This window comes from Chaetomium strumarium, assembly GCF_033439665.1.
Source record: "Chaetomium strumarium strain CBS 333.67 chromosome Unknown B0T15scaffold_5, whole genome shotgun sequence".
Taxonomy (NCBI): domain Eukaryota; kingdom Fungi; phylum Ascomycota; class Sordariomycetes; order Sordariales; family Chaetomiaceae; genus Chaetomium; species Chaetomium strumarium.
Genome location: NW_026944433.1, coordinates 1,156,463 through 2,168,112, shown reverse-complemented (window position 1 = coordinate 2,168,112; position 1,011,650 = coordinate 1,156,463). Strand labels below are relative to the sequence as shown.

Here is a 1,011,650-nt window from a genome sequence, read left to right as displayed (position 1 = left end):
CGGAATGTCATTGATCTTTCCCAAGCGAATTGAGTCCCTTTACCTGGCGACACAGAATTTATTCAGGGCACGGCAAAGCGCAAGGGGTCTCATTGCGGAGGAGGTTTGAATCTTCGGCCCCAGAAACCTGACCAAGCGCTTGCGCTTGTATGTTGGTTGCAGAGCGATGATGACGCGGAACCAGTGGGCCAACGTCCGGACGGCTTGATCAACGGCACACAAAGGCACAGTCCGGTGACACATACTAGGAAGAGGGCGCTGACGTACTTGGCTTTTACTGCAAGACCCGCCTGGGGTTGTTGTGGTGGGCCATCAGCGGCTACAGCGGTTGCCAACCTTTTCACAATGCCGTGGGGAGAGGAACTCGGCAGCAAAGGATAGAAGCTGGTGGTCCCCATTTGCCGCGTACGCCCCACGGCAGAACTTCATGGTCGGCGCCATCTCCTGCTACAGCGAGCATCTTTCCTCTGTTGGTCAGCTACTAGTATGCAATCACGGTTCACAGATCACAGTGCAACCGCCCTCGACAAGTTTGTTTGCGATATCTCTGCACCAGTGGTACTAGTAGTTCGCTGCTGGTCCCTCCCTACGTGGCCTTCAGGGCGAAGACGTTCGGCGGGCTGATGTTCGAGAAACCCTTTGACTGCAACAGGGAATATCGAGACACCAGCCAGGAGCCATGAATCTGGAGTTGTTTGACCACACAGCGAGGTAGCTGCAGGTGTTGGATATCGTGGCGGAGGAGAATGTTTGGTGTAGTCGGATTGGCAAGTGAGCCTCGGGGAGGAGAGTACTAAGTAACTAGCGGGGCAGAGTAGAAATAATGTACTACTAGTAAATAAGCAGGTTCTACAGAGTTGCTGGCCGACGGGTGGGTTTTCGCACTTCATCTATCCCGCGCCTGGCGAGCAGAGCTTTCAAAGCAGACTCATGGGACCTGTCAATCGTGAGGCCCAAGTAAGCACTTTAATAACGGAGGTCGGAAAGGGGCTGCTCCCTCAGTGCCTCTATAATTAGAGACGGGCGTACAGATGACATAAGCAGTAAGGTGGGTTCACACCCATTCGCAACAAGGAGCAGTGATGATGTACATATGTACGTAGCCTATAGTAGGTACGTAGTCCATACCTAGGTACTGGATGCGGGAAGAAGGCTGCCAATGCAGCAGCAGGCCCGTTGTGCTCAGCCCAATCGCGCTGAGGGGGTTGCTTAAATTGGAATCACACGGCCCTCAGGAGCTTTTGGGAGATACCGCTTTCTGGGCAATGGGCAACGAGCTTCAGATGGTAGTTGCTCAGAGCAAGAGCACTGGAAGGGGGTCGTTCGGTGATGTGTTCTTGTGTGTGTTGTTGGAACTCTGTGGTTTCAAACTGCCTGTAGATGTGGGAGCGCCAGAGACCCTGAAATCCAGAAATGCCAAACCCCTCATCCTGCGGCCCTCTCCCGGCGGCTGGAGATGCCAGTTTCACGCAGCCCGTTCCACCCAACAGAATCACACCGCCCTCAGGAGCAGCCACATTTGTCCACCTCTGTATCTCATAAGAAAGTGCGGGAGGAAGCCATAAATCCCATCTGAGCGACTTCACTTCGTCCGTCGTCAACACCCACCCATCAAGATCCATCAGCAAATGTTCATTGATCCACGCTACGAGACTATCGTCTGGGAGTGGCGGCCCGGACCGGCGAGTGTCGACCCGTTCTCCAGGACGCCGAAGGCGCCAGCGGGTCAGGCCAGCACCAAGCCGGAATTCAGCTGGTACGTGGTGTCAACACGAGGCCATACAGAACGACGGACAACGGCACCGTCGTTCTCCCCCCGATCCCCATCGAGTGGATCATCGCTCCTCGCAACGTCACGGCTGGCCTGTGCCCTATCCGGATCGACAACCTCCAGCTCTTTGGCATCACCAACGCGATTTCCCTGGTTCTTGCTCTGCTTCTCGGCTGCCGCCCGCTCGTCCACTTCGCGACGAGGGGGCTGCTTGGTCATCCATCGCGCTACTCGCCGTATTGGACCTGGCTCACCTCCTTTGCGTTGTAAGTCGGGTCCAACGCCATTGTCTCGCACCTCATCGTCTCGACGCCCGGAGGGTGTTATCCGAAAACGTTATCCGGAGGTGCTGACTCCAAAAGATGGCTAGGTACCTTGGAGGTGCTAACTACGGTACAATCTCGTGAAGTTCGGAAAAAGCTAAGCCGATTAGGCCTAGTGCCAACCGGGGGCCGTCTTGTACCTCCCGAGCCGCTCAATCAAGCTTGCCTTGTTCCCAGAGAGTTTGAGACCATAGTGCCTGCACAGCCTGACGAGCTGGTCCTTTGGCATAAGGCCATACAGACTAGGTGCTGAAGTGCTCGTGTCGGGTAGCACCTCCTGGACAGAGTCTAGACCTTGACGGACATAAATTCGGAAGGTGAAGAGAAGACAGGGCCCAAGGCATCCGGCAACCGAGCTCAACTCCACCCGCAGGAAACGCGGCATCAGGCCACGCAGTCGTCGCGGAGGCCCTCGATCTTGCTGACGTAGATATAGGTCGATGGAGCCCGTCAGTAATCAGCAAAACAACGGTGTTTCTTGTCCAAGACGAGCATGACCTTTGCCGCCGATGTTTCCTCCAGCCCACCTTTAGTGCAGCCGCACGGTGCCCGGTACATGCAACCGGATCCATAGAATATAGAAGGTTGATATGATGCTCTTAGAGTGACGTCAATATGACGAAAATGATCGATCTGATTCCAACATGACGCAAGATCCGCGATGGGGGCACAGGTGCAAGAGTCAACATTCGGAAAGCTGTCTGGTAGAGATGCCGAGGGTACTGTCCGAGGATACTTCTGGGCGCTATTCGGGGAGCCGCAGATGCTGACCGAGGGTGCTATCCGAAGGTGCTATCCTAAGGTGCCATCCGCAGGTGCTATCCTGACCATTACATCAGAACCAGTTGAAATATTATATAAAACCGGGCATTATGGCTAGCGAGCCCCTCTTATCCCTTCAAACGTCTCTCACCCATTGCTACTATAGGAGCAACATACGAACAATCCAACCGCTGCCAGACATTATGCACATTCATATAATTACCTTCCTCGTTGCCAGCCTCACTGCTTGGAGAGGCGCATGCGACTGTGTGGTCAGGGCAACTTATAGCTTTCATATGTCTCCCTTTCACGGCGTCTGCTTACACACTCAAACATAGTTGTTTCCACCACGTACTCCCTGCGATACAACTCATCCCTTTAACTGCGGTTGTATGCCGATACTCCGACAACACTTCTGTTGTGTAAGTGTCAACCTATAACTCGATATACTAGTAGTACCTGACGAGCAATTTCAGACCACTCAGGATGAGTGCTCTACTGTCATGAATTAACCTGCAGGGGCCGGTGGGGCCGACCTGCATGGCCCGCGGGCGGTGACCGCGTCCAATCATTATGGTTCCAGATGGACCAATCGGAAAAGGGTCGAGGAGATCGAGGTTCGATCCCGTCGAGCCAGAGCGGGGATATGGGATCGATGTTCGATATCATCGATCCAGCAGAACCAGGTACACGGATACCTAGGGGAGGAAGCTGTATATAGTCTACCATTCTGTCACTCATGCAGATAGCTAGCATCCTCAGTTAGCAATAACAATCAGTAGCCTTACCTACTGTGCAGACATTGCAGCTTATATTGTTACGAACCTTTTAGCTTTACCGAGATCTACAGTCCGACCAGTAGTACCTTCGGCGAACCCTTTCAGAGGCAAGACTGTCTATGGTTTCGTCATACGTTGCTCACTCCCTTTGACTCTACCACGGTTCGGATCGAAGATACTACCCACCATTATGGCGCCCCAGACACCCAGCACTCTAGGTTTGTGACGAAACCACAGGCAGTCCTGCCTCTGAAAGGGTTCGCCGGTCGAAGGTATCTGCTGGTCGGACTGTAGGTCTCGGTAAAGCCAAAAGGTTCACAACAATGCAAGTCGCAATGTCTGCACAGTAGGTGAAGGCTACTGCTTGAATTGCTCACTGAGGAAGCTAGCTATCTGCATGAGTGACAGAATGGTAGGACTATATACAGCTTCATCCCCTAGGTATCCCCGTACCTAGATCGCTGGAACATTTGGAACAACTGTTGTTCTCATTGTTCTATCTGGAATAACGTTTCTTGGCGTTGTTCCTAGGGAACAATCGTCCTTGGCATTGTTCCCAATCTTCCCAATCCTCATTGGTCCTTCCTGGTTTGTAATGATTGGTCGCGGGCTCACCCGCTGGCCATGCAGGTCGGCCCCCACCGGCCTCTGCAGGTTAGTTCATGACACTACTGTGCAGACATTGCGACTTGCATTATTGTGAACCTTTTGACTTTACCGAGATCTATAGCCCGACCACACTACCTTCGACCAGCAAACCCTTTCGGAGGCAAGACTGCCTAGTTTTGTCACACCTACCGTTACTAGGTAGTTATTAGCCAGGGGTCTTAGGGCTACACCCTAGCTGGCCGCCCTATATAGTTAGTTCATAACACTAGGTCTTCTAATTCGAATTATATCTACCTTTTATATATACGTATAGTATTAGTAGTAGTAGAATTGAGCATAGTAGATAGGTCTTTCTTAGTGACAGAAGCCGCGAAAAAGTTCCCTCTAGCTTAGACCAGCTGGCGCTGGTGTTGTACGGGGATTCTGATTGGATGGAATTACCTAAGCATGGTAGTAGGTCCCTGCAGTACATCACCGTGCCATAGCTGGTCTGAGCACCTGAGACTAGACCACTCGGCATACGTGATAACCCCATTCAGAAGCTCTCGATTCCAGTTCAATCGTGGTGTCGTGGCTATTGGTAATTCCAACAACAACCATCGAGCCATAGGCCTTGCCTGTGTCCTTCCTGCTAAGCCAGGCAATCTTGGCCGCATGGAAGCTTTGGCCATACATGCAGTTACATGTTGGATTTGGCAGGTGGCCAGGAAGGGCCCTTCCGGGGTAACTAGTGATTCTCAGGATCAGGGAAGTGCCTGGAACTGTTTTTGAACAAGTCAGACACAGACATCATCATAAATTGAGTTTTCGCCCATCTTTTGGTGCCCAATTACTGCGGTATGATAAATTCGTGGCTGTTGGCTTTCCAACCACCGTTCCATTGGAATCAATCATCTTTTTCTACACTCATATTTCTGCATATTGCATTTGGCTCCCATCGTCCGCAACGCGTAACATCGGCCCGTTTTGGTGTGCTCGCTCAGAGCCTTCAAATCCTAGAGCTCGCGGATGGGCGTGCCAAACTAGTTCGAGGAATCATGGGGTATGATAGCACGCAACACACGCCTATCATACTTCCACTGGCCAACTTCAGGACACATTTTTGAGCATGGCACGTGCGTGCATCCCTAGGCTAGCATGTTCTCTGTCGTCGGGTGATGGCGAGGACGATACTGACCTCATTATGACATGTTTGACAAATGAGAGTTTGAAGAACCGGCGACGTCACCTTACGTCACGCTGCACCAGCACACCTGTATATTTGTTCACCCAGTGCCAACTCTTGAATCCATATTATGATCCTGTACTCGTCACCATCTCCCTAGCATCACGGAGATTCAGCCGAGGGTTAATGCATAAAAATGGCTCCCCAAGACACCAAGTCAACCTTGCGGATCGCGATTGTCGGCGCCGGCCAGGTGGGCGGCGCCGTTGCGTATGCACTTATCCTCAAGTCCGCCGCGTGCGAGCTCCTCCTGGTTGATGTCAAGGTGGACTTGCGGGACGCTCAGATCCGCGATCTTTCTGATGTTGCCTATGCCGCTGGCGGCGGCGTGCGTGTGCGTGCGGCCACGCACCATGAGGCAGGCCAATGCGACATCGTGGTGATCACTGCAGGGTCCAAGTACAGCTTGGGTAAGCAAGGATACAGAAGGGGAGAGAGAGGCCGAGGCCTTGGCCTTTTGCTATTGCTTACCTCTCCTTGGCGTTAACTAATACTATTTATAGGCGAGACCAGCATCCAGCATATGCATCGCAACGTCTCGGTGATCCGGAACGTGGTGAAGGCTATGACGCCGTTCCGATCTGACGCAATCGTCCTTGTCGTGTCCAACCCGGTCGACCTCCTCACTTCGATTGCCCAAGGACTTAGCGGGCTACCCAAGTCCCAGATCTTTGGCTCGGGAACGTTCCTCGAGTCGGTGCGGCTTCGTGGTCTGCTGGCAGACAAAACCGGAGTACGTGCTACTACCAGTACCCATTGCCCCAACCAACGTCAATTTACAGTATCTGTGCTAATAATCGTCGTATTTACCTAGATAGCTGTCAATTCAATCCAACTTTCTGTGTTGGGCGTGCATGGCAATTCCCAGGTTGTCGCATGGTCGTCGGCAACCATCAACGGCATCCCGCTCCACAAGGTGGTCCCGCCCGACGGCTTCGGACAAGACCAACTGGCAGCAGAGTGCAAGGAGAGAGCAGAGAGCATCTTCTACGCTAAAGGGGCTACACCGTTTGGGGTCGGCTCTGTCGTGGCAAGCATCTGTGCTTCGGTCAGTTTCGACCGGCGGGATATCCAGCCCATCAGCCACTTCCAGCCCGAGTTCGGCTGCTGTTTCAGCTTGCCTGTGGTCATTGGGAGGCAGGGCATCATGAGGACGATCAAAATACCGCTTGAAACGGACGAAAATGCTGCTATCGCTAGGTCGGCCAAGAGGCTGAAGGACATGATGGAGAAGCTTGGAAGCTAGCGTCGTCTTACAAAGAGAAGAACAATATCTAGGATAACGATGTGATATCTCAGGTCTGAACGTATGGCGCGTCTTTGGGAAACCTCGCAGAAAACCGCCAAGCCCTTAGATATCACTTTCAGAGGGGTAATTTTGACAACTCTCCCGTAATGTCCGGCAATCACGCGGTGAAAATCTTTCGAAAAAGCGTTGATAGATGCCCTCCAGAAGTAATGCTTTCGCTTTGGTTTGTCGAGATGTGCGAGTTTCAATTCCGGGGGTCATTTCGACCCCCTGGAACCGGCCGGTCGGGCACCCTAAAGTTTGGCGCCTAATCCACTAATCTGTTAGGCTTAACTCACCGATTTTAGGGCTTCGTATTTCACGATAGTTCTCCATCTCAGGGGTACTGTGGTTACTATATCTTGTACATAACTAAAACACTGGCTAAAAGAAAAGAACAGCCGCAACCACCCCCTTTCATCCCTCCGGCGGCCATCTGCGCTCAAGATCCCCGTTCTTGATAGTGTACGACGCTCTAGAGAGCTCGTGCATCCTCTTTTCCAGCCTCTGAGCCTGCTGTGTAAGCTCAACAAACGCCCTTTCGATCCATAGGTTCGCGGCAGTTTGTTGGCTCGATAGGGCACGCGGTTTCTCGGCAACGGCGGGGTAGCTCGATCAACAGTGGCCATATAACTGCCTTCCTCGGCCGCATGGCATGCGTTCTCGACTTGCAGCGCAAACGCTTCGAACTGGGGACTCTCGAAGACTGGGTCCTGAAACACAGGATGCCGGGGGTACAGTTTCTAAAGGAAGACGGCGTCCTGCAACAACACATCCCGAAACCAGACCAGGAGCTCGAGAAATGCACCTGCGGCTTTGTTCGTTTCTACAGACGATGATCCTGTATCGCGGATATATTTCCACTCATCGAGAGAAAGCCATATACGCGTACGAAGTGCGAATGGCGGTTTAACGGTGTCCCCGGGTAGAAAGTACGACCCAGACCAGTCAGAGTCGAAGTCGGCTGTAGACCTCATGAACTCGAAAGGCAGAGATGTAAGGTAACACCCCGTCATCTGGTCGCCGTTATTCCATCTACCCGCGCGCCGTATCTAGTCCGTATAAGCATCTCCATAGAGGAGTTGGCCAGTCGGCACGGACCCAGATATAATCTATATCAAGATGGAGACAGTATGCAAAATCGAAAGCTCTTGGCTTACTTGCCCTTCCGGCACCCCATCAATATCGGCGTTTCGTGCCGCCGCAACACGAGGAGCATGCGAGATCCTAGAAGTTCTAATTCCAGAGGCGGCATACAACCTCGACGTCCACGAATTTGCAGTCTGCGTCGAGAGCTCCCTCGTCGCTTCCTTTGCCGACCGGCGCAATACCTTGATATCGTACCAGTCCTCACTGTGCTGGAAGGTGGGAAACGGCTCCGCCCGCTTGACTTGCCAACGCCAAAAGAAATAGAACGCCTTGAGGGCTATCCCTTGGGGCCGAGGCGCCGGGTTGATGTGCCGACTCTGCTGCTCGTCGTACAGCCTCTGAATGGCCGCGATGTAGCTACGTACAGAGTTGTAGGCGAGCTCAAGAGCCGGGGCGGCGATCAGGGGCTCGTCCTCCTCCTCCTCGAACTTGGTCGCTACCGCTGCGGGCGGCGCCGCGTAGTGGCGACATCGATGGTCTCATCTGCTCAAAGGGTTCAGCGGGGGAGCACAGGGCGGGTTAACTAGCCGGGCTGAAGCGCGTTACTCTCATCACGCCGCCGCCGCCAAACGGCGGCAGCTTGTCCTACGGCCGCAGCCGCGTCTAGACGGCGTTTCCTCTGCTTCTCAAGGCGAGACCCTTTCCGGAAGAGTCGGCTTACGACTTCCGCCTTTATAAGAAGGAGCAGCTTGCCTTCGTCAACGAGATCGCCGGGGAGCGGTCGCCCTAGCGGCCAGGTTGGCTGCCTGACGGCCCAATCCTCAGGGATTGGGTCCCAATTCTTGGAGCAGCATTCTTATGATGGCGTCAGCACGTGGTTTGGAAGTCGTACGAGGAGGGGGCTGCCAAACCTTCCACTCTCGCTGTTTGGGCTTGTAGGTTTTGACCGTATTCTGCGGCACCGTGCCCGCCATGTTTAGGAGATAATATTCCATGGCCTCGGCTATGCGAGCATCCTCAACTGCAGTGGCCGCCATTGATTATCGGGGTGAGGGAAGAAAAAGAATACAGTTGTCCAGACGAGGCGACCGTGGGCAGCTAGTGACCGGCAAGTATGATGGGTGCTAAGTTGTATGTGGTTCTGCGTAGTCTCTGAGGCACTGTTACCGTTGACACTATGGAGTTTAGGGATTAGGAACAACCCTATAGAGCGTAGCAGTATAGTGGCGAGAGATACTCGATGTTATATAAATACTAGGGCGAAACGCCCTATATGGGAGGAGAACTTCCTCCTCAAGCTTTAGTGGTTAAACAATGCAAATACCTACTGTTGCGAACCACCTACCGTTCTTAATTGCTAGGACCTCTCTCGACTATGACTCGTAAGTGTGTCGTTACAAATTGCCTGAGCATGGTAGTGGGTCCCTGCGGTACATCACCGCGCCACAGCTGGTCTGAGCACCTTGAGACTACGCCGGCGCTATTTATAGTCGTTACAGAGCCGGCCCCACTCCGGGAACGCGAACGGGTTCTCGGCCGGCAAAAACTTTGGGCAAGGAGCTGGCCCGTGCTTGCTGAGTCATCAGTTGCAGTTGTGCGAAAGGCAAGATTTTCACTTTCCCCCCCTCAGGCGCGTGGCTCTCCCTTCGCCGGAACATACTGCCAGGCACTTTCAAGACCGTTATAGTACACCCATCTCTTCATATTCTTCGCGATCATCTCGCCGCCGCGGCCCACGCTCTCCGTCATGGCCCGCGCCGCCTCTTCCGGCATGGTGCTCCCGCCCGGCTCGAGCGCCGCCTCGATCGAGTCCATGGCCATGTGCGCAATCTTGATGAAATCCCGCTTCGCAATGGGAAACCCGTCAGGCACGGGCTCGGCCAGCTGCTCCAGACACAGGAGCGCCCTGATCAACTTCGCCGCGTGGCCCTCGTCGCGGTAGACGACCGCGCGCCGCACGAGCTCCGGCCATCCGTCGGCCGGCCGCCGCGGCACGTACTCGGTGATGCGCTCCGGGTACAGCGCCGGGCAGCCGCACCCGGCGTACACGACGGCGTCGACGCGCACCTTCGCCTCGAGCAGGCGCGCCTTCTGCGCGTCCGTCAGCCAGGCCAGCTCATGGAGCATGGCCGGGTAGAAGACGGCCAGCGTGACGCAGTGCAGCGCCACAAAGTCCAGCTTCTCGCGCTTGCCGGGCCGCTGCGCCGCGCCCAGCACGTAGGCGCTCGTGTACACCATCTCGGCCGTCTTCCGGCGCAGCTCTGCGGGCGCGGGCGCCACGCGGAACCGGCCCAGGTGGTGCCGCGCGAGGTAGTCCGCCGGAACACGCTTCAGCAGGCCGTCGGGGATCTTGTTGAGCCCGTCCGCGTCGCGCACCGCGTCGGCGATGGCCCGGTCGCGGCGCATGCTGTCAAGGATCTCGAGGATGGGCGTGGAGGGTGCTGGCATGTCCCCGTCCCTGTCTGGGTCCGGGTCGCGGTTGGACCGGATGTGCTCCTCGGTGGCCCGCAGGAAGGTCTTGGGCCAGTTGGGGTGGATGCAGCCCTGCGCCAGCGCTTCGGCCACGATGCTCGGCTGCGAAAACTCCAGACCGCAGCCGAGGTGGATGATGGGATGCATGAGGTCTGCGTGCATGCGGCCAAAGAGATCGTCGGCCCGCTCGTCGCCCTTGAGGAGGTACTCGTTGATGACGGCGGGCACGCCCTTCTCGGCGACCTCGTCTTCGAAGAATCTCAGGAAGTCGACGTAGCAGTCGTGTTCTCCGAGACACCTCCCAAAGACCGCTGGGTCTTGCAGGTCTCGGTACGTGGACACAGCCGTATGGGGCCGCTCACTGGGGTCCTGGTAGGGCGTGTTGTAGTCGAACATGGCTTGGATCACTTCGGGCGACGCCCCTAGGGCCCAGATGGTGAGGAGGTGGTGAGCGATGTGGTCTGGACGTGGGCGGGAGTTATTATTACTACTAGTTAGCCATAAGTGCCCATGTTTGGACCCAGTCACACCCAGCCGGCCTGGTTTCCCACCTACTGTGGAAAGTGTGGCTCCATCGTACGTGATACCGGGCATGGTTGAGTGTGAGCAGCTCAGATGCCTTTTGTGCACTCTCTTCTGTCTGGGTCCCGGCATGCGTATAACCCTGGGTGGCACCAGGAGACAGCTGGACCGTCCTGGCCAGGTTGTGAGGGTCGTTAGCCATGCTGAAGGCGAGTTAGTAAATATGAGAGCAAAGATGGCGTATTGTACACTGTACAGCAATGTAGAGCAAGTAGTCCGTAATATGAGCACGAGCAGCTAGCGCCGCTTAAATCGAAAGGCGGGTTGGAACTTGGATCTAACTAACCACGGGCTTATATACCACTCGTCCACTCCTACATGCTACAGTACTGCACGTCTCCCGCGTCACGCGGTGGATTTTCTTGAGCGGCACTACGGGAGGAGCGGCACTCGGGGCCGTCTCGACTCCTCGAGGCTCGATCGCCGATCGTGGAGACGTGGACTGCACGCTAACTTTCTGTACGCCGCGCTTCTGAACCCCCGAGTCCGACGCTCCGGTTGAGAGCACTCTCACTATGACCGCATTATTACGGAGACTGGCAGGGATAAGCTTCCTGTATTTCACACTTCTCCAGCCGACAGGAATGGGGCGACATCTACAAGACTGACGTACACTGGCATTGTCTACGGGTACCGTAGATTCAGTTATAATTAAGGTATATTATATATACAATAGCACAGACGGAAGGAATTAAACCAATAAATGGCGCTATAATCTGGTGCGATACGGGAAGCTGCTGTATGTGGGTGGGGGCTGTGGCAGTGGAGGTTAACTTGGTGATGTCACTGATGTGTGGTGGTGTGATAGTCCACCGTTGTTGGCTGTATAGCTTGTACTAGTGTTCTATGCGTTTATAGGCATAAGCGCTTCCCTTTCCTCACCTACGTTAAATCACACCCCACTTCAGTTATCCAAGACCGTCGGCAGTTACAAAAGCCCGAGGCCGAAGGTACTGACGTCTTTCTCAGTCCACCTCGAGAACTCTTCGTGGGATCTGCCCGGCGTACCGCCACCCCCTCGTCCCGAGCAACAAAGCTCCTCGAGCTAATCAACAAAATAGGTAGACAGGGCTCGCGTCCCGCTCCTTCACTAAGATCCCCTAGTTTTCACATCTAAAGACCGACGACGCGTATAGACTATCCATAGTACTATTCATGAAGCCTAAAATATCGCACAGTATTTCATTCCATCTCCCCGGCTTTCAACAGCTGCACCAAGTCTGAGGAGCGGTCAAGTCTAATAAACCTTGAATCCTGATTTCTCGTGCTCTCCGCTCCATTCCTTGGCTCGTGTTCAGTTCGGACAACACATTAGCTTGTTCTCGTCCACGTCCGACGCAGGAATATCGCTCCTCCAACCAGCACCCGCCTTGGACCATGGAATGGATCAAGGGAAGGGCTAGGACGTTTGCCTTCCACGTCGGCGTCCCGTCATAGGCCGTTATTCCTTGTCGTTGATACAACAGAGATTGAGAAGATCGAGGGTGGCCTCAAAGGCCGGTGCTTGCTGTGCCTCTGACGGCGGGGGCACCAGTTCCTTCGTCGATGATGGGCTTTCGGGGTCCTTTCCTCGATGGCGTTCTCCACTAGCGAACCAGCTTCCACAGACGTATTGCATATGCGAGTGCAGAACCGAAGCTTGCAGTACACTGACCCGCATACGGCCTCTGCAATCTCATGTGTCGTTGGACGACGGGTCCCGCACAGCCCTGCGAAGGCTCCAGGTTTAATAAAGGGTTGACTTTTGCTACCGAGAGGATCGGGACGGCCCGTTGCAATTCCCAGATCGAGGCTAAAACCGGGATGAACAACAGGCATAGGTCACCTTGACCTACTGACTCAACTGCATTCTGCTTCATGCAGACTTATCCAGCTGCAAGTGCCATCACTCTGTCACGAACCATATACAAGGGATGATCCTAACGCGATGTTAAGGATTACAAGATCAAAGACTGCGATAACGAAATAGGATCGGAAACTGCGTTATCCCAGGTGCAGTGGCCGTCACGGGGCGTGAAAGAAGACCGAGATGCTAAGGGATGAAAACGCACATCTCACTCATGGTGTAATGCGTCAGCGAGTACGGATCTTCTATTAGCACTACGCACAAGTTTAGAGGCTGGTCAGTCAAACAGCGTTGAGTAGGCAATGTGACAATCGGTTCCATGGGAAAGGTAGAAAGGACATAATATAGCATATGTATATATCCAAGCCATCGGTGTGCGGAGGCCCATCCGTGCAACCGAGTACAATGAGGTGTAGCAACAGATCGCCCATCAGTCTTAGATAATGCCCTTCCTTTAGAACCAGGTTAGGCCACATCTAGCATAGCGACTATCAGGTGCGGAAAGAGAGCTTGAAGCCCGCCGCGAGCACGACGGTTACCTAGGTACCTAAAGTACCTCAGGCAATATCCGTTTGAGAACCACCTACGAAATCTACCGATTCCCTTAGCAGCCATTGGCAAAACGGATGTGGGAGACTGCTGTGTCATGACCGATAGGCACAACAATGTCCATTGACCTGGTCTCTTGTATATCGAGGAAGCTGTAGACGAGGAAGGCCTGTAGGAAGGGAAAATATTAGGATCTGTAGGTGGTAGGTGCGTATCTAAAGGAGTAAATCAGTCGTCCTTTCGGCTTTTGAGCGAACTACTACTAGTAGCACCAGGTAGTCATTGAACTAGTAGCTGAGTATGACTGGTTACATTCAATTTGGAGGAGGCAACGCTAGCAACCAAATGCCTCACCATCAGTAGAGGTAGGGTAGTAGCATGGTAGCATGTAGCCATCCATGCCTGGTGCACGAATGTCCCCCGTCTGCGGCGGCCACCGGTCCGAGTCCGACAGTCTCACATTCCGCATCCTCTCGTAGTGGCAACTTTTTGGTGACGAATTACTTGAACCTAGTGTAAGCAATCAGGAAATTCTTTACGTATTGGCAAATCGATCTCAAGTTTTCTCGACTTCGGTGATCGGCGGCGCTAGCTGACCTAGAGCAAGGGGAGGGGAAACCCGAGCAATTTTTCGGTCCGGATCTCAGACAAGGGCCCACGTGTTCGGCCGTGCCTTGGCGCCATTTGCAATTTCTGTTTCGCCCGCCCACCCCAGGAGCCGTCGATAATCGGTTGGGTCCACGTTGTGATTGAAGCCAAGACCTTCGAGAATCGAGATCGTCGGCAGTGTGGGATGGGACGAACAGTGGGGGTTTTGAACCACAATGCGGGGTCTGGATGTTGCGTGCTGCTTCTTGTTACGGCAGCATTCCGACTGCGACGATTCAGTTCCTGGGATCGGAAGAGAGCTGTTGCAGGAACTTTGCACCACTTCAGCTCAGAGACGGAGATGGCTCAGGAAAGCGTGTTTCATGGCGACCCACATGGTAGGTAACAGCGACGTTGATTGGGGAGGTGACAGGAGCCTGCAGCACCCCGTCGGAGAAAGCTCACGCACTCAGGGCTGTCGTGGATGATTCATGACGCGCCAACTCGACGGAGACGTCCATTCTTTTTTCTTGGATTGAGCAGGAAAAATTGCGCGTACCTGCAGAAAGGAACCCTTCGCCCCTCGGAGGAGTTCGTACCTGCATACCGGAGCCGCTCGCGATTGGCGAAGCCGGCTGGGAGCGGGACCGGCTGTCGCAATCCTACCACATCGGTCGGTCCGTCACTCAAATCAACGTGGTTGGTAGGCTCCACTGCTGCAAGCCAAGCGGCAAGTGGTGCAGCGCTACACTATCGTCGGACTCTCATCAGAAACCCATTGAATCACGATAGTCCACGTCTTCATCGCATGTGGGCAGTTCGTCAGGACGGTATCTCTGTAGGTAGTGCCTGGAGCCATCTTATAAGACCCAAGGCCGCTATTTGATTCCCAGCGAACTGGTGTGATCCGGAGAGATCTGTGGGATGATCTGGTTGGCAGATGACCCCTGTGTCGTCCGAGCTCTCCCGCCATGCCACGATGTCGACTTCGGATGGTGGGCCTGCCTGGCCCCAAATAGTGTTGTACTTGTAGACTATGGTCGGGCTTAAGCTCAACTCGGTTCCAAAAGCCAACGGTCCTCGGCTTCCCATCGAGGGCCTGGTAACGGTAACATTAGGAAAACACGCAAGGCGTATGTCGGCAACACCAGGGAACACAGCCGAGCTCGAGCTGTCACTTGAACTGAGATGCGTGCACGGCTGTGTCCGAACTTGCTGTATGTAGTGTACAATACGGATACACATGAGGGTTTTGTGAGACCAGACTGTGGGGACGGTATTTGCGAGAAAAACCTGAAATGCCCCGAGCTTGCGGCTCAGACAACATGCTGATTCGTCATTTGCTTGTTGTTTTCTGCACCCTGGAGGCACTTTGTCCCACGTTGGTCCAGACCGTGATAGTCAGGCCCCCCCTGGCGATCATCGTGGCAAGGGTCGTTCCTTCCTTGGAGAATCCCGGGTCTTTCCAACTCTCTTATAGCCTGCACGCTCCCCCATCTTCGTTGCTACCCGGTCCCCCGATTTTGCTTCCACCTCAACCACATTGTCGGGCCTTTCCATTCCTTTTCCACAGCAATTTGATTTCATCACCCTGGTTGCCAGCTTCAACCGTTGCACAGCCGACTTTCGCGCCTTCAGGTCACGGCTGCGGTCACTGTCCCACTCCCGCATCACTCTCTCTGCGTCTTTGACAGACAGCGACACAAACACGGTCACGCCAACCCGGTCCCGAAATCCCACCTTCATTTCCAAAGGTTCCCCGGACAAACCGCCACACATTCACCAATAAGCTGTACCATTCATTTCACAAGTTGCCGTGCTGGTTATCATTCACACGGTTGCGCTCTTTGAACCTGGCCCGGCAAGCCACCCCGACAAGAAATTGTCAAACGAAACAACCCGAGTCCATCACTCGTTGAAAAAGACTGAGCTCCCTCACTGGTTTGGCTGCAGCTCTGCAAACCGCCGAGTTCACAATTCTACCCCCACGACCGGCTCCGGCACATCGACGAAATGTATTCCAAGACTCTGATTGCGCTGGCTGCTGCCAGCCTCCTTGGCCAAAATGTCGCCGCTGGACCCCACCGTCATGGCCTCCAGCATGCCCATCAAAAGAGGGCCCTTGTCACCGAGGTAGTTACTGTCACTGACTGGGTAACTGTCACTGTCACCGACGGTGACACCAACACCGGCAATGCGGTCTTCTACACCAATTCTCGCAAGTTCAGGCCTTCCGAGGCCAAGGCTCAGAGCACCACGACCTCGGTCCCTGCTCCTGCGGCGCCGTCCTCGACTGTCGCAACCACCACCATCATCAGCCAGGTCACCTCGACTACCTCTGTCGTCGAGCACAGCACCTCATCCGTGGTCGTGGTGGCTTCGTCCAGCAGCGAGCCCCAGGTTGAGAATGTGCCTGTTAGCACACCGATCCCCTCACCGGCTACGCCTTCTTCAAGTGCCCAAGTGTCCCAAAGCCCAACCGCTGCTGTGGCCGTGGCCGTGCCTTCATCTTCGGCGGCTGCGTCCACTCCGGCGAGCGGGAACAGTGGCGGCAGCGGAAGCACTGGGGACGTCGGCAAGCGCGGCCTCGCGTACAACAACGCCGAATTGCTGACCCGCTTCCTCGATTCTGGTTCTAGGATCTCGTGGACTTACAACTGGGGCCAATACGATGACTCTGGCACCAGCCTCGAGTTCTGCCCGATGATGTGGGGCCTCAAGCTCGACTTCGCTCAGACCTGGCCTGGCAATGCTCAGAAAGCCATCGATGCTGGTTCCCGGTGCCTGTTCAGCTTCAACGAGCCCGACCTAGACAGCCAGGCCAATATGCCGGCTACAGTTGCTGCTACCAAGCACATGGAGCTCATGAACCCCTTCACAGGCAAGGCGCGCATCGGGTCCCCTGCCATTACCAATAGCGGCGCTGCCAACCAGGGCATCGGTTGGCTGTCGCAGTTCTTTGATGCTTGCAAGGGCAACTGCACCGTGGATTTCATTCCCATTCACATCTACGGCGTTGACACCAACACCTTCCTGGCGCACACCCTAAACGTCTACAACACGTTCAAGAAGCCCGTCTGGATCACCGAGTTCGCATTCACCGGATCAGACGATGAGATCAACTCGCAGCTCGAGACCGTCATTGACCAGATCGAGACCAACTCGACCTTCTCCTTTGTCGAGCGGTTCTCGTACTTCATGGTCACGGACGGCAGCTTGGTGAAGGGCAACTCGATCAGCACCTACGGAAACACGTTTGCGTATGGGGCTTAGATCATGGACCATCTGCCACCAGTTTCTTTCCCTTTTTCTTTCTTATTTCTCTCTTCGGTGCATAGACATCCTAGAGATTTTGCACCACACTTCTGATGGTTCTGTTCTAGAAGGATATTCCCAACAGTTTGGTTGTATATCCCTTCCTGGCAAACTGGGAAAGGAGGGCCTGACGATCGTGCCATTAGCTTCGTTTCACCTGTATGTAGTTGACAACAGCTTTCTTTCACCTTCTCGACATTCTCTTTTCCTGCCCGATGAGGCAGTGATGACTTATTTTGATGTTCTATGTACGATTTTGGCGGCACGGGTTGGCACATCGGACTTGGCAACGGCATGGCAAAAGGGTATCCGTGCATGAATCGGACATGGCACACGATTCATCTAGAGGGAGTACGGGTTAGGTAACGAGTCCACGAAACGGAAATAAAAGGAACGGTTTCCCATATTCGCCGTTGCACCGTCTCTGTGCTATGTCTCTGTCTGTTAAGTGCTTTTGTCACAAATTGCGAATGAGACTTGGAGGCCAAGTGGTTGAGACGAAGAGTGAGGTCGTCTGGCGAAGCAAGATGCCGAGTAAGTCGTATACTTTGTCTCCTATAGACATCGCCGAAGGGAGAGATAGGCTGGGAGAAGTTCAGCGTTTTGGTGGACGTCGCGAGTCTGTGCCCCCTTGCAGAGCCGGTCTTCATCAAGCCTTCGAATGTAATAGTAGCACCAATTAAGGTCCATGGAAAGTGGGATTTAAATTCTGCGTTCTTCTCGTGTGATATTTGGGACCGACAATTTAGTCGAGGTGAGTCAACGTAAGCTGGGGACTCCATTCCAATGTCAGACATATCAGTCCGGAAACTACTAGTACGGGACTGGCCGCTTGCCGTCCCTTGTCTCAGTTGGGTGTCAGCCAGATGCGGATACGAAGAATTCGTCCAGTCAGTGAGCTCGATGGTAATATACACTACGAGGCACCTGAGATATAATGTTCCCCTTACACATTTAGCATGTAGAACTGACCGTTCCATCCACCAACACCCAGCTTGCCGTGAACTTACCTACCCTACCCTCGCCCCGCTTACTCGTTTCAACCCTCAGTGCACACATAGTCTACGCAATATGAGAGCTTGCTTTAGGAATCTTATCCGTACTCCCATCAGCCGCCAATCAGCCTCTTGAACTCCACCCAACACCGCCTCCATACTTCCTCTCCTGCGTCCGTCCTCCTAAACGCCTCCACCTTCCGCCGTGCATCCAAATCCTCCCTCATATGCGCCGCGTCCGAAGTCCCGTTCAGCACTACGACGTCAGCCTCCATGAGCAGCACATACCACGCCGCAGCCGGCGAGATGCCTGCCGCCTCCGCCAGCTCCCTCACAAAACCCGCCAGCTGCCACGTGCCGGGATTCCCTGTCAGGGTCCAAAAGCCTTGGTAGTAGTTCACCTTCTCCTGCTCCTGAGATCCAGATCCCGAGCACAAGGGTTGGGTTGTGGAAGCACACCAAGTTCGGATGTCGCGGTCCCAGCTCCTCTCTGCCGCACGGAACCGGTTCTGCACGATCATCGGCTGACGTGTCGTCGAGTCGGAGAGGGCGAGTAAGACGGGGAGCGTGACGTTGGAGATGCCCAGCCTTAGAATCTTGCCTCGGCGGGACGAGTCCAGGGAGGTGGGCAGGTAGCATTCGAGGGCTGTCCAGGCTTCGAGCGTGTCGGCTATGGTTGTGAAGGGGGAGTGCATCACGAGAGCGTCGAGGTAAGGTGGGGAGCGGTCTGGTGTGGACAGGTTGGCGAGGGAGGAAGTGATGGAGGCGTGGATTTGGGCGGGAATTGGATCATTGAGGGAGTAGGGGGAGGAGGGGTCTTCCGGGGTAAATTTTGTTTGGATCTTGCGCGTGAAAATGAATCTGGTCAGTGATGACCGGGAAGCTGACGGCATTATTTAGAAGGGAAATGGGGTCTGCTTCGTACGAAGAGGTCTTTGCGGGAGACGATGCCCTCGCGGATTGCGCGGCGTATGCCCTCGCCTGTGCCGGCCTCGTCGTAGTGCTTCTTCATGGCGGCCGTGTCGATGCCGCGGAAGCCAGCCTTGATGGCCTCGAAGACGAGGTCGGCAGTGCGCTCCTTCTTCCAGGCGGTGCCGTACATCATGGGCGGCATCGCCGCTGTGGCTTCGGGCTGTGACGACATGTTTCGCGTGGTTGACGATGGGGCTGGTTCTGGTCTGCTGAGGATTACGATGCGGCGTTGGGCGAAGGGTACAACAAGTACGACGGCGTTTGGCAGCCCTGAGAGAATCAAACTCCGGCGTCCCCCCTGGAGCACGCAATGCATTGGCAGGACCGAATTGGAGAGGTGCCCGTGAGGGGAAGCTGTGTCGGGAAACAGAAAAGCTTCGAGCTACCTTGTTTCTTTCTGTTACGCCATGCTGCGACAGTGCCACACGGCAGGAATGGAAGCGAATTCTAAGCCAGTCCGGAGCCGCCTGTATTGTACTATCTGACCTTCGGTATCGCAAAGCTACTGTGATGGTTAGGATACTAGTACTAGCATGACCTTACCTATACTATGATATCAGCGTTCCAGCGGTCTGAACTCGCTGACGGGCTGCGAGAGACGATGATCGTCTAACGCGTGACGTCGTCGTCAAACCCCCGCACCTGCCATCGGCCGCGGGGTAGCTCTGGACCTTGCTGGGCGATCCCGGGCAACCGACTCTCTGGGCGGGGTTCTGATTGGGTCAGTAGCCGAAAGCCCAGGGGTTAGTTCCGCGAACTGGCGCCGTTCCGGCGATTTACCCGCAACGCCGTCGCTGGCCCCGCCATGAGACCCATTGATAGAGGGGAAGATGGGGGGCTCTTAACTCTTAAGAGCCTGCCGCCGGGTCCTCCATAAACCTCGCAAACCTTGCTGTTCTTCGCTCTCGACTAACTGATCGGTATTCACCGGAACTCTGCTTAACAAACCAACAGGGCCGCAACCATGGCGTCGTCGACTCCTTACACGGTGAGGTGGGGCATCATGGCCACCGGATGGATTGCCGAGGGTGAGTACCAAACTTACTTTGTCTCCTTTGCGGCGCCACGCCATAAGCTCACCCGGCGACAGTCTTCACCAAGGATCTCCTCGCCAACCCAGCCACCCGCGGCGTGCACGATGTTCGCCACGAGGTCGTGGCCGCCGCCTCGTCCAGCTCCAAGGACAGAGCCGTCGACTTCCTCAATCTCGTCAAGGCCCCAAGCTCCGCCAGAGCCTATGGCTCGTACCACGAGCTGGTAGCCGACCCGGACATCGACATCATCTACGTTGCCACGCCCCACAGCCACCATTTCCAGAACGCCATGCTCGCCCTCGAGGCCGGCAAGAACGTGCTATGCGAGAAGGCCCTGACCGTGAACGCATCCCAGGCCCGCAGGCTCGTTGAGAAGGCTCGCGAAAAGGGCGTCTTCTTCATGGAGGCCGTGTGGACGCGCTACTTCCCCCTCAGCGTCCAGGTGAGGGAGCTGATTGCGAAGGGGGCTATCGGTACCGTCTACCGCACCATTGGTGAGTCCGGTCGTCTCCCTCTGGGCATACTTACCACGCTGGATGCTAACACACTGCCACCCCTCCCCTCAACAGCCGACCTGTCACTTCCCAGGGACGCGGGCGACGGCAAGGTTGACTTTGCCGACTCGCACCGCATGGTCAATCCCGACTTGGCCGGCGGCGCGCTCCTGGATTTGGGCATCTACTCCCTAACCTGGGTTTTCCAGACGCTCTATCACCTGCAGCCCGAAGCGGACAAGGAGGCGCCCAACGTCGTGGCTGCCATAAACAAGTACCACACAGGCGCCGACGAGACGACCAGCATCATCGTGCAGTTTCCCAAGCACAAGAGCCAAGGCATCGCGCTTACCTCGCTCCGCGTGGCTCACGACGCGGTCGGGGACGGGTTGAACAGCGGCGGTGCCGCCATCCGCATCCAGGGGTCCGGAGGCGAGATCCAGGTCATGGGCCCGGCGTATTGTCCCCTGCAGTACCGCGTCATCAAGAAGGCGGCTACCGGCACGGCCAAGATTGAGGTGTTCGACTGTCCGATCCCCAAGGACCCCGAGACTGGCTGGGGCCAGGGCATGTTCTGGGAGGCTGACGAGTGCGCGCGCTGCCTGCGGGACGGGAAGAAGGAGAGCCAGACGCTGCCGTGGAGCGAGAGTATCGTGATCATGGAGGTGATGGAGGAGGCGCTGCGGCAGGGCGGCGTCGTATACCCAGAGCTGATTACGACTGACGTGTACGATGCCCTGAGCCCCCTGAACACGGGCAAGCGGTAATCGGGAGACTCGAACTTAACCGGGCTTCGAGGTGGCTGGCGTTGCTCGCTTCCGGTCGTTCTATCATTGTCGGATCGGCTTGTTGGCTAGGGCCATGTAATTGACTGGAGCAGTTTGAGGCGCGTATCTCATGAGCACATGAAACCGAGACGCCCGAATGTCTCACTCAAGATCAAGAACACGGGCAATGCTATTCAATGATGCCTTGGGCTCTGATGACTGGTAGGGGGGGGGGGGGGGGGGGGCAAGAGATAGCCAACCGGATGTTTTGTGCAGCGGCTGCAGCCACCCACCCGTTTGCTGTGTCGCCCTTGCCGTTAAAAGAAGAATCGCATCAAAGAAAAAGTCTGATAATTGCACTAATAAATAACGGGAACAAAATGCCAGATCAGGAGACATGCCAGACTCCTCAGCACCCAGGCCATGCTTGGACAAGATGAAGTTCAGGCCCTTGAGGCGAGTGAATACATGTCACAGTGAGATTTTATGTATTGCATTATATTTGTGATGTCTCAGATATCGGCTGTGGCGGGCTGCAGATCCGACGCCCGTGTGAGTCGACTGCGGCCCAGCCGCGCAGGAATGGAGCTTGAATACAAAATCAGATTGCAAAGGTGAAATATCTGTATTTACTGCCTGGTACGGTACGTTACCACCCAAGATACGTGCGACTTAAGAGCCGTCCCGTTTTTATTCGTTCATATTAGTCCGCTCGGTGTTGTGTGATATTTTCAGTAAATGAAGCAAATGTTATTTACATCTTACCAACTCCACTGTTCGAAGTAAAGCGGATTATGATGATCTGACGGTAACTTTCGCATTTATTACAATCTCGAGAGACTGAATAGTACAATACATACCTTGCGTTGATACCTTACACAGGTGCATACCCCAGCTTGAGCGTAACTTACCTAGTGTGAAGTAACTTACACAGAGCTCCCGTGTCGACCCAGTTTAGCAGCTTTGACCCAACCATGCACCAGTGAGGCTCGAACCGCGATTGACGACTCGGCTCGGATAGCACACTTGAGACAATTATTAGGGATACACCAACCACACGCGCAGTTGTACCTTGCAGGTTTGTGCAACCCATTCCTTTGTTTTACTCGCGTCCCTCGGAGTAACCCATGTCGTTTTGTCCCGATATCTGCCCCACCGGTCCAGGCTTTCAGCCCTATCTGACCGGGTACCCGGCCGGCGATGAATGTTCGAGTTCGGTGCCGTGCTTTTGTGACCCCTCCAGTTGGCAGGAACTTTGGAGAGAGTTCCCATCCTTCGCTCTGGTACGTGCAGGTCTTGTAGGCACAGCGGTTTGCCGGTCAGAAGCTGCATCTCTAACCCCCTCCCCCCTTGTCTCTGCATCTTCTGGACTGCCCCATGCATCCTCGCCGCCGGTGCATGCTTACTCCGTACAGTAGCAATGCCCTTGCCTGCAGGGCGCGCGGCAGACCCGTAGTTCATGGCTACAACCTTAGATTCCTCCACCGCCATATCTCGAATCCCGCTCCCCGCTCTTTCGCGCGCTAACTTGAGAATAGGCGGTCAAGAGAATTGCAACTACACGGGGAGTGGGTGACCGCGACACCTGGAACACCGATACAATCGACTTGCTTCTCCTCCCACCCCGCGGAGTTGTGGTGTGAGTCGCGACGCAGCGGTGTGTGCGAGTCTCCCTGGGCCCCTTGCCTGACAAGCTGCGGGAGCTGCGGAAGCAGCGAACACGTCGAGCTCGGTCGTGCACCTTCCGGTCTCTTGCGAGAGCTGTTCCGTCGATTCCCTTCACCGCGTTGAGCGCCCCAAGCTTGGGCTTCAACGTCAAAACCGCCATACCCTTGTCCTTACCTGAACCGACAGCCACACCCTGGCCTCATGGCTGCGTCATCTACCACCACGCCCGCGGCCCTGCCGTCCGCATCGGCGTCCGATGCCGTGGCCAAACTAGCCGCCGCTGCCGACACCACAACAGGGGTAGTAGGCCCAGCGGCGGCGGCTGCTGAGGCCGAGGCGGAAGCCTACGAGCGCACGCACGTCCATGGCGTCTACGATGCCATTGCCCCGCACTTCTCGGCGACACGGTACAAGCCCTGGCCGGCCGTGGCATCATTCCTGCATGCCCAACCCCCTGGCGCCGTAGGGCTCGATGTAGGGTGCGGCAACGGCAAGTACCTGGGCGTGAACCCAGGCGTGTTCATGCTGGGCTCCGACAGGAGCCGCTCGCTCATCGCGCTTGCCAGGGACCGCTGCAGGCAGCTCCAGGGACAGCAGGGGCAGGCAGGAACTGGAGGGGAAGCCGGTGGCGCAGCAGTGGGTACCGACGTCCTCGTGGCAGACGGGCTCTCGCTGCCCTTCCGCGAGCGCGCTGCAGACTTTGCGATCTGCGTGGCAGTCATCCACCACATGTCGACGCGGACGAGGCGGCAAGAGGCGATCCGGCAGCTCCTGCAATGTGTCAAGCCCGGAGAGGCCGGACGGACGGGGGGCCAGGTCTTGGTGTACGTATGGGCTCTGGAGCAAGGCACCAGCCGGCGCGGATGGGACGAGGGCGGGGAGCAGGACCTGCTGGTGCCGTGGGTCCTGAAGTCCCAGCAGAAACAGCAGAAGCAGCAGAAAGCGCGCAAGAGAACCCAGAGCCAAGGCACTGGCGGTGCTAGTGCACGCGACGTGGGCGGTGAGGGACCGCCTACACCGACTGCGTCTGAAGGGCGAGCGCCCAGCCAGGCCGATCCCGTCTTCCAGCGCTACTACCATCTCTACCGCAAAGGGGAGCTGGAAGGGGATGTGCTGGCGGCAGGGGGCGTTGTCGTTTCCAGCGGCTACGAGAAAGACAACTGGTGGGTGGTGGCTGCCAACAGGCCCGTCGAACAGGACCAACAATGAAGCCGAACTTTTGGGGGGTGGGAGGCAATATGCGGTCACAGAGCCAACCGTGGGCAGTTGTTGCCCAGCCGGCACGCTGATGTTATCTCGCCTCGCTGGGCCGCTGCACAACCTTCCCGCCGGTTAGTATGGACACTCCTTGGCTAGGTCACTTGCCACTCGCTGCATCCAAATCGGTAGCTACTTCTCTTTATCTGAAACTCCTTGTGTGGCCACCGATTGGCGTTCGTCCATTCTGTTGTTGCCTGCAAATAAACCAATCTACCCAGTCATCACCTATCACACCTCCAGTTCCCACGGGTTTCATCTCCCTCAGGCCCCCATCCAACCAAAACTGAAGAAAAGCAAACCTGTCTATGCCTGGCCCGTTCCGTCCCATCCGCCGTCCCAATCTGTACGGGTCCGTCCCTTTCAGGTTTCGTCAAAGCCAAGTAAACTCCGGCCTAGCGCCTCCGGGCCCCCCTTTCTCCTCTCCTACCGTAACCCAATCGATGGACAAAATGTTTTCTCTAACTCCCCGGCCTGTTTCCTTTCTACCTGAATTTCCGCAGACGCCTTTGTGTAACGTCACCGAGGCCCAATGACGTGGTTGAGAGATAGGTCACCAGTAAATGGTGGAGAAGAGAGGGAAAAGGAAAGGATTGGAATACTAATAGCTTGAGCGCAGTAATGTGAGAAAGAAAAGCAGAGCGTAAAGATGAAAATTGGGATGTCATCTTCCCCAGCATACTCCGTAGTTTCTTTGGCCGCTGCCGGTGCTGCCAAGTAAAAGAGAGAATGGAACACCAAAAGAATCGTAGTAGAAAAGAACAAGAATATAAAGGGAAGACAAGACAAATACTGCCACCCCTCTCTCCGACGGTCTGTGCAAGAATGCCATGTCCTTTCTTGCGTGTCTCCGGTTTTCGCGAGAAGATCACCGGCCCCCGCCGCCGTCTTCTCTATACCCGTCCCCTTCTCTGGGATAGGGATGATGCCGGCGCCGACTCGCCTCTCGCGTCCCCGCGTCAGGCGGGCTCGCCCTTCTCTTCGCTGCTGCGCTGCCAGCCGGCTCGAGCTGGGGCTGGTACGGCAAGAAAGCGGGAAGCAACGGCCCCTGCGTCGCACTCCCCGGGCTGGCCGTTCCGCTATGGACGCCTCCGCCGCCGCCTCCGCTGATGCTGTACGCAGGCGTGCTGTAGGACCTGGTGCCCGACGTCAACTCGTGTAGACTCGGCAGGGTGCCGACACGTCCTCCCTGGACGACCCCCTGGCTGCTTCCAAACGGGTTTACCGTCTGGATCGGGGCGAGGCCGATGCCTGGCGTAGAAGCCGAGCCGGGTCCGTAGCCGGGTCCGTAGCCGGGTCCGGAGCCGCACTCGGCTTGATCGTACATGGGCGGCCCAAGCGAAGGGCGCGGAGGGAAGCTCTCGCGGCGAGCGGACAGGGTACGGCCGGAGGTGGGAGTCAACGGACGGCCCGACGATGGCATGGGCAGTGCTGGCGGGCCCCGGGTGTAGCGCGGCGATGGAAGGCCGGAGTGCTCGCGAGGGAGGCTGCCTTGCGATTGGGAATGGGCGTGCCGGGTCGGCGGGAATCGTTGCGGGCCTTGGGGCACGTTTGTGGTTGAGTTCAGCGAGAACGGAACTGCGCCAGCGCGCCTTGCCATTTCGTCCTCACCTAGCTGCCAATGCATTGCCTCGGCGGCGCGCCAGGGCACGGCCAGTTCTTCTGCCACCTGCCGCCACATCTCGGGTTTGAATCTAGGTAGCTCGGGCGTTAGAGAAAGGGCAACCATGTATCTTGTGTGGAAAGAAGTTCGTTCTTTACCTCTCGTACAACCTCGCCAGCTTGTTCTTCCGTTCTTCGTCCCACTCGCTGCGGCGTTCCAGGTAGTTCTGGTAATGCAGCCGGCAGCTAATCGCAGACCGGCCCGGGAGGTGCTTCGAGATGTCGTCCCATTTCATGCCGCTTCCGCGGAGCTCGATGATCAAGGCATTCTCCTCGGCCGACCACTTGCTCTGCTTCCGCGCCGGTGTCTGGAGCGCGTGCGGCATGCTGCGCTTCCCGCCACCGCTCCCGGGACGGGAGCCCGGTTCCAGACCTGGTCGTTGTCCAGACCCAGCCGCTGCGGAAACACTCTGCCGCCTAGCCGCGGCTCCTCCAGCAGCCCCGGGACCGGGAGACGGCGGGCCAGCTGCTGCTCTGCTGGACGGGTCCGGTGGCGGACCGCTCGGAGGCGTTGCTATCGCTCGAGATGCCGGGGCCCTGGCTGATGGTGGCTGACGGCTGTCAGATGTGCGGGACTCATCGGAGTCAGAGTCCCTGAGAAGCGAAGAGATATCCACGATGGCTGTATCTCGTCGTACACAGCCTGGGAGGGCAGAGAGTAATGGGCACGCGAAGCTGCGTGCCCTAAGCAGTAATCTGCCCCCAAGAACGAGCTGCGACCAGAGGCTCTAGGCTCGCGAGCTCGACGTCGGGCTCAAGTCGCGCAAGGAGCTGACAACCTGACACTCTGTGACCGAGTCTAGGCGGTGACTAAAAGAGGCTTGAATGTGGTCGAGATTGTTGTCGATATGGACTGTACAACTGTACTATTGTATAAGCAACGGAACACGTGAGGGAAGCTGGAATGCGCTGCGCGGCCTCCAGGTGCTGGAAGGCGCTAGGTAGCGTATAAGGAAAGGGGTGCCCAACAGAAGGGCTGAGGCTGCCTACCCAGTGGATAAGGGAAGCTCCTGCTCAGATGGGGCCGCTGAAGAAGCCGTACCTTTTCAACGAGATGCGGTTCGTATACGCAGAACGGCCATTACCATGTTGATTGGCTGCTGCTAGAGAAGTCGTCCGGCCAATTATCAACGGGGCAAGGCAGGCCGGGGAGGAGGCCAGCGTATAAAAGCAGTGTTGGCGGATGCGTACGTCGATCAGGCCAGCGGGTGGACGGAATGTTGCTTGAGGGGAGCAGAGTATCTGCTCTCCATATCCACCGCCTCCTCAGCACGAACAAGGGAGAGGCCTGTTGGAAAGAGGGGGGTCAAAGTACCTCGATGATGGCGTGCGGCGTGCGGCGTGCCTGCCCCAGACGTGGACACTGGAGGGTGATGCTAACAGCTAATAAAGGTGAAATAAAGGGAGGCCGCGGAAGGAAGCAGGCGAGAGTGAACCTTGGTAGATGACTTCGAAGATGGAAGGTAGGAAGGCAACTTGAAGTAGTCCGGGGACGGAAGTGTACAGCAGTGGCTGCAGGCGGTATTGGTACTCCTAGTAGTAATGATGACCAGGGCAGAGGCATCGGGGCCCGGGTGAGAGAGCGAAGGGACCTGGTGAACGTCCGGGGGCGAACTGGGAGTGGGAGGGAAGGTGCGAGTGTAGTAATGTGGAGCACCAAGCCGAGTACGGATCGGTACTGTCGACTACCACAAGTAGGTACCTTGCCTTACCTGGGGGACGGGTGCTGGGTTGCTGATCCAACCCGGCACCTTCAGCCAAGCCCTGAACCCTCCCGCACATCTTTCCAGGGTTAAATTATTCTGCTTTCTGCGACATTGCAATGGCCGCAGACGCTGTACCTTCTTACGATGCCACCTCAGTGCTAGTTTTCCGCACACTTGACTCGCCTTGGCGAGACACCCTGCGAGAGCCCGTTGCCCTGAAAAGAGCAACCGCCTAGGGTATGTGTTGTATTGTATTGTATTGTACATGCTAAGTACCTTCCAAGGGTAAGTAGCTCGGGAAGTGACAGGGCAGCCTCACCTACTTGCCATTCTGGCCAACAAACTGGCACAAGAGCCAACCCGGCCGAGTCAGCCGTCACTCGAGACAATGTGAAGCATCGCAGCAACTAAGGGTAGGTTGGTCCACCCATCCTCCCAACCGTTCATGGCCGCAGGACCGAACTGCACTCCATAGCTCGCCATTCCAACCCAAGCACGGCACTGCTTCTGCAGCGGGAGGGGGCCTGGCGGGTCTAGATTCGCCTTGAGAGTCCCGGTCTGTCACATCGACTTCCCTACTGTACTAGTATTACGAATACACTGGCCAGATCAAGGGAGCCAGGGACTCCACAAACAATCAAGATCGAGATCGAAACCGTGGAGTCAAAGCTGCTGTCGAGAGGGATTACCACGGAGAGCCACGAAGTCGTGCATGTGCGGCCCGTCGTGGCAAGCATGATCTGCAGGGTTGATGATCTAAATGTTGTCCCCGTTGGGGGTTGGGGGCGGAATGACGAGAGCTCCCGTCTGCAGTCCGTGGGCTTGCTAGGGCTTGCTTGAGCCTACTGTAGAGGACGGCCCACGAGAAAGCCAAAGCAGCCCGAGCCGTGCCAATGATCGGGTTGAAATCTGGATTGGGCTTGACCGGCCCGCTTCTCAGCTCTTCCTAGCTCTTCTTTCGAGCACTACACGACAGGAGTTTCTCGCTCACAGCCTGTCAAGTGCCCTCGAAGTCTGTCAGTTGCCCTCAAGCCTGTCAGTGAGCAGTAGCTACGTTGTCCGGGAGGGGGGGGGGGGTTGGTGGCGGGGAGGATGCCCGAAGGTGCTGAGCACATCACTCAAGGCAGGCATATCCCTGCACGGCTCCAACGGCTTCCCAGATCTACGTACTTTGTAAGCCAGAAGCGGTTGTCATAGCCAACAATCACTGACTCGGTGGTGGCTGTTGGGGCAGGACTGCCACGAATGAGAGGCCACAGACAGGAGAAACGAATCGGGGTCTAGACTCCACGAGTTCGAAACAGTAGGGGGTCGAGGGAGTTTGTCGAGTCCAGACATGTGATGCGGGAGGTAACTCCAGAGAGGTGAGAAATAATGAGATGCACCCGCGAGTGGTCTATCCCCCCTATTCGAGGCACACCCGTTACCCTCCATTGTCTGCTGGCTTGATGCCCCGACAAGTTGATTGCGCTGTGATGGCATCGTGATGCCCAAGCAGAGACGCTGTGGACAGAAGTTTGGCCGTCTCAGCAAGCCTTTGCAACAAACAGTTGTCGAGACGCGAAAGCAGTGGCGCTTGAGATCTCGCTTCGATCCTCCTTATTCAGCCTGCAACCCTTTTGTGGGATTCTCAGATCTACGATAGAATAAGAACTTGTCCGCTTGATTCGATCAAAGCTGCCTGTGAGTGTGCCCGATATGGCGAGGCAATCACCGTGCAAGGACGGAATTTCTATGTTATCATCGCGATACCAAGCGTCGCCTGGACTGCGCTGGTTCTCCGTCAAGCCATGATCCTTGCACGTTGCAGCAGAGACACGCGCAGCTTTGACCGCCGGATGCATTGCTTGCATCGACCGACGTCAACAAGGCCTGAGTCACATCAGTGCCGACTACATTTACTTGGCTGCGCTGTTGCAGGATGCCGGATCTCGTATACATAATGGTGTTACTTAGCGGAGCGTAGTGTAGCGAACGAGATCTGACCCCGGCACGGCGGACGCCGATTCTGTTGCCGACTTGTATGCATGTACTCGGCACAGACCCGGGCTGATGCCTGTGCACCTCCGGACTCTTATCGTGTACAAGCCCGCATCTCAGGTCTATTGCGTTCTTTGTTCAAACAATCTGTTGCCAAACAATAACCGAATTGCTTTGTTGGCGTGAGTTGTCAATTTCCTCGGAGGATGGTTACCGTCTGTTGCCTTCCGACCTCCAGGGCATTCATTCAGCTTCGGTCCATCAGATGTTGTTGTATGTACCGCTAAACTGGCGGTCAACTTGCAGATTGTGGTAGTTCTTGCCCCGCGTCTACGATCAAGGGTTCCGGGACGCTGCCGGCAGGTCCATCGTGAATTGTAATAAACCAAAGGGCAAGTGAGCACTGTGCTACCAGGATCAGGCTACCTAGGTATGAGCAATTGAGCATGCACTTGTGTCGCCTCAAGGCAATGGTTTGCTCTGTACTGTAGTATTGGCTTCATACAACCTCGATCGGCATGGGCGAGGGAAGTATGGAGCGGGCCGTGTGCTGTCGAGTTTGCGGTTTGGGAGGGTGCTACGGAGTATCGTTCAGAGTACTAAGCCCCAGCTCATGCTGCGCTACTACAACACGCGTGGATGGGGCAACAACCGACCAAGGTCGGTCATACGGCAGCCATGCAAGCACCCACAACTCTAGGTTCTGCGAAACACACTACAGTTAGCTCCATGACGGATGTCTGGCCTTGTGGTGACGTGTAGGCGGGGCGAGTTAATAAGGCTTCCAAAAGTCTCTGAGGGTGCCGCCACGCGGGTGTTGGAGCTGATATCGAAATGACCCTGGTAAAGCAGCGCCCTTGCTCACGGGTTCTTCGATGCTGGCGCTCTGTCTGCGGGGCAATAATCCATGACCGTGTGCGTTGACGTCGCTGAAGGTCTGGGGCTTGCATGTGTTTCTCGGTTCCGGGCCGTTGTGTCAAGCCGTGGACATCAAACGAGTTGTTAGAGTCAAGTGAGACGAAGTGTATGTAAGTCAGCGTATTCGACATGTTTGGCGGTCTCGAGCCTGTGGGAATGGCGCCCTTGTCAGCTCGGTCGGCGAGGTCATTGGACGGACCGGGAAGCCCCGATCGCGATGGATGTCTTGGCCTTGCAGGGTTGGCCGCCGCATCTTCGATCTACGGAGTAATAACCTGCGTAACGCGTTAACGATCCGTATAATTCATTGGGGCAATATCAATGAATGTCGGTGGGTGTCCAACAAAGGGCCCCGAACCTCTCACATTGTATTAGTGATTCATATAATGCACACTTCTTACTCAGCACCTCTGTACTTGGAATGATAGCGATTGGTTTTCTCTAAGGACTTGGTTAGCAGACCTCCGCCGGCTCGCCGGGCTTCTTACACAGAGAGGAATCTCGAAACGGATAGATGGCACAACGCATCGTTCAGCACCCAACGTGGCGGTGAGCGGCCAAGGAACAGATCTTGGGTAGCAAGCATGCATGATTTTATCGCTAGACACCCGCTATAAGCCCCTTGTCCCTGTCGCCTTGATAGTCTAGACAACGCGAGCAGATGAGAAGGTTCCTGCTTGCTGCGACGCTGTTGCTGGGGATGAGGTGTCTCGCCAAGGCTGGAACGCCATGTCTGCACTCTGCAGACGACTCTACTTCGTACACAGGCGGTCAATTGCATCCAGAGGCAGAAGCGGTGACTCAAATCGAACCGGAGTGCTGCAGAGGGAAACGAAGAAGGCGTATGTGAGTGGACAGAGTTGATAATGGTATCGTGGCCAGAAAGCATCCATCGGTTATGGGCCTCGCAGCAGCCTCACTCATCGGCACGCTGCGATGCGGGTGGATGAGACAACTCGGCCATGGAAGAGAGAGCGAAGCATGACTTGTCAGGCCTTGTAAACCGTGACTGCGCACGCATCATCCATTGTTCCCCGTTTGAACGGGGCAAGGCGAACGAGGGCGGGTCGAACCGAATGACCCCCGTCGGCTTCGGGCATCGACAAGTCAATTGCTGTCGGAAAGGTGGGCGAGTCCATCCTTATTGTGCTGATTTGGCCAATGATCGTCGGCAATGTCGTTTGACATTCAGCTTGCCGCGGAATCTCATGTTGGACGACATCGATGCTGCGATGCTTGGAGCCGGTGCTACCTCAACTTAGTACCTACTAGTATGTAGCCGGGTAGTATTCGTCCCCCAATGAGATGCTGCCTGCCGAGCGCTGCAAACGGTGTGACCCAATCGAAGATTCGGCAGAACATTCGAAGTTGTAGGTTTCCGTGTGGCCCTAGGTCACGACGCAGCTGCACATGGTTTGTCGCAATTCCGTGTTTCGTAGAAGCAATAAGGTGTGTTCTAGGCTGATTACTGTACGGATGTATTCGTAGGCTAGAAGTGGAGATGAGCATAACGTTAAACCTCGGGCGAAGGCAGATCACGCCGCGGAGCTTGCTCTACAGCAACGAGGCGAACCACCCGAAAGGTGATTGGCTTATGCTGCTGGGCCAGCCTCATGCCCCACCAGCTGACTCAAGGCTCCAATGCGAGTTGGGCGGTTGCGTTGCAATTAGTGTAGTGATCACCGTCAGCATCAGGGCATCTACGGTACAAGCTCACCGGCAAAACATGCAAAGTTACGTGCCTTAGGCGTCTAGACGATATATCGCTCTAGAGTTCAACTAAAAAAAAAAAGCCTGACTCGCTTTATCCGCGTTTTCTGCCCTCCCGAACTTGGCAACGGTGACAGCAACTCAACGCTACGTGTTGATTTCGACAGCCCGCCTTCATCCGCTCACTCGATCCTCATAATACAGTCTTGATCGAACCTCTGCACAGCGCCAAAGCACTTCAAGGATTGTCAGTCGATCGATCCCGAAACATGGCAGACGTACCTCTCTATGTGGTCTCAGACTACGCCTCCTCCGAGAGACGGATCACTCCCTCGTGGTCAATTTCTCAACTCAAAGCCAAGCTTGAACGTGTCACCGGCATCCCTCCCTCTTGCCAACAGATCTTTCTTAAGACGCCGTCTAGTGACAAGATCCCCGTAGAGGCTCGGGATGAGGAGTCGGTCCAGCTGGCGCAATTTCCCCTCATTCCCTATGCCGAGTTATTGGTAAGTGAGGCCGCTGCCCAAACGAATTGCGCATGTCTTTAATGAAGCTGCGACGGCGTTGCTCCAGAGACGCAGGTAACTGAGCTGACTGGCTACACCAGGTGGTGGACACTCGGCCGGTCTCGGCCAGGCCCAATTTCTCGAGTACTGCTGGCGTGGAGAAGTATGTATTACCCGAAGAAGAATATGAAAAGAAGACGGATTCAGTGCTCGCCTGGAAGAAAGCCCAAAAACTTGGGCGCTTCGACCCAAACGCCCCAAGCCACGAGCAGGCCAAGATTGCGGCTATTGCTCAGGAAATCGAAGCTCGCGGGATCGCCATCGGGAAGCGATGTAGGGTTGGGCAAGATGACACGAGACGGGGAGAGATCATGTATGTCGGCGATGTCAAGGAGATCCCAGGCTTGGGTGCTTGGGTAGGCATCCAGCTGGACGAACCGGTGGGCAAGAACGACGGAAGCATTGGAGGAACCCGGTACTGGGGCGAAGAGTCGGAGGTTAAGCGTGGTGTATTCGTCAGGCCGGAGCGGGTAGAGGTCGGCGATTTTCCGGTCCTCAATGATCTTGAGGATTTGGAGGAGATCTAACGACGTTGCCGCCAAACTGTCTGCGATGGGCACAGAAACTCGGGGTCTTTGCCATCGAATGTTTGGTACCTAACTCAACGTTAGAAACGCTTCGCCTCGGGAAAGTCCCGCGTAGGTATATCACGATCCCATCTCAATCGTTTTACCGTCCCTTGCCTTCACCAGTTCTGTGTTAGCCACAGGAAGGGATGAAAGCCCAACGAGGCCCCGCATTGCAGCAGCAGGGACCAGTGGACCACGCGCGCAGATGATGATGGCCCCAAATGAGCGAGTGCTGAAGGCTAACTTACACAAGCAGGCATGTGGAAAGTTCTTGAGCATCACACGAACACACAGAACCCGGCCCAATTCCGCCATGCACGCGACTCTGTTCCGGGCCTGCGTGTGTCCTGCAACACACCTTGTGTGATGTCCGTCCAGAAAAGAATACTACCTTGAGGCGCTGCCCTGAGGACGTACATTCTTCTGGAGCGCACGGGTGCATTCACATTCCAGAAACACAGTGCCAAAGGCTAACAGCCCATGTGGAGATGGGCTCTTACTTTCCCGAAGGTTTGCAATATGATCTATGGCGCCGGCGAGCCCGTGTTTGTTGTATGTCCTATACCGTGGACCTATTCGAGTACCAAACCAGAGCGATCACAAACGCTTGCGCGTTCCGGGACCTGACAGCTGAAGTTGCATACAAGTAGTATTTGATAGATATGAGCGGGCGTTGACGATACTTAGTGGGGTTTATTACAGCGTAAGATACCTTACGTAGCCCATTGTGGCAAACTCGCAACTTTGGCCGCTAAAACAGTTCTAAAACGCCACTTCCCACTGATCCACTGATCCACTTCATCGTCATCATTCCTCCCACTATGCTCGGCTGTCCCTCTCTCCGCAGTTCGCACAGCATCCCATCTGATAACGGATGCAATGATTCCACATGCTGCGCTCTGCCTTACCTGTAGTGACGAAAGCTACCGTTTGATTACCGTATGCTGGCGATTCAGGCCATTCTTTTGTCCGGCGCGGTCGAGGCTAGCCCGACTTTCGGGGATTTCGGTCTCTGGACGTCACCAAATCCCCGCCGCTTACAGAACTTACATGCCACACCTCCCACTTCCAGCTGTTCCGACTGGACGAACCTTCTCTGGAGCCGACCGCAGATCCCCCATTTAACGTGTTCCCTCTCAGGCATCTTAGCATACGCCTTGCCTGACGATCAGAAACTGAAGGAACAAGGGACGGCCGCGACTGCGCGAGATGTGAGGCCTAGCTTGGCAAACGTTGTACCTCAACCACCTTCTCCCCGATCGCCGATCACGACAGCGGGCAGTGATTCCCGACCGGGCTCCCGATCGTTGCAAGAGGTTCGTCTGGCTATCTGGCTTTCAGACCACCTTGCGGTGACGTCGACCGTCGCCGGTGCCGGAGTGATGACGGCCTTACTGGGTCGACCGTTCCTGGCCAGTCTCCTTCTACTCTTCCTCCCAACATTTCCTAGTGTCCGCGCGGGGGATGTGAGAGTATCATCTCTCCACGATCTGCCCATGTCGCAGTTACCCTCTTTCATGCAGCTTCACCTCGCCCCTCCCGAGACAGAGGCCTTCCCATTGACGTACAGCGTCTATCCGCTTACTGAACGCGCAGGCCTGTCGAATGACACCGATAAAAGCGTGAGAACTGAGAGTTTCTGCCAGCGGGACTGCCGCGTAGTAGAGCTGTGGTGGCTAACAGCGTTACAGCATTTCCGAATTCGTGGGGACTTGGTGGCTGTCGAACTCCCGGCCAATTCCGACCGCTTGAACAGCCTGGACACGATAGCGTTTCTCGGTTGCGACAGCGAGAACGCAACGAAACTGGTCAATCAGCTTGTAGCGAACAGGACCAGGGCCATTTTGCTCTACAGCATAGACGCAAACTGCTGCGCCGTGGACGGGGACGAAGACCTGAGCTACGCCTCTCTCTACACCATGGCGAACGCGCAGGAGGCGGCCGATACGCTGAACAACACGATCCGAGCCGGAGGGGTCCTGCGGGCCAGCATATCCGGGAATCCAGATATCGCCGGCATCCCAACGGATAGCCCGGATGGTAAAAGGCACACCTCTGCCGTTGCCATGAGCATCCTTTATAGCATAACTGGCCTCGTTACTCTGCTATTTTTGGTCATCATTGTGATGGGCGCGATGAAGGCGCGCCGGCACCCTGAGCTTTATGGCCCTCGGGTGGGCGATGCTGGCCGGCCACCACAGAGTCGGGCAAGAGGCCTGGCGCGGGCAGTCCTGGAGACGCTGCCGATCGTCAAGTTCGGGGATCCCAGACCGGCGAAGGCAGACCCGTCTCTCGAACTTGAATCACAACCATCAGTAACGGTACCAGATCCGGCCATGGGGACGAGGCTATCAGCGATTTCGGAAGAACCGCGGACGCCGCAAGTGCGCCGGAACGATCCGGAAACAATAACGGGCGCAGTATCCCCGCCTGACTCGGCGTTGGTAACAAGTCAAGAAGGGGCCACCGCAGGTCCGGATAAGGGCGAAACCAATAGACAAGGCCGCCCTTCGGAGGAACGCGCTGTCTGTTCCATCTGCGCTGAGGACTTTACTGTTGGAGAAGACGTCCGTGTCCTGCCATGCGACCACAGATTCCATCCGCCCTGTATTGACCCGTGGTTGGTTGAAATTTCCGGGTCCTGCCCTCTATGGTAAGCTATTTACGTATCATTTTCACCCAATACTGAACCCTTACTGACGCCCTCTCGCTTCAAAGCCGCCTCGACCTAAACCTCCGACCACACAACAGAGAAGTAGATGACCATAGCAACGACCCCTTCCTCCGCTCCCCGCCCCTCGCAGCAGCCGAAAACTGGAGCACACACGGCGATAGCAGCAGCAATACCGATCATCACAACGGCGACACTGCTGGCAGCAACTCACAACAGCGTAGACGATCCTCGCGCTTCCTCGATCTTCACCGCCTGCGGCATGCCTCAGTCGAAGAGGTCATAGAGATCCTCAGACGGCATCGTTCCCAGCAGCAACAGCAGCAGCGCGAGTCGGCGCCACACGCGGTGGATGGCAATGGTGAAGCCGAGGACCAGCGCGGACGCAGGGCAAGGCTTGCCGATCGACTGAAGGAGCGGTTCCATATCCGCACGAGGGTGCAGGGTCCTGCGGGTGCTGAAATAACGCTGCCACCGCCACCGCCGACGACGACAACATTAGATCAGGGGCCCCGACCGGGCGACTCTTGATCCCTCAGACAGAACGTGAGGTTTCCGACTTCCTCTCGTTCATTTATTTCTATTCACATGCACTTACAATCAGTTTGCGATACCCGTACCTTTGCCTTTCGTAATGCTTTAATGCCGCGTGGTGGTTACTTTCTGGTTCATATGCCATCTCGTTATATTTGGGCTACTTATCTATGGCTCGGGAAGCACAGGGTTCCGTATGTTCTTGGATTATCGCATCGACCGTCATTGCGAACCGGATGGGGAAACCAAGGCCAGTTGCACCTAGAGGAACTGCACCAATGGAGATCGGGCGAACAGGTTCCGGATGAGGTAAATGCTGGTGTACTGGGGGCTACAAGGGCTTTCTTTACCCGGCTCAATTCTGGCCGTTGGGTTTCAGGTACTGCATTGCATGGAATTTAGTCTTGGTTTCGGCTTCCTCGGGCTGCAATACAACATGGAGGATTATATATCTGTCTCATACACAATGAGGATCGCATGGTGCCTAACTACTTGAGCACTGGGACGACAATGGCGGCTGGAAGCGGGGCGATATGAGTAAGGTATGTGCAATTTTTTACATTACATACTAAGGTAAGGTAGTACTGTTAGGACCATAGACAGAGGACATGTACTTGTACCGCACCTTTCGGAGTGCCAATAAAAGAAGGCCCTTGAGGCGCTCAGTGACTGACCTTCTCCAATGCCCTGACTGCGAGACCACCGAGGTGTCTACTACCAGTGGTACAAGATACACGCATGCTTGCAGAGCTAGGTAGACGCGGTGGCAGCTGTGCCCTGGGTACATACTGTAGGTACGGGAAACGTGACCAGCTTCCAGGCTGCATCTTCTCTCCATGCCACGACGAGAGCGCTGTATCACCTTTAAGCGGCTTCAGCTGACATTGACTGATTGATATCAGAACCGCGATGCCAAGTTTGATATTCCCGATATAGATACCTAATAAGAAGCAGCAGAATGGCGCGGTCTCCATCCGGCAGAAGAGCCTCAATCCGGCTCAATGTCATACCCTCGCTCCCGAAACGCTTGGCCTCTCAACGCTTTTTAAACAATGACACCCAAAGGAGGTGACTTCTGCGCAGCAAACCAAAAAGGAAGGCTAGGGACAGATTTCGCTTCAATATGCCATTCCTCTGGTTCATGATGCAACCGTCTTCCATCTGGGCCAACCAAGAAGCACCCGCCGAACCCATCCATCACCTTGAACCTCCCTCTTGCGCCGCAAAAAATGAATATGTTGGCGATTAATGCAGACCCACCACCTCCGCCTTCCTGTCCCCCTTATTACAGCCTCGTCAACCCATGAACTGGGGGGATAAAAGCAAAATGGTCTATCAGTACCCCTCTGTCTTGATCTTCCCCTTCAAGCCACCAACCTCATCCTGTCCCCTGATTAGCTTCCTAGTGTTCCTTTCGCTTATACTCAAGTGGGAGGGGAAAGAAGAGGGGAGAAAAAAAAAGGGAAAAAAAAGAACAGAATTACTTACCTCAGCTTTCCTCTTGCCCAACACGCCAGTACTATCTGGTGTCGCCCCCCTCTTTGCGCCTTGCTGCCCACCCTGATATTGATGGGTAGCAGACATGGCACCCGCGGCCTCGGCGTGGCAACTGGCATGGTAAACGCGTTCACCAACCTTCACCGCATCGGTCCACACCCACTCCTGCGCCTCATCCAGCCACTTCATCACGAACCGCTCCCGGCAGATGGGACAGGCGTTGTTCATGCGCGACGAGTCCTCCGGGACGGGGATGTGCGGGAGTTTTGCGGTTGCTGCGGCGGGCTTTGTGTTGATGGTTGCCGTGCTGGGGGCCGTGCTGAACTGATGGCTGGGGGTGGTAGAGTGATGATCGTCAGAGGACGAGAGGGCGGCGCCGGATGGATCCTGCGGCGCAACGTAGTCTGTGTCGATGGCTTCGCGGGAGCGTATCCAGTCCGACTCGTCGACATACCAGCTCCGGTGCTGGCCGCGCTTCTCGGCGTCCGTCATCCGCTGGTGGACGCGGAAATGCCAGTCCATGTGCGCCGTCTTCTTGCGGCGGCCATCCTCGTCTGTCTTGAAGCGCCTGCCGCATTGGGTGCAAGGCGGGCCGAGGTCCTCGTGGAGTTGAGCAATCAAGTGCGGGCGGAAACTGTGAAGGGGGTTTATTTAGTTGGAATGGTCCCATCGACACGAGAGCGGAGTCGTCATGAATGGTATGGTATTTACTCACATCTTCAGAGAAGCTGGGTTGAGCTGGATGATCCCCTCGGCCAGTACACCGGCCAGCGACTGGAACCCCCCAGCCACGCCCGGAAGTGGCAGCGTGGGCATAGCAGGCGCCGCAGCCGGTGGAGGCGTCGGTGTTGGCCCAGACTTGATCACACCAGACTGTCTCAGCAGAGCCAGCAGCGCCGAAGGGTCCGAGGGCAGTGGACGAGCAGCCCCGGCCGGTTTGGTCAGATCGGCGGGTGTCTGCGGAGGCGGTGACCGCGGAACAGCAGCCGGAACAGCAGCCGGAGGTTGTGGAGTCGGGGTTTGCTGAGGCGTGACAGACTTGCGCGTAGCTGTTGATAGCAGCGTGGCCAACGCGCCCGGTCCCAAGATCGTGTCAAGCGACACGGCGCCCTTGCCTGCTGCCGGAGGAGGTGTTGCTGTGGCGGTGCTGGATGGCGGACGGCCCAGAGCGGCCGCGACCACCGCCGCGGCTGATACTGGCACGGGTGTCGGCGGTTGAGACACAACCGGAGGTGTTGGGGTAGAGTAAGGTACACCAGGGTAAGTGGTGCTGGGCGCCGCGACAGCAGTGATGACCTGCCCGGCCTGCGGCTGCGGCTGCGGCTGCGGCTGCAGTGGGGGGCGGGCTTTTACAGCAAGTTCAGCTACTCGATCTCTAATGATCATCAACTGCTCCTGAGGCATGTCTTGGCTCTGGATTATTGTTTGCAAGTCCAGCAATGCCTTCAGTCTGGTCTGTTTACTAGTATTGTATGGGTCCTGCGCAAAATCCGCCTTCTCCACAACGATCAGTTGCTGGATATCATCCTTCAGCTTGTCTATGCTTATTCCCTGGTGTGGAGCGCCATAGGCCTGCCCCAAAGCCGGCTGCTGCTGGTACGGAGGGTATGGCCCAGCCGGCGGAGCAGGCTGTGGTGTTGCACGATGGGGAATGGCATGTGATGCGCCCTGCGAGACGTCAGCAGCTGGGATACGTGAGCGTGGAGCGGAACAGAAAGCGGGGCTTACGTTGACAGGATGGGCCGGATACGGCGGCTGAGGCGGCGCCGCACCCGGCTGATGCCCGTTCGGGCCGGAATAAGGAGGCTGATGCGGGGGAGGTTGGTATGGCCTTCCTGTCGGCGGTGTCGGGGTCTCCCGGCTGGGAATAGGTTGTCGGCCACGGAGGAGCTGCTGCTGCCCCTGATAGCTGCTTTGCGTGGCGGCAAAAGCGGCGCTCCGGGCAGCCATCAAAGCATTCTCGATGGGACGAACCTGTTCGATCGGAAAGACGGGCTTTGTCGAAATAGAACCCGGCACTGGCTCCTTCCACGTCTTCAGCATCTCGTCCATCTTCCGCCGTGTGGCATTATCCACTTTGGTGTAGGCGCCCATAAAGATCGAGTAAAGCTTCGGGCCAAAGTACAGCGCATAGGGCGTTGGGACATTCTTGACGATAGAATCGAGCACGTAGAGCGCCGGTAACGTCCGCGACGGCGGAACCTACTTTGGTGGTCAGCTTTTTGGACTCCCGGGGCGGGCAAATCTTAAGCAGGATGGAGAAGCCCCGCAAGGCTTGCAACAACAGACAGCGCGTACCTTCTTGATGTGGTTTTGCAGCACCTCCGCAATCGCGAAGCCGTGATTAGCGTTCTCTCGGGCGATATTGGTCAGCGTAGCAATTTCAATCCGCGAATTGACGGTGAGGTCCTCCAGGGCCTGCCGGTAGTCCTCGGCCACATCGGCCGCGTTGTCTGCCATAGTTGCGCCGCGCAAATTTGGAGGCGGACCTGTCGGGCGGGCAGTCAATGAGCAGGCGAGTTTGTGTCGTAATTACGGCCAAGCGCGTTGTCTGCGAGTGAAAGAAGATGCAGAAAGAAATCCCCTGCGGAAGGTTCCAATCACAGATAGGGGCAGGAAAATTGATAGACGTGGGCCGCTATTCAGAGACAAGAACAATAGGCAGGTATCAGCTATTATTCCTCTCCACGAATGCAGCCGAGCACCCAAATCGCTCTCTTCCCTGTGCGGGATCGTCCACTCGCAACCTGGCCAGCCTGGCCTCTGAAATCAGGGTCCCAAATCAAGATTGGCAGACCATTCACAACCGGTTCCTTCCACACTGACAGGGCTGACGCTTATATGGGCGGTCGGCGAAGTTCCTTGGGCCGTGACGCTGCAACGCTTTGCAGAACCAGAAAACGAGGGAATTGAGTGCAAGTTCGATCAGGGTAAATGGTCACGTGCAGGTAATGAGGGGACTGGTGCGCTGTTGAATATTGCCAGCTTCACACGGCGTTGACTCCCGAGATGTTCCACAGTCGTTGGTCAGAGAATTGGGTTTGTTGACTGCAATGTGGTTTGTGTGGAGGGAACGGAACGGCAGTTTATAAAGACCGCCAGCACACGACATGAGCCACGCGGCGCACTGACTATCGGATCCACTCCAATTTAATTCCGCACTGTACAACCACGGTGACCCCGAACAAAGGTCTGACGTCCGCAGCTGGTACTGTACATTTCCCAAGAGAGCCGTGATGTGACGGCAGATTTGCAAGAGATCAAGCCATTCCCTAGTTGAGTAAGGGGGTCCAAAGCTTAAGCTCCCTTGTGTGTGTGAGCTAAGAGATATATCAATCTTGACGGGACGTTGAAAATATGTAAGTAGTGCGCACGGACCACATTCCTAACCTCCTCCTGAGAAGTGTGTCGCCGCACACATCACGCTGCTGGGGAGTGCGAGTTTCGTGTGCCCCTGGGGAAGCGGCTGATCCAATATATTACGTCCATGGCCGTGGGTCGGGAGTATCCCCATCCAAGCCCAAACTCAAAAGCAAAAGGATTCCGTAAGCTGCGGGTATATAATCAACGCACAGTGAGCAGCCGAGCCCTTAAACCACAATTCCCAGAACCCCGAGACGCCCAGCCCCACCAACATCCATCCATTGATCCCATTTGCCATGCCAATCCCATAATGCAGTACTAGTAGTTATAGATCGACTTTCCAGTCGTTTTGTGTCTATAAAGGGAAAAACAAGGCAAGGAAAGACAGCGCATAGATTCCCCCTTCATAACCTCCCGGTTTCATCAAAACCGGTCCATATGGGCCTCACTGTACCGACTGCCTCCAGTAAACGCAGGATGCAGCGCGGTTGGAGGGCGCTGGATATCCGGAATGATCGGACTTGCCCGATTGTCGTGGCCGCGCTGCTCGACATCCAGCGTGTCCTGCGGGATCGGCTTGCTAATCTGGATGCGCGACCTGCGGAAGTTCATTGGGTTGAGGACGCGCGTGAGGCGCTTCACTGCTGACGACGGCTCCACGTCTGCCGCCTCCTTGGACCAGCCGTGTGCCGACCAGTTGTCGCGGTGCGGAGGCGAGTAGTGTTCGCTGAAGCCGGTGTCGATGCTCTGGTTGCTGGCGTGCTGCAGGGCAAGCTTGCCGTGGGTGCGGATCTGGCGGCAGGTGATTTTCATGCCGATCTGGGTCTGGCTCGCGGAGACGCGGAACACGATCGAGCCGACAATGTTGAAGAAGCCGAAGGTGAGGGAGAGAATGCCCGCGGCGAGGATGGCACGCCACCACGCCAATCCGATCGTGTCGATGGTGTACGCCGGCTTGACCAGATCTCCTAGAACCTGGAAGCCGATGAAAATCATGCCCAGCCCGAGCCACGCGAGCGAGTGGTCCGGGCCCAGGACGGGCCAGTTCCTGCGGTACCACTCCTTGAACCGTGACGGCAGAGGCAATTCCGAGTAGAAGAGGAAGGCCGAGAAGATGAAGACCAAGACGTGAGTGACCGCGTCGAAAAAGAAGGCGTGGCCTTTGAGGCCCGAGAGCACTGGCATCGCCATGCTGGCCAGCATCACGGCAGTCAGGCCGATTAGGTTGAGGGCGCGGAGAACATTGAGAGCCACATGGCCAATGCCCAGGAGTTTCGAGTCCTGCCCGAGACTGAACATTTTGGGTTGAGGTCTGTCTGACTCGCTGTTAGCCTCTGCCACGTCGCCGGCCACCGTAGGGTGTGGGATTTGTGTGAGTGGGATAGCTGGCCCTCTGACACCTATTAGGACCCTAGACGGCCCAGCCTCAGAGCGTAAAGGCCCGTTCTGAGGCATGGCCCTCCGTGATCTGGTTCTGCCCGGCTGCATATATGCTTCAGGGGCGACAGCTTCCTCGACAAGGTAGTCTTCAAGAGTCGTCACCATCGAGGCGCGCACCGTATGACATCCCGAGTCCGACAGAGCAGAGACTTCAGAGCGCGCTGTAGACGGCCGGCGAGCCATCGCCGCGGAAGTGGATGCCATGACGGATAACGATTTCCACGGGGGCGGTTTGCTTGTTCTCCTTCGTAGAAAGAGGTTCGGGAAATTCGCGCCTTCGGGGTATGGTGCTGGGGAGAAGATAGGTGGCAGCTTTTATGTACTTACAAAGAGTGTTGGTCCGAAGCCAGCGACTGACTGCAGTTTCTCTAGAGAGGCCGATGATGCTGAGTGATGCTCTGCTGGCAGATTACACCAACAAGTTGATGACACGATGGTCTGTAGCGAGAAGGATAGAAAAGGAAAGTTGCTCTGAAGAAGAATGAGATGTGACGGACCAGGCCGCGCTGCGTAGATAAGGGATGGAGCAAAGGGAATGAATAGCCCGTCAATAGGAAAGCACCCTCATTGTGGAGAGGCAGAACAATAGCGACCCAACAAAGATGGTGGCCAGAAAGCCGGGTGTGGCTGCGGTGCTGGTGAGCGGCCTTTTAACAATGGGAACTGCTGCCACGGTCAGGCAATTAACGCGCTCAATAAAGAAAAAGGCCAGACAATGGGGGAACAGCGGGAACAAGGATCAGGTCGAACTGGACCGCGGGTCTCTCCGCGACTGTTTCGCATTAAGCAAGAATGTTTCCTTAGCTCCTGACCAATGAAGCTATTGGCGCTGTAACTGTCTCCGGGTAGAGAAGCACCCAGACCTGCGCGCCTGTTTCATGAAAGGAGAGATCTGTTGGACAGGAATATCCGCGTCCAGGGGTTCGCGCGGGTAACTGCTTGAGCAAGAGCCGAGCTACACGGCAGCTCTCCTGGACTGGCCCATCGCATCCTCGGAGTGCTTTCTCCAGGCCGACGACCCGGGACGACATGTGGCGATCTGTGGCCCCAGGATCCCGAGCGAGTCGAGTGGAGCTAGTGCGGTGGAAGTTGCATCGGTCGGCGCATAACGCGACTGGTACAGACCGTGTAGAGCACTGGCATCCAATGGTTTGGAAATGCTCCGTTTGAGGCGAGAACGGCATCCGCCTGCCAGACGACCGAGCAGTAGGAGGAAGCAGAACCGGGCTCGAGCCGGGGTTGAGACGCACGGCGCATGGCACGTTGAAGCAGGGCATGATCAACGCATCGATTGGCTGAGAGCGAGCCACGGCCGTTTCAGGCCTTATTTGTCTTGGGCACCGTCGACTTGATAGCTCGTCTGCTGTGTACGAGCAATCCTTCAAGGCTCACCGTGCTCCCTGTATTGAAAAGCAAGAAGAGAAGGGCCTGTAGTTGTGTATTTATTAGGACTTTGATATTCAAGTTCTTGATGCCCGGATTGGAGGGTGTGTCTGAAAATTGGAACTTGCGCAGGCGTATGGTGTTTCCAAGGGTTAGGGTAAGACAAGTCAGATGGACATACTACTAGTAGTAGCGTATACCTTGGTTGCGAATGATGACGGGCACCAATATGACTTGCAGTGTGTCATTAACATTTCCAGATTCCAGCTCTACACACTGAGGTAGACGGGTTGTGGATAGGTACATATGTCGTCGGACAATAGTCCCAGAGCCTTGCCAAGGTGACCATGTACAAGTACGTGCTATGTTCAGCAACAAAGCAGAGACTTGGTTATTCGTGTGTGGAGCTTTAGATTTGATGTTCTCACGTAGCCAATCTTGGAAGACATCCCGCTGCGAAAATACTTGAAAACCAGCGGCAGTTTGCTGCCAGAAAGACGAGGTCAGGAGGTTTACGCGGCGGTTGGGGCGATACGTTATGGAGAGTGGGCTGACGGTGATTGGTCAAGAAGCCGCTGCCAAATCGCAATGGATGTTTTGACGGGTGGATCCCAAGCCGAAGCGCTCAGACTCGCACTGCAGCAGTATGCCTTGTTAATGACCAGCTGGCAGGCAACTGACGCTGCGGGAGCCTGATTTAGGGGTCCTAGGTGGCTGATTTGAATCAAAATCCCGGGCCGGATTCCAGAACCATCCTCCGTAACACTCCGCTCTCGCAGCTGCGGAACGACGCACGACACCCAACCGCCAAGCGCGCGTTGAACGTACGCCAGCATATCGAGCCGTCGCTGCCAACACTCGAACGAGACCCGTCTCATCATCAAAATGTCCCGCGGAAACCAGCGCGACAAGGCCCGCGAGGCCAACATGAAGAAGCAGGCCGCTCAGGTACGCTCTAGCGTATCGCAGTATATTCCGCATACCTATGCTATCTCGCGGTCCGTTCCTGACATGCGTCTTCCCACCTGCAGAAAAAGGCCCACGGCATGAGCGGCAGCGAGCTAGCCAAGGCAAAGGAGCTTGCCGCACAAAAGATGCGTGAGAAGCAGGCTGCTGGTATGCGCCCATCCCTTTCACCAGAGTCGTCCGGGCCCGTAATAAGGAGACCTTCTTCGCGGGCTCCCGGTTCCTGGTCTCCGATTCCCGACACGACCACAACCAGCCATACTAACTCCGCTTTCAGCTGATGCTCGGAAGGCCGCCGAGGCCATGGCCGCCAAAAAGAACGAGGCGAAGAAGCGTGTTGCGGTTCCGGCCTGATACCAGGAAAGCAGCAACAACAAACGACAGAAACGGCATCTTTTACACACAGCATGGCGAATGCATCTTGTTAAGGCGAATCATGGGATCTGAACGGGGCGTCAAGTCAGGTTGGGGACAGATATTCATACGCCCTCACATCATTGGAGACGCAAGGGATCGCTTGCTGGCTTTTATAGGCGCAGATGAGAGGGGTGTTGCGGAGCGTGTGATAGGCTGATTTTGCCCTTTTGTCAACAGGCGCGAACTCGGAATTGGGGTAATCTGCTTTCTCTATATCCATATATTATATCCTCCTTCTCTTCCTTCTCCTCTGTACGGATCATGGTGGTTAGCGCTGCTCTGGCTGTGCAGAAGGACGATGCTGTCTCCATCGTGTTTGGATACCCTTTATCAGCACTCCTACCTCTTTCGATGCTAAAACGACTATAGTGGATACCAAGCTGATTGGTTTGCGAGTAAGCAACAACTCAGTATGCATGCTGCGCCATGTTATGGCGGAACGGCTTCATGCCGCGGAGCGGACGGCTCATGGGGAGTAGAACGTGCAAGATGTGAGGCAAGGGAAGAAGAACCTTCTTGTTCCACCTCGTACTTCGTTATAAATTAAGATTTGTTGCATCCTAGAAGATACGAACCAGTCATATACCTCCCTGCTCCAACAACACAGAGGTTGGATTAGCAGTCGAAGGAGAGAAAAAAACAAGAAACGACAGAAAAGAAGATCTACAGATAATGGTATTTCCGCCGCACCATCACATCCGCTTCGAACACCCGTTCCAGAAACTAACCAGACAACAAGCATACTCATGAGCTTGACAAATGCTCTATGCCCTGAACCGAGCAGCCTCGACCGCGGGCACGGGGACGGCGCCTACACGCAAAAACGCGTCAGCATACATGAATGGTATAGGGGAGACGACGGAATAGACTTACCACCCCACCCACCAAAGCTGTCCCTCCCCTGCATCTGCGCATTAGGGAACCCGCCGACACTGCATTGCACCGCGCAGACGCACGCCCCATTGGCTCCAATCGTGCCGGTGCCCGTGACGATGCCGCCGCTCGTGGCGGTAGCCCCCTCGGTGACAGCAGGCGTGGAAGCCTCCACAGAAGTGGACGCCGCGGCATCGCCACCGACGTTACCGGCATCAGCACTGGCACTTGGGCTGGCACTGGCGCTAGCGCTAGCGCTGGCATCGGTACCGGCACCGGCAGTCGCATTGGCGTTGCCGCCGCCCGTGATGGCTGACCCGGTGCCGCTGCCGGCCTGCTGGATAGCTAACGCCTGGAACTGCGCGGCCGTCTTCTCGGCGGTCGGGTTGATGCTGAAGACCATGCCCTTGCCGCAGTGGCCCTTCTGACGGCAGTAGAACCCTGTTTTCAACGGGAAACGCGGCGATTAGCAACGGCCTGAAGTCGGAAAGGTGAAGGCGAGGCTAAGCTTACAGAGCGGAGTGGAAACCATCACCTGCATGGCGACCTGCGGCGGGGGGTTGATAGTGTTGTTCGGGTTGGCCTGGAAACCGGAATCCATGCCTCCAGTTAGCGGCTCGCAGGGCTTGTCGAAGGTGGACTGCGTGGCCGTGTGGTTCTGGCTAAGGAAGGTGAAGATGACAGTGTCGCCGGGGTTGGCTGAGAGCTGCGGCGGGTCGAATGCTAGGCCCTGGGGTCCGCCGACGGTGACGCTGTGCGTGGCACCGCCGGCAACAACCGTAGTCCCGGTCGCTGGTGCTGCGGCAGTCGTTGTGGCGGCCTCGCCCGTGGTGACGGCTGGCGGAGCAGTAGCCTCACCGCCGACGACGGTCTGCGTGACGGTAACGGTCGAGGCGGAACCAACGACGGTTGTAGCCGCGCCGCCACCGAGGTTGACCCAGAGGAAGTTGATCGTTGTCCCTTGGCCCGTCTGCAGACCGATCAAGCGCTGAAGCTCGGCGAGTTGTTCCTGGGACGCCTTGACGCTGTTTGTGCTGACTTTGTTGACTGACACTTCCTGCGCGTGCATGCTTCGCCGGCCGGGGTAGAGGTTATGGACAGCCTTTCCCATCGCCAGGGGCGCCATGCCCAATACCATTGCTGTTGCCACCGAGAACTTCATTGTGCCTGCTTTTCCTGTTTTCTTCGTCTTCTTGCAGAGGTCGCTGCTAGAGTCCCTGATTTAACAAGGGAAATATATGACAGAGATAGGTCGCAATATTCTGGATGCCTAAATGGATCGAGTCCCTGCTCGTTGTAGAAGCGAAAGAGAAAGAATGGATCAACCAAATGAGTGAATGCACGCACAGAGGGAGAAGGGAAGATGGGGAGGAAGAAACAAGTCTCTTGAAAGAAAGGGTGGCCGCATCGAAGGGGGCCTGTAGGGTTTAAATCGCAGCATGATGATCTTCGAACACGGCATCCAGGAGTTCGTTTTCATCGAAGATCCCGGGCAGCAAGGGGGGTGGGGGAAAGGGGTGGGAGGGGGAAAGTTCTGAGCAGACTCGAAACCGCGAGGGAAGCGTCACTGTGGTAGCGACGTCCCTGTCACGTACTCGCCATTCCCCGCGATTCCCTGCTGGCGTCTGGCTCCGGGTGGGCGATTGCCTTCGCGAAGTCGGGCCTGGACCAGGGGGGTGGCAGCAAAGGAGGTTGGCTGTGACAGGACCGTCTCAGAACGCCCGGGTTGTTTAGCATTTCAAGTTCCGCCAAGCCGCTTGTGCACGGGCCGCAGAGAGGACCTGGGGATACCGGGCAGGGGTCAGAAAGTGTGCAAGTACCTACGAGCCTACTTGTGATCCTGACCCCAACTCCGAATGCGATGAATGATAGGTAGCTCAGTTCTAGAGAATTCAGGGTTTCTGGGCCTCCAGAACGGAATTACTTTCTAGTGTGTTCACAATCTTAGAAGGGTGCGCGGCAAGCACCATCTTGGTGTGTCTTTATCGCTGTTGCAGCAGAAACATGCGGCCCTGACTCGGGCCCGCCCAGCGCGCCTCGACAGGGCCTAGCAATAGCAGCCATAGGTCCGTACCTAGTGTATAAGAGTGTAACTATCCCGGCACTTTGAGTATCCGCTGTGGCGGAGGGCGGGTAGAGACAGGCCAAGATCTGCCCAGCTGTCTCGGACTGCCAAAGGTTTCTTCGTCCGTATAACATTAAGCTGTTTTTGCTGACAGCTTGACAAAACGGAAGCAGAGTCAGTCATCCATCCACAGCAGCCCTGGAGAATTTACATCCCAGCATTGCATGGCCAACGGGTGTCTCCCGGTTTCTTCGAGTCCTCGTCAATAGGCTGAGAACCTCGCAGAATTGCATTATGATCTTTCCATGATCATAATGGTTGATGCCAAACGAACGACGCCTCCGAGCGGCCGGCCGGGAGTACGGTGCTGTGCTGGTCCGGGAGAAGCGACGCACTCCGTACTATAGCATAGGTAAGGTATCTTACATATCGCCCTGTTACCCGACCTTCAGCTTCTGTGGACCTCGAAACCGGAACATGGTCAGAGGCCATCTTGTCTGCTACCGATGCAGCAGGACGGGCAATGGGAGGCAGCCGGCAGACCCGGGAGAGGAATCAAAGATGGCTTGACCCCGCTCGAAACAAAGCAGCAATTTGGATAGCAACTTACACAGTCTTCCACTAATAAGGTGACTGGTAAGCAACTCCCCCGGTGAACTTGCGAAACCTCCAACGCACGTGGATTGCTCGGCGCATGCGGCAAAGGCACGGGCATGCGGCTCTTCCGGCCTTTCAGACGGAGGCTGTGGGCAAAAAAAAGTCACCTTATTTTCCTCTCTTCGCAAGGAAGGCGCACCAAGGCTGTATGGCTGATACATGCCATGGCAACGCTCAGACTGGAACCTCACGGAGCCGTGGCGAAAAGTGAGGGTTCTGGAACGCGAATCGTCGCAGACGGCCGTTTTTGACGGCGATCAGGGTTGCATCAGAAGATGCAGACCAGGGTTCCTGAACTGGCGCCCGGGGAAATTTTACACTCGCTTCATTATTTAAGGTTAAATACAACCCCCGGTTTTCACCCGCCCAGTTGAACCGGGGGGTTAGTAGTGTATTGCAACTTGTACGGGATACCTCATCGTCGGTAATAACCGTGATAACCAAAGGAGAGCATCCATGGATGTGCACAATGGTCCGGTTTCCTGCGCTCTAGTTAACCAAACCCCTAGCATGGCTTGTGCTTTACTAAGTTCTGAAAGAGTTTACAGCCGCTGGTTGGACTCGTGGGACATTACTTCATCGTCTTACCGTGTAGTGCTGCCCTGTCAAGAACCTGAACCTTTCCGAGCTTGCTCTGTCTCCTGTAGCGCTTGCTGCCTTCCCTCATAGAGGCCAGTGTAATAACCTGCAACAGTTGGTATTGGCATCTGAACCGACGGTCGAAAGTCAGACAGCCTTACCTGCATAGTACCACGACATCAGGAGCTTTTTGAGTCCCTCGTCCTGGACTGGCCGCAGACTGTTTAGCTTCAATCACTAATGTAAGTAGGATATCCAAGCTTACCAGAGCTCAAGAGCGTCTGCGGCCCGATCGCAGCAGCAGCAGCAGCAGCACCGGCTTGAATGCCATCGGCCTGCTTAAAGAAGTTTCAGACGTCAGTGAAAATGAGGCCAAAAGCGCGGTGCATTCCTAGTAAGGCAGAGAGCTGTTTCACGCCAAGCCTTGGAGATCTCCCCGGGGTCCTCGTTTCTGGAGGTCGGTCGTCTGATCACCCTACCTTCTTCGCGTCCACGGAACCCTGGGCATCCGAGATTGGCGGGTGCGATGTTTCATCGCTCTCATCCATGGGCACTGTCTCATCTACTTCGCCTTCCTCATCGTCGGCTGCGATAGGCTCACTCGCCACAAGTGTTTCAGGCTTGGCAGTCGGCCGAGTCCTGCAGCAATGTTGATCAGAAAGCGATCGTGAGCGGCCCATTGCTGTTGTGCTGTCTCGCAGTGCTTTTTTGGAGTTGGCGGTTCCTTACACATCATGTGTGCCCTTTGAGACATCGTCAACTATGCCGCCTTTGGCGTGGATGCTGTGATATTTCTGTATTTCGGTTGTCAGAGCTCCAACCTAAGGGACCAAGGAACGGTTGGCAATTATAGAGATGCTCGACGGCCATCAGGGTTTTCGAAGCAACAGACCTTGTACTCCTCTAATGCTTGGTTCCATGAATCAACCAGCGCCGAGTCGTCCCATATTTCTTCGTGGGTTGCTGCCGTTTCGGACTCCATTTGGATGGCTACGTCGTGGGCTGTGTCGTGAGTGAGCAATTGGTGTTTTGTTTTTGTGAGATTGCAGTTTTTTTTGGGTGCTTTGGGTGCTCGTTTCGAGGTCTGACTTTTTGCACATAGTATCACTTTACGGCCAGACAAGATCTTCCCCTTCAATTCCATGTTTTGATTGCTAGTCTGACGCGCTTGCCCAAATACTGCGTAGTAATATCCTGAACTTAGAACACCGGATATTCTTCTGGATTTCACTGGACATGGTCACTCAGCCAGAGCTCTCTGGGTTGGGTTCCGGCAGCATTTTCTCCTCAACTAGCCCCACTGTCCCTATTTGAGTTCAGACAACCCTCACACCCGGCAGCAAGTGTGAGCATTGAGCTGATTCGCATAGAAGCGATACATATACGTGTGGAGTGAGAAACTGAAGACCGATCACCTCGTAACATGGCATATCACGCACCCAGCACACCGCCGCTCGACGGCAATCACATTGAATAAGGTTGGCGGTAACGCCGGGAACCTTGGGCCCCGGCCGGCCTGGCTCGAGCTCCGCCGCCCCGTTCCCGGAGACCCCGCCAACTTAACCCCGCCAAGAACCTTCAACCCGCGCATCCGCAACTTCCACGGGTAGTGTGGGCGGACTAAATCCACCCGACATGCAGGCAGCGAAGGCCGATCCGGATGCTGGCCGCATGTTCTAGCCCATTCCTAGCAGCTTTTGCCGGGTCACGCGGGCTGAGCTCCTCCGTCCCGGACCCGCCAGACCATGCGTCTTCGCAGCCGACCTCGACGCTGTCACCAGCACGGGCACCCTCCTTTCCGGACTTGACAGACAGGGCTGGCGGTGATCATCACAAATCCTACTGCTGCTGTTGTGACGCGTGATAGCCTGAGATTTTTCCGTTATACTGCCTCCGGGTTGGACCCAAGCATTCCATCAGGCCAGACCTCTGCCATGCATGCATACTAGTAGTAGCGGCTTTCTAAACATGGAAGTACCGACATTTGAGCTCCATCTTCACCCCCCCGAGCTGAGAAAAGGTACGGATTTCCGGATGACGGGCTGGCGGGACTTTGGAAGTTCACACCCCGCTCCTCACCCATCCGCTCCAATGTTATCCCGTAGCTCAACACTCTAGAACTGTCGACCCGTCAATAGTTGTGATCACACCCGAGGATTAACCTGAAGCTCGTCTTTAACTCCCAATTTCTCAACAGAAACTGATCAGTGATTCCAAATTCTTCTGCTCCTCCTTACACCAGCCCTCTTTCGCATCCTTGGATCCTCACCCAAGTGTAATTCCTGCAGGAAGACAAATGTGAGCGGCTATGTTCTAAATCCACCAGGGTCTTGACCGCTAATGAATGTTCTCTCAATCAGGGCTTCTCAAGTACAGTGCAGCGCCTTGCTCCGTTTCATGGCATGGCTTACTCACCACGTCCGCAGGACCACTACATCGGCATAGATGTCGGCACTGGATCCGCGCGGGCCTGCATCATCGACTCAACAGGCGAGATTAAGGCCCTTGCAAGCGAGAACATCAAGCTCTGGCAGCCTACACATGGATACGGCGGCTCACATTATGTGGGCATCCCCCTTTCCCATCCCTCTCTCCTTCACCCGGGACAGCAACCACTGACTCCTACAACCAGGAACAATCCACCACAGACATCTGGCGAGCCATCACGGTCTGCGTGCGGCAGACCCTCGCCTCCTCGGGCGTGAGCCCCTCATCCATCAAGGGCATCGGCTTCGATGCGACGTGCTCGCTGGCCGTGTTCACGCACGACACGGACGAGCCGGTGCCCGTGACGGGGCCCGACTTCGCCAACGACGGCAACGACCGCAACGTGATCCTGTGGCTGGACCACCGGCCCCTGGACGAGACCGAGCTGATTAACAGCACCGGGCACAACCTCCTGCGCTACCTCGGCGGCAAGATGAACGTCGAGATGGAGATGCCCAAGGTGCTGTGGCTGAAGAACAACATGCCGCCCGAGCTGTTCCGGCGCTGCAAGTTCTATGACCTGGCCGATGCGCTGACACACCTCGCGACGGGCGCCGAGAAGCGGAGCTTTTGCAGCACCGTCTGCAAGCAGGGCTATATTCCCGTGGGCGTCGACGGGAGCGTCAAGGGGTGGCAGGAGGATTTCTACCGGGCCATTGGGCTTGAGGAGCTGGTCGAGGATAACTTCAAGAGAGTTGGGGGTGTCAACGGGGTGGTGAGCCCTTTCCTTTGTCGTCGCTTTTCATTTTTGCTTTTTTTCTTCAATTCTCCTGTCAACTTTGCCTGTTGATGAAGTACCGGGAGCAGGTTGGCTGACTACCTTACCCATGGACATAGAACGGGGAGTTTCTGAGTGCCGGCGAGCTCGTCGGGGGCTTGTCCGAGAAGGCGGCAAAGGAGTGGGGACTGCCACCCGGTATTGCCGTCGGGAGCGGCGTTATTGATGCGTATGCGGGCTGGATCGGGACGGTCGGCGCTAAGATCAAGCTGGACCCCCCCGAGCATCTTGACGAGTCGGCCGCGGCGAACGATGTCTCTCAGGCCTTCACCCGACTAGCGTCCGTTGCGGGGACGTCGACATGCCATCTGGCAATGTCGAGAGAGCCCGTCTTCGTCCCTGGAGTGTGGGGTCCTTACCGAGATGTCTTGATTCCCGGTTTCTGGATGGCCGAAGGCGGCCAGTCAGCTACAGGCGAGCTGATAAAGCACATGCTCGAGACACACGCGGCGTACGACGAGACACTGAAAGAGGCCCAGGCGGCGGGGAAGAACATCTACGACTTCCTCAACGACCACCTTCGACACCTCGCCGACGAGACCAAGGCCCCTTCTATCCCGTACCTAGTCCGGCACTACTTTTTCTACGGCGACCTCTGGGGAAACCGGTCCCCGATAGCCGACCCCAATATGCGCGGCGCCATCATCGGTATGAGCAGCGACAAGAGCAAGGACGGCATGGCGCTGCTGTACTACTCGACCATGGAGTTCATCGCGTTGCAGACGCGCCAGATTGTCGAGACGATGAACGCGGCCGGGCACGGCATCAAGAGCATCTTCATGTCCGGCAGCCAGTGCCAGAACGAGATCCTCATGGACCTCATCGCCACGGCGTGCAACATGCCGGTGCTGATCCCGCGCTACGTCAACGCGGCGGTGGTGCACGGTGCCGCGATGCTGGGCGCCAAGGCTGCGAGCGCGGGCGAGGACGGCAAGACGGAGCCGCTGTGGGATATCATGGACCGCATGAGCAAGCCGGGCAAGGTGGTCTGGTCGAGGGGCGATCCGGCCGAGAAGAAGTTGCTGGATGCAAAGTACGAGATCTTCCTAGACCAGGCCCGGACGCAGCAGGTGTACCGGAAGAAGATTGATGAGGCCATCAAGGGATCGTCGTTGGACGCGGATAGGTCGGTGCATTGATCTCAGAGTGTTTGACTGGGGTTCTAGCGCTGCCTTTCGGAAAGCAGATGTATACCTAAGGATATAATAATATAATTCGACGATTAGAATTGGCCAGATACATAGACTTGGTAATGATATCCACTGCTAAGTGTGCGCATCTAAATAAGAATGTTATACACCTAGGGGTCGGTCACTGCGTTGTGAAGAAAGCGCTGCCCAGGTGATGTTGATCATCAAATACTCCACTGCACGTTTGTTCGGGAGACCAACCGTGCCATATTCTCCACTGCCACTTTCTGCTTGCAGCTCGTGTGGCCCAAGCTCCCGCTAACTAAGCTCGATAAGGTAATGGTAATGTTCGGGACTCTGGCCCCACCCTTCTTCGCTGCAGGCGCGTTCAAAGCCTTTTGGAGCAATTGGGAAACAAACCCAAGCTGTTGTCCAAATCTCAAAAAAAAGAAAAGAAAATCCCCTTCCTGCAGACGCGTATGTCCCATACGCGTTGTGCTTTTGCCGCTGAGCCAAATTCCTGGTATTCAACACACACTGGAACACAGTAACAGCCATGTCATTTTTCATGGGCAGGGGAACTCCCGCGACGGCAACGTCGACTGGGTCGTTGGGCGGCCCAACGCTACTTGGAGGGCAGTCGGCCACAGGAACCACGGGGGCAGCAGGTGCCGGCAACAGCATATTCGGCCAGACAACAACAGGAAGCTCGCTTTTTGGGAATCAACCGACCGGGGGCGCGACCACAACCCCGACTCAGCCCCAATTCGGCGGCTCGTCTCTCTTTGGCGCCTCAACGACCACCCCTAAGCCTTCGCTCTTCGGAGGCAATGCGACGGCAGCAACGAACCAGCCCTCCAGTCTCGCCGGCAACAGCATCTTTGGTGCCTCAACCGCGGCAACCGCCCAGCCTGGCATCGGGACGAGCCTCTTCGGCAACGGCAACGCGACCACTACGAACGCCGCCGCCTCGACAAGCCAACAGCAAGCGCCGCCGTCCGCCCTCCCTACGGGGGCTCTTTTCGACAGCCTCCTCGCGAAGAACAAGAAGCAAGCCGAGGGCGAGACCGCGCTGGGTGAGCTCCCCTCGCTCCAGCTGGGGCTAGGTGATCTCCGCCAGCGCCTCAAGAAGCTGGGGCCGTCCCAGGACCGACCCTTGGAGCACGGCAAGGCTCATTACTTCCTTGCTGCATCGGGTGTGGATCCGGGCGTAGCGGTGCGCGATCTGGGTGCATTCGGCCTGCAGGCGAGGGAGCGGGGAGGCGCTGCGCAAGGGGCCGGCTTTGGTCGTGGCCCGGGCGAGGTGGATGTCGAGACATATCTTTCGAACTTGCAGACCAAGACGACGTTGAGCATGATCGCCGATGGACTGGAGCGTTCGGTGCGGGACTTCGACTCGTTTCTGGAGGAGAACGTCACGATGGAGTGGGAGGCGCAGCGCAAGAGGATCTATCAGCACTTCGGCATCAAGCCCCGGGAGGATGCCGCGGGCACCACCGCCCCAGCTGCTCGCGCACCCACCCCGTCCAAGGAGAGTCAGGGTACGTTTGGGCGGTCGAGGCGCAAGGCCAGCCAGCCAGCCCCCGGGGAGCGGCCCTCCCAGCGGCCCAGCGTGCTGGGCAGGTCGGCCATGGCACGCTCTGTCATTGGGACGCCCAGCCGGATCGGTGCGCACGCGCCTGGGTTTACCGATGTGGAGGCGCGCAAGGACGGGACCGGGTCGCTGAACGGGGTGACCTCGATGGACGATCGGCTGCTGCGCGAGAAGCAGGGGAGGCTGGCAGAGAAGATCCACGAATTCAACGACGCCCGGCAACGGGGGCTGCCTGTTTACATCTGCCGCGACCTGGCGGACCTGGAGTCCAGGTCCGGAGACCGGCATGCGCCCCATGTCGTGGAGGCGTACCGGGCCATGATGGAGATTGTCGGCGAGCACCCGGACGCTGACGAGACGCCGCGGGAACGGCAGTTTGCCAAGCTGTACCTGGATCCCAATCCGCAGTCCCCTAATGCTGTGGCCATGCGGAAACAGATTCTGAAGGGGGCCAATGCATTCCTGGAAAAGCAGTTCTGGAACGAGGTGAACTCCCTCATCGCGAAATATCCCCAGGACGCGAACCTGGGAGGCTTGCCCGACGTCGTCAGCAAGATCAAGGCGTACATCCGGCTCCGCATCGCCCGGAAGACGCTAGTGCCGGACAACGTCGACCTCCAGCAGGCCAACGGCGAATACGTATGGGCCATCGTTTTCTATCTGCTGCGGGCGGGCTTCGTGAACGAGGCGGCGCAGTATGTCAACAGCAACCAGAACCATTTCCGCAGCATCGACCGGACCTTCTCGGGCTATATCAATAGCTATGCGTCGAGCGAAGAGCGCCGGCTGAAGCGACAGATGCAGGACCGGTGTTCGAGCGAGTATAACCAGCGGATCCGCAACGCCCCGGAGGGCTCCATCGACCCCTTCCGCATGGCCTGCTATAAGATCATTGGCCGGTGTGATCTTAGCAACCGGAGCCTGGACGGGCTGCAGACAGATGTCAACGACTGGATCTGGCTCCAGTTCAACCTGGCTCGGGAGACGGACCGGTCCCTGGAGCTGGCGGGCGAGTCGTACGGCCTCACCGAGCTGCAGGCGAGCATCCGCGAGATTGGCCTCAAGCACTTCCCCAAGACGCCGGCCGAGGACACTAATGGCAGCTTCGGCATGTTCTTTTATCTGCAGGTGCTCTCGGGCATGTTTGAGCAGGCCATCGCCTACCTGTACCCTTTCTCCTACGTCGATGCCGTCCACTTTGCGATTGCGCTCACGTACTACGGCCTGCTGCGCCCGGCAGACGCGCAGCTGGTGGACGAATTGCTTTCGCACAACACGCGAAGCCAGCCCCGGATCAACTTTGGCCGCATGCTCGGCTACTACACACGCGACTTCCGGGCGGCCAACGTCACGGCTGCAGTCGATTATCTCACCCTCATCTGCCTGAACGCGGACGAGGCGGGCGGGCCGCAGCAGGCTGCGCTGTGCCACGAGGCCCTCCGCGAGCTGGTGCTCGAGTCGCGCGAGTTCAGCCGGCTCATCGGCGACATCAAGCCCGACGGACAGCGCATCAAGGGCGTCGTGGAGGAGCGCGGCTCGCTGATCGCGCTGGGCCAGGAGGACGACTTTATCCGTGCCATCACCCTGCAGGCGGCCAGCTTCGCCGACGACAACGGGCGCACGACGGACGCGGTGCTGCTGTACCACCTGGCCGAGGACTACGACACGGTCGTGTCTATCGTCAGCCGCGCGCTCAGCGAGGCCATCTCCCTCGAGATCGGCGAAGATCCCATGCGGCTGGTGCCTGTGAAGCCGCGGGTCGACGGCGGGGCCGAGCCCGACGCACAGCCCGGCAGCAGTCTGAGCCTGGCGGCGATTGATGACCCCGTGGAGCTGGCCAAGACGATGATGACCATGTACGAGCGCGACTCCATGTTCTGGCAGAAGATCCGCGACCCGAACCGCGTGGCGTGCAAGGTGCTGCTGCAGATGAGCGACATCAAGAATCTGGTTGAGGCAGGCAGGTGGCCGCAGTGTCTGGACGTAAGTTTCCTTTATTTTTTTTTTCTTTCTTTTTCTCATTGTTCTTTTTTTACCACATGTTGGTCTGGCGTCTCGTAGCGCATTAGCTAACAGCGTGCCAGAAAATCCGGGCCCTCGAGATCCTCCCACTCAACGCCCGCGGCGACCCGAGCATTATCCGCAGCTACGCGGCGCGCTTCTCGTCGCTCGCACAGCCCGTCGCCATCAACGTGCCCAACCTGCTCATGTGGACCGTCATCTGTTGCACCCGGCAGCGCGAGAAGCTGATGAACGGCCAGTTCAGCGGCAACGAGTCGACGGCGCGCCAGCTCATCGACGAGCTCAAGCAGATGAGTGTCGATCTGACCGCATATACCAGCCAGCTGCGCTATCGCCTGCCGCCGCATCTGCATGAGGCACTGGCAAGGGCTTCGGCAGATTGATGAATTGGGCGGCGGTATGCAAATCGCGTGTGGTCTACAGAGGCGGGCGAGGTGAGGGGGGGGGGAAGATGGGGATACCGGGGAATGCCTTGGGAGAATGTGAAAACGTGGGGTGGTAAAGTGCCCTTGATGTGTGATGGATTGGCAACTGTAATGCTCAAGGTAGCTACGCTGTAGAAGACGGTATTGTACAAGTACCCATGAAAACTATCGGTGGCGTGTCAAAATTAGTCTCAGTCGGGATGGTTGTTACGTCCTGGTGGCTGGCTTATTCGGTTGCTCGGCTGTCGAGGGAAGAAGACTTGTTGGTTCTCATAGCTGCTGTCGAGAAATCCCTTCCACAAACTCAGACTCCGAGCTAACACATGTAACTCAGGTACTGTGTCTGGAGGCTAGTGTATCGTCCGAGGTGTTTCACGAGCCATGACTCGGGCTGAGCCTGCCAAGAAGTGCTAACGATGTCAGGGCTCACAGTCGGTAAATTACCTAGTTATTAAGGTTTTAGCTAGCGTTGTGGAGTGAAACTACTAGGTAATTAAGGCGGTCACTGCCGAGGTCTAAACAAGAGGTTATGAAATTGAAATCTTCGTTTTTGATGAAAATGAAAAAGACACAGCTCTTTCCGTCCGACGTATTCGTAGCATCACACATCCATGGGACAACTCTGAAGGCCCGTAAACTGACATTGGGTGATTCTGTCACTTAGTACGACCACTGTCGAATTTGCTGTGTGCATGCCATGCCAAGCAAGTGGAACACCGCGCGAAGCGACCCCTTTTCGGGGACAGTATGTTCGCATCTCCGCCTTCCCGGGCCACGCTAAACAACAGCTCTGGCTCACCTACGGAATACAGTAGCCCACCCGCACGCACACGAACCGGGGGAGTGAGCGGGTCAGCAGTGCATGCGGGCCCAGCCAGTTGGGTTCGTGCCTTGCAGGACTCGATAATAATAATCTCGCTCTGTTTTTGCTGTTTGGCTTTTCGTTTCCGAGCGGGGGTTTTTTGGCGGACCCATCCCAGCCCATGGCGTCCTCCTCCCAGTCGGGGCTAACTAGTACATTCACCCACGAGATCGTTCTCAGCCCGCCCGAGCTCGGACACAGGCACAGCAGCTACGGAGGATCCGCTGACGGCCGTAAAAGTGGCGCCGGCCGTGGCTCGGCCGCAGCCGCAGCCGAAGCCGCAGAATCACCGGGCCTACTAGCAACCTGGCAGCTGCAGGTGCGACCCGAGCCCGGTTGCGGCACGGAACACGGTTCGCCGGCGGTGTCGGTGTCAGTGTCAGCAGCCACACCCTCGCCACCAATAGCAACAACGCAAGAACTGAAGGGCGAGAATGATCATGCCGACGGTGTCCCGGACGCCGACACGCCGGCAAGCAGCAACGACGCCGCTACGGGCTGCGCTTCCAAAAGGCGCAAGACCAGCCGCGGATCGCGCGGCGTGGCCAACCTGACGCCAGAGCAACTGGAGAGAAAGCGAGCCAATGGTGAGTTTCCCGCATCATGGCGGATCTGCTGACGGTTGTCGGATACTGATTACTGACTGCACTGCGCCCAGACCGCGAGGCACAGCGTGCCATCCGTGAGCGCCAGCGCGCCCAGAGGATGCGCTATGAACAGGAGATTGCCGAGCTCAAGTCGCAGCAGCCGTATCAGGAGCTGCAGGGCGTGCTGCGGCAGAAGGAGGCCGTGGAGGCCGAGCTGGCTGACATGAAGAGCCGCCTGGCTACTATCGTGGGTATGATGCAGCCCCTCCTTGCGAGGCCTGCTCCTGGTGCGGGTATGTGGTTTGATGTTTCTTTTATATCTTTCTTTATTTCTTTATTTTGTTTTTTCCTTTGTCCTTGTCTTTTCCAATTTTCTCCGTGACCGATTCATGCGCTGAGACACGCTGGCAGATGGCTCCCCGTCTACACACACCACCTCCACCACCACCACGGCACGAACGGCCCACAATCCCGGATCGACGCCGACGAGTGCCACCTCTCCCGGGTCGGTTGGAACCCACCACGGCCGGTGGCGGAGCAGTCCGTCGCCCGTCGCAGGCCCGCGGAGCCTGGACGGGCCGTCGGAACTAGAGGTGCTCCAGCAGCAGCGCCATGATCTCGTCCACGGGTTAGAACTGGGTTCCGAAAGACTGGCGTTCGATTTCCTGATCGATTCGAAGGTCAAGGTCACCACCGTCCAGAGGGGCGTACACGGCGCCCAAGACTCGCCCCAGTTCCGCCACGTGCCCATGAAGCACGAACGGTCGTCCACCATCTCCATGATCGCCAACCCGCAGACGCAGCAACAACAGCAACAACAGGCGCAGTCCCCCATGTCCCCCCTGCCGAGCTTCTCCGCAGCTGCAGCAAACCTCTCGCTCTCTACGCCCGCCACCCCCGCCACCCCCGCCGCCTCCGCGGTCGCCGAAGCCCCGGTCTACGCCATGCTGCCCCGCAGCTGCCCGGCAACCTGCCCGCTCGACTCGATCCTCCTCGACTTCCTCGCCGAACGCCGGCAGCGTTTCGCCGAGGGCCTGCCGCCCACCGAGATCGTCGGTCCGCGGTACCCGTCGGTCTCGTCCCTGCTCAACCCGACCGTCTCGGCCTTCGCGCACCCGCTCTCGAAGGTCTTCACCGACATCCTCGCCCGCTTCCCGGACCTCTCGACCCTGCCGGAGCGCGTGGCCGTGCTGTATCTCATGTTCCTCGTCATGCGCTGGCAGGTGCACCCGACGCGCGAGAACTACCTGCGCATGCCCGAGTGGATCCGACCCTTCCGCGTCCAGCTGGAGCGGGACCACCCGGCCTGGTTCGACTACGTGCCCTTCCCCAAGATGCGGGAGAAGCTGGTGCGCGAGTACGAGGTGTGCGACTTCCCGTTTGACAACTTCTTCATCCCGTTTACGCGGACGCTGAGTCTGAACTGGCCGTACGAGGAGGCCTACGTGCTGCTAGCGGATCCGCACAGCGACGAGCTGGTCATGAATCCCGTGTTTGAGCAGCATGTCAAGGTGCTGGCGAATTGGACGGTGGGAGAGGCGTTTGAGAGGACGTTTCCTGCCCTGACGGGGTTGATTAATGTCAAGAGGGCGACTTGACGTCTCGTCCCCACAGGGGGGGAAAGGGATGGGTTCTGGTTCTGGATAATGCACGATATACGAAGATAAAGACGGCGTATAGTTGTGGGTACATCAGGTATATATACCAGACTAACATGTAATATGGTTATAAATTGCGTACAGTACAGCAGTCTAGACAAAGGTTGTATACACACGCACACACACACATGTATATAGGTAGGTATACTATACCTTACAAGTCCAATACCAATTAAACACGGGTTCCATGTGACAAAATACGCACATATCATTCAACCCCATTCCAGCCACCCGTAGCATTATTCCGGAACCCTCCCTGTTCAACGTTGCACATCACGCCCAAAATGAATACTTCCTCACCCAGGGCCCCTCCCCGACGAACAAGCTCGGATGCTGATCCCCCGGCAGCGTCTGCCACATCAAGCTCCTCACCACTGCATGCGCCTTGATCCCGTCCACTGCCGCCGCAGGTATCCTGCTGCCGTCCCCGAGCGAGTACAGCCCCACCGTCTCGTCGCCATGCGCCGCCGCCACGATTCCGACGCTGCCGTACCCGGGCTCTGTCAGCACGTCCAGGCCGATGTGGATGTGTTCTTGGTTGCGGTAGGACGGGAACTCGACGACGGGGCGTGTGCAATTCCCAGGTCTTCGCCGCCGCCCTCCTCCCCCTTCCCCTCCCCCTCCCCAGTTGGTTGGGTCTTGCTGTTGTTCTTCTTGTTGCAGCTGCTGCCGCTGCCGCTGCCGCTGCAAGAAGCGGACGTCGTACAGCGCCATGGCGTTTTGCGGGCCGGCGGCGAGCACGGTATAAGGTCCCACGCATCGGACGTGCGCGGCGCTGCTGGCGTGCTTGAGGGTGTTGCTCTCGGCGGACCACTCGCCGGGCGGGGTGCGGAGGTCCAGTACGCAGACATGGCTCGATCGGGTGCCGGCGAGGATGACTTCGGGGTTGTTCGGGCTGAGGAAGTCGACCGACAGGATGTCGCCTTGCCATGGCGCGCGGTCCTGCCCGGCCTGCGTGCGTCCGCGGAACTTGAACTGTCTGGGGGACCAGTCCGCCGGCGGCGTGAGCCAGCTCAACTCTTGGTCTTGCAACTGGACGACACCTCGGTCGGTGCCGGCTATGCACGTCAGCCGCGAGCCGTAAGGGGCGGGCTGCAGTGCGTGGATGGTGCTGGCGGGGCTGCCATCAAGCTGTCTCCCGGTGAAGCGGAGAACGGACTCGTCTGTTTATGGTCCGTAACCAGTCAGGCCATGTACTTGTACAATCACGCTTCGACTCTGTGACACACGAACGTACTGTCCTCTAGCACCAGGCTCCGACTCGGGTCTGCTGAACGGCGTGATTGGGCTTTGCATTGCCGGATACAGATGGGCCCGCCTCTGTAGTCGTTGGAAGCCAGGAGTATCGTGCGCGACGAGTCATGGAACTTGATCGACGTGACGATGGGATCCGACAGGGAATAGAGTCGCGGCCGGAAGTCGATACCAGGATACCGCTCTGCAGCATGCCGGCAGCTGATTCTGCGGCCCTCAGCAAACAGGCCCGGTCAGAAAAGGCCAGGCCGGCAGTGCGCCACAACTCACCTGTCCTCGGCATCCCGTGGGATGTATGCGCCCGCCCATAATCCTTCATTCAGTGCCCCGTACACAATGCCCAGCCCCGGTTCGCTACTGCCTCCAACCCACATAGACGATAGCATCCCACAATTGTCGGGGTAATTAGGCCAGAGCTTGACTCCGCCCTTGGCCCGGAGCCCGCCTGCCCATGCCCTGCCCACGGTTTCTGCCCCGGGCAAAACACGATGGCCACCGACTTCTCCAATCTCCCTGGCCAACAGTCCGCCCATGAGTGGCACCTCCCTCACGCGAGCCCTCTTCACCTTCTTGGCCTGGCGTTGCAGCTTCTCCCACCTTCGAGCATTCTCTTGCTCTTCAAGCGCGCGCCGCTTCACATTGCGTGCTGACCAGGCCGCCTGCGCTGGCGCCGTCTTGCTGTCTTCAATGCGGAAGTACTTGCGCTTGACGCTGTCTGGGTCCAATGTGAGCCACGGAACGAAAAATAAGAAAGACGAAAGGAAAATAGAAATCAGAGCAGAGAAGGGGACAGGCTGACCATAGTAGAACCCAGGTATCTCCCGAGTCATCTTCGTTTCTCAATCCCACGGCGCTGCTTTTTCTCTCATAGAATAGAGCAGAACAACACCAAAACCTCCATATGTCTTTAAACTATCGAAAAAACGTCCATTCGCAACACCGTCGGAACGTACGATGGAGAATGTGAGGCTGTAATGAACCGGGAAAAGTTGGAGCACTGTACCATGACCAGCACACAAGTGATGCTGCAGTACTGATGGTGTGTGCCTCTGGAGGGTTAGGGGCACGAATGGCAAAGTGACGAAACAGCTGGTTGGTCGGAGGGAGAAATTCATTGAAAGGGAACAGCAGCAGAATTGATATCAATTACACATGTAAGTTACTGGAAAATGTTTTCAAATTGGAGATCCCGAGCTTAGAGGCAGTTGGGGGAAGGAGGTGGTGATACTTGAACTTGCTACCTATTCAATTCAGTTATCATCAGCTGGTCCCAAACTGGGCAGGGGTTGTGATGGAGAGCAGCACGTGAGTGGCAACGCATGCAGGTGGTTCCTGACCGCTCGAGTGCTAACAAGATGTGAAGAGTCCGAATCTGGCTGGGCAGCCGGGCCACACAATGCAGGCAGATCACATGCATCTGGATCGCACGATTATTTTACATCTTTATTAGATTGTCCTTAAGGGACTCAGGGTATCCCCCCATACTAAAGTCCGTACAAAAATCAGAAAATGAAAAAGATTGGCCCGCTGGTTGCATCCTTGATCCCCCTTCCTAGCAACCGCGGCCAAATCCTGCCTCCTTCCATTCCCAAATGAATGCGAGTCGCCTATTGCGACTTCTCGTGCTGGGTCGAGACGCGCTGGAGCGAGACGACAAAGTCCTCCAGAGACCGCTGCTTTTGGCTGCCCTTGGGCGACTTGCCGTGCATGAGGTTGTCGAAGCCGACGCTGTCTTGCAGGATGTAGTAGAGACCACCCATAATGCAAAATATCCCGAAAGAGAAGACCCAAACACGGACCACAGCCACGATCGAAGTCTGGCCGTCCTCGAACCAACCGAAGATGGTGAAAAGAGTGGCGATAATGTCGACGATGAGGACGGCACCAGTGAGCTGCCACGACGGGAGCGAAGACCAGAAAGGACCGTTGGCACGGGTGATGAAGATGAGCCAGTTCTCCGTGAGCGAGATTTGGAGGAACACGACCTCGTCCATGTTACCGAAGTTCTGAACGATACCACCGTTGCGGCCGTGCGCGTACATGGTCGTGACAGTAATCCAGGTGCCGATGGCCAGAACGATGCCGAGCAGAACCGACATGCCCCAGAGCTTAGGCAGGTTCCACTTGACGGGCGTCTTGCTGTAGGGAGCGTTGTCGTAGGCGATGGCCAGGGTGGCGACATCAGCGAAAATGGCGATGAAGACAACGAGCTCGATGTTCAAGCTACGGTTCAGGATGGCGATCCAGAGGCCGAGGTAGATCTCCAGATGGATCGAAAGGGCGATACGGTAGACGACGTAGGCGTACATGCGGTGGAAAATCTGGCGCGAAGTCTTGAGGGCATCGATGATGGCACCGAGACCGGGGGCGAGGAAGACGATATCGGCGGCGGAGCGGGCGGCATCGGAAGCGCCCTCGACAGCGATACCAGTGTCGGCCTTCTTGAGCGAGGGAGCGTCGTTGACACCGTCACCAGTCATGGCAACAAGGTAGCCACGCTGCTGCAGAATCTCGACGACGTTGTACTTGTGCTGGGGGAACACCTCAGCGAAACCATCGGCGGCCTCGACGAAGTCGTAAACCTCAGAGCCGGGCATATCACCACCGCCACCGAGACCGAGACGCTCAGCGTTGTAGACGTTGGTGCCGAGACCAAGTTGACGGGAAGTCTCACGAGCGATACCGACGGCATCACCAGTAAGCATCTTGATGGAAAGACCGAGAGACTTGGCCTCATTGATAGTGCGGGCAGTATCGTGACGCGGAGGGTCGGAGCAGGGCATGATGCCGAGAATCTCCCAGGAGCCCTCACCACGCTTGCGGGCGACACCGAGCGAGCGGAAACCACGGGTGGCGAACTCAGCGACCTTGTTCTTGTAGGCCTGGTCAACCTCATCGGGGATGGGGTGGTCCTCCTCCACGGTCTTGAGCACGAACAGGGGGGCACCCTTGACGCAGGTGATGCGCTCGCCCTGCGGAGACTCGACGACGGCAGTGACCTTCTTGGAGACGGGGTCGAAGGGGTGGAACTCGAGAACCTTGTACTTGCTCAGGACACCCTTGGCGCGCGGGTAGTACTTGAGACTCTTGAGGAAGGCCTTGTCGATGGCATCCATACCCTTCTTCTTGCGCGAAGCAGCCAAGCAGGCAGTGAGCATCAGATCCTCAGGGTCAACACCGGCAACGGTGTAGGGCTCTGACAGAGAGAGCTTGTTCTTGGTCAGGGTACCGGTCTTGTCAGAGCACAGGATCTCGACTCCGGCAAGAGACTCAATGGCCGAGAGCTTCTGGACGATGGCCTTCTTCTTGGCGAGGTAGGCGGCGCCGACAGCCATGGTGGTGGTGACGACGGCGGGGAGACCGACGGGGACACCGACAATGGTGATGGCCAGAGTGAACTCGAGAATCATGACAATCGGGTTGGAGCGGTAGAAGCTGGAAACCCAGACGACCAAGTTGGTGAAGATGACCAGCACGAGGAGGATGGTACCAATGCCGTTGAGCACCTCGGTGAAGTGGCCAGTGCCAGCGCTCGCAGCGTTGACGAGAGCAGCGGCACGGCCGACGAAGGTGTTGTCACCAGTGGCAGTGACGACCACAAAGGCCTCACCACGCTTGACGGCCGAGGAAGCATAGCACTGGTCGCCCTTGTGCTTGTCGACAGCGAGCGACTCGCCAGTGATGGCAGACTGGTCGACCTGAAGGAAGGCATCGTCGGTGACAATACGGCCATCCGCAGGGATGATGGTACCCTCTTCGACTTGCAAGATATCGCCGGGAACGACCTCGGGGGCCTCAACCTCCTTCAGGGTTCCGTCGCGGAGAACAACAGCCTTGAGAGCAAGAGTCCTGAGAATGGTCAGTCATGGTTATAATGGATTTGGGAGGGGAGGGTGAGGACGCAATTCATACTTCTTGAGTTCATCAACAATTGAGCCAGCCTGGTATTCTTGAACGAAACCGACGACCGCGTTCAGGAGCAGTAATCCGCAGATCACGCCGAAATCAACCCAATCCTCAAGACCGGCAGCCACTGTAGAGGAGTTAGCATGACCAATTGTCACCCAGGACTGCATTGAATGTCGTCGCGATCGGCCCGCTGCGTGCAGCCGCATGTGAGGCTTCCCGCAATGCGACCGCACGGCGTATTGCGGGGTGGGGGAACATCAGACGACGCGTCGGAAAGGTGGATACTTACAGACAGCAGCGGCCTCCATGACGAACTGGATAGGGCCGACGAAGAAACCGAGGAACTTGAGAACAAGGTTCTCCTTCTCCTCCTTCATCTGGTTGAGGCCATACTTCCGGCGACGCTGGATGACCTCCTCGGATGCGAGACCGACCCGGGTGTCTGTCTGAAGCATGTCCTCGGGGACGACACGGCCACCGCCGGGCTGGACTTCCTCTTCCTCTTCAAACTGTAGGCAACGTATCAGCATGCATTGTCACTAATAAAGATGGCTTCGAAGCGTTCGGCGATTGAAAGCCAATTGAGGGCGAACCATTGCGTCGCACAATGCTAATCAACAGCAGCGAAGTGAGTGAGGGAATGAACTTACGGCATGGCCATCGTTGCTCTCCAAGTCGTCGATGAGCGCATCAATGTCCTCATCCTCCTCCTCTTCTTCTACGGGCCGCTTCTCTGTGACGTGCTGGGCCGGTTTCTCGTCGAAGTTTGACAGCGCGGGAGCGCCGGCAGCGGAGTGGTCGGCCATTGGCGCGACGGATTGTGTTAAAGGGCGCGTAGCAAGAAGATGGAGAGAAAGCCTTTGTGGGTGGAAAGCGTGGGTGGCGTGGCGTAAGGGTAGGAAAGGAAGAGAAAAGTTTGAGGGGAGCGTGGGTGGTCGGCGTATTATATTATTTGAGCGCGAGCAAAGGGCCGTTTGGTCACGCCCACAGAATCCACGCACGCACCATACACATTCAAGGCCTAGTCCCTGCCTACGACGTCCACAAGCCGCGACCTTACCCTTTGCTGCTCGCGGGATCGTAACCAGGCGACACTTCCATCCCCTGTTGAGCAAGGTTGGCCACTCACAGAAGGGTGGATCGTCGTCATTGCACGCAGCGGGCAGAACGCGGCGCTGATGCTCGAATCACATCTCCACATCACAGTGCGCGTGACCATTCCAACTGTGGGATGCAGGGTGCGCATTGGTGCTTTCACCACCCTCCATTAACCCAGGGGAAAGGATTGCAAATCTCAATTCGCACAGTGTGCATGAGAGTCAGGGTGGCGAGGCCGCTGTGGTATGGATAAGGTACCTGAACCGTGCAGTCCGCGCATGTACCATGCCCGCTTTTTCCCCGGCTATCGTTGGAGATCCAGTTGGAGCTTGGTACTTTACGAAGGCGGTCCGGCAAGGTAACTTCAGGTACCCGCACTCAAAGCTGCGGGATTTTTTGGCGTTACCTGTCGTCCATTTCTCGCGCTTCCGGGTTGCCTTTTCATCAGCCCGTGCAATTCATCCAGGCCAGCTACCGACCTGGGGTACATTACATTACACCTCACAAGCCCAGATGATGCGGTGTACTTCGTAAGTTGACATGGTTGATTATTTCCGTTGCCTCAAGCTCTATGGACATGCTCTGAAGACAATTTTCAAGCTGCTACAAACCTGCTAAGCACAAGACTCTCGGGCTTTCGTACTTCCTGAGGCAAATACCTCCGCGATAGGTTTTTCACGTTTCACGTTTCGATCACAGACCCTTAGTTGGAAGTTTGAAACCGCACTGACAAGATTGACAAGCTTTCTGTTTGTTGTTCGTCATGAAACCCCCAGACTACGGCGGCGCAGACTGAAAGTTGCATCGACGTTCCAAGCAACGCCCAGATAGGTAATACCTAGGTACTGTTGTTCTCTTACTGGTTGCTATGTAGAGCCGACATCCCTGCCCAAAACACCGGCATGTCTGATAAACAAAACAAAGCTTGAAAACACCCAGGACATGTTAATAAGCATTGGGAGAAAGGGACAAGAACAGGAGACTCGGTAGCAGTCGGGTTGCTTAGTGTTTTCTTTATCGCGTTCTTTCGCGGTGGCAAGCTAATTCGCCGTGTGCCAAAATGAGGTCCTCTCACTCGCGATTCGGGGGCGAGAGTGGGCCACTCCAGAGCGACCACAGATTCTCCGTACATTGGATGGGGCAACGAGCCATTTGTTTCTTGCCTATTTGGGACTGGCAGCTTCGGATTGCATGCGCCAGGCGGGCATTCCCGAGCGCCCCAGATCGCTCAGCTCAACACCCTTGGTCTACACTCTACAATTGTTCGATGCATTCCCTCACTGCGGCAGCGAACAAAGAAGAGGCGTCATAACAATTTCGCGCAGAACCGCTTTTTGGAAACTCGGAATCACCGTCTGCCATCAGCTTTGGGTCGTTTTGAGAGGGGGTGTGACAGTTGAGGCAATCGAGGCAATCCAATCGCGCCAACAGGCAGGGTCAGCCGAAGCGGAAGTGCCGATAGGGAGCCCGGTCTCCCTACGTCATTCGCCTTCCCCTCCAACCAGCGACTCGAACACCACCACAAAGCTCCATTGAGGAGGACCTTCGGCCTGCCAGGCCGACCGTTCCGGATCCGCATCAGAGAATTTTAGCCCTACTTTCATCACAGGAGCTCTTCTCATCCTTCTTAATAAAGTCGATAGGTGCCCCGCATAAGAGAGCGTGAAATTCACTAAGCGTTTCTCGCGGTTTCTCAGGCGGATGTGCAACTCGGAGTCGCCTTCGAGGCTACACTACCCCAGCCTTGCTCCCCATCCCCGGACGATCAACAAGCCGAGCAGGTGCCGCACGGAGCTCGATGCCGAAAGGCAGTGGGCAATATTCTTGACTCGTGGTATTCGAGGCAACGACAAGTCAAGGACAAAGGATAGAGCTCGTTCGCCGCCCGGTTATTGCGACGAGCCGGCCAGAATCCAGTCTTCCGGAGAGGTAGATGCTAAGCTAGAGGTCAGTATCTCTTGCGAAACCCGATTTGGGCAATTGAAGATACCAAGACTTCTGGGTGGGTTTGGATGCCACGCCGCCCAGACTCATAGATATAGCCGAAACGTACATATATACAGCCCGGTCTTTCTTGGCACCTTGGATGAGATTGTGATGCGTTGATATCGCGAATGTGTATTTGGTAGTTATCAGAGCATCCCCCTGGTGTTCCGCTGGATTGTGCCGTCGTCTTGGACATTCATAAGGTAATTAAGAAGCACACTCACTACGGAGTAGTGTATTCCGCCACCTAGTCATGAGACTGCTTTCCGGTGCCAATGTCTACGGCCATCAGAATACCTCAGATCTGAACTGTACATAGGTAAGCAAGTGTCAGGAGTAGGTTACATGCGGTCCGCCTTTTAAGACCGCACATTATCCCGCAAAAGGCGGTCTGGGATAGCATTCTAGAATCCCGCTTGATGGTTTTAGCTAATGGATCCCGCCGGGGAGATTTTGGATTCCACGGGAGCTGCAACTTGTACGGGTCCCGCTGCCACTGCTCCAGTCAGGGTAGGGGCTTTGGATGGGAGACTGTGTAAGTGGATTTCTATTCATCCTCCTGGCAGCCAACTGTGAACTTCATCGCCTGAGTTGCCGGATGCTCTGGGGTGGGCTGGGCTGCAGCTCGGACCGAGCAAGATCTTGATGAAGCCATGAAAATCACGTTCTTCATCATCCGCAAGACCTCTGGTGACGGTCGCGGGATCGAGACTCTTGTCGGTCACGGCAGCACAACCGGAGCCGCTAGCGCTTGGTTCTCACCCTACGGAGATTTGATACCAAGCACCCCTTGCCGATCCCGAGCACCGGGGAGGAAGTCTCCCGTCCTCACCTCTGCTCGACCTCGTCTCATATGGCGACCACCGGCAACTCCGTGCGGCGGACGACAGATCCGGGGGGTTATCAATCCATTCGGCCACCGACGGGCAAGCGACAAGAGTCGCGGACAAGGGCAAGCCTCGGATTTCGGAACACGGGGCGGTCTGATAAAATGGCGAACTTGTCGCACAGGTCACGCCAAGAAAAATTCTTGAGCCTTGCCGAGTCCGTCACGCCCTGGATTTGTATGCCCCACACCAGGAGCTGCAAGGATCGGAGTGCCGCAATCCCTCATGCACCAAAATCGCTCCCCACAGAACGGTGGATCCTAGAGTAGTGTATGTATGGTGCCTGGTGGATCATGCTGGCTGCAACTCTTCGTGATGTTGTCGTCGGCCATTTGCTGCTCGTTTCGGGACGACTGCCGCGCAAGAGGAGTCTCAATTTTACCAACTCCCACTGCACTCTTTCCAGGAGGGCGCTGGGGTCCGCCTGGCGGTTGCGCTCGGACATTACAGTCTTCTTTCAACCAATACGCGTACTCCGAGCTGGGACGGATATAACGTTACATGCTTATTACCTCCGCTGTGTATGTACAATACGTATCGCACTCGCCGTGAGACATCCTTTAAGACGGGTGTTGATGTTTCCTCACATGGAGTTGACCGAAGCACTCATTCTCACATGGCCAAGAGCGGCCCCGAACCCCATGTTTTCTGTTTCCCCGCATCTCCTCACATTTGATCGCTTCAAGAGACAGGGCGAGGCGAAAACGAGCAGAAGACGAAGGCGAAGATCGCCCTCGCCCGCATGCCTGGGCGTGGGGGCCAATCACCGACAACCCAACTTGTATTAGCTTCGACGCGGGTGAGCAGCGAACGGAAATGGACCAGGCTCTCACAGCACTGTACAGACACAGTATGTACACTTTACGCTCAGCCAGTTCAATGTTGGCGAAAGAAATCTCTCACACGGGATCGAACGGGTATTGATGGATACCGGAATATCACGCAGTGGGTCAGGACTCGGCTTGTCTTGTCGTAGGACTCTTGCCAAAAGGAGCAAGCTGTCGAGTGACAGGCCCTCTCTCATTCGTCGAGAGTTTCCTCTGGGTAACCGTCATATGCAGGGACGTTCTTCCATCCGTCTTCTCCGTCTTCGCCGTCTTCTTCCACCCACCCGCATACTGCGTGCCCTGCATAGTGTAGAGGTTCCGTCGTGATTTATTGCGCATCCTGTGGCTTTACTACCCAGAAGCCTGGTGCACCTGGCAACGCTTGCCTACCCAACCGCCGTTCGCCTCACGGGGTTTGTACGGTGGAGATGGGTATTGCCAGGTAATAATCACCCATGTAGAACGCGGATCTCGGGCGGTCTGACGTCGCGCTCGCCTGAGCTCGCGGCACCCTCTGGCACACCAATGTCGGTCATGAGGTTGGGTAGGTAGGTAGGTGAGTTGAGACAGTGCAGCTTCAAGCTGCTCCAAGTTCCTAGCCAAACACCGGCCCCTCCTCGGGCAGCGGCATCGACAACTAGGCCTTGGCTTCTTGGCTTGTGTCTCTTGTGTTCTTTGCGGACAGTTTGACATTCACGACTTTGATGTACATAGCTTGGCCGTCTTGGCTGTCATACCGAACCGACACGATTCTCGCATTCCTCCAAATAAGGGCACAGTTAAGCTGGGTGACAGTTAATGACTAGAGACAGTAGACTCGACGGCAGCCCTGTCGTCGCAATCCTCTCAGTCTGGGGGTCGAAGAGACGCAAAAAGTGGCCGTCGACATCATGTTATACCAGCCTGTGCCAGAACATGATCAGGGAGGTAACACAGGCGTATCGGCCAAACATTACCGGTAACCAAAAATAATAACAACACATACAGCAACGCAGAGGAACTAAGTACCCTCACATCGAACGACGTGCTCGAATGGTTGCTAGTCATATGAACAGACGCCGATATCTCCATGTAATAAGCGCATGTAAGCTGCGCTGTCCTTCCCCGCGGTCATCAACAGCACCTCCTCCCCAGTCGAAGCGATCGCTTAGCAACCCCAGGTCAAGCACAACTTCGCTTATCGGATAGCGACAACAAGCTCCTTGACGATATTCCGCCCTAAACGGATCTGAGCAACGTCACTGCCCTGGTCCGAGTGCCATAACGGACCGAACCGGATTGGGTCGAGCCAATTGGCTTGCATTTGCGCGCATTATGCATAGGAAACATCATGGACAGAGGCGAGTGGCCTAAGAATTAAAGGAACAAGGGCAACGTACATAAAGCGAATCGTGTTGTTCTCATTGTTCATGGCGTCGTCATGAGGACTGAGATTTGTCCCATGTTACGTTCAGGTCGCTCGGCTCGGGCTCGCTCGCTTTCGTTGTTGTTAGGCAACCATGCCAGTGTCCACAGAGAGGTTAATCTCGATTAGAGTTATAGGTCCAATCGGCCGGATTTCGGGGGCAGTTGGTAAGTAGCTACGACGTCGCCGTTGCCGGTCCCTAATAATAAAACGCTCTGCTAGTGGGTAACCAAGGTAGGTAATTATCAATATGATCACTCATCAAAAGACAGTCGCGCGGTCTCGCTTCAATGCTCGCGCTTCCCATCAACTTGCGCCGGACGGCCGAATTCCGGCTTTTCAAATTTAGACCTGTACCCCGTAAATACGCTGCGAACCTTCTGGATTCTTATTATCGCAAATCCTGTCAATAATGCGCGTTCATTTCGATAGATGTTGAAAATCTGCTTCAGGAGCGTGGAGCCCGGTGCAGCAATAGTATCGTTGATATCTTGGAACACGCCGCGTTGGCCGCCTTTTTAGCGACAGTGTGTCATTCTTTGCTTATCATGTTTTTGGAAATCTCCAGTTCGTGGAGTCGGACCCCTATTGTGGATTCCCCTCGGTCTGCAGCTCTGTCGGTGGACCACCGTCAAATGAGATTGTGGAAGCGGCCCCGTTCTTCGCTCACGAAGTTCTGATCATCTCCTCGGGTCTTGGCATGGGTCTGCTCGTGTCCAGGACTCCAGGTTGGTGTTTTCTCTACTGTGGACGCAGTACAGCGTCACCACTCTTTACTGTGTATTATCTGATGAGATTTGGAGTGGTAAGAGGGAACTGCAGCGTAGATCTTCAGAGGATTCCAGGTTAAACGAACAAAAACTCACCGCCGCGGCAACCACCATGACAGGTTCTACGTGAGTGCCGCATGCAAGTGGTGTGCCAACGCCGATTCACCTTGAACTATCGCGATGCTATACTAAGGCGTCTCCCATCACAGTCTCCCCCTGAGTCATTAGGGGCTACCTGTATCCCATCCCGTTCACGCCATTCCGTCTATGAGCTCATGCAACTTTATGGGGCTGGTCCCGTTCCAGCCAAGGGCTCCCGCGCCCGTGGATGCTCCATGGAGGAGTATCGTGGATGAACAACAAAACGCAGGTCGAGTTCTGCTCTCTCACTCCTCACACATCGCCTCTCGCCAAGCTTCCGATTCTAGTAAAATCGGGCCTAGAACCGGCCGTCAAGCAGGTCGGAATCACTGGGTTTCACCGTGATATGTCTTGGGGAAAGAAACACTTACGAGGACGATGGAAGACATGGGAGACCTTGCGAATAGGAAAACCGAAGTGAGGCAAGCTAAGCGCTCGATGAAACTGCCGTAGAACAGCAGCCCGCCGGATACAAACAGAGGCAGGACAGGTCGATAGTCAAACAGAGTCGCCCCGCCTAGCTAGAAAACACAGAACTCGTCTCATCACCGTACGGCCCCCTTCGGCCGCCCCGGGACATGTGGGGTCCTGCTCCGGTCATGACTCGGAGCGTCTCCGGGTGGCGAGGTGAGATGCTCCCCGGTACAGGTGCTTCTCCAAAACGGCCCGAGAAGACACAGCTGCAGTTGTCTCGCACGCGCATGCGAAACACGGAGCTCAGATCGCCGCCGTTTCAGCGCACTGCTTCTTGCGTCGGGAACTTGTTGAACAGTGGAAGCATGGAAAGGCAACAGACACATTCTCGGATACGCACGTAGCTCTGACTCTTGTTTGACGTATTATTGTCTGTATCAGTTCATAAGCCCCTCGGACTTGCACCGAGTCACGAACACAGATAGATACGGCCACCTCTATCTATGGTACTACCAAGGGAAGGAGGGTGAAAGATTCATGATGTTGTAGCACACTCAACGGCACCTGAAGCCGTTGATAAGGTGTAAACGAGTTGCTAACAATTCTACACCGACGCACGACAGAGCCTTCCTGTTGAGGGTTTATCCTCGCGGGTGATCTTCGACAGACACCAGCCCTGAATCAGAGCTGAGGGCTGTCTCCGAAACAGCTGTTCTGTCGTTTGCGCGTATGTCCATCCATTTCCCTCATATGAGGTACAATTACAAGTACAGTATTACTACAGCTTCAACGCGCTCTGCGTTGTGAAATACCTGAGTCTTGCGCTTCACCGGAGCCTATATTATGTATGGATCACGCGAGCACTACTACACAGTAGGAAAGCTGATATCTCCAGTCACGAAACCATCTTCCGCAACCCATTCCCAGCTGGCATCGCTTTCCTACAGATGCCAACCTCAGCCCAGCCATATGACACCTGGCCGAAGCCGAGAGTGTAAGACTCATCTCTCATCTCACATTAAACCGTCACCGGGCCATCTAGCCACTTAGTGTGAGCAGTTAGGAACGACGGAGGATACACGGAACATAGAACGTCATACAAACCAAGTTTAACTGCCGCCATGCAGCGCGGTGTAGACGGAGAAGTCTGCCAGCGCAGTTCGCCGCGTAAATTCAGGAAGATCACACTCAGCAAGTGGCGTGTGAGACCGTTGTGGTATGCGCCGCCGTGCCGCAGCTCGAGACTCCAGGTCGCTTGGGGTTGTTGCCCTGTCGGGACTACAGATAGCACCAGACCCCAGACGATATGAGAGAGTTGCGGACTTGTGTCTTGTAGAAGTGATTGTGCTGTGGTGGTCAAAGGGCAAAGGCTGTCACGGCCGCTTGCTGTTCACAACTTGAGATGCTCAGCCATCCCTCTCACAATAGGAGGGGAGCTTGCAAACCCGGCTCTCGCTGCCGAGGAAGGAAACCCACTCTATATTGTAGCCCAGTCCAAGCCGCACCTCTATCAGCAGTTGTATTATAAGCCTCGTGTTAAATGATGTCCCTGGAAAACCGCCCACATCGGCAGTATAAGGAGAAACCGGCCATATCGTGATGCGTCCTGTCACATAATAACCACAGCGTATCCCATCCCAATCAGACCATCAACTGCATGTCATTCCAGACCCATCGCGCCAACAACGCCGTCGCTTAATGCTTAGCCGTGACCGCCTCGCCCGTAAGCTTCTCAACATACGTCTTCGCCCTATTGTGTTTCAAAGTCAGCACCTACGGCCCGGGAGGAGCGGGGCACCGTTTGAGGGGAGGGAAACGCACATGTCACCCATGGCAACCATGCACACGGTTTGCCAGACGCCGAGACCAATGCGCGGCGTGACGCCGCGGTACAGGCCCTTGACGCCGTTGGTCTGGTAGATGTACTTGAACGTGTTGCCAACCGTCATCTTCTTGGGACGGTTGGGGTCCTCCTTCTTGCTCTGCATCTCGACACGGATGACCTCGATCGGCTGGTTCCAAGCCGAGAGGCCACCGCCGAGAGCCGAGGCGATGATCTTCTCAAAGGCGCTCAGCTTCTCGCCGTGCTCCTTGCCTGTGACCTTGCGGATACCCTGCTCAGCGAGCCGGCTCAAGCCGAAGCGAGAGCCCCAGTTAGTCATCTGGCGGATGGCGACGGCGTTGACACCTTTGTTGATGCCACGAATGCCCTCGCGGCGGTAGATATCCATGAAGGTAGCCCAGGTCCCGGGTGGCTTCTGGCCCGAGGCTGCCACCTTGTGCTTGGTGATCTCGACCGTCTTCATGCATGTGCAGAAGCCCATGGTCGCGTATGCCTGAGCAACACCGCCCGTCACGCCGCCGATGATGCCGCTGCCAAAGTCGTTGGCGCCGGCCCTGCGGGCGTAGTATTCGGCCTCGGAGGCGACAAAGAGCAGCACAGCGCCCTTAGTCGACGCTTCGATCCAGGCCCAGGGGATCAGACCCTGGTAGACTGTAGGCGAAAGACGAATAGGTCAGCCAATGTGATGGAGGAATGCGCGCTTCAGTCATGCGACTTACAGCCGAGAATACCACCGCGGTTCCAGATGCGCCCCAGAGCTGTCGTGAAGCCGTCGCCACGGTGAGCCGCCATGGTGGTCTTGATGACTTCCAGGGGCTGACCGAGAGTGGTGACCTCAAACATGTTGAGCCCGGCGCCCAGCAGCAAGTTTGAAAACTTGATGGGCTTCTTCTCCAGCTTGGGCGGCTGGGCGGCCGGCGCGGGGGCGACAGCGGCGGACATGACTTGGCGGATGTTGCGACAAAGGGGCCCTGACCAAGGGAAGAGGGTGCTTCTTCGCGAAACGGAATGGGGTGAACACGGGGAAGCGCGGTGGCTAGGCGGCCGGAGGCGGTTGGGTTCGCTGAGGTGATCTACTAGGCCGAGATGCGGCGATCAGGCGGTTCAGCGCGTGGGAGAACTGCCCGAGTACGGTTTGTGAGGTCTGCGGGGTTCGGGCTGTTAAAGCGGAAAATAGGCCGCTGCTTGAGAGGTAGGTGGTGATTAAACCGGCTCGACCAAACGACCCTAACTTGCACGTGTTACCGAATGGGTGCTCGTTTATTGTGGGTTTGAATCTTGGAGCTGTGTACCCGCGGCAATGCGACAGCACCGGGTCCACACTTACAATCGAATGGTCTCCGAATGCGGATTGCGGGCAACTGACGCTGGCTGTCGATGAACGGAGGCAAGATGGTGATGATGCCAGTTGCAGGATGGATCGGGGAATGTCGGGGACCGAGTGAACTGTCAGATGCAGCTTATGAGGGCCTTGTCCGACTCTCGAAAAAATTGCTGAAGGCTTGGGGGAAGCAAGGGCTGCAGTAACGTACTTGCCTTATTCGAGCTCTTCGTGCAGGGGCAGGAGCTCTCAACAGATGCGCCAATTGGCCGATGATCCCTTGTGCCTCTCAACGCCAACGCAATCCGCTGGGGGTCGGCCGGTCCCTTGTGGACCGGGACCGGGGGTTGGAGAAAGTTAAGCTACCTAATCCCCAAACCACGATGTTCGGTATGCTCCTACTTCAAATGCGAACTAATAAGGCATCTATCAGCATTACAGACGTGCTCCGTATAATAAGTAAGGTAGCTATAGCTAGAAGGCCAGAGTAAATCAACCTATCGGTAATCCCCGCCGAACTGGCTCACAATGTCCGGAGAACCTGCGGTGTAGGTATTGTGTAACCATAATCCGTCTAGTTTTCAGCTACGCTCATTGTCCGAAGTCGCGCAGCATGCAGTGTAGTGCCTGCACACTCAGCCTTGCATTTTGCTGACCACGCGTCGGAACGATAGGGCATGGAATCAGATGGATATTCATTCCCCGAAGGTCCCGGATTACGGACTTGTATCGTACAAACATACAATGGGTAGCCATCCACCCAGTCTACCATACCCTCCGTGTCGGGCTGTAGTCGCCGCTAGAGATCCCATCCATTCTATACTGAAACAACAGTAAACGAACCCTACACGCCATGTCCCAGCAACCCCGTCCCGATATGCGCCATGCGCTTATATTACAGCCCTTTACAGCTTCTTGCAGATTTCGATCCACTTCTCGGTCGAGAAGCTCTTGGGCCTGTGTAGATGTTGTGTCAGCGGAAACGTCCAAGTCATTGACCCAGGTGGGTCGGTGGCTTACCGCTCGATCGGCGCGCCAACGGCACGGTCAATGATCAGTTGAGGCAAGACACCAATGGCACGCGAGACGCCGAAGAGGACAGTGTAGTAGTTGGCCTCGGTCAGGCCATAGTACTGGAGGAGAACACCAGAATGGGCATCGACGTTGGGCCACGGGTTCTTGGTCTTGCCGTGCTCGGTGAGGACCTTGGGCGCGATCTTGTAGACCTGGCTGACCAGCTGGAACATAGGGTCGTTGGGCATCTTCTCTGCATAGGGTGTCAGCGGCAATTGAGCCCAATGCGAGGACTGCAGACGGGGGGTTGCTTACCCTGAGCGAACTCGCGCTGCGCAGTGTAGCGCGGGTCGGTCTTGCGGAGAACGGCGTGGCCGTAGCCGGGAACGACACGGCCAGCGTTCAGCGTATCCCACAGGTACTTGGTGATGGCCTCGTCGCTGAGGTCGTCGCCGATAACCTTCTTCATCTCGGTGAGCCAGTTGAGGACTTCCTGGTTAGCAAGGCCGTGCAAAGGACCGGCAAGACCGTTCAGGCCAGCAGCTAGGGACAGGAACGGAGAGCTCAGAGCGCTGCCGACCAGGTGGGTGGTGTGAGCGCTGACGTTGCCGCCCTCGTGGTCGGTGTGAATAGTCAGGTACAGACGCAGGAGCTCGACGAAGTCGGCGTTGCTGCCGAAGCCGAGCTGGTTGGCGAAGTTGTAGGCATAGTCCTTGTCCTTCTCGGCAGGCACGACCTTGCCGCCCTTGAACACGTTCTGATAGATGCGGGCAGCAATGGTGGGGAGCTTGGCAATGAGGTCCATCGAGTCCTCGAAAGTGTAGCCCCAGTAATCTTTCTTGTGAACACCCTTGGCATAGGCACGGGCGAAGGACGAGGTCTGCTCGAGCGCGGTGACAGCCATAGAGAACTGGGCCATGGGGTGGAGGTCGGTCGGGCAGCGGTCGATCAGCTCCTCGACGAACTTGGGGATCTCGGATCGAGCGGCCCAGTCAGCAGAGAGGTCGCGGACTTGCTGTTCCGTCGGGACCTCGCCGGTCAGCAGAAGCCAGAAGAGGCCTTCGGGAAGAGGCTCCTTGCCACCGGGAGCCTTCGGCAGAAGCTGCTGGCATTCCGGGATGGTCTTGCCGCGGAAGCGAATACCCTCCTCGGCGTCGAGGACGGAGCCTTCCCACACCAAGCACTTGATGCCGCGGGCGCCGCCATATACTTGGTCAAGGGTGACCTTGTCGACGACCTTGGAACCATGCTCCCTTGTTTGCGCAAGACAGCGTCAGTGACGTCCATAGCCACATCTGACTAGAGAGTTTTCTTACTTCCGCAGCGCCTTGATCTGCTCGATCTTCTCGGGCAGGAGCTCTGCGAAGCGCTCCTTCAATGTCTATTGCGTGAAGTCGCATGGTTAATGGATGATGTCAGGCTGCAGACGGCAGGGTGCAAAGAGCTGTACCTGAGTTTTCGAGGAGTAGCATCTGGCGGCCGCGAAGGCGCTGTTTCTGTAAACAAGCGATGGCGCCTTCAATGAGCCCCTCAGGGCGGAGGTCGCTAGACGCATAGCAGGAGCCATGACTGGTATGTGGGTTATGAATTGGAGAGCGTGAAGTGGTTGAGAGGAAAGACGAAGGGGAAAGAAAAAAGTTTTGGACAATCAAGCATGGCCAAGCTGGAAAAAAAGCGCAGTTGGGGGAATTTGGGGCCCCGGAGAGTCGGAGACATGGGGGGCGCATTGCAGCCGACCAACCGGGCTTTGTTCGGCTACCGGGCGGGCGAAGGCTTCACAGAAACAACTGAACAGACACTCAATGCCTCGGGCTACTCTCTTTCTAACCCATTCGTATACTTTCTAGTGTGGTCATGATCCATAGTCTAGTATAGTACACCGTTGGCTAGAGGAATGTATGAATTTCTGCTAATTGCAGATGTTGTTCGTGGTTGAAAGGAGAGCTTTGTTGCCCAGCCACGCCGCAGCTTCCCCGGCTGTCGTTACGCTACGGAGACCGAGTTTCCTGCCGTCAACCCCGTGAGAGATTGCCGCGCTTTCCCAGTCGTAGCATTGACGTCACGGCACTTGGACCAACTGAAAACGCATGTGCATCCGGAAGGTGCTGAGAAGCCATGCATGGGCTGCCCATAGTTGCCTTTCAAGTAGAGCTAGTGGTGATAAACGCACTGAGGTTGCCAGGGCAGGCCTCGCACACTTTGTCTGGTGTTGTGTTGGTTTCAGTTTCAGGTGTTTGCTGATGTCTAGTGTGGAATGGTGGACGCGGCTCATCAGCCGCTGGAGTCGGTGGCCGCAGGCCGAATTGGGAACATGGCTGCATGGCAGACGAATACGCTTAGTCAGCCACACGGGTCCAATTTGCGCGGCAAAGGTTTGCACTGCACTAGCCAAGTCCCGTCGCGCCATAAAAGGTCACGACTCACGAACCCTTTCCCACTTACTCCCCGCTTGGCTCCTCCTCCTTGCTACTCATCGCGACTACTATCGATCCCGTCAAGCGCTTCATCCCGAACGAGCCCTCAACAATTCCAGAGTCCAGTAACCCTTAGTGCCCATTCTATCGGCCCTTGAAAATCGTGTGGCAGGTGGGAAATATACTGGCAAGGACAGAAGGGTTCCGTCGCATTGTGGCGAGACCGAAGTCGTTCTGGCAAATCTTTTCCCACACCAACCTCACGCTCTGGCAACTGCGAAAGGGCTCTTCTACAGTTGCCGTTCTGCGCGTGTTTTTTTCCCCTCTTGCGCTTCGTGGCGTCTCGTAATCCATGATACCACGACTCTGAAGAAAGACCCGAGAAATCCACGAGCACTGGATCTACCTTCGCCTCGCACATTCTTTTGAAACTGGAGTATAGCATAGACCTCCATCAATCCCCTGGATATTTGGCGCTTTTCTTGTCGTGGAAGGCGGGCATCGTCAATTTCTTGATCGGTCTTCACCTCCAAGTCGTCCACCATGGCGTCCCCTGTCGTAGCAGAACTCGAGGCTGGCTTGCAGGCAATGCTGCAACTTAAGCCGCCTGGAGTATCGGGCTCTCGAATCACGAACATAACAGCGTTGTGTGTCGCCAACGTTCAGGTGAGCATAGCATGTACACGACAAGAACTTACACGGCCGGTGGTTATACTAACCTTGTCTGTCCGGACAGCATGAATCAGTTCTGATCCAGAAGCTCTTCACCCACTTCAAGAAAACGCCCGGCACACACAAACTGGGAGTACTCTACGTCGTAGACTCTGTAACGAGGAAGTGGTTGGACCAGGCTAAAGCCCAAGGACAAACCCCAAGCCTCTCATCGCCAGATGGGACTTTCGCCGCAGGCGTGCATAGAGTAACAGAGTTGATACCACTTCTGATGAACGACATCATCGCAACGGCTCCAGAAGATCAAAAGGTACGCAAAGATATCGTGTTGAATGCCACCTGATTCCCAAAATAGACGAGCAAAACATGTGAAGCGAGCTCGAAGATGGACGGCGGCCCTGGCGACGATGACCGCGACGGCCTCGCCTTCGGCAGGAGACTTCAAGACTCTGCTGACTTCTGCCTCACTTGTGTCTTGCGGACTCGTACTCCTACATCCTCTTTTTTAATGGTGGATGAACACTCACAAGGATGGCTGCTCGTAGGAGAAAATAAGAAAGCTAGTCGATATCTGGGAGAAGGGCCAGACATTCCCAGCTTCCATGGTCAACTCGTTCAGGGAGAAACTGAATGCTCCACGACCCAGTAGGTTCATCCCCACGTTTGCCTTCACCGCCCGTGTGGGCGCCCAATTGCCCGAAGCTCTGGTTAACCATACCCCTGTCGGCAGACGAGTCGACAACACCTCCCGGCAGCCCTCCTGCCGACCTTAGAGCCTCACTTGGTTCTGGTGGAAAAGTGGCGGCACTGCCCGCAAACCCTGCTATCCCGAACATCTTGGACACGCTTGCAAGCATTGCTCGTCAGAATGCCTCGTCAGCGCAGAGTAATCCTAGCCTGGCGGCCCCGGCCCCGGCGTCTACTCCGGCTCCTGCGCCCGTGTTCAGTACAGCCGGTGGTCCGCAGAATAGTGGTGCAATGCAGCCCGCTCCGGCGCCCGTCCAGCCACAGCCCAGCATGCCGTTCCTGCCACCTTCTCAGTCGGCTGCCCAGCCTGTAAATGTGCCAGGACTGCCGTTTGCTTTCCACCCGCCGATACCGCCGGCTCAGGCAATGGCTTCGGCAGCTTCGGCTTCGGTTCCCCCGGCCGGTGCTGTCCCTGCTCCGCCAAACGTCGCAAGTAATCCTGCTGCTACCACGGTACAGCTCGTTGCCGCGCTGGCGGCGCAGGGCATCCCCGTTGACAAGATTGCCAGCGTAATCCAAATGATGGGGCAAACAGGCGCCCTCCCCCCGGCAGCCCCGCCGCAAATACCGCAGCCCGCGCAGACCGGATACGCAGTTCCACCTCCGGTCGGCGGTGCCGCACCGGCTCCCACCCCGTGGGATGCTCCACGCACAGATGATGCACGTGATCGCACTGGCTATCATGATGGCATGAGATCGCCGAATCGGGCCCGCGGCCGGTCCAGGTCCCGATCTCCCGCGCGCTGGGATGGCAGAGGCTCTCCGAGATCGCGTGCGAATGACCGTGCTTTCGACTACGGACATCCTGGCTCTCCAGGCCGCGGCCGGGCAGACGACCGCTACCGCCAGAGATCCCCTCGCGGGCGCCGTGGTGAGAGTCCGAGCCAGGAGCCGGTCCAGCAAGAAAAGTGGGTCGAGTATGATAACAGCCTGCCCAGCGGTTGCATCAGAGTGTATAGCCGGACCCTGTTCGTGGGCGGTGTAACGTGAGTGCCAACACCCTCTTGTTTAGCAGCCGCTCGGCAAGATTGGGGATGTGACTGACCAATTGTCCAATTGTCTAGTTGCTCTGAAGCTGAGCTGCGCGAGATCTTCAACCGCTTTGGGCAAGTCCAGACATGTATCGTCAACAAGGACAAGCGACATGCTTTCGTCAAGATGTACTACCGCAAGGACGCCGAGCGGGCCAAGGCGGCCATGGAGGAAGCCCGGAACATAGAATTCCAGCTTAGGGTACAGTTACTCCCGCCTGTGACGGCCCATCCCGCCGCCTGCACTTGACTAACAATGCGTCCAGACTAGGTGGGGAGTGGGATTTGGCCCTCGCGACTGCAGCGACTACCAGAACGGGATCAGTGTCATCCCAATCCACAAGCTCACTGAGGCCGACCGCAAATGGATGCTCACCGCCCCCTACGGCGGGTCCGGCGGCCGTCCCATCGTTCACGGACTCTGTGTCGAGGAGCCGGACATCGAGATAGGCGCCGGCGTCTCCTCCAAGGCGATCAGCCGCCGCATGCAGACTGACAAGGGCGGGAATCACGGCCCCAAATCCAGCAGACATCCCGAGGACGAGCCCGGATTTGGTGGTGGTGGTGGTGGTGGTGGCGGCGGCGGCGGCGGCGGACGATGGGGCCGCTTCGGAAGGGAGAAGCACCACGGTGGTGGTGGCGGAGGCCGCGATCAAAGAAGAGTTGGTAGCGGCGATCGGAACGATAAGGCCGCTAACAGCGACGAGCCGGTCGTTCTAGGCTTGCCCGCGGGCATTACGATGGGTCCTAACGGGATCAACTACCCGCCCAACTTTGCGTTTGGCGCGAGCGCATCGAACCCTTAAGCTTAATTAAATAAGCGGGTAATAAGCGTCAAGACCGTAGGGCATGAGCAAGGGATGGAATAGAAGTGGGAACACCGGCCCTTTGGACAGTGGTCCCCTCACTTATTTATTAACAACCTACCTACCCTGTTATAGGAGCGTGGGGTGTGACCATTACGGGATGCGTGGACTGCCTGGGTTGGGGGGGGGGGCATGACCTTCTCTCTCTCTCTGTACTTTTCATTCACTTCTTCTGTCATTGATCTCTTCTTTCCTTAGCCCATTTCTGCCCCCCAGAACAACAGACTTGGGATGACCGGCCGGTCTGGAGCCCTTGGGGCGCTGGTCTCACTTGATAGAGAAGGAGGGCGTTATTATGTGAGGTCTCGTCTCGTTCCAAATTTAGCCCTAGGTGATAGAATCCACGAATTGAATGGTTTTTTGCCACCGTATTGTGCCGTATCAGTTTCGCATTAATTGTCTGATGCATTCATCTGCAACGCTAAGTGAACACCAGAGATCCGGCAGGCAAGCGAGGAGTCGACCGGTATGTCGGCATCGGTCAGTCACTCCCTAGGTAGCGCTAGTGTATATACCAAATTGACTGAAGTTAATAGAGGGTTGAAGCAGAGCTCTAGGGAAGATAGGCCACGAAGGACCCACACAGATTGTGTGACGAAACCCAAGGCAGTCCTGCCTCTGAAAGGGTTCTCCGGTCGAAGGTAATGCTGGTCGGGCTGTAGGTCTCGGTGAAGCCAAAAGATTCACAACAATGCGCTCTGCAATGTCTGCACAGTAGCTAGAAGACTACTGATTGAATTGCTCACTGAGGAAGCTATCTAATGAGTGACAGAATGGTAGATCTATATACAGCTTCCTCCTCCAGGTATCCCCGTACTGAATGTATGCGATCGCCCATGATCGCTGGCTACCTTCAGCGATCATGATCGCCCGGGGTCGCGAGCTACCCTCGGCGACCACGTCTGTCTGCATGCCGTCTCCCGGCTGATTGGTTCCGTGGCCATGCAGGGCGCCCCACTGGGTCCCTTAAATGGTTGGTTCATGACAGACTACTAGCCATCACTGTGCAACGACGCAAGATGCCTTCTTTATTGCCAATACGGGTAAGTTTAGCGCAACAAAAGACTTGCCCAAAAGTAACAAGCGATAGGTAGTTGCTATGTAGCTTATATGTAGACTTGTAAGCTAGCTATAATACGGCTATGAAGGATATAAGAGTCTTGTAGTGATTAGAAATACTAAAGAAAAGAAGATAGTAAATAAGTATAAGAGCATATAGCTATAAATTAGAGTAACCAGCGAAGAACTTTGACGGTTAAGAAAGCTAAATAGTAATCTTTAATCACTTCATATATATAGCAAGGCAATATTTATTATATAATATATACTATTAATAGTATCTTAATTAATATGTTAATATCTAGTAGATAGTATTAAATATATAGTATGGATAATATTATTATTCTTATAGTGGGATATACTTGTCCTCTTGATATGATTACTCAATGATTATAGATGCTTCAATTATATTTCGTCTTGAATTCTCTCTGCTTCTTTCTACTTTACATTCATGGCTTGCATAGCTCAATTATATAATACTTCTTGGCCACGGCTTAGCCGGGCTAGTACCCTACTAGCCGTTGGCCCAAGGCCTTCCCAAGGCCTTTTTCTTTACTTGCAGCAGCGTGTATCACTGGAACCATGTCTTTCCTATTATTTTTGATGAAGGTTTTCACCCGGCCTAAACGGTACGGTTTTTCCTTTGTACATAGCAGTAGAGGGTCCGGCGCGCCTTGTAAATAGCTAGGCATAGCGGAGTAGGAGAATATATATATAATACTTCTATTACTCCTCTTCGTATCTCAGAGGATAATCATCTCTCAAGAACTCGTTAACTCTCTCGAAGATGAATGGGGTAACGTTGGATAGAGCTTGTATATCGCAATCTACACCCGTATTCTTGTTGTGCACTCTTCTTAAGCTCTCTATCTCCTGCAGTGGCCGAAGAGCCATGGCCTGGTCTCGCCGCTTGCTCAGATATGGCCTAAGCGGCTTTGCTGCTTCTTGTTGTATCGCTTCCCACCTTGCCAGCAGTGGTTGGTTCGGGTCTTCGTTGAAATGCAGGTCCCGGCGAAAAAGGCCCGTCTCTGCATATCGAGGGCCTTGTACAACCCCAATAGTCGGGTTGGGATGCCGCTCGAGCTTCTGGCTTGCAAGGTAATTGTGGCCCAACGCCGGCCCGGTCTCGGCTACTATCGGGCGACCTTCAGCATCGTGCGTAGGCGCGGGAGGGTCGGGGTGCGGGATAATCGAGGGCGGTCGGTGGAGCAGCTTGTAGCCTGATCCAGGGAGCGGGATTTTCAAGGTTGCCAGCTGCTGTTTCTTCTCCTCCTCGACGGAAAGCATATAAACGCGACCGCTAGCATCTCCGATAACAAGCCTGGACTTGTCTGGGCAAAACATGCCGGCCGTAATAGGCGCAGGAGCTTCTAGCATGTTGCGGACAAGCGGCCTATTGAGTGAGCGAACGTTCCAGACCTTTACAACGCCATCTGATGAGCCCGTATAAAAGCGGTCTGGGGTGGTTCCCCAAGCCGTGAATTTGACACCGACGTCTTCTCGCTCTCGATCTCCGCGAAACTCGTCGATGGGTGGGTCGTGTCGGAGGACGTGGATAGGTTTTTCTCCGCGCGCCGTGTCCCACACGTAAGTGTTGCCATCGGTGCAGCCTGCGGTGACATAGCAATAGGAAAAGGAGTTTGGCCTGAAAACACGGTTAGCGGAGGGTAGGATAGCGGCATCAAAACGACATACATGATTGTCAGCTCGTTTATGTCGAGCGCTGTGCAATCCAATGCCATTACAGGGCTGTACGCTTTGAACCCGTGCTCATACTGGTCGGCAGGCTTGAAAATCCTGATCTGGGTTCGCACACTAGGCGCCAGATCCAGGCCCAGCGGCGATGTGGCCGCAATGAAGCACGGCTGGTTCGGGTGCCAGAGCACTTCAAAGACGTTCTGTGTCGTCGCCGAGGTAACGCGCCATCTCTCGCCTGTCAGACCATCCCATAGGCAAAGCTCGCCGGTGTCCCGCCTCTGCTCCGGAATGTCGTAGTCGTCCTCCGTCCGGCTTCTCGGTGAGTAGCCAACCAGCAGCATGTGCTTCACGCTGTCCGCAAGACCCCATTGCATGGTGGCAGGGAAGTAAGCCCACTTCTCAGTGGAGACAGTGTTGCCCTCTTCATCGGTTACGCGAGAGCAAGAATACGCTTGGAAGGTGCTTTCCGAGATATCGGTCTCGTTGACGTTGTAGATGCGGACGGCATCGGACGCCACGTCAGCAGCCGTAGCAACCATACCGGACTTGTGCTTAGAAGCAGCCACGAAGTTCACATTTCCATCATGGCTCCACTCGCCTAGGAGCGTCATAGAGCTCCCGGCTTTCTCGACCCTCCAAACCTTCACCGTCCGGTCGAACGAAGACGTGAAGGCCCGGTCGTGCACGGCGTCATAGTCGGACGACACGACGGAAGAGTAAAGCCAGGGGTCCTGACTCCGTCTCATGGCCTCGCTTGAGTTTTCTCCTTCTGGAACAACGGGCCGGACGATTCGATGCTCGGGATACGCACGAAGCGTGCCTTGGCTGCAAGAACCCATGACGAGGTTACCGGGCTTGTTGTACTGCTGGTTGTGGGAGTCTGAATGCTCCGTTGTCCCGCAAATGAAGGCATCGTTGGACACCCAAATGATGGTTGCAATGTCGCCTGCACAACCGGTCCATTCTGCTACCTTCTCAAGGCCATCTTCACGGTACTTCTTGAACTCGTTGTTGAAATGTCCGAAGGATCTCATCGATCCGAAGCCACGATGTCCGGCAATCGATCTGGCGAACAGCAGAGACTGAAGTCGGCTTGACTGGACAAGGTCGTCTCGCTCATCGTAGTCGGCTGTTTGCACGGTGAGAAGAAGAGTATCAGAAACAGACCTTTGGTCGAGGAGATCCTGGAAGAGATTCTCGACATCGGCCCTGGTTCTCAAAGCGAGGCGCTTTTCCCTCGTAAACGCGTCCAGAATCTTTGGGAGGAACTGTGGATTCTTCCTGAGGATCCTCACGAGGTCTCTTTTGGGATCTTTCCCTCCCCTCTCTGTGGGAAACTTCAGACATCGACGGGCAAGATCCCGCAGGTAGCTAATCTCCCCGGGCTTGAAATCCACGTGGAAAGTGGCGGGCGCTGCTAGATCCTGAGGGCGTAACTGGATTGAGCTTTGGATACCAGCAAGGATCGCCCGCCTATCCGACGTTTTTATGTACGGCCACCGTCTATCTTGGGAGGAGAGCCACTTGGAGGTTGGCTCTGTTCCTTCATGTACGGCGGGCCTCCGTGGCTTGGGCTGTGTTTGTGCTCTTGGGACCGCCGGCTTTCCAACCACGGCCACCTGGCGTTGGGGAATTTCTTCGTCATCGCTTATAACAATGACCTCTGTCTGTTTGCTTGACGCCTTCGCCGTTGCGGTCACCTTAGAGCTATCCGGGCTAGAGTCGATCCCGTTGGGTAGTGTTCGTGGTCTATTTGGGAACGAGACGGTCAACCTAGAGCTGCCTCGCTCGGGGTCGGTCCGGTTGGGTAGTGTTGGTGTTCCATTTGGGAGCGAGACATTGATTGGAGGCCTTGCCGATGGTAGCGATTTTCGAGGGGCTTCGAGGGAAGCAGGTAGCGGCGTTACAGGAACTGGGGCTTCAGGGTTCGAGGGTAGGTTGAGATCCTAAGCCGGAAGATACGAGTTAGCCCATCACATGCCATTACGCTAGTGTGACGCTTTTGATAGTACAGTGTATTGAGTTTCGACGAGTGGCAGGCCGCTTTTGGAAGACTAGGAGGGAAAATATAGGGTAGAAGAACTGGAGGTAACGCAGACGCAAGCAACACTCACCAGAAGTCGGATTCGTTTTGCTGGAGGTTCTTCAACCTCCCCCGGCGCGGGCCCGGGCGCGGGCGCCTTTGGTGGTCTCGCCTCTAGCCTAGGTGGACTCGTCAATAACAATCGATTGCTCGTTGGCGAGACGCCCGCAACTGGGTGGATTTGAAGTCGGTGGTGGGAGGTGGTTGTTGCAACAAGAGAGCTCATGGGAGCGGTAGTAGGTACTAATTGCTTCAAAGGGCTGGAAAACACACAAAATCGAAGGTTTATGGCCGGAAACGTAGAATAAACTGTAGAAAACGCGATATACACGAAAAGATATAGTAGATCTGAAACGTACCTAAATTCCATTAGAAGCGCGTTGTTGCTAAGTTGTAAGCTAGGTAAGATTTACTTAACCTAGCTAATTAAAATAATGTGTGGAATCAATAACTATCTACTTAGAGCAACTTAAATTTAGCCTGATTATATAAGCAGAAATTTAGATAATATATAATAACTTTACTTAGAATCTTTTTCATTATATATTTAAGTTAATCTATATATTTAAACTATATATAATATGTTATTTCTATTTAGCAAGCTAAAATGAGTAGATTATATTATTATAATATTAAACTTTTTTATATTTTACATATTTAGGATGAGTTAAAAGTAGGTATAGTAATATAGCGAGAGATGTATTTATTATCTAGGTGCTAATAGCATTAAAGATTATTACTAAATATATAAAGATATGACAAAACCTCGGCAGTCCTACTTCTGAAAGAGTTCGCCAGTTGAAGGTAGTCTAGTTAGGCTGTAGGTCTCAGTGAAGCCAAAAGGTTCACAATACTGCAATTTGCAATGTCTGCATAGTAGGGTAGAACTACTGATTGAATTGCTCACTGAGGAAGCTAGCTATCTAAATGAGTGACAGAATAATAGATTTATATATAGCTTTCTCCCAAGTACCTCCATACCTAGATCATCCAGCTCATTGATAATCTAGATGAGCTGCTCACTGCGCTCATCATTAATCGCACTGAGCCTGCCACTCATAGTGCTAAGCAATGAGCTGCTTAGGGTCCATACTGCGTCCTATGCCTAATTAGTGCCTTTAATCTGGCTGCGGCCCCGCTGGCCTGCATATATGGTTAGTTTATAATAAATAGTTAAGCTTCTATTAAAATCTGCTTATTTATAAGTAGCATGTCATAGTGACTGTCATCGCAAGCTAAGCTCAAGGCTCTGGTGAGCAAACTGACTGCATTGCAAGAATATTGAACTTGCAAGAGGAAAGGAATCCTCGAAGACTATAAAGTGCAAAGAAGTCTAAATATAGGATGTGAGGCATGTGCCCAGATGTGGAAAGTAGGGCACCAATCAGGTTGACTAATCATGCATGCGTGCACTGGAAGCTGAGCACATGACTAAGCAATGGCCTGTGCCATAGTACGGTGGGTTCCACTGCCATATAGCATAATAGCTTGAATAACTCGAATTGCAAGATGGTTGTATAGATAAATTCACATAGCTTCCTTTATCTGCATTATATATACCTATCATTTTCTTTGCAGGCTATAGCAGAAAGCTACAAGACCTCTATCTCATATCAATATAAAATTGCTGACAGGCACTGAATTTGAAGACAAGAGATATTCTGTTTAATATCTATATACTTAAATATAATATAAACGTATATAAGATGCAAAACAGTGTATAGCTTCTTGAACTCCCTAAATAGGTACTTGCAATCAGCGTACAATGACCTCTTATTCCGTACATAGAGTGTGTCTTACCATACCTATACGTCTCAAGCGCGTCGCTGCAAATGAGCGCGGAGCCAAGCCTGCAGCTGCCATATTTCCCATGCGGAACCAGAGTGTGTGGTAGTGGTAGTGTATGGATGGATAACGTTAGATCAGATAGAGGCCTGGCAGTTGCAGCTTTGTCTTCTCCTCTTAGATGGGTTTTATTATGTAAAAGGGGCTTGGGCCGTTGCGTCCATCCCCGCGCCGCTCGCTGGACTTGAAGGTCTCACTCAGAAATCCACAAGCATGTGATGTAGCAATTGCGAATAGGGATCACCACCCCAAAAAGCTGAAAAGAAGCATAAAAGCTTCCACTCTTATATATACGCTCTCCTATAATGCTACTAGACGAGTAGTGTATACAAGCCTACCAGGTATTAAAGAAAAATAGCTTCTCACGCTCACCAATCCCTCAAACAAAATCGGCCATGCCACCTCCCAAGACGCATGGACCATAGGATGCAAATGCAGATGCAACATGGAACAGGGTTCAGAGCTTGGGCTTTTCAGCAGCGTTGGCCGCAAGCTCCTCATACATGCGGTCTATCTCCTTCCTGAAGGCCCTCGCAGTTTGGGGCCGCTTCAACTTTAGCCTGTTCCACGGTATCACGTCAGTATCGTAAGACTCGGAATTGGGATTGAACGCTCAGGTCTGCGGCGCAAAGTGGGAAGAAAAGAAAAGAAAAGAGAACTTGCTTACGTCGGCGTGAGAAGCTCGTTCTCAATCGTGAACGGCTCAATATCAAAATAGCAGTTCTTGACTTTCTCGAAACTATTGAACCTGTGTTCCTTCCCGATCCGGTCCAGCAGCTTGAGGAAGGCGCCTTTGACACGGGGGTCGTTGGCTGCCTGTCGGAGCGCCTCCTTGTCATCGGCGGGGACGCTCTTCTTAAGGATCTTGCTCGCATACGGGGCGAACTGGACGGGCTCGATGCCAAAGACAGCGACCAGGCTCGACTCCTTGGCATCGCCGTGCACGAAGGCCATGGCGATCAAGTTGGTGCTGCCCATGTAGACGTTCTCGATGCGCTCGGGCGAGATGTACTCGCCCTGGGCGAGCTTGAGCACATTCTTCTTGCGGTCGATGATCTTGAAGCGGCCCATGCTGTCTACCTCGACAATGTCGCCTGTGTGGAACCACCCGTCCGGCTCAATCGCCTTGGCCGTCTCCTCTGGGTTGCGGAAGTACTCCTTGAAGATGATGGGGCCCCGCATCAACAGCTCGCCGCGCGGGTTCGGCTTGTCCTCCACCGTATACTCATACTCCGGCACCGACTCGATACACAGTTCCACCGACGGGCACGGGGGTCCGATATTGCCAGTGGTAAAGTCGTCGCGCACCTGAACGGTGCCGACGGCGTAGGTCTCGGTCATTCCGAAGCCCTGAATGAAGTTGTTGCCGAAGGCGGCGCGCAGGAACTCCTGGACGTCAGGGTCAAGCTGTGCACTGCCGCTGACCATGGTGCGAGCACGCTGCAGGCCGACCGCCGCCAGAACCTTGGGCGTCCAGATACGGTCGTAGAGGAAGTGTTTGTTCGAGGCCTGCCCCTGGGGCAGCTTCATGTTTGCCTTCTTGGTCTCGATGACGCGCCGGGACAGGGTCCCCTTGAACCCGTCGGCCTGAACCGTCGCAGCCTGGATGGCCGAATTAATCCGATTGTACAAACGGGGCACGGACAAAAAGCCAGAGGGCCGCAGGATCTTCATATCTTCGACCAGGGCGGCGATATCGCCATGGAAGTAACCGATGCTAGCGCCCGTAGCCAGAGCAGTCTGGTCCGCCATACGGCCGTAGATGTGCGCCAGTGGAAGATATGAAAGGTGGACGTCGCCGGCTGAGATGGTCTCGTTGGTTCGGGCTGCTGAGATGCCGGCCACGCCGTTCGCGTGGGTGATAACGACACCCTTCGGATCGCCCGTGGTTCCCGAAGTGTAGTTGATGGTCAAGACATCGTCGGGCTTGGGAGGGCGCATAGCTCGGCCGGACCGCGCACCGAGGGCCTCCACGTCAGCCATGGAGAAGATCTGGACGCCGACATTGGCCGCGGTGGCGTTGAGCAGCGACAGCTTGGAGTGCCCGGCCGGCTCGCCCGCCTCGAGCGGATCAAGGGAGATGATAAGCTTCAGCGAAGGGGCCCGAGGCGCCAGCTTCAGCAGGGTCGGGATATGGGGCAGCGAGCAGACGACGGCAGTCAATCCACTGTGGTTGATGATGTACTCGGTCGTCTCCGGGCCGAGCGTCTCGTACAGAGAGACGGGCCACAGCGACTGCGAAAGCAGGGCCAGCTCGGTAATCTGCCACTCAGGCCGGTTCTGCGCCCACAGACCGACGGCATATTTGTCTTCCTTCACGCCGACTCGGTGGTGCAGCTCGACGATGCCCGCACCAAAATTCTTTCTTCGCTCAGCAACCTCGTTATATGTCAACCAAACGTACTTGGGCTCCCACGTCTTGGTAGCGGGATTCCAAGGCCTCCATCCCAAGCACCTATTGGTGGGACCCTGAGAAACGGAGTGTTCAAACAGGTCGTGGACAGTCCTGTGCGCCGGATCGAACGTTTCCAACAGCGGGCCGTTCTGGAAGCGCCAATGCCGGTAGATGGGTGTGCGATTCGGGCGCTCGGTGCCGGGAACCGGGAGAGCATATGGCGACCCAGGGGGAGGCGGCGTCGCGAGCGTCTTGATGTACGCCTTCGTATCTTGCTTGTTTGGGGCCATGATGGCTGCGATGCGGGGAAGATGACAAAGGTCAATGGGATTCGCACAGTCGGAAGGAAAGCAAGGATCACTGGCAAGGTTGGCAAAGAACAGCGGACGAGGGGGGAAGAGCGCTGCGCGAAAGCGTCGCGTTACCGGCTATGGATGCTTCGAATGTATATTCAAGAACACTTTTGGGAAGACGGAGCGAAAGCCATCAGTCTTGGAGAATCCTCCCCTTTTCGAAGCAGGGTCGGCATTCGGCAGCATGTGGTCTCGCCTTGGAACGTCTTGAGCCGAACAACCAAGACAAGGACAAGGAAGCCAAGCCGAGAGTGGTGGTTGCGCCGCGGCAGGTACCTTCCTCCAAAACTTTGGTCAGCGAAGTTGCTGCGTTGCCAACCTGTCAAAACCGGAAGTTGACAAAAGAGACACAGGGGTCCGTTGATCCCCAGCCTCTATTTATCAAGGCCCATTGTTGCTTTTCTTGGATCCTTATTCTCAGCCCAATTGTCACTGAAATGATTGAGCTCGTTGTTAACGGCTGCGTACCTTGATGTACCTCAACACCGTTTCCACGACGATCAGCCTCGGCTGCGATGCTTCGGTGGTGGGGCAGGACATCGCTCGGGACTTCCAATCCAGTATATCCACAGCCCGTTACTGGAGTAGACAAGGGTGGGTCCAATTTCAACGCCCGCCGAGCGAGTCGCTCCGCGAAACGCTAGTTACCTATTCGATGCAATGGGTACCGTCAATAGTGCTGGTTGAGGGCGCTCATCACATGTGCGCGCCATGCAAAAACTGCTCGAAAAGGATCTTACTGGGTGTTGCAGACAGGCTAAGAGAAGAGGTAAGTACATAAGGTATGTGGGAAAATGCGGGGTGCGGAGAAGTCTAGTAGGTGCTATCCAGGCAGTTAGCCAAACGCCGTCGCGGCGCAGTGCAGCTTGGAACGGGGTTCCCGTAACTACAGTATAAGACGGAGGAAAAGCTCAATCTTCTGGACTCACAATATGGCTTGTGAGACTGCTACCAAGTTATACTATCTGCTCATCTGGTCCATTATCTTTGGTTCACATAAGGGTTGTCCAGTCATCGCGCTTCACTTTGGCGCGCTTGACGATTGCAGCAGCCAAATGAGAGAGATTCACAAGGCTCGCCCCATGGAAGTTCATCAATTTGGGAGTCGGCGGTCGACGTTGGCCTCGGCAACTTCCCAACAAGGGCCCGGTGCCAAATGCATTTTGCAGGCTGCCCCGCAATCCTCAACCCTTGGCATTTGCACGGACCACCCCTTTTTGATCCGTCCGAAACGCGCGCCAAGAGCTCCGCGAAACTCTGAACAATGTCATGGCGAGTCATGTCAGCTGGATTGTGTACGGTACGCTATCCAACACCTCCAATACGGATGCCAGTGGCTCGCATCATTGATCAAGTAACTTCAACATCGTGTTATCATCGGCGCCGACTTTGCATTCGCAACTCTACCTCGTCGTTGGCCACCGCCCAAAGAGAGAGATCATTGAATAAATGTTCCGCGAGACTGCAGATAGTAACCACCTCACCTGACTAGTAGTTCTCTACTATCTCCATTCATTCTTCGATTGCGCTCTTCGCACCTGCCGCCAGGTAAAGCTCAGGTCGAGGCTCAACATCGAGCCTCTGACATGGGACGCCATTCAGTACGGTACGACTCATGGTCAAATCTGTCACAGTGTCCAGTCGCAGCGAGCCCCAGATATGGAAAACCGCCACCGGGAACAGTGATGGAGGCATCGCCAAGCTACCGGATTGACAGTTGCCGGCATCAAGCCCAACGTTACGATGCTTTACCGCGTCACTGTTATGGCAGGAGCATGGTCATTGGCCCGGCTGATTGTTTCGTCTCCGTCCACATCTCTGCATGACAGCGTTCCTGGCAGTCTCTGTTTCAGAAGGGCCTCACAGTCTGCACAGACAAACTGACTACAATATCCAATATGTGTTAATGGCTGCTCGGATCGACCTGCCGACTCTATTGTCCCCCTTATTCTTCATTTCTAGCGACCCTGTCTTGGCTCGGTCTTCCCTCTCTTAGTTCTTCCATCACTTCGTTTCCGTTCTCATACTAGTCCTTGCTCTCTCCTGCCGTCGCTGTTGTCATACGAAGTCCGCCATGAAGCTCGCGAATATGTCTGCTCCCCTGCCGCTCCTCATCAGGGTCACACAGGGTGTCTTCGCCTTGATAGTGCTGTCCCTCTCGGGTTTCGGTGAGAATCTCGTCAACGCTCAGCACCGGCTAGAGGGATCATGGCTGACGTTGAAACCGCGAAATAGTTGCCCACTGGTACACTACCATGACCGCTTTCCCCTCTCCGGCGCAGATTAACTTTCTCATCTTCGGCGCGGTATGGTCGTGGCTCTCGCTCGTCTGCATAGAAATCCTGCCGCGCTTTCTTCCACGAAGTACATCCTCCTCGCAACCGTTTTCACAGCACGAGCCGAGCTGACTGACTATCGCCCCTGAAAGCCCCCAAAGCCTACATCGCAGCACCCTTCGACCTCACCAATGCGCTTTTCTGGTTCTCGGGCTGCATCGCCCTAGGCGTCTTCCTCGGAAAGCTCTTCTTCTGCCGTGGCAGTGTCTGCCATGCCGCCCAGGCCGACGTCGCCTTTAGCGTCTTCTCGTTCATTGTCTGGGCGGCGTCGAGCTTGCTCACTGCGCTGGAGATCGTCAGGGCTAGGCGCGGGCATGGGCCGGCGGGGACGGGCGCAGTGCCTATGCCCACGATGAAGGAGTCGGCCGCTTAGACTGACGCAGACGACAATATAGGATTGCGGAGGGTTGTCATGAGAAGGCAGGGTGTTGGACGACTCGGGCTCTTCTCCGGATACAGGCAGGCCTGAGGACGCAAAGCGCCTCGTCGAGCAGGACCCATTCGCTCTGCCGAGATTCGCGTCAGCACCTTATTTCATCAGCCTTACGTACGGGTCGGGCTTGTGGGCCGCTAGTATCTACTACTAGTTTGGCCCAACGCGGCGGGCTTCCGGTTACGTGAGACGAAAATGTGTGTACGAAGTATGGGATGGACCGGGATGATAACTCACAGCACGGCCTTGATGGCTTGCTGACATGCGGCTTGTGTCCTTTGTTAGGCGTTATGTGGCTTTTTACAAGGGGGGTAATAGATGCGATTGCTCCTGGACTTGACTATGAAGGCTGAGCTACTCCAGCATCGGAGCTGCCCCAAAACAAGGACGCTTCCCACAGAAGGTGTCGTGTTGCAGCACCGTGTCTCCCACAGTCACAGAGGAGGTCGACTCGAAATGTCCCAACCGCCGGGGCGGTACTACTCCGTACATATAAAGCATGGGAGGTTAGGTACGGTAAGGTACAGTACATTAGGTTACAGTGAGCCCCTCCTGGAGGTCTTTTAGCGTAGAATGACCCCGCGCACTGGAGCACGAGGATGCGGGGTGATGAGGAAGGTCTTAGCCTCTCTTAGGTGAGTGTAAGTCTTTGGCGCATCACCTCATTCGACGCCACCATTGCAAACCACCTTACCTATTCGGCTGACGGAATGAAGCGTCTAAATATCACAGTAATAAATGGGGGAACTGTACTGGTGGTACAATACCATACCACAGTAGAGGAGACTGGCCATTGGATCATAGCAACTGTCAAAAAAGGTAGTATAAGAGCTTCAACAGGCGTCCGGCTGAAGTGCCTATAAAGTCTAGACATGAGATGTGTTGCCGCTCAGCAATACAAGAAGCAAGCACTGCCCTCCCGAGCTCCTAGCCCAGGTTCAGCATGCGTACACCTACTAGTAGTAGTGTACAGTAAGTGGGCCGACCGGCGCCGTCATCGATGGCGCAATTGCGTGCTCTGAACCTCACCCCACACTTCTTTCCAAACATCACACACGAGTGGGTGTAGGTCACCCTGGCCGAGCAGGATAGTTCGGTAGTAGCAAATCATTGCGGATGGCAGCCTGGCTAAGGCATTGCGACCAAGAAGCCACGGTAATAAAATAACGGCAGGCTAATGGAGGCGTCGGCGGTAGAGGGAAGTGATGAGCAGGGAAGGGTAGAAAAGGAGACGCCCCTCGGCCGTCTTCGTCCAGCTTCCCACCCACTCTTTGTTGCCAAGTTCCCAGCCATTGAACATACCTACCTGGTAGGCTCGTTGCTGCCTTTCTTTCCTTGTGATACCCCATTTGATACCCGTCACGTCCCCATCGACACAACCTCTCGCCATGTCTGATCTCCCGCGCAGGTTTGAGACGCTCCAGCTCCATGCAGGGTATGTGGTGATCCTCCTTCTTTTCTGCTCTCCGAACGACACCAGAAGAACATCGCAAAGAATGACACTGAAACAGGCAGGAGCCGGACCCAACCACCAATGCACGAGCCGTGCCCATCTACGCTACTACGGTGAGCCGCGCTGCCGTCTAGGGGCTTACAGAAACGTCGAGCTAACGTAGCGGGTCACCGACAGAGCTATGTCTTCAATGACTCTGCTCATGGCGCCCGCTTGTTCGGCCTGAAGGAATTCGGCAACATCTATTCTAGAATAATGAAGTGAGTGGTGGGCGAGGATATCCCACTCCGTGCTCATACTCACCCAGGCTCCACCGCAGCCCTACCGTAGATGTTTTCGAGAAGAGAATCGCTGCCCTCGAGGGAGGTGTGGCTGCCGTGGCCGCCTCCTCCGGCCAGGCTGCTCAGTTTATGGCCATCGCGGCACTGGCACATGCCGGCGACAACATCGTGTCTACGTCCAACTTGTACGGCGGGACATACAACCAGTTCAAGGTTCTCTTCTCGCGTTTCGGCATCACCACCAAGTTCGTCAATGGCGACAGGGCCGAGGACATTGCCGCCGCCATTGACGACAAAACCAAGGCCGTCTACATCGAAAGCATCGGCAACCCGCGCTACAACGTGCCCGACTTTGATGCCATCGTCCAGGTGGCGCACGAAAAGGGCGTCCCGGTCGTGGTATGTGGAGTATTCCATGTTTCAGGGGGCGTTGTTGTGGCTGACTGTTTAGGTTGACAACACATTTGGCGCTGGCGGCTACTTTGTCCGCCCGATCGAACACGGTGCCGATATCGTCGTGCACTCGGCGACCAAGTGGATCGGCGGCCATGGTACTACGATTGGCGGCATCATCGTCGACAGCGGCAGGTTCGACTGGGGCAAGCACGCGAAGCGGTTCCCGCAGATGGTCGAGCCGTCCGAGGGCTACCACGGCCTCAAGTTCTGGGAGACCTTCGGCTCCATCACGTTCGCCATCCGCGTCCGGGTCGAACTCCTCCGCGACCTCGGTGCCTGCTTGAACCCATTCGCCGCGCAGCAGCTGCTTCTCGGTATCGAGACGCTGTCGCTGCGCGCTGAGAGGCACGCCCAGAACGCGCTGGCGCTGGCACGGTACCTCGAAAAGAGCCCCCACGTCTCGTGGGTGTCGTACCCCGGTCTTGAGAGCCATCAGTCGCACGAGACGGCTAAGAAGTACCTGAAGCGCGGCTTCGGCGGTGTCCTGAGCTTCGGCGTCAAGGGTGGCGGCGCTGCCGGTAGTCAGATAGTCGACGGCTTCAAGCTGATCTCCAACCTGGCCAACGTCGGCGACTCCAAGACACTTGCTATTCATCCGTGGAGCACGACCCACGAGCAGCTCACCGACGAGGAGAAGATCAACTCGGGGGTTACCGAGGTAAGTACACTGTACTTGTACAATATACAAGTAGTGCAGGTGCGTTGGCATCGCGGAGACTGGTGCTGACTAGAATTCAGGATCTCATCCGGATCTCGGTTGGCACAGAACATATCGACGACATCATTGCCGACTTTGAGCAGTCGTTCAAGGCCGCGGGAACGGCGAAAACGGAGGGCGGTGACAAGTCAGCGGCCGAGGGCGCCAAGGCTGAGGAGGCCCCTGTTGTGGTTTAAGTGGTCTGTCTTAGCGAGCGGGCGGTTGATGTCGTTAATAACGGATGTTTTGCACGGGCTGCTTGGGTATCATAAGTCCTGTAGTAGCGCTGCAACAAGTCCATGTGATGCCGTGATCTGTTTCTAGGGTAGAAGGAAAACTGCCAGTGAACCGGAATGAGCTCTACTTCCTTTTTAGGATAGTAAAGAAGAAGAGCGAGATCTGTACCCACTCTAGCTACGGCTCAGCCAATCACAGCTCAAGAAAGCTAGGTGCTACCCTCTCGACGTCGCATTCCGTCACCACCTCACCTACGAATGGCTCCTGCAACTTCAACTCTCGTACCCGTGTCACAACACAACCAACAGCGCCCTACCCGAGGCGCATAGCCCACGTCACAATGCAACTCAAACCCGCCGTCCTGCTAAGCTCGCTCCTGACATCGCTCCCCTCCGCCATCCTCGCCGCCGCCAAACCGACCATCGCAGAAACAACAGTCACGCTGCACATCCCGCCCTCTCCGCCCGTGCTCGCCAACCCGCACCTCCTACCCCCTTCAACCCATGCCACGCTCACAACGCTAGGCAAGGCCCTGTCCGCGCCGCTCTCCACCGCTAACACCTTTGTCTTCCACAACGTCACGCCGGGTTCCTATCTCGTGGACGTGCACTGCCCCACGCACGGGTTCGCGCCACTGCGGCTGGACGTTACCCGCCCCACTGAGGACGAGGCAAGGGATGATGTAGGCGGCAGCGCGTTGAGGTTGAGGGTGAGAGCGTGGGAGACATACCGGGGCAACGACTGGGGCAACAAGGGGGAGGCGGTGCCGGTGCGGGAGGGAGGCGTGCTGGATGTGCGCGTGCAGGGACAGAAGGGGTATTTTGTGGAGAGGAGTTCATGTTCGTTATTGGCCCCAAGTTGACCCTGGGGAGAGAAGGACGTTTTTGTGTGTCTGTGTGCTGACGCAGGGTGAACAGTCTCGGTGCTGAGCATATTCAAGAACCCGATTATTTTGTTGAGTCTGGTTAGTATGGGGTTGTTCTTTGGGATGCCTAAGCTGGTCGAGAATAGTAAGTTCCCCGTCCCTCCCCCCCACCACCAGCTTCACTCGGTTGTGGGTTTGAAGAGAACGGTAAGAAGACTGACATATCTCACAGTGGACCCGGAGATGCGCGCCGAGTGGGAGGAGCGGCAGAAGGAGAACCCCATGAATGCGATCATGGGCGCCGCGTCGGGTCAAAATGCAAACCCCATGGGCAACTTTGATATGGCTGCCTTCTTGGCTGGGTCGTCGTCGAATAAGGCGGAAGAGGCAAACGAGGCTAAAGAGGGTAGTGGGAAGGGAAAGGGGGAGAGTAGGAAGAAGAGGTATGCTTAGTTGCATGGCGGGTGACGGTGTTGGAAACGAGGTGGTCTGGTGTATAAGTACTTACTGGGTAACATGACGCATAGAGATTGAAGCATAGAGCTTGCCTTTCCATGGGTCATCTCACTGCCATCGATGTAGCTAGCATTCGAGTGCGGATATCTGACGTTCCTCAACAGAGCCAGAAGCGTATGAAGGGGCTTACAGTAGCGGAAAACCGGTCTCCTATACAGTCCCAACGCCCACTTCTGGGCAGCCGCAGCACCATTGACAGAGTCCAAGTATCTAGGTATTTGATTCCAAGTATAGATAGCCACGCGTGAGGGATCGGTGGGTTCACGCGAGGGGCATTTGACCGTTGATTTCCGAGGTCAAAGGACCATGTTTGACCACGTAAGCACCGAAAGCGTACCTAGCCATTTCTGATTTGCGGCTCAGCAGGCAGAGAACCCAGATGGTCACTGCAGTGTTGTGATGTATTTAGCTAGACACGTATGTGCGACTTCCATTCATCATCAAAGCTCAAGAGGAGATATGCATCGCCGGCCAGATTAGCGAGCTCGTGATACGAAAAGAGCAGAGTACAAAAAGCCAGGCCTCAAACGGAATAAGCCTGCCCAGTGGGCGCTCTTCCTTGCCGCCAACCCCGTCCCTCACTCAGAAGTCGCCTCCGTCAAAGTCGCCACCGTCCGCACCGTCATCTGTTCACTCCGCGTCAGCAACCATGTCCACCTAACCTCTTGAGCGTTAGATCAGTTACTCACTATATCCCTCCGCGTAAGCAGCGTCCTGGCTGTCATCAATCGCGTCCGCAATCAATGCGCCGCCCAACACGCCGGCGCCCAAGCCCAGCGCCGCGCCTCCCATCGCACCCATGCCACCGCCACCACTCCTCCCACTATGTCCATACGCTTGCTGTGGGGGATAGTACCCTCCATGGGGCGGATACCCACCATACGGCTGCGGCGGCGGATACCCTCCTCCGTAGGGCGGGGCGCCGTACGCACCGCCCCCGCCGTAGCCTCCGCCGGGGTAGCCGCCATAGCCTCCCTGGTGGTGCCCTGCGCCATGATGACTGCTGCCGCCCGCCATTAGCCCGCCCAGCGCGCCGGGCATACCGCCGCCATGGGACGAGGATTGCTTGTTCTTCCCGCCGCCGAAGAGTTTGCCGAGGAGACCGCGTCCTTTGTCGCCGCCCGCGCCGCCAGCGGGATACGCAGACCCACCGTCTGGGCGAGGAGGCAGTTGCTCTGGGAAGGGGGAGGGGGAGTGAGCAGAATACGGTGGGTTCGGAGAGTGCGCGCCACGGGCGCGAGCATCTTCTTCGGCTTGGAGCTGGCGCGCTAGCCGGGCGTCTTCTTCCTCGGTGTTGTGAGACACCGCGGATGACGAAGGGGCGCCGGCCTGACCAGCACCAGCCTGATTACCGGGGGCAGGATCGAAGGGATTGTGCTTGACGTCGGTTGGTCCGGGAGTGTGGCCGCCCGGGGTGTAAGACGGTGGCGCGCCGGGAGGGGCGAGGTCGTCTTCGGGAGGTCGCGCGGGCTCGGTAGGCTTCTCCCATTGGGACTTCTTCGTGTAGCTGTTGACGTAGAACCTAAGAGGGGTTTATGTTAGAGCCGGATATTGAACATGGGCGATGCGAATGCGCTCACCATTCCTTGTACTGCTCGTTCCATCGAACGATCCATCCCTCCGGCACCTTGGGAGGCGGTGGGCCAGGGGGCGCCTCGAAGTCAGCCATGCTGATGACTGAAGGTAACTCCGCAAGGAACTTTGAATAGTTTCCTCGAGTATGATTAAGGGAGAAAGAGTGACGGTTGATGAACTGTTCTCTCGACAGGTTGTTGCAGTGGTGGGGTCGAGTATAAACGAGCCGGGAATGGCGGGGTAGGAACTTGAAGTTACAGCCAGCAGCACTGTTCGATGCTACAAAGCAGCGGACTGCTCGGATGTAAGAGAAGGGCTCAACGTATTTCGGTAACTACATATGATTTGAAGCTCAAAGAGGCCTCCTACCTAGTCCAGGCAACTGGGTTCTGTCTGCACCACTGGGGAACCGTCCGTCAAACTTCGATGTCAGCAAGTGGTAATGTTTCTCCTAGTCTCTATACCTTATGCACAGCCACTTTGGTCGGAAACCAGCAGAGACCGAATTCCCGACGCAGGAAGTTAGATAAGGCACTTTGTAATAATCGATAACCTATGTCGTCGTGATCAGCCATAATTCAGTATTCGAAGACAAAGCCATTGAGCGACGCCGAGAAGCGAAACTAAGGTACTGTACCTACTCGTAGCGGCCCTGGCAGTGCACCAGCGCCGTTCTAGATTGAATAACTATACACTACGGAGTACACCATCCCAGCTTTCCAGCGCCATGAAAGCGTATTGTCAGGTACGTTCCGTTCCGTTGTGTTGAGCACTGGAAATACAAAGACGCACCGACTTGCATAGATGTGATCCACCGGACTAAACTAGAGCAAAGCCGCAAATCACTGCTTATAAGTCTCTACAGCCAAGCTCACTAGTAAGTTTCCCTAATGTTCAGTCCATATTGTTACGGCTTTGCTCCTGGATGTGAACTGTCTAAAGGCCAGAGTCAATTCGCAATGATTGTAGCATTCAAGTGTCCTGTGATGACAGCTCTCAGATGGAACGCTGCAAGAAACACTTTCCCAACTCCACCAAGCCCTTGTATTGTAATGCAAGATGCGGTTCTTGACCCGGTCCAGTGGCACTGGAGCCCCGCGAACCAACGCCCAGATCAATTCCTAACCAAGAATCCCTTGATAACGCCGCGCTGCAATGTTCAATAAACCTCCTCACTGGCGCCGTCCTGTCGCCGACCCCCAAAGAGATATGCCGCCTCCATGCAGTATCCACCAACGCCCGTGGCCATGCGCTTCTCGCTTCCATAGCAGACAACAACGCCATCCACGATTCCGCTCAAGATACCCTCCATCGCGCCCAAGATTCCCCAGCCGATGAAGCTGGCGATCAGGCCCACCACATATGCGTATGCGCTACCTCGCACTCCCAGGCCGTCGGGGCGATCGATCCTCAGCTGCCGCGCCGTCATGACCCAGCCTGCGAATCCCAAGGCCGTGGCCATCATGAATCGTGTTGCGTGGAGAATCAGCTTTGCAAGCCGGTACGGCAACAGAGGCGAATATCGGTTGTGTTTGGGGAGCGACGCGGGCGTGAGTGTGGTTGTCGGTCGCTGGGGCGAGAGGAAGTCCATCTGGCTGATTCCTTTGGATGACATGGCCAATGTCTGCGAATGGATCGCTGCGTAGGTCAATGTCAAGGGATTCGTCAAGGCAGCGATGGGGGTCGGAATGAACGAGTAGACGACTAGGCTGAGGATATTGGCTAGCCGTTGCGGCAAGATCAGCAACGGCAGCCGGATGCCGAGGGCCAGCAGCGTCGACAGGCTGATGGTACCGAAGATGGTCGTCAGTGCATGTCCTAGAGCTGCTGACACAATCTCTCTGGAGGACGGAGCCGGCACCGCATTGCGATGGAAATACCATTGAGATACCGCAGCCGCTGTGGTGCTTCGCTGGACCCCTGAGACAATGGACAACGTCCAGATGTACATTAGAATGAAGTACACTCCGAGCCACCAACTAGACGTGCTGATGATGAACTTTGCGAGCCCGCTTGAGAAGCTCCCTCCCAGAAAGACCCGGGTGAACATGAGAAGCCAGATCCAAGTCCAGGTCACCACAAAAGCGAGACAACCCATGCCGACGAGAACAAGGGCCGGGTTTGCGGCCAGAATCCGGCTCGAGAACTCGAGGATGCCGACTGCCGACTTCAGCGCGTGCCGTCCCCTGTAGACAAGATACAGCCAGACTAATGCTGAGGCGGCAGGAACGCCAGCCGCCCAACGCATAATAGTGTCTTGGAGACGGGTACTGCCGCTAGCAACCTGGTAGCTGGAAACGAAAGCGTATAGCGAGAAGGATATCAAGATCACCGGTACGCCAACTAAGACCAGAGCAACCAGAGGCTTGACGAATGAACGCAGCGCCGCAAGCCAAATAAGGGAGACAACGATCGAGACTAAGGTGTCGACAGCCAGGAGGTGGAAGGAAGCGCGCAAAGTAGTGTAGATGGTGTCCCCCAGCGGCCTGTCTCCCCGGCTAGTGTGCAGGAAGACCAGCACAAAGGTTGCGAAGAGTGATGCCTGGGCAATCAAATAGAGCCAGGCGAAGAAAGCATCGTGCTTGAATATCTCGCCCTCGACGGCGGACGAACCCGGGCTGCCGTTCAGGTTGGTGTCCAGGGAGCTTGGAGCGCGTGGGGGACCAAGTTCGGGATCGTCTGCTGAGTCTCGTCCGGGCGACTGCCGTGCTGGGAGGGTGGGCGATTTGAACCTCAGAAAGGCTGGTGGCTCGTCGTCCGCGGGTGTCTCCCTTGCTAAGTCCTCTGGTGCTCCGCTCTCGGCAATCGTAGACTCCAGTGCAACGTCTTCCATCCCCCTGCTAAGATTGCCACCTGTCAAGTTTCTCTGTTGTTTCCACTTGCCCTTGCCTGTGTCCTGCGGCTGTAGGGTCCGACGAGAATAACCTTTTGTACCATTCCAACTGCTGTTAATCCCACGGAGCCGTTCTTCTACCGATCCCACCCCTTCCTCTTGGCTGTGCTCCAGAGATGCATGACTACCGTCATTTTCCGTTTCTGTACTCTCGTCGAGGTGGCTTGTAGCGAACACGCGCCGCGACCGCTGGAGAGCAAACAAGTCTGCGGCCTCCCGATCTCTCTCCTCCTCATCTTCGTCATCTTGCTCAAGAGTGGCCTGAAACAAAGGGGCATCGTTGGTCGCATACCGAGAGCCGAAGCCAGCTAAGCTGCCAAACCTGGAGCCACTGGGCTGGTATGGGTTTCCGCCGCCCCTACCCAAGAAAGCGCGCCCTGCTAGTCGTGAGTTTCTGCCTTGCCAATCCGTTGGCCGAGAAAATCTATCGCCGTTGTCCCCCTGGCCAAAGTTGGAAATCCGGGATTGTGACTGTGCGAGGAATCTCGAAGCATCTGCAACAGGATGAGTGAAGTTCGGGGCCAACAGGCAACAGCGGACGACACTCACATTCGGAGAACATGTCGGTAGATTCGCGTCACGCCCTTGAGGGCGCTATACTTCCTCACACACAAGCTTAAGATTGCCAAGCGCTCAATCGGAAGGTTCTCAGGTTGATTGCCCGCTTGAGCCAGAACTTGTAGGACGACAACCCCGGGCCTAGTGTTGGCCGAGATGTTGCAGTTACGCCGATGCGCGCCTTAGGTTGCTATTGATACACTCAGTCCAGGTTTCTCTGCTTCATGGAATCAATTGCCCCAAAGAGTGCAGCGATGAAAGGGTAATATGGGCTCCAAATATCCGACAAAGTCGATAAATTCGGGGTCTTGACAAACACGGCCTTTTCGTTGTGCAAGACGAAAACACACTTGCAAGGCGGCGCAAGGTCACGAAACGGCGGAACATGGGCCGCTGCAAGCATGACTGGGGCCGGGTGACCAAGCTCGCCAAGGCGATGGCGACCCACTTGACATGTTCCGATAAGGCATAGGCCCTTGTCGTTACCTATGCACCTACCCGGGCCTGGTTTGGGTCTTCAGCCCCGTTATAGCATATCGGTTGAAGTATGTTTCATGGGCTGCCGCAACTCAGCGACCAGGCGGAAGCCAATGGGACGAAGGAGAAGACAGAAAAGGCTGAACCTGGATCTACAGTATCAAAGCTGGTTCGAGATTCGCTTAGAGTACCATTGCTACTAGCGCGAGATACAAAGGCAGGACTAACACAGTAGAGGTCTCGTGCGCCGCCAAGCGGTGCCTGTCCGAGGGTGCAGGGGTCCTCACTTATTGTCGACCAGTTGCGTCACTGATAACCAACGGCTCCGTCAGCTGCTGATCCAAGGCCTGCTGATCCGGTGGAACATCGGAGCACCAAGCTGTCCACCTACCCCGGATTTGCGGAAGCTCCCTCGAACCTAAGACCAAGCCAGGCTTTGCCAACACTTGCCATCTTCTAATGATCATTGAGGTGCAGCGTTCAAAAACTCTATGATCTGCCAGTAATCTACCCGCTGCATCTCGAGTCTCCTAGTTGATGACTGTTCTTGGCGTGTCCCAACAGAACAACCGCCCCAAGACCTGTCTCAGATTGCTGAGCTGAGCCCAGGAGAACGAAGCAACGCACAGAACGACCAACGCAACTGATTCAAGTACCCGTCACCTACTTAGCTCTCGAGTTAGCCAACAAGCTCGCGTCTGACGAAGCAATATTCACGCCGACAACCGAAGTCCCCCGACCCCGCTTCAAAGACCGCCACCCACACACTGTGCTTCCTCTCCGCCCTTCCCATGTCTTCTGCACCGTGGGACTATATTGCAAAGCTGGTATGCATAGGCGACTCCGGCTGCGGTAAATCCTCGCTCACGATACGCCTCTGCGAGGGGCGCTTCGTAACTCACCACGATGTGACAATCGGCGTGGAATTCGGCTCGCGCATTGTGCCCGTCGGACCACCATACTCGACGACCTCCTGCACAACAAGCCCCTCGTCCTCGCAATCGCCACCAGACGGCAAAGAGCCACCAGCCGCAAGCGGCCTCCCAGAACCGCCCACAATCCAAGCATCATCTCAAAAGCACATGAAACTCTCCCTCTGGGACACGGCAGGGCAAGAGACCTACAAGTCCGTCACACGGTCCTACTTCCGCGGCGCGTCGGGCGCCCTGCTCGTGTTCGATCTTACGCGCAAGTCAACCTTCCAGCACGCCATCGACTGGCTGAACGACCTGCGGCAGATTGCGGAGCCCGACATCGTGGTGGTGCTGGTGGGCAACAAGGCCGACTTGGCTTCGCCAGACGCAGTTGTAGAAGAAGACGCGGATGACAGCAGGAGACCAGAAGCCCAAGCCCAAGCCCAAGCGCAAGAGGCAAAGGCAGGAGGAGGGCTCCGGGGGGGAAATAAGAGGGAGGTAACGAGGCAAGAGGCGGAGGAATGGGCGCGGCGGAACGGGGTCCTCGAATATGTCGAAACGAGCGCCAAGAGCGGGGAGAACGTCGAGATGGCCTTCATGCGGGTTGCGGAGAGGATATTCCAGAATATCCAGGCGGGGAAATACGATCTAAATGACAGACGGTCTGGGGTTAAGGGTGCGAGTGCTGGAGGAGGAGTGCCAAGAGGAGGCGGTACGGTGAGGTTAAAGAGCCAAGCTGCTGCGGGGGGCTGTTGCTAAGATTGTTGTACAATACCTGTATACCCTGAACGCTTCCTACTCATTTCAAGAGGGGAAGGAAGGAACTACGCGCGCGAGGACACGAATCGGGCGGCATACTGCGATGTATCAAATCCTTAGTTGTAATGTGGCGAGCAAGCCGGTGAATAAATCAGTGCCGGTTCGAAGCAACATACACAACGGAGATTGGTGTGAAATGCTTCGAGGAGAAATGCGCTCTCAGACAGAAGGCAAAGTTGTGAGCACAGAGGCAGACAGTATGGCTTCCCCAGTCGGCAGCCAACATATCAATAGCAAGAGCATTTCGCCAGAGTGGTTGTAAAGGACATCCATGGATCGCGACACATGATCGCAATCGAGGAAGCCCAAATCTAATAAAAGAGCAAGCCCACAGGGGGTAGACTGGACGTATCAGAGTAGGCGCAGCCTAAACCCCTTCCAAGGTTATTGCTCCTCCTTCGCAAACATAGCGCTGCAGCCATAAAAAACTCCGCTTTGCCTCCCGGTCCCAGTTCCCACCTCATTCTATAGTTTTGCTCTGTGTCTCAGGTAGTTCCCGTGCGACCTATATCACCCAGCCCGTCGCTAGATGAAGGACAGATGGTGTGAGTAGAATAGTCGGTCCACACCCAGAGCGGGTCGTCAAGCTTCACACGCTGTGCCAGGAAGCCCGGTAAACACAACATTGCCCTCTATAGTCGTACACTCCCACACACCCAATGGCATTAGATCCGTCTTAGTTCGTTCCTCTCTCCGCCACCTCAGCCAAACTTGAGCAACTCAGTCCGACATCCTCCAGGTGTCGAACCACTTCATGTAGCGGTACTGCTTGTTGGGGCCTGTCATGCCGAAGCAGATGGGGATAAAGTAGATGTACAGCCCGATCACGGTGGCGTACAGCAACGCATAGACGCCGTACTGCACAGCCGCCTTCCGATTCCGGAGGAACCAGTCGGCAAGGAAGCCAAACGTGAGGATCGCGAAGTACAGCGCTGGATAGTAGTGATGGACGTATGTCACACGGGCCATGATGACAAAGGGCAGGTAGTGCAGGAACCAGCCGATGACTGGATACAGGCCGGCGTAGTGGATCTGGTCGAGCTCAGACTGCGAAAGCTCACGGTAGCCGCGTTGCCAGCGCAGCGTGTACCAAGCGACCAACAGGGCGAAGACGCCAAGGCCAGCAGTCGAGCCCCAGTAGACGATGGGATTGCCGAGGAGGAAGTACTTTACGATCTTGTCGTCCCAGCCGCACATGCGAAGGCCGACATGCAGGATGGGCCACTGCCACCATTGGGACGCAAGGTCGTCCTGTTTGTCCGGGTCAGGGACGAGGGCGTTGTTCGAGGTCATCATGGCAACGTTCTAGGACCGTTAGCAACCTGCATGACCAGTGGACTTCAATCGGGGAGTTGGTTGAGCATACCAGGTGAATAAAGTCCTTCAGGAACGGGGACCTGTACTGGCCCGGGTCTCCGGGAGGCACTGGCTCACAATTAGCTCGCGAATTCAGACAGCCATGGAAAGCTAACACTTACGCTTCTCGTTAGTGTGGGCCTCGACGTTCCAGTGTGTGTATGTATCCCGGGGGTTGTTCTCTTTGGTGCAGGTAACCTCGATTTGCTTGAACCCCCACTGGGGCAAGTTCACGTTGCCAGCGCGGAGATAGCAGCCCAGAACCTCGTGCTTGAGCCGGAAGGCAGTGGTGAGAGTGCGGATCTTGCTCCTGTCACGGGACGCAGCGTCGCTGACAACTTCGATCTTCCAGTGGTCCTTATCGTCACCGATGGTCGCGTTGCCGTAGCAGGAAACCTCCCACTGCGACTTGGTAATCGGGGCAGCGATCTGATGCGAGTGAAGGTTGCGCCCGGTCTGAGTGTGGAGCAGGCGGATGACCTCGCCGTCGGCAATGAATTTGGGGTCGGCAGCCGGGTCATAAAGGGGAGAGCGACGGTTTGGGTAGATCATCCAGTTGTTGTTCGCATCCTTGTGGTGGTAGCATGTCACCTGCTGCTGGGTAGAGCCCTCGGGGTAGGTCTGAACGTGACTGTGGAGCAGGCCGCCGCCATAGCCCATGTTCTTGATAGTGACCATCGAGCCATAGGCAACCTCCAAGGGGCTGTCCCTGCCAACCTCGGTACCTCGAAGGTTGGCTTGGAAGAGAGATGACATCTGTGCATCGCCGGGACCGCTGTTGGTGAGGACGGTAAAATGGATAGCAAAGCTGAGCAGGTAGACCAAGAACGGCAAGATAATTAAGCCAACAACACGAGCGACGAAGTGGGCCGCTAGTTCAGTCTGCACCATATCAGCCTCTGTTATAGAGAAACAGAAAGAGGGTTTCGTATGCCCAACTTACCACAGTCATCTTGGTGTCGCCGAACTTGTTCCACAGATCCTCGATGGTATACAGGCCGACCAGAGCTGTGACGAAGAGTCCCACCAGCTTGACGCTAGTCACGAAACCAATGCTCAGGCCAGTCATGAACAGCCAGAAAAACCATTCGGGCTCGAAACTGTTCTTGCGCTGGTTGTGAAACTTGGCCCAGCACAGCGTAGTCGCAACGGTACCAAACAGGAGCATGGAGTCGAGGAGGATGAAGCGGCTGATGGTGGTGTAGGAATTCTCGCAGAGGACCATCAGGGTGACGAGCCACACGGCAGCGCGCCTCAGCTTGAGCTCCTTAGCAGTCCAATAGGCCATAGGCACGCAGACGGCACCCCAAAAAGCATTGAACTGGCGCATGAAGGTGTAGTTCAGTTCGGGAGGGTATGTCTCGCCCGACTTGAACTCGAAGGATCCATTGTAACCGGCCAGGTATCCGCTGAGACCGACAAGAAGCTTTCCGGCGGGGGGCTGCGGGCGGTTTAGTCAGTGGCTCGCTTTCTCTGTGCCGGCGGGGGTCAACTTGCATGGACGTCGAAGTAAAATTCCCGTTTTAGGTAGTGGCTGCCGAACTTTCCAAAGCTGCACGACGGTCGTGTTAGCGGGATCAGCATCCCGCGAGGCGGGGGAGAGAACCGAGGTGTACTGACTGAGCTTCATCCCAGGTCACAATGGGGGAGAGGCCGATCTTGTAGAGGCGGGTGAAGAAGGCGAGGGCGGTGAAGACGATGGGGGCAATCAACCACTCCCACTCAGATAGCACGTCAAGGACGGAGGGTTCCTGGGGAATCGACCTAATCAGCATCACATCCTTGGACTTCGGACAATCCTCGTAGGCATGGAGGCGACGACCCATTGGCATTGCCAATGGCCTCTACGTCGAGCGTGCACAGGCAACAGGAAGCCGGCCAACCTTTTTGGCTTTTTTCTTGTCGTCGGGCTGCGGTTGCTGGACGAGGACTTGCTGCGGCGTGCCCGGAATATTGCGCCGGCGTGCAGTGTCGCCCACGTCGGCGCCGGAGACGGCAGTGGCCCTGTCGTTTCCAGAGGCCATGATGTTGTCGTGATCGTCTTCCCTTCAGCTCAGATCTAGGACGAACTAAACGGCTGCTTCTCTGGGCGTCGCGGGTGGAAATTGGCCGTGATAAGGTGTTGCAGACAGTTAATAAAGAAGGCTAAAACGAGCGTGTCGAAACAAAACGGTGAAAAAAGGCCGTTGCGAGCGAAGCTACCGGTGGCAGATTCGGCACCGGAACGGATTGTCCTCCTCCGAAGAAAAACGAAGCGTCAAGATGACCAACTCTCTCGACGTCGAGGAGAGCTTTGAGGAGCTGAGAAAGGGGGATACAATGGAAGCACTCCGTGGCCTTTTCGACTGTAACGGGAGCCTCGGATTGGCTTGGCGGGCCATCGTGCCAAGGCCGCTAGGTACCTAGTACTTGTACCTTCGTACACGGTACCACTGTTCCGCTTCCTTATCTTATCACCACATGACTGACTTGTTTCTGAATTCTGAACCATCGAACTTCGTTCCGGTTGTCTCGTTTGTTGACATGGGGACTTACATAGGTAGGGCAATCAGTTGCTGAGGGGCCCGCATTGCTGTAACCAAGAAAGGAGTATTGAGTTGTCGCTCTAGTTACTGCCTCTCTGCCCTCTGCATGCTCATGCGTACCTATATTGAATCGTGGATATCTCCCCTGTTGGTGGTTGTGCTCACCATCTTTGACCTCCATCTCTCTTGTTATATCACCACTATCTCAGGTGAAGTTAACAACTGGGACGCCTTCTCAACCCGACCACCCCTTGCCCGATCATCGCCTACCAACACACCCATGACAGCTTGCTTCGCTTACGCGGTAGACAAGGGCGTCGTTGCAAAGAGAGGAAGGGACAGCATCTCAATACGGAATACTGACTGAGACTTCTCAACGCTTATTGTTCTGCCTATGCGACCAAGCGAGGGACTCCTTTGTGCTGAATCCATTCCGAGGCCCCTTGTTGGTCACCCACCGTCAGTTACTGCACAATTACCCGGGACGCTCCGGCCTTCAGCTTATGTGACTCAGAAACGGCAAGAGTCGTCCACCGTTTAGGGTTTGGACCGCAAGCAGATATCAAGGCCTCTGTGACCGTCCGGCAGTGTGTTGTGAACCGCTAAACGAACTCCAAGGCGATGAGGTATGTGAATAGGGGCAGTTGGCGAGAGCACCTGCTGAATGAGAAGGTCGACATACTGTGGGATTTATTACCAATCAGGATTTACAGCGGCCATTCACGAACAAACTTGTACTTGTATGTATGTACAATCCAATACAATACAATACATACCTGGTATGTAAGCGTGGGGGCCTGGATCCACCTTTGGATGTCATTCGTGGCGTCGCAACCCGAGTTTACCTATCTCTTGGCAGCAACAATTTCGGACCTAGGGCCTCCAGGGCTTTATTTGACCCAACGTGCACAGATTGGTTTTCCCGACAAACAGGTTCCTCGCATCGATCTCTTGTCCAATGGGGAGATTCGAGCCGCCCACGTCAATCAAGGGCCACGCGCACGGCAGCGGCTAGGAGTTGGCTCAGTGACAGAACCGACATGGCTGTTTATGCTGATAGTTGTATCCGCCCGGGATGGGTAGTAGCCCTCCACGGGACAGCACGGCATGCACAGCCCACCCGCAGCCAAACCACTCACACCAAGCAGGTTTATCGTATGGTGGCGGGACTGGGCAGGCTTATTATACGAACCAACTACGGCCAAGGTGGTCAGCCCGCCAAGTCTGGAGAGTGCTCTCTCCCTGGGACCGGCAGCTTTGCCTGGGATGTAGTAAAATGCCCCTTGGCGTCTTCCTTCTCTTCTTCCATTCATCCTTCCCGTCATTCTTCCCCTGTCTTGCTGGCTCTGCCATATGTACGATAGAAGACTGTAGTCCCTCTGGGACGATTCCTCTCGTTAGCTCTTCCCCAGATGGCGCTCCCGGCGCTCCCTCCGAATACGCTGCGCATGCTCAAAATCTGCATTCCCATTGCGCTTGTCTTTCTTTCCCTCGTTTATACGTTGCATGTCGGCTCTCTCGCCGGCCCGATCCAGGCCATCAAGAATGCCGCCTCGCCCGCGGGCCGACGCGGCTTCAGCGACATGATTTATACTCTCTACGAGCCCATCAAGCTTCCAGTCACCGCTCAACACTACACCGACCAGCGGGGCCACACCTTCGACAATGGTGGCAGGGACTACTGGAAGAAGCCCATGGGGAAAGATCTCCTGATTGTGGAAATCGATACACGGAACCCCAGTGGTGAGAATGAGATATTCAACGCCAAGAAGCTGGACTGGGAGGCCGTGAGGGCCTCGGGTTCGGGCCTGTTGACGGTGTCTCACATCAACCACTTCATCTACTGTGAGTTTACGTTTACTGCGGTCTGTCTCTTGAAGGAGCAGCTCGGGCTCTGACGCAACATGCACCATAGCCCAGATCCACGGTTATGATTACAAATTCTTCCACGCGCGGAAGATGGCAGATCACTGGGATACCTGGATCAAGCCGCACGTTCTCCTGGAAGTGCTCCGCGACTACAAATTTGTTGTCTTCATCGACGCCGATGCTATCATCCAGCACCTCGAGGTGCCCATGGAGTTCCTGTTCAACCGGTGGAGCATCACGCCAGACACGTCGATCGCGATGCCCATCGACACGCAGCAGGTCATGAACGACACGGGAGTCAATATCAGCACCGACAGCAAAGGAAACGTGGTGCTCAACAGCGGTGTGGTCGTGCTCCAGAACCTCCCATACACCCACGAGATGCTGCAGGCGTGGGCGGAATGCACGACCGAAAAGAGATACCCGGGGTGCGGGAAGTGGAAGAATCGCTGGAGCCACGAGCAACGCGCATTCTCCGAGTACATCCGCTACGACTTCAACCCGTCCGGGAACAACATTGTGGTGAGTGTCAACCCAGCGTCTATCTATTCTTTCCCCAGGCACGAATTAACGCGGAACCCCACAAAGGAGATCCCCTGCAACGATGCAAACGGATACCCAGGACTCTTCCCCAAGGCAGGCATCATTGACGACTGCAAGGGCGAGTTCATACGCCACTACACACTCAACAAACCAAGCGCCAAGGCAAGCACAGGCGACGTCCTAATGCAAAGCATAAGCGAGCTGCTGCAGAAGAACTTTGCGAGAAACGAGAAGGATCTCCTCATCGAGGAGGCAAAGGCGGAGCCAGAGCCTGAGCCGGGGGCGGAATGAATCGGAGGCGAATCAGCCCATCCTCTTTTGTCTTCTTCTTTCAAGCGGCCTGGGTCATGAATATTCCTTGACGACGTTGGATACCCCACCTACAAGACTGGGTAACTGAATTTTGGACGAATGCATGGAGGTACAAGTACTAATAAGTGTACAATACGTGTTATCAATGTCACATAGGACTGGGCGGAGTACGCATGACTCGGACTTCACCGGTCGGGATCGTATAACGAGCGTAGCCATGTAAAAGAGTTGATGCGAGGAGCCGAGGAGGATTGCAAATAACAAACAGAGCTCGTCTTGGTATGCTTCGCGAAAGCGTGGATCCAAGTGGTTGCCAAGATATCGTTCCCTGGTTCGTGGCTTACGTATGTTGGCTCCAGGAGACGGCCCGAAGTTACCGGGCTCAGCCCCGGGGCCGTCACACTAGGTAGAACCTAGCCGAAGGGTCCGAAGGGTTTACTGCACCCGGACGGAGGTACTGTATAAATAAGCAGAGACCGACTACCTTAACTGATGAGAAACGTGCGAACCCGAGAATCGGAGAACGGACCCGCTCAACAAAGGGAGTGGACGTTTGTGTACTGTAATGTCGGAACGTTCGGATTACATACAATACATACGGTACCAGGAAGGAGCCCCACGGTGAGGCTCTGCCCAAGGGGCGGATCATACCGGGCAATCCCTGCTAGGAATCCTGCGGATCGACGAGCTTGACACTTGAAAGAAGGTTGCATACAATCTGGACATGCGTGATGCGGCCAGCCTTGTGTTCCCAAGGGTACTTACATACGGAAGGCGTCACACTGCGTTATTGGCAATGGATTGCTAAGGTTGGTAGAACTCAACAAGCTTCGGACTCAAATGGTGTTGGGGCACTCAAAAGCAAGGCGGGGTTTTGAGGATAGATTGTCTTCCAGGGACACATCAAGTCTCGAGACAACCCACCAGCTGATCACCGGCTGCTTGGTAGTTTGCGAAATGGAGAGGCGGTTATATTGCGGACTGACCACGCCGGCCGACCCCGTTTGGAGCGTTTCCAAGCTCGCCATACAATGTCCATCTCTTGGCCCAGGCGTATGTAATGTACAATGATATACACGCGGCTGTCTCTATCCCCCTAGCAGCCAACATCTCCGCACCTCGCCGGCCGGATATCTTTACAATGACGAGCGGATAGCAGCTGCCTCCGATTGCGCCTGTGCGATCATTGCTTTCTCCCTCTTCGCTTCCTCGTTCATCCTCCTGATCCGCTCACGGTCAACGGCACCCTTCGCTTCCCGCTCCTCCGCCTCACGCAGCTCAACCTCATCTTGCGGTGTGGGCGTGACTGCCACGGCGCCGCTCTTGTCCATGAACTCCTTAAGGATGGCCTCGGACCGCCGGTGTTTCATATCGATGGTGACGACGCGCTCGCCCTCGGCCGGCGCGGGCGCCTTCGCAAAGCCCTCGTTTGATGAACTGGGCATTGGCATATCTGACGCGAGTGTTGCGCCCGGTTCGCGGAAGTAGAGCGTCAGTGTGGCCGGCCCACTGTTGTCTGTTGTTCGGTTGACGACCATGGGTACCGCGGGGTTCCAGTATTTTAATCGCGGAAGCGCCTCTCGCCAGAATTTCCTACGACAAGGTATGTAAGTCCCGATGTCCATAGCTCGCAGTCGCAGAGGGGGGAATTGGTCGCACCTCGGCCCCATATGGCCGTCGTTCAACTTGTGGGCAAACTCCATGTGTATCCGCGTCACATCCTGTGGAAGAACTGCCGCCCCCGGGCCAGTCCTTATCCTGACAAGCTGAGAAGAAGGTCAACATCCTCGTCAGGTAGTTGTGGAGAGCTGTCGACCAGTGAAAAGGTGCGTCTTCACCTTACCTTCTACAATGCGTTCACTCTCGTTAGCGATTGATTTACTTCCTGCTGGCTGAACTTAGGAGCACTTACTGCTTTAAGCTGGTTGAAACGGCGGAGAACGCCCACCATCTTGATATTCTTTCGAACCGATGCGCTCAGAGAACACACGGTCGGGAGAGCGGGACGTTGGGATCGGACGGCGACGTGATGTGAACACGGCTCGGACTCGGTGATCGAACCCCGGAAATTTTTGGCTTGACGCGGCCGAGCCAAGACAAGGGGGCCCACCACTTTTGCCTGCCGCGACCGAGCGGGGCCCAGGTCGCCGGGTCGCATGGGCGGATGGGCTAAACTTTGCTTGCCGCTGGACCCCTGGTCAAAAAAAAGGATTCGCCAGATTGGGAAAATCTGGACGCAGCTTGCACCTGTGATCTCGAAGTTTGAACCACCCAACTTGGTTCTTTGAAGCCGTGATAGCGCAATGTCATCGGGACGTGCGCTGTGCTCAAGATGGCTAGGGAGGGCACTCAACCTCGAGCGCAGCATCGCCACATCGGAAATACCACTATACCTCTGCCCAGCGTTCCGGGCGCTCTCCGTTGACAATGCCGCTGTTCGCCCACGAGGTCGACCGAGCACCCGACCCGTCCAAGCTCGACGGTTGCATACCGAGACCGTGGCCAGTGTCCATAGAGAACCGCCCGTATCGACCAAACTGCCACCCAAGACACTACCAGTGCAATGCCATGGCTGCGGCGCGCTGTCGCAAACTACGGTACCCAACGAGGCCGGCTATTATAATGTGTCGCGCAAGGCAGTCAGGCAGTACCTGGGCTTGGAGGAGGAAAGGCTGGCCAAGCCACGCGACGCGGATAGGATTGTCGAGCAAACGCTGAAGTCGGTTGATGTTGAGGCCTTGGAACGGCAGGGAATCAACCTTAAGACGCTGTTGCCAGAGCGCGCCCCCGAGACCACGGCTACGCCGCTGACGGAAAAGCCTCCCCTTTGCGACCGCTGCCACTACCTAGTTCACCACTCAGCTGGCAATCCTATATATCATCCAAGCATCGAGTCGCTGCGCGATACAATCGAAGAATCACCGTACAAACGCAATCACGTATACCACGTCCTCGATGCCGCAGACTTCCCCATGTCTCTGCTCCCGCGACTCCATAGTCTGTTAGACATCACGCTCCGCACGCAAAACCGCCGAGCGACGCCAGTCAAGTTCAAGCACGGCAGGCGGATGGAGATGAGTTTCATCATCAGCAGGTCCGACCTCCTGGCGCCGAAGAAGGAGCAGGTAGACTCGCTGATGCCCTACATCAAGGAGACATTGCGCGCCGCTCTAGGCAGGGTCGGTGGGCGTATTAGGCTTGGCAACGTGCACTGTGTCAGTGCGAAGAGGAGTTGGTGGACCAAAGAGCTTAAGGAGGAGATCTGGAAGCGTGGCGGCGCAGGCTGGATGGTGGGGAAGGTGAACGTCGGCAAGAGTCAGCTCTTCGAAGCTGTCTTCCCCAAGGGCAGAATGGAGTGGGACGCTCCCAAGCACCCAATATCCGTTGACGTCTTCCCGAAGGCCCAGCAAAAGCTCGTGCCCCCACCGGACCCAGAAGATGCCGACCCCGATCCAGACAATCCCTTCCTTCCTGGCCGCAGCATCAACCTAGACGAAGAATACTCCCTCCTCCCCCCCGCTCAACCCGAAACCAACTACCCGTCCATGCCGGTCGTCTCCTCCGTCCCGGGCACCACCGCCTCGCCGATCCGCGTGCCCTTTGGCAACGGGCGCGGCGAGCTCATCGACCTCCCCGGCCTCGCGCGAAGCGACCTGGAGCTCCACGTTCGCGAGGACAGACGCCCCGACCTCATCATGAAATCGCGCGTCGTCCCGGAGCAACAAGTTCTCAAGCCCGGCCAATCCCTCCTCCTGGGCGGCTTCATCCGCATCACACCGCGCAACGTGGCGCCGGACGAGGAGCTCATCTTCCTGGCGTACGCCTTCACGCCCATCGAGCCGCACCTCACGGCGACCGACAAGGCCGTGGCGGTACAGACCCAGGCCGAGGATGCACCCCACGTGGAGAACATCGCGGTGCCGGGAACGGGCGACAAGATCCAGCACGCGGGAGCGTTCCAGGTCCGGTACGACGTGACCAAGCAGCGGACGGGCCCGCTGACGAGCAAGGTGGCGGTCGGGCTGAAGGTGGATCGCCTGCCGTACCGGGTGCTCGGGATCGACATCCTTATTGAGGGCTGCGGCTGGGTCGAGCTGGCGGTGCAGGTGCGCACGAGGCAGCTGTTCGCCCACCCCGAGGATAATGGGGATGCAAGGGTCGGGGCTGGTACTGGCGAATGGGGAGAGAATTTGCAGACGCTGGATCTGAGGCCTGAACCGGTGAATGTTGAGAACAAAAAAGGCGATAGGGGAGCAGAGCGGCCGGAGCCCAGGTGGCCGGTTATTGATGTGTATAGCCCCGAGGGCAAGTTCATTGGATATCGGCCGCCGATGAACGCATGGGTGCTGAACAAGCCGAAAAGGGATACCAGGTCGCGCCCGCGGAAGGCTATGAAGGGGGTGAAGAAGATGCAGAAGAGGAGAGCGAGGGAACCAGGCGCGCCAAGTGGCGCGTGAGCTCTGTCAAACTTGGATAGTCCTCTTAAATGGTTGTAATGATATTGTAGCATAGAACTTGTATCATGTATGATATCCTGTACCTTGTTTCTGTTGGAAGTTCATAGTCGTTGGGTCTGGAACGGCTATATAGGTACCTATGCATGAGATACACACGCCATTGACGACAGAGGGGGGGTATAATCTCTATTGTCCTGAACCCAGGACCCGTTTTCCAACCGACCCACGCACCACCGTCTACATATCGCTACAAACAGATTCTGTACGTAAGGTAGGTATCTACTCCCATCCGCCATTTTCATCGTCACACTAGAGCACCTCGACCGCTCAAACCCCAGGCGCCTGGAATCTACCGTTCTCATCATACCTCGCCTCTACAGACGATGACAACCACCGGTCAGTCGCACATGTCACACCAAAGAAGACGAAGAGAGGAAAAGCAGACTCACTAAAAAAAGTATAATTCAGCGTCACCGTCTCGACCCCCTTCATGTTGACATCCTTCAACAGCTCCGGGTCCAGATAGAAAAACACGGGCATGTCCACCGTCTCGCCGGCCGCCAACCGCTGCTCCTCGAAGCAGAAGCACTGGATCTTGCTGAAGTAGGGCGCCACCTGTGCCGGGGTCACGCTGTACGTGGCCACGCCCACAATGTCCCTCGAGGAGTTGTTGGTCGCCGTGTAGAAGGCCAGGGCCGTCTCGCCCGGCAGGACGCGGACCTCGCGCTGCTGCGGCGTGAACTTCCAGGGGAGCACGTCCGACACGGACGAGGAGAAGGTCACGCGGATGCGCGGGACGTTGGTGACTGGCTCGAGGCGGGCGGCGAGGTCGTCTCCGGAGGCATCGGACGAGCTGTAGGTGCCGTGTGCGCGGACGGGCTGGCCGCCCCAGCCTGTTGTTTGGCAGATCTATGATCCGGAAGTTAGGGAAGAGTAGCAGGGAAGGAGGGAAGGATAACGTGGGTTTTGGTAGGGCGCAGCGCATACCATCTTGTACATGGGCACGGAGCCATACGAGAAGGCGACGGTGCCGAGGATGATGCTCATTGTGTAGTACCTGACAATCCAACAACTTAGCAACCGTCCACCCCCATGCAAAGCCCCTTCTTCCTCCAGTTAGGTTGGTACTCTTGAGACGGCTGGAATGCGCTCCTACATTGTCGACCGGTTCCTCCTCTTGTATACCTCGCTCATGCGGTCCATCCCCGGCGCCGCTCCGCCTAGCCTCCCATTCTGCTGCTGTCTCCTAGGGAAGCTCCCCGAGAAGAGCCGCGGAGAGCCGACGGACCGAGACTTGGGAGTTGCTCTTGTCGCATTCTGCTGCCATTGGCCGCCCGCGCGCCGGCAGAAGAAGCAGGACCAGCTCGAAGAAGCCTCGGCGGCCGCGCGCCGGGCAATGTGCGGTATTGAATTCATCCTGTCGGGTGGTGCTGTGGCGACTGGCGGGGTTCAAGAGTCAAGCTGTGAACATCCGACCTACTGTGTAGCTCGGCGCTGCGCAAGGCAGCCAAAGTCAGGGTCCTTGGTAACTACTAGTAATTAGTAACTTCTGCCAGCTGACCACGGCCGGCAGATATTTGGCCCCTACACCCCCTCCTCCTTGGATATTGCCAAAAGAGGAACAAACAAAACATTAAGCTCAATGAATGCATCTTCATAAAATCTACCGCTGTGTATTTCGCTCGGTAGCCCTGGTCATGGATGTATACAGTAGTTTTCTTCCCAAGATTTGTCCAACACATAATCTAACGTTAATGCTTCTTCTCATGCTTCATGGCAGCAGGGCCCTTAACCCTCATCGCGAGCCGCCGGGTGGTGGACTTGGCGGCCAGTCCCTCAACCCTGTCCACCAGCCTGTCCAAAACAGCAAGAAAAAAAAGCTGGACAAGAAGAACAATGAACCTGACGATTCTGCCAGTCACGGTCAACGCAGGTCGCTCGCCGCGGATGGAGGCCAAGTCCCTGTACTCGAACGGGATCTTGCCGCCGAGGTGCTCCACCGCCACACGAACCCCGCTGTTGAATCCGTCCTCGTGGAAGCCGTAGCCGGTCCATGCACCCGCGTAGCTGATGCCCCTCTTGTTCTGGATGCTGTCCAGCTGCTGCTGGGCGCGGATGGTCGCCGGGGTGTACAGGGGGTGTCGGTACGTGTACCGTCCCTGCACCGTCTTGGGATCCGGCTCGTGCAGCGGGTTGAGCGTCAGGAAGACGTCGCCGAATGCCCTGTAAGGGATCTGCTGCACGGTGTTCATGTCGTACGTGACACAAACCTGGTCGACGTGGCCCCGGCCTGTCAGCGGCGACGACCTCGTCAGGTAGTTCCAGCTCGACCAGGCCTTCCGGTTCTCCGGCATCAGCGAGGCGTCCGAGTGGAGCACCGCCACGTTGGGCGCGGTCCGGAAGTTCTGCAGGATGGCTCGCTCCTGCTCGGTGGCCGAGTCGCGAACGATCGAGTATGCCTGGTCGCCGTGGGTGGCCAAGATGACGTGGTCGAACACCTCGGAGGAGCCGTCAGCGGTGTGCAGGCGCACCCGTCCATCGGGCTCGTTGGTGAGCTTCGACACGGCAGTGTTGAGCCGCACGTGATTGGGCGGGAAGCCACTCATGACCTTGTTGATGTACGTCCGCGACCCCGTTGCGAAGGTGAGCCAGGCTGGTTTCGAAGCGAAGGACGTGGTTGAGAGCAGATGGTGGTTCCACCTGCAAAGACGTCAGTAGCCGTTCGGGAATCATGGAATCATGGTCAGGGCAAGGCTACTGACAGGAGGCGCACCATAGTCACGACTGGGAAGTCGAGCGCGCACTTGTCCGGGCTTATGGTCCAGATGGACGCCGCCATCGGGAGCAGGTAGTCATCGCGGAAGGCGTTCGAATAGCCCTCCCGCTCCAGGTACTCCCCTACCGTCTCATCAGGCGGCGAAGCCGCTCTCAAGACGTCGATAGCAAAGTGGTTGAAGCGGACCATGTCGAAGATCATACGCCACATCTTGGGCGAGAGCAAGTTCGTCCGCTGGCAGAAAAGAGCATCCAGGCTCGAGCCGGCCCACTCAAAACGACCCTGGTCCCGCGAAACGGAGAAGGTCATGTTGACGGGAGCCGTATCCACGCCGATATGCTTGAGGAAGTTGATGAAGTTCGCTACTGACATGTTAGTTGCTGACATCGGGGCCCGGGGCATTGACTGCGGATGCAACGTACGGTAGGTCTCCGAGTTCACGATGATGAAGCCCGCGTCGACCAAGGTCTTGTACTTCCCCTTGACAAATTCAACCGTGTTGGCATGGCCACCCAGCCGGTCAGCGGCCTCGTAGATGTAGACATCGTGGGGGCTGCGGTTGAGCGCCCATAACGCCGCAATCCCAGTGCAGCCGCCACCCACAATGGCCACCTTCTTCCTGGGGTACGGGTTAGCCCGGTTGAGCATTGGAGATGATGATGATGGAGAACATGTATCCGGGGCGTCCCGGGAGAAGGAGGAAATGAGAGACTGGAGCAGTGAATAGCCCCATGGAAGCAGTCGGAGCGGTGGGATGGTGGGATATGTCAAGTCGGGCCGTTCGGGCTCTTCAGCGCGTGCGCTTGTGCTGTGGCAGAAGCACAACGCATCCGCAGCAGCAGCAGCAGCAGCCGCAGCAACCGACGTTGGGCGCCGAATAGGAACTGGGCCAGGTGTTCTGGCGCAGGTGTTGCTGGCAACATGGGCTCCAGTCATGGGTGTTCAGCTGGCTCGCAATCCGCGCCAGGCCCATCAGAGAATGCAGATCTCGATGCCGCCTCCCACCCGACCCGGGCCGCAATGCAGTTGAGCCTTCTTAATAACGAAGTGTTGTGGTGGCCCCTGTGGCCCTGTCCCCGCATGCTGCCCCTGGCATTCGAGAATGGAGACGGGAGCTTTTATCGGTGTGTTTCGACATCTGACTTACATGGGTTCGTCTTGCTCAGACATTTTCATGTGATATGGGGTTGCAGGTAGTCGCTCTGGAACTCCGCGCTGGACTAACTGACCCTGGAATGGCGCAAAGTTGGGAGCTTTGCTTGGTCGGTCATTTTCGCGCTCTATCAAGTTTTCTGGATTGGAAATCAGTGGTGGCGAGATAAAGTCAGCGGTTGTGGTCTTCAACGCGTGGCTCCTGACTTGTCAAAGCATTGCAGCCTGGTGTTTCATACACCACCACGATGAAGCCACAATGAAGTACAAGGGAGTCTTCAGGACTCAACTTCCATTGAAGTCCCACACTTGCTGCCCGGCTGCTCGGGAGGGCAATCCTCCAGCATGTCAATGCAAGCAAGAAGAGAATGGAACACTTGCAGCCAACCCAAGCTGCGCTGATAAAGCCCTGCAACCGTCACATGTTCGTTGTTCGTTCTTGGCTGGGAAGTGGGAACAGGCCGACAAAATCAACAATCGCCCAATCGCTGTAGTCCACATTGTCACCGGCTCCACTCATCTGGCCCTGACTCAGACTCTCGACTTCAGCAGCGCGCATTGCAGGGCTTACACTAAATCCTGCGATGAGGATCGGATGAAATGAACGTAGCGGAATCATGCTAATAAGCAGTTATTCGCAAGATGATTGTCTTGGACGCAGTTGTTGGAACTGGTCTGCGATTTTCTGATTGAGTGGGATAGCTATCTGGGTTGATATATTAGAAAAGCGCACTACTAACCAATAAGTCACTTTGGCGGAGTGGTTAACGCGCTGCCCTGCTAATTGACAGTTAGCTTGATAGGCAGTTCCCTCGGGAGCGTAGGTTCGAATCCTACAGGTGACGATTCTTCATGTTTTTTCTGACTTTATCATCAATGACGGACGGCGGATATCCGATTTGTTTTTTTGTTAGCTTTGTATCTATGTCGCTTATGAAGCACACCGACGCAAATGATGAGAAGAGTCTATGCTCGGAGTATGTAGAGAAAACTAGCCTTCTGTGGGTCTTGGGTATGACACCCGCGAAATAGAGGAGTCCGGGCACAACAACCACTAGTAGTTATGAATATCGCTCTACTCAGTACGGAGTATATCGCCCAACAGTACGCCGAGATCTCAAGCGAGCCATGTCAGGCATAATGAAAAGGTTGCCGCTGGGCTTCCTCCGGCCGCACTTCAGCCGGGGCACATCAACCTGTCTAAGGTGCCTCAAGGGTGCGTACGTTGCCTCCCCGGCAAGGACGGGAGTGGAGGTCGTCGAGGCCTACCTCCTAGGATATGCGCGGGATCATTCCAATGGATAGCTAAGACCTAGCACTCCGCATTCAACAGTTCTCTTTTGAACTTCTTGCTGCAGTGCAGTCCACCATGTATCGAAATGTCGAGGCCAAACGGGATCGCCCACTCATCGCGGGCCGTGAGAACACAGCCTGCTAGTAGCAATTCTTGAGACGCCAGTTTCTCTCTGCCGGGTGATACAACCCGATGCACACACAGCGACCGAAGTCCCTGAAACATCGGGCCTGAAATCTGCGTCCCCGGGTATTCAACTTTCATGGGGAGAAAAAGAGGAAAAGGGAGCAAAAGCTGGCGGGCTCGGCTTGTGGTTTAAATTTTGGTTTGGACGGTGGGGCTCTTGCGTACTGTGTGAAGCACAGTGTGACAGCAGGATCTAGAATTCTAGATCTTACTGTGTACTCAAAAGGAACCACACATCGAAGACCAGAGTGGGTCGCCTTACTATGTCGCCCACCTGACCTTCACCACCGCCATAGAACAGGAATCAGCTATTTACTATACTTTCATTTACATCAATCACGACTCACCACCTATTCACGAGCTCTGAACTCACGAAGTCCAACTGAAGGAGGTCATGACCACCGATTCCCGAGCCACTACGGTACCTACTAGTACTCCCTCGCCATGGAATATTCCTAGTACATCTCGGGCGGGTGCAAAGTCCTTCTTTCTGAATATGACTAATCATAACTCTTTTCTTGCTCGAACTGTCTGTGCGGGGCTGCTGCATAGGCATTCTGCTTTTACCTATTTTCATTGGCGTTGTTGAGAAGCGATAATTGGTGACGTTTGGTAGAAGGGGTTCTCTTGCATTGTTTTGTAAACAGCTTTGATACCCCTACGAACAATACTGTTTTGCCTACCGAACCCCAACTCCAGAGAACAGTCATAGACATAGCATCAAATCAACCTTGCAAATCATAAAGCAGCCCTACAGAACCCCCGATGCTCATGACCTCCCTTTCCCGCCTTTGCTGACCCGGCTTCCATGAATAGCCGGACCCCTTCTCTTTTCCTGCCCCAGCCCCCTCCTACCCACAGCAGCGGAAATCCCGCCCTTTCCGCCCCTACCTGAGCCTCCTCTCCCCTTGCCAAATCCACCGCCACCGCCTCTCCCCCTAGCATCGCCTCCACCCCTCCTCCTGTTACCGCCCGCTTTATTATCCCTGAACGCCTTGGCAGCAGCACCCTCATCAATCTCCATCCCGCCATCACTCTCGTCATCATCGTCGTCGTCCGCATTCTTCCTTCCCCGGTTCCACTTGAGCTTGCCGCGCAGGCCGCGCCGTGGGATGTCCTTGCCCTTGAGCGCAGCGACATAGGCGCCCACTCCGCTCTCCTCCTCCCCACCACCACCGGCGGCCGGGGTATCAATATCCATCGCCGCCTCGTCATCGTCTCCGCCCAGGATGAGCTTCCCGTCCGCGTCCGTCTTGGCCTTCGTCTTCTTGCCAGTCTTCTTTAGCTTGCTCGGCTTGGTGGTGGAGATGTTGGCGAGCGCATTCCGGTCAAGCAGGTCAAGCGGCTCGTCCTCGTCCTCGAGGATATAGGCGCTGCCGCCCTTCTGCGCCGCGCCCTTCCGCTTCTGTCTGCGGCCGGTCATCTCGACGTCTGAGTCGTCCGAGTGGGACTGGCCTGACTCCTCGTCGTCGCTGCTGTAGAGTGCTTGGTCGTACTCGCTCTCGAAGCGGCCCTTGCGCTTGCCAGCTTGCTCGGGGTCAGACTCATCCCCGGCGTCCTTCGCTGCCTCCTTCTTCCGCTTGCTGCGTTCTTTGGTCTTCCGGATGTTGGTGATCAGCTTGCGGTCGGCTTCGGGGCAGTGCTTGTTAACAATGTCGACGCCGAAGCGGCGCACCATGCGCTCGAGGATGTGTTTGACCTTGGACCGGAAGTGGCCCTTGTGCTCGTGGCTCCAGACCATGACGTTGGGGATCAAGGTGGCGAGGCGCGGTTGCATCAAATCGGCGGGCAGACTGATGACGCATACCTTGATGAAGCCAAGCACACTCTTCACGATTTCGCGGTTGTTGGAGGTCAGAAACAGGTCCATGGTTTGCACCAGGTCGGCCAGGGTTTCTTTGCTAAGCGCCTCGCGGAACTCATAGAGCACGCGGGTGATGGCGGTGACGGACGCCGAGATCATGTGGGGAGTGCTGCCCGCGAGCCCGGCGCTGACCATGGTCAAGTACTCCTCTATGGAAGCTTTCGCCATTGGCGCATCTTTGGGCATGTGCGGCACCTTGCTGTTGTCAATCAAGGCTCCGTACGCAGCCACCATCTTGTGACCCATCAGGACCAGCAGGTCGAATGCTGTCGTCCGGGCCTTTTCATTGTTCTCTTTGCAGCCGATGACGACCTCCGAGAGTATGGAGGGAATGAAGTGGAGGGATGTATCGGGAATGAAGGGTATCAGAGCCGCAATTGCAGCGAGGCGCTCACGCCTAGCGGGCGCGGACACCTTCTCGGCACTAGACAGAATAAGCGTTTGAAGCTCTGCGCTTCTTTGCTCAAGCGCGACCTTGCCGGTTTCCGAGTCGGCTAGCCGCGGGATCAACTTATAGGCCTTCTTCTGCAGCTGCGGGTCGTCGTCCTTGAACACCACGAGTGATGCGATCTTGAAAAGGGCCTCGAAACTCTCCCTTGCCAGGTAAACCGACATGGTGACCACGAGGTCCATCAGCGTGTGTGCGGTGGAAGGCACCTGTTCACCGTTCTGCTGGTTCTTCGGCTTCTCGATGGGTTCTTGGAGAGCTACAGCGAGCTTCTCACACACGAGGTCGAACGTTTCCATGAGCCGCGCTGGGGGAATGATGCTGAGGTACGAGTTGATTGTCTGCAAAACAGGGCCCCGTTTCTGGGGCAACGTCGTGCTGTAGACGTTGAAGAGCACGGCAAGGAAATCGGCAGCAAACGTCGTCCCCAGATACGCGAGGTTCCTTTGCGCGGTCTCCTTCGTGACTCTGCTCTGCAGAACCGGGTCCTCTTCGTCAGACGCCGAGGCTACGGCCTGGTTCGACTCCACAAGCGCCTTGAGTGCACGGCAGACATCGAGCCGTAACTCGACTTGCTCGTAGAGCAAGACCGTCAACATCTCGGCAAAACCTTTGTCGAAAGCCTCCACAAGATCCAACGGCAAATCGCAGTATCCCGGGAGGATGGACCATATTTGCTGCACGACCGTCTCAAAGATCTTGACCTCCATCGTCTTGGCAGCGGTGCCGTGGTCCAGCACCCGCTGGAACATGGTTGCGCTCAAGGGCACAAACTCGGTTTTGAAATGTGCCAGGTTGGTGTTCGAGGTGTAGTCACGTAGAAGGGGGAGCATCCACGCCCTGCCTGGCTGGCCTTTGGCTGGCTTGGCCAGATTCAGGGGTAAGACGTTCAGCACAGCCTCGGGACCCATTGCTCTGATCGCCTTCCCGAGTACTTCGTCAGCTTCCTGCTTCCCTGTGAAGGACTCGTTGCCTCGCATCTCGCCGATGCTCTTCGTGATGCCAAGGAGGTGAGGTGCAGATTGCCAGCGTAGCGCATCAAACATGGCGCCGATAACGTTGAAGGTTTCAAGCCATGCTGCTTGGTATTTCACAGTGAGCAGACCCTCGGCCGTGTTCACAAGCTGCTGAATAACCTTTTCGTCGTATATTGATGGCTCCACGAGTACCTGCCTGGGGACACAGTTCGCCATAAACGAGACCAAGCATTCCGAGGCGGAGATCCGGATGTTTTTTGCTTCGGACTCGAGATACGTAGCCACCATGTTGAAAGGCTCCAGCAGTTCCTGGAACGTCTCCTCCGGCGAAATCTGCGCCGAGACGTCGTACGCTCTTGATAGAATGGCGATCCATGGTGGGAGTAGTTGGGTGTCGTTCGGGGCCGGGCGCAGCTCCTTGATGATTTCGAGTAACCTCGGCAGCTTGGCCGAGGCAACCTCATCCGCCATCCCCTCAAAGATCATTTCGAAGATGTCGAACACGGACATGCTCATATGCTCGTTTCCAGAACGGGCGATGCCGAGAAGCAGCTCGCACAGAGACTCTATCTTCTTGCTGGGCCATCCACCGCTTGCAGACGCTACGGTCTTGACCAGTTGAAGCGCATGAATCAGCTCTGGATCATGAATGCCTTCTGACCCCTTCTTTTCCTTCCTCAACTGGGCAGCCTTTTCCGCCAGCGCTTTCAGGCTCATCATAGCCGTCTCAGCGCACATGGCGGCGGCGGGATGGTCAAGGGACGGACTCGGTGGCGGGTTCTTAAGGACCTTCCTCAACGCTTCTTGTGCCCTCTTCCGCACCTTCGGGCGGGGATCAAGGGCAAAGCTCAACAGGCCGCCCACTGCCCGCCGTGGACCGACCACGGCGGCGCTCATTTCCCAAGCCGCCGCATCCTGAGCGAGCAATAACCCCTCCAAGCAACCAATCGATGATCTGATCAAGGGTGCGTCGGCGTCTGGTTGAGATAGTACTGGTGCTAGTAGGGTGAGGATCTGCGTGAACTTGGCGCGGAGGAGAGGCTCGGGCGCGAAAGGGGTGACGACATCGAGGAGATAAACGACTGGATGCGTAAGGGTCTTGTTGTCTAGCAGGCTGAGGAGCGCTGCAAAGTAAGCTGTCGGGGTAGGTACGGTGTTGCGCTCCTTGAACACTGACTCGACACCCTCGAGAACGGTGGCGGTCTGCAGCCATGATCAGTGTATAGGTCTCGAGACATAGGGAACGAAAACTAGAAAGAAGAAGAGCATATGGAACTCACCTGCTTCTGATTCTGCAGATTCGGAGACCTGATCTTTTCGAGCTTCTCTTTTAGCGAAGGAGAAGCCATTTTGGCGGTTCCGCGTCGGGTTCGCTGTAAGTCGAGGCAGCTCACGGTGTCTTACAAGTCGAGAAATTTCGGGGCGGCATCCAAAAAAGTTGGGCGTTATCATTTATCAGTTTGCAACCCCACCTCAATGGGCAAAGGCGATAAGGGTCAAAGGGTGGCAGACAGAGATCAGGGTTGTCTATTGGCGGACTTTCCCCTGCAAAAACGCCCTTGGGCCCCCTTCCTAGCCCCTGGACTATGTGAATAAGTCAGGCAGTAGTATACTAGTACTGAGCCTGGCGATGAAAAGGTGATCAGGAAAAGGAATCGCCTCACACCACACTCTATTTCACCACAGTATCATAGCCAGACCGTCGGGTGCTCAAAAACCGGAAACCCCAAACGAGATGATATACATCCCCTTCCGAATCCCAAACGCCAGAACAGCAACCAATCAAAATCTCACGAGAATTCGCTATCAGCCTCCTCGATCTGGTTTTTGACCCTGACCAGAATCTCCGTCTTCCACTTGTCAAGCCGGCTCATCTGATCATACGCATAGAGCTTGTCGGTGAACACTTCCTGATTTCCCGCTTCGATAGCCTCGATCAGATCCGACAGGAGCTGGCACTCGCGCTGGCCCGCAAACGACGGGTCTTTCTCCATGTACCTCTCCAGATTGCGACGGGCACTAACGAGGTCTTTGGTTGCTAGGATGCAGAGCCCTGCCTTGAACCAGTAGTCCTTGACCGAGTACTTCATCAAGTGGTTCTCGAGCGACGAATCGGCCACCTTCTCGAAGTTTTGCACCGCTTTGTAGTAGTCGCCTTCGAGTGCTGCGATGTCTGCTTCTTTCAGCCAGAGCTTGTTCGCTAGCCTGTGGCCAAGGTCAGCTGGTGCGAGCACAGATAGCAGCAGCTGAAGGGCCCACTCACGCTTTTGCCCCGTCCTCCTCGTACCAGTGCGCCGCTTGACGGTAGAACTCCATCGCCTGCTTGCGGTCGCCTACCTCCACCTCCAGTAATTCCGCAACGTTCTCTAGGTGAGTTGCGGCCCGCCGGAAGTTGCCCTTTGCCTGGTATCGTTCGATGGCCGCCTTGATGCAACGCACCGCGTCGTTGGGGTATTCTTTCTTGTAGACCTTGAAGGCGTCCACCATTATGTTCGCCGCATCATCCGGCTCGTTTAGCTTCTCCCTGTGAATTTTTGCTGCTTGCTCGAAAGCTTGGCCGGCCTCCCTGTCTGTGGCCTGACGTTAGGTGTATGGTTGTGACCGAGGGCCGAGAGCGCGCAGCTACGTACTCATCTTCTCCAACCTGTAGGCATTACCCGCCTGGATGTAGAGCTCAGCCGCATTCTGGTACTTGTCTTCCTTGTTGCTGAAGAAGCTAAATCCTCCAGATGCACTCTGGAGCGTTTTCTTTGCCTGTATACCTAGCGGTTCAGCAGCTGACATGACGAGGTGCTTCGTGGCGGGGTTGAGGAGGGAGAGCGCACCTTCTCCTCAAGAGCGCGCGGGTCGAGAGCCATGATGCCGTTTGCGTACGTAGCCTCAGCACGTGAAAACAGCTTCGTTGTAGGGTTGAGAAACGGGAATGTGAGGCTCGGGTCCGGATGTTACGTACTATGTACTGTGCTGTCCGACGGTACCGGGCTTCGGGGCTATGACAAGGCGGGGCGTCAGCTGTGGGCCAACGGTTGCAGGTCCGCGGGAGCCGGAGCTTTATGATGCCTGAGCTATACCATTTCCGGACCAGACTATCCCTAAACAAGCTAGCACTGCGAATTGATCGCGAACGTCGATTTGATCCAACTTTCCCGTCTCCAAAAAGCGCCGGCTCGTCTCAGAATCAACCACACGCCAGCAAGAGACCTGGCCTCGCCAGCATGACCAGCCCACGCCTCCCCCTATCCCGCCTCGCGCGTCGGCGCCTCCCGCTCTCCCGGCCCCCCACCCGCTATTACTCCTCCTCAACACCACCACCGCCATCCCCTAGACCGCAACACGATCCCGTCGCGCTGCTCTCCCAACCAACGTGGTCCATCCGCACCCTCATCCCGCCAAGCTCCCCCAGCAACACCCCTTTAACAGCGCCCAACTCCACCCCAGAAGAAGAAATCACACCCGCTCAGCTATCACACCTCCTCCGCCTCTCCGCGCTCCCACAGCCCTCCACGCCGCAGGAAACTCGCCGCATGCTGGCCACGCTCCACGCGCAGCTGCACTTCGTGCGCGACATACAGCGCGTGAACACGGACGGTGTCGAGCCGCTGTCGTCGATCCGCGACGAGACGGCCGAGGGGATGCGGGCGGCGACCATCACGGTGGACACGCTCAAGTCAGCATTGGCGGAGGAGGAGGTGTATGGACGGTGCAGACGACCCCGTAGAAGGAGGAGGAGAGGGGACCAAAAGAAGGAAGTCGTGGATGGGGCGGGAGTCGAGGACTGGGATGTGTTGGGGTGTGCCAGCGAGAAGGTGGGGAGGTATTTCGTTGTTCGAAGTGGGAGTGGGAAGAAGGAGGAGGAAGAGGATTGATGGGGAGTCGAAAAGAAGAGTAAGGGGACGGAGTTTCGTGGGAAGAAAAGAGCGCAAAATCGGAGGACGGGCTTACTCTAGACTGAAGGAGGTTGAAATGCGGTCTGGGCTTTCGGGATCTCCAAATGCTACTACCGAAAAGAGACTCCTTTCAGGAGCTGGGGTTGAAGACTGAACACGGAGATGGCTGGCTCAGGCCAAATCATCATGATTAACGTGATGCGATGTTAGTTTTGTCTCCCCTAAGATGACGCCCGTCAGGGCTGAGCGCCGAATACTAATACATGTGGACAGATAGATACCATAGTCGCAGCTAAGTAGGTATCTCCCGCCTTGCCCGCTCTCTTCGGCTCTCCAACAAGACTTCGCCTCATACACAAACTCTACAATCCTGGGCGACAACCTGCTCCTTTCAACCGACTTTCTTCTTGTTCTTTTTACGCATGCGGGTGCTGATAACACCCGCATCGTTCTCCTTCTGAAGATCCGCCCTACCCGACTCAACGGCATTCCGTCGCTCCTCGTGCTTCCGGAGTTTCTCTTCATGGAACGACAGCTCCGCTTCGGCCCGGGCGATCTGTTCCCTATCAACATCATCCCAGCCGATATGACGCAGGATGCTGCCGACGAGGAATTGGTATCTGGGGTGGATACTGATCTCAGCAGTGACATCGACGTTTTCGATACCTTCAACCCCGGTGACGCGCTGCAGTCCTGCCAGGCCGAACTCGATGCTGCTGGTCCGATACAGGAACCCCAGGAGGTAGTCACTCTCCGAATAGACGTTGACCAAACGCCCCGAAACCACGCTTTTCATGGCACACCACGCCATGGGGTCTGATGGTGCAGGCGTCCCCATCAGGACGGCATTCTCGACGAGCCCGAACGCACGCCTCTCAGCCAGGCACATCAAGCAGGAATAAACGGCGCGGGCACCCAGACTGTAACCGATCAGCGAAACTCCGCGCTCGCCCTGTGCTTTGCCCATGATGACGTCGGCAAGAGCAGCGCCAAGCTTGTCGGCTCGGACCATGCCGTTGTTCCAGTTATTGTCGATGATCTTGCTAATCTTGAGGAGGCCGGCGGGCCAGCGACCATCGGCCAGGTTGGCGAAAACTGGCCCAGCCTGGTTAGCCTTCACTGAAGGGTGGTTTGAGGAACTGGAGCGGGGCTCACTGGTCCGAGCCATGATCTCCTTCTTCGCCATGGACCACGCCGCGCTCCTCACGAGTGTATCGAACGACGAGCCCAGCTTGGTCAGCGTCTCCAATTCCCAGCGAACGGCATAAACCTCGCTGCGTCCGCCCAAACACCTCCAGTGGTTGGCAGGGTCCTCGGCCTTACTCGCCAGCCAACCGCCGACGCCGAGGACGACCCGGAGACGACGACTCTCCGGGGCAATCTTACCGATCTCGAGACGGTCTTCGATCGAACCACGGAGCGGTATGAAGGCGAAGTCACCTACGTCCTTCAAATAATGCTCCATCATCTTGCCGTTGGCTCGTGAGCCGGTGATGGCGAACAAAGTTCCCACAACCAGAGCGTTGTCACTCATCGTTCCAAGTAGTCCGGCGGCAGCTGTGCTTGGGATGCTAGCTGCTCCTAGAACCGATCCGATACCTGCCTCTGCGAGTGGCCCGGCAAGGCCGCCAGCTACTCCGCCGGTAGGGATCACCAGGGAAGCCTTCCACTTCTTAACGGTCTTGCCATCCTCAGTCTTCTTTGGCGCCAGAAGTTCCGGCGGGATGGATTTGGCGACTTGAGACAACGCTTGGCCCACGCGAACCTCGTCCTCTGCTAGAATACGAAGCGGCAGATGCAGAGAGGAGGCGACGTGCAGGAGCAGCACACGAGTGTAGGCGTTGTAGCCCTCTAGTGAGAGCAGGAGGAGGACCAATGCATGCAGCAGGAGGCACCGCTTCTCCGCCTCCATCGAGGACAGCGACGTCGGGGTCGGCGGGTAGAGCTGCATCAGTCCGGGATCGGCTTCCAGAGTGACTGCCGGGGTAGCTGGGACCTTTGGACCTGCCGTATGGTCAGTCAGAAAGCAGACTTCCGGGTGGCTCATGCGTGGCGCCTACCGGTCGATTTGCCTTTCCTGTTCAGCGGCGGCCGCTTTTTTGATCCAGAGGATGGATGGCCGTTTTGACCAGGCTGGACGTCCGGGCTCTTTTTGATCGAGATCTCGCCGACTCTGCGATGGACAACTGTCTGCCACTTCTTGAAGTGCTGCAAGGCCTCCTTTTTCAGCTCCTGGAGCCGCGGGGTAGCGGTGTTCTCGGTTGGCTTATCGGCAGTGGGGGTGTCGGCGTCCCGCTTGTCTCTAGCCCGGCCCGCCTTCTTGGAGCGGCTGGGCTTAACGTTCTCCTTCTGACTTCCTCGGACGTCGCTCAATGGATCGCTGAGGTTCAGGTCCTTGAGGTAATATGGCAGTTGGTCCCAGAAGGCGACACGCGAGGGTTGGGCATCGTCAGTGTTGGGAACGGGATCAAAGAGTCGAGTGACATGGTTCTCCATAGTCTCCGTCACCTTGGTTATGAGTGCGCTCAGCTCAGTTTTCTCGGCAGGATTCAGCACGGAGCTGAAATCAGCCTCACGCCTCAGCGTGTTGGATCTGGCTTTACCGCCAGGAGGCATGTCGGTGGTGTCGGTGGTGTCGCCGTAGGTTGTCTGGTCGGTTGTTACCTTCGCCTTCTCCTTCTCGGGAGATGCTGGGTCATTTGTCTCGAGAGACTGCGGGCAGCCTTTAAGGTCATCCATTTTCAGAACAGGAAGGGACCTGCGGGACCTGGTGATTGCCTGCTCTGGCTTAGGTCGAGAAGTGGCGGCACATGCGGCGAATCGCGCGGTCCGCTGGCCGTGGACAACAAGGAAAGAAGGCAGTCGCAGCTGCCCTGGTTGTAACCGACTTTCGCAGACTTGCGGAACCTCACGGTGGAAACGAATGAATGTGGAGCGTCACTGCCCTTTAAACGACGACGACCAGCTTCACCCTTCCAGAAATGGAGGTACGCAAGCCATTCACTCAACTTCTCATGTGGAGTTGACTGTTTGCAGCGCCGGGAAGCTGCTTGCCTTCTGCGGTGAGGACTGATCCCCGGATGGCATCTCCCCTAAGGGCCGTCAGGGCGACTTGTTCACAGTGCGAGCACCTTCCGCGAGCAGATTAATGAAGGGCAGCCGGCGGTAACAGCAATGCTGAGTGAGGTTCTCGACCCAGAGTGGCGGAAAGGAAAGTGGTCACAGCGCTGGCCTGGGAAGCGCAAGGCCTTCTCGAGTAACCAAGCGATCAGCCGACGTTGTTCAGGAAATAGCATTGGTGTCACAATCACAATCACTTCGCTTGGCTACAACAAGAAACACTCAATTGGATATTCTTCTACCTGCGCGTGTTCAGATGAACACGGGTTTGGGACGAAAACAGATGCTAACTGACGGGGCAGTCTTGCGTGTGAGCCCAAACGGAGACTAACCTCACTTTAGCCCACGCAACAGATATCAGCAGAATCGCAACACTGGGTACTCGCAAGGCAGATCCTAGATGAGGAAATGGTTGTAGCCATAATGCAGCTGGTGAGAAGCAATAGAACTCCGCATCAAAGTTGACAATCTCAAACGCGCCTTTTTTATACACGAGTATAGCCGTTGATAGTACTACTAGTACCTCTACCTAACATGGGGTGACAGCCTGAGCCATGGGGCTCAAGTTCATGCCAATCAAGATGCAAGGCAGCCTTTGTGCACAGCCTAAGGGCGTGCAACATTGAGATTAAGGTGCGGGTAGCTACAACGTCCTCCTGGGTTCATTGAGAACCTTCTTAGAAGCTATCATGTGGTATTATTTTTAAAGATATCCGGGTGCCTTTGTCATGCAGGTGTTCATGCGTCGTTTGATGTCCGGCTGCCCTGGCTCCGCCTGGCCAAGCCCTGGGCTGGCCTGAGACAACCTAGGCGAGCCGGGGTCGGGTGTTTCCAGAAATCTGGGGTCGGTTCCCGATCGACGCCCCACCGCCATTGTCCGTGCGCTGCTTAATATCCGTATGTTGACGTTGTTCCCATCCACGCCATCAAACCCGAATTCTTGGCTACAGCAACCACGCTCTTTCGGACCGTCGATAGAACCTGGCACCACCCCGCTTTTGGCAGTCCACAAATCTACCACTTTGCTGTCTAGTTCTAGCAAAAGCTGAATACAAGATCGACATTCTGACCGAGAGCAACCACGGGACTTTTCTTGTGATCGGCCGCAGCGACGGGCAACTTTGACAGATTAGTCGGGTAAGCGACGAGAGCAACCACGACTTAAGCGGCTTAACGTTAACTCACGACCGCAGCATCGAGTAGAGACGGCCTCACACGCAGGAGCTACCAGCGCACTCTACGTTCTAGCAGCACAAGATGGCGTCTCTAACCCCGCAGCAACTCCCACAGCCAGCCCCCACCCGGACCGAAACCGCGACTCCATCTACCGCGCAACAGACCCAGACACAACCACAAGCTATTCTCCGTTTGCGGGGAGCTCGCGCACCATCATCTCGGAAAGTGAAATGGCGGGAGGACGTGATAGATAATGAAGGGCTGAACAAGAAGAAATCAAAAGGTGGATAGCAGCCCCGTTGTCCTCCAGTCTGGCATACGAACAAGGTGACTGACAAACAGGCAGTATGCTGTATCTACCACCGCCCGCGGGACGTGGATGAATCTAGCGACGAATCTTCCTCTTCCGACTCTTCCGATTCCGACTCCGACTCCGACGGTGCGCGAAAAGGCCATGATGCCGATGGGACCAGGCGAGGTCATGACTGTGACGGGCACCACCACCACTACTCGCATGGAAGGGCGAGGGACTCAGGAGGGCACCAAAGAAGGAAGCGGCAGCCGAGTCCGAACGCATACGAAAAGATGCCGCGGTACAAACCTAAAAAGGACGAGACTGGCGGCAATGGTGGCAACGGGCAGGGTGGGCCGACACAGAAGATCTGAAGCGGGTATGGTAGAGGGAATCGGGATAGAGGGAGTTGGGTTAGGCATGGGAAGCATTTACTCGGCGTGGATCATCCATGGGTTTTGTATTTGGAGGCGTAAGGCCCAGGTTTGTTGGGTTACCGGAGATGGCTTAGGTGTACCGCTCAGAACGGCTGCGAAGATTTCACCGCCCTGGACAGCAAGCCGTGATAGATAGCACGTCTCGTCTTTGCTGATCTGTATAAACGAGTTTCAAGCCGTCCTGAGTTGGCCTTCCATATTACCTACCATCTTGCCTCCGGGTTATCATCCAGCCACTGAAGCAGTCGTTCCACGGGCCGGGGCGCTGCAGTGAGGACCACCTACTATTGCTCTTTGTTCCGCTGGTACAATACAAGACCACCCTCCTCGTCTAACGGAAACCTAGGTAGTAACCCCTAGCTCAATGCTGCTCAACTGTTGCGAGTATCCGTTCTTGTGCTATGTCCGTTCCATTCCACCCATGCCAGCCCATTCCAAAGAATAAAGATTACAATGCTTATCGTACAAACAAGATTACATTGTCCGTCCGTTTCTTCGCATTCTTCCCTTTGATGAAGCCCCCCTGGAGTTATCGAAACGAACGGAATGAGCCACCACTTTGCCAGAATCGGAGGGCCAACCCCCTCGATGCATTGCTGGCTGCTTGGTTTCCCCCTTTTCCCAACACACACGGGTCCCGGACAATATTGTGACAGTCTCTGCTTTGGTCGACAATCAAGCCACCTACCGGTCACCAACTTTACCCCTTTTTTACCCACTTCCTCGGCAATACAATCTCCGCCACCATGATGATCTGACGTGACCTGCCCTGATAAAGATGAGCAAGCGCAACCTCCTCGTCGACTCCCTTCAAACTCTCCTTCAATGATGACACCCGTCACCCTATTGCGGCACGCTAAAATCCGGCGTCGGCGGTCCCAACATACTAGCGACTTGCTTCCGGACCAGGCCCCTAACCCTGCCCTGTTCAGGCCGCGGCACACCTTGGATCGCCCTCGGCTCCCTCATCAGGCTGGGATCGAGGCGCAAGGGGACGCGCGTGATGACGGTCCGGTAGTCACCGTTGAACTTGGCCGAGGGCACGGGGACCGAGGCTGTGCGCCAGATGTGATCGGTCGTGTCGGATAGGTAACCGGGAGCCTTTACCTGGCGATTCGCGGAGGGTGCGGCGCTGAAGCCGCCGCCGCCTAGGTAGCCGCCGTGGGAGGCGCGGAGGGTGGAAAGGCGGGAGAGGCCCGCGGAAAATGCGGGGCGGCCGCGGGCCTTCTTCGCGATGAGGATCTCGTCGAAGAGGCGGATTGCCGGGTCTGAGGCGGGCTGGCGCTCGCGCTCGTGGATGAATTCGTTGAATGCTACGGTGAACCTTTGTTAGCTTGGCGACGGCGCAAGGCTTTTTGGATAGGATGAGTGCGTACCTTGCGTGTCCCTCATCATGGTAGCGTACTCTTGCTGGTCGTAGGGCAGGCTGCGGATGAATCCATCCATGTCAAACGCGTACAGTTGGCCGTTGGACTTTTGCTCCCGGGATGGCCGGCCGAGGTGCTTGCGGTAGGTGTACAACAGACTGGCCAGGCAGCGGACAAATGCCGCTCGGACCCGGTCGGGATGGAACGCCTCGGGGCAGACCAAGGATACGAATCCCAAGCAGCGGTTGTGAGCCAGGCAGTTGCATCCGCTGCACTTGTAGAGACCATCCCCTTCAGACCGGTCCTCGCAGACTGTGCAAGTTGAGTTGCCCTCGGACGCGTTCCACTGGAAGCAGTGGCCCTCCACCCAGACCGTGTTCTCTGTGTTCTTTACCGGTTGGACTGTCATGCTTGGCATGATGGTTGAGGCGGCGATGGTCGACTGCGCGTAGGTCGAAGGAGCATAGCCTCCAAACGAGGATTGCGAGTCGATGGAGATCGCGGAAATGGACAGGTTCTGGCTGTGCCCGTTCAGGAACGGGAGGCTTGGCCGGTGCACCGGTCCATGGTGCCGGTCCACGTTGAACGACGAGCTGCGCCTAGACTTCTCGTCGAAATGCCCGGACCGCTTCTCCTTGAGGGTCTGAGCGAACCCAGAGTCGCTCCGTGACACGGGCGTCGTGGGCATTGGCGGGAAATTCATCGAGACCGGCGACACGGACGAAGGCGGGCTGCCTTTGCTTGATTTCGCGGTGGGCGGCCGGTCCAGTTTGCTGGGATCAGCCTTGGCCTTTGCGAAGGCGTTGAGGAGGGGCGTGCGGATAGAGCTCGGCGGATCTGGTTCACCGAATGTGGACGAGTTCTGTATCACCCACTTGCCCAGTGAGCTCTTGACGGGGCTAGGGTTGAAAATCGCCTCGTTCTCGGCCGAATACGCGTCGTAGGGAAATGCTTCGACGGCATAGGGTGGTGGCCCTGGGGTGACCCCGTACCGAAGACGGTGAGGAGCAGCTACCTGAAGCAAGGACAGGAGCTTTCGACGGTGCTGCCGCGGCAGGCTGACAGGATGTGCCGTGGCGTCGATGAGGTCCCGGTCGAGATCGACAAGAACGTAGTCGTCGTCAGGAAGCTCAATCTTGTCGTATCGTCTCTCCACTCCCACGATGTAAGGGCATGGCGCTTCGAGGGCGGAGATGAGCCGGGCGGGCAGGACGGGGATGAAGATGCTCGCCCATTTCAAGGGGTAGAGGAGGTTGGCTAGCGCATGGCACGCAAGGTGCAACATTCCGGTGTGTGACGAGAGGAAGATGATGCGAGCTTCGGACATGGCGTACTCGAACAGGAGTACGATATTCTCCAGCGAGAGACACCTGAAGAGGGCATACAGATCGATGCTCCGCGATCCCGGTATTTCGTTGACTGCCTCCGAGCGCGCGTAAAGCCGCAGCTCACGCACGCTCAACTCCACCTGGGTCAGCGAGCTCAACGGGCTGAAAGCCTCGGTGCAGAGGTTGACGACGTAGCGCTCTAGGGGCTGCCACCGCCCGACCTTGGGAGAGCTTGGCGGGATCCGCAACACAGCGCCGTCGGTCATGGGAACCACAACCGCTCGGAGCCACTCCTTCCAGAAGCCCATCTTGGAGGGGTCCCTGCCGAGGATCCCAAACGCTCGTGGCGTCCAGAGACCCGTCTCGCCCGCGGTGAGACCGTCGATCTTGGACGCGGCGCCGTGCCTCAGAGGCCGCAACATCTCGGTCATGAGCGCGATCTTCTCCTCCACGGCACTGATCTGTTCGTCGAGCGATTCTCTGGCCGCCGACCCCGAGGGCACAGTACCCAGTTTCGCAAGGAGTTGAGAGAGATGTGCTCGCTCTGCAGCGAGGCGGCCGCCCAGACTGGCAGCGAGCTCCCTTTCCTCGTTGCTCATGTGTCTTTGCCGCCACCGCTCGCACCGCTTCTCAACCTCTTCAGCCACCTCCGCCGTCAGCGCCGTCCAGACAATGATGGTGATGCCATAGATCTTGGAGTTGTCATCCGACGTCATGGTAAACCCGTGCCAGGTCGAGCGCGGCCGCTCGTCGGAGGACACGATCTGGATGTCGTTCGGGAAAGCGAACATGGGCACGTAGTCGGGGAATTTACCCCTCCTGGCCAGCTCGTCCGCCGAGGCATCTCGTTGGGGATATCTATCAAGCAGGACAGGCTCGAACCGTCGTTTGAGCGGATGCATGTCAGGGTCCAAGTTCAACGGCTCGGGAGGGGGGATGACAGAGTTGTAGTTGCTCAGGCGCTTGGCCGTTCGGATCGAAGCTACAAAACGCGGCAGTCAGTATGGGTGACGGGCTGGAGATGCCAGGGTCACAGAGAAGCAGAGCGCTTGTTTCTCGACCCGTACATACCTGTCCTTGGAGGCATGGGCTGCTTCCTCACACTGCTCATGTCCCTAAAACTCATCTTGCGCCGGATGCTGCCACGGATGCTTCGCAGAGGGCTCTTCCTCCCATTCTGATCGGCGTCCTCGGCCCTGAGCTTCTCTGTTCTCGGGTTCACCATCGGCGGCCTCGACTGGATTCTTGCGCCCGCACTGAAGGTTAGATCGTCAAGAAAGTCCTCCCGCTCGGCAGCGAATTTGAGGAGCGCCTTGTCAAAGTCGAAGTCGGGGGGTACCCCGTCGAACCCAATGCCCTCCCCTCCGCCGAAGCCATTCAGTCCGAGGGCAGTATTGCCATTAGTGTTGCTGTCGGTGTTATTAGTGCCAAGATCCGGCGGTGGTATTGGTCGAATGGTTGCACTGCTCCGGTTGCTCCTGGTGTTTCCGTCGTCCTCCTCCGAGATCCGGCCCTCGCCGCCAGAAAGCGAGGGAGACAGTGAGAGCTTGGAGACGGTAGAGAGGCGGTTAGCCGAGTTCTGACGGGAATGCCGAGCCGTGGCTCTCGAAGGGGTGGCTACCGAGCTGTCGGTATCCTCTCCCTCGCCATCCTCTACAATCGTATCGTCTAATTGTTGAGGCTGTATGGGGTCCAGGTCATCATCGTATTTGATGTGCTCTATCCCGGCGATCCAGAAGTAATCGGCAAGAGGGGTGGAGGAGTTATTGGCCATAATGCATCCCTCTCCCAGCGGGCGTACTGTTTACTTTGCTACTCAGTATCCGATTCCTTCAATCTTGTTCCCTGGCCTCAACGCCCTGCCAGCTGAATTGCTGTCACCGGTGGTTGGGTCGGTTCTCGGTATCGTGGGCGCCGAGGGTACTATCGCTATCCGAAGTTCGAGAAAGTCGTGCACGTGGTGTCGTCCGAGACCACGAACTTGTGCAACCGCGTAAAGACCGAACAACACCGCGCTCCGCCGACGGGGGCCGTGTAGTGCACAGTACCAGGCCAAGTCCCAAGTCCCAGGGCAGACAGTGGCCGAAAGTGACGGTGAGCCACGATGTGTGAGGTGCGAGACTGCTTGGAGCCGGTGGGACGAGCCACCTAAATTCGGAGAATTGCGACGAGAATTCCCACTTAAACTGGGGTTCGTATCGACCGCGCCGTTCTGCCAAGGTGCACCCGGTAGAATGGAAGATGTGGTGTTTGGAAGCACCAAGTTGCAATCGCCGTGGGAATCTCGACCTTTTTTTTCCCCCTAGGTTCCAGGTTGTTTTCTCATGGGCTTGGGTTGGATTGCCTCTTGTCTGCATTTAGGCCTGATGTTGACCCCTGTAATTGAGCTGCAGGAGGTGCGGCACACACTCGCGAGCCCCTGCATTCTTAGTGTGGGTAGTTAACCCCGGCCGACTTGCTGCTGCATCGGGTGTTTATTATGCAGGCCCAACAAACCTCCTGTGGATTGATGGGAATTGCTATTGCTGGACACGAACTTAGTTATCGTTAGTCAGTCCAAATCACTCTCATCTCCCTCAAATCAGGCATCCACCTGTAGTAGGTAGTTACAGGATAAGGAACTTTAAAATCCAGACTCTCGCGACTCATTCCAGGTCTCTGGGAAGTACCGCCCCCGCCGTTTAGCGTGAAGTCCCTGGCGGGGCGATGCTGCGCATTGCTCAGGGCCACGGTCGACTAAATAAGTGGAGGAAGCTACGCATTGCCTGAACTAAGGGGTTCCAGGCAGTGCTTGGATGGATGTGATGTTTTCCGAGCAGCAATGGAGTCGCCCGTACCTATCACCAGTCCCCCACGAAATAAATAATGGCAACACTTCAAGGTTCGCCGGTTACCGAACGTTTGGGATCGTCGACATTTCATTTAAAGCTTTCCGAGCCATTGAATAAAGAAAGCCGTGCCCCAGGATACACATGTGGGTGCGTTATTTATCTGATCTGTTTCGACCTCAGTTTATTCGCAACCCGAGGCACTCTCGGCCCCTCGGGTTGGATCAAACAATTGATATGGAGGGGTGTCTGGGGAAGAGTATCAACTTATCAAGGTAACCTAGCTAAAGGTTCCCAAACGGGACCACACCTCGCCGATCGAAAGCAACGACAAGACACCAAGAAAAATTGGGGTTGCCGAGCCCTTCCACTCATTGTTCACATTTTCCCGTCGTGGACGGTCACGGACTTCCTCCGTCTCCGATCTGTTGACAATGACGCGAGTGCTTGACTGCATTGTTCCTGAAGAAGGCAAGCGGTTGGACCTGTCTTTGGGTCATTGGCCACTGCATGTCGACCATGTTGGAAGTCTGGAATGGCTGCAGACAGGGCCTCATCCTGCAGCCAATAGGCCGGATGAGGTTCGGAGCAGAGCAGAAAGGAGTGAGCGAATCCGAGCCGTCGCTGGCAGAACTGCAAGAGGCTGTTTTGAGCGTTGGGTGCCACATGGCAGCGCCATGTCGTTCCTGTCTTTCGGTCTCGGACGACGGCCCGCATCCTTGCGTTGAAGACCCAGCTTTCCAACAAATGAACCAGCTCCCACCAGCGAGGACTGGGCCTCACGATGCAATGCGCTATCTTACCGTCACACTGCATGGAGCCTTCCTCGACCGCCATTTCTCCTGTGCCGTCGAAGCAACTGATGCCGTCTACTCCTTCGGTGATAGCAAGCGGCAGCACATAACTACACCGGAAATACAGTGGTAGTGATAGGCCTCGGTTTGCTCACGACATCCCTGCAAGCGCCGCCAACCGGCTCATACGAAGGGTTGCTGCATTGCTTCAGCTCCGAGCAGGTCGGCAGAACGGCCGTTGACCCTGGCAGCGTGTAGTCACCTCCCAAAGAGTGTCGTCGACGATCAGTCCCGATACGGATTCGTGGGATGCAACCTTCCTCGGTAGGAGCAGGGGTCTCTAGAGGCTGTGTGGACATGTGGGGGAGAAGCTTCAGATCAGTCCCTGGATTGTTGATCGCCCATCGTCATGATCGTTGCTCCACGGTCACTGCAGCTGCCCCACTGACCGGCTAAACTTGGGAAATCACCATTCTGCTGATCAAGGCCTGCGTGATAATGTTGATCATTGGCATCGGCTTTCTCTCGTTCTCCTCGTTACGAGCAGAATCGGCAGAACACACGCAACGCATCCGGCGGTAGTAGTCACTGCTGTGTATCCCCAAGATCCAACCGCGTCCCAGCCAATGAAGACAATTATTTCCGTCCTCCTCCCCTGGTACGCACCAGGTGACAACAGGTGCGGCATAACACAGCGTTTGCCCAGACGGCAGAAAGGGCTCGAAGCCGCCGCTCTGTCTGATCACGGACACGGTCACGGGAAGGAACTTCCGAAAACCTGGTTCACCTTCCATCTCGTGCCGCACTAGCCTCCGTCGCAAGGATCCTTGCTATAACTAGTTAGCTAACCTAAGCTTACGCCGCTATTGACCTGGGCTCGCATCATGAGTCGCGTGCTATGTATAGTAGGGGCGCGTGCAACTGTAGGATCCCGACGGGATCTAACTCCACTTTGAACGACACAGATCTGTATCCTGTGGCAAGCCATGACTGCAAGAATTCTGGAGGGAAGCGTCGACAAGCACTTCGAAGTCCACAGAAGGCTGGTGATGGTTCCAATATGACAGAGGCGGCTCCCTGGTGCTGAAAGCATCAGACACTGCATGACTGTGAAACCTGTGTAACCACAATAATATCGAACGGACGTTGAGCCGGCCGGCTAAGATCATGGTTACGTCCCGAGTGTTCGGGCAGCTGGGACAAAGAACACTATGTAAACACCGGGAACTACGTAATCTACCTAGGTAGGTATCGTTCAGAGTGGCCTGGCCGGATGCTCTTGCACAGTGGATATAGTCTAAAGGCGACGAACAGCCCATCGGCCGGCCGGAAGGACGTTAAAAGAGAAGGTGATCGAGGGGCTAATGTTTCTATACCCGCAGACGGAATGCGTGATAGAGACACCACAAAGAGCTGAACTCGGCGTCTGCTCTCCATTTATGGGAGCCCTCTCCGTTTCGTAATCCCAATCGACCATTGGCTCCTAAGCGGGATTGGAGAGCACCCTCACAGCGATTCTCATTTCCCATTCCCTCGGCCTGTCAACCTTCCCTCTTCTCCCTCGCCTTCACAGACCGCGTCCCAAGCTTCCCCGTCGACAAGAATCCACGATTTCCCATCTCACTCCGCCACCCGATCTGCAATATCCCAAACAGCACGCGGCCCTCTACCTCCTTCGCCGCCCCCTTCTCCTCCTCCTCAATAACAAAACAGACCTGCTCCGTCTCTCCAGGCTGCAGCACCGGCTTTCTCGGCCTCCTCTCTCTCCTCCCATCGTCCCCTGCCTCCATTCGCCCTGTCTCGTCACCATCATCACCCGCCGCCCAATCCCAATTCCAGTTACAGTCCTCATACCCCAGCCCGTCCTCCAGCTCCAAGCCAACCTTCTCCAGCAGGATCCCCTCCTCGCTACAGTTCTCCAGCTGCGCCTCCAGCACCCACCGTCTCTGACCTCCGTCTCCGGCGGGCAGAACGCCGGGCTTCGTCCGCACGATGAGCGACGCCTTGCAGATGAACTGGTACAGCTTGCGGAAGGTGCGCGTGCGGCCCGACAACTCGCTCGCCTCGTAGTAGGAGACGGTCACGCCCAGCACGTGGTTGCCCTCTTCCTTGAGATCGAAGGACAGGACGCGCTGCAGGGAGGTGTTCGGGGAGAGGTCCACTCCGGTATTATTGTTCGCACTCTCGGTGACGTTGGGGTCGGCAGGGTACAGTGCGAGTTTCGTTGCTGCGGTCGAGGAGGGCGTCTTCATCTCTGCTTCGATGCGCACGTCGCGGATGCTCTTCGGCGGCGCTGCCGCGCCGTTGTTGTCGGGGATGTCATGGTTCGCGCAGAGGGTGCAGCTGAAGGTTTCGCCGACGTAGGCGGAGCCGAACGACGGCGGAAGGTTGAGGATGGGGCTCAGCGCGAAGGGGGTTGGGTTCGTCGGTGGAATCGCGGTGCTGTTAATATTGTTGCTGCCGACGCCATTGGGGCTGTAGGCTAGGGAGGCCGGGACGGGCGCTGGGTGGGATAGTGGGGGGAAGAAGGGCGGTTGGACGGGGTACTGCGCGACGAGGGATGGCCGTGACAAACTGCAGTGTTTTAGTAGGTACCACGACTTTACCAGCAACGAAGCCCAAACTCACCGCAGTACCTTCAGGGACACCGAATGTGGCTCCTTGACCGCGTCGTGGGAAGGGTATCGTTGATGGCTCATTGTGGGCGTGTAATGCGATGGTGTTGCGGGGCACTACTTCAAGCCGGCCCGGGTGTTTCCCACTACAAAGCCCCACTCACGCTGCTGGGGGTATGGTACAATACAATACAATATCGAGAATGCATAGTGTGGTACAGCACTGCTAGTAGTAGTACACTATACTAAGGCAAAGTACCTAGGTGCCGAGTTTATTAGTAGGAGCCCCCGCCATTTAAATCGGTATGCCAGGTTGCGCCTAGACGGTGAACGACCGAGGCGGCTCGACAACTAACAGCCAACGGCTAACCTACTGTAACCGGTCATATGCTTCCGTCGGATAGATCACACATGCCCGGCTACGCCAAGGTGACTAGATAGGTAGGTATCTTGTCGCAAACTAGGTAATCTACAGTGCATGGCTACAACTACAATAAGTTGCGACAACGGGAGAACAGAAGACCGTTCGGTATATGCGGCCGATCTTCAAATGCCTAAGATCGCTCGTCCGAAAAAGTCTAGACATTTCTTAAGGCGATCATGTCGTCGGGTGTAGCGCGCAAATCGTCAACGCTGAGCCGTAACGCACACAGCTCAGAGCCCGGGGGGCGGGGGCACCTAGGATATGTTAGCCATAGCGGGTGAGCATCAAGAAGCTGACTTACAGCACTATAGCCACTTGCACCCGGCGGTCCGGAAGGGGGTGGCGGTGGGGGCGCTGCGGATGGAGGAGGAGGGGGAGGTGCTGCCTCGCTCGGCGGCGGAGGCGGCGGGGAGGCGGAGGCGCCCGGAGCAGCAACAGCAGCGCCTCCCTGCTGTGCGGCTTGAGCAGCCGCCCATTGCTGATACATCTGAACGTAGGCTTGGTAGCCACCGTAGGCGGCGTACGGGTCGGCGCCGTAATACTGAGCGTACTGCGCGGCGTAGTCAGCCGCTGATGCCGGAGTGTTAGTCGACGAAGGCGGCGACGCTGAAGGGCCAGTGCCGGGGGCAGGGGAGTTGCTGTAGCTGTGGCCGCTGTTCTGGTGATGGTTGTCTCTATTGTAGCCATGATACGAGTCACCGCCGCCGCGACCGCCATATCCTCCGCCACCGTAGCTGCGAGGTGGACGGCTCTTGAACTCCTCGTACTGCTCTCTGACATTTGCCAGCAGGTCCTCGCAGAGCTCCTTGGCCTTCTCGACCATTTTCGGATCCGGACCCCTGGAGGAAGTCAGCAAGGATCTACCAACCGAATTAGGGGGGACGTACGCAACATGCAAAAACATGTCTTCGTCGCTCTCGCGGCCGGTCGACGCTTCCATGTAGCCTGAGCCGCGGCCCTTGATCTGAACGCGGCAGCCCGTCTCTTGCTGGATGTGCTTGACGTAGGCTCCGCCATGTCCCACAACCTGGGCACGGAGGTTGAAGCCCGGCACCGGCTCAAGACCAATCGGGATCTTCTCCTCGGGCCATTTGCGCTGTACACGGTTAGGCATTGTGCTGCGGGATGTATAACACACACCGGCGACTTACTCGGCCAAACTCATCGCGCTCAACCGGCTGCTGTTCTTGGTCCCGGCGGCGGAAACGCCGTTCATCGACAAGCTGGGGCAGCTCCTGCTTCATCAGCTCCTCAATCTTCGCAACGGCCTTCTCAAGGCCTTCCTTTGTCGTACTCGTAACATGAAGATACAAAGGTGGGTTCTGTGAAACTGTTAGCCGGACCGTACAGCAGCCGAGCCGGGTGTCATGTCGTACCGAGGGAGTAGCCATGTTCTTGTCGGGATAGTAGCTTCCACGTGTGGTAACATCTTTTTGAATATCAACTAGTCAATCGGCGTCCTCTAACAGTAGTTGAAGGTGGAAGGTTGGGCGTACCAGCACCAGTCTCTTCTTTGATCTAAATCAAGCAGCCGAGGTCAGCAGATGCAAAAGAGGGTGTGCCTGTGCGAGCTATCATGCTTCAAGTAAGCAAGACTGTCCCGCACAAGAGCGTCATGAAGAGCAGCCATCGATATCATGGCAGGAGCGCTGATGACGGATCAGTGCGATAACCAAAGAGTAATTACCATTTTCTGAGTCGAGCCCTTTGTAAGCAGGTATCGATTGCGCAAGTCGTTAACCTCGATATCCTTGATGTAGTCACCATCCGCGATATACATCTCCCCGTTGATGGTGCTGGGACCCGGGGCAGACGCAGCATTGCTGCTAGTCACGCTGCTCGCACGAACAGGCGGAACGTCGACATGCTGGATCCCCTTTCGGGCTTGGAGCTCGGCATTGATCCGGGCGGCGGCGGCAGCTGCAGGCCAAGGTCAGACACAGGGAATCATACAACGACATAACCTGCCGGGAGCAACGGGGAGGGGATCTTACCCGCAGCGGCCGCGGGGTCAACCGGAGGAGACTTGGACATGCTGGGCGTGTCGCGCGACCGTGGGAGAGGGCTGCGCTCGCGCTGAGACTCAGGCTTGCGAGCCGGAGGAGAGCGGGAACGGCGGTCGAATCGGGAGCGCCGAGGTTCGGGCTCGGTTTGATCGAAGCGAGAGCGCTTCGCGCTGCGTCTCTCAGCGTCATCCATTGCGCGCAATCCCAGCGGAAACGGTGTGTTAGCAGGTCACTCGATGAAATAATGATCGATGGTAACCGCTATGAAAGCTGGTAGGGCTGGGCGATAGCTTTAGTAGTTTTGTTGATGATTCACAAAAGATCGGAATAACCTAGGGCAGCACGTGTTGCTGACAGTGCGGATTGGATCTTTGCATAGACGCGCTGGGAAAAGTTTAAATCCACGAGGCTGTCAGGAGCCTCGCCTAAAAGTGGACGAAACCGTGCAAAGTGAGATCAAAGACCGAGATGCACTGTGATGCCTCCAAGGCTAGTCCCGCACCGCAAACCGGCGCACGGACAATGATTCCTCCACTCAAAATCCAGGGCCCACTCATGCACCGGATTCGGAGCTGATGAGGGCTGTCTTCCAGTTTGATTTGGGGAATTGGCCTCCCTCGGTGTGACCCGAGCTGGATGCCAAAAGCAATCCAAAACTTTCTGTTCTTCCCTTCTCCCTTCGCGAGGTTGAAGGTGAAAGGTGACTCACCTTGGGCGACCATCTCCTCTTCATACCCATCTTGACGTCAACTCAATCACGAGTCGAGCTTGAAGTCCCATCTCTTTTCCCAGCAGACGGGCCTCCGGCCTCGCAATTGAACGTCGAGGATGGCCTCTCGCAGCCTCTTCGCCTCTTCGCCCGCATGGCGCAGGATAGCGACCCAGACTCGGGAAGCTCCTCGCCTGGCGCCATCTATTAGCGCTCGTTATAGCAGCTCAACCTCAGCAATCGCCTACAAGGCGATCCGCCGGCGGCAAGCCCCTCTTCCCGTCGAACAACCGCCTTCGTGGTCTGCGCAGGCAGCCGTCTCCAACATCCTTTACGAAACCCCTACTCCGTCCGCAGTCCCCCCCAAGCGGCACGTCCTCAATTGCCTCGTGCAGAACGAGCCCGGTGTTCTGTCGCGCGTATCCGGCATCCTGGCCGCCCGCGGCTTCAATATTGATTCACTGGTGGTGTGCAGCACCGAAGTGGAGGATCTCTCGCGCATGACCATTGTGCTCACAGGCCAGGATGGCGTCGTCGAGCAGGCGCGCCGGCAGCTGGAGGACCTCGTCCCTGTGTGGGCTGTCCTGGACTACACCAATGCCCCGCTCGTCCAGCGTGAGCTGCTCTTGGCCAAGATCAACATCCTGGGCCCCGAGTACTTCGAGGAGCTGCTTGCTCACCACCGCGAGATGACGGCCGAGGACGCCAGTGCCGAGAAAGTCCAGGAGCCCAGCGAGTCCAGCCTCGCAGAGACGGCCAAGGATTTCCACCCCAGCCGGCTGGTCGCAAGCGAGGCCCTCCGCCACAAGCACGAACACTTGAAGAGCATCACCTACTTCACTCACCAGTTCGGCGGAAAGGTTCTAGATATCAGCACTAACAGCTGCATTGTCGAGGTGTAAGTTTGAAGTCGCAATAGCATGCCAAGCGATTATGACTCATTCTGACGTCTACTTTAGGTCCGCGAAACCATCGAGGATAGACTCGTTCCTGAAACTTATCGCTCCCTTTGGCATTCTCGAATCTGCACGCACCGGGCTTATGGCACTGCCTCGCTCCCCTCTCTACGGACCCGACGATGATACCCCTGTAAAGGAGGCGGACGAGGTTGTCGATGCCAGCCAACTGCCCCCTGGCTAAATGTACTGTCTCTCATGGGAAGATGGGAAGTTGCATGCATCGATCTTTTAAGGGCCCCTCTGCATGTGAAATAAGAATGGATCCATTGATCGTGACCCAGTTCCGCAAAACGGTATATTTCATCTGTCAACATTTCCCGTACGCTACGCCATGCCTGCTCTACCTTTAAAAATTAATGTCTTGTACAAATGTGAATGCAAGCGACGCCTTGAGCGATATTCCGCTTAGAGGATCTTTCCGTTGTTGACCACAAACGCTTCCAAGGCAGCTGTATTCGCGTCAGCGCAATTCTTTCTCGGCCAAACATGTCAGATACTGGTAGAAAGAGACCACTTACCAACAGCAGCCCAAAGCCTGTTCTCCGCTTCAGGGAACACAAGCGACCTTGGACCGTAGAATACGTCGTCGTCAACCTCTTCAGGGTGCCTCGGCAGGCAATGCATGAACTTCCAGTCCGGCTTCGCGCCCCCTCGCTTGGCAAGCTCGTTGGTGATCTGATACCCGGCAAACGCCTTCAACCTCTTCTGTGCTTCGACCTCCTGACCCATGGACACCCAGGTGTCAGTCACGAGGATGTCGGCGTCCTTGATCGCCTCCTCCGGCACGGTCGTCTCGGTCAGCTTGCCCGGCGTCCTGGCGCCCTCTGCGCCGGACAGGATCACCTTCCTCATCGCCTCGGGAATGCCGTACCCTTCCGGCGACGCCACGGCGATGTCCACGCCCATCTTGACGCACGCGGTCGCCAGGTCGAACAGCACGTTGTTCGAGTCGCCTACCCACGCGACCTTGAGCCCTTCTAGTCCGAGGCTTGTCTCAGACGGGGAGCTGGTGCGCGGCGAAAAACTCTCGTGGATGGTCTGGAAGTCGGCGATGGTTTGGAGCGGGTGGAAGTCGTTTGACAATGCGTTGATCACGGGGACTGAGGAGTGAGCTGCCAGGTCGGCGACCTCCTTGTGTGCTCCCACGCGGGCCACCATACACGAGGTCATGGAGGAGATGACGACCGAAGTGTCGTAGAGGGATTCATTCACCTGCGGGAGCTGTTAGAGCGGAGACAAAGAAGGTCCCCCAGTGGCGGGAGCCGACGTTGGGGAAACGTACGCCAAGCTGGATGTCATCTTTGCCCAGGAACATCGGGTGGCCGCCCATTAATTGCACTGCTGCCTCTGTCGACACGCGGGTCCTGGTGCTACGCTTGCTGAACATCATAGCCACCGTCCTGCCCGTCAAAGACCCGTGCAGCGGTTTCGGAGGCTGCTCGCCCGCGGCGAGAGCGGCCTTGACGGCAGCCTTATGAGACGAGGCATTGAGGACAAGCCTGGTAAACTCGGCGGGGCTAAGGTCGCTAATTGACAGGAGATGCCTGGGCCCGGACGCGCTGGAGAGTGATCGGGTCTGGAGGTGGGCCATGGCAGCTTTGATGGTGCGAAACGCAGGACGAGGAGACATGGCGGAGACGCTCCCAATAGCTAGAAGCTGTAATGTGTTCGTGAAGTCCTCGGCAGCCAGGAGAATGAAGGCCGCTTTTAAAGGTAGACTCGGCGCTCGGTAAACACCAGGATAAGGTTGGCGTGACTCAGTCGAAACAGTGCTCTCGAAGACTAACTTGTCACTGAACCTTAATGACTCGCCGAGTTGGCTAGGGTACCTAGCTTCAGAATAGTTCCAACACTGGGATGCCTTATCAATTACGCAGTAGCTTTGCGTGAATAAAAAGCTCAAGAGATATTCACCCTAGCCAGATCCTCGGAGTCATGCCAGAACAGACTCTCATATCCAGCACATGGCCCACACCGGAAATCGTCAATCGCAAGCCTGCGGCTCAAATTGATTGGAACCGAGATCGGAATCTGTATCAATTACCGGGTCCCTGGAGCTGCGCTGTCGTGTAAGCTGACGAATTGGCGCTGGTCCATTGGATGCTTCTCTCTTCCCCACTCGCTCTGGGGCTTGGCGGCCCGGAGCTGGGGCCGGGAGCCATCAAGCCGGTGCTGGTCTGCCGCTGGTGCCAGGCTGTCCGCCAGCTGGCAGCACCGCAGCCAATGAGCGCCGGGCGCTCGAGAAGCAGCGATGTCAAGTGGTGTTGCCGTTTCACAGGACGCCGCGTTGCAAGATCCAACACCCCATGCATCGCAACCATCCACATCATCTCGATACCTACCTGGTACCTTAGGTAGTATCTTCGATGCCCCGAGTTCGCATCTGCATCTGAATTCACTCTCGATTTAACCAGCATTCTTTGGAAAAGAAACCTTACGCTTCGAACCTGTATCACGAGCAAGCCAGCGGCGATGTCATAGATCAACTACGGTGATCGATTGCATCATCTCCGCCCTTGGCACCACCGCCCTGTAAAAGCAGCTCGAACCTCAGCAATCTCCTTTTCGTCTATCCCACGTCGATTACAGAACCCACGAAGTATTTAGTCAAGATGCCTGAGCCAGAAAGATCCCCTTTACTTTCTGCTGCCAGCAGCAGCAAAGGGCCCAAAACTCGTGATTCTGAGGAATCATCCGAGGCAACCCCGCTATTAGCGAGCACCGTCTCAACGCCACGGTACGACGGCGAGCGGGATAATGTCAACAACCACGATAGAGCCTCCGTCACTTCGCGTGCTACAGAGGCGACCTCGGTCAAATCTACAAAGAGCCGGTCAATACCATGGCCATCCGTCATCGCCGTGATGGTATTGTCGCTCTCAGCGCTTGTTGTTATGATCCTCGCTTTCATCGTTCCCCAAGCTGTCCAAGAATACGCAAAACAAGCGACTGTTCTCGAACCAACCAACCTTGCTCTTGTATCCATTACCTCGGACGGTGTGAGTGCGAGGATACAGGCCGATTTTCGGTTGGATGCGCAGCGAGTCGCAAATGCGCATGTGAGACGGGTGGGCAGAGCAGCTACGTGGTTGGTAGGGGAGTTGGGGACGGAGGAGACCAAGATCAGTGTTTACTTGCCCGAGTACAACAATGTCTTGCTCGGAACCGCTGGGGTCCCTCCGTTGAGAGTCAGTGTCAGGGATGGCCACAACAACGCCGTGGACTTCGTGGCGGACCTGATACCCGGCGATGCTGAGGGCATCCGAATGATTGCGAATCAGTGGCTGGAAGGCAAACTGGATAGCGTTCGAATTCGGGGCCAAGCCGATATCCAACTCAAAGCGGGCGTCGTCCCACTCGGCACACACTCCATCGCGGAGACGCTGACATTTGAAGGTCAATCCCTCTACCGCTCATTTGCCTCCTTGTATTTCGGAGAGAAGTCTCTGTTCTGAGCTGTCGACAGCGTATCATCAGATCATTATGCTCCCCTCAAACCATCTGCTGATAACGTAGCAGGCAGCAAGTTGCCTCACATGCCCGAGTACAATATCACGAAGCTGAACTTCAAGGAGACGCCCGTTCCCGGCCAGAATAAGGCAATGGCGACCGAAGTCACCATCAAGACCTTCAATGAGTATCCGTTGTCTCTCGATGTGCCCGAGCTTGGGTTCGAAATACTCGTTCCTGGATGCGATCCTGTCGGTTCATCCATCCTGGTCGCGGACGCCACCACCAGCCGCGTCGCCATACGACCTCGCTCAGAGGTGACTGTGGATGTCCATGGCCTCATAAAGGAGTTGCCTGATTCGCTCACTAATCTCTGCCCGAACTCGGACTCCTCCCCCCTGGATATGCTGTTCAAAAAGTACCTCGGCGGCGAAACAGCAAGCGTCCTCGTGCGAGGCCAAAAGCAGCCGGCTGGAGATGCCCCCGGTTGGCTGGCGGAAATTCTATCCAGCGTTACCGTACCTGTGCCATTCCCGGGTCGCTCGTTCGACAACTTGATTCGAAACTTCTCACTGACGGATGCTCAATTCAAGTTGCCGGACCCGGCAGCCGAGCCTGACGACCCCGAATCGAACCCAAGGGTGTCAGGGACGATCCTGGTCCTTGCAGGGCTTCCTTCCGAGATGAACTTCTCGTTGAATGTCACCAGCGTCCGTGCAAACGCCGATGTGCTATACAAGGGTAGCAAACTCGGCGAGCTCAATCTGGAACAATGGCAAAAAGCGAACTCGACACAGATTCCAGCCACCGAGGACCACGAAGCCGCGCTGAAGATCCAGTCGCGAATCAACGATGCGCCTCTGAATGTCACCGATCCCGACATCCTGACCGACGTTATCCAGGCTCTCTTATTTGGCGGTCGACGGGTCGTGCTGAGTGTGAAGGCTCTTGTGGACGTCAAAGTACAAACGATACTGGGCGATCTCGTGGTGAAGGCAGTCCCTGCGGAGGGCAAACTTCCAGTAAAACGTCCGTCTCTTCTTTGAACGCATCGTCAGTAGTCCCGGTCGATGGCTTCTCTGTGCTGTAGCGAACACCGTGCCGACTATGGCTCAGCAAACTAACCTGGCGCTTCTCGCAGCCCTTGGGAATGATCTTATGGGTTCCGCTGTGCCTAGGGTTGGAGGCGTCGAAATCACCGACACGACTCCCACTTCGGTGTCACTACGGGCATCAGTGAACATCACGAATCCGACGCCGTACTCTGCGCACATCCCTTTTGTCAGCATATACATCGAAAGCAACGGGTCGATGGTTGGCGAGGCGCGAGCCGAGAACATCGACATCATTCCAGGCAACAACACGGCCCTGCCAGTATCAGCAACATGGAGTCCGTCAATCGGTGGGAAGAAAGGCGTCCAGCGTGGACGGGATCTGCTGTCGGAGTATTTATCCGGCTACAACACAAGTGTCAGCATCCGCACCCACCGTGGCACTATCCCCTCACTACCACTCCTAGGGGAGGCTCTTTCCCGTCTGAATATCAGCCTCCCGACACCACGGCTGAGAGTCCCCCCCGGAAATGGAGATGGCGACCCAGAAGACGACGGCGAACAAGCCAGGTTTATCCGCGATGCCACCTTCCACGTCCTCTCGTCCTCAGCTACATTCACTCTCTTCTCCCCGCTTCTTCACAACACGATCTTCATCGATTCGGTCGACGCCACGGCGCTATATAATCACACGGAGCCCGTTGGCAGGATACAGTATGACCTGCCATTGGCTGTACCACCGGGCGTCTCGCAGACGCCCAAGCTGCCGGTCGAGTGGTCGATGGACTCGGTTGGATATGGCAAGCTCAAGGAAGCGCTCGGCGGGAGGATGAAGCTGGATGCGAGGGCTGTGGTAGGGGTAAGGTTGGGCAGGTGGACTGAACGGGTTTGGTATGTGGGAAGGGGCATTGGGGCTGGTGTCAGGCTATGATCATCTTGCAGTGGCACTGTAGGGCTAGGTTATGGGGGTTGTTGGTCAGCTCACTTATAGCATTTCTCTAGGTATTCTGCGGTTTGGAGTTCGGTACAACAGGGGAAAGGGTATACGGAGGTATTAACTCAGGTTATGCGCGTCATTGCGCGCGGAAGTCTACGGTGGAGAACAAAACGGATACAGGACTTCTTGGGGGATAGGAGTTTTTAGGCAAGGGGCGTGTGAAATAGGGTTAGGTTTGGGAGCCTTTGCGTTGGTTCAACTACCAACGTTCAGCTCACCGGTTCCTGATATTGAGTTCGTCCTAGAGCTAGGCATAATCAAGTAAAGACGGGTTCCTCCATGCTCTTGTCTTCTCGCTTGTGGCACTGTTGTGTGCCAGGTACAGTAGAATTCTACATGCCAGTGTACGTTGGCGGCCAGTGTATTTCTGAGCTCCTGCATCACAATCTGAACCGAGTCAATCGACAACCAAGCTCCCCTGACAGTAACCCAAAAAAGGCCAAGACTTTAGTGGGGTCGATCGGCGCGTCATACGGACCTCTCCATGAGCAAGTTCGTGCACAAGCAACCCATAGGGTTCGTTAATCCACTAGCAGAGAAGCTGGAGGCGACCTCGCAATCCGGAGTGTGGTCTGAGAGCAAGAGCAACCTGTCCCGTTATCTATCCAATCCCTGTTGCAAGCAAACCTACCTTAGGTAAGGTACCTTAGGTGAACGCGGCACGGCAGGTCACCTCATCCGTCCCTCAAACGAACCGAACGCTCGAATGCGCGACGATCAACTAGCTCTCCCCCACACTACACCATAGCCGACCACCGCACGTCTTCCTCTGGGGTGTCCGACCTCGAACACGCCATGTCATTGCAGGGCACGCCCTACCGATAGAACAACAACAACGGCGGCGGCGGCAGCAGCAGCAGCAGCATGAGAGCCATCCTGCCGGGCAGGCCCGAGCCGCGGCTCCAGGCGCTGGCCACGGGCTACTGGAATAAGCGCATAACTGTAACCACCGGACCCACCGCCACCATTGCTTTGTGTTTCTCTATTTAAATGATGACCTGCTGACACTGGCGTTACGGGGCTTTTCCAGGCCTACATAACCGGCAACGCCCTCGCCATCCTGGGCGACTCCCCCGACGAGCTGCTCCAGACCATCTACGACGACGACCCGGAGCCGCTGCAGGCCGTTGCGCTGGACGAGGCGTCGGGCAAGATTGCCGTGAGCACGCGCCGTGTTGTGAGGGTGTATCGGTCGTCTGAGGTGTCCCGGGAGGATGTTGACGGGCAGGTGGGGGATCCGCGGTGGGCGCTGCAGGCGAGCCTCGACATCGACCCTGCGCCTGGACCGGGGGAAGGAGGAGGCGATGGTGGTGATGGTGCCGAGGGCGCCATGGCGGTGTCGCTTTCCTGGGGCGCGTCTGAGGAGCTGTTGGTTGCGCATGGCTGCTTGTTGGAGCTGTACCAGACCTCGGCGTCGACATCCGGGGCGGCACAACAGCCCGAGTGTTCGTGGCGGAAAAGGCTCGCCAACCCCGTCAGGCTCGCGAGTCTGTCCTACGACTCGGCGTATATTGCGTCGGTGGGGCGGTATGACCGGCTGGTCAAGGTCTGGCGGAGGCTGAGCTACGGCGCGGGTGAGGTCCGGTTCGACTTTATTTATCTGAGACATCCGCAGCCGGTGACGCGAATCCAGTGGCGACGGCCGCGTTACATGTTCCAGACCATTGAGAACGCGCTGTATACATTCTGTGCGGACAATGTGCTGCGGGTATGGGCGGGGTCGGCGAGCCATGGGCACCAGCACCTGCAGCTCTGGGGCGCCCTCGATCTCGGGGAAGCTATTCAGGGCGGGGATGGTCTGCGTTGGGCGTTCATCATGCATGCAGGCGATCTTACGGCTGCGACCGAGAAGGCCGTTGAAGAGGGGGGGAAAAACGGGGCAGAGGTTGCCGCTCTACATGGTGCGTTAGAAGACCCCAAAGAGCGACTCACAGATGCGCTTGGGAAAGGTATCCAGGGAGGGTTACAATCCGAAGAAGAGGCTGCTGGGCTGGAGCGTCTCATCACGCTTGCGAATAGAACTCCCGAGATATGTGTCGTCATGGATGGCCGGGGCCGCTTGTCTGGGTGGGCACTCGAGGGCATCGGGTGCAAGGGCTCCTGGAAGGATGCAAGAGTTTTCAACGTGACGCACATGGCGGCCCAGGAGCTTGATTTCTTGAGAGGGCTGTCTCCAGCAGAAACACCACACGTCGAAGCGCACAGTTACTGCAGCAGTGCTAAGGGACAGCAGGTGCAGATACTCTTGCATTTCTTTGACGGCAGGATCGAGGTCTATAGCAGCCATGTCGTCGCCCTATTGACCCCGATTCCGAATTCCAAGAATCCCAAGGGAAGGCGAGTCAGCCGGCGATGTCTTTGGACGGGACACTCGTCACCAATACGGAAGATTGTGCGCAACTTCAGCGGGAAGGCCATCGTCTCGCGGACGGAAGACGGGCAGAGCGTGATCTGGAAGCACGAGCTGGATGGCCCACGGACAGGGCTCTCGCGGCAGGTGGTCATCTCACAGCAGGGGCATATCCACAGGATGTGTCTTCTCAGGAAGGGCCGGTTCGTGGTATTTCTGCGACACGAGAATATATCACTGTGGGACTGCCGGCAGTCGAAGCCAAGCATGCTTGCGGAGAGCAGATACGATATCCGTGGGAAGCCTCTATGTCTGCTAATTCTTCCAAGACAGAAAGTCGAGGACTACACCACGGCCCACATCGCGACCATCACCTCCGAAAAACAGGGCGTCGTCTGGGAGGTCAAGTTCCCGTTCTATTCTCGGACCGACAGGCCCACGCCGGCCAGCAACGGAGCCCAGACCCAGCAACCGTCCATCCAGGAATTCACCAAATTCACGCTCGGAGATGCAGGTGACCTCGCCTATGTCCTGCCTGTCGACCCAGCAGGCACCACGCCGCACGTCTCAGGCTTCCTCGACGTCTTTGCCCGCGACGTCGCCATCTCTTACACTCACTCCGGTCGAGTCGAGTTCTGGACCGCCCGCGTTGGCCACCACAGCAAAGGCGTCGAGTGGCTGTCCACCAGCTCGATGGAGACCGGCGTGTCCGATCCAGCTCTCGTCAGCGGAAGCACGAGGAAGAAAGCAGCGCTCGTCAACGCCTCGCGGTCCGCCCTCACGATTTGGGATATCCGCGGCGCGAGGCTGGAATACGCGCAGGAGTATGAGAACAGCGGCACAATTCGCGACCTGGACTGGACGTCTACGCCAGACATGCAGTCTATCTTGGCGGTCGGCTTCCCCCATCGCGTTCTGCTGCTCTCCCAGATGCGGTTCGACTATCTCAACCAGGGACCCGCCTGGGCGGCCATCCGGGAGATCTCTATACGCGACTTCACCCCGCATCCTATCGGAGATTCGGTCTGGCTCGGGGATGGCCACTTGGTTATCGGAGCGGGCAATCAGCTGTTTGTGCAGGACCGGCAGTTTGATGCGTCCAGTTCGCTCGTGACGAGTCTGAGACTGCCGCAAAGGAAAGGCGGGGAGCGTCACTGGGACTTGTTCCATGTGGTGCAGAGGCTGAACGGACCGTTGCCCGTGTTCCACCCGCAGTTTCTGAGCCAGTGCATACTGGCCGGGAAGATCGTGCTGGTGCATGCCATCTTGATGGCGCTGCATAAGACGCTCAAGTTCTGGGTGGAGGGGGATGTGGTAGATGACTATCTCGGGCTGGCGCTCGAGGATTTCTACGAAGCCGATCATGTGCGTTATCTGACCTTCTTCATCGAATTCGCGCTTTTGTTGTGTGTTGGGGAGAGTCACCGAGTCACTGACGATTTTGACTGCAGACGACAGCAACCTCGTCGGACAAGGACCCCGGCCAGTACCTGACACGGCGCATGTCGTATGACGGTGGCGACGAGCCCTTCTCGGAGGAGGTGGCCGTGGATATCAGCGAGCGGCTCACGCGCATCGGCATCCCGCAGCTGTCGGGCCACGAGCAGATCCAGCTGATGGACATCGTCGAGTGTGTCGGGCTGGTCGAGAAGCAGCGGCGGTCGCTCGACGAGAACGGTGCGCGCTTCATCATGTTCTTCCGGCAGCACGCGCTGCGCAAGGGCAGGACGAACGAGATCCACATGGGCTGGCGCGAGATCAACTGGGCCTATCACTCGACGAGCCAGGACATACTGGTGGATTTTGTGACGAGGCAGAGCCACGGGCGGATGCTCTGGGAACACGCGAGGGAGAGCGGGCTCTTTATGTGGCTGGCGGATAACGCAGCCGTGGTGAGTACTAACGTCGGGTGGTGTGTGGGACGAGGAATGGTATAATACAAGATACGCTAACAAAAGGGGGACAGAAAGCGCAGTTTGAAGTGATTGCGCGCAACGAGTACACCAAGAACGAGCTTAAGAACCCGATCGACTGTAGTCTGTATTATCTGGCGCTCAAGAAGAAGGCGGTCTTGCAGGGGCTCTGGCGCGTGGCGGCGTGGAACCGGGAGCAGGGCAACACGCAGCGCTTCCTGGCAAACAATTTTGACGATCCCAAGTGGCGGACGGCAGCGCTCAAGAACGCATATGCGTTGATGGCGAAGAGGCGGTTCGGTAGGTGGCTAGTCCTTCTCCCGTCTCCTTTTGAGTTAAGAGGATATCGATTGACTGATCAACCTCCAGAATACGCCGCCGCCTTCTTCCTCCTCGCCGACCACCTCCACGACGCAGTGCACGTCTGCCTCAACCAGCTCAAGGACCTGCAGCTCGCCATCGCCGTGGCCCGTGTCTATGAAGGCGACCACGGCCCCGTTCTCCGGCGCCTGCTCGAGGAGGAAGTCCTCACCATGGCGGCGCAGAACGGAGACAGGTGGCTCGCATCTTGGGCCTTTTGGATGCTCCAGCGCAGCGACATGGCGGTGCGCGCTTTGATTGTGAGTACTAGCACCTGAGTACGTATCTTACTCATCACACTGATTGGCTGACCGTGACGTACAACAGACGCCCGTGTATACGCTTCTCGAAACGCCTGGCTCACCCGACCTCAAGTCCCGGCTGTTCCTGACGGACGACCCGGCCTTGGTGATCCTGTATCGCCAGCTCCGGCAGCAGACCCTGCAGACGCTCCGGGGCGCGAGCAAGGTCACGCCCAAGGTCGAGTGGGAGTTTGTGCTCCATAACGCTAGGCTGTACGGTCGCATGGGGTGCGACTTGCTGGGTCTAGACTTAGGTATGTTTATCTGCTGCGCCCTTCATTTCATCTAGATAGAAGTCTACCTTACTCTATCCATGCATGCATGGTTGGCTGATGCTGACTTCGAGAGTTAGTCCGGAACTGGGAGTTCTTACAGCCTCCCGGCGTGACGCCCGGGCTGGGCGGCGAGATTGACCCGCTCAGGCTGATGAAGAGGAGGGGATCGCTAGTGTCGTCGCCCACTGCGGCGTCGCACCAGCCTCTGCCGGCCGAGATGAAGTCGGGCGGGCACCTACCCAAGCAGACGCAGCAGGCGACGCCGACCGTGTTTGAGGAGCCGGATGCGAATGCGTTGCTGGATAATTTTGGGTTTTAAGGAAGGTATTCAAGTTAGCAAGTTAGGGTGGAATGGTGTCACTAGGTCTACCTGGGTTAGGGTGTGTCGGGCTAGGCGCTGTCTTCGGGTTTGGTTCAATCATTGGAGTTGCATAGTTAGCAGGCGTGCTGTTGTATGTACGGATACTGCTGGGAATTTGCCGTCGTGCATTCACCGTAAGAGTGAACTTGGGAGAGCTAATAAGAGTAGTAAGAGAAGCAACAGTAGGCGATAAGGGGTTTGGCAATACCTTAGTACCTTACATACCTTACTCAGAGACTCAAAGCCTAGGAAATATGTTGATTCAGGAACACCACGCTCTCTCCCATTTACGCCACGCCACATATCTTAGACTTGCAGCTATCAATGCATTTGCAGATTCCTCCTATCACGCAGCATCGATCATGTTGTGCTGTGGCAGTATGGAATGTCGTTGGAAGGGCGGGACGTTTGTAAGGATAGCGATACAAAAGGCCCAGTCTGGTTAGCGGCTGCCAAGTCGGCTCCACAAGTGCCTTTGTTCTTGCCTGATTGAGTAATTTCCGGCGCATATAGCCGATGATGTGCGTGGACTGCAACTCATCTCAAAACCAGCCTCTTACTAATTCACCATCACGTTCTTTGGATAGCACGGCGCCCGAGTCGCTTTAACTCCATCGTCCATGTAGCCGACGGACGGAATCGTCATCCGCTTTCTTTCCATCTTTTTTTCCCGGCATTCAACATTATCATCATGCCGCGCCGCAAGCTCTCGGCCTCGGCCGACTCATCATCACCGGTAGCGATGACCACTACCATGGCTGACGACGGCGACAACAGCAGCACTCCGCTCCTTGCCCCATCGTCTCCTTCCGACCCACCACAACAACCCCAACCTTCCTTTTCTTCTTCTTCTCCCTCCTCCTCCTCTTCCTCCTCCTCCTCCTCCTCCTCTCCTTCCAAGCCCACCCGCCCGGAGATCGAAAGCCAGTCCTTCACCGCCCGCGGCGTCGTCGTCGGCCTCGCGGTCGGCACGGTCATCTGCTTCTCCAACATGTACTTCGGCCTGCAGACGGGGTGGGTCAGCACCATGACCATGCCGGCCAGCCTGCTGGGCTTCGGCATCTTCCGGCTGCTGCGCGCCCACTTGGGCGAGCTGCCCTTCTCGCCTGTCGAGAACGTGCTCGTGCAGACGGTGGCGGGGAGCATGGCCATCATGCCGCTGGGCTGCGGCTTCGTCGGCGTGTTGCCCGCGATGAACTACCTGCTCAAGCCGGAGGAGCAAGGGCCGATCCAGCTCGGGCTGGGGAAATTGGTGCTGTGGAGTCTGGGCTTGTGTTATTTTGGTGTCGTGTTTGCTGTACCCCTCAGGAGGCAGGTGATTATCCGCGAGGGGCTGAAGTTTCCGAGCGGCTTTAGTACAGCCGTGTTGATTAGTGTGTTGCATGGCCAAACTAGGGATGGAGATGGGGATGGGAATGGGGATGATGGTGATGATGATGGGAGGAGAGGAACGCCGGCGGGGTTTGCGAGCCTGGCCGCTCCTGCTGCGGGGCAGCTCCAGCAGGTTCAGGCGATGAGCGGGGACGGGGAGGCGACGCGGAAGGCGGAGTCCTGGCGGCGCAATGTGCGGTTGCTGTTGGCGTGCTTCTTTGTTTCGGGCGTTTTTACGTTTGCGACGTATTTCCTCCCCGTGCTGAGAAACATACCCATTTTCGGGTCGGTCGCTGCCAGCGCTTGGCTCTGGACGCTGAACCCCAGCCTGGCATACGTTGGGCAGGGCATCATCATGGGGCCCGCTACGACGATCCACATGCTGCTGGGTGCCGTTGTCGGCTGGGGCATCCTCTCGCCGCTGGCCAGGAGCAGAGGATGGGCGCCCGGTCCGGTGGGCGATTGGGAAACGGGCAGCAAGGGCTGGATCGTTTGGGTGTCTCTGGCCATCATGCTTGCCGATGCCGTGGTCAGCCTGGGATATCTCGCGTACCGTTCGGCGAGGCAGTACCTCCCCCAGTTGCGAGAGGCCGTCGGCTTTCGACTGCTGGGACGAAGACCGCATGCCGGGTACACGTCCATCAACGCCGAGGCCCAAGACGGCGATGCCGCGGACCACGACGGCAACCCGCTTCTCGGCGAACTCGAAGAGGAGAAAGACCGTGACGATGCGCCCGTTGACCAGCAGATCAGCGACCGGGTTGTCGCCGTCGGCTTGGTCCTGTCTATCGTCTTCTGCATCCTGTGCATCCGCATCGTGTTCGGCAACCTTGTGCCGCTGTACGCCAGCGTCACGGCCGTCTTCATCGCGCTCGTGCTGAGCATCATGGGCGTGCGGGCCATGGGCGAGACCGACCTGAACCCGGTCTCGGGCATCAGCAAGCTTGCCCAGCTGTTCTTCGCCCTGATCATTCCGCAGTCGAACAAGTCGAGTGTCTTGATCAACCTGGTCGCCGGTGCTGTGTCCGAGGCGGGAGCCCTCCAGGCGGGCGACATGATGCAGGACCTCAAGACGGGACATCTGCTCGGTGCCGCGCCCAAGGCACAGTTCTGGGGTCAGGTCATTGGCGCCACTGTGGGGGCTGTTGCCAGCGCCTTCATTTACCGGCTGTATACAGCGTGAGTTGTCTCTCTATTCGACCTCTCAAGCATCTTACTCGTTTTAGCGACGAAGGGCTGACCACGACTCCCCTACCCAGCGTCTACCAAGTCCCTGGCGACCTGTTCCAGGTGCCCACCGGTTACGTCTGGATCTTCACCGCCCGCCTGGTCACCGGCAAGGGGCTCCCGCCCATGGCTAAGGAGTGGGCTGTCGGGGCTGCCATGCTGTTCGCCGTCGCAACAGCATTGCGGACCCAGCATGTTGGCAAACGCTGGCACGCGCTGATCCCGGGCGGGATTGCCGTTGCTGTAGGCATGTATAACGTCCCGTCGTTTACGTTGGCACGGACGGCCGGAGGTCTGCTCAGCTGGTGGTGGAGGTCGGCTATGGGGTGGCAGGAGACGCCGCTGATTGTGCTGGCATCGGTGAGTGTTTCTCTCTCTCTCTCTCTCTCTCTCTCTCTCTCTCTCTCTCTCTCTCTCTCTCCCCCTCCCCCCTCTCTCTTTCTCTTTCTCCTCTCTTCTCTCTCTTATGCTTAGGTATGGTAAGGCGAGCAGACTGCTAACGACTACAATGACTAGGGGTTCATCCTTGGCGAAGGCTTCTTGAGTATTGTCAATTTGATCATGCAAAGCGCTGGCGTTCCGCATCTTGAATAGGTAGCGCACGTTTGGCGGATTTTGAGCAGGTATGGGCTGGGCTGCATCAACACGGCGTTCCGGATGTACTAGACTAGCTACGGATCTACCTTGGATATATTACTGGCTTCTCGGGGGATGAAGATAATCAAGATGATAGACCAGGCTGCCCCTTCTGTTTAGTTGTGGTGACCATCGGCGGCCATACACTTCCCGTTTCATCTATTAGAGTGTCTACATCCCCCTGAGTCTCAGTGCAGCAACCATGTCTGGCTCTGTTTGTCCCCGCCCTCGACGCCCCAGGTCACTTTGATGTTGAGGCCGCGGGCATGGTCCTCGGGGATGGCATAGCGGATCTCGCCCATCAGTTTCTTTCCCAGCGCAACCTCAACCTCCTTCGCCTTCTCCTTGTCGATAAGAAACAACCCCTGTCGCCAGTGCGTCTCGGTGCCAAACGGCCCTGTGGTGAAGGCCACCCGCTCGCGCCCAGTAGCAGCAGCAGCGGCGGCCCACTGCTTGGCTGTCAACGTCGCCTCGACCGCCTCGTTCCGGCTCTCGGCGAAGAAGCAGTCGAACCACACCAGAAACCCGTCCAGGACGTCCTCGGCCGTGTCCGACAGCGTCGTCTGCCACTTGTCCTCGAATGCCAGATCCTCCGCTTTCGCCGTGTGCAGGTCCAGCATCCGGAACGCGGTCGGCTCGCCGCAGACGGCGTGCGCGGGCATCACCGTCATGCGCACGTCCGTGTGCAGGCCTTCCTGCATGGCGCGCATGTCGAAGCCGTACACGTCGCGCCAGAACCCGATGTTCTCGGCGACGTAGTCGGCGTCCGACACGGGCGCGATCCACATGCTCGCGTGGCTGGGCACCAACAGGCCGTCGGGCTTGAGGTAGCGGTCGCGCGCGAAGAAGACCGACGGCAGCATCGCCTCGTACAGCAGGCAGTAGCCCATCCACTCGGACACGATGATGTCGACCGAGTCCACGGGGAGCGCCACGTCCTCGATGCGGCCGCGGATGCACGTGATGATGCTGTCGAGCCCGTTGTGGAACACGTTGGCGCGCGCCTTGTCCAGGATGGCCGAGTTGTCGACCGCCAGCACTTTGGCGGCGCCGGCTTTGGCGCAGAACATGGACAGGATCCCCGTGCCGCAGCCGATGTCGAGCACCGTCTTGCCCGCGAACAGGTGCTTGTTGCTGTAGATGAAGTCGCGGTAGGCTTCGGTGCGCACCGTGTCCTTGAGCATTGTCTCGTGGATGTCTATCATTTGGGGCAGGGGTTAGACGACGTAAGCTGGCTTGTAGGTATGCTTGATTCAGGGCGGCAGAATTCGAGAAGGAAAATTAGACCTGGTCTCACCGTTGCTGGCATACGACTCGAAGTAATACGCCGAGTCATCCTTCTTCTTCTCCTCCTTCTTCTCCTCCTGATTCTTCTGCGAGGAGGAGGCGCCCTTCTCGCTTCCCTCATCCACGCCCCAGCGCTTGTCGAGCGTCTGCTCGACAGCGAGCCGGTAGTTGGTGAACTGCTTCGCCAGCTGCTCGAGCTCGGCCTGCAGCTGCGCGTTCTTCTGGAGGAGCTCGTCCACGAGCGGTCCCTCGCCGTTGCCAGCCTGCGTCTGCGCCTGCGTCTGCGCCTGCGCTGGTGTCAGAGCGTCTCTTCCCTTCTCCAGCCCGGACTCAGGCTCAGGCTCAGGCAACTCATCCAGACAGAAGATCAGCGCATCGTCCTCGAGCACGGGGATCAGCAGCTTGTCGTCATCCAGATGGCTTGCCGTAATCTCCGCCGGCAGCGCCACGTCCTCTTTCACACTGCGCCGGACTGCTCGCCACCGTCAGCATTCCATCTATGACAATATTGGCAATAAAAGCACTAGGTACCTGTAGAAGAAACTCACCGAAATTGATAAGCCGCACACAGCCATGGAAATCCAAACCCAGCCGATCCCGCACTCCCAGAAAGTCGAACCCGAATGACTCCTTGCAGTACGCCAGCATGGGCAGCGCGTCCGCGAAGGTCTTGTCATCTAACAACGACACGACCGATACCACCTCCTGCTCGTCGTCCTCGTCCTCGTCGGCGGGCTTGGTGAGCCAGTCCTCGTCGTTGTCGGACGTTGAGACGGACCCGGAGTCCGAGCGGGGGTAAGCTTCCGCCATCCTGGTAAGGGTCTTTCACTCTTGTGTAATAAAAATGAAGAGGCAAGGGGAAAATGAGTCCAGTGGCCAGGGGAGTTCAAGCCAATAATGAAACTGTAGAGAATTTGTCACAAAAGTTTTGAGCTTAGCTGTACGGTTCCTAGCAATGCTCGTTTGGGAAGTTTTCTTGAGTTTTTACATGTACTTATCCAAGTGTGGAGCTAAAATTCAGTTTGCGTTCTGAGGATGTGCGGGGAGACTTCGGCGGCTTTTGTTGCGTCACTTTATGTGGTATATATACTGTAGTACAATACATACCGGGTGCCTGAATAGGTATGCAGCACCGGACACGCAAGTCCTGATGTGTGATGCATCTGTCTAGGAGGCCGTAGACCTCGTTGACACGCCCGCCTGGTTTGCATGCCGTAACCTGTGTCTGATGCCTGATTCTGAAACCCAGATCGATGTGCGAGGAGAGGTCCTTGCCATAGAGCTGGACATCTTTTACACACAAGGTCAAAACCCCCCCTTGTAGGCTTCTGCCTAGTCCTCCTGCCCTTCTTCATCCTGGCCCTCGTCGCCCTCCTCTTCTCCATCAGACACCTCCTCGCCTAACGCCTTGAGCCGTTCCTAAAACCACACCGTCAGTCTGGAAAATGCCGGCACCACGGCACCACCAGGGCACTCACCTTATACTTGGTCACTTTCTCCTCCAGATCCCCAAAGACCATCAACATATCATCCAGCTCGCTCTGCGCATTCTTGCGTTCTTCCTCCTTCTGATCCATCCTTGCCCTCGCCTCCTTCGCCTCCCGCTCCATCCTCTCCCTGCACCCTCTCAAATCCTCCTCCGCCTTCCGAGCCCTCTCCTCCGCCTTCTTCACCTCCTCCTCCTTCGCCCTTACTCGCCTCTCCACCTCCTCCACCCTCTCGTCCTTCGCTTTGACCTCCGCCTCTAGCTGCCCTATCTTCGCCTCTGCCGCGCCGCGGGCCTTGTCCGCCTTCATCAGGTCCACCTCCAGCCTGCTGATGGTCGCCTTGAGATCGGCCTTCTCGGCCTCCGACCGCCTGCGCACGCGCTCCGCGTCCTGCTCGGCGCTCTTCTGCACGGCCTCGATCTGCCGCTGCAGCTCCTCCTCGCGCGCCCGGAGCTTGCCCTGCTGCGCGCCGACTTCCTGGGCGTGACTGCGCTGCACCGAGGCGAGCTCCTGCGCGTGGGCACGCTGCAGCGCGTCGTTGACCGTCTTCAGGCGGGCCAGCTCGGCCTTGGAGCGGTGGTGCTCCTGCTGTTCGTGCGTGAGCTGGCGGGTGAGGTTCAGCGTGTTCGCCTCGGCGGCCTGGATGGCGCTGTCCTTGCTGGCGAGCTGCGCGCGGAGGGCGTTGGTTGCCTCGTTCGCCCGCGCGACGTCGGCGGAGAGGACGTCCTTGGTCCGCCGGTGCGCAGCTTGTTCTGCGGTTAGCTGTTCTGCGAGCGAGGCGGTTTGGGCTTGAGCTTCTTGCAGCGCTTGGCATGTCTCGGCTACTTCGGCGCGCAGCGAATCGACCAGCTGCCGGGAGACGCCCTTTTGGACGCCGTTGGTGATGACGGACGTTTCGGAGTCTGGGTCGCGGTCGATGGCGCGCAGGATGCGGCTGTAGTTGTCTTTGAAGAACTCGACGAACGTGTCGTCGAAGTAGACGTCCGGGAGTCTTTGGTCCAGGCTCGGCTCCAATTTCTGGGGGATGACCTCGTGGTCCCTCATCAACGGGTGTGACCGCAGTCTCGACAGCTTTTCGACATAGCGATCACGGCCCATGCGTGACATGATCATCTCCCGGACCTTCGCCCGTGGGACCGGCGAGTCCTTGGTGGAGAACTCGTACACAACACCCGCCAGCATCGCGCTTAGTCCCTGCACCATGATATCCCCGTTGGGATTCTCGATTGCCGCCTGGATCAGCCCCTGAAGGTTGGTAAACTCGCCCAGGAAGTCGTTCACCCCCTCGAGATCCTCGAATAACCAGCACAGCAGCAGCATCAGGTAGGCGATGCTGATGCGCGGGTCGTCCGACTTGGCAACGCTGCTCAAGAGGTGCGCTGTCATGGTCTGGATACTGGTGACCACTTCTTCACCGCTGGCCTCGTCGCCTTCCGTGACACTCATGGCCAACGCTTTTGTTTCGGGGTTGTCGTGCACGAGATGGAGCATGAGCACCGCAGCGAACCAGTACCGGTAGGGATCTGCCGTGACCATCTCCGGCGCCGGTCGGAGGAGGATGGTGAGGACATTGGTAAGGTCATCAGCATGCGCCCTGTGCGTCCGGACCGCGTGGTCCAGGAAGTGCATTCGAATCTCGGCGTGCCTGTAGAAGTATGCTTTGAGACAGGCACAGGCAGCCATCCGCAGGTCAAAAGCCGGCAACGAGCTCACCGCCAGGATGAGATCCAACAGTCCGTCAATGACATAAACCCTCGGAACGCCGTTCTTCTGAACACCATGTCCGTTGGCGACCGGGTCCGCGAGCGGCGACGGTACTTGCAGACCAGCAAACAGCGCCTGTACCTTGTCGTTTCCTCTGATCATGTCTGCGCAGGCTAGAAGCGCTTCGGATTTGATCGGCAGTTCGGCGACATGGGAGAAGGCAATCTGCAACGTGTTCTCTAGGACCGGCGGCCCACGTCCACGGCCACGCCCGGCGGATAGCAAGTCGCCCAGGAAGGCCTCCTGGTTCAGGGCGGTTCCTGCCGCCCCCGGCACAAGGAACAGCCGTAGGACGGCGAGCATGGCGTACACATTCCTGTTGCGTTGTACCTCTACCCATTCCGCAACCTCCTGTCCGTCCTTGCTCTCCTTGTACGCGTCCCTCAGAAGCCGGCTGGTCTCCGCAACGAACCCCATGTCTCTGAACATGGTCTGGTTCAGGGGGTTGAGCCGGAGCAGGTTGGCCAGCAATATCAGACAGTCCTCTACAACCCTCGCACCGCCTGCCAGACCGCCTTCCTTGGAGAGGATCTCGAAGATTGGCGCAAAGCCCTTCTCGAGCGTGACCAGGTTCTGGATGACGTTGGACGTCGGGGTGAGGTCAGTGAGCAGACCGACGGCCTCATCACGGATGGCCTCCCTCGGGTCCTCGAGGACGGCCACAAGCCGGGGAATGCCGTCGTTCGTGTTGACGATGCATTCCTCGGTCCTCTCCGTCCGCGCAGACAAGATGGCCGACAGCAGCTGTAGCGAGTAGAGGCGGGAGTAGAAGTCGGGCCGGTCGGGCCCCAAAAATCCCAGCAACAGAGCAATGTTCTCATGGCGCTGCGTGAACTCGTCAGCCACCCACAGGGCAATCTCCTCCGAAGCCTCGGGGCTGTCCGGGTCCGGGCTGAACAGCATCAGCAGCGTCTCCAGCGCTACCTTGACCGTGTCGACATCCTCGCCGTCGCGGCTGAGGCTGCCGATCAAGCTACGCAGGGCGCCCGACGCGACCGAGGCTGGATACTGCTTGGCGAAGCTGCGCAAGCCCAGGATCGCGGCGCGGCGGTCCTCGAGGAGCGTTGCCGTGGCCAGGCGGTTGCTGAGCACCGGGATGGTCTCGCTCACTGACTGCTTGGCCGGCGCCGTCGTGATAGTCGAGAACATGGACATGGCGTCGGTTGCGGTCGGGGTCGGCGAGGGCGAGGGCGAAGCCGCGGGCGGTTACCTGCCATGGAGGAGCATCGGCTTCTGCTGTGCGAACGGAAGTACCCGACGGAGCGTCTTCGTCGGACGTCGTTTCTTGGACCTGTCTGGGCCTGGCGCAGACTTGGTTCCGCTGCTGGCGCGAGTGGACAACCTGGAAAGTGTATGGAATGGAAACCACTGTATCCGTAATGATCCGTGTCACAGGCCCATGTCTGCAGTGAAGCTCTCCAAAATAGAGTGGGGCTAAAGGCCTGCCCAGTGTAATCACTGTAATGACGGAAACGGCTGATCCGTATATTACCGTACTGTACAAGTACTGCACAAGTGCACACCGTCCTCAGCGTTGGCCCCACTTACCTAGAAACGGGATTTTAGTCGAGCGCCTTGCGAAACCTCTCTCTTCTGTTCCCGCCACTGGAAACTCATCACCGCACGTCGCTTTCCTGGCATTCCGGTCTTTCTAGCAGTGACCGCATTCCAGTCATTTTGGAATCCGGAACAAAAGTTCGGAATATCGTCCCCTGCGACTCACAAGAGGCAGAAGAAACGATCCGGTTCGCCTTTGTTTGGCTGTTTTCACACTTCCGCGTCGATGCGACTTGGACATCTTCTCTGCGACACAATTCTCCTTACCTCGACCACGTTTCTCTGAATAAAACTCATGTGCACAAGCGTAGTGTCGCCTCCCATCACGAATCCGTATCGAAGTCTTCGTTCTGCAATACCAGTCCCTGGCTAGTCGCGCGCGCCCACCGCTCTGCCGATTTTTTGGCCTGCTGATACTTCCGAGGATCGCTCACCATGGGTATTCCGGCTGCCTTCCGGTGGCTCTCCACCAAATATCCCAAAATCATATCTCCCGTCATGGAGGACAAGCCGACCGTTCTGGAAGATGGCACTGTCGTCCCGGTCGACACGACACAGCCCAACCCCAATGGCGAGGAGTTCGACAACCTATACTTGGACATGAACGGCATCGTTCATCCGTGCTCCCACCCCGAGGACAAGCCAGCACCCCAGGACGAGGAGGAGATGATGCTTGAAATCTTCAAATACACAGATCGCGTCGTTAATATGGTCCGCCCCAGGAAGCTGCTCATGATTGCTGTTGGTACGTATCACCCTCCGTTAGTACGTGCTTGATGACCACCCAGAAGCTAACCTTATGACAGATGGTGTTGCGCCTCGGGCCAAGATGAACCAGCAGCGCTCCCGTCGATTTCGCGCTGCCCAGGACGCCAAGGAAAAGGAGGAGGACAAGCAGCAGCTACTTAAGATGCTCAGGAAAGAAAAAGGGAGTACTCAGAAGGAGGAGCCGGTCGAGACTGTCGTCAAGAAGGCGTTTGATTCCAACTCGATCACGCCAGGCACCCCGTTCATGGACATCCTTGCAGCAAGCCTGCGATACTGGTGCTCTTACAAGCTCAATACAGATCCCGCGTGGGCGGAGCTGAAGGTCATCATCTCGGACGCCACAGTCCCCGGTGAAGGCGAGCACAAGATCATGGAATTCGTCCGCTCGCAGCGCAACTCTCCTGAGCACGACCCTAACACCCGCCACGTGATCTACGGTCTGGACGCAGACCTTATCATGCTTGGTCTTGCCACCCACGAACCCCATTTCCGTGTCCTCCGCGAGGATGTCTTCTTTCAGGATGGCAAAGCCAGGATGTGCAAACTCTGCGGCCAAAATGGCCACAACGAGAGGGAGTGCAAAGGTGAGGCAAAGGAGAAGAACGGCGAGTTTGACGAGAAGGACAAGGTTGTTACCCTGAAGCCCTTCATCTGGCTTCATGTCTCGATCCTGCGTGAGTATCTTGCCGTTGAGCTGAATGTCCCCAATCTTCCCTTCCGCTTCGACCTTGAACGCGCCATCGACGATTGGGTCTTCATGTGCTTCTTTGTCGGAAATGATTTTCTGCCTCACTTGCCTGCCCTCGAGATTCGGGAGAACGGTATCGATACCCTCACGGCCATTTGGAAAGACAATCTCCCTGTCATGGGTGGATATGTGACAAAGGACGGGCATGTGGATCTCGACCGCGCGCAGTATATTCTGAGTGGCCTCGCGAAACAAGAGGATGCCATCTTCCGGAGGAGGAAGGAGACGGAAGACCGGCGAGAGGCTAGCTTCAAAAGGCGCAAGCTCAACAATCAGCAAGGTAATGGCAGAGGGGGCGCCCAAGACTCGCCGCTCAACGGCAGGAAACGCAGAGGGCCACCGGAAGCCAATGGGCCGCCGCCGGGGATGAACCTGTTTCCGGTTACCAGCATCCCTAAGCCGGTGTCTCTGATCACTCACGATATGGTCGTGAACCGCCGCGCGGTTGATCAGGCCAATGCGGCCAACAAGAGCGCCGCCAGTGTGCTCAAGAGCCAGATACAGGGCCTGATGTCGCAAGTCCAAGAAAAAGCTGATGGCGACGAGTCCAAGAAGGAGGAAGACGGGTCAACCAAGTCTCCGCCTTCGGCCTTGGGCAAACGCAAGGCGGAACTCATAGCGGACGACGCTGACAGTACCGCAGAGGCTCCCTCCGATCCCGAGACGCCCGTTGCCTCGGCCGATGAGGGCCCCGTCGACACGGTTAGGCTCTGGGAAGAGGGTTACGCCGACCGGTACTATGAGCAAAAGTTCAAGGTGGATCCCAAGGACATTGCCTTCCGGCACAAAGTTGCGCGGGCGTATGTCGAGGGTCTGGCCTGGGTGCTGATGTACTACTTTCAGGGCTGCCCCTCGTGGGAATGGTTCTATCCTTACCACTACGCTCCCTTTGCGGCCGACTTTGTTGATCTGGGCAAGATGAAGATCAACTTCGAGAAGGGCAGGATATCCCGTCCGTTCGAGCAGCTCATGAGCGTGCTTCCGGCGGCCTCCCGCCATGCCATTCCGGAAGTATTCCATGAGTTGATGACCAAAGAGGACAGTCCCATTGTCGACTTTTACCCGGAGGAGTTCGAGATCGATCTGAACGGTAAGAAAATGTCATGGCAGGGTGTGGCCCTTCTGCCCTTCATCGAAATGCCCCGACTGCTGGCCGCCATGGAAACAAAGTCGCACCTTTTGAGCCCCGAAGACCAAGCCCGCAACACCCCGGGCAAAGACGTGCTTATTATTTCCGATGCTCATCCGGGTCTCTATGAGGATATCACGGCGCAGTTCTACTCCAAAAAACAAGGCAACCCCATGTTCAAGCTGAATCCCAAGCGGAGCGGTGGTCTCAGCGGTAAGGTCGAGAAGATTGAGGGCTACGTCCCGCACGGCTCGCTCGTCTACCCGCTGGAGAGGAACACCATGCCGGACGTCGACTACGACCGTTCTCTTAGCGTGCACTACTACATGCCGAGCAGTTCCCACACCCATAAGTCGATGCTCCTTCGTGGCGCGAAGCTGCCCACACCTGCTCTAACCAGAAGCGACATCGAAGACCTCAGGAGTAAGGGGCAAAGGTCTGGGAGAAGCTACGGAGGTGTGCCCCTGAACAATGGTGGTGGGCGGCAGGGAGGCAGAATCAACTACGCAGGCGGCCCTCCTCAAGGGCGAGGGGGACGCGGTGCCCCGGGATACCAGCAGCAGGATCGAGGTTATGGTGGGGGCTACGGCAACGGATATGGTAACGGGTATGGTAACGGGTATGGCGGTCAACAGCACTACGCCCCTCCGCCGTCATGGCAACCACCGCCGCCCGGCTATCCCGGGTTTGGCATGGGGGTTCCGCCGCCGCCGCCGCCGGCTCATTTCTCCGGCGGCGGCTACGGCCAGGGGTACGGCGATCATGGATATGGTCAAGGCTATGGCGGTGATCGACGGTATGTGCCTGCATCCGGACCGCCTCAGTCGAATTCGTATCGTCCGCCTCCGCCGCCGGGTCAAGATCGGCGCTACGATAATAGATACGATAACCGGGACAGGGGTTATCGCGACTCACGGGGGTATCGGTAGTCGGGGTTGGAAAAGTGGTTAGGATTGCTTCTGCTTTGCTTTTAAGTTGTGTATAACCTTGTCGAATCAGTTTGTGTTGGTCCTTTGATCTGATACTATGTCAAGAGAATGGTTTTGCGTTTTGTATGTACCCATGGACTACATTGTAGTGGGGATTACTCGACGCCTCGAGCGAGCGAACTGGACTGGCATACCTACCAGGTACCTACTATGTATTGTTGTAGATGCCGTACCTTACCTACCAAAGTCAGGCCGTCGCCGTCAAGCACTGGCAGGTCCAGCAGGCGGCATCCCGTTGCATAGGAACACGGTAGCACTATTGGAGAGGGTCACATTGTGGCGTTTCTCTTACTGTGCAGTACTCCTCGATGCAGCCCACAAACCCAAGTTGGGGTAGACGATATGGGACGGGGAACCCAAGGTCGGTTTTTTATTTTATTTTTTAATTTTTTATGACAACTGTACAAATACATCTATTTATACCTAAGGTACCTTAGGTATCCTCAGTGCCGGTGAGACCTTAAAGTACATAAGGTACCTATATTGCACGGAGTGGCCGAGTATAGGTGCCCTAAGACTCGGTAACTTACCTGATGTACATACCAGGTAGGTAGGTACGTCCGAGTCCTGTTCCTAGATGTAGAAATCGTGACCCCTGAGATGAGCGGTGGAGCTGTCCAGAGCTCCAGCTTGGCTGAGCTTGGGAGTTGCAGGCATCCCCGCGCTCCCCCGCCTTGGCTTGCCGCAATCCGCAATCCGGCAGAGTGTGTCCGGTTGTGTAGCAAAAACCTCCACGCCCAATCCCCGAACCCTTTTCGTCTCATCGCCAACATCTCTCACCTTGCGCGGCTGCCGCAGGACCGGCTTTCCGTGCGTGCAACTGCACCCACGCTGCCGTCCCAACATCTACACATATCCCCCGCCGACGAGGGTCCGCCGTGCGGTCCAGACGCCGTCGACCTATCCCATAGGAAACTAAATCCGAAAAAAAATACTCGCGGGATCTAATCATGAGAAGGCGCCGGCCGAGCCCTGTCCTCGTCAACGCACAATGAACGGCGATGCGGACTTGGTGCAATGCCTGGTGGACAGGCTCACTACGAGAGTGCGTGCTTTATTACTGAAGCTCTCCAGGGCCAATTGGCCCCGCCCCTGTCGGCATGCTGACGATCTGCTTACCTGCTTTCGCCCCCCCAACAGCTCCCCCACCGCACCGGCACGCCGACCCAGGACCTCTCCCAAGACGACATTGTCTCCATTACGCGCGCCACTCTCGTGAAGATCAGCGCCTGCTCGTTCAGTATCGTCCTCGACGCGCTTCTATCGCTGCTCGAGGATCTTGCCCGGCCGCACAAAACCGTCTTGTCCCACCCGCCACATGTCCTCCTCTCAGAGCTCTACGTCCTCGAGCTCATTGCCGACTGCTGCGCCAGCAGTTGGTACCGCCTGAAAGGCTCCGACGACAGGTTGAGTTCTCTTCCCGTGCCCGAAGCGCCTCTGTCCCCCGCGCAGCGAGCCGCCTTCTACCCGCCCGAGGGCCTCAGCGATGTGCAGCTCACTCGCATCTTCGAGGTGGTCAAGGTGCTGTTCGAGCCCATCCCGGATGGCTACACGCTCCCAGCCAGAGCAATACTCGACGACTCGTCCACCGAGCGCATACTAACCCCTCCCCCCGAGGAGCCCTCGCGCACACCTCTCTCCAGCTCGTCCAGCGAGCCGCCGGAGACGAGGAGTCTCCTCCAAACACATGCCAGCGCAATCGAGGCGCATGTTAAGCTGATAACCGAATATGTGACGGCGTCGAGCTGGTCCAGCGCTTTCGAGTACTTCCGCAATGTCACGTACGCGGCCCGTAGCGACTTGCCGGCGAAGGGCAACCCCATCAGCACCGCGGCTGCAGCCGAGGAAGAACGCGCGGCGCTCGTCATGATGCGCACCGTCTCCTATTTGTGGGCCGACAGTCAGAAGCTGAGTCTCGTCATCCAGGAGTTCTGCTCCAGCTTCCTGCACTTCCGCAAGTCCATCCAGAACACCATCGCCGTCGTTGTGCCGCAGTTGATCACCCGCTGGCTTGACCGCCATCCGGCCGAGTTCGTCCGCCTGCACTCGGACCACAGCCCCAGGCGCCGCGAGAATGCGCCCGATACTCTGTTTGATATGGCGCTCACGATTGGAAATAACGGCCAGCGCAAGGCCCTGCTGTTTCCGATGCAGATGGCGCTCCTGTTCCTGCAACCGGACGTGTTCGAGGTGGCCAGCAACCTGCGCGAGTCGAAAGGCTCGGGCATGGTCAAGAAGGTGCAGTTTCTGGACGGTCTGCGGAAGGCGCTTAGAAACCGCAACGAGCAGGCTGCGTATTGCCTCGTGCTGCTGCTCCGGGTGGCCAGGCATTTTGAAGGAGAGAGCGACTCGGCGCTGATGAGCTATGCCATGGATGTCCAGGATGAGGTGCGGGATGCCGTCTTCAGGCGGTTCCCGCCGGGCGCAGACGGCGTGCTGTACGAGCAAGACATCATGACGGCCGCCTTTGTCTCGGCGTCGCACCTCAACTTTGAACACGCTGTCGAGTCGCTTGCCGTGTCTTGCCTCTCGTCCTCTGCTCCGCACAGCTTCAAGATTGCCGTCATCCAGGCATGTGCCCACTTTGCGCGGCTGGCAAACAGCCAGAAGTATCAGCCCCTCTTCACTGCCACAAGCGCCTTCATCCAGGCGCAGTTACAAGTATGTAGAACCAACCCCCAAACCCCCTTTCCGTCTGTCCGCGCGGCCTTGCAGTCACTGACCGCCCTGGAAAAGACGTTCTCCGAGCTCCTGGCCGAGGGATACGTCGACGAGCACGCCGTGCAGAAGAAAGTGGTGGAGAGCGGCCCCTCCATCAGCATGGTGTGCAACATCCTCAACTTCCTTGACGCCTCGCCCATGACCCTCTTCGAGGGCCCGCCCATGGACAGGACTGAGCGAGACAACTTCTACGAGGAGAATCTGCAGGCACTCATCTCGTGCATCATTGCCGCCGACGAGTCCGTCAGGCGGCTGGCGACCGGCGTGGTCAAGCGCCTCTTCGCGAAGGAACAGGTCCTCTCGACGCTGAGGGCATCCAAGGGCCTGGGGTCCAAGGCATTCAAGACTAAGTTCTGGCGGCTGACGTATGTTCTTTCGAAAGGGCCATTGATCGCGGGAAGTCAGGAGGGCTAACAAAAACAGGTCGCTCATTTTGATATCGATATGCGACAGGGCGAGACTGCCCTGTACCGCTGAGGGTCTCAGGTCTATCAACGGATATCTCGAGTCCAGGTTGCTCCTCCTGACGTCGATACCAGTGCGTAACTTGGCCCCTGAGCTTTCCCGAAGGGGCTCGCGTTGACAATGAACAGGAACTCGGCCAGATCACGGAGGACATTCCCGAGCGGACTGCAGCATCCAGCAAGCTGGAGACGCTCCTTCTGGTGTCGCTCTGCTCGGCCGACATGGAGGCCTGCCAGATGGTGACGTCCTGCATTGGGACCTTCCTCGACGAATGCCGCCTCATCGACACTGCTCCCGTGACGGCGAAGTCGTCCCTCACTCTGCTCCGCAACGGCGACATCTACGGCGAAATCTCGTCGCGGGACTTCAGGTTCACCGGGATCGTTGCGTTCCAGAAGAGAAACCGAGGTCTCTTGAGGCGGATGGCGTATCCCAGCACCGGCATTCTCGATGCGTGGGAGCTTGTCTTTGACCGGTGGCTGCACCTTTCCAAGGATATCTCGCAGGCGAACGGCGACGCCATCACGGAGAGGATGGTGGCCGAGTGGCGGAACTATTCCGGATTCCTGGCCTCGCTGGGCGGCATCTGCACGGCGGAACAGGCTGTCAACCTCGAGGAGCCCGCTCTCAGCGGGCTGAGATGGATCGATCGCCTGTCGTCGGGTAGCCACGAGGAAGCACTCCTGACCCGCTATCTCCGGCTGAGCATCCAGCTGCTTGCCTGCGCGAACGTCCGGATCCGGGAGACGATGAGAGAGGTCCTCTCCAGCGAGGTGCCCCCGTCGCTCTTTCAGCCCTTGTTCAAGGCACTGGAGGCAGAGCTCGACGTGCTCTTCACCGGCGCCCTCGAGCCGAGCATCAAAGGCCAAGACAGCGAGATCGTCTTCGCCGAGCAGTCGGCCTCCCTCCTCAAGGCTCTCGTCGAGCGGCTAGACACGCCTTCCGACCACGGCGCAGCATCCAGTCTCCATCTGGGCGCGCTGTGTCTCAATTTCGCCAGGTTCCTCAGCGGCATCTCCGACACGCCGAGCAGTCTCCGGGTCAAGATCAAGATCTGCCAGCTGACCGAGGCAGTCAGCAAGCGCAAGGAGCAGCTCAACCTGCGGGACGACGTGCGCATCCGCAACCAGGTGCTCGAGCACGTCTTCGGCTGGATTGCCCGGCCGCGTTCCCCGCGCGGCGACAATGGGTCCCATACGAGCGGCGGACGGGACGAGATGTCGCGCGTCCAGCGCGACCTGGACAAGGCCTGCCTGCGCGCCCTCGCCACCATCACGTTCCGACTGCCGCTGCAGCCCAGCGACGGGCAGACAGATGCCGGGACGAGCGAGCTCAAGTCGCAGATGTTCCACCAGTACTTCAACCGCTTCCTGTCGCTGCTGAACATGGAGTCCGGCGGGCCAGACCTGGGCCGGATAGGCGACCAGCAGCACGGCTACTACGGCCAGCAGCATTTCGGCGCGAGCGCCAGCGCGGTCGTCTCGGAGGCCTCGACGTCGGACCTGGCCATCACGATCCTGTCCAATCTCCTCAGCGCCAACATCGACGTGGGGCTCAAGCACTCGCTGAGCATCGGGTACCACGAGAACCCGGACATCAGGACCGCCTTCGTCAGGGTGTTGTATAACATCCTGGTGCAGGGGACAGAGTTCAATAACCTCAGCGATGCGGCAGTCAGCGAGAAGTACGATGAGTTGCTGGAGCTGCTGATCAGCGATCCGGGCTTGGCGACGGCCATGAGCGCTGTGTGTCCCAGCCACGAGGTCGACGAGTTGTCCATCTCGCTGCTGAACATCTTCGAGGCCCGGGGGCTGAGCTTCGCGCTGTTTGAGGCTTTGATCAAGCAGGAGGTTGAGGAGACGGAAAACGAGGCGGAACTGCTCCGACGGTCGTGCGTCCCCACCAAGATGTTGTCCATCTACGCCAAATGGAAAGGAGGCGGCTACCTCAGGGACACGCTCCAGAACGTGGTGGAGCGGCTCATGGCGACCTCCAAGGACCTGAGTCTGGAACTGGATCCCGCGAGGGTCAGCTCGGTTGAAGAGTTGCAGACCAACGCCGAGCATCTGCAGATCGTTGCGAAAGTCTTTATCGACCAGATCTGCTACTCGGCACCGCAGGTCCCAGTCTCGTTCCGCAGGATTTGCAGTATCGTACGTCTTGACCCAACCACTCCCACATTTCCCATCTCGCGCCAAAGTTCGGAACTGAGCTGACAGCTGCAGATCTCGGACGCGGTCGTGGAGAAGTTCCCGGAGTCCAAGTACACGGCCGTCGGGGCGTTCATCTTCCTTCGCTTCTTCTGTCCTGCGATTGTCGCTCCGGAAGTCGAGGGCTTGGTATCCAAGCCGCCGTCCAAGGAGATGCGTCGTGGACTGCTGCTCATCGCCAAGGTCGTTCAGAATCTGGCGAATAACGTGCTATTCGGCGTCAAGGAGCCGTACATGCTACCCCTTATGAAGTTCTTGACAGATAATATCTACAAGATCACGACATACCTGCGTGAGATTTCGGTGAGTTCGCTGAGTGCTTTGGTTGGTTCTTTGACGGGACATGCTTTTCCGTCTGGCTAACAAGACACGCAGATCCCGCCGCCACCAGCGCTGGACGATGCGGCTGTCGTCAACCCCGAGTCATTTGACTTCGGGTCTTGCGTGGCGCTCCACAGATTCCTGTACGAGCATTGGGATCACGTCCGCCAGCGGCTGGCGTCCAGGGAGAGGAGAGACTTCGTGCGGTCGCCAGCCGATTCTGCCCGGAGCCGGTCGCCCGTGCTGGAGCCCCTGAGACACCTCATCATGAATCTCGGCCCGCCGCCGCTGGCAGTGACGTGGAATCGGCCGCAGATCTCGGCAAATAGCCCACCGGCCTACTCGCGCTTCCAGGAGTTCATGCTCCGCAACGCCTTCCGCAGCACCGAGTCGTTCCTCACGTCCCGCGCCGTGTACGACGGCGGCGAGAGCAAGGACGGGCTGTCCATCATCTGCATCATCCTGCGCAACATTGACGGCGAATCGATTGACTACGACACCCTGCTGTACTGCTACTTCAGGATCGCCAGCCGGCTGTGGCACCGCCCCTTCGGCCTCCTCATCGACGCCACCTGCTACAATGGACAGAACGAGCCCAAGGACGAGCTGTTCCAGAAGCTGGAGCTGCTGACGCCCAAGGAGCTGTCCCAGCAGCTCTCGCGGATCTACGTCTACAACATGAACAGCACGTGCAAGAAGTGCTTCCGGCGCGTGCTTCGACTGGCGTCCAAGAGCGAAGCCAGCGTCTTCAGCCCGGCGAATGTCGAGTACCATCTCATCGGGAGCCTGCAGGACCTGCAGACGCACTTCCATCTCAGCCAGCTGCATCTCCCCAAGGAGACCATCAGCGTGGTGACGGACACGCGCTATGTCTTCCAGCCGATCACGCGGCTGTCCAAGTCCAAGGGCAAGATCGACGTCGTGATCAAGGTCGGCAGCCAGTTCGTACAGATCACCACCACCAAGAAGCAGGAGGTGCCCGGCTTCCGGCTCAGCACCACCGTCAACGACATCTTCCGCCTCGGCGACGTGGATGAGGCGCCCACGTCAATCCAGACCGAAGACGACTCCGCGTTCGGCATCCGGGCCGACAACGGCAAGATCGTCATGTACTTCACCAGTCCGAAGAAGACGGACGTCCTCCAGGCCATCCGCGCGGCGAAGGCGAAGTATGCCAAGGACACCAGGGCGGCCAAGTCGTTTGAGCGGCTGATCCGGCCGCAGGACGTGCCGGGGACGCTGCTGAACCTGGCCCTGACCAACCTGGCCACGCCGGATCCGGTCCTGAGGCTGTCGTCGTACAACCTGCTGGGCGCGTTGTGCAAGGCCTTCAAGTTCACGGCGGCGTCCCAGCTCATGAGTGCGAGGGACCTCTCGGTGCCGCTGGACCCGTCGCAGTTCATCATCAAGATCAGCCGGAGCCTTGCCGAGACGGAGCCGCAGCTGACGGCGGATTTCCTGAACGAGTTCTTCGTCGGGTGGGACAGCTTCCTGGACGAGCAGAAGCCGCTGAGCCTGGCGTACATGGCGCCCTGGATCCCCGGGCTGCGCACGTCGCTGCTGGCAAGCGAGCCCGAGAGCGACAAGGCGAGGGAGAAGACCGCCGCCCTGTTCCGGAAGCTGATCGATGTCGCGCTCTCGGACCCGACGCTGACGTTTGCGCTCGAGCAGTCGGTCTGGCCCGTCATCTACCAGGACGAGGTGCTGCTGGACATACTCCTGGACGAGATCATCAAGGCGGCGCTGAGCCTGGGCTTCGACGACGACCAGACCGAGACGCTGACGTCGATCGCCAGCGCCATCGGCACCGTCACGCTGAGGGGGAAAGTCATGTCGCGCCTGCGGAAGGCGCTCAACCGGTCCTCGCTGCGGCCGACCAAGTATCTGCCGGACAACGCGGTGTGGAACGAGATCTGCGTGCTGCTGCAATTCTGCCTCGCGCTGTCCTTCGACAGCGGCGTGCAGGCGCAGCTGTACCTGCCCGAGATCTTCCACATCGTCACGATGCTCGCCAACACGGGCATGCCGGACGTCCGGGTCGTGGTCCACCGGCTGCTGATCAACACGATCCACTCGGCCTGCACCTCGTTTTCCCTGGACGAGAACCGGCTCAACAAGCTCCGGGCCACGCTGGAGACGCTGTCGGATCCAAAGAGCGACATCTTCGTGAACTCGGTGACCTTCATGCGCGATGGCGCGTCGATATCGACGAACCAGGAGGCCGGGCCGACACTGGCTGCGACGGAGAACCTCGCCGCGATGCTCTTCGACACGTGCGCCGTCGCCGCGCCTTCCGTCGACGTCGCCAACGCCTGGCGGGCGCGGTGGATGAGCCTCGTCGCGAGCACGGCCTTCCAGAACAACCCGGCCATCCAGCCGCGCGCCTTCACCGTCATGGGCTGCCTCGCGCGCGAGGAAGTCGACGACGACCTGCTGTACCAGGTCCTCGTGGCGCTCCGCAACAGCGTGGGCCGCTTCGGCGAGGACAGCAACAGCGACATGCTGGTCGCCATCGTGACCTCGCTGTCCAAGATGATGGCCAAGCTGCCCTCGGCGTCCCGCTACGGCGTGCAGCTCTTCTGGCTGGCCACGTCGCTGCTGCGGCTGGTCCCGCCGAACCTGTTCAACTGCACCGCGCTGTTCCTCGAGGCCGTCCTCACCAACATCAGCACCACGGGCGACATGCGCGGCGCCGACAACATGGTGCCCTACCTGCTGCAGGGGCGCCAGCAGCTCGACGAGGCGGCCCTGCCGCTCGACGAGGCGTACGGCATCCACTTCAACGCCGAGAACTTCCACTACGCCGCCTGCGCGTGTCTGGTCCGGGGGCTGACGGATAGCGTCACGAGATCCACGGCGCTGAGGGTCCTGTCTACATTCTTGGAGATGACGACCCTCGGTAGACATGGCGGCGACCTGGATGCTGGCGACGGAGCCGCCGCCGCCGCCGAGAGAGACATTCACTACGTCATGTCCTCCCCCTACATGGCGCTCATTCTGGCGCGCACGTCCTCGGCCGCCGAGCTGCGCGAGCACCTCTGGGCGGCGGGCATCAACATCAGCTCGGCGGCGCTGTCGGACCCCGGAGTCCTCAGGGCAGAGCAGGACCTGGCCCAGTTCAAGGACAAAGACCTGCTGCTGAACACCGCGATTGAGCTCGTCGACTTTCAGTATCTGGACGACGCGGTCCAGAACAGGAGTCTGCAGTGGCTCAACCGGGTCGCCTTGGCGCGGCCGGGGGTTGTTCTGCATCTGTACGTCTTCAGCATTTTATTTCGCGATTATCTTGGATTATTTTTTTTTCTTTTTATTTCCTTTTTTTCAGTTTTCTTTTTTTTCTTTCTCCGGGTCACTATTAACGTCGTTGGCTAGATGCCCCCCAATCGTCTCCATCCTCGACGACGTCCTGCTGCACTGCCAGTCCTCGGCCACGCTCGAGGCCGCGCACACGCTGCTGCAGACGCTGACGTCCAACTCCAAGTTCTCGGGCGCGCACGAGAACTCGGCCGCGGCGCTGAACGACCTCCTCGAGGACATGGGCTTTGCCGGGCTCTGGCGCAGCTGCTCGTTCAACCTGGCCAGCACCGAGCAGCAGGACCGGACGTGCTTTGCGCTGACCGAGAAGCTGATTGAGGTGAGTTCTCCTACCTGGTACCATGGCTACTTTTGGCTTTGAAGAAAAGTGGTAGGCTAACTTGCGTGCTCTGTAGCTTACAATATTGAGCGGTTAATAGCCCCTTGGGCCTGGGAACTGCATCACTGAACCAGATATTTGTTTTTTTCTTTGCGGTTTCAACTCTAGCCATTCACGGTCCTCGTTCTCTTTTCGAGCATCCGACTTTTCTTCTTTTCCATGAGCTGTTTTCCTTTCTCCTTCCGGAGTAGAGAGATACCGATGGAGTTTAGTCGCAAGCGGTTGCATCATTTCGGGGAGCCAGCGCCTTGGGCGGTGATAGGTACCGTACCGTGGCTAAGGTAGTTACCTCACTGTTTCTCTTGCCGGCCATCCTTACTGCGTAGACCTGACTCATCCGGGGTCACAGTGCGAACTAGGTGAGAACGCTTCGTACTGTACAGAAGCTAAACCCCCTGTCGCCCCACATTAAGACCCTGATGTGACCTACGTCAGAGCACTCAACTTCCGGCTTGCACCTATCATGTCTTTCGGCCAAGTCCATCCCAAGCCATGGAAGGCCTAAGCAAGCCATGAAGCCCCATCGAATGGGACATCATCCTGTAATTCGTACACTACACTAGGAAGGTGTGGTAGGTTCAGCTAAACGTCTTCCACCGCTCCAAAGTGGGGAAGCCCGTGCAAGATCTCTTGCTCGGGTTTGGCTGTTGTGTGAGGTGGCTCCATCTCCAGTTCTCAACTGCATGCGGGTCTGCATGCAGACGATAAGGGTCTGACGTCGGCTATGCCACGTTCCTGCGTCATTCAAAAGTAATGACTTGCAGAATATGATGCCATGAGAAGACCCTGAATACACGCTCAGACGTAGCATACCGTACACTAAAACCAGATCTGGGAATGATGAATCATGGAAACGTCACTCAGTCGGCAAATCTGTACGAATGATGGAGAGAACACGCAGCCATCATGTTCATGGAATGATCTAACCTTTTTGATGCCCCCTCTCTCCATGTCATGTCGTGTGCTAAAGTATGTACAGTATGAGTCCCCCGTTCTCGCCCATGGCTGCCTCCAAAGATTTCCAAACCCCGATCTAACCGGCCCACCCCAGTGACAATGCATGCTAGTAGAAACACCAATCCCATTCTAGTAGAAACAATAATTTCAAAGTCAAACAGCCCGATTTTCGAAAGCTGAGCCAAAATGCTGATCTAAAGAGCCATGCCGAGAATGCCAGGTCCGAAATGCGATGCCCGATAAGACAAAGGAAAAAAAGGAAGCGAAGAGAAAACAAGTTATACAAATCTTTTTTCCTGAACCCGTACTTCCAACGCTCCAATCACCCGTTGGCATCGCGTTTGCGCCTTCTGGCGTTCTTCTCGGCAAGCCCCGGGTACTTGTCGGTGTGTTGGTGCTTACGGTGACGGCTCAAGGCGTCACCGCGGCTGAACCACCTGCCGCAGATTTCGCACGTCGCCTTCTCTTTTCTCGCGTGTACCGTGTGCTGGTGCCGGGTAAGATCGTAGGGTCGGGAGAAGCTCGTTAGGCAATTCTCGCCCGTGACCGGGTTCGTTTCGTAGCACACGTGCGGGCCGCTTTGCGACATGCCTGCCTCGCGGGCGTTGGAGCCACGGGCACCGGAGCGGTGGTGCTGCTGATGCTCGGTTTTTTTGTGCACCTGCAGATCCTGCTTGGTCATGAAGCGGCGAGGGCATCCGCCGTACGTGCAGGTGTACAGGTTGGCCGTGCTGGGCCCGGGATTGGTGGCCTCTACCGAGCCCGTCGGCGACCTGTGGCTCATGGGCGTCAGAGGCGTAAGCCCCGAGCCAGACGCCACAGGAACGTTGCTGCCGAACTGGAACGCAGCTTGTTGGGAGAGTGCGTTCGGTGTTGCGTGTGTGAAAGGGCCATGCTGCCACGTTGGGCCTTGATACGCAGCCTGCCCTTGCGGCGGGAAGGCGGGAATCGTGGTGGGGGCCGGAGTGACGTCCAGGTACTCGCCCGGCGGCGAGAAAGCCGGATTGGCGTCCAGGTACTGGTCCGGCGGCGAGAGAGTCAAGGTCGACGGTGTTGATAATGCCGAAGGCTCATGGTACCAAACATGAGCATCGAACAACGAAGGCTCGGACCACTCCGGCTCACAGCCTGAAAGGGACGGTAGGGACCACTCCTCCAGCTGTGAAAGTTGTCCGTCATGGTGCTGAGTGGGTGCGATGTAAGCCATTGCGATCGATTTTTGATAGTTGGATTAAAAGATTACTCAAAAGGATAGGTATTTTCTATAAGTTGTTTGATGTAAGAGGGTTCGAGACTCGCGAGTAAGGATAGGATCCGGTGGCCGCTATATAGCAGAGGGCGAGGCCACCGGACCAACCCCAGCAGGGACCTCTCGCAAGTGCATCCTCCATTCCCCACTCATTCTGTGTTAAACAGATGCCCACGCTTACAGCTGGTAATGACCGTGGACGTCGTACAGTAGTGGTGTGTTCTTCACACTTTATTCACCTCACTACGTCATGCTGGACGCTTGAGACCCTGCGCTAAGCCTTGATTGGCAGCACTTGCAGGGTCCCGGTCCATGTCCGCTGAGCGTTGCATGTACTGTACGGGCGCACTGTATAGTGTGGCAGCCACTACCGTACGCGGGAGGGTGTGTTACTAGTACCAGGTACCTAGCACTGGAGGGAGAGTGACCTCCGAGCCAATCAAGATCACCGCGAGTCAAACAGAGTCGGACTCGGAAACTTCGACTCCGTTTCTCGCCGGTCTGCTCTTTGTTCCTATCCCAGCAATCCCACGAGAAGTATTCGGCTTCCTTTGCCGATGTGCCTAGGCTCGAGCTATTACTATGTACCTGGTAGTCTAGCATGGAGCTATTATCGGACAGCGCCCTGCACCTGTCACGAGACGTGGTGCGCTATATCGTCTTTTGTCCCGTGATAATCACATGGACGTTAAACAGCAAGTGCTGTTCCAATTGGTTGTAGGCAGACGCGTACTGCGGAATGCTTACATATCGAGGGAACCTATAATGGTCCGTGCGAGTCAGCGTTCCCCATCCCTCATGTTGGACATGTGACGGGCAAGCGACAACGGGGTGTTCCAACTGCTTCTACGAATTGACAAAGAACATTCCCACCATTGCCGACACCTAAGCAGTTAGGCTCTTAGGTACTTTTCACGAGACTTTGAGCGACATAGCATTTGCATTAGGTTGGTCAGACCTCTTCGCTTGGTCGCGCTGTAGTGTAGGTATGGTACTACGGGAGTGCACGGACTCGGCGATATGACTTTTCTTATTCCCGCCTCGGATTCGAATCCCCGGGTTTTGGCACGCCCTTAGTAAGGTATAGTAAGTATTAGTCCAATGTAGACTCTTTGGCCTGCTTTGTAATTCTCAGCGTGGCTTGGTCAAACTACTTTTGTTCACACACCTAAGGAGAGATCATTGGCCTGTCGCACGGACTTGGTTAGGATGCGATCGCCTCGCGAGCGGTTTATTATTCACCCAATATGGAGGAGAGCTTGAGGTATGCTCCGGAAATAAGGCCCAAATACAAGCTACATGTGGACCGGTACAGTACGGATACAATAGCCGCACCAGATCCACACGTCGCATTGACATATCTATAGTTGGCATCGCTTAATTACAATCTAGAACGTTGTTGTCGAATCTCTACTCGAGCTTTCAATGGACGCGGCAAGAAGGGTTTGGAGCTTGCGGGAATGATTGATTGACCAGAACCCACGACGAACAGTGACAAAACCGTTTGATCACGGAGCTTGCCTAAGACAGACCCCATGCCCATGGATGCCCATGGGCTGTGCAACCGGCAGATCGGACGGGGTCCACTCTGTCGATCAATCTGCCAATCGCACGCAAGAGGCAGCCCTTCGCAACGCGGGGGATGGATCTGTTGCAGATCTTTCTCCAGCTGTCCCAGCTCGCTGGAGTCGACCGTTGGGCGAGGCTTACGGCAGAACAGCTGCGTGCGTAACAACGAGGTACCTTAGACACGGAGGTCCATACACGCAGTACACAGTAGTAGTAGCTTGCAGGTCAGGTGGTTATCGACAGGCTCAGCTCAGCAAGGGCTCTTCTTCCCAAACGTAGCTGCGGCCGACCACTGCGGTCTAACTATACCCTACGGCAGTATGGACGGGCAGTATTTGGGAACATTGCAAGCGGCTGCCATATCTATCCGCCAATGACCTGCTGGACCGGGTCACCGGAGTACTGCATTTCTGAACACCGGCCAGAAAGCGCGGGCTTCCAACAGAAGCAGCTATGGGAACAAAATTTCTTTCGTTCTTTGCAGGAAAGTTCCAGTATTGCGAAGCCAAAGTCCTGCATCGGAGATGCACTTCTCTCTGGTGTTGCACGGCAGCACGCTAATGCAGGTCTCGATTGCCCGTCCGCAGCCGGGGCTGCCGAGGCCGGGTCAACAGAAGAGCGAGCTACTCCAAAAGTAGTGTAGGACAAATTTTAAGGGACTCGGGTAAGGCGCAGCGATCTGGGTGGGCTCTCGGAAGACGCCGATCGAAAATTTCTACACAACCGTACCTACAGTGCGTACAACTGTATCAGCTACAGGGTCTAGTTTGACGGACACAGCCCCGGCCCCGATCCCAGTTTCTCATTGTTCCACCGGGTTGCGACCAAACGATCGATTTTTGACAACCATATGATAGCGTTAACATCGCTCCTGGAAGCCAATGCGCTTCGATTCAGTTTTTGTCTTGCTCACAGTGCCTTGACATTCTGAAGGCTGCGCCACGGATTGGCTTTTTCCCGCAAACGCCGAACCTACTGTACATCCGTACTTGTACATAGTAAACCATACACCAAGTTCGCTGCCAGTAGCACTAATACACCTGCTAAAACACGAGATATCACCGAACAACACACTCTTGTCTCCACGGCGTGGCCGGCAGGCCAGAGCGGCAGTGCATCCGTCATTTGTTTGTGTCCAGTGGTGTGGTCACCCGAACCTGGCAGCAAGCCCTTCGCAGTGCGCGCGAGAAACTACATATAATCTGATTACTCACTCGGTTTGTAACTCTAGAGAACCAAATAGGGCAGGATTGTCCGAATGAACCATTTCTTTGATCATTGAACAAACGACAAAACATACCCGGTATCTACTCTGCTACTGTATGTAGGTAAATGACATTCTTCCAGCGGTTTCTCGTGTCTGACAAATACCTAGCTAATACGCACCACCATATTCACATTGGGGGAAGATTTTACAGCGTGCATATGGAATCAGCCAGGCTGGACTGGAATCCAGTGTTTTCAAGCCCCACCCCCAGGGCGTGCTCCCGAGCCCACCGACTCCATCCGGCCCTACCCGCACGGCCTCCCACTTTTCTCTTTTTTTGTTTCAGAGCTCGCGCACAGGTGTAGAACCGGGGACATGGGACACAGCAGCATGCACACATGTATGCATGCATGCGGCGCAGCGATAAACTCCGAAAACTCAACATCCGAGCCTACGCGTAAAGTAACCCAAACACAGCTTCTGCACCCAATCCGTAGGGTGTCTACCGGAGGTAAGACCCGGCCCTCTGGTTGGGGTCCTGATATGGGGCGACCGAGAGCCAGACCTGGTAATCACGCATTGGTCAAACCTCAGCTCCCTCCGTCGACGCGGATATGTCGAGCTGCGACGACAGAGACGCGGGTCGCCTTAACCTCATGGACTGAAATTCAATGGCAGCTGGGTGATAGCGTACTTGGGAAAATCACCGGAGGTGTAATAAAATGAGCTGTGTCTACATCCATATCCCTCAAAGCAAACAACCCTACACACACACCTCGACGGAGTTGATATGGCCAAGTCAAGCCTAATGAGCTCAATGACTACTAACAATGACAACATCCCCGATACACCAACCCCCTGGCCCCCTTAGGCTCTTATTACGCCGACTCACTGCCCATAACAGCAGCCCGCGCATCAGCATAGAGCGGAGCAATACCCGTCCACAGTTGGAACTGCGACAATGTCACCGCATTAGCGACATTCACTAGAGTAGAACGGTAAGGTAAAAGAGGGGGGAAATGGTCGTACCTGATACCACCCCTGAGCCGTAAGCACCTCCAGCCCGGGGATTGTCGTCCAGCCCGCATCCTCTGCTAGTTGCATCAGCGGTGTGTGCCTCGGCATGTACGCCATCTCGAGCAGCACGCGCGGCTCGCCCTTGCTCTTGCCCGCCGCGCCGCCGCCCTGCAGCGCGGCAACCAGCACCTCGCGCATGCTAGCATCGACGGGCTTGTCCGCGGGGATGGTGCTGATGGCAACGGTCGGCAGCGCGTCGCGGGGCCCAAGCGCCGCCACTTCGTCCGGCGCCGCGAGGTGCTGGATCTTGTAGTCGGCCGAGAACCCGTCGGCCAGCTCCTTGACCCGCTCCGGGGTCCGCGCAACGACGTAGATGGGCGCATAACCCAGCGAGTGTAGCGCGTAGATGGCGGCGCGAGTGGTTCCACCCGAGCCGACGACCATGGCCGCACCGGGGTGTGCTTCGGTGCGTTGGATCAGGCCGGCCGAGCGGAGCGAGAAGACCATGCCCTTCCAGTCGGTATTATCGCCGAGGAGGGTGGCCTTCCCACTATCTGCCGAGGGCACCGTGATAATCGTATTAACGGCGCCGATGGCCCGCGCAGCGTCGGTGACTTCGTCCAGGAGGGACATGATGTCCAACTTGAGGGGAATCGTCACCGAGCCGCCACCAAACTCGGGGGAGCGGATCACGTCTCGGATGTCGTTGACGTTGTCCGTCTCAAAGCGTCCGTACTGGTGCGGCAGCCCAGTCGCGCGGAAGAGCGTGTTGTGGAGGGCGGGTGACCGGGAGGAGCTGATCGGCTTGCCGAAGAGATAAAATGACTTTGGCTCCAGCTCGCCGATGAGCGCTAGGGCCTGTCGGATTTCTGCCGCGGACAGCTGTCCAGGTGCCGCCTTCGACGGTAGGTCCGGGTGACTGACTGGCGTCATGAAGCCGTTCAACACTCTGCTGAGCTTGCCTGCCGTGCCCATGTTCAACCCAATCATTGGCTTATCGTGGGCGGCGAGCATCTTCATCTTGAAGTTCGTAAGGGCAAAGTTGTCACCCATCTCACGCGCCACGCCCACGAGCTTGATCACGTCGCCGTATTGCAACGCCTTGTTGTAGAAAGGGATCCAGGATCCGTTCCTCCACGAGAGCTGGCAATGGGGGTCGTGGTGGGACGCCACGATACGCGTGAAGCCCTTGCTCTCGGTCACGGCTTCGAGTATGTCCACCGGCATGGTCATCTCCAGGTCGAGATACTCGACACCTGTCCTCAGGCCAACTTGGTACAGCTGGTGAGCCAGCGTGTGTTCGTCATCCGGGAACTTGCCTCCCTGGCTGGCTGTGCGGATCGTGTAGACGATGGGGACCTTCGCCGCGGACCTGAGGAGAGAAACCTGGTGAGCGACAAATTCCGGCTCATAGCTCTCCAGCAAGTCCACGCGCAGTTCAACGGCGTCAGAACCCACAACCACCCTAGGAATTACGTCCATCGCAGTGGCCACATTGGGCACGGTCAATGAAACGAAAAAGGAGTGCTTTTTCTTGCGGACCTCCTCAAAATGCGCTGCCTGGCCGCAGATGACGGACAAAAACCGACTGAAGTCGGCTGGCGGCTCAAGCAGAACCTCGGACCCGTCCAGATGCGGGCTGTAGTATTCGAAATTACTACACTCCCCAAACCACGGCTTGCGGCGGTAGTAAACTTCACGGATGTTCTCCGAGTATGCGGGACGGGTTTTATCTCGCATTAGGTACTCGACGACTTGGTCGGTATCGCGATGTACCAGTAGCACACAACCGCCGTTCTTCTGGTAGGATATGAGCAGCTTACGAGCTTCGTCGGTCTCAACGATGCCTCCACCGCAGGAGAAGATGTACCCCTTGGCTTGGTTCTTCATGACATCTTCGAGAAGGTCGAGTTCGGCTTTCCGGAAGCCCTCCCAGCCGCGCTCCCCACGGATGATCTCCGGGATTGCCATCCCCTCCCGTCTCTCCAGCTCCACGTCCAGGTCGATGAGTGGTCTTCTCAGAATCTCGGACATCCAGCGGCCAGCTGTCGACTTGCCCGCGCCGCGCATTCCAATGACGAAGATAGACTTGTCCGTGCCTGAGCGCGAAGGTTGCGCCGTGTCCTTCACAGTCGGATCCTCCTCGCCGTCGAGCTGCACTCGGAAGGCCTGAGACATGGTATCCCACCATCCCGGCCACGTCTTGGCGGTGCACTCACGTTCGAGGATGAGGACCGGATGCGGTGAGATGGTCGACAACACGCCGAAGCTCATGGCGACACGGTGGTCGTCGTAGCAGTAGATGCCCTCGCTTGGATCCCCAAGCTCACCGTACGGCTTCCCGGTGACCTCGATGCCGTCTTCGAGCTCGTTACACTGGACACCAAACTTGGCCAGCTGATCCTTCATCGCCGCAATCCGGTTGCACTCCTTGACTCTCTGGTTAGCAATGCCGGTTATCTGCGTGGTCCCCGAGGCGACGGCGGCAAGCACAGAGGCAGTCAAGAAAGCATCCGTCATGGGCTCCATGTCGACATGCTCGATGGCCTTGAGCGTTCCAATCGGCGGGCCGGTCACAGTTGTCGAGGTGTCGGTTTGCTCAACGGTGCAGCCCATAGGTCGAAGTACCTCAACGGCGAAACGGGCATCCCCTTGCAGCGACTTGGAACCGATGTTCGGAATGGTACAGGTAGTGCCGGTGATGGCTGCGACGGCCAAGGGATAGGTCGCCGAGCTGGCGTCGCTTTCAACGGCATAGTCGGCCGGGTTCTTATACACCCCCTGGGGGATGTGATATGTATTGGGGTCATCCGGTGACCTGCGCACCTCGATGCCAAACGAAGCCATCATGGCGATGGTCATATCAATGTACGGCTGGGAGATCGGCTTGCCGCCGACGAGTCGGAGTGTGACTGGCTTGTGCGCGTATGGGGCAGCCATCAAAATGGACGAGACATACTGCGACGAGACAGTGGCAGCCAGTTCGATCACGCCGCCAGCAAAGCCCGCATTGGCATCCACCTGCACCGGCAAGCTCTTCTCCTTTTCGAGATATTGGACACCGACTCCATTCGCGCGCAGTGCGTCCACAAGCGGCCCGATGGGTCTCACCTTCATCCGTGCGTTGCCCGTCAGCACAGTCGAAGAAACGGCGGATGGCGAGCAAAGGGCCACGACAGACGTGAGGAAGCGCGACGCGGTGCCGGCATTACCCAGATACAGAGGCTCCTCGCTAGCCTGCAGTTTGCCTCCCTTGCCCTTGACGACCAAGACCTCTCCGGCATCCTCCCAAGAATAAGTGGCTCCCTGCAGCTGAGCGATGGCTGTGAGCATATACTGTGTGTCGTCCGAGTGAAGGAGGCCGCGGATGCGCGTTGTTCCCTCTCCGAGGGCAGCCAGGATCAGGGCCCTGTTGGAGATGCTCTTAGAACCCGGCGGAGTCACACTAACTGTGAGACCCTCGGGGACACCCGGGGTGACCCGAATGGACGGAGAGAGCACGATCCGGATGGCACGATCATCGACCACAGTGGCTTTCGGCTCGTGCGTCTTGCCAATCGCGGAGAGCAGCACGATCTTCTTCTTGCGGCCCTCGTTCTTCTTGTCGACGGCCATTTTCTGCAGGAGCACATCGACCGGGCACTGCTTGCCGGCTGACAGCTTTGCAATCCGTTTGTCGTGCACCGAGGTTGGTAGATCATAGGCTGCGATGCACTTGGTCAGACGGGCAACAGCACCAGGCCTAAGGACGCCAAGGAAGCGTGCCAATTCTGCCTCCTTGACCATTCCTATTGCCACACACTCGCCGTGAAGGACTTGGGGGGCCAAGATGGCCTCGTAAGCGTGGCCGATGGAATGGCCAAAGTTGAGGAGGTTCCGGAGCCCGCCCTCCCGCTCATCGGCAGAGACTACCTCAGCCTTGACGCGTGCGGAGCCCAAAACGATGCGCTTCAGTATGTGCCGGATGGGCGCGAGGCGGGCAGAGGGGCTCGAACCCTTGGACCGGATCGCTTCGAGGATGGCAGGCGCGTTCTCCTCGAGGGCGGCGAACTCGGACTCGTTCCAGATGGCGGCCGTCTTGATGACCTCGGCCATGCCATTGATGAATTCGCGCACGGGCAGCGTCTCGAGGAAGGCCAGATCGATATATATCCGCTGGGGCTGCCAGAAGGCACCGATCAGGTTCTTGCCCATGGGCGTGTCGATGGCTGTCTTGCCTCCGATTGATGAGTCAACCATGGCGAGCAGCGTCGTTGGAACCTGCACAAATCGTATGCCGCGCATGAATGTGGCGGCGACGTAGCCAATCATGTCGCCAATGACGCCGCCGCCGAGGGCGATAACCACGGTGTCGCGAGTGCACGCCTGTGACAGCATCCAGTCCTCGATGTCCGCCTTTGTCTCGCGACCCTTGGAGTACTCGCCGGGCGGGATGGCGTAGGTGAGGAGGCGAGCATCTTTTGGAGCGGCACTGTCAAAAACAGCCTGGAATGGCGGCACGTATGTCTGGAACAGGTTTGTGTCGGTTATGAGGACATAAGTGGACGAGGGAATGTTTTGGAGCAGGTCGTGAGTCACGAAGCTCAGCCAGATGCCGTGATCGACGACAATGTCCTCCTTGCCCAGAATCGCTATCCGCGTGGGATCAGAGCCGCTGGGGCCCGCCATGGTTCTCAGAATGTGCGTGATGGTGAATTGGGCCCGACATGCGAGTGCGAAGTTGACAATGGGAAGCAGAACGGCTTGCTTGTGTTTGTTTCTCCCGGAGGCTGGGATCGTGGGTGGGCAATTTATTAAACTAGTAGTAGGTAGTGTTGGATTCGGAATTGCCCCGCGGGGAAAAAAACTTAAGCGGACCTTTTTGTATGGTAATGTAGGTACAAGTACGCTACGCCACGACACGGTAGCTGCAATGCATCAGGTCAACGCCGACCACATTTGCCACGCAGTCAGCAACGTCGCCTGAAACATGTCTTCTGATTTCATCTGGCCTTACCCCATGTGGGTTTATGACGTCCTTGATCGACTGCAACTGATGAGCCTTCGCAACAAGCCTACGCGCGAACTACTGGGCCCCACGTAATCACTCTCTCATGTCTCGCGAGTTTCTAGCAACAGCGGAGCCTAGAAGCTAAGGTAAGGCATCGTGCATACTACCAGGTCATAGGACATGCTATGAACTTGAAAGTCATATGATCTCAGTCCCCGGGCCAGTAACAATGTGTGTATCTCGGCAGTGCACCTTCTCGTTGCTCAAGGACTAGTGAGATTCAGAAGGAACACTTTGCCGTTGTCGGAGACTCACAGAGGGTTCATGGCTGGCGGGGCATGCTGGCGGGGCATCGGTTGACAGCAACCCTTGCAGCCCTGTTGAAGATCCGCACCAGCTTAATAACAAAAGCAACTTGATGGAAACGGCAGTAAAGACTCAAGGGTATCTTATGTATTGTACTGCCTAGTACAATACAATGCAATGACATCTATGATATGGTACGTGCCCCAGGCTTGATAAGGACGACCGACCTCCTAGGCTGTCTGCGATCTTGGTTCAAAGTCCGATTCACACAGGACAATACGGATACAGGCCAAGCCTGGCTCGCCTGGCTGACATCCATTGAACCTACAGTTGCGTCATACATCGGGCAAGTCTGCAAATCTCCAGAATCATCCCATACCATATACGTGGTCTTCTGTCGTCGAGATTTCGGCTCACTTGCACCGCTCTTTCTATCCGGCGAGCCATTGTGCCATCGAGATGCCAAAACCCCGAGTGGGAAATCCACATCGAGAAGTTGTGAGGCGATGCCGAGGGCTTTTTATCTGACCACAGTTTGCTGTTATCTCCCCTTCATGAGTCCAACCATGTGGTTCTGGGTGTTTGCCCCCCTGGAGCTAAAGTTAGGCACCGTGGTCAAAATTTGGAGATGGGTTGGTTAAGATGACGAACCGTGCCATTGGTGTGCGCCTACCTAACAACAGCAATGCTTGCCGCAATCTCTGGGTTGCTTGACTGACCTTACTTTGCTAATGAAACCCCCTATACGAAATTCCCGCGTTGGCTCCTCCAAGACGCTGCAAAGCTCCACGCTTAGTTAGCATGACCCGTGGGCTGAGGCTTTCGGTGGCCTATGTCTTGGCACAACTGGTTCCTGCCCCCCATGTTGTTGGCACTGTTGTGACCATGACAACTACGAGGGTCAGTTGGAACATGGTTCTGTGAGCGGGAGAAACGATGTCGGGGGAGTGAAGAAAAATATCATATATCATTAAGCGAACAAGCTCCTATCGCCAACTTTCGTGCCATCGACCACGCCATCTTTGCAGGTTGGCCGGCGTTATAATGAAGCCTCCCGGACTCGACCACCCCAGGAACCCCCTTCGAGCCAAGCGGCTTCCCGTTCTCGCGAGAACCCGACAGTCCTGATTTCTCATACTCCGCCATCAGCGGCCAATCGCTCTTCGTTCAGGTCATAGCGTCCCCGGACAAGATCGGCAGTGGCCGGGTCAACCATCGGTTTCCGGTACCAGAGTTTGTGCCCGGCCCAGAGCACGACAAAGAGAATGAGGCTGATGTACGCGGCAAAGAAATCGCTCGTGTCCCAGTCCATAAACACGGTGAAGCCCTGCGTCAGAGTGATGAGGACGTTGAAGAAGACTCCGTATATGGCGGTGTAGGGCTGGAAGCGCGACACATACGGCAGCTCGGATCGCGGGATCCCCTGCGCCTTGAGGGCGCGCATGAAGGCCAGGTAGGACACGCAGGTGCTCGTCCAGGTCGTCATCCCAGCAACACCGGTGATGTTGAGCAACCAGTTGAATACCTTGGCGCCGTCCGCCGACAGGTTCAGGAACCCGAGCAGCCCAAAGGCGGCCGTTACGATGACGGCATAGATCGGAATGCCGTGCCGGTTCGTCTTCTTGAACAGCGCGGGCGCCTGGCCTTCGTCGGCTAGCGCCACCAGCACGCGACTGCCCGAGTAGACGTTCGAGTTGGCCGCGGACAGGACGGCCGTCAGCAGCACGGCGTTGATGATGTCTGGGAGAATCTTGACGCCGGCCCGGTGCGCGGCAATGACGAGCGGCGAGGCGGATGCGTTGGACGAGTCACCGAGCAGGCCGGGGTCGTTGGACGGCACCGTCATGGTGATGAGGAACATGGTCACCACGAACAGGCTCATAATCCCCCAGTAAGACACCCGGATCGCGCTCGGGACCGTCTTGCGGGGGTCGCGTGCCTCGCCTGCGCCGACACCAACCAGCTCCGCGCCCTGGTACGCGACCGCGGCCTGGATGATCACGGCCCAGAAGCCGACAAACTTCCCTACCCCGCCGGGCGCGAGGTACTCGTTGAAGGCGCCCGGGTCGTGCCAGTACTTGAAGCCCAGCACGCCCTCCTGGCCAACACCGGCCGCGATGCAGATGCCGAAGACGATGAAGCCGGCGATGGTGATGACCTTGAGGCTGGACAGCCACATCTCGAGCTCACCGTATATACCGACGGGCAGGTAGTTGACGATAGTGAAGACGACCCAGAAGATAGCGATAATGATGCCGATGTTGAAGCTCTGGTTCCAGTACTGGATGATGAGCCCCGCGGCGGTGAGCGAGAGAGCGTATGTTGTAGCCCCTGTTTTCCAATCCGAATGCGCCGTCAGCTTCTACTCACAACAGTCCCGACCACAGCAGATCAGACGGGTTCCGGAAAAAAGGGGAGGAAAGGCTCACAGGCAAACCAATATAGCCACCCCACCGCGAACCCGAAACTGTCGTCCACAAAGCGCGACGCATAGATGGAGAAGGCGCCCGCCGTCGGGATATACGTAGCCATCTCGCCCAAGCACACCATCACGGACCACAAGACGGTCCCAACAAAGACGTACGATATGAGACACCCCGCCGGACCAGCCTTGACCAACGCCGTGCCGGTGCCCAGGAAGAAGCCCGTGCCGATGGTGCCGCCGATGGCGATGAAGTTGAGATGCCTCCCGGACAGCTGCCGTTGCAGCTCGCCCTGTTGTGCCGAGCTGGCGTCGCTGTTGGGGTTGTTGTCGCCCTTCCCCGGGATGGCATCCGGCTTCACCATCTTCTCGCCGCTGGTACCCACGACGCCGACGTCCTCCCGGAGGAGTAGCCGACCGGGGAGGGCGGCCGGGTCTCGGTGGCCTTCATCGGGCCTATCTCGCTTCTCTTCTCACACTGTCCGCCCCTCAGGCCGCCTTGGAGCGCTCTGTCTGCGGAGAGAAAGCCACAGGGCCAGAGAAAGGTCCAGGCGTGGGCTGATGTGTCGGGGTACAGGCCCGGGGTAGTACGGCGAGTCCCAACCGTGCGATGCTTTGCGTACGGCCAAGAGACCAGACGAGGCGCAACAGCCCAGGCGATGGGAAGGACGGGGAAGAAGTGGAAACGGTGTGTGGAATACCACACACAGGTAGTGTATGCCTTCGTATGCCCGGAAGAGGTAGACGAGGGGGAAAAAAAAAACTTGACCACGGGTGGATCCGCAATGACCTGATCACTTCACAAGGCGTAATATGTAGGTATATCTCAAGTCTTGCAACTTCCAATACATATATTCCATATCCATTGGAGCCAACATGCCTGATAAAGGAAACAATGAGTCAGTGAGAAATGTGATGAATCCCATGACTGATAACGAGAGCGTCGTGGTGAAGTCTCATCTCGAGCCACCCGCTGCGGCTAGCGAAGGCCCGGTAGTAACACAGGGGCAGCCGATCAAGAAAAAAAAATTGAGCAGTGAGCTCGAGAAAGGCCACAGCCCTGTTTATGTCCGACCAACAAGTCTTTCTCCGGCGCTAGGAAACGGGATTACCTATGTAGTGTAACGAGACAAGGACAGGTACACGTAGGGAAGTGCCGAGCCGGTGGACACGCTGGGTGCCTCCCCCCATGTCAGAAAAAGCCGCAGTTTTGGCTTCGATAGTTTGAAAGATGTCAAGCAAGCAAAATCCATCCTGAAGGATCAGAAAGGGGAAAGTGAAAAAGAAACGACAAGATCAGAAAGTGAAGCTATGAAGAAAGATAGGCAAGAAACAAAAGAGTCAAAATGAAAGAAGACACCATCTTAGCAACATATAGTAATTGCATCTAACTACTAGTATCCCTTGCTGCCAGGCTGCCACAGATGTAGGGTACGGCTTATTTCGTCTAGAGAGAGGGTGCATCGCAAAGATTTCGACGGGGTGCGACAAGCTGGGGGGGTACACAAACCGAAAAGCCCCCCATTGGAGATGAACGTACAATTATTCAATACATGTGCTTGAGTTCACAAGGCAGCCCAGTACATAGTATATATATCTTTTTTGAAATGTCCTAATCCTAATAGCTTCGGCTTGATATTGCTGCTAACCCAGACGAAAACCAATATACACTTGACGAACAGCTACGGAGGGAAGTACCTCCGTACGGTTTGTGAAAAACCCGCCCAGCCCCCACCGGCCGGAGCCGAATATAACCTCAAGGACCCACCATATCAAATGCTCGGTCTCCAACGAGCCCACCTTCATAGTAGAGGTAAGTTGTTGCATTTAACAATCCGTAACAGCAACACACACCCCGCCTCACACATACACAAATCTGGATGACGCTGCGAATAAAGTAAATAAGCACATGAAGGAAGGAAAAGGAAAAGATGCTCAAAGACGAGAGAAGCACAGGACGCCGCAGATAGAGGATGGAAGAATCAAGAAAGAAGGGGGGAAATTGGTGTACACTATCATCACCGGGCCCACCGTCGATCATCCGAGGGACTGAAGCAGCCGCGGCCGCAGCAGCCGAGCCGCAAGTGAGCCCGGAGTCTTGCCGAGCAGCCTGGCCGAGAATCCAGAAGCATGCAGCGAAACATGCTAAGGGTCTTATGGAATGGATTTAGTTATTATGGATTCCCCATCAAGAGAAGTGGCAACTCAAAAGGGGAGAAGATGGAAAAAGTTTTCTTTCTTTTCCCCTGCTCTTTTTCGCTCATCAATCGCCTTCGCCTCCACCCAGCATGTTTTCTTGGTCCCTATTCAAAGCGCGAAGACCCGAAGTATGATTACCTACCACCCTAGGTATTGCTTGGTCAGGTGACAAATCACTGCAACAACATTTGGAAGTCAACCTGGATATGATAGGTGCTGGAGGCTGGAACCTACCAATGCAATGACTTGACCGCCAGCATGCATAAGCTCGAACATAATGATACGGTAACAAAACTTAGTGGTGATTCTTCTGCCTCCAGAGTCGACGCCTAAAGCTGGCCAATGTACAGTGCCCCAGCTAAGGTTAAGTATGTCAGGCAAGCTCTTGCGCGTACCCTGGGGGTTTTATCCTCGTATTAAGAGAAAAGGCACTGCAATCCCCTTTTCCGCCGTCTCCAGCAACGCCCTTCAAAGAAAGCTTCAAACGTAGGTATGTACAAGCTCAGGTCCACAGCAAAGGCTCTGCCCGTGTAGGATACGTGATCATCAAAAGGGATTCCGTGACACCAGGCAATATCGATTGTTTTTCTTTTCGGTCGTTTTTCGTTTTCATACTCATCATTATCCACATCCCGCCCCTATTCACCTGCTCAAGCCACCGCTTGCATCTCCAGAGGATCCTCGCGGTCGGTGTGCCGCGACTGCCGGCCGCTGGTGCTGGTGCTGTGGGCCATGGCTTCCTTCTCGTCCCACTTGCTGCTGGTGATGGGGTTGACCTTGAGGAGATACATCGTGTCGATTTCCTCCAGACTCCTGTCTTTGCTCTCAATCAGGAAGAAGAACACAATCACAACAAGCGCCAGGCAACAGCCGGCAAACACCAGGCCGTAGAGGTAGTCGATGGCGTCGGTGATGAAGCGAGTGAAGAAGCTGATGAGGAAGTTCCAGAGCCAGTTGCTCGCAGTCGCAATGGCCATCGCCGGAGCGCGGTACTTGGCTGGGTAGAGCTCGGCGACGACCGCCCAGACGAGTGGGCCCCACGTCGAGGCAAAGGCCGCGATGAACAGGCACGAGAAGACGATCAGGACGTTGCCGGCAGCCGGCGTGTTCGCAGGGTTGGTATGGTCGAGCTTGAAGTGGCCGACAAACGAGTAGATGAGGAAGCACACCATCATCCAAAGCGCGCCCACGATGAGGGCGTTCCTCCGACCGCATTTCTTGGCCACGTACAGACCACCGAATGTGCAGAACACGTTGACGGACCCAAGAATTATCTGGGTCACGTAGCTGTCACTAAGTCCAGTGGCCCGGAAGATGGTGGTTCCGTAGTAAAAGAAGAAGTTCGCTCCCGTAAGCTGCTGCCCGGACTGTTTGACAGTTAGCAAACAAAGGCTGACGGAGAGGGGTGTTTGATGAGGGACACTTGCCTGCAAGATGATGCCCAGCAACGTCCGGTACAGCATGCGCGGGCCGGTGAAGATCTCGTACCAGCGGGTCTCAGCACCGGCTCTTTCCTCGTCGAGTTTGGCCTTGATCTCGTCAATCTGCATGTTGACGGCAGCATGGTGCGTATCGAGACCCGCCAGGCGAGCGATGGTCCGACGGGCTTCATCTTCGCGGCCCTTGCGATACGCATAGCGGGGCGACTCCGGGAGTGCGAGGATGCCGAGGCCGAGAATCAGGGACCACAGGAAGGACAGACCATTGGGGATGCGCCACGACGCCGAGTTTGTCCTGTTGTGAGTGCCGTAGTTGATCATCTCCGCAGTCCAAATGCCGAGCGTGATGAAAAGCTGATAGGTAGAAATGAGGATTCCTCTAATGATAGCAGGGCTCGATTCGGATTGATACATAGGGACGGCCACCGAAAGAGCGCCGATACCGAAGCCGGTGATGAGGCGACCGACGGCAAATTGGGCCCAGACAGTGTTTGACGAGATCTCGATGATGTTACCGACGCAGCAGAAGAGCGCCGAGACCGAAATGGCCATGCGACGGCCCAAGGAGTCGGCGATGTTGCCGGCAATCAGGGAGCCAATGAGGCAGCCGGCAGGGAGGAGGCCAACAATGGTACCCTGACGAGCGGCGCTGAACTCATAGGCTCCCGTGGATGGGTTGTGTGCTCCGAAGCGCGCGGCATAGTCCGACATGTCGAAGAAGCCGGAGATCTGACCACTGTAGTCCTTGTTAGCGGAAGCCCAAGAGAGGCCATGCTGCCGTGGGCATCTTATCGTACCTGACATAGCCAAACATAAAGCCGCCAACACTGGCGACGACACCGAGGAACACGGCAGCGGCCGTGACTTTCTCCTCTGAAACTGCGGCTGCTGGTGACGGCGCAATCTCTCCCGCTAGTTTGGGATCAGGGCTGGCGTCCTGCTGGGAACGCTGCCTGGAGAAGGCCATGTTGTTTTTCGTGCGCCGTATAGTGTGAGTGAGGAAAGATTACCTAGTTGACCGGCCGAAGGGCTTCTTCATAAAAAGGAAGCATAGACAGACAGACAAAGTATGATCTCGAGTGGTTGTGTTTGTATTATTCAAGTGTTCGAGTCTTTGAAGGGGACGGGCGAGGATTCCAAGTAGGCCCGAACGTGACAGGAAGTCCTGCCTTTATGAACATTTTCAGGTTTGTGGTCAGCCGGGCAGGACTGCGGGTTTCCATCTCGATGACGAGACTGGAGACGGAAGGCGCGAGAGACGAGGAGCCCCATGGGACCAAGAGCGAGAGGAACGCGCCTGCACAGACCGGTCCTGCCGAAAGTGGATGCTCCGAGCCCGACACGATATCCATACCGTGATGCCTTCCGCCATCTGCTACACAGTAACCCCGTGGAAAGGCCGTCGCAGGGCAGAGCAATGGAAAGTCGGACCCTGGATCTACACTTCCAGGAAAAGAACGGGTGGTTCCATGCTAAGGTACCTACCTGGTACCTGGTAACCCTGACGTCGTGCGGTTCAAGAACACAGACCCACCGTGCAATATGCAGGAGATTTGTGTTCTAGCCTTAGGCCACGATGCACCCCCACGCTCAGACGCTGCAACCCCGCGGGCCGCGCCAAACCCAGCCTGCCCCTCAATGTTGGCAGGAAACGGAAATGGCATTCTGTACAAATAATGCCCTATTGTACATTCACTAGAATTCTGCACAGTAGCTAGTATCATACTTTAGAGCCGGAGGAAGGCGGTCAAAGCAAGTTGCGGATAAATTCATCAAGTTGTGGGTTGAGGGTCTCAGCACAACAGGAATGCCCTTCAGCGGGCCTTCCTGTGAAGATCCGGGATCCGGGATCCTCCTTTGGATGGGTGTGAGCCTGAGGCTAACGTGCCCTTCAGAGATCAATCACGGCAGTTCTGGACGCTAAGTCACGGCAATTGCATGGTTGACATGAGAAGGGCCCGTAATCGATGGATCCAACAAGGCGCGCTATGCTGTCATCGTCACGCCCTGTGGAGTGACGTGATTCCCGAGGTCGGGCCGTTGCCAACGGATCTGGCGGAGCTTACAGCAACAAAACGAAGATAACCCTTGCAACCTCGAGACGAAGAAGCACCGAGAGCGTACAACGTGCACATACTCCAAATCCCCAGCAATCACCAGATGTTCTGGGTCGATTTCCCCTCGGGGAAACAGATGCTGTATCCGGGGCCCCGTTCGTCTCCTTGTCAGCCCTCCGCGTTCAGTCCGGAGTCCGGCCGCCGTCGTGATGCTCACCGCAACACCGACAAACACCGAGCGGTCCGGAAAATGGATATGCCATGCAGTGTGTCCTGATACTCCCTATGATGTCAGGTTAGAAACACAGGCCCACGGTCGCTCGGGAGCCATCGCGGCGAAATGCGTCCCCACTGTCCTCTCTCGTGGTCTGCAAATTCGCCGCAAGCTTTGAAATCAGAGTTCTCTAGGGCACGAGATCTAGCCCCGCGGCCACGTCCAAAGGATGATAGACCTCTTGCTTGCTCGGTCCTTCTGCGTGTAGCGTTCGGTCCTTCTGGGTGTGACGGGATTGAGGATCGATCGATGGGTAGGCCGAGTCGTGCGGTCGGCGGTCGCCGTCCTGTAGCTTTGTGGTTCATCAGTCGCCATAATCCGTTATGCTTCCTAGGGCATGCATGGAGGCTGGTGGAACTGAAACACGACTGCTTCTGAGGCGTCGCTGGTCTCCATCGACAGCTGGAGCAACTAGGAACCGCCCTGACAAGCATCGCAGTCGGGTGGAATCCGCTCATAAACTGCGGGTTCACAATGTCTGGAGGTCGGATGAACCGGGAAAGCTTGGACACATTCCAACAAGTTGTTCGGCGCAGGAATGCAATGTGGCCAGGCCGTAGCTGGCTGATGAAAAGGAGGTGAGGCGTTCGAATGGGTTGCCTGAACAGGAAAGGTGTGGCTACAGCGTGTGACCAATCAAAATTCTCCGTGACAGGTTTCACGATGCGCCTTGCTCTCACCCCAAAGCCCCAACGCGACCAAGCACGCGTGCGGCACGTGTCGTTCATCTTGATCAGAATCTTACGCGAAAGTGAATTTAAGGCATCGCAGGTTCCCTCAGGCTCTTTCTTTCTTTCTTTCTCTTTACTCTTGTTTTTGGTTCTCTTCCCCCCGTTTTTTCTCTTGGTGTTTCTATTCTCCTTTCTCTTTCTTTTCTTTCTTTCTTACTCTCTTTCCTTTATGGCCAAGGCAGCTTCCCTCCTGTCAGACCGTACTTGCCCAGTGGTAAGCGCCGAGTTGTATCTTATCCTCATACAGTTGGCTTCCCGTGCCCTTGCGTTTGAAAGTTGTACGTATGTCCTGCCGTGCAGCTCCAGTTGCAGGCCGCTCTTGCTGTTGGCTAGGGAAGCCCTGGTCGATGCTTCGTGGCCTCGGAGACTACCATTTCTAAACAAATGGGCTTCCAGTTTGGCGTCTACAACGAGGAAAGAGCATTCGAGAGCTGAGGCGCGGTTATCAGATCCAGCTCCGTCCAAGGACAGAACCACCTTAACTAAGGTACCTCGCAGGTCTGGACTGGTCCATTATGGCGGCCAAGCGGCATGCGGTTGTTATGGCCATCGCTGCCTCAAGAGTCTTACCGGATTCCCGCCGTGGAAATGTCTCGCTAGTCGGTACTGGGTCGGTGATCTAAGGTTACCTATGCTCCGGACCCGAAGTCGGGTGGAGATGAAGCACCTAGGAGGCCTGGAAGGAAAGGACACTTCGGGCCAATTCCACTTCTTCGTTCCCTCAGCCGACGCTTGAACACCGAGGCACACAGCGCTGAAATGATGGTTGAGTTTCACTGCTTACACAACGAACTAGATTCATGGCGACCTACTCCTTGGTCTCTCGCTCTCCTCGGGATGCGCGGACAACCCCTTCTTAATCCAACCGCCGACGAAGCCCCACTCCAGACAACAAAGTGCTTCCTTTGCCCGGCAATTGCCATCCGCCACGGCTCGTAAAAACCCACAATTCCCGTCGTCATCCGTCCCACCCGCTAAGCCGTACTCGTGGTGGCAGTTGCGGTCGGCGGGCAGTTGGATTCGGTAATAGTCGCGATGCCCCAGCCAGTCATGCACTGGTTGCAGGGCGCCTTCGTCGGGCAGATGGTGATGGTCGTTGGGCTTACAGCGGCGCGGGTGCATCCACAGGGCACCACGACGAAGTCTAATGGCAATTGTACGAGACATCAGTCAGCATTGCTTCTTGGTTAGAGTAACTACCATTATTCAACAAGACGATCTGGTGTGCACTGACTGTCTGCGATACAGAGGGGCGAGGTAGGGCACGGTATGTCACACCCGCTGGTGGCGTACCATGTTGCTGTTGGCCGGTAGGTGCATGATGCTGGCAGCGTGTCTGGGCCCGGCGTGGTTGATGTCGATGTGGTTGACTGTACTGTGGTGCTTGATGATTTGGCAGGGCAGGCAGGCGAGCTCATGCCTGGGTGGCTGCTGGCATGCCATTAGTTACCGCCAGTCCTTAGGTGTGGAAGGTACTTCGCTGACGCGAGCGCGACGATGATCGCTAGGATGGACGAGGTGTATTTCACGGCCATTGTATGCCCTTGCTGTTCCCTCTTGTTTCTGAGCGGCCTGGTCGATGTGGGAGAGACGCGGGGAACTGGGCCCATCAACACGTCGCCGTGGGAGGGTACGATGTCTATTTCTAGGCCGCCTGTGCGGTGTGCGGGGATCTGCCTCTCAGCTTGGGTGAGCCATTGCAATTTGCATTCATCGAGCAGCATGATGTTTGCCTGGTTCTCCAATCATGTTACCCATGGAGTTGCAACTCCCGCGAGGCTAGGCGAAAATAAGAGTTGGCCAAGCCTGCAGCTGCGATGCTGGACCTCGTATTCTATATGTGGCTTGAGAATGGGCGTCATGCGATGTCACAGCTGAGCACTATTAGTAGCTCCGACAGCAAAGCGGTGTATTCGCCCATTCACACCTGCTTTCTACCAGGTTTGATTGTAGTACGATCTAAGGTTGTAGTATCTAGAGCACATTATGATCTACTTATTACACAAGTGTCGAGGAATACGAACATGTTTTATGCAGGCCTTTGATGCGGTATTCAGGCAATCCAGAGGAGAACAAATAGGCTGAATGTTCAGTTAGCCGTCCTTCTCTACCTAGGTTTTACAGTTTTGGTTACAGTGCAATCCAAACTCCCACATGCCAGATCGACTCTTGCTCTGATTGCCCGTGTTCGATGCTGGGTGTAGACCCAATGCTCTCGTTCTGTGCCCCTTAAGTATCGGGGCCTTACAGGCGCACCTGGCCCTCCGTTACGTCAGGTGTGCGAATAAGTAGGCAGTCAACCCCTCGGCAGCCACAGGCATTATATCACCCTTAATGGCAGCCCGAAACACCATGTTCAGCTAGGACATGTTCAGTTTACGTAGGTTGTTGCGGAGCTTGAACCTGGCGCCGAAGCCATGTCGGCAGAGAACTGGTGTGTCAATGCCACACGCAGAGACTCAGACATGTGGCAAGGTGTGTAAGGCAATTGGGCTTGGTGGGGGGGGTGGGGGGAGGGCGGGGGGAAAGGGAAAGTCTGATAAAGGGATGTCAGCACAGCAGGTTACCCATCTACCGAGAAGAGGTCAGGGTGGCAATGCAGTAGGTTTGAAAACTAATAAACGGAATGAAGTGCTGACTAACCGAGCGAGCGCGAGGTAGTGGACAAGACAGTTTTCGTAAGGCAGGTAGTAGTTCATCCTCATTCAGTCGTTAGCTGCAAAGTTCAAGTTGGCAGCGTCAGGGCATAGTCTAGCAACAACCACATAATCTATGGGTGGTGTCGATGATATCTACATAGTGTCTATGCCGTCTAAAGAAAGACACGATGAACCATGCGCGGCTCTCTGGGTCATTGCAACGAGGAAAAATCAGCCCCTAGTGATGGATAGTACAGTCAACATCCACAGCCCACGGGCACCGCGAGTGCATGGGCGCCCAGAATACATGAGTTTTATCTCATAGGTTCTGTCCATATGCGTACCCATGGTCAACTCCCTATACAGGTCTGGATATACCGCCGTCACTGCTCCGCTCTCGTACTCTAAACGACCTCTCTAGACCGCGATTTTCTTTTCTTTTTCTTATTTTCCTTTTCTTCACGGCTCCCGCCACCTTGATGGAGAGCTACCGTGAGCGTTGGCATGAATCACTTCCGGCGGACACGAACTGGTTGGATAGGCACTTGTGACGACTAGACCGACGAGCAGGTCACTTCAGGAAAGTCTCCTTACCCTTTAACACTGCTATATAAAGGGCGGCGAATTAGCCACCACTGGTGTCGATGACACCGTGTTTACGAAAGAGAGACAGACGTAAGCCGGAATACCCAATGAGTGGCGGTTGAGCTGATGGGTTGGGTCTATCCTGAGACAAACGGACCTACGACAGAAACAGACTCACCGTCAGAGCACAATAACAACAGAGAGGGCAAAGCTAGAATTCAAACCACTCAGATAGTATCCAGGTCGGTGCTACTTGTGGCTTTGGATCTTTTTCAACTCAGTGGAGCAAATAGCACACCTCGAAATAAAATCGCCTGGCTGGATCGACTTTACGTGAGCGTGCTCTGCTCTGCTCTTCATCGCTTACTGGAAAGGGGTCTGTTGCAGCATTGGCGGTGCACCCACCCTGACGTAGCGGAAGACGGCGCAATGAAGGCCAGCCATGCAGACAGATAGCAGAAGCTTAAGGTACCAACGAGGTCGAAGGGGAGGTAAGGTATCACCTGGTACAAAATTCCCCCGAAATGTTTATGGGCAATACATACCTAAGCAGATAACCTAAGGTAGGTACAATTACATAAGGTACCTACTAATCTACTCCCCGCCCCCGACACTACGGGTCGTGCTGCCTGTGTCCTGACCTCCCAGCTTGCAATGCGGGCGTGATTCCAAAAGTAAGCACTGAGCTGACCACCACAAGGGTGCTAAGTCTCAAGTACGTCTCTGACACAACCATTTATCGGACCATTTGATGTCAGCAAGCCGAATCTATATGTATCATATTCGAAACTGACTCTACTGTGGTAAGGCTCTCCATCTTCTGGGCCACACCAATCTGATAGCTCACTAGGCAGACGTTCGACCTGTATATGGTTGCACTGTATTGAGCGACGCTCTGGTCGCAGGAAATGCGTGACTCACACACTTGCAAACTGCAAGGAACTTGTGTGCCCGAACGCAGGAGAACCGACCCCGGCGCTCCTGGATCACATACGACTCGCACGTGACTCAATGCTTTTGAGTCACAATGGACGAGACATATCATGCACATTCAGAAAAGCGCACAATGATTGATCAGAAATGCCGTCCGCAGAGGGCATCCATTACACTTTGGTATTTCCACCCACGCAAACACCTTATGTTGACCGCCCCTATGGTACAGAACCCAGAAAAAACAAGAGACCCATTGCCCGTGAAACTCATCGTAGCCCAGCCATAACCGATAGCGAGAAAAATGCGCGCAGAAACTTCATGATGTCGTGATGAGGGCATTTAGCCACCGAAACCGTAGAGGGTGCGGCCTTGCCGCTTGAGGGCGTAGACAACGTCCAGAGACGTGACGGTCTTGCGCTTGGCGTGCTCAGTATAGGTGACGGCGTCGCGAATGATGCCCTCGAGGTAGGTCTTGAGAACCCCACGGGTCTCCTCGTAGATCACTACAGGAGCGCGTTAGAATCGCGTACAACCTTGGACGCGCACGAGATGCGGGAATGCAACGTACTGGCAGAGATACGCTTGACACCACCACGACGAGCCAGACGGCGAATGGCAGGCTTGGTGATGCCCTGAATGTTGTCACGCAGAATCTTGCGGTGGCGCTTGGCACCACCCTTGCCGAGGCCCTTGCCGCCCTTGCCGCCTGCGGAGAGAAGTGATTTAGCACGGTGTTCAAACGAGCGACGGACTCGTGATGCGACTTACGTCCAGTCATGTTGATAAATGTGGAAAGTTGGTTGTGGAATGGCGCTGAAAGATGTAACGCTTTGTGTGGATGCGGGTTGCAAGAAGGAGGTTCGAGGGAAACGTGGGGAAGGGAGCCGCCTTTAATAGTAAATGCACCGATTCGATTTGGCAGGCAAATCAAATCGCGCTGATTTCCGGGCTGATTTCCAACGCGTTTCCCGCGACCCCTGCCTTCCGCGTCTACGGTCAAGCGATATGCCCCACATCGATCACAAACAGATGGAACACATGCCTGTTTTCTAGTGGGCAAGAGTGTGACAAGCTCTGACTGGTCTGTGAATGCAGATGGAAGGCTAGCAACCTTGCCGCTAGAACCGTTTTGATCTTTCGCCGCCGGCCGGAGAGGGTCTCATGCGCAACGCGGCTCGGCCAGGCGCCGACTACAGGCGCAACTTCCATGCCACCCGCACCAGCACCTCATCTCGATACCAGAACTTGCCAGTCTTGTATCTCGAAATGTCGTCACAGGTGGCCGGGACTTCCCCGAGTCCCCTGCCTGTCATAAGGTACCATGCCGGCTCTGAGGGCCAAATCTCATACCCCTTGAGGCCACCTAATAAGCTTGGTGCTCTTACTCTTGCGTGTTGGACACTCTTCGGCGAGTATCCCACGCCGCTCGAATCTCTGCTTTCCATTACCCGTTTTCTGTTGTAGCGAAAGGAGGACAGGCACAGAACGGTACCTACAATACATACGAGGGTCGACGATTCCAACCGACCCCGAGATAACCCGTAGTTTCCCTGGAATGGCATGAGGGATCGCTACATGGAAACATATCTCTATAGATTCGTATATCTGGAGACAACGAAATATCCCACTCTCCATTGATTCATTGCCTGATAACCATTGACCTCAGGTAGTAAGGTAAAGCACCGTGCTACGTTTACTGTTCGTAGTATTAGTATGGAGTGACAGGTGCCTTTGGGACCCCCGCTTATTGTCAAGGCGCTTTTCGCTTCGCTTCCAGTTAATGGTTAGCACTTGCCACCGGTTTTGACTGTTATCGCCGTCGAGCTACAACTGCATATCGTGTTCCCACCCCAGTTTCATCCGGGTCTTGGTGGGCTGAAGTCTTTGCAGTGCACTTGCCGTCCAGCCTTACGGATGCGGATCTGGAACTGTACGTAGTACGTAAGGTACCGGGCCTGTAGCTCGTAGCTCGCTGCGGGCCAGAATGTGGCAGCAGTGACCCCACATTTCAATCCTCGCGGCTGGCCCTTGCGTCGGTGAGCATTTTGAACCAATAGAAAGTCAGATCAACAAAATAATAGCAATGCGTTGCCAATCTTCCTCCAAAAACAAGTCCGTTTTCGTGTGCAGAAACTAGCCCAATTACCCACACAACAGACCCCTGTTCTGGGCCGCACGCAACAAGGCAAAACGGCAGGCGCGCAAAGAACTGATTCAAAAAATTCGCCACGTAATCAGCCAGCGCTTTGACCGCTTCGAATTCCTATTTAGACCACTTCCCCCCTCACTGTTTTCGTCACTCTTACATCGCTCCACTCTGCAACCCATTCATCTATCCATCCATCGATCCATCGCGATACATTCAATTTTCATCAACCACACATCAAACTATCAATCGCAATGGCCCGCACTAAGCAGACCGCCCGGAAGTCCACTGGTGGCAAGGCCCCGCGTAAGCAGCTTGCCTCCAAGGCTGCGCGCAAGTCGGCCCCGTCCACCGGCGGTGTCAAGAAGCCCCACCGCTACAAGCCTGGTACTGTCGCTCTTCGTGAGATCCGTCGCTACCAGAAGTCCACTGAGCTTCTCATCCGGAAGCTGCCCTTCCAGCGCCTGGTACGTTTGCCCCTCAAGAGTTGCTCGGTCGCTTGCGCCATCGCTGCGACCGAGGCGCGATTTCAATCAATCGCGTTTCGTCATCGATCGCGACTAACGCGACGCGCACAATGCAGGTTCGTGAAATCGCTCAGGACTTCAAGTCGGACCTTCGGTTCCAGTCTTCCGCCATCGGTGCTCTCCAGGAGTCTGTCGAGTCTTACCTCGTCTCCCTCTTCGAGGACACCAACCTGTGCGCCATCCACGCCAAGCGCGTCACCATCCAGTCGGTACGTTGCCACGCCCCACCCATCAGCGACTACATGAGCCATTAGCTAACATACACTACAGAAGGATATCCAGCTTGCTCGTCGCCTCCGTGGTGAGCGCAACTAAGCGAATCCATGGTTGGCCTTTTCCTTTTGCTTTTTGAGCGCTGGCTCAGTTGGGGTTGGGTGGTCATGACTTTTCATTTGGGATGCTCTGATGGATGAAGGGGTCATTCACGGCACAAAGGGACAACGGCGTTTTTGACTGCGATGGGTTTTCTCTCCGGTGTACATTACCTAGCGGCGGGGTGGTGCTGCTAATACTACGCTGATTTTATGATCACGATTATACTCGTAGACGCGCATCATCGCTACGTGACGCGTTCCCTGGTGGAGTCTGAAAAAAACATTCGTTGCGGTGATGAGCGGATGGGAGCAGAGACGCGACACCCTGGTCCGGTCAAGAGTCAAACACCATGCCAGGGCTTGGAGCAACTAAACGTAACTTAAGGGGTAGGTACCGTTCATCCCCTGTTAGCTCGGAGCTGGCGACAGGGAGCCATGTCTCCAATTCCGCAACAACACTGCAGAACTGCCGGAAAAGGATTGATTCAGCGCAAGAGAATGGAGCATACCGCAGAAATCCAAAATATTCTGCCCATCGATACCTTCCTTCCACAGAGGAACTCGCCGGTTTGATGTTGAGATTGAAAACTGGGGCAACCGTGGTCTTCAAGTCAGGCGCTAATAACGAACAAACAGGCGGTCGACTGTACTGTGTACAAACAAATGGTGAATCAATCAAGAAATACATGATAGGGAAGTGCAGATTACAGTAGAGCGCGCCAAGGGTTCCCGTCCTTGCGCAGCCCGAGGAACTGAACCACCTGACCGAGGTGGTCGACGCCCCAGAAGCCCTCGGTCTCGCCCCTGGTGTTGGTGCAGACCATCCACGGCAAGCCGAACGCACCCTCGGCGAATGCCTTGTCCGTATTTTCGAGCAGGGCCTTCTTACCCGTCGTACTTGCTTCAGCGAGGACTATTGCGGTTGCCCTGCGGTTAGCCACCATCCAATAGTTACTAGTACCATCATAACTGGCCCTGCCTTGTACTGTATCGTACTAGTACATGTACAATACAATACAACAAGAAGGGCGGGACAGAAATAGGGAAACCGAAGGAGGCATGGGGGGAGAATTACTCTTCTCGGTCTCGGCCTCGCCAAACAGGCCCACCAGCGTCTGCTTCAGCACCTCGGGTTTGTGTGTCGCCACTGCGTCCACCCAGTGCCTCGCGAAGAGCGCGTCGAGCGCGCGCGTCAGGCGTGGCTGCTGCTGTTGCTGAGCCTGCTGGGTGTCCGAGGCCGCGATCGCGCAGAGGGCGCGCATGACCGGGAGCGTGTTGGCGGGGAAGTCTGGCGGCAGGCCCGTCGTCATCGGGATAGAGAAATAGCCTGCCCAGCGCAGGCGTTCGGCGTTGATCCACTTGTCTTTGTCTGTTGTGGGTAAGGGTAATTGTTAATGGCGTCTCATCTCCCTGGGTGGAGAAAGGAGCAGGAGGAGGGGAGAAGGGTTTGGGAGATGGGAAGACGTAGTAGGTAGTACTCTTGATCTTGAGGGGCGGTGTATTTCCACACTGTTATGGCATCAGTACTGAAGATAACTACCTACTACCTAGAGTACTAAACTCTATTGTAGACCGGGCATTTCCAGCCCACGAGGAAAGGAGTCTCTCACCTTGTGCATCAGCCCACCAAGGAAGATGGGCACGTATGTGACATCGCAGTTCTTAAAGACCGGATCATGCTGTCTCATGTCAGCATAGTGCCACTGTACAAGCATCTCCCCGGGTTGCCTCCCACCCGCAGCACGTAATACGCCTCGTAGGCAAAGGGGCTGACGGTGTCGACGTAGAGGGTGATCTTAGGGCGGGCCATTATGGCAGTTGCTGACAATGTAAGAGAGCTCCTGAGGATCGTTGCTGGGGATAGGGGCATGCGCGAGTCGTGTTTATGTTACAATTTAAGCAAGCTGTTGAAGGACTGCTGCACCTGAGGTTTGTTTCAGCTGCAGTTGAAGTTTAGGTCACAGTACGAGTAATCAACCGAGGTTCAGGTTGGAGTTCAATCTAAAGTGCGCCCTTGTCGGTACAAGCCTGTAGGATGTTGTGTAAGGTAGGTATGCATACAAATCAAAGACTCAATAAAAGACCCTACCAAATAGGAGGTGCTCAAACATCATGGATACCTACCGTAGGTAACCTTATGGTTTGCAGTTGAGTTGAGCCGAGGACCGGGCCGTCGGCAACGGCAACCCCGCATTAAACTGTGTGGAGCACATGCAGCAGGTTACATTGGACCGAACGGACCCACTACGGGATTGTCAACAGAACCACTGCCAATGCCACGTTCGATGACTCGGGAGGGTTAGGATTGCTTAATAAACTCCGGTGACCCATTCAATATCAAACTTAAGGTAACTGTATCAAAAGTACATGTATATGTACCTAAGGTAGCTGTTTATGCCCATCCACGACCGTGTGGTATTTGCACACATGTTGCCCACTTGACTCGTACAATACAATACCTCCATATCCTGCCAACCCATGTCCTGCTTCACGCACAAGTCGTCTCATCAAGAAACGAATGCGCATCTAAAAGGCAGCGATCTTGTGCTCCGTTGGCACCCGCGTCAGCACGTCGAACGAGCCGGTGCCGACCGTCCCGAGCTTGCCAACCACTAGCCTACTCGACGGTGTGGCGAGGCTGTCCCAGTCGCCGTCGAGGACAGCATCCTTGAGGAAGCCAACTGTGGTTTCTAAGGTGAAGGTATCAGCATCTGCTCGGCAGGGACGGCAAAACATGGGACACGTGGTGTGTGTGTGTGAGAGAGAGAGCAGGAACTCACCGTAGCTCATCTTGGTGAAAGGGCTCACGTTACTCGTCAGACCTATCCGGTTGAATGGCGTGAAGCCGCCGTTTCTGCAATATGGTCAGCCAGTCTGATCCTGAAAGGCTGGAGCCATCCCGAGAGCCACCCACCTCGTCATGTAATCCGCAATGAGGTTTAGGTGGCGCGCATCCACGGCGATGCCGTGGCCGCTGAAGACCCCGCTCAACTCGCGAACGATGTTGTTACGGCAGGCTTCGACACCATACACCTCAAGCACTTGGGCAATGTCGTTGGTCGATATCCGGTTGGGATTGATGTAGTCTCCATACTGCTGCATGGCCCGCAGGTTGGAGCCCTCAGTGTGCACGAGCATCTCGATGATGCGCTCCTCCCCGGTCTGCTCGTCCTTCTGCACCTTTGGTTCGAACGTCGCCTTCCCGAGCCCGCGGATCTGCTGGATGAGGGACTTCTTAACCGCCTCCTGGACCAAGCTGAGCATGAGGATCTTGGGAATCGACGCGTCGAATTCGAGCGTGAACTCGACCCATTCGCCGCCAACCTCGTCGCAACGGAAGCGAGCGACATGCTCATTCGTGTTCTTGATGCGCGCTTCCCGGGACCGTGACCGCTCCTCGTCGGTCTTGCTGCCCAGATCGTCCTCCGGCTCGGGGCTGCCGCCGTACGCCTCGTCGACGAAGTCCAGCCTCTCCTCGCCCTCTTCGACGTCGTCTGACTCGCGCTGCAGCTGCTGCTGGATCGCATCGTCATCGTCGTCATTCGGGCCGTACGAGACTGCTTCGCTCCTGTTCGCTCGCGCCTTGGCGCTCGTGGCATCGCCATCTCCGTCGTCATCTTCGTCGTCACCTTCGTCCATGGCTGTCCCACTCTCCCCAGCGCTAGGTGCTATTTCCACGACACCCGCTTTGACGCCGATCTGGGGTGTGGCAGCGCTGTTCTCCCTAAGCTTCTTCTTGATCTCCTTCCGCGTGAGCAAGGAGAGCAGTGGGATGAACTTCCTCTCCACCGTGTTGAGCACGTCGGAGATTTCGATAGCATACATCTTCTCGTACTCCTCTGCCTCAAAGAAGCGTAGCCTGATCTCGAACGATTTCGCCAAGGCGTAGCCAACGCCACGCCCGACCCGCTCCCGGACGACGGCCTCCTTGGTGACATGCGCAAGCGGGAGGACGCTGATGGATTTGGCAAACCTCTCGGCGTCTTGTGCCGAGAGCTCTTCGTTGACGACGAGCGTCATTGCCGGGGTGGATATATGGGCGCTGGCCGTCATCAAGATTTCACGGAGACGCGGAATACCGAGTGTCACGTTCTTGGCCGAATGCCCTGCCAAATGGAACGTGTTGAGGGTCATTTGTGTTGACGGCTCCCCGACTGACTGGCCGGCAACGATCCCAACGGCCTCGCCAGGCTCAACCAAGGACCGTATGTATTTCGCCGCCAGGATCTTTTCAGCGGTCTTGCGAGAGATCTGGCCCTTTTGGCTCTCCGACCCCTTCTTCTCCTTGATCAGGCCGTCCTTGTTGGCCTTGACGTAGTCCATCATCTTGCTAAAGAACTTCTCTGACGTCGCAAAGCCAAAAGCGCTTGGACCGAGCTCTGACGCTACCGGGTCGAGGGGATTGCGACTGATGCTCGACCGGATGGCGCTCTTCATCCGTTTGATGACCTCATCTTTGTGCTCAAATAGTGCTTGCATCCCAGGCTCGTGGTACCTAAGCTGCGGCAGCTGCGAGTCGAGGTTGCGCAGAACAAATTCGAAGTCGTTCAGGTACTTCTGTTTCGAGATATCGATGCCGTCCTCTCCGAACAAGAACTGTACGACCGTGCCATCGGAGTCTCTGACCGATGAGTCGTACGAGACCCTTAAACCCTCCATGCCCTTGATCAGACACCTTTGAAGGTAGCCGGAGCGAGATGTCTTGACGGCCGTATCGATCAGACCTTCACGACCGGCCATGTGATGGAAGTAGTACTCCTGTGGGCGAATACCCGTCAAGAAGCGCTGAACAATGTACCCACCTGCCCTCACGTCGGTGTCGTAGGGCTTGAAGCTGGGCAGGGTTTTGCCGCTCACCATGACCGGGACACGACGGCCTTCCAAAACCTGCTGGCCCAGGTTGCACGAGATAAGGTTGGCGTTGACGGGGGTGCCCTTGGCACCGGAAATCGTCATCGACTGCATGTGGTTCTTGGGGAACTGCTTCTCGAGACCGGCAGGCAGGCAGAGCTTGGTGATCTCGGTCGACAGCTTGGCTAACTCGTGACTCGTGAGCAACTCCAGACCCTCCTGCTTCTTGTCGTCGCGGAGCACCTCTTCCAGACGCTCCAGAAGCAGCGGATCATCCTTCGTGGGCTTCTGTTCCTCGAGCGAGACATACTTGGCTGCCACCTCGAGACCAATATGCGAAGCAGTCTTGATCGTCTCCTTGCGGTTCTTCTCTCCTTCCGGTGTCATCCGAAGATCATCCATGCCGCAGGTGAAAGCAATCATGGCCAGATATCGCGTCAACAGTCGGCCCATACAGCTGAGCAGTTTCCCTGCGATTGATGGACCGTAGACTTCGTGCACGGCGTGAATGAAGCCACCGTCGCTCGGCCCCAGTTGCGACTTGTCGAGAATACCGCTGATGAATTCGCCATCGCGGAACCTCACTTCGCCTTCTTCTGAGTCCTTACCCCAGCTGCTGCTCTTGATCTTGGCAGATCCATTCATCCACAGGTCGCCGCAGTCGGCTGGCCTTATGTTCTTGAGGATCGTCGTGATGACCTGTTTGCCTGTCCAGCGGGGCACTGGCTTGATGATTGCCGGAGGCACCGTCTCAATCCTCTCCCCCGTGATGTGCCCGCTCTCCGGCCGAAGGGCGCTGTACACAAGCTGCATATAGTCGCCCTGGTTCAGAAAGACATCCTTGCTGCAAAGCGCCACCGAAACGGACAAGTGATCTTGGATCAAACCACGCAGAGGGTTTCCGGCCGTTCCAGAGATGTATTGGTGATCCGTGTCCGCCACCTGGAGCGCTTCGACCCGCGCAATCTCGTTCTGAGGAAAGTGCATGTTCATCTCGTCGCCGTCAAAGTCGGCATTGTACGTGTTACAGTTGGCGTAATGCATGCGAATGGTCTTCTCCCCTGGCAGGACCCGGACGCGATGGCCCATTATGGACGGCTTGTGAAGAGTCGGTTGCCGGTTCATCAGGACCACATCACCGTTGGTGAGATGCCGATGTACTTTCTTATTCCGCGTGCCGCTGAAGTTATTCCCAGTGGGAGCCAGCAGTTGGTTTGCGAGGGCGATACGGTCCTCGAGAGATTTTGCGCGGAGATTGATAATCTGGCCATTCTCGTTCTCGATGGCCGCGGCGCCAGGCCACTTGTCTGAGTGGACGTGTCAGCATTTCCTGGAACCCGGACACAAGGAGGGGCGATCAGCTTCGAACGTACCAACACCGTTGATAACAGCTTGTCTGGTTGATCCCAGTTAGCCATGGCCGAAGTACAGTTGAAGTTTACCACTGAATCACTCACTGGAGATCTTTGAAGTTGTGGCTTGTCACCGGCTCAGGATACGTAAGTTTCCTGGCAAAGACAGGAGGCACACCAATCTCGTTGGTCTCGATATTGGGATCTGGGGAGATGACACTTCTAGCGGCGAAGTTGACACGCTTGCCCATCATGTTCTTCCGGAACAGACCCTCCTTCTTTTCAAGCTTCTGCTTGATACCCTCTTCATTCCGCTTGGCAGCCGCACCTCGAATAGGGTTCTTGTCGCGGTCGATCAGGGAGTTGACGGCATCCTGGAGCTCCGTCCACGCCTGGTACAGCGAGCTCATATCTCTTGTTCTCCTACCTTCGTCTGCGGCCGCCTCGTGCTTCTGGGCGCTGATCTCTCGAGTAACCTGCGCTACATTGGAGGCACTCCTGAGAATCATCTTGTAGAGATTGTTTTGTTGCGCCTCGGAAATTTGAGCGTCGCCCATACGGGCCTGTTTCATAGCTGTTAGTTGGGCGTGCACTGTCACCATTCCTGTCATTCTTGGTACATACCTCTGGCCGGTACCGGTTAGGAGGCACTAAAAGGGTTGTCACGAAGAACATGTCGGCGGTGAGAGGTTTGGAGCCTCTGGGCCTGGGTTTCGAGTTGTAAAGGAGGGAAAGCAACTCCTGCTCCTGCTCGAAGAGCAACTCGAGGCGCTTGTGTACCTCCATAGTGCTGAGATACCTTTGTGCAGGTGCTGCGGACTTGGACTTGATACGTCGGGGTTTGGCCGCGGCATCCGTCATGACCACGTCTCCATTTTCGTCGAGTTCCTCGCCCTCACCCTCGCTGTCGCGATCTCCCGCCGAACCTTCGGATGAGGAGTCGATATCGCCGATTCCCTCGTCGCCAGGAGAGATATCGTCATGCTTTTTGGCCTTCCTGCTTAGGGCGAGCGCGTCCGTGCGCTTCCTTCCAGCCTGCGCCATGGCCGCCTTCTCTTTCTCTGTCAAATCCCGCTCGAAAATCTTGACCCAACGGTCTTTACGGTAGACGGGTGAGATGCCATCGCAACTTCGGCACCGCTTCTCCTTGACGATCTGCGCAAGAAAATCCTTGATGAGAGCTCGCCTCATCTCGGCAGCGCCCTCATGTTTGCCCTTCCGTATGTCGCCCATGTTGACCTTTAATCTGTGAGCCCGCAAGACCTCGCGCACATATGCTTCCCTGGCCCGCATGGTACTGTCGTGTACATTGTCCCCCTCCTCTTCCGCCTGATCGTCCTCCGTCGTGGGCACGTCGCTCAATTTCAATTTCCTCAGCTGCTCTCCAAATTCCACGGCAGAGAAGGAATCGACCATCTGAGCCTCGCGGATCAGACCGACCTGCAACAAACGGAGCACGCAGATATACCGATGAATTTCGTGACGCGCCAGGCGAAACCGGTGGCAGTAGACACACTGGGCCCGGAGCAGGCGGTAGGCCTGGTCCATGAAGACAGGGTGGTAGACGGGTACGGGAAGTTCGATGTGGCCCGGATGCCCCGGGCACTGCGCCTGGTTCAAATTGCATGTTCGGCATCTACACAACGGGTCAGTTTGCTTGCCGCGCAAGAGGGAGTGCATAGCACCACCAAGGTGGCGCAGCAATGGTTCCCCTTACAAAGAGTCGCCCCAGGTCCCGAGAGCCGGGTCATATAGGCCGCCAGGCACTGGGTTCAGGAGGCTGTCAAATGTGCTGTCATTCTCGATCCGCTTGACAGAAATTGCACGGATCTCGTCGGCCGAGAGAAACGTGAACTCGACGCTTTCCAGCGCCGACGCCACCGGCTGCGCGATATTCATACCGGGCAAGCGGACGTGAATTGCGTGCAACAAGCCAGCATGGGAGTCTCTCCGTCGTAGAGGAGGAATTGCCTGTTTTGCAGCAGGTTTGCAATATCGAGACTCGGCCGCGCGCAAACGTTGCTCTCTCGCAACCGCAGAGTGGTCGGTGGGGAACCCAGCATCGAATCGAAGTTGCAGCAAGAATAATTTTTGGCGGTGTAAATAGGCAGAACCCCACGGCTACCGAGCATGTGGGGCACCCAGCTGTGTGCAAGGAGCTTGGCAACCTGTACACAGTACGGGCAGACATCATCCGTTAGCGTTACCCAAACGAGGTAGTGGTAACTGAACATCATCTTCACATCACCTCAGTCGGTTGTTGGCGCGTCAGTCATCCCTACCTTACCCAGCTTCAGCCTTAAACGACGTTAGTGCGCCGCCATCGCCACAGAGGGAAAAACCGACGTGCTTTCCAACTGCAACCTCCGACTGTCAAGTTTATTCCTCTTTGGACACCGTGACCTCATCACAAAAGCGGTCGGCACCAGCACGCGGTCTGATCATGGATCGCAACCATCAACTCGGCGGGCTTGGGCCCCGCCACGACCCGGCATCGAGGGTCCAGAAGCCCGAGTCGGCTGCCGATCGAATGGCCGCCCTCAAAGCCCGTGTCGCCGCCGCTGTTGGCAGCGCAAAGGCCAAAGGCGGGCTCAACACGCCTCTCCATCCCGTTCTCGCCGACCTCAACGCTCCGCTCAAGCCGGGCGACTCTGTCAGGGCATCCGTAGGCCAGCGCTCCATACAAGATGCTGCAAAGGCCGCAAAAGGAAGGCCGTTGGCGCTCTCGACGACGACGACGCAGGATGGCCCTCGGACAAACCCCTATCTGGACACGAGCAGCGCGCCTGCGGGCAGGGCAAGAGAGCCAAAGCAGCTGATCTTCAACCAGAAGGGCAAGTATATCCAGCAGGCCAACGCGCTACGGAGACAGGCCGCGCTCGAGGAGATGAAGAGGAAGATTGCCGAGCAAGCTCGCAAGGCAGGGTTGGAGGAAGACCGGGATATCCAGAAGGCGTTTGTGTTCGAGGCGCCTCCGGACTTGGAATGGTGGGATGAAGGGCTCATTGATGGGAAGGATTACAGCAACATTCCACATTCCATAAAGTTGACGACGCCAGATAGCATCGTTACGCTCTACATCCAACACCCCGTCGCCATCGAACCGCCGCAGGATAAGCTGGCCCCAGAGCCCAAGCCCATGTACCTGACGCCCAAGGAGCAGCAAAAGCTCCGGAGGCAGCGGCGCATGATGGAGCTCAAGGAGAAACAAGCCAAGATCAGGCTAGGTCTCGAGCCAGCACCGCCGCCCAAGGTCAAGAAATCCAACCTGATGCGCGTCCTCGGCGAGGAGGCGGTCAAAGATCCGACGGCCGTCGAAGCGCGCGTCAACCGCGAGATTGCAGCACGCTTCGAGAAGCACATGCAGGAGAACGAGGAGCGCAAGCTGACCAAGGAGCAACGGCACGAAAAGCTTGTTGCGAACCAGGCCAAGGATGCGTCCAAGGGCATCCATGTGCTGGTGTTCAAGATCGGCAGCCTCGCCAACGGCCAGCACCGCTACAAGATCAACATCAACGCGACACAGTGGGGCCTCACCGGCGTCTGCATCATGCACCCCAGGTTCAACGTCGTGGTCGTAGAGGGCGGCGAGCACAGTATCAAGAATTACAAGAAGCTCATGCTCCACCGCATCGACTGGACCGAGTCTCTTCCCTCGCGGGAGAGGGATGGTCTTTCTGCAGGAGGAGGCCATGGCGCCGCGATGAGGGAGTGGCTAAAGGCCGAGGATGAGAAGGGCCAGTTGAAGGACTTATCGGCGAACAAGTGCGCGCTGGTCTTTGAGGGCGAGGCCAAGGTGCCGATGTTTAAGAAATGGGGGAGCAAGGTCTGCGAGACCGACCAAGAAGCGAGGGAGTTCCTTGCACAGAGGAAGATGGAGAATTTCTGGACTCAAGCCAAGAATACTCCCCTATGAGGGCGGGGCGGAATTGAGAGGTCCGACGGAGGTTTGCTATGATTCCTGTGGCACGACGGTGTATTATCTATGGACTGGCGGACATGCTACACGGTGGCTTGGAATGCAACTACTTTCCCTGTTACCCTTGTTTCTGACGTCTCTATGACCGGGTGTTCTGTCGCCATCGCACCGACGTTACTAACATGAATGTGTGCTAGCACTCGCAACCCAATGGGAATGCAATAAGGAAGAGAAAGAGCAATAAGAAGAGAGGGAGGTGGGGGGGCGGAGGAGGGAGGAAAGGAAAAAGAGAAATGAGAAGCAAATGCTAACTGAGGCAGATGTTGCCTGTTGCAGGCTGCCTGCGCGGTTTCGGTCATGACCCTTCTTCTATACCTCCAAGAGAAGCTTCGACCGAAACCCAAGCAAGAAAGCATCAGTAAAGCGAGAGACTAAGACCAGGCTCTAGGACCAAGCTCTTGACAGATCTAGCTCCTGCAGAGACAAAGGGAGATGAACCAGTCTGGGGAGATTCAACGACTGGTGTCAATCCACCCACCGTCGCGAGGCCCGAACCCCCCCAAATAATCTCGAACGAACGGCTCGGCGCATTCCATCGCAATGGCCACCCCACCTCGTCCACCACAGGTTCCCCTCCCCACACAGCACAAGCGTGTACCTGTACGTAGCGAGGCGAAGGATCCAAGAGAGGCGGCACAGATGACGGGTCGTACCGCCGAAGGATTCCATCCTCTCCCACTCCCATACGTGCCCCGTGTCCACACACCTACTATACTGGTTCCCTGGATGCTGTCCAGTCGGCTCATGCCAAATCTCTCTCGAACCTTCTGCATCGGACTTATCGTCTCGGCCTCCGACAACTCGGCACACAGCAGGTATGTGATGGGGATAGCGCAAAAAGACGGACGTGTTTGGCTCTCATTCTCGCCCTCCCAGACGCTGTCTCTACTGTCTGGTACGTCCGTACCACCTCACACGCCTCTGTTCGCCACAGCCATGCCGCACTATTTGCAGGAGACGATATTGAGGGACTTCGGGATCCCACCCTTTGGCGAACGCATCTCGTCTGGGGCGAGTTTCGAGTGCACTCCATCCCTTCTCTCGCGGGGACGGGGACTGTGGCACGAATCACCGGAGCAGAGTCCTAACTGGGATCGTGCGCGATCTTGATGCCGTTCCGAAACAGCTTACCGGCCGAACACCTCCATGCCAGACGGGTTGAAGGTCGGGTGGGTGGGTGGCATCGACACATAGACTGCTTCAGGGGGTTTTTTTAATACCGTTGCATTCCATATCAGACGTATGGCAACATGTCTGCCGTACACCTCGTCTCCCCGATTAGGGTGTTTCCCCGAATCTCCCATCCCGAGCAGCTCGGAGATGGATTGGCCCCTAAGGTCGATGGACGTGGAGCTTCTGTACGGAAAGCACGTAAGTCGAGTGGACGAGGTCAGGGATGGAGCGGAGAGGATGGGACGGGACTTGGAGGAAACCCGCACTAGAAGATACCTGCGCAAGACGCACACCTGGCTGGTGTCTGGGGGTGACGAAGAAACACAGGAGAACATCGCTAAGTTAGTGACCGATCCACGATAGGGATGAGTACCTAAGGCTCATGATATCGGACATCCGGCATTGGAACCTACTAGAGCCAGAGACGCCAAGTTCGGATTCAGGGGAGTAATCCGGCCCCTACGCAGTTACCTGCGTAGTAGCCCTCCTTCAGAATCAGCAAGCCGATCTGCGGCGAACAATACTAACAGCGCGGCAACTCCATCCTGCTCGAGCAAAGAAGCGCCGCGGCTCCGACGTGTCACGCCAGCTCAACTCGCTCCTACGCTACACATATCTACAAGCAAGTCGTCGACCTGAATGACCAAGATGCCCAACGAGAAAAGGTCGCCGGATGCGCAAGCGTCTGCACGATCCTTCGGCAAGGACTGCTTCCGTTGACGCTTCCTTTCTATCTCCCCCCGACGGCTCCTGTTCTCAGCATGGAGCAGGCATGGAAAAGAATTGGACATGTGGCGCGGAGGCAGGATTACCCAGGACCCGCACCAAGCACGCGGATGGCGCAAGCAAACCATCGATCGATATCACGCCTATCCGAACGACTTGGACGTGATCCGCTCGACTTCACATACCACACAGTAGACGTCGGGCTGGCTAGGAGTCCGAGTAGGTGCGGATTTGAGCCCGGAGATGGTTCCCTAAGTAGGCCGCCCCGTGCTGCGAATAAAGTCGGACAATGAAACGCACTGGGAATGAACTTTCGAGATCGAAATACAAGACGAGACAACCGCATCTGGAGAGGGAAAAGAAAGGTCAAAGCCAAGCTCCAGGGGACATGTAGGCCCATGGGGGTTCCCAATGGTGTAAAGGAGGCGAAACGAGGAACAACTGGGATAGCAAAGCACGCAGAGCACCGCAATCAACGGCCATGGCTGCTGCGGCGCTTGGGGCTCTCACTGACCGGAAATTTCAATCCATTACGAATACCATCGTGACAGTCAGAAACGGCGGCGTTCACTCCAACGGACGAGCACAGCCGCCCCGGCTATCCCTGCGGGGCGAGGTCCGTCATTCCGACAAGCCACTGATCCTGCTGCAAGTATGCTTTGCTTGCTGACAGCATTTGTCTGAGCCACGGACGTCCCCGGCGCCGAGGCGTCGGACCCGGGGCCGGGCCGCCGAACGTGTCTTGTTCTGCGGCCAAGCCGGCGGGCGGCACAGCAAAACAAGGCGCGGCGAGGTGTGTCCGCCTAGCCCAATCCTGTGCCCACGCCGTACGCCATTTGCGGGGTGAACCGTCTTTGCAGGATTGTCAATTGCCGAATCGCTTCGGCAAAGATCACGTCCATACACGTAGCTACTTGTATGTGCAGCGCGGTTGGCAACAAGATCGCCCGGCCTCAAAGTCCTGAGGAAGGTCCGGGAAATGTTCCCGGCGGCCAGCGCTGTGTGTGGTCTAGGACGGCGGAGAGTTGGCGGAGCGCTGCGCATGTGTCTAATGTTACCACGCTCATGGGCTGTTGTTGGTTCGAATCTTGGGCGGGAACCGTGACTGCCGGGACGCGGCGAGTTGTCCTTGGCCCAAGATCCCCTCCGGCTGATCCTTCAGGACACCTGGGCATTGCAACCTTGAGAGGTGCGAGGCGGCTGTTCGGCCAATCGCTGGCGTCTGCCCTTCTCTTCTTGCGGACCACACACCCTCAGCGTACTGTATAGACAATAGTCACCGATGCTCAGTCACCTCCGTCTGAACCTACCACCCCCCCGGGCCCACGCACCTTTTCAAAAGTACTGTGCTTTCGGGCGAAGGGCCATGTTGTAGGCCGGCAGCGTTCGGTTGCTGAGTGAGAAACTCCCGTTGGGGGCGGTAGGAATCGTAGGGGAACTCTCTGTGTCACACGGACAGGCAGACCATGCAATGAACGTTGACGAATGCGAGCGCAGAATACGGATACCAGGTAGCCAGCGTTACCTGACGCAAGCTCCAACGCAGCATGTGCCTGCGGGGGGAGAGGCCGGTTGGCATTGCTGTTGATGAACAAGCAGGGGTTGGAGCCGGGGTTACCTTTGACTTGGTAACCGGTAGACAAGGTGCTCTATGTATCGCGACATTGGCACCTTTCGCATTGCGCCTCGGCGGAGTAGATCTTTCCCTTCCAGGTCTTGCTTAAACTGACTTATAAGCCGAATCGCGCGGGCTCGGTCGGCTGACCAGTCTCGGGGAGACAAGGAAGAAGCCCACGGATTTAGGGATAGGTCCTACATACCCGACAGTCCCTTCGCGGTCAGAATCCAAGAATCCCCGACGTTGACGGGCATGGCGGGCTAATCTCGCAACCTGGAAACCTAAAGAGTCCTAATTGGATGAACTGACGACGGCGGCCTCCGCTTGCTACCGTGTTGCTACTTGCTAGCGCTTGCCAGTGGGCTATTGGTTCCGTCGAGATCGGCCGCTCGTTTGTTCGCGCGCGCAGGCGCGAGCGTGAGGGATGAGAATCATGCGACTTCGATGCGGGCGACCTGGCAGTTAGGGGAAACTTTCCGTACTAGTACGTTACTACATACGGTAATGTACGGGTATGTAATCCGTATGTAAGTACGAATACGGTTATGATGAGGGCCGACACCCACTAGCCCTGCGGAGATTGCAGCTTGCAGCAGCTTCCATGGTGGAGGTTGACTGCTGATGCAGTCCTACCACGCGCATCTGTCCACCGAGTTAATATAACTTGCGTAACCCCTAATGCGAGCAGAGATCTTTTGGCTCATTTCACCGTGGCATTGGCTGAGAGAAGATGACCGATTCCAGTGGATGACAGTTCGCTTGTGGACCTGTTGTGCGACGTCGGGCGGGCCGTAGGGCTCAGGACGAACTGTTGCTGAGTGGCTGGATAACGCGATGCCAACCCACTAGAGCGCAGCCCTATGCGAGGGTCTAGTTCGCCTGATAACGACGGCAGTTGGACAGCATCCCCTCCTTATTACCCCCTCCACTCCAGCTGATCTGTAGTGTAAGATCCAATGACGTGGGCGTGAGGGGCAATAAGATGGAGTGTGTCGGGTAAGCCATATTAACAATCCGGCCCCCAGGTGTCAGTTTCCTGCAGACTCATCGGTCAGCGAAATTTGTACCGTTCCATCGTCTTCTCACGATTTCAGTCGTTGGTGGACGAAAGGCGCAACGTAGGGAACACGGTGGAACAATGGCATAGATGTACAGTAGAAGGAAGGAGCCATCCATGCACGTCAGATACTACTATTGGTGGGGTGTTTTGAGAAAACGGAACGAGACAGACTGCTGCATTACCTCTTCCGCAAGTCATGCAGCTTTCAAGTTCCCTGCTTCAGTTCCCGCTCTTAAGGCTGACAATGATGTGACGATCGCAACACCATCCAATGTCTGTCTTAACCAGAAATCGACCGCGACATCCGGACAAAATTCCGTCAGCGCCCGATGGACCGATGGACTCGCCAAGCTGATGGGAGTGGAACTGCCGTTCTCGAACGGTCCCGGGTCTTACACAGTATTACCAGCATACCAGGTACCTTACGCATTGCAGCGATACTTAGTTACCGATACCGTGTTGGATGCCGTTGTATGTGAACAAAACCTATGTACCCAAGCGTGTAGGGTTTTCTACGCGCGCAACTGCCGACGACTGCCCGCTCGTGTCAACCTAAGATGCGAAGATGCGGGACAAATGTACTAGGGACTTTTGTTGTGTGTCTCTCTTTGCGAAGTCTAAGGTAGGTGTAATCCGAATATGTGTACATTGAAGTCTCCTCCCAAAATACGTTGGGAATGAAGGCAAAAAAAGAGAATTGTTGCAGGAACAGGCCCGGCATTGCCCACGAAAGGAAGGGAAAGGTCCCGACCCCAAGCCCCATCGAATATACCATCGTCCAAACACCGCCTCGCCCGCCCAGATACGCCACCCGTAAACCATACATGTATTCGTACACGGCGTTAAGAGCAGAAATCCCATCCTTCCGTTACCCAAGGTACCCATGTGCCGTACGCTTGAAGCCTTCCCTGGTATCTTCCCGAGTCCCATCCCAAACGTATGAAATATGTCCACAGAAAGAAATGCCGCAATAGAAAGGATGTGTGCGGTGCCATCACCTCCCCCAGTTGTGGCCTTGGGAGTCAGCGGCCGCCAAGGGCTCCCTGGGCCGCATGGAGGGCGGCAGGGAGCCGAGCATCCCGGAGCTGCAGAGAGGCGGGATGCCAATGGGCGGCAGGCCACCCGGTGGCGGGATCATGTGGTGTCCCATGGGGGCCATGGAGCGGGCACTGGGATGCATGCTATCGTAGGCCTCGGCGCGGAGATCGAGTGTGCCAATGTCAAACCGCTTGGAGCAGCCATCTTCCATGTGCCTAGGAAATTCCGAGTTAGCGAATCAGCTCATTTTCTTTTCCTTTTTTTTTTTTTTTTTTTTTTTTTTTTTTTTTTTTTTTTTTTTTTTGCGTCCGTTTGAATGTCAAACTGGGAAGCTCGAACTCACCTCCGCAGGGTGTCCTTGCGCGCGAACATGCGGCCGCAGTAGTCGCACTTGTGGGTGCGCTCCCTCAAGTGCACGCTCTGGTGGTGGCGCTGGAGATCCGTCTTGCGCACAAACTTCTTGTTGCAGTCGGGCACCTGGCACGGGAATGGATACTCGCGCTTCTCGTCGTGCGTCTCCATGTGCGCCTTGAAGTTGTAGCTGCGGCTGAACAGCTTACCGCACCCCTTGACTTCGCATTGGAAGTTGGCCTCCTCCTTGGTCGTCAGCCGGCGCGGCGCCCTCCGCGGCCGCGTCACACGGTACTGCCTCCTGGCGTCGTGCAGGAAGGCGGGCGGCTGCGGCGGCGGCGGCGGCGGCGGCCCAGGGTAGAAGTGCTCGGCCTCGACGGCCTGGTACTCGGGCTTGTGCCATGTCGCCGACCCACTGTCCGACAGGTAGCCGGTCGAGGTGCTGCTGGTGTACGGCCCGCTGTCCGACGGGAAGGACGTGTGGACCGACCGCGGCGAAGGGTAGTGCGACGCCTCCGTGTTCTGGCCGTAGTCCGACGGCCCTTCCATCTTGACGCGCGGCGTCATCGGACCGGGAACCGAGGTTGCCGGTGTGTACGGCGTCCTCAGCGGCGCCGCTGGAGACCGCGGGCCGCCGGCAGTGGGCGGAGGCGTCGAGGCGTGGATGGAGGGCGGGTGGCTTGCGGGGTGCGCGTGATAGACATCGTGGCTGTACGGGTAGCTGCCAAAGGTGTCGTAGTCTCCCGACAGTATGCTGGGCATGCCGGACGCCGAGGACACCGGATGGACGTTCCAGTCCTGGTGGGCCATCTGATCGAGCGGCGGCAGGGAGAGCTCTTGGTCCATTGGCGGCGTCACGCAAGCCTGGTCACCATATATCGAGGTGATCTTGTATTGCTGCTCTACCAGGCTCGGCGAGGGGTAGTCAAGCGAGGACCTCTCCGAGGGGCAGTATGTGTTGGCCGGGGACGACGGAGACCTTGTGAGGGAAGGCGGCGGTGTGTGCTCCATGGTGAATGTGGTGGACGTGGAGGGCTGGGGGAGTGGCCAGATTATCTATGTATTCACGCGGGCAGTTGGGTACGCTGTGTGAAGTAGGGGGGAAGAGAGGCTGACAGCGCACGGGGGCCTGTTGGTGTTTGTCGGACTGTGCTGACGGGGGGGATCTTTGTCCAAGCACAGGAGTATCTGGAGTCCGATTGGTGGTCAAGCGCGTCGAGGTCCGGTAAGAGTAGGACGGGAGCGGCGGGCCAGATATTTGGGGACGGCCGACAAAGTGGTCGTCGAGGCCTCTAGGCGTGTGCAAAGCACTGCAGCATCAAGACGAAAAGCAAGTCCGAGGGGGAACCTCTCGTCGCTGGGGATGAAACTGGGGCTGTGGGAGCGAGGAGATGTGTGTGCCTGACAAAGGCAGACAACCAAGCTTTCTTATATGATTTGGGAATGAACGAGTTCTGCCTGGCTAATATTGGAGTAGTACCTGTATCTACCGTTACATCCCCTCTCTCTGAGGGACTGGGGGCTAGACAGACGCATCTTGGGACTCAGAAACTGACCGGGAACAAGGGGCCGCGCAGCTAACGAACCAAGACCGCGACAGGGGCAGGTTGCCATGGGTGGGGGGAGGGTGAGAGAGTGAGTGAGAGAGAGAGTGTGAGAGGCATGGGTCAGCACCAAACCCTGTTCGCGGAGTCCTGAGGGCAGACAAGGCTGGCGGACACCAGCCTGATGGGGAAGCGTCTGGGCTGAGAATCCATCGGTAACCCTCACGATGTGGTTAGTGCGATGCGCGACTGGGTCCTTGGGAGATGGGGCTGGGCGTGTTTCTCACCACAGCTCCCACCGGAGGAAAATAGAAACGCTAGACCAAAACGAGAGAGGGTGCGTCTCAAGGGTGCAGGGGGCAGCTAAAAGTAGCCAGGGTGTGGACCAGGTGGGGTGACACCCCTGCCGGTGCACCCTGGCTTAAACTGTTGGCTTCCGTTTCCAGCTTTAGGTTGGTGGGGCGACCTGCTTCAACCGTCCATCGAGTCCTGGCTGGGCAGAGCCGGAGCCTGCAGTGCCCTTTTCGCTGGGCTGCTGACCATTCACACCAATCCGGCTGGAGCTGTTGGTGCTAATGGGAAAGCTGACGCTGTTGTGGGTTGGCAGCTCACTGTGGGCTTGCTTTGCGCTCGTTTGCACCATCTCGGCAGCCGGAATATGGGGACTGAGGGGTTCTGAAGGCCACCACGAACAAATGAGTCTATCCTCGTCGGCATCACGGGTTGCCGATGTGTGCATCGGGAGCACCCGAGCGCGGATGGATCGCGTGCCCATGTTGAAAGGCCCCGACGGCCACATTCAGTGATGCCAGATCCGAGCTAAGGTGGCCATGTACGGAGAATTCAGCACCGCCCGGCCTCGGCTCGGGGCCAACCGTCGAGGTAGGCGGTTGACGATCTGAGAGAATACGTAAGGGGGATATGCTGTTGGCATGGCATTACCGGTAGTACGTCTGAGGTACGGTGCCAAAAGCGAAGGTGGCGCCAACGTCAGAAGTACCAACTCTGTAGTATCGTGGTGAGGGATTTGTGTGGGGGAGGCGAGCGCTTGCGCTTCCCGGGCGCGCCTGACTGGCCCGGCCGCTAAAGTTGGTGATATCTTCCCCGCTAACAGAACGGTCAACAGGCTTACATGCTGAAGCTCCCACTGTAGCTTGGACAGGCCAGGCACGCCTGATTGAGACTAATGTGTAGGGTGAGGGGCTGCCCGAAGATGGATAAGTGAAGATGATGGAGGGAGGCCGATAAGAGTAACTAGGTACCTATGTGGTGCAAGTATTGGACCCGCCGGGACCCGGGTATCTCTGGCCAACCTACCGGAGTCTAGGTTACTCCATGATACCGAACGTACTCCGTACCAGGTATGTACAAGGCATATAGATGGCCATACATGAGTGTTTCGCTTGAGTCCAGCTGGACTGTTCGGTCCCGGTGGTCTTCAGCAAAGTGCCGCCGCGCGGTATGGATATCGTTGAGTTCTGTTCGGCTGTTTGCGAAATCTACTACAGAGGATTGCGACTAGAGTCATCAAGTTAGATAGTTGAATTTGTTATTGCCGCAACTGATCGCAGTAGAGGAGATGAAATGTGGACACCTGGCAGGCAATCCTATCTCTGATACGTCAATTGCGCGGTGCACACAAATTGTGGAGAAGCACAACTAGGACTCCCGTTTGCGAGGCATGGCCCGATGGAAATTTCCACGCCTGGACTCTAGTACCTTAGACGCTTAGCTCCAAATATTTGTCTTAACCACGCTATCAAGGTTCCAAGGTTGCAATCACGACGGCATCCACATCAAGGCGATGGGCCGGTTGGATTTTAGCATCCACGCGATTTCAGCATTTAGTTACTTGTCCCAGTTGGTGCTGGAGAGCACCGTCCAGTGCATCCAGGCGTTGTTAAAGTTGTTAAATAACAGATGCTAGGTCAGGGCCACGCTTTCCCCCTCTGCGGAGACAGGACACCAGGGTCTGGCTCGGTGCCGCTTTGCCCGTTCTTCCCGTCGTCCCGCTGGTCGCCGGTCGCTGTCCCTGAAGACCGCCACCCCTGGGCACCACGAGTTATCCCGCTACCGGTATGCCCCCGAGCAGCCAAGGCTACGGGTATCTCGACAATCGACTCTACCTATTCCGGCTGTCTAGCCCGTTCGCGCTGAAGCAAGCGATGAGTGACCCAATGGAGGTGATGAGTGATCCATTCGATCTGCAAGGTGCGAAGCTGTGGGTCCCCCCAATTCACAGCCCCCGAAAAACGCGCTCCAGGCAACGATTTGGATTTCCTACAGGAATTGGCATCATCTTGCGAGCGTCCCGATGCGAGCTTTGCACCTCAGGCGATCGGGTTCGGAAAAGCTGCGAACTGGAGGGACCCCGCAAGGTCATGGGCACTCACCCGTAGTGCAGTGCAGTGCAGTGTAGTGGTGTAAACCGTCGTGCAGCATCCCTCCATCTCCGTCATCCAGCATCTGTCCGGCTTGCGTGGGTTCTTGGGAGTCACCGTTGCAACCGCGGGGAGAAATCCGCCGGTAACCGAAATTACGTCCACAGAAGTTTGTTAGTAACTTTATGTTGGAATTCTCAACACCTGACAACAGATGTCGCAGCGAAACGCTGGTATATACGAAAATGCCGCCCCGAAGGTTGGACCCTGACCATCTAGAGATATCTACAGTTGAGAAATCCACCCAGCAAGAAGTAGGATCTGCATCTGTGAATCTGAAACTCGGCAGACTCTGGCATCCGCTCTCTGCGGCACTGCACACTAAGATTCCAACTGTGGGTCAGGGCCTGCCGTCCTGATATGACAAGGACGAGGTACCACATCCGGTGATCTTCGCAAGGAAGAAGTGGGAAGCCTTTGGCCGTGTGAGTGCCCAAATGGTTAACCATATTCCAAAAACGGCTGGTCTTCATGCAGTAGATGGCTGAGTGCTGAAACATCCGGAATTCTAACGTGCATTGTTGTTGTTGTTGGAAGAATCACTCAATCAGCAACAAGCCGCCCCGTTGGGAGCGGGAGACGGACGCTTCCGAGCGATGCGAGCAAGGAAGACTAACGTTAGCTGTTCTTGGCAGGGCCGGGTTCTGGGCAACGAGTTGCCCTAGTTAGCCATGGGACTGTGGTCGCCCGCGTCCCGGCTCGTCCGTCTTGGTGCCGCAACCGATGGGATGAATCAACGGGCGAACAGTAAGGCTGCTGGCAAGTCTTCGCTTTTGTATCTGAGCTTTAGACTAAGTAGAATGGGATTTATATAAAAAAACCGTGCTGGAATCGTACCCTTTTCGCAATTGTTTTGTCATGGTTTCGAGAGGAATTTCACTGCTGATGAATGATATGGAAGATAGGAGACCCCACAAGATCGCCGGTGCTTCTCGCCCCGCTTCCCCGGTCTGTGAACGGACCCGAGGCTAATAACGTTAACAAACCTCCACTTGATGAAGCTGCCTTGCCTGAAACCCCACTGGGCATGACAAATTCTGGAAATATTACTCCACTGAGATATCAGAATACAAAGCGACTTCCATCAGCTATCTCATTCCTATTGAACCATCACTGATGGTGAACCTGGAAGCTGCCGCTGGCACTCAGTACATCCACATCAGCTCAGGTAAGCTTGAAAGTTATCTGCCCTATAACTACGTGCCAGTGGCCTGCTTTGTCTCAGCACTTTAAATCCTCCGCCATGTGCAGCGGCCCATGTCGTCGGGCAGGCAAGGTTGCCCTGGAGCGATGGCTGCCCTCGTTGGCCAATGCAACTTGGGGTCCGAGGTAGCGTCGCATCAAAGGATTCTCCCAAGATTGACCAAAAACCTGCGCAGACCTGATGGGCGCAGAGCGTACGGCCAGCACTCCGAGGCTCCGGTTGAACCCACGACTTGTGGTGGCTCTGTAACCTGTAAGTCGACGGAACATTTACGCGAAATTACGCAGACAAGAAACGGAATCCAACTTGAAGTTCCACTGTTCCATCAGCTCACACGTGCGAACGCTGCATGTACGTATCTCGTCGGAAAGCGACTTTTGCGATAAGTACCTTATCTACCAGGTAGGTGCCGACCTCAGGTAGGTATCCTTCGGATGGCGTTTGCTTACCTGCCGTTTCGCATCGCTGGCAGCGGTCGAGAGAAGGAAACTGACTAAGGTGATTTGATCATTCAGACATTCTGACCACCATTCCGACAAGCCCACAATCTCAATTGGGCAAATGCTGCTCGTGGGGACTCGGATACACTAGTGTAAGGTAGTAGGTTGGCTCGGCGAGAACTCCGTCAGTTTACTCGGGACGAGCCGTTGCCACATCGAATCGGACTTGTCACCAACATCTCAAGTTCCCACGACGTGACCGCGCCTGCGCGCCTATCGCTTACCCACTACTCCACTGCCGAGTTCCACTCCACTACGGTCGCCAATCAGCGAATACTACAAGACACGCGCAGAAAATGATTTGACCTTAGCGATGTTCGCCCCTGATGAGGTTCTTTGTCAAAGCCCGACGGGACTAAAATCACGTAGCTGTGTAAGGAAACAAAGTCAAGTCTACTTCGAACTACCCATTGTTGCGAGGTGCAATACAATTCTGTACTGGTAGCTACTAAGGTAGTACTATCACGCTGCCACAGTACCCCACGCAGTAAGATAGGACCGAACAATGCGGATACTGGGACATGGTATTTTGCCCCCCTTCAAGCAAGGCATCGGATTAAATTCCGGCGGAGCGGCACAGCCACACCGCAACCGCGGTGCCGATCGAAGCGACTACAGGCGAGCCAAGCGCAATCCAAGATAGTGTAGTGTAACATTACTAGTACTGTGTATTGTATAAACCCGCCGACAAAATACCTAGCTTAATATGGGAAGACGCATAATGTATGTATCTGGTAATTCTACAATACTAGGTAGCCGGGAGGTCAAGGATGAAGATGAAACTGCCGAACATTCCGATCGCCCATCAACAGTTGTAAATCCTTTCCTGTTTTCCGGTTTGGGATGGCATCCCATCGCGTTTATCTGACGCCTAGAGCTAGCCGCATCGAACCATTGCTGGTGAGAGCGGTGGATTGAAGCGGGGCAGAGCAAGCGACGATGTGACATCGGCCACTTGCAACTCGCAACACGGCGAATTTTGCCCAAATATATCTCAAGATGTGATTGGAGGGCGGCTAATCGACCCATCTCGTCACGTTCGAGGCCGAAGTTATTTCCGCTTTCTGCAGAAGTCAGCCAAAACAGCAGCTGGTGGTACAAGGTGAGAATGTGGCTTATGATTCCTGAAACATCACGGCCCCAACGAAGCATTTGCAGATGTCCATCTAGCGCAGTCGCTGAGATACCAACTCGCTTGGAGGCATTACGCAATGTCGGGTGTTTGGTTCCAACACGGGAACGGTTGCCCTGACCCCAGACTCGTAGCATGTCATCTATCTTCTTCCAGGTTCCTATCGAGATCGACACCGTTCTGATCAGCGTATGCACATGAGCGTGTCTTCAGTAGGCCAGCTTCCCTCACTAACGCCGGCCGCCAACACGGCCTATTTCTTGCTTGTTTCTGCTAGTGTCATGCCTGCCCTATATGAACCCGAACAGATGATCACTCGCGGCACGCCGCTATGGTGCGCTGCGGCCCTAGAAGCTCAATGATAGGCGTAGGTGCCTACCTAGGTAGACTGTCAGCAGTACTATCACATGAGTACACACATGTAAGCTGTATCTGATGCTACTGAGGTTAGTTCCACATGTACGGAGATCCCAGAGCTGAAGATGTGAGACAGGCGTTGGCCAACAATCACTTCAAGGTTGTAGTGCAGTACTAGTGCCCTCACCGTCATGAACTGCTTCAGCAAGCACATCAAGCATCAAGTAGAGTGACGCTCGGTTGTCTATTTTTGTCCGTACGCAGCATAGTATCATGAACTCAACACATTCCCTCTTTTTGGCCCCAGCTGAGCAGGATAGTCAACGTTCACTAACACCGTAGGCTAAGACATTGGGGCTGATGAACGAGGGTGGGACGAACGGGCAGCAACTCAGGTGGAGTCTCTCCGCATCGCGCGTGTTTCAGATATCAACGCAGTTAGCAACAACCCAACTGTGGGAAATCTGGCTGCCTGCGGCTGCAGTCGACCCCGACTCTCCTACCAGGGCAGATCTTGATTTCGGCAGTGGCCCAGCATTGAGAGAAAAGAGCCTTGTCCTGGCTCAGATCCCCGCTTGGCAGAGCAATGCCCCTGTCACTGGCTGGGGGCTTTTGCCGAGCAGATCTTCTAGTTGTGGCCAATGACTGTTGTGTTCTGCCCACTCAAGCCACTTTTCGATTTCTCCGCAAACTTGAATGTTGGTTGCCTGCGGCTAATCAATCCGCTTAAACAGCCGCCAACAAGCGCAGTCAGTTGACGGTGCCTTTGATTGGCGAACCGGACGGCCTTGAATTGGAATTGGAGACTGAGAGGTAATGTGTAGTGTATGCGCGATGGTAGTGTAGGTTGCGAGCTGAAGCGTAGGACAAGATCAAGACGCGGCAAGGACAGCGGACCAACTGCCACGATTGCCTAGCTGCCCATCACTTCGAACTCTACTTACAGTTAGCCACAAGGAGAGTTGCCTTGTGTGCTTTGAGCACAGCGGATTTGTTTCCGTGATAGTCAGTTCCGACAGTGTAGGGTATGCTGCCACGCCTTGGAATCGACACAGGACTTATTATTAAAAGGCCCGCTCGCCGGAGGGTGGTAGAAGGAATCCCAACCCTGTCGGTTCATTCCCACGTGGACCTCCAAAACGCATGATAGAGGATGACGAAATATTGACCACGACGGAGTATCAACAACTGTGGTGCATTGGCACCAAAGACATGTCCCATCGGGACCGCAGGGTTCCGTGCCGAACCCCCTGCCGCCATGGCGACGGGCAAAGAGGAATGACGGAAGAGGCGGAATCACCGGACCAGTCAAGGCTTCAGAAGCGCAACCACGTCCCGCCCGCTCTTCTCAGCCGCACCCCTGCCTCGCTCGTTGCGTCTGAGATGTTGTTCTGGAAGGCTTCCACGCGGCCTCTGTGCCGTCGACGTGCTTGTCACACACGCTGGAACCCCCTGTCGGCAAGTGATAACACCGAACGGCAGGTCAGACCTCCATTCTGACGCGCTCATACGAGGCGCTGAGATGAAATGGGCACCACCATCTCGAGAGCGCTCTGCCCAGTTAAGGTTACACGCCAATGCGGGTGTGCGGCACCTCGCCTGTAACATCGGCGAGCTGGGAGGGGGTAGGAGCGGGGGCGTGGGATTTTGAGCCCTTGCCAGGAACGAACGCGCTACTCGGCAGATTTTGAAACGTCCGATCCTCTGGAATCCGCCGTTAGCTATACAAATACCTACAATGTACGTACACGGGGACACACGGCTGGTAGAGCGCTCTTGTTGCTTAGTGTGATCGGTATGTTAAAAGCAATGAAACGATAATGGGCAGCACCCCGCTCAAGCGGACCACGGTCCTGGAGAAAAACGTACACTGTAGGTGTCCCGCTGTCAGTGCACCGCAGGACAACCTCTAGGGCTCATCCGCAGGCTTGGAACGGGGGCAGATGAGGTGCCCGCCACCCACGTGGGCATCCGCCTGGGACCGGAGCAGGTGTCGGCGCATGTGGCATCGGAGTCGGAGTCGTCGGATCAAATTTCGTGGTCACCGAGCCTACGACATGAACAAGCGCAACGGTCCCCGCCTTTGAACCAGAGGATCGAAGTATGGTTGACATCGGTGTCATACCGTTCGACTTCCTATTTCGTCCATTCCCGCGCGGTCCTGCGCACAAAAGCGCGTAGTGGTTCGGTTGCAATGCGAGCCGGGACAACCAATGCCCGCACTGAGGGCGGAGCGCGCTCCGTATGGAACAATCTGGAAGGGTTCTTTCATGGGAAAAGCGAGACACCTGCACGTGGCTTGTCAGAGTTGCAATAGAGTTTCAGCTGTGCGAAGCATAGAATGGATGGCGAGGCGTGGTTGGTGGACAGCTTCGGGAGGGGCGGATCGGAATTGCCGTTGAATGCGACGCGTCGGCCATGTGCTATGGTGATATGGTGATAGCGTGATGTGATAGGAAATAAGAGGCGAATCTCAGTCCAACGGTAGCAGTTTAGAGTCGCATGAGGAAGGGTTTAGGTGGCATTGTACCTACCGTAGGAGTATGTAGGAGAGCGACGGCTGAACCACAGAACCAGTCACTGATGAGGGAGGTTTCGTTCGCTCACTGCCAGCCTGTGCAAGAAAGTTGGAGCCGGTGGACGTAGCGCTGTTGGCTTGGGCTCACCTGGGTGAGGATCGGTCTGATCCGTCGGCGTAGTGTCCGAGTCCTGTAAATGTTAGGTAATCAAGCACGTGTCTAGGCAGCCATGCCACGTGCCTCCTTGAACCTCAACAATCAGACGATGACGCTGTCTTCAAGCTGCTATCCACCAAAAGAACAAAACATTTTATCCTGTCACTACGGGAAGACGACGGCGTTATTGGATAGAATTAGGAGGAAACTGAGAGGTCGGCCTTCCGACCGGCCCGCGAGGTGGCTGAATTCCCGTCGGACTGCAGAATTCGTAGATTCGCATCGCGCCCAAAACACCAGTTACACCACGGCTGCAGTGGGGCCGAGTCCATCTCTCTGGTTCCGCGACTTGCATCCATGAACACTGAAGGCCGGCAATAGCAGAATCTCCGCTGAAGAACGTGAACATTCGCTGGTCACCCACAGTGGTCCTGTGGTAGACCGCCAAAATGGAGTTCAACATTGAGTAAAGCCAACCGCACTTTCCCATATCCTCGTCGTCGTCCTTTGGCTGACGAGATGGCAACAGTGATTTGCCCGTCCTCTTTCCGTACCCCCGCATCTACCCAGGCAGGTATTCCCATGGGCATCAATCTGTGCCTTCATCTCACTAACGGTAGACTTAGAACAATATGCGTACGCTGAACCCAAAGAAGTCACGGTGGCTCTCGCTGACTTTTAGAATGCTTCCCGGCAGCTACATGGTAGATTTGAAGAGTGAGATTTTGCCTTGAAACCCGTGGAAGGAGCTGGTCATTGGTTAACGCGTATCAGGAACCCTCGATGCCGGGGGGAACTGTGTGTTGGAGATGCCTTCGGGCACAGGGAAGACAGTCACCTTGCTGTCCCTGATTGTGGCCTATCAACAGTATTACCCGTCGCACCGCAAGCTCATATATTGCTCCCGTATGCCATCCCGTCGCGGATTGAACGAGCTGAAACGCTAAAGCTCATGCGTTCTCCAGGGACAATGTCCGAGATCGAGAAGGCGCTCGTCGAGCTGAAGGCTCTCATGAAGTTCCGCGCAGAACGACTCGGCCACGAGGAGGAGTTCAGAGGGCTGGGTCTTACGAGCCGCAAAAATCTTTGCCTGCACCCTTCTGTAAAGCGGGAGAAGAGCGGCAACGTGGTTGATGCACGCTGCCGCAGTTTGACAGCGGGGTTCGTCAAGGAGAAGAAGGAAAAGGGGGAGGACGTGGAGGTCTGCGTATACCACGACGTGCGGGTTCCCCCAAACACCAGACCCCTGACACCCGGCACCTGCGACATGCGCTGATGTGTCCCGTTCCAGAACCTTGACCTCCTCGAAGCCTCCAACTTGATCCCGAACGGCGTCTGGACGCTGGACGGCCTTCTGCGATACGGCGAGCAGCACAAGCAGTGTCCTTACTTCACCGCCCGACGGATGGTGCGTATTCCTTGCTCCATTCTCCTGCCTCTGTTGGCTGACTTCCCAGATGCAATATTGCAACGTCATCATCTATTCATATCACTACCTGCTGGATCCCAAGATTGCCGAGCGTGTCTCCAAGGATCTCTCAAAGGACTGCATTGTCGTCTTCGACGAAGCTCACAACATCGACAACGTGTGCATCGAGTCGCTCAGTACGGATATCACGGAGGACTCGTTGAGGAGAGCCACGAGGGGCGCCCAGAGCCTGGAAAACAGGATCAGCGAGATGAGAGAGTCGGACCAGCAGAAGCTGCAGGACGAGTATGAGAAGCTGGTCGAAGGCCTCCGGGGCGCTGACGACGGCCGCCAGGAGGACTCCTTCATGTCCAACCCCAGTAAGCCCGCCCGCTCGAGGAAGCGCCAGGTCAGTCTGCGCTATGCTAACTGCTGCCTTAGTCCTCCCGGACGACCTGCTCAAGGAGGCCGTTCCCGGAAATATTCGCAGAGCGGAGCACTTTGTTGCCTTCCTCCGGAGATTCATTGAATACCTCAAGGTGAGTAGCTGCACCAGACAGCCGATATCCTGTAGGATGGGCCTGCCAGGCTGACTAACTGACTGTCTTAGACGAGGATGAAAGTCCGGCAGGTGATATCCGAGACTCCGCCATCCTTCCTCGCGCATCTCAAGGAATACACTTTTATCGAAAAAAAGCCCCTGAGATTCTGCGCTGAGCGGTTGACCTCGTTGGTCAGGACGCTCGAGCTCACCAACATCGAGGATTACCAGCCTCTCCAAGAGGTTGCCACTTTCGCGACTCTCGTGGCGACCTACGAGAAGGGCTTCCTTTTGATCCTGGAGCCGTACGAGTCGGACACGGCCGAGGTACCAAACCCGGTGCTACACTTCACATGCCTGGATGCTGCCATCGCCATTAAGCCGGTCTTCGAGCGCTTCAGCTCCGTTATCATCACGTCGGGGACAATATCACCGCTGGAGATGTACCCGAAAATGCTCGACTTCCCAACCGTGGTCCAGGAATCTTACAGCATGACGCTGGCGCGAAGGTCCTTCCTGCCTATGATTGTGACGCGAGGGAGTGATCAGGCGCCAATATCCACAAGCTTCCAGGTTCGCAACGAGCCCAGCGTGGTCAGAAACTACGGTAACCTCCTGACCGAATTCGCCAAGATCACGCCGGATGGCATGGTGGTCTTCTTCCCCTCGTACCTCTACATGGAATCCATCATCAGCATGTGGCAGGGCATGGGCATTCTCGACGAGGTGTGGAAATACAAGCTCATCCTCGTCGAGACGCCCGACGCGCAGGAGACATCCCTGGCGCTCGAGACGTACAGAACTGCATGCTGCAACGGCCGCGGCGCTGTCCTCCTCTGCGTCGCCCGCGGCAAGGTGTCAGAAGGCATCGACTTCGACCACCAGTACGGACGCACGGTGCTGTGCATCGGCGTGCCCTTCCAGTACACGGAATCGCGCATCCTCAAAGCCCGGCTCGAGTTTCTCCGCGAGACGTACCGCATCCGCGAGAACGACTTCCTCTCGTTCGACGCCATGCGCCACGCAGCTCAGTGTCTGGGCCGCGTCCTTCGCGGCAAGGACGACTACGGCCTCATGGTGCTCGCCGACCGGCGCTTCCAGAAGAAGCGCAACCAGCTGCCCAAATGGATCAACCAGGCCCTGCTGGACGCCGACACCAACTTGAGCACCGATATGGCGGTCAGCAGCGCCCGCCGGTTCCTCAAGACCATGGCCCAGCCGTTCCGCGCCAAGGACCAGGAGGGCATCAGCACGTGGAGCATGGCCGACCTGAGGAAGCATCAGGAGAAGATGGACGAGGAGCGGATCAAGGAGCTGCAAGCGCAGCGGGAAAGAGAGTTGAACCCGCCCGCGGCCGGCCAGGCGACAAGCCATCTGGCGACTGGGCAGGAGGAGAGTGACTATGAGATGGACGACTTTGACGAGGCTGAGTTGATGGCACTGGATAATAATGCGTAGCTGAGGGACACATAAATGGCATGTACTATATATAGTATTATATATACATGGAGCCTTTCTTGCGTTCACGGGTTGCAGAAGCGAACGGATGCGCTTGGTCGTCTGGATAGTGGCCGTGGTAGGTGCATCGTATCACCCGGGCGCAATGAGGGGGGACCTACCCAGTAGGATTGTCAACGCGACTTCTGTTTGCTGACCACATACTGATGGACTGCTCATCTATGGTAATATCCCTTCAATGAAGAAGGTATTGGTATCTGTCCTGAGCATGAACAGTCATGCCTGTCTTACTACGATGTCCGGACGCAAGAACTGCTTGAAGAATTACTTGAACTCTCCACTCCGTCCTGCATCTGAACAGACACCAAGCCAATCCATCTACACCCAGCCTCACCACTAAGGTACCTACCTACCTATCTCATTGCAACGCCACGCTATGCTAATAATGCTGCACCCTGTCTCAAGCGAACACGGGGTGAATCATGAAGAAAGAAATCCGGCCCCCCCCCCCCCCCCCCCCCCCAAAAAAAAAGGAAAGAAAAAGAAAAAAAAGAAAAGAACACCACCAAAAAGAAAAGAACACCACCAAAAAGAAAAGAAAAAAAAAGAAATGCCCTACTGCCCGCGCGTAAACCGCCCCTTGACCTTGACAGCCCTCATCGAGTGAAGTGCATGCTCCCGGCCCGGCGGCCTCCCAATTTCCAAACACAGCAGCCGAATGAGGTCCCGGTTCGTCCAGTAGCTCGTATGGGCACTCAGCATGTTCAGGTACTGGATCTCGAGCGGCCCACCGCCGGACCGCAGGTAGTAATCGATCTGTCCGTTGTCGTTGAGCAGGAAGGCCTTCTTCTCGGCAATCTCCTCGCGCGAGAAGTCATGCACCTCCAGCTCGAGCTGCGACGGCAGGCGGGCGACGGGTGGTTTATGCGGCGAGGCGTCGGCCGGGGCAGCGCCGCCGGTGCCGGTGCCAGTGCCGGTGAGGCCGCGTACGGCGTCGCCGACGGATTTGAGGAAAGAGGTGTTGATGCCGGGCACATAGGCCGTCCTGAGGCCGGCGGCGTAGACCGGGTCGATGGTGCCGTTGAGGAGGTAGGCGATGGGGTCTTCCTTGGCGAGGATGTTGTAGATGTTGTCGACGGCGATGCAGCCGAACATGCCGACGTCGCCGACCACATCCTTGGCTACCGTGTCGGCCGCGTCGGCGCCCGGTTTGAGGCGGCCCCGGCGCGGGACCAGGCCGCCGCGCTCGAGGAGGAGGAAGAAGCCTGCAGGACTGCCGAGGAGGAAGAGGTTGGTGGTGTCGAACTCGAAGAACCGCGTGTCCGGGGACGCGGTGGACGGGTCGGGCGGGCGCGGGACACGTGTGGGTTGTCTGGAAAGGACTTCGATGGCCATGGCGCTGCCGAGCGAGTGCGCGATCAGATGGACGCGGCCTTTTTCCGAGAAGCCGGGGTTGTTTCGGCACCAGAGCCGGTAGACGCGGTTTGCCTCGCTGACTAGCGCGGCAATCATCTTTGGCTTGTGGCGGGACATGTAGTAGGGCACGTCAAACATGACATCCGAGACGATGCCTCGCACTGCCGGGATGGTAGGAGGCTCAATGTCCTTCAGAGTGAACCCGTCGGGCGCGTAGGCGGCTTTGTCCTCCTCGGTGCTTAACCCGCCGTCCTCGAAACTTACGAGATGGCGCCAGTTAACCGGTAAAACCATGATACCGTTCTGCTCTGGCCGCAGGACAGATTTGACGGCAGGGCTCTCAAGCTCGACGTTGACAGCCCTCCGGAAGGCATTGACGGCATGGGTGAAGTGGAAACTCTCCACACGCTCGGACAGCTTCTGGCCAATGCCGTGTGCCACCAGGACCAGGTCAGTGACCTGGCCGCGGTCCTTCTCTAGCCGACAGCCCGGGCAGCCGCCTTCCTCGGCGGTTTGAAGCAACTCCGCTGCTGGGGTTCCAACTGGCATGCTCTTGCTGCGCGATGCGGCCCGTTTATCGTGCACCCTTTCCCATGCAGCACGATCAAACCCTCGTACGACGGGTAGCCCAACGGTTATCCCCCTCATGATCTTGGAGACGGGCTTCCGGCCGTAGTAGGCGGACGGCTTTTGGCTGGGCTTCAAGAGGAAGGCGTTTGTGCCGTCTTTGTAAATGACATGGTAGCTGGCATACAACCTGGACTCGGGAGGCGGCAATGCCGTGTCTTGCTCTGAATGAACGGGCTCGAGAGATCCTTCAGCAGCGGCTTCTCCACGGAAACACCTGGCAGCACAGAACGGGTCGGTCGATATTGGCGGCTCAGGAGGCAAGCCGGGTTTGCCTTTTTGTCGTTTGTCGACAACCTCTGGCCACAGACGGTGGGATACTTTCTCCTCACCAAGCGGACCGACATCGAGAGCAGATCTGAGTTCATCCGCCCACGTTTCTGTCCAAGGTCTGAGCTCGCGGTAGCCTGCCTCTAGCTGGTTGGCGACGACGGGTTCGACAGGAACCATTGTGTCTCTGTGTTGACGGTCAGCAGCGGATTCTTCGGATCTCAATCGAGTCAATCTTTACCTGTAGAACCACGTCGCCCTCAACACAGTGGCAATGTCGTTCACCGGAGACCAGTAAATCGGTTTCATCTGGAGAACTGGCAGCGAGACCATGTGTAGCCTCGAAATGCCCACAGGCACCTCAACCGAGTCCTCCAGCCGTCCCGTGCTAGGCCGCACAGGTACCGACGCTCGACTGTCACCCCTCGCCCTACCCTTAGGAACCGTCCTTGCGGCTCTGTCGTCCGGGGTGGCTACTCCAGACGACCTATTGGACCTCGGCGTCGGCTCAACCCGCACGAACGGCTTGCCAGAAATCCCATCATCCAACACTGGTGGTCTGGCCGGAATGCAGCCGCCAACAGGCAGGCTAGACGCCAACTCTCCCTCAGCAGACGCCATCGACAACCTCGACCCGGCACTCCCAACAACCTGCACAGCCGGACCCGTCCCCGACAACAACCCCGCGGCCGAGGCGGGCCGCGTCCCCTCCACGTCCATCCTCAGCCTAGCCAACTGCGCCATGACGCCCTCCAGCACGCGGTCATGGTCCAGACTCTGCTGCCTCCGCCTTGTGACGGCACAAAACTCTCTTCTCAGCTCAGCCGACGCGTCAATGGCCAACTCGGCACAACATACCGGCACGCGCCCGTGCTCCGGCGGCGTGAGGGGGCCCGAAGGTAGCGACACGCCGGCCGCCGCTGAGGACCCCGGCGCCTGGCCCTCGCGATCATGCTTCTCCTTGTGCTTAACGGCCAGCGCGTTCACGATGGCCGCCAGCTTCTCGGCATTCTCCGTCGACAGACCCGGGCTGGGGCTCCGGTTGCGCGCCGCGTGCGTGTGGTTGCGTCTGTCGCGGTCTGTCGCGAAGCCGAGCCAGGCGCGTTCGAGCGCGGCGTTGTCGCCCGCGGAGAAGGGCCGCAAAGGCAGATTCGACGGCTTCGAGTCGGAGGAGGAGCCGGCGATGGTGGCGGCCGAGAGGGGGTCGTCGATGGGGATGTGCGAGGCGTAGAAGAACTGGGCGCGGATCGGCGGGATGCCTTCGAGGCCCTTGATGGGTTGCGGCTCGGGCACGGGAGCGAGGCGGCAGGCCGGAGGGAGGAGGATGTGTCGTGCTGTTGGGCTGGCCGTGGTCATGGTTGGTTCCCAGGTTGGTGGTACCTGCGGCAGGAAGGAGAAGCTCGGTAGAATGCGGGATTGGAACGGGAAATAAGGAATGTATAATATGTCTGAGCATACATGATCGGGAGCGGAATGTTGACGAGAGCTGTTGGGGAGGCACACTTCAAGTTGTCTCCTACAGTGGCACGCCGGGATCAGGCGCAAGGCAGTTACGAGTAGGTCCAGACTACCTAGTAGCTAACACACCGCCTGGAGTACAGCGCTAAGACCGCGACATAGGGGACGTTTATGATATATTGAACTTCAGTTGGTGTGATCGCAAGAAAAGAGAGAATCCGCCGAAGTGGGACAGCGCGTCGAGATTCGTCTGAAACATGGCGAAAAGCATGTGCGATCAGCGAAGACCTTCCGTCGAGTTCGGTTGGCCCGATGACGTGTAGCCGGCGCCGGCGAGTGGATGCCTGCCGGGCGGCATGCGGTTGCTGTATGTACAGTACTAATATTCCGTATGTACAATACATACATACCGTGACACGTGTAAGTTGATTCGCTGCAGTGCCGGCCAAACAATCCAATGGCATCATTGGCATGGGGTTCACGCCATCCACAAATGGTAGAATACAGAGGGCAGTACTCGTATGGTATGGCGTAAGATTCGGGATTTCGTGGAACACCATGTACGAAGCGCCTAATAAAGCACATAGGCGAAGGGATATCAAGCAAGAACAGGTATGGAGGAGGGATCGGTGTAACCAGACAGTCTTTAGAGGGCCGTTTTTAGAAATGGCCATTTAGCTGCATATAGCAGTACAAACCACGATACGGTGTAAAGAGTATGGCATCCGAGATGTCACGGGTATGGAGCAGGTATTGTATTGTACTGTACCTATAGGATGTATGAATACGGTAACTCATACATAATGCAAGCGGTATATTACAAGGGGCTCGCACTCTCTGTCCGGCACTCTCTGGTGTGGTTGGGCCCAAGTCTAATCCGTACACGCAAACCAGATGCTCAGCTGTAATATGAAACAAAGCCCACTATGATCACGGATGAATCGGACAGGTTCATTCGAACGAAGTGGCGAGGATAGGATGCTCCGAGTATGGAAACCAGGGAGAGTTGAGGGTTGGAGGTTTGGTGTAAATTGTTCAGATTTCTGGTCACTGGATGGGTAAATAACGTGAGGATAGCGTCACGGGATTGATAACTAACGAAACAATACGTCATAAGCTCGCGCCAAGCCATTGTCGACGCTGTCCCTTTCTGAGTTTCTGACCTCGAATGTCAGCTGAATCGCATTTTCAATTGGCGATGGCGATGGTGGATGTTACGAGATGAGGCCGAGCTGAGAGAGGATGGAACCGGGAGAGGCGGTGGCCTCGAGCAGCGTGCATCTCAGCAACTCATCGTTTTAAGACGGGTACAATACATTGCCAACCATGCCGAGCGCCGACGTCCTCTTATTTAATATCTCAAGCTTCATCGCCGGCCTCTTCCTTCTTGAATACGGCGCCGACAAGTTCATAGACCAAACGGCAGTTGTCGCCCAACGGCTCAATGTGTCGCCGACTCTCATCGGTTTGCTCACTTGCGGCGCTGAATGGGAGGAGGTGAGTACCGCTTTAATCTTGGTGTTCTTTCATGGACATTGCGTGTTTCATGCTGACATAAGAGTAATTAGCTGGTTGTTGTCATCGTCGCCCTAAGCTAGAAGAACTCGGATCTGGCGCTGGGGAACGTCATCGGCTCTTTAGTCGCCAATATCCTCTCCTCGTTCTCCCTTGGCCTCCTGTTCATAAAAAAGGTCGAGTTTGATCGCAGCTCCAAGATCTACACCGCCATCCTTCTGGCGGCCACCTCGCTATTTCTGGTGGTCCTTGCTACTCTGAGAGTGTTTCCTAAGTGGATCACAGGCTCGCTGTTGATAATACTGTTCGTGGTCTACGTTGGATCGGTCGCATCGCTCATCTACCGGGGCACGCTCACGGCTCCTGAGAGCAACTCAGACAGCGACAGCGATAGCGACAATGAAAGTGACCATATAGACAATGATAGTTGCAGCGACGACGAAAGCGACGAAGGCAGCATTGCTAGCCTCTCAGGCAGCATCAGTCACCTCAGAGACGACGAGGAACAAGGGCGCCAGCTCCACCAGCTCAACCCCTCCAAGAACCACTCCCGAAAACGCTTGCGATCTCCCCAACGATTGTCTCGCAAACCGAAACCCTTCAGACCCCTTTACCGCCATATTCTGTACCTCATGCTCGGCCTCGCCGCCCTGCTCTTATCGAGTTACATTCTCGCCCACAGCGCCTCCACCATCGGGCGCGAACTCTCCCTCTCCTCCACCGTGGTAGGCACCACCATACTCTCCCTGGCCACTACCCTCCCGGAGAAGTTTGTTGCCGTCCTGGGCGGCATCAGACACCAGCCGGGGATATTGGTGGCCAACACTGTCGGGTCCAACATCTTCCTCGTTACCCTGTGCGGGGGTGTTCTGCTTTTGGGCGGAGATGTTGATGCCATTGCGAAAAGCTTCACAATGTTCGAGGTGATGGCCGTGTGGCTGTCTGCCTTGGCTATCTTGGGGGTGGTACTAGTAGGAGGGAGGAGGTGGATGGGAGGTGTATTGCTAGGGCTTTATGTCGCGTTTTTAGTCGCCGAGTTCGTGACTGGGCGGACGCTGGATCGGGATTGAGTACCCGACTACCTATCTCCGAATCATTATCTTCGCAACCACTCTCTTACCCATTTCACTGCGACTGGCATCTCGGAAGATCGATCATCAACCGTCGGGTCTTCCCCTCAGGGACCATCTCGCTGCTTCAAGTAATTCGAACACTGCTATACCCAGGCGCTCCCCGCACCTGTTAGCATTGACGATGCTCAGGTTTGTGATGGATGCTTGTTCCGTTCCGTCCCAGCCTCGTCCCGGACACTGGCACCTTACAGATCTCTACCACGCCAGGCGATGCGCTCATTCCGATTACGTTTCCGCTGATCTGATATATCGGCCGGGGGAAGTGTATAGCGTGCGTGCCGGTCGATGGCGACGTGGACGCGGCGGTGACGGGGATGGCGGACCTGAAGAACAACTGGCTGGCCGTGGGGTTCGCGTGGTTGCTGTGGTTGCTGGTGGTGGTGGTGATGGATGTGGCGACGGTCGTGTTGGTTGGGCTGGGCATCGCCGAAGCGGATGGGTGAAGGAGTGGGAGTAGGATTGTCAAGGTCAACGTGGTAGGAAATAGGCAAAAGGATACCCGTAGTTCTGGAGCAGCAAAGCGTATATTTATGTGAGCGATGGTCATCCCGACAGTGATCTCACTCCAGTGTCTCACGACAGTTTCAATTCGGGGCGGCATCATGTCCCAGACTCTGCCCAACTTCTGGTGGTTGTCCCGGGGTTTCATCTTTGAACCTGGCAAAAACCTTCCGTAACTCGAATTACATCTTTCGGCATTAACAGCAAAAGAACCCATCCTCATTAGAGCGAGCAAAGAGAGGGGTATCTGAAAGCAAGGTTCAAAACGCCAAGTCCCCCAAGGCTGTCAAGCCATCTGACACCAACCCATCCGTCAATCCATTCCCATGCCCATTCCGCAAGTTCAGATAGAAACCGACCAACACCTGCCATGCAACCTCCCACGAACATAAGATCAAAGCACTTGGGTTGCTTCATACCGGCTTCTTCAATGACTTCAGTAGCGGCGCAATTCGCGACCTCTTGCTCAGTCCGACGCGATACTGCACTTTCTGAGGCGCGTTCAAGACGCCCAGTTTGGCCTGTTTTTGTTCTGGCTCCTTCGTCTTCGCGTCCGTGGTGGCCGGCTCGTGCATCGCGCGAGATACGTCGTTTTCTTTGCTCTCGCCACCACTGTCGCTATTACCCTTGGCATCCGCGTCAGGAAGAGATTCGGATTGTTGTTTTGGCTGAGAGTTGCGCGAGACCTCGGATAGGGGAAGGGTTGGTGGTGGTGGTGATGGTGGTGGTGGTTGTAGGGCCGTATCGGTTTCCGTCTCGCCTCGGGCGCCCTCGGCATGCTGCTGTCCGGGCTCCTCTGGACTTTCGGCTTGGGCTTGGGTGACATTGGATTTGCGCGGGCGCCCGCGCTTCCGCTTGGCTGGCGGGCCTGCTGTTTCTGTGGGCGCGGGAGCTGGCTCAGCTTCAGCCTCCCCAAGTGGTGTCGGAGTATCCGTTTCAGGAGGCGGCGCGTCTGCCCGGGACGCCTTCCTCTTGCGCCCTCTCTTCTTCGGCACGGCCTTGGGAGGTGAGATCGGTGTCTCCAGGCCTTCAGCATTAGTTGCCTCAATGTCCGGAGGCCCGGATGCCTCGTCACTCGTCCCCAAATTTGGCCGCACGACGGTATCTCCACTCTCGCCTCCGAAACCTGCACTCTGTTGTCCATCGCGGCATTCCTGAACAGGTGCCAATGGATCCAGCTGCCAAGGATCATCGTCTTGGACAACCCTCCTTCTTTTTGACCTCCGTGTTGATGGGGGCTGTTCCAGCGCGGATGAAGTAGGTTCAGCAGATGGTACGGGTTTCGTCGTGCTTCTCCTCGATCTCGAAGACGTGTTGGTAGCCATATCGGCCAGGACATCAGGCGAAGATTGCTACAGGGACATTAGCCGCGCCCGCCCTCTCCAATGTAGCTACATAGTAACGTACCTGATAGTCGATGTCCTGAGCCGGAGACACGCGGTCAGCGTGGTCGCCGATTGATTCGTCAGCCTCGTCCGCCTCGTCCGCCACCCGTCTCGACGACCAGATCCGACTCGGAGTTGGGTAAGCAATCGTCGTCGCCATGCTCGACTTGTACGTGTGCATCTCTCCTGCCTCGAGATGCTGCCGAGGGGGCGACGTCCCGGCGGCTTCGGGCACCGCTTGAGAAGACTGGCTGACCATCCTGTATTCCTGCTTCTGGCTCGCTGTGAGGGCGCTCTGGGTGACGAACAGCGATGCAGTGGTGTCCGGCATGCTGGACCCCGCGTCCGATTCAGCCTTCCCTCTCCCTCTTGATCGCGTTCGCCTATCTGAGCTAACTGGCTCCTCTGTTGGCACAAGCATCACAGGACTGGAGTCTTGCGCTTGTTGGGCTGAGCTGGACGGGGTGCCGCGTCTCGTTCTCTTCCCGGTTGGGGGCGATGACTCCGGAAAGGCGTACGGATCCTGGGAAGGACGCACGTTCTGCGTTCCCTCTTGTAAACCGAGCTGCTGTCCCGCAGTCTTGCGCTTTCCGTACGTTCTCGTCGCTCTCTGTGACCTCACTGAAGTTGGAACATCCCACGCCTCACTTTCTCCGCTGGCAGCCTCCTCCCTCCTGGGCGTCGTGATATCCGTCAAATCAATGGCCTCAGGGTGGGGAGCTGCTTGAGCCCTCCTTGACCTGCGCGTGGCCGGAGTAGGGTCGCGGACGGAGGTGAGAGACGAGTGGTCCTTCACTTGGGGTTTCTGCCCCGGAGGAGGCGCCGATGACACCTCGGTCCACGTCGAAGCGGCGGGGCCGGCTGGGACCGTATCGGGGACGACATTCTGTGAATCGAGCGCCTCTTGTTGCTCATCGTACACCCGCTGGAAGAAGGACGGGTCGGTCGAGCGCGTGCCTGGGCCTGCGGTATGTGCTGTGTCAACGCCCTCGGCCTCGGGATTGCGGGGTTCGTCAAGGGGTGCTTCCAATTCCACGCGCATGTCGGCGCCGTCTCCAAGATCGGAACCGCCGCTTAGGTCACCGAGTTCGTCCTCCGAATCGACGACTTCCCTCCGAAGCCTCATGGTTGTGATTGCAGGCACTTTCCCGATCAATTGACCTCAGATGCTGAGTGATGCACGCGGCGGGAATAGTAAAGCGTGGCGCGTCCGGGACAAGGCGTGGCAGCGTTGGCACTTAGCAGTAACGCGTTGTCACGGGGCGCCACGGACCCTGGGACACACTGTGTATTCCGTACTGTACAATGGTATTGTACAATATAATACGGATACAATACAATACAACGACAAGGCCATCTTTCTAGAACCCTAACCCCTATGCTACCTAGACATGCTGAAGCATCGCAGCACCCAGAACATTGATATCCCAAGCTGGTTCCCACGTAGTATTCAAAAGTGAAGTAGCAATGCCTGAACCTTCCCTTTCTGTCTACTCGACCTCTTCGATCCTCGGCCTCGACGGCCTGTTTTCGTGGAGCGCAGCCGACCTCTCCGGGTCGACCTCTAGCCCAGTCAACTTCGTCAATGCTTCGCCAAGCGGCGGTTGCTGACTGCTCGACGCGGGCAGCAGCTTCACGACCTGCCAGGTCTCCAAGCTCTCCACCACATCCTTCGCATGTTGCACCACCAGCCCGTCGTTATCTGTCTCGGCCACATACCTCAGCGTCCGCATCACGTCTTCCTGCGCCTCTTTGCCGAACCCAAGCCCAAGCGCCCGGCCCTTCTCCCTCGCCTCCTCCAAGGCCTTCACAAAGCTCATCACAAACAACACCGCCGCTCTCCTCAGAATGCCCTTCTCCAGCCCACGTTCCAGCTGCAACACGGCCACACACAGATCCACCGCGCCCGTGACCAGTCCCTGGCCCAAGCCCGCGGCATTCACCTCGACCGCAGCGCCCAGAACCGACAGCGCCGACGCGCGCACCCGCACGTCTTCCATCCCGCGCTTGCTCTCATCCCACCCGTCCACAATCCGCTCGAGCAGCTCCTTCCTAGCCCTCTCCTCCTCCGTCATGGGGTCGCTCATATCCGGAACCTCGCCGCCCCACGCCTCGGCCGCCTCGCGATTCCTCTGCGCCTGCAGCCTCTGCTCGCGCAGCTGCTTCGCCTCCGTCTTGGGCCGCCGGCCCCGGCGCCCCGCGACCGAGAGCAGAGCATTGCCGACCCCCGCCGCCAAAGCGCCCGTGAATGTCTGCCCCAGGCGCTGGATCACCTGCACCAGGGCCTCGCCGAAGCGCAGGCGGGCGTCGAGCGGGTGCGCCTCCTTGGCGTCGACGAAGTGGTCTGTCAGCTCGCGTGTGACGGAGCGCGGGTGGTTGTTGGCCAGGAGGGCGTAGAGTTTGATGATGCGGAGGTAGATGTACTCGTCGGCGTCGGAGATGAGGGAGGAGAGGAGGACCAGGATGCCGGGGATGTCGAGGACCGGGGACTGGGATGTGATAAGCGTTGCGATGAGGTTAAGACCCTCGGACCGGACGGGGGCCGGGGAGTCTGGCTGGGTAATGTAGGAGATGGCAAGCGCGTAAGTCTTGCGGTCCTCGACTTGCTGATCGGTAGGTAAGCTTGTGGAGGTGACGGACGAGGCGCTGTCGATCTCGTCGCGGTACAGGAGGAGGAGCCGGAGGTTATTCGCCGTCCGCGAGAGATCCGTAGACCCGTTAGAGAGCCTATCCAGAGACGACTCTATGAGGGAGAGCACAGCCGGCTCGACTCGCGATTTCTGGAAGCCCGGAACCGTCACGACCATATTTAGGAGGCTGAGCGCCACGCCAGCCACCTCGTCATCGCCGTCTGGGCTGTTCCCAGCACGGGCTATGATCTGACTGACAAGGTCAAGGATGTGCTTGGGCTGAGTGGCAAGTTTCTCGGGGAACCGCTCCATCATAGCCTGGAGTGTCTTGACTTCGGCTAGTTTGGCGACTGAATCCTCTTCCTCGTCGTTATCCTGCTGGACTATGATGCCACTCCTGTCAGGGTTGTGGTTGGAAGCGAGCCATCTCTTGAGAAGTTCGAGGAAAGACGCAGATATGTCGGCGTCAGAAAGTGTGGAGGTGACCAAGTCCAGAAGCTTGGCCGTTTTCCGGTCAATGTGTTCTAACGTGAACCGGAATGCCTGATCACTCTTGTTCGTCAAGAGCGGTCTTGCATCCACGATCTGCACGTGCCCGTCTTCCGCCGCCTGGTATACCCATTCGGGACTGCTCGTATTGTGGCCGCCAATGTAGCCCAGATTCCGAGCAAGAAGCAAAACAAGGCCGGGGGAGGGCATCAGCATCGAATAAGTCTTCAGCAGCTCCAGTGCAGATGAGCAAACCGGCTCTGCGACGGCCGGCGGAGCCTCGGGCCGCGATGCAAGAGCCCAAAGCGGGAGAACCAGCGGCGCAAGCAGCCGCTTGCACAACCCCGGGTTGGGGTGTGACACGAGCAGCGCGTGCAAGCGGCGAAGTGCCGTCAGTAGCTCATTGTGTTGGACAAGTATCTCCTGTTTGGTTAGGTCAACAATCCCATCTCGTTCGGTTCCTGCCTCATTTGAGAACCCGGGAGGCGGTTTGATGTGGTTTAGCATGGGCTCCGCGAAGTATTTCCAACCGGCGGTGCCTTGAGAACCAGTTAGTCGGAGCCACACGATAGAGGGAGCAGCGGCGTACCGGGAGCGCCGGCCGCCTTCCGGCCCAGGATGCCGAATCCAACGACATACGAGGCAACCTTGACCAGCTCTGGCCCTTCGCCCCCGTCAAGCAGCACTAGCAATTGCGGCGAGATGGCCGAGTACCACGTCTCCGGCGCAACCGAGGCTGGAGGAGCAGACAGCAGGTTACTGGCAAGAGTGAGGGCTTCATGTGTAATGTTCGCTCCTTTCTTCTGCGGAACTGCCGCCTCAGAGACTCTTACGGTGCTCGAGGGGTGGACCGAGAAGACGAATTCCAGCGTTGCTCGGACGCCATCCGGGCGGAGCGGTACCCGCGTCAGCTCCTCCATCAACTTGCTGCGAAGCCACGGCGGAACGTGGCCCGGCCTGACCAGGATGTTGAGTGCTCCAAGAACATTGAGAGTCTTCGTCCTGGGATACGCGTCAGACCGGAACGGCACGCGGCGGACGGGCTGGCTGGGCTTGCCTCTGAATCAGTTCATCAAATTCCCGAGTCGCTTGCGCCCTCAAACTCTCGGGCACGTCAGGGCTGAAGGCCTTAGTGCCAGCGTCGATGATGGATTGCATCAGCTTCTGGCGGCCACTGGTTTCACTCGCGTTTTGATCCATGGCCGCTTGTGTTGAGAAAGGGCCGAAGATGTGGCAACGATTTCCAGCTTCCCTGGAGTATTACGGTAACTTCAAGTTGAAGTCCAAATGGTTCGATCCGGAAGGCAGAGCATGTCACTGCTGATTTATATGCTAGGGGGAAGCGAGTCTTCAGGCAAATTTGTTGCCACCCATGATGAAGACCTCCACAGGTTATATTTCAGGGCATTGAGTGATGGGACCTCCATGCGTCCATCGTGTTGCGTGCAGCACTGTGCAAAGCGGCAAAAGTGTCAGCTTCGCAAGAGCGGACTCATTAGCAGAGCAGAGCTGTGAAATGTGGGGCATCCGCGCACCACGGCGCACAGACCACGAAGGCTCGAGGAGTAGACGCGTTCCTCAATTTATAACGACCTTACTGACGCGTCGCTTTTGCCGAACTCGCCGCACCCAATTCCTCAACTGAAACCCGCACAAACTGGCCTCACAATGTCCAACGCGAATTGTCTTGATCCGAAGCACGCTTAACCTAGGAACCCCGCTTGAGATGCAGCTTTCGTCATTAGCACATCACGATGCAGCTGGCAGCCCAGCAACCCCCACTGTCGACGCGCCGTCCTCTCTCCCATCTTTCGCTTTAAGCTCTCAGCTCCAAGCTCCCATCGCGCACGGCGCCTCCCCCACAGTTCTCCGATTCCGGTTTTCCGCAAGGAATGTCACTCTGGCCGTCTCACTCGGCTCTGGACACCCACAGTACGTCGCAGCTTCGATCCCGTATCGGGTGCCGTTCAAGCTTGCCGCGCCTGGGATTACTGTGGTCAAATCTTTGTCCGTCGGGGCAAGCCAGGCCAACGTGGGGCGAACCGGTCTCGGAACTTAACCCTAAGTTTGACCTTTGGTTCCAAGTCTTGCGCTCAATAGTCATTCGGACAGCCTTTTATGCCCGCGTTGTCCGACGAGTGCGTCGCTGCTGGCCGCTGAAAAGCGGTGCGGCACTGCTCTGGCGACAACAAGGGCGGACCGGCGGAATGGGCTCCAGTCGCCGGCAACGGTGGGCAACCGTCTCTTCCCATGAGTCCACACGGTAAGCGTCTCTGGCCCGGGACCGCTCGTCGGGTCGAGACACTGGAACTGGTCCTCTGGTCACGATGGATTGTCTGTGGCGGTGTTGGCTGGACGACTGGGTTCGGCGGATACATTGGGCGGCTTGTCCGCTGCATGCTCTATCGGCTGTCGCCTCCCTGTAGGCACGACTCCCGGAAGGAGAGGGAGAGCGCAGCTTCGGCTCCATACGGTTATCCGGTACATTTCGCGCTTCTGCCCGCGGCTCACCTTGCAGGAATCACTTCGGTGAGCGAGGGCTGTCAGGCTGCATACGGAAATGTTAGGAAGGATGATATCTTAACGCCGTGCTGTTACACTCTCGGTACCCTCACTTTCCACACCCCCCTTCCTGCATGCTGTCCGACCAACTCACGGCTCCGCCGACCCCCACGGACCGCGCTGCGGAAGCATGCTCGCGCGTCATGGTACTCATGAGGTCCGACCAGGCGCATTAACTCGTCCTCGTAGGCTGTGTCCTACGTCCGACGAGACGCCAAAAATCTTCTGTGTCTTGCACCTTCGGGTGCGGATACACCATCCCTCTGGCCGGGCCTGAAAATAAGCCACCGGTCGGAGATGACAGCGCGGTTTTTTGAGGATGTTTTTGTCCGTTGCGGTACGGCCCTCGTTTGGTTCGCCGTCTAAAGCCGGTGTGACAATGGAGAGGAAACAAAAACGTGTCCCAGTTGGCAGTGCGAAACCTACGGAAAGATGCGGCCGGGCCGGCGGTTCGACAGCGGCGATTGCAGCTCTAGTTCCCGATATTGATGGGGGTTGCATCAACGACAGCCGGCTTCTACTACGGGTTTAGCGTTGCGGAGGCTCTTGACGAGTTTGTGAGAGCTTTGGGTTCAGGTTCTGTCGGCTGATTGAGAACCAATGCATCGAACTGGTCTCTCTCGACGAAGGCGGTTGGTTGAGATGGACCAGGCCCGGGACCCATCTTGAGTTGGAGTCAAAGCTTCGTGCTTGTCCGGTGCTTGGAGCCCATCTCCTCTGATCGCCGGATCCCGAGGTTCTCCAGGGAAGGCTTTGCTGTTCGAGGCCGACTAGTCGGAAAAGGGCGGGCCCTTGGGGGGTGGTCCTGGTTGTCTTCTCTCCAGGAATGGCGGGAAGACAACCCCTCTTTTTCGAGGATAAGTTCCCCTGCGTTCCTTGGCCGATAGGTATGGTGCTAACTCGCGAACAGGCAACTGAAGGAATCCATCATGACTGCTGGGGCTTGTCCGGCGAATCCATGTCCCAACCTTCGCCGTGATTCCAATCCATGCTGTTGTATGTACCTAGTAGTATCTAACTCCTCGGAGCTGCAACTACCGGCGGTGACTTGCGTTCAGCGAGTTGTGTCGCCCTGCTCGAAGTCTAGCCCATAGTACTCGCCAAGTACTTCCCGGAGACGCTGGAGCTTAGACGCTCGGCTTGCGGACGCCGTTTCTTAGGGTTGTCCTTCCTTCGGCCTGCCTGGCAACCAACCCTGTCGCAGATGGTTCTCATTGCAACTATAGAGCTAACACACCCCATAATACCTACTGAAGGATTCGGTATCCCCGTCCGCTCCGTCCTGGGTAAGCTAGTCACATGTCGCATCAGTGCCGGCCAAGCAAGGGTGGACTCGCTCGAGACTCAGCCGTGATCAGTGGAGAAAAGGAGAAAGAGAGATGAATATACAACACAGCGGACTCCGCAGTCGTCACCGACCTGATCCTGCGATTGGTAGCTTGTCTAGAGCAAAGCGGACGGGATGCTGAACTTCCTTATACGCTGTACCGATCTTATGAGCGTAGCCGATACTTGGGCCTCCCTACATACACACTGCTCATCTCTGCAGTCGTTTAGGTTGATCCCTTATACCTTGGCTCTGCCGTCAACAAGAAATGTTCCACGCTGCCATACCGTGTATGACACTGTATGATACACGTAAGGTATGAGCAATACTAGTAGCTAAACCAAAGCCCCGCATCACGGTAGTGTAAGGCTACTCCCACTAATAAACTGCCGTTCGTGAGGCGTGAGAGACCACGTGGGATACTTGATTTTCTTCGGATGCACGCAGCCGGCGGGTTCATTAAGCGAGGTAGTAGCATTCCTTCTCCTGTCAATGGTCTTCGGAGGCCAAAGCGGAATGAATTCCTCGCTTGTTGTCGGTTGATGTGCCATGCACTTCGCTTCTTATTGTTATTCTACTTGATGCGGGATTGCCGTTTCTGGCTCCCTGGTTTCTACCTAGTACAGTATCGTAGAAACGCGCCCCTTCTAGTGTAGTACTGTATGTATCTTGGCTAGGGTTACAAGTACATTGCCGTTCCAGAAGGCCTTTTTGTTTGTTGCATTCCAGGTTACGTACCTTAGATGCTGTGATGAGCGATGTTACAGGTTAGTACTAATGAGATGCAAGCTGCAAGCTAAGATCTCAGCTGCCTATAGTCTATAGGTCACGGTAGGTACGGGTACCTACATAGATGGGCACCTCCCTGAGATTTCAGATAAACGATACAGTGTCCCACGACTGGGCCAGCGCCATTAGGAATCGAGCCTAAGTCCTGTTCAAGTACATACCTAGGTAGCTAGTTATTACCTACTACCAAGCACATTCTGGTCAATGTGAAGCTCCAGGTGTCGGTTCCGGTTGGGTGCTTGGCAGTGTCAAAGCGAAATTGATCGTGTGTGGATCCCCGGCCTCCACCTCAAGGTTCTGGCCGTTGTGCTAAAAATCTCTCAATCATCGTTAGCGCAGATCAACCGTTTCGGCAGCGCGGTCGGTTCCTCCCGAACGCTGCCGCCGCCCCACCAATTGGTGGGGAATGCTAAGAACGGGCACTGGTGAGTGGAGTTGCTCGTGTCCTCCTTCTGTGATTTCCGGAAATAAACTGGAGTTTGAGCACTACAACCTGTTGTCCGCTAGCGCATATTGAAGGATTGATGATGAGCACTAGGGGTTCAACTTTTGTGGTTCCCTCTGCGGCAGTAAGATAGGTATGTAGGTCACAGTGGATACACTGAGATTTCGAGTGTACGGTAGGGCCACGCTCCGTCGCGCCAACTGACCTGTCACCCTTCAAAGTCAGACACTGTCAGAGAGGACTATGGTATTAGCCGGATGGACTTCCTTGAGAAGATCCCCCGCCTCCTGACAGTATCGATGGTCAACTATCTGTAGGTGATGGCACTCGTCCGGTCGAGGTGACACTCCATCAGCGGCATCTTGCAGCTCGATCTGCATGATAAGGTGCGGCTCTTTTGATGGAAGCGGCTCTCGAGAACCATATGATGTCAACCCGCTGTTGTTGACCTTGGGTGACAGTGCATCATGTGTGTTCACAGACTCTGGCGTCGAGGTCGGCGGGCAGTGAATTGTTTGCGAGATGGGGTTTCGAGGGTCGAGGGGGAAGAAACATCCAATGCCATCCAGTATTACCATAATAACTATGGTGCCTTACCTTAGCTACCTACTTCTATAGGGCACCACCCCCAGAACCTCCTCTTACACGGCCCCACGGCGAAGTCTGGAAAGGTTGCCTATATAGAATAGTAGGTGTGGGAGTAATGTCCAGACCAGCCTGAAAGAGGGGCTATCCACTAGGTAAGGGATGATGTTATGGGCTTTGATTCGCGGGCGACGATCACACTAGTGCGCTCAGGGTGTGACAGGCCCGCAGGAATTACGGATAAACCTCGCGAGACATCGGGCCCATACGTATCGATCGTCGACTCTCATCAGCCTGCATCAACCCCACGAAGAGACCTCCGGCTTAACGTTGGCTAGGTACTTCTTTTTTTTCTTGGTTTGTTTAACAGTTTACCTAGTTGTTGACATAAGCAGCGTTGCTCAGCAAATGACCGCCGGGAAATTGTCCGGTGTTGCTCCACAGTTCACACTGCGAGCTTCGGTGACGGGAGTTCCCAGGAGCCCGGCTACGAGATGAACAGGTAGGTGCACTACTCTGGAGAAGTCATCATCATGATGTTGGCGCATTTGTACCTGAATATGAAGTAACTCGCGCAATCTAACATACTAGTACTGTTATGGTTCGATGGTCCCATTGAGAGACCTGTGCCGCGAACTCGCTGGTGGGAACGCCAACCCGAGGAAGTTGTGTAACCAATCCCACCCATGTTCATTCATCCTGCAGATTGACACCCCCACCCCAAAGAAGGTATTGTACCTATACCAGTACCGAGCCCTGCCGGCCTTTACATCAAGAGCTGCCCGCGCCTGACTTTTCCATCTATCCCGGCCCTCCCATGAATAAGCGGACTGGTACCGAGGAGGGCAAAGCAGAGAGAAGGGGACCCAGCCGTTCCGTCATCAAAAATCATCAAGCAATGGATAATCAGCGCTGCGTTTTTAGGTCGTCTGTACCACCCATCATCGAGGAAATCATGTCGCGGGGATCATCACTCATCAGCCCTATGCAGTCGAGGTGATAGTCTCATCAGTAGCCCATCTGCATCGGCACCCCAACAGCCGTCATGACCGGCCTCGGCGTGTCGCTAGTCGTCATGTTGCTGTACGGAAGCACCCGCGATTCCAGATGAGCCTTCTGCCGCAGAACCCAGTACGCACCGGGCCCAGTCTCGTCGGCAGGGACGATCTCCATGACAGTGTACTGCAGGGTGCCGTGGATGGCCTGCGGAACACAGATTTCTGTTGACGGCAATGCCTGCTGTTGGTGCTGCTGCTGACTCGGCCAGCTCGTTGATCCTTGGGAGTGCGGCGGCATTGCTGGCTCGTTGTCTACCGCCTCACGGCCTTCAGCCTACGGAAGGTTAGTCAGTACTACTGCTCGTGGAACGGGGCGTGGTGCGAACAAAGACTTGCCAGACACATGGCGCAGGCGTGGCCATTGCAGTAGACCCAATTCGGACAGTTGTAGGTGTAGAAGTACTTGCACCGGTACTTGTAGAAACCGCCGCTGCCGGACATTATGGGAGATTCTGGAGACGGGATGTTTGCTCCAGGGGCGTTTCGCGTATTGCTTGGGGAACTTAGATATGCGGGAGAGAATTTGAAGAATGATGTCGACTGTCCGCTGACAGTCAAGCGGCCGAAAAGGAAGGATGGCGGTGCTACTTACACCTCGTTGAGGTCAAGAGTCGTGGATGGATGAAGTATGCGGGCGACGAGAGAATGTACGAAGGGATGGGAAGAAGTTGCTTTATACTACTTACATGGATAGGGTCTCCATAGCCGTATGTGTGCATTTAGACTGCATAGATCCCCGGGCAAGCTCTCGGGGACATGCTCCCACCTGTCAGACCATCCGGGGGCATGACAGGGGGGGCCTGGCTGGGGTAGTATATACACTATACCGATCCATACTGGGCACACAGTACAGGGTGCTACGGCAGGAATATGCCGTATTTTTGGTCTGCTATGGACGGCGGCTGGTCCACAAGATTAACAAGCGCATTGTCGGCGTTGTTGAGGCGTCGGTGGTTCATATAACCAAGGTTCCTAACCTTAAGGTAGTTGATTGGTACATGTATTATACATGTACTTGTACATATACGGTACATGAGTTCAGAGTGTCACAATTGAACCCAGAGCGTCTAAGCGGGATCTGCAGCGTCAATAAGGATACCACGGTGTGGAGTTCTGGTGTCAAGGCCGCATCTGCTTATCCACGTCACTGCCAGCGACGGCATTGGAAAATATAGCATGATCTGGAGTTGAGTGGTGTGGGGGGTGTCCGGTGAAGCACTGAAAACTGGAAGATCCCGCGGAGCGGCTTGAGCACGATCCTAGGCCATGCGACTTTGAAAGGCCGCAACACGGCAAGATAGAGTCTGGTGGATGGCGACGAATAGGGATCCGCGGTATGATTCCCGCGCCTGTCTCTCGTTGCGACACAGCGGCAGAAGCCAGTTTTGGCTGACCGTCCGGGAACGGTTCCCGTGCGTTGTGCAATCCTGGTCGTCGTTTTCTCGAAGTCCACGAGTGGGCCGTGGGATGCAGGCTGCGCCGTGCGACGGCCCGTGTCAGCTAGGGGGGACGGGGAGCATACTGTATTGTACAATAGGGAATCTCTCTATGATCTACTACAGCTTGGTAGTTTTTGGCGGCTACTACGAATCATGTGGTGGGAAACTTGAAGCATCCAAAGAAAGACACGCATTCCGTCCCGTAACGGACGTGTACTGATCATGTGGGCTTTCGGCTTGCGGTGAGGTTCATCAGGCCGAGACAAAGAATCCGTAGCAACCAGCCGTTCACCGTGCGCAGCATGCTTGAGATCACTGTGTTTGCCGAGCCGGCCCCACTGCCAGCATGGACCTATCCGAATAAGAAGCCCCGTCGCCGGCCTTCCACTTGCCCACTTCCGTCCGTCGCCAACACAATTGCATCAAGTGGAACAAGAAGGTTGGACCCAATGATAATCCGCAATCCCGTATGCAGAAGTGAAGGCCGTGGAACGCTGCAATCGACCGTTCCTCGGAACCGTCAACGACCTAAAGGATCAGGGATGCGTCTGTCACTTTTTCATCTGCCATTTTGACAGGTCAACACCTGAGGTGAACTGGCCCTGCATCTTCGCAATGACCACTTATTGGCTGTGCCTCTTATTGCGCTATCTCCGGCCGAGCTGCAAGATTCGTCAGGTCCTCCACAACAGGACATGGTCTCGACTCTGCAGGTGCACCTCCGGCCTTCCGTGTCGTGGTAGTGTGGGATCTGCCGACTGACAACCCCGCTAGACGCTGTCGCGTTCCTGCAGCCCCGTTGCCCAAAGGCGAAGACGCGATATCGACGCCGCACATCCGCACGCACACACGGCACAAGAACTTCATCTACCAAACAGATACGACCATGGCGCTGTGGACTCCTTGGTGTCACCCAGAGGTGAATCCCATCAGGGTCGTTGTGCCAATCACCTAGTGCGACTGATAATAGTCTGATGCTACCCTCCCTCGAGAGTGCAGTCCAAAGCAGATAATTAGTCCGTTAGGCGGCTCATAGTTCGATGGGACCCTGCCTGGTGAGGTCACAGTAAGCACCTTCTCTTGACCTCAAGGTCACAGAAGGTTGGACCCCCATCTGACTATTCCTGTCAACGACCCCATGCCACGACCTCCCTTTTCAGGATGAGGCCGTCCTATCCCCATACGAATGCGGCACTGGCGACAACTGTCTGAAGGAGCGTCGTATCGACGGCATTGCCTCATTTCACCAATCCTACGGTACAGCCCCAGGATCGGCCTGTCCTCATTGTTTGGAGTTTCCTGCGTACATTAGGTACATACGGTGCTCGCATATTGTCTCGGGCCTTGAACCCATCCTCAGCCGGGCTCAAAGCCCCGCCGCTTAAACAGCGAAGGACCTCTGCCAGATATAGGCGCTGAATGACACTTGATCTCGACCGGATAACAGGAGAGCTTGCGATGGAGGGATCGGCAGCCTGGCAACGTCTATGTCCATGCCATTCCATTGTTGCCAAAGGGAAGTTGCTGCTATATTGAAAATCTGCCGGCAACAACAGTTGCCGGTTGAGCGTTAACAACAGCATCCCTCCGGAGGGCCCCATGGGGCGGCCGACCGTTCGCTGGTTGTAGCATAAATGTGAACTCCTCATTATGCTCTTGACTTCACCGGCGAAGGAGCATGGATGCCGCATCGGCGGGAGCGGTTCAATGCAGCTCCCCGTGCTCCCCTCCCGTACCATGCTGTATCACATCGACGTGCGTGTCAGTTGCCGTTAATCGGCTTGACACAGTCGGGCCGGTGTCTTGTACGCAGGCAGAGCTTCCCGACTGGCAAGGGCAACGATGAGACAGGTGAAAAACAGAAAACGGGCGCTATGTGGCCCGCCAGCCGTGCCTTGCGGCGCTGTTGGGTTGTCCGACACAGACATTGATCTTACAGTACATTCACCTTGTTCGATTGTGCACCACCGACCACCTTCCAATATACCACTTGTGCATGCGATAGGTCCTACCATACCGAAGAGGATCAAGGTACAGAACGTCATGGCTAAAGCGCGGCTGTGGAAGAAACATCCCAGGGAAGCATCCAGACGGAAGCCCAACTCAGGTCCACAACTCCGACTCTTTCCGCGCACACGGTGACATTGGGCTAGCCACATGCACGGGCGTGGTGTCAGGAAAGCACGTCGACTAACAAACCGTGCTTGCAGAGTCGCACAGCAGCAGTCCTGTGCAGTATCAGACAGCAAATCGGAAGTGGTTCCCTGCTGTCGAGCCATCCCGGTCGAAACCTGCTCAGCAAGCCACAGCATGACACACTTTCTTCTCTCTGGACCCATGCCGTATGCGCTACCAGACTTCCACACCTCGGAGGGCGGGAAGTGGGATGACATTCCGTGTTTATTTACCGGTTTGACCAAGCCTGGGCCTCACACCTAGTGTACCCCCCGACTTCACTGCCTGCCCATCACCAGATATAGCGTACCGGTTTTATGCAGTAGCGATAGCGAACACGCCACGCCTTCACAGTGACGATGGTAGCTTGATATTGAGATCACACCAGTCTTAAGGCAGCAGCTTCTGTGGCATCAGCGCCTCCAACCCTAATGATGTGAGCCGATTGACTCGTACGCCCGGACGGCGGGACGGAGCAACACAATGTGGGAATGTCTCAACGACAACTAACCATGTTCTTCAGATAACAGAGTTCGCCTGACGCAGAGTCACGTCGCATCACTTCCGTCAAGATGTGAATCCACACCCCCCTTGCTCCCCAATTTAGACACGCAGAGGTCTAGAAAAGTCTAGGTTGTGATAAACAGGACTTGCACTTGGATAAATATGATATTGCACCATCTTTTCCCCCAATAGGACCTTAGCGGCCGCCCTTCATCGCCTGGCGACGACGGATCTTCTCGGCGACGCGCGTGAGAGCCGACTTGATCTCGCCCTTCTCGAACGTCTCTAGGTCGTAATAGTTCGGGGCAATCTCCTGGGTTTTTCGCTTTCGGTTAGCACTATATTGTGTTTTGGCGTCATCCCACGAAGCAAATAGGAAGGGGACGAAAGAAACTCACCAGAAGCCACTCTGGCCTAATATTCGTGACCGTCCTGACGTACTGCTTGGTCGTGAGCACAAACTCATTGTACACGACCCAGTCGTAGGGGCTCGTGACAACGGTGCTGGGATGGATCAGCACAAGTTGGTCGTCCTTGACCGTCTTGTACACCTTCGAGTTGCTGCTCTCGCGCATGGCAACCTGCATGAAGAAGCCCGCGAGCAGCGCGCGCCGGATGTTGGTGTAGTACTCCTTGTTCTGGAACGGCGTGCTGACCAGCTGGATGTCGTGCGTCTCCATGATGCGCTTGAGCTGCGCCCGCACGTTGTCGGCGCTCGACAGGTGCCGGTATGACAAAAAGTGCTCGTGGCACCACCTCTTGACGTCGTCGCCGGCCTGCTCGGCGCCCTTGTATGCATGATAGGCGTTGAGCAGTGTCAGGTGGTCGCCGTCTGGGTGGGCGAACTGCGCCTTCATCTCATCTGCACGCTTGCGTGCATTGTTGGGGCGCACCCAGATCTGCGGCACCGAGAGGAGCGAGGTGATGGAGAGGATCTCGTTGGAACAGTAGAACTCCGGGGAAGTGATGAGCATGACGGCCAAGGCTGGGTCGAGGGGGAACTCGGATGCCAGATTGCCGAGCTGGGTCAGCTCGCCATCGTCGTCTAGACACGCCAGGTAGTTGAGTTCCTCTAGGGCCCGCATCATGGTCTCGGGCGCTGGAGGGTCCATGAGGTCAAAGTGGACCAGATCTTGGACGCCGAGCTTCTTCAGTTCCAAGACCGTGTTGGCCAAGTTGGACCTCAGAATCTCGGGGTATGTCTGCTCAATAAGCTCCTTCTTGAAAGCCTTCTCGGTGTATAACCGGAAGCATTTCCCGGGCCGTGTACGACCAGCACGACCAGCACGCTGTTGAGCGGACGCCTTGGAGATGGGAGACACGAGGAGCGATTCTACCCGGGTACGGGGATTGTAGATCTTTTGCTTGCTGAAACCAGGGTCCACGACGTAGACGATGCCATCGATTGTCAAACTGGTCTCGGCGATGTTTGTAGCGACGATGCATTTCCGACCGGGCCGGCCACCCTTGCGGAGCGGTTCCGGCGCCTTGTCGAAGATGCGCTGCTGTTGGTGTGGCGGTAAGGTGCCATAGAGCGGGTAGACCGACATAGGACCCGCATCTGATTCCCGAATCATATCGTCAACCTCCAGACTGATGCGCCGGCAAGCATCCTCGATTTCCTCCTCGCCCGTCAGGAAGAGCAAAATGTCGCCCTCGGGTTCGCTCGCGTGGATCTGCAGCACCGTTCTGACGGCAGCCTCGAGGTAGTCCCGCTCTGGTTCAGGGGTGTAGAAGATTTCGACGGGGTGCGTCCGGCCGGGTACGGCAAGCAACGGGGCGTTGAAGAAGTAGGTCTGGAACTTCTGGGCGTCGAGCGTGGCCGACATGACAATGATCTTCAGGTCTTTCCTCCGCTCGGCGATTTGCTTGAGTAACGCCATTAGGATATCGGTGGCAAGGGTGCGTTCGTGGGCCTCATCAAGAATGATGCAGCCGTAACGGGACATGTCGTGGTCGTGCATCGCCTCGCGCAGCAGCTGACCGTCCGTCATATACTTCAGCAACGTCCTGGAGCTCGTCTTGTTCTCGAAACGAATGCTGTAGCCGACTTCTTCGCCCAACGTCACGTCAAGCTCATTGGCGACACGTTGAGCAACGGACATAGCCGCCACTCTGCGAGGCTGTGTGCAGGCGATGAGCTTCCCGGTTAAGTGCGGCAGTTCGTCGTAAAGGACATACTGCGGGATCTGGGTCGTTTTGCCGGAACCGGTCTCACCAACGAAAACGAGAATCTGGCTGCTATGGTACATATCGAGAAACTCCTGCCGCTGCTTGTGTACGGGCAGGTCTCGGCGCGTCTTGAGGATATTGAAGTACTGCTGCGAGTGTGGGTTGCCCGTCCACGGGTTCTGGTCCGAGTCCTCAGCCTTCGCAGCCTGCAGCGCCGTGGTCTTGTGGCGCTCGAACTGGTCGAGAGGCGACTTGAAGCCGAAGCCATCTTGGGCGTCCTCGTTGAGGTGCGCCAGGTACGGATTCTGCTTCGCATCCATCTTCGCACTGCCGTCACCGTTTGTTTTGAGCCGTTTGGAATCTTGACTGCCGTCGCTCTCGGCGCTTGATCGCTTGAGACCTTTTGTCGAGTCGGCCATTGTATTGCGGTGCGGAGCGTGCGGACACGGTGCTTGCGATGGCAGGAATGCCGGCCGGGGGTTACGGTCGCCGCTGCCCTTCCTTGGTTTTGCAATGCGCAAGGCTGCAGCTTTTTTTTTTGGTTTGGCAGTCCGCCGGATTGGATCAAACCTCCAAGTACGATTAGGCGGGGTGGGGCTTATCTCCCGATAAGCTCTTAGTAAGCTGCGCATATCTGCGAGGTGTAACCGCTTAGTTGCATAATATCATCATATGCGACACATTTCATTCTTCTATCGATGATACAATACCTACAGTTACATACCTCACCTAATTAGGTAGTTACCTACTTAACGTGAGGCGAGAGCAACCTCTGAGACCCTGAACCCCACATCCCCACGAACTGAAGCTTTGGAACGCTTCTGCTGGGTTGATGAGGTGCTGGCCTTGTGCGCCGTAGCACTGCTAGACCCCGGGATCCAGTTCGGTTTTCACGGTTCCAGACCTTCCCTTTTCGTATCCACCATGCTAACCTACCGAAGTTGAATATTCTATTTCTTTTTTTTTTTCTGTGAAGTTTGGAACCCCGCGAGTAAGAGACTGCCCTTCGGCCTCTGCCCCTCTTCCTAGCACGATAGCGTATATACTGCTCAACGTGGTTTCATTACTACCTATCTCCGATCACACAACCTGGTGATCTTTGCTTCTTCGTCCTCGCAGCTGGTCACCACAATGTCTTCAAGCGGGACACTCAACCCGGAGTCAGAGAGCTTCGAAAGCCGACCAAGGTTCTATATCGGGCAGCATGACTCCAGCCGATTTGAGGCGCTACCTGACGAGCAGTACACTCAAGTCCTCAGCAGTGGAGTAAGTCCAAGCATAACACCAGAGAACGGGCTCCAGTGCTGACAGGGAACAGTTCAGTTTTGTCACAGCGCCCATCACAAACCAGCATTTTTTCAAGCGTGTGGTTTCGTTGCATACGGAGTATCTCGAGGAGCGAGAGCAATGGAGCCAAGCGCGGGGGCTTACAGCCAGCCAGCAGGCGAACGTGTCCCTGCCAGGTCCCATTGTGCCGACCCTGACAGACGAAGACACATCACTGTTCCCGAGCAACCACATCGGTTCTCTTGCTCCTTATTCTAGTCCCTGGATTGACCTCTGCTCTCTCGATCCTCACATCTCGAACATCTCGCGACAGGTGCTAAATCTCGAGGCCGCATATGCCAACTTCTGCGGTGCCAGAACCATCATTGTCCCCGGGCCCCGGCGGGACGACAGCAGTCGTGGTATTGCCCAGTATGCCCGCGCGGTGCGAGAAGCATTGCACGTGGCGAACCGGCTCAACATCATTATTCACATACCCATGTATCGAGAACCCGGCCTGGAGGAAAAAGCCGAAACGCTCACCTCCATCTTTCATCCTGAAAGTACGCCAGAAGCAGAGGCTGTGAAAGAGATCGACCTCTTCAGTGCCTGGGATTCTTGGAACACCATCAGATCCGTGTGCAGTTACTCGGCGAGGCTGTTTGTTGGTACGTGACAATCAATGGCCGCGGGTTCTCTTTACATACTGACTCCATGTAGCCCTTCGGATTCCGCGCCGGGTGCCTGAAAAGGCTCTACAGGAGCGGTGGTTTGCGGAACCCCTGCACTACTTGACGATTGACCGAGAGACTTTCACGCCAAACCGTGCCGGGCATCCCTCGCTCACCAGACATCAACAGGACCTGATCAACCGCTACATGCGCCTGAGAAGCCGGCCGTGGCTGATTCTTTCCGATGTGGGGCCCAGTCCGGAGGAACTAGCAGCGCACCGTGACTCGATGGCTGCCGACTTCCCATCCCTGGCTGAGGCGAGCCAGATTGTCATGGCAGGCGGGTCGCGGCAGGCGCTACCCCTGAACGCGCATGTTGGATACATGGAGCACCTTGAGCGCCAGCAACCGCCGTACTCAGCGATGGAGACACCAGCCCTTACAAGCTTCCAAGACTGGCTGCAACCGCCTCTGCAGCCGTTAGCCGACAACCTTGAGTCTGCGACATACGAGGTGTTTGAGGGCGATCCGGTGAAATATGACCAGTACGAAAAGGCCATCACTGAGGCCATGATTGAGTGGAAGGAGCTCAAGAAACCGACGTCAACGGCCACTCCTGAGAACCCGTCCAGCCGTGAGCTGGTTGTCACAGTCGCCGGGGCCGGCCGCGGCCCCCTGGTCACCCGTGTGCTGCGTGCTGCCGAGAACACATACACGCCCATTCAGATATGGGCACTCGAGAAGAACCAGGATGCCTACGTTTACCTGCTCCGGAAGAACAAGCTGGAGTGGGAAAACCGGGTGACTCTGGTGAAGACAGACATGCGTGGCTGGGAAGGCCCCCGGCTCAAGGGAAGAGAGGACGTCATCGGTAAGGTGGACATCCTAGTGACGGAGCTTCTGGGCTCATTCGGCGACAATGAACTGTCGCCCGAATGTCTCGACGGCATCCAACAGCACATCGCCCGGCCCCACGGCATCTCCATCCCCCAGTCCTACACCGCCCACCTAAGCCCCATCTCGACGCCCCGCCTGTTCGCCGACATCAGCTCCAGAGTCACCGGCGATCCGAATGCCTTCGAAACCCCCTGGGTAGTCCGCCTCTTCGCCATAGACTACGTCGCGCAGAAGGTCCCGGGCCATCCTCGCTTCCAGCAGGCCTGGGAATTCGTCCACCCGGTCGAGATATCGCGCTGTGACGACTTTGCCACGCAGCACGGCAAGGCGGCCAAGTACGTCACGGGCGGCGTGGGCAGCATGGCCGGATCGAGCGGCACCAACGACCACAACGCACGGCACTGCCACCTGACATTTGTGTGTCCCATCCGCGGCGTGATTCACGGGCTGGCGGGCTTTTTCGAGTCGGTCCTGTATGCGTCGCAGACTGGGTCCGGGAAAGAACCGGTTGAGATCAGTATCCTGCCGGACCAGATCGACCGGAAGAGCAAGGATATGATCTCGTGGTTCCCTATATTCTTTCCGCTCAAGGTATGGCGTCCATCGTATCGATTTTCTTCTGTCAAGAAGAACGGACCTAACCTCCCTTTTAGAAACCGCTTTACTTCCCCCAGGACACGGAGCTCGAGGTCAGCATGTGGCGGCAGACAGATGACAGCAAGGTGTGGTACGAGTGGTTGGTGGAAGTGTATGCCTGGGCTGGGCCGAAGACACGGATCAAGGTGGGCACGTCAGATTTGCACAGCAGCCGCAAGGTTGCATGTTTGATGTAGCATCTTATTGTCGCGACCCTACCGCGGAGTCTTAGTGCTCCTGCCTGCTGACCGACTGCTCGAGGGGGACAAGCCCCTCGTCGACTTGGCCGCGGGAGTGTAGCATGCTGCGGGCAAAGGCAGGAACCCATGGCGCAAGGCGACTGTTCCGCCGAGCTATCCTGCGCTCTTCCAGAGCTGTTCCATCCAGTTTTGCTGTTGCCATGCCCGTTCGGGTACCTCGTAACTTCCCTTCATCTTCCCACATGAAAAGGCCGACGAGGAACTTTCTTCCTTCATCTTGGCTTTGCGTGATGAACAATCTTCCAACCGCCTTCCCCCTACTTCCCATTCCCGGTCTAACCCTCCATCTTCGTGTCCCGATCCCCCTCCCCGCCCTTGTCCGCAGCCGTCACGTAAAGTACGTTATTGCACCTGCTAACCCGTTAGTCCCCTTTTCTCACCTGCAGTCCATTCCACTCCTGTCCGGAGACATGTGAATAACCTACCGTATCAAAACCTGCCCCAACTGTCCCGTAAGCTTGCGGTCAATGTACTCCTCCGTGTTGCTCAGCTGGATGTTCATATAGCTGTCGATGCTGACCAGCCTGCCCTTGTACTCTGTCTCGCCCCACTTGAGACGCACGATCACGTCCTTGTTGACCAAGTCCTGGAGGAACGGCCGTGGATTGACGGGGACAAAACTCATTTTGTCTGTGCCCTCGCTCTCTCCCCTAGCTAGGTATTTGTTCAATGACGAACGGGAGAGATGTGGCGTTCAGTGAGGGTACCCTTGTTGGATGCAAAGCTTAGGTGGGTGGGTGATCGTTTCGGACTCGAGAGGCGTTTGATTCTCGATAGATCTGTCAGAGACCGTGGTTCGGTTATAACTTGGTAGGGTTGCCGAGGCTTTCGCAGGTTTGCGACACCTCGTTGGTTGGTCTGTCGTCAACGGAGGTCGAGGCGGAAACGCGATGCGCGCTGTGTGGTGAGATGGGCCGTTCCGTTGCTTTGCTTGAGCTAGGGAAATTTTGGCTTGGCAGCTATGGCGGCTACTAATGGCGGGGCGACTGATGATGGAAATGCAGCTGGCAACAGCCGGCACTGACTGGGGAATGAACGCCATTCTCTCAGGCGGTCTTGAAGCTGACTCGAGGCTGACTCCGAGTCTTGTGCTTTCGTTGATACATGGAACAGTATAGCATTCTCATAAGTACCTTATTGTATAGAAACTCTAAGAGAGTACCATTACATACGCATATTTCGGCAGCAAACAGATATGAGGCCAAACCAGAGTTCCCGCCTAGTCCTTCCAAATCCGTCTACAAAACCATCCAAATCCAAAGACTGCGATACTAATGTACGTAATAACTTAAGGTACGGTCTCATTCCGTCCGAATAGCTATCCAACCCCATCGACCGATTGTGCGCTGTGTCCATCTTATTAAAGATGCAGGTAAGATAAATATGCAAAACGAAGTATGCGTGCATGATGAGGTATCAATGAAACGAGGTAGAGTCTCTGGGCTGCGTAACCAGCGAAGGCAGGTAGACTCGGATGAAGGCCTCGTGTCGATGTGTGGGCGACCCGAAACGGCGACCGCTCCCTGCAGCAGTCCCATCGGCCCGGCCCGAAGATCACACAAGAATCGAAGTCCGCCACCACGTGCGCGACATGAAACCAAGCGGCGGTCCACCACTCGGAACCTAGTCCCGACATCCGCCCGGAAGGCCTCCTATATCCAAGGCGTTGGCGAAATCCCACCGCGCCCCTGCCTGTCCGTCCACCGACTGCTCGACGACTCCGGCGACGCGCGATCTCTCAATGAAGCCTCGCTGGGCAAATCTGCCTCCAGTTCAACCGCCCTATAGGCGCCTAACACGTCGCTATCGCCTCTCCACCCAGGCACAGGTGACCTTGCCGTAACAGGCGACATTGACAGGTGCGTCTTCGAAATAGACACCGGCCGTCGCGGCGAGGCCTGGTCGGAGAGCTCATACGGCGGCGGCACCGTGCGGTAAGGGAACGGCGATGCTGGCAACTCCTTGGGCGGGACCGGAGGCGGTGAAGCTGATGGTGGTCTTGATCTGGCCGATCTCTTTTTCCTCCGCCAACGCAAGAAGAAAAAGAGACCTATTGAACCAGCGATGATGAAGGCTGCTACCGCGGAGCCGACCCCGATGCCGACTGCGACGGGGGTGCTGACGCCGCTGGAAGAGGACGGGGCCGGTGTTGGGATGAGGAGCTGAGTTGGGATGGATACTGTTGGGGTTGATGTCCTACTTATGACGGAGATGCCCTTTATGAGACGGATTATTAACGAAGCGGTCCCCTGGTTGGTAGCATTGACCGGCACATTAACTTACGGAGTTGTCGGTCGCTGACGCCGGCGTCGGATCGCCTGATCTGAAGCGGACCTGGATGCCGTAGGCGGTAATTGCGTTCGACGTCTCGGAGACCACCGTTGTGGTGCCGACCTCGCCGTCCGAAACGACCGTGACGCCGAGAACGGCCAATGCGGACGCCCATGCTGTTGTGCAGCCGACAGAGCGCTGACCAGAAGAAACGGGGAGGGCGCAAGTGTACCTAAAATGGCTGTAGGCAGGGCAACAAGTCTCTAATTTAGTTGCTATTTCTCACAGCGTTTACGACAGCAGGGATCCCCGTGAAAGATTCCACCTACGTCGGGCAACATATGACGGCCGTCTCCGTCTCGGTGCTCAATGAGGCGAGACTTGAACAGGCTGTTGTGTATCCATATGGACACCAACCAGGCGAATAGTAATTCGTCGGCGCAGGGTCAAAGCCGCTGGGAAAGCAGTTGGAACCTGAGGTGAAGAGTGGTCCCTCGACGTATCTCGAGTCGCTTCCGGATCGGACTTGGTAAAGTTGCGGAGTGGTGGTTGTGCAACTTGACGGGGCTCGAAACGTGGTCGTCAAGGGGCCGACGACTGTCATGGTTGAGCCTCCCTGCGCATCGAGTATCGTCGTCTAGCCAAACCATCAAGAACCGACGGTTGTTGACCCGATGGGGATAATTGACAAATGCGTCGGATGTGCGTGGAATGATGGAGGAAAGTTCGAGAGGATGAACCTGGAGCTTCGGAATCACAATCCAGCTTGCGGCACAGTTTCCGCAAGGAACCGAGTTCGCTGGGCAGCGCCAGGGAACAACAATACACATGCCTCGCTCTTACTGTGCTCGATGCAGGCGCCCACTCACTGGTTCAGCTGGGGGCCCCGGAGGCGGCGCGGCGCTATCTCAAAACTCCTTGTCTTCCGCCTAGAACTGCAGGAACACATGCACTGACCTTTGCGGCTTGAGACATGTCGTCTTGTCATTAGTCCGCCCTCTGCGCAGCTCGATGACATTGTCAGTATGTCCCGCAACCAGCGCTTGAATGCGGAAGGCGGCAATTGCACCAATGGCGGCTATCAAGATCGGGCTGTGTCGCCTGCAAGCGCGCTGCGCACCACGTCACGTCTGCTTACTGCTGCGCAATAGCATCGTTGGGACGTTTCAGGTGGATAATATCGAGATGCGCCCGATCTGGGCATGTCATTCTTAAAGATGGATATTGTGGCTGGGCAGTCCGCAAGATGGCCCCCAACCTATCCAGAACCGTTTGCAGCTGCAGCACACGCAGCCCGCTGAGGGGAGGCCTTGAATGAGTGGAGTCGGCTTCGTCGCCGAAGAAACTCGACTGCGGCAACATAGGGTGCATCACCTTCACAGGAAGAGGCAATTCGAGTCGCATGGGATAGGTCACCTCTCATCGTTGTCATGCAGGATACTTGTGCTGACCAAGCAACCAAATGCCCAAAAAGCAGCTCTGGCCTTGCAGCCCTGTCAGGGCCAACAGATCGAGCCATCTGTCGATCACTTTGGAAATGATCCACCATCTAGGGAGCCAATAGGGGACCGCTGCCCGTCGACTGAGACTGATCAGACAACGGGACTCAATGCCCGCTCAGAGGGGCTCTCCAGTTGCACAGGAGCTGCACCGTACACGCAGAAGCCTCTCTTTGGGGAGAACAAGTCCATAATAGCATAACTCGACTTGGGAAATTGAAGTCTCAGAAGATGAGTTGGTGACGGAACCTGGAAGCTCCGCATGGAAATTGGCTAGATTCCTTGGCTAAGCTTGTCGCAGATTTCGCTGCCCACACCCCTGCACGTGCCCTGCCAAGCGGCCCCGCTTAAGGTAAGGTACCTAAGGTACTGTTGAGCTCTCTTATCTCCTTATCTGATTGCGACGAACCTCTGGTCCTGATTCCTCATCACGCTTGGAAGGCGGACAAGCACATGTCGTGGACGTAGATGCCCACATGATACCCTATTACTCAACAGTTTCAGGACGCACAGCGTCCTTTCCAGGTTGTGGCCGAGGCGAGCCTACCATCAGTTCTTCCCTAGATATGTGATCAGGTCCAGACAAGCCCAAGCACGATTTCTTCTATACGACTCTACTGGGTTTTGGGTCAATCACCGGCTGTTGTTCTTGAGAGTCTCAATTCGAATTCTACTCGACTCAACCCATGGCTTCCCTGTTAGCGGCGTTGCTGCTCGTGTCGACCGGCTTGGCCGGGTCCGGCGATGAGCGCGTGTGGTCCTCGGTCTCCTAGGTCATGTACGGCGACCATACGCCGCTCGTCTTGCCGGGCCCAGCGACTCTCACTCCTCTCGGAGCGAGTCAGATGCACGATCAGGGAGCTGCCTTTCGCCATCGGTACTTGGATATCTCGCGCGATGACGGCTTTGTCGGCATAGTTGGCATCAACTCGGAGACCATCGATAACTCGCAACTCCATATCGAATCCTCCACCGACGGCTGCTCCGCGGCGGGAGCGATGGCCTTCATGCAGGGCCTTTATCCGCCACGGCCAGACACATCGTGCCAGCTTCCAAACGGCTCGGTTATGGACTACCCCGTGTGTGGTTATCAGTACCCGAACATCCGGACCATCTCCCCTAGAGTCGACCCGGACTCCATTTGGTACGTGTGTGATGTGATGTTGTTCCGGCTTGATGTCACTGACGCGATCCAAATGAAGGGGCCGTGGGCATGACGGCTGCACCAAACATGAGAAGTTGCTGCTCCTGTATAACAACAACGGCAATGTCGACTCGATTCACCAGAGCAGCAAGGTATTCTACGGTCGTCTTTGGGACAAAGTATTTTCCGAGGCATTCCCCCGCTCGGAGGCTAGCTTCTACAACGCCTACGACCTGTACGACTATGCTGCTCACCACTGGACTCACGGCAACCGGACTCGGTCAGCCATGACCTCAGAAGACCTGGAAAGACTGCACCAGCTCGCTTGGGAAGAGCAAACACTCCGGTACGCCACCATCTCTGGACCGGGCGGCATCCAGGACGGCTTGACCGATGCTATCGCCGGCCGCACCCTAGCAAGCAGGGTTACGGCCCTTTTTATCGAGAACATGCAGTCCCGCGGCGCGCGGAACAAGCTAAACCTAGCCTTCACCTCACATGAGCCGTTCCTAGGTTTCTTTGCCCTCACTAACCTCTCCGGCGGGGCCTCCGAGAGGGGCCCATTTGCGCAGCTCCCCCGGCCGGCTGCAACGTTGACTTTTGAGCTTTTCTCGGTTGACCAGGATAGGGAGTTGGCCAACGACAGCAACAAATCCACCGATCTCTCGACCTCGTCGCGCAGCAGCAACGGGATACCCTACCCTTCGATCGACAAGCTACACGTGCGGTTCCTCTACCACAACACTACCGCCGCGGACAACGAGCGTGGCATCCTCATGCCCTACCCGCTCTTCGGCAGCGGCCGCTCGTCCATGAGCTTTAAGCACTTCAACGCGACCATGTGGCAGATCGGCGTCGCCAACACAACGACGTGGTGCCGCGTGTGTGAGAGCGAGGCATTCTTCTGCGCCGCTGTCAATCCGCCCCCGCCAGGGGTTCCTGCCCTGGCGGCTGCCCTTCTTGGCGCACTATTGACACTGGTTGCTGTCGCGGTTGTTTTGGCTGTGCTCGCGTTCCTCGCGTGAGGGGAAGTGCGGTTCTTCCCTTTTCCGGGGGTTGGGGTCCTGGGTATTTCAAGGACACGTTTGGGCATCACGTGTTGCTGCTGCTGGAGTCAGAGGCTTGGGTGTCCTGGTGATACCACCGCGCTGCGCTTTGGGTCTGCTGAGCCAATCCTCGTTCGGGTTTGTTCCCGCGGTATCATTCCTACGTATACTACCTAGCCCAGCATCAGTTAGGAAATATATCGTTTCCATACTTCAACACCCAGGTGATATAAGATGCTACCCGCCCCCCTTCGGGCTTTAAAGGCCCTATAGTGAATAAAAGTTAATATCAGCCAGGCTTGCACCTTGGAGCTTGAACAAGAGTCACCCTTCTTCTCTATGTATCTCCTTATCTTTCCCACCTATATCTTCTTGTGCCACCTTCTTCCTTTACTTTCTTTCTCGCCCTCTCCTTCTTTGTTTTTCTTTTTTCTTTTTCTCCTTTTCTTCTTTCTTCTTTACCCCCCTTTTCTCTTTTCCTTTATGCTTTTTGTTTCACTTCTTTCGCTCTCATTGGTCATCCTTGCTTGGCTTGTGATTTAAACTATCGGGGTAGACGGTGTCAATGCTGTACAGCCTTTTGTTTCCTACCTTAGTCTTGTGTAGTTGCCACCGTCAGGCTTTTCCCCTAAACATACTATAGTTCTATGTCCGTGTTTAGGCGCCCCCTTAGGTTTTAATCCTAAGTCACCACGTGGCCGCCGCCTCTCCCGCCCCTTGTCTCCGCTCTCTCCCCTTCCAAGTTGCACAGGACCCTTGCCACCTAACCTCGGATGGCGCGTGGCTCCCACGTCTCATGAGTGCTGCGCCGTCGAGGATCGTTTTCTACAGCTTACCTAGTCTTCCACGTTGCGGCACGGTGGAGGCTACCCACAAGGGTGTTCGTCTAGGATCCAGGATGATAAGGGGCCTCATCCCAATGCAAAGGTGATGTCGTTATAATCATGCCAGTGTCTTACGTAGCGGGCGAATCCGTAGAGGACAGCGCCGGCGACCTGCTCGACTGGAAACGGTCGAAAGCCCCGTTTCTCGATACCTTCGATAGAAATCAGGCTGGGGTGGAGGTAGGCCATTGTTGAAGCCAAGATGCTTTGGCACAGCCGAAAAGGGGCGGTTCACTTCCCTAGAGTACCGCCAATCGAGATCCAGATTCTATGACAGCAATAGCCGGCATCATCGCCACTAGCAACGTCATCTCGGTGCTGCTTGCTCAGCACGCGGCATGACGGTAGCTCCTGTAGTTATTAACGACTTAGGGGGCGGAGGGTCTCCCAGCAATACGGAGAGCCAATTTTCAATGTTCCAACATTTTCGGGCTTCCTGGAGCTTTCGTTGGTCGAGTATCCCTTTCTTTTCTAGCTGCGCTGCGAAACTAAGGGATGCTGCCGACAAAACTCGATTCTTGTAGAGATGAAGTGCGCAGGTAATTTATCGTACATCCGGCATTTTCTGCCCGATGCCGGCTGCCGCCACCGACATCACTGTCGGCATGCCGTTTCTTCAATGCCGCGGCAGGGATGGCTTCTGTGGCTGTCGCGACCTAGGACACCCAACTCCCTTCCACCATTACTTACTTGCTTTCTCTGGTGACCGACTTGTAGACAGGTACCTACCGTCAGTGTGATGGACAGCGTTAGTGGCTCGTCGAGTCGCACCCAAGGTCGGTCGGTCATGCCCGCGTGTAAAGTCAAATGTGCGAGTTGGATGGGGCTAAAATAAAGAATTATCGTCATTTGAATCAATTTCAAAAGCGGATAACTGTTTGTGATTTGCCGTGTGAACAACACGGGGGGCAACTACGTATATAACGAACGCATGGCAGGCTACTCCAAGCCACCTCGGAAGAAAAGCGCCCAAGGGAAGCGTGGGATGAAGAGGGTGGGTGGGCTTAGTCTCACCGCGTATATCTACTGTTAGTCTTGAAGCACTGTTGGCATGGCAACCGAATTTTGGGATAAAGTTCCCTTCTTGGGCCGGACGACTGTTGAAGCCAAGCGTCATTGAGAATGACAGATTGGCGGCGTCCAGTGGTCAGAATTGGGCGAGGGGGTCGTCAAGGGGATGTGCGGGAAGAGATCGGAGCGGAACCCGGCTAGGAATGGCACAAGTTATCGGATCGGTGTCGGAAGGCTCTGCAGGCGCGGAGTTGAGCGGAGTTTCCAATACGAGGCAGGACGCACCCGGGTAAAGACTCACACCGCAATACGGAGTAATAAGGACGTGAGTTCTAGGTACCTTACGGAATAATCTGTACTTATTCGTCTCCCTTGATCTCAAGTTGGTAATTGTCGAAAATCGATGTAGACTGGAAAGAACTCCTTGACCGCTCACTTGAGCTGGGGTGACTGCCTCGAATAAGGCTGGCTTCGGAAACAACATTTCAGGTTGTCAAAAGCCGGCAAGTGCGACCATCCATCCTCTCCGAAAGGAAGCTCCGACCAAGGAAAACGTATATACACAGTACTAGTACACTGAATGAACATCGAGGCCAAGGATGGGAAACTCACACCTCGGAGACGGAACAAAATCCATTTAGCTGTGATGGTTGTTCCTTATTATTTCAGTTCAATTGGTCTTGTTTTTTATGAACCGTTGAGCGGCGCGGGGAGGAAGTCAGGAACACGCTGTGTTCCAACACTTGCCGCTTGCCAAGACCTCGGACAGCTTTCACCCGTGCTAAATCCGACGCTTCAAATACCGGCATGCAACACGCTGAACAGTGCACATGAAAAGTTGAAGCAGGTCATGTGGTTTTCCTGACTGCCCAGATCGCGGAGAACGCGCGGACTTGCCGTTCACGGAGGCGGCGGGTCCGGCCCGGCGGGTGAACTTCGGGGCTGAGATGGATCCGCCAAGAGTCCGGTGCCGCTCATGTTTGGTTGGATGTGGAATCTTGTTGACGGTGCAGTCACTGCAGTGTTCGGCAACCCAACCTTGACGTCGCCTCCGGGTAAACGACCCACACCAAAGCTTGGAGAACAGCCCTGCAGCAGGATGCATCAATAGCACAGTAGTCTGAGTCTCGAACATGAATGTTTCTTGGCCCTTTCCTCCCCGCAGCTGCCGCCTTTTGTTCGGCTTCCGTCCCTCTCGCGACATGCTGGGCTTGACCGCTTCAAGAGCATCGTGCTACGCTGCTCCGAAGAGCAATCGCCGCAGACGGACTCTGACCGGCGGCGGAGGGGCCTGATCTGGAAGGTCTAGGGCGAGAGGCGGCCGCACAGGACCTAGTTACTGCTTATAAAGGGAGTCTGTGTTTGGGGCCTTGGACTGGCAGGTTGTCTTACCACATCTGCTTCCAACTTGTCTTCAGCATGGCGGCCGATACCGCTGAGCCTCGCGTGGGCTACACCAGCTCAGATGGTGATATCCAGCCTGGCGGTGTCGAGGATCCGGAGAAGGCAGTGCCTACACAGGATGCCACCGACGAAGAGTCCGGCACAGCTTCACCTCGACCACACCAGGAGCTGCAGCGGTGGAACGAGTCGAAAGTGAACATATTCCGCTTTTTCGCGACTATGTACTCCTTCTCTTTGTTAGGCATGACGGACGCGGCTGTCGGTGTACGTCGTCCCTCTCCCCTTCGGAAGCAACTCATAGAACCCGATGATTAACTCTCACATCAACAGGCTTTGCTCCCCTATGTACGGGATACGCCCCCCGACCTCTCGCTCTAACGCCACCCGGCTTTGTACTGAACTGACCCCTTCCAGATCGAAACTTACTACAACATAAGCTACACTGTGGTCTCCCTGCTCTTCCTCTCGCCCTTCGTGGGCTACCTCCTGGCCGCGCTCCTCAACAACCTGATCCACCACCACTTCGGCCAGCGCGGCGTCGCCTTCCTGGCCCCGATCGCGCGGCTGATCGGCATCGTCCCGCTGGTCTTCCACCCGCCCTACCCGGTCCTGCCCGTCGTCCTGCTCTTCACCGGCTTCGGCAACGGCATCGAGGACTCGGCCTTCAACGCCTGGATCGGCAACATGCAGCGCGCCAACGAGCTGCTGGGCTTCCTGCACGGCGCGTACGGGCTAGGCGCCACCATCGGCCCGCTGATCGCCACAGCCATGGTCACGCGCGGCGGGCTGGCGTGGTACTCGTTCTACTACGTCATGATCGGCCTGGACGGGCTGGCCTGGTTCCTGCTCGTGCCGGCCTTCTGGGGCGCTACGGCCCAGGTGCATCGCGAGACGCACAGGCATGCGAACGGCGGCAAGCGGACGACAACGAGGACGGCACTGCGCTCGCCGGTGACGTGGATCGTCGCCATCATCTTGCTGGGCTATGTGGGTGCCGAGGTGGCGCTGGGCGGGTGGATCGTCACGTTCATGCTCCGGGTGCGGCATGCCGAGCCCTTCATCGCCGGCTTGACCGTCACCTTCTTCTGGCTGGGGCTGACGATCGGGAGGGTGGTGTTGGGGTTTGTCACGGAGCGGATCGGGGAGAAGCTCGCCATCACGGCATACCTGTTGCTGTCGGTTGCGCTGGAGCTGCTGTACTGGCTGGTGCCCAACTTTGCGGCGTCGGCGACCTTCGTGAGCTTCCTGGGTTTCTTCCTCGGGCCGCTGTTCCCGGCCGCGATCGTGGTTGCCACGAAGCTGCTGCCGAGCGACTACCATGTGCCGACAATCGGGTTTGCCGCAGCGTTCGGCGGCGGTGGTGCGGCGGTGATTCCGTTCGCGGTCGGCGCGATTGCGCAAAGCAAGGGCGTCGAGGTGCTGCAGCCGATTGTGCTGGCCATCCTGGTGGCCATCCTGTTGATGTGGTGGATGTTGCCTGGCGGGCTGAGGCCGGGAGGCTTGGAAAAGGCAAGGGAGAACGGCGACCGGGTTGGAGATATGTTCAGGACGAGTGCTGGCTGGTTCAAAGGGCGGTTACAAGCTACGACTGCGTGAGCAGAAGACCCATTTGCTTTTATTAGGTGGCACGCACGTAGCGCAGTCTTAGATTTTTTCTTACGATCCCGTTTCGATGAATGGTTTCTAAAGCTATTGACTTTCCAGGTTACCCAAGTAAACGCCAGTACCCAATCCCTTTGACCCTTGGTTGGAACATGCTACTTCGCAATCTAATGCAAGTTCTAAATGCAACCGCCATGGTAGATGATTCAGACCACGACCCCGCGCTGTGCCCAACCATTCTTCCCCTTCCAAGCCCACAAGACCAGCCCGCAGGCAATCCATACACTGGCCGCCATTGCCCAGAAGGCCGCCGCGTAGCACTCTTCTCCATAACACAGATTATCATCCTGTCCTCCCGCACCACCGCCACCACTCTTCGTGCCCGCTTGGTACACGGCGGAGTAGACCAGCCCCCACAGCGTGGCGCCGAGCGCGGGGAACGTGGCAACGATGCCCCAGTTGGTCGCAAAATTCTCGACGCCCCAGATGACGGTGATAATGATGGGCGTCAGGCTGAAGACGGCGCCGTACCCGGCCCCGACCAGCCCGGACACGATCCAGAAGCGCTCGCCGTGGTTCTGCACCAGGCCGGATGCCAGCACGGCCAGGCCCACGGAGAGGAGCACGGCGAAGAAGAGGAGGAAGGAGACGCGCGAGAGGGCGAAGCGCTGCAGGGTGCTGCGGCTGAGGAGTGGTGTGGTGATCTGGACGTGACGGGCTTTGGGGCTTGGGGCGAGAAGATCGGTTAGCGTGCCGGTGAGGAGGCGGACGGCGGTGCTGGTTATTCCGACGATGGAGACGTGCGTCGCTGCTGAGGTCGGCTTACCCGTGTAGTGGAGGGTTGGGGTTGGGGAGTAGAGGGTCTTGATGACGGTGCCCATGTTGTTGATGAAGGCTTCGCCCGGGCCGATCATGAAGAAGAAACCGACAGCGAAGCACCACATGGTGTGGTCGGTGAGAAATCGGCGGGTCTCGGCGTTGAGCACCCATTGTTTCTTCAGCCGAGCTTCTTCCTCCTTGGGGTCTTTGGTGCCCCGGTCCCCCGTGTCGTCGAATGGATCGCTCCGCTCAACCGCTCCATGCCCGTTCTCGGCCCTCCCTGGCGTGAAGATAGCACTGCCGTCAAGGATCCCGCTCCTCTCCAGCTCCTCCACCGCCTCCTCGATCAGATCCTTCTCGTCCATGATCTTGAGCCCAAACGCCCCTATTACGCCCACTATCACTAACAGCCCGGAAAGGAACACGAAGAACTTGACCACATCGATCTCTCCCTCCTCCGCCGGCCCGTTCTCGCCCCCGCCCGTCTCGACAAACAGCCGGCCCCCCACCTGGCTCAACCACATCCCGCTCAGACCAAACGCCGCAATCGGCCCGGCAACTGCCAGACCCCGGTGCTTGCCCATCCCAAAGTTCTTCGCACACGTCGCCACAGCACTCATGTACATACTGCACGTGCCCACGCCAATCGCCACAAACGCCAGCACCATAGCCGCATACCACATCTCGCGCTCCGCTCCCGCCGCCTCCCCGCCGCCGGCCTTCAGGCTCTCGGCCCGGGAGAACGCGCCCGCCGCGCCCGCATAGCCCGTCCCAAACGCCGCCGCAGCCAGCAACGAGAGCGGTGCCGGCCCGGACCGGTCGCACAGAAACCCCAGCAGCGGCACGGGCACGTACATGGCGATGGACGCTGCCGAGGCCAGGCCGTTTACCTGGTATTGCGAGTAGTGTAGGCGGGTCTGCAGAATGTGGCCATAGAGCGAGAAGATGGTGATGGAGCCCGCGCACAGCGACGAGAGGAGGGCCGAGAAGAGGGAGATGACGCGCAGGCGTTGGGCGCGAGCGCGAGCGCGTGGTGTTGGCGATGGGGAGCGGACGGAGGAGGAGCGGCTTGTTGTTGGTGTTGGCGATGGCGATGGGTGGACGATTGATGTTGCGGCTGGAGCGTGGAGAAGAGGGGTCGACTCGTCGCCTGGCATGGCGGAATGTATCGGGAGGGGTTTCGGTAGGCCGGACATATTACAGCGGCACCGGTGGCATAGGTGGTAGCGGTGAGGGTAAGTGTTGATGTGTGAAGGACCGCTGTCCGAGAGTGCCGAGATCCGCCTGCGACGGCCGTTGCATGCGCTCACTCAGGGCAGGTCAGATCGAATCTCCATGAATGGAAAATGGAATGGAGGATGTTAGCAATATGGTTGGCGGCATGCAACGATTCGAATCCATCATTCCCGGAGTACACATCCGTATACGCGAAGACTCGGATAGAGAGCGATGAATTCAGGGACCAAGAACTCCGTGTTACGTAGTAACTACCTGGTAGTACGTGTTAGTACGGAAGCCTGAATTCACGATAACGGCACTACAGCCACCCCACCCCACTAACCACACCAAAAATCCAATATGCCCAATGACTCAATTGGCAATGCAGACAACGGGCACTTACATATTAAGAACTTTGCTAGTCACACTCGAACTTTTAGCGTTCATACCTATACCTATATCGCCAAGCTAAGTATAGGAGCTATGCTATAATTTGAGCACAAGTTCCATTGGCGTAGCTCTTGTAGTTGAACCACAGTGGCTTCCGTAGTTCAAACGCAACCCGAAGTTGATCGTAGTGGCTCTCGTAAGGTAGTTCAGTCGCATGTCCAATCGTACTCGACTGGCTTCTAGCTACGATTGAACTGCGAGGACTATTTGGAAGGGAGCACAGTCGCTGGAGGCTAAGCGTATCAATGACGTGCTAGGTTGAACAGGGGGATGCTGACTCCTGAGGCGACTCCGGCGTCATCTCTTGTCCTCAAGGACACTTCCGCTTCGGCAGACAGTTATAGAGCGGACGATTCCCCATCCATGCGGCTACATGGTATCGCAAGGGAAACAGATGACCCGAACCGCGGCTGTAACCGCATCTCCGTCGTCATATCCGGCTGTCCTCAAATCGCACCAGCGCTGACGTACATCAATCTGCAAAACACAACACTATTCCTTTATGACTCACTAAAGTTCCCAATATAGCCCACACTTTAGTGATGGTGGTGAACTAGCGACCAGGGCGGTTCGTGCTTGCCGGACGGAGCTAATATACTACCAGTACTAGTAGCTACTCCTTTTCAGGGATGGGAAGTGATATATGAACTGTAGGGAAGTGCGTGGTGCTGTACAATTATTCTATTCCGGGTCCATCTAATCACCATATATCCCCGACAACGCCAAAAAGAACCGACACTATTTCCCAATTTCCACGCCACCTAATTGTCAAATTAGTATCAACGTGTTTATAGTTACTTACTCCCGGGAGGGGGAACAAACCTGTTGCGCCAAGATAGCGCTTTACATCGCCATAAATTGCGAACTGCGGTGTCAGGGTCAGCCGAAGTCCATTGTTTTGTGAATTCCTGCGTAAGGACTGACCTGGAACGCGGTGAGCGTTCCGACCATGAAGAGACGGGCGCCGATGCCGGTGTAGGAGCCCTTGAGGCCGAGCTCCTTGGCGATCTTGATCAGACGGGTGGTGGTGCCCTCGCCAGGGAGACCCTTGGTCTTGTTGATCTTGCTGAGCATAGTGTCGGCGGGCTGCGAGACAATAGCAGCGGCGAAGCCGGCAACCAGACCGCTACCAAGGTTGACGGTGGTCTGCATGCCGTCGGACATGTCCTTCTTGGGGAAGACGCGGTAAACCGACTCGGCAACCTTCTCGTAGACGACGAACTTGGCCATGGTGTACGGGATCCTGGGAGCTTTCAGCATGGGACGAGTCAAGGGGAAGGGGAGGGACCGTGGTGGAGCTTACTGCTTGAAGAGGATGGGACCGAAGCCGGCGTAGAAGGCGCCAACGCCCTCGGTCTTCAGCATCTTGCCGAAGCCGCTGACGAGCCCGCTGGCGAAGGTGGGCTCGGAGACGAGACGGATACGGGTGGCCTCGAGCGGGCAGAGGGCGATGTCGGCGAAGAACTCGGCGGCAGCGGACGAAGCGAGGTAGACGCCGGTCCGGTACTTGGAAGCGGTATCGTAACCGAGGTAGTTGATGAATTGCTGCTTGAAGAACTCGTAGCCACCGAACTTGAAGGCGCCCTGAAGGAAGTAGCCGGCGAAGGTAGGGCCGACACCGGTGAGCAGGGCACCGGCGCCCTCGTTCTGGATGACCTTCTTGAAGCCGCCGATCATGCCATTGTTGTAGGTGACGGGGTCGAGCTGGATACGGGTCTTGACGCTATAACAAGCCGACCTGTTAGCGAACAATGGCTTCCCGACTTGTCGTCCTCCCTGGAAGGCGTGTCTGCAATGGGGCGCGACAGGGCGCGATGGGCGCATCGCAGAACTAGGGAACGTACACATCGACGGGCGTCAAGGCGCCGTGGGTGACTGAGCAGCAGATGGCGCCGGCGAGGGCGAATCTGGAGTAGAGGTCGACCCCGCTGATCTGGGGAGCGGCCGGAGTTTTTGTTGCGCTAGCCATTTTGTCTGCTTTTGCTCTAGTAAGAGAAAAGAAACTGAGTGGAGTTGATCTTGACGCTCGTCGGTCGCGAGAGTCGTCACGAGGGCAAGTCAATTGGACCTGGTGAGAGAGAGATTGCCGGTGTGGTTGGTTGGCAATGAGCCTTTTTGGAAAAAGCGAGGCACGGCAAGGTGGCTCCGAATCGATGGAAAAACCACCTAACCTCGAAAAAAAAAAAAAAGGTCCGGTAAATCCCGGTTACTCGTATGCCCGGTTACAGCTTACACGGGAAGGCGGCAAAGCACGGGCCAACAGTTACAGGAGTGAAGCAGGGTCTTGGCTTGGCTCACATCGTGGCAAAAGCCGGCCAACCGCGTGTATCTTCTGCCACACGTGTAACTCCCTCCGGGAGTGTACTATGTAGGCGGTTCTCCTATATCAGAAAGCAGAGCATTCCAGCACATAGTTAAAAGACCAGCTAGGTTATGTATCTCCTGGAAGTCCCAGTCATGACCGTGGTACTGAGTTGAAACTCCGGAGGTTGAACGGGAGGTTTCAAATTGACTGCAAGACTGTATGAGCGTTGGCTTTGCCGGCTTATTTTGGGGGACTTGGTGTATCTCTAAAATAACCCCATGCCCAGAACTGCAACTCCATGGTGGCGTATACGCGGAGAAAGAGATTGATTCAAAGAACGTGTCATCTGATTGATATACCCCGAGAGCTTTCCATGTTCTTGCACCGGCCTCTCAAGTTTGAATTTCAAGTTACTCAACCACCTACTTCTGGGGGATAACGTCGTCATCGGTATAGCCCCGGCCAGCTTTTTGAAGGATTGTGTAAGCAACCGAAGACGTCTCCTTGGGGACAGTGAGCACTCACTATAGTGTGGGAATTTGGCCAGCTCGTCCAAGTTGCCGGCCTCATACAGATCGACGACAGTTGCGTATGAGCCCCTGGGGATGTACTTGTTATGCTGGACGCCATCTGCATCGGTGAACAGGTTCGTGTTTGGCTCGACGTATCCCCCGCACTCCTCGGTGCCGTTGGCTGCTGCATTGCTGCCCGTGCGGGCGAGCAGCACGCCGCCAGGACCGCCACCGCGGTACCACTGGGCCGAGCAGGTGTTTTTGCCTCCCGCACCAATGCAACAGTGGGCGTCCGCGCCGTCCCGGCAGGAGTTGAGCGCGCCGCCGGTACAGCCCTTGTGGTCAAAGGAGTAGATGTTGTTGCCCAGCTCACAGGCAAAGCACTCTACCATGACGCAGAACCGGTAGGCCGGGGGCGATACTGTGTCACTTGCCTCGTAGGGGCACTCGCAGACAGTTAGTGGCTGAATCGATACTATGATGATCGTCGTTCGTCGCCCTCCGCTGGCTCGAACTTCCCGTATTAGATGTCCTGCTGACATTAAGAGGTAAGCCAGGGCGACAGTGAACCAGAACTGCCATAGAGATGGAATACCGTACATTTACAAACTCGCCAGAATGACAAATACTCTACCTCCACTCGGGCTCAACAGGTCTGACAGAGAAGCCGGGTGGCAGATACAGCGCACATTCGGCCTCCTTCTCATACCCCCAGACAATCGGATCATTCCACCCGCAGTAACCGACTCCCGGGATCGGTCGTTTACCTTCCCATTAGGGAGACAATAGTAGAACTACTAGTGACACTGCATAGTGGCTACAACCGCCCATCTCAAGAACTTAGCAAGGGGAGTGAATTCAGCTCTGGGTGAGTACGATTCCGGTTCTACCTTGTGGAGGTCAACATGACATGCAACTTCTAACAGTCCAGTGTCCACAACATACGCCGTACGGCCCCTGACAACAACGTGGATTATCAGGATTGAAGTCTACGCGGAGGGGCCTACTTCCTCTCAGTCCCGTCTTGCCCATAGAGAACGACCTTTCCATCTGCCGTCTTGACGAGAGGTTCTCCCTGCGCTTTGATCACAACCCCTCTTGCCTCCTCATCAGTGGCCGGGTTCTTCTTGACCTCGGTGATGACGTAGTCTTCGTCTGTATACTGCTGGTTGTCTGATTTCAGTGTCAGCATCCCCTTTTTTCTTTTCTTTATTTCCTTTTTCTTCTTCTTTTCCGTGAGTACGAGTAGACAGGGAGACAGATGACAGATGACTTACCCCATTTCGGGAACTTGGCCAACTCATCCCATCTCCTGTTCGCGAAGTGCTCGCCAGCCTCATTTGCTCTGCCCGTAGGGATGTGTATCTCGTGCCTATTTCCGGCATCATCGGCGTAGCTCATTTTGTTGCCCTCCACGGACACGATGTACTCGTAGCCTTCTTTGGCATCTGCATAGTCCCAAGGACCGCTGGGGCGTAGGATGTTGGCCAGATCTAGCGGCTCAGAAGCGTCAGCCATACTGCCCGGGTTGGTATGGCGAGGAAGAGGATAGCGAGTTTGCTTTTGAAGTTGCGACAGTGGACGAAAGCCAGCATAGCATGCATGCCTTTAATGTGTCAACTTGAATGCCGATACACCTGATAGGCTGACGTCACGCCACCCCATACTCCGTACTGCCGCCTAGAACGGCGTGTAAACAATGCAACAATACGCTCTTTATTAGGTAAGGTAGCTGCCTAGATCGGCATGGTGCATCCACCTCTCTCATTGGGCACCGTTCCACTTATCCACGGCATTTCCGCGTCGCTGCCTTACGGGTTGCCCATGCTGCCGTCAGCATGGGAAAAGGGCTGTTGGAGTCCGGGTATGATCGGGACCCTAGCCAGCGGTCTCCAGTAGATTGATCTCTCCTCTATTAATGTGTCAGTGTGACTAGTCCCTCGACGGCGGCGGGTGTCCAGTCACACACCCTGCTAATCTCTCCATCCGCGTGCCGTGCTGCGTAGTTCGTCGGCCAGCCTCAAGAGATAAAATTCTCTTGCCTCGGCCGGCAGCTTCTTGAACGTGTTTGCGATGCGGGCAATATCCTGCCTCCCTTTCTCATAAGCGCCGAGATCGCGGTTGCCATACACATCCCGGCCGGACGCATAGTGCCCGCTGTCGAGGTCCTTGAAGAAGACATTCACCGCGATGCTCCTATCAGAGGTCGGCGTCGCCGTGTGCAGCCACAGCGCGGGAAGGAAGAGCACGTCGCCTGGCGAGAGTACGGCCTCGTGTGGGTGAGTTTGCGCAAGCTCTGCCGAATTCAGTGACGAGAACACGTCTACGCTGGAACTAGATGCCCCAGGTGCAAAGGACAAGTGCTCGACATCGGATGGTGGGAAGAGAATCAGCCGTTTCGAGCCGCCAATCTGGCAGTAGACGTTTGCCATGACCTATGCCTCGTCAGTGTGTCTACCCTATATGAAGGATAATAGGGCGCAATACGAGAAGGACGGTCAGGCAAGGGTTCGGGATCAGGAGCGGGCCGGCAAGTGAAGGTTAGGACAGGAAAGCAGAACGGGGAGAGCAAAAGAGAAATAGAAGAGGGAGGAAACTAGAAAAGAAAAGAAAAAACAAGAGTAAAGGAAGGAGTAAGGAAGCGGATCACAGACGGAAAGGAACCGTCGAGTACATGGAACGACTCACATCGTAATGTAGCCACATATTCACCGGTCCCGATAGACGCAGCACAGAGCTGAAGAGATTCTCCTTCACCTGTGACAGTTGCTCAGGGAGCACAAAATCCAGGGCCAGGGCTGGAAAGTCGTCACTCAACATCGCCGGCTTCTCCAAAGGCTTCTCATCTGACAAAGCCCTCAGGTAGAGTTTACCACCCCGTTCTACCCTCCGGGCAAAATCGCCGAACTCGGTCGTCACATAGCGGAAATTCTTTGTCGTGAAGTCCATAGCCTGCGTCATCGCTTCATGGATGACGACCTGCTCATATCAGTAAAAAAAGAAAAAGCAACAAAGAAAAAGAAAAAGAAGAAGAGAAAAGAAAAGAAGGGAGGTTGTCCGCAGAGTGTGGACTCTCACCTTGCGATCTTTTCCAACCTTGTCCGCGAGGTAGTCTAGCGTCCAGGCTGATACACAGCTGCCGAGGTCGAGTCCCTCAATTACAACTGGCCGGCCTTTACGAACAACCTTCAAAAAGTCATCCGCCGTCTCCAGCTCTAACCGCGGAATTGTCGTGATTCTGGCAGTCCCGTTACTCGTTTCAGCTTTTGCAGCTGCTGGAGAACTGCGCTGACCTGGAATGACGTCGATAGTCTTCTCATGCACCCACCGAGGACTAGACGAGGACACCGCCGCCGCAGTGTCCCCAGCTGAAGGAATGTGGAAGCAGAAGACGCCGCTGTTCCAGAAAGTACCCATGGAGAAGCATGTGGCTCCTCCCCCGACTACCACGACGCTGCCATCCGGTAACGAGACAGCCGAGTGTCCAACAAACAGCGGGCGTGGTATTGATTGCTCCCGTAGGGAACTGCTGTGACCGAGGAGCCGGCAAGTGATTCTGACCCCCTTTGCCGACACGGAGCACAATATCGCCTCATCATGACGGCTCAAGAGATGGTCCTTGGCCACGCCCCCCAGTATCACGAACTCATCACCGTGCTGCAGACAGCTTGAGCCGAACCTTGTCAGCAATCGGCGAGATGTGGAGTCTTCCACATCCCCCAAAAGCGTTGGCTTGGTGAATTTGACAGTGGGTTTCTATAGGACTTGTCAGTCGACTGCCTGTCCGCTGCATTGTGATGAACGACATAGCTAAGGTAGGTAGGTACCTTGATGTCCGAGACGTCCGCTTCCCAGAGAAAAATCTGGTCCGAAACAAGCCCGTCCTCTAGACCGCCAGCATAAATACCGCGAAACCGATTCCTGCCCGTACTGCTTCCACACGCCAGTGCTGCCCCATACACCGCAGCCGGTCTGTCGCCGAGTATCTTGCACTCTACCCACCCTATTTCAGGCTGGTACACAAGGCATCCGCCAAAGGGGTCGATCGGTCCTCTGCCGCCAACAAGCAAGGCGAGACCCGACTTCCCCAACGCCGTAACGGAATGCCTGGACAAAGGGATGGGTAGATCGTGTGTCTGTCTCCATGTCCTCGAGTCCTTGTCGAACAACCAACAATCCTGGAACGGACTCGACGGGGAGCCGCGCCCCCCTGCCAGAAGCACGCCGTTGCTTCCGAGGTCGGTAAGGGAGTGACACATCCTGGTCGTTGGCCCGCCCTCACGGAAGTTGAGGGATCCGTCGACTCCCGGATCGCCCAAACTGAAGACGTCACACGACTGCAACCGGCTTTTGGTCCCCAGTCCCAGGATATTCAGCACCAACGGTTGTGCCGCGTCCTTCGAGAGTGCCATGGCCGCCGCAAAACGCCGCTTGCCTCTTTGGCCGTGGCACTCGTCGTACTGCAGTGCCACCGGCTGGACGGGGATCCCTGTGGTGGGCGGCAAAGATGGCGCCGTTGCCGCGGACGAGTTGCTCCCGGTCCCTGTCTTGGCATGCACCACGCAGTAGTGACTGGCAAACAGCGCAAACTCTTCCCATTCGTCAAACGGCTCTAGCTCGTCCAACCGCCGGCGGTCGGAAGCAGAGAGGAACAGCTCGTCCGCCCATGCCTGCCACATCGTCCAGACCTGAGCGGAATCCCACCCCCGCGACGAGAAGCGCGTGTGCTGATCTTGCACGCCCGGGTACCTGCGCACCGACTTTGGCGGGGTGTTAAGCTTCCGGAAGTGGTCCAGCATGGTCGATGCGAAGGGGTGGTCCTCGCCGTCAGGGAGGGTCTGCTCGAGGAGAACGAACTCGGCTGCGCACAGTCAGCACCGCCTATTCTCTTTGACAGCAGAAAAGAAGTAAGAAAGATAAAGGGGAAAAAAAGAAGAGAAAGAAAAAAAGCAAAGGAAAACTCACCATCCCCAACAGTGGAAGCCCATCGTATCACCTCATCGGCCCCTTCTGTCTCCATATACGTGATTGATACCTCAGCAACGAATATGAATTTGCACGCTGCAAAGTCGCCAACAGCCGCAGTTAACCCATGCTGAAGAGTCTTGAGGTCCCTCAGATCACAGCCAACCTGCACATACTGATCACTCTCCAACACCACGGGCTTGGCCAATTCCCCTGCCTCCTTCACCCCGGTAAACGCACCCAACAGCTCCGGCGTGCCTAGTACCGTCTGCCTCTTCCTCTCAATCAAGTCCGGGAAATCGACATCCACAAACTTCACGTTTTCACAGTCCCCGGGGTAGCGGGTGAGACACTGCCAGGGAAGGACATCGCTGTATCCCGCTCACTCTCCAAAACGCTCATCAGCAACAGTACGATGCACAGCCAGTGAAAATAGGATAGACAGCCGAACAAAACCAAAAAAAAAAAAAAGGTGAGTCGCCGAGAGGAAGAAGGAAAGGAATCTGACCTGCCACAACCCAAATTGACAACCACGCGCCTCTTCTTCTCCTTCCCCCTGGTCTCTCCTTCCCCGCCCTTACGCAGGAAATCTCTCACCAGCACGTCGATCACCCGCAGGCGCAGCCAGTAGCCCCTGTTGATGAGGGGCGCCCGTCGCTGGAACTTGCGGACAAAGTAGCGGAAGAAGTGCGGCTCGTCCGGATAGTAGAGCTTCTCGACGCTGCGCTTGGAGACGATGCTACTGTTGTTTGTCTGTGCAAGGGGGCTATGTGTTAGTGAGTGAGTCAAGGGCAGAAATTATGTTAATAAGGTACGGTAGGTAGGCTAGGGAAAGGTATGCAGACGCACCGCCATGACTTGTTCGTCTTGAGCTACTTTCGCGGATTTGGTTGGCCCAACCGAGCCAGGCGAGGGCTTATTGCCTTCTTTGCCCATTTTGTCTCTTTTGCTGTTCTATCTCTAAGGTAAACCCGGAACCTTGAGACTGCTAGTCGCTTGAATTTCTGCTCTCAACGTGAGAGAATTCCCATCCAGATCGGGAAATCGAGATACTCCGCACTGTACAGTTATCGACTTGGATTTCTCTCTCTCTCTCTCTCCCGCAGGAGCAAAACACAAAACCCGGATGGCGACCACAACTGTGATATACATATACGTGTTTGAGACATTTTGTTACGATATCCTTCCTTTACCCTGTTGTTGTATGAAAGACGTCTCCGCTACCCTACACATGTGGTCATTGGCATCCCATCGGTGCATGTTGGTGCACACCGTGGTTAGGGTTGTATGCCATTGCATTACCTACCGTGGAGCAGTACTAGATGGGAGTCTCGAACTGATCACTAGCATGCGAGTATTTGAAACGAGGCACTTAAGGTACGTGCTCTCATTCCTTGTTGATCTTCAAGCTGATCGTAGGAGAGCTGAGAGCGGACGGCATAATAGACTTAGGCAAGTACTACTAGTAAGGAACCATTATTCTGGAAGGGTATATGCCTGATTGTGGAATCACCCAGTCCTACTAACTTGGCTGTGTCAATATTAAAGACAAGAGACGGTACTATATTCTTACAGCAGTTCCAACCAGCCTTTGATCAATTGCAACCGGGAACATAGTGTGTAAAGTACTAACGATAAGTACCCGGTAACTTGACATTCGCATTCGCAGGCTGAAATGGTGGCGAATCGGATTGATGCCAGTTAAGAGCAGGGATCCTCCGTATCGTTAGCATGAAACAGATGGATGGCATGCAGAATTGGAATGTCAGAGCTCCAAGCTTCCCCAGATCCGCAGAGCCGCAACACCATTTCGACTTCCGTTGCGACGATCGCGGAGCGCGAGCATCGTTGTTCACTTCTTTTTCTCCCATCGCATCTCGGATGCGCTTGACGGTCGTGAAACGGATGAAAACATAGACCATCCGAACCCTAGTCCGCTGCCCAGGGTAACGCGAACGAAAACGATGCGATCGCGATTTCGTGGCTCCACCACTCCACAGTCAACCGTGACCTCGTTCCTTTCCGCGACCGCCTCGAGAAAAATCCACCTTCTGGTCTCTGCGGATGCGATCCCAACCTGCGCATCCACGGTCGCTGTCTTTGGGAGGAGCATCTGAAGCATTGCTGTCTGTTTAGTCCAACGGGTAAAGACCCTTTTGACACTTGAATTCCTCCATGCCTTCTGGATCTGTCGCTGCAAGCGACATATACCACTTGAGCTGCCTTTTGTGTTGTATCTTAATTGTGCTTTGTCCCATCTTTGGGGTAGTCACCCCTTTGCGGGCAAGGCAGGAGGCCATCTCGGGCTTCCTCGTCGCACCTGCCCTCTTTCTGGCGACGGCATGGTCGCACCTTCCTCGCTTTCCCTTTTCGCTGCGAGCTCTGGGATTCAGTTTTCTTCCCAACCGACTTCGCGAGCGGTCGCGACTACCTTTTCCATTCTCAACTCGCGAACAGTCCTCGCTTTCTTCCTCCTCTGCAACTAGCGAAGTGAGGAAATTACGACTGACGATGCCTGCCCAAGAACTCACGCCGCGCACCACGCGCAACAGCCGTGGTCTGCGCAGAACGCCCGTCTTCTCGGTCAATTCCGGCCGAGTTTCGCGCCGCCGCAGAACCTGCGGCAATTTTGTAGGTCCACCGTTCCTCCAGGCGCCTTCAACCACGTCGCGCTGACAGGTTTCGCACCTGGACAGTCCTCCCCTCGCGCCGCCCAGGCAGCTGCCCTCGACGCAGTTGTTGAAGAACAACTCGCGACTCCCACGCGAGTTGCGGTCACTCGACCGCCCGTATTCCCGCCGCCGGTCAGCCTCCCCCCGGCGACCCCGCATGTTTTCACCGCGCCGCCGCGAACATCATCGCCCCCCGAGCACCCCAGGGTCTCGGCCATCAAGACTGCATCGGCGGGAAGTGCCAGGAGCTTCGCCTCCCCGCGGACACCCGTCCGCTATCACCGATACGTCACAAGGTTTGTTGACGTAACCCCGACAAGCCCACCGACTCCGGCCCCTGACAGTCCGGCGTACGAGACCCGGCTGTTCAGGCAGCGCAGCGACGAAGAAGGCGAAGAAAGATTCGCCCGAGAGTTGTGGATCGCGATCCGCAACGATCAATACATGAAAGGTTGTTGGTGCGGCCCGCCCAACATTTACAACTCGAGAGAAGAAGCAGAAGTTGCAGTCGGTCACCTGCGCTTCTACGTGGTCGGTTCCGACAACAAAAATCTCCGGGTTCTCCAGAAAAAGGACGACTTCCGCTGGCACTGCAGCTGCGGAAACGACGAGTACCGCGCTGTCTACAAGAACCTCATCAACAGCAACGGAAAGCGCCCAGCCGAAGACACTGAATTCGACTTGATCACTCAGGACCAGGGCTCAGAGGGCGATCGGACCGTCGACCGAGTCGTGCCTGCGCCCAACGAGCCAGCCACAGCCGAGGAGGAGCACTCGCCGGCATCAGACAATACCCAACAAAAAATTCCGCCGCCAGCATCATCAATGTGGACACGGGCTTTCAGCATACTCAATCGTGCTGTCGTAACAATGGGCAGTCCTCTAGTTACCCTCCTCGGCAAGCTCCGTGATTTCAGCAGCAACAGCTACGAGACCGTCGACACTCGCCGGAAAGATGCCCGCAGTGGCGACATTATTGTCAAGAGACTCAAGCGCCAGGCGCCGGGATCATCCACAGAACAAGGTTCACCTTCGGCAAATTGCGACGATGGGTTTGATGAGCTTGTCTGGGCCGAAGATCCGATGAAGCGCATCGGCTTTCAGCAACTTCAAAGTCTCGCCAGCGTCTTCGCAACCCAAATCGAGAACATCAAAGCTGGCAAAGTCGTCGGCGGCGCGTCCCTTTCAGACATTCAGAAGCAGATTCGGGATGGCCAGGACCTCGGAGCCAGCATCGCTATTCACATGTATCAAGAACAGAGACATGGGCCGACGCCGCCTGACGAGTCAGACGACGAAAGAGCGGACAAGTTGCTCGATACTTTGGTGGCGTATCAGGACCGCCTCGCAGCGACCGTCGGTTTCATGCGGAACGTGTACGACTACGACTTGTTCGAAGAACTGAAGAAAAGACACCCAGAACCGCCGCGTCGCCTGAGATTGGGCAACACCATGTTCAGACAGAACGCGATGATGGCAGGCGAGTTTCTGTGCTTTCTCCGCTCACTCGACAATGTGTGCACAATGGATAGTACAGCACTCGAGACCATCTGCCAACTAATCGTGGATGCTAATGCCATCCACAAGCAAGAGATGGTACCCAGCTTTGTCGAATTGAAGCAGGATCCAATTGAGGACATGCCAGGGTATTTCCCAAAGGACAAGCCGTCAATTCTGGAGGAGATCCCCGCAGATGAACTCGTCATTGAACCTCTCTACGACTTCAAGTTCCCAGAAGCAGAGCCGTCCAACTGGGAGGACCAGATTAAGCCTGGTGACTACAGACTGGTGCCAAAGCCAAAAGGCATCCTAAAACAGTCCAAGGAGTGGGATGCTCCGGCTTCGCCGAGATATGTCGCGACCCCACAAAAGGAGAGGAAGCTTGCCTTCAAGAGCCCGATATCCAAATTCATCCCACCCACGCATATTCCGGCAAAGGTCATGACTCCAAGCGAGGCAGATCAGATTGTCAGGGCGAAGCTCAAAGCAGAGGTCCTCCGTGACGAACATTCAATCCGCATGTTTGAGGCCAGCAGAACCGTCTCTAGGCAGCGTGATGTCACTCTCAATTTCCGCGACAAGTGGACCCTGGAGGATCTGGAAAAAGACGACAAGGAGATGGGCCTCACTTATCACGCCCAGAAGTACGACGGATTCCTCAATAACCTACATGATGAGCTGGAGAAGCGCGCTGAGGAAGCCAAAGAAAGCCGGCTCAAACCAACAATCAAGTTCGCCCCGCGGAGACGCATGGTGCAGATCCCGCTCCCTCCGTTACCTTCGACTCCCGAGTTGCGCCGGCGGGCAGCCCACCTCTTAGAGAACGATACCAGCAGTCCCGCGCCCTCCAGTCCCGCTGTCAACCCGCTGATGCGCTCCAAGGCGGAAGAGCAGCCTTCCAAACTGGCCGAGAAGAAACATACCCCTCGTACCCTTGAGGACTTCTTTGCAGAGGATGATGACGATCTAGAGATATCCACCGCGAAGTTCCAGCAGTTGCAAATTGACCGTCAGATACGTGAAGAGTTTGCGACAAGGGTTCAGCGACGCATCGAAGAGGAGCGGAAACGCCAAGAGGAAGAAGCTCTCCGCGAAAAACAACGCCGCGAAGAGGAGGAACGTCGTCGCCAGGAAGCAGAACGGCGCCGTGAGCAAGAAGCCCGGCGCCAGAGGGAGGCCGAGGAATTCGCCAGGCTGACCGGGCTAAGACGACCTGCCCGCCCACTTATCACATCCTTGTCCAGCGATTGGGACCTCAGAGTCACCAACGCCGCCAGAGCGAATCCCACGACCGAGCTTGTCAAAACCTTGGAGGGTCAGCCGCTTACGCGGCGCGATTTCGAAGAGAAGCTTCTTCCGCCCACTGCATGGCTAAATGACAACGTCATTATTGGGTCAATCCTGCACATCGCACACTACATCAACACCGCAAAGGGCGCGACAGACCAAGAGCCCAAGTGCGCCGCTTTCACCTCCTACTTTTGGCCTCGTCTCCTTTCCCATGGCCCGGGTGGCTGTGGCCGCCTCCTACGGAGAGCTGGTGTCCGCAAAGCAAACCTTCTTAGTATTGACACGATCTTGATCCCTATCTGCGCACAGTCTCACTGGACCTTGGCAGTGATCCGGCCCAGTCAACGGACTGTCTCGCACATTGACTCAATGCGGGCTGGCGGCGGCGATCAGAGTGTCAAGAACAAGCTCCTTGAGCTGGTACGCTTTATTCTGGAAGATCAATATGTCGAAGCCGATTGGCGCGCCGTCGACTACGAAGCTCCCCGGCAAACCAACGGCTGGGACTGCGGCGTTTTCACCATTACGAATGCCATGTGCATGGCGCTGAGCCTCAACCCAAAATACTCGTACACAGAGCGCGAGCTGACCCTGCAACGGAGGCGACTGGCTGCGGTACTGCTCAATGAGGGATTCAAGGGCGAGTTTAACCTAGACGGCTTTTGAGCGAGCGATGACAAACGGCCCCCCTGCCTCTCTTGGGGAGAAGGCAGAGTTGAATCAACATGACTGCGCACACGGAAAAGAGAGACATGCTTGAGCTGCCAACCAATCCCTCTTGGCTTGACATAACCTACACCGGGGCGACATTGGTGCCGTCAGTTCCACGACCTTTTCATTCACGCTCACAGCCACTTTCAATGTCAAACTTCGCAACCGGCAGGATCTCCACCCTCAGTCAACAAAACAAAACGAAGGCAGGGAAGGTCATGTCGATGCCCACGGCTGTACACCCCTAACACGAACGTCTGGTTCACGATTGGCGCCTTTCGATTAGAATTTCCATTGCCGCAGGACACAGCGGAAAGAATGACCGACGATGAAGGTTTCAACATATCCCGGCAACTGTGCGGATTGGTGTTCTGCCGCCCTACCACAAACATCGCATCTCCGATCTCCTCCAGTTCACTGCAGGCCGTCTTTACTTCGAGAACCTACATTGCGCGGGACACAGCGAAAGAAAAAAAAACAAAATGGAGAACGTTTTACCGCCACGTACCGGGCATTGCAGATGGTCTCGTATCACATCTCATCCCCAGCCCATGACGACGGGGACGTCGACCTGGTGACCGGCATTTCCGTGGGGCTTACCAGAGAAAAAGACGACGACGGTCATGTTTTCCCGCGGCCTATACCATATCCTCTCCCCATAGACTTCATGGCAATGGACGTTTTGGCATTGGACTTTACTATTTTCTTTTTGCGCGGCATACATCAGATGGTCTGACGTCCAGAGACAACGGGAAAAGGCGAAGGGCAAGAAATCGGCGTTCGAGATTTGAATTGTTTGCTATACTGTATAGGAGATCTTTTTTGGGTTGGTTCTTAGGGGTCTCGGCCATTCAACTTCGCTTCCGTGGACTTGTCGGTGGGCTCATCCGATCGTCAGATGGATGGATCATGATATCCATGAATGGGTGTCAGGTTCGATGGAGGATCTGGGAAAGACATTCTCGCCTTTGGGTGGTTTATGGTGACGAATGTTTCAAAACATGGGAGGCATGGCATGGCATTGATTCCGATCATGGTGTTCGGACTTCGGTTTCGCAACGGTTAATGGGTTGCATGGGTTGTTTATCTTAGTATTGGGGGCGTTGTTTCTCTACGGGCTATGATACCCCCTGGTTGGCGAACCAGTCTTTGAGTCTTACTGTCAGGCTAACGGAATGTTGGAATTCAAAACGGAATGGGATGTGATGAACGGGTCATCGCTGTCCTTTTGGGGATTTTGGGACGTCGGTTAGCCACAAGCCGCTCTCTCCCTGTGGAAGGGATAATACAGCTGCTTGCCAAATGCTAGTGAACGGACAGAGTGCAAGTGAAACGTGACTGTCTTTCGAGGGTTTCCCTCACTGTTTAGGGTCCCATGCTAGGTCATTGTTTCTATTTCTATCAGCATAACTACTACCTACCTAGGGGACAGCATGCCATATGCGACTTTGACTGCTTTGATGCGCTCCATTCGCTCAGCAGCCTTAACGTCGAGCCACGTCGGCCATCAACACGGTACGGAACTGGATGGTTGGCTTCTACATACTTGCATACCGTGCAGGCCAAGTAATCAACTCCGGCGCTCTGGCTTTGCCAATAATGGCTGACTGGGGATTCTCATACTACCGAGACCACCCCAAGTCAGCATGCGCACAAGAGGGTCTCGCATGGGATATGCGTGCCGTCATCGTACGTGAGCACGTGGTCTGATATGCATATTTGCCTCCTTAATAACATAAAAGTTCATGCCGGTTGTGAGGGTGTCGCACAGCCACCGTTGGCCTGCCGTCGCTGATCACTGGGGCCGGTGACGGGGCGATTTGAACCAGGTTACGGAATATGCACAAATAAAAGTTACGGAGGCATAGGGAGATCAGCGGGAGATGCGCACACCCCGAACAACGTGAATTTACGTCATCAATTATGCTCTCGTTGCGAAGGCTTTGGCCTCAAGGGTAAACGGCCGGCGGAGAAAGAGTGAAGAGTGAGGCCTTGTATGAAGTATTTCGTATCCTGGCGAGCCTGGTTACGTAGGTACCTACCTAGGTATCTTCGCTGTCTCGCTCCGGAGGTTTTGATCCCGAAACGGTGCCCAGAACCACAGGCCAGCGTGATGTCGTGATGTACTGTGACTAGGACGTCTCATTCGCAGCGTCCGGTATGTACATGTACAATACATGAGTACTGCCCACTTCTGCGCCGGTCTCGAAGACGACATCAATACCGGCCGTCACATCAATGATCATGGGCTATTGTATGTGGATTGGGCCCTCCCACCGTGCCGGCTGACTCTTTCACTTGCGTTTTGTTATGCCACAGAAGAACCGCAGGGCATCCTCAGGAAGCTGACGGTGAAGTCATCTCCAGTACATACCACAGTAACTATCGCGGCAACACAGTCCCTCGACACCGCCGTACGCCAAGGTTCCCATTATGCCCAGTCCGTTGAGGCGGTGTAGCCGGAAAAGGGATGCTTTGTCGGCGCCGCCCAGTCGGTATCGTACTATCATTCATGTCAACGGTCCTTAGCACACACGATAGTGTATCTCACCACCAATACCAGAGGCGGATGGACCAGGGAAAACAAGCATTATACCACAATGTACTTGGGGTGTGGCTGTGTGGGCAACGCCACAACTGTAGCTGAGAAGCTATCATGGCAGCGCATCCCTTTTCCCGAGGGGTTTCGGTTCTAATGCGTCTGCAACGTGAAACCTGGCACGCATCGGCTGTGAGCGAGGCATGGCGTACCACACAGCGCCGTTTCCCTCATGCAGCGGTTTTAACACTGCGTGGTTCTGTGTCGCGATGCTACCGCCACGGTTGAGGCAGTTGAGTTGTGGCGAATTCTCGGAGAAGAAGAACCGTACGAGTGCCAAGCAGTCAAGGCCGGGGTCAGTTGTATGCTGGAAGGAACATACCGAGGAGGCGAAATGAGTGCAGATCGCGAACCCATTCAACGTAGAGATCAACGAACCATTGATGAATGAACCCGACTGTGGTGGTATCCGTGACGTGCATTTGTCAATCCTAGACGCACGTGGGGGTTATCTTGAAAGCCAGAAAGCCCATCCCACATATGATTACGTATCTAAACGGTCTGACGTTAGTGAAAAGCACCAAGGCTGAGTGCTATTGGGGAGGAAAGACGCTACACGTAATGGGTAACAAGGACAAACAGACATGCCCAGGCAGCCCTAGGAGAAAGATCCACGATGGTTCTGTTGGCTTAGCCCGAGAATAGGCAGGTACTTATCCGGGATTCCAGATGTCCACCACCAGCGGGGTCAAAACACATAGATGCTGTAGCTCTCCGAGACAGGAGATTCAACCCTTCAACCGACGTTACTGACACTGATAGTGGATGAGGATTCACTGATGAGAAATTTGGCGCAATGCCGGAAACGGTACTGGCGGTTTGCCGTAGCAACAACCCTGGATAACCGCATCTCAAGCTGGGGAAAGAAGAGGCTCGGTATGTTTTGCTCGCAAAATTCTACGAAATAAGTACTGTGTACTGTGTAATTGCTGTGTATGTCAGCTCGGTCAGACCGGAAAGCCCAGACCGACAACGGTGAATCCTTCCGTCCACTGCCACTACCTAGTGCAGCCGGCCAGCTTGCTACCCTCGGCTTGAGCTGAGCAAACCTGCATACAAGCCGGGGTCGCCGGCTTTGACTTTTTCAGCTGTCCCCAGACCGAGAGCCTCGTTTTTGCAGTGGCGCGAAGTGGATAAAGTTCCATCAAGAAAGATGGTGCCGATTCCTTCAGCGTGCCGCGTGCGACCACAACACGGAAAGGGTCCCAAGCTTGGCAGTGGAATTGAGAAGTCACCTCGGCATGAAAAAGAAAAGGCTTTCTGCATGGAAAGGCGTGCTGTGGACATGTTCGATTCATCAGAACAAAGCAACCTCATTGGTAATGGAACCTTGCGTACCTATTCTAGAATAATGGACGTGGTGGAAAGTGCCAACGTTGCACACCACACGGAGCCTTCCGCATCCTGCACAAATTATGTGTGATGAAGTGGGAGCACATGGGTTTGCTGCATCCCTAGCCCTGCAGGACGGGACATGTGCAGGCTGCGTACAGTAGTATGCACCACAGGTTTTTCCGTCCCACTCTTGTTAGCCAACACAGCGCAAAGCAACCGACAGGGCACGCTTCTAGAACTCTTCTGTGGCAGCTTCTGCTAATTCCACCATACTGGATTGGGACGGTGACCTTACCAGGTCACGCAACTTCCGATCCCGAAAACATGAGAACTGAGAACAAGAACGATCGAGATCGTCGGCTGAACAGAGAACTTGCCTTCTGATGAATCCACCGCAGCTATGCATAGGAGTGTATGTGGAAGATCATCGCATTCCAATTGGAATCTAGACGTTCTTTGCATATGCCCAATCGCATTATCCATAAACTGACAGTACACCATTATCAACCAGTGGGCTCCCCGGCGGATTATGACATGAGCGCATAAGGTCAACTGAGTCGCCATGTGGGACGGGATCCGGAGCAGCCGGGTGCTTTGCAAGAGGCCGAGCGAGCGGCGCAAGGACAAAGGGCAAGCTCGGATGAATCCTGCTGTCCCATAGCTATGGACCTGGATCGCGGCTGTGATGCATACACATCTTGCTGGCGCCGTACCGGTCGATGTAAGGCAGAGAATTTCTCTTAGGTTTCAGTTTTGGACAAAGCATGCCAAGACATTCCCAATTGGCAGGGCCTAGACTATCTTTGTCACTATCTGGAGAGTTATCCCGGCTCTCCGTCATGCTCAAAGACACGGCGAGTAGGCTGATGACGTACTACCGGAGGAACTTCCGCCTATAAAGATGGGAGGATAAGACAAGAGCTACTCATATTCATCTGTCTTTGTTGATTGCGCAAGATGGCGCGACGCCGTCAAAGTTCCCGGGTACCGCCGTAACAAATAAGGCCTACTGTTGTTGAGCCTCTCTCAGCATCGGTGACTCTACGTACGCATCGATAGCTCCGGTCCTATGAGGACCAGCTCATGGGGAGCGGAGTTGAACCGACAGAGATTCCACAAACTGATCGGCTTGTGAAATGACGTCCGTTGACGAATGTGGCGTCTGTGGAACCAGCCGGTCGGAGTCATGGAGTCTCTGCATTGTTCTCATCCTTTTGGAGATGTCGGGTGACACGATTCTGTCATTGTTCAGAGAGTGTGCTTGAAAAATCGAATTCGGCCTGCATTATTCCGGCTTCCGTGCCATCATGCTGCTCGGACAAAACAGCTTCCGAGACGTTTCGTCCAATCGTAGGGACGGAGGGCTAGCAACTGCAGGAAGCGCTGTTCAAGCTGTTCACTCGCTTCTGCTCGGTGTCTGGCGTTACATATTCGATCTTGGGCTGCTATGCAATGTATTGTACGAATGATGTTTGGTGCCCGTGTTGGATGGTCCAGAAAGGGAAGGGTTAAACTTTGAACGACCCGTCCCGTGACCACAGCGGTATGATTGATCAACAAGGGTGTCAGCCGTTGCAGGCTACAGTAGAGACATCGGTGGCAGTTGAATAACGCTAATTACCCAGTGTGTCAGAGTATGCCCACGCCATCGCAAAGGGCCCGGTGACCGGGTCTCTGAGACATCCAGCCAGATATATAGTGTAGTGCCCTGCAAGGATGGTTCGACAACAACGCTGGCGGACTGTCCGTGAGCCGAAGACTACGGGATTGCTACATGCAACTTATCAAAAGCACTACGGAGATATCAGTTCGGTTCAGAACCACAGTCGGCTCAATGACAAACCGAACGGGCCTACGCAGTTCACCCAGTGAATGGAATGATGAAAAGCCGTGTGCTGTTAGACAGCCTACAGCGACGGGCGGTCCGATGATCGTCAGATCGGACCTTGGAGCCACACGACGGGAATTTCGAATGCTTCTAGAAACTTGTTCCCGCGGCAATGATCAGGGCGCCCCACCTCTACCGGCCGTCTGTGTTTGCACTCCCTCCCCTCAACGCTTTGATTGAACGCTGAACATCGGGACAAGGAATGTGCCACGGCGCCAGGGATAGTGTACTACACTATGTAGTAGTAGTCCGTAATGTATGTACATAGTCAGCACCAAGAATGTTGCCAGTGGATTTCTCGTCACCAAATTTTCGTGTCCCATGGTCGCTCTCCGCCCCGAATGGCACCACGGGCAAATCAGACACCATCGGCTGTTTCCCCTGGCTCAGTTGTGGATACCTTCGAAGAACAACAACTTCCCAAGGCCCCACTGCTTGCCCCAGATCAGCACCATCTCAATGGCCCGATGCCCGGCTACAGCGCGCTATTGTTTGACTTTGGTATGGATCAGAATGGTGAGCAGGATGGGTTGGCTTTATAGTGTATAGCAACCTAATTTGTTTGTTTGTTTGTTTGTCGATGGTGGTTTGTCGATAAAGGTACCTACTAGTTGGGCGGACTAGGACCGCAGTAGTTGGTGTGCCGACGTAGGGAACTCCGAGAGACGGGAGAGGCGTGACGAGAAACTCTTGCCTGTTGTTGAGCCATAACAGGGCAAGTATACCCCCCCGGCCCCTTCCATCTTCAAACCCCTGCCTGGCCTGCAGCAGCCCAGCCCCTCCCCCTAGCTAGGCCGGGCTGTCCAGTCTGATGACACCCCCAATCTTACTAAAAAGCGAGAGCTCTGCACGCCTTCTTTTGTCGGATTTCCCTTTGATTCCCCTTTCTCCCGCTCGCGCGCGCGCCGCAAATTCCCGAATCACAGCGCTGGATCTTCCCGCTCCTCCCTTTGGCCTCTTTACCAAACAGTCGGGTCAAGCAGCCCTTTGAATATCAACGCCGCTCTTCGCCATCCCGACCGCAGCCCGCGCCATTGGTACTACCGGTCGTTTGTCTGCCGTCTTTCAGTTTGCAGCGCGCGGCTCCACTGTCGTCATCCGGCCATCGACAAACGGTCCTGCCAGGATAACGGTTCCAGCTCCCAGCTTGCCTCGTGCCCGGGTCCTTTGTGTGTTCTTGTGTCTCAGTCAGCCCCAGAAAGCATACGACGCGCCGACGGCAACCGTTTCGTGCGCATTTCAACCGCAACCTCTCGGGCGTTCCCCCTGGACGTACATCCGGTAACAGACAGGGTCTGTTGTGCTACCATAGTTCTCTCGTGTTGTTGCCGCGCATCCGCCGACTGTTTCAGCGAGGTAGCACGGAGAACATCTTGTCCCGGCTTCTAGATTCGTCCGTGGAGTCCCGTTCGCGACCTTCCGTTTCACCTTCCGCGAACCCGCAGACCCATTGCGTGACATCTACGTCCCGACACGCGATTTTCGACGCTGCTGTGACTGGGCCCTCACCGAAACACCTTGGTTCATCCCCGCGCCTGTCTGCGCTCGCCCGGTGACGTTCTGTGGTCGATTGGCTGTGGACCTTGGCCAGGACTGCTCCAAGGCAAGGGCGAAGGCTCCTTGCATTGCACGGAGTACGCGACGACACAGGCGACACAGTCGGATCTGCCATTGCTGCAGCACGGCCAAACGATCTTCGTGGTGGCATCCCCGTCATGCCGGATTGGAAGGAATGAAGAGAAGGAAAACAAGACTCCTCCGTCTACACGAAGATTCGTTTGCGGCCCCGGCAGTTGGGCCTATCGGTTTTTGACCAGACGGAGATATCCCCCCAGAGATCACACAACGCGCAGTCGCCGCAATCACCAAACCGAATGGACTTGAGACCTCGATCGAGGGAATCAGCGCCCCGACCGTCGTCGGTCATTGAAGACGTCGGTGGCGACTCTATCATGGCCACATCACGACCCACGAGCTTGGCTCTTATGCCTCTAGCCTCAGCCTCTCTGAATCCAGCCTCGCCGCCGTCACTGAGAGACATCCTCAGCGACGTTGCGCCGCCCCCATTCACGCTGGGCGCCTTCACGGCTTTTCTATCTCAAAACTTCTGTCTGGAGACACTCGAGTTCACATTGGACGCTGAGCGCTACACGGCAGCATACTTGAACTATCTGAAGGAGCGGGCAGCCGGATCTGGAGATGGCAAAGAAAACGTGTGCGCTATCTGGCGCAAGATTATCAGTGCCTACATATTACCACAGGGCCACCGAGAGGTCAACATCCCGGCACACGTCCGAGACCGCCTGTTGTCATTAGCCACCGCCCCAGTGCCGCCGGACCCGTCCGAGCTGGATGAAGCCGTGAGGATTGTCTACGAACTTCTGAACGACTCGGTATTAGGCCCGTTTCTGGCATCGGCAAGTGCTCAACAGGCTCAACAGTGCGAGCAGACTCGCTGTGAAGCGAACGATTCAAGGCACGCCCGATCACGGCTTCGAATTCCCAGGGAGTCTTCATCCGCCTCCGAGGACTCTACCCGATCACCAAGGAGTGGACTCTTGCCGTTGCTCACTATCCCCTGGACGAGCGAACCCAAGAGCGCTGCTTCGTCATCCAGTGACGCAGCTGACCGGGGAGGACTCACAGACGACAGCACAAACACGCCGTCACCGACAGGAAATGAGCCGATGACCCCACCCACAACACCGCCGACCTCGGACTATGGGTTCAGCAGCTCCCCCGGAGGCCTCCAGAAAGTGGTCGGCTCGCACAGCAGCGGCTGGAAGAAGATGGGGGCGAGGCTCGGGTTTAATAGAATGAGCCGCAGCAAACGGGGCCACAGTGCCTCTGCCTCTAGTGTCACGTCCGTCCCCGCCAGTGTTGATGTTCCCGGTTGTGAACCAGACCACCCCCGACGCAAAACCAACCCCTTATAGGAATTACAGGTCATGCCGATCGCTAAAGACACCGTTACAGCCCCCCCTAAGACCGCCACGCCCGCAGCGCCTAAGCAGGCCGCCGAAAGCGAGAAGTCCCAGGCCGACATTCAGATGCACTGTATTTCGGCCGAATGGGAGGAGCCGCATCCGGGTCAGCGTTGCTCAGTTGCCGTCTTGGGGAACGCACACCTGAGTGCTGCCAATTGCATCTACAGCTGTAACGGGATCAGCAAGGTCGGCATGGCCGCGAAAGCTTATCACACACCATATTCCGCCCAAAGATGGTCGGCAGGAGCCCGGCGTTTTGCCCCTCCTAGACTCCGGACGCCGCAAGTACGACGCCTGAAGACTGCCCAGGACGCAACCGCAGAGAGGACCTCGTTCCAAACATCGCGCAGCAATACCTCTTCCACGGTACCCATGCTCGCCTGCTCCGGTATGCAGACACCGGCGACGAGCCCCCTCTCGGGTTGCGTACCTGGCAACAACAGCACCAGTTTCAACATTACTGGGGATTCCCGCGACCCAGCCTCGTGCTCGTCCGGAGACTGTCCTTCGATGACCTTGACAGACTTTTCCGGCTTTCTCAAGTCTGGCCTGAGCACCGTCACCACAACTAGCGCCAACGACGATTCGCTCATGTCGGTCGACGTCGAATGTTCTCCTCAGCTGACGCCCGATCCAGACCCGTATGGCTGGGAGTCGGAGCTTGACAAACGGCTCTGTTCAGTCATGCAGTACCGCCGCGCCGGTGGGACCAAGAGGACGCTGTTGCGGCGAGTGTTGAGCTTGGGACCCAAGGAGTGATGGTCCATCTCTTCCCGCCGCCAACGATATTTTCCTTCTTAGCTCTACCACACATGGGATACCCCTATGTCTCCTCTGTGTTCTTCTGGCTTGGCTTAGACTGGTCGGTCGGATAGACGGTGGCTTATCTGGTCGAGCCACTCGGCTCTTCTGTGTTTCTGCCTCCGCTCCTCTAGGGATAATGAGTCCACTTTTCTTTCTTTTTTAACTTGGTTTTTAACCTATGTTCCATGGCATAACATGATAACGGCAGGCTGAATGGGTAATGTATTCTCATATGTATGTACATAAAAAGCGGCGAGAAAGCAAGCGGGCGTTTTGGTAACCGGCTCATGGGGCTCAGGGCTTGGGGGTTATGCATTACGGAGAAGCATCATCAAAGGCATAAAATGGTTCCTTCTCCAATTCACAACATGCCAGTTCCGCTATTAGATGCGTGGCGAGCAGGCCTTTGTACATACCTTTTTGGACATGCCTTGCCTGGGATCGGCCAGTGATGCTCTGTTTCCAGGCGTACATAGGTACCTACATGCTTTAGGTAGTTGGCAGTACTAGTACACCAATTACCTAGTCGAACGCTTCTCGCAACGGCGCGGCACGAGTCGACTCCGTTGCCTGCCTCCGGACTCCTTCCACCTTGTTTCGTACGAAGATGCCGCTGACGAGTGCACCAAGGTAGTATGTATGTATATGCGCAGGACATGTACTGTGCAATACAACTGGCACAGGATTTCCCCTCTAGTGGCAGGTGGCTCTCTAGTGACTAGTTAGCTCTCCCTCCCGTGCTCAAAGCTTTCCAGTCCCGAGTTTATGTCCGGCGTCAACAGCATCACACCAAGGCAACCCTCTTTAGGCTGTCACGGAAAACTGGAAGCCTTTCGGCCGTTGCAGCCTTGGCAGCCATCAACCGTGACCCGTCATCTACTCTACCTACGTGGCAGTGCAATTAAGGGAGGTAGCCTGTTGGTATTAGTGAGATTGCCAATGCTGCCTTGCAGTGATGATGGCATGCTGTGGTAGGCAGATCTGGGGCTGACAGGCACACTTGCAAGCGCAATGCTATCCTGGATGGGGTAAAGTACAGTCACCACCCGAAATCACAACAAATACCGGATACCGATTTGAGACGACCATCCAGGGTTGGCGCCGTAAGTATGTTTTATTAGGAGTAGACATTGACTGGATACAGCGTCAACCAATGCAGGAGAAGGATACTGCCAACCGTGCCCGTTCTAGCACAAAACGCCATCACCTATGCCAACTGATTTCCGAGGAACGACCCTGCCGGCTCCTTAAAGCTCATCGTCCACTGGCTTATCATGCCTTGAGTACATGCGATACTCAAGCGAGGACTTGAAGTCGAGCTTGCCCTGTTCGACCTGCTTCCGGGTCGCCGAGAGCATAGGCTGGGGCAATCCCATAGATTCGAGGAAGGAGACAGCTAAAGCACTGCCGTTAGTCGTCTTATTCCCGCACAGACACAGACAGGATTGCAAGGTTGGGGACGACTCACTATCCTTCCACTCCACGTCCTGCCTCTTCCTGTCCCATCCCAGCTCCTCCGCCATGATGTCGATAATCCTGGGTAGCGCCTCCAGCGCGGCCTGCGCGTTCAAGAACGCGAGCCTTGTCCTCCTGGCCAACACATCCGTCGCGGTTTGGGCGTACTCGTGCCGCACCGCATACCTCACCTCGCCGTCCACGAACGGATAGAGTTGCGAGATGCGCTCGCCGCGCGCAGGGAAGCGCTTCTCGGTCGGGCGGCACAGGGCCGCCACCGTCCAGGCGCGGTCGCCGTAGCTCTCGGTAAGGTGCTTGGCGACCTCGGTCTCGACGCCAAAGTGCTGGATGATGTGGATGAAGAGGGTGCGGCTGAAGCCGTGGGCGCCGATGAGGCGCACGCGGTGCGTCTGACAGGAGCCGTCGAGGTTGGCGCCGTCGTCAATCGCCTCGGTGCCGCTTACACGGGGCGCGTTAGTAACGGGCTTGGGCTGCAAGTTGAAGGCCTTGATGGCGGCATCGACGCAGTCCTCGGCCATTTGCCGGTAGGTGGTCCACTTGCCGCCTGCGCAGGTGACAAGGCCGGACTCAGAGATATCGACGAGGTGGCTGCGGACGAGCGACTGTGTGTTTTTGGCCTTGGGGTCTTTGACCAGGGGACGCAGCCCCGACCAGGCTGCCAGGACGTCGCCGCGGCGGACGTTGATGTCCGGGGAGAGGTAGTGGCTGACCTCGTTGAGGATCCATTGGATGGACTGCTCATCCGGAAGAGGGTTTCGGGAGATTCCGGCCGGCTGGTCTGTGGTGCCGGCAATAGTATTGCCTTGCCACGGCAGGAAGAAAATAACTCTCCCGTCCGACGTTGAAGGGTCAAGCAGGCCCATCTTGCCGGGGCTGTAGTAGCCAGGCAGGATGATGTGCACACCCGACGCGGGCGCGACAATCTCCTTGCAGCTGGGGTCGTCCAACTTCCTGATGCCGTCGGTGAACGGACCGGTGCAGTTGATGATGCACTTCGCCTTGACGTTGAATTTTTCGGTCCGCTTCCCATCCCGCTCGGATATGTTGTCCTGGAGCGTGGCACCGTATAGTTTGCCGTTCTCGTCTTTCAACAATCCCGTGACCTCCATGTGGTTGACAACGGTGGCGCCATACAGCGCTGCGGTCATGGCCAGTGAGACATTCATCCTCGAGTCGTTGTGTGCCCCGTCGTAGTACACCAGAGCGCCAACGAGGCCAGTCTGCTTCAGCATGGGGAACGCGTCGATGGCTTTGCTCTTAGTCAAGAAGTACGAGCTCTCTATGCCCTCGCTCCCCGCGAGGAAGTCGTAGACCTTTGTGCCAGCCCAGTAGTATGGAATCTTCCACCAGCGATCCAGGGGCAGCATTATGGGAAGCCAATGGCTCAGATGCGGCGCGGTCTGCAAGAAGTAGGTGCGTTCTTTTAGCGCTTCCTTGACGAGCTCGTACTGGGCGTAATCCAGGTTCCAAACGGCCTTTTCGAGATAGCGCACTCCGCCATGGACGAGTTTGGTGCTCTTGCTGCTGGTGCCGCATGCGAAGTCGCCGCGGTCGACCATGGCGACCTTGAGTCCGCGCGTTGCCGCATCGAGGGCGACTCCGGACCCTGTTGCGCCAGCGCCAATGACCAGGATATCATACTCCTCCTCCTTGTCCCCATTGCCGCTCTTCTTGAGATCCGCTATTTGCTCGCCGCGCGATTTCACGCGGGGGAAGCGTGGCAGCTTGAAGGTGCCGTCGGCGCCAAAAGTAGGGGGCGGAACCGCGGGGCTTTCGTATCCGGGGATATTCCGCGGGCGATACACCCAGTAGAGCGCACCGCCGGCCGCGCCAGCGGCCGCGAGCGGAGGTAGTAACCGCCTTGCTCTGAAGAACCTCGACATTGCCGACTTGATGTGGGATAAGAACAACTAAGCTGCTGGCAGGTTGAAGCGCTGTTTCTATGCCTCGGAGAATACTGCGTTGGCTTGCGGCAGCCCCACAATATGACGCAACCGTCGAGGTGCAGCGGAGATGCCTCTGGAGTCTGGTGTTTCCAACGCCGCGATTCTGAAACTTCGAATCAGATGCGATCAATCCGGTGAAAACTTGAGATACCCACCACGATCAACAGCTGACTCGTGTGTCACTGAGCCAAGGCAGCCAGTCTTTGAACCGGCAACGACACAGACCTCAGTTGCTCACCGCGAGGAAAAGGCCGAATTGCAGATCAGCGGACACTGCTGTTAGGTACTTGTCGTCAATTACCACGGACGGAGCTCAGACATAACAGTCATATGTCATTCCGAGCCCAAATGCAGCCAGGCGTGATCAGAACCACGCCTTGCCCTCGTGGTTTGCCGAGGGATAAGAATTTGAGGTCAGTCATGATCAGGGTTTCGTCCGAGCTCGGCATTGTTCGCAACATCGACCCTTTTGAAGACACGGGCACCTTTCAGGATACCCCACGCTTATTACGCTTGCCCCAGAGCAACCCCCGCGTGCCCAGCAGAGCCAATACTCCGAGGGGAAAGTATGGGCACGTTGCCCCGCTCAACAGGCCAGAAGCCCGCGGATGATTTTCCGCCAATGGAAACGGGAGCCCGGGAGAGTACACCATCACCTGTAAACTGCAGCCCAGAGGCTAAGTGTTTTCACTTGTGGCGGAGCTGTCGGGTCAAAGCCAGCCGGTAATTGAGGCGCAAGCCGAGAGTTTACTAAAAATACGGTATCGAGCCTGTGAATAACTTCAATGTCATCTATTTTTGCTGGTTATTTCACGAGACTGTGGTATTATCGTAACCTTTAGAGTCTAGATTCCTATTGGACTTTAACGGGACTGTCTGTGATCTGATGATTTTAACGATTGCCTTCAAGGCCGAGTTCCACAGAAGCTGACGAAGAGAACCGTGATCCATCGACGGACGGAGGGCTGGTGGGCGACTGCTAAAAGCGGCTGAAGCAAGCTCGAGCTGCAAGCCATGCATGTGATGGGGTTACACCAAGCTACATGGCAGCTTTCGTCCAACCGCTAGATTAGGTAGTAGGTATATGTACGGCATCTTGATACCACCGCAAGGGGTAGTTTTGAGAATCTGGTAGTTATTTAGCCAATGCGCTCGCCGATGGTCTGAGCACCTGATTGAGTACTTTTTGGCCCATCACTCCCCGATGTATGACTACCAGTAGTCCTTGTCCATCCACACTCTCAAAGCTCATCAGCAATGAGCTCCCGCCTAGTGCTGCAAAATAAACGATAGACCTCAGAGGTACTATTCTCGCCAGCTGCTTGGATAGCTCCCGCCCCTACCGAATCCCTGGGGATAAGCCAGCTGTTGTGATGATTATGCACTTCAACAGTAAGGAGAGGAAGCATCTGAGACTTGGAGTCCCTTGAAGGGAAGGACCCGACAACCGCAAAGGCTATCGAACCAGTGATTGGCCTCTTGGAACCTCAACCATTCGTGACTGAAGGTTGCGACTGGAGGCTGAGCGAGTTCGAGCTTGATTGGGACAGTCGCCTGTTCTACCGCATGAGCTTCGAATCCCGCCCTTACGGTGCCGACAATATGTCTCAATTCCGATCATCTCGTGTTGTTGACATACAGCATTTCAGTTGATCAATCAAGGTCGGAGCTCGGCAATCGTCGATAATAAGTGTGGTAATATCGATAGGCTCTGTTGTAGCTTGTCGAATCGTCTTGAGATGGGCTCCAGCTCATCTCATCGCTGGCGGCCCGGAAGGATGCTGGAAGAGCGAAAGTTTTCCGAAGCAATGGTATCGTGTTTTTTAACGGCAAGGAAACGAGTCGCATTGTCAGCGTTGTACAGTATTTACACCATCCAACATCAGCCCCTGAAAGCCCTATTCCACTGTCGCCTCCGAGACTCCTCTCCTGACTCGCACTATACGAGCGGTCCCTGGTGTCTGAAGTTGCATCTAATGACAAAGGAATCGTATCGGATTTATGGGTTGCCAGAGCGGGACTGCACGAAGCCCTTGCCAGAATAGCCTTCTGAAGCGATACCGGTCAACGGATCCGCTTTTTGTTCCTACGGGGAGATTAGGGTTAGCGATCGTCGTCGGCGATTGGAGGCACGGGGGCAGCAAGAGTATGCCTACCTTCATGTACTCGTTTGTCGCCTCCTGCCATTCCTTAGTCATGGATCTCGGTGCCGGCTGGGCGAACGACCGCATGGTAGCGAAGACGACGAAGCTGACTCCAAGGCCGATAAAGGTGTAGAGAGCGACCTTCTTGTTCTCGCCCGGAGGAGGAAGGGCACGGGGACCGTGGGGACCAAAGGCAATCCAGTAGGCTGCATTGAGAGACGTCGCGTTAGTACATGCGGTTGCTGATTCGATTCACAGAGCCGACGGTGAGTGACGCAGCTTCCCGGAAGCTCGTTGAGCTCCCTATCCATCGACGGGCGGATTTGAAACCGTCGCAACCCCATCCAATCCACACTTCCAGAGCTCTGTTCAAGCTCGATGGTCGCAGACGGCTAAAAAAACTTCCATGTGGTGATCTTGGCATCGGTAACTTACCGGCCTTCTTTTCCTGGAGTGTGAGCTCAGTCCAGCTCCCCTTCATCCGGTCGCGCAGGGCCATCCAGAGCTCGGCCTGCTCCTGCATCGGCATCACCTCCCATCTCTTCTCGATGTTGGCCAGCGTCGGGTTCGAGATGGCGTGCGTAGAGGCGGCGCGGTAACCGAGAGCGGCGGTCGCCGACTGGCGGGATGCGCGCACAAGGGCGTTGCGGGCAACGGGCAGCATTTTCACGGGCTCAAAGGTTGTCGACTGGTATCGGAGTCGAGGCGACTTTGGGGAGTGGAGAGGGGTCCAATTGAGTTACCGGCGCGGCCTGGTGCTCGTTCGGTCGACGTTGTTTCGTAGGAGTGGTGAGGTCATGCACTGGCGAGCTTTTTTTCGGGCAGATGGCCTCAGCTCGGAATTCGAAATGGTCTGATTCGAGAGTCTTGGTCCTGCTCTTCCCGCTTAGTTGCAATGTGGAATTTCCCCGCACGGCTGTTACAATACGCAACAGAAGGGTACGGTAAGTGGGGTACTTCTTGCACTTGCACTGTGTTTGGGTGTACAAAAACATACTAGTAGTTATGGGAAGATTACCGGACACTTTTACCGGCCAGCGTCTTAGAGCTTGAACGACGCACGACATTGTCTGTGGTCCTCGGACGGTTGTTGTCCTGATGCTAAACACTTCCAGTGGCTAGAGATCCAAGACAGTTATTACCATACCTACCTGTACCAACTTACTGTACGAAGTAGTAGTACTTGGCATACGTATCACACTGGTAAGGTATCCAATACCCAATCTCGCTCACACGTCTTCAAGGCGTGTCCCACGTATTGTGCATGTCTAGGGCAGTGTTACGCTCTGAGTTTAGTTTAACATTATTCTGAATTGGGCCTGGTCGTAGAATGAAGCCGAAAACCCCGAAGATGGTGTCTTGCTTCCTTCGCCCAGTCGCCGGTTCAGCTAGACTTCTGTTGCCGGTCAGGTTCTAGTTGCGGTGCCGAGAGCCGCTGGGTTCCGGGTGCTTTACTGCCTTTGATGTGAGCTTCGGTTCAGTTCGGCCATGCGGTAGTGGAACGTAGACGCCAAGCTCACCTAGTAGTCGGACCATCTCGCTGTTCCTTCAACTCCCTTAAACTCGGGTTGAACGAGTAGTAAGCTGCAACAAATGTCAACCTCCGAACTGTGATTCCGAACATCCAGGCCTCACCGTACCATTGCCAATTCCGAAAGCCAGTACCAGGCCAATCGTTATGGCTTTAGACTGGGTGCTCATGATGGTCCGGGATTCGTGATGTGATATTTATTAGAGTAGACTCCTCGACTACCTCTATGGACTAAGGGGCAGGATGGCTTAACTAAAAGGTGGTCGTCCATGTCGGCTTTGCTCGCCCAGAACTTCTCGTGGGGGGCTTACCGTAACGTATTGTAAGACGTCGGCCGACCAAGCGGCATTGATACGCATTACACTGGATACGACATTCGTTCCGGTCAGATCCGACAGTGCCAATTCGCTGCAGCACAACGCGAGTTCCAATTGAACTGCCCCACCAAAAGCTCTTGGGAGTCGCGTCCCACATGATACTCAACGCGTCTGAGTTGGCCATTCGCAATTCACATCAGGCCCGTAAACCACCTGAACTCTCTCTCTCTCAAAGTGCACACTCCAAATCCGCTATGCCGCCCCTTGGTGATAGTTCCTTCCACAGAACGGGCTGATTTTTCAATGACCTTTGCGACATGGTCGAACAACGCCATGAGGAACTGGAGGGAATTGGGAGAGGTTCCCGATTCGGACGACGAAAGCTTTGATGCCACGGAGTCCCACGGCGATGACCCACCTGACCAGCTGCCCCGAGAAGACGTTGACGTGCCACGAGCGGAAGAGCCGCAGCCAAAGTCGGCCAAAGATGGGGATGTCTGGAGCGTGCCGAGTTCCTCCCCGGAGCCCGTCTCGGCATTTTGCTCCGTCACACTGGAACAGTCATCCCAGGTGCTGAGCCAGCCCCCTTTGCCTGGCCGATCGTTGTCGAAGCAAAATGAGCCAGCAGGACCTTCTATTCCCGCCCAGAAACTCGACAAACCAGCACTGCCGATGGGGAAACGACCTGATATCGGCGCGGATCCTTTCTTGGAGGACGAGATTTCGACTGGCTATGTCCGGGTTGCCGCCCAATCTTTCCCAGCATCTTCCCCTCCGAGTCTCCTATCCAAAACCCCGACACCTCCCGGCTCTCCATCGCCACCTCCATCCCGTACCACATCGCCCCATGCCCGTCCTAGCCCGCCCCGGGCCAACGGCGCATTGCCCGACGACCCTGATGAGCTCTCAAGACAGACGGCTGTCCGGTTAGAGCGCTCACTGCGGCCACGGAAACCCATCCAGCAACATCCGTACCTACTCGAAAATGCACAATATACAGTTTTCATGAAATCACACGGAGTGAAGCCCATTCGGGTCATCCCTCAGGGACAGCCAGGACGTCGGAGAGCTGAGGACGACTCCCAGGATCAGGAGTTCCAGGCGGAAGAAAGTCAGAATACAAGCAGGGACGGTCTGGGCGTGGTGGAGGAGGACTCTCCTATCCTCTTTGATGACGAGGACGAGCTGGTACTCACCCCTTCACTTCCGAGAACATCCCCCTTGGGCCAGCCTTTGCGGACTAGCAGTCAGCAAACCGACGCAGACCGAACAGATGCCACCAGTCTTTCCGACGAGGATCTCCCTCCTCTCGAAAGGCTTCGGCCGTTACCTGCGAAGGAGCGGCGGCAGATGCTGAAGCGTCAGCGATCTCAGCCCCTATCTTCTGCAAAACAGAAGAAGGCCCGGTCCATACTCGACTCATCACAAGGATCCTCCCCACAACGTCTGGAGTTGATTCGAGCTCCGTCTCCGGACGTATGGGATCTGTCATCTTCCCCCACTGGGCCTAAGTCACCACAAGAGCCCTCTCGACCATCCGAAACGGCGCCGAGATTGCCTACGTGGAGGCGCCCGAGCACACCGACAGCGTCCGTGCAGAGACCTACCTCAGCAACTGGTATACCGACCAAGGGGGCTGCAGGTTTCCCGATCGTGATTAATGAGGATCCCGAGGGCGATCCTAGCGATGGAGAGCCGAGCGCCACTGCTCACAGTTCTGATAGTGACTCGGATGCGATCCGTCAACACAGCCGCAGGATTCGCGGGGTACTGCCTGCTTCATGGCTCCGACTAGACCGGCATCAAGAGAAACAGGCACCCCGGAACGCGAGGAGACGAAGCCCCGAGCCTTCTCCCGATCGAGGAATCAAACGGGGTGTGGCCTTGCCACGCCAAGGCTCGCCCAAGCCGTCGAGTGCGGCGCCTTTGGTGTTGTTTGACGAGACTGAGGAGTCTGACAGCGAGCCGCCAGACCATCGACCTCCGGCAGATGATCTGGTCCCAACTGCTCCAGTAGCTGTCATCCTAGACGAGGACGACGGGGCGTCGGTGGTAGAGGAGGATACCATTGATTGGATGCTTCCTGGGAGGAAGAGGGCTGGGCCGCAGACTGCATCTACTAGGGCGAAGAAGCAGAAGCGAAGCATGATGAAGTCCATCTTTACTGGCGTTTCCAACCAGCCTTCTCGGCAACCCAAGATCACCCAAGTGCTTAATCGAGCGAAGGGACGCTCGACCGGTTCGGGGTGCCGGAAACGGGATGGCTCTTCGGCGCACCGCGGATCCAGAAAACGCGCAGCTACTCCACCACTTTTGAGCATCTTGGATGTAGTTGAACCTGACGCCCCGAGGTTCGTCAAGCTCGCCGCACGCGCCGTCAAGAGGAAGGCGAACTTGGGAAAGACCAGCCCGTCAAAGAAGATCATCAACCTTGCAACGCGGAGCGACAATCTCGACGCTCTCTCAGTCCTCCGGGATTGGAAACTGGGAAAGACGAAACCGAGAATACCGGTTCCGAAATCCACGGAAACAGGAAAGCAGAGCAGGAGGCCGGCTTTGCGCGAGATACCAAAAAATACTGCCTTACGTCCTCCGCGGACATACCCTCAGCAGTTAACTCAGCAGAGCAGCCTTGATTCATATGTCACTGTGGACGGCGGCAAGGGCCCTCAGGTGCCGCTACGACCTTCCACTTCAGTTCTTCAAATGCGGAAGTCGTTTGAGGTCCGCCGGCCTAGTTTTCACCCTGCGCAGCTCGAAGCAGATGAGGGCGAGGACAAACGGCGACAACTCAGCTCTCGGAAGCGATCCTTGGACGCCTTCTATAGGAGAACTCGGAGGACGCCGGGTTCAACCACAGATGATGGACTGGATGGTGTTCTGGATGTCAACTTTACGCTCCGAGGACCCGTAGTTCTAGAACAGAACGGCGGTGATCATATCGATGTGGAAGGAAGTCCAACCAGCACGAGGTTGAAAAAAGGGGACGCACGGTCGAGATTCCGGAAGCGGCGACGTCCTCAGTATGTCAATCTTGAGGCTCCGCAATACACTCGCGCAAACGATCCCTTGCCGGCGGACTTGTCTCTCATCGAGACTCAAGAGATCCAAGAGCACCATTCTCAGGACAAGCTCAGGGGACTCGGACCCTACGGGACGCATTACACTCACCATTTCGAAACTTTCCCGCTTGACAGTGGCGTCTTCTTTCATGAGAGCACCGTCATTGGCCGCGGACTGTTGCGAGATGCAATAGATGCTGGGTTGCCTGGCCGCATCCGACACCACAGGCCGGCCACGTCGTTCACATTGGATGGGCAAGTCCTGCGATGGGGGGCGTGGGATGACAACACGTCGTCTGAGTTGGGCATACTCGTTGACTGGGTCGCCGAGCAAATGACATACAGACCAGCGACGGGCGAAGCGTTCGGCAGAAGGGCAATCGAAGCAGCAGACTTCGTCCTTGGATATATACTCCGTTGCGTGAGTGTCCGCAGCGATCTGGAAGAGAAAGCCTTTGTGTCCAGGTGTTTCGAAGTCTTCTCCAGCTTCATCAGCCGATTCGAATCAAAGGAATGGAGTGCTACTCCGGGTGATTCTAAAAGGACACACGTTGAGGTTCTCGTCCGCTTCTCCGTGGCAATCCTCGCGGTGCGCTCACTGAGCAAGGCATCCGCCAATGGCCCTATCGGATCGCCGGGACTCGATGGCTTGCTGGATAAATCCGCCTCAATCACCATTCGGCGTCTCCTGGAGTGCGGTACAGAAGAGCTCCGGACTCTCTATGGTGACCTGCAGCGCGCCACCTTCAGAGAGCGAGGGATACGTCCCGATCGGTTTGTCGCGAACTGTTGGGTGGTGATGATGAAACTCCTGGAGAACGCGGCTCTCCCGAGGAGATCCTTCTGGGATGTCGCTCACTCAGTCATGCTCGGCCAAGGTGTCGCATCGGGTTCGGACGCGCTAGCATTTGAGTCACTCTGGCAAAGCATGTTCACTTTGCTGCCGCTCTGCGAGATCGACGATTCCGGTATTCTTGTCCCGGGACTGAGGCACACTGCCCCTGTGGAAGGGTGGGCACTGCCTCAGCAGCTATTGAAGCGTGTCTTCCAGCTGTACCAAGGGAATTCTCGTCAGCCGCCCGGTTTCAATGACTACTGCCGGGCCCTGGTGGCGCGTTGCCATTTCCTCGTCCAACAGTGGGGATGGCGCAAGTGTACTGGCGTCATTGGGACTGTTTTCGACTTCTTCGGCTCCCAAGGCCTTGCGCACTTGAGGAACGAAGAAGTATACAAGTCCCCCCGGTTTCTCGAAGAACTGGGCGGCAAACCGTCCCTGTCCATCGAGCCGGAGGACCGATGCTTTCACATATTCCTCAAGCTCCTGGCTCTCACAATCCAGCGCTTGAAGGACCGCGGCCGTGTAAACGACATCAGGAACCTTGTGGCCAGGACGCTTCCTAACCATAATCGACAATATCTCAAGGAAGACGTGATCCATCAGCATGACTTGGCGGCGCTGAGGAACCACCATGACCTCCTATGTACCCTGTTCTGGGTTTCACCGCCCGATCTGCGGCCGGCCGTCCACCTGATCGAGAAGCTTGTCGTCCCCGGGAGTGCACACAAGGAAGCATGTCTGATCAACGTTAGAGCCTGGAATCAGCTAGCTCGGTTCGTCATCTCCAACGGCGAGGGCGTTGCGGCCTTTAGACCGCTCGCTGCTTGGCGCAACAACATTTTCAACCAGGTTCTGGACCAATACCTCTCTGCCGCTTCGGATATTGAGCAGCAGTTCCAGGCGTTATCTACCGAGATTCCCGGTATCAGCAAAGCAGTCCGGGACGACATGATAGCCAGGAACAAGGCGACAGCCCTTGATGTGCTCCATTTCTGTATGAAGGCCTCTTTTGATGTTGTGGCGCGAGCTCCGACGCTGGAGGCAGCCTTATATGCTCTCGGCATAGGTAAGTCAACGTCCCGTTTAATGGGCATGGAGCACTACTAAACCTTCATTTAGCCCAACTCCAAAAGATCTTCACAAGCCTTAATTATCAATCTCCCGGATTTGACTGGAGCATCGTCCGTGTGGGCCTCGAGACGCTGGAGCATTTCGTCGAACGGATTGACCGAGCCTCTGAGCAGCAGTACTCGAGTGAATTCTCTCACAATGTCGATAGCGCCCATATAGAGGACGCCGTACTGGTATGCCCTGCAACCTCAGGTATTAAAGAAAAAGAGAATCTATGCTCACAGATTTACCTGGTAGCTGGTGAACGAACGACTGACCAAGGACTTCTTCTGTTTCGGCCGCACTATCCTCGCTCTTCCTCTGGAACAGTCCTCAAGGCAGCACAATCAACAAAAGGCGTGCGCCGAGAAAACCGTTACCTTGGCCGCAAGAATCGCCGCTAGGTTTGTCAAGAACAGGATTACGGTTCGTAGGGGTCCTGGGTATCCTTTTGGACGGCGTGCTGACCGAAACTGCCAGCAACTGTTGCCCTACTTTTCTCACGGCAAGTGCGGGCTGTTTTCTGACCTGCCGAAGAATCTGACCACGCCGGAAAGAAGATATCTCCCCCTCTTCATCGCGGTTCTTGTCAAGAACCATGTCTTTGACTTCAAGGACCTTGGCATCGACATCCTGGGCCATTGGATGCTATCTATTGTTAAGCCGCAGAGGCTGCTGGGCTACGAAAATTACCTGGCAGACGTTCTCCAGCGCAACGGTCTTCCTTTCTTGGAGAAAGCCACGGTTGCAGTCGGGATCCCTCCGGAATACAGCTCAAACCTCGACTTTTTCGCTTGCGCTATTCGGTACATGCGTCAATCTCTGCGCGAGTCGGCGCCGTCTGTACAATCCCGACAGTACCGAGACGAGTATTCGAAGACCCTCCAGCTGGTCATGCGACGGATGAAGGAGGACTTGGCTCTCCTGCGGCCCTTTGCCAGCGAACACGGGGTGTACGTGGATTTCGTGAGGCAAGTCATCTCTCTGATCAAGTCTCACGGAGTCGGCATCCGCGCCCTCGACCCCTTCTTCACACAGCCAAGCGTCGATTACTCCCCTCCCGTGCAGGACCCGCAGCTTCATTCAGCCGGCATTGTTGCATACGGCGTCCGGCTGAGCGAGGCGGACGTCCACGCGGTGCCGCAGCTCTTTTACTACTTGTATAACAACTTCAAGATTGCCCTCGGCAACGACAAGCTGGACCAAGAGTGCCGCATACTGGGCAGGGCAATGAAGAATGCCCATGTTACTTCGTTCATGCTCCAGTTCATGGTGCCGGCGATCATCCAAGCGTCTGCGCAGGCCCACGACTGCTGGGCGCTGTTGGAGGTGTACGGCGTTGCCCTTGGGAACTTGCTTGACGCCTCTTGCGTTCCGAAGGAACTTACCGCTGGTGACATGGGGCACGTCGCGGGTATCTTCGGCTGTATCCTCGCGTGGTTTGACGGGATCAAGAGCGCAGCAGCACTCTCATTGCAGCAGCTGCACATCATGGCGCTCCTAGCCATGATCGCCAATACGCTGCAACCGAGCACCACAACCCACCTCGTCAACGGCCCTGACTGGGCCGCCCCGGGTCTTCAGGATACGGTTGACAGACTGTCGGGGATGTTTACCGAGGCACGACGTCACCTTGACGAGGTCCTCTCCTTCGCAGACGAGGATCTTGCAACGACAAGCGTACGCGTCCCGGCGTTGCTGGGCGGGTTGCTGCCAACTTCGGCTCACAATCTGGGGCCTTCAGGGAACCCGCGCGTGCAGGAGTTTACCAAGACCATTGTCTCGGACGTCCGTCACAACTGGGTTGTTTCGGGTGATCGAGTCATGGTCAGGATGGCTTCCGGGCGAGGAGGAGGAGGAGGGGGAGGAGGCACCCCCGCGATGAGCCAGGCGGCTTCTGCTTCGCTTCAGGGGACGAGGTATGTGCCGTTGGAGGCCAAAGGGGTTTTGGAGAGGTTGCATGGGCTTATTGCAAGGTGGGAGTTGGCAGCTGCGAGGGAGGGAAGCAGGGCGGGGATAAGGAGACGGCAGCGTGTGACGGATGCGGAGGCGTTGTTGTTTTAGCATCGCAAGGGGGATCTGATCCAAAAATTAGTATGAATACGAGCAACGACAGGAATTCAAAGGCTGGTGGTGGTTATGGAGGCGATGAGAGATGGAAAACTAACTTTACTATCGCCTCTGTTCAGCAAACCAGAACTCTTCGTCATATGAGGAAGGATGAAGCAATGATGATACAGTACTAGTAGTAGTACAACTGTACTGTACGGATTAGAAGAAGATGCACGATTAACGTTATCTAACCCTAACCCGGTAGGTATCAGACCGATGTCGTCGATGCCAAGGCTCGGCTGATGGCGGCGCAATTTGACCTGCAACCACAGTTGTTAACTTGAGATCCGTTCATTGTCTTGAAAGCTGTGTTGGCATCTCTCTTGCCTTGACAGCGACCGTCACGTGGCCGCCTCATCGCATCCCGGCGCGGCTCCGACGGCCAGTTTGAGTCGCATGTGAGCCCAAGACTCCGAATTGAGTCATCCTCATGCCTACGCCCGCCGGGGCTCGGGCCCTGCTGTCGGCGCCGACTCCGTGTCGAGCCTGTCGATTGCCCCACGTCGCCGCCCATGCGAAGACGAGTGCCGCCGCCGCCGCCGCCGCCGCCGCCTCTACTGCCGTGCGCAGCTCCCTGCCGCATCGTCGCGCTGTCCCTCGTCTCTCGCACGAGCCCGGGGTAGCTGGTCGCAGCTTTCACACGTCTCGGCCTGTCCTCGGCCGCCCCGACGATCCCAACGGGGAAGACCCGCCACCTCCGGCCCGCCCCGACAAGGACAACAGCGATGCCGCAAAAAATGGCCAGCCAACGGAGACGCCAGCAGAAGCCGCCGCCGCCGCCGCCGCCGAAGCAAAGCGAGAGAAGCTGAAGAGTGCAGGCTACGGGTCGGCCCGCGCCCGCGCCAACCGCAACAATCGCGTTGAGGAAGCGCCATCTCTAGAGCTGCCGGACTGGTTCATGGGCCACCACGTCTCGCTGTACGAGGAGCGACCCCTGGACAAGGCCAGTGAAGTATTGCCCGCGCTGCAAGGCGAGCATCGGGAGGCAATCGTCGCCGCGATGAGCCAAACATTCGACGAACACAGCCTAACCGAGGACGATGTGCGGATGTGGAAGGAGATGCTACTCCGTGCAGACCCGGTGGCCGCCGAAGAGTTGCCGAAAAAGTCCCGGGCAATACATCAGGCTGCGTTCTGGCTGGCCCTAACGCTTGTGTACCGTCCTGACGCGATCCCGAACCATATTGAGATGCTGCGCCAACACCACATCAGCGTTGGCTTCAAAAGACACACCTGGCTATCCGGCAGCAATGCCAGCGAGCTGACGCGCTGGTTTGCGAATGTCCGCTTTGACGCGGCTCCGGGCTCGGGGGCGCTGCACATCAGCCCGCTGGCGAAGAGGGATGATTCCGAGTATCCGGTCTGCATGGAGCTTCTCACTGCCGTGCAGTCCCAGCTCGCCGTGTCCGCCCCAGCCGCCAACCGCCAAGAGTCCCGGCGCCCGCCGATTGTTTTGTCGGTGCTCAACAACAAGGGACGGACGGTCGCCAAGGAGGTCGTCCACGACGTTGCCACGGATCTGATGGCCGATGTCGTGCACCTGGACGCCCACACGCTCGCTCGCCTCGTTGGCGGCTATCTCGGTCAGAACCAGTACTCGGCCCGTGGCTCCGTCTCCATGCTCGGCTACGCCGCTGCCGAGATGAACGGCAGACTCGCCCCCCGGCCTGATCCCGAACCGGAGCAGGAGATCGGCATGGTGGCTGTTTCGCTGCCCTCGCGGCTGCGGTCCTTCCTGTCCACGCGAGACAGCTCCGCGTCGGGCTTGTTCGATGGCCGCTGGGAGGACATGAAGATGGGCGCGGCCCTGGACGCGCTCGTGGCCGCCGCCGACCTCAAACGCCGCACTAGCCGGACCGAGGCGGACGCACTGTTGCGCCGGCCGCTCATCATCCACGTCCACGACTACGTAGAGCTAAGCTCTCTGCAACCCACCATGATCCGTAAGCTTCAGGCCATCGCCGACCGCATGTGGGCGGCGGGGAGAAGAGCCATTCTGGTGGGCTCCTCGTCCGGCGATGTGGGCAAGGTGTCGCCGTGGCGCGACCAGCTGAACGACCTGGGCCGGGATGGCGCTCACATCATCCCGTTCCATGCTGAAGATCCGGTGGACGGGTTTTTCGAACATCTTGACAACGCGTTGGAAAATCTACGTAACGTCGACGATATGCTCCAAGCAATGGTTGGAGACCACGCACAGGTCAAGCTCGAAGACGAATACCTGTCGGGCGAGTCACGCATCATCGCCGACGAGGCGGATCGGAAACTCCTTTTCGAGACACTCTCCAGCCACTTGTATGACGCCCAATGGGTACATCGCCTTGCATCCTTGATGGTGGGCAGCCAGACACCGCGGCGGATAAAATATGGGCTCCGCGCGCTGCTAGATGCGCTGAAGTTCATGAACGACACGAACAACCACTGGGCGAGTATATACCCGGCCGTGCGCCCGCCCTACTTCTCGCCCCTCCTCGTCCCGCCAAGGATGCCGTCCCCTTCTTCGTCCACCGAGCCTCCCTCCAGCAGCAATCTCTCTGGCGGCGCGGCTTCGAAAGAATACAACAGCGACGAGAAGAGGCTCCTATCGGGCTTGATCAACGCAAAAGACATCCACACCACATTCAACGACATCATCGTCCCGCAAGAAACCAAAGAATCGCTCATCGGCCTCACCTCTCTCTCCCTCATCCGGCCCGAGGCCTTCGCCTACGGCGTGCTCAAGACCGAGCGCATCCCCGGCTGCCTCCTGTACGGGCCGCCCGGCACAGGCAAGACGCTGCTCGCCAAAGCCGTCGCCAAGGAATCCGGCGCCAGCATGCTCGAGGTGTCGGCCGCTTCCATCAACGACAAGTGGCTCGGCCAGAGCGAGAAGAACGTGCAGGCGCTCTTCTCGCTGGCCCGCAAGCTATCGCCGTGCGTCATCTTCCTGGACGAGGCCGACGCGCTGCTTGCCGCGCGTCGGTCCTCCCACGCCCGCGCCGCCCACCGCGAGACCATCACGCAGTTCCTGCGCGAGTGGGACGGCCTCAGCGACATGCGCGCCTTCATCATGGTGGCCACCAACCGGCCCTTCGACCTCGACGAGGCTGTCTTGCGCCGCCTGCCCCGCAAGATCCTCGTCGACCTCCCCCTGGCTCCCGAACGCGAGGCCATCCTGCGCGTCATGCTCAAGGACGAGACCCTTGCCGAGGACGTTGACCTGGCTGCTCTCGCCCAGGAGACCGATCTCTATTCCGGATCCGACCTCAAGAACCTGTGCGTGTCGGCCGCGATGGAGGCGGTCAGGGAGGAAGTGCGGGCAAAAGAAGCCTGGACCGGCGAGGGCGAGTACCAGTGGCCTGAGAGGCGGGTGCTGAACAGGCGGCACTTCGATAAGGGCCTGCGGGAAATCAGTGCGAGCATCAGCGGGGACATGGAGAGCCTGAAGGCCATCAGGAAGTTTGACGAGCAGTTTGGCGATGCGGGAAGGAAGAGGAAGGCGAGGAGGGGCATTGGCTTCGAAGTCGTCCCGGGTCCTAAGGAGGGCACCGAGGAGGCGAGGGTGAGGCAGGTTGGTATATAGCGAGCGTACCGTGCGCTGTGTAGCCAGGAGACGGAGAGAATGTAGGATGCCTGGGGATGTATTTTGGGAAGAAAGTCATTTTGGCGAATGGAGTACTGCAATGTAAAAAAGAAAAAGACTGCGGTGATTTTGGGATGTGTAGATATAACACCTGTTCTGGAAGTGTGTAAAGCTGCACCGTACTTCGCCTGCCTTTTTTGCTGAATACCAGTACCTAGATGCTGGATGCTGGAAATAAAGTGAAGGAGAAAACAGACTCCTTTTCAGTCATTTTCCCCTCTAAATGCTCGCTCGATGGTATCATCACCGTGGTCATGCAGACTGTCGCATCTTATTTTCGATGCCCTTTACGCCTTGCCTCCCTTGGTTATCCGATACCAGGACATAGATTCCAGATATAGCGCACCATGCTTGAGATGTCAACCTTGGCCGATCGCTGGCAGTGTTTCATTGCCTGCCCCTGGCCTCGTCCAACGCCGACCCGTACAGCGCCTGCGCGGAATTCAAGCCGGTCAACGTGGCCTCGAACAGCGCTAGGACCGAGTCCTTCCCGCCCCTGGGCGGCTGCCAGCGGATCTTCCTGCGCGTGCGCTCGTAGATCTCCTTGATCTCGCGCTTCCGCTTCTCGATCAGCTGCTGGCGCACCTTCTCGGCCTCGGCCGCCAGCGCGTCGATCCGCTCGGCCGACCGCCGCAGCGACTCGGCGTAGTAAGCAAGCTCCTGTGTCCGCGCCGGGTCGCCCGAGAGGAAGGCGCTCCAGAACTGTTTGAGAAACTCGACGGTCGTCGCGTTGGTGAGGACGCACCGCTGGGCGATGTCCGGCGGGATGCTCATGGGCGACGAATCCGAGTCTTCGCTGCCGTTTCCGGAGAGAAGCTCGGAGCGCTTCTTGCGCATGCCGTCCAGGATCTGGTTCTGCGCTTCCTTGCGCGCGGCGCGGGAGCCGACGTGGGGGGCCTTCTTGGTCTCGCCGTCGCCGTCGCTGTCGCTGTCGTCGTCGACGCCAATGCCCTTGCGCAGATCTAACCCCCCCGAGCCGTCGTCGTCGAGCGTCTCGAGGTCGGCTTGCACCTCGAAAAGAACCTCCGACGGGACCTGGTGTTCGTACACCTTGGCTTCTTCCGACGTGGCGTCCTGGTTGGAAAAGAACTTGTTCTGCTCTTTGACGTTGAGCATGATGCGGGCTGCCTCGGGATCGCCGCGGAGATCGCGCAGAGCCAGCTCGTCAAGGGTACGTGTGTCGTCGGCCCGTCCGTCCGCGGCGGCCGGATCGAGATCCGCAGGGTTGACGTTGGCTAGGATCTTTTGGCTGAGGCTGTTGAGCGTCTTGATGATGGGGACGTTGGCCCTCGGCCGCATCTCGACATCCTTCCGGTTGCCGCTCTTAAACCCGCCTTGGTTCTCCTCGTTTGCTTCTAGATCTATGATGTGCGGGACCTTCCCGGCCGCCGTGATCTTGCTTGCCAGGCCGAGCGAGTTGTCGGCGTTCAGATACCTGTCAAATATGACGTCGGCATTGTCATTGTCCGTGAGGCGCTCCCCGCGCAGGGTCTTGGACAGCTTGCTCAAGAAAAAACGAGACCAGAACTCGCTTTCGCTGAGTTTGGGGACATTCTCGTTATAGATGCGCCTCACGAGCGGATGCTGCTGCAGAATCATGGAAATCTGTTCGGACGTAATGCTGAGCTTGAACTGGCCGTCTTCTGCCCGCGGCTTGATGGTCGAGAGGACATTGTAGGCCCCCTTCTTCTGATTCAGCTCAATGGCGTGCGCACGGAGCAACCCGACGCGGCTGGACCAGAACTGGGCGTTGAAAGCAGCGTCCGAGATGGACTCCGGTTTCAAGGCGAGCGCGTCGGAGTAGGTCTGGGCCAGGTCCTTGTCTTTCCTCATGAGAGACTGCTGGAGCTCCATGTCTGCCCTGAGGGTGTTGTCGTCGAACCACTTTGCCGGCGCCGCCTTGGCATTCACCGTGCTGGCAAACGACATGGCCGCCGACGTGTTGGTCGCGCCAACGGGCTTCGGCACGCTCGGGTCATTCTCGCGGGCAGCGGCGAGCAGCTGGGAGAGGAGGTCCCTGATGGCATTTGCTTCCGCCCGGGCCTCCGTGGGCGAGGTGAAGTGGAACAGGAACTGCTGGGCCGCCGCGCCGTCCACATTCGCCTTGGGCTTTTCGACGACCCTCAAGATGACCTTTGGTGCGCCGTCTGGCGTCTGCTGAAGGTTCATGATATTCTCCAGCGCCAGAGACACCGTCGGCGGCCCAGTCGCGGGCATTGGTGCCCATACTAACGCACTGCGGTCATCGGTCAGAGTGAGGATGCCGTCCTTCTTCTTGTACGTGGTTCTGCCGCGCGGGAGAGCCATGGGTGCCGGCGGCGCCTGCGGTGCAGGCTCAAGGGAACGCAGTCACTCCCGATGCCGTTGCTGATAATGAAGAGACGTCCACTCCCGTACTCGGTTCGACGGTGGAGATGTGGCATCCGGCGTCGTCTAGCGGCACGGCGCCTCAGCTGCCGCCGGCCAGTGCAAATCTCACTCTCAGCTGCCTCCTAATAATAATAACGTTCCCTGCGGCGTGCTCTTACTGCTCCCCGTGTTGATCTCGCTAGCCCCGGGCCCGGGACCGATCAGTGCGGCCGGGATCCAATGGCAGGTCCGGAAATGGGGTCACGCGCAGTTTCCAACCTTCGGGAATGATCTCGTTATGTAACGCCCGGGACCGTGGCACTTTCAGCGGAGATCACTGTAATGTTGCAACTCGCGACCCCAAGATTGCCAGCAAATGGCCCGGCCCAGATACAGATCGGTATTTGGCGGAAATCGATCATAAAACGATCACAAAACGGATGGGAACTCCCTCCAGAATCAGAAAGGAAGCGCGGCTTAGTACTGTAGGTACCTTAGGCAGCCCCGAAGTTGCTGGTAGCCGGAAAACGTTGGCAACCTGGTGGCGGCTGGGCCTCAAAGATTACGGAGGGCAACGTCCTGTAACAAGTCAGCTTCCGTCTAGCCGTGGCCCGCAAGCCGGCCCCTATTGGCCCAACAAGGCTGCCAACCGGGATCCGTCACAGCTCCAGAGCCGTCGCCCAGCGAAAATTGCCGTCATCGATGTCCCGAATGCCAGCGTCTTTTTTCCTGCTCCCTTCTCTGCCCGCAAGGCAAGCAAACCACCACCACAACCTCGGACGGACACGCCAATGTCCCCAGCTCAGACTATTCGTCCTTTGACGATCTAGTTTTCACGTTTTTGTACTATCTCGCACAAGACTTACTCCGCCGCTCCTTTGTGTCTGCGTCTTCTTGTACGATACTTTCGGAGCATAACACGGAGTTCGATATCGATTTTCTGTGGCCGAGCCTTCCTCTCTGAGTCAACCCAGCTCATAGGCATATATCGCTCACCTTGTCGTTGCCCGCCCTGTGATATCCTGCCGAGATGCTGCGCACCTCTATCCGGGCGCTGCAAGGCGCCGCGTCGTCGTCGTCACGATGCTTCTCGACCGCCACCGTCTCGGCGCGCGCCAGCCGCCGCCCGCTCGCCGTCGCCGCGCAAAAACGGTTCGAGAGCGCCCTCCACAACCCGCCCGATCCGAACGACAGCTTCCTTTCGGGCAACACGGCGAACTACATCGATGAGATGTACCTGCAGTGGAAGCAGGACCCCAAGAGCGTCCATGTGTCATGGCAGGTCTACTTCAAGAACATGGAGAGCGGCGAGATGCCCATCTCGCAGGCCTTCACGCCGCCACCGTCTCTCGTGCCAAGCACCCAGGCTGTCGTTGGCCTCGCTGCCGGCGCTGGTGTCGGCATTGGCGAGGGCTCCGACGTCACCAACCATCTCAAGGTCCAGCTGCTGGTGCGCGCGTACCAGGCCCGCGGCCATCACAAGTCGAGGATCGACCCTCTGGGCATCCGCAATACCTCCAAAGGGTTCGGCAACATCAGGCCGAAAGAGCTCGAGCTCGACTACTACCAATTCACCGAGAAGGATCTGGATACCGAGTATACCCTGGGCCCTGGCATCCTGCCGCGCTTCAAGCGCGATGGCCGCGAGAAGATGACGCTTCGCGAGATCGTCGCTGCCTGCGAGAAGATCTACTGCGGCTCCTACGGCGTCGAATTCATCCACATTCCCGACAGGGAGAAGTGCGACTGGCTGCGCGAGCGCATTGAAGTGCCGCAGCCGTTCAAGTACTCGATCGACGAGAAGCGCCGCATCCTCGACCGCCTGATCTGGAGCTCGAGCTTCGAGGCCTTCCTGGCCACCAAGTACCCCAACGACAAGAGGTTCGGCCTGGAAGGCTGCGAGAGCTTGGTGCCCGGTATGAAGGCGCTGATCGACCGCAGTGTCGACTACGGTGTCAAGGACATTGTTATTGGCATGCCCCACCGTGGCCGTCTCAATGTCCTGAGCAACGTCGTCAGGAAACCGAACGAGTCCATCTTCAGCGAGTTTGCTGGCACTGCCGGGGCCGAGGACGAGGGCTCCGGCGACGTCAAGTACCATCTGGGAATGAACTTCGAGCGACCTACGCCGTCCGGAAAGCGCGTGCAGTTGTCCCTGGTGGCCAACCCATCGCATCTCGAGGCCGAGGACCCCGTCGTCCTCGGCAAGGTCCGCGCTATTCAGCACTACAACAACGACGAGGCCACACACCGCAGCGCCATGGCTGTGCTTCTCCACGGCGACGCCGCGTTCGCTGCCCAGGGTGTTGTCTACGAGTGCCTCGGCTTCCACTCGCTGCCGGCCTTCTCGACCGGCGGTACGATCCACCTGGTGGTCAACAACCAGATCGGCTTCACTACGGATCCTCGTTTCGCCCGCTCGACCGCCTACTGCACGGACATTGCTAAGGCCATTGACGCCCCTGTCTTCCACGTTAACGCCGACGACGTCGAGGCTGTCAACTTCGTCTGCCAGCTGGCCGCGGACTGGCGCGCCGAGTTCAAGCAGGACGTCATCATCGACATGGTGTGCTACCGCAAGCACGGCCACAACGAGACGGATCAGCCATCCTTCACCCAGCCCCTGATGTACAAGCGCATCCAGGAGAAGAACCCGCAGATCGACATCTACGTCGAGCAGCTCCTGAAGGAAGGCACCTTCACCAAGGAGGACATTGAGGAGCACAAGCAGTGGGTGTGGGGCATGCTAGAGGAGAGCTTCTCCAAGTCCAAGGACTACCAGCCGACCTCGAAGGAGTGGACCACTAGCGCCTGGAACGGCTTCAAGTCGCCCAAAGAGCTGGCGACCGAGGTCCTGCCGCACAATCCGACCGGCGTTGACAGGAAGACGCTGGAGCACATCGGTGAAGTCATCGGCAGCGCCCCCGAGGGCTTCAACCTCCACCGCAACCTGAAGCGCATTCTCTCTAACCGGACCAAGTCGGTCCTTGAGGGCAAGAACATCGACTGGTCGACGGCCGAGGCGCTCGCGTTCGGCAGCCTGGTGACTGAGGGCCGCCACGTGCGCATCTCGGGCCAGGACGTCGAGCGTGGCACCTTCTCGCAGCGCCACGCCGTCTTCCACGACCAGGAAACCGAGGACACATATACGCCGCTCCAGCACGTCAGCAAGGACCAGGGCAAGTTTGTCATCTCCAACTCGTCGCTCAGCGAGTTTGGTGCTCTCGGCTTCGAGTACGGCTACTCCCTGACGGACCCCAACGGTTTCGTCATGTGGGAGGCGCAGTTTGGCGACTTTGCCAACAACGCGCAATGCATCATCGACCAGTTCATTGCGTCCGGCGAGCAGAAGTGGATGCAGCGCACCGGTCTGGTCATGTCGCTGCCCCACGGCTACGACGGACAAGGCCCCGAGCACTCGTCAGGCCGTCTGGAGCGTTTCCTCCAGCTCTGCAACGAGGACCCCCGTGTCTTCCCCTCGGAGGAGAAGCTGCACCGCCAGCACCAGGATTGCAACATGCAGGTTGCCTACATGAGCACGCCCGCCAACCTCTTCCACATCCTCCGCCGCCAGATGAACCGCCAGTTCCGGAAGCGTAAGTAACCGCCCGGCTCCGTGTAGGACTTTGGAAGCATTCCGCTGACTTGCCGGCCTAGCTCTCATCCTCTTCTTCTCCAAGGCCCTGCTGCGCCACCCGCTGGCGCGCTCCGACATCGACGAGTTCATCGGAGACACCCAGTTCCGCTGGATCATCCCGGACCCGGCGCACGAGTCGGGCGCTATCAAGTCGCCTGAGGAGATCGAGCGTGTCATCCTGTGCACCGGCCAGGTGTATGCCGCGCTGCACAAGTACCGCGCCGACAACAAGATCGACAACGTCGCCTTCACCCGCATCGAGCAGCTCCACCCCTTCCCGTGGGAGCAGCTGCGCGAGAACCTCGACATGTACCCCAACGCCAAGACCATCGTCTGGGCCCAGGAGGAGCCGCTCAACGCGGGCGCGTGGAGCTACACGCAGCCGCGCATCGAGACGCTGCTCAACCAGACCAAGCACCACGACCGCAAGCACGTCATGTATGCTGGCCGCAACCCGAGCGCGTCGGTTGCTACTGGCTTGAAGACGTCGCACGTCAAGGAGGAGCAGGACCTGCTGGAGATGGCCTTCACTGTGAAGCAGGACAAGTTGAAGGGCGAGTAGAGGGCCCAGGCGATGCCCGCTCTCCTTGTATAATCATCATTGAATGCTTGAGTAATAGACCATGGGTAGGGAGAAGAATTAGTACTGAAAGTCTTTCCTTTGTTGCTGTCATGATGTCTCTCTCATGGGTATGGTGTGCTATTGATCAGCTGGGTACTACTAGTAGTAGTATTCGGCCTCGAGCCGACGCAGCGTGTATTGTACAATACATACAGGACAAAACTTGAGGTGCCGTTGCTTTGACCTGGAATTCAGTACCTAGGTAGAGAGTTTCTTACGTGGTTTGAGTCTAGGTAACTTCAAGTTTCTACTATGACGGTGATATCCTAACCTGCCACGGCCGAACAACGCCATCATCGCCCGTCGTGACGAGCATCTCCTCCTTGCCCCTGCACTCGGCCCCGGGATCAAACCGCTTGCACCATGTGATGTGATTGACCTCGTAGGGTCCATGGGCATTGGAGACAGTGGCCAGCACCCGCCAGTTGGTCTTTGGCCCAGATGCGCCGTTCTCTGCTCCAGAGTCGATCCCCGGGGTGGTGTCTTCCTCAGCATAGACCGCAATGACCCCATCGCTGCCGGTGCTCGCCACCAGACCAGTGTCAGCGCTCCAGGACACAGAGTACACATCCCTGGTGTGCACCTTGGGTAGCACCGCCGTGCAATCCCACTCTTCCCTGAGGGAACGCCGCATGGTGCTTGGGATGCCCCCGAACCCAGACCTGAATGGATTCGCCGCGCCCTCGTCTTCAACCCCCTTTTCTTCTTCTTCCTCCTCCTCCTCCCTCAACGTCCAAAGCTTGATCGTCCCGTCGGCCGAGAATGTCATCAACCTCGGGAACCGCCCATCCGCCCTCGCATTGCACTCCCACTGCAACCCCCACACAGTGCCCTCATGACCCTCCAGCACCGACACACACACCCACTCCCCGTCCGCATCCTCCCGCCATATCCTGACCGTGTTATCGTAGCTGGCGCTCGCGAGCACGTCCGTGCTGTAATGCCTCCTCTTGGCCCGCGCATTCGGCAGGTCGGACGGACACCACGCCACGGCCTTGATATCGCCGTCATGCTCGCTCAGCACCGCGACCGTCTCCCACTCGTCATCGCCCTCCTCCGCCCCGACGTCCTCCCAGATCCACACCGACTTGTCCCGGCTGCAGGTCGCGAGGTACTGCCCGCCGGGTGAGAACGCCAGGCCCTTGACCTCGTTCTCGTGGCCCTCCAGCACGAGGTTGAACTCCCACTCTTTAGTGTCCTCCTCCTCCTCACCCCGGTCACCATCGTGATCGAACCGCACCTCTTTCTCCAATCCTGCGGGTTCGTCACCGCCACCTGCTTCCTCATAGCTCCACATCCCCGCGGTAGCGTCAAAACTCCCCGTCACCAGCGCCAACCTCCTTTTACTCTGCCCATTGCTTGCCCCGCCCCGCGGCGGCTGCCACGCCGTGGTCCGTACGGAGCGGGCGTGCCCCCCTGTGAGCGCGCTGTGCTTGGAGAAGGTGACGAGGGAGAAGACGGTGACTGATTTGGCGTGGGCGGTCGCGATCAAGGGAAGGGTTGGGTGTGGGATGGAGGACCACGCGCGTTGGTACAGGTCGGGCTGGAAGGGCGGGAGCGAGGTTATTGTTGCTTTGGCACTGGCTGCTGCCGGTTCTGGTGGAGGTGTCGACATGTTTTGGTCTATTTTTTTCGAGTCGGGGAATGAGGGGGTTCGGTTCGTGTCTGGTAATGGGGAAGGAATTGGAGGATAATAAGCGGAGGGGTTCAGTTGCTGCGGCGGGGTATCATTCTAGGAAGTTCAGAGCGCCGGTGGCGGGAGTTGAGCTTGAATATGAGAGCGTGGCAAACTCAAGTCAGCGAGGAGGTGATAGATTTTCAAAACTCTGTCGTGTCGTCCTGCTAGCTGGTAGTATCTTACAGGTCTGGGTCAATTGGATGTTGCAGAAACACAACCCCTCATACTACTTTTCAATGGCTGCTTCTCCGATGCCGCTGCCCCACCATGCCGTATTATGATGCAATGATCAATCAGGCTGGGCCAGCAGCTGCCGCCAGCGAGCTACCCCGACTTCGCGATCAATTGAGCTTCGATCGGCGCCAGCAATAGGGTGATGACCGTCCAGAAGTCAATAGTCTGTAGTATTTCCGATCAACTGCGTTTCTACTTCTGCGACCATCCCTTGCCATACTGTATCTTGTAACTACTAACCCCGAGGCAGCTTATTCTGTAAATAACACTGCACTTCAAGCGATGCGCCGGAACCATCCGCAATGTCCCAATGAGAAATTCCAAACCCGTAAAAAATTCCTGCCTGCCCAAACGCCTCATCAAAATCGCTTAGACCCAGTGTACCGTCCTAACTCCACTCGTAGCGCGAAAAAAATCAAGCGCCGCTCCAGCCGGCCTCGCGGAACTGCTCAAACGTCGCTTCCGCCTCTCCACCGATAAACTTCTTATCCTCCTCTCGCATCCGCCTCTCAAGCTCTAGCCTGCCGTCCTTGCCCCAATAGCTGGCCTTCTCAGTGCCATTGACACACCCCTCGGTGATAAGCACGTACGGCGTTGGGGCATCGAACATGGGCTCGGCCAGCACCCGCTCCATCTCCATCTTGAGCCCGCGCGCCCCCGTCTCGTTCTTGGCCGCCCGCTCGGCGAGGGCGTACAGCGCCCGGCGGGTGAAGAAGAGCTTGCTAGGGTATGTCTCGAATAGGGCGGTATATTGCGCCACCAGGCTGTTGCGAGGCTCTGTTAAGATGCGGTAGAGCTCATCGAGCGACAAAGGCGTCAGTGCGCAGGTGTTGTGTAAACGGCCAATCAATTCGGGAATGAAGCCGTAGGCTTGTAGGTCGGCCGGTGTGGCTAGGTCCAGCGGGGTGAATCCGGTTACGGACCGTCCACTGCTGAACACCGGCTGATGTGGAAGGTGGCTGTACATCTCGGGTGGCAGAATGTCCTTGGCGTCGGACATGGAAGAGACGCGGCCACGGACCTCGGAACCGAAACCGATCGACGGCTTGGCGACTCTCCGAAGGACGATCTTGTCCAGCCCAACGAAAGCCCCGCAAAATACAAAGAGAATGTTAGTCGTATCGATGGTATATTGGTCGACCTTGCCAGACGGTGGCGTCGACGTCGGGGTTGACGGCCCGTAGCTGCCTGGCGAGTTGTTTGAAGTCCGCGATGAGGATCTCTGGTCCTTGATATTAATCGTGACCTTGGTCCCTTCCACGAGCTTCAGCAGCGCTTGCTGTACGCCCTCGCCTCCAACATCTCGGCCATTGACTGTCTCGCGTTTCGCGATCTTGTCGAATTCGTCTAATACGACGATTCCATGCTCAGCAGCCTTGATGTCGTAATTAGCCTCGATGAGCAGTCGTTCGATGCACGATTCGACGTCCTGTCCGATGTATCCGGCCTGCGTGAATGAGTTGCAGTCACTAATGGTGAATGGTACGTTGAGCTTCTTGCTTAACGTTCTGCAGCAAAGGGTCAGCACGGCAGGAAGGGGAACATGAGTCCGGTTAACTCACTCGAGTATGTAGGTCTTCCCCACGCCAGTTGGCCCAATCAGGAGCAGATTGCTCTTGTCTATCTTTACGCGTTCAGGCGCCGAGAAGTCTTCTGGGATGTAGAAGTCGTCTGCCGGGGCGTCCAGCAGGTTGTCCGGGATGGGGTCACGGGCAGACTCGTAGTGTCCGGGAAACTCGTCTTTGTGGAAAAGATAATCATCAGCTTGTTGTCGCCGAGATCCCGCACCAGATACAGAACGACGCGAGGGCCACCGCCCACCTTCCACCGGATGCACCCGGCTACTGTTGTAACCGGCGCGCTCGAAGGCCTCCTGCTCTTGGGCATACTTTTGCCGCTGGACCTTTTCCCGCAGTCGCTGGTCTTGAAATTCGTAGTGTTGCCGCCGCCGCAAGCCCTGATAATGGTTGAAGATGACGGAGCATATCGTCTTTTTCGCGCGGTCCTGGCCCACGACGTAGTCATCTACTCGTCTCTTCAGGTCGCGAGGATAAAACTGGGGGACGCCAAAGGTATGCTTGTTGAAGATGGGACCGCGGCCTGTCTCTTGGGCCGGATCATAGCTGCTAGTGTACCCAGAACCAAAGTGATTGGGGCGGCGAGGGGTTGAGAGGCGAACGCTTGATGTCGAGTAAGCCGGATTTCGGAGCCGCACCAGTCTCAGGGTAGCTGCGCACAACGGCGCTCGGGGTCGCATTTGGACCGCCATGTCGTAGTTTATCGTCGGTCATGCTCGGGGAATTGCTCAGGCAAATCCCTTCACGAAGGCGAACGTTTCAGGATGTAATGTATCACCAGCCTGAGCGGCGTGAGGCAACGTAAGGAAGGTAGATGTCCAGCACGCCACTCCGTAACCGTTCAAGCTGGTGACTACTAAGGACAGGGAAGCCTGACGGCATTGCGGGGAGTCCAATAGCTAACCCGCAGCTACCCTTCCTGTCAGCAGTCACAGCCAATCAGGAATCAGGACCTTCTCCAAGAAGACCCCCGCCGGGCCATAGTTCTCGCCGCCTCCGCAAACAAGGATCCATTTCTGGCAAGCTACCCAGTGCTTATTATTAACGTTACCTAGGTACTGTGCATCCTTCAGTCCATCACTGCGATACAGCGCTGCATCGGGGCTGGCACATGAAAGTTGGTCTGCCAACATACGGCGGCGCAAGGGGCACCTAAAGCAGCAGGTTGTCGCTGGAGGCGAGCGTGGAGTGGCTGAGTAAATGCTGCTGCCTCTGACGAGATCCAGTCCGCTCCGAATAATCGATCGGGCCGCACCGCAGGAGAGCCATGATGTAATCTCGCGTTGACGTGCCATCTAAAGCTCACCAAGCTCGCACCCAACTTGATGCAAGCTCCAGGTACGCGAGTTGACGGTCAAATTCCATATTTCCGCCCCCGCTCTTCGGGTAGCAATCGCATTCTTTCCCTCTAGCAAAAGTAATCGACTAGTGAATTCCCTCTTCTCATTGTTTGCGTCTGTTGAGATTCTCTACTTGAGGATCGGAGTCACCTACCTAGCGGCCGAAATCAATCGCACGGATTACAACCCGAGCTCGGCGGACTGGATCTAGACGGAATCTGCAGCATCCAGCACTTCCCGACGGACAGAAACCAGCCATACCATCCTCCGGTAAACTAAGATCGCATCATGGACCCAACTGCGATGAACTCGTCAAATACGTTGGTGGGTGGAGGCAGTGTAGCTGAAGACGATATTCCTAAGGACGGTACTGGTACGTCACGGCAGATATCTTGACGACTAGTGCGGGTAACTGACTTGAAAAACAGGAGTTGTGAAGCTCGATCCATGGTTGTCCCCCTTCCAGGACTCGTTGAAGAGTCGCTATGCCAAGGCGCAGGAATGGATCAAGCGAATCAACGAGACGGAAGGGGGCCTTGATAAGTTCAGCAAGGTCGGCCGTCACCATCCGAGTTCCCCAGCTTGCCTCGCTGACTTTCTCAGGGAACGGATCTCTTCGGTTTGCGCGTGAAAGAAGATGGCACCATTGTCTACAGAGAATGGGCGCCCAATGCGGTTCAGGCTTCGCTCATCGGCGACTTCAGTGAGTCTCACAGATCTCGAGTTGTTCCCTAAACCCATGTCTTACAGAGAGTGTCAAGACCAGTGGGACAGAAAGACCCATCCTATGAAGAAGAACGAGTACGGGGTTTTCGAGCTCACGGTGCCCCCCGCCGCGGACGGGAAGCCGGCGATCCCCCACAATTCCAAGATCAAGGTAAGGGCAACAACAGCAACAGCAGCAACAACACCATAACACCCAGTCTGACACCCGCAGATATCACTCGAGCTACCGACAGGGGAATGGGTCGATCGGCTCCCAGCATGGATCAAATACGTGACGCAGGATCTCTCGGTCTCACCGGCGTACGATGCCCGGTTCTGGAACCCCCCGGCTGAAGCCCAGTACAAGTTCAAGCACCAGCGGCCCAAGAGGCCGGCGAGCCTGCGCATCTATGAGGCTCACGTCGGTATTTCGTCGCCCGAACTGCGCGTCACTACTTACAAGGAATTCACCAAGAACATGCTCTCGCGCATCAAGAGCTTGGGCTACAACGCAATCCAGCTCATGGCCATCATGGAGCACGCCTACTACGCCAGCTTCGGCTACCAGGTGAACAACTTCTTTGCTGCCAGCAGCCGGTACGGCGAGCCCGAGGATCTGAAGGAACTGGTCGACGTGGCGCACAGCTTGGGCTTGGTCGTCCTGCTCGATGTTGTGCACAGCCATGCATCCAAGAACGTGCTAGACGGGTTGAACCAGTTTGACGGGACCGAGCACCAGTATTTCCACGAGGGCGCGCGGGGTAGGCATGAGCTCTGGGACAGCAGGCTCTTCAACTATGGCCATCACGAGGTCATGCGGTTCCTGCTCAGCAATCTGCGCTTTTGGATGGACGAGTACCATTTTGACGGGTTTCGCTTTGACGGAGTGACGAGCATGCTCTACCTGCATCACGGCATTGGGACGTAAGTGTCGCCATCTGGCTCTCCCCAGACGAACGTGTATGCTGAGCTAATAATGACCGATAGTGGCTTTTCCGGCGGCTACCATGAGTATTTTGGTGCCAGTGTCGATGAGGAGGCGGTGGTCTACCTCATGTTGGCCAACGAGATGCTCCATGGGCTATATCCGGACGTTATCACGGTTGCCGAGGACGTCTCGGGCATGCCAGCGCTATGTCTTCCACTGTCGCTAGGAGGTGTCGGGTTCGACTACAGGCTTGCCATGGCCATCCCCGACATGTGGATCAAGATCCTGAAGGAGAAGAAGGACGAGGAGTGGGACATTGGCAACATCTGCTTCACCCTGACTAACCGCCGTCACGGAGAAAAGACGATTGCATACGCGGAGAGTCACGATCAAGCGTACGTTCCTACGTCTCGGCTGTGCAGCAAGTTGACTAACTGTCTGGAACAGACTCGTTGGCGACAAGACTCTCATGATGCACCTCTGCGACGCTGAATTGTACACCAACATGTCTGTCCTCTCGCCTCTGACCCCGGTGATCGACCGCGGCATGGCGCTGCACAAGATGATCCGCCTCCTGACGCATGGACTGGGCGGCGAGGGATGGCTTAACTTCGAGGGCAACGAGTTCGGCCACCCAGAGTGGCTGGACTTCCCCCGCGAAGGCAACCAAAACTCGTTTTGGTACGCTCGCCGCCAGCTAAACCTCACGGAGGACCACCTCCTGCGGTACCAGTTCCTCAACAACTTTGACCGCTCCATGAACCTGTGCGAGGAGAAGTACGGCTGGCTGCATGCGCCGCAGGCCTACATCTCGCTCAAGCACGAGGGCGACAAGGTCATTGTATTTGAGCGCGCCGGGCTGGTTTTTGTCTTCAACTTCCACCCGACGAACAGCTTCACGGACTACCGCATTGGCATCGAGGTCCCTGGCACCTACCGCATTGTTCTGGACACCGACACGAAGGACCACGGTGGCTTCTGCCGGCTTGATGAGAGCACCCGCTTCTTCACGGAGCCGCTTGAGTGGAACGGCAGGAAGAACTGCACACATGTCTACGTGCCCTGCAGAACCGCTTTTGTAAGTCTGCTCTTTATACAAATGCATCGTTTGGCTTGTTCTGACCCTGTTCTTTCTAGGTTCTCGCGCTTGAGTCGACCATTTCGCAGAAGTAAGTCTATGGATAGAGCCAGGAAATGGGGATAGAGCACGCTCGGTGATCTTGTGTTGTGCATATGAGCTCAATGGCAAGGAAGGAGTGGGGGAGAAAAGGGGTGGTATAAGTGAGACTGCGCTGTATATTGTGCTATGGTTGAGATCGTGTCCTGCACGTCCAAGGCAGATTCGAGGGTTGGAAAATGACAGTTGTCACTTTTCCATCCAATAAGCGGCGTCGACGATAGCCTCGAACTTTTCGAAGTCCGTCCCGGGACGTCCCGGTTAGGGCCCTCTCAACAGCAACAGCCCAACGGTGCACCCGGAAAATAAAACTGAGGGGTGAGCGTGCCATTAAATCGAGTTTGCCCGAATGCATGGGGTCCAGCTAGGTCATGATACAAGAGCTTCGACGATTACCGAAGCACTAGTACTCCGTAGGCCATGCAAATACGTGAATGGGGATCTTGCAGCGGACAGAATCATCCCCGGTAGTTCATGGAAACGGGAATGGAACGTTTCCGGTTTTCGTGCTTCAAAAAGCCCAGGCCCACCAATTCCTGGAACAGCGAGTCACGTGCAGCGTGGAGCTCCGCAGCTCCTAGCCGAAAGCTCATCGAGAGATTTTCCAACCCGTTTTCTTCCCCAAGCCATCCTCCCTCACTGCCATCAGATCGTTCAAAGTCCGCCCTTAATCATCGTCACGATGTTCAAGAGGTGAGTTGCCGGCGAATTTTCGATTTTCTGAATATCCGATGCGCCAATTGAGACCAATTGATACTGATGCAAAGTTTCTGCCCTCGCGCGCAGCGGCATTTCCGCCTTCGCCCGGACAGCCCGTCCTTCCTTCGCGGCGGCGACTCGTCGCGCCGTCCGCCCAGCGAGCCTCAGCCTCAGAGCCCCGATCTTCAGCAGGTTCGCCAGCACTGCGGGTGTTGGTGACGGCAAGATCTACCAGGTCATCGGTAAGCTTGGAGCCGCGTGGTTGCCCCGGCTTCGGGAAAACTATGTTGCTTGGCTAACCGCGGAACACAAACAGGTGCCGTCGTCGATGTCAAGTTCGACACCGAGAAGCTCCCCCCCATTCTCAATGCTCTTGAGACTACCAACAATGGCCAGAAGCTCGTGCTCGAGGTCGCCGTATGTGCTGATTTCTTCGGCCAGTCAGCGTCACTACATACTAACTGAGACATAGCAACATCTTGGCGAGAACGTCGTGAGGTGTATTGCCATGGACGGTACCGAGGGTCTGGTCCGTGGTGCCAAGGCTTCCGATAGTGAGTTCCGTTCTAACGCAAACCCATATCGCCCTGGGCAGAGAGATGCTAACAACCATGCGCAGCCGGTGCTCCCATCACCATCCCGTGAGTCTACTCGCTTGGGGGCAGCCTGTAATACGCTCGGGCAGCGACTGACACAGAAATTCCATACAGCGTCGGCCCTGCCACTCTCGGCCGTATCATGAACGTCACTGGTGACCCGATCGACGAGCGGGGGCCCATCAAGACTGACAAGAGGTTGCCCATTCACGCCGAGGCTCCCGAGTTCATTGACCAGTCGACGACCGCTGAGATTCTGGTTACGGGTATCAAGGTCGTCGATCTGCTCGCCCCCTACGCCCGTGGTGGAAAGATCGGCCTCTTCGGTGGTGCTGGTGTCGGCAAGACTGTGTTCATCCAGGAGCTCATCAACAACATCGCCAAGGCTCACGGTGGTTACTCCGTCTTCACTGGTGTCGGCGAGCGTACCCGTGAGGGTAACGATCTGTACCACGAAATGCAGGAGACCTCCGTCATTCAGCTCGACGGCGAGTCAAAGGTCGCGCTTGTCTTCGGCCAGATGAACGAGCCCCCCGGAGCCCGTGCCCGTGTCGCCCTTACTGGGTAAGTTGCATTTTCTTCATTTGCTGGATAGTCCCTTCCCCTTGCTGGATGGTCCCTTCCCCTTGCTGGATGGTCCCTTCCCCTTGCTGGATGGTCCCTTCCCCTTTCGTCTCCTCCCCGTTAGACCTAGCTCGTTATTGCATTGAAACCAGTTGCACCTGCTGCGCCCAAGATGGGATTGCCCAAGATGGGAGTGCATGCAGATCGTCCTCCCCCCTCCTCTTCCTATCCCCGTCGTCGTATCCCCCGTGTCTCGTCCAGCTCGAGTTCGAGCTGTGCATGCTCTGCGACGCCTCGCTCCTGTCTTGAGCATTATCTGCGAGACCTCACTTCATCATGGATCCATCGTCCCTTCTCGTCGGATCCCAGGACCAGGCCAGCGCCACGGGTCTTATGGGCGTCGAAGATGGCGAGCTCGAGGGCAGGATCGATACGGCGGCATATACCTTTATCCATGTAGACTGGAAGGGGATAAACCCAGTCTTCAGCACTTTCTTTGCGGAGCGCGGCGCGGCGTATACGACGGAGTATCCGCCTGTTCTCCCCTTTCGTTTCCGCCAACGCTTGCCATCGTCCTGTCCTCGTCTCAGCCGCCTTCCGTTAAGTTCTTTCGGTCACTCCCATCACCAACATCCTCAGATGCCAAGTTGGGGGCCATCTATACGATATTGATGGAACACGACGACTTGCTATGCAAGCTCTACATTGGCTCGGGAACCGGTGCCAATAATGGCGTCCTCAGGAGGATACAGATGTATACACCAGGGAACTCCCAAGTACCTCGGTTTGTCAGGATTGCCTTCGAGAGGGGCTACCGCGTGTCCTCGAAAGGCATGCTATGCTGGAACCCACTCCCCTCTGCCGGCATGGTACCGCCAATCCGGGCTCGTTTCATCGCCCTCGAGTCATACTTCGTCACGCAGTTTCACGCCATAACCAAGATGAGCTCAGACAAGCTGTTTGAGCATCTGGTGTCGTGGCCGCGCGAGTCTGTCAGCTGGGGCCGCCTCTGCAGTCATCTTGCCTGATGGAGGCCATCAGGGGTGATCTGTCGATGAGCCCAGAGCAGCTTGAGATTGCTGCTGCTGCGCGCGAGAAGAGATCAGCTGAGAGGACCCTCGTCAATTGCCAACGACACAGGGCTGCCAAGCGTGCAGCGGACCCAGAGGGGTACATGAAAAAAGTCCGCGAGGATAAGCTCGAGTGGACGGATAAGAACAGGGAGCAAGTCAACCAGACGGCTGCCAGCACCAAGGAGAGGGCTATCTCAGCCCAGCGATTTCACTGCCCTGTTTGCCAGATGTCTCTGCAATCCCAGGCCGCGCTCGACAAGCATCTCCTCACCCAAGCCCACAAAGATCGCGCTGCTGGCATCATCAAAACCCCCGCCGTCGAAGTACGCTGCCGCCCGCGCTGAGGCGCGCGCGCAGGCCGTTGCCGCCAAGAAGCACTACTTTGCTGCCTGTGACAAGCCATTTCTGAACGACTGGTCTTTGACCAGGCACAACCAGACCCCCGGCATCAGAAGAAGCTCGCGCAGTTGAAGTCGGCGCTGTAGCTTTCCTCGCGGATGATCTGCGTCGAGTGACGCCCACCTCACCTCACGATCATCAATACCTCTCTTGCTCGAAGTTGGCCTGCGACAAGTGACGCGGCCGAGATATCACGATCATCAATACCTAAATCTATTCGGATCTAGTCTCCGACAGTGATGCTGACTTTATATCACCCATCAACAGACTTACGGTCGCTGAGTACTTCCGCGATGTCGAGGGACAGGATGGTGAGTGCATTCTCTCAACAAATCCGGAAAGGGGGATAAGCTTTGCTGACCGGGGTGCAGTGCTTCTCTTCATCGACAACATCTTCCGTTTCACCCAGGCCGGTTCCGAGGTGTCTGCCCTTCTGGGTCGTATCCCGTCTGCCGTCGGTTACCAGCCCACTCTCGCCGTCGACATGGGTGGTATGCAGGAGCGTATCACCACCACCAAGAAGGGTTCCATTACCTCGGTCCAGGCCGTGTACGTGCCTGCTGATGATCTGACGGATCCTGCGCCCGCCACCACCTTCGCTCACTTGGACGCCACCACTGTGCTGTCCCGTGGTATCTCCGAGTTGGGTATCTACCCCGCCGTCGACCCGCTTGACTCCAAGTCGCGTATGCTCGACCCCCGCATTGTCGGCCAGGAGCACTACGAGGTTGCCACGCGCGTCCAGCAGATCCTCCAGGAGTACAAGTCGCTGCAGGATATCATTGCCATTCTGGGTATGGACGAGCTGTCGGAAGCCGACAAGCTTACCGTCGAGCGCGCCCGTAAGATCCAGCGTTTCCTGAGCCAGCCCTTCACTGTGGCCCAGGTCTTCACTGGTATCGAGGGTAAGCTGGTCGACCTCAAGGACACGATCGCCTCGTTCAAGGCTATCCTCAACGGCGAGGGTGACGACCTGCCCGAGGGTGCTTTCTACATGGTTGGTGACTTCGCGTCGGCGCGGGAGAAGGGTGAGAAGATTCTGGCGGAGCTCGAGAAGAGCTCTTAATTGGGTGATCGGTAAAACCGGGAAGGAATCGGTGACCTGTGTATAGAAGCGAAACGGTTTCCGGCGACTTTCCCCCTTGCTAGCTCAGTCAAGTCTCTTTTGTGAGCTGTGTATCAATCAAATTTCCTGTGTCCTATGTCCGGCTGTTGATGGGCGTGATTGGAAGTCTTGATTGAGTTGAGAGATTCTTGGTCCACCGCTTGTAGTCCGGGATCATGCGAGGCTTTTGTCGGCGCCAGTTCTGGCTGCGGTTGACCAAATGGTGCGCGGTTATGAAAACGATTGTCAGATGGCTTGGCGGTATCCAATGGGGTGTTTTAAGCAGAGTGGCATCACAGGTGGTTTACCCTCCGACATATTCAATCTTTTAGCCGCCTCATCAGCCCTCCCCTTTACTTCCATAGATGACGGAGAGACGACGGCAGTTCAGGCCTTTTCAAGAATCTCCACCAGTCAGGCCCTGCGGCTTCAAGCGGTTTGCGGGGAAGCTTGAGCTGTCACATTTGAAATCCCGGAGGAGATATTGATTGGGAAGATCTCGGCTGGGGGATGGGGGATGTATGGGCATACATATAAACCCCAGGTCTTTGCCTCATGGTCTGATATGCTTAGCTGCCGTTAAACAAAAGGCCTCGTTCTATGTGAGGTCTTACCTTAGTCTGTACTTGTGAGTATCGGAGCTGACAGCAACATGATCACTCTCACCAACCTCGTCGCCGCCGGAGCGGCTCTCTTATCCGGTCACCACGCCTTTGCAGCCCAGCTCACCAGGGTCGACTACCCAAACAATGCAACGTCTAAGCCTCAGATGTAGATTCCTTTCCACGTCCTTTTCGCTTGGTGGTTATCTGTTGACAAGGCTTGGAAAGGTACATCTACGTCCCCGACCGCGTCGTCTCCAATCCACCCCTGGTGGTCGTCATCCGTATGTTCACCCCTTGTTCTCCCTTACAATCTGTATCATTGCGGAAGAACCAGTGAAAGGCTTTCGAAAACACCACATTTTTGCTCCATCCCCATCGGGCCTCCCCTCTCCGTTCCCCTATTTTCCTCCCTTTTTTTTCTCCAGACCTCAGAACACTTCAGGACTGACAAACGCCCCTGACAACCATCCCATCATAGACTCATGCCAATCATCCGCCCAGTCCTACTTCCAGAACTCGAAGATCCCCTGGCGCACCGGGTCCGACCGCAAGGGATACATCACGCTCTGGCCGTCGTCGCCGCACTCAGGAACCTGCTGGGACGTCTCGTCTCGGCAGTCGCTCAGCCACAATGGGGGTGGTGACAGCCAGGCGATCGCCAACATGATCTCGTATGCCATCCAGAAGTACAGCGTCGATGCCGAGCGGGTGTACCTCACGGGTGGCAGCTCGGGCGCGATGATGGGCAACGTCATGGCCGCCACGTACCCTGAGCTGCTCAAGGCTGTGAGCATATACAGCGGGGTGCCGGCGGGCTGCTTTGTGAGCGCGAGCGGTGGAGTCGATCAGTGGAATAATACCTGCAGTGGCGGGCAGAGCCGGGCTACGCCTGAACAGTGGTGAGTCGTTTTTCTCTTTCCTTGATCTGGGATATAGGGTTTGATGGGAGCCGGGGGTTCTAGCAGATAGGTAATGGAGACGGGAAAACTGAGCAGAGATATGCGATGACAGGGGCAACGTAGTGCGGAACATGTACCCCGGGTACAGTGGCCCACGACCCAAGATGCAGATCTGGCATGGCAGTGCCGACGGCACGCTCGCGCCGGCCAACTACCAGGAGATCATCAAGCAGTGGACGAATGTGTTTGGCGTCAGCCAGACACCGACCAGCACGCTCCGGAACTACCCGCAGGCCAACTACCAGACGGACAACTATGGGGAGAATGTGCAGGGCATCTATGCCACGGGAGTGGGCCACAGCGTGCCGGCGAATTTGACGGCCAGTGAGCAATGGTTTGGTCTGTGAAGAGAGCGGAGGTAGAGGATGGCCGGTGCGAGGAGATGTGCAGTGTGCGTTCGGTGGTGTGCATACATGCCGCGCTGTTGGGGCAATGGCCGTGTCTAATACTCCGAACCTCCTCGCTCATGGGTCTGAGCTCTGGAGCTTGCTCTTACATAACTCAATCGGCGAGAAGGGAACCCCCTGGGAAACGCGGCACCGTCACGGAATTTCAAACAGAATCTTGCTCTGCTTGCGGACCTCCATGTGATCTGCCGCCTCGTTCTCCATGACCGCTCGAATCACCAACTCACTCTCGTGCTGCGTGGTCGGCGACTCAGTTTCCAGCGTCGTGGGCATGTCCCAATGCGGATCGTCCAGCAGGAGCCTGGCAACATCCTGGTAGTTGTCAAGCAGCAACGCGGCCCTGGGAACGCGGAGCCAGTGGTCCCAATCGGGCCCGAGGAACTGGCATATGCCCGGGATCTCGCGCTGACTGATCCCGTCCATCCACCAACAGGCCGCGAACCTAAACATGGCGAATACGAGGTAGTGGGCGAGGATGATGAGGGCGCGAGGCCGCTTTTGCCGGGCCGCATCGATGAATGGGCTCGGGAGGAAGGTGAAGAAGGTGGCGATGCGCAGCAGCAGCATCTGGCTAATGCCGTTGCTGAGCTCGAGGTAGAGCGAGCCGAGAACTTGTAGCGCTTTGTAGTAGGCCTGCACAAAGGCGAAATCCGGGTCGTCGTCCCTGATCGAAGTCACCATGAAGAGGAGATTGCTTGGGACGCACTGGGCGGACGCAACGGAATCTACGTCGGGCCGGTTGAGGAGCTGCGCGATCCCGTTCCTAGGCCTGGCTACTTCTGGGAACCTGGACTCTGTGAGCTCGGCGATGGTGCCGATGCCTCTCCAGATTAGCATCCAATCCAGAATCGACAGAGGTTTGGCCTCTTCGCCCCGGAACACATGAGTTGACAGCCCGCACAGCAACAGAGATGCTGCCAACAGGGCCGGATAGGCGGCCGGGTCTGCAGCCTCGACTGCCTTGCGGTAGGTCTCGAAGGCTTTGGCTCGGTAGTAGATCTCGTGGGTGCGCGACACGCCCATGCTGCGGAGTCCGAGATGGTTGATGTGCATCGCCGAGAGACCCAGCAGGCAGTCCATCAGAAAAGGGTTGGCAAAGGCGTGCTGGACGACGTGAACCTTGAGGACCACCTCGACGTCGCGCTGCGTCAGACTGGTCGAGAAGGAGGCGTAGGTTGCGGTGGTGTAAAACCACAAGAGCCGCATGTCGAGCTCGTCGCGACCACTCGGTATGAATAGGGGCTGCAGAGGGACAGTGGCAGGGGTGCATTCCCTATGCGCCACGGCGAACGGGGGAGCTACTAGTAGTTCCTGGCCGGACGTTGACGTTGACGAAGACGAAGACGAAGACGGTGGGGGGCTGGTGCGCCTGCGTACAGCAACCATGTACACGCATGTCTCGTTCCTCACGGTACAGGAATGGCAGGTTGGGCGGCCCTCGTCACACTTGACCTTGCGCGTCTTGCAATTGCGGCATCCCGTCCGAGATTTGCGGTGCGGCCGCTTTGCATGGTAAGGTTTATTATGGTTGGACGTAGCAGCGACAGAGGTACCGATATCCTCGGGCATCTTGCATTGGATGTCTTGATCTGCGTAAATGGCGACTTGTCGTGACGGTGGGCTGTCATCCGGATGCTGGCCCCTGCTGGCCAGGCCGGATAGAGCTCCGGGCTGCGAACGGCCGATTGTTGGGGGACAGGGGGCCAGGCCGAACGGAGGAAACGCCTTGGCACTCCTTGCCGGGTCACTTGAACTCCGTCGGGTATGGGAAGTCGGGACTCACCCATTGAGCAAAGAGACAAGAGCACCTAAATAAGCCAACAAGGGTTTAGATAATTCCGCATAGCTCCAAATTCCGAGTCACTCACCCCATCACCACCTGGGAAACAGACGGTCTTTACGAGGTACTTAGTAGTAGTTAGGAAGACAAAGGAAGTTTCAAATTCAAAGAGCGGCGACGACGTCGACACCGCGTAAGTTGCGAGTGCTATGACCGTACATACGGACATACTCCGTACCGTACCGTCAATGAAGAATTACCCGCTATGACTGACAGTCTTTCGGTCACTTCTCGTTACAACGTGAAGCTTCACAGTGCCGTCGGTGTCGATTCCGCAACGTACTTGTATTGTACATGCGTACTATGATTCGTCGCAGATGACGCGCTTGGAATTCGCATCACTTTTCAGCTGTTACTGGAATTACCATCGCAGCCCTGGCTCGTACAGTACGTTACAGCGCCGAAGTGGAACCGCCGAGCGACCCGCACCAGCTTTCGTGAGCTACTAGTAGGTGTAACAGAACCGCGTAACGCGATTCGCGTTACTGCATCTTCAGTTCTTACTGTGTAAACCTTCGATTGTTCAATACACATCGGCGTTGAAAAGTGAATGGCATCAAGGATTTCCGGGAAGAGCCGGTCCCCCTCCATATTGAACTTCAAGTTGTCAACTATGGGCAGCTCTCTGTTTCAGCTCCCTGACGAGCTGCTCCTGACCACACTCACTCAGACCTTTCCCTGCCGAGACGCACAGATCCGGACCCTAGCAACACTGCTTTGGGTGAGATTGGCGGACCTCTAGGTAATGGGCGTTGTTCACGGCTAACCCATCTGGCAGCCAGGCGCTGCGCCATGCCGGAACCTGGTCATCTACGGCACCGAGGCGACGGGGAAGAGCGCAATCACGGCAGCATTGCTCGAGGGACTCTCAGACCAGCCTGAACATGACGGGCTCAGTTTGCGATATGCGATCGCCAACTCGGTAGAGTGCGTCACAAGCCGCCATCTCTACGAAACCGTCGTGGGCAAAGTCGCCATTGCCTTGAGATGGGACGGCGCGCCGTCAAGATGTGAGACGGTGTCGCAGCTGGCCGTCGAGCTGTCCAAGATGCTCAGATACACGCCCCGGCCCGACAGCTTCCGCTTCGTGCTCGTTTTTGACGGCATCGACCGCCAGCGAGACACGCCTCACACTCTCCTCCCGGCCCTTGCCAGACTCTCCGAGATCGTCAGTGACGTGTGCCCTCAAAACGCAAGTCCTTGCAGTGGCTGACCGGATGACAGATCCCCTCCCTCACGACAGTCTTCATCGTGACCTCTCCGGCCCCGTCCTTTCTCCGCATTTCCTCCGTCCCCCACCTGCACTTCCCAACCTATTCCAAGCCCGAGTTCATCTCGATTCTCTCTACCACGCCTCCCGCTCCCCTTCCCAACACCACTCCCTCCGAAACCGCGGACCTCTGGGCGCGCTTTACCGCGGCCGTACACGACGCCCTGGCCCGTGCCGCCTCCCGCACGCTGCCGTCCTTCCGCCACGCCTGCACTGCCCTCTGGCCGCGCTTCACCGCGCCCATCCAGGCCGGCACCCACACGGCACGCGAGTTCTCCAGGCTGCTCGTCGCCGCGCGCATGCACTTCCAGGACGAGCGCCTGCTCGATCCGGGCGTGCTCGGCCCCAATCATCGACTCGGCAGTGACAAATATACCACCACCACCAGCACTACCACTGGACCACCAACCGTGGCGCTGCCAAAGCAGGGAAGAACCGGGATGGGGGCGGGAGCAAGAACAGCAGGACGCGACCTCGCCACTCTCCTCCCCACCACACCCCGCCTATTACTCCTCGCCTCGTATCTCGCTTCGCACAACGCCACGCGTCACGACCTGACCCTTTTCTCCACCCACCACCACGGCCGACGCCGGCGCGGCGGCCTTAGCAGCCGTGGCGGCGGGCAGCGGAGCAAGCACCGGAAGATCGCGCGCAAACTACTCGGAGCACACGCCTTTGTTCTGGAGCGGATGCTGGCTATTTTCGCGGCGGTGCGCGGGGACTGGGAGGCTCGGGCTGCTGCTACCGTCACGGGAGGAGGGCGAAGAGGCGGAAGGTGGGAGGAGAAGGAGGAGCAAGGGAATGCGGACATCGGCATGGCGATTGCCACGCTCGCGAGCCTGCGACTGCTGGTCAGGGTTGGTGGCGCGGGGGATCTGATGGACTGTGGAGGGAAGTGGAGGGTCAATGTCGGGTGGGAGGTCATTAGGGGGTTGGGAAGGGCGGTGGGGGTCGAGGTTGAGGAGTGGTTGATTGATTGAGAAGAATGACTGGAGAGCGCATAGGTGATGAGTACGCACGGTACGGTAGCGGTTGTTGGGGGGAGTAACAGGGAGTCACCACATAACGTGGAGATGATGTCCTCCACTGGTAGAGATGCAAGTTCTATCACCTGTGAAATTCCGTCATACAGTTACAAGGATCAATGCCCTATTTTTTCCAAATAGCCATACAAAACGCCCTCTAGATCCTTAGTCCATGCCAATGATTTCATCTAACATACCAACGCACACGCGTGCCCACGAGGTGCCAGACCAGGGCACTATCATGCCAACTAGAAGCTCGACCCAATATCCCAGCCACCAACAACGTAAATTCCCGGTATCTTTTACTCTTCAGGACACACTGATCACGATGTGTTGCTTTATCTTGCAGCCACGGCGGTCTGACCGTCGCCTGCCCGCCAGGTATCCTCCTGCCTCGTCCCCGGCGGCAGCCATGCGGCATTGCTCGACCCGCGATTTCGTGTTCCGACCCGCGCGCCCACATCGTCCGACTTCTTCGGGTCGGCTACCACTGCAGCCGACGCGAAAGCCGCTGCGGCTGCACTGCCCTGCGTGTAGACGTGTCCCGTCGACGTAGACTCGGACGTGGCCACGGGACTCTCGAAGATGGGAGCTCCATTCGGTTGGCCCAAGGGGGCAACGTGCTTCGTGCTCAGCGGCAGGAGGGTGGCCTCCTTCTTCGTCTCCGTCATAGCCCGCGCGCGCTGGTCCGCCTTGTTCTTGTGGTTGCTACGATCGTAGAGGTACAAGCCTAAGAATGTGAGCGCAATGCCCACGGCCTGGATCTTGGTCGTCGGGCTGCGGAACCAGATGATGGCGATGATGATGACAAAGACCCGCTTGATCAGAGATGCGACCGAGTATGTCACTGGCGAGACCATCGAGAGGAGGACGAAGGCGAGTATGTTCTGCCCGAAGTGGAACGTGCCGTTGAAGATGTATTCCAGCACGAGCGGGCCATGGTCGAGCGAGTTGGGGCTGTGGATCAGGTCCACGCTGCCGTCCCAGAGGAAATCACCGATGATGTCGACGCCTTCGGACCACAGCCAGATCGGCCCCGTGAGAATGAAGGCCAGGCCGGAGGAGTAGCAGAGGAGGTTGAGCTTGTCGAGCTTCCGGGAGTGCGCAGCTGGGCCTTCTTGTTCGGCGAGCGCCGCCTCGTTGAACAATCGCTTGGAGAAGATGTTTTGAGTCACAAAGATGATGGCGGCGAGGAGCGCGTAGAGAATGCCCAGGTATTGCCCGCTGAAGGTGCGGTTCCCGGAGCAGGCGAGCATGACGCCGATGGTCAAGGGGATGAGGGAGAAGTATGTCGCCTTGGGGTAGCGGATGTCAAAGATGAAGCGGTAAGCGAGAACCGTGAAAAGCGGGGACAGCCCCTTGATTGTGTGTACGAGAGACACCGGTATCTTGGACGTGGCATTCGAGCTGAGGAGGTGGCCCCCTATTTGGAAGGCCGCCAGCGGGAGGGTTGTCTTGATCACATCTCGCGACGGGTATCGGATTGGATATCTGAGCGCTGGGATCGCCGCTCTCAGCCGGGGAAAAGCAGACGCCAGCCACGAGAACAGAACGCAGTACGACGACACAAAGGCAAACTGGATGAGGGTCAAGGTCGCCGGCTTATCAAAGGCCGTGAGGATCGTCTTGGACGAGGTATTGGTCAGAGCAGACGACCAGTACCACATGATGCAAAGCACCTGCAAGAGAAGGAGCCATCAGCACTGACCAGCCTCTGCGAGTGAAAGGACGAGGGGCATACAACTAGCTTCCACGAGACCGGAGCATGCAATGCATTCGCAATCTCCTGGGCGTTCTGGCTCATGCTTGCGGAACGCATTCGATGGACGGCACCGCTAATACTGTTCTTGCTCCCGTGGCCCAGGGAGCTCGATATCGGCTCTCGGGGCGCCCATCTCACTCTGCTATCCCGCCGGACATGCCAGCGGTCCGACGAGCGTGCGGCGCTGCCATTGCCGTAGCCGTAGCCGTTCTGCTGCCAGCGCTGGCCTGACGTCTGCCCGGGCGGAAACGCGTGTCCAGCGTCGAAATCCGGAAACTTCTCCGTTTCTCCCTGTCCCGGTCCACCGTTCGAATCGGCAATGGGCTTCGCACTGGATGAGCGGGTCTGGGAAGCAGCCCGCATGTGGGAACCGGCAGAGTATGTCGTAGAATGCGGCATCGCGCGCTGCGAAGCGCTTGAAGACGCTCAGCGGGATTATATTCCGTCGCAATCGCAATCGCAAACGAATGAATGAAGTCAGCGACGAGAGACCGTAACAAATGGAAGTGCTGCCTCGTTACATCCGAGCTACGTGATCATGGCCGCTTCACTGAATCTGTAAAATACTGTCGAACACGAGTGAGAGACAATTCGCGGCAGTCGACGGTAGCACCCGGTGATACGACTCGGTACCAACAGTATACGTATAAGGTACCTAGGTAGATAATAAGAGGGCGCGAATTTGGTCCCACGTCCTGAGAGCGACTAGCCGTTACAGGTACACGACAGCGGGCAAATAAGCTCTCTTGGCAGCTCCAATCCACTGTTGCAGCTGCAGCACGCAGAGGGGTGGTGGAACGGCGTGCACCGCCACATGGATGCCTGTGGTAGCCAACCGTCCAGCCACAGATATCCGAAACTTTTAAGGCGCGGAAGCGCGATAAGTAAGCCGGCCACAGCGGGTGGTCGATCTGATCGCGTGCAGTAGCTCCATCAAAAAGAGACAACCCGACTACCGTACCTTTCTCCGGCCGGCACAAGTTCTAACGGCATCCAAATACTGGAAACCATACGCATCTAAACCTGCAGCTGCATCCGGAGCCGTAGGCTCAACGCAGGTAAGATGGCGGCGCCAAAAATGACCAAGAACCAGATGCGCCGGGCCAAGAAGAAGGAGCAAAAGAAGGCGCAGGCTGAGGTATGGTTCCCCCCTCGGTTGATAATTACTGCCGTCGACTAACGGAACATAGAAAAACGGCTCCAAGGAACCCGGGGCCAACGCCGAGGCGGTAAAAGAAGAACCGACGCAGGTCGACGGCGACGACAAGCCCACTGATGTAGAGGTCAAGAAGGAGGACTTGGAGGTCAAGAAGGATGCCGACGCGTCTGATAATATCGATGCCGACGGCCCCGCCGACGATCCCGTTATCCCAAAGGACGACCCTGCATTTGCAGAGTACAGGAGCATATTCGAAAAGTTCGGCATGAGCCTGCAGGATGATGAGGCCGGTCGGGAAGCGAATGCAGGCAACAAGGGCGAAGTGTTCTTCGATCAGGACGACGAGATTCCCAGCGAAGACGAAGATGCACAGCCGAAGCTGTCCAAGAAGAAGCGCAAAAAGTTGAACAAACTGTCCATCGCCGAGCTGAAGGCTCTGGTGCGGAATCCCGAAGTTGTCGAATGGCACGATGTCTCGTCATCAGATCCTCGTCTACTGGTTCAGATCAAGGCGCAGCGCAACATTGTCCCCGTCCCGGGACACTGGTCGTTGAAGCGAGAGTACCTTTCCAGCAAGAGGGGTATCGAGAAGCCCCCTTTCAAGCTGCCCAAATTCATTGCCGATACTGGCATCACCGAGATGCGCGACGCCGTCCTCGAGAAGCAGGCCGAGCAGACACTCAAACAGAAGCAGCGCGAGCGGGTGCAACCGAAGATGGGCAAGTTGGACATTGACTACCAGAAGCTCTACGACGCCTTCTTCCGGCACCAGACGAAACCGGATCTCACACGCTTCGGTGATGTATACTACGAGGGCAAGGAGTGGGAGGCGGATTACAAGGTGTTCAGGCCCGGCGAGATCAGCGACCCACTACGAGAAGCCCTAGGCATGCAGCCCGGATTCCCGCCTCCCTGGCTACTCCAACAGCAGCGTGTTGGGCCTCCGCCATCCTATCCGACCCTCAAGATTCCAGGCCTCAATGCCCCGCTACCTCCAGGAGCAGCATGGGGCTTTCAGCCCGGCCAGTGGGGCAAACCACCGTTGGACGAATACAACAGACCCCTCTACGGCGGCGACATTTTTGGTATCATGGCTCCTGGCCAACCCGGGGCAGCCGCACCCTACCAGCAGCCGCAACAGCCCCAAGCTGCCGGCGCTCCGCTCGGCGAACCCGTCGAGCGCATCCTTTGGGGCGAGCTCCAACCGCCCGCCGAGGAGGAGGAGGAGGAAGAAGAGGAAGAGGAAGAAGAAGAGGAAGGGTCAGACGCGGGCGACATTCCACCGGGCGGCACCGACACAGTCAGCGGCCTCGAAACCCCGGGCGGGTACGCCAGCACAGTGCCCCCAGACATGCACGCCCCAGCAGGCATCGAGACCAGCATGGCAGGCGAATTCGATCTGCGCAAGACGCGCCGTGGCTTCGAGACAGAAGAATCCTCGTACGGCGGCGGCGCGCCGAGGCAAGCATACACCGTCGTCCCCGAGCGGCAAGGCCGCGCCGAAGGTTTCTTCGGCAGCGACAAGACGTACGACCTGTCCAAGGCGCAACAGGCACCGGCACCGCACGCCGCCCATGGCGTGCCGGTACTGGGCCAGGAAGACGACTCGTCGCGGAAGCGCAAGAAGCCGGGCGACGTGGACGTGGCGCTCGATCCGGACGCGCTGATGGCCTCGGGCGGCATCAGCAAGGAGGATGTGCGGCGCAAGTACGAGGCCACGCGACGCGAGGAGGGCGTCGGCGCGCAGTGGAACCGGGCCGCGTACGAGGAGGACCTGAGCGATATGGTTGCACAGGAGAACAGGAAGAGACAGAAGAGAGAGGAGGAGAGGAGAGGGGAGCGGGAAAGGGGGAGGAGGTAACGCTAACTCTGAAGCAGTTGGGAAGGGCACCTAGGCTGGAAATTGTTAAGCCTTGGAACTGGTTATGGGCTGCGGGTAGAGCAGGAAATTCTGCTCCGGGCGTTCAGGTGCAAGTTTTGACAGATGGACAGACAGTTGGCGCGATGGTGTACCTGTACAATAGTGGACCTGAAATCGTTTATTAATTACTAGTACAGTCAGGGTTCAAAAGTCTGTCACACCCCACATCAAAATCCCCCGCCACCCGTTTTCTAGGTCACCACAACCATCAACATATCTCTACATAACGCAACACCAACAACATTCCTAGCAAAATAGATATATACAGATAGAAGCCTTGGTTCTAGCCATCAATATTTTATATACCAACCTCTAGCTTTCTGGACTGCATCCAATCGCCGGGGCATTGAGTCAATGAGACCATCAATTTAAGCCTAGTCAATTGCCCACCAACATCCCCGAAGACATCGAGTAAACTCAGCTATATCTAGCTAGTTTTTCTTGAGTAACTAGATATCTAGATATAGCTGCTTCATCCTCTATTTTAATAGAGCCCATATATACTCGATTGGATTAAGATCTAGGCTATAGGCTAGCCAGTCAGGTAGGACCTCGATTATATGTTTCATTAGCTACTCGGTCGAGGATACAGATGTATATACTCGGGCATTATCCTACTGGAAGTACTAAGTACCATTATAAATTAGAAGAAGACCCTTTTCCAATATCTGCTGATAACTCCAAGAGCTATATCCTCCTTTTTACAGTGGTTGGTAGTCACGTTCCATGATAATAAGGTCGGTCCTCCCCTCTTTCCAAATGCCACCCCAAATCATAATCGAAATCGTACTTTTGCTATGGCTTTAGAGGTTGACGAAGCTCTTATCCCATTTTTAAAAAGGGAACCAGAAGACCTAAGTTATTAGGTTACTCGAATTATTTTGGCAAGACGATTCGTTAATAAAGATAGACTAGAGGTTAGTTAGTAAAATCCAAGGTTGACTTCTAAGTCACTTACTCGGATTAAGATCTCGATATCCTTCAACTAAAGGCAAGCAAATCGATATCTATCCTTTGCTATTGCCTTCGTTAATAGGATTCTCTTTTATATATGCCACTTATATATCCGATAATGGCGAAGAACCTGGTATATCGTTGATCGGGAGATACAGCCGTCTATAGTATTGATCAGCATCTGGGTTATAAGCTAGGGATGCCGTTTAGCCAATTGTAGGATATACCGCTTTTCCCGACATATAAGAATCTCTAGCCGGCCTATTCGAGGCTTGGACTCAACAGTGGTAGATGATTCGAACCGTTGAAGGATGCGGTAGACAGCCGTCCTGTCGATGCGAAACGCGCGGGCAATAGCTGACTGGCTAGCCCCGGCTGCAACGGCACCTATAATAGCTGCACGTGCAGTCGGTAATAGTTCCTGGCCAGGTTGACGGCCGGCCGTCAATTTGGCCCCGATTTCGGCCAAATTGACCATGGTGGGCTAAAGTTGGGTTGGTTAGAAGATGGAAGATGGTGCGTGTCATGTCGCGACGCGCGTTTAATTGATGTGGGGTGTGACAGACTTTTGAACCCTGACTGTAGTAAGGCAAGCGAGAAAGAACACAGTGGGGAAACCCTTCCAAGTCCCAACCATCGTGGCTTGCCATTCTCTGACGCACATGACTGATTGGTCTGACCTATTGCCGGCGCTTTGAGTTGAACCCTCCTTCCAACCACCTATTATGGATAATTGGAAGCCAAGGTGCGAATCTGATTTAAAAAGCACTATAGTTGAACATAATAACTCCGGATTTCGGACATTAGGACCAAGTACCTTCTTCAGTTGGTTCTGTAGTTAGTTGATTTTTCATCACATATACTTCCCCTTCACTTAAAAGTAGTAGCCCGTACTACTAGTAGGTAGGGGATGGTGACGGTGCTCTACTGGCAGTCTGTAATATTCTTTGGCTAATGGTCCGCTTCTTTTTGTTGTGAGGTGATGGATGGATCGATTGGTTCAAACTGACCTAAGCTTGAGTCAGTCCGAGGAGAACAGTTTGCCGAGGGTTTATCTAAAGCGCAGAGAAATAAACCACAGTGATATCAATTAACTAAAGAGCGACGTGCTAATCCGTTGCAGCTATCATAGGTGAAGATGAGCCTGATGGGGCTTCGATGGTGATCTGGACCACGCAGTGATGTGGAACGATTCTTCAAGGTACTCACTCTGGGGTGTCGGATGGGTCAGGCACCTATCTAAATAAGTTGTCTATTCTCTTTCATTGTCTGTCAGCGACGCAGCAGTTTGCTCCTACCGGTCAGGATTGCAGGACATTGGATGTTCGCCGAGACTCGGAGCAGATCGTCGGGAGTCACTCTAGGATCACCCGGATCATCCACCGTGAACCTACCGGGTACATAAGTATGATTACGAAACTGAGGGAAAGTGAACCGTGGGCGTGTGTTGGCTAGCTGGCTATAGTTCGTTATCAATATGTATCAGTCTTCTGGGCTCTTTCGTTGTAGTCATCTAAATCAAGCTTCCCATCCCGCTTCCCTCTACCGTGTTCAGTCCAGCAAGAGAGAAAATATGCCACGGTTGAGCCGAGCATCGGGTTTGACGAGACAACTCACCGGCAGCTTACAAGTAAGGTAGGTACCTACCTTATCCGGTACCCAGGAATCATAGATAAGGTAGAGATTTGATCATCATTGCACCAAGTGCAGCCTACGTCGTTCGCCACATAGTCTTCTGCGTGGTGCTTTCAGATGATGGGGAAGCGCACAGTTGCCTGAAAGTACGGTTTGAATTCGCTCCATGTCCAGTCCAGCGGGGAAGATTATCAGTATGTACCGCCGGGTTTCGGCTCGGATCTACACCTGCCTCCAATTAATTCCCGACAAACGGCCAGGCTCTCTTAGCCTCTCTATTCAATGTTATGTCTCTGGCCGTGCCGTCATGAGCATGTCTTACACATCCAATTCTCCCCTTTCGCGACCGCTTCCTCTGGCTTCTCTACACAAGACTCGTGGTATAGACGGGCCTTGCATTGCTGAGTTGATGGCCGTCAGCACGGTGCACTGATGAACAAAGTCGAGAAAGAGAGGAAATACCTTGTTCCCGCAGATCAACATCTCTGACGCGGGCACTGGCTCCCCGCAGGCCGTGCAGCAGCCGCCGGTAGCTTTGTTCCTAGGAGGCTGGACCGGTCCCTCATCGGCTCCGTACTCGGCCTGACGGCTCCTCGCATCGTTGAGAAGCCGCGTGGCCTCGAATATGGCCGTATCGGGCAGCACCCCCCGAGCGAGCAGTATTGAAACATGCTTGCTGAACTCGTCTGCCCTGGATTGTTTAGCCACGATCCAAGACGCCTTTTCCCTCACAAAACGGAGGAAATTGCGGGGCAGATGTTGCTCCGAGGAGATGTGCTTCCGGAGGATGAAGGCGTCCCACTCCTGCAGATACTCCTTTTCTTCGGCGTTTAGGTCAATGAAGTCTTGCAAGTTGTCTCGATGCTTTAGCAAGAGCCAGGAATCATCAATTGGATGCTGCGGGACAGGAACGCCCGGCGGGAGCTGGACCTTGCTCAGGGGGTCAAATAAAGGTTGCTTCGTCTTTGGTACCAGCACCTTCTTCCGGGCCCCTCTCGTGACGAGTTTCTAGGTGATTATCAGCCAACGGACAACAAAGATCTCATGAGCATGGAGAAGATTTCTTACACTGCGAACTGTCTTGGCAGTTCCTTCTTGGAAGAGCTCGCGGCCGTTCTCTGGACCGAGACGCGAAGTAACCCAGGAGTCATCCCCATTCGCATATTTTTCCAGGTCGAGGGGCTTCACTGGCAGGCCGAGCTGATACACTCTCGGCCTAAGTGGAGAACCGCGGCTGTTGGCGTTTGGCTTTACAGTGACACAGTATCCTGCTCTGGGCCTGAACTCAAAATGGAAATCATACTCCGGGTGGCTCAAGTAGTGAGCACGCAACTGACTCAATCTCTCGTTTTCCGCACCGCATAGCAGACACCCGAACTTGTCTGTCTGGACCTGCTCTGGTGGCAGCAGGTATGTGATTGTCTGTTCGTCTGATGGTGGGCTCTGCTCATCGCCAAACTTCCTCCGCTTCTTAGTCTCCCTCCCAACTGCGTTTTTCCACATTTGCTTGACGTTGTAGTTGATGTCCTGCCTTGCTCGCCGCGAGCGGCCAGGGGTGAGCTCGCCTTCAGCCAACTCTTCGACCGCATCAGGGGTAAAACCGTTGGTATGCCCATTCAGCGTGGTCTCCGTCTGCCCAACCATCCCATTCATATGGGACTCGTGTCCGTTGGTGCCATGTACACCATCGACGGAGTTAGTATACTTGTGGTTGCCGTGCACAAGACGTGCGGTAGACTCGTTTGGGTCAAACACTGAAATGGAGGGCAAGATGTCCTTAACATGCTCCCTTTGCTTCCTGTGTCTGGAAATGGCGGTTAACCATCGGACATCCATGTCCATGAGGAAGTCGGTGGCGACATCGGCTGCGTGCGGCTGCTTCATCACCCTTAAGCAAACCGATTTCCGGTTGCGCGTACTGAAGACGTCGGTGATACAGGCAGTGAGGACCCACTGCCGCGGGGGCAGGCCCCGGTAGTAGAACATTTCCTCGTCGCTCAGGGGAACAAGGTCGGTGGGCGGCCAGTGGGCATCACCGGCGGATTCGAGCTCAACAAGCAGCGAATAGCAATCAACCAGGCCGAAGACAGCATCGTCGTCGCGTTCCAGGAATATCTTCTCCTCGGGGATGTGGAACGGCTGAAGGGAGGAAAAGCGCGCCATATGCGGCGAGCCGGGAGGATTCTTGAAGATGCGTATGTCGCAGACCTGACTGTCGACATGCAGCACAACCGGCTCGCCGGCCTTGTGGCCGCAGATGGTGAGCTTGCACCGTGCCCTGACCTGGACAATGTCGCGGATGTCAGGCGCGACGACTCCGTTCAGGATACCGTTCTTCACACGGGGTGCATCCTTGTGGCTGATCTTGAGAACCTCGATACGGAGAGCGCGCTGGGTGTTTCCGTAGCTCTCGAACAGCGGAAAGCCATCGTAATCGCTGTCAATGCGGCGGCGCTTTGCAGCACGCTCGGAGTGATATCCGTCATCGGCGTGGCCATCACCGCCATTGCGGCACAATGACGAAACGTTGCCGCCCATCCTCGAGTTCCAATGGTTGGTCGCCTTGAGCCAGTTCCGATGTAGGAAAGGCAGGCGGCGCTTGCGCTGGTTGCGAGACGTCATTGCCGTCATTGCCGGCAGAAGGTGATGAAGCATGCACGTGAGGACCAAGCGAGGGTCAATAGGTCATGGAAGAAAGTGAAGAAAGCGGCATTGTCCGAGCGGCGGAGGGTCGCGCTCAAAATGGGTGTGAAGGCTGTGCCAATAGTTCGGCAACGAAGACAGCCACAAGTGAAGCAAGCGGATGGGCTACAAGCGAAACCGGCGGAGAGATGCAAGGCGAGCAGTGGCTCAGAAGAGAGGTGATGAAGTTGAATCTGTGGAAGATTAGCCAGGAGAAGACAAAATGTGTGGGTGGTTCGTGGGTGTCTTCATGTGATGAGGAAGGTGTTGGTGGAACAGACAGCAGGAGCGCCCAATCGACAGAACTGTCCAAAACGTCAAGTGTGCGACGCCATGAGCTGTGAGAGATGGTGGCAACTCGGATTCGATGCGGTGGATGAGAGAGCAGGGTGCAGGGTGTGGACTGATATGGAAGTTCACCTCAGGATGACATGGAAAAGCGGACTTTCCACTACCGCGCGCGCAACAATGCTCTCCGTTGCTGTATTCAGTGATGTGCAGGCGTGAGCTACACCCAACACAGCCAAGGCATAAGGCGTAGTAATGGAAGTTGGTGTATAAGCGCAGATGGGGTTTCAATGCACGAAGATAGGAGGCTATGACGGTGGAGCAGCAGAGAAGACGGGATGGAAAGAAACGCGTACCGAATGTAGCCAAATGGACGACAGCCAGGGTGAGAATCTCTATCGCGATTGCTTGTTGCTTTCTGTGGGGCGTTGGCTCTGATCGCAGGGCCCTGAACGGTTAGCGCAGTATCGCGGTAGCACGGTACCAAAGCGTCTGCCCTAGCAACGTGCTTTGTCCGGGTATCTCGCTAACACCCTGGCCGAATAATACGGGCAGCTTGCCCGGGTGATGTACAGTACATGACACGCTGATGGACTGCTGCATCAACTCAACGGTAGCGAGAGATCGATTGAAAGATTCGATATGAAGAGCAAGGATGAGTAAACTTGGGCGCAGTCATGGAGCGAATGCTGGGTTTGCCTGAGGGCGCTTAGAAGTCCAGATCCTTTCACTTGGGGCGCTGTCAGCTTCTCGCCAAACTTGTCGTGGATGAACTAGGTACCTTAGCAAAGAAGATTGAGTTCATGAGGGAATCAACCCGAGCCTTGACAATGGCATGGTAAACTTTTGTGTGCTTGCGGCATAGGCGAGCTAGAATAACCCAAGTTGAATGCGCGGTAATCTATTCACTATTGTGTTGTGCTCTGAATAAGAAATGAGCGGCGTTGTCCAATCCAATCGTCATTATACTTAAGACCAGTCCGACACTGATCCCGAAAGGATTCTCTTAGGTATCAGATGATGACTACCATCATGACACTAGAATTTCCAGGGCGAAGCAATCTTTTACTGCCTAGCCTTGACGCTTTCGTCTCATCTGCTATGTAAAGATCATGCACTGACTGAAAAAGCTGTTGTAAGTTGAAGGAGGAGAGAAGAAGGTTGGGGGGAGAAGGGAGGGGGGGGGTGCCGTATTCTCCCTACTAGAGTTATCTCTCCACGGTCAGCATTCGTCGAAGTCTCTTGGCACTGCCTGCTTCGGCGTAGAAGGATACCAGCATAGAGTTAGGAAAGGCACCTGACAGCATGGACGACGAGAAGATGGCCGAACGAATGAACTGCAGATTCGATGAATGGAGGCGTCAATCACGGGATGTATTGAGTTCAAAGTATCCGTGTCATTCAATGGAGACGCAGGGCTGCTCATGGGCCAAGGCTGTGAGGCAGCATTCATTGCGTTAGAGGGCCTTAGCGTATACCCGCTCGCCTCTGTTGGGTAATGCAGTAGTTGGCCTAGCTTGATGATTCAAAGTCTGATGTCTATCGATCTCTGATACTCTGTCTTCTCCCTTCTAAAGCCCTTATTACGAGTAGATATTCACTGACCACATGCAACGAACTTTGACGAGCCTTTCCAGGACAGTGATCAACACTGAGCGGTCCGCATACATGGCGTTCCTGGTAAAAGCCTTGAGATGAATCCTGCTGGTGTAAGCCACTGCAACCATGTTCGTTGCCTGGTATTCAAGTATACCATGTCTGAACTTGAATTTCAAACCTGTCCCAATCCTTCGCATCGAGTAATCGATCTGTCATATTTTATAGTCAGAGACCGAACGCATGGCTCGCCTCCCAAATCGGCATCAATACAGAGTCCGATCCGGGTGGATCACCGAATATGGAAGACGAGCTTCTGAAGGTCGTCAAATTCCAAGACTGTTGGAATCCCATGAAGTACCTAGATACACTCTCCAAGGCGGCCTCGACGCTGCGATGCTGCAGTTTTCGTAGTTCTGACTTTGTCTGACAGCCTGGCTGCAGGTGGCTGGGGATGTGACCTTCATTTGCTTGCTGGAGAGAACACGGCCAGCCCACCCTGAGAATTGCTTGGTAAGAATATCTCCCTCGTGGAAAAGCAGGGGAAGAAAGCAAGGCTGTTGAAGGCTGCGCTGATTCGGAAGAGGGGGCGCCGAGGACAATGCAAAGATCGAGAATCACTTATATTAAGTTATTACCCTATGCCACTTCCCTCTTGCTTCCCCGCATCCCCGGAACTTGACTCGAGCTTTGGGACTTGTTTGGTGGAAACCCAACACCAAGGTGTCACCGGCGTTGCAGCATGAGACATTCAGTCTCCTGACGACCCATAGTTAGGCCAACTCAAAAGCACCCAAATACGAACAGTTCAGCAATGGAATAGAAACCGTAAAACTTCCAAATGCCCCATACGACGAGCCACGGACCTTATATATTAGATGCGATGTCCCATGCTCCCTCCATTGATTTTCCATTACTCCCCGTCCAGTAAAGCAAAGCCGGGCCCTCAGAGCGCCATCCGTGGTATGCCAGTGTCCTTATCCTCATATGACCCGATAGCAGCCAAAGCGCCCCATGTCAATGCTGCCTTGAAAGATGGAAAGGAGATTGGGTCAGACGTGAGAGACCGCTCCGTTACCACGCATACCCGGTATCGGAATCCTCATCCTGTCCAGCCCAGTCGTCATCCGACAGATCATCATGCTCACTATCCAGAAAGTCGTCCATAGTGAGTGTCGTCTCCGTCGTCTTCTGGTTATCCAGTAGAATCTCAACCTTCTCGCACATGCCGTGGCGAAAGGGCAGTGCTTCACCAGCCATCGTGTTCATCGGTGACATGTGACGGCTCTCTCCGCTCGTCCCAGCCTCCTCTTCCATTTCCTCGTCTTCTTCATCCCCATCCGTGTCTGGCTCGGCATACGAAAGCCGGCGAAGTCCGCTCCTAAGGCTTCGACCCAGGCTACTAGCGCGGGAGGACGGGTTTGACAATTGCGATGCGAGCCGGCTGCTTCGCCGTGTTGGGGTGGTATCGACTGTTGCGCCGCTACCGAACTTACGGGACTTTTTGGGGGTGCTCATAATCCCATCAGCGGCAGCCCGCTGCGGTTGCGCTCGCAGGGAGTAGAGCGGAAGAGGATCTTGCCTCTCACGGAGGAAAATCCGTTTCAACCTCGCGTCCCACTTGTTGCGCAACCTCGACCTCTCGTGAATAGGGATGCTTAGCATCGCCTTTAGGTCCAGAGACCGGAGTCTGCTCAGCTTCGGCGCACTATCGACTAGTGACTGAAAGAGATTTTCGGCTGCTTCCGCCGTCCATTTCTTCATGTTCAAGAGCTGAAGGGTCTCCAGACCCTCCGGCCAGTCCGGAATCTGGTCTGCCGCGAGCAATTCATCGTAGGCCGGGTCGCCGTCATGGTAGAATTCGTGGTGATTGTACGTTTTCAAATCCACCGATAGAAGTTGCAGGTTTGGGCAGGCCGACCCGAGAATCGTAACGAAGGAGAGACTGAGCGACTGATTGTGGCGAAGAACCAGCTGCTTCAGCTGGTGCCCACTCGAAAGAAGGAAGCTGGCGAGGTCGTCGCTATTAACATCCCAACAATTAACCAGCTCCAAACCCTGCAGGTTTTTCGGCAAGAGCGGAAGCAGCTGATCGTTGACAGCAGTAGAGGACTCCATTGAGAGGTGCTGTAATGTTGGCAGCTCAGCGATCGCGTCTGCGAGGCTCTGAACAAAGGCCAAATCCTTCGCAGCTAGCTCCTCATTGTTCGCATTCGCCTTCGCATGAAGCGAAGGAACTTGAAAGTTGACCAGTGAGAGTTTTCTGAGACCTATAAACGACGGGGTGCTATGAAGCGCCTTGATGCCGCCAAGATCGAGATCCGGGCCCATCAGTCGCCGATTCCACTGCCATTCGGATAGTCTTGGGGGCGCAACTCGGCCAGCGTTCTGGGCTGGGCCTTGCGGCCCATCTAAAGCCTGGAAGAGCGCAGCCGGATAGTGCCAACGCAGGTTCTCATCTAGTGATCGATACGGAGGGTCATCTTTCCGATGAAAGAACTGGATGGACTTGAGACGCGGCACGTTGCTGATAAGGGCCCTGAGGTCGAATGGTTGGCCCTTGTATGTTTTGGAGGCAATTTGTTCGACATCAATCCAGAGCTCCACCACTTTCGGCCTGTAATTGAACAGAGTGGTAGAGGGATCCTTGGACAGTAGCGACACCAAACCATGCGCCATCGACCGACTTAGCAACGGAGGGGACTCATATAACGCGGTCAGCGCTGGCTCCACGAAGGCCCGACAAACACCACTCGCTGCGATCAGCCACTTGGCGTGCTGGAGTTCTGTGAGTGGTGCTGCGGCATATCGAAAGATCTGAAGCAGGATGAGGTAGGGTAGACTGCTCCAGTCCGGAATAACGACATTGTGGGCGTCGGTGGCCCCATTTAAGTTTTCAGCAGCAAGACGGTCGGGTCGGTTATTTGTGCCTCTTGTTGGACTCGACTTCTTCGGCAACAAAGCCAAGCGGGTTGTGTGCCGGCGATTGCTGCTCGCGTTCTGATCCACTTCGGAACCAGGGGTAATGTACGCATTCCCGAACTCATCCCCGCTGTCGCTATCTTCATTGAACTCCGGGGATGAACGCTGACGGGTTCGCTTCGCCCTTCTGCTGCTCGGAGTCGCGCACCTCGACCGGGAGCGCTTGTGCGACCGTTTTGGCGTACTCGGAGACGGAGGTTGTGGCACCCTCTCATTGTTGTAGCCCGATTTGGCAGCCGAGCTTCTCGTCACTCGGCCGGTCGCTCGCGGGATGGTGACACCTGCCGGAAGACTTCCAGCCCCGGCCCCGGAGGCTTGGCGCGGCCGTAGCTGGCGAGTTGTTGCCGCTGACGCAGTGGGTATTACGCCCGCTGCATTCTCACCGCGAGCCGCCATGACGAATGCAAAGAACTGTAGCCGGCACGCAGGATTTTACCTTGCAGGCTCTGACATGAGGCGACGAGAAAAGCGATGTAAGATGGGGTGTCCGCGCACTTCGGTCAATGAGAAACGTCGGAATTGGTCGGTGGACGGCGAATCGGGAAGTGGAATTGCTTTGGCGGGTCGGTTTGAGCAATTGTTGCCATCATGATTCATCACAGGAAACACAGGGTCCCACATTTCAAAATCGAGATTCAGAGTGGGTCCATAAGTGAGCAGGTCCTCTCAGCTGCCGACCAGCTGGATAACATTAGTTTTAGTCCGATTTCTGAACGGTCTCGACTCTCGATATGTGTAACATATGTACTACTAGGTCCCTTGCACGGATCCTCATGACGTATTAGTGTATAACAGTCTCGCTCGACACGACTGTGATGAGTGAATCACCTACTGGCTCCAAATAGTCTCGCGGTGGATGACTGCAGGTTTTAGTCCGAGCTAACAGAGGGCCAGACGTCGTGCTATTCAAACTCCCTTCCCAATCGGAGAGAGTCAATGATCGATCAACTAACATAGCGAATATTGCAAAGCGCCGGAAACCTCTGTCCGCCCCCGATTCCGAGTTTAGGCCCCCAAAGCAGTTCCCTTTGCCCGCCCAGAACCATCCATCCTAATAACGCCATGATAGTCATTCACCAACTGAAGCAATACGAATACTCGCGCTAGAATTCGGTGAATCAGACAACCTCCATCAAGTCAGGCTTCGCCCAAATACCTCCTGGGTCAAGCCTTCATTTGCCGCTCTTGTCGTCAGCCTCGCCCTTTTTCTTCCCTGCTTCCCTCAATGTGTGGCCCTGGCCGGCGAAGTGTGGCTGCTTGGCATTCGCCTCCTCTCGCTCCTTGTCCTCTGCCGTCTTGACCCATATGATCCGGTATCCGAGGAACAGCTTGTTTGGCGGCAGACGGAGCGGTGCAGGGCCGTTGTTGCGCGATTTGGGTATGACAGCTTCCTTAGCGGATGTGGTCGACGTGTCGGCCACGGGCGTTGCGGGATTGGGTGTCGAGCCTTTGCCGCCCTTTTTAGAGCCCAGCCTTTGCCCCTCCCCGGCAAATTTCCCTGCCGAGGCCGCCGCCGAGCCCGGCGCGATAGCGTTGTAGTTGATCGCCTGGGCCATGGTGCCTTGGTTATGGAGCAAGCCCCCGGGCGGCATCCCACCGCGGGTACTCCGAGGTGTGCTGGTGCCGCTGCCCCGCGGCGCTTTCTCGGGCTCGACATAGCCGACTGGTGGAGCAAACTCGACGCTGACGTCGGTCTCGATCATGCTGACACCCATCTTCTCTGTCTCGGGCTTCACGTCGAGAACGGCGACATCGTAGATCTCGTCGTTGTACTCGAAATTAAAGACGTCACCCTTCGTCAGGGCGGCAAAGTTGCGGAATGCCTTCTCGAGGACGGCACGGGGGTCGGTAATCTCCAGGAAGTTGACCGACTGGGGTTGCAGCTTGACTAATTTAGCTAGCTCGAGAGACGTGGTCTTGACCTGGATCATATCGCCGACATCAAGCTGGAGTGTTTGCATCATCTGCGGGCAGTTAAGACCTCCGGGCATAACATCAACGAGGGTAAACCTGACATACCCATTGTGGGATGTATGCCCTGCCCTCCTCTGCCACGAACTCTAAGACGCCTGCATGTGTGTGTTTGCCCGATTCCCCGTTGACCAGTTCCAGCATAATAGGCCACTGAACGTGGAGCCTCGATACTTTGTCGAGAGCGGAGGGAGGCAAGAATATTTTAGAGCCGTAGTTCAGTTCTGGTCGCTCTGAGCCAGGCGCCATGGCTAGGGGGTAGCAGCGGTAGTATTCGTCGAAGCGTTGGGCGCGAGGCGCTCGGAGGCTCCCACGATAATCGCCACCGCCAGCGTTCCACGGATTAAACTGTACTCTCAATATCAGCAAAAGCTAAGGATATCAAGGGCGGTTCTAGCACAACGAGTGCGGGGCTGGGCCTCACCATTCCGGATGGTTGAGGTTGAGATGCACGGGGGTGTGCAAGTCTGTAACTGCTGGTGAAATAGCGATGGGGTTTTATGTGCTGATGTGGTTGTTGATGTTAGATCCGCATATCACAACGGAAGTGGCTTTTGAGAAGTTGGGAGAGAAAGAAAGATTCAAGTGGGATGATGGGTTTAGATGTAGCTTTCAAATCGTAAGGTAGGCGTGGTAGTAGGTACTTGTACTTAGGCAGAACTTGAGGCTCGCTGGGTGTTATGCTTGCTGCTCAGCCTATGGCCTTTGCTGTGGTGGGCCGCGGGGCATTTAGCAGTACTCAGTTACTGAGTGGCGCGAGCTAACCGTGCGCGTTAAGGCTGACGTCAAAGATCCGTCAACAACCTTTCTATGACGCTGGACTCTTGAGCTGCTACCGTAAAATAACTCCGCCGCATGAGTGGGCGCACGTCTAAAGCAGCTTTTACGAAAGCATGGCATCCAGATTTTCAGCTGCGCGACCCAAACGCGCCGGGGAAGCCTTTGCGCGTGCGCACCACGCTCAGGACCGCGACCAGGACGGTCCCACCTCCAAGAAAGTGAAGTTTGATCTCCGTAACCCATCGGCTCTGGCGGCAGGCGCCGAGGATGAAGATGACGAAAACGAGGATGTTCTCAGCGCAGATGTTATTGGCGGGTCACGGGCGACGAAACGCGGCGCGGTCAACATTGAGGGTTATGATTCAGACTCCGAAAATGAGACGTTCAACGCAAGGGCCGAGGCCAGGGGTAAGAAGGGAAAGGAGGCCGAAGATGTCGACTTTGCCGAGGTCATGGACAACTATAATATGAAGGCAACCGTCGGCGACGGCGGCGTTGAGGACGAGGAGGTGGATATGTTTGGCGACTTCGACGCCGGTGAAAACACACTTGCCGACAGCAGCAAGACAGGGAGGAAAGAGAAAGAAGTCCGCTTCCTCGCCGACAAGGAGATTGAGGGGCAAGAGACGAACAGCAAAAGTGGCGGCACAGTGCGGTTAGACGACAAGGAAGAGAGTGAAGACGATGACGATGACGACGAAGATGTCGCTGCGGCCATCGCAGAGCAGGACGTCGACGAAGAAGTTGGCTTGGGTGGCCTCAAAAAGCATGCGCCCAAGATAGACGCCTTTAACATGAAGCAGGAGCAAGAAGAGGGCGCCTTCGACGAGTCGGGCAACTACATCCGCAAGGCTGTCGATCCCGATGCGGTGCACGATCGGTGGCTCGAGGGCATCAGTAAGAAGGAGATGAAGAAAGCGGCCGCTGCGCACGAGAAACGCGAGGCTGAGTTGCGGAGGCAACGGCGTGAAGACGACAACATATTGACGGGCGAGCTGTTCAAATCACTGATTCTCCGGCTGGAATCGGGCGAGACGGCTCTGGATGCGTTGGCCAGGCTTAGGAAGAGCCAGGTCAAGCCCAAAACTAAAACCAAAAAGCTGCCTAAATGGAAACGGAAGAGTGCGCAAAAGCATGGGACCGAAGCCGAGGAAGCCATGGATGTCGATGCGACAAAGGAGCCTGAAGACTCCAAACAGGTCAGGATCAAGGAGGCAATCAATGCCATTGCCGATGCTGCGGACAAGTTAATCCAAAGGGACTACCCAAATATCTACGACATGGAGAGAGAAAGGCTCTGTAGAGAGTACCGGAACGAGACTGGAGAAGCCTGGGTGGAACCCCCCGAGCCTGACCAGGATGAAGAGAACAACAGCAACGGGGAAGCCAAAATGTGGGAATTCCGTTGGACAGACGGCCGCGACGGCGGCAATAAGCAAGGGCCGTTTGACGGACCAACTATGAAAGCATGGCAGGACGCCGGCTACTTCGGCGAGGGAGTAGAGTTCCGACCGGCTGGAGAGGAAGCCGGATGGAGTAGGGTTGCCACGTTTGTATGATTATCTGTGTGACCCTGAGATCAACGGGGCCAGGGTTGGGAATACGCGGGAAATGGGGTGTCGCAGACTCGCCAACAACAGAGCCTGTTGCGTCTATCAAAGTCCATTACCAAGAGCTGTACATGATATCAATCGTCAAATCCCACTGGTTCAGTCAGCCGAACAGTTTTACCAGCCCCGAACGCCTGCAACCGAATATCGTCACCCTGCCCTTTGTTCAACTCGTGTCCATCGTCTCCCCAGGAGCGTTGGCGGTGCCGTTGACCGCAAAATCAACGGAGCCATCATTGCCAATCAGCCGCTTCTCCGACTCGCCAACAAACTTGACACTCCTCGCAGGGTCGTAGAAAAGCTTGAAACTCCGCTGGACATCCTCCACGCTGACCTGTTTGGCCCGCCGCTTGGCGCAGATCAACTGCGATGTTGTGATGAGGTTGCTCGCGTAGCGGAGCCCGGCTTCGTGGCCGATCTTTGTGAGCAGCGCGAGAGCGTCCGGGGTGAGGTCCACTTCCTCTTCCTGAGCCCGAATCGACAAGATCTGTTGGAGCTCCTCTGCGGTGTAGGCGTGGGTGTTAATGATGCAGATGCGGTCGAGGAAATCGAGTGGCAAGCCGTGCGGGCTCTTGTAATCTGTGCCCCGGATACGGGAGACGCCTCGGTTGCTTGCCATGATGACGATGGGAGCCAAGTCGGACTCCAGCGCGCGGTTGATGTATGAGAAGCATTCAATGTCGAGCATATGAACCTCGTCGATGAACAGAACTCCGGGAACGATCTCTGCCTTGCCTTCCTCCTTCCACTCTCCGACCTTGGTGTTGATCTGGTCCCGGATCTCGCTTCTGATCTCGCCCGTGTCGCCCGAGAACAGGGCGAGGAAGCCCTGGGTCCGCGAGTTAATGACGTCGATCTCGTGCAGGGACACCGTATGGACGACCTCCTTCCGCTTTTGCAGCTCGCCGTCGGGGCACTGCAGGAACTTGGTGTCAACGCCCATGGCGTCGTAATCGCGCGACCGAGCGTACGACCTGCCCAGCTTGGTGATCTTCCCCGATGACTTGTCAATCGAGATGATGTCGCCCGCCATCACACGCTCCTTCGTCATCGCATCGATCATCTTACTTCCCATATCGTAGATGGCTTCCATGTCGGTGGTCTTGATGGTGAGCTTCCCCTGCTTGGCGCCGCCCGTCACGCTCCGGTCGATCTGGATCTCCACAACCTCGCCTTCCATTACTTCACTCTCTTCCTTGATCCTCACGCCGATCGATTTCCGAAAGGCTTGTGTCAGCGCTTCGGTCTTGGACATCTCGAGGGAGAAGATTTCCGAAGCCGCAAGGGTAGTGAAGGGTACATCGGGACCCAGTGACTGGGCCATACCCATGGCGATTGCTGTCTTGCCGGTACTACATGTTGAGGAAATGTTAGCACGCGTGCCAACACACCACGAATGGCGGTCGGCAGATGGGGGAGATGGGGGAGATGATGGAGACCTGCCTGGGTGGCCCTGCAATCAGCACGGCGCGGCCAGCAATCTTGCCTTGCTTTATCATTTCCAGCACCACCGCAGCTGCCTTTCGTGCCTTCTCCTGCCCGACCAACCCTTGCGACGAAGCTCTGGGCTCTAGCGTGTCAGCATCGACGCCCAGTCCCCGAATGTGAGAGTGTGCTGCGATGAGGTTGAGCCCTCGGAGATCTTTGCTCTCCGAGACAGTGACGACGGGCTGCATCGTGGCGCGTCAGCTATGCTCCTGCTGCCATGATGATTGCGGGCAAGATGCGACTTACAGCAGCCATTTTGAAACGCTGTATCGAGGTCAGCTACGTCTCTGGTTGCGGTTGAGAGCCGTTCAGTTCTGCATGGCTGGAGAGATTCCAGGTAAGAGCTTACCTGGGTGGTCTGTGGGTGGACTGGGCAAGCACGTATGTAATCCGTACGGATCCGTACATACAACGCTATCTTCGCAGATACCCTCCTGTGGCTAGTGCCTTGTGCTTCTCGAGTTTCGCGGCAGGCAGTGGAACTGCAGTGCAAATTACCAGCTTCCAGTAGAGCCTGGAATTTGGAGCGAGGGAGGTGCACGGACGATGGGGCCACCGCTCAACCATGGACGTCAATGATCTCTTACACTACACTTCAATGTCAATAGTAATTCATTGTACTGCCCCCTGTCAACCCGATGCTCGCACCAATTTCCAAGTCGCAAGGTCATTATCGCCAGAGTCATCATTTCCAAAGAAGGCGGAATCCCAGGGGTGCGAAGGTGGCCATCAATTGAGCCGAACTGAAGGGCTTGTAGTGCCTCGAGACGGTGCCATTGATTAAGATTAAGGTTAAAAGCCTTAATCCGCAAACTGCGTTAGGACACATCAGAGGGGGCTCCTAACGTTCTCTTGAAAGCATAGGTACTGTACGGAATAGCACGTATCTTACTACTAGGTATATCTGACCTTCACCATTCGCGATCACAAGAGTCCCCTGGACCCGCGAATGGAATTGATCTCCTTCGACTTGACCGGCTTCGCCAAGAATAGGTCGATGCCGCTGCGAGAAGCCTCCTGCTGTGCGTCCGTCGAAGCCAACCCCCGTCAGCGCAAAGATGGCGGGGGGCTCGAGGTCCCGCTCGCTCTCGTGCGCGCGAATGCGCCTCGTGATCTCGAAGCCGTCCATGACGGGCATCGATATGGCCATGAAAAACGCGCCGGCGAGCTCTGACGACGACATGCGTCGACCGCTTCCTGGCGCGTTGGTCGCCGTGACGTACGCCCGCCTTAGCCTCTTCATGTGCGAGGTGAGCGTCTTCAAGTTGATGTAGTTGTCGTCCACAAGGTCCTTCAAGTCATTCCGGGAGAGGATCGGTTGGTTCTCCTCGTTCGGAGCCACCAATCAACACCTCAATGACGCTTAGGGGCGGTCCAGATCATGCGTATCTCTCGTGTCAGGACCATCGCGCTACTGTACTGAATCCTCAGGCCCGTGGCCTCTATAATTCTGATCATTGTTAGCAGAGTGGTGACAAGACAATCGAGCGCGCTAATGAGTCTTGTCTACACCATTCTCGGAGCAGTGAGGAGGGTATCCACTACGTAAGGTTGCCCCTGTCTGCCTCGTCAGCACTTGCGCGCCTTGTATCGTATTCTACATACCCTTGTTGCGGATTGCTCCGTCTACTGAGGTACCATCACAAACTTCTCAAAGAAAGAACGGTAGAAGAAAGGGAACATATCATGCTATACTCTCATTGAGGACACGGACAAATCATATCAAGGTCTCACCAATGAGCGAATTATTCCTCTTACATGGTCTTCACTTATGAAGCCCCTCAGCTTTCCACAGCTAAGGCTTTCACGCCCACCAGCTTCGCTCCCTTCCCCTTCCCTTCAGTTGTCACAACGTAATACTCCGCCTTGACACCCTCTCTCTTCACTCTATAGACCCTCACGTCATTCCCTTGTCCCGCCTCCGTCACGGCATCGATCACCTCCTTGTAGTTCCCGTTCCGGTCCCAGTCGATCGGGTCCATTATCTCGATCTCGGCTTTCTCCGGATCCCAGTGCTCAATCAACCGGGCGAATTCCTCTGGTGGTGATCGCGGTATTAGCCATGGCATTCTTGTATGTAGTCTTGGAGTGGGGAAAAGTAAAGAACAAGAAGCTTTCAAGGGAAACTCACCCTCATCAGGCAAACCCCTCCCGCTCTTGTCCCACCCAAGCGCAACAGGCTCGAACGGCATGTCGGCATCGCTGATGTAATCTCTGTTCTCACACACTTTGACTAGCGGTGCGGGTACTTCGACACCTTCCTGCGTAGCCCTGAACGCCTTTGCGCTTGCCTGCGGAGCAGTACTACCTCTCGCGAGACCTTTAGAAGGGTCCTCGTTGGCCTTGTTCAAGAAGGCCATGTAATCCTCGTCCGACGCCATGTCTGCTGGTTGCGCAGGAGCAGCGGTGGCTGCAAAGGCTCGCTTATGAGATGACACAGATATTAGCGGTGTCTTGTAGCAGATGCCGACGAGGCTTGATGTCGCTTGTTCAGTGATGGTGACCTGGGCTGTCGTCTGCCTTGGGGAGAACGAGAAGGGGCCGTAGGTCGAGACAGGCTGCGAACGCTGACGGGAAGGGATGCTGCGGGTTTTGCAGATAGCCCTTTTATCTGAAACAGGAGTTCGGGCTCGGAAAGCTCTTGCAAATGATTGTCTTCGTTGCTGTAGCTTAATAAAGGGCTGTGGGATACCGCGACTGAGGGTTGAAGCCATGTTGAATGCAACCAACTCGGTGCGGCGCGCAGGGAAACCCGACGATGATGTAACCTCCTGCCACATGCTTGGGATGGCGGCCAGTTCCGGCGGGGCATTGGGCTCAATGATTGGCCGAGCCCGCCTGGTCGTAAAACAAGGAAGGCGGGCAGCATCGACTGAGTGGAACCATCTCATGGATACAGTACATACCAGGTACTAGTAGTAGTCTGTACCTAGAGGACGGTGCTACGCAAACACATTTGGGACATATCACAGGGCAAGGGAGTCAAATGGCAATTGGTTCATTATCCCATTCGACTCATCCAGCCTTCACAGAGCTGAAAAATGCTAGGTAGAAATCCATATCCCGACCCAAAGAGCAGCGAGAACCGTGACACCAATGCCATTTTTAAGAACCCCGAAAGAAAAGCAAAAGAACTGGTCCGCCTTATGAGCTGGCAACCAGATCCTTCTTGAGGGTACCCTGGTACTGCTTCTTCTCCGCCGGCGTCTGGAAAGCACCGTGACCGAACTCGGATGAGGTGTCGATCCATTTGAGCTCCACCTTCTCGAGCGCCTTCCTTGAGGTGTGCGTGAACATAGACTTGCGAAGAGTCATGACCCGCTTCTTGACGCCAGGTACAGAGCCCTTGACCATGACGAAGTCGTTGTTGACCTCGCCGTAGCGAACGAAACCACCCATGCTGCGCAAGATGGTTAGTCAACATTGTTCACCCGACAGTTGCATCCAGGGTCAGACTTACGGAGTAATCTTCTTCTTCGTGACATCGACATCGGTAGCGGCGTTGTCGTCGGCATCGCCCTTGCCGATGCGGTAGATCTTGTGGTTAACCGAGGTACGGTGGTGGTAACCCATCTGACCGGCACGGGCAACAGTCCACTGGACGTGGGACGGATGCCAGGCACCGATACAGGCGACCTTTCGGAGACCCTTGTGAGTCTTGCGAGGCAGCTTCTTGGTGCCCCAGCGAGCGGTAACACCGACGAAACCGTGACCCTTGGTGACGGCGATGACATCGATCATCTCGTCCTTCTCGAAGATAGTGTCGATCGAGACGGGCTTCTCGAAGAGGCCGTGGCCGAACTCAACCTTGTCGGCAACGGAGCCACCATTGATCTGGATCTCCATAAGGTGGGCCTTCTTCTGCTTGAGCGGCGTCTTCCGGATCTGGGTGTGTGCCAGGACGCGAACGACGGTGCAGTATTTCTTGATGCGCTCGAGCTCGCGGGTGATGGAGGCACCGTTGTTCTCCGAGTGCTTCTTGGCGTACTTGGTGAAGGCCTTCTTCTTGCTCTTGTACCAGTTCTTGTAGAAGCGGCGCTTGACCTCGTCGCTCAGGTGCTCAGCCCAGACAGTGGTCAGGGAGCGGAGACCACGGGGAGTCTCGATGTACTATGCGGTGTTAAAGATCCGGCCTCCTCTTCATCCACGGCTGGACAGCAATGACTTACACCAACCAGACCCACAACTATCATCTATCAAAGATGTTAGCCATTGACACAAAAAGAGCCAAGCGGGCTGAGTTGCGCGTACAGGTGGGGTATCAATGATTGTCACAGCCTCCACAATCTCCTTCTTGTGAGCCTTCGCACCAGGGCGCTCGAGGTCGCGAACGATCGTGGTCATGCCGGCCTTGTAGCCCATGGCGGCGGTCAGGTGGACGGGCTTCTTGGGGTCGTCCTTGGGGAAGCTGTAATCACATCGACGGTCAGCTTCCGTCGTCTTGCGAATAGCAACTCGACCGAGAGAGGCGAAAATTGAGGTATCAAACTTACGACTTGACCTTGCCCCTGTGGCGGGCCGCACGCTTCCGCGGCAGGAACGCCAGAGAGCCATGGCGAGGGGCCTCGTACTCTGCGAACAGTCAGCATCAGCTGCCAAAAGGCCATCCTCGGACGCTCAGGAGGCTTAAAATGCTCAACCTCGGCGAAGTGCTCATGGGAACCCAGCAATTCGCGAGCTTTTGCCCAATTCGTTTAAGGGATTACTCACTCCGGTGAGACATGGTTGCTTGATGTCTGCGGTTGGGCGTGGTGTTGTAGAAAAATCCCCCAGGTCCGGCCACTCGGGAAGGAAATAAAAGTTGGGAATTTGGAGTTGAATTTTGTGTGAGACGGAGCTAAGGCGCTCGGGCCAATCGCAGCGGAGCCCTAAACTTGGAGTTTTTTGAAGAAAGGTGGGGCAAGCTGCAGCTGGCTCGTGTCCGTCACGTGAAACGGCAGCACCCTTGACTGCACTTCTTGCAGGCAGTGTCCGGAGTACTGCTCGTCGTCTCATCTGAACAAAACTTCAACACAACATATGTACAATGCTCGCTGGGCCCGTCGGGTGTCTAGGTGCCGACCAGTTGTCCTTGGATACCTAGCGTATCTGAACATTGGGTTACGTGCCAATCTAATTACGTATAATTGCGTATCCGCAATGACTCGAGTTCAGCATGAAGCTTGAAGAGCAGCACGGCGAACCCTATGATAATCGATAGAAGAAAAACATGTAAATGCGCATACAGTAACCTCTATAGAACTATCAAGCTAAGCAGTAACAGTTTCAACCGCCGGAAAGTTCCGCCCCCTCCCCTCCAGCGCAGACACTAGGTGCATTGCTGATTCCTTCTCAATCAACATAGATTTATCCCCCGGTTGCAGAATCCATCGTGCTGCTCCCTATCAACGCCCACTGCATGGAGCCTGAGAGGCTTTCTCGTCGTGCCTTACCCCACCCAGCTGTCGACATTGATGCGTTGCGCGCGCACCCAGTCCTACCCACTACCGGACAATTGCTAGAATCCATCATGTTGTGTTAATAGTAAAGTGGAAGCGATAAGGGGAAAACAAGAAACGAAAATAGGAAGAGTTTTGAACCAATAGCATCATCTCGATGATGCGCTGCTGAGTGAGAACGGGGTGGGACGGGGTGGGCGTCCTGGGTAATAGAGTGCAATGTCTTACGCACGACGCGGAGGGTTGTTTCCATACAGTCCACTGATTCGGCTCTTGTCTCTCCATAGCAACACAATAGCTTGACGATCTTGACGGGAGTTCAACGCCTTCTTGGCCACGGATGCTGACGAGTGACGATGACCCACGCCACCAACCGGAACCCAGAATGGGGCTGACGGAATAGAATGTAAACCTCGTCGAGGATTGCTGGAAATTGGGTGGGAAATCGGACGAGATGTGCGACACAGCAAAACGATGCAGCATCAGTTGCCATCCGGTTTTTGGTGCATCAAGCCGCTGATGCTCGCGCTTGTAGGCGTCCCGTTCTTCATGTCAGACGCCGTAGCGGATCCTGAACCAGCCGCGGTGCCCGGGACGATCCCGGCCTTTTTATCTTCCTCACCACTGTCATCATAGTCTTCATCCACCTCCATCTTCCTGGCAGCCCTCTCAGGCTCGCCGGCCATGGGAGGGTGAGCAGCGGGCGCGGGCGCGTGCTCCATCCGCCTTTCCTCAGGCCCGCTTTGGTACTCTTTCTTAGCAGGTCCCGCGTGAGGCCCGGGTCCGTCATGCATAAGGCCTTGCATCGCAGACGGTCCCTGCTGCATGGGCGGCAGATGTCCGCCAACCGAGTGCGATTGAGGATGGTGCGCGGCCTCGGAGGGATGGTAACCTTCGTTATTATGGCGCTGCTCCTCCGCGCGGCGCTGCTCTTCGGCCCGCCGGGCATCATCCATGCGCCGCTCATCAAAGCGCCTAGCTTCCGACGAGTTCCGGCGGTATGGCTCCAGCCGGGGAGACGTTGACGGACGCCGGTGACGGACGTCTTCCATGCGCGCGCGAGCCTCGTCGGTCGAAGGCTTCTTCGCTTCTCGGTCATCCTCCCACTCGCGCATCCTCTTGGGGCCAACCGAGGGCGGACGATGGTCGTCCATGCGATGGAGCGCATTATCGGCAAAGCCAGGCTGCTGTGCCGGGGGCATAGCAGGTTCCGAGCCACTAGGGCCCGCTTGCTCAGCATGTGTCGAGTAGGGCGGAGGTTGATGCTGCGGATACGCCGACTTGGGGGACGGCATCCGATTTTCATGAATGGGCGGTCTTCCTTCATTCCTGGGGCTGTCAGTGCGGTAAGGCATCAATGGATTGGACGCCGCTCCACTGGGGCCAGGAGCCGAGCTGGGCTGGAGCATCGCGGCCGGTGTGTGGCCTCCATAGTTCGGATTTCTCACCCGAGGAGGTTGCGACCCCTGCGGTGCCTGCTGGGGTTGTTGGGCAGGGGGCTGCGGCGGGGGGGGCGCTGCGTAGTGCGCTGGGGGTGGAGGGGACGGACCCCGTCTGGGTTGCTCCGGTACTCTATTGGCTTCTTGATACGGTCTCATTTGCTGCTCCTGTTGGGGACTGGGCGGTCGTTGACCGGGGCCGACTTGGCCACGAAAGGGCTCACGCTCTGCGGCATACGGATTCCGCGGTTGCGGGGGGATGTTGATATCCGAGATCCTACCTCCCCAAGAAGCTGGGCCACCTGGGCCTTGTGGTGCGCCGTTAAGCATCGGCTGTGGCGCTTGCTGAGGAACGGCTGGCCCGGACCCTGCCCACTGCGGTCCCGGGGGCCCAACTGCGCCGGCAGCCTGATAAGCCTGGGGATGGACATCGGTGGGCATAGGTGCCTGCCCGGGAGGCGCGCCATTGGCCTGTCCATTCCGGAGCAACTGAAGCCGAGTCTTTATGTGAACATTGGTGGGGTCCAACTCAGCAGCACGCTGATACGCGTCGAGCGCATCAGCGATCTGGCCATTACAGGACTCATACTACAATTCGGGCGTCAGTGGCACGCGAGGCGAGATGGAGTTGCGAGGGTGATAACCTACCAGAGTGCCCAAATCATACCAGACTTCAGATATCCAGGGGTTAAGACGGATTGCACGCGAGTACGCATCAAGTGCGTCGCGGTACTGGTTGATCTGGTAGTAAAGCACACCGATCGAGCACCAGAACGTGGGGTTCCGTCCGTCCCGATACACAGCTTGCTGGTACGCTTCATATGCCTTGGGGTACTTCTGCATCTGCATGTAGCAGCGCCCTAGAAGATACCAGCTTTGGGCATCCGAATTGTCTGCTACGCCTTAGAATCTGCCGCTATTCTTCAGGGAACCGACTCGACGGTTGGGATGAGGTGACCCACCAGCTGCTACAGATTTCTCCAGGTACTCGATCGCTCGTTCCTGGCTGTCGAAATGCTGGCTTTGTGTGTGATACAGCCAACCTAGCTGCTGGAGAACCTTGGCATGGCTGGGGTCGCGGTCAAGGACGCGGTGATATGCGGCCTTCGCATTTTCGAACTGCGCAGGAATCATTATTAGACCATCAACGGCTTACCAAATCAAAGCTTGTAGTATACATACATCCTTTTGCTGCTCATGGACGTGGCCAATCTGGAACCAAATGTCCTCTTCCGTGAGCGGCGTCGGGGGAGAGTTGACGATGTACTTGAAGCACTAGACACCAGCTTAGCAATGTGCATGTGAAAGTAAGAAGCCTTGCCACGCACCTCCAATGATTCATTATACTTCTGCTGCTGTTTGTAGATGATGCCGAGTCGGAAGTATATTTCGTGAGCCTTGTCAAAATCAGGTTGCATTTTCATCACCTGGGCAAATGCATCCTCGGCGTGATCCAAAGAGCCATATCGATCATATAAAATGCCTATTCCGTACCAGAGGCGGGGTTCCTTTGGGTTGGGCAGGTGCACCAAGGCATTTTGGTACGCATTGTACGCCTGCTGGAGGTCATCCATCATCAGATAGCAATGTCCTGAACAATCGTCAGCAGATGGGCTAGGATACGCAACGCGGCAAGAATACACACCGAGGCAGCCCCATGCTTCTCCATTTCTCTCGTCCAGTTTCAGTATGGTGTTCAGATACTCGGCGGCCTTAGGGAAATCCTCGCGCGTCCTCAGCACTGAGCTCATGGCGTTCATTGCCGGGATCGAGTTGGGGTTCGTCCGCAGGGCGCGCTCGTACGAAGCCATTGCATCGTCCAAGTTTCCCATCTGTTCGGCAAGGCTGCCTTTCCTGGACGTTAGCATGGGCTCCTGCGCTAGATGGCACACGCAGAGCGACTGCGGTCGTGGGCGCGCATTACCTAGTTGGATCCAGACAGCCTCATTCAGTTGCAGCAGTGTCTGGCGCGATGAGGAGAAGGACTGCGGCGGTGGAGCACGAGCCGGTCCTGGGGGGCCATGATGAATCTGCATTTGCATCGGAGGAGAGGGATGGTGGTTTGCCATGATCCCAGCCATTGCGATCGCAGAACACCGATTCAGGTGTCAACTAATCGCTGTGCAGCGCGATTTTGACGTCGCGCGTGGGATTCAAGTCCGAAATGTAGTAAATTCTCGCCCGGAGTTGGGCGTTTAACTGCTCGTGGTGCACCCACAACCAACTGCGGCACGTTGTCACCAATGCACTCATTCAACACCAAGCGCAACAAACGGCGGAAGAAAAGCGGTACTTGTCAAATCGGATCAAGTACAGAGAGAGAGAAAAAAAAAAAAAACAGAGCCCGATAGGTTTTGTTGATCTCAGTGTTGTGTGTCGGCCGCGACGTAGCGGGAGGCCGATGTAGAAAAGGAGGCAGCGAGCGCCAGGGAAGAAATCTCGGGATTGGGAGGAGTCGGGCTGGGTGGTTGATTTGAACCCAGCCGGATGAGGCACGTAGAACACCTTACCCACAAGTTTGACAAGGATCTGGTAATTGCCTTCCCGTACATGTCTCGCAGACCAGCCAAGAAGATGCATGGAGTTGCAGAGATGTCCTTGGTACTCAGCCCTTGCATGCCGCCACCGCTTGGCGTGTAATCTAACAATGCGTTAAGCTTCAAGGGGCGTGAATACGCACAAAAGCTGCGCCATCATCTGATGTGCGACCCACTGTGCTGCAGGCTGGCGCTAACACGTCAGGGGAGGCTTCGTACCAGGTACTGGACAGTACCCGGCGGACCCCGCAGCCAGCCTCTCTGCAGGGAGGGCGTTTCCGGAGCAAGCGGCTACACCTTTTTGGTCTAGCGTGTTTTGGGCGATTGTGACTTGTGGCGGCCACTGGTTCCACATCTGTTCCCCATCGCATCCATGGATGCGACCTGCCAAGACCGACAGGGTTCCACAGCAACTTTCCCCGTTTTCCCCACAGCCAGCCGTTCACCAACAACTTCCAGTGGAACGCTATCGCCCCGAAGCACAGCGAAAATGGACCCACTTCCAAATGTCACGCCGCGGGGGTCGGAAAATAATTACGCTAGTACACGTAAGTGAGACAGCCCTTTCCCCGACGAACACTCATCCAACGCTGACAGCAAGCTCAATCAATACAGAGTACTTTTGGATCATACAATTTACCACACTGCATAATAGTGGAATGGTCCATCGTGGCCAGAAAGAACGCATTTTGTCGCCTCTTTCGCAGCGTCTTTCGCAGACTTCAATCAGAACTAGCATCTTCAAGAAAGTTTCATCTATGCACCTACCTACCCGGTAGAAGGACCTTGACAGCGCTTCAGATTGCACTTCACAGGTATCAAATGGATGTATTCCAGCGGCCATGTTCTTTGGTTGGATGATGCATGTTGGAAGGCTGCAGGGCTCATCAACACAAATTTCCATAGTGGAAGCTGAGTCGTCTATACGGCACCTAGGCCGCTCAATTCAGGTTGTTCGCCACCGCAGCACTACTAGTAGGTACCCTTAGATGTCATAGTATACGGTAGTAGAGGTAGGTAATTCCAGAATACCAACCCACCAGCCGGTGCAGCTAGTTCCATCCGATCTCTCGACCTCCGAATCGATCAGAATGCTTGTTTGTCGGTGGGGGCTAGGCGTTTGAACTGACTCTTTGTGCACAAGGTACCGAATATCTCGAGAGAGGTTGCGCCTGGGCTATGTCGTTCGAGCCTGGTCCCGGTGTCACTGGACAAGACTGGATCTCAGAGATAAGAGTCAAAACAAATAGGTACCTAGGTATGAGGTGCCGTTGCCAAGACATCTCAATCTAAATCGGCAGGTTGATCCATTGGCCTTTGCTGCTTGGTAGCATAGGTTCGATCTAGGTAACTACTGTCGAAGCTTCGTTTGGTGGCCTACACACCACTCACTCTAGGTCCGAGTCCTTTTACCAACTGAGGATAACCTGCGTCCTGCCACTGATGGCTAGAGCTCCGCTAGCACGAGCAACTGCCAGCAGAGGATAGGACGGGGAAAGGTTTGAGACGGGAAAGGTCGAGAGTATTGCGAAGCCAAAAAGAAGATATGAGAACTCGGGGTGTGGATTATGGCACCTCCATATCTCGTAAGTTTGACAGTTTTTGTCATTCTGTCTGCCTTTGAAGTCACATGAACTCGATAGGCAATCTTGATTCAAGCTCACAGTAGATTGGCTTTGAAAGACAGGATGCAACTTCGATATCGCTTAGCCAGCCGAAGAGGAGGCACAAAAGACAACAAACAGTGCAACCGAATAGGAGTGTGGCGGTTGATAAATAGGTAGGTACCTGGCACGTGCCTGGTAGCTGTGAGAGCCCAGACGGGGGTTGCCCGAACATCTCAATTGGTCCCTGTAGTTAAAAGCTCAGTCTGGTCAACTACCTTACGTACGGTACGTACCTGGTATTCACAACCCAGTGAATATGGAGTTTGGGTCGCTTATTACATGCAGATAGCCCTGGGAGAGAATCGACCATTTAAAGGGTTGGGTAGGCCTCCTCCAAATGCGCTGTCATGCTTTGGCGTTCTGCCTCATCGGGTTGTTCGGTGTTGGTGTGGAGATTCCTACGCAATCATGGAGCAGTGGGCTCATCCGCTGCGCTTGCGGGTCGATTTCACCTCGTCACTCAGTGTGCAGGTGAGCTGACCGTTGTTCTGCTCAGGTGGGAACTGCTATAATGGACACGGCCTGATGTTGGAATCGACCACAAGCGAACGCGAACATCGGCGTAAGGTAACGTTAACTAAGGTATTAGTGGCTATAGCCCCTTGGGCGCGTGCGCCATTTCTCCGTTCTTCTTTCGGATCATCACAAAACCAAGTGCCCGCGCACGAAGATCATGACTCGTTTCTTCAGCCGGTGCTTGGCAGCAAGCCCCTTTCGACAGGGGCGATCCGAGCGACCAACTCATGTCAAACAAGACGAGGTTCGACGAGACAGGATCATTACTTGAGGATCCGCATTTTCGTCAGAGATCATAACAATTTCTACCATAGCAGTCCAGTAGTGTAGGGTAATCGCATTTTGAGGGAAAACTCTCGGTGAACGCTTACTGTCACCTCATGGATTTCCAAACAGAGCTCGATACCTAGCATGCGGAGTGCCAAGCAGCGTCGAGGACTCGAAAAAGGCTTGAAATGACAAGGGGGGAACAAATCACCTGGAAAAGTGCCCACATGCCTCGGAGGAGTCTCGGTCCGGCAACCCTGGGTGCGATTGGAGTGATTAGGTAACCACCTACCGAGGTGGTCGATCCTAGCTAGGGCTTTCCCCGAAAATGCACCCTACTCTAGGTTATTTACCACGTTCTCGGTGATGGAGCACCACAGCCGTGTGATGCAAACCGGCGCTGTGCTGTGCCGATCGAATCGCTTATATGTACGCAGACCGAGGCTCACCTGAAATTAACGTTACGCCTACTGTAGCTGTAGACACTTCCCGTCCTGTTTAACGTTGCTTAACCCCACTGTAAATGGCGCCCGATTCCCGATAGTAGGACAGGTACTAAGCAATGAGGCTTGTTGTTTAGCTCACCTTCTGACCTTTCCCAACGACCGAATGCTGACAGAAATGGACCGGCATTGCTGTGATCAAGCGCGATGCTCTCTCTTTCCGTCCCTGAATAGGAAAGGTTGAGGCATATCTCTCGCAGGCGACTACTAGTATCCCGAAAGCAACGAAGGAACAACCACACACAGGCTGTGAGGCAATAAACCATGAGGCTGACAGAGCATTCTATGCACACATACCTCATGTGGTCGCCTCATCTCTGCCTCTGTCCACAGTCGTCGCCTAGTCTATAGAGAGGACACGCAATAGGGTCTCTGAGCTAGGCGTAGCTTAGCAGCTGCGTCTTCAGTTTGAGTGACGATGTATGGCATCTTCTTCTCTTGGTTTGGTCTGGTCAAGGGAGGAAAATGAAGCGTCCTAAGGCGTGCGGTCGTGGATCGAAGTAAAATCACGGTTTGTCGACTTCATCGGAGACAAACTGATAGTACCATCAGCTCATATACGCATATACCTTAAGTCATATCAGATCCGCGGTCTGGCAAACACGGTACAAAAATGGCTGAACGTATTCCATGCAATTACAAGCCGCCCGACCATTACAGAATAGCACGTTTAGTACCCGGACGATCAAGCCAACCAAGGTACGCTTCCCAGACCTCTAATGGGTCCTGAACCCAGCACCGAACTCGACAGCAGTTCATGGCAATAGTAATGCCCCCTTCGGTGGGCTAGTATCGGTTCTGCGACTGCTTCCAAAGAGCAAACTCCGAGCTTTCAAGAACCCCCGGCCTTGTACAACTCCGACTCCGTAATAGCGTTTCCATAAGTATTGGCCTGCTGATTACGGCCGCGTTCGTAGAATGGCGCAAACCTCATTGGTTCCAAATCCACCCTTCCCCAGGATAGCCGAATATGGGGAAGCAGGGAGGGTTGTGTCGTGCCCATTGAGAGATGCAAGACCTCCGGCACTGAACCCCTTCAGGGGCCGTTCTTATCCGAATCGGCATCAGGGTCATAATTCGTCTCGCCCAGCAACCCGTTCCCACCCGCAGCTTGCGCCCTCATGGCGTTGGGCGGTGTCGCTTGCGGCTGGCTCTGCACGGTCGGTCCCGTAGCCGAAGGGATGGGCGGCACGACTGCCGGCGGCACTGGAGCGCTCTGTGCGCGAGCCGCCGCATTTGCGGTGGCAGCATGGAGACGCTGATCGAGCGCTCTCAGCGCAAGTGCCCTCCTCCTCTCGGCCTCGGCGCGGGCACTTCCCGGCACACCGCGGTGTGAGAAGGTATGGTGATGGTCGCCGCGGGCAGCGGAGATGTCAGCGGCGCTGAAGGGAACACACAGGCGCATAGCTACAAGCATGTTGAAAACTTGGTCTGAGATGGTGGAAACGAGGGGCCGCACGGGGCTCGGGAAGAACTCGGCGATGGCGAAAGTCTCACTGGCGTCGCCGCGGAGGGAACTCGACTGGGAGGTGTCGAGGTCGGGAAATGCGACCTTGTAGAAGCGTAGGTAGGTCCAGCTCACCAGGAAGCCGTAAACGGCGAGGAGGAATGAGGCGATTGTGAGCATGGGGGTAAGGCAGAGAAGCGTGACGAGCCCGATGTAGAGAAGCGGGAAGCGGGGAACGCGCAGCGAGAGGAGGCCCCTGAAGAGCGTCACGGTGTGTGCTGGGACCAGCTGGCTGAATGCGACGAGGAAGGAAATCTGGAAGGGGATGGTGCCGGCGATAGTCGTGAGCCTGGTCAGGAATGAAAGTTAGTCCGCAATACGCCCCCAAACCATCCTTGAGCCCGGTCTTGAGAGCTTGAATACGTACGTCCATCGCTCATGCCGTGTCACGGCAAAGAAGAGAATCAAAGTACCAAAGCAGAGAACATTAGGGATGAGGGCTGTGATGAGCAGGAATTTGGCGAACTCGCGAGAGGACCAGGCGCGCTCCAGATAGCGACCACCATGGTAGAGTGTGATGCAGGCGATGGATAAAGTGAAGACGTTGCTCTCGACGAGTGTTGTTGTCAGGAACGTCCACGGGTAGACGAGTGAAAGTTGCGGGACAAGGGTCAGGTATGGCAGCACGATTTCCGAGTCGGCGGTCCACTGTCGATAGCGGATTGCTGCGCTCAGTACCGACTGCAGCCCTAACACAATGAGGCCAATCCGCGTTACTGGCGGGATGTTTATTCGGGGTGGCATGGCGGGCTGGTCTCAGTCGTCAGGTCGAGCTGGTCTGAAGATCTGGGACGGATCTCTCCTGTCGCGACGGGAGCTGTGTCTAGCCCGAACTTTGGATGGGTTCCGGCCATGGGCGGGCGCAGCCGAGGATTTTCCGGGGCGGATCGTATGGGGACCTGGCATTTCAGGCTTCCCGAACGGTAGGGGCCATTTCCATCCCTGCGTCCGATGACTAAGGTACTACTGTACAATACATGCACCGATAACTTACCTACCTACCTACCTTAGGTACCTGACTGTAGGTAATAACGTTCGAACAAACAAAGCACTTCCGGTCCTTCGTCCGAACTCAACTCAAGTAAGGTACTGGAGGTAGCCGAAGTTTCTGATATACGACACCTTAGAGTTCATGTAAGTATTCGAACTCCCTTTGAGACGCGCAGCTGCGTCCTCATTTTGGACTGGATGTTTGCAGCCGGAAACCCTCGAGAGGAAGACCGGCTGCCACACCAACTGATGTTACATACTAGTAGTTTAGTACACCTTACACTAGGTGGTACAGGTGAGGTCTCGACGCCTGGCCTGCCCGATCCACGCTAGGTGACCGGATTCAACTTGGGCAACGGCATCCCGAGCTGGTCGTATGTTTGGATTATCGCAACACTATAGGACGGGTCTGTACGGACGGGAGTAGTGTACCATTATTAGTACTGTGAATCCGTCGGCCGCTGCTTCGCTACACCTACGGAGTACGGTATGTGCATACTATCAGCGTTCCTGTGCAACTTGCCGCATTCCGGCTGTCTCCCGTCGTTCCCGTAGCCGCTGGCTGGCTCTCGGCTGGGTCTGCCACCCTTGAAACATGACCACCAGCCGACCCTGGCGCTGGATGGGTGTGACCCCCGGACACCACCAACCTTCCCGCTGTTTGTGATTTGTGATTGGGCAGAGTTTCGGACCACGTAATGCCACAGTCGATCTCTTCCAGGTTGCCTCTTGAGGGCCAGTGTTTTTCGGGAGGGCGTCGATGGATTGCATTTCGAACCGTAGTTAGGTACTTATATACTAGAGCTTTCTTTTCCAATTGATCTGGAAACAGATACCCTATGCTCGTTCCTTCGTACTGAACTATTCCATCATTTTCTGTCCAGAAATCGTGACCGTGGATCTTGAGCTTGACTTCGTAGAGCCGGCGTTTGATGCCGAGTTTGTTTCAAGCATGTAAATTACAGGCACGGCTGAAGGCCTTGGCCGAATGATGGGCGAAGGCATTGCCGACACCCCCGTCAACATTTCAAGCGCCTTTAAGATCTCATCCATGGCTTTTCCCCCATTCTCTATTGTGTGGGCTACGTATTGAGGCGATAGATATCTGTGCCGGTCTAGGCTGATTTCAAGTTCCTGGAGAGACCAGCCTTTAGGTGTATCATTCAGGCCGTTTCTTACCATACGTTACGTTTTGTACCATAATCTCTCCGGCTGCTTCAAAATGGCATGCAGAGCCGGTCTAGTGTTTCCATGACCTGCATCTCCTGCAGAGACCTCCCGATCTGGAACCCCTCGGCAGCCCAGGGTGTCTCTAGGACGAGGTGAGACAACACTTTAAGAACACAAGGAACAGCGTACACAGGGCCAGCATGCCTTCGATATGATCGCTAGCTGTTATATTATCCATGTCGGCGACGTATTTCACACATGACCACAACGAGACGCAGTTTGAGACTTTGAGCTCTGTCATGACACTCCTCGGAAGGGTTTAGCGCTCCGTTCGGACTGGGCTGGCTGTCACCTAAAGCTGCTCGCCTAAACAAGCGGCCCCAGGGACGGGACCACTTGGCTGGTGGGTGTGGACCCCACGGCTCAGCAAGCCGTTCCCAATTCTCGACCTGGCGCTTTCGAGGTTCCTTTTCATCCAACACTGAACTCCCGCCCAAAACACCTCGAGCACGGCGTGCTCGTTGATCAAGCGCCGGACTACGCGCCAGCTCATCGTCCTCTTCAGCATCATAGACATTATTCCATTTTCATGACGCCCGTTGCCGGTGTCGGCCCACGGAAAATGAAGGAGCTGCTTGACACGGACCGGGTCAACTTTCTCGTCTGGAGGTTCGTTGTTTTCGCCGACTCTGCTAAGGCGCCGACTAAGGCGGCCTGATCGCTAACTCCGCTTCTCTCACTCGACTTCTAGGTATCTCCTCGAATCAAGTGCGTGCATTGCTGCGATGGGCGCGTGTTTCCTTCCGAACGCCGCCCCCTGCGTCCGATCTGCTCTGGAGCTCAGCCGGGTGAGATGAGACTGACCAGTGCACGCAGATTATCGAGAGACGGCCGCCAAGCTGCAAAAGGAGTGGAGGGTCCACCAACCTCACAGGCAGTTTGACTTCGCCCCCCATGTCAACACTTATGCGTTGGTCTCGCTTTTGAATAAAGGCCTCATCTACGAAGACTATCAGAGGCAGTTCGCCGCCGCGGCGCAAAAGGTACGAAGCCTTCGGCTATTTTTCTCCTGCCCGAGAGCGGCCCCCTTCCCCTTCACAATTGGACTTGCCCTCCATTCCTGTTGGGGTTGGTTGCACTCGGCATGGAATTGGCGGGCGGGCGTGCTGCTGTTGTGGCTTCGGGCCCAGGGTGGACCCTAGTGCCGGGGTACTAACATTTTCTTGCAGACGCCCCGTGATGTGCCGGCAACGGTCGAGGCGACACCGCGGGGGGTGTTTGGGCCGCTTAAATTCGAGCCCGAGATGCCAGGGGCGGATGACGATGAGGAAGACGAGGAGTCTGGTCCAGAGCCGGATCCCGAGGAGGTAGAGAACCCGCGGAAGCGGGCGGTCGAGCGGCAGCATCATCGCGAATTATCGCATGGATCCCCCACAAAAAGACAGCGGCTCAGCAATGGCTTCGAAAATGGGGTCGATACAGCCGCTACACCAATGGAAATCGACCACCCACCGGAGAGCAACCACGCTTATCCGTCACCGCTCGAAGGCGAGCAAATCGACACCCCGCTCATACGCACCGAGGGCCCGTCGCGGGGCACGCAGGTCGAAAAGGTGCGCGATCTCACGCAGGGCACAGTGTTTCTGCGCCTGGGCGCTGAGGATTCGCCAGAGCCCAGCGAAAACCCTGTCGTGTTGCTCTGCGAGTGGAACCCCCGGGATCCATCCATCTTGGCGACCGCCGGGACAGATGCGCTAGCCCGTATTTGGACGCTACCTTGTGAAACCGCCCCAGACGCAGAGGCCAGTCACGTGGATGCGAATAGCCGCTCGTTCATGAGCGTCGTTGACGAGGATCTGCCCAAGACCGCGGTGATTTCAGCCATGGCATGGAGCTCAAGTGGCGATCTCATTGCTCTTGGCACCGAGCTTGGCCCCAAGTCGCGCGTGAGCATTTGGTCTGTCGACGGAACGAGCGTACACCGCTTTGATGGCCTCGACTCACCCATCACCAACCTCTGTTGGAGCCCTAGCAACAGTTTTTTGCTGGCCGTTAGCCCAGATGTGAGCAATGGCGTGGCGAATACCGGTACTTTGATTCATATCTCGTCGCCGAAGATGGTGAACTCGATGTCGCATGTCCTCGACCATGACCTCCACTCCGACAGCCTCGACGCAACGTGGATCAGCGAGACCGAATTTATTCTGTGCGGTGGTGACCTGCTGGCTTCTTTCCGATGCACGGATCAGGGAATCGTGCAAGGCAAGGAATTCCAGACAGGCAAGGACGAGCGCTTCACTCTGGTAGAGTTCGATTGGCGGTCGAATCTACTTGCGACTGCCAACGATAAGGGCTACATTGATGTGAGTTGCACTACCGACCTTACATCGGAGGGTTTATCAGCGCTGACATATCCTGCTCGTGACTCAAGATCTGGGATGCGTCTGGCAACCGCCGATCCATCCCCGCCCATGACGGCGGCATCACCAGCCTCCGGTGGCAACCGTTGCAGGCTGATCCTGCCGAGGATGAGCGGTTGCTGGTATCAGGTGGCGAAGATGGCGCCATTCTGGTCTGGAATGTGCGCAGTGCTGAGAACAAGCCAAAATACTCGATTCCCATGCCACCCTCGCTCGCGGTTAACAATCTCTCCATGACTCCGGATGGGTCACACGTAGCTGTGGCAACACAGGATAGGATTCTAGTTTGGAAGGTCGGCGAAAATACGATGCCCGAAGCGAGCTGGGCGCTGCAGCCAGGTTGGCAGAGCCCTAACTCTGGTACCGACACGGAAGATGCAATGCCATGCTTAGGATGGGATGCCGAGGGCCGACGGCTGGTTTACGGTTCTGAAAATAAGGTACGTAGTCACGGTCTCCGCTAACCAGCTCACTGCTAACATGTGCAGCTGGCCGTCATCACTCTCCGGTAGCGATGCCCTACTAGAAAAACTGCACTCCGCGCCCGTTGTTCCTCGCCCGTTGCAGCCTTCTGCGCTCCCAGCACATCATTCGCGCCGTTACTAGTCATGTTCGGAATTTGGACGCTCACCGGATGACTATCCGCCTGCGACCTGGCGCAGCAGACCTTCTCTCCGAGGACTGACTAACAATTTGACGAGCCTCTCTGACCGCCGACGCAGTCCATATTGAGTGAGACGTCGCGGCGGGATTTCGCCTTACCAGCACGGCATTCCACCCACATAGAGGGCGCCATATCTGACAAACTGCCACGACTCACCGCGGGTCCACGTTGGCGTACAAGAGTCAATTTAGTTGACGGCATGTCCTTCCCTGCGACCAATCTGGAGAGTAGCTGCGACGCCTTCTCCCTGGCTGATAATGCGTATCACTGCAGTCCTGAAGCCAAGGCCAAGTGCCGCATCCGAGGCAGTCGCTAGTCACAGGCTAGTATTGTACGATCTTGTTCTCGGCATGACCACCAGACTCGAGACCCAGCTGTTCCACTGCGGGGATATTGATATCCTCGACCTTGGGGGGGGGGGGGGCGGGGGGGGGGGGGGGGGGGGCGGGGGGTGTTCGTTTAGGGAGGCGTTTGAGTGGCCCTTGCAGAAGGCGTTATGGGATGGCTGTGCGGTGCTTTGCCCGTTCTCGGGGAGAACAGAGTCGGCTATCAAACGATCAAACCTTGGGTCGTCCCATCACGGAGCCGGAGCTTCAGCACTTTGAGACGGGGACCTCCATGAGCGTGGTCAGGGAACCCGGGCCGGGAGACACATTTTGCAACGTTCAGAATATGGCTGCATTTCGCCGTTCCCACCAAGGACGGGGTTAGTTAGACGCATCTGGGGTGATATGATAGCTCATGGAGGTAGCTTCAGGCTCTGGACGAGACGTTCGAGGGCGTGGAGGAACGATCGCTCACCGTTTTCCGGTTATTGGATTTCAGGTAGCTAGGCGTTGGGGAGCACTCTGCGGTCGTCATCAATTCAATTACTTGCGGCCGTCGTTGGTATATTAGGTATGGATAGAAGTTGGAGATTTGCTGGGGTCTACCGGCGTCCCTAAGAGCAGGTTTCTGCCGAGTCGCGAATGAAAGACTTTCTATATGCTAACCTTGTATCTAATATGGACTCTTTAGGATAAGCGCTTGTGTGCAAATCAACGACCCCAGACTGTGTGTTCTTATGAAGAGAGACCTTTCCATCGTTTACCTGTGTCGTCTTGGTTTTGAGGCCTCAGTTCGTTTACAGCTCCATCGAGTACTAGTCCCGCCCTGTATGTCATGCAATTGTGTATGGCGACGGGCGAACTTTCGCGCAGAACTTGAAATCCAACCGTTTCACCTCTAACGACAGGATACCAGCACAGTCTAAGAACATGTAAATTATGGATAGGTAAGCTATGCTATATAGACATCATGCCGAGTAACACATGACACCATTCACTTGTACGCTGGGTATTGAAATAAGCCCGCCCTTCTATGCAGTATGCAGTACTTGTTAACTTTTTCCGAACCCGAAACGCCGGTGCTCACACAAACCCCATGTACCTTACCTAGCTGGTAAGTAGTATGTGCTTGTGGATGCAAAATTTTTTGCCTTTTCTTCTTTCTTCTTTTCGAGAGCCAAAACCCACCACGTCACCGGCCGCTTCCTCACTCAGCACGGCAGAAGTGCATTACTCGATCAAACGGCGCTCCTCGCATCCCGATCTAACCGGGGCACGCTCGCGCTCGCGGCATTCTCCATGACCTCCTTCTCATTCGATGCGTCCCCATCCTCCTCGGCGGTCTCGCTCCCGGGCGCCGGCATGCCCCGGGGCGGGAACGTCGGCGCATAGGAGCTGCGGGCGCGGATCTTGTGGCCGTACACGTAGAAGACGATGGGGATGGGCACCAGGGCGGCGGCCACGCAGCCCAGCAGGGTCGAGGCCCACTGGATGCCCATGCCCTTGAACATGTAGCTGGAGAAGAGCGGGAAGCCGGCGCCGGCGAGCGAGCGCAGGAAGGTGTTGCCGGCGATGGCGGAGGCGGCAAACATGAGGTAGGCGTCAACCAGGTAGTTGAGCGCCTGCAGGAAGATGGAGGCCAGGCCGAAGCCGCTGAGCAGGCCCGACAAGGTCGGCACGATCCAGTGGATGTCGGCGCGGTAGCCGGACCAGCCGAACCAGAAGAGCCCCGCGGCGAAGGCCACGCCGCCGGCAATGACGCTAGGCAGGCGCCACTCCGGGACGGGCACGCCGTTGTTAGCCGCCAGCTTGCGCTGGTACCACGGCTGCTGCAGGAGCACGGTGATGCCGGCGATGATCTGGCCCAGCACCATGCCGAAGAAGGTCAGCCCCGCCACGCCAGGCGACATGCCGTGCACGCCCTGGAAGACGAACGGGTAGGCGGTCAGGAAGAGGTACAGCAGGCCGTAGATGAAGGCCATGTAGACGGACAGCAGCGTGACGATGGGCTCGAAGAAGAGCAGGCGCATGGGCCGCGAAAAGTTCTTGCTGATGAGCTCGCGCACGTCGACCTCGATCTCCTCCTGCTTGGCATGGATGCCCCAGTTGAGCGTGCGCCGCCGCAGCTCCGACGCCTTGGCGACCAGGATCGTGGGCGGGTACGTCTCCTCCAGGAAGAGGAAGTCCAGCGCGAAGGCCAGGAAGCCCATAAAGGAGACGATGTACGAGGTCCAGCGCCAGCCGAGGTGCGACGTCGTGATGAAGCCGCCGATGAAGGGCGCCAGCAGCGGGCCGGTGAAGACGGTCATGGAGAAGACGGTGATGGCGATGCCGCGCGTGCGGTTGTCGAACATGTCCGAGAAGACGGCGGCGACGACGGCCAGCGGGCACGCGCCGAAGAAGCCGGCGAAGAAGCGCGTGATGAGCACCGTCTGCAGATCCTTGGCCACGGCGTTGCTGATGTTGAAGATGGAGAAGCCAAACATGGCCACGACCAGCGGCAGGCGCCGGCCCTTGAGCTCGGACAGCGGCGCCCACAGCGTCGGCCCGGTGGCGAAGCCGAGCACATAGAGGGAGACGCCAAGCAGGGAGACTTCGGACGAGACGCCGAACTCGACGCCGACCGCTGCCGTGGCGGACGAGAAGATGCTGGAGCCGAAAGCAGCCGTCATGGTGGTGAAGCCGAGCATGACGGCGGTGGGGATTCTGCGTGACGTTGCGTTCCGTGTCAGCCCTTTGCTTGCTCGCCCTCATCAACAGCGCATATCAAGACATATAACAACAAACAAATAACAAAACAGATTTACTTCTTCCTCAGCGGCCAGTTTTGGGCATGCAGCGGATCGTCCGGCCCGTCGAACTCGACGACATAGTCCTCCTGGTTGGGGAGCAGTGGCGGGTACGGCTTGCCGGCGCCGAATGCCGGCAGCGGCTTCTTCCACTCCTTGCTCTTGGACCTCTCCCTCCCAACGGTGCCACTGTGCTGGCTGCGCTGCGTGTGAATGCGGCTCAGCTCGGTCTGGTGGCGCTCCAGGTCCCGCTGTGTCTCGACACGGTTCATGCTGATTCCGCGGTGCGATCTCTCAGAAGACGATGACGACGTCGACGAGTGTGTGGGCACCCGCTCGATCTCCTCGCTCCGGCGCTGGCGCGACGCATCGCGCTCGGCCGCCTCGATGGCCCGGTCGACGCTATCTTCGACCATTGGGCTGGTCGTGTTTGTTGTTGTCTGGTTGACTCGTGGATGGGCCTTGCTGCTGCTGTTGTTCTTGAGATATAAGTGGCGGTGTGGTCAGGGGAGACACACAGAGTCCGGTAGGGAGTGGTCAGTGAGATGGAACGCTATAGTCGTCCCAGGCACGCCAGGGTACGGAATATGTACTGTGCTAAGTAGAAGTAGAAGCGAACGACTACTGGTCAGTCAGTCCTGCGGTTCGTCCCAGAAGCGGCAGGAATCGTCAATGGCGATGATGAAATTTGCCCCCGTGGCCCCCTGGGGTACCGCCCCTCCTAAATATGTAAGGAGATCCATCTACCAGTGTACGGATACGCAGTCCACCTTGCTCTTTGCTGGACCCTCCCGAGCCTCCTCCCCTTTGCAAAGTGGTTTCATGGTGTGGCCTCGGCACTCGCGCTTTCAAGGCCCACCTCGGAATGCTGACCAATTTGCTGCCGGACCCAGCAGCATAATCCTCTCGAGCTCTCTCTGCCTGATGACAAGTTGCCAACCAACTTGTCAGACGGGGTCCGGACGCGCTTATCTCCTTTGTCGGTGACAACGGGTCGCGGCATGTTTCTGGTTTTCCTCTGTCTGGACATAACGTAGGATCCAGGCTTTAGGCGATATCCGCAAATTTCTGCCGGCGACTCCATCGCATGCAACCTCAGTGGGGAACACAGCTTTGAGCGTATCAGGAGGCGGTCGCTGCTAGGCGTTTACTAAGGTAGTGATTAGTCTGCATAGCTATTACTGTTGCCCGTGCAGTTCAGTGAGTATTTCTCATCACCGTGACGTAGTGTGGTGTCCTTAGTGCAGTACCGACACTAGACCGAGGCGTGGGAGGATCATGCACAAGCCGGGTTGTTCTGTCCAGTCGGTAGACACTACGTCAAAGACCGTGTCGGCGGGACGGACTTAAGACGGATGTCGTCCCATTCTTTTCAATGCGAATCAAGGTGCCGCATTGGGTACCCCGGTACACAGCCACGATGGCATGGGACTGAGAAATTGACCAATCAACTTCCGTCACCCAACCACGGCCGGAATGCATGTCCTGTGGCGCCGACCGGATCTTAGCGTTTATCGGGAGATTCCCCGGTGGGTCGATGGGAGCAATGGGAAATTTTTCTTCCAAATTTTTTTCCGAGTCTTCGAAGGTTCCTCGGCTTCGTACAACAACTAACCCGTATCGCTGCCCAATAAGGCTGAATGCGGAAACAACGAAAAGATCAGAGAAACTTGGGCAGCCGTGAATTTCCGCTGCTGACCGAGGATAACCTTCCAGATTCTTCCTCGACCATCTCAGCCTTGGGCTGGCCTGTTGCTTGCCGCGGCCCATACGGGACTCCCGTGACCTACTAGCGCGGACGGAAGTTTACATATATAAAACCTTAACCGTGGCACAGTATGACGGCGATCCCGCTAGTGCAGATGCAATGTCAGGCTGGTAGTATCTTCACAGTATTACAACAGGCTATGTCCAATACAATACGTAGGTACCTTGCACTACTAGTAGTGAACGCCCCAGTTATCGTCTTCCAGGAGGCCTGCGGCCTCTTCTAGACTCAGCCCAGCCGTCTCAGGATATAACCTCCAGATCAGCCCGTACCCAGTTGCGCATATCAGCGCGTAAAGTACAAAAGTCCACGACGGCGTGAGCGCATCCATCAGGAGCAGAAAAGTCAACCCAACCGCGAAGTTTGCAGCCCAGTTGGTTGCCGTGGCAATGCCGCTACCCAGGGATCGCACACTGAGCCCGAACAGCTCACTCTGCATCCACGGCACGTTTCCGAGTCCCATAGCGTAGCCTGCGACGTACACCATGATGCTGACCAGGATGATGAGAGCTGCGCTTTGGCCGGGAGAGCTGCCGTCTTGGGTCGAATCGGTCGAGGCGAACTGGATGAAAGAGAACCCGTATGCTGCTGCAAGAAGGCCCCCGACCATGAATGGGATTGTCCATAGCAGGATGCGCCGCCTTCCGATACGGTCGATCAAGAACAGAGCGATGAGGGTGAAGGCAAAGTTGGTGACGGCGACGACTAGCGAGGTAAGGGTTGGGATGGGAAAGCCGAGCATCGTGAATATCGTAGCCGAGAAATACATGAGCGAGTTCTGTATGCAACCGGGCTGGTCAGTATGCTGGTTTAGGAGAGGATTGAAACTTGGGACACCCACGAATCCGCACAACTGTTGCAACCCCTGAAGCAAACAGGCAATGATCAAGGCCCGCCGATTCCTCCTCGTCCGGAAGAGCTCGTCAACCGAGGCCATCCACCTACCCTCATCATCCTCCCTTCTCGGCCTGCGCAACCTTCTCGCCTCGCCTTCCTCCCTCACTTCGATTTCAATGCCTTTCACAGTAGCATCCACCTCCTTGCTGGCCCCACGTCCGCCCAACACCCTCTCAACAACTCTCCTAGCCTGCCCTACTCTGCCTACCTTAACCAACCACCTCGGCGTCTCAGGCATAGCCACCATCACCACGGCTTGCACTACCGCCGGCACGGCTCCCAGGCCGACCATCCACCTCCACGCCGTCCTCTCATCGCCATACTCCCCTAATACCCAACCCACCACATACGCCACCACCTGCCCCAGCGTGATGAAAATCACATTCATGGTAACCAGCCTTCCTCGCAAGCCCGAGGGCGCCAGTTCGGCAATATAGAGCGGCACCACGAAGCTGGCCGCGCCAACCGCCATGCCGACGACGGCCCGACCCAGGACCATCTCCCAGACTGCATCGCTGCACGCCTGGACGACGGCACCCAGAGCGAAGATGATGTCGGTGGCGAGGATGATGCGCTTCCGGCCCAGGCGGTCGGCGAGAAGGGAGGAGAAGGGGGAGATGAGGAGGGCGAGCAGCGAGGTGGAGGATGTGATGACGGATTTGTCCAGCGAGGTCAGAGGGCGCGCGGAGAGCGAGGTCCCGATGCAGACGAGCGTCGAGGATATCACGCCCGTATCATCTGTGCGGGCAGGATTAGGCCGGGGGGTCTTGTGATATGGCGAGGAGAATGGGGAAATGAGGGTGCGCCCGCCTTACAGCCGAAGAGGAGGCCTGAGATGCCTGCTGAAAAGGTGAGGAGATAAAGGAATAGCGTGGGGGAGGAGGGAGTGTGCGGGGTGGTGCTACTGTCTTCGTAGGCGGCTGCATCGTTGCTGTCGTGGTCGTGTTCACGGTCGTCTCCCAAAGGAGATGGATGACGCGAGATTAGTGGCTCTTCTGCGCTGCTCATCGTCGCGGGGTCGGCGTGTCAGTGATTGTTGTGGACTTCGTGCTATAATCGACTGTCCATCGTTTCCGTAGCCAGAGTGCCGGGTAGGTGCCGTTGCCTTCGGGAGTGTTGCCGGATGTTGTATGCACGTCCATCTCCAGACTGGGTGGATCATCCGGCCAAGTCGGACGGGAAGCCCAACAATGTCGGGAATCGGAAGTCCGTGCAGTGCCCCACTTGCATCCACCCCCTTGGGCTGGGCTGGAAATCTGCAAGGGGCGGCTGAGGGGCGGGTCAGCGCCTGGGCTGGGGGCGTTTCGAAACCGCTGTCTGGCAACTTGAGCTGCATGTGAACGTTACACAAGCGAAGCAACAAGGAGTTGTCTCACATCGCCGTCTGTAAACGTTTGCATAAACAGTTTTCCTTCCTTAACTTGCCCTCTGTTCTTCCAGCAGTGTATTCTTCATAGCGCCGCTGGAGCAATTGTCTTCTATCAACTCTAATTCTTCACCTAGTGCAGGTATTGTGCTTGTACATATATGCCTACCTGAATTTCGCGTCCCTAGCGTATCTGACGAGCTTCGTGACATCGGACCAACGACAGACACAATGCCGCCGCCATATCCCACGCCACCACAACGCGATTCCTGGTTCGCCCCTCTCTCGATTGACCTCATCGTCAAGGTCTTCAAGACCACCTTCTTTCACCCCTTTGTAGCATGGATCATTCCGCTCTGCTTCCGCGCCCAGAACATGTTCTGGGATGCGCCGCCAATGCTCGTCTCTATCGGCTGGGCATCGTTCATCACACTATGTTGGATATTTGGGGTGATCAACGACAGGCTGGCATTCGGTCTTCCGCGCGAGGTCGACCTCAGCGAGGAGGTGATCGTCATCACGGGCGGCGCCAGCGGGCTGGGCCTGCTGATCGCCGAGGTATACGGGATGCGCGGCGCCACCGTTGCCGTGCTGGACGTGGAGGAGATGGAGAATGGCGAGGCACGGGGTGTCACATACTACAAGTGCGACGTGACAGATAAGGATCAGGTCGCGCGGGTGGCGGCTGAGATTGAGAGAGATGTACTTTGTTCCCTCCTCTTGCCGTCCAGCGTCGCTATGCTAACTGAGGACCTTTTCCAGCTTGGCACCCCGACGGTACTGATCAACAACGCGGCGATCGTCATCGGCAAGCCTCTCCTCTCGCTCACATTCCCGGAGATCGAAAAGTCCATATCCACCAACCTCCTCAGCCACTTCTACACCCTCAAGACCTTCCTGCCCGCTATGGCGCGCAGCGAGGTCGGCGGTACCATCGTGACTGTGTCCTCGGTGATCGGTACGGTCGGCGCCGCCCAGCTGACTGACTACGCCGCGGCGAAGGCAGGCATCTCGGCGCTGCACCGGTCGCTCGCCGCCGAGCTGCGGCAGTCGCACCCTCAGATCCGCACCGTGCTGGTCACGCCCGGCCAGTTGAGCACCCCGCTCTTCTATGGCGTACAGACACCCAACTCCTTCCTCGCGCCCGTAGTTGAGCCGGTCGACGTGGCGAAGGAGGTGATCGCTGCGATCGACGCTGGGAGGAACGCGGCGATTGGAATGCCGCTTTATGCGAGGTGGATTGACTGGTTGAATGTGCTTCCGCTTGGGCTTCAGGCGGTGGCTAGGAGGCTGTCAGGCGTGGATACCGCCATGAAGACATTCGTGGGGAGGAAGGGTGCGAAGAAAGAGGGGAAGGGCCGCGTGCTGATACAGGGATTCTGAGGGGATTGTATGAGGTGTTGGCGCCGGCGCCGGCGCGGGACTGAACTGGACTTGACTTGACACTGTATAAGAGATGTAGCTGTATTGAGACGGAGCATGTACGAAGACTGAGGAATAGCGGACGTTTAACGTGGAAACGTCCTCGTGAACTAGCATGTGTACCAACAGGGCAAACTTAAGGTAGGTAGCTTCTAAGGATGTATGTATCTTATTCGCAGTCCATAGTGAGAGCCATGTGACGAGGTCGCAACTGACCCCTGCGCCAGGCTAAGAGCACTTAGGCGGGATGTGGCCGCATACTTAGACCATGTCTATAGCTACCGGCGGCCTGAGGGACTATGGCGAGGGAAACGCCTTCTTCGGCGAAAAATCAGGCATCTCCATGCGCGACCTCACCGTGGACGACATTCGAGATTGCCTTCGACCGCTTCCAGACGAAGAGATCCACCCTCTTCTGCCAGAAAATGGGAATATCACCGTGGCAATAGATGATGTGGCAAGCTTCTACGTCAAGCGAACGGCGTGGTCTACGCACCTCGACTTCTGAGGGACAGAGTCCCTGGCCAAGTTGATGCTCAAGAAGCCCGGACCATGGAGCTCCCTCATACGGCATCCGCATCCCAACATTGTCCGCTAGTGCGGCGCCCGAGTCAAGCGCGGCCGCATCACCGGCCTGGTCCTTGAGACTTTGCCATCCCCACACGATCTAGGCTTCCTGAAGACCCGTCGGTCCCGACGTCTTTAGAGAATTGCTCGACAAGGAGCCGAGCGAGCGCATTCTCTCCGGACCCCGCTCGGCCATGAACCATCTCCACTCCTTTGGACTGGCACACAACGACGTCAACCCCGCGAACATCATGTTCGGGAGGGCGGAGCACCCGAATTTGTGATTGATTTGCATCATACGAGCCGTTCGGAAGCATCTGATGTTGACTGGGATACCCGCGGTGGTCTGGAGAAGGACTTCGAGAGACCACGTTTGACAAGGCGAACAACGAGAGTACAACATGTACAGTTTCGAGCTGCTAGGTTCATGGCTGGAGACGCTTGTTGAGTAAGGAGGTAGAAGATAGCGTATCTACGTCTGCAGACTACGGTGGCGACTGGATGTAAAGGACATAGCACCGTGGAGAGTGCAAAATGAGACTAGAGGACCAGAGTGGAACGGGGATGCATGTATTAGAACTGCCACTGACTCGCGCAAGGGGCAACTGACTGCCCGGGTTCGGTCGACTTAGATCTTTTACTGTGATGCACTGTGCATTATGCCAAGACCTCGGCCAAGACGGCCAATCAAATCCAGGCGATCGCCACGAACTGGATTGCATGCATGAATCGACACTGTGCTGTGTCCGCTCGAAAGTGCCAAGACAACCGTGACAACTTCCCAAACTGTTAGCCCAGGATACTTCTGAGACTGTCTCTCCTCGCCTTCCTCATTGCAACGGGAACAACCATGGGGACAAGCAACGGAGGCAACACTTTACATCACAAGCGCGCCTTTCTATGGAGCAGCAAGCTTGCGTCAAGCATAATTCCGCCACGTGGTTCGGCCTTCTCGACCCCTTTGGGGCCAGCTTCAGCTCGAGATGGAGAGAGTCAACGGAACGGTCCTTGGTCGTGGGTCTGCCTTACTCGGACTCGGTGGAAGCCTTCCCCAGACTCCTTGAGCTTTGTCTGCTCCATGACGGCAATAAGACGGTTACTGGGAGGCTCCTACACAGACACGGTCTTCCTTATTGCATGGCTGGTCTGACTCTCTAGCTAGACTAGTATTCTGAGAAAGACCCAGATGGCAGTCAGCGCGGACTCGGGACCGAGCCCCTCCTGCCTCGTGGAGGGAGTGGCTCCGGCAGCACCACGGACATGTGATATATCATCACAATGAGAGTCGCCATGCTGTCTGCACCGAACATTCTGCGAGCTTATGGACCCCGCGAACATTTACCGCCGTGGTAGCCATTGCTGTTAGACAGTGTTTTGCTCAACTCCGAAGCTTCCAGGCGTGCACCGGTAGCAACGCCGAGTCATGGCGGGAGGAGTAGCTGTCTAGAACAAACATTTTCGAACCAACAGCTGCTTGTTCGTGCTTCGCAGGCTGTCCCGGTGCAGTAGGAAATCCTGCCACTTTTCCACTTCAATTCACTGTGCTCCTCCACAAACCAACCACGGGACCGACATTGCGACTACTATATTCGAGTCCTTGCCACAATGCCGCCCACCACGTGGTTAGACAGTGACACGATCGACCGGGTTGTAACGAGGGAGTTTGTCTGCAACCGACTCGTTTCCCGGGAGATCAAGCAGCTCGACAGACCGCTCAGCTTTGGCGATAACCTGACCGACGGCACGTACTGGAATTGGATTGAGGAGAAAGCTAAGAAAATCTTCCTCATCCTCACCGACCTCGGACTGCCTGATCAGATCTTCGGGCTCATCGACCAATCTTGGGAAGATGACGATCTCCCCATCCCTCTAGAGCAGGTTCGGCGCCTTGCCTTGACGTCTGTCAGGAATGAGAAAGTCGAGCGGAAGTTCTATCACCGCCAGTTTTACTACCTGTCGCGACCACTGCAAAGATGGAGCCATATCGACTACGAGAACGACGAACTGATCCCGTTGGATGTTGCCGGCAAAAAGCAACCGACAACTGAGGGCTATCACATGGACAAGGTCACTCTCCCGAACGAACGGGGAACCGTATTTGGCCGCGCCCGAATACCTCTAGGCCGCGGCCACCTCAGCAGAGACGAGTTTCTCCACAAGGTCGACAGCGTCAAGCATGTCGGCCACGAGCATTTACTTTCGTTTTGGGCGTCGTACACTCATCAGCAACACGGATACGTGCTCTTCACACCAGCCACCGAGTTCAGTCTCAAGTCGCTCCTTGCCAGCATCCCTCGTTGTCTGAAGCGTTTAGACAAACACGCACGCCGGGAGACGGTCATGGAATGGATTCACTGCTTGACCAGCACGGTATGCTTCCTCCACGATCGTGGGCTCGCGCACGGAAACATCACGCCGTCGGCCGTGTTGTTCTCGAACGACAACCGAATCTTCCTCTCCGACTTCACGCATTTCCATACCGAAAGCGTCGAAGGCGCGGCGGACAACAGCTCCCTCGGCAAGGAGGCGTACGATTATGCGGCACCTGAGCAGTGGTACAAACCAGTCTTGCCCTCACCAACCTCGACCGACGAAGCGGCGCGTAAGGAAAAGGAGTCGGCAGGTTTAACGCTAACACATAGCGAGTCGCTGTACCTCAGCCCGCAGGCCGCCGACATTTTCTCGTTGGGGTGCGTCATGCTAGACCTCCTAAGTTACCTCGTTAACAAGAAGCACGGCCGCTCTTCTGCCGCGAAACGCCTGACGAAACACAAACTCACCGGCCGTGCCGGCGCCGACGCGCCGGACACGTCCTTCCAAAAGAACCTCAGCCAAGTCAAGAGCTGGACAACGGAGCTTGCCAAAGATGCTTCCAAGAAGAAGGACGACCCCGTATTCAGGGGTGTCGTGCCAATACTACACTTGGTCGAGAGCATGCTGGCATTCCGCCCGTCGGATCGTCCGACTGCCGACGGGGTGCAGGAGCGGATGAGCCAGATCCTCGTGGAATCGTGCGATCAGGGAGTGGTTCTCAACAATACGGAATCCCCTACAAAACTGCATCCACCTTCCCCGGCATCAGACACCAAGTCGTTGATCCGGTCGAGTGGGAGGAGCCAACCATCAGGAGCTGAAGAGCGGAAGCCGAGTACTGGTGGCGGTATTAGCGTCACCATCCGGAGGGTCAAGAGTCTCAAGAGCTTTGGTCGGAAGTCGGCAGAGAAGGAGGAGTGTGCACCTGTCCCGAGGAGTAGGAATGGTTTCCCCACCGGTAATCAAGTTGTTCAGCAGACTTTCGGAAGAGACGAGCCGAAGTGATGGAGGTGCCCCCCAGTTTGAGGGCCTAGGTTGCGCTCTTCGATGGAAGAGGCAGAGACAGGTTTCAGGTCGCGACCATTCATGAGGTATCCGCAAAAAAAAAGTAAAAGAAGAGAAAAGGAGCAAAACAAAGGGAAAAAATGGGAAGAAAAAGAAGGCCAAAATACCCACAGTCTCGGTCGCCTAGGCAGCATTCGAGATTGATTCCAATGGCTTTACTTTCTCTGTTAGTTTCCTAATGACAATTGCCCCGGATTTAGCTCTGTCCTTAATCTGGTCCGTGGTAGTGCTGTTCAACTGTTTCTCATGGAAGTTTGTCACACTGGTTGCCCTGCTGCTGTGTTCTGTTACTGTACCTATGTTTATGCACAACTGTCACTGCCTGCGTCCAACCTTATATGGTCTGTGCTTGTTGAGGTGGCACGGACCAACTGGGGCCACTCCAGCTTAGACTGAGACGTCTAACTTGTAGTGTTCATATTGTTAACGTTAGTACCTTTATCAGAGCCTTTCAGACGACTCGGGCGGGAGGACTGGATGTTCTCTTTGATTGGCAGGTTTGCATACACGTGTAATAAAAAGGTTCTTATCATAGTGGAGGGACCTGAAGAGCGGCCAATGTCTGAAGTGAGTAACTACAAGTAGGGGTTCCGTAACACTGAATTTGGGGAGAGACAGCCAGACAGGTTGGTTGGAACATTGATGTGAAATACCTATCCATATCAGCGATGGATGGCGCAGTTTCTGCGGATACTCCGTCGTGTAGGATTCCAGCACTCCAGCCAACATTCGACGCCACCCCCACCCCTTCCCTTTCGGGTGCCAAGGTTCCTCGGCGATCTGCACGATTGCGCGTTCCCGGAGCCCCACAGAGGATGGAAAGATCGCAGAAACCAAGGTTCTCTTGCATCATGCATGGAAGTAACTACCACGATAGCGTAGCATTGAGCCCATTCTTCAGCCAAGATAAGAGATATCGCAGAACCAAGGAAATCAGAAGAAACCGGGAGCTGAAAACCGCGATCATATCTGCTTCTCAGAGCCAGGTTGGTGGTGCGTTGACTTGGGGGATCTCCTAGCATTTTCCATGTTGGAACTGCCTACACAACACGAAAGCTCCAATGCTTTGTTTCGAACACAATTGAAACGCTCCGACCCGGTCTGTTTTGAGCAAGTGACGGTGCTGGTTTCCAAACCGACTGGAATGTCGATCCGGTGGATTCCCATCGACACCGCTCGCTGCATGCGGAATTGCCCATCAGGAGACTGGCTGCACCTTTCCGGCACCCGCTGATCCCATCAATTCGTTCAGCAGCCACTTTGGAGTCCCATTCGACTCAGGAGTGAACCAGAAACATTGCAAGAGAAGGGAGCGACAACAGGCTGTGTTACACACACTCCGCCCTGCAGCGACCTATTTTTGAGTTACGGATAACGTTCCAGGTTACGCCTCACTAGCAAGTAAGTGCGTGTACTAGGTGCGGCACGTACGACACTTATTATCGGCAACTGCAAGCAGTTCATGTTGGAAAGCTCGGACTGCACATCTATCTTGTTGCTCCCTGCAGCGGTTGCATCTCGATACCCGGCAAAGCATTGTCAGCAACTTTCCTCGACGTTTTGAAGTCGTTTTGTTCATCAGATTGGGCTTGGGGCGCGGAGGATCAGATTAAGTAATGAGGTTTCCTTGGCTGCTGTCAGCTCTCCTTGGCGGCGAAGCAGCCGACTCAACCCTCAACACAGTCAGCGGCGACGGGTTGTCGGTGTGCGAAAGCGGTGTCCTTATTGGAAAGGGTAGGGAAACAAATCTGCTAGCCAGGCAAACCTTCACAGAGTATTTGCGGCTAATAACCAAACCTTGCAGCTCTTACATACCAGCAAGTCAACCAACAACAACTTATGGACAGGGAGCAAGGCGGGCTTCATGACTCGCCAATAGCGTCGCCCGACGCGGTCGCGGGCGCCATTCACAATGACCCCGATTGTCTAACTGTCTCCCTACGAGTTCGTCAGATCACCAATGTCATCGAAAGCACCAAGCAATTGACATCCCCGCAGAATCAAAACCAGACCGGACTCAAGCTCTCCCACGTCCCATCACCACCAGACCACGACGGCAACCTTGAGGGCCCTCCGTATTCAGAGAACGAGTCATCTCAGCAGCGGCCAGCATCAGAGCCGCCATCACACGACTACGGCCCTGGGCCAGATGCGGAAGCCGAGATCGGGGTCGAGGTGGAGGCCAGCGCAGAGACGAACAACCCTGCGTCAGTGAACCGGGCGATTGCAGGCATGGGCGCGGGCTTGCTGAGCGTCATGTTGATCATGGCCTTCTTATGAAAACTGTAATATTCCTTTTCGCGCACTAGAATCCTCGCTCCTCATCGACTTCGACGGATACCCGCGGCGGTTGAATCGTTAAAAGGGGTTTCTGGGCTTGCATGCGGGATGTGCCTGGATTCCCCTCTGGGAGGGTCAATATCGGCGGGACGATGGAGAGCGGACGACGGACGGCGGGCCGTGGAGTCGATTCGAACGGTTACGATACCTACGTTGTCCGATAGACGACACGTGCTCGGGTATGATTGCAGGAGCGTTACCGAGCTGTTCAGTCATGGCGGTTTGAAGGGGCCCGACCGGAACGGAATGAAAGGGAACGATACCACAGGACTAATGTGCATGGGCGAGTTATGTAGTTATACTTTAATCCCTAATAACCCAGATATCTGGGACAGGAGAGGACGATTCTACACCTCGGGGAGGCGACCGGCCAGGAGGTGTATCCTGGCATGTAGAGTTTCGAAGACATGCTTAGGACGGACTATGACAGACAAATCCGATGTTCATGACTGTAACAAGCAAAATACCCATCGAGATGAAGATCAGCTTACTATGATACTGTCCGTTAGGAATTCGCAACACGCCATCCATGGCTCCTCAATGACTTAACCGAGGCGCAACTACCTTACCTACAGAGACAGAGTACCTAGGCTTCCTCTGGAGATCGGCCCTCCGAGCCTTGCTGCTAGACATGCCGGTGTTGTTGTTTGGATCTATTTCCTGATATGGTCTGGGCTGGGCGCTTCCATGGCATATGTATTGTACAGAAAATGCGCCGCAGGCGATTCGATACCGTCGAAAACCCAAGACATGCTAAACCACATGTACAACATATGCGAGAAACGCCAGCCACGAGTGGTATCAGTCCAGCTTCTACAGCTGCAAGACACATTCCTTGGACCATAGCGAAAAACCCCTTAACGCCTCCCAATGCAAAACAAGCCCCCTACAGAAAGGCCGCACACACCCACCCCCCCCACCCCCCCCCCCCCCGCCCTTCCGGAGATTACTACTGCTGCTTGACCAAGATAGCCTTTTCCCTCTCGCTCTTCCTTTTCTCGAACTTCTTGTCCGAGTGTTTCCGCTCGTTCTCTTCGCGCCGCTTGATGGCCGCGAGCTCCTCGCGCTTAATCTCGGACGCCTTCTTGACCACCTTGGGCAGGTGCCGGTGCCGGCGGATGCGCCGGATCTCGGGAAGATGCGAGTAGCGCTCCATCAGCGCGTTGTTGTACTCGAGCGCCTGCCTCTGCTTGGTTTGTTTCACGCCACTGCGCTCCGACGCGTTGGCGCGCCACAGGCGGACGTTGCCCTGGAATTGCGGGTTAGTGAAACGGAAGATACGGGCGGAGTGGTGGAGGCGGATTAGCAGAGGCGTACATCGTCACTCCCGCTGAGCAGGTATTTCGAGTCCATAGTCCAGAGCGTCCGGAATACTCTCTGCATTCTCTTGGTGTGGTAAATGTCGCGAGAGTGACCCTGATCACGACGCCAGATTCTGATGGTACGGTCCTATAACAGCATTAACATAAACTCGTCTACGGGCAGCAGGGGTAGCCATACGTAAGAACCGCTCACGAGCTCTTCACCGGTAGGTGAGAACTCGACATCCATCACGGCGGCGACATGGCCCTTCTGGATATTCAGCGCTTTATCAAAGTTCCTAGCGTCGAAGATATAGCTATGTGAGGTTAGTAAGTGCCCAAATGAGTCAATATGGATTGCGGTTTACATGTTGTGATCTAGACTCAGTTAGCATCACCCCCTAGCAACCTAACCGGATATGACACAGTACCTTCTGAAGCGACCGCCAGATTCATAGCTTCCATGGGGTTGAATACAATGCGGTTGGCCGCAAACTGGAGCACGGTCTTGACAACGGGCACTGCGCTTAGGAGTTAGAGACACAGACTCCCGTTTTCCGACAAGGACCTGCACTCACTGTTTGTCCGCAGGTCGAGTAGGATAACTGAACGGTCGGTAGCCACAGAACCAACGACAGATGTCTCGACTTGATTGAAACAGACATCGGTGATGGTGTCCGTGAAGTTAGGCCACTGTATTGTCTGTGCGGCTGTACTCTGCTCTAGATCCCAAACTCTAATGCAACCAGCGCCAGACGAAGCGGCAAAAGCGCTGCCGGTCCGGTGAACGGATAGCGAAGTATACGGCCCGCCTTCTTGCCATGTCGCCAGCGGTGTGGTGTCGTTGGGCGTGTTATAGGGGTCCCACAACTTGATGCCGTCCGTGGCACACGACAACAGCTTCTTGTCGTTGGTGAAGGCCAAGCCTTTAACGATATTTGAGCTGCGAGGCACGGTCAGCATGTGTGTATTTCCCAAAGCCGGATATTTGCTTACTGTGCCGCCGTTCGCCAGGCTTCACCGTCTCGTTTTGTCAAGTCCCATACCTTGACTATCCCGTCGCCGGACCCAGATGCGACCGAATTCAGCGAATTCTTGTCCTGCAAGATGTCAGCGTCACGTCATCCCAGTCCCCCTTCCACCAGGCGATGGGCGGAAACAAACCTTGCACATGCTGTACACGCCCTGGACATGGCCACTCCCAAGCTGCCCGAGAAACGGCTTAGCGAACATGCGCTCCCTTGTACGCGTCAGCATTCCAATTCTCGAAATGCAACGGCAAGTCCTTACAGTTTGACTGCATTGAGCGCTCTCTGGCTGCGTCCCTGCGTCAGAGTGTTTACCCAACTGTTCTCTCGATAACCACTCACTATTCTCGAGCTCGTTCGAAGGGATGGATTTCCGGGGCGAGGTTGCGCGGGGCGCGCTGAACATCCGAGCCGGGCGCTTGCTGAGCCGAGATGCCCCGGCTGAGGGCTTTGATCTGTGGGCACAGAGGTTAGAATCTGCAGGTGTAATAAGTTGAGGCACTAAGCCGGCTAGCGGTGTCTTGGAAGGAAGGCAGATTGACTGTTCTGGATGCTGTGCTAAGGCGATATCCTTCCCTACCTTCATGGTGCCTCCTGATCGGAAGTTGAATCTTGCTCTCTAACAATTTCGGTTATGGATTCGAACCTGATGTGCGTCGTCGAGTAGGGTCGGTCGATCGTAACGTTTCGCTCCAGACTGTCCAAGTAGGCTTGGGATTCACGACCTCGGAAGCTCTGAAGCCTCGCCGGTTTACACGGGCGTATCCTGTAAATTTTGGCGGGGTCTGGCGGCAAAACCACTCACCGCCTTGCGATACTCAGCCACATAAGCCACAGCAAGCCGAGATGCCAAGGCCAGGTGCTGCGGGTGCTGATTGCACCTGATTGCGTCGCAATCGCGGCAACCTAGCTGGACTGCAGGCGTGCAATAGGTACCACAGTCTTTGGAGCTTGAAACTGCAGCTGAACGCATTCCAAACATCAGCACAACACCACATCAGAACCGTCTATCTCCGAACGATACCCGCAACGAACACTTCCGCCGTCCCGCTCCAGCGCGCCGCCATCACCAGCCTGATTCGGAACACTACACGAACGCAAGCCAACAGTCTCGTCACAATGGCGCAGGGCGAATCGGAGAGGGTGCGCGAGGCACAGAAGTTGGCCAAGTCAGACCCGCGGAAAGCAGAGCAGATCTACCAGGGAATCATTTCGAAGCCGCCGTCGGTGACGTCCGATGCGGCTATAAGAGAATATGAATCGGCCCTTGTCAGCTTGGGGGAGCTTTATCGGGACCAAAAGTGAGCCGGTCTGCATGGAGCAACCAAGGAAGCCACGGTCTGACACAATGCAGGAACACAAACGAGCTTGTGGGCTTGGTAACCAAGAGCAGGACAGTGTTGTCCTCGTTCGCGAAGGCCAAGACAGCGAAGCTGGGTACATGTTCCCCCACCGTTCAACAGTGCTCCAGCCGCTTACATTGCCCGTCACAGTCCGCCAACTGCTCGATCTCTTCGATGCCATTCCAAACTCGCTCGATGTCCAGATATCGGTCACAAAATCCTGCATAGAATGGGCTACTTCAGAGCGTCGGAGCTTCCTCCGGCAGAATCTCGAGACCCGTCTCGTGACGCTCTACATGGCCAAGCAGTCCTACTATGACGCGCTGACGCTCATCAACAGCTTGTTGCGCGAGCTCAAGCGCATGGACGACAAGCTGGTTTTGGTTGAAGTCCAGCTCCTCGAGTCCCGTGTCTACCACGCCTTGGGCAACATCGCCAAAGCTCGCGCCGCCCTCACCAGCGCCCGCACCTCGGCCGCGTCGGTCTACACGCCGCCGCTCCTGCAGGCCAACCTCGACATGCAGTCAGGCATGCTGCATGCCGAAGACAAGGACTTCCAAACGGCGTACAGCTACTTCATTGAGGCGCTGGACGGCTACCACACGCAGGACGAGGCGGGGCGGGCGCAGGCGGCGCTGCAGTACATGCTGTTGTGCAAGATCATGCTGAACCTGGTGGACGACGTCAACCAGCTGATGACGTCCAAGCAGGCGCTCAAGTACGGCGGCCCGTCGCTGGAGGCGATGAAGGCGGTGGCGCGGGCGCACGCGAACCGGTCGCTCGACGAGTACGAGCGCGCGCTGGCGGTGTACAAATCCGAGCTCGGCAGCGACACCTTCATCCGGAACCACCTCCGGCGGCTGTACGACACCATGCTGGAGCAGAACCTGATCAAGGTGATCGAGCCCTTCAGTAGGGTCGAGATCGACCACATCGCCAAGATGGTCTCGCTCGACACGCAGGCGGTCGAGCGCAAGCTGTCGCAGATGATCCTCGACAAGGTCATCATCGGCGTGCTCGACCAGGGCGCCGGCTGCCTCATCATATATGACGAGACGCATCGGGACGAGGCGTACGACGCGGCGCTGGCGACGATCGAGAAGCTCAGCAATGTGGTGGACGTCCTCTACACGAACCAAGCATCGATGTTGGAATGAGGCGTGCGGGATGGGACACTCAGGGTGGGGATTGACTCGCGGCCGTTGGGCTAGGGCATGTAAAATTACACGCTTCCGCGACGCTGACAATAAAACATTTCGGCGTGAATGGAAACGTACAACAACAAACTGTCGCTGGTATCAAACCCATCTGTGCTCAAACATGCGCCCCGCCTTACCCAAATACCCCCAACGCCATGTACCCTATGTCTGTATGTATATCAAACTCGTGATACTTCCTGATCATCATATTTCCAGCTGTTCCAGCAAACCAAACCAGACAACCAACCACCCATCCAGTACACACTTACGCCCTTACGAACCTTAGATCCCCGTCGTCATAATGAACCATCATATACGTACGGTACAGTATTCATACCGCCTCCCAATCTATGTCGTCCCCATCCGACTCAGCCCCAGCCTCAGCCTCATCCTCAGCGTCAACACCACCCATTCCATTCAACAGCCCACCCTCCGCTCTCGGCTCTCCCGCATTCGATGAAGAATTCCCCCTCCTAGAGGGAACCAGCCCCAGTCTCCGCCTCTCCTCCCCAACAAGCAAGGCAAACACCCTCTTCGCCAGCGCCTCCTCGTCCCACCCGCTATCGTCGGGCAACTCATCCCGGAACGCGTCCACCACGTCCAGGTGCCACTGCTCCAGCACCATGCTCTCGCCTTGGGACGTGACGATTTTGCCTAGGAGGTGCCTACTACTACCACCAGTTCTTGAATTTGCACTGCTGCGGCTGCTGCTGCTGCTGTTGTTGTTGCGGCGGGAGGAGGTGGTGGAGGAAGGTCGACGGTGGCGGGAGGCTTCGAGCTGGAGTTGAAGGATGCCGCGCTTGCGGGCTTGTAAGAGCTCGTCGAGGCGGAGCCAGTGGGTGCGCGTCCACTGCGTTGGGGAGGGTGAGAATGGCGCGGCGGATTGAGATTGGGGTTGGGGTTGGGATTGGGATCTGGATTGGCTGTTGGTGGTGGTGGTGCTGGTCGACGGACGAGTGAAGGACGTAGACGGCAAAGAAGTGAGGCCGTGCGGCGGCGCGGGGAGGTGTGCGTGTTGTGCTTGTTCGGGTGGTGGTCCGGGTTCGTGAACCTGACGCCGATGCTGGTGCAGCTGCGGAAGCGGTCGCGGTTCAGGTGACGGCGAGGGTGACGGCGAGGGTGACGGCGAGACGGAGGGTGGTTCGGAGAGTTGGCGCCTCCCGGTTTGTCCAACGCTTCCCCTTCCTGTTACGCGGTCATCCTGTGCCCTCTCTGGAGACCTGTTTGCGCGCTGCTCCGCTCGAGCCTGTGCCTGCGCATGAGGAGAAAGGGTGCTGCTGGTGAACTCGACAACACGGCCAGGCGTCTTGGGCTTGAGTGGAGAGCGAAAGCTGGATTTGGCTGGTGATACGGCGCGGGGATTGAGGGCCTTGGGCGGGGGCGGCGCGAAGTTGCTCTGTTCTGCTTCCTCTTCCTCCTCCTCCTCCTCCTGATCTTGCTCCTGTCGACGGGACGATCGTTGAGTCTGCGGACGGGCTCGGGAGAAGAAGGCGGAGATCTGATTGTTACCGAATAGCGGGTTTGTCGGTGCCACGGGCCTAGGTTGAAAGAGCGTGCCGTTGGAATCCCGTTTCCGAGGGGTAAAGTTCATCTTCTGCGGGATGCGAGCCGGCGATGCCTCCTCTTCCGCACTTTCTGGAGACGCAGTCCGTAGGACCGGGGCGGGCGGCATTTCAGGGCTCGCGGACTGCTGGCGAGGCACTCGACCCATCTGTTGAGGAACATGTACCGGCCTGGCTTCCCTCCCTGGTCTCTCTAACGAGGGAGACTGCGGTGGTGGAGGGGCTGGATGCTCAGTGATGTTCCGCTCAGAGGCCCTCCGTGGAGGAGAGTACAAGTCGACACTCCTCTCGCGAGTCCCGATCTCAAGCCGTTTCTGTGGAACGGACGGCATGTGCGTCTGTGCTTCGGACTGAAGGTACTGGGAGAACAAGCCATGTCCAGATGCTTGTGGCTTTTGAACCGGCATGGCCCCTGGTTTCCCTCCGACCCGGTTCGACTGATCCGGCCTCCGTGAGTCAAGTGGCTTCGAGACGCCAGCGCCACGCGCTTCTGGCACCTCTGGGAGCACCGCAGGAGATGAGAAGAAGGCAGAGAGATCCGGCTTTCTGCCCGGAGGATTAGGCAGCGCCGGTGCTTTCTTCTGGCGATTTTGGGCCAGCAGGCTGAACTCTTCTTCCTCGTTCGACGCTGAGTTTCTTTCAAACCGGACTGGTACTTGCTGCCCTCGATTTTGAGCGGCAATGCTGGGCCCTTCCTTATCATTCAAAGAAGCGACTTTTTCAGATGGAGCATCGTTTACATCCGCGAGCTGCTCCACCTCATCATTGTAGCTTAAATACCAACTGTTCTGTCTCGACGTGCTTGATGTGTTCCCTCTTCGTGGGGGTTCGATTATAGGTTCGCGCCTTGACGCCCCATTCCTGGGCGCATACGGGGTGGGACGCTGCGCTTCGATGGTCCAAATATCCTCTTCTTCCTCTTCCTGCTCTTCTTCATGCGCTTCAGCCTGCTGGCCCAGATCCGCGTGCGGTTCCGGGGCTTCAGGCGCCATCGCTGATTCTGCTTGGTTCGGTGACGGTTCTGAGCTCCTCGGCCAGCCCCTGCCAGCCCCCGAGAATCCACGGTTGGCCAAATCTGTAGGGCGCGAAGGTGTCGGTCTCTGAGAGAAAACGGCACGGCTGCCTGCGTCTTGCCGGGTCAGAGTGTCTTCCCCATTGACCCCACCGGCTCGTGGCGAGCTAGCGATGCTGATGGTTGCATCTCGGTCTTGGTGCCGCGCGTTAAGCCCATTGAACAAGGTACCCCGTACAGAGCCCGATCCCGTCGACTCGCCTGGGTCCGGCCCGAACGGGTCATCCATGCCTTCTGTGCCAGAAACCGATACCCGCCGAGCAGGGGAGAGCGACTGGGCGCTGCGGACAAAGAAGTCCTTCACCTGACTCAGGGGCGCGAGCCACGACCTCTGTGGGGACTGAGCGACAGTATCAACTTGTGGCTGCACAGGCGATCGGCTGACTCGGGCCGCGGGCGCTGGAGGAAGGACCGGTGCTGGTGACTGGCTGGACTTGGGCACGGATGAACCTCGGAAGGGACTCCCAAGCACGCTCTCTCTCCCGGGAGGAGACGGCGGGTCCGAGGTAATAAGTTGTAGCGCACGGCCAGCGCGAACGATCGGGGACAGGGTCGGTCGGCGTTGAGGCTCCGGGGCGGGTATGGGGATGGGCGGCACGGCTCGGAATCCCGTGTTGGACGATGCAAGAGAAGTTAGCTGGTCAGCGGGGGTTTCGGTCGAATTGCGCCTGATATGTTGGGGCTCGGGACCGGTAGCATGCTGCAGGGGACTCCCGATCGGCGGTGAGGAGGGTACGTCAACGCCCGGCGCGGGTATCGGGGGGTTGTTTTGGGGCTCAGGGTCTGCTGTATCGGAGGGGGCCGGGGATGGTGTCTCATCAGGAGTCAACAGCCTATTCGTCTCAGATTGGGGGTTGGAGTGATTCACTCTTGATGGCCGCTCAATGGACGGCTGGATGTCCTCGACTGCGCGCTCTTCCGCTTGCGATGACGGGAGCTGGCGGGGTCGCCGTGGTGTTGCGGCCGCGAGCACAGCCTCCGGGATCGAGGAGAAGGAATCTTCGTACGCGCTGGCATCCTGGGGCTCGGCCCGCTCGCCTTGTTGTGGACGGGGCGCTGGCGACCGACGTTCTGCTTGCTGAAGGGTCTTGCGCGCCAATTGTTTCGCAAGCGGCTGCGCCTTTGCCCTGCGAGGACTTCTGTTCCACCATGCTTGCGGCGATCTTGGTGGGGGCGGGGAAGGCTGTGGTTCTTCCGGCTGCTGGATGGGAATCTCCTCTGCGGCTTCCGTGGCAGTCGGGGCTACTTCCGCTTCGCCGCCAGCAGCGGCCGCCTCCTCGTGCATCTCCTCCCCACTCGACTTATTCCGGCTCCGTCTCAAGTATTCTAATGCCTCGCTGATGATCATGCTCGTCGCCTCGCCGAGTTCTTGGTGTTGCGGCGCCATGACGCTCGAGTTCGGTTGCATCGACGGCAAGGAGCCGAGAGAAATCATAGTGAATTCCTCCCCCGCCATGATGGTGTCCTCGCCAATATCATGGTGGTCGTGGTCTTCGCCTGTCAGTGACCCGGCGTCGCTGTGGGAATCTGGGCCGTCCCCCATTTCCGGCCAATCGTACTGATTCTGGTAGTCGAGCTCCGTCCGTGGCAACTGCGGTTCTAGCTCTGAGTAGTGGTCAGCTGCAGGGTGCCCTGACTCGTGGAGTTGCTGCTGTCTCCGCGCGGCTGGTGTCGGCTGGTCCGACATGGTTGCAAGCCAGATATCCTCATCCATGTCATCCCCAGGACGGTCGCTCGTACTGTCGTGCGCCGCGGCAATGGAGCTATTGTCCCTTGCCGCCGGTTGTGGCGTTCCCCCTTGCCCTGACTGCGCGATATCATCCGGATCCAACGTCTGTTTCCTCGGCCGCCCACGTTTCCGTGGTTGACTTGCAGGCGCGCCACCATCCTTCGGCGGTGACGACGCCTTGCGTTTCGCGGCCCTCCCCGGCCGGCCGCTTGGGCGCGGCGTGGACTGGTCAATGGCGTCCGACGTCAGGATATCCCTCTCCGGAGAGACCGACATGTGTATCCCGCTCTTTCTGCTCCTGGCTGGCGTGCCAGCCCTCTTGCGCTGGGTCGGCACTGGCGTACCCGACTTTCGGGGCCGACCCCTCCGCTTTGGCGTCGCATTGCTCCTGCCGCCGCCCTCGTCGTCGCTCAGGCCGCGCAGGGGCACGGTCGTGGTGCTGACTGTTGTTGCCCTCCGCGGTGTGGCGCGTCGTTTCGGCGTGGGCGACTGGAAGAGGCGGCGGCTGGTACTGGTGCTGCGCGAGCGATCGTCTTCGGCCTCTACCGTGACAAGCAGTTTCTGTGGCGCCAGCTCATTTCCTACATCCAACTCGAAAGTCTGCTTCCTGGGCGAGGGCGCAAGCACCGTGTAGAGGCGTTGTGCAGCCGGGCTCTTCTTTTTGATGTGTGAAGGAGGCATCATCGGCGGACTGAGGGCTGGGTCGATTAACGGATCGGGCGACGACCCGAGATCCAAGGTAATTGTGCGCTCTTCCTCCATCGCTGCGGGCTCGCTGTCGCCAAAGTGTCGACGCTGCCGCGATGTAAGATGCCGCAGAGCCCACAGCCCGCGTGGTCGCGTGCCAGTATCGATAACAGTCGCGACGGCGGTGATGACGGCCCATACAAAGTCGCTGTGCGAAGTGGTGGAAATCTGCAGGCCGCGTCTGTTTACATGCTTCCTCATCAAGTTAGGCCATTCTTCGTTCTCTGCCAATCACAGCACCCATATGGGACCTTGGCACCGGGCGAACGTTTTGTCCCATGCATGGGGACTTGTTGCCGATGGGTCCATTCTAAAACGGTGACTGCCAATCACCAACTTAATTTCCACCGACGTCATCTCGACTCGGACTTTATGTTGCCCGATGTCGCATGGGCGCCGTTTGAAGATGCATTCAACGCTCACTTCGCTCCAAACACTGCTGACAATTAATAATCATAAAGCATGCATGCGCCGGCATGCGTTGGGGGGCAATCCGGTCGATGATTACCTGAGCGCTTCCCCAGAAGCATTCTTCTTCCCGGACAGCATGTCATGTCATAGTTGGGTCGAATTGCGCAACGGGCAACCAGCGGCTTCGCCTGTAATATGGTTGCGACAGTTGGGCCAGCTTTGAAATCCAAGGTTGTCGAACACATGATCGAATTAACTCGTACTTCACAAGTAGATATAAAAATACTATATGTGAGGACTCATGGCCATGACAACTGCCGTCTTTCCACCAGAACAAGCTCGCTGCATCTGCTGCAAGTAACCTTGGCTGTACTATACACTCGACAACTCGTTATCGTGTCTCCGTACATCTCCAAATCCTTGGCATCATCATGGCTGTCACCCACCAGCCACCCCGAGGGGACGTCGTCGCCCAACTGAACTTCTACTCTCCTCCAGAAGACGGCTCAGCTCCGTACAACCTTGCAGGCGACGTTCCCGCAGGTCTCAAGCCCAACAACTTCGGCACCGACCCCCACGAGGTTCTGATCCACGACGCCCGCGGCCGGGAAGCCGACTTCACGCTCGACAAGGACGCCTTCCAGATCCTCCTCAACCAGCCGCCGTCCTCGGAGACATCCTTCACCGACGACGCCTCCATCGAAAAGAACTACTACCCCGAAGTCGAGCGCCTCCTGCTGGACACCGTCCCGGGGGCCAACAAAGTCATCATATTTGACCGTACGTCATCTAACCATGTTGATGATCGCTTCCCTACACACACACATGCAAAGAAAACTAACCCTCACCGAAAAGACACAATCCGGCGAACCTCTCCCAACGCACCGCGCGGCCCCGTTGCGCGGGTACACATCGACCAAACAGCCTCGTCCGCCGCACAGCGCGTGCACCGCCACGCCTCGTCCCCATCGGAAGCAGAAGCGCTGCTCGCGGGGCGGTACCGCATCATCAACGTGTGGCGGCCCCTGAACGCGCGCCCCGTCGAATCCTTCCCGCTAGCATTCGCGTCGTCTCACACACTGCGCAACGACGACGTCGTCCCCATCGAGCACCGGTACGTCAAGACGGGCTACACGGGCCAGACGGCGGCGATCCGGTACCACCCAGGCCAGGAATGGTATTATCTGAGCGGGATGACCGGGGACGAGCGCATCTTGCTGGAGTGTTTCGATAGCGAGGCGCGGAAGGAGGGGAGCGGCGTGCTGGGCGGGAGGGTGCCGCATAGCGCGTTTGAGGATCCCAGGACGCGGGAGGGCGCGGAGGGACGGGAGAGCATTGAGGTGAGAGCTTTGGTTTTTGGGCCGGTAGGTGCCTGATAGTTTCGGCCTGGGCTGGATGATTTATGAGTAGCAGATAGCTTCCTTGGCAAAGACAGGTTTGGCCAATCGAGTTCTGGATGATGGTTATTTGATCAATAGATGTTGATATGATTTGAGGTCCGAAAAGCCGGGTATAAAGCAAAGAAAGCAAGAGCAAAGGCACCTAACCGTGTGCCGTTTCCGCCCAACACCGCTCCACCCGTTCCGTATGTTGACATGGCCGTCGCAGATAGGGTGCCTGGATAGCAAATCCAAACTCCAGGAAGTAAGAAATGAACGAGATATGTCTCAGATGTTCCAACAATGAACACCTCTGTTGCTTGTTCGTCCTTTCGACCCCTCCATAATAGACATCAACCACCCCGCCCGCCTCGCGGGCCCTTCCGACTACTACTCCGACTCATTGGCACGCCGTTGGCGCTCGACTGCCTGCTCATGGGTACGCCACCTAATGCCGCCCCCTTCGAAGGCGACGGTCCGGGAGTGCCCGCATGGCCGGGCTTAGGGGTGCCTGCTCTGTCGGACATGACCGGCTCCACGACATCGGATAGGACGGGAAGTCCTAGTTGCTTCCTCACCTGGTTTTCCGATGGTCGTTCGCCCTGGAGATACGCAACCCACCGGCGGTCCTGCGCCGGCATCGACGCCGCCTCGAGCAGCTTGCGACTGCCATTCTCCACCGAGAAGTTCGATCCCACGCCGTGCGTCTCATCGTACTGCCGCAGCGCCTGCATCACCATCAGGTCCCCGTGCACGTCATCGGAATTGAGCGTGCTGGGAACGTTGTACTCCAACTTATTGCCCTTGATATATGTCGTCGGGAACGTCGCAGGGAGTTTTGGATCCGCTGCGAGCATGCGGTCGAAATTGCCTGCGAAGTCGAAGTTGGCCAGCATTTCCATGCCCATAAGCTTGTCATCCATGAAATTGGGGTTGTTTGCGCCCCCGCGGGCGCTGCGCGTCGCATGTGATACGTTCCTCTCCATCATGGGCGCGGATGGAATCGAGTCCGATCCGTCGTTCTCCTCGTTGTCGCCTGCCCCAGAGTCGCTGCTGTCGGGCGACTTGATAGGCCGGCCGTTTTCATCCAGCGGGGGCTTGTGAGTGAGGATGTACTTACGGGCCGCCAACGTGGCCGCGCTGGAGGCCATGGTGAGCTCCTTGTCCGTAAAGAGCTTGTCAATGCTGTAAACGGTGCCGGTGGCCTTGCGCGAGGCAAGGCGGTCCGTTTGCCAGAGGGCCGTAGTGCCGGAAGCATCGAACGGCCTGCGCTGGGGTGCGGGTGAGCCATCATCCTCATTATTGTTATTGTTCCGTTTCCTCTTTCTGTTCTCGAAGCCCGTGTCTTCCGCTTCCCGGCGCTGGCGTGTCGCCCGCTTGGTGTGTGCACCTCCTGGACTCGCAGGGTTGGTGATACTGAATTGGTTGGGATGCAATAAGAGAGCAGAAGCATCCGAGATCTCGAGGGCCTCCTTCTCCTTGTTCAGCCGGGTCTTTTTGCTCATGATGGTATTGATCAAACGGTCCCGCAGCGTTTGGGAGAGGGAACGGTATTCGCGGTTCGCACACTCGATCTTGAAGGCGTGGGTGGTCAAGAACTCGGATGTCTTCTTCTCGTAGTCGAACTGTAGTGTCCGGGGCGGTCAGTCGTTGGTCTTGCATGGCCTCTCAATCAGGGTCGACGGGACTGAACGCATACCTTGTACTTGGTAAGCGCATAATCACGCTGCTCGACCAGATCTTGGACCTTCTCCATCCACTCGGAGAACTTTGGCCCGGCTCTGTCGAGCAGCGTCTGAGGTCCAGAGTGGGAATCAGCGTCTCCATTGAGCTGAGGAAGTCTTTGCTGGTCTAGCTCGAAGCCGTCAAAGGGTCTATCCACATAAGGGTCGACTCTCATGACCAGCGTGGTGTCGATCTGGAGCTTGTGTAGTTGTTCCCGGTAGGCCTGGTCTCTATCTTTGCTTAGCTTCTCGGAGAGCGAGGCAAGGCGATCGGCTAGCATCTGACGGCGTTTGTCTCGCTTTGACTGCGTCGGCGGGGGTGAGCCGTTGACACGCCGGTCAACGCGATGGGCGGGGGAGTCGGCCATGCTGACGTCCGCTGTGGCCATTGTGTATGTGTGCTATTTTCTAGTGTCGGTTTGTGTTCGAGAGGGTCAGTGCCAGAGCGAGTGACAGATGAAGCCCGAACCGCGACTGGAAAGACGAGATGTCGCTCGATCCAGATGGTTTTTCGTGAAGATCAAGATGGGCAAAGCGAATGGGTTGCGTGGGCGGGGGAATTGTACATCTTCCGGCCTGGAGACTTGTACTTCGGAGAGTATTGTGGGTGGTGTATGGAGCATGGGATTGGGAACAATAACGGGTGGGTAGAGAATCTGCTGAATGGCGGGTAAGCCATCCATGCGGATAAGATTGGATCATTGGACCGTTTGCCGACACCTGCTCTACCCAGCAACAGTGCTAGCTAATAACTGCGCACCGTGCAAGGATCTCCGTCTTGAAGTGGCTTGGACTCCAAGCGGTAGCCCTAAACGGCAGGCGGTGGCCGTCAAGCCACACCTGAGGCAACAAGCACACAGCGGGGTGACATCAGCCTTGCGCTGATGCTCTCATCCGATTCCTGGAGGGAGAGCCTTGAGCGGCATCGCACAGTGCTCACTGACCAAAGTTCCATACCACACACCTTCCGAACACAATGCACTCTTGAAAAGCCTTGGAACTCATTTTCTCACCGATAAATCGCCCATGGACGCAGTTTGGCGATAAGCGCATCAAACGTTTCAGGTCTTTCAGCTCTATGACGCGGGACTCATGATGGAGAATCTCACAACTTCCGACCCTCCTCCTCCCCCTCTGCAACATGGCGGCCCGGGAGGAATGCCGCCCGTTCTAGGGCGTCCGCCCCCGCCGCCCCAGCAACTGCCGGCGCAGATGTTCACCACCGCGGCGCAGCTCTTGGATCTAACGGACAGTAAGCCGCCATGACACACCAACCCGCCGTATATGGCTCGTGCCTGAAGGCTTCGCGAAAACTGACACCTGGGACAGAGAAGCTCATGGTGGCACTACGCGATGGGCGCAAGCTTCTGGGAATCCTGCGCAGCTGGGATCAGTTCGGTATGAGTCGTCATGTCATGGGAGATTGAAAGGGTGCCAAGGCGTCTGAGTTAACACGGTTTTTCTTGGCCCAGCAAATCTGGTACTGCAGTCCACCAAGGAGAGGATTTTTGTGCCGCCTGGAACAGCGCCCAATCAGCCGCGGGGACTGTACGCAGACATCGACCGCGGCCTCTTTCTCGTCCGCGGAGAGAACGTGTTGTTGCTGGGCGAGATCGACCTCGACAAGGACGACGACCCGCCGCCTGGGTACGACCCGGCCGATGTTGAGCTTGTCCAAAACTTGGCCAAGCAGAAGAAGCAGCAGGATAAGTCTCGAGAGAAGAAGAAGGTCAAAATGCTGGCCACGGAGGGATTTGAAGGGGAGAATCTCGGCGAGATCCTCCTCTGACGCAGGGGCGAGATTCGAGGTCCGGGGAGAGATGGGATCTAACAGTAAGACAGGTGGCATGGAGGCAGAATATTGTGAAATGCCGGCCACTACTTCGGTGAATTACGAATCACGGCACTTCGGAAGGGAAAAGTGCTCAAACATAGGAATGGGCTAGGATGCATAATTCCGCGATATTCGAGTATTTTGGGCAGCTCCGCGAGCTTGTCGGCCTGATCAGGCCAATTTCAGGCCAACGTTGTTTGTGCCTTGGTGCTGTTGTCTTCTTTACGGCGCGGCGGACATGGTTTTTTTTTTTTGTTTTTTTTTTTTTTTTTTTTTTTTTTTTTTTTTTTTTTTTTTTTTGGAACTTGGCTCACAGATAGGTAGCGGTGTTCAATACGGTGTGCATTCACTTACGATCAAGAGCCATGGAAGAGTCCATTTCCTACATCCCTCGACCAGCAACAGTGGCGGAACCACTTTCCCTCACAAGGCGGGCACGAACCCCTCAACACGAACATCCGTTTCCCACCCCTTAGGCCAATGGGCCGTCTTCCCCGGACTCCCGTCCCAGCCTCCCGCCATCATGGCCGTCACGATCAGCAACGAAGCCGAGTTGGGGAAATACGGCGTCGGGACCCTTGACCCGCCCACCGGATACCCCGCGTCATCGAACTGGAAAATGGGATGCAACAGATACTCGACCGCCTGCTCGGGGTCTCCGAGCCGCAGCGAGTTCATGGCCAGCATGGCAAAGTCCCAACCATACGAGTCCTCCAGCGCCCACAGCTCCTTGATCTTCGCGGCCGTCTTCTCCAACACAGCCAGGTCCAGGGGCGGCCCGCTCGCCGGCGGCGGCAGCAAGCCGAAGATGCCGGCCATGGCCGGGTGGTCGCTGGTCGTGGCGTTCGACGTCCACATGTCCGGAATGCCCTCGTACACGGCATAGGCCCCGTCCACGACAGGCAGCGGGGCGAGCCGGTCCCGCACGGCCAGCCACTCCGCCGGCACGGGCTTGCCCTGGCGCGTCTTCCACCGCGCGGCCACGTCCAGGCCGAAGCGCCAGTAGGCCAGCTCGAAGGCCGGGTTGACCGACGCGTTCGCGTCGGTGTTCTCCGACACCGGGTACATGGGCGGACCGAGGTCGTACACCCGGCTCGAGGCGTTCCAGAAGGCGTACGACGCCATGAAGTCGGCCGTCGCCGTCAGCACCTCGTCCCACCGCGCGAGCGTCGACGCGTTGGGGAAGGCGCGGTACTCGGTCTCGGCGAAGTACATCGCGTGCGGCTGCTGCCAGACCAGAAGGGCGTTGATGTCGCCGGGGGCGCTGCGGCCGGACGGGTCGGTCATCTTGCCCCAGCGGGCGCCCCGGTATCCCTGCATCCGGGCGCGGGCCATGGCCGAGGGGAGGAATTGGCGGTACATGGCCGGTTGGCTGCGCCAGAGGAGCGGGAAGTGGTTCCAGCGGGCGAAGGGCAGCGTGTGCCAGAGGGTCATCTCGAGGTGGAACTTGCCGTGCCAGCCGTTGTTGACCAGGCCGGACTCCTGCGGCGGGTAGGACGAGGCCGAGTTGACGGCCACCAGGTACTGCGAGAGGATGATGCGCCGTTGGAGATCCCGTGCCCGGGCGTCTTGGATTGCTGACAGGTCGATGAATGCTCCGGACGACCAGAAGGCTTCCCACCAGCTGCGGGACGCCGAGACTACTCTTGCGTATGTGGTGCTGGTGGTGCTGGCGGTGGCGGTGGTTGGCGGGCTCCTAGTGGGAGAGAAGGTGACGACTAGCTGGATGCTGCTTTGTGATGCGGTGAAGGTGTAGCGATGGGTTCCCTCTATAGGCCCATCTACCCGTCCAGGGCCGTTCCATGCTACGTGCGTGTAGTAGGTCGTCTCGTCCAAGACATGCCGTATGCTAGCTCTGTTCGGAGACAGCCGTTCAAGCACGGTCGAGTGTTTGGATGTGAGGTTAAAGTGCCCGACAAACGGGGCATTGAACTTCTCATTGTCAGGGTAAGGGAAGCCAAAAAAGATGCCGAGTCCTCGTCTCAGCAGCTTCGAGTGGACATTGACAGCGATGGTATCCGAGTCTGGATCGGCCCACGTCTCGACCTTGACCGGAGAACCAGCGAAGACAAAGGATGATGATAGCCTCCCAGACCAGAGATCGAGCTCCTGGCGCTGGTGATCCAGATCGCCCTCGGTGATGTTACGGCGCCCAAAGGCAAACCCAATATTGGCCAGGTTGAGCCGGTGGGGGTTCTCTCGGAGCCAGTTTGTGATGTCGTTCTCGGCCGGGTTCTGCATCTCGTAGGTCACCAGCCTGCCATGTGTCCACAGTTGCATGCCAGTGTAGTCTTGTCATTCTATGTCAGTGCGAGTCTCAGTTGGGAGTTGGGACTGTAGGCCCCGGGGAATGTCATCTAAGGTAGGTAAGTAAGGTACTAGTAATTACCATCCACCGAGGTTTGACCAGGCGTCGTTGGGAGGCTAAAGTTGTGCCAACCCCAGCTCGACATGACGGCATACGGCTTGAATGTCTGCAGGCCCGTCACATCGGCGCCAAAGGCGAAGTTGCCATTGCCTACTTGCAACGGCGTGGTCTCGGAGCTCCTGTGTCGGAGAACATTGAACGATCGGACGATTCTCCGTCGCTGGCCTATACTTATCGACACTGCTTCCGCGAGGGCGGACAGCACGAGAAGGAATAAAATAAACATGGCTCAGGCTGCTATCCCGTCCCGACCATGTATGTCGCTCGACAGCCAGCTCTCCCGCATCACTGCTTATAACATTCTTGTTTTCCTGTTTTGAATGTCCATTTTAACCACTGCGTCCGCCTCACGTTCTGAGGCGGCTATAATACATACAATTACCGGTCGGCCCTCTCTACCCCGAGCCTTCTTTCTCCGCACATCGGTTCCTCAACCATTCAGGTTACTGGTAACGAAGTCATCACCGCGCCCATCATTCCTCTTCCCATACTAGACTCAGGATATCCTTCGTTGAGCTATGAAGAATCCTAACTCAACGGGCAATAATAGCACCCAGACGATCACTTCTGCTCTTGAAGATAAGACAGTCGAGGCTGAAGAATCAGGAGGTGAGGATACTGGAGCAGGAGATAACAAATGAAACGAAAAATAAAGAAAGCCGAGTTGAGTTCCCGTGGCTCGGATGATTAGCATCATAGCTCCGTGTAAGCTGTCCGCCTAAACGCCACAAGATCTGGTTGGACGGTATACGATCTTATTGCACTACGGAGTACTACTCCACAATACTCAGGTAGGTAAGGTAGGTAGGAGGTAGTTACTATGTCAGTATGTACCGTTCAGGTACTCGCTGGGCCTTCCAAAGGACAAAACCAGCTCCCCGCAAATGCGGCGAGCTGGTTCAGCAATCCCGGATTTTCTCCCAAAAACCAGCAACTCCGGATTTTGACCTGTACTTGATTTTATTAGCCGCGCCCATACAAATCAAGGTACACTTCATTTGTTATATTGCCAAGGGGTTGCATAACGCTAACCTTCCTAGATGCATGCCCAGACCGGCACATCCACTTAACCATTATAATGCATACTTAGGTATATATCCCATATGACGGTACCTAGCTAGCCGCAATCAATCAATCAGTCCCGCTGGGCACAGTCATGGTTGCCAGAGCGGGCGGCAAGTGTAAACAATCTCCCGCCCTAGATTCGATCCTCTGCATTTTGGCGCTGACTTGCGACCTTCCCCTCTCTTTGGAATTCCGAACACCACTTTTTGCAGCCATTGGACCCAAGATTAACAACATCTTTGCAGAAACGGGCATCTAACAGCTTGTATCGGTACGCATCCCCTGTTGGTCCAGGAACCGGTGGAGCAGCTCCAGCCAGCTGCGTCATAAGGGGACCCCGCTAACAACCAACCTTGGTTCGGTGGCCTCAGTTCAGCAACATACCTTTCGAGAGCCCAGGCTCCTGGTTCTCGCCATGAGCTCCTTTCTGACGACTGTGTGAGTGGAATCTGTTGTCGCAAGCATTCACAGAATGGAAACCTCCAGATTGTATTGTCCCCCAACCCCTAGCGGTGCGAGCGCATTTGTTTTGCTTTAGTTGCTGGCAGCCTAACCCACCATTGGCATTGGCGCCCAAGCCCAAGGGGATGCGTCGCGAACCACCTTGCTGACTTGCGCTCAAACACAGCAACAACCGGACGAAGAGCCAATTCCGACCCCGAGCGCCCGGCAAAGGGGGCGCTACGAGCTACCAGCTTCGTCAGTATGCGGAGGCTACACTCGGCGGAGGGAGCCTGCGGAAGGTGGTGAAACTGCCGGAGGGAGAAGATGAGAACGAGTGGCTGGCTGTAAACAGTACGCAGGGCCCTGCGAACTGTCGCTCGCACATCTGAGGCGTGTGCTAACTTATGCGACAGTGGTGGATTTCTACAACCAGATCAACCTCCTCTACGGCGCTATCACCGAATTCTGCTCCCCTCAAACATGTCCAGAGATGAAGGCGACGGACGAGTAGGTTTAAGACACCGCAACTTCCGAATTGCAAGCTGATGGGCCAGGTTTGAATATCTGTGGCAAGATTCGGAGAACTACAAGCGGCCGACAAAGATGCCCGCGCCGGCGTACATCGAGCAGTTGATGACCTGGGTTCAGGGCAACATCGACAACGAGGCGGTCCTCCCGAGCCGCATCGGTAAGTGATACGAGGGTCAGCTTCACAGCGGACATGACTAACCTGCATCAGGCGTGCCCTTCCCCAAATCATTTCCAGCCCTGGTGCGCCAGATCTTCAAACGCATGTACCGCGTCTATGCCCACATCTACTGCCACCACTACCCTGTCATCCGTGAACTGGGCCTTGAACCGCACCTCAACACTAGCTTCAAGCAGTACGTCCTTTTCATCGACGAGCACAACCTCGCCAGCGGGAAGGACTACTGGGGCCCATTGGGCGATTTGGTGGACAGCATGCTGCGTAGCGACTAGCTTATTCTATTCCTCTCGGGATACCGCATCTTTCGACTTTTCTTTGCATGGCGGCGTTTAGGTGGTTAGACTTGGCCGATACGGAGCACCTTGGTTGATGCGAGCACTTGGGGTTCGGATGGCAAAACATGCGGGGTCTTGGTACGGGTATTCTGGGGTATAGGGACTTCATGTAATGCGGGCCGTAGAGTCGTTAAGAGTCCCGGGGAAAGCGGGCTTTCTGTAGGGATTAGTGTGAAGAGATACGATAGATGACTTGCGCAGCATTGGGTTCCCGCATAGGTAACTTGGCATGTTATCTGCCTTCGTGCTTGAGTTTTGGAAACCTAACTTGAAGTACTACCTGCAACTTGCGAGTGGGTCGTGGATGCCAAGCCCGTCACGTCCAAGGTGTGTTCGCTGCCTCAGGCAACAACCAAATTGCCGAGCATCCAGGCCCCGTTTTCGAAAACTGAATGGAAGCTCGCTTTCACGACACTCGAGGTCCCATCATCACATCTGACCAGCCCCAGCACCATGTTCTCGCGACAGGCATTGCTGCGTTCCGCGCGGACGGCAGCTCCGCAGCGTGCCCTTCTCGGGCACACCCGCACCTTTGCCGCGCCGGCCTCGAGCGAGAAGGTGAAGCCTCCGGTTGCCCTCTTCGGCCTCGACGGCACCTATGCCACTGCTCTGGTACGCCAGCCCCCGACCGCCCAATTGGCCCCCCTCTTCGAAGCATGTTGCGGAGGATATGAAAATGAGAGAACTGTTTCATGGGGCGCTCGGTTCCCCGTCGGCTGCAGACAAACTACGCGAGCAAGACCAAGGCTAACCTGCGTCATTTCTGCTTTGCCTTCACGATAGTACACGGCCGCCGTCAAGAGCGCTTCCCTCGAGCCTACCGCCAAGGGCATCGACGCCCTTCACAAGCTGTTGCAGAAGGACCCTAAGTTGGCTACCATCCTCGAGGCCCCGACTCTCTCGGCCGCCGATAAGAGCGCCATCGTGGCCGAGCTTCAGAAAAACATTGGTGCCGCCGGGGAGACCGTCAAGAACTTCCTCGCCACCCTCGCCGAGAACAACCGTCTAGGTCTCATTCCCGGTGTCTGCACCAAGTTTGGAGAGCTCATGAGCGCCTCCCGCGGGGAGGTCGAGATGGTGGTTACCAGCGCTCAGGTAGGGGAATATCTCTCGGCTGGACGGATGAATGGAGGAAGCACATTGAGCAGAACACAATTGCTGACTTGCAACAGCCTCTGGACAACAAGACTCTCTCCCGCCTTGAGTCTGCCGTCTCCAAGTCGAGCTATGTCGGCGCCGGCAAGAAGCTCAAGGTCAAGAACACCGTACGTTCACTGCGCTGCCTTCACCCATCATCTACCTATCTGCTAACCGGGCTCAGATCAACCCGGACATCATCGGCGGGCTCATCGTCGAGGTCGGTGACAGGACAATCGACCTCAGCGTCTCCTCCAAGATGGCCAAGATGAACAAGCTCCTCACCGACACTCTGTAGATTATCCCTCCTTTTTGTAGCAAAAATCCATTGAGTTTTGAGCTGGGGACTGGGAACCAGGAACCAGAAACGAGGGGTCCCGAACCACAATCAGGCTCGCGGTCTAATTCTAGGAGCATTTGCTGTGTATATGAGCGAATAGATGATCCCCTTTCTCCGTGCTTTTCCTTCGACGGTCCACCGCGGCGCCCTTCGGTCTGTGCAAGATACCAGTGAAGTAGGGAAAGCGCTTAGGAGTCGTCGAAATACCTACTGGAACTTGCCAGTAACCAGAACTCGCAACGGACCTAAAACAAGCTTCTTGGCTTCGCCGTGTTGGTTAAACAGAGGTCACTCGCTCCTCCTTAAAAGAGATCATCCTAAGGTATGTAGTTCTCCAACACATTCTCATGGAGTACTAAGGAAGGAACCTGGAAGGTATTCGTTATGCAGCTGTCCAACTCGGAGAAAACAGTCAGTTCAATCTAAGGTCCAAAGCTGATTTTGATATGCTCCCCAGCTCAACAAACAACAAGGGATGTATGTACTTGACCTATTATGCCGCTCCTCTTCACAATAAGTGGCCACCAGCTCCGGGACAACATTAGCTGCTGTAATAAGCAAAATAAAGACGGATGAACAGGTAGCAAAAGGGTATCGCGTGCGTCAGCCGCGAATCGAACGCGGGGCCCATCGATGGCAACGATGGATTTTACCACTAAACCACTGACGCTGATAACTATCAACTATCGACGTGTATGCTCCAATATAGACCCCAGCCCTCCTTTCGCAGTCAGTATTGCTTTGGATAGCCGTCACATCCGTGGAACTTGCTTGGAAGTGAGCTCTCATCGAGGGAAGTGATACTGTCTGGACCCCAATGCATGCATGTATTATCAATCTCAGCTCTATACCTATCTATTATGTCTCTCACCAAGCGCATCTTCTTTCGTTTCCAACCACATCCCCTCTACCCATTGCCTCTCCCTGACCGCTCGCCGTTTCAGTTCTTTTTCAGACCAAATACTATGAATAACAACATTTCACCACCCCAATCTCATTGCACGATAGTATCCCCTTGAAAAGAGGGGATATCTAAGGCTGTGCCTCAATCTCATCAGCCCCCTCCCACCCCTCGACGCCTCTTTCCTGCTTTACCCGCTCCAGCTGCTGGGAGATATACGAATGCAGATGTGCGTCCGCCTCGGCCCGTTCTTTTACTCGCTCGGGATCATTCAGTATCGCCGGGTTGACGGATCCGCGCCTAGCATGACCCGCATGACCCGCATGACCCGCAGCACCGGGAGTCACTGCGCCGTCATCAAAGTCCTCATCGTCATGGCCGTTGACGCTGTAGTCGCTGCGGGCGGCTATCGAGCGGTTCGTCGAGCTGCGGCGGAGGCGGGGCATGTTGGGCGACAGCACCGCGGGCGACTTGGGCGTTTGGGTGCCGCCTACTTGCCGGTGGAGGACGTCGTCGAAGTAGTGGGACATGCCGGCGCGGGGAGTGCGAGGGGTTTGCGGGAGGCGGCAGTTTACGCTAGAGATATAGGTCAGGCTATGACGGAGAGAAAAGTTGGCGGGGGAAGGAGGGTGATTGAAGCTTACCCAGTGTCGTGGATCATGCGAGCAATGAGACCTGTCCATCCACACTGGTGCGTGGCACCGAGTCCGCGGCCAGTGTCTCCGTCGAAGAACTCATAGAACCAGAGGTACTCGCTCCAGTTGGGATCAAAGTCGAGGATATCGTTGCCGCCGTTGATGCTCCGACGCCCCTCGTTGTCACGAGCGAAGAGGTGTTGTAAGCGGTGCTGAATCTCCTCCGAAACATGGCCGAGATGCATGTAGTCGCCCGACCCCACGGGACACTCGACTTTCAAGTTCTGGCCGAAGAAGAGATAGAAGCGCTGCAGCGACTCGACCAAGAGGAAGTTGACACACAGCCAAATAGGTCCTCGCCAGTTGCTGTTGCCGCCAAAGAGTCCGCTGTCCGAATCGCCGGGAACGTATCCCACCTTGAATGTCTGTCCGTTGACCTCCATCGAGTACGGGTGCTCTTTGTGATACTTGGACAGCGAGCGGATGCCGTGGGGGCTGAAGAACTCATCTTCGTCCAGCATGCGTCGGAGGATCTTTTCCAGCCGCTCCTTGTTCACGAGAGACAGCAGGATCCTGTTGCCCTTGCCACGGGTGCGGATGCTGTGCATTGTCCGCTCCGCCACATCACAGCGGTTGGCCATGAACCAGTCAACCCGCTTCTTGAAAGCCGGGAGCCTGTTGATGAGCTCAGGCTCCAACGTCAGGGTCGCGTAGAGCGGAATCAGCCCGACCAGCGACCGCACTGGCATCTGTTGGATCCACGGGCCGCCCCACGAAATGGCATCGTAGTAGAACCCGTCCTCCTCGTTCCAGAGCGACTGCTCCTCCTTTTGGCCGTTCCGGAAAGTCATGGCGTCGCTGATCAGAATGAAATGCTCGAAGAACTTGGTTGCGATATCCTCGTAGATGCGCCGATGCTTGGCAAGTTCCAGCGCAATGTTGAGCATGTTGAGGCAGTAGAAGGCCATCCAGCCCGTGCTGTCTGCCTGCTCCAGCGTACCGCCAGTGGGCAGCGGCTCCGAGCGGTTGAACAAGCCGATGTTGTCCAGCCCGAGGAAACCACCCTCGAACACGTTCTTGCCATCGACGTCTTTGCGGTTCACCCACCACGTGAAGTTGAGCAACAGCTTCTGGAACACCCTTTCGAGAAAGTCAAGGTCCTGTCTCCCGTAGAGCTTACGCTCGATCTTGAAGACGCGGAAGGTCGCCCACGCATGAACGGGAGGATTGACATCGCTGAAGTTCCACTCGTATCTGCCAGAGGTCAGTTGACGCCGTTCGCGCGCACATCGGGAAAAGCCACTTACGCCGGGAGCTGGCCATTGGGGTGGCAATACCACTCCCTGGTAAAGAGATCGAGCTGCTTCTTGGCGAAATCGGGGTCGATCATGGCCAGGGTGATGCAGTGGAAGCTGGTATCCCAGGCAGCAAAGAACGGATACTCCCACGAGTCCGGCATGGACAGGATGTCGTCGCAGTGCATGTGCTTCCAGGCGGAATTGCGAATGCCCTTCCGGCCGGGAGGCGGAGGCGGCTGGTTCGGGTCGCCGTTCGCCCACTCGTCCCAGATGAAGAGATAGTGCTGCTTGCACCACATCATGCCGGCAAATGCCTGCCGCTGGATGTTGCGGAGATCGTCCGCCATCGGCAAGGGGCTTATGTGGTAGTAGAAGTCGTCAGCCTCCTCCCGCTTCCTCTCGATTATGTCGTCAAACTCCTCCTCGTCAAGGTATGTCTCCGCCTTCCTGGAGAACCGGAAGCGGACGACTGCTTCTGTCAGTTGCTGCCCAGGGCTTCCCATAAAAAAAAGCAGTAAATCCATACCTGCGCACTCGCCCGGGTTGACACCACCAGCCTCATTGAACGAGAACCAGGCGGCAGCCTTCGTTCCGACGCGAGCCGGGTTTACGGCGCCCTTCTCGCCGTCGACAATGTGGCGGTGGAAGGCGTCCTTGACGTAGGGCGTTTCGTTCTTGCCACCGTAGAGCAGCTCATAGTTGGTGTCGTTCTCCGTGAACATCAGCTCGGGCTGCACATCCTCCCCGCTGGGGCCAACACCCGGAGAAGGAGAAAGCAGGACATAGCGGTCCCCCAAGGAATGGTGCTTCGACTTGATCATGTTCTCGTCGTGAACCCCAATCGACGGTTTCTTGTCGGCCGGTTCCCGACCCCAGGACCAAGTATTGCGGAACCAGACATGCGGAATGATATGGAGCGGAGCACGCTCAGGGCCTCGGTTCCAGGCGGTGACGCGGAAGAGGAGCTCGTCGGGGTCGTCGTCTTCCTTGGCCGTCTCGATGAAGATGTCCCAGTATCGGTCCTCGTCGAAGACTCCGGTGTCGAGGATCTGGTATTCCGGGTCTTCCTTCCCTCGCTTGGCGTTCTCTTTCACCAAATCATCGTAAGGAAATGCTTTCTGCGGATATTTATACAGGAACTTCATGTACGAGTGCTGCGATATGTGAGTATGGAAACCACGCTTGATACGTATGTGACATGTCTCACCGTCTGCAGGCGTCGAGTTAGTGGGTGTTACAAGACGGCCTCCTGGACTGTACATCGAGCTTACCGGCGTATTATCAAGATGGAAATGAGCCTCCTTGATACTCTCTCCGTGGTTTCCCTGCGGGTTAGATAACCCAAATAGCCTCTCTTTGAGAAAAGGGCTGTCGACAGTCAGCAATCGTGGCAAGGGCGGGCCCGGAAAGTGCGTAATGGGCCGTACTCCTTCTCGTTCCAGAACGCAAAGGCGATGTTCTGGTAGCCATGGGTGTCGCAGACACCGGCAATGCCATCCTCGCCCCACCGGTATGCGCGGGACCGAGCGTGATCGTGTGGGAAGTCTGCGAGCAAAATCAAATGTAAGTGTGGGTGTGAGCAGGCGGCATTCCGCTGCCGGGGGCGGAATCGGCCCGGCGAACTTACTACTCCACGCATCACCATCGGCGCTGTAGTCCTCTCGCACTGCATTGGTCTAGTCAGACGCGGTACTCTGGAGTCTGGAGTAGTGCCGGAGGCTAGGACTGACCAGTCGCCCATTGCCTCTCAGCAACATACGGTCCCCATTTCTTCCAATACTTTATCCGCTTGCGGTCTTCCTTGAGCCTCCTTTCCTCCTCGGTGAGGTACTCGTGGTTATCGAAGACGACCATGGTGCGCTTTTGAGAAGGGCAGAGATGCTCGGAATACTGCTGTTGCTGTGCTGGTTGAAGGACAGAGCTGTCTCAGTCTCTCAGGAAACTTCGTGATCCACGACCTGGAATCCGGGCGAACCTCCCGTCAGTAGGCAAGGTACCTAAGCAACAGGTCCGCAGGATCGAAGTCGCCTGCTAGGTTAGGCAGTAGGCGAAGGGGAAGAGGGGAAGCGAGATACACAGCTCAAGAGCTTCAAAAACCCCAAGCCTCGGTTGTATTGTACAAGCAGAGCTACCTAATGCCGGCGTAGAGGAGGGGCGGGAAAGGGGCTGCCCGAACTGGGATTTCAATGTGTTGGTACCAGTAGGAACCCGATGCAGGCCCTGCGCCGCTTACAGAGGGGCTCTGACGTCAGGGCAGCCGCACCAACGATGCCCCCACTATCGCCTAGAACCCAGGGCGGCGCTTCGCTTGGCACCATGATCCGCCCTGTCGATCCACCAACGTACTACTAGTATGTACTTGTACAATACGATATCCTTACATATATGGAGGCATTTCACGTCCCATGGAGCTGCTAGGTTGCACGGATGCGGAACGCCTTCATATGCAGGTGGGCCGTAGGGTGACTTGGAGGTGTTGGGTCTGAATGTATTCGTGTCTTACCACCCACCACCAGACAACGCTGGATACTACACGTATGAATTGGGCTAGGAGTTTCCACCTTGGGCTCGGCTTTCTAAGATTTCGATGGTGTGATTGCCGGGCCAACTGTGTATGGAAGCGAAGCTCCGCGCCGTACGCCATGCTACCTCACCGTTCCACGCCTGGAGGACGAGCGAGGCCTCTTTTCTCGGAGATGAGGGAAACATCGGCTAGATACCTGCTGTATAGCCAGCCACACACACTGTGTTTGGGCTTCGCTGACCGGTACGTTGCATGGTATAGAACCAGATAGCAATATCAAAACCACTCCCCCCCCCACAAAAAAAAAGGAAAAGAAAGTCCACCATGCCCCTTTCCCTCGTGGTATAATGAACCATTGCGCCTCGCCCAACTGCAACCGATATCAAGCCCGGGACAACAGTGCCCAACCTTAGGGCTGTACACCTGATGAAGACAAAGAGCAAACACCCTACAGCTTTGCTTTGGGAGGCTTCGCCGGTGCCGTCGCATCGAGATTGACCACCACCTCGCCCGTCTTCTCTCCATTGCCGAAGAAGATGACCTGCACCGTCAAATCATCCCGATACCTCCTCGAGAAGGGCGCAGGCAACGTCAACAGCGCCGACACCTGTTCCTGGTTCTTACCTCCCAGGGCGTTGCGGACCAGGTGTGTTGCCACGTTCTTGTCCTGCACCACAAACCCGTCCGACGAGTCGCCCCACTGGCGCATGCCACGGAACGGTGTCTTCTGCCCACCGGCGCCGCCACCGCCGGCTCCATTTGCTGCCTCGACCGGCAGCCCGCCCTTGTTGCGTGCTCCAAAGATGCGGTTCCAGACCGAGTCGAACTGCGAGTTGGAGCTGCTACCGCCGGCCTGGCTATCGATCCACTTGCCGACCAAGCCAATGACCTCCTCGTTGGTCAGCATCTCCCAGAGCCCGTCGGTCGCTAAGACAACGAAGTCGCCCTTCTCAGGCTCGATCTTTGTGGTGGTGACGACCGGTTCCGCGGTAACATACGGAGGCGTCTTGAGCAGGGAGGAGACGGAGCGCGCAAAGAAGTGCTGCTTCAGCTTGTCCGAAACCTCGCGAGTCCATTTGTAGCTTGCGTCTCCAAACGCCCGTGTGGGCTCTAACCCTCCGAGGACGCGTCCTCTGTGCACGACGTAGGGCTCGTTTGGGTGCAGCTTGCGCAACCGCGCCTCCTCGTCGGGGTTACTACCGGTCTGGTCGACCGAGAGCGGCGTGGCCGTCCACTTGCCAGACTCTGAGCGGCGCCCCAGGACGGCGCGCGAATCTCCCGTGCACGCCACCCGTAGCAACTTAGACCGACTGTCGTAAAAGGAAAGAAGCGCGCACGACCCGGACAGGGCTGGAGCCAGGAGCTCCGCTGCGGCGATCTTATTGTTGGCTTGCAGCACCTTTTGTACGCTCTGGTTGACGATCTCGTCATCTAGTTTCAGAAAGCCCCTTTTGATAGCGGTATCAACCGCATCTTGCGGCGGCATCGGGCCACCGGCGGCCTTGTATGTCTCGTTCAGTTCACGAGCCACGAAGCTAACCAAGGTCTGGCGGAGCTTTGCCGAGGTCGTCCATCCACTGTGAACATGCGTCAGCTGCTGCTGTTATGTTCCATCATCTCCCGGTACGGCTAAGGAGGTAGACCTACGAGTGCCCATCGAATACACCCCAGAACATCCAGTCGCTGCTTCCGCTGCCCCCGTTCCTATCCGGGATCTCCACGATCCCTTCGGCATGATCGTCCTCAATGGGATCATTGCTCGGCAGCTGCGCCAAGTCGTAGCGCACAACTCCCTGGCCCCGGTTGACCAAATATGACTCCTCGCTTCTCCGGAGCTTCTGCGTCGCCTGCTCAGGCGTGAGCATCTCGATAACGCGCCGCCCGTCGTCGCCCGTCGATTTAGAGATGGGCCCCTCCCCGACAAAGGTGCCCGTATGCAGCTCGTCGGCGCCGATGACCAACACTGAGCGAGTCGGAGCGGCTCCGTCCCCCGTCGACGTAGGCATCCCTGTCGATGAGTGCGCCCGCTGAATCAAGCTGTCAGTTCCGTTGCCACTGTACGAGTAATAGGCTCCGTAGCCCACCAGCGCTGAAACCAGCGCTGCCGATGCCCGCCGAAAGTACATCGAGGATTGGAGCGGCTCGCCGGGCTGCGGTGCATTCTGCGCCGCCCGTGGACGGATGCTGCGAGCGGGTGAGGTTGTTGCCAGGAATCGACGAGCTGACGCGCTGCTCCTTGTGCTCGACGGCAGCACGGGAGAGGATATGGCCGAGAGGCCCCGACGGTTGTTAGAGCGAAGTCCCCGGACGGTACATTGAAGCGTGGTTCGGAAGGCTTGGACGGCCGCGCGACGCATTGCTAATGTGTGGTAATTATGAGTCGCTTATTACCGAATGGAGATGGGCGGCTGAAGACCAGACAAGTTAGGGGCGCTTGAACTGAAGGGTCTCGAAGCAGTGCGTACTGCGGAAACAACACGGTGCACTAGCCGTTTTCAGCACCTTGCTTGGCAAACGAAAGGACCGTGTGAATTGGTACCTGACATTACACTGTGTCCGCAACCGCACTCACATGCACTTCATGCCCCGCGATTCAACCTACACCTCGACTTGACTTGACGAGGAGCTGGAGATAAATGTTGAGGAAACACCGAGATACTTGATTCTTCTCTGAGCGCTGTCCGCGCCGTCGAAACCTGACCTACATCACACATATCATATCATATCCATATTTATTTTCAACTTTTATCAGTATCTCATCAAACGCCCCGCCATCTCTGGCATCTCACCTTGATTGAAGGGTCACTCAACATCGTTACCAACCGACAAACTACACATGCATTTCTATTAGGGAACAGCGCGAGATGGAGACACACGCGTCCCAGAGCTCAGGCAGCGCGTCGTCGCAGCAAGTGGGCGATCCCTATGCCGCCTTCAAAAAGTTCGACTCGTACCCTTGGTCGAAAGATAGGTCGTTCCTTGTAAGTCATCGTAGTGCCTCGGTCGGTAATTTCGGCGAGTGCCCTACTAACAACTGAGCAGCAAGGCCTCATGGCAACGCTGGGCTCTTTGCTCCTGAACAAACACAATGACGGCTTTATGCGCCAGAAGGCTCTCGGCACGACGCTTCAGGCTCGGATCTGGTGGTACAAGTCCCGCTTCAACCTGGACATCGACCGCATTGCGTATGAGGCCTACAGCACATCTCACCCGTCAACCAGCCCAGATGGCGCCATTCTAGCCAAGCTCGAGGATATTCAGCGACGCATGGGTCTCGGCTCCTCCGCCTCCTCGTCAACTACCGGCCAGACCCAACCTCAGAACATCCCTGCCTGGCAGCTCAACGCGCCAAAAGTCGATCTCAGCAAGAAGGCCGATGACAGAGCGAGCCACACCGGGGATGGCGCGCCGTACCCCAGCGACTTTGAGGCTCTGGTAGAGGCCATCACGATGGGGAAGCCGGTGCCCAATACAAAGAAAATCCCGGACACCATCATCCGGCCACCCGTGAGTTACATGATCACATCGCTTCATAGACTGATGTTGGAAGCTGACAGGATACCTCCACAGGGCGTCACCCCTTTCGGAAAGATGAAAGCGCCCCGGAAGCCGTGGGAGAAGGACACCCCTTCCGACAATGCTGCACACGCTAGCATTCTTGGAAACGTGCTTGATGAGGAGTTTCCGCCCTTACCGGACGACAGCAACAGCGGCAGTAGCGCACAGACTAATTCATCAGCAGCCTAACCAAGTTCCAGATGCCAGTGAAGTCCGTCGCCGATGTTGACTTCACACTCAACCGCATTAGGGACCACCCGACGTGCCTCAGCGTTAATGGCCGCCTGGCGATGATTGACTGAGTGTGCCAACTGGGCACACTGCCGAGTTTTGTTTGAGTCGAGCTAAGCGGAGAAGAAGTTATGCTCACAGACAAAGGAAGGAAGGGAGGGAGGGGGGACAAGCCCAGTAATTATCGCTTTGAAGGAGAAGGAGAGCTACTGCGGTCATGCTTGACGGAGCGCCTGTTGCATCATGGCACAAGAGGCGCCTTCCACTGCGGATTAGCAAGCATCATCATCGTTAGTAGCACGACGTATGCAGAACGGCCGTAATCAACCAAAGACGTTGTCATGACACACTAGATAACAGATTATTACTTTAATGATAGAACATGGAGTATCATGTATCATCTGCGGGATGGTGTTCTGGGGCAAGAGCATCTCGCAGAAATGGAGACACCCTCGACACAATATATACCAGTACTTCCATGCTTGACTGACTGACTGCAAATGACTGCCGGATATGTACAGGAAAAGAGAATCTGCCGACGAAGAAAAGAGATGACACCAAACATATTGCAAGGGGGGGAAGGTTTATGAACAGGTTGGTGGTTTCTATTGCCCTCTTACAACAGCATAGACACCTTTATATTTTCTCTACGCTCCATACGCGATCTGACCCATTGGCCTTTCCTCCTCCATGCCAGGCGCCATGAAGTTCGTCCGCGGGTCACCCGTCTCCTTGGCTGCCGAGCAGCGAGCCATCGTAGGGGAGCTGCGTTTCGAAATGTTAGTCTTTTCGGCCAACCCAAAACACACAGGGCACATCTAGGGGTTCCCCGGGATGTCACATACCTTCTCGAAATAACATCGGTAAAGTAGAAGTTCTCAATAACATTCCGCAGGGGTGAACCAGTCGCCTTGGCGCCCTTGTTGTGATCCACCAGCTGCACCTTGCTGAGCTGCTGCAGCGCGACCGGCTCGACCACATCATACGCCGCGAGCGCCGGGCTGATCTCCACCATCCTGTCCCTGAGCTGGGCAACGTCATCGTATGGCAGCGGCGCACCGAGGAACTCGCTCACTGCACGGATGATCTTCCAGTCCGTGCGGGAAGCGCCCGGCAGACCGGTTGCGGCGCGGGTCATCTGGACGCGGCCCTCGGTGTTGACGTAGGTGCCGGCCTTCTCGGTGTAGGCAGCACCAGGGAGGACAATGTCGGCAATCTGGGCGCCCCGGTCGCCGTGGTGACCCTGGTAGACGATGAAGGCGTCCTTGGGAACGTCGGCCTCGTCGAACTCGTCGGCGCCCAGGAGCCAGACGAACTTAGGCTTGGTCTCCGCGACGGCGGCAGAGGGCGTCACGAAGCCGACCTCGAAGGCACCGGCCCGGGAAGCAGCGCGCTGCAGAACGTTGTAGCCGTTCCACTCCTCGGTAAGGAAGTTGGCAGCGTGCTTGTCAACGAACTGGCCGACAGTCTCGTAAAAGGCCTTAGCATCGGGGTGCTCAGTGACACCGGAGCCGACAATGATCATAGGCCTCTTGGCCGCCTGGAGCTTCTTGCCGAATGGACCGGCCAATGCGTCCTTGAGGGCGGCAAGGTCGGTGCCGAGATGCTCGAACTCGAAGGTGGATTCCCATGTTTGGCCGACGACGCCAATCTCAAGGTCGGATCGCAACCATTGCTTGCGAATACGCGCGTTCAGAACTGCGGCCTCATGCCTCGGGTTGGTGCCAACAAGAAGAATGCAGTCGGCGGACTCAATACCCCAGATCCTGGAGTTGAAGAGGTAGTTCGACCGCACATCGATGCCGTGAGCGACCGGCTGGCTGCCGTTGGGCATGTCGAGGGCAAGGTTGTCCGAGCCGAGCTTGTTCGCGAGATCCTTCATGGCCACAAGAGACTCAACCTCGGTGAGCTGACCGGCAATCACCTTGAACTCGTTCTCCTTAGGCGCCAGAGTCTGGTACGCGTGCGAGATCTCAGTGAGAGCCTGCTCCCATGTCACCGGTTCAAACTTTCCTTCCCTACGCACGAGTGGGATGGTGAGTCTCTGGGTCTTGAGGCCATCGCAGGCGAACCGGGTCTTGTCGTTGATCCACTCCTCGTTCACGTCATCGTTGAGCCGTGGGAGAACACGCATCACTTCAAGACCGCGAGAGTCGATGCGGATGTTCGAGCCGAGACCGTCCAAGACGTCGATTGATTCGGTGCGCTTCAACTCCCAGGGGCGGAAGCGGAAGGCGTAAGGCTTCGCCGTCAGAGCCCCGACAGGGCAAAGGTCGATGATGTTGCCGGAAAGTTCGGAATCGAGGTTCTTCTCCAGGTAGGTACCGATCTGGAGGTCATTCCCACGGCCCGTTGAGCCGAGCTCGGGAGCCCCAGCAATGTCGTTCGCGAAGCGGACACACCTCGTGCATTGGATACACCGGTTCATGGATGTCTTGACAAGGGGCCCGATATTCTTGTCCTCCACCGCGCGCTTCCCGCCAATCTCATGGAACCGGCCACGGTCGGCGCCGTACCGCATCGACTGGTCCTGAAGATCGCATTCGCCACCCTGGTCACAGATAGGACAATCGAGGGGGTGGTTCGCCAGGAGGAACTCCATCACACCTTCACGTGCCTTATGTGTCAAGGGGGAGTTGGTCTTGACAACCATGCCGGCTTGTACGGGCCATGCGCACGACGCCACAGGCTTGGGTGACCGCTCGACTTCCACCAGGCACATACGGCAGTTGCCGGCAATCATGAGTTTTCTGACGAGGATTTTCGTTAGCTTGGATGGCGCGCGCAAGCCGCATCGGCGTGGCTGGGAGGGACGCACTCATGGTAGCAGTATCTGTGACTGGTCAGCAACGGATCGGCGGCAGGGGGGAAGCATGGCGGTAGAGGCGTACCTTGGGATGGTCACTCCGGCCTTTTCGCAAGCTTGGATTAACGCGGACCCGGCTGCATCCCAGTCAGCGGATCTGGACATCGACTCGGTCTCTGCGGCATGTCCTCACCCTCGATCGAGACCTTCTTCCCGTCTAGCAGTCGTCAGCAAAACAATACGGCAGGCAATTGGCGGGCGCGAGCAGGCAGGGGAGCGCACCAATTGTGAGCTCGACCTCCGCAGGTCTTGGAGCTGTCGCCGAAAAGGCCCGGCTTGCCGCGCGGGCCGGGTGCCTGCTCGTCCGCCAAGCCGAGCGAGCCAATGTCTGCCTCAACATGGTGCCGTCTCGACGGAGTATTAGGAGCGTATATGGGGTTCGGGTGGGAGCTGGGTGTCTCCAGCGGTGGTCGGCCGCAGTCGTGGGTTTCGGGACGTTTCCTGGGCCAAGTCGTGAGGCGTGGGACGGCTCAGACGAAGTACTACCCGGAAGAAACGTGAGCTAGCGGCCCCGCTTATTCAGCCAATCACGGTCCGCAAATTGTAAGCTTGTCGCCTTTTTAAAGCCTCCACTGTTTGCAACGCTTTCGCATTTTGAACTTTTTCTCTCTCCATTGTACTTTTTGGGCACTTATTGTAGGAGCATTTTGTCGGCGATGTGGCACGTTCGTGCTGCATCGCTCTTCCACCGAGTCCTCCTCTATCATGTGCTCTAGATTGAATATATCGGCTCCGATTTGGATGCATGTGAGAGAGCTCTTTTGGCCTCGATGAGCAATGGTTCTTACCGCCGGTTGCCACATTCTTCCTACGAAATCTTTCATCGCGACACGCTCCAAGGCACCACCACTGCGCTGGGAATAGTGTAGCTGGCCAATGTTTTCCCGTCACCGCTTCTACCAGCCTTCATCCCGATCGTCCCTCCGTCAGCCTCCCGGGATCGTCCATCTTTGCCAATTCCCGCTCGAGACAGGCGAGGTAGTGCTGTTTGATGTCCGCCATGTATTTCTCGAATCCTTGCAGTTGAGACAGTCCCTTCTCGACCATCAGGAGAAGTTCCAACACGGTCCTGTCCCTATGGGACGTGTTGGGTGGCAGGGACGTCGGAGGGTGCAAGACTGGCATACTCGAAATGTTGTAGTTCATACCGGGCACGGCTGGAGCTTCCATATTCGCGATAACTTCGTCCACCTCGCTCAGAGGCAAGCCTGGTCTGGTTTTTGGCGGGCCCTGTGCCTGCTCCATTTCAATGGCCTGCTGGATGGCGCGCTGCTTCTCTCGCTCAAACATACATAGCAGATTCTCCCGGATCCCTTCACGCTGATAGTTGATGGTGTTGAGAATCCACTTGATGCGTCTGACCGGGTCTTGTGACAGTTCGGTATTGAGGATGTCGTCTCGGAGAGGGACTAAGACGCAGGGGGCGAGATTGGTGAGCGGCGGGATTTTTTTCGAGGCCTTTCGTGCCGGACCTGTTAATGGTTGTGCTGGCGGCGCCATGGTCCTAGATATTTTTCTAGTCATAAACTGACCTCGTCCGAGAGCGAGAGGTGAGAGCGGGGTTGAATGCTCACAGCACAGCTCGTGTGAGCCTTCTGCAGCCTTCTTCGGTTGCTTGTCGTTAATGGTCTCCCGCAATTTCCATTCTCCCGCTAAGTTACTACTAATAGTACCGTACGCATCCGCCCCACTAGTAGCACCTTCCATTGTTAATTTCCATCTTTCCATCATCTTTGCCAGCCTCACTTTATTATTACAGTAGATACCTTACCTACGGTAGGTATGTATTGTGTACTTGTACAGTACGGAATACCGAATTCACTACGCTCAATGTTGGAGTTTGACCTGTCCAACACAGGAAAGAGCACCACCACGTAGCAGCAGCTAAGGATCTCATTTCCGAGACATCTTATCATGCTCCATTTCCAATCTCTTCTGTGCACGCGTCCCAAGGCCCGGGTTTGTTGTGAAGCACCTTACGTATGCTGGCAGCCCTGAAGGTAGGAATTCACCTAGTTCCTAAGTATAAGCGGACTCCAGTGTATCCGTACTAGTACCACAAGCTATCTGGAAGTTGATTCCGAACGAATGATACTGTACGTGCGTATGAGTGAGTTGATTACGGCCGGTCATTTTCACGTGTCGGAACACAGGGGCATTATAATCCGTACTCTAACCAAAGTGGGTCACCGCACCCTGTTTCCCCGGGCTCGGGTCCGCGTTCCAGGGTTGAAATGGAGAGATTGGCCCGGACCATGCCGAGGCATAGCCATTACCCAGGCTCGCCAGGCTGTGGGGTGCACGACATGCGACCTGCGAGACATGACGCGACGAATGCCTCCTGGCTGCCATGAACACATACCTATTAACCGAGTGAAGCTCCTGGCGCCGACGAGCCTCCGTTTCGTCAACGTCGGGCCTAGCACATAAGTGTTCTGTTTGTCTTTGAGCACTTGAATCGTAGGCGCGTTGTCTCGGCTGCCTCTCTGAGCCTGAATGCGCCAATCCCTTCGAGTCCGGCACAGGGCAGGACCAAGGTTACCGAAAATAAGAAGAGTGCCCATCTTGAGCGGCGCATTATCTAGTCTACCGGTCCTGTTGAGAAGACAAGACGGAGAACTATAGCACAATGTCGGATTCCATTGGTAAGGACTAAAGGCCTTCCATTGTCGCGCAATCCATCCTCGGACACAACAGACTAACACGACTGTCTTTGCACAACAGACCGAGTCTTCGTCCATGCCCTCAACACAGTCAAAAAGGTCCCTAAGACCGGGGCTGCGCGCCCGCCGCCATCCGACCGCATGCGCCTATATGGCCTGTACAAGCAGGCCATGGAAGGCGACGTCGACGGCGTGATGGAGCGGCCCTCGGCTACCTCGGCGACCGGTGCAGGCAGCAGCAGCGAAGACCTGGTACGCGAGCAGGACAAATGGGATGCATGGAATTCGCAGAAAGGACTGAGCCGCACGGAAGCCAAGCGCCGCTACGTCGAGGCGTTGATCGAGACCATGCACAAGTACGCCAACACGCCCAACGCGCTAGAGCTGGTGGCCGAGCTGGAGTTTGTCTGGAATCAAGTCAAGAGCAACAGCCCTAGCTCAGCGGGGTCTTCATCAGGACAGAGCGGTGGCGGCGTCGGCGGCGTTATTGCGAGCCCCGTGGTTCGTCGCTTTCAGCCACCATTGAGTGGCAGCGAAGGACCGATGAAAGTGCTCAGTCCGATGAGCGAGGAAGACGAGTCGGAGCGGCGCATGGCCGAGGTGGCGGACCAGGCAGAGGACGACCCAAGCGAGGAGTACGCAAGGCGGAACGACAAGCGGTCTAAGAGGATGGAGCGTGCCATTGTCAGGTTGTCCGCTGAGATTGCGGCGCTGCGGGAGCAGATCGCAACAGGCCGGGAATGGAGGTCCCGTAAGGAGCGAGGCGTTCTCGCCTGGATCGCGTGGTCTTTCTGGGCTGTCGCGAAACACACTACCATTGACGTCATCACCCTGCTTCTGCTTCTCCTGTGGATGCGGAAGAGGAGGGACCCGCGACTAGAGGACCACGTGCGAGGCATTCTACGGCTTGCTCGAGAGTATGTTAGGAAGATCCTGCCGGCTCGATGAGGGTTTCATGTGCGCGGTATTGGCCAAGTGTCCGTTGGCCAATACTCAGGACCACTCCCTATCCCGACATCCATGCTCAAAACTCACGCTCAAGATCTCTGTCCCCGAAAGACATGGTAGAGACTTGCAGATTCCCCGGCCATTGCCGCAGGTCATTTGAAGGCCATCGACGATGGGAGCCAAGGACCGCTTCGTTCACGAGGCTCCAAACCAAGGAGCCATGGGGGGATCCTCTAACTTTGAAGATCACACTTCGGAAATTCAGCCAACCACCCTAACTCGGGCCTTCGCAAACAATGGCATCGTCTCACAATACCTTGATGTATAGCCACTGATGCCCGATACTGGTCCCAACGCATGAGCGGTTTTCAGGAACGCCAGCTCATACGCAGGAAGATAGTTGGCTTGCTGGGTGAAGCTGCTTAGCCTGCGACCAGCCAGCTACTGGAACAATAGCCAATACACACATTCCTCCGCTGCTATCAACGGCTATAGCTCGGCATCAACGAACGAGAGAGAGGAGCCGTCGCTCAAGAAGGGAAAAGACGTCGCTCCGTCTGTCGGCTTGACCGACATCGATCATCTATCTTGCCGCAAGCCCAAGAAGGGACGACGAAATTGCGGGGTAGTCCCAGAGATATGGAGATATACGGTTGTGTATACATGTACAGCCCACGTACCCGCGTGAACTACTTCGCAGTGGAAGGCGAAAACATCAATTGAAAGACTCTGCAATACCGGATTAGACCTTTGCAGCGGGGAGCATCCCTAACGTGGGCAATCGTGCTCCCAACTCCTCGGGGCGTGTGCAGGCAGCGCATAGACTATGACACGGAGACCACTTTTTCCATCACTCATTGCGCTGGGCCAATCGCGTTGGCCTCTCAAGTACTTTCAGTTCATTGCTATGTGAATAGCACAACTAGAGACAGACTGTGTATGGTATCTTCATGGGATAATATAAAGGACTCTTAACCATCGACCCAACTTGTACTGGGGATACAGTATCGACCGTATAGAAATACGACTTGATGACCAAGAGTTACCCATATGCGAACAACATCTCGGGTGGGTATATGTGTTTCGACTAGATGTCGATGTCAATGCAGGATTACTCCTCAACAATCACAGCCACCTAAGGTTGCTTTCCTTCTCCACCTTCTGTGCTTGCTTGGGCTGCCCTCGCATCCTGGAACGCCTTCTTCTTCTCGGCGAACTTCTTGATCAGCTTTTTGTTCTCCATAGCCTTCAATGCCGCGTTCTGACCGGCCTCCTTCTTCCCCAGCGCGCTGCCATACCCCAACTGCAGCCCAGTCTCCCCCCAGCCATGCAAGAAGCAGCCTACAGAGAAAAGCTGCTGCTTCGTGTCCTTGTCCCTCTTGCCGTTGGATGGCAGGTCGCGGTACTCGATCTTGACTCCAGGCACGCCAATCAGCCTCTCCAACTGCGTCTTCGGGTTGACGTCGCTGATGACGTGCGCCCCGCTCTCTTCGTCGCGGATATGCCGCTCCAGCACGGGGCCCCACAGAGCCTTCAACCACTCCGTTGCCCTCCGGATCCCGTGCTCCGGGTCCGACCTGACCAGCGCGCCGACATACGCCTCGAAGATATCCCCCAGCGCCTTGGTCCGCTGCTTCTGGCTGGCCGTGGTGCCTTTCGGCCGCCCGCCGAGGCCGAACTCGGCGGGGAAGTTGGCCCGCTTGTCGAGGCCGTAGTGCACTGAAAACTGGCCCAGGGTGGAGTTGCGCACCAGCATCTCGCGGTAGTGCGAGCACTTGCCCGGCTCCAGCGTCCCGAAGGTGGCATAGATGAGCTCCGACGCGATGAGCTCCAGGTAGACGTCGCCGATCCACTCGAGTCGCTCGTAGCTCAGGTCGGCGAGGCTCTTACGCATGCCCGAGTGGGTGAGTGCCGCAGTCTCCAGGGCTGGATCTAAGACTTGGGGCAGGGGCGGATATGTCTGGGAAACTGATGAGGATGTCCATTTAAAGAAGGCCGTGTGAAGGGGGATGGGTGGCGCTGTGCTGCTGGTATCGCTTGTCTCGTCGGGTTTCGGCCGCTTGAGTGCTGGCTGGACGGCTCCCGCCTCCGTCGCAGTGTCCGACTCGCCGTGAGCGCGTTTCGGCATGTTTGATGTTAATGGGTGGATATGATGGTGTGTGGGAAACCAGCAGACTCGAAGTACACTACGAAAGGCATTTGCCAGCAACGGCCCCACTTTGTACGGTGCCATTGTCTGACGAAGCCCATCCTCAACTACATGGACCGGGGCAAGAAGTCTCTAAAGGAAAACAATAACAAGTCTTTCCACAGAAGTCCTGTTGTCATTGTGATTCCCACTATTGCTGGTGCAGGTCTGCGTTCAGATCCATGAAGTTACTGCTCCGGAGTATTCCGTACCGTGGGGAATTCTACACGCCGTGGTGTGAGTCTAGCTGAACCAAGAGCCGCACGGCCCGAGCTCCGCCCCGCAATGGATCGGCGAGATTTTGATTGGAGGCGCGGTAATACTACCCAAGAGGAAATTCAAACGTCAAGCATCGCGAAGCTGCAATTCCCATCAAATCGTGTCCCGCCGTCCCATGTAGCAGCAAGATGTCGGTCCCTCGTGCGCGGCTGCTCGACCTGATGAGGGTACATTCTGGCCCTCAAACATCTGTTAGTGGACAATGCTGACCTTCGCAGGCTCGATGTGAGCTCTTCGCGACCACATTTAACCCCGACGGCATCCGGACCGGCAACAAGATCTTGCGCCAGAGACTCAAGGGGCCCGCGCTTGCCTCCTATTATCCCCTGAAACTCACGACCTTCCGAGACTTTCAAAATGAGTTCAAGCCGCTAGAGTTGGAGGTGGAGAATGAGGAGGAGCTCGACCGACTCGAGCATATTGCAGCGTGCGTTGCCTTCCTCCACCGCTTGCTGTTGCATGACTCTGACAGGACACAGTCTGAAGGCTCGTGGGAAGGGAGCGCCGAAAAAGAAGAGGACAAAAGGTCCGTCTCAAAACACTGCATTTTTATGTGCGCCATCTGTGCTGACAAAAGGCAGTTGTCAACAAGAAGAAATAAATGTTCGGCGAACAGTGAATGTATACGATGCAAGTTGTACTATTACTGTGTGCAGGAGAGCGGAATATACCATACCGCTTTGGAGACCGGGCACAAGCAGCCCACATCCCGTGATGCTCTCAACCCACGCCCGGGCTTCTGATGACGGGCTTCTGTTGACGGCCGATCGACACCACACGTCATTGCCAGCCGGGTTGCACCCTTCTGCACCCAACGTCCTGGGGTTGATCACTGTCTATTCTCTTTCTTCGAGATGGTCGTTGATAGCTAGACTAATGCTAGGGGATCTAGGATCGAGATGAAAGGAGCACAATGAGTGGAAGTCACCATTCCATGCGATACCTTGGTTGTCATTGAACTCTCTGGCCAGCTTCACCTCGAATATTCTCAGTACCTAGCAGTTCGCCGCTGAGAAGGTTGTGTTGGAGGCCTTCCCATTATATTCACAGCTCAGCTCAGTCTGCCCGCAGTCCGCCCGACTCACTGTCCGGTTCCAGGTTCGTACCTGCCGGATATGCATGCAGTGTGTGCTGTTGCCTGGAACATCGTACCATCTCGGGGCCTCGGTCTCACAGGACCCAGGAGGATAACCCAAAAGGGAAGGTGCACCGGGCTGTTCCGGAACCGATGTTGCCAATGTGGTCCCACCCCGCCGGTTTCTGCCTCAGGCAGCGCCGGTTTTCCGGCCAATCCGGGCCGGTTTCTGCCTTAGGCATCGCCGGTATGGGAACGTCACCCGGCCGGCACCCTCCGTCATCCCTTCCGAAAGGGATACCGTTTCCCAGCTCCCCTGAGCAAAGACATCAAAGTCAATCATTCAACAATCTGAGAATCCCGAATGACAGTGCAACAGCTCTGCTGTGCTTGCCAGTGCACTCTTACAACTACTAACGGAAGCAACCAGGAGCCCTGTGTGACTGGGTGCCAGTTGCCTTGTGAGTTCATTTCTTATTGCAGAGGGGCGGTGAGGACGAGCACACGGCAGACCGGGCGCTCTCGGTCCCGTGTTTGGCAGAGACATCACAAAGGTTCCTTCCCCCTCCTCCTCTCTCATTTCCCATTCCTTCCCCTCCAATTTCTCTGCAGGAGCTCGTCTTCCTTCCCTTCATTTCTCTGCCATTTCTGCAGCTTCAGTTCTTTACCTCCTTCAAACTCTAGACTCGGATCTACTTCTTTTGAACATTTCGATCATTTTCTCACCTCGTCAGACAACCACAGCCAGCAGAGCACGTATGCAGTCCTAGACACCCGTGGACTCACAGATACGCCAAGACCAACAATCATGTCGGCGGCAGCGACAGTCTCTACCGGCTCGCCCAAAGAGCGGCGGCCAAAGAGAGGCGCAACGGATGAGAACACCAGACTGTTTGAGAACTTGATGGCACATGCTGCTTCTGAGGTATTTCACATTCTCCTTTTCTTAGCATTTCCTGTCGTCGTTTTTCCTTGGAGCGACCTCTCCTGACATCTTTTTCATCTCACGGCGCTGGTCTCGACAGTGTCAACAATCACCTCCCCGGTATATTTTCTGCTGTATAGCACTGTCAAGCATGTGGCGCAACTTTATCCTTGCTTTCTCCCTTCGGTTTCAACCGACTGGAACTCATCCAACATTCTCGCACTTTTCCTTGTCTGCATCGGACCTTCTATTTTACAGCATTGTTTTGAACATATTATCTGACCTCATCCCACCTTAGGAGGCCACCGCTGCCCTCGATCTCCAGAGAAGCGTTGGCGCCCTTGCCACCTCCAAGTTGGCGAACCAAAGCTGCCCAATGGTAGGTGACGGCCTCGCCCCACGGATGTAGTAATTGAATTGGTTCTGACAGATGTTGCAGACTAGGCACGAGTCGCCATCTTCCACCGACCCGTGTCTCATGGATAAGCTCCAGGCCAAGCTCATGGAGCAGCAGGCACTCTTGCAGAAGCAAATGGAGGCTAGCAATCCGGCCTCCAGCTCTCTTCCCATCACACCCGGTGTCGAGGGCTTCTCTGTGTCGGCTGTGCCTACTGGTAGGTCTGCAAGTGCCGCGCCAAACGAGGCCAGCGAGGAGATGCTGCGCCTCAAGCTTGAGCTTGCTCAAGCTAGGGACACCATTTCGCGCCTGGAGGCGCAAAAGCGTGCCGCTGGCCAGGGAAGCGGTCGTGCCAGTCCGTCGCCCGTTGCGGAGTCCGACTACAAATCGGTCATGGCCACCACGTCGTCCCCAGCCGCATCTCGGTTTAGCACAAGTGGCATGGGATTCAACGCGCCTGGCAAGATGCCGCACTTTACTCGCGAGCAGAGCTGGGCGGCCCAAGACGACACTCGGTCCGAAATCAGCGATGCAGTTTCCACCGGGGCTTTCCATCGTTCGCGGGGTATCTGGAGCCACAAGCCTGCCTTTGGAGCCCAGTTCCCTCAGAACCACCAATTGACGGTAGACGGAGCTCAGCCGTCACAATGGTCGAACACGCGTGCGCACAATTTTGAGGCGCCTGTAGCTGCCCACCAAACTGGCCTGGAGGTCTACCGCCAGGATCGCTTCACGCCTGACCAAGAGATGATTAGACCCATGGGACGCCGTGGACACAGGTATGACAATCGGTATGGCGCGTCGAGCAACTTCAGTGCGGGATTCGGCACGTACAACATGGGTGCCAACATGGGCGCCAATCTCTACGACCCGGCTCCGGCTTATCCTGCAGGTGCGCAAGGCATGATGGGGGGCGGCATCGGAATGGGAATGTACACGCCTTATCCGCAGCAAACAATCGCGACCACACTCTCTCCGCTGGCTGCCGAGTTTACCTCCACTCGCACTTCGTGGAACGGCGAGGTGAGTAGCGAGTCCCAGACCCTGCTTCGGCCCAGAACACCAGGAGTCGCTAACCTAGTTACCACAGACTACGACTGCGGACGGCCAGACATACGTGTCACCCACCACAGAGCCCCTCAACTACCGCCGTCTGCTGGATCGCAATGTCTCGTGCGATTGGAAGTATATCGTAGACAAGATCGTGTGCAATAACGATCAGCAGGCTTCCATATTCCTGCAGCAGAAGCTCAAGGTTGGTACGCCCGAGCAGAAGTACGACATTGTCGAGGCCATCGTCGCGCAGGCATATCCGTTGATGGTAAACCGGTTCGGCAATTTCCTGGTGCAACGCTGCTTCGAGCATGGCACCCCCGAGCAGGTCATCAAGATCGCCGAGGCCATCCGTGGAAATACGCTCAACCTGTCGATGGATCCGTTCGGCTGCCACGTGGTCCAGAAGGCCTTTGACTCGGTTCCAGAGGACTACAAGGCGATCATGGTCCACGAGCTTCTGCGCCGGATTCCCGAGACGGTCATTCACCGGTATGCCTGTCACGTGTGGCAGAAACTTTTCGAGTTGCGGTGGACTGGTCCTCCCCCGCAGATCATGAAGTACGTGAACGATGCCCTTCGCGGCATGTGGCACGAGGTCGCCCTGGGCGAGACGGGCAGTCTCGTCGTCCAAAACATCTTCGAGAACTGTCTCGAAGAAGATAAAGTAAGACCCGCTATGCTGTGTAAAGATTCGTATGACCGCTAACAGTTGGGCTCCTAGCGGCCGTGCATCGAGGAGGTGCTCGCGAACATTGACATTGTCGCGCATGGTCAATTCGGCAACTGGTGCATTCAGCACATTTGTGAACACGGGGCTCCTCCCGACCGGAGTCGGGCTGTTGACCACGTGATTCGCTATGCTGCTAAGTACAGCATGGACCAGTTTGCTTCGAAGGTGGTAGAGAAGTGCCTCAAGATCGGCGGCTCCGAATTTCTCAGCCGGTACCTGGAGCGTGTGTGTGAGGGCCGCGTGGATCGCCCTCGGATCCCGCTGATCGACATCGCCAGCGACCAGTACGGCAACTACCTCATCCAATACATCCTGACCCATGCCGCCCCTCAGCACCGCGACGTTGTCGCCGCCCATATCAGGAAGCACATGGTGTCTCTCCGTGGATCCAAGTTCGGCTCCCGCGTCGGCATGTTGTGCACGAACCACGCGGCTGCCACTCGCCCAGGCCCAGGGGCCGGCCCGATGCCCGGCCGCGTCGCCAATGCCCGCTATGCCGCCGGCTTCCGCTGAATCGGCACGGCGGTTTCCATCTCAAAGGACAAAGGGGGAATTCTCTGCTTTTTTCGCTGGTATTGTGGCTGTCGAGTTCATTCTCTCCTTCCACCCAACACTGAATTTTGCCATCGTTTCTCGTCCGAGAGTTCTCCTACACCATATGAGACTCTTTTTTTCACGAGCATCTTCGACAATACCTATGTTTTTTCCCAAATCACGCGACATCCTACGCTCGGGAGGCTACTGCCCCTTCGAGTGCTTTGGACACATTATGATTATGGATCTTGCAATATGGAACGGTTGCAGGGCCGGCCAAGAAAGAGGAAGGCTGAATCTGTTGTGTCAAGATCTAGTGGGGACAGTCACCAAACCGACCTCTGCGCAATGGGCCACTCTGACAGCACGTTCACACACCACATAGCTTTGAGGAATTCATTCGGTAGTCATTGGCAGGGAGAGGAGAGGATCTTGCTGGCTACGCGGGTTGTGACGGTATGGAGATGTCTACCAGACTTGCTAAATCATGTTCTATCAAGGAGGAGAGGAGAGCAGGGGGAGATATCATTCGCTGAAGATGCGTGGCCTGCAATGGTTTACCCGGCCTTGTCCATGTATTCAGATACTTTTGAGCTTTCTAGCCACTCGCTTAACCACATTCGATGATTATTACTCCTTTCTTGTCCCGTGGTTCGCATAGAAGCATGACATGCTCGTTGTCCATGACATGCCATACTGTTAGCGAGTCAGCTCTGCAAAGATGATCATTGTTGTCCCACTTGGCCAAAATAGAGCAACCCAATGGAATGTTCATCCGAGGCATCCAAGACTGTCTAGTGCATTTCCCTCGACGCAATTACTGACACAAGCTTCTTCACGAGCTACAACTGCATTGCATCGCCCTCTTAGTCCGTGGCGGATCACTCGTCCACCTCGCTTCCTCGTCCTTGTCGCCCTCATACACCACCCCATCGAACTCCCTCCCGGCCCAACTGTCCTCGAACGGATGCAGTGCCAGGTGCATCGCCCGCTTCAGCACCTCCCTCTCCCCTTCCCTCTCCACCCGCCGAATCAGCTCGTCGAGGATCCAGCCTCGCGGCACAAAGTTCGGGTTCACCCGCTTCATGGCCGCCATACGCTCCGCGTCTACCGCGTCTGACACGGCACCACCACCGCCGCCGCCGCCGCCGCTTTCACTTCCCCAGTCCTCTACCACACGCTCCCGCCAGCGCGCGAGCCAGTCGGCGATCCGCTGCTTCCCTGCCTCGGTGACGGCTTCTTCGGCGTAGAAGAAGCGGCTCGCGTGCGCGAGGCGGTCTTCGGGCGTGGCGAGGGCGGACACGGCCAGGGTAGAGAGGCGGCGAAAGAAGTGGTGGAAATCGAGTTCGAGCTCCTGCATGGTGTCCAGTAAGGGGGAGAGGACCTCGTCGAAGTCGGTCGGCTGTTGGGTTTTCAGCCCGAGGCGCAGGGCCATGCAGCGCTTGTATTCGGCGAGGAAGACGGATTTGTATTCCTCGCCTGCCTGCTCGATGATCTTCTCGGCGCGGGCGATGATGCCCGGTTCGGCTTCCTTGGACACGCCCTTGTCCATGAAGGTCGGCGAGTCGACGTCCGGCCCGGCGCCGAACAACTCGGCCAGGTCTTCGCCGAGCCGGACCAGGTTCCAGTAGATTGCGCCGGGCTGCGTGCGGTAGCTGTACCGCAGGAAGTGGTCGTCGTGGTTGGGCGTGTAGCTCGGGTCGAAGTTGTCCATGAACGCGAAGGGGCCGAAGTCCATGGACAGGCCGAAGATGGACGTGTTGTCGGTGTTGAGCACGCCGTTCATGAACCCGTAGGCCTGCCACTTGGCGACGGTGAGCGCGTTGCGCCGCGCGATCTCGCGGTAGAGGCGCGCGAAGCGGTTCTCTTCGGCGCCGGCGGGCCCTTGAAGCTCGTCCTTGGGGATGCCGCGCGGGGGTTCCGGGCTCTTGGATGGGTCGGCCGGGTCGTCGAGGCGACCGGGGAGGTTCTCCCACCCGCCAAAGACATCCTCAGCGACGTAGGTTGCGAGGAGGCGGAGGTTGGCCCGGTCGTGACGGGCGCGAAGGAGGTCAAAAGTGCCGAAGCGCAGCCAGCTCTGCGCGAACCGCACCACGATGGCGCCGGGCTCGATGCGCTCCCGCCTGACATGGCTGTGCGGCAGCAGGCTGATGGCCAGCGCTCTCGTGCTCGGAATGCCCAGGGCATGGAGCGCCTCGCTAACGACAAACTCGCGGATGCTGCTGCGCAAAACGGCCTTGCCGTCGGCGAAGCGGCTGTAGGGAGTAATGCCAGCCCCCTTGAGCTGCACTTCATGCCGTACCCCTGTGTGAGGGTTTGTCGCCTCGAACAAGCTGATTGCCCTTCCGTCTCCGAGCTGTCCCGCCCAGTCTCCGAACTGGTAGCCACCGTAGCATTGCGCCCAGGGATAGCCCGGCCCGGAGAGGGTCTCGGAGTCCCACCCTTGGATTCTGTTCCCTGCTACTGTCTGCTTGAACTCTTCCGTCTCAGCTTCGGATAGCGCCAAGCCCAGGTCGCGCATTGCTGCGGGAGACACAGCGAGCAGTTCCGGGTCCCTCTGCGTCTCGGGCCGGACCCATGTGAACAGGGCGCCGCGCACCTGGCGGGGACCGAGATCCTCGCGCGATGCCTTGTGGCTGTCGGCCGGCGTCGGAAAGAGGGAATCTGCGGGAAGCGCGGACGTAAAGTGCCATGACTTGGGGAGCGCCGCGAGCGCCACGCCCTCTCCAGGGCTTTGAGCCGATGAGGAGCCGTTGACAGCGGCCATTGCGGCAGGATTGTTGAATGTCGAAAACGTTCGGTACCAGGGACTTCGCAGTTGCTGAGCGAGGGCTAGACAGCGAGTTGCGGGCTGAAAGCGCATGAGGCTGTTAGGCGCGGACGTTGATGCCGACGTCCACTTCCGGACTCGGCTTGCCTCGGAAGTCGATTGCTTGCTTGACCAGAAACAAGAACGGACTCGGGGTTGCGGCGCTTTAAAGATTAGAAAGTCTTGATAATATCGAGGTGAAATACAATGACTCTCAAGGTGATTCTCGCATGTCGGGCGTTCACAGAGCGCAGCGTCTTAAAAATTGGGTAGTCCACTTACAAATGCGGGTGGCGTCCCGTCGCAACGGAACGGGACGTCATCGGCGATTCGGCAATTGTGCAGCGGTGTCATGGATCTGATGCTCCGGGGTGGCAACGGCCGGCAGCCCGCTTCAGCGCAAATTATGAATCCGCTATTACTACAAGACTTTTTGGCTACGCTATGAGTTTCTATGCATCTATTCTCGGCGCATATTTGGGCAAATAACAGGTAAGATGGCTGAGGTACAGGTATTGTAGTAGTACCTTCTATGTCTTTCTTGACCGGAGCTGTTTCGAGTGCTTATGTGCGTTACGCAGTTCATGCTTGCGTACTATATAGTGTGTATTTACAATACAATACACTACATACAATATTATGGTGTTGTATTGTACAACTTTCTCATCATTGCGTCATACCCTGTGCTAATGACGCCCCGCAAAACCCCGGCGATCCGTTGCGGGGTGCTCCCGATCCCGACGGACAGGCCCCACCGATCCCGTACACGGAGAAGGAATTGAGACCACAACTAAATTTGTTTCGGGCCACAGGCCCGAAACAAACTGGTGGTAAAAGCTGTTGCAAAAGGAGGAAGAGCTTCCTGTTCCAGAATCCAAGTGGTTCCAGTTTCCATACTCCTGCACCCCAAGGGTGGCTCCCTCCAGCTTGGCAAAGTAGGACCGACGGAAGTGAAGGCGCCGGGCAGATTTCCATGGTGATTGCAGAACGCAACTTCCCAACCATACCGGATCCAAAAGCCGACTTTTAGAAACTTCAGTGGGACCAAATTTCCATTGCCAGTACGAACTGTAGTTGAACCTCACTTTGACACAGAAATCAGAAGTTGGAATCCCGCCCTTCGGCCTCGACCTCTGCTCACTTCACCTGCGAAATACCTGCCTGACAACATCGTAACCATGAACTCTGAAGCAGCCGAGTACAAGCCCAATGCCTCGGGGACCGCCCCGAAGCAGCTCGAATACATCCCGCATCTCAAACTGAGTGACGGGAATGAAATTCCCATGGTTGGTCATGCACCACGCCCCAAACATACACATATCCCGCTAATAGCCGATCTCCCATCTTGACATAAAGCTCGGCTATGGCCTCGGAACAGCCAATTACAAGCGCGGTGCCAACAGGGACAAGTTCGACGAGAAGATCGTAAACAATGCCGTGACCGCCATTAAGAGCGGCTACTACCACCTCGATGGCGCCGAGGGTATGTATAGCACAGCCACTTTCTTCCTCGCTTCAGTCTTCAGGTTGCACTTCCTAACTGTCATCAGTCTACGGCAATGAACCGGAACTCGGCGCCGCCATCAGCCGCAGCGGCGTCCCGCGGAGCAAGCTCTTCATCACCACCAAGACCTCCTGCCGGCCGGGCGACTCGATCGAGGCGGCCTTCTCTCGCTCCCTCGCCAAGCTAAGAGTGGACTACGTCGACCTGTACCTGATCCACAGCCCCTTCTGGGCGGGCTCCCCCGCCGAACTGCAGCAGAAATGGGCCGAGATGGAAGCCCTGAAAGATTCCGGCCGGGCCCGGTCCATCGGCGTGTCCAACTACCTCCGCGAGCACCTCGAGGCGGTCTTGGCCACGGCCAAGCACCCGCCTGTGGTCAACCAGATCGAGTATCACCCTTACCTGCAGCATGAGGGTGGGTTGGTTGATTTCTGTCGCGAGAAAGGCATTGCCGTCGAGGCGTACGCGCCTCTGTCGGCGGTGACGAGGGCCGCGCCTGGTCCGGTCGATGCAGTGTATGAGCGGGTTGCGAAAAAGTATGGCGTCACCACCGGGGAGGTGGCGTTGAGGTGGTGTTTGGACCAGGGGATTGTTACTCTGACGACGAGTTCGAACGAGGAGAGGCTGAAGGAGTGGATGCAGCGCCTGCCGCTGTTCAAGCTAACGCCGACGGAGGTGGAGGAGATCGCTACGAAGGGAAGGGAGAAGCATTACAGGGCTTTCTGGATGGAGAAGTTTGCTCAGGGCGATCGTCGTTGAGCAAGGCTGATTGAGCGGAGCGACGACATCATGTCAATGTACGATGATATAGCGTTGATTGTGAAAGCGAAGATTGAGTACCACCATAGGTGTCTACGATTGCGACTACCTACTCCAGAATGACGCTGTATCCATTGTAGACGGGTTTCACCATCTGATCAGAGCTCATCGTCAGACTCAGTTTCGCTTCCTTCGTCCGGCGGAGGCGTGGCTGCCTTCGGCGAGGTGTTCCTGAGTGCTCTCTTCGGCGGATGGATCGCGACATCCTTTCCCTTTCCTGCTCGACTAGTTGCTGTCGCACGGCTCTTTGGCTCCGGCTTTCGCTGCGGACGAGCTCTCGCAGGTGGTGATGGCGGCGGGGGCGCTTCATCTTCTGCCTCCGGTTCGCTGCTCGTCGCGTCATCGTCGGTGGTCTCGCGATCTTCCGACTCGGGACTCTCATTGATTCCTTTTGCAGACCCAGGCTCCTTCGGATCGACATCCATCTTGTCGTCACCTGCTTTCATTGTCTCAAAACCGTCGTCTGAGTCGGAAGAGGACCCACCACCGGATGCATCCTCAAGCGCCTTGCGTTTCGCACGCCGGGACGGCGCAGGCGTCCGGTCCTCGGCGATCTTTGGCCGCGTAGCTTGGGACGCACGAGCAGCCTCTAGCCTCGACGGGTCAACCTGAGCGGTGCTGAGCAACCGCTGCTGCTCGCGGATCTTGACCTTCTTCTCGTTCAAGAGAACGCAAAACTTCTCTAATATCTCCATCTCTCTGGCTTTCTTGGACTCTGTAAGTTCATCTAGCTGGTTCCTCAAGTCGGTGATGCGGGCTTCTCGCTCGGCCACTTTGGCCTTTTCCGTCGCCAGGCTTTCCTGGAACTGCTCGCGCTGCAAAGCTGCGGCACCGCACCAATCAAACAGTTGGATGGCTTCATCTGCCTTGTGATTTAGTGTGAGAGCACCAAGCCGTTGCTAAAGAAGGTGATCAGCTTGTATATTCTGAATTGGAATTGGGACAGAGAGGAGCTCACGTTAATGCCGGCGACTCGTCGCCTCACGGTGATGGTAATGAACTTGCCCACATGGGCTTCGGCACCGGCCTCAATGCCCTCGATCAGTTCACCGCCCAAAAGAAGCGCCTTCAGGATGCGTTCCCATTCCTCCGACGAGCAGGGGCTACTGCTGGCCCTCAGGTCGCCAATTCGGTCATGCCTTACTGTGGTGCGTTAGTTGGCTCAGGGATGGGACCGGGACACATCCGCGTTGCATGAATAACAACAGGCGATATGTCGGTGGGGAAGCCCCGCTGGACCGAGGGGCGGGAGAGCGGACTCACACTTGACTACATACGGCTCCTCGCCCTCGGTTGCGACGAACTTGACGTTCAATGGCTTGGACCCTGATGGTGTAACCTCGCCCAGGACGAAAGCACCATCCTCGTCAGTTCGAGGAATGCGGATGATGTGAGATGATGGCATGGCGTGTATAGACGGGCAGGAGCTGGCAGCGTGGACGGGAGGGAGATTGGTGGTTTGGCGCTAGGCCCTGCCGTCGGCTTGTTTGAACGCGGCACCAGCGTCGTTCAGGTGAAACAAGCCGCAAGATTCAAGGAAGGCGCCTCAAGGATCACAGATAATAATCCACCGGTCAAGGGACTTCGGCTTGCACTGTCCAGTACAGCGGCACCGAACGAGGAAGTCCGGAGCTAGACGGCCGTGGAGTGTCGGCAAGCAGGAATCGAAGGGAGATGGATGACTGAACTTAGAAGTGAACTGTTCGTTTGATCTGCCTTGTCTTCCGTCTGTCATTTACGGAGCCATGCAGCGGGGATGGATTAGAGAACTGCTGTCTAAACCTCGAAGGTTTGGAGAGTGACGGAGTGATGGCCCGGGGCTCAAGGTCCTTGAGTCCAGGCCAAGACGTGGCAGGCAGTAGGCAGCAGGCGACTCGGGGTCTAGGCAACCTGCGCTGGTCAAAGCTCAAAGAAGCTCAAAAGAGTACGGATAATAAATGGGATATTTCTTCGGATTCTACAACCAAAGTATCGACAACCACTACAAGCAACGAACATGCGATGCAAGACAAAATTGGCAGATAATGGCTCGCACAATGAGGTCAGGACTCAGAAGTCGCTTTACCTAGCCCACCCCTGGTCGTGGCTTGTCCCTCACGATCACCGGTTGTTGAGTATGCGTGATGCAAACACCCTGTGAATCTATCCATACCCCACCGTGCCTACAAACGGATGTTGTTTCTATGAAGCATGTCAATTGTCCATACATCTGAGCATTGGCATTGAAATAGACTATGAGATGTCTGGTATTCTATAATAACGATCTTTCATGCTAAGGCGAACAAGGTGCTTACGCAGCAGTGAAGTGCCGGGGCAGAGCGGGGAACCGCGTTCTAGCGCGTCATGAACGCGACGAGACCTTGTCCGGGCTCAACTACTAAGTGGCTCAACGATGTGCCGAGTCCCGTTGGGACGCATCGTGAAGGTTCGCGAGACCGGCGTCTGAAAAGCACTTATCACCATAATCGGCATGATCCATTATAGATTGAGCCAGACAAACTGAGGTTGAAGAGTTGAAGATCTGTTCGCTGTTGTTCAAAGCTTTCTAGAACCAAGATCGATGTCCTGAGTCCTGACCATGCGAACATCCTGTGGGGAAGGTGGGTCATGGATTTGTGTAGGCTCACTGTGAGTATAGCAGGAGCCCCACCATATTTGTGCTTCAAGTTCACTGGGCAACCTCCAGAACAGATGTCTACACGTGTACTTCCAACTTGCAGAAGACAGCCACAGGGCGTTTCAGATCAGACTGCTACTATAAGGATATAGACACATCATTCTAGTAAATCCTTTACACTTCCACTGTTACTTCAGGATCTCCCTCCATTCCCAGTCCCTTACAATAAGAATACATAAGGTAGGTATGCCCACGGACAGAAAGGCGCGGGGTTAAAACCCAAGCATACTTCGTAGCTCTGTTCATATCGCAACTCTAGACGACCGCGATTTGTGACTTCAACTAAGGGAGTTTGTAATTGGGCGACACCGTGTCTCACGGCTGTTCGCCATTAACAGGTACTATGGGAGGCATCACATCACATCTCTCAACTCAGAGGGTCCGCTGTGAGTTCTTCGGTGTTTATGCAACAGCCGACGGAGACTATTGGGTTGTTTTTCTTCCCATGCTAGCTTAGCTAGTTAGCGCGCTTAGGTAGCCCGGCTATTTAGCTGCCCAGATTAGTTAGCGTTGCTCGCTCGCTTACAGTAATTCGTCCACTTTGTCTGGCAACTACTTAGGTACCTAGTTATTCAACGGGCTTGGCCTTTCGCCTGCGTTGCTCGCCCGACTTTCCAGCCACAGTTCTCAGTTTGAGAGTCCCGCCATTTCAATTTCAGAGCTCAGGTCGCCCTTCTAGACGCACGGCAGCAGATATTACTGCATTCTTCCAATCATATTCTTGTCGCCTCTTGAAGGTCTTCAGAACGTTTGCTTGCGCTGGCTATCCGGTTCTTTGCCATTCTCCATGCAAACCTTCTGCACAACACCCCTCAACTCCGCACGTTCGTCCCATCGAGCCGAAGTTGTAGAATCTAGGAGATCTTGAGCACCCACCCTTGTCCTCGCTCACGACTCGAACATCGCGAAGAATCAGCTTGCTACAGTGAATTGATCGCTCGAGGTGGTAGCAACCGGTGGCAACGCTCAGTACTGTCGACTATGAATCCTCATCACTGATCAGATCACCCTGTCGCTCCACATTGCAGTGTGCCCTGGTTCGCCGACGGTAGCTGTTGCGACCGGAAACGTGTCGCCTCAATTCTTAAGACAAGTATCCTTGTCGTCGCAGTACCAGCGATGGATTCTTCCACCTTACGCCTCAAGACCCGGGCGCCTGTGGAGGACCAGATTGAGAACTGGGATGATGACGACTTTGTGATTGACAACGACGACCTTGCGTTTCCTTCCGTCTCCAACTCGGCCAACATCTCTTCCAGTCGTCGCGACTCACAGTCCTCATTTCGGTCCGACTTTGAATCCATTCACGGCGAGGAAGAGAAGCAGGTTCATTTGCCAGGAAACGATGAAAAATCGACTCTCGATGCGATAGCAGCTGCTGCAAAGGCCGGCATTCCGCTTCCCAAAAATGTACCGCCCTCCGCCCTTATGGGCGGCACGATAAAGCGGCTTGGAGGCAAAAAGATCAAAAGGATCATTCAGGAGGATTGGGTTGACGACCTCGAGTTTCCCGATGGGCAAGCTCTCCAGATTAAGGCTCGGGATGCTGCTCAGTTTCCCGAAGTTCTACGCCAAGTCAGTAATTCGACGCAACCAAGTCCGTCAAAGGCGTCGAAGGAGTTCTCGACAATGATCCAGGAGGAGGGCAAGGAAGCGAAATCGGCGACTTCGAGTTTCGTCGACTTAGAGCGGTTCCGAGACGTGGATGACGATGACGACTTCTTTGGCGACGGCGGTGACACCATTAAGGTGTCTAAGAGACGTGAGGCGCCGAAGCCTCTCTCCCTCATCACGCCACCGACTCCCCAGAAACAGGTCGGCGGAGGAGATGACGATTTTGAGAAGGACCTTGAGCTTCCGGAGGATGGTAGGCTGAAGCTTTCAGCCCGGAGAGACATTCCCAAGACGCCAACGCTCAACACTATCTTGGATGATCTTGATTGGGCCGAAGGCAGTCTTGGAACGAGATATGGCGGCACTCGGCGTGATGCTCAGTCCACTCGCAGTTCTTCTGTCTCTGCCTTCAGCCCGAGCATTGCAAGCTCAATAACTGCGGAGAGCGAAGACGAGACATTTGACGGGCTGATCATCCCAAATGGCCCTCTTGATTTTGGAGAGCGTCTGAAGCGGCGCCGTCAAAGCCGCTCTCCTGTGCGTCGCATTATTGATGAGCCCATCCAGGAAGAACCTGCAAAAGAAGCACCGGCACATCAGAAACTCGCGAAGGAGGCGAGGGAGGAAGAAAAGGATGATCTCCTGGCCGGGCTGGAGATTGGTGATGGAGAAGTCTTCGATTCGAGAAAGTTGACCCTGCACCGCAACATTCAGGTCAAGACAGCCAGGCCTGCGAGCCCCTCGCGGCCCAAAGCTTCGGTCGCCCTCAAATTCACAAATAAGCCGGTCACAGCATCCCGCCTTCCGCGACCAATGGGTGGCCATGAGCGGTCACATACACAATCATCGCTAGAACCTGTCTCTGAAAGCGGCGGTCCTATTCCTCGAACCCAATCACGGCGTTCTTTGGGTCGCGTAGGACATTCGGCGCACTCTTCCGTGACTAGCCTCGGTAGCGTGACAAGTCCTCCACCACCTTCCTTAACGCAGACCATGGCACCTTCAACGCCGCGAAGGAGGGACCTTGGGCAAAAGGCATCCGCCATGACCCTGCGGAACGAACCGACGACCACAGGTGCGCAACTTCTCCGGTTCAAGCGGTCAATGCCTTCGCTGCGTGCTCAACAGTCCCCTGGGCGCCCACCGCCCACCCGTGGTTACGAGCGGCCCCCTTCCCGAACTGAGCAATCCACTCGCCCTCAAGCAACAGCTCGGCCGAAGACCCCAGTAGAGCGGATGCGTTCTTCCGAAAGCGCTGCAGTGTTAGCCCGCAAGGCCCCAGTCCCGTTTCTGCCAGCCGGAGCATCAGTGTCTCAGTCACATAACATCAACGCTAAGAGCTCCCGAACCTTCCGCCGTCACGACTCAGAAAGTAGCGTTGAGTATCGGCCCAACTCCCGAGCGGTGTCTCGGTCGACGATTCGCTCGCCTAGTCCGCGCTGGAATCGCCCGACGGAGAAAGTCACCCCTGACGGTGCTTGGGGCAAGCTCAGCATGCCCAGACGTGTGCGAAACTTTGGCGATGGCCATGAACTGGATGCCTTCGATGACTTGCCAACGTCGAGTCATGCAGAAGCGAAATACCTGAAGCAGCCGGCCAGCGCCAAGGCGCAAACGCGGACTCGCTGTTACCAGAGCATCTTGCCCGACCGCACTGTTACACCCTCCCCTGGTACGCCCTATTCTTCCCGGGTCGATAATGTGCCCAGTTTTGCTCGCGATACTGCCGCAAGCCGGATCGCCCGGGAAACGATTCTGGCACAGCGCAACCCGTCGGGGGTTCTTGCTCCACTCACGACTCAGCGAGTTGCTCAGCTCTCGGCAAGGGGCGCTTTCAATCCACCAGCTCAGCCTTCTGGGTCAACGGCCAGGGCGAAGAAGTTGCGCAGGTCCCCACAGTCCAAGCCTCACCTGATATCAAATCTGAATCCCCCAAGAGACCCAAAGAGTAAGGCTTCTCATTTCTTCCCTGATTTTGTTCCGACTGTTCTAACACATTGCAGTGGTCAAGGGCATGTGGTATAACCCGGAGACATTCCGGTGGGAGGGCAACGACAACGTGCTCAGTGCATTCGAGGTCCCAGCTTCCACTCCGTCTACTGCGTCTGTGCCCCCGCATCTCATACGTGAGCAGACCGCGACACCACGTCCTGCTCTTATCACCAACATCGGCGCGACCAAGGGTGTCCAAGTGGTTGGCGGCATGGTGTTCGATCCTCAAAACATGTGTTGGCTCAAGTTGGCGCCGCAGGGCCGATCGGAGGAGAGCGACCCCCTGGACGGCTTCAATGCCATTGATGAGGAGGAGGACGTCTTCAAAGATATCCCCGACCTCGAGGAGCGCACCGTAGCATCCAGCGACGGTGGCAATGTCCGGGTCAGCGACGCCAACCACGAGTGGCCGGTGGGCGAAGAGTTCGATGTCGGCCCTGCCTTTGTCCGCCGAACGCGGGAGGAAGAGGACCGGTGGAGAAAGAAGTGCCAAGTCTGGGTCGTGAACCAGGTCGACCGTGGAGATGCCTGGAAGTGGGCCATACGCGACATCGTCAACCAGAGTCTGGCTGACTGAGGTTGCATCCCACTCGTTGCTACCTTGGAGGAACTGCTTTTGTTCGACGCCTCATCCCAACTAGGGTTAGTTTATCTAAGAGGGTGAGTATTCTGTTGAGGGCGGTGGACGGTTGAAGCCACCACCGGCTCGATGGGATCCAGGTCAGGGAGGGGAAGTTCCAAGTGGTTTCGGACGATGAATTGGTCCTGAGTCGCCGGAGCTGGGTGTAGTCTTCGGTGGTAATGGCGATGCCTTGCTATCATTCTCGTGTTTACCTCTCAGCATACTATCGAGGGGGAGGCCACGGATGGGCTGGGCATTGCGTTGTCTTGTTATGGGCTAACAGCAAAGCAACGGAAGGAAAACATGACGGTCCCTGGAATCGGGGCACAGGAATGACGATGATGATTGATGACTCTAGATGATAGATGACATGGCATTTAAAATGGCCGGCGCTGTTCTGGTTTGCTTCGGCTTCGGAATAGCTTGCTTAATATAATATGCTTCTATTCTCCCCTCCGATTTCACCACATGCCCACATGCTTGTGCCATAACTAATGTTGTGGTGTTTTAACTTTCAAGCTTTCAGGTTCCATCCTTCATATTCTCTAAGCAGCGATAGGTAAGATAAGAGCACCCCCACTTTACCCACCACAACCTTGTCGCCGGTGCCCGTCCACTGACCTCCTGCCATCGACCTAGCTTGCAAAACACCATCACAATAACTTTACGCAGCGTACCTCATTCTCCAGACACCGACAAATAACAGTAGACTCACATAGAAGCTCCTCCACCATGGCGACCGAGGTCACCTTCGCCAAGACCTTTCTCTCCCTGCTCGACTCCAAACCTCCCAAGATCTCTTCCGACCATGTCGAAGACCCGCGGAGCTACCCAGGCAGCATACCGGTTCGTTTCTCTCCGTCCCTCCTTCTCTATTCTTCCACCTTTCAGCGCAATCGCCGAACTAACCCTTTTTTTATTTTCTCGACGACGTTTAGTACACAATCCCGAAACACCCCTCCTGCAAACCCTTCTCCAAACTCTCCTCCTCGGCTCGCTCCTCCGCTACATCCGCCGGCGCCGGCGCCGCCGCGGCAACCACAGGACCCATACTAACGGTGATCCTCCGCTCCCCGCGCAACCCGGCCTTCGACCTGACGCTGCCCGCGCAAGCTCCGTCCACGTCGCTGGCCGAGATCAAGGAGCGGGTGGTGCAGGAGACGGGGATCGAGTTCGGCAGGATCAAGCTGCTGTTAAACAAGAAGCCCGTCGCGGATAGCAAGGCGCTCAAGGACCTTCTTCCCGGGGCGGGAGTCGAAGGAAATGAAGCAGGAGCGGCGGCAGCGGTGGAGCTTGGGGTTATGGTCCTCGGTGGGGCGAGCGTGACGCTCAAGAAGAAGGATGAGCCCGCAGGGAATGGACAAGGCCAAGGGCAGGAGGCAAGGGCGGGTACTACTAGTGCGAGTGCGTCGGTTGCACAGGGGTTGAGTGGCACGGGTGTACTGGAGACGGGGCAGTTTTGGGATGATCTGAAGGGGTTCTTGCAGCAGCGGGTACGGGATGAGGGCGTTGCTGGGGAGGCTTTGAGGGTGTTTCAGGCTGCTTGGGAGGGGAGGTCATGATTGAACCGGTATAAGACGGGGAATGTGAACATGTTCTGGCGATGGAGAATAGAAGGCGTATCCACGGAAAGAGGGCTATGGTTCTCAAGAGCCGCCCCTCGGCACGATGAGGTAACTCATTGCTACCAAGGTTGTAGCTTATGTCTCCAATTTACGTCCACTCTCCCTTCATCCGTGAGGTGTGGTAGAAAGGAACCACTACATTGACGTTTCCGAGTGCTATGCTGACACAACCCAGGCTCCGTACGTCCAATTGCTTTTTAGTTGCCAATATCAACTCGGTTCTCTCTCCCTGAGCCATACGGCACGCGCATTGCTTTCCCTAGTACTTCGCACGCAACACACCGCCGGAAAAGTGTGCCGTAAAATCCTGGGACAACGGTCGCCGACGAAGCGGACAGAGAGAATGCTACGGCAGACGAAGAAACACAGTCCGCTTATACGGAAGCGGTGCCCTTGCTGACAGTCCTCACCAGCGACTCGTACTCGATGTCGTCGGGGTCGTTGGCCTGCACTTCGACGGCGACGCCGGGGAGGGCACGCTTCAGCGCCTCCTTGGAGGAGGCGTACACCATCTTGGCCTATGAAACAATGAGTCAACATTGTGTTAAAGGTGGATGGGAAGGGGTGCCAAGGTAGACGCACCATGATACCGGCGTCATCCGGCGACCAGGCAATGAAGGTGATCTTGTTCCTGTCCGTAGGTCAGTCTTAGGTGTCCGACATAATGCGTGTGCAAGCAGCGTGTACCGGGTGCCCTCGCCAGATGCGAGCTGGTATTCGACGTCGTAAACGGCATAGCGGGGACCCTTGCCCGTGGCACCCTAGAAAGCAGGCGGTCAGCCATCGGTTACCCCTGACAGGACCCCGCAACGACAGGCAGGCAGATCTGCCAGCCGGACGGAGCTAGTCACAGAAATCGGGCAGCATAACTGGCCCCACATACAGTCTTGCTCTTGGAGGTGGCGTTGATGAGCTTGTTGCGGAAGTCGTCATACTCGGGGGCGTCCTCGCTGGTGCTCTCAACAACGATCTCCCTGTTGTCGTCCGACAGCTTGAAGATCACGTATTTGTACTTCTTGTTGAGCTTAAGGTCATTGTAGGCCGTTACGCACTCGGCGTTGACAGTTGCTCTGTAGCTTCGTGATTAGCGCTCTGGTTGCGTGTCTCTCGGGGGTGGTAGTCAAGGAACCCGCTGTTGCGGCTCGCTCATGTCGATCGGTGTGACCGTGGGCTCGGTAAGGGGCGCCGAGAAAGAAGGTCCGGGTCGGTGAACTATGCGGGGGGGAGATAGGACTACTAACCCGGATTGAGACTGAATGAAAACCCCAGGGTCAGCAAACTCAAACCGGCCATAGCAACCATACACGCATGTTAAAGAATTACCATGATGTGAGAAGTTCAGGGCGTTAGCCTTTTAATGTCGGCAAAGGCTCAAAAAGCAAGTTGCGCTGAAAAACAAACCCCGCGAGCTATGCACAAATGTTCGTCGTCAGCAAAGTCGGAGACAGATCGCGAGACACGGGACGTGGTGTTGTGTGGGATTGGTTTGCGCCAGGCAGGAGCGGGAAAGAGGGGTTAGATAAAATGACAGGCCGCGAGCACAGCCTTCCTTGCAAGGTGAACTTACGATAAGGGACTAATAAAGGCCCAGTATTACTGCCTTTCTTGAGAGAAGTTCAAGAGAGACGGTCTGCAGTGAATGCAATGTACCCGCCAAAAAGGGGAAAAGTAGTAGAGCAAGGTACTAGGTGTGAGGGCAGGGGAACTGGCGATAAAGAAGAGGGACCGATGGAGGGGGAGGGGGGTCGCCCAAAAATCAACATCAGCTCAATCTGGTGGGGCCGTTGCTGTCGGCGCCGGGCGGTGACGGCCTGCCAAGCTTATTACCTGGTATTTACGATAAGTTAGGTGTTATGCGCGTGGTGCCCACCCGAAAGGCAGGCAGCTTCATGGACGCAGGTCCAGGTTTCTCAGGTAACCGCTTTTTGTACCACCAGCTCCATGATGGAGTGCCTTGGCCTTCACCGGGTGCTAGCTGACTGGCAATATGAGAATGGGCTGCTGAAACGTATGTGCGAGAGAACTGCATATGACAGCAGTCGGCTGCTTGCCAGACGGTCCTGGTTCGTGAAGTAAACAGGAACCTGAGATTCCATGTCAAGGAGGCCCCATTACTGGGTCCGTGATCAGGCAGTCAGTTTGCAACTGTCTAAGGCACCTGCCTAGCTAGATAGGTAAGTTGGTTAGGTACCTAAGGATCCATGCACCATCGCAGTCGTCGACTCGACAAGGTCACAATATTACTGCCTGCTGCTGCTTATTATTAACATGGCCGATTTCGCCCGCTTTTGAGTCATTCAATCAATTACATTTCATGATTGTTTTCTCCTCTACTCTAGCCCCGTGTCATCATAATATACAATGCCACCGCAGTGGCCTCGGGAATATGCAACTATGAACACAGGGGAGAAAGGGGTAGAGAGGAGAGTACATGGCACGTTGTACATAGAATCCGATAACACCAGCCAAATGCCCCCAGCCGAGTCGCCGTAAACCAAAGACAAGAATCATGGCCCAATACACTTTTCTTTTTTTTTTGTTCTTACATCATACCACCCATGCCGCCCATGCCGCCCATACCACCCATGCCACCGCCAACAGGCTTGTCCTCGGGAGCCTCAACGATGGCCACCTCGGTTGTGCCGAGGAGCGAGGCGACGCCGCTGGCGTCGATGAGACCGGTCCGGACGACCTTCAGGGGGTCGAGGATGCCGGCCTGGATCATGTCGACGTACTCGCCGGTGGCGCTGTTGAAGCCCTTGTTGAAGTCGGAGGCGAACTCGTCGCTGAGCTTGCCAATGACAACAGAGCCCTCGAGACCGGCGTTCTCAACGATCGTCCGCGCGGGCCGGGTGATGGCGTTCTTGATGATGCTAACACCAAGCTGCTGGTCGAAGTTGGTGGGCTTCAGGTCGTTGAGGGCGTTGCACGAGGCCTTGATCAGGGCAGTGCCACCGCCGGGGAGGATGCCCTCCTCAACAGCGGCGCGAGTGGCGTTGAGGGCATCGACAAAGCGGTCCTTCTTCTCGCCCACCTCGACCTCGGAGGAACCGCCAACCTTGATGACGGCAACACCGCCAGACAACTTGGCGAGACGCTCCTGGAGCTTCTCCTTCTCGTACTCAGAGGTGGTGGGGTCGGCCATGACGCCGCGGATCTGCTCGCAGCGCTGCGCAATCGCGTCCTTGCTGCCCTCGCCGTTGAGGATGATGGTGTCCTCCTTGGTGATGGTGATGGAGCCGGTCGAGCCGAGCATGTCAGGGGTGACCTTCTCGAGCTTGACATCGAGCTCGTTGGTGAAGACGGTGCCGTTGGTCAGGACGGCGATATCGCCCAGGATCGACTTGCGGTTGTCGCCGAAGCCGGGAGCCTTGACAGCGGCAACCTCGAGCTGGCCACGGAGCTTGTTCAGAATGCAGACAGCGAGCGCCTCACCCTCGAAGTCCTCGGCGATGATGACGAGAGGGCGGCGGAGCTTGTTGGAGATCTCGAGGGCAGGGATGATGTCCATGGCAGCGGAGATCTTCTGCTCTGACAGGAGGATCAGGGGCTTCTCGAACTCGACCTTCTGGGCCTTGGTGTCAGTGATGAAGTAGGGCGAGACGAAGCCGCGATCGAAGCGCATGCCCTCGGTGACCTCGAGCTCATCCTGCAGGGTCTTGCCCTCCTTGACTGTGATGACACCCTCCTTGCCAACCTTCTCCATGGCGTTGGCGATCAGCTTGCCGATGTGCTCGTCGCCGTTGGCGCTGATGGTGGCAACCTGGGCGATCTCCTCGCTGGTGGTGATGTCGCGCTTGTGCTTCTGGAGATACTCGACGACCGAGTCGACAGCAGCCTGGATACCGCGGCGGAGGTCCATCGGGTTGCAACCAGCAGCCACGTTCTTGACAGTCTCGGAGAAGATAGCACGGGCGAGCACGGTCGCGGTGGTGGTGCCGTCACCGGCAACCTCGTTCGTCTTGGAGGCGACATCAGCCAGGAGCTTGGCACCAAGGTTCTCGAACTTGTCCTTCAGAGAGATGGCCTTCGCAACCGTCACACCATCTTTTTTTCCAAGCGTTAGCCTCCTCCGAACCATCCCGATGCTTAAGGCGGGGATAACGAACCCTTGGTGATCTTGGGCGAGCCGAAACTGGACTCGATGAGGACATTGCGACCCTTGGGACCGAGAGTGGTGGCCACTGCCTTGGCGAGGGTCTCAACGCCGTTGAGGAGGGCTGCCCGGCCCTCAACGCCGAACTTCAGCTCCTTATGGGCGAAGCGAAGCTGCTGTGTGGAGCGGACACGGGCCGCGGCGAGCGGCGACGAGACCGACGCTCTTGTGAGGGCGCGCTGCATCGTGGGCTGTGTATTAAAGCAATAGACTCAGCAGGGTATCACAATGGACTTCAGGAGGTGCGGAAGAGGAGGTTGAGACGGGATGGAGAGGAAGAAGTTGACCGGTCGTTGATATTGGCGATCGAGTCGAAAAAAAACTTACCAAGTTCACCAATTCAAGGGCCCGAGCTCCCTAGCCGCTATGCCAGGTTCGTACTAGCGCAGATCCAGACACCCCGGAGTTTCTTCTGGAATCATCGGCACTCCACAAACCTCGTTCGTCCAACTCACAGGCGAACATTGCCGGTTGAGAACTGATGACTTCTATGCATGTTCACACGGCTGTTCCAGAGACCGATTCAAGTATTTGATGACTCTGCAATTCTCCTTGTGTCTTAAGTTCAAGAATGCTGCAAGTCATTTAGAAGGATTGCTTCCCCTTTCGCCCGTCTACCTTCCCCAATCTTGGCAAGCATCAAGTGGAGACGGGACCGGACCCGACGGGCGCATTCGGCTTGCAACGGACCCAGAGATGTGGCTATCATCCCCTGGCAACCAACAGGAACCCCACACAATATTGACTTTCAACGCTTGCGTTCAAACAACTTGCTCAATAATATTGCTCTCCGGTGATAATGGCAAACTTGTGATGGCTTATAATTACCTTACCATTTCCTCTATGTTGAAGTTGGTGGGCCTAGCACAGTACCAGGAAGTCATGGGGACATCTGTTCAAGAACTCTCCGAAACTCCAAAAGGGGGTGGTAGGTTTGATACATGTACTACTCTAACTCGACTTCGTCCCACCACAACACTAACGTTAACATGCTAGCGCTTGATAGACGTCCACCCTTTACCGATCTTCCAACGTTCCATGCCCCAAACTCGAGTCCCAGCTTCTGTTTGCATCAATGACGCGGGGTATCGTCAGGGACGAGGCCCAGAGTATGAAGAACAACAACAACATGCACCCGGCTCCTGGAAAATTAGGAACTTAACCCTCCGGTCGGTCCATTGAGTTATTTGGGGAGGTCGGCATCTTTAACGAAGATGCTCCATGTGATGGTGCTGGCCAGAAATCAAGCCACGGAGGTGGCGAGCGAGCGGAGGTCATCCTCTGGCTAGCAGCATGTTGAGTCCTCTCGTTTTCAACATCTCTCCGCAACGCGGGCAACGACAAGAGGGGAAAATCCCCCGGGGTCGTCGCGCTCATAACTTTGGGATGCCGCAGGACACCATCGGAAATAGCACGGTGTGTTTGTGCTTCCACACAGGTCCCTTGGACCTGTCTCGCGTTCCGAGTCCCGGCAGGTGTGGAAAAGAGTGCCTCCCTTGCCTCAACTCTCTGCCAAGGTTCGCTGGGACTCGACGTCGATCGGCGGCCGGGATGCATCAGCGAGGGCATCCTCCTCATCTGGCGGGCCACCACTTGGTTCAGGTCGACCACGTTGGGGCTGGGACCGGCAACAGGGACTACCTTATCCACAAGGCTATGACGGGCCTTGTCGCGTTGCCTAACGATTGTCACGTTGGTGTGCTGAAGGGCGCAGCGTTCTTTCTTGTTCGTCTCTGCCTTCCCCCCTCAAGTTCCTCGACGATCTGCTTCATGGTTGGGACATCGGATTTCGCCAAAGAAATGGCGTTCTTGCGGTGGGTTCGTCGATGGGCACCACCTGCTCCGTCTTGTCCCGTTCCTCAGCGACCACTTCTTCGACAATAGCCGGCGCCTTCCCCGTCGGTGATGTTCAAGGTCGGGAGGGAGAACCACTCTCTAGACCGTATAGCGTAGGCCTTGGGAGGGGAGAAACGAGGGAAGGTTACCATAAACGTTTAAGAATATTTATAAGATAGTATCAGTTATAGATCAGCAGTATTCGGTGGTAGACGTCTTATGAGAAGATGTTATGATGATTTCGATTGTATACCCCGAACCCGGTTTCGCGTAGTAAAGCCAGCGCCGAAGGGATCCTATGTCCTGTGCCATCTTTGATGTGGATGAATCCGTGGGTTGGACGGTAGGTAGGGTATGAAGAGCAGGGCCGGAGTTTATATCGACCATCCTGGCGGTTGTCGGTGACTCATTCTACTTTCACTTTGAGTCTGCAAGGCCGCCTGCTTACTTGCTGTCAGTGTTGCTTGCTGAGAAGCAAGCTCTGTAGCTTGGGAAATTGTTGGACCACTTTCTCCAAGCAGGCACGGCAAGCAAATAGACGCTAATCAAGTGCTGCTTCCCTGTGGATCAACGGTTTGGGGCTGATCTAACCCATCTAAGGTCCGGAGGGGAATCTTCGTTAGTTTGCCTTTTATGTTCGCAAGGTCCATGTGGCACTGACTTTGTGCTGTTGCTAGACCTCTTAGGCTTGAATACTGTATACAATGCCGGCTCTGGTCAGCAGATGCCAAACGGATACGGTTAGGCCAATCACGGTATCAGAGGCAGAGAACTAGATCGTGGATCACCAAATTGTTCTCATATTCGCAAGCAGAGTTGCTCCTCCAGTATGCCTGCTAACACCCTGGACCACGAGAACCCCTGAAGCCACCTTGCTGTAGATTCCCGAGTGACCATCCTTCCCCGGATCGATGCGATCACCAACCCGAAACGTCCCATCCCAAGAAAGAAAAAAGAAAAAGAAAGAACCTCCCCTCCATGCTCTGTCTACTGGGCCTCAAACGAGGGGCCTACTCAGAGATGAACTCCTCTATGAAGAAAGGCCAACGTTAGAATTGTGACAATCATGGAGTGCATCGACGATGTTCCATAAACTGGAGCGCCAACAGCGCCGCGGGTAAACGACCGCCTCGAAATGCGTGATATGATATGATAAAACGTACCTTCGGTCTCCTCGGGGTCCTCGACGTGCTCGGTCTTGACGACGTCGTCCTCATCGTCGACTGACTCCTCCTTTTTGATACCGCGTTCCTTCTTGACGGCGGCGCGGCGCTCCTTCTTGACCGGTGTGCCTTCCTCGGATGAGTCATTGTTGGTGACACCGTTCTCGCGCTTGGTCGCAGTAGCGCGCTTCCGCTTCCGTGGGGCGGGAGTATCGGCGTCGCCGTCGTTGTTGCTGCCGGCTCCCTTGCGGGGAGTGGCGATCGTGATATTGTGCGCTTTCAGAAGGCGCTCGTACCGTTTGGCCCTGTAAAAAATGTGCGGAGATGCAGGTTAGAAGAGGGATGATGAAGAATAGATTGATCGGTTGACGATGATGAGCGGAGGTGAGTGAATTTTTGGGTTGGGGGGGGGGGGGAGAATGTCAATGAGTAAGGTAGTGAGATGTCTACAAGAGAGAGGGGTAGAGGAGTAAGGGGAAACACTTACGCAGCAGCTTTGCTCACGATGTCTAGCTCGGTCGCGACAGCATCAAAGTTGACCTTGCCGGCCGAGGAGTGCTTGACACAGCACAGGAGAAACTTAAACTGGCCTTCAATGTCTTGAGGAGGCATTGTGTAGACTTAAGCTCGAGGTTTTCTGCTCGTCGGTCAAATGAGAGACTTTAGTCGGACTGTCGAGGATTGTCGCAGTCTGAGGGCTGAGTGTGGTGTTGTGGCAGAAGGAAGGGAAAAGGCATCAAAGCCAACCAATTCGAAACCAAAGTCGGTCGCAGCTTAATCGCCAGAACAATCTTCCTCCAGGACAGGAGATGCAACAACGATAAATGGAGGAATCCCTTGCAAGGTTCTGGATATGCCCGGTGCTATGGTCTTGGGAAGATGGGTTGGATGCGAGATCAGGGAAGGCTAGAAGCCGACAAGCAGGAACAAGAAGAAGTGGTGGACCAGGTTGAACAGAAACCGACAGCCGGACAGCTGGGCCAAAGGGTAGGTAAATGAAGATTGGGGACCGACCTGAAATCCAGGAGTGAACTCGAAGATGCAGAAGAGCGCAGAACGGCGAGAACGGCGAGGAAGAACAGGAGATAATGCCACTTACCTATGTGTGGGTTGACTGATGGTGATTTGCAAGTTGCAAAGGTTCTCTGGATGATGATTATGGTCAGAAGATGAGAGGGCCAGAAGACAGAGGTCTGGAGTTGAGGAGGTTGAAGAAGAGTTTGGCTTGAGTGTGGACACACCCGCGACCTCTCCGGCCCGACAATAGCTGCTGCTTCAATGAGGACAAAGGGGCGCTGTCGCAGGCTATAGCGCCTTGCTCATTCTCAAGGGAAACAGGGGAGAAAGGGCATACCCAGCTTGACTGGCCTGCAACAAAATCCTCGCGGTGGCTGATGAAGTCTGATGAAGCCGTGAACCTGGAGTGTCTGAGTGATAGTGGAGTGGAAGTGAGTTGAATTTCTGGCTGCCGGTGGGGGGAATTTAAGCACAGCTGAAGCAGAAGAAGGAAGGCCGGAAAGGTCAGAAGCCTTGACTGGAAACTGGGGAAGAGCTGGGGTTCGCTTTTGAGGCCCACGGGTTACTGAAGAGTGCCCACGGCTGGGTTAAGTCAGGGCACCTGGGAGACAGGTCGTCTGATGCCGTGTGGGTTGGACTTGGGACGGTTTTCGTCCTGGCTTGTCAGATACCTTACTTTTACTCATTGTTATCTTACCAACAGGACTTCTCGGTTTGCCGCTGGCGGTTGGACTCGTTCATGCGGGCACCTCTTTGACTATGCTGAGCCCACTGTGGCAAAAGGTCACCCTGCATCTTCAATCAAGTGTGTCACTTGCTTCCGCCACCCGTGTGCATGCCTCGATGGATGGTCAAGACGCAAGCAAGGGTAAGAACATAAGTTCTGTCAGTCGTCAGGCTCTATCACTTATGAGCCACGAGAAGCACAAGGGCACCGCACTGTGGATTCCGTTAGAAGCTAACATCATAACACACCATGGGACTGGGCCCTGCTTGATTTGCTTGGAGTCTTTGAACCGCAGGCCGCTGTCCACAAGTAAGTGTAAAACGAAGCATCATCATGACACACGCTGACCGTGGAGACTTCGCACGGTATACAATGGCGATGTATATCGGTGCTAGCAGGCTTTAGCCACGCGCCTTTGCTGTGATTTCCAATCCCTACCTACTCCAGGAAGCTGGAGGATTTGGCATGTAAGTGAATCGAAGTGTTCCATCTTCCCTTTCTCTGCTTGCACAGTTCCACGACTGTACACGTAGAACAAAAGTCCGGAAGGACGACACTTTGCTTCAATCATGCACAAGCTGGTCTGCAGTGTTGCATCCAGGAGAAGATTGCTTATGTGAGGGGCACAATGGTAATTTTGACGTTTGGTTGCCATGGCTAGGTATTGTTTCTTATTCATGTCAGCTGTGAATGGTAGGTCACTTTGTTGGACGGAACAGTGGCACAATAGGAATCCAGCAACTGAACACGCTTCTCAATTTCGATGACTGTAACTCTCTCATTGGAGCGCACGGAATGCAGAAGTGCTCCACAAGTGTGGTCAGAACACTGGCATTCAAACAAGTAGAACCTAGGGACTCGTGGGGCACCAGTGTGAAAAGGGGGCAGAGTTAGGGTTCCCCTGAGTGAAGTAAACAAAGGCGTCCACGAGTTCATAGTCACGGAGGCAAGGGGGAGTCATCATGATGCGCGAAAACAAACTCAATTCTCCCACAACCCAGGGGAGGTTAAAACGTACTTCCCCATGAAGGGGGGCCCGGCACGGCACCTACGGGTGCGAAAATCACCCGTCCAAACTCCAGCATCCCATCAGCATTGGGGAAAGTCCTTTCCCCAGCTCACAAGGCCCACCCAGCACAAGCAGAAAATCAACACAAAAGAAAAAAGAAAACAAGAAAAAAAAGAAAACAAGAAAAAAAAAAGAAAACAACCAAACCGGACGCGGGACAGACTCGGGCGGGGGTGGCGCGGGGGGTCTCCTCCTCGCGCTCCTCCTCGTCGGCGGCGGCGGGGGCGCGGGCACCGACAACAGCCTTCTTGGCGGCGGCGGCGTCGGCGGCAAAGCGGGCGGGCTCGGCGGGGAGGGGGAGCCCGAACTCCTTCCGCAAAATGCGGTAACGCTCGTATGCGGCTGTTGAAAAGGGGGTTGGTTTGTTAGTGAGTGCATTGAGATGAAAAGTGAAACAGCAAGAACCTGATACCGCAGCTGGGCCCTCTTTTCCGTGAGACGGGAAAACCCGCACAGAAACGATCTGTCTACGTCCAAACCTTTGTTGGTACGTAGATAACATGCGGCCAGGGCCCAACCCGTGCACTGTCCCGATGAGAGCAAAGAATTGGGGGTCGGGGGGAGTGAGCTCCAACGGCGCTTCTCGACCTCCCCAAGCAGGGAACTGGAACAAGGGCAGCCGGGAACAATCAAACAGGCTCCAATAATAACAACAGACTTACCCTTCCTGGTCCGCACGTCCGTGTCGCTGGCAACACCGTGCCAGTCCATTTTTGCCTTTGTCTTCATGTTTACCAAAAAGGCAAACAGGAACCGCACGTCCGTCTCGTCAACGGCTCTGCCATTGAAGACGAAGCCGGCAAGGCCGGCTTTACCCGAGGTCTTCTTCACCTCGGGGGCAGGGGCGGGAGCGGACATGGTATAAGTTGGCACTTCTGTTACACGGTTAGCTAGGGGGTTAGTCCTGACCGATCCGGGCTTCCCAACTGAAAAGTCGGCTCCAGCGCGAGGGAAAATGGAAATGTCCCAAGGTGATGACGCGGGATAAATGGGCAACATGGGACGGCGGAATGGGGTGCTAGGGACAGAATACTTACGTACATAGTTCAAGCAGGAGTTGGTCTTCTTGGTACTGTTTGTGAGATGAGTGGTTAGTTGAGCTGATTCTGGGTGAAGATTCCGGAGAGGAAATAAACCAAGTCGGCGCCGTACCCAGCAACTCGCATGTTCCACAACCTTCGCGGCAACGTCGACAGCGACGTGGAGATAAAAAAAAAAAGGCGACGACGCTGGTGATGGGGCGAGGGAGATGATGACTTACCTTGTTTGTTACGACGACGTTGCAGCGGCGAGTCGAGGAGCTTCTGATGTGGTCGTCGTGATGAAGAAGGCTGGAGGAGAGAAATGGAGGGCCACGGAGGGGAAGAAATAGAGGTGACCCGCCGCCCGACGCCAGGCTTCCGGAAGCCTGCGGAGGGGTGGACGTGTTTCCGGCGTCGAGCACGGGGCAGGTACGGAGTGCGCGGGCCCAAACACGTAAATGGGGATTTACTCTCTCTCAACTCCGGCATTTCACATTGTAGAATGCTGTGGATGCACCAGAAATGCCCTGAATACATACCCCTAAGGAATGGTACATGCCGCAGGAGCCACGACATCAGACAGCCTCTTCTCGGAGCTGGCTACAGAACGATGGTCCCGTCCATTATATGACACGCTGCATTAGACATCAATGGCTGAGTCATGTGTGATATAGAGAACGTGCTCCCTCTTCTTGATCAGCAGTATTACATTACACGTCCATGATCAGCATGTTCCTCCATGCGATGCCCAGCTAGGGATACTTCTCCGTGCTAAATAGATGAATCAGGGGTGTTCAACTCAGCACCACATCCCGCACAACACTCGCCACAACTCACTCCAACCTTTTGCATAATCTGTACGTTACCAAATGTTACTTGAGCTATCATATTAACATTCTGGAGTGAAACTTTGCATATGTGCCTTTATCTCCTTACTTCTAGCTCTATTTGAGTCCGGTTGCTACTGTGACTTTCGCCATGCACTGTGCAGTGATGTTACGGATGCTTTGTCCACCACCCTCTACCACTCCTTACCACACCCCCTACCTGCGCTTCCTGAGGTAGTTGTTGGCCCCGTGTGATCATATGGGACACCGAGAGCGGAGAGGATACGCACTGTGTCATGAGCTTCAGGATATGAGTTGCCAAACGATTTCCTGTCGGGTGCAGCATATGCCTCGTCTAATCCTCTCCAGAAAGGATCTATAGCGCTGTTACAGGCGTTGTCGCCCGCGGCGAGGAGCTTGACAACGTTGTGACGGCCGACACCGGAGATGACAACCATCGACTATAATGTGAAGAAGCAGGCTCATCCAAGACCTAGTAGTACGGTCTCGGACTCTCGGGCTGGTCGGCCTAGGGTCAGGTAGTCGGTACCCGTTCGCTGGGAGCTGACGCTTCTCGACCGGGTCGTTTATTCCGACGTAACTTACCTGTGCTTGCAATGTCGGTCTACGTTCACAGGAGAGGCTATGATGACCCAAACGTCGCTGCAATCTATGCAGATGCCCCAACACACTGCCCTTAGGAGAATCCATATCATGTACTGTCTTAGAATCCATGTAGACGGCTCATCGTGCGAATCAGCTTGGATGAGGCCCGACTAGCCGTGCTTTTCAGCTACAAAATATTGCGTGGAGCCTTGTTTGCCGACTCAGCCAGTCGGCCCTAGATCTTGACATCATGATCTTGGGTGTCCCAAACCAAGCAGGAACATCGTAGTGAGAAGCGCTCGGACCCCATACTACCTGCCCTATATGCCGCTATCAACCTTTCAACCTAAGCAGAACGCTTGGACCTCCAAGTACTATATGCCCCTATTGTTCTACTACGTTAGTGAATCGCCGCTAGATCGTTGCCGGGCAACCGAGGCTTGGCAACCCCTTTTGTCAACAAGACAAGTCCGCCAGCAACTTGTCGTGTGATGCAAAGGGACATGCATCACACCACTGAGAACCAAAACGAGAAATGCAGTTTGAGTATCTGGCAATGGGTTGTTTGATTATTCCCCTTCTAAGCTGACTGTAGTATTGTATGCCGGTGACAAAACAAGGCAGAAGAATCCGGGACAAACGGCAGATGGCTTCTCTTTGATTTTCCTGCGCGTTGTGGCAACATCTCTGGTCAGACCGGCCCAGCAGTATATTCTTGGTTGCCGATATTGACGATTGGTGTCTGTGATCTTTGGCCTGGGTAGGTAGGTAGGTAGCTGTCATGTATGTAGCCGTTTCCGCTGCCCCTTCTCTCCCCTCCTCCTTGATGGGGCGCTGAGCTTCTCTCCGACTCGGCCGTGTTGCGAGGACAACTTGTGGGATTGCAATAGGCGAGGAGAGGCCTCCCCACATCGATTACGCACATGAGCTTGTTCCCAGTTTGAGATGAAGGCAGAACGCGAATTCTTGAAGGGCGTGTTGCTGCTTCGGGATTCAACGATCCATCGTATGTTGCCGTCAGGAGGGCAGTCAAAATCTTGTGGTCGCTGTAACGATGTGTTGGGGCTCCATTACGGCGGGGACAGTGAGATGAGTAATGGGTGATGGGGAGGGGCGCGCTGGATCTGTCGAGAGGGAGACGCATCGTGTTCGGTGTTTGCGGCTTGATTCTTTGCCAAAATCTTGTCCGCCATACCGCTCTAGTCTAACGTGTAGAAGTTAGTCTACTTGCCAATAGTCATCGTCTGAAGCGGTCGGCGGAGAGCAGTGGAAGGGGAGAGAACGGGGAAACAGACATGTCTGGTCCATGAGTGATAGTAGGATGGTGAGGATACCCCGGCTTGTACTTTGTTTACGCCTCCACTCCAGTTAACGACGCTGATGCTGGGGCGGGTATGGGCGGGGCATATCCAAATTGTTTCCGCTGAGGAAACTGTCCGAGTAGGCGTCGCGACTTGGGATCTCATTGCCAGGATCAACCAACCCTAGCAGCTAGCTTCGTCAGGTCGCCCACGCGTTTCTACTAGTAGGACACTGATCATCTAAGCCCCTCGTTGAGCCGACCGACCGTGGAGATTGCTTCCAGACACCTCCGAGGCGCATTTCAACTTCCTAACACTTCAAAATATCAAATCCAGACTGGCTGGCCGTCCATTTTGCAGGCTTAAGTCATCATCAGTATGTGGGCTTATGGGTTTGTACCCACAGCCTTCACCCGCGTCTAGAATCATGCGCGACGGCAAGCTGAAATGGTTCCGGCCCAAGCATCACAGAATCACACATCACAGCGAGCGTAGAGCAGAAGAATTCGTAGATGATCAGACGTTTCCCATTTACCCCCAAGCAGTACTAGACCCAGCGCCAAAGTCCTAAAGTAGAGTGTTGCGCGACCCGGAAAACCCAACCGTGATGGCAGCCCAGTAAAACCGAAAGATGAGAGAGAGGAAGACCACCCGCACCTGATGAGACCGTCCCAGAAACCGATCACGCCGTTTACTCCTCCGAGAAGCAAAACCGGTCAGAAACCCGAATCCCAAAGCCCCTCAGAATTCCAGGAAACTCCCCCACCCCTACATCCCATGCTGCTTCTATGCCGAGTTCCAAATCCGCGTAGGACTTAAGTGTCGTGACTGTACCCGTGTTTGCCGAGCATGCAAAGAAAATCAAGAACCATGATTTGCGACACCCCGCGGGGAATGATCCCAGGGTGTCGAAAAACAAAAGGCAAGGAAATGAACAAAGTCGGTTTGCCTGGTGGGAGGAGAGATATTGGCTCAAGCGCAGCCCTCACTATAAATGAGTTGGGAAGCAGCATGTCAGCGACGCGAACTCATCTCACTTCAGGGCCCTCACTCCATGATCTCTAAGGACCTAGGTAAGGTAGGTAGGTAGTGAATGCAAAATGAAAATGAAAAAAAAAAAAAACTTACTCCTCCGAAGCGATCTCCTGCTTCACATCGGTCTTCTCGTCCTTGACCTTCTTGGTGTCGGGCTCGCTGTCGTCGACCGACTCAGCGGTGGCAGCGGACTTCTTGCGCTTGGCGCTGCCCGGGGTGCTCTTGGCGGCGGCGCCGACATTCTTCTTGCGACCACCGGGGGTCTTCGGAGTGCTCTTCGGGGTGGACGGTCCGGCGCCGTCGTCCTTGCCGGCAGCAGGACCGGGGCCGCCCTCCTTGCGGCGAAGCTTCTGCAGGTGCTGGCTGTAGATGAGAGAAGAAAAAAAGAAGATGTCAGTAAAAACCTGTTTCTCTCTCTCGTTTCTCAAGTGAGGTCGCGGGATGAAAAAAGCAAATAAAAATGATACAGAAGACAAAAAGTAAAAGCTGAGCTGAGTGAGAGGAAGAGAGGGGAGGGGGGGGGGACAATAAGTACGTGATGGCCTTGACAGTGCAGGTGTAGCCAAAACCGTGCATGCGGTTCATGACGCCGCGGAGCTGCTCCTGAGAAGGCTGCAGCTCCTGCATCATGGCCGTAAGCAGGTCGTGGTCCGCATGGTGGTCCCAGTTCATGCGTTCAGACGCCATCTTGAGTGAAGCGTCTTGTTTTTCTGAAGGATTGCCAGTTGAAAAGAAGGCTTGATGTGTGCTGTGATGAAGAATGGGGAAACTGGGAGAGCTTGCAGAAGTTGTGGGAAGTTTGAAGAGGGAAGAGATAAGAGGGAAAAGGGAAGAGGAGAGGAGGAGGGATTTTGTGCTGCTCTTGTGAAGAAAAGCGGATCCGCCGAGAGAAAGAGGACGGGGGAGGGAGGAATTACATCGCAGCGCTGGCTGAGTAGTCGTAACCCTTTTCCGTGACCCGGTCCAGGATTCTCTCCCACTCCGCCGTCGTCGGTGGTGCCTCGGCTAGGAAAGCCAAGAGAAGCGTAACATGGGCTGCATGGTCCCAGACGGTAGGCTTCTTCGACATGTTGAAGGATGTTGTGTGCTCTGGGGCAAAAGCAAAAGACAAAGATGGTAGATTTGGGTGGGTGTTCTGGAGATGTGTTGTGGAAGTGTAGAATGGGAGAAGAATAGGAGGAGAGGTGTGCAAGAAACGAAACCCAGTGGTAGCCACAGCAATAACCGGGTCCCCCGAAAGTCGCCTGAACTTACACAAGCGCTCCCTCAGAGAAAGTGTAGCCTCTGGCATGGAGAGAAGCCACAATGGCTTTCCAATCGCCGCCGGTAGGCTTCATATGCTCAATGAGGGCCACCAGCACATCTTCATGCGTTTCCGCGTCCCAGGTCTGGAGAATGCGTCGTCCGCCCATTGTGCTTGTGCTTTGTGGTCTTTCTTGTGCCTTGTCTTTCTTGGGAATGTATGATGGGGTAAAGGATTGGTGCTGAACTGAAGATGTGCGTTCTGAAGGAAGAAGGTTGAAGGAAGTGAAGAGGGAATCTGCAGCAGGGAGGAGGGGAGAGGAGAAGAGGAAGAGCAGCAGAAGAAGTAGTACCCAAAAGCGGATCCTACACCCAGCACTTGCTCAGTGGAAAACCAACAGAGAGGAAAGCCAGAACATACCGAATGGCATTCCAGCCCATGTCGTGACCTCTGGATTTGAGGATCTCGACGATTTCAGCCTGCTGCTCTTTATCGATGGGTGGCTGCACCCGGACGATGGCCTCGAAGAGGTCGTCACGAATGTCTTCCCACTTTGGCATCTTGAAGAGCAGATGAGACTTGAAGACTGGATGAGGCTTGAAGTGCAGATGAGAGCAGAAATGGGATAGAAAAGTGTGATGTTTATCCCAAGGTTTCTGAGCTCCGGTGATGTGAAGGTTGGAAGTGGAGGAGAAAATCACGCCGGAGGAGAAATCGTGCCGGAGAGCAGAGCATAAACTCGACTGCGGGTCTCGTCCCAACTTGGTAGAATGCAAATTCCCCCAGCACTTGCCAGGGCTAGGAACAAGAGGAATAAAATAGGGGTGAAATCACGTGTTGCGTAGATGCGTGTAAAAGAAAATGGAGAAAGAGAAACATATAGCGAAGGGGGCATAGGCAAGGTAGGCAAGTAGTCCTTACCGGACACCCTCCCAGGTGAACTTGTAACCGTTCGCCTCCAGGGCGGCCATGAACTTGTCCTTGTGAGTGGCAATGCTCACTTTGCCGCCGTCGCCGATAATGTCGAGGGCCGCGCACAGGAGGACCAGGTGCGCGTTGTCGGTCCACTTAACCTCGGTGCCAGGCATTTTGAATTGTGTGATCTTGTTGATTGCTGTGGTGTTAGTCTCGGTTGATTGCTCTGTAGTATGCTGCCGTTGGTTCTGTGAGCACCGATGTGATATGTTGTGGTGTTCTGGAAAGAAAATGGAAAAAACGGAAGCCGGAGAGTGGAAAAAGGTGCCGCAGCACATGCAATGTGTGCACCCCCGACGACTATAAGCGGGTCCGGCGGAGCTGCAGGTTCAATTTAGAAGGGTACGGAACACGCGGGTCCAGCTCCAGGAGGAAGTCGGTCAGCTGGGAGAGCAGTCGGGGAGAGGAATACGGAAACCTGGCATGACTGCGGGACCTATGCCAAGTCTTGGGGTTGTTGCAGGAGCGTCGACCTCCTGCCTGCCACATACAGTACACTCTGATGGTCGGACCCTATTATAAGCCGGATCCCGGAGCTAAGTCACCGCGAGAACAACATGAAACCGCCTTCCCCGCGAACCCGTCTCTGTTGATGGGCCTCCGGCTGATCGAAGACTTGGCTCTGAGCTCATCTGGGACCATCCCCTCTCTCTATGTCACTCTGCGCCCACCACTTCCTCAGTAAGTCCGCCCACGCCTGCTATACGCCCCGTCATGGAGCTGATGTTGGCGAGAATTGGACTTGGCTAACAGGAGGCCGGCGCTCGCACACAAGGAGACTCAGACAACTGAAAGGGAGCTAAGGAAATCAAAGGCAATACAGCTACCAGCCACTGTGGATTGACGACAGCGGCGAGAGCAGACTTGAGGTACCAGCGAAATTACATACACTTAGAGTGGCGGGAGCCAAGAAGATACCAGAACTGGTAGAAAACGGGAAACAAACAGTACAGTAATAGCAGAGACCCTAACTCCCCCTCTGACCTGACCTAGGTTAAGCAAAAACAGCGACACATACATAGAAAGAAAGAGAGAACTTGCGGATCCAATACCCGCGTCGAGCAAGACCGAACCGAATCGAGTTACCATTATATCGTCGAGCTACCGACCCGCCGAGCCACTTGCCATCCGGGCACACCGAAGAACCCCTTAATGATGCCCATCGAGGTTGGGGTTGAAGTGGTACGGGGTTGAATACTAGGCATCTCCGTATGTATATCTAGTGGATAGGTTAGCGTGGCGGACGAGATAGTGAATACCTATTTGTTGGTTAGGATTGGGCAAACTCACTCGGTTGTATATTCGCCTGGAGTGGTCGGGTTGTTGTGGCCGGCCAGGGCATTTAAGACTGCCTCGTCGTCGAGTGAAGGGTCTTGGCTATCAGCCAGTCTCTGTCGCTTCGCCGCATGCTCCTCCTCGGGCCCGTCATCCAAGCTTGGGTCTACGGCCAGCTGCTCGGGAGCCGTCATCGGTGCCTGCGGCGCGACACCTGGGCCAGGCATCGTAGCGGTTGGCTGAGGTTGACCTGCGAGCATAGGCTGACCCTGGACCATAGGCTGACCCTGGGCCATCGGTGGGCCCTGGCCCATCGGAACTCCCTGCGTGGCTGGCATCGTCGGCATACCAGGGGTGCCAGGCGCACCAGAAGCCGTAGAAACAGGAGTGGGTGGCGCGCCAGAGACACCAGGAACGCCGGGGTATTGCGGGTGCATGGGAACTCCGTGGGGCATGCCACCAGCAGGCGTTCCTTGAACCATCGGGGGTCCGCCGGGCACGGTGCCGGCAGGTGATGCTCCAACCTGCTGAGCTCCGGGAGACTGAGACTCAGACCCGACAGACCCTCCGGCACCAGCGGCAGCACCGGCAGCACTCTTTTTCCTCGGACGTCCCCTACCCGGGCCTGGTCTACGGGTGATGGGATTCAGCGTGGGATCAATCCTCCTAGGAGAGTCCGTGGCTGCGCCATTCTCTGCCTTGGCTTGCGCTCTCCGCAGGCCTTGGAAGTGTTGGCTGCGTGAGAGTTAGTGTAACTCTTATTAAGCTAGCCCGGAACGGATGAGATGCACAAGTCAAAAACTGGCCATCGATGAGGAATGAGGTTGTAGGCTCTCAATGAGTCCAGAGCGGGTCAAGAATGGCCGCCATCGACGAGAGACTCCAAGGGCAGGGTCTGCAACAAATCCAGGAACATGAGGATGCCAAGGGGGAGTGCTCGGATCAAGACGGAACAAACACGCAGCAACTGCAGTGACAAGCTCGATAGCACGTACCGGCATCCTTCATTGGTGAAGCCGTAGCCCAGCGACCGCATGTGATTGCCAATTGTAGTCCATTCCGACCCGCTAATGACGCCGATGTTCTTGACCGACAGGATGGTGAAGAACAGGTCCTTGTCGGCCCGGTCATTCCAGTTCTTATTCATCGTGAGCAAAGCCGATGTGACTAAGAGCGCGGCCGCAAGAGTGGATAAGAAGCGCGACCGACAGCTGGGGAAAATTGCTAAGATCTGCTAAGGGGAGATGGAAGTGTAGTGGGCGGAGTCGAGCCGCTCAAACAGCAGAACCACGGCACGAATCTTTCAGTCGGACGCCGAGAATGTGACGAGCCGGAATCCAATGAGACTGCTCGGAACACTGCTCTGGTGGGACCCATAATATTTGAGACTTTGCCACCCATGTCCAAGCCTGTCCAAGTCAGATGATTTCGCGCCAATATCGCGAACCGCTATCTGGCCCACAAGTTGTCGATTACGACGCGATCCTCCACACTCCAGCCTCCCCCCGCTGTTTGTCGGGCCTTCGCTGCCATTGCTGCACGTCCATGGCATCCGGCATTTCGCCTTTTGACACGGGAATAAGGACAAAGAGATGGGTGTATTGGAGTTTTATCTAGATTCAGTTCTTTCACAACGGAATGTCTCGTGTACAGGAGGACATTTTACTGCCGATTCGGCGTCCGAGTGAGGTGGGAGAGTCGAGGCGTGGATCTGCACTGACCGCCAATCGCTAGGCTGCGATAGCTGACGACAAGGGCAAGATGCATACCAACGGAGAAGCTTTTAGGGTGTTCCTCGATCGCTTCCCTCGACTACACAGTACCTATATACACAGTACTCCTGGGCCGGCATGCTGAGAACCCTCGGAACGGTTTCCCGTGCTGCTGACTGGCCCAATCAATCATGTAAGGCGCCGCAGCTTCTCATGTCCGTTTGCGAGCCACCTGCATTCCGCACTGCAATCCCATGGAGCTCAAGTGACTCACTGAGCTGGCGCAGCTGCCGTCATGTGTGTGGATTGTCGAACATTTTGTGCTCGTGCTTCCTGCTGTCCGGCCACATTGACCGTCTGTTTGCTTCCAAGTTCCAGCAGCGGGTCATTCGTCCGATTAATAAATACGGAAATCGAACCTCCACGAGGGATGGCGCAATCCGCCACTCGTCACAATCACTCCTTGCAGCATCTGCACCGAGCGATGGTGTGCACCACAGAAAGGCCGTCTCTGAGTGGGTGTCATCCTCGGCAGGGGCAGGGATCCAGTCGCATGTCTCAGAAAACCACTTTACGCGGAAGTGCCGCGGTAGCGCGTCGTCCAACGCAACCTTCCATTCCCCCCCAATCGCCCCCCGTCTTGAGTTGAGCCATCATTTCCTTTTTGTTGAGTGCCCCCGCCCCATTGCGCTGACCAGGCAACCGCGCCCCATTGCCGTGGCAGCGATCGCAGGGGCGTCAATCCGGATGGATTAAAACAAGAGAGCCAGGAAAACTCTTAGCGGAAAAGGAGGGCTTATTGGAGGGGAGGAGGGAAGGGGGAGCGCTTTCACTCTGCAGTCTTCAGCTTTCCATGCGCCTTTCTCATTTTGGCAATGGCCCGTCTCCTCAGGTGCCTTGTTTGACTGGGCATGGGACCAAGAATAATGGCCACTCGCCTTGCTTTCTCTGACCAAGTGAGTTGTGGTCAAAAATGCTGTGAATGAGAGAGGTCTGCCGCCTTTAATCCCAAAAGGCGGCCCTGGTCCGCATCGCCTAAGCCCGGCGCAGTCCTTTTACGGTGAAACTGGCATATATTCCGACAGCCTCACCACTCCTAGAGGCTAGCCGTGACTCACTTCCCCACACTCGAGCAGTGGAATTCGCCTGAGTGCAGTGATCCTTGCCTTGCTTTCGGTCTCTTCCAGGGTTCATATTGAGCCACTGCACCCCAATCACCGGCGCGGACCTGCCCTTTTTCTTTCTCCTTTCCCTTGGCTGTGTCGGCTGGCTCTCGACCGCACCCTTCCGTCTGGACAGCTCGTGGTCCCGGCTGCTGACCGCCCACCCACCATGTCGTCCAACAACGACAATGCCATGGCCCGATTCCTGTTTGCAATCCTGCAGCAGAAATGCCTGAAGGATGTACGTCGACCTTGGGCTGCTGACCTTGAATGACCTTGGGGGGGGAGGAGTGACGAGCTGACGAACTAAATCATTTCCGCTTAGATCGACTGGAACAAGGTGGCCCATAATCCGATCCTGGCCCAGGAGATCACCAACGGACATGCCGCCCGCATGCGCTACTCGCGGTTCCGCGCCGCCATGCTAGGCCTGGAGCCGCAGCGCCGGAACCGTGCTAATCCCAGTAGCAAGTCGCGCGTCTCGAAGAAGAAGAATGACGATGCTGTCCGGCCCAAGAAGGAGGAGGACGAGGAGGAGAAGAGGAGTGGCAGCGGAATCGGCAGCATTAAACGCGAGAACACCGCCCACGCCGACACGAAACCCGTCAAGACCGAGCGACGCAGCATTGCCAACCCGTCGGCGGCCCCGCGTCAGCCTCCCGCGCCTATGGCCACACCAGGTATGATGAAGACCGAGCCGGGTCTTGCCATCATCCCCTTCAACCAGAACGTGCAGCAGTCGTCAGCCCTCCAGACCACCTCGCCCAGAGTCAAGCAGGAGCGCACCCAGACCGCCACCACTAATACCACAGCCGCGATTCCTGAGCCGTCCCCCTTCGGCGTCGTCTCAACAACCCCGACGACAAGCTCGGCGTCATCGACCCCGTACATTGACGGTCATCACCGCATGCAGATGCGGCTCATGACCCCCTGCAGCGACTCAGACGGCGTTGGAATGCAAGGCTTCCTCCCGCACAGCCCGGGCCCGTCGGCGAGCGACCTGCTCCACACTCAACATCAGCATCAGCCTCATCAGCACACAGTCGGTGCTGGGTCTCCGCCTCTCTCCACGGCTGCACCGTCGCCGTATGACTTCTCCCAGTGTCTCGACGTGGCCGGCTCGCCATCCCCTTGGCACTCGCAGCACAGCCATGCCCATCACCACCATCACCCTGCGCACGGCCTGCCGCACAACCCGGCTTATACTACGGCTGGGGCTGGGTTTGCGATCGGAGCCGGGGTCGGCGGCTACGCTCTGGAGGACGCCGGGTACAACAACAACAACCCGTTCTGTAACGAACACCACCATCATCACCACGATCATGACCACGGCGCACACCACCACATCATCGCCGACCCCTTGGGACTGCACAGTGGGACCGGGGGAACAAGTCTGTTTAGGGAGAGGGAGCTTGAGCTGCAGATGGACCGGATGGCTAACAATACACTTGGGGGAGGCCCGATGGCGAAGCATGAATGGGAGGAAGGCTTTGACGGGATCTGAAAATAAGACTGATAGAGGCGGGGGTTCGTCATGCAAGAGAAGAGAGAAGAGCGGTATTGAATTGTCTATGGGCTGCCTGACTGGATTAGACTGGACCGTTTACTTCTTCTCAGTCTTACTTTGTTGATACAAGTTGGTCAGGTAAGAGGGCACATCCCCCCCTATTCTATTGCATCTCTCGGGTCATGGATCGTTGGTGTCATTGGGAATGTATGCCTCGGATTGTGGGCACCATATGGGATGAAGATGTAACATAACGGCATAATGAAGTGGATGATTCCAAAAGAAGGGCGCGTTTCCTGTAATCGGTCTTGTTATTTCCATCGACGCCCACCCTCCACGCTTCTTCCTGTTTCCTATTTTTGATCCCTCCAAGAACATCGAGGCTCTCGCAACAACGATTTTGCAAACAACGAAACTCCGTCGACAGCAATACGGCGTTCCCGTCACGAAGTCGTCGGATTACTTGGAAAAGCGTAAGTCGTTTTCTCGGGTTTCTCTTCGATTCGTACAGTGAACGGGCGTTTTATATGCGCCGTTCTCGACGATTCGCCCATTATCCCCTGCCCTGATCCCGTTACACATAAGTCTCACGAGTTTTGATTTGATTATACAGCCCATGTATCTACTCCCCAGCTATACCCCAGGATAGTAGGGGCATAGCTGCCTTTTCTTCCTTTTATATCTTTCGTCTCATATAGGCGCGTGGTTCGCGTAGTCTCGCGTATACCACGCGTGCCTTCCAATGGAGGATCTACCTCCGGGGACTCTCTGCCCCAGGGCCTGGCAACAACCAGCTCTTCCTTCTCCTTCCCTATATACCATCTGGTGATTCGCGGGGAGGCGCGTAAACCGTCTGAACATATATGCCCGAGATTTAGCCAGAACCGACTTACACAATTTTTTCTTCTTATACACATTCCCCCGGGGTCCTCCTCTCCAACACTCAACTTCAACCAAACATCTACTCGCCAAGTTCCCGGGTCACCCTCACCAACACACATCACCCAAATCAAACATCTACTTCCCAAGCCTCCCCATACCAAGGAATTGAGATACAGTCACTAACACACTCTCTCTTCCTCTCTCTCAGTCATTTTTCTCTCTTGCTACTTAGTAAGTACTAGTGGCGTTCTTTTTTTGATTTCTCAACAACTCTCAATCTTCCTCGTTCTTCGCGACCGACTCTTCTTGATCCAGCTACTGACAACGCCCGCTCCTAATAGCTCACCTGAACCGCAGTCCCAAGTCGGTCGTTATCAGATCCGAGAGCAAGATGTCTCCGAAGACAATCAAGCCCTCGGTCGTCGTAACCAAGGGTAATGACACCAACAGCGATGGCGAGGATTCTACTACTATCAAGAAGACCAAGTATCCCACCCCGCAGGAGGCTTACGTCTTCTACTCTGTCGTGAAGCACATCCGCGGCAAACCTGACGTGGACTGGGATGCCATGGCAAAAGATTGCGGATTCAAGAACGCTGAGACTGCAAAGGTAAGTGTTGATGAGTGTCGACATTTTCCATCTGAAGTGCCTTCAGTCGGAGGCTCTGGAATGTGCATTCCGGACCGCTTCCGGAATACACATTCCAGAGCCTGCGGGCCAATAGAATTCATCCCATAATAGCCTCGATCTCTACCCTACCCCGGTCTGAATCTGATATCAATCGGTCTGATGCTGACTTTCGTCCCAAGGTCCGCTACGGCCAGATCAAGCGCAAGCTTAACATCGATGCTTGGGACCTTACCAAGAAGAAGACCAACACGCCCTACGAGGAGCTAGACTACGGTGACGGCCCGTCGACCCCGACCATCGGCCGTACCAAGAATGTCCCGGTCACCCCCCGCACCGGTTCCAGCATTAAGAAGCGTGCTAGTGCCGTCAGCAAGCGTCCCGGCAGCGGCCGCGCCGGCCGTCAAGCCAAGGCCGAGGCTATCATCAAGATGGAGCAGGCCGAGCAGGCCATGGGCGAGTTCGAGGAGTACGAAGATGAGATTGAGGAGGCGGACGACGATGAGCTGGCCATGACCGAATATGATGAGACGCCGACCAAGAAGTCCGGTGGTCTCATGGGAAACAAATACATCAAGAGAGAGGGCGCCAGCAAGCCCCGTGCCGCCGGTCACGCCACTCACACACTGAGTCGCGCTACCACCACGGCCCCGAACTATGGCATCTCCAATGTCTCCATGTATGCCAACTTCCCCTCCGTCATCCCGGATGTGGTGCTCGAGCGCAAGGCCATCATGGTCAACATGGCCGGACACTGGATCGTGTCCCCTTCGGACTGCGAGGCGCACGGCTGCTGGCTCGCCCGCCTCCCGGCCAGCATCCAGAGCGAATATCATGCGCAATCGCAGCGCCTGGCCGCCCGGGCCGTTGAGACGTTCAACGCGATCAATTCCCTCAATCCGGCCGCGGGCAATTCCGACGACCGCCCGTACAGTCCCAACCCCAACCACCGCCATACCGTGGCCGCCTTCCAGCAGTACATGGCCGACAACGGCATCCCGCACTACAGCAACAATCATGAGAAGGCCCTGGGCGCCCCCCCGCTCCAGCAGGTCCAGCAGGTCCAGCACCACCCCCAGCAGATGTTCCTGCCGACCGGCGTGGTCATGCAGCAGATGGGCCTGCGGGCCCCGACTACTACCCCCGCTCATCACCACGGTCACCACTGTTTTGCCGCTGCCGACCAGCAACAAGTCGACCTCAGCGCGTTTGCCAACGAGGACGGCCTGCCCCGCGGTCCGTTCCCCGACTACGACAACAACGACAACCACAACGACGACGATGTCGATCTCCACTCCGTGCCCCTGCACCCTTCCTGCGTACAGCAGCAGCAGGAGGAGGAGACGCCGGAGGCTCGCGAGGCGCGCGAGGCCCGGGAGCGGGCGGAGCGCGAGCAGGAGGAGCTCGACGCGCGCATGCTCTTCGAGGGCATCTCCGACTCGGCTGACTCGGAGTCTGAGTAAAGAAAAGACAATAAAAAGTGGGGGGTGGGGTGGGGAAGTTGGCTGGTGCGTGCTGGGTTGAGTCGCTCTCCCCTCCCCCAGCTTGCTTACACCCCTATACCCCCACCGCCCTCCCCTGGGGGGTTACACCCGCCTCCTTTTTCTCTTTGGTATTCGATCCGGCATCTCTCTGAACTGCTTTTTAATGGCTTTGATTTTCTTCTTCTTCTTCCTGGGGGTCGGTTGAGCATGCGTCTTGCTGGCGTCGTGGCTCTCTGGTCCTTGCCTCTAGCGCATGGCATGGGCATTCGCATGGTCACGGCTTTCGTCTTTCTTTTCCTCTTCTAATGATCTACATCCCGAATGAGCATGGAGTCCTGACTCCTGGCGTCTTTATGATGGCTCTCTGGATCTGGCGTTTTCGCATGGCATGCATGGTAATGGCAACGGCGTTGCATGGACATGGGCATGGGCATGGGGCATAGCTTTCGGTTGATCTTTTTTTCTCTTCCCTTTTTTCCTCTGGTCTGCTTCTGGGGAGGAAGCATGGAGTCTTGCGGCGTCCTTGTCTCTCTCTCTCTCTCTCTCTCTTGGTTCCGGTCTGGTCTCGCCTATTATGGGCATGGCCCATGACATAGCACGGCATTTGCATGGGTGAGCATGGAAACTGCATGGGCATGGGCATGGGGCATTATTAAGCATGGACATAGGTAACTACATCGGACGGCAGACATGGTTCTCATGAAGATAGTCTCATGAGCCCAAAAACCAAAAAGTCGCTAAATGGTAAAGCGCATTCTCACTGATCAGACGGACACGAGAGCATAGTGCAGAGGATGTGATTGGCAGTGATTTGATTTCGTCTCGGCTTCTAGGGGGCCATCGTCCCATCCACCCGGACAAAATGCTACCAGTCCTCGTCCTATCTAACCTGGAAGGTATGACTTCTAGTAGTAACAAACACAGAGGGCCTAAGTCCACGGAGTAAGTCCGCTGCAAATTTGCAAGACAATTGGGTATATCGGCCACTAATATTATTAGATCTCCATCCTAGAGCTCTCTTGACCTCTACTTTTTTTCAGAGCAACTTCCATGTATGAACAGCAACAAATGGCATCAAGGGCCCTGCTTCCATCGGGCTCATTTGTGCCGGGATATCACTAGAAAGCAAAAGAAAAACACCGTTGACAAACAGAGCAGGCAAAAGGTACGAAAAAAAGCAGGCCTTGTAGATACAGCCCAGGCCATAGACAGATAAAGTATATGCCATGCCGCTCAAACAACTCGTAACGCCTCAACCCCATATGACTCCCTGGGCCTTGTAAACTCAGATCCCAAAAGAAAACAGCTATCCCCGGCCCGCGTGACTGGCATCGCAAAGATGTAAACACTAAAGCAAAGGATAACTCATAAAGGTATCGTAGTCCGTCCGCCTATGCCGGAGTTGAATGAAAACACAAGGAAGGAAAGAAGCAGCCCTGTCCCTGAACGCCGGTCGCCAGCTGTCCGAGACCCACCACCTGCTGGGTACGCCTGCACGCCGCCTCCTGTCCGTTGATTCCATCTGCCCCCGCGCAAAACTGAAGAGAAGCAACGCTGAGTAATACAGTTGGGGTCTGCGAGCCCCGCGGCGGTGGAGAGAATCGGGCAAAAGGGCGAGATCGTGTCGGAGGTCTGTCGAGTATAGTCTAAAATTTTAGAGCCCTCAATGCCGGGTCCCGTTGAGTGACGGTCGGGGCCGCTCCCTCTCGCGGTCCCTCCGGCGATCCCTCTCGCGGTCCCTGTCGCGGTCGTTCTCGCGATCCCGGTCACCCTCCTTCTCGGCCCTGGGATTGACCAGGGGCTGCCAGCTCACCAACCCCTCGCGGTGCGTCCAGTGCCTCATGATCCCCAAGGCGGCCGCCACCGCCTCCTCGATCGACGTCCACGGGCCCACGGCCGTCTTCATCCGCTGCTCCTCCACCCTCTCCCACAGCGCATTCGCCTCCTGCCACATCGCCGCCCGGTTCCGGTTGTGCTTCGCCCACCGCAGAAAGCAGCTTGCCGCGGCTGCCGGATCGAGCGTGGCGAAGGCGTTGGTGATCTGCTCCAGACACAGTACGTGCATCTGCGCGGACAACGCCTTGAGCGCCCTGTTGCCCTGCACCCGGTTCCGCAGCTCTGCCAGGTGGGGCAGCAGGGTCTCCCACGCCGCAATCTCGCAGACCTTGCGCTCGAGCATGCGCGCCTGGTTGAGCGAGTGGAACGCCACCATGTAGGCGAGCACCATCTCGAAGTGGAGGGCCGTGGCGAGGCGCTCATCGGCGGGCGTCATTCCGGCCGGACCACGCTCACGACAGAGGCCGTCGCGGGTGTGCTTTAGCTTGCTGCCCAGCCGCGAGTACTCCGCGTGGCGCTCTTTGCACGCCTCGACCTGGGCCAGCGTCTTCGGGTCGAGCGGCTCCGAGCGCGTCGGCGGTCGGTTGTCTGCAGCGCCCGGGGTGAGTCCTGCCGCGGCCGCCGGCGTGGCGCCTTGCGACTGGTTCGACGCCACCCGCGACATCGCCGCGGCGGGGGGTCTGCCCGCAACGACGTCCACAGCCGCCGTCTTGGTCCGCTTGGACGCGCTGGTCTCCTGCGGGACGTCGTCTGCCAGCCGCGGCCGCTTCGTCGCCGGCGGAGGGGGTGGGGTGACTTCCGTGCTCGTGGAGCGCTCCTTCTTTTGAGCGTCCTTTGCTGACTTGGACGGGAGGCTCAGAAGCTGTTCGGCCCTTTTCGCGTTTGCTTTCTTCAGCTTGAACGTGAGGACCAACTTGGCCTTGGCGGGCTCCTCCTCCTCATCCTCGTCCTGCGCCACGACGCGTACCGTTGGGGCTGCCACTATCGTCTTCCTCGCCCCGCTTGACGAGTCCGGCCCTTGGCCCTTGGGCTGGCTCTGTGACCACGCCTTCTGCGACAACACCTCCTCAACGACGGTGGGGAGGGTTGGGGAGAGCAGTCGCGGTATCTTGAGCTGCTTCTTCGTCGTCCTTGGCGGCGGGGAAGCCCCAACCTTCTCCTTTTCCGGCCTTGGCGCCTTCTCCAGGGGCTTCTTCAGCTTGCCCTCTTTCCCGGGGGGGCCCGCAAACAGAGAGGGGTGGAGGGGCGACAACAGTTCGGGTAAGGCCGACTTTGTCACCGTTTCCCACTTCCGAAGCGTTGAGGTGCCGCTGTCTGACCGAGGCCTTGATCCGTTGACCTGGATCGTTGATTTGGGCGACGCCGTATTGTCCCGATCCCTCTTCGAAGACGGAGGGGCTAATCCGTTGGCCGGATGGTGTAGCGTATCAGCTCTTCCACCCATTAGTAGCTTCTCTGTTACACCTTCTCGACCGCGCGGTGTGCCCGGCTTCGGCGGCAGACGGAACTGGTCAGCGTTCTTGGCGTCTCCTTCACCTTTGGCTCGTTTCTGTGGTGAAGGATGGCCGTCTGCTTCTGCGGGCCGCTTCCGGCTGTCAGTCTGGGGCTGTGGGTTCGTTTGAGGACTCTTAGTTCTGCTCTGCCCGTCAGCGTTCTGCGACGCGTGGCCCGACATAGTGGCGTGCATCGCATACCTGTCCCCATTCGTGTCTGGCCGCGGCCTATCTGGTCGCGTGTTCGCCTGGACAGGCGCATGTGGTTTTCCGACGGCCCTCCCATCTCCCGTCTCGGTGGACCCCTTCGGCGGTGGTGGTTTGTTAGGAACCGTGCCGTTCGCCTTAGCGTCCGGCTTTGCCGAGACCCCATTCTCTACCGGCGACTCGGACTTCTTTCTCTTGTGATAGTCTGTTAAGGAGAGCTTCTTCCTAACCTCGCCCTTGGCGACGACCTTGGTCGGCATTAGAGGCGGTTCGTCGCAGATTTCAAAGGCGGCGCGTGTAATGAGAATGCCACGCTGCACGGTGGATAGGTACGTTGTGTACTGTAAGGGGTCGCTTGGTTGTAGGGGATGGTTTGGTCCAAGAAAGCTCCACCCATCCGGCCTGGGGAATCGGCGGTCGAAGAACAAAGAAAGGTGGTGTGGGCGTTCGGGGAGATATTGTTTGGCAATTCTTTCCGCATCTTTCGCTGCTCCATCCATCATTTCTTTCATGTTTGGGACATCGGATTGATAAAAGAATGGCGTTCCGGCGTTGAGCTGTTGATGGAGCTAGATTTGGGGATACCGAACGCGCGAAGGTTGTTAGATAGAGGTGGTGCTCGAAAAAAAAACAGGTAGTCCGGATGCTGTGTTAGAGCGCAAGCGAACGGGACGCAGCTACCGTATCTGTAAGGATGCGGTGTTAGCACTCGTAGCCAGCAAAGAAGCATGGACATCTGCCACCGGCCCAACGTAACCACGATTGCGCCCCAACGTAAACAGCACCCAAGAAGGGGTGGCGACGCGGACAGTGTGGAAAAGATCTCATGGTGACGTAGAGCCCGCCACCGTCACATGCGCTCATCCAATGACCCAGCCGACGCGAAGTTGTCTTACATACCCAGATACCCAGACTACACACGTGCAAGCCCGTGACGAGCTTCTCCACACTGGTAGCCGGCAGCCAAAGCGAGCGGAGAGCTCTCGCGACCTGCGTGGGATTCTCGTAGCTCCGGCCTCCCGCTCTCTCTATCCCGAGCTCCAAGTAGCGACCTTGATTCGGTGGTGGAGAGAACACGGGTGCATTTCTCGGGCATAGACCGTCGTGGCGCCCGGCGGATCGTGGCAAAGGACCAATTCGGCAGCGAGTAGAGAACAATGTTTGTGTGAGGAGTCGATGTGTGATGCTGCCGTGAGCCGGCTTGTTTCTCAGTATCGGGAGGCGCAGGTTCGGAGGCGGTGATGTTGCAGAGATGGTCGGGTGGGAGTTTGGCGTCAGGGCGCCGAGGGTGGGATTGCCGGGGCGCGAACGGTGAGTGGAGTGACCAGGGGGCCAGGCCGCTGATCGGACGGCACATCCCAACCGCCTCTCAGGTGGGTCCCACTTGGTGCGGCCTGGCGAGCCTTACGAAGTACCTAGTCACTTATTAGTGTAGGTATCCGGCCCAGCCTACCTACGTACAATACATACACTACAATACACCCGCGCTTATACGTGCCCTGCCTCTACGCAGTTGCGCGAAAATACTCAAGCGTGACTTTGACTCCTGCTTCTGCAAGATGTCCATGGATTACTTTACCATGGAGTTCACCGCTATCGTGAAGCTAGGTCTAAAGAACGATTGTTACATCATAGGCTCAACCTTCGTCAGAAGTTCAGAGTATGGAAGGTACCAGGTACCGTCCCATGTCAGGATTCTACCCAACCTATGTCCCTGACGAACGGGAAGTTTCAGCGACGCAATTTCGTTGCTTCAGTGCTTCGAAACCATTAAAGTTCAAAGCTAGGTAATCTTGATTTGAGTGTGACACCTTGACAGAACTAGGACAAGACGACAAGTACCTCACCTGATTAGCGATTGCAAGTCACGCACAACAGCAGCAGTAGATCTTTTAAATAGATCTCTCCCGTGTACTCACCATCACCCACGCTTTGCTGTGGCATTTCACCATCAGGGGTTCTCTACAGTCAGGGTCCGGCGTCATAAGTCCCAGCATCCAGGTACCTCAGAGTCGGCAAAAGCTGTACACCAATCTAGCAACTTCGAGTCGAGCAAGTGAAATCAAATCGAGAGACAGGATGAAGCGGAAGCTGAGGAAGATAGGGAAGATAGACAGTAGCTAAATTATATTGTTCCATGTCTTCAAGCTATCCACCAATTCTACTCATATCGAGTTTTGTGGTACGGCCGTTTCTCGTTATAGTGAGCCACGAGTTGATGAGCAAAGGACCCCTCCACGCATCGAAACTTGCAGATGGTTGTAGTCACCACATATAACCAGGTAGTGTAAGCAAGGAGCGGGTTGATCAGCGTCTGCTGAAACTACTAGGCAGGTATTCGGGCAACTTAAGAGAGACATAAGCAATGGACGCTTCTGTCAATCTAAACAACGCTGACTGACTGCTAATATAGGTGGTTTAGGCATCCTGCTAAGACTAACACTTTGAGTTACCTCTTGTAGGCGCCTTGACATCATATAGATGGCCCAGGACGCACTCCTCGGCAATGGATGCTTGGTCTCTACCACACCTAGTACGGGTTCGAGCCCGCAAACTCAAAGAACTTGAAGCAGGAATCTTTATGCCCACTGCCATCCCCGCGAACCTCAAAGACATGCAAGGCTAACCGCTCAAGAGCAAAAGCTAAAATATGGATCACTCGAGTCACCGCGACTCTGGCTGACTGCCCCTAACCAGCTCCGTTCGCCATCAGATGTTCTACACCATTCATTTCAGAGCCAATCCGCTTTCTCTTATGCCCCACGCCCTGGCTCGCGCATTCATCATATTCTCTGTACAGCCGCTCCGGCCCGTTCGACACCTTCTCATCGAAGCTCTCTTTGAAATCCTCCACCCGGCTCTCCAGGCTCTCGACGCGGGAACCCAGGTTGTCGTGCTCCGTTTTCAAAGCGCGCATGTCGGCAACGATTTGGCTGGGTTCTGGGTATAACTGTTCGAGGACACCGACCATCTGCTCGGCCACATGCCGCGTTGTCAGGTTCTTGTACTGCGAGTCTAACACGGTGATCTCGTGTTGAATATTTTTAAGCTGATCCTCGAGGCGCTGGCTGGCAGTGGCGAATTGGTTGGCCTGCTTAAACTGATCTACCAGTTCGCGGTGCTCCTGGGCGAGGCGGTTGAGTTCCGCCCTGGCCCGCTCGTAGTCCATCTTGATTGCAGCGACGTCCGAATTGACTGATCCAAAGTCGAGTTCTGTCGCGTGCCTTTCTGGAATACCTGTGCGACCGCTGCTCGTAGAAGCCTCTTCCAGCGCCGTAACCCGCACCCCGTGGTTGTGAACTGTTGACTTTGTATCCTCTAACATCTGCGCCAAACCGGTCGTAGCCCGCGCAACAAACTGCTTGATTTGATCTGACACCTCTTTGTGCTTGCTGTCGATTTCCTTCGGAATATCGTCGTTTACCCTGGATTGAATCCCCTCCAACTTCCTCTTCAAATTCGGTAGGTCGAAGGAAATAGCCTCGGCCACGCGATTTTGGACGTCGAAATCGATGTTCGACAATTGAGCTTCGTGGTCATCGATCTTGCGACCTTGGTCCTCCACTTGTTGCATACAAGTGTCCAGACCGTTGCGCAGGCTGATGCTCTCTTGGGTCCTCTGGGCTAATTGCTCCGAAAGTTGGACTACACGACTCAATAAGCCCGAGATATCAGACTGCAAGACCGAGCTCTCCTTTTGTAGGAGGGAAGAGATCTCCGTGCGGCAGACTGGTTCGGAACTGCTCCCGTGCGCTAGGAGCTGCTGCTTGATCGCTTTTCTCAAGTATGCCTCTAGTTTAGAGAACTGAGATCGTAGATCGGTTTGCTGCGATTGCTGTTGTTCGGCTTTCTGCTTTTCAAATTCCAGCCGCTGCAGGTTCAGTTGTTCCTTTAGTTCCCTTTTCCACTCTTCACTCATGGTCTTCTTCATCATCATTATCTCCGCTTTGAATTCTGCATCCAGCCGGCCCAGCCCAGCCTTTAGATCGCTTTTGTCCAGCACATCCCTCTCCTCGAGTCGGCGAATCTTCATTCGTAACTCCGTTATTTCCGCTTCCTTCTTCGCTTCGAGTTGGCGATGCCTCTCCAGACTCTCCTTAAGTTCTCTTACTTCCGCTTCTTGCTTCTTTAACTTTTCCTCTTGCTGCAAAAAGCTCGCCGAGGGGGTGACCTTCTCCTCGGAATCCTTGTTCTGAGCCGACAGCATGGCTTGTGCAACGGCATGGGCGATTTTGCTTGCTTCTTCTTGTGCCTTATGGATTTCGGCATCCAAGCACCGTACCTGCTCGGCATATCTGGTCCTGTGCATGCTTTGAACCTCGGGAATGGAAGGAAACTCGACATGCTTGACCATCGACTTCTCGTACTCCGCTTGCCTCTGCTTCAGCTTGTCGTTGACATGCCCCCGGTCACGCTTGAGGCGTGCTAGTTCGAATTCGACCTCACATTGTTTCTTCATCAACCTAACAAGCTTCTCGCATGGATTATCTCTGTCGAGGCTGGGGCTGTCTGTGGAGGATCGAGATGCCGGAGCTAAGCACACGGAGTTGTCAGCAGTTGAAGACGGGTATCAGGAGAGAGAAGCTCAGGCTTGAAGGACGTCGAGGTTGGTGCAAAAAGCATAGCAAAGTAAAGACACAACGTACATTGATCCGACCGCGCAGAAACTGTAGCGGTATTGGACTTTGTGGCGTTCAGGGACGGAGGCTGGTGAGGCGATCCGGGCGGGTTTCGCCTCTCCCTAAGCGCGGCATCCGTGTCCCGTGACTCCCGACGGTACCTCTCGTCCCTATAGGGATAGTGGGAGCTGGGTCTTGCCCTCGAGTAGTTGTCCGGGTGACGATCACGGTTGTCCGATCCTCGACGGTCATCGTCGGTAGGACGCCGCGAGTAGGCATCAGATGATCGGTACGACATGTCGCACTGTGTCCAGGCTACATCAATCGAATGCGAGGCTTCTGGGTAGGCCACCGGTCAAAGCGTCATTGGGATGACACACATACAGTGCCTGTAGACCGGTGGATGGAGCTGTGTCCTAATAAGGGGACTCCTGTTGACACAGCACGGAAGCTGTTAATCAGGTTGCCGGGCAGCTATGGTAAACTCTTATGCGATGCTCGCTAGACGCCCAAGTAACAGAGCTTTGATCGGCAGAGCCCGATATAGACAGTCAAGGGGGTTTGTCCTGTTCCTCGAAACTGGATCGCGGGCCGCGTCGTGTTCGTCGAGGAAGCGTTGCCCCACAACGCGTGGTGGTACACCGTCCAAAGTTGTCTAAAGAGCTTTCTAAGAAGTCACGACCATAGAGGGTTTCTCTCAGCCATGGAAATGGCTTGACTGCCAAAGGATCCAAATCAAGAAGTCGAGGAGCGTACGATGAAGCGACTAGTAAATCGCGAAAAAAATATTAATCACCACGAGAGGGTTTTGAAGCGTGCTGAAGCAGTCGAGTGTTGGCTTCTTAACTTTCCTCCAGTCGCACTGGTCTACCCAATATTATTGAATGCCAGCCAATCGATAAGAGAAAGGTGGGGCACGAGCTGCAGAAGTGGCTTCTTTCTCTCCAATGAGCATTCAAGTGTGCATCGACTTGGTTTCCTAATGTGATACACCTCGGATCCCTAAGCAGAACCGAAATGTTGTTGGTGACTGCATGCATCTTCATGGCAAGAACCCAGACACGGCCGCGAACGCAGAAGACGGTTTCCTTCGTGTCACAATTGCAATCGAGGTTATATTAAGGTACTGAAACTGCGTAACCCTCGGAGTTCCGCTAGGCTCCACTTCTACCAGGGGGTAGCTGCACTGGTACCCGACCGAACCATATCAACAGCTACAAAAAGAAGCAAGTGCCACCATCAGCTGAACGAGTGGCCATGTCTTCAGGCGGGCATTCCGAATCATCGCTTCCGTACGGAATCCACAATGCAAGTATCCTGAGCAGGCGTCTGTTCATCGACTCCATGACCTCCACTTCGTCATCCGCTCTCGATGATACTTTCACCCCGCAGATGAGAGACAAGCAGGCGCGGGGCCAAGACCCTTACAACTCGGGCGATGTCTCAGATGAAGGCGACTTCAAAGACGCTGCGGCTAAGTTCCGACTGGGCAACGGCCGTATTGAGAAAGAGGACTTCTTCAGGGTTGAGCGCCGTCAGAAGGCCATCGCATTTCTGGATAATCCGGAGTTGCTGATGATGTATGCTCAATCGACGGGAAATGTGAGTGTTCAATTCCCTGTGAGCTAGCGGGATGGTATGCTGATTGCCCTCGAGAGCGTCGCAGGGGCGCGTCTCCACTGGACAAGAGTACTCTGTGGCTACGAAGATGAGCCAGAAAACAAGGCGAAGGTACATAACTAGCCCCCTGTATACTAGCGTTGACGACCCGAATGACCATATATGCTTCGTTCTGTTCTTGCCTGCGTCGCTTGCGCTATTCCTTTCTGTTCTACCTCTTTTTGACCTCGCTTCCAGTTCCTGTTTCGGCACGAGGGCCAGTATTCGATACTAAATACGCTGACGGTGGAAGACTGAGAAACCGCGGAGGCCATGTTATCTCGATGGCCACCATATACGATGCAAATGTACGAGCTCCCGTATACCATACGAGGGTCCTTCGCAGGCCAACACGGGTGAACTCTGATACGGTAACATCAACCATAAGAGTACGATATGCGGAGGGAAGAATCCAGAACCAGCGAGCCGGGCCAAAGTTCTACGCCAGACATACCCCGGTATATAAACTCCGTAGCCTGTTACAAACCAAGTCATTCATGGTCCCGGTTATTGACCCAGACGCTCCCTCAAGGGGTACATGCAATTCAACAAGGAAATACAAACCACACACATGTACCTAGAAGTCATAACCAGCCCCGGCCCAGAAACCTCGCGAAGTCCCAATAACTCGATCCTCCATAACGCCCAGCTATGCAAGAGGGTCATGCCAAGCCAAGACTCCTCTGTCTGTCCCAAGACCAGGCCAAAAACATAAATTGATGTCATCACGCATAGCGGAAACTTCTCGTCCGCAGCGGCTCCCACCTCATATCCTGCGGCGGCACATCCTGACCGGGGACAGGAGCGTAGGAAGCTCCGGGCTGCGCCATGGGCGGCGGTGTTCTCACGGCCCCCCCGCTTGCATTCCACCCGCGGGGAGGAGGCGGCGACGGTATCTTGGGGACCCGCCGCCTTCTCCGCCGCGAGAAGCAGGACCAGCAGCAGCTGAAAATGGCGAGGAGCAGCAGCCCGCCAGCGACGCAGAAGACAGGGATGGAGATCTGCTTGTTGTTGTTGATCCACTCGACGATCCGGTTCCAGAGGGAGCCGCCCTGGCAATTGCCGTTGGAGCACTTGCCGCCCCCTTCGCAGGGGGTGCCGTCGAGGAAGTACTGGTTGTAAACGAAGCACTCGTTCGGGCCGAGCTGCGACGAGTGGCAAGACAGCCGGCAGCCCGAGCTGGAGCACGAGGTGGTCGCGTCGGCGCCCATAAAGGTCCGGCATTGCAGGTTGCGCGACGTGCACCGGCCGGATGCACAGGCCAGCCCGTCGTTGCCGCAGGACTGGCCGTCCGGCGCAGTCAGGTCCGTGGGACAGCCAGCCGAGGTGCCGGAGCAGACTTCCTGCGGGTCGCAGGGGCCGGTGCTGGGCCGGCAGACGGTACCGTTGGTCTGGAAGCCGCACTGCGGGGTGCAGCATTCTTCGTTGCTTGGGTCGCACACGCTGCCGGAGGTGAACTTACATGTGGTAGGGTCGCAACAGAAGTTGCCGGCGCAGCCATCCGCCCCGCCGCAGTCGCAGTCTTCACCGTGCTCGACAATCCCGTTGCCGCACTGCGCGCCGGTGAATGTAGTCACGCCCCTGTTGTCGGTCAGGCAGCCCAGGCGGTTCGGGCTGCGGCCAAGGAAGCTGCAGATGTTGCCGATGCTGCAGGGCGAGAACCTGGTGATGCTATTGCCTGTCGAGGGGTTCATGACGAACTGAGATCCGGCATCGCAAGTGCCTCTGCTCAAGGGGCAGCACTCCTGTCTCGTGACGGACCCGTCATTGCAAGTTTGATCGACACAGTCATGGACGGCGCCAAATGTGTGGCCCGTCTCGTGGGCAAACACCAGCCATTCGGGCGAGGTTCGGACAACAATGTTTGCAGACGCACTGGTCTCGTTATCCCGCGTCGAAGCTCCCTGCTGGCAGATGGCGCCAAGCCAGGCCAGGCCGACGGCAGGGCCGGTACCGCACGTGGACAGGAGAGTCCAGTAGGCATTGTTATCGGACCACTGTCCGCGCCACTGGGAAAACAGGCTAAGCCGTGTCTGGATAGGGACGCTGTCGCTGCAGGGCTGGTTCCAAGGGGCCGTAGACGGAGGGGAGTTGGGACACGTTGCCTCGCTGATGGTCAGGTTCCCAATGGCTAGAGATATGTTGAAAGAGTTCTCGTAGAGCTGCGAGGCCGCGTTCACAATCTGAATGACGTTTGATGTCACGGCCTCCCCGTCCCCAAGCTTGGCGGTGTAGGTGCAGTCGGTAGCAATGCCGACCAGAGCAACCTTCCTCGTTGCCGGGCAGCCCGCTGTTGATCCGATCGAGTTTGCCAGGTTAACGCCAGCACCGTTGCCGCCAGGAGTCGAGTCGATCTGCCGTCCGAATAGTGCCCTGGGACTCATTCGCCAGGAATTGGCATCCTGGGCGGCCTCCTCCAGACTCCGATAGACAATATTGTTTTCGACCCTGTTGTAGAGCAACTCGTCGGATCCGCATGTCGCGGCGCTGCCCAAGTCGCGTCGCAATTCGTCGCGGTCTGTGGGTTGGATATCGGTATCCCGCCAAACGACCATGTACTCATCGTCATCTACATCATCGAGACCAGGGTCCCCGCTGACAGCAGTCTGGCGGTAAGCTGTCTTGGTCTGGATGTGGTGATGATTGTCGTAGATAGTGAACACGCCGTCGAATATCGGCTTTTCACCGTCGCGGCGCACATTGATCCGACTCCAGCCCGCATGCCTCCATTGCGACTCTCCGTCTAGTTGGACAAAGCTCTCACCCTTGAACACCCTGTGGTCTCGCTTGTCGATGGGCTTGCTGTTGCGTACGGTGCCATCGGCGCCAAGGTATTGGATCGTCGCATCCCCGCTGAACAAGTCGTGATTCGGTTCTAACGACAAGCGAACTTTCTGGCGGGTGGGGGAGAGGGCAAATGTGACATCGAAGGACGAGTGCGCATGCACTCGGTGCGATGTTGTCTGAATTACAACATCTTCGATCCGGGCTACGGTTGAAAGAGGGTTCCGTTTTACGGAGTGCGCTGGCGTACCTAGTAAGCTAAAGGAGCGACACGAGGAACCAACAAGGAACAAACGGGGAGCATACCAATCGCATCTTGGAGGAGCACTCCAGCAGCTGTAAGGACGGCCGCGAGGGCCTTGCCGACAAACATAATCCTACGTAACAAAAGCCCCTATTTGCATCGCTTGCTGACGAGTCGGGACAAAGCAGTGATCGTGTATCGGGCTCGGGACAAGGAAAGGGTGCGATCAGGTGCCCGTGTAGGACTAGAGGTGTACCACCTTGACTGTTATCGTATATAGCATATTTACACGCTGTTTCAATGAATGATCGACTGATAGGACGCGCAGTAGCCGGAAACAAGAGAAAGTGAAATCAGGTGGCGAGAAACAAAGCACAATGTTGTTGACTTTGAAGAGAAGAAGAACTGGAAGGGAAGCAGTGGCAGTGCACAGCTCTGTTGTCCGTGTGGGTGTGGCGGTTCGGCCTGTTAACTGGTCGAGGCCAAGAAGATCCATGATCCGCAGCCAAGCCAACCCGACTCCGTGCGAGCCGCTCGGAGCCTTGGACGGGAGACCTGTAAGGCGCAGCTGCGGGGCATTGAGAGTCAAGGAATCTCTGATCAACAACAGCCTTTCACCGAACTTGCGCACGGATTTGTGCTCATCCTTGGTGCCAGAGAAATCATCTCAACGCCAAATTGGTTATGAGAAGTACCTAAGCTATCTGCACTAGGTAGGTACCTAGGAAACTTTGATTCCTTCCGCTTCTCGTCTGCCCAGCCTTTCCAAGTCGCTCGTCTCGGTTTCAGAACTGCACCCAAAACGGTCCCGTTCTAGGCGGGAAGCTCAACGTTGGTAATGCGCCTGACCCTTGCAATCCGGATTCCCAGCCGCCAGAGGAAAAGCTCTGACCACGACCGGGGCCGAGCGGATCATGGAGATAGAATTGGGACGATAATTTTAGCGTCGAGCTGTGGCACGGTGGTACCTTTCTCGATCTGGTCGTGGTTCACGACGTTGCCCAACAGAATGCCGTGCATATGGTGACGCGGTTAATGATGTTGCGGCCTCCAACTGCAGGGGACTCGGAAAAGAGATGCAACCTGGAAACAAAGCAGCCACACGCGGAACGCCGTAACAGCTGACTGACCACCAAAGCCAAACTACGGTAAAAAGAGAGGTGGGAGGGTTGTGATTGAGAGCATATTTTGGTGTACCTCAGGTCTCGTGTAGAAGTAGAACATTTTTTAAAATATATATATATAAATAAAATAAATAAATATAATAGTGAATAACAAAAGGAGGAAAAAAGAAAAAAGAAAAGAAAAGAAGGAAAGAAAGAAGAGCGAGGGAAAAAAGGCGGAAAGGTACGGCTTTTGAGGCCGGGTGGAGGCTTCCATACTGTGCACACTCTGCTTCCTCAACTGTCTCGTTGCTCTCGACTCCGGGGTTCCGAAGTCAGCACGATCTGAGGAGAGGATCCCTCGCTGCCACCGTGACCGCTGCCTCTCAACGCCAAGCTTCCAATCACCAACAGCGAACAACAAGAAGCAGCAGCCAAGAGCGTTGACGCGCGTCCAAGGCGCTGCCGAACATTTTCTGCCTTTGTTAGTAAGATTTTCCCGGCTCTGCGTCGTCATCAGCAGCAGCAGCAGCAGCCAAGAACTGTATCCCCAGCAACTTTCAGACCTTTTACACACTGAGGTGCCGTTTTGGATGCCAGCAAGGCAGAGGGAGCACTGCCACAGTGCCGGGATTCACGGATTCCTCGGCTCCAGAACCTCGTTATGTACAGTACAACCCTAGTGGTCAGTAGGTACTCCACGCACATTGCTTGTCGATTCCTTGGACTTCGCAAGCAGAATGTCACAGGAATAATAAACTCCGAGCGCATCCTACAGCTCAAATCTGTGTCGCGAAGAAAAGCAGAGACGAAGGAAAGGGCCATGGTGACATGATGTAATACTACCCGTAGACAGCTGCGGTAGAATTTCACATCAACATCAACTCAGTTGACGGGAGTCTACAATAAAAACCTGTAAAAAGTACTAGTAAGAGTAAACTCAGGTACCTAAGGTAGGTATCCAGCACTACTACTTATTCCAAGCAGAGCAGCGCTGATAGGCTCATCGGCTTGCCCGTCTTCCCGAGACAACCGAGCCCTGGCGAGATCTCATGTCCAGTCATAACAGAGACACGGTGGTATAACCCTGATAGTACACCCTTCAAACCCAATCAGCAAAAAGGAAGAAGAAAAAAGGTGTATTCGGCCTTCATTTCTTCTTGGCTTCGTGGACAACGGCAATGATCTTCTCGACGACAGAGGGATCCGAAAGCTACAACACTTCCCAGTTAGTCGGCTGGCCCCGCTTGACACGAAAGGAGCAAAAGGGCGGGCGGGCATACCGTGGTGATGTCGCCGAGCTGGTCCTCCTCGCCGGCCAAGATCTTCCGGAGGATGCGCCTCATGATCTTGCCGCTGCGAGTCTTGGGAAGGTCGGGCACGATGTACACGGCCTTGGGCGCCGCGAAGGGCCCAATGCTCTTGCGGACCTGCAGGATGAACTCCTTCCGGAGCGCATCCGACGACTCGTTGGTGTCCTTGAGAGCGACGAAGGCATTGACGGCCTGGCCCGTGAGCTCGTCCGCCACGCCCACGACGGCCGCCTCGGCGATGGCGTGGTGCTCGATAAGCGCCGCCTCGATCTCGGCGGTCGACAGACGGTGGCCGCTGACATTCACGACATCGTCGACACGGCCGCGGATCCAGTAGAAGCCCTCGTGATCCCGGCCGGCACCGTCACCGGTGAACTAAAGGCATGGCGTTAGAAATACAGTGCCTGACGAATCGGGCCGTGCTCTCAACTCACATAGTATCCCTTGTAGACGTTGAGGTAGGTGTCCATGTACCGCTTGTGGGCGCCCCAGACGGTCCGGGCCATGCTTGGCCACGGCTGCTTGAAGGCCAGGACACCCTCGACATCGTTGCCGGGAATCTCGTCGCCGGAGACGGGGTCGATGATGGCGGGCTCGATGCCGAAGAACGGAAGGGAAGCAGAGCCGGGCTTGGTGGGCGTCACGCCAGCAAGAGGAGTGATGACGTGGGAACCAGTCTCGGTTTGCCAGTATGTCTGCAGCACGATAGTCAGACGGGGCGGGGGGGTGGGGTTCTGGTGAGCTGGCAAGACATTAACCAATTCAACTTACGTCGACGATCTGGGCCTCCTCCTTGCCGACCACCTCAAAATACCACTTCCAGACCTCGGCGGCGATGGGCTCACCGACGGACCCGAGGACTCTGAGGTGCTTCATCTCGTTGCGCACGAACTGGTCGCCAGCCCGCTTGAGCAACCGCAGGGCGGTCGGCGCGACATAGAATTGTGTGACCTTGTGCTTCTCGATGATGTCCCAGTAGCGGGAGAAGTTGGGGTACGCGGGGGTGCCCTCGAAGACGACTGTCGACACGCCGAGCAGCAGAGGCGCATACACGACGTAGGTATGGCCCGTGATCCAGCCGACATCGCCACCGCAGAAGTACCGGTCTCCCTCGTGGAGGTCGAAGACGTACTTGGCCGTGCAGGCGGCGCCGACGAGATAGCCGCCGGTGGTGTGCATCATGCCCTTGGGCTTGCCCGTGGAGCCGGACGTGTAGAGGAGGAAGAGCGGGTCTTCGGAGCTCATGCGCTCTGGCGCGATGTAGGCGGGCCACTTCTCGACTTCCTCGTGCCACCACCTGTCGCGGCCCTGCGTCATGGGGATGTCGGCGCCGGTGCGCTTGAAGACGAGCACGTTCTTGACGTCCGGGCAGTTCTTCAGCGCCTCGTCCACGATCTTCTTTGTGCCGATCAACTTCCCGCCGCGCTTGCCCTCGTCGGATGTTATGACGACCTTGGACTTGGCGTCGATGACGCGGTCACGCAGCGAGTCGGCCGAGAAGCCGGCGAAGACGACGGAGTGGATGGCACCGATCCGGGCGCATGCGAGGAGGGCGACGAGAGCCTCGGGGATCATGGGCAGGTAGATGGCCACCGTGTCCCCCTTGCGCACGCCCATGTCCTTGAGTACGTAGGCCACCTTCGAGACCTCGCGCAGCAGCTCGCCATAGGTCACGTTCCGGCCGTCCGTAGGCTCATCGGCCTCGTAGATGATCGCGACGCGGTTGGGGTCCTTGATGGCATGGCGGTCGACGCAGTTGTACGACGCGTTGAGCTCGCCCTCGAGGAACCAGGCTACGTCGCCTCCCTTCAGAGAACCGCTCTGCACCGTCTGGAAGTCCTTGCTCCAGGTGAGCAGCTCGCGCGCCTGTCTCCCCCAAAATCTGGCCGGCTCTGTGACGGACTCCTTGTACAGCCGTTGGTATTCCTCGAGACCTGCAAGTGTGGTTGCGGTTGGTTAGCGCACGATGTGACGCGGCGCGGGAAGGCTAGCCGCCGCCGGTTGCGGAGGGGGACTAGTGGGGTCAGGGGTTGTTTACCACTCAGATGAGGCTTGCTTGGATGCTCTGTTGTTGCATCGCATCACGGTTAGCTTGCCAATTCTTCCTTTTCCCTTCGCCCAGACGCCCCGCAGAGCATCTGACGCTAAGGCTGAGCCAATCTTCTTGGCGCACGGGATTGATTCGGGGCGCGGAACGTACTTGCGAGCATCTTCTGCGGGGGGTCTGAAGGAGGGGTTCTTTCGCGTCAGCCTTGCTAGCTCCCATGGTCGCGTTGTCCCAACTTGCGGCAACTTGGATCGCGTGAGTTCAAGCTTACGGTATGTGTCGACTTCATGAGCCTCGGCCACCACAGGGGCCTTGGCAGCTTCACCGCCCATGATGATGGCGTGGAAGATTGGAAAATGGCGTGGGAGATGGCGAGGTCGTGTTGTGTTTGTCGAAAGACAGTGGAGTGACAGCAGGTAGACAGGCGCAGGTTCGATGCAATTCACACTCCGAGTCCGGACAGGAGACCAGAGGAGCACGAGACAGAGAGGTGGAGGTGGTGGGCAAGAAGGGGTCTGGAGTGAAGCTGCAGAGTCAAAGTAAAGGTAAAGTGGCCGTCGAGAGGGGAGCGACGGGGAGCGTCCGCTTTTGTATTGCAGCGTCGGTTGAACCGAAGCATACCACAGTACCCGCCGGGATGGACAAGCTAGTGGATGGGTAATGCTGCACTTTCCCAGGGTGGTGCCTGTGTGGACACATGCTTCTCCCCTTTCCATCCATTGACTTGTGCCGGTAGCGGTACTGTACGGATACATTACGGGCGAGCTCCGGCCGGAACCCGCCCAGGCAACGGCAGGAGGTGAGCTTCCCTCCGCCCGATGAGGTCCCTCCAACCAATGTCGTGACTGTTGGGTCCGCCTAGCCGGAATGGACATCGTTACTCAGACTGGCCCATGTGCGGGAAGAGTCGCAATGCATGATGTGCTCCTGGAAACCAAAGAAGTACACAAGGCCCTTTCCCTTGGATTGCATGTATTGTATTGTACAATACATATACAGTCAGTCAGGAGGTCGACGGCACTGCACCTCTTGTTGCTATGGAGGTTGAAGCAGCAGAGCTTTACCGGGTCGCCCTGAGAGAATGGGGACACCATGCGAAAGTTGAAATGAGATGGGATCCACCCAGCGCTGCTATGTATGCATACAAGTGGGGATACCGTCGAGCTGTATGTTGGAGCAGAACAGCCCTCGAGCTGACACCTCTCTGGTATCCGTTAGGTACCCTGCCAAAACCACATTATGGAAGGTGTTAACTTCTCAGGTTGCAGTGTCACACGCCGGCAAGGTTGCATCGGTAACCCCTCCATCACCGGCTTGCGTCGACAATCTACGGATTAACCAGGTAACAGCTGCGGCCTGCTTACCTCTTGTCGCCAATGGGCTCGAACATTGTCAAGGAGAGACTATCCGTCGCAGCGATCATACGTGGGCATCCGAGGTGAGATGAAACCGAAGCGAATAAGCTGAGTTCAAGTTTCATTGTCAATTCGGGCAAGGAGCGAAGGTCATATGGCAAAACGGGAACGGGATGATTCTCGAAGATTGGCAGCGGGGGCCTCCGTGCCATGCGCTTGTCACTACGAAGCCAAGCTCTGAGCCCCGCGCAGCGTTTTGCGGGGTATCGGTGCTCGGCTGCTTGGCTAATACATACAAGGTAAGGTAGGTAACGTACTGTACCCCGACGGGCTACACTTAAGTAGTAGGCTACCTTCATGCCGTGCCAACATCTGCCTGCGATGCGATACCGGTCGAACCGGTCGGCCCAACAAGGGACCCCTTTCTTACCAGAACAGTACGAACCGGTGTTGATCGAAGATGCTCTGCGGGAACATGTTTGACCAGGGCCCGGGTACCACATCGATCGACCCAACTGCAGGTCGAGTTAATAAATAACTACTTAACTACCTCCACTGTATGCAGGGCTTTGAATGGAGCCCCTTGTGGTGATGACCTCCGATACGCCTTCTTCTGAGGTAGGTACCGATACACGGTAATTGATCAACGGCCCTCTATCCCTCTTGTCCGATCCCGTCTTGAACCAATGCCGCTGCCGTTCCGCGGCTTAACCACACAGTAGCGCCAACGGGTGACGACAGAGGCGCCTTGGGGGTATCGTGCTGACCGAAAAGGCGCAGCGTTGAAGTGCCAAGGGACTGGCTTTCAAGTTTCTCGCCTCTCGCCCGCAAACACTCCCCGACTTCACACACAAGACCCTAGCCTGAGAGAGCAAATACCTAGCATCCATCCCATTGGCGCTAGGATGAACGGGTTCTAGCTCGCTAGTCCGTGGCCCAGCGCTCCTCTTCCCCCAAATCTCCGGTGGGGTCATCCAATCCGGGGCCCCTCGCCGGCTGTCCTCCCACGCCGCCGTTCCCGCAAGCCCGAATGCACCCGTATCCCTGTGCCACGCTCCCCATCTGCTTTGTTACATTGCGTTAGACCCTACCACGCCACCCTCGCCCGGTCTGGTGAGGGAGGTGTGTCCCATTCCTTCTTCCACAGACACCTCCCAACTCTGCCTGGTCTGTCTCACTCATACGTAGGCTTTGCAGTAGCTTCCAGTCACAAGGATCCAGAATTATGCGGGCACGTGTTCAAGTAGTACCCGTCCTCCGTGGGACGGTCAATAAAGAAGCCTGGGTGGGATCTGGAACGGTACCGGTTTTCGATGAATATGAACTGCAGTGCGGACCGGTCTCCGGGGAGACACGCTCGCTAGCTCATATATCGCTCCATTGCCATGTCGTCCCACGATGCTCCGCTGCCGGTGCGGCTGTCCTTCCCCAGCGACCCAACGCAAAGCCTGGCATGAATGTATAAGACCGCAGGGTAAGGGAATTTATATTCCGTGCAGTGGCTTGATTCTACACGCTTCCCCACACTAGATATGGGACTAGACATAACTCAGCATCTCCATCGAGCCTCTTAGTCTAACAGCAAAGGAATTTTAAACCACAAATCACCCACCGGTGGAAAGTAAAGAAGGACGGGAAGCTTAAAGTAAGACAAAGCCAACCGCTTCCATCATCATTTAGGTACTAGCAAAGGTATCAGGTACATACATGCGTACATACACATGACCAACATACACCATCAGTCCAGACACGACATTAACAAGGTGAGTAATAGAAGAATGTGCAGAAGGGGGAGATACATGGCTTCAGCCCCAACATGAATAGAAGAGAAATCTCAACAGCGAAGAAAATAAAAAGAAGAGAGAAAAGATCAACAGGCAACGTGGGTAGCCAAAGGGGAATCAAAAACTTCAGGGGGAATCAAGAAGAACCAACAAGAGACAAACAAAACATCAAACATCAAACATCAATGGGGAATCGCCACCTCAACAGCAGAAAGAGAAGAAGCAGAAAGACGGAAAAAAAAGCAAAAAAAGAAAATGCCACCCGCCCTCAGCCCAGTAGGTCCCGGCACCAGTCCATCAGCAGCATCTTCATCTCGCGCAGATTCATCTCCTCTTTCCGATCCCAAAACCACAGTACCAAACCCACGACTGCCAAAACAACCAGAGCCGCCCCAGCTTGTAGAACCCAGCCCGCACGCCCCTCCTAGAAGCAGTTGAGACTCCCCTTCTTCTTCTTCTTGGCGATGGTGTTCATGCGCTGCTCGAGATGCTCCCTCGCGATCTCGGCGTCGCGCCGCTTCCGCCGCTCCTCCTCCACCTGCTGCAGGCTCCACCGGTTATCCTGCGCCGGCTTCTCCTTGAGCTCCTTGAGCTCCACCTCGAGCTCGTTCGCCCGGCGCCGCCATGCCTCGCAGTCCGCGTGCAGCACCTTCTGCCGCTGCTCCAGGTCCGTGAGCGCCTCCTCCAGCGTCGCCGTGAGCTGCTTCTCGGCGCGCAGGTGCTTCTCGATGAGCTGGATGCGCTCCTCTTGGTCGGCTTGGATCTGCGCCATGCCCGCGGCAGCCGAGGCGGCAATGTCTTTGCTTGGCGGGCGCATGGGAGGCGGCGAGACAGCACCCGCGCCGCGCTCTGCGCTGCCGTTGGGGAGCGGCGGCAGAGGGATGGCAGGCGGCGGCGACGGGAGCGAGGCAACGGAACCTGTCTTGCGGACTTTGTTATTGTGCGAGTCCGAGCGCTGCGGCCCCTCCACAGCGTGGATGCCATCGGAAACGATGCTCTCGTACTTGGCCTGCATTGCATGTGTCAGTGGCGCGCATAGCCGAAGCCCGCCTGATGGTGCCAAACATACCTGGAGAGCGGCGTACTCCTTGCGGATGGCATCCAGCTCTGTCTGGAGCTGGAACTTGGCCGCATTGGCCTCCTCCAGCTGGGCGTTCCGCTCCATTTGCAGCGTAGACAAGCGGTTGCTCGCCATCTGCACCTGGTCGAAGTTGTTCTGCAGCTGTTCCTCGAGCTCCTCGACGAGCCGCGACTTCTTCTTGTTCTTGGTCTCCAGGTCCACCAGCTTCTTCTTGACCAGGGCAATCTGCTCCTGGATCGGGTGCGAGCTCTGCGCCTTCTCCCCTCCTGTCTCGAGAAGCTCGGCCAAACTCGCCTGAACGGTCTCCAGGTCGCGCATGACCGTGTCGTTGATGTTGGACAGGTCGACGACATGGCGCTCGAGCTCTGTCCTCTTCTCCTGCTCTTGAGCTAGAGCCTTCTGGTGCTCGACTAGATCTTCGATGCGTTCCGAGATCTTCTCGAGGCTGACGTCTAAGCCGAGGGCGAAGGCAACCTGCGTGGCGACCTTCATGAGGTCTTCGCGCGCCTCGGTCAGGTCGCCCTCAAGCTTGCTGATGCGCGCGGCGTGCTCAGACTTAAGGGTCGTCAGCTGCGACTCGACGTCTTGTTGTGATGATGACATCATCTCCTCAATTTCCTTCGCGTGCGTCGATTGCAGCTCATGCAAGCTCTCCTGGTGCGCCTTGATGGTCTGCTCGTGGTCCGCAATCTGGGCCTGCAGCTTGGCCACCAGTTCCTTGTGCATTTCGAGTTCCCTTGAGGCTTCATCGCACTCTTGAGTGAGTATCTCGAGGAGTCTCTTGGTTGCCTTATGTTGTTCTTCGGCGTCAGTAACCTTGGCTTGGTTGCTGTTTACCAAGCCCTTGTATTCATCGATTTCGCTCCTCAAGAAGTCGACAAGATTCTTGTGCTTGTCTTCCCGGTTAGCGAGCTCCACCTCGAGCTCCGCGATCGTCTTCTTCATCTGCTCCTCAGCATCGCGCATGCCTTGGAGCGCTGTGTCGTGCTTTTCTTGCCAGCTGATGAGTTCGGCTTCAAGCTCCGATATCTTCTTCTCGCGCAGCTCGATCTGGGCTGCGGACTCCTCTGAAGCGGCGTTGGCGGATGCGGTGGCCTGCTCCGCGGCGAGGGTGGCGTGCTTCAGCGACTCCTGCAATTCGGCAACCACCTCTGCATGTGCAGTGGATTCCTCAGTCGTTGGGCTTGCTTGGTCCAAGGCCTCCTCCAGCTCGGAAGCCGCCTTTACAGCAGATGTGATCGCACGGGCAGCCTTCTCATGTGACTGACGGAGCTCGGTCAACTGAGCTTCCAGTTCCTGCTCGCGGGCCGAGTGGGCTTCCTGCATCTCCCTAATCCGCCTCTCGCTCTGCTCTAGCTGCTCCCTGAGAGTCGATACCATGGCCATATCCATTGGCGAGGCCGCCTTCAAACTCGACCGTTCGCGGGTCAAGCCGGAGATGATGGTCATCTTGGTCTCCATCTCTTTCTTGGCTGTCGCAACGTCTGCCTCGAGTTCCTGAATCCGCTCGGATCGTGAGTGCAGTTCGTGCATGGCTGCATTCAAGTTGAGCTCGAAGTTCTGCATCACGTCCGGCTGGTTCTCGAAGTTTTCGGCTGCGATGTTTCGCAGTGATGCAAATGACCGATGAGCACGGTCAATGATCATCACGTTCTGGCTCGACTTGCGACGGATCACCGGAGCGTTACCCTTCGGCGACGAACTCTCGCTGCTAGCAGCGGCCTGAGCCTTGGCGACCTCAGTTTTGAGTTCCTCCACCATGTCAAGAGCCTGCTGGTGCTGTTCCTCCAACTGGGCGTATCGCTCGGCAAGTTCCCTCTCTGCGAGTTCCCTCTCAGCAGCGAGCGATTTCAGCCTCTCGACCTCCGACGACAGTGCGTCAGCGCTAGCGGATTCGGTTCTTGGAGACACACGATCCTCAGCGTTGGGTACCGCCGTCTCGGCATCGGACGACTCCATAGTAGTAGCTGGAGACTCCAGAGCAGACGACAACTCGGATGAGAGAGACCTCGCTCTTGTCTCGTTGGTCCTAGCATCGGACGAGAAGGAATGGGGCCTTGTCTGGAGCGGCGACGCCACGGAAAGCATCGAATCTCGTACGCGTTGCGGATGCCGCGACTCGTCCACCACATCCTGCAGCTCTGCCAACGCCCGGAGAGCTTCCTCGTACTTGGCTTGAAGGAGGTCGTAATCGCTAAGCGTTGCCTCGTGTTCGACCCGCAGGTCGACGAGCTCCTGGGTGACCGTCTCGAGCTTGTCGGCAACAAACTTGGATTGCGCCGGGCTGGTGGGATACTCGGCTTCGCGGTTGTCGGCCAGGTGACCATGCGCAGGCTTGGGCGTCGTGGCGTCTGCGGTCGCCTTTGCTTCTCCGGTCGATTCCTCAGTCTCCTCCGGAATGATATCCTCCTCTCCACTCTCGGGGATGGTCTCCTCCATTTGGCTATGGCGGCTGACGTGGCTCTGACTCCGCGAATGCTCTGCAATGCTCCGGCTGGCCGTACGCCGGTGGCCTGCGCCGTTACTCAGCCCATTCTCGACCTCGCCTGTTGGCGCATCCTGCTCAATGTTGTCAAGCTCATACAACAGCGAGTCCAGCTTTCCAAGGCTCCGTTGCCGCTCGATCACCTGCTCCAGCCGGTCAATCTCACGTTGCATCAGCTCAGCATCCTGATCTGCCTCGGCCAGGCGTTCTTCGAGTGTCGAGATGTAGTCCTCGCATGCGGCCTCGTTCTCGCGCACACGGGCGATTTCCTTGCGCAGCTCCAGGATGATCGTCGCATTCTTCTCTTCGCCAGACGTGTGCCCATCCAGCTTGGCCTCCAAATCGTGCAGGTAATTCTCGGTGCTAGCCTCGCGGTCCATCAGCTTCTGCAGCCGTGCCTGGAGCTGGTTGTTGATGGTCTCGGTGTACGCGCACTTGGTCTCCTTTTCCAGCAGGGATCCCTCGGTGATGGCGAGGGTGGCCCGTGTGCTTGCCAGGGAATGCTCCAGCGACTGAATCGTCTTCTCGTACTCCAGAACCACCTGCTCCACGGCCTGTGCAAAACTGTTGGAGCGGTTCAACCGTTCAGTGGCGCTGTCGCCTCCGTTTTCGTCGCCGTTCCGGTTTTCCGCAATCTCGTTGTCCCTGGCCTTTGCCATCTCAGCAATCAATCGTGCATGCCGCTCGCTCAGGGCCTTATAGTTTTCCTCGGAGTCTAACAGGCGATTCTGAAGCTCGACCTCCCGCTCGTTCTGCCGCTCGGACCTCTCGCCAGGGGTCAGGGTGCGGCGCTCGCCCCCGCCTCGTTCTGCACTCCGGATTTGTTCCCGCAAGAATGCGACCTCGGCCTTCAAGCGGTCGATTATGGCTTGTTTGTCACCCTCCTCGACCTGTTGGATCCGCGGCTTGCTCTGGATCGCTCGGGCCCTCTGCGCATATTGCACCGTGTTTAGCGTCTCGCTGAGGTGGAACTCGGCAGGCGTTACGCAAGCAATCATGTACGTGATTGCATTCCCGCCCAGGGAGTCCTGGAGCAGCCGAGTCAGCTTCGAGTCCCGGTACGACACATGTGACCCGGGCTGCCGCGATGACAGCTGCGAAATGACCTTGCCGAGCGCGGCAAGCCCGCCGTTGATCGAGATGCCTTCCCTGGCCCGTTCGCCCTGCGCACCGGTGTTCTTGAGCCGCTCGCTGCCGGCTAAATCGACGAAATGCATCTTGCTGTCGGTTGTAACCAGTGTGTCGGCGCCCGTCAGAGCCTCTACCGGCATGGAAAACCGCTTCTCGGGGCCTTGCGCTGCCTGCATCTTACTCTTCTTTTGCACCAAGTTCAAGCTGAAGACGGCGTGCGAACGCGATGACCGTGCGTTTATGGCTGTCGCGTCAGTTTGCCGGAGCGTAGATCCTTGGGTTAGGACATTCATCAGGTCCTCGACCGAGTTGACTTCAACCTGGCGCAGGCCTGTGAGAATGATGTTGCCCTTCACGTCTTCGCGAATCGTGACGGTACCTCGCTCGTGCGGCGGAAGATGGTCGTCTACTAAGAGGTCTCTCAGCTGCTCGTTGTAGATCTCGACGTAGGAAGCGCGCAGCGTCCAGTTCTTCTCTCCCCGGGAGAAGTTGGCTGGTTGCGTCGCATATCGCGCGGGCGTACGAAGCTGCGACATGGAACTTCGGTTGGGGTTCCCCTTCGGCCCTTCTAATCGCTCGAACAGCGCGGTTGCAGCGCGAGGAATGACGCCTAAAGACAACTGTTAGCGCAGCGCTCGATAGCTTAGAACCGTCAAACCCGCTTACCCATGGCATCCGGATCGTCCTGCTCACTAGGACCCGAGGTTCCCATTGTGTAGGACTTGCCAGCACCAGACTGGCCGTAGGCGAAAAGCGAGACATTGTATCCTTGGGTAAAAGCGCTGACGCACTCTTCAAGGTACTCCCATATCCCAGCCTGGTCGACGTCGGGCGAAAATACTCTGTCGAAAACAAACAGTTTACGTCCTTGGGGCGAATCGATCGATAAACTAGTCGGCGATTGCACTTGGACCATAGACCGTTGAAACCTCTGAGGGATGAGCTCGTAACCCGGATCGGTCGGCTTTAAAGGTGGTCGCACTCGGACCGCTGCAAATGAATGTCAGAATGCAGCTGTCCGAGAAGCAGTGACAGTGACACGCGTGGGCTGTGAGATGCCGGTGGCGCGCCGGGATGCTGTTGTGTACTTACCAACTTTGACAGCAGTTTTCGTGTCCTCATCCGACGCTCTACTACCTCCTCCAGTTTTGCTGTGCACGCTCATGCGACTATTGCTCCTCGGCGTTGGGCGGACCATGGCGCTCATCGGTCGCGCAGGTAATGTGCCGGGAGAATCTGGTGGTGTGCCAGTCATGATGGTTGGTGGGCACGAACGGGCGTGGACCTTGTTTTAAAGGGGTCGCGCCCGATCGATCAGTACGTCTGAACGCCGCAGTGGGACTGGCCACTCGCGTTTTGCCACCGAGGATGTTGCTTGCTCAAGCTACTAGTGATCGTGGAACAGCCGCCAAAGATGGGACGAACCGGTGGCTGTTTGATTGCAATAAGTCGAAACGCGATAGCAATTGGACCCGTAAAGGGCTTATGCTCCAGAGCACAGCTTCGTCATATGAAAGTTCCAACGAGTGTCTTGTCCTCGAGTGCGGATTTTTTTCTTTTTTTTTGGAAGAGATGGTTCAAGTCTTCAGTCTGGGGCAGTTTTGGGGGTCCCTTGATTATTTGATTGCGCTGAACTAGGGTAGCGCAAATTACAAACGCGCCCCTGAAGAGCGCAGGGAAACCGGTTGCAATTGCGATCACGCACAATCCATACTGTGTACGGAGCCAGCTTCTTGTGGGTTCAAGTTACGATCAGGTTATCCGTCAGGGTGCTGCTAATAACTACTACTAGTAAATCTGAAGAATCAGGTTGGAGGTGCTTCTCATGGAAGGGTCGGGCAAAACCTATAAGAGCCTGACCACATCAGTCTTCAGGCCACTGGCAGGTTACATCACCGTCTTATCACCTACGCCTACAGGAGACGAAATGCTCGAGGTCCAAGGCATCAAGAGGCACACACGAGGAATGCAGGGAAACGCGTGTTTTGCACACAGTTTTCATGTTCGCAAGAGCGCGCAAGAGGGTGTTTGACTTTACACACTATCGCCCTGATCGCCCCGATACTCCACCTCAGCATGCAGAACATGGGGGTTCGGTTCGTCGAAGCATCGAAGCGATGAGTGGGGTGCTCAAATCAGGCTTAGCCGCCGTCTTGCACGGACCTTCAAACGCAGCTTCACATGTCGTCAAACACTGGTAAGTCCCACTGATGAGTCCCACTGTCTCGAGCGCACATTTGTCACGCATGCCCGTACCTTACATAAGGTGCTCCAACTAAGGTAAGGTACGGAGAGTTGGAGACGAAAGGCTCCATACCGAATCTTATCTGGCTTGCACCCATGGTTTCGGAACTCGAGTATCCAGCAGGCATCCGAAAGGGCCTCAAATATATCATAGAGATCACCTTATAATATAGATGTAGCATGGCTAGGGAAACTCCTGGGACTGGGAGCACCCAGAGGGCACCATTTCCATACCTGCATAGGTACCTACCTAGGTACGGACAAAGATGTCCAATACACCGCACAACAGACCCGTGCCCGTGACAAACGGCATGCCGGACCCGTGGCAGTGACACAGTGTTTTCACCCAATCGTGGATTCGGCGCATCCAAATGTAACCATCTGCTTTCTTTTCCGCCCTTTTAGGGAGCATAAGAAGCCGGATGGAGGGTTTGAAGCGACCTTGCCGCAGCAAAGAACTGTGCGCTCTGACTGTCTGATGTGATGGCCTCATCTGTGCATGCGTGTCTGGCCTTCGGATCCTTCCGCGAGTGGCATGCGGGAAGCAGATTCGTCCCTATTCTGCAGACAGATGACCGCCGACCAGCCGGGCCCCTCTCTATGTAACACTCGGCGAGGGGCGTCAGATCAATACCAAGCTCGGGAGCTGGCTCTTAAGGACTGCCAGAAGGAGACGACCGCGGGTTCGGCGGGGAAGCTGATTTCGTCGACCGTGCGCACCACTAGTGTAGTCCGCCCTATGTACAAGTACAATGTACAGTAGACGGTAAGTCATCCACCTTGACGATCCTGTCGACAGGGCTTAGACCTGCTGTGTGGACTCTCTAGCTTGATGAATCGCGAGGAGAGCTATGTCCTGCAAAGGGCCCAGATGAGAGGCCTTCCTGACACCTTTGCGGACATCAACTGCAGGCGAGTGAGAAAGGAGCTCCAGAGTGCGACGGAGCCATTAGGTCAGGTAGTTACACTGTCTCGCACACGGTACCCCATATCATCACACAGTGCACACAGTATTCAAAAACCAATCGAAGGAATTCCATCACGTGACAGTGCGTTCGTCTCGCGCCTGCCTTCGCGTTCGGGGCCTCGCACAGTACACTGCCGTACTTACGTTATGGATACTAGTACACTGGACTGGTTTTCGTGGTAATGTGAACGTCAAGATGATCATACAGACCAGATGACTTGACGACAGCACTAAGCAAAAAACAACGGGGAGAGACCCAATGCGATTTCGCCAAGATTACCTTACTTTCCACTGTTTCCAGACTCCCTGAAATATTCACGACTTGGGCCCAGTGAACAATGCCCGTGGAAGTCATTGAGCTCCTTTCGAGCTCTCCGCCGCCAGAAACAGCGAGGCAATCATCGTTGCCACGTGCAACGACTCCTGAAGCCGCGCAACTGGATTCTGACGATCTCTTTCCGCCTGTGACATCGCCTCCCCGCAACAGCATCCCGGACAAGTCAGGGTCGTACTCGAAGCCAGCCACCTCCAATAAAGCGGACGATATTTGGCTCGTTTCGGACGATGAGCTCGGCCCTCCCAGCCTTGCAGCAGGCGCGGGCCCAGCAGGAGGCCCAGTAACTGAGGGGTCTATTGAATCTATTCCTAAAAGACGCCGACTGGACTCATTCGGCAGAAGCAGCGCTATTTCAGGCAGCCTGCCAGCAAAATCTGGCCCTGGCATTGGGAGACAACCTGTGCAAGTATATGGACATAGCCGCGCAAACACGACCTCTGGCCGGCTTCCACACAGTGGCCCTTCCCGAGCGGATGCCGCACCTACCAAGACCCAGGGAGACCAGTTCGACCATGATCCCTTGGCCAGTTCGCCGCCACCCGTTACTGTAATAGATCTATCAGTGGTCGAGAGCCAACTTCCCGGCCTGTCGCCAGGACTGGAAGATGATCCTTTTGCCAGCTCTTCCCCTCTGCACAGGGAGGCCAGCAAGCCCGCGAAGACCAGCGCTGCGCATGTCATCGAAGACATAGACCCCTTTGTCTCCAGCTCCCCCCAACCCCGGGGGTGTTCCGCGGTGACAGCTCAGTCGGGCGCGCCGTGGGATCCCATATCGAGCTCTGCTCCCCTTCCTGCGACGGGCGACCAGAAGCCGTCGTACCCATCAAGGACTCTTAGGAAAACCCAGTCAGAAGTCATCGCTCTGGATGACTCTGAGGATGACTGCATTTTCCAGCCGGACTCTGACGACGATTTTCCTGGCATCAATGAATTGGCCACATCAAAAGAGAGATTCAAGTCTCTAGCAGGAGTGCGCCTGCCGCTTAGGTCACCGAAGCAGTCCAGAAAAGCAAAGCCGCCGACAGCGAAAAGGCCAGACACAGCTGAGGCGAAGACGATGGCGTTGGAACGCGCGAAGGAGAAGGAGGAAAAGGCCGCTGCTCGAGAAGCGGAGAAGGAGCGCAAGAGGTTAGAAAAAGAACGTGCGAAGGAAGAGAAGGCCCAGGAAAAGGCGAGATCAGCTGCCCTGGCGGAGGTCAACAAGATCCGGACAGACAAAAAGGTGTCGACACCAGAAATGATCGTTGACCTCCCGGCTACCCTTGACGACACTACCAAGCTCCAGGCCGAGACCCTCCTCCGCGATATTGAAGTCCACTCCACCTCTTGGACAAGCCCGGTGGATAAGGTCGTCAAATGGCGCCGAAAGGTCCGCTCCCGGTACAACGACGAGCTGGGCCACTGGGAGCCGGTCCCGGAGCGGATTGAGCGCGAGAACTACGCCATGGTCGTCATACCGGCATCCCAGTTTGTCGACCTGGTCCTCGGCGAAGAAAACGCCAGTCTCGGATCGCACGTCCTCCGCATGAAGCGCCACTTCCCCAATGACACCATCATCTACCTTATCGAAGGCCTTACCATCTGGCTCCGCAAGAACCGCAACCTCCGCAAGAACCGCAACCTCCGCAACCGTCAATTTGTCTCCGCTGTCCGCAACGGCCTCGATCCAGCAGCCGAGGAAGCCCCCCGAGGCTCCCAAGGCTGCAGCAACCCCCGCCGCCGCAAACCCAACTCCTCCTCCAACCCGCAAACGTACATAGACGAAGAGACCATCGAAGATGCCCTCCTGCAACTGCAAGTCTTGCACGGCGTGCTCATCCACCACACCTCCATCCCCGTCGAGACGGCTCGTTGGATTGCCGTGTTCACGCAGCACATCAGCACGGTGCCGTACCGGCGGCAGCGCGACGCGGCCAACGACGCCGGCTTCTGCATGGAGTCAGGCCAGGTGCGCACCGGGGACGGGCCGCGCGACACGTACGTGCGCATGCTGCAGGAGATTGGGCGCGTCACGGCGCCCATCGCGTACGGCATCGCGGCCGAATTTGGGACGGTGGCCGGCTTAGTCAAGGGTCTGGAGGCTGGCGGGCCGCTGACGCTGGAGAGGGTGCGCAAGAGCGTCAACAAAGAGGGCGAGGTAAGCGATCGGGTCGTTGGGCAGGCTGTCAGTAAGAGGGTGTATAAGATCTTCACGGGGAGGGATGAGACAAGCACGGATATCTAGGTAGGTAGGTAGGTTGGTAGGCATATTTACGGGGTAGGGGACAGGGTCAACTCTGGCGCTGATAGAAGCTTACACCTGATCGAAGGTTTCAGATGTAATGTACAACAACTGTCTCTCAAATGATTACAGGGGATTTAGATGTCTAATATTAGCAGCCCCAATTTATCCGCGGCTTTCGTTGCGAGATGATGAATATAGCTTCCTAGGCATCGCGGGGTCTCTGACAAGGTAAGGTAAGGAGCGACGAAATGGGTATGATCCTCGCTAGACCCGGGAGGTTAATTTAATCGAACTCCACGGCTAAACCTCTTTGCAGTGCGTTTTAGGCTTATGTGTTTCGTTGAGCAACCCCTGCATATCTTAAAAGGTATCTCGCCTTACAAGCCCCCCTTCAATGCAAGCGACGCCTAGATGGGCACCACACATCCCCTCCCGCCCTCACTTCTGCTCAAGGAGCACCTCCAAGGTCTGCACGACGATCTGAATCACCTCGGGCGAGCGACTCTTCTTCACACACTCGGTCAGTGCCTCCACCGCACCAGCCGCCACCAGCTTCCCCCTCGCCACCTTTCCGACCTCGCCCTCATGGGAGATCATGTTATTCACAATAACGGCGCCCCTGTGCCTCAGACCCTCGCTGTCGTCGCGGCACAGATCGAGCAGGATCGGGGGTCCACGCGGCTGGGACACGATCCCGCGCACCACGACGTCGAAGCCCGTCAGGCTGGCCAGGGCTCCTCCCGCGGCACTGCGCGTCTTCTCGTCCTCGGCGTCGGCCAGCGCCAGGACGACTTTGATCCGGTTCTCGGCCTTCACCGACCCGTCGCCAAAGAGGGAGAGGGCCTCCTCGGGGCTCTGCACGAGGTTGCAGATCAGCTCGACGGCGGCGGTGGACACACGGGTGTTGGTGCTGAAGAGCTGCTCTTCGATGTCGTTCCAGGCGGCGCGCACGATGCTTCCGCGGGTGTCGTTGTCCGTCGAAGCGAGGTTGGTCAGCGCGAGGAGGGCCTCGAAGGTCGGGAGCAGGTCGCGGGTCTCGGCGTTCGGGTCGGGCGTGATGATGGATGTTAGAGGGCGGATTGCAGCGCTCTGGGGAGTCTGGCGGAAAACAAGAGCCGGGTTGGTGGAGATGAGAATGCGCGCTAGGGCTTGGGCTGCCGTGCGGCGAGGCTTGTCTTCTGCCTCGGGAAGAGCGGTCCAGGCCGCGATGAGCAACCGCACCGCTCCTTGTTGAGCGAGTTGTCCCCGGAGAGCGGGGGTCATGGAGAGCGAGAATATAATGGATATGGTGAGTGAGAGCGACGCGACGGAGCCGGTCTTGCAGTGCGTGACCAGCACGGGTGTGATGCCAGCTTCAAACACACGCTTACAGCGCTCTGCAACATGGGTGTCATCGTTCAGGGGATCAGGCTGCAGCTTCCCGCCTGCGTTTGCGTAGGCTTTGAGCTGCTTCAACTTTTTCTGCTCCTCTGTCTCAAACGGCTGGTACCGGGTGAGGTTGGCGAAGATGCTGAGAGCCCCGTACATCAGGGGAGACTTCGGAGCAGCCGACTCCAGCGTTTTGACAAGGCGCATGAGCGACTCCTCGTCACGAGCCAACTCCTCCTTGACCTTCGACTGCAGAGACGCATATGCTAGCCCTTCAACGGAAGTCTGGACGTGGCCAGAGTCGTCCACGAGCATCTTGGTGAACCTCTTCGAAAGCTCCTCAATGGTGGTTGTCGCCGATGGTATCCCAGGCTCGGATTGCTGCCCGGGCTGGTTCCCGGCGGATGGAGCTGGAACTGCCTTCAAGCTTGATGTCAGCCGGACATCATCAGCGTGAAAGTGCATCCTGGATGTGGTCGCTAACCCTGAGCTTCGCCAAGACCACGGCGGCGAGGTTTTGGACATGCTGAGAATGCCGTCTCATCGAGATAGACCCCTCCTGCGTATTGACGCCGGGGTCAATATGGTGCAAGTTCGTCACGGCATCTTCGGGGTCCTGGTCGACGATTTCCTCAAGCCAATCGACGCAGTACTTCTGGACGGCCTCCCGGCACAGTGCATTCATGCATGCCGCGTTAAGCATGTCCAGGCACGCCGTCTCGACCTTCCTGCTCTTCCACTTCCGTCGCATCAGTGGACCGAGGCTAGGCAAGAAGCCCTCGCTCAACAGGAGTTCGGAGGTCAAGTCGGGCTCGATTGGGAAGATGGTGGAGGCAACGCAAAATGCAACGATGAAGTCATCGTACGTGGCTCGCTGGACTCTGGCGTGGAAGAACTCGGACAGCTTCTTCTTGCCATCTTCGCCGGCAGCCTTGAGATACGCCGAGGTGCAGAGCGTGGCACGTCCTCGCACAGCCTCGGGCTGCCTCATATCAAGGTAGCCAACAATAGTATCGACGCAGTCGCCATCGATCACGTCCGTGATTGATGGTTCTCCCTTCTTAGTGAGTTCGGCATCTTCGTTTAGGAGCTTCGTCAGCTTTCCCAGGTTGGCCACGGTCTCTTCGTCCTCCTTGCCGCCCTCCATCAGGCCCGCGAAGAGGAGCAATGTCTGGTCCTGCCTGCTCAGGGATTGGGGCCCATCGGACGCCACTGAGGCTGCCGTAGCCATGTTGGCGCCAAATAAGAAATGAGCTCCGAGAATGCCGAGATTGTCCAAATGCCGCACGGAGGCTCACTGCTTGGCTGAAATCCGCTTGAGTGCGGCGTTATTAGCCCCAAAGAGAGCTGTATTGGTGAGATGCGCAGTGGCAGCCTAGTGTGATGGTAGGCGGCAGCCAAGGTAAACTGTGAGTTGGATGCAGGATGCAGGACTTCACTGCCAGGTCGAAATTCGGTTTTCGATAAAAACGAGAGGATAAAGTTAGGCTTAGATTGTATGAAAACCACAACTCTGGAATCTGCTGTGTCACGGTAACTTTAAGGGTCCGACCGCGTTTCGACCCAGCTTCGGGACTCGGAGAGCTGCCCCTCCACAAGATAATGGGCGGCGATAACTAACCTGAGCTAACGTTTCATTGATGTCGGTCTTGACGCTTGCAAGTAGATGGAGCCCCCACAGGGCCCCCAAAACAAGCAACAGAGTGGGGCGCCAGTGCTCAGGCGATATCACGTCGTGACGTGTGAGCCTGGGCTTGCTCGAATCATCAATTTTCCCGACGACGCGCAGCCTCCAGGATTTCCCGGGGCCAATTTCAGAAACACAACGAAGAAAAGTCACTGTGTGTGGCAATAAATATATGAATACACATTCAGCTGCCGTGGAGTAGTAGCACCGTTTCGGATCCGTTGAGCATATCTTGACTGGGACGAAAGTCGGTGGCTTATTAGAGCACATTAAAGGTACCAGTAGACCTCAGAGGAGAATACAGCGGATCACGGATGCACTGAGGCTGTGACATCAAAACCTTACCTATTAATAAGGGAGCGTGGTCTGTCGCCGTGGGCCGCCGCAGCATCAGACCACCGATCTCACCATGAGTGTGCAAGATGCCGTCGACGCTTCAGAGCACTATGAGGTGCACAATACAGACGATATCCCGTCGCTCTGCACCATCATAATCGACACGAATCCGCGCGCATGGGCAGCCCTTGCCGACGTCCTCCCAATCTCCAAGGCGATAGCAAATGTACTCATCTTCGTCAACGCCCACCTGGCCTTCAGCAACTCCAACCAAGTTGCGCTCATAGCGGCACATACCAACCGAGCAGTTTGGCTCTACCCAGCAGCGCCGAAGCCGGCACAGTCACACTCGGGGGATGTCGACATGCAGGATGCTAGCAACGGCACCAAGTCCGCTTCAGACATCAAATCCTCCTCAGCGAACAAATACCCACAGTTTGCCCAAATCGAGAACTCCGTCCTCACCTCTCTCCGGGCGCTCATCGACGACACCACCGCCGCCGACCTCTCCGCGACGACACCCCAAATATCAGGCGCCCTCACCCTCGCCCTCGCCCATATCAACAAAACGGCGCTCTCCTTTACCGCCTCGGCCACCGCAGCCAACGCCACCGCGACTGGCGCCCCCAAGACAGCGGGCACGGCAGTCGGCGCAGCCCCCGTGGCAAGCACGTCCACAAGCGCCGGCGGCCTCGCGGGCCTCCACGCCCGCATCCTGATCATCTCGGTCAGCGACAGCTCGCCGGCGCAGTACATCCCCACCATGAACGCCGTCTTCGCTGCGGCGCACGCCCGCATCGCCATCGACACGCTCTCCCTGCGAGGCAGCGCCACCTTCCTCGAGCAGGCCAGCTTCATCACGCGGGGCACCTTCGTCCGCGCCGCAGAACCCCAGGGCCTGCTGCAGTACCTCATGTTCGGTTTTGGCAGCGGCAGCGCCCCGTCCAATCCGGCGGGCGGCGGCGGCGGCGGCGGCGCGGGCAAAACGAAGGAGCCCGCCGCCAAATCCCAAGCCGCAGCTAACACCGCCAACACCACCAACGGGCCAGTGTCAGGATCAGGATCAGGAGGAGGAGGAGGCAGACCCAAGACGGTGCAGCTCGGCGCGGGCGCGAACGTGGCCGACCTGCTGGTCACGCCGAGCGCCGACGCAGTCGATTTCCGCGCGGCCTGCTTCTGCCACCGCAACGTGGTCGACATCGGCTTCGTGTGCTCCGTCTGCCTGAGCATCTTCTGCGAGGTGCCCGAGGACGCGGAGTGTCTGACGTGCGGGACGAAGCTGGCGCTGGGGAGCTACGGGAAGAAACCTGTCGTGGTTGATGGCGCGGGGAGGAATGACCACCAGAGAAGGACCGGCGTGAATGGTCAGACTTGAAGAAGACCGGCGAGAAAGCTGTTGACGGAAGGCCCGAGTGGAGCGGAGAGGTGGGAGGGAAAGGAAGGTATAGAGTCATATGGGGCCAACATGCCAAGTTGGGTTTCTTTGGGGGCGGTCAAGATCAAGGCGTCCTGAGGGGTCTAAGTGGTATCGAAAATTGCCTGGGTAGGCGTGGCGTTCTGGAAAAGAATGACGATTGTATCTGCTTCCTACAGATGTGCCGTAGCTCGTCCCAACGCGTACATGGATGACATGGCCACATCAGAAGAGAAGTGTCCATTGATTCGACACTAGCGTTGACTCAAAAGACCAGTCGGCAATGCAGCATAGTCTTCCCGTCTCGAGCATGTTTCTTAGAAAAACTTGATGTACTTTCGGGACACTTACAAGCCGTGAGTGAAGAAATAATGCCTTCTATTCTATTGTAGCCCTCTAAACTGTTTCGATGTAGGAACGGATGGCCAGAGGAAAAGTATGTACCATGGTCTAAGTTCTCCAGGTTTTCAGACAGCAAGCCAGCAACAGTACCGTACACACTCAGGGTACCCTCATCTCCAAGTCATGTCTTTACCCACTCGGGAAGGGATATTCTCACCGCAGGCGAACTTTCCGCCCGCCTTGTGCCACCTGCCGGGTCCTACCAAGACGCGACATGACGCAGAGCGGCTCCCGTTCCGTTGAGGACATGGAAGCCAACGCAAACGAGTCCGTGTTGTGAGCAAAGTAGAAGTAGGCTCCGGTACGGTCCTTTTTGACAGCCATGACCCCGATGGCCCCAGCCGTGTGCTGGTTTCTGACCCCGGGATGGCCTAGAAAGTCGTCGACGATGAAGGATTCTAGGATGGCGTGTTCATCCTCCTCCTGAATGTCCCGTCCGCCGGGCCCACGGCGGCTCCCCTGAAAGAGGCGCTCGGCGCACTTCCCAGAGGCGGAGCACGTCGCTATGTGCTCGCCGGTGCCACTGGTGACCGCAGCCACGGAAGTGGCCAGGTCGTCATCAGGGTCCTCGGGCACAACGGCGGTACCGACACCTACCAGGGCGGCAGGTCCCGTGCGACCCCTGTGTTTCATTCCGATGCCTCCGGACGACGATCCAGCTGCGATATTTCCCTGCAAGTCGATTGCGATCGCGCCAACTGTGTCCGTCACCATGTCCTCGTCAGTTTCAGCCCCATAGGGATCGAAATCGTCCGCCATATCCACCTCTGCAGTGTCACTACTTCCCGGCCCATCGTGGCCAGAAGCAGACGGAGGCGGGGCCGTCATGAGATATGGCGATTCGGATCTCACGTTTGTGCACTCTACTGACTGCTTCGGTGTCGACGTGTGAGATGAGGCTGGAGCGGCTGCGACTGCGGGCGATCCGTGCTCGCCCAAAGCGGAGCCGCCAGAATCGGGCGAGTCAGGCTGGCCTTCGTTCCAGGTACCCATAAGGATGGCACTCGTGTGGTCTCGAAGTGCCGCGATGCCAGCCCGGTTTGCGACGTTTTCATAATCGCCCTTCCTCGGTGTCCTTTGCCCACTGGAGTAGTCACCGAAAAATGATTTGCGTGCCTTCCTTTGCGCCTCGGCCTTCTTCAACTCCTCGTTCCAGCGAAGATAGCGGCTCATTGCATTCTTTGAGACCAGGGACTCGTTTCGAGTGGTCTTGATTCCGTGCGCATCGGCGAATTCCCTCGCTCCTTGACCCACGAGGAGATTCGGCGGAACTCGCCCGAGGGACAACGGCTGGGTGCTCGTGTCCAGAACCTTTTTGGCGAGGGAGATGGGGTTTTTGACTCCTAATCGAGTGAGTGAGTCAAGTGGCCTTTCATGATCCATGCGAGGGAGGATCTGTGCATACCTGGGACAGCGCCACAGGCGCCGCTTCTACCCAAATGATCGACAATGGTTGCATCGCACTCGACCACGCCATCGATGTTCAGGTTGCTTCCAAACCCGGCGTTTGCGATTTCCTTGTCCTCCAGACATCTGATGGCTGCTTCAACAGCTTCAGTAGCGGTAGCTCCAGCCTTGAGGAAACTCATGCCTATGCGAGCAGCACTGATCGAGGCATGTCAGCTTATGTCTCCTCAGAGTTCGGCTTGGGAGAAATTACTCGGTGCAAGCCTTAAGATGTACTTTCTCGTTGGTGACACTATGATAGCCGGCACCTGCGTGAACGAAGATAGACGCAACCGGCCCCTTAGACCTCCGTCTTGGTACGCTGTCGACGGCACCATCCGTAGTCGCCATCGTGCCCATTATCCGGTTGAGACTCGCCTTGCTGGCAAGATGTGAGCGAGTCGTACAAGGTGTCGTTGCGATTTCTTGCTTGGGTCGGTACTCGGGTACAGAAGAAGGGTTGTAACGTAGGTTCGGTTGTTCGAGGAGCTTAGGTGGCTAGGGCAATAAGAGGTATGAATCGACTGCAGACGGTTGTCATCCGCGTGACTAAGGTGGCGCAACTGTTGTGCGGATTGCCTGTGGTGTGCGAGGCAAGCAAGGGATTGCCAACTGGGATGGTATAGTTCGCGGGCAGCCTGAGTTTGCAGAATAGGTAGTGGTAGTGTCTAAGACAGCCAGGTAGGTAATGAGGGATGGAGAGCAATTGATGAACCAAACAAACCCTGCAGAGCAGGATGCTTTTGGTAGGAACTGGGCAAATGCCTGAATGGTGGCAGTCCAAGCAAACTCAGGCTCAAACTAAATAAGATAATTCGATGCACTGAGGAGAGAGTTGAGCCTGAAGATCGGCTTCGGCGTGTGGCCTTGATGTGAAAACACAATTCCGCCTGACGTCTCGCGACTGTGTACTCAACATCGCAAAGGGTAAGAGTATCATCATAGATGGGGTCGTTCTTGCCGAAAAGCATTCAGTAACAGTGGGACCGCACACGGTCGAGAGACTTCATGTTCAATCTGGAAACTCCGCCTCTTTCCTTGAGGTCGGGTACCTATGATCATACCGTGGAGGTTAACATGAGCTTGTACTAGTGTTTCTGATAGCCCATCGGGAAGATGTGCGCCGCATTGTGCAATTTCAATCCTAGGAGCTCGAATACCGTCCACTGCCATCGAACCTGGCCGGCCGAGATCTTGTCCGCAGGTCGTCTTATAGGTATTCAAGGTGAAGGCAGTCGCGGCTCTGTCTCCCTCGAGTAAACTCGCTTCGAGCTCAGTCAGCTGCGGGTTCTTAACTAATTTGCGTAGCCGGAGATCTGGGCCGCCATAGCTGGCGGGGCACTCCTTTCTTGGCGCACAGCCGCATCGTGGATCCCACACTGGGCAGCAGCTCGGCGAGACGTAATCTTGGACCGCAACACTGCGTTGCCAGCCTGGAAGCTTCCTCTCCTTGAGCACCGTTTGCTGCATTTGCTGCGCAGGACGAAAAGGTGGAAGCTGCGCGCAGCAGCAACAATCTCAAACAATGGCCAACCAAACCCCGGCCGTTGTCATGGACAAGTACGTGCAACACACCGGTACTCCCCTTAAGCCCCGCTCTCCTGGAGACGAGGAGACGTCGCCGGCTTCGATCCACCATCACTGACCACACCCACGTAGCGGCACGGGATTCTCCAAGCTAGGTTTGTCTCTCCGTCCGGGAGCTCACCGCGATCTTTCGCCGTTGCGAGACTGACCCGCCCATTCTCCAGGTTTCGCCGGCAACGACTCGCCTTCCTTCGTCTTCCCGACAGCGATTGCGACCAAGGGGCCTGCAGGCGGCAGCGGTGGCTCGGGTTCCGGCCGCCCCGCCGTTGCGAACAAGCCGTCCTTCCTTACTGGCGGAGCTGGTCCAACAGGCCATCTATCGGCAAAGCGTGGGACGGAGGACCTCGATTTCTTCATCGGTGACGAGGCGATCAATGCTGCCTCCGGACCCGGTAAGTCGGGGTCTTCTAAGGGAGCTGTCGCCGGCTGACAGTATTAGGCTATGGACTACACTATCCGATCCGGCATGGGCAGATCGAGAACTGGGTTAGTTGAGCTGGGAAAGGCGGAGCTGGAACGGAACTGACACGCGGTTGGCAGGATCACATGGAGAGATTCTGGTCCAACTCTATCTTCAAATACCTCAGGGTCGAGCCCGAGGACCACTACTTCCTACTCACGGAGCCGGTCAGACTTCCCGCGGAGTATTCACAAGCGTATTCACTAACACAGTGCCCAGCCGCTGAACCCACCGGAAAATCGGGAAAACACAGCTGAGATCTTTTTCGAATCCTTTAACTGCGCCGGTCTCTACATTGCCGTCCAAGCCGTGCTGGCGCTCGCTGCCTCGTGGACATCATCCAAGGTCACCGACAGGTCTCTCACAGGCACGGTTATCGATTCCGGTGATGGTGTCACGCACGTCATCCCGGTGGCCGAGGGCTACGTTATCGGCTCGTCCATCAAGTCCATCCCCATCGCCGGCCGCGACATTACCTATTTTGTCCAGTCTCTCCTCCGAGACCGCGGCGAACCCGACTCGTCGCTCAAGACGGCGCAAGAGATCAAAGAGGAGTACTGCTACGTCTGCCCGGACATCGTCAACGAGTTCGGCAAATACGACCGTGACCGCAGCCGGTTTCTGAAGCACGTCGTGGCGCAACCGGGCGGTCGCCAGGTGACCGTCGACGTCGGCTACGAGCGCTTCCTCGCCCCCGAGATCTTCTTCAACCCCGAGATCTACTCGTCCGATTTCCTCACCCCGCTCCCCGTGGTCGTCGACGGCGTCATCCAGTCGTCCCCCATCGACGTCCGCCGCGGCCTCTACAAGAACATTGTGCTCTCGGGCGGCAGCACGCTCTACAAGGACTTTGGCCGCAGGTTACAGCGCGACATTAAGCAGCTCGTAGACGCCAGGATCCGCCAGAGCGAGCTGCGCAGCGGTGGAGCAAAGAGCGGAGGGCTGGAGGTGCAGGTTATCACGCACAAGCGGCAGCGGCACGGCCCCTGGTTTGGCGGGAGCTTGCTTGGCCAGACGCCCGAGTTCCGCTCGTACTGCCACACCAAGGCAGAGGTTTGTTTTGTCTTTGGTCTGGATGGGGGTAGTATTTTGACTGACGTGTCGATAGTACCAAGAATACGGCCCGGGCATCGTGCGGAGATTTGCCCTGCTGGGAGGGCCTGGGGGTTCTTAGGACGGCTCGGTGATGTCGTTGGAGAAAGGCAAGCGATCTTTTACGGGGAGAGAGCGCGGTAGAACTTCTGGGGGACGGCGCCCAAAACAGATAGGAATGTTGAACCGGCATGATGTGACACCTTTCTTCTGGCGACGGAGTGATGAGATGATGTTCGACGAAGGTCTGTTGTGATGGTTGGTGCATTGCCGGCTCCGTGTCGTCTGCCTTCGGATGCCAAGCCCGGAACCCCCGTCTCCATATCTCCGGGTCTCTGCGGGGTCGGCCGGCGCCGGGCCTATCGGGCAGACGGCCATCTGGCTAGTCCCTGCCCCAACTACGCCACCATGGCAGGGTCTCTGGATGTTCGAGATCGATCCATTGTGCATACATAAGGCCGGCTTGAGCCGCTGTCTTACCCCGCGTTTTACCCCAGATCCGTAAACTAGTCCCGCCTCGCGGCGGGGGCTATGCATGGGACATTTCATCGGCGGGACTTCCCACATCGGCATTCATCACATCTCGAGTTTCCTAGAGGAAGAGGACGGAAGTGGTCCGGATCTCCCCAGGTCACCTCAACCCCAGGTTATGTGGGTCGAGACTTGAGTTGGTGATCCTCCCGTCGACGTTAGACCTCGGGATCCAATGTCACCTCGTTCTCCCCCCCACCCCCACCAGCTGGAGATGTACACTAGCACACAGTAGCATCACTCCTTCGCTCAGACGGAATCTTCTTCGAGCTGAAGCATGCTGCTTGATTGGGTGTCCGTTCTGCTAAGTTGTTTGTTTGTTTGCTGGCTTACTTCCGAGCCAATAGGTGTCCTTATTAGTACTGCTGTTCTATCTACACGGCGAGTAAGCCTGTACTATTCCACATACATACCTGTAACACCTGCACACATACACAGTAGTACCTATCTGTAAGTGGCTTGAGTGCTGAGACATGTCCGGGGGAGCGGATAATCTGCGGGGAACCCTGCTAGAACTCACAGTAGGGATGCTCTGGAGCCCTACTGTTGCAGACCATCCGCCTCGCATCCGACACTCTCTGCAGGTCAGTGATGGGGGTACAGTAGGTTGTTGTCAGACTGACGTAACTCCGTTTCGGTTGCACATGAGGACGTCACGGAGCTGGCTCGGAAGTTGAAGGTAGCAGTAAAAACCGCGGCAACCCTCAGTGGATGCGAGATAGGCCCGAAAGAGTGGATTGGTTCGAATGATCTTCTTGGGAAGATTTCGGGCGGTGAGTTGTCGACAACACGAGCATGTCCTGATCCGGATCCGAAGTTTGAAAGGCTTTTCTGGTGTTGTAACCTGAGACAGCTGTTTTGTGGCGCGGGATGTTGATGTTGCACCGAGTCACCGACCTGAGGCGCCGAATGCGGACCTATCTTTGCACTACCTGGTACACCTACAGGGCTGTTAGCGCCATCGCTTGGTTCCGCTGCTCCGGCGATGCCCGCGCGGGATCTGCTTCCCAAAACATCAGAATCAGACCACTTGCTAGCACGGGAGGAAATGTCGACTCTCCAACAAAGCTCGCATTCATGTCGCAAATCAGGCAGGACGGCCAAGCCTGCTTCCAGCGTCTTGGGGGCTAGAAAGGGCCCGTGCGGAACACTTTTAGCAGGTCATGGGAGCTTGGGATGCTCAAACCCATACGTGGCTAGCAGCATCCATTCGGGCTCGCGGAGACAATGCATTGGGAAAAGAGGCCCGGTATATGGGGTTCTATCTGCTATTCTGGAGATGACTCTGCATCCAACTCCCCTAGTGTGATGCAGGAGGCTGTGAGTGGCAGGCGCGATCGAAGCTACAGACAGGGAGTGCAGCTCCTCGCAGCTGTCGTCCGGATCACGCGGTTCCAGATTCGAGGATTGCTCGCCTGGCTGCACCGATCTCCTGTCTGGCCGGGCGATGAACCGACTGACATCTTCCCACCCGTGGACCTAACCAATGCCTGCAGATCTGGCTTAGTGTACGGGTCTTGTCACCTTCCCCGCTCGTCTCGTGTTTCTTGCTTCCTATTGAACGAAACCTGCCGTTTCCAATCGCTCGTTCGCATCATGATGAGTGCTGTAGCACTGAGCCGTGGCGATGGGGGTTGAGTATAAAGGGGGTGCGCAGGCCGCGCATGCATGACGGTATCTCTCGTCCCTCCAGACTACTTGATCCACACAACACTACAACTCTGATATCATCAACATCATCACCTCTTGATCGTCTCTTCTCACTATCCTCTCAACACCACATCTCTCAGACCCCAACTTCACAATGACTGGCTTCGATATCCCAAGCGAGCAATGGGCACAGGTGGTTGAGAAGTCGGGCGGCCGTAAGCTTACCACCTCCCTCGAACCAAAGACGAGAATTAGTCCACCCTAACAGGAATGCTGCAGCCGTCGTCTACAAGAAGATCCCCGTCCAGAAGCCCGGGCCGGATGAGGTGCTTGTCAACGTCAAGTACTCGGGCGTCTGCCACACAGATCTGCACGCCATGATGGGCGACTGGCCGCTGGCGACCAAGCTGCCGCTCGTCGGCGGGCACGAGGGCGCCGGCGTGGTGGTGGCCAAGGGCGAGCTGGTGACGGACATCGAGGTCGGCGACTACGCCGGCATCAAGTGGCTCAACGGCAGCTGCCTGGCCTGCTCCTTCTGCATGCAGGCCGACGAGCCGCTGTGCCCGCACGCGCTGCTGTCCGGCTACACGGTCGACGGCAGCTTCCAGCAGTACGCCATCGCCAAGGCCGCCCACGTGGCGCGCATCCCCAAGGACGTCGACCTCGAGGCCGTGGCGCCCGTGCTCTGCGCCGGCATCACCGTCTACAAGGGCCTGAAGGAGTCCGGCGCGCGCCCGGGCCAGTGGGTCGCCATCGTCGGCGCGGGCGGCGGCCTGGGCAGCATGGCGATCCAGTACGCGAAGGCCATGGGCATGCACGTGATCGGCATCGACGGCGGCGAGGAGAAGCGCCAGAGCTGCAAGACACTCGGCGCGGCCGCCTACGTCGACTTCATGACCAGCAAGGACCTGGTGAGCGAGGTGAAGGCGGCGACGCCCGACGGGCTGGGCCCGCACGCCGTGCTGCTGCTGGCCGTGTCGGAGAAGCCGTTCCAGCAGGCCACCGAGTACGTGCGCAGCCGCGGCTCCGTCATCTGCATCGGGCTCCCCGCCAAGGCCTTCCTCAAGGCGCCCGTCTTCGACACCGTCATCCGCATGATCTCCATCAAGGGCAGCTACGTCGGCAACCGCCAGGACACGCAGGAGGCGCTCGACTTCTTCCAGCGTGGGCTCGTCAAGGTGCCGTTCAAGACGGTCGGCTTGAGCGAGCTGCAGAACGTGTACGACTTGATGAAGGCGGGCAAGATCGTGGGGCGGTACGTTGTTGATACCAGCCGATAAACCAGAGAACACAGAGAGGCGGGGGTGGATGGACGTAAGAAATAGGGGCGTTGTTGCAACGGGACAGGGTGGCGGGCGGTATTGGGTGATCACGACTTTCGACCTGCCGGAGGGGGTGGATGTTGGTATGCAGGCTTGTAAATGAAAAGCAGAATCCATGAATGAAAATGATCGATCGTATCTCGCTCTTTACTAGTACCGAAGTGGAATTGCTCGCTTAGCCAATGCTACTGCTAATGCTGCCTCTGTCTATGGACGTAGCGTTAACTGTAACATCATCAACCCGGATTTCTCCCCAAACTCAGGCTCACCATGACTTCAACTTCGCCATTAGATGCTATAACCCCCACTATTGACCTGCCTCGTCTCCCCGACCGCATCAAACCGCCCGTCCCACAGCCTCATCACGCCCTGCACAGCACTGGTGCCCGGCGCCATCCACTCCACCTCATGACCCTTCCCGGTCAAGCTTTCCGCCGTGCTGTTGTCGAACCCGTCCTCGAGCATGAGCATGTCCGGCAGAAGCTGGTGGTGCAGTCTGGGCTCGGCAATGGCATCGTGCATCGACATGTTGCCCGTGAGTATGTGCCACGCTACTTGGGTGGTGGCGCTGATGATGCGCGACCCGCCGGCTGCGCCGGTTGCGAAGAAGAGGGAGCAGTTGACGGCAAATTCGGCGATGATCGGGGTTATGGAGGAGAGTGGCCGCTTGCCGGCGGCAATGTAGTTGGACGGCGAAGGGGCGAAGCCGAAGGCGTTGCGCCGGCCGGGTTGGGAGAAGTCGTCCATCTCGTTGTTCCTGTTGGAAGAAGGGTTTGAAGTCAGTGGAATGTCGCGGCGAGGCACCCCAGGCACGAACTTAACTTACAGGATGATGCCCGTGTCAGGGGTCATGATCTGCGCACCGAAGAGGAGATTGATCGTGGTCGTGGACGTGACGGTCAAGCCAGAGGCGTCCGCGCTGACGATGTGGGAAGTGCCGTGGCTCTCGGGGTTGTACAGGGACAAGGGGTCGTAGGCTTCAACCGCTTGGGTTTGGTTGTCCAAGATGCGGTGACGAATGTCCTGGGCCGTGTCGTTGCTTAGCAGCCACCCCTCAATATCGGTGACGTTCTGGACAAACGCCGGGTCGCCAAACTCTAGACGCGCCCCATAGGCGAACTTCATGGCCTCGACGAAACGGTGGGTGGTCAGGTTGGTGTCGATGAGATCCTGTACGGGATACTCCTCCATTGTCTTGAGAATGCTGAACATGACAGCTCCACTGCTCGGCGCGTCGGTTGTGAACAACCTGTAGTCGCCGTAGGTGATGTTCAGCGGTGGCTTCACATCGACTGTGTAGTTCTTCAGGTCCTCAAGCGTCATGGTTCCGTTTGTCTTTTGGATGAGGTCGATCATGGATTTCGCTATCAGCAGTCCATTAGCGTCCCCCAAGTTATGCAGGACTATAACGAGGAACAAGCGAGCCTACCGATACCCCCTTTGTAGAACACATCAACTCCTTCGTTGGCGATCTTCTCAAGAGAACTTCAAGACGTGAGCGAATGCCAGCCCAGTTTGAGTAGCTCACTCACTCTGCATAGCGCTTTCTCGTGATTGTATCCCCGAGTTGGACCAGCGTGCCTAGACGACTGTGTGAGTAACGGAGACAGTACATGCCGGAATCCGCCAGCTCATCAGAACACTGACCGTTGGGAGCAAAGTCCTCCGCCCATGTGGGATCGTCCACAAGAAAGGTATTATTATCGGCACTGGCAGCCTCCATATACCGGACCAGGTCCTCGTTGACTTGAAACATCTCGTGAGCGACAAGGTACGCCGTTGATGCTGTTCGGATGGTGCTTACCCCGGAAGCCATCTCGGGCAACGCGTACAGCAGGCATGACTAGCGTCTTCCATGGCAATATCTAGAGGGAGAGTTGGTCAACTAGTACCTGGTACCTCACTCCAAGTCGTTCCATAATTACTTACACCGTATTTCCGATGTAGATACTCCAACCCCCTGAGCTCACCAGGAACACCAACAGCCAAGCCGCCGAATACACTGGCGTTGGGATTGTGCTCGTACATGTCCCTGAACGCTGCGGCAGGGGCGGTCTCCCTGTAGTCGATGGCCTCGTACACGCCATTCTTGTCACGGACGAGCATGAAGCCTCCTCCGCCAATGCCGGAGTGGTACATGCCGATGACGCCCACGCATAGTGTTGTTGCCACCATAGCATCAGCGGCCGTTCCCTGTCGCGGTCAGCGTGACACTAAAAACAAAAAAGAGAAAGAAAAAGAAGAGAAAAGAAAAGAAAGATAATAGACCACAAGACGGCTCTCACCCCTAGTGCAATGGTGTCTATCCCGATTTTGGAACATATGGAGCTTTCGCTGGAAACAGCGCCCCTGCTGCCGCCGGAGCTGGAGGCATTGATGAAGACCCCTTGACCGATGATGGGGAATGCCGAGCCCGGAGTGAGCTGGAGGAGCAGCGGGAGCGAGCAGGACAACAGCGATGGATGGCCTACTCTGACGATCAGTTTCTGCGGTACACTACCTACTGTAAGGAGGCTTTTTTGGGAAGTAGGACGCTTACGCATGATAACAGAGCTACTAGTAGTGAGGCAAGCTCATTGAGCTGTTAGGTTCCTGTCGGTTATGAAAGAGAAGAGACTACCAGGTAATGCTCAGGAAATAGTAAAACAAGCAAAGTAGCAAGACACCAGAGGATCAAACAGGTATCGAGAGGAAGAGTCAGGATCGACCCGACTGGATGCTGACAAAAGGACAAATGCAGCAATGGACCAGTACAGCACAGGAATTGAGATAGGCTGCGATAAGAGAGTTGGAAGTTGGAACCTGTCGTTGGCGGTGAAGTCATACGGTTATAACCCTAACCCTCTACGCTTTAGCCGTGTCTTTGCCTCGTTGAGGAAGGTGCTCTGAAGTGCGAAGCCTGATGACAACATCAGTTCGACCTCTGATCATCCGCCCGTTCCGAGTCTCCGATTGGCGAGCACAACATCGGAAGCTTGAAGAATTACTAACACTACTAATAGTATTGAGTATTGACATCCACCGCACGGTTCAGAAGCCAGTCAACTTACTATCACTGGGTGATTCTCTCAGGGGCCTTGGTTCGGTCAAGGACGAGAGCTCTGTCAAACATCAAAAGTTGCTCACTCATCACGGTTTCATAGTTGCTTTGCCCTCATAGCGGGTGATCCGCAGTTGATCTCCCAGATCATCGAGCCGACTCGGCACAGATGCGATCTTCCCGCGCCGGATCGCCAGCATTAAATGAAAGAGCAAGAGGAGTTTGGTAGAAGAAGACGAGAGAAACATGCGCAATGCACTAACTACTGTGGCATACCTCCAAACCCCGTAGGCAGATCGTAGGGTACGCTTGAGGCACGGCAGCAATATCAAGTACAGTAGTGTAGTCTGCACGAGCAAATGATGAGCAGATCATCACAGGGCTGAGTTCGATTCTAGACATTCGAAGCATCGGGATCTAGAAGTCGATTCCTCAGCGATGTTTCTTCATGGATGCTCATCAGTGCTGCATCCAGATTCCGGACGGGGGAGATCGAGGGTTTGGGGTTTCGCATTGACGAAACGGCACTGCCGCCGTGGCTTGTGGGTCCGTCAGGAGCAGGCCAATCGCAGCCGGCGCCGACCACAAGGGTGTTCACTCCGGAGGTGGATCGCGTTCTGAAACTCTCCCCTTTTTCACCTCACCCCTGACAAATTTCCGTCCCCAGGGTTTCCCATACAATGGGCTTTCTCTCTGGAATGTGGAAAGCCGGAATGCCACGAAATCGGACAAAATCCGGGTAACAAATGTGTTCATCGATGACGGCCGAAGAGCCCATTCAAGCAACCTTACATCCGGTTCATCGTCGAACTTCATACACACTGATACCAAGGCTTAGGCTAGGACACCGTTTACATATACCTAACCTCAAGTCGATAGGCACTGGTTCAGTTGAGATCCCCCACTCACAATCGAAACAAAACGAGACATCTTGGCTGTTGTGCATCAAGACACAGCCGAGCAAGATCGTTACCAGATTCCTCGGGTGATCATTCGTCTCGGATCAGCCGGGTTCCCGGTTGACCAGGACGAAAATCTCTCCGGCGTTCCGTGAACCACAGGTCTTGATCTGGGAAGACTTGCGGACCACGAAGTGATCTCTCATGCATGCCACATGGATTCTCCAGCTACGGATACCTATGACGGTACCGTCAAAGGCTCTGTGCGATCATTCTCGCCGTGGAGAATCTCTGGCGTTGAGCTCCCAGTCCGGTCTCCTTGATCTTGCCCTACCTCAACGGCGCAGGACTGTCTGTTACCCGATACGTGAGCTGCCGGGCCCGCGATTGGCTGAATACGCCGTTGTCTCAGGTCCACCGTGCCTGCGTCTGCCCCTGCACACGCAGTCGTGTCATTCCGGGCACAAGTCCTGGATTTCCCAGAGCCTTCCCGTTGTTCTGCGAGCCCGACAACATGGCCACGCCATTCGACAGGGCTTGCAGGATCTGTCTTGTACGTGTAGTGTATTGTAATGGACTATTCTTGTGGGGAGCCCCTTGATTAATAAGGGCAAGCCACGACTGTACGTCAGTGATGCTATGGGCCGATGGGAATGCCCAGCGGCTAGGCCCATGCTCCCTCATTCTCCGACGGCGCTGAGGGCCCCTGGCGTGCCAGGGGTTCCCGGAGATGTCGTGGAATTTTGTGGATGCAACGGAGATGGAATGCTACACTCATAAAGGTCGACGGATGGAGTCTCGCGTCTGTTTCGTCTCTTCTTCTTCTTCCTGACTTTTCTTCAACTTCATCTTGGCATCTGTGCTGTCCATCTCTCTTTTATCAGTCAAGCACCACTCCTTTTGCTTGCCTGCCCAGCAACAATTCGCTTCTCGTTGTATCTACGTTCTTTTTCCACGCGAGCAACTGTGTTAGTTCGCTGCTTGCGGAGTTGACTCTCGCTCTTTTCGCTCTCGAATCACTCATTTTGCCTGGCGCACTTTGACAGCAAGCCATCTCCAAGAGCAGCTCAAGAACAAGACTCTTACAGCAGCAAAGATGAAATCCGCCACTGTCGCCCTCGGGCTCTTCGCGGCCCTCACTTCCGCGTACTCACATCCTCGGTACATGCGGTTCAGGCGTGACAACACAACAGCGCCAGCCCTCAGCTCGGCCGAGTCAGCAGAGGCCGTCTCCTCCACCACCGTTCTCTTGTCAACCGGTGTCTCTACCAGTGCCTCTACCGGTGCCTCTACCGGCGTCGTCACCAGTGCCGCCCCCTTCCCGGCCAACGGCACCGTTGGTGGCGTTACCACCATGACTGTGTCTACTACGTCGGTGCGCACCATCACATCCTGCGCTCCCGAGGTCATCGACTGCCCCGCGAGGACCGAGGACATCACCAAGCTGCCTTCCGAGGCTCTCTCGACCGTCCTCGTCACCGACACCGTCGTGCTGACCACCGTCGTCTGCCCGGTCACTGCTGCCCCGTCGATCTCGTCCAGCGTTCTGGATGATGCCTCCAAGGGCGTCATTACCGGCAGCACTCTTAGCCCCTCGGGCCCGGCGGCCACGGGCTCGGCCCAGGTCAGCCTCTCGACTGCCACTCAGACCAAGGTTGGCTCCGTGACCATCACCAAGGTCGTTACCACCACCCTCGGCGGCGGCAACGGCAACGGTGGTGGCAAGGTCGTCACCACCACCATCAAGTCGACCGTCGAGACGCCCATTGTCGAGACTGTCACCCACACCCAGGTCCTCTCGCCCCCCGCGGGCTCGGCCCCTGCTGCCTCGGTTCCCGCCTCGTCCGCCGTCTCGTCCGTTGACGCCGATGGACAGGGTGAGCCCACCACGACCACGACTGTTACTTCGACTTCGACTGGCACGCGCACGGTTACCATTGGGGGCTCTGTGACCACCACCGTCCCTGCCTCTGGCTCTGGCTCTGGCTCTGGCTCTGGCAATGGCTCCGGCTCCGGCAACGGTTCTGGCAGCGGCAGCGGCAGCGGCAGCGGCAGCGGTACCGGCAGTGGTACCGGCAGTGGCTCTGGCAGCGGCAACGGCAACGGTGCCTGTGACTGCGCCGCCAGCGTCGTGACCGTGACCGAGACGATCCCGGCCTCAACCGTCTACGTGACCGTCACAGGCGAGAGCGCCGCCCCCTCTCCCACCGCCAAGGGCGGGGACAAGACCACCGCCACCGCTGATGCCGCGGCTACCACCACCACCAGTGCCGCCTCTGCCGGTGGCAACAACAACGGCGGCAGCAGCGGTAGCGGCGGCAGCAGCGGCGACGAGGAGGAGGACGCTGAGTGCTCCACCGACGAGGTCGTGACTGTCACCTCGACCTCCGCCGCTTCCGACCCTACCCCGACCGGCACCAACGGCGCCGCGGACGGCGCCGATGACGAGGAGTGCCCCACGGACGAGGTCGTCACCGTCACTGCCTCCCAGACTTCTGCCTCGGCCACCGCCGCTCCGTCGGCTGGGTTCCCGGGGCTGCCTAACAACGGCACCGCTGGCATCGTTCCTGCGAAGCGGTGGCACCATTAAGCGGGCTTGGGGGGGCGCGCAGTAGATGATAGATGGGGGGGGAGTGGGGGGAGTGTAGTTTGTTTTTAGGAAATGGAACGTCGATTTTCTAAAGCAGAATGGCCCAACTGCCAACTTCAAGTCATGTCCTGTCATGTCCTGTCTGACAGTCGCTATTGGTATCGCCGATGGAGAAGCATCGAGGCGCGCCGCCACCCGGAGCCAGCCTGGGCTGACAGGCAGTTGAGAATTGTCCCTGAGCCGGGGAAGAGGTGGGGATGATAAAAGGGGAAGCCCAGTGGGGAGGGTGCATGGTTCTCTAAAGTAGGCTATTTTTTTGTTGTTGTGGTGTGCGTCTTCGTTTCTTTGTAGAGCTTTTTGAGAGGTTAGTAGGAAAATGCGCCAGCATTTTCCGCTTTGCACATAGGATAGGCAACCTGTGTATGATACGATGACACGAGGTATTGTACCTTGAACCTGTGCCTGCTTATTTACCCTAGTGTGTGAGCTTGGTCCGGTTTGGTTTGCGCAACATGTTAACTCAATGTCTTAGACACTGCTATGGCATCTCTGCTTCCAACTCTCCGTTGAACTTGGTTGTCTCGTCCTGTATAACTAACTCTCCATTCAGATCTATGAAGTAGGTAGGTAGTTATGCCAGCTGGACGCAACTCGGTTTCACGCTTTGAATCTGAGATCGGTTGTCTCAATAGAACTCTACCCACATCCAGTGGACAGGTAGATCTAAAACCGCTAATGATGCTAATTCTTCGCGAGTGCGCTTGCTATATATAATAAACCTTGCCTAGAATCTCAGTGCCAGCTACCGCCTCACACCTATGATGGTACACGACCGGCTGTCTAGATCAGTGATGATACACTGAAAGGTAGCCGCTAATAACTCTTCCTCGTGTCCCTGGTAAATGGCCAAAATACTGACAGCCCCTGGCACACCCAACTTCCTCATATACGCATACTTCATCAGATATATACTAGTACTGTAATCCCCCGTCGTCCGACTCGGGATCAATAAGTTCTTCCCATCTCCAAAGGTTAATCGAGAGACCGGACATCCCTCCACCCCTAGGCTTTACTGACAACTACGCAGAGCTCAACTCAGCAATCCGGCGCTCAATCTCCGGCACCGCCCTCAGCAGCACCTCGAGATCCTCCTTCTCCTCCTCCAGCTTCAGCCTCTTCTCAGCATCCAGCCGCGTAAACACATAGTGGCCCTGCCCATCGAACTGCAGGATGTGGGTATGGTACTTCCACAGACTGCGGCGATGGCTGACCGTCATGAGCGTGATGCCCAGCTCCTTGGCGGTGTCGTACATGACCTTCTCGGTGTCGAGCGTGACGCTGCTGGTGCACTCGTCCAGGATGGCGTAGTGCGGGCGGTGGTAGAACAGGCGGGCCATGGCGACGCGCTGCTGCAGGCCGCCCGAGAGCACGTCGCGCCACTCGGCCTCGGCGTCCCAGCCCTCCGGGTAGAGCTCGACGAGGTGCTCGAGCTGCAGGATGCGCAGGATATCGAGCAGGTCGTCGTCCGTCACGCGCTTGGCGTGCATCGCCGACCGCCCGTCCGGGTAGATGATCTGCTGCCGGAGGGTGCCGCGCGAGAGGTACGGCCGCTGCGGGATGTAGAAGATCTCGCTGAAGGACGGCTTGTGCACGGTGCCGCCGTAGACGGGCCAGAGGCCGCCGAGGATGCGGAAGAGGGACGACTTGCCGCAGCCGTTGGGCCCGACGACCAGGAGGTGGTCGCCCTGCGAGAGGGAGAAGGAGAGCGCGGGAACGAGCACGTCGCCGTTGGGGGAGATGATGGGCACGTCGACGAAGCGGATGTCTTTACTTTCGATTACGTTGCCGCGCCCCCTGAGCACGTTGGCGTTTGTTTCGGTGCCCGAGCTCGAGACGAGCTTCTTCTCGAAGTGCCCCGCCTGGATGTCGTCCATGACTTCGAGGAGGGAGGAGACGCGCGACGTGTAGCCGGCGAGCTCCATGATCTCTTTGTATGAGAACATGATGCGGCCAAAGGCGTCCGACGCGGAGAGCAGCAGTCTGCGGTTGGCGACGAAGCTTTCCGTGCGGTCGCCCATGCTCATGGCAACGCGCCCCGGCAGCTTGACGAAGACGGGGATACTGCAGAGCAGCAGGCCCAGCGCGCCCCAGAAGTACTTGACGACGAAGTCCTCCATGAAGCCGTGGTAGAAGCGCATCCGCAGGATGTGGTTGATGTGTTTGATTAGGGTGAAATAGCCTTTGTCGAGCGTGTCTTTCTCCGCCTCGTGGCCGGCATAGAGGGCGACTTCCTCGCTGTGGTCGATTAACCTGGAATGCTGGAAGCGGAACTCGCCCTCCAACCTCGTTTCGTCGGCCACGTACTTGCCGAACGGCGGCGTCAAGGCTCGCATGACGTGTGCTGAGAGCTGGACGAGGAGCCCCATGAACACGACGCCTTCCCCGCCAACGCTCCTTGACAGCGAGATTGTGTAAATCGTCTAATTTTGATGGGTTAGCCAGCGCGCAAGGAAGGAAATGGTAGTCAGAGGGAAAGCATACCATATCCAGGATAGGCTTCGCCAGGTTGCTGAACAACTCGGCCAAGCTGTTCGAGAACCTGGCCACATCCACGGCAATCAGCTGGTCCGGGTTCTTTATTCGGTCGTCCAATGCCGAGATGCCGTAGAAGGTCAAGTTGGACAGGTATTGGTTGTGGATGTACTCGGTCAGCCGTGTGCGGTATCTCAACGCGAGTTCAGCCTGGTGATATGAGAGCATCGAATTGGTGAAGGTCGCCGGGACCGCAATCAGCATCCACCACACGATGCGCATCAAGAACTCGCGCCCGTTCCCCTTGATCAGCGCCTTGACGATGGCGCCGTCCATGGCGGCCACCTTCAGACTGATCAGGGTCCGCATGACCAGGAAGAAGCTGTGAGTGATGAGGAGCCGCATCTCCTTGGTCCGCCACCCTGGAACGAGGATCCGCAGCAGGCGCATCAGCTGGCGGAAGAACTCGCGGTTGAGCTCGACCCTCTTCTTCTTCACCTCCACCTCATCCTCCTCGGCTGCCGATGTGCTGCCGACCTTGGCTGCTTTCTTTGCCTCCTCGCGGGCGGCGACGGCTTTCTGTTCGGCGATGGAGTGCCGTATGCGCTGGACGAGCGCCACCAGCAGAGTAATGGACACGGCGCGCGAGATCTTGGTGCGATTGCGCAGGTACATGGTCGTCAGCTGCGAGACGATGCCGCGGATGGTGCGAGCGCGCGCGACGGCGCTGCTGCCCAGGGCAACCGGCTTCGATTGTGTTGGCGCCATTGCGGGCAGGAGCAGGCGAGGCCGAGAAGGCGGTTCACGGACGCGAGGCGGCGGTCATCGAGGGGAGTGCGACAGGAAGACCGAGGGATGTCACGGACAATAGGAGCGGAACGGAGCGGAATGGAGCGTCCCGAGAAGGGGTTGGCGACTGGTGGAGCTGCTGTCGTCGTGCGCAACGCAACGTTCACTCGACCTGGCAATTGTCGTGTGCGCGGTTCGGTATCGGCTCGTACCAGAATAGCTGATCACTCGCTCAAGAACACAGTCTCGGATTAGCTAGACTAGATGTTCAGCTGTTACTGCTGTTGCTGTTGGTGGTTTGTGTAGGTCTGGGTCTATGGATTTCCTCGGCCCTCTGCGTCACTCGCTTGCTGGAATGGGAACAGGTTCGGAGGAAGCCAAGCAGCTGCTGCTTGGAAACAATCAGCATGTGATTGTTCCCCAGATTCGCTGTCAGTGGCGGGCAGGTGTCAATCCCCAGTCGACCCACAAATCGGATTGATGCATATGCCGGGGAAAGTGCTCCACCCACAGTTCAGGGGGGATTCCGGGTCCGCCGCTCCGGCAACCAGAGCACCCGCCGGCAACCGGGACCCCGGAGTCGGAATCACTTACACAGGCCGGCTTCCAGCGTTCTTGGATTCTTGGGTGGGCTGTTAGGTTGTTGTTGTTCCTAATTACAGGTAATTCAGAATGACATTCATTTTGAGAACCCGTATCTGGACAGCCCTCCTTCTTCTCTTCACCCGCGCGCTCGCCAACACAGAAAAGACCATCTTCCTCGGCCCGGAAGCGGCCACGATCCCGCTCGCGCACGCAAAACCCCTTTCCGAACTCGGCCTGGACACGCTCACACCAGCCAACGGGACGCTACGAACACAGCTTGCCGCCCTATTCCCTTCGCCCGAATATCCGCACGGGACAGCAACATGGCTCATCCTCGACAAGCTCACGCCACACCAGCGCTATGAGGTGCGAGTCTGCTGGCCGGCCACAGTAAGTACTAGTAACAAATATATATATATATATATATATATACACGCCACAAACGAATCAAAAAAGCCTTTCTAATAAAACCCTCCCCCCAGCAACCAACCGCGTTCTCTCTCACCACCTTCCCCCTCCCGGCAGTCTGGAACTCACCCGAGCTGCTGGCCTCTCTGCGAGCCTACTCCATGTCCCGACAGCAGCTATCTGAGTTGTCAGCAAACCATGGCGATGATGATGTTGTTGATGACAATGAAAATCCCGCATCCAGCAGCAGCGAGCGCGAAGGGGAAGCGTCCTCCATCCTGCTCCTCCGCATCCTCGCCGCAGCCGATTACTTCACGACCGACGCGGCACTGATGACCAGCGTGCCGCCGGTCGACGTGGACATCATCCTGGACCCGTTCCTCTTCAACGTGCTGCCGCGCTCACTGGCCGGCACGGCGTGTTACATCGTTGCCGTGGCTGCAGTAGCCTATCTCGTGGCCCGGAGGGTATCGTCCTGGATAGGGGAGCTGGCTGTTAGTGCGAGCTCACAGCAGGAGAGTGTGAAGAAGAGGCAGTAGTAGCAGTAGCTGAGCTGATGGAGACTCTTTGTGGAAAAGGAAGAAATGTAGGAGGTGGTTTCGCTCATCACGGATGCTGCTAAGTCTATAGTACTATGTAAATGAAACTACAAGCCACGGAGAGACACACCCATTATCGAAATCTAACACGCTTCTCGCTCGACAAGAACATACTCGGCCAACAATGTACTAACAAAGAAAGGAACTCTTCCGAGATGAACTATCGCCACAGCGTGCGCTTGAAACAAGTTCTGACCCCCCCCACCCCCCCTTTCCGCAGGGGGCTAGTCTTGCGTTTGAAGCTCCCAAGTCGTCGACTGCAGCAGCATCGGGTCGATCAATGACAGCTAATCCAACTGGCCGGCCAGCCCCTGCTGCTGCTGCGCTTTCTCCTGCCTCTGGGGCAGGGTCCGCCTGTACCGTTCCTTGCACTCTCGCCTATGTCGCTCCGTCCGTCTCTTCCTCGCTTTCTCGGACTCACGCAGCACACAGTCCCACTGTACCCAATCCCCACGCATCGCCCGCTGCTCTGCCGTATCTGACTCTCTCCGCTCGTTCTCCAGCCGGGCCTGGTCTGCTTCGATCTTCGCCCGCGACCGCGGGGTCAGCGACAGCGGTCTGGGCGATGCCCCTGGCCCAGCAAGCCTCCGCTCCTTCTCGAGCCGCGCTCGCTCCGCCTTGACCCACCTTGCACACCCGTTCAGCGATTGCTCCCTCGAAGAGCCCAACCCCGCCAGGCCCTGCATCATCCGCACCACCTGCTCGCGCCCGCGTCTTTCCCGCCTTCGCTGTACCATCGCATCCATCGCCCGATACTGCTCCGCCCTTACCGTCAACAGCCACAGCATCTCATACTCCCGCTGCGCAAGAGCCCGGAGACGCTCCGGAATTTTCCTCCTCCTCTCCCACTGCGCCACCCACAACTGCTTCGCAGAGAACACGGCGTGCCATTGCAGCCCGATCGACTGCTGCACCTAGCCCGGGCACGCCGCCACCGCGTCCGCGAAGGCGGCAAGCGTCGGCATCGCGCCCGTTCCTTGCGGGGCGCGGTCCTCCTAGTGGTACTGCGGCCCGCCTCCGTACGTCTGCTGGTGAGGCGGCTGCTGGTGGCCGCCGCCGGCGTATTGCGGTTGGGCCGGGTAGGGGGAGTGCCCGCTAGGAGTGTGCTGCGCGGAATGTTGCGACGCGTACGACGCTGCCGCACCGCCGTACTGCGGTTGACCATACTGAGGTTGGCCGTAGGGGGCGGCAGCCGGTGGGGGCGGCCCGTAGTTTGCTTGTGGCCCGGCGTGTTGCGGTGCGCCCCCGGGATGCGACGCATACGACGGTGGGCCGTAGCCCTGCGGCGGGCCGCCTGGTGGCGGAGGCGGGTAGGTCTGCGCATGAGGCGGCTGTTGACTCCCGGCATGCTGGTTACCGGGGGTGCCGTAGGAAGGGGTGTATGGCTGGCCTGGAGTCGAGTGGCCATACGACGTGTTGGGGCTCTGGTGCTGCGAATGAGCCGGGGTCGAGTAAGAGGGCGTGCTGCCCTGGTAGGAAGACGGGGTGGTAGCCGAGTGCGACGAGTGCGAGAGCGCTTGGTAAGAGGCCGGTGGGGGCGGCGCGCTATAGCTACCAGTTTGTCCGCTATTAGAGTAGCCGAACTGCTGGCCCTATCCCACTGTTAGCGTGGTTGAGACGTAATAAGAGATATGCGCTGCTTGAACCTACCGAGCCGTGAGGCTTGTTCCCAAACATGCTGGCAACTCCCCCAACGAGTCCGCCCAGGCCGCCAGCGCCGGCATGTCCCGATGACTGGCCACCATGGTAGTTGGATTGCTGGGTCGACGGCTTGCTTCCGGAGTGGAACAGATTGGAAGCCAACTGCGATGCGAGCTTCCCTCCCAGGCCGCCGCTACTACTGTGGCCCGCGCCGTGTCCGCCGCCATGCCCTCCGGACAGAAGCCCACTGGCTACGTGCCCAACCAGGCCACCGACACCGCCGCCGTGTGATCCGCTACCGTGTGGTTTACCACCGAGGCTGCCGAGCGTGCTTCCGAGCAAGGACTGCAGGGAAGGGATGTTAGCCCAAAAAAGAACCATAACACTCCACAGCGCAACGCAGCACGTTTACTGCAATGCAATCGTTACCTACCCCAAGCCCTCGATCGGTAGTCCCATCGCCACCACCAACACCCCTGGTCCCGTCCGCCGTCGACCCGTCCTCTCTCGGATGGACAGGCTCGAGTCTGCCGTCGGGATACCGCGCCGTCTGGCTGCCGTCCGGATGTACGATGATCTCGGCGCCACTGTCAACTCGCCCCGGAACTCCGTAGGGGTGATCAGACTTCGGGCCGGGCGTGTCAGAAGCCCCGCCCACGGGCGCGGCCTCGGTGGGCGTCTCCCACTGCGACGCGCCCGTCGACAGCTGCACAAAGTAATACTTCTTGGAGGCTGCGTCCCACTGCGCGATCCAGCCTGCAGGCAGAGGTGGAGGCGCGAAGGTCGGCCCCTCGCCGCCGGGAGATGCGGGGCCTGCCATGAGTGACTGCTCTCTTCGAGGGTGTTGCGGTAGGATTATGAGGGTGGTTGATTGATGGGTTGGCTGGCTTTGCGGAGTCTAAGAGGTCCTAGCGAAAAGCTTTGCGGTCCTAACCGCTTCGCTCTGTGTCGCGCTGCCTCGATAGGTGTATAGATGTGGTAGGTTGAGGTTGGCGAGCGTAGGTACTAGTAGCGGACCAAGGAGGAGGAGCTGAGCGGGCGGGAAGGGGAATTTTGGAGGGGGCGGGGCAGTCCCGGCGCTTCTCGAGGAGGCCGAGGCGGGTTCGACTAAGCAATGCTTGATAGCCCTCGAGAAAGACACAGGGGCATGAACTTGAAGAAAATGAAGACTGCGACGGGACAGGTACACTATGTGCTACTAGTAGTACAGATTGCCCAACTACTAGCAAAGTCAACCACAGAGAGGTAAACCGGACAGAGGTAAACCGGACGGGAGGGAGCCAACGGCTCCGCCATCCCATCCATGATCCCAACTGGAAATTGCTTCTCATTAGGCCAGTTCTTCGCCTCCCGGCTTTGTTACTTAGCAGCACCTCGGCACGCAAAGACAACCCAACAAGGCCAAAGTCCAAACCCATCGTCGCCATGGCCGATAATACGACCTCTGGCCAAGAACCCTTCTTTTACTCTATCGCGCTAGACCAGCTGGGCGCTGCCAGTGACTCCGCCAGACGACAAACGCTTCTCGACACAGCCACCACTGGTTGCTCACCCGCTGAAGAAGAAACTAACGTTCCAATAGCCTTCACCTCGCAAGTGCCCAATCTTGCAGTCACCCGATCGGGCCACGGGTGTCAGTTCAGCCACACCAGCGAGAGAGGTGCGTACGTATCCGTACCTGACAGAGACATAGGTAGTCTATTGATTGGTTGTTGAGGGGTTTGTTGGAAGCCGGTTTGTTTGACTCTGAACCAAATACAGACACTTAGGCATTGGTTGGGTGCCGTTGGGAGGCAACCAATTCAGTCACCGCCGGAACTTCCAGGTGAACAACTTGAACCATTTACTACAGAGGTATTCGGGGTGATACACAATTTCACTCAACAAGTTGAAGGTAGCATATGTGAATTTTATTCACAACTCACTGCAAGCCCCCTGCTAAATCATCATAGCTGCATGTACTATATGCCTCTTCCCCTCCCTCCCCATCTAGGCAGCGGGAATGCGTGAAGAGAGTACTGTACTCGTTACTGTCGCTGTGGGGTGTCTGTACTCAGAGCTCATGTGCTGCGATGCGTCAAACGCAGCCCGTAACCACCTCTCTCCCATGCGCCGTCGCCGTCTAATAAGGACAAAGTTGAGAGAAAGTTGAAAATCCTGGTCGCGCCAAGAATAGACCGCCAAAAACGGTCGTTCAACTCAACTCGACAGCCTCCTCTTAACCCAGTCGGCCATTGGTCACCCGCTTCCCATTCAGCGTTCCGTTACCGTTCGTCAGATGGTTCCCGTTGTTGCTGACCGCCACTTCCTCTGCTTTCTCCTGGCCATTGGAAGCCCCCAGATCCTGGGCCCCGGTTAGGCCCTTGCGGATGGCCAGAACCGAGTCGACAATAACAGCGTCGATGCCCTCTTTCACTTGTCGCTGTGTATATGGATTAGTCTACTGGAGAAAGGACAAAAGAGAAGAGAAGAGATGAAGACGTACCTGTACCAATTCGGTCTGGTTATTTTGCATCCCATAGCTCACGCAAACCAAGCCATTCTGCTTCACCACTCTCACCAACCTCGGCGAATTGACAAAAGGCTCCGCATTGCTCACAATGCCCAGCAGGTTCCACCGTGACGCAAACCGGATAGCCTCCTGCAGGCTACTGGCGCGGATATCACCCACCGGGGCGGTTCCAGCATCCGTGAGGAACAGGATCGGGATGTTCGGCTGCTTGAAGCTCATGCAGAGACAGATGTCCGGGTTGAACGAGCTGAAGATGATGTGCCGCCCGTTTGCGAGGTCGTAGACCTTGGTCAGGACGGTGTCGCAGAACGAGTTGAGCTCGACCGCATACGTGTCCATCTCGTGTTCCTCGCTCTCGTGGAGCATAGGGTACTTCAGCTCGATGTTGAAGCCGACGGAGGGCGGAAGCTTGCGGAAGAGGTCCTCCAGCGTGGCGAAGGGTGCTTGGATGAAGTTGCCTCGGGAGTTGGCTTTGAAGCCCTTGGCCTTGAAGTCGCGCGTGTGTTTCATGCGCTCTTCCATCTCCTGCTTCGTCAGCTGATGGTCCACCATCGGCCAGTCCATTGACATGGAGCGCTTCCTCGGCCCAGGACTGCTGCTACGTGTCTTATCGAGCTGCTTGTGCTGGGGCTTTGGGGAGTGGCCGTTTCGGGAGGAGTCCGAGTTGATGTGCAGGAATTGTTCCAGAGTCAGCGTATGCACGGGCGCGTCGAAGCCCGTCTCACTGACCAGGAAATCGTGGTAGATGACCGGGACATGGTCCTTTGTGAGCTGCACATCGAACTCGACGTATTGGGCTCCCAGGTTGGCAGCCGCGATGAAGGACGGCACCGTGTTCTCGCCCAGCTGCAGCGACCTGTTGGCCACCAGATTCTTCCCCAGGCCGCGGTGACCGATCACCATGGTCGATGTCATCTTCTTCCAGTATGTGTGCTGGGAAGTGACCTCCATGTTTGGATGCGAGAAGGGGGTGATGACTAGGAAGTTGAAATTCACGGTCCCAATCACGTCGAGATTGGACCCCACGATGGGAACGCAAACGTCTCCCTGCAGATTCATCCGCTTGGTTCCGATTGTCGGTCGCACGCTGGAGAGCAGTGCGACACCACGCCCAATCTTGTTGTTCTGGTTGCCCGAGTATGTAGGGACAATATCAAACAGCAACTTGACCTTCGAGGCGTCAGCCGTGGTGAAGACGATCGGCTCTGTCGAGATGTTCTCGTGGACCGGCATATCGATGATGGTAGGCTCGCCCTGAGCACCCTGAGCCGACACCACGATGGAGAGAGCTGTGTCCAGCTGAGTGTTGTGTGCCTGGGTCAGCGGAACTTTGTCCAGCGTGACGGCCTCGACGTTCTTGCGCATATCCATTGAACCGAGGCTGACAAGCACCAGGCTTTCATCCTTGAGATAGCGGTGACCGAACGACTTGACGGGTTCCGCCGGGCGCGAGGAGCCATTGGATCTCCTATCCTCTAGGGAGGCGACCTCACGAGCCACAGGCTCGGTCGCCGGTTTCTCCTCGTCCGAACTGCTCGATCCTGCATCATCCTCATCCCCACTGTGCACAGCAAGCAGGCGCGCGATATCGAGATGTCCTCTCAGTGCGGCATGTTCCTTCGCTGTCCAGCCCGACGAGTCCGGTTTGTCGACGTCCGCGCCAGCATCCACCAGGATTTGCGCGACAGACAGGTGGCCGTCCACTGCTGCGATGTGGAGTGGAGTCCAGGCAAAAGAATTCTCAACGAGGTCCAGGTTTGCCTTCTGCTCAGCCGTCCCCTTTAGTAACACCCTGGCGCATTCATCGTGACCGAATCTAGCGGCGATATGCAGCGCCGTCTCGCCGACCTTGTCCTGCCAGTTGATATCCACACCAGCATCCACGAGCATCTCCACGATAGGCTTGAGGTTGGCCTTGGTGGCGATGGCCAGGACCGCGCTCGACTTGGAGATGGACCGCCTCATCTCGGCTTTGTGGTCGTTCACGCCGTTCCAGTTTTCCCCCTGTAGAAGCGCCTTTGTCGTCAGGACGTGGCCGCCAAGGACGCTGAGATGGACTGGCGCATTGCCTTCCTTGTCCTGCCATTCGACCGCATCAATGCCGTTGTCGACGTTGAACTGGTCCCATTCCTGCATCTTGCTCATCAGGATTTGGCATACCACCACAAAGCCGAACTGGGCGGCATAGTGCAAGGGAATCCTGCCGAAGCTGTCCCGTGCGCTCAGTGCGATCCTCTGGCCTGGTTTGAGGGCCTCGAGAAGGTAAATCAGTATCTGGACCGCCTCGTCGTCCCTTGTGAGCAGATTCGACTCCTTGAGGCCGGAGACTCTCGGGGCCGCAAGAGGCGATGTTGCCGGTGTGAGATGCCTCTGGGCGTACTGAGCCGCACCTCCCGGGAAGGGAAAAGAGGCTGGGCTTGATTGTTCATCCACCTGGGAAGAGGCTGTCTTCGTCCGCCCAATGTGGATTACCAGTCTGTGGACACAGTTCCGCTCATTGATGTCGTCAGGCTCGTCGAGCGAGGTGATATTGTCTAGTAGGAATGAGATGGAGCTTTTTGATCGTGCCGAGATGGACCGTTGAAGCAGGTTCAGAAGCATCCGCTGCGAGGAAGATTCCGAGCCCACCAGGTTCCCTGTGGTCAATCCCGCTTTCAGAGCATCGACGTCGTCATTCCTAATGGCCTGATCCAGTTTGTCCAACAAGCTCGATGGGACATTCAGCATGGCTTTTGCCGATGCTCGCCCCAAGGAGCGGGTCGACCTCTCCGACCCTGCGTCATCGATATTCTGCGAGTCACCCAGCACTGAGAGCCACTTGTTGATCTCGGAGAGTAGCCTGGCAATGGCGGTGTCCTTGGCGAACGGTCGTGGCTCGACCTTCGTCGAGATGTATCGGTGCTGAGTCGTCGTGTTGGGCACCTTCTTGTCGAGCTTTTTGGTGATCTTGATGAAACCGCGGCGGTTGATCTCGCCGAACCATTGGAGCTTCCGCAGCTGGCTGCGCAGCTCGAGGAGGGCGCCCATTAACTCCTCGATCTCATCATCATCGAGGTTCGCAACAATCTCCGGCGAGCTGCCGTATCTGTCCTGAAGGACTCTAAGTCTTCGATAAGCCTCGGCAAACTTTTTGTTGTAGAACGAGTCGACGTCCTCAAGATTCCGGTCCAGATCGAAAAAGAACTCTGCGTGCCCACGTTAGTCATCCGGACCAGCTTAGCTCAGCCTGGGATAAAATCCACCAGCTAGATCAACTTCTTCGCCATTCTGAGCTGCTCTCGCCGCAGCCTTGATGAGCTTCTTGAGGCCCTTGTAGTTGATGTAACAACCTGCCCACTCGGGGACTTGGTTCCTTGGGAGACTGCACGTACGGGTCAGTGACTATGCAACAGCAATGCGGATTGGTGGGGACGAACGTACTTTCTACCAAACTTCATGTTGCGATATGGACTCACCGCGGAGCTGGTGTGAACACAAGCGGCAGAAAACTCGGTGTAGCGAGAGTGGTGCGAGATGCTGAGACTCAGCCGAGGAAGGGAGTGGATGATGTTGGAATCCTAAGACAGCATGTTGAAGATGTAGGATAGCGTGAGAAACAATCTTCAAAGCAGCCGGTAGGCAGGTGGCGTAAAGAGCCTTTCTTGTTCTGAAACCGGTCGACCGGTGTTTAAGTTGACGTTGTTTCCACCCTATGACGCAAAGACCCGAGAAGGTTTAAAGCCGCAGCAACAAAAAACTCAAGGATCAAGAAGCACGCAGGCTCAGGACAGTGACGCGACCCCGACACGTACGTCTTGAGCCTCGAAAGACAAAGGAACCATCTGAAGAAGGAAAATGGGTGGGGGGGGGGGCAGCCAGGGTTGATAAGTAGACAGGATGGCTTATGATAGAACGGCCCACGGCGGGCAGCGAGAGACCCCCAAAGTTAAAGTGCCGTGAAGAGGGATACCTAACGTTATTCAACGCCCCCGGCCAGCAGATCAGGTACACGGTGCGGATCTGAAAGTCTACCCTGGCGCCGCCGCGGACGCGCTCTCGCCTTCAGGTTCCGTCGCTACAAAAACTCGCCGGAGTTGGGAAGGAGCATCCCAGGGGTTCATGATTCGCCTGTTCCCACTCCGTGCCAGCCGGAACCAGTAGGATTTCGCCGCGGCGTCCGGTGCGGCCGAGTCCCGTGCCTATTGGGCAATAGGTCCACATTGTCCGCCATCTCTTGAAGCTCAACCTGTTCGAACAGAGCGTTCACGTGTTGTGATCAGTTCCAATATTTCTCTCCGTCTCTTCCAATTTATATTTATCTTCTAGTTTGCCTATATTGACATTTATCGGTTGCTATGATGTTTCCCGGCTCTCGTCACGGGCGGGGGCGACCTTCTCTTCACACCATAGTTATTCCAACGCTGGTTAGATCCCGTCTGTATAGACTCGAGTACAGTCAACTTAGACCGTTCGCCACCACACAAACCGGAGGCCAGTCCACGGGATAGCCTACCATATTGTGTGGCGGTCACTAGGTACTGTGTAAGCCGCAAGACGGGACATGCATGTGGTGGGGGATCAGGATATGGCATCTGCAAGGCGACGGGGAAATAAGAGAACGTGGGAGGTGGGCGAGACGTGGGTGTCGTCATGCGACTCCTCGCAGCTTGGACAGCAACCCCGGATAACTTCGACGTTTGTGAAGGCTGCTCTCCATCTGCATTCCGCTGAGTGCATTGCTCACCGCTTCTCATCGTTTCAGACACCTACACAGTACTTCCAGAAATTAAAGCAGGGTGCCACGAGACGCTGGAGGTGGATGAAACTAGAAGGTCCCTGCATATGGAGCCCCCGGGAAACAATTTTAGAAAACAATTTTAGATATCCTCGTGACTTGTGTCTTTAGAACATCACACAACTACCGTGGATCATTGGCAGGATGTGGTGTCTTGTGACGCATCTCGCTCCCACAGAGGCCGGGCTAGAACAAGCGCAACTTCCTGAAGGAGGAGAGTGCATATTTGGTGCAAAGAACTGGATCGTGAGGGCATTCGCAGTTGGCCGATCGCTTCTGCAGCTATCATACCTGTGATTATTATCAAGATATCTACACGTCTTACATAGGTATCAGGTATGCAGAAGCAGGCTTGTCTGTCTGGCACCTGTTTCCACTTTGTATGGATACCTCCAGTTTGAGTTTCTAGTCTGCGTCCACCACCATCAACCTCACGCTGCAGTAGGTGCCTTGACTGTTTTTTTTTCGGTGTTTAGATAGTCGGGTTGCAACCGTGGAGTGTGTGAAGTGAGAAGGGAGGCTTGTTTAGTCAAATCTCTTTTAGGCTTTAGCAAATAGTAATGGCCACTCTATCTTCGATCGAGCGTATCAGCCCAGGTTTCCAAACACTATGGTCCTGGCGGGTAGCCGACACACATGTATGTACAATATGCTGGTTCGTATAACACTTATACTACATTTATATACGGTGTTCCTCTCTTCACTACCCGTCCCAACCTCGCCGCAGATGACCCCGATGACCCCGGCAATAACGAGAGGCCCGAGAGAAGTCGGGCCAAGGGCGACGTCCTCGCCTCCTTGTCCTCATCAACCTTGAACTCAGCCAGGTACTGTTCGAAGCGAGCCAAAATCCTGCCTAGCGGGACGTCTCCTGAGGTGTTCCGCGTCTCCAAGAGGTCTTGGGCGAGCGCGAGTGGGAGAGCCTGCAACAAAGCCTCCTTCAGCTGCCAGTCGATCTCCCTGCTCCTGGCGAAGCACATTGCCGCCTCGTGATGCACCGTTCCCGGCGTGCCAATCGCCAGGGCCAGGGCAGTCCGTGTCTTGAAGGACAGATCCGGGTTGAACAACAACCGCGCGTCTCGTAACTCCCGCGGGGCCTGCTCGGCCAGGATGCTGCAGATGGCTGCCTCGAAGTCAAGGATCTTCTTTTGCGACTCGTTGGCTTCGGTCCTCAGCCACTCTAATCGAGCTACCCGTTGGATGCGTTCCGCCTTGAACATTTTTTCTTTCGGGCGGTTGACCGCGATGTCAAGAGCAGAATGCGCTTTGTCAAGCCTCTCGCTCAGCGGCCCGTCTGCGGAGAGTCTTCTCGTGGCCTGCTTAAGCCACAAAGTGGTGTGGGTGGCGTGGTGCCACGTCTCTTTCGTCCAAATCGCTGTTACAAGGCGATCAAGATTCGATTCTTCGGCTCGCCTTCTGGCGTTATAAGTCTGGCATACGTCGTTTGCCCCGTCATCAGCAGTAACGTCGGGAAGGAGCGTCGTCGCCTGCCACATGTTGAGCAGATGGCGCAGCTGCCTGACCAGTCCGGGACCGATGGCGTTCGGACCGAGCAGAAGCGATGATGCTTGGTCGATGTTGTTGAGCAATCCCCCAACGATCACCCTAGCCGACGCCGTATCCAGGAAGGTGAGACACGAGTGGAATAGCTTCCACATCAGGTCTTTGCTGACCGTCCATTTCTCAGCCAGGCAGACCGAAAAGAGCCTGGCGGCTTCGTGCAATAGATCGAAATCTATCAAGCCTTCCATCATGGCCTCCGCGAGGTTCCGCGTGAGCGGCGCCCGCTCGACGTAGTGACCGTCGACAAACCTGACGTCAGCTGTTTTGGCCCAGGCCCGGAGACTGGGATCCCGCGCTACGTCGTCGGCCGTTCTTCGCATCAGCCCTATGCCGGCAGAGTCGTAAGCGAAGAGACGGCGAACAAGGTCATGGAAGCGGACGATGTCCTTCTTCATGCGGTAGTGATGCAGTAAGCACAGGAATGTTGCTTCTGTCGGTCTCATTGAGCTCGAATGGAAGTATTCCACCACAGCGTCCGCAAGCTTGTGCTCGCAGAGTAGCGAGAAGCCGAGGATGAGCGCGTTGACATTCTGAATGCCCGGAGGCACACCGCAGACAAGGAGATTGTAGCAGATCTTGGCTACGTAGTGTTCCCGGCGGGGCCGCGCCCAATCCGCCATGATCTTCACATTCAGCTCGTTCAAACGAGCTCTTTGTTCGATCGTCTCCATCGGGTCCACGTGCGGGTGGGTGTAGGAAGGATAGCCACTGGACCTCACCAGACGGATCATGGTCCTGGCCGAATCTGGGCTCTCAAGCGCGGGGTGTGCTCCGGGCACTTCGGCCTCTGAGACCCAGTAGGCATCTGTCAGGAGCCGATCCGTTAGGTCCGCGATCATGCCCGTGACCTTTGCTAGTCCTTCCTCGTCGATTGCCTCCTGGTGCACGAGGCTGAGATCCTTCGCCTCTGCATCCATGACCTCGTCGCACCTGGACAGGGTCGAATGCTCTATGCCGTACTCTAGAATTTTCCAGCCAGGCAGGCCGAACATTTTGCGCAAATCGTTTCTTGTCTTGAATCTGGACTTGCGGGTCGCGTTCAGCCTCCTCAGATGGTCCGGCTCGAGCTTGCAGATGTCCTTTATAACAGCCAGCTTCTCCAGCGGCGACGAGTCCGGGAGACTAGGGTATGCGGACGTGATAACCTTTGCCAGGTCTCGGGATTGCGACTCCTCCAGCAGGGTGGCCAAGCTGCTCCTGGCCTCGGCGAGCTCGCGATCGAGCTCGCGCCTGCGCTTGTCCTTCCTGCCGGCGTCGATAACGGCGGCGGTGGCCATGATGGCGGAATAGCATGCCGTGAAGACATCGCTGGCTAAGAGCTTGCGCCGTCGTGGGTTGCTCCTCGCGCTCGTCGTCGCTCGCCGCGCGGCCGAGTTTGCTCCCCGTAGGCACGCCCGGCAGTGGCAGGCCCTCAGCTGGGCTGCCATTGACCACAGGCCCAGCATCGTCGGGGCATGTCGGCCAAGCTGAGCCTGCGAGCTGCGTTGCGGGTTTTCGGACTCGTAGGGCGGTCGATTTGGGAGCTAGAGCTCGGTGGGCTGATGCCGTTATGATTTCTGACTTGGGGCCAATTGAGCCATTATTAGGTATCGACCTAGGATTACGGTGTGAATTCGAAGCTGTAATGTGGGACGGAGCTAGGTTGGGTTCACTACTACCTGAAAGGGAAAGCTCCAAATAATTAGAGGGCGTGTGCTTATCAAGTGGGACAACACATTGCCCCTCTCACAACTCTCAACACCATCAAGAAGTTATCAACAGCTGGTAGTGTGCAGTTGTATATGACCCTCCGCGCATCCTACTCGGAGCAACTGTACCTGGGACCGCAAACCGTTAAGGCTTTCAGGGCCTATCTTTCAACATTCGAAATTTGAAAGCCCGGGCGTTGCCGCAATGTATGCGCTCACACTGACGGCGGAACTGGCGGGGTAAGCTTTTCTTCCTCAGCAACGAGCTGGCAAGGATCGAGACTCCGGAAGCTTATCACGGGAATCGGATCTTATAGAGTGACAAACCTGCGGCCGAAGGACAACCAAGAAGCGCCGTTTCATTATACGTTCAAGGTACAATGCACCTCATGCAGGGAAACGCATCCCAATCCCGTTACCGTTACCCGCTTCGTGAGTCTCTCTCCTTTCCCCGTCCATTAAGCGGCATGGCTTACACCACTTAGGAAACCAATGAAATGAGCGGAAGTCGAGGCGAGGCAAACTTCGTATGGAAGTGCAAGAACTGCAAGGTATCGACTACGCAGACTTATACATCTGTTGCGGTTCTAGCCATCCTAACTTAAATTCTCCTTGTCACAGAGAGAGTCGTCCGCCTCTATCAAGGCTGCCCCAACTCCGTACGAGCAGGCTGAGCCGCCGAAGGCTCAGAGAATCCTTGAGTTTGACTGTAGGGGCTTGGAATTCACAGAATTCCTTCCCGAGGTTTGTTCCATCTTTTCCTGTCCGAGTTCGTGGTTTTCGGAGCACTGATGATGGTCTGCCACGGTTAGGGGGAGTGGCTCGTGGACGGCGTCGAGTCGAACACCAAGTTTGAGGGCATCGAACTAGCAGAGGGGGAATGGTTTGACTACGACGAGAAGGCAGGAGAAGAAGTTAGCATCAAGGAAGTAAAGTGGGATATCGTTCGCGCTTGAGGATACCCAGATTAGCGCGCCAAGTCGTCAAGGACCGCTCCCTCGATGCTTCGTTCCGTATGCCCGTGAGTTTTCCATCTAATGAGCGACTGTAGGTACGGATTCGGGAAGCCGAGTACCGCTCCGAGTTGAAGCCGTGGTGGGATGCCAACAGTACCATACGGTGTATTGGAGTGGTAGGTTACACGGTAAGGTGTGCATTTAGCGGAACTTACCACCGGAATACTCCGGTATTCCTTCGTATGTAACCTATTGATTGTACAATTGTAATGTATTGTATTGTACAAGACCATACAGTACAGTAACTTCGTATCGTCCGAAAGTCTCAGACTTGGACACTGCACATCACCAACCTCGTGCAAACCACTCGCCGCAAGGATCAGCTCACTGCTGCTACGGACAGGATGGCATCCAATGAGGGTACCGCAACTCTCCGATTTCTCACAGATGCAGGACACCTCTTGGCCGGGACGGCTCCCGAGACCTCGGCAGATCTCATGAGACGACGCAATGAGCTGATGTTTGAGCACGAGATGCCTCTGTCGGACAGGCAGCGACAAAATGTATGTGGCTGTTGCGGTCACATCATGGTCCTAGGACTGGGGAGTGAGCTCCAGGTCGAAGCTGGAAAAAGAACCGGCAAAAAGCCTCGCTCGGCTAGAGGCCTGAAGGTCAACAAGGCACGAGGCAACACTCTGCAGACGCGCCCAGGCCCAACCAAAGCCATAACTTGTGGACACTGCGGCAGGTTCACGAAGGTTGAGCTGCCAGCTCCGGCTCCTATCACGAGGCACAAGGTGAAAGCTGGGAAAATCCCCGAACCCTCCGGACCCGGAGTGAACTTGTCTTTGTCAAGCGCCTCCCGAGAACCACCATCTCAAAAGTCAAGCGCCAACGCGAGCAGCAAAAAGCGAGCCAAGTCGAGGAAGGCTGGATTGCAGGCCTTGTTGAGCCAGTCCAATGCGGCGCGAAACGCAGGACCTGGGCTCGGTCTTAGCCTTGCCGACTTCATGCAGAAGACCTAAGTTCAATAGGTGCCGGGCCGTGGAAAGCGCTCATTGGCCTCCTAAGGTACTGTACCTACCTACGTATGTACGTGGTACTATGCCTCGAGCAAGTTCGGGCGGCGCCCCGAACATTCGGGAGCCTGGTGGAACGTTAAGGCTCGGCCTGGAGCGCCTAGGTTTATGACATAAGCCTGCCTAGACGTGGGGCACCCCACTGTGTTCAGGCGCTGGATGAAGATCTGCTTATCAACTGTGACCCCGCCATACAGCAGAATAACCCCTCCAAAAAAATCTCGCTATACACCCCGTGAACAGCATAGGTCACGGAAAAGATCACCGTCACAGACCCTTGGACAGCAGTCAATATGCCCGAGCTCTTCAAACCCATTGGCGAGGAGGTAGAGAAGGTCGCCCCGGCGGCCGTTCCCAATGGGACGAGCGGTGACGACCAGGAGAAAGTGGTTGAGGAGATCGAGTCCCTCTGCATGAACTGCGAGGAAAATGTGAGTGCACCACCACTACCTCTCGAGCCAAGGACCAAGCGCGATGAGTGTACTAACGCGACACAGGGTGTAACACGGCTCCTGCTAACGAAGATCCCCTATTTCCGCGAAGTCATCATCATGTCCTTCTCCTGCGAGAAGTGCGGTTACCAGAACAACGAGATCCAGACGGCCGGAACCTTCCAGCTCAAGGGTGCTCGCTATGAGCTCCGCCTAACCGACATGGCCGATTTCGAGCGCAGTGTAGTCAAGTCGGACACAGCCAACGTCAAGTTCGTTGAGCTGGATCTAGAGGTGCCCCCCGGCAAGGGTCAACTCACAAACGTGGAGGGTCTCCTGACGACCATAATCGACGACCTCGCATACGGTCAGGAGAAGCGCAAGGAGGAGCAGCCTGAGGTATACGCCAGGATCGAGGAGATCATCGCCAGGGGTAGGAAGATGCTTGCTGGCGAGGCGTTCCCCTTCCGTGTCGCCGTCGACGACCCGGCAGGCAACTCGTTCATCACCCCTGACATGCGCGACGGCGTCGGCAAGTGGGAGAAGCGCGAGTACATCCGTACCCCGGAGCAAAACGCCGCCCTGGGGCTCGCCGACACCAGCGCAGCCGGTCCTGACGGGCAGGACGACATCGTGCCCGACCAGGTCTACTCCTTCCCCGCCTCGTGCCCGGGCTGCATGCACCCGTGCACGACCAACATGAAGATGGTGGAGATCCCACACTTCCGGCAAGTCGTCATCATGAACACGACGTGCGACGACTGCGGGTACAAGTCCAACGACGTCAAGACCGGCGGCGAGATTCCCGAGAAGGGCAAGAAGATCACGATCCGCGTCAAGACGAATGTGGACCTCGCCCGTGACATCCTCAAGAGCGAGAGCTGCGCGCTCGAGTGCCCCGAACTCAGCCTCTCGGTCAACCCGGGCACGCTCGGCGGCCGCTTCACCACGGTGGAGGGCCTGCTCACGCAGGTGCGCGACGACCTGCACAACCAGATCTTCGAGGCCGACGCCGACGCCGACGCCGGGGCGAGCGCCCGGGTGAACGATTCGCTCCCGGCCGAGGAGAAAACGCGCTGGGAGGAGTTCTTCAAGGGGCTGGACGCCGCCATCAAGGGAGAGAAGGAGTTTACCATTGTCCTCACCGACCCCCTGGCGAGCAGCTATGTGCAGAGCTTGGCGGACGACCCCGGCCAGCCGGACGAGCAGATGACGGTGGAGGAGTACGACCGCACGGACGAGGAGGAGGAGGACCTCGGGTTGAAGGATATGAAGACGGAGGGGTATGAGGCGGATGCGGCCCAGACGGAGGATACTGCCTGAGCTGTTGCTTTTTCTTCTTATTCTGATATTTGAGGAGTTTGGTGGGAAAATACTGTTGAAGATACCTCATGGTTGGATGTAGATAAAAGATACATATACGAAGCGATGTGCTGCAGGGGCGTATGGGATGAAAAGAAAAAAGAGTTGGCTTACATTGCTTGTTCACGCCTCCAAATGGTTGCTGTGTTCTGTATTGTCTCGGTATACTATACAACGATGTCGGGCAAGTCCCCAAGCCGGGGCTGTAAGCGTCAAAGTTGACCAGCAGCGCCTTCAACATGTTCATAGCGTCTTGCCCATATGAAGTGATTATACCTTAGCATGGAGCCGCGAAGTGTCATGCAACAGATGAAGCAGCACAAGTTGAAGGTAACCCCGGTTATTAGTTGCCTTAGGACACACTCATAGACGAAGCATAATTCCATCATTGGCAGCGTGGTATCTCTCTCTGGCAGGCTGGCAAGCAGGCAGACGGACCGGGCGAACCGAACCACAAATCCTACCCCCACCAAGCAAACGCCCCCTTTTCCCGGAATAAACCACAGCACAAGCTTCCCAATATGACCCTTCCCTCCAGCAATAACAACGACGACTCCAGTGCCACCATCCCCGCCGAGAGACAGAGAGATAGCCTGAGATCCTTGAAGAAGTAGAAAGAGGAGCCGCCATGCGATGAGCAAGCAACAAGGCGGACCAGCAAAAAAGTCCGGGTATATGGTAGGAAAACCACCCCCGCCGCCACCGCATCATCACGTCGCCCGTCAATCATGAATCGTGAATTGAAAAAAGGGCCCCCGAGCCCCCGAGCGACAGCCCCCTCCAGGGTGAAAGCGAGGGTAAGTAAGTAGCTGACTCCCCAGGACTGCGAAGAAAAGAAAAAGAATTGAAGAAGAGGGGGAAGAGACGGAAGCAGAATGTGACCGGAATCCGAACCGAATTTATCCTGGCACCTAGGCAGGGGTAAAACAAACAACAAACAACCGACGACGAGAAACAGAATTCCAACTCCCACCCGGAGAACCGAGCTCGCTCTTCTACTCGTTCTAGAAGAAAGAGGGCTTGGTGAGCACACGGTACTCGACGTAATCCTCGCCGTCAATCGTAATTAGGTTCCCCTGACTGACCAACTTGCCCTGGAAAGGGCCGGTCTGCTTACGCTGGTACTTGATGCCAGCGTGTACTTTGGCGTCATCAGCGCCGGCGCGGATAAGGGCGGTCGTCTGCACCTCCCACACCTTGGTCAGGCGGGCCATGTTGTTGAGGAAGGTTGAGGCGGCGCGGCCCTGGGTGTTGTTGTCGTTGTCGGGAATGAGGTTGGCGGTGTCATTGGTGCCATTGGTCGCGGGAACGAGAGATGCCTCGCGGCTGGCGGTGAGTAGATCAACACGGCCCTGGGCAGCCTCGAGGAGAGCGATCTCATGGCTGGCGATCGAGTTGGTCCGCTGGTTGGTCCGCTGGATGATGGCGGGGTTCGGACCGGAGGACGGGCGGTTAGCGGCGCGATATTCGAGGCCCGGGAGGGGATGGCGGCCCGCTGCGGGGGTGGAAGAGCTGGCGTTGCGGCCGTTGGCGTTGGCCAGCTGCGAGCCCTTCAGCGCAATGGGCGTGGGGTCCGTCATTTCGTCCCTGCGCATGGGGGTGCCCGGCGCAGCGCTCTCCAAGACGCGCTGCTTCGCCTCGTACACGGCTCTCATCTCATTGTCGGCTTGCTGCTCGGGGACCTCACCGACGTCGAGCTGGCGCTGGCGGACGCGGCAGTATTCCTTGACCTCGGCACGTGAGAGGTTTACCAGGTGGGGATCGAAGACGACTTCGTCCCACTGGATCCAGACGCCTCCGGCACCATTGGGAAAGTCGCTCTGCAAGGGGCGGCCGTCCCGAGTCTCGCGCGCCAGTTTGACGCGAAACAGATCGTTGGTGCCAATGACGCCATACACGGCGTGCTTGTTGGCGGGATCCTGCTCCGTGGAGCTTTTCCACGTCCCGAGCAGGATTCTCGTTGGGCGCGTGCCGGGGATCTGGTCGACCGTCGGCTGCGGTGTCCTCGGCGGCTCAGGGGGCGCTAGCCGACGCCTCTTGGCTTCGGCGCGGCTCATCGGCACGGTACCCGCAGGGACCACGGGGCCATACGCGACCGGGGGAGGATACGGGGTCTCGGGCGGGGGGTTAGTCCGCACACGCTCCGCAGCCGCGTTGATGGCGTCAAGGTCCAATCTGGCCTTCTCCTCGGGGGTCTCGTGATTGCCCTTGGCCTCGGCGCGGATCTTGATATATTCTTTCACCACGTGGTGATTGTGGCCGACGAGATGCGGCTCGAATGCGACCTTGTCGAACGTGACCCAGCTGTTGCCGGGGCCGGCCGGGAGGGGATACCGCGGGTCCATCGGCCGGCCATCGCGCGTGGTCGGCAGGAGTCTGGTGCGGAGCCGGTCACGGACATCAATAAAGCCAATCACGCCGTGTTTATCATCCGCCCGGTCCGCCGGCGACGCCCGCCAGTAGCCGACAACTATTCCTTTCGACTCCCCCACCGAAGACCGGGGAGGGCGGGCAGACCGGCGGTACTCCGGCTCGTCGCCCAGCGCGGGAATCCCAACATCATCACCATCACCATCACCGACCGACTCCGCATAGACTGCCGTCGACGCACGCTTACGCTTCGGATACTGGCCGGTAAGCGACTTTTCGTCAACGGCGTCGCCCATTGCGACATCTTCTCGCTCCATGTCCTCGGTGGGGGATGTGTCCACCTTGTCGCTACCAACCTTGGTGCCGACCACTATCTCGTCCTGCAGGTTGCTAGTGTTGGGGTGAACCGAGCCGATGGGCGAGTCGGGTGGAGGGGTGAGGTCTTCGTTTCTTTCATCTTCATCTAACAGGTTGACGACCGTGGTGACCTCCTGGGCCTCGCTGTCTGTCTCGCTATTGCCCCACTTCAAGTTGTTCTTCTCGTGGGGTTTGACCGAGTTGCCTATCTCTTTGTTGCCACTGGCGCTGGGAGGAAGGCGTTGGCCACCGGCTCCAAAAGGAGCAACGGCTCAGGAACTGGGTCACAATATAACTTACAGTTGAGATGAGTCGCCACCACTCGACGGGGTAGCAGTTCCAGCCGAAGTAGGTCTGTCTTGGGGACTGCCAACACCCGGCTCAGAGTTCGGAATGCTGAATGGTTTCATGACGATCAGTATCTCTCATCATCAATAGGGAAACGACTCGTACAGCCCATGAAGGAAGCCCAGCCGACTGAGATTGATGGCGTCGAAAGGAAACGAGCTCTGGTCGGTGCCAGAATGCAACAAAGGGCTACTCACCTCTCGGCTGCAAACACCTCTTGGGCTTCGGATCGGGGGGCCATCTCTGTCTCTGTGCCTCTGACCACGCTTGCTTGTCAGCTCCTTGAAGTTTCGGAATTTTGACTTTGAATTTTGAAAGAAGCTCTGGATTGTTTGACAAAGTCGTGACCGGTGTGAAGGAAAAACTCTTCAGAAGAACTCGCAAGGGCAAGGAGCAAGGGGTAACGAGGGGCGAGCGGATTTCTTGAAGCTCAAGGAGGAAGAAGGAAAACACGAGGGATAACGGCGGCCAATCATGCGGACCAGAACGGACGGGGATGTTTCCGGAGAAGCGGGCACTCCGGGTCACTTAGAGGAGGGTGAACAACTTGAACGAACCTCTTGGGATGGGACCGTGGCATCAAGGACCTGGATGTGGCTCCCAGCTTAGCCCTTAACAGCCATCGCACTCTGAGGCACTCGAAGAGACGGATGTAGATATGACAGGTAAGGGGTAGCGAGAGAGGGTATTCACGGAAGGCCACAGCAACTATGAGCCGGCACGACACAGGCGACTTGCCCAGTAGCTGCGAGTGCAGTAGTTCTTGGACACCAGCTAAGGGATTCGCGCTGAGGATGTGAGGAGCGCAACAAAATACCTGAAAGGGGCAGAAAGAGACAAACATCGCAGCAAGACTGGTCGAGGGTACACACTAATACACTCAACGCCGAGCTTTCGGGTACTCTCTTCCATAACAGCAGCCTGTCGTGGAGCCCTGAATCAAGTTCTGTTATAGTATAGATCATGTGAACAGAGCATGCACTCACTCCTTATTGTCCTTGTCATCAGCCTTGGACTCGGCCGGAGAGGTTAACGGTTCACCCGAGGGCGGCTTGACATCCGCTTTAACGGGCTCGGTCACAGAGCCCATGTCCATGTTGTCGGTGATGCTCGTCGCCATTGGGCTTTAGACACTAATCTCGAGTCTATACACCTGTTAGCCTTGAGATGGTGTGAGTTACGTAGTACTTGAATATAGGAGAAAATGAAAGTGGCAATGAAGCCTGAAGCAGTTAAACTTGTTTTAAGTTGAGTTGGCATGGAAGTGTGTACCTAACGCACCTTAGGTAATCATATAGAGAATTGGGAGAGGCAGGGGCAACTTTAAGACATAAAACGCAGCTTGTGACCCCGATAAGACGAGGCAATGGGATAGGTTGCCAAAAGACAAGAAGGGAAACAGAGCTCGACTGCATAGCTGGGCGGGATGCGCTTACTCAAACCAGTCAACAGCCCAACGCAAATAGACTCTCGAAGTTGGAGACGCTGGAAGTTGTAGAAGTCTTGGCACTTTTGTGATGATTGCCAGGCAAAGGCCACCCGCAACAGCCTAGACTACCTCTAGGCGCTTCGTGTTCACAGGCTCGCGCGCAAGGTTCAAACCATCGTGGAAGATTCACAGACTTAACGATGGGATGAAGCTCGACGTTTCGCTGGCGAGGACGAGTTGCAAATTGTTTAGATTATGCGGGTGTCTTCGTGTTCTAGACAACAAGTGTCTCAAAACATAGGATCTTGTGTGTTGTTGTTGTTTGTTGTTATTGTTGTTGTTGTTGTTGTTGTTGTTGTTGTTGTTGTTGTTGTTGTTGTTGCTGCTGTTGTGTTTTGTAAAGCGCTAGGGTTATGTGCTTTGCATGGGAAAGTGAGACGGTGTGTCGGAATAGAAGTCCTGAGAAGGGACGGATGAAATGAGTTGTAAGAGAAAGTGCAGTAGGAGGGAAGGTGAACTGGCGCGGGTGGATAAGGTAGATAGGAGCAGTTGAAACCAAGGACAACAGGGTCATTTGCTAGAGTCTCGACTGGGGTGTTAGTAAGACTCGAGGGTACACGTTATGAGTACCTAGGTATGTACATTACACTAACGTTATGTACCGGAGGATGACGGGACGACAAGTGTTCAGCTAGATTGCACCACTGCAGTCTCATGAGGGAACTCGGCCGAATGCCAAGTGCTTACAAGTTCCCATTCTTCCACCCAGGGGTACTAAATTGACAAGACCATTGGGACTTGGACACGAACATGGTCGAGAATGAAGACTATTGTGGGTTTACCTGTTCTTAATGTACTTAAGTACCCTTCTCGCCCAAACATTTGCGTCCCCACGAGGGATGGGAGCTTTCACGCATGACCGGTCTGGGTTCAATCATCTGAAATACGGTCTACGGTAATAATAAATGTATCTCGTGTAGCGCGGGGAGTCCTGCATCACGCTGATGGAACATCGTGCTGATCGTACCCAACGAGCTGGAGCATGGAAGGGCAGAAGCGGGCTGAAAAACATAGTCAGGGTTCTATGACCTTTTGAAGACTCGGACTTGATTTTCAAAAGACCCCTCGGATCTCTCAACGTCTCAAGAGGTCTTACGGCCGCGGGTCATCAACCTGTTGAAAGATCATTAACAATAATGAATACGCCGACATTGAAGTTACCCCCATCTCTCCATCTCAGCCACATGGATCACGGATCAGACCTGACGCTTGTCGCGGCCGAGAGTTGCAGAATGAACTTCCCCACATACGGAAACGCCATTGGCTGGTCACTCTTCGGAACTCAAAAGGCCAGCCTAAATCGTGAGATCTACCTTACCTACAGCACAAATTGCGAGAAACCCCCATCGAGGTGATGCCGTATCACGACTTGGTATCTTCCTAACACTGAGCGTGAGTATTCAGGGAGTCCAATATAGGAACCCACGGGAAAGGCACTTCAGTGATAGCATAGGTATCGTTGAAGGCGAAACTGCTAGGAACTTTACATGTATTCATGCTGGCGGGGACTTCTGAGCGCGCGGTTCATATGGAGTGGCGACAGGGGCTACGACAATGGGGTGATCCTGCAAAGCTTAGTACCCAGTGTAACGCCAGAAAGCAACCCACCATTCCACAAGAAGATTGGGACTCGTCCTTTCAAAAGACTCGAATGCGGGTTGAGCACAGTCATGACTTGCCACAAGTGTGCATTATGCCCCCGGACGTTTGGTTGTTCTTTGTTAGCTAGTCGTGTCGAAAGTCCTATATAAGAGAAAACTACTACTTTGGTATTGTACCTTAGGTAGGGATGCCGCTCTCGCAACTGTCCCCGCCGGTCTGTGTCATCCCAGAATATGCGCCACCAGTCCAACAAGGAAATCCGTCTCACCACGGGCAGTGAGCCGAGCAATGACACCGAGTCTTCCATGCAGCAAAGTTCGAGGCATAGGTACGGATACGTTACGGATATTGATGACCAAAGCAATAAGCATCTCACAATAAAACCTCGCCCCAGCTCAGCTTCAGAGTACCTATGCAACAATTCCGTCAACTAGCGACCGGATAGCGTTATCACACGAGGCGAGCTGCTCTGGTGCCTCCCGATTGATCCATGGCAATTTGTGCAACCAGAGTTGAATGTGTGTCACGTACACTAGGACAATCTTACAGAGGGGCGTATGCCCCAAGTCCTCGTATCGGATAGTACAGTACATACATACGGATACCTCATATCGCACAATGACATGTTGGGAGTCAGGGAGCGGAATACATACCAGGTCAGTAATTAGCGATCAACTAACTGTTGGCCAACCAACCGCGGGGGTATCGTCTCATTGTATTTGCCAAATGCAACGCCAACCTGTTTCTACATATGTGTCTCATCCCGAATGACCTTTGATCCTCCCCGGTCATGTATTGTGCAGAACGCCTACTTGCTCTCTAGGTTATCCGTTTACCTCCCCCGTCCCCGTCCCCGTCCACCCCCTCTCCCTCCGCGCCCGCCGTTCCCATTCCTACCGCCACCAGTCTTTCTCCCAGCACCTCTAGGCGCATCAAACCGCGCGTACAGCTCCTCCAGCCCAAACGCCGCCTCCGCACAGCGCATGTAGTTGATTACCCCGTGGTCTACAACCGCCACCAGCACGTTGCGGTGCCCGTGCTTGAGTCGCGCGTACAGCCGGCCGGGGTGTCCCGTCCACTCCGGCTTGCCCGGCGCGGGCGGGGTCGCCGCGAGCAAGGCGGATATCTCGGAGAGGGAAGGCACGGCGGACTGCTGGGCGTCGACGACGGCGAGCCGGAAATCCGGCGGCGGGTGCCGCAGTTTGGTCCATTTCTGCGCGGCCTTCCAGATGTGGAAGTGGATCGTGAATGGTTCGGCTGTGGTGATTGTTTGCTGGCTCGAAGTGGAGGGTTTATGGCGTGGAAGGAGGGCCATTTGGCGGTAGATGGAGGCGTAAGAGCGGTAGAGGCCCGGTTGGACGAGCGGACCGTAGGGGAGGTGCTGAGGCGAGGTGGTGAGGAGGGTGCTAAACCATTGCCAGAGAGTGGTCGTTATTGGCATTCTCGTGGGAGGCGTTGGCTGTCTGGAAACGGGCGGCGCCCGGAGGACGTTGTAGCCGCATCGCTTGAGGTTGGAGTAGACTTGAAACTTTTGCAGGCTGATCTTGCCGCGTTCGCCGTCGTTTCCGATAAGGAGGGCGTAAGCAGCTTGGAGGCTCAGCGGGAATCCCATTTCGTACTCATCCGCCTCTTCTGCCTCTTCTTCCACTGCCATCCCCTCCGGAGGGAATATCTCCTCAATCCCCTTCAACGGCCACCACAGGTCCAACGACCCCCTCTCCACCAAATACAGCGCCTCTTCGGGCAACAACCAATCTTTCCCCCGCGCCGGCCTGTCCTTCGCCTGCCCCGTCACCGCCCTCCCAAGACTGTGGCTAGCGGGCGACGACCATTCCAGCACAACCACTCTTTCCCTAATATGCCCATATGGCTTCTTCTCCCTTCCGGCCTCCTCCCCATCTTTCCCACCACCCTCCTTCTCCTTCTCCTTCTCCTTCTCCTCCATCACCTCCTCAGAATACCCCTCCCACCAAGTAGGGAAATACCACCCCCTCACCAACGCCGCCCCTTTCTGGCCCACGGGATGCACCCGCGTGTAACTGAGCACGTCGTGCATCGCGGCCCGGCTCTGCTCGAGCGCGTTCTCCTGCACCCGCAGGCCATGCGACTCGAAGTCCTTCTCGCCCTTGCGGATTGTCTGCGCCGACACGCCGGCCGTCTTGCGGAATTGGTGGCGCTGCTGCTGCGACGACGACGACTTGGACTGCAATTGCAGGGACGCCGCAAACGCCCGGAAATCTTGTGAGGCGGCGCCCTCCTCCTCCATCAGGTCCTCTGTCGTGAAGTCATCTGTGGCGGCCTCGGGGGGAAGAGAGGAGGCTGGCGCTATCGCTTGGGATGACTGGGAGGTTATGGAGGAGGAATGCGGAGGGGATATGAGGGAGGGGTTGTCGTCGTCGTCCAGGAAGGACATTTTATGTTTAGTGTTTTGGTTGGCAGCTAGAGAATTGGACGGCCGGGGATGGTAAGTTTATGCCGTTTCAGCGTTGTTTGCCGTTGTTCAGTCTCTGCGATGTGAGGACTGTGGTCGAGATTGGGCCGTCATGCTCAGAAAGTTGTTGTGATCGTAAGAAGATACGCTACGATAAGGGTTGGGGTTGGGTACTGGATCCTAGCGTATAAGTGCATCTCGCCTCTGATGACTCAGAAGGAGGTGCGTTCAAGTCGTTGATACCAGGTAGTCAATGAGATCAGTGCCATGAAATTTATATTGATAAACAAAAGAGAGGTCTTACAAGCCGGGAGGCTCTCCCAGTGTCCTACGCCTGAGTTTTCAAGTGTCGAATGTAATGTAAACTATCACCGGAGACTGTCCCGGGCAACTGACCCCATCACGACTCCACCAAGAGTCCAAGACTGACGATGGAGCAAAAATCAACAAAAACGTACAACACCGAGGATTCCCCAGTCGTCACCGACCTGAGTACTAATTCGGCCCTTGGGAGCTTGACTAGGGCAGAGCGGACGGGATGCCGTATTTTCTCCCAGGTATGGTCGTACGTACTGGAACACGTCAAACGGGAGCATGATATCCATTGGGCGAGGTAAGCAGATTATAGTTAAACCAGCACTTTTAACGTTATTATGGCATGACTCGGTGACGAGGTGTGACTACCTTGATCATCATTGGTGAGTGTTGGCGCTGGGATGGTATATATAGAGATGGTACCTTGGGGAAGACAGTCAAGAACACAATTGTGCGGAGAAGAGCAAGTCTGCTGGTTCGACTTCAGGGATGATGATTGCGAAGGTATGCCTTGGCTCTTGGATTAAGAAGTAACGAAGAAGGGAACAATAAGAAAGATATCAGGCCTGGGGTATTCTACAAGGAGGGAGAAGACACCCAGATGGGAAATACTGGCAAAAGAAGTGAAGAAACAGGGAGCCAGGATGAGAAGGGGCATAGGAAGAAGAGTGGTGACTGTAGGCTCATTGTCCGTTGTTCTAAGCATACAGTATACTGGGTCTACCACTTCGCTTGACTTCAAGCCTCATGAAACAGCTTATGTGTCCCTGTATGTACCTAGACTCTGCGTGCGAGTGACCTCTCTACAGTGACAGTGGAAAGCCCTCATCGGAGGGGCTCGTTCGGGACGACGAAAAGGATAAGGATGGAAATGCCGACAAGAGATCATGGAAAGGGGAGGTAGGTGTAAGGGAGCCAAGTTGTACAGTACAACCGCGAAAGAGAGAGGGAGACCCTTGAATAGGGGGTAGGTGGACATCAAGATTGAGGAGACGATCCACGAAGAAGGAAAAGGGGAAAGGATCGCGCCGCATGGGGCTTTCCACTCAGTATGTTTTCTGGAATAATCATCTAGATGGATTTGGCATGCCTCACGCGCAGCGCTCTGCTGTCCCCAGGCTTCCCACGCAGGAAACCACGCAAAGACCCCCAACACCGTCCCAAGGCCGCTGGCACCACAAGATTCCTCACAACACCTTACACAGAAACGCCGGCCATCTGTAGATGACTTGAGCTCCCAGACGGGGCATCTAACTCCTCCATAGCGCCTGGAAACAGTTCCTGTAGGCCATCCATCACCCCCAGACAAGTCCTCTAACGGGTAACCTGATCCTTCTCAATTCTCTGTTCGTGACCTCATGCTCGTTGTTCCTGCCTTCGTCTTCATCATCTCCTCCCAAGATCCGCAAAATCGCACGGTTCCCATCATTCATGACTATGATGCGGGGCGCTGGGTATTTTTGACTCTCCCCTTTGTCGGCTAATCCCCAAAGCCTGCCGATACCTAGTGTAGCCAACGAATCCGTTCAGCAAAAAGGTGCTTTGCTGGATGTCCAGCCACCAGTTTGCTCGTCATCCATTCGCGCGCCCTTCGACATTCAGTCAGGGAAGAAACTCTCGACTCGGCTAGCTGTTAGGAACAGTCGAGGTTCCTTAGCCGCGAATGGTGGTTCCTGCTGCATGCGCAAGGCGTTCCTGGTCGGCGCCGTGCGCTGTGTCGGCTATCCGATTTTTAACTAATAACGTGGGTATCTCGGTATCATTCGATTAGCATCTTCTTGACACCCCCGACCTCACACAACCCAAGATGCCGGATCGAGTTCCTTTCGCTAGCCAGGACGATAGTCCGGTCTGGAAGAATAGGGTTGTTCGGATCGACATGTGAGGCGTCCTTTGCCGCCTGCTCGATGGCATCCATCTCCTCCTTGCAAGCTTGCTGATCCAATGGGCACACTACGATCGGCTGGCGTAATGTGATATCCCGAGCTGACGTCATGTGCGCCTAAAATTCACGTAAGAAAGAGCGCTCAACAAAGCAACTGTTGTCCTGAGACTAGACGTCTTACCTTGATACTCAGAAAGAACTCGATCTTATAGAGCGTTGATGTTGTCGTGAAGCTCGTAACCTCGTACATCGGAAATGCCGGCTTACCCCTTTTTATTATGCCATCCGGATCCCGGAGGTCCCGCGCAGGCAGCACGAGCCCTAGGTTCGTAATGTATCCGGTCTCAGGCATCTTCGTCCCCACCGTCTGCGTGTGTTTCGCGATTTTGTTGATCTTCTTTGTCGGCTCGTCCCCTTCCGGATTGAACGTAATCTCCTCTTCGATGGTGAGCGTAATCTTCTGTATTGTCACCCTCTTCGCCTTGTTCAGATAGTCCGGATTTGGCGAGAGCTTGACATAGACCGTAATGGGGTCCAATGGTCCATAACTCCATTTCGGGAGCGATATGCCCAAGTTCACAATGTGGTCTGCCGTGGCCACCCGGGTCTCCGGGCGGTTGTACATGCCGAACGTCGAGAGCGTGTCGTACCGCTGAAGAGGGATGGGGAAGCTGTATCGATTCTGCATGCTGGACCCTTGCTGAACCGTGACCACGAGCTCGTAATACGTCTCGGCGATTCGACTGGGGAGTTGCAAGCTCGCAGGCGGGATCCGGCGGTTTGTCTCTTCACCCCCGCGCCCAAAGGGTATAAATATCTGGAATGGTAGGTCCATGGCAATCACGCTCTCCGCCTCCTTCCCTGATACACATCGAAAGAGAAGCACCTCCTTCCCCACCAGATCCGCCGTCTCGCGCCGCGGCGTCCCTAGGTGTCGTTTCGCAACATTTTCGGCCGCCGGGTGTATCGTCTCTCGGCGCTGGAGACAGATGCGCACCATCGAAATGTTCACCGCGGCTGAGAAGCCTGCGCCGGGGCGGATTTCGACCTTGCCGACAATTCTGGGCTGAGAGCATTGGAGTCAGCACGAGCAGCGAAACCAGGCATTCGCGACGGCGCACATGCGCGCCGGACCCCCGGGCTGATGAGATCCTCCATGCGATTCTGGGGAGCAATCGTAAGAAGGAAACCTACCAGAGTCGCCGAGATGCCGGGGTAGCCCACCAGGAAACTGCTGTTCGGTGGGCCGGATATCCTAACGGTCGCAGGAACATTTGCTACATTCATTCTGGAGTTGGCGCCGGAACGGCGATTGCCGGTGGCTCAATCAGGGCAGGGCGATTTTGGAGGTAGGTTGTTGTCGTTGGCGTCGTTGAGGCGGGCGCAACGGCCGTCGCCGGTCATGAAGGACGGGGTCGCCCACTGAGCTGAGGCCGGGCCCCGGTGCTAGGGCTGAAAGGAGCGCGAAGCGGTTGATCCGGGATGAGGGGTCCCTGGGTACTCGTAGGATGCTGCCGGCGCTGTATCGATAAGGGCAGTTGCAGCTGCGTGGGCATCGGCATCACATTGGCATCCCGCCGAGGCGATACTGAGGGGTTCGCGACCGATGCAGAAGGCGCCGATTTTGAGTGTTCGTCCTCGAACAATTGAATGTTGTGGATCCGCTTCCGTCTTACGCACTGCGCTCGGATTGCCGGGCGGTGTTCGTTAGGAGCTCGACGGGACGGAAATGGGAAATGGCGGGGGTATGGGGCCGAATGGAAATGATCCTCGAGCCGCCGAGGTCTTTGTGGCTGTCGAATTCGGGCGTGGGTAGTGCACCGGGATTGGATCGTCTTACTACTACTAGTAGGTACATACATGTACATAGGTTCTAATCCGTACGTATGCAACGCAACTGTGCTGTTCAAGTTACACAAGACTTCCCTCTTCAATGTCTTCAGGTTGTGTTTATCAACCTCAGCCTAGCACTTCGGACTCGCCGAGCCCTGGATAGGTAACTGGAATTTCTACGGGAAGGATATATGACGAAAAAGCAGCTACCTAAGTATCACCCAGCTAGACAGGGTAGGACACTGGCTGAACAGCCTGGAATGCCCATGCCGCTGTTGTTGGAAAGGAGGGTGGGTGCCAGTGGCAGTCCTGACCTCCTGACGGGACTCCTGTGTTGGCGTTTGTTGTATGCAAGGCCCCAGCATACCAGGGCTACCTTACCGACGGGAATAGTTCAGCTGGCACCGGCTCTTGGGAATAACTGTACATACAGTACAATACACAACTTGCTAACTATTATCGACCCCGCAGCTACAGGAATGTCAGAAGCAGAGTAAGACCCAGATATCTGGTATTTAACGTCAAGTGTAACATGGCCTTGAGGTTCTTGTGCCTGAAAACACAACGCCGGGCCGGGATGCGGGCAGTTCTCTCCGCCGTGGAGCAGGGGCCACTTGCAAGAAAAGGTAATAGCTTCTTGGTGGTTCATGCCAAGCTCCACGCTGATGTCAACGCTCCTTGGCTAAAGTCTAGAACCTTGCTCCTGAGATCGTTTCGTTTGAATCGTCAACAAAACAATGATAAAGGACCACCCATATCAGCACGAGTAGTCATCGCACAACAGCGCCACCATGTCGGTAACACTCCACACCACGCACGGAGACCTTAAGATTGAAGTCTTCTGTGAGAGTGTCCCCAAGACCGCCGAGGTAAGCTACTACTTACTTATCTACCTCGCTTCCTTCGCGCGCAAATAAACCCACACTAACCACCAGAAACCTCGGCCCCGGCTTAGAACTTCCTCGCCCTATGCGCGTCCTCCTACTACGATGGCTCGCCCTTCCACCGCCTGATCCCCTCCTTCATGGTGCAGACGGGCGCGCCTGCGCACCCCAACCCACCCGACAACCCCAAGGGCGGGCGCTCCATCTACGGGCCGACCTTCGAGGACGAGATCCGGCCCGGCCTGCGCCACCACGAGCGCGGCGTGGTCAGCATGGCCAACAAGGGGCCCAACACCAACGGCAGCCAGTTCTTCATCACCTTCGGCCCCGCGCCGCACCTCGACGGACTGAACACCGTGTTTGGGAAACTGCTCGGGGACGAGAGCCTCGCAACGCTGGCCAAGATCGAGGCGCTCGAGGTGGACAAGAAGCACAGGCCGACGGAGGAGGTGCGGATCGAGAGGGTTACCGTCCATGCGAATCCCCTGGCGAAGTGATGCGCAGGGGAGGACGCGACAAAAGCAAGCAGAAGCCGATACTCCCGACGCCAAGTTAGATTGGTCGCTACACGCTTTCTACATAAAGCTACCAAGCATGCCGAGTCAGAACGCCGTGTGGATGGTGGGGGAGGCAAGGGTGGAAGCCATGCGCACAGGCGGAGGTGCGGGCCGCAGTGATGCCAGAGAGCGGCATTGCTCGCCAGGGTCAGCCGGACATGCCCGTCGCACTCGGAACATCCAGAGATGTGGCTAGTCCAATACAGAGGGGCAACGGCTGGCTAATCAGCTGCGCGGCGCTTTAGTCGACCGCAAGGCATAGAGGGTTGGCGTCTTACTCTATCCCGAGATAAGGCGCTGTCCGGGCGACGTGCTTGTACTTTCACTGGTAAGTCGTTGTGGTCACGAACTAGACCTTTAGGATGCGCAGACCATCGAAAGCCCACTGAATCTCGTCATCACGTCGTCGCATTGTATTCTTCCTGCGCTTCTAAGAGAACAAGCCAGTGAGATCACCCTTCTAGCCATCAACTCGATCGATGCAATGCACCAAAAGCCCGACCCCAACCTTCCCCTTAGCCCTTGAAAGACGGCCTAATCCAGCCGCAGACTGTTCTCCATATGAAATGTGATTCACAGACACATAAAGGAGGGAGATATGTAAAGTGTGCCAGTGTAATGTCGCCAACCATCACCACATCAGCCACCCGCCCCGGCTACCCAGCCAACATCGATCCCTCTTGCTCAGTAACGAAGTAAAGCAACCAGCCCCGAAAGGAGAAATGAAGTACTAGAGGGAAATTAGGGAGAGGAGACAAGAAATCAAAGTAACATGATCAGGCCAACCCTTCGTTCTTGCGACGTCCGCACTACGAACGCCGTGTTGTCCATGGCAGCCGTAGACGGAGAAGAGACGTTCTGGCTACAGTCGGTGTCCGCGATGGCACAGAGGCGTGCTTCAAAACGGCTTAGCCCTTCCTCCTGCGCTTGTTCCCGCGCTCAGGGCTCTCAAATTCCGCCCTGGTGATCTCTTCCGTACCAGACGGGCTAGGCGGGTTGTTCGACGCCGGTCCGGAACTGGAGCTGTCTCCGGTCAGCCCGGTAGTGCTGGAACCACCGGCAATGGCCTCCGCGGCACCGGGAACGTAATCGGCAGTGGTTCCATCCAGACTAAAGTTGAAATCCGCCCCGTCCGTACCGGTGCCGGGCACGCCACCCACTCCGTTCAGGTCTGCACCCTCATAGTTGCCGTCCGAGAACGCATTAGTGTTGATGAACTGGTCGTAGTCGACATTGTCAAAGTAGCTGTGATTGGGGTTGCCGTGTTCGTCGACGCCGGGGATGCGGCCCGAGGGGCTGAGCGGGCCAAGCAGCTGGGTGAGCGCGTCGATCTGGTTTGCCTGTTCTTTTGATAACTGCTGTAGGGCGTCGAGCTCGGCTTGGGTGGTTTGCATCTCCTGCAGGGATGGCATTCGGAGCGAGGACAAGCTAGGGGAGAGCGCAAGGTTTGCGGCTGGAATGGAAGCCGCCGTTTGGGGATTCACTGGGGCGACGGGGCTGGTTGTCACAGGGGGCACAGCAGGATTGCTACCGGCCATGATGTTGAGCATCTGTGCGCGCTGGTTGTCACTCATGCTGGGAGCGGTCTTGGCGGCCATACCGGGTAAGTCGAGTCCCGCGCCGCTATTGACCGCGTTGGTGTCTTGAATGATCTTCATCATGCCCTCCTGAGGATTGGTCCGCAGCTCTTTCTTAATGTAGGCTGGGGATGTGGGGTCCGCGGAAGGCGAGGTGTCGAATAGCTCTGTAACCGTCCCCACGCGGGGCGCGTGAGTTGCCGGTGGAGGTGTTGGCGTCATCGCGGTCGATGAAGAAAACGATGATGCCTTGTTCGGTTGATGAAGTGGGATCGGAGGCAGCAGGCGTTGCTGCCGCTTTGGAGTGCCTACAGCGGCGACAGCCTGGGGCCGCTGCCCGGGGTTGACGAAACCACCGAGGTCAACGACTCCGCCTGTCGGAGATATTTGAGCTTGAGCATGAGCTTGCGAGTTCGGAATTATGCTAGCGAGGAGGTCTTGGACGGTCTGCGTGCCACCCTGCTCTTCCAGCGACTTCCGAAACACATTGGCCAAGAAGTTGAGGATGGCATTGATGGAGTTTTCGTGGCGCTCGTGCATGTTCTGGAATAGGATGGCCTGCTGGTAGAGTTGATTTTGATCTTGGCGCATCTTGTTCAGCATGTTGGAAATAGCAACCTGCTGCTGCTGAATCCTCTCGATCTGGGCCTTGACCTGCATCAGATCCTTCTTTTGCAGGGGACCAAGATCGTGGGAGACCGGGCCTCGCCCGGACTGGGAACCACCCACGTTTTCTCCGTTGTACGTCTCTTCAACACCGTCTTCTTCACTTTCCACATCGCCTTCATCCTTCTTCCCCTTCTTCTTGCTGCCGCTCTTGGGCTTGTTGATCAACCACAGCAAGTTGGGATGGCCGCGGCGGAAGTACGGGTTGTAATATTCGCTTGGGCTCTTGTTCTTTCTCTCACTGGCCTTCATGGAGTTGTCGGAGAGCCCCACGCGCTTGTGGAAACCATACATGTTCAGCTGGCGCACGAACGAGGCATAGTTATTGTGTTTGAAGAGTTCGGGGATCAATGTCTTGGCAAACTCATCCTCATCAAGAACAATGAACGAATCCCCCTTATCAGACCAGCGGATCAGGTCAGTGTTCCTAGACTCATCCAAAAAGCTATATTTGGTCAGCGCATTGCCCGCAAAAAGGTGGAAGGGACAAGGGGTGTGAGATCGAACCTGCTAAGCTTCTGAACAAAGGGGGGTATCTGCTTCCTCTTCGCCTGCGCCTCCCGTTTTGCTCGCGCTGCCATCTCCTCCAGCCGTTCAATGTTGTCTTGCTCGTCCATGGTCGCGTTCGCTGGTTGCAAATAGCCATGATCTTCGCCGTATCCGTTCCAGCTGTCTGCTCCACCGTTGAAGGGCGTCCTAGGTGCTGTAGGAACGAGGACCCGGCTATTCTGTCGCCGTGCGAGGGCCGTGGAAGGCGCGGGGACTGTCTGCCCGTACGAAGTCGATGTTGGCAGCATTGCGTAGGCGTTCACATCGGGAGTTCCGGGATCGACGAAGCCGTTGCCGTCCATACCGTTCCACCTGAACAGCTGATCGGTTTGGACCGGAGAGTACGATGGCGACATCTGAGGAATGGGAACTATCGGAGTAACGCCTGCAGCAGGTCGTTTCCGAGGGTTGGACGACATAACACTGGCGAGCGTATGCTTCACCAGCTGGGCCCGACTTGCGCCGACCCGGTGGAATGGGGATGGAATGGGTGGATTGGGAGGAGACGATCACTCGTGGTTGCTGCGTCGAGGGTCCGGCGTATCCTTGTATGTCTCGCGCGAGAAGCTTTGGTTCCGCTTCCTAAAAGAAGAAAGTCGTCTGGAAGCGGTTAGGACCCGCACTTGCTGATAACAGGAAGAGAGACGGTTCTAGTTAGAGCGATGCGGGGCAGCTGCAGACGATATATAGCCCGGCAACACACCTTGATGCGCACGGGAACGATCGGTCAAAGGTTATGTTTGTGTCAGCCAGGCAGCAAGGGCGTAGCTCAAAGTATCCAGTGGTTCGCGCGACACCTCTGTTCTTGGTTAAGAGACCCGGTGGTGGCGTAGAGGTATCCTCGCACAAGAGTTAAGGTAGGTAGTCGTTCTTTGACCGTGGGGCGGTATCCAAGAGATTGGTGCCGGCTGTCTCATATAATAGGATTGCTCAATGGGCGCCGCTGGGTGCTCGAAGCGACCTGAACAATACGCGCCAGAAAGTCGGAGCGCCGTGTTTCGCCCCGGATTGTTCCCGGTTGGCCGATGAATCTAGGCGCGGGGGCCTTTGTTAGTAGGTTAGGCGGGCGGTAAATGGAGCGGTGGCTCTGGCGCAGAAGGCCGGTCGGTGAAGCTCTCGATCCGCCGCGTGGGTGATGGGTAGGAATTGTCAGTTCAAGTTGATGTTGCCAGGTTGACGACAGCAACATTGGATGGAAGGTTCGCTTTTCCACTTGATGCGATGGATCTTGAAGTGGACAACGTTTTTTCGCTTGGCAAGCCAATCACCTACCGTATGATAACGACCCCACTAACGGGGTCTCGGCGATAACATTAACATCAGAATAACATCAGAACCTCTACGACTCCCTCAATCGGGCGAATTAAATTGTATATGCACTTGAGATGATCTCACAAATCACAAGAGAGCTGTTCGGGACCTTACGAAGGCATGCCAGTGTCGACCCCTGAGCCCAGCTTCGGCTCCCAGGACTCAGGTAGGCTCCACCACATGCTAGGGATTTCAAGAGCCTAAAAAGGGGACCTGTTCTTACCACAGTGTCTGGTGATCAGTTCGACGGGACGTCTACGGGTAGCCCGGTAGTCTGTATGGCGATCCCGAATTGTTTGCCGCGGAGGCGGAGCGAATTCTCCGAACACTGTAAAATCACATGCACGGGGTTCTTCATTACTAAGACTGCCAGCAGCTGCGGGATATGGGCCAGGTGCACTACTAGTAGTACCCCAGGTTTTACCTAAAACGACAGACTGGGGTATCTCAGAAACGTACCTTTTGTAACAACTACCGTACAGGGAGAACGGCGATCTCAACTCCGCCAGGCGTCCTTGAGCTTCCGTCTCAGCGGCCTCTCCTGTTCCCATCAGGAACCCTATCCCGGTCACGGTTCCGGTCGCGATCCCGATCTCTGTCCCAAGCTCGAGAGGAGCCGCCTGCACGCGCGTCTCTAGCTGCCTTCTTCTCCTCCTGGAGGGTCCTGGCTTTCTCAAGCGGGTCGATAACGACCAACTCCTCTTCGGCCTTCTTCCGGTAGCTGAGGTCTTTGCCAAGCTTGTCGGCTGTGAAACTTAGTGTGTGAGACATCCACCCTTCGTCACCGCTCTCATCCTTCTCCTCTTTATCCCATGCCCGGCAGCTCTGGCAATTGGCAATGAAGTGTAGGTCGCACACCTCTCCCTCCTCGACCTGGTCACCATTCTCCTCGCTTTCGTCCACAGGTGGCTGGACGGCCTTCGTCTCGGGCGGGGCCTGCTCCAACTTTGACTTGAAACTCCTCAGAATGTCCAAAGCTTCTTGCTCCTCCCTCGTCAAGGTACTGTTGCCTTTAGGCCGCCGTTTCCGCCCACGGACTGCTGTCTCTGGTACCATCGACTCGAGGGTCGATACTTTCTTCTTCTCCTCTTTGACCGGCTCTGCATGGATTGTCCGCTTCATGGCTGCCTTTACCGCGGCAATCTCCTCGTTGGTTCGTTCTAGGAGGGTCTTTTTGGGCGTCTCCTCAACCTCAGGGCTAGATCTTGCGCTGGGCTGTATCTTGGACGGTGGCGGTTGTTTCAACTTATTCGCCGGCATTGGTTCCGGTGTGTCTGAGGTGCGCCGGCTTTCTGTCGGGTGTTGTTCAGGAACACGGACTTCCTTGTCTAGTAGTTTCTTTTCTTCCTTGACAGACGCTCTGACCGGCATGGCTTTGTGAGCCGGTTCTTCATCAACATCCATCACAATTCTCGTGTCAAACTTGGGCTTCTTGATGACTGGGAGCTCCTCAGCATCGCCCTCTTCGTCCCCAAAGCTCAATAACTGCTTCACCCCTTTCCTCTTCTTCTGCTTTGTCTCTGCTGGGGTAGACCTAGGCACCTCCTGTCGGACTTTCCTCTCTCGTTTCTTCATATCAGGGAAAGGGTTGATAAGGATCTCGATGTGTGTGATTTTTACAGGGTACAGGGGCCGCTCGGTACCCTCTGCGACCTCGGCCTCGCCCATCTTAGCCAGATTGTATATGGTGTCGCCAGCTACTCGGCCGAAAAGCGTATTTTTGCCCGTTAACTCTTCCGCTTTGCCTAATGTGAAGAAGAACTGGCTGCCGTTCGTATCCGGGGTGCCCTCGTTTGCCATGCCGAGGAGCCCCCGGCGATTGAACTTCAACCGCGAATGAAACTCATCTTTGAAGTTCACCCCCATGGGTCCTGCATTGTGTCCCTTACGTTGGTCCATTGGCCACGGATCCAGGTCTCCGCTGAATGCGCCTCCATCGTAGATCGACTCTCCTCCATGGCCGGTACCGGTCGGATCGCCGCCCTGAAGAATGAAGCCGGGTACGAGGCGGTGGAAGATGATATTGTCGTAGTATCCGTCCAGACTAAGTTGCAAGAAGTTGCGACACGTCAAGGGTGTTTGCTTCGCGAATAGCTCGACTGCGATCTCGCCTTGCGTTGTGTGAATAATAGCCGATGCCGTCGGTTGCGGCTCGAGATTGTAGATCGATGACATTTTGGCGGCTTTAAGATCCTGCACCAATGCCTTCGATGCAATGTTCAAGGAGGGGAGCCGATCGTCATATGTTTGATGTTGCGGGAGGTGGGCGGTGGTGTGAGGGCCGTGAAATGGTGTTGCAAGAAGACACTTGAAGCTTGGAAGAGGAAGTTTCCCATCTTGCCTGCCGCGAGCATCATAGATCAACAGCCGAGCACCGCCACAGTTGGAGCTTCCATGTTGGTGTGGGGTCTTTGAGGCGCGATAGCCAGTTGTACCTAAGGTACGTACCCCCATTTATCGTCATGCCAAAGCATCGGTACATAGAAACCTGGACTAAATGGGGAATGCGCTTTGATCCCAGGTCAAAATATCGACAAACAACTAATTGTCTGTAGCTAGATTCAGATTTAGGCCTTGATTAGGAACATACGACGCCGCATCTCTGGTTCTGTTGGTTTTGTAGCAGTGGCTGTGCCGCCGCCGGAATACGACTGCGGGGCTCAAACGACTGGGAGCAGGGGACCTTGGCCTTGGTTGTCGACAACCCGACGCCGAGCTCACGACTGCATCTTGCGGCAGCTCTCCATTATTCAACCCTCACCGCGGCCTCGTTTGACTTGTGGCTTTCACATTGCCTCTTAGTCTGTACCGTTCCATTCGTCGATAATTTCCTTCAAGTTCCCTGAAATAGCCCGAATCCAGCATCCGCGATGGGTGACCCGCGAGAGCCGTCATCGTACCGGGTGACGCCGAGGATCCGTTACAACACTGTTGGTGGTGTAAACGGTCCGCTCGTTGTCCTCGAGAATGTTAGCCTTCTATGGTCCAGTCCTATCAGCGCGCTTTGCTCTAATTGAATCTCCAGGTCAAATGCCCGAAGTACAGCGAAATCGTCACACTTACGCTCCCCGACGGAACACAGCGCGCGGGTCAGGTTCTAGAGGCTCGAGGTACGCTGCTAAGTTTCACGATACTTTGTTGTGCGGTCGCTGACAGCTAGCATAGGAGACAGAGCGATCGTGCAGGTAAACCCGCCAACCTGATGTTCCCAGCAGAGGGAGGATCGCCGGATCGCTGACCGAATATCCAGGTCTTCGAGGGCACTACGGGCATCGATGTGAAGAAGGTGAGGCGGAAACTGGAGTTATGCGACGGACAAGCAGCTGATGATGGAAAAGACACGGGTCGAGTTCACGGGGGACAGCCTGAAGCTCGGCGTCTCGGAAGACATGCTAGGCCGCATCTTCGATGGGTCAGGACGTGCGATCGACAAGGGACCTAAGGTGCTGGCCGAGGAGTTTTTGGACATCAACGGCAGTCCGATCAACCCCTATTCAAGAGTAGGGATTCCTACCCCATGCGTGAGGCTGTGATACTAAAAGGGGGGATAGGTCTATCCGGAGGAGATGATCTCGACTGGTATCTCGGCTATCGACACCATGAACTCCATTGCTCGCGGCCAAAAGATTCCGATCTTCTCGGCCGCCGGTCTCCCACACAACGAAATCGCCGCCCAGATTTGCCGGCAAGCCGGTTTGGTTCAGAGAGAGGGTGTGACAAACAAGGGCGTCCATGATGGCCACGAGGAGAACTTCTCTATTGTGTTCGCCGCCATGGGTGTCAATCTGGAAACCGCCCGTTTCTTCACGCGAGATTTCGAGGAGAACGGTAGCTTGGAGCGGACCACGCTGTTCCTCAACCTTGCCAACGATCCGACGTAAGTTTTAGAACAGTCTCTCCTTGCAACGTTGTTTGCTGACGAGCCGACAGCATCGAGCGTATTATCACACCCCGCCTTGCCCTTACAACCGCCGAGTACTACGCCTATCAGCTCGAGAAGCACGTCTTGGTCATCCTCACTGACCTCTCTTCCTACTGCGATGCCCTCCGTGAGGTCTCGTCCGCCCGCGAAGAAGTCCCCGGCCGCCGCGGTTTTCCCGGTTACATGTACACGGATTTGTCCACCATCTACGAACGTGCTGGCCGCGTGGAGGGCCGAAACGGGTCCATCACCCAGATTCCTATCCTTACCATGCCCAACGATGACATTACGCACCCAATTCCCGACCTGACAGGTTATATCACTGAGGGGCAAATCTTCGTCGACCGTGGCTTGCACAACCGCGGTATCTATCCTCCGATCAATGTGCTGCCGTCTCTGTCCCGTCTCATGAAGTCCGCCATCGGCGAGGGTATGACACGGAAGGACCACGGAGACGTGTCCAACCAGCTGTACGCGAAGTACGCCATCGGCAGGGATGCCGCCGCCATGAAGGCTGTCGTTGGTGAAGAGGCACTGTCGGCCGAGGACAAGCTTTCGCTCGAGTTCCTTGACAAGTTTGAGCGCAACTTCATCAGCCAGGGTCCATACGAGTCGCGGACGATTTTTGAGTCGCTGGATCTGGCGTGGAGTCTGCTGCGCATCTTCCGCAAGGACATGCTTAACCGTATCCCCGCCAAGATCATCGACGAGTTCTACCATAGGTCAGCAGCAGACCGGAAGGGTAAGGGCAAGGCGCCGACCAAGGATACACGGGACACGGCGCAGGATGAGGAGAACCTGATTGACGCATGAGCATGAGGGGCATGAGAAGAATATCCGAAGGCTATGTCAAATGTGGAATGGTGTCCCCTCCATTTGCGGCTCGCCAGGGCTCGGTAGACTTGCATGTAAATGACATGTTGGGGTTGTGGTTTGTGCGATTGCAGATTGGAATTGACTTGCGCTTGGTTCTGCCATGGATGTCCAGCCGTTGAATGCCACTGTACAGCTTTTAGCCATCAGAGTGTGCATTCCTACCTAGGTACCAAGGTATGGGGTCTCGTCCTCGGTTTGTCTGGGGCTACAACGATAGATACCTGTACACACATATATCTAGACATATCAGTACATCATGAAAAAACAGGATGGATATCTCCGTTTCATCATATTGCTTTGGGGATGCTGGCCATGCTAGAAGCTCACAGTTCTCCCGCTCCTTGCTACCTCCAAGCTATCTTCGAGGAGGCAAGCTCAATTGCGGAGAACAGGGACATGGTGAGTGGGTCACCCCGCATTAGAGAAGATCCACCCGGCTGTGGTGGATCGAAAAGCAACCTGGAACCGCGCCAATGAGCTTACCAGGTAATATCCTTTTTGAGGGTCAGTTCGACTGTGAACCGCATCAGGGGCACGGTAGATGCCTGGATTCGACTGGGAGAATACCTTAGGGTGAGTTGGAACCCATAAGCTACAATCTGGGGAAGGCAATTCTTCAACCCCGCCTGCCTTGGCCGAGTCGCACGCTCGCTTGCATAGGGTGACAGGGAAGTCCGCAACCACAAACGGTTGAGGGCCTTCAACTTCCTTTTTCGGATATTTGCGGTGATGCGATCTGCACCGTGAGAACTTGGACTTCTGGTGAACTCTTCGAGCCAACCGGTGTCAACTGTTAGAGTTGACACTTCTTGTGTCTACAAGGGAGACCGAGAATCGCATCGCCGGAGAAAAACGTGAGAAAGCTAATCGTTCTGTTGTTCCACAGCATCACATGGCGTCTTAGTCTCAGTTGTTCACCGGATCAACGCCATAGGTAACCCAGACGGGAGCTCGTGCGTTCATCCACTGCACGGATAACCCGGTTTCTCCGCCAAAGTGAACCCCGGACCCAAGCTGTCGGCCGCTGCTGCTACCCCAGCGAGGCTTCCCGGAACCTTAATTTGGAGCTTCCCGAATAGGTGAGTTGTTGTGGCGGTCCTGTTCATCCCAAGTGTGCAGTCGTATTGGCCATCACGCGTCATGCACTATAGTAGGCTCATCCGGGCCTTGCTTCACTTACACTGTTCCTACCAATAAATTGAGGCCATGGTCCCGTGGTCGGTCCAAACATCCTTTTCCGTCCGCTATTATCCTTTCGTTCATACCTCAAAACCAAACTTTCTCTGAGGGATCCATCCTTGCTAAACACCATTAGCATCGTGACAATAACCAGCATGCGTCATCTAGTCGCGCTCTCCGGAGCCGCCTGGCTCTTGAATGGAGCGCTCGCCAAGTATCCGGTTGCTAGAAGTTTGGATATCCAGGGCGCCGACAAGAACGGGAAATACTGGATCTACGGCGAGGGAATCGCGGCTGCCTTCATCCCTTATGGTGCATCTATTTCCAACCTGCTCATCAAGGACAAGTACGGAGTCGCCCGAGACCTTGTCATGGGCTTCGACTATGCCTCGTACTATGCTGTTGACAAGGCTCATCCACACCTCGGCGGTGTTCCTGGCCGTTATGCGAACCGCATCAAGAACAGCACATTTGAGATTGACGGCCAGGTCTACCACGTCGAGGCCAACGAGAACCCCACCGCGGAGCATCCGAAGGGCCTCGACACTCTCCATGGCGGACCGGACGGCTGGGACTATCGCGACTTCGAGGTTGTTGCCTACACCAACAACAGCATCACCTTCTCTATCGTTGATCCGGACGGCAAGGAGGGTTTCCCGGGCGAGGTTATCTCGTACATCACCTACACGATGGGCAGAATGACGTGGGACGCCAAGATGGTGGCTATCGCAACCACCAAGAAGACGCCCATCATGTTGAGCAGCCACACGTACTGGAACTTGGATGGCTTTGCGAACAACGAGACGAATCTGGTGCTCAACCACACCTTCCACCTGCCGTATAGCGGCCAGCGGGTCGCTGTCGACAACATCCTGGTCCCGACCGGCGAGATCCTCGCCAATCCCAAGGGATCGGTCAACGATTTCTGGAGTGCGCCCAAGCAGATTGGTCACAGTTTCTCGGACCCTGAGATCAAGGGAAACTGCGGGTTCAACTGCACCGGCTATGGTACGCAAAGCTCAGGTTCCCTCACCGAGTCGCATGTATGTACTAACGCGCATCCCAGACAACTGTTGGCTCGTAAACCGCCCGCAGGCTCATGACTGGCGCGCAAATGGTGGCTACGTCGCCAGCCTGTCGTCAAAGTGGTCCGGCATTCGGCTCGACATCTACACGGACCAGGACGCGTTCCAGATGTACTCGTGTGGCGGCCAGAACGGGTCCTTCCCGCTCAAGTCGACGCAGGGGGCATCAAACTTCCCACGGACTGTTCCCAAGTATGGCTGCGTTGTGATGGAAGTGCAGGACTACATCGATGGGATCAACCATCCGGAGTGGGGACGGTTGGGCAAGCAGCTGTTCGAGCCTGGCGGTGATCCGTACGTGCTGCAGGTGAGCCATCGCTTTACGGTGGGCTGAGCGGTTCATCTATGACTAGGTAGAGAGGAGCATATAATGGGGCAGCTTATCTTCTTTGAGCCGTGGCAGCGGACTTGACAGTTGACAATAGGATATCCTATCTGGATTCGGTAGCTCTGGCGTTTGGCGCTCAGAAATGGATCTTGTTTTTGGCGCCTTTCGTGTTTCCATGCGCACTTGAGTTCGTGCTGATGTCGTGCCACGACTTCCATCGGAAAATGAGTCCGTCGTCAGTGGATAACTCCTCCCCCCTACCAGCTAACGTCATGGTGATCTTGCGAGTCATGTCAGTGGTGGTCGAGTCTAGGCTTGTCTAATAAGACCCTTGGGTGTTGTCGTCAGAAGAAATCCGGAATAGATAAGCTTGGAGCAAAGTCCGGTCTCATGATCTCATCACGTACTACTCGAGCCTTCCTTTTCCCGCTCATACGTGTTCTGTTTTAATCGAACCCGACTGCATAGCTCTGGAGCACCGAGGTTCTCAGTTTGCCGTTAAGGAGGCCCAATACGGTTTGGTATCTCAAGCTAGTTTTTCACTTCCAGGTTAGACAGCCTGATGGCCGGTATTCTGGATCACAGTATCATCATCTACTATGATGTAGTACTGTAATAAAGCCAATTCGCACCAGGTGGTGGCGGGTACGGTACACTTCAAGGTTAAGTTGAGAAATGTCCATCTGGTTGGCACCGATTCCGATTGGAGGAAGGGGTGGACCAGGCCGAACCGGGCAATGTCTTTTTCACGAGGGACTCCAGAGCTGCTCTGCATCAACCGGCACACCGTAACTCACTACACCAATACCGGCTGAACATAAAGCACTGGTTGAAGTGGAAACACTTACCACCTAGATTGCGAGCTACGAAACCCGTTCCGTCGCCTTCACTGCCATAGTTGGCATCCATACAGGCGGGGATCAATCATCATCAACGTCGCTTCTCACAAGCTGAGACAACATCTTCTCACACCACTACCTAAGGTACTACCAGTCTACCACTTTGGGTATTCACATCACAATGTCAGAAGCAGCAACACAGACAGTTGTCCCCCTTCACCCGCCATCTTCATCCCCTTCCTCATCTTCACCCTTTGCAAATCCCCTTCCCGCGCTGCTACACACCCCCTCGGGCCTGGCCCTCTTGGAGCTACAAGGCACAATCAACCTACCTCCGAGCGTCCTCCACGAACCCAGCTCAGAGTCAGATGATGCAAGTGAGGCGCCGCCGGTTCCCATCGGCCGCCTCCACTTCCCGGAATACCACCCGGGCACCAAAGACGACACGGCCTGGATGAAGAGGGTGTGGATGTACGTGGGGAACCATCAGCGGATGTTGGGGGAGGTGAAGAAGCTGCCGAGGGCGCTCGCTGTGTTGCGAAGGAGGAGTGACCCGCGGGTCGTGGAAGGGGAGGGAGAGAAGAAGGAGGAGGAGCTGGAGGTGGTGGAGGTGGTGAAATACAAGATTGTGTTTTCGTCTCGACCCGAGCCGGTTGGTGGCGGGGTTAGTTGAAGCAGTGTTCATGAAAGCTTTTGGAAGGGTGAAGACGGTGTGAAGACTCGAGTGGCTCCTGGGTGGGAATGGGTCAGCCCGATGGCTACGGAGGAGGGACTGCACATGCGGGAAAAAGTGGATTGTGGCCGGGCATATGATGCAACGCTCTACAGGCCTGGCTAGCCACCGGCTTAACTAGGTGACCAGCTCCGTCCTCTGACGGGTTTGGACAGTGGGCAAACGACAATGCAGACCGAACTACGCGGTATTGCGCACACCCTGTCATTCTACTAGCTGCTCCCTCCAGCTGCCACTGGCGCCGTCCTACCAAGCCCTTCCTTCCCGTAGTAATCCATCGGGTATGGGCCCTTGCCCCAGTCCTCCCTCTCCTCAAGCGCCACCAACGCCTCGTACGGGGTCAGCAGCGGTCGTGGGAACCGGTACCCCCAGTCGATGCTCAGCCGCGGACACGCCACCTGCACCCAGCACTCGATGTCGCCCATCATCGCCAGCTTGCTCTCGAAAATCTCGCTCAGCAGCAGGTTGACAAAGGGTATGCCCATCTGCCTCAGTTTGGTCTCGATGAGCGCCATGGTATGCGGGTTTCCCTGCCGCCCCAGCGATCCGAGAATGAGACCCCATTTCCTGGCTGTCTTCGCCTTCCTGATCGCGTCTCGCCGCACGTCCTGCATCTCGTCGTGCCCGTACGTCTCGTGCGTCAGCTTCCGCGAGTATGGGTCGTATCGATACGCCGGGATGCCCGGATTCTGGATCATGATGCTCTCGAGGTGGAAGCGGCCGTCGCCCAGGTACAGGATCAAGTCGATGGGACTGTCGGTGTATGTGGAGAGGTCGGGAGATGTGCACCCTAAGATCTCGCCCTTGGAGAGCGGCGCAATCTGTGGTATGACTACCTTGAAACCCGCCTTCTCCAGCGTCGACCGCACGCCGTGGATGGTGGCGTTGAACTGGATCGTCCCGACGATCGCAATCGTCTTTCCAGGGGAGAAGTTGCGCTCCAGAGTGGTAAGCATGTGAGACGTGTCGATGCTGATGTTGACAAAGACGTAGAGCGTCTTGATCTTGGTCACCCCAGCGGGGATGAGACAGCTGTGGGCGTAGTGTACCAGCAGGTCGCATCCCATCGCCCGCGCTGTATAGTCATCAATGCAACATGCGCCGTACGTGACATCGCCCATGATCAGCGTCTCAATGCCAGGGCAGAACTCCGTGAGAATGTCTGAAATCGTGGTGGCGAACATGAGGAGGCCCTCGGGCATCTGCAGAGCCACCTTCTTAGCACCCAGAGACCGGATACGGTGGATGGTCTTGGGTATTTCAAATGCGTAGTTGGCCGGAAGGAGCGCGATCGCAGCCTTCAATGCCTCATCGTTGAGAATTTCGTGCGGTATTTGGTTGACCATCCGCGGCGCTCTCCTTGGCTGGGCGACTGTGATAGGGGGTCAGCCTTGTCAAGTTGTTCCCTCGCCGGCGGAAGGGAGCATCCTGTAGTACCTTGAATGGCCCCGCTGTCCTCGATCGAGGCAGCCCCTGAGTTGGACTTCGCAGCCTCGGCCGCGGCTCGCTTCCCGACGAACCGCTTCTTTGGTTGTTTCACTGTATTCTCATGGTTTGGTCTCTCTTCGACCTCGGCGATTGCCCCTAGCTCGACATGCTCGCTGTGGCCTTCCATGGCTGCAATCAACCAAAGACCTCGTAAACGCTTCCGGCACTAGGAATAAATTCTAATCGTTTGCGGGCGTCCAACCCGATCTGAAGATGTCCCAGGGAGCCTGTAGGATTTGTAGGGACTCTGGTGGCAATCTTCACGGGGCAGTCATGGATGCTTCAGTCAAGAAACCTGAATATCGGAAAACCAGTGAGCACAAACTACCTTAGTATGTGGTATGGTACCTAGCGTTTCGGTCAAATAAGCGGGACTGGAACATCTCAAGCTCTCCAACTATGTTTTCATGTTAAGAAGTGGTACCATTATTAGTCGTGTTAGCAGAATGTCGGCCCCGACTCGATATGAACCCCTCTCTCTATATTACCGTTCGTAGTATCAGCCCCTCCACAGAAAATCAATGCAGAAGGGCTGCCGGCTTGGCACAAATCTTCCGGACCCAAATGTTGGCGAGGCTAGAGCGGAGCCGAAGTAAAAGTTACGTCCAATCACATGCTGCAGAAATTGTGCCCTAAGATTTCCCTGGGCTTGATGCACACAAAACCTTCACTTCCATTTCTCCAGTCTCTGTCCGCATCATCGACGACGGCCGTTCAGCAAACACCGCCAACATGAAGGTAAGAATGCCTATCCTCCCTAACGGCTGGTCAATGACTGTACCACTGTCAATTTTCCCTACCTGGCTTGATTGAATTACATCGTTGGCGGCAATGCTAACCTAGCCGTAGCTGAACATTTCGCATCCCGCGAACGGCTCGCAGAAGCTGATCGAGGTGGAAGATGAGCGGAAGCTGAGGCACTTCTACGAGTATGTTGAGTCTTCGAGTCCCTTTTTGGGCCCCGCTTGCTAACCCAGATCTCACAGGAAGCGCGTATGTTCGATCGAAACCCTCCGATCTCCCCATCTCGCAGACGAGCTAACCGAACCAGATGGGCGCTGAGGTGCCCGGCGACCCGCTTGGCGATGAGTGGAAGGGCTACATTCTCCGCATCACCGGCGGTAATGACAAGCAAGGTTTCCCGATGAAGCAGGGTGTCATCGCCCCCAACCGTGTCCGCCTCCTTCTCTCCGAGGGCCACTCCTGCTACCGCCCCCGCCGGACCGGTGAGCGCAAGCGCAAGTCGGTCCGCGGCTGCATCGTCGGCGCCGACCTTTCCGTCCTTGCTCTCTCGATCGTCAAGCAGGGCGAGCAGGATATCCCCGGCCTCACCGACACCGTCCACCCCAAGCGCCTTGGTCCCAAGCGTGCCACCAAGATTCGGCGGTTCTTCGGCCTCAGCAAGGATGACGATGTATGTGCTACGTGCCAAATATATTCCGTCATCGCCTGCCCTAGAGCTGTGCCGATGTCCATCGCGCAGTTCGGGTAGAGTCTGAGTGCAACAATATCGGAGGCTAATACGTAATTCCTCTCGGAATAATAGGTCCGCAAGTACGTCATCCGGCGCGAGGTCCAGCCCAAGGGCGAGGGCAAGAAGCCTTACACCAAGGCTCCTCGCATCCAGCGCCTGGTTACTCCTCAGCGCCTGCAGCACAAGCGTCACCGCATTGCGCTCAAGCGCCGCCAGGCCGAGAAGGTCAAGGATGAGGCGGTGAGTACATGGTATCTTTATCCGCTGAAACCCGGGCTTCCAGGCTGACAACTTCCTAGAACGAGTATGCCCAGATCCTGGCCAAGCGTGTCGCCGAGGCGAAGGCCCAGAAGGCCGATCTCCGCAAGCGGAGAGCCAGCTCGATGCGCAAGTAAAAATGGGGCGTTTGGTAATGGGTCTCGGGTTGCTTTCGGGAAAATGGTCACGGCGTGCTTGTTTACCGACTCGTTCAGGACGTGTATATGGCATAGGAACCCTTCACGGAATCTCGAGAATGAGTCTTCCCTTTGAGCATGCCGGGCGCCTGAGCAACGCGTCACAAAGAATCAAGGAATACCCCGACTAGTTCACGGACCTTTTGATGGGTTTTGCCGACTTACGGATGTTTTGAGCAAAATACCACCTGTATTGTTTCTATCAACACCATCTTGCAGTGCCGACTTTCAAGCTTGTCGGACGGTTGGTACTTGGCGCAGCTCCAGCTGCCCGCACTTAAAGCGGCGTCAAGCCTTGGACACTCTAGGCGCCATGGCTATGAGGGCTTTGGAAACATTCCACGTTAGGTTTCAGCATGTGGCATACTCGCTCGCTTTTATCGTGCCAAGTCCGAAGCTTGCATCTAAGACACACCCGCCCATGCGTGTCATCATGCATGCCCCTTACCACGTCCATAGCCATAGGAAACAGGGACCGAAATTGGAACGAGCAAAGGGAGCCAGTTTCCGGATGCCAGCGTCTCACGAGTTTGCTATTAGTCTGCTGGCGGGCTTCCATGTGAGGAAGCGCCAGTTACTTTGCTAGCCGGCTACAAGCATCCCCTTTGCAGCACTCTGATTTCTACTAGGTAAGGTATTTGGCAGGCCAACGATCTTCGTGTGTCCATGTCGTAAAGGTAGAGGCAGGTGTCGCGCTTTGAATGAAGACACAGCAGGCCGGTTTGCTGTGCCTCACTACACCTCAGCGCTGCAGGCTAATAAGGCACCCCGAGATATCTTGTTGGCTGCGATGGATCTCGACGAAGTCGGAAACAAATTGATGGATGTCCGATGGCAGTTGTTGGCCCCAGATGGATCTGAGCTTCGGCAGCCTTCGGCGGAGCCCCGCCATGACCGAAGTGGGGCTGTGACGGGTAAGCGTGTAACAAACGGTAATCAAGTACAGTACGGTACGTAAGATCATATGTTGCTTTGTACATACAGAACATGCCATGCTGCAGAGTGTTGTTGCTTAGTGGCTTTTTTTTTTTTTTTTTTTTTTTTCCTACAAGATAAGGTATTCCACTCCGATGATTCCGCATAGCGAACTTGAAAGCCAAAGAGCCACTGTTGGGGGAAAGTGGGATTTGCAACGACAACAAAGTGGTTAACCTACCTAAGTAAGACTGTAAGAGCACCTGCCCCACCTTACCTTACAACCTTCAAGTTCGCTGCATACGGCGGTATTTGCCGTGGCCGAACTTTTTTGGGGCTGTTCGTACCTGACCACCTAGAAGCTGCCGTCATTGCTTCTTGCTAACCCTCCTCCGCCGAAAAAGGCGTTGCCATATTTTCTCAACACTCCAACTTGATCACAACTATCACTCGGCGTAATTCTGAATGCAACATCAACCACGATCAAGCAGATTACGAATCTCCGAGAATTTTCTCGTGAACTAGCAGCCCCGTTCGATTCTAAGACCTCTTGAGGCGACCTGCACTCGCCTTCAAGCTGTTTTCGGGCTCTCGGTGCTTCTCATCGGCTGACGAATTTCTTACGCCAACGCCGACGCAGAGTAATCGTACGCCATCTCCGACCACAACGGAAAAGTAGCGACACCGCATCGTGCCATTAACTTTCGGCGATCGTCGGCCTCTGCCTCTTCAGCGACGTCAACTATCCCCGCACTTGCGCAACCGCGGCTGTCACGCGAGGCTACCGCCCGTGATCAGGACGTGTACCTCTATAGGAGAGGGGGGAGTGTTTTCTTTCCTTAGCCCTGGCGGCCTAGCCGCTTCGTCAAGATGGGCAAAATCACGAAAATCATGCAGGCCCGGCACCGGGAGAATATGGTAATCCGCCGAGCTTAAGTCCTGATTCCCTCCTGCCCCACTACTTGTACTGACGTTCCCTTTAGTCTCCCTGGGTGAAGGAATACGTCCTCGAGGCATCCTCCTTACCGCTGCCGCTCATTCCCAAGAAGCTCGAAGAGTTTCCCACAAGATGGCCGTTCCCGCGTGGCGACCTCTATCACTGGATACCGCTCTTGAACCGGTTCGACAGCATCCTCGAGGCATTCTGTGCTACCTACAAGCTTCAAGAAGACTTTCAGATGCGTGACTTCGGGTGCGATCTCCTCATGAACAAGGGAGCGGATGTCGAGTACCATGACCGGAACGCTTGGACTAAGGAGCGTCTGGCTGAGTTCGGCTACAGAGAGGATGGTGACTGCCAACTCATCATATCCATCCTCAACTTCACTCGGGTGCTCTTGCAACATTGTGGAAACCGGAGCATCTATGCGAGCAGCCCGCACTTGAACGATTTGCTCAATAGCACCGATCTCAATGTTGTCTACGCTACTCTGGAGGTCGGTCTGGAGCTTGCACAGCGCTACCAGGCTTCGATTAAGCGTGTGGGCAACCCCAATCGCCAAGTGAGCAGCGCTCTGCTCGCGAATCATTACAATATCGATCTCGAGCGGGTGCATGTTCTCGCCCAGCCCTTTGTGAAGACCCCGGTCTCACCGGGTCCTCGCTTCTCTGACCTGCCGCCTGCCACCCCAGGCCCGACAAACAAGGGCAAAGAAAAGGCGCCGGCCCTGATCCAGAGAAATGTGACGTCCTTGTTCGCCAACGATCTCACCGCGCTCGTCGCTCAGGGCTCGACCGACGATGGACGCTGGAATGGCTGGGGGGATGTGAAGGTTCTCTATTATCCCAAGACTGACACCTCGGGATTCTCCGTGCCAGAGTCTGTGGTTGGGGAACGTGGCTCGTCCTCTGTCCCAACGACACCTATGCCTTTACGACGCAGCGCCACCGGCACTTCCCACACTCCTCGTTCGAACCGGCTTTCAAGTCAGGACGACAGCCCGTCCCACCCCTCCCATGGGCTAGGTAACGAGGACCATGTTGTTTCCGGCCCCAGATCGGTTGAGATTCGTCAGAGCACGGTCCAGTCGACATCCATTTATGAACTTCTGAAGCTCTGCCCGTCCGATATGCCGAAGACTTCCCGCTACGAATTCCTCAATCGGTTGAGAATATGTAAAGCTCTTCTGGGTTCACCTGAGGACCGACAAGTGGCGCTTACCGTTCGCCTCCTGGCCATAACCAACCTCGCCTACATCCACCCGGAGTCCACCTTCGTGGAGAAGGTGCTGAAGCAGGATAATGATGAGCCACGGAGGTACCAGCTCGTATACCAACTTTCCGAGTTGATCCACCCGTCGACCAATGGAGTCTCTGAGACTCCTTTGAAGCTGCAGGCTGTTGCCTTCGCAACTTTGGAGGCGATTACCGTCTTGCCAAGCAAGTACCCTGAGGTGGTTGCGGCTCTCAACGCCAACGTCAACCACGGCGTGCTGCTCTACGTCATCCGGAAGGCCGTGGCGAGCATCAGAGAAGACCCGGTCGAGGAGGATGAGGGGAAGGAAACCGATCTTGATCGTTGGCGAACCACTCTTTTCGCTCTGACCCTTCAGATGGCCATGTCGGCCAGGATTGGTCAGGAAATGTCGTCTGCCGGGCTCCTGGAGATCTTGGTCGAGATACTCAACATTCGCTCCAAGACTGCGACGCGCAATTACAGCATAATACTTGCTTTCCTTGATACCATCGTGTATGGGTTTCAGGGAGCCTCGACGGTCTTTAGCAGCGCTGGCGGACTCGATGCTATTTCCAATCTCATCATCGATACCGTTACCCGCTCAAAGGAGCTAGCGGCGGCTGGGGAGGGAACGAAGCCTGAGTTTCAGTCACAGGTTGTGGACTATGAGATACCATTTTACCAGCAACAGACGCTCAAATGGCTTCTCAAGTTCATCCATCACATCATGACCAGTGCATTTTCCTATGGAGCCACTACTGAACGGCTTCTGAGGAATTTGGTCGACAACACCGCGTTATTGTCGAGTCTTCGCGTCATTGCTGAAGACATGCGTGTGTTCGGGACTGTGGTCTGGACGAACGCTGCGACGCTGCTGAGCGACTTCATCAACAACGATCCGACCAGCTTCGCGGCCATCTCCGAATCGGGCATGGTCCAGAGCTTCCTCGCGACCCTGACAGGTAGAACCGTCACTTTGCCAAAACCAGCAGGAACGCCCACACCGGAGCCTGAAAATGATGACCTTGGCTCACCAGCGGATAGTGATGATGATGACTCGGTCTCTTTCGAGAGCGATGACCAGCCGCATCCGCCCACACCGGAGATGCTCGAGGCACCTAGAGAACATCTTGCGCGTGGTGTCCTAACCTCCTACGAGGCGATTGACATCATTCCGTCCATCTTGAACTCCATCTCCCTGAACAACCTTGGCATGAAGATGGTTGTGTCGTCGCGCGCCCTTGACAGCTACCTGGAGATCTTCGAGAGCCCGGAACACGTTCAGATCCTCTCGGAAGCTCAGTTGGCCAGCCGAGTCGGTGGTAGTTTCGATGAGCTCGCTCGTCACCACCCGGCGCTGCGGCCGGCAATTTCCAATGCCGTACTTGATATGGTGGCGAGGGTCCTGCACATCGCGAGGACCAAGTCTGCCAGCGCAGGCTGGGGTGTGAAGCTCTTGGTTACCGATCCAAGCGGCACGACGATGACGGCAGATGATTCCTTGCTGGCGCGAGCGGGATCTGCAGTTGCTACAGCGAAGGGCAAGGAGAAGGCTGCAACGGAAGACTCGGATGTCGATATGGCGGATGCGAGTGCTGCACCCACGGAGCCCCTTGATGCTAGCGGAAACGCAGTTTCCGCATCGGAGAAGGCCACTCGTGATTCCGAGAAGACTACAGCGGCTGCCCGCGAGATCGTACCTTACATTCTGGCGGTATGTTCATTCCTCGAGGCTATCTTTAGGAACTCTAGCCTCAAATCGGCATTTATTCGCGAAGGTGGTATCGAGCTGCTGTTGCAGCTGTCGGAGGCCTCGAGCCTTCCCGAGGATTTCGAGACCACAGACGCTTCCCACACGCTCTCCAAAGTCTTGTCGCAGCTCATAGACACACACCCAATACTTGGATTCCCGTCCCTCCTAAACCGCATCAATGCTGCTGTGGACGACCTGGAGCCGCTGGTCAGCAAAGAGGGCGCACAGCCGTTCTTTGCCCCGTTCGTTGTCTCCAACCTCTCTCTTGTCGACGACAAGGGGGAGTGGGACCAGCCCTTGGTGCGCAAGGTCGCTGGCGGCACAAAAGTTGTGAGGGCCATGGTCAGATTGCAGTCCCTCCTCCGGACGCTCCATCAGAGTTTCCCCTTTGCGTCCAGGCAGCAGACAGTCACGCTGCCAAGCGTGAACATCTTCGACTATTTTGCTGCTCTGATCAAGCATCTTGGGCCGCTCTTGCGGGATGTTGCAACAGAAGACATGGCCATCGCTGCTCTTGTACCGCAGCATTGGACAGGGAACAAGCCGTCTTTGACAGCTTCTCCGGATGGTGTGGAACTCCCCTCCTCGCTTGCCACTACCCCCAGCGGTGTAAGCGAGCCTAGCGAGATCGCCAATACCTCCTCGCGAGACAATGCCGCAGTCGACTCTTTGAAGCAACCCAAAAAGCCGACTGAGGAAGAACGGTCCTCAGCCCAGTTCCGCAACTATTTCGTCATCCACCGTCTCTTGCACTCGCTAGCACCGAGCTCACTCCCATTCTTCCAGACAATCGGCAAAGCTCTGTTTCCGAGACGAGGACTGGATTTCTATCTCAGGTCTCATCATCTCGACATCGCGGAGGCGTTAGCAGAGACGGTCCTCAAGCAGCTGCAAATGCCAGAGCAGAAGCTGACGGCTAGGGATCTGCACTATTGGATCGTGATGTTCCACGTGCTGCATGGGATGTTGATTGATCAGTCGCGGCACAGCGAGCGCTCTTCCCACCAACTGATCCTACCCGTTTTGGTGGCGTTTAAAGAGCACGGCGGCATAGAGCTGATGAACACGATGCTCCAGAGGTTCGCCCAAGAGACCTGCAGCGAGGCGCCCGAGGGCGACGATGCCCACAAGATGCGGCTGGCCACGGCTGGGATGAAGAAGATCCTTGAGATCTATCACACCATCGTCAACGGCAAGTGCGTTTACGACTCGCTCAGCCAGATCAACCTAGTTCCGCGATCCCCGGATAGGAGTAAGGACTTTGGACATCAGCTTGTAGTGGAACTGAGATTGGCCATCTTGCCAACCATCCGTAAGCTCTGGGAGTCTGACTTCGCTGAGAAGGCTCCGTCACCGGCCCTGAGCAAGGTTATTGATATTATCAAGACAATTGCGACAGCCGATCAGGAGTCAAATGCATGGCGCAAGTCGGACAAGACCTCCCCGCCAGTTGTCTTCCAACATCGCAGGCCGGTTCGATTCGGCTGGGGTGCTTACGGAGATGAAGTCAACAACCTGACCCGGATGGGTTACGAAGAGGACCTCGCCAGCGAAGCTGTCTATCGCGCTAACGGAAAGCATGACGACGCGCTAGAGTACTGCCGGGCTCACTCTAAAGGCTTGGCCGGCAAGCGCAACCCCATCCCCGAGCAGGACGCTTATCAGAGCCCGCCATCGCCGAAACCGCAGGAAGCGTCAGAGCAATCCGCGCCTGAGACGCCCGCTGACCCATTGGAAGGGGGCCCCATGTCCCTGGATTCAATACCCATCGTTAGTAACTTCATTCGGGAGGCGATCGGCGAAGCGGTGTCTGGAGACCTCGGTGATCAATCCTCCGAGGGATCCAACGATACGAGCCAGGATGGCTCCGTTCAAGAGCCTGCTACTCGGGAAGCAAGCGGCGGCCTGTCGATGCCGGTCCAGGGAGAAGTCGCTTCCTCGGACTCGACTACCGAACTTCCGACGTCCCGGTTGGTTACGAAGGAGGACCTCGACAAGGAGCGGGCGGAGCTCCAAGAAAATCTGATTGACCGCTGCCTCGACGTCGTCAGGGCACATCCGGATCTGGTCTTCGAGGTTTCTGACTTGATCCATGCCACAATCCTCAAGTCCGACAGCGAAGACAAACGGAGCGAGGTCGGCCAAATCCTCGCGGATGCGCTCATGTCGTTTGCCACGGATGACGACGATGAGAAGCGAGCAAACGGTCGAGGCATCGCTGCCTATGCGCACTTGCTGTCCCTTCTTCTCCAGAACCGGCCGTTCTTCAAATCCACATTGCCAACTCTGAAGCAGAACATTGGCGATTACCTGGGCTTCCTGAAGGTGCCTCCGGTCAGCTCCAACGAAGAACTGCCGACATGGCTTCCACACATCCTCCTGATCTTTGAGATCCTTCTGTCAGACGATGAACAGTCGGTCGAGATCAAATGGAAAGCGCCCGCCACTGACGACGATCGTGTCGAACAACCGGTCTGGGTCGCCAAGGAGCTCAACGTGTCGAGCGACTACCGCTCCAACTTGCTAGCCGCGATTCTCGATATTCTGCCGAGAATCGGCAGGGAACAACAGCTCCACGCGGTCGCCGTCATGCGTCTCCTGGTAGTTCTCACGCGGGATCATGCGATGGCAAAGACTGTTGGGGAGAAGCGTAACCTACAGCGACTGTTCGTTATGGCGAAGCAGTCGTGCAGCGGAGGCTCGCGTCTAGTCCAGTCACACATCTCGGCCAATATCATGACTGTTCTTCGTCACATCGTTGAGGATGAAGAGACGATCCGCCAGACGATGCGGACGGAAATCCAGCAATTCTTCACATCGTCTCGGGGCAACCGGTCCTGTGACATCCAGGCATACTTGCAGCAGCTTTCTCATGTCGCGCTCCGCGCACCGAAGCTCTTTGTTGATGTCACCACGGAGGCTGTCAAGCTGACTCGTCGGTCGTCTTCTCTCGACCCCAGCGGTCGGGGTCACAGCCTTTCCCTCGAGTACCAACCCGCAGAACAGGTGACTCCGCCAAAACAGGGCTCCGTCGAGCCTGCTGTTCAAGGAACGGAAGACCTCACTATCGAGGATGTCAAGCCATCGACGGAATCTGCGGATAAGGAGATGACGGACGCACCAAAGACTCCCTTTGAAGTCAAGCGGCCTGTCCTCGAGAACCCGGATGGGGTGGTCCACTTCCTGCTCTGCGAGCTGCTGAACTATCGCGAGGTTGACGATAAGGAGCCATCAAGCCATCCAACCAAAGAGCCAAAGGAGGGAGGCGAGTCCTCTAGCACGGTTGGAGAAGCGGCAGCATCTGCGGACCAGCAGTTTCCTGAGCAAAAGGACAAAGATAAGAAGGCGTCCAAGCCGACTTTCAAGGCAGAGGATCATCCCATCTTCGTCTACCGCTGCTTTTTGCTCAACTGCTTGACAGAGCTCCTACAGAGCTTCAATCGCGCCAAGGTTGAATTCATCAACTTCAAGCGGAGTGCGCCGATGCAGATCAACACGCCAATCAAGCCCCGTTCGAGCATCCTAAACTATCTTCTTAACGACCTGCTGTGCTTGGGACCGTCTGGTATCCCTACGGACTCGACGATCATCAAGAAGAAGGCGGCTACCTCGACCCACGCACAGGCAGTGCTCGTGGCTTTAGTCACGCGAACACCGGAGAAAGCCATTGACCGTAGCCGCAATCACTTCGAGTACGATGATGACCCGGACCTCCTCTTTGTCCGACGATTTGTTCTCGACACCGTCCTCCGCGCGTACAAAGAAGCCAGCACCGCGGCTGAACCGATAGACGTCCGTCTTGGAAAGATGATGTGCGCCGCCGAACTCATGAGCCTGATGATCGGTGAGAAGGACAAAGAGGGGCAGCCCAAGGATGCCCGCGCGACCGATCCTGCCGTCGTTCGGTCCCAGATGCAACTCAAGCGCCTCATGTACGAGAAGGGATACCTCCCTGCGTTGACGGCCTCTATTGCCGACATTGACCTCAGCTTTCCCAACGTGAAGCGGACCATCAAGTACATTCTGCGCGTCCTCCGCGCCCTTACGAAGACGGCTTACCAGTTGAGCCAGTCGGACGTCATCGCCGTGACCACGACTGCCGAGCAGCCGGAGGACGACTTTGCCTCAGCCTCGTCACTCTCAGATCTGGATGATGATCGTGAGGAGACCCCTGACCTCTATCGCAATTCTACGCTGGGTATGCTCGAGCCTGGCCGCGAGGAGGACTTCACAGATGAGTCTGACGAAGATGGTACGCCGCTCGATCATGGCATTATCCTTCTTCAGCCACCGATGCTAACTCTTGCAGACGACGATGCAATGTATGACGACGAGGGCTACGAGGACGAACTGGATTACGGAGATGAGATGTCCCAGGATGAAGAGGACAATCCCAGTGACGAGGATGAAGATGAGATGGGTGAAATGGGAGGCCTCCCTGGAGACCCGGGCGTCGTCGAGGTCATTATGGGCGAAGATGATGAAGATGAGATGGAGGACGACGAACATGAATCCAGCGACGAAGACGAGGAGGAGGATGAAGACGACGGAGACGAAATGGACTCGGACGACATGGAGGAGGTTGAAGACCGCATTGAGATCGTGAACGAGGAAGGTAATGCCATGGACGATGACGGAGCCTCTGATTGGGAGAGCGACACAGATGATGAGGACGAAGAGGCTGGTGAGGAACTGGACTTTGAGGCGGAGGCACAAGAGATCCATGACGCACTCATGCATGGACATGGCATAGACCACCTCGGCCGGGTCCCCGATATTCTGCGGAACGCCGCTGACGACGAAGACATCGATGGGGAGGACATCCAGGACCTCGACGATCACTACATTGACGACGGTTTCGATGGTGAAGGTGAGTTCCGCAGCGGCTCTCGCCAACTGTCGGATTCCACTGACCAGACTAGATGATGAAGACGACGAGGAAGGTGAGGAGGATGAGGTGTACTACGACCAGGGCCACCCTCGTGAGTTTCTTGGTGATCAACCCGACTTCCTAGCTTTCCGATCTGACTTCGTGTTAGGTGATGACATGCCGTCTGCCATCATGCCATCGGGGCTCGGCTGGGACATAACGGTTGAGCCCAACCTTCGGCTCCGACATGGAGGTTCTAGGAGCCCGTTCCCTCTCCATGCTCCCTTCATGATGGGAGGACACCGCGACCTCCGCGACCCCCCCGGGACCGGTATGTCTCTCGCTGCCTTTCCCCGGCGTCTTGAGGAGGGCCCAGAAGGCTTTATCGACGCCGTCGAGAATGCTGCTAATTTGCCATTAGACTTCCGGAGCTTCATCCGCCAGAGGCACGGTGGACCGCCTGCCAATCCGATCAACGATGGTGTCAACCCTCTACTGCTCTCTAATAACCGTACGGGACAAGACCAAGCTGCGCGCGGCGCTAGCCAACCTATGATCCGCCTCGGCTTCCCGGGCGCCTTTATGGGGCCGGGTATGGATGCTCCTCTTGCGTTCATTAACGAGTTGATGCAGAGTATTCCATTCCCGACAAGAGGCGGTCCGCACCTCAGTCTCCAGCTGAGATCCGAAGGCCCGGCTGGAGAGGTCCGCCACTTGAGCATTCCGCTGCCATGGAACGAACCCGGCCGCGAGACCCGTTGGGAACCACGACGCGAGGTATATCTGGAGCCTCACCAAGCTGTCGCCTTCATCCCTGAGTCTACTGCCGAGCGATGGGCGCAGGAAGCCAAGTTGATCTATGGTTTCAACCATCATGAGAAATCCGCATTGCTATCAATGGGGATCATCGGGATGCTGACCCCCGCGGCCATCCAACGAGAAAAGGAAGCGAAAGCTCGTGAGGAAGAGGAAAAGCGGAAACGAGAGGAGGAGCGCAAGAAGCGCGAGGAGGAAGAGCGGAAAGAGCGAGAGGCCAAGGAGGCTGAGGAGCGGGCCGCGAGAGAGAAGAAGGAAGCTGAAGAACGTGAGCGCCAAGAGCGGGAACGTGCCGAGGCCGAAGCAGCTCGCGCGGCGGAGCAGGCCACAGCGGCAGCAGAGGCGGCGGCGGCGGCGGCGGCGGAGGAGGAGGAACCCCAGCCCATGGAAGGGGTCGAGTCGCACGCGGAAACCCAGGCGGAAGCGCAGCCCTCGGCCGCCCCCGCGGAACGTGTCGTCACCACGATCCGAGGTGAGACCGTCGACATTACTGAGCTTGGCATTGACCCCGAGTATCTTGCCGCGCTCCCGGAGGAGTTCAGGGAAGAAGTCATAGCTCAGACGGTCAGCGCTAGACGCTCCCAGGCCCGCGAACAGGGAGCTACCGAAGGAGAAAATACCGAGGTTTTCCAGGAGTTCCTCGAGGCGCTTCCGGCGGAATTACGGATGGAGATTGTGCAGCAGGAACGCCAAGAACGCCGTCGTCGGGAGCGCGAGGAGCAGCGCAGACAAGCCGCAGCCGCAGGCCAGGACCTGGGTCCCGCTGATATGGACCCGGCCAGTATCCTGTTGACGTTCCCGCCCGCCCTCCGGGAGCAGATCTTGCTGGAACAGGGCGAGGATCTCATGGATCACCTGTCCCCAGAGCTCGCTGCCGAGACTCGCCGTCTTGTTGATGGCTTTCATGAGCAGCACCGCGTGCATCACCGGACAGCGCCCATGACAATTCACACACGGATTCATGCTCGACCTGAAGCACCAGTTGAGACAAAGCCACAGCGGCGCACGATCGTGCAGATGCTGGATAAGGCCGGTGTCGCCACTCTCCTCCGGCTCATGTTCATCACCCAGCAGAGCAACATCCGCAGCTATCTGTTCGACGTCTTCGGCAATGTTTGCGAGAATCGTCAGAACCGTCTGGAGGTTGTTTCCTCACTGCTCCAGATCCTCCAAGAAGGGACGGCCGACATGGATGCGGTCGAACGCAGCTTTGGCCAGCTATCCGCAAAGGCGAGGCAACAAAAGGACAAGGACCCCAAGACGCCGCAGAGCCTCAAACGGACATCCACGAGCATCGGCGCCAACAGCCAACTGAGCGGCATCTCTGAGGTCTCGCCCTTGCTGGTTGTCCAACAGTGCCTTGACCTCTTGCAGGAGCTTGCTACCAAGAATGCGCATATTCCTTCCCTCTTCCTGACGGAGCACGAGAGCGTCGCCTCCACACTCAAGCGCAGCGCGAGCCGCAAGGGCAAGGGCAAAGACGTCAACACCAAGGCCCACAAGTACGCCATCAACTCGCTCTTGGGTCTCCTGGATCGGAACCTGATCATGGAGAGTTCGTCTGTCATGCAACTTCTGGCGGATCTGCTTAACAAAGTGACGTATCCGCTCCAGGCCCTCGAGCGCCGGCGTAGGGAGGCCGAGGAGGAGGCGAGAAAGAAGGCAGAAGAGGCAAAGAAAACGGCCGCGGGGAAGACAGAGGGAGAGAAGGATGAGGGAACTGCTGAGAACGCTGCTTCGGAGATGGACCAGACATCTAGAGACCAGACTTCTGAGGAACAGGTCGCGGCACCCAACCATGGCAAAGTCGAAGCGGAGAGCTCAACGGCCAAGGAATCGAAGCCGGAGGAGAAGAAGGTTCGGCAACTCACTCCGCCCACCATTCCCGACCACAACCTCAAGCTGGTCATCAACATCTTTGTGGCGCGGGAGTGCAGCTCGAAGACCTTCCAGAACACGATCTCGACGATCAAGAATCTCTCCAACATCCCAGGCGCCAAGAAGGTCTTTGGCGATGAGCTCGTGTCGCAAGCCAAGGCGCTGAGCGAAAACATCGTGTCCGACCTTGACGACCTGCTTCCGCACATCCTCAGGGCAGAATCAGGCACAGAGATTCAGGGAGTCGCACTGGCCAAGTTCTCGCCAGGTGCATCCGAACAGAACAAGCTGCTCCGGGTCCTGACTGCGCTGGACCACTTGTTTGACACCAAGGGCAAGAAGTCAAACGACGGTGCCCAGGACAGCAAGGAGGACCTCCTGGGGTCGCTGTACTGGAACCCAACCTTCGGGGTCATGTGGGAGAAGCTGGGCGCGTGCCTGAGCGCGATTCGGCAGCGGGAGAACACGATCAACGTGGCGACGATCCTCCTGCCGCTGATCGAGTCGCTGATGGTCGTCTGCAAGAACACGACGCTGGACGACGTGTCAGTCTCGCAGGCGAAGGAGATGCTCCTCTCCAGTCCGCCGCCGGACAACCGCATGGCGAGCCTGTTCTTCACTTTCACGGAGGCGCATCGGCGTATCCTGAACGAGCTCGTCCGCCAGAACCCCAAGCTGATGTCTGGAACCTTCTCTCTGCTCGTCAAGAACCCCAAGGTCCTCGAGTTCGACAACAAGCGGAACTACTTCAACCGCAGCGTTCACGCGAAGACGGGCCAGCAGCGGCCGCAATACCCGTCGCTGCACCTCTCGGTTCGTCGAGAACACGTCTTCCACGACTCGTTCAAGTCTCTCTACTTCAAGTCGGGTCCGGAGATGAAGTATGGCAAACTCAACATCCGCTTCCATGGCGAGGAGGGCGTCGATGCCGGTGGCGTCACGCGCGAGTGGTTCCAGGTGCTCGCGCGCCAAATGTTCGACCCCAACTATGCGCTCTTCATCCCCGTTTCGTCAGACCGCACAACCTTCCATCCGAACAAGCTCAGCGGTATCAACGATGAGCACCTGATGTTTTTCAAGTTCATTGGTCGCATCATTGGCAAGGCTCTCTACGAGGGCCGTCTGCTCGACTGCTACTTCAGCCGTGCCGTCTACAAGCGCATCCTCGGCAAGCCCGTGTCGGTCAAGGACATGGAGTCGTTCGATCCAGACTACTACAAGTCACTTGTCTGGATGCTCGAGAACGACATTACCGACATCATTACCGAGACTTTCTCGGTCGAGGACGACGAGTTTGGCGTGACCAAGGTCGTGGACCTCGTCGCGAACGGCCGCAACATCCCGGTCACTGATGAGAACAAGCACGAATACGTGCGGCTGATCGTGGAGCACAAGCTCCTCACATCGGTCAAGGAGCAGATGGAGCACTTCCTGAAGGGTAAGTGGGGAACCCGCTGAAGCGATTGTTGATGGGCTCTGTATAGGTATAGGTAGCTGATTGCGTGTTTTGTGTTTAGGCTTCCATGACATCATCCCCGCGGACCTCATCGCCATCTTCAACGAGCAGGAGCTCGAGCTTCTCATCTCGGGCCTGCCAGACATCGACGTGGACGACTGGAAGAGCAACACAGAGTACCACAATTACACTGCGGCATCCCAGCAGATTCAGTGGTTCTGGCGCGCGGTACGCTCGTTTGACAAGGAGGAGCGCGCCAAGCTTCTCCAGTTCGTGACGGGCACGTCCAAGGTGCCCCTCAACGGGTTCAAGGAACTGGAAGGCATGAATGGTGTCAACCGATTCAATATCCACCGGGACTATGGCAACAAGGACCGGTTGCCCAGTTCCCACACGTGCTTTAATCGTAAGTTCCTCCCATCCTGGCTCTATCCGTCAAGGACCCAAGCCTAACTTGTCTTGTCAGAACTCGATCTTCCTGAGTATGAGAGTTACGATATTCTCCGCAGCCAGCTTCTCAAGGCCATCACGGCCGGCAGTGATTACTTCGGCTTCGCCTAAGTAGGAAGGGGGGGGGGGGGGGGGGGAGCCGGCTTCCATGGATGCGAAGGTAGAATGGAGGGGAGGGTATGGACAGGGAGGGAGTGCATAAATTGCCCATTCCTGTCGGCATCAGCCTTGGCAAATGTATTTGTGTGGTTTATGTTTTTTGATTGCATTTTCGGCGAGGCGCCGGATGGAAGCGGCGACAAAACGGTGATGCTTATTTCGGCATTGTGAAGAAGGGGGAAGGTCATTCATTGTATGCTGTTTTTATTATTGCCAGCTACCTCCGGTGGGTCATGCAGAGGGATTGCGAAGTGCAGGTCGCTTTTCTTCTGCTTGCTGCTTACTCGAGAGGGGGACAGCTTGGGAGGTAGCGAAGTTGTTAGAGAGGCTGCTGAATGCAACATACCAGTAACATGACAGTGAATTCGTGCGACTGTGGCTAACCATCCTCTGGTCTTACATGATGGTTAAAGTGAAATGATGAGGGTGTACTTTCGGACAGCACACAACCGCGGTGGGTAGATTAGGTTACGGTGAGATATTTGAATACTTCATCACCGAACATTATTGGAATTCGGATCCAAACTCGAGGTTCCAGGTTGGTTGCCCCTAATAACTACATATGTACCCGTAGGTATCTCGAGCTGAGCAAGGGCCGGACAGCTGAGGCTGAGATCCTGCCCGCCTGCCTGCATGCGGGGTGGAGTCGGTTGTTGAAACTTAGGAACCCCACCATTCAGCAAATCCGATCCGTGCACGGATCCATAGGGCTCCCACGCCAGCAGCGGTTCAACTGTGCTACCGATTTTTTTCGCGCACACTTCCAAAATCGATCGCTTCCTCGGATCCCGCGTTCTGACAACCGCTCAGTCAACGACCAGCGATGTAAGTGATGTCCCGCTCGATTTGCCCTATTCCTTGACGCTCTCGACAATTCGCTCGTTTCTTTGAGATTTGAGAGTGTCAGTTCCTTTCTGGCTCCTAACAATAATCGTCACACTCACGACTGCAATCCCACCTTCAACGAAAATCATCACGAGCATTCTCACTAACTCGAGGCTCCTTCAACAGAGACAGTCAAGATGGGTATCTCACGGGACTCTCGGCACAAGCGCGCCGCCACCGGTGCCAAGCGAGCGCAAGTTCTCCCCGCTGCTCTCTTCCCTAGATGTAGATAGATTTTTTTGTCGGTGGTTGCTAACGTGGATTGTGCTGCAGTTTCTACCGTACGTTCTGACCTCTTCCTCCTCGATCCCGCTCCCCATACATAAAACGCCCCTCGGCACAAGGGGCGCTCGAAGGTCCGCTTGGAAGGTTTCTGCGGCGGCTTGTTTCGTCTCTCGCTCGTGTTGAGCGGCGACCACGCAAGTTGCCACAGGAACCGACCCCATGCGTTCTGAGCCTGTTATACGCACATGGAAATGAACTATTTCTGACAGCTGCGTGCAGGGAAGAAGAGAGCCTTCGAGTTGGGTCGCCAGCCCGCGAACACGCGTATCGGTGCCAAGCGCATCCACGTTGTCCGCACCCGCGGTGGCAACCACAAGTACCGTGCGCTCCGTCTTGACTCGGGCAACTTTGCCTGGGCCTCGGAGGGCTGCACCCGCAAGACTCGTGTCATTGTGGTCGCATGTACGTTCTTCCATTTCCTGCTCTGGAATTCACAGCTCTTGCTCACTGGTATATGCAGACCATCCTTCGAACAACGAGCTTGTCCGCACCAACACCCTGACCAAGTCCGCCGTTGTCCAGATCGACGCTGCGCCCTTCCGTCAGTGGTACGAGGCTCACTACGGCCAGCCCCTCGGCCGCCGCCGCCAGCAGAAGCAGGGCCAGGTTGTTGAGGAAACTAAGAAGAGCAAGTCGGTTGAGAAGAAGCAGGCCGCCCGCTTTGCCGCCTCCGGCAAGGTCGAGCCCGCTCTGGAGAAGCAGTTCGAGGCCGGTCGTCTGTACGCCGTCATCTCCAGCCGTCCCGGCCAGTCCGGCCGCTGTGATGGCTACATCCTGGAGGGTGAGGAGCTCGCCTTCTACCAGCGCAAGCTCCACAAGTAAGCGTTGAGCGGGGCTGGCAGGGTGTGAGGAAGCATGGGAGGAACAAGTCTGGGCACAAGGGGAGCTCGCATCGGCGTTTCGCCTCGGTGTTGATGGGTTATTTATGGTTGCTTTGCCACTGGGCGGGATCTGCGGGTATCAAAAAAAGAGGCGGCCATTGCAACTTGATTTCCAGTTGCTTCGTCACCGGTAACAGGGCTTGGCAGGGATATAGGGCAATGGCAAACGAATACCACCACCATGAAAGCAGCGGCCCCCGACGAAATTAATCGATCCAGACTTTGAGTATGTTGATGTCCGCATGTGACTGTTGTTTTCCGCTCGGATGTGTACAAAATAAATTAGTGTTAGATTACCCATGGAAGGGTTTCCGTACCCCGTCTCATTGAACGCATGAACCAATCTCTTCGAAGGACGACCATGAAGATAAATCCAGGCCATGTAGTACTCTATACCCCGCGTGATAGTGTGGAAGTGATGGTTGCAAAAAGGAGCACCTGACAGTAGCAGTGATACATGCAGACCTATCCGTCACCTCCGTCCATACGTCTATTGATCATTCCCGCACTCTAGTAGTCCATGCGACCGACCTGATGTTTGCCATATATCCGACTCCCCATCTCCCCACCCGTTCCATACAATACAAGCTATCAAATGTGGAGCCGTAGGCGTGCGGTTTCCTATGCTTTCTAAAACTCTCTGCTGCTTGCCTGGGTTGACCTGCTGGGTTTTCCCTCGGCCCCACTTTCGTTCCCTCTACCTAAGGTAGTTCCCACGCCAAAGACGTACCGGTATATTTACCCCCTTTTCTCTCTTGCACTGCTCCTCCCTGTTTCGGCTAGTACAGCTTTACCGGCACCCAGGTAGCCCTGCCCGATAAGGTCCCTACACTTCCCACCACACGCGGCGAGCCACCGGGGCTCACTCGTCTCGGGGGCTGGGCGCCAGGTTGCTCGTGGTTCTTTAGGAGAGGGATCCGACGAGGAATGGAGGCCCTGGCCTGCGAAAAGAGAAAAAGATGGCCCCGATCTGCTGGCCTGGTGTTACATGCTGGGTGTGTCGCGCTTGCGCAAACGTGAAGGAAGATGCAATAGGGACGTAGTAGGCACGGAGTAGGATAGGGTGATTGCGAGCATTGAGCTAAGCTAGGCTAAGCTAGGCTAAGCTAAGCTTGATTGAACTGCCGCTTCAGGTCGGTCCATTTCCTTGTCAGTGTCTCATGCTGCGAGTTGATCTGTTTCATGTCAGGACCGGTCAGTCCAGGAATAACAGTGAGATGGGAGGTCGGTTCGAGACTCACCTCAGCATACCGCATCTTAGTCTGGACCAGCTCCTCCTCGAGCTCCGACAGCTCCTTCTCCAGCCGTTGGTTCTCCTCGTGCACCTTCTCATTGCGCTTCATTAGGTCGTCGCGCTCCGCCTGCCACGCCGTCTCAAGCTCGGCGGGCTGCTTCTCGATGACAATGCGCAGCTCCTGCACTTGGATTTTGAGGCCCTCGTTCTCGTCCCGCAGCTCGTCGTTTTCCACTTTTGTGTGCACCAGCTCGGTCGCCAGCGAGGCCTGCTCGGCGTCCACCTCCTGCAGGCGCTCCTCGAGCTTGCGCAGCCGGGTGGCGTAGCTGGCGTTGGACGCGCGCAGGGCCTCCAGCTCGGCCTCCCTCTCCTTCTCGGCACGCGTCTTCTCCTCCCACTCGAGCTGGTACGCCTTGAGCATCTCGGGTGTGATCTTCACCTCGCAGGCGTCGCGGACGAGCTGGTCTGCGCGATAGACCTCCTTGTCAATGCTGCTGGAGCTGCTGCCAAAGAAGCCGTTTTCGAGGATGGAGCTGGAGGACGGGGCCGAGTCGATGTAGACATCGAAGAGGCGGTCTTTGAGGAAGGTGGTGAGCTGGGACATGTCGGAGATGGCGAGGAGAGCGGCCGCGTTCTTCTGCATGAGGACGATGCCAAACTTGAGAATGGCGGAGAGACCCTCGGAGAATATCAAGTCGTAGATGCGGAGGACGAGCTGGAGCGGGAAGCGGTAGGCGAAGAGGGTGAGGAACCATTGTGTGGCGTAGAGGTGTGGTGAGATGTGGCGTCGCCGCAGATGACAGTAGAGTGCTGGTTCTAAGTCCTCCAGGAGCCGTTCGAACTGGTACAGGTGCAGGTGGAGGCCTGGCATGTCCTGGATGAAGAGGTCCCGGAGGTGGTACTGGTTCATCAGCCTCACCAGCAAACAGAACGCTTCCTCTTCTGGCATCTGTTCGGTATGTCAGCAACTAGACTTCCAGAGAGACATGTGTCGGATGTATCAAGCCGACTCACATTAAACAGAAGTGGCATAACGAGGAAGTTCATGCCCTGGGCATAGCCAACGCCTTCGTCGAACAACGCGTATGCCTTGCACACACCAAATAGACTCTCTTGAAGCCCCTGGGCAGCGGCGAACTTGGAATAGCTCGTCCTGGCGCCGAGATCTCTCCTGATCGTCTTCTCTAGTTTCTGCAGCATGGCCAGATCCTCCTTTTCCTTCTTCTGTGCCGCTGCCTGAGCCTTTCGCAAGGACTCTGCATCCTTCTCAGTCGGTGATGGTGCGCCGTTGGTAACCGAGTTCTCAGAATTAACAGATGATGCAGAGGATGCCGAGCCTTTGGCGCTGCCGTTGATGGCGGCGCTTATTGTGGTCCCGCTGCTCTGCCTGTCCTTGTCCTTCTTCTCCTTGTCCGTGCCCCTAACCACAAGCTCCCGGTAGACGGCTTCTAATTCCTCGTTCTTGCTTTGCGCCAGGACTTGCCAGATGACGCCGCGGATGGCGTTCGGGATGCCAGTCGCGATCGCCTTGTTCAGCTCTTCTGCACTGGTCCGAGCAACTGCAGCGGGGCCTTCGTAGACGACGGATTGCCAGAGATCCCAGTCCACCGGGGCATCGACAATGGAAGAAGGGCCGGCATTGACGCCTGAGACGGTACCTGGCGCGAGGTTCTTGTCTGGCATTGGCGGCAATGGAGAAAGCGGCGGTTGCACCGCCGCAAGACCAGCATCCGCCCCATCACTGGCCGCAACGGCAGTCTTGTCAGCTTCGCTCGGGGCGCCGACCTCTTCCATCATTCGCAGCTGCTTGAAGCGAGCCTTTAGACTGTTCCGCGAGCCATGTTCTCTCGAGTCCCCTTCCTTTTCCTCCTCCAGCTTGCTCAGCATCATCTCTGGATTGCTAGTCATGGTTGCTACTGAGCTGGCCGTGTTTCTTCGCGTGGACGGTTTGGCCTGCACGGCAGGCGGCTCTTTGGAGGAACTTCTAGAAAGCCAAGAAAAGGGGCTATTGAATTTCCTGCCCGTAGGCGCCGGTGCGGGCGGCGGGGGAGCTGCAGCCGGAGCTGCTTCTTGGGCGCTTGCAGCGGGCGGGCTCTTTGACCGCGAGTCGGTTGCTGGAGGCGACCAGGGCATTGGGGGCAGCGCATTTGTTATGCTGCTGAGGGACATGGTTTTCGATGCCTTCTCTGCCGGCGGCGAGCTCTTCTCTGGAGGCCAAGTCAGTTCTCTGTTTCCGAGCCTCCTCACGTTTCGGGTTGGCAGAACTTGCCTTGCGGAGCAGGAGGAGCTGCTGCAACGGCGTCATCGTCGAGGTTGACAGGCTCAAGAGTCCCTGCGGAGACCTGGGAGAGAGGTCGCGGCGGTTTTGTGTCCGCAGTGTCCGCAGCTTGTTCTTGGGCGTCTGGGCTACCGTTTGCTGCAGCGGCTTGCGAGGCTTCGTCACCGTAGTCCGAATTTGTTCGCTCACCGTTGGACAGGCGTTTGATAGGTTGGTGGCGTTTGGTCAAAGAGCGTAGCGATCCGGTTTCAACGGCGTCCTCGAACGATTCCTGCAGGGTGACGTTCCACGGTCAGCATGGTGTAGGCAGCCGAGAGCGGCGCTGCCGTTGTGGCAGACGCCACCTCCGGGACTCTGCACAGGGGGAATCTCATACCGTGTCCTTATCAGAGCCACTTTTCGAAGCCGGTCTCGATGAGCTTTCCTGGGTCTCTGTATCTTGCGACTGTGTTGTCTGCTGCGGCTCCTCTACCCTGGGGCTCTCCGCTGTCTCCTGCGAGCTCGGCTTGGCCGTCTCTTCGTTGGTGGACATGGCTCCTCGCGTGTGTGCAGGGCAGAACGCCCTCCGCACAAGTCCGTGGTCTCTACTCCGTACTACTCGCGAGGCAAGAAGCAAGGCGGTGTCGACTGGAACGAACAAGGGCGCGGTCGTGTGCCCATGGAATTTCACCGATGGGAGAAGGGATTGGGCTCGACCGGTAGTGGTACTGTACTGTACGTCGCCGTCGGGAGGGTGTCGAGCTTGTTAGGAACTGGCGTCTCTAGGTCGGTATGCACTTTGTAAGAAGGCTCTTGTTATGTGTCGTTTACACCTCCCTTTTTTAGTTGAGGGAGGTTCCGCTCTTCCAGGGGACAGCAGATGGAAATGGAGCCAGCCGGTCAACAATGGGGCCATGACAGGGATGTCCTTACAAGACGTACTGTACAGTACCAGTGCGGTACCATACACACGTCGATATGTAATTACGGGAAGCCGTACATCGGACTTCTGTGGCCATGTCGCATTTCTGACGCCATCTTAGCAATATCCTGTGGCAGGTATGACAAGATTAGGCCGGTGTGTTAGACGGAATTGGATCCAAACTTTTTTTTGGTTCCTGTTGCTTGGAGGCCTTAGGTACACTACGGGTAGGTCTTGATAATACGGTACCTAGTTACGCATGTGGCTTGTATCGTACGTACCGTGGCGTAATGTACAGCTAATGCACAAGACGGCGGCCAACGGCGCCGGCCGCTTTAACACTAATAAGTTAGCTCCAGGTCAGAATAATTTCACGACCTCGAAAGTCGACTGTTCTTCTTGTTTCTCTTTTGTCTTTCTTTTCTGGACGAACAACTCTTTTTCACTGAGATGCGTTGGTTCAGTCATTATCTGCAATTCATAAGCGCCAGTTCTTGCATCTGGTGCGCTGCAAGCCACAACAAGGGAGGATGAATGCCACAGGTGCGGATCTGAAACAAAACGAAGCAGGGGGGCTCCGATGCGGGCCATGACCGGGGCGCTGTTCCTTTTTTCTCAGCTTCTCTGGCAAATCACAGACGGCGAACCATATATGCAAGCAAAGGCTGCCAGTGCCAGCGGGCCGTCTTGTGGGCTTTTCCGCCTTGTCTGGCTGGCCGCCGAACTGGGACGCGCTCAGGGGCCAGTTCATTAGTACTAGTCATCTGATACTACAGTACTCTACTGTGTACAATACAAGTAGTAGACTACAGACTGGCATTCCTCTACACCGGACCGTCGACCATACTGTATCTGCAGTCGCATTGGCTGGCGGGCCAGATGAATGGTCGACTTTTCGGTCTGGCCGTTTCCCAGACTTTTGCAAAACCGTTGATACGTGCAAGCCCTTACCAAGGATGAACGTCGGCTGAGAAGCCTGAGGTTGGAGAGATTGAAGACCCAGCGGCTGAGATGAGGTGAGATTGCCAATGATCTACGATCTGCCACTCTCCCGGCTCCGGCATCTCGGCTTCACCTTGCGGTTCGCCGCAGGATCCGATTTGCCTTGCCAGTGGGATAAATGTGACGCTGTCTCTGATATCTAGCTACGTATTTGACGCCGTCCCTGGATCAAGAAGCAATAGAGTCTGCTACGTTAGCCCATTGAGGGCCCAGCCAGCAATGCCACAAGGCATGGAAATGAGGGCCATAAACTCCGCGAGGGTGTCAGCTGTCCGTCCTGCACGCACCCTTTGTTCTGAGCCCAGAGCCAATGTCAAGCCTCCTCGACTGGACCGGCCCAAAATTCTCCTTTCCCGGATCGGATGCGTCCCCCGTCAAAAGAAAATCTAAGCTCCCACTCACGGTCGAGCTCCAACGAACCATGCAAGCCGCCAACCAACCCGCCTCCCCCCTTTCCAGCAACCCATGGGTATAAAGATGCCGCGATCAGTAGGCTCCCCCATACTGTCTCAAAACTTCTTGCACCTCCTCCAATAACTCACCCACCACCTCCTCCACGCGCTCCTCACAGCTGCCAGCGCCGGAGCTATCTTGCTCCTCCTCCTCCTCCTCCTCCTCCCCCCACCACGCACGGCCCGGCCCCTGCCCCTCACCATCCTCATCATCATGGTATGTATAAGTATCATCCCCCAGCAGCTCCCGGACGATCCTCAACCCGGCAAGCTCGCCGCCGTGCTCCTCCTCGACCATATCCCAGAACGGCGAACCGCCCCACGCACGCGCGCCAGCATACCCGCGATCCCAGGCGTCCGACACGCGCCGCTCGCGATGGAAATCCCACCGGTCCGGCACCATGGCCCGCACCTCCCACGGGATCCGCCCGCCGCTGCCCTCGCGCGCCACGTAGGACGCGACCTCGTCCGGCGCCAGGCCCAGGCGCGGGTCGATCGCTGCGCGGAGGCGCGGGACGGGGAGGAAGCGGCCCAGCAAAGTTTCGCCGTCGTGGAGACTGTTGCGTGGTTGGTGGCAGTGTCCTCCTCCTCCTCCACCTCCGCGTGGCTGTCTGCGCGGGCATACCGGGCCCTGGGCCAGCTCGGCGGTGGTGGTGGTCCTGCCCGGGGAGGTGACGGTGATCGTGACCTTGACCTTGGGCGTGCGCTGCCTGACTCTGGCGTCCCCTTCGGAGGTGTATTCGGCGTAGCTGGGCCAGTCGCACTCCGGGCTGAGAGCGGCGGAGGGGTTGAAGGGATTAGGCCGGGCGAGAACCGGGGAGAGGCCGTCGCTGTAAGAGAGGGGGAGGGTTGCCAGGGGGAGGCGGCGAGCCGGGGGAGGGATCAGAACCGCGGGGTTGTGGTTATCATTAGCGTTCTTGTTGTTGAGATTGCCCTCGGGGGGGCTTGCCCTGTCGCTGCTGCTGCTGTTGTTGCTGCTGCCACCGTCGTCTTTGCCCTTCTTGTTGGGCTTGGTCCGGTACAGGGTCGGGGTGAACGAGCTATCGGACCAGGCAGGCCTGTCCTCGTTATCGGTAGGGAACGCGTTGTGTTCGTTGTCGGCGAGGTAGTCGTCGCTCTGCAAATCGTCGGATGTGTCCTCGCCTCTGCATTCGCGGTTGGCGCTTTGGTTTCCCGGCTGGTAATCAGACGGGGTGAAGGAGCCGGCATCTGAACTCTCGTCATCATCACAGAACCATTGGAAGTTGCGATCGGTGTCAGTGCCCTCGGCTTGCTCCTGGACTATACCTCTGCGGAGGGTGGCGTGCGAGGCCAGTCTGCGTAGCAGCGGGATCGAACTGATGCGGCGAGGTTGCGCGGGGAGCAAAGAAGGGCCGAGGGTAAATCCCCGAGGCACTTGATCGGGAGCGTCGGCACCTTGGGCAGCGAAGCAGGACGGCTGACTCCAAGCTGCTGCGGCTGGGTTGAGAGTACTGGTGGGGAATGAAGGCATGGATAAAGAAGGAGAATATGGCCATGGTGTCGCAGGAAATACGTAGACCGGCGCCGGGTGCGGGAAGTACGGGACCGGGTGCCAGCAGGGCTGGGCCAGAGCGCCCGGTGAGTCGGGCCTGCCCTGCTCAGGGGCGCTGTAGTACACGGGAACCAGCTTCGTCTCGATCTGCCCTCCGGCACCGACGACGAGTACCGTTTTCCACTGCGCGTGCTCCTGCGCGTGCAGCTCCCTCTCCCTCTCCTCGATCTTGGCGCGGAGCCGGGCAGCCTTGGCGTCGACCATGTCAGCCCGGAGGCCGACGTACTCGGCGGCGGTGGTGGGCAAGAAGGGCGACCTGCCGAACCCCCTCTTCTCCGCCGTTCTGAGGAGCCTCTTCAAGGCAACCCGCATCTTCTCGGTCTCGCTCAGCCACACGGTCCGCGTCGGCTGAAAGAGACCGGAACTGTCGTCGTCGTCGTCGTCGCCATCATCGTCATTATCGTTCTCATCATCGTCATCGTCCTCCTGCTCCTCTTCGTCGTCGCCGCCGTCAGCCCAGTCCTCCTTTTCATTTTCATTGTGCGTATAGGTATTGTCCGGTGTCTCGTCTGATGTCCGGTGTGCGACATAGGACGATGCGGATTCCTATCAGACGAAGTCAGTTACCACATTCGATGAAAGAGAGAACGGCATGGGACGGTTTAGTATCTGACGGATCATGAATAACTGAACCGTCCCCACATCACCTCAGACGCCATATGCATTTATTGGGGTGTTAAGGGGCAAAGGAACCTCCCGTCCTGATCTCTTGTTTTTCGTTCCCAAGAGACCTCAGATGGTACTCACCTCTGTTGACTGCTGTGCGGCTTCAGGAGGCTCGTCAGAAGTCACGGAGCTTTGAGCGGTAGACTCCTCAGCATTGGATAACTTGGATTCCGTGTGGTCTGTGGAGATGCTTTGTCAGTCTAGGCAGAGAGGAATAGTCCCAGGGAGCAAAAGGATTGCCCCTGATAACGTAATAGTATGACAGTGTGACTGGTAGAGCAGGGCCTGGCAATATAGATAATCAAAGCCAGCACACTAGCACTAGCCAGGCTGCGGGCCCATTGAATAACTCCAAAGACCTATGAGCAGCCAGCCGCTTCCTATCGTGTAGCTGGGTGTAGTGCCAACGGAAAGAACTCCCTTGGAGTCCCTCCATGCTTCGAGTATCTTCAATATCCTGTCTCGACAAGACAGACATACCTTGACCAAAAGGCTGTGAGCTGTTGTGCTCAGAGGGTAGTGAACCACTTGGTTGGAGAATATTAGAACCATCGTGTTGGGAGGATTCAGGGCCATCTTGCCGAGAGCTTTGCGAGTCGACTGCGTCGGAAGCTTGCGAGGCCGACTGAGCCTCCGGCTCCGATGGGAAGACGAGCCTCAACACAAGCGGTCGAGAAGCCATCTTGAATAGCCTGTGTAGTTGGTGACCGAGGTGAAAGGGCATGGAGAAGTCGAGTTTCCAGACGCGAAGAAGGCCAGAAATAGCCTCCCGCTCTCTCTGATGATAAATGGCCAAGATATTGATGCAGCTTTGAATAAGAATATCGGTTCAAAAAATTGACTCAAGAGAGCAGGTCGTCGGCGTCGTTGAGCAGCCCAGCGCGCCCAACCTCTTTGACCTCGGTTGGTTAGTGTGTGGCGATGCTGGCAAACCCTGCCTGGCGGTGTTGAAGAAAATCAAAAAAAGAGAGGTCGGTGGGAGAAGAGAAGTCGGCGGAGAGAGAAAAGAGAACTCTCTCGTGCCGGAGAGACAAGAACAGGTGAACCTCGCCGAGCCCGTAGCTCGAGGAAAGAGAGAAGTCGGCGGAGCGGAGGTTGGGGGGGGGGGGGGGGAGGAAGACAACTTTGCCCGCTGACAGACTCAGATGAACTTCCTGACGTAGCCACCCCCAGCCCTTCGTCTCGCACTCCGGTGATGGAAACGGTGAGCATAAGCCTGTCTGAAGAAGAGCACAACACCGCAGTAATGATGCTCAGTAATGATGCTCAGTACTAGTAGTGATGATTCTGATGATAGGGAACTCAAGGAACGTCGAACGCCATCAACGCCGCGTCCCTCCTTGATGAATGCGTGGTGAATGCAGAGCTGGCGGAGCAAAGGAGCGTAGAAGAGGGAGGAGAGAGTGAAAGTGGTGTGGCGAGTTGGTGAGGAGAGGTGCAAGAAAGGGAAGAGGCTGTCAAGTCCTCTAGGTGAGGTGGGAAGCCAGAGGAGAACATCAGTGTGGCGCCCACATGGGCAGATCTTGGGGTTTAACGGAGGATTCACATAGGCGGCGGAAAATATATGGGAGGTACTAGCAAATTCCGCCGTTTGACTATAGTGCAGCAAAATTCTATAGTTCGGCGGAATTTGTATGGCAGGCACTAGTAACTCCCGCCGTTTCCCCATAGGTAGAAGAAGTTCTAGAGTGAGGCGGGTTTTATATGGGTGCAGCTAGCAAAAGCCGCCATTTACCTATAGTTTCGTGAAGTTACATAGGCAAGGCGGGATTTATAGAGCAGGGACTAGGGAAATCCGCCATTCATCTAAAGTGCAGCGAAATTCTCTAGCTAGGCGGAAGTCATAGTAGGCACTGCCAGATTCTGTCGCTCTATTCTAGCTATGGGAAGTTCTCGAGCAAGTGTGGGATTCATCTAGGATGCACTAGGAAGAGCCACCATGCGACATAGATGATTGAACTTCCTATTGTTTCGTGAGTCTCCTATTTGGGCCACTAGCAATACCTAACCATTCACACGGTATACTTGAGCAGAGGATCTAAGTGTTGGTGATATCTCTAAAGGATTCCTGAGATGCACGCCATCTCATTAAATTCGAATGGAACGTCTCACACTTTGGTGGGCATCATGTGGGAGAGATAAGCATTACTACAACCCCTTAGCTCACTCATTGGGGGACAAGTGTCTGTCTTGGACCGCATACTGAGATACCTGTATCGTCCGACTTCCGCTTCATTATTCGAAGACACATGGTTTGACTTTGACTGCGCTTCCTGCCGCACAACAAGGCTTCTAGGATGCAGCTGTTATATATACGTGAGAGACTAGGCGGCATAGGACAAGCTCGTGCTCGAGGTTCTGTTCATGAGTGCGAGCGGAAAAGAGTCAGCTGTGCCCTGAGATGTTGAATCACAGTTGGCACAGAAGCATCAGGCTCATATGCACCTGGAACTCATCTGGCCAGTTCAACACTCTAGATTCTCGGCACATCTCCGCACTGTTAACTGCGGGTCTCCCCAAACGTTGCTCGCCTCAAAGCACCTGGCTCCCGGAGACTGCGAAGCAACTCATGGCAAAGGATAACGATGGGATCTAAGAGGAGTGACAAGAATATAAGTCTCTCCAGGAGGGAGAGGTATGTATTTCATTGTACTTAAGAACTAACATATTGAATAATCAAAATCAATGGGCACTTGTTGCCTGCTCTTGACAATAAGAGGAGTACATGCCAGGGCTTGGGGCATCACTGAGCCTACAGTAAATGAAAGGTCATTGTCGGTGAAGTAGTGGTTGTTTGAAGGAAGCTGTGGAATTTTCGGCGGCCAAAGACACGGCTCCCATGAGCATGTACCAGTCCCGGGAGCCTAGTATCCTACTAGTACTTTGCTATCTAAAGGGGTATGCGTGTGGTTGACATTGACAAGGTTGGGAACAGAGCCGAGTAAAAGGCCGAGATGATGGTATTCGTATCTGAGAAGAGCCACACAAGAAAGTAAGGATTGACTTTTGAAAGGAGCGAGGTGGTATAGTTGTATGAATGAGAGCACTTCGCGTCATCGTGAATTCATCAGTGAGGATACCTTGAAAATAATAACTGCCAACCGTCCATCACCACCACTCCATACAACAGTGTAAAATGAAACCCCAAAACAGAAAAAGGAAACTGGTATCTGGCGTGATCGAAGAAGACATCAAGAGGTAATAAAACGACGAGCCAAAATCATGGCAGTCATCCATCATGTTTGCACCCCTCCCTCAGGGACCCTCCCAAACGCCCATAACCTAGTGAAACCCATCATTGCCCACAAAACTCCAGCAACCCATCATTAACCCTCTCTCTTTTCGCTTTCAGAAACGCCCATGGGCTGCGCATCAGCAGTCAACCCAACCAGGGCCGATGTTGTGCTCACGATGCTCCGAGTGCGCCGGAGCTTTCTCCTGAAGAAGCTCAAGCTCGTGTTGCCATAGCCAGTCCTTCCCCTCTTGGCATCTCCTGTTGAACGACGAGAAGGAAACGGCTGTGATGGTTTCTTTTGTAGTTGGATAGGGACATAGTACTGAGGAGCCGAGTTGAAGCAGGCGCCACAGGGGCAGACTGGTAGGCCGGCCATCATGAAGATGTTATGATGCAGCGATATATAATGGGAAGATTGAAACTGAAAGCTGCCTTGGCGTCTTTCTGCGCTGGATGTTTTCCGGATGGGCTGTGGTAGCTAAGAGGATGCTGGCTTTTGATAGAGAGGGTACTGGGTAAATCGCCGAAAGGGTGTTGCGGCGGGTAACGTGCCCGGTTTAGTGTTTTGATCTGATTTGCGTGCCAGGAGTGTGGAATAATGGTGCCTTTGGTAACGGCAAAGGCATGAGAAGTCACATATGTAGACTGCCAAAAACAATGGAGCCGTGAAAAGGAGTAAGTGCGAACTTTATATATCAAACGTCCCATCGCCACATCCACTCCGAGACAAGCCCGAGCAAGCCCCGTCGTACGAGCAGCCTCGCACGATGTCGCCGTTGATATATATTACGGCACCACAAGACACAGCACGACGGCCTCGCACACGCACCATGCTTCAAGTTGTGTTACACGGCTCATATCTCGACATATATCCCAAGTGAGAACCTGAGCCTCCCACGCCAGTGACCGCCACGTTCCTGCAGCTGTCATACCGAAACTGGCAAAACACAGGAACCCTCCAGTATGCAAGCGCATAAAACACAAGAACAACGCAGCCATGCATATAGTTTGGAGGCCAGAACTATACGACCGCCAGGAAGACCCTTGCAGAATGAAAACGGCCGCCAGCAGCCTCACTTACCTTTTGCATGAGCTTCGAAACACAGTATCTAGAGCAATCACGTGATAGACCTTACATTTGCCGAATCCCGAAATCACAACGATAGGCTGACAGAGCTTATCAACATTGAATACCATGAGCTGAGTTCAGTCAGTCTACCTCCCTAGGTAGGTAGTTCACCTAAAACACGCCTACGTAGTTTTCAGCACTACAGCCGCAGGACCGGGAGACGGGAAAAAGGATATCCAGGATCCCATCTCGGCCGCTGCAGGACCGGACCGTGCCGCTTTGGCCTACCGTTGTCAAGGGGCGGCTGGACCATACAGTGTGAGGTCCTTTCCACCTCCCGCCCCCCCATGGCTGTGCTTTGTGTTACCGACGTTGAACCACGGATGATTCGACCCTACCTACCTAGGTACCTACCCGCCGTCCCTTAAGCGCCGGATCCAACGTCTCACTACAACCTCAAATCAGTATAAATATCCATCTTCACCGACTGCTAAAAAGAGAAACAAGGAAGAGTGCCATTGCCATAGTCGAAAGTCTAGTAGTTAAGTAGCAGTGCGTCAGGGTAACCCGCTTCTCTTTCCCGCATATACAGATACGCAACGCAGATTACCTAGGTGCCTAGGCATGCATGCACTGCATCATTGGGGTTGCATGTACACAAGGAGGCAAAAGGAGAGAAAAGCCAACAACCCGCCGTGCCCCAGTCTATTATGCCGCCCACTTAGATACCCAGAGTAAACTCAACGCCAACGTCAATGTCACGAGCTGTAGAGAGAGGGAGAGAAGAAGAAATGTTAGTAAAACACGTTCTCGTTTTTTCAACCCTCCGGAGAGCAGGGAGGCCACGCACCCATCTTGACAACCTTGGACAGCTGGACCGCCTTCTCGGCGGCGCTCTGCAGGTCGTCAATCGAGAAGATCTTCATGCCCGAGTCGTTGATGAGCTGGTGCGCCTGCTCGACGTTGGTGCCCTGCAGGCGGGCGATGATGGGGATCTTGAGGTTGAGTGTCTTGGCCGTGTTGATGAGGCCGTGCGCGATGGCGTCGCAGCGCACGATGCCGCCAAAGATGTTGACGAAGATGGCCGACACCTTGGGGTCGCTGGTGATGAGCTCAAAGGCCTCCTTAATGGCCGCCGGCGTGGCGCCGCCGCCCACGTCGAGGAAGTTGGCCGGCTGCCCGCCGTTCAGCTTGATGATGTCCATGGTCGCCATGGCCAGCCCGGCCCCGTTGACCAGGCAGCCGATGTCGCCGTCCAGCTTGATGAAGTTGAGCCCGGCCTCGGCCGCCCGCACCTCCTCCGGGTCCTCCTGCGTCGTGTCGCGCCAGTTGAACACCTCCTTCTGCCGGAAGTCGGCGTTGTCGTCGAAGCCGAACTTGGCGTCCATGCACATGACCTTGTGGTCCGACGTCTCCGAGAGGGGGTTGATCTCGATCTGCGTCGCGTCCTTCTCGAGAAAGATCTTGTACAGCTTCTGGATCGTGTCCTTGGCGTCCTCGACGCACTGCTCGCTGAAGCCGAGCTTGGTGGCGATGCCGCGCGCCATCTCGTCCGTCACGCCGACGTTGATGTCGACGTAGGTGGTCGTGATGGCGTCCGGGTTCTCCTTGGCGACGCCCTCGATGTCCATGCCTCCCTGCGACGACGACACGATGACGGGTCCCTGGGAGGCGCGGTCCATGAGCACGGCCAGGTAGAACTCGCGACGGGCGAACTTGCGCTCGCAGATGTAGACGGCGTTGCACAGACGGCCGCCGGCGCCCGTCTGCTTGGTGATGAGCTTGTGGCCGATCATCTGCTCGGCGAACATCTTGGCCTCGGTGGGCGAGTAGATGACACGCACACCCCCCTTGAGCCCGTTGTCGAAGGTGCCCTTGCCGCGCCCGCCGGCGAGGACCTGTGCCTTGATCACCATGTCGTCGGTGCCAATCTGCTTCGCGACCGCCTCGGCCTCAGCCGCCGTCGTCGCGACGGAGCCCTTCGGGACATCAATGCCATACTGTTTGTTGCCGGTCGAGCCGTGTCAGCGAAGGGTTGCAAATCCCTCCGATAAGGAGCGCATTCGAGTATGAAAAGTTGCAATTCGCTCACCTGGCGCAGGAGGTCTGCCGAACGGTACTCGTGGATGCTCAGCGCTCTCCTTTGTTGTTGTTGCGCGATGCTGGGGAGTCTGGCTGAGGGAGAAACCTGCGGTTGGCAGCAATGTCAGTTTCAGATCGCGAAGCTTCCCAGCGGTCAAAAAACAGGTCTATCAGCGAGAGAATTCGTACCTTGGGCGCGCCAAGGGCTGACGCCAATGCGCGGCTGCGACCGAGTCTGAACATTGTGAATGGGCTTTGGAATTGGACGCCGCAGGGTGATGAGGTCGCCGGTGATGTTGCCAGAAAATCCTGTGTAGGTTGATCGAGGGGGCCCTAGCTCGCTTTGGGAAATGACGCTCCCCAGGTGCTAACTATCGCGGTTGGTGGTTTGCTCTCGCGGGAGTTTCCGGGCCAATGATGTTAACCACGCAGATTCGATGTGTGCACGACGAGACGGCACAGGCACGTCGGAATTGTCATGGCCTTCCGCACCTTCAGAAACCAAGTTCGGCTTGCATCTGCATGTGTAGCCTGAAATATCTCTACTTCTACGTATAAACACAGAGAATGTGAACGAGGCTTAATACCTGCGTACCCTTCTTAGACAAAAGATACGCCCAATAGCTACAACTACCGCGGATTCTGTTACCGACAGAGGGACCTACAGATCCGTTACACTAGCACTAATTCAAGGGAGACATGCTTTTGGGACAGTAAGCTTCGGACCCCGGGGACAATATTTTAACCAAACCTGGCTGCGTATCGCACCCGCACATCGCACTTCGACATGACACTCAATTACCATATATGCTATTGCCATTCGGATACTTCAATTGACGATTGAATGCGCAGGCGGAAATGGCTGGCAAAATCAATTGGGAATAATAAGGCATTGGGTTATGGTGCAGACGCTAGGCCGGATGTGGTTACAAAACAGTCCCCGGGGTTTATTCAGTTACTGTCCCAAAAGTATGTCTCAATTCAAAATACCTATGGCCATCGCGTTCAGAGGCCTGTTCGTTTCTCAGCATGTACCAGATCTTTCCACGAGCGAACGTTATCACTACCACGTCACATTGTGGTACCATTCCCCTGGCTCTACATACGGCACTGGTCCGGGATGTCAAGTCCCCGACATATAATAAGAGTCGGAACCTTTCCGAAGTGGTATCTCAGCAATTCTATTGTGTACGTTCCGTAATTCTCCCACGTGACAAAGACGCAACTAAACTCGATCAATCTCGCAAGACACTACCGTAATAAGGGTTAGTTCCATCTTTGTTATCACCAATCCATGGCCAGCTGACGAAGATCGACCTGAGCCCCCGCCCCTCGTCCGCGTCCAACCGAAGCTCCGGGGCTGCGGGGTGCCCCGCAACTGTCGCCTGGTCGATTGAACATGTGCGGGATCTTCCCGACGATCCAGGATCATGTCGAGTCAGAGGCAGTCATAAAGAGCGTTAACGAGCCATTGAGGATGGAAGCGGGCTCGTTGTCTACTGTCAAGGTTATAAGTTCCGATGGGGTCACTCTTGTCTCCTCGGAAGGAGACATCGTCTAGGCTATGTTGAGTTTCGGCCAGAACAAGACTGCCAATAGAATGATCGGATTCCTCTTCGCGTTAGGCCCGCTGTACACGCCGGCGCTCGTCCTGAGCTGCCTGGTCATCTTATTCGTGACACGGAGGGCTATTGTAGACCACAAGATCCGCAGACTCGGCGCCGTCCGGTCTGCTGTATTAGCAACGAATCCGCTATTCGGTGAGCAATCGAGAAGGGGTTGGCCGAGAGGGGCATTTCTAACCAGCTCAGGGCTCCCGTTCTTCATCAAGGCCGGCTACTGCCAGACAAAGAACATACTTGACTGGTATTACGGCCACATCTTCGACTGGGCGACCCCAGAATGCCCCAACTGTGTCGAGATTGCCTTCCTGGGCCGAACCCGCTTCCTGATGACGCGAGAGCCCGAGCACGTCAAGACGATCTTGACGACCAAGTTCCGAGAGTATGGCAAGGGGCCGCATTTCCACGAGGTTTGGAGTCCCTTCCTGGGCGATTCCATCTTCACCACGGACGGCCAGCTGTGGTCGGACAGCAGGGCCCTGATCCGGCCTATGTTCATCAAGGATAGGGTCCGCGATCTCGAGATCTTTGACAGGTGGGCGGGCGCCCTCATCAGCAAGCTACCTGCCTCGGGGCAGACCGTGGACGTGATGGATCTTTTTTACCGCATGACGCTCGACGTGACCACCGACTTCCTGCTGGGCGGGAGCGTCAACAGCCTGAACAAGTGAGCTATCTCTTTTGACTCTCCATACGCATTCGATGCTGGCGGTGTTACTGACCTTGACAGCCCGAAACACGAATTCGTAGCTGCGTTCCAAGACGTCCAACGCATCCAGATGCTCCTTACCATCCTTTCGTCCGTCCTCATCCCTTCGCACCCAGTTCCCCCCCGGGCCCTCATCAACTAACCACCCCCGCAGTCCCTTCCGCCTCCTGATCCCCACCTACCGCTACTACCGGGGCATCCGCATCCTCGAGCGTTTCATCTCGCCCTTCATCGAGCGGACCCTCTCCCTCTCGCCTTCGGAACTCGACAAGCTGTCCAGCAGCTCGGACAAGGACTTCACCTTCCTGCACAACATCGCCCGCTTCACGCGCGACGCGAAGGTGATCCGGGACCAGCTGATGGCCGTGCTCATCGCGGGGCGCGACACGACGGCCGCCACGCTGTCGTGGACCATCTACGAGCTGGCGCACTACCCGGCCGTGTACGCCAAGCTGCGCAACGAGGTCCTCTCCACCGTCGGCCCGCACCGCGCCCCGTCCTACGAGGACCTCAAGAGCATGACCTACCTCACCCATACGCTCAACGAGACCCTGCGCCTGTACCCGGCCGTGCCGTACAACCTACGCGCGGCGCTGCAGGATACGACCTTGCCCGGACGGCCCGGCCAGCCGGACATTGCCGTTCTGCAGGGGGATGTCGTCGTGTACAGCACCCTGGCGATGCAGCGGCGGCGCGACCTGTATCCTGAAAAGGGCCCTAACGGAGAGGAGTTCCCGGATCCGGCCGTGTTCTGTCCTGAGAGGTGGGATGGCTGGACGCCAAAGGCGTGGAACTACGTGCCGTTCAATGGCGGGCCGCGGATTTGTGTTGGGCAGAATTTTGCTATGACGGAGATGGCTTTTACTCGTAGGTTCTCCTTTTGATTTCTTCCCCCGGACTCTCTGGTTTTACTCAGTTTGGTTGATGATGCTAATGATGCCGGGCGATTTGACAGTTGTTCGGCTGCTGCAAAAGTATCAGCGGTTGGAATATCGTGGCGACTGGTATGCGCAGTTCCACAAGGCCGAGATCGTGGGTGCGCCGGGCCATGGCGTGCCGGTCGCCTTCTTCGAGGCCGAGGATGGTGAGATCGCTTGAGCGAAGGGACTCTCGAACTCCCCGGAGTGGTGTAGTTGGATACCTGCATAAAGTATGAATTTGGCCTCGAAAGGTCGATATTGCAATGTAAGAGGATAATTATTCATTTATCCGGTGGCCAATCACGGGCCAAACCCGATAAGCATCAAATTCTCAACACAACCGGACAGCGAGCAAGTCGGGTCTCACGCTCATCTCTTCGGATAAGGACGAGGGTGTATTGTACGTACATACATGATCAACATACCTGAGTAGTTGCCAAACATTTCGGGTCAACCATTACGACTGCGCTTCATACACTCGCCTACCTGACATAACGCAGCCAACAAGACTCAAAAGTCACATCACACTCAACTCACCAACCTAGCTTTCAATTTCACACCGCAACTGATCTCACACCATGTCCACCAACGGAGATGACCCCAAAGACAAACTCCCCATTGCCGCGCACGCCATCTTCAATCAGATTGGCCTCGGGCTAGCCAAGCACCAACGCATCACCTCGACCATCTCCAAGCACCGCTCCAGCACAACCACCACCACCACCACCACTCAGGGGATAGGGCGCGGCTTCTCCTCGCTGGCCACCACCGGCCACGCTCCAAATGGCACCGAAATCTCAACCCCACACCACTTCAACTCCCAATCCAACGGCGGCAGCAGCGGCAGCGGCAGCGGGATAGAAGACGAGCAGGACCTCTACTCGGCATCGAGCAACGCAGGGCTAGGCTTCTCCCCATCCCCCTCGCCCGCTTCCTCCTCCTCCTCCTCCAAGAACAACGGAGAAAGCAAAGACACAGCGGCATTGCGGAGGAGAGTCCTAGGACGGAACGCGGCGCGCCAGGTTGCCGAGGCCAAGGCCAACAGGAAGAGGATGGCGGAGGACAGCGAGAGCGAAGAGGAGGTGGGCAAGGGCTCGCTTGTCAAGGCTGGTGGGCGGGCGAGGGTCAAGGCTAAGCGGACGGAAGAGTACGGGAGGGAAGGAGAGGGAAATGGCGTGGACGGTCCGGCGAGGAAGAAAGTTCGGGTTGGTGAGGTTCTGGCGGAGGAGGAGGAGGGGAAGGAGATAGGGCCGGGTGCTGCAGCAGCATCAGAGCTGAATGGAAACGAAAGGGATGAGGGAGATGCTGATGACACTATGGGTGATGCGGATGCGAGCGTTGGGGTAGCGGAAGAAAACGATGGGCACCGTGGAGCAGGGCAGGGACAGTTAGCTGCAGAGAAGAAGATGAGGAAGAAGAACAAGAAGAACAAGAAGACCAAGAAGAAACAGGAAAGGGGGAATGATGGGAAGGTCGAGGTGGAGGGGAGTGAGAAACAAGAGGCCTCGATGCTCTCTGAATAGTATGCTGTAGTTACAACATACGTCACTAGGCAAAATTGTATCAACCTTGCTCAGGCTCGGAAACACCGCTTCTTTTTATGGGTTTAGGAATTGGCATCTTTGAAAGAGACATACTTTTGGGACAAGCACTAAGCTTCGGACCCTAGGGACAGTATTGTAACCACATCGGCCTAGCGCCTGCGCCACAGCCCAATACCTTACTATTTCCAGCTTGAATTTGCCAGCCATTTCCGCCCGCGCATTCAATCGTCAATTGAAGTCTCCGAATGGCAATAGAATATATGGCACCTGGTAATTGAGTGTCATGTCGAAGTGCGATGGGCGGGTGCGATGCGCAGCAGACATCATTTTCGGGGGCGCTAACCATATTTGGTTAAAATACTGTCCCTAGGGTCCGAAACTTACTGTTCCCAGTCCCCAAAGCATGCCTCCTTTGAAAATGGGTATCCAAACAGGAAACAACATCATTGACATCCTGCAGCCTAAGGCCTGAGATAGACAACACGAGATCTCAAAAAAGCTTCCATTATCAGGGTGAAGCTCCTACTACCTTACGCACCCAGAGACCTCCCATCAGAGCAAGATCACAGCCTTGACAGCGAGTGTCACGACCATACCAGACATAACCGCGACATACAGGACAACTGCGCTTCCAGACATTACCCTACCTATTCAAGCCATCAACAACCCCAGACGTAGATGGTACCTTTTCTCACAACCATGACACGAACCGCCCACTCCACCTATGCAGACAATACAGAGGGTAAACCCGGCTCTTGCAAGCCAACAGAAGGCACCACCATCCCATCCCTTCAACAATCATTGTACATACATACAAGCAGCAAACAGGGCACTTACCCACCACCCAGACAGACAGTCAGTCCTCCCTCCCTGCTTCTCCCACCGAAGGTATGTGGTAGGTATCCATCCAATAACCAGATTGCCCCCTCCCTCTCATGCAAACCCAGCCGTCCAAGGAGAGCAAGCAAGAGCTGAAGTGATTGCCTTACTGCCGATGGGAAATGAATACCTCGAACAGATAAACGAAGGAAGAGCAAGGGGGGACGGCGTGACCAAGCTACTCATGTATGTAATTTGAGATTTGGAAAAGGCGGATAAGCGAGACTGACTGCAGCCTTCTCCCTAACTCATCCAAGTCCTGAATACAACCGAATTATGCGCGGAAACGCGCGCTGGTCTCGGTTCCGAAAAGGGGGCGGCGGGATTAGAACAGTTGTTAAGATGGACGTTGACTTTCTTCGTTCCCCGGGGTGGATAAAATGCGATTGCGAGAGAACAATGGAAAAAAAAAAAAAAAAAAAAAAAAAAAAAAAAAAAAAAAAAAAAAAAAAAAAAAAAAAAAAAAAAAAAAAAAAACCGGACATGATATTGCCACAAAATACCAAACAGGGTAACCCAACCGTTGAATTACAACGGGATGAGAACAAGGGTTTGACGGAATTGATAGTTCCAAAGTTGGAACATTCGGGACGCCTTTGCTCGGGGACCTGGATGACGGTGCCAAGGCAAGGACGCAAGGACAGAAGATGACGGGTGTATCTATGTATGCACGTAGATATCAGGATTGAAAATCGAGGTGATTGAGAATGCGGTGGACGCCACATCATTGCAACCTCTTCCGCTTCCGGTCGTCGTCGCCCCTCGGGTCTAAGCTGTCCTCATCCGGTCTCTCGGCCGTGTCGGTCGGGTTCAGGATGTGCGCCATGCTGCCCCGCCTGGTGGGCGGCGCCGAGTGGTCCTTGACCATGAGATTCCGGTTGTCGCTGCGGTTGGCCGAGTTCCACGACCAGCTGCCAAACGTGTCCATCGAGGGCGGCGGGCCCCCGTTGGACAGGTGCGGCAGCGGAGGCGTGGCCGGTCGCGAGTGGGGCTGTGACGGCACGTTCAGGGAGTATTGAGAGAACGAGTCGCCGCGGAACCGCAGCTGGTCGTCGGGGATGGGAAGACGGCTCGGCGACGACGGCCAGTGTGAGGAAGGCGGCCCGGACGCGAAGGGAGGCGGGTTGGGCTGCCAGCCGTGTGCACGGATGTCAGCCGAGGTATGACGGCGCGCGAGGCTGCCGGGCGGCAGCTCGACATTTGCCAGAGGGTGCGGCCCCGGCGGCCCCGGTGGCGGCGGCGGCGGCGCATGGACGCGGATGGATGACGGCGATGATTGGGTGCTATTGCCGCCTATTGATCCATATGAGCGCCGGGTGCTGATTGAGAGGTTGGACGGCACCGACGGCCGGTAGTGGTTTGGCTGCCGGGGCTGCGGCACCGCGAGATTGGTCCTACGGGGGTCATCTTGGGGTAGCTGCCGTGGCGAGACCGGTGCATTCTCCACGTTTGCGAAATACGAACGGGTACTGGCGAACATCGTATCGTGAGGCTCGTCCAGCGTGCGGAACATGTCCATCTGTCGCTGGACTTCGGACTGTAACGCTAAGACTATCAAAAGGCATTAGGCTATACCATTTCCCTCCACGCGCTTGTAATAGACCCGCACTTACCGTCCCGGTGTATCGGGTTGTCAGGGGTCGGAGCCAGGGCTAGAACGGCGCGCGACAGGTCGTGGTTAAATTGCAGCAAGCGGGCCACCGTGTCCATGATGGCCTGGTGCTTGACCTGCATGCACTGCGCGTTCTCTTCGTAGCGCTGCAGCCGCGTGCTCATCTCGTACAGCCTGTGCTCAATGCTGCTGATTCTCGGGTTGGCCGCATCCGGCATGGGCGCCATAGGCTCCGCCGGCGTGCCAGGCTGCGACGGCGGCGCCTTCTGGTTGTTGTACTCGCGGTGCACCAAAGCATGGCGCGACGCCCGCCGCCTGATCTCGCGCAGGCCAACCATGTCTCCCCGCTTGAAGTTGCCGTTGCCGTGCTTGAACTCCCACATGGTCGCGTCGGGCGTGCCGTGGGCGAAGACGTCGCTCACTGTGTGCTTGTCAGCGGCTCGTCGCCCAATGCCGCAGAGCTCGGCCACATCTCCCGGCCATTACCTTTGTGAAACCCATACATATTGAGCTGCCGTACGAAGGAGGAGATATTTGTGTGCTTGAAGTACTGACTGTCCGCGCTCAGCAAGGGCCGCGCCAACTGCCTCTACAAGGGGTATGACCTACGCTAGCACTTTGGAGAATTCGTGGGTCGGCTGGATGACGAAGCTGTCCGAGTTCTCTGTCCATGAGATAAGGTGCCGTATCTTGGGGTCTTCCAACATGCTGCCACGATGTTTAGTGCCCGCAGCCAGGGTGCAGGGTGGATCGGGGAGGAAGCGCACCTCCATAACTTGTGAATGAAGGCAGTCTGGACCTTGGGCTGGTGGGTGCCGGACGCAGCCGCGGATGGTGCCGGCATGGAGTTTTCCGAGGACGATGCGTCGTTTTGCGGCGCCGGTGGTTGCAGGCGGTCGCCAGTCCCTCCATTGGCCTTGACATCGTGCTCTGGGCTCTTGGTCGCCGCGGCCGCGACATTTGTACTCGTTGGGCTGGTGATATCCATTGGCTCACCCGGGGATGGCGACGTAGACATCTGGATCGTAGGCGCAATTATTGGAATGGTCCTCGCACCCATTGAAGGTTCTGACCCCTCGACGGTTTGGTTCCTCGGCGCACTCTCAGTCGCAGTGGCCATCTGCCCTGTTAGGAGATGCGGACACAGTCAGTACCCGATTCATACGTCTCGTTGGATTTTTTTTTTCTTTCTTTCTAGCAGAGCCGGCGGAGGACCCGGCAGCGAACAGCATCTCCCTATACTCCACGGCCGGACTTACCTCATCGCCTGCTGGTTATGGCTCGGTCCTGAGTTGCGCCAATAGGTCGCGTTCAGATAAGGTAGCGGGGCCACATGCAGCTTTCTCGGCCGCTGTGCTCATTCCTTGCTGCTTTCGATGCCTCGTTGCAAGGGCCCGGTATTCCAGATCAGGCCCCTCGATCTTGAAGGGGTAGCTCTCGTGTGCGGCGCCGGACGGAGTCCCGGATGATGCTTCGCACTCTACGGAGTTGGGAGTCGGCACCAGGCGCTTTCGGCACGGCGAGGTGCGTGTCTCGCAACTCAAAAGAATGAACAGAAAGCAGTAGGCAAGAGAAGGAAGATTGACTCGAATGGTGTGAATGCTGCCCAGAGTGGACCGCGCCGAGGATATCCTTTCGGATTTTGATCCTATGCTTCGGTGGCGCAAAAAGACTCCGGGCTAGTGAAGCATTGGAGACAGATGGAGCTGCGGGAGCCAACTGATTGGTAGAAACAGCGAAGGGGCCGATCCGGGGGTGCTGCACCAGGGGTTCCGGTTCTTTCTGCTGCGAGTGTGCGGTTCAAGCCTGGCGGATGCACAAGGAACACTGGCCGGGTAGTGGGCGTTCGACTTCGCACACGCAGACGGATGGATCCGTCTGTCAGGTAACTAAGTTATTGAAGAGGCTAACGCACCACACATATATTACTTGCAACTTCACCTCTGTCCACAACTGCGCAGTACTGCTTGTAGTATGCTGAAGCCGCTTCCGGGGTAGTCATAAATCGATGAGCTAGAGTAAGCAATAGAGCAAGCAGCGGTCAATGAGGGGTTCCTAACGTTCAAGTTCCGAAGATGTTGACATCAGTGAACGTTGGATTTGCCAGAGGGGTGCGGCCCCTTTCGGTACCAAATTGCGTCGGAGTGAAAGAACCACTTTTGGGGCCGGGGTTTCGTTTGAGGACCCACCTAGGTAGCCTTGGCATACAGTCCGTCCATGGTCCGTGCCCTTCCAGGTTTTCGCTCAAAAATCTGGCAGTGTTCCAGAAGCCGGCTTGGATAGAGCGCTCCTGACCCGCTCTGTCTAACTACCGCACGCTGCATCCTAGACCTTCCAGGTTAGATATCAACACCTAGCCCCCAGTTCCTGAAACGCCTGCGCCATGAGTTTGAAAGGCTGAGCCGGCAGAGGCAGGTTGCAACGAACCGAGCACCAGGGGGTCTAAAGGCAGAGAAGCTCATGGAGGGAGACTACGGTAGGGAAATGCCGAATTGGGACACCTCAACTCACCACTGTCCTGGTTCCACAACCTTCTCTTTCGGTGGCACCACCCCATCATGAAAATGGCAGAGATCACTTGGAAACGTGTAATGGGGAAAGCCCCGATACAAGCCCAGCACCAGGACCGAGCAAGGCAGCAGCTTCTGTCTTGAACGATGCTCACCGACGGTTACTGAGCACACAGCCACGTTCACCCACAGGATGCAAAGACGTGGGGTGGCATATCGTGTGGGGACGATCGCGATTGAGCGGCAGATCTTCAACATGCTTCTTCCGCTCTTCGCCCTAAAAATGGAGGCTGCTTAGGTTCTTTGAACACCAGTTTCAAAAGCTGGCAGGAGAAACTCCGAATGTTTCTCTCATAAGCCGCCGACGATGGGAGCGCAGCTCCCCTACAGAGGTGTCTCCAGCCACACCCGGACGCACCCCGCTGCTCAGCGCTATAGTGACTCCAAACGGGGACACGGTGACTTGCCCTTGCGGACGGAAGGGAAAGAGAGGTTCAAGTTGTTTCCAGATTGAGAGGCTGTAATGTTACGGGTCCCTTTGTGCCGCCAATCGCCTGCCGTTCTGGGCTTCTGTCATACCTCTGTTCAAGGGCTGGCCTGGCGCAATTCGAATGCGGCATCCGCAGCTCAGCTGCAAACACGCGGCGCGGCACGCGACTCGCAAAGGATGAAAGGCATTGCTAGGACATGCCACTGTCGATGACTGAACGTGGAGCATGAGGCATGACCTATCCGTCGCTTGGTTCATGGAGCACGGAGTGTCGGATCTGAGTTACTGAGTCTTGGTGATGCCTGATGCCGTGCAAGCCTCGCTCGCCCCTTGGTAGCTGGAGATCTTCCTGGTTACTACTAGTATAAGCCGAGCTGCCACCTGCCGTGACACATCTAACCAGGGCTGGTACATGTACTAGTGCAGAGTTCAACCCAATGTCATTGTCAGGTAATTTCCTTTTTCATGATATTGCATCGTCTGTGCCACTGCATTTCCCATAAGCAACCCGCTGCAGGCACATTATTTGATCGAGACAGGACCCAGTGCAAAACATCGTCATGTATCCGTAAGTACCAGGTAACCAACCCATTGTACAATACAAACATGACAACACAAGGCCCTTGTTAACCTTGAATTAGCTGTTCGTCACAAGCTGTTGGTTCTGAAGTAGTAGTGCGTGCCCAAGATAGCAAGCAGATGAGCTGAGGTCGAGATGCCATTTTACCCCTTTCGATTGCCGCTTGCATGCTGTCGCTTTCTCAGCCCTCCTCCTACTTTGAGCCAGTGAGTGGACAGGGAGCGTCTGTCCCAGGGCCGATCGTCGGTGATATAAGTTACTCGCTGAAACCCCCAATTGTGCGCAACACACTTTTGGTCGACTGCACGGCCGCCCGCCTACAGCTACTACCTTATTAGTACCTAATGAGCCGGGAAGTGAGGTGGCTTTTCAACACTGCGCCGCTCTCCCACCTTGCGCCTCGTTTAGAACCAGTAGCTCTATGATCATGGCCGTGGATGATACCAAAGGAGATAGACAGCAATTCCCGCCACGGCCACATATGTATCTACTACGGTATACTTCTCAGGAAAGCCGGCTTGTTTAAAGGCCTAGAGGTAACCTTGCAAAGGCACCTTGCCGTCTGACCGTCCCAACACGACGCGGCCCATGTTTCACCCTTCTATATAGTAGCATTCTATTAATTAACCTTATATGCCAGCGATGTCACGAACACACGGGCAGCCTGCTGCTTTTCCTTAACACCCCCCTGTCCAGCCGGTTGAAGCAGTGAGCACGGACACCGTTACACATCCCCAGCATCTCCGGTCTTCATTCACAGCTTGCGCCGATCATGTCACATCGCCAAGCTTTGTCGGCAGGGATGGCGAGATGTCTTGTGTGTGTCGAGTGTGCGAGGGCATCCACGACAATCCCTACTAGTACTCGTTGACCTCTTACTATGCTAAGTACGGATAATGGGCAGTGTAAACTGTAAACTACCTAGGTTGTTCGTGGCTGAACTCTCAGATGCATAGGTCCATCGCGCAGGTCATCTAATCTTCCCTCTCTTCCCGTCTAGCAATTGTTATTAGCACCCTAGGTATGCAGCAGACTCGCTGCTGCCGTAAACCTGATGCTCGGGGGCATTGCTCGAGCACGATCCGTCTGTGCGGTGCGGAGAATTTAGAGGTTACTCTCTGGTATCTCCATGGTTCCTGCAGCATATCTAGACAAAGACTCACCCACGGTATCAAGCATGGAAGCAGAATGGACTGTGGCAAGGGTCTGCAAGCCAACGTCCGGGTTCCAATGAACCCGAACCTCATACTCATCAGGCCCATATTGCGACTTCGTGAAGGTAGAAAAAGCCCCGGGTAGCTTGCTCGGGAATAAAAACAAAATACTCATGTCTCATTCAATCCAGCCATGGCCATCAGACGGAATGGAGCGTACATCATCAATGCCATAAGACCAGCCCAAACCAACACCAACAGTAAACGAGACACGGTACGTTTTGTATATACGCCATCGTCATAAAGCCACAAAGTACTCCGAAACCAAACATAGCCCAAGTACCCCAATTCCCGGTCAACCCCTCCACATGCCCGCTCACTGCCTACTTACTGTAGTACGTAGTCCCTCATAATCAACAGTATCACTCCAGTCCTCAGTATAGGTAGAGCCAGATGGAGATGTGGCTGGAAATCAGGGAAATCAGAATGGGTCACCCTCATCAACATCATCATCATCATCATCCTCCCCATCCAAAGCCGCACCAACCCTCTTCTCACCCAACTCGCGGATCTTCTCGCGCAGCACCGCCCTTCCGTACCGCTCCGCCACCTTGCCGGCAGCCTCGAGCATCTTGCCGCTGCGGTCGCGCATGAGCTGCACGATCTCGAGCGCGCGCATGCCCCGCTCCTCGCCGCCCTCGCGGCACTCGACGGCTAGCAGCTGCAGCAGCGTCTTGTCGATGTCCAGCTCGAGGCGCGCGAGCAGGGCGCGCTGCGAGGCAGTCGAGCGCGTGTGCGACAGCAGGTCGCGGAGCTGCGTCGAGTGCAGGCTCTTGAGGAGGTAGGTCTGGGTGAGTTTCAGGGATTCTGGGGAAGATTGAACACCGTCGTCGGCGGTTTCGGGGTCGGATTCCGCGTCCGGCTCGGAGTCGGACTCGTCTGGGAAGCCGTCGGAAAGCATCTCCTCGTCTGAGTCGACCGCCCCGCCGTTTGGCCGCTTCTTCTTCTTCTTCTTTGGGCGCGGTGCGGAGGTGAGCGGAATCGAGAAGTCGAATTCGGACAGGAGCGGGCGCGGGAAGTAGGGGTACTGGTCGCCGCCCTTGAGGATGATACAGTGGAATTTATTGTCGGCGACGGCGACCGGGAAGTAGGTTTCGTGTTTGCGCCCTGAGGCGAGGCGGGGAAGGAGTTTGGTGTCGAGCAGGGGGATCCAGGAAGCGCGCGATGGCTCTCTCCAGTGCACGAGGGTGAGGAGGGTGCCGGTCGAGTCGTAGATGCAGGGGTCCTTTCCGTTGTTAGTGAAAGAGGGCCTATGGGACTCCTGAAGGGCAGCTTACCCCACTGTCAGAGAAGAAGACGCTCTTGACGGTGGCGCCTTCGGGCAGGGCCACGGTGTCTTCGTTTTGGCAGATTTCGTCCCGCTTGATGTTCTCAATGGTGTACAGCAGCCGGCACATGCCATCAGCGCCAACCGGCCCGTTGCCCATGGTCAGGACATAGTCCCTCCAGCTGGCGCAGGTGACGATGGGTGTGCTCTTGGGCCGGTAGACTTTGTAAGGAATGCCAAACAGAGTGTATATTCTCACGTAGTTGCCGGTCGTGGTTACCGTGATGAAGGCATCGCTGAGCGACATGGCCAAAACAGCTTCACCCTTGGGCAAGGGGATGCGCCAGTCGTTCCGCTGTGTCCAGGTCTCGTGGGGACGGTAGAAGACGTAGGCGGGAGCATCATCCCTCGGCGGACATGCAAAGAGCGCACCTTTCTCGTTCAGACACGCCTTGTCGTAGAGGAAGGTGTCGGTGAAATGGAAGTCCCGGTGGAATTCATGATCATAGAACTCCACCGTAACCGTGTTGTGGGTGTCCTGGTCAACCGTCCATACGAACCCGATCAGGTTCAGACAGAGGTACTTGCGGTTCCCCCGCCAAGGGGTTGAGCCAGGCTGGAAGGGTCCATGGATCTCGGGCTGCACGAAGTTCCCGCGCTTGTTGGGACGCTGTCCAAAGATACCGTCGTCATCGGCAGCACGTTTTCGTGGAGCATGAGCTGGCATCACGTAGCCAGCTCCATCATCGTCGACCACGAAGCCATCGTCATCGTTTCCATATTCGTCGTCCAGCAGGTCATCGAAGTCGTCGAGGGAACCGGGCCGTGGACGTGACGGAAGAGCTGTCCGGGCGGGCTCTTGTCGCCGGCCGTTGGCGGCTGTTTCTTCGAGAGGATCATGGATAAACGGCGCAGGCTGTCGGGGCAGCCTCAGCATGGAGACGAACTGCTCCGAGACGAAATCCGGGCAGATGAAGACCTCGCCATCTGAAGTGGTGAAGGAGGCTAGGTTCTGAGTCGGATGCCAGGCGATGTCGATGACGTTCGGATACTCGTATCTCGCAACGACGCTCTGATCCTTACTCGACCAGATCAGGAGCTTCTTGTCCTTGCCGGCGGATGCGAGCAGGGCACCGTTTGGAGACCAAGCCAGAGCAGTGATGTCCCCGTCGTGCCCGTTCCTGAAGGCACGCTGCTTCTCCCAGTCATTCTTGGATACAACTTGAATATCCCTCGTCGGCGTCGGCACGGCAAATGCCCGCCCGTCGGGGTGCCACGCCACCGCGCACGATGCGTCAGCCTCGGTCTCCATCCTGCCGATGACGCCGTCCACTTTCCGGATGAGCTCCGGGTGCTCCGCAGTCATGGAGTAGACATATATGACCCCGTCCGTGCACGACAAGGTCAGGAGACTGCCTTTGGGTTCGAACGACAGGTGCTTGGTGGGCTTGCCGTGCTCCTTCAGCGTGAGCAGCTTGGTGTTGTCGTTGATGCCGACCAGCTTCACGGTCAGCTCGTCGCTGGCCACGGCACACCACTTGTTGTCGGGCGACAGGGCGACATCGCGCACGGGCAGGGAGGTGCGCAGGAGGAATTTGTCGAAGATGTTGGTCTTGAGCGAGTAGTAGCTGACTGTGCCGTCTTCGGCGCCGGCCACGAAGAAGTCGTTGCTCGTCGATACGCATAGGTTCTGTTCCTGACAGTCGTCGATGTTGGTGGGCTCGCCGTCAAAGCCCGTCTTGTAGAGGCGGATGGTGTTGTTGGAGCCGACCGTCACCAGTTTGGAGCCGTCGGGCGTGTATGCGCAGCGCGTGGTGCCCTGCGTGTGCGCCGGCCGTGGCCGCGGCCTGGAAGCGATGAGCGACGCCATGTGCTCCCTGCCGACTGTGCGGGCAAAAAAGTCGAATTGATACAATGAGTATTTCCCACTGTCAAGACCCCGGTTCCAGCAGTGGTCTCTGGCGCCAGCGGTGTTGCTGATGAAGCTGCAGTACTCTCTCTGTTTTCCCTTCTTGCGACAGGGAGACGCGTCCAACCGTGTTTCAATTTACTTTCGCGTTGCTGATCCCCACCAATTTCTTGGCAGTACAGTAGCACACAGTGCGGATACCAGGTAAGTACGGATTAGTAATCTGTAGTATTATTACAGCTGAGATATTCGTATCCAGCTGACAAACGCCCGGCAAGTCTCACCCTAACCCTCCCCTGTCCATAATTACCTACCAAGGTGCTAAATCAGATAGTACGTCCGTATCGGGAACACATAACACTCAGCACCTAGAGGCAGCAGTGGAAGGAAACCGAGAGTTTCACCAGGCAGCAAGACTTCTGGGATTTAATAAGGAGTTGTGAGCGTTGCGCATCCAACAAGGCCATACTGCTGCCATAGTCTTTCAGAATGCAGTCCGCCGACCCCGAGCACTTCTTCCAGACCGAGTGAGTCGAAAAGGGGCAACGCTGCGATGAGATTGCCCCCTGTTGACTTATGCATCCCACAGCGCCGAACAGGAGAAGAGACAGAGGCGGGCAGCCAAGGCCGCCAATAGATATGGGAGCCCCATAGTCTTGAAATCCAAGATTCTCGCTGCCGTGCCTGATCCCAGATCCCCTTCATCTGCCCTCCTCGTGGCCGAATCCGCAGGCGCAGTGCGTGTGGTCAACCTTGACGTATGTGCTAGGAGCTCACAATTACAAAAGAAAAAAAGCATTGCCACTAATGCTAGTCCTGCTGCATAGAACCCCGACGACATCAAGACGGCATACCGCGGCCCAACCGCGCCGGTGTGCTGCGTCGCTGTCGGCGGCCCCAAGTCTGGGATCCTCTTTGCCGGGTCCTGGGATAAGACGATCTGGTCCTGGGACCTGGCCTCGCGGGCTCTCGGGCGGAAGTATGTCGGCCACACAGACTTCGTCAAGGCCGTCGTATGCGCCAAGGCCGCGGGCAAGGACCTCCTGATCAGCGGTGGCGCCGACAAGAAGATTATCGTCTGGGACATCGCGTCAGGTGCCCGGCTGCACACCCTGCAGGACAGTGCGGTCAACATGCTCAGCGTGCAGCACCTCGTGGTCGACCCGGCCAGCTCCAGCCCGGACGAGGTCAGTCTCGTCAGCGCCAGCAGCGACCCGCACATCCGCCGGTGGAAGATCCGGTTGGATGGGTGGGAGCAGGTCGTCGAGACTCTTCCCAACGCGCCGGGCACCGACCGCCGGACCATCCTGGAACACGAGACGACCGTTTACAAGCTCGTGCTGGACCATGACAGTGACGAGGTCGACCTGTGGACTTCGAGCGGTGACGGCACGGCCAAGTGCCTGTCGAGGCTGAGAAGTTTCACCTGCGTAGACACCTTCCACCACGGGGACCACGTGCGTGCCGTCGCTATTACGGACCAGTGGGTCATCACGGCTGGGAGAGACGAGGATATCAAGTTTTGGGATCGGGCTTCGGGCAAGCTCTACTGCTCCCTTGCGGGACACTACGACGAGGTCACCGATCTGGTCATCCTCGGGGGCCCGAGCGGGTCGAGCGAGCGGCTGTGCAGCGTCAGCATTGACGGCACGGTTCGGACCTGGCCTTTGGCGAAGGCCGGGTTGGATGCTGCTGTCACGGAGCAGGAGAAGCCTGCCGTGGAGGAAGGAAAAGGCGAGATCGGCCACAACGACTTGCTAAGCGCGGAAGAGGAGGCCGAGCTCGCCGCACTCATGGAGGATGACGAATAAGAAATTCGATGGGGGATCTTTTCCCTAGCGATCGTGAAAATTATCGCCCGAGATCTGGGCCTCGCAATCTCACCGTTACACACACGTGTTTTCCTGAGCGCCACTGAACAGTGTCTTAGTTTGATTGTCAGGACTGGCGACCGGCTGCAGGGTCCCGTCCGGTTCTACGGGTCTGTGCAGCCATGTCTCAAGAAAACAGCAGTCGGATGGCGGCGTCGGTCGCCGGGAGCTTAAACATGCGTGCTGAAGGTCGGGATGGACACGCAATGTGGATTTGCTTGTTGTCTCGAAGAATCATTTGGATCGCCGTGCAAAGGCGCTGCTAAGCTGCGGCAGGGTTGAGACTGGGACCGAGAAGCTGCTTCCCTGGGCGTCCGGTCTGTCTGTAAGTAGGATATGATACAGAGGTAAAGGACAACGCAGCATCTGTATGTATGGACATACCTTCTTCAGCAGTAGCCGCCTGACTCCAACCGCGTGAAGCATCTTTCTTCTTTGCTGGCGTGGCGAGAGGCGCAGAATCTAGACGGGTCTCCAACTCCTCTCTCTGACATAGGTACATGGTCGAGCGAGGCCCAACTTTTCAAGCCAACATACGGTCGCATCCCACTTGACTTGCTCGGCAGTCTGATGCTATGCGCCTGTTGGGGGCGCGGGCGCGGACAAAGAATGCGGATGAGGCGGCAACGTAGCATACCGCAAGCCGGTGTTTCCCGGAATTACCGTGATGCTGTCTCACTGAAGTCAGTTGATCAAGATGCGGTATCTTAGTAGCACGGCCGTGCTTGGCGACAGTTCATGTTCGGATGAGACATCTTGATTCTTTCCGTCCCGGGCACACGACCGTTTGGTTGCCCAAGTCCGATGGCATATCGCCAGCAACAGCAACCCATCGTCACCATCAAATGGAGTCTCTCAGACATGGATGAAGCAAGGGACACATCACATTTCCCTACTGTATAAAACTGGGCGCTAATGTAATCATGCCAAGCCCGGGCGGAGCACCCGAATCGGATCGAATTGGACCGGCATTCAGCCCTGGAGAACCCCCGCAGCAGTTGCGCACACTTTACCTAAGGTAGTGTGCTACCTCTATGCAGGGATTGGCCATCTCACGATTTGCTGCTTCCAATTTCACGTTCACGACCTTCCGTCTGCAACTTCGAAGTACTGTCATGTTGGGCGCATGTGTTGGGCGTGCATTTTTCCACTTCCCCAGCTTTTTTCATTCAAAACCAGAATATTGTCTTCTCATTGCTTGACACGCTGATGCAGGTGAGATCGAGGTGCAGCTGAGAGGCCAGTCAACAGCCCTGCTCCATCTCGGTACGTCTGACATGGAACGTGCGGAAAACAGCGCGGCAACGTCCGTCCTCACCCGGAATTTTAACCGCTGGCTGTTCAGGGACTTTCTGTTGCCAATGTGAACACCACCGTTTATTACGGATACTGTTTAACCACTCTCTGCGAAATCCCGACGCTTGGGTCGTTGATATCGCACAGTATCGTTTCGAAAGTTTGAACGACCAATCAAGGGCGGAGTTGTGATCATCTTATGCCGGGAAGCGTTCTCAGTTTTATTTCACGTCGTTGCTCATCCGGAATGGGTGAAAGAAGCGCATACCACCCATCCCACCGAAGGCATGAATGCAGTGCAGCACCACAGGCCAGCATCTCTCGGGTCCCATCCTATACTTGCGGAACTAAGAAGCGCAATCGGCCATCCAGAAGCCAAAGCCCTCCTCCCTCAGCCATGTGGCCTTTCCAGCTCATATCGTCCCAATCATGCCCTTCTCCACCAGCCCTGCTGCTGTTTGTTTGCTCTTAGTGCACAACGCAACACAGAGGCGCATGTTTGATAGCTGAGTGTCACCTCTTTGGTCGGGATCCAGGCTTTCGCACGCTCACACTTCCAAACCCGGGGCCTATGCAGTCAGGCTACCTGCAGCTATCCAGGGCAGACTAGGTTCGCCTTCCTGTCACTTGTCAGTGTTGTCACTTTGCCTTTCCCCGGGTTCATGCCCGCCATGCAAGCCACCCCCTCATGTTCCTCGTCCCTCGAGTTTTCGTGTGTGGGCCGGACGTTCATGTTTCGGCGATCATTCATTTCTTTTTATAAGCCACTCGCTTTCACGCCGCTACATAGAGCCAGCGTTGGTCTGTTGGTTTGCTCGGCCCTACCGCAATACCCTAGCTTCGCAACTACCGCCGAGTCTCCCTGGTAACTTGTCATATCTGTTGACTGGACTCGTGCGATTATACCCCAGCTCTGCCACTCACTTGGTGACAGCAGCAGACGCGGGAGACGTGGCGGCGACGATCTCGAATGTTCTCCCGCTGCTGCTGAGATTGTTGTCAAGCCCCGAGTGCCGCCGCCCAACATGGCCTTGGGAGTCTCTACGGAGCGAATGGGGCATATTGTTGCCTTGGAGGGCCCTTCGGAGCTCGTATCGACTCAGTTGCGCCTACTGCCAGCATCTCGACAAATCCGCATCCTCCCAAGCCTTCAGCACTACCTCGAAGACACCTACCCGGAGGCGCCTTTTGATGCTCGTCAACTCATTCACCGGTATCACACAGCTACTCTGGCACGGTACGCCGAGGCTCAGGAGTTCTTGCGACCTTCCACCGTACCAGATGAAAAGCGGCTTGTATTCCTGCACGGGGGGACAATGTCGGCACACGCTGCCTGCTTATCCACCATCATGGAGCGGGAGACGGACGGGAACATTGAGGAAGCGCATTCTGCCTTCATTCAACTGGCAAGAAATGGAGTTGCCGGTCTAGCATCAGCGAGGCGCCCATATCTCGACGTTGGGTTATCACCTTCGGAGAGCTTGGGAGAACAGGCCGATTCAGAACCGGGGTTCCCAAAGGGGAGCCGGGAGAGTCACTGGATGGGAAGGGGGTACATGGACGCTGAGTACGGCCCCTTCGAGGACCCCAGCATCCGGGCCATGAGAGCAGCGGATGCGCTCGACAAGGAGACCGAGTTTCTTGAAGAGGAGTTCACGCCAAACGTGGACCTCACCGTCAAGCTGGTCCATATCCCGTCACGTCGCTCTAAGAAGCGGCTGAGTTCGCCGGCATCGGAGTCTGCCGAGGATCATCGGGTTTCCAACCCACCCTCTCTTCAGCCACGCAACTCGAACCCCCCGGCGGAACCCGTTTCTCCTGTTTCACCTCGCACAAGCCCAACGGAAGAACCCACTTCAGCCGCTCCTCGCAAGCCGCCATTAAGGATCCGCATTCCGTCGCCACCGATACCTTGGGCTGGAGATGTGGCTGTCGGCGCAAACCGGGCCGCTTTGTCCAACGTCTACATACCACAGCGTTCAGCAACCCAGAGGTCCTGTCGGGGTGAGACAAAGACGGCTGGCCCAAACCTGATGCCGCCATTGAAGCCGAGGGGCAATGCCGGCCCCGAAGATGACGGATCCAAGATCCGCGGCTTGGCATTGCCGTACCAGCCTCTGCCTGCAGTGCCTGCCGATCAAAGCGTGGATGCGGAGTCAAGGGAGCGGAGACAGCCGCAAGCTAGTGAGACCGAGGTTCAGCCTTTCGACGCAATTTTGCCGCTGCTCGAGGATGTCGTAGTGGTTTTCGCTCCCGAAACCCGAAATGAATTGCACGACTTCATCTTCAGTCGTCTCAGCGAAAGCTGCACGAAGGCGCGGCATAACATTCTCCAAGGTGCAGGGATAGGCCAAGTACAGATAAGGGACGGCCAAGGAGTAGGCGAGGTTCAGGCTGTCGACGGGAATGTCGACGGCAGGGTAGCGGCGTGGATGCGGAAAGGCTTGGTCCATGGTTTGCCGACACCGAATCACTCACCTACGCCACTCGACGAATCGCGTCTGACCGTGCCTCTGCTGGGCACGAGGCTTTACAGCATTAATGTCGGCCAGGAGTGTGCAGTCTCCATCCAAAACTCGTTGCGGTCGCTCCTCGCAGCTCGCTTACGTCTTCAAGACCGACGCTACTCGGACACCACAGACGAGCTCTCAGCAAGCGGTGATATGTGGAGGCGTCTTGAATGTGACTGGCGGGTAGCATCCCGTGACGGCGGAAGCAGAGTGGACTTGATGCTAGCTGTTGGCGCCGAGAGCGGGGTGCGAAAGAGTCGCCTGTTAGAGGTTGTCGGCCAGCTCGAGCAGTTAGGTCGGAAGCTCAACGGCCTCTCGCGAAGCGGGCGGCTGGATCTACGGTACGTGATTGGGAGCCTAGTGTGCGAGAGCGAGGCGACTAATCGAGACACAGATATCTCATTGCCAACGCTATGCAGGCCTTCACGGCTCAACCGTTGACCAAGCAGACCCATAGCAACCCCTTCGCTGATCGCGCCCTGCTTGCGGCACTCATCATTCCGCATCTCGAGACGTACTTAGCAACCCACCCGGACGTCCGTTTCCTGCTCGTCGAGTACCCAGCTGAGCACCTTCCAACCATCCTCGCCCTGCAGGCTCTCATCGGCACCGATATGATGAAGGTGGTGGGCATCATTAACAGCGATGCCTCATCTTCTACGCAAACTGTATCAGCACCGGACGGGACACGCCGCCCAAGCGAGGGCTTCCGTTCTCTCAACCGGTGGGGATCGCGCCCGTCAGGAGCCTTCGTCGGCTCCTGCTCCTTCTCCAAAGCCAACTTCCTTCTGGCCTCATCCGCCACCGGCTTCGAAACAGCCGCCTTCGTGGCCGCCATCCGCGAGAGCCTGATCTCCATCTCCGACTTCTACATTCCGGAGCGCCCGCTGTACAGGCACCTTGCTCCGCAATCTTCTCCCAGTGACGCCTATCCGAGTCTCAATGTCAACACCAAGACAGCGATCATCAAACCCAATGTATCCGAGAAGGAACCCTCCCGCGTCTCCGTGTCCACCTTGATTATCACCCCGCCGTCGTCCCCGACTGAAACGACGCCCCCTGCCCAGGTACAACCACCTGCTCGCGATCATCACATCCTAGCCCCCTCATCCACGTCAGCAGGCCACAAACCGTTCCACGGGACGAAAGTGGACACAATGACAACTACCATTCGATGGGGGGAGGTGAACTACACCTCTTCAGTCCATTCAGTATCTCCCATAGCCAGTGGCCAGCACAGAAAGAAAGACTCTGAACTCCTTTCGCCGCGCCGTCGTCGCCCGCCGCCGATGGTGATGATACACCCGTCTCCGCCTGATAGGGAGGACGATGATGACGGAGATGATGAGGTGCAAGACGAGGAAGAGAGGCGGCTGATGCCACTCTATCTAAGGAGGCGGGAGGACGTTAGACGTGGCGGAGGGGCCAAGGCTTTGAAGTGGCTAGGCTTAGTCTGAGTCTGATGCGTCGCGACTAAAGGGCTTCGTTTGTTTTTTTTTTTTTTTCTTTCTCTCTACGGGGTTTCTCCCGCCTGGTTTTCGGCCAGGATAAGGGGCTTACGTTGTAGACTACTTGATCGTTTCGTTTATAGTCTGTCCTTGCTTTCTATGATACCATATCTTGTCACATCAAACATTTTCAGAGTACTTAATGTATGCCACGCTGCTTCAAGGGGTTCCATTAAGTAGGTAAGCTAGAAGATAATGTCTTTGTGTTCATCAGGCCGCGCCGATGCCTATCACTACTTATGCACAGATCGGACAAGGCTAGCTCCTAGGCAGGACCTAACCCGTAATGTAATTCTTCGAGGTTTACGTCTGCTTTCCGATATCTCAACCGCTGTGTCACGGGCACGAGGGAGGGGGTTAGTTGAGAACGTTTACAGAGAACATAACTATCCTCCGCCCATTTGTAAGCTTGCTCATGCTCGGGAGGCGGCGGGCAGCTCGCGAGATCTAAGCGTCCTCAGTGAAGAAGGGCAGGGAGTGCAACTCGAAACCTACAGTCAGGGGCGTCACACACTGCCTTTATTTTCTCTTGTTTTTCTCTTCAAACGAGCCGGGAGTCGATGATATTGTACAATACATGCCAGGTACTAGTAATTTGAAGCCGACCCGTGCCAGGAGCAGCTGCGAACACTACCTACCATGACATGTTAGGAAAGGATGCTTGGGCTGGAAAGAGGCAAGGGATCCGATTCAACCACATACGTGTATTGTACATACAAAGAGTCCAGACGCGCATTCGACAGTAAAGGACAGTTGGGTGGTTGCGAGCACGCTGCTTCAGTACCCTAGCTGAGGCATTCACCTGTCATGTTTTCGATCATGCTCCAACAAGCGTCGTTGGGCTGTCGGCGTGTACCTCGCAGAACCCCTGCCCTAATGGCCTGTCCCTGGTGTCATTATGAGAAACATTCGAGCGAAATATCAACGAAACCGCAGTGTAATCAATAAACAAAACAAGCCCAGTTATGGCCAAGATCGGGAAAATACACCGACAAAGCTGCAGGTAGCAATAGCAAGGCAGCAGTGCTAGTAGGTGGCGAAACCCGAACAACTCCCGTCCTGCTCCGGCCCGGGATGTCGTATTCTGTTTCCCGTAGCGCCTGGCCTTCCCCCCGGGCTGCCTTTCTCCCTCGAGAGGTGATCGCCGTTCCGAGGCTCTATGATACCAGAGTCCAGCTCCCCAGGCTTCTTCTCGGGGAGGGCTACGTGAGGACGGTGCAAAACCCAGGTCGCAAGAAATCCCGACCGTCAGACACGCATACATTAGCGAGGACGATCCCTTCCCTCACCCGATAGACAAACGTGCCCTCCGCAAATCTAAGCGCGCCCCCCCAGTGTCCGAAAACCCATTCCGATGCAGAGAACCCGTGAACACCTGAGCAGTAGCGACATCAAAGGCATACCGTAGACACAACTGGTGGTTTAGCAGCAGCCGCCAGACTGGTTGTTCGAGACGCCGTGGCCGGGAGAAACGTTCACGTTGGCCTTGGTGTTGTTTGTGGCAATGCTGCTGCCCATGCGTTCCTTGATCTGACGGGCCATTGTCAAGAATGCCTGCTCAACGTTGCTGGCGTTCTTGGCCGATGTCTCGAGGAATGGAATCCCGAGGCTGTCGGCAAATTCCTGGGATACGTCAGCACTGTACACGGATCTCGCATGGGTGGTCGGGAATCAGCGTACCTTGGCCACCGTGTACTCAACCACCTTCTTGTCCGCCATGTCGCTTTTATTTCCTACAAGCAGCTTGTTCACGCCCTCTGTGGCATACCTATCGATCTCCTGCAGCCACTGCTTGACGTTGTTGAAGCTGTCCATATCGGTGACATCGTACACAACGCAGATGCCGTGGGCGCCCCGGTAGTAGGATGATGTGATAGTGCGGAACCGTTCTTGGCCAGCAGTGTCCCACTGTCCTCTAGTCAGCTGATGGCTCTTTCATTTCTCTTTCTTGCAACCTTCGCGACGTCGGATGGAAGCTTGGAAATAGACATACAATCTGCAGTTTTACCGTCTTGCCGTCCAGCTCGATCGTCCGGATTTTCTGCCACCAGTCAGCCTTCCAACCTGGTCAGAGTCGCCCTCGGGGTAGCAACATACGAAGTCCACGCCGATGGTGGAGATGTAAGATTCCGTGTAAGTATCGTCGGCGAAACGCAGGAGCAAGCAAGACTTGCCGACACCGGAGTCTCCGATGAGCAGCAGCTTGAAGAGGTAGTCGTATCTGGCATGCTGTAAGTAAGAGCGAAATGAGAGTCACGGCAACTTGGGAGTTGTCGCGGCGGTCGAGGGAAGTTGGCGGAGAACACCCTGGAGGGAGCGGATGTCAGCAGCAAAACCCAGGTGGAGGACGGGGCAGCGATGACCTGATGGCACGCAGGAGGCGACATACTACTCGGGATTCATCGTGGCTGATACGCGATGCGTTGAATGTTCGGGGAGTCCAAGAGTGACCGGGCGTATTTGATGAAAGGGGGGTCGGTTGTCAAGCGGTGTTGAAAGATTGATGATGTGGAAGGCAGTCGATCGCACGGTGGACTGAACTCTTGGAAGGCTGCGTCAGGGCGGTAGCTTAACGTTGATTGGTTGGGAAACCCAGCTGGGCCGGGGGATAACGCAGGGGCTATCAAGGTGGATCTCACGTGACTCTTGGAGCGATGGTGAGTCGGTGTGGCTTTCGTTTCACTTTGTGCCAGACGAACTCGCAAGTAGACAGAACTAAGGAAGCACTCGGGGTAGGTAATTCAGAAGTCTACATGCGGGTTGAGAAACCGTATCACGCATGGGGCGCAGGTTCGGTTTGAAATTCGGGGAAGTTTTCGGGACCCTCCAAGACCAGTGATCCGAAGCGCCCATGTGACAATGGCTGCTGACAGACAGCTGGCGACAGACAAGCCAAACCAGGGTAGCAGACCAAGGTCTTGAGCTCCGAACAGGACATAGGTTGGCACCACCTCACATGGAAGTCTCTCGAACGTGGCCGCATCCGCAGATACCATGCAAAAGACAAGACATTAAGTGGATGTCTTACACGCAGCTCCACGTGAATCCAGTGGGTGACAGTATGTAGGTCTCGAGGCCTCGTCATGGCGTTGACTGGAGTCTGTCCGCCTCTATGCACCCTCATTCTGCCGGTCAAAAGCGGCGGTGAGCCGAGCAACTGTGTAAGCCCCATCCCAGGCCCAAAAAGGCATGCATATTCGTATATCGGTGCCTTTAGCGATCTATCGGAGTTATTCGGATCTGGGCGTGGACACTGACATCATTTTGCTACACCCATCGCGCCCACCACCACATCACAGTGGAACTCACATCGAGTGCAATCACATTCAGCTGGTTGGCCAAGTCGTCCGCGGAAGCGTCAAAAGCGGACTTCAGCAAAGCTAATCCAACGGCACCGATGTCAGCACCCACGAGGACACTGTGTTGTCCACCTCCGCTCCGGAATTCGGTCCTGCCCGGGACGAGGACATTTTACGCAGCTGCATCGACATGGGGATCTGGAGCAGCCATTGAATGTCGGTATCGGCCATCCCACCCTTTACCAACAAAGACACATGCGCGAAATCTATCCACAACCCCGCGACGGACCTTTCCCCGACCATCCACGCCTAGAAATGGTCTTGCAACCGTCCAAGATTCCAAGGTCCCGATAGAACCGCTACCAGTGGTCTGGTTCACCGCGCACCCACCATTATTATCTCCCAACCCGAGCAACAAACCACCAGACGAAAGAAAAGTGAAGCTCGGCAAAAGTGCGTTCTGTGGCCCCTTCGGTCTTTTCTTCAACAGCCATAAGGAAACTAACCCAACCACATCCAGCCCTGCGCATCCTCCAAGAACGCCTCCCAACCCTCCTCCAGTCCCCCTTGCCGCAAGAGGTGCTCTCGCCGCACATCACGCTGCACCTATTCCCCTCGACGCACCCACACCTGCCGACGGTGACGGGGCGGGTGGCGTACATCGCGGCGCTGTGGTCGAGCCCGATCGCGTGGAACCGCGTGCCGCTGGTGGGCAACGTGCGCCTGGAGATCCTCTCGGAGCGCATGGTCGACCACCCGATCTACCCGACCCTACCGGGGGGCAGGCGGCCGGAGGGCGCGTGCAGCGAGCAGCTGATCGTGCGGTGGCGGACGGTTGGCGGCGGCGGGAGCAGGATCGTCAAGGGTCTGCTGAGCTTCGTGGGGAACGGGAATGGTAGAGGGAAGGGCAATGGGCAAGGAGAAGGACCGAAAGGGGTGGTGGCGGGGAGTGGGATACAGGGGAAGGATGGCGAGGAAAAGGAGGGAGGAAGCGTGAAGTCGGAGGCGGGTGGGACTGAGGTGAAAGCGCCGGTGGGGATGGCACAGCCTGCGGGAACGAGCAATAAGGAGTTCACTGGGCTGTTTATCTTCGACTTCGATGGGGAAGGGAGGATTTTAAGCCATACCATTGAGCACGTGCAGGAGGGCGGGCAGTGGGAAAAGGGGGTAGGTGCTAAGGTGGTGGGTTTGACGGATTGGTTGTTGGGCGGGATTAAAGGGGCCGATGCACCGTGTCCTGCTTTTGCACGGGCGAGGTGGCGGAAGGGGAGGGAATGACCTCCCCGGCAAGGGAGCGTCAGTCAGTAGAGTTCTACGCCCAAGCGTTGTACAACAGACGTGTTTGGTTTTCCAGCCTGGGAGGCGCTCTCAGAACGACATGGCGCTGGAGAACGGCGGCGGAGCCAATGATGCATGTTCGGCGCTAGGAGTTTTGGTTGGGTTTGATACATTTGACGGACAGGCATTGTATTCAACTGTTTCAAGCATAACGACACCCTCCTCGTTCATATCGCAGCTACAGCTAGCGTTGTATCAATAGCAACAAATCAAGCAATGTGCAAGCAACCAAACAAACCACTCCACCGATCTCCGCGTACGCTAACCCAACTGCTACTCGAGTTCACAGCCGCAAGGGTTTCGCGTACAGGAGCGACACGTACGAGCTCACGTATCGCCGCCCATCTCGCCGCTCAGCTCTCGTGACGTCGGGCCGCGCCGCTGGGCCCCGACAGGGACATCGACGGCGGCGGGTTTGGCCGCATCAAAGACCGGGTGGCCGTGCTTGCCGATGCCGGCCAAGTGCAGCGCCTCGACGTACGAGACGAGCGCCAGGCGCGCTGCGTCGACAACCTTCTCGGCGTGCGTCAGCGCGTCGCGGAGGGCTTGGACAGTCCGGTCGGTTGGGCCGGAGACTTGTTCGGAATGGCCGTTGGAGGTCGCGACAGCGTCGTTCTCAGACGCTTTGGTCTCCGTTGCGACCGCCGCGTCGGCGCTGGCTGCAGTGTCGTTCTGCTCAGGCATCTGCGTCTGCATCTGGTCCGCCCTCTCTCGCTCCTCAAGGAGCTGGCGGATGTGCCCGTTCAACCACATGCCGCTCAGCTGCTCAGCAGTCATATCGCGGGCGCCCGCGATGCGGCCGCGGCAGGACGGCGTGCCACACAGGCAGTCAAAGGGCTGCGCCATGTACCACTCGGTCGAAGGGTAGAAGAACTGCAGAAGCGCGTCAGATTGACTGCCCTGAAGCCATGTATGTCTGTACTGTACAATACATACCGTCAGCTCGTCGCCGGGCTGTAGGCCTTTCGGGCCGGCGATGACGTTCATGTTGGCCATGTCAAAAATCTACAAGAGCCGGGGGGACACTCGGGTTAGCGTCCCTGCGCTGTTTCAGCTCGCCCTGACAACGCCCGGTGCTCGAGCTAGGCGAAATCTCTACCGGACCAGGTTACTGACAAGAGACGGCTCGCAAGAGTGGTTGATGTACAGCAGATCGCTGTTCAAGTCCAGGTGCCTGTCACGGCCCATCTGGACAGTCGCATATGTGGGTTCGGGGGCCACGGTGCATGGGGGGAACTCCAGCTTGGCGAACAGGCCAAACGGAGGGAGAGCAACCTTGGAGACGCTCTTGGTGGTGAACTCGACATCGTTGACGATGACCTCCTGGATCTCGGGATGCGAGGGCTGCTTCCAGTGCGGCTTGAGAGGAGCCATTGTGACGGGGGGTGCTTCTTGTCTTCCGAAGAGCAACGACCGCTAGCAATGCAATTGCCACTGGCGATTATCGTGTGGTTCGCCTCAATTGGGATTGTTTCTGTTGTGGTGAATCACCGCTGATGAGCGAGAAGAGAGAGGGAGATAGCGGGGCCCGTCTCAGAATCCAGGCTCAACTCCGCTTCTTTATGGAGATCACCTCCGGGCATACGTTGTTCGTTTTGTTCGGCCTCGCTCGGCTAGGGGAAAGCGGGCGGGACAACATGGCAGATGACAACGCGCGATTTCACGACCGAACGTGGCCATACGCATATCCCACGGCTCCCAAAACGTAACGTTTTCGATCCGCCATCTTCTAATTTCTCTCAGCCTAAAGGGCTGCAGAAAGCCACGGCCATTCAGCGAGTTTCGCTGTCAAGGTTCCTTGTGATGAATCGAGACAGGTTCGGCATCTGGGAGATCGATCGGGCGGGGTTGTCAAGATGTGGTGGAGCTCCGGGAATCCGGGTGGGCCGGAACCGAGGGAACGGGAAACGGCCAACACCGACCAATGAGAAAGAGCGTCTTTACCCAAGCAGGCAAATGGAGGGGGCACCTCGGCATGCCACCTGTGAGGCTCTGACTTGGGACCCAATCACAAGATTACCTCTACACTAGCCATAGTGTATGTTCGCATTCCATGAACTGGATAACCACCGAGCTAGTAACGGAGTGGCGCGCCGTGAGGGTGTGGTTCTAGGCCGTCTTGTCGTCTTCGTTGATTGTCCCGGGCGGTTGCAGGACAGAGAACCGTCCGGGTTCTGCTGTTACTAGTGGAGTGCTTGTAAGTGATACTCCTGGATAGATAGATAGCTGAGGTCACACGAAACACAACCCTGCAACTACCTGGAAGTTATCTAGCCTGTCCGTCGACTGCCCTTCTAAACTCAACCGACGCAGAACTTTCCGGCACTCGCCGTGACTCATCCATACCAGGAGTCTTCTGATTCGGAGAGCAACTTACGCTAATATCTCCTGGGTTAGATGTCAATGGTCTCAAAGTAGGCAACTTGCAAACCATTACCGACCTCGCCGTTTGTGCCGACAATTTCGGGTGCCATTGCACCGTCATGGAGATGGGGACGGACGGTCTCGAAAGTGATGCTATGGCATTGGACGCTGCCGGAAATCTCGGCCCGCTCAGATCGGTGCGCAGCACTGCGTACCTATATACGAGAAGGGTCTTGCCGTGGTATGAGATGACGACGCATGCGGTTTGACATCTACGCCATCACGAAAAAAAAAAAAAAAACACGCTTCTGTGCCGCCGGGGCTGAGAGCATCCGAGTGACCGGGCTTCAAGTGCTGGAGGCGGGATGGAGAAATGAGCTGGGTTGCAAGGTAGAGATGGGTGGTTCGGGGAAGGGAGATATCCGAATACAGAGTCCTATCACGTACCTATAACGTTAAGGCAGCAGAGAAGTGTAGAAACTACGGTAGGTACGCTGAGACCTGCTGACGGGGGCGGTGCAGCCGCCAAATTTCGAAATGCACGGCCCCCTTCCGCCCGAATGCACCGGGGGCGAACGGTACCTGAGGTACAATACCTTACCTACTTGTCCAGAAGAAGACGATGAAGAAGGGCCTCTTTCCGTTTTGGTGGACGATTTCCCTAGACTTCCAGTCCGCGTGTCGAATAGGGTGGCAATGGAAACCGAGCAGCCAGAGCAAGGAACCGCGGACATGAATGGCAGTCCGATTCGTACGTCTTGATGGTGGTCCTTGTACGACCAATAAGCAAAGTTAATAAGGGTCACTCACCCACCGGCAACTGGAGTAGGTGAGAAGCGATAGAAACACTTTGCACTCTTGCCTATCACATCTCACTTTAGCGAGAGGATGGTCACACGTGGCTCCCCACGGGCCCAACGGTGAATCATGCTCTCTCTGTGGGGGCCAGGGGTAAGGTGCAACTCCCAACTTCCAGGTTCCGTCAAGCATGTATCATTACATGTATTGAGAAAGCAGCAGTGTTTCTCTTCCTGCCGTTGCAGCCTCGCCTGGATAAGGTCTTTCACAGCTGGGTCCGGCAGGCCTCGTGCTGTGTTCCTGACGGGGCGATGCATGATAACTACAGAGAACAGACTTTCGTTGCCGTGTGGGCAGACAGCGCTGGACCTTGGTAACAGGCCGCCATATTATATGCAGAATACTTGGCTTCTTTAGCTCAACCGAGTCTACGTCAGGTGTGGATCGGTTGCTTGAGGATCATAAATGATGGAATGCTCGCCAGCGGGTTTCCAGAAACGTCGAACTGCTGAAACGGATCGGATGGCTGATCTCCGCCATAATAATGTAGGTAAAGTAGCTTCTCTGAACTCTCTGTCACCGAGCGGGAGATTCCACATATGGATCTCCCTGACAATGGAATGCCCTCACACATAGAAGGTCCGGCCTACTTTGGCACTGTCCGTTTTGGTGGCGATCGCATTTGCACGGACCCGGCTATAATCATCTGGAATTGCTCGGCGCACATTGAACTTGTGCAACCGTTGGATGCTGCAGCGATATGCATCCCGACGGCATACAGGCCTGCTCCTACAGACGTTCTATTGAGGCTTGGAAGCTCGGGCTTAAGACACACTCCTTTAATATCTGGGAACCGTCAGTCCTCGGTATCCATGTCCCCGCAAGTCGTCACCTGAGCAGTACAATCCTTGTCCTAGAGGAAACGAACCAGTCCTGTCCCGAGGACGATGAGATTTCGCAATCGCCGGGTCATAGGCTTTATCCGTGCGCACCCGGATTTCTGATCACATGTGCCTCTTCGTCATAGCACTTCAGCAGTTACAGTTAGTCGCAATTATGTGCTAGACATGTGCATCACCCATGCCGGGGGTACAACCGAGTACGCCTCCTCATCATTACCAAAGCACGCACCCCACCTGGCGATCGTACTGTCGGGGGAGTGGCATGCCACGTGCAGCGTTCGGCAAGCTCTCCCAAAGGGCCGCTGCCCCATCCCAATATGGAGAATCAGGTTAATCGACACGGGGCGCATGTCCGTTTGCCACAGTAGCGGAAGCCGTTTGCTCACGCCCCCTCCTATATGGAACACGCTGAGTGGGGAAAGCGAAAGGGGTGCGGGTACGGGTCGGAGACGGCTTGTTTAAAGAAGCGTCGATGGCCAGACATTGTCGCGTCTAGAGATCAGTTCGACTTCCCTGGTCTTCACGGTACAGACCCAAGTCACCACACGTCTTCGTCCTTGCACCACTCGCGGAAACAACCTCCCAACTTATCCTCGCCCCATTCCCAATAGACAACGTCAGCAATATTCTCATGCTCCGGTCCCATAGAACCGAGCCACGCTTAAGACAACGCTGACAACCCAAGGTACGTCGGACAATGCCGGGCTATGGGTGTGCCGTTGGCTGATATCAGATCTTCCAGGAATGGCACTCCGTCGCCCATTCTCCCGGAGGCCAAATCCCAAGCCGGAGCCTAGCCCGCCCACTCCCAACCCCCCTGAGCCGCCTTACTAGACTGCCATCCTCCTCCAGAAAGGCACGCGATCCGCTACCCAGAGGCTTGGGGGTGAGTGAGTAGCTGGGCAGCAATGACAAGATCGCCGGAGACTAGAATGGGTGATGTGGCGTGATGAGCAGAATGATCGACTCGAGCCCTGAATAATGACGGGCCGGCCCGCGACATGAAATGGTCGCCACCGTGTTTTGGAAAACGATGCCTATTGCAACAGAAGGCGGAGCCGAAGTTTGACCATGGAAGGATGCGACAACATCCCCGAGAAGATAGGAAAACCATCTGATGAGACCGCTCCGGCTGAGCTGGATGACTTCCTTCTGGGTTATTGTTGGTCGAGTCTGCGAAAATGTATGAGGAGGTGAAGTGTTCTCACGGATGTTGCATGTCTATCGATCCGGTAATGTTTTGGGTGGTCGGGAGGATCTTAAGGATGAGTTGTGGATTATCTCAAGATGCAACGGATGACAATGTTATCCCCGTCGCGCCGCTCCTTCTCAGTTCGGCAAGAGCATGGATCAGAACACCACTGGGTGTTATGTGTGTTCCGTGATAAAGTCAGCTAGGTCCGCTTCCCGGATCATGAGTATCTGCCGGTTGACTAGAGAAGAGGTAACGCAGGTTGTGCCGTTTATAAACGCGGACCACAGTTTCTGGACGACATTGTCAGTGGTGGGCAGCTTCAAGTGGCGCAGCTCCGAGTCTTGGGGCGTGCTGGTGATCAGGAGTCGCGGGGCGGCCGGGAACATGTCGATAATGTGAAACAGAGAGCCGAAGACCTGGTCCGACTCATAAAGACTCATGTGCAGCTCCTCGAAGGCGCAGGCGACATGGCGGACTCGCTTTGTGTCCTCGCGCCGCAGAAAGTAAACCATGGGCGAGTTGAAGCCGTACTGGTCGTAAGGTTCCAGCTCACCGAGCAAGAGCAGTGCGTCGAGGCGGAAGTTGAACCACACGCGGGCCTCCTTGCTGCAGGGCAGTACGCCGGTCTCTGGGCCGACGAGCCGGCGTGGGATTTTCCAGGCGAAAGCTGGCTCGTAATGCCGCAGGGCGAGGATGCGAGACTCGTGGTTGACGTGCAGCAGCACCGGCACGGCGTGTCTCTTTGGCCGTTGGGCCAGCTGAGCACGCTTCTCGTCTTTGAAGCGCGAGTCGAAGCAGGCTGCTATGACGACGCGGGGCTGGATGAGGTATTCCCATACCTTGAGCCGAAGCTCAGGGGGGAGTGCTGGGAAGCAGGTGAACCTTGCATCACCTTTGATGCCGCCATCTAAGCCATCATGGACTGTCTGGAACTCCAGCCAAAACTCTATGTTCTCGTCGTTTTGGCCGTACCACGATTGAAACATTGCTGTCCAGGGCAACGTTAATATTTTTTGATTGTGGAACGGTTGAGTGAGGTTGAGGTTGAGGTTGAGGTTGAGGTTGAGGTTGGGGTTACCATCGAGCTCACCGCCAAGTGCTGTTGGAGACAGGTAAGACGCATGCAACACCACGAGGCTGCAGGTGGATGCTACGAAGGTCGAAATTCCCTCGCCACTCCTGACGTGCTCAGGATAACACAGCCTTAGGGCTTCCCATTTCATCTGGTTACGCAGCGTGTGCTGCTGTCGCCCGTCGTTTGTTTAACAAAAACGGTGAAAGAGGTATGATAAGGTCCCGTCTGTCAGTCAGGTACCCTTGTCGATCGGGAGAGTTCGGACTGTCCCCTTGATAACTACCTAAATCGCATATCTATCTCTATCCCTGGCCCTCCGTAGTTGTCCCTTTTATCAGTCATTCATTCTCTATACCAAAATCATCAGTGACCTGTTTTATGATTACCTGCTATTACCTAACATTACAGTTCCTAAGTAACGCCTCGTACAAGTGATTGTGCAAGAAAGCCCTATGATAGCAAGCCGTCAGTGATTGTACACTAACCTGGTCTATGACCGTTGCATGGTCGACTACTTTAGCAGCTCTCCTGTCCAGGGACAGAGGGGCAAGCGAAGGAGCCGCCGGACAGCGAGCATCGGCCCTCGCTTGGCGCAAGACCTCGAAACCCTGAGCGTCATAGGTCATTATTGTAGGTAGTATCCCTTCTCTGCCCAGTCCTAGTTCCTGGTAATTGAGGCAATCGCAAGCGTTCCATGAACGGCTAGGGAGCGGCCCGCTCAGCTGCAAGTAACAAGCTGGCTACAGTAGAGTTGCCGCACCGAGATGTACCCTCACGATGGATCTTGGTTAAGCGCTGCTGGCAAGAAACGAAGGAATCAGCCACTTCGATCCTAGTCTTGCCAGTTGCCAGACAGGTAAGCCTGTCGGTCCGGGACTTGCCTAGTTCTTCAACGATGGAACAATGGCTGGCCAACCCGTAGCAGCTTCTTCGACGCCCTGAGTTGTCGAGGACAAAAGGGCCGTCTGCCAGCCCCCAGAAGCTTGATGGCGCATGGTCGATGTTAATAATGGATTCGAGTCCTTTTGGAGCGCTTGATTGGTGCTGTCCTTTGATCCGAGCCGCTCACGGACCGCTTTCCACGCGGGGAGCACGGGTGGTCAAGCGGGTTGTCTCCACACTGATAGGTACACCGTATGTACAGTAGGATTAGTACGTTACATAAGGTACATACACATTCGCAACTGCTTGATACTGCATATTTATACCTTTGATCCCCAGTTGAACTCGACAAGCATTTCGAAGACTTCCAGCTTCTGCGTACACAACTCTGTACCCTTCAACTGCCAATTATCGAAGAGACTTTTTATTGGTGTAACCCGGAGCCCGAGGCGTCTTACAGAAGTCACATCTCGAGCTTTGGGATGTGGGGCCCAATGTCCAGAGGTATCCGTTCGGCCGGGAGACGATGGCACGTTTTCCATCTCGCATCAGATTGCGTGGGCAGGACTTGCACCCGCCCATGTCCTGGCATTTTTCACATGCTTTCTGCATGCTTTTGAATCATGGCGGTCATCCAGTTTCATCTTGCATGCTGTTATCTAAGGCTGCGGAAAGCAATCACATTCCCGCCCGGACTGCTCCCAACCTTCCACAACCACAACAGCGTGTTCTGCACTTCATCTGTAAATCACAAAAGACAGCTGAGTATAGCGGAATGTCATCACCGCAACGCGAGGGTCAACAAACCCTTGAGTGTAGGCAGTGACGTTGCTTTGCTAGAATCCAGAATTCTATCTCCATCCACAAGGCATGACCCCACTTGCCGAAATGGTCAACTTCGTTATCGTGGGGAAGTTGGTGCGGGTGCGGGGAAGACTTTCCCAGCGAATCTCCATCCGCCGCCCAACCACAGCACATCCTCTTGTCCGAAGAGCAACCCAGACTGGAGCACGGGAGCCTGCCAGGAGTCGATTGTACCGGCACCCCGTCCTTTTGACTCTACCACAGCACATAGAGTCGCTGCAGGTGGCTGCAGGCTCGGAGGTTCGCTTGGGTTCAGACAAAGAAACCTGGTCAGTTTCGAGAGCCCTTTGCCTGGCGCAGACGTCACACGTCGCTCTTCCCGCAGTGCCCAGTCCGCCGTCCACCCTCGAGCCGTGACGCAGACGCAGGTCCATTGAGCTCAGGCAGGGGCGCCTAGTAGGTTAGCCGGGATGAAAGCTTCGGTTCGTTCTGGCATTTGCGTCTTGTCGGGTTCTGTATGGCCCTGTTCAGCCGCCACCGACGAGCGGGCAGATGACCTCTCGAAGCTTCGTGACTTGCTAGAACGGTTGCTAACAGGCACCGGCGGGTGAAATAAGTGTAGACCACGGGAGCACCTCCATCGGCGCGGCGACATCCCCTGACCATTTTCCCCTTTTGCTTTCAACCTTACTTCTACACAAGGTACGCAACGATCCTGCTACGTCTACATCCATCCGCATCCAAAGCGTCCAGGCAACCCCGCGGTTCAGCCCGCCCCTGGCACCCCCGGTTCGGACGAATTGCCGCAGGTAGCAGTTGGTCTCCATCATCTGTCCCAGTACGTTGCATCTCAGCTCTTTCGTTTTATCCCGGACGTGAGATGGCTCGGCAGATTGCGGACTACCTCACGGGCGCATCCATATTGAGCCCTCGGGCCTGCGGAGGAGCGTTCGCATAATCCACCCCGGCGTGCCGTGTCCAATCACTCCTCCCCGCCCTCTGTTGGAGCTCCTGGAGCCGGCCACATGCTTTCGCCCCGGCTGGGTCATGGCCCGCATGTTTCCTCGCAAGCGTCCGTCCCGCATGCACACATGGCGGCGGCGTGGAGGATCGATGGTGACCCACGCCCATAGCGGACGCGAGACCTAGTTGTCCTTGTTGTCCTGGTTTTTCGTTCGTCAGCGTGGGGCCCTGACATTGACTGGACGCTCTCCTCTCCTCCAGGTTCCCGAAGTTGCCGTGCGTGCCACTTTATAGTCCCGAGTCCATCCCGGCCGAGGACCGGTGGCTCCTCTCCCCCGTCTCCTCGCTTCAAGACTACCTCTGGTCGACCCTCCCACTGCTATGCCCTTTGCTGTATCTGCCGGTCTGTGTCTGCAGTAGCATTTCAAGTGGAATGCCACCGTACTGCCTCCAGGACTGCCACTACTTCTACCGCACTGCTCTGCGCGGCCTCAACATCAGCACTCACGTCTCGCCTCTCTACGCTTGATATACCGCTCGAGCCTGACTGACGAGAATGCCCACCCAAGTCCGCATCTTCAGCTCACCAAGGTCTCTTGGTGAGACACTCGCCACCCCCATCCAGCTTTCTCCCGCCGTCCCGCGCTCCGTGCCGGAAGAATATCCCGAGCTGCCACGACCTACCGTCAGCCCGACCCTCAAGGCGCGCCATTACTCCATGTCTGCCGATGAAGAGGTCGACAAGCCCAAGGGCGGCGTCACCTATGCTCACCAGGACAAGCTGCCGAAGTTGCCCATCCCGGAGCTTGAGCTCACCTGCCAGCGATATCTGACGGCCCTCAAGCCGCTCCAGTCGGCCAGGGAACATGCCGAGACGAGGCATGCCGTGCAGGAATTCCTCCGGAATGAGGGGCCAGAGCTGAACGAGAAGCTGAAGAAGTATGCCGAAGCGAGGACCAGCTACATCGAGCAATTCTGTACGTCTGCTTAACCTTCCCTGTAAAAAAAAAACTATAAGAAGAAAAAGAAAAAAAAAGTCACCTTCGCCCGTTATTGACCGTCTAATATTACAAGGGTACGACTCATACCTCAACTTCGACAATCCGGTCGTCCTCAACCTGAACCCCTTTTTCCTGCTCGAGGATGACCCGACGCCTGCCCGGAACAACCAAGTAACGCGGGCTGCATCGCTGGTGGTGTCCGCCTTGGAGTTTGTGAGGGCCGTCCGCAAGGAGGAGCTCCCGCCCGACGCGGTTAAGGGCACGCCTCTGTGCATGCACCAGTACTCGCGCCTGTTCGGCACTGCCCGGGTCCCAACCGACGCGGGGTGCCAGATCGAGCAGGACCCTGAGTCCAAGCACATCATTGTCATGTGCCATGGCCAGTTCTACTGGTTCGACGTCCTGGACGACAACTCGGACGTGATCATGACGGAGAAGGACATTGCCATCAACCTGCAGACCATCATTGACGATGCCGCGCAGACGCCGATCCAGGAAGCGGCCAAGGGCGCGCTGGGCGTTCTCAGCACGGAAAACAGGAAGGTCTGGTCGGGCTTGAGGGACGTGCTGACGAGGGAGCCGGGATCGAACAACGCCGACTGTCTCAGCATCGTAGACACGGCCCTCTTCGTGGTCTGCCTCGACTACACCGAGCCGACAACGGCGGCGGCCCTCTGCCAGAACATGCTCTGCGGCACCAGCGAGATTGAAAAGGGCGTGCAGATCGGCACCTGCACGAACCGGTGGTACGACAAGCTGCAGATCATCGTGTGCAAGAACGGCAGCGCGGGAATCAACTTTGAGCACACCGGCGTCGACGGCCACACGGTGCTGCGTTTCGCGAGCGATGTCTACACGGACACAATCTTGCGCTTTGCGAGGACCATCAACGGCAAGGCGCCGACCATGTGGACGTCGACCAGCCCCGATCCGTCCAAGCGAGACCCCGAGAGCTTCGGCGACGTCAACACAACGCCGCACAAGCTGGAGTGGGACATGATCCCCGAGCTGAGGATCGCCGTGCGCTTCGCCGAGACGCGGCTGGCGGACCTGATCCAGCAGAACGAGTTCCAGTGCCTCGATTTCCACGCGTACGGCAAGAACTTCATCACGTCGATGGGCTTCTCGCCGGACGCCTTCGTGCAGATGGCCTTCCAGGCGGCCTATTACGGACTGTACGGCCGCGTCGAGTGCACCTACGAGCCAGCCATGACCAAGATGTACCTGCATGGGCGGACCGAGGCCATCCGGCCCGTATCGGAAGAGTCGGTCAACTTTGTCCAGACATTCTGGGCCGACAACCCGGCCGAGCAGAAGATCGAAGCGCTCCGCAAGGCCTGCCAGCGCCATGTGGCCACCACCAGGGACTGCGCCAAAGCCCAAGGTTGCGACCGCCACCTATATGCGCTGTTCTGCCTCTGGCAGCGCACCGTCGACGAGGACACGAGCAGCAGCATGGGAAGCGGCAGCACCAACGGCTACTCCAGCCCCGTCGACAACCCCTCGGATCGCGACTCCCTCGTTGGCAGCCCGCCGCGCGAACCAGAGTACCTCCTCGACGGCACCAAGTTCACCACCACCAAAACCGCCGCCGCGCCCTCGACCCGCTCTCGGGGCGACAGCCTCGCCTCCCGCGGCAGCCGCGAGAACGGCAGCGGCAACGGCCACTCGGCACAACACCACCCGCTGCCCCTGATCTTCGCCGACTCGGGCTGGGACAAGCTCAACACGACGATCCTGTCGACCTCCAACTGCGGCAACCCGTCGCTGCGGCAGTTCGGCTTCGGCCCCGTCTCCGGCGACGGCTTCGGCATCGGATACATAATCAAGGACGAGGGCATCTCCATCTGCGTGTCGTCGCGCCACCGCCAGACCCGCCGCTTCGTCGACACGCTCGAGAGCTACCTGCTCGAGATCCGCCGCATCCTGCGCATCACCCGCAACGCCATGGCCAGCAGCCGCCAGACCCGCGCGCGCGAGATCGATTCCCGGAAGAGCGTCGCCGACAAGGGCAATAAGTCTGGTGCCGGTGCCGGTGGTGGTGCGGCAAGCTCCCAGCGCCAGAAGATGAGGGGTCGGCTGATTACGGGCGCCGAGATGATGAAGCGGGAGAAGAGTAGTCTCAATGGCAGTATCGGAAGCCCGACCGAGGACAGCTTGGTTATGAGTGAGGATGATGAGTTGGGTGGCTGTACGTCCTTCATTTCTTTTCCTTGCATCCCCTCTCCCCTCGCTCTTCTTTTTCTCTTCCTTTTGTGCTGATGAGCGCTGACTGACGTGACATAGATGGCTTCTTCGACGCGGGCATGCTGCTGCAGGCGCTCAAGGCGAGAGGCGAGGGCTACGACAACGGCGAGACGAAGCCGTCGGAGCGGGCGGCCGTGCAGGCGCGGAGGAGGGACGTTGGGAAGAAGTTGAGATTGGTGGAGTACTGAGCCCGCCCCGAGGATGACCGTTGATAAATGGGATTCATGATTTCTGTGCTAAAGCACATGCCTTAAGTCTTGGCGGATATGGTGGCCTGTTTCCCCGTGGTTTGACGGCTGGCGTGTTTGTGTGAAGGGGGTCGGACGATATCTGCATTGTGCCTCTCTTGCCTTGGCCTTGGCGTTGTCAGCTTGATGGATTGGATACCTGTACCTTACCTGCCTGATTCGGATCATTGGATGTCTACTAGTAGTAGTTACTAAGGTACTAGGTAAACCCGCTCCTTGGGATACATCCAGAATGTGTATACCTCGCAACGGCAGCCCTAAGATGTCATTCACGGAGCGCATGTAAGCGTGGCTGGAAACCAGTAACTGGTCAAGTATGTACAAGAATCAATAAATCGTTATATGGCCGGTATCATCGAAAGAACCCTCAATCAGCTGCTTACCCTCCACCGTGCACCGAGCTCCAAGCGACCCCGTGCTTCGTGATAAACGCTGGAGCTGCGCAAATCATAGGTATAGGAGGCATCATGTCCACGCAAAATCAATCTCCTCCCCGTCCGTCATGGTAGCTCAGCAGCCGTCCCATGTCCCTCGCCCTGCGCATTCCCCGGCGCCATAGCCTCGACCGCTGAGCCCTCGCTTTGCCTAGGCGCCACCTGTTGGGGTTTCGAGCCAGACGTTGACCGTGCGACAGGCTTCCTCGAAATCGAAACCGCCTTCGCCACCCCGACCGCAGGTAGCTCGCTAATACTGTCATTGCGATCCCTACCTCCAGTGCCGCTTCCCGCCGTCGCTGGCCGCCCCGGCCCAGTCCCAGTGGTGGCGGAAGACGGGGGCCTATAGGGCCGGTATCCCATCCCCGGCTGCAAGATAAGCGGCACGCCCGGCATCCCGCCACTTCCGCTACCGGTGCCTTGTTCCCCTGGCATCGGGCCCAGCGCAGATACCGGCGTCACGGGTGTTGCCCCGTGGTAGGTCGAGACCGGAGTGGTCGTGGAGCGTCTGTCGAGTGGTTCGGCGCCCGTCCAGGTGGCAGATTGGTTCGAGGAGCGGTCGTGTTGCTGATAGTAGGCAGGCGGCACGACCGGTGACGGTGCGTGAGGCTGGTGCTGGTATTGCGGTCGGGGACTGCCGCTAGGGGTCGTTAGGGGGCTTGGCTCGGGGTAGTAGGCCCCGCTAGAGTGGGCGCTGTTGCTCCTGTTGTTGTTCTTGTAGGAGCTAAAAGCGCTTACTGGGGCTGCTGCTGCCGCCGCCGCTGCTGGTGTGGCGTACATGTGCGCTGAGGGTGCGCTGGCGGAAGATTGGTAAGGAGCGGAGGAGTTGTATGCGGGTCCGCGGGGAGAGGCTGCCGGTTGAGCGTAAGTGGCGACGGGCGGAATCGTAGGCTCTGACATGAAGGACCCTGGTGGCTGGACTGCAGCGGCCGCATCGGCGTCGTTCTTCTTCTTGTGCCGACGGAGGAAGAAGGTGCCTAGGATGATCAGGGCGATGGCAGCAACGCCGCCAACCACGCCTCCTACGATTCCACCGACAGGGGTGGATGGAGCATCGGAAGTCGCCGGGGTCGTTGAGACAGTCGCAGCGCCAGCAACCGCAGTGTCGCTTGTAGTGCTCACAGAGGAAGTCATCACCGGAGTCTCGGTGGCGGACGGGTCAGTATTGGACGCGTCGGTGGTGGACGCCTCGGCGGTGGAGGACTCCGTGCTGGAAGTAGATGTTTCTGACGAAGTTGAAGACGTCGATGACTTGGTAGTCGAGCTTGACTTTGACGAGGATGATGACGACGACGACGACTTAGTAGTAGTTGTCGAGGTCTTCTTGGAGGTCGAAGTAGTACTGGTAGTTGACTTGACTGTTGACATGCTCCTAGTTGTGTCATCGCTGTTGGTCGTCTGAGCTTTGTACTCTACCGCCCGCTTGGTGCCACAGAAGTAGTCAGTCACTCCTCCGGGAAAGGCGACGGTGTTGCAGAACTTCGCTGCTCCGGTGCTATGTTGTGTCAGTGAAGATCGCCAGCAGGACCACGGGCTCAAATTACCATTTCAGCGTCATGGCATCAGCCTGGCAGTCATCATCACAGTCATCCATCTCGCGATTGTCAAAGCAAGCCAGGCGGAACGCGCATTGGCTTCCACTGCAGCAGCCCGCAGCGCCCGGCACCCTGCCCGAGGATGGGGCGAAGGCGCAGGTCATGCCATCTCCAAGGCACGCATAGGCCGACTCTTCAACGCTGGTCAGCCGCAAGGCCTGGGACTGCGAAAAGGACAGGGCACATACTTGGGTTGGCACTTATAAAGCCGCAAGTATTGTCTGGCGCCAGGAGGTAGCCCTCAGGGAGAGTGTTTTGTCGTCGAAGGAGTGCGTGGGCATCGGGCCCGGGTGTCGGCTTGGGGGACCAGCCACTCTGTGGGAAGGCTTGGAACGGATCTGTTGGCCGTGGCGCTTCAAAGGCTAACGCTTGGACAGAGACGCCAAAGAGGGCCGCTCCGTAGAGCAAATAAAGGCCCATGGCTCGAAAATCAAAGTAAAGGAATGACTATGGTTAGGCAATGGAGACGTCGTGTCACGGCGTACCCTCACATCGAACAGAGCCGCAAGGGAAACAAGAAACATTCGACGAAATGGCCGCGGGATGGGTCTCCCGACAATAAAACTGTTTCCTCGGGACTTCGCGTCCATACACGTATTTGCTTATGCCGGGTTTCCCGCATGAAGTGCTGGGCGACCGGGGTACTGACACATTGGCTGTAGCCATGGCAGGCCAGCGCCATCCCCATTCAAGCATGGCATGCGCGTTGTGCGCGCTCCCAGGGGTGCAGAGGGTCGGCCGGGGGGCACAAGCCAGGGCTTGCAGTCCTGGGTTGACCCGAGGATGGTCGCTAACGCGGGAATTTTTCTTTTTGGCTGAGAGGGGATTCCGGCGACGACAAGGCTGCTGCCTGTCTTGCATCTTTCGCCGCCCAATGATGTTTGTCTCAGCTTTTTTAAAGTCCCTGCACCGATCCTCGAGTTTGATTACCCCACGCCACCAAGGGGAGAACGGCCCCACAGGAGTTCAGGAACAGGTTAAGCCTAGTGTACTCGGTAAAAATGGACTTCTCCGATCTGCTGCCAGTTTTTGCAGCCATCGCAGTTGGTGTATGAGCACTGTGCAGTTTGTTGATACACGGTCGACAGCCTCCAGAGAATAGGGCGGACTGATCAAGCAGGACTGGGAAATAAGAAGCGAAAAAAAAAATAAAATACACACCTGGGCAATAACCCACCACTTCCACACCCCCGGCTGCCACTGCGTCCTCGATGGCCCACGACCCATGACCCATGACGGATCTCTTGCGCGTGCTCCCGCACTTCCCTGTCGGGCAGTTCGCGAGGCTGATTCCCGTGCTGGAGAAACACGCCGTCTCAACAAGCGACCTCCTCAGCCTTGAGGCCGCCGACATTGGGAAGCGTACCCGCCTGCCGTTGCTCGACGTCAAGCGGTTGTGCAGTGCTGTGTTGGACGCTCTCCATTCGGAGCTCGGTGTCTCGACTACCGTTCCGAGACCTCGACAGCAAGCCAAGGCCGGATCCGAAGCGGGCCCCGGCTTAGAAGGCCCGAACGGCGGAGGCCGCGCCGCTCCGGAACAGTTCGATGCGGAGCACACACCCGCAAGCTCGCTGGGAGGCACGGCCGCTTCGCTGTCCGCGCAATGGCAGACCATCAGCACACTTGATGGCGAACTCGACCGCGCCCTGGGCGGCGGCATCCCCGCCGGGTATGTGACCGAGGTCACGGGCGAGTCCGGCGCCGGCAAGACCCAGTTTCTGCTCACCCTCCTCCTCTCCGCGCAGCTGCCGCCACCACACGGTCTAGGTCGCCCGGCGCTCTACATCAGCACCGAGGCCCCGCTCTCGACCCGGCGCTTGACGCAGATGCTCTCGGCCAACCCGCTCTTCCAGCGCCTGCCCCCTTCGCAGCGGCCGTCCCTCGACAACATCATCAGCACCGTCACCCCCGACCTGGAGAGCCAGGATCACATCCTCACCTTCCAAGTCCCAGTCGAGGTTGAGCGCCGCGGCATCGGCCTGCTGGTGGTCGACTCGGTCGCAGCCAACTACCGCGCCGAGTTCGAGCGCTCCGGCGGCAGCCAGCACGGCTCTAACATGGGCGTGCGCACCGCCGAGCTCGTCAAGCTGGGCATGCACCTGCGTGACCTCGCGCAGCGGCACAACCTGGCCGTGGTGGTCTCCAACCAAGTAGCAGACCGCTTCTCCAGCGGCAGCAGCAGCAGCGGCATTACTCCCAGCTTCCAGACCCCCGCCTCCTCCCTCCACCGTCTTCCTCCCCAGCCGCAACCCCCCCGCCAGACCCAGGAATCCCCCCTCGCAACCCGTAGCCGGGCCCCTCCACAACCACAACTACCCCCTTCCTCGTCAGTGTCATCATCCCTGCCTTCTTCCAGCCTCCCCCAACAACCACCGCCCCCTCCACCCTTATTCAACCCAGACGAGACCGACAATAACAACACCCTCCCGCAGCAGCCATCCCACCCGGCCCTGCTGCTCGACCACCAACAGCGCTGGTTCACAGGCTGGGGCGACGAGCCGTCCTCCTCTCCCTCCCTTGCGGCAGGGCCGCTCAAGACTCCGTCGCTGGGGCTGGTGTGGACGACACAGGTGGCCGGGCGCATCGCTCTGTTCAGGCGGCCGGCGGCATATACATACCAACAAGGGAAGGGCGGGTGGCGGCGGTGGATGAAGGTAGTTTTCGCCTCGCACGTTGCGGGGACGGGCCCGGGGCTGGAGGGGGCGGTGGAGTTTGAGGTTTGGATGGGTGGTTTGCGCTCAACGTCAGCGTCGGGGATGGGTGTGGAAAGCGGGGATGGAAACGAGACGAAGGAGGGGTGAAGGATGGGAAATTAATGTTCTGCGATTCTACCTGTTGGTTGAGAAATGCACGGCATGATATGCTTGGGTTAATGAGGAAGTTAATGTTATTGTTTATTCGAGGGAGGGATCCCGTCAAGGGGAGAATGAATAGACCCCATCCCAATATAAGACAATACAAGACTATCTCAAATGCCGCTTTTGTAAGGCTACAAATCTGCAAGCAGACTAAAACAGTTCCTTCCGTCTGGAGACGCCATGCTAGAACTCAAACGTAGGTATGCCAAAATCACCCATACTTATTTATTATACAGGGCAGCCCATCTTTGATCCCTCCCGAAACGCCACCCGCCTTCTCTCCTTTGGCTCCCAGCAACACTACCTCGGATGCGGAAACCTATCTTCTAACTCCATCCTCACGCCCACATTCATGCTGATTAACTCCTGCACCAGCAGCTTCGCCGCATACGGCATCGTCATCTTGGTCATCTCGCTCGTGCTCGCGCAGGTCTGGCAGTATCCCTTATACCCCAGCAGCCCACACCGCTCACATATGTCCACCTCCGTGCCGTCGGAGCTGATCATCAGCCGTTCCAATAACAGCTGAGACGCGCCGTAGGAGATCAGACAATCTCTCTCCATTTCACCCAGACGCAACCCACCGTCGCGAGACCGACCCTCGGTCGGCTGCCGCGTGAGAATCGCCCGGGGGCCCCGTGACCGCGAGTGCATTTTATCTTGCACCATGTGCTTCAGCCGCTGGTAGTAGATCGGCCCGTTGAAGAGGTAGGCCTCGTGCGGCTCGCCCGTGATGCCCGAGGTGAAGTAGTCCTTGCCTTCCCACGAGAAGCCGTGCTCGATGAGGACCTTGCCCATCTCCTCGACCGGGTGGGAGCGGAAGGCGTCGCCGAAGCCATAGTCGCGGCGGCCCGCAACGACCGACGCTTTGCCTGTGAGACACTCAAACAGCTTGCCGACCGTCATGCGCGACGGGAAACCGTGCGGGTTCATGATGATGTCCGGCACGAGGCCCGAATCCGAGAAGGGCATGTCTTCTTGGTCGACAATGATGCCTACGACGCCCTTTTGCCCGTGGCGCGACGAGAACTTGTCACCGAGTTCTGGTCGGCGCGTCTGCCTCGTCTGCACTTTGACGATGGCAGTGTTCTTCTCCGTGTTGGAAACCATTACCTTGTCGATGTACGCAGGGTCGGCGATGCGGTAGTTGATCGGAGACGGGCGGAAATCGTCGGATCCTCGGTCGCTGCCGATGCCAGTCGATGTCTGGTCGATAGGCGTCTCTTTCATGATCATGGTCTCTCCGGAGTGAATCCGATAGCCCACGACAGCCAGTCCATCCTTGTCCAGACAGCCGTGCTTGGCGATCGTCCTCCCTTCCTCGTCCTTCTGGATGCCTCCTAGCCTATCCTTCCGCCCGTTCGGGTACTGCTGCAGCTCAGCCGAGTACTTGCGGAACACCTGGCACCGCCCGAAGCCCCTGTCGCAGGACGCCTTGTTCAGCACGAGTGCGTCTTCGATATCGTAGCCCGAGTATGACATGACCACCACTGTTGCATTCTGCCCGGCCGGAAGCTTGTCGTAGTGGACGAGCTGGATCGTCTTGGTGATTACCATCGGGCGCTGGGGGTACACAAGAGTGTACAGGAGCGTGTCTATCCGGTTGAACTGGTTATATGCGATAGCTCCAATGGCTTGCTTGCCCATAGCACATTGGTATGTGTTACGGGGTGACTGATTGTGGTGAGGGAACGGGATGAGACCGGCCACCGCTCCGAGGATGGTAAAAGGCTCGATCTCCATATGCGTTGTCGACTGGTTGATATCGTCCTCTCTGATGGCTATTAGCGAGTCGTTTTCCTCGTTGACGTCAAGGTACTCTATGATGCCGCGCTTCAAGAAGTCGTCAAAGGTCGCTTTCCCACGCTGTAGAAGTCTCAGGTGATCCGCCTTTAGCTTTGATTTCCCGTCCTTGACAATGATGTAGGGCCGGCAAATGCGCCCTTCATCCGTCGCGATGTGGATTGCTGAGAAGTGCTCGTTGATGTGAATCCCAACGAATGGAGAAATATGGCCGCGGCGACGCATGGTCTTGAACCGCGACGCGAACTGCTTCGGGTGTCGGGTCAGAGCGAAGGGCGTGCCGTTAAGATGGATGATGTAGGAGCCAGGCTTGTGCATCTCGGTCCCGCTGAACATCCGGATCGGCAAGACGCCATCAACAAGGGCGAAGATCCAATGCTTCACAGGCTCCTCGTCGGCATTGGTAGTGATATGGGTCATAAGGGCTAGATTTTTGACCAGACCGCAGGCTTCACCTTCTGGCGTGTCCGAAGGGCAGAGCATACCCCATTGAGATGGCTGGAGCGCTCTAGGACCGCTCACTTTTCTTGTCTTCTCGAACTGACTGCTGATACGGGTCATCATGCCGAGGGCGGAAATGTAACTCAGGCGGCTCAGGACGTGGGTGACACCAGCTCGGTTCATGTTGAATCGCTTGACGTTCCAATTCCCGCTCTGGATGGCCCGGTTCAGCCCTTGTGTAATATATTGACCCTGGCTGCTGATTGGGCCTATGGGGTCGTAGGCCGAGGTGCGGTTCGGTTTCTTAAAGAAATATTCCATATTTCCCTTCAGCATCGAGACAAACCCCTTGAACAGGTCTTCGAATAACAGAGACAGCAGCTGCCCGGCCAGTTCTAGCCTCTTGTTGCCTACGAAGTCCCGGTCATCGACAAGCTTCGAATTATGCGCGGCCATCAGGACACGGCGGACCATCATGGCAATGTAGATTGCCTTCGGGTAGAAGTCGAGGTCCTCAATGGTAACATGGGCGATGATGATGTTGGCGAGAGCGTCCAATCCTTCCTCGACCGGACTCCGGCGGGGTGCGGGACCGGATCGTCCTTTCTTGGGCCCTCCCATTTTCACCCTGGCGCCAACATACTCCAGCGCTTGCTGCTGCGTATACACGCCCGCCTTGGCCGCCTCTTCGAAATTGATGAGGAAGTCGTCCTGGTACCTCGCATCGCCGCCCGCCACAAGCTCCATGATCTCATAGTCAGAGAGTCCGCCAAAAGCCTTGAGCACAATGACGATCGGGATGGGCTCCACGAGGACGTTATGATTAAGAACTATCCGGTCCTTCTTCAGAATGACATATGTCTTGGACTTGCGCTCGTGTGTTGAACTCGTGACCGACGCCGACACTCCGCCCGTCTTCTCGTCCGCTTCGACGATGACACGGTTCTTGCTCAGTTGTTCTTGAATGAGAATAACCTTTTCAGTTCCATTGATGATGAAGTAACCACCAGGGTCCAGCGGGCACTCGTTCATAATCTCCATCTGGGCGTTGTTGGCGCCGCTGAGGCAGCACTTCGCGCTTTTGAGCATGACGGGTATTCGGCAAAGCGGGATGTTTTTCCGGACGATCTTTTTCCGATCGCGCGAGTATATAATGTCCACCACCACCGGTGCGGCATATGTCATGTCACGGAGGCGGCACTCCATCGGTGTGACCTCGTCACGAGCCTTAATGTCGCTGTAGTCATTGCGGGTAGGGGTTCCGACACGGATGTCGGTGAACTCGAGCCAGAAGTCTTTTTCTTGGTCGCTTCGAATGGATCGGTTTGCCCTGACAATATCTTTGATCTCTTGTTCGACGAAGAAATTGTACGAGTCTATGTGCTGCTTGACGAGACCTAGCGATTCACGGGTCAGCATCACATCCCGCTACTCGCCACTACGGGATCCTCGACTCACCTTTCACCTTGAGGAACGCTGGTAGTAGCTGGTACTTGTCTTCTTTGGTTGATATTGTGTCTGTGAGTTTCTTGCCGTTGTAGAAAGGCTCTAGTAGGGCCTCGAAGCCGTCGTCAATCGCAGCCATCTTGACCGTGTTGGGGACTCGGGAGGATGCCGAATGAGCAACGGATGATGTGAACCAAACAATTATTTTTTGCCCCGCACTGCAGATCCGGCAGCGTTATCGATAACAACGCAGGATAAGGTTGGGGACGACAGGGGACCGACCAGTACGGAATACTCTTGGTATGTACTTCCAGGTTATTAACAGTACCGACATACCGTGACTTCCCAATAAGGTGGCAGGCAAGGTCCTAATGTTACTGATTGATCCTCCAGTGTTGGTTGACGCAAGCTAAAATGGGATTCTCCAGAAGTACGTGATCAGATAAAATGCTGATTACCTATGCTAGATGGCCACAGCTTTAGGAGACTCGTTGATTGCGCTTCCCCAAGTTGGACGAGAGGTACTGCCTTTACTATGATCCTCCAGGTCACAGACTGCCCAGCGACAGGGCGGGCTGTTCCACTTACGGATTACCCGAGATAGATTACAGTTTTAGAAGTGAAGCAAAATCTGGAGTCACACGCAAGATGCATACTGCAAGTAATGGGCGGAGTTCCCCTGCCAACTTCGACGTACCTAAGCTAGCTCAGCGCGTACTAGGGTACATTAGTGTGATATGCGTCTATGTACACTAAAAGGCTAGGTTTGGATTGACCTCCACCGAGTTGTAGCTGGGAGTCCGAAGGAGAAAGCCAAGAAATGATGATTACCCCGCCTTGGTGTCGATCTACCTGTGAGCCGACCCCTCATCCCGCACCAGATGGTAGGTAATCGAACTCGCAACTCGACCGGGGCTCTATTAACTTCCAGGTTTGTTTCACGGGCAGATCGAGCTGCTTTGTGCCATTGAGGCTCAACTACGGCATATGTTTGTTCAGGTAGGGTACAGCTCGAGCGAGCTCTCAGCCACTGAGCTCGCTGTTCCAAGGATAACAAATGACCCCCCACCTCCTGTGGTGTTCTATGACAGTAGTGTACTAGGTTCGGCCTTCTCGAGCGACCCCAGGTTCCTAAAACTTGGGCTCACCGACTTTTCTGCAGGAAACTTGCAGATTGCAGGTTACCTTACCTATAATGTGGGGTTGGATTTGAGGCTGACGCCCGGGTCGGATCGGCCTCTCGCTGGCTCGAGCCTGGACAACTCACCCCTCCCAATCGGACAGTACCTCGGCAGCGGCGATGTTGAGCTCACCACGCACGGTATAGATTCTCATGGTGCGGAGAGCAACAACGGTCATCGCTCCGAGCTTGACGAACTAAGTCGTTGGCAGTACCTTCGAACGAGCGGCTAGCCGCAGAGTCGCGCAGAGATCGACAGGGTCGTCTGCGATACCCTCCTGCGTCCCGTCGGGCAGAGGTGGGTCTGCCCAGATCTCCTGTCACAGACCTGATGTTCACATTGGCTGTGAGAAGTTGGATCGCAAGGGCTTACAGGAGAGCTTTTAGCGCGCTCGCCACCCCTCAATGGGCTGCTGTTCGGAGCGTTGAGAGATGATCTCCGTTGCAAGCGTTGAGAAAAGTGCTGGATTCTCGGCTCGACGCATGCGTGTTAACATGGATATGAGCTCCACCAAACGGCACCCTGACTGCAACCCAGGAGGGGTTGTGTCCCGTTGATGAAGGGAGGGGGATGGGAAGGTGAGCACCCAACATCTTCCAGAATCACTTAGTGTCCTGGAGGACTCGCTCTGAACTCTGGAGAAGAGACACTTTGCCCTCGAGTAATCCTCTCACTAGATGCGCCGGGCGTGAGCTGTCAGTGTCAGCAAATCGAGCCTTGTGCATACCTACCAATCCGGAAGCGGCTGCTGTCGGTGTTTGATAGTCAGATTCCCAAATCTACCTACTGAGTATCGCGGTGTTGACAGAAACCCGGTTAAATGCAACGCCGAGCTCCTTCGTCATACGACGCCGCGCCGTCCTACATGTGTCAAATATCAGACCGCGCACTCGCTGCAGTAGTCGACGCTCGAACCTGTAAAGCACTCCGTGATATCGCCATCTGGCGGCACCCCCTTGCAGTAAGCTTCAGGATAGGCGGCTGCATAGACAGCAGAACGACTTAGAAGCCGCCATGGTAGATAGTTGAAAAAGAGGTCGTTTTCTGTGAGCGATCCCCATCACTCGTTCAGGAGAGATTGGTGGAGACAACTGGCTCCTTGGCCCTCTCATGGACAGGCTCCTGCTTGGAAAATCGCCGTGAAACAAGATTGTTGCGTCAGCGCACATATAATCGTCAGTTCGGGATAAGGGGCTGCTGTTGATGTTAGCTGATCGCCACAAACGGATAACCAAAACCACAAAATCTCACGCTGAGCTTGGCGCCGCCCATCCTCGGTGGTATATCCGTAGTACTGTCAGCTCGCCGAGGGCGGTTGGAAGCCGGCCAGTCACAAGCCGCCATCCCCATAAACCGGAATGAATGCATATGCATGGATCGGGCCTCAACCTGGAGAAGGGACTTGCCTCTTTTATACTCGCCACCTGGACGAACAATGAGACGGTAGGGTGTAGTGGACTCGTGGGTGTGGAAGAAAGGGGCGCCCTGCAGCCCGCGCGTCGGCGTCACATTTGCAACCAGGCTGCGCTCTTCGCTGTCCTGTTGTGCTGCCGTCTTGCCTTTCGGGCTTCCCGGTCTTCCATGTTTCGTCCACCGCTAATTGCTTTGATCACCTTACACAGAACTTCAGGGTCGAGTACCCTCTCAGAACGCAACACCCGTAAAGCCGCGGTCTGTATTCCGTAGATGTTGTAAACAAATCGTGTAGGATCCTGCTGTCGGATACCATAGTTGCAATGGGCATGCCGGTTGATTAGCGTCTCCCGCAACATCCGCAGCGTGCATGTACTGTGTATGTACGTCCCACGGTGCCCTGGGAAAAAGAAGCTTCCCGCTAGCGTGGTCAGATCTGCATGCCCTCTAGATCAGCGTGGCTGGCGTTCCCTCTTTACTTGGAACGCGGCAGACAACCTGGGGTACTAGTAGCCGGCATTGGGCAGCAAACTAGACTTGGATGAGCAGACCGTCGTATCCCCTGGCCAACTCGACTTAATGACTTGCTTCTTAGCGCATGTCTTGTCCGGTAATGAACATCTTTTTATGAGCCGCTGGAGGCGTCATACCTTAGGTGTAAGGTACATGCCGGAGGTGAGTAGGTGACCCCGACTTCTACCTTACCCTACGCTGGCTGTCTCGAGTTAGTTGGTACAAAGGCCCCTTCTCTCTGCAGAACTGCGATAGGGGCAAAGGTTAGACCGTGCTCGATGTTAGCGCACACTGCACCGTATGATGGATCACATACCTACTGTGTACACAGGAAGCTTGGGCCTCCACTTGATGTTCGAACTGTCCCGTCACTGGCCAACTGGTGGACTTGTCTTTAACTAAACCGAGCCTCGACCCAAAGCGGGCGCTTCTACTTCGCTTTCCACAACCCACGCTCTTTTGTACTCCTGCATTGCCTCCTTTTGCTGTTGCGCCTGGTCACCAGGGCGCAGCGTGTGCCAACAGACTTTTATATCTCTAGGTCAGTGCATGTTTTGATTGCGAACCGCTTGCCCGCTGTGCATCCTTTTGAGCTCAAGTACCCGTCGCACACGGAAGCTTTGATGCCGCCACAGGACGATGGAAGGGGAACACCAGACACGGCACAGCAGTTGATGGTTGGGAAGCGATGGCGGCCGGCACAGCAACCCGTGGCGAGCAACGAGCAACAAGAAAGGACGAGCACCAAGGCGCGCTCCGTCCTCTTTGCGTTCCTGCTGATCCCTTGCTTCCCTTCACTCTGTCGCGCCGGTCTGGCAGGCAAAGGGCGTCTACACTGCGATCTTCGGACTCATCTACTGCCGATGGAGAGCGCTGACGCAAGGCCCTTTTAGATTTATAGAGAAGAGATACCTCCGTCCAATTCGGGAGCCCGGTATACGAAAATTGCTGTGTTTGTAGTAGCAGGAGGCTGGCGAGATGGACGACTTCTTCCGAACCCAACAGAGCCCTCGCGGCGAGCCACAAGGGAGCTCGGCATTCGTGTCGTCACCTAGGAACGGGTCTATGCTGCCACGTCGGTTCACTGCCGACTCCAGCCGTATACCAACACTTTCGACAATCAATACCATTCCGCGCGCCGCTGAGCCGCAGGACTTTGCTGCTACCTCGGTGCGTCTCCGGAGCTGAAGGGAGATCTGGCCCAGGCCTCGCGTATCGCCCGCTACTGTTTCTCCTTCAATTTCCGCAGCACTGCGCTAATACTGCTTACGCCAGGCTTTGCATAAAGTTCAATTGGTATGCATTTCCAGCCCATTAGTGGTACCCCTGAGCTTGCTTTGGGTTGGACCGGTGGAGACCACGGTTGGATACAGGATACTGGCCACAAAGCATTGGGACTCCTGCTCCTACCCGCCGTGACCCTGTCTTCTTTAGCAGAATGTTTCCGCTGACTCTGCCGGCAGCTGGAAAAGAAAAGGATGGACTACGAGAGGCTTCGGGAGCACAGAAGGCGCTTCGAGGCTGAGATGTACAAGCTGGACGCCCAGCAGCGCCAGGAAGAGAGAGAGCTTCAGCAGATGCAGGAAGATTTGGCCGCAAGATACGGAGGGCACCAGTCGGAGCCGACTACGCCGCCAGAATACCGAGACACTGCCGGGTTCCCGTCTATATTTTCTAGGCCGAATCGCTACTCGACATCGAGCCTCACTTCCCCTCCCGGCCTCTTCAACCGCCCAGGACGGTCCGGCTCGCTCCTGACCTCGCCTCTTTCTGGAACGCTCCCATCATCTCGATTTCCGTTCGACGACATCCCGTCACACTCCGTTCCCGGTTCGCGGAGGAACAGTGACGAGGATGAGAAGGAGGAGGCAGTTCGTCAGGACCCAACGAGCCACCGTTCAACAAATGCGTAAGTGAAAATCATCTTGGTTCTTATTCACGCCTTGCCAGGAGGTATTTAGGCAGCGCTCCAAGCCGTGCTGAGCTGTTCTATTTGTCCATGTCCCAAACCCCTTTTCGACTTTGTTTTCGGCTTAAGGGACTCACAGTGTTGTGTGATCCATCCCGTCTCAATACCTTCCACTTCATTAGCTCGAACATTAGCCAGTGCCAGAGTCGACATCCATCCTATTCATTCGCAATTTCCCATGTTCCTGTTATTCTTCTTCCTCACCACCGCGTCTTGCCGAGCATTCAGCGCAGGGGAAGCAACAACAATAGTTATTCAGGCACTTCCGTGTGCCTTCCTCCGCCAAATATCCCATTGATGCAGCTGCATTTCTATCATCTCCATGCTTTCTTGGAGCACCCTCGAAATCTACTTAAACCCTGTTCCTTGGTTCTATCCTCATCCTCAACTTGCAACTTGCCTTACACAACTCTCTTCTTCATTACGTTCGGCAGCGCGCATATTCTCCAGCATCCCATTTACCCAGCACACTTGAGAGTGTCCAGGGTTGGCTCTCTTGATCAGGACCACTGACAACGTCGTTGTCTCTGTTCTCCCACGCTTTAGTAATATTCTTTGGTTCTACAGAGGGGTGGATGCGTTAAGGCGAAGTCGGTAACTGACATTCTCATTCTTTACAGCCTCAACAGATACTCCATGCCCGTGACCCGGTCCCGGACCTACCTGAGCGATATTGGTCTCGAGGACAGCAACAACACAACCGGCTTTCTGTTCGGGGACGAGGACTCGAATTCGGCAGACAAAAAGACTCCCACAGCCCAGGTTGGCAGCACGGAGCCCTTCCCATCTTTATTCCGACAGCAGCCTTTCCCAAGCATGGTGAGTTGTCTCTTTCTGTTTGTCTATGGCCAGGCCATCCACCTATTTGAACCGCCTTTTGGCTTTTTGCCACGGTTTCTGTTGTCTCGGGAGCTCTGGGCTGTTTCTGCCATTTTGAAAGACTCGGTTTTTGGGGTCTTCAAGTTTGCGAATTGGCAGTGCAGTCAGGTCGCTCTGATTTCATCAGAATCGCGCCCCACGCGCTCGAGACCTCAAAAGTCGCGCTTCATTCATTCGCTATTCAAACTTCCACATAGCCAACATCACGATTTTGTTGTATTCGAATTTCTCACCGACCTTGCTCCCATCTTGATATGTCAGAATCCCAACTGTACACCCAATTTTGCTGTTACTCACCAGTTCCCTTGCACATACATCTCTGTATCAGACGGTCCCGTCAGCCTATACAGGGTTTTCGATCTTTTTGCTGCCTCCGATCTTGCGCTCTACCAACAATTTGCAATTTGGCTTTTGAGCGTTGTCTCTGACACGGCTGGAACCACACTAACCAGCATCGCCACGAGCAGAATATGTCTACCATGGCGTCGTCCCAACATAGCACCGGTGCCTCGGTCGGCTCCCCCTCGGAGGCCAGCACCATCGGCAGCAACCGGCCGGCCAATATCCGCCACTCGATTGACGGCTTGAAGTTCTTCCCGGAGAGCACGTCTGCTGCTCCGGAAGCTCCGGCAACATCTGTCGTTTCGTCGCCCACTGCTCACACGTTGGCCTCTCCTCCCAAGCTGCACCAGTCCTACTCCGCCAACGACGTGCCGACTGTCAAGACCAACGGCACTGCTGGCATGGGTGGCAATGCAAACAACCACGCACAGCAGCATTTTCACAACCACAATGCTAGCATGGGCCGCATCCCGGCCGGCGCCATGACTAGCCGCCACAACCGTGAGCTATCGGGTGATGCCTCCTCGGCTAATGGCCGCGAAACTGGTAACTATCCGTCCATAACCTCGACCTTGCACGCAAACGCGCCGCCTTTCGGTCCCTCGACCACTCAGCCGCAGCCGCAGCAGGCCCCCTCTGCTGCGACGCCTGCCGTGGGCGCGGCGCCTGCGGTGCCGTACCCGTTTTACCCTGCGAACCCGGGGTACAATGCTATGAGCGGCCCTCCTCCAGCTGGTTACAACAGCCTCCCCATGCTCATGCAGGGTCTGACGGTGGGCAACGGCAATCCTTACGCCCAGCAGAATTTCACGGGCTACAACCCGCTCTACAGCCAGCCGCCTGCCCCTCGCCAGCACCAGGACAGTCAAGCGCGTGTCATCCAGAGCCGTCGCCAGATGGACAGTGAAGGTAAGTTCCAACCCCCAAAGCGGCCGTCCCTTGTGTATGCGCCGGGTGTGCTAACGATCCTCGACAGCCATGGCTCGCTTCAACAACCTGCCGCTTGAGCAGGTCGGCGGTACCATTTATGCACTGTGCAAGGATCAGCACGGTTGCCGCTACCTTCAGAAGCAGCTGGAGAATCGTATCCCCGAGCAAATCCACATGATTTGGCTCGAAACCAACCAGCACGTGGTGGAGCTGATGACCGATCCCTTCGGCAACTACCTCTGCCAGAAACTCCTTGAGTACTGCAACGACGACGAGCGCACTGTCTTGATCCAGAACGCGGCATCAGACATGGTGCGCATCGCACTGAACCAGCATGGTACTCGAGCCCTCCAGAAGATGATCGAGCATGTGACCACGCCGGTTCAGATCAACTTGATTGTTGAGGCACTCCGGAACCAGGTCGTCGAGCTCATCCAAGACCTGAATGGCAACCATGTCATCCAGAAGTGCCTGAACAAGCTCAGCGCCGCCGATGCGTCCTTCATCTTCGATGCCGTTGGCAAGCACTGCGTTGAGGTGGGTACTCACCGCCACGGCTGCTGCGTTCTCCAGCGCTGCATCGATCATGCCGACGGCCAGCAGAAGATATGGCTCATTGAGTGCATCACGGCCCATGCTGTCACCCTCGTGCAAGACCCGTTCGGCAACTATGTGGTCCAGTACATAATCGATCTCAATGAGGAGACTTTCACGGAACCGCTTGTGCAGCAGTTCAAGAACCGCATCGCCGCGCTCTCGAAGCACAAGTTTAGCTCCAATGTCGTCGAGAAGTGTCTGCGCTGCGCTTCCGAGCAGTCTCGGGATATGATCGTCTCGGAGCTCCTGGCCCACGGCGAAATCGATCGCCTGCTCCGTGACTCCTTCGGCAACTACGTTATCCAGACGGCCTTGGACTACTCGACCCCAATCTCGAAGCACCGTCTCGTCGAAGCCATTCGCCCGAGTCTCCCGGGCATTCGGGCGACGCCGTATGGCCGCCGCATTCAGGCCAAGATTCAGGCCTACGATGCGCGTACGGGTTCTGGCAACGACCAACGCGTGTTGCCGACCGACCCGACCGGTGGCCAAATCTCTATCCGTCAGACCCACAACCGTGGCATGCCCAACGGTGCCCCGATGCACGCGAACGGGGGATACGCCAACGGTGCCAACGGCGTGAATGGCGGTCTCGTTGGAGCCATGTACCCAATCAACTCACCCATAGCAATGGGTGCTCCGCAAAGCCACGCTCCGCCGCAGCCGCCGCGTCCCCAGCATTTCTCGCCTCCCTTTTCCCCTGGGAGCTCGACTACCGATAATGGCGAAACCCAGTGGGTCTAAACGGTACTTGGGCGCTGCACGCACAGCTTGTGCAACACGATGGGACTTGGGCCTTGGTGTCCCGCGTTCTCTTGTCTACTTTACCACCACTTGCTACATTAGCAACGAAGGCATCATCGCTTGCTATGACCGTCACGACCTTTCCTCTTCTCAGTGTTTCCACTAGCAACGACCGACACGGCATATCTTCCGTCATGATGCGACACGGTACCCAGTGGGCGACGAAACGACCATCGAGCTTAAGCACCTCCTTGAGATTGTTGGTGGGCCGTCTCGAGGAGGCACGCTTTGTTGTACACTATCCGCTCGATAGGTACGAGGGCAGTCGCGACCGCATAGAGCGTTCTGGAACGTAATTTCCCCCCAAATTCCTCCTTTTTTCCTCGTTTCGGTCCGGCATATTTCCTCTTTGAGTTCACACCCCAGATACTTTCCCGATCCCGATCTCGACGGATTATCTTCTCGCCATCAACAGGATCTTTGCGCCATCTGCATCAGTCAATCATCTCGGCAAGCTATGGCACGGTTAGCTATCGGGATGCAGGGCGCGATTTTCGGCGTGTATTTTCCGCATTACGGCGTTTTTTCTGGGTCGGCTGCGCAGGAACTCCTTGAGGCGACACCTGGGGCAGGTTGGGTCCTGGTTCGCATACATGCCGCGTACGTGCTCGTATCAACCATTCCCCATGGCCGGCCATGGAGTACCGTCTCCCACATCAATTGACGGTATTTCATGCTTGGAGGTTTCTCACAGAGGCGAACTTGCACTGTGACCTTTCATCGGGGATCTGGATTCTCAATGTTTGTGGCGGACTCGGCGGGTTCCCGCCGGTCACCATTGACAATCCATGGATCTCTTACCCGTCGACAGGCCCTTCGGTTTTCTTTCGCGCTGTGCATTTGGTCTTGGGGCGTTTCTTTTCTGATCCGTCCATGCAGCTCTGCAAGACACCAGTCTGCAGCTGGCATTGGAGTTTTCGATGGTTTCACTTCTTTTTCTTGTCTTTTCTTCTGCCTTTTTCGCCTCCCATTCTGGTTGCTCTCCCGACGGGCCTCTACAGCGGAATTTGATTCAACTTCAATAGTCTCAATCAATCTCCGCATGGTTCGGGTACCCGGGTTCTCGGCATCGGGGAGAGAACCAGCCGATGGCAAATGGGGGCTTTGCTTATATTCCAGGGCCCTGCTATATGGGAGCACCCCGGCTTTGGGGCGGGCTAGCAGCACCCCGGCCTGGCCTACCTTGCTTTGCCTGTATTTAGAGAGGGAACAACGCAAACAAAACCTGCATTCTTAAGTGTGTTCTTGTGGTGATCCTGGTGACAATAATGACGCACACCGTCTTGGTAGGCCGTCCCTGACCGCCCCGAGGCTCCTTCCACGTAGGATTACGGTTGGCCCTCGTAAGACGAGCACTCTGAATCATCAAATGTGAGTGCCCATAATGTCACCTTCGATTTCACGCACGAGGCATCATATACTCGCGACGTCCAGAGGGCAGGTGAAGGATAGCTTCACTCTTCCATTTACAGGTCATTGTGGTAAAACTACCTTCTACTGAACGGGGGCGTCGGATTCAGAAGAGTACCAAGGGTCTGAGCCAGTGGATTAGCTCCCTCGCCTGAAAGAAATAAGGAACGCAATGATCACCAATTGCAGTGGAACACCAGACCATCCATGGATGGCCCAGTAAGTGCGCGCGCTTTGGTATGACCTAGAAATGTATTCTAGCTTCAGGACGTGCTGCAACCAAGGTCAGGAGCTGGGATGAGTCGATCCTGTCATCGGGGTGGAGGACAGTAAGCGTAGTAGAGCACCTGACACACACACACCAGGGGGCACGAAATGGAGAGAAGACGGCTCGAATAGTAGATAAGAACCCTTCCGAAACCCAACTCCAAGCCTGGGAATCACAAATGCCATTCATAAACGCAGAGTTATCATACGCGTCCCGTACAAGGGCGCCAGTCCATTCCTTTTTTTGCTCAGCTAAAGCGAACTCCCCATCCCAGTGCTCCCAAATGCCAGCATGGCGTTGCTTGGCTTCGCCGTAGCCCCCGGGCAAGCCAGCCCGTTCGATATGCCATTTCACCGCACAAAGCAGAAGAGCCAGAGCCGGAATACCATCGCCGACGCAATATCCATTAGGGTCGCCCACTTCTGGTGCGCGACATTTACCGGTAGCGCCACAGGGAGAGGGTGTTGTGGCGCTTCCAGGTCTTTCTCCGGCCGGCGCGGGTCTTGTTGTAGCGGTGGCCCTTGTTGAGGCCGCGCGACTTCTTGCCGGTGGCGGTGAGACCGCGAGCCTCGCGGTGCTTGTGCACGGGGTTGACGATCCAGTTGATGCGGGGGTCGCGGCGGATGGCCTTGTGCTGAGGGTCGACGAGGATGACCTCGTAGTACTTGTAGGTCGAATCCTGGTTGATCCAGTAGGAGTTCAGGACGCGAAGGTTGGCGCAGCGGCGGCCGACACGCTCCTCAGCGGTGGCCTTGAGCGAGCGCTGGTACTTCAGCTGGTTCACACCCTGGTTGGTGGGCTTGCCTGCAAGAGAAGAAAGTCGGTCAGCCTTCCGCTCACTCCAGTCCCTACATGCGCCAATTGCGCATAATCTAGGGAAATTGGTGGTCGGAGAATCCTCACCATAGGTGGCACCCTTGGGAACGGGCCTCTTGCGGCCACCACGGCGGACACGCACGCGGTAGATGACATAGCCCTGCTTGGCCTTGTAGCCGAGACGGCGAGCCTTGTCCGGGCGGCTGGGCCTCGAGGCACGATGGATGACGTTCAACTGGCGGAGCTATATTGATGCACTCTCAGCAAATGTTCAACGAGTGTATAGCAAGAACGGGGCTGGTCGTGGCTCGGTTGGCGATAATTTCGATCGGTGAAATCGATCGACTTGATTGTCACCGGAGCCTAGACATGCCGCCGTCCACAGGTTCGAGGGTGCGTTAACTGACCTCCCAGCAGCGAACCCGAAGAAGGAAGCGAACGACATCGCTCTGCTTCTTCTTCGAAAGCTCCTCGAGGTACTTAAGGGCACCCATTTTGCCTGTGCAATCTCGCAGGTCAGCACCTCGTTGCCAATGAAATTCGGCAGTGTAAAATCGAGGCTGAGTGAAGCAGATAAATGCAAACCGTGTCTTCGCGAGAAGCGGGATATACGCACCAGCCTCGAACTCCTGTTGTTAGTACTGTCGAAGGAATCGGCCGTGTTGAGAGTCGGGAGGCACAAAATTTCGGGAACTCTACAGTTGTGGAAAAGCGAAAGCCCTAACCGAAGGGCTAAGCCGCTAGGCCATATTGGGACTAGTGCGGCTTGTCCGAGCTCTGCCTTCTCTCAACTTGGCCAAGGCGCTTGGCATGCTCACATCACTTGAGTTGAGTCGGAGGACACTGAGATTCAACAAGTCGCTTTCAGCACATCCGCTCTCGCGTTCTTAGCCAAGCCCATTTCGTAGCCGGCATCCCAAGCAAATGAACTACGGGGACTCCGTCGAGTCGTCGACCATGACTACCGCCCAAGCTGTCCCCTAATAACTTCCAAATAGCAACCATATCACGGGTAGAGACAAGCAATCTGAGGGTAGCCCACACCACACTTTCACTCGCTTTCCTGGGGCTGCAAAGTCCTTACCACGCCAGCAAGCGCAACCATCTGTCTCCTTGCCGCCACACCCCAACCTTCTCCGGCCTTCAACAGGCCCCTCCCCTTCCTCCGCCACTCGAACAGCCCCTTGGCCAGATTCTCCGCCTCAGTCATCCCTTCTCTATCCTCGCCGCTGTCCTCCCCATCATCGGCCTCATTATCATCATCATCGGGATCCTGCTCTCCGTTCTGAGGCGTCGTGGGCGTTATCCACCCTTCCACGACCTTCTCCCCATAGACTTTTCCGTACTCCAGTAACTTCCTCATGCCCTCTTTATCCTGCTTCCATGTCTCTCGAGGTGAAGTCAAGTCTGCGGTACGAGATTCCTTCTCTACTGTCTGATGACACTTCAATATCGCATGACTGAGGCGGAGGAGTTGTTGCGTTTGCTCAAAGAGCGGGTGGTCCTTTGCAGAGAAGGGCTGGGTGCTGGCACGTAGGGCGGCGTGGATACCTGCGAGGCAGTCGTCGTCGTCGTCGCGCGGCTTGAGGCTGGGGTGGTGTCAGTTGTTCTTCGAGCCGAGGGTTGAGTAAAGTAGAGTGGTACACACAGGTCTTGCTTGAGCCTTGCCACGGTTTCCTGGAATGTCTCTCGCCCTTGCGTGACCTGCTCTTTGAAATGTTGAATAAACTCTTTGGATTTCTTGTTCTGATCCATCAAGTGCTGCTCTATGGTCGTTGGCTTCGAGCTTCTCCTTTCACCCTGGTTAGGAGGATGCAGCAGATGCTGAATGACTAGCCAGCCACTACCTACCGCGCGGAATCTCCGAAGTCATCATCTCGGTCATCATCCTGCCTCGTGGTTCGCAAGGCGGTTCCACGACCTTTCTTGGCTGGTCTTGTGGGGAGAGCCTCGCTATCGTTGCCATCCGTGTTAGGCGAGGTCTTCGATGCACGGCTTGGGCGAGCGCGGGACTTGGATGGACGGTCCGGAGACACAGTGTCTTGACTTTTCCTCTTCGGAGGCATTAGGTTTCGCGGCTGCTTCTCTGACTGAAGGAGCAGCTAAAGATAGGCAAGCGGGGAAGGAAGAAATTGTGCTGGGGTCAACGTATGATCTTAGCGAGTTGGAATCAGGCTGACAACGAAGACATCAAGCGGGAAGCGGACCGCTTCAAGGTTGTGACAGTAAGGGGAAACCATTATTTAGTTGTGTTACCGGTCAGGAACTTGAACCGAATACCATCTTCCGCTACACAGGGCAGTGGTATTCTTGCCCATCGTGCCTTCCGCTTGTTCATGCAACGACCCTCTGCCACTGCAGTAGGAAGGTGCCACCCGGGTGAGACAGACAGCAGACATGGCTAACAGTGCCAACCGAATTTGCCCGAGCCGAGTAGGGTCACAGAACTTGAAAATAAGCATCCGTAGGATGTGACACACCAAGAGAAACGCTCTCCGAGTTCAGCACACGGGCCTGGAGATGAACACTCTGGAACAGGTCTTAAGAGCGACCCCTCAAGTACGGCTCATATGGAATGGTCTGGCATCAGTCTTCAGCCGAGCGCGGCTCGTTCGGATCAGAGAGTTCGACCATAGGGCGCCATGGAGCCACGGGATAACAGCGCCAGACCAACTCTTCATTATATGTACTGTACAGGTCCCCCATATCCCGTATCCCCTAACCAAACTCAAGCGCTTCCTTTTGTAGTCTCGCTGAAAGTACATATGATGCCCGGTACAAGCCCTGAAGCCCTCTCTGTGTCTCGTCTCTCTATCTATGGCGGGGATATCTTTGATTCATCAAGGCTACAAGTGGCCACCTGTATCGCCGGGAGAGAATGGAAAGCCTGAAGAAGGGAAAAGTAAAGAATGCGCTGTCTCGACCCAGCCATGTCTTTAAAGCATTAAAACTCGAAGGAAAACAAAAGGTAGAATAGAACAAGCACCATCTTGGCATCTTGATCCTGAGAGAACCGTCATATCCCGACAAACTTTCCGAAGAGAAGCAGAGGTTTCGATGCTGAAATCTTTCTGTCCGTATTTTCGAGAAATGACCTGCCTGCACCTTTAGTCCGACGATGGCAGCCTCTGCGCCAGCTGTGTTCGTGGTGGTGGGCAAGTCCCATAGTCTCGTAATACAAGTACCAACCGTTTCGTAAGACCCTTGTGCCTTCGTCTTCTTTTCTGTATAGCCTGCCCCAATGAGTGAAGCTTGTGTGCGTCTTTTAAATGGGTTGACGTGTATGTGTAGGAAGGGGGTTGGGACCAGTCTCCGAGATCTGCCTTCACCTCAACGGGAGTTCAGTGACAGGCCCTGGAATGATCCAAGCAGATCTCCTTGAGCCCCGAGAGACGAAATAGTCTGATCATGCTGGGGGCCACTGGCAGATTGTGGGCTTGGGAAGCGAGCAAGACGAGTATAGTCTGCTCCCTGGGACAAGGTGCCAGAAAATGCATCCGGTCCCTGCATCATACCAGGCGTGTACGGAATAGCTCCGGGTCGGCCGGCGTTCCCGAAGGAGCTATAGCCGTTGTAAGGATAATTGGCCGCCGGGTAGTTTAGTGCCGGGGCCAACGCCCGATCAGCGCTGAATGATGTCGCGAACGACGGCTGCATGCCGCGTCCTCCCTGATTAGAGCCGGAATAGGCAGCAGCCTGCGGCTCCTGTTGGCTCTCTTGGCGGCGCGTTGAGGTGGCAGATCGGTTCACCCCCACTGCTCCAGGACCGACGCCGCTCGGAGCTTGCAGTCCCAGGGGAGGGCTAGCGAAGGATGCCGGGTTGATCGCCGACATCCAGATGCGCGTCTTGTATATTTTGAAGAGATCGGTGACGAGCGAGTTGAAGTTGATATAGGTATCCGCAAAATAGTAAAAAGTCAGCTTCTTCCAGTCCCTAAATTAAGAAGAGGTCAGTTTAGAATTAATCTGGCGGCTAGAATCAGAGAAGGGACAACTCACATCTGGAACTCGGCATCAAGGATCTCCATGCTCAGGCCGTGCTCCTTGACCTTTTGCTGGCAAATCCGCTTGGCCTTAGCCTCATTGCCCTCCTTGTCCCGCAGGGCAATGACCTCATGTTGCTGTGCCAGGCGCTTGATCAGCTTTGGCTTCAGCTCGCCCGCACCCGGTTCTTGGATATGGTGATGTTGGCTCGGAGGGCCCATGCCGCCGACGGCGCTACCCTGAAGACCGTTGGACGCTGCCATGAGCCCAGCTCCCGCACCCTCCTGGGACGCGGCCGCATTTTGCGAATACATCATCAGCCACTTGTAATGCTCCTCGGCGTAGAACTCTTTGAATTCCTTCGCCGTCTGCCAATCCACGTTCTCGTGTGCAACGGTGCCCAGGTCGGTGCCCCGATCGGCTTCCACTATGACAAGGTCGCCAGGTCTTACGGTGAGGCCGGTACCCTCCTGGATGTAGAAGACATCTGCCCTCGAGCATTTAAAGAGGACGATGTGCAACGACTGGTTGTGCCGCGGCTGCGACATGCCATACATGCTGCGATGTGGTGAAGAAGGTCGGGTGGTATAGGAACCAGGACCAGGCATCCCGGCGTAGGGGGACGAAAAATGGTTGCCATAAGCAGCCTGGCCTGGAGCTTGCTGAGAGCCGGCAGCGCCAGCGAAGTAGTTTGGAACTGGAGACGTCGTTAGATGAGGGAGGGGAGAAGTTATACTCGGAAGACACTGCTTACGGGGGTTGGTAATGGGATAGCTGGAACTCTCAGGGTATGCGGCAGAGAATTCCTGTGCATGAGCAAAGTCCTGTGCCGTTGGTTCAAGTGCCTGGACAGCCTCCCCGATGGAGCTGATTGAAGCCTGGCGAGTTGGCACGTCTGCGAACGAGTGGCGCCGGCTTTGGGAGAGCTCTCCCAGCCCGCCAAACCCGAGCGAGGTGTGCCAATACGCTTTCTTGACGTTCTCCAACTTCCTGTTCTCAACCGAATATGGTGCCCTATACGGGCCGCCGACCCCATACTCACTCATTCGCCGCGGAAGAAGGCCCCTTCGGGTTGCCGCGTCAGACCCATCATTCAACTCATCGTGCTCGTCGACCGCGTAATCAGATTCTTCTGGCACGGGCTCCTGCAGGTAGCTACTACTCAAGCCAAAAGCGCTGGCTGTGGAAGCCCGCGGCCGTAATCGCGAATTTTGGTAATGCTGTTGCCGCAGTAACATGTTCTCTCGCTGCAGCAGCTCGATAGTCTTGGCGGGGTCTTGGTGCTGGCTGCCCGGCACGGAGCCACTGCTGTCGTCATCATCATCTTCATTCACCTTCCCCAACATGGAGCCATCATTCGACATCTCGCTCAGCATGCTAGGCCGGGACGGTCGGTGCTGAAGGCCATGATGCGGGATCGCTCGTCGAGTACCCATCAACGTGGATGAAGTCATCGACGCGGCAATCGTCTCGGGCTCGAGTTGCCCCACCGAGTAGGATTGCGAACGGTAAGTCTTGGGTGTCGGATGTAGGGGAATTGCGAAAGGGATCTGTGAATTAGGCGTCTCCCTTGTAGCCGGTGAAGTCTGTGCCAACCCGCCCAGCCCACCATCACTTCCGAAGAATGAATTGTTGGAGCCCCCCGGTGGGACTGTCGAAGTTGGTGAAGGGAGAACCTCGGTGAGACGCGACGGTGGTTCTTTCTTCTCAGTGTTCCAAATGCCAGTTCCCCAGGGAAATGAGCCGCTTGTTGGATGGCCCCGGCCGAGCACACCAGTCGTGGCTGGGTGTGAGCCCCAAGATGCGACTCCTCCATCGCCGGAAGGTGTAGTCGGATGGGACGTCGTTGGTGACATGGAGCTGCTCGCAAAGGATCCTTTCCTCTGGTTCTGGCGTGCCATAGGAGGCTGAGACGTGTCGTTCAACCAAGATGCCCGGCGCACCGGTTTTGGAGGTTGAGCAGGAGGCGGTCGGTTTTCATGGCGATTGTTTTCTGGCTCATCATCCGAGCTCGCCAGCGCTTCGGAGTCGGGCGTTGACCTCCTATTTAGCTTCTCTAGCAGTATCGCTTGGCTATTTGGCGGACCAGCCGGAAAGCTCCCTTGCCCTGGCTTGGACTGAGGGCCGGGTTTGATCCCACTTGAACTCATGATTCAAGAAGCAAGAGAGCAATGCTGCTAGTGACAAGCAAGATAGAAACCCCTTCAGGGGAAATGGGGAAAGTTCAAGGAGATGGCGATGTAGACGAAAAGTCGATCGAGGAAACGGAAGGAGTTGGTTGAACGCAGGGTTTTGACGTATGCGCGCAATCGACTGGAGAAGCTGTGTCAGACCGTGATGGAAATTATAGCAGGTGGCGGAAGTGGTCCTGTTACCGAAGGAGAGGTCGAAGTGGGCTGTACCACTACCTCGGCAGAAACTTAGAAAGCTACGCACGAGCGAACTTGCTTCTGTTTGACCCTGGCGCAGGGGTTCTTCTAACCGAATTTCTTTCTAGAAATATAGTCGAAATGGTCGTAGCAGGAGATGGCCTGAAGGAGATAGCAGAGACCCGAAATTGATGGTGGACGAGTTGTCACGCGGGCAGATGGATCCGCAGAGTGACTTCGAAGGAGGTTATGGAGACCCAGGTGCATAGCTGGGTAGCGTCGGTTAGGTAGGGGCAGTTCGGTCCGTGACCCTGTCCGACCGGCCGGGTGCCCTTACCGAGCTTCTTGAACGAGGCCTCGAGACGGCGAGCACACGATCGACGCGAGGACTGTGTGGCCGGCTTACGGGGTGCGCGGTGCTGGTGTGAGAAAGTGACAGCGCTAATCGCTGGCTCCCATTGACGGCGCGCGACGCTCGACGGACGCGGGTAGCGACAAACAAGTTGTGGCTAGCAGGTTGTACGAGGGTAAACCGATCGCGCGTCGCCGACCAGGACGGTAATACGTCGTTGACTTCTCGAGTTGTTCTGGTAGTATGTACGATAACTATGGTAACTATGCGTCTCTGACGCTGATGGAGAGACCGGAAGAAAGCTGACAATGGGCTTGTCGAGCAGAAGGTGAGGAGAAGAAGGGAAATGACGAAGATTGATCGAGGCGCACGAGGTTGCTGGTCAATTGTGGTCCAAGTGTTCTGCGGACTTGGATGTCGAAGGTGTGAGCGGGGAAAGCTGGGGGTGGCACGTCCGTTACCTTAACATTAGTGGCTGGAACCCCGGTCGGTCAGGCAACCTAACCCGATCCAGACCGAATCGTGTCAAACGGGGTTGAATACTGTGCTGGTCCAGAACACCCCAGATTTTCGAGAATGTCTGTGCATGTCAAGAGAGATCTCAGCTATGCCAAACATACCAGCTCCTGCGTAGAATGCGGAGCTGTCTCCATTGCGGCGGATTGCCGTCTTCTCGTGAAGTCGCGGCGAGGACATTTCCGGAAGATCACTCGGAGGAAGCTCTGCTGGGCCACTAGAAACAAAGAATGGAAACCTAAAATTCGACCCGCATGCGAACCCCCGGCACCTGAGTGCTAGGAATGGGATGCAGGGGGAAAGCGGAAAGGCAGAACGGTGTGGGGCTGGTGGAAAATCAATGGAAGATCACGCAGCCCGATGGCAGCTCATCTGCAACTTGAAGTGTGTTCAGCAAAAAGGACGCGCGAGGAGTCTTGACTGAACCGCATCAACTGCACTCATACTACTAGTACTTGGTAGTAACCACCTATATCTTTCTTGGGTGTGAAGCTTGCAGCCTCGTGCATTCACCGGCCAAGTCAAGGACGTTTGGGGTTAATCCACAGCACGGCGGGGTATCTGCACTTGTCCTACATCAACGCCGTCTCCGTCTTCCATACCTACCTAGGTAGCTGGTGTGGCCCCTTCGGCGGCTGCTGAGTCGACCGGAAGATATAGTTCAGTGATGGCTTTCCAGTACACGACGCGTTAGTACATGTATAGTACCTTCCCTTGAGGAGAGATCAGCTGCGCCGTTGTTTGAAGGGTAAAGAAGACGGATCAAACATTGACTTGCAGTTCGTGAAAGTTGCGTCAAGCACCTGGAAATCAGACCACCATTTCTAGTGGCGCAGCTCATGCCACCCATGGTAGCAAAAGGCATCTTCACAGGAAACCGTCAGGGCCTTGAGTCGATATACGTGCCTGCATCAACCACGGGTGCCCTATGCTGACTGTCGATGCATACCGCTGTATTGTACAATACGAAGTACTAGACGTCAAGGACGTCGGCAATGCGACGCCGGCTTGGCAGCATTTGGAGGCATTCGCACTGTGTCAAAGCCGCTGCAAGACCATGAAGTCAACAGGCAGCTCCCTGCCCATTGTCGGATGCGGGAAGAAAGGGCCCGTCCCGTCATTTTGCCTTTCGCACCACCATGGTAATCCGTAGTATGTACTGGCCTGTAACTGCCAATATGCTTCGTGATCCTGATTTAGGTGGCACTCACCCTGAGAATCTTATGCATTCGATACAACACGATTACCTACCTTGTACTATCATGGAACGGAATGTTTGATTCCTCGTGCTGCATGAACTTTGGAGCTATGTGCCCGCCGCCGTTCTACGACACAAATGCACGCTTCCCTAGGCTGCAGGGAGCCAAAAACGGTTGGACGATGCAGCTCGATAGAGTGGCTTTGAGCTCAGACTCCCTCGACAACGCTCGCAGCCTTCCAAGATTTCATCGTCATTTCTCAAGGCTTAGACAGCACCTGAGTTCAACCCCCGCCTCCGCGAAAACAACGATGGCGGTGATAGGTAGGAAAAAGCGAATGCAGCATCTGCGGTGGAACCACACCATCATGCTCGCAACCCAAAGATGAGGCAGATTTGTGCCGTCTATGGTACCTCATGGCAGGTAATCCTAGGTTTCCGGCGGTTGATTTCTCTTCGCGATACACCATCAGTGAGATACCAATACGGCAGATATGGCCTCAGACGGACCATCCTACACGCGCACTTGACGCGTACTGTGGGAGAAGGTTGGGGGTAGGGGGCGGGCCACAGGTGGAGACTTGTGGAGGAAGAGCTGCAAGATGCATCACGCGCTCTCCCTCGTGCAGATGGCACTTGTCTCGTTGCCGATTTGCTTCCTTTCCCCTGGTGTACCTCGAACTGGACACCAGTGACTTTGGGGTCGCCCGGTGTGTGAAGGTCGGGTCAGAGTTTATGGATCTCAAGAGCACGACCGCCAAGTCCTTCTGGATACCGGCCGACAGAGCTCATCTTCTGGCCTTGAACTGGCCGGTTGGAGGCGAGAACCTGCACCTCGCGAGCGGCGGGCAACGACAGAGGATATACGAAGTACGGCAAGTCGCAATCCACTGTGTCATAGAACGGAGCTTGGGACATGGTAGAAGGAGAAGAACTGTCCATCAGCCTAAATTCAAGTGGACGCACACGCGGGATCGGACACTTCTAGGAAAGTTCAAGTATGGCCCCAAAGGCGGCCTATCCTACAATACCATCTCGAAAGATCACCGGAGCTAGAAGAGAACCTGCTTTCGGGTTGAACACTGACAGCAACCCAGGTCCGCTCTTTCGCCGAAGTGATGCCCGCGGATGTTCTGCATCCAGCTCCACAACTGTTAGTCTCGACGTGTCCACTTTCTCAATGCGCGAGGGTGATCACTCGGCCGATTCTTAGCGTCCGTACCCCGGATTCTCGATCGGTCCCCACGTCTAGATCTCCATGGACCTTTCTTTACCACCTTACACTCCATCATACACTCAGTGTACCATGTACACGGTCTCGGCAGGGCGATTTACGGTGGAAGTTGAGCCTTTGTCCCCTCCCTTGACATTCTACGACCACGAAGTTCTCTGAATCAGCAGTTTCCCACGCACTCATATCCGTTTATTTACCTTGATTTTCCGAAGCATTGCTAACCAGTGAGACTTCCTTTCATGAGGCTTCTCGTAGCATATCGATACGGCATCAGATTGTAGAGCCCTGAATGTAGGCCTATCTTGCTTTCAGCAGATGACAAGATACATGCTCTCCCCCCGGTCAAAAGAAGTCGTAGACCAAATCTTGTTTAAGCGATAAAGATAGAAGTCAAGCAAAACTGAAAGCGAAAAGGGAAATGGGAAGAGATAGAAGAACGAGAAGTGAGGCTAAGAATGGGGAATTGGAGGGAAAGAAGGAAAGAAGAAGAAAGAAACCGAAGATGTAAGAAAGAAGATACTGGTATTGGCAGCCGCATCCCTACGCCTGGTGGGTAATACAGGGATCGGCTTATTTTGGCCAGAGGGAGGCGCTCGAGTAATGGGAACTACTGCAAGTGGAGAATTAGGCCTCTCTCCGCCGTTGTTTTTGAATTGCTTCTGGCAAGTCTCCGACTCCGCGCTCTCGATATGACGGGGCAGGCCTTCAAGAGTCAAGCACCGTGCTCCTCCGTCCAGGTCACGGCGGGCAGGGAACCCTGGCAAACTGCGACGAGAGGATCCATGGTGAATTAGAGTGTAACCCTTCCACATTAAGCATATAGCCATCAGAATAGCACAAGACACATGTTATCTTGGTGCATAAGTGAGGTACCCAACAGCAAGGGTGTACGATGGATTCTCTTACTGTATATATGACCTCTATCGTCGCCAAATGCCGGGGGATGTTCTCTAAGGCTGCCTCAGGGCCGGATTTACCCAGGAACAGAATCCAGCGAGTCCTTCCCTACAGTGGAAGGGGGGACTTCACCCTTCTGTGCCTTCAGCTTCTCCTCAAACTTGGCGAACTCTCTCATCGCAATCTCTTCCTCCTGATCCAGGACTTGATGGACGCCCTTCACCTCTTCGATCTGTATCGTATTAGCATGCATTGCAGTGCTCGTGGACCGAGGGTACAACAAGACTTACATAGTGCATCAGCATGCCCTCGATGCCATTCTTCAACGTCACCGTGCTGGAGTCACACGTCCGGCAGGCGCCCCTCAACTTCAGCTTGACGTACCCTTCCTCAAACCCCCTGAACTCAATATCCCCGCCGTCCTCCTGAATCGCCGGCCGCACCCGCGTCTCCAGCAACTCCTTGATCATCCCCACCACCTCGCTATCGTTCTCGTCGTAGCTCAAGCTATCCCGTTCTGCCTCGCCCTCCTTGCGCTCCACCACGTTGACGATGGTCTGGCCCGACGTGATCGCCTCGGTGATGAGCGAGAACACCTCGGGCCGGATGTGCGCCCAGTTGGCGTCGGCGGCCTTGGTGACGGTGATGAAATCGGCGCCGTAGAAGACGGCGGTGACGCCGTCGATGTTCATGAGCTGCGCGGCGAGGGGCGAAGGGTACGGAGGGGATATGGTCGAGCGCGGGGAGAGGTACTCGATGAAGGGCGAGGTTATGCCCTCCGGGAGGATGCGATGGTTGGGTAGGAACTTGAGCGCGTCCGGGTTCGGGGTGTTTTCGGTCTGGATGAAGATCGTGCGGCGCGAGGTCCTGGGGAGGAGAGTCCATGGCCGCTGAGCTTGTTGTAGGCGAGGCCGGAGCCCGGATGCGCTGGATGGGAGACGGCCCGCACCGTTGTGTGTTTGTCTAACCACTGTCTGTGGTACCCGGAAACATGTTGCGGGTTGGTTGAATGGTCGAGGAAATTTGGGAATTCGAGGCGAGAAGCCTCGTAATAGCTTGTTTGGCGGCATCGTGTATGCCAGGTCCAGATCTGAGTGCTGAGTGAGAAGTTGAAGGATTAGTTAGAAGCTAATAAAATGCCGATGCTGCGGAGAGAGCCGAACATTGCCGCAACGCATTTCGTTCCGCTGACAAACCAATCAATCCCGATCGGACCCTGGGACCCGCCGGCTGCGTCATAGACGGTCCACAGGGCCCAAATTTTCTCGGACTGCCATCACCAAGAACCGTTAGCACGCGCATGCGCGTCGGTCACCCGCGTTGCATGAGCTGATCGATCACCTACAGGTACAGCAACGAGACTTCCATTTCTGGCCCGTGAATTTGCATGAAACCCATTGGTACTGAGCAGTTTGTCAGTTCGGAATCGGGACTGAACTGGCCAATACCAGATCTGATTCGCGTCGAGTTTTGTGTTACCCAACGCTCCTCGCATCGGTCGGCGCAAGGCTCCAAAATCCTCCAAATCACCATCCATGCGGAGGGACACTCGACAGGAGACAAGCATCGAGCGCCAATTGGACTAGAAGAGTCCAAACGGCGACATGTCAACCACCGAGAGCGACGCGACGGCTCCTGCTGTGCAGTCATCCTTGTTCGGTACCGTTTCACCCGAGCCGACTGCGCCGCCAGCAATGGATTCTGCCGCCGAAGGCGTTGGTGCAGATGCCGAGCAGTCGCTCCAACCAAGCAAAGCAGAGTCTAGGGTTTGCGGTGTATGCGGCACTCAACCGGGCAGGTATAAGTGTCCCCGGTGCGTAATGCCATAGTACGTCGTCCATCTTACGCACTTCATACCAAGCCCTTGGTATTGACCACCGCTCCCAGCTGCTCCGTCGCCTGCAACAAGCAACACAAGGAAAACCACCCGCCCGATCCCCCCAAACCTAACGCTCCCTCCCCCAATGCTCTCAATAACAACAAAACCAACTCTCCCGCCGAAGGGGAAGACCCCTACAGCATCCTCCTCGAACATCGCGAAACCTTCCAGCGCCTCTTTGCTAAATACCCCTCCCTCCCCTCCGCGCTTACCCGCATTCACGAAATTACGCTCCCGCCCTCCGACAACAATAACAACTCCTTCGCTACTAGTTTCTCCTCGATCCCCGGCGTCGCCGCCAATACGTCGCGCAACAGGACACAGCCGTGGACGAAAGACATCGGCCTGCGCAAGGGCGCGGAAGCGCTGCGCAGGGCCAGGACCGACCCCAGTGACACCGGGGACGGGGTGCGCGAGTTCTGCGACCTCGTTCGCTTTCTCCTGTCTAAGAGAGGGGAGAAAGGGCGGGAGCTGGTGAGGAGGGTGAGAGAGGAGGTGACGGCAGAGGAGACGAAGGTTATCGAGCGGTTGTTGAAGGAGGAGCGCGGGTGACTAGGGATCTGTCTCCCACGGCCAGTGGCTGTGGGGTAACGCGGCATATGGTGAGTGTTCTGTCGAGGTTTGTATGGCTTTGTTCTTTGGAATGAGCCAGATAAGGGGTTTGGATGCCACCAAGGGCGGCAACGGCCGGGGGAAGTTCAGGGAATACGCATTAATAAGGGGGTCCTGTGCGCGGATGCCTATATGATCACGCCGGGAGGGACTTGGCACACCAGCAGCCAGCAGCGGCTGTTGCTCGTCACGTCGTGTCATTATCATTACTACTCGGGCATACAAGACGTCACAAATTCTCAGGTGAGACCACCCCTTCCCACCCCGCCAGCCAGGCAGCCAGTCTCGGCCATACACATCCCAGAATTAACGCTTGAACTTAGCAAAGAAACCCGTCTTCCCAGCCTTGGTAGGCGACAGCTCATCACCCTTTCCCTCCGGCACCCCAGCAGCACTACCGCCAGTGGGAGACTGAACCGAAGAGTCTTTACTCCCCCTCCGCCCAATGCCGCGCAGCGTCCACAGCGAATCGGCCTTGCGCAGCAAGGGGAGCGAGAGGAGCAGCTTCGGTCGGCCGTTGTGGGCGCGCGGCTCGTCGCTCTGTGTCCAGTCGACGCGTGTGCGGTCGGCCGGCGGGAACCGGCACAGCGGTGGCTCTTCCGCCGGGAGTGGTGCTGTCGTGCTGTTGGTCGTGCTGAGATTGTACTTCTCTTCGGCGAGCACGTCCAGCAGGGGTTCCATGGCGATGAGCGAGCGGCGCACGTGGTGGTTGCGGTTGTCGTTGGCGGAATGCATGTCGGCGGCGTTACCCGTGCTGTTCCGTCTTTTGTCGTGGCGGCTGGCGGGACGCAGGAGCCGCAGGAACTCGTCTTCCAATGTGTGCTTGCGCGGCGGCTGCTGCTCGTGGTGGTCGAGCTGCGCGGCTTCCTCGAGGATCCGGGTGCGCTGGAACTGGTTGCGGTCCAGGACCTTGTCGCGCTGCGTCTGGGTTTGCTGTAGCGTCCGGGACAGCTTGGCTGGTGCAATGGCGGTTTCCCCGCCGTGGCCGCCGCCTTCTTCTGGTACCGCTGCTGGGCGGACTGTCCTTGGCCCATCCAAATGGAATTTGAGCGCTCGTTTTGAGAGCTTGTGGACGAGGTCGTTGTTGCGAATGTTGTCCACCGTGGTTGTTCGCACGAACTGTGATGCGGCTTGACTGGGGACGTGGTGATACTGGCTGGCTTGATTCGTCGCGACATCCGGAGGAGGGGCGGCAAGCGCCGTGTGCGTTGGCTTGTTCTCTGCCGACTCGGTCCGTCTCAGTTTCGTGATGAGGTCGGCGGCTGGCTCAGCAGGTTTCTGCTGTTTTTCTTGGTGCCGAGTGCCATCTCTGCGGTCAGATCGCTCTCCGCGAGCCCTTTGTTTCCGCTCCGCCTGTAGTCTTTGCTCCGCCAATACAACATACAGACGGCGGGTCAACTCGTCGGGATCGAAGTGCCCTTCAGGCAGTCTGGCCGGGCCCTTGTACGGTCTTCCACCTGGCCAAGGGCCAGCAGGCCTCTGCTCTTTGCCGTAGTTCGTCCTGTACTGCATTGTCCAGGCCGGTTCGACAAACATTGGCCCACAAAGAGCGGATAGCTTGCGGGCTGTGAACCGATGTTTCGAGACTCTCCCGAAGAACAACCCAAGAACAGCCTCGACAGCAAAGCGAGTTTCCACCGCGCCTCGGCCCTATACTTTTAATCGTGACCTTCGGGGATTGTCCGCCGGGTTTCGAGTCGCACTGTCTCAGGCGCTGTCTTGATTTGGCTTGAACTAGAGGAGAAGGATGCTGATGTCTAAGACAGGGAAGGGATGTGCGGTCTACAGAAGCCTATCAGGGCTCCAGGCGGGACAAGAACAAGCGAGCTGTGTGAGGTCGGAGAGTTCGAGCCCACGTTACGCACGGAGGGCACATCGTGATTGTATATATGGCTAGGAGAAGCACAGAGACGACCCGCTTTGTCACCGGCAAATCCTATTAACATCCCTGTAGCCGAAGCATCGACGCTACGTTAGGGTTGCAGAGCACACGAGCAATGTTGGGGGTTGGCCAGGGTTCGCGTGAGTCCACAAGCCGGGCTCGGCTATTAACATTGCTTGGTGTGTGGGCTTTTGTGCGGCAGTCAATCCACTCCCAGTGAAGCATCAATGATGAGGATGGGAATAGCGGGATAACTACACTAGCAGCCAACAGGAGCGATGCAGTTGCTGGCGCAGGGTGAGGAGAAAAGTCGCATGAGTTGATCAGCTTCCCCATCTGATTGTGGAGACTGGGGAAGAGGGATCAATCCTCCTCCACTGGCTGGTCCTCGCGCTTCCAGGGGTCCAAGATGCGAGGCTAAAATGGGCTGGTCATTTGACTCGGCGCTAGCTAATAATGCAAAGAAGGTGGTGATAGCGCCAGGTTTGTTGGGTCGTCGTGACCACCTTTCTCCCTGTTTGCCTGCTTTCTCAAGGAATCATGCGAACAGCAACAGGGCAAGAAGCGGTAGTTAGACCTGGAAATCGTCACCCAAATAATGGAACCGTTACATAGTAGGTGAGTGAGGGAGTTGTTGTCCTTTTCTTCATTCCTTCCTCTCCCTCGGTGAGTCGATGCATGTGGCTCCCCTGCCAAGCTCGTATGTTCTTCGGCGGCATCCCAAATCCGGCATGGGCGTTAGGAAAAAGCTGGATGGTCGGGGGGAGGATGTGACTTGACGTGATTTGTCCGGGGTCGATGAGTCCACTTTTTAAGGATTGCGGGGGTCGCGGGTCTCTCCGAAATCCTTTGGTACCCGCCGGTTGTCCAGAGCGGAATATGTAAGGTGTGTAGGGCGGACCTGTATGAAACTTCACCCCTGAAGTGATATGATGAAGTGTCAAGAGATTAAGATCTGAGCTGGTCAGAGCTGGATGAGGTGAGGTTGTTGAAAGCTCAAAGAGTACTAGTACTTCTTCGACAACCCAACAGCCAGTCGTCTACTTCAGACAGAACAATCGTCTCCTTGATGTCTAGGTAGGTAGCATTCTCTGTCTGCAATCAGTAAGGTACGATGTGATGGCATTTAGATTCATTACTAGTTGGCTGCTGGCAGATTGAGTATTTGGGAGGGATATCTGTGATTTCTAATGCACTCGCTGTAAGTGTCTGCCTATTCAGTGACGCCACAAAGTAAGATGATGAGCCTTGAGTGAGTGAGATGGTTTGTCATACGCTATGATATATGTAGGTAGGTACACATCTCAAGTGATGGGAAGCGGAGATTGTTCCACAATCGATCATAATACATAAAGTGAGAAAGAAGAGCAGAGTTGGTCGTTTGAGCCTCCAAAAGACCAGGCCCGATGATAGCCATACAAATATTGTACATTCACTCTGGAAAGCCCCATTCTCATGGACATCAGACACTTTCCTTGAAAAGCGACGGTCTACGGTCAGCATTTCGACACTTTCGGAATTGGAACATTTCTGGAGGATACTCACCAATGTGCTTTCCGTCGAAATGGCCACCTCAGTTGAGGTAGCTAGAGAGCTGGCGCATCTGGTCGTCCGAGAGGCCGGTGTACTCCATGCAGGCCGAGCCGCAAGGGGTCGGGCGAGGACCATCCGCCGTGCAGGCGCCGGTCAAGGCCACGGCAAGGTTCATGCACGCGGGTGGAACATTTTCAAACCTAGCCACTGAATGATACTCCGTCAACAAATCTACAGGCGGTAACATACATAAAGGAATCACTCACCACCAGGGAAGGGAACCGAAGTCCAGACTTTGTTTCCGTTGTTGGCCTGATCGTGGAGCTGGGTGTTGCAGATGTCAAAGTTGTACATGGGGACATTGCAAGGGCCGACGTCGCTAAGGTTGTTGAGGAGGTGGTGCTTGTTGACACAGCCGGGTCCAGGGTGATCTTTGCACCATTCCGTGATAGTGCCTGCGAAGATACCGCCGACGGTCATGACCTCAATGATCTCAGCAATTGTAATGATGGGCATGTTGGGTGGCAGGTGGAATTGTGCGAGAAGTGTGATTGGCAAACGAAGAAGACAGCTTTTGTTGGGATGATGGCTTTGGGTCAGTCACCTTCGTGAGCGGATAGCACACCCCTTTTATACTTGGAAGGGTCGCTCCTGGACGTCTTGCTCAAGGACTACTAGTACCTACACAGTAGTGTCTCGGGCAATTCGCGACTGCCCGACTTTTGCTCGCTCACGTCATCCTGACAATCTCTGCCCGAGAACTCCCTCTTGCGTGGTTAATGCCTCATGAACCCAGAATGCTGGACTTCATATCGGGAATCTCCGCGAGCTCGCCTGCCTCCATTCGGGTATTCGCATCGGCGGTGTTCGTTGTAAAGCTGCAAGTCATCGGCGCCAACCGCTCCGGATCCGATCACCAGACTTGACTAGGAACGTACCTAGGTAGGTAGTCGCTACTGAAGACTCGAGACTGCATTTCCGGAAGACTTTCTTCGGGTGTGGATACTCAAGAGAACGTACAACTGCTGCATTGTGAACTTGTTCACGCTGTTGTCAGCTTGAGAAACAACTTAATCAACTTCTTCGTCACTGCTGCTCATTTTCGATCTCTCATTTCGTGTTAATAATGTGGTCACAGTGAGGGGTGTGTCATTGCCTGTTGCTGTCAATGACGGAAAAGGTGTATAACATTCACCAAGGCTTCGAACTTTTCAATCAACGATCGTACCTGAAGGATTCTTCTATGGAAAGACGATGACTCACACCGACTACGTCCGTACCATATTGTATTACTGCATGATGTATACGCAGGCCACATGGGACAGCCTCCTAGCTGTCTGCATAGGTGCGCCCGCATAGGCAGCCAACTTCGAGCCTTCCCATCCTACGAGCCGGGCCTGCAATTCGAGTTACTCGGCCGGATGCCACGCAGACGGGGACGGCATCTGCAAGTACAATACGGCTCCGTAGATGAATCCGAATCTAAGATCCACGTTAAACTAGGTAAGCTGCAAGAAGATTTCAATAGATCTCTGATTATTCTCAACTTCATCGAAGTCTGGTTTCAAGAATAAGGTATTCTAGATTAATAGCACACCACAATCCTACCTATCCTGCATTAGCAGATCGAACAAGATCAACCTAAGCAGAATGGAGATGGGAACACGCTTTCGCAAATTCTGAGTCACGAGCCGAGCTCAGTTGGGACCATGGACACATGACCCAACCGGGTTAACTCGGTCAGTTCGGGGATATCCGTGGCTGTAGCAGCAAAAGATCCAAATCTGGATAGTGAAAGAATCGACTGATGTCGACGTAGATCTTGTCGCTCGGGACCGAACTTATTGACGCCTTCCTATTGAGGACGCCGTACTGGGTTGAGCTCCCGTCATGCTGTGTCAAGATCTGGAAGGAACGATGGGGGTAATGAAGTTGCTGTCCGAGGACCGAGGAACCTATAAGATCCCGATTCAAGAGAAAACGGATCATCCCTGGTGACTCGGGATTCAAAAGTCAGCAAACAATGCTGCGAGTCAAGATGCCCGAAGTCTCCGGCCTGCACGCGCCATCCTGGCTGTTCTTGGGAGTTTATGCTTCCTGCCCGTTACTCGTGTTCTCCTCCACCGTTATTCTCTTCTACCTGGCCATCCAACGCCAGTTTGACGCGGCCCGGCTCATCCTCTCAATTCTCCACCTCCTCGGGGTCGTCGTTGCCCTGGGGTTGAGAAACGTCTCGCTCGTTCCTTTCAACCATCTCCTGGTCCCGTCGGGGCTCATCATCACGCTCCACACAACATCGGTCCTTTTCTTGGAAAAGAAAGTGGTCAGGCTGCCGGGTCCTGCTCCCTTCGCCCAGCGACTGCGTGCCGTCTTCCGCGTCTGGGCTAATCCTCGCCGGCTGCGCCTGTCGGACACTGACAGCCCGAACACCGACAACGCAGTCCGAGTCAGGTTTGCTCATCTTCGATGTGGACATGCCACGGCCCTGTTGGCAGCCCGTCACCTCATGACCGTCTTCACCACCAACGCACTACATGGACTCCACCTGAGTCGTCGTGACTTTGGCCCAGACAAGCAGGGCCTCTTGCCCCCTCTGACGGAGCGAGATCTGTACCTGAGAGCGTTGGTGTCTTCCCAGTGGATCTGGGACACATGCCTGCTGCTCACCAGCGCGCACGATCTTCTGGCGGCCGTGTTCGTGTCGGTCCTGCAATGGGACCGGCCTCCTGAGTGGCCTCCGCTCTTCGGCAGCATCACCGAAGCGTACTCCCTCCGACGATTTTGGGGTGTGTTCTGGCACCGGCTTCATGTGGCCGTCTTTGACGCTTACCTAAGTATGGTCTTCCGTGTCAAGGTAAGGAGACCAGTACCCATTGCTCCTCTTCAACTCTGCCTCATTCGAGGTGTCCAGGCTGACGACCGGCTGTGCGGCAACAACATCATCCTAGCCCGCACGAGAAGAGGACGCAGCGCGGCCAACACTGCACCACCAACACCAACACCAACACCAACGTCAACTTGTGCGTCGGCTGTTGGAGAGTGACATAACCTTCCGTGCGCTCCGGGCGCTGTGGATGTTCATGCTGTCTGCCCTCTTCCACGCAATATCGAACTGGGTCTTGACGCGAAGGTTCCATGCAGTGCCAGAGTCTCGCTTCTTTCTCTCCAATTATGTCGTGTGCTTGGCAGAAACCATCTTGGAAAGCAAGTTGAGAATGGCAGGGCGAACCATGGCCCTACAGGGTTCCGGTGCGCGGTTTGGGCAACGGGTGGTTGGTTACGTCTGGGTCACGAGCGTGCTCTGCTGTTTGACCGCGGCATGGCAATATCCCCGTGTGTATGCAGCTCTAGGCTCCTGAGTGTAGACGTTACCGGTATGGAAGACATGGATGTGCTCAGATATTGATCCGGCTTCAGCCGAAAGTCTCAAATCGGTCCGAGTCTGTTTGCTCAACGGGGTGGGTTCAGATGTTTCAACTCTACCAACAGCATCAGCTTAGCTTCTTGCTTCTTTTATCATAAACGCACGACTCGGGGCAGCCGGGGCACCGGACTCCTGACCCAGCAACAACTGTTGGTTCGTAGCCGCAGCGGCATTATCAACTTGGCCAGCTGATCCTAGGTCGGCCCTTGAACTCGGGACCGATGCTCAGGAGCACAGCTCGGCCGGCTCCCGCCGAGTCGGAGTTGTGCTGCTCAGTGCCTCCCCCAGCCTGTTGCCGCGTTGCCTGGTGTGACCGGCCCTCGCCGGCAATATCCTGACCTCGTCATCGAGATCATGTCCGCCACTGCGACGAGCAACGGTTCAGTTCCGTTCCGAGTTTCCAAGCAGGCTGACCCCAAGGTCTGTTTCGCTGGAGCAAAGCTCGAAGAGGCAAGCGTCAACACCATCACCATCACGAGCTCACCCGGCTCATCCTCGTCCACCTGCTGTTCCCGTTCCACATGAACCTCCGTCTTTAGGGTAGTCCTGCTTATTGACTTCCTAGATCGGAGGGACCCATGACCTTCCCCATCTGATGAGGAGACCTTGGCCTCGGGGATCAGGACCTGCCGAATACTTTCGTCCTCAGTGTTTGCTGCAGCCAGCATGGGCAAGCGCCATCAGGAGACAACCAAGGTACCCCGTACTGCGGTAGAGTTTCGGGTGAAGGAACAGAGTGGGACCGAGGAAGAAGGCTTCAATTGGAGGACCTCCAAGGTGAAGGGGGATGAAGGATATTAGAGGGCAGAACGCCCGAGACACGTCGGTACGGACGTGCCCATGACGGCTGCGCTTGACCCAAAGGTCTGAGCGGTAGGTGGTTTCTCCATCCAGATCTGATCGATCGTAGTGTTTCAGTTTCCCTTTTGCAAACTGCCTTTCCTAGCAGTCAGCACTCCTCGCACGGAACAAACAACTCCATGCCAAATGTAAACCACCTTCTACCGATCCTTACCTTATTGCTCCTTTCCCCAAAAAAGGATGAGGAGAAGGCATTAAGGAAGACATCGTTGCGGAAACTTCTCAGCTTTGGCACTATTATTGATATGCCGAAGCAACAGAAGCCATGACAGGGTGCGTTGCATTGGATGGCACGCTCAACGGTATTGTACAGCAATGATACATACCGCCTTGTGCAATCCTTGGTTGGCCTCGATGCTAATAGGTAATGCACATCGAGTGCAGACAAGTTGCCAAGCATGGCTAACTTGGAGTTTCCACCTTCCATGACGCATGTGATGTATTGAGAGGAAAGGGGGCAGGCGTCGAGACAAGTCCGTTGTGGAGTTGAAACAGCAAACAGGTTGATCAACGGTACGAAGTACCAGGTACTTGATATCCTCTGTGTTTCGAAACCCGGGAGCTTTTCGGTTGATTCTTCCGAGCAGGAGGAACCCATGCGAGACATGATGGCCACGCAAACTTACACGGTAGATTGACTACCTAGTTGGATGCAGTGGCTGACCGTTGTGTACCGAGATACAAGTCATAATCAGCTGTCTTCAGAGTGCATACGAATGCCCAGTAATAAAACCCACAAACTAATCTACCTAGGTACCTAGTGACCGAAAAACCTGAGGTCACAGTTCCGGCCAATTTGACAGTTTCTCGAATCTCTTGGCATCGGACACCAACGTGGTTTCTGCAGGGGCCGGAAACCGCCGGGTCCACAGTCATTTTGTGGGCATGCTTGGAACACCACAGCTGCCGAGCCGAGCAACCTAGCAGGAAGCCAAACTAAGCTGTTTCGGTACTGCGTGAGGCCCAAACTTCAAGTTTGCAAACATGCAATCGGGGCCGCACATCTTCATCCATCGACGAAGGAGACCGCGAGTAGGAGCTACCGGCTAGGTGCGGGACACTGCAGACCGAGAATCTCGGACCCGAGGGGACTCAGTCGACAGACGGTGTTTGCGGTGCAAACCCGTCCAAGACAGACGCGGCCGGAAGGGGCCCCTTGCTTAGGTTTTGCTTGGGCACCACGCTGGGGAATGGGGATAGTCAAGTTACAGTAGAACTTAGCAGTCCTTGCTCTCGGGATCCCCGACCACGGTAGGAATCCCACAAAGAGGACCCTGACAGGAGTCCAAGTCCAATTGCACGGAGTTGTGGCTCTTACCACTTTTTTCATTCTCGCAGAATTCCATCTTTTCAATCCGGCCCTGGAGCGCGCTGCGATTGTGATGTTCATGCCACCTCTTGTCGTTGCCATGTGCTCTTAATAAAAGTCACGTAGCGATCATGTGGGCACAGACTCGCAAGGCCGTGGCAGACAGTTTCGGAGGAGAGCTGCCGCAGCAGCAGCAGCAGCCCGTGGTACCAACCACTACCCCGCCGCAAGCTGCTGCTGCTGCTGGTACTGCTTCTACTACTGCAGCTCCGACTACAAGCGCCCCAAGCTTCGCTGCGCCGTCCGGACCCAATCCTTCCGCCTCTGGTTCCGAGGCCACATTTCTGCTTGACGACGACCTACCTATTCCAGGCGGCCGAGACTCGTTCATTGCCTCCATCGTCGACGACCCGTTTTTCCTCCGCTACAGCGCCCTCGAAACCGACCCGGAACCTAACGCCCACGCGATTGGCGATTCGGGCGCGCCAAGCGCTAACCCGACGACGAGTGCTGGTCACCGCAATGAGGAACGGCAACAGCCCTGGATCCCGCCTCGAAAAGACTCTCTGAGCGATACCAATCCGACTCCCTGGGTAAGCAGCTCGCACCTTTCTGCTTCTCCCGGGCCCGGCGGGGCGCAATTCGGCGCAGGAGGGAAATAGATTACAATACGCTGACCATCGGGCGCAGTTCGAGCCCAGACAGGTCATGGAAACCATCAACATCGCCGTCATTGGTGCCGAAGGCGTGGGCAAGTCCACCTTCATACAGCAACTGCGGCGCGCACCGAGACCGTCGAGCGTACACGTCACCACATCGCGCTACGATGTCGACGGCACCACCTATCTCGTCACCCTGGTCGAGCTCGATCTCGAGAGCATCATCGAATTGGACCCGAACCAGCCCGTGCACTGGCCCAAACAGATCGGAGGACACATGTTGCCGCGCATCGACGGCGCCCTGATCCTGTACGATGTTGCGAACCAAGGAAGCATGCGCGAAGTGGCCCCGATCATGAGTGAGTCAGGGCCTAGAGACGGTACAGCACTTGCAGTGGCCACCAGCTTGCTAATCCTGGCGCAGCCGCCCTGGCGAACTCCTCGATGCCCACAGTTCTGGTCGCTACGAAATGCGACACGCCCGACGACCAGCGGCGCCCGGATTTGGCGGGGCTCGCATCAAGCTTTCCCACATGCCACGGCCACTTCAAGACGGCGTGCAATGCCCCTGGAAGCGCTCGGGAGTGCCTGCAGGCCATGCTAAGGGCTGCTCTGGCCAGCCGGAGAGGTGAGATCTACAACGTGCCGAACGGATATTCTCCCCTGCCCCACTTGTGCTGCTGCGGCCCCTGAGCGGTCAACGAGCTGGCTTGTGATCGAGCACGGAGCGGTTATGCAGGTCCCGCGTTGTGAAGTGGAACTGATGGCAGACAAACAGACAAGTCGGATGGATCCGTCTACCGGAGGCGGGCCGCGTCCACGAATCTCGATGCCCCTGTCGATGTGCATAACGGGCGCCCCATCAGTCAGCACAGTAAGCACAGCAGGGCCAGTTCCGACTTCTCGCTTCTGCGTGGCTTCTCCAATCCACCCCACGACGGCCAATATAAAGGACAGCCATCCCGGTCGCGGTCGGATTACCCAACCTCCGCTCCGAGTAGCAACCTAAGCAGTGCCAGCACCGCCGTCCCGGAAGACGGGAAACAGACAGTGTCGAGCATGCTGCGCACACCCGGCATTCGGCTCGACAGCGGAAGCGAGTCGTTCCTGGATGTCGAAGAATCCGACGGAGAATCGTACCAGTACTCGGAGGATATACCGATCCTGCAGCGCAGCGACGACAGCTATGGAAATGGGAACCGGCCGGCCAAGGAGCTGGGCGTGAGCTTTGACGAGCTTGTCGACAGGCTGATCGCCGAGAAGATGTCGAAGGCTGACCACAACTTTGCCGACATCTTCCTCTGCCTCTACCGGAAGTTTGCCGCCCCTTCTCAGCTCCTGGCGGCAATCCGCGCACGGCTGGACCGGCTGAGGGACGACCGGCACGACCGGACAGCCCATTATCTTTTGAGGATGGAGGCGCAGTTCCGGATCATTGAAGTCGTGGCGAAGTGGCTGTCGCTGTACCCCGGGGATTTTGCCCGGCCGGCGACAAAGAAGAGCCTGGAGGAGATGGTGAAGCAGCTGTCGGCGGAGCCCATGTTCTTCGCTGCGACGCACCAGATGCGGGTACATCTAGAGCGGAGGATCATCGAGGACGACGACACGGGCTGGGCAAATTCAGATCCGGTTGAGGGGGCCGAGGAGAAGGACGTCACGGGTCGGAGGCGGAGCGACGTGGCGGAGTCGATGAACTCGTTGCAGCTGGAAGGGTCGAGTGGCGGCCCCAGCCAGCGACGCGCATCGCAGAGTTCGGACCTGTCTGGCTTGGAGGCGTCGCAGAGCGGGAGCGGCCGGGCGCCGGTGCGGTTCCAGTTCCACACGGTCGAAGACTACGAGCGCGAGGCGGCCACGCTCGTACCCTCGCCGTCCCTCCCGCTCAACAAGTTCAGGTACCACATGTTCATGGAGATCGACATCGAGGACATGGTGGAGGAGATGACGCGGATCGACTGGGTCATGTTCAGCTCGATCCGCATCCGCGACATCGTGCGGCACGTCAGCCTGTCGCACGACCAGAAGAAGGAGTGCCGCGGGCTGAAGAACGTCAACCGCATGGTCTCGCACTTCAACCACGTGGCCGCGTGGGTTGCCAACATGATCCTGATCCGCGACAAGGCCAAGCACCGCGCGCCCTGCCTCGAGAAGTTCATGCAGATCGCGCAAAAGCTGCGCCAGCTGAACAACTACAACGGCCTGGCGGCGGTGCTGGCGGGCATCAACGGCACCGCGATCCACCGGCTGGCGCAGACGCGCGGGCTGGTGGCGCCCGACGTGCAGAAGCGCTTCGCGGGGCTGGTGCTGCTGATGGGCACGCAGAAGAGCCACTTCGCGTACCGGCTGGCGTGGGAGAACTCGCCGCTGCCGCGCATCCCCTTCATGCCGCTGCACAGGCGGGACCTGGTCTCGGCCGAGGAGGGGAGCCGCACGTTTGTCGGGCCCAACAACGACCGCATCAACTGGAAGAAGTTCGAGGTCCTGGGGGAGGTGCTGCTGCCCATCATGAAGAGCCAGGGCCAGCCGTACCAGAACCTGCACCGCCACGAGCAGAGCCGGCAGCTGATTCTCGACTGTCGGATGCCGACGGACGAGGAGGTCAGTTTTACCTTGTTTTTGCTTTTTACTCGCAAAGTAGTAGTATTTCCCCCGGTGCTGACGTTATAATGCGTTTTAGGACATCTACCAGCGCAGTGTGCAGGTCGAGCCTGGCGCTGGCGGGGCAGCAGAGCCGAGCAAGAAGAAGTTTGCCTGGTTGACCAACAAGTAGGGCGGTGGTCAAGCAGGGAGAACGGGGAATCTTGCGGCGTTCATTTCAGGCCTGGGTGCCCGGCGGGTGGTTACCCCGATGCGGTGAGCTTTTGTTGTGCGGGCTGGACCGGGTTTCGGGGTCGGAAAGGGAGGGGAGGGGGGGGGGGGGGGGGGGGGATGGGTTGTGGTGGAGGGTCATCTAACAAACTAATCTTGCTCGGGTTATCTCGGAGGGCATTTCTGCTACTTGCTATATCGCGAGTTTTGCGCGTCATCATCTATCTTATCTGGCTGGGTCGTAATGGGAGACAAGACAAGACGGAGGGAAATAAAAGGGCAAAGGGAAAGTTGGGCTGGGCTAGGAGGACTCATTCATCATATTCCGTCGTCTTATGGTCGGTCTGGGAGAAGAATGGGACACGCCTTTTTCTGGCATCGTTGTATTAGATGTTCCGGCAACGATAAAAAAGATGGTCACCAAGTTAAAATACTTTCTGGGTTCCTAGCTTTTTATATGGCTATCTGGATAGGAATATGGACGCTGAGGCTTTTAGTGTTTGTGTGTGTAAATCAGAGAGGGTATATCTTGTATGTATCCGTTTGCTATGCTTAACACCGAAGAAACGCCACGCTTCAAGGTTCAGTAGAGCCGGCTGAAGATGTCATATCTGCCCGAGAATGCGATTGGATCTGTCTTGCTCTTCTCTAGTCTTCTTCCTTGGGCCAGAGGCTTATTGATTTCTAACGTCAGCGCCTTCCATATCCAGGTTGGAAAGGGAGCGGAAGCACTCACAGCTCTCTCGACCACAGACACCGTAGCATCTTGGTAAACACCAACAGCCACACCAACACCAGAAACACGGTCAGGACGCAGCCGAAGATCTTGAGCCCCGGGCTATCGAATGCGGTGCCTAGTACCTCGGTCGCCGTCACCTGTCCATCCACCCCGTTAACCAGTATCAGCCACCTTTTCTTATGTTCTCAGCTATAAAGAAAAAGAAAGGAGAAAAAAAAACGAAAAGAAAGAGAAAAAGAAAAAAGAAGAAAAATAAAAGGTATGATCGATGATATTTGTACTCACCAGCGCGGTATTGGGAAACACAAACGAGAACCACGTCATCTGGAACCTCAGCTTGCCCTTCCCCTCCGGACGGAGGTATTTCCACAGCGACCCGACCGACACCAGAAAGAACCAGACACTCAGCCCCCACAGCCACAGGCCGGTCATGTAGGCCAGCAGGCGGAGGATATGCACGGCATGCTGCTGCTCGGAGCCCATGAAGTAGTCGTAGTCGGCATCGGCATCGGCGAACACGGCGGCGGACAGGCTGCCCAGCTGCACGAGGCCGGCGCAGGTGAAACCGCTCGGGCCGACGCTGATGAAGACGCCGGGGCGCTGGTGGTCGCGCGGCAGCTTCTGGGTCATGAGCCGGTAGAGAAAGGCGGCGCACACCATGAAGCTGATCAGGTAGCCCGTGCCCTGCACGGTGACGGCGGCCAGCGTGACGGGCACGGCGTTGATCCGCCCCAGCCGGCCCGTGTTGTGGGCCGCTGCGATCAGGTTGCCGCCGAAGGGGGCCGTGAGGAGGAGAGGGTAGGCGGGGAAGACCCAGACGGGGGTCATGGTGTGGATTGGGAAGACTCTGGGAATTGCAGGCGGCCGGGGGTTGTTAGCTTTATCTAAGGTACCTACCCTACCCTACCGTAGGTACTTGTACTTGTATTGTACCTAGGTAGCAAGGGAGCAGAGGGAGAGCTGAGGGCGAGATAAGGCTGGCTTACTGGGTTGACCACAGAGTCAGGTATAAACTGGCGCTGATGAGGATGCTCACGCCGACATACAGCCAGAAGAGCGCCTCGACCACGCTCAGCAGCCAGGGGCCGACGTGCGGCGTGCCGTATTGGGTTATCGTGATGAGGATGGTGGCTAACCTGGAACGAGGGGCGGCGCCAAAATGAGAACTCATTGGGCTCTCTCTCCAAGGTAGGTACGGTACTAGGGATGTCGTGTACAAACAAGGGGAAACTTACGACACAATCTCGGGGGTGGTGTCAGTCTGAATGGTCTGATCCTGGCACGACGGGAAAATACAATAGGTAATAGTACTCACAATGGCCGAGACGAACAAGCTCTCGCGCTGGTCTGTAAACGACTCTACCAGACTGCCCGGGCGCCAGCGGAACCGGAGCGTGATGCAGATGCAGTTCATCACGAATAGACAAAGGTTGAGGAAGAAGAAGGCGAGCCCGACGCCGGTCAGCCATTGCGACTTGTACGGTACTGCGAGGAAGTTACGGTACCTAGTAGTCAACATCTGAGGCCGCCACAAAACAACTTTGAAGCAAGGGGGGACAAGTTAGGAGCAGGGAGACATACTCGAATGCAGCACATTTGCAATTCCCCCCGTAGCCTGCTCACCACCACCACCACACCCAAAAGGTAGGTATGTCAGCCACCCGTTATAACATCTACCCCCATTCACCACATCCATCCACCATTTTCCGCCTGCAACTCACCATGGTCATGGTGAACCAAGTCCACTGGAAGCAAGCAATCCGATCCCTGAGCCCAACCTTGGTCTTATCCGTCCCGGCCCGCATCAGCGCCTCCTCCCCCCCGGACGGCGGCAAGTCCAGCTCGAGATCCCCCCTGCCCTGCGTACGCGCAGCACCCCCATGTCCTCTCTCATGAGTGCGAGTATGGTTAGTAAGTGCATGCTGCGGCAGAGAGTGCACATGATGGACCGTCTCCTCCCCTTGCTCCGTCCTGGCCCGGCGCAACAGGGAAGGCCCGGGGTTCCCGTCGCCGTTGCCGCTGCTACCATCAACAGTGGTGGCAAGGAGTAGACCCGCCAGCGGTGGTGGTCGTGGTGGCGGCAGGGACGGCAGGGGCGCGGGTGCCAACATCGGGGACGACGGCAGGGGGAAGCCGTCGTCCATCGGGGTTTCATAGCCGGACGTGCATGGCAGTGGGTCGGAGGTGAATGGGTAGCCCGGTGTCTCTACCAGACCTGGTCGTGGAGGCGGGTTTCCTGCCATTTTTAGGTACTAGTTACCCAGTGGAGGCGGAAAGAAGAAAGAAGGGAAAATGAATAGAGGGGGTATAAAACGGGAACTGATCTCCCGAAAATGCACAATAGTGTAACCGCAACAAGGGAAATTACAAAGGGGAAAGTGCCAGCCAGTATACTCCCCAGGAACAGCGAACTGATGAGAGAGCAACTCGAGATATCAAAAGCGCCGTAGTATCTTGAACTCCCACAGCAGTTGGACGACCATGATGTGGGGTTTGTCCGAAGGTGGCACAGTTTGTTTTGTACCATGTGCCAGGTTCTGGTAGGAGCTAGAGCTGACTTCGCAGAGTTTTAATACTTTGTGTGCGGTCCCCAAGTTAAGAAAAAAGTGTAAGTAGGTAGAGGCAGATGAAGCGTTCATGTGCCGTCTAGCCGTTGGCCCCGCTTGAGATCGGCATCGACAAAAGTTTGTTTTTGACCAGGTGACTGTGGAAAGAATGCTGTGATATCAGATTGGGGTATTCATCAAGAAACTTCATGCTACATACTACATTGCCGTAGCTCATACTGTGTAAAGATGAATCCTTCGTTGGGTTTGGCAACGGTGTGGCTCAGTGCCTTGGTTCTGCGGCTCACAATTGTCCCCGCGCTCATCCTTACACACTAGGTACCTAGATTGATGATAGGTAACGATGCGATGAGATGCCGAAGCCCGGTTACCAACTCGCATGCATGACTCGCAGCAACGAAGGCCCAGAGAAGTGTTTCCGGTTTTCATATTTGTCATACTAGACTCGAGGTTAAGCATTGGTTTCACAGCACGGCTTCAGTCCTTGTGTGCATCAGAGACTAGAAACAGAAAGAAACCTGAAGCAGATCGAAGCAAACTCTCGTCACACCCGAGCTGCAGCAAGTGCCAAGCCGGGCCGCTCCGTGGGTAGCCTGGGGAAGCCGAGCCCTGCATCGGCTCCGGTTCTCGGCCTCCGGTCCGGACTGCATATCCACGATGAGAAACAATGCGGCCTCGTCAGGAGACAGCTAATCAAATCATATCGAGGAAAGACACAGGTCATGCAACAATCACTATGAATTCCAGCAAGGGAAGCGCACACAGAGCCTGTTTAAATTTTATTCCGAGTCGCTGTGTACGTGGTTAGTTCTACCCAAGACTCTACCAGACGGCATCTCTTTGCAACTATGGCAGAGATAAAGCGCATAGCGCATGATTCAGATTGGCTAACAAGCCGCGGTTTTGCGCACGTAAACTTTTATCGACCGGAGAGCACCGTGCTCGTATTCGCGTGTACCTACGAGTGCGTAACCGCCTCCCAGCAAGAAAAGACTTCAGTGACTCAGCGCCATCAGTCAGGAGAATGCTTCCTGGCGGAGGGAGAAGGCCAAGCGATCCCCGGCAAGACCACATGCCGCCGCCTGATCGGATGTTCCCTAGTAGAGATCATGTGTTGTGCCCATGCAATGTTGACATGGCACGTCTAGGTACCCGGTTTGATATCTTGATAGAAAGAGAGGATGCACCACCCCTAACGCCTGAAGGAGCCCAGTTTAGGGACGACCTTGGAAGTATAGGACATGGCATGGTAACCACCACTGCAATGTCTCATAGACTTTGCCCAACGCGTCGAAGATCACGTCCCTAGAAAACCCAAAAGAGAAAGGTAGAAAGAACTGCAGATGCGAATATGTTCGATGCACACCATTTTTTATGGACCCCCGAGTTCATGCAATTAATCGTAGTTGAAAAGGACACTGATGGATTCTCCATGGTGGACCCGCCTGACGGCCTCGGCGAAGATGGGCGAGATGTCCAGGATGTCGAGTTTGGATCCCAGCAGCGCTTTATGCTCGTCCTGCGGCACCGAGTTGGTCACCACAACCTTGTCGATGGCTGAAGCCTTGACCCGGTTGATGGCATCCCCGCTGAAGACACCGTGGGTGAGGAGCGCATATATGGTTGTTGCGCCCTCCTTCTTGAGAAGCTTAGCGGCACGGGTGATGGTGTTGCCAGTGTCGAGCAAGTCGTCGACAAGGATGCAGACACGATCTGCCACATTGCCAACAAGCATCATACTCGCATTTTGCCGGTCTGTGATCTTTGTGGGGCGACGCTCCTGCGCGAGGGTTGGTGAGTGACCGATACCGGGAACAAAGGGTCATTACCTTGTGGATGAGGGCAAAGTCCATGCCCAAACTGTCTGCAATGGCCGTGGCCCGCTTCGCGCCGCCGGCATCCGGGCTGATGATAACAGCCTCTTTATAATTCGGAATGTGTGTCGTGATGTACCGCTTAAGAAGAGGCCTACCGTACAGGTTGTCGACAGGAACATCGAAGAACCCTTGGACTTCACTCGAAAATCAGCACCTCTAGTCGTCAAGTCTCGTTCACGGTAGCGGCAGGGAGATCGATGGGAGGCGCTGAAATCGCAGCCAGCGCAGGAGCCGTTACTTGGCATGTGACTGACGATAATATGTCATGTAATAGGCACATACCTTGAGGGTCGTGCAGGTCCATGGTGATCACTGCAAGTACCGCCATGTTAGCGACATATACCACCCGGACAGGAGAACTGGTCCACATCGTTCAAACCACACCAAGCCACGGGTGAAACGCCTTCAGGTAACACCTGGCAAGTCTTGTGCAGCATTGGAAAGACATACCATGGTCCGCGCCAGCGCAGGTCAAGAGGTTGGCCACCAGTGTCCCTGCCTGCGCAACCCACTGCTTATACCCGGGTTTCGCTTGGAACGCCCCAATATGTGACCCGTTCTCGTAGTCGTGCGTCGTGAAACCTGGGGTTTGGAGGCCCTGGCCATTCACTCCATGGAAGAAACCATCGCCATTGGTCTGTTTAACAGGAGACATGGAGCCCGTCCCATTGGTCAATGCCGTCTTTGCCAGTCGGCTTGTGATATCACTGCCATTGATAAGGCCGGCACTCCTGGGTAGGCCGGGCGCTGGCGTGGCCGGGACGCTGTCGAAGGTATAGTCCTTCTTGCCGGCCTCGGAACTCGCCTTAAAGAGAGGCGCGCCGGACTTTTTGTAGGGGAGGTCAGGCTGTCTCGAATAGGGGAAGAGAGGCAGAACGGCCGTGACCCTCCGCGCTGATCCTGTCTTGCAGGCCGATATCATGATGCAAAGATCCATGAAGTGGTCGTTGAGCTTGCTGCCATTGCCGCCAAAGCCTGTCTGGATGATGTAGACATCTTTTCCGCGCACCGAGTCCTGGATCTCACAGCGGCTTTCGCCCGAAGAGAACTTGGTCAAAACGCGGTTGCAGGCAGGAAGGCCGAGCATGTTGCACACGCTTTCGACCAAGGCTGGATGCGAGTTACCGCCGAGGACTACGATGTTTCGGACCATGTTGGCGGCTTGATCAACCTGACGAGGCTTGTCTGGAGGGAATGACGCAATCGGGACCAGAGGTTGAAGAATGAGGCGGGGGAAAGAAGGTCGGCGCCAGGGGAAACTTGAAGAACTCAATCGCACGGCACGGCAGCAAATGCTGTCAATGCTAATATTAAGGTTGACGAGGTTTTGCTGTTGTCCGTACTCTTAGAGTAGAGCTGGGGAACAGTGAGCGAGATGCCTCGGGCAAGAACCGGCCGATATAGGCGGAGGACCCTGCGATATTTACCACGGTCGAGCGGTGGAGGCAGGCAAAGAGGCGGATAATGGGATAGAGGGGTCAATGGAAGAAAAGAAGAAGGAGAGGTCACAGGGGAACCATCTTGATCAACTTGAAAAGAGTCCGAATCGACCAGCATGAAAATAACGTTGCCAGCGACAAAGCGTTTATTAAGGTTATGGGTAAACCCGGTTCAGGTGAGTGGGACGGTGACCGCGGGGCACCTCGGGAATCGAACAAAAATTTCTGTTGCGGGTTAAATAATAAACTCATCAGCCTGAGGCTCTTGCCTCGTGGAGGGCGGCATTGACATGGGTCTGTGACGTCGACGACCCTGCTGTTACAAGTATGACTGCTCCCCAAGGTCAAAAAGACTGTACACCAAACCTAGAAAGGTGAAGAATAATCGAAAAGAAAAGAAGTGAGATTGGGATGAAAAAAAAGATGGAAAGGGGATTGAAGCTAAGAAGAAGTAAATGCAAAAGAATGAAGAAAGAAAGGATGTAAACGAAAAGATGATACTGTTGTTGGCAGCGTCATCTGTCAGGCTGACGATGCTGCAGGTGAACGGTTTATTTTGGCCGGAGGGGCCGGTCTGGTCAACGGTGCGAGAATTTTTCGCGGGGCAGCCCTGCAACATCTTATTGGGCTGGCTTATTAGTGGGGACGTGTGCTGCGGTGGAGAGGCCTTGACGGTTGAAGGAGCAGCTGCATCCCATTCAAGGGACACATTACCCATCCAGCTCCCTTAAGCATGGGAGATTCCTCAAGGAGTTCTAAAAACCGCAAGATGATCGTTGAACGACAAACTTGAATGTTCCAGAGTTGTGACACATATCTTCTGCAGCTAGTGGTAACTCGGGCTGCTGTGTAACACAGTAACAGAGCGTCCAGGACTCCAAATAGGAGCGCCAAAACCCATTTCAGCGACTGTCACAACTCAGAAACTCAGACGGAGGAAGCATCGTCAATAAAGACAACATGAGGATCCTGGAGTCGCAGAACGCCCTCCTCTCCAACTATGAGGTGTATCAGCACATCATTGACCAGCGAAAACGAAACAAGGCCCAAAGCAGGAAGGTCCCCGGAAATGCACACCATATCATGACCGAGGTTTGTCTCTACAACTAGGTAGCATGCCAAGGAAAAGCCTTTTGGTAGACTAATAACAGGACCAGGTCATCGCATATCTGCACGAGAAACCTAGTCCGCTTGCAAAGCAAGAAGTAACACAGGCATACGGCCCGTCTACCATCCCCCGTCTGCTGGAGAAGCTCCGGGAGGCCAACCTGCCAAGCGAACTGACCAAGGGAGAAGTGCTGTCCATCCTTAACCTGCGCCCGGACAATAGTGCGGTCCTCAGCACAGCGATCGAGGATATGGAGGAGCGGTTCACCGAAGAGGAGCAGCAGATGATCGTCGCCATCATCGGCGAGGTGCTGGGCCGCGACGAGCCTGAGGAGGAGGGAGGCGAGCAAGGAGACGAGATGGAAACCGACGCCGCCCCGCCTGTCGAAAACGGCAACTAACCGACGGATCGCGTTGTCTGTGATGCGCATGCAGAACTACGCGTCAAGTGCCAAACCGGCCACCCTCGACGCCACGCTGGCCTACATGACCGAGCACCCGCCTTCACTCTGCCCTCCATCTGACGTGATGGTCTTCAGGGCGGTGGTGCAAATGTCGTCGAACACCTCCTCCATCAGCTCTCCCGTCACGGCCGAGCACTCCATGTACTTGTCGGCTCGGATCTCCTGCGCCACTCGGTAGGCTTCCTGCGGATAGATGATGCCGTTGAGGTCGTCCTCGGACCGCAGGTCCCGCTTGAGGCCCAGCACCAGCACGGAAAGAGTGTCGCTCGAAGGGAACGTCGTCCGCACTTCCTTGATCCACTACGGAAACAAACGCATCAGCCACTGGGTTGTCGATGAGGAAAAGGCTCAGGTTCGACTAGATCTGTACGCACCACCCGCTGCAGGTTGATGAGGCTGAGCCGCTGGCTTATGTCATAGCAGATGATGACGAGGTCCGGTCGGAGGAGCCTCCAGTTCTCCGGGCTGGACGTGTCGTAAAACTCGAAGCGATATTGGCCTTTGCGGGAGCGGATTTCGAAAGGGAACGGCTGGTCTAAGTCTCTAAGCAACGCGATGGGGGTCGTTCCACGGAGCTTCTGACGGCCCAGGCTGATCCTCCTGCGTGGGGGTTAGTCAATCATCCGGGACACGTCTGTTGCTCTGTTGTGGAATCTTCTAGGATACTGACGATAAAAACGTCGATTTCCCGCATCTCTCATCGCCTAAAAGTAGGATCGTGATTGTGTGTTCCTCCATGTTGATGTGTATGAGGGCAAAAGGGTGCATAACTGTTCGGGCCACCTTATCAGGCTTATCGTGAGTGCCAAGACGTAGCCTTATTGTGGCACTCTGTTAAACAGTTCAACTCTCAAGATGATGATGAGACGGATCATGTTCGAGACAACTAGGACACCTCTCCCATCAATGAATAGGTGCCTATCTCCTTAACCTTTTGACTATGATTCTACTCCTAAGGGCCCATCAGGCTACATTGGCACGTGGCTGAGCCTCACAATATCAACTGGAAGCAGGGAGTCTAGTGAAAGAGCACTCTTCAGCCATACAGCGAGTGTCGTAAACAATAGAGGGAGTACTGTATATTGCCTGGTATCCCCAAACACCCGTCCGTCTACAACTCATATGACAAAACATCTTTCCGCAGTCTAGGGCGGGAGATGCCCCGTATCTCAGCAGCCGGAGATCCCTCTCGGGCTAAGACAACCACACCCTCAAATCAAAGACATCCGTACTTCAACTGAATATGGCGAACCACACCCAAAAAAGAAGAACAAAAGAGGAATAAAACACAAAACAAAAGACAGAACGGTGCGAAGCTGCGGGCCCCACGCGCGCCCGACCCGGTCCCTGGCATGCGGAGATTGGTGCCGCCTGTCACCTTGAGCAACCTCGCATTGCTCATGGTGACCTGCACCCGTCCGTCTTGCTGGCAGGTGCCGCGTGTCGTCAAGCGCCCACAACGCGGCCGCCATGCTCAGATAGCCGGACATGGTTTAGTGCTAGAACCCTAGAGCCCTCAAGGTAAGCATGTATGAACTGTGACACGTCACGAGACGTAGCACCTGGTCTGTTGGGTACTTACCATCAAGGTCACTCCCGGTCGATTTCCGATATCAGAATCCCTCCGACACAGAGTCCTGAAAAGGGGAATGGCTCCAACCGGACAGAAAGAGAGCCGTCGAATGAAGGCATTACTCCTCTCCAGGTTCCGAAGCCGCCATTGCCCGACGTGTTCGTCTAGTCGTGGAGCCCAACCCCCCCGGGCCCCCCCTCCTCCTTCCTTCCCGCCCCTGCCCCGACCACCCCGACGTTGTCAATACCGATAAGTTGGGAAACTTGCGTAGGTCGCCGTGGATGAATGATGGCCAAGACATTCCGGGAATGGTTGGCCTTCAAGCTGTGGTGCCACGCGGTGCGTTCCTTTCTTCCGCTTCGCTTCGTCCGGGCAGGCATCGATGCCAAAAGGTGCAGCGTGTTCGTTCGAGGTAGAGTAAATGACGTAGCGCTCCTGGTTTTGCCCAATGGATGAAAAACATACGTTGATAAGCTACCAGGTCGCCGGAACAATGCAACCAGGGCAGGCTCGTGGTTGATGATGCGATGCGAGTAAGGTGAATCTAAGACGGAACAACTAAGTGGAATGGAAGGTAAGTTGGTTGTTGGGCACCAGCGGGGTCTAACGTAAGCATCGGACGGAGAATTATGGCATTCCACCATGCCCTTCAGCAAGATCATCCCTTGAAAATTAGGTCGGAGATGAACTTCGCAATGCGCGAATTTTTCTTCCGTGGTTTCTCCTGCTTCGCCAGCGAACAAAGGCTGTTTTGCTCAACCAAAGCTAGGTACGGACACACATGCCGCTTCCGCGCGTAGCGCTCGTAGTATTTGTCCTTCAAGAAGGCAAGTGTCTCGTCGGTCAGAGGCATAACCCCCAGATCTGCGATCGACACCAGGTCCTCCAACCAGGTGTAGATGGCCGGGACGCAAGCTAACTCGCGGTCTAGGAGCGCACTGAGGATGCTGGTGCGGTAGGCTCGGTACTGGGCGTACATCACAGGGGATGCGTGCACAAGCCTGTGGAGGGCCTCAAAATCCGGCATGCTCAAGAGGATCTGGACCCTCAGGTCGGCCGGGAGGTTCTCCAGCCGGGACGAAGATTTCCGAGATAAGATGGAGAGTCCATCTTCGGATGCTGATCTCATCAGACTCAGCTGGTCGATTCTAAGTTCGTCGACCGCGCCGGCGGGGGGCGGGGAAGGGCGGTCGTCACCGCCGTCCTCGCCTCTTGCCACAGCTTCGGCGAGTGCCGCCACGGGTTGGCAGCATGGTTGGTCCATGGTGTCAAAGTTGTATCTGATGTCGTGAAAAAGAAGGTAGAAGAACCGTGGTGACTTGTAGGCGACGGGCAGGAAATGTGTGGCTGTTATTAAGGGTAGTAGCTAGCCCTCTGATGACGGAGGGTGGGGTTCTGTTTTAAGCTGTCTGACGTCCATGGTGGTCCGCAAGGCGTCGTCCAAGTTGCTGATGTACACGTCATGACTACCAAGGTCTAATGGAGTCATCGATTCATTCGGAAAGTGTCTAAGCCGCAAAAAAGCCGTGGCGGTTGTAGCTGTAACGCAGAATGATATGGTTCTCTGCTGCGCGAAGACTTCAAAGGAGGTTGCACTTGGGCGGAGATCTCTATGAACCATGGAGGGTTACATCGAAGCGGCAATGATCTGCGGCAGGCCAAGCACACACTTAACCCTCAGGGTTGTTCGTGCACTTAGTCGGAGACTGAATTCTCCGGCCACCTCTTGACCAAAACTCCGCTCCACCTGCTGCCACCTGAGAGAGATGATTCGGACTTGAATGGGGAGAAGTACGCATCCAAATTTCAGATGGCCATATGAACGCCATCGCCCATGCACAGAAGGCTCTCATTTACGGGCAATGGAACCGAGTAGTTGCGCTCCTGTCACATTCATATCCAACTGCAGCTCATTACCTTCCATCTCAGCATCAGCGCCGCCCCCTGCGCTCATCCGCAGCCCAGATGGCGGACTCCAACTACCAGGACTGGTCCAAGGACCGTCTAGTTGAGCGTGTCAAGGAGCTGGAAGAGCAGCTTCTTAATAAGAGGCAACAAGAACAAAAACCTGCTGCACAATGCCAGACCCCTGCCTCAGCATCAGGGACAGCACCAACCCCAGGCCCCAACCCCGCAAATCCAGGAAGAGGAGGAGGAGGAGCGCAGCAGAAAAAAGAAAAGAAAAAGAAGAAGCCCAGCAAGCTCGACCCGTCCAAGTACTCCACGCGCCTTGTGGCGCTCAAGCTGGCCTACCTCGGCAAGCGCTACGGCGGGTTCGAGTACCAGTCCGGCGTGGCGGTGCCGACCATCGAGGAGGAGCTGTGGAAGGCGCTGGTCAAGAGCTGTCTGATCTGGCCCGAGCAGCCGGACAAGGTCGACTTCGGCCCGTGGGAGTACTCCAAATGCGGGCGCACCGACCGCGGGGTGAGCGCGTTCGGGCAGGTGATTGGCATTCGGGTGAGGAGCAATAGGCCGGTTGTCGAGCCTGTTGCGGTGGGGAAGAAGAACGATGATGGCGATGCGGAGATGGTTGGCGCCGAGAGCCAGGGCGGGAAAACGGTTGGGCCGGACGAGGGGAAGCCTGCGTGGGATCCCATCGCCGACGAGATCAATTACCCCCGAGTGCTGAACCGGCTGCTGCCGCCGGATATCAGGGTGCTGGCGTGGGCGCCGACGCTGCCGGCCGACTTCTCGGCGCGGTTCTCGTGCTGGGAGAGACAGTACCGGTATTTCTTCACCCAGCCGGCGTTTCCCCCAGTGCCTGCGTCGCTGGACCCGTCAGGGACGAGGGGGAGGGAAGGGTGGCTGGATATTGACGCCATGCGCAAGGCTGCCAAGCTGTTTGAGGGTCTGCACGACTTCCGGAATTTCTGCAAGATGGATGGCGCAAAGCAGATCACCAACTTCAAGCGGAGGGTGTTTGAGGCGGATATCGTCGAGGTCGAGGACGTGGGCTCGGCGCTGCCTTACCTGGAGCAGCAGGACTACAAGCCGGCTGGTCTCGAAGCCGGAAAGCCCCACCCCAAAGTGTACTACTTCCACGTCCGCGGCTCGGCCTTCCTCTGGCACCAAATCCGCCACATGATCGCGATCCTCTTTCTCATCGGCCAGGGGCTGGAGGAGCCGTCGCTTGTCACGGACCTGCTCGACGTGGCCAGGCACCCGCGGAAGCCAAACTACACCATGGCCGAGGAAGTGCCGCTCGTGCTGTGGGACTGCATCTTCCCCGGCGGGGACAAGGCGGCGCAAGACATGCACGACCCGGACGTCGAGGGCGATCCCCACCTGCAGGACGCCATCGACTGGGTCTGGCTGGGCGAAGACAGGCCGGCGCATCTGCACGGGCCCAGCGGGATGGTGGACCAGCTGTGGGAGTACTGGCGCGAGCGCAAGATGGACGAGCTGCTGGCAAACCGGCTGCTGGATTCGGTGGCGCGGAAAGCTGACCTGAGCAGGCGACTGGCCGAGTCCGGGCCGCCCGAGAAGCCAAGCAGCAGCCAGCTGGTGTACGAAGGCGGGAACACGGCCAGGGCGTCGGGGACCTACGTGCCCGTGCTCAAGAAGCAGCTGCAGGCCACGCCGGAGGAGATCAACGACAAGTGGGCACAGAGCAAGGGGTTCGCCAACGCCGAGGAGCTGGGCAAGACCAAGAATTGGCGGAGTGTGATCAAGGCGAACAACAGAAGCGGCGACAGCAATGACACATCAGTAGTAGACACAAGTAGTAGCAGGATAGATGGATGAATGAAAAAATAACCTCCCCGCCACCCCCCTCCTTGTCTTCCAATTCCGTGCCCTTTCTCCATTGAATCAACTACCCCTTCCCATCCTCCTCCCCCTCAAACAAACACCCCTTCACCCCGCGCCACACAGCCTCGACGATCCTCCGGCGCGGCAACAAGCCTGGGAACAGCACCACGACATCCTCCTCGCCCTCGACGACCACAATGAGATAGTAGCGTACCTCAAAGCCGCGGAAGGCCTCGTTGATCAGCACGTCCCGGATCTGCTCGGTGGGGATGAAGCGCGTCTGCGTGCCGAAACAGCCCCCCCACTTGCCGCGGATGGTGCACGTCTGAATGCCCAGCCCGCGCAGCACCAGCACCGACTCGGTGCGGTGCAGCCGGAAGCACACCGCCGCGTACGCCGCCGCCAGGGAGGCCGCTGCCACGGCCCAGTCGGGCAGCGGCGCCGTCAGCTGCGAGAGGAAGATGCCTGGCTGCGAGCGGTGCGCGGTTTGTAGCAGGGTGGTTAGGAACTGCGGGACGTCGCCTGCTAGGAATAGCTGGAATGGGAAAATCGGGGTGCAGCAGCCCTGGTGGTGGTAGTAGTGGTGGCGGTGGTCGTGGTGCTGGCTCGGTTCGACGAAGCGGGCGTACAGGACTAGGATGGCGGCGGAGAAGAGCAAGGCCCGCGCCAGGTGTAGCGTGAGCAGTAGCAGCCGCAGGGGGACAGTCAGTGGCGGGCAGGTGGTGACTGTGAACTCGGCTGTGGTTGGCGAAGGGCGGCGGATGTACAGGTGCGGTGCTGTGGTGAGCATGTTGCTGTCGCAGAAACTGAGTGTTCGACTTAGTTGACTAGTAGTGGTTTGAGCTGTCGGGGCAGATGATTAAAGTCCGGGACACCGTTCGCGGTCTCACAGCTCCTTCACCGCCGCTATGCCTCTGCTCAACAATCCATTCTCCAGTACCATACAGGCCCTTCCTTGCAGCCTTGGAACTTGTGAGGATGCTGCTTCAACAAGGAAGCTGAGATGGGAGCTTGACGCGCCAGGAAGGGAAGGATAGAGAAGAGGTGTCTACTATCGATAAGCAGCTACAGCCCTAACCCTGAGCGCAGGCGGCCCCACAACGCCTGGTGGGCACTATATGTATTAGATCCAGTTTTGCAGCTCTCGGCTGTAATGGTCAGTTTGGATTAGGAGGCACTCGATATTCTCGCTGTCTTTACTCCATCCCCATAAGAACCCCTCCGCGGCGCCCAGTGCGAATCTTGCGGTGGCCACCCACTCGTGTGGGTAACCTGCGATGCTGCGCGTGGCCCTAAGCAATGAAGATGACACTTGAGGGAGGCTTCACTCTGCAGAGGCATCTTCACCGTCAGATGGCGCGCTGGATGACGATCGCGGGGGGCATGGGGTAGAGTGGCGAGATGGGGATGTCAACTCCAATTTTTGCAAAGTTTTGCATTTTGTTTTTGGTGTCACATACCAATTGGTTGGATTGCAGTTGATCATCCAAGACTTGCCCTTTCATTGCGCACATGTTCAAAAGCCATGGAGGACAGGAAAGGCGGCTTTTTGAGCATCGCATCGCCAGTCCGACACCCCGCTTGAAGCATCTCGCGATGTTGAATGCCAACCGTCTCCACAACACTTAACAGAGCACCCCTTCTTAACGTTACCACTCACCAACCGATTCGACACGGACAGCGCGACACAAGCAGGAATAAACGGCAACATGAGTATTATCAAGAACTAATTTTGCTACCACGACAACTGACATAAACCCCCTATAGAAGGTCCAGCACCCATGCAAACCAGAAACGAACAAAAATCCAAAACACAGTTGTGCCGCGAGGCAACAATGTAACGCTCGTTAAAGGCTGCTTTTGTTTCCTGTTTCCGTTGGGCTGGCGACTGTCATCGTATCCGTCCGTCCAGCTTCCTTCCATAACCAGTATCCAATCTCTTCCGCTCTCCCTACCCTCGCTCGCCCACTTTCGAGTGTTCCTTGCCGCAGAGAAGCACCCGAGTCGCCCAGAGCCAGCTGTCATCAAGAATCATGATAAGGGAAGAGAAGAAGACGGAAAGAACAGAAGTTGCATATGTGCAAAATCAAGAAACCAAATTAAATGCAAAAAAGAGCTGCAACTACCGCCAGATGATGCAAAGGATCGTCACGAAGTGTACAAATCCCTTCCACTTCCCTATAAACCGTTCATTAAATTCCATCCCCCCATCCCCTCCTGCCTCATCATCTTCATGTCGTGTCCCTGTCTCATCACTTATCCAAAAAGAACCAATGGTATATCTCTCATGACTTTTCTTCCCGTTCCCCATACAAAATGCCCGCGCTGCCAGCGGGTGAACTCGGGGGGGTATAAGCTAGTGAAGCGGGTATTGTATGCTGAATGCCGTGTGTGTGTGAATCGAAGCGCCCCTTTTCCCTTTTCTTCATGTTCTTTTTCGCTTCCTTTTCCTCTTCTCCAGCTCGGTCGTACCAAAAACGGCAGCAGTCCCCGTCAAACCTAAAACCATGCCGATGTGATATGGTATGGTAATGATGCCCCAGAATAGCTAGACGCCAGATGAATGCGAAAACGAATCGAATTTCCCCTTCCAGCGGACAAACCACAAACCAACTCAAGCATCCAAGCGCAACAGTACCTATTGTATACTTATATCATATGGGAAGCGAATCAGATCATCTCACTCTGATGCAACCCCGTCCGAAACTCATTCCTCCCCTCCTGCTGCGCAACCTGCGCCTGCACCTGCTGGTACACCTGACCGCCTACGCCGACCACCGCTCGATAAGTCATACCACTCATGCCCATCGACGACTGGGGCGGCAGCGGCACGCTCTCGTACGGCGCCGGCACCGAGATAGTCATCTCCCCGATGCCGCCCCTCTCCTTATTCCGGCTGCGGCTCGCCGAGCGCATCCGCTCCGTCGCCCGTGAGAGGCGCGCGCCGATGCTGCTGCCGCTGTTTCCCGTGTTGTCGACGCTGCTCCGGCCGCGGTTGTGGCCGCCGTGGCGCGGGTTGGGTGGAGAGATGATGGGCACCGTGGCCTCGCTGACGGGAGTGGCGGCGGGTATGGGCGGTGGCGGAGGAGGTGCTTGCTGGGATTGTTGAGACGACGGTTGTTGGGGCTGTTGTTGCTGGTGGTCCTGTTGCTGTTGGTCATCGTCCATGACAATCTCGATCATGCCCGAGCTGCCGCCGTAGACGACTGGTTTGGGACCGCCACCACCGAGGTGCGGGAGCGGGGCCGGCGGCGGCGGCGGCGGCTGGGCGAGGTGCTGCAGTTCCTTGAGCATCGGCGGCACTGGTGGCGGAGGCGGCGGGGGGATGTTGGCATCGTGGGACGGTCTCCGGCCGGGGAAGGCATTCGCGTCGTGAGACGGCCGTCGTCCTTGCATCGACATCGTGTTCGCGGCAGACGGCCGGCGGGAATGGCCCTGTTGCGGTTGCACCAGGTCCTGGGGAGGAGCAGACATCGACCTCCCGATCTGAGCTGCCAGTCGCGAGTTGGCAGGCGGGGGCGGCGTGTAGACGGTCGACGGGAGCAGCAAGGGGATGTCGTCGTCCTTCCGCTCTTCGTCCGCTTTCTTGGGCGACTGTCTATCCGGTGACCGACGCTGAGACTGCACCAGCTGCGTGAAACTCGCGGGGATCGAGGGAACCGGGTTGTGCCTGCTCACGTCAGACTCCATGACCAGCCGCATAGCCCGAGGCGTCGCTGGCAGCCCAATACGCGGCCCGTCGCGGTTTGCAAACATGCTCCTGCCGGCGCTCGGATCCACGCTGGCACTACGAGACGGCAGGTCTTCCTTTCTGGGCGGCACGTAAGTCGTGCTGGGAAGCTCCATAAGTGCCGGCGGCGTCCGGGAGGCCGGCGCAGGCGTGATCTCAGTGGGGTGCAGGATCGGCGGAGCCGAGGGCCGCCTGGCGAGCGACTTCCGGCGCTCCTCAAGCTCACGCGCGGCCGCCTCCTTCTTGAGCTGCCTCTCGTCCTTGATGACTTTCAGGTCCCCTGAGCTGTCCGTTACAAGCTGCATTGGCGCCGGAGTCTGGAGCGGTGCCCCAATCTTGCGGCGCGAGGATCCTTCCGCCCCCGCGTGCGAAGTGGTCCGTCGGATGCCATCCGACTTCTCACGGCCCGTCTCGCGGGTGGACCACGCCGTCGACCGAACGGATAATGGAGAAGTAGGCCCTTCCCCACGGCTGGCTCTGCTCGTGCTCCGGTTGTTCCTCCGCCTGAACTTCTCCTGTTCCTCAACGGCTCGTCTGTAGTCTTCATCGTCGTCAGAGCCGTAGACGTGTGGCTGCAAATTTGCCGACATGGGCTGCGGCGAGGACGGCGACCGGTTCCCGGGCGGTCCACGCGACTCTGAGCGGCCACGGAGATCGTGACGCTTGTCGGGACTCCGTGCGCGGCTTGAACCGCGACCGTTCCGGCTGCCGGTGCGGCTGGATCCCCTCGCACGCGATCCGTCCCGGTTTGCATAGCCCACCTTCCTCACCGTGCTGGGCTGGCTTGACGGCTCCAGTTCGTCGTTGGAAACGTCAAGTAGTATTCCCCTGCCATCTCTGTGTCGCGGCTGCTCGAAGTCTTCCTTCGGCGTCGCCAAGTTGATCAGGTCCTCCGGCGACATAGGCACCGGCGACTTGGGCGATCGCTTGCCACCCTTGGGCGTGTAGCCCCGTGCTGCAGCCCGTCCGCGGTCGCGCGACTTCTCGCGGTGCCGGCTTCGGGTCTGGCTAGTTTCCCGCGCATGGTGACCGTCGCGGTCACGGCTGCCCCCGCGTGGCTGCGGCTTGCTCTGAGCCGCATCCAGGCTGTGGATGTAGTCGTCCAGGCTCTTTCCTTGCTGTTGATGATGTCCGCGATGGCTCCTTGCTACACTCGAGGCCACAGATGTTGATGTAACCGAGCTCGAAACGGATCCTGGACCTCTTCGTCTGGACGGCCAGTGGTATCGGACCGAAGAATGCGCTGACGGCTCGGGCGAGGTGAGGTCATCCGGCAGTGAGTCCTTGAACGACGGTAGAGACAGGTCAACGCCTTCGGGGATTCGGCTGCGGGAGCCATTTCGCCTTCGCCCGCTGTCCATCAGGGCAGCAACCGCAGCCGGAGACGGAGATGGAGGCGGGTGTCCCTTCACGTTGTTCTTCATCAGTCTTGGGCTGGCAGTATTCGGTCTTGTCAGCTCGAGATTTCGGACAGAGCTGTCGCGGAGATCCATCGACTGGAACGCGTCGGCATACGGGTCCACGGCCGGCTTCGTCACCGCGGTCAACAGTTCGCGTTGGGCCGAATCGGGAGCTTCTCCAATAGAAGGCAGCCGCTCGCGGTCGAAGCCTTGCAACGGGCGAGCAGACGCTGGCGTGTTGAATTGGCTCCTGTTGCCCCGCAGGATCGCGGTTGCCGGGTCGGCACCACCCGGAGAGAGCGCCGACTCGAGAATGGGCGTCGCGCCCGCTGCAATCGGAGTCCTGCCATCGTCGACATGTCCCGCGAAGAGCTTGGACTTGGCTTGCGAGTCGCCAAAGGACGTGATGAGCTTCAAGGCCGCGTTCTTCGCGACACTCCTCTGCGGCCCATGGTTCATAACCGGAGGGGAGAGGGGAGGGCTCATCAGTTCCGGAACAGTCTGCGTGATGCTTGGGAAATTGAGCTGCTGCGCGGATGGCGATGACCATGGCTCAGTAGACTCGTGGCCGGTGCACGCAAAGCTGGTTCTGTCAATAGCCGCGCTTTCTCTCTCCAGGGTCCGATCGATACGTCCTCCTCTCGATGTGTGGAAGGAAAATGGAAAAGCCAGTACTCACCACCGGATTGCCAACTGCTGTTGGCCGTGCTGGACAGCCCATTCACCCCATTTTCGAACGATCTGCTCCTGCCGCTCCCAGGCGGCCGGGAAGAAGAGACAAGTGAGGATCAGCGCCTCCATGTACTTCTTGTGCGAGACGTAGATCTCGACCGCATCGTTGTGGTCGCCCATGCCGATCATGATAGTCGCAGCAGTATGGACCTCCCCGTTCTCCAGGAGTCGCTGGACGTACGCGCGGCCCAGCTTATGCTGAGATGCCTGCCCACCAATCCCGCTCAGCGCTAGAAGCATCCAGTCGGACGACGTCATGTTCTCCGATCCCATGGCCATAATGTCAGTGTCAATGTCGCCCAGCCACTTGGCCAGCAGAATACGGTTGGTGGAACCCAAGGGGTGACGGGACATCTCGTCGCGAACGAGGTCGTCCACCTCCTTGTGCCACCCGAAGATCGTGCTCAGCATCTGCCGCCGCAGATCGTCATTGGTCAGACGGCTGTGGTCGGTAGAATAGGGCGCTTTGTATGGCACGTCAGCAAGACGGCTTTTTGTGAACTTGAAGAGATCGATGACCCTCGAGTCCTCTGGGCTCCGGGGCACTTCATGGCGCAGCCTCGATGGTTTGTGAGCGGACCGGTAATGCGAGCTGCCCATAGATATGGAGCTGGTTGTCGACGGGGATTCCCTTTCCCCTCTTTGCCGCTGCTGCTGAGCATGACTTGACCGGAGAGAGGAACCCGCTGAAATGTACGTATTCTCGGTCATGCCCCGCGAAGCCACCGACGCCGGATACCGCCGCGGTGCCGTTTGTGACGTTGAGGACGAAATCGAGACGCTCGACCGGGTGATGTTGGAAGCCGGCGTGGCTGGACGATATTGTTCGGCCTCGGCTTCGGCCTGGAGATACCGCGCCAGAGGTGACCTGTGGTCGTCTTCTGATTCGGATAACCCGGACGGCCGGAATGTGATCTCTACTTGGGATTGGGATTCAGTCTCCGAGACACTGCCGGACCGGCCCTTGTCCTCGGCCTCGAGCGAGATTGGGGGCGACGGTGGCAGCAAGTTTGCAGGGTGCTGTACGTTATTGACCATCATGACTGGCGCGTTTAGATCGAATTGCTGCACGGTGTTGTTGGCGCCTAGCGTGAAGAGAACGGCCCCCGGGCCATAGACAGCCAGCCCGCGGACGATCTCGAGAGTCGGAATCGTATCACACGTAACGTGCTTCGTCCGCACATCCCACGAAGTTGTCTCACTGCTCACGGTCAGTGATCGATTTTGCTCATGCGGAAAAGACTTGGTTGGCTCAATCGGCACTCACCCCTCTGAGAACTGGACGATTCGGCCGTTCTTGGACCAGCCCATCCAATTGGGCCCTGTTAGATAGTTTTCCGTCCTCTTCAATATACGCACGATCTTGGCCGGATCATCGCTGTTGTACGACTTGGATACACTCCAGACGCGGAGGTCGCCATCGTTGGTCTGCACAGCCAGCATATCCGACTTCGACTTGGACGATGAAGCATGCCACGACAGCGTTACGATTGGAGACGGCCCTCTTGATGTCGTCAGGTTGTGCAGAATGGTGAACCTTGGCTGAAGCGTGGCGATCAGGAGCGAGCCGTTTTGATAGCTGGGTGCGACGTGAGCGATTGAAATCCAGGAACTTCATTCCGCAGAACGGTATATAAACCTACCCAATCGCGAACGTCCTGCAGTCAGCCGCTGGTGAGATGGCCGAGATGGCTATCTGGTCGAGCGTCCTCGCAGAGAGGTGCTCTGACGTTGTGGGCTCGAAGAGTATCACGTTGCCCTGCGTGTTGCCTGACCTTGCCGTCAGCCAAGCCGTTCACAGCTGCAAGTCGTACCATCCATGGATGTTGTACTCACCAAAGACGACATTGCCGTTGCGCATCCAAGCAGCGCACGTGAGATTCTCATATGACGCAAACCGCGCGACCTCGTCTCCCGTCAAGAGATCCCACACAATGGCCGTCTGCCCTGCATCATAGCTGACGACCAGCCTTCCCGCTCCTATGTCACTATGGTTGTCAACAGCCAGTAACTGCACCTCTTCGGAGTGCCGCGCAAACCGCCTTTCTATCGCAAGCGTGTCATGGTGGCAGCACACGACCGAGGTCCCCTGCGCGTAGAGGAACATGGACGCTGTGGCGGCGCATGGTTCGAAGTAGCGGACGACGGTGTTCGTGTTCGGCGTCGCCATGGGGTAGCCGTGTGTGTGGGCTAGCCGCCCCTTTTCATGGGCCGCGGTACTCGAACCAGCACGGCTCCTGGCGTTGTGGTGGCCGCCGGCAGACATTGCGGGCGCTGGGACGGGCTAGATATATCCTGAATCCTCTGGATCACGGGCCTGTAAAGCCACCTGCTCGTCTGTTAGCCGGGTGCCTGCATAACTGCGCAACCGATGCGGCTTGCCGAGCTGTGGTGGCTACCGGCGCTCAACTCCAAGACCGCCAGCATCGTCTGGTCAAGTAGGCAAAGGCGTGGAAGTGAATAAGTGTCAATGAAACATGGCACATACCAGTTAGTAGGTGAAGTACACCCACCGGGCGTTGAAACGGCGAACCAGGACGAGCGACGAGGCTACACAGTCCGACCCCTGAACCATCACATGGAACAGTGTCTCCCGCTGTCAGTTCCCGTCGCCGGCACGTTCCTCCACGTTCCGTACACCTACGTACAGATGCCGAGCTTTGCCGGGATCCCACACACCATGGGCCGGCTCAACAGTCGAAATCGCAAGGTAGTCGTTCCGCTTGTCGCGACTCGATGTCCGTACAGTGGACGGTGCAGTTTGCCCTGAGGTGAAGGCCGAAGTCCCAGGAAGAAGGTGCAGTCCCGGGGCACAGTGTAGCGGGGGAAAGCGGAAGGAAGAGGCGGGTTCAAGACGAGGGTGAGGAGGGTAAGGTATTGGGTCGCCGCACGATCGTACCGGGGGGGAGATCCAGATGCCGCCGTTGACGCAGGAGAGAGGGGGGTGCGGTGTGGGCAGGCCTCTATGGGGGCGGCAACGAACACCTAAAGTCTACCAACCTCCCTTCTCAGGGACCCTTGGAATTCGGCCGGCGCTTGTCGTGCGGCAAAAGAGCCTAGGCGCGTGAAAAGAGGCAGCGCCGAAACACAGCGGCAAAGAGTAAGGTAGTGTAGGTATTGGATGTACCTTAGGTAAGGTATGTATCGAATGTACCAAGTCGGGGGCAGTCCAGTGCAAGGGCCAATCTCCACTCTCTTGATTCACCGCGCTGCTTCTCACTCTCTTTTGCCGCTCCGACGCATGCACTTGGTGCGTCGAAGAGAGCAACGGGTTGCAGAAATCAGGGGAAATAGGAAAAGAAAAGGAAGGGCACAGTGCTGCCGCGAGGGTATGCCGGAAAATAAGACAGGACCAGCCCATTGCAGGCGCCTTAAAAGCAGACGAAGTCGACCTGCCACTGGCCCTGTGCTTGGGTCCATATAAGATGAGGAAAGGTCTGCTCCTTGTCGGCTTTCTTCACGGCATCCTCTTCGCTTGCACACATTGCGCGAGTCTGGGAGCTGATGCGGGCCGGCCAGGCCAAGGGTGCAGGTTCTGCGGTCCCGCGGGGGCTGCATGGAAAGGTAGATGGCAAGATGCAGATTGACTAGGGCGGCACTACACTAGCAGCGGCCGAGCAACAGGGGGTTTCGTCGAGTAGGAGGGCTCCTTGCACATGGGCTGGACATACCCTGGTCTGCACGACAAGGAGTGACTTCGATCTGGGCCTGTCACTGGTGGGAAGGGCTGTAGCCCGAACTCGAGAGCTGCTTTGCAGCGGTCCGCATCAACCGTGGTTGGCGTACATGCCACATCCAATATTTTGCCATAATTAGGTTGATGCCGCCGCTGTCTGGCCGTTGACCTTACAAACTGCTTGCGGAGGGGTCTCTCGTGCCGATACTGACCAGGGCCGCATGACCATGCTCCTGGGCAAAGAGTTACCTTGGGCTCGGATGCTGCCCGCTCAGGCTGCCAGTGTTCTAGTTACCGAACGCTCAGAAAACGAGGATTGGGCCATCTCGGGGCCGAGGACCGGGTGTGCCAAACCGGGTAGCTGTGTGAAAGCAAGACACGGCGCTGGATATCGGGCAGTAGTCAGTGGGTATGATGTTGCCAAGTCCCGTAGCGGCCCGTTCGTGTGCCTGTGGCTGGCATAGTGGTCGTTGAGCACAATACACAGTAGAGGAGCTGTCACCCACCACCAGGTTCCTGGCCGTCCGTGCCGGCGGCGAGGAGCGGTACCTTGCCTGCGACGTTGCAGCGATCTGCAGGCGGGAGCTTTGCCCCGCAGCAGCTGTGCCGTTATGAACATGATCGGAAGGGCCGCGCAAAACAGCTCTGTCTTTCGTTCTTCCCTCTTCTCGTCATTGACCGCCTGTTTGCTCGCCTTTGTCGCATCGCGGTATGTCCCCGCTCGTCTCGGATCACATGTAACCGCATGGTCTTTATCTCGTCGTCTCGGCTCACGTTCTGGAAGGATGGTTCACCCGAAAGCTTGCGACTTGAAGATTGACGAGGTGTGGTTGGCCGCCGAGTGGGGGCACGAGGAGAATTGGCGGCGGGGATTTGTGGGGAGCACACCTCATGGCAAGGGTCCTAAGCGCCTTACCCGGCGATTGGCTGTCAGGCCCCTGTCATGCAGCCAATCACGGCTGCTATCACGATGATGACAGGGATCCTGTTGCCATTTCGTCCCCGATCTTTCGATACGTCCTGCGGTATTATCCTATTGTTCCTGTCCTCGAGTCTCAACATACCTGGCTCGCAAACAATGGGCCAGTCATAAGGTCAAAGTGCCATTCGACATCTAAGCATGCTAGTGTCGGATTTGCAAATTCCTCTAAGCCGGAGCGTGTCCACTGACTCATATTGATGCACGAATCAGGTCAGGTATGTCCCCAGAGTCGCTTTCCTAGTCGAGTACTCCGTAGTAACCGAGGATTTCCGTCTGCTCTGCGGTGTATGTATCGTATTTTACGCGGTTTCAGCTTTTCGACCAAAAGCCCAGGCTCATCCTCACCGGCACGTCCCGCGTCCAATTCAAGGCAAAACTGGGAAACGCTGCGAAGCAGATCGTCTGTTTTATCAGATTTATGCGGTGAAGCCCGAGCGTCTTCAAGTCGGGCGGGAGTGCTGCTTGAATACGAATTTCTACAACTTCTGAGACCCCCAATCTCGGGTGTGCTACACCCACCCACCATCAACGCGTGGGATGGCTGCATACCGACAGACTCCACACTCCACTTGAGGAATTGCAGGTTGATGAGTGCATATCCCAATGATCCCCTTTCCAGTGAGACTCTGTACAGCTCATGGGTCCCGACCAGATAACCTGGGGATCCTGTCAACGCACAGCACCGCTTTCCAATCATATCAGTAACACGTGCTCCCGGACTCACCGAAGGCGATGGCTTCGGTCCGCACCAAGGCCAACGGGCTTGCAGTTGTGGGAGCTGATTCGTTTTCTTTTTCTCTCTTTTTTCTTCTTTGGCCGTGTTTCGGATGGGAAAGGGTGGCGGAAGAGTCAAGCTCGCAGGTCCTTCAAGTCATCGCCTCGGTAAGGCATTTGCCTAGGCCTCAACGACCACCATGGGAATGTTATATATAGGTAGTCTTGTTCCTTGGAGGTGACAAACTGAGTTACAAGCCCCATGCCCTCCACGCCGAGACGACTGGCGAGCAATTTCAGACATCTGCAGGCAAGCCGCACTCGCAGGCGATGAAACCCAAATCAGCACTTCCGGTTGGGTACGTTGGGATCTCGCATTCTGGGGGAAAGGAAAAGCCCCAACCGGGCATCCACCAGGCCATGCATCACAATGGCCGCAATGCGTTCATGCTCACCCCACAAACTAAGAGAGGACCTCGCGGCCCTGAGCTGTGACCTCACTGCAAGGAACATGGTGCTGACTGACACAACGGGCGGGCGGCCACGTTGAAAAGCATACCCAACTGCTGGGACCAGTGGCCTCTTTTGACGCGGCCCTGTGTGGCCCCGTGTTGCCCTGTGTTGCCCTCTATCGCGCACAGATATCGATTAAGCAGAACCAGTCCCCGCGTCCGCCCCTGACATGGTGGTATATGCTGTCAAACGTGAGTTAAGTGGTTTGCATGCACCCTAACGCAATACAGCAAAACAGTAAGATGCTATCCCACCTCTGCATTGCCGCAGCCTTCGTGTAAGGTCCATAGGTGCATCACACAAGTCACACAAGACTGACGAGAGAGTTGGCAGAATAGACTTGGGGTCAGTGTCTCCCTTCGTCCTTACGCCCTCGTCATCGAACAACGTTCCCCGTCATCCACAACCGGTACCGGAACCCCGGGTGTCACTTCGCCACAACCGTCGGTGCAGCCGAACGAGAAGGCAGTTATACTAGAGTGATTAACCGTATATCAAAATCCCGATCGAACCGAGCAATCTCAGGATATGTAAGATGGACGCGGGAGACTTTGAACGGTGTCGAAGCGGGACCGAGCTTCGGCCCCGCCCCATCGCCGCTGTAATGAAAGTGGGGCCGACGGCACTATCCATTCTTCTCAGGGGTTTCCCTGCACTTTCTTTCAAGGTCGGCAACTGGCATCAAAGCCCTTGTTCCTAGACCTACAGAAAGCCAGCATGCTGGCTCATCAGAGAGTTACAATGGGGAAAGAAGGGAAAGAATATGGAGTCACCCGGCATCGAGCTTCCTGGTGAGCACGACGAGGAGCATATCGCAGTTTTACCTTCGCAGCACTACATGCCATCGTAGCATTGCTTCTCATGCAAACACGCAACCACTCACAGCGCGACGATCAGATTGCAGGTTGCCACAAGATTAGTCCCTCAAGGTGAGTGAGGTCTTTTTCCCTATTGGCGTGCTGACACCAACTTGGACCGCTCTGGCCTATCTACCGTATGCAAGATGTCAAAAACTATTCCAATGATGGATCTCAATATCACACCGAAGTCCCCATCCTGCGTGAGCACTCTGACAGAGCTTGATGCCAGACATCGGGGCCCCAGCTCGGCTGCACATAGAGCTGCATGTCTCGGGTTCTTTATCCTTTCGTATTTCCTCATCCATTGACCGTACGACAAGTCAAGCGTCGAGAGCAAGCCACAATGCCGCAGCAAACAACTCATCCTTACCTTCCCGAGCCCGTCTTCCGTTTCGGTAGAGATGCAGCTTTCACCGCTAAGCTGTCTCACTCTTAGGCAGCACATCAATATCTAAGGAACGTGATTACGAAACACTCGTGTGCAACTGCCGCCATACATGCTGGACGTTGGGCCTCTTCCTTTCGCCATTCTCCACCCTTTTGCTCGTAGCCGCCTTCCGGCGCCCATATGATTTGAGGAGGCAGTCCCTTCGCTCGTTGAACAATGGGTATACTGTCAGGTTGAGAATAAGAGAAGATTCACTGCACGTCTCTCGGACGCATGACGCTCATCTCATTGGCCCCGTGGCTCTGTGCGGGAGCTTACCTAACTGTATGCCGGCTTATCACACCTGCGCGAGGCGTTCAATGCGAACGCCAAGCCCGGTGGCAAGACGCCTCGAGACTCGATCACGCTGATGGTCCTGTGGCGATGAACACTTTCGCTAGCTGACATTAACTGGCCTTGTCTTGGCCGCACTGTCATAATAATATACCTTATAGATAGTATGTACCTATGTAAGCTCCCGTAGTTTCAATCGCAATACAGTAGCTCCCGCAATTCAAGCTTCCGGAATTCAATCAGCCACCAACGCCACATCTACACCAAAACATTCTATCGGCCATAACACACAACACAACGCAATGTCAGGGAATGTAATGTAAGATCTAACCTCTTTGCAGGCTTCCGGACCATATCCCGGCAATAGTTACTTTTTTCTATCCTTCCCGGCCAAGCATAATCCGCACGGTATACTAGTACAACCATGATGTACTTCGGCGCTAAACGGACTTCCCGTCTCTGTGCCGCTATGGCACCCAATCGCTACTCGAGACACTTTGGAGTTTTTCCCCTGTAAATCAAGCGAAGTGTTCCTCGCTTTCCCTGTGTTCACAGTGTACTGTATAACCCAGAGAAAGCTCAGAACGACGATGCTTCGCTTGAATCACATTACAACACTAGCAAACTAGATCACTAGACCGAACGCCGAAGGAAAAACCAGAAACTAGCAATATAACAGCCCCGCGATAAATCAGATCAACATACCGGACATCGTCCTGATAGCTTCTACAGTACGCGGAAACTCGGGAATTTCTCCTCCGTCTCGCAACACCCGCAATGGCTCCAATGGAAGATCCGGTCGAGTCACTGCCGTATTCATCGTGCGGGCCACGCCGTTCGCATCTCTGGAAACGCGTTAGACCGTCAGAAAGCGGAAACAACGATATACGTCTCCGATGAAAAGAACACATACAGTGTGTGAATGTCGCTCTCGATACCAATCAACCGCTGCTCGACACGAATCAACCGCTGGTCGAGATGATCAAGTCGCTCATGAATGGCTGCCACGGACCGACGCAGCTCCTGGCGCAGCTCCCCAGGACCTGCAACATCTGCACACCTTGATCAATCGCCGGTAGATTGCCACAACGGCCAAACTGCACAGCGAGACTCTGAAGGTTCTCCAAAACAACGGCGAAATCGGGCGGTAGAGCCATAGCAGAAGATGCTGTCCAAGGACGAGGAACGAAACGAAGAAAAGGAGGAACAGAAACAGACGCGCCCCGCGCTAGGTATTCACGATCATCGCCCAAGACGCTGGGGCAAAGACCCACACGGTCAACCAAAACGGTGCAACACACCAATTGCGTCCGCTAACCAAGTGCTCCCCTCCTCTATGTACAAATTCAACTCGGAACATCCCCCCACGACACTTTCTTTTTCTAGTTGCGCCCTGCCGGGCATGCGGCCAACCAAATCCATCTAATCCGACCACAACTTCCCCCCGGATCAGGGCCATAAAGCACATCGCAACATCAAAACACTACCCGACAAATCAGTCCTCGCTAGGAGTTTGTTGGCTCGTACGGAAAGTACCACCCGGGCGTGGATCCAGTATTTAACTGGGCCCCGAATCTCTGGGCACTGAACCTCTTCTTCTGTAACATTCTTACCACCTTCGACCTGTTTGGTCTGGGCCTGGGCCCAGTACAGGAGTCCTCATTTAGTTCCATCAATCAATCGAACCTCTTTTGCTCTAATCAATCGGGAGCACCTCTTTTCCATCCTCCACCGTTTCTCTATTGAGACTTTTCAAGCATCTTCTTCTTTACCCCACTTAAAGTACATACCAAGCTAACGAACAAACCAGGGGTGGATTGTAGGTTATTGGGATAGTTCATGTCGGGGCTGCCTCAGTACCTAGGTAGGTACACAAAAAAACATCGCATAGCTCTTACCAAGTCAAAATGAAAGACATTCCCATCTTTCTATCCCACACTCCTCCGTCGTGAACCCCGTGGGTTACTGGTCGTCGCGTTGCTCCTTTCCCAAGGTCTGGGGTTGGGTTCGGTGGCATGCACCTCGTCCGGGAAACAAAATTTCAGCCGTTTCATTGATCATCATGAGCCACACCCACACCCTCTCTCGACTCCATATTGAATCTTCATCAGGATCCTGGCATGTGATGGTGCTAGTTAAGTTGAAGCTCTCCACCGCACGAGTGACGTGATGACATGGCAAGCAAAAGTCAAGGTTTGTTGGAACGTCCACTTCGCACAATCAACGGTACGTTACGTTCCCAGAAGACTCGATTCAGAAATAGTCTTTACTTGCTCGAATAAGGACTGGGCAAATTGATCAGGGCATTCTCATAGCACGCACTGCAGGTCTGAGATGGAAGATTACCTACTACTACTGTGCCGGGGCTCTTCAGTCTTGCCACCTTTGGAGCTGAAGTAGAAACGTGGATTGAATCCGCCCAAGTATATATGTATGTATATGTATTGTATGTGCTAGTACTAGTACTAGATCTCTTCAAAATCTCAGTTACTACGCAGGTGGTGAGTACCAGGTACTCAATGCTGCCGCGGTGCCACCATGGACCAAGGACGACGAGTTCGCAGACTCAGAAGCAGGAAGCGAAACAAGTTCAGCAACACACCGAACTAGTGTTCACCCCTGGCCCTTTAGATTGAAGCATAAAACCAACTCGTACACGTCGCCCTTTATCACTCCTAAGATGACGATGGGCAGCACCGGTTTTATGTAACCGAGTAGACATCGCCATACGCTTTACGCAGCTACTGGAGACGGTAGACTGCAGGCTCTGTATCACAGCCGAGGCGCTCGATGGTTGCTATCAGATGTTACTATCTTATCCCTGTACTGCTGTTCAACTATTTCCAATCAATCCTTTGCTCAGGAAGAATTGATTATGCCATTCACTATCGTAGTCATCCATAGCATATCCGTAAGTTCAACGCAAGATAACGGGCCGGGCAAGGTCATGAACTATTTACTCACAGAATCGAACGACACAGTGATAGCGGTCATCCCGTCTAAGGACAGCCAAGAAGTTCACACAACCAACTTCGTATGGATAGGCGTAAAGTGAGCGTGAAGTATATACACTTGGCCTGGCAGCTAGTAACTCGGAGTCTCTACTCTCTGTGATATGGCCTGGTGGTGAGTCCCATGGGTGAATTCGGCGTTAGATGGGTAGCTAGCTTACTGGCGGATAGAGCAACGGTGATTCGTGAGAAGAGGGAGCATGACTGGAATGCATTGATCTCATCATCGTGTTGTGCAACCTCTAGCAAGCAGGAACGCTGATCTGGTGCTCGTGGAAGCTAAAGAGTCAAAGGATAAGGGGTCCGGTAGATCGGGCTAGAGCGAGGCATGTAAGGTATTCGTGGGAAGGGTGAATAAGTGTTAGAGCCCAGTTTGTCGAAGGACGTTCCTAGCGTTGCCATTTCCCAACACTTGTTCGAGACGCTCAAAATCGTTGTATATCGGGGCCGAGCCAGAGTTCGACGTCAGCAGCAGCCCGGGTCTTCCATTCCTACCAAGCTGCCGTATGCTAGACTAGCAATCCGTTGGGCCAGAGTACGTAACGCCCCTATGATATCCCAGCTTCTCCCGGCATATTCCCATCAAGCTTCATTTCCCTTTTTTGGCAAACATTCGGATCATGGGGGATGCAGCGGCTGGCAACATTCCAACCTTGAGGGCTGCACAGCAAAGACATAAGATGTTGCCAAGGAGTAAACCAACCTCCATCGTTTCGACAGTTCTAGGACCCTGAGATTGAATGCCTTCCCATTAGCCGCTTAGTCTCACGACTCGCTCTCTATCTGCTCGCTCCGCATCGACGAAGCACAAGTAAGGTACTTAGGAAGTAATCGTCACAAGAGTATCGTCCGAGGCAGCGACCACAACGAGGCTCTAACGATGAGTACGTTCTATGGGGGCAACTCGTCTTGCATAGTGACGGATATCCGGAGCTTTTTTCTTTAAGAGAGCACTTGCGATGGGTCGACTACTGTTACATGTCGGCGCTCATGACTTGAAACCAAGGTTCGATCCCATGGCAGCGGGAGCATGCTGATTAGGAACGCAGTTCGCAAACGTACTGCCCAGCCTTAGCCATATCGCGTAGAGGGAGACACGTCAAGTCGGCCAACTGGTCACACATGAAGAACATCACGCAGCAAATCTGAGATCGGAATAGGCTTGAGGAGGTGCTGGTGACCATCAAGTTGGAGACTACTATCTGTAAACGCCATCCTGATACTGATGATAATTAAGACGAACGGGGACTTGAAGTACTAGAAGACCAAGCCCAGACGCACACTCATAACGCTAATAACTATGCCTTAGATACGTAGGCGACAAGAGGGAAACAAAATGGGGGTATCGCTAAGGGTATCCGCTCAGTACAACACAACATGCTTGACAACAAAATGTGGAAAAGACAAAACTCCAGATGGACCCAATGCGTGCAGTGTGTACTGTGCCCGTGTAAGTGCAATGACCCCCAGACTTTTTGGTATCCCCCAATGGTATGTATGCCTGCCCTGTCCGAGTCCCTCAAATGCAGATGCATGCACGCTTCAAGCCCCAAACGCCGGATCTGTCCCGTATGAAAATAAACTGAAGAGAGGAAAAAACAGTATTAGGGTCTCCTTTTCCGATCCGTTGAGGATGGCGCTGAAGACGGAGCGGCTCAATAGGCTCCGCATTACAAGATTGTGCGATAAAAAAAAAAAAAAAATTCGGCCCAGCCATGGGAGAGAAGGGGGACGTCGGTGAGGGAAAGATAACCCGAAGAGGAAAAAGAGAGATAAGGTGGAAAGGATCCCTCGGTGCAACGCTTCCGTTTGTTGGCGGGGAAAAGGCCAAACCGGGACGGCAACCGGTTCCCGAGCCCGCGGCAAAGCCCAGTCTAGGCCAGATCGCCCAGCACGGTCGCATTGTGCGAATCCCATTGGCACGAAACTGAGAAGCAGAGGTCTCGGCCCAAAGGGGGAGGAGCTGGGGGGATGCTCGGCATATCATCGGCCGGTTGATTTCGGTTGCACGGGGCTGCTTCCAGGTTGTTTTGTGCAACGGCTAGGCGGTGAATGTTTGACAGGTCTGAAGAACCCCGGGCTGTCGGATCCATCGGGTGGGGTTTCCGGCTCACGGGCCCCTTCCGCATGTGAAGATTTTTGCGGTGGAGTCTGAGCACCCGGTAAAGTCGTGTTCCAGTTCCATGCTTGTGCTGTTTCGGCAACTGATGCGCGGATATCTTCGCTCTCATCACCACCGTTCAAGCCGAGGGGCCGCATGAATGTTTTCGGGTAATTTTCGTCGCTTCCCGAATCCCGCCCTCGGTCAAATTTCGAAAAAGATGCATGTGCGAAAGCCAGGCATCTTCCAAAATCAAGGTTGATATGTGCGGCTATGAGTCAGGGCTCACAGTTGATGTCTGTTGTGACGTGTTAGTGAAAATTTCCTTATTGGTAGGTCGGGTAATGCACTGCTCCTTGTGCGTGCCACACTGAGCAAGGATGGAATGGTGAAATGCACATACCGATTCAGATCGAATCTGCAACTTGCAGACAAGTGGCTTCATTCAGCCTCGGCGATGGGAGTCATGGCTGTGAGCTTGCTCTTTCCCTTCTTCGATGATGACGAGGCCGAGCGCCGCTTGTTTGCCACTCGCCGACGGTGGTCCTGTTCGGCCTGTCTCCTCCGCATCTCCTTCTCTGCCAGCAAGATCCTCCGTACTTCGCGCTCATAGGCCAACTGCTCCCGTTGCAGCTGGGCGAGTTGAGCCTCGGTGAGGACCGGCGGTTGAGGTGATTGTATCGGGGTCGCACTGCCATGGCTAGACACGCTGCTAGAGTCGTCCTCGAAGACGTCCAGAAAGAGATCCTCGTCCGGGATGTATGACGTTGCCCGCTCCTCCGTGGCATCGTGTTCACCAAGCGACGAGCGCCGCGGCCATGAGGGATAGGCGCACTCCGGATCAGGTCCTCGCCGTGAAGAGGAGCGCGGCGCGATATCGAGGGGTGAGGACATGCTGGCCAAGACGCTGTGTGATGTGACCGAGTTGTAGGAGCTACTCGACGAGCTTAATGAGCTGTATGAGCCGAACATAGCTTTTATGTTCGACGCGTTGTCGCGATCGATTGCGTAGTGTGCCGTGAAAGGGTGGTGAGGGTCCAAGTGGATACCTTGTACGACGGCTTTGGTCGACGTCGATGATGTCGAGACTATGATGTAGTGCCCGAGAGAGTTCGGGGTGCAAGCTCCGGGAAGATGGGATGAAGGCGACTTAATATCCTCAAGAGCTCGTGGGGTGGACGGGTAGGAGGAAGCAAAGGCAGGGGTGACCCGGGATACAGGGTGCCGTGGGGCAGATTAAATGTTGAAGTCCGTCAGGGGGTCAAAACGGAAGCGATGGTCGAAGAAAAGCAAAGCAACCAAACCTAGCAAGGGGTTGTTGGAAGGAGTCGTGACAACGGGGGAGGCGTGTTGCGGCGCGCGAAGGTTTATGAAGGCTGGTATCGCAGTTCTGCCTTGGAAGAGGTACCTAAGGTATGTATACATACATGTACCTTTGTACTCCCCGACGCCGCTCGGCGTCGGGTCGTGCCCGCGGGATGGTGGTGACTCAAATTTAGCCCGCACAACCAGCTTCGGGCTGCCTGGAGGTCAGCGCGTCGGTAGACAGCTGGGCAGCTGCCCAACCGCGGCCCTCTTCTGGCGCATGGACGTGTTGGATTGGTCCAGATAGCCCCCACGGGCATCCATGGATGCTTGGACAAACAGACCTCTTCACCGCACACTGCACGGAGGAAGTTGCGGTGTCAGACCGCCGTCCCATTTCATTACATCCCAACCTGTGAGTGATCGCACATCCCGTCCTTGCACCGGCTTACGATGTGCTCAGCCATAGCCTCTGCGACGTCTGCTTCCGCGCTGGATTTGAAATCGCCATTGGTAGGACAAGGCAACCCGAGGGCCTATCACCCTCCATCTGCCCCGTAATACGACGAGTCATCACTCATTCCCCAGAAGGGGGCCAAAAGGAGATGCCTCATCAAAAAGCCCAGAATCCAGAGCGCCGGGTTCGCATGGGTGCGCTTCTTGCGCTGGACAGCAGCGTCCACCGTTTTATAAACGGTGCTGTGATACTTGTGGGCTGCGATGGGACCGTCGCGTCGGAACGACAAGGTCCCCGCGCGCGGCACGAATTCGCATGGGTCCCGCTCGGCCCCATAAGCCGTCTCGGCGACGGACAGGGTACTGGTAGTTACCCCAGACCGTCTTAACTTCCCGGAGGTGATCTTGGTTATTCCTATTCACTGCCCAAAGCTGCCAGATTTGCGCCTCATCGCCCGAAAAATGACGAGCTGCTTCTTCTCGGGCGTAAGGGACACGCAGGATCCCGTTTGCTCCCAGAGCAGCCACAAACTGGCACTGTCGCAAAACATTTGACTATTTCGTTAAATTGATTGCCCTGACTCGGCTGCTTGCTTCTTTCTTTATGGCTTGCGCACAACTGACTTATCACCAACGCGCAAACCGGCACCAACGCAAACCCGAGTCATAACTGGTAAGTAGAGGCGCCAACAAACCAGAATCCTGATTGTCCTCGATTTCCAGCACCGGCACCGGCGAGGCGCCCGATGAAAACGGACTGTAGTTTAATCAAGTTCGGGGCCGACCGTTCGCAACAAAAGAGACCTGGAACATGTGGCCGCCAGCTTGCATTTTTTGGGGGGCACGAGATAGCGCTGGTGCGGCGGCTCTTGAAAAATAGTTGCATGCCCGGTTTTCCTGCCAACGCTCCGTCCCTGCTGTCCAACTCACTCACCGCATTCTGAGGCTGCAAAATGGTGTGTCATGCATTGTCAACGTCAGGGCGACCCCTCACATTGGGCTCAAACTACCTTAGTTAAGGCTATCCTTATCGTCTTTCGTTGCTTGCTCGGGGCGCTAGGTAAGGATGAGATGGATATCGCGAGATAGTGCCTAAGAACAACTCACTCATAGCTACTCGTAGGTACTCATGCCGCGTGGTACTTTGCGCTGCCTGCTATTTGCTGCTCAACGGCGGGATCGGAATACTTCATATACGGCATGTGGTACGGTCGGATGAGCATAGTGTTGCATGCAGGAGGGCGCAGCCCTATCGCCGATAACAATCCTTCTGTGCGCGTATAGGGCTGCGTATCTGCTACAGTACATACATGTAGCACCAAGCCGTAGTTACCGGACCTTAGTTTAGGTAGATACGAGACTGACAGCGCAATTCCGATCTGCGGCGTTGAGTCAGACTGGTGAACCACAGCGGCATCTGGTGGTAGTATTGCTTACTTCATTCCACGTTGATTTGCATTTTCTGGTAGCCGCCGAAGAGAAAGAACCTTACATTTCGGGATTCGGCGACGACAGAAAAAAGGTCATTAATAATCGATCATGTTTGAGAACAAGATGGTATCGGCCGAACTTTTGGCTGCAAACATGGCCATCGCCGCGCTGGAAAGGCGGAGGCCGGCAGTTTTCCGATGTGGCTTCCGGATATGCTTGCTCTTACCCGTATCACCCGTCATCCTAAAAATGTTACGGACAGTGTGTAAAGGACCCGGGCCGGTTGATATGCGTGACAGCTCAGTTGCATCCGACAGGGAAATCTGCGCCTACAAACAACGACTCCACCTCGTAGCAATACTACTAGTGGTAGTGTTGACAGTGTTGGTTCTCAGCAGGCCTCACCGTAACGTTATCGCAAATCACCGGGGAGTATGGACGTCGCCAGTCTGAGCCAGCAGCCTCCGCTAATCGACATCAAACAACAAGTCTAGACTAATCTCTCCTACATAGTAGGCTCATTCGCGCAATGAGTTGTCGCGCTTGGGTGCACACCGTGCCCTGTTTTCAGTTGACCGCTTCCCCAGACCTGAGTCCAACAGAACAGTCGACTGGCTGACGGAAGACGCCAGATGAACCGGGAGGCAGATCCCGCCCGCTAGCGTCAAATCTCGAAGGAGCGGGCCCCGCTTCCACCTTTCCCCGGATTAACCGTCAAGGTCCGCGACGTTATGCGGCCCACTGGCAACTCGAAACGACATAACGTTATCTGGACCGCTTATCGGTGGATTCCAGAGCAGATCCTGATAGCGCGACGCACATGAAGAGAAGGTGGTATGCTGAGGTTATCAGGCGGCCAAAGTCTGCGATATAGGCGCTACGGCCTTGGAGTTGCCTTGAAATGAAGTCTCGCCCCCTCATCAATGTACCGCACAGCTCCGTTTCATACCTCGTAGACATTTCCCTAGTCGGGCATGGGCTTGGGAATCGCGACCGGGCGCCCAAGCTCGGACCCATCGGACAGGGTGAGACAATGAGGAATCCACATTCAACCAAACGAGCCAAGGGACACTGTGCACCGGGCACGCCGGGCTAATTACCTAGCCAGAAAGGAACAGCAAACAGCAAACACAGACACGGGCAGAGTGCTTTTCCCCATCTATCCTCTCTTATCAGCTCTTTACTGTACATTCTCACATGTCCCAACTGGTTCAATCTCACCAAAAGAACAAATACCAACATGTCACGTCTGCCGCGACCCGGAGAGCAAGTCCCAGCCTGCAGATTGAATGACCAGGGCGGGAACTTGAGCCGGCATCGAAGCGCAGCTGTCCCAGCAATTCAAAACTGGACAAGGTGCCCCTGTGATGCGACGAACGAAGGAATCTCCGTCTTCTCTGTCAACCGTTGTGCTGGAACCTGAGAACCGGAAAGCTGGAAGCTCTCCGCGGCGGTCGCTTCTCGGCCGGAAAACGAGCCTGGCTCGCCTGGCCAAGCAGAATTGTCCCGAGCGAAAATTTTTCCGCAATGCGTCTGGGATCCTATTGCAACCTGAAGTCGCTTCGGTAACCATTGTCGGTAAATTGAGGATCCAAGCGGTCGGCGAGATGACATGGATATCTACCGACGGCTCGGTTTCCCCGTCGACGCTAACGGTTTTCCTTTCCTTCTCTGAGGTTGCTGTTTTGAGTAAAGAAACCCTCTTCCGCACCCACGACTCCGTCGCAGACCAAAACGCTGTGCCAGGCCCCTGATGAGATGAGAATTTCCCAGAGTCTGGATCCGCGACGGAAAAACCCACCGAAGGGGCATGTCTTGGCACGCCTCGAGCCGGCGTGGGGGAGCGGTGGCTGGATGGATGCAAGCCAGCCCCGAGGACTCCATCGCAACCACGTGGGCGGGAGGTAGGCTTTGGGAGGCTTGGAGGCTGGAGCTGGAGCCCCCACCCCGCGCTCGTTGAAAAGAGTCCATTTCCGCTCCCGACTGTTCGGTGTCGCTGTGGGGGAGGGGATTGTGAGTGAGGCTTCCTTTTTCTCCCTCATATTCAAAAGCAGCTGCCGAGGTTGGCAATTCCCGCGAGATTGTTCTGCGATATATTGAGACACGGCGTGCGGGCGGTTTGCCTGACATATGGTACTTTCTTTTCTCCGAAGTCCAAAGGGTCGTCACAGACTCACAGGTCGCTATGAAGCGGGCTCATTTGACCCTCACAGCGGGCCAAACAGAAATCCTAGTGTCGCGCCAACGGGCAGGTTCCAAGGACTGTCTGGTAGGACAGAGGTCATATACGGACCGGTGCATGTGGAACACCCTGGCACAATGTCTGATATCTCGTTCAGCAGAAACCATGATTATCCATTGAACCGTGCCTCATGACGAGTGTCCTTCCAGAGCTGACCTGGGTGGCAACCCCCTGCGGGCTAAACGAGGCCGCTGGAACAAGGGCCAACCGTCCGATGGCATTGCCTGTAATTCGTCCAGTATACGGAATATACCACAGTAGAATGTAGCCTGTTCAGCGATTGCAGCGTAACTAGGGATGTCCCTATCCGCCAACCCGGTGTGGGCGTCCGAGACAAAGATTCCGGTTCGCGCGGAGTCAGGCCGGAGATGTGGACTCCGGGGCCGGAGAATGAGTGGAACTTTGACTTACAAGTGTTCGCTGAATGGAATGCATACCTAGGTAGGTAGATAGCTCACCCCTAGGGGAAGAGTGACATGATACATCAAATCATTGCATTGGCAGCGACGTTCTGGCCCGTTTTCCTCTGCGCTGTCCAGTCCAGACGCCGAGGCAAACACTGCCACAAGCTATCAGCGACTCAGCAGAGGCTGGTGCCTCCGTTTCCTCCGTTCTTTACTGAGACTGGCCGTCGGCAGGAAACAGCGCACCAATGCGCTCTTATTACTTCAGGTATGGACGAGAACAAGTTGTTCGAATAGTGAGTCAGTGGCGGCCTCGGAGCTGGAACACAAGTAAGACCAAATGAATGCTAGATATGACTACACAGTACACAGAACATTGAATCATGTGCACTTCTAGCACATTAGATGCGGGCGCGAATCGCAATTAGGTCGGGATCAATACATACGGTCATGGTAGTTACATGCCATCACACGGCCCCAGTCAGTGTGAACTCGGGGATCGGCGGAGTGCAGCAAACAACACGGAAGACCTCGCCTCTTGAACCCTAGCATCACATCACAATATGCCCCTTGATGGGGTGCTCGGGGCGGCTGAATCGCTAAGGACCAATGCGTGGGGTGCATACCGTATACGAGGTGCACAAGACTGCATCGAGGGCTGATCACATTGTCTCCCTTTTTGCGTCTTTCATTCCTTCCCTTCACCTCGGTGCTTTCTTCTTCTCAGCTGTTTGCCTCTTCCGCCGTTGTTGCTGCGGGGAGCACGATCTAGATGGGTCTTCGATCAGTCCTATCCCCTGCCTTGATCACACGAGGGAAACCGAGAGTTCAATAATATGGACCTATCACATGGCTGTCGTTACAGGTGTTACAGCCGACAATTTTCGGCCAATGGATGTGATAGCTCAGAATCGCGATCCAGCGCTTGGCTTGCTTCTGCATATCCCGTCACACAGCGCAGCGGGGAAGCAACCGCGGTTGATCCGTCCCTTGCTTGCAAGATGTTTGCTCTATGAGGCTTACCGCGGAAACTCCCGATCACTGTCGGTCCGCGAAAGGACCTTGAATCCTTGCGCTCTGTAATGGCGGAGATGCATGCTGGACGAGTTGTACTCGAAAAACGCCCAACGGGGATCCATGTTGTGAGTCTGCCTTCTTCGGCAGCAGAAGCGTGAAGTCCGCATGGAGAGAACCGTCTATGTCACGCCCCCAGTCTTTTGAAGTAAGGAGCGAGACAAAGCTAGATCCAGCGTCTGTCTGTGCTTCATCTTCAGCCCGTCGCATGCATTATTGGAATCGGTGTCCGACTCCTGGGACAGGCGGCTCAAGCCAAGTGTCTCAGAAACAGCCAAAGGCCATCTTCAAATATACCATAATAACTAGGATCTGTGTAGACTTACTCTGAAGGATGGGGCTACATTGGCGCTTCTAAGATGATAACAACAGCAGGTCCGGTTATAGTACTTAGTAGCACTAACATGAAGAACTGCCGAAACACTTCCCGGACACGAGAGCGCCTAGGGAGAGGCAGTCACAGTCTGAACTGTGCAGTACTGGGACCACGGGTTCAGCTCCTTTTAGAGTTGAGCACCTAGGTAGTTTTGCGGATACACCCAGGTCAACTACATTCTGATATCGACCAAGACAAACTCACCGTTGCCCCTATCTTCGAACCACGATCCAGGACAAGCTCATATGTGACACCTGGACACATCTATTCGCAATGACTTGCGGCACAACACCTGTTCTCTTGGTATGTTGAGATGTCACGACGTTACCACAACGTTGGTAGAGAAGATGTCCCGCTTCTGAAACAACTATACCCTAAATCCACAGCGCCATTCCGTTCACGCGCCCAGGCATCGGGCGACGCCATGATGACTGTGACAAATATGTTGTCCGATCCCGTCATCACGGTTGCCATGGCCCTCACCACTAAGATGATCCCCCAATGACAAACCCTTATTCCCCGCTCTGCTGCTACCATCCCGGATTCTTCATGGACACCAGCGAAACAAACGAGGAGGCGGCTTCACAGGTGATCTAAAAGGAGTGCTACTCTCCGTCATTCCATTGGCAACCTCTTGAGACTCCAGTTGGAGTAAGTGAGTGTGAAAGAGTGACCGATACAGGGCTCGGAACCTTTCGGATAATGTGATATCGGGGATGCGAGCAGAAGGTGTTCCGGAAGGGCCGAGATGTGCTCTGGTCGGTTATATCATGTATGTACAATTCGTGATACCGAACCAATGCTCTCAACAATACTGTAAGTATCGTGTTGGGGGACTGACTCTTGAGCATTAGCAGTTGCATCATTTATGGGGGAAACGAAAGCAATATTTACAAAGGGGTGGTGCTGCCGTGAATCGAACTGTGTCCCAGTCGGAAGTCCATGGCAGCGTCGCGCCGGTCAAGAGCGACAGAATATCGGGTTTCGTGACAACGTGCGTTTGCGACGGGTGTTGGAAGAAGAGCCCACCAATGTGTGGAGATAGGACATAGGCAGCCAGCTCCTCCTGCTGTCTCTTTGTGCCCTGAGTTCCCTGTTGGCTATCAGGAGCTGCTGGCCAACGCTTGCCGGCCTGTGAAAACCGCGTTCTCCGACGGAGCGAGAACGTAGCGCCACCGAGAGGACGAGAAGCAATATGTTCTTCTAGATCATCATGTACACATATGCCAGCACTTGACGCTTCGAGAATGATACGCAATGACCCTGCTGCATTCTAGCCACTGACACGTCTTGACATAACCTGGTACACCATCAGGCGTGAATATCGGAACTTGCAGACGGAAAAAGTACTTGCCAACAACAGGCCACAACCCAAACGCCTTAAACGCCGCTATGCCCCGGGTCCCCGAATCCTGCTCTCCTGCCTCTAACCGTGTATCGCCCTTCGCACGCGAATGCCGCCTAACTCCTCAGCGCCTCCAACCGATTCCGCATCTGATCCATCATAGCCTCGGTATCCTCTTCGTCCTCTTCCTCCGCCTGTGGCTGTTGTTGCGCGGGCACCTGCTGCTGCTGCGGCAGCGGGACATTTGGCAACGGCCCAGCAGTCTCCATGCGATCTTTCAGAATCTCGCCTAGGACCTTATCGACCTCCCCTTCGGCCTCCTCCTCGTCCTCGCCCAGCATATCGGTCTCGGGCAGCACCTCGCCGACCATCTCCTCGATGATGCCGGCCTTCATCAGCTCGACGCTCAGCTCCTGCATCGTCTGGGCCAGCTCGGGCAGCCGGATCAGCGAGTTGACGTCCTTCATGATGCCCACGCTAGCCTTGATGCTACCCTCGATGCGCCGCAGCGCCCACGCCTCGCTGACCTGCATCTGCACGCTGGCCAGCTGGGCGCGGCCCGTGACGAGCCGGGCGCCGGCCTTACGCGCGCGGATCAGCTCGCGCGCGAAGTCGCGCACCTCGCGTTGGGCCTGCTTCTGCCGGGAGGGGTCGCCGCGCTGGGCGCGCTTGTTGGCCGCGATGATTAGGTTCTTGGTCTTGACCTCGGTCGCCTTGATCTGGGCGATGTCGCGGTCGAGCTTGCGCATGTTTTGGCGGAGGAGTGCGTTGCATTTTCGGTACTAAAACACGGGGGTGCGGGTTAGAGAAAGATGCTGGTGCCTCGCGAGGTATGGCGTTCTGTCGAGACCGCAACGTACTTGGGCCTGGGGGTCTGGCTTGGCGAAGAGACCCCGAAGCGTCTCCATGGCTAGATCTTTCTGCGTCTGCCCGCGAGACAATGGATTCGGTGGCACGAAGCTTGACCGTCTCTGCGATGCCTTTCCTCGTCGGTTGGCTAGTGAAAGCGTTGGTGAGATGAACGGCGACGGGCCAGTATCAGTGCACATACCCGACCGGCGCTGACGTCGTTCAGACGGCCCGTCCTGGTTGGCTGGGCGCCGAACGTTTCAGCCTCATTTGGCGCTGAACTACTAATAAGAGCCTAGGCCATAGCATCCGACCCTGCCTGGCCGGTGCGCGCTGGTTAGGTAACCCCACAATGGATAGACCCGCCGAGTCCCACCATGGCTGTTGTGCAGGTCGCTTTGAGTGATACCTACCTAGGTACACACTATGGATGGTGTGGCGGATGAGGATGTATCTCTGTGACTGATATGGTCATGGTAGGTATGGGATGTCAGTAAGGTATCTGCTGTGGACTGTACTTCAGCCTTCCAGATTGATTTACCAATTTCTACATAACTGCGGAGATATCCGTACAGTCATCATATCAGTATTGATCTAGGTGGAAATGGTAGCAATGGAGTCAGCCTATCATACCAGGTAAGGAAACCTGGAAGATCAAGTCTTCGCCATGTTGAACTGATGTATTGGACAGATCAGAGATCATAGACATCTACTGTGATAGGGCCGTTGAGTCTGCACCTCATTTCAGATATCTTTAACCCAGTGCTCTGCTGCCATCCATCCTGAGAACTCCCCGCACTCCACCCCTGCTAAGGCCCCTCACAGGATGTCAAAAAAGGCGGAAACAGCAGCTGGAGGGTTAGGTACGGTACCTTCTGTTGACAAGGCTAAGTTGACTGATGGACTTTCGGTTTGCTCAATGCCTCGACACCCGCTTTTTTGCTGGGATATGATGTAAGACGTGTCTTAGCTCATGAACAGCCATCCAGAAGAATGTAAACTTGAAGTCGAGTTCCCTTCTGGAAGCTCTGATTCAGGGCCCACTCCGCAGCCAAAGGGGAGGAACACTAGACGCCCGAGGCGCCTCAGCCCTGCCGGATGGCCCGTGCTAGCTGAATCTTTGAGCTTCTGACGAATTCCACCGTCCACCCCCGGAGGGACGAGGCGGAGCGATTCAAAGTGCAGCCTCACAGCATCCCACCTTCCCAGCACTCCAACTTCAACATCAATCAAATTTCTGCTACCGACTAGCTCTCAATTACAAAAGCTACGTTAGGTTTTATCCACGCTATTCATCTCTGCAAAGCTACGGTTCCCGGCCTCTTTTGGAGGAAATAATGTCAGTGCCAAGTTCCCTGGAGCTACCCCTCCTCAACCCCTCCACGTCAGTTTTCAGCAGCTCGAGGCATAGAGACTGACATTCCCATCCCAACAGATTGCAATGGCCAGCAACACGGTGACACCTGAGGGTGAGTTTGACTGCGGCGTCTGACTCTTCTTGCGCCCATCAACTTCGCTCACAATATCCGCTGCTGCTAACAATGCTTGCGAACCGCTACAGTCCTCTGGGCCCAACGCTCGTCCAAGGATGACGCCGAGAAGAACTTCATTTACCTCACAATTAGCGTACCGGACGTGCCGACGTCGAACCTTAAGCTCGACCTCAAGCCGACGGGACTGACGTTCACGGGCCACTCGGACACGCTCAAGAAGACGTACCACGTCGAGCTCGAGTTCTACGCCGAGATCGACCCGGCCGCGAGCAAGGTGCACCACACGGCGCGCGACGTTGAGATGAAGCTTCGCAAAAAGGAGCTTAACGAGTCCTACTGGCCGCGCCTGCTCAAGGACGCCAAGAAGGCGCATTTCCTCAAGACCGACTTTGACAAGTGGCTCGACGAGGACGAGCAGAACGAGGCGGCCGACGACGACTTCGCCAACTTTGGCGGCATGGGTGAGTAGACTCGACCCTTTTCTTTCGAACGCGCTGGTTCAGGGAATGGTTCGGTTGCCTGTCGTGCCATGTTGCCTCTTCTTTTTTGGTCTCCATAGCCGGCTAAATCATCACGCACCTATAGAAGGACTTCCGGGCATGGGGGGCATGGGTACGTACACGACGGCTTGACTTGGAGACATGGCGAGGCGGATCCATATGCGGATGAGAACGGCGCGCGCGACACTGGGCTTCTCCTGCTTTACGATCGGTAATACTACCGTGGTAGCAGCTGGCTAACTCTATTCGCAGGAGGCGACGGTGGCTTCGGCGGCATCGACTTCTCCAAGCTCGGCGGCGGTGCCGGCATGCCCTCGGGTGACGATGAGGAAGACGAGTCCGACGATGATATGCCGCCACTTGAGGGCGAGGAGGAGGAGGACAAGGGCGAGAAGGCCCCCGAGGTGGCCGAGGACGCCAAGGATGCTAAGGAGGTGGTCAGCTCTTAGAATGAGAGACCGGATGGCGTCGCTCCTCATGTCACTGCGCTGAAGGCTTAGGCTCCGATATCTCGATACCAGATTGGGAAGGCTGCGAGGCTATGGACACGGGTTAGCAAACAAGTTTATGGGACGGCTTCGCAACTTGGGCTCGGCGGCGGGCGTCGTTGGCGGAGCAATCTGGTTGTATTGAGACAGGTCACTGGCGAATGGAGCTATTCGTTGCCTTCAAATACCTTGCTAATCTGGTTTGTTCCTTGGCACTGATTGTAAATTGCTGATCTGCTCGAATAGCATATCCCATCTGATTTCAGTGTCTTGCTTGACTGCTCCGACAATGGGGGAAGCGGAAAGGAGAGGAACAGGACACTATGACGGCCCTCGCAGCCTCCATCGCGATTAGCAAGTCGGCTCTATCCGGCGCCATTCGAAGTGAGTTCGATTCCAATAGTGAAGCGCGGGGGTTTGGAGTGATCTACAGAAGAGCCGGGAGGACATCGGGTAGGGGGACATTGTCACGTCCTCTGTTCGGCATTTGTTGTCCGGAGGCGGCATGGCTTCTTTTTGCCTGACCATTGAGATGAGATATCACATCCAAGGACTCGGACACCTCGACCAAGTGGCGCCCATTCACCGACGCGAGGGAGAGACCAATCTTGCTTGCTCCACAGTGCCACATTGGCTTCGTGGCTTTTTGTGGCCCGACACGTATCGGATCTAATTCGAGCCTGAGGTGCGCCTTTTGAACCGATATTCCCCCTTCTCCTACATCTGAATGGAATCCTTGGGATAAACCCCGGCAAGCCGCGGCACGCCAACTAAGACTCAGGACGAACCGGTCCCGTCTCCTACCACTCAACCTCTACTGCGACTTCAGCGTGCAAATTCCCAGCCCAATGGTCGAAATCGAATGCCGAGGGTGAATAGCTACTAAACGGGGCGTCACCTCAAACAATGCCTTTCCCATGCCAACCCAAAAGTCCGGACACCTGCTCCTGCGCTTGCCCGGGTAGGACGAAGACTAGCAAAGCAGCCACCCTTGAGCTGTCATCATCACCATTCCAACAACAACAGCGACGTGGCGAAGCACCGGCTCCGTACACAGCAGAAGAGGCTGCCGCCTTCGTTCGGCTCGGTGCGTGTTTGGTGGCCTTGCCGCCAGACGAGGTTTGGCGGGATCCGCTTAGGATCAGAGAGGGTGACGATGAGGGTGACGGTGATTCGGCGGTGTCGATGACAGCTCATGCAGACAGGTCGGGCTAGGGGATAGTTCATAGCTCGGGTGGAGAAGGTAGTCTGAGACGGAGAGAGGGTTTGGTACCTAGAACGCGAAAAGGGGACGGGAGGGGATGGTGCGACTTGATGTAGAAGGTCTAGTACTATGAGAAAGGTTGACGAGAAGCGTACATACATACATAGCTACTCTCGTTTCGTGACGTTTACTACCTTACTTACGTACCTTATACCGACGTGAACGACAACACACACGCCCATCATCCACCCGACTCCTCCATAGCAAAAAGTTGAACACGCCACATCGATACCCCAAGAGGAGCGCCCACCCGGTAATGTACAAAGCTCATACACCCCTCGCAACTCCCTCCATTCTTTTGCCCCATTCCCACCAAAGTCTATAAACAGATCTCGCTTCCCGCGTCCCACTAGTCCTCGCGTCCACGCTACACCTCAACAACATCCTCCCCACGCCGCTCGAAAACTCCACGGAAACAGCCACGTGGCGCTGATTGACTGTGTCCTAGGAGGAGAAGGCTGGGTCGGGGTTGTGGTTCCATTCGGATGTCGCAGGTAACACGGAGAGGGTAGTGAAGTTGTATTGTACGTGTGGTTTGTCTACGGGTAATGTGGCGAGCGTGGCGGTAACGGGGAAGGCCCATGTAAAGGACATGAAATACCAGTTTCCCGTGGAGGACACGCCGCCGCCGCCGTTATCCGCGTTCGTGCAAGGGGTACTCGGGCTTTGGCAGGGTAAAGACCCAGGTGATCCAGAAGTTGACGCAGTCAAGTTCATCTCTGCGAACTTGCAAACGGGAATGAATACTCATGGCAGCCGACACCTAGTGCCTGGTCACTTCGAAAGCATCGTTAGTCTGTCGCCCTTTCCAAGCTTCACGGTCGGAACACGCGCAATGATTCAGTCTCTGAATGACTCCTATTATGCTAATGGAAAGCCCGATAAAACCGCCCAAGTATACAGTTTACCCCTCGACATGACAACGGTAAAGACGCCCACCTGTGTCTAAGAAATGCCCCACTGAAGTCCCAAAGCAAAAGCCGTGCCCAACCTACCACCCCAAATGCCGAACCGCCCGAAACTCATTTCGTACATGAAACTCACTCCCATATCTCCACTCCTGTCATTCGTGTTGTGATGACCTCAAAGAACATCATCCTCCATCGTCGCGTCGCCGCCCGCTGCAGCGGCTGCAGCGGCACCGTTGACGTTGTTCTCGGGATTACCGCTCTCAAAATAATCCATCATCTCCGAATCTAGCTCCTCCGCCGTCTTCTTCACCGGCCGGTTGCTGCGGCCACGTCGACCCGTCTTCTTGCCGCCCCTGGAACTGGCAGCGCCGCCCTTGGTGCCGCCTCCGTTTTGCTTCACCGCAGCAGCAGACTTGGGTTGTGCCTTGGGCTGCACGATACGCTGAGAGAGCGGCTTCGGCTGCGGGATGAGGTCGGCAGATGCGACCACTACTTCAACCTGGACCAGAGTTAGCAACGATGCAGCAATGCTTCAGTGCGGGATGCTTCGGGGTCATACCTTAACTGGTTTGTTGTCGATCAGTAAACCGTTCAGGGTGCTGAACGCTTTGCTGGCACCGTCCGCATGGTGGAAGGTGACGTGAGCGATGCCGCGGCTCACGCCGCCGGGGCCGTATGAAAGTTCGACCTTCTTGACTTGGCCGACACTCTGCTGGAAGTAGTCCTATCGAGAGTTAGTGTGGTTCAAGGACCAAGAGTTTGAGCGTCTGTATCCGGTAGAAGTCGAATCCATCAGGAGTATTCGCGTGGCGCAAAAAGTCCGAAAGGCAGATAACCCAAGACAGCGAGCAGAGCAGTGAGCGTGCCATCCCCGGGCAGCGTCACCCGCGACTGGCAGGTGAGCCACGTTCAACATCCACTGAACCCCGTTCGACAAACTCCGTGCTCGAGACCACCAAGTCATACTGAGAAGGCGACAGAGTGCGCAACATGACCCAGCATGGTGCGTCCAACCCGACCTGAAAATGCCATCCCGATTCGACATCGAAGGAAACGCGTTCGGCACTTGGAAATCCCTAACAGCGACAGACACAAGCTCTCTAACCCGGATAATCGCAGGGAATCGCGGAGAGATCGGTGCCGCATGACCTTGCTCACTGCCCAGCTCGCTGAAGCGCAGCCATCATCGACCTGGTGCCCAGCCAGGAGAGATAGTGCGAAGAACGCCCAGCTAAGCATCGTCTGTCTGATGAATTGTCATTGGTCTCTATCGCATGCACAGCGCCTTCGCATCGCGGGAGCTTGCCAGGCAGCCCGGTGCTGAAGGATGTGCAGCGAGACGTGGACGAGCTCGACTTTCGCAGGCTTGGCGGCCTTCAGTGCGCGGCGGGACTGCGCGCACTACGAAGGAGCTGTGGTATCATGACAGCGGCTTTCCAGCGCTGAGGTTCGGGCGTGGCCGCCCTCCATTGTCCACCGGGGACAAGGCATCTCGGTAGAGAGATGCCGCGGAGTGATGCGTCGACGAGATCCCGAGGGCATTAACGGCCGCATCGGTAATAACATACCTTAATCTGGGCCTCGGAAACATCCTTTGGCTGTTGCAGAGTTAGCGGTGGACGTTTTTAAGCATGAACAGGTATACTTGAAGGGTTGTCATACCAAGTTGCTGACCATGATTTTGCTTTCACCGGTCAGACCAGCGCCCTTTGCAGGTGTGGGCTTGGCAGTGTTGCGTGCACCCTTTGAGCTCTTTTTGATGCCACCGGCCGGGGCAGCGGGCGCGGGGCGGTTGGCGCCAGCTGCGCGACGCGTGGAGCGGCGACGGCCATTCTGGTTGCGCCGCTGGCTAGAGAGGATCTCGTCGAGAGACTGGTCGAGTTTGGCAGACATTTTTTTCGATTGATGCGGAAGACTGGATGTTTGAAGTGGAACTTTCTGGTCTTGCTGTTCGCGTGTGGTAAGAAGGATGCGGAAAGAGGAAGCAAACTGGGGGGAGTGCTATAATTTATTGGAAGGGTCGGGTGGTGAGGCTAGCCTGCAGGTGGGTCTCGTGGCAGAGAGAGTGGGGCCGTCTGCCAGACAGCGTAGTGTAAGGGGTGGGCGTCGCAAGTCGCAGGCTCCTTTAGGATTAGCGAAAATTCGCGAACGTCACCGCTGAGTGGGGCCGGTTGCCGAGCACGTCGCAAGCCGTTAGCTCTTCTAGGATTGGCGAAAGCTCAGAGACGTCATGCGGTCATGGGGTCTTGGGGCGACACACGCAGATTGCGGCCGGCCGACTGCCAGACAACCGTACACTACGGGGCGTGCGTCGTCGACCGCAAGCTCTTTAGGATTAGCGAAAATTCGAAGACTTCACGGCTCAGGTTGGATCTCCGGGCAGCACACGCAGTGAGTGAGCCGGCTGGCGAGTACGGTCGCAAGCCGCTCTGACGAACCTGGAAGTCACAAAAGCCATTACGATGGGACTGCGACAGGCATTGCAACTGAACTGTAAAAGCCTCCGTAATGCTAACTATGTAGTAGGGAAACACTTTTGGTCCCAACCTTCGTAAACCGCGTGAAAAACGCCCGGGTAGCGGGTTGCGCACCCCTAGTCTGACGAATGACCCCGACATGCCCGCCTACGAAGGATGCGATGGGAGCGAACCCAACAGAAACCGCGGCACTGCCGATCTCAGCTTCAGCTGCTGAGGATGTTTCAGAAAGGACTGTGATCCAATCTGACGTCAAACGCTTGGGGGCGTTTTGTCACTGTGAGTAGAGCGTTGCTAGTTCACAACGTTTTTGTGAGACGTCGTTTTAGTTCTGTAGACCATCTTTCACTGTCGAATGTACATCAGGGACGGGAACCAAGTGGAAAACAAGAACGAATTGGGTATTATAACGTCTGCTCTGAAATACTTCACGGCCGCGCGCGATTGGAACACTGCCCGCCAAGTCCCAGATATATCAAGCGAAGCTCCCGTTCCAAGAGCGACGGTGTTTCCAAGATGCCAGCTTCGACGTTCGAGATATCGAACTTTGGCGTGCTCGGGTAAGATGTCACACCACCTGTTCTGGCACCTTGCATAACTCCATCATGCTGTCCTATCTTGTTTTGGTTGACGCTGTGGTAGATTGTGGCCCTGCCTTTGCCGGGGCCTTCTCCTTTGCAACCTCGCGCTCGTCTTCGTCTGCGTTGACTTCGAAGAAATGGTAGAGAATAATGAGCACCATTGCCGCTGAGCCGAGGAAGATGGCAAGGCGGTAGAGCTCTGAGTCCGTGATCATGGTGGGGTTGTGTGGACGTCGCTGGACGTTCAGCCGATGGTGCGTTTACGGATCGGCTAATTGACGGAGAAGCGGACACAGCTGCAAGCACAATCAGCACACGTAACGCGTCGCAAGTCCATGTAGGCAGGTAGGCGATACCTTTGCTTGTCTGGTGTTGTTGTGCGGGGTGCAAGTTGTGATGCCGCGTTTGATCTGGACAGCTTTCCTGAAGCTGCCGCGGCGTGTCGTGACGCTCAAAGTTGCCGCCGGCAACTAACACGTACAGTCCCAGTCAGACCCCTGAAAGTTCGTTAGCGCCTGCAGTGACTTGAAGACTAGGGTCAGCCTAAAATTTCAAAGTGGGACATACAAACGGCCACTTTCTCTACGGAAAAAAGGTTAGATGGACTCGAGGCTTTACATTGTTGCAAGATTTTGCATTCCTAGTTTTGAACTATTTCTTTTCGCAGTTTAGCAGTGTTGTTGCGGATTTGCGACCAGCTCCTATCGCCAGTTCCTCGCTAACATGGCAACTTTCAATTTGTTGAGCTGTAATGATACCTTACGTAATCCGCTCCTGTCCTTGCTTGGGTTCCACTGCACCGCCGGTCACGTGCCCGTCAGCTCCACCCTGCCGCAAAGTGCTTGAAAGCCGTTCTGTTAGTTACTGTGTGGGGGCTCCTGTGAGACCATTCGGAAACATTTGGAACCAGACACCGTCAGGTTTCTTGGGCAATCGCCGCCTGGAACCGGCAAGCCTGCCTCGTGCACCCAAATCTGAAGAACCATCGGCCAACAGAGCAGTTTCTATCGGCGCAGCGGCCTCTAAGTACCTAGTGCGTATTACAGGACCCAGTCTCGGACTTCAGATTCAACGGCTTGCCCACCATGCCTCCCAAAAAGAACGAGAAGGGTGGGAAGAAGCCCGATGTCAAGAAGATTGTCGAGGACAAGACTTTTGGCATGAAGAACAAGAAGGGCGCCGTGGCGAAAAAGCAGATTGCCCAGATTGCTTCGTCGGCGAAGGCCGCGGGGAGTGCTGAGCAGAAGCGCAAGGAGGCAGAGAGAGCCGCTCGCGAGCGGGAGAAGAAGGCTGCCGAAGACGCAAAACGGGAGGCCGAGGCGCTTCTCAACAAGCCCGTCCAGATCCAGAAGGTGCCCTTCGGCGTCGACCCGAAGACAGTTGTGTGCATCTTCTACAAGAAGGGCAACTGCGAGAAGGGCAAGAAGTGCAAGTTCGCGCACGACCTCGACGTGGAGCGTAAGGTCGAGAAGAAGAACCTGTACCAGGATACACGAGACGACGATGAGGAGAAAAAGAAGCAGGAGACCTCGGCCGACTGGGACGAGGAAAAACTGCGATCCGTCGTCTTGTCCAAGAAGGGGAACCAACGCACAACAACCGACAAGGTGTGCAAGTACTTCATCCAGGCCATCGAGGATGGCAAATACGGTTGGTTCTGGATTTGCCCGAACGGTGGCGACAAGTGCATGTACAAGCACGCTCTTCCGCCAGGGTAAGTGTACTTGAATATTTGCGGTCATGCAGTTTCCAGCTAACCAACTCTCCAGCTTCGTCCTCAAGACCAAAGAACAACGAGCGGCGGAGAAAGCGCTATTGGATAAGTCGCCACTCAAGACATTGACAATCGAAGAATTCCTCGAATCAGAGAGGCACAAGCTTACGGGGACGCTCACGCCGGTGACACCCGAGACATTTGCTAAGTGGAAGAAGGAGCGTCTAGACAAGAAGGCTGCCGAAGAACAACTGCGTAAGGCTAAGGAGGCTACCGGCCGTTCGCTGTTCGAGAGCGGCAACTGGAGGATGGATGACGACGACTCAGAAGGGGAGGATGACGGCGCATGGAATCTTGAGAAGCTACGGAAGGAGACGGAAGCGCTTGCGATCAAGAGAGAAGAGGAGCGGCTGGCTGCCCTGCACGGCATTCCCTTGTCAAACGGTGACGCGAGCGGCGGGACCGCAGGGCAAGGGGAAGCGGAGCCTGAGGCAGTCCCAAACAAATGAGCGGTCGCTCCGAAAGAGGACTACTCAGAACGAAACGCCGCGCGGCCGCGAGAGGGCAGCGAGCCCACAGAGTGCTCCTCCTCAACCGGCAGCAGGCGCGTCGGCCACACCGCTTAAAACATCTGGCAACTCTTGAGATTGGCTCGGAGGTGGTGTGTCCCGGCTCGAAAGAACTAGGATAAGGTGTGCGGCCCCAGGGAGGCAACCGGGTCGGTTATATAGGGGTTACGGCCAAATATATTTCTCGATATCGGAGAACGACGATGTTACTCCCAGTCCAGCATTGTCCGAACCACCTTTCGTGCCCGCCTTTGCCGACAGTTGCATCTTCACTAAGTGGGCTATCATTATTACCTAACATTTTGACCTCATCATGCCACAGCATCCCCGAGAATGACCGAAACGTGAGCCTGACCTTAGCCCTCAAAACTTTTCGACGTATGGCCGCAGATCCAGCTCGTGCGTGAAGCTCGACCGATGCTGCGTATGCAGATGCCAATAACTCTCGGCAATCTAAGTTCCCCAGCCAGGGCAAACGCCGTCAGCAAACCTCACTTTCTAACCTCAGGAGTCTCATTAACCAAAATGACAACCAGACTCACCGCATCAGCGCTGATTTTCCCATCCTCCTTGCCCTCATTCACAACATACTCCTTCGTCCGAGGGATGTCGATCACGCCGTCGACAATCACGTGTGCGACGTGCACGCCGCGGGGGCCAAACTCCCGCGCCAGGCTCTGGCCCAGCGCCCGCACGGCAAACTTGCCTGCCGCAAATGGCCCAAAACGTGCGGATCCGCGCACCGAGGCTGTCGCGCCCGTGATAATCAGGGATGGCGGATACGGGCTGGTGGGCACAGCCTCGAGCAAGGAAGGGAGGGCCGCTTGGGCGAAGATAAAGAGGCCACGACTGGATTGGGGGGGTTAGTGGAGAGGGATGGGAATGTAGAAGAAAAAGAAAAAGGGGAAAGGAGAATGCAAGTGCGTACGCATTAACGGCAAGGCTGGCATCAAAATCTGAGACAGAGGCTTCCAGGAAAGGCTTGATCCCGAAGCCTCCGGCGGCGTTGTCTGCAAGAAACGTATATTGATACCATGTCATTTTTGTTGATCCCAGTGGCAGGACTTACAGATAGCCGCCGCGAGCGTCTTCCCCGGCAGTTCCTTCTTGATGGTCTCAAACGCAGACGCCACGGACTGCGCGTCGGAAACGTCGGTACTGATTCCGAGCGCCTCGCCACCCTGCTGCTTGATCTCGGACACGATGTCGGCATAGCTCTCGGGCTTGCGGGCTAGAAGCACTACAGGATAGGAGCGGGCGAAGCGCAGAGCCACGGACCGGCCTGTGCCGGCGCCGACACCGGCGACAACGGCGTAGAAGCTCTTCGAAGCCATGATGTCGTCGTCGTTTTTGGTAAGTTAGAGTGGAAGAGCAATATGCATGTGTATTCGAGACTCTGAGTGGAGGGGAAATTCTTCTTCTACATGGGCTGCACAAGCTTCCTTATATGCTCCTTCGTAGAGCAGCCAGCTTCCAGTTCCCAAGACGTGCTTGCTTGCGTCAATGACCCCGCCCGGCACTTCCGCCTAGAAATAGCGATTAATAATACGGTTTGCATCCGGAATCTCAGGAAGAGGGATGGTGAAATAGTTGTTGCAGATGACGGTGCATTAGATGGGGGAACGATATCTGGCTGTCTCGCTTGCTACGTCAAACCGGTGAGTAACATCCGAAAGAAGCGGGAGCAAAGAGATCGCAGCCATGTTTGTGAGAAGGCAGAACTGAAGTCGAGGTTTGGGGTTCTGCCAGTCGAGAAACTTGATCCGTCATTACCTCCTTATTATTAACGCTGAACTAACTGCCTAATAATTGGGATTTATGTGAGGGGGCGGTAAGGTATACATAACACATAACAGCTGGGAATCTGTAGATACCTTGAATGGTAGGAATATGGTAATGAGCACCTAGTAAGGTCTATATGTGGCTTGTACATACCATACCATACCTTACACGATACCATGTACAGTCTGGCTATGTGACATAAGTACAACCTGTATACATGTCCGTAAAGTACGTCAGATACACTGCAGCCGGTAAGATACCGTGCTCCCTGGTATTATCTTCACAGCGCATCACTGATCAGTCGCGTCGAGATTGGCTTGGGGCTAGGCTTAATTTAATCCTTCTTTTATTATGGTTGAACACCAAAAGCCCTAGACTACCGAGTGCACACTCTCATTCATGATTCTACTTAGATTGCATAATAAATTTACAGCATTTAGTCAAAGGCTGTTGAATGCCTTCCACGAACCCATCCATTAATTATTTTAACTATTTCTAGTTCACTCACACACGATGCCGTACGACCCAGACTGGGATTTGCGGGACGGGGAGCGAGTCGCCGATATAAATTCCACCAGCGCTGTATCCGACTACAGGAACCTGTCAGATGTCGAGGAGTCAGATGGGATGGGCATGGACGAGGGGGGAGAACAGTACGACTCAACCGAGGAGCAGGAGGATTTCATGGACTCGGAAGATATGGAAGTCGACCAACTTGGACCCCGCGGAGATCAACGTTCAGAAGGAGCCCTGGACGACACACCTAAACCTCGCCTACCATTCCCTGGAGCAGCCGCAGTTGCAAAGCTAGCTCAGGTCGAAGTGGTCCTTTACTCCAGTACTAGTAGTCCATTGAAGGATGCGCTCGTACCAGCAGGCGAACTTCCTGGTGACGACGGGGACGACACGAACCTTGTCACTTCGGACATTGTACCGGAATCTCGAAGCAAGCGCCATGAAGAATCACCCACAAAGGCGCCGGCTGTTTCTACTAGTACCACAGGAGTGCAACCCCCTGTGGCTCGCACCGTATCAGCCACGGCCACCCCTCAACCTAAAAAACGCGGACGTCCGTTTGGATGGCGGAAGGGATTCGGCTCGTATTCGGCCCTGAAGGCGGGGCTCCCGCCGGGCTCACTGCCGCCGGGCTCATCCACACCGCGGCCGAAAGCCAAGAAGCCGACCAGCGAGCAAAAGCCACGGCGCCGACCTGGCAGGAAACCCGCGCCCACTGCCCGCCAGCTCTATCTCCGACTCAACCCGCACTTCATCACCTTTCGCTGCGAGTGGGAAGGCTGTCCAGCAGAGCTACAGAACCTCGAGACGCTGCGGAAGCATCTCCTCATCGTCCACGGCCGCCCATCAGCGTCATCATCGACGACAGCAGCCGGCCCATCCTCCCAAACGCCCTCAAGCCACTCACCACTAACCTGCAAATGGTCGACCTGCGCCTGCCCGCCGCTCGCCACGCGCGAAGCCTTCACGGCGCACCTCGAGAAATCCCACCTGGCGCCCTTCCTCTGGCACGTGGGCGACGGCCCGCGCAGCAGCACGCCCTCCCTGGCCTTTTCGATCCATAAGGACCAGGACGCGGGGGACAAGGACAAACCGCTACCCTCGTACCTCTTCGACTCCAGGGGAAACCAGGTCACCCCCTCGATCCGCGACCAGCAGTTGGAGAACGAGGACGACCGCAAGAAGCGGCAGGCCCGGCTCAACCGGGTCGTGCAGCAGCGCGACCAGAACGCGCCTGACGAGCCCGAGTACACCGTTGAGGAGCTCAAGGGGATGGCGGAGGCGATGAGCGGGAAGAGGGCGCGGCAGAAGATGTTTAGGGACTATGCTGACCGTGTGTGCGGGGGCGGGATGGCAGAGTGGAGGGGGTTGTTGGCCTAAAAATCCCATTTCATGACATATTCGACGGCAGGAAGTGCATACGGGGGACATCCGAAGGATACTGTACTTGGCGTTAGAGGGCGGGAGCGAAAGGCATTGCTTTCACTTGTGCTTGTCGGGCCACTCTTGTTGTTGCTGTAATACTGTATCGTGTCGCTTGATGTGCAGTGTTACCCTACCGTAGCTGGAGGAGCAGCAACTGCACTACTGGGCAGGTAGTAGGAACAAGGGGAACAAGCCCACCATCACATCATCACAGATGCCTTGCTTCATGCCTGTAGTTCAAACTGAGACTTGCAGTGCGGACACGAGTAATCCGTATTGGTAATCCAGCCCACAGTACGGATAGCCCATGACGGGACTGCACGGATGCCGGGGCTCACGGCTCTTACAGGGATTCCGGTCATGGCTGGATTCTGGCCAGAACCAGCGATAACCCTAAAATGAGCCCCCTAAAAGTCAGGGTTAATAAAGCTACTAGTAGGTTGAGGTGACTTGTGGCCAGAGTCCAATCATGACACGGGATCCCTGTAATAAGAGACCCGACGGTAGTTAGGTACAGATTACGGAGAGGTATTCCGGAGGCTGATCCTGTTCATAGGCCAGCATTCACTGCGGGCAGCTGCCAGTCCCCCTCGAAGAACTGCCCATCAGCCGCTCGCCAAGCCTGCCTCCACCACCTCTTTCCCCGTCACCTACCTCCGTATCCATCCATTCCGTCTTCAGACCACCATGGCTCGGTCCTCATGATCCAAACGACGACCACCCAAGATGCCGTCGACAAAGAACGCCAATGGCGACAGTCATTTCCCCCAGCGACTCAAGAATTTCTTCCGCATATCCTCAGGCGGTCGCGATCGTGCCGAAACCACCACCCAGAATGCCGCGCGCTCCGACACGAAGAGCGCCTTCCGCCAGACGAGATTCTTCAGCGTCGGCCGCCTGCGCAGCGCTACTACCGCTAGCGAAGGTAACCCGCTCGACGAGACTCTGAGTCCGACTGCTCATGCGAACCCCTATTTCGCCCACCAGGGCCAACCTGGCTTACGGCATCACAATGAGGGCTCTGTACCTCCGAGCCCACCCGATACCCCGATGCTCAAGGTCGTGGGGCCAAATGGCGGCGCGCCAGAGAAAGCAGCCGCTGGCACAAAAGAAGAGCTCGCGAGGAAATTGAGGAGAGTAGCCAGCGCCCCGAATGCGCAGGGCTTGTTCTCCAAGGGAGATGGCGATGGGGAGCGGCCCGCCACCGCCGAGATGGGCAAGGAGCCTCTGGAGGAGAGCAAAGACTCAAACACGATGGGATTTGCCGACGGCACGGCTAACGGAACCCCAAGCCCAAATGGCGGTCTTTCGCCTCCCGAGTCGGACGGTCTCGGGGCGCTGCCGCCGCCGAGTCAGTCATCACTTGCGTTCCGCAGGACGTACAGCTCCAACTCCATCAAAGTCAGGAATGTAGAGGTCGGCCCGCAGAGCTTCGATAAAATCAAGTTGATCGGAAAGGGGGATGTGGGCAAGGTGTACCTGGTGCGGGAAAAGAAGAGCGGCAGGCTGTATGCCATGAAGGGTCAGTATCCGCGCAAAGCATCAGATACAGGCTCAATGTCACGGGACCCCCCCTGCTAACGATGATCCCAGTGCTGAGCAAGAAGGAGATGATCAAGCGGAACAAGATCAAGAGGGCGTTGGCGGAGCAGGAGATTCTGGCCACCAGCAACCACCCGTTTATCGTGACGCTGTACCACTCGTTCCAATCCGAGGACTATCTATACCTATGCATGGAATACTGCAGCGGTGGGGAATTCTTTAGGGCCCTACAGACGCGGCCTGGGAAGTGCATCTCGGAGGAGGATGCCCGCTTTTACGCGGCCGAGGTCACGGCGGCCTTGGAGTATCTGCACCTCATGGGCTTCATCTACCGGGACTTGAAGCCGGAGAGTAGGTCTCGGCGCACTGGGAATTCAGGGATAGCTTGCTGACTTGTCTACCTTTAGACATCCTGCTCCATCAGTCTGGCCATATCATGCTCTCAGATTTCGATCTGTCAAAACAGTCGGATCCAGGCGGCAAGCCCACCATGATTCTCGGCAAGAACGGCACCAGTTCGAATTCGCTACCAACGATCGACACCAAGTCATGTATCGCCAATTTCCGGACAAACTCGTTCGTCGGGACGGAAGAGTACATTGCCCCCGAGGTGATCAGGGGCAGTGGGCACACCAGCGCCGTCGATTGGTGGACGCTCGGCATTCTCATCTACGAGATGTTGTACGGCACTACGCCGTTCAAGGGCAAGAATCGTAACGCGACTTTTGCCAACATCCTCCGGGAAGACATCCCGTTCCCAGATCATGCCGGGGCACCACAAATATCAAAGTCAGTTCACCCTCTCTCGGCTCCCCCTCCTTGATCCCTACTGCTAACGTGTGGATGAAATAATAAGCCTTTGCAAATCGCTGATTCGCAAACTCCTCATCAAAGATGAGAACCGCCGCCTAGGCGCCCGCGCGGGCGCCTCTGACATCAAGTCTCACCCCTTCTTCCGCACCACGCAGTGGGCGCTGATCCGGCACATGAAGCCGCCAATCATCCCGAACCAGGGCCGCGGTATCGACACGATTAACTTTAGGAATGTCAAGGAGAGCGAGAGTGTCGATATCAGCGGCTCGAGGCCGATGCAAAATGTGAAAGGTGTGCCGCTGGACAGCGGGCTCGCGACGCCGGGTGGCGAGACGCCGGATCCGTTTGAGGAGTTCAATAGCGTCACGCTACATCATGACGGCGACGAGCATTATGCCAGCGAGGGGTATGAGTCTTTAAGCTGAGGCGATGTTGATCTGAGTGACAGACCTGGGGGGAGTGTGGTGTCTCCTTACCTGCTATTCAGGCAGAAGCTATTCGCGTGCGGGATGGGCATAATTCATGGGTCATTTATCGTGTCTCGTTCCCGTCGGCATCCACAACACATTCATTTGAAGACTGGTAAAGAGCTGCGTGCCAGTATACGGAGAGGAGGTGGAGATTGGTTGAAACGGGCCTCTTTCATTGAGGGGGCCAGTTATACGAGCGTTTTTTCATGTTCATGTACTCAACGCTTCATCTGATGGAGTTGATGGAATGGCGTTTTCCCCTCTTCCCTTTCATTCAGAGGAGGGCTTTGCGTCGGGTGGTTGGATTGGCAAGGAGGAAACGGAGGAATGAGGAGAGAAGCAAGACCCTGGCCATTACACCACACAGTCAAAACAGAAGTAGAAAATAGTGTCTGTGAGATTCGGCCATGCTCTTGCGGGCAGCTAAGCCTGTGTGCTGCCTCATTACTGTGCATTGGTTTCGTGCGTCTTTCACGGAGTGAATGTCACTGGAAAGGGCTTGGCAGGATTGTTGAACCACGATAATATTCCGCCGTGGACGAGATGCTATGACCGTGACCCGCTAACACATATGAGCTCTGCCTCATGATCATAAGCCAGCTTCGCGGCACGAAGACTCGGGGAAGCAGTGTTGTCCCAATCCCGATCGTAAGATACAGGGACACAGATGCTGCTCATACGGGTATCTTACTTTGTATAAGTATCCGAGTCATATCACCAGAGCGTACTTCGTATGGACTTATCGAAAGACTCGCAACTTACCGCTGGCATTTCACTCTGATACCGTAAATTACACCACATTCGACCCCACATCTTCCACACCCGTTCGCGTCGACCGTGTCTCAGGCTCCGAGTCAGTCAGCACTGAGCACTCACTCACACACCACCGCACTCAACATCAGCATCAGCATCACCACAGAGAAAGATGGACCCGCCACCACGTCCGCAGAGCTCCCTTCTCACCTCACCACCCGAGCTCACTCCCCTCGAGCAAGAGGTCCTTGACGAGTATGAGCGGCTAGCAGAGAACATGAAAAAGGTCCGTGTCCTTCCCCTCCAACTTGCTGCGACACTTGTATTGTACCGTGCATGCACATGCACATACAATACAGACCTTATCTTATACCCATGCTGGGAGAGAAAATGGAATAAAACTGACATGGGAAACGGGAAACCTCCCCCCTTCCGCTGTAAACAGCTCGCCGGTCTCCTTGACAACCTTGCCAGCGCACCAGCAACCGAGATCCTTGACGGCCTCAGGGAGCTCGAGCGCAAGACCAGCCTGGTGTTCACGCTCCTCAAGGCCAGCGTGTACAGTATCGTGCTGCAGCAGGAGATTGGCTGGGATGGTGCGGCGCAGCAGGGGTGAAGAACATGGTCAAGTGAGGGACTTGTTCTTTAAGAAGGGGATGATTGAGGGCCTGGCAGGGGAATCGCATATAAAAGGCTGCGGGTACACGTGTATGTCGGGGTTGGATTCAGCCAGGTGCTGACGGATATGCACATGTGTGGTTACGGTTTGGAGCCAGGGGCGGAAGCAAGGGGGATGCATCGCTTCGTATGAGTGTCGCCCACCCACCCCATGCAGGCGGGGCATGTTTACGCCTGGAGTAAGGAGGTGGATGAATCAAGGAGTGGCCGAGAGGATTCAACCCGCCGCGGTGGACTACTATGCTACCCAGATGGGTCGGCGCGAACATCAGGCCAGGAACGAGAACAGATACCAGCAAGCCAAATCAGGCGCGCGCAACAAACGGACGAGGCCCAAGCTCTTCCCACATCCCGCTGTTGATACAAGTTTCTACAAGGTCCGTTATCTGCACCATATAGAACACAGACAACAAACGAATTAGTATACATCGCCGCCATAGTACACCTTGCGCACATCGACCAGCTTCTTGCCGCGGCCGATGGCGATCTCCTCGGGGTCTGGCTGGCTGCACAGCGCCTTGTAGGCGGCCTTGACCGAGTTCATAGGGTTGCGGGAGCGGGGGATGGTGGCGGCGAGATCGTAGATTCCGGCACAGCGGCACATTTCGAAGATGCGGTGCGAGACGCGCAAGCCGAAACCTAGGAATGGCATTTTCATCAGTATACACATAGCCCCGGCAAGTTCGCTTGTAGTCTCGAGCCAGCCTACCTGGCGGACGAGCAGCCATCTTGACTATGGTGCCCGACACCTTGGCCTCGACGTTGCCGTAAATAGTCCGGTTCTCATACCGGCGGATCGGCTGCATGTTCCGGATCGCGAGCAGGCGCGCCTTCATGGCCGCAATACTGCCCTCGGTCGACTTGGCCTCGCCGATTCCGAGCCACCCGTCGCCATTGCCGGCGACGTACAGGATCGACTGCTTCTGCACCTTGCCCAGACGGGTCTGGTTCGAGACGAAGCGCCTGACTAGCAGTTTCGTCTGCAGCCGCAGGATGTTCTGCACGCTCATGCCCGTGCGCTTCTTCAGGTCCTGGTAGACGCCAATGTCATCGAGGCCCTTGTCGGCAGGATCAATGGCGGCCTTATACAGGCCCGCCACGCCGGGCACCTTGCTCGGCAGCGCGTGGGCTAGCGACGTGTCGGTCGTCCGGTTGTTGTCCGTCATGGCGGAGCGCTCGAGAATGTACTGCAGCACGTCGGCGTCGGTCGGCCCTCTGCCCATCTCGTCCGGGCTCCTGTCTTTTTGCTTGTTGACCTCGGCTTCCAGGTAGTTGTGGAAGGCCTTGTGCGCCTCTTGCCGCACCTCGCCTGGCCACTGCGCCTCGGGCACCTTCTGGAACTCTTCTGGCACGAAGTCTACCAGCGTCTTGAGCATTCCCGTCACGTTCCCTTGTTGGAACTTGTCGGCCCACACGATCAGGTCCTGGGTGAACTCGTCCATGTTCATGAACCTCGCGTTCGGGTCGGGCGCATCCTTCCACTTCGGCCGCTTGTCGATGATCGGCTGCGTCTCGGCGAAATCGTCGATGTAGGGTAGCCTGTAGGGGTCAACGCGCAGACGGCCCTGCACCGTCAGGTCGCGCGGGTCGATGGCCGCCTCACCGGCCTCGAGGGCGGCGATCTGCTCGGGCGAGTACCGGTTCCGCAGCTGCGCGATCTCCTCTTTGGTGTATTTGGGGAACTTTTCTTTTGTGAACCGGTCGATCTGCCGCTCGTCCGTCAAGCCCATATCCGCTGCCCGCACGTTGGCGAATCGTGGCCGCCGCCTCGCCGACATTTGAGGCGAGCTGTGAAACTGGTGGGCAAAGAGCTGGTGGTGGCATGGCGCCGTCGACGGAGGAGCAGCGCATGCAGGACCTGGCACCGCGGCCAGGCGTCCGGAGATGAGCCTCCTGGCGGCTGGACGTGCTACGCTCATAGCTTGGGCTCAACTGACACTGCCGGACACCCGGTGGCTGGCGTTTGGTGCTCGGGTACCAAACACTCACGTATCGCTTCTATCCGCACGGAACTACCCCGTCTGCGATACGTTGAGACGGATGCCAGCAATTTTTTTGGGCCCAAGCGCGGAGGCTGTCCGAGTTAGGAAGGATACTTCAATCGGCGTGGGTATCCAATCATGAGCCCTTCAGTGCATCAGTGGAGACGCATGGCTTGGCATGGGCGACACCTCGTGCCTTATCATGTGATCTCTAAGTAAACTACCAAAAGGAAAATGGAACATGGAAGTTGTGTTGTGTCTATGAGTCTACTCTTGGTCGGTTCCATAAAACAGTGTTATTAGCCAGTCAAACTTACAGCTCATCGCCCGAGAAGGTATTCAATCCAACTCCGTATGCACTGCGCCCGAGTGATGGCGAATTGGTGATGGCGAATTACACTAGTGATGGCTTCTGGCCATCGGCCTGTGGTTCAAATGGTGGACCCTTGCCAGCCAATCAATTCCAGCTTATCTGATTCAATCGTTTGAGTCTGCCACGGGCCTGAAACACAGCAACCCCTTTCCGTTGATTGAAATCGCACCCTCGCTGAAATCGGCTTCATCGTGAAGTCTGGGGTTTCACATGGCCGGGGCCAAGTGGCCTTCAATCACCCCCATTTCTCGAGCCACTACGTCTGAATTCCCTGTTCGTCTCTTTTCGACCTGCTTAGTGTACAGACCATCCTTTAAGACTGATTCCCCGTCTAAACCATTGCTACGGCGCCGGCGACGTCAGCAAGTGTTTCCTTAACAGCCCCCGCTGACGGCCCTCATTTCCTCCGCTTATTGACGTCAACTCAAAACTGCAAATCCCGAATCTTATCCTCTTTTCCAAGCCCACCCCGAGAGAAGTCGCCGACAAGATGGGGCAGTTCGACTGGTTCGGCAGCATCGGCGCGACGCCAGAGGCAGTTGCAGTCCTCAACGACCAGCCCATTCTCTTCACTATCCTCCTCATTGTCCTCGTCGCCGTCATCCTGCAGTGTGTGCTACTATGGTACATCCATTACGCTACCATGAAGCCGGAACAAAAGAAAGCCAAGAAAGACAAGAAGAAGCCCGAGAAGAAGTAAGGGCTTCTGTCTTTCGGATTCAAATATGGTAGCGGATCAAGCGAGGGAAAGGCGCCCTCAGAAACCATGCCTGAACTGTTGCGAGCTTTGGCCGGCGAACTGTGGAGTTGATTTCCGACTGGGGGGGCAGCAGGTGTGAGAGGGTATATGCCATTGTCAGTCACAAGCCGGCTCCATTTGGGATATTGAGTCTGGGGGAACGAGACGCAGTTGATGTTACTTCGAGAGGTATCATATCTCGAGCGTCGTGGAGAACTTGGGTTGATTTGATGATTTGACAGAAGGGGGGCGTGGAGGGTCTTTAGGCCTGAAATGAGCCGCGGATCGGGACGACTGCCGTGTGCGTCTGCTGGCTGGTTCCTGGCTTTGTCAATCAGCTACGCAGCCATCGAAGCGACCGTCATCAAATTATGGTAGCAGCAGGGACTGTCCGGCGGCTTCTGCGAGCATTGGGACTCCTCCCGCAAGGGGCCAATGTTCCCTTTCATGGTACATAATATACTCTTCGTTTGGGCTCTCGTCCCACGACGTTGCGGTTTCCTCGTCCTCCCGGGTGCACCCTTCAGCTTCAGTCACTTCTGGTATTACCGGCCATCCGACCTCGCCAGACCCGGGAACAGCATGTCGCTCAATCGGGTACACATTTCCTTGTCCGTCCGCGTAAAAATAGTCAACCTCGGACCTGTGTGTACCATCGTCCGATGATTGTGCCGCGTCCTCTGATGTGTAGGATTCGGCGGTATGCCGAATATGCTCCAGCTCGGGAGGGGAGTCTGGTTCGAAAAATGTTCCTGGTAAGCCGTATGTGTCGAAGCCTGTCGCCAACTCAAAGCTCTCGTCTTCGATAGTAATGTTGTTGCTGACGACACGGGCGTAGCATAGTGAATTCGCATGCTGTATCAGCACTTCCCCTTCAGGCACGATTTGGACGGGCAGGTGCTTCGTCATGTTCCCATCCATTCCCTTTCTGACTTGATTCCCTCTAGCCGGAATCGGCCGGATGCGAGTTTGGCACAACGTCCACAGTCGCTTCTTGACTTCATCCGTGACAGTGGCTTCTTCTACATCCACAGAGTCTCGAATGCTATCATCAACTGCGTTTTGCTTGCGAAGGAGATTGTTCAGCTTCTTGCGGAGACCCGAAGAGCGGGCATTCCTGAGGCGAGACACCCCGGCAGCGATTCCTGGGATAACCTGCGCATGTATCGACATCGTCTGTAATCATCGTTAGCGTTGTTCAAAGAACGTGGGCTTGGGTTCCTGCCTGAAGATATTGAAGGTCCCAGACGGCTGGAGCGATGTCGGTCAACGAGGGTGCTGCCAATCTCTTGATGATCTTCATGCCCGGCGAAAGTCCCTTGACTCCAATTAGTTTTCGAAGTGCGAAATCCAGGAGGCGCCCCATTTCGAACACTACATCCTCTGGTCCGAGTGGCTCCTGGTCCTCTCGACCGGATTCTCCGAGACTTGACGCAATTGACGAATCTGGTGTCGACGAGGAGTCTGATATCGCGTCATTTATCTCCTCTTGGGCTTCAATTGCTTTCATACTGCGCTTCGGATTACTTCTGAGGCTATAAGTATGTCTTAAGGGCGCTTGCCGTGCCTGCCCAGCAGGGCTCACGGGCTCTTTGCTAGATACCCCGGTGTCCGACGAGTCGAAGCTGAAGCTGATGTTGCACATCAACCCTTGAAATTGAGCCGATGGCATGTCTGAAGGCGCAATCAGTTCGGATGAGAGGTCCGGGTGATGAAGAAAGTAGGATGCTTGTGGATGGCTCTCATCGCGTTGAGTGGGGGCGGCGTGGTTTGCCCGGAGTTCAAGCCCTATGTGTTTCCATACCTGAGACGTTAGAACCATGTTCTAGTGCGTGATAATCTTACGTACTGGACAGTCCTGTACTAAGTTGACGATAGCGGACATGGTGTGCTGATCAATGACGCTGGACGGTTCGTTGCTATCCAGGCCTAAGACCTCGATTCGACAGGACCCAGCCTTGGAGATCCAAAGCTTGCCCAGCGACGAGGCCTCGTACAGCTCTTGCGCAGTTGGTAGATGAGTCCACGAAGTCGGGAGCGCTATGACGAAGGAGCTCGAGAGAACGAGTGAGAGGTTCGGTTGCTTCCCGGAGACCTTGATGCTTCCAAGGTCGATTGGAACGACGAGCATGACAGCCACAGGCAGGTCGAAGGCTAAATTCTAAATGGGTTTCTTGGACGGCCGCATCGTAAGGCGAGATTCGTCGCGTCGAGCGGGCGAAGGCTGACTGGCAGAGAACGATATCGACCTCTCTAGGGAGTGGGAGAGGACGAGCGCGTTCAGCTTACTAGTACGTCGAGAGGGTGCAAAGTAACCAGATCTAGATCTAAGCCACTGACTATGGAACAGGAGTGGTGCCACCAGATAGCACCGTCGTTAGTTGAGAGGAACCTGGGGAAGGAGCATCCGGAGTTTCCAGGGGTCAGGTGCATCGGTGTGGATGCCTTCCACGACTGTAAGTTACGGTACCTAGGTAGGTACCTTAGGCAGGCCGAGTGTGAGTGTACCATTTCTCTTGAACCTTTAACGCATCTCAGCAGTACCATCTTACCTAAGGAAGAGATCTGAGGCAGCAGCAGTGTTTCGGCGATCAAGGGAGTGAGAGCCGTGCAGCAAGTGTATCAATGTACCCTATGGCTTTCTGCGTGATACCCAGTTGGCAATTTAACAGCCAGTCTAAGGTAATTAAAGTTGATTTTTGTTACTTTCAGTTCTCTCGATAGGCTCTTCCCGCCTATCCCCTCATCTATGATACCTACCAGGTACTCGAAGCCCAACCCAGCTTAGATGATGCAAAGCAACCATATCAGAGTACCCCCCAGCCCTCGTGTGTATCAATGCTTTCATTTTCTCACAAACCCGAACGACTTGGCCCCCAAAATGCTACCTGGTACCTATCCCCTCTGTATTGTTTCGTCCCTGAGGAAAGGGGATGCCAACAGAAGCGCAAAACAAATCTATCAAAGCCCACCTTACCCTCGCAAACTCCCAGAGACATGCATATTAGCCGTAGCCAATCCTTGGGGGATGACCAGAATCCCGATTTCCCGATAAACACAACAAACCCGAGAGGACCGACCGTATGCGCAAGATAGATAAAGACGAGATCGCGAGAGACCGGCGCAGCAGAGCAGGGGCCAAAGCATGCTCTAAGCGAAGCCGCGAAGCCAAAGGAAAAAGAAAGAAAGAAAGAAAGAAAGAAAGAAATCCGCTGCCACATCAAGAACCGCTCCTTGACCGAGAAGCACGGCACGGGAACCCCGGCGGGCAGCTGATCCCCCACGCTTGGAAATCGACTCGTTTATCGACTCGTTTATCGACATGGCACGGCCCGAGGCTACCTCTTCATGGTGGACCGCTCCAGCGCCGTCTGCAGTTCCGGCCTGTCCTTGAGCATCTCCTTCGCCTCGGCAAACGTGAACCATTTGCGCTCGCGTTTCTCCCTCTCCGGCCAATCAGGCTCCTCGCTAGTGACGGTCACCTCAAAGAACCGGTAGAGCGAGCGTTGCTTGTACTTTGTCGACTCCTTGCCATCCTTGGAATCCTTACTTGAACCCTTGGATGAGGAGGAACTAGACGAAGAGGTCTTCTTCCGTGGGCTCAGCTCCTGGATGTCCCCCAGATCGTAGTCGATCTGGACCAGAATACCGGCCTCCTCCCAGGCTTCGCGCGCCGCGGCCTCGTGGCACTCTTCGTCTGTCTCCCAGCCGCCCTTGGGTAGCACCCAGCCCTTCCGCCGCGTGGACTGGATCAGCATAACATGTCCCTTATCTTCAGTCAGGGGCACGACGCCGGCGACCAGGCGCTCGCCTTTCGAATTGTATCCTGCAGGAGGGGAATCAGTTCTGACCCGCAGGAGCGGAGTTCACCTGTGGTGGGTGTCGTTGCCATCCTTATGGGCGAGGGACTACTCACGTTGATTGCTTCTCCCAACTCGTGACTCCATTGAACGACCGTTTGAATTTGATGCTGCCATCTTTCGAACGAGTTTCCCGTCGACAAGGCCTGGAGGCGTCCGGGACGGATGGCAGGGGAGGTCCGGTTGAGTAAAGGGTGAAGGAAAGCGTGGGTCTGCAGTTGCAGGGAACACTTTCGGAAGAGGAAAGAAAGCGAGACGCTTCTAATGAGCCGTAGACTGCATGGTCGCTGATAGATTGGTTTGCTGAGGCGGTGAGTCTTCAGACCGGGGTTGTTGAGCTGGTTGACCAGTTGGGGTGTAGACGGATGGGTTGAGAACCGAATTTCAACACTCGTGCGGAACTGTGTTGCTTATACAAGTGCGCACGAGGGGGCGAACCCGGTGTTTATCGACTTCAGCGAGGCGTGCGTAGAGTGAAACGAGTGACGCGGCGAACTCTTGTTGCTACAGCAATTGGCTGTGTGGCGGAACGAAGTCGCGACGACCGCGTCTTGGAAATGTAATGCCCAAACCGTCCCGGGCGAAAAGACGTGGTCCGGTTGTGGCGACTGCCAATTCGGGCCCGGACAAAGGATCGGACGAAGGTTGGGATGACGCGGTGGAAGCTACGCGAGCAGATTTTTTTTCGTCACTTTACACGTGCTTTGCCAGAGCAGGTAACGAGAGCAACCTGGAACATGCGACAAAGCTCGGCCGGCCACGCTGGAGCACATGCGCACGCTACCGACGTCGGCCGCGAAAGGCTAGCTTTGTCGTGATGCAATGCGAAGGCCTTGGGGCGGGTAAAGTATGTAGGTATCTTATAGCGGGATGTACGCCGAGTGACTGGAACAGGGCGGTAAGGAGCGCTGGCCTGGGGCAGCTTGCTGATGCCCCAGCTCAGGATCGAGGGGCAGCTTCCCTGGGGAGGTTAGAGTTGGTCTTTATACTATGTATACAATGGAGACTGAGATGTCACGAAATTTGGAAGTCTCTGTTCGCCGGCCGGAGCCTACGGGCAGTCGACACAAAAGAAGGCTAGCAAGCCACTCCCTGCAGCCTGCCCCTTCATGTCCGCTGCACGCATCTGTGTGCGGAAAGCAGGGGTAGCTTCTCCTCAGACGGTACCCCACACAGGCGGCGAGATGACAGTCATTTTGGCAGAGGCAGATGTGGGCAGAATTGGTCGTGGAGGACGGAAGAGGAAAAGCCCACGGCGGGTGGAAACACTCGAGCTAGTTAATTTCTTGGGGTTCAAAGCGCAAGAAAACGCTGGGTGGAGGTACCACATCTGCACAGTCCTTAGGAAGGATAAGTGCCTTGTATTATACTAGGCATACTGTGTTGATGTACAGTGTACATGTACATAGACGACAGCACAGAGACTCGTCAGAACATACCTTGAGCATACTAGACTGAAATGGATAATTGAATGGATCCAGACACAGGAATCTGTCCAGCCGATCAGTGGTAGTACAAGTGTGGTTATACACGTACTACGGTCAGAGCAAAGCTATTGCACCCAGTCAGGCACTGACTACAGTATCAAACCTGCTTCTTCCGACAACTTGAACACACCAATCACAGCCTTGTCGGTACCCGTTCACGAGCAGAACTTGGCTCTGAGGCGTTAGTGGGCAAGAAGGTATCTTCCTACCTAAGGAAGCAGGGAAGGTTTCCAATGTCGTCTAGCAAGTCAGAGATTCAGAGTTCATCCCTGGGCCCGTGCACTAGTTAACTACACAAGTACCGCCAGGCCCACTTTTTACTACCGTGGTTTTGGTGGTCAGCCAACAAGTCACTGGAGCTAACAAAAACAAACCCCAGATGACCTGGGATGTACTGCACCTTACGTAGGTGCTCAAAAGGATGGAAGTACCTAGCCTGTCCACAACTTCCCTAAAACATTCTCAAGCTATTCTATCTACAGATTTCTTGCTGAAATTATTTACACATGGGCTATATCATCTCAGAGAGCTGACGACGGATTGTCTTCACTGGTTCCCTTTATTGCAGCATCGCAGCGTGTGGAGCCGGGGGTGCATGAGAAGCTTTGAACATGAATTCTACAGAACCACGGGACAACCAAACTGGAGGTTCAAGTTGCAACACCTTTCTTCCGGGGTTTAAGTTCTCAATGTCTACGGAAGTACATCCGTATGAACGCTCGCATCCTCGTGTGGGGTATTTTCTCAAAATCCATGTCCCCCTGAATGCTTCCTTTAAACCAGCTTACACAAAGCTTTGGGGACACCCAATCACTCCGCATACCTCAGTCGCTATGTCGAGTCATAGGCTACATACGCGATAACTTATTCAAATCCCTGCCGGGTAAAACTGCGGGGCAGTTTATGCACATGGAAGGCGGAAACGGGTGCAATGGTGGGGGGGTCACACGTTGAGCTGTTTCTGCGTTCGGGCTTTCTTCCGACGGAAATAGCTCCCAGAGGGCTTCAGCGCCTGAAAGCATCAGCCCTGGAGGTGCCTTCCATTATTAGCACCGGCGGGTACCTACCTGTACATTAGTTACCAGACATCCAACTGCTCCTTGTTGACATCAAACCCTCCGCCTCCGTTCTCTGTCACTCGACGCCCCCACGCTGACGCCGAGCTCCCACGCGGGGTCCTGGACGAACCGCTGGCCTGGATTTCTGTCTAGTGATCTCAACACGCGTGATCTTGGCACCGGCTGGCTTTCTAGCTTCTCGTCGGTCGGATTTTCGCTGGTCGTCAGTGGGAGACGACGGGTTTTCTCTCAAAAGTCTTGATCCCTGGAGCGTCCGGACGACAAGATCCTTGGTATACACGCCGTGTGCCAACACGCACGCAACCCGAGCCGACCCGACCCGGCACCTACCTACCCCCTTTCGGCCGGTCAACTCCGTTTCCACCGACTACCGGTTATCCGTCGGTCTGCCGGCAGTTGGCACGAGCCCTTCTAACAAAACAGCTTTCCATTGCAGCTCCTCTCCGCCGAGACTTATTTATTTAGGACTTGGCTTCGTTCACGACACTCGAAGTTGCGGCTGTGGCTTTCACGCCTTATCCGGCTGCCCCGCCGCCGGGTCTTTTTCAAGCCTTGCAAGTTGCCCGGGTCCGAGGCAGGCGTTACCCGCTCGGTTCCACCAGTTAGGGCAGGCTCGAAATGGAAGGCGCAGGCATGCAGACCCCGGGTGCCACTGCAGCACGGTATTCATACCTCTTTCCAATCGGTGAGTCCCGACGCGTGCAAGCCGTCTCACCCAACCATTCGGGCCATGTGCATCAATGGCACGTTGCCGTTGGCCAGCCGGCCGTCGAGGCCACGCGATCTCCTCCCGCATTCTGCGCCAAGTGGCTCCCGAGACGGCTTCCCGATCTGCCCTGTGCCCGTTGTCTCTCCCCAGGCTCCAAGAGTGCCACACCATCGAAGCATCCCGCGCTCAGCCGGGCGCTGGGGCCTTTTCCATCAGTCAGAGATTCAGCCTCCTCAACACCTCACCGGTCTTGAACCCCATATGGGGCCTGGCCATTCATTACCTCTGCAATATTGATGATGAGTTAAAAGGTCGTGTTCATCACGTGCGGGAGCGAACAGCGGGCGCCTGGCTAGCAGATCGCGGCATGGCTGCCGTACCCCTTGCCCCCTTTTAGTTCATCCTACCTACTACTACATCTTACGCTGGTTACACAAAGCGGTTATCTTTTGTTTACGAATCCATTACACGCTGGGTACTGACAGTATCGTAAACCAATAGGATATAGCAACTCATCCGAGTGCGGGTATTGTCGCCAGACTCGCAGTGGTCAGTCGACTAAACGTTAGAAATGTTCTCCCTCACTACCAGTGACATACCCAGTCGCATCCCACCACTTGTAGATCATCCGACGGCTGCTGCGACTTTCCAGGCCGATCAGCTGCTCGGCCTCGCGGTCCTTGTTTTCCGCGATCTGGCAAACACCCTGCCGCCGCCTACGTTTGGTGCCGTCACTGTGTTCTAACTATCTGTCTTGGCAGGTTATTCGTATTATGCCATTGCAACGTCCCTGACGCCGGCTTTCTACCAGAAGCTGGTCGACCGATGCTGGAGACGTTCAGGGTCTCTCCTATACCGGCCGAACCAGAAGCACTCCTGCTGTCCACACTACACTCTCCGTCTCGACTCGACCCAGTTCCATCCGGCCAAGGATCAGCGTCAAGCCGTCAACCGGTTCAACCGCCACATCGTTGGGGATACGTATGTCAGGGATGCGGCCCGACTGCACCCACGCTCCCGCGCCGAGGTCAGGAGGCGGCACAATGTCTTCGACCTGATCGAGAGAATCCATGAGCCCGAGGCCGAGATGCTCAAGTCCCCGCCGTCTCCGGACCATGTCTTCAGCGTCACGCTAGAGCCGGATACGTTTACCGAGGAGAAGTACGAGGTCTTTGAGAACTACCAACGCAAGGTCCACGGCGAGTCCCCCGATAGGATCTCGCGGCAGGGGTTCAAGCGGTTCTTGTGCGGCTCCCCCCTGACCCGTGAGACGATGACCGGTCCGGACGGCACCGAGCGCCAGCTGGGCTCGTTCCACCAGTGCTACCGCATCGACGGGAAACTGGTCGCCGTGGGTGTCCTGGACCTTTTGCCGGACTGCGTTAGTGCTGTGTACTTTCTGTACCATGAATCGATCCACTCGCTCAACCCGGGGAAGCTTGGCGCCCTGAGGGAGATCGCCCTGGCCCGCGAGGCGGGCTATCGCTGGTGGTACCCCGGGTATTACGTGCACAACTGCGCCAAGATGCGGTACAAGATCGAGTACAAACCCCAATATGTGCTGGATCCGGAGGATCTCAGGTGGTACTTGCTTGACAAGGAGGCTCTGGCGCTATTTGACAAGGAGCACTACGTTTGCTTTTCGCGGCGACAAGAAGACCGGGGAGGAGCCACAGGCAGGCAGGTGGTCATGAACAGCACCGACGCCGAGTCCAGCGGCCCTCGGCCCGCTCCATTGCCTTTGCCTGCGGGAGCTCAGACTGCCTCTCCAGACCCCATCAAGAATCAGGAAATGAGTGAAGCATCTGCAGCCGAAGAGGACGACGAGGACGACGACGAAGAGGACTATGGCGAAGCCGAAGAAGACGCCTTCCTCCTCGCAAGCAACATGCCCGGCATCCCGTCCCTCCAAGAGATGCAACAGGTCGACATGAACCGCCTTCTCCTGCGCTCCGACTTCTCCAACAACCTCATTGTTGCCTCCCACCTCGTCATATGGGACACGGAGGACATCGCCAATTTTGGCACGCTCAAGTCGCGCATCGCCGAGCTCGTCGCGGCGGTGGGACCGGATCTGATTGGGGAGTTTGTTATTGACTTCCGCAAGAGGTCGTCATAGTTCCGTTGCATAAGGACATCTGAGAAGAGGGTTAGGAACAGGAGGGAGGGTGCGAGGTGGCTGGGCTTTGGGTTTGAGCGGGTATTTGTAGAGTGAGCGCACTTGCATGCATGCATTATGAGGGACGATTCATTCACTCGTTTCCGCTTGCAGTTGTCTTACACATTTTCATGGTTTTTCTCGGTTGAGAATATGCAGCAAAAGTCGAATGCGGACTAGAAGAATGCTGGCAAAACTGAGACAGACAGGTACATACATACTGACAGACGATCATGGATTCCCACATGGCCTACCGGAGGGAGCCGGGGAGCCGGGCAGCGCAGGAACAGAGACGTTGACAGGGGTTCTCAACAAATCTCAAACTTTACCATGAGAAAAGAATGGAATGGCACTCGGTAGACGAATTGGGAAATCGTGCGTGTTGTCCTCTTGCCAGATTCGATCGCCGGTGACAAGGAGCCAGCGGGCCTTAGCCGCGTGGGGGTTGTGTTGTTTACTTTGCCAGAAGGGGCTCGGTGTCGTGTGACCCGAACTTGTTAGACCTGTCCAGGGGCTGAAGAGCCGGTTCTGGATGCTTACCTTCTCTTGGTCTGCAGTGGGAGGGGGTTTTCTCCCTCGTCTAGGCTAGCTAATCATTTGGGTATGGTCTCTCGTGTCTCAAAGGTGGCGTCGGGGCGGAATGGTTTAGTATGTTGGCTAGGGCACCGGTATGCATGTGTTTCCATGGATTCTGTCTGTACAATAGGCACCATTCTCATTTGTCTTGTCTCTGGCGTCTTGTGACTTGGGGGGGAGGATCGAAGATGCTACTAGTATGGTCTCTGTCTTTGGGGTGCCTCTGAGTCGGAAGTCAACAACTGAACTTTCAAATCGACAGTGTAGGGTCCTGCTTTGGTGATTCTCTCTTGGCCTATAGAACTACGGTTGTGACAAGATCGGAGGTGGAAGAAACAGCCGGGGCCATCACAGCGAGAGACACTGATACTTATTGGGTTAACTGCTCTGGCGGCAGGAGTGAGCAAGAGTCTTGAAGGGCAACGAGTGAGGAGTTGTTCTTGACAGTCCCCATTAGAAAACCAAGACCAAGATATCTACATACAGGTGTACTTCACCGAAATCCATCTTCCAAGTCCCGTTACCTCTCTCCACTACTCCGCTTCAGCACCGACTTCACCAGAGTATATACAGTTATACACACAGTAAACACTTCCCTCGTTAATGATCTTCCGCACGCCACTACTACCGCTTTTACGTTCCCAAGGTAGACCCGTCGGGCTCGTTAACTCAAGATCAATAACTGCATCCTCTTTTCCTGGCATTGCCACTGACCCCTGCATGTCCTATCCTCCTATCTGCTGCCACTGTGACGCGTAGCCCACGCGTTAGGCGTCTTGTACCCTGGCGTTTGGAGACGAGAAATATTAAGTTGATGTTTCTATACTAGTACTTGCTAACTGGGCAGTGAAGACCGCATACTGGCTCCATCCCCGAGTTTAGCTAGCTCTTTACCTTACAAGCTAGGGTCCAGGTGTCCGATATGAACCATGTTTGAGCCACCTGCTCGGTTACTCGCAGAGTCACAAATACCTATAGGTATCTAGGTGATCTACAGCCTGCATGAGGTGCCCGAGCCTCTCGCGAAGTCTAATCTCTCAGATATGTGTGCGGCTGCAGAGTGTCAAAAGCCTTAGGCATGTTAATGTTGGAAAAGTGTGTTCGCCTGGGCCTGTGTAGCTGGCATCAACTAGAAGCACAAACCGTGCCAGTCCCTAAGGTATCAGTTAGTTGCTTTGACTATATAGCCAGGCAGAGTGTAAGTTGGTCTGGTTGCTTGACGTAGTTGACTCCCCAGGACAACTTATAAGTCAGGGCGTTTCGAAACGGGCAGTGGTCGTGTGTGAAGCCATTGCATGAAGTTACTTGGGTCCCTTTTCGGCGTGCCTCCCATTGAGGGCTTTGCCCTGAGAACTCCCACGTTTCGGTACATGCTTTTGGGGTTTTATATTTCAAAAATCGGTAACTTCCCAGTGTGCTCGCGTCGTGTTTTGCGAAGCAAGTCCAAAAAAAAGGCCTCTTTCCTTCCAGTAGCTAGGACTGCCCCTCGAAATTCTTCGCCCTCCTCAAACACCTTTCACCCAAAACTCCATCACCAACTTCAACTTCCACAGCAGCCTTCGACTTCTAAGCATCACCACAGCAGCTGAACGTCGACGTCGTAGATATCATCTGATCAAGGTAGCATATCAGTCTCCAAGCTCTCCTCGTGAGTTTCTCCAGTTCGTTGATTCATCCGATCGAGTTCCAGAACTTCGCCCCCAAAAGCCGTTTCTCGAACCCGTCGCGTTCGGTCTGCAATTTCAAGACCATCTTCCACCTCTCGTTTCTTTCCATTTTCTTTCTCGCACGCCAGCCCACTCACTACCTTGGCCCTCACCACTGACAATCACTCCAGCAAACCACAATCATCCAATTCATCCGCCGGGTTGCCGGCCACGCCGTATTGAGGTTATCGACTCTCATCTCATTGTAACCAATTCGTCGAGTCGGTAAGATGTCTTCTGCTGCCAGCCCGGCCGCTGGCGGCAAAATTGCCGCCAACGAGCAGTCAGGTACTGCTCATGCTGTAACCGCTGCGTACCCTACTCCCTCTCCCCAGGACGATTTTGAGATCGAGGTAAGTGATGCCCCGGTAATTGGTTTGACGCAGTCGGTCAGTTCGTTAACTCGTGCGGCAGAACAATACCGCCCGCGCTTCCGCCACCGCAATTGACCAGAAAGTTGGTGTTGAAGACGCCAACAAGGACACTGGATCGGACATTGACTCGCTGTTCGGTGACCTGGGCGAGCTCGATGAGATCCTCAACGGTGACTCTCAGGAAGGCTCCAATGATGCCTCCAACCATGGTGACCAGTCCAACACCAACGGTCCCATCAACAAGGCGGCCGCTGCTCGTCTGAGCTTTCCCACCGTCAATTCTAGAACCGACCATGGAGATCAGTCCCAGTCCGGCGGTCGTACCGACGGAGTGACCGCTGCTCATCTGAGCTTTCCCACGGCCACCGCCAACTCCTTCCAAGCCGCTGGCAACGGCACGAATGAGGAATCCCATAACAGCAATGGAACAATGTCCAATGCGTCGACCGGTAACGTTGCCCTTCCCGACCCCAACACGGCCGCCGACCCCAACACGGCCGGCAACCCCACGACCCATGAGGCTCACGCCACCGAAGCGGTCCCCGTTGTCGCCGAAGAGGGCATCGCCGTGCCAGTCACCCTGGAGCGTCCCCCTGTCACCCCCCCTCGCCTGGTCAATCTCCGGATCACCGGACCTCCCGTTGTGCCGCCTGAGTTTGAAATCGGCGGCCCGGCTAACCACAACCCCTTGCCCCCCAAGCCGGACACTCCGCTTGCTGACCAGCTTCGGTCGGACTTCATGGATCGGTACGGCAAGTACCGACAGACTCTGCACGAGTACAAACTCGCATACAGGGCCTGGGCTGTGTTTACCACCAACGCGGACAACAAGGCCAAGGACGGCTATGAGGCAGAGGCCGAGAAGCTCAAGGCCACTGCCGTCAACGCCCAGGTCGCGTGGACTAAGTATCACCACTCTTTTGAGCAGTGGAAAGCCGAGAACCCTGCTGTTCAGCTCATCATTGACAACATTGAGGAGGAGATGAAAGCCATCAGTGCCGGTCAGAGGGCCAAGGAAGAGCGAATCCAGTTCATCAAAGACATGGAGCACAACCCCGAGGATGAGCGGCGCGGGATGCTTTCGCGATTCGATAACTGGCAGTATCTCATGAAGATGGCCCGTGACCGAGAGGTTTACCGGGGCAGAGTCGAGACTCAAACAAAAGTTCAGGCGATGATTGAGGCGCAGCGCCAGGCCTTAGTCGAGGAAGAGAACCGCATTGCCGCCGAAGAGGCCCGTAAGACGGCTGAGGCCGAAGCTGAGGAGCGCCGCAAGCAAGCTGAAGCCAAAGCCGAAGCCGAGCGCAAATGGCAAGAGGAAGAGAGGCTCAAGGCTGACGCCGAGTACGCGGCCCAGCTCCAGGAGGAGGAGGAGCAGAGGCTCTTGTTCGAGACTTTGATGGCTGGCATGCAGGAGCAGACCCAGCAGGAAACGGGCCCTGATAACTCCAACAACGACCAAGACCTCCAGACCAGCTTCGGCGATGTTCAAGATTCCCAGTTCTAGGACAACTCGGAGAACTTCGAGCACCAGTTCCATGATGCCTTCGGATCGCAGGTTGATCTCGACTCGCAATACAATGAGCCTCTGGACTTTGAAACCCTGTTTGCGCAGCAGGAGGCAGAGATGCAGGCCGCCAGTCAGAATGGTGTCGACCTCACCAATCAGCCGGATTTCAATATCAACGCTTTGCTGCTGCAGGCAGAGTCCCAGGCCGCCAACCAAAATGATGGCGATATCAACACTCTGACCCAGCAGACTGAGTCCCAGCCTGCCAACCAGAATGGCTTCTCCCTCCCCAATCCCCCCAATCCGGCGCAGCAGACGACAGCCCAAGCCACGAACCGGCAGGATGTCGACATCAACACTTTGCTACAGCAGATGGAACCACAGGTCGGTAATCAGGATTACATCGATCTCACCGCTTCAGAGCAGCCGGGTACCGTTTCTGCTGAGCAAATCCCCTTCCCTCAGCTACCGTCGTTCGAGGATCAGATCGATCAGCTGCTCAATGCTAGAGCCCAGGAGTTCTTCGCGGCCAATGTCCGTGTCCAAGCAGAGCTTCTGTCGCTCCATGAGACTATGTCAGCAAACGTCGACTCGGCCGATCCTAGCCAGGTTGAGCCTCCCACAGGTAGGAAGAAAGCCCAGCCGCGCAAGAGAAAAACGGCCGCCAAGTCCAAGTCCAGCAATGGCACCGCTCCCCAGAGAATTCAGTTGCAGATGCCGGACCAGGCTCAGCGACAAGTCGCCACTCCGCAGGACATGATGACTCAGATGCCTGTTGCTTCCTTCGGTCTCGATCAAGTCATGGCGTCGGATCCCTTCGTTTCGACTAGCCCGCAGCAGGGTATTTCCAACAATGGCCAGGGCATGTTCAACACCTGCCTGCCTGGTGCTGCGCAGATGTCTTCTGAGCTTGTCCACGCCCCGGTGCAGCAGACAGCGCAGCAGCTTTCCAACTACTCCGCATTCATGGACTCGGCATCCAACACGCCGCCCCAGGGTTCTCTGTCTGCTCCGATGTCTTCTTCGGCCCAGGGCTCGGGTCGGCTCACTGCGTCCCCGTCGTCGGACAACAAGCGCAAGGCGTCTGCGGCTCATACCATGGAGAGTCCGACCAAGCGTCGTCAGAGCGTGAATCAACAAGGCGCAGTTGTCGCGGTTGCGCAGTCGTCCCCGCTTCCTCTGCCTGTTGGGCCCCAGAACAGCCAGATCACTCCCCCTCAGCGCATCCAGATGTCTGCTCCCGATCTCAATACGCCCCCTTCAAGCCTGGGTACGCCTGCTCAGAACTTCCAGACGCCGGTTGACGTCGCTGTCCACTTCGGCATCTCGCCACCCAGCGGTGATACCATGTCCCTCGGCACTGCACCATTCAGCACTGCAGCCAAGGCTGGTATCACAGCGGCCATCAAATGCCTTGTCAATGAGGTCAAGAGACGCGGCACCGCCCTCGGTCAAATGCTGGCCGACGGCTTCCAGACCAATCTCGCTGCCCCGGAGATGAGTGCCCGCATCAAACAGCTGACGAAGAGTTGCATGGCCGACGCGACCGCGACCAACCCAGAGGACGAGAACCATGCCTTCAACTGCGGAGCGTGGAAGGCCCTCCACCAGATCATGCAAGAGATGGAGCAACATGGTACTGCCCTCGGCAAGGCACTGCTTGTTGGTCCCTTGAGCGGTACCGTGTTGGTGGCGGTTAAGCAGAAGATGGGCGATCTCTTCAAGGAGGTCGCGGAGTTGTACACATCACCTCCTCGGTTCGGCACCAGCTCTGCTCAGTTGGCTCAGCCGGCTCAGGTCCAGCTGACTCCGACCCTCGCGGCTCATGCCACTACCCATCTCTCCCAGCAGACCAACGCTGCCAACATGGCAATTCAGACAGGCAGCCCCTATGTTCCGGGCTACCCTCTTCTGTCGGCCACTACCGCCTCGGGCCACGCGGGTGTACAGCAGCAGAGCGGCCATGCTTCCCCTGTGACTACCACGCAGGCCCACCCTCGGATGCCGTCGTCGAACAACAACTCGTCTCCCATGGAAGGCCATCCCGCTTCGGTTCCGGCGATGAACGGATCCGCTGAGCCGTCCTACCAGGAGCTCAAGCAGCAGCTCCAGCATATCCAGCAGCAGCGCGACCAACAGCTCCAGCAGATGATGCAGATGATGCAGCAGCAACTGCAGCAGCAGCAGACCAAGAAGACGTCGACCCCGCGTAAGCCCCGCGCCCGCAAGTCCTCCGTTGCCGTTTCCACCCCGGTTACCAATAGTGCCGCTCGCAACACCCCGAGCCCGGTCCAGGGTTCCGTCGCCGACTCTCCCGGTCACTCGGCCCCGGCTTCGAACCACAGCAACAACGGTCAGTCAGCTCCCGGCCAGTACGTCCCGAGAATCGCCTATCACTTCTCCGACGGCACCTTCTACATGCAGGTTGGCGCGAACAACAACGGCACCGGCGAGGCAAGCTATCGGAGGATCGGCGCCGGCACAGTGGCCGCACAGACGGCGCTGCGCCAGTTCCTCGGCAATGCACAGGCAAGGGGAGTCCTCATGGTCCCGCCCAGCTTTGTCCTCAAGCTGTGGCTGACGACGGAGCAGAACTTGGAGAATCTTCGTCGGGTTCTGATGGGCGAGGGTGAGCTTTTCTTCTGAGAGAGCGGCGCGTGACCATTAGGTACATATCCCGTATGAGGGTGATGAGAGAAGGTTGTTCTGCCGTGGAGAGGAGAGACCGGGCTTTGAGAGCCGGGTGCATGGATGATGAGTTTCCTAACATGGCATGATGATGTTGTTATCGATGAGGATTAAGGAGGACTTTCGGGAAGTTTCTTTTGTGGCGTGGAGAGCAGAGATTGAGCTCTCTGGCTGAGTCGGAGCAAGTGGAGAGCTCTCTTGTTGGTGGGTGGACGAGTGATGAGAGTTGAGCTCTTCCTTTCCGGTTACTCAGTCGAGTTGGTCCTCTTCTGGTTGTTCCTCTCTGGTCACTGAGTCGAGTTGGATCCTCTCTGGTTATCGAGATGGAACACTGGTATAGTCTCCAGGCTAAATCTGGCTTGGAGGATACAGCAGTAACCAAAGAGGGAGGAAGAAAAGCCAAAGGCAGCATGTTGGTGGCCTTTATGGTGGATAGCTGCCCGGCGCTTGCCGGTCTAAATAGAAGATTCGGCACTAGACGATAATTCATGTTCATTGATCCAGACCGGTGCTTCGGAGAGTGTCTTTGTCAGGCAGTTGAGAGCAAGATAAAGTGACATTGCCGCACAGGAAAGAAGCTAGGTAGGTACAGTAGTTTGTGGTCAGTACAGAGTGTCAAGGTAGAGAAGTCCACAACAGTTGTGCATTGATTGATGAGGCTCGAATGTATTGTCAGAACTAGGTAGACAGCATGACTGCCCGGCCGGGGAGAAGAGGCGGGAGAGCAAATGCGCCAGCGAGGAGATTGGTGTGAATGGGGACCTGGAAGGAACAATGGACCTCCATGGGGATCCAACTGCTGCCTGAAGTGTGCCAAACCTCGATACCTTAGCACAAGCTCGAGCCCGTCTCACCGATTTTTTCAAAAGAGCTCAATTGAGGAAGTTCTTGCGCTGAAGAAAAAAACGGGAAAACTCATAAGGACAATAGTTGAGGTTAGCGAGGAAAGAAATGACTGAGAGAAAGGAGCAGGTAGCTCATACAGCCTGATCGGAGCAAGAAGAGCGAACGACACCTTCGAACTACGTTAGAAAATGCCTTGGTGATGGTCCTTTACCATCTCGCGGAACGCAGAGATCTTTGTCCCCTACGGTCTCGAGCAGGAGGTTGGTGACGATCTGTCGTCGACTCGTCGTTCGCTTACCCACCGGAGCTTTTCGGTTGGGAAGCTGCAAGTGGGGGAAAGACAGGGGTAAGCTATAACTGTATGACGTCGACCGGGATCAGAGGCAACAGACATGCAACCGTTCGTATGACCAGACGACTTACATGCATGCCCATAGGTATCAGAGCGATGCCGGCTATCCGTGATTTACTGATTGTATTGGGTTGGCGGTTAGAACCTGGAATGGATTGCCTCATGAGAGATATCTACGTACCCCTGATACCTACACTACCGCAGGCGTGGTTCTTGGTGTGAATGAGGAGAATGAGGGCGGCTTTGGCAGGCACGGTCTGTTTAACTACCATGTTTCGTCTGCGTGTCGAGTCCGATGCTGGGCGGAACCTGCCATGTCCAACACGTGCTTCGAAGGCCAGGTTTGGTTCGAAATGACTTGACATCAATCAGATGGTGGTGTGACAGGCAAAACACTGTACGGGCCGAATTGAGATATCAGATGGAAAATCGATTAAGGAGGCCACTCAAGCATTGCTACTATTGCAGACGTCTATATTCGGGTTGATAGCGGTCTCGTTACATATGTTGGCCTAGAATCTCGGATAAGCCCGCTCGACGTCCCGATTGTCTTCCCACTAGGGGACCGGGTCTCGGCTGGCTTGCCGGGGAAGTCGACCACATACTGTGTACGTTGGGAGCTCAGGCCGAAATTTATCGTGGATGTGGCCCATTTTTAGCCGTATCCGTCCGTTTCCTATCGGACGACGATTTTCGTGGCCGTCGAAGGTCCCGAAGCCCAATCCCGACGTTAAGCAGCTACTTCTTACTTAGTTTGACCTCAAGAGCACGACAACGTGGATGTAGGGAACGATGACAGCTCGTAATTTCAAGGCCGAAGGGCGTTGCGCGATTTCAAATCCGCAGTCCGGAACCGGCCAAGGCTCAGACAAATTGAGTTGTGTCAACGGACTGCGACAGCAGACATTGAGCTGGGAAGGGCACCTCGCTGGGCCGATCGGTCGCTTAAACGGTCCGACCGGTCAGCGAGGTTCCCGCTGACGGAGAGGCCGGGAGTGTGGCAAAGAGATAGCTGACAGTGATGATATGGAATTACCTCATGAGCTGTTTGTCTTCCAGTCACACAGAATGCGTATGTTGCATCGCCATTGCGCTATTGGGAGCTGAGACAGGTTATGCAACAAAGTCGCGCGCTAGCAACCATGGGCGAAAGCTCGCAGTATTGCCCCACTTCGATTCAATCTGTGATGCAACGACATGTTGAGAAGGAGCACCCCACCTTTGCGAGGGGCTCAGCCATTTTTATTGTCGCTCATACCACCAACACGACTGTCCTCATCCCTTCCACATCCCACGTCGTGACTCAAAACAATCGTATAAAGTCTCTTCGAGAAACCACATTCTTCAGAGAGCACCAGCAGATTCTTCAGTCAACAACAACAACTCCCATCATCTCAGGTAAGCAATCAAGAGCTGCCCGGCCAACCCCGCACCTGCCGCATCCCGCCTGTATCGGACCTGCAACGCCAGAAGAAAAATCCCAACCAATTTCATACCATTCGCTGCCCGGTGCTAGATGCCACCTCACTACCAGTTGGGCCCTAAAATCATTCCTTCCTCCCAGTTTCTGCTCAAACCATTCTCTCCATCATCATCCTCAAGCTCAGCAATTCCCTCACTACCCCGCGTCAGCTGCCCGTCCATTTGCCGGACAGGTTTACTCACTCGCGCCATAGACAAAAATGGCTCCTATCAAGGTCGGCATCAACGGTTTCGGCCGTATTGGCCGTATCGTCTTCCGCAATGCCGTTGAGCACCCGGATGTCCAGATTGTTGCTGTCAACGACCCCTTCATTGAGCCCAAGTACGCTGTAAGTTGCTGTCCCGAACTCCCCGATACAAGTCTCCGATGGCATGTCTCGGAACTAACGGCGGTTGGGCCTGCAGGAGTACATGCTCAAGTACGACTCGACCCACGGCGTTTTCAACGGTACCATCTCCGTCGAGGGCAACGACCTCATTGTCAACGGCAAGAAGGTCAAGTTCTACACTGAGAGGGATCCCGCCAACATCCCCTGGAAGGAGACCGGTGCCGAGTACATTGTCGAGTCGACCGGTGTGTTCACCACCACCGAGAAGGCCAAGGCTCACCTTCAGGGCGGCGCCAAGCGCGTCATCATCTCGGCCCCCTCGGCCGATGCCCCCATGTACGTGATGGGCGTCAACGAGGACAAGTACGACGGCAGCGCCCAGGTCATCTCCAACGCCTCGTGCACCACCAACTGCCTGGCTCCCCTCGCCAAGGTCGTCCACGACAAGTTCGGCATCGTTGAGGGTCTGATGACCACCGTTCACTCTTACACCGCCACACAGAAGACCGTCGATGGCCCCTCCTCCAAGGACTGGCGCGGTGGGCGTGGTGCTGCCCAGAACATCATCCCCAGCAGCACCGGTGCCGCCAAGGCTGTTGGCAAGGTCATCCCCGACCTTAACGGCAAGCTTACCGGCATGTCTATGCGTATTCCCACTGCCAACGTCTCCGTTGTCGACCTGACCTGCCGCCTTGCCAAGGAGGCCAGCTATGACGAGATCAAGGCCGCCATCAAGGAGGCTGCTGATGGGCCCCTCAAGGGTAAGTTTCGCTTCTGGCGGCAAATTCAGAGCAGTACACGCTAACAATAGCTAGGCGTTCTCGCCTACACTGAGGACGAGGTCGTCTCGAGCGATCTCCGGGGCCACCCCGCCTCATCCATCTTCGATGCTAAGGCTGGTATCTCGCTGAACAAGAACTTCGTCAAGCTCATCAGCTGGTACGACAACGAGTGGGGCTACTCCCGCCGTGTCCTGGACCTCCTGGCCTACGTTGCCAAGGTTGATGCTGGCAAGCAGTAGATCGGTTGCGCCGCACGGTTGTAGTTGATTCTCAACAGCTTCCTTCCCTCAGTAGAAGGATGCATATTCTCGGATGAGAATATTGGCGGTTTAGTAGCTCGATAGCAAAATATCCAGAAAGTTCCAGGCAACTGTTTGGCTCCTCGCGTTGGCGAACAAAATCGCCGCCTCTTCTCACTTCAGCATGGCAACAATAGATACACATCTCTGGGTCGCAAAAATGAAACACACGGCGATTTCGTTACGTCCTTCTATTATTCCTAGGTAATATTACAACAAGTGGTAACACCCGCAAAGTTGCCCAGAACCCTCGAAAGCCTGAACGTCAAGAAACGAAAGACATCAGCCGCTGAGAGTCGCCTGTCCATCCATCTCCATCCGTAGGAGGCTCAGCCCGACACGCAGTTCTCGCCATCTGTCCGAGATCTCCCTTTTTTCCGTTCCATACATGAATTGTGTACAGGTACAACACAGTACAAACCGCTGCCTTGTCAAATCCTCCGCTGTAACCATATTTCCCCTTCCACCACTTCTGCAATGAGGCAAACTCTGACTATCTTATATTCGCCCATGCCACCAATCTCCCGATCGCACCCTTCAGCCTCCTACCTCATTGCGTTTCTACTAGAACGCAGCGCCCCCAACTCCCTCTCCAGCAATGTTCTTCAGACTCCTCTCACTCAAGTCGCTCTTCAGCTCGAATGCTTTACTCTCCCGCTCCATCCTGTCCCAGACCCGCAGGCTCTTACGCAGCTTGTCTTGCTTGGCGCGGAGCTCCTCCCTCAGACGCTCCTCCTCCTCTCTCAGCTTCCTGTGGTGCGCGTCCATCTCGATCGGCATCGCGGTCGGGTCGAGCTTGCCGCCCGGGATGATAGGCGGCATCGTGTTCAGCAGGCTCTGCGCGAGCGTCGGACGCGGGTGGGGGGTGCCATGTGCGGCGGGCCCGGTCGGCGGATTGAAGGGCTTGGAGGTGAGCGACGGGGAGCCTGTGGCCGAAGAGGTCGAATGGGCTCTCGGGCCGGTTGGAATGCTGCTGGGCCCTGTAGGAGGGACGGTGGGCGAGGAGGATGGACCGGTACCGGAGATAGAATGGCGGGCTGGCCCGTTAGTCCAGTTACCTCTGCCGCCGCGCGCTGCGTAGCCGGCTCCTCGAGGCGGAATGTAACCGCGTGGTCCTGCGGGGGGCACGGTGGGACTCGTAGCACCTGGGCGAGCCTGTCCGGTAGGACCCTGAAGAGGATGACGGGGTACTGGAGCGGCGGGTGGTGCTGCCGGCGACGTGAAGTTCCTGGATGCCGCGGGCCCTGTCGGCGGTGCTCTCAGTGCGGCGGGACCCTTTGGAGGAGACTTTATCGGGGTCGAGTTGGCATCCGTCAATGGTGGTTTCGCTGGCTGATCGTCGGGATATTCGCTTTTGATAGGCGTGCTGCTCCGGGTGGCTTGCGCTGGCTGCAACGACTGAGGAGGCGGGGCCGGTTGCTTCGGGGTTTCGCGGGCTGGTGGGATGGAAGACGTCGGGGTTGGTGCGTTCGAGACATGAGACCGGGTTGGGGACTGAGGACCGGATCGGTCATCCCTGCGCACGGAGGTGGGCCGGGGAGAAGATCTCCCAGAGGCAGGTCGGGAATTCAGAGCGGAGGAGGCTGCAGAGTCTCGAAAAGGCAGCGGTGATGGGCGGCGATAAGCTGGTCCGGTATATCGATCATCGCGGTCGCGCCGATCCGGGCTTCGAGAGCGCGGACGATAGGAGCCGCCTCCACGTAGTCCAGGTGGTGGGGAGCGTCTCGGTGGGGAGCGGTCTCGACGGATAGGAAACCTGTCTCGATCAAAAGGAGAACGTGATCTCCGTCTCATATCGCGAATCTCGAAGTCCCGACGCAGAGGTGATCTCGGACGGTCATCACGGTCGTCTCTCCTGTCGTCCCTCCTATCAAACACTCGATCATCCCGACGCGGAGACATGAACCGAGGAGGTGTCCGTCGCAGAGGGCTTCGTCTTGGTGAAAGGCGTCGAACCGGGCTTCTTGCCCTGCTGCGGCTGCGTCGCCAGCGTTCAGCGCCATCTCGGTCTCTGGATCTATCCCGCCTGAAGCGGTCGGGACTCCGTGACCGCCGCCGAGGAGATCTGCCGGGAACATAACTGTCGCTGGCTCCCGGGGGAGTGCGGCCTCGGTCCCGCAGCGGGCTGCGGCCGCCACGCGGAGATCTGTCACGATTGAAAGGTCGGTAGGATTCGCCAGCGCCGAAACGCCGAACTTCCCCATCCTCGTACCTATCAGTTCGTTGGTTAGCCACTGTGCCCGAACTAGGCCGAGGAATAGTAGGCTGAAAAGGATCAGTCCGTGTATGGCGAACGCTGTCGACCTGTCCACTAGGAGCCAGACGAGTGCGCAGAGGAAGGGCAATGGAATTGGCTCCCGAAAGTATAGGTGCTGGCTGTCGATGAGCGGGCGATGGAGATGGAGACCGCGTCTGCTGGCGAGTCGCGACGGTTTGATCAGGAGGCCGCGTGATTCGCAGATGGAGCGGTAGGGAGATGCGCTCGCGAAAAGGAGGTCCCGGGTGACCGTGTCGCCGGTGCTGCGGCCTCCGAGAACGCCGCGTCTCATCGGATGAACCGTCCGTTTGGGCAACGGACATACTCGACAAGGCTTCGCCAGCGTTAACATCCTCCTCGCTTCCGTGGTCTAACCGAGGCATTTCCGGAAGTGCAGAATCAATGTCTGCGCATCTCCTCTTTCGACCTGCGACCTGATCCGGCTTGCCGTCTTCAGTATTGTGGTTTCGAGAAACCTTTGCCAAACCCGAAAGCCTGCGCATGCGAGCTCTCGCTTTCTGATAATTCGAGTCATCATACCCGGGGGCGGCGACCGACAGCTGGCCAAGTCGGAAGTGGCAGCCGAATCCGCAGTCCCAAGCAGGGTCGCGACTGTCCCGGAACCGTGGCGCCGCAGGGCTCAGTCCTTGGCCGCCGTCGTTGGCGGCGGAAGTCTCGATAGAGCCGTGCATGCTCGAAACTGGCGAAATCAGGACGGCATCTGCGGACTCCGGCCATGCGCTTGCGAGTTCCGACCGTTGTTGAAAGGGGACCGATACAGCACAGCCAGAAAGTTTGATGAGGCTGAAATACATGAATCTTCCCTTCTTGTGGTGCTGTCTCGCACGCGAGTTCCGACCAGACCAGTCCTACTTGGTCTGTGAAGCCTCGCGCCGATCCCATTCATCCAGCTCCTCCAGCGACTTCAGTTGATCTATAATTGTCTCGATTTCCTGTTGTTGCTTCGCTTCCTGAAGTCCCAGCTGTCTCACAACCTCAAGGTCCAAATACTCCCCTTCCGGATTTCTCAGGTGTTGCTCCTCGTGGCGAAGCAACTGGCGTTCCCTGAGATATTGCGGACGTTCAAGAGGTCTCATTTTGTCCTGGCGTCTCCATTGTTGCTTGTGTGGGTGCCTGCGGTTTTTGAAGATTTCCCACCTGTTAATCCATCGCCAGCGCTGTTTGTCGTAGTCCCGTGCCCTGTACTCGCTAATTTTGGTGAGAGGGATGTGAAGAGTCGCAGCTACCATGGAACCGAAGTTGGGGTGACGGGGAAGCCGATTGATTGGCACGCCCAACAAGGCGGCGAGTTGCGACTTTGTGCAAAGTCGAAGGGCCCAGTAACCGTACGCCTGAAACCATCGCTTTTTCCACTCGTTATGCGCCCGCTTAAGGCCGCGTAGAACTTCCGCCCAGCGGCCAATGAGGCTGGTTTGTGCCTCCGGGATCAATCCGGACTCATCGCTCGGATAGTCCAACAACCCATGCTCAACTTTCGCTTGCCACATCCAGAGATGCTGCTGGGCACATTGCTGCCAAGTAGGCGGCGGTCCGTTATCGGGCTTACCGTCGCAAGCCATCTCTTTTTTCCGCGCGACCCAAGCCTCGAGTCCGTACTGCGGGTCGTCGGGGAGCGGGAGCTCAAACGGAGAGTTCCATCCCACTGGCGAGGTCATGGCACCGGATGCCTTGGCGGGTGCCGGCAGGCAGTCTTGCGGGTGAGGTCCCTGGGAGGCCATGATGTCGGTCGCGGCCAGCAAGGGGGAAGATCGAGGCCGCGAGGGTGGTGAGAGCGGAGAGGGTCGGAAAGCGGCGAGGGTCGTAAAAGCAGCGACGGTGGTGACTGCCGCGAGGGTGCTCAAGTGGGGTTGGGATAACAAAGTCGAATTAGGGAGGCATTGTTGAGTTCTCGGTTATGGTCGGCAACAATCGCGAGGATGAAAGCAGTCGGTTGGAGAAGAGGAAGACCGGGTATGGTGAGCGGTCTGGTCAAGTGTTTATGAACTCCCAGCTCCAACCAGCTGTTCAGAGCACATAGTCACGCACGCATCGTCACGCGCAGTTTGATGCAGTGCTCGCGACGGCATCCCAATGTCCTTTTCGGCAGCGCTTCGTACCAAATTCGCACGCCGTCGCCCAAGTAGCGCAGCACCAGTCTTCGTCACTTCGTCACGGGGGGATCCACATCTCGACAACAATACACGCAGACAACCTCACTTAAGGTAAACAGAGAGCGGTGCACTGACCTTCGACTTCGATCCATTGCTCCCAGATGTCGTGGCGTTGGTGCGATATTCCCACAGCAGGAGCTTTAGGCGTCGAGCGAGATAAGATCTCCAGAAGAATTATTTGGGGATCAGATCCACTGCCAATGTGCCATGCCGTCGGTCTACGGAAGCCTGGATTTACGTGAAACCCAAACCCCCCAACCCAGCCCACAATTTACCCAGATCAATACCTCTACCGCCCCGGCATCCGGGAAAATGGCAAAACGATTGAACTACCTAACGACTAAACCATGGAAGCTATCACAGAAGCTCCTACACTCAGCTTGGCTATACAAGTACAAACAGTAAAGGTCCAGTACTAGTATGGCTAAATCTCCTTAAAAGCTCGTTATCCGTCTTGCAAATTGAGTCGCTGGGCGTATCGTGTTTTCACTGCAGCTACGTAGCGGGGTTGGCTATAGTGCTGTTTCATAGTCTGTTGAGAGAGCCAGGCACGTGCCAGGGAGGTGTGGTGTGGTTTCGGGTTGCGCCTTCGGCGAATTCGGGCTTCCGTACCGTTGCGGGCTAGGTACCGCCAAGAGCATCCATCCTTGTTAGCCGAGATGGGTCATCACGTGGGCCCGGCCAAGCTTGAGGTTAAACTAACGTCCGACAATGCACTCGCACAGCCCCGGGCCTTCACCAAGTATGACCGGAAGGGAAGCATACCGGTATTAACAAAGACTTAATCTGCTAAGTAACTTGACCTCTGGCCCCAGCCATAGATGTGCCCTCCCGCACATCACAAGAAAAATACAAGATCAATGTCCCTATTATGGCAGCCAACTCCAAGCAATTCCTCCCTTAGTTGCCCGCTAGCGTTTGCCTCGCTTGCTTGGTAGGGATGTATTGCACATACTTCGGCACCCAAGCCCCCCTTGAGGCAGGGAACAGCACCCTCGGATGATGCGACCAGGCTCTAATCCGCTCGGTTCTCGTCCTCCGTGGTATCTCCCGCCGCGTCACCCTCGCGCTCCCCAACCCGCTCCGTAATGAAGTGACGCACGTCAGTGAAGTGCTCCGCCATCATTGGCGTGAGCCCGCTAGCGTGACTGCGAATGACATTTCCGAACCGGCGCTTCATCACCTTCCGCGTGAGGTCCGGGTCGGCCCAGCAAGCGTGGTCATTGGCCACGTATACCTGCGAGTTCTCCTTGTACCACGACGAGAGGTCCTGGTCGGCGTCCGACTTGACTGGACGCAGGCTGCCATTGACAAAGTTGACAACGCCCGAGACGCGCGACTTGACGTCTACTATAACATTAGAGGAAGAAGTGACGTCAGTGGGCTGTGTTGGACAGGGCCGTAAGGAGAGAGAGAGCGGGAACTTTACATCTGCTAATGAGCAGCATCTTGACGCCGAGGTAGGCGTTTCCGACGCCCATGAGGAAGATGTCTTCCACGTTATCGTACAATTGAAGGTAGTTGTCCCAGATGTAGCACATCAGCTCCTGGATCTGTGCCTGGAGGGTGCGCTCATCCGCTTTTGGGATGTACGGTTCCGTGTCCTGCTGCTTGTCAGTAATCTCTTCCCCACAACATTGCAAATGGCTATACCTCTGGGTGCGTGATATAACGGGGCACATTGACGTCCATAACCCCAAAACCGTTGCTGACGGCCCAGTCGATGTACCGAGTGACGCCGTCCGTCTACCCGCGAATCAGTCATTGCCACCGAACAGTGAGGAACAGCGGGCCGCTTACGATCCACGCATTATGCGCCTCCAAAGAGTTGTCCAATGGATCCGGCTGGCCATGCAGCTCCGGTCTTGATCAAGGCGTTAGCTAGAACAACCATAGCAGCCAAAAATGAGCCCCCAGCCAGGATCTGCTGCTGCTACTTACGGGTCATGAATGACAACGAGGATTTTTCGCGCCGCGTATAGGTTCCTCGTGACCAGCACCTGGTTCTCAAATGACTTGAAGAGCACGTCTCGCTGGATATACAGCGGCAGCATTCCGTGCTTCTGCGATAAAACCTGCCGCTGCGCCGTCCGAACCACATCGTGCAGACGGTACGACTCCTGTGCCTGCAGGTCCTGGACATCCACAACACCGGGCCGCATGCACTCCCAGTACGGCGCCTGGTATGCCTGCACCTTGGCCAGCACCTTGGCCGCTTCCCGGCAGATCTTGGGGATCTCCATCTTCGGGGGAGGCTCGCCCATGAGAGTCTGCGCTACGGCCAGCGCCGACTTCGAGATGGCTTCGAGATCGTATCCGCCTTCCAAACACACGGCCACCTTGCCGCCGGCAAGCGACATCAGCATGTGCGTCATGTGCGCATAGCAGGCGGGCGAGACGAAGCAGGCCCCGAGCTCGTCTCCGGCCGCTGCGTCGAAGCCGGCTGAAATGATGACCAGGTCGGGGTTGAACTCGTGAGCGATGGGCATGACGATCTTCTGGAAGGCCGCCATGTACTCGCCATCACCCATGCCTTGCTCATGCCAGCCGATATTAACGTTTTTGCCCAGGCCCGGCCCGGCACCACAGTGCTCGAGGCCGCCGTCGGGGGTCATCGGGTTGTCTGGCTGGCCGGGGTAGAACATGCCGTTCTGGTATACGTGGAGCGAGATATAAAGGATGTTAGGATCGTCATAAAACAGGTTCTGGATGCCGTTGCCGTGATGGACGTCCCAGTCCAGGATAAGGATTTTGCGGCATAGATCCGGGTAATCAGCCTGGCAGATCTTGGCCGCGATGGGCACGTTGTTGAACAGACAGAACCCCATGGCGCAGTCGAACTCGGCGTGGTGTCCCGGCGGTCGGATGACAGCAAAAGCGTTTTTGACGGTCCCGGCAACCACGCTCTTGCATGTCTCAATGGCGCCGCCGGCCGAGATCAGCGAGGCCTCGTATGTCATGCTGCCGACATACAAGGAGTCCCTTCCTTGGTCCTTTTCCTTGGAAAGCTGGCGGAGCTCGTGTGTTGACATGCGGGACAGCTGCTCAACCCACAAGTAGTGGCTCGGATGGTGAACGGTGCAGATTTCTTCTTTCGTCGCTTCCCTGGCCGGGATGCGCCACATGTATTTGTTCGGCTCTGTCTGTATGATGCGGATGAGTTCCGCATCGGAACCGGTGAACACTAGTCCAGCTTTCTTAAAAGTCTTCATTATATATTCGATACGAGATGGGTCCTCGGGATGATGGGGGCTGGGACCAAAGTCCGCATTGGCATGTAGTTTCATGCGATCATCATAACAGCAACCCGTCGGGAGCAGGCCGCGCCGGCGTAGATGCTCAGGGTAGGCAGTCGGATCGGATTCACGGTCTTCATCTTGTGCCGTGCCATCTGCGCTGTGACCGTTCGTGGTCTCTAGCGAGCTTTCTCCAGTTGTCGGATCTAGAAACCCGTTGGCGCCAGAAGAGCCATCAGCCATGCGTCGGTCCTCACCATCCATGACGATATCATTATCGCTCTCCTCCATCCTGGGCTGACTGGCCGCGGGAACGCGTCAGCCTCCAGGTCGCGTTGGTCTAAGCCTTCACCACGGTCAGTGAGATGTCCACCCTGGAAACTGGGACTTAGAAAGACCGCGCTACAGTGCGGATGTTGTAGCCATACAGATAGCGACCGAACTGAAGGGAGGAGACTGAAACTCTAAACGGAGACCAATCGAGAAACACAGAGCACTTACGAAACAGGCCCTGTATTGCACGGCTAAGAGAGCCCGGGACTTCTAGACCTTTCTCCGCTCAGATCTCAAAGAATCGCCCGCTTCCAACGCAGCCAAAGTTATCTCAGAGTCAGGATCGCTCAGGTGAGGGCGAAGACCGCAGCGGCGAATGTCTGTTGCGGATGATTAGAAAATGCTACAAGGGAAAGCCATGAGTAGGACTGGAGAAGAATAGGTATATAAAAATGCAGTGGTCCTTCGGTCATGGCTCATGTTGTAAAGGGGTCGTCCTGCCGATATGGCGGGAAACAAAACGGTTCAGATGAGGGCCGGTAGACCCTGGGTGCTCATGCAAAATGCCGCCATTGTGGGTGCATCGCATACAACAGCTCATAGATCTCTAGCACATAAACAACATACCGTATAGCAGAGTTAAGCTGGGGTCAATGGTCGCGCACGAGGTGGTGTGCTGGTCAAGCAATCGGTTCTTGAACTGCTTTCGTCTTTGGGCTTTTAGTTGTCAGTGTTGTCCAGTGAGAAGGAGTAGGTGAGTGGCTGGGCGACGAGAGATGGGCAGGGCAACGGGGCCACCCCTGCTACAAAATACCTAGTCCAACTAACCTTTGACCTGCGACTTTAGTCTTACTGGATTCTGGCACTCGATGCACGTATTATCTCGGGTAAAACAAATCATGGAATTGCTTTCGGCACCTTTAATCTTTTGTTGAATTATCTTTAATCTGGTGGAATTTAGCCCGGGGGTGCAACTAGACTTGTGCCCTTCCCAAATCCCCGCGTCCCAGCTTACAACAGCCAGGGGCACGATATGACCTCAACTCAGCGTCAAGAGCCGACTGCTCGATCCTTGTCAACTTGACCAACTACCCCAGATCGTACTCAGACACATAAGTTCTCAGGATCATCTGTGCTGCCAGATCTGAATTAGAATTCCCGGAAGATGGGTTACCTGACTGCAGCTCCCTCACATCCAGCTCCATTCCTCAATCAAGCATCTACACTCTCGAAAAATGAACCGGTCGGAAGCAGCTTACCAGGCCCCATCAAGAAGCTCACCTCGAGCCGCCACATCCAGTTGGCAGGCGTGCCTGGTCCAGCATCCTTGGTGTCGTTGGTCTGGCACGCCTCATCCTCATCAGTCTCGAGGCCAAGAATGCCACCATGGACATATCGAAAGGAAAAAGGCAACGCGGGCTTCCATCAAGTGGATGACGCGCTGCTATTACCACTGCGATACTTTCGCTTAACGTCTCCTTGCTTTCTTCAATCCTAGGAAACCGCGTCAGCGACCGCTGCTGGCTAAAGAGATGCCGACAGTGGAACTACATACCATGAATGCTGCTGTCTCAAACTGCACGGTGACGATATACAATCAGGCGGAGGATGACATCTGGCCGAAGCTTCATCACCGTTGAGAGGATTGTAAAATTCTCAGTGACCTCCATCCCAGACGAACTTCCTCCCTAGTAAGCGATGGGCCCTGCGGAGTGTTAGTTACGGAGCAGGGAAGAAACGGCACTGATCACGACTGCCCTCATCTCGTTGAAGGCCGGACACAATGAGAATCCAAACGAGTAGCGAACAGCCGTGAAAAGCTCGTCGAGCTCGTACAGCTGTTTAGAAGAGTACTGGCGTAGGAATACCCTGCGCGCCTCTTGGGTGTCGCCGAGTGAGCCCCCGAGGGCAGGGCCTAAGATTGTGGAAAGCGCTCGCATACCTCCACCAGACGTACAACGCCGACCGCAACCTATAGAGTTCGTGTGAATGAAGGATCCTGCTGCGACTTGAATCAACTAGGCAGAACTGGAACCTCGGAAACTCTACTCGAAACGCTTAATAGCGCGGCAGAAGTTCAGGACGAGGTGTAGCCCGGTGGATGACGACATTACGAGTACGGCGGAGTTAGCCATACTCGACAGCGTCGAGGATTCATGGAGCCTGAGTGTGCTAGGCAGGATCGCATCCCGAAGGCACGTCTGCAGGAGAAAGCTGCCGTTCGGCAATGACAGGGAGGATCGTGCGCCAGTGGGGACACGATGATGCTCTTGAGCTGCGAATTCACTGACAGCATCGTTGCAGAGGTTTCGAAGTCGAGGTTAGAGAGAATTTCAACCACTATCTCGACTAGCAGGTCAATAAGCTGGAGAGCCGAGGTGGCCGGGTGCTGACCAGCAGTTTCGTTCTGGATGGCGCTGACGGAACACATGTCGAAGTCACAGGCTGTGTGTTGTTTTAAGATGAAGTTGTCCAGGTTGTCTAGACCAGATCAGCCGCTGTATATATACCTACCTGGAGCATCGAAGGAGCCCACGGACGCATACCTTGGTCCTGGGGCATCTAAAGAGCCCACAGACGCACCGGATATGCGTCATTACTAACACCATAAGCTGTCATTTTGGCCGCGCGTCTTACGACGCTTCGCTCCCCTCCTCAAGCAAAGGGAAGCAATGAGAACCATAAGTCAGGCAGCAATAGTCAAAGTAAAGATGCAGCTGCCTAGCTTACGGCTGACCCGGAGCCCTACTGCGTGTCGACGCCGGGCTTGGGCTATCAGAAGAAATGCCAGCGTTGGATCCAGCTATCATTGATCTGTTTACCGCATACGCTACCTTATGTAGTTATGACGTGTTGGCAGCCTGCTGTCAGCGACAGTCATGAGGATGATAGGTGATTGGCGGTGATGACGGAAGAGGAAGGCGAAAAGATGATGGTGTGGTGCTTCTCTTGTTGACGCCACTCGGAGATGCCAGGCTGGTCAACGGAATCTTGAGCCAGCCCTGTAAGGCTAGTTGGTAATGTACATTACATACATACATTCCAATACGTCCATATCGTACGTACTGGATACTGTACGTAAACATACCTGCCTTACTGAATGCGTATACTACTCCGTGTGCACTCCGACTCCAGATGGCTGGAAATATGCTAAATTCAACAGTGTGGTGGGAAACATTCGTGGGCTGTTAATAAGGAATCCGCAATGCAATCCATTCATTGGTCTATCAGGCATCCCAATCGCAGCCCATGCTGTCGCCCGCGTACAGTACCAGAGAACGCCATACCAATCCGGATTCCCACATCTAAGCAAACAGCTCCCGGGTATCTAATCCAGTGCCATCCTTCTTCTCGCCATCCTCTAGCCCAAGGTCTCTCCTCCTTGCCAGCTTATCCCGCTGTTGCTCCATGCGCGCAACATGCCTTCCCGCCTTCGCTCTCCGCAGTTCAGCCCGGATCTGGTTCGGCGAAATGAAGCGCTTGTTCTCGTAGATGATAGGGCCCCCAAATGCGCCCTCCTGAATCACAATCGGCGTAAGCACGAACCGCGGCCCTATCTCGACTAGGCTGATGTCTGTGTCCTTGTCACCGCCCTTGCTCTTGCGCCCCTTGCTCTTCTCGCCATCCTCGGCGTTGTCCTTGTCGTCATTGCCCTTGACCTTCTCGACCTCCCGGATCTCGTAGTTCCGAACCCAAATCTTGCCGTCTGCTACGCTGAAGCCCATGACGTGATCAATAAAGGGCTTGGATTTCCGCGCTCCTTGAGGTACGCCAAAGACGTGGAGGAAGATCTCCTTTATGACGCGAAGGTGGGGTTCAGTCTCGAAGGCACCGTCGAAGGAAAGGATAGGCCGCGAGCCTTTCAGGCAATTACCAGTGAAATGGAGTTCCTCCATTGTGTGTACTTTTAGAGGTTGTTAGCTTCGCGACTCATCCATGGCTCCGTTTCGGAATGGTCCGACTCACAATTCTGGGCGTGGAACTTAACCGTAGGGCCGTTGGGCACCTTGCTGAACCACATATACAAGTCCTTGCCTTTCCTCGCCTCGAAGAATAGCACATTGTTGCAGTTGTAGAGTTCGGCCAGCTCATTGAGCTGGTACAGCTTGGACTTTGAATCAAACTTCACGTCTTTCCGCCCGTGCGGGAGCATCGCCGCTAAGTCATTGAGAAGATGCCGGTGCCTATGCATCACAGTCAGCCAAAGGGGAACTCAACTCTATGCAATCGGTCCAATTCGTACCTGTAGGTGACGCCTCTTGACGAGAGAATGAGCACCCTCTGTTTGTTTTTCCTCTCCATCCCACCCTTGCTGGCTTCTGTGTCTCTATCGGCTTTGGAGGCACTTGACTTCGATAAGGATTTGTAAACCGCCGCCATTTTGTCTCTGTGGTTGTAGAACGTGATGAGCGAGTGATCTTGTTGGCGGGTCCTTCTACGAAGACTCGGACCCGTCAGGATGCAGCAATTCCAAATCCTAGAAAAAAGTTCACTGTTCACACCCGCCCCACTCACTGATAAGCCTACCTTATCAATTAGTGGTATTCTGCCCCACTTCTGGCCTCACCCCTGGCGGAATCTATGGAACGGAGGCTCAGCCTGGGCAAAAAAAAGGTTGATCTGGCCTGCAGTGGAGGGTTGGGTCCAGCCAAACGATGTCGAGTTCTGTGCGGCCACGGTCAGGCCTCAATATGCTTATAAGTTTCAGTCATGTTTCTTGTCAGCTGTGAGACTCGGGCCGCCAGGAGCCAGGTGACCCTTCGGAGTCAGAAGGAGGTATCACCAATGGGTCCATTCAACTAACTGCCTCGGAAACCGTGCATCGAGAGAACCATAGCGGCATTCCCACAGCCGACATAGGCAAAGCAGAAATAAAGAACAAAAATAGAATAAACCTCTCAAAGAATTCACCCGCCAACATCCCAAGGTTTAGCAGATCCGTGTCCCCCCGTGCCGTAAGAATTTCCCCAGTTCGTATCAGACATAAGTGACGACATGAGCAATCATGCCAGAACCAGTAATCAACAGCAGCCCTTGGCTTCCTCCTTGCCGCCTTCCTGACTGAGCGTGATGTTGTTCCCTTCCCTTGGATCGAACTTCTTGCCGACGTCTGCTCCTTCCTCAGCCAGGCTCTTGCTCGACACGATTTGGTAGATGGCTGCGTGGCGAGGGTCAGCTTTCAAATGCCGAACGGAGGGGTAGAGCATAGTTCGAGCGGGGTCATACAGGTCAGGATGTTCTGGAAGGCAAGGTCGACGTTGGTAGCCTCGAGCGCGGATGTCTCGATGAATGAAAGCCCGTTCTCGCCTAGTACTCGTCAGCTATGTCGCCACACCGGCGCCATCCCCAATGTTGGAGCACACATACTCGCGAAGTTCTTGCCGTCCTCTGTCGGCACGGCTCTCAGGTGCCGCTGATCGGTCTTGTTACCCACGAGCATAATGACGATGTTGCTATCCGCATGGTCCCGCAATTCCTTCAGCCACCGGGTCACGTTCTCAAATGAGAGGCTCTTGCTGATGTCGTAGACGAGCAGCGCGCCGACAGCGCCGCGATAGTAGGCAGAGGTAATGGCGCGATACCGTTCCTGGCCCGCGGTGTCCCAAATCTGAGCTTTGATCGTCTTATTGTCGATCTGGATTGACCTCGTCGCGAACTCGACGCCGATGGTCGATTTGGAATCTAGGTTGAACTCATTGCGAGTGAATCGGCTGAGGAGGTTCGACTTTCCGACACCTGAGTCTCCTATCAAGACCACTAGAGAGAGAACGCCAGAGAGTCAGTGGAGTGCTTGCGCGACGGAAGGGAGACGGCGCATCATAATCGGTCTGCTAGGCACCTTTGAATAGGAACTAGCTCAACGGTCTCCGGTTAGCGTGATTCCGTGGACAGAAACACATGGGCCAAGCAAGCACAGAGAGGGTCTCACATCGTATTCGTCGTTGGCCATGGTTGCGGTGAAGAATTATGCGCGAAATCAGTTCGGTGAGTGCCGCGAAATGTTGATGTGCTGGTGCTTTGTGCAGGGTGTTGATGTCCAGGAGAGTCAGGAGGGATGGGTCGGTGCGGCATGCAGGTGGGCCGTCGTTGGTGCTGACGGCCGGGTGGCAGTGTCAGGATCTGACGTCCCGGATTTGAACCGTGACTCGAGCGGAATCGACTCGATCGAGAAGCCCGAATCAAATGAAGCGCAAAAATGGATGAGCGCCGTGGCATTCTAGTCACAAGTCTACAATGTCAAGGAAAACGCTTGAGGTAAGCCTGCTTTTATCATTCATCACTGTCTAGTACTTATCGTCAAGTGGCATCGGCTTCAGTCGTTCAAGCAGGTCGGAAGCGACTAGGTAGTTATACCACAGCTTAGGCCTTACCTCTCACGTGCTACTGTAATATACACGCAAAAAATATGTCCTGCACTGTTACCCAGCGTACAATACGTACCTAGGTAAGGTAGGTATGCTTTCAGAAAAGGGTCACGTTTAGCTATACTTGCCGTGGACACAGATAGGCACCCGCGGTAGACCGTGGGACTCAACTCCAGCCCAGGTTACGGGAGTTCTTCGATGGGTCACTACCTTAGGTACGGAGGTATCTCCATCACGACCCAACAAACAATGGATTTCCGAACTTTTGACCCTTTCACTCTGAGCGTCGGGTGGTGGGGGTGGAAGGTGCAACCAGGGGGTGTGCTTCCCTGATTGGCCAACTTTCTCAAGTTCGGTTACACTTGTGTCTCCTTCCAGGCTCAAGGTTGCTTTTTCAATTTCAAACCACAACCTCTCCGCGAATTGCGGAGACGACCAATGCACCACTCAATGCGTTACTCACTTGCTGTAAAGCTCACACTACCCGATGTAAGTTGTGCCATTCGTTATATGTATGTCATCCAGTGCATGAATCGGCCAGCCTTTCCGCAGTTGAGCCATTGGTCCTCGAAGGCCCACAGTCGGTCGAAACCAATCGGGCATCAAGGCGAAGTCGCGAGAGTGACGCATTTTGGAGCAACCAAGCCAACATCCTCACTTGAGTATTCACCCCTCGCTTGGGGGCCTCTATAATACTCCGACTCTGACCTGGACTGCTTACACATGTCGTGCGGTTCTCAATGAGGTATCCCGGGTTATGGGACTAATAGGTGTGGCAGGGTCGAGAAATAATCAAACAAGGCGTACCAGGCTACAAATAAAGAGAGAACTGTTGGTTATTCGCTAGGTTGCAGCTAGCCGAACCTCCGTTCGACGTCGATCTAAGCTAGTACCGCCGTCTGGAAGCGCTTCGGTGTTTTGGTATTCACCTAACTATTACCAATTTCCAAAGACGGAGAGACCGTCATGTTCAAGGGCAACCCTAGGGGGTCGTCCGAGGTAGTATCTCCAGATGGAGACGGGGACGACGACAACATATCTTTGACGTCTACCGTGGCAGGACACGATCCCGACCAGGAGTTCGAAGTGGAGAATATCCTCGCTGAGCAAAAAATACAGGACGGCACGACGTACTATCTCGTAGAGTGGGCAGGCTTTCAGCTCCATGAGAGCACGTGGGAACCCGAGTCGAATCTCGGCGACGACCTCAAAGCAATATGGGAAGAGGAGAAAGCCAAGCATGCAACCGGTGAACTTGAGCCCTTTAATCTTCAGAAGTTCTACGACGCACAGAAGAAAGCGGCCCAGGAAAAGGCAAATCGTCATCGTCGCCGGAATATCAAGCGAAAAAGGCTGGGTTTGCCGTTGACGCCTCCCTTCCCTGATGACGATTCAAGCAGCGATGAAGCCGTTGAGGAAAATGTTGTCGAGGTTTCCGAGTCAGAGCGTGCACGTGCACAGCGGTCAGAGCCTTGTAACCAACAGCGGATTTTCATAGGGGTCCCAAGGTCGAATTCCAGAGCCTCGTCTGAATCGGGCACGGCATTGGCCGGGAGCGAAACCAACCGGCCAACAGACACTGGGGGCCAGGAAACAGCGACAATTGAAACCTCCTCCCCCAAGAGGAAGCAGATAGAGCACCAGCACACTATCGGCTACCAGGGCACAGCTAGAAGACCTAGCGACACTCAGAAGAGCGCCGTGCCGAAATCAAAGACAAGATTTCCAGCCCCGATTTTAACCACAGCTCCGTCTTCAGAGCAGTTACCTCCTACCGCCCGGAAGACTCTCACTGCGAAAAGAAGCACAAAACCTCCAGCCGGGAATATCTTCACCAGCGGCAAAAAGCCTAAAGTGCGGCCAAAGCTCAAGGATGTAGCGTCTGATCCCACCAAGGGCCCAAAGCTCTTCGACAGATTTCGCTATCGCAGGCTGGTGGAGGTGGGGAGTCGGAACACAGAAGACATGGCCCCTGATATTTCAAAGATGCAGTTATTCGAGATAACTAAGGGTCCGAATGCCGGCAGGCGAAGCTCAGGAAGTTCCCTCCAAAGTCCCACACAACTGACGCCGCAAGACGTCACTCGCACGCCCATTGAGCCCGCGCAACCGCCCACCATCCTCCGGCCCGGACCGGCCTCTGCAAGCCCCGACACAGCACCCCCCCAGAAGAAGCGGAAGTCAGTCCGGTTCAGCGTGGCGGATGACGAGGCGCACCCTCCTCTTGTTCAAGAACCGAAGCATATGGATGTTGACAGTTCCATCGTGGACGTTGAAGCCCCCCAGACACTTCAATCCCCGCCTGCAGAAACACTACCTGGCTCCGACCAGACCCGCTGGAAGCTTCCTATCAGCGGTAACCAGAGCTCCGACAAAACGTTGATACTCGGCCACTCCTCCGTTGATGTGACTTTCAAAGGACTTCCTCGAGAGTCATCGGGTCAGCATTCATGGCTTACGGAATTTCTCACCACAGCGACGGTGGAATTCCGGCATACGTGCTTCGCAAAGGCCCTCGATGCTCAAGCCAACGCGCTCATCCAAGAGCCCCTGGCTACTGGAATCATAGAATCCCAAAGAGACAAACCGGCCATAGAACGAATTGCGGAGTACTTGACAGCCAGCTTGCTAGCACTCTACAATGGCCAAGCATCGTACAACGTCCTGGTGTACCCAACAAAGTGCGAAGAGTGGAACTCAATTCAATCTATTCCGTCGTTCCAAGAACAGGAGGCACCCCTCGCATTCTTCATTTTCGCTTCACCGCACGATTATCGAGTCTACTTGGCTCCCCCAACTCTCCTGTCTGGATCTGAACGAGCACTTAAAGACTCGGAACCGAAGACCGACAATGAACATGGCGCATCCGAAAGGGGGGAGGTGATGAAGCGGCTGTTTGATTTCGATTACACCAAACTCCTCCCTGCAAGACCGAAACCTCTTCCAGTACACAATTTTTTCCTAGCGATACCAACCTCGAGATTGGCGATACTGCAGGCGCTCTACCACTGGCTCCGTGCTAGTAACCCGGGATGCCAGATCTTTACAAGCCATCAGCCTGGGGGGTGGGAAGCGTTCCGAGCCCAGGTCGCGTCTATTCCAGGAGTGGTTATCATACACGAGATGCTAGCATGGAGCCTGCGCCGAATACCGCGCCTTTCACGGTACCTCATCGGCAGAAACGACGAATACTGGTGTATTTCGGAGCCTGTTCATGGAGTCCCCCTTTATCCATCGATATCAGTTCCCGAATATCCTGAGCCGCCCGGGGAAATGCGCCTCACTCGACTCTTTCCGTACCGAACAGCCATCTTCCTCACTCCTAGCTTTCTAGTGTCTGAACCCCGACGGAGTCTCGAGTTCTTCAACTGGTTCATGTCGAAATGGTCCGGGAACTTTCACTTCCGCCTCGTTACCGCACACAATATTCACGAGTACCTGCAGGAATTGGCGGATGAGAGAGACCAGGCCCGGCAAGAGTTGTGGAGTCATCCGGGCGACGTCCAGCCCGAGATCCAGGCAAATATCAGCGCTCTGAGTGTGGAGGACTGCAATTGTCGGTACGCAGTAGCTGAGCTGGCTGACGATATGCACACCTCCCGGATAGCAAAGGCCGGTGTGTACGCACATGACGAGGACAGCAGTTCGCTCATCTACGCGGACTCATCGATCGACCCGAATGATGAGCAGAGTCTAGTCAATTGGTTTGGTTGGTGGACCACCTTGCACGCTGACCAGTTTCGCAAGTTCCACGTCATTGGGTCGAACCAAGGCATCAAGCTGTACGGATCCAGAAGAGGCGAGCGGCGGGTTCGCATACCAAAGTATACCAAAGTCACGCTGAACGTCCCCGACGCAGTCTTGGAGGTCCTTCACGAAGTGGGCGACCAGTTCGAAGCGGAAACCGAAGCGAGCCTGCAGAGTGTCGAGAATGAAGAAAAGCAGATAGGGTTCATTCAAGGTCCTTGGGCTTTCCGGAGCAATCTGATTCCAAAAGAAATCCCCCCGGCCTTCACCGCATATCTCGACGACCTTTGTCGCTTGGATGGCTTCAGGAACCAGTGGATGCTGTACAGGTTTGCGGTCTCTTGGCTTGACTTGACGATGGCAGACCACTTCGGGGATATCAATGCAAAACGTTGGACCAGAATCCTGGACTGGTTTAGATTCACCTTTCCCTTCGGCACCAAAGAGTCCATGCCCATCAAACCTCCCTTCGGATCCGGCCCGATGGGACCTCCCCGGGGATACAATACCTATGTTGGCTTCTTTTATACCATCGCAGAGGAGTGGGATCCGGATAACCCCCCGCAAAGAAGCAGCCCGAGAGGCACCCGTGGATTGCGGTGTATCGGCCAGCCAACCCTCATAGGAGGCCCTTTACCCGGTGTGAAGTCATCATCTGGGACCCGGCGGTGAGAACAAGGTACCCAGGGAAGCGGGCACTGGCGGAGAAGGACCTCATTTTCATGCAGCGCCAGGTGATCCAGCACGTCCGCGAAGGAACGGCCATCAAGAATGAGGGGACCTGGCTCGACCAGGTCTGGTTAGGCGGGTGGGACTGGCCGGCAGACTGCAACTCTCAGCACCCAATTGACGTGACGCTGTTGTTCCTCCGGAAGATGCTGAGTGAAATTAAAGATTTTCTCCCCGCACCGGAACACGTCATGGAGTCTAAGGGATACCGAAAGGTCACACTCGGCTCATCTGCCTCATTCACCAACCAGATCAGCCGCTCCCCAGCCGCCGTAAGTGACGCTGGCTCGACCCTCTTTGTCGACCAGGATGACACTGGGCATGTCCCCATGGACCTCGACGACTCCAGCCCGGCCGCCAGACCACCCACCCCGTCTTCGGTATCCGAAGAGCCAGAAGACGAGGACACTCGCGTCATCTTCCACCCGCCGCCCGGCAACAAAGCCAACCGCACCAGCACCGCCGCAGGAATATCATATCGATCTAGGTGTGTGAACAGGCTGTACGAGAAAGCCCGTCTCGCGCGGGCTCGCGCCGACCCGGCCCTGCTGCCGCCCACGCACATGACGTATCGGTACGTGCCGACCATGGACTGGTACAAGGAGCAGCGGGCCGAGGGGAGGGGGTATAACCATATCAATGTGGACACGTGGGAGAACGTGTTTACCGCCCTAAAGATTGGCGATGGTGGTGGGTCCAGTGCCAGTGAGGAGAGGCATCGTCATCATCAGGCTCATCATCATGGTGAGCATGGCGGTCATAGGGCTCCTGGTGGGAGTGGGAGTGGGAGCCAGAGTCAGAGGAGGGAGCCGAGCGGGTCTGGTTAGCGACCAGGCTCCGGGAACCCGGGAGAGGGGGAAGCGACCCCAAGGGCGGAGCTCAGGGCTGAGAAGATCCTGCGGCCGCAGCAGTCGCCGAAGTATGGCAGGTGGACCTGCCAGCGACGCGGACGAGGTTGCGTGATGTTCCGAAAAGTATGAGAAGGAGACATAGGACTACCTTGATGGAATGTTGGGCAGGGTGTCTTTGCATGGTGTGAGGGCTAGTCTTGAACGGGGCTTGAGTCGTGGTTTCAGTCGTGAGACATTTCAGGGAACCGCCAGGATCGAATAAGGAGGGGGGATATTGCATTAAGCTGTTCTTTTTCTACGCTTTCTCTCTTTTCGGTCGACTTCTGGGTATTACTACTAAAACTCGCCCGTTGCATTTCTATAGTCTCGTTATGTCAGTCGACAAACGGGTTGACCGCACATTGCTGGCCCGTGGAACAGCATCTTGTTAGACTTGCAAGCGAGTCGTATATGAGGTTGATTAGACGCTGTCCTTTGTAATTATAATTCTGGTATAAAGAAGGCTAGAGTCTCGCACAAATTGCCAATGGAACCGGCTTATCCCAATTTCCTAGCTCATGGCTGAAGATGGTTGGAAAATGCCAAACGAGATATCGTCACGAGCTGGCTATCTCGATGCCCACGGCGGCGCAGGGGAAAGCTTGGCTACTAATTCTGCGGTGTGACGTTGAACTTGGCGCCGAAGCCCTCGTCATCACGCCAGTCGGTGATCATCACATGCTCGATGCCGCCGGCGACGAACTCGGCGATGGCGGTGCCGTTGTCGTACTTTTGCCTGATGAACTCGAAGGCGAGGTCCATGCCGGCGGTCACCTATTCAGAGGGGGTTTTGGCTTTGAGTTAGTACCTGTACTACAGGACAAGGGGGGGTGGGGGGAATGGTGTCGTGGGAAGAATCTGAATCTGGCCAAGTATGAACGGGGCGATAATGACATACCCCAGACGAGGTCCAGACTCTGCCGTCTTCGACCCAGCGGGCGGGCGAGACCCTGATATTTCCCCGTCAGCGACTCGAATGGGAAGAGGTATTCCGCGTAAACGAAACTCACCACTTGACGTTGGGCCCCATAGCCGTGATGGTCTTCCACGCGGCCTTGTTCGTCGTCGCGCGGTGCCCGTCCAGCACGCCGGCCTGTGCCGCGATCCCCGCGCCGGTGCAGATGGTGATGAGGTACTGCAGCCGCGGGAAGACCTTCTGGATGTACTCGATCTCCGGGCCCAGGTCGGGATTCCGCGCGGCCGCCCCGCCGGGGATCACCAGCACGTCAAGCGGCGGGTTGTCGGCGTAGGTATGAGTCGGCATGACCGTGGGAAAGAAGGACGAGTTGAACCTGTTCATGGCGGGGCTGACCGGCTCTGTCGTCGCCGGATCCAGGGTGCGGCTCAACAGGGCGAGTTCCAGGTGTGTCTGGCGTGAGAGCCCCTGCAGGATCTCCAGGGGGCCAAAGACGTCCAGGACGGAGAAGGCCCGCGGGAGGAGGAAGCCGTAGCGGACTGGCGAGGAGCTGGTGGTATTCGTATTGTCTAGGTGGTCGGAGTGTGTATCAGCGAGTGGTCTGTGAGGGGATTCTGTATGAAGGGGACATACCGCAGCTGTTGGAGGCGCCCCTGGCACAATGCATTGTTTCTGCTGCCACGGGGTTGATGAAGGACAGGACGAGGAGGACGGAACTGGCAACAGGGAGCAGCATCATGCCGACTGGTAATGCGAGATCTCAGGACTTTCCGAGTGAGAATACTCTAGGTGCGTTGTGAAGCAAGTCTGCGGGAGTGAAGAAGGGGAGGATGAGGGTGGCTAGAACACATCCCGAGAACTGATCAACGGCGGGTTGGGCAACCCTATTTCTACTTTCCTCGCCAACGCATTAACACAAACATCAGTCACCGAAACACATCGGTCTTCCCGCCATCCAAAAGTTCTATAACCTCCGGGGTCCCTCGGAACGAAACGTCCCCTCGTGCCGCCGCTTCCCGCAGAAAGCGTAACCGAGGGCAAAACTTGTGCATTCTGGGCGCAGACGGGAGCCCAGTCATACGGTGGTTGCAGAAGCCTCCAGCAGGATGACTTGGTTTGTTTCCAAGTCCCGATGACAAATCACGTAGAGGGCACGACCACAGTTACGCGGCTCAGACGTCGACGAGATGGGAAGGAAACGAGGCCATTATGCGGCGAATAATCGGGCTGGGTTGCGTTTGTGGAGCAGGTATGCGCATGTTTCTGTAAGGTCCTTGCGGTCCAGTCAGCGGTGAGGACAGCAGCTGACATGCGTGCTACGCCTGCGGATGGCTTGCCAAGTCGGAACGGGCCCTGAAAAGAGCTGGGAAGGGATGAGTGCGTTGGATCCTTCCGGATCAACGACATGAGGTCCGTCCTCTTGATTGCCTCTTCCGTTGTTGATGTGAAACGGGAAACGCGACGCCAAGGGCAGTCGCAGGGTGTGAGTTGTTCTGAAAAGGAAGCAATGTACAGGGTTAGGGTCCTTCAATTGACCCCCACGCCGAGTCTGCCCCTCAGTCCGAAAGCGATGCCCCTCATAATGGGTATTATCAGGAGGGAACAGCTTCGCGATAAGCCCACTCGAAAGTTGAAGCTTCAAGGTCCTTTACTTTTGCTCAACATCTAGAGCACAACAAATCTTTGCTGTTTGAACCATTGGCAACTGAGCTAATATTCAAAGCTCCCAAAGTATCGGACGTCACACAATGTCCGGCGTAACCCACTCACACGACGGAGTGCACTCGCACTCCCATGCGCACTCCCACGACACCTTCAACGCCGCCGAACACGGCCACAGCCATGAGATTCTCGACGGGCCCGGAAGTTACGTCGGCCGGGAGATGCCCCTGACAGAAGGCCGCAACTGGAACGACCGGGCCTTCACCGTCGGCATTGGTGGGTAGGTTGCTCGCCCCGTTGGTCCTTCCCTCTTCTTTACCTGACCCCCCGCCCACCCTCCTTACATGTGTACATACAACCTGGAAGACTAGGGGCACGTGCGCACATCGGCGATATCCCCTTCCATCACCTCCCTTATTATTAAGGTATTCTCCAATTTCACCCCTCAGATTACTAACAATCTTGATACCTTCAACACAGGCCAGTCGGATCAGGCAAAACAGCCCTGATGCTCGCCCTCTCGCGGGCGCTACGCAAATCCTACTCGGTCGCCGCGGTAACCAACGACATCTTCACGCGGGAAGACGCCGAGTTCCTGACGGCACACCGCGCGCTGCCGGCCTCGCGCATCCGCGCCATCGAGACGGGCGGCTGCCCGCACGCGGCCGTGCGCGAGGACATCTCGGCCAACCTGGCCGCGCTGGAGGACCTGCACCGGCAGTTCGACACCGACATCCTCCTGATCGAGTCCGGCGGCGACAACCTGGCTGCCAACTACTCCCGCGAGCTGGCCGACTACATCATCTACGTAATCGACGTCTCCGGCGGGGACAAGGTGCCGCGCAAGGGCGGGCCGGGCATCACGCAGAGCGATCTGTTGGTCGTGAACAAGACCGATCTGGCCGAGGCGGTGGGCGCCGATCTGGGCGTCATGGAGCGGGACGCACGCAAGATGCGCGAGGGCGGGCCGACTGTGTTCGCGCAGGTCAAAAAGGGCGTTGCGGTGGACCACATTGTGAATCTGATTCTGAGTGCGTGGCGGGCAAGCGGAGCGGAGGAGGCGAGGAAGGCGGTAGGAGGGCCGAGGCCGACAGCCGGATTGGAGGAGTTGGGGGAAGACGCTTGAAGGGGGAGAAGGAAGAGATGGTGGAAGGCTTGGATAACTGAATGCTCGTCATAGAAACGAGAGATGCAGCCATCACTTGAAACTGGAGATGCCCGGGCCTGCAGAGGTAAACTCGGTACGTGCTGATCATAACCTCATTATTCCAGAACACTGTCGTAAACCGCTGCGCCAAGCCCTGCTGGGTAAGTCTATAAGTAACCAGTTCCATCACTCAACATCTGCATCCATCGCGTCCGCCTGTCCATCTTGTACAAGCGACGGATCGAGCAACAAACCGTCCAGTGGCCTGGCAATGCGCGGCCACACTCGCTTATACAGACTGACACCGATAGAGTCCTGCGGATTGATCCGCCCATCAAAAGTCGCTTTGAAATAACCATGTGTGCCGAGAGGCTCCTTGATATATCCGCTGCGCCCTCTCTTGGTCCACAGAGGCAACGCCTTGAACCACTCGACATCCTCCCGGTTAAAGAACATGTAGCGGATGGTCACGATCTTCTTGTGGATGTGGTATGGGTGGCCGGTGAGGATGGCCCGCTTGGCAATAACACGCGACGTCGAGGGCGGCAGCGTGGTCCCTGTGGCAACGAGCGTGAGGGGCAGACTGGGCCCTTCGCTGTCTTCCATTCCGGCTTCCGCTTCAGTACCCGGAGCGGTCCGCTTGAAAAAGAGAGTCGGAACCGAGCCCCATGTAACGGGACCCATGAAGGTCGCCACGGCAGACTGGCCAGGGTGCACGTACCGGCAGTACTTGTGGACGTCGTTGGGTGTGCTTCCGCCCTGGGAGAATAGAGGGTTGATAACGAACCTCCGAGGGCCGTACTGCACAATTAGCTCCTCCTTCGCCTTGATTGAGGTTGGGTAGTCGGAGCCGAGATTGATCAGTATGTTGACAGCAGTCCGCTTGTGCTCGTGCCTTAATAGCGAGAAGAGGGTAACAGGACGTGTCGGGTCGTAGGACTTCTGGATCGCCACCGGCACTCCTTTGAGGTAAACGTGGACGCGAGTCCCAGGGGCCACACCGCCAACTAGGGCCTCGCGAGCCACTCTGACCCGGGATGCCTGGTAGTCGGAAACCCGGAGCAACCGCTGCCAATCGTCGGGCTCAAACGCCCGGTCCTCGTCCTCCAACCAAGGGCTTGTCCGCAAGCTTTTGAGTCCACGGTACTTAGCCAGCCGTTCCCGTGCGAGTACGTTGGGATGAAGCTCTATCTCATCAGGGAACTCCAGGTCGTCCTCAGCTTCCGTCCGCTTGCTCTTGCGGTAGGCTTCCAACCCTCTTGCGTCCTCATCCTCGTCGGGCTCCTTGAAAGCTACTGACTGAGGGTATTCTGATGGGCCAGCCTCTGTCATGGAATCACCAGCAAGACCCTCCATTCCATCTTCCGGCCTCGCTTCCTCTTCGGCGCCCTCAGCGTCTTGCATCTCGTAATCCTCCAAGTCAGAGCCCGAATCGGATGCATTGTCGTCGTCCAAGAACCAGGCGGACTGATACTTCGATGTGCCTTTGGGAACTTTTTTCGGCATATGCAGCTCCTGCACGTGGTCGTCGTCCGAGAAATAGTGGTGGTCGTCCAAAAGAACTCCCTTCTTGGAGGTGGTTGCAGTCGTCGCGGCGTCCATTTCCTCATCATCATCACCCTCCATTGGCGCCTCCTCCGGTGCGAGGTCATCGAGACCATCCTGGTCCTCGGTGGGTAGCTCAAGCGTCTCCTCGGTGGCGGCATCATCATCCATGTTCATGGCATCCTCTCCCTTTCTTTTCTTCCGCGTCACAAGCGGCGCTGAAGTAATCTTCTCGATCTGAAAGGTGCCCCAATCGCCCACTTGCACTAACCGATCAGCCTTCAGGCCCTTGCCCCGGACCACACCGGTGAGCACGGTGGGCCCCGTTGCCGATGTCGCCCACTCGATGTCCTCGACCAGCATCCAACTCCGCTCATCTCTCCACCTGATGCCCTTTGGTGTGGTGCTGCATAATGAACGCATCAAGTTTGTGCATTCTTGCCGGCTATCGAGGTTGTAGATCCTCTCCTGCTCCGGATGGAAGTGGGAAATGTACGATTTGAGGGAGGAGACGACCGAGAGTCTCTGCTTGGCCGGCTCGATCCTGTTGAGTCCCTGGACAACAGTGAACAGAGTCGACATGCCCTGGCTCTCGACGCTCCGCAGGATCAGCTCGCCCAAGGGGTCGACCTCGACCTGGGCCGAGAGGATGAGCACGACAAAGTCGGCGACCCGGGAAGCATCCAGGCACGCAGTGAGATCCCTCTTCAGGGGGATATACTGCAGCTTCTGCTTGAACCTGTCCACCGGTACCCGGAAGCACCCATCGTGCACCTCAGTCTCGATGTCGACGCTCCCATTCAGGCTTTGGATGGCGGCGGCGGCGTCGCAGTCTCCGCAGAGCGGAATAACGGCGACGTTGCGCGGAGCCCCATCTTTACCGGTGAAGAGAGAGGTCTCCTTTTGGTGTTCGCGGGCCTTCTCCAACTGCCGCTGCCGGGCCTGGTTTCGTCGGTCGAGCTTCGACATGACCTGCTGGTGTGGCGTCTTGCGCAGTCCCTTTTCACCGGCGATCCTGCCTGAGCCAAGAAGGTCAGCTAACCTTCTTTCAGACGAGAAAGGCCCTGGATCCGGTTTGGTGGAAATCCGGCGAGAGTCATACCTTTTGCGGCGTCGCGCAGTTGGCCCTTGGTTGCCGTCCGGGACTTGAACGGCTTGTGCGACGTCTTAGTCGTCGGCCTGTGGGAGTGAACCCCGCCCACTGCGCCCGGCATCTTTCCGTCGCCGCCGGCTTTGAATCGAAAAGGAAGGGACGCCACTTTGGTCGACAGGAAACAAGCACCTGCACGGGAAGGTACACACTCGCGCACCCCCAGGGTCAGAATGATCACCTCTGTACAGTTCAGGTACCGAGGGGTGGTGATGGCGGGGCATCTTATCCCATTTTTGCGTTGTGTGCCATATCTTATCAAGCCCGGTGCGACCAATCATCATCCTATGTATGGACTTTTTAGTGGGTCCGTCTTGAAAATGTCAGATGCAAGGGCTCGAGATCTGAGGCGATGCTGTGCCTGTTCTGATTCTGAATCTCCAATCGTGCACTTGGTCGGCGGTCAACAACATGGACACAACAGACACCGTGGATGCGCCCCTGACCATGGCCGAGCAGCCCAATGGGCCGCTAGCCATCAACAATGCCAGAACCGAGTTTCGATCCAGAGCCGAGCTGGACCGAATCCGCCGCCACAAGCAAGCGCAAAAAGCCTACGGACGCGGGCGCCGCATCGATGTCAAGAGCGTCAAGGACAAGAAGTTACGGCGCAATCTCATTAACCTCGAGAACAAGTACAAGACGGCTGCTCTGAAGGCGAAAGAGGCCGAGATTTTGCTCGAAAACACATCCGGCTTCTTGGAACCGGAAACCGAGCTCGAGCGGACATACAGAGTTCGCCAGGACGAAATACAGAAGGAGGTCGGCCTCGAGGTCGCACAGAAGAAATTCGAGCTAAAGCTCGATGCTCTGGGGCCTTATGTCTGCGAGTACAGCAGAAACGGGCGGGATCTGATCCTGGCGGGGAGGAAAGGCCATGTCGCGACTATGGATTGGCGGGAGGGCAAACTCGGCTGCGAACTGCAGCTGGGTGAGACGGTCCGGGATGCTCGCTTCCTCCACAACAACCAGTTCTTTGCGGTGGCGCAGAAGAAGTACGTCTACATATACGACGCCAATGGCGTTGAGCTCCACTGCCTTAAGAAACACGTCGAGGTCTCGCACATGGAGTTTCTCCCCTACCACTTCCTCCTGGCGACATTGGTGAGTGCCCAAGGAAACGGCTGGCAAGGTGGTCGAGACTGACGTTTCTTGCAGAGTATCAGCGGCCAGTTAAAATACCAGGACACGTCGACTGGTCAGATCGTCGCCGAGATCCCCACGAAGCTCGGAACCCCTGTCTCCCTCGCGCAGAACCCACACAACGCCATCCTGCACGTCGGCCAACAAAACGGCACCGTCACGCTATGGTCACCAAACTCGACAGAGCCTTTAGTCAAACTACTTGCTCACAGAGGCCCTGTACGGTCGCTCGCAGTCGACCGGGAGGGGCGGTACATGGTGTCGGCAGGGCAGGACAACCGGATGGCCATCTGGGACATTCGCAATTTCAAGGAGGCAGTCTCCAGCTACTTCACCAGGTCACCAGCGTCATCCGTGGCTATATCGGATACGGGGCTGACGGCCGTTGGCTGGGGGACAAAGACGACCATTTGGAAGGGTCTCTTCTCAAAAGAGAAGCCAGTCCAGGAGAAAGTTCAAAGCCCCTACATGGCCTGGGGAGGCGAAGGACAATCAATTGAGCGTGTCCGGTGGTGTCCGTTCGAAGACGTGCTAGGCATCGGGCACAACCAGGGCTTCTCGTCCATCGTGATTCCGGGCGCGGGCGAGGCCAACTTCGACGCGCTCGAGGTGAACCCGTTCGAGACCAAGAAGCAGCGGCAAGAGGGCGAGATCAAGGGCCTGCTGAACAAGCTGCAGCCCGAGATGATCGCGCTAGACCCCAACTTCATCGGCAACCTCGACCTGCGGTCCGAGAAGCAACGGCAGGCCGACAGGGACCTAGACGCGCCAGCGGTGGACATTGCGCAGGAGATCAGGAACCGGGCCAGGGGGAAGAACACCGCGCTCAAGAAGTACCTGCGGAAGCAGCGGAAGAAGAATATCATCGACGAGAAGAGGCTCAAGGCGGAGGAGATGTACAAGGAGATGCAAGAGAAGAAGGACGAGAAACACAAGGAGCGACAGGCCGAGCTGGGGCCGGCCCTGGCGAGGTTTGCCAGGAAGGATTAGAAGAGAATGATACCCCAATAATGCATTGGGCATGCGGTGTGCTGTGGTATATGGCCCAGCAAGCTGCTGCCCAAAACTTTGCACACGATCAAGGCGTCGGGCTATGTGATATCCATGGTATCAATCGAGACACCTGCGCCCGTCAGAAGCCTGGTCGCCGTCTCGCCATATGTGCCTTGGCCTGAAGACAGACCCGGTCTAAGTAAGGTATCTACCAACATTGAGCCGCTCCGTGGAGATTCCCGCCCGCTTTACTAAACACTAACAACTCTTAATTGCCCTTTTGATTAAGCCCCTTTTATATTACCCCATTCAACCTTGCCCATTCACAAGAGCTTCAAATGGCCCGTGACCATATCAACCATGCTCTTGGGCGCTGGCCCAACGCCCAGCACCGTCCGGCTGCCCGAGGCGATCTGTGTCCTCCCCGCGTCGGCAATCACCTCGGCCGTCACGCCCAGGCTCCGTGCTTTACCCATCAGCTCGAGCAGCTCGTCCTCGCTCTTCACCTGCACGGCGATCTTGGCCTGCCCCATGCGCTCCCACTGCCGCAGGATCTTGGCCTCGGCGCACTGCGGGTCCCGTTGCGCGGCGCGGAGGAGTGTCTTGTAGCATGCCAGCGTGGCGTGCGAGCATTGCGCGGCGATTTTGCCTTTTGCAACAAAAGACAGGGTTAGGTCCAGGTCTGGAGTGCGGAAGGCGGGTGGAGAGAAAGGACTAACCCTTGGTCATGCCCAAGTCAGACCTGACTACTAATACAAGCTTGCACTCCTCGTTTGGGTTGATGTTGAGGGACTGCCTCCCCGATTGTGATTGTGACAGTGGCTGCGATTGTGATTGGGCTGATGCGCGCAGCCCTTGGCGGCGGTCGGCCTCCTCGCCGTTGGCCCAGTTGGGTGCGTGGTCCAGTACGGTGTCTTCCTCGTCGACGTCCGACTCTTCGCTCTCGACTGGGTCTTTGAAACTGGCTTCGCGCTCGGCCCTCAGATCGGGGGATATGAGCCAGCCGCGGGTTGAGTATACGCCGAGCCCGAAGCCCGAGAGGAGCGCGACGATGCTGGTGGTTATGACCACCGCCGAAGTCATTTCTGACATTGCGGCCGGAGTTAAAGTGGCAGGAGAGGCGACGGTTGGTGTGGGAAAGCGTGTAGAGCTGTATGAAGGTGTGATATCGTGGAATCGGCGTTGATGTAACCCAGGATCGTGGATTTCTAAACCTGCCGCGACCCTGATAAGATAACGATGACGTGTTGGTAAATTTACGGTGTTTAACCCTATACGGATGCCCTAGCCACTGCTGTCAGCAACGGCCGGTGCAGTGAGAAACACTCAGCACTTACAGAAGGAGCAATCCTAATCCGCATTTCTGGCCGAGTCTCTCCAGGTCACAAGGCGACCATTTGCGCTTCGAAGCACCTGAAATTGTTTCAAGGGTCCTAGGGCAAGTTTCGTCCGAACAGGATGTCGTGGACGGGCCGCATAGTAATCCGGTATGGCGTTGTAGTCTAAGGGGGGTTACGAGCACAGCAGAGAACGCAGCACCAAGTCCCTGCGTATATTGATGGGCGTGTAGCTGGCGATGGCTTCAGTCAGGGTGGGTAATAGTAAAGCTTGATACTAGTAGTGCTCTGGAAATCTGTGTGCCGTGACTTGACCTCGCTCACCTACTAGGCACTGCTAGGGAGCGTCAAGCGCACGGTCCACATACCGGCCGAGCGATTGGAGGTCCTCCGCATCCTATTCAACCGGTGTACAATACATCAACAGCTTCTTATTAGTTGGTCGTCCATTCCCATATTCATTCATAGAATCTAACACGACGCGACGTATAGGATACAGAACCTCATCTTTCTTTGCCATATCCCGATAGAGGGCGGCATCTGTATACGGTCAGGGGATCCGGTAGATGGATGTCACCCACACTGTACGAAGTGCCTTGCACACTTCAAAGTCCTGCAGATATTCGCTCACTTCAGGTACAATTTGCTCAGGTCAAGAACTCTTTTTGAATCTCCTCGTCTGTAGGTCTCCTGTCTACCGAGATGAAATCCCGATAACTGTCTGGCATCGAGACGTTGCTGTACTCCGTAGTGCTTGTCACTTCACCTGGAAGCACACACTGTGTAAAGTACGACCATCGGCCGACGGGGCTCATCACCCCACTCGGTTCTCAATCTCACTCACTGTCTCACTCACTCACTTGCGGCTCACGGTTCCGATGATAGGCTCATGACACTACCGTAAGTCCCTGTTCTGGCATTTGACTGTAGACCATTGCCTAACTGACCTGAAAAGTCTTAAGGCTCGAAATGGAGCAGCCACGCACGATTCTAATCGGCATCAGCGGCTGTTCGTCGAGCGGCAAGACGACTCTCGCACGACTGCTCCGCGACATCTTCCCCGAGACCTTCATTCTCCATGAAGATGACTTCTATAAGCCAGAGTCGGAGTAAGCTCGCGCTCGCCCTCGCTATTCGTTCCCGGCTGCTGTCGGCTCACATAGCCCCGAAGACTTCCGATTAAGGATGGCCTCCTCGACTGGGACTGCCCGGAAGCGATCTCCATCCCGGACCTTGAAGCCGCCCTCACCCACATCCGCGAGACGGGCTCATCACCAGTCAGTAGCATCGTGCCCAACACCACTACTACCCCATCCTCCGACACCAACCCCTGCTCGTCCACATCGCGCCTCTCCCATCGCAGTGGCCACGGCTGCACCTCCTCTCCTCTCCCCCTACCACCACCACCATCCTCACCACGAACTCCCCTCGCATCCTCCTCCTCCTCCTTTACCTCATTGCCCTCCTCGGGAAAATCATCATCGTCAAGAAGTTCGCTCACCACAACAATGCCCGCCCGACGAATACAGGCCTCCCTCATCTCCAAGGAAGACCAGAATTCCGTCGGCCCGAGCCCAATAAGCCCCTCCCGGCTGGCACACTGCACCGCCAAAGTCCGCGCCTGGCTTGCCCCAGGCCAACCGGGCTCTCTCATCTTCTCCTCTCCCCCTCCACCACCACGATCATCAGCAGGTGAAAGCAACGAGAATGATTCACAACCCACCCCTCAAAACCAGGACGACAACGAAGAAGAGAAGAAGAAGAAGAAGAACAGGAACAAGAAAAATACGCGCCTGTGCATCCTAGACGGCTTCCTCCTCTTCTCCCCGCAGCCGCAACCCCTCTGCCGCGTGACCTCGCTGCTGGACATCAAGCTCTTCCTACAGGTGAGCAAACAAAAGGCGCTGCAGCGGCGCGAGGCGCGCGACGGCTATGTCACGCTGGAAGGATTCTGGAAGGACCCTCCGGGCTACGTGGAGAAGATTGTGTGGCCCAACTATGCGGCGGCGCATCGCTGGATGTTTGTCGAGGGGGTCGTGGAGGGCGGCAGGTTGGATGAGGGTGTTTTGAGGCGCGAGGGGATTCGGGCAATGGCTGCGAATCAAGGGAAGGAGGATGCTGAGTTTGGGGAGATGCTGGAGTGGGCTGTGCAGGTTGTTATGGACGAGTTGGAGAGGATTTGTTTGGGTGGGGAGAAAGGGGTGGATGGGGCCCGAGGTGACGGAGATGCGAAGTGAGACGACTCGGTATGAAGTTTGGGCGGAGGGCGGCATGATGTTAGGGGCTAGCCCTGCTATGCTGACCTTTGAAGTTTCTCAAGCCAGTGTGAAACGCGGAAGGTGAACGATGAAAAGTACACTCAAGCGTTCTTAGTATGTCGGCCTTTCGATGCACATATCCATCTCCATGTTATCATTCCATTCTAACCACTCATCTCTCCAGCCATAAATCCTGATCTGATCCGTCATAAATCTATCATAGGCCCGACCATCCAATCCTCGCATCCCCCCTTACCGCCAACTATCATTCACCGTCAGGCTAGCCGCACACTGACCGGCGGCACTCTGGACCGTCAAGCTGCGGTTCGGATCCGACTCCCAGGTCACCTTCCCGTCGGACCCGACCTTGACATACTTGTACTGCACCGCTTGCCCGGCCGGCAGCGGCACCGTGGCGCTCCATATGGGATTCTCGCTCGTGTAGCCGCTCGCCGACAGCGCCGGGGCGTCCGCCACGTTCCAGCTGCCCAGCTCGGCCACGCTACCCACCACCTTGATGCTCTCCCCCCACTGAGTGGCCACGCGCTCGTTGAAGGTGACATACACCTCGCTGGCGTCGGCACAGTTCGTCGGGAACGGGGAAGGGGCCGGGGCGGCCGACGGGTTGGGCGTCTGGTTGGCCGGGAAGGACGTCTTGGTGGCGGCGGCGTAGGTGCCCCTAACGGCGAGGGGCGAGCAGGAGCTGGGGAGCGTCTTGCCGTTCTCGGCGCTCCAGCCCGCAGGCACGATACCGGCGCGGCGCTCGGCGGCCGAGAGGAAGGCCGAGTAGGACCAGGTCAGGTCGGCGGCGGAGATGGGCTTACCCGTGTTGCGGTCGAACTGCTCGGCGAGCGAGCCGTCTGCGGGCGTGTACTTGGCGGCCACGTTGATGAAGTCGTCGGCGTAGGCGGAGACGGCGTCGAGGATGGACTGGTAGGTGGACGAGCCCTTGGCGTACGTGCCTGCGGCGATGGAGGGGATCAGGTCCTTGAAGAAGGGCAGAGACAGCTGGGTCACGGTGATGGAGCCCGCTTGCTTCCAGACGTAGATGGCGTCGTAGAGCTGCTCGGCCGCTGCGAAGTTGCCGATGTACCACGGGTTGCCGTTGTAGTAGACATCCTCCGAGTATCGGCCCACGGCAACGGCCTTGCCCTGGGCAATGCCCGAGTTGATGGCGTAGACGGAGCGGAACGAGTCGACGTACGCCTTGTGGTTAGCCAGCGCCCTGTCGCTGCAGGGCTGGAAGGTGACGGCATCGCAGCCGACGGCCGGGTCGAAGGTGTGAATGGAGGTCAGGACCGAGTTGAGATCCTTGCCCGACCGGGAGGTGCCCGTGTTGACTGCAGCTCGCTGTTAGTTAAGGGCTGCGCCGCTATCCAACCACGGAGAGGATAAGCTTACTGTTGGAAACGACGTAGCTGCCAGATGCCGACCAGAAGGTCTGCTGGAAGCACAGGACCTGCGGGGCCACGGTAATGCAAGCGTTGCATGTGGTGTTCAGCTGGGCAGCAAGGTAGGCGCCCTCGACCAGAGCTGTTCCCTGTCAGTTTGCGATCACTCGAGCACATGCAGCGAGCGGCACTGACCCCGGTGAGTGCTGGCAATGGTGAAGAACGAGCTGCCAGGAACCTCCTCCCAGAGATCAAAGCCGGTCTGGTTCCTAGGGGAGAGTTAGCACTCCGAAGACAAGACACAAGATTAGGGCGTATTGTACCAGTACTGAGCGGCGTAGGCAAGGTCGTTCTTGATGACCGGCCACACGACATCCGCGGCCGTGGCCGTGTACCCGTTGTTGATCAGCCACCTGGCATACCGCGTGAGGGCGATGGCGCGGAGAGGCGGGCCGTCTCTCTGCGGCCGGCCCCAAGCACCGGTGAACTGGCTGAGGTCGACCATGAACTTGGGCTCGCCGAGACCAGCACCGTCCGAGAGGCTGCCCGAGGGGTTCGACACGCCCTGGACCTTGGCCTGGGCGGCAATGTAGTTCTGGATGGTGCTCTGCAGGGAGGCCGAGTAGTTCTGGGCAAAGGCATCCGCGATGCCCGTCAGCACCAGGGCCGAATCTCTCGTCCACGTGTACCAGTCTGTGCGACCCCCATCAGTACGCCATGCAAAGGGTTCTCGAGCCACCACTTAACCCTTACGGGAAAGAGAAGCACTTACAGTCGGGCTCGGACTTGGAAGGGCTTGCGACGACCACGCCGGCCGCAGCCCCGGAAGCAGCACAGCCGTTGGAGCCAATGTTGCAGAGCAGCTTGCTCCAAGCGATCGGCGTCTCGGTCTGGACGAACGAGTCGACGGACCGCTTGAGGATGGCGCCCTCCCGCTTTGCGCGGAGAGCGGCGTCGGGCAGGCCCAGGGCAGCCTGGACGGCGCAAGTGCCCAGGACGAACAGCGACGAGAGGGCGTGCATGGCGGGCAGGATGAGGCCGGATGCGTTGAACGATGCCAGGTAATCCTGAGCGTGCAGTGCCACGTCCATCATGGAGCTTGGAGATCACCCCTTTCTTATACCCGCCTCAGTACCAACACAACAACAGCGTCCTGCCCGTGATGTCCACCCTCCTTCCGCATTGGGCTCGGCAAGAGCCGGACTGCGGTTCAGTCTAAAAGTCGCGCTGTGTCGGGAACGGATGCCGTGGGATGCGGGGCTAGGACCGAGATCCAAGTGCAGTGTCGTACAACTCGCTTATTAGCGTTCGGTGTTTCTTCAACAAATGAGTCTCACGCCGTCGCGCGTTGCCCCAGTGCAACGTCGAGATGGCTATACTTGGCTGCGTGTGAGAGATTGGCCCGGGAAAGAGGGCGCTCGATCGGCCCTGCTAAGAACCGGGACGCGAACCTTGGAAGCGAGGAATTGAGAAACACCGACGTGCTGCCGTCGGCCTGGGATACATAGTGTAGGTAAGTAGGTATGGGGTGCAGCGGTGTGGTGTCACAAGCACTGTTACACGTGTACCCCAGACTGACCGATCGACCTGCAGTGTGGGGGACGGGATGAGCCCAAGGGAGCGTGTCACGGCGCTCTCCGGACAACTGCGAGGAACCAATCGGACATGGAGGCCAGACAAGCAAGGCGGACATGGCAATGGTTCGAACTCCGACACCCTTGCTCAGGTACGGACTCACAGAAGAGAGGAATTACGGATATACTCTGAAGAAATGCGGACGAAGATGGCGGATGCAACTGTACGCTACGGTTTGGGTCGACTGTGCAGGTTGAAGGTTAGGTGGAGACGGAAGTCGCCGGTCGTTACCAGCATGTTTTAAAAGCCACGGCGTGACAGCTGCTTTGCTTGTAAGTTGCAAGGTCGGGTGCACACATGTCTTCAAACAGCACATGAATGCAGCCATTCGCTTCCATCTAATCTAGCCGAGGTATACTCAGTACATCCTTCCTTCGGAGTTCGAACCATGCAGTCAACGCCGAGCGCGGCTCCCATGCCCGATCGCATCAAGAAATCGGGCCGTTGTTGGTCACCTAAGGACCTGGAGACGACTGCCGGCCCCGCCTCGGCACCCAGCGGACCAAACTGTCAAGCGGGGCCCCATACGGCAGCTGCAACCAAAATGGTAGCTCGCGCCGAGGCTCAGGACGACGACGTCAATGCCATTATTAGTACAGTACGTATGCAGGTGTTCAGCCATGTACTGCTTGCGGAGTGCATAGCACGCCATGGTCTCGAGACTAAGACCTCTTGGAGAACGCAACACGCTCTGCCATGACGAGATCGAGGCCTGGTTCCGCCGAGAAGCACCGACACATCCACCGACTCCCACCTTACTGCATCACCACGGGCCACGACGCGCATGGCATCAGACCGTCATCGGTCCTATTCTCTTGTCCAGCTTCGCGCCCAAGGGAAAACAGGCAATCCTCGGAATAGTCGGTCCGCCCACTAAGAGAATGAGGTGCCCAAGCTCGACAACCTGGAACGTGACGATCAATGAGCGAGTATGGGCATGGACGACACATACGGGTCGCCCAGACAGCTCCTACGCGAGGAATTGCAGAAATGTAGCATAGCCATGGTTTCCCCCAGCCCCATTAACCAACGGTCTCGGCGAACGGCTTGGAATATGGCATCTCCTAAATCATCCGGTTGACCACGCTCAAGCCTTTTACAGCGAACGTGGCTCCCCGGAGTTCGGTCGATCTTGGACCTGTCGGGTGGAAATTGACATCATGAGAGGTTGATGGCTCCTTGGTTCACCGAACTGCCGCAGCAATCGACCCTGACCACCGAGGTGGCAGAGGATCGCTGGGCACAGGTCCTTGAAGAGAGAAAAGAGAAGAGAAAGAGGAAGCTTTCCAAACTCGCGTTCACTAAATAGCTGCGGAATTTTTTGGGAAGTGGGGCCAAAGTCGGCCTTGCGTTTTTAGCTTATCTTATCGCTCAGCTGCCACTCAGCCACTGCGGGCCGTACCCGGTCGCGCTGACTTGCGCATCTGCCAGCCTCATTTCCTGCATGTCTTGGATTCGCCGCAACCCGCCTTGCGCTCAACATCAATACACAGTAAAGGTCGTTTCAGTCCCCAATTCGACATCGGCCAGCACTCAACATCAAAATGGACGCTGCAGCGATTGAGGAGATCAACAAGGTCCGGGTGGCAAATGGCATGAAGCCTTTGCCAGTCCCTGGAGCAGCGCCACCTCCCGACGAGACGACGCCAGAACCGGAGGTCGGTGACGATGGTCAGCCTGTCAGCACCCTGGAAACCCGCGAAGCCGCCGCCTATGAGAATTTCAGGAAAATACAAGAAGCGGAAGACGCCAAGAAGCGACGCGAAGAGAAGGCGGCTGCGATCAAGAAAGCCCGCGAGCTTGCGCAGCGATCGGCTGTTGTCGAGGGAAAGGGGTTGGCCGACGACGACGACGACCTCGACGTCAAGTCATGGCTGAAGAATCAGAAGAAGCGGCAGAAGAAACTTGAGGCTGCCCGCAAGGCGGAGGAGGAGAAAGCTGCCGCCGAAGCTGCCAAGGCTGCCGAGCACACGGCTGCTGACCTGGCCGGCGTCAAGGTCGCGCATGACATGGCCAGCTTCCTCGGGGGCGAGGATCAGATCCTTACGCTCAAGGACACTGGCGTGTTGGAAAACGAGGATGAGGGTGACGAGCTCGAGAATCTGGCGCTGCGCGAACAGGAGAAGCTACAGGAGAAACTCGAACTGAAAAAGAAGAGGCCCGTTTACGACCCGAACGACGTGGATGAGACGGGGGAAATTGGCCTATTATCAAAATACGACGAAGAGATCTACGGGAAGAAGAAGAAGGCGTTCACATTAGATTCGGCTGCGACTGCGGCGGAGCTGGGCGATATCCTTGAGGCGCCGGTCCAGAAGAGGAAACGCCAGGCGGTGGACATCGATATTCTCGGTGAGCAACCCTGCGAAGCACGCATTGGCACTTCCGGATTTGAGCTAACCGGCAGAACAGAAGACGCGCCTGCGCCGACTTCCGACTATCTCGACCCGTCAGAGGTCAAGGTCAAGAAGCCCAAGAAGAAGTCCAAGTCGACAAGGCAACGTCGGGCCGATGACGACGATATTCTCTTTCCGGGAGACACTGGCGACGGTGGGCCTCCCCAAGAAATGGAAGTTGATTCCGGTGCTGCCGCCTTTACGAAAAAGAGGAAAGTAGTCGACGACACCTTCGTCGATGATGACGACCTCCAGTCGTCCCTAGCTCTTCAAAGGAGAGAGGCGCTGAAGAAGCGGAAGAAGATGCGGCCGGAGGATATCGCAAGACAGCTACGGGAAGAATCCGCCCAAGCAGATGGGCAGCCGCAGGAAGAATCGGGCATCGTCATGGACGAAATCAGTAGATTCGTCGATGGGTTACGCGCAGAAGCCGAAGAAGAGCGTAAACCGCGCAGATCAAAGTCTGCGGAAGCGCCAGTCACAACCATGCACGACGAGTCCTCCGAAGACGAAGAGATGCACGATGCCGACCGCCACCCTGTCGGCTCCCGCGACACCTCGCCCCTCGCCGAGTTGCCCCCGATCGGTGTCGAGGAAGAAAAGACAGTCGACCAAGGCCTCGGCGCAACACTGGCCTTGCTTCGCGACCGCCACCTGATCGAAGAAGGCAAAGGCGCCGAGCTCAACGAGCAGTTCCGCCAGCGCCAGCGCTTCCTCAACGAGCTCCGCCGCCGGATGGACCTCTTCGACCAGGAGACGAAGGCCCAGCGCGAGCGGGACCGCGCCTCGGGCCGGTTGGAGCGCATGTCGGTGCGCGAGCGCGAGGAGTGGCAGCGCCAGCAGAACACGCTGCGCGACCAGCACCAGTCGCGGGTCATCGATGCACTGTTCCGGGAAGGATACCGCCCCAGCGTGGAGCTCAAGTATGTGGACGACAACGGGCGCTCGCTGGACGCCAAGGAAGCCTTCAAGGAGCTGTCGCATCAGTTCCATGGCAAGGGCAGCGGCAAGGGCAAGACGGACAAGAAGCTCAAGAAGTTGGCGGAGGAGAAGAGGCGCATGGCGCAGAGCATGCTGGACGCCAGCCAGAATGTGGGTATGAGCTCGGCTACGTCGCATCAGACCAAGAAGGAGAGGAAGGCGGGTGTACGGTTGGCTTAGGTGGGAGGTGGGGAGGAGATGACTGTGTGGGACTGGCGTATAGGGTTGGTAATCAGGGGATACAAAGGTGCATCAACCCTCTCTTTCGTTGAATATATGAGTTTGAGTCTGTACTGACACGGTTGTTGAGCTTAGTTGTTGTCCCGTCAAAGGTAAGGCGTAGAGGGAGATGTCCTGGCTGAGTCAGGATGTCGAAATGCATTGTGCTGATGTGTGTGTGATTTATGTGATGCGGCCCAGCCGGGACTGTTTGTCCTTCCGCCATTGCCATGGGTTGAAATGTTGAACCAGTGCGCCCTTGAAGCTATCAACCCACCCAGTTGACTGGCTGGTTCTTCCGGGCCGTTGGGATGCCGTCCAGACCAGTTCGGGTATGCCTATGGCAGATGCGCCTATTATCCTCCTTCCCGGTTTGATTATCTGTAACTGGTGGCTCCTGGCATTGTTCTAGGACATAACCTCCCGCAGTCCGTAGCGCAAGCCTACTTCCAACGCCTACGCAATATAGATCAGCTAGTACTCTAGACCTCAGACAGCAAGGATATGATACCGTCCCACATTGCAAGGCAAGATTCGCCCAACATCTCAATTCCATAACCGCACCCAAACCCAAGATGGGAAGGCTTCACTGCCCCCAACTCATCAGTGACCAACACCCTCCGCTCCCGCTCCCGCTTCCCCGCCCTCGCCCGGCACTTTCACCGGCCGGAGGAATTCGTCGACGATCGGCTTCGCTTTCTCCCGGTGCCGGGTCGAGATGTACCAGGTCATCCAGACGATGAAGACGAAGGTGAGCATCCAGACTGCCACGAGGCGGGCGGAACGCCGTTTCCGTGGAGAGTAGGGAGATAGATAAGGCATATTTGCGAGCGTTCTGAGGTCTGGTAGGTAAAACCACAAGGGTGTGGTTGCCGGTTATAAAGGTTGCTCGGTTGGTCGGTGGGTTGAGTGTTGATCTTTCGCCAGGTGTTTCGAGAAGGTCCAACCGGAGAGCTCGTCGAATGTAGACAGGGCTGTGCCAGTGGCAAGCAGTGAAGACTTTGTGAAGATGGTTACCGAGGTTCAAAGAATGCAATTCAGATGAACTTTCTGTTTAGTATCAAGAGTGGCATGTCTCGGGGCGAGGCTCATGAACCCACGAGGTGCTCGTGATAGAAGAAGTGGTCTATGACGTCGGGTTCAAACATGAATTCAAGTTTGTTAGGAACGCAGGGTTAGGGCTGAAGTGGGCTATGGTTGCACTGCCTGTGAGGCTTGGCATTTATCTCCTTTTTCAACTTCAACATTGAACCCGCCTTTGACATTGAACTCGTCGAGCGCAACAACTACCTGTACGATCCTGCCCTTGCCTAACAGAAAAATATGATTATTAGGTATCATCCAACCAGTCTCGCATTACTCGCACATTTGTTTCTTTGTGCCATCGACCTCCTTTCCCGACCATAGCAGAACGCAAGACATGGGAAATGTTATCCCCGACATTAGTCGTACACCCTGAGATCGCTCTTCACCTCAAACCTCGGTCTCAACGTCCGGCTTCCGGCCATTGAGACTGCCCATCTTCATGACCCTCCTCGCAGCAAAGACGGCCTCGTCCTTAGCAAACTGGACATTCCGCATGGGTCTCCTGCTTGCAGTCAGCATCCAGTTGATTCCAGTCGAGTAACGACAGAATAAGAGCCTAAGAGCCTACCACTGCATCAAACCCCGCTGCTTCCGGTGCAAGTCCCGGCTCCGGCTGCGGTAGTCCTTGTATATCTTGATGGGGTTCTTGCTGCTGCTCGACTTGCTAGTCGCGCGGGTGCCTTCGCTGTCCACTGACTCGCGCCCGCCGTGGTTGCCCCGGTCCCGGTCCTGTTTCCAGGTATAGTTCCCTTCGCCGCCCCGATCATCACTGTCCTGCTCCGTCCTCTGTCGCTGCTTTCCCTTATCATAAGTAGCGTCGTTGACGCCCAGGTCAACCTCTTCGTTGTTGTCATCGTAGTCGTCATCATCATCATCATCGTCATGATCATCGCTGCTCTCCTCCTCCCCCGGTCCATTGACCCCGTCGACGTCGAAACCCCGCCGCTGCCCATTCTCCTCCTTCTTTAACAGCGCAGCCGGATCCTCCCCGAACGCACCGCTCCACTCGGCGCCATCCCTGGACAGCCACTTCTTCTTATCTTCCTCGGGCGCCATGGCCAACACATCCCTCCCGTGCGTCAGGCTCTCCTCATGCAGCTGCTGCACGACGGGCGGCACCTCTGGGTGGACGTGCTCGGCACGGACGCCCTCCGAGAAGCAGGCCTCCCACGTCTCGATGGTCTCGCGCGAGTTGTCGTCGCTCACGAACCGGAGGTGGTCCCGGTCCGTGCCGGGCTTGAACCGGCCGCGGAAGCGCAGCCGTCCGACCTCCTCGATCTGCAGGTCCGGCACCGAGTGCACGTTGTCCTGCGTGATGTAGTTCTGCGAGAGGCGCATGCCGTTGTTGCAGCGCCAGATGGGCAGGTCGAAGTCCTTCTCCTCGGCGTCGGGCACGTCCTGCAGCCAGATGGAGGCGAAGATGTCGGTCTTGCGGCGCTTGCCGGTCGGGTGGAACTCGAAGAAGACGGGCGAGCGGTAGCGGTACCGCACCGGCAGGCGGATGCGGCGCGACTTGGGGTGGCTCTCCGGCGAGCCGCTGATGTCCCAGGTCAGGCCGTTGCCGTCGTCGTCGGCCCTGCGGCACACTCTGCCCGAGACCGAGGCGGAACTGCCGCCTGTTCGGAGACGGATCTTGGTGTGCTCGCTCGGGCAGTAGCCCGACGTGCTGATGCTGTCTGAGGTGAACTCGAAGGTGCCGATCTCGCCGAAGCCGAGCTGGGTGGGCGGCAGGCGCAGCTCGACCGAGCGGAAGAGCAGACTGATGCGGACGCGCCCGAAGCCGATGCCGCCGTCCAGCGGGTACCAGCGCGTGACCTGGCTGCTGGTCTGCAGCACGTCCGACAGGCGGAGCGGGACGACGCCGATGATGGGGTCGTGCTGCCTGTTGCGCGAGTCGCGGACGGTCACGGTGACGATGCACGAGCGCCAGTCGCGCACGAAGCGCTCGGTGCCGGCCTCGAAGATGGGGCGCGACGAGACCACCTTGGTGCGCGTCTTGTACACGAGCTCGTCGTTGACCAGGATGGTGCAGTACGCGCTCGGCAGCTTCTTGCCCTGCTCCTCCTTGTTCTCGCCGGCCTCCGGGCGCGCGGGCTCGTACTCCCGGATGCCCGTGCGCCTGCCGCCGCGCGAGCCCTTGACGTTCTCGAACTCGAGGTTGACGATCTGGTGCACGACCACGCTGAGGATGCCGCTCGGCCAGAGCGGGTCGGGCGGCGTGCGCACCACGGCGTTCTCCTCGCTCGTCTCGAGGCTGCCCTTATCGTCCTGCAGCTCCTTCTTGTCGCGCAGCTCGGGCGGCAGGCTGGGGTCGCGGCCGTCGGTGAGCAGGGCGCGCCGGAACTGCGTCTTGCCGAAGAAGCCGACCTCCCAGTGCAGCTGGCCCGGCATGGAGCTCTCGGCCTTGACGCCCCGGAGCTGCGACACCTGCGGGAACATCTTCCCCGGGTGCTGGATCAGCTTCTGGATGCTCAGCTCGACCTTGCCCACCACGTCGTCGGCCGACGACCGGTCGCTGTCCCAGAGCTCGAGCGACAGCTGCTCGTCGGCCTTGAGCACCTCGGGCGTCACGGCCAGCGCGCAGCTCTCCTCGAAGACCGGGTTGAGGTCGTCCTGGATGACGCGCGTGCAGTACATGGGCTTGCCGAACTTGGAGAAGGACACGCAGATGTACGGGTCCGACCCGCCGCCCTCGCTGCCGCGGCTGTCCTGCTTGCTGAGCCCCGTGGCCTTGTGGATGCGGATGAACAGCACGCCCAGCGCGTTCGTGTCCTTCTTGATGTCGTCGCCCTGCAGCATCTTGCCGACGTCGAGCGTCATGGACTTGGGCGCCACGTACATGTTGGCCGCCGCGGCGATGGCCCAGTTGACAAAGTTGGAAATGAGTGGCAGGTTCAGCACGTTGGCGCCCTTCTCGACGAGCGGGACGCAGCCGGCCTCGACCTTGGGCAGGCCCATCAGCGTGAAGCTGAGCGTCTTGACGAAGGGCGGGTTCGGCGCCAGGGCGACCCGCAGTCTCACCGTCGCCACGAGCCGGTTCAGCTCGACCCAGATCGGAAACGGGATGCCGAAGAAGCCCTTGACGCCGAGATAGAAGATCAGCTGCATGCCCATGTTCTTCGCCTTGGACGACACGTCCCCCGACGAGGGCAGCGAATGGTACGCGACGGTCGCCTCGAGGTTGTAGAAGTCGCCCCCTTCCTCCTCGGCCGCCAGCTCCTGCGGATCCTTCACCTTCATGTCCCGTCGGTGGATCTCCTCCTTCAGGTCCTGCACGTGCGCGTCCGGCAGCGCCCTCAAGCTCAGAATCCGCAGCGGATTGCTCCCCTGGTTGATGTCGTTGACCTTCACGTGCTCGATCACGCCGGGCAAGCTCGCCTGCATGACATCCTCGAGCGTGTCGGCCACGGCGGCGAACATGTCCGGATTGATCAGGCCCCAGACCAGCCCCACCAGCGCGTTCAGCCACTCGACCGACTCCGGAATCAAGTTCACCACGGCCGTCTTGCCCCGCTTCTGCTCCGCGCTCCACTCCGTCGCCCGCCCCTGGCGGACCAGCTCCTTCGCCCACAGGAACACGCCTGACGACACGGCCGCCGCGAGCGGGACCAGCGCCCACAGACTGCCACCCCCCAGCGCCTTGCCGACCAGCACCACGGCCAGGAACACGCCGCCGCAGAGCATGTTGGCCCGCGCCTCGATGGACGCGAACATGGGCTCGTAGCTGACGCTCGGCGTCGGGTGGAAGAGGACGTTGGTCTTCTCGCCGTGGATCGGCACGTCTGACGTCGCGCCCTCGGCCTTGGGGTCCGGAGGCGCCGTCACATCCTGTGCGACGCGATACTCCTCGCCCGACTGCGAGGCTTTGGTCTGTTTGGTGGTTTCTTTGCCCAGGTTTGCATTGGGGATGGTTAACTGTCGCCGAAGGATGTCAGCGGCTGCGTACATCTTTAGAGGACTTAAAAGGGGAGAGGAGGGAGGTTCATAGGCTTTACCATCGGGTCCTCCGACGCCTTCATGTGGTGGGTGTCGATATCCTCGATTTCGACTTCCTTTTTCGTGACGGGGTCCCACACGGTGCGCCGGTTCTTTCCTCCCTTTTTCTCCTGTTGCTGCTGCCCCGGCTCTTGCTCCTGCTCCTGCTGCTGTTGATGTTGTTGCTGCTGCAGCTGGCGGTGGTGGTGGTCGCCGTCGGCCGGCTTCTGGTCCTGAACCTGGCCATGCTGCTGGGTATGCGACTTGAGCTCGGCGTCAATCTTGGCGTCGCGGTCCTTCTTGTCGCGGTCCAGACCCTCAACGAACTGCTTGATGTTGGGGATCCGGTTAGTCCCCGAGTAGTGCTGCCCGGAAGGGTAGACTTTCTCGTCTGTGTTCATGGTCACGGTGGGTTCTCGAGCTGTATAAACGAAAGACAGAGAGAGATAGCGTAGGATGGATGGTGTGCAGCAATAGTCTCCTGGCTACCCTACCTACTGTGTAGGTTGCATCAGTGATGGAGAGGTCGACAAGGTCACAATAACTGGGCACTGATATGGGCAGGTGAAACCGGAAACCCTCTGCAAGCCAGGCGGGCCATGTCATCATACCCATAGTTCTCAGCCTGCTACAACCTGTAGCACAGCACAGCTTGGGCATCGCAGGTAATGCTTGTCTTGTCCTACGTAGCTTACAGACTAATAACGGTGCTAGTTTCTTCTTTTTCCGAGATCCGCACAAACGGAGCTGACACCAAGCCATGGGTAAGGATTCAATGGGCTGAAAGGAGCCATGTCCGGCTTGGTCTGACTCTGCAGTTGCCGCTTTCCCGTCGGCGTTGGCGATGCGAAAGTGGATGATGTAATAGCTGAAGTTTAAATCGAGAGCGGGTCTCCACTTTGGTCTCGTTCAACGGGACGTGGGTCGAGAATGACGTCGTTAGCCGTTCGCTTGTGGCCTGCGGCACTAGTTGTATCCGGTAGCCATTTTGTATATGTACATTACATGTACGCTATAGTATTGTACAGAAGGTGACAAAACACAGTGGAATCGCTGAATTACCTGGCTTACAGCGTGTATTGAGAAATCGGAAACCATCACGGGTTGCTTATCATCAAATACGTTGCCTTATAAGGGGGATACCGCCGGTAGTCCGAGCCAGCACACTATCTTATATACTAGGCCAGTTTGGATCACTCCGAGAGAAGAGTTGGTACGGCAGGTACTGTGTTTATCTAGAGTACCGTGGTATCTCAAGAGTCATGGCAGAAACGTCTCCGTCTGTACAAACTTTTCTCTGTGGTTAGGACGTGCATACAGCAGTATACACTACTTCTCCGTCGGTACAGACAGTACCTATCCCATCAGTGCAGCATTTCCTCCGTCAGTGCACTTGTGTCAGTACGAACGTCACCCTCCTGTCAATATAGACATTCTTCCATCACACACACCTGTTCTTTCCATCAGTATAGAAGTGCCTTGCCGTCCGGTAAAGGGGGAACTTTTACGTCAGATCTGAGCGCCGCATACGCCGCTGCAACCGTAGCCCGTTACTGCGGTAAGGTAGCTCGAGGGTAGGTAGGCGGGAGTCCATGAATCTCCCAACGCAGTGGACTGATCAGCCCAGCCATCATGCCGAACAAGTGCACAATTGTCAAAACACCCAAATGTTACACCAACTGTTCTCAGTCTCAACAGACCTTCAAACTTTACGAACTAACCACCTCTTCCAAACTCCCTGCTTATAGCGGCGGAACCCCTGGGTGCCCTCTTGGGTCCCCCCCTCTGTGTAGCTCCAGCCACTTGCGGTCCAACACTGACATGGCGCCCATTCTCACAAGCCTACTGAAGTCCCACATGACATATCCCCAGTGAGTGAGGTTGTTCGGGATGAATTCTCCGTACAGGTTGCTATATGTGTTGTTCCATAGGAACGTCCAGGCAAAATTCGGTGAGCCACTCTCGACCTTGACGACATCGTCGCTCCATTGCACTGGACTATGGTCCCGCGGCCGTTGCTGCAGCCTCTGTCCCGAAGAGATCTCAGCCTCTCGCTTGGCCTGCTGGGGTTCTTTCCACCAACAACATACTGGATCAAAAGACCCGTTGTCGCCCACGTAGGTTTGCATCGTCGCAACAAGATCGTCGTGGGTTTGGGTCCGGAACAGGACTTTTTCCAATGGCTCTAGGCCACAAGCCAGAGTACCCACTAGAAGATCGCTCCGGTGCTCTGAAGAACGCAGTCAGTCATTCCCGTTGCTTGTAATCTCTTGCTTCGGTCCCTTTTCAGTAGGGGACTTTTCGAGGATGACCTACCTTCATTCTCCAAGTCGAAGGACCCGTCGGACGTATTAGTTCCTCCTTGGTCCTTGAACCGGGGATTGTCCGGGTGCACATCCCACTGAATGGCACGAAACACATACTCGTATTCCTCCATGATCCAGTCGCAGATGCACGCCACTTCCTCGATCTCCCAGGGCTCCATGGTATCGAAAAACCCTGTCATAGACAGAGGTACTCTGTTGCCCCAATCTGATCCCTCGTCATCCCCGCACGTGGCCCGGCCAAAGAGGCAGCAACATAGCTGGAACCGGTAAAGGGCGCGTACAACTCGTGTCTCTTCGGCCCTGCTGAGCAGTGGTGCGTAGTATTCGGTTTTGGCCATCTTGGCCAGATTCATCGAAGCCCAGCTCGTGAATCTTCGAGATAAGGGTAGGATGACGTTCAGGTGGAAGAAGATCAAGTACTTGACTTCGTGTTTAGGCAATGCCGCGAAGGGGATCACGCGGTCCGACTGAACGCGGGAAGACCGAGCCCGATATGTGTCGAGGAAACGCCGTAGTACATCTGGCCACTCGGGCGAGTCAGGATCTAGACTACCGACTATACCGGCCTGATGCACAGCACGCGCCTCAATCGCGGCGTCCCCAAGGGCTCTCTGCAGCCAGCTGCACATAACAGACTTGTGGTCTGCCAGATACTGTTCGTGGAACACGGGAGACGCATTGACGAGGGCGAGCAGCTCCCGAAAGTCCAACAATAACAGCACTTCCCGCCGGATCTCGGCTGGGAGGTTCTCTAACGGAGAACGCCGCTTGTTTCGAGCAGAATCAGAGAAGATTCGAGACCAGTCCCGCGAACTGATTGCTGCAGGCCAGTCCAATAAGAACTGACGCAGCAGTTGCTGCTGGATATCGACCGGGAGATAGTCCAACGGGGACGCCGGGGAACCTTCCATGTCTGACGGAAATCCGAGACAATTCGAGACCAATCCTAATAGATCGTGGATTGTTTCAGGTCGGTTGCCGTGATCCTGGAATCCGGAATCTGGAACCAGGCCAACTCCATACATTGCTCGCTGCTCTCTGTTCTGTCACGGAGATGCCATCCAGCAGACGTCAGGGATAAGAGTGCAGCGAAATTGGACGCGTTATTAGAGACGACGCGAACTCCCGTGACTGGCCGCTCGTACCCCCCCCCCCCCCCCCCCCCACTTATTAACTTCCAAGCTTTTGAACGCACACCCGACCGCTTGCCGGACGCGATCCCGTTCGTGTTCCCGGACCGGTCGCCGCCTCCGAAACGCTAGTACCTACCTTAGCTTACAAACGGCGCGCCGGCGACGGGAGCCGGAAGGCGTCGCCGCGTCGCCCATTTCACTTCGGTTCACACCCGTCGAATCGTCCGGGACTTCTCGCAACGCCTCGTGCGCAGTTGCGATGGAGATGCATTGATGGCGCCCAGGATCCGTATTCCGTCCCCCAGCGGTCGGCGCAGACAAGGCAGAATGTTAGCACCTTGGACTTGATCAACGGATCCAGCCTTTTGCCAAGTAACTACCTAGACTGCGAGACACGAGTGTGAAAGCCCTTGATTACAGGCTGTCATCAAGCAGCGGATCCAGCCCGTGTATATAGCTGCAAGTGTACTCCACGTCATACCAGCGTTGCCAAGTGCTCTTTCTCGGCTCCGCTCTGTTGGGTGCATCCTTGCGCCCGAATACAAACTTCTCGGCATTCTCCTTTATCTCTTGCTCCGCTTCGTCCACCCAGTCATGATGTCGTGGTATACTATTTAGGATTGCGCCCGGGTTCCATCGCCAGGGGTATGCGGGCTGTATGGACAAGCCCGCCAGACCGCCGTCCCTTGCCAGGGGTCTCAAGAACAAAAGAATAGACGAGTAGCCCTTGATTATCTGGTGTCCCTGGTCCTTTGTCAAATTCTGGCGGCGATTGGGTATATCATCACTATGGAAGTCGACCATGACGAGACGAAAGGTAAGCGCCGGTGCCTTGATTTTGTCCCGAATCCAGTCGACCGTATCACGCCAATCCCGTATCGCGGCAGGTTTGCCATTGGGCCAGCCGCGGGGCACGTAAGGGGGAAACACCAACTCCAGAAAGCGGAGGTCGGCGAGGCAGCGGACTGGGATGATGTCTCTGAGGAACTCGGAAGCAAGGAGACGCTCGTACGGGTAAGACGGCGTGGTGGCGGTGGTGCCGGCCGAGTCCGGTGCTTCTTCATATCGCTGATCGGCGGGTAGATCCCAGGGCATCAGGGCGTGGAAGTCGTAGATGATAAAACGGTTCCCGGAAAAGAAGACAAACTGGGCGTCCCGGCACAGGGCGCGGCAGACGAGAAACAAGTTGGTCGGGGGCGCCCAGCAGTGGCAGGTGGAGGTAAAGGCGCTATGTCGGCGGCGGCAGAAACAGCCTGGGGGCCGCTCAGATACGCCGGGCATATCGACGTAAGCATTGCAATGGATTCGCCGGCAGCCATGGTGGATATCAGGCGGGCACCCGCCTTCGCTGTTGGTGCAAGGCGGAAGGCATATCTGGTAGCCCCGGTGCTGTCTGCTTAATGTGACTTCTTTCCAGGGGGTGATCAAGTCGGTATACTCGAGGATACGGAGACGTAACTCGGGCGGAAGGGATGTCAGGGCCGGCGATACCGTTCCAGCAGGCCTTGGGGAGGCACGGCAGGCTTGGAGAACGGCTTCTTCGGCGAGCCGCTGGAGTGGACGGTTCCATTTTTTGCCAAGTCGTATATGGCAATTTTTGAGGCGTGGGAAGACAGCGATAGGGGCGACAGCAAGCCGACCTACGTCGAGTGAATGTTGATGGTCGGGATCGATGTCGCAAACCAGCGAGAGCTCCAGGCGCCCGACGCTAACATGAGACGAAAGATAGGTTGCGGTCTCGCACCACTCGCTTAACATCGGTTGAGTTGCTCGCTTGGCCGATGCCAAGTCCAGCCCGTCCAGGTCCATAGCCAGGTCGAGCAAAGGACGGCGATGCACGGTATGGTGGTACTTGCTGGCGCAATAGGAGGCATCGGCCCATTTGCTTTTGCGCCTGGGATGGAGATAACCGCAGCAACTGGGGGGGTGGTTATACGAGTCGGTGGGCTGGTGGCAGGAGGACTCGTTGAGAACGACCTTCAGACTGGTCAAGGAGGCGAGAGTGGTTGGCGATAGGGCCCGGAGAGGCTTGAGGGAGCCGTGGTGCGAGTAGAAGATGACGAATCGGTTGGCCGAATACAGTAGGGCGGCGACTTCGGTGTACAGAGTGCGGCAGGATAGCAATAAGCCGGCGAAGTTGCGCGTCGGCGGCGGGTCGAAATCCGACTTCACCTTGCGCGATTCCTTGCGGCCGTCCAAGTAATAGATGCATGCATGCCCGTCAAACCGCGCCACGCCCGTGTGGAGGTATATGCGATGGCGGATGTGGGCGGGGAGGCGCACAAGAGTAAGACTTGGGGGCCGGGACAGCTGCTCCTCGACCTCGCCGTCGAGCGACATTATTGGTAGTAGCAGTTGTTGCGGTAGCAGTTGTTGGTAGGCTAGTTGTTGGTAGTAGTTGTTGTTGTTGGCGGTGCAGCCGGTCTTGGTTTGTTTCTTTTTTGGGGGACAACTTACAAGCAGGAGAGGTGGTGATTTTTTATTTTTGGTCTTTCAACCATCTATACCGCTGCGTCAAAGCAGGTACAGACCGTGCAGACCGCGTAGGCCAATCAGCCAGTGCCAGGCCAGAAGTTTAGGGCCCACACACAGCCCGTGCAAGACATGCCAACAGTCCCAGGATGCCACCTGATCCGGGCTATACGGTGGTATGGAAGATGAGGACAACCCGAGAGTGGCAGCCCCAGGATAGGGATCGGTTGAGGCATGAGACGGAGACGAGAGACGGTCGAGCGCGGCGTGCCCGGTAGGCGGAGCGGCCTTGGCTAAGTACCTACCTAGGTACCTTGGTCCTTATGTCTCTTACTGCAGCTTCAGGTTAGGTACCTAGCAGGCTGGTCCTCTATTGGTACCTACTCTACTAACTAGTACTGCCTCCCTACCAATGTTCCTAGGTAATAAGGCAAGTACACACTATGCAGGAGAAGTAGCGGAGACGGCCCGTTCCGGTACCGTGTAACCGCCCGTGCTATCTCTAAGTCCTGACTCCCGACTCCCTAAACGGTGGGCTGGTGACCGTTGTCTCGGCTCTCGAGTTCTCTCTGAAATAGCCTATAGGCCCTGGTCTTTGATCATGCCTACGACCGTCGAATGGATGGCAAACGACCGGAGGACCAGCGGGCCGCGGGCGTGAGAATCGTGGCATCTCAAATTCTCAAGCAAACCGTTATGGTTGGTGCGTAGCCCGTAGCCCATAGCCCGTATAAAGTCGGAGCAATTGCTCACCTCTGATGGTGAAGACATCTCTCATGCTAATACTATCAATACCCATAAACAAACGCATTGCATTCCTTCTTCTCTCCTTGCTCTCTGACGCCCTCGCTAGTCGAGGCCTGGTACACGTTGCTTTACCCACCCACCCATATACACACACACATACATACACACACCCCACAACACTCCCTGGACGAGCAGTCTTGTTCTGATCAATATTATCAACCTTGCGTTCTTGACATCGAATTAGCAACTTACGTTGCCTGTCCGAGTCGTTGCGATGTCGGTTCCCTACGACGCCGAAATAAGCTTATCCCCACCTGAGTTCGTCAGCTGGTCGGACGTTGACGTGAAAGGTTCCGGCAGCTTTACTACTTGGAGAAAATGGGGCTAGATCGAAGCGCGGGTGGGCTGGGAGCATGCACTCTCCTATGCAAGGGATTACTACCTTTTACATATCGGCACTTCCAGGCGAAGTTGGCCGAACCCAGAACGGCACCTGCCTGGCCGCCGCCCTGGTAGTTGTATATCGCGAGCCCAATAAGGACTGGACCGCTTGGTCTGGCGACAAGAGCGTGGTCTTCATCTCCACCATTCCCCGGGGCCATCCATAGGATGGCACTAGCGTGTATACCCATATAAAGGAGCACGGCACCGTGACTGGAAGTTGGCCTCCCAGTACGATATAGTGGTCCGCGACAAAAAGGGAAAGGGGCAGGATACACTCAGGACAATCGAAGGTCCTATGGCAATCTACGCCGAAGACTCGGCTATCGATATATGGTTGACGTACCGGGACACCTACATAGCGAATTAGGAGATCCAGGACATGAGCATGCTCGTCTACAACGTCAAGGGCTTCAAGACTGAAAGACTCGACAAGCATAGTCGTCCTACCGAGTACTGGGCCGTCATAGCAGAGGGCCAGGTATGGCCGTGCGGACCTCGCGAAACAGACCTTTATAACAAGAAGCGGCCTTCTTGCCAAGAGGTTCTGGACAAAATGAACATCTACTGGCGCTTCGGTAATATTCCCGCTAAGGAGCCTACGCCCGAGCCTCAGTTGCCGCCACTGCCACCCGGATACTACGGAGGAGGAGGCGGCGGCTCCGGTTACCACCCGGGCTATGCTAGTGGCCCCGTTCAGCCCACGAGCTACGGGTCCAACCCCTTTACATCGGACGCTGTGGCCGGCTTGGGCCTGGCCTATACCCGAAAGGGTGTCGCTTATAATGCGGCCAAGCGTGGGAAAACTCCCGTTCCTCTCAACCGTACTAGCAGTAGCAAGCCAAGCACCAAGGCCGACCCCCCCGGGAGTCGCAATGCCCGCCCTCCCAACACCAATCCCGCCTCCTCCCTGAGCGACTCGCTTGGGAGACTGTCCCTCAAGGACAAGGGTCACAAGGGTGCCGGTGCCCCCGTCCAACAGCCAAGGGACTATGCCGTTCGCGCCTACGGCTACCACGCCCAGCCCCAGGGCACCGCGGGGCCCGGCATTGGCGGTAGGGATATTATGAAAGTCAAGCCCCCGGGCAGCGTCTCGTCAACTGCCACCGGGACCAAGGACTCCTGGCACGGACAAGAAGCCACCCCGCACGGGTTCGGGTTCGCAGGCCGCCCCGGCTGGCCAGGAAGTGGCCGCTCGTCACAGCAGAAATGATAGGACTCATGGGAGTCTTAGAACCGTCCGGGTCGGCGGCGAGAGGCGCAGGTAGGACGTGGAGTCGTGTGTGTATATATGTATGTGTGTATGTGCATGCTAGGAAGTCCACCCGCAGGTCGGAACTCGCTGGACGTACCCCCGGTCAGGTTTGACAGAAAACATAGAAGAAGAATGTATTCCCCGGTTCTAGTTGCATCACATGGGGCTGGATTTCATAGTATTGCCTCTAGGACATTGAGCAGGTCTCGGGGGGATTATACGCTCATTATTTCCTGCTTAGGGTAGCCCTAGGTGCTAAGTAGGTAGTTGTAGTAGGTAGGTAGGTAGATAGAGAGGTAGGTACCCAACTATGAGCTATAAGCTGGTCTCGGAAGTTTATCACTGCCACTGCCTACCAGGTATACAAAGCGAAATCTCTGGCGCTGCACGACTACGCCATTGAATGCATGAACAACCTCCATCCTAACCATTTAAGGATTCAGGCTGACTATCTTCAGCGCCTTTCAACTTGATAACTTCCTGGCTTCCCCTTTAAGCCGCTTGCAATCTGCATCTCACAAGTGCCTGATCACTGTTATCCCCCACACGAAAAAGAAAGAAAGTTAGGTACTTTTTCCTCCTATAATTCGGTCGCCGTTGAGGTAGTATTTCAGACGTTTGTCGGGGAGCTACTATTCGTCGACATTAACCCATTAACGTATATTATCAGCGAGTGACCCATATCAGCGAGTGACCCACTGATAATATACGTTATTGGAAGGTTTATCAATTCAGTTGTCCTAGTCTCCCTTAGTTGCTAGTACCAATCTAGACCGTCGGCCTCTAAATTGCTCTTTATCTCCTACTTGTATATATACGAACTTCTTCCAGATCTTATAAATGGATAAGGAGGAGTTTTCTAACTAAATGTTCTCGCCCTTTTATAGATAGTTGGCCTTAACAGCTAATACCATTCATTGTATAAGGTAGCTTCCAATGCTTGAAAAACTACCTAATAGTTAGAAACGGTTCCCTAGTGACTCTATAACTGCTAAGTTAGCAATTCGACCATAACAAAAAAAGTAAGCTACCAAGTCCGGATTCGCATTGTCGCCCTCCCTGGAAAAGCGACTCAGCTCGTAGCCCTTCGTCGTTGCTCAAAGGGTGCGGTTTTTTCATAGCGACCAGTTCTAGACTCTTTTAAGTAGACGGAGAACATTTACACGCAAAAATACCATACATAACCCTAACCACAAATCCCACATCGCTTTCTAGGCACCAGTAACTCGAACTCGAAGCCCGAATCGTATCGACTTTTAATCTAAAAGAACAGACCAAGTTGAACATAAAACTACATCTTTAGTTACTTTATTTCATTGCATTTTCACCATCTTATTTTTGATAATCCATCATAAACCGTCGGATCTCATAAAACATATACACATTCCATCCGATAACCCCGACCCGGCCCAGGTATCAAATGCCATGCTTCGCTGCCCCGACGCCCCGCTACATAGGTAGTATAATCCATACAAGAACCAACAACTCCATGGAACTTAACTATAGCAAATGTAGACCGCCGGACCAAGACAGGTCAATCAAGAGACAACGTCCTCGCCTTACATATCCCGCCAGGGCACCCATCCTCGCCCACCAGCCCGCATATCCGACACCGGCCGCGCCGTCATGGTAGGCGTACCCTCGTCCATCTCGACGTCATCGCCATCCCCGTTTCCGGCAAACGAGGAATAAGGGAGATAGCCTATAGCATACTCGCGTTTCCCGTACACACCACCACCCTCGGATTCGTCCTCCTCCGACGCAAAGCTGCTCGCGTCCGACATCTCCACGTCCGCCCCAGCCGTTCTGTTGTCGTTGTCGAAGACGGAGTCCCGGCTGTGCAGGCTGCTGGCCGAGGCGCTGGTCGTGGATTCCACGCTCGGCGTTGGCGGTTCGTCGACCAGGGCTGCGCCGCCTAGATGATGCATGGGTTCTGGTGTGAGGCGTCGTACGCTGCTGCTGCTGCAGGAGGAGGAGTCCGGGGTGGAATGTCGGGTGGGTATCAAGGAGGATGGGATTGGGGTGAGTTCGCGGGTTCTCTGCGGCTGGAGCAAGGGCTGTGATCGGGGTTGAGATTGTTCTTGAGGTTGTGGTGCAACAGCTGCTGGTGCTCGAACCACAGGGGCAGGGGCAGGGGCAGGGGCAGCAGCTGTTGCGGCACGGGCACCAGGAGGCACAGGCACCGCGAGGAGCGGCACCTTTTGTTGTGCCTGTGTTGCCTCCGCAACGGCTTTTGCCAGTTGCGCCTGCGCCTGTTGATTCCTCGTCCTCGGTCTTGGTGCGGGGACGGCGAGTACAGGCACCGACATGGAGGGCTCCGTTTTCACGGGCTCGGCCGCCCCAGAAGTCCTAGTAGCAGCGCTCTCGCTCTCCTCGCCTTCCTCATCCTGGCCGATTGTCCACACCCAGCGGCGCTTCTTCTCACGTCGCTTGCCGCCCCGCTTTCGGATCCCCCCGCCCGTCGGCGACAGCGCCATGGGGGTGGACGCTTGCATGTTGGCCATGCGCCGCCGCATCTCCTCGAACGGTCCGGGAGTCTGCCCACCATCGCGCGTGTTGTCGCTAGCCGCGTCGGCCATGGCCAGGTCAAGGCTGCTATCCCCATCGTCGGAGGATGAGGTGGAGGGTGAGATGGGCGTGGCGTCCTCGGCAAGGAGGTCGATGTGCGACTTGGTGTACTTGCTGGTCGTGATCTCTTGCGTCAGCGGGCTGTTGTAGGCCACCCGCCGCGCTGCCTTCTCTTGCAGCCGGAGAGACTGGCGCCTCGGCGACTCGGGGGATCTTGTGCTGAGCGGCGGAAGGGGCGAGTTGCGGAGAATGCTGCGCAGGCTGCGTGGGTGGGTGTAGGGCAGTTTGGTTGTCCCCGTGGGCATGCTTGTCCGCCTCTTGGGGTGCTGCGCTGCCGGAGCTGGCGCCCGTGGAGCTTCCGAGACGGCGGTCGCCGGCGTTGCGCCATCGAAGGTAAAGACCTGGGTCCCGGTCTGGTCTGGCGGTTGGGCCGACAGGGGCGGTGTCGCAGTCATAGCTGCGCTGGGGAAGCAGATCTGCTGCGCGACTGCCGGGGACATGGGCTGAGCCGTGATGGGTGTGTCGAGGTAAGGTCCGCGATACGGCGTGGGCGTGTTACGGTCCTTCCCCGTCACACCCTGTGTCTGCAGACGCAGCATCGGCCTCCTCCCCAGGATTGCCGTTGGCGGATTCTCCTGCACCGGCGTTGACCTGTCGACAGCAGTGGCGTACACATTTGATAGGGTATTGAAGGCCGTGGGCGACTTGACGTCGACCGCGGCAGCAATACATCTCGAGGTCCGACCAGTCGAGCAATTAGCGGCAGCCTTGATCTGCAGAGACAGCCTCGGTCTCTTGGGCGGATCCGATGGCGACGTGCTCGACATGGCGAAAAGAGTGGGACCGAACCGGAGAAGGCCGTGAATTAGGAGGGCTAATTAAATATAGGCAGACCACCTGATTCCCTAAGCCAGCTAGGAAAGAAGGTAGATGCGCGGGCGACCTCTCGGTTGGTTCCAACAGACAAAATTGTGATCGGATCACGGGCGCCAGGAGGGCGGAACCGCAAGGGGAGGGCGGCTATATGTGTATTCGGCAGAGTTTGGTTCAGTGTTGCCGAGTCACCACTCACTGTGCCCCCCCTGGCGGCTAGCCGAGCATGGGACGAGCAACCGGAGGAGAGCAGAAGCGCCAGGCTGGTTCGGACGAATGCATGGGTCACTGGTGTCTGCAAAGCCCTGGCACACGCAGTAGTTACACAGTGGGAATACCCATAGCTGCGAGCCTGAGCTGCTGCTCAAGTCAACAAGACTGTGCTATTAGTCGGACACACCATCGCAGCAACCCCTCACTCTCCGAGCAAGGGTGGGTGTGAACGCGGAGGCCCTCAACATTTGCCATGCACAACGACCTCGCGGACGTGTGTGGTTGGTTGTTGGTTGAAGGAAGCGGTCTTTGTTAGTGGTCTTCACATTTCCTGCAGCTTGCAGGCACAAGCGCCCCCTCGTCCAATCATCTTGATTGGAGCTGTCCTGGATCCACCTGCAGGCGAAGTCACAACGCGTCTATTTCCGCCAAGGCGAATTTAGAAATCCCCATTTGGCAATTGACTAGCTTGACTTCGATCCATTGCCCAAGCCAACAGACGCGGTCCATTTTCCTCGCTGTTGGTGTCTTCCACAGTTTGAGGCTAGCCTTTGCGAGCGATAACCGACTGGGCATGCTGCATATGACCAACTGAAGGATTCCAGTGGCATTCCAGAAGGATCTGCTCTTCGATCACGAGAGTGCAACTTTTTTCCGTCTTGTTGTCGAGTGACACGAGCCACCCTGAGCCACCCTACACTATGTAAGCCAAGATCATCTGAAGATATGCTGCCACAGCCACCCCGAATCGTAATTCAGGGCTGGGTCTCCCGCTTGAGGCCAACCTTGCCGCCGGACCGCCCCGTCCACCTGAACTCCATATATGGGGGGAGCCTTGCAGCAGGCGGTGAGCGGCAAATGGGTCGATGCAGAGTAAGCAGGTCCGCTCAACTAGAAAAAAACGTGAACTATGTCCCGCACCCAGCACCCATGGCTCCTCGAGAGCAGGAAAACAGTGACAGATCCACCCGTCTCTCTGCCGGTATACACCCCGGAGGTGTTTTTGGCCCACCGGAGGTTGGGTAGGCACGTGGTAGGTAGAAAGAGAAAGTGTACTGTATTTACTTGAGCCCTGGTCGCGACGAGAATAGGTCCAGACCGACAAGATCTGCGGAACCGGGTACGTAGTGTTGGGGCCCAGCCCTTCTGACGACATCGAGTCACTGAAATTGCTGGGTACACAGCTAGTGATCTGAGGCCGGTGATAACTGACAGTGGCGACGAGATCAATCAATGGTTCTGCGCAGACATTGTAATCCGTATTGTCGAGTCGATGGATCCGGGAGAAGAACCCGTTAAAGTTGAAGTCTGTGGACCCACATGCTAAGACTTCAGACTGCATTTCCACCTCGGACCCAGTCGTGCACGAACAAGTCCCCACTTATCTGAGCCTAAAAATAGCGTTCCAGAGGGGCCCCATTTCAATAGTCGCGACCCAGAACCTTGGGTGCTTGGTGAGGGAGCAACATGGAGGACATCTCAACAATCCGGAAACACCAAGTCAATAACCACAGAAAATTGGGCCGGTGCTGCTTGGATGACATGCCTCCTCCGCACACCGCCTGGAGCCGCAGCGATGGATCTTCCAGCTGCTTTGAGTAAGAAGACGCCACGCCGCAGAGACGACCGCGTCATTCTCCATTTTGTACAGCCTCCTCCCCCCAGGTTTCCCTTGTCTCATCTCACGTAGACAATTGAACTCGACCTGGGACATTCCGTCTGACGCGTTGCGCTCCGTTCTGTCTAGGACCTCGACTGTTTCTATGCACAGGCACGCAGCTCCACCGCTCTGTTGATCGCTGTGGCGCCGATGCTTACGCGCGCAGCAGTGCGTCGAGAACCAGCAGCCGTCGCTGAGGACGGTGCCCCTGGGCATCAAGCAGAAGGGCATTCTCGCCACCTGCAACTACGTGGCCCGCCGGCATGGGGTTAAGAAATTGATGCCCATTGCCGAGGCAAAGCGGATCTGCCCGGACCTCGTGCTTGCCGATGGCGAGGACCTGTCGCCTTTCCGGGACGTGTCCAAGCGGCTTTATAACCTGCTCCGGTCTTACTCATGGAATGGCAAAGTGGAACGGTTGGGTCTGGATGAGATATTTCTGGACGTCACCGATCTCATATCTTATAATGTGGAGCTGCTAAATCGGAACGCCCTGCAACACTCCTATTTTTGTCTCTCCCGCTCGGACCCGGAGGTTGGCTTCGAATTCGACGCGACGTCCTTTGCCGGATGCATCCATGGAAATGATGGCGGTCCAACCGATGAGAGTGCGCCGCGTACGCGGCTTCTGCTCGCCTCTCACCTCGCGAGGTATCTGCGACTGAAGATCGAGGACGAGGGTTACACCACCGCCTGCGGCATATCGACTAGCAAGCTACTGGCCAAGTTGGTTGGCGGCAAGAATAAGCCGCGGAACCAAACAACCCTCCTTGGCCTCAAGCCGGAAGATGTCTTATCCTTCATGGACGAGCACAAGCTCCGGAAAGTTCCCGGGATAGGCGGCAAGATCACTCGGGTGCTGGAAGGCTTCGTCCTCGGCAAGGAACCCGAGCTGGACATCCACTCTATGGAATGTTCGACCACGGTAGGCCAAGTTCGTACCCACCCTGGCATCTCGCCCCCGGTCCTCGAGCGGCTCTTTTCCGGTCCCGGCTCGGAAAAAGGGCTCGGCAACAGAGTATGGCTACTCCTCTACGGCGTGGACGACACCGAAGTCAAAGCAGGCCGCGACGTGCCCACCCAGATCAGCATCGAAGACACCTTCAAAGGCCTTAACGACCCTTCCGATATCCGCCGCGAGCTGCTCGCCATAACAACCTCGCTCCTCCGGCGCATGCAGATCGACCTTGTCGAGGACGTCGACAGCACCGTCGAAGGGGGGAAAAGGAGATGGCTGGCCCAACCCAGAACAATCCGCCTCACCACGCGTCCCTACACTCGCCCCTCCGATGATAAGCCCTACAACTGGGCCCGCAGCTCCCGCAGCTGTGCTTTGCCATCTTTCGTGTTCAGTAGTACTACCAGCTGCAGCAGCAGAGAAGAGATCGCCGAGCGCCTGGTGAACGACACGCTCTTGCCGCTCTTCTACAAGCTGCATCCTCAGCAGGGAGGCCATGATGGTGGGTGGAACATCGGACTGCTCAACGTCTGCGTGACCAACATGTCCGGCGGAGAAGGGGCCGTGGTGGGCGGGAGGAGGGACATCGGGGAGATGTTTAGGCGCTATGGGGAGCAGCTGAGGGAGTTCACAGTCTACGACGATGATGGAGAAGGGGAAGTAAATGATGAACAGCGTGCTAGTGGTGAGGGGAGGGTGGAGGATGAGGAAATGGTAAGCTCTGGCGCGGCGGAGCAGGAGGAGGCCCACCGGAGCGACGGTGATGAGGATGAGGATGAGGATGAGGATCAGGATGACGGAGATGGTTCGGAGCCTGGATGGGAACCCGATGATACGCAAGATGACGACCTGGATAGATGTCAGCTGTGTGATCGGCTTATTCCGAGGTTTGCCTTGTTGGCTCACCAACGGTATCATAGTATGGAGGGTCCCTAATAATTGGACTCTTCTGGGATGATAGCATATAACAAAGCATGATGATACTGGAAAGTATGTAGTCGGTTGGCCTTTGGTTCTCGTGTGGCGACTCTTGCGCGGTGGGTAGCGTTGTCTCCATTCCTAGCTGGGCGCAGTATGTAGCCTAAGGTTTGTTTTACATCCAGCCTTTGCGCTGTGAAGACGGTTCGGGGGACAGGTATACCTATCTACCTACCTGAATTGAGTAATCAATATACATAATGGTATTTGTTTAAGGATAATCAACTACAGATCTAGGATATAGCATCATCATGTCTACGCTGCTGCTTCATCGCTGCGTGATCCTGGTATGAGTAAAGGATACTGTCAAATGTCGCCAGCCAACCCAACGCCACGCAGGAAAGACATATACGGCATCGCACTCCTCCTGGCTGAGACTCCGACACCCAACTCAACAGTAATTAGTCGCCTCCCTTAACCCGTCGGCCACCCCAACTGGCTTTATGCCCTCAAGTTTTATGGCATGTGCTTCCGCTCCTGCGAGGAACCCGTTGACGTCTCTGAGAATACCAGACAGCGCCTCTTGCCCCGTTTCTTGCGGTTTCGTTGATTGTGCGAAACACGTCCGATTCTAATCTCTCCTGGCTGTGACCCGCTCTGCTGTTGTGCTGTGTTCCCTCTATGTCCCAGCACGACCCCGCTCCAGCTTCAGCAGCAACTCCTCGAGCCTCTTATTCCCTGCTTCGAGTTCCAGCAACCAGTCAGCCGTCTTTTTCAGCGTAACGGCTCTGCTGTATCCGTTGCCTTTGATATCCGGCACTATGCGCTCGAGGTTCTCGTAGCCCGATTTGATGATGTTGCGCCGCTTCTGCTCGCTCTTGATGTGGTTCTCACGCTTTTGCTCCTCCGTCAGATTTTCACGGGGTCCCTTGCCCATGGATGACCTGCTGCTGCTGTTTGCGGCGCCGTTGTTTGGATTGCTACTCCCCCCGGCGGCCACCCCTGATTTGCGTCGCTTTTTGGTGCTTCCGGCTGATACTGCCTCGGCCTCGGGGGTTATCGGAATGGGTGGTTTCTTCCTCCGTGGCCCAGACGTTGTTACCTCTTTCTTTATTATCGTCGGTGTCTCGGCCAAAACGGGTGCTGAGAATGTCTGCTGCATGTTCTGATCCATACTCGCTTTCCCGGATCTGCTGTATTTCATCCGCTTCCGAGAATGGGTTAGTTCACTGTTGCCTGAACCCTTTGGAATCGTAGGGTTCTGGCCCATTGTGTTAGATTGTCTGGTTGAGTGTATTGCCGCGTTCGGGGATGTGGGTGACCACGAAGTAGGGCTAGGAGCTCGAGTTGGCGCTGCACTGATGTTCCGTTTGAGACATCCAAGTGTTGCGAGTTGCTCTGCCATCATCGCTTCGGTGGTCTCCCTCTCCGACGCGGGCACGAAGTTGTGGTGGCTGAAGTTCGGGTCTGATCCGAATCGCACCTCCTCAACCGGGCGGCGCGGCCGGTGCACATACGTGTCGCCGTGCCCGAGCGCGCTGAACACCGTGCCGTTCTGGCGTCCCACGCGATGTTGGCTGGGCGAGAACTGGTGGGGATTTCTCGCGGATGGCTCGACTGGTAAGTTTTGGGATGAAAGCAAAGGCAGAGAAGTTGGTGCCGAAGTTTCTTGTGACGTGCTGAATGACATGCCGAAGTTGGGGGCGCTGGTGCGGGAGAGGACGGTCGCGGCGGCTAGGACATCGGCCGGTGTACTTGAACTGGCAGACTCGCGCGGAGGCTTCTGGAGATAGCGAAGACTTGGAGCAGACGTCATCGTATGTGGTTGTGACAGCCTAGCGGACAGCGCATGCGGGATTGTCTCCCCGGTCGGATCCGGCACGACGGCCTCGACCAATGTTTGGTTCACAGTTCCATATGACACATTATGACCGATGATTTCTGGGGGCAGGCGCCACTCGCTCGTGAAGATACCGCCCAGTCCCTCCCCAAGCCAAGGGTCCGAATAACCATTCCTATTGACGCACTGGAAGAAACTGTCTAAATACTGTCTTTCGTCGTTATCGAGAAGCTCGTCGGTACCCGCCAGCGGCGGAACATCGAAATCGAGGAGCGGAGAATGGCTTACGCCAACTGGGGGTAGTCAGTCAGCGGGACTGGTTCCTAGCAGTCGCGAGACGGGATACTCAAGACTAACATCCGAAAGGCAACGTTTCTGGCTGTATAGGGTCCATCGCCGGCGGCCTTCACAGACCATTCTGGCCCGCGGCAGGGGAGTGAGGGGAGCTTTGTGCGAGCAATTGGTAGGTAGGAGCCAATCTCTTGGGATGTGTCAGAAGGGAGTCGGACCACGGGCAGCCAGTGGTTGTCCGTTTCGAAAGGATGCTCGATCTACAGTGGCGCCGATTTAACTTTAGCCAGTGGAAGCAATAGTGGAAGTGCTCCGTACGGAGGTCGTGTGCCAGTTAGGGCGACGCCCAGCAATGCATAGGGTAAGTTAGGTATTTGATCTGACTTGTGGTGTGTTGAGCCTTTCCGATGATGCAGGCAGGGGGAGTCGTAGGGGCACACGCAAAAATGGGACCTCTGTTTTCGCGCTGAAGAGATGTTTCACGGAGTCCCTTGCGACCAGCTGGCGTTGTGCGGGGAAGGAACTTCCCTGTGCCTTGAAAATGGAATGGGCCCAATGAACAGGGGTCATATTATGCTCGGAAAGATGCAGAGAAAACTTGTCTAATGTAGTCTCGAGACGGATGCTCTTCCTCTGGCCCAGTCAGGTGCAGCACAGGGAATCGCTGCGTCATTTATTCATTGTAAGGTATTTGGTTCAGTTCCTCGAGTATCTGGGCTGGAGGCGGGGTTTATAATAAGGTGCAGATGGGAAGTACTAATGCGCTTTCGTCTTTGTCGATACGGCCGCAAATGGCTCGCACCCTCGATAGATACTAGCTGCCATTATTTGTCTCGTTCAGTTCTAGTGAGCTGGGAGAAGATGACATTATCTACATATAGATGCTGTTTTCAGTAGAAGTTTAGGTAAGGTATGTATGTATGCTAAAATGATTCGGAAGCATGCATGACGGTGTTGAAGAAACACCGGAATCACATGCAAACGGCAGAGCCCCGCACAATGGACCTGACGACAGGGGTCAAATTCCCATCACAGGCAGTTTGGGCGATTGCTAACAGTCTGGAGCTTAAAGTTCCTCTCCAACCTGCCTTTTGGCGGAGTGTAACTAAGTCTGCCGAAGCTGACACTGTCAAAATCGAGCTCGTGATTTGAACCCAGTACACCAGAAGGACACAGTACTCGGAGAGCTTGGTTTTTCGGGCACTCGTCCTGCTCTGCCAAAAGCAGTCACATGCCCGAAATCACTCACTGCAGGGGAGATCTGTGGGGACGGGGGTGACACGCCAACTGACGTCGCAGCGGATCAACCTGGAAGTTCCCGAGCCACACCATCTTTCAGCTGCCATCAATCCAAACCCACAACATCGAAGCTTCATCCAGAGTATCCCAACTGAAGTTGGCTTTCTACCTGTAGCAGAATTGTGTATAGTGAACTACACAGCAAGGGTTGAAATCGCTATCGGCTGCATTGGGGGTGCTCTGGCGGTTGGCATGGATCCGCGTGCTCGGTCTTCGCTGCGAATCTAGAACCAATTGCCTGCCTACGTATCCCGAGGCTTGCCGGCGATCCGTCCACCAGCGCAAAGCTGGAGCCCTTGATGAAATAGCAGCTCCATCACCAGTTTCGCGCCTCTTAATGTCTAATTTCTGCCACATCCTGGAGACAGACCGGATACACCCTGCAGTGGAGCACTGTTTCAGTTGAGAAGCTCGGGAATCCAGGACAGCCGGAAGTCCAGTGTTATATCTCGAGCTCGGCACTTCCCAGGACCAGGAAATACTCACACACCGTGTCATGGCGAACTCACCATCCACCTTGTCATCGACCCGAAGGAAATGGGACAGCAGCATACCCCCCGTGCTCCGCCCGGTGGCGCGTGCCTACCTCCTAGGATTAGCAACCGCCGTGGGACCGAGACTGGTGGCTCTGCTGACCCAACACGCTCGCCGACGACGCAGAGACAAGCTGGAATCGTCATTTGTGACAGCACTGCAGCGTATCCTCTGGGGTGGGCTTGATTGGCAGGGCTTCCCCATCTTTTGTGCCGCCGTCGTCGGGGGCACCACGTTTATCGAGGTGAACCTGACCCCTCTTCCTCCTGTCATACCCCGATAGGGTTATTGCAAGTTGCGCGACACTGACTTGTGCCAACTTTATTTTATTTCTCAGCGGCCACTCAGAGCCTTGCTAGACCTGTTGACCAACGATCTCTCCGCGGTTGCCCGGCGGAGGTGAGTCCTTGGGTTTCCGAACCCCCTCGCCCATCTCGCGATGCTGATAGGTGCCTATCTAGAGTCTCGAGGTGGTTTGCCGCCTTCGTTGCGGCCTGGCTGAGCTTACGGCTGTGCCAGTCCAAGCGGTCCCCGGCTTTCACCGACACCATTGCCGAGTCCGGCTCCGGATCCGGATCCAGGTCCAATGCCATACCGGGGACGGGTCCCAAGACGGTCCATTATGCCGGCCGCACACTTGACCTGACGCTCCTTGCCGTTACGAGCGCCCTGGATGTCGTCGTCGGCGAGCTATGGCATCGTCATAGACTACGCCGGCAGGCCGCCGGCAAATGGACGCCCGTCGAAACCGCCATCGGGCGTCTCACCGACCCCGCCATCTTCGCCCTCTCCAGCGGCCTCATCATGTGGACCTGGTTCTACCAGCCCTCACGTCTTCCGCGCTCTTACTACAAGTGGATCAGCTCAGCCGCGGCCGTCGACACCCGGCTCATCGAAGCGCTCCAGCGCTGCCGCGAAGGAACACTCCTCTACGGCCGCGACACCGGCCAAGCCCCCTTGCTCACCTCCATGTGCACCGAATATGGCTGGCCAGCCGAGTGGGGCGACCCGGCGCGCTCGATCCCCTTCCCCTGCGAGATGGTGCACATGGGCAGCGGCGCGTCGTGCGAGTACCACGCGGTCGTGCGCTTCCTGCGCTCCTTCCGCTGGGCCTTCGCGCGCTATCTGCCCATCTTCCTCTTCCTGACCGTCCGCAGCCGGTCCGTTCGCTCCCTGCGACGCGCACCCCTTTCCGCCGCCCGATCCTCGGCTTTCCTGGCCACCTTCATCACCCTCTTCTACTACGGCGTGTGCCTCGCGCGCACCCGGCTTGGCCCCCGCCTCCTGCGAGGGAAGGACGACGTCGCGCGCCGCCAGCACATCGACGGCGGGTACTGCGTCGCGGCGGGCTGCCTGCTGTGTGGGTGGAGCATCCTGCTCGAGGCGCGCGGCCGGCGGAAGGACATGGCACTGTTTGTGGCCCCCCGCGCGCTGGCGACCCTCTTGCCGCGCCGCTATGCGCTGGACAAGCAGTGGCGCGAGACGCTTGCGTTCGCGGCGAGTACCGCGGTCGTGTTCACCTGCGCCCTGGAGAATAGGCGGCGGGTCAGAGGGGTGGTGGGGTCCGCGCTGGGAACCGTTTTCGCGGACACGGTTTGATGATGAGCTGCCACCATACGTAATGTTAACTTCTTCTATTGTTGTTGTTGTCGTTGTCGTTGTTGTATCAGTATTATCCTGTTCGATACCATGAGACTTGCTGCATGGCTAGGGATAAAGAGGTGCACTTTGCCATAAGATGGCTGGTTATGCTGTTGGGTTCGGGTGGGACGCTAGACGATTGCATGTACCACTATATACTCGGGAAGAGTCTCTGCTGGCGTTGCTGAGCTCGTAGAGGCAGTCGAGGGCCAGGGGCACCGTTGCCCAGTTTGATTGGCTTGATCTTGGGCGTTTACGGAGCTTTGGTCGGTATGTGATCGGAAGCAAGTCAATGAACGGGAAAAGGTGCTAGAGTCCGCCATTATTAAACTTCTCTTAGTTGGTTCTAGCTTTATGGCCAGACGAGAAGCGAAGGTTGGAGAAGGTGTCGACCCATTATTCAAATCGACTAATATTCTACCTCGGATCCGAAACCAGCCGATCCAGAAGAGGCATCTCCAAGAAAGCATTCCCAACGCCAGGGATGGTAGAACCACATCCCATATTTTACACGTACATAATTACCCACATCTTTCCGTTAAACCAACAACAGGATGCCAAAACCAAAACCAAAACCAGGCAAAATCTATAGTCGCGCCGCAGCCTGGGCCTGGGCCTGCTCGGCGTCCCTCTTGCCCGTCCCCTGGCTCAAAGGAATCCTCTCCCACCAAAATCGACACGCCTCTTTCAACAGATCGTTCATCTCCTCCACCTTGGCGGGGACACCCTTCTGCCACCCACCGCCCCTCTCATCATTCCCCTCGCCAAACACCATGATCCTGCCCGGGCTTTCCTCGTCATACTCAGTGGAGGCAAAGGGTGACACAAACGCAGGCCACTGCACGCCCCTCTGCTGCCCGTCAGGCGTCTGGTTGGGGTTCGGGTTGTGGTTGAGGACCGGGGTGGTGACAAAGCGCGCGAAGGCGCCGTGCATCTCGGCCGACACGTCCTGCAGGCCCTTCTTCCCGTCCAGCTCTTCCATGTCGTGCACCACGACCGGCGTTTCGTCGGCGTGGTTGGCCGTGCCGTGCAGCGCGGTTGCGGCGTACCGGTACAGATAAACGTTCCCCACGCCCGCCTGCGACATGTAGTGCGCGGTCTGGATCACGGGGCAGATGTAGGCGTAGTGGGCGTAGGCGGCGTCCAGGCGCGCCCACTGCTTGCCCATCCCTCGTGGTACCTTCTTGTAGGGGCTGGTCCGGTGCTTCACCGGGTCCGGGTAGAGGGCCTCCAGCTTGTCGAGGTCGGCCTCGGTCAGCGAGGGGATGAGACCTTGGAAGAAGGAGCGGAACTCGGCGGCCGTTTTGGCTTTGTGCGGGATGAAGCATGTGCCCTCGTTGGTGTTGAATCCGGTGATGATGGGTATGCGGAGGTGGTTGCCTGCACGCCACGAACTTATCGGCAGGTCCGGTATGAGAGGCGGGAGCGTAGTGCTGTTGAGAAGGCTGGAGTTGGCGAGCGGATTCGGCCCATCGATGACCGGCTGGAACGGCCAAGTCACGTTGTCGACATACTTGTCCCAGACGACTTTGGATGCGCGGACAATGCTTTCGAGCGGGAGTGTGCGGAGGAAAGGGAAGATGTCCGATTCCGGAACGCCTCCAGCACCAGCAGCGATGAGGAACTCCCGAAACTGGATGAGGTGGCGCGAGTGGGTCGGGTAGAAGACGGCGCGGGCGGTGGTGGCGCCGGATTCGAGGATGGCCCGGACGAAGGGGGCCGGCTTGGAGGAACGCGAGTAGTGCATAATGTGGTGGCCGATCGAGTGCGCGCCTGCGCTGAGACCCATGATGCTCACGTTGTCCGGATCGCCGCCAAACGCCTCGATGTTGTCGCGCACCCAGTCCAGCAGCATCTGCTGGTCCCGCAACCCTAGGTTCAACAGTCCCTCTCGGGCGGTCACGTCGGAGGGAAGAAAGCCTAGCGCGCCGACCCGGTAATTGAAGTTAACAGTCACCATGGGTGCCTCGGACCAGGCCAGGAAACTAGCCATGTTGCGCTCGGTCCCGTGGCCGGTGTTGAACCCGCCGCCGTGGACGTACACCACGACGGGCAGCCGTGGCCGGTGCCTCACGCCCTCCTCATCCTCCGTCTTCTCGTACCCGTCCTCGTCGACAAGCCCGGCCGGCCGGTAGATGTTCGCATTCAAGCAGTTTTCGCTCATGTTGCGCAGTACCACACCATCGGTGGGGCATATTTGGCCCCAAGCCACGGCGTCGAAGGTCTCGGTGGACTCTGGCAGCGGCTGCGGCGGGCGGAAGCGGTTCTGGCCGCCCGTGTCCTGGGCATAGGGTACGCCGCGGAACGCATCGACCGCCCTGGGGAAGCGAGGCGATGAGGGGAGTGTCGTGCCGATGTAGGTGCCCTGGCGCAGCTTGACGGCCGGCTCGGTCGCCGTAGGGCGGGGCCTCTCTGTTGCGGTCATGGTTGTCGTTGTCGATGTGGCGATCGTCGTCCTCGCCGGCGCAGCGTAGTCAAGGTCCAGCACCGATTTCCCGTCTTTGCCGGGCAGCACTAGAGCAGGGAGCCCGTGCCGGTCAGACGAAGACCGGAACGCGAAGCCGTAGAGATAGCACCACAAAATGAGCAGGACAGCGAATGCGGTCAGCCACGGCGAAGCAAGCACCCGGCGGCGCGCCCGGCGCTTTAACTGGGGCACGCAGTTCATCGGGTGGGTGGAGGTTGCATGGGGTTCGGAAGCGACCAGTGCGGCGTGCCCCGTTTGTCTCCCCTCCAGGAGCTGCTAGCAGCCAGGAGCCAGATCTCTCGCGTCGCTGACCTTTCAGGGCAGCGCCCCCACTGCGGATGCGGGGAGAGCTTAGCGCGCCCGGATTGCTTGCTTGCTCGGCTATAATCTGCCGTCTCTCGCCATATTCGACAGTGCAATGTTGCAATCGGCGTCGGAAAGCCCAGTGACTGGCTAACGGTATCCGACACGTCGAAGGGAATACAATCGGAAAGCTTCGTGGAAAAGAGCGGGTGAAAGCGGGAGGCACAGCATATATTAGGGGCAAGCAAGTGTGGTTCGTGTCAAACCGGCAACGAATGGTTCGGTGGAAGAGTTCCCAGGTCTTGCCTGTGGAGTTCATGGCACTTGACAATGTCGCACGTGCGTTAGCTTGGCAGCGCTAGGTTACTAAGCGCCGCTTGACCCCTATCCGCCCACTGCTGGCAACGATCTGACAACTTGAGTTGACTGAGCGAGCGAAAGTGCTCCATTGGTGATAGTAATTTGTCAATTGAAGCGTGCTTTTCATGTTCTACATTGAGGTGGTCTGATTTTAGACGTAGATTACTCGGAGTAGAAATTCAAAGTAAGGCAAGCTAGGGAGGTAGGATGCGAGTCGTAGTGACAGAATCATTTGCACCTTCAGATACCTAGACGGACAGCTTAAGACCTGCGTATTTCAATTTTACGGTTCCCAGACCTGGCGTACCAAAGAAGCTATCTAAAGAGAATAAAGATGTGTCGATGCTAAAGCGGCAAGCTAAGGCAGACAAGAATAAGTTGGACCCTACTAGAACCTTACCAGGCGTCCACGAAGACAGCCACCGCCGCCTTGTGCGCTCCCGACGGGTTACCAGACACCTCACCTCCAAATATCAGAACTTGAATAGCAAACAGAAACAACCACGAAAAACCAACGCAGCACAAGGATATAAGCCTACACAACTCCCCAAACGCAGACGCAATGCAACCCCCGGTCCTCTTAACACACTTGACGCCAACACCGTTCGGAAGCCACACCTCACCTCCCCACATCCCCACAACAACCAACCCCAAAGCCTCAAGCCACGGTAGCGGTCTGGCCCTTGATCCTCTCCCGCTCCCTCTGCTTCTTCAACTGCTGCTTCTCGGCCCACTCGCGACTCAGCATCCTAGACCGCTCCGCTGCCTGCTGCCGCGCCAGTTTGGCGGCCTTCTCCCTCTCGCGGCGCTCTCGCTCACGCTCAGCGGTATACGAGTTGTCGCGCGCAAACACCTCCTTGCCCCGCTGCTTCTGCTGCGCCGCTTCCTCGGCGCTGACCGTGCTCCGCTTGCTTTGGCCGCTCCGGCCGCTTGCCGTGCTGCCGCTGCGATGGATGCTACCCGTCGACGTGGAGGTCGCGCGGCTGGAGAGGCCGTGTTGCCCGGCAGGGTGATCATGGTCGGTGGCAAGGCCGCGGCCGCGGATAGGGAGGGTTGTGGTTGTTGCTGTGGTGGTGGCGGGCCCGGCCACGGACTGTCGCTTCTTGGTGGCAGGGGTGATGGTGGTCGAGTTCGAGTCGCTCGAAGCCTCGGTCCGCCGCTGCTTCTGTCGCAATTGGCTGGCCAGCGTCTCGCGCGGGACCGAGGATGGCGCGAGGCTGGCGCGGATGGGCCTCGCCTTGAACTGGCGCCGCTTGCGCTCCTCTTCCTCTTGCGCACGCAGCTTCGCCTCGTGCTCCTCGCGCTTCTTCCGGGAGATAGCATCGCCGGGCAGTTCAAATGTCGGCCGTGTGGGTGGTTTGCTCGACTTGACGTGCGGCTTGGACGGTGAGTAGGCAGCCGCCAGGGCTGCAGCTTGCTCCGGTGAGATCGGCTGGGACCGGCGTTGTTCGCGCTGCTCCTTCAAGCGACGAGCCACAGCCTCGCCAGGCAGCTCGAAGGTTGGCACAGTGGGGGGCTTGCTAGACTTAGCCGGCGGCTTCGGCGGGAGAAGGCTTGCCGGTCTGGGGACTTTCCGTGCAGTAGAACTTCCGGCAGCACTCTTCTCACCTCCATTCGCTGACGGCGTGGACGTCGCCTTGAGCACCGAGGAGCTGCGCTCCACTGTCTTGCCCCTGCCCGAGCTTGCACCTGCTTTGACCGATGTTGCTCGCTTCATAGGTGTCGGCTTCGCGCCCGTAGCAGTTTGTTTGACAGGGTTGGCGCTGTCGGGAGAAAGCATCCGCTCAAGTTGGGCCACCTCGGTAAGCGCTTCTATCTCTTCCTCAAGCTTATCGAGGGCCTCGACAGAGTCCTCAATACGAGACACTGGCTTGGAAGGCTCGCCACCGGAACTGCCAGCAGTGCCATCTCTGGGGACATCCAGTCTCACCTCTGAGTGCTCAGCTGCAACCGTCTCTGCGGCCGCGCTTTCCACCTGCTCAACTTCGGCCGTCATATCCGTTGCGGCTCTCTCCTTGCTTCCAATCCGAGTGGCTAATAATGTATACACATCAGTTGACTTGCCGTTCTCCTTGAACGAGCCCCCCGATGCCGATCTGCGGTGGACAAGGTTACACCCGAAGTACAGCGTCTTTTCACCGGGGCGCTGTTCCGCGTCGCCGTGAGAGTCGCCGCGCGCCCTGCAGCCTATGGCGGACGTCTTTACCGGAATCGAAAGCAACCACTCAAACTGACCTTCTTGGTGCTTTGACAGTTGCTCCTCTGTGCTCGGAAGGTCCCGGCTGGCTACAGCGAGGGGGTTGTTGTGCTCGAACACTACTATAAGGCAGTGTTAGCGCTCACTGTATAGTGCATACATGGTGTTGTCCTTGGCAGAGTAGCTTACCTTCTGAATCCGGCGAGGCGGTGCTCGTGCTCGCAACAGAAAGTCTATGGGAGCCGTCACAGGCCGCGTCTTTGGTGCCAAGCGATGTCACTGGGGCTCGGGCAACACCGTTCTCCTTATCTTTGCTGTGAATCTGAAATATGCCGAATTGACGAGTCAAGGAGTCGACGGTACTGGACCTTCTGTTTTGGATGTTGCTGAGTGGAAGAGGGCCAAGGACATCGCAGTGATCGTCGTGGATGGTGAGCTCGACGCACGGTCGGGCTTGTGCAGTGGTCGCCATCCCTTCTTAATAAATCCCCGAAATAAGCCAAGCCAGACCAAGGGGGTCTCGAGGTTCGAGTGCCCAGGAACGTGGGAGACTGGGATGCTCCAATGCAATTTCGCGACAACAACAACGCGATTGGCTGACAACTGGAATGAGGGGTGTTTGATCCTCAGCCGATGCGATCTGGGGAGATCTGATCAAAGAGACGGAAGGGAAAAAAGCAGGAGTACTCCGTTATGACGATCAATGATGCTCGTTAGCAATTGAATGCGGTGGTGAAGCAGATATGGGTAGAAAGCAGTCAAGGCTGGCACCGAGACGGCAGATTGTGGGATTTAATTAGAGCGTTGCATTGTTTACTTTCCTGTTGCCAACGGCGTTCGCACGCTGGCTCCCATGCGCCTTCCGTTGCCCTCTGCATCTCTGTCCCACCTTCTGCAAGTTCCAGCTCGGCTTCCGTCAGGTTCCAAGTTCCCTTCGCCCCTCCAGAATGGTGGATGTTGCAACAACAACAACAAGGGCAAGTGCTCTGGCTCTGCGGCGCGCTTGTTTAGATGCCTCTTGCCGAAAGTCAGGAACCATGGAATGTTGGAGTGACGAAGCTGCTGAGTAAGGAACGCGACGCGACCTTTTGTGGTGCGCTACCCCGCCTCAAGGGGGCAGTTGCAGCTTGCCCGGCCAATGGGATGCATTCAGGCCTTCCGCAATGAGCACCCAGACATGAAAGTTGCCTTCAATGAAGAGGCAGAAACCAATCTGCCGTATAGGGTGGTATGAGACACTTAATGGTGAAACCTCTATTGACAATTTTCGGGGTTTGCTGCCTCATGCGCATCACCCGGACTCGTCCTCGGCAGCTGCGTCGGTGTGTGCTTGAAGTGCAGGCGCATGTTCTGTTGGGATCCGCACGAGTGTCTGGGGAAGAGGCACCTTCTCCCCATCCTCGGTTCCTGTGCTGGGCTTCGGGAGTTTCGCTGCTTCCACTTTAGTCGACTGAGGATAAAAACACTCAAAGAACTGCAAGGACCAGTGGAAGGCGTACCCGATGCCATGTTGATCGCCCTGAGCACATTATGCCAGTTGCTCAACACCAAGGCAATGGCTAGTAGAGCTGTCAGTCGGCGGCACGGCAGCAGAAGCGGCAAACCCACGAACCTTCAGTCCCATCAGAAAGAGTAGCAAGCTTCTGCTCAAGTGCTTCCATCTGCGTAGCAACTGCAGTGCTGAGATCACGGAGCTCCTTGAGATTTTCCAGCTCGGCTTTCTTCTCATTCACCCGTGCCACCAAAGCTGGAGACTGGCCACTGCCGGAGAGCGACGGCTGTCGCATGTGCGATGGGAGAGGCCTCGACGGAAATCCAGACATCTTGGATCGAAGTTGTTGGCCAATGTCAAACCAGTTCAGAATGTCATGATACTTTAGGTACGTATTCTTTCTTAACTGGCCCGCAACTCGGAAGGTCTGTATGTAAGGTAGTGGGGCAAACAGCTTCGATAGTTGGAGGCTAGGAAGTTCGGAGCCGCATTGGACTCATTGGAGGCTTACAGCGTGAACAAGCTGGGGCCAAGGCGCTAGGCCGAATCAGGAAGTAAAGTAAACATTGCAAAGAAAACATCCAACCAAACCCCGGCTTATTCTTTTGTGATTCCCAACCTCGTTTGGGATCGAGAGGCACGTCAATCGCTCCACCCTCGCCGCGACAAAGGTGAAGAAGGCTACACTTGCTGCGCCTCATTCTGCAGAGGACAATTCGATGCCCATCAGTTTCAACGGAATCATTCGCCCGCGATCATGAGCCATGGCCAGACTCAACGAACATCCTGCACCGACCGAGACCAATCTCGAGATACGTACGTCACACACCGCTCCAACGCCGGCCAGCTCCTTCTGCTGACACCCTCCGCAGTGCGTAGGAAGTTTCTCCGCCAGAACCGAGATATTGCCAGGATCAATTCAGACCAGTCGCAAAAGATCCGACGCCTCGAGAACGATTGCGCCCGCTTGTTGTCTGAGAACCTCGACCTTCGCGGGCAAATACTCCGATTGGAGAAGCAGATCGAAGATAACAGCGCACGAAGGATAGCAGATCATGCCCTGGAGGTTAAGGCGAAGCTGGAGGAACAGCTCTCCGAGTTCGCGGCATTGCTCGGGAGCTTGGGCGTGGAGCCGCCGACAAAGAGACGCGCCTCGGGAGAGTGGATAATGGCAAAGTCACGGCAGAGCATGGCTAAAGGTCCTCCGCAAAGGAAGCGGGGGGTCACAGCGGCGGATGCAGAAGCGTTGGCAGAGCAGGAGGGCAGGCTGCCTCCGATATACGAAAACAAAACGTACCCACGAGCCACGATGAAGTAGGCGATTGCTAAGTTGGTATTGGAAGCATATGCTGACCTCTATGCAGCAGCGAGGAGATTATGGCCCTGTGCGCTGCCGCTGCCGACACCAGCGACTCGCCCGATCTGGGACCGCCACCTGTCTCACGCTACATCGACGAAGACGCAGTCAGAGATGATTCACCCGCAGCGACGGTCATTCCTGAAAGCCCGAAGCGCAGCCCAACGATTTTGTCGCCTCCGAAGCTGGACTACGACAGGAAAGTGTCCCAGAGTCCAGAACCAATGAAGGTATCGGAGGAGACAGTTGTCAAGGAGTCCACGCCGAGCAAAACACTATTATCTCCAAGGCTGCCAGTCCTAGAACCTCCAACGCAACCAATAAGGGCGGGCTCGAAGAGGAAGTACGGCGACGAGAACGGGGCTATTCACACTGCCGTAGTACAACCTGGCAAGGAGAATGCCATGGTCACCGAGAAGCCGTTCACTGCTCGTGGTGGCCCGAGGAGGAGTATCAAGGAGTTGCCTAGTAATAGGCGAGAGAGAGGAAGCGGAAGGGCGCCGCTTGCTGCGAAGAGCACTAACGAGGACATGTCATCCCCACGGAAACAGACGACAGCAGTGCCGCTGAAAGAGGCGAAAGAACAAGCGCAAGGTACAGAGCATTCCACGAAGGGCCGGGTCAGCGCGCAGAAATCACTACCGAAGATGGAGGTCTTCGCACCGGCACCTGAACCCGAACCCCCAGCAACTGTTGCGGTTATGCTCGAGTCCGTGACTGCTCTGCCGTCAGGGATGCCCAGTTCCCCCTCTACCCCGGAACGTGCGTCACGGAAGGAGATGCCGCATGATACTCCTCCACCAGCCGACATATCCTCTAACGGTGAGACGTCACGCCCTAGCCGTCGCGCGAGACCGGCGATAAGCTACGCCGAGCCAAACCTCCGGGACAAGATGCGGCGGCCGACCAAGGAGCTATTCGATGCCGTCACTGGGGAGGGCAAGTTTGTTCACCGGGCGATAGTCAACCCCAAGTCGGATGATAACCACTCAGCCCCAACCTCATCCAGCAAAGTTCAATCACAGTCAAAGAGCTCCACCAGCAGCAGCAACAAGAGCTTCTCCGCTGGCGGCCCAATCCCCAAAGCTCAACAACATTCCCTTTTGAGTCCGTTGGCGCAAAAGGACGTCTTCCCGGAGACCCTTCCCAGTACGGTGGTTACGGAGAGGCGGAAACGGCCGTCAGGTGCGGGTGGCAACATTCGAGAGTCTAGTGCTGTCGGAGAGAGGCCAGAGGGCATAAGCACATTGCCGAGTCCCACTATCATGGCACAATCCCAAACAACCGCGCAGAGTGGCAGCGGGAAACAGAAGGGTATCACCACTCTTTCTGACACGGATGCGATCGTTGATAATGGCAATCAAGTGCAGACTGTCTCTGCAGAGCCGGAAGTCGACATCTACGACTTTGCAGCATCCTCCCCAGCCTCGACGACCAAAGAAACGCCAGAGACTAACAACGAAGCCGCCAAACCGGTGGCACCGCATAGCAGCTCCAGATCTAGAACGACAAGGAAATCCTCGATGGCTGCAGCGGCCGCCCTGCGTGAGCTGCTAGATGGGGAGGAAGAGGAGGCGAAACTCGCGCGAACGGCTCCGAAGTCTCGGTCTTCGCACGCAAGGAAAAGGGTATCAATGCTAGCACCGAAGAAAAGCTCAATGATGGACAGCCTAGAGGACGCCGTTGAGGAGGTTGCGAACACCAGCGGTTCTAGCACCGGTTCCCAGGAAACGGAAGCAGAAGCGACAAGGGACAGGATTTCGCGGCGCAGGAGCATGATGCTATGATCTTTTTTTTTTCTGCTCTCTTTCGACAATGATGATGGAACTCTACACATTCGCACTTGCACAGCACACGGCGTTTTTGTTTGGATGGATGCCAATTTGCTTGGAATGGGAACGGAGTGCTATGTAGGGCGCAAACAACTAACTGGAAGTGGTGTTTGGCTTCAGGTTGTCTTGCTTTGGCCTAGGCCGGAAGGAAAAGTTCTAGGGGTTACTGTACAGCGACGACAGGAGCCTAGGTAGTGTGGCCACTACCACTTTCTCTAGGTTCTCTGATCCCAAACACTGGGCGATACGATGCCACTTGTTAATCTACATTGAGTATTTTCTTTCATGTCAAAGTGTGAATGCAAAGTGCGCCCCGGCTTATGTGGAAGCCACAGAGAACCTAATGATACAAGGAATGACCTCGTCAACTGTCCAGAGCAAATAGGCCTTTATTACCCTAACGGAAGCCATGCTTACCTGCCTCTTCAGGCCTGCATGTTCTCTCGCAGTGTCGGAGCCTAGGTCTGAAACTACAGCCAACCACCCGTCCTTCGTCCCACAAGGGAGCAGGTCTTTCGCTGCCAATGCCGAATTACCACCCTGAACTATGTCTGCCCGCAGACGCCATTCTGCGGCCCGGGCAACATCCCCTACCCTTCTTTCGCCTGCGACGCCTTATCGAAAGGAAGTCCTGGTGCCCTTGATGATCCATCATCGCTGCCTCCTCATCAAGCCGGGTCCCTTGCCTCCCGAGCAGCATTAGACAGTTCTTGGGCCACTAGGTTCTTGATCACCACATCACTGCCGCAATCACCATCACCATCGCCTTCATGATGCCCCTGTCGGCTCGACCGGCTTGGTGTACGTGACCTTCTCAACCGCCACATTCTCCGCCCCGTTCTCGCCTTTCCTCAACTGATAGACATAGAGCGTCAGGGAAATCCCTTGTACCTATTCCATCAATGCGTTAGCAAGTAGTTCAATCCACAGAGCACCTCCCCTCCCCTTCCACTATTCAGAAAACTCACATCCATCAGACAGAAACTTGGCACCACCTCCCCTTCCTCCCCTTCAGCAGCCCAGTCCGTCGTGAAGGCGCCCGTGGCACTCCCGGGATTCACAAAGAACTTGTCCATGTACTCGAAACACTCGAAACGGTGCGTCCCGCCGCTCCAGCACAGCACGTCCACGTCCAGCCGGTTGGCCTCGGCCAGCAGCACGTCAGGCTCGTCGCTAACCAGCGTGAAGCCCTCTAGAAAGCCAATGCGCACTGCCCCGTGCGTCACCACCTGGCTGAGCGGCAGGGACGTCGCCTCCACGTCCATTCGCCCCTTGACCATCTTGAGATCCGGGGATATGCTGCGCAGGTAGTCGTAGGTCGCGCGGTCGGTCAGATTGCCCAAGCAGAGCGTCTGCGCAATTTTGCCTGGGGAGAGGAGCTTCTTGAACTGTTGGTCCAGACGCGGGAGAGAGGGTTGGTTAGCTGGGAGGAGGGCCTGTGGTAGGGTCTTAGAACCGGCAATTGGCCCGTACCTTTGGAGGGATGTCGAGCGCCCGGTCAGGTATGTGTAGGTCGCCAATTACTAGGATTAGAAAGGCCATTGCGACGGATAGCTCTATCCTCTTGCGAGTGACTCGGTAGGACAAAGCGTGGGCCTGGCCAATGAAGCGGCTAGTTCGGCAAGCGATTCTGGGAAGCGCGTAATGAATTGAACTAGAGAGAAGAAGGCACTGGCTGTTATTGTATCCACTTTGCAGCAGGTTCTGTGTCGGTTTCGACTGTCGCGTGTTAGAGGTATTGGAGCTGGAGATGCGATGATGACGGTAGAGCTGCGAGCTCTTGGCGATTACGAGCTCCTTGCCCAGATGGGAATTTACATTCAGTTAATCAGGGTTAGGGTTGTCTCTGCAGGTTTCAAGTTGTCTCTATGGCTGACATAGCTTGTCACATGACTCACTGACAGACAGTACCCATCCCATAGCAGCGCGGTTTCTTTGAGGACCCGAGTTTGAAGACATACCTGAAACTACCAAACTTCACACTTCCGTCTGCCCCTCTTATAAGTCCGTGTAATTGTAGTAGTGCAATGGCTCCTCTGGCTTCGGGCTTACGTCGGGCTCGTGTTTTATACCGTTCATGGATACTCTGATGATGGGTTCACATGATCGTGTTCCAAAACTTGTTTTACTGTCATATAGTCAATCGGAATAACCGCTACGGCAGTGATCGGTTGAGTTGTCTTCCATGCAGGGCATCACCGTATGTACCTACTCTGCGCGGGATCTAGGATGTAAGCCCCGTGTCACAACGTTCTTACTCCCCGCGAGTTCGCCGGGCCTACTGCGGGGCACTGTCCCCCACACCCCGCTCTTGGCAGGGTCCGGTCACGGCGAACGGCTGCCGCCGGTCTCTCCCGACCCCCTGACATGGAGAGCATTGCTGCAAGCCTGGAAATCGCAGAATATCAGGCAATCAGTAATGGCAGAATTCACAGTGCCGCCTTGATTGTCTACCTAGCTAGAACTGCGGCTGAATCATCCCGGCCCCTGCTGACGGGAGTCTGGTAGCCAATGGAACATCGAAACTAGAACCCATTCGGGAACCTTACTTTTCACTCTTGACTCCGCTGCCCGCCGCGTACTATAAAATGGCCGGGGATGTTCCGATCTTGTTGCCCTCTTGTTTCCCGGACAGTCTCCTCGGGTTTCGGCGTCTCAGTTAGTTCGCTTCGCTGAATGGTAATTGAAGCAACTGTGTGCAAAACTGCCCATAGGAGCGATTCAGTGACGCTTGCAAAAGGAGCAGTTACCAGGTAAAGTGCAGATTGCGGAGCCCGCTGCAGTTCCATGGTCCTATCCGAGGCATTGAAGCTGGCTTGTACTCCGCGCTCGGGGTTCAGACGACTACTACCGGCCTCGATGCCCCGCCAAAACCAGCCGGAGAACCACCCCGCCCGGCTATCACTCATCAGCAGACATCTCGCCCCTGTGTATCCGATCAACACTCCATTCACCGTCGAGCGTCATCCGGACACCATTGACACCTCCCTATTGCCAAAAACACCATCGCGCAGCCTCTCTACCTCATCCAAAATGTCGTCCCAACCCGCGCACCCTACGCTCCTGATCCCCGGGCCCATTGAGTTCGACGATGCCGTGTTGCAGTCCATGAGTCACTACAGGTGAGCTTTCTTGGCGGGCCTTGCTTAGTACACTGACAAGCTTCTACGCAAAGGTCGAGGGCTGACAACGAAAAAACAGCGAGAGCCATGTCGGTGCCGGCTTTGTTGCAACTTTTGGCGAGACTCTGTCGATGCTGCGCAAACTCTTCCAGACCTCCGATCCTTCCGCGCAACCGTTCGTCCTTTCCGGCTCGGGCACGCTCGGCTGGGATCTCGTGGCTGCCAACCTGATCGAGCCCGGCGAGGATGTCCTCGTGCTGGGGACCGGTTACTTCAGCGACGGCTTCGCCGACTGCTTGCGGGTGTACGGTGCCAACGTGACGGAGCTCAAGGCGCCGGTGGGCACCAAGCCGCAGCTTCCCGAGGTTGAGAAGGCATTGTCGGAGAAGAAGTACAAGGCCATTACCGTCACGCATGTCGACACCTCTACCGGAGTCTTGAGCGAGCTAAAGGACCTCTCCGCCCTCGTCCACAGGGTCTCGCCAGACACACTCATCATCGTCGACGGTGTGTGCAGCGTAGCGTGTGAGGAGATCGACTTTGATGCTTGGGGCCTTGATGGTGTTGTCACCGCCAGTCAAAAGGCCATCGGCTGTCCTGCCGGTCTGTCCATTTCCATGTTCAGCGGTCGGGCAATGCAAGCCCTCCAGAACCGCAAGACACCCCCGACGGCGTATTTTGCATCCATGAAGAACTGGACACCAAGTGAGTGTCCACGAAGCATTTGGTGGATATAGCACTGACAAGGAGGCAGTCATGCAAAATTACGAGGCCAAGAAGCCCTCATACTTCGCAACTCCTTCCCCGCAGCTCGTCCACGCTCTACACACCTCACTGAGCCAGATTCTGGCCAAGCCACTGTCGGAGAGGTTCGCCGGCCACAAGGCAGCGTCCGACAAGGTAAAGAAGGCGATTGCCGACCTTGGCCTGAAGCAGGTCGCCGCAAACCCCGACGAGCAGGCTCACGGTATGACGGCCATCTACCTCCCTGGAGGCGTTAAGGGTGCCGACCTCTTGCCCATCCTCGCCAAGAAGGGCGTCGTGTTTGCGGGTGGGATTCACAAGGAGATTGTCACCAAGTACATCCGGTTTGGACATATGGGCGTCAGCGTGGTGAGTACTCTCTGGTGTCTAAAGTGGCAATGTCCCGAGTGCTGACGTCACCGTAGCTCGATCCTAAGCGAACCGATATCGACCATGCTATCAAGGCGTTGGAAGAGGGATTGGCTGAGTGCGGCTATAAGAAGCCTTAGACTGTGTCGTAGCGAAACGCCAATGGACCTACTTGTGAGGATATCGAAAAAGAGGGAGAGACTCCCAGCCGCGGTTAATAGACACATACATGGCTTTGAGAGTATTGGATGTACAAAGTCTGGAAGTTTATTATTGGCCTGCTCGCACTGAGAGTGAGGATGCACCCAGTAAAAGAGGGAGGGTAGAACGAACAGGGGATCAGTAGAGATAAGGAGGGCTTGGAATAGAAAGAGTAAAAGGAGAAGGATAAGAGGTGATAAAGATCGCGAAGCAGGCAAGAAAATGAGTGAAGAAGACAGTAGGTGAAATATCAAGGAGTATTCCCTTAAGAAAACACAAGCAGAAGGTCGCCAGTCTTGTACAGACTATCTTTAACATCTTTTAAATAAGGAGGGAGGGAATAAGCCAAGTAAAAAGCGGAAACCATAACAGGGATTGGTAGTAAGGCCTAACCCGGGCTGAAGAGACAACTACCAGTTTTGGAGTAAATCAAAAAATGAACAACAGTGTGAAGAACAAAAGAAGTTTGTTGACACTGACCCCTACCCGACTTGAACGGATAACCTTTCGATCTGGAGTCGAACGCGCTACCAATTGCGCCAAGGAGTCGTAGTTATTCAATAATGCTGGTAATGTTATATTTCAAGGGGCAGCCAGACCTCCATTGTTGCTCATGCCAACGCCCCTGAACTGAAGATGAACGCAAATTTGTTGTACAAGTATTTGACACTGGATTGCGCACACGGCACTCTCTCGGCCTCCAGGCTCCTAGTAGCAAAGCCTAAGTATACGGGTCTAGGTAGGTATTCCCCGCCTGGCAACTTGCGGGTCATAGGCATGGAGGAAGCAATAGGTAAGGTAGGAGGAGCAGACACCCACCAGATCATCGGCGCAGGACCATGCATGAGCTGGGGCAGTCAATAGAGGGGAACGATGAGCCGTCAAGACGAACAAGATACAACACAACTCTGCGGAAGATGAATCCCAGGTACTAGGCGCTGCAGACCTTATTTGCTTACATACCTAGTATATTGCGGCGATTGGCTCCATTTCGTAGATTGCATGCGCAGTTCTGCTACCGGCGCCCGTGGAGCTGTGCTGGAGCTGTCTACGCGCGCCAGCGCAACGGCTGCGAAAGGCTGAAGGCGGGGTCGCAGCAATTCATTATCGAGAGGCTGGTGGGGTTCGGTCTTTGGAGCTTTCAACCCGATTCTCAATCTCTTTTCCATGCTTCCGTCATTCCACTTAGGTTCCGAACCTTCCTTACAGAACCTTGACCGCTTTCTCAAATCTGCACCTTGTTTTACACTTTCCAACACCGCGCAGTAGGAGCCACCGGGTCGTGTGTTCTGCTTCTCCCAGCGACGACAACTCTCTTCTTGCGCACCACTTCGCACTTATTCCCCTGGCTATCCAACGACAACGCAACAAGGCGTGCGACGATGCCCCCTTCCATCCAAGAGCTGGACGCAACCGTCCGGGCCTTCTACGAAGGCCGCGGCGAGCAGGTAAATGCCGACTGGGACAACTCCGCTGTGCGAATTCATGATGCTGACGACCGACCTCCACCACACAGCAAAAAGCTGCCCAAGCTGCTCTGAATCAGGCATGTTCTTCGATCGCCGCCCAGCCGCGCTGCCCCGCGCCTCGCTAACCCGATCGTGTAGTTCAAGGAGGACCCCGATGCCTGGATAATGGTCGATGAGATCCTCTCGCAGGCGTCGTACGAGCAAACAAAATGTTTGTCCCCACCGGATCCGGGCTGGGCGGTTCTTTGGCTCACAAACGCTAGTTCTGGGCTTGCAGGTACTCGACAACGTGATCATGACGAGGTGGAAAGTCCTGCCGCGGGAGCAGTGTCAAGGCAAGCTGCTTTCCTCAGGGGGTTCGACGACGGGCGTTGGCTGACAAATACTAGGAATTCGCAACTTCGTCGTGCAGTATATCCTGCAATGCTCCAGTTCTGAGGAGGCCTTGAGGACTCACCGCACCCTTCTCAACAAGCTGAACCTCGTACTGGTCTCGGTTCTGAAGCAGGAATGGCCTCACAACTGGCCTACGTTCATCAACGAGATCATCTCTGCCTGCCACTCGAGCTTATCCGTGTGCGAAAACAACATGATCATCCTGCGGCTTCTATCGGAAGAGGTCTTCGACTACTCCGCCGAGCAGATGACATCAACAAAGACCCGCAACCTGAAGACGACTATGTGCGCCGAGTTCTCCCAGATCTTCCAGCTTTGCCAGGAGATTCTCAACAGTGCGACCCAGCCGAGCCTTATTAAGGCCACGCTGGGGACGTTACTGCGTTTCTGCAACTGGATTCCCCTGGGCTATATATTCGAGACACCCTTGATCGAGACGCTTCGGACACGGTTCCTCGAGGTACCAGAGTTCCGGAATCTCACCTTGCAATGCCTCACAGAAATCGGCGGTCTGCAGACAGGAGGACCGGGTCAACTCAATACATACGACGAGCAGCTGGTCAAGATGTTCACTGAGGTCTTGGCATCCATCTCCAACATCATCCCCCTAGACATGGACCTCAAGACGACGTATCCGCAAAGCAACTCCCGCGATCAGGAATTTATCCAGAATCTGGCGCTTTTCTTATGCAACTTCTACAGCATGCACCTGCCGGCAAGTCTTTCCGTCCCCTTGCCATTGCTTGCAAGCACTGCTGACTCCGTTGCGTAGCTGATCGAGAACCTTCCGAACCGAGATTTCCTCACCCACGGCCACTTCTACCTTATCCGAATTTCCCAGATCGACGACCGCGAGATCTTCAAGATCTGCCTGGATTACTGGCTGAAGCTCGTCCAGGAGCTTTATGAAGAGATGCAGTCGCTGCCGATCTCCGACATGGGGTCCATGTCTCTAGGCATGATGGGTGGGGGAGGAGCACCGAACCCGGCCCTGCTCACCAACTACCCGCTCCGCAAACACAAATACAACGAGGTCCTGTCAAACCTGCGAGTTGTGATGATCGAGAAGATGGTGCGGCCGGAAGAAGTCTTGATTGTGGAGAATGACGAGGGCGAGATCGTCCGCGAGTTCGTCAAGGAGACCGACACGGTTCAGCTGTACAAGACGATCCGTGAATGCCTGGTCTACCTCACCCATCTGGATGTTGTCGATACCGAGCAAATCATGACTGAGAAGCTCGCACGCCAAGTAGACGGTTCCGAATGGTCGTGGCACAACTGCAACGTGCTCTGCTGGGCCATCGGCTCGATTTCCCTGGCCATGAACGAAGAGACAGAGAAGCGGTTCCTCGTGACAGTAATTAAGGACCTCCTGGGACTCACGGAGATGAAGCGTGGAAAGGACAACAAGGCCGTCGTTGCCAGTAATATCATGTACATTGTGGGGCAATACCCACGTTTCCTCAAGGCGCATTGGAAGTTCCTCAAGACCGTCGTCAACAAGCTATTCGAATTCATGCACGAGTCCCACGAAGGCAAGTCGGGCCCTTAGTTCCGGAGGCACTCGTGTGTTTAGCTAACCCACACTAGGCGTCCAGGACATGGCTTGCGATACCTTTATCAAGATCGCCAAGCAGTGCAGACGACACTTCGTAGCTCTCCAGCCTAGCGAGAATGAGCCGTTTATTGAGGAGATTATTCGCAATCTGGGTAAGATCACTTGCGACTTGACTCCCCAGCAGGTTCACACATTCTACGAGGCCTGCGGCTACATGGTCGCTGCGCAAGGGAACAGGAACCAGCAAGAGCGGCTGCTGGCCGAGTTGATGGCCATTCCCAACGCGGCCTGGGATGAGATCATCAAGCAGGCGACCATGAACCCTGCTATTCTCCAGGACGCCGATACGATCAAGATCATTGGAAACATTATGAAGACCAACGTGTCGGCTTGCTCGTCCATCGGGCCCTACTTCTTCCCTCAGATCGGCCGGCTGTACAATGACATGCTCCAGATGTATGCCGCCACGAGCCAGCTTATCTCAGAGGCTGTCGCCCGTGAGGGTGAAGTCGCGACCAAGATGCCCAAGGTTCGCGGTCTCCGGACCATCAAGAAGGAAATCCTAAAGCTCGTCGAGACCTTTGTCGATAAGGCGGAAGATCTGCAGGCCGTCAGGACCCAGATGGTACCTCAGCTTCTCGACTCGGTGCTGGTTGACTACAATCGCAATGTTCCCGGTGCCCGTGATGCCGAGGTGCTGAAAGCCATGACCGCCATGATCACCAAGCTATCGGTATGTTTGGTGTGAGGTGAATACCCCAGAGGAATTGCGTCAGACTAATCTGTGCAATCAGGTTCTTATGGAGGATCAAGTACCCGTGATCATGGAGAATGTCTTCGAGTGCACTCTGGACATGATCAACAAGGATTTCTCCGAGTTTCCGGAACACCGCGTGGAGTTCTTCAACCTCCTCCGGGCCATCAACCTTCACTGCTTCCCCGGTTTGTTTTCCCGCGTTATCCGTTGCTGGTGCGGACCGTACTAACCAACTTTCTGCAGCCCTCTTGAAACTCGACAACCGGCAATTCAAGTTCGTGATCGATTCTTGCTTGTGGGCTAGCAAGCACGACAACCGTGATGTCGAAACCGCTGGCCTGAACATGTGCCTGGAACTCATCAACAACATCGCGGAAAAGACGGACGTGCAAACCTCCAACGCCTTCTTCAACCAGTTCTTCATCACAATCCTGCAGGATGTCTTTTTTGTTTTGACGGATCAGGACCACAAGGCCGGCTTCAAGACGCAGTCCATGCTGCTCATGAAGCTGTTCTACTTCGTCCACCCGGCCGACGGCACGCAGCCAAAGATCCAGAGACCGATCTACCAGCCTGACCAGGCGCAGCCTGGCACCAGCAACCGCGAGTTCTTGGGCAATTTTGTTAGCACCCTGCTGCAGAATGCTTTTACCAACCTTACACCGTAAGCCTAATCCGATGCTCTTCGCTCCGCAAGGCGGGGGAAACAAGCTCAACTAACTCGGACGTTACAGGGTCCAAATCACCGCATTCGTCGAGGGCCTGTTCACACTCAACACCCAGTATGACAAGTTCCGCCTAGCACTGCGCGACTTCCTGATTTCCCTGCGTGAGTTTGCGGGTGACAACGCAGAGCTCTATCAGGTGGAGAAGGAGCAGCAGGAGCGCGAGACGCGCGCGGCCGAACTCGAGCGCCGCTCCAAGGTCGGCGGTCTGCTCAAGCCATCGGAGCTGGAGGAGAACGATGAGTTGTGACTCCGGGAGGAGCTTAGGACTGAGTTTGCGCCCTCGCATGAGGTGCTACGGGCGGCAGAGACGGGTGCCGGCGTTGGTGATGGTTGGGAATTCTACGGGCTGTGACTGTGACTGGAGCCGTATCCCGCTCCGTTACCGTTTCGGCTTCTCTTTCTCGGCTCGGCTCGTAGAAAAGGAGCACGGCAAGGTTCCGAAGCCAGGATTCGTTGAGCGGAACAGTGTGCTTTTTCCTTTCCTCTCTTTTTTCCTTTCGGTGTATATTTTCTGTGCACCAATGTAGTGATACCAATAGAAAAAGGGTCAGATTCTCTGTATGCGAGGAAGCAACTCCTACTTTGCTGTTACTCCTAGGGATGACGGCGATGCTAGTGGAGCAACAGATGTTGTCAAGCATTTGCGGTCCGTGGATTGAGGTTCAGGGGGTTTGGAGATTGAACTCTGATTGAGATCTGACCCTCTACAAAGCGCTCTCAAGAGTCTCCATCAGAAGTCTTGTGTTCGAACATGCCCTTCATTCTCGACACCAACTTGAAAGTCAAACTGAGCCGGACATAGTCAGACGGAGTGTACGAGTAGTGCGCTCAATGATGCAGTCTTGTGTAATTGGTGTACAATACACTATAAACCGTTGATTTACATACAACGGTACTAGTTTACATGTATTTTACAATACAGTGCCGTGTATACATGTATGGAAATACACAACTGTAGTACTGTACCGTACCTTGTGGGCAAGGGTCTGAATGCTCGCTTACTCGGCCCGCTGCATTGTCGAGGGCGCTGTCACTGAAGCAAAACCTCGTATTCTCGGCGCTGGCTGCTTCGTGGTGCCATGTTGAGCGTTCTGTCACTACACACACAATACATGGCCAGACACTGTGAAGAGTGTAAAGTGACTGTTCCATTCAGGCTTTTGTCTTCTCCCACTGTTTCGGCGCTGGTTTCGCCGCAGTCTCATGACTGGACAACATCCATTACCACACACAGTACTACACTAGTGCTGATAACCCCAATCCCGCCACGACTTCCATCCTGCAGCCACTTCACCTCAGCCCATCCAACGTTATCCACGCCCGACGGCTGACGGGACGTGGTCACTGAAGCCCGGACGTGAACGTCTGTCTACCTGGCTGAGCCGGATGGCGGACTTCGCTTCCGGTGCCTTTTGGTTGGCTTGCGTAGCCTTCAACGTCGCAGATGAGGCTCAGTACAGCATTGGGGCCTAACCGTGCTGCCGAGCTTGTGCTGTGGTTCGGAACTTGATCCGAGCATACATTCAAGATTCCATCAACACCGGACAGTCAAGCGCACGGTCTGGAAGACTGCTTGTTGAACTCTGTGCCACCTGAGGCACAGGCTGGCTGCTACGTAGCTAACTGGGATTCCATCCCGCCTTTCGAGCTTGGGCCAACCTCTGGGGTTCAGACCCGTGACCGCTCGGAAGCCTGGCGCATCGCATCCCCTTCAGGAAGGAACGAGCACGGCTTGGGACCGCAGATGAGGGCGCTGCTTCCTCAAACCGAAATAATCAGCTGGGAAAACTCGCCATGGCTCCGTGGCCCGAGAGCGGGGCCCGTCCGCGTCTAGCAGAAGCCGCTTCGTCGCAGAATCAACACTTGGACCCGCGGCATGTACCTACCGGGCCGAGCACCGGGCGATATAGAAGTGTGTCTCGAGTGTCTGAACTCGATGCTTGGGACAACATGCAGACCCATCAGATTCAGGTCGAGTCCAGTTCGTCCGACGAAGGTCTCCACCCCCGGGGCCACAGTAAACCCTCGCGGCCACCCCACCGGCGCTCCATGAGCCATCCTTTTCCGTCACTCTTCTCGCTCAGAAAGAAAAAGTCGGGCCCCGTGAGCGGCGCCGGCGACTCCGAGACTACTTCCGGCGATGAAGGCCCCAGCAAGCCGGGGAAAGCGCCGCCAATGCGCGGGCATCATCGGTCTGGTTCCTCGGTTGGGAGCCGGGACTGGAACACGGGACGCTGCATGACGTGCGGATCGCTGGTGCGCTGGCCCAAGGAGCTGCATGTATTCAAGTGCGCAATCTGCGTGACGATAAACGACTTGCAGCCACGCGACCGGGCTGCTTCCCGGCGGAAGGACGCTTCAGAAGAGCTGCTGGCGGCCGATGCGCAGTCGTGTTCCCACGGTATGCATGCCCTCCATACATAGGACGTGGACGCCTATACATCATGGCTGACCAGAGCTGCAGAGCAGCCTATCTCGCTCGACCATACCAAGTCTTTAATCGAGCAATGCCTGCGTGCATTCCTGACCTCCACCTTGGGAAGGCATGCCACAGAGCCTTTGGTCGTCAACGCCGAGGACCGCTCCGGTCCAAGCCCTCCTCATCCCTCGAGTGGCTTACCTTGGAGTCCAACTCAGCCGACCTCGAACACTCTGGACCCTCTGGCACTGCGACCCAGGATCACGCCCACTTCCGAGCCCCGGCAGCCCCCTGGCGGGCATTGGGTTACGAGTTACCACCGACCGCGAGCGCCCAGTTGGGCGGGCAGCACCACCACGGGAACCTATTTCGGTTCATCCACAGAACGGCTTCCCGGGCCAGCTGAGGCTCACCCACACGGACTGGGCATTCGGACGAACCAGCAGCTTCCGAGCTCGGAGGTGGAGGCGACGAAAACATTCAAGCCGCTGGAAGATTATGTGGACGCATGTTTCGCTTCTTTCCACCGTATAAATTCCTCATTCCTAACTCCTCGGAACCACCCTCATGCCAGGCACGGAGCGGACGACAGACCGCGCCGTCCTTCGGCACATGCCCACCCTCGGAGGGAGCCACAAAGCAACAGCTATCCCCTTCCCGAATTGGACCCCAAGCTTCTCTTGCTGGGCGATTTTGCGGAGAACGGCACCTGGTGGACGGGCCAGGAGGATGTATTGCCTGGTAGAACGACTTCTAACAGGAGTCAGCACGGCCAGTCGATCGTCAGTCCGAGGAGCCCGCACATCGACTGGGCCGAACTAGAGGACTGGTACACCACCGTTATCGAGGCAGGGCGACCTTGGTTGCATGTTTATCGGAGTTTAGTGGCCGATGAACCGGCCCTTGCCGTATCTCCTGCTGCGATGCAGGAGATTGAATCGCAAATCCTGATCGGACAGGAACACGTCCACGGGGCACTATTAAAGGCATGCGAGAGCATTCTGAAACGTCCCGGGCGACGAATCACCGAACCCCAGGAACTCCGGTTCCTGCTCATCATTGCAGCAAACCCTCTTTTACACGCGCCATACCAGCCGTACGCTGGCGAGTACCCTCACCCAAAGAGCGCTCTATCAACGCCCAGCGGTCTGTCTCCCCGTGGTTCAGGCCCTACGTCAGGACGGCATTCTGTGATCATCAAACGTATCGCGGGACTAATGTCGAACGCGCCAGTCGAGTGCCATAACTATCTTGCCGGGTGGTATGCTAGGTTCCCCGAATCCCTGTTTGTGCAGACGAAGGACTTGTTTTCGGGGTTTCTCGCCTACCGCCTGATCCGACAGAATGAGAAGAAGATAGAGGCGCAGATTGACTACCTCACAGGCGGCCTGATACCTAGGATGGGGGCGGGCCAGTCCTCTGCATCACTCCACGCGGCGTTGGGGCACACAACGCGGTCCGGCAAGACGAAGAAGGAAGAGAAGAAGAAGATAGTCTACCGGGAGGATTGGCAAATCAGGGCTGCTGCCCGGGTGCTCGGGTTTTTGTTCACAGCGAACAACATGAGCCATGCTCGCCACGGTCTCGGCGACCGTTGTGCGAACAGCCTTAGCAACAGGCAGCGACAGCTCGTCCGCGCACCGGGCCAGGTCCTTGCCACGAGCGACTTCTACATGACGCTGCTTGACGATTCGGACCTCGTGGCGGACTTTGAGGCATGGGAGCAGAAGCAAGACAGGCTGTCTTTCTGCCAGTATCCGTTCCTCTTGAGCATCGGAGCCAAGATCCGCATTCTGGAACATGAGGCGAGGAGACAAATGGAGGATAAGGCCCGGGATGCCTTCTTTGACAGCATCTTGACCAACAGGATGGTGCAGAAGTTTTTGGTTTTGAATATCCGCCGCGATTGTCTCGTTGATGATAGCTTGAAGGCCGTCAGCGAGGTAATTGGGGGCGGAGGGGAGGAAATAAAAAAAGGGCTCAAGATCGTCTTCAAGGGCGAAGAGGGAATCGATGCGGGGGGGCTGCGCAAGGAGTGGTTTTTGCTGCTTGTCAGGGAACTGTTCAACCCAGATCACGGTATGCTTCTTCCAAGACGTCCTTCAGGCCCGGTAACTGACTGCCATAAGGCATGTTTCTCTACGACGACGAGTCCCAGTACTGCTACTTCAACCCCAACTCCCTCGAACCCTCCGAGCAGTTCTTCCTTGTCGGCGTCGTGCTCGGCCTCGCCATCTACAACTCCACAATTCTCGATGTCGCGCTCCCGCCCTTTGCCTTTCGCAAGTTGCTTCTGGCTGCTCCTCCCACTTCCATCCCAACCTCCCAGCCTCGCCAGTCTATGATTTACACTCTCGACGACCTCGCTGAGTATCGTCCCCACCTGGCACACGGCCTCCGCCAACTGCTCGAGTTCGAAGGCGACGTCGAGTCAACCTTCGCGCTCGACTTCGTAATCGACACAGAGCGCTATGGCGTCATCGAGAAGGTCCCTCTCTGCCCCAACGGCGAGCGCCGAGCCGTCACCAACGCCAACCGGAAGGAATTCGTCGACTCATACGTGCGCTACCTCCTCGACACGGCTGTCACGCGCCAGTTCGAGCCGTTCAAACGCGGTTTCTTCACCGTGTGCAACAGCAACGCGCTCTCCCTCTTCCGGCCGGAAGAGATCGAGCTCCTGGTGCGCGGCGCCGGGTCCGACCAGCCGCTGGACGTCGCCTCGCTCAAAGCGGTCGCGCAGTACGACAACTGGGGCGCGCCAAACCCGGCTGAGGACGAGCCGACCGTCAAGTGGTTCTGGGAGACGTTTGAGGCAGCACAGCCCGCCGACCAGAGGAGGCTGCTCGCCTTCATCACGGGGAGCGATCGCATTCCGGCGATGGGCGCCGCGTCACTGGGGATCAGAGTCAGTTGTCTAGGAGAGGACTGTGGGCGGTTCCCGACGGCGCGAACGTGCTTCAACTCGCTCGGTCTGTGGAGATGTAGTGGGAGGGAGAGGTTTGAGGAGGTGCTCTGGAGGGCGGTCAGGGAGAGTGAGGGGTTTGGACTAAAGTAAGACTACCGAGACTGTACTAGTGTAGCTTGTCTGTCATATTGTGAGAGGCATTGGAATGTGTGGGGAGCTACTAGTAGTAGTATATATGGTGAGGACGCGTCGGCGGTCAGGGAAATGCACATCTTCCTATGCCTACCAGTCGTCCTTCATGGACCAGGTCAAACTGTCTTGTCTACCGGCTGAGCTTCGTCGTTCTGGACGGGGTCCCCGATACATTGCGGGATTATGTATGTACTATGTTGAGTCCCTTGAAAGTAGCGTAGTTGGATGTGGCTTCTGAGAACGGCAAAACAAAGCATTGCGCTGATACGGTTGTGCAGCAACCTTATCAACTGCTGCTTGGATAACGGCTGTTCAGCTGTCGCCTCGCTGTCACACTGCTAGGCCAAGCAACTTCATGATACTATGGAGATGATGACTGGTTTAAGTTGGAGCTCGTTTCGTTACTTCACCATACTGGTGGGTGCGGATCAGCCGTAGCTGGCTGTTAAGATTTCATCGCTCAGTTTTCGTCCAGTTACGGAGTACGCCAAAGTCTATTTTTACAACCAACCCAGCTTCTTTGTCCAACCTTCACCCACCTACTAACATCCGATGTGAGGCAACGTTAAGCTTACTTTAGTGGCTGCAGGCCGCCCGTTTATTAACAAGCCACTAGATTGACTTGCTGGACAAAGGTCGGTCGATTGGTTTTGCGCTGCAGCATCTGCTTGCTTGCAGCGAGGAGCGGGCACAGCCAGTGCAAGCTGTGGTCACGTTGTGCACGCCTCCACTGCGCAGATCTCCCTTGTCAAACACGAGATCTGGAGGTTTGTCTGAAGAGTGGAAACCAAAAGAGGGACGGGTGGAGTGATTATGATGAAGAGGTCTCCGACGTTTTGGTTGCACTGTCCAAAGAGCCCTATTCTTGTTGTTGCCCCGCGAATCACTGAAGTCGGATGTCACGTCTCCGACTCGGTGCAAGAAAGCGTGTTAGAGTATGAGCAGCTTGCTGTATGAACATAGCACGATTTGTATGACGCTGTAATTGCTTACCTTTTTTGACTGTACGTAAATGTAGGGTAAGCTATGCTACGTTACTCAACATCATTGCACCGTTCACCTGATCATGGAGGGATATTGTACTGCGAAGCTCTGCCTGTTCCCACTTTTGTAAAGTTCTCGGAGTGCATGCAGCTCTATCCATACTGGTAGCGGCTATAGATCCAAGCGTAAAGGCAGGTACGAAGCATCTTGAGTCATGCAAACTGCCAACAGCCGGCCTTGGATTTGAAGCCTCATCCCCCACTGGGTGAGACGGGGCAGGCGGTTGATGTATATGTAGGTATGACAGATTGCCGTCAACGTTAGTAAGAGGCCTTGAAGCTGCAGGGTCATGCCGGACATCCAAACCTGGAAACTCAGGCGAAGGCTTCCTGCAGCCCCACAACAGCCCAAATTGCTCGGGTCAGGAACAGAACTCTGGCTAATCGGCGTCGACGTCGTCTGAACCGCGATGTATTTCCAACCTAGACGATGTCTCCTCTAGTGTAGGCTGGGCGACAGCCGAATGAACATGACCGAATTGGATCCCCGTGCACGCCCGCAGATTAGTAGGTACCCAGCGCGTCGTCTGACAATTGCAGTGTGGCCATCGCCGCAGGTCCGCGCACTGCTTCGCCGAATCTGGCGTTCGACCCCGGCACAGCCCACGATCCCCTGCACGCCGAGACCCCCGCCTCGCTTACCATCGACCGAACCCGAGGAATGAGAAAGCAACAAGCCCAGCGCTCAATTTCCTCCAATTTCACTGCACTCGCTCGTCCGCGCGGCCTTTCCATCACTCTTTCGCTCCGCAGCATCTTTCTTCTCCAGCGGCCGCAGGCATTGCACGAGACAGACAACATTGACGAATATGTCGTGTCTCGACTGATCTCTGCTAGCGCTTCTCTTGTTTCCATTGCAACGTGTTTTGTTTTTCACTTCCGGCATCTAGTACGACTGCCTGTCATTCGCGCGACGCCAGAGGCCGCATGCCAGACGCCAAGTGAGCCAGTCGGTCGAACTGTTGCGCGCGCAGCCAATTAATTCTATTTCGTCTCGCGATTCTGCATCTTGGACACCCCCTTTCTGGACCATATCCAAACCCGACACGTCCCTTGAGACGTGCTGTCGGCTCTCGCGCGGCCGCATACTCTCGTTTGAATCTGAAGGTTCGTGGCTGACACGGCTGATCTCTGTCTCTGTCTGAAGCATGTCACAACTCCACCCCTTTTTCCTATTCGAGGGGGGTTGATCTACGATTGGAGGCTGGTGCGGAGATGCGTTGGGTCTTGTTCCCTCATACGCTTTGGTTACTTTCACGACGCATTGCAACCCATTCAGTTAAACCTGCGTCGTCATGCCGTTCCGTTCTGCGCACGTCGAGACTGACATGGCAGATCCATACAGGGACTTTCCGCGCCTGAAGCGCCAGACCTTCACCATGTCCAACAACACAAGCTCAATAGACGGCGCGGCAGACACGTCGACGACTGCTGCCCCTTCACCCCCCCAGACTACTACTACCGAGGTCACATCCTCGAGCCCGTCGTCAACGCCCCCTGCACCTCCACCCTCTACTACGTCGACGACAAGCTCGTCGTCATCGACGGCCCCGCCGCCAGCACCGCCCACGACGTCAACGAGTAGCTCATCACCCCCACCAGTAGCTCCACCACCATCGTCAACTACCCCTCCACCTAGTAGTTCGCAAGGAGAATCATCAGTCAGCAGCTTACCGCCGGATGATGTGACATCAACGCCACCATCCACCACCTTCATAATCATTACCGAGACAAGCACCCACCCGGGGGGTACGGGCAGCATCACTTCGTCATCGGCAACATCGACGTCAACTTCGGGCTCTGCCATCAGTCCCAGTGATGGCTCAGACGGAGGAGGGCTAAGCAACGGAGGGAAAATTGCTGTCGCGGTTGTGGTCCCCATTGCAGCGGTCGCTCTCCTCCTTCTGGCTGGCATTTTCTTTTGGCGCAAGAGGAAGCAGCGGAAGGATGCTGAGGAGCAGAGACGGAAGGAAGTGGAGGACTATGGTTACAACCCGAATGCCGACCCCACGATACCAGCAGTTGCCGGAACAGCCTATGAAATGAGGGAGGACGGCTCGTCCGGTTACAGAGGCTGGGGCTCTACGCCCATTGTTGGCTCCACGGGAAGAAAGGCATCGACGACTATGTCGGGCGGTGCCGGTGCTTACTCGGACGCGACTTCGCCCACGCGAGCTACTGCAGACACACGGTCTGGGGAGCCGCTGATGGGCGATGTGCCCCCTTCGCCCGAGGGCGAGATTTTGGGGGCGATGGGTCCGTCGGCCGCCAACAACCGCGCTGACGTGCGTCGCGGCCCCTCAAACGCCTCGTCGTCATATAGCGCTGCTGGGCGATCGGATGGTTCTGGTGACCCTCCCATCGGTGTTGCCTACGGAGGCGGCGATCAGTACTATGACCAATACGGCGGCGGAAATCCATATACGGACAATGGATATCCACCCCACCCCGGGCCGAGCGCCTCACCAGTTATCCGGGACGTGACAGCCAGGAGGAACACACGCATCGAAAACCCGGCGCATTATCCACAACAGACTGCTGGCATTTCGCAGAATTTCTGATATCCCGCGTCGCAGCAGTCATCTCAGGTCAGGCACCCACCAATACGCTTTCGCAGAGGGTGCCATTTCGATCAGGCGCGACGCTTTCTGTCCACATATAAGGGCTCCCGTTCAGAAAAAGAGCCGTTCATTCATTTTCTTTTTCATTCTTACCGGCGTTCAAAGAGGCCATGCAGCAACCTTTAGTAAGACCTAATCTTCTGGTTCACTGAACCTGCGACTCGCCAACGCGCAACCTTTTCTCCGCCTTCCGGTTTTGATATTCGTTGTATATCTCTGTTTGCTGCACATACGGGAGTTCAGTATAGCGCCAGTGGGCCCAACCTTTACCTTTTGAGTACAATTTAGGGGCTTGCTGGCGCGGGGAGGATGCTGTTTGGTTGAGTCTGGGCTTCGAAAAGTCGATCTCGGCAGCGTCAGCTTTGATGTGAGCTGTAGAGGGGTATGCCACCGAAAAGGGCACGTGGGCAGTGATTTGGCGAAGAACTTATGACTGTGTATAAAAACCAGATTTTGAATGAGACGCTAGGGTTCAAGACTTGAGCTCAGATTTTATTCATGATGTTGTGTATTTTGGTAGATCTTCGGCTGAGCCTAGACTGGACCGCTCCTGGGGGCCTGTTCGACATGTGTCATCCACTCAGCCTACCTATAACTATCTCCAACAACCTGTGAAATCGCAACGCCAAAACAAAGTTGAAATGTCAGTCATCCTTACCTACCTCATTGTATTAGGTAAATCAAAACCGGACGGCCTCTGCGCCCAGGGGAATTGCAACATCAACAGAAGCTGGGTTATTAGGTAGGAACGGAAGTCCCCTAGGTGATTGCGGAAGCGGTGTTGATCCGGCAACCCCACATCAGCGGGACCCGGCGGGAAAGCTACGGTGGGTCCGATTCTGAACTTTTCGGGGCATCCCACCTTGCGCCCTGAGCTGCCTGGCCGACGACCTTAGACAGCACCCACGCAACCTAGGCCGTAGATTTCTAGCCCTTCCGACCCTCGATACCGCAGCTTTTACCTCAAAGCTTGGCCGGACATCATCCCCAGCGAAGATACAACGCTACTTCTGGAAAAAGCAAGACCCAACGACAGGCACAATGCAGGCCCCTGTCTTGGTGATGAGTGCGTCGAATCTATACTACTTCCCCGCTCGTTTGTTACTCGAATGTCGCTTGCTGACACCAGCTCTTTTGCAGACACCCAGAGCGGTGAGAGGCAGACTGGGCGGAAAGCCCAGCTGTCTAACATCGCCGCCGCCAAAACGTACGCTCGTTTCCCCGCCTCTTGTCGATACGCCGTTTGGGCCCCGCGGCTGATAATTCACACCATAACCACAGTGTCGCAGACATTATCCGGTCATGCCTCGGCCCCAAGGCCATGCTCAAGATGCTACTCGACCCTATGGGCGGTATCGTGCTCACCAACGACGGCCACGCCATCCTCCGCGAGATCGAGGTGTCACACCCCGCAGCCAAGAGCATGATCGAGCTGAGCCGGACGCAGGACGAGGAGGTGGGCGATGGAACCACGACTGTTATTATTCTGGGTGAGTGGCTACGAGGGAAGGGACCGGCGGTTCTGCTGTTTGCTGACGGAACGCGCGATAGCCGGCGAGATCCTGGCGCAGGCGCTTCCCCAGCTGGAGCGCAATATCCATCCGGTGGTCATCATCTCGGCATTCAAGCGGGCGCTCAAGGACGCACTCCAGATCATTGACGACATCTCCCTCCCTATTGACGTCAACGATGACAAGGCCATGTACCAGCTCATCTCGTCCTCGATTGGCACAAAGTTCGTCTCGCGGTGGTCGGAGCTCATGTGCAGCTTGGCCCTCAACGCGGTGCGCACCGTGACCTGGGAAGTGGGTAACGGCAAGCGCGAGGTCGACATCAAACGGTACGCGCGAGTCGAAAAGGTGCCGGGCGGCGAGATCGAGGACAGCCGGGTGCTGGACGGTGTCATGCTTAACAAGGACATCACCCACCCCAAGATGCGCCGCCGGATCGAGAACCCGCGCATTGTGTTGCTCGACTGCCCGCTCGAATACAAGAAGGGCGAATCGCAAACGAATATCGAGATCACCAAAGAGGAGGACTGGAACCGCATTCTTCAGATCGAGGAGGAGCAGGTGAAGGCGATGTGCGAGCACATCCTTTCGGTCAACCCAGATTTGGTTATCACAGAAAAGGGTGTCTCAGGTAGCTTTGTCCCCCCTAGCTAGTCCGTGGCGTTTCAGACCTACACTGACACTAGCTCCTAGACCTCGCGCAACACTACCTAATGAAGGCCAACGTGACAGCACTCCGGCGCGTGCGCAAGACGGACAACAACCGGATAGCCCGGGCCACGGGCGCCACCATTGTCAATAGGGTAGAGGACCTGCAAGAATCGGACGTGGGCACGCAGTGCGGGCTGTTCGAGATCGAGAAGATTGGCGACGAGTACTTCACCTTCCTCACAAAGTGCAAGTCGCCCAAGGCGTGCACGATACTGCTCCGCGGCCCGTCCAAGGACGTGCTGAACGAGATCGAGCGCAACCTGCAGGACGCCATGGGGGTCGCGCGCAACGTCATGTTCCACCCCCGCTTGTCCCCCGGCGGCGGCGCCACCGAAATGGCCGTGTCGGTGCGGCTGTCGCAGATGGCCAAGAGCATCGAAGGCGTGCAGCAGTGGCCGTACAAGGCGGTCGCCGAGGCGCTCGAGGTCATCCCGAGGACGCTGATCCAGAACGCGGGCAAGAGCCCCGTCCGGGTGCTGACGGATCTCCGGGCGAAGCACGCCGAGGGCAAGAGCTCATGGGGTGTGAACGGTGATACCGGTGCGCTGGTGGACATGAAGGAGTACGGGGTGTGGGAACCCGAGGCGATCAAGGTGCAGAGCATGAAGACGGCTATTGAGGTGGGTCAATCTTTGATATAACCGAGATGTGATGCTCTGATATGATGCTGATGCTTTTGACAGGCCGCCTGCCTCTTGTTGAGGGTAGATGACATCTGCAGCGCCAGAAAGGCGCAACCGGGTGTTGGCACCGGTGCTGGAGGGATGGATGAGTAAACCGCCGTAAGGCCGACTGGCGTAGTATAACGGTACTTGAGGTGACCGGTGCTAGCCATGGGGAATGACCCCGTTAGACTAAATAATGGCAGGGCCTTACCGTGGCAGACAAAAAGACCGCCACCCGGCCGGCACGAGCTGCGCTCTTCCTCTTCGCTGCCTTCCCGTGTGATTGACTTGCCCTGCCATGGATTGCGTCCTATCCCATCAATCATCATCATGAATAAGCAAACCCACCCCTTCTGCTGCAGCAACGGCTGCATCCTGTACCGCACGCACAAGGGTACTCGTCTCTTGCCATGGCTGACCCTCGCCCTGACCCTCCTCTTTTCCGTCCTCCACTTTCTCTGCACCCTTCGCATCCAGCTTCCCCCCTTCGTTGCGTCTCTCTTGCTTTCCATGCTCCCCACTCCCACTACCACACCCGTCCGCACCTGCACCCTTCTTATCCCCCTCCTTAACAGCCTTCCCCTTCGCGTCCTTCGCCCTCTTCTTCTTCTTCTCCCTCCTCTCCCGGTTCTTACGGGTTTTCTCCTCGTCCTCCCGCTCCCGCTCCCGCTTCCGCCGCTCAAACTCTTCCCTTTCCCGCTCCCGCGCCACCTCCTCGTCCATCTGCCGCAGCCGCTCGTACTCGCGCCGTCGCGCCGCCTTGTACACGTGGAACTCGCCCGACCCGGCGCCCGCGCTGGAGCCCTGTACGTTGGTCACGATCTCGGGCGGCGGCGGGATCGGCTTGCGTCCCGTGGTGGAGCCTGGCGGTGGTGGAAGGCGGATCTCTTGCTCCGGGTGCGCAAACAGGGATTGGAGCTGCGAGGCTTGCGCTGAGGTTGGGGAGAGGGCGCGGCGCGTCTTTTTGACCGGGCGGGTTGTTACCGGGTCTATTTTTGTTGTTTCGGAAGCCATTTTTTGTGCTACTGTTGTTGATCGGATTAGGTAGAAGGTTGGGTTGTGAGCGTGGTTGATGGCTGTTTGGCAGAGAGGTTCGAAATCGCGATGCGAAGGTTGGCGTTGTTGAACAGTAGTAGTACCGAGCTGAGCGACATGTCGCTTCGGCAAGTGGGGCCGAGATCCTCAGCCATTGGTGTGGCTTGATGAAGGAGCAACCAAGACGTACCTGAGGCGCTGGGAGCCTGGGATAACCGCAACGAGCTTCCAGGTTCTTATGAATCTTATCTTCTTTTCTTTCTTTCTCTCTTTCCTGTTTTTCTTCTTCTTAGCTCATTCTCTTTTATTCTTCTCTTTTTCCCTTTCTTTTCGCTTTGATAGGACTTTGCTTGACTTCCATGTTATCGCTTAAACCAGATTTGGTGTACGGCTTCGTTTTTGAAAAGATGGTCACAGGCCAACTCAGTGGGACTCTGCAAAGTTGCGTTAAGCAAGATCGAGCACGAGCTCGACCTTCTGTGAACCGCAAGCTCACACAAACTGAGGCGCAACAGGATCCGGCGGTTCTAGCCGCCAGCGGCGGTTGAGGCCCATTCAACCGCCGCCAATCCGAAATCAGGGCGCTTGTCTCTGAGCACCTTGGGAGCCCAGCCAGTGCCGTTGGGACTCGGGAAGCCATTTGATTCGGCGGCCAACAGGCACCCGACCGGGGTCCCTGCGAAGGCCAGGCAAGCACTGGCGGGGTGGCACCAGAATGGCACCAAAAACGCCCACTGAAATGCAATTCATCTGAGAGATCATCCCATCGCTTGCCCAGAACAACATCCAGGCAATCGCCAGGTTCCCCTGTCCTACACTAACGCTCACGAACACAAGCATCAAGCTGCGGATTTCCAGTGTTGCCATTGGGCGCTGGGAGCTCAGCCCGGCCTGTGGGTGGGTCTGGTATGTACTTTGAATGCCCAACTTTTGTCTCAGCCTCACAGCGGAGTTATTGGTGATATGGAATTGCAGGGACAGGCCAATTGACCCGGGGAGCTGGATCAAGTCGATGGCTGTTACAAGACGAGCTGGCTTCATATATCTGGCGCTTTCCCCTCTGTAACTTAATTGCCTTTTGCCCTTCAATCTAACAAGCTCATTTGCTTGCTCTGTGAGGTGTCTGAGACTGTGCCTCCTGCCCCGCTATCGGCTGTTTGCTTGAAACTCGAGGGACCGCGTCCCGTGTTGATCACTCTTTACCAACACCATACGACTACGAGATTCACATCCCCCAAAGCAGGTTTCGAACTTCTTATTTGACGACCGCGGTGATTCGCCATGGGAAGGCCAAGGCTTATTATCCTGGTCCGGCACGCCCAGTCAGAGGGTAACAGTACGTCAGATGTCTTAGAGCGGCAGCTGAGCTACGGTGAAGCTTTAGCTAACGAAGCTATTGCCTTGCTTTTACCAGAAAACCGGGACATCCACCAGACGATCCCCGACCACCGTGTCAAGTTGACTCCGAAAGGATGGCAGCAGGCATACGAGGCGGGCCGGCGGCTGCGGGCGATGCTGCGCGCCGACGACACACTGCAATTCTTCACCAGTCCGTACCGCCGCACGCGCGAGACGACCGAGGGTATTCTTACCACGCTGACGAGCGACGAGCCTGAGCCCAGCCCATTCAAGCGCGACAAGATCAAGGTATACGAGGAGCCGCGGCTTCGCGAACAGGATTTTGGGAATTTTCAACCATGCAGTGCCGAGATGGAGCGTATGTGGCAGGAGCGCGCCGACTACGGTCACTTCTTCTACCGCATCCCTAATGGCGAGAGCGCTGCCGATGCGTATGACCGGATCAGCGGGTTTAACGAGAGTCTGTGGCGGCAGTTTGGGGAGGACGACTTCGCGAGTGTCTGCGTGCTGGGTACGTATTCTACTCCGTACCTGTTCTGGAAAAGAGAGTGGATGAAAAATAGGGCGCACTAACTTATACCGTCTCAGTCACGCACGGCCTTATGTCCCGTGTGTTCCTCATGAAGTGGTACCATTTCAGCGTTGAATACTTCGAAGACCTGCGCAATGTAAACCACTGCGAGTTCCTCATCATGCGTCGTAACGACGAGAACGGCAAGTACATACTCGAGAACAAGCTGCGGACATGGTCGGAGCTCAAGCGGGAGCGAGCACAGCAGCTAGCCACGGAGAACGGCGAGGATGGGAAGGAGAACGGAAACAGTAAGGACGTCTCTACGCTCACGCGTGCCAGTACGGTCGAGGTTCGACGTCGTTGGGGAGGCTGTCCCAACGGCTGCAACCACGACAAGAGCTTCAAGATCCGCCAGACGCTGGCTGACCTGGTCAAGAGCGACAACATCATCTCTAACCACGCCGTCGGCCTGGCTGAGAGCGAGACCGGGAGCGGGAGCTGCAGCGCTTCAGGCGGCAGCAATATCACTGCCGTGGCCAACGGGAGTAGCGGGGTCGCTGCTGGAGCAACCCACGGCATCACCAACCCGTCTTTCAACGGCACAGGCAACAGCCAGACCCTGGTCAGCCGGAGACCGGCGGCCAGACGGTTCCAGTCCCAGACAAGCGACGGGACCGACGCCTCCCCCGAGCTCACCCTAATAAAAGGCCCGCAAATCGACGTGACCAAGGCTCGCGATGAAGTGGTGTCCAGCCCAGATGGCACGCCCTCCTTCATCTCAGTGGACGACCGCCTCCGCTCACGCATCAAGAGCCCCAATCTGCCGCCGCGCCCGCTCGGACCGGCGCAGCTGCACGTCGGCCGTGACTTCGGCGGCAGCTACAGCGGGCACAACAGCGCGGCGAGCGACGACGACCACGACCACGACCATGTCTCCTCCTCCGAAGACAACAGCCACCGTCGCCAGGGCGCCGATGCGCCGGTCACACCCTCCTCGACCACCGCCAGCGAAAGCGGGGGTGCCGGCGCAAATGAGAAATTGAGTACCACGAAGCAGCCTCCACACCGGCTGCTGCACCATCATCACCAGATGCTCCCGCACCGCCATCGCGAGCAGCGCGAGCAGTCCCGCATGGGCCGTGGCACCCGAGCCAATCGGCTGGGCGACCACCACAGCAGTGACGGGGAGCACGAGGCCGACGGCGAGCACGAGCCGGATGCGGATGCGGATGCGGATGCGGACGAGCGCGAGCTGGGCGAGGAGAGCGGGTCGGAGCTGACGAGGGAAGAGGAGGTGGTGGACGACGAGTTGCGCGCTGCTGAGGCGGAGGATCGGAGTATTCAGGGAAGCGTTTACTAAGGCGGCCTTTTCGTGTGTGGTTGGCCTGCGAATGTGTCATGAGGTATGAGTGATTATGCATGGTGCCTTGTTTTTCTGTCTTTCTCGGTCTCGGAGTTGAATGAAGCAGGCCGGGCGATCTATGGAAGCTTTTTGCTTTTCTGCATTATGGAAGCGGTAAAGAGAAAGGAAAAAGGAAGGTGGTGCGCACTGCTGGGCTTGATGGAAGGCCGCCGGCTGAGCATCATCCAATTTTGCAACATGCGGCGAATCGCTTCATCTTCCCAACAGGGATTCGGATGACGAGGAGGAGGATATACCATACCCCAAATTGTCTTGTTTTGATTAGCTTCTTATGCCTGGAGAGGGAGTCCGTAACGGAAGTTTGTCGATTGGGAATCTGTCGTCCACATAGAGGCCGCTATCTCACTCAAACAACATCCGTGGAATATCTGGAATCTGTCACCTTCCATGCTCCCAGACCGACTCCTTCATCCGTCTCGGAGTCGGCGTCTGTGTATACCTCACGAAAGGGCAACCAAGTGTAGCCGTGAGAGCAGCACTTAACAGTACCTCAGCTTCCGCCATGCGCAATCTGACCAAGCCGGAGGACCAAGAGTTAGGCCTGTCGTATTCCGCCAACAAGCGAAACCACTCTCTCTACAATACATAACAGGAACGAACCAAATGCGCGGTTGACCGCATGTGTTCTGTTCCACCAAGATGCCCCTTTAGCCCCGTGTCCCCTACTCGCAACTCGCAACGCACAAGATGCGGCCCGCCGCAGAGAATCATACGCACGATCCGGCGGGTACCCGGGTTTGACGTTACACTTTTTTACGGTACATATCCCGCTGGTCAGCCGGCCGATCCGGGCAGTGGACAACCAGACCGGGGGTGAAGGAGCCAGCGCTTTTCTGGGTCATGATGTTGTTGGGAGAGTCGGGGGATAACGCTCGAGAAAGCCGTTCCCTACAGGGCGCAGGTGAGGATATCAGAGCCTTTGTATGTCTGGGCCGGCTGGGGTTCTAGCTTCTATATGGAAAGGCGCGTACGACAGTATGATTTATATACCTCGACGCCGGCTGTTTATACCAACGCCATATTTGAGTCCTACAAGTGCCGTCACACAGGCGGGAGGAAGAACAAACGGCAGGATTGGATTACCACACCAGCAGCAATGTCTGAGTTCACCATCGCCATCCGCCGCATCCCACAGCCTGGTCCGCTACCACGGCTACCGCGTGCCCGGCGACAAACTCTGGGACAGCCTCCAAGCCGGAAGGATGGTCGATAAGGACCCTTTCCTGGCCGCCCTGACCTCGGCTGTGGACCACCTCCGGAACGTCGTCGGGCTTGTCCACAACGACATCCATCCCGGCAACATCATGGTCAACCCTAGCGGCGAGCCCACCTTGATTGACTTGGGCGCGGCCTACCCGGAGGGGGAAGGGATGACAGAAGGCATACCCTACTAAAACACAAGACTAACGAGAGCTAAATAGCTTTGGTTGCTGGGGCGCGGACCCCCTGGAAACATGGACCCCGAGACGCACTTCGACGGCCCGCTGACGGCGTCCTCGACGTCGAGGAAGTCCCGGGATCTCGCCTCCTTGAAACCTGCCGAACAGAACGAGGTCGCTGACGATGGCAAGAAAGACGACTACTACTAAGGCGCCAAGAAGACTGCTGCCGAATGGAAGATACAGGCGGCCGCTGGCGGAGCGCCAAAGCTTAGCCTGGGGTGGCTGCTGCGAGGCCTCTGCGACCAGCCAGAGAAAGTAGCAGAAGGAATGGAGGGTGTGAGGAAGTGGTATGTGGGAGGGTCGGGTGTGTGTGTGTATATGGTGTGGCCGTGTGGGTGGCCCCTTGTGGCGGATGATATGCACCCATTAGTACTGTGTAAGGGCTTCGTACGTAAAGAACTGGTATGTCTATCACTCGGTATATCGCTGTCAAGTAAAGGGGGGAGCAGGACGTAAGGTGGTGAAGATGGTTGGTCATGCGGCAACAGGAAAGGAACCTTGCGTGTGTGTGTGCGTGTGTGTGTGTGTGTGTGTGTGTGTGTGTGTGTGTGTGTGTGTGTGTGTGTATGAATGTGTCTCGTCTGGGAGTATCCCTTCTGATTGCCGATGATCAGCTGCGAAGGTGCCAGGAGAGTCTCTCCAGAGAGTGTTGATCTGAAGGCAGCTGTGGATGCACCTCACCAAGAACTGCCCGTCATGAGCCATCTGTTTCAGCCAGCCAGCAGCAGACCAGCTGGTGCATGACGCTACTGCGTCGTACTGGAGCCCTGTTTGGGCAATCCGCCCCGGCGGCCGAGGCTGAAAGTTGGCTGCCAGAACGAGGAAGCCGGCAGTGTTGGTTGTGTGCCATTCAGACACCACCACATGATGCCTTCGTGCTCCGTCTCCCACCCACACGGCACCCGCTTCCACATGCGGGTGTCTCCGCCAACTTGTCGAGCGAAGAAGCAGGCGGAACAGAGTGTGGGCGGCAGCATGGAAGCGGTTAGACGCAGCGCGAAGGACGGGATGTTTCTGGCAGCCATGAGCATTCGCTGCATTAGCTGCCGACGGCTGCCCGCTGCATTTCCTCAGTGATGTTGACGGGTGGGTAGCCACTGGCTCATCCATCTATAAGAATAAGAGCTGCAATACCTAAAGATGGGGACATTTCTAGTGGTTGCGACTGAAGGGCCCGCGCTTACGAGCCAGAGAAGACACTTGCCTCGTTCATCGCAGACTGTTCTTCTCCTTGAGGGCCACTCATCTCACCATCAGGTAGTTGTCTCATGGCTGCAGAGATCCCGGTCGTTGTCTGGGTCCGCTGCCTCGGAATGGGCGCTTGCGTGCCTTCTGTCAAAGGGAGCTAGGCATGCTAGGTAACTGGCTAGCGTCAACTCTTCCTTGAGAGAGACGTGCATGATCTGGAGACGAATAGCACTAGTGAGGGCATGGTGCCACAATGCCTGTGTCATGTGGGAGACTCGGGACATCTCTTGCCGTTTTAACAGCATTCGACAGTCGATAACTTGACGCTTGGGCGCGGGGTTGCATCGTGGGCGATAAGAGCGTTTGTTCCTCGCATCCAAGAACGCTGGATGAGACCCCAGCAATTCTTTCAACCTGTCATGATTGGGTTGTCACTCGTTAGGGCCAGATTCTGGTCTTCCCGGCTCAGAGAGTAGTGGGTGCTGTGCATCGTACGGAGTACTGACGCCTGCGTACAGCCGCAGCAGAGGATTTAGTAGCTGAGGTGTGATCTGGATAAGACGAGACAGCAAGCGAGAGCTGTCTAGGTATCCGGCTGGAAAATCGTCCCTCAGAACAAGCCATGGTAATAGAAGCGAAGGCGTATACGAGAATTCCCCTCGTGCCTAGTCGAGCTAGTACATATCCCCTATTAACAATCCGAAGCAGCTTGGGTGTCGAAAATGGTCTTTGTGGTCTCACAATTTGCAGATAGCACAACTTGACAGGGACATGGCGGGATTGCTTTGGTAAGGTAGTAGTTATCTCAGATCTTTCAAGTTTCTCGGAATTTGTTAGGGAGGGGAACTCTTTGTTACCCCATCAACTCCATCCCCGAAACCGAAAAGTGTCAGAGATGCCATTTGTCTTTGGAGGTTCTCAGAAACAGGCAGATGAGTGCCGATGGTGCGGACGTTACCCCGCGTCTGGCATGGTTCGACTCATCCAATGCTTGATGCTTTCACGTTGTTGTGAAGGGTCCTGCAGAAACCTTGATAAAAACCGGGGATTCTGGTCAGGGAAGCCTTCTATTTAGATGACCACTTTCATTAGTACTGGATGCATTCTGTTGCGACATATTCCCAAAAAGTGGCATGGAGTCAATCAAACAACCTGGAAAACACGGACGCATCTTGGCTTCACAGCATCCCGAGCCCGGCTTCTCACCCAGCGACCGCGACATTGCGAAAACGGACTGCTAGCATTACCTGCTCTCTGTCTCGTAACTGCACTTGCCTACCATAGCCTTTCAGTCATTGCGTCCCGTCTCTCCTCGTTCTTCTCGCGCACTTTTCAGTCAACTTTTCGGTTGGAAAGCCCTGTGCCTGGAAGCTCGAAAAACACACCATTCCCTTTCCTGTTGAGCCTGCATGTCGAAAAATGCGGAGCAGAGTCCACGAGGCCCTGCAGGCACTTGGCGAGCTAGCCCTTTTCTTCTTAGTGGACTCCACAGCGAGCAACAAAAGAAAGGGGATGCAACTCCACACAAATTGCGGAGGACAAGGGGCGATCGGCATCGTCGAACTTGGCATCGAAGAAGCAAGGAAAAGCAAGAGCAGGGGCTTCGGCTCTCGTTGTCGCCCCTGTTGCCTATTGACATGACAGTTAAAGCCTCGTCACAGTCTGAAGGTGCTTCTTTATGCTCAGCGCCTTGTTGCCGGTCAAATCCGAGCTCCCGAGAGTATCGGAATGTACTAAGTGACCTCAGATGTAGTACCCAGGATCTCCTACCTTGACGTACTGGCACAGAGCTTGAGCTCAGCTCAGCACTAACCAACGCTGGCAAACCAGGAGCATGACGCCCTGCCACAAGGGTACATACAACGGTGGCCTTTTCGTTTTATTTTCACACATTTCGCTTCGATGTGCTGGGCCAGGGTCACTGCCACGACGAAAGTCAAACCGTGCTGGCCCTGCGGTCCTTGTCGCCATCCATGATTGCTTCTGCAGGGAAAGGCATGGGCGCTAGCGCGTGCCTGTTAACGTCGGGCTCTGCCGCTTGGCGTCTGGCCAATGAACGCTCGCCGGGCTTGGGCATCTTCTGCTTGAACCAACCAGATCCGTCAGAGCGCTTGATCCCGAGTTCACGAATGCAAGATGGATGCAACGGTGCCTTTGAAGCACTGGCAAGCAAAAGAAGACACCAACTCATCAAAACTGTTTTGCAACCGACAGCATCGACAAAAGTCATTTGAAGCGCCGGGGCTATGGCACCCACTGCCCTGATTGCCGGACCAACAGGTAGTTTTCACCTCAGTGACCTCGCGGCAAGTGGCGATCTAAGTGTCTGTACGATCCCATCGTGCCTTATCAGATATCGATTCGTTTGTGTCCGATGAGAATGGAAACGGGCGTCTGCTCGTGAAGGTCAAGATCGGCCAAGGCCGTTTCAATGAGGTTGCAGACGGCGGGCCAGGCTCGACCAGGCCTGGCCTGGCCCGCGTGCAACTCATGTATTGTACGTTGACGCTGTCTCTGCCGCTGTCTCATTCAGCCGAGCACATGTGTGCGGGTCCTACATGTCTTGACAAAATTTCAGGTCTGGGAAACTGAGCCTGCTAGGCGGCGGTTGGCCGAGATAGTGCGCAGACCATCAACATGAACCGAGCAGTCAGACTGACCGTCATCGAAGGAAAATTTCGATCCTTAGTCGAGCCGTGATCGGAGCGAATCTGACGATGCTCTCCGCCCTGATAGGAAAGGCACCGGGAGCCATGCTGGCTGAACTCATCAGACGCACCTTTTTTCAGCTTCCACCTTAGGTTGCGACGCCCACTTCATACAGGAACTTTGACAAGATTAGGACGAGCCTCCCGGCGGCCAATGGACAGCCTCATTTTCCCCCTAGCTATCTTGCTGTAGGCAGGCGGCGAACCTCAGCAGATCGTTTTGCTCCGATGCCTGGACCTCAAGAGATAACCGAGCAGATTTTGAATAGGGATGTGGCTCATCGACCGAGACGCAAAACGAAATCGATAGCAGTGCCCAAGTAGGAAAGGCTTGAGGCTGATTCCGATTGCTGGGCTGAGTCACTGTCAGCAAAGTTTTAGCGTAGATCGGTAGCCCTCTTGCCCGGCTTCACCGGAGGGCTGAAATGTGACGTCGACATCAGCACTACGGAAATTCCTCCCCAGGTGCATTGGCTTTGTCCAATGATTGGCTATACACCGAAGCTTCTTGGGTGAATCGACTCACACCCCATCAGATTTTTTCAAAAACCACCAGCACTATCATGAACCGAATCCTATAGGCCACGTGTAGCCCTAGGAGAAATCCTTCGAGATACAGATCGACTGTCCTGTCCCGTGTTCCATGGCGGTGGTTTCGTTGTTGCTGTTTTTTCGAGTCCCATGGCTTGATCTCGAAATGTAGCGTGATGCTAGCGGCATTGCTAATAAGCACCTAAGCAAATCCATTTTGAAATGCGATCGACACACCACGTCCAGCCTGCGTGGCGATATGACGATATCCTAACGCTGGGCAGGTGAACCTGGGCAGCTGGGATACTTGCTTGCCGCTTGTCTGTCATGCTGTGTAATATCCAAGATTGTCCCCCGGGCGGGAAGAGAGACCGCCGACGAGCAGATTGTCTCATCTGAAGACAGACATGGATGTTGACATTTTCTGTCTCAGGCGTTCGCCCTGTTCGTCTGCCATCGAATTTGTAAACGGTCAGGAACTTTGCTGTGGGACGGCTGACTAACGACGCCGAGTTGATTCACCGTGACAGCCTCGAGGAGTCATCTCGTCTCGATTTTGCACCGTATCTATCATCTATCTACCTTACCTCCAAAAGCCCTGGAGATCGGCAGCATTCCAATGCAGCCTGCAGCCTGGTGTTCATATTAGTCTTCGCTGACGATGCGTAGAACTGTTGGATGACATCTAGGCACGCCGCCAACACGCAACAGTACCTAAATTTGGGTCATCAGCCTGCAATCCTGGCGGTGTCGGTTATCGCATCCCATCTACTTACACAATGAAGAGAATCTGTGAGATAGACCCAAATTGCCATTCTTCGAATGTGAGCGGATGCCGACAGCTCTCGGCAGTGCGGCCGATCCGGGGGACAGCATCCCCCACAAATATCGCGACGGACCGACCGGAGAACAAGGACATGGGACACCGGAGTCGGCGAATCGCCAAACTTACCGCCGGGGGGTGGAACCCCTCTCCTCTGCATTCTCCGAACGTCCCACAACTGCTGCAACAGGACGATAATGTTCAAGTCGCATGCAAAGTGGATTGCCCAATTTGATTCTGGCATGATTCCTCTGCTCATCTATCCGCACGGGGCCCGGGAGCTGCCGCTGTTTCTTCGACTGTTCGATGGTTCATGTATTTAATGGACCGCTGATCGTGCCACTAAAGACCGTACAAATGAATTCCACACAACCGTACAGTCGAGGGACGAGGGGTCGGTCGGTTGAGGTCGTACTCGAACCCCATCATACAGATATCAGGGACAAAGTGCCGAATCCGGGTTAAGAACATAGTATTGAATGACACGAACTGAGATACTCTCCGTAATGGGGGAGGGACTCTGCGTTGGATGTCTACGACATCCATTGCAGCCGTTGCGCAACAAAGACAACCGCCACCTCGAAACACCAAAGTTGATGCTCGGCTTTCCTGGCTGAGCTCTGCTACACGACAGACGGTTCATCATATTCGTGAAACCGGTTGCCTCTTTGCACCCAACGTGCCAATTGACGAAACGGATTGCAGCAATGATTTGCTGGCGTGGACGCAGTGGAGCGCCGTAGAGGGCCGGGTGCTGCAAGTAAATCCGAAGTCGGTTAGCTCGCCCAGCTCCCCTACATCCGATGGGACAGCAGGTATCAAGGGAATCTCGGGCTGAAAGCGCAAGATCCCCATGTTCCACTCTGATAAGCAGTTCCGTTATGCTTCTGTCTGCCTGAAGCAGATCGACGAAATTCGCGCCGGATGCCAAGTCGAATACGTCTTTGTTTCAATGAGCCGGGCACGAATGGAGGGAACATCTTGGGAGCTACGAGCACCGTTACCTGTAAAGTGGTTGAGCAAGTTACCTTGCTGAACACTCGAAAAGGGTATTCCGGACTTGCAGCGAGACCTGCTGTGTTATTGGACAATGGCACCAGACTCACCATTCAGAACTTCAACAGCATCCAAATAGCATTCCATGTTGCTCTTCTGCAGTGCTTCCACTGCCGCTGATTGGCACTGTGAGAATCGACGGGCTGCTGCAGGAGAGGGGGCTGGCGCGCCCGCCTGCATAAGAACTGCACGCCTATAGAACGTTCGTCCCAGCGGTCGAGGTTGCCACGGATGAACCAGTCCAGAGGCAATGGAAGGGCAACCAATGAAGAGGTCCATCACCGGTCTCCCGTCTACACTACGCCAGGCCCTGCAGAAAGTTGGATTGACTGAGGCACAGCTTTGGGAGAGCGACAGCAGCAAGGTCACACTGCAGCATGTAGCTTCAACAGTTCGCCGTCGCCGTTCCCCCCACTCGCCCGATAACAGCGTCGTCGTCGTTGTGGTCGCACTAGAAAGGTTGTCCCCCAAAACCAGACAATAGATAGTGTATGTGTGCCTTGCAAGCCGACATAATGTTGCGCTGCAATGCGAACTGAGAGGGTTGAACGAGCGGCAAGACCCCCACGCGGGTATTGGCTGTTTTCTGTTTATCCCCAAACACCCGGTTGCCGAATGGAATGCAACAGAGAGGAGGCGATGTCCGGATCGTGGATGAGTTGACGACGCTGGCGGCTGCTGCTACCGGTAGCATGACGACAGCCTCTGTTAATGTTGCACCACAATGACATGCCTGGCATCCGCACTCCAAAAGACAGCCACCGCCGCTTCTGGTTCGGCATGCAGCTGGGTTTTAGGGTCGAGTCATCGGCCGAGAAATGCCATCATTGGATGGTTTTGCAGGACGAAGAAGAGTGCTGTGAAGGCGAGGAATGTGTTCCGTAGATCTATTGAAGTGAAAACGCCTGATCGCCGTGCTTGGTCAACCTCAGACCACTGGCACAATACCTGCACCCCAAGGACGTACAATAACTATACTAAGTGGCGCATGGAGGTAGCACCTCAGGCGATGGCCGGCCCGCCCTGGGCTGTTCTTGATCTCTTGGTCCATTTTCAAATTTTCATGGAGATCGAACCAGAACAGACAAGAAAGATCAGGAGAACAGAGTCCGGGCACCTCAGCAACGATGAACTAGCAAACCTCACCGAAAACCCTCTTGATCTTACTGGCAATGAAGTTACGTCTAGTGCTTTGTGAATGTCCACAGGCGAACGCCAATTGTGAACGCAGCAGCGTGGCAGCGAACAGTGGCCAGCAACTGAAAGCACGCCCCTTCACGGAGTCCGTTATTGCTGTCTGGTCCAAGGCACTGCCAAGATGGGCTCACACAAGACTCCACTCATTTTTCCCCAAGTGACCAGGGTGGTGCCACGACAAGACCATGTTGTGCTCACGCCTGGCAAGAAAAGAATTTTCTTGCACACCAACAAGGACAGCCCCTGCAAGTGGGCTATAGCGGAAGGGGCCTAGCGCAAATTGCCAGCGTCTGCCTCTTCTTGCGGGGCCGCCCCACCACACCCTTTTGCGCTAGTCGCTGGTCGAGGGTGAGGAAGTACTCCGTACAGCCTCCCTTCGTATCTCACTCAGCAGCCCGCGCCGTCAAGGTACTTCTCGGACCCCTCGCGCCACGTACCTCGATGGGCACTCAAATCTTGCGTCTCCGTGGGTCCTTGGGGATCATGGGTCTCTGCTTCACTCCTTCTTCTCACACACCCGCAACAGCCAGGGCAGGCAGTGCCAGGATACTTAACCCCGGCTGCCCGAGCTCTCCTCAACTTCCCTTCCCACTTTGGCACAAGGATAGCTTCGTCGTTAATCACCCTCGCACTCTCCTTCTTGTCTCCACACTTCGCTGCCTCTCGGACTGGCATCCATTGCTATGAGTCAACAAGCCTCCGTCTTCTTATAGTCACCGCAGTTCCTCTGGAAGCAGTCCATAGCTTCGGACTCTCTCTCTAGGACAGCACCAAGATTCAACCGTACAGACACCGCCGGGTCTCTCCATCCAGCTCGCTTCACTCAACGCAGCCGATAACTCGTCTCTTGCACTCCCTTAGACGGCCTCGTCCTGTTCCAACCAGACTCCACGTCTAATCCTCCACCATGTCTCTCGACTGGACACATCAGTTCTGCCTCGGCTGCGACAAGCAGACCGACGGTGCCACCTACTGCTCCGAATCCTGCCGACTGGCCGATTATGAGAAGACATCACCTTCAACACCTAGCTCCGCCGCGAGCTCTCCGGCATTAAGCAGCCCTCCGCTTGACTGGACCCTGCCGAGGCCGTCCAGCGCAACGAGCAACAGGAGGTTCTACCTGTCGCCGGCATACGAGTTCAGCAGCAACGCTCTGTCAAGTAGCCCTCGAAGGGACTCGACCAGAGGCCACGGCCTCTCGCCGTCGGCATCACACACTAGCCTCTGCTCGATGAGGAGCACTTCCTCCGCTGCACCTCTCGACGCGGCACAGCTGTCCGAAAAGGCGGCGAGGGAGCTTCGCGCGTATGCCCGCTCGTTCGAATCCGTCCGCCTCCAACGTAGACGATCATACTAGACCTACCACCGACGGTCTCGATCTCTACATCCTCCTCTCAGCTTCGTCGACAGTTAGGTGTCGTCAGCAACTACACCCCAACTCAATCGATCCATCCACGCCATAAAGAAAACCCCACACGACTCAGCCTTCCATATCTCGTTTGTCTCTGGGTTACGGGTTTTGTTGTAACAAAAAGAACTTGCATGCATCGGAGCACAGCATCATAAAAAAAAGCTCGGGTTCACAAAGGGTTGGTTTTGTCTTTTTTTCACACATGTTTGGGACAAGGCGTATTTGGACCGGGTTCACCAATTCAACTCAATGGGAGCGATCTCGTGTATTAGCGATACAACTTTGGGCGGGTTTTGTTATGCTTTCCTCTGGGCACCAAGTACTTAGCATATGGACGGTTCTGGGTGGGAGGCCTGGGATACTCGGTGTTAGGCAAGGCTCAGATTGTTGGACCTGGTTTGCGGCTAAGGACTACTGGGTTGGCGTTGAACACAGCATCAATTGGCTGTGGGTGCTTATTAGGCACTTGCTGGATTGGGACTCGATGGATGATTCACATTACGATGGAATTTTTCTGTATGATGAGGTGTTTGCACTGGGAGCGGGAATTTTCGGCAAAGCGGTCGTCCTGCCTGGCTACTGCTCCGGTTCTCCCTGCGCATAATACCAACTCGACAGAGATTGGCATCAATCCCGTCATCAATTGAAGCGTTTCCAATCCACCAACCGCAGCATTGCCATCGATATCGTGCCATGTTTCCATTTAGTTAACTGTTCTCCACCGCGCGTCTCGGGCTTTTCAAGGCTCCACTTGGACAAGTCACCAGTGAGCAAGAGCTTTGTGTCCACATGTCGTTCAGCCATTGTGCTGTGCGGAGATGCAGTCCAAGTTCCGCATCTCCTTGATTGGGCCGCCTTGTCGACACCATACACTACCGGTACTACTGTGTACAGCTGCAATCGCTGCAATAACCTACACGTGTAATGCTTGGGCAAAATTGCTTGACTGGTTCGTGCCAAACCGTCATCACGGAGCCTAACTTAGGTCACGGCTTGCCCAGTTGTTGATCTCTCCACCTGTCCTCATCCTCAACGCTCGATCAGCTTCCATTTCCTACTCTACGAGTCTACATGGTAATCTCGCTTTTTGGTGAGTCAGACGCCGCACGGCGTAGTGGAAAGTTCTGCATACGAAGCCAGTGGAAACCCTTATGGTTCGAGGTTTGTTGTCGAGGTCCGCTCAGGGACCAGAGCTGCGCCGTACTGTGTACGCCGCGTTACACCTCTACTGCTACTGGAACTGACGAGCAGATTGCGTTTTCTGGCGCCATATCAGAGTCGAGTTTGAGTCGGTCCACAACGCACTACCCAACCTGGAATGCGCTACAGGTCCCGTGGCAACCGGAACTGTGCACCTGCTGTGGTAGAACTTTTCCTCTCGAGCCTTTCTCTGACTCGTTCACACTTAGTATCATGTGCAATGCTGCCTCGACGCCTGGGCCAGAAACAGCAAGTCATGGGACTAGGCTTTGTGACGAGAGAGTTCGAGAGCGGATACAGATCCCAGCACCAGAGGCTCAATACCGACATTTCCCCAATGGGTCGAAACGGGCCTGAAGTCGTCAAACCCGACAGTCTGGAGACTTTACCGCCAGAGTAAGAGCACCTACCGCAGGAGGGAACACCGACGATGATCGGCTTTGTCTCCCCACGGCCTTCCGCTTTGACTTTGCTTCTTTTGCTTTCCGGCCCCCTGCATGCAGCCTGGGCTTAGCTCAACGGCCCGGGGAGGAGAGCCCCAAAGTCTGGGGAAGTTTTGATTGCCGGACAACAACTGTGTATCGGAAGTCCAGGACCTACACAAGCCTATGCTCTCTGCCACTTACATACGTACCATGTTGGGGATTGTAGTCTGGACCCTTCTCGAACTTCTCATACCGCTTGCCGAGGAGATACACCTATGGAGGCAGAGAGGGAATGGTATGGGGGCGAAAGCCGAAGCCACTCTTTGCATTTGCTTTTTCTTTGTTCGCCATCGTGAACATGACTCGCGGATCAGAGTCCGGACCCAGCTGGCCCGGAGAGGACTTGTCCGGCCAGCGCCGAGGGCAAAGGAAACTTTTTTATCCACTTATGACATGGAGAGGTCTAATCACCTCCCATGTCATTCTCGGCCCATTCATACATCATACTGGGCGAAAGATCGTGAACTAAGTCATGCCCAACCGAGTGGCGCGGAGAGAAGCTCCAAGTTACATACAGTAGAGCAATCTAACAATGGGCATGAGAGGCAAATTCACAGCACATTAGGAGCGATCAGGCGAATTTGGCTGTCCCGCTGGTTGCCTCTCGTCAGCCTCTGTTGTGCCTTACAGCGCCGCCAACCCGCTTTGTCATGTTCCATCATATGCAAGTTTCTTACACGGCTGTAGGTAAAAATGCAAGTGTGCGGTGTGGTTAAGCTCAGGATTCCTGCATGTTTCCCGCCCCGTGCAGTCCCATCCCTTGTCGGGCTCCACCGGGGCGACCGGCACCGGAGCCGGGGAGCCGCACATGCAGATTCTTACCGCCTTACAGTACCGCCGTAGGCAGTTACTACAGTACGTACTGCGGTATTGTACAGTTGGCACTGACTCCGATCAGGGACGATTCACGCAGCCGGTTAATAAAAAGGTATGTTTTGTTTAGCTGCCTTCAAAAACAAAGCCATGGCAGGTAAGCTACTCGTATCAACACGGCACAACTCATTGGCAACTGGAATCAATAGGAAGTTTGGTCGGGGTCAGCCCTTCAGTGGCTCTGAAACTTTCTTTGTTGTTGTCTTCAATGTTTGCTCTCTGTTCCTATCTCCTGTCCTCTGACTCACACTACCTTCAAGGTTCTCTTCCGATATCGCCCTTGAAGCTTGAAGCTTGAAGCTCTACCTTATCTCACCGGTACCGTCAATTAAGGTAGTACTGAGTACCTTACCCTCCTCACCTAGGTACGGTAGTACTATGTATTAAGGTTCAGGCCCACTTCGGTGAGGCAGCTGCTCTCCCGCTGATGCAGATGACTGATTTCTCGCATATTGCGTGAGAGATCTTTGTATCAACATCTCACTGAACCACTCTGGCAGGGCGGGATGATCTAGGATGTCGGGTATCTGTCCAAAATATTACTCACTAAATCCCAACTCGAGAAAATGTGTACTAGTAGTTAGATGCCCACGTCGGTTCTCTATTAGCTGGCGATTATGAAAGGACTTGACCATCACTCCCGATTTAGGACTACAAGTTTTGGAACGCAAGGGTGAGGGCATACATATCCGCCAGCAGGATCTTTCTGTCTTGTCAGCTCTCCATGTTACTCGTTAATCATCACAAGATCCACGTGATGTTGTGGCTTCCATACCAGAGCAATCAATCTGTTCCGAGATCGGTCATCCTAACAAAACTTCAAGCTCAAGCCACCAACTGTACGATCGAAGCTAATAATACAATTTAGCGGGTCTTGTGCCGTCTCAATGTCTTAGCTCTTTCTTGGGAGAGATGGATGAAACTGAAGCGCGAACAAAGAATCCCTGAACCGGCCGAGATCGTCAATCAAAATGTGTCCAACTACACTACTAGCTAGTATTCCGCACTTCCTTGTATCTGATAATGCGATATTCTAGACACGAACCCTAGTGTAATAACAATGCAAAGCACTCACAACTAATCATGATCGAGTCAGAGCTTCCAAAGCTCAAGCTGCACCTCGTCCCCTGATTCCCCTTTTTGTCGCCGGCTGCTTCCGGCGGTCTCGCAAGGTTCGATCCCGCGGTGGGGACCTGTGCCGGGGGAAGTTCCACTCGTGGCATCATTCACACTGACGGTTAGCAATTCGGCGCAGCGGAGCTCACCGTCACAACCGCCAGCCGGCCAAAACTGGTTCTTAGGGCATAACGCAATATTGAGTCTTTTCAGGCATTGGAAAACCGTACTCGACAGAGTGCCGTCTATATTGGTTCTCAAGGCTGTGTGTTGCTGGCCCTGATGATGATACAACGACTCCCTTCGCTGTGCAAGATTGCTGAAATATACAACCAAGCAGCCCTCAAGCCCAGATTCAGTGGGGCGTTTCAGATCACTGTTGGTCAATTGCATAGAGACCGGTAAATGGATTCGGCCCATTGATTGGCTCAAGACGCTGAAGAGGGTCCTTCCCGTCCCGTGTTGTTTATTAGGGTTTGCATGATCTCGAACATCAGATCAGATTCAGCCCAGCGGCGGCCCACTGATGCTCCACTATCATTGGCTAACAGAAATGTGAAGAAAGACGGTGTAGCTGAAATAAATCTTGTTGGATCGGGCAAGTTCCAGCATCTTCCACAATCTGCGAAGCCTTGTTGACTGGGTGTTCTTTGAAAAACCAGCATTGATCGCAATATGATACAATTGACTAGTGTAGACAGGTGAAGAGAAAGATGATTTTTTTTTCCGCGTGTTGTCAGCCTGAGCTTTCCAGTGCCGCCCTCACCATCGGAGCTTAGGTGGGGCTGCTAAGATGGGCAGTCATCTTCATGGCTTCATCTTCATGCCGATGCCCATCGCTGTGCCGTGCACGCCCCATGTCGTTTTCCGCTTCTCTGGTCGACATGGGTCATAGATCCGTCGGCCTCGCCGCTTGCACATTCTGGAACCAAAAATGCGACCCTTCTTGAAACGGAAGCTCCATTTGTCAGGGCGAGCTTTCGTGGTCTCCAAGCGTCCCGAAAAAGCTCATGTTTGCTGCGTCTTCCTGGGCTTCACACCCTTCCCTGACGAATGGCACCTCATTAACCAGGCAGAACCACGGGAGTATTGTACCTGGCACCCATGCCGGCCGACGTGTCAACTGCTCAAGCGGCCTTCGGCTTCCGCTCAGATTATTGAGGTCGTCTCGTGGCCACGCGGTGCGATACACTGCACTAGGCTCGCTGCAGAGAAGCCCGAAGAACTCCACGGGCGGTTCCTGATGGGCGGGGCCGCACCTTGTTGGTCGGCGGATCCGGGCGGGTCGCCTTGGCCGACCAGTTTTTCCGCCTTTTCGGGGGCGTGTGGCTGGCAACCACCGTCTCAGTCGTTTTGCTTTTGCTTCTGGGCAGCCGTTCCGCCCGTTCCACGAACCGGCTCTGACATGGGACAAACTGCCGAACCGGTGAACCCGTGTGGAAAGCTGCAGGCATTGGGTAGGCACGGGTCAGGTACTTCAGCCGAAGCCCAAGTCTTGTACTCCGTACGGCCCTGGGTGATCGGGCAGAAGTGGGCTCCCTTCTGATAGGTACCTATGGACTTGCCCATCTGGTTCATCCGTATCGGCCGACCGGTCACGCGCGAGCAGGGGAAGTCCGCGCGTGGGACCCGGAAGCTCCCCCCACTTTATCGAATCCGCTTCCGGTTCCGGGCCGGGCTGGCACAAGTGGGGACCCCGTCTCACCCAACCCGGTGTCCCCTCCGTCCAGCCCGATGTCAACCTACCAATGAACGGTGATTGTGTGAGTCAAGCTTGTACAAGACAGATGTGTGCCCAAAGCCAAAAATGGACAGTCCCGCATCAGAAGCTGGCATGGTGCAGTTTGGCATTGCCAACCAAAACCACAGTAGGGTCGAATCGGGATTGAAGGAGGCAGCAAGTCTGCAGGATTCAGAATCCGTTCGATTCTTGTCGTTGTCAGCGACTCAGATGAAACAATGGCTTTATTGCGGTTGGCGTCCCTTGCGTCCAAAACATCCCACATCCTATCATCACCAAACTGAGTGGACCTTAACGTTTCCCATTATCGACCGCGCGCATTAATAGATAGATTGTACACTCGATGTCAGCACCGCCCTTCGGGTCAGCGGAATGAGCTCTCTTCTGGATAGTTCACACGATTACGGAGCATTAGGCTACTATTTAGGTTCAGGGACAGCCTGGTAAGGCGAGCAGGAATGCCGAAACCCTTAATCTCATTTACTGGCTCTCGCTGCTCCACACTCAGCCTTTGCCGTTGCCAACCGTTGTCTTGTACGACGACGGGATGACACCGTACACTAGGGATGGCGAGCAATTCGAGGGCCTGGAACAACGCCCCGCCCGAGTTTCACGGCACAGACAATGACCCAACTGCCACAAGTACTGTGGAATGTGGAACACAACTGTCTCGGACACGGGTGGATGTGCCGTGTGCGACATCAATATCGAACTCAATGCCTAAGAGGATGCCGGTGGTTTCCGACTGGTTGTAACAGGGATCGAGGTTGTCTTCGGCGCGTTATTTGTGTGATGTTGACTTCACAACGGTGGATGCCGATGTGATTGGAGTCCCTAGGGGGGGGGGGGGGGGGGGGAGTGAAACATCGTTTCTTCGTGGCTCAACTCATCATGATGATGAGGGTGGACTGGACGTATTGCTATTTCACCTCGGGGGGGTCCATGTGTCTTCGTGGCTGAGGAAGGGTAAGCGGATCTGGATGCAGTAGCTAACATGTGGCGTTAGGCACTCCAGTCGTGGAAGCCCAGGAGGGATAGACGGGCAAAAGGCAAGATTCTGAGATGGGTCGGGCTGCAATAGGAACAGCAACGGCAACAGCCTTCGGAGCTCCGCTGTAGATCATGGATCTATGCCTTCCCGGCTTGAGGGACGCGCGGCAGCTCCTTCGCGGGGCAGGGCGATGGGTGAGGATAGTCTTCGCCCATCAGGCGGACGAGTCCGCAGTGAAAGCAGTTGATGTCACAAGAATATCAGTCACGGCAGCTCCCCTCCCTGGGCCTCTCCCGGTTGCCCTCCATGCTCTCCTCCGCCCGCGCCCATCTCGAAGCGTGCCACGTCTCCCCCCGTCGTTAGTCAAATCAAAGCAAGCAGGTCAGTTAGCGTTAGCAAAGGGAAAGGTGGCAAGGTGATTATCACTGGGTTGTAGGTCTAGCAGATCTGCGATCTATGGACAAGTCATGTCTGTCCTCGGTCGGTCACTCTCCACTAGTAGCAAGCGAAGCCGATTGCCTGCCTCCCACGTTGCTCTCTGCAATGCTTCGTTGCCGCGGCCCAGCTGCAGCCTCTCACTCCATTCGGGTTTGCCTCTTAAGGCACAAAGGGGTGGATGAATGCATCTGCAGGTAGCATCTCTGCGGTTTGGAACCGATAGACAAGCCCCGTTGCTACTCCAGTCAGTCATTCATCAGAACTTGACGGGGCGTTCCAATCCAGTAGGTACAGTCAGTTCCCTGGGGGAGGGCGTCCGGTTCGTCCATTGGCTGCCAATCGTCTTCGTAGCATTGAGTGGTGGGGGGCCTTCTCTGCTGCTGAGCTGTCGGAATGGAAGAAGTTTCGAGCTACTGCTAGTGCTATGGCGTGGCTGGCTGAGGTTGGTCGAAGCTGCGTCTTGGTAGAATTCTATCAACAGCAGCCGACCTACGGATCAGTGGCACTGCGACAGTCAGCGTCGCATTATTCCTCCAATTCCTCGCTTCTCTCGGTTTGGGTACGCTCGGAGGGTGAATATAGTTTTCAACATTCGTCACCTTAATTAATACAGAAAGTGAGTGGCTAAGGCGGCGTCTGCATAGGTCCGGGATGGACATAAACGGAAGACACCTTGTAGGTAGTCGTGGGAGTGACCAGATGCTGGGTGCGGCGGGGTCGGACCATGCTGTGATGTTCTGGATATCCATGACTACGAGTGATGGTTTCAGATGACTATATGGGAGTAGGCGTACTATCGTTTGGACCTGTGGCCTTGCCTCTTGAATGCCTACCCACATGACACTCTCATATTAAGCAATTGGCATACTCAGATCGAAAGGCTCACCGAACTCACTCTCTCTAAGGGTTGAGTCTTCACTCCAGGTCTACGATAATAGGGGAGGTAGCTGGCTACAGAACCCCATGCCGGAATCCCAACATGGTGTCTTATGCTGGGGGTGAGTGATAAGCGCTGTGCAGGCTCTATATGTATAGATAATAAAGGTAGAAGGTCGTTACGCTACTGCTCAACCATGCACGTAAAGATGCTAGAGTTTGAAACGCATTTTCTCTTCATCTTCTCCATCAACTCAAATCGATATTGATGTTAGTCTCCGCATTCCATAATCAGCATCCACTCTTTGAATCTCAATGCATTTGAAGGATGAATAACATCGGACGCTACATCCTTATCCCCATCTTTCATAGCTCGCCTAGTATCCTAATCAATTGAAGTAGACTTAACACGTTCCCGTCACTTCTCGTTCTGTTCCGCCAGTATCAGTCCCCTCACCCACAGTTTTCTTAGCCGCAACCGTAGTCTCTACCCCGTAGATTTAAGCCGCAGTTCGCGGCCGGCTTGCAATGAAGCCGTCCCAGTAGTCACGTCATTGGCGTTGCGCTGGAGGTGTGCAATAGGAAGCAGGCTGCCGTGGACGAATCAACTTTGAGTGCTAGCACAATCGGGCGGGTGTTGATGAGTTAGCCAGGGTTGTCGAGGCGGTATGTTATGGAGGAACACTTTGGAGATTGAAGAAAAGCCGTCTCTAAAACACCCATGTGACTATGCCCTGCTAAAATATGCTTAGAGTCCACGCCACGTAGGTCATTGAATGTGAAGAGTCGTGATATCTATCAACAATAATTCAGATATATGGCCAGAGAAGCACAAGTTGGGTAGGGTGGTATACACTAACACTGGCAACTTGAAGTTTGCAATTCAGTTGATACTCTACTAGTCCCATCTCACTCTAAGATGACCCATTGCCCTGCTCTAGGCCTGACCCTAAATCTCTCGTCAGATACTAGTAGTTGTAGGTAGTTCAGACCTCCTGAGAACCCTAACCCTTCCGTGTTCTCTGACGTCTTGATTGAACATGTCAGCAACGTCGCCGGCTGACCACCTTCACGTTTCCAAGCTTAATACCCTAGTGCTTTCCCTAGCCACTTTTACTTGACGCAGCATCCAAGACCTTCGCGGAAGATACGCTACTATCATCCGTTGATTCATCTTCGAGCCCTTGGAGCCAATTGGGCGTTCGTAATGCTCAAGCTTTTCAAACGTATAACTCGCCGGAGAACCGTGAAGCCAAAGCCACAAATCATCACCATGTTCTCCAACCTCTCCGCTCGCAACCTAAAGCGTGGGGAGCCGACGCACCAGGAATACTTCATTCTTAAGGATGATCTGTGGCACCGGTCGAGGTGCAGGGTTCAACGGTCCCTCCAGGCTCCGAAACCCCAAGATCTTTTCGATTCTCAGTCTTGTCTTGGAACATCGACTTCATGCGTCCCGAAGACGAGGCACGGATGGCTTCAGCCCTCAAGCATCTCCGTTCGCTTGTCAGCAGACAGGCCGACCCTAGCGTCATCATGTTGAACGAGATGACCGAAGGTGATCTGACACTGATCAAGCAGGCGGACTGGGTCCGGCAAGACTACAACATCACCGACGCCTCCACCGTCCACTGGGCATCACCAGCTTATGGTACGTTTTGCTAACTTGGAATCACGCGATCAACGTACGATATTTACAGGCATGCATCTTATACCACACCAGGCACGACAATGCTGGTACACCGCAGCCTGCCCATCAAATCCGTCTTCCGCGTGCACTACGAGCGGACGGGGATGCAGCGCGACGCACTCTGCGTCGACATCGCCCTGCCCCAGGGCCAGACGCTGCGCGTGGCTACCTCGCACCTGGAGTCCCTCAAGAGGGATCCGCCGCTACGGCCATCGCAGCTGGCTACAGCGGCTAAGTACTTGCACGAGGATGGCGTGTATGCGGGCATCATCGGCGGCGATTTCAACGCCATCGAGGATTTCGACAGAACGCTGCATGTTGGGAATAATCTCAATGATGCGTATCTTGAGAGTGGCGGTGTCGAGGACGCCGAGGAGGGCATGACCTGGGGTCAGATGGCTGGCCGGAGCCAGCGGCAGCGGTTTGGACTGAGTCGGATGGACAAGATTATGTTCTGCGGGCGGGTTGAGCTGGTAGGGTTTGAGAGGTTCGGGATGGGCGTACAGGTTGAGGATGAGGGCGCGGCCCAGCAGCTGTTGGAGGGGACAGACCTCGAGAGACCATGGGTTACCGATCACTTGGGCGTCAAGGCTCAGTTTCGCATCGAGTCACCCGAGACTGTCGGTGAGAACAGAGCCGGGAAGTAAGTGGCTACTCGGTGACGACTGGAGTTAGCTGACCGTTATTGGGACTTAGCACCTAGTTTGAGATGATTATACACTTAGGTACGTGGATTGGAGCTTTCGTTCAGTTGACTTGAGTAGGTCACTTGACAAGTTCCTTCTTGTTCTTTCAAGTCCAGAGACTGCTCTCTCTCAAAGCTAATGACGGAGCATGCTCACCACTAACAAGTAGTAGGTAAGAAGGCAAGCGCTGGAATCCCCCGGTTATGAGTTAGGGGCTTGGGCTACACAGACATTGATGTAGGACTCTCAGTTGAGGGTACTCAAAAACCTGAGGATAAGACTCGATCAAGTCTGTCGTCTGACCCTCAGCTCTTGAATAGGTACCTACTTAGGTAATCAGAATTTGAATCCTCAGAATTTGAATCCTCGCCCTCCTGCTTTCCTATATGCCTCTTCTCCGGAGCCACAGCACTTTGACACAAGGAATGGCTACATTCAAGCAGACCTTACCTGACTTCTACCAGTTGACCTTTTGGAACAATCGATGAGAGCTAGTGCTTGTGGCCTGCCTATGTGCTAGGTTGTGCTGGCTACCTTAGGCATTCACACAATATCATAATGCGCCTAGATCCGCTAGCAAAGTTTAAGGTGGCTTTGCTTTCGCTTAATTTGATAGGATACGCGGTTAGACGCTGAGTCAGGCAAGTTCAACAGTTCCCGTCGGTTTTTGGAGTTGTTGAGGTTGAGTTGTTGCCAGTTGGTGGCTCAGCTGGTTAACATAACGAGCTACCTATCAAAACCCCTTACCTCATCATAGCTAAACTGAGAAATGGTGGGGCGATAGTTACCCAGTGGGGCAAAACTGCTGTTTCCGGGCATCCCGGACCCTGCACGCTCTGACAGGCGTCCAATGCCCGTGCCGCCTGTTTGTCAAGACCCGCCCGCTGAGGAAGCACATGCTGCAGGCTGGGCTGAGAGATCTCCCGAGTGTCTGCTCACTTCTCACATCTCTCAATGACTATTCCGCCACACGCCGACAACAACTCCTAGAGCCCATCGCCAAACTACCCAATGCTCTGCGATGGCACAGTTAGTATCGGACTTCATAATTACTCCAGTACTTCGACAAGCCCGTCGTTTCTCTTCTGGTTTCGCCAACAATGACGGCCCCGCGAACGACGGCCCCACATTGCAGGCCCGGAGACTGAGGACGTGGTCGATTGGGGGCGCCGGTGCCAATGGAAGCGCAATCATGGAGCAGGAGGAGCATGCGAGGCGGCCGACATGGGAGACATTTCCGGAATCCCCAAGCAGCGCTGTGACGCCTGTAACGACGCCCGCCCAAGAAATCCTAGTCGAAGGCGCTTTCCCGTCGCCAAACGCGGGCAGCTCCCGGATCACCCTCGACGACCATAGCGTGGCCAGACCCAGATCAACCGTTAGTTCAGAACCCAGTCAGCAATCATCAAACACACCACCCGCCAACGCCGCGACAGACGCAACCGCTGGGATGAGTTGGCCGGTGCTAGAGGCGACGAGAGCGAGTCCGCTACCCGAGGATGACGGGATGGGGGATCTCCGGCGGAGGATACAGGCCATCCGGCTGATGGATGCCCCGGAGAACACAAAGGCACAAATGCTGCACCGATTGTTGACGGAGAAGTACACGAGAGCACAGCTGTCTTCCAGGTCTGCCCACGCTTCGTTAAGACCAGTATCCCCAGCAAGCTCCAGTACACTTGACCCGCCGGAGTCGGTGGAGCATATTGGACCGTTGCAGGCCTTCATAAAATGGAACCCGCTCGGCGACGGATGGGGGCCGCTCAAGCTGCCGCTCACTGAGGAGGACCTCACCCCGACTTATGCGCCCAACAGGCCGCCGGCTGACGAAAGGCAATGGTATCATTTAGAGGAGCAAGAGGCGGAGGAAGACGGGGAGAGGCACCTCGGGTGCGAGCACTACCGCCGCAATGTCAAGCTGCAGTGCGCCTCCTGCGAGCGGTGGTACACGTGCCGGCTTTGCCACGATGCCGTCGAGGACCACGTCCTCCCGCGCCAACGGACCAAGCACATGTTGTGCATGCTGTGCGGTTGTGCGCAAAGGGCGTCGGACACATGCATAAAGTGCGGGCAATCGGCCGCCTACTACTACTGCGGCATTTGCAAGCTCTGGAACGATGATCCGAACAAGCCCATCTATCACTGCCCCGACTGCGGACTGTGTAGGGTTGGCCAGGGGCTTGGCAAGGACTTCTTCCATTGCAAGGTGAGCACATGGGAATCCCTTCTACCTCTGAAAATGTTTCGCTGATGGTCCCTAGAAATGCATGGCTTGCATCTCCATTTCCAGCTTGGACAAGCACAAGTGCATCGAACGCTCCACCGACTGCGACTGCCCGATCTGCAACGAGTACATGTTCAATTCGCCCAAGTCCGTCATCGTGATGCAGTGTGGCCACAGCATCCATCGGCTCTGCTTCGAAGAGCACATGAAGACGTCGTACAAGTGCCCACTCTGCAACAAGTCCTGCATCAACATGGAGTATCAGTTCCGCAATTTCGACATCGCCATCCTCAACCAGCCCATGCCGCCCGAGTATGCCGACGCCCGCGCCGTGATCTCGTGCAATGACTGCTCCGCCAAGACCCAAACCGCGTATCACTGGCTAGGGCTGAAATGTGCGGTTTGCAGGTCTTACAATACGACCCAGGTGCAGCTGTTGAATATGCCTAGCGGCGATAGCGAGCAACAGCAACATCTATCACCACCACCACCACCACCACCACAACAACAACAACAACAACAACAACAACAACAACAACAACAACAACAACAACAACAACAACAACAACAGCAGCAGCAGCAGCAGCAGCAGCAGCAGCAGCAGCAGCAGCAGCAGCAAACATTGCAGCCTCAACTAACCCAACAGCAGCCGGTAGCACTGGACCCAGCCTTCCTCTCCGAGCAACTGCAGGTACAGGAGCGGCAGCAACGCGAGCGAGACCGGGACGGCGAGCCGGAGCGAAGCTTTGCCCTGCTGTCCTCCTCCCCATTATCCTACTCGCCCGTGTATTTATTTAGATTGCTCTACCGCACTGCGTTGTCAGACCCGCAACTGGCTGGCCCGTCAGCACCGTCGTCCGCTCCTTCTACTGCAACCTCCTCGCATCTGCATGTCCCCGCTCTCGCCGTCACTCGCCGCCCCGACGTGCGACACTCTGAGCATGAAGAGGAGGAGGATGGTGATGAAGACAACGGAGAGGATCACATGCTGGATCTGTTTGGCGCCTGGGACCGGGATTTTGACCGCATGACAGGTCTCACATCGGCTGAAAGCGCGGTGGGCTTTGATGATGACGATGAAGAGGATGAGGAAGACGAATCGGAAGACGAGAGGGAAGATGGAGACGAGGATGACGATGAGGAAGAGGAGGAGGAGGAGGAGGAGGAGGATATCCTGCTTCTTGGGCACAGATAGGGTCTGTGAGGTATCACTTCGTCAGCTTGGTTTTGTACACGGAGGGATCGCGAACCACACTTACTGCCTGACCTCGAGAGCCCAGGGAGTTAGAGATGGGGTGGAAGCTGAATTTCTCACCGCATATGGGTTCACTAGTGACTGGAAAGGCAATATGGGGTTTGGTTTGGCTGGGAGTTTGGGCGAAACAGGAGTCGGCTCTGTCTGGCATGGGATGGCATAGATGGGTTTGCGCTGGCGTGTTTTTGGGCGGCATTCGACAGTTCTGGGTTATACATAGCGCATTGCATCATGGGTTATGACGGTAATGTACCCTAAGAGTACCTAGTATGGTGTGTAGAAAACCGGTAATCATCCCCATTTCGGCTTGGTATGTCATGTAGGTAGGTTACCTAGCCTAGTCCGTCCCGGATAGGTCCCGGACCTTCAACTAAGATCAAAGCTGCCGTATCTTCGAAGGCCGATGAGGTGCCATTACCGAACAGCACCCCGTACCCCAGCCTGGCTCTGTGTATGAAACTCGCAGTGCCGCTCAACAGTCCGTTGAGAGTGGCTGGTATCGAGATACGCAATCGATTGGACCTCTGGCTTAGTCCCTTCCTCTCCTTCATACCGTTGTTGATGAAGATGTGTGCTATGCCCTTTCTTCCTGTCGACGACTACCCCTTACGGGCGCAAGGGTGAGGGAAGAGGATGCTGCGGGGCTTGGACTTCATCTCCGTCGCGCCGATGAGGCCCCCGCCGCAGCCTCGAGCTGCGCTTCCTGGCCATGCTTGCGCAGCTCTTTGATGACGTTCTAGGAGGTGTTAGTGGACGTCCATGTCGGTGGTGGTGGTGATGAAAAAACATACTGCTAGAGCCTCAGGATTCACCCCGTTCTCAATCATTGAAATGCAGATTGACAGAGTGCGCCGGTCGAGGTGGCAGTTCTGTTATGTGTTGTCAGGCGGTCAGTTGTTGTCGATTTATACGCGGCTCTCGGGTAGTAGTGGACCCGGAGTGGTTCAGGCTGACCAGAATAGTAGCGATTTCATGCAGAATGTCCACTGCCTGCTGCGCAGCGGCTTGCTTCTCAGCACGCTCGTTGGGCGGCATCTTGGGCGGATAGATGCCTGTTTGTGCGCGACAGAGGTGCACGGTTGAAAACGACCCCGCGATGCGCGTCGAACAGTTTAATCGGCGGGGCTTCAACGCGTGACCATGTGAGCAATGAACATAGGTAGAGTAGCCAGAACGGACAGGCAGATGTAGAGACACAGTGAACGTAGGAGCACTGGGCGTTTTATCTCCAGAACATTGAATCGTTGGGTATCAATTCAATCGCATCCATATATACTAGTAGTACCGATTTCCCAAGAAGCCGATATGCTGCCGCCTTTGCCAGGTCCAAAGCGAATCCTCATCACATCATGGCATCATCATCACATTACACAAAAGACCTTCGTGGCCTGCCCGTCACGACCGCATAGCCTCGACAAATAACTCCCTCATCCCCTTCAACAGCGTCACTAACTCCCTCGTCTCATTGACCCGCTCCAACACTTTCTCAACCTTCTCCCTCTCCAGCTTGGGCCTGCAATGCCGCACATTGTAGTCCCTACTCCCCGTGCAGAGCTCGAACCAGGCTTCTCTTTCCCAGTTCTTCTCATCCACATGCGTGTACACAAACTTGAGCCGGTCCTCCACCCCGGCGCCCTCGATGCGCATGCACAGGTTCGTCACCCAGAAATCTAGCTCTGGGACATTGAAGCGCGCCTGCGCCTCGAGCTGTGCCTGGTGCGCCCGCTGCGCGGCTAGCCTCGCGTCGATGTCCTTCTGCGTGGCAGCGATCTGCTCCTTGAGCGCGTCCCGTGCCGCGGCTTGCCGGTCGCGCTGGGATGTGAGCTGGGCGATGGCGCTTTGCATCTCTCGTGTCTCGGCCGCTTCTTTGGCGATGGTCTGCTGGTAGGTGTTGGTTTTCAGCTGGAGGATCTCGATGTCCTTCTTCTTCATGCGCTGGTCCTCTATTCGGGGGTCGCAGTTAGAAATCTCGGAATGGAGAGCGCGGTACAGCACAAGGGCAAGTCCATTTTCGTACCCTGCAATTCGGCCACGTTCATGTGAAACTGGTTCCTTTCCTCCAGTACGCGCTTCCTCCCTTGCTCGATGAATGCATCAAACCTGGCCGTGAACTTAGCCATGCGGTCGCGCAATTCGTCGAAGCCGAAGTTGATGTTGGGAAGGGTGTCCGCGAGCGACGGACCCCCAATCGGTGGTCGGCTGGTTGACAACGAGGGCTCGAATGCTGATGCCATGGTGCTTTGATGTGCCGTGTCAAGTAGTTTTCTAGTTTTCTAGTGCGTTCTGAGCACTGATCTGACGGAGGTGTTGGGGTGATTATCCAAGATGGCGATGTGCAAAGTTGTACTTCCGTATATGGATTCCGGATGGATTGATCTCTCTGTGGATGTTTACCCTGTTGCCATCTTCGCGGGTTTCCGGGGCATTTCCGCCAAGACCGGGCCTGCATGGCCCACATATGCAACACTCATTCGTCATCTCTTTGTGAGACCCACTAAAAAGTTCACTAAAGGAGAGCCGCCGTTTGCATTAATCAAGGCACCTGTGAGCCTCTCATACACCTTATGGACTCTCGAGGCTTCCTCATCTCTTGAAGCAGCTAGGAAAGCAATATTACCTAAACTCTAATTCCTGGGGCAAAAAGATCCATCTATTCCAGAGCTCAATGTTTCCAATCCACGCCTTGTGGCAACAATCCGAAATCGATCGCAACTTCGACTTCGCTTGAGAACAGCCAAAAGCTGTTATCGTTCCTCCAAGAAACGAGAGAATGATACCGAAATCATCGCCATTTTGGATTCCTCTGTTAGTAGGTCCCAATGGATGACAACGCGGAGGATGGTGTCCAAGCGACCGGCAGAGCCAAGGCTCACCGGGTGCCGACGGATGGCTTCCTTGGACGCTTAACGTATACACCAGCGCAAGGGAACGAAGGCATCGGGCAGATGCGAAGGAACCGGGCGAAGGATGAGAGTGAGTGATAGGCTCTACCATGTCGGTTCTGACACTACGCTCCAATACTGACGGCCCAAGCGCCTGGCTTTCAACAAATTACACCCTTTACGCAGTGGTGTGCGGCCACCAAGACTACCGCTCCCCAGCCTAGTGATCCGCGGCCGTCCCAGGTGGTGAGATATCAAAAGAACTGGCTATCGGAGTTTCTCCCAGAGGCTTCCATAAATGACGCGGATATCGAGTCTCTAGTTCTGGATGAAATCGCCGCGTCCCAGGCTAGGAGCCAACATGCATCATCAGCGACGGCAGCGCTGTTCTCCGTCGGGCAAATGGCCGACCTGAGAAAGAGCGAGTCCGGCAAGGGTCATCCCGTCTTGGCCGTGGCTTCGGGCGTCTCGGGCAATATTCTGCGGTTGATAAGCCTTGCCCGGGAGGAAGGGACCTGGACCGACGCGGACATCAGGGTTCGTCTGCATGGTCTGGATTCTCAACTCGCGGGGGAGTGGTGCCAGGACGGGGTTCCCATTTCGTTAATCAGGTTCGCTGTTGATTCCAGAAGAGACGACAATCTGCGATGGCTCCTCGTTCAGAACGGCGTTTCAACTACCATTTACGAGCCTGAGCTGCGGATGATGCCCATCTCTGCCGGCGGCGCTTTGTCCCGGCATTCCGGCCGGGCTGCCGTCAGCCAGATCTTTGCCAACCCTCTCTTCACCATACCCTCCGAACGTACCGGCGGAAGCTTGCAAACTGATATTTGTTTCATCCGACCTCTCGATGCTGACAGGCCTCAACTAGCCATCATTGACCAGGCCGGCCATTGGAGTTTGTGGGAAGTTTCAGGCCGTTTAAAAACACGACCGAAAAAGCTGGCGCCGGTCATGAAGATGTTCGGAAGCATTTTGTCGGGATGCATTCCGGAGCTGCCTTCTCGCTCTACGGCGGAGCTGCAGCCGCACAAGGTACTGTGGCTATTCTTAGGTGAGAAGTCGAAAACGTCAAAACGTTCCCACAGATCCGCCGAGCTCGAAGCAAGTCACCCGCGAGGATCGCTACTATTGTGCAATTCCAAGAACCTGCACTTGTTTGATGTTGCAGCCCAACAGGTGCACTCCCTGACGCACCTGGTGCTTGCCAATGACACCGAGCGCATCTTGGGCGTAGCGCCTTCTCGACTGAATCCTGCCCAGGCATTCGTCCTTACTAGTACTAACCTGCTGTGGGTCATTGCGAAGGAGAGCAAAAGCAAGAGCAAGAGCAAGAACCAGAGCAAGAGCAAGAGCAAGGAGCGCGAAAGCAAGTCGCTCTCCCTCGATATCCTCGGCTCGTATCCGCACCAGAAAGATGCAAACGACCCAACCATCCGGCTGGATGTGTCGCCTGGAGCGTACATCAACGATCTCATGGCGTGCTTCGTCTGTGTCTGGTCCGCCCGTGAGACCGAGATGACTGTGTTCTGGTTCATCGACCCGGGACCAGGCACGCCGGTCCGATACCACCGCGATACCATTTCGCTCAAGAGCCCTTCCAATTTTGTCGGCCTGAGCATCCTCCCGGCCAGCCGCCTAACGGGCGGTGAGCCAACCTCGGCAGCGGGCCGAGCAATGAGATCAGCACAGCTGAGATTCTTTCAGTTACTGACGCTCGGACAGGACCTGGCAGTCCACAGTGTCCTGTGTGCCTGGTCCGATAATCCCAGTGTCTCGATCCGGCCTCCTGATGTTGTGGAGACTCTTGGGGAGGACGGTAGCCGGCGGCTTAAATTACTACAGCGTCTAACCGACGCGTTCACCGTGCCTGATGAGTTCGATGAACGAGTGGTCTTTGGGAGAGAAGCGCACAATTCGCTAGCTCTGCAGAGTATTAGCGGAGGGATCCAGCGGCGTATCGACTTTGACCTCGTTGCGCAGCGCTTGTCTGGCGCAACGGGGCAGCCACTGGGAGATCAGGACGGGCGGATATCTCCGATGGCTGACATTGATTTCACCTTCATTGAACAGGCAATGGAGAGGGGGGAGCAAGACGAGTACATGCCGAGGCATTCATTGTACGTGCAATTTCTCGCATGATTCAGGTCTAAGTGGCTAACCGTTATTCAGGTTGGAGTTGGCAACGCCCCATCAGCCGGGGGTCGACCTTTTGCGGCTCTCGCGAGAATGGGATGCCCGGCAGGAAGCCCTGCACAGACATGCCGACGAATGGCTGTTCGTGCCTGAAGCGCGTCGGCCGCTGATAGATTTCGGCCCTGACGACCTTGTCGAGCGCCTCAGAGAGCTATTTTCCGAGCCGGGGCCAACCAAACAAGTGGCCGTCCGCCAGAGGCGCGAAGAGGTGCTGCAGCACATGGCGGCCGAGATGTTCCTCAGTAGCATCGGCGTCTCTGCCGTGCCCAAGTCTTGGACGGCTGCAGAAAGCCAGCTTTCAAGCTCACTGCCATTCCCTAGTTCACCGACTCTTACGTCATCCCAGCCGTCGCTACCAAGTTCTAGCAAAGGAAAGGGGAAGTTGACGGAAGAAGAACCGGAGGAGGAAAAGGGGGATGCGGTCGTTCTCCGGCTGCGCAAGTACGCTAACCTCAAGACGTCCCCAACCATTCACGGCGAGCCCGCCCTGGCCCTCTCCCGTTGGGACCTGGGCGCCGACCCCGATGACATCACGTGGAAGCCCGGCGAGGACCTCGAAGCCGAGGACGCGATCAACAGGCGACGGCGGAAAATAGAAGCACGGCGAAGGAAGGCCGAGCGGTTGTCGCAAAGGATATTCGGCGAGGATTCCCTGTTGATGGATCAGTCGTCCCAGTCTTTGGGGGGTCCGTCGACGCAGCCACTGCCAACGATCCTTCCAACGGGAAGCAACCAGAGCCAGCAGCACCAGCAGGGACCGCCGTGGAACTTTTCGTCGCAACAGCACGTGATGGGATTTGGGACGCCGAGGGTTCGCCAGGGATCACCGTTGCGGCGGGAGTACCGGAGAGATTCTGGGATGAGCCTGGCTGGCTCTTCTCAGCAGCAGCAGTCTCAGGGCACGCCGTCGCAGCCTATGTCGCAGGCACTGCCGGGGCCGTTTGGAAGGCGGCCGTCGTTCTCTCCATTCAAGAGGAGCCAGAGTCCGTTGAAGAAGGTGAAGCGGAAGAGTGAATTGCGGCTGAGTGGGTTTAGGTAGTGTAAAGGGAGGTCAGTCGATTTGCGTTGGGATGCACTGTTTCAAGATACCTACTGTGTATGGTGTTCAGATACTCCGTTGGAACTCTTTTCCACGGAAGTGGGTAGGTAGTGCTAGTTATTATCTGCCTCCTATAATCTATTCTTGTCCTAGACTGCTACAAGCTCAATATGCGGCCTGCCAGCACGAGATTGGGGTGCGGACCTATACCAGGTGTTTGAAGTTGCTCCTAGGTATTTTGCGGCTTGCCCCTCAAATTGTTAGGCGGCAGCGAAACTGCAACTTCTCAAAGTGGCAGCGTGGAATCTCGAGAACCATTCCAAAACTACTACCCCAATGAAGATATCCGATCAATTCTGACTCTCTTCTACCAGGACAAATACCACCATAGACGAGAATCGGAGAAAGTTTTCAAAGAAGCCAAAAAAAGAACCGAAAATGTCTCACCACTGCCACGACGAACATTCCCACTCCCACGGAGGCGGAGACGAGCACGACCACTCAGACGACATCACGCCCGCGCTGCAGTTCTCGCTGTACCAACACATCAACCTCGATGAAGTCACAACGCTGAACGAGGCCGTGTACGGGTCCGGCAAGGCGGTGGTCAAGAAGACCTGGGTCGAGCGGCTGCAACCGGAGCCCGAGGTGCAGAGTGATGTTGACGAGCAACTTCTCATTAATATTCCGTAGGTTTTTTCCTCTCACTTACTCCGCACTTTTATCCCTTTCTGCTGCTGTAGGTAACTGTTGTTGTCGTTTTGGGTCATGCATGCATGCCAGCAATGTCCAGGGAGGGTGGGGATTTCACATCGTCTGGGGGTATTCTTTTAACGATAAGGGGATGGATGCTACCCGCTCCGGAAACTGGAGTTATGATGAGTTCTATGGAAAGTGAGCCTGGGGCTAATGATACTCGTGTTTTGCTACCGACCTAGATTCACGGGCCAGGTGAAGCTGCACTCGATTCTCCTGCGCACGTCGGACTCGGATTCGGCACCCAAGACGCTCAAGGTCATTATCAACCGTGACGACGTCGACTTCGGCGTGGCGGAGGAGACAGACGGCACACAGACGTTCGAGTTGAGCCGCACGGCGGAGGTGCAGGAGTTGCCAGTGGTTTGTTACCATCCTTCCTTCCATTCATACTACGATATACTAGGGTACATCTGATCAGCTGACGATGGGCCGGGCGGATTCACCCCGGAGCAGCGCCGGGCACGGTTCAACGCAGTCCGCCGGCTGACGCTCTTCTTCCCGGACAACTTTGGCGACGGCGAGGAGGACGTCACGCGCATCTCCTACATCGGGTTCAAGGGCGAGTGGATGGCGCTCGGGCGGGCTCCAGCAAACATCATCTACGAGGCCGCGGCCAACCCGGGCGATCACAAGATCAAGGGGACCAGTGTGAACCAGATGGGGAGCGGGATCGGAGGGCGTGGACCGGGTCACTGAGATGCAAAACACGGCTGAAGAAAGGTGAGGTGGTGTTCCGGTGACCGCTTGATCCGACTTGGGCCTGGTTCTTTCCCCAAGAGCACGAGCGCTAATGACTACATGACTACATGAAATCATCTTCCCAGTCTTCAGGCCGGTTCTGGTTGCTGGTTGTTGCCATGTTCTCCTCGGAGAAGAGGTCGTCGTAGGCATGTTCCTTTTGCCACTTCTTCTCCTGCCGCTCCTTGGCGATGCGGGCTTCCTCCTTTTTCTGCGGGACACGATCTGTCAGCCCGTGCTGTCCGCATTCAGGAGTGGAAAAGGGGAAGAAGACATACCCTCGCTTGCAGGGCGGCCTGATCCCTCTTACGCAGCTCCCGCAAGTGATCGTCCTTCTCCTGCTTCAGGTCTGGGTACTTCTCGATCTTGGTCTTGTTGAGCCGGTTGACGATGGGGTTTTCTCGCTGAGGAACAAGTATCTTCTTGACCTGGGAGGTGTTATCAATGTGATGGGCTATGGTGCGATTATGCCTCAGGTTACTACTGACCTTCTTGTGGTCTTTGAAGCTCACTTGGCCCACCGCCATGCTGCCATCTTTCTTAAGGTTGGACCACGGCGTGTAGATGATGGTGACGTTATCCTTCTTGTTGCCTGGTCTTCATTAGCCCACAGCGACGACTGTCTCATGTTCGGACTTGTCATCGGCTACCCTCGATCGAGTTGGCCTTGGTCAGCTGTGCCAGATCGGTCAACAGCTCCTCCGGTATGTTGTCCCAGGTCTCGCCCTCGCGCAACCGCAGGTAGATGTGGGCGCTGGACAGCTTATCGGCGTGGAACTGCCGTTGTGTGAGCGAGCTTTGCTAAGCCAAGGGGCACTCTTCAGGAGGCATCCCATACCCTATCAAGAAAATGAGCATTTGGACCTGGTTAAGGAAGGAACTAGCAGCACTTACCACACATCCTCTTCCCACCCAAACTTGATGAGGTCCTCATCTGTATAAAATAAATACACATGCGTGTGTCAGGGTCGTTGCTCCGCCAAAAGAAGGTACGGAGTCTGTGTGGGAGGGGTTGCATGCTATCACTCACTCTCAAACTTGTCCTTGCCCACGTAGATGTACGCCGGTGGGTCGACGACGTTAGACGTGAAATAGTACACCATTTTGTATGAGAGACAGAGAAGATGGTTTGAACACGCGCAAGTGTGTGCTGAGCGTCTCAGGCAGCTCTCATAATGAGGAGGGGTGCACCAGCACCATGGTAGGGTTAGGGTTATACCTGTCAACCTCCCCGCCAAGCCCCGTTTTTATCAACTGGAGTTCTCAAATTTCTGCCGCGTGCCGGCCAACCACAAGTTTCTGAAGCGCGACCTCGCCGTCGTCGAGGCTGTCTCCCCTCGACCACCACAGCCGCCACAACCAACCAATGTCGTGAAAGTCGATCCTTCCTCCGGTTTGTAAGGTCGATTGAGCAGAGAACAGCCACACCTCCGAATCACACAAAGTCAGTCCATCAATGGCGCCCCGGCTGCCGGCCCGCTGCTGGCGGCAGCTGCTCCGGCCATCCTCCACCAGCCCGACAACGCATACCCTCCCGCGCGCCGCCTTACCATCCACCACAACGAACGCCTCCCTCCTCCCCTACACGCAATCCCGCACCGTCAAGTCAGGCTGGTCGACGCTGCCGACCCGCGGCGCCAAGCCGCACCGCTTCAACCAGGTGACCTCGGGGCTCCCCACGCCGACAACGGGCCCGGCCGCGGCGCTGAAGCGGAAAGAACGCACGACGCCCGTCCGCGCGGGCGTGCTGGCGGTCAAGAAGGGCATGACCGTCTTCATGGGCCGCACGGGCGCGCGCATCCCCTGCACGGTGCTGCAGCTGGACCGGGTGCAGACGGTGCTGAACAAGACCAAGCACAAGCACGGCTACTGGGCCGTGCAGGTCGGCATGGGCGAGCGCAACCCGGGCAACGTGACGGCGCCTCTGCTGGGGTACTTCGAGGCCAAGGGCATCGCGCCCAAGGAGGTGCTGGCCGAGTTCCGCGTACGCGACGAGCGCGGGCTGCTGCCGGTGGGTGTGCAGCTCATGCCCGACTGGTTCCATGTCGGCCAGCGAGTCGATGTGCGGAGCAACTCGAGGGGAATGGGGTTTGCCGGCGGTATGAAGAGGCACGGCTTCTCGGGCCAGGAGGCGAGTCACGGTAATTCGTTGAACCACCGCACGATTGGGTCGGCGGGCCCCTCGCAGGGCAGTGGGTCGAGAGTGCTGCCCGGGAAGAAGATGCCTGGTCGAATGGGCAACCAGCGGGTGACGATTCAGAACTTGCCGGTGCTGATGGTGGATAATGAGCTGGGAATCGTGGTGGTGAAGGGGTGCGTGGCGGGGCCGAAGGGGGCGGTGGTCAAGATCCAGGATGCGTGCAAGAAGCCGCCGCCGAGCGACGATTTCATCGAGAAGACGAAGAAGTTGCTGGAGGAGCGGTTCCCGGAGGCCGAGGCGCATCTGCAGGCGGCGCGGGAGCGGCATTTGGAGCTGAAGCAGGCGAGACGGGAGAAGAGGATAGAGGAGCTCATGGTCGGGGGCATGAAGCCGGGCTCCGAAGATGAGATGGATGCTATTGAGCAAATCATTGCGGCCGATGCGATGAATGAGGCCACAGAGCATGCGCCGGCCCAGTTCTGATTACAAAGTCGTTGCGTGGGCGTTCTATTTTGGGTCATGGCTTGTATCATACAACATACAGTAAATGTACAGTACCTAACGGATAGGAGTCCCGGGCTGATCTGGACCCCCGCACCGCTTTACTTTTCATCATCCGGCCCATCCATCCAACCTCGGGAAAACAGCGCACATTACAGCACCTACTTCTTCATCTGCTGCCTGAACCCCCTCGTCGCTGCCGCCCCCTGCACGATCTCCTCCTCATCGTCCTCAATCTCCGCGACAATGCCCTTGAATGGATCCCCATCCTCAAGCAAATCAATCACGGTCCCATCATCCGTCTCCAGACTCCACTCGGTCGTCTCGAACAGGCCCCTCGGTGTCGGCCGGTAGCTTGCAAAGCGCATGACGCCGCCGGCGCGCGTGCCCTTGACGCGGAAGCTGATGTTGATGCGGCCGTGCAGCTGGTTCATCTCGCCCGAGATCCAGGGGATCTGCTGGGCGAAGTAGATCTCGTCGCCCAGGTGCGCGCGGGCCTTGTCCGACGTGCGCAGCGCGTACAGCGTGGCCCCGACCACGGGGCTCGAGAGCTTCTGGTAGTTGAAGATGGCGAGCGAGGCGACGGCGATGACGGCCGCGAAGAGCGGGAGCGTGCGGGACCAGCGGAAGGTGATTTTGTCGAGGTCTAGCGGGGGATGGGAGATACCCCCTGAGGTCAGTGACTTTTGTCTAGAGCAAGAGGTTTCACAAAATGGAGGGCGCACCTGGGAGTTCGCGGTCTGGTCGCCGCTCTAGCAGTGGGCCGTCGCCTTTCTTGGGCGCCGAGACGAAGGTGCGCCGTTGTTGCCGGACGAGCTGCCGGGTCACCGGTGCTTCGGCTGCACTAACTGCTGCTGGTACTATCCTCCGCCGCAGCAGGGCTGCTGCTTGGGCTCCCGCCCTTTGCGGCGCTAACCTCGACAGCATGCTTGAGTGGTGGTGTGGTTGTCTCGTCCTGAACTGATCTTCAGCCCACTTTCCGTTGCTTGTGGAAGCTTGGGCTGATAGCGATAACGTTATGCAAGTATCAGGAGTTATCTGGCAGCTGAGTCTCTTGGCAAGGCTGTGGATACATACAACCCCGACACGATCCGCCTTTCCACTCTCCCACTCCACAATCATCCATCCCTGTGCCTTCAGCCTTTGTTCTTCGGGTAACACCAGCAAGCACATATCGCGCCCTGCCGCCAGCTTGCTTTGACTCGCAATCTTGGCCAATATCTGCCAAGACTACTCTTGAGGCGTCCAAGATGACTGATCCATGGTTAAGTATTGAAACGTTTGAGGAATTCGATTCCGGAGGCTGGACAGTGGGCGATGCCCTCCCCCTAATTCGTTACTGGACCCTCCACGATCACCAGACATCGTCATCGAGGCTATCTCGATATTTGGAGCCTTATTCGACGATCATTGACATGGCGTCCCCCAATGCATCAACGCTGGGGCGCATCTAACTCAGCTCCGAGTGCGACGACTCGGTTCCTTGAGCCGCACTCTAGTCTACGCTGCGAGGCTGCGTCGTACATCTTGTCCGGTTCTCTTTGTTCTACTATGTGCTCTCCTATTCTCTTCCGTGCCCTCTAGTTCAATGCCGCAAAAACGGTAGACATCTTTCACCGCCCCCTGCCCCATCACTTCTGCCCCTTTGTTTGACCCGGGGACGATATACTTAACCTGGCCTCCCGAGTAGGAAACCGAGAAGTCCACCATCCGTACCACCGTACACACTGATATGGCCCTCTCACGCTCTCTCCTACTCCCTATCGGGCTCACCACGTTTCTGTTGGCGGTGGACGCCGCCGTCTCCCTTGGCCTGGTCTCGTCCATGGTTGCGTTCCTACATCACTACGGCCGTGGCCCTTGCCCTGTCGCGAATCCGACTGGGTCATACTTCCTGCTCGCTGGAGAGCCAGCAAACCTAGTTACTAACCAGGGCCATACTACCAATGCCGCCGGAGGGACAGCCCTTGTTCTGGTGGCATTTGGCGGTATGATTGCTTTGTGGTTGGAGAAGCGGTCTCGGAAGAAGGTGAGCGGCGGGCAAACCGTCCTATTTATTGCTTTCATAGCCTGGGTGCTGATACATAAACGACGCAAAGCGCGATAGCTCCTCCCCAGTCTTCTACCTCTGGGCGCTGATTGTTTTCTTCAGCTTCCTCCTGACGCTGGTGGCTCTCATCTACACGTTCGTCGAGACGTCCAAGACAGGCGGCCAGTCCATCGACCTGGCGGTGGCCGAGACGAACCCGGCGCCCGTCAAGTATCCAGACCACCGATGGACGCCCGAGAACTGGTATGCTGCTGTCTTGGAATTGCCATTGGTGAGCGACAATAACCGGAGGATCATATCCGGCAATCTGACAATCATGAGGGCTTGGCGGTGGAATATTATTCCGCTGTTCGTCCTCGGGTTTGTGCTGTTGGTGTTGGTTGCGCTGGAGGTGCTCAGAGTGAGAAGGAGGAATACGCAGAGGATTGAGGTGGTTGACGTTCCTGCTTGGCCATTGAAGTAGACGCCGGCTTTGGCAGGATGGGTTGTGGATCGTTATCTCTGCTTCTCTCTGATATGTCCAGCATGGGAGCTCGATGAGGGCTGAGCACTAGTACTGCTCAAATTACAGACCGAGCTCCTTGTGCACAGATATATCCTTTTACACCAAACAGACCATACCACGAGATATAGCCTGAAGCACCAGTGGCGCTCTGCTTGTCCTTGCATTATAGCCTGGTAGATTATTATTTAACACCATATTCTCGCTCAACGTCTCAGTCTGACTGCTTATGCGGCCATTCAGTGTTACCGTAACGACTACATGGATAATTACGCAGTAGTTTACCGGTACTGGCTGCCGAGCACCCATGTCAGCCGTGCGCACGCCTGCCACTCAACGTCATCGTGCTTCAGCCGTAGCTGCGACTCCCCGACAACCTCGCTGCCCTACTTTGGATTTATTTACACACGCATCTTAGATATTGTACACCCCGGCCCGCTGCTTCCCCGGCATCGAAGCGCCATGGCCAAACCAACAGCCACAGCGCGCCTTCGGCGGACATTTCATTACCCCTCCGACGACGACGCTGGCTCCGCATCCTCTGGCCCCGAAGTCCTCGACGAGCAAGGTACGTTTCCGGTTTCCGGTATTTCTTCCCCCCTACTTCCTTCTAACCCCCTTCAACCATCCAACATATACTGACAAAAAGGCCTGGGAGCAAAAAAAAAAAACAGAACAAGAAACGCTAATCCAAACCTTGACCACCCAAAACGAAACCCGGAACAGAACCTTCCACCGCCTCCTCTCGGCCCTCCCCGCCCTGTCCACCATCCCCTTCCTACTCGGCCTCTTCCTCTCCCACTCGGCCGGTCCGTCCCGATTGCTTTCCCTCCTGGGCCTGTCCTCCCTGTGCGCGACGGGGTGGATGCTGTACACCTTCGAGGTCTGCGAGACCGGTTTCCCACGGCTCGACCGCCACACCAGCAGTCTCGCGGACAAGAAGAAGAAGAAGGAGAAGGGGTTATTATCATTATCATCGAATGATAGCAGGGAGAGGCGGCGGACAGCGGGGGCCGGACTAGGAGCAGGAGCACGGACGGTGGGCCACTATGACTTGTTGCGATGGAATAGCAGGCCTAGGAGACGGGATGGTCTCTTGACTGGGCCTCTCCCCGGAGAGGGCAGCAGAACACCACTACAACAGCATCTCCCCTGGCTGAACGTGGGGTTGGCGGCGCTGGTTCTGCTGACGGGGTTGTTGGAGCGGGTGAGACTCGGAGGAGAAGCGGCCAACGCTGGTGTCAGCCCGTTGTTGCTTGGCGCTCTGCCCGGGGTGGTGTACGCTGTTGTTGTCGGGGCGAAGGTAATGATGGCCGAGGTGGATCCGGAAAGGGAATTGGGCAAGTTGAAGTATGGGTATAAAGGTGCATAGGGCAGGCACGTTCCTTCGTGTTTGGCTATATGAAGCGGTATAAGGTAAATACCCATCGCACGGCGTTAGTTTGGTTCGGGAAGGCATGGGTGAGGGATAATACACTAAGCATTACAGTACACTGAGATATATCACCTCCTGGGCTGGTGTTCTATGTAGCAGCATTGCTATTGCTGTCCTTCTCTGCTTCCGTTATCCGCAGACTACCTCCTTTTGCGATGCATCCTCTTTGTTCAAAGGCAAGACCGACAACGTAATCCCACATATAATTCCAGACCGACCCTTTACACATCTATCGACTCGTTGAAACGTAGCACACCATTTCCCTTGAGAACACCATCCACCCCCTTCGGCAGGCGCGGGAAGGGATCCGCCAACGAGTTGCTGGGTTCGGGTGCCTTCGGGCCCGCTCCGGACTTGTCGACGACGAGCGCCAAACCGTGTGATTTGATGGCATCCACCAGCGCGGGCACCATGTCCTAATGTCATCGATTAGCGCCGCTTCACAAACCTCCGTTAAGAGATAGCCATAGTAACTTACTAGCAACCGCTCACAGCATATCAACCCCATGAAATTATTGCTCTGCGCCGTCCTAACCGCATCCTTGATCGAGCTTGCCGGGTGCTGTGCACCACCAACCCCACAGTCCTGTCCTTCCTGTGATGGTTGCCTGCCTAGGTCGTTGCACAAGAATACCGGGAAGTTGGGTTGCTTCCAGTTCAGCGCCGTGCACACGCTCTCGTTGTATGAGCTGAACACGACCGACCGGACCGCCTCCGGTCCCTGGCCCTGGGCCCGCTGGGCGCGGGCATGGTCGAATACGACGGTGAGGATGGCGTCGACGTAAGTATTAAGACCGGCGCTCAGACCGAGCTCCTTCAGGGCTAGCCGCTCCCGCTCCTCAGCTGTCGGGTAGAGCACCTGGATGTTTACGTGCATGCCCCTCGGGAGGAGGGAGAGGGCGTCGTGTAGGGTGGTGCTGCCTGATGTGGCGAGAATGCGGTGGACCTCCGCGATGTCATGGACGGGAAGGGGAGAAGGGGGTCCGTTGCCGGTGGCGGTGCGGAATTGGGCTAGAGTCAAGCGTGATACGGGCAAGTCGATGCCACCGCAGCTGACGGTCCACTGCGGCCAGAGCACTGGAACGCCGTCGCCCGTGTGCTGGACGTAGATGCGGACGAAGTCGCCCGATAAGCTGGAGCCGGTAACAAAAGTGCTGCTGCTCATAGCCGGTGTCATGGTGGCGGCATCCACCTGGCTTGTCGCCTTCCAGTACGTCTCGAAGTCGGTGATCTCCAGCGGCTTACCCTGGAATGGCTTGATGACCTGCGCGTGGAAGGTGAGCTGCCCAATGGCGCGCAACCGCGGATCGAACAGTGGCAAACAACAGTCGCCGGTGTTGCTATTAAGCAGCGCGCGGAAGGTGTTGGGCAGCGCCACGGTCTTGGCGATCACCTTCGCGCCATAGGCCGGGAAGACATCAAAGTCAAGAGTGAAGCAATCGAAACTGTCGACCTGGAACGAGACGAGCCGCGTATCCTCGTGGAAGGGAAGCATGATGTTCTTAGGGATGACGTCTGAGACCTTGGACGAGATGGTGAGTCGCGCGGCAGGATACTTGCTGTCGTGGAAGAATATAAGCGGCGCCTCCCCGCTGCCTCCGAAACTGATCTGCACAACCGTCTTCGTATCGAGGAAGTTATGGCCGTAGCGCCGAAGCGGGATGATGGGCGGGGGGAGCTCGAGCACCGGGATCGCGTCTGTGTCTATCGACATGGGCATAGGGGCGCTACTACTCGCCATGGGCCCTAGCGCCCCGGCTATCTGCGCCTCCAGCGCACCGGGTTTCTTGCTCAGGTTAGACGGGGTGAGCAGCTTCATGCACTCCAGATGGCCCTCCCAAGCTGCGTAGTACATGGCTGGAAGCTCTTTCTCGTCCAGGATGCTGGGGTCTGCGCCAACGTCAAGTAGAGCCTGGAGACACGGGACATTCCCTTCGCTCGCCGCATGAACAAGTGGCGTCCACCCGTAGAGCTTGTCTATTTGGTCCAGATCCGCTCCATAGTTCTTGAGCAAGAGAAGCAACTCTGGCGTCTGGCCCGACCTGGCCACCAGGTGTTGCGGGTAGAGCCCTTCGGCGTCGGGCAGGATCTTGGCACCATGCTGCAGGAGCAGTTCCGCAATAGCCAGGGACCCGTGCTCGCAAGCAAGGTTGAGCGGCACGTGGTCGGTGTCGGACACAGGATCGAGGCGGGCAGACCGTTCTAGCAGCCTGCGCACGCAGTCGAGGTGCTTGTGAACAATGCAGTGGATTAGGGGGGTGTAGTTGTCATGGTCGATGAGGTTGATGGTCTGGGGTGCGACTGTCGAGTGTGGGATGCGCGTCAGCTATCCGCTCTCTACGAAAGAGCTGCAGAATCCATACCTGATAATAATGTATCGATCATGTCCAGCCGGCCATGCATGCTCGCATAGTGCAGGGGGATTCGCCCGTACACGTCCGTCCTATCGACAGCAACCCCCTTTGACAGCCCATACTCGAGCACAAACGAGTTCCCGTAAATGGCCGCCTGATGCAGACAGTTCCGTTCGTTGATGTCGTCTTCAGACTGAACATCCACCAAACCCGTCTCCAGCAGGACCTGTAGCGCCTCGGCGGGCCCTCCGCTGATTGCGCCCAGGAAAGTCCTGGTGAAACGCTCCATCAAGAGCGAGTTGACAACGGCGTTTTCCGGTTCCACCGCAGCCCTCGTACGTCCCACCAAATCCCTGAGCCCGTCGAGATTTCCGGAGAGGACCATATCGAGAAGTAGGGTGTCGGCATCCCCTTCGTCGGTGCCCGGCAGATGCTGGCTACTGACGACGTGTTCTGGACGGGCATCGAAGGTGACATTATCACCGTCGGCCCAAGCACCGAGCTCCTGCAGACTTGTAGTCGCCTGGTCCGACAGCTCGCTGATGACGGTCGCGTTGAAGAAGGGTTGCACCTCGACCGCGCGGGAGAGATACAGCTCCTTGGTCTTAGATTTTGACGTCTTGTCCCACTTCTTGAGGATCTTGGAGAAGGCTGTGCCGTTGATCTCGACAAACTGCTGCAGCTTGTTCAAGTCATTGGCAAACTGCTGGAAGCCCTCTTGGAGGGTGGTGAATTTGGCAGACCGCCTGGAGATGCCATGACGGGACTGCAGAACCTTCTTCTTGTCGAGGAGGGTCTTGAGACGGACTTTGAGCTGTCGCGGGGTCAGTGTCCTAGCCGAGAGGGAAGGGCTCAGACATGCCGCCAATATGCGTACCTCGGCCTCTTTTTGGAGATAGAATGCATTGACCTTCTCAAGCTCTCTTTCCTACTTGTGGTTTAGTATTCCACATAAATAATCCCAAACCGCAACCCTTACCAACTGGAAGAAGAAGGTCGCCTTGTTCGCCTGAAGAGCGGCCTGCGAGTCGAGAGGCCCTGCACCGCCGCGTTGTGCCGCATCATTTTGTGTAGCGAGCACAGGGGTTGCCGAGAGCTTCTTGATCAGCTGTGCGCGAAGCAGTGTCAGTGTTGTTCAGACGACTGGCGTGGCTCGTATCCTGCTTGGTCTTCCAATCAGCCCTAGGGCAGACCGACGCCAGGCATGAACCGAGGTTATCGGGGGCGGTGGCGCACCTTTTTGAGCGCCTTGTAATTGACGAAGCTGGCAGCATACTCGGGCACTTCGAGTTGGCGCTTTTGAATGTGCTTGCCGAACTTCCTTGGTTGAGAGTTAGCAGGGACGTATTTTCGATACGGATACTGAGGCTCACATTGTTGAAAGGGCTGAGAGCCTTTTGAGGCTTCGACCAAATAAAGTCACGAACGCAACAGCAATGGCCACATGCACCTCGATTGGGAACGGGTGATTGGTGAGAGAGGATGGAAGAAGAAGTCAACCAATGGCCGTGTGCAGTGAGATGTACCAAGCCCGGTGTATAAGGGTGATCGAGCCACACCTAGTACAGTCGGCAAGGGTCGTAAAATCCGAAGGTGGCGGCTCCGCCTTTCTGTCGAAAACTAAATGAACCGGTAGACCTGGAATGACACTCGTAAAAGCGGCCGGCGAGGTCTGGCCTTTGAGTGGGTTGCGGCCGGGGGGTTCTGCGGTGGGATGTAGAGTGTATGAGTGAGCAGGAGGAAGGGGAACCTCAAAAGTGAGGAAGCGGACGGTGGCTCAAGTGCTAGGTGTCTCTGATGCGTTTCCGGGAAATATAGTAATGTTCAGGCTGGTCCCCTGTTCTGGATGCCAAGTCAAGTAACGTCAAATACTATTGAGATGGTGGTGATGAGTGCGGAAGTCTTGAATGACTGGCTGCCCGTTACGCCGGGACTCGACCGGTAATGGTGAAGCGTCAAGTCGGGGCGCCAAGCCTCCGGCAGTGTGGGTAATGCCGGTATGAGCTTCTACGCGAGCACAATCTGGGCTCTGACCTAAGCACTAGAAGGTTAGAAGGAAGAGGAAGGAAAAGCTGGCAGTTGAACGAGAGCAAACAGACGAAGGTCACCAATTCTTCCAAGGCTTGAAGGCCAAATGAGCCCAATGAGCCCATGGAGACGAAAACAGCTCGGTTGGCACTCATTCACGGGGCTCCCCACGTACAACCTTAGGGAGGTACCTACCCCCCACGAGTCGTGGCTCCAGAAAGACTCTGTAACGTAGAAGTACAGAAAGGCCCGTAAATTACTGCAGTGGCCGTGTCGCCGGAATACCCAACTGAGTTTTCCCATGAGAACGGTTGTCTCGTGAGCCCGGTGACACAAAGCCTCACCCAATTGACCTTGTGCAAGATCCGCTCTCCTGGGAACAGCCGCTGCTACGCTAGGTATGCAGCACATCCGGGCCATCTCCCCAATGCTACGATACTTGAAGTCCCAAAATAGCCAATCGGGAGCCAAGATCGAGCCATGTGCTCCCAGTGATTCGATGTGGTGACGGATCAGAAGGCAGACACTTGCTCCAATTTGCGGGGCATTGCTCGATGCAGCCAGCGGGCGGATGAGAGAGGGGGCAAGCGAGGTGAGGGGCAGTCAACCTCGTCCAAAGGCTAAGGTGGGGGTCACCCGGACGCAGAAAAAAAAGAGCCGTACAGTAAACTCCTCTACCTCATAGTTGAACCAACAAGCCTAGCATAAGATTAGTAATTCAAAAAAGAAAAAGAAGAAAAAGGAAAGCAAGTAAAGCAGTAAGCATAGAAGATAAAGAGAAGAGAGGAAAAGAGAAAGCAAGTACGAATTATTGAAAAGGAGGTTGGGGATGCTCATCAAGAAGATTAAGCTTCTGAAGTTGAAGACGAGTCAGTTAACAGCGAGGTTCGATGCTTTGGTGTACGGCTCTTTTTGGCCAGTGGGAGGGAGTATAAGATCACCATTTATCCGCATCCCATACAACCACATCCTGCATTGCAGGGCAAACATCAGGGACTGAACTCGAACTGGTGGTGCACTTCAGACCTGGAGTCTACAGACTATACATCCGGACACAGTAGGTACATCCGAATGTAATGCACCTACCGTCCAGAACCAGACTTCCGGGTCAAGTCGGGCTTACAAACATCAACAGCTATAATCCTATGTTGCATACTAGTACTCGTGCGTCCTCAATCCGAGTTAACCCGAGGACAGCTCAAACCTAGTAGCGTACTATTCGAGAGATCTCACTTTGCACCACGTGCTGTGGCCCTGGCTACATGTGAAAAGGCACGGAGCTCGACGGACATGTCGACGGACCATCTTGAACCTCCTTACAAATGGGAACACCAGTACTTTGATGACCGCGGTCTCCAATAAACCAGCCACCGATGCTGGACATACGATTGAGTTATTACATACTGGAGATGTTCCGCCTGCTGTAACACAACCGCACACCGTGACGCTAAATTGCCCGAAACATACGACGCATCAACCACGAGCACGTGCTCTATTCCCCTATTTGGCACCAGTGCCTGCACCACCACTCGTTTCCTTACTTTTGCCTTCATCCTCCACCAAGCTTTCCGCCATCGCATCCGCCGTAGCCTGCCTCAGCCGTTCGGTATCCTCCATCTTGATCTCCCTGCTCCCAGACGTCTTGTTCTTGACTTCGTGCTCGTCATCGCTATCCCCGAGACTGAAGGGGTCATTCTCGGCGATCGGGCTGGGCTCGACGGCCGACAGCGGTTGCCACTTGCTCGCCTTCGCCGCACTGCTGCCAGGTCCCGCGGCGGCGCTGGCGTCCTTGGGTGGGATTTTGGGCGAGGCACTGTACGCGTCGATATCCTCGACTGTGTCGCGGAAGGAGACAACTTTCCTGCCGTCGCTCGGCTTGGGCGACTTAGATGGCGGCGGCGGCTTGAAGAGGTTCGGGTTACTGCGCTGGTTCTGGACGGGGGCTAGTGGGAGGATTTGTTAGACTAAGGCATTGCGCTGTATCAGTAGCGGGTGGTAAACTTACTTCCGTCGCTGTGAAACTTCATCCCCGCGAAGTCATCACTGAGAAGCTCAGGATCCGCATCGTAGCGCTCGTAGTCCGCGCTCCTCCGAGTCGGATCCCGGGTCGGTCTGCCCATGAACGAGCTGCTCCCCTGGGCCCGGTGCTCATCCTCCTCGTCAAACGTCTCGTCAAGCTTCTTCTTCAGATTCGTGAACCACGTGTTGACCTTTGTCTGCGTCTCAATAAATCCCTTCTTTAGGCTCTCCTTAATGACGGGCAGATCGTCGTCAAGGAAGCTATGCTCGCGATCGTACTCGTCGTCGTGGCCTCGTATACCTGTCTGCTGCCGACCACGGGGTGGACCACCGCCTCGGTGGGCCCGATTGGCGGTTCTAGCCTCGTACGCGCCGACATTTTCGTACTGTTCTGCCAGTTGACGAGCATACCTCTCGTCGGCCTCAAGTTGTGATAGATCGGTGGAAGTCGGTCCTGCCGGGTCAGCCACGGGTCTCGGGGGCGGCGGGGGCGGTCGATCGCGTTCGGCGGCTTCGGGGTCTGTCATCTCCAGAAGCGCATTGAAGGCGGCCTCGATGCGCCCACCGCTGGCGGTGAGTACGGCCCTGATGACGGCATCATCGATAGACGGGAAGGCCTCCTTGAGCATCTGCTGGTTCTTTTGCGCCTCGGTCAGCGGCCGGGGCGGCTTGGGCGGAGGAGCATCGCCGGACGCGGCTACAGGCGCACTGGCCGTGTTCGGACTTGAGGGGTTGGGTTTGGCGGCCGCAGCATCGTCGGGACCCAGCGTCACGCCCTCTTGCACGTCGTCGTCGTCCATCTCGAGAGGTCTTACGGTAGTAGGAGATTCAGGCGCTGGAGGGACCCCGGTCTAGATATCCAGACATGTTAGTCAAGACGTTGCGCAGATCAGGGACCCGTGCCGGGGAGGTGGATAGGGGCTCTGCGCTATGCTTACCGCCTCGGTAGACATGTTGATCCTTTCAGCCAAATATCGGTGAAACGGCGATTGTATGAAGAAAGATGGCGCAGGAGATTGAATGCTTCTTTCAACGTGAGTTCAAGAGCTATTGAAGTAATGAGGACCGGCTGGGTTGACTGATATGCGAGACGTCTCCTGGATGCGGTCGCATGTGCCAGCCAAATTACGTAGCCCCCTCTCACGCGCCCGCCTTAAGCCACAATGGGTGACGATTATCGATAAGGCAGCAGCCCCTGAAAATAGGTACTGTGTACATACCGTACCTCCTTCACGAACGCAGAAGGCTGAATAACATTTACACTGGAAGCTTTGCGTGTCTAGGTATTCCTTGTGCTCACTGGCACCTGGTATCTAAGTGGAAGATCATGCAGGCTAAACCTGTCGTGAGAGCGCGATGGGCAGTTGCCCTCCCAGTGACATGCAATGCCATCGAGTCAGAGACGGAATATCTTGTAGAATAACACACCCTGCAATCATAGCTGTCTGTGACGTCTCACGTCCCAACGTCTCTTGTAATCCTGCTCTTGCCAAGAGGGCTGAGATCCGGCCCTCGACATCCACCAACCCCTAGCATCAGTAATTACAGCCCAGCGGCACCACCAGGCGGTGATAGCACACTCCCAATGTCAGAATGGGCACTAGCTCGAGCCGTATAACGGCACAGGATCAGTCCGCAACCCTTCCCCTTCCTCAAGCCACCCCCCGCCCCGCAAGACTCGACGCTCACTTATATCCTGCACCAACAGAGCGATCCTCGACCTCAAAACCCAGCGCGACAAGCTGCACCAGTACCAGCGGCGCATAACGCACCTCACGGACAAGGAAACCGCCATCGCGCGGCAGATGCTCGCCAAGGGCGACAAGCCGCGCGCGCTGCTGGCGCTCCGCCGCAAGAAGTACCAGGAGTCGCTGCTCGCCAAGACGGACGCGCAGCTGGAGCAGCTGGAGAAGCTGACGTCGTCGGTCGAGTTCGCGCTGATCCAGAAGGACGTGCTCTTCGGCCTGCAGCAGGGCACCAAGGTGCTCAAGGAGATCCAGCGCGAGATGGGCGGGATCGAGAACGTCGAGAAGCTGATGGGGGAAACTGCTGAGGCGATTGCTTACCAGAGGGTTCGTCTACTCCCCTGTTTCATAAGGCCGGTACCGCTCTCGTGACTGCTGACCGGACGACTCAAACAGGAGATTGGGGAGATCCTCGCCGGGAGTATGTCTAACCAGGATGAGGAGGAAGTCGAAGACGAGCTAGCTGCGCTCGAGGCTGAAGTTACGAGGAGGGAGAGTGGACAGAGGATACAGTTGCCCAATGTTCCTGATACCCAGCTCCCGGCACAAAAGGCCAGGGATGAGGCTCGACCTGAATTGGCGGAACAAGGGGCACAACCGGCGCGGAAGGCTATGTTGGCTTCATAGAAGGGGAGGAGTCTGAGGGCTAATGACTGGTATGCATGGGTGGCGCTTCGGTTTTCTCTGTGAATTTACACCACCTGTGTTGCTCAGCGACGGGAACGAGAACAAGTCCAAAGTTGCTGTGTTCGGCAGCCAGTAGATGTAATCGATCCCACTCAGACAACGGCGCGCTAAACAGAGGCTATAGATTACATCTATAAGCGGCACAGCAATGGCGCCCAGCAATTCTATCAATGAGCAATAGATCTTGCCTCAACGATGCCCGATAACGCCGTGCTAATGCCAACGAATGTTGAAGCAACCCCGCGCCCACTCCGAGCTCCCTGTTGGAATGCAGCAATGCAGCGATGCCGTATGCCAAACCACGCGCCAAGTCATCGCACCTTCCCATCCCGAACGCTTCGCCGTCGGCCGGGTACATTAGATGAGTCTCGGGTTTTGTACAATGAAGATATACACGAAATGTCCAACAGAAAGTATAGGATCAATGCTAACGCCTGAGCTAGACCCATCGGTAAGAACGCAGCCTGGTTACTCAGTCAATCACGATCACGTCGTCCCTTCCGGGGGCAGGCCGACTAGTGTGTGACTCGTATGGAAGCCCATTCTGCGGTATAGCGGCTGAAAGAGGCCGGTACACGATGCCGTCCCCTCTGTAGTAAGGCCCAGGAGTCGGATAGGTACGAGGCTCGAGGCTGTGCATATGGTAAGCAGAAGCCCATGTCATTAGCAAGGCTAAGCTACATACCCTGGGCGTCGGCCCTGATCATCATCCATCCGTTCCTGTCGCAGGTACCCCTCCGGTTGTCGTCCATAGACAGGCGCATTGTCGTGTGGAAATACAGCTTGTTCAATCCTTGCCACGACCCGTTCAACCGGCTGGCCCCGTGCGGGGAAACTTTGAAGGTCGTATCGTGCAAGACCGTCAGCCACTTGCTGTGACATCAAGCCTTGTTGTGACGCAACGGTCTGCAAATCGTATCTCCCATCGTCCGCAGCAATTGGGCGCGGCTCGTGCTGCCTCGGAAACTTATTCTTGACTCGCACAAACTCGCCAACGTCGTCCTGCAGGGTTTCCACCTGTCGGCCATTCCTCGAATCGGCATGTCGCCTGTCGCGCTCATCCGCCCAAGAGGGATCTGGGTGCCGGGCATCTCTGGTCCAACCCGTCGGAGAGGCGCGCGGGTGCTCCGATGACACATAGACAGGACGTGTCCGCGCTTGTCGAGGCGGCGAGGGGTAATCGGGGATGACTATCGGGCGGGATTCTTCCGACCTAAGAATAACCCCGTCGTGTCCGATCCAGATTGGCCGGGTCGCCCACCCAATGGCCGGCTCACCACGGGGTGCTGCGTCACCCCCCCGTAACGACGGAGGCTGTACACCTAACCCACCGGAAGTAGCTGTGGCAGCAGTACCCCGAGCTGTACTGACGGACTGCGAGTTTAGCACAATAAAAGGTTCCAGGTGCTGGTCAGGTACGATAGACGGCTGGTTTGCCTCAAAACGAGGAGGAAGCCTGATAAACCCGCTATCGGCGTAGGCTGGACGAGGCGCCCAGGCCGCCGTGCTTTGTGGCCCTGCAGGGCCATGGTGCTGGCTCACTACCCGTACCGGATTCTCGAGACCAATGGGGCGCCCAGTCTCGCGGTGCCGATAGGGGAAGGATAACGGTGGCCGAACATTAGACGACTGCGGAGAAGTAGGCTCGATTGAAGGGACAGGATAATCCTTGAAATCCTGGCCATGATAGCTTACCAGTTCGGTCTCTGGGGTTCCATACCGCAAAGTCCGTGACCCAACTATAGGCCTGAGCCGACTGTCCGGTACGTCCTGTTGAGCGGGCCCCTCCTGCGGTTGGGGGTAGGTAGGCCGATAGGCGAAGCGCTGCAGCCTGGAATTCGCGTCTTCAGAACGGTAGGAAGCACTGTGAACCTGTTGTCCATTGTGAGACGACTCGACCGGGCTGCGGGCGGACGCTATCCCCCGGTCAGGGAGGGCAGGCTCGCCAACCCGCCATGGCTGTGGCCTATGAGTCGGGGACTTCTCCACGGCTACGACGCCAGTTGATTGAGTTGACGCGTGATCCTTCAGCCGCTGACGCTCCACAGCTTGATGCCAGGCCTGATCGCGAGCGGCCTGATAACGGTGGAATCCCCGTTGCGCCCACTTTGCTGCTCTCCGGTCTTTGCGGGAGGGCTTGGCGACCTTCTGTGGCACATGGCCCGCTCGTGGAAACCCTTCAGCACGGGAGCCGTTAGTAGTCGAGGGGTTGGGGAATACGTTAACGGAAGGCACCGTTGTTCTGCTTGGCAAGGCATGTTCTTGCTCCTCGCCATCTACTGAGCTCTCGTCCGCTGAGGAGGTTGTGGATGCGCCATCTTCCTCTTCGTTGTCAGACTCGTCACTCTCAGAGTCCGAAATGACAACCACTTCGCAGAGGATCTCATCAAGCTGGTCGCGCCCCGTCTCCTCGTCCCCTCGCCACTTGACCAGGATATCGAGACAGAGGGACTCAACAGCTTTCCTCGCATTGACATAGGATGTTTCCCTAAGCAGCTGGTCATATCTGGTATGGTTGTGCCGGATATGGGCAAGCACAGCCAACTGTACACGGCGCGAAAGGGTGACATCAGGAGCAAGCCCTACAGGCGGGTCTCCCTTGCCGTGTTGAAGCCTCGACTGTAGTCTCAGGGTGAGATTGTGTTCTTCGGATTCCCCGAATCGGCCAGTCTGCGGGATTGAGCGGGGCATTTTACCTACCTTGTTGAAAGCATGCTCAATGATCGCTTGACGATCAGTGTTTGGTATGCGAGGAAACAAATCCCTTATAGCTGCGTCAGCCTGTCTGTTGATATCCTCTTGCTTCTCCGGAATTGGCTCAGGCTCGCCAGGTGCCGTGCCCGTAGCGCCTAGCTGACTATCCCCAAGGGACGCGCGTGCTTGCTCCACGATGGTCTGCCGAATATGATGACCGACCCGGTTGAGATGGAGGCTGAGTCTCTTGGAAACTCCCTGGGATGATGCCTGGCAAGGAGTGTCAGGGTCAAAGGCGTCCACACCGACAACAAGCAGTGTTCACAAACCGTGACAATGAATATCATAGCGCCCTGCTCTCTCGAGAGCTCCTTGCATGCCGTTGTCAGAGCTGGGTTCCCAATGGGAACAAACTCAAAGCCCGGCGGCGGCTCTCGTTTCTCGGTGAACTGCTTGAAGTCAGTGCTTGGGTCGCCGAGGGTGGTCTGTGAACTGGCGCAAATCCTGTTACCTCGAACTCGAGTTTCTTCTTCTTGTCCTTGTTCTCAATGAATTCAAACCATGACTTATGCTTGGAACTGATCTTCGGCTTCTCGGGCCGCGCAACTAAGCCTGGGGGTAGGGGCGCCGACCAATCTATCAGGTTGCCCCGACGGTCTCTCTTGTGCCGTTCCTTGGCATGGTCGCCGGCGCCCACCCCAGGCGCAGTTCTCCTGTCTCTTCCCATCCTGGATAGCAGTCATCAGTCGGTCATGGCGGGATATACACGCGAGAAGGCCCAATCCATCAGCATCGGAGTCAGACACCGGGGTAGCTATGGTTCTGGGCACTACGGCGATACCAAACCACTGCAGACCCGACGATGCTTGACGTCTGAACAGCAATCAAAGCCGATGCTCCAGATGGTATCAAGCCGTGAAACAACGAAAATTGGCGCAGTAATAGGAAAGAGTCAACGAGATCAAATCCGTAGGAAAAAGAAAAAAGAAACGCTAGGTAGTCGGTCCTCCTGCTGATAGGGAAAGGTCAGGTCAAACCCAACGCTGCACCCAGTTTCCCGCTGTTGTGGACGCGCAGGCAGGCGGCAAGCCCCGAATCGCGCTGTGGGAGTGAAGTAGGGTGTTCTCTGATCGTGAACTTCAAGAAGAAGTAGGTTGCACTCAGCTCAGCTGTGGTTGTGCACTGCGCAGCCTGAAATGCGCGCCGTCAGCTGGAATCTTACCCAATTCCCGCCTGTCTTCTTGAGTCCAGGACCAGTTGAGGAAAGTGAGAGTCATCAGGCGCTCATGCCTTCATTCGATCTTGCATGCATGCAACAAGTGGGGCCTCCCATGAGGTTGCCAGCTGGTTGCGGCTGTCGGACACCCAAGGTCGAAGTCACTTTTCCAGCTCACAACTTGCCCAGAGTCAGACGACAAACTGCATTGCCTGCCAAATAGTGCCAATGGTAGCGCCGAGTCGGGTTTGGCCAAGTTATAAGCCTGCGTTCGGTTTCCTCCTGAAGGTTGCCGTTCAAGCTGTGATTTATTGGCGTAACTCAGGCCGCCAGTCCTACGGCCACAGTTACTTTTTGCAAAGCAGCTTATAGGCTATAGCTCTCTCAAGTTCTCAACCCGCTTGGACTTGGACTGGACACTGCTCACTGGATGACAATGGCAGACTTCGACCTTGGAGCGGCTTTCATCCCCGCGCTTCATAAACCAGCTGCCTTGTTACCCATAGCCAAACACCGTGAATCTTTGTTGTATCTCGTTGAGACTTATCCTGTCACCATTGTTGTGGGCCAAACAGGGTCTGGCAAGAGTACGCAAATCCCCCAGTTTCTTGAGCGTGCTGGCTGGTGTGCTGATGGCAAGGTTATCGCTGTCACCCAGGTGCGTGCTCGTACGGCACCTAATTTAGTGTTCGGATGGGAGAGGGCTAACATCATTCGTTCTGTCATCAGCCTCGCCGCGTTGCTGCCACAACGGTAGCTATCAGGGTAGCCGAAGAGTTTGGCTGCGAGGTTGGCAAGGAGGTCGGCTATTCAATCCGCTTCGAAGATGTTACCTCTGAAAGCACCCGCATCAAATTCCTCACAGACGGACTTCTCATACGGGAGGCTCTCGTGGACCCACTGCTTTCTCGTTACTCCGTGATCATGGTCGACGAGGCGCACGAGAGGTCTATAAGCTCCGACATTCTGCTTGGACTATTGAAGAAGATTAGGAGGAAGAGACCAGATCTCAGAATCATCATCAGTAGCGCAACGCTCCAGGCCGAGGACTTCCGCGACTTTTTCTCACAGCCCAAGGAAGAGACTGCTCTGGAAAGCAAGCAGGATGAGGATATCGCCACTATCATTAGCCTCGAGGGCAGGACCCATCCGATAGATATCCTTTACCTGGAGATACCGACAGAAGACTATCTCGAGAAGGCTATCTCGACAATCTTCGATATTCACACTGATGAGCCCAAGGGCGATGTCTTGGTCTTCTTGACCGGAAGAGAAGAGATCGAACAAGCGGTCCAAGCTGTTTCAGAACGCCAGGCTCAACTTCCGCCAGGGTCCGACTCCATTCTTCCCCTCCCTCTATATGCCGGCCTCCCTGCCGACCAGCAAATGTATGTTTTCGAGGAAGCGCCCGAGAACTACAGGAAAGTCGTATTTTCCACCAACATCTCCGAAGCGTCGGTAACCATAGACGGCATCGTCTATGTTGTGGACTCTGGGTTTGTCAAACTACGGGCGTACAACCCAAAGACGGGGATCGAGAGCCTAACAGCGACACCAATCTCCAAAGCGTCCGCGGCACAACGTGCAGGGCGCGCAGGCCGGACAAGGCCCGGCAAGTGCTTCAGGCTTTACACGGAGGAGGCCTACCAATCCCTGCCCGACTCTAATGTTCCCGAAATCCAGCGGTCAAATCTGGCACCTTTTATCCTTCAACTCAAGGCCTTGGGCATCGACAATGTCCTAAAGTTTGACTTCCTCACGCCGCCCCCAGCAGAGCTGATGACTAGGGCGCTGGAGCTGCTCTACTCCCTGGGAGCCCTGGACGACTACGCCAAGTTGACGAAGCCGCTGGGTCTCAGAATGGCAGAACTTGCAGTAGAACCCATGATGGCCAAGACTCTCCTCTCGGCACTGTCCTTTGGCTGCCTGAGCGAGATCCTCACAATTGCGGCTATGACCAGCGTCGGTGGGAATATCTGGATCCAGCATGAAGGGGAGAAGAAGAAGACAGAGAGCGCGAAGAGGAAATTCGCCGCCGAAGAAGGGGATCATCTGACGCTGCTCAATGTCTACCAAACATTCGTGACCAAGGGCCGCAAAGAGTCCCGGTTCTGTCACGAAAATCTGCTCAACTTTAAGACAATGACGCGTGCTGTCAGCATCAGGGCCCAATTGAAGCGGTACCTTGAAAGGTTTGGTCTCCACGTCGACGAATCCCTCGCGGCCCATTCAACCTCGACAGCGAGGAAGGCGGAGCAGATCCAACGATGTCTGACAGCAGGGTACTTCGCTCATGCCGCGAGAATGCAGCCTGACGGGACATATCGGAACGTGTCGGGGACAACGGTGCTCCACGCCCATCCGAGCTCCATCATGTTCAATCGCAAGGCGGATTGGGTCATCTTCCACGAGGTGATGGAGACGGGAAACAAGACATTCATACGTGACATCACGCGGATTAACAAGGACTGGTATGTACTTGAACACAGCGTGTTTGCTTCCCCCCTTGCGGTTCCTTCGTGAGAATGACGGTGCCCAAAGACAGCATTGCATTCCCTTTCAGAACTTTCCGAGGAGGAACGGTCACCGTATGCTGACATCTGCAAACTAGGTTACTAGAATACGCTTCAGACTTCTACAAGGCCGGTTGATGGTGGAAAGGGACTAGTGTATCGACTCAGGCAGGGTGGTGAAACCTCGGGCGGATCCCAGTATTTCCAGGGCGCGGGCTGGTGACTCGGTGAGGGCTATCTGAGGCACTGAGCCTGTCCCTGAGAAGACCTACGTGCTGCAAAACAAGCTGGGGCGTGAAGACCTTCCGAGGCAGCCATTTTGGTTACAGCGTCCGTCACCGGAACTTTGGCCGAAGCGCCGGCCGAGGTGCGCGGTGCAAAGTCATCAACCGGCCTGAGAGCTGAGACAAAAAGTTCCGCAAATCCAGATGCTTGGGCTGCTTGATCAGCCACGAAGCAACGTAGCACAACTGCTGCAGTTATCCGCAACACGGAGAATTCTTCGTCGAACGTTATAGTGTAGGAAGGCATTCCACTTCTGGCTTGGGCTGCTTGCCGCCTGAAAACGAAGCTCTGCCTATAAGTACTATAGCCGGCCGACAAACTGATCTATTCTGTGCGAGATGTTTCTACCGAAGGAAGCAAGTTAGGTTGTGTCTTGCGCACGATTTTTGTTCTGTTTCGGTTCGAACCAGCCAGACCGCTTTCAATATTGCTGTTTCAAACGTTCAGACGACAGGAAACAAGCCTCTGAGGGCATTGGATGAACATTTCGAGCCTTTTCACTCGATGGCCTGTCGGCCACTCCCGCTCAAACCGTCATGATTTGCGACGATTTGCCCCTGGGATCAGTGAGACCTGGTTCATCTCGGCAAAGTACTCTTCCCCCTGATTTTGTAAGCCCCGGTACCTGAAGGTGAAGTGTCATGCACCTGAAGTTTCTCCAGCAGGCGAAATTAGCGTCAATCTGGACTTGTGGTCCGTTCCTGCATCTGACCCTGACCGTTCCTGCAGGGCTTGCGGTCAATGAGTGGATCAGCCGCTGCAACGGTGCAAGCCCGCATGCAAGAAAAACTGGACCGCCTCGCCATGATTGGATGACAGGCGCTTCGGCAGGGGCCAGATCATTGCGGGGATCCACTCGACGGGGTCGCGCCGCTACCCCTTTTGATTGCAACGAAATTAGCAATTTCTATTCGTCCACCGCCGGGCCAAGAAGTCAACATGAGCGCGACAGCGGAAGCGGTGGAAGCAGAGCCTCCCCTGGCCCCGGTGCCTGGCAATCCCTTCTCCCTCCAGCGGAGATTTGGTAGCAACGGAAGATGCTAGGGGGTTGCTTGCTTCAAGGTCTGGGCTAGCCGGCGGAAGTTCTCTCCTTGCTCCCGCCCATTCTCCGTAAATGCTAATCTCTAATCACCACCACGTTCTTTTCCCTCTTCCGCTCTTTTGCAGCCCCCGGATCACCAATTGCGCGACTCCTCGAGGCTAGACGGCTTCCAACTTCACATCGTCTCTAGACGTGTGATACACTCACTCCTTCAACCGCCCGTCTTGCCTGCCAGCAGGCGTCCACTCCTTTGACGACGACAGCACTCGTCACGACGTTCATTATTAGCATTGGGTGGTGGTCGGATCTCAAAGTCCACGACAACGCGTTGCGTGATTTCCAAGCTCGATTGATCCATTAGGCTGTTCTTAGGGGGCTTGACCAGTCCACCGGTTCTTGGACGCCGCACTCGTTTCCAGCACTGCTTTCGCCCGTTGGTCTTTAGAATCAGGATCTTCATACGCGCCATCTCCTGTGGCCACGACTGTTATGACAGCTTCCTCTTGCGCACCCTTGAGTTGACATTTCTTACGGTTCCTTCGAACACTGCCACCGCAGCTTTCCCGCCTCCCGCTGTCGCCCTTCAGGCTGCTGTCGAAGAAAGGACACGCGCTGTGGAGGAATAAGGGTATCAATGATGGAGGATGGTCTTGTTGGGGCGACCTACGCCATGGGGCCTAGGGTCCCGCCCGTCGGGATGCGCGCCAAAAGGAGCACGACAACATCGACGCTGGGATTCAAGGTGCCCTCTCGCGTCTTAGCTGCACGAGCTGAGAAGACCACCGCGTGCACTGATCCGCAGTTATGCGAGAAGCCCGTAGGAAACTCAATGACCCTACCCATTGTTCTTGGAGTGTGGTAAGTAGTCCATCTGGCTGTGCCGTTAGTAAGTGGTCAGAAGAGCTCACATGGTCCACAGCGTCCCGATTGTCGTCGCGGTCGGTATTCTGCTCTGGCTCCACCGAAGAAACGTCAAGAAACAGCGGATGGAAGACCTGAATGACCCCCACAAGTCGCTGGATTTCGGTCTAGAACAGGGCGGTGCTGCCAAGGAATCACGCAAGAGTCTAATCAGCCGGGAGAAGGATGGGAGCTCGCGATACGCTCGGCAACAGATGTCGATGGACATGAATTTGACGAGCCCGTACCTTTTGCCTCCGGAAGCCCACAATTCTCGCGAATCCCTGAATTCCCTGGCGAAAACGCTTAAGCAATCCGAAGACCCCTACCGACCAGTCATGCAGTACGCCGCCAGTGATACTGGGTCAGTCCGGTCGTTACCAAGAGGAAACGATGCCGCCTCCGTCTTCACCAGGTCAAACAGCCGTGCGGATGTCCCACCGCCTCTGCGGTCCCCTGGCCCGCATGGTACTCCATCACGTCAAAATTCCGGTCCGAAGTCGCCGCTTGTGCCGCCTGAGCCTACTCACATGAGACCTGAGCAGCCGCAGCTAGAGGACGCTGGTATGCCTGCGAGCCCGGCTTTGAAAGGACCTCTGTCGCCCATCGGGACTGCAGTTTCGACTTCTCAGCCATCGCATGAGGATGCCATCGGTGTGGCAATTCAGGAGCCACCGGCCGTCGCCCAGAAGACGGTCGCGAAGTCAACGCCCTCGCCTTCGCAAGCGAGTCCCGCCGATTCCGGTGTTGCGGTCGAATATGGAAATGTTGGCAACCCGTTCGAAAAGCCCGAGGCCCAAGAACTGGAGACCCCCACCGAACCGAGTTCCGTAGGCCTTGGTCTGTCCACGCAAGCCGAGCCCGCGCGAGCATCGGTACGAACTTCTACTTCGTCCGCCAACAGTCGAGCTACGAGCCCGGGACCATTCAAGAACCAGCCTGCGTCTTCGACTGCCCCTATCATTGAGGAGCCCGTTCATTACTATGACTATGATTATGTCGAGATGCCGGAACTTCCCGACGAGCGCCGTCGGTCCCCCTCGCCTCCGAACAACAAGGGACAGCTCGGCGTTGACGAGCCCAGAGGCCGGAACATGCAGAGGACCTCTCAGTTGTTTGAGCAGCAGAATGCAGCCCGCCGGAGCGGCTTGGGCGTTCCACAACAGGACAACCGTCGGCTTTCGGTCGGCTTCCGCCCGCTGCCGCCGGATGAGATCATGGACTCAGAGGACCCGGAGTACAGGGCCAACCGCATTCGATCCTTCTACAAGGAGTACTTCGAAGACTCGAAGCCGGAAGATCGGCCTCCTGTTCCGCCGATGCCGCCGATGCCACAGCAGCAACAGCAACATCAACAGTCCCATCATCAGCATCACCAGAGCAACACAAGCTACTATGAGGACTACGATGCGAACTTTGCTTTGGATACTCCGTATTTCGATCCTGCCACCAACTCGTTTGTCATGCCTTATGCCCAGCCCGTATCTCGCCGGGCTATGACGCCGCCACCGTCAGGCCAGAGATTCCCAGGCCCAAGAGGTCCGCCCCGCGTATTCCATGGATCTCAAACGGGCATGCGGGGCCCCCCTAACATTCGCGGTCCCCCGCGACCGGGTTCATCTGTTTCCAATCAGCTAGGCCCTCATTCGCGTCCTGGATCCTCAGCATCGGGTCCCTATGGTCGTCCTCGTGCGGGTTCCGCAATGTCTGGTAGCCGTGCCGGCAGCCGTATGGGCGGTCCCAAGAAACCAATCCCTCCTCCTGCGGACCTCACAACGCTGCCCACTCCCTCCAAGCTCAAGGATGACAGTTTCGCCATTCTGAACGCGCTAGATTTTGCGCCGCCTGAAACCTTCGCGGAGCGCGCCCGCGGCCGTTCTCAGAGTCCTGCGGGAGAACGCCGTCCTTACAAGATGCCCGTTGCTGCGCATTCGCCCTTGGTGAACGCCTTCGAGGAACTTCCAGCGCTCCCCAGCCCGTAAGTTGATGCCTCAGCCCGCGATCAGAGACCGAGAACCTTGCTAACACCTCCGTACAGTCATCTCCTCCGCAAATCTGGCACCTTTACAGCCCTCGATTTCGCCCCGCCCCGGAAATTCGTCGACTCTGACTCCCGCAGTGAGACAGGCTCGATTCGGAGCAACCGTAGCGGCCTATCGGCGGCACATGCCAACGCCATCCGCAGTGGTGCTGGGCGTGTCAGCCGTCTGCCCGGTGACCAGGTTTTCACGCAAGCGGCGATGTCCAAGACACTCAAGCCGCAATGGGGCATGCGTGACTAAAATGGCCATCACGTCATCCCTCGTCTTCTAATCACGATCGTTACGGTTGGCTGGCCGCCCAAAAAGTCACTTCTCTATCCGGGACAGTTCCTGTCAAGATATTCGGTTGGCATACATTGGTGTCATATCACGTCAGTTCCTCAGAGCATGTATCGGGCGTCATTGTGACCTGGTTCGTTTTCTTCTTCATTTCTTGGATCGAAAAATGAGCAGGTGGCCATGGCAAGCAAACCCCCTCCGTTTCGGCCTATGGGTTACAACCTTGAAATTACTCTCAGCGTACTTGGGTACCTAAGGTGTATCTTTGGCATGATGACCTCCCTATCACATATACGGCATCCATCCACACGTGCCTTGGTGGCTGTCATGTACATACAAGGTAATTTCTGGAAAGCAAGGCATGTTTGTCGTCGGTTGTGGTCGATCGCATTTACACAGCTATATATAGACAGGCGCGGAGAATTAGGGCACTAGCTTTTGGGTATTGCACTTGAATTGAAATAAATCCTACCTTATACATACCTAGGCCCTTCCCGGACTGCTTAATGACGTCCATCATGATGTGCAGCAGAACCTAGAATGGGAAATACACCGCTGGTGAGCCTATTCTCTCACTCGCTATCTTGAGACCCCCAACCGTTTAACTCTCGTCTATACAGTAGTGACGAACAGAAACTGACCCACTGGAACAGGATTTGACTCGAGATGCCGTCGGTCATTGAAGACAATCGCTCTCTTGACGGCCGTCTTGTCCTAATGCTCTCGCGCTCTTCGCCATGCCGCTCCAGCTTGAAGGTCTTGCCGATGATGCCCTCGGTCTTGATCTTGTGTAAGCCTGGGATAGTCGATCTTTCACGCTAGTTTCAGTGTCTTACTGCTTCAGAATCGGAAGTTGACAATCATGCCCGTCACCCGCGCTGAACCCCTTCCCTTTTAGGACAGCTGCGGCCACGGCGTCGACGGCCTCATGGCCCTGGATAAAGTATGAAATTTTTTGATGAGCCTACCTCACCCCTAGTGGATATACTGTTTGATTCATATCACTCACTTGCTGCATTCCCGAAATGGTTGGGCGTCTCACGAAGTGTCGGTACATACATACATCAGGTTAAATAAGTCAGTTAAGAGTTGTCTCTCATAAACTTAACGTGCCTCGCTCAGCGGCAGCCCAACGTACGTACTCATCCCGCACACGCCGCATGCCTTCACCTTGTTGAGAACGTCGTCGTCCCGCAGCTGAGATAGAGGTGCCTTGACTAGGTAGGTATTTCGAAATATTGGGGCTGATTGTACGTACATACCGTTTAGAGGGTTTACTAGATACTAGATCGGTGTCTCGCTGTCAGGGGATGCAGAGAGCCGTGACGCTATCAAGCAACCAGACGGCAGTTAAGTAACCAGCTGTATGCTGTAGCGATATGTGGAATACATGGGACAGGCTGGGAGCTTCTCATGTATATGGATTGAGCACACTAGTGGGAAGAACGTCCCCTTAGACAGATGCCAGGTCACTGAACAGAACACCGCTACACAGAGGATGGAGCGTGTGTTGTGGGCCATTCTCTGTTTGGGCTCAAAGCTGTATCTGCGCCGTTGTCGTTGCCGTGCCCTGATGAAGTTGATATCGCATCCCGCCGGGGTTTGAGCTTCCCCATTAAGACAGCTGTGCCTTGTAATGACGTGTCAAATGGCCCAAGCCCCATAGGGCTGATTATCTTGATCTTGGAGGCGAGGGAGTTGACTAAATGAGCATTTGGTTCGCACTTCCTACATCACGGCCCGAGTGCGTTGAGCCGAGCGATACAAGACTCCCGTCTCACATTGTTCGTAACCTCATCAATCCCGCGACGGGCCCATCGCGCCGTGGTACCACGAGCAACCGAGTGAGAGCAAAAATCGCATTTGACCGCAAATGATGACCCTGAATGCAGAAGTTTTCCGAATGATCTCTAACCACCAACTCCACACGCAAACCACTCACGGTCCAGGCGAGTGGGTGCGTTGCCGGTCGACCCTTTTACTCTGATACGTAGAGTACATGTCGTGCCATGCCGTTATGCCGTTGCTGGCAACCCAAGAGATAGAGAGATTATCCGCCTTCCGCTTCACGAGGGAGGGGCATCACCACGGCCGCCACGGCCACGACCGAAACCACCACGGCTGTTGGGATACCGCTGTTAGCAAAACCACCCGCGCTCCAAAACACCTAGGTCCCCTCGCAGAGACTTACAACTGAGGAGCAAAGTCGCTCGGCGCACCGCCCTCCTTGCCCTCACCAGCATCCCGGCGCCTGTAGCCGCCCTCCCGGTCGCCCCGGTCGCCACGGCCACGGCCGCCAAACCTCCGCTCGCCACGCTCCTCGCCGCCAAGCATGCCACGAGGCGGGGCATGAGACCGCTGCTGCTTGATATGGGTAGCCGGGACGATCTCGGCGGGGAGGTGCAGCCACTCCCGGAGGTAGTCGAGACCCTCGGGGGTCAGGGTGTAGTAATAGTATTGCCACGAGAACTGGGTCTTGACATAGCCGCGCGAGGTCAGGGACTGGCACGCCTTGATGACGTAGAGGTTGCGGATGCCGGTCTCGTGCGTCGACTCATAGCTGTGGGACTGTGAATTAGCATCCGCAGGTTTGATCGTGGACGAGTGTTCGGATCGGTGAAATATGGAAATGCGCGTATCGTGGGCTGAAATCCAAACAACTCTGCTCGGGGAGAAAGTCGGGGGTGTTCGTGACGAAATTCGGTGAACCTACTTCTTCGCAGCGACCATGACGCCCTCACGGAAGAGGTACTGCCACAAATGTTAGCTCCAGGTTCCCTTGCTGTTCGCTGATGTCGAGATTCTCCAGGAAATGCGTTGTCTATGCTCCTCTGAAAGCGGTACACACAGAATCAGCATACCTCATGGATCGCCTTGCGATCAGCCTTAGGAATAAGCATCTTGTCGGCTGGACCGGTGTCGACACAGTTAGTGATCTTGGTCTGCGAGGTGTGTCGGCGTTCGGGAGACGAGCTCTTCAAAATTCAAGACCGCGGTGATTTGTGGGCTCCCGCGCCAGAAATTCCAATCTGGTAGTAGGGCTCGAGATTAGCGGGGCGCAGCGCCACAATCCATTGGCAGGATAAGTTTGGGTCTAGGCGCGGCTGAAGAGGCCCCACTGTGGCTGGTGGCTCCCCATTTCTTCAACGCATGGGCCAAGCGGCCGTGAACCTTCACGTCTGTCCCAACTTTCGCTGACCATCATCGAAAACGGTAGCGTGACATTTCGACACAGCCCCTTGCTGACTCCGCTGCCTTACGTTGCGCTCCTACGCGTTCGACACCAATTTCCTGTCTCGTCTCGACACCTCGCAATACTCTTCAAACAAGTGCAGCTCGAATCGCCATTGCGGCTCCCGCCACGCGCGGGAAGGACCACGACAGCACCTGGCCTGTTGATACGGACCTACATAACAAAATGGTTGCCAGCAAAATCAACGTTCTCATCACAAGCTTCGGCGGCACGGGCCTTCCGCCGACGCTATCCCTCGCTCTGCCGCCAACGACGCCCATATCTGCCCTCGTGGACGAACTTGACAGCCGTCTCCCAAAACCATGCACCTCTCACGCCACCCGTCTCCTGCTATCAACTCTTTCCAACCGGCCTGTCCCACTCGACTCGGCTCGCACGATCTCCGACTTTCTTCCAACCACCACCGCCTCCTCGGTTGATGATGGATTCGCCCGTCTCCAAAATGATTTTCTCACACTGCGACTCTCCGCCCCGCTTCCAGGCGGGAAGGGCGGTTTCGGCTCGCAACTGCGCGCCGCGGGCGGCCGCATGTCCAAACGCAAAAAGGGCGCCAACGCAGCCGACGAGAACGGGTCGTCCCGTAACCTGGACGGGCGCCGCCTGCGCACAGTCAACGAGGCCAAGGCGCTGGCCGAGTACCTGGCCATCAAGCCCGAGATGGAGAAGAAGGAGAAGGAGAGGAGGAAGCAGCGGTGGCAGCAGATTGTGGAAATGACGGAGCGGCGGCAGGAAGAGATCAAGTACGGCAGTAAAAGGGTGGGTTTGGATGGGAAATGGGTGGAGGATAAAGAAGAGACAGGCGAGAGGACGCGGGAGGCAGTCTTGGAAGCTATTAAGAGAGGTGGGTACAGGGATAATCTGGTTGGGTTGGCTGGGGGTAGTGATGAGGCCGGGGGTAGTAGCAGCTCGGCTGCTGATGAGGCAGACGAGGAGATGGAGGATGATGTAGGGGAGGCAAGCGGTGGGTCAAAGGAGACTACTCCGCCTTCGGAGCCGGAGCCGGAACCCAAGGGGGAAGGGAAGGGGAAGCTGACAGTAAACGGGAGTGGTAATGGGACTGGGGGGGCGCGCAAGTTCTTTGGTTTTGATGAGGAGGATGACTTTATGAGCTCGGATGACGAGGAGAGTGAGGGTGAAGGTACCGCGGCATAACACCGCAGCGAATAGTCCGGCTCATTGCATGATTTTCGGGCAGACCTTTGGTTGGTGGTGATGGGCGTTTCTGGTACTGTACAGCGTGGGTGCGGCGTTCAAGGGTCCTGATACAAATTGACATAAAATGATGATACCAGTCAACTTCCACATGCGTAATCCCAACTGCAACAATTCGTCCGTTTGCGGCCTTACCTGTCACTGCATGAAGCGTACAAGAACGAGCGCCCCAATTCTATGCACATTTCCCCTACTGCCGTGAGTTAAGTGTAACAAGAGCCAGGCTTGGTGCAGTCCCCGCCAACATTCCGTCTCATCACATCATCCCCTTACTGGTCCAGGCGGACAGGGAAGTTGCCAGCCTCTGTAGGCGTGTCAGTAGGATCTTATCCTCATGCAGGCGGAAGAGCATTTCTCCGTACCTCTCTGCGCATCCCACCGCTCATACCATCCGCTGGGGCACAGGGACCGATAGGCGAGCCAGAACTGTAAGGACCCCGATATTTAGCATCCAGCATTCCCACAGCATGTCTCTCTCACACGACACAGCTGGAATGGGCTGGCTAACCTGGCGGCACGGCGCAAAGTCTTCGCCCTTGGCGAGAATGCACTTGTGATAGTCGACGTAGTTCTGCCAGCAGTGCTTGGTTTGGTTGACGTTCGGGAAGCGGGCGTCGACACCTAGAGTTGTAGAGATTGAGTCGTCAGATCGTGTGCACTCGTCGACTCCGCCGCTGTTTCCCATCCCTCCCGCGTCACTTCTTCCCGAACCCCCGTCTCCCCCGCCTCTCTCTCTCTCTCTTCCTGATTTGGACCTCCAAGCGGCCAATTCGATTCTATGATGGAACGTTTGCAATAAGGAAGCGGGTTGGCATACCAGCTGCCGAAAGTGTTAGTGACGGGTTCCCACGGGACAGATCAGGCCATGTTTTTTTTCTCTGCCGAGGGATTTGCGGGCGCAGCTTAGGATCGTACCTGTGACGAACTTGAAGGGCTTGGTGACGCGCTCGTCGTCGGAGTCAGACATGGTGGGCAAAATAATTGGAATCTCACGGGACGAACGACGCTGGCGTGCAGCTTCAATGGGTGAATTGATTCCCTGACGGCAGCGGAAGGGGAGCTGCGGAAGGAGTGGTGAGGTCAAAGCTACCATACGTAGGTGGAACGGGTTCGGGTTTGGGCGTCCGACCTGTGATGCGCAAAGACGGGGTGGGCCACTTGATTGGCTGCGGCTTGAAGGCAGCACTGTTTTGCGGGCAGAACCTTGGCTGGTGGGCTGATCTCACTGGCCAAATCCTGCCGAGCTTGCTCTGAGCCACAGTGCTGCCCTGTCTCGCCAAATCGTGACCTCAACTTCCCGAAGCTCTTCAGAAATACCCCGGAACGGGCTGCTGCGCAACCACCACAACCTTGCCTCTCAGAGGAACCTCTCCGCTCAATTCGCACAACATGTACGCCACGCGGTCTCTGCGAATGTTCCGTCCCACGGCTCGCATGATGCGGCCAGTGCCGGTAAGGGAGAGCTGTTTGCGCCAGTTTGTTAGATTGCGTCAGAGCTGACCTGCCGTGTTATAGAAGGAGGAGCAGGCTGGTACGTGGGGCCACTGGATGAACTCCGACGAAAGCATTGAAGACGTTAACCGCGTTCTGGTTCGGATTTGGATTTGAAGGCTGACAGGGACACGGTCGGTCGATAGGGCACACCATCTCCCAGCGCTTGAGACGCCTCAGGCAAATCCCGCCCGAGCTGATTCCCCTCGGTGAGCCGTCACAATACGCTCTCTCCGGCAGTTCTCCATCATACTTATAGGAAGCATAGGCGTGGTCGTCGCTTTTGCTGTCAGCGCTGCGATCTACTCAAGCACTCGTCATCTGATGGTCGATAAGAACATCCGCCTCAAGAGACAAAACCGCGCGGCGGATGCCCATGCTGCCCACGCTGCCCATGGCGATGAGGAGCATCACTGAGCAAGCAGAAACGTGTATTAGAATGGGCGATAAGGGGAATCTTAAAACGTCGGTTGGCCAGGAACCTTGTATATTGAGGGGCAGATCGAACCGCTCGGACGGAAGCAAGGGTGTGGTCCTCATCGGAATGTGTCAATACTTGTCCAGGCGTGTGAACACAAACATGCATTTCTTGATTACCCAACCCTTTCCCAGAATCTGTCCCAACGCCGGGGCTATGCAATTCCCTTGGTATCACGTCGTCAAATCCCTTGCTCAGGCTTCCAGCTCGGCTTCGGTCTCCTACGGCAGCATCTAGCTCCTCGAATAGACCGAGTTCAAATCCTCCTTCACTCCTGTTTTGGCCCAAGAACATCCAGCCCCTCGAGACCCTGCATCGGATCTTCTGGCCGTGCGTTCTGAGCCTGATCTGTTGCCAACCTGTCCTCCTCACTAACAGCATGCTCAGCAAGCCAACCCTCCTATGACCCAGCCACCAATGTCAGTATCACCGGTGCGTCATATAAGCATGCGCTAGAAAACAAGGATGAGTAAAAGTAGCCTACCTGCTCCCAGACAGCAGTCTTCCCGCCTAACTGCACCCCGGCACTCTTCGGCGCCTTGGCCGCCGACACCTTGATCACTCGCCCAAACAGCTCGGCCTGGTCCATGTTGTCGATGGCCTCCTTCGCGTCCTCGGCGTCCTCAAACTCGACGTACGCGAACCCTCGGTGCGGTTCAGTTGAGTTGGGGTTCTCATTTTTGGGGAGCGACACATCGGCGATGTCGCCGAAGGGCAGGAAGGCTTCTTGCAGCGTTGTGACGGTCACTTGCGGGGCTAGGCCTCCGACGTAGACTGTGGCTTTCCAGCGGGTGGCGTCTGTCATTTTTCAGTTCGAGGGGCTGAGCTTGCTTGGTCCTGGGTAGATGGGAGGAGGGCCGAGGTTGATGGTGAGTGAGAATTTAGCTGATTGTAAGGTCAGGGTTGGGGCTCCTCGGCTGGGTTATATACTGGTTCTCTTTAGGGTAAGCGCCCATGCAACAGCCGTCCCACCAAGGAGTGAGAAATGGTGGCCGCGACTGTCCGAATATAAGAGGCGCTGTTGTTGAAGATGGGTATCATGTGGTTTGTAAATAGAACGTAATGGTAGGAGTAGCTCCCACCCCACTCCCACCTTACCTGCCGACTCTGTAGAAAGGAGGTAATCGCAGGCAAATGCGGTGTACCCTGGCCAAGCGTTTAAGACTAAGACTTTATGGGTGATTGATTTCCCTTTAATTTCGTCTCTTCCCTAGTGACTTAACTTGCACTTCTAGAAGTCAAAATTGGTGTCAAGGGCTCAAGTACTAGTATCATTACTTACGAATACAGATGAATAGACTGCTAACCGGGGGTTAGGGTTGGTCTGCTTTCACTGGAGACTGGGTGCCAAAATTCCGGGGGCACCCCCCTGCCAGACGCATCTCAGGAGTCGAGGCAATCTGGCAAGAGGCGCACCGACTGCAACCTGAACAACTATCCATCCGCTGAGGAATTCCACCATCAACCCTGGGCCTCCACGGCTCTAGCTTTCTTTCTCTGTTGAGCTTGCGGTGCTTAACCTTGACCATTCGCGTTTAATACATCTCAATTGCTTTTCTCCAGTGAGGTTTCTCAAACAAAGTACCCCACGACACCGCCGTCGTCCCCGCCCCGAGTCAATCCACAACACTCTCGCCGCCATGGTCCGGCTGAGAGAGATCCCGCGGACCGCGGCCTTTGCTTGGTCGCCCGGCACAAGCCCGTTCCTGGTTACCGGCACCAGGTCAGGTGCAGTCGATGCCGACTTCTCGGACGAGACCAAGTTGGAGCTATGGGATCTGAATCTCGACGCTGTCGACCAGGGGCTCGAGCTGCAACCGATCGCCAGCATCAGTACCGAGTCCAGGTATGCGCATCGCATGGGCGGCCGTGGTCTCAACGCTGACACGGTGCCAGATTCTACGACATAGCATGGGGGGCTGCAAGTGACGAGCATCCGCGAGGCGTCGTTGCCGGCGCAATGGAGGATGGTTCGCTACAGCTGTGGGATGCCGCGAAGCTTCTCGCTGGCGAAGAGGCTCTCATGTCGCGCGATACTAAGCACACTGGCCCGATCAAGGCGCTGCAGTTCAATCCGTTGAGGCCGCAGGTCCTCGCTACGGCCGGCGCCAAAGGCGAGCTATTCATTTGGGACATCAACGATACCTCGACCGCCTTCCGGCTCGGCACGGCCGCAGCCCACGATATCGACTGCGTAGCTTGGAATCGCAAGGTTTCGAACATCTTGGCAACAGGCAGTGCCGGCGGTTTTGTTACGGTGTGGGATCTGAAGACTAAGAAGGCTTCGTTGACGCTCAACAACAACCGGAAGCCCGTCAGCGCCATTGCTTGGGACCCGAACAACTCCACAAACCTCCTGACTGCTACGTCAGATGACAACACGCCGGTCATCCTCTTATGGAACCTGAGGAACTCCCAGGCACCCGAGAGGACCCTCCAAGGCCACGATCAGGGCATTCTGTCACTGTCGTGGTGCCAGCAGGATCCTGGCCTTCTGATCTCCTGCGGCAAGGACAACAGAACGTTGGTATGGAACCCGCAGACTGGGGAGCGATATGGAGAGTTCCCCGAGGCCACCAACTGGACGTTCCTGACGCGCTTCAACCCCGGCAACCCGAACCTCATGGCCACTGCCTCGTTTGATGGGAAGATCACTATTCAGACCTTGCAGAACACAAACCCTTCTGCCGTGCCCGCGGCACAGACCAGCATGGATGACGATGACTTCTTCTCCAAGGCCCCAACCCAGCTACAAGGAGCATCATTCTCTCTTACCAGAGCGCCCGTGTGGCTCGAGCGGCCAGTCGGTGTCTCCTTTGGCTACGGCGGTAAGCTTGTCATCTTCAGGAAGAGCGACACTGCAGCCGGCCAGCCCAGATCCTCCAAGATCCAAATATCCGGTTTCTCCGTCGATTCAGATATTGGGTCCGCCACCGAGAAGTTTGAGGAGGCTTTCAAGAACGGAGATATCGCCGGCATTTGCGACTCTCATGTGGCCGAGGCAAAGACCGATGAGGAGAAGGCTGATTGGCAGGTCTTGAAGACTCTCAGTGAGTCAGATGGACGCACCAAGATACTCGAATACCTCGGATTCGGCAAGGATGAGGGCAGTGCCACGGAGGAGGCGGGTGAGTCTGCAAAGGAGGAATCCAAGGAGGAGCCAAGGGAGGAATCAAACGAGGCTGGACTACTTGCGCCGCCACAAGCCAATAGCGTCGACGCAGCCAAGAAGAAGCACAAGCGTGTGACGAGCATGTGGGGCGACGTCGACGAAGGCGACGACTTCTTGTCTGATCTCGCCCCGGCTAAGGGAGCCAAAACAGATGACCCTTTCCAATTGTTGGGCGAGGGCAACGCGGCTGAGGACGGTATCACTAAGGCCATCATTATGGGCAATTTCGAAAAGGCAGTCGACATCTGCATGAAGGAGGATAGGATCGCCGACGCATTTATCCTTGCGAACTGCGGTGGGAAGGATCTCGTCGAGAAGGTGCAGACGGCATATCTCGCGCAGAAGAAGGGCAGGCCGAGCTACCTGCGCCTCGTCAACTCCATCATCGGCAAGAACCTCTGGGATGTTGTGTATAATGCGGACCTCGGCAATTGGAAGGAGACAATGGTCACGCTCTGCACCTTCGCTGAGCCTTCCGAGTTCCCCGATCTCTGCGAAGCTCTTGGCGACCGCATCTACGAATCAGGCTCGAGGAGAGACGCTTCCTTCTGCTATCTTGTCGGCTCGAAGCTCGAGAAGGTGGTGGACATCTGGATTGCCGAGCTCCAAGAAGCGGAACAGGCAGGTCTCAACGAAGCCAGCAACGACTCCGGCTTCTCGATCCATGCCCGATCGCTGCAGCACTTCATTGAGAAAGTCACGGTTTTCCGTCATGTCGCGAAGTTTACAGACACCGAGAAAGACCTCGCTGAGGGCTGGAAGCTTGTGTCTCTGTACGACAAGTACACCGAGTACGCGGATATCGTTGCCGCGCAGGGCCACCTGGCTGTCGCGCAGAGATATCTTGACCTGCTCCCCAACAGCTTTCCCGCTGCTGAAGTGGCCAGGAACCGCGTCAGACTCGCTACCCAGAAGGCCGCTCCAGTGTCCCGCACGCCTTCCCGTGCTGCTGCCCCAATGGGTTATCAGCAGCCGGCGACGATCCCTCCGGTCGGGCCCAGCCCCTTGAACCCATATGCGCCGCCTGTCCAGGCCCAAGCTCCTGCTCCAGCAGCGAATCGCTACGCGCCGCCCTCGACAAACCCATACGCGCCCTCCGGAGCCTCTGCGTACGCGCCCGCCGCGGGATATGCACCTTCGCCTCCGGCAGCCGGAGGCTATGGAGCACACCAGCCCACATTTGGGCAACCAGGAACACAGGTCCCTCCACCGCCGAGAAGCACTGGGCCCCCGCCTAAGATCAACAAGGAAGCTGGCAACTGGAACGATGTGCCCATGGTGACCAAACCTCCCGTGCGCAGGACGACACCGAGCGTCGCAGCCATGACATCTCCGTTCCCAGGCCAAGCAGGATTGCAAAGTCCTCCACCCGTAGGACCGTATCAGCGGAGCGTGCCCACTCCACCCCCACCTCCCCCTAAAGGGTCAGCGCCTCCTCGAAACGTAACGTCGCCGCCTGTCGGGCCTCCGCCGGCTGGGCAGCAGCCCGTGCGGTCAGCCTCGGTAACATCGAACGCTTCGACCAACCCTTATGCGCCCCCGCCCCCGCCGGCAACCGGGTTACCGTCGCCGATGGTACCCCCACCCGCCCCGCGGACCGCCTCTCCATACAACCCTCCTCCTGCGGCCGCGCCGCCGTCGAATAGGTACGCGCCAGCGCCATCTGGCCAACCCTATGGTCCAGGGCCCACGTCTACCCCATTGGCGCTGCCGCCGGCGAACCCATATGCTCCCCCGCCGGCCGCTCAGCCTATGGCTCCACCTCCTCAACAGTATGCAGCTCCCCCGCCACAGGCCTTCCGCCCCCCCGTAGGCCCGCCGCCGACATCAGCGCCTCCTCCGGCTGCTGGAGGGCCCCCGCCGGCCGCCAGAGCACCGCCGGCGCAGACGCCGCCACCGCCGAAGGCTGCCGCATCGGCCCCGCAAGCGCAGAGACATCCCCCCGGCGACCGGTCGCACATTCCGGCTAACGCAAAACGGATGGTGGAGGTCTTGAGCCAGGACATGCAGCGGGTAGCGTCCAAGGCGCCGGCGACGTTTGCGCCGCAAGTCAAGGACACGCAAAAGCGGCTGGGCTTGCTGTTTGATCACCTCAACAATGGGGACCTAGTGAAGCCCGACACGATCGAGCAACTGAACAATATTGCCGAGGCGATTGCCGGCAGGAACTATGACGTTGCGTCGAGGATCCAGATGGAGATCTTCACGCACAAAACGGAGGAGTGCGGACAGTGGATGGTGAGTTTTGCTACATCTATTGATCAATGTCGACTGTGGCTAACGTGACAATACAGACCGGCTTGAAGAGGCTGATCAGTATGAGTAAGGCTACGCCTTGAAGGGGCGCTTGAGGTTGTGTAGGAGAGTGAAAGCTGGGAGATGGTATATGCTTTATGTTAGCTAAGACTACCTAGACTGTAGGCATGCGAAGAGAAAATGCACTCAGGCCGACTTGGATTGGTTCCGACTGTGTTGGGATTTGGGTGAAGATGTTGTGGCTTGGTGTTAACGCTAATGTCCTTTGGTAAGTCATGGTAAGGTAGACAGCTGGAAGAAAATGTTCCTCTACCGGAGACACTGCCCAGATGTAAGCCTGATCCTTATCATGTGTTGTTCAATTGCATGTGAGCGCCTCCTGCCGCTCATACAAGGGGTAGACAGGGGGTAGCTACATACAGCTCCGATAAGATAAGGATGTTGGATGCGACCACATCACACCTGCAGCAAACCCAACGTCAGCAATTCTTCCGCGCCTACACTCACTGTTGCGCCGAACTAGGTCCCCATTCTCCTATAAAAGACCTTGGACGTCGAACAAGATTAATCAGTTACATTGAGAAGGAAGAGCAAAATGACCCCAGAGGAGGAAGCTGCTGCTGCTGCGCGCGCCGAAGAACAGATTCGGCTGCGCAAGGCGCGCCGTGAGGCCAAGATCAAGGCCGGGGCCGAGTCGAGATTGAAGACGATCACCGGTCTGGGAGGCGGTGTTCAGCGGGGTGAGCTTTGTGGTTTCCGCCAAGCAGTCCACCGACGGCCTGTAGTTAACTGCCTTTTCACAGATCCGGCGCCGGCAGCTACCCGTGCGCCCGCACCTTCGACGACGGCATCGAGCGCGCCAGCGAGCGTCACGCCCTTGGCGGCCCAGGTGCCGCATGCCGACCCGGAGGAGGTCGACATCTCGCAGCACTTCTACCAGCCGCGAACCACCGCCCGAGTGCCCCCTTCCAACGGCACCACGCCCCCGAGCATGTCTGAGTCCCAGCTCCGCCAAATAATGCTCGGCCTCGACCAGCCCACCCCTCCAGGAACGGGAGCAGGAACACCAGCCATGCCAATGCCAGGCATGGGAGGCATGGAGGACGACCCCATGATGCGGATGATGATGCAGATGCTAGGCGGCGGTAACAACAGCTCCAACAACCCCTTCGCCGGTTTCCCGCCTTCCCAGCTGGGAAGCCAACCCCAACAAGCCCAACAAGCGAACCCCACACTCCCGTCCCGCTCTGCATCCCTCTACCGCCTCCTCCACACGCTCATCGCCCTCGCGCTGGGCCTCTACATCGCCCTCTACACGCCGTTCACAGGCACCAAGCTGGGCCGCGACCGCGCGGCGGCTGCTGCAGCCGGGTCCGCGGAAGAGCGGGAACACCTACTACACCACCTGCAGTATGGTCTCGACGGGACCATGACCAAGAACTTCTTCTGGGCATTCGCCACCGCCGAGGCGCTGCTGCTCACGAGCCGGTACTTTATGGATCGCGGACGGAGCCGGCTCGAGTCCAACAACGGGATGCTCGGCATGCTGGCGGGGTTTCTGCCGCGGGGTGTGAGAAGTAAGGTCGAGACGGCGATGCGATACGGCGAGGTGCTGGGGACGGTGAGGCGGGATGTGCTGGTGTGTGTGTTTGTGTTGGGCGTGGCGGCTTGGTGGAGGGCTTAGGTACCAAATAAGTATTAGTACATACGCGAAAGGGCATGGTAAGGTACACCTTGGTACCTAACGTGGGAAATGAAAAGGGAGGTGTTGATGAGGGTAATGAATGGTTAGAATGATCTATCAACATCAAGCTGTCCCCGTCATGCGCCCCTGAGCTAATGTTACCTGCAGAGCTGTGAAACCCCCTCCTATTGGGGCTGGGTTCACAACCACGTCATGATCTCCCCGACTTCTCTAACTTCTCTCGGCCTCTAAACCAACTCTTTTGTATCCCAATGATCATGATCAGGAAGCGCCATATATTCCTGAAAAAGCTGGATGAAACATGTTCGACAAGCGTTGACCTCTGCCATCCAACAAGGTTCGCCCTCCTTCCCCTCCGCGGCGTTATTCAATCCCGTTTCCATTGGACTCTCTATGTTTTCCAAAGTTTAGTTCCCTTCGCCCCGGTCCAGCCAGCCAGCCAGCCAGTCTCCCTACCCCCCCCCCCCAACCCCCCCCAAAAAAAAAAAAAAACAAAACCCCTCAAGAAGTAATAGCAACACTGGCATTGGTAAAAAATGGTATATCAATAACTTCTGATCCGTTTCCCAACACCATGCTTTGGCCCCCTTCCTTGCTTTGCTTTACATTGCTTTCCCCCCTTCCCAAAAGTAGAACCTGTAAAGCCGCAAAAGGCAAGGTAGGTAATAATAGTTCTACAGGCAAGGAAAACGAAAAAAAAAAAGATAAAAAAGAAAAAAAAGAAGAAACATACGCCCTCCAAAATGCGAAGGGAAGGCCCCAAAAGAGAAACCAGCTTCGCCCGCCAACGATGTGCCCCAACAACCAACTGCCAGTGCCTAATAATAAGCCTCGAGACGAGAAGAAGCTCAGCACTAGGCCAGTCCGTTTCCCCTCCCATCCATCCACTCCCTGTTTACGTGCCCCCCCAAAAAACAGGCAGACGGGGGGAGAGCATTTATGTATCTCATTAAATAAGTCCGAGGGCAAGTGTGTAACCGCCCCCGTTCCGCCATCCATCTCCAACTACACTTTCGTTGGCGGTCCCCCCTTCCGCTTGCCAGGTCCTAACCAGATTGGAATCACATCGTAAAAGCCCAGCCGCTGTCTAATTGCACCCCTATATATCTCCGGTGAAGCGGAAGCGGAAAGGGCAACAGCTCAAAAGAACTTGGACAGGGCTCTGCTCAGGTCTATAAAGTCGACCGGCTTGGTGACATAGTCGTTGAATCCGGCATCCTTGCACTTCTCCTGCACGTCCGACATGACGTTAGCCGAGAGCGCGATAATGGGCATGGAGCCGAACCCGCCCTCAGCCTCCCAGGCGCGGACCTCGCGGCAGGCCTGGTAGCCATCCTTGCGCGGCATGTGGAGGTCGCACTGTTGTTCGGATTTGGTGTCATGTCAGTAACAACAAATATAAAAGAAAGAGAAAGGGCGGGAAAAAAGAAGAAGAAAAAAGAAAGAAAAAAAAAACACGAACCAGAATCAACGAATAATACCCCCACCCCTTCTCAAACACCATCTCGGTGCACTCGACGCCGTCGGCGGCCAGCTCCACGGTCACGCCGACCCGCTTCAGGTACTTCTGCAGCACCTTCTGGTTGACCGGGTTGTCCTCGACCAGCAGCACCTTGTAGCCCTTGCCGCCCATGCGGCGCTCCATATCGACGTAGCTCTGCCGCTGGTCCTCGACTAGGCGCTGTGCCGTCGAGCGGTTGTGGTCGATGCTCGGGTCGCGCTCCTTGGCTGGGTCGAAGATGACGGCGAAGCGGGACGGCTTGACGGGCTTGTAGATGTACGTGACCTTGCCCTCGGAGAGGATGTCCTCGTACTTGGTGCCGGCGACGAGCTTGGAGACGGCCTGGCGCTGGACCGAGTCCGACAGGATCAGCACGCTGGTTACGCCGAGGTTGCTCCGCGACTCGGCGCCCATGAGCTTGTCCGTGAGCGCGATGATTTCCTCGGGCGTGGGGAGGTTGACGACGATGTGCGTGAAGCGGACCGAGTCTTCACCCGTGATGTACGGCTGCGCCTCCTCGACCGAGGCGACGGCGGTGATCTGGTGGGGGATGTCCTTGGGCAGCGTCATGGTGATGTGCTTGGTGGTCGCTTCCCTGCTGTGCAGCTGCGGGCAGATGATCAGGATCGAGTACATGGGCGGCGGCGGGATCGCCTTGGCGTCGGGCGATCGTTGCTGGTAGTGGCTCTCGTTCATCGGCGGCGTGCTTCCGGGCATCTCCAGCTTCATCTGGGAGAGGTCCTGTCCGCTGGCCCGGGCCGCCTGGCTAAAGCGGACGAGGCCGGCATTCACAGACGACACGGACGAGCGGCCGGTGATGCGCGTGCGGCTGGAAGCCGCCGACAGTTCCGAGCTGCCGCTCGAGAGCGTCGCGGGAGAAGTGAGACGTTGCTCCGAGTCGGGCGTCGCCTTGTCCACGGCGTCCGGATGGTGCGGGCTCTCCGACGGCGACTGCGCACCAGCAAGAGGCGTGCTCTGCATCAGGCTTGGTGTCGGCTGAGCAACCGGCGATAGCTCGTCGGGGTGGTCGTCCTCGGTCGGAAGGCCGAACCTCGCACTGAAGGTGAAGGTGGATCCCTTGCCCGGCACCGCAGTGCCCTCCATCTTCCCTCCGTGCAGCTCGACCAGCTGCCGTGAGATGACCAGGCCCAGGCCGCTTCCGCCATGCTGCCGGGTGCTGCTGCCATCGATCTGGCTGAAGGGCTTGAAGATCAGCTCGGCCTCCTCCTTGGTGAAGCCGCGGCCCGTGTCGATGATGGAGAACTCGAGCATGATCTCGTCGGGCCGCAGCTGCACCGCCCCCTCCGGCTTGACGACCTTGCATCGGCTGAACACCTCGCCCTGGCTCGTGAACTTGATGGCGTTCCCAATCACGTTCAGCAGCACCTGGCGGATGCGCACCCTGTCTCCCTTGACCCACGAGGGCACGTCTTCCTCCACCACGTAGTTGAGCTCGAGCCGCTTGGCAATGGCCATGGTCGACACGAGCTCGTTGACGTCCTCGATCAGGGAACGTGTATGGAACCACTCGTAGCTCAGCTTCATCATGCCCGCATCCACCTTGGAGAGATCCAGGATGTCGTTGATGATCATGAGCAGGCTGTTGGCGCTCGTCTGGATCGTGTTCGTGTAGTCGCGCTGCTCCTCGTTCAGCGTCGTGTCCTGCAGGAAGCTGACCATGCCCGAGATGCCGATGAGCGGCGTCCGAATCTCGTGCGACATGTTGCTGAGGAAGCGGCCCTTGGAGTCCATCGCCTCCTTCAGCTTGGTCTCGAGCAGCTTCAGGTCGTTGATGTCTGTGGCCGACCCGAAATACGAACTGGCGCCGTTGCCGAAATCGACATTGTCGATCTCGACGCAGCGGATGAGGTGCCAGCGGTATTCGCCGCTCTTGGACCGCAGCCGGATCTCGGTCGTGTAGGAAAGCCGGCCGCTGCTGTCTCGGGACACCTTGATCACCCCCTTGCGCGCGAGCTCTGTGAGATTCGCAGTTGGAAGCTCGTACGTGGAGCCGTCGTGGCTACCGCTGCCGCTGCCGCTGCTGGCAGAGCTATCATTCCGCGATAGCCCGTGGCCAGGACCTCGGCCGCCGGCATCACCACCAACACTCAACCTATTGCCGGCGCGAGGAGGAGGCGTATTATAGTCAGCCGAGAACGAGCGGCCGTGGCCGCTCCTCGGATCCCCCTTGGGAGCCGGGTTCGATTCACCCCCCGGAGGGATCCGGCATTTCGCCAGGTCGTCTGGGTGGACATAATCCATGAACCCGAGCCCCAGGACGCCGTCGAAGTTCTGGCCCGTGTAGGACAGCCACTGCTCGTTTGCGAACGTGATCCCTTCATCCTCGGTGGCGGTGAAGATGATCTGCGGAATGAGATTGGCAAGCAGGCGGTGCTTGGCCTCGGACGCCTCGATCTCCTCCTGCCGCGCGGCTCGGAGCTCGGCGATGTGTTGGTCGTGGATATCCATGTACGATCCCAGAAACTGCAAGATGACGCCCCTCTTGTCCTTGGATGCCACAGCCCGCGCGTAGAACCATCGGTAGGCGCCGTCGAACCGCCGGATCCGCACCGTCCTCGAGAACTGCTCGCCGGTCCGGACACACTGGCTCCAGGCGCGGAGGTATTCCTCTCGGTCGTCGGGGTGTATGCTGCCCCAGGGATCCGCTGCCAGGTCTCCCGAGGTCTGCCCGCGATAGGTGAGGAAACGGCTGTTGACCCACACTATTTCGCCCGTCTGCGGAAGCGCCACGAAGACATGGGCGGGCAACGAGTCCAGAATGAGTCCTTTCAGCCTGTCAGACGGAGGCGTCATATCGGTCTGCACCATCGACCCGGTTCGAGACGGCGCAGTTGGCTGCTGCGGCCCTCTGCTAATCGTCGAACCACCCGGGAGCGACTGGAAGGTCGAAGCGAAGTCGGCTCCGTATGAGTGCAGCTGGGTATGGCGGTGGGGCGCCGAGCCCGTGATGCTGGCCGGCTTCTTCTGTCCCTCGGTCTGGGCCGCTGCACCGCTGCCCTTTTCGCCCGACACCTGATCTCTTTTCTCCCTTGCCTCCCTTGCCGCGGATGCTCTGTGCTGAGCACTAGGGGGCACGGCGTCCTCCGAATCCTGACGGATCGACTCGGTGCTCCTTCGGGACTCGGCCACGCCGGGGCTGCGCGAGCCCGACTCGTGCAGCGGCGCCTTGCTGCTGCTCCCCGGCCGAAGCGAGGACGATCGCTTTTCGGTGACAGCCGAGAAGTCTCGCGAGTTCCTTCTCGCCGACTGCGCGGTCGCCGGACTCTTGGGCGTGGAGCCGAAGTAGCTGTCCATGTTGACCGGAGCCGGGCTTGCGGCAGGCCCCCACTTGTTGTCCAGGCTGAGCCCGACCGACGAGAATTCCCGACCCGGGGTTCCGCCGGGTGAGCCGGCAGCGCTGCGAGAAGGGCCGGAATACTCGGACGGGCTGGTCATGCTGCCCGCGATCGAGTCCCGCGACGCGGCGTTCCCCGTGGGCAGATACGCCAAAGAGGCCAGCGCGGCTGGGTCGGCCAGCGGCCGCCCATCAGGCCCAAGAGCACCGAAGCCGGCCGTGTGTGGTCTGCGCTTCTGCAATCCGTTCAGCTCGGTCTCCAGGTTGGTGTAGTGGCGGCAGAGAGAAAAGCTGGTGGCGAGGTGTGGACTGAGGTGCTCCAGAGAGTGCCGCAGATTGGACGGATACGGGATGATGGGGCTCAGGATCGAGAGAATGGCGATCGGTGCGTGTTTCTCCTTCACGGGCCGCTCGGGCGAAGTATGCGTGGCAGCCGGCTGGTCTCCGTTCTTCCGCGCAGAGATCTTCTGTGCCATGAGCGACGGATCGAGCTTAAAGGAAGACGAATTGGGCTTCGATAGCAGCACGTGGGTCAGCGGAATGTGCAGCACAGTCCACGAGTTGTCGACACCGATGGCCTCTGGTGGGAGGATGGCGGAATAGTCAGCGGGTGCAGACGACGGGTTGAACGACTCCTCGTCGACCATGGCGTCTGTGAAGAAGGGGTTCTCGGCCGTGTCGGTTCTCACGGCCGGCGAGGGCGCCGGCGATTGCGACCACGGAGACGGTGGCGCTTGCTCGTATTCTTCGTAGCGCGGACTGGGGGCCTTTGGCGCCTCATCCTCGAACCGAGACGCCATGGACGCCTTCTTCTCGAGCGGCTGCGGTCTGGCGGTCCGGGCGGGAACCGGCGAAAAAGCCACACTGCCGAGGAGCGAAGAAAACTTGGACAGCGAGTCGGACCGTGGCTTCCTGGCCTTCCCTCGGGGCTGTTCGGGCGACTTGGATCCGGCTGTCGTGCGAACGTCCGAGGGCCGTCCCTTGGCCTGTTCCTGGCTGAGGTAGGGGTAAGTCCTCGTAAGGGCAACGACGCGACCGCGCTCCAGAATGCGCAGGATGCCGTTGTGGTCAATCAACGGGTCTGCTTCGTAGTCGAGGGCCTGCAACACATTCAGCACCTTCCCATGCCCTTCCCTCGGGGCATTGAACGGTGCCTCCCAGCTGGGGATCTCCTGCTGCTGTTCCTCCAGCGCGTCGTGCTGCTCAAGTGCCTCTTGGTTGAGACTGGTGAGGTTGCTGTCGTCCTCCTCGCGGTCCGAGGCTGTGCCCGGATGGTGGGATTTGCTCCTCGACGGAAGCTGAGGACGGTATAGACCTTGCTGGGTCTGCTCGCGTGATGCGGCCGCCCGCCGATTTAGTTCGTATGATGTGAAGGAATGCCTGCCCAGCAGTTTCGGGCGTATGGGTTCCTGCGTCCCCGGCGACTCCGTGGCGTGGGGGAAGGTGTTGGGAGTGGCGTCCTTGCTGCTGGGGACGAGACTGGAGCTCCTCGCCAGATACCCGAGACTCAGCTCGTCCTCGCGGTGCGCATTGAACGTGGCCTTCTGCCCCCACGGCACGTTCTCGATGTCGGTCGGGTCGGCAGGGACGGCAAGAGTCACCCTTTCGGCCTTGTACACGTCCGCCATGATCTGCACCACCGTGTGCCACCACGCATCCAGCCCCGGTTCGGCCGAGAGCATCAGCACCAGCTCATACAGGTTCGGGCTGGGAAAGTCGGGCGGGTCCGGCTCAGCCCGCGAGGCCCCGGGAGGCAGAAAGGTCATGTTAGAAGCGGGCGTCGACGGGTTCGACGGGGACACGAGCGTGTCTTGGCCCCTAGGAGCATCGGCTGCGGGTCGAATTCGATCGGGCGGAACAGTGGGGGAGAGCGTGGTGAAGGGAAGGTGCACGGCGGAGGGCAGAAAGCCGGAGGAGGCCATGCGGGGAAACGGATACGCTGGCGTCGCAGCTACCGGGGCAGGCGTAGGCGTAGCAGATCCGCGGAGGGTCTTGCCGGACCCGGTCGAGGTCGTCGCTGGGTCCGATTGAGACGGCGAAGTTTCCTCCTGAATGGGAGAGACCCGCGCCGGGACTGGCGCGGGGGGGTGCCCTCTTGGCAGCGGCTCTCGCCGTTCCATCTCGCGCGCCAGATTCTCCCGGTACTCGTTCAGCTGACGCTGCGGATCCCTGGGCTCCGTCGCCACGGGCATTCCAGGATTGGCCTCGTCATTCTTGCTTGCCGGCGGGTTGGAGCCTACTTCTCTCTGCGCAGTTTCGCGGCCCTGATTCTGCTGTGGCTCTGCTGCTGTCTCGGCCGGCGGGGTGGGCTCCGGAATAGTCTCTGGCTCGGCGTCGTCCTTGAACGAAATCGACTTCTTGCCGGATGACTGGGCGCCTGCGCTAGAGACGTGGGACGGCTGTGGCCCTTCGCCCCTACCTTCGAGGCCACCCGTCATTGGTGTTGTTGCAGTCTCCAGTGATGGTCGGGACGCCGGCACAGCATCATCGGAAGCGGGCCTATTCGGATGCGGATGCGCACAGCGCGCTTCAATCGCCGCGGATTCGGTCTGTCCTGTCCCTTTTGCTCTGATCGGGCCTTCAATTATGCCGTCGACTATTGGTGATTCGCGACCTCGCGCCCGCATTCCTCATTGAGGATGGTTTTCCCAGTGACGTCGATGGAAGTCAGCCACAAAGGCTCGAGCCAGGGACCGGAGACACATCCAACACAAACGGCTGGGTATAGGCTCTGGACAGAAAACCAGGTGCAAAGAGGGCCTGTTTGTCTCTGCGGGAAAAAAAAAAGAGAGGGTATCGCTACCAGGCCTGAGTCGGTGGAATGAATTCGAGCGACTCGTCTCTCAGCCGTACAGTATGTGGTTGTGCCAACTGCAAGGGAAAGGTATGCGGAAGAAACAGGCCGATAGTAGTTACGTAGTAAGGTAGGTAAGCTCCAGGTAGGTAGGGATGTGAGGCATCCGTGTTGCGCTGATGTGTTTGGGGCGCCGCAGATGTGGATTACTGTGTAGGTACGAAGTACTGTAGTTTGTGCGTGCGGTGCGCAGCCGGGGGGAAGACAGACAGGGCGACCAGGGCGAGTTCAACTCGGGACACTAGTACACTACATACACTAGGCTCGATGGGGAGTTGCAACGCACCCAGGGTCTATAAGGGGTACCTATGACGTTATGCGACCGCCAGAGGAAGTGCGTGAGATGTGCACAGACACAAAAAAGGATCTCATCGTCTACACAGGCTGACAGGGCACCTAGTGTAAGTGAAGCTCATTGCGACGGCAGCAACACACCACTTTTCACCTTTTTCATCAGCTGCAACTTGGGTATCGTGAAGGATCATACCAACCCATCCACTAGTAGTCAGGTAGTGAGTGTACTATGGTAAGTTTGCAGAAGTTTCGCCGAGTGGAGGCCGCGCCAAGGGGTTCGGACTCTCCCGACACTGTGAAGGAACGGCGGTTGAGGAATACACTGTGTAGGAAGTGCAGCCAACGCTGACCATGGGAATTGGTGAGAATCCCGTACCTGCACTGTACGGAGCACAACCGGCAATTCCAAATTTCCCTGCTTCCATCCGTAAGGTATGTATTGTAAATACACATACATACAGCCTCTACTCTACTCCGCCCCTGCAGAAGCCTCGTTCTTCCTCTTCGGTCTGTCGCTGGCAAAGCCGGCGCTGTTCCCAAGCCTCGCTCACCGGGCATCATGAAGTTACTATTTCAGGGCGTGCGATCTTGCGTTCCTGCGTTTGCTAACGTTGTCGTCATGCCGATGTGAGACTTTCCAGAGTCTCGGAACAATCCCCTGGTCTGGCGAGTACCCGGGCACCAATAATGTCTGGGCAGCGTGCAATACAACACAGTGTTTCGCTACTATGATTGAGTCGCAGATTCATCGGGTAGGGTGATATCGTGAGGAAGCCTGCGCAACTCGCCAGTTCGTCTGGGATGCCCTGATGATACAGTACGGTTCAGCGGTGTCGCCTGCGGCCTGCCAACCCTGCACATGTTGGGTGTCGTGTCCTGCGGCGTGGCATGGAACCTCTGAGAAGCCTAAAACCGGTTCCCCAGTTCCAGCACCAGGTGGTGGCACAACGTATCGCCTAACTCGTACACATACACTACATGTACATACATAGTGTACTTGTACAAGGGAGAATATCGGCTGTCGGCAGCTCAGAGCCGGACCCAGGACCCTAGCTGCACGGATCTTTCCTATGCTCTCGGTGCAGCTCTCCATATGCTGAGAGTGTAAGAGAAAATTTCTGGCGGTCTTGGAAGATGCTCAGTACTGTGCATTTGCTTCATACGGCAGGGCAACCTTCAAGGTCACAGCTGAGCCTTACAAGAGGGAAGCAGTGGCTCGAGTCTCGAAAGACAATGCAACGTGTAAACCAAACTGGGCAGGTCAGCTGAAGACTAATTGAAGCCTGTCGATCACCCAGGGAGTGACGTCACATAAGGCTTTGCATAACCGATGAGCGGCGGCTGGCGGCCAATAGGACCTGCAAGGGGCCGCCGGTTTGCTTGGCTCCGCTGCAGTTTGCTGGGGCCAAGTAGCCGGGAAGTTGCACGGTTATCGGCACTGTACATGGAATTCCGCACCGCCTCAGAGCCTGCAAACCGAACGCGAACTTGCAGCAGGGGAAATAAGTACCTATTGATGCATCTCTGAATTCTCCATCAAACCGATGAGTACACTCACAATACCAAACAGTTCAACATTCTAGTTTTGGCGGACAAGGGACAATGTAGTCGGTTCCTGTCAGCCCTAACCCTAACCTCTCTTGACCAAGGTTCCATTTTTCCTCGAGAACACCGTGAGACAACTGAAATGCCAAGGAACCCAAAGCAGGAATGTACAGACGCATTGAGCAGCAATCTCGAGGACGGAGGACGGGCTATTGAATCCATTGATGAGTTCACCAATACTTCCGTCCACCTGCCAGGTAACATTAAGATGGATTCCCGATCTGGAACAGAATGATCACCTTCAAAAGATCGGGCACGGAGGGACGGGACCCTGCAAAAGTGGCACTACGGATCGTTGGATCCCACGTGGCGTCATACACCTCCTCCAGCATATTACACGTTAGCGTGGTACTTGCCCCACCCACTATCCCATTTTCAGCATACAGTTACGTCAAAATCAGCATACAAGTCACTTTTCTAGTACTTTCCATAGAAAAGTGACCTCCTTCAAAATCCGTTCAGCCGACCCACTAAAAATCCATAATCTTCGACTTACATGCGCATCAGGAACACCATGGACATCGACACTATTATCAACCACAACCAAGACCTACACAAGTCGCCCTGCGCAGAGCGTTTTTACCGACTACATGCAAATAAGGCCAACAACCGTACAAAACACTGGTTCCAACAGGCCACTAGGTCCCAGGACCTATCACGTGATAAGAAGGTAGGCACCTTGCCTACTAGATTACCTACCCACCTACCTATCTTACTAACTCTCTCTCTCTCTAATAGATTGAAATTCGAACCTTACACAAGCATGCCGGCTGGGACTATTCCACTATTGCGAAGGCTACGGGCACAACACAACGGCAAGTGCAGCTTGCCCTGCAGGGTCCTTTGACCCCAAGGAAAAAAGGAAGGGTTGGGCCCCGGCCTGTCGTCAAGTCCCCGCAAAAGAACGAACTGATCGAGTTCCTACGGTCCGATCCGCTGAACCGCAAGCTTCCTTGGGCTGATTTGCGGTACTATATTCCAGGTTTCGAGCTCTTCGGAGAGCGAGCTATCTCAACGGCACTCGAAGCCCTTGGATACAAACGGACGATTCGACCCCGTCGCATTCAGCTTACCGATAAAAACAAAGCCGATCGCCTCGCCTTCGCATACGAACAGCTTTCATTACGCCCGTACCCAGAAGACTGGGAGAATGTCCTCTTCTCCGATGAAACATGGGCGACCAACAATCCAATGTGGAAGCAATGGATCACAATTCACGACACGGAAGATCCAGAGACCTGGGCACTCATACGAACTAAGCCACACGGGTGGATGTTTTGGGGCTCATTCGCCGGCTGTCGCAAAGGACCTAGCTTCTTCTGGGAGAAGGAGTACGGTGGTATCACTGCAGAGAAGTATCAACGGTTCATCACCCCTTTGGTCCATACATTTTATATAGAGTTTGAAGACATGTGGTTCCAACAGGATAACGCAGCACCCCACGCAGCTCGCGTAACCAAGGCATTACTGACGGCACTTGGGATTGACTACATTGTATGGCCGGCACGGAGCCCAGACCTTAGCCCTATAGAAAATGTATGGTTCTGGATGAAGAATTGGATCGAGGAAAACTATGATATTCAGCGGTTAACCCGGGCTTCGCTTCGCCGGGCTATTCAGGAGGCTTGGGATACAGTGCCCATAGAATTCTTACGGCAACTAGCTCACTCAATGCCCCGACGGCTCAGACAGGTCATTGCAAATGAAGGAGGGAGAATTATGTACTAGGTACTCTGGATTCAGTAGAAAATTGTATGTGTATGGTGGTATCTTGACTCTCTCTTGACTCCTGCAGGGGGTTTGCCAGCTCTGGTTAGTCGGGTGGGGCAAGTACCACGCTAACGTGTAATATGCTGGAGGAGGTGTAGATACGTTCACCGTACCCTAGGCAGGTCCGCATGTACCTCGTCGATACGTACGGTTGATAGTAGCATCGAGGCCCGTTGAGCCTTTTCAGCTTATTTCCAGCCTACATATGTGCACCCAATGTCATGGTTGCATAAGTTAAGTGCCGTGCCTTTGACAGGACAAGCTCCTATAAGAGCCAACCCATCCGAGCGTCCGTGTTTGTATCATAAACTATATGTACAAGTATAATACCTACCTAGCCGACCAGAGCAGCAGATCCAGTTAGGTAGTCCAGTGTAGTACTCAGTAATCTGTACAAGTTCGTTGCTTATTACAGTATGTAGAGCCTCCGGCTGAGCTGTAACAATCCACCATTTTCATTTGTTTAGCCTTGCCTAGTAGACCCACACATCTGCGAGGCTGCGGCTCCGTTGAGCTTAATCCGTTCTCTAAGTTAGAGATCTTGCAGCCTGCCTTGCGACAGCTTTTCAAGACTCCAAAATATTCTAAGCAGTCCGTCGCAGCCGAGCATCGTCGTCTGCACGCGTTTACCCAGCAACATGAGAAATCTAATGCATCTTAGATCCACGCAGCCCGAATTTTAGCATCCGACGGATCGAACCCACACGCATTCTTCCCAATCCCAATGGCCGACTCGGATGGCGAGTATGTCGACGGCCTGTCGGAGGATGATCTCAACGATCAGCGTGTGGCGTCTGGCGCAGACGGCAGCTCCTACGGTACACGGTCCAAGGGCGCTCGTGCCAGCGGGAAGAGTAGCGATGGCAGGAAAGCCAAGGGCGGTGGCCGCTCCAAGGCCGCGTGGGAAGACATCAAGAGATCCTGGGAGAATGTGGTCGAGACGGAGGATGGCAGCATCACGATTGAGGCACTCCTCGAAGCGGAGAAGCGCAGGCGGCTTATGCGCGACACGACACCATTGCAACGTGGTATTATCAGGCACCTGATGCTAGTCCTCGACATGAGCTTCGCCATGGCGGAGAAGGACCTCCTACCGAACCGCTACCTCCTGACGCTCAACTACGCCGTTGGGTTTGTGCGCGAGTTTTTCGAGCAGAACCCGATCAGCCAGATGGGCATTGTCGGCATGCGCGACGGCATCGCCGTCCGGATCAGCGACATGGGCGGCAATCCGGCTGCGCACATCGAGAAGTTGAGGGCATGGGCAGAACAGCAGGAACCACAAGGCAACCCGAGTCTTCAGAATGCCCTGGAGATGTGTCGTGGCTCCTTATTGTGCGTATCCCCATCCGGCCGTCTCGGAGCACACATGCACGCTCACTAACAACTACTAGCCACACCCCATCTCACGGCACGCGTGAAGTCCTCATTATCTACGGGGCCCTCCTGTCCAGCGACCCGGGAGACATCCAAGATACCATATCGAACCTGCTGAACGACCGTATCCGCGTCTCGATAGTGGGCCTCGCAGCTCAGGTCGCCATCTGTGCCGAGCTCTGCAGCCGCACCAACGGCGGCGACCCCTCCGCATACTCGGTGGCCCTCCACGAGCAACACTTCCGCGAGCTCTTCCTGGCCGCCACCACGCCCCCCGCCACCCACTCTTCCCCCAGCCAACCGGACAATCAGGCTGCGCTGCTCATGATGGGCTTCCCCTCGCGCACGCTCGCATCCAAAGACCACATCAGCTTCTGCGCATGCCATCATCGCCCCACCCGCGAAGGCTACGCTTGCACGCGGTGCGAGGCCAAAGTGTGCCGCTTGCCGGCCGAGTGCCCCATCTGCGGCCTGACGCTAGTCTTGAGCACACACCTGGCGCGGTCCTATCACCACCTGTTTCCGCTCAAGGGGTGGGTTGAAGTCCCATGGTCCGAGGCGACCAAGTCCGTAGCGTGTTATTCGTGCCTGACGCCGTTCCCGCCGGTTCCGGCAGCGAAGGGAGGGCAGCACGGCAGCAGCAAGGAGACAGCGGCACCACCAGGGTCGGGGGAGGAAGATGGCCCTAGCCCCAGGAAAGGGGAGAGCAGGAAAAGCGTGGGCGTTGCGCCGCCGGCGGTGGTGCGCGAGGCGAAGACGGCCGGGGTAAGCGAGAGCGGGCGCTATGCGTGCCAGGTGTGTGGCCACCACTTCTGCATCGAGTGCGATGTGTTCGCACACGAGGAGATCCACAACTGCCCGGGGTGTCAAAGCGACATCCGCGGCATGACGGGCGGTGACGCGCAAGGCAACAACGGTGAGGCGGTAATGGACAAGGATAATGGGGCCAGTGAGGCTATGGTTATAGATTAACCTCGCCGGGGCCTACTCCAATCAGTTAACTATCGGGGTTGCGTGACTTGGCTAGACTATATTTGAAACATCTGGTGCATCGGATGGATAAGCGACTCAACAGGTTGCGGACGGCGTTGGCGGGGCATATCATGTAGTTATGGGTTTGATTTTCTGGCATCATTTCTCGCATATGCCGGGGTGGGCAGCCGCTCATGGGACAAGAGATGCTGGGTATGAGTAACGTCCATGTAACGGTATAGTTTTCCCAGGGCTGAAAAAGCAAAACTACCTTGAGTACAAAAAATAGTATTAGTTACAGGTTCCCGCGCTCCGCCTGTTCTCGCTCAATGGCCTCGAACAAGCTCTTGAAGTTGCCGGCACCGAAGCCGTCAAACTCGTTCCGCTGGATGATCTCAATGAACACCGTCGGCCGATCCATCAGCGGTTTGGTGAACAGCTGCAGCAGATACCCCCGCTCGTCGTAGTCGATGAGGATGTTCAGCCGCTCCACGACATCCAGGTCCTCCTTCAGCTCCCAGTTCCGCTTCTCCGTCTTGAGCCGCATCCGCATCGTGTCGTAGTACGTCTTGGGCACGTCGATGAACTGCACGCCCCGCGCCCGCAGCGCGGCGACCGTCGTGATGATGTCGGGCGTGAGCAGCGCGATGTGCTGCACGCCGGGGCCCGAGTTGAACAGCACGTACTCCTCGATCTGGGACTTCTTCTTCCCCGGCGCCGGCTCGTTGATGGGCATCTTGACGAGGTTGTTGGGGCTCGCCATGACAATGCTGCTCAGCGCCGAGAACTCGGTGCAGATCTGGCTGTCGTCGACCGACCAGAAGCGATGGAACGAGAGGCACTGCTCGTAAAAGGCGCAGGCCGACACCATCTGGTTCCAGTCCTGGTTGCCGACGCAGTGGTCGATGCGCGCCAGCGGCACGTCGGGCAGCGCGACGGTGGCCGACGTCGAGCTCACGGCGCGGAAGCCCGGCAGGAAGGCGCCCCGGAAGTTGTGGCGCGAGATGAGGGTGTGGGTGGTGTCGCCGTACGTGCGGATCACGGCCGTGCGCACGTGGCCCTGCTCCTTGTTGTTACCCATGGCGCCCATGGTCATGGGCGGCTGGATGGCCTCGGCGCCCGCGGCCACGGCCTTTTCGTACACGCCGTCGACATTGTCTACCTCGAAGGCCACATCCTTGACAGCGTCGCCGTGCCTCTCCAGGTGCTCGTGCATCTGCTGCAGCAGGTGCTTGTCCTCTGCTGAGATGGGTTCATCCTCGGGCAGATACCTGGCCGAGCGAATCGGCGACGTGAACACGAAGCGGACGTCGTTGTTAGCGACCACGTACGAGGCAAAGTACCGGCTGCCGGTCTCGAGGCCGCGGTACGCGATGGTCTTGAATCCGAAAAAGGTGGTGTAGAAGCCAGCGGCCTGCTTAGCGTTTCCCACCCACCACGTAACGTGGTCATACCCGCTGAAGTCGGAAGAGGGGCTCTGGACCGCGTAGTCCGGCGCACCGGAGGAAGTGTAGTTGTCCGAGATGGCCGACGGTGACATGCTCACAGGGCCGGTTTATCGATGGGTGGGCTGACACAAGTGAGATGCGTATGGAGAATAAAGGTAGTAATATATATGGGTAAAGTAAGGTATGTGGTCTTGTCAAGCCGGGGGACCGTGAGTATGATTGAGTTGCACGATGATTGTTGGTCTCGGGGGCTCACTTGAGGAGGGAAGGGGGATCGAAAGAGTTATAAGAGCATGGATGAAGCAGAAACAACTCGGGTTAACAATTCCTCTGCTTGCCCCAAGCTCACATGGGATGGCGGGGGGCAAGTCCAGGACACCCGCGCACGTCACACATTTGCAATACCGAGACCGATCTTCGAGTTCGTCGACTCCCGGCGGGCAAGGCATCCAATGCATGCACACATGGCAACAAGGCGCCGCTTCCGATGCGATCCTAGCCACGAGAGCAACCTCTTCGGAACTTACGGCATCCCTATTGCCAGCCTCTGAGTGGCCTGTCCCATTGAGACATCGGCGTCTGCAATTGGGCGTTGCTTCGCTCAGACGAACGGACCCTTCCGTAGCCCGAACAATGAACGGAGCCGAGTTGGAGCTGTGCTGATGTGTTGCCGTTGGTTGCCCGGTGGGGCAGCGGAATTGGCACCGGGCGGCGTGGATCAGCCGCCAAAGCCGCACAATGCCGCCGCTTGCCGAGAGCCCCGGCCGAGGGGCGACGGTCAGCAACGGCGATGCAGCCATGATTCCTGTGGTTCCCGTGCTTACAGGGTGCATAGAGATGAAGCACGAGACCGCTGGATTCCCGGTTACTAATAACGCAGGAGTGACGGTTGCCGTGCTGGCGTTTCCACTGTGAATGTGGAAAAGGCTGGTTGAGGTAGCTGTGCATTGGTTGCTACCGTACCAATTCGCTCCAGGTTTCGTCGATGCTGTAGACCACCGCCACCATTCCACAACAGACACATAGATCGCAAACCATTCTCCCAACTTGCTTCCCCAAGTTGAATTCCGCTTTCATTTACACGCCCAAGCCCGACTGTCGCTGTCAGACTGGCTTGACGGACCCCAAGAGGAGCGCCGCAGAGCAACCCATACGGAAGTCCACACCGCGACACCATGGCCTACGTCGACTTCAACCTGAGCCGGCGCGACCTCCATGTCCTCGAGAAAATCAAGGACCCAGAGTCCGACCCGTCACTCTTGGTCCAAGTCGACCCCAGTCTTCCTAAGGATCCGCACATTTCGAACCCTCAGGAATACCAGAACGTTTCCCAACAAGAACGTGATATCATCTTGTCCATCCAGCTGCTCGAGGCCCAGCAGGTCAAGCAGCAATCGGACGGAACAACAGACGTCGACATTGCTGAGGAGTACCGCAAATGCGTCTCGAGGCTCGGGCAACTTATCCAAAACCATCCTCAGTACGCTAGTGCCCGTAACAACAGGGCACAGGCCTTGCGACGCTTATACGGCGACGCATTGCTCATCCCCGATGCGCCAAGGAATCCACAAGCACTGCTCCAACAGTTCGACGATTTCGAGCGGTTAGGCGCCGCGAAGACCGTGTTGAGCGACCTCGACCACGCCATCTCGCTTCTCGCCCCCAAAGTGGCGTATTCCAGACTGTCGCCGCAGGTCGCCAGGACCTTATCCAATGCCCATACCCAGCGGGCCGCCATCTACCTCATGACCTCCAAGCTGCTGGGCTCTAAAGCGGTCTCCATAGACGTTGAGAGGCCCGAAGCGAGCTGGTCCAAGCTCGACTTCGAGGAGCAGGCGTCCCGGGATTTTGCCATGGGAGGAAGATACGGGAACGAGATTGCCAAGGCCCTGGCAGTGAGCACGAACCCGACGGCGAAGCTCTGCGGGCAGATGGTTAGGGAGGCGATGAAGAAGGAGTACGGGCCGGGTTTGGCATCATGATGGGCGTTTAAGACGGAAAGAGGGCCGAGAAAAGTGATTTGCTGCTTGGGCTAAGGGATGAAGGCGTTCAGGTCTGTTATTTGAGGGTATTGCAATGTTCCGAGTAAATGACGGAACACATTGATATCCTATGAGCTCTTTAAGAATCTAAGGCGACTGTGCCAAGTAGTGTGAGCAAAGGTGTCTGGCGATTGTGAGTACGGCACGGGAAGCCTACCGACACGCCGCCTCAAGTGTCTCCTGAGTTGTCCTGCCCTTCTCCTTCTCTTCACGGTTGATCCTCAGTGCCGCTGCCGAGACGCCGATGAACACAGCAAAGATCGGATCAGCAACACGGGAGATGATGTAGACAGGAGCCGCCATTGTCATGGAATAATATTGCACTCGTAAGAGGAGAGGGCAACTTCTCAAAGATGAAATTCGTTCCAAAAGTCACAAGACAGCGAGACCAGTTCAGCAGGATGAGAGCGCCTGAGGTTGTCCTCGGTTGATGGAGAACCCACAGCCAATGCTTAACCCAATACTAGTACCTGGCCCGTGCACGTCGTAATGGTGCACGGATCAAGCACGCGTCTTAGTCATCTGATTTGACCAATGTGAGTGGTTTGCCCACGCGAATTTTGGCAGCCCACAAACTGGAAATTATTTCGGGAACGACCAAGAAACGGCAGACCTCACTCTTCGCCTGTAGTCGACTTCAGGACAGACCCGAGGAAACAACAGGTGAGTTACGGGCTGTATCAGTCTCCCATTTACTCGGGAGCTTTGCTTGCGAGTTTATTGCATCGTTGTACTAACATTGTATTCGCAAACAGAACCGACAGAATGAAGTTCCTTAAGACGTCGAGGGTCTGCCTCGTTACCCGGGGTCGCTACGCCGGCAAGAAGGTACGCAAATCGCCATAAATCTCTACTTCTCTCCCTGCCGCCAACGTCGAGTACTTGTTGGAACCTGGATACGTTTGGGCAACGGTGGCTGGGCAAAGGATGGGATATGAAAGATGATACGGGGTAATGGACGAGGAGAAGGGCGGGGGGAGCGCACGGACAAGCATTCGCGAAGGAACAGGAGGCCAGGAGATACTGACTCGGACTCTGCAGGTTGTCATCATCCAGCCCGTCGACAACGGCAGCAAGACACACCCCTACGGCCACGCCCTGGTAGCGGGCATCGAGCGGTACCCGAGCAAGATCACGCGTCGCATGTCCAAGGCGAGGCAGGAGAAGCGTTCAAAGGTCAAGCCTTTCATCAAGGTCATCAACTACAACCACCTGATGCCCACCCGCTACACCCTCGAACTCGAGGGCCTCAAGTCCGCCCTCAGCTCCGACACCTTCAAGGAAGTCAGCCAGCGCGAGGAGGCCAAGAAGACTGTCAAGAAGGTGCTCGAGGAGCGCTACACAAGCGGCAAGAACCGGTGGTTTTTCACCCCTCTGCGTACGTTCTCGACCTCCGTCGCGACCGGCATACCAGGAGTACTGACGGTGACACAGGGTTTTGATCGGTTTTCCTCAATTGGCTGGGCGGGGCGAACGGTTTTTTATCGGGCTGTATACAGCACTCATCACGGAATAAAAATCTGAGGCTCACTGGCTGAATTTTATGGTGTCTTGACGACGCCGCCGTTTGGCGTTTTATGTCGTTCTCCGTCAGATTCATGCGACCGATGCAGCGCCATGGAAAGCCGGATTTTGAGCAAGGCGCGGGAAGGACGGATCTTGCGGGACTAGAAGGACCCTGGGTGACTGATGATGTCCTGGCCTAATGATATCCACCAAAGTAGTAGGACAACCAACGGAGTGCTTGGCAATGTGCCTTGACCAATTTCCTCGTTCGTGAGATGTCGCAGCAGCAGATAGCCGGGTATATGCTTGCCTGTTGCCATACGCTCAGCAATACGAGGTGTCATACTGGTCGGGCAATCTGAGCTTGTCCTCCAGCTGTTGGCGGATGTAACATTAAAACCAAGTACGGAGTACAGCCGGCCTTCCCTCCCTTTTCAGTTTTTGGTGGTTACTGGTGTGACTATTCGGCAAACGATCGTCCCGTCACAATCCGGACAACAAGAGCAGACTGTATCTACAAATCTATTTTTCCCCCAGCCTCGCCAACAACAAACCCTCCTGTTGAAATAGCGTCCCCATGAATTGACAATGCCGTGCTTGTTGCAGACCCGTGTTCGTGACGCCACCTACCACCATCCTCGCTCCGTTCCGCCTGTCTATAGAGGGTGAACAGCCCTTCCTACCGCTAGCCTTACAATCGCAGAACTAAAGGGGAATGGTGAAGCAAAAACCATAAGAAACCGGACAAAAGGTGGTAGAAGATAAGTGCAATTATGTACCCGCCAAAAATCCGTCCCCTGCCATGTCGTGTCGTCAGTTCAAAGCTGCCAGTGTCATCCACTCCTTTCCCGCCCCAATGGCTGGGAGATCACCCGTCCAGCACGTTCCTAGAGAAAGCACACCCCTTGCTCCAAGTGTTTGGACTCGCATTAAATCGTCGTATGGTGGAACGGGGAATTAAAAAAATATGCCTAATGGATTCCCCACCCACGCGCTGTCGTTCTTCGATACCTTCTCTCAAAGCTTGGTAATGCCGATCTTCTCTTTGGCCTCGTTGAGGTACTGAGTCGCGTCGATGTCCGCGGGAGCAAGCCCACCAAGGAGGACGAAAACAGTCATAAGAGCAAGAAGAATCACTGCCAGGCGGCGGAGGATAGGGCGACGGTTGCCGAAGTCGGCCCACTGCCGGCTAGCCTCGCCCGCATAACCCTTGATGGCGTCGTAGCCGAGCTTGTAGTAGATCATGCCGCCGAGAGCGATGCTGTAGCCGAAGAACTGAAGCGCCGTCACCTGCGTACCCCAGATGATCATCGAGGCAACGACGAGCAGGACGTCCTTAAGGACACCGCAGAGGGTTAGGACGAGAGAGGATGTCTTGCCGATCTGTACGTCGAATGATTAGTGGGATGTTCTTGAATTAGACCAAGTCACGGGCGAGACACTCACCAAAAACACGACGGACACATTCAGGAGGAACGCACACAGGCCGTTCAGGAAAAAGGTGAACAAGCCCACGTCGTAGATCTCGGCCATGCTGACCTTGGGGACCTCCCAGAGAAGTGCGATGACGAAGTTCATGGCGGCACACACAGGCGCAAAGTAGTACAGCGAGACCAGGGGATCCATCTTGAACTCAGCAGAGCTCAGGAGCCGTTGGACCATGGTCAGGCGGAGGGCCTCAAAAATGATGCCGGCAATCTGGTAGATGAAACCGATCCAGACGAATTTGATCTCTCCAAATGAGGCAATAATGACACCAATAACAATGGCCGACACATTGAGGAAGACCTTGAGATTCGGCTGGGAGACACCGAGGGCCCAGCTGGAGATGAGGACAGCAACAGGAGTTGTGGCCTGTGTGGCAAAATCAGCATACTGCTTGAAACCATTCATGTTTGACCAGAAGAACCAACCTTGAGCATCTGAATGAAGGCCACACTCAGGTAGAGGTAAGTCAGGTTGCCGCAGATCAAGCTCAAGCTAAAGAAGAAGCCAATCGGAACGATAGCACGGAGGTAGACGCGGCCCGTCATCTTCACCGTCTTCCGGCCATCCAGCAGAGTTGTGTATCGTGCGAGGAGTTGGGTCATGATGGTCGCAAAGGTCAAATGATAGGTGGTCAAGAGCACCGGGTAGCCTGTCATGTCTCAACATCTCTTCTTTCGGCCTACCCAATCCGCGGACTTTTCAGGTATTCTTACTGAAGTTGAGTGTGGAAAGGATCCATTTGTTGAAGAGGATGACCGAGGAGCTCAAGGCGATCCAAACACTGAAGCGGGATTGTTAACCGTCTGCTCGATATACCGCCAAAAGTCCCCGCCGCCGAGAGCTGCTCTGCTCACCTCACGTAAAAAGCGGGATGTAGTGACGGCTTAGGAGGCTGCGACTTCTCGGCCTCCGGGTTTACTGTCGGAAGGACGGGACCGTTCTGGTCGCGGGGCTGGTCGCCCGATGCGCGAGACTTTTCCTCAACTCCCATTTTGCTGGTGTTTAACCGGGATTCGGGACCGGACGTCAAGTCTTATGAATCCGATGGTGTTTGCTGAAGCCGGCAGCGACCTCGAAACGAAGAGCGCACGAAGCAGATCTAAAGATAAGCCGCGCGGGAAGTGTTGGCACGCAGCGACCTCGGACGTGAGAAAAGAATAACGAGTGGATGGTCAAGCCAGCTGGGACCGACCGGCTGTCGAGAAAAATCGGCGACGGTGATGGAGAGAGGTGGTTGGAAGCGTGGGCGGGCTTGTTCTGTAATTAATTGGGGTCCGCTGTCAAGTAGTTTCCGGATGGTCGAGCCGGGCTGGACTTGACTTTTCTCAGGGGTGCTCAATGCGCAGCAAGGATCCCCGTGAAGGGTTGCGTGCTGGCCCCAGCGCACCAATCAGATCGTTACCTGGGAGATTGGTACTGGATACGGTCAAGATCAAAGATTAACAGCTGCAGGGAGAAACGCCAGCTGCCAACCACTTCCCCATATGGATGGAAACCTCCGGCCTCTGGAGACTGAGGAATCAAACAGTGGCGAAGGGGTCGGAAGAGCCATGGTTACCGGTAGTCGTCAAAACGTTCGTCAAAAACGGCGCGCTACACATTGGCATGTCTCACCAGGGGCCAGGGCTGATATGTACGGAGAAGTAACTTATGTAATGCCGGGAATACACAGCAATGGAAGCCGTCATCTTGCGCTAGAATTGGACACTTGACCCAAACGGGCAGTGTATGGGCCAACATCCTACTCTTGGTAACCACCGGCAGAGTGATACCTATTTAACATATACGTGGAATCTATAACGAGCGGGATATTAGTAAGTACTTTGTAGAGGCGGTCGAGGTTGAACCTTTCCGCGATATCAAAATACGTTACCCTGGCATAGCTTCATGGTAACCTACCTTAGGTAAGGTACGAGTTCAGTGTGCATATACGTACACACGGACAGACAATACTGCGTCGTATGTCGAGAGATCAGCGAACGGTTCCATTGGTGCTGATGAAGATGCCGAGAAGACATGGGAGCCACGGGCAGTTCTCCGCTGGATCTCGCGCAAAACAAGTTTGTGGTTAAATTACGCTTACAGAAAGTGCCGCTGCCGTGATTTGATGCGTCAAATCAGCAACCGTTCGTTAACCACATGCTGAACTGTGGGGATGTGGAACAACATTGCTTGGCTTAATGATTAATCACGGTAATGTACGGTATGTAGTAGGCAATAGGTAAGGTAGGTACTCTTGAGGTACTCTACGGAAGAGACTTAGTAGGTGATATAAAGGCGGGTATGTACACTCAGTTCGCGATGTTGAAACCCATCCACCTAAACTTCGCTCGTCCGCACGTTCACGCGTCCAGCTCGCTCGTGGGTGTTTGACTCAAACTCGACGAAAGCTGATGTTGTACGGATAGTTACCGTCTGTTTGTGGTTGTGCTCCGGTTGTCGGTGTTACACACGTCGCGCGGTACCCCGTCAACGACGGGGTGGCGGGAGCACACGGTGATCGCCCATACCTATACTGTTGGTATCGAAGCTGAATGTTTCAGTTGAGAAGAAGACGGGCGTGGTCCTGATGTAGTGTGTACGTATAGATTGGAATCCAGCCTGCCACAATATCCCAGACTGTCTGAGGTAGCTACCTTATGCTGTGTAAAACTCAATATTAACCCTAACCCTAAACTCAACTCTAAAGGCCGCCACTGCGTAGCATAAGATCCTTCACACTACAGTATCATGGTTTCCTGACGATTCTCGAGCTTGATAGGCAAGGTAAGGTAGGTATAGGTAGGGAATGATCGACAGATCCTGGCGCCCATAATCATCATCACCTCCAGGCCACGCCGAGCGCGTTTTGGGTGCTTTACACACTCGTGTGTATTGTACCGCGTTTATGTTGTAGACCGTACCACGCCGGCCTCGCTGAAGCAAAACCGGAAGCATGCACATAGCATGGGCACATACAGTAACTCACAGTAATACATCCAAGCCCGTCCGCATTTTGCTGGAAATCCCGTCTTACCTCTGGGTATTGGACCTCAACCTCTCTTCACACTGGCTTGAGGTTTTGCCCTGTACTAGGTACAATACATACATACGGTACATACACGCGAACCCTACGTAACCCCCGTATGTTGCGGCCCGGTACCTGTCGACGTTGTGGAACTCACCCGGACCGGTTGGTGTCACGCAGCACATGGCGAGCGGGCGAGTACGTCACCTTTGCTCTCTGTTTGCCAGACCAACAACTCTTGCTGTTGGTGGCTGTTTCAGATGACCCGCTTCCTCTCCAGCAAGCCTCCTTTTATCTGCGGCATGTGCTTCTAGTCTCGACGCTGATCGCTCGATCCAACTGGCGGCTACGCGTCGAGATCGTCGAAGACTCGGTGTGCCGCCATGGCGATCGTGGCGTTGAAACAAGCGCAGTCAAGCAATGTGGGGTTGCGATGCTCGGCTGGTGCCAACCCGAAACGGGGGTCAGTGTGACACTTCCCTGCGCTTGCAGTCTCCGGCGGGCGCACCTACAATCAGTAGTCCTACACTATACACAGTAGGTAACAGAAGCTTGCTCCCCCAAGAGCCTTTCTCGCCTCTACTATCGGGTTCCTGTCGCCACTGACGTCTATGAGGGTTCTTGCCTAACCGTAAGGTAGTTATACGTTACCCACTTCTGTATGCACATGGTTCGACTCCTCTCAGTTTATACTGTTGTGGTTTCTCCAACGGTACTGGATAGGCTGTCGGCTTTCGTCCTGCAAACGCTATCAGACTGGAATATGGAATAAGGTAGACCATTGTTTGGAGTTGGGCTACCTATACTCCAGTAAACCTGGTACAAGTGTAGTGTCTGGCACACACACATTGCATGCACACAAACAAACGGATGTATTCCGTGCGGCGAGCGAGGTGAGGCAGTCCAATCCCGCATGGAACTTGGGATGACATCGCAGAATGAAGGATGCAGAGATGAGCAGGGGTGTTGAATATCTGCATTCGTCCCAATTTCTTGCCCCACCACACCAACCAAATTCTGAGATCCATTGGAAATAATTTTAGCCCCTCATCAAACCCCCCTTTTCCCCCTGGGGTCTGATAAGCGGTCTGGCCAGGTACCCAGCAACGGTGCCCAAAATCAACACCAGGGTCCAACAATTATCTCGGAAGTGTGCCCGCACCCTCATTAATAACCACCAGAAGAAACACGTCTGTTTGCGCGTGCCTTCAATCTGCCCTTCCCGCTCACAACGTTCTCTGCACACGTTGTCCCTCGTTTGGTCGGGTCCCGCATCCCCGCAAACAGCAAAACAGTCGCTGTCCCTTGACCGCGACTTCCAGTTCTGCCAAAGTACCCCGCAGTGCGCCAGACCTTCGCTCGCTCACAATGGCGGATATGTAGGCTCCCGCAGCAATCATGGCGCGTCGATGAAGCTCGAATTCGGGTTTACTAACCTACTTCTTGAAGCAATGTTGACATCCTCGTCATCGGCGCCGGCCCGACTGGCCTGGGTGCGGCCAAGCGGCTCAACCATATCGTGAGCTCACCGCCCTCTGTCTGTGTTGCTCACGACATTTTCGCTGACTTTTTCGGTGCCAGAACGGGCCTTCCTGGCTGATCTTGGATGCCAATGAGAAGGCTGGTGGGCTTGCTTCTACCGATGTCACTCCTGAGGGCTTCGTGAGTTCCTGCCAAAGGCCTGGCCAGGTTCATAACTAACATTTGTGGCCGCAGCTCTACGATGTCGGCGGCCATGTCATCTTCTCTCACTACAAGTACTTCGATGACTGCCTCGACGAGGCGCTGCCCAAGGAGGACGACTGGTACAACCACCAGCGCATCTCGTATGTCCGGTACAAGGGCTTGTGGGTTCCTTACCCATTCCAGAACAACATCTCGATGCTTCCGAAGGAGGACCAGGTGAAGTGTATCGACGGGCTCATTGACGCTGCCATGGCTGCCCGTGTCGCGACGACCAAGCCTCAGAACTTCGATGAGTGGATCTTGCGGACATGCGGCCAAGGTGTGGCCGATATCTTCATGCGCCCGTACAACTACAAGGTGTGGGCAGTGCCGACTACGAAGGTACGGATATGGGATCCGAGTCTATTGATATTCACACGCTCACGGCAACAATAGATGCAATGCCAATGGCTCGGCGAGCGTGTTGCGGCCCCTGATGTCAAGGCGGTTACCAGGAATGTCATCCTCAACAAGGTGGCTGGCAACTGGGGCCCTAACGCCACCTTCCGATTCCCTGCGAGGGATGGAACTGGCGGTATCTGGATCGCTGTGTCGAACACTCTTCCGGAGGAGAAGAAACGGTACGGCAAGAAGGGCGAGGTCACCAAGGTCGACGCCGAGAAGAAGATTGTCACGCTGAAAGATGGTACCACCATCGGCTACGGCAAGCTTATCAACACGATGGCTGTGGACCACCTTGTCGAGAAGATGGGCAACCAGGAGTTGGTCAAGCTGTCCAAGGGCCTCTACTACTCGTCGACTCACGTAATTGGTGTCGGTATCCGTGGTGCTCGGCCCGAGCGCATCGGAGACAAGTGCTGGGTAAGGACGCACAAAGATCCGTTGCGATGCATGCATGCTAACACCCCCGCCAGCTTTACTTCCCCGAGGACAATTGCCCCTTCTATCGCGCCACCATCTTCTCCAACTACTCGCCGTACAACCAACCGCAGGCTGACGTCAAGCTGCCTACTCTGTACCATGCGGACGGTAGCAAAGCCAAGAGCAGTGAAGCTAAAGAGGGCCCTTACTGGTCGATCATGCTCGAGGTCTCGCAGTCGAGCATGAAGCCGGTTGACGAGGCGAACCTGCTCAAGGAATGCATCCAGGGGCTTATCAACACCGATATGATCAAGCCAGAGGACGAAATCGTCTCGACCTACCACCGCAAGTTCGACCACGGCTACCCCACGCCGTCGCTCGAGAGAGAGGGCGTCCTCAAGGAGCTCCTTCCCAAGCTTCAAGACATGGACATCTGGTCCCGTGGCCGCTTCGGCAGCTGGAGGTACGAGGTCGGCAACCAGGACCACTCGTTCATGCTTGGTGTCGAGGCGGTCGACAACATTGTCAATGGGGCCGTCGAGCTGACGCTCAACTACCCCGACTTTGTCAACACGCGCCAGAACACCGAGCGTCGGCTGGCCCAGAGTTTCTACAATGCCGGAACTTCTTCTGGCAACGGCATCCCCACCCGGCCCGCGCCGAAGGCTTAAGTTGACGGGGGATTCGTCGCCCAACCTAACTACTACTGTAATCCTCCGATGCCTTCTTGCATCTGGGAGCCCAAAAGATGGGACGTCCCATTCCCACGATTTTGCGCGCATAGCAAGCGGGAACCCACCGCGCTTATCACTATTCTTGCTCCCCACCTATCTCTTAGCACCCATTTAAAAGATGCAAAAAGACAAGAGCTCCGGGACGTCTCAGACGGTTTATCGGACTGCCTTCGTCAGCTATTTCGCTGGAGCACTCGAATGATCAGGCTGGCCTTGCAGAGGCATCTTAGAAGGATCTTGTGCCAGCGATTCGCCATAGATGCTGATGTCGGTAATAGAACATAATACAAGACATTTTGAAGGGTAATGCCGACTTAGGATAAGACAGGACCTTTTGCAAGGAAATTGGCCGCTGCTGGCGTGTCAGTAAGGTGACGTCAATGGCGTTGCCTCTACCGCCCACTGTGTAACTATTGTGCACTGCCGTCTCACTGCACTTGAAAAAATCATGCTGTTGTAAATAAACCAGCGAAGCAGCCATCGATATTAGTATAGGAGTACGAAGTAGGGCTGTGTAGTTATTGAACGGGGGACAATGGATGGCTGTAGCAAAGCAACCTGAAATGCCCCAGCCTGCAGCGGGGTCGTTGTGGGAAGAATGGGAAACTTGGAAGAGGAAGCGGAATCCACTTCAAGATGATCGCCAAATTGCCTTCCGCGGTGCACGAACCATCCGCCACACCGGCCGCCAAGGCTGAGGGCTTTCTTGCACAGGTCCCCACCGGTAGCGAAGTCAATAGTTATTCCATGCAGAATCTGTTGACGGGCATGGCATGACACGCTTCAATAGACTATCTCGTACCTGACGTTTGCCGTTATTTCTTCTAGTTCTACCTCCAGTCTTCCATACCCAGTTCTGCCCCTTGAGCAGAGCAACCGAGTCCGGGGGAGACTGTCCGGACTTTGGACGAATCCGCATCAGGACTCCCGTCGACCTGGACCCACCCCGCGCTGCCCTGCCCTTCTGCTGCGCGTGCCACAGCTTGCGCTTCCAAGTTCGCTGCTGTCATCGATTGCCGCCAGGTGCTGCGGCCGCTCGTAGACACCTTACCCTTGCTCACCATTGCCCATTGCGGGAAGTTCCTTCACTTCAACTCGCCCTCAACCTTCAACTCACCTGTCGCCACGAAGCCGCATCCGTCCACCCTGTGATAGTGCCCAGTGCGGACGGCGATTTGGACACTTCCGTCGAGTTAACCGGCTACCCGACACTCTAGAGACAGGCCAGTCGGCCACCCGCCCTCACGCCGCCATAGACGCAGGTACCCTGGTGCAATCCACGAGACACACCACCACCCAACCAACCGATCGCAACTAGCCGCACTCAATCAACGCGCAGCAAAAGCACTGCGATCCGACGTCAAGCGCTCCTTGCAGGCAAGCCGGCCATCCACGAATACGGAATCCGCGAGGCCTTCACCGTTTTATAACTTTCCTTACAGAGCCGGCCCAGGGGACCCGCTCTTTTGTTGCTGTCACCGGCAAAGGGCCCCGCTTGCCGAAACCCCGTTTTACCCTCGCAAGGCGCGTGGGCAATGGTCACATTTACCGCCAGTAGTAGATCATGACAGATCCAGCCTCGACATCTGCGTGGTCATCCTTCGATACTTGAGCTTCCTCCCGGATCCCTCAGGTATCCCGCGTCCCTCGCGACGATGGACTCCGCCGCCCGGCCGCTCGACGACCGGTTGCTCGAGTCCGCGGCCCGCCTCATCGAACGCCTGCATCACCTAGCCGGATACACCTGGGACGAGTCGCGCGCCCCGTTCCACTCGACATACGACAACTGGCACGTCTTCGGGACGAGGTTCGTCTCACCCTACTCGACCCCGGCCCCCAGCGCAAATGCCATCGCTGGCCCGACACCCCACCACGTGGCGAGCCCCCCCGCTGCTTCCCAGCCCGGCCCGTCCACCTCCAGCCGAGCGTCTTCCGCAGATCCCCGCTCGCATGTCTCCTCGGACAGCGAATCCGTCACGGACCACTCGGTCGCCTCGGTCCCGCCGACGTCCTCCAGCACGGGTACAGATTCGCCAGTCGTCGAGCAGCGCGTGGTCGCCAGGGTGTCGTACCACGTCCTCCGCGAGGAGAGGGCGTTCCACATCTCCAAGAGCCTGGTCGCGAGCGTCGACCCAAAGGGAGACCGGATCGTCAAACCGCTAGACATCATGCGCCTGCCGCCGCAACCCGGCGACCGGGGACCCATCATCGTCGCCATCTATGAGGATGTCGGTCCGAATCATCTGTCCAAGGTGTTGGACTTTGGGCCTGCATTCTACTATGCCAAGAAGCGGAACGACCGATGGGAAGCCCGCCGGAAGGAGCCGCCTCCGCTCGAGGCGCCGATCAGCCTGCAGAGTTTCTTGGACTTCGCCATTGGTGCAGCACAGTGCCTGGAGATGGTCCACCATGGGCACGGCATGGTCCACGGCGAAATCCGGGGCGACGCCTTCCACTACAACATCGAGACCAACCAGGTCAAGCTGGTGTCGTTCGGCGCCGGGCTGAGATCCTTCGAACACGGCCTGACGAGCACCGGGTGGTCGGCCCTGTCAAAGGCACTGGGTGCTAAGCACAAGTTGCAGTACATCAGTCCGGAGCAGACGGGGCGCATGCCCGCTGAGCCAGACAACCGCACCGATATCTACTCGCTCGGTGTTTTGTTCTGGACCCTCCTGACCCAGCAGCCTGTCTTCCAGGGAGAGACGCCGCTGGACATCGTCCAGGCTGTGCTGGGCCGGAGGATACCCAACGTCACGGCAATCCGTATGGACGTTCCCGACGTCATCGGGCGGATCATCCAGAAATGCACAGCAAAGAATGTGTCTGAAAGATACTACTCGGCTGGTGGTCTCCGCTACGACCTGGTTTCGGTGCAGAAGATGCTTGGCGACGGCAATTCCGCCGCCCTACGAGACTGGCCAATAGCTACCAGAGATGTTTCGTCTTCCTTTCGGTTGCCGACAGCCATGATAGGCCGGGAGCGTGAGCAAGCTCAGCTGGTAAAAATCATCGAAAAGGCCGTCAAGAGCCATTGTGTGACCCAGCACGGGAGCTCCTACAATGCGTCTGAGGGGTCCAGCCTGGGCAGCCCTGAAGTCCACGAGACTGGAGGCGACGCGTCCAGCGATTGCGGAAGCTCTGCCGGAAGGGGGGCCCGCCAACATGACACACCCGCACAAACAACGATCCAGTCCCGTCCGGGAGCCGGCTCAGCACCGGCTTCTGTCTCGACCGCCTCGTCAGGCGGCTCGGCCTCGGCCGCTCTCCGGCCTCCCCGTGCATGGGACAAGAACGTACTTCTCGAAGGGAGCTATGCCGTCGACGGCCAAAGTTCGGAGCCTTCGCGACATGGGGCCACCGTTGGCACGGATTCTTCATCCGGGAGCCTCTCGCGACAGCTCGGCTCGGCCAAGTTCAGGAGACAGGGCCACTGCGAGATCGTCTTGATCGAAGGCGCCGGTGGACTCGGCAAGAGCTGTCTTGTACAGTCCGTCCTCCCGGATGCGCGCCGGAGAGGCTACTGTGCAACCGCCAAGTTTGACCGGGCCAGACGGACGCCGTTCGGGCCGCTTCTCAAGCTGTTGTCCTCTCTCTTCCGCCAGGTGCAGGGTGACAGGAACACGGAGACGCCCTTCCACCAGGCCCTGAAGCAATACGTCCGGCCGGTCTGGCCCATGTTGCACAAGGTGCTTGGCCTCCCCGAGTTCCTGCTCCAGCCTACCGAGCCCACGGTTGCACGGGCCTCGTCCAACTCCCAGGCCGCTAAGCCGAGCCTGAAGAGACGGGGCTCCTCTCCCGAGTTCGCCACGCCTTCTGCCCTACGAGCGTCGTCAGGCTCGTCCGTGCAGAGCTCCCGAGACTTCCTCCGCGCTGGCGCCGCCACGAAGACCAACAGGCTGATGAACACGTTCATCGACGTGCTGAGGATGTTCACTCAGCAGAAGTTCATCTGCTTCTGCCTGGACGATCTGCATTATGCCGATGACGAGTCGCTGGAGCTCCTCGCCCAGATGATCAGCGCCCGGCTCAAGCTGCTGCTCATCATCACGTACCGTCCGGAGGAGATGGCGGCTGAGACAGTGCAGAAGCTATTGAGCCCGCCGAAGTCCGAAGACTCGTCCCCCCGTCACAGCGTGCCAACCACTACCAAAATCACGCTGGCGCCCCTAAGTGAAGAGGACATCGTCCACTATGTCTCCACGACGCTCTCGTTGCCCAAGGAACGCGTCCTCCCGCTGGCCTTGGTGATCCAGTCCAAGACGGCAGGAAATCCGTTCTACATGCGCGAAATGCTTAGCGCAGGGCACCGGAAGAAGTGCATCTGGTACGACTACATCGCCGGCCACTGGACGTACGATCTCGACAAGCTGTTTGATCAGTTCCGGGGAGAGGAGGATTACGACGTCCTTGACACGGCCTTCATCACCCGCCGCTTGAGTGAGCTGCCGGCAGCCTCCAGGTCGATTCTGGCCTGGGCCGCCCTGCTGGGGCAGACCTTTTCCTTCGATCTGATCTGTAAGTTGATGGACGGGCAGGAGCACGCCGACGACGGTTCAGGGAACCCGGAGGAGGCGGTGGCGACTGCATCCTCGCAGCAGGATGTTGTCGCCGGGCTCGAGGCTGCCATCCAGGCATTCATCATCATCCCGTGCGACCGAGACGACCACTTCCGCTTCGCTCATGACCGCTATATCCAAGCAGCCGCGGCGCTCAAGGAGTGCAACGCCCGGATGATGCACTTTGTCATCGCGCAAGTCCTCCTCGAGCACTACTCGCACGATGCCTCCTTCCGGGATACGGCCGCTTCGCACGTCTGCGAGTCCGTCGACATCATCAAGAAGCGGGTTCCGCATCGGCGGCCCTTCCGCAAGCTGCTCTTTGAGCGCGCTCACGAGGCCACGGAAAGCGGTGCACGCCCCACCGCGGCCAAGTACTACAGCAACGCCGTGGCCCTGCTGCAGCCGAACCCGTGGGATGAGAACGCCGAGGACGTGTCGTACGACGAGACGCTCCAACTGTACCTGCAAGCAGCCGAGTGCTACTTGTTCATGGGCCACCAGAGCGCCGCCAACGTACTGCTCCAAACGATCTTCGACCACGCCAGAAATGCACTCGACAAGGCGCCCGCGTGGGTGCTCCAGTCTCGGATATTCGCGCAGGACGGCGACTCGGAGCAGGCCCTGGGCGCGCTGAAGCTGTGCCTCCGGGCTCTCGGCATCGAACTGGACGAGTGCCCTACGATGGAGAAGTGCGATGAACGGTTTGAGTCGCTGTGCAAGAAGATCCGGACGACGCATCGCGACCATGTATTAAGCCCGCCGTGCTCGCGGGACGCGTTGCTGGCGTCTGTCGGCGCGGTGATGGCCGAGACGGCGAGCGCTGGGTGGTGGAGCGATTGCATCATGTTCTACCAGCTGTCGCTGCTGATGATGGAGACGCACTTCAGCCGAGGCCCGTATCCTCAATCGGGATTGGCCTTCCTGTACATGTCCATCATTGCGCTATCCCGCTTCAACGACGCCAGGCTCGCAGTCGACTTGTCGTGCATGTCCCTCGAGCTTCTCGAGAAGTTCCGCGACCCGTTCTCCATGTCGCGGGGATACATCACGTATGCCAACTTTGTCGGCCACATACGGGACCCGATTTGCCTGTCTGTCAGCCAGTACGAGGGGATGGTCGACTACGCCGCGGCCACGGTAGACAGGATATCGACGATTCTCTGCTTCGGCCTAACGGCGCAGTTGAAGTTCTTTGCGAGCGAGAACTGCGCCGATCTGGAGGGCTTCTGCCAGTATGGCTGCGAAGAGATCCCCAACTGGCACCTCGACACGCGAGGCGGCACGATACTCATCGCCGTCCGGCAGGTCTGCCGCGCTCTGCAGGGCAAGACGCGGGCCGCGAACCCGCTCGAGGTCATGAGCGACGAGCACCATGACGCCGTCACGTACAAGAACTGGCTCACGGCACACACCAACAACGGCGGTCGCTCGTTGCTGCTCTACGAGACGATGGAAATCGTTCCCCTGTTCCTCTACGGACACTATGAGCGCGCTATCGAGATTGGCAAGGCGTGTCAGGAACGCGGACATCTCCTGTGGTCGGCTCGCAATACAAGGTTGGCGATGCTCTTCTACGGCTTGGCCCTGGCCGGCTCCGTCATGCGGCAGCAACAGGACTTCCGGTCGCCAGGGGAGGAAGCGCTCAGGAGTCTTGTCGACGGGACGGTCCGCGAGATCGAGGAGCTCAACACCAAGATCAAGGATTGGCAGACAGTGGACAATGTCAACTACCTGGCATGGACGAAGCTGCTCGATGCTTCCGTCTCGGAAATGCTCGGCAACCACGGCACGGCCATCCGGCTGTACGAGGAGGCACTGGACCACGCCTCGGAGCACAGCTTCACCTTTGAGGAGGCGCTGGGGAACTACCTGATGGCTAACATCTTCATCCGCAACGCCGCGAGACGGTCGGCTCGCGCGGCACTCCGCGATGCAGTCGCACTCTATCGCCAATTTGGCGCCACGGGTGTTGCCGACCGCATCGAGACCGACCACAGCATTCTGATGCAGCGGATTATGCGGAATCCCCGCATCGTCGACCAAGGGGTGCAGACGGACTTCTCTGGCGATGCAACGTCCGTTCAGTACCGACCCGTCGGCGAGAGCGAGGGGGGCGAGGACTCGCAGCAAGCCGTGCAGGCGGCCATGGCCACCCTCAAGGGCGAGCGCATGACCGCCTGGCGAGGCTCGACGCAGCCCGAGGCCGGGGCCGGGTTGCCCGCGCTCGATATGATCGACTTGCACGCAATCCTGGTGTCGTCCCAGGTCATCTCCTCGGTGCTGCGGGTGGACGAGCTTCTGAAGACAATGTGCGACGTGATCCTCCAGACGTGCACGGGGTCCGCGACGCTTGCCGCCATCGTCGTGCAGGACGAGGGCAGCTCCGACTGGTGCGTCGCGGCGAGCGGGGATCCGGAGAAGGGCGCACAGGCGCACATTCCGGGCGTGCCGCTCAGCGTGACCGATCTGGTGGCGGAAAACGTCGTGCTCTACTGCACCCGCTTCCGCGAGGTCGTCTTCCTCCAGGACCTCGTCAGCGACGAGCGGTTCGGCAACGTGGGCGACCAGTGGCTGCGCAAGAACGCCGGCAGCAAGGCCGTCATTGCCATGCCCATCTGCCACGGGCCGAAGCCGCTGCTGGGCGTGCTGTACCTCGAAGGCGCGCCCGGCTCGTTCACGGACCGCAATGTCAGCGTCCTGCAGCTTCTCGTCAACCAGATCGGCATCAGCTACTCCAATGCGCTCGCCATGAAGGCCGTCGAAAAGGTCTCGGCCGAGAACATCTCCATGGTCGAGATGCAGAAACGCGCCCTGGCGAAGGCGGTCGAGGCCGAGAAGAAGGCCAAGGCGGCCGAGGCCGAGGCCATCCGCAACGTCAAGCTTGCCGAGGAAGCGACGAAGGCCAAGTCCATCTTCCTCGCCAACGTCTCGCACGAGCTGCGCACGCCCCTGAACGGCGTGATCGGCAACTCGGAGCTTCTCCGGGACAGCAACCTCAACAAGGAGCAGCTGGAGATGGCCGACTCCATCCGCGTCTCGGCGGACTTGCTCTTGACGGTCATCAACGACATCCTGGACTTCTCCCGGATGGAGGCGGACAAGATGAAGCTCTACATCATTGCCTTCAACCCCGAGGAGATGGTGCGCGAGGTCGTCCGGGCGGTTTCGTACAGCAACAAGGAGAAAACGTCCAGGAAGAACGTCAAGATCATCCAGAACATCGACCTGCCTCCCATGCTCATCTACGGGGATCCCATCCGCCTGCACCAGGTCCTCGGCAATCTGATCGGGAACAGCCTCAAGTTCACAGAGGACGGGTCCATCACCATCGGCGCCCGCGTCGACTCCGAGACCGAAGACAATGCGACGCTGACGTTCTGGGTCAAGGACACGGGCATCGGCATCTCGCCGCAGCAGCTCGAGAATCTCTTCCAGCCGTTCAGCCAGGCGGACCCCAGCACGGCGCGGAAGTACGGCGGCAGCGGCCTGGGCCTGAGCATCTGCAAGTCCCTGATCGAGACGATGATGAAGGGCAAGATCCACCTGGAAAGCCAGGAGCATGTCGGCACCACGGCCTGGTTCACGGTCACCTTCGACAAGGCGAGACCCGAAGTAACCGCCGGCGACGAGCAGCTCGTCCGGGGCGGCGCGCTTCCCGAGCCCGCCAAGGCGTACCCTGCTAGGAGATCGGCCACTCTCGGTGGTGCCGTGCCGGGCACTCCGCCCTCGCCGGCAGTCGACCTCTCCCGCATCCCCAAAGACCAGATCCGCATTTGCATCGCCGAAGACAACGTCATCAACGCCCGCATCGCCCTGCAGTACCTGCAGCGCTTAGGCTACCCCAACGTGGATACCTACGACAACGGGCTCAAGGCCATCGAAGGCCTGCGCGAGAAGGCGAGGCAGGGCAGGCCGTATCACATCATCCTCATGGACGTGCAGATGCCGGTGCTCGACGGGTACGAGGCGACCAAGCTGCTGCGCAACGACGAGCTCGAGTCGGTCAGGAAGATCTTGGTCATCGCCATGACCGCATCGGCGATACAGGGCGACAGGGAGAAGTGCCTTGCCGCCGGCATGGACGACTACCTGGCGAAACCCGTCCGGTCGGACGTGCTCAAGAAGAAATTGGATGTCTACCTGTTGCACGGTGGGAGTCCCGTGCCAGCTGCTGCTGCGACTAACGGGGTGCTCCAACAACAGCCTATCGCCAACGGGCACGGCCATCGCGGGGAGCAGATGCAGGGCCAGGAGAAGTCGCAAGATGCAGCGCAAAACGACGCTCACAACTCGGTGTAGGCGTCAGCATCAACGAGCATAAGCCCGCTGTGCTGTCTTCGTTATGGCAGGGGTAAACAATTGCCAGCGCGTCAGGGTCCAAGATGTGTGTATCATATCCCTCGGGCAGGGATAGCTTGGTGGATACCAACGGTGGATGAGCATATGGGCATTTGAACAGCAGGGGAACGGCAATGACCTCCCTTTGGATTTTTCCTCCCTTTACTCGGTCTTTTTTTCTTCTTCTTCACTTTCTACCCATGTCCCGCCTCATCTGTTCAAGTGTAGATACCTTTCTATGCATGGGCGTGTTATTCCTTTCTTCTCCTTGGGTTATACCCCCTTTCCTTTTTCTTTTCCGGGTCCTTTTGCTTCTTTCATCGTGGGTCGCGGCTCGGATAATCACGCATGGACATGGGACATGGACATCAAACGTGAACTCTGGACTTGGGAACTGGGACGGACCTGTGGAAAAAGAAAACAAACGAAACAAGAGAATGGAAGAAACCTGATTGTGGGGCTGGTCTTGGTTCATGGTTTCTCGGACGGTTCCCTTTGTCCTTGGTCACGAATTGTTATGACGGTCATGTCATGGTACTACAGATGCGCGGTCACCACGGTGCTAGGGCTTGCTCCTCGCTTTCTTCCAATTTTTTTCCTTCTACTTTTTTTTCTTTCTTTCTCTTTTTTTCTTTCTTTTCTTTTTTTTTTTTTTTTTTTCCCTTCTTTTGTCCTGCATTGCCAGCATGGGATAGAGGGGATGAGGAAACTACTGATTCGAAACTTGGGACAACCTGGAAGGGCCAGCGAGACGAAACAGTACGAGAGCTGGCGCTGAGAAAGCTGGTAGCTTTTTGCGTTGAACGTCGATGGAGGAGCAGAACGGAGCATTGCGTCCCGTGGTGGGTTTGTATATAGGGTCTGGGGATCTAGGTGGATGACCTGCTGGCTTCGTACACACACACACACATTCCAATGGATATGGTAGTATAGTATACCAGTTACCGATGCCGAACACGAGTCTCAGTGAGCACTGATGATGATGATGTGAGAGATGTAGTCTCCGAGCTAGGATGGAGTGCCGCCTGTTCTGTGTTGGACAAGTGCCAATCGGTGAAATTCTCCGGAGGCGAGAGACTACTTGGACCGCATCAAGCATCTGGATTACTAGTCTAGTAAGTCATGATGAGGTACGTAGGTACCTTACTTAGCAGCTCTGTTTCATCCGCAACGTCTCGCTTGGGAATGAGGCGCCGGTAAGCAGATCAGATGAGACAGTTGCCCGCCTGCGTCTTAATAGCTGTCCCGCCAAAAAAAAATGTCCATGTTCATGCAGCTACAGTAGTATCCTGTCTGCGGCATTACACACCCTTTCTCGGTGTCATTCATTATAAGGGATGCGGCATTCTTCCGGCGAGACATCCTGAGACTAGCTACTGGTAGCCACTGAGTGTACCGAGAGGGATCGGAATGAATGAACATGAATATAGAAGAGGGGGAGAGGGCCAGGTCGTATGCTGGAGACTTGCAATGCCATGCCCCTCTGACCATTTCACTATCTGTGGTCAAGGCCAATGTTCCCATGCCAGATCTACTACGAAAGTAATAAGTACTAGTATGCCACTTCCTCGTGTAGCTAGAACGCTGGAACAGTCTCGGAGAGCGGGACAGCGAACCCCCGATCTCTTCTACGACCGGGTCGGTCAGACACCCACGGGTTACCACCAGCACCGCTCGAGTCTCTGTCCATGATCCGGTCTCTGCCAGCCCGTGCCGGTAGGTCAGCAGAGGTAAAGAGAGAGAGAAGTTGCACACCCTGCTCAATGTCTTGGCTCCGCTACCACGCAACAAATCGGCGGTCTGGAGCAGCAGTCGGAAGTCTGTATCCCGATCGGAATATGCCGTCTGGGTTCTGTGCAACATATATAACTAGTACGTAGCAAACTTTCGCCCATTGCTTGCCCCGAATGTCTCGGGAGTGACGGGCATCGCCCCAGCCACGCGCAACGCGGCGAACAACAAAAAGTCGCCCGCCAAGAAGTGGCGTTCCCGGCCTGTGCCATCCCGAAGGAGCGGGATATCGCGTAAGCAGGGCCGTATACGAACCTGGGATGGGAGACACATGCTGAGAATACACCGGCACCGGCCACGGATATTCGGGCGCCCCCTGCTGTCGGCGCCTGCCTTTGCATGGTTGCTGCAGCACGCCGTATTGCTCCCATCCGGTAGGTCTCAGACAGAGCGAGCGTACCGCCGCTGCAGCATGCGTACGAGACTTCCAGGACAACTGAGAACAATGCCCCGCATACTGTGGCATATCGGCCGGCCGGCCGGCAGCCGCAAATTCAGGGCGCCAACGTTCGTCGTCACCTCAGCCTTGGACGAACGTCGTTGTCTTGGCATGCGGCTTGCTTCTGGGCGGCTGTTCACTTGCTTGCTTCGGCCTCGGCTTGGCTCAGGTGACTGACTGGCCATCAAAATCGGTTCCAGACTTCCCAGATCTGCGGTATCGGCCGGGGGAACAAATGCCTGCTGTGTGGCCCCCTGAGAGGCTTGGGGGCGCTGCTGACCAGGTGATGCACCGTGTGTAACCTGGAAATCGGGATATTTGGCGACTTCATGGGGAAGGAGGGGTGTGTCGTGAGCTTCTGGCTCAATCCTGCATCCTGACGTCGCATTCAGTTCTTTGACGAAACCCCCTACCTCCTGCGAGCACCAGAAAACGCCACCTGACTGTAAACAAGGGCCAGAAGGGTATCACCAAATCTGACTTTGATTTAAAAGTACCACACCACCATAGCAAAGGGTAGGGCAGATTGCTGTCCAGATACCAGCCTGATCATCACGGGTTTCAAAACCGGCTCTTTTGCATCCCCCCTGCCGCATCCCCTTATTGGGGGGGGGGGGGGGGGGGGGGGGGGAGAGAAGCAAACCACAAAAGGCTGACGATATCGATGGGTTTGCCGCGATAGCCAGAAAGGACGGACCACTTGGCGCGTCTTCCCGAACGGCACTTGCAGTTCTCGGCCTCTGGATCCAGCCAGTGACGCTCGCCATTTCGAGATTTTAGCATGGAAAAAGCCAATCCCTCGCTTTTTGTGTGGCGCGACGGAAGTCCGGTGAGCCTGTGGTTTCCCTCTTCTTGATCATTCTCGAAGCCCGGCAGATGCGGCAGGGTGCTGGCGAGGTGCAGACTTCCGGGGCCAATTGTCATTGCCGAGCTCAGCGGGAAACTGATGGCTCTCTCCCGTATTGCGATGCCGGCTCCCGCGGACGGCCACTGCTTCGCCAGGCGCAGGCCAAAGCTGCCTGGACCGCGCTGGAGGTGCAGGCGCGCAATTCTGTGCGTGGCACCGACCTGGGCCGTTGCGTGCTGTAGTGTCGCTCTCCCTTCCGTGAGCCTCACCGACCGCTTCTCGGGTGCCTCTTCCGGTTCAAGGTGCCGCCTGTCCAACACGGGGTTCGCAATCTTCCCCATCAAGTCCTTCTCCCCTCTTCTGGCGCCCAGGGAGACATTCCGGACACTCTTGAACGCGTCAGCATCGGGAACGACTTGGTCCAATAGAAACGAAAACGAGCGTGGAAACAGGATGGCGAGTCTTATGGGCGCGTGAGAAGGGCTTGCAGGAGATAAACAAAGTGTTCGGCACCCCCTGTAGAGAGAGCCATGACGGAGGCCCGTCGTACCATGGCGCGTCCAGAACGCCGTTCTGCATCATGTTGCCCGCAGCTTCGTCATAACACAGACTCCAGGGTGTCGCTTGACAAGGGCCAGCATCATCAGGATAAAGAGCTATACACGCGGGGAAAAGCGCGTATTTACCCGCTCCCTGCGACATTCATAAACGCGTATCCGCTCGGGTCCGGAGCCCATATCCCGGTGCGGAGGATATGGGACAGCGGAAGCAAGCTCGAGTGTAGTCGGCCCGTACGGGACTCTGTCCCTTTGGTGAACTTCCGCTCCCATATCGCCAAGCCCGGGGCCGATAAGAGCTCATGCGCAGCCTTATTAATGTGTGTGACCTCGGCTCGGCCAAGCTTCATTCTTGTCGGATCGCAGAAATTACTGAGCAGAGAAGCAGTCTCGTTTCAGATTGTCGTTTTCCGCAAGAAACCCAGGTCTAGTGTAAGCGACGCTGCTTGGCTGCCACATGTGCAAAGAACGTTTCCGCAAACTCAATGCTTGGATGAACCATTTGGTCTATTCGAGCAGCCTCTGTCGAAACTCGTGCATTAGGCGTACGGGACCGGCAGGACGGGGGCAGCGAACTCCTGTATGGCAAGATGCTTGCACAGCCCGCAAGGATGATATCGCAGGATAAAGTTTCGCAGGCCGACAGCTTGAGCGTACCATCGCGGAAGAGCCATGCACGTACATAACTGAAACCGGTCACTGTAAGTACATACCATAATAAGTTGACTGAATAGTGAGCGGCAAATACCGCCCCAACGGCACGTCAATGGTAGGAATCGCTGGACGACAGATCACCATGTGTGACTTTTGTTGACTCGATGTAGAGGAGCGGTCACGGTCATTGGTCTCGATTTATCGGGCGAGGTGTGACAATGATGGCTAAGATGATGCCCGAGACAGGAGAGTCTGGGATGCTCCATGTTTCTCGCTCTTCTCTCTCATGGAATCAGGTAATTAGGATTGTTTCGTGATCTTCCGAAACACTCGCTGTTGACAAGTATCCTTCGAAACACGCTGCCCTTGACACAGATGCCTTCTCGTTCAAATGAGGACATGGAGTGTCATTCGTCCGGGACAGCTCAGTGTTCCAAGCCCATAGCGGTCGGCGCTGCTCGAAGTGGCTCAAGGTCGCCATCACTGACTGGACTGTAGTCATGGTGATGCACTTGCCCTCGGCGCAATAGGCAGACGTGAGAAATGGCGTCACCCCCTATGCTTCAGTATGCGCCGGCGTGCATGTAGACTCCGTGGAGAGGAGCTAGATGAAACCCGCCGACGCTCATCAATCACGCTCTCGAACCGCTGACATCCTCGATCCATATTCCGGGTAGCGAGCTGCCACGCGCGGGGAGTTTGTCAGAACGAAACGAACGGGCAGTTTCAACGGCTTGTGAATAAGGTGGCCATCCGCTAAGCTGCAGCAGTGTCGATAGCGCTGCTTAAGCTGCAGGCCTGCAGCTGAGGTTTGCAGGGCCTCGGGTCCGTCGTGTGCCGCAAGCATGCCTCGGAAGGACTTTTCTCTCAGCAAACCTGAAACCACCAGTTAGCGCTCAGCACTACCCAAGAAACACTACTGCGCGAAGAAGATCATAAAATCCCATCACATAGCTGACGTGCCACGTAGATCTCGTTTCGTCCCTGCAACCGAGAGGCTTTGGGTCTCCGTAAGAAGAAGACCACCGGCGGCGATGCGCTACATCAGCCGAGAAGTATGGGTGTTTGGTTTGCGGAGCTAAGTTAGTAGGTATTTGGTAGTCTACATACCAGAGTAAGCGAACTAAGGTTCATCGCAGATTGTGTGTACTGGTGACACCGCGGCAGCTAGGCGAGAAGGAACTGAGCAACATTGGGTATGGAAATGGGGGACAGAACTGGGACCTTGGAAGGTCAAGGAATTCTCCGATCACCATCGGGCAGATGCTGCAAGGGAAGAAAAGCTCGGCGTCTGAAAGAGCGTTCCTCTCCGTTAGGGCAACCTCCTACGTTGAGCTCTTCGGAGTCACGGGTTGTCTCGACCGCAACGGGTTAGTTAGAGGGATACATCTAACCGTCACAGCTGCTTGGCAACTATATCACTCTTGCGAACGTCGAGTTAGGTTCGGAAGCCCGATTGCAACATCATCAAACAATTGCGAACCATCTCGTGCCCCGTTTGCGAACGGCCACCGCCGCTCGGGGGTTATTCTCACGAGTAACAGATCTGAGGCGACTGTTGAAGCATGTTGTGTTCGGTCTCAGCGCTCGGGTCACTCGACCATGAGCGGGTCCAGCCACTGGAGTCCTTTCTGTGATTGGCCAATCCCCCACGGATACCTCCGCACCCCATCTTACCACCGCGCACGGTCATACCTTCCTTACCTGAAATAAACTCGGGCGGCGTTTTCTGTCCCGTCCACAGAATTCGAATTCTGGTTCACCGTGCCCGACCTTCAGTTCCGTCCCGGACTTTTCACCATCTTAAGTTGCTGTATTATAGCCAAGTGCCGGCGCCTCCAGCCATGCACAGACTGCCCAGCTAGTAATCCCAAACCGACGTCGCGCCTTTGTTGCCTGGCTGGCCGCTACGATGATTCTCGGTACGCAAGAACGGTAGCCCCAGAACTTGCGCCGTCTGTCAAGTTGCCCTGGCCGGAACTTCAAGCCTCAGTATCGAAGATGTAGGGAAGGAAGAAACCTAAGGCTGGTAAGTGCACGGCTGCCCGTTTGGACGTCAGTTTATCTCGGCGGTCTCCGGCTTCTGACTGCCCGCTTGGTCTGGCACCTTGGTTGCGCTCCTCTTCATGGAGCTTGATATGACCATCTATTCCTAGTCATCCAAACCGGCCAATGGCACACATACACTACACCGCCGCAGTATCACGATTCCAGCGGATGTTGTTCACTCGCCCGGAGTGTTCGCCGACGTGTACGGTTAACGCATGAGCATATTGGGCATGCGGCTCGAAGCGCGAGATCAACCGCTTCCACGCCCTGCCCCCGTGTGGCTTGCTCCCATCACGACCATTGACACGACTATCCCCATATAGTAGCCATTTCCAACCGCCTCGCCGAGAACATACTACATAGCTCTTGCCGTCAAAGCGTTCTATTCTTGATTCCTTAGTAATGTCTGCGCAAGCGGAACGGCGCCCTCCCCAAACTCGGTCTGAGGACAGAACAGAACGTCAAGCCTAGCTTACTTACAGTAGTAGTTCCAAGAACAGTACTCGGTAAGTGCTGGAACCCAGTTAACACACAAGCTCCCAAGCTCGAAAGCATGGGGTTCTGCATAACCCTTGGTGTTACACCGGCTTTGGCCTCGATTCTGATCAGCATAGTATGTACTTGTATGTACCTACCTAGGAACTCTTCGGTGCCACACGGGCGCCGTTGTATGTACATACTTGCACAGTACAGACCACAGCACACCACCGTACCATATGCAACCGTTGCTCTACATAGTAGACTCGAGAGAACCCTAGTTCGAACGGGTTGCTCTCATTAGCCATCCTTTCGTTCGATGTGGGGTTACACTATGTAAAGCTGCCGCAGACAATGCGCGGTTAGCTCACGCGCAGCCTGCACCTGAGCCCAAACGGTTGCGCCTTTCTAACCAACGTGGAAGCGTCGAAGATGCCGCTTGCTTTCGCTCTTGGCTGACCAGCTTATCCGTTGTCCTTGCTGTCACGGCCTAAGAATCATCTACGCACATGGTGAGTGACGGAGGTGTATCAGCTTGCCCTCCTCGACAGTCTTAACAGTGACAGTGACAGCGACAGCGACCCGCTCAACCTGGGATCGTTATTCTCACCCCTCCGTAGGGGTAATCTGATTCGCCCATCCGCTCGCTCTCTTCGTCATCATCAAGTCTGGTGCGGGTTTCCCTGCATCGCTCCAAGCACCCCATCCTTCGGGTCCCATGCTCAAGCCCTGGAGCCACCCCCTTGAACAAGGCCAAAGAGGGCTAACCAGGCCCGGAACATGGTGCTAAAAACAGCTGGTTCAACCCACTTTCCGCACCCCTCCATCTGAGCAAAGCGCCAGCAGGCCAGCTAGCCCTGTCATTCCTGGGATTCCGGTTGTGTGGGCAAAGCACGCAGGCATTGCATCGGCAAGCCAAGCACGTTCCTCTGGGAGGGGGCTACATCACAGTATGTACTATACAATACAAAGACCGCATTCGTCCTGGTAGTGGCTTCGCTCCCGGATTCCTGGTATTATCTGGCAGAAACCGCCGGGATTATGCATCTCGATGTCTTGCTGGTTAGCGCTCACCCGTGCAGGCCTCCGTCCCGCCGTTGTGCCGTCCGACTGGTCTTGAGCGCCGCAGTGGTCTGTTTACTCCCGGCTTGCCTATCTCGATCTCCTACATATGGACTCGGACCCTTGCGTTAATCTGTTCTGATACGCGCTGCTTCCAAATGAAATAGCTCAGGGTACCTCCCGACGCCTTCTACTCCACATTGTTTCCGCTGGTCTGCTTGCCTAATCAACGGTAAAGTATCAGACTTGGCCGGTTTACAATTCCTTGCCCTTCCTCGTGTCACCCTTGCTCTAAGCGCAGTCCCTGACTCTTCCACATCGTACACAGTATCTGTACCTGGGGGAAACGTCGACCATCTGGCGGTTTCCAATGCCGCACGAGCAGGCGGGGAGAGCGAGATCCTGGAGACCGGGGAGAGAAGCACGGAGCCAGGGTCACCCTCGCCTCTGCCGCCTGAGCGTAGTGTAGTGTAGGTACTGCACAAGTACATACATACATACTAGCTGCTTCTCCTAGCAGCTTAGCTTTTCGCTCACCCACAAGCCGCCCCCGCGCCCTTTTTTCCTACCGTATTAGCAAGTACTTATATTTTCTATTCGACGCCAATGGCCAAATCAGGGTGGGCTCTGTCATAGCACTTCGACGTTTCATCACCACACGCCCCGCCTACCTACCCATTACCACCGTTGCTACCATCACTGGGCTGGCCGCCACTTCCAGCCTGTCCATTCAAAGGTTATTTCCACCTCAGTTGATCTATTTCCCTTACTAGCTTCTAAGCTTCCCTAATATGCTCCTCGTTCAACATTCCCCCACCCTCTTAAGCTCCCGCCCCCCTCGTGCAGTTCCCATCCGCTGTCCCTTGCTTCCCCCCCCCCCATTCTTATGCTTCTGCTTTGTGGCCCATTCTCTTCCCATGTTCGAGAATGCTTACCGTCAACAAGGCAGTGCAGTACGGCTATAGGCCCCTTCATGACTTGCCCACGCCACCGAGCACATCCCGCCCTTCGCCGCCCTCGATATATCTGGATCTGGGGCAGAGGCCGCCGCTTAGCGCTCCCGGAGGCAGCAGCAGTCCGTCCGATCAGCCCATGTCGGCGCCTCACCGTGCATTGCCTCCGCCGGCGGCCCTGCCTCCAGTTCCTCCGCCCCAAGGGTCCGGACCTTCGCAGGCAGTCCCTCCCAGTCTGTCAGCAGGCCAGGCCGTTCCGCCACCACCTCCTCCCTCGCAGAGTCACAGCGCGGGCCAACTCCCGCCGGCCCCGCCATGGCACGAGGAATCGATGAGAGCTTGGCTCGTGGCCAAGGCAGAGGAAGACAAGAGACGCCAGGAAGAGGAGAAGACGCGGCAGGAGAGCTACCGGCTTGAACAGCGGAGGATGGAGCACGAGATCTTGAGGACCTCTCTGCAGGGAGGGATACCGCCACCGCTGGTGCCGGTGGTCTTTGCAGGCATGGGTGGAGGAGCGCTCTCGCCGGCGGCTCTGGAGTGGGCACAGCAGTTCATGCTGTCGCAATCCCCACAACAACAACCGCCGCCCGCGCTGATGCTACCGGGTGCTGTCCCCTCGGAGCACCAGAGGCGAGACTCGCAGAGTCAAGTGGTATATGGGCGATACCCCGTTTCCGGCGGCGTTCCATCGACACCAGGGTCAGCACAGGGGCCGCCAAGCGCATATATGTCGGGCTACCCCGGGTCCCCGACGAGGCCGAGAGGACAAAGCATGCCGGGGGCGATGGCAGGACGATCGCTTGTCGCGGGCGGATCAACGCTGCCCAACCTGAACACCACCAATCTTCCCGGCGGGCCGGGCGGCGGTCCCGGCATCACCCACCAGCCGGCACTGGCCCAATCGCAGCAGCAGCAGCAGCATCAGGAGCCGCAAGCCTCACCGTCCATCTATTTCCACCATTGGCAACCTCCAACTACGCAGGCAGGAGGACGGGGCGGCACTGACCAGCCCGCCACGCCCTCAGGTTCGTCCAAGAGAATCAAGTTGCGCTCGTGATGCACTGGCGCAGGGGAGGGAGCTAACTGGCTCGTTTTTCACGCACTAGGAGAATCGCCACGGAAACGGAAGGCACCAGGACCCCAGCAGCCAGCGCCGCCGCCGGCGGGAGCGCAACGGCTCCGCTCGCCGCCTTTCGCCCACAGTTCCGGCTTGTCAAACCCGCCACCCGGGCGCAGGAGAGGAGGAGGAGGAGGAGGAGGAGGAGGAGGACATTCACGGCAGTCCAGTGACCTGGGATCGTACCGGGGAGCCGGCGGCAGCCGGGGACGTGGGGAGAGCGTGGGACCAGGGAGGGAGCTGTCGCCGATGCACACGTCAGGGGCAAGCGCTGCACGGGAGGGCGGCGGCGGCGAGCCGGTATCCTCCTCGACTCAGCAGCATCAGCCACAGGTCCCACCATTTGTGCCGCCGCGTGCACCAGCTCCCTCGGCGCCGAGGACCGGGGCGCACTCGGTTTCGTCGCTCTTGTCAGACGCACCACCCTCGTCCCCGCGGGCTACGGCGGCGCACTTTGCAGCCGGGCCACAGCAGCAGCCGGAACCACGGACCCAACAGCAGCAGCAGTACGTTGGCGAAAACGGGCGACGGGACTCACCACGAGCGTCCGAGGACGAGAGGGGGGGTCGAGCGAACATCAGCCAGCCGAGCGCGAGATAACGAAGCCCCAATGAACCTTAATTTCAGCAATGTTTCAGCCTCCTCAACCTGGCGCCGCAACCTGGTCCCAAAAACCGCCAAGAAAACCCCCCAGTTGCCGCCGCTTGGGTTCGCTTTCCAGCGTTTCCCTTTACGGCAATTTCAACGAGCGGGACTTAGCACCGTTGCCGAAGTGGCATGGAAGGCAAGGGTCTGAGAGTTCGGGTGTCAGGGGTGGCATTTCTGGAAAGGGAGCAGTGCCATGTTTCCGACAATGCGGACTCGTTCCCTATTCGATGCAGCCGGCCAGGGGGAGGAGCATTCAGAACCACACCGCGCAAGAACTGCTGGCACCGTGGGCTAGTGTAGCTTGGATTCCGAGTCCAGCACAGCACACAAACACACGGTCCCAGGGGCGATTTCCCGATGCAGCTTCACTACGTAGGTATCCATCTACGCTAGCATTCGCCGCAATACGTCCCGAGGGGAAAACTCTCTGCGCCCTTTTATCTTCTTTTTCTAGTTGGGGCACTTGTTGCCTTCTCTTCTTCTCATCCATCTGGATGCTTGTTTTGCAAATTGTATTAAAACAGCGGGTTCATTGTTCGTACTTACTTTTCTTTTACGTTACAGTACCGTGTACAATACTTTACGCTAGGTACATCCCCTTCAATATTTCCGACAGGGTCACTGGGCAGGAAGATCAAAACGGAAGCTCGCAGACGAACAACATTGCATCCGGAAGAAAGGCGGGGGCAAATATGTATGGGGAAAAAGAACCTTGAAATTACATACCAAGTGTACGCCATTCCAAAACAATGTATTTTTGGGGCAGTTGTTGCTTTTTCTGTTGCTGTATGCTGGCTTAGTGAATCACAAACAGGCTGTCGCGCGAGATTTCTCAGTCACGAACATAGGTGGGTCTGGAACAAAAGAGTGTCAGTCACAGTCAGTTTGGTTCGACTGAGGTTCGGCTTCCCGAACCACCAGGACTGGCCAGCTGGTAAAGACAAAGTTTCCAGGTTGAGACGGCATCTTATGATAAACACCAACATGGACAAAGATCTCCGGAAGCTGGAATGTCTGGAATGGGTCATACCACACATACACAATACATCTGACAACTTCAACTTTCAAGGCACGCTTTCATCCAGTGTGTAACCATTTCCTCTCGTAGTGTTGCTGTTGAGATATGTAGATGGGTGATTATCGATACGTTCTTCATCCATCTCACTTACCTTATCATACCAGATAAGATACCGTATTACACTCCCTTCACTGCCACGCAGAACAGAGGAAAGCCCAGCTTTAGTACACAGTACAGGTACGTACGTATGATACTGACAACTTTGTATAATACAGTACATACGAACTTACACTACACAGAGCACTCCCGAGTCGGAACATCTAAATGGGCTTAGTGTAAACGCAAGATCAGTGTTAGAATTCATCTCCACAACACTCCTGCAATTCGAATCATCACTTTAGCCATATGTTGTTTTCGCAAGTGGTCTTGTCCTCATCATCATCACATGGCCATCAGCTGAATCGAACGACATGCCTAGAAATGGGCCCCTCTTTCTAAAACATGCCTTCCCCCCTCTCACTTGTTTACTGTCCCCACAACGGGTCGAGCGATGACAAGCGCTTTGTCATCGTTGTCAGCTGCCGCGGCGTTCCGGCCAGATCTGTCCGTTTCCAAAATCGGCAATTGAAGGACATTTCGGGGCTCACTCCGGTCAGTCCGGTCCCTGCTCGCAGAGTAAAAGTAAAACACGGCAGGGTTGGGTCAAGCGAGGGCATCGACGGCGCTTGTTAATCGCTGGTCTCCATGCGCAGATGCAACGGTTTGTCTCGGGATTCTCCCCGTAATACCTATCGAAAAATGCAACAGGGGCAAACATGGAAGAAAAGCACCGCTTCGACGCCGGACACTTGAGGGCCGAAGCGGGGACGCGCAATCCCAAAGCAGCCATCGACCAACCCCACTTCTCAAAATGGACATCGGACAATTTCTCATTCGCTGCGATCACGTTGCAGGGGAGCCGCTTTCAACCCAGCCGCCAATTGCCAATTGGGGAGCGGAAGATGGAACAATGGGCCTTCAATACCAATGTCATAGTTACTAGAGTTCCTCCCACTATGGCTACTAAACTATACCAGGCAGGGAACTACATATCTGCCATACATGTACTTCAACCCATATGCCCAGGTGACGTTACTCAATAGGGCTGCGCAAATAGACCCCTGGCCCTAGACCCGCACCAAGCTTGTGGCACAAGCTGGGGTAGCACCCAGAACGGTTTGGCGCCATCGAATCCAGGGCTGGGTGGGGTGCGCCCGTGATTTCTTGACCGCCCAGGCACTTTTTTCGTCTCCTTCCCCACCAAAGCAGCATCCCCTTTTCCCGTCACTGGACTGATTGACAGACAGAATGTTGCATCTGACACAAACCCTCCGCTCCCCTGCGCTTGCATCTCCTCAGACGTCGGGTGTCCGTCCGCGAAAAGGCCGCCCTAGTGTACTTGAAGAATCTCCTTTCTTGCGCGGACAAGCGCCCAAGATAAGGGGGGTGACACTTTTGGCGACAACCTGGCCAACCCCCGTGCCTCCATGGCACCTGCATACCGGCTCCATACTCTCGACGCCGCTGCTGGCTAGAGACACGGGGAACACCGTTTCCGAGGAAGTTGCTATTTCTGCACTCTACGATTCCCCCGCCCAGCGGATGCAAACATACCACAGACCCGGCTCATGTTTGGGACTACTACTAGTACCTAACTACCTACACGCCCTAGATAGGTATGTACAGTGATACACCAGCTTAACGCGGCCCTCGCACTGTCTGTCCCAGGCATATGTCCAGCAGTTGCCGGGCTTCACTCACACTCACATCTTGCCGAGTACATGTTCCAAGTAACGGGGCTTTCTGTCACAAGTAAACCCAATGGATGTCGGGTTTCAAAGTCCTCACAAGATGAGAAGCCGCAGTCGGCAACCCGCTGCACATCAAGGACGACGACGAGCGTAATCTGATGATGTTCAGGGGCACCATACTCTCTGATGAGACCTTACCGGTCCAAGATCCCGTCGGCTCCATTGAAACCTAGGGAGCAGACGAGGCGGCATTTACCTGAAGGACGGGATACGACGCTGAAAAGGTCAAGCCAGCCATCTCCTGCCGGCCGGGGCAAAACCTGCCAATGCTACGCTCTAAGTGCAGGGGCAGCTCTGAGGATTTTCACCGTTTTCATCCAACTTACAGACGCAGCAACAGAATGCGTGTAGCCAACTCACGGCTTTTCATCACAATATCAGCTAGGATTGATCCGGAAATACGAGGCCGCATCTGGATTGAATTCAGTCATCAGCGAAGCATGGGATCTTTGGCCCATCATCTGCCGTCGATGTGTTACCTCACCCACGCATCTGGGATATTCCAAGATCGCATGGGAGTCCAGGCTATCAGCGCCTCACGGGGAGACACGAGGCGGACAAAAGGTGGACCAGATCTGGGTTGCACCGAACGAGGGTCCGTGGAATCAACAGACCACGTTGATTCTCTTTTTATTAGGACCATGGTCCAGCATCGCTTTCCGGCAGACAGCCGAGAAGGGCCGTGATCCTTTCGCTATACGGCGCGGCAACTGGGCCCTTTCCTCCGTCGACCAGTGACTCCGCCTTGCTGTCCCAACCCACCTCTGGCCAGGTACCGTGCCGGGAGCGGGGACGGATTCGTCCGGCGATTGACGACAGGCGCGCCATTCTCTTCAGATGCCCGTCCCGCTGGCTTTCAGCTGCCCTAGAGACACGTGTGAAAAGTTCCGACCGAACTGGTCTCCTTGAGTAAGACGCAGCGTCTCGGTTGAGTGGTTAATTCCTCGGTTCCGAGTTATGGCGCCATCGGTTGCCCGCTTGGGATCTGGGTCTGTCCCGGCAGGGCACAGGGAAGCGGAGATCTCGGGCCGTTCTGTTATTCAGCAGCATATATTGGTGGAACGCCCGCAGGTGACTGAGCTTTGCCACCGGGACGAGATGTCTCACTGCAGTGAGATCCATCAGATCAGCGGTGTTTCTGGAACACGGCGGGCTTCATACCTCGGTCATGCAGGCTCCCGTTCGGGGCATCTGGCGTGGAACCGAAAGGCCTGTGATCTCGCAGACAGCGGCCCTGGTCAACCTCTAACGTGTAGGGTCAGGTAATCAGGTGAGCTCCTGTGGCGGGATGCATTCGCGCGGAATGGTCCAAGATTGCCGTCTTCCTAGTTGAGGGCCTAGTTTATGGTGGTACAGGTTTCCAGCGGCTAGACTGGCGCTCTTGCCGTTCTAGAAGATCTCCACGTGTGCTGCTTCTTCTAGCCTTCTTCGGCGGCAAGCGAAGTGGTGGGATGGATGACGCGCAGCCGCACGGCATCTCGACACTGGCTAAGGCACCCAGCCGCTCATTACGGGACCATAACAGGGACGAGCTGCGTGGCACAACAATGTCTTCCTTCTCGACATTCACGTTCCTGCCTTTCACGCACTAGGTATCCCTCATCCTTCTTCCAACTCTCTGCTCGTATCGAACAGGCCAAGTCGCCTGCAGCGAAAACATATCCCCTCTGTTCAGCCAGAGCTATCGAGCTCACCCACAAGCGGGCCGCTACCGTCTCTTGCCAGCCAATCTGACGGGCAGGTCGGCGGCTGAATGGAGATGCACAAGTACAGGCGCGGGTCCCGCGCTCTCCTCGTCAGAGATATGTAGGTCGGGTAGCGGCTTGAGCACGACCGTCGCGGCTATTTTTGACCCCTTCCCGTTGTTCCTTCACCCCCTTATCCCTTGCCGCGGTCTGTTTTCATGGTCTGTGCTACGCTCCTCATCGGATCTGATACTATCCGTGCCATTCCTGTGCAGACTGCTCAACCAACGGACGCTATAACCGGCCGGTGGCGGGCCTGCGTGACTTATTAGGGGATGATATGATCCGAATTCCCGCTCCGCGTCGCGCTCGGGATATGTGCTCTTCTCACGAATCCCGCCTCAACTCGACGCATTCGTGTAGGAGTGTCACGGTTCGGAAAAGGGCAGAGTTGCACACGCTTAGTAAGTGGAAGAAACAAGCTGTGCCTCTTGCCTGCGGCATCTTCGTACATCCTGACGCCGTTAGGAAAGGTAGTCTTGCCCCATGCTACCTGCAGCCCAAGACCCTTCTCTGCCCGGTTCTCTCCCAGCTTTTTCGAACGGCAGGAAGCTCGTCGGGGGAGCGAGCCAATCGCTCACACTCAGGGACTGCGCCGCACCTCACACTTGATGAGATGGGAACACTTGCATGCTACCCTCTCCTTTTGGTGGTCCACGGACTCAATTTGGTACCACCTCCCATACCTTGGCCTCGCGAATACGACGGTAGGCCGCTGGTGAAGTCGTAGTATTCTGTCTGTCAATGCTAGAGTTCATCATCTTATTAAGTCGAAGTACGTCCATATAGCGGGTAGCTGTGAGGTACTAGGGTTCACACGACATCCCGAGGCCAGGCTAAAGAGCGCGCCCTCAACCCACGGCGATATCCTTGCTGTAGACGTAACTACCGGCCACGATATGCCTCCGCAACTAAGACGGCGCTGCTGGGATGCCACTGAACCATAGGCCAGGTCAAGAACCTACCTAAGTTAACAGAGGACTCTCCTTGCTTATTACTCTCGCAAAGGGCTCGTGGTACGTACGGCAAAGCAATTTCATACCGGGTATCATAGCAGAAGTCATGTATGTACTAGTATCTGATGCAGTGCTAGTGCTATCACTTAAGTATGGTGCTTACCTGGAAACTAAGGTACCTACCCAGGTAACCCAAGTAATATTTGCCTTCTCCGTACTTACCTTATAAAGTTGTGGCTGCACTAACCACACGACTCGATATGTTGGCAGTGCAACGGAAGGTCACGTATTGTACGAGTGCCGTATTGGTCATCAGCATAGTAAAGCGCTCGCTTTATGGGTGAAGCACGGGAAGTTGAAGGGGATGACGTAAAGACAACCTTGGATGATAACTCCCTGAGGAAAAAAAAAAAAAAGAAAAAAAAAAAAAAAAAAGAAAACAACGAGCTCGGTGAGACTCTTACCATCCCGAGCAGCTCGTGACAAGCTGCTCG

General features: G+C 56.3%; 320 protein-coding genes and 3 non-coding genes across 323 annotated transcripts; 145 read left to right on the top strand and 178 right to left on the bottom strand.

Moving 5' to 3' along the window:
* Positions 1 to 2,009: 2,009 nt before the first annotated feature.
* B0T15DRAFT_536884 (uncharacterized protein) lies at positions 2,010 to 2,620 on the bottom strand. Its single transcript, XM_062869580.1, has 2 exons — positions 2,142 to 2,620; positions 2,010 to 2,037 (listed from the first exon to the last, which is right to left on the bottom strand). The coding sequence occupies exon 1, from the start codon at positions 2,477 to 2,479 to the stop codon at positions 2,207 to 2,209; it is 273 nt and encodes a 90-aa protein (XP_062720331.1). The 5' UTR covers positions 2,480 to 2,620; the 3' UTR covers positions 2,010 to 2,037; positions 2,142 to 2,206.
* Positions 2,621 to 5,452: 2,832 nt separating this feature from the next.
* On the top strand, positions 5,453 to 6,747 carry B0T15DRAFT_536878 (lactate dehydrogenase/glycoside hydrolase). The gene is made up of 3 exons (XM_062869579.1): positions 5,453 to 5,879; positions 5,973 to 6,202; positions 6,284 to 6,747. Exons 1-3 carry the CDS (start codon positions 5,606 to 5,608, stop codon positions 6,713 to 6,715), a joined length of 936 nt encoding a protein of 311 aa, XP_062720330.1. The 5' UTR covers positions 5,453 to 5,605; the 3' UTR covers positions 6,716 to 6,747.
* A 2,481-nt stretch (positions 6,748 to 9,228) lies between these two features.
* Positions 9,229 to 11,324, bottom strand: B0T15DRAFT_245526 (uncharacterized protein). The gene is made up of 3 exons (XM_062863116.1): positions 11,187 to 11,324; positions 10,874 to 11,043; positions 9,229 to 10,779 (listed from the first exon to the last, which is right to left on the bottom strand). Exons 2-3 carry the CDS (start codon positions 11,040 to 11,042, stop codon positions 9,473 to 9,475), a joined length of 1,476 nt encoding a protein of 491 aa, XP_062720329.1. The 5' UTR covers position 11,043; positions 11,187 to 11,324; the 3' UTR covers positions 9,229 to 9,472.
* A 489-nt stretch (positions 11,325 to 11,813) lies between these two features.
* Positions 11,814 to 12,821, bottom strand: B0T15DRAFT_536872 (uncharacterized protein). Its single transcript, XM_062869578.1, has one exon. It carries the CDS (start codon positions 12,716 to 12,718, stop codon positions 12,332 to 12,334), a length of 387 nt encoding a protein of 128 aa, XP_062720328.1. The 5' UTR covers positions 12,719 to 12,821; the 3' UTR covers positions 11,814 to 12,331.
* Positions 12,822 to 15,735: 2,914 nt separating this feature from the next.
* On the top strand, positions 15,736 to 17,346 carry B0T15DRAFT_245421 (glycosyl hydrolase catalytic core-domain-containing protein). Its single transcript, XM_062863115.1, has one exon. It carries the CDS (start codon positions 15,897 to 15,899, stop codon positions 17,154 to 17,156), a length of 1,260 nt encoding a protein of 419 aa, XP_062720327.1. The 5' UTR covers positions 15,736 to 15,896; the 3' UTR covers positions 17,157 to 17,346.
* Positions 17,347 to 17,967: 621 nt separating this feature from the next.
* On the bottom strand, positions 17,968 to 19,918 carry B0T15DRAFT_536865 (NADP-dependent oxidoreductase domain-containing protein). Its single transcript, XM_062869577.1, has 2 exons — positions 19,119 to 19,918; positions 17,968 to 19,035 (listed from the first exon to the last, which is right to left on the bottom strand). Exons 1-2 carry the CDS (start codon positions 19,479 to 19,481, stop codon positions 18,307 to 18,309), a joined length of 1,092 nt encoding a protein of 363 aa, XP_062720326.1. The 5' UTR covers positions 19,482 to 19,918; the 3' UTR covers positions 17,968 to 18,306.
* A 40-nt stretch (positions 19,919 to 19,958) lies between these two features.
* Positions 19,959 to 21,686, top strand: B0T15DRAFT_536863 (uncharacterized protein). The gene is made up of 3 exons (XM_062869576.1): positions 19,959 to 20,193; positions 20,256 to 20,693; positions 20,769 to 21,686. The coding sequence occupies exons 1-3, from the start codon at positions 20,130 to 20,132 to the stop codon at positions 21,458 to 21,460; spliced, it is 1,194 nt and encodes a 397-aa protein (XP_062720325.1). The 5' UTR covers positions 19,959 to 20,129; the 3' UTR covers positions 21,461 to 21,686.
* A 281-nt stretch (positions 21,687 to 21,967) lies between these two features.
* B0T15DRAFT_494996 (S-adenosyl-L-methionine-dependent methyltransferase) lies at positions 21,968 to 24,337 on the top strand (the record flags this gene model as incomplete). Its single annotated transcript, XM_062867072.1, has 2 exons — positions 21,968 to 22,012; positions 23,315 to 24,337. 2 exons carry the CDS (start codon positions 21,968 to 21,970, stop codon positions 24,335 to 24,337), a joined length of 1,068 nt encoding a protein of 355 aa, XP_062720324.1.
* Positions 24,338 to 25,253: 916 nt separating this feature from the next.
* On the bottom strand, positions 25,254 to 26,373 carry B0T15DRAFT_512680 (myb-like DNA-binding domain-containing protein; the record flags this gene model as incomplete). Its single annotated transcript, XM_062868000.1, has 2 exons — positions 25,254 to 26,079; positions 26,147 to 26,373. The coding sequence occupies 2 exons, from the start codon at positions 26,371 to 26,373 to the stop codon at positions 25,254 to 25,256; spliced, it is 1,053 nt and encodes a 350-aa protein (XP_062720323.1).
* A 6,145-nt stretch (positions 26,374 to 32,518) lies between these two features.
* B0T15DRAFT_245271 (CAP Gly-rich domain-containing protein) lies at positions 32,519 to 33,809 on the top strand. Its single transcript, XM_062863114.1, has 3 exons — positions 32,519 to 32,867; positions 32,969 to 33,569; positions 33,750 to 33,809. The coding sequence occupies exons 1-2, from the start codon at positions 32,631 to 32,633 to the stop codon at positions 33,452 to 33,454; spliced, it is 723 nt and encodes a 240-aa protein (XP_062720322.1). The 5' UTR covers positions 32,519 to 32,630; the 3' UTR covers positions 33,455 to 33,569; positions 33,750 to 33,809.
* A 438-nt stretch (positions 33,810 to 34,247) lies between these two features.
* On the top strand, positions 34,248 to 36,856 carry B0T15DRAFT_245228 (uncharacterized protein). Its single transcript, XM_062863113.1, has 2 exons — positions 34,248 to 36,149; positions 36,215 to 36,856. The coding sequence occupies exons 1-2, from the start codon at positions 34,438 to 34,440 to the stop codon at positions 36,696 to 36,698; spliced, it is 2,196 nt and encodes a 731-aa protein (XP_062720321.1). The 5' UTR covers positions 34,248 to 34,437; the 3' UTR covers positions 36,699 to 36,856.
* A 1,016-nt stretch (positions 36,857 to 37,872) lies between these two features.
* On the bottom strand, positions 37,873 to 40,897 carry B0T15DRAFT_245130 (uncharacterized protein). The gene is made up of 4 exons (XM_062863112.1): positions 40,497 to 40,897; positions 39,927 to 40,400; positions 38,914 to 39,866; positions 37,873 to 38,832 (listed from the first exon to the last, which is right to left on the bottom strand). Exons 1-4 carry the CDS (start codon positions 40,656 to 40,658, stop codon positions 38,037 to 38,039), a joined length of 2,385 nt encoding a protein of 794 aa, XP_062720320.1. The 5' UTR covers positions 40,659 to 40,897; the 3' UTR covers positions 37,873 to 38,036.
* Positions 40,898 to 41,984: 1,087 nt separating this feature from the next.
* On the bottom strand, positions 41,985 to 42,860 carry B0T15DRAFT_494991 (uncharacterized protein; the record flags this gene model as incomplete). Its single annotated transcript, XM_062867071.1, has 1 exon — positions 41,985 to 42,860. The coding sequence occupies one exon, from the start codon at positions 42,858 to 42,860 to the stop codon at positions 41,985 to 41,987; it is 876 nt and encodes a 291-aa protein (XP_062720319.1).
* Positions 42,861 to 45,046: 2,186 nt separating this feature from the next.
* Positions 45,047 to 45,963, top strand: B0T15DRAFT_536828 (uncharacterized protein). Its single transcript, XM_062869575.1, has 2 exons — positions 45,047 to 45,332; positions 45,416 to 45,963. The coding sequence occupies exons 1-2, from the start codon at positions 45,270 to 45,272 to the stop codon at positions 45,629 to 45,631; spliced, it is 279 nt and encodes a 92-aa protein (XP_062720318.1). The 5' UTR covers positions 45,047 to 45,269; the 3' UTR covers positions 45,632 to 45,963.
* Positions 45,964 to 46,531: 568 nt separating this feature from the next.
* B0T15DRAFT_575959 (uncharacterized protein) lies at positions 46,532 to 47,802 on the bottom strand (the record flags this gene model as incomplete). The annotated part of the gene is made up of 3 exons (XM_062871009.1): positions 46,532 to 46,578; positions 46,641 to 47,081; positions 47,154 to 47,802. The coding sequence occupies 3 exons, from the start codon at positions 47,800 to 47,802 to the stop codon at positions 46,532 to 46,534; spliced, it is 1,137 nt and encodes a 378-aa protein (XP_062720317.1).
* A 1,868-nt stretch (positions 47,803 to 49,670) lies between these two features.
* Positions 49,671 to 51,085, bottom strand: B0T15DRAFT_558332 (uncharacterized protein; the record flags this gene model as incomplete). The annotated part of the gene is made up of 7 exons (XM_062870468.1): positions 49,671 to 50,047; positions 50,103 to 50,150; positions 50,207 to 50,276; positions 50,421 to 50,580; positions 50,671 to 50,735; positions 50,834 to 50,943; positions 51,055 to 51,085. 7 exons carry the CDS (start codon positions 51,083 to 51,085, stop codon positions 49,968 to 49,970), a joined length of 564 nt encoding a protein of 187 aa, XP_062720316.1. The 3' UTR covers positions 49,671 to 49,967.
* A 1,258-nt stretch (positions 51,086 to 52,343) lies between these two features.
* B0T15DRAFT_399410 (Nup93/Nic96-domain-containing protein) lies at positions 52,344 to 58,335 on the top strand (the record flags this gene model as incomplete). The annotated part of the gene is made up of 6 exons (XM_062865005.1): positions 52,344 to 52,505; positions 52,574 to 53,143; positions 53,266 to 54,317; positions 54,451 to 54,455; positions 54,885 to 57,913; positions 58,015 to 58,335. The coding sequence occupies 6 exons, from the start codon at positions 52,344 to 52,346 to the stop codon at positions 58,333 to 58,335; spliced, it is 5,139 nt and encodes a 1,712-aa protein (XP_062720315.1).
* An 866-nt stretch (positions 58,336 to 59,201) lies between these two features.
* On the top strand, positions 59,202 to 61,619 carry B0T15DRAFT_244758 (BZIP transcription factor). The gene is made up of 3 exons (XM_062863109.1): positions 59,202 to 59,826; positions 59,898 to 60,119; positions 60,238 to 61,619. Exons 1-3 carry the CDS (start codon positions 59,361 to 59,363, stop codon positions 61,422 to 61,424), a joined length of 1,875 nt encoding a protein of 624 aa, XP_062720314.1. The 5' UTR covers positions 59,202 to 59,360; the 3' UTR covers positions 61,425 to 61,619.
* B0T15DRAFT_244800 (uncharacterized protein) lies at positions 61,591 to 63,771 on the bottom strand. Its single transcript, XM_062863110.1, has 4 exons — positions 63,538 to 63,771; positions 63,009 to 63,453; positions 62,722 to 62,945; positions 61,591 to 62,647 (listed from the first exon to the last, which is right to left on the bottom strand). The coding sequence occupies exons 1-4, from the start codon at positions 63,566 to 63,568 to the stop codon at positions 61,758 to 61,760; spliced, it is 1,590 nt and encodes a 529-aa protein (XP_062720313.1). The 5' UTR covers positions 63,569 to 63,771; the 3' UTR covers positions 61,591 to 61,757.
* Positions 63,772 to 63,964: 193 nt separating this feature from the next.
* On the bottom strand, positions 63,965 to 67,770 carry B0T15DRAFT_437008 (uncharacterized protein). Its single transcript, XM_062865839.1, has 4 exons — positions 67,298 to 67,770; positions 66,937 to 67,156; positions 66,651 to 66,771; positions 63,965 to 66,587 (listed from the first exon to the last, which is right to left on the bottom strand). Exons 1-4 carry the CDS (start codon positions 67,451 to 67,453, stop codon positions 64,346 to 64,348), a joined length of 2,739 nt encoding a protein of 912 aa, XP_062720312.1. The 5' UTR covers positions 67,454 to 67,770; the 3' UTR covers positions 63,965 to 64,345.
* A 2,914-nt stretch (positions 67,771 to 70,684) lies between these two features.
* On the top strand, positions 70,685 to 71,573 carry B0T15DRAFT_244728 (uncharacterized protein). The gene has a single exon (XM_062863108.1). It carries the CDS (start codon positions 70,891 to 70,893, stop codon positions 71,404 to 71,406), a length of 516 nt encoding a protein of 171 aa, XP_062720311.1. The 5' UTR covers positions 70,685 to 70,890; the 3' UTR covers positions 71,407 to 71,573.
* Positions 71,574 to 75,941: 4,368 nt separating this feature from the next.
* B0T15DRAFT_400344 (mitochondrial carrier domain-containing protein) lies at positions 75,942 to 76,960 on the bottom strand (the record flags this gene model as incomplete). Its single annotated transcript, XM_062865054.1, has 2 exons — positions 75,942 to 76,669; positions 76,738 to 76,960. 2 exons carry the CDS (start codon positions 76,958 to 76,960, stop codon positions 75,942 to 75,944), a joined length of 951 nt encoding a protein of 316 aa, XP_062720310.1.
* Positions 76,961 to 77,927: 967 nt separating this feature from the next.
* On the bottom strand, positions 77,928 to 80,088 carry B0T15DRAFT_536781 (citrate synthase-like protein). The gene is made up of 5 exons (XM_062869574.1): positions 79,804 to 80,088; positions 79,670 to 79,734; positions 78,669 to 79,606; positions 78,360 to 78,606; positions 77,928 to 78,296 (listed from the first exon to the last, which is right to left on the bottom strand). Exons 1-5 carry the CDS (start codon positions 79,918 to 79,920, stop codon positions 78,245 to 78,247), a joined length of 1,419 nt encoding a protein of 472 aa, XP_062720309.1. The 5' UTR covers positions 79,921 to 80,088; the 3' UTR covers positions 77,928 to 78,244.
* A 1,222-nt stretch (positions 80,089 to 81,310) lies between these two features.
* Positions 81,311 to 84,023, top strand: B0T15DRAFT_512666 (uncharacterized protein; the record flags this gene model as incomplete). Its single annotated transcript, XM_062867999.1, has 7 exons — positions 81,311 to 81,433; positions 81,504 to 81,749; positions 81,795 to 81,909; positions 82,004 to 82,084; positions 82,170 to 83,172; positions 83,251 to 83,419; positions 83,484 to 84,023. The coding sequence occupies 7 exons, from the start codon at positions 81,311 to 81,313 to the stop codon at positions 84,021 to 84,023; spliced, it is 2,277 nt and encodes a 758-aa protein (XP_062720308.1).
* A 1,727-nt stretch (positions 84,024 to 85,750) lies between these two features.
* On the bottom strand, positions 85,751 to 89,292 carry B0T15DRAFT_536770 (WD40-repeat-containing domain protein). Its single transcript, XM_062869573.1, has 3 exons — positions 88,955 to 89,292; positions 86,838 to 88,786; positions 85,751 to 86,787 (listed from the first exon to the last, which is right to left on the bottom strand). The coding sequence occupies exons 1-3, from the start codon at positions 89,147 to 89,149 to the stop codon at positions 85,869 to 85,871; spliced, it is 3,063 nt and encodes a 1,020-aa protein (XP_062720307.1). The 5' UTR covers positions 89,150 to 89,292; the 3' UTR covers positions 85,751 to 85,868.
* A 1,933-nt stretch (positions 89,293 to 91,225) lies between these two features.
* Positions 91,226 to 93,453, bottom strand: B0T15DRAFT_494978 (uncharacterized protein; the record flags this gene model as incomplete). The annotated part of the gene is made up of 2 exons (XM_062867070.1): positions 91,226 to 91,328; positions 91,436 to 93,453. The coding sequence occupies 2 exons, from the start codon at positions 93,451 to 93,453 to the stop codon at positions 91,226 to 91,228; spliced, it is 2,121 nt and encodes a 706-aa protein (XP_062720306.1).
* Positions 93,454 to 94,363: 910 nt separating this feature from the next.
* Positions 94,364 to 95,466, top strand: B0T15DRAFT_244554 (uncharacterized protein). The gene is made up of 2 exons (XM_062863106.1): positions 94,364 to 94,811; positions 95,151 to 95,466. Exons 1-2 carry the CDS (start codon positions 94,449 to 94,451, stop codon positions 95,340 to 95,342), a joined length of 555 nt encoding a protein of 184 aa, XP_062720305.1. The 5' UTR covers positions 94,364 to 94,448; the 3' UTR covers positions 95,343 to 95,466.
* On the top strand, positions 95,467 to 96,414 carry B0T15DRAFT_244407 (membrane-associating domain-containing protein). Its single transcript, XM_062863104.1, has 3 exons — positions 95,467 to 95,684; positions 95,752 to 95,880; positions 95,945 to 96,414. Exons 1-3 carry the CDS (start codon positions 95,591 to 95,593, stop codon positions 96,223 to 96,225), a joined length of 504 nt encoding a protein of 167 aa, XP_062720304.1. The 5' UTR covers positions 95,467 to 95,590; the 3' UTR covers positions 96,226 to 96,414.
* Positions 96,415 to 97,157: 743 nt separating this feature from the next.
* On the bottom strand, positions 97,158 to 98,046 carry B0T15DRAFT_244436 (uncharacterized protein). Its single transcript, XM_062863105.1, has one exon. It carries the CDS (start codon positions 97,836 to 97,838, stop codon positions 97,356 to 97,358), a length of 483 nt encoding a protein of 160 aa, XP_062720303.1. The 5' UTR covers positions 97,839 to 98,046; the 3' UTR covers positions 97,158 to 97,355.
* On the top strand, positions 97,574 to 99,600 carry B0T15DRAFT_536744 (Cys/Met metabolism PLP-dependent enzyme-domain-containing protein). Its single transcript, XM_062869572.1, has 4 exons — positions 97,574 to 97,998; positions 98,058 to 98,418; positions 98,471 to 99,133; positions 99,214 to 99,600. Exons 1-4 carry the CDS (start codon positions 97,994 to 97,996, stop codon positions 99,367 to 99,369), a joined length of 1,185 nt encoding a protein of 394 aa, XP_062720302.1. The 5' UTR covers positions 97,574 to 97,993; the 3' UTR covers positions 99,370 to 99,600.
* Positions 99,601 to 99,674: 74 nt separating this feature from the next.
* B0T15DRAFT_536742 (uncharacterized protein) lies at positions 99,675 to 101,054 on the top strand. The gene is made up of 3 exons (XM_062869571.1): positions 99,675 to 100,248; positions 100,327 to 100,419; positions 100,507 to 101,054. Exons 1-3 carry the CDS (start codon positions 99,750 to 99,752, stop codon positions 100,725 to 100,727), a joined length of 813 nt encoding a protein of 270 aa, XP_062720301.1. The 5' UTR covers positions 99,675 to 99,749; the 3' UTR covers positions 100,728 to 101,054.
* A 318-nt stretch (positions 101,055 to 101,372) lies between these two features.
* On the bottom strand, positions 101,373 to 102,459 carry B0T15DRAFT_494974 (uncharacterized protein; the record flags this gene model as incomplete). Its single annotated transcript, XM_062867069.1, has 3 exons — positions 101,373 to 101,416; positions 101,480 to 102,312; positions 102,371 to 102,459. The coding sequence occupies 3 exons, from the start codon at positions 102,457 to 102,459 to the stop codon at positions 101,373 to 101,375; spliced, it is 966 nt and encodes a 321-aa protein (XP_062720300.1).
* A 1,065-nt stretch (positions 102,460 to 103,524) lies between these two features.
* On the bottom strand, positions 103,525 to 105,820 carry B0T15DRAFT_512659 (uncharacterized protein; the record flags this gene model as incomplete). The annotated part of the gene is made up of 2 exons (XM_062867998.1): positions 103,525 to 105,752; positions 105,808 to 105,820. 2 exons carry the CDS (start codon positions 105,818 to 105,820, stop codon positions 103,525 to 103,527), a joined length of 2,241 nt encoding a protein of 746 aa, XP_062720299.1.
* Positions 105,821 to 106,936: 1,116 nt separating this feature from the next.
* Positions 106,937 to 108,221, top strand: B0T15DRAFT_244237 (P-loop containing nucleoside triphosphate hydrolase protein). The gene has a single exon (XM_062863102.1). It carries the CDS (start codon positions 107,085 to 107,087, stop codon positions 107,964 to 107,966), a length of 882 nt encoding a protein of 293 aa, XP_062720298.1. The 5' UTR covers positions 106,937 to 107,084; the 3' UTR covers positions 107,967 to 108,221.
* A 525-nt stretch (positions 108,222 to 108,746) lies between these two features.
* B0T15DRAFT_486099 (glycosyltransferase family 39 protein) lies at positions 108,747 to 111,406 on the bottom strand (the record flags this gene model as incomplete). The annotated part of the gene is made up of 7 exons (XM_062866334.1): positions 108,747 to 109,331; positions 109,393 to 109,451; positions 109,505 to 110,264; positions 110,326 to 110,823; positions 110,886 to 110,934; positions 111,003 to 111,133; positions 111,266 to 111,406. The coding sequence occupies 7 exons, from the start codon at positions 111,404 to 111,406 to the stop codon at positions 108,747 to 108,749; spliced, it is 2,223 nt and encodes a 740-aa protein (XP_062720297.1).
* A 352-nt stretch (positions 111,407 to 111,758) lies between these two features.
* On the top strand, positions 111,759 to 112,688 carry B0T15DRAFT_536723 (uncharacterized protein; the record flags this gene model as incomplete). Its single annotated transcript, XM_062869570.1, has 1 exon — positions 111,759 to 112,688. A coding segment is annotated over exon 1 (257 nt), but the record flags the coding sequence as incomplete, so codon positions are not given.
* Positions 112,689 to 113,319: 631 nt separating this feature from the next.
* B0T15DRAFT_494970 (uncharacterized protein) lies at positions 113,320 to 114,610 on the top strand (the record flags this gene model as incomplete). The annotated part of the gene is made up of 3 exons (XM_062867068.1): positions 113,320 to 113,752; positions 113,823 to 114,298; positions 114,365 to 114,610. The coding sequence occupies 3 exons, from the start codon at positions 113,320 to 113,322 to the stop codon at positions 114,608 to 114,610; spliced, it is 1,155 nt and encodes a 384-aa protein (XP_062720295.1).
* A 984-nt stretch (positions 114,611 to 115,594) lies between these two features.
* B0T15DRAFT_536715 (CI-B8 domain-containing protein) lies at positions 115,595 to 116,856 on the bottom strand. The gene is made up of 3 exons (XM_062869569.1): positions 116,544 to 116,856; positions 116,291 to 116,397; positions 115,595 to 116,224 (listed from the first exon to the last, which is right to left on the bottom strand). Exons 1-3 carry the CDS (start codon positions 116,787 to 116,789, stop codon positions 115,768 to 115,770), a joined length of 810 nt encoding a protein of 269 aa, XP_062720294.1. The 5' UTR covers positions 116,790 to 116,856; the 3' UTR covers positions 115,595 to 115,767.
* On the top strand, positions 116,852 to 119,274 carry B0T15DRAFT_244046 (uncharacterized protein). The gene has a single exon (XM_062863101.1). The coding sequence runs from the start codon at positions 116,935 to 116,937 to the stop codon at positions 119,086 to 119,088; it is 2,154 nt and encodes a 717-aa protein (XP_062720293.1). The 5' UTR covers positions 116,852 to 116,934; the 3' UTR covers positions 119,089 to 119,274.
* On the bottom strand, positions 119,158 to 120,141 carry B0T15DRAFT_558306 (cytochrome c oxidase assembly protein CtaG/Cox11-domain-containing protein). The gene is made up of 2 exons (XM_062870466.1): positions 120,076 to 120,141; positions 119,158 to 119,997 (listed from the first exon to the last, which is right to left on the bottom strand). The coding sequence occupies exons 1-2, from the start codon at positions 120,133 to 120,135 to the stop codon at positions 119,416 to 119,418; spliced, it is 642 nt and encodes a 213-aa protein (XP_062720292.1). The 5' UTR covers positions 120,136 to 120,141; the 3' UTR covers positions 119,158 to 119,415.
* A 698-nt stretch (positions 120,142 to 120,839) lies between these two features.
* Positions 120,840 to 122,512, bottom strand: B0T15DRAFT_399848 (uncharacterized protein; the record flags this gene model as incomplete). The annotated part of the gene is made up of 3 exons (XM_062865029.1): positions 120,840 to 121,788; positions 121,851 to 122,226; positions 122,287 to 122,512. The coding sequence occupies 3 exons, from the start codon at positions 122,510 to 122,512 to the stop codon at positions 120,840 to 120,842; spliced, it is 1,551 nt and encodes a 516-aa protein (XP_062720291.1).
* Positions 122,513 to 123,762: 1,250 nt separating this feature from the next.
* On the top strand, positions 123,763 to 123,861 carry B0T15DRAFT_t168. The gene has a single exon. It is a non-coding gene; the product is annotated as a tRNA-Ser (tRNA).
* Positions 123,862 to 124,769: 908 nt separating this feature from the next.
* B0T15DRAFT_436981 (NUC173 domain-containing protein) lies at positions 124,770 to 129,186 on the bottom strand. Its single transcript, XM_062865838.1, has 2 exons — positions 129,066 to 129,186; positions 124,770 to 128,988 (listed from the first exon to the last, which is right to left on the bottom strand). The coding sequence occupies exons 1-2, from the start codon at positions 129,132 to 129,134 to the stop codon at positions 125,266 to 125,268; spliced, it is 3,792 nt and encodes a 1,263-aa protein (XP_062720290.1). The 5' UTR covers positions 129,135 to 129,186; the 3' UTR covers positions 124,770 to 125,265.
* A 27-nt stretch (positions 129,187 to 129,213) lies between these two features.
* Positions 129,214 to 130,759, bottom strand: B0T15DRAFT_536697 (soluble NSF attachment protein). Its single transcript, XM_062869568.1, has 4 exons — positions 130,611 to 130,759; positions 130,416 to 130,539; positions 130,049 to 130,355; positions 129,214 to 129,990 (listed from the first exon to the last, which is right to left on the bottom strand). Exons 1-4 carry the CDS (start codon positions 130,641 to 130,643, stop codon positions 129,576 to 129,578), a joined length of 879 nt encoding a protein of 292 aa, XP_062720289.1. The 5' UTR covers positions 130,644 to 130,759; the 3' UTR covers positions 129,214 to 129,575.
* A 241-nt stretch (positions 130,760 to 131,000) lies between these two features.
* Positions 131,001 to 131,651, top strand: B0T15DRAFT_494964 (uncharacterized protein; the record flags this gene model as incomplete). The annotated part of the gene is made up of 1 exon (XM_062867067.1): positions 131,001 to 131,651. One exon carries the CDS (start codon positions 131,001 to 131,003, stop codon positions 131,649 to 131,651), a length of 651 nt encoding a protein of 216 aa, XP_062720288.1.
* Positions 131,652 to 132,063: 412 nt separating this feature from the next.
* B0T15DRAFT_399608 (uncharacterized protein) lies at positions 132,064 to 134,168 on the bottom strand (the record flags this gene model as incomplete). The annotated part of the gene is made up of 2 exons (XM_062865020.1): positions 132,064 to 133,676; positions 133,733 to 134,168. 2 exons carry the CDS (start codon positions 134,166 to 134,168, stop codon positions 132,064 to 132,066), a joined length of 2,049 nt encoding a protein of 682 aa, XP_062720287.1.
* Positions 134,169 to 136,049: 1,881 nt separating this feature from the next.
* Positions 136,050 to 136,634, top strand: B0T15DRAFT_512649 (phosphatase inhibitor-domain-containing protein; the record flags this gene model as incomplete). Its single annotated transcript, XM_062867997.1, has 2 exons — positions 136,050 to 136,251; positions 136,315 to 136,634. 2 exons carry the CDS (start codon positions 136,050 to 136,052, stop codon positions 136,632 to 136,634), a joined length of 522 nt encoding a protein of 173 aa, XP_062720286.1.
* An 811-nt stretch (positions 136,635 to 137,445) lies between these two features.
* On the bottom strand, positions 137,446 to 141,518 carry B0T15DRAFT_243664 (AEX-3 domain-containing protein). Its single transcript, XM_062863099.1, has 3 exons — positions 140,464 to 141,518; positions 138,074 to 140,374; positions 137,446 to 138,010 (listed from the first exon to the last, which is right to left on the bottom strand). The coding sequence occupies exons 1-3, from the start codon at positions 141,164 to 141,166 to the stop codon at positions 137,541 to 137,543; spliced, it is 3,474 nt and encodes a 1,157-aa protein (XP_062720285.1). The 5' UTR covers positions 141,167 to 141,518; the 3' UTR covers positions 137,446 to 137,540.
* A 2,926-nt stretch (positions 141,519 to 144,444) lies between these two features.
* B0T15DRAFT_243670 (uncharacterized protein) lies at positions 144,445 to 145,883 on the bottom strand. Its single transcript, XM_062863100.1, has 2 exons — positions 145,643 to 145,883; positions 144,445 to 145,588 (listed from the first exon to the last, which is right to left on the bottom strand). Exons 1-2 carry the CDS (start codon positions 145,711 to 145,713, stop codon positions 144,556 to 144,558), a joined length of 1,104 nt encoding a protein of 367 aa, XP_062720284.1. The 5' UTR covers positions 145,714 to 145,883; the 3' UTR covers positions 144,445 to 144,555.
* A 197-nt stretch (positions 145,884 to 146,080) lies between these two features.
* B0T15DRAFT_243614 (uncharacterized protein) lies at positions 146,081 to 148,484 on the bottom strand. The gene is made up of 7 exons (XM_062863098.1): positions 148,048 to 148,484; positions 147,741 to 147,973; positions 147,550 to 147,571; positions 147,205 to 147,482; positions 146,941 to 147,149; positions 146,355 to 146,892; positions 146,081 to 146,307 (listed from the first exon to the last, which is right to left on the bottom strand). The coding sequence occupies exons 1-7, from the start codon at positions 148,250 to 148,252 to the stop codon at positions 146,284 to 146,286; spliced, it is 1,509 nt and encodes a 502-aa protein (XP_062720283.1). The 5' UTR covers positions 148,253 to 148,484; the 3' UTR covers positions 146,081 to 146,283.
* Positions 148,485 to 148,539: 55 nt separating this feature from the next.
* B0T15DRAFT_568324 (small subunit of acetolactate synthase-domain-containing protein) lies at positions 148,540 to 150,019 on the top strand. The gene is made up of 2 exons (XM_062870757.1): positions 148,540 to 149,666; positions 149,728 to 150,019. The coding sequence occupies exons 1-2, from the start codon at positions 148,888 to 148,890 to the stop codon at positions 149,906 to 149,908; spliced, it is 960 nt and encodes a 319-aa protein (XP_062720282.1). The 5' UTR covers positions 148,540 to 148,887; the 3' UTR covers positions 149,909 to 150,019.
* On the bottom strand, positions 150,020 to 151,788 carry B0T15DRAFT_418631 (Aspartate/ornithine carbamoyltransferase). The gene is made up of 3 exons (XM_062865512.1): positions 151,010 to 151,788; positions 150,246 to 150,939; positions 150,020 to 150,176 (listed from the first exon to the last, which is right to left on the bottom strand). The coding sequence occupies exons 1-3, from the start codon at positions 151,355 to 151,357 to the stop codon at positions 150,133 to 150,135; spliced, it is 1,086 nt and encodes a 361-aa protein (XP_062720281.1). The 5' UTR covers positions 151,358 to 151,788; the 3' UTR covers positions 150,020 to 150,132.
* A 251-nt stretch (positions 151,789 to 152,039) lies between these two features.
* On the top strand, positions 152,040 to 161,149 carry B0T15DRAFT_418629 (RAVE protein 1 C terminal-domain-containing protein). Its single transcript, XM_062865510.1, has 11 exons — positions 152,040 to 153,123; positions 153,244 to 154,206; positions 154,319 to 155,148; positions 155,270 to 155,280; positions 156,081 to 156,168; positions 156,257 to 158,941; positions 159,028 to 159,468; positions 159,543 to 159,789; positions 159,859 to 160,109; positions 160,177 to 160,405; positions 160,504 to 161,149. Exons 1-11 carry the CDS (start codon positions 152,340 to 152,342, stop codon positions 160,743 to 160,745), a joined length of 6,771 nt encoding a protein of 2,256 aa, XP_062720280.1. The 5' UTR covers positions 152,040 to 152,339; the 3' UTR covers positions 160,746 to 161,149.
* A 199-nt stretch (positions 161,150 to 161,348) lies between these two features.
* On the top strand, positions 161,349 to 164,098 carry B0T15DRAFT_418625 (OPT oligopeptide transporter protein-domain-containing protein). Its single transcript, XM_062865509.1, has 3 exons — positions 161,349 to 163,337; positions 163,418 to 163,745; positions 163,902 to 164,098. The coding sequence occupies exons 1-3, from the start codon at positions 161,479 to 161,481 to the stop codon at positions 163,977 to 163,979; spliced, it is 2,265 nt and encodes a 754-aa protein (XP_062720279.1). The 5' UTR covers positions 161,349 to 161,478; the 3' UTR covers positions 163,980 to 164,098.
* On the bottom strand, positions 164,099 to 166,343 carry B0T15DRAFT_575930 (S-adenosyl-L-methionine-dependent methyltransferase). The gene is made up of 3 exons (XM_062871007.1): positions 165,857 to 166,343; positions 165,319 to 165,780; positions 164,099 to 165,219 (listed from the first exon to the last, which is right to left on the bottom strand). Exons 1-3 carry the CDS (start codon positions 166,116 to 166,118, stop codon positions 164,210 to 164,212), a joined length of 1,734 nt encoding a protein of 577 aa, XP_062720278.1. The 5' UTR covers positions 166,119 to 166,343; the 3' UTR covers positions 164,099 to 164,209.
* B0T15DRAFT_536675 (p115 like vesicle tethering protein) lies at positions 166,344 to 169,961 on the bottom strand. Its single transcript, XM_062869567.1, has 2 exons — positions 166,787 to 169,961; positions 166,344 to 166,727 (listed from the first exon to the last, which is right to left on the bottom strand). Exons 1-2 carry the CDS (start codon positions 169,712 to 169,714, stop codon positions 166,641 to 166,643), a joined length of 3,015 nt encoding a protein of 1,004 aa, XP_062720277.1. The 5' UTR covers positions 169,715 to 169,961; the 3' UTR covers positions 166,344 to 166,640.
* A 182-nt stretch (positions 169,962 to 170,143) lies between these two features.
* On the top strand, positions 170,144 to 174,102 carry B0T15DRAFT_436950 (XRN 5'-3). Its single transcript, XM_062865837.1, has 2 exons — positions 170,144 to 170,861; positions 170,923 to 174,102. Exons 1-2 carry the CDS (start codon positions 170,552 to 170,554, stop codon positions 173,688 to 173,690), a joined length of 3,078 nt encoding a protein of 1,025 aa, XP_062720276.1. The 5' UTR covers positions 170,144 to 170,551; the 3' UTR covers positions 173,691 to 174,102.
* Positions 174,103 to 174,461: 359 nt separating this feature from the next.
* Positions 174,462 to 183,651, top strand: B0T15DRAFT_575927 (uncharacterized protein). Its single transcript, XM_062871006.1, has 9 exons — positions 174,462 to 174,795; positions 174,891 to 176,411; positions 176,487 to 176,836; positions 176,895 to 177,009; positions 177,065 to 179,089; positions 179,162 to 179,449; positions 179,522 to 182,721; positions 182,840 to 183,101; positions 183,178 to 183,651. Exons 1-9 carry the CDS (start codon positions 174,742 to 174,744, stop codon positions 183,196 to 183,198), a joined length of 7,836 nt encoding a protein of 2,611 aa, XP_062720275.1. The 5' UTR covers positions 174,462 to 174,741; the 3' UTR covers positions 183,199 to 183,651.
* A 425-nt stretch (positions 183,652 to 184,076) lies between these two features.
* B0T15DRAFT_536670 (uncharacterized protein) lies at positions 184,077 to 185,663 on the bottom strand. The gene has a single exon (XM_062869566.1). The coding sequence runs from the start codon at positions 185,323 to 185,325 to the stop codon at positions 184,441 to 184,443; it is 885 nt and encodes a 294-aa protein (XP_062720274.1). The 5' UTR covers positions 185,326 to 185,663; the 3' UTR covers positions 184,077 to 184,440.
* Positions 185,664 to 188,810: 3,147 nt separating this feature from the next.
* On the bottom strand, positions 188,811 to 193,984 carry B0T15DRAFT_568316 (EPSP synthase-domain-containing protein). The gene is made up of 2 exons (XM_062870756.1): positions 189,173 to 193,984; positions 188,811 to 189,096 (listed from the first exon to the last, which is right to left on the bottom strand). The coding sequence occupies exons 1-2, from the start codon at positions 193,826 to 193,828 to the stop codon at positions 189,022 to 189,024; spliced, it is 4,731 nt and encodes a 1,576-aa protein (XP_062720273.1). The 5' UTR covers positions 193,829 to 193,984; the 3' UTR covers positions 188,811 to 189,021.
* Positions 193,985 to 194,510: 526 nt separating this feature from the next.
* On the top strand, positions 194,511 to 195,360 carry B0T15DRAFT_243329 (uncharacterized protein). Its single transcript, XM_062863095.1, has one exon. The coding sequence runs from the start codon at positions 194,648 to 194,650 to the stop codon at positions 195,095 to 195,097; it is 450 nt and encodes a 149-aa protein (XP_062720272.1). The 5' UTR covers positions 194,511 to 194,647; the 3' UTR covers positions 195,098 to 195,360.
* B0T15DRAFT_243302 (amino acid permease/ SLC12A domain-containing protein) lies at positions 195,343 to 197,365 on the bottom strand. Its single transcript, XM_062863094.1, has 2 exons — positions 196,886 to 197,365; positions 195,343 to 196,787 (listed from the first exon to the last, which is right to left on the bottom strand). Exons 1-2 carry the CDS (start codon positions 197,241 to 197,243, stop codon positions 195,589 to 195,591), a joined length of 1,557 nt encoding a protein of 518 aa, XP_062720271.1. The 5' UTR covers positions 197,244 to 197,365; the 3' UTR covers positions 195,343 to 195,588.
* Positions 197,366 to 198,455: 1,090 nt separating this feature from the next.
* B0T15DRAFT_536665 (uncharacterized protein) lies at positions 198,456 to 199,328 on the bottom strand. Its single transcript, XM_062869565.1, has one exon. The coding sequence runs from the start codon at positions 198,917 to 198,919 to the stop codon at positions 198,635 to 198,637; it is 285 nt and encodes a 94-aa protein (XP_062720270.1). The 5' UTR covers positions 198,920 to 199,328; the 3' UTR covers positions 198,456 to 198,634.
* Positions 199,324 to 201,634, bottom strand: B0T15DRAFT_243292 (general substrate transporter). The gene is made up of 3 exons (XM_062863093.1): positions 201,314 to 201,634; positions 200,505 to 201,252; positions 199,324 to 200,444 (listed from the first exon to the last, which is right to left on the bottom strand). Exons 1-3 carry the CDS (start codon positions 201,481 to 201,483, stop codon positions 199,728 to 199,730), a joined length of 1,635 nt encoding a protein of 544 aa, XP_062720269.1. The 5' UTR covers positions 201,484 to 201,634; the 3' UTR covers positions 199,324 to 199,727.
* A 1,927-nt stretch (positions 201,635 to 203,561) lies between these two features.
* On the top strand, positions 203,562 to 204,433 carry B0T15DRAFT_243238 (uncharacterized protein). Its single transcript, XM_062863092.1, has one exon. The coding sequence runs from the start codon at positions 203,748 to 203,750 to the stop codon at positions 204,312 to 204,314; it is 567 nt and encodes a 188-aa protein (XP_062720268.1). The 5' UTR covers positions 203,562 to 203,747; the 3' UTR covers positions 204,315 to 204,433.
* Positions 204,434 to 205,527, bottom strand: B0T15DRAFT_243237 (uncharacterized protein). The gene is made up of 3 exons (XM_062863091.1): positions 205,064 to 205,527; positions 204,813 to 205,006; positions 204,434 to 204,722 (listed from the first exon to the last, which is right to left on the bottom strand). The coding sequence occupies exons 1-3, from the start codon at positions 205,300 to 205,302 to the stop codon at positions 204,553 to 204,555; spliced, it is 603 nt and encodes a 200-aa protein (XP_062720267.1). The 5' UTR covers positions 205,303 to 205,527; the 3' UTR covers positions 204,434 to 204,552.
* A 2,436-nt stretch (positions 205,528 to 207,963) lies between these two features.
* On the bottom strand, positions 207,964 to 208,741 carry B0T15DRAFT_243197 (histone-fold-containing protein). The gene is made up of 3 exons (XM_062863090.1): positions 208,504 to 208,741; positions 208,304 to 208,441; positions 207,964 to 208,238 (listed from the first exon to the last, which is right to left on the bottom strand). Exons 1-3 carry the CDS (start codon positions 208,511 to 208,513, stop codon positions 208,075 to 208,077), a joined length of 312 nt encoding a protein of 103 aa, XP_062720266.1. The 5' UTR covers positions 208,514 to 208,741; the 3' UTR covers positions 207,964 to 208,074.
* Positions 208,742 to 210,135: 1,394 nt separating this feature from the next.
* On the top strand, positions 210,136 to 210,723 carry B0T15DRAFT_494946 (histone-fold-containing protein; the record flags this gene model as incomplete). The annotated part of the gene is made up of 3 exons (XM_062867066.1): positions 210,136 to 210,348; positions 210,465 to 210,617; positions 210,679 to 210,723. The coding sequence occupies 3 exons, from the start codon at positions 210,136 to 210,138 to the stop codon at positions 210,721 to 210,723; spliced, it is 411 nt and encodes a 136-aa protein (XP_062720265.1).
* Positions 210,724 to 210,974: 251 nt separating this feature from the next.
* B0T15DRAFT_558268 (thioredoxin-like protein) lies at positions 210,975 to 212,532 on the bottom strand (the record flags this gene model as incomplete). The annotated part of the gene is made up of 5 exons (XM_062870465.1): positions 210,975 to 211,707; positions 211,798 to 212,091; positions 212,201 to 212,231; positions 212,333 to 212,401; positions 212,458 to 212,532. The coding sequence occupies 5 exons, from the start codon at positions 212,530 to 212,532 to the stop codon at positions 211,427 to 211,429; spliced, it is 750 nt and encodes a 249-aa protein (XP_062720264.1). The 3' UTR covers positions 210,975 to 211,426.
* Positions 212,533 to 213,015: 483 nt separating this feature from the next.
* On the bottom strand, positions 213,016 to 218,966 carry B0T15DRAFT_536641 (uncharacterized protein). The gene is made up of 7 exons (XM_062869564.1): positions 218,643 to 218,966; positions 217,550 to 218,561; positions 217,031 to 217,488; positions 216,947 to 216,969; positions 213,637 to 216,880; positions 213,503 to 213,576; positions 213,016 to 213,412 (listed from the first exon to the last, which is right to left on the bottom strand). Exons 1-7 carry the CDS (start codon positions 218,822 to 218,824, stop codon positions 213,249 to 213,251), a joined length of 5,157 nt encoding a protein of 1,718 aa, XP_062720263.1. The 5' UTR covers positions 218,825 to 218,966; the 3' UTR covers positions 213,016 to 213,248.
* A 126-nt stretch (positions 218,967 to 219,092) lies between these two features.
* On the top strand, positions 219,093 to 220,963 carry B0T15DRAFT_536640 (pre-mRNA processing factor 3-domain-containing protein). Its single transcript, XM_062869563.1, has one exon. The coding sequence runs from the start codon at positions 219,369 to 219,371 to the stop codon at positions 220,839 to 220,841; it is 1,473 nt and encodes a 490-aa protein (XP_062720262.1). The 5' UTR covers positions 219,093 to 219,368; the 3' UTR covers positions 220,842 to 220,963.
* Positions 220,964 to 222,547: 1,584 nt separating this feature from the next.
* B0T15DRAFT_243029 (uncharacterized protein) lies at positions 222,548 to 223,313 on the bottom strand. Its single transcript, XM_062863089.1, has 2 exons — positions 222,890 to 223,313; positions 222,548 to 222,807 (listed from the first exon to the last, which is right to left on the bottom strand). Exons 1-2 carry the CDS (start codon positions 223,201 to 223,203, stop codon positions 222,684 to 222,686), a joined length of 438 nt encoding a protein of 145 aa, XP_062720261.1. The 5' UTR covers positions 223,204 to 223,313; the 3' UTR covers positions 222,548 to 222,683.
* A 2,933-nt stretch (positions 223,314 to 226,246) lies between these two features.
* On the bottom strand, positions 226,247 to 228,133 carry B0T15DRAFT_242990 (uncharacterized protein). The gene is made up of 2 exons (XM_062863088.1): positions 226,863 to 228,133; positions 226,247 to 226,734 (listed from the first exon to the last, which is right to left on the bottom strand). Exons 1-2 carry the CDS (start codon positions 227,879 to 227,881, stop codon positions 226,476 to 226,478), a joined length of 1,278 nt encoding a protein of 425 aa, XP_062720260.1. The 5' UTR covers positions 227,882 to 228,133; the 3' UTR covers positions 226,247 to 226,475.
* Positions 228,134 to 236,828: 8,695 nt separating this feature from the next.
* Positions 236,829 to 240,629, top strand: B0T15DRAFT_536627 (uncharacterized protein). Its single transcript, XM_062869562.1, has 10 exons — positions 236,829 to 237,189; positions 237,253 to 237,293; positions 237,350 to 237,359; positions 237,421 to 237,440; positions 237,498 to 237,629; positions 237,689 to 237,942; positions 238,015 to 238,131; positions 238,181 to 238,511; positions 238,573 to 238,670; positions 238,742 to 240,629. Exons 1-10 carry the CDS (start codon positions 237,173 to 237,175, stop codon positions 240,128 to 240,130), a joined length of 2,409 nt encoding a protein of 802 aa, XP_062720259.1. The 5' UTR covers positions 236,829 to 237,172; the 3' UTR covers positions 240,131 to 240,629.
* Positions 240,630 to 240,677: 48 nt separating this feature from the next.
* B0T15DRAFT_418588 (DDHD domain-containing protein) lies at positions 240,678 to 244,204 on the bottom strand. Its single transcript, XM_062865507.1, has 2 exons — positions 242,685 to 244,204; positions 240,678 to 242,630 (listed from the first exon to the last, which is right to left on the bottom strand). The coding sequence occupies exons 1-2, from the start codon at positions 243,797 to 243,799 to the stop codon at positions 240,746 to 240,748; spliced, it is 3,000 nt and encodes a 999-aa protein (XP_062720258.1). The 5' UTR covers positions 243,800 to 244,204; the 3' UTR covers positions 240,678 to 240,745.
* Positions 244,205 to 245,017: 813 nt separating this feature from the next.
* B0T15DRAFT_503733 (uncharacterized protein) lies at positions 245,018 to 247,083 on the top strand. Its single transcript, XM_062867479.1, has 3 exons — positions 245,018 to 245,398; positions 245,500 to 246,339; positions 246,813 to 247,083. Exons 1-3 carry the CDS (start codon positions 245,228 to 245,230, stop codon positions 246,990 to 246,992), a joined length of 1,191 nt encoding a protein of 396 aa, XP_062720257.1. The 5' UTR covers positions 245,018 to 245,227; the 3' UTR covers positions 246,993 to 247,083.
* On the bottom strand, positions 247,084 to 249,776 carry B0T15DRAFT_536619 (uncharacterized protein). The gene is made up of 2 exons (XM_062869561.1): positions 248,458 to 249,776; positions 247,084 to 248,402 (listed from the first exon to the last, which is right to left on the bottom strand). Exons 1-2 carry the CDS (start codon positions 249,559 to 249,561, stop codon positions 247,464 to 247,466), a joined length of 2,043 nt encoding a protein of 680 aa, XP_062720256.1. The 5' UTR covers positions 249,562 to 249,776; the 3' UTR covers positions 247,084 to 247,463.
* Positions 249,763 to 253,003, bottom strand: B0T15DRAFT_536617 (uncharacterized protein). Its single transcript, XM_062869560.1, has 3 exons — positions 252,612 to 253,003; positions 252,144 to 252,556; positions 249,763 to 252,093 (listed from the first exon to the last, which is right to left on the bottom strand). The coding sequence occupies exons 1-3, from the start codon at positions 252,752 to 252,754 to the stop codon at positions 249,926 to 249,928; spliced, it is 2,724 nt and encodes a 907-aa protein (XP_062720255.1). The 5' UTR covers positions 252,755 to 253,003; the 3' UTR covers positions 249,763 to 249,925.
* A 440-nt stretch (positions 253,004 to 253,443) lies between these two features.
* B0T15DRAFT_242819 (uncharacterized protein) lies at positions 253,444 to 254,354 on the top strand. The gene is made up of 2 exons (XM_062863087.1): positions 253,444 to 253,486; positions 253,667 to 254,354. The coding sequence occupies exon 2, from the start codon at positions 253,805 to 253,807 to the stop codon at positions 254,270 to 254,272; it is 468 nt and encodes a 155-aa protein (XP_062720254.1). The 5' UTR covers positions 253,444 to 253,486; positions 253,667 to 253,804; the 3' UTR covers positions 254,273 to 254,354.
* Positions 254,355 to 258,270: 3,916 nt separating this feature from the next.
* On the bottom strand, positions 258,271 to 258,948 carry B0T15DRAFT_503730 (uncharacterized protein; the record flags this gene model as incomplete). Its single annotated transcript, XM_062867478.1, has 2 exons — positions 258,647 to 258,948; positions 258,271 to 258,587 (listed from the first exon to the last, which is right to left on the bottom strand). The coding sequence occupies exons 1-2, from the start codon at positions 258,759 to 258,761 to the stop codon at positions 258,271 to 258,273; spliced, it is 432 nt and encodes a 143-aa protein (XP_062720253.1). The 5' UTR covers positions 258,762 to 258,948.
* Positions 258,949 to 262,393: 3,445 nt separating this feature from the next.
* Positions 262,394 to 265,134, bottom strand: B0T15DRAFT_242738 (P-loop containing nucleoside triphosphate hydrolase protein). Its single transcript, XM_062863086.1, has 2 exons — positions 262,837 to 265,134; positions 262,394 to 262,751 (listed from the first exon to the last, which is right to left on the bottom strand). The coding sequence occupies exons 1-2, from the start codon at positions 265,027 to 265,029 to the stop codon at positions 262,635 to 262,637; spliced, it is 2,310 nt and encodes a 769-aa protein (XP_062720252.1). The 5' UTR covers positions 265,030 to 265,134; the 3' UTR covers positions 262,394 to 262,634.
* A 255-nt stretch (positions 265,135 to 265,389) lies between these two features.
* On the top strand, positions 265,390 to 268,633 carry B0T15DRAFT_418581 (PRMT5 arginine-N-methyltransferase-domain-containing protein). The gene is made up of 4 exons (XM_062865506.1): positions 265,390 to 265,876; positions 265,929 to 266,544; positions 266,597 to 268,035; positions 268,098 to 268,633. The coding sequence occupies exons 1-4, from the start codon at positions 265,742 to 265,744 to the stop codon at positions 268,275 to 268,277; spliced, it is 2,370 nt and encodes a 789-aa protein (XP_062720251.1). The 5' UTR covers positions 265,390 to 265,741; the 3' UTR covers positions 268,278 to 268,633.
* On the bottom strand, positions 268,634 to 269,263 carry B0T15DRAFT_536602 (uncharacterized protein). The gene has a single exon (XM_062869559.1). It carries the CDS (start codon positions 268,963 to 268,965, stop codon positions 268,762 to 268,764), a length of 204 nt encoding a protein of 67 aa, XP_062720250.1. The 5' UTR covers positions 268,966 to 269,263; the 3' UTR covers positions 268,634 to 268,761.
* A 606-nt stretch (positions 269,264 to 269,869) lies between these two features.
* Positions 269,870 to 271,627, bottom strand: B0T15DRAFT_242683 (uncharacterized protein). Its single transcript, XM_062863085.1, has 4 exons — positions 271,569 to 271,627; positions 270,941 to 271,453; positions 270,624 to 270,852; positions 269,870 to 270,556 (listed from the first exon to the last, which is right to left on the bottom strand). Exons 2-4 carry the CDS (start codon positions 271,213 to 271,215, stop codon positions 269,993 to 269,995), a joined length of 1,068 nt encoding a protein of 355 aa, XP_062720249.1. The 5' UTR covers positions 271,216 to 271,453; positions 271,569 to 271,627; the 3' UTR covers positions 269,870 to 269,992.
* A 1,010-nt stretch (positions 271,628 to 272,637) lies between these two features.
* On the top strand, positions 272,638 to 274,303 carry B0T15DRAFT_242650 (histidine phosphatase superfamily). The gene is made up of 2 exons (XM_062863084.1): positions 272,638 to 273,254; positions 273,313 to 274,303. Exons 1-2 carry the CDS (start codon positions 272,887 to 272,889, stop codon positions 274,277 to 274,279), a joined length of 1,335 nt encoding a protein of 444 aa, XP_062720248.1. The 5' UTR covers positions 272,638 to 272,886; the 3' UTR covers positions 274,280 to 274,303.
* A 3,204-nt stretch (positions 274,304 to 277,507) lies between these two features.
* Positions 277,508 to 279,301, top strand: B0T15DRAFT_242579 (major facilitator superfamily domain-containing protein). The gene is made up of 3 exons (XM_062863083.1): positions 277,508 to 277,863; positions 277,930 to 277,944; positions 278,014 to 279,301. The coding sequence occupies exons 1-3, from the start codon at positions 277,615 to 277,617 to the stop codon at positions 279,193 to 279,195; spliced, it is 1,446 nt and encodes a 481-aa protein (XP_062720247.1). The 5' UTR covers positions 277,508 to 277,614; the 3' UTR covers positions 279,196 to 279,301.
* B0T15DRAFT_242572 (major facilitator superfamily domain-containing protein) lies at positions 279,302 to 281,498 on the bottom strand. Its single transcript, XM_062863082.1, has one exon. It carries the CDS (start codon positions 281,214 to 281,216, stop codon positions 279,408 to 279,410), a length of 1,809 nt encoding a protein of 602 aa, XP_062720246.1. The 5' UTR covers positions 281,217 to 281,498; the 3' UTR covers positions 279,302 to 279,407.
* A 928-nt stretch (positions 281,499 to 282,426) lies between these two features.
* B0T15DRAFT_494928 (mitochondrial carrier domain-containing protein) lies at positions 282,427 to 283,657 on the bottom strand (the record flags this gene model as incomplete). Its single annotated transcript, XM_062867065.1, has 5 exons — positions 282,427 to 282,449; positions 282,511 to 282,553; positions 282,613 to 282,931; positions 282,992 to 283,411; positions 283,533 to 283,657. The coding sequence occupies 5 exons, from the start codon at positions 283,655 to 283,657 to the stop codon at positions 282,427 to 282,429; spliced, it is 930 nt and encodes a 309-aa protein (XP_062720245.1).
* Positions 283,658 to 284,415: 758 nt separating this feature from the next.
* Positions 284,416 to 286,023, bottom strand: B0T15DRAFT_494927 (uncharacterized protein; the record flags this gene model as incomplete). The annotated part of the gene is made up of 4 exons (XM_062867064.1): positions 284,416 to 284,459; positions 284,519 to 284,951; positions 285,548 to 285,678; positions 285,783 to 286,023. The coding sequence occupies 4 exons, from the start codon at positions 286,021 to 286,023 to the stop codon at positions 284,416 to 284,418; spliced, it is 849 nt and encodes a 282-aa protein (XP_062720244.1).
* Positions 286,024 to 286,198: 175 nt separating this feature from the next.
* B0T15DRAFT_242390 (methyltransferase-like protein) lies at positions 286,199 to 290,501 on the bottom strand. Its single transcript, XM_062863081.1, has 8 exons — positions 290,320 to 290,501; positions 289,979 to 290,223; positions 289,471 to 289,841; positions 288,333 to 289,366; positions 287,584 to 288,261; positions 287,194 to 287,484; positions 286,475 to 286,940; positions 286,199 to 286,417 (listed from the first exon to the last, which is right to left on the bottom strand). The coding sequence occupies exons 1-7, from the start codon at positions 290,404 to 290,406 to the stop codon at positions 286,479 to 286,481; spliced, it is 3,168 nt and encodes a 1,055-aa protein (XP_062720243.1). The 5' UTR covers positions 290,407 to 290,501; the 3' UTR covers positions 286,199 to 286,417; positions 286,475 to 286,478.
* A 1,480-nt stretch (positions 290,502 to 291,981) lies between these two features.
* On the top strand, positions 291,982 to 295,785 carry B0T15DRAFT_558240 (uncharacterized protein; the record flags this gene model as incomplete). Its single annotated transcript, XM_062870464.1, has 2 exons — positions 291,982 to 292,101; positions 292,167 to 295,785. 2 exons carry the CDS (start codon positions 291,982 to 291,984, stop codon positions 295,596 to 295,598), a joined length of 3,552 nt encoding a protein of 1,183 aa, XP_062720242.1. The 3' UTR covers positions 295,599 to 295,785.
* Positions 295,786 to 303,417: 7,632 nt separating this feature from the next.
* Positions 303,418 to 305,269, top strand: B0T15DRAFT_558234 (uncharacterized protein; the record flags this gene model as incomplete). The annotated part of the gene is made up of 2 exons (XM_062870463.1): positions 303,418 to 304,360; positions 304,442 to 305,269. 2 exons carry the CDS (start codon positions 303,418 to 303,420, stop codon positions 305,209 to 305,211), a joined length of 1,713 nt encoding a protein of 570 aa, XP_062720241.1. The 3' UTR covers positions 305,212 to 305,269.
* Positions 305,270 to 306,199: 930 nt separating this feature from the next.
* Positions 306,200 to 308,837, bottom strand: B0T15DRAFT_242297 (FAD dependent oxidoreductase-domain-containing protein). The gene is made up of 3 exons (XM_062863080.1): positions 308,834 to 308,837; positions 306,725 to 308,781; positions 306,200 to 306,652 (listed from the first exon to the last, which is right to left on the bottom strand). Exons 2-3 carry the CDS (start codon positions 308,613 to 308,615, stop codon positions 306,504 to 306,506), a joined length of 2,040 nt encoding a protein of 679 aa, XP_062720240.1. The 5' UTR covers positions 308,616 to 308,781; positions 308,834 to 308,837; the 3' UTR covers positions 306,200 to 306,503.
* Positions 308,838 to 310,488: 1,651 nt separating this feature from the next.
* On the bottom strand, positions 310,489 to 311,853 carry B0T15DRAFT_242288 (cytochrome c oxidase subunit IV family). Its single transcript, XM_062863079.1, has 4 exons — positions 311,820 to 311,853; positions 311,258 to 311,695; positions 310,835 to 311,028; positions 310,489 to 310,764 (listed from the first exon to the last, which is right to left on the bottom strand). Exons 2-4 carry the CDS (start codon positions 311,484 to 311,486, stop codon positions 310,678 to 310,680), a joined length of 510 nt encoding a protein of 169 aa, XP_062720239.1. The 5' UTR covers positions 311,487 to 311,695; positions 311,820 to 311,853; the 3' UTR covers positions 310,489 to 310,677.
* A 60-nt stretch (positions 311,854 to 311,913) lies between these two features.
* B0T15DRAFT_536539 (uncharacterized protein) lies at positions 311,914 to 312,652 on the bottom strand. The gene is made up of 3 exons (XM_062869558.1): positions 312,463 to 312,652; positions 312,343 to 312,406; positions 311,914 to 312,276 (listed from the first exon to the last, which is right to left on the bottom strand). Exons 1-3 carry the CDS (start codon positions 312,521 to 312,523, stop codon positions 312,207 to 312,209), a joined length of 195 nt encoding a protein of 64 aa, XP_062720238.1. The 5' UTR covers positions 312,524 to 312,652; the 3' UTR covers positions 311,914 to 312,206.
* Positions 312,653 to 313,003: 351 nt separating this feature from the next.
* On the top strand, positions 313,004 to 319,744 carry B0T15DRAFT_400639 (Mus7/MMS22 family-domain-containing protein; the record flags this gene model as incomplete). The annotated part of the gene is made up of 4 exons (XM_062865074.1): positions 313,004 to 317,636; positions 317,690 to 317,874; positions 317,939 to 318,106; positions 318,161 to 319,744. The coding sequence occupies 4 exons, from the start codon at positions 313,004 to 313,006 to the stop codon at positions 319,742 to 319,744; spliced, it is 6,570 nt and encodes a 2,189-aa protein (XP_062720237.1).
* A 246-nt stretch (positions 319,745 to 319,990) lies between these two features.
* B0T15DRAFT_242188 (uncharacterized protein) lies at positions 319,991 to 323,578 on the top strand. Its single transcript, XM_062863076.1, has one exon. The coding sequence runs from the start codon at positions 320,223 to 320,225 to the stop codon at positions 323,352 to 323,354; it is 3,132 nt and encodes a 1,043-aa protein (XP_062720236.1). The 5' UTR covers positions 319,991 to 320,222; the 3' UTR covers positions 323,355 to 323,578.
* B0T15DRAFT_242189 (uncharacterized protein) lies at positions 323,579 to 325,886 on the bottom strand. The gene has a single exon (XM_062863077.1). It carries the CDS (start codon positions 325,719 to 325,721, stop codon positions 323,802 to 323,804), a length of 1,920 nt encoding a protein of 639 aa, XP_062720235.1. The 5' UTR covers positions 325,722 to 325,886; the 3' UTR covers positions 323,579 to 323,801.
* Positions 325,887 to 326,693: 807 nt separating this feature from the next.
* Positions 326,694 to 330,117, top strand: B0T15DRAFT_242214 (thiamine diphosphate-binding protein). The gene is made up of 2 exons (XM_062863078.1): positions 326,694 to 329,359; positions 329,421 to 330,117. Exons 1-2 carry the CDS (start codon positions 326,794 to 326,796, stop codon positions 329,960 to 329,962), a joined length of 3,108 nt encoding a protein of 1,035 aa, XP_062720234.1. The 5' UTR covers positions 326,694 to 326,793; the 3' UTR covers positions 329,963 to 330,117.
* Positions 330,118 to 330,272: 155 nt separating this feature from the next.
* On the bottom strand, positions 330,273 to 331,925 carry B0T15DRAFT_568293 (WD40-repeat-containing domain protein; the record flags this gene model as incomplete). Its single annotated transcript, XM_062870754.1, has 2 exons — positions 330,273 to 331,606; positions 331,916 to 331,925. 2 exons carry the CDS (start codon positions 331,923 to 331,925, stop codon positions 330,273 to 330,275), a joined length of 1,344 nt encoding a protein of 447 aa, XP_062720233.1.
* A 144-nt stretch (positions 331,926 to 332,069) lies between these two features.
* On the bottom strand, positions 332,070 to 334,495 carry B0T15DRAFT_536532 (P-loop containing nucleoside triphosphate hydrolase protein). Its single transcript, XM_062869557.1, has 3 exons — positions 333,756 to 334,495; positions 333,497 to 333,674; positions 332,070 to 333,442 (listed from the first exon to the last, which is right to left on the bottom strand). The coding sequence occupies exons 1-3, from the start codon at positions 334,201 to 334,203 to the stop codon at positions 332,350 to 332,352; spliced, it is 1,719 nt and encodes a 572-aa protein (XP_062720232.1). The 5' UTR covers positions 334,204 to 334,495; the 3' UTR covers positions 332,070 to 332,349.
* Positions 334,496 to 335,275: 780 nt separating this feature from the next.
* B0T15DRAFT_400110 (alpha-glucan branching enzyme) lies at positions 335,276 to 342,058 on the top strand (the record flags this gene model as incomplete). Its single annotated transcript, XM_062865041.1, has 13 exons — positions 335,276 to 335,404; positions 335,455 to 335,554; positions 335,613 to 335,728; positions 335,789 to 336,480; positions 336,544 to 336,879; positions 336,932 to 337,535; positions 337,886 to 337,905; positions 338,448 to 338,602; positions 338,677 to 338,777; positions 338,833 to 338,914; positions 339,046 to 339,520; positions 341,260 to 341,303; positions 341,364 to 342,058. Coding segments are annotated over 13 exons (3,549 nt in total), but the record flags the coding sequence as incomplete, so codon positions are not given.
* A 592-nt stretch (positions 342,059 to 342,650) lies between these two features.
* Positions 342,651 to 344,106, top strand: B0T15DRAFT_241937 (Alpha/Beta hydrolase protein). Its single transcript, XM_062863074.1, has 4 exons — positions 342,651 to 342,868; positions 342,928 to 342,983; positions 343,181 to 343,601; positions 343,714 to 344,106. Exons 1-4 carry the CDS (start codon positions 342,750 to 342,752, stop codon positions 344,006 to 344,008), a joined length of 891 nt encoding a protein of 296 aa, XP_062720230.1. The 5' UTR covers positions 342,651 to 342,749; the 3' UTR covers positions 344,009 to 344,106.
* B0T15DRAFT_242145 (uncharacterized protein) lies at positions 344,107 to 345,931 on the bottom strand. Its single transcript, XM_062863075.1, has one exon. It carries the CDS (start codon positions 345,635 to 345,637, stop codon positions 344,204 to 344,206), a length of 1,434 nt encoding a protein of 477 aa, XP_062720229.1. The 5' UTR covers positions 345,638 to 345,931; the 3' UTR covers positions 344,107 to 344,203.
* A 590-nt stretch (positions 345,932 to 346,521) lies between these two features.
* On the top strand, positions 346,522 to 348,158 carry B0T15DRAFT_494910 (origin recognition complex subunit 5 C-terminus-domain-containing protein; the record flags this gene model as incomplete). Its single annotated transcript, XM_062867063.1, has 3 exons — positions 346,522 to 346,629; positions 346,687 to 347,076; positions 347,133 to 348,158. The coding sequence occupies 3 exons, from the start codon at positions 346,522 to 346,524 to the stop codon at positions 348,156 to 348,158; spliced, it is 1,524 nt and encodes a 507-aa protein (XP_062720228.1).
* On the bottom strand, positions 348,098 to 350,616 carry B0T15DRAFT_418538 (triose-phosphate transporter family-domain-containing protein). Its single transcript, XM_062865505.1, has 2 exons — positions 349,945 to 350,616; positions 348,098 to 349,882 (listed from the first exon to the last, which is right to left on the bottom strand). Exons 1-2 carry the CDS (start codon positions 350,362 to 350,364, stop codon positions 348,542 to 348,544), a joined length of 1,761 nt encoding a protein of 586 aa, XP_062720227.1. The 5' UTR covers positions 350,365 to 350,616; the 3' UTR covers positions 348,098 to 348,541.
* Positions 350,617 to 350,843: 227 nt separating this feature from the next.
* B0T15DRAFT_575887 (uncharacterized protein) lies at positions 350,844 to 352,985 on the top strand (the record flags this gene model as incomplete). Its single annotated transcript, XM_062871005.1, has 2 exons — positions 350,844 to 351,103; positions 351,156 to 352,985. The coding sequence occupies exons 1-2, from the start codon at positions 351,029 to 351,031 to the stop codon at positions 352,983 to 352,985; spliced, it is 1,905 nt and encodes a 634-aa protein (XP_062720226.1). The 5' UTR covers positions 350,844 to 351,028.
* A 1,088-nt stretch (positions 352,986 to 354,073) lies between these two features.
* Positions 354,074 to 354,535, bottom strand: B0T15DRAFT_536509 (uncharacterized protein). The gene has a single exon (XM_062869556.1). The coding sequence runs from the start codon at positions 354,475 to 354,477 to the stop codon at positions 354,193 to 354,195; it is 285 nt and encodes a 94-aa protein (XP_062720225.1). The 5' UTR covers positions 354,478 to 354,535; the 3' UTR covers positions 354,074 to 354,192.
* A 1,372-nt stretch (positions 354,536 to 355,907) lies between these two features.
* On the bottom strand, positions 355,908 to 358,443 carry B0T15DRAFT_241837 (uncharacterized protein). The gene is made up of 3 exons (XM_062863073.1): positions 356,703 to 358,443; positions 356,097 to 356,642; positions 355,908 to 356,035 (listed from the first exon to the last, which is right to left on the bottom strand). The coding sequence occupies exons 1-3, from the start codon at positions 358,287 to 358,289 to the stop codon at positions 355,940 to 355,942; spliced, it is 2,229 nt and encodes a 742-aa protein (XP_062720224.1). The 5' UTR covers positions 358,290 to 358,443; the 3' UTR covers positions 355,908 to 355,939.
* A 2,361-nt stretch (positions 358,444 to 360,804) lies between these two features.
* On the bottom strand, positions 360,805 to 363,886 carry B0T15DRAFT_536500 (uncharacterized protein). Its single transcript, XM_062869555.1, has one exon. It carries the CDS (start codon positions 363,576 to 363,578, stop codon positions 361,275 to 361,277), a length of 2,304 nt encoding a protein of 767 aa, XP_062720223.1. The 5' UTR covers positions 363,579 to 363,886; the 3' UTR covers positions 360,805 to 361,274.
* B0T15DRAFT_536498 (ubiquitin fusion degradation protein UFD1-domain-containing protein) lies at positions 363,883 to 365,852 on the bottom strand. The gene is made up of 3 exons (XM_062869554.1): positions 365,578 to 365,852; positions 365,202 to 365,501; positions 363,883 to 365,146 (listed from the first exon to the last, which is right to left on the bottom strand). Exons 1-3 carry the CDS (start codon positions 365,578 to 365,580, stop codon positions 364,355 to 364,357), a joined length of 1,095 nt encoding a protein of 364 aa, XP_062720222.1. The 5' UTR covers positions 365,581 to 365,852; the 3' UTR covers positions 363,883 to 364,354.
* A 69-nt stretch (positions 365,853 to 365,921) lies between these two features.
* On the top strand, positions 365,922 to 367,601 carry B0T15DRAFT_241793 (uncharacterized protein). Its single transcript, XM_062863072.1, has one exon. It carries the CDS (start codon positions 366,047 to 366,049, stop codon positions 367,490 to 367,492), a length of 1,446 nt encoding a protein of 481 aa, XP_062720221.1. The 5' UTR covers positions 365,922 to 366,046; the 3' UTR covers positions 367,493 to 367,601.
* Positions 367,601 to 369,472, bottom strand: B0T15DRAFT_241730 (AAA family ATPase-like protein). Its single transcript, XM_062863071.1, has 4 exons — positions 369,381 to 369,472; positions 369,278 to 369,318; positions 368,987 to 369,213; positions 367,601 to 368,895 (listed from the first exon to the last, which is right to left on the bottom strand). Exons 2-4 carry the CDS (start codon positions 369,284 to 369,286, stop codon positions 367,710 to 367,712), a joined length of 1,422 nt encoding a protein of 473 aa, XP_062720220.1. The 5' UTR covers positions 369,287 to 369,318; positions 369,381 to 369,472; the 3' UTR covers positions 367,601 to 367,709.
* Positions 369,473 to 370,569: 1,097 nt separating this feature from the next.
* On the bottom strand, positions 370,570 to 371,779 carry B0T15DRAFT_536494 (uncharacterized protein). Its single transcript, XM_062869553.1, has 2 exons — positions 371,163 to 371,779; positions 370,570 to 371,069 (listed from the first exon to the last, which is right to left on the bottom strand). Exons 1-2 carry the CDS (start codon positions 371,743 to 371,745, stop codon positions 370,813 to 370,815), a joined length of 840 nt encoding a protein of 279 aa, XP_062720219.1. The 5' UTR covers positions 371,746 to 371,779; the 3' UTR covers positions 370,570 to 370,812.
* Positions 371,780 to 372,013: 234 nt separating this feature from the next.
* B0T15DRAFT_536492 (ribosomal protein L3-domain-containing protein) lies at positions 372,014 to 373,837 on the bottom strand. The gene is made up of 6 exons (XM_062869552.1): positions 373,742 to 373,837; positions 373,525 to 373,603; positions 373,283 to 373,439; positions 373,201 to 373,224; positions 372,492 to 373,141; positions 372,014 to 372,431 (listed from the first exon to the last, which is right to left on the bottom strand). Exons 1-6 carry the CDS (start codon positions 373,752 to 373,754, stop codon positions 372,176 to 372,178), a joined length of 1,179 nt encoding a protein of 392 aa, XP_062720218.1. The 5' UTR covers positions 373,755 to 373,837; the 3' UTR covers positions 372,014 to 372,175.
* Positions 373,838 to 374,489: 652 nt separating this feature from the next.
* B0T15DRAFT_558190 (uncharacterized protein) lies at positions 374,490 to 377,977 on the bottom strand (the record flags this gene model as incomplete). Its single annotated transcript, XM_062870462.1, has 7 exons — positions 374,490 to 376,496; positions 376,557 to 376,804; positions 376,871 to 377,027; positions 377,091 to 377,183; positions 377,237 to 377,499; positions 377,554 to 377,757; positions 377,833 to 377,977. 7 exons carry the CDS (start codon positions 377,975 to 377,977, stop codon positions 374,952 to 374,954), a joined length of 2,655 nt encoding a protein of 884 aa, XP_062720217.1. The 3' UTR covers positions 374,490 to 374,951.
* Positions 377,978 to 382,434: 4,457 nt separating this feature from the next.
* Positions 382,435 to 383,649, bottom strand: B0T15DRAFT_399667 (eukaryotic integral membrane protein-domain-containing protein; the record flags this gene model as incomplete). The annotated part of the gene is made up of 2 exons (XM_062865021.1): positions 382,435 to 383,194; positions 383,273 to 383,649. The coding sequence occupies 2 exons, from the start codon at positions 383,647 to 383,649 to the stop codon at positions 382,435 to 382,437; spliced, it is 1,137 nt and encodes a 378-aa protein (XP_062720216.1).
* Positions 383,650 to 385,366: 1,717 nt separating this feature from the next.
* B0T15DRAFT_241500 (WD40-repeat-containing domain protein) lies at positions 385,367 to 388,210 on the top strand. The gene is made up of 6 exons (XM_062863070.1): positions 385,367 to 385,734; positions 385,817 to 385,833; positions 385,942 to 386,108; positions 386,295 to 387,428; positions 387,497 to 387,925; positions 387,974 to 388,210. Exons 1-6 carry the CDS (start codon positions 385,655 to 385,657, stop codon positions 387,995 to 387,997), a joined length of 1,851 nt encoding a protein of 616 aa, XP_062720215.1. The 5' UTR covers positions 385,367 to 385,654; the 3' UTR covers positions 387,998 to 388,210.
* Positions 388,211 to 389,562: 1,352 nt separating this feature from the next.
* Positions 389,563 to 392,070, bottom strand: B0T15DRAFT_241481 (major facilitator superfamily domain-containing protein). Its single transcript, XM_062863069.1, has 2 exons — positions 391,283 to 392,070; positions 389,563 to 391,181 (listed from the first exon to the last, which is right to left on the bottom strand). The coding sequence occupies exons 1-2, from the start codon at positions 391,678 to 391,680 to the stop codon at positions 389,714 to 389,716; spliced, it is 1,866 nt and encodes a 621-aa protein (XP_062720214.1). The 5' UTR covers positions 391,681 to 392,070; the 3' UTR covers positions 389,563 to 389,713.
* Positions 392,071 to 393,125: 1,055 nt separating this feature from the next.
* On the bottom strand, positions 393,126 to 395,096 carry B0T15DRAFT_536478 (general substrate transporter). The gene is made up of 3 exons (XM_062869551.1): positions 394,745 to 395,096; positions 393,874 to 394,667; positions 393,126 to 393,810 (listed from the first exon to the last, which is right to left on the bottom strand). The coding sequence occupies exons 1-3, from the start codon at positions 394,935 to 394,937 to the stop codon at positions 393,205 to 393,207; spliced, it is 1,593 nt and encodes a 530-aa protein (XP_062720213.1). The 5' UTR covers positions 394,938 to 395,096; the 3' UTR covers positions 393,126 to 393,204.
* A 182-nt stretch (positions 395,097 to 395,278) lies between these two features.
* Positions 395,279 to 396,832, top strand: B0T15DRAFT_241433 (uncharacterized protein). Its single transcript, XM_062863067.1, has 2 exons — positions 395,279 to 395,997; positions 396,058 to 396,832. Exons 1-2 carry the CDS (start codon positions 395,527 to 395,529, stop codon positions 396,676 to 396,678), a joined length of 1,092 nt encoding a protein of 363 aa, XP_062720212.1. The 5' UTR covers positions 395,279 to 395,526; the 3' UTR covers positions 396,679 to 396,832.
* Positions 396,833 to 397,305, top strand: B0T15DRAFT_241434 (uncharacterized protein). Its single transcript, XM_062863068.1, has one exon. It carries the CDS (start codon positions 396,986 to 396,988, stop codon positions 397,223 to 397,225), a length of 240 nt encoding a protein of 79 aa, XP_062720211.1. The 5' UTR covers positions 396,833 to 396,985; the 3' UTR covers positions 397,226 to 397,305.
* A 1,584-nt stretch (positions 397,306 to 398,889) lies between these two features.
* Positions 398,890 to 402,942, top strand: B0T15DRAFT_494895 (kinase-like domain-containing protein; the record flags this gene model as incomplete). The annotated part of the gene is made up of 2 exons (XM_062867062.1): positions 398,890 to 400,534; positions 402,467 to 402,942. The coding sequence occupies 2 exons, from the start codon at positions 398,890 to 398,892 to the stop codon at positions 402,940 to 402,942; spliced, it is 2,121 nt and encodes a 706-aa protein (XP_062720210.1).
* A 999-nt stretch (positions 402,943 to 403,941) lies between these two features.
* B0T15DRAFT_536467 (WD40-repeat-containing domain protein) lies at positions 403,942 to 406,081 on the bottom strand. The gene is made up of 11 exons (XM_062869550.1): positions 405,912 to 406,081; positions 405,674 to 405,786; positions 405,594 to 405,620; positions 405,468 to 405,543; positions 405,300 to 405,403; positions 404,882 to 405,246; positions 404,735 to 404,824; positions 404,672 to 404,681; positions 404,503 to 404,620; positions 404,320 to 404,451; positions 403,942 to 404,251 (listed from the first exon to the last, which is right to left on the bottom strand). The coding sequence occupies exons 1-11, from the start codon at positions 405,915 to 405,917 to the stop codon at positions 403,952 to 403,954; spliced, it is 1,341 nt and encodes a 446-aa protein (XP_062720209.1). The 5' UTR covers positions 405,918 to 406,081; the 3' UTR covers positions 403,942 to 403,951.
* A 369-nt stretch (positions 406,082 to 406,450) lies between these two features.
* Positions 406,451 to 407,831, top strand: B0T15DRAFT_399834 (PCI domain-containing protein; the record flags this gene model as incomplete). Its single annotated transcript, XM_062865028.1, has 3 exons — positions 406,451 to 406,632; positions 406,686 to 406,768; positions 406,825 to 407,831. The coding sequence occupies 3 exons, from the start codon at positions 406,451 to 406,453 to the stop codon at positions 407,829 to 407,831; spliced, it is 1,272 nt and encodes a 423-aa protein (XP_062720208.1).
* Positions 407,832 to 408,964: 1,133 nt separating this feature from the next.
* B0T15DRAFT_512580 (uncharacterized protein) lies at positions 408,965 to 414,677 on the bottom strand (the record flags this gene model as incomplete). Its single annotated transcript, XM_062867996.1, has 6 exons — positions 408,965 to 409,058; positions 409,094 to 413,151; positions 413,913 to 414,131; positions 414,189 to 414,207; positions 414,280 to 414,419; positions 414,471 to 414,677. The coding sequence occupies 6 exons, from the start codon at positions 414,675 to 414,677 to the stop codon at positions 408,965 to 408,967; spliced, it is 4,737 nt and encodes a 1,578-aa protein (XP_062720207.1).
* Positions 414,678 to 414,923: 246 nt separating this feature from the next.
* Positions 414,924 to 417,172, bottom strand: B0T15DRAFT_558156 (Sds3-like-domain-containing protein). The gene is made up of 2 exons (XM_062870461.1): positions 416,473 to 417,172; positions 414,924 to 416,398 (listed from the first exon to the last, which is right to left on the bottom strand). Exons 1-2 carry the CDS (start codon positions 416,884 to 416,886, stop codon positions 415,127 to 415,129), a joined length of 1,686 nt encoding a protein of 561 aa, XP_062720206.1. The 5' UTR covers positions 416,887 to 417,172; the 3' UTR covers positions 414,924 to 415,126.
* Positions 417,173 to 417,339: 167 nt separating this feature from the next.
* Positions 417,340 to 418,573, top strand: B0T15DRAFT_536459 (uncharacterized protein). The gene is made up of 3 exons (XM_062869549.1): positions 417,340 to 417,749; positions 417,827 to 417,895; positions 417,970 to 418,573. The coding sequence occupies exons 1-3, from the start codon at positions 417,590 to 417,592 to the stop codon at positions 418,284 to 418,286; spliced, it is 546 nt and encodes a 181-aa protein (XP_062720205.1). The 5' UTR covers positions 417,340 to 417,589; the 3' UTR covers positions 418,287 to 418,573.
* Positions 418,574 to 418,640: 67 nt separating this feature from the next.
* Positions 418,641 to 421,152, bottom strand: B0T15DRAFT_241240 (Six-hairpin glycosidase-like protein). Its single transcript, XM_062863066.1, has 3 exons — positions 421,136 to 421,152; positions 420,721 to 421,070; positions 418,641 to 420,622 (listed from the first exon to the last, which is right to left on the bottom strand). Exons 2-3 carry the CDS (start codon positions 420,983 to 420,985, stop codon positions 418,755 to 418,757), a joined length of 2,133 nt encoding a protein of 710 aa, XP_062720204.1. The 5' UTR covers positions 420,986 to 421,070; positions 421,136 to 421,152; the 3' UTR covers positions 418,641 to 418,754.
* Positions 421,153 to 422,239: 1,087 nt separating this feature from the next.
* B0T15DRAFT_494887 (Mob1/phocein) lies at positions 422,240 to 423,249 on the top strand (the record flags this gene model as incomplete). Its single annotated transcript, XM_062867061.1, has 5 exons — positions 422,240 to 422,262; positions 422,453 to 422,619; positions 422,682 to 422,775; positions 422,823 to 422,956; positions 423,008 to 423,249. The coding sequence occupies 5 exons, from the start codon at positions 422,240 to 422,242 to the stop codon at positions 423,247 to 423,249; spliced, it is 660 nt and encodes a 219-aa protein (XP_062720203.1).
* Positions 423,250 to 423,553: 304 nt separating this feature from the next.
* Positions 423,554 to 424,924, top strand: B0T15DRAFT_241160 (mitochondrial ATP synthase subunit 5-like protein). The gene is made up of 4 exons (XM_062863065.1): positions 423,554 to 423,924; positions 424,096 to 424,407; positions 424,485 to 424,577; positions 424,634 to 424,924. Exons 1-4 carry the CDS (start codon positions 423,766 to 423,768, stop codon positions 424,745 to 424,747), a joined length of 678 nt encoding a protein of 225 aa, XP_062720202.1. The 5' UTR covers positions 423,554 to 423,765; the 3' UTR covers positions 424,748 to 424,924.
* A 464-nt stretch (positions 424,925 to 425,388) lies between these two features.
* On the bottom strand, positions 425,389 to 425,459 carry B0T15DRAFT_t158. The gene has a single exon. It is a non-coding gene; the product is annotated as a tRNA-Gly (tRNA).
* Positions 425,460 to 425,595: 136 nt separating this feature from the next.
* Positions 425,596 to 432,568, bottom strand: B0T15DRAFT_568269 (protein phosphatase 2c). The gene is made up of 10 exons (XM_062870753.1): positions 431,795 to 432,568; positions 430,647 to 431,724; positions 429,354 to 429,483; positions 429,251 to 429,289; positions 429,051 to 429,168; positions 428,895 to 428,991; positions 428,150 to 428,780; positions 427,633 to 428,092; positions 426,335 to 427,579; positions 425,596 to 426,266 (listed from the first exon to the last, which is right to left on the bottom strand). The coding sequence occupies exons 1-10, from the start codon at positions 432,502 to 432,504 to the stop codon at positions 425,822 to 425,824; spliced, it is 4,953 nt and encodes a 1,650-aa protein (XP_062720201.1). The 5' UTR covers positions 432,505 to 432,568; the 3' UTR covers positions 425,596 to 425,821.
* A 182-nt stretch (positions 432,569 to 432,750) lies between these two features.
* On the top strand, positions 432,751 to 434,325 carry B0T15DRAFT_575867 (uncharacterized protein). Its single transcript, XM_062871003.1, has 3 exons — positions 432,751 to 433,128; positions 433,190 to 433,654; positions 433,718 to 434,325. The coding sequence occupies exons 1-3, from the start codon at positions 433,012 to 433,014 to the stop codon at positions 433,892 to 433,894; spliced, it is 759 nt and encodes a 252-aa protein (XP_062720200.1). The 5' UTR covers positions 432,751 to 433,011; the 3' UTR covers positions 433,895 to 434,325.
* On the bottom strand, positions 434,326 to 437,238 carry B0T15DRAFT_536442 (uncharacterized protein). The gene is made up of 6 exons (XM_062869548.1): positions 437,025 to 437,238; positions 436,936 to 436,959; positions 436,828 to 436,879; positions 436,755 to 436,769; positions 434,782 to 436,686; positions 434,326 to 434,701 (listed from the first exon to the last, which is right to left on the bottom strand). Exons 1-6 carry the CDS (start codon positions 437,140 to 437,142, stop codon positions 434,584 to 434,586), a joined length of 2,232 nt encoding a protein of 743 aa, XP_062720199.1. The 5' UTR covers positions 437,143 to 437,238; the 3' UTR covers positions 434,326 to 434,583.
* Positions 437,239 to 437,242: 4 nt separating this feature from the next.
* B0T15DRAFT_536440 (uncharacterized protein) lies at positions 437,243 to 438,430 on the bottom strand. The gene is made up of 2 exons (XM_062869547.1): positions 438,377 to 438,430; positions 437,243 to 438,306 (listed from the first exon to the last, which is right to left on the bottom strand). Exon 2 carries the CDS (start codon positions 438,300 to 438,302, stop codon positions 437,709 to 437,711), a length of 594 nt encoding a protein of 197 aa, XP_062720198.1. The 5' UTR covers positions 438,303 to 438,306; positions 438,377 to 438,430; the 3' UTR covers positions 437,243 to 437,708.
* A 902-nt stretch (positions 438,431 to 439,332) lies between these two features.
* Positions 439,333 to 440,499, top strand: B0T15DRAFT_241029 (acyl CoA binding protein-domain-containing protein). The gene is made up of 2 exons (XM_062863064.1): positions 439,333 to 439,447; positions 439,527 to 440,499. The coding sequence occupies exons 1-2, from the start codon at positions 439,432 to 439,434 to the stop codon at positions 440,411 to 440,413; spliced, it is 903 nt and encodes a 300-aa protein (XP_062720197.1). The 5' UTR covers positions 439,333 to 439,431; the 3' UTR covers positions 440,414 to 440,499.
* A 1,049-nt stretch (positions 440,500 to 441,548) lies between these two features.
* B0T15DRAFT_512570 (ribonuclease III domain-containing protein) lies at positions 441,549 to 442,541 on the bottom strand (the record flags this gene model as incomplete). The annotated part of the gene is made up of 1 exon (XM_062867995.1): positions 441,549 to 442,541. The coding sequence occupies one exon, from the start codon at positions 442,539 to 442,541 to the stop codon at positions 441,549 to 441,551; it is 993 nt and encodes a 330-aa protein (XP_062720196.1).
* Positions 442,542 to 443,008: 467 nt separating this feature from the next.
* Positions 443,009 to 443,481, top strand: B0T15DRAFT_494878 (mitochondrial ribosomal subunit S27-domain-containing protein; the record flags this gene model as incomplete). The annotated part of the gene is made up of 4 exons (XM_062867060.1): positions 443,009 to 443,047; positions 443,099 to 443,307; positions 443,360 to 443,406; positions 443,462 to 443,481. 4 exons carry the CDS (start codon positions 443,009 to 443,011, stop codon positions 443,479 to 443,481), a joined length of 315 nt encoding a protein of 104 aa, XP_062720195.1.
* A 1,877-nt stretch (positions 443,482 to 445,358) lies between these two features.
* On the top strand, positions 445,359 to 447,576 carry B0T15DRAFT_486033 (armadillo-type protein; the record flags this gene model as incomplete). Its single annotated transcript, XM_062866333.1, has 3 exons — positions 445,359 to 446,300; positions 446,368 to 446,997; positions 447,055 to 447,576. The coding sequence occupies 3 exons, from the start codon at positions 445,359 to 445,361 to the stop codon at positions 447,574 to 447,576; spliced, it is 2,094 nt and encodes a 697-aa protein (XP_062720194.1).
* A 631-nt stretch (positions 447,577 to 448,207) lies between these two features.
* On the bottom strand, positions 448,208 to 450,769 carry B0T15DRAFT_240994 (uncharacterized protein). The gene is made up of 2 exons (XM_062863063.1): positions 450,689 to 450,769; positions 448,208 to 450,570 (listed from the first exon to the last, which is right to left on the bottom strand). The coding sequence occupies exon 2, from the start codon at positions 450,458 to 450,460 to the stop codon at positions 448,433 to 448,435; it is 2,028 nt and encodes a 675-aa protein (XP_062720193.1). The 5' UTR covers positions 450,461 to 450,570; positions 450,689 to 450,769; the 3' UTR covers positions 448,208 to 448,432.
* Positions 450,770 to 451,386: 617 nt separating this feature from the next.
* On the top strand, positions 451,387 to 452,748 carry B0T15DRAFT_240917 (NADP-dependent oxidoreductase domain-containing protein). The gene is made up of 3 exons (XM_062863062.1): positions 451,387 to 451,692; positions 451,763 to 451,889; positions 451,957 to 452,748. Exons 1-3 carry the CDS (start codon positions 451,585 to 451,587, stop codon positions 452,667 to 452,669), a joined length of 948 nt encoding a protein of 315 aa, XP_062720192.1. The 5' UTR covers positions 451,387 to 451,584; the 3' UTR covers positions 452,670 to 452,748.
* Positions 452,749 to 452,827: 79 nt separating this feature from the next.
* Positions 452,828 to 454,134, bottom strand: B0T15DRAFT_512565 (uncharacterized protein; the record flags this gene model as incomplete). Its single annotated transcript, XM_062867994.1, has 3 exons — positions 452,828 to 453,628; positions 453,688 to 453,872; positions 453,993 to 454,134. 3 exons carry the CDS (start codon positions 454,132 to 454,134, stop codon positions 452,828 to 452,830), a joined length of 1,128 nt encoding a protein of 375 aa, XP_062720191.1.
* Positions 454,135 to 456,525: 2,391 nt separating this feature from the next.
* Positions 456,526 to 459,589, top strand: B0T15DRAFT_400367 (uncharacterized protein; the record flags this gene model as incomplete). Its single annotated transcript, XM_062865056.1, has 2 exons — positions 456,526 to 458,968; positions 459,024 to 459,589. The coding sequence occupies 2 exons, from the start codon at positions 456,526 to 456,528 to the stop codon at positions 459,587 to 459,589; spliced, it is 3,009 nt and encodes a 1,002-aa protein (XP_062720190.1).
* Positions 459,590 to 460,366: 777 nt separating this feature from the next.
* Positions 460,367 to 461,196, top strand: B0T15DRAFT_494871 (cell-cycle control medial ring component; the record flags this gene model as incomplete). The annotated part of the gene is made up of 2 exons (XM_062867059.1): positions 460,367 to 460,480; positions 460,573 to 461,196. 2 exons carry the CDS (start codon positions 460,367 to 460,369, stop codon positions 461,194 to 461,196), a joined length of 738 nt encoding a protein of 245 aa, XP_062720189.1.
* Positions 461,197 to 461,633: 437 nt separating this feature from the next.
* On the bottom strand, positions 461,634 to 462,552 carry B0T15DRAFT_512562 (uncharacterized protein; the record flags this gene model as incomplete). The annotated part of the gene is made up of 5 exons (XM_062867993.1): positions 461,634 to 461,777; positions 461,842 to 461,890; positions 461,947 to 462,020; positions 462,143 to 462,327; positions 462,501 to 462,552. The coding sequence occupies 5 exons, from the start codon at positions 462,550 to 462,552 to the stop codon at positions 461,634 to 461,636; spliced, it is 504 nt and encodes a 167-aa protein (XP_062720188.1).
* A 993-nt stretch (positions 462,553 to 463,545) lies between these two features.
* B0T15DRAFT_536420 (chaperonin Cpn60/TCP-1 family) lies at positions 463,546 to 465,720 on the bottom strand. The gene is made up of 2 exons (XM_062869546.1): positions 465,369 to 465,720; positions 463,546 to 465,306 (listed from the first exon to the last, which is right to left on the bottom strand). Exons 1-2 carry the CDS (start codon positions 465,598 to 465,600, stop codon positions 463,802 to 463,804), a joined length of 1,737 nt encoding a protein of 578 aa, XP_062720187.1. The 5' UTR covers positions 465,601 to 465,720; the 3' UTR covers positions 463,546 to 463,801.
* A 2,541-nt stretch (positions 465,721 to 468,261) lies between these two features.
* Positions 468,262 to 469,026, bottom strand: B0T15DRAFT_512560 (uncharacterized protein; the record flags this gene model as incomplete). Its single annotated transcript, XM_062867992.1, has 3 exons — positions 468,262 to 468,281; positions 468,415 to 468,719; positions 468,902 to 469,026. 3 exons carry the CDS (start codon positions 469,024 to 469,026, stop codon positions 468,262 to 468,264), a joined length of 450 nt encoding a protein of 149 aa, XP_062720186.1.
* A 1,308-nt stretch (positions 469,027 to 470,334) lies between these two features.
* B0T15DRAFT_494868 (uncharacterized protein) lies at positions 470,335 to 472,085 on the bottom strand (the record flags this gene model as incomplete). The annotated part of the gene is made up of 3 exons (XM_062867058.1): positions 470,335 to 470,370; positions 471,391 to 471,569; positions 471,890 to 472,085. The coding sequence occupies 3 exons, from the start codon at positions 472,083 to 472,085 to the stop codon at positions 470,335 to 470,337; spliced, it is 411 nt and encodes a 136-aa protein (XP_062720185.1).
* Positions 472,086 to 476,107: 4,022 nt separating this feature from the next.
* Positions 476,108 to 476,705, bottom strand: B0T15DRAFT_494867 (uncharacterized protein; the record flags this gene model as incomplete). Its single annotated transcript, XM_062867057.1, has 2 exons — positions 476,108 to 476,381; positions 476,554 to 476,705. 2 exons carry the CDS (start codon positions 476,703 to 476,705, stop codon positions 476,108 to 476,110), a joined length of 426 nt encoding a protein of 141 aa, XP_062720184.1.
* A 921-nt stretch (positions 476,706 to 477,626) lies between these two features.
* Positions 477,627 to 478,349, bottom strand: B0T15DRAFT_494866 (uncharacterized protein; the record flags this gene model as incomplete). Its single annotated transcript, XM_062867056.1, has 2 exons — positions 477,627 to 477,847; positions 478,190 to 478,349. 2 exons carry the CDS (start codon positions 478,347 to 478,349, stop codon positions 477,627 to 477,629), a joined length of 381 nt encoding a protein of 126 aa, XP_062720183.1.
* Positions 478,350 to 479,095: 746 nt separating this feature from the next.
* B0T15DRAFT_240516 (uncharacterized protein) lies at positions 479,096 to 480,990 on the bottom strand. The gene is made up of 3 exons (XM_062863061.1): positions 480,507 to 480,990; positions 479,527 to 480,246; positions 479,096 to 479,455 (listed from the first exon to the last, which is right to left on the bottom strand). The coding sequence occupies exons 1-3, from the start codon at positions 480,656 to 480,658 to the stop codon at positions 479,434 to 479,436; spliced, it is 894 nt and encodes a 297-aa protein (XP_062720182.1). The 5' UTR covers positions 480,659 to 480,990; the 3' UTR covers positions 479,096 to 479,433.
* A 1,565-nt stretch (positions 480,991 to 482,555) lies between these two features.
* B0T15DRAFT_494864 (uncharacterized protein) lies at positions 482,556 to 483,890 on the top strand (the record flags this gene model as incomplete). Its single annotated transcript, XM_062867055.1, has 2 exons — positions 482,556 to 482,627; positions 482,712 to 483,890. 2 exons carry the CDS (start codon positions 482,556 to 482,558, stop codon positions 483,888 to 483,890), a joined length of 1,251 nt encoding a protein of 416 aa, XP_062720181.1.
* Positions 483,891 to 485,166: 1,276 nt separating this feature from the next.
* On the top strand, positions 485,167 to 486,866 carry B0T15DRAFT_512555 (uncharacterized protein; the record flags this gene model as incomplete). The annotated part of the gene is made up of 2 exons (XM_062867991.1): positions 485,167 to 485,385; positions 485,586 to 486,866. The coding sequence occupies 2 exons, from the start codon at positions 485,167 to 485,169 to the stop codon at positions 486,864 to 486,866; spliced, it is 1,500 nt and encodes a 499-aa protein (XP_062720180.1).
* A 1,684-nt stretch (positions 486,867 to 488,550) lies between these two features.
* B0T15DRAFT_400579 (uncharacterized protein) lies at positions 488,551 to 490,923 on the bottom strand (the record flags this gene model as incomplete). The annotated part of the gene is made up of 2 exons (XM_062865068.1): positions 488,551 to 490,360; positions 490,418 to 490,923. The coding sequence occupies 2 exons, from the start codon at positions 490,921 to 490,923 to the stop codon at positions 488,551 to 488,553; spliced, it is 2,316 nt and encodes a 771-aa protein (XP_062720179.1).
* Positions 490,924 to 493,112: 2,189 nt separating this feature from the next.
* B0T15DRAFT_494861 (uncharacterized protein) lies at positions 493,113 to 495,340 on the bottom strand (the record flags this gene model as incomplete). Its single annotated transcript, XM_062867054.1, has 2 exons — positions 493,113 to 494,956; positions 495,070 to 495,340. 2 exons carry the CDS (start codon positions 495,338 to 495,340, stop codon positions 493,113 to 493,115), a joined length of 2,115 nt encoding a protein of 704 aa, XP_062720178.1.
* A 959-nt stretch (positions 495,341 to 496,299) lies between these two features.
* On the top strand, positions 496,300 to 496,959 carry B0T15DRAFT_494860 (uncharacterized protein; the record flags this gene model as incomplete). The annotated part of the gene is made up of 3 exons (XM_062867053.1): positions 496,300 to 496,644; positions 496,699 to 496,773; positions 496,900 to 496,959. The coding sequence occupies 3 exons, from the start codon at positions 496,300 to 496,302 to the stop codon at positions 496,957 to 496,959; spliced, it is 480 nt and encodes a 159-aa protein (XP_062720177.1).
* A 467-nt stretch (positions 496,960 to 497,426) lies between these two features.
* On the bottom strand, positions 497,427 to 499,858 carry B0T15DRAFT_399765 (Metallo-peptidase family M12-domain-containing protein; the record flags this gene model as incomplete). The annotated part of the gene is made up of 2 exons (XM_062865025.1): positions 497,427 to 499,726; positions 499,792 to 499,858. 2 exons carry the CDS (start codon positions 499,856 to 499,858, stop codon positions 497,427 to 497,429), a joined length of 2,367 nt encoding a protein of 788 aa, XP_062720176.1.
* Positions 499,859 to 501,665: 1,807 nt separating this feature from the next.
* B0T15DRAFT_240181 (uncharacterized protein) lies at positions 501,666 to 504,494 on the bottom strand. The gene is made up of 6 exons (XM_062863060.1): positions 504,346 to 504,494; positions 504,184 to 504,210; positions 502,917 to 504,079; positions 502,580 to 502,840; positions 502,116 to 502,520; positions 501,666 to 502,045 (listed from the first exon to the last, which is right to left on the bottom strand). The coding sequence occupies exons 1-6, from the start codon at positions 504,353 to 504,355 to the stop codon at positions 501,983 to 501,985; spliced, it is 1,929 nt and encodes a 642-aa protein (XP_062720175.1). The 5' UTR covers positions 504,356 to 504,494; the 3' UTR covers positions 501,666 to 501,982.
* Positions 504,495 to 507,755: 3,261 nt separating this feature from the next.
* B0T15DRAFT_400115 (uncharacterized protein) lies at positions 507,756 to 513,283 on the bottom strand (the record flags this gene model as incomplete). Its single annotated transcript, XM_062865042.1, has 4 exons — positions 507,756 to 508,340; positions 508,401 to 512,638; positions 512,695 to 513,018; positions 513,121 to 513,283. The coding sequence occupies 4 exons, from the start codon at positions 513,281 to 513,283 to the stop codon at positions 507,756 to 507,758; spliced, it is 5,310 nt and encodes a 1,769-aa protein (XP_062720174.1).
* A 2,023-nt stretch (positions 513,284 to 515,306) lies between these two features.
* On the top strand, positions 515,307 to 518,019 carry B0T15DRAFT_240005 (ERCC4 domain-containing protein). The gene has a single exon (XM_062863057.1). The coding sequence runs from the start codon at positions 515,578 to 515,580 to the stop codon at positions 517,798 to 517,800; it is 2,223 nt and encodes a 740-aa protein (XP_062720173.1). The 5' UTR covers positions 515,307 to 515,577; the 3' UTR covers positions 517,801 to 518,019.
* Positions 518,020 to 520,616, bottom strand: B0T15DRAFT_240012 (myosin-binding striated muscle assembly central-domain-containing protein). The gene is made up of 2 exons (XM_062863058.1): positions 519,653 to 520,616; positions 518,020 to 519,588 (listed from the first exon to the last, which is right to left on the bottom strand). The coding sequence occupies exons 1-2, from the start codon at positions 520,397 to 520,399 to the stop codon at positions 518,239 to 518,241; spliced, it is 2,097 nt and encodes a 698-aa protein (XP_062720172.1). The 5' UTR covers positions 520,400 to 520,616; the 3' UTR covers positions 518,020 to 518,238.
* A 487-nt stretch (positions 520,617 to 521,103) lies between these two features.
* On the top strand, positions 521,104 to 522,628 carry B0T15DRAFT_240065 (transcription factor Tfb4-domain-containing protein). Its single transcript, XM_062863059.1, has 2 exons — positions 521,104 to 521,130; positions 521,212 to 522,628. The coding sequence occupies exon 2, from the start codon at positions 521,265 to 521,267 to the stop codon at positions 522,564 to 522,566; it is 1,302 nt and encodes a 433-aa protein (XP_062720171.1). The 5' UTR covers positions 521,104 to 521,130; positions 521,212 to 521,264; the 3' UTR covers positions 522,567 to 522,628.
* Positions 522,629 to 523,160: 532 nt separating this feature from the next.
* On the bottom strand, positions 523,161 to 524,596 carry B0T15DRAFT_512545 (nucleophile aminohydrolase; the record flags this gene model as incomplete). Its single annotated transcript, XM_062867990.1, has 2 exons — positions 523,161 to 524,350; positions 524,413 to 524,596. 2 exons carry the CDS (start codon positions 524,594 to 524,596, stop codon positions 523,161 to 523,163), a joined length of 1,374 nt encoding a protein of 457 aa, XP_062720170.1.
* A 1,200-nt stretch (positions 524,597 to 525,796) lies between these two features.
* B0T15DRAFT_536379 (actin family) lies at positions 525,797 to 527,809 on the top strand. The gene is made up of 7 exons (XM_062869545.1): positions 525,797 to 526,013; positions 526,113 to 526,135; positions 526,205 to 526,432; positions 526,480 to 526,526; positions 526,581 to 526,667; positions 526,720 to 527,553; positions 527,609 to 527,809. The coding sequence occupies exons 1-7, from the start codon at positions 525,979 to 525,981 to the stop codon at positions 527,672 to 527,674; spliced, it is 1,320 nt and encodes a 439-aa protein (XP_062720169.1). The 5' UTR covers positions 525,797 to 525,978; the 3' UTR covers positions 527,675 to 527,809.
* Positions 527,810 to 529,927: 2,118 nt separating this feature from the next.
* On the top strand, positions 529,928 to 531,053 carry B0T15DRAFT_398858 (dehydrogenase-like protein; the record flags this gene model as incomplete). Its single annotated transcript, XM_062864976.1, has 2 exons — positions 529,928 to 529,988; positions 530,053 to 531,053. The coding sequence occupies 2 exons, from the start codon at positions 529,928 to 529,930 to the stop codon at positions 531,051 to 531,053; spliced, it is 1,062 nt and encodes a 353-aa protein (XP_062720168.1).
* Positions 531,054 to 531,288: 235 nt separating this feature from the next.
* Positions 531,289 to 533,902, bottom strand: B0T15DRAFT_239822 (gamma-glutamyltranspeptidase). Its single transcript, XM_062863056.1, has 9 exons — positions 533,635 to 533,902; positions 533,381 to 533,562; positions 533,025 to 533,288; positions 532,900 to 532,960; positions 532,743 to 532,841; positions 532,628 to 532,676; positions 532,525 to 532,580; positions 531,922 to 532,459; positions 531,289 to 531,852 (listed from the first exon to the last, which is right to left on the bottom strand). Exons 1-9 carry the CDS (start codon positions 533,636 to 533,638, stop codon positions 531,384 to 531,386), a joined length of 1,722 nt encoding a protein of 573 aa, XP_062720167.1. The 5' UTR covers positions 533,639 to 533,902; the 3' UTR covers positions 531,289 to 531,383.
* A 2,022-nt stretch (positions 533,903 to 535,924) lies between these two features.
* On the top strand, positions 535,925 to 537,684 carry B0T15DRAFT_239588 (uncharacterized protein). The gene has a single exon (XM_062863052.1). It carries the CDS (start codon positions 536,131 to 536,133, stop codon positions 537,622 to 537,624), a length of 1,494 nt encoding a protein of 497 aa, XP_062720166.1. The 5' UTR covers positions 535,925 to 536,130; the 3' UTR covers positions 537,625 to 537,684.
* A 547-nt stretch (positions 537,685 to 538,231) lies between these two features.
* On the bottom strand, positions 538,232 to 541,169 carry B0T15DRAFT_239573 (ABC transporter transmembrane region 2-domain-containing protein). The gene is made up of 2 exons (XM_062863051.1): positions 540,166 to 541,169; positions 538,232 to 540,104 (listed from the first exon to the last, which is right to left on the bottom strand). The coding sequence occupies exons 1-2, from the start codon at positions 540,922 to 540,924 to the stop codon at positions 538,704 to 538,706; spliced, it is 2,160 nt and encodes a 719-aa protein (XP_062720165.1). The 5' UTR covers positions 540,925 to 541,169; the 3' UTR covers positions 538,232 to 538,703.
* A 303-nt stretch (positions 541,170 to 541,472) lies between these two features.
* On the top strand, positions 541,473 to 542,647 carry B0T15DRAFT_239598 (uncharacterized protein). Its single transcript, XM_062863053.1, has 2 exons — positions 541,473 to 541,920; positions 542,013 to 542,647. The coding sequence occupies exons 1-2, from the start codon at positions 541,618 to 541,620 to the stop codon at positions 542,475 to 542,477; spliced, it is 768 nt and encodes a 255-aa protein (XP_062720164.1). The 5' UTR covers positions 541,473 to 541,617; the 3' UTR covers positions 542,478 to 542,647.
* B0T15DRAFT_558048 (uncharacterized protein) lies at positions 542,407 to 543,502 on the bottom strand (the record flags this gene model as incomplete). The annotated part of the gene is made up of 2 exons (XM_062870460.1): positions 542,407 to 543,400; positions 543,473 to 543,502. The coding sequence occupies 2 exons, from the start codon at positions 543,500 to 543,502 to the stop codon at positions 542,825 to 542,827; spliced, it is 606 nt and encodes a 201-aa protein (XP_062720163.1). The 3' UTR covers positions 542,407 to 542,824.
* Positions 543,429 to 545,300, bottom strand: B0T15DRAFT_239611 (uncharacterized protein). Its single transcript, XM_062863055.1, has 3 exons — positions 544,612 to 545,300; positions 544,188 to 544,523; positions 543,429 to 544,129 (listed from the first exon to the last, which is right to left on the bottom strand). The coding sequence occupies exons 1-3, from the start codon at positions 544,996 to 544,998 to the stop codon at positions 543,533 to 543,535; spliced, it is 1,320 nt and encodes a 439-aa protein (XP_062720162.1). The 5' UTR covers positions 544,999 to 545,300; the 3' UTR covers positions 543,429 to 543,532.
* Positions 545,301 to 546,133: 833 nt separating this feature from the next.
* On the bottom strand, positions 546,134 to 550,429 carry B0T15DRAFT_239609 (Glycerophosphoryl diester phosphodiesterase family-domain-containing protein). Its single transcript, XM_062863054.1, has 4 exons — positions 550,111 to 550,429; positions 549,933 to 550,051; positions 546,664 to 549,875; positions 546,134 to 546,600 (listed from the first exon to the last, which is right to left on the bottom strand). The coding sequence occupies exons 1-4, from the start codon at positions 550,125 to 550,127 to the stop codon at positions 546,397 to 546,399; spliced, it is 3,552 nt and encodes a 1,183-aa protein (XP_062720161.1). The 5' UTR covers positions 550,128 to 550,429; the 3' UTR covers positions 546,134 to 546,396.
* A 1,440-nt stretch (positions 550,430 to 551,869) lies between these two features.
* B0T15DRAFT_512537 (uncharacterized protein) lies at positions 551,870 to 554,472 on the bottom strand (the record flags this gene model as incomplete). The annotated part of the gene is made up of 2 exons (XM_062867989.1): positions 551,870 to 551,918; positions 552,182 to 554,472. The coding sequence occupies 2 exons, from the start codon at positions 554,470 to 554,472 to the stop codon at positions 551,870 to 551,872; spliced, it is 2,340 nt and encodes a 779-aa protein (XP_062720160.1).
* Positions 554,473 to 554,668: 196 nt separating this feature from the next.
* On the top strand, positions 554,669 to 555,677 carry B0T15DRAFT_239521 (uncharacterized protein). Its single transcript, XM_062863050.1, has 5 exons — positions 554,669 to 554,955; positions 555,033 to 555,147; positions 555,201 to 555,266; positions 555,337 to 555,459; positions 555,528 to 555,677. Exons 1-5 carry the CDS (start codon positions 554,921 to 554,923, stop codon positions 555,669 to 555,671), a joined length of 483 nt encoding a protein of 160 aa, XP_062720159.1. The 5' UTR covers positions 554,669 to 554,920; the 3' UTR covers positions 555,672 to 555,677.
* A 293-nt stretch (positions 555,678 to 555,970) lies between these two features.
* On the top strand, positions 555,971 to 556,870 carry B0T15DRAFT_239369 (uncharacterized protein). Its single transcript, XM_062863048.1, has one exon. The coding sequence runs from the start codon at positions 556,076 to 556,078 to the stop codon at positions 556,694 to 556,696; it is 621 nt and encodes a 206-aa protein (XP_062720158.1). The 5' UTR covers positions 555,971 to 556,075; the 3' UTR covers positions 556,697 to 556,870.
* A 173-nt stretch (positions 556,871 to 557,043) lies between these two features.
* On the top strand, positions 557,044 to 558,897 carry B0T15DRAFT_558036 (ZPR1 zinc-finger domain-containing protein; the record flags this gene model as incomplete). The annotated part of the gene is made up of 2 exons (XM_062870459.1): positions 557,044 to 557,181; positions 557,248 to 558,897. The coding sequence occupies 2 exons, from the start codon at positions 557,044 to 557,046 to the stop codon at positions 558,502 to 558,504; spliced, it is 1,395 nt and encodes a 464-aa protein (XP_062720157.1). The 3' UTR covers positions 558,505 to 558,897.
* Positions 558,898 to 559,400: 503 nt separating this feature from the next.
* Positions 559,401 to 563,208, bottom strand: B0T15DRAFT_239392 (uncharacterized protein). The gene is made up of 4 exons (XM_062863049.1): positions 563,055 to 563,208; positions 562,605 to 562,751; positions 561,571 to 561,666; positions 559,401 to 561,498 (listed from the first exon to the last, which is right to left on the bottom strand). The coding sequence occupies exons 2-4, from the start codon at positions 562,736 to 562,738 to the stop codon at positions 559,548 to 559,550; spliced, it is 2,181 nt and encodes a 726-aa protein (XP_062720156.1). The 5' UTR covers positions 562,739 to 562,751; positions 563,055 to 563,208; the 3' UTR covers positions 559,401 to 559,547.
* A 2,306-nt stretch (positions 563,209 to 565,514) lies between these two features.
* B0T15DRAFT_536346 (uncharacterized protein) lies at positions 565,515 to 566,655 on the bottom strand (the record flags this gene model as incomplete). The annotated part of the gene is made up of 1 exon (XM_062869544.1): positions 565,515 to 566,655. A coding segment is annotated over one exon (1,114 nt), but the record flags the coding sequence as incomplete, so codon positions are not given.
* A 1,542-nt stretch (positions 566,656 to 568,197) lies between these two features.
* Positions 568,198 to 568,478, bottom strand: B0T15DRAFT_536344 (uncharacterized protein). Its single transcript, XM_062869543.1, has one exon. It carries the CDS (start codon positions 568,432 to 568,434, stop codon positions 568,213 to 568,215), a length of 222 nt encoding a protein of 73 aa, XP_062720154.1. The 5' UTR covers positions 568,435 to 568,478; the 3' UTR covers positions 568,198 to 568,212.
* Positions 568,479 to 568,851: 373 nt separating this feature from the next.
* On the bottom strand, positions 568,852 to 570,724 carry B0T15DRAFT_239134 (uncharacterized protein). Its single transcript, XM_062863047.1, has 3 exons — positions 570,535 to 570,724; positions 569,522 to 570,406; positions 568,852 to 569,457 (listed from the first exon to the last, which is right to left on the bottom strand). The coding sequence occupies exons 1-3, from the start codon at positions 570,625 to 570,627 to the stop codon at positions 569,215 to 569,217; spliced, it is 1,221 nt and encodes a 406-aa protein (XP_062720153.1). The 5' UTR covers positions 570,628 to 570,724; the 3' UTR covers positions 568,852 to 569,214.
* Positions 570,725 to 571,817: 1,093 nt separating this feature from the next.
* B0T15DRAFT_239074 (cyclophilin-like domain-containing protein) lies at positions 571,818 to 573,038 on the top strand. Its single transcript, XM_062863046.1, has 2 exons — positions 571,818 to 572,042; positions 572,129 to 573,038. Exons 1-2 carry the CDS (start codon positions 571,965 to 571,967, stop codon positions 572,552 to 572,554), a joined length of 504 nt encoding a protein of 167 aa, XP_062720152.1. The 5' UTR covers positions 571,818 to 571,964; the 3' UTR covers positions 572,555 to 573,038.
* Positions 573,039 to 573,522: 484 nt separating this feature from the next.
* Positions 573,523 to 575,825, bottom strand: B0T15DRAFT_399398 (uncharacterized protein; the record flags this gene model as incomplete). Its single annotated transcript, XM_062865004.1, has 2 exons — positions 573,523 to 575,302; positions 575,365 to 575,825. The coding sequence occupies 2 exons, from the start codon at positions 575,823 to 575,825 to the stop codon at positions 573,523 to 573,525; spliced, it is 2,241 nt and encodes a 746-aa protein (XP_062720151.1).
* Positions 575,826 to 577,052: 1,227 nt separating this feature from the next.
* B0T15DRAFT_536334 (cyclophilin-like domain-containing protein) lies at positions 577,053 to 579,228 on the bottom strand. The gene has a single exon (XM_062869542.1). The coding sequence runs from the start codon at positions 579,169 to 579,171 to the stop codon at positions 577,246 to 577,248; it is 1,926 nt and encodes a 641-aa protein (XP_062720150.1). The 5' UTR covers positions 579,172 to 579,228; the 3' UTR covers positions 577,053 to 577,245.
* A 359-nt stretch (positions 579,229 to 579,587) lies between these two features.
* B0T15DRAFT_494834 (P-loop containing nucleoside triphosphate hydrolase protein) lies at positions 579,588 to 581,452 on the top strand (the record flags this gene model as incomplete). Its single annotated transcript, XM_062867052.1, has 7 exons — positions 579,588 to 579,686; positions 579,743 to 579,827; positions 579,883 to 579,902; positions 579,968 to 580,003; positions 580,056 to 580,217; positions 580,269 to 580,594; positions 580,648 to 581,452. The coding sequence occupies 7 exons, from the start codon at positions 579,588 to 579,590 to the stop codon at positions 581,450 to 581,452; spliced, it is 1,533 nt and encodes a 510-aa protein (XP_062720149.1).
* A 1,301-nt stretch (positions 581,453 to 582,753) lies between these two features.
* Positions 582,754 to 584,178, top strand: B0T15DRAFT_238833 (galactose mutarotase-like domain-containing protein). Its single transcript, XM_062863044.1, has 2 exons — positions 582,754 to 583,702; positions 583,761 to 584,178. The coding sequence occupies exons 1-2, from the start codon at positions 582,850 to 582,852 to the stop codon at positions 584,111 to 584,113; spliced, it is 1,206 nt and encodes a 401-aa protein (XP_062720148.1). The 5' UTR covers positions 582,754 to 582,849; the 3' UTR covers positions 584,114 to 584,178.
* Positions 584,179 to 584,798: 620 nt separating this feature from the next.
* On the top strand, positions 584,799 to 585,755 carry B0T15DRAFT_238791 (Ctf8-domain-containing protein). The gene has a single exon (XM_062863043.1). It carries the CDS (start codon positions 585,128 to 585,130, stop codon positions 585,617 to 585,619), a length of 492 nt encoding a protein of 163 aa, XP_062720147.1. The 5' UTR covers positions 584,799 to 585,127; the 3' UTR covers positions 585,620 to 585,755.
* On the bottom strand, positions 585,756 to 587,463 carry B0T15DRAFT_238840 (putative diphthamide synthesis protein-domain-containing protein). Its single transcript, XM_062863045.1, has 2 exons — positions 587,117 to 587,463; positions 585,756 to 587,051 (listed from the first exon to the last, which is right to left on the bottom strand). The coding sequence occupies exons 1-2, from the start codon at positions 587,292 to 587,294 to the stop codon at positions 585,892 to 585,894; spliced, it is 1,338 nt and encodes a 445-aa protein (XP_062720146.1). The 5' UTR covers positions 587,295 to 587,463; the 3' UTR covers positions 585,756 to 585,891.
* Positions 587,464 to 587,919: 456 nt separating this feature from the next.
* On the top strand, positions 587,920 to 589,223 carry B0T15DRAFT_238733 (ribosomal protein S6e-domain-containing protein). Its single transcript, XM_062863042.1, has 6 exons — positions 587,920 to 587,944; positions 588,017 to 588,096; positions 588,154 to 588,160; positions 588,219 to 588,581; positions 588,714 to 588,881; positions 588,941 to 589,223. The coding sequence occupies exons 1-6, from the start codon at positions 587,939 to 587,941 to the stop codon at positions 589,034 to 589,036; spliced, it is 720 nt and encodes a 239-aa protein (XP_062720145.1). The 5' UTR covers positions 587,920 to 587,938; the 3' UTR covers positions 589,037 to 589,223.
* A 1,381-nt stretch (positions 589,224 to 590,604) lies between these two features.
* Positions 590,605 to 603,534, top strand: B0T15DRAFT_503638 (uncharacterized protein). The gene is made up of 8 exons (XM_062867477.1): positions 590,605 to 590,929; positions 590,995 to 598,192; positions 598,250 to 598,810; positions 598,863 to 598,922; positions 598,980 to 599,141; positions 599,232 to 602,942; positions 603,022 to 603,366; positions 603,427 to 603,534. The coding sequence occupies exons 1-8, from the start codon at positions 590,882 to 590,884 to the stop codon at positions 603,519 to 603,521; spliced, it is 12,180 nt and encodes a 4,059-aa protein (XP_062720144.1). The 5' UTR covers positions 590,605 to 590,881; the 3' UTR covers positions 603,522 to 603,534.
* A 1,057-nt stretch (positions 603,535 to 604,591) lies between these two features.
* B0T15DRAFT_398760 (ribosomal protein S8e/ribosomal biogenesis NSA2) lies at positions 604,592 to 605,561 on the top strand (the record flags this gene model as incomplete). Its single annotated transcript, XM_062864967.1, has 3 exons — positions 604,592 to 604,651; positions 604,949 to 605,141; positions 605,200 to 605,561. 3 exons carry the CDS (start codon positions 604,592 to 604,594, stop codon positions 605,559 to 605,561), a joined length of 615 nt encoding a protein of 204 aa, XP_062720143.1.
* Positions 605,562 to 606,364: 803 nt separating this feature from the next.
* B0T15DRAFT_238635 (rab-GTPase-TBC domain-containing protein) lies at positions 606,365 to 609,982 on the bottom strand. Its single transcript, XM_062863041.1, has 5 exons — positions 609,509 to 609,982; positions 609,124 to 609,403; positions 607,869 to 609,061; positions 606,862 to 607,803; positions 606,365 to 606,795 (listed from the first exon to the last, which is right to left on the bottom strand). Exons 1-5 carry the CDS (start codon positions 609,662 to 609,664, stop codon positions 606,727 to 606,729), a joined length of 2,640 nt encoding a protein of 879 aa, XP_062720142.1. The 5' UTR covers positions 609,665 to 609,982; the 3' UTR covers positions 606,365 to 606,726.
* A 1,539-nt stretch (positions 609,983 to 611,521) lies between these two features.
* B0T15DRAFT_494826 (uncharacterized protein) lies at positions 611,522 to 614,408 on the bottom strand (the record flags this gene model as incomplete). Its single annotated transcript, XM_062867051.1, has 3 exons — positions 611,522 to 613,606; positions 613,808 to 613,905; positions 614,207 to 614,408. 3 exons carry the CDS (start codon positions 614,406 to 614,408, stop codon positions 611,522 to 611,524), a joined length of 2,385 nt encoding a protein of 794 aa, XP_062720141.1.
* Positions 614,409 to 618,848: 4,440 nt separating this feature from the next.
* Positions 618,849 to 620,355, bottom strand: B0T15DRAFT_486001 (ATP-grasp domain-containing protein; the record flags this gene model as incomplete). Its single annotated transcript, XM_062866332.1, has 3 exons — positions 618,849 to 620,030; positions 620,123 to 620,218; positions 620,302 to 620,355. 3 exons carry the CDS (start codon positions 620,353 to 620,355, stop codon positions 618,849 to 618,851), a joined length of 1,332 nt encoding a protein of 443 aa, XP_062720140.1.
* Positions 620,356 to 621,495: 1,140 nt separating this feature from the next.
* On the top strand, positions 621,496 to 623,741 carry B0T15DRAFT_238361 (cytochrome P450). Its single transcript, XM_062863040.1, has 5 exons — positions 621,496 to 621,872; positions 621,924 to 622,401; positions 622,465 to 622,533; positions 622,598 to 623,310; positions 623,399 to 623,741. The coding sequence occupies exons 1-5, from the start codon at positions 621,677 to 621,679 to the stop codon at positions 623,539 to 623,541; spliced, it is 1,599 nt and encodes a 532-aa protein (XP_062720139.1). The 5' UTR covers positions 621,496 to 621,676; the 3' UTR covers positions 623,542 to 623,741.
* A 200-nt stretch (positions 623,742 to 623,941) lies between these two features.
* B0T15DRAFT_512518 (uncharacterized protein) lies at positions 623,942 to 625,379 on the top strand (the record flags this gene model as incomplete). Its single annotated transcript, XM_062867988.1, has 2 exons — positions 623,942 to 624,885; positions 625,301 to 625,379. 2 exons carry the CDS (start codon positions 623,942 to 623,944, stop codon positions 625,377 to 625,379), a joined length of 1,023 nt encoding a protein of 340 aa, XP_062720138.1.
* A 1,131-nt stretch (positions 625,380 to 626,510) lies between these two features.
* Positions 626,511 to 628,518, bottom strand: B0T15DRAFT_512517 (HSF-type DNA-binding-domain-containing protein; the record flags this gene model as incomplete). The annotated part of the gene is made up of 5 exons (XM_062867987.1): positions 626,511 to 627,337; positions 627,400 to 627,819; positions 627,885 to 627,952; positions 628,008 to 628,106; positions 628,166 to 628,518. The coding sequence occupies 5 exons, from the start codon at positions 628,516 to 628,518 to the stop codon at positions 626,511 to 626,513; spliced, it is 1,767 nt and encodes a 588-aa protein (XP_062720137.1).
* Positions 628,519 to 632,426: 3,908 nt separating this feature from the next.
* On the bottom strand, positions 632,427 to 635,476 carry B0T15DRAFT_238283 (WD40-repeat-containing domain protein). The gene is made up of 2 exons (XM_062863039.1): positions 633,470 to 635,476; positions 632,427 to 633,417 (listed from the first exon to the last, which is right to left on the bottom strand). Exons 1-2 carry the CDS (start codon positions 635,327 to 635,329, stop codon positions 632,614 to 632,616), a joined length of 2,664 nt encoding a protein of 887 aa, XP_062720136.1. The 5' UTR covers positions 635,330 to 635,476; the 3' UTR covers positions 632,427 to 632,613.
* A 186-nt stretch (positions 635,477 to 635,662) lies between these two features.
* Positions 635,663 to 637,404, top strand: B0T15DRAFT_238271 (WD40-repeat-containing domain protein). The gene is made up of 3 exons (XM_062863038.1): positions 635,663 to 635,895; positions 635,958 to 636,126; positions 636,196 to 637,404. The coding sequence occupies exons 1-3, from the start codon at positions 635,858 to 635,860 to the stop codon at positions 637,177 to 637,179; spliced, it is 1,191 nt and encodes a 396-aa protein (XP_062720135.1). The 5' UTR covers positions 635,663 to 635,857; the 3' UTR covers positions 637,180 to 637,404.
* A 2,019-nt stretch (positions 637,405 to 639,423) lies between these two features.
* Positions 639,424 to 642,625, top strand: B0T15DRAFT_238250 (uncharacterized protein). The gene is made up of 2 exons (XM_062863037.1): positions 639,424 to 641,386; positions 641,440 to 642,625. The coding sequence occupies exons 1-2, from the start codon at positions 639,561 to 639,563 to the stop codon at positions 642,500 to 642,502; spliced, it is 2,889 nt and encodes a 962-aa protein (XP_062720134.1). The 5' UTR covers positions 639,424 to 639,560; the 3' UTR covers positions 642,503 to 642,625.
* A 1,350-nt stretch (positions 642,626 to 643,975) lies between these two features.
* Positions 643,976 to 644,956, bottom strand: B0T15DRAFT_494818 (P-loop containing nucleoside triphosphate hydrolase protein; the record flags this gene model as incomplete). Its single annotated transcript, XM_062867050.1, has 5 exons — positions 643,976 to 644,176; positions 644,234 to 644,461; positions 644,547 to 644,594; positions 644,651 to 644,774; positions 644,946 to 644,956. The coding sequence occupies 5 exons, from the start codon at positions 644,954 to 644,956 to the stop codon at positions 643,976 to 643,978; spliced, it is 612 nt and encodes a 203-aa protein (XP_062720133.1).
* A 725-nt stretch (positions 644,957 to 645,681) lies between these two features.
* On the top strand, positions 645,682 to 647,324 carry B0T15DRAFT_238168 (uncharacterized protein). Its single transcript, XM_062863036.1, has 3 exons — positions 645,682 to 645,714; positions 645,853 to 646,305; positions 646,373 to 647,324. The coding sequence occupies exons 2-3, from the start codon at positions 645,951 to 645,953 to the stop codon at positions 647,128 to 647,130; spliced, it is 1,113 nt and encodes a 370-aa protein (XP_062720132.1). The 5' UTR covers positions 645,682 to 645,714; positions 645,853 to 645,950; the 3' UTR covers positions 647,131 to 647,324.
* Positions 647,325 to 647,454: 130 nt separating this feature from the next.
* Positions 647,455 to 648,699, bottom strand: B0T15DRAFT_238014 (uncharacterized protein). The gene is made up of 3 exons (XM_062863035.1): positions 648,307 to 648,699; positions 648,127 to 648,195; positions 647,455 to 648,063 (listed from the first exon to the last, which is right to left on the bottom strand). The coding sequence occupies exons 1-3, from the start codon at positions 648,562 to 648,564 to the stop codon at positions 647,518 to 647,520; spliced, it is 873 nt and encodes a 290-aa protein (XP_062720131.1). The 5' UTR covers positions 648,565 to 648,699; the 3' UTR covers positions 647,455 to 647,517.
* Positions 648,700 to 652,622: 3,923 nt separating this feature from the next.
* Positions 652,623 to 653,435, bottom strand: B0T15DRAFT_494815 (uncharacterized protein; the record flags this gene model as incomplete). The annotated part of the gene is made up of 1 exon (XM_062867049.1): positions 652,623 to 653,435. One exon carries the CDS (start codon positions 653,433 to 653,435, stop codon positions 652,623 to 652,625), a length of 813 nt encoding a protein of 270 aa, XP_062720130.1.
* A 1,561-nt stretch (positions 653,436 to 654,996) lies between these two features.
* On the top strand, positions 654,997 to 655,724 carry B0T15DRAFT_237793 (uncharacterized protein). Its single transcript, XM_062863031.1, has one exon. It carries the CDS (start codon positions 655,030 to 655,032, stop codon positions 655,645 to 655,647), a length of 618 nt encoding a protein of 205 aa, XP_062720129.1. The 5' UTR covers positions 654,997 to 655,029; the 3' UTR covers positions 655,648 to 655,724.
* Positions 655,725 to 656,729: 1,005 nt separating this feature from the next.
* On the top strand, positions 656,730 to 659,609 carry B0T15DRAFT_400140 (Choline/Carnitine o-acyltransferase-domain-containing protein; the record flags this gene model as incomplete). The annotated part of the gene is made up of 3 exons (XM_062865044.1): positions 656,730 to 657,150; positions 657,248 to 659,365; positions 659,461 to 659,609. The coding sequence occupies 3 exons, from the start codon at positions 656,730 to 656,732 to the stop codon at positions 659,607 to 659,609; spliced, it is 2,688 nt and encodes an 895-aa protein (XP_062720128.1).
* A 451-nt stretch (positions 659,610 to 660,060) lies between these two features.
* Positions 660,061 to 662,015, bottom strand: B0T15DRAFT_237873 (uncharacterized protein). The gene is made up of 3 exons (XM_062863034.1): positions 661,887 to 662,015; positions 661,648 to 661,829; positions 660,061 to 661,598 (listed from the first exon to the last, which is right to left on the bottom strand). The coding sequence occupies exons 2-3, from the start codon at positions 661,800 to 661,802 to the stop codon at positions 660,170 to 660,172; spliced, it is 1,584 nt and encodes a 527-aa protein (XP_062720127.1). The 5' UTR covers positions 661,803 to 661,829; positions 661,887 to 662,015; the 3' UTR covers positions 660,061 to 660,169.
* Positions 662,016 to 662,573: 558 nt separating this feature from the next.
* B0T15DRAFT_237800 (DNA repair protein-like protein) lies at positions 662,574 to 664,677 on the top strand. Its single transcript, XM_062863033.1, has one exon. The coding sequence runs from the start codon at positions 662,931 to 662,933 to the stop codon at positions 664,497 to 664,499; it is 1,569 nt and encodes a 522-aa protein (XP_062720126.1). The 5' UTR covers positions 662,574 to 662,930; the 3' UTR covers positions 664,500 to 664,677.
* Positions 664,678 to 668,396, bottom strand: B0T15DRAFT_237799 (uncharacterized protein). Its single transcript, XM_062863032.1, has 2 exons — positions 668,259 to 668,396; positions 664,678 to 668,197 (listed from the first exon to the last, which is right to left on the bottom strand). The coding sequence occupies exons 1-2, from the start codon at positions 668,383 to 668,385 to the stop codon at positions 664,857 to 664,859; spliced, it is 3,468 nt and encodes a 1,155-aa protein (XP_062720125.1). The 5' UTR covers positions 668,386 to 668,396; the 3' UTR covers positions 664,678 to 664,856.
* Positions 668,397 to 671,929: 3,533 nt separating this feature from the next.
* Positions 671,930 to 677,181, top strand: B0T15DRAFT_237688 (armadillo-type protein). Its single transcript, XM_062863030.1, has 6 exons — positions 671,930 to 672,523; positions 672,629 to 672,649; positions 672,817 to 673,262; positions 673,943 to 674,141; positions 674,669 to 675,452; positions 675,520 to 677,181. Exons 1-6 carry the CDS (start codon positions 672,332 to 672,334, stop codon positions 676,812 to 676,814), a joined length of 2,937 nt encoding a protein of 978 aa, XP_062720124.1. The 5' UTR covers positions 671,930 to 672,331; the 3' UTR covers positions 676,815 to 677,181.
* A 1,683-nt stretch (positions 677,182 to 678,864) lies between these two features.
* B0T15DRAFT_237617 (ribosomal protein L15e) lies at positions 678,865 to 680,183 on the bottom strand. Its single transcript, XM_062863029.1, has 3 exons — positions 679,776 to 680,183; positions 679,456 to 679,612; positions 678,865 to 679,356 (listed from the first exon to the last, which is right to left on the bottom strand). The coding sequence occupies exons 1-3, from the start codon at positions 679,860 to 679,862 to the stop codon at positions 678,989 to 678,991; spliced, it is 612 nt and encodes a 203-aa protein (XP_062720123.1). The 5' UTR covers positions 679,863 to 680,183; the 3' UTR covers positions 678,865 to 678,988.
* A 19-nt stretch (positions 680,184 to 680,202) lies between these two features.
* B0T15DRAFT_536226 (uncharacterized protein) lies at positions 680,203 to 681,837 on the bottom strand. The gene is made up of 3 exons (XM_062869541.1): positions 681,220 to 681,837; positions 681,017 to 681,154; positions 680,203 to 680,957 (listed from the first exon to the last, which is right to left on the bottom strand). The coding sequence occupies exons 1-3, from the start codon at positions 681,432 to 681,434 to the stop codon at positions 680,420 to 680,422; spliced, it is 891 nt and encodes a 296-aa protein (XP_062720122.1). The 5' UTR covers positions 681,435 to 681,837; the 3' UTR covers positions 680,203 to 680,419.
* Positions 681,838 to 682,478: 641 nt separating this feature from the next.
* B0T15DRAFT_237546 (uncharacterized protein) lies at positions 682,479 to 685,634 on the bottom strand. The gene is made up of 3 exons (XM_062863028.1): positions 684,107 to 685,634; positions 683,368 to 684,049; positions 682,479 to 683,302 (listed from the first exon to the last, which is right to left on the bottom strand). Exons 1-3 carry the CDS (start codon positions 685,500 to 685,502, stop codon positions 682,699 to 682,701), a joined length of 2,682 nt encoding a protein of 893 aa, XP_062720121.1. The 5' UTR covers positions 685,503 to 685,634; the 3' UTR covers positions 682,479 to 682,698.
* Positions 685,635 to 689,817: 4,183 nt separating this feature from the next.
* Positions 689,818 to 691,188, bottom strand: B0T15DRAFT_536217 (scaffold protein Nfu/NifU N terminal-domain-containing protein). Its single transcript, XM_062869540.1, has 2 exons — positions 690,209 to 691,188; positions 689,818 to 690,150 (listed from the first exon to the last, which is right to left on the bottom strand). The coding sequence occupies exons 1-2, from the start codon at positions 690,986 to 690,988 to the stop codon at positions 689,995 to 689,997; spliced, it is 936 nt and encodes a 311-aa protein (XP_062720120.1). The 5' UTR covers positions 690,989 to 691,188; the 3' UTR covers positions 689,818 to 689,994.
* A 334-nt stretch (positions 691,189 to 691,522) lies between these two features.
* B0T15DRAFT_494807 (uncharacterized protein) lies at positions 691,523 to 692,349 on the top strand (the record flags this gene model as incomplete). The annotated part of the gene is made up of 2 exons (XM_062867048.1): positions 691,523 to 691,731; positions 691,806 to 692,349. The coding sequence occupies 2 exons, from the start codon at positions 691,523 to 691,525 to the stop codon at positions 692,347 to 692,349; spliced, it is 753 nt and encodes a 250-aa protein (XP_062720119.1).
* A 366-nt stretch (positions 692,350 to 692,715) lies between these two features.
* B0T15DRAFT_512501 (uncharacterized protein) lies at positions 692,716 to 693,921 on the bottom strand (the record flags this gene model as incomplete). Its single annotated transcript, XM_062867986.1, has 1 exon — positions 692,716 to 693,921. The coding sequence occupies one exon, from the start codon at positions 693,919 to 693,921 to the stop codon at positions 692,716 to 692,718; it is 1,206 nt and encodes a 401-aa protein (XP_062720118.1).
* A 1,617-nt stretch (positions 693,922 to 695,538) lies between these two features.
* Positions 695,539 to 696,476, bottom strand: B0T15DRAFT_503616 (uncharacterized protein). The gene is made up of 3 exons (XM_062867476.1): positions 696,091 to 696,476; positions 695,837 to 696,031; positions 695,539 to 695,765 (listed from the first exon to the last, which is right to left on the bottom strand). The coding sequence occupies exons 1-2, from the start codon at positions 696,338 to 696,340 to the stop codon at positions 695,865 to 695,867; spliced, it is 417 nt and encodes a 138-aa protein (XP_062720117.1). The 5' UTR covers positions 696,341 to 696,476; the 3' UTR covers positions 695,539 to 695,765; positions 695,837 to 695,864.
* Positions 696,477 to 698,330: 1,854 nt separating this feature from the next.
* B0T15DRAFT_485988 (membrane bound O-acyl transferase family-domain-containing protein) lies at positions 698,331 to 699,440 on the top strand (the record flags this gene model as incomplete). Its single annotated transcript, XM_062866331.1, has 3 exons — positions 698,331 to 698,678; positions 698,863 to 699,032; positions 699,365 to 699,440. The coding sequence occupies 3 exons, from the start codon at positions 698,331 to 698,333 to the stop codon at positions 699,438 to 699,440; spliced, it is 594 nt and encodes a 197-aa protein (XP_062720116.1).
* A 1,904-nt stretch (positions 699,441 to 701,344) lies between these two features.
* On the top strand, positions 701,345 to 704,965 carry B0T15DRAFT_503614 (ras guanine nucleotide exchange factor domain-containing protein). The gene is made up of 5 exons (XM_062867475.1): positions 701,345 to 702,011; positions 702,109 to 702,436; positions 702,502 to 702,705; positions 702,856 to 704,672; positions 704,752 to 704,965. The coding sequence occupies exons 1-5, from the start codon at positions 701,550 to 701,552 to the stop codon at positions 704,842 to 704,844; spliced, it is 2,904 nt and encodes a 967-aa protein (XP_062720115.1). The 5' UTR covers positions 701,345 to 701,549; the 3' UTR covers positions 704,845 to 704,965.
* Positions 704,966 to 705,614: 649 nt separating this feature from the next.
* On the bottom strand, positions 705,615 to 707,426 carry B0T15DRAFT_485986 (voltage-dependent anion channel; the record flags this gene model as incomplete). Its single annotated transcript, XM_062866330.1, has 6 exons — positions 705,615 to 705,758; positions 705,907 to 706,468; positions 706,608 to 706,757; positions 706,953 to 707,106; positions 707,203 to 707,236; positions 707,343 to 707,426. The coding sequence occupies 6 exons, from the start codon at positions 707,424 to 707,426 to the stop codon at positions 705,615 to 705,617; spliced, it is 1,128 nt and encodes a 375-aa protein (XP_062720114.1).
* Positions 707,427 to 709,584: 2,158 nt separating this feature from the next.
* Positions 709,585 to 711,218, bottom strand: B0T15DRAFT_485985 (phosphoribosyltransferase-like protein; the record flags this gene model as incomplete). Its single annotated transcript, XM_062866329.1, has 4 exons — positions 709,585 to 709,968; positions 710,018 to 710,199; positions 710,348 to 710,377; positions 710,516 to 711,218. The coding sequence occupies 4 exons, from the start codon at positions 711,216 to 711,218 to the stop codon at positions 709,585 to 709,587; spliced, it is 1,299 nt and encodes a 432-aa protein (XP_062720113.1).
* A 1,146-nt stretch (positions 711,219 to 712,364) lies between these two features.
* Positions 712,365 to 713,155, top strand: B0T15DRAFT_237225 (RNA polymerase Rpb4-domain-containing protein). The gene is made up of 2 exons (XM_062863027.1): positions 712,365 to 712,596; positions 712,662 to 713,155. The coding sequence occupies exons 1-2, from the start codon at positions 712,465 to 712,467 to the stop codon at positions 713,010 to 713,012; spliced, it is 483 nt and encodes a 160-aa protein (XP_062720112.1). The 5' UTR covers positions 712,365 to 712,464; the 3' UTR covers positions 713,013 to 713,155.
* B0T15DRAFT_494799 (P-loop containing nucleoside triphosphate hydrolase protein) lies at positions 713,094 to 715,912 on the bottom strand (the record flags this gene model as incomplete). Its single annotated transcript, XM_062867047.1, has 3 exons — positions 713,094 to 713,375; positions 713,450 to 713,675; positions 715,422 to 715,912. The coding sequence occupies 3 exons, from the start codon at positions 715,910 to 715,912 to the stop codon at positions 713,094 to 713,096; spliced, it is 999 nt and encodes a 332-aa protein (XP_062720111.1).
* A 461-nt stretch (positions 715,913 to 716,373) lies between these two features.
* On the top strand, positions 716,374 to 718,414 carry B0T15DRAFT_536171 (pseudouridine synthase). The gene has a single exon (XM_062869539.1). The coding sequence runs from the start codon at positions 716,467 to 716,469 to the stop codon at positions 718,390 to 718,392; it is 1,926 nt and encodes a 641-aa protein (XP_062720110.1). The 5' UTR covers positions 716,374 to 716,466; the 3' UTR covers positions 718,393 to 718,414.
* A 13-nt stretch (positions 718,415 to 718,427) lies between these two features.
* Positions 718,428 to 719,448, bottom strand: B0T15DRAFT_536170 (GPI-GlcNAc transferase complex, PIG-H component-domain-containing protein). Its single transcript, XM_062869538.1, has one exon. It carries the CDS (start codon positions 719,186 to 719,188, stop codon positions 718,463 to 718,465), a length of 726 nt encoding a protein of 241 aa, XP_062720109.1. The 5' UTR covers positions 719,189 to 719,448; the 3' UTR covers positions 718,428 to 718,462.
* A 1,620-nt stretch (positions 719,449 to 721,068) lies between these two features.
* B0T15DRAFT_512491 (uncharacterized protein) lies at positions 721,069 to 726,526 on the bottom strand (the record flags this gene model as incomplete). The annotated part of the gene is made up of 5 exons (XM_062867985.1): positions 721,069 to 724,111; positions 724,208 to 725,461; positions 725,528 to 725,839; positions 725,904 to 726,030; positions 726,097 to 726,526. 5 exons carry the CDS (start codon positions 726,524 to 726,526, stop codon positions 721,069 to 721,071), a joined length of 5,166 nt encoding a protein of 1,721 aa, XP_062720108.1.
* A 442-nt stretch (positions 726,527 to 726,968) lies between these two features.
* On the bottom strand, positions 726,969 to 727,681 carry B0T15DRAFT_237104 (uncharacterized protein). Its single transcript, XM_062863026.1, has one exon. The coding sequence runs from the start codon at positions 727,619 to 727,621 to the stop codon at positions 727,253 to 727,255; it is 369 nt and encodes a 122-aa protein (XP_062720107.1). The 5' UTR covers positions 727,622 to 727,681; the 3' UTR covers positions 726,969 to 727,252.
* Positions 727,682 to 736,949: 9,268 nt separating this feature from the next.
* B0T15DRAFT_236938 (uncharacterized protein) lies at positions 736,950 to 737,944 on the bottom strand. Its single transcript, XM_062863024.1, has 2 exons — positions 737,242 to 737,944; positions 736,950 to 737,136 (listed from the first exon to the last, which is right to left on the bottom strand). The coding sequence occupies exon 1, from the start codon at positions 737,808 to 737,810 to the stop codon at positions 737,280 to 737,282; it is 531 nt and encodes a 176-aa protein (XP_062720106.1). The 5' UTR covers positions 737,811 to 737,944; the 3' UTR covers positions 736,950 to 737,136; positions 737,242 to 737,279.
* Positions 737,945 to 741,129: 3,185 nt separating this feature from the next.
* B0T15DRAFT_236882 (uncharacterized protein) lies at positions 741,130 to 742,410 on the bottom strand. Its single transcript, XM_062863023.1, has 3 exons — positions 741,832 to 742,410; positions 741,252 to 741,767; positions 741,130 to 741,189 (listed from the first exon to the last, which is right to left on the bottom strand). Exons 1-2 carry the CDS (start codon positions 742,070 to 742,072, stop codon positions 741,274 to 741,276), a joined length of 735 nt encoding a protein of 244 aa, XP_062720105.1. The 5' UTR covers positions 742,073 to 742,410; the 3' UTR covers positions 741,130 to 741,189; positions 741,252 to 741,273.
* A 2,899-nt stretch (positions 742,411 to 745,309) lies between these two features.
* On the bottom strand, positions 745,310 to 746,572 carry B0T15DRAFT_536144 (Snf7-domain-containing protein). Its single transcript, XM_062869537.1, has 3 exons — positions 746,523 to 746,572; positions 746,332 to 746,468; positions 745,310 to 746,253 (listed from the first exon to the last, which is right to left on the bottom strand). The coding sequence occupies exons 2-3, from the start codon at positions 746,377 to 746,379 to the stop codon at positions 745,588 to 745,590; spliced, it is 714 nt and encodes a 237-aa protein (XP_062720104.1). The 5' UTR covers positions 746,380 to 746,468; positions 746,523 to 746,572; the 3' UTR covers positions 745,310 to 745,587.
* A 1,189-nt stretch (positions 746,573 to 747,761) lies between these two features.
* B0T15DRAFT_512488 (HSP20-like chaperone) lies at positions 747,762 to 748,762 on the top strand (the record flags this gene model as incomplete). The annotated part of the gene is made up of 4 exons (XM_062867984.1): positions 747,762 to 747,789; positions 747,882 to 748,274; positions 748,399 to 748,425; positions 748,566 to 748,762. 4 exons carry the CDS (start codon positions 747,762 to 747,764, stop codon positions 748,760 to 748,762), a joined length of 645 nt encoding a protein of 214 aa, XP_062720103.1.
* Positions 748,763 to 750,767: 2,005 nt separating this feature from the next.
* Positions 750,768 to 752,971, bottom strand: B0T15DRAFT_536124 (uncharacterized protein). Its single transcript, XM_062869536.1, has 4 exons — positions 752,639 to 752,971; positions 752,545 to 752,574; positions 751,536 to 751,700; positions 750,768 to 751,475 (listed from the first exon to the last, which is right to left on the bottom strand). The coding sequence occupies exons 1-4, from the start codon at positions 752,867 to 752,869 to the stop codon at positions 751,149 to 751,151; spliced, it is 753 nt and encodes a 250-aa protein (XP_062720102.1). The 5' UTR covers positions 752,870 to 752,971; the 3' UTR covers positions 750,768 to 751,148.
* Positions 752,972 to 754,912: 1,941 nt separating this feature from the next.
* Positions 754,913 to 756,484, top strand: B0T15DRAFT_418349 (uncharacterized protein). Its single transcript, XM_062865504.1, has 2 exons — positions 754,913 to 755,748; positions 755,804 to 756,484. The coding sequence occupies exons 1-2, from the start codon at positions 755,120 to 755,122 to the stop codon at positions 756,255 to 756,257; spliced, it is 1,083 nt and encodes a 360-aa protein (XP_062720101.1). The 5' UTR covers positions 754,913 to 755,119; the 3' UTR covers positions 756,258 to 756,484.
* On the bottom strand, positions 756,430 to 757,892 carry B0T15DRAFT_236490 (uncharacterized protein). The gene is made up of 4 exons (XM_062863022.1): positions 757,387 to 757,892; positions 757,246 to 757,327; positions 756,860 to 757,166; positions 756,430 to 756,770 (listed from the first exon to the last, which is right to left on the bottom strand). Exons 1-4 carry the CDS (start codon positions 757,649 to 757,651, stop codon positions 756,681 to 756,683), a joined length of 744 nt encoding a protein of 247 aa, XP_062720100.1. The 5' UTR covers positions 757,652 to 757,892; the 3' UTR covers positions 756,430 to 756,680.
* A 500-nt stretch (positions 757,893 to 758,392) lies between these two features.
* On the top strand, positions 758,393 to 760,264 carry B0T15DRAFT_536114 (uncharacterized protein). Its single transcript, XM_062869535.1, has one exon. It carries the CDS (start codon positions 758,613 to 758,615, stop codon positions 759,993 to 759,995), a length of 1,383 nt encoding a protein of 460 aa, XP_062720099.1. The 5' UTR covers positions 758,393 to 758,612; the 3' UTR covers positions 759,996 to 760,264.
* Positions 760,265 to 760,462: 198 nt separating this feature from the next.
* Positions 760,463 to 762,952, top strand: B0T15DRAFT_236472 (kinase-like domain-containing protein). Its single transcript, XM_062863021.1, has 4 exons — positions 760,463 to 761,562; positions 761,634 to 761,933; positions 761,990 to 762,371; positions 762,439 to 762,952. Exons 1-4 carry the CDS (start codon positions 760,767 to 760,769, stop codon positions 762,818 to 762,820), a joined length of 1,860 nt encoding a protein of 619 aa, XP_062720098.1. The 5' UTR covers positions 760,463 to 760,766; the 3' UTR covers positions 762,821 to 762,952.
* A 448-nt stretch (positions 762,953 to 763,400) lies between these two features.
* On the top strand, positions 763,401 to 764,418 carry B0T15DRAFT_236448 (DASH complex subunit Dad3-domain-containing protein). The gene is made up of 2 exons (XM_062863020.1): positions 763,401 to 763,904; positions 764,064 to 764,418. Exons 1-2 carry the CDS (start codon positions 763,791 to 763,793, stop codon positions 764,232 to 764,234), a joined length of 285 nt encoding a protein of 94 aa, XP_062720097.1. The 5' UTR covers positions 763,401 to 763,790; the 3' UTR covers positions 764,235 to 764,418.
* Positions 764,419 to 764,714: 296 nt separating this feature from the next.
* B0T15DRAFT_400436 (uncharacterized protein) lies at positions 764,715 to 766,215 on the bottom strand (the record flags this gene model as incomplete). Its single annotated transcript, XM_062865060.1, has 2 exons — positions 764,715 to 764,935; positions 765,006 to 766,215. The coding sequence occupies 2 exons, from the start codon at positions 766,213 to 766,215 to the stop codon at positions 764,715 to 764,717; spliced, it is 1,431 nt and encodes a 476-aa protein (XP_062720096.1).
* A 646-nt stretch (positions 766,216 to 766,861) lies between these two features.
* Positions 766,862 to 767,351, top strand: B0T15DRAFT_494784 (uncharacterized protein; the record flags this gene model as incomplete). Its single annotated transcript, XM_062867046.1, has 2 exons — positions 766,862 to 766,924; positions 767,115 to 767,351. The coding sequence occupies 2 exons, from the start codon at positions 766,862 to 766,864 to the stop codon at positions 767,349 to 767,351; spliced, it is 300 nt and encodes a 99-aa protein (XP_062720095.1).
* A 169-nt stretch (positions 767,352 to 767,520) lies between these two features.
* Positions 767,521 to 769,722, bottom strand: B0T15DRAFT_236431 (uncharacterized protein). The gene is made up of 3 exons (XM_062863019.1): positions 769,240 to 769,722; positions 768,616 to 769,194; positions 767,521 to 768,566 (listed from the first exon to the last, which is right to left on the bottom strand). The coding sequence occupies exons 1-3, from the start codon at positions 769,519 to 769,521 to the stop codon at positions 767,760 to 767,762; spliced, it is 1,668 nt and encodes a 555-aa protein (XP_062720094.1). The 5' UTR covers positions 769,522 to 769,722; the 3' UTR covers positions 767,521 to 767,759.
* An 864-nt stretch (positions 769,723 to 770,586) lies between these two features.
* On the bottom strand, positions 770,587 to 771,589 carry B0T15DRAFT_236392 (NUDIX hydrolase domain-like protein). Its single transcript, XM_062863018.1, has 2 exons — positions 771,307 to 771,589; positions 770,587 to 771,216 (listed from the first exon to the last, which is right to left on the bottom strand). Exons 1-2 carry the CDS (start codon positions 771,365 to 771,367, stop codon positions 770,729 to 770,731), a joined length of 549 nt encoding a protein of 182 aa, XP_062720093.1. The 5' UTR covers positions 771,368 to 771,589; the 3' UTR covers positions 770,587 to 770,728.
* Positions 771,590 to 774,449: 2,860 nt separating this feature from the next.
* B0T15DRAFT_485979 (arginine-tRNA-protein transferase) lies at positions 774,450 to 776,644 on the top strand (the record flags this gene model as incomplete). The annotated part of the gene is made up of 3 exons (XM_062866328.1): positions 774,450 to 774,501; positions 775,027 to 775,089; positions 775,287 to 776,644. 3 exons carry the CDS (start codon positions 774,450 to 774,452, stop codon positions 776,642 to 776,644), a joined length of 1,473 nt encoding a protein of 490 aa, XP_062720092.1.
* Positions 776,645 to 779,101: 2,457 nt separating this feature from the next.
* On the bottom strand, positions 779,102 to 779,932 carry B0T15DRAFT_236314 (uncharacterized protein). The gene has a single exon (XM_062863017.1). It carries the CDS (start codon positions 779,854 to 779,856, stop codon positions 779,356 to 779,358), a length of 501 nt encoding a protein of 166 aa, XP_062720091.1. The 5' UTR covers positions 779,857 to 779,932; the 3' UTR covers positions 779,102 to 779,355.
* Positions 779,933 to 780,575: 643 nt separating this feature from the next.
* Positions 780,576 to 783,565, top strand: B0T15DRAFT_236289 (uncharacterized protein). Its single transcript, XM_062863016.1, has 2 exons — positions 780,576 to 780,591; positions 780,733 to 783,565. Exon 2 carries the CDS (start codon positions 780,967 to 780,969, stop codon positions 783,493 to 783,495), a length of 2,529 nt encoding a protein of 842 aa, XP_062720090.1. The 5' UTR covers positions 780,576 to 780,591; positions 780,733 to 780,966; the 3' UTR covers positions 783,496 to 783,565.
* Positions 783,566 to 786,417: 2,852 nt separating this feature from the next.
* B0T15DRAFT_399050 (glyceraldehyde-3-phosphate dehydrogenase) lies at positions 786,418 to 787,567 on the top strand (the record flags this gene model as incomplete). The annotated part of the gene is made up of 3 exons (XM_062864987.1): positions 786,418 to 786,546; positions 786,623 to 787,307; positions 787,362 to 787,567. 3 exons carry the CDS (start codon positions 786,418 to 786,420, stop codon positions 787,565 to 787,567), a joined length of 1,020 nt encoding a protein of 339 aa, XP_062720089.1.
* A 186-nt stretch (positions 787,568 to 787,753) lies between these two features.
* B0T15DRAFT_236071 (uncharacterized protein) lies at positions 787,754 to 791,034 on the bottom strand. Its single transcript, XM_062863015.1, has one exon. It carries the CDS (start codon positions 790,697 to 790,699, stop codon positions 788,192 to 788,194), a length of 2,508 nt encoding a protein of 835 aa, XP_062720088.1. The 5' UTR covers positions 790,700 to 791,034; the 3' UTR covers positions 787,754 to 788,191.
* Positions 790,754 to 791,623, bottom strand: B0T15DRAFT_494777 (uncharacterized protein; the record flags this gene model as incomplete). Its single annotated transcript, XM_062867045.1, has 1 exon — positions 790,754 to 791,623. The coding sequence occupies one exon, from the start codon at positions 791,621 to 791,623 to the stop codon at positions 790,754 to 790,756; it is 870 nt and encodes a 289-aa protein (XP_062720087.1).
* Positions 791,624 to 793,070: 1,447 nt separating this feature from the next.
* B0T15DRAFT_494776 (histone deacetylase-like protein) lies at positions 793,071 to 795,582 on the bottom strand (the record flags this gene model as incomplete). The annotated part of the gene is made up of 5 exons (XM_062867044.1): positions 793,071 to 793,405; positions 793,485 to 793,659; positions 793,709 to 793,801; positions 793,856 to 793,919; positions 793,997 to 795,582. 5 exons carry the CDS (start codon positions 795,580 to 795,582, stop codon positions 793,071 to 793,073), a joined length of 2,253 nt encoding a protein of 750 aa, XP_062720086.1.
* A 3,072-nt stretch (positions 795,583 to 798,654) lies between these two features.
* B0T15DRAFT_575777 (Brix domain-containing protein) lies at positions 798,655 to 800,011 on the bottom strand. Its single transcript, XM_062871002.1, has 3 exons — positions 799,808 to 800,011; positions 799,531 to 799,748; positions 798,655 to 799,468 (listed from the first exon to the last, which is right to left on the bottom strand). The coding sequence occupies exons 1-3, from the start codon at positions 799,942 to 799,944 to the stop codon at positions 798,870 to 798,872; spliced, it is 954 nt and encodes a 317-aa protein (XP_062720085.1). The 5' UTR covers positions 799,945 to 800,011; the 3' UTR covers positions 798,655 to 798,869.
* A 441-nt stretch (positions 800,012 to 800,452) lies between these two features.
* On the bottom strand, positions 800,453 to 801,778 carry B0T15DRAFT_235748 (ras family-domain-containing protein). The gene is made up of 5 exons (XM_062863013.1): positions 801,494 to 801,778; positions 801,404 to 801,416; positions 800,932 to 801,321; positions 800,791 to 800,871; positions 800,453 to 800,722 (listed from the first exon to the last, which is right to left on the bottom strand). Exons 1-5 carry the CDS (start codon positions 801,512 to 801,514, stop codon positions 800,586 to 800,588), a joined length of 642 nt encoding a protein of 213 aa, XP_062720084.1. The 5' UTR covers positions 801,515 to 801,778; the 3' UTR covers positions 800,453 to 800,585.
* A 1,117-nt stretch (positions 801,779 to 802,895) lies between these two features.
* B0T15DRAFT_512472 (uncharacterized protein) lies at positions 802,896 to 807,232 on the top strand (the record flags this gene model as incomplete). Its single annotated transcript, XM_062867982.1, has 2 exons — positions 802,896 to 806,316; positions 806,364 to 807,232. 2 exons carry the CDS (start codon positions 802,896 to 802,898, stop codon positions 807,230 to 807,232), a joined length of 4,290 nt encoding a protein of 1,429 aa, XP_062720083.1.
* A 488-nt stretch (positions 807,233 to 807,720) lies between these two features.
* B0T15DRAFT_235547 (class I glutamine amidotransferase-like protein) lies at positions 807,721 to 809,150 on the bottom strand. The gene is made up of 4 exons (XM_062863010.1): positions 808,845 to 809,150; positions 808,306 to 808,780; positions 808,194 to 808,245; positions 807,721 to 808,069 (listed from the first exon to the last, which is right to left on the bottom strand). The coding sequence occupies exons 1-4, from the start codon at positions 808,948 to 808,950 to the stop codon at positions 807,905 to 807,907; spliced, it is 798 nt and encodes a 265-aa protein (XP_062720082.1). The 5' UTR covers positions 808,951 to 809,150; the 3' UTR covers positions 807,721 to 807,904.
* Positions 809,151 to 809,789: 639 nt separating this feature from the next.
* On the top strand, positions 809,790 to 811,103 carry B0T15DRAFT_235561 (urease accessory protein ureG). Its single transcript, XM_062863011.1, has 2 exons — positions 809,790 to 810,153; positions 810,354 to 811,103. The coding sequence occupies exons 1-2, from the start codon at positions 809,960 to 809,962 to the stop codon at positions 810,997 to 810,999; spliced, it is 840 nt and encodes a 279-aa protein (XP_062720081.1). The 5' UTR covers positions 809,790 to 809,959; the 3' UTR covers positions 811,000 to 811,103.
* Positions 811,103 to 813,917, bottom strand: B0T15DRAFT_235683 (uncharacterized protein). Its single transcript, XM_062863012.1, has 2 exons — positions 813,668 to 813,917; positions 811,103 to 813,584 (listed from the first exon to the last, which is right to left on the bottom strand). Exons 1-2 carry the CDS (start codon positions 813,777 to 813,779, stop codon positions 811,207 to 811,209), a joined length of 2,490 nt encoding a protein of 829 aa, XP_062720080.1. The 5' UTR covers positions 813,780 to 813,917; the 3' UTR covers positions 811,103 to 811,206.
* Positions 813,918 to 814,093: 176 nt separating this feature from the next.
* Positions 814,094 to 815,888, top strand: B0T15DRAFT_418318 (WD40-repeat-containing domain protein). Its single transcript, XM_062865503.1, has 2 exons — positions 814,094 to 814,819; positions 814,874 to 815,888. Exons 1-2 carry the CDS (start codon positions 814,127 to 814,129, stop codon positions 815,846 to 815,848), a joined length of 1,668 nt encoding a protein of 555 aa, XP_062720079.1. The 5' UTR covers positions 814,094 to 814,126; the 3' UTR covers positions 815,849 to 815,888.
* Positions 815,889 to 816,174: 286 nt separating this feature from the next.
* On the bottom strand, positions 816,175 to 816,943 carry B0T15DRAFT_494768 (peptidyl-tRNA hydrolase PTH2-domain-containing protein; the record flags this gene model as incomplete). The annotated part of the gene is made up of 2 exons (XM_062867043.1): positions 816,175 to 816,500; positions 816,571 to 816,943. 2 exons carry the CDS (start codon positions 816,941 to 816,943, stop codon positions 816,175 to 816,177), a joined length of 699 nt encoding a protein of 232 aa, XP_062720078.1.
* A 988-nt stretch (positions 816,944 to 817,931) lies between these two features.
* On the top strand, positions 817,932 to 819,608 carry B0T15DRAFT_235357 (putative nicotinamide riboside protein). The gene is made up of 3 exons (XM_062863008.1): positions 817,932 to 818,088; positions 818,151 to 818,297; positions 818,360 to 819,608. The coding sequence occupies exons 1-3, from the start codon at positions 818,078 to 818,080 to the stop codon at positions 819,423 to 819,425; spliced, it is 1,224 nt and encodes a 407-aa protein (XP_062720077.1). The 5' UTR covers positions 817,932 to 818,077; the 3' UTR covers positions 819,426 to 819,608.
* A 90-nt stretch (positions 819,609 to 819,698) lies between these two features.
* Positions 819,699 to 821,859, bottom strand: B0T15DRAFT_512466 (Six-hairpin glycosidase-like protein; the record flags this gene model as incomplete). Its single annotated transcript, XM_062867981.1, has 5 exons — positions 819,699 to 820,786; positions 820,848 to 820,979; positions 821,033 to 821,106; positions 821,161 to 821,530; positions 821,610 to 821,859. 5 exons carry the CDS (start codon positions 821,857 to 821,859, stop codon positions 819,699 to 819,701), a joined length of 1,914 nt encoding a protein of 637 aa, XP_062720076.1.
* A 2,081-nt stretch (positions 821,860 to 823,940) lies between these two features.
* On the top strand, positions 823,941 to 826,182 carry B0T15DRAFT_235427 (SART-1 protein). Its single transcript, XM_062863009.1, has one exon. The coding sequence runs from the start codon at positions 824,017 to 824,019 to the stop codon at positions 826,027 to 826,029; it is 2,013 nt and encodes a 670-aa protein (XP_062720075.1). The 5' UTR covers positions 823,941 to 824,016; the 3' UTR covers positions 826,030 to 826,182.
* A 1,081-nt stretch (positions 826,183 to 827,263) lies between these two features.
* Positions 827,264 to 831,530, bottom strand: B0T15DRAFT_557884 (uncharacterized protein; the record flags this gene model as incomplete). The annotated part of the gene is made up of 4 exons (XM_062870458.1): positions 827,264 to 827,656; positions 827,723 to 831,069; positions 831,150 to 831,299; positions 831,369 to 831,530. The coding sequence occupies 4 exons, from the start codon at positions 831,528 to 831,530 to the stop codon at positions 827,542 to 827,544; spliced, it is 3,774 nt and encodes a 1,257-aa protein (XP_062720074.1). The 3' UTR covers positions 827,264 to 827,541.
* A 1,260-nt stretch (positions 831,531 to 832,790) lies between these two features.
* B0T15DRAFT_235219 (uncharacterized protein) lies at positions 832,791 to 834,605 on the bottom strand. The gene is made up of 2 exons (XM_062863007.1): positions 833,446 to 834,605; positions 832,791 to 833,359 (listed from the first exon to the last, which is right to left on the bottom strand). The coding sequence occupies exons 1-2, from the start codon at positions 834,479 to 834,481 to the stop codon at positions 832,872 to 832,874; spliced, it is 1,524 nt and encodes a 507-aa protein (XP_062720073.1). The 5' UTR covers positions 834,482 to 834,605; the 3' UTR covers positions 832,791 to 832,871.
* A 28-nt stretch (positions 834,606 to 834,633) lies between these two features.
* On the bottom strand, positions 834,634 to 837,061 carry B0T15DRAFT_568207 (uncharacterized protein). Its single transcript, XM_062870752.1, has 3 exons — positions 836,273 to 837,061; positions 835,071 to 835,978; positions 834,634 to 834,974 (listed from the first exon to the last, which is right to left on the bottom strand). The coding sequence occupies exons 1-3, from the start codon at positions 836,927 to 836,929 to the stop codon at positions 834,938 to 834,940; spliced, it is 1,602 nt and encodes a 533-aa protein (XP_062720072.1). The 5' UTR covers positions 836,930 to 837,061; the 3' UTR covers positions 834,634 to 834,937.
* Positions 837,062 to 838,631: 1,570 nt separating this feature from the next.
* On the top strand, positions 838,632 to 839,462 carry B0T15DRAFT_494761 (uncharacterized protein; the record flags this gene model as incomplete). Its single annotated transcript, XM_062867042.1, has 1 exon — positions 838,632 to 839,462. The coding sequence occupies one exon, from the start codon at positions 838,632 to 838,634 to the stop codon at positions 839,460 to 839,462; it is 831 nt and encodes a 276-aa protein (XP_062720071.1).
* Positions 839,463 to 840,721: 1,259 nt separating this feature from the next.
* B0T15DRAFT_235192 (uncharacterized protein) lies at positions 840,722 to 843,035 on the bottom strand. The gene is made up of 2 exons (XM_062863006.1): positions 841,769 to 843,035; positions 840,722 to 841,062 (listed from the first exon to the last, which is right to left on the bottom strand). The coding sequence occupies exons 1-2, from the start codon at positions 842,897 to 842,899 to the stop codon at positions 841,039 to 841,041; spliced, it is 1,155 nt and encodes a 384-aa protein (XP_062720070.1). The 5' UTR covers positions 842,900 to 843,035; the 3' UTR covers positions 840,722 to 841,038.
* Positions 843,036 to 844,499: 1,464 nt separating this feature from the next.
* B0T15DRAFT_536021 (uncharacterized protein) lies at positions 844,500 to 846,913 on the top strand. Its single transcript, XM_062869534.1, has 3 exons — positions 844,500 to 844,803; positions 844,906 to 844,929; positions 844,988 to 846,913. Exons 1-3 carry the CDS (start codon positions 844,696 to 844,698, stop codon positions 846,710 to 846,712), a joined length of 1,857 nt encoding a protein of 618 aa, XP_062720069.1. The 5' UTR covers positions 844,500 to 844,695; the 3' UTR covers positions 846,713 to 846,913.
* A 460-nt stretch (positions 846,914 to 847,373) lies between these two features.
* Positions 847,374 to 848,928, bottom strand: B0T15DRAFT_494758 (uncharacterized protein; the record flags this gene model as incomplete). Its single annotated transcript, XM_062867041.1, has 2 exons — positions 847,374 to 848,827; positions 848,892 to 848,928. 2 exons carry the CDS (start codon positions 848,926 to 848,928, stop codon positions 847,374 to 847,376), a joined length of 1,491 nt encoding a protein of 496 aa, XP_062720068.1.
* A 1,237-nt stretch (positions 848,929 to 850,165) lies between these two features.
* B0T15DRAFT_235137 (uncharacterized protein) lies at positions 850,166 to 852,571 on the top strand. Its single transcript, XM_062863004.1, has 3 exons — positions 850,166 to 850,902; positions 850,996 to 851,057; positions 851,120 to 852,571. Exons 1-3 carry the CDS (start codon positions 850,621 to 850,623, stop codon positions 852,255 to 852,257), a joined length of 1,482 nt encoding a protein of 493 aa, XP_062720067.1. The 5' UTR covers positions 850,166 to 850,620; the 3' UTR covers positions 852,258 to 852,571.
* Positions 852,344 to 852,883, bottom strand: B0T15DRAFT_235141 (uncharacterized protein). Its single transcript, XM_062863005.1, has one exon. It carries the CDS (start codon positions 852,767 to 852,769, stop codon positions 852,431 to 852,433), a length of 339 nt encoding a protein of 112 aa, XP_062720066.1. The 5' UTR covers positions 852,770 to 852,883; the 3' UTR covers positions 852,344 to 852,430.
* A 2-nt stretch (positions 852,884 to 852,885) lies between these two features.
* Positions 852,886 to 854,967, bottom strand: B0T15DRAFT_485966 (Alpha/Beta hydrolase protein; the record flags this gene model as incomplete). The annotated part of the gene is made up of 1 exon (XM_062866327.1): positions 852,886 to 854,967. The coding sequence occupies one exon, from the start codon at positions 854,965 to 854,967 to the stop codon at positions 852,886 to 852,888; it is 2,082 nt and encodes a 693-aa protein (XP_062720065.1).
* A 719-nt stretch (positions 854,968 to 855,686) lies between these two features.
* On the bottom strand, positions 855,687 to 858,402 carry B0T15DRAFT_536017 (uncharacterized protein). The gene is made up of 2 exons (XM_062869533.1): positions 857,816 to 858,402; positions 855,687 to 857,748 (listed from the first exon to the last, which is right to left on the bottom strand). The coding sequence occupies exons 1-2, from the start codon at positions 858,096 to 858,098 to the stop codon at positions 856,088 to 856,090; spliced, it is 1,944 nt and encodes a 647-aa protein (XP_062720064.1). The 5' UTR covers positions 858,099 to 858,402; the 3' UTR covers positions 855,687 to 856,087.
* A 515-nt stretch (positions 858,403 to 858,917) lies between these two features.
* Positions 858,918 to 859,449, bottom strand: B0T15DRAFT_494754 (DASH complex subunit Dad2-domain-containing protein; the record flags this gene model as incomplete). Its single annotated transcript, XM_062867040.1, has 3 exons — positions 858,918 to 859,057; positions 859,126 to 859,185; positions 859,239 to 859,449. The coding sequence occupies 3 exons, from the start codon at positions 859,447 to 859,449 to the stop codon at positions 858,918 to 858,920; spliced, it is 411 nt and encodes a 136-aa protein (XP_062720063.1).
* A 433-nt stretch (positions 859,450 to 859,882) lies between these two features.
* On the top strand, positions 859,883 to 862,262 carry B0T15DRAFT_485965 (uncharacterized protein; the record flags this gene model as incomplete). The annotated part of the gene is made up of 3 exons (XM_062866326.1): positions 859,883 to 859,934; positions 859,991 to 860,432; positions 860,483 to 862,262. 3 exons carry the CDS (start codon positions 859,883 to 859,885, stop codon positions 862,260 to 862,262), a joined length of 2,274 nt encoding a protein of 757 aa, XP_062720062.1.
* A 660-nt stretch (positions 862,263 to 862,922) lies between these two features.
* B0T15DRAFT_235072 (Metallo-dependent phosphatase-like protein) lies at positions 862,923 to 863,971 on the bottom strand. The gene is made up of 3 exons (XM_062863003.1): positions 863,781 to 863,971; positions 863,276 to 863,695; positions 862,923 to 863,198 (listed from the first exon to the last, which is right to left on the bottom strand). Exons 1-3 carry the CDS (start codon positions 863,847 to 863,849, stop codon positions 863,076 to 863,078), a joined length of 612 nt encoding a protein of 203 aa, XP_062720061.1. The 5' UTR covers positions 863,850 to 863,971; the 3' UTR covers positions 862,923 to 863,075.
* Positions 863,972 to 865,166: 1,195 nt separating this feature from the next.
* On the top strand, positions 865,167 to 866,682 carry B0T15DRAFT_400375 (pyridoxal phosphate-dependent transferase; the record flags this gene model as incomplete). Its single annotated transcript, XM_062865057.1, has 4 exons — positions 865,167 to 865,429; positions 865,509 to 866,134; positions 866,184 to 866,542; positions 866,599 to 866,682. The coding sequence occupies 4 exons, from the start codon at positions 865,167 to 865,169 to the stop codon at positions 866,680 to 866,682; spliced, it is 1,332 nt and encodes a 443-aa protein (XP_062720060.1).
* A 537-nt stretch (positions 866,683 to 867,219) lies between these two features.
* Positions 867,220 to 867,292, bottom strand: B0T15DRAFT_t157. The gene has a single exon. It is a non-coding gene; the product is annotated as a tRNA-Trp (tRNA).
* A 567-nt stretch (positions 867,293 to 867,859) lies between these two features.
* Positions 867,860 to 871,905, top strand: B0T15DRAFT_234955 (CRM1 C terminal-domain-containing protein). Its single transcript, XM_062863002.1, has 10 exons — positions 867,860 to 868,191; positions 868,260 to 868,289; positions 868,351 to 868,423; positions 868,476 to 868,547; positions 868,602 to 869,323; positions 869,381 to 870,143; positions 870,199 to 870,899; positions 870,961 to 871,108; positions 871,167 to 871,587; positions 871,658 to 871,905. The coding sequence occupies exons 1-10, from the start codon at positions 868,126 to 868,128 to the stop codon at positions 871,896 to 871,898; spliced, it is 3,237 nt and encodes a 1,078-aa protein (XP_062720059.1). The 5' UTR covers positions 867,860 to 868,125; the 3' UTR covers positions 871,899 to 871,905.
* Positions 871,906 to 873,445: 1,540 nt separating this feature from the next.
* On the top strand, positions 873,446 to 877,125 carry B0T15DRAFT_399547 (uncharacterized protein; the record flags this gene model as incomplete). Its single annotated transcript, XM_062865016.1, has 3 exons — positions 873,446 to 874,052; positions 874,110 to 876,149; positions 876,200 to 877,125. 3 exons carry the CDS (start codon positions 873,446 to 873,448, stop codon positions 877,123 to 877,125), a joined length of 3,573 nt encoding a protein of 1,190 aa, XP_062720058.1.
* Positions 877,126 to 879,505: 2,380 nt separating this feature from the next.
* B0T15DRAFT_494748 (uncharacterized protein) lies at positions 879,506 to 880,771 on the top strand (the record flags this gene model as incomplete). Its single annotated transcript, XM_062867039.1, has 1 exon — positions 879,506 to 880,771. One exon carries the CDS (start codon positions 879,506 to 879,508, stop codon positions 880,769 to 880,771), a length of 1,266 nt encoding a protein of 421 aa, XP_062720057.1.
* Positions 880,772 to 881,872: 1,101 nt separating this feature from the next.
* On the top strand, positions 881,873 to 883,829 carry B0T15DRAFT_398990 (chaperonin Cpn60/TCP-1 family; the record flags this gene model as incomplete). Its single annotated transcript, XM_062864983.1, has 6 exons — positions 881,873 to 881,897; positions 881,972 to 882,038; positions 882,113 to 882,321; positions 882,383 to 882,973; positions 883,036 to 883,673; positions 883,737 to 883,829. 6 exons carry the CDS (start codon positions 881,873 to 881,875, stop codon positions 883,827 to 883,829), a joined length of 1,623 nt encoding a protein of 540 aa, XP_062720056.1.
* A 207-nt stretch (positions 883,830 to 884,036) lies between these two features.
* On the bottom strand, positions 884,037 to 884,732 carry B0T15DRAFT_494746 (uncharacterized protein; the record flags this gene model as incomplete). Its single annotated transcript, XM_062867038.1, has 1 exon — positions 884,037 to 884,732. The coding sequence occupies one exon, from the start codon at positions 884,730 to 884,732 to the stop codon at positions 884,037 to 884,039; it is 696 nt and encodes a 231-aa protein (XP_062720055.1).
* Positions 884,733 to 885,227: 495 nt separating this feature from the next.
* B0T15DRAFT_234782 (uncharacterized protein) lies at positions 885,228 to 885,873 on the bottom strand. Its single transcript, XM_062863000.1, has one exon. It carries the CDS (start codon positions 885,792 to 885,794, stop codon positions 885,330 to 885,332), a length of 465 nt encoding a protein of 154 aa, XP_062720054.1. The 5' UTR covers positions 885,795 to 885,873; the 3' UTR covers positions 885,228 to 885,329.
* A 41-nt stretch (positions 885,874 to 885,914) lies between these two features.
* On the top strand, positions 885,915 to 888,125 carry B0T15DRAFT_234815 (histidine phosphatase superfamily). Its single transcript, XM_062863001.1, has 3 exons — positions 885,915 to 886,089; positions 886,168 to 886,623; positions 886,701 to 888,125. The coding sequence occupies exons 1-3, from the start codon at positions 886,035 to 886,037 to the stop codon at positions 887,984 to 887,986; spliced, it is 1,797 nt and encodes a 598-aa protein (XP_062720053.1). The 5' UTR covers positions 885,915 to 886,034; the 3' UTR covers positions 887,987 to 888,125.
* A 714-nt stretch (positions 888,126 to 888,839) lies between these two features.
* B0T15DRAFT_234738 (uncharacterized protein) lies at positions 888,840 to 889,600 on the top strand. Its single transcript, XM_062862999.1, has one exon. The coding sequence runs from the start codon at positions 888,973 to 888,975 to the stop codon at positions 889,441 to 889,443; it is 471 nt and encodes a 156-aa protein (XP_062720052.1). The 5' UTR covers positions 888,840 to 888,972; the 3' UTR covers positions 889,444 to 889,600.
* An 8,185-nt stretch (positions 889,601 to 897,785) lies between these two features.
* B0T15DRAFT_234661 (uncharacterized protein) lies at positions 897,786 to 898,479 on the top strand. Its single transcript, XM_062862998.1, has one exon. It carries the CDS (start codon positions 897,902 to 897,904, stop codon positions 898,349 to 898,351), a length of 450 nt encoding a protein of 149 aa, XP_062720051.1. The 5' UTR covers positions 897,786 to 897,901; the 3' UTR covers positions 898,352 to 898,479.
* Positions 898,480 to 900,005: 1,526 nt separating this feature from the next.
* B0T15DRAFT_535965 (uncharacterized protein) lies at positions 900,006 to 900,575 on the top strand (the record flags this gene model as incomplete). Its single annotated transcript, XM_062869532.1, has 1 exon — positions 900,006 to 900,575. A coding segment is annotated over exon 1 (232 nt), but the record flags the coding sequence as incomplete, so codon positions are not given.
* A 2,035-nt stretch (positions 900,576 to 902,610) lies between these two features.
* B0T15DRAFT_535963 (uncharacterized protein) lies at positions 902,611 to 903,698 on the top strand. The gene has a single exon (XM_062869531.1). It carries the CDS (start codon positions 903,014 to 903,016, stop codon positions 903,623 to 903,625), a length of 612 nt encoding a protein of 203 aa, XP_062720049.1. The 5' UTR covers positions 902,611 to 903,013; the 3' UTR covers positions 903,626 to 903,698.
* Positions 903,699 to 907,574: 3,876 nt separating this feature from the next.
* On the top strand, positions 907,575 to 908,462 carry B0T15DRAFT_494742 (Endonuclease/exonuclease/phosphatase; the record flags this gene model as incomplete). Its single annotated transcript, XM_062867037.1, has 2 exons — positions 907,575 to 907,776; positions 907,849 to 908,462. The coding sequence occupies 2 exons, from the start codon at positions 907,575 to 907,577 to the stop codon at positions 908,460 to 908,462; spliced, it is 816 nt and encodes a 271-aa protein (XP_062720048.1).
* A 973-nt stretch (positions 908,463 to 909,435) lies between these two features.
* B0T15DRAFT_436622 (uncharacterized protein) lies at positions 909,436 to 912,250 on the top strand. The gene is made up of 2 exons (XM_062865836.1): positions 909,436 to 910,707; positions 910,763 to 912,250. Exons 1-2 carry the CDS (start codon positions 909,523 to 909,525, stop codon positions 911,918 to 911,920), a joined length of 2,343 nt encoding a protein of 780 aa, XP_062720047.1. The 5' UTR covers positions 909,436 to 909,522; the 3' UTR covers positions 911,921 to 912,250.
* B0T15DRAFT_535945 (mitotic-spindle organizing gamma-tubulin ring associated-domain-containing protein) lies at positions 912,251 to 913,205 on the bottom strand. Its single transcript, XM_062869530.1, has 3 exons — positions 912,935 to 913,205; positions 912,772 to 912,849; positions 912,251 to 912,716 (listed from the first exon to the last, which is right to left on the bottom strand). Exons 1-3 carry the CDS (start codon positions 913,013 to 913,015, stop codon positions 912,633 to 912,635), a joined length of 243 nt encoding a protein of 80 aa, XP_062720046.1. The 5' UTR covers positions 913,016 to 913,205; the 3' UTR covers positions 912,251 to 912,632.
* Position 913,206: 1 nt separating this feature from the next.
* On the bottom strand, positions 913,207 to 914,380 carry B0T15DRAFT_503554 (chromosome segregation protein Spc25-domain-containing protein). Its single transcript, XM_062867474.1, has 2 exons — positions 913,998 to 914,380; positions 913,207 to 913,923 (listed from the first exon to the last, which is right to left on the bottom strand). The coding sequence occupies exons 1-2, from the start codon at positions 914,212 to 914,214 to the stop codon at positions 913,376 to 913,378; spliced, it is 765 nt and encodes a 254-aa protein (XP_062720045.1). The 5' UTR covers positions 914,215 to 914,380; the 3' UTR covers positions 913,207 to 913,375.
* A 118-nt stretch (positions 914,381 to 914,498) lies between these two features.
* On the top strand, positions 914,499 to 918,251 carry B0T15DRAFT_436619 (RNA polymerase I-specific transcription-initiation factor-domain-containing protein). The gene is made up of 3 exons (XM_062865835.1): positions 914,499 to 914,953; positions 915,014 to 916,982; positions 917,035 to 918,251. The coding sequence occupies exons 1-3, from the start codon at positions 914,800 to 914,802 to the stop codon at positions 918,095 to 918,097; spliced, it is 3,186 nt and encodes a 1,061-aa protein (XP_062720044.1). The 5' UTR covers positions 914,499 to 914,799; the 3' UTR covers positions 918,098 to 918,251.
* A 284-nt stretch (positions 918,252 to 918,535) lies between these two features.
* B0T15DRAFT_399127 (PITH domain-containing protein) lies at positions 918,536 to 919,552 on the top strand (the record flags this gene model as incomplete). Its single annotated transcript, XM_062864991.1, has 3 exons — positions 918,536 to 918,786; positions 919,036 to 919,216; positions 919,310 to 919,552. The coding sequence occupies 3 exons, from the start codon at positions 918,536 to 918,538 to the stop codon at positions 919,550 to 919,552; spliced, it is 675 nt and encodes a 224-aa protein (XP_062720043.1).
* Positions 919,553 to 919,658: 106 nt separating this feature from the next.
* B0T15DRAFT_494736 (coiled-coil domain-containing protein 25) lies at positions 919,659 to 920,697 on the bottom strand (the record flags this gene model as incomplete). Its single annotated transcript, XM_062867036.1, has 6 exons — positions 919,659 to 919,805; positions 919,873 to 920,022; positions 920,083 to 920,186; positions 920,245 to 920,371; positions 920,494 to 920,528; positions 920,625 to 920,697. 6 exons carry the CDS (start codon positions 920,695 to 920,697, stop codon positions 919,659 to 919,661), a joined length of 636 nt encoding a protein of 211 aa, XP_062720042.1.
* Positions 920,698 to 920,835: 138 nt separating this feature from the next.
* Positions 920,836 to 922,441, top strand: B0T15DRAFT_234251 (translation protein). Its single transcript, XM_062862994.1, has one exon. It carries the CDS (start codon positions 921,051 to 921,053, stop codon positions 922,215 to 922,217), a length of 1,167 nt encoding a protein of 388 aa, XP_062720041.1. The 5' UTR covers positions 920,836 to 921,050; the 3' UTR covers positions 922,218 to 922,441.
* Positions 922,397 to 923,162, bottom strand: B0T15DRAFT_494734 (cytochrome oxidase complex assembly protein 1-domain-containing protein; the record flags this gene model as incomplete). The annotated part of the gene is made up of 2 exons (XM_062867035.1): positions 922,397 to 922,881; positions 922,961 to 923,162. 2 exons carry the CDS (start codon positions 923,160 to 923,162, stop codon positions 922,397 to 922,399), a joined length of 687 nt encoding a protein of 228 aa, XP_062720040.1.
* Positions 923,163 to 923,664: 502 nt separating this feature from the next.
* On the top strand, positions 923,665 to 924,764 carry B0T15DRAFT_234411 (uncharacterized protein). Its single transcript, XM_062862996.1, has 2 exons — positions 923,665 to 924,264; positions 924,335 to 924,764. Exons 1-2 carry the CDS (start codon positions 923,968 to 923,970, stop codon positions 924,746 to 924,748), a joined length of 711 nt encoding a protein of 236 aa, XP_062720039.1. The 5' UTR covers positions 923,665 to 923,967; the 3' UTR covers positions 924,749 to 924,764.
* Positions 924,765 to 925,249: 485 nt separating this feature from the next.
* On the top strand, positions 925,250 to 926,159 carry B0T15DRAFT_494732 (uncharacterized protein; the record flags this gene model as incomplete). Its single annotated transcript, XM_062867034.1, has 2 exons — positions 925,250 to 925,355; positions 925,462 to 926,159. The coding sequence occupies 2 exons, from the start codon at positions 925,250 to 925,252 to the stop codon at positions 926,157 to 926,159; spliced, it is 804 nt and encodes a 267-aa protein (XP_062720038.1).
* Positions 926,160 to 926,301: 142 nt separating this feature from the next.
* Positions 926,302 to 930,288, bottom strand: B0T15DRAFT_234177 (uncharacterized protein). The gene is made up of 7 exons (XM_062862993.1): positions 929,950 to 930,288; positions 929,813 to 929,897; positions 929,556 to 929,684; positions 929,454 to 929,504; positions 928,586 to 929,390; positions 926,701 to 928,523; positions 926,302 to 926,638 (listed from the first exon to the last, which is right to left on the bottom strand). Coding segments are annotated over exons 1-7 (3,090 nt in total). The 5' UTR covers positions 929,952 to 930,288; the 3' UTR covers positions 926,302 to 926,443.
* A 1,484-nt stretch (positions 930,289 to 931,772) lies between these two features.
* B0T15DRAFT_234153 (uncharacterized protein) lies at positions 931,773 to 933,905 on the bottom strand. Its single transcript, XM_062862992.1, has 3 exons — positions 933,562 to 933,905; positions 932,610 to 933,474; positions 931,773 to 932,547 (listed from the first exon to the last, which is right to left on the bottom strand). Exons 1-3 carry the CDS (start codon positions 933,574 to 933,576, stop codon positions 932,105 to 932,107), a joined length of 1,323 nt encoding a protein of 440 aa, XP_062720036.1. The 5' UTR covers positions 933,577 to 933,905; the 3' UTR covers positions 931,773 to 932,104.
* A 147-nt stretch (positions 933,906 to 934,052) lies between these two features.
* Positions 934,053 to 935,084, top strand: B0T15DRAFT_234104 (Snf7 family). The gene is made up of 3 exons (XM_062862991.1): positions 934,053 to 934,254; positions 934,332 to 934,695; positions 934,765 to 935,084. The coding sequence occupies exons 1-3, from the start codon at positions 934,217 to 934,219 to the stop codon at positions 934,993 to 934,995; spliced, it is 633 nt and encodes a 210-aa protein (XP_062720035.1). The 5' UTR covers positions 934,053 to 934,216; the 3' UTR covers positions 934,996 to 935,084.
* A 275-nt stretch (positions 935,085 to 935,359) lies between these two features.
* Positions 935,360 to 938,692, bottom strand: B0T15DRAFT_234100 (uncharacterized protein). Its single transcript, XM_062862990.1, has 5 exons — positions 938,261 to 938,692; positions 938,079 to 938,198; positions 937,756 to 938,019; positions 935,741 to 937,674; positions 935,360 to 935,687 (listed from the first exon to the last, which is right to left on the bottom strand). The coding sequence occupies exons 1-5, from the start codon at positions 938,474 to 938,476 to the stop codon at positions 935,528 to 935,530; spliced, it is 2,694 nt and encodes an 897-aa protein (XP_062720034.1). The 5' UTR covers positions 938,477 to 938,692; the 3' UTR covers positions 935,360 to 935,527.
* A 485-nt stretch (positions 938,693 to 939,177) lies between these two features.
* Positions 939,178 to 941,664, top strand: B0T15DRAFT_234059 (P-loop containing nucleoside triphosphate hydrolase protein). The gene is made up of 3 exons (XM_062862989.1): positions 939,178 to 939,623; positions 939,695 to 941,436; positions 941,577 to 941,664. Exons 1-3 carry the CDS (start codon positions 939,396 to 939,398, stop codon positions 941,614 to 941,616), a joined length of 2,010 nt encoding a protein of 669 aa, XP_062720033.1. The 5' UTR covers positions 939,178 to 939,395; the 3' UTR covers positions 941,617 to 941,664.
* A 1,459-nt stretch (positions 941,665 to 943,123) lies between these two features.
* On the top strand, positions 943,124 to 946,097 carry B0T15DRAFT_233958 (uncharacterized protein). The gene is made up of 3 exons (XM_062862987.1): positions 943,124 to 943,663; positions 943,725 to 945,683; positions 945,744 to 946,097. Exons 1-3 carry the CDS (start codon positions 943,440 to 943,442, stop codon positions 945,985 to 945,987), a joined length of 2,427 nt encoding a protein of 808 aa, XP_062720032.1. The 5' UTR covers positions 943,124 to 943,439; the 3' UTR covers positions 945,988 to 946,097.
* Positions 946,098 to 948,213: 2,116 nt separating this feature from the next.
* B0T15DRAFT_399888 (Plectin/S10 domain-containing protein) lies at positions 948,214 to 948,570 on the bottom strand (the record flags this gene model as incomplete). The annotated part of the gene is made up of 1 exon (XM_062865031.1): positions 948,214 to 948,570. A coding segment is annotated over one exon (357 nt), but the record flags the coding sequence as incomplete, so codon positions are not given.
* A 139-nt stretch (positions 948,571 to 948,709) lies between these two features.
* Positions 948,710 to 950,799, top strand: B0T15DRAFT_233962 (telomere stability and silencing-domain-containing protein). The gene is made up of 2 exons (XM_062862988.1): positions 948,710 to 948,953; positions 949,244 to 950,799. The coding sequence occupies exons 1-2, from the start codon at positions 948,819 to 948,821 to the stop codon at positions 950,429 to 950,431; spliced, it is 1,323 nt and encodes a 440-aa protein (XP_062720030.1). The 5' UTR covers positions 948,710 to 948,818; the 3' UTR covers positions 950,432 to 950,799.
* On the bottom strand, positions 950,761 to 951,458 carry B0T15DRAFT_494724 (cytochrome c oxidase, subunit VIb; the record flags this gene model as incomplete). The annotated part of the gene is made up of 4 exons (XM_062867033.1): positions 950,761 to 950,795; positions 950,854 to 950,917; positions 951,000 to 951,112; positions 951,407 to 951,458. 4 exons carry the CDS (start codon positions 951,456 to 951,458, stop codon positions 950,761 to 950,763), a joined length of 264 nt encoding a protein of 87 aa, XP_062720029.1.
* A 422-nt stretch (positions 951,459 to 951,880) lies between these two features.
* B0T15DRAFT_494723 (uncharacterized protein) lies at positions 951,881 to 952,399 on the top strand (the record flags this gene model as incomplete). Its single annotated transcript, XM_062867032.1, has 4 exons — positions 951,881 to 951,943; positions 952,007 to 952,022; positions 952,129 to 952,191; positions 952,251 to 952,399. 4 exons carry the CDS (start codon positions 951,881 to 951,883, stop codon positions 952,397 to 952,399), a joined length of 291 nt encoding a protein of 96 aa, XP_062720028.1.
* Positions 952,400 to 952,728: 329 nt separating this feature from the next.
* On the bottom strand, positions 952,729 to 953,265 carry B0T15DRAFT_494722 (uncharacterized protein; the record flags this gene model as incomplete). Its single annotated transcript, XM_062867031.1, has 2 exons — positions 952,729 to 952,860; positions 952,945 to 953,265. 2 exons carry the CDS (start codon positions 953,263 to 953,265, stop codon positions 952,729 to 952,731), a joined length of 453 nt encoding a protein of 150 aa, XP_062720027.1.
* Positions 953,266 to 953,855: 590 nt separating this feature from the next.
* On the top strand, positions 953,856 to 958,184 carry B0T15DRAFT_535897 (uncharacterized protein). The gene is made up of 3 exons (XM_062869529.1): positions 953,856 to 954,306; positions 954,357 to 957,870; positions 957,927 to 958,184. The coding sequence occupies exons 1-3, from the start codon at positions 954,101 to 954,103 to the stop codon at positions 957,969 to 957,971; spliced, it is 3,765 nt and encodes a 1,254-aa protein (XP_062720026.1). The 5' UTR covers positions 953,856 to 954,100; the 3' UTR covers positions 957,972 to 958,184.
* Positions 958,185 to 958,369: 185 nt separating this feature from the next.
* On the top strand, positions 958,370 to 959,680 carry B0T15DRAFT_535896 (uncharacterized protein). Its single transcript, XM_062869528.1, has 2 exons — positions 958,370 to 958,628; positions 958,692 to 959,680. The coding sequence occupies exons 1-2, from the start codon at positions 958,484 to 958,486 to the stop codon at positions 959,570 to 959,572; spliced, it is 1,026 nt and encodes a 341-aa protein (XP_062720025.1). The 5' UTR covers positions 958,370 to 958,483; the 3' UTR covers positions 959,573 to 959,680.
* A 1,053-nt stretch (positions 959,681 to 960,733) lies between these two features.
* B0T15DRAFT_512426 (uncharacterized protein) lies at positions 960,734 to 966,887 on the bottom strand (the record flags this gene model as incomplete). The annotated part of the gene is made up of 2 exons (XM_062867980.1): positions 960,734 to 960,952; positions 961,056 to 966,887. The coding sequence occupies 2 exons, from the start codon at positions 966,885 to 966,887 to the stop codon at positions 960,734 to 960,736; spliced, it is 6,051 nt and encodes a 2,016-aa protein (XP_062720024.1).
* A 4,553-nt stretch (positions 966,888 to 971,440) lies between these two features.
* On the top strand, positions 971,441 to 973,469 carry B0T15DRAFT_233772 (putative transcription factor). The gene is made up of 2 exons (XM_062862984.1): positions 971,441 to 972,307; positions 972,367 to 973,469. The coding sequence occupies exons 1-2, from the start codon at positions 971,697 to 971,699 to the stop codon at positions 973,319 to 973,321; spliced, it is 1,566 nt and encodes a 521-aa protein (XP_062720023.1). The 5' UTR covers positions 971,441 to 971,696; the 3' UTR covers positions 973,322 to 973,469.
* On the bottom strand, positions 973,328 to 975,082 carry B0T15DRAFT_233791 (Glyoxalase/Bleomycin resistance protein/Dihydroxybiphenyl dioxygenase). The gene has a single exon (XM_062862985.1). It carries the CDS (start codon positions 974,859 to 974,861, stop codon positions 973,617 to 973,619), a length of 1,245 nt encoding a protein of 414 aa, XP_062720022.1. The 5' UTR covers positions 974,862 to 975,082; the 3' UTR covers positions 973,328 to 973,616.
* Positions 975,083 to 975,831: 749 nt separating this feature from the next.
* Positions 975,832 to 976,965, top strand: B0T15DRAFT_233793 (uncharacterized protein). Its single transcript, XM_062862986.1, has one exon. The coding sequence runs from the start codon at positions 975,945 to 975,947 to the stop codon at positions 976,749 to 976,751; it is 807 nt and encodes a 268-aa protein (XP_062720021.1). The 5' UTR covers positions 975,832 to 975,944; the 3' UTR covers positions 976,752 to 976,965.
* On the bottom strand, positions 976,816 to 977,232 carry B0T15DRAFT_233766 (uncharacterized protein). The gene is made up of 2 exons (XM_062862983.1): positions 976,969 to 977,232; positions 976,816 to 976,907 (listed from the first exon to the last, which is right to left on the bottom strand). The coding sequence occupies exons 1-2, from the start codon at positions 977,118 to 977,120 to the stop codon at positions 976,880 to 976,882; spliced, it is 180 nt and encodes a 59-aa protein (XP_062720020.1). The 5' UTR covers positions 977,121 to 977,232; the 3' UTR covers positions 976,816 to 976,879.
* A 128-nt stretch (positions 977,233 to 977,360) lies between these two features.
* Positions 977,361 to 978,366, top strand: B0T15DRAFT_233696 (ribosomal L27e protein family-domain-containing protein). Its single transcript, XM_062862982.1, has 4 exons — positions 977,361 to 977,474; positions 977,567 to 977,639; positions 977,853 to 978,189; positions 978,246 to 978,366. Exons 2-4 carry the CDS (start codon positions 977,577 to 977,579, stop codon positions 978,251 to 978,253), a joined length of 408 nt encoding a protein of 135 aa, XP_062720019.1. The 5' UTR covers positions 977,361 to 977,474; positions 977,567 to 977,576; the 3' UTR covers positions 978,254 to 978,366.
* Positions 978,367 to 978,997: 631 nt separating this feature from the next.
* Positions 978,998 to 981,133, bottom strand: B0T15DRAFT_233692 (triose-phosphate transporter family-domain-containing protein). Its single transcript, XM_062862981.1, has 5 exons — positions 980,660 to 981,133; positions 980,519 to 980,586; positions 980,231 to 980,454; positions 979,764 to 980,171; positions 978,998 to 979,700 (listed from the first exon to the last, which is right to left on the bottom strand). The coding sequence occupies exons 1-5, from the start codon at positions 980,794 to 980,796 to the stop codon at positions 979,335 to 979,337; spliced, it is 1,203 nt and encodes a 400-aa protein (XP_062720018.1). The 5' UTR covers positions 980,797 to 981,133; the 3' UTR covers positions 978,998 to 979,334.
* Positions 981,134 to 984,180: 3,047 nt separating this feature from the next.
* On the top strand, positions 984,181 to 986,030 carry B0T15DRAFT_512421 (uncharacterized protein; the record flags this gene model as incomplete). Its single annotated transcript, XM_062867979.1, has 6 exons — positions 984,181 to 984,191; positions 984,262 to 984,331; positions 984,394 to 984,474; positions 984,529 to 984,879; positions 984,934 to 985,359; positions 985,413 to 986,030. 6 exons carry the CDS (start codon positions 984,181 to 984,183, stop codon positions 986,028 to 986,030), a joined length of 1,557 nt encoding a protein of 518 aa, XP_062720017.1.
* A 1,718-nt stretch (positions 986,031 to 987,748) lies between these two features.
* B0T15DRAFT_399366 (uncharacterized protein) lies at positions 987,749 to 994,954 on the top strand (the record flags this gene model as incomplete). Its single annotated transcript, XM_062865002.1, has 4 exons — positions 987,749 to 987,900; positions 988,015 to 988,750; positions 988,820 to 989,578; positions 989,738 to 994,954. The coding sequence occupies 4 exons, from the start codon at positions 987,749 to 987,751 to the stop codon at positions 994,952 to 994,954; spliced, it is 6,864 nt and encodes a 2,287-aa protein (XP_062720016.1).
* Positions 994,955 to 996,955: 2,001 nt separating this feature from the next.
* On the top strand, positions 996,956 to 997,611 carry B0T15DRAFT_233603 (uncharacterized protein). The gene has a single exon (XM_062862980.1). The coding sequence runs from the start codon at positions 997,056 to 997,058 to the stop codon at positions 997,398 to 997,400; it is 345 nt and encodes a 114-aa protein (XP_062720015.1). The 5' UTR covers positions 996,956 to 997,055; the 3' UTR covers positions 997,401 to 997,611.
* Positions 997,408 to 998,652, bottom strand: B0T15DRAFT_512419 (uncharacterized protein; the record flags this gene model as incomplete). The annotated part of the gene is made up of 4 exons (XM_062867978.1): positions 997,408 to 997,599; positions 997,637 to 997,666; positions 997,881 to 998,553; positions 998,621 to 998,652. The coding sequence occupies 4 exons, from the start codon at positions 998,650 to 998,652 to the stop codon at positions 997,408 to 997,410; spliced, it is 927 nt and encodes a 308-aa protein (XP_062720014.1).
* Positions 998,653 to 1,004,153: 5,501 nt separating this feature from the next.
* On the top strand, positions 1,004,154 to 1,005,840 carry B0T15DRAFT_557803 (uncharacterized protein; the record flags this gene model as incomplete). The annotated part of the gene is made up of 2 exons (XM_062870457.1): positions 1,004,154 to 1,004,847; positions 1,004,902 to 1,005,840. 2 exons carry the CDS (start codon positions 1,004,154 to 1,004,156, stop codon positions 1,005,537 to 1,005,539), a joined length of 1,332 nt encoding a protein of 443 aa, XP_062720013.1. The 3' UTR covers positions 1,005,540 to 1,005,840.
* B0T15DRAFT_535854 (uncharacterized protein) lies at positions 1,005,099 to 1,006,638 on the top strand. The gene has a single exon (XM_062869527.1). It carries the CDS (start codon positions 1,005,569 to 1,005,571, stop codon positions 1,006,301 to 1,006,303), a length of 735 nt encoding a protein of 244 aa, XP_062720012.1. The 5' UTR covers positions 1,005,099 to 1,005,568; the 3' UTR covers positions 1,006,304 to 1,006,638.
* The last annotated feature ends 5,012 nt before the right edge of the window (positions 1,006,639 to 1,011,650 follow it).

Bases quoted from the DNA above. Each gene is read 5' to 3' on its own strand.
- B0T15DRAFT_536884 (XM_062869580.1), bottom strand. From the start codon at position 2,479: ATGCCGCGTTTCCTGCGGGTGGAGTTGAGCTCGGTTGCCGGATGCCTT.
- B0T15DRAFT_536878 (XM_062869579.1), top strand. From the start codon at position 5,606: ATGGCTCCCCAAGACACCAAGTCAACCTTGCGGATCGCGATTGTCGGC. The intron at 5,880-5,972 runs GTAAGCAAGGAT...TACTATTTATAG, and splicing joins AGGGTCCAAGTACAGCTTGG to GCGAGACCAGCATCCAGCAT. The intron at 6,203-6,283 runs GTACGTGCTACT...GTATTTACCTAG, and splicing joins TGCTGGCAGACAAAACCGGA to ATAGCTGTCAATTCAATCCA.
- B0T15DRAFT_245526 (XM_062863116.1), bottom strand. From the start codon at position 11,042: ATGGCTAACGACCCTCACAACCTGGCCAGGACGGTCCAGCTGTCTCCT. The intron at 10,780-10,873 runs GTAGGTGGGAAA...GCCCACGTCCAG, and splicing joins ATGGAGCCACACTTTCCACA to ACCACATCGCTCACCACCTC.
- B0T15DRAFT_536872 (XM_062869578.1), bottom strand. From the start codon at position 12,718: ATGCCTGTTGTTCATCCCGGTTTTAGCCTCGATCTGGGAATTGCAACG.
- B0T15DRAFT_245421 (XM_062863115.1), top strand. From the start codon at position 15,897: ATGTATTCCAAGACTCTGATTGCGCTGGCTGCTGCCAGCCTCCTTGGC.
- B0T15DRAFT_536865 (XM_062869577.1), bottom strand. From the start codon at position 19,481: ATGCATTGCGTGCTCCAGGGGGGACGCCGGAGTTTGATTCTCTCAGGG. The intron at 19,036-19,118 runs GTACGAAGCAGA...TTCACGCGCAAG, and splicing joins TCTCCCGCAAAGACCTCTTC to ATCCAAACAAAATTTACCCC.
- B0T15DRAFT_536863 (XM_062869576.1), top strand. From the start codon at position 20,130: ATGGCGTCGTCGACTCCTTACACGGTGAGGTGGGGCATCATGGCCACC. The intron at 20,194-20,255 runs GTGAGTACCAAA...ACCCGGCGACAG, and splicing joins CACCGGATGGATTGCCGAGG to TCTTCACCAAGGATCTCCTC. The intron at 20,694-20,768 runs GTGAGTCCGGTC...TCCCCTCAACAG, and splicing joins TACCGTCTACCGCACCATTG to CCGACCTGTCACTTCCCAGG.
- B0T15DRAFT_245271 (XM_062863114.1), top strand. From the start codon at position 32,631: ATGGCAGACGTACCTCTCTATGTGGTCTCAGACTACGCCTCCTCCGAG. The intron at 32,868-32,968 runs GTAAGTGAGGCC...TGGCTACACCAG, and splicing joins TTCCCTATGCCGAGTTATTG to GTGGTGGACACTCGGCCGGT.
- B0T15DRAFT_245228 (XM_062863113.1), top strand. From the start codon at position 34,438: ATGCTGGCGATTCAGGCCATTCTTTTGTCCGGCGCGGTCGAGGCTAGC. The intron at 36,150-36,214 runs GTAAGCTATTTA...CTCGCTTCAAAG, and splicing joins TCCGGGTCCTGCCCTCTATG to CCGCCTCGACCTAAACCTCC.
- B0T15DRAFT_245130 (XM_062863112.1), bottom strand. From the start codon at position 40,658: ATGGCAGACAACGCGGCCGATGTGGCCGAGGACTACCGGCAGGCCCTG. The intron at 39,867-39,926 runs GTAAGCCCCGCT...GACGTCTCGCAG, and splicing joins ATCCGGCCCATCCTGTCAAC to GGCGCATCACATGCCATTCC. The intron at 38,833-38,913 runs GTGAGTAAATAC...CCCCCTTCACAG, and splicing joins AACCCAGCTTCTCTGAAGAT to TTTCCGCCCGCACTTGATTG.
- B0T15DRAFT_536828 (XM_062869575.1), top strand. From the start codon at position 45,270: ATGTCCCGCGGAAACCAGCGCGACAAGGCCCGCGAGGCCAACATGAAG. The intron at 45,333-45,415 runs GTACGCTCTAGC...TCCCACCTGCAG, and splicing joins TGAAGAAGCAGGCCGCTCAG to AAAAAGGCCCACGGCATGAG.
- B0T15DRAFT_244758 (XM_062863109.1), top strand. From the start codon at position 59,361: ATGGCGTCCTCCTCCCAGTCGGGGCTAACTAGTACATTCACCCACGAG. The intron at 59,827-59,897 runs GTGAGTTTCCCG...CACTGCGCCCAG, and splicing joins GGAGAGAAAGCGAGCCAATG to ACCGCGAGGCACAGCGTGCC. The intron at 60,120-60,237 runs GTATGTGGTTTG...ACACGCTGGCAG, and splicing joins GAGGCCTGCTCCTGGTGCGG to ATGGCTCCCCGTCTACACAC.
- B0T15DRAFT_244800 (XM_062863110.1), bottom strand. From the start codon at position 63,568: ATGACTCGGGAGATACCTGGGTTCTACTATG. The intron at 63,454-63,537 runs GTCAGCCTGTCC...CATTGGACCCAG, and splicing joins GATACCTGGGTTCTACTATG to ACAGCGTCAAGCGCAAGTAC. The intron at 62,946-63,008 runs GTGAGTTGTGGC...TGAGGGCCGCAG, and splicing joins CCACGGGATGCCGAGGACAG to AATCAGCTGCCGGCATGCTG.
- B0T15DRAFT_437008 (XM_062865839.1), bottom strand. From the start codon at position 67,453: ATGGCCGACCACTCCGCTGCCGGCGCTCCCGCGCTGTCAAACTTCGAC. The intron at 67,157-67,297 runs GTAAGTTCATTC...CGTTGCCTACAG, and splicing joins AGAGCAACGATGGCCATGCC to TTTGAAGAGGAAGAGGAAGT. The intron at 66,588-66,650 runs GTATGAATTGCG...GACCATTCTCAG, and splicing joins ATTGTTGATGAACTCAAGAA to GACTCTTGCTCTCAAGGCTG.
- B0T15DRAFT_244728 (XM_062863108.1), top strand. From the start codon at position 70,891: ATGTATGGTGCCTGGTGGATCATGCTGGCTGCAACTCTTCGTGATGTT.
- B0T15DRAFT_536781 (XM_062869574.1), bottom strand. From the start codon at position 79,920: ATGGCTCCTGCTATGCGTCTAGCGACCTCCGCCCTGAGGGGCTCATTG. The intron at 79,735-79,803 runs GTACAGCTCTTT...TTCACGCAATAG, and splicing joins GCTACTCCTCGAAAACTCAG to ACATTGAAGGAGCGCTTCGC. The intron at 78,607-78,668 runs GTAAGCAACCCC...CACCCTATGCAG, and splicing joins GCAGCGCGAGTTCGCTCAGG to AGAAGATGCCCAACGACCCT.
- B0T15DRAFT_536770 (XM_062869573.1), bottom strand. From the start codon at position 89,149: ATGAGCTCTCTTGTTGCAACAACCACCTCCCACCACCGACTTCAAATC. The intron at 88,787-88,954 runs GTGAGTGTTGCT...CTTCCGGCTTAG, and splicing joins CAAAACGAATCCGACTTCTG to GATCTCAACCTACCCTCGAA. The intron at 86,788-86,837 runs GTATGTCGTTTT...CCGTGTTTTCAG, and splicing joins ATAAACGAGCTGACAATCAT to GCCAAACTCCTTTTCCTATT.
- B0T15DRAFT_244554 (XM_062863106.1), top strand. From the start codon at position 94,449: ATGGCTTGTGAGACTGCTACCAAGTTATACTATCTGCTCATCTGGTCC. The intron at 94,812-95,150 runs GTACGGTACGCT...AATCTGTCACAG, and splicing joins AGTCATGTCAGCTGGATTGT to TGTCCAGTCGCAGCGAGCCC.
- B0T15DRAFT_244407 (XM_062863104.1), top strand. From the start codon at position 95,591: ATGAAGCTCGCGAATATGTCTGCTCCCCTGCCGCTCCTCATCAGGGTC. The intron at 95,685-95,751 runs GTGAGAATCTCG...ACCGCGAAATAG, and splicing joins GCTGTCCCTCTCGGGTTTCG to TTGCCCACTGGTACACTACC. The intron at 95,881-95,944 runs GTACATCCTCCT...CGCCCCTGAAAG, and splicing joins GCCGCGCTTTCTTCCACGAA to CCCCCAAAGCCTACATCGCA.
- B0T15DRAFT_244436 (XM_062863105.1), bottom strand. From the start codon at position 97,838: ATGGGCACGGCTCGTGCATTGGTGGTTGGGTCCGGCTCCTGCCTGTTT.
- B0T15DRAFT_536744 (XM_062869572.1), top strand. The intron at 98,419-98,470 runs GTATGTGGAGTA...CTGACTGTTTAG, and splicing joins AAAAGGGCGTCCCGGTCGTG to GTTGACAACACATTTGGCGC. The intron at 99,134-99,213 runs GTAAGTACACTG...ACTAGAATTCAG, and splicing joins TCAACTCGGGGGTTACCGAG to GATCTCATCCGGATCTCGGT.
- B0T15DRAFT_536742 (XM_062869571.1), top strand. From the start codon at position 99,750: ATGCAACTCAAACCCGCCGTCCTGCTAAGCTCGCTCCTGACATCGCTC. The intron at 100,249-100,326 runs GTTCGTTATTGG...CAGGGTGAACAG, and splicing joins TTTTGTGGAGAGGAGTTCAT to TCTCGGTGCTGAGCATATTC. The intron at 100,420-100,506 runs GTAAGTTCCCCG...CATATCTCACAG, and splicing joins GCCTAAGCTGGTCGAGAATA to TGGACCCGGAGATGCGCGCC.
- B0T15DRAFT_244237 (XM_062863102.1), top strand. From the start codon at position 107,085: ATGTCTTCTGCACCGTGGGACTATATTGCAAAGCTGGTATGCATAGGC.
- B0T15DRAFT_536715 (XM_062869569.1), bottom strand. From the start codon at position 116,789: ATGCGACCCGGCGACCTGGGCCCCGCTCGGTCGCGGCAGGCAAAAGTG. The intron at 116,398-116,543 runs GTAAGTGCTCCT...CCTTCTTCTCAG, and splicing joins GTTTCAACCAGCTTAAAGCA to CTTGTCAGGATAAGGACTGG. The intron at 116,225-116,290 runs GTGCGACCAATT...ACCTTGTCGTAG, and splicing joins GACGGCCATATGGGGCCGAG to GAAATTCTGGCGAGAGGCGC.
- B0T15DRAFT_244046 (XM_062863101.1), top strand. From the start codon at position 116,935: ATGTCATCGGGACGTGCGCTGTGCTCAAGATGGCTAGGGAGGGCACTC.
- B0T15DRAFT_558306 (XM_062870466.1), bottom strand. From the start codon at position 120,135: ATGAGCATCATCCTCGGCACCGTCGCCTTCTCGTATGGCTCCGTGCCC. The intron at 119,998-120,075 runs GTATGCGCTGCG...TCCGGATCATAG, and splicing joins CCGTGCCCATGTACAAGATG to ATCTGCCAAACAACAGGCTG.
- B0T15DRAFT_436981 (XM_062865838.1), bottom strand. From the start codon at position 129,134: ATGGCTTCTCCTTCGCTAAAAGAGAAGCTCGAAAAGATCAGGTCTCCG. The intron at 128,989-129,065 runs GTGAGTTCCATA...TCATGGCTGCAG, and splicing joins ATCTGCAGAATCAGAAGCAG to ACCGCCACCGTTCTCGAGGG.
- B0T15DRAFT_536697 (XM_062869568.1), bottom strand. From the start codon at position 130,643: ATGGCTCTCGACCCGCGCGCTCTTGAGGAGAAG. The intron at 130,356-130,415 runs GTACGTAGCTGC...GTCAGGCCACAG, and splicing joins CTACAGGTTGGAGAAGATGA to ACAGGGAGGCCGGCCAAGCT. The intron at 129,991-130,048 runs GTGAGTGGGCCC...CCTTGGCCACAG, and splicing joins GAGGAGGACGGGGCAAAAGC to GCTAGCGAACAAGCTCTGGC.
- B0T15DRAFT_243664 (XM_062863099.1), bottom strand. From the start codon at position 141,166: ATGGCCAATAACTCCTCCACCCCTCTTGCCGATTACTTCTGGATCGCC. The intron at 140,375-140,463 runs GTATGTACGGGT...CGCGTTTTGTAG, and splicing joins GCCCATGCCTCCAAGGACAG to CTTCGATCCGAACGGCCAAG. The intron at 138,011-138,073 runs GTACGCACTCAT...GGTTCACCGTAG, and splicing joins CATGATGAGGGACACGCAAG to CATTCAACGAATTCATCCAC.
- B0T15DRAFT_243670 (XM_062863100.1), bottom strand. From the start codon at position 145,713: ATGAGCCATCAACGATACCCTTCCCACGACGCGGTCAAGGAGCCACAT. The intron at 145,589-145,642 runs GTGAGTTTGGGC...AAAACACTGCAG, and splicing joins GTGTCCCTGAAGGTACTGCG to TTTGTCACGGCCATCCCTCG.
- B0T15DRAFT_243614 (XM_062863098.1), bottom strand. From the start codon at position 148,252: ATGGATGACGCTGAGAGACGCAGCGCGAAGCGCTCTCGCTTCGATCAA. The intron at 147,150-147,204 runs GTAAGTCGCCGG...AACCGTGTACAG, and splicing joins AGCGCGATGAGTTTGGCCGA to CGCAAATGGCCCGAGGAGAA. The intron at 146,308-146,354 runs GTAAGTCAGCTT...AACATATCCTAG, and splicing joins GTGCAAGTGGCTATAGTGCT to GTGCCCCCGCCCCCCGGGCT.
- B0T15DRAFT_568324 (XM_062870757.1), top strand. From the start codon at position 148,888: ATGGCCTCTCGCAGCCTCTTCGCCTCTTCGCCCGCATGGCGCAGGATA. The intron at 149,667-149,727 runs GTAAGTTTGAAG...CGTCTACTTTAG, and splicing joins AACAGCTGCATTGTCGAGGT to GTCCGCGAAACCATCGAGGA.
- B0T15DRAFT_418631 (XM_062865512.1), bottom strand. From the start codon at position 151,357: ATGTCTCCTCGTCCTGCGTTTCGCACCATCAAAGCTGCCATGGCCCAC. The intron at 150,940-151,009 runs GTACGTTTCCCC...CAGCTCCCGCAG, and splicing joins AAGATGACATCCAGCTTGGC to GTGAATGAATCCCTCTACGA. The intron at 150,177-150,245 runs GTAAGTGGTCTC...ACGCGAATACAG, and splicing joins CAGGCTTTGGGCTGCTGTTG to CTGCCTTGGAAGCGTTTGTG.
- B0T15DRAFT_418629 (XM_062865510.1), top strand. From the start codon at position 152,340: ATGCCTGAGCCAGAAAGATCCCCTTTACTTTCTGCTGCCAGCAGCAGC. The intron at 156,169-156,256 runs GTAACCACCGGA...GGGCTTTTCCAG, and splicing joins ACTGGAATAAGCGCATAACT to GCCTACATAACCGGCAACGC. The intron at 159,790-159,858 runs GTAGGTGGCTAG...ATCAACCTCCAG, and splicing joins GATGGCGAAGAGGCGGTTCG to AATACGCCGCCGCCTTCTTC.
- B0T15DRAFT_418625 (XM_062865509.1), top strand. From the start codon at position 161,479: ATGCCGCGCCGCAAGCTCTCGGCCTCGGCCGACTCATCATCACCGGTA. The intron at 163,338-163,417 runs GTGAGTTGTCTC...TCCCCTACCCAG, and splicing joins ATTTACCGGCTGTATACAGC to CGTCTACCAAGTCCCTGGCG. The intron at 163,746-163,901 runs GTGAGTGTTTCT...TACAATGACTAG, and splicing joins CGCTGATTGTGCTGGCATCG to GGGTTCATCCTTGGCGAAGG.
- B0T15DRAFT_575930 (XM_062871007.1), bottom strand. From the start codon at position 166,118: ATGGCGGAAGCTTACCCCCGCTCGGACTCCGGGTCCGTCTCAACGTCC. The intron at 165,781-165,856 runs GTGAGTTTCTTC...GGTGGCGAGCAG, and splicing joins TGTGCGGCTTATCAATTTCG to TCCGGCGCAGTGTGAAAGAG. The intron at 165,220-165,318 runs GTGAGACCAGGT...CCCAAATGATAG, and splicing joins CGAGTCGTATGCCAGCAACG to ACATCCACGAGACAATGCTC.
- B0T15DRAFT_536675 (XM_062869567.1), bottom strand. From the start codon at position 169,714: ATGTCCATGTTCTCGACTATCACGACGGCGCCGGCCAAGCAGTCAGTG. The intron at 166,728-166,786 runs GTGAGTGCCCTG...GTGTGGTTTTAG, and splicing joins AGAAAGTGACCAAGTATAAG to GAACGGCTCAAGGCGTTAGG.
- B0T15DRAFT_436950 (XM_062865837.1), top strand. From the start codon at position 170,552: ATGGGTATTCCGGCTGCCTTCCGGTGGCTCTCCACCAAATATCCCAAA. The intron at 170,862-170,922 runs GTACGTATCACC...ACCTTATGACAG, and splicing joins GCTGCTCATGATTGCTGTTG to ATGGTGTTGCGCCTCGGGCC.
- B0T15DRAFT_575927 (XM_062871006.1), top strand. From the start codon at position 174,742: ATGAACGGCGATGCGGACTTGGTGCAATGCCTGGTGGACAGGCTCACT. The intron at 176,837-176,894 runs GTATGTTCTTTC...TAACAAAAACAG, and splicing joins ACTAAGTTCTGGCGGCTGAC to GTCGCTCATTTTGATATCGA. The intron at 182,722-182,839 runs GTACGTCTTCAG...GTCGTTGGCTAG, and splicing joins CCGGGGGTTGTTCTGCATCT to ATGCCCCCCAATCGTCTCCA.
- B0T15DRAFT_536670 (XM_062869566.1), bottom strand. From the start codon at position 185,325: ATGGCTTACATCGCACCCACTCAGCACCATGACGGACAACTTTCACAG.
- B0T15DRAFT_568316 (XM_062870756.1), bottom strand. From the start codon at position 193,828: ATGGCGGGCCCCAGCGGCTCTGATCCCACGCGGATAGCGATTCTGGGC. The intron at 189,097-189,172 runs GTACGACCATTT...ACATTGTCGCAG, and splicing joins CGGCTCAGGGGTGGTATCAG to TTCCAACTGTGGACGGGTAT.
- B0T15DRAFT_243329 (XM_062863095.1), top strand. From the start codon at position 194,648: ATGGTACGTGCCCCAGGCTTGATAAGGACGACCGACCTCCTAGGCTGT.
- B0T15DRAFT_243302 (XM_062863094.1), bottom strand. From the start codon at position 197,243: ATGGTGAAGCCGGATGCCATCCCGGGGAAGGGCGACAACAACCCCAAC. The intron at 196,788-196,885 runs GTGAGCCTTTCC...ATTGGAAAACAG, and splicing joins GTGGCTATATTGGTTTGCCT to GGGCTACAACATACGCTCTC.
- B0T15DRAFT_536665 (XM_062869565.1), bottom strand. From the start codon at position 198,919: ATGATCGACGGTGGGCCCGGTGATGATAGTGTACACCAATTTCCCCCC.
- B0T15DRAFT_243292 (XM_062863093.1), bottom strand. From the start codon at position 201,483: ATGGCCTTCTCCAGGCAGCGTTCCCAGCAGGACGCCAGCCCTGATCCC. The intron at 201,253-201,313 runs GTACGATAAGAT...CAAGGACTACAG, and splicing joins TTTATGTTTGGCTATGTCAG to TGGTCAGATCTCCGGCTTCT. The intron at 200,445-200,504 runs GCAAGTGTCCCT...ACTGTCAAACAG, and splicing joins TGCTGGGCATCATCTTGCAG to TCCGGGCAGCAGCTTACGGG.
- B0T15DRAFT_243238 (XM_062863092.1), top strand. From the start codon at position 203,748: ATGGCCAAGGCAGCTTCCCTCCTGTCAGACCGTACTTGCCCAGTGGTA.
- B0T15DRAFT_243237 (XM_062863091.1), bottom strand. From the start codon at position 205,302: ATGCTGCTCGATGAATGCAAATTGCAATGGCTCACCCAAGCTGAGAGG. The intron at 205,007-205,063 runs GTCAGCGAAGTA...GCATGCCAGCAG, and splicing joins GCGATCATCGTCGCGCTCGC to CCACCCAGGCATGAGCTCGC. The intron at 204,723-204,812 runs GTCAGTGCACAC...AATTGCCATTAG, and splicing joins GCCCCTCTGTATCGCAGACA to ACTTCGTCGTGGTGCCCTGT.
- B0T15DRAFT_243197 (XM_062863090.1), bottom strand. The intron at 208,239-208,303 runs GTACGTTGCATT...GCGCTCCTGTAG, and splicing joins TGTCAAGCGTATCTCTGCCA to TGATCTACGAGGAGACCCGT.
- B0T15DRAFT_536641 (XM_062869564.1), bottom strand. From the start codon at position 218,824: ATGAATATCGCGCAGCCGGTGGCGTCGGCGCTGGAAAGCGTCGAGTTC. The intron at 218,562-218,642 runs GTAAGGGGAACC...CCCGTTGTGTAG, and splicing joins GGGACCTGGGGCGACTCTTT to ATGCCGAACATGCAATTTGA. The intron at 217,489-217,549 runs GTATGTACCAAG...GCTATGAAACAG, and splicing joins CTAACCGGTACCGGCCAGAG to GCCCGTATGGGCGACGCTCA.
- B0T15DRAFT_536640 (XM_062869563.1), top strand. From the start codon at position 219,369: ATGGATCGCAACCATCAACTCGGCGGGCTTGGGCCCCGCCACGACCCG.
- B0T15DRAFT_243029 (XM_062863089.1), bottom strand. From the start codon at position 223,203: ATGGGCCTACATGTCCCCTGGAGCTTGGCTTTGACCTTTCTTTTCCCT. The intron at 222,808-222,889 runs GTAATCCTGCCT...GGGGGGAGATAG, and splicing joins GTGCTTGGTGCGGGTCCTGG to AAAGGAAGCGTCAACGGAAG.
- B0T15DRAFT_242990 (XM_062863088.1), bottom strand. From the start codon at position 227,881: ATGGAGCACACACCGCCGCCTTCCCTCACAAGGTCTCCGTCGTCCCCG. The intron at 226,735-226,862 runs GTGAGTTCGAGC...GGAATTTCCTAG, and splicing joins CGCAAGGACACCCTGCGGAG to GCACATGGAAGATGGCTGCT.
- B0T15DRAFT_536627 (XM_062869562.1), top strand. The intron at 237,630-237,688 runs GTATGCCATCCC...TGCGTTCTCCAG, and splicing joins CAAGCTCATATATTGCTCCC to GGACAATGTCCGAGATCGAG. The intron at 238,132-238,180 runs GTGCGTATTCCT...CTGACTTCCCAG, and splicing joins ACTTCACCGCCCGACGGATG to ATGCAATATTGCAACGTCAT.
- B0T15DRAFT_418588 (XM_062865507.1), bottom strand. From the start codon at position 243,799: ATGACCACGGCCAGCCCAACAGCACGACACATCCTCCTCCCTCCGGCC. The intron at 242,631-242,684 runs GTAAAGATTGAC...CCGTCAACACAG, and splicing joins AGGGCGACGTGGTTCTACAG to AGACACAATGGTTCCTGTCG.
- B0T15DRAFT_503733 (XM_062867479.1), top strand. From the start codon at position 245,228: ATGCCGAGCGCCGACGTCCTCTTATTTAATATCTCAAGCTTCATCGCC. The intron at 245,399-245,499 runs GTGAGTACCGCT...GCCCTAAGCTAG, and splicing joins GCGGCGCTGAATGGGAGGAG to AAGAACTCGGATCTGGCGCT. The intron at 246,340-246,812 runs GTGATGGCCGTG...GGCCGGGGGAAG, and splicing joins AAAGCTTCACAATGTTCGAG to TGTATAGCGTGCGTGCCGGT.
- B0T15DRAFT_536619 (XM_062869561.1), bottom strand. From the start codon at position 249,561: ATGAGGCTTCGGAGGGAAGTCGTCGATTCGGAGGACGAACTCGGTGAC. The intron at 248,403-248,457 runs GTACGTTACTAT...ATGTCCCTGTAG, and splicing joins CTCAGGACATCGACTATCAG to CAATCTTCGCCTGATGTCCT.
- B0T15DRAFT_536617 (XM_062869560.1), bottom strand. From the start codon at position 252,754: ATGGATCAAAACGCGAGTGAAACCAGTGGCCGCCAGAAGCTGATGCAA. The intron at 252,557-252,611 runs GCAAGCCCAGCC...CGCGTATCCCAG, and splicing joins TTTGATGAACTGATTCAGAG to GACGAAGACTCTCAATGTTC. The intron at 252,094-252,143 runs GTACGCCGCTGC...CTGGTTCTCAAG, and splicing joins GAAGGCGGCCGGCGCTCCCG to GCACCGCCGGTTGGAAATAC.
- B0T15DRAFT_242819 (XM_062863087.1), top strand. From the start codon at position 253,805: ATGAGTCCACACGGTAAGCGTCTCTGGCCCGGGACCGCTCGTCGGGTC.
- B0T15DRAFT_242738 (XM_062863086.1), bottom strand. From the start codon at position 265,029: ATGGCCGACTCGACAAAAGGTCTCAAGCGATCAAGCGCCGAGAGCGAC. The intron at 262,752-262,836 runs GTGAGTTTCTTT...CGAAAAACCCAG, and splicing joins TTAGGCCAGAGTGGCTTCTG to GAGATTGCCCCGAACTATTA.
- B0T15DRAFT_418581 (XM_062865506.1), top strand. From the start codon at position 265,742: ATGTCTTCAAGCGGGACACTCAACCCGGAGTCAGAGAGCTTCGAAAGC. The intron at 266,545-266,596 runs GTACGTGACAAT...GACTCCATGTAG, and splicing joins CTCGGCGAGGCTGTTTGTTG to CCCTTCGGATTCCGCGCCGG. The intron at 268,036-268,097 runs GTATGGCGTCCA...CCTCCCTTTTAG, and splicing joins CTATATTCTTTCCGCTCAAG to AAACCGCTTTACTTCCCCCA.
- B0T15DRAFT_536602 (XM_062869559.1), bottom strand. From the start codon at position 268,965: ATGAGTTTTGTCCCCGTCAATCCACGGCCGTTCCTCCAGGACTTGGTC.
- B0T15DRAFT_242683 (XM_062863085.1), bottom strand. From the start codon at position 271,215: ATGACAGTCGTCGGCCCCTTGACGACCACGTTTCGAGCCCCGTCAAGT. The intron at 270,853-270,940 runs GTAGGTGGAATC...CCCTGCCTACAG, and splicing joins GCCGTCATATGTTGCCCGAC to CCATTTTAGGTACACTTGCG. The intron at 270,557-270,623 runs GTAAGTTAATGT...CGTCTCATAAAG, and splicing joins CGTCAGCGACCGACAACTCC to GGCATCTCCGTCATAAGTAG.
- B0T15DRAFT_242650 (XM_062863084.1), top strand. From the start codon at position 272,887: ATGTACGGCGACCATACGCCGCTCGTCTTGCCGGGCCCAGCGACTCTC. The intron at 273,255-273,312 runs GTACGTGTGTGA...ATCCAAATGAAG, and splicing joins GTCGACCCGGACTCCATTTG to GGGCCGTGGGCATGACGGCT.
- B0T15DRAFT_242579 (XM_062863083.1), top strand. From the start codon at position 277,615: ATGGCGGCCGATACCGCTGAGCCTCGCGTGGGCTACACCAGCTCAGAT.
- B0T15DRAFT_242572 (XM_062863082.1), bottom strand. From the start codon at position 281,216: ATGTCCGGCCTACCGAAACCCCTCCCGATACATTCCGCCATGCCAGGC.
- B0T15DRAFT_242390 (XM_062863081.1), bottom strand. From the start codon at position 290,406: ATGGGCAAAGAAGGCAATAAGCCCTCGCCTGGCTCGGTTGGGCCAACC. The intron at 288,262-288,332 runs GTACCTACCTAC...CAAGTCCTATAG, and splicing joins CGGACGTCTCGGACATCAAG to AAACCCACTGTCAAATTCAC. The intron at 287,485-287,583 runs GTGAGAGTCCAC...TGATATGAGCAG, and splicing joins AGGTTGGAAAAGATCGCAAG to GTCGTCATCCATGAAGCGAT.
- B0T15DRAFT_242297 (XM_062863080.1), bottom strand. From the start codon at position 308,615: ATGTCGAGGTTCTTCAGAGCAAGGCGGTTACTACCTCCGCTCGCGGCC. The intron at 306,653-306,724 runs GTGAGTCGTCCC...GCAGTGCTTTAG, and splicing joins GGACGTGGAGTGGAAGGATA to CTGTCTCCTTCCTCGAATCT.
- B0T15DRAFT_242288 (XM_062863079.1), bottom strand. From the start codon at position 311,486: ATGCTGCCCGTTGCCCGCAACGCCCTTGTGCGCGCATCCCGCCAGTCG. The intron at 311,029-311,257 runs GTAAGTTACCGA...CTCTCAATGCAG, and splicing joins ACTCCAGGAAAAGAAGGCCG to CCTACTGGATTGCCTTTGGT. The intron at 310,765-310,834 runs GTAGGCATACTC...ATCTCCCCGTAG, and splicing joins CGACAAACGAGTACATGAAG to GAACAAAAAGCGGATCCGTT.
- B0T15DRAFT_536539 (XM_062869558.1), bottom strand. From the start codon at position 312,523: ATGAGCACCCAGTCTAAAGCCATAACGATTGGCCTGGTACTGGCTTTC. The intron at 312,407-312,462 runs GTACGGTGAGGC...CATTTGTTGCAG, and splicing joins GGCTTTCGGAATTGGCAATG to CTTACTACTCGTTCAACCCG. The intron at 312,277-312,342 runs GTGAGCTTGGCG...CATCAAAGGCAG, and splicing joins CGAGATGGTCCGACTACTAG to TAAAGCACCCGGAACCCAGC.
- B0T15DRAFT_242188 (XM_062863076.1), top strand. From the start codon at position 320,223: ATGCCTACGCCCGCCGGGGCTCGGGCCCTGCTGTCGGCGCCGACTCCG.
- B0T15DRAFT_242189 (XM_062863077.1), bottom strand. From the start codon at position 325,721: ATGGCTCTCCCGCGCGGCAGAACCACGTACAAGAAGAAGGACGGCATC.
- B0T15DRAFT_242214 (XM_062863078.1), top strand. From the start codon at position 326,794: ATGCTGCGCACCTCTATCCGGGCGCTGCAAGGCGCCGCGTCGTCGTCG. The intron at 329,360-329,420 runs GTAAGTAACCGC...TTGCCGGCCTAG, and splicing joins GAACCGCCAGTTCCGGAAGC to CTCTCATCCTCTTCTTCTCC.
- B0T15DRAFT_536532 (XM_062869557.1), bottom strand. From the start codon at position 334,203: ATGGCGGTCCAAATGCGACCCCGAGCGCCGTTGTGCGCAGCTACCCTG. The intron at 333,675-333,755 runs GTGGGCGGTGGC...TTTTCCACAAAG, and splicing joins CCGGGTGCATCCGGTGGAAG to ACGAGTTTCCCGGACACTAC. The intron at 333,443-333,496 runs GTGAGTTAACCG...CCTTTGCTGCAG, and splicing joins GGGAAGACCTACATACTCGA to AACGTTAAGCAAGAAGCTCA.
- B0T15DRAFT_241937 (XM_062863074.1), top strand. From the start codon at position 342,750: ATGATCACTCTCACCAACCTCGTCGCCGCCGGAGCGGCTCTCTTATCC. The intron at 342,869-342,927 runs GTAGATTCCTTT...AGGCTTGGAAAG, and splicing joins GCAACGTCTAAGCCTCAGAT to GTACATCTACGTCCCCGACC. The intron at 342,984-343,180 runs GTATGTTCACCC...ATCCCATCATAG, and splicing joins ACCCCTGGTGGTCGTCATCC to ACTCATGCCAATCATCCGCC.
- B0T15DRAFT_242145 (XM_062863075.1), bottom strand. From the start codon at position 345,637: ATGCCCGAGGATATCGGTACCTCTGTCGCTGCTACGTCCAACCATAAT.
- B0T15DRAFT_418538 (XM_062865505.1), bottom strand. From the start codon at position 350,364: ATGCCGCATTCTACGACATACTCTGCCGGTTCCCACATGCGGGCTGCT. The intron at 349,883-349,944 runs GTATGCCCCTCG...CTTCTCTTGCAG, and splicing joins CGGTCTCGTGGAAGCTAGTT to GTGCTTTGCATCATGTGGTA.
- B0T15DRAFT_536509 (XM_062869556.1), bottom strand. From the start codon at position 354,477: ATGGTCAATTTGGCCGAAATCGGGGCCAAATTGACGGCCGGCCGTCAA.
- B0T15DRAFT_241837 (XM_062863073.1), bottom strand. From the start codon at position 358,289: ATGCTTCATCACCTTCTGCCGGCAATGACGGCAATGACGTCTCGCAAC. The intron at 356,643-356,702 runs GTAAGAAATCTT...ATAATCACCTAG, and splicing joins CTGCCAAGACAGTTCGCAGT to AAACTCGTCACGAGAGGGGC. The intron at 356,036-356,096 runs GTATTTCCTCTC...CCATCAACTCAG, and splicing joins TGTTGATCTGCGGGAACAAG to CAATGCAAGGCCCGTCTATA.
- B0T15DRAFT_536500 (XM_062869555.1), bottom strand. From the start codon at position 363,578: ATGGCGGCTCGCGGTGAGAATGCAGCGGGCGTAATACCCACTGCGTCA.
- B0T15DRAFT_536498 (XM_062869554.1), bottom strand. The intron at 365,147-365,201 runs GTATGTCAGGTT...AACTGCCCGCAG, and splicing joins GGGCATACATCCCACAATGG to ATGATGCAAACACTCCAGCT.
- B0T15DRAFT_241793 (XM_062863072.1), top strand. From the start codon at position 366,047: ATGGCATCCAGATTTTCAGCTGCGCGACCCAAACGCGCCGGGGAAGCC.
- B0T15DRAFT_241730 (XM_062863071.1), bottom strand. The intron at 368,896-368,986 runs GCAGGTCTCCAT...CTCAACATGTAG, and splicing joins CTGATTGCAGGGCCACCCAG to TACCGGCAAGACAGCAATCG.
- B0T15DRAFT_536494 (XM_062869553.1), bottom strand. From the start codon at position 371,745: ATGGCTTCAACCCTCAGTCGCGGTATCCCACAGCCCTTTATTAAGCTA. The intron at 371,070-371,162 runs GTGAGTTTCCCT...GATCACCACCAG, and splicing joins GAGGGGTTTGCCTGATGAGG to AGGAATTCGCCCGGTTGATT.
- B0T15DRAFT_536492 (XM_062869552.1), bottom strand. The intron at 373,142-373,200 runs GTAAGTCATTGC...AACACCGCATAG, and splicing joins TAGTTGTGGGTCTGGTTGGT to TACATCGAGACTCCCCGTGG. The intron at 372,432-372,491 runs GTAAGTCTGACC...CATCTTGCGCAG, and splicing joins ACGAAGAAGAAGATTACTCC to CATGGGTGGTTTCGTTCGCT.
- B0T15DRAFT_241500 (XM_062863070.1), top strand. From the start codon at position 385,655: ATGACGCCCGTTGCCGGTGTCGGCCCACGGAAAATGAAGGAGCTGCTT. The intron at 387,429-387,496 runs GTGAGTTGCACT...TCGTGACTCAAG, and splicing joins ACGATAAGGGCTACATTGAT to ATCTGGGATGCGTCTGGCAA. The intron at 387,926-387,973 runs GTACGTAGTCAC...TAACATGTGCAG, and splicing joins TTTACGGTTCTGAAAATAAG to CTGGCCGTCATCACTCTCCG.
- B0T15DRAFT_241481 (XM_062863069.1), bottom strand. From the start codon at position 391,680: ATGGTCGAAGATAGCGTCGACCGGGCCATCGAGGCGGCCGAGCGCGAT. The intron at 391,182-391,282 runs GTAAATCTGTTT...AACGTCACGCAG, and splicing joins AACTGGCCGCTGAGGAAGAA to AATCCCCACCGCCGTCATGC.
- B0T15DRAFT_536478 (XM_062869551.1), bottom strand. From the start codon at position 394,937: ATGAGCAGCGCAGAAGAGCCACTAATCTCGCGTCATCCATCTCCTTTG. The intron at 394,668-394,744 runs GTAAGGCGGGCG...CTGCCCGCACAG, and splicing joins CTCAGGCCTCCTCTTCGGCT to ATGATACGGGCGTGATATCC. The intron at 393,811-393,873 runs GTGGGTGTCCCA...GGTTGCATACAG, and splicing joins TGCAACAGTTGTGCGGATTC to AACTCGCTCATGTATTTCTC.
- B0T15DRAFT_241433 (XM_062863067.1), top strand. From the start codon at position 395,527: ATGCCGCCGCCATATCCCACGCCACCACAACGCGATTCCTGGTTCGCC. The intron at 395,998-396,057 runs GTACTTTGTTCC...GACCTTTTCCAG, and splicing joins CGGCTGAGATTGAGAGAGAT to CTTGGCACCCCGACGGTACT.
- B0T15DRAFT_241434 (XM_062863068.1), top strand. From the start codon at position 396,986: ATGTCTATAGCTACCGGCGGCCTGAGGGACTATGGCGAGGGAAACGCC.
- B0T15DRAFT_536467 (XM_062869550.1), bottom strand. The intron at 405,621-405,673 runs GTGAGTGGTTAT...GCAGGGACGCAG, and splicing joins TTCGAACGAGCTCGAGAATA to CCAGAGAGCGCTCAATGCAG. The intron at 404,825-404,881 runs GTGAGTGCAGGT...TCCTAAGCGCAG, and splicing joins ACTCGACCTGCGGACAAACA to TGCCCGTTGTCAAGACCGTG.
- B0T15DRAFT_558156 (XM_062870461.1), bottom strand. From the start codon at position 416,886: ATGGCCACAGCGGACGTCAGCATGGCCGACTCCCCCGCCCATCGCGTT. The intron at 416,399-416,472 runs GTATGCGTTCAG...CGGACACTACAG, and splicing joins ATGCGCTTACCAAGTACAAG to TTCGACTACGAGAAGAAGAC.
- B0T15DRAFT_536459 (XM_062869549.1), top strand. From the start codon at position 417,590: ATGATGGAGAATCTCACAACTTCCGACCCTCCTCCTCCCCCTCTGCAA. The intron at 417,750-417,826 runs GTAAGCCGCCAT...CACCTGGGACAG, and splicing joins GCTCTTGGATCTAACGGACA to AGAAGCTCATGGTGGCACTA. The intron at 417,896-417,969 runs GTATGAGTCGTC...TTCTTGGCCCAG, and splicing joins GCGCAGCTGGGATCAGTTCG to CAAATCTGGTACTGCAGTCC.
- B0T15DRAFT_241240 (XM_062863066.1), bottom strand. From the start codon at position 420,985: ATGTTTATTTTATTCCTTCTCGTGCTGTCCGCCCTCGCGGAAGCAGTG. The intron at 420,623-420,720 runs GTAATTACTAGT...TAGAATGACAAG, and splicing joins TGGTCAAACCTCGGTGGATG to ACTACACTGGCATGCAACTG.
- B0T15DRAFT_241160 (XM_062863065.1), top strand. From the start codon at position 423,766: ATGTTCTCGCGACAGGCATTGCTGCGTTCCGCGCGGACGGCAGCTCCG. The intron at 423,925-424,095 runs GTACGCCAGCCC...CCTTCACGATAG, and splicing joins GCACCTATGCCACTGCTCTG to TACACGGCCGCCGTCAAGAG. The intron at 424,408-424,484 runs GTAGGGGAATAT...GACTTGCAACAG, and splicing joins TGGTGGTTACCAGCGCTCAG to CCTCTGGACAACAAGACTCT.
- B0T15DRAFT_568269 (XM_062870753.1), bottom strand. From the start codon at position 432,504: ATGCGTCGCGCGGCCGTCCAAGCCTTCCGAACCACGCTTCAATGTACC. The intron at 429,290-429,353 runs GTCAGTCCTAGC...AGACCAATGCAG, and splicing joins TGAGAGGCAATGGGCGACTG to TGCGAGAGGACTACAGCGCC. The intron at 429,169-429,250 runs GTAAGTTCGCCG...TTTTGCTCGCAG, and splicing joins CGATGGTGATGCGTGGAGTA to ACTTCCCACACGATCACGCT.
- B0T15DRAFT_575867 (XM_062871003.1), top strand. From the start codon at position 433,012: ATGGAGACACACGCGTCCCAGAGCTCAGGCAGCGCGTCGTCGCAGCAA. The intron at 433,129-433,189 runs GTAAGTCATCGT...ACAACTGAGCAG, and splicing joins CGAAAGATAGGTCGTTCCTT to CAAGGCCTCATGGCAACGCT. The intron at 433,655-433,717 runs GTGAGTTACATG...ATACCTCCACAG, and splicing joins ACACCATCATCCGGCCACCC to GGCGTCACCCCTTTCGGAAA.
- B0T15DRAFT_536442 (XM_062869548.1), bottom strand. From the start codon at position 437,142: ATGTTGAGGCAGACATTGGCTCGCTCGGCTTGGCGGACGAGCAGGCAC. The intron at 436,960-437,024 runs GTGCGCTCCCCT...GACGACTGCTAG, and splicing joins GGAGGTCGAGCTCACAATTG to ACGGGAAGAAGGTCTCGATC. The intron at 434,702-434,781 runs GTATGTGACATC...TTCGAAACGCAG, and splicing joins ACCGATGTTATTTCGAGAAG to CTCCCCTACGATGGCTCGCT.
- B0T15DRAFT_536440 (XM_062869547.1), bottom strand. From the start codon at position 438,302: ATGGCGCCGCCAGCACAACCATTAACAGGTCCGGCACGAAAGGCCTCG.
- B0T15DRAFT_240994 (XM_062863063.1), bottom strand. From the start codon at position 450,460: ATGCGCTTTCAGCCCGCAACTCGCTGTCTAGCCCTCGCTCAGCAACTG.
- B0T15DRAFT_240917 (XM_062863062.1), top strand. From the start codon at position 451,585: ATGAACTCTGAAGCAGCCGAGTACAAGCCCAATGCCTCGGGGACCGCC. The intron at 451,693-451,762 runs GTTGGTCATGCA...CTTGACATAAAG, and splicing joins ACGGGAATGAAATTCCCATG to CTCGGCTATGGCCTCGGAAC. The intron at 451,890-451,956 runs GTATGTATAGCA...AACTGTCATCAG, and splicing joins CCACCTCGATGGCGCCGAGG to TCTACGGCAATGAACCGGAA.
- B0T15DRAFT_536420 (XM_062869546.1), bottom strand. From the start codon at position 465,600: ATGCAGCGCGCCCTCACAAGAGCGTCGGTCTCGTCGCCGCTCGCCGCG. The intron at 465,307-465,368 runs GTTCGTTATCCC...TTGGAAAAAAAG, and splicing joins CTCGCCCAAGATCACCAAGG to ATGGTGTGACGGTTGCGAAG.
- B0T15DRAFT_240516 (XM_062863061.1), bottom strand. From the start codon at position 480,658: ATGAATAAGAACTGGAATGACCGGGCCGACAAGGACCTGTTCTTCACC. The intron at 480,247-480,506 runs GTACGTGCTATC...ACTCTCACGCAG, and splicing joins TTCACCAATGAAGGATGCCG to CCAACACTTCCAAGGCCTGC. The intron at 479,456-479,526 runs GTGAGTTTGCCC...CCTATCCACTAG, and splicing joins CCAGGCGAATATACAACCGA to ATATACATACGGAGATGCCT.
- B0T15DRAFT_240181 (XM_062863060.1), bottom strand. The intron at 504,080-504,183 runs GTAAACAACCCC...CCACACTTGCAG, and splicing joins AAGCAAGCCTCATCTGAGTG to GTCTCGAGGAATACCAACGG. The intron at 502,521-502,579 runs GTGAGTTGAGAG...CCATGCCTTTAG, and splicing joins ACGTCTACAAGGGATACTAT to TTCACCGGTGACGGTGCCGG.
- B0T15DRAFT_240005 (XM_062863057.1), top strand. From the start codon at position 515,578: ATGCCCGTGGAAGTCATTGAGCTCCTTTCGAGCTCTCCGCCGCCAGAA.
- B0T15DRAFT_240012 (XM_062863058.1), bottom strand. From the start codon at position 520,399: ATGGCTACGGCAGCCTCAGTGGCGTCCGATGGGCCCCAATCCCTGAGC. The intron at 519,589-519,652 runs GTTAGCGACCAC...TCAAGCTTGAAG, and splicing joins TGGTCTTGGCGAAGCTCAGG to GCAGTTCCAGCTCCATCCGC.
- B0T15DRAFT_240065 (XM_062863059.1), top strand. From the start codon at position 521,265: ATGAGTGTGCAAGATGCCGTCGACGCTTCAGAGCACTATGAGGTGCAC.
- B0T15DRAFT_536379 (XM_062869545.1), top strand. From the start codon at position 525,979: ATGGCCAACCAAACCCCGGCCGTTGTCATGGACAA. The intron at 526,136-526,204 runs GTTTGTCTCTCC...CCCATTCTCCAG, and splicing joins CACGGGATTCTCCAAGCTAG to GTTTCGCCGGCAACGACTCG. The intron at 526,668-526,719 runs GTCAGACTTCCC...CACAGTGCCCAG, and splicing joins ACTTCCTACTCACGGAGCCG to CCGCTGAACCCACCGGAAAA.
- B0T15DRAFT_239822 (XM_062863056.1), bottom strand. The intron at 533,289-533,380 runs GTGAGAGCCGTC...TGACCGCGACAG, and splicing joins TAGACACCATTGCACTAGGG to GGAACGGCCGCTGATGCTAT. The intron at 532,581-532,627 runs GTGAGTGAGCTA...CACGTCTTGAAG, and splicing joins ACGAGAAAGCGCTATGCAGA to TTCTCTTGAGAAGATCGCCA.
- B0T15DRAFT_239588 (XM_062863052.1), top strand. From the start codon at position 536,131: ATGAAATCCGCCACTGTCGCCCTCGGGCTCTTCGCGGCCCTCACTTCC.
- B0T15DRAFT_239573 (XM_062863051.1), bottom strand. From the start codon at position 540,924: ATGGCGCCAACACAATCGAAGCCGGTTGCCCTGGGCAGCAGCGCCGTC. The intron at 540,105-540,165 runs GTATGCTTTCCC...CATCAAAATTAG, and splicing joins CGAAGCCTATCCTGGATATG to ACGATTTACACAATCTCGCT.
- B0T15DRAFT_239598 (XM_062863053.1), top strand. From the start codon at position 541,618: ATGACATTCATTTTGAGAACCCGTATCTGGACAGCCCTCCTTCTTCTC. The intron at 541,921-542,012 runs GTAAGTACTAGT...CCCTCCCCCCAG, and splicing joins GAGTCTGCTGGCCGGCCACA to CAACCAACCGCGTTCTCTCT.
- B0T15DRAFT_239611 (XM_062863055.1), bottom strand. From the start codon at position 544,998: ATGGCAGGCCCCGCATCTCCCGGCGGCGAGGGGCCGACCTTCGCGCCT. The intron at 544,524-544,611 runs GTAGGTAACGAT...CCTTCCCTGCAG, and splicing joins CTACCGATCGAGGGCTTGGG to TCCTTGCTCGGAAGCACGCT. The intron at 544,130-544,187 runs GTAGGTTCAAGC...ACAGTGGGATAG, and splicing joins GGAACAAGCCTCACGGCTCG to GGCCAGCAGTTCGGCTACTC.
- B0T15DRAFT_239609 (XM_062863054.1), bottom strand. The intron at 549,876-549,932 runs GTGGATTTTATC...GTGGGCACGCAG, and splicing joins CGAAGAAGTTGATCTAGCTG to AGTTCTTTTTCGATCTGGAC. The intron at 546,601-546,663 runs GTACGTCTTCAT...CCATATACACAG, and splicing joins ACCAGACCGAATTGGTACAG to CGACAAGTGAAAGAGGGCAT.
- B0T15DRAFT_239521 (XM_062863050.1), top strand. From the start codon at position 554,921: ATGTATGCGCTCACACTGACGGCGGAACTGGCGGG. The intron at 554,956-555,032 runs GTAAGCTTTTCT...CGGATCTTATAG, and splicing joins CTGACGGCGGAACTGGCGGG to AGTGACAAACCTGCGGCCGA. The intron at 555,148-555,200 runs GTGAGTCTCTCT...TACACCACTTAG, and splicing joins CCGTTACCGTTACCCGCTTC to GAAACCAATGAAATGAGCGG.
- B0T15DRAFT_239369 (XM_062863048.1), top strand. From the start codon at position 556,076: ATGGCATCCAATGAGGGTACCGCAACTCTCCGATTTCTCACAGATGCA.
- B0T15DRAFT_239392 (XM_062863049.1), bottom strand. From the start codon at position 562,738: ATGGCGACGAGCATCACCGACAACATGGACATGGGCTCTGTGACCGAG. The intron at 561,667-562,604 runs GTGAGTGCATGC...GAAACCATTCAG, and splicing joins GATGACAAGGACAATAAGGA to CATTCCGAACTCTGAGCCGG. The intron at 561,499-561,570 runs GTAAGTTATATT...CCTTCCTCCCAG, and splicing joins GGTGGCGACTCATCTCAACT to CGCCAGTGGCAACAAAGAGA.
- B0T15DRAFT_536344 (XM_062869543.1), bottom strand. From the start codon at position 568,434: ATGTCCACCTACCCCCTATTCAAGGGTCTCCCTCTCTCTTTCGCGGTT.
- B0T15DRAFT_239134 (XM_062863047.1), bottom strand. From the start codon at position 570,627: ATGAATGTAGCAAATGTTCCTGCGACCGTTAGGATATCCGGCCCACCG. The intron at 570,407-570,534 runs GTAGGTTTCCTT...CAATGCTCTCAG, and splicing joins CCGGCATCTCGGCGACTCTG to CCCAGAATTGTCGGCAAGGT. The intron at 569,458-569,521 runs GTAAGACGTCTA...CGTGAATTTTAG, and splicing joins AGTTCTTTCTGAGTATCAAG to GCGCACATGACGTCAGCTCG.
- B0T15DRAFT_239074 (XM_062863046.1), top strand. From the start codon at position 571,965: ATGTCGGTAACACTCCACACCACGCACGGAGACCTTAAGATTGAAGTC. The intron at 572,043-572,128 runs GTAAGCTACTAC...GCCCCGGCTTAG, and splicing joins GTGTCCCCAAGACCGCCGAG to AACTTCCTCGCCCTATGCGC.
- B0T15DRAFT_536334 (XM_062869542.1), bottom strand. From the start codon at position 579,171: ATGGGGGTACGTACCTTAGGTACAACTGGCTATCGCGCCTCAAAGACC.
- B0T15DRAFT_238833 (XM_062863044.1), top strand. From the start codon at position 582,850: ATGCGTCATCTAGTCGCGCTCTCCGGAGCCGCCTGGCTCTTGAATGGA. The intron at 583,703-583,760 runs GTACGCAAAGCT...CGCGCATCCCAG, and splicing joins GTTCAACTGCACCGGCTATG to ACAACTGTTGGCTCGTAAAC.
- B0T15DRAFT_238791 (XM_062863043.1), top strand. From the start codon at position 585,128: ATGTCAGAAGCAGCAACACAGACAGTTGTCCCCCTTCACCCGCCATCT.
- B0T15DRAFT_238840 (XM_062863045.1), bottom strand. From the start codon at position 587,294: ATGGAAGGCCACAGCGAGCATGTCGAGCTAGGGGCAATCGCCGAGGTC. The intron at 587,052-587,116 runs GTACTACAGGAT...CCCCTATCACAG, and splicing joins GGACAGCGGGGCCATTCAAG to TCGCCCAGCCAAGGAGAGCG.
- B0T15DRAFT_238733 (XM_062863042.1), top strand. The intron at 588,582-588,713 runs GTATGTGCTACG...TCGGAATAATAG, and splicing joins GCCTCAGCAAGGATGACGAT to GTCCGCAAGTACGTCATCCG. The intron at 588,882-588,940 runs GTGAGTACATGG...ACAACTTCCTAG, and splicing joins AGAAGGTCAAGGATGAGGCG to AACGAGTATGCCCAGATCCT.
- B0T15DRAFT_503638 (XM_062867477.1), top strand. From the start codon at position 590,882: ATGGGCAAAATCACGAAAATCATGCAGGCCCGGCACCGGGAGAATATG. The intron at 590,930-590,994 runs GTAATCCGCCGA...CGTTCCCTTTAG, and splicing joins CCCGGCACCGGGAGAATATG to TCTCCCTGGGTGAAGGAATA. The intron at 603,367-603,426 runs GTAAGTTCCTCC...TTGTCTTGTCAG, and splicing joins TTCCCACACGTGCTTTAATC to AACTCGATCTTCCTGAGTAT.
- B0T15DRAFT_238635 (XM_062863041.1), bottom strand. From the start codon at position 609,664: ATGTCCACCAACGAAGAGACGGCCAAGCCGAGCTCGCAGGAGACAGCG. The intron at 607,804-607,868 runs GTGAGTCGGCTT...CATACCGAACAG, and splicing joins TTATGCCACTTCTGTTTAAT to ATGCCAGAAGAGGAAGCGTT. The intron at 606,796-606,861 runs GTGAGTCTCGAA...GACATGAAACAG, and splicing joins CTAAGATGCGGTATGCTGAG to ATCAACTCGCAGCATGAGAC.
- B0T15DRAFT_238361 (XM_062863040.1), top strand. From the start codon at position 621,677: ATGTTGAGTTTCGGCCAGAACAAGACTGCCAATAGAATGATCGGATTC. The intron at 622,402-622,464 runs GTGAGCTATCTC...TGACCTTGACAG, and splicing joins AGCGTCAACAGCCTGAACAA to CCCGAAACACGAATTCGTAG. The intron at 623,311-623,398 runs GTAGGTTCTCCT...GCGATTTGACAG, and splicing joins GACGGAGATGGCTTTTACTC to TTGTTCGGCTGCTGCAAAAG.
- B0T15DRAFT_238283 (XM_062863039.1), bottom strand. From the start codon at position 635,329: ATGGCGTCGCTCATCGCTTCCAGGCCGCGGCCACGGCCGGCGCACACG. The intron at 633,418-633,469 runs GTAAGCTGCCCT...AACAACGGAAAG, and splicing joins TCTTCTTCTCTGACAGTGGG to GACCCCTGCATCTACGACTC.
- B0T15DRAFT_238271 (XM_062863038.1), top strand. From the start codon at position 635,858: ATGCAGTCCGCCGACCCCGAGCACTTCTTCCAGACCGA. The intron at 635,896-635,957 runs GTGAGTCGAAAA...TGCATCCCACAG, and splicing joins GAGCACTTCTTCCAGACCGA to CGCCGAACAGGAGAAGAGAC. The intron at 636,127-636,195 runs GTATGTGCTAGG...CCTGCTGCATAG, and splicing joins TGCGTGTGGTCAACCTTGAC to AACCCCGACGACATCAAGAC.
- B0T15DRAFT_238250 (XM_062863037.1), top strand. From the start codon at position 639,561: ATGGCCTTGGGAGTCTCTACGGAGCGAATGGGGCATATTGTTGCCTTG. The intron at 641,387-641,439 runs GTACGTGATTGG...ATCGAGACACAG, and splicing joins AGCGGGCGGCTGGATCTACG to ATATCTCATTGCCAACGCTA.
- B0T15DRAFT_238168 (XM_062863036.1), top strand. From the start codon at position 645,951: ATGTCAGCACCCACGAGGACACTGTGTTGTCCACCTCCGCTCCGGAAT. The intron at 646,306-646,372 runs GTGCGTTCTGTG...AACCACATCCAG, and splicing joins AAAAGTGAAGCTCGGCAAAA to CCCTGCGCATCCTCCAAGAA.
- B0T15DRAFT_238014 (XM_062863035.1), bottom strand. From the start codon at position 648,564: ATGGCTCCTCTCAAGCCGCACTGGAAGCAGCCCTCGCATCCCGAGATC. The intron at 648,196-648,306 runs GTCAGTAACCTG...CGGCTCTTGTAG, and splicing joins ACTCTTGCGAGCCGTCTCTT to ATTTTTGACATGGCCAACAT. The intron at 648,064-648,126 runs GTATGTATTGTA...GCGCTTCTGCAG, and splicing joins AGCCCGGCGACGAGCTGACG to TTCTTCTACCCTTCGACCGA.
- B0T15DRAFT_237793 (XM_062863031.1), top strand. From the start codon at position 655,030: ATGGCGGTCATCCAGTTTCATCTTGCATGCTGTTATCTAAGGCTGCGG.
- B0T15DRAFT_237873 (XM_062863034.1), bottom strand. From the start codon at position 661,802: ATGACCTGCGCCTTCGCCCCATCCTCGGGCAGGGTGCCGGGCGCTGCG. The intron at 661,599-661,647 runs GTAATTTGAGCC...GACACAACATAG, and splicing joins GATGCCATGACGCTGAAATG to CACCGGAGCAGCGAAGTTCT.
- B0T15DRAFT_237800 (XM_062863033.1), top strand. From the start codon at position 662,931: ATGACGGATCTCTTGCGCGTGCTCCCGCACTTCCCTGTCGGGCAGTTC.
- B0T15DRAFT_237799 (XM_062863032.1), bottom strand. From the start codon at position 668,385: ATGGCTGCGATTGACGACGGCTTCGAGGCCCTACTAGAGCCTTTCTAC. The intron at 668,198-668,258 runs GTGAGTCGAGGA...GTGAATCGCTAG, and splicing joins AGCGTTCCTCAAGGTGAAAG to GTCTCGTCAAGCAGCACATA.
- B0T15DRAFT_237688 (XM_062863030.1), top strand. From the start codon at position 672,332: ATGGACGACTTCTTCCGAACCCAACAGAGCCCTCGCGGCGAGCCACAA. The intron at 673,263-673,942 runs GTAAGTGAAAAT...CATTCTTTACAG, and splicing joins AGCCACCGTTCAACAAATGC to CCTCAACAGATACTCCATGC. The intron at 675,453-675,519 runs GTAAGTTCCAAC...GATCCTCGACAG, and splicing joins TCGCCAGATGGACAGTGAAG to CCATGGCTCGCTTCAACAAC.
- B0T15DRAFT_237617 (XM_062863029.1), bottom strand. From the start codon at position 679,862: ATGGGTGCCCTTAAGTACCTCGAGGAGCTTTCGAAGAAGAAGCAGAGC. The intron at 679,613-679,775 runs GTCAGTTAACGC...GCATCAATATAG, and splicing joins TTCGGGTTCGCTGCTGGGAG to CTCCGCCAGTTGAACGTCAT. The intron at 679,357-679,455 runs GTGAGGATTCTC...CTTCTCTTGCAG, and splicing joins TCCCAAGGGTGCCACCTATG to GCAAGCCCACCAACCAGGGT.
- B0T15DRAFT_536226 (XM_062869541.1), bottom strand. From the start codon at position 681,434: ATGCCTCCGAAGAGGAAAAGTCAAGACACTGTGTCTCCGGACCGTCCA. The intron at 681,155-681,219 runs GTAGGTAGTGGC...TGAAAGGAGAAG, and splicing joins GACTTCGGAGATTCCGCGCG to CTCGAAGCCAACGACCATAG. The intron at 680,958-681,016 runs GTGTGTACCACT...ACACCACCCCAG, and splicing joins GCAAGGCTCAAGCAAGACCT to CCTCAAGCCGCGCGACGACG.
- B0T15DRAFT_237546 (XM_062863028.1), bottom strand. From the start codon at position 685,502: ATGAGTTCAAGTGGGATCAAACCCGGCCCTCAGTCCAAGCCAGGGCAA. The intron at 684,050-684,106 runs GTAAGCAGTGTC...CGACGTCTCCAG, and splicing joins CTATCCCATTACCAACCCCC to TTCCAAACTACTTCGCTGGC. The intron at 683,303-683,367 runs GTGAGTTGTCCC...TTCTTAATTTAG, and splicing joins CTTGATGCCGAGTTCCAGAT to GGACTGGAAGAAGCTGACTT.
- B0T15DRAFT_536217 (XM_062869540.1), bottom strand. From the start codon at position 690,988: ATGCCGCCAAACAAGCTATTACGAGGCTTCTCGCCTCGAATTCCCAAA. The intron at 690,151-690,208 runs GTAAGTCTTGTT...AATACGATACAG, and splicing joins AGGGCATGCTGATGCACTAT to ATCGAAGAGGTGAAGGGCGT.
- B0T15DRAFT_503616 (XM_062867476.1), bottom strand. From the start codon at position 696,340: ATGCCCATCATTACAATTGCTGAGATCATTGAGGTCATGACCGTCGGC. The intron at 696,032-696,090 runs GTGAGTGATTCC...AGTATCATTCAG, and splicing joins TTCGGTTCCCTTCCCTGGTG to TGGCTAGGTTTGAAAATGTT.
- B0T15DRAFT_503614 (XM_062867475.1), top strand. From the start codon at position 701,550: ATGTGGGCACAGACTCGCAAGGCCGTGGCAGACAGTTTCGGAGGAGAG. The intron at 702,706-702,855 runs GTGAGATCTACA...GCAGACAAACAG, and splicing joins TGCTCTGGCCAGCCGGAGAG to ACAAGTCGGATGGATCCGTC. The intron at 704,673-704,751 runs GTCAGTTTTACC...AATGCGTTTTAG, and splicing joins GGATGCCGACGGACGAGGAG to GACATCTACCAGCGCAGTGT.
- B0T15DRAFT_237225 (XM_062863027.1), top strand. From the start codon at position 712,465: ATGAGGATCCTGGAGTCGCAGAACGCCCTCCTCTCCAACTATGAGGTG. The intron at 712,597-712,661 runs GTTTGTCTCTAC...TAACAGGACCAG, and splicing joins CACACCATATCATGACCGAG to GTCATCGCATATCTGCACGA.
- B0T15DRAFT_536171 (XM_062869539.1), top strand. From the start codon at position 716,467: ATGAACGCCATCGCCCATGCACAGAAGGCTCTCATTTACGGGCAATGG.
- B0T15DRAFT_536170 (XM_062869538.1), bottom strand. From the start codon at position 719,188: ATGCTCACCACAGCACCGCACCTGTACATCCGCCGCCCTTCGCCAACC.
- B0T15DRAFT_237104 (XM_062863026.1), bottom strand. From the start codon at position 727,621: ATGGGCTGGTCCTGTCTTATTTTCCGGCATACCCTCGCGGCAGCACTG.
- B0T15DRAFT_236938 (XM_062863024.1), bottom strand. From the start codon at position 737,810: ATGTTCGGCTCATACAGCTCATTAAGCTCGTCGAGTAGCTCCTACAAC.
- B0T15DRAFT_236882 (XM_062863023.1), bottom strand. From the start codon at position 742,072: ATGAGGGAGAAAAAGGAAGCCTCACTCACAATCCCCTCCCCCACAGCG. The intron at 741,768-741,831 runs GTGGGTTTTTCC...GGCCTGGCACAG, and splicing joins TGCCAAGACATGCCCCTTCG to CGTTTTGGTCTGCGACGGAG.
- B0T15DRAFT_536144 (XM_062869537.1), bottom strand. From the start codon at position 746,379: ATGGAGACGCTTCGGGGTCTCTTCGCCAAGCCAGACCCCCAGGCCCAA. The intron at 746,254-746,331 runs GTACGTTGCGGT...CCCGTGTTTTAG, and splicing joins AGCCAGACCCCCAGGCCCAA to TACCGAAAATGCAACGCACT.
- B0T15DRAFT_536124 (XM_062869536.1), bottom strand. From the start codon at position 752,869: ATGTCTGCCAAACTCGACCAGTCTCTCGACGAGATCCTCTCTAGCCAG. The intron at 752,575-752,638 runs GTATGACAACCC...ACTCTGCAACAG, and splicing joins AAATCATGGTCAGCAACTTG to CCAAAGGATGTTTCCGAGGC. The intron at 751,701-752,544 runs GTATGTTATTAC...AACTCTCGATAG, and splicing joins TTTCCGAGGCCCAGATTAAG to GACTACTTCCAGCAGAGTGT.
- B0T15DRAFT_418349 (XM_062865504.1), top strand. From the start codon at position 755,120: ATGCCTCCCAAAAAGAACGAGAAGGGTGGGAAGAAGCCCGATGTCAAG. The intron at 755,749-755,803 runs GTAAGTGTACTT...CCAACTCTCCAG, and splicing joins AAGCACGCTCTTCCGCCAGG to CTTCGTCCTCAAGACCAAAG.
- B0T15DRAFT_236490 (XM_062863022.1), bottom strand. From the start codon at position 757,651: ATGGCTTCGAAGAGCTTCTACGCCGTTGTCGCCGGTGTCGGCGCCGGC. The intron at 757,328-757,386 runs GTAAGTCCTGCC...CGTTTCTTGCAG, and splicing joins GACGCTCGCGGCGGCTATCT to ACAACGCCGCCGGAGGCTTC. The intron at 757,167-757,245 runs GTACGCACTTGC...CCCCCAATCCAG, and splicing joins GCCAGCCTTGCCGTTAATGC to TCGTGGCCTCTTTATCTTCG.
- B0T15DRAFT_536114 (XM_062869535.1), top strand. From the start codon at position 758,613: ATGCCGTACGACCCAGACTGGGATTTGCGGGACGGGGAGCGAGTCGCC.
- B0T15DRAFT_236472 (XM_062863021.1), top strand. From the start codon at position 760,767: ATGCCGTCGACAAAGAACGCCAATGGCGACAGTCATTTCCCCCAGCGA. The intron at 761,934-761,989 runs GTAGGTCTCGGC...GTCTACCTTTAG, and splicing joins CCGGGACTTGAAGCCGGAGA to ACATCCTGCTCCATCAGTCT. The intron at 762,372-762,438 runs GTCAGTTCACCC...TGAAATAATAAG, and splicing joins GGGGCACCACAAATATCAAA to CCTTTGCAAATCGCTGATTC.
- B0T15DRAFT_236448 (XM_062863020.1), top strand. From the start codon at position 763,791: ATGGACCCGCCACCACGTCCGCAGAGCTCCCTTCTCACCTCACCACCC. The intron at 763,905-764,063 runs GTCCGTGTCCTT...CGCTGTAAACAG, and splicing joins TAGCAGAGAACATGAAAAAG to CTCGCCGGTCTCCTTGACAA.
- B0T15DRAFT_236431 (XM_062863019.1), bottom strand. From the start codon at position 769,521: ATGCTCGTCGTTCCAATCGACCTTGGAAGCATCAAGGTCTCCGGGAAG. The intron at 769,195-769,239 runs GTACGTAAGATT...CTAACGTCTCAG, and splicing joins ACTTAGTACAGGACTGTCCA to GTATGGAAACACATAGGGCT. The intron at 768,567-768,615 runs GCAGGAACCCAA...CGATGATTACAG, and splicing joins GGGACCTTCAATATCTTCAG to ACGATGTCGATACATGCGCA.
- B0T15DRAFT_236392 (XM_062863018.1), bottom strand. From the start codon at position 771,367: ATGGCAGCATCAAATTCAAACGGTCGTTCAATGGAGTCACGAGTTGGG. The intron at 771,217-771,306 runs GTGAGTAGTCCC...CCCCTCCTGCAG, and splicing joins AGTTGGGAGAAGCAATCAAC to GATACAATTCGAAAGGCGAG.
- B0T15DRAFT_236314 (XM_062863017.1), bottom strand. From the start codon at position 779,856: ATGGGTCGTGGGGTTGCCGGCCGTGTTGGGGTCGGCGGCCGTGTTGGG.
- B0T15DRAFT_236289 (XM_062863016.1), top strand. From the start codon at position 780,967: ATGCAGGCCGCCAGTCAGAATGGTGTCGACCTCACCAATCAGCCGGAT.
- B0T15DRAFT_236071 (XM_062863015.1), bottom strand. From the start codon at position 790,699: ATGTATTTCAGCCTCATCAAACTTTCTGGCTGTGCTGTATCGGTCCCC.
- B0T15DRAFT_575777 (XM_062871002.1), bottom strand. From the start codon at position 799,944: ATGGCGGCGGTTTACAAATCCTTATCGAAGTCAAGTGCCTCCAAAGCC. The intron at 799,749-799,807 runs GTACGAATTGGA...TGTGATGCATAG, and splicing joins TCAAGAGGCGTCACCTACAG to GCACCGGCATCTTCTCAATG. The intron at 799,469-799,530 runs GTGAGTCGGACC...AACCTCTAAAAG, and splicing joins TAAGTTCCACGCCCAGAATT to TACACACAATGGAGGAACTC.
- B0T15DRAFT_235748 (XM_062863013.1), bottom strand. From the start codon at position 801,514: ATGGCCAACGACGAATACGAT. The intron at 800,872-800,931 runs GTATGTGTGCTC...GACGAGTACTAG, and splicing joins GGACGGCAAGAACTTCGCGA to GCGAGAACGGGCTTTCATTC. The intron at 800,723-800,790 runs GTATGACCCCGC...CTCGCCACGCAG, and splicing joins CTTCCAGAACATCCTGACCT to CCATCTACCAAATCGTGTCG.
- B0T15DRAFT_235547 (XM_062863010.1), bottom strand. From the start codon at position 808,950: ATGATGCTGCTCCCTGTTGCCAGTTCCGTCCTCCTCGTCCTGTCCTTC. The intron at 808,246-808,305 runs GTGAGTTTCGTT...GGGAAATATCAG, and splicing joins ATGGGGCCCAACGTCAAGTG to GGTCTCGCCCGCCCGCTGGG. The intron at 808,070-808,193 runs GTATGTCATTAT...CCCTCTGAATAG, and splicing joins GAGTCTGGACCTCGTCTGGG to GTGACCGCCGGCATGGACCT.
- B0T15DRAFT_235561 (XM_062863011.1), top strand. From the start codon at position 809,960: ATGTCCGGCGTAACCCACTCACACGACGGAGTGCACTCGCACTCCCAT. The intron at 810,154-810,353 runs GTAGGTTGCTCG...CCTTCAACACAG, and splicing joins TTCACCGTCGGCATTGGTGG to GCCAGTCGGATCAGGCAAAA.
- B0T15DRAFT_235683 (XM_062863012.1), bottom strand. From the start codon at position 813,779: ATGCCGGGCGCAGTGGGCGGGGTTCACTCCCACAGGCCGACGACTAAG. The intron at 813,585-813,667 runs GTATGACTCTCG...TTCTTGGCTCAG, and splicing joins ACTGCGCGACGCCGCAAAAG to GCAGGATCGCCGGTGAAAAG.
- B0T15DRAFT_418318 (XM_062865503.1), top strand. From the start codon at position 814,127: ATGGACACAACAGACACCGTGGATGCGCCCCTGACCATGGCCGAGCAG. The intron at 814,820-814,873 runs GTGAGTGCCCAA...CGTTTCTTGCAG, and splicing joins ACTTCCTCCTGGCGACATTG to AGTATCAGCGGCCAGTTAAA.
- B0T15DRAFT_235357 (XM_062863008.1), top strand. The intron at 818,298-818,359 runs GTAAGCTCGCGC...ATAGCCCCGAAG, and splicing joins TTCTATAAGCCAGAGTCGGA to ACTTCCGATTAAGGATGGCC.
- B0T15DRAFT_235427 (XM_062863009.1), top strand. From the start codon at position 824,017: ATGGACGCTGCAGCGATTGAGGAGATCAACAAGGTCCGGGTGGCAAAT.
- B0T15DRAFT_235219 (XM_062863007.1), bottom strand. From the start codon at position 834,481: ATGTATGGAGTTGGCCTGGTTCCAGATTCCGGATTCCAGGATCACGGC. The intron at 833,360-833,445 runs GTAGGTCATCCT...TGCGTTCTTCAG, and splicing joins CTTCGACTTGGAGAATGAAG to AGCACCGGAGCGATCTTCTA.
- B0T15DRAFT_568207 (XM_062870752.1), bottom strand. From the start codon at position 836,929: ATGTCGCTCGACGGCGAGGTCGAGGAGCAGCTGTCCCGGCCCCCAAGT. The intron at 835,979-836,272 runs GTTTGCGACATC...TTAAGCAGACAG, and splicing joins GGCGCCTGGAGCTCTCGCTG to CACCGGGGCTACCAGATATG. The intron at 834,975-835,070 runs GTATGACGTGGA...CGTGTCTCGCAG, and splicing joins AAGAGCACTTGGCAACGCTG to TCTAGGTAGTTACTTGGCAA.
- B0T15DRAFT_235192 (XM_062863006.1), bottom strand. From the start codon at position 842,899: ATGTCGAGCACGTCGCCATCGGATCCGCCCAAGAGACCGAGGCTGTCT. The intron at 841,063-841,768 runs AGGAATCAACAG...GGGATATGTAAG, and splicing joins CCGCACCAAGACCGAGGACG to GCGAGGACGTTGTCTCTTGA.
- B0T15DRAFT_536021 (XM_062869534.1), top strand. From the start codon at position 844,696: ATGACATGCCTCCTCCGCACACCGCCTGGAGCCGCAGCGATGGATCTT. The intron at 844,804-844,905 runs GTACAGCCTCCT...CGTTCTGTCTAG, and splicing joins ACCGCGTCATTCTCCATTTT to GACCTCGACTGTTTCTATGC. The intron at 844,930-844,987 runs GCACGCAGCTCC...CGCGCGCAGCAG, and splicing joins TCGACTGTTTCTATGCACAG to TGCGTCGAGAACCAGCAGCC.
- B0T15DRAFT_235137 (XM_062863004.1), top strand. From the start codon at position 850,621: ATGGCGAACTCACCATCCACCTTGTCATCGACCCGAAGGAAATGGGAC. The intron at 850,903-850,995 runs GTGAACCTGACC...TTTATTTCTCAG, and splicing joins GGGGCACCACGTTTATCGAG to CGGCCACTCAGAGCCTTGCT. The intron at 851,058-851,119 runs GTGAGTCCTTGG...GTGCCTATCTAG, and splicing joins TCCGCGGTTGCCCGGCGGAG to AGTCTCGAGGTGGTTTGCCG.
- B0T15DRAFT_235141 (XM_062863005.1), bottom strand. From the start codon at position 852,769: ATGCTTTCTTGGAGATGCCTCTTCTGGATCGGCTGGTTTCGGATCCGA.
- B0T15DRAFT_536017 (XM_062869533.1), bottom strand. From the start codon at position 858,098: ATGGCGACCACTGCACAAGCCCGACCGTGCGTCGAGCTCACCATCCAC. The intron at 857,749-857,815 runs GTAAGCTACTCT...ACTGCCTTATAG, and splicing joins CGCCTCGCCGGATTCAGAAG to TAGTGTTCGAGCACAACAAC.
- B0T15DRAFT_235072 (XM_062863003.1), bottom strand. From the start codon at position 863,849: ATGGCCTTTCTAATCCTAGTAATTGGCGACCTACACATACCTGACCGG. The intron at 863,696-863,780 runs GTACGGGCCAAT...CTGGACCAACAG, and splicing joins CGCTCGACATCCCTCCAAAG to TTCAAGAAGCTCCTCTCCCC. The intron at 863,199-863,275 runs GTGAGTTTTCTG...TTGATGGAATAG, and splicing joins CAAGTTTCTGTCTGATGGAT to GTACAAGGGATTTCCCTGAC.
- B0T15DRAFT_234955 (XM_062863002.1), top strand. From the start codon at position 868,126: ATGCCCCCTTCCATCCAAGAGCTGGACGCAACCGTCCGGGCCTTCTAC. The intron at 868,548-868,601 runs GCAAGCTGCTTT...GACAAATACTAG, and splicing joins GCCGCGGGAGCAGTGTCAAG to GAATTCGCAACTTCGTCGTG. The intron at 870,144-870,198 runs GCAAGTCGGGCC...AACCCACACTAG, and splicing joins CATGCACGAGTCCCACGAAG to GCGTCCAGGACATGGCTTGC.
- B0T15DRAFT_234782 (XM_062863000.1), bottom strand. From the start codon at position 885,794: ATGAAGCCAGCTCGTCTTGTAACAGCCATCGACTTGATCCAGCTCCCC.
- B0T15DRAFT_234815 (XM_062863001.1), top strand. From the start codon at position 886,035: ATGGGAAGGCCAAGGCTTATTATCCTGGTCCGGCACGCCCAGTCAGAG. The intron at 886,090-886,167 runs GTACGTCAGATG...TGCTTTTACCAG, and splicing joins CGCCCAGTCAGAGGGTAACA to AAAACCGGGACATCCACCAG. The intron at 886,624-886,700 runs GTACGTATTCTA...ATACCGTCTCAG, and splicing joins CGCGAGTGTCTGCGTGCTGG to TCACGCACGGCCTTATGTCC.
- B0T15DRAFT_234738 (XM_062862999.1), top strand. From the start codon at position 888,973: ATGTCTGGGCCGGCTGGGGTTCTAGCTTCTATATGGAAAGGCGCGTAC.
- B0T15DRAFT_234661 (XM_062862998.1), top strand. From the start codon at position 897,902: ATGTCTCTCGACTGGACACATCAGTTCTGCCTCGGCTGCGACAAGCAG.
- B0T15DRAFT_535963 (XM_062869531.1), top strand. From the start codon at position 903,014: ATGCGACCCTTCTTGAAACGGAAGCTCCATTTGTCAGGGCGAGCTTTC.
- B0T15DRAFT_436622 (XM_062865836.1), top strand. From the start codon at position 909,523: ATGGCACAGTTAGTATCGGACTTCATAATTACTCCAGTACTTCGACAA. The intron at 910,708-910,762 runs GTGAGCACATGG...GATGGTCCCTAG, and splicing joins AGGACTTCTTCCATTGCAAG to AAATGCATGGCTTGCATCTC.
- B0T15DRAFT_535945 (XM_062869530.1), bottom strand. From the start codon at position 913,015: ATGCCGCCCAACGAGCGTGCTGAGAAGCAAGCCGCTGCGCAGCAGGCA. The intron at 912,850-912,934 runs GTCAGCCTGAAC...AACACATAACAG, and splicing joins ATGAAATCGCTACTATTCTG to AACTGCCACCTCGACCGGCG. The intron at 912,717-912,771 runs GTATGTTTTTTC...AACACCTCCTAG, and splicing joins TGAATCCTGAGGCTCTAGCA to AACGTCATCAAAGAGCTGCG.
- B0T15DRAFT_503554 (XM_062867474.1), bottom strand. From the start codon at position 914,214: ATGGCATCAGCATTCGAGCCCTCGTTGTCAACCAGCCGACCACCGATT. The intron at 913,924-913,997 runs GTACGAAAATGG...ACCCCCGAATAG, and splicing joins GAACGTGGCCGAATTGCAGG to AGGACCAGCGCATGAAGAAG.
- B0T15DRAFT_436619 (XM_062865835.1), top strand. From the start codon at position 914,800: ATGGATGACAACGCGGAGGATGGTGTCCAAGCGACCGGCAGAGCCAAG. The intron at 914,954-915,013 runs GTGAGTGATAGG...TGACGGCCCAAG, and splicing joins GAACCGGGCGAAGGATGAGA to CGCCTGGCTTTCAACAAATT. The intron at 916,983-917,034 runs GTACGTGCAATT...ACCGTTATTCAG, and splicing joins TACATGCCGAGGCATTCATT to GTTGGAGTTGGCAACGCCCC.
- B0T15DRAFT_234251 (XM_062862994.1), top strand. From the start codon at position 921,051: ATGGCGCCCCGGCTGCCGGCCCGCTGCTGGCGGCAGCTGCTCCGGCCA.
- B0T15DRAFT_234411 (XM_062862996.1), top strand. From the start codon at position 923,968: ATGGCCCTCTCACGCTCTCTCCTACTCCCTATCGGGCTCACCACGTTT. The intron at 924,265-924,334 runs GTGAGCGGCGGG...AACGACGCAAAG, and splicing joins AGAAGCGGTCTCGGAAGAAG to CGCGATAGCTCCTCCCCAGT.
- B0T15DRAFT_234177 (XM_062862993.1), bottom strand. The intron at 929,685-929,812 runs GTGCGCCACCGC...CTTCGCGCACAG, and splicing joins ATTACAAGGCGCTCAAAAAG to CTGATCAAGAAGCTCTCGGC. The intron at 929,505-929,555 runs GTAAGGGTTGCG...AACCACAAGTAG, and splicing joins CGACCTTCTTCTTCCAGTTG to GAAAGAGAGCTTGAGAAGGT.
- B0T15DRAFT_234153 (XM_062862992.1), bottom strand. The intron at 932,548-932,609 runs GTAAGTTTACCA...TCCTCCCACTAG, and splicing joins GAAGTTTCACAGCGACGGAA to CCCCCGTCCAGAACCAGCGC.
- B0T15DRAFT_234104 (XM_062862991.1), top strand. From the start codon at position 934,217: ATGGGCACTAGCTCGAGCCGTATAACGGCACAGGATCA. The intron at 934,255-934,331 runs GTCCGCAACCCT...CTGCACCAACAG, and splicing joins CGTATAACGGCACAGGATCA to AGCGATCCTCGACCTCAAAA. The intron at 934,696-934,764 runs GTTCGTCTACTC...CGACTCAAACAG, and splicing joins AGGCGATTGCTTACCAGAGG to GAGATTGGGGAGATCCTCGC.
- B0T15DRAFT_234100 (XM_062862990.1), bottom strand. From the start codon at position 938,476: ATGGGAAGAGACAGGAGAACTGCGCCTGGGGTGGGCGCCGGCGACCAT. The intron at 938,199-938,260 runs GTAACAGGATTT...GACTTCAAGCAG, and splicing joins AGAAGAAACTCGAGTTCGAG to TTCACCGAGAAACGAGAGCC. The intron at 935,688-935,740 runs GTATGTAGCTTA...CCATATGCACAG, and splicing joins GATCAGGGCCGACGCCCAGG to CCTCGAGCCTCGTACCTATC.
- B0T15DRAFT_234059 (XM_062862989.1), top strand. From the start codon at position 939,396: ATGACAATGGCAGACTTCGACCTTGGAGCGGCTTTCATCCCCGCGCTT. The intron at 939,624-939,694 runs GTGCGTGCTCGT...TTCTGTCATCAG, and splicing joins AGGTTATCGCTGTCACCCAG to CCTCGCCGCGTTGCTGCCAC. The intron at 941,437-941,576 runs GTATGTACTTGA...TCTGCAAACTAG, and splicing joins ACGCGGATTAACAAGGACTG to GTTACTAGAATACGCTTCAG.
- B0T15DRAFT_233958 (XM_062862987.1), top strand. From the start codon at position 943,440: ATGATGGAGGATGGTCTTGTTGGGGCGACCTACGCCATGGGGCCTAGG. The intron at 943,664-943,724 runs GTAAGTAGTCCA...CATGGTCCACAG, and splicing joins CCCATTGTTCTTGGAGTGTG to CGTCCCGATTGTCGTCGCGG. The intron at 945,684-945,743 runs GTAAGTTGATGC...ACCTCCGTACAG, and splicing joins CTTCCAGCGCTCCCCAGCCC to TCATCTCCTCCGCAAATCTG.
- B0T15DRAFT_233962 (XM_062862988.1), top strand. From the start codon at position 948,819: ATGTCGAGATTCTCCAGGAAATGCGTTGTCTATGCTCCTCTGAAAGCG. The intron at 948,954-949,243 runs GTTAGTGATCTT...CGAAAACGGTAG, and splicing joins GCTGGACCGGTGTCGACACA to CGTGACATTTCGACACAGCC.
- B0T15DRAFT_535897 (XM_062869529.1), top strand. From the start codon at position 954,101: ATGGTCCGGCTGAGAGAGATCCCGCGGACCGCGGCCTTTGCTTGGTCG. The intron at 954,307-954,356 runs GTATGCGCATCG...ACACGGTGCCAG, and splicing joins AGCATCAGTACCGAGTCCAG to ATTCTACGACATAGCATGGG. The intron at 957,871-957,926 runs GTGAGTTTTGCT...GTGACAATACAG, and splicing joins AGGAGTGCGGACAGTGGATG to ACCGGCTTGAAGAGGCTGAT.
- B0T15DRAFT_535896 (XM_062869528.1), top strand. From the start codon at position 958,484: ATGACCCCAGAGGAGGAAGCTGCTGCTGCTGCGCGCGCCGAAGAACAG. The intron at 958,629-958,691 runs GTGAGCTTTGTG...GCCTTTTCACAG, and splicing joins GGGAGGCGGTGTTCAGCGGG to ATCCGGCGCCGGCAGCTACC.
- B0T15DRAFT_233772 (XM_062862984.1), top strand. From the start codon at position 971,697: ATGGCCGACTCGGATGGCGAGTATGTCGACGGCCTGTCGGAGGATGAT. The intron at 972,308-972,366 runs GTGCGTATCCCC...AACAACTACTAG, and splicing joins ATGTGTCGTGGCTCCTTATT to CCACACCCCATCTCACGGCA.
- B0T15DRAFT_233791 (XM_062862985.1), bottom strand. From the start codon at position 974,861: ATGTCACCGTCGGCCATCTCGGACAACTACACTTCCTCCGGTGCGCCG.
- B0T15DRAFT_233793 (XM_062862986.1), top strand. From the start codon at position 975,945: ATGGCCTACGTCGACTTCAACCTGAGCCGGCGCGACCTCCATGTCCTC.
- B0T15DRAFT_233766 (XM_062862983.1), bottom strand. From the start codon at position 977,120: ATGACAATGGCGGCTCCTGTCTACATCATCTCCCGTGTTGCTGATCCG. The intron at 976,908-976,968 runs GTAGGCTTCCCG...TACTTGGCACAG, and splicing joins ACACTTGAGGCGGCGTGTCG to TCGCCTTAGATTCTTAAAGA.
- B0T15DRAFT_233696 (XM_062862982.1), top strand. From the start codon at position 977,577: ATGAAGTTCCTTAAGACGTCGAGGGTCTGCCTCGTTACCCGGGGTCGC. The intron at 977,640-977,852 runs GTACGCAAATCG...CGGACTCTGCAG, and splicing joins GTCGCTACGCCGGCAAGAAG to GTTGTCATCATCCAGCCCGT.
- B0T15DRAFT_233692 (XM_062862981.1), bottom strand. From the start codon at position 980,796: ATGGGAGTTGAGGAAAAGTCTCGCGCATCGGGCGACCAGCCCCGCGAC. The intron at 980,172-980,230 runs GTTGGTTCTTCT...TTTGCCACACAG, and splicing joins CCTTCATTCAGATGCTCAAG to GCCACAACTCCTGTTGCTGT. The intron at 979,701-979,763 runs GTGAGTGTCTCG...TTCGACGTACAG, and splicing joins ATGTGTCCGTCGTGTTTTTG to ATCGGCAAGACATCCTCTCT.
- B0T15DRAFT_233603 (XM_062862980.1), top strand. From the start codon at position 997,056: ATGCTGAGAATACACCGGCACCGGCCACGGATATTCGGGCGCCCCCTG.
- B0T15DRAFT_535854 (XM_062869527.1), top strand. From the start codon at position 1,005,569: ATGTTTCAGCCTCCTCAACCTGGCGCCGCAACCTGGTCCCAAAAACCG.